At 37.3% G+C, this 1,153,433-nt stretch overlaps 1 protein-coding gene across 3 annotated transcripts; it reads right to left on the bottom strand.

Annotated features, from left to right (window-relative positions):
- Window positions 1–76,094: 76,094 nt before the first annotated feature.
- On the bottom strand, window positions 76,095–767,375 carry CADM2 (cell adhesion molecule 2). Of its 3 annotated transcripts, XM_072885992.1 has the most exons (11): window positions 766,924–767,375; window positions 518,702–518,766; window positions 268,844–268,993; window positions 211,325–211,477; window positions 208,156–208,293; window positions 202,052–202,222; window positions 180,480–180,570; window positions 145,060–145,238; window positions 125,690–125,809; window positions 81,309–81,434; window positions 76,095–79,672 (listed from the first exon to the last, which is right to left on the bottom strand). In XM_072885992.1, the coding sequence occupies exons 4-11, from the start codon at window positions 211,362–211,364 to the stop codon at window positions 79,554–79,556; spliced, it is 984 nt and encodes a 327-aa protein (XP_072742093.1). In that variant the 5' UTR covers window positions 211,365–211,477; window positions 268,844–268,993; window positions 518,702–518,766; window positions 766,924–767,375; the 3' UTR covers window positions 76,095–79,553. The 3 variants fall into 3 exon arrangements, with proteins under 3 accessions (XP_072742093.1, XP_072742078.1, XP_072742088.1); XM_072885977.1 differs by lacking the exon at window positions 518,702–518,766; XM_072885987.1 differs by lacking the exons at window positions 518,702–518,766; window positions 766,924–767,375 and adding an exon at window positions 292,906–293,023.
- Between the last annotated feature and the right edge of the window lie 386,058 nt (window positions 767,376–1,153,433).

Here is a 1,153,433-nt window from a genome sequence, read left to right on the forward strand (position 1 = left end):
GATGTGTCGCACATGGCTGGCATGCCCTTTTCTCAAAAGGTAACCCCAATCCACCCTCTGCACTCCACTTCGCTGGTTAGTACGTCGGCTGTTCTTTTCTTCTTGCTTTGTTGCAGTAAAAAGTATAACTGGGGAAAAAAACCACCATACACCTTTTTTAGCAGCTGAGTGCATGAAATTCAGTTCACATCCGAGGCTTTGGAAAAAGGGGGCATGGCGGGGAGCAAGCTCATCTCTCACACACTAGCACTCATTCTTCTGCTGCCTCGCATCTCATACATCTGGCAGAAAAGGACCTACTACCTGAATTTCAGACTTGTCTTTTCCAAAGGAGACAAAAATGGCTTTCTTTGTCTTCTTCAGTCCTTGTTTCTATCTTAATTGAGACCAAAATTGTTTTCTGCAGAGGCTTTTATTCCCATCTCAGGAGGATTTAGACTGCACAGGAATTCCCCCAATTTTCAAAATGACTGCTTCCTGTTACTCAAACATTACGGGTCACGAGCCCAAGAAACGGAGATAATATTTTGGCAAAGTCATATTCTCTGCTCTAATTTTCTAATTAGTCAATGTACTTGTTCCCTTTCTTTTCTTTTTTTTTTTTCTTCTTTTTAAGCTAGCACAGTTTGGATTTTCACAGATTGTTTGGGAGAAGGGCATTGACCCTTTACTGCAGTCTTCTTTCTGCTCACAAGGAATCCTGCCCATGGAAAAAAAAAATCCTGTAACATTTATGGTAAGGGCCTTCTCCACTGATGACAAAAAAGATGAACCAGATCAATTTTGCACTTATCCTTAAACTGACTACACAGTTTTCAGATTAGGTGCTAGCTTGTCATTCAGTTATCCACAATATAAGGTTGGGAGGTCTGACATGAAGGGTTAGGGGACGATTCAGTGTATGAATTTGCCCTTTGGATATGTTTCTTGATGTTTCCAAGTCTAGAGAGCCCCTTTGCATAAATCTTAGCTGATGCTGCCTAGAAAGGTAAGTTTACAATATAGTCCCTTCCGTTGGTGTTATTTGTGTAAAACTGTATCCTGTTTCAGTGATCGCTGGGTGCTGCGTCTCTGTGTTATGGTTTGCAGCATTTTACACATTACTCCCTGGGCTCAGATCCATCAACAAGAAAGAGTTTGGAAAGCAAAAGCAGAAAGGGAAGTGAGTCTTAGTCAGATTTGCTCTGAGGCAGAAATGAAGGGCAAGTCTGGAAGCTCTTGACAGAAAATGAGACCAGAGAAAGTAAAGTGGTGGCAGAGGGGCACCAATAAAAAACGGACCACTTCTGAGAACTTGGATATACCACAGGTGAAATCCAATATTTAGCTGAAATGTTTTGCTTCCCTAAAAGAGCTGTAAAAAACTGACAGAGATCTGCATGCAAATCTTAAACTCACAGATTAATTCAGGTCGTAAGTGACCTTGGGAAGTCATCTACTCCAACCTCCTGCTCAAAGCACAATCAGCACTGAATCCATCCCCACTATGCACTTGAGAGCAGGCATGTAATGAATACTGTATCCTCAACCAAGTGTCCTGGACTAAGAAAAAAAATCGGGTATCACCTACTAAAACAGCTTGACATCTGAAAGGTAAAGAATGTATGCAGCAGTAACTAACATAGGTATTCATTACACTATCACTTCAAAGCACAGCTTTCACATGTTAGCAGCAGCCTTGTTACAGCTTTGCCTTATCTGCATTAGCACTAAATCTCAAGTAACGTGCAGAAAAATGAACTACAGTAATGCTTCAGTAGTAGGGGGATCAGAGGAAACCTAAAGAAAGATGTGAGGAAAACGTCTTTAGAGTCTGCCTAAATTTTCTATACAGAACTGCAAAACATGCTATAGCAAGAAATAAGATCCCCACAGAGTTCATGTAAATGAGAGTTCTAAAAATGTGTACTAGGTACCAGAGGATTTGTTCATTATTAAACTTGTATTGTGTTTACCTGTGTAGTGCAAGATTGAGGAAGACTTAATTGCATACTATGTCCTTGCCCTCTGACCTTCCTGTTAATTACATTTTGCTATAGTAAGAATTAGATGCACCATTTTCTCTTACTTCCCTAGGACTGAGACAGTTATTAATTCCTAATAAGCTTGCTTTTTCCATCTGCAGAAGGCTATATTTTCTTTTCATTGCATGCACAGTACTCCCAGAAGCTTTTAATTTGCATATATTGAGGATCACTTCACACATTTAACACTTCCAAAGTAAACTTGCTTAAAGCCACCATGTGGCTGTGCTCTGAGGTTTAATCTCCTCCTGGTCTGTAATCACCCACAGAAACACCCATAGAAATTAGCAAGATGAGGAGGAGAGGTATATGTGTGTATACGTATATATCCTCACACATATATTGTGAGTGCATGTGTGCACACAAGGAGCATGGCTGCCTGGTAGCTTCACTGAGGTTCATTTTTTAAAGTGTTAAATGTAAAGACTAATCTTGAACATAATTCCCACTCTCTTTCCTATGAAGCTGTTATTGCCATGTCGTATGGCTTAGTTTCCAGCAAAGATGAGGTTCTTTCCTGAATCAGTGAAGATTTTTTTTAATCTTTGAGAATGTTCTTTTTATTTCAGATGGGATATTAATTGAAATTATATTCTACTCCCATCCTCACCTACTAGCTTAATAGTCATCACATTGCACAAATTATTTTTAATACCTTGAAAAATTCATTAAGTGAACAAAAGATCCTGACATAAGTCATAAGATTTTTTTTCCTCAAATGTGAAGTTAATAAAAAAGGACTCTAGAATATTAAGGTCTACTTTTTAAGCCACCTTTCTTCCCATTTTAAAGAACGGCCTTTCTGCTTATTTCCAGCAAATGTAGACACTAAACTCTGACCAAAGATAGTCCTTACATCAGAGGATTTTAACATGCGTGAACCTCCCAGCAAAAAAAGGAGATTTTCAGAACGAGACTTGTTTTCTTTTTTAAGAGACTGAGCACAGAAGGCAGCAGTTAAGCCTCTTCTCAGATTTCAGCCAGGGTAAAACCTGCCATTTATGAGAGGACTTCTGTCCTCAGAAAAGTCTCTGCCACATAGGCAAATAAGATGGAGAAGGAAGGAGAAAGTATAGTCTATGTGGTGACAGTGGAAGCATCGTGCCCTGCTGGTGCATGCAGAAGTGCTGGAAGGGCTGAAAATAAGTTGATGTCACAAGCACAGCTCAATTTCTCTGGACTGTCAAGCATGAAAAACATATCTTGTCTTCCTCAAAGTTCATGGCAGTTCTCCAGTGCTGGGGTATTCAGCTGGGGTCATGTCCATATGTGCTCTATCTCTTCACCCCAATTAACCAGAATTACTATCAGGCTCCCCTGCTGATAAGAAAAGACTTTCTCACTTTTGTTTCAACTTGTCCCACTGTCTGACTCCAATAAGACCTGGAATTTGAAGGAATCGATCCCGTGAAAGACTGCAATAACATGGATTTGGGTAGGAGACAATTTCTGTTTTGTGGTTATCATTGCAAACACAGCAGCAGAGTAATGGACAGATCCATTTATTCTCCTACAAACACATTTTCTCCAAGACTTTCCCAGCACAGAAAGCCATTTTAACATAGTTTCCCACTCCCTAGTCAGTGGCACTTCTCACACTGAAGAGGGCTTGTGGTCAGAGATGGTTCATCACGCTGTGCAGGTTAGCCAGCAGGAGGGCACCCGGTACCTGCGATTCTTTTGTCTAACAGGAAACAAACGGAGCTGTCAGGTTGTGCTCTGACATGGCACACCGGTGCAACCTTGGAAAAGGCTTTGTGAAAAATAGCTAAGCCAAGCGAAGGACCAGGGACAAGTCTCACACGGGTCCCCAATGTACATGATACCCCTTGGCTCTGGACCAGCGTTTTTGCTCAGGTCCAGCCAGTCCCCCACTGAAGGGAAACTGCCTCTCTGGCCACACACCAGCCAGGCCTGGGGTGGCACCTGGGGGTGGCCAGGCTGCGATCGACCCTGTTGCCATCCCCAGCCCAGCCCAGCTCACCCCACTGGGGGCTGCGGGACGGGGCTGGTTGGGAAGGGAGGGCACTGCACCTCCCCACAGCCCCCACCGCCCTCACCTGCAGGGCCTCACCAGCAGCACGCCCAGCATAGTCACAGCTCCATGCACTATTAAAATCCACATTGAAATTACTGACATCGGGCATTTAGTGCAGGTCAAGACCTGACAGACTTACAATAACAAAAAAACCCAAACGTTTACCTTTTTAGAAAAAGCTGTTTCCCTTTACAGTTAAATTTGGTTTTGCCCATAGTGTAAATATCTAAACCTGCATATGTCTATTTGCAAGGTGTTTATTTTCTACTTAGCTGAGATTTTCAAAGATGACTACATTGGTCAGAAATCAACAACATTCTCCACACATGGACATAAGTAAGTAATTAAGTCATATCTACTATTACTTTTGATGTTATTTTTCTCAAGTTGCTCTAGATTCCTCCAGTCTACTTGACGGGTGTGTAAAATTATCCTTTCCAAGAAGTCATGGGCAACTGCAACAGAAAACTGCTCATTCTTCCCAAAACAATGCGCTCTCAGTACATGCTTGACTTGAAGCCTAGCAGGATTGAACATATGTTTAAGTGCTATTTTATGCGAACTGGCACCCTTGGTAGCTCTCAAAGTTTCACGGGCATGTACTTGTCTGGTCATATAGAGGAGAAGTGGTTGGAAGACTCAATAAAACACAAACATCTGAAACTTCTTTTCTTTTATTGCGTTTAACTGCAACAAAAAACCCCTCCACTTAAGGTGTAACCAAGCCTTTCATAATCACCAGTTGGCTGATTCTGACACTGCCATGAAAATCCTTCTACAGCTCATTTTAGTAAAGGGCCATCCATATTCAGGGTATTTATCCAACTTTGCTAAATGCCCCTATCTTACCATAAATGGTTGATTAACTGAAACCCAGTTTGTAACACGGTAACATCCCACACATGCACTAGAGGTAAGACAACACATAGTGCATTGCAGGGCCCTGTAGGAGAGTTAATGGCTGTTTCCAAGAGGCAGCAAAAATAGCAAGTGTTGGCAGTGAAAAGTTTTTAGACGTATAGGAAGAAGTGACGTGAAATATAGTAACCTCCCCAGGGTTTCTACAGAGCTTACTGAGTAAAATAACATACTCCAATAAAGAATGATACCTTTTCTTCGTTGACAGCTGTCTTCCAGAAATTTTCAAAGCATGTATAGTTTTCCATTTAAATCTATGGATTGACAATAAATAAATAAAAAAAATCATTCTACAAGGCTTTTTAAAACATTTGACAAATGTACAGGGATTTTAAACCCTATTTGACTGTTGTATGTATATTTCACATTGTAGAGGAGCATCTAGCAACCTAACATGATAGGATCTTGAAAATCAATTAAATCCTTGGCCTTTCTACTATGACTTCCAATTACTGTCTAATGTAGTGATCATATTCTGATATGTGACTAAAGGAATCCACTATTGTTTTCCACTAAAATAAATTTCTGCAGAGTTAATCAAACCAGGTACACTCAAAGCAGCTTGTTTGATTTAGTCTGCAGTCCACAACAATCTCTGAAAGCTTAGATTCAAGAAAATCCCAATAATCTGAGATGTTTCATCCTGGAAAAATTAGGCTGAAGCTACCAGTTCAAACAGGCAAGAGAATAGCACAAAGTTTGGTATTTGGTACAGCAGCACAGCAATTAATGAACATACAAACATACTATTACCATTATCATCTAAGCTCTCCAGGCTTTCTGGTTTTGTTTGGGGTTGTTTTTTTAATTCATTCATGGGTGGCATCCTAAACTTTGCAGCTGGAGGCCTCACCACCAGGTTAAGAATTGCATAATGTAACCAAAATTGTCTCTACCTTTGGCATTTACTGCGGACAGTCTTAAATCCAAACAGGGTTGTTAAAGATTAAAAGAAAAACAAATGGTCTTTTAAAGCCAGATAAGCTAAATTATTACAATTTATACATGTCTCAGTTCAAAATCATTAATGGCTCTCAGAGTAAGAGATTAAAAGACAGAAATAACCTAATTAGAAAGGATTTACAGTGGGGAGTTGAATTATTTGTGCTCAGAGCAAGGCAGGATTGGATCTGAAGCACAAGACACAATGCATTGGCAATAATGATGATGATCAGGAACGTTAACTAGTACAGCTCTGCCATAAACCAGTCACAATTCTGTGAAAAATTGCAGAAAACAACTGGGATACAATCTCTCATTATCTGAAAACTTAGCCCACTTTGCATTCTCTGAACAAAGGAATGGTTAATTATGAGCTTTCAGATATTGCTTTCACTATACCTGTAGTATGTAAAGCAGTGAATTTCAACAGCAATTTTAAACTAAAGCATGTATATTTATAAGCAACCCTTACGTTACATTTGTGAAGGGAATACTGAATAAAAGGTAGCTCTACTACTGGGGTTGGATGATTTCTTAGCCATCAGCAGGGAAGCTGCAAAATAATTTTAACTGAACTGAGCACTCAAGGGTAAATTCAGCTTTCAGTTACCCATGTGTAATGCTGGTGATTTGCATTCAAGAAACTGTGGGTAAAATTTGGCCTCAAGGAAGTAGCTTGTGTTAGTGCCATAACCTTTGTTTTACAGGGAGTACAACATTTGGCCCAGAGGAGAAATACACCTCTTGTAAACCAGGTAAGCAAATGGGCACAAACCTGCTCAAGACATCACCAGCATAAATCAGAAATAATTTCATTTCCATTTAAAAAGAAACTTATACTGTACGAAACAGAAATCTGCACATATTTGTTCCAAATCTGGTCTCACAGAGGGATTTTGGATTGCACTCCCTGGATGGGTGACCCAGGTCTGTCTTCTTCATTCAAATTCATTTGTAATTTACCTATTAGATGCTGATGGTTAGAATATAAAGAATTTATTGCTAGATTTCTTTAGAGATTAAATTCTCTAGTAGTCTGCTTCACCCACACATGGCTACAGCAATACTGCTCCATGCTAATATCATCAATATCTCTGCCTTGGTTAAAAATCTGAGAGTGATGCCAGAACTAGTCACCTTCCTGATCTTTTTCAGCTCTCTTGATGAAAGATAAAAAGTTGTATGTATTTCCAGAATACTTGTTTGGAAAATATACCTTCTGAGTGGAGGACCTTGGTACTGATGTAGCTCACACCATAGTGTGGTACCTTGTGTTCCCATTAGCACCAGAGCCCTTCAAGCTCCCTCCACCTCCATTTCAATAGAAGGGAAAACATTTTATATGCACCGGGGGTATGTATAGGGTACTGTATAACATCCAGCTGTGGATTTCAAGGAAGTTTCGTATTTAAAAAGAACCTATCTTGCACACTAAACTGCTATACTAAACCACAAAACAAACTTCTGCTTGATTAGATTAGGATTCCCATATGACTATCAACCTATCAGTAATGTCCTTGCCTAATAATTATTTAAATGTGACACTGTCAAATAGAAAAATCTTGGGGAGTAGATAATAATATCCTTAACATTAATGCATTAAATTATCAGTGCCAAAAATGTGTTTAGGAATACATTTTTAAATTCTATTTTAGTGTAAGATTGCTTACATTTCTGGTGGTCTCTATGCTTTCACCATTATTATTCTGTTCTGCATTTTCATAGATTCAGTGGGTCATTTGCAGCCCAGCTTATGCCCACTGCATAACAGTATGGTAATAAAAGACTTAAGAGCAAGGCTGAAGAAACTCAGTGTACTCTTTGCCCCTGCCTATAGCCAACTGGCAGAATAGCTTGATGGTCAGAGGACAGCCAAGCCACATTAAATCTATTGTGTATTTTTATTGCTAGTTCTGGCCAGAAGGCACTGTATGAAGATGACATCCATTGCCTTATCTAAGCGAAGCTCCATTAGGAATGAGTAACAGAAATATCCCTGTGGGCACATTTCCCCTTGCTAGCATGCTGCCTAAATTTCCAACTCAAAATTTAGCTGGTATCACTGTATTTATCATTTGTTGACTACAAGTGAAACACTTACCTAATTATGCTAGCACTTCCTCCTTATTTCCGCTGGTTAAATCACCTGTAAAAAGAAGTTAAAAAATAATTTGCTAATCATTGTCTAGTTTTTCTCTAACACTGCTAATCTGTGCAAGCATATGACTTAACTGTCACAAGGATTTTACACAACCTTGAATGCTGATGTGGATATTTGTCTTCTTTCCCAACTCCTACCTGATTTATAGGTAAGGCTTTAGGTACCAACTCAAGGAATGAGTTGGTAATCCATTGTAAACACAAGGAGGAGTGTAAATGGCCCAAAGAGGTGTTAAGATTCAAACAAGTTTGAAAACAGTGAAAATAGATCTACAAATATTATTTTTTGTTTTAGAAAATCTTTGGACAGCAAACAAATGGACATTCTATCTGAACAGAGCTGAGCAGCCATAATATAGAAAAAAAATAAATCAGAAAACTTTGATTTTATTGGGATCTCTGGACTCACCACTGCATTACAAAAAAACCCCCAAAACAATACTTCAGTCCTTCTACCACCATGCTAGAGAAATAACAATAGGGTATTTTCAAGTTACTCTAAAAAAGGACCCCAAACTGACTCTGTTACAAAAGCTTTAATACTTGTATCAATATGTTCATGAATAACTGAACTTAGGGTAAACAGAAATGAAGTCTGCATTTCAAATTCAAAAGCAAAACTCGCAAAACAAATTTTGCATAAAATTTCAGCCTTAGAGGCTAAGTAGATGCATATTTTCCTGCTAAGTTTTTTTCCCAAGCCAGGGGCATATCTTGCTCTGAAACTTAAAGTACAAATAAGATGTTTTAATGAATTCAAATCATAACCACCCAGTCCCCAAGAACTGAGGAAGTATCAATTTGTCTTGTTTAGTCTCTTCTAAAGCCATCACATCCCCATTTGAAGGAGATGCGTCATCTGTGAAGAGACCATCTAGTCCCCATCTAGTTCATCATTCAAGAACACGAGTGTCCTTCCATTTTCACTAAGTTGCATAGTTTCTCACGCATGCCATGTAATGCATTTCTGTGAAAGAAAAATCTACCATCAAGAATCCTGGCTTACTGAAATGGTCATCTGTCCTCCACTAACAAGTTATCTTTGTACTGGCAGAGGAACATAATTTAGTAGGGTTTTTTTGCACTTGTAACTAATGCAATCCCACGTGCTTCACTACAAAAACTGTGGAAAACAGAGTTTCAGCTGACAAGAGGGCTCCAGCTTGCCAGGCTGACTGGTTCAGCCAGCACTGATCCCTGGGCAGTCAAGTGTAAATTTGCCTAAAGAAGTTTTTTCATGTGCGAGGAGGCAAAAGCATGAACGAGGTTGTAGGTAGTGGAGCTGGCTAACTTAAAGCTAGTGGGGGCATCTTTGCCTTGCAGCCCACTCGGTGCCTGCAGAGCAGAAGTTCTCTGAAGACGACTATGTTTTTCAGGATGACTTGTTTTTCTATTCTGGATACTTAAATGATAATTAAACATGAGACAAATCACTTCAAGACCAAAAAAGAAAGCTGTATATCACTTTTATCCAATACAATAAATACAATTAAAAGGAACTATTGCTGTCTCTCTTAGTTTTCCTTCATATATATCAGCTGTCATTCCTTGAGTTTTAAAGTGCTTGAATAATAAACCTGCACAGAATTGAATTACTTCAGTAGCAAGTTGATTAGTTCCCACATCCAATAAAATGTCTGTGGTATCTCATATATTTGGCATTTAATGTTGTAATTAATAAGTCTTGATCATGTGCCTCTTACAGGCACAGGTCAGTGACAACAGTGACATTCCCTTTCTCAGCAGGAAATTGAGCCTCCAAGACATTTTCCTAAGACACTTTCAATTATGATAGATTGTCAGATTTGCTTCAGTCATTTTGAAAACTACTTCAAGTATATCTTCCCAGATAAAAGCAGTACAAAGATATAAAGCAGGTTTTTTTTTTTTCTCTCTGTGCAAATCACATTTTGGGGAGTATTTCAGATTTTTTAGGGTCATTATAGATTCCCAAGTGAAAGGCGTGCTTTGAAATGAACTGATCTCAAGTACATATCTTTCCAACTTAATCTACCATTTCCAATAGAGGGCCAGATACCAAATTGCTTTAAATCTGTGTAGCTCCATTGATTTCAATGGGTACATGTTCAATTTATTCCACACAGGGATTTGTCCCTTTAATTTAAAATTCTTAAAAGGCAATGTTGCAAAAGCGTTTATACTCCTTTTCTTTTTAATGATGTATGCAGGAGATTTTTTTTTTAACTTCAGTTTATTAAATATCAGGATCTTATTTGCTCCATTTTTTCAGTCATGTTTACAGTATGCAGGGATGATGATGACAACACTAGTGGACAGAAAAGTATGGAACAGGTAGAGGCATTTTTATGAGTTATCACCTAAAACATGTGAGATCTAGTCTAGAAAAAGGTTGGGGGAAAAAAAAAGCAAAAAGTAACGATGCCATGAAACCAACATTACTATAGCTACTTCTTTGGCACCCACAGTAAAAGTACACTGGTTTTTCCTATTTGCAAGGTTACCAAGGTCACCTTGTTTACATAAATGAAGTTTTAAAATAATGCTCCTGCATATAAAAAATTTTAAATACTGAAGGTAAACTAAGGCTATTAATTTCTCATTGCTAGTAAGAGTGAAAAGTTGCAACAAAAAGGGGCAGAAAACTTTGCACTTAACCCCTCTGATGTAATATGCCAAGGGGAGAGGCAGAGGGAGAAGAGGCAATAAAGCATCCTTAATGTTTGCTTCCCTTGCCTGGAACTTTCTTCAGTTACACTCTCTGATCAAAAAATGTTTCCTCTGAATTGAAGACAAACAGTAGACAACTCTCTAAATATCAACCTGACTGCACATACTCAACATTACAGTCCCACCTTGCTGTTCATGTATGTAATGCCGCCAGACCTGACATTCATACACCATGGCTTAGACTCCAAGATATTATTCATTTTAAGAAGTAACATAATTTGGGTCCTCTTCATTTCTGCCCTAGTTTTTCTTTTAGTCTTCAGGGATTGACTTTATCAAGGTTTTCTTTCTTTACAAGCACAAGAGCTAGAAACTTATTTCAGTTAAAGCTCAAATTTTTATACAGTCATGTGTCTGTAAGAGCTGGGATATTAAGAGACAAAGGAATATGAAATATCATGAGACCTGCTGTTACTGCAATAAACAGTAAGAACTTATAAGACAGTATGATACAACATAAAATAGTAATACTTTCCTCAAAAAGAAGAATCCCCCAAGCTTCAGGAAGCAGGTTATTAGTCTTCTAAGTTTTACAGACTAAAACCTTATGATAGAGAGCTTAGTGCTTTGCCCAAAGTCATAGACTCCATTAAAACAAACAAACAAACAAACAAAAAAACCCCAAAAAACAAAACCAAGACTTGGAACTAAAGGCCTTCAGGTTTATCACCTGCTGACTGGGAGTGAAAATGCTGTCTCTAGCTCTCAGCCTCTTGCTTTAGACCTGGGGCCAATATCCTCTGAAGAAATAATATCTGTTACTTGCTTCAGGAGGCAACCGTAGGTGCTGGAGATACCAAGCACTGAGAAATGGCAGGTGAGGAAATCCAGAGCTTTGTAGCAGAGACTGAGTTACTGCACCCCAGCAGAGTTTTGAGGCACCTTCACACACCTCTTCTTTCTTATGTCAACACCACGCAGCAGGGTGTGGTGTGAAGACCTTTCACTTCGCACCTGCTGATGCTGGTAACCTCAAATGGCACAAGCCAAGGCTGGACATACCAGTCCAGGTTCAACTGCAATCAACTATTGCCCCATGCACTGTGTCTAACTGAAAAAACTGTACTGCTTCTGGACACTCTAGATGGGAGACACAGCAATCCCCACCTCTTCTGACTTTGGAGTTAGCTTGTGCAGAGCCACTTCTGACAGCACAGCTATGTCCTCAGTCTCGCATCTCGGAGGACACTAACATTTAACACAGAAGTATGTCTATTGCACGTAGGGTTCATGCATTTTTGAACAGACAGTAAAAACTTATTTTAGACCAAAGAGTATCACCACAATTTCCTCATGTTCTTAGTATGTACAAAACAGACACAAATTCTTGCATCTTTTGCTGGTCTTGGACCCTTCTCTATATTTAAAATACTACATAGTGAAGTTTGTTTTGACTTTGTTCTCTAGTGAAAAAATGTACCAGTTATGAGTGTTTAAGATGACCTCCCACCTCCTGCAGATTCTGCAGTATATTTACCATTGCTCCAGAGAAGTAGTCATTGTACTTTATAAATGTGAACCGCAATTCATTTAGCAATTTTTTTTTTTTTAAAGTAAATAAGCTGCTGAAACACTTAAAAAAAAATGATATTTGTATTACATATTAGTAAGAAAGATTCAGAAAATTTGTAGGAGATTGAAACCAAATATCTCCTTGGAAACAACCAGTAAAGAACATGGACACCAACATTAAACAATTCCAAAGAAATTACAACAACAAGAATATTTAGAAGGACAATTACTAAAATGATTAAAAAGAAAATGAGATAAATATCATAGACTGGATACAATATAGACAGAGCATAAGGAGATGAAAGGCAAATGAGGGAAAGAGAACAATAGCACAGAAAACATTCACTATAATAGCAGAAAAACATGAAGAAGAAGCAGTGAAATCTCCTTTTCCACCCTGATTCTTGTAGGTAAACAACCTGACTGTGGTGTTACGATCCCACAATTCTGATCTGCAGCAATTGCACCTGAAGTAGCAATTAAAGGAATTCCTATCCTTTGGCTTTATAACGTGCTGCTTTCTAATTTGTATGATTCTTATTAAATTCATATTATAATCTGAGTTGTTTAATACCTCCTGTTTCTAATACACAGAACCTGGTCAATAATTTTTCATATTATAAACTACGGTAACTAAGAGGGTCTCCGTCTGCTAAGTCTCTAAAGATATTGGTTATTTGTTGTTTAAAAAAACACCCACCCACAAATGAAATGATTTCTTGAAAACAAGGAAAGCAGAAACTATACACAGGCTTTTGTTCTATCTAAACGAGAGAACTGGCTGTTGCATCCAGACAAGCTCATTAACTTAAAAATCATCAGGTTTAAGAGAAGTGTGGGAAGGAGCTACTTAAACATGTGAGGAATCATAATCCTCACTGGCTGTGCACAGGAACTGTCCTTTCTTATATAAAATGCCATTCCCGGTGTCATTCAGACACATACACTTCTCACAACAAACTTTGTCTACACAAAGTCATTTCACACCCGTTTCGCCCACACCAGAGACACCTTCATCACATCAGTCTTCACTCACTGCTTTGTCATAAAAACCCTGACTCACCCCTATTCATCTCGCTTGTCTGACTCACTGACTAGCAGGGACTAGGAATTTTACTGTGACAAGCATATTCAATGGAAATCAAAGTGTCTTGCCTAATCCGGATGCTTTATACAGGAAAATCTCTATTATATAAATGTTTTATGTTTTCTTTTTCAGGATAGAAGGAAGGAAGATTTACGTTGGAGACCACTTGATCTGAAACAAGGCAGTGTTGTCTTTTTAAACCAAACCATGCCTCTTCATTTTGGGCTGGATCCACCACTACTCTTTTCCAGAGCTGCCACAGCACCTCACCAGAGCAGTAGTTTGCTCCTTCCAGAGCTCACCTTTTCCCTGTAGGCACCTTTGTTGAACTACAGCTACCTTTACACACCACAGCACCTCCTCCAATTAAACTGTTAAACACACCATCTGAGTCACAAGACTACAGTGCCTGATGGAGGATGTAGTTTGAGCCCAAATCCGAGCCAAAGGAGACAAAGAGCTGAATTTCAGTTTTCATAAGGGGCTGGTCACACTCAGGCAGGCACACTGTAATGTCCAGCCTAAAAACTTTTGAAAGTTCAAGGGTTTTTAGAATTTTCCATTCTAAGAAATATATATTTTTTTTCCTCTTAATCCAGGGAAAAATGAAATGTTGAAATCACAGATTTTCAAACTCTTTCATACCACTTCAGTTACCATCCAACTTACATGCTCCTACTGCCATTCACAATACTCCTTAACACACCTATCCTTTTCTGTCCCTTCTGCCCTCTCAAAATCCATCCATTCACTTCTCACACCCACCTTCTCCCTCTTCCCAGCAAGGCTTCCTGGGGGTTAAAGCAGCCATGGTCAGCAACTGCAGCTGCCCATTAGCCTGAGTTAGGGCTCTAAGGCAAAAATAGAGTTACAAATCTTGGCCCCAGCCTGCTGGGAGAGAAAGGAAAGCTGTTCCCCCCCCCCCCGATTTGGGAAGATGACCAGAATGAAGGAACCGGAGTACAAGGCAAGCTATTAGAGGTGCTCGGGTGGCAGAGAAACAGATGTCCTATGGACCGAGCCTCAGCTGGTTGCAGCACGAAGAGAAACTGGCACAAAGAAGAGGCAGGAAGGATGAAGTAATTACTGATCTTTGCAAGCCCTATGTAAAATACCATTCATAATGGTGATGACAGTCACTTTCTGCACACAGGCACAAAGGGCTTTTTCTTCCATAGCACTCTGACAGTTTAGGCAGGAAGAGAGAGGTGGCTAGTGGAAGTAAATTGTCAGCGATCTGTCACCGAAAAGCAGATTGCTTTACCCCTCCTGAATTTTCCCTCCTGAGTTAAGATTTGTCTCCATTGAAACCTAGGATTCTCTTCATCACCAGCCAGCACCCACAGAGATGAAATTTCTTTATCAGATCTCTCTAAATAACTAGTTGAAGATCAAATCATTCTGACCTTAGGAAGAGGAGGAATGGTTGTTGCCAAATACTGAAGAACAAAGCACCATAACGTAAAATAAAGCTCCATAACGAAAAACCATTAAACCTATTTTTCTACATGCAGGATGCTGTAGTACAAATTAAACCCAATCACAAGGGAATTAAGACCAATAAAATTATCGTAAATAAATTACTAGTCTTAAAACTATTTCAATTAGTCTATATTTAGCCACATGTACAATAACAGAAATTCATCTGAGAAGAAAAGATTCAGTTACACATGAAATGCTGCAGAGTACCAGGAGTTTCTGAAAGCAAGGGAAAGTCTCCTTCGTTTTATTTGACTTTGTTTTGATAATCACTTTGCTGTTTACCCAGGTATAATGTCATCTTCTTTGCAGAATACTAAGATCCATGTGGAAAACAGAAATGTCTGCTAATTATTTCCTTCTAAAAGCAAACAAGAGAATGAAATGTCTTGTATAATTGAATTTGAAAAATGCCAAGAAAGTTAGTTCTCTTCACAGCCGAAGTTAAAGCAAATTATTTTGGTGAGGGCTGAAAGAGGGGGCGGGGAGAACCCAAGTTTCCATTTAATTTCCAGGTGCACACACATTTTGTTTTTGGTTGTCAAAAGGCAGCCTTTCCATAACAGGCTACAATAAATAGATGAAAAAAAAGCAAAGCCTCTGTCACAGGGGCTCTGCCTTTGTTCTGTATTTGTGCAGTGCCCAGAACACTGAAGCTCTGGCTTCTAAGCCAGATATAAATAAACATGGAAGGAAGTGAAAGAATAACATGAGAGAAATCAAATAGAAGGGTAACTTGAAAGAAGAAATAAAATTGTATTTATGTTGTTTAACCCTTACTTGTCTAGCTCTTTATGCTGCCTTAAAAAAAAGCTATTTCATTACAAGTCAGCAATATTTGCAATAGCCTTCTTTACAGCACTTCAAAGATAGCACCAATGGAACATTAAATACATATATATTTATACAGCTATCACACCCTGTGACATAATAGTTCAGATTTTTCCCCATGGAGCATGGCCCACTTTTACACAGCGAAACCCATGAGAGCCCTGAGTTATATAGGACAACATATTGAACTTCTGTAAGTATTGACAAGGAATCTTGTCGTTTGTTCTTGCCAGGTAGTGTGGCAGTCTTTGATATCAATTTATAGCCTCCAGAAACCCAAAATGGCTACTTGATCTGTAGGACAAGAATGAGAACAAGGTGCCAGCCCACCTGCAGGAGAGGTCCCTGCTGGTGGCTGATGAGCTGCTGCTCACCAGCCCCAGCCTGGCAGCTTCTACAAATACTCTGCCTCACTGACTGGACCCTGCAAAGTTGAATCAGGCCCTTGTAGCACGGTACAACTGGGATACACCTTTCTCCCAAAAGTTGCTGTTCTTATCCCTTTCAACACAGCAACAACAATCACCAAAAAAAATGCTGGCAATTTTCCTGAACTGGAAGACTCCAACAGTAGCAATAGCATTCTCCTGAAAATGATCCACCATCCATGGGAACAAGACTTAAGAAGCTTGCCTAGCTGGCTTCTTTGCAGAGGTATTTGAGTGGTACATAACAACATGTGGCAATTAGATACAATACTTAGGTACAGATCTGTGCAACCAACCAACCACAATGTGTTGTAATGAAGGAGGGATAAAGATGTTACAAATACACTAACTTCATTTACATTCAACAGGGAATATTATGAACTGATATGTAAGACAGAACAGAAGAGCGAAGACTGTCCGTCCAGAGCAGAGTTTGTCCTACATGGTATGATCAATGAATAGACATGTAAAAACTATTGTGTTTATTGCGTTAGTACTTTTCAATTGGAGATAGCAGAAATAATTAGTGGGATAGCTGTGGTCACCTACGTATTTTGTATTGCAGTATCTTAAGCAGCAGTTTCAGATTTTGCTGTGCTTTAGCTGCTTTGCAAAAAAGATAACATGAAAACATAGCCAAGAGAATGAAAGATGGCTGCATTCAGAGGGGTGTATAGATGTTTTTGTGAAAGTATGGCAGGAGAACTTGGCCAGGTTGTTGTACCAATATTGTTAAGAAAGGACAGAGCTACAGAGTACAAATATATTGGTATTGTGGTTTTACAATGTCATGTCCCCCGACCAAGAAATGCATTCATGACAACGTGCAGGAGAGGTGGAAAAAAAGAGATAGTAATATCTCTGATTTCACCAGCTGACTGGAAACGTACAAAAAGAAAAGGTTAAAATGTCACAGTGGCATTTTTTTCTGCAGAGGAACCTGGCAGAGGAACTTTTGCTGTTGGTACAATTGCTGTTGTGATCTGGAAAAACTGACATGAGGTTCCAATGGAGTTATTCCCAAATCATCCATGTGCAAAGAAAGCATCTGTGTTCTGTTTTCACCAGACCACAGTGCTAGTAAGCTAAGTGCCAAAGAAAGGAAAAGCTGTAGCATCGTCATGTTGCATTGTAGACAACAAGGTTATTTCAGAAGACAGCAAGCCTGATATTAGTTCATATTATAATCAAAACAAATCAAGCATGGACAATGTGGATCACCTAACCAGGCTTTATACACGCAAGAGGAAAATTTGGTGGTAGCCAGTGGTAATATGATTCTGATGGGCTGTGCTCAATGGCTACATTTGTCATTTTGTATTCAGAGTTCCCACGCTCAAATTCTGCAACATCCTGTGATTGCTGATTGTTTCTGTAGAAGTAGTCAACAACTTAGCTAAACACAGAGATGATAATCCAGGAGCTTTTCAAGCTACAGCTTGTATTGGATTTCAAGCATTTGGGATGGAAATACCAACCTGCTTGCAGCTGTTGCACTTGTTGAACAGCAGAGACCAACGAAGAATTAACACTGTCACTTGTAAACACACAGTAACGACAGAAAAGTGAAGATGTCCACCCAAGTGTCATATAAAAAAAAAAAAAAAATTGTTGCAGAAATATAAAATAGCCTAAATAGCCTGAATCATGAAAGAGTTCCACATGTACAGTTACATAAACACAGCCACCAAAGCTGTTATAAAAAGAAAAAAAGGACAGATATAAAACTTAGGTCTCTGCATTGATCCCAGATTAAAGCAAAGAGAATAAGCCAATTATTTTGGTCCTACGGCTAAAGGGGAGTATAACAAATAGCAATAAAATAATCTATACAAGAAAAAGAAATAGAACTAAGGAAAGAAATGAAGATAGACACATAAGAGATGAGAGAAGAAGGTGATAAATGACAGAAAGGGCAAATCAAAAACCTGCACACAGAACTTTTAGCTTAGCAAATTTAATAAATGTCTTTGGGTTTTCTGTATTTACCAAGAAAACGCTGCTGAACATTTGAGATTAAAAGACTGCTAATTTGAGCAAGGGAGGTATATTAGAGGACTAAATAGTCTGAAGGAAACAGTAGAGGAAGCCAACAAAAATTCACCAAAATGCACACAGAGTCCTGGTAGGAGCTGCTAAACGGAGCTGGAAGCTTGATCTGATGGCTGCAGCACAAAGGCCTTAATCCACATTTATTGATGCAAGTCTTAAATTCTGAGTGGTAGAGGCTCAGATCATTTGTCTGGCTCTTTTGAAATTCACAGTGCCAGGCTGTGGGCCTCTGATCAGTCAAGGCATGGCACTTTTCCTGCTGAATCACTAAGCCAATGACCCGTCATCATGTCAGGGGCAGGGAGGGGCTGGTGCTGATGGAAGGCATGTGTGTTTGGATTAAGAAACCCAGCAATTTCCCCTCAAAATAGATACATTGGCCCAAACACTCTGGCTAAGTGCAAGTACCATTGTATTCTGCCTACCTCAATTTTCCCTGTGGTTTTAATTGAAAGCTCTATTGCTTACTGCCCATCCTAAAATGTTGACTAATTCTGCCCTGCCTTGCTGGACAGATGCTGTGTTAAGGCCCAGAGGTAAGTGATGAAGTGATCCCTCTGTACCCCACACTGGCTGTTTCACTTGGGTACAGAATGTCTTACTTAGTGCTTGTAAAGCACTTGGAGATCCTTAAATGAAAGGCATAAGAGCACAACGTACCATCACCATTAGCTATAAGGGCCACTGCAGAGCAATGGAGAATATTCCTTTTCCCTTCCCATCTGGGGTTTTGCACACTGCCTAAGCAGTGCTCCCATCCCCTGCCAGCTCAGAGAGCAAGAGATCAAATCTGTGCCTCTGGCATAATAATGCAGAGCGCTAATTACAGAACTACCATAAAACATCTGCTGTAATGCATAACTATAATTCCTTGGCATGCACAAATACAGCACCTAGATGCTCAGAGCATAGCTCTGTAAGCAAATCCTATGAAACGGAGTGTAAGCGGCCCTCAAGTGAGTCTCGTCCCAGATGAAGGGAAGCAGAAGAGCATGGAAAGGCACCAACCCCTCGCGCACTCCCTTCATGCAAAGGAGTCGCAGCTGCAGGCCCTGCACTCAGAGAAACGCAGGAGCAAAGTCATTGAAGCTGACATCTATCTGCTCCCAGAGCAAAGTCCTCCTACCTAATGGGAAGGAGGGCTGTACTCAAGAGCATACAGATAGGCACCTTCCTTTCAGAGCCCAGGGTGACATGGAATTAATTGTTTGCAAGACTCTGTGAAGCCTCGCCCTGCCATGGGAGGCCTCAGAGAGATTATGCCTGAAAATTAGTCATCCCCAAGACACAATCTCTTCAAGACTTCCTGTGGCCAGGCACAGCTTCCCAGTGCTTCCTCGCTGCCACTGCAGAGCTGTGTATAAATAGGATGTCTTTGCTCGAAGAAAGCACTGGCATAGACAAACAGGACATTAAGAATTAAAATAAAGCTTCTGTTCATACACATTTGGAACGGGCTACTTCTCATTTATGCTTTGAGTCAGCAGTTACTGACTGCAGGGACCAAGAGTACTCATACACCAAATATTATGCTTTATTGCTTTTTAGGATTGGAGCTATGTAGGCACTGTCCTTCCAACATGGTGCTCCGTCTTAAAGGACTTGGGGTGGCCTGTCTAAAAACTCATCCAATATATCAGGCTTATAAACGGGATGATAAACTCCATCAGGACGGAGTTTCAAGGAAAGTCATCAAATGTTCCCTCATTCCCAGCTGATGTGCATGGACTTGAAAAAGTGACATGAAGGTGCCTGCGCTCTGCACCAGGGTCACAAGGAGAAATTATCTGCTGGAAACTTTTTGTTAGTGCGAAGCTTCTTTACACTGCAGCCCTGATGTGTCAGAAAATATGTGCTTCAGTGCCTGCAGGAAATACATGTCCTAGCCTATTACATCTCTCTTTTCATCAAAGAGGAAACACTTGTAGTAATCATTGCTATCATTTTTAAAATATTATCACATTTTAAGCATCAACATTGAAGTAAACCTATAACAGGGACCAAACCCAGACCTTGCTTTGCAAGAAAGTAAGGGACAAATGAAGCCATTAATTCCACAGTAACAATTTATGTGCTAATGTGACTAGCCCTGGAGACAATCAGGCCAACATGAAAAAAAGGAAAAAAAGCAAAAAAGCTATAAAATGGCTTTGCAGCAGTTCTGTGAGCAAGTCCTATGGAAATGTAAAAGTGCACTGAGCTGTTCTGCTAATATCTTTACAGTAAAACTGGAAATGTAGACACTTGACTTATTCGTGCACAATGGTAGTAGAGGAAATGTATAAGACTCTTCAGCCTGAAATGGATAAATGGAGATGAAACACTGATTTTGATGCAAGGCTAATCAGAGAAATTGGAGGCTTTTATGCTGAGTTGCTTGGATTTGTTTCATCTGCATAGAAGCACCTTTAGAAATGTCAATATAAAAATAAGAATCTTTCACAATGCCAAAATTCAATATCAAACAATACTGGCATGTATGTTTTAATCTCTCTGCTGGCTCTATCATATTCATCTGAAAAATCTCACTACAAAAATTCTACCTACAAAACCTGAGGAGCATACCAGACACATGAACAGACCCTTAACTGCATTACACCGTCAGTGCGTCTAGAGGGGAGGCACTGTGGAGAAGACAGGAAAATTTCAGTAATAAGTTGAAACTATATTTGCAACTCAATGAATAAACTAAAAATGAGCTTTCTGTAGTTTTCTACAGAATGTTTATTATTTTCATTCATGTCTCTGATAAATCTATTTTCACTTAAGAAATGTTATGTTCTCTTCCTTTTTGCATGAGGCAAAATAATATTCTTAAATAGGAGACCTTAATCAAAAAATAAATAAATGTGGCTCTTCAACACATTTCTACTGTCCAAATCAAAAATATCTAGAAGAAATCAGGCACTATCTCTGTAAAAAAAAAAAAGCTGTAACATTAATGAAGGGAAGTCAGTAACGAGTGTAGACAGAAAATAGTAAAATATAAATGCATTTTTCTGCTTTCCTGAGAGAGAATTACTGGCACTTCCTGAACACTTCTCAGTTTATTCTGCTGACCCAAAGGTCCTTCCCTTTCGTCTTTTAATATTAGATTTTGGGGGATTCAATTGACCACAGTGCTCCATTGCCTAAATCAGTCAGCAACCTAGCATGAAAGAAGTCAAGAGAAAACAATATTTTAAAAGGTGTTGCTTCCATAAAAAGCCAGAGATGAAGAGATTTATTGCTTCTGTCCTCACCACTGACCCGATTCTATCGAAGACTGGATATGACGGTACATGTGTGTACACGAGAAAAGCAAGCAAGAAAAAAGATCACATCTTAGATAAGTATATGTAGAAAATGCATTTGGAAATTGTCAGTTGGGACTGTATAGATTCACAGATGTCACCATATAACTTATTCTTTTTTAAATTAATCAGTGAAATTCAGTAAGTTCTTCCAAATGAAAGAATATACAGAAGAGAAATAAGAATACCAGATAAGATGGCTGTGTTAGAATATAAAAAAGGAAATAATTGTTTAAAGTATCTCGTAGGATCTCTGCTTGGTAATATGATATCAAACCATTAAGGCTCCGGACCATGCTTTGCTCGAGGTCTTTGGTATTCTTCCAGACACAAGGAATTTATCAAAGGCTGCAGAAACTGCATATGCAGCTTTACACTGAACCCTGTGAGCTGCTGAGTATTAAGGGAGATCAGTACATTTCTTAAAGTTACTTTTGTGAATTTTTTATTTTCTTTACAGAATATAGAGAAAACAACTAAAATGGTGATTGTTTTAAATACAACTCTATCCAGCAAGGAAAAACAGGTAAATAGAGAGTAATTTGGGACAAGATAAAATGGCAAGATTAACTGTTCTTCGAAAAGGAAGATTGAGAAGAACAACAAAATAAAAATAGTGAATTTCATGAAGGAGACTAATATATTCAGAGAACTGGTAGACCATAGCCTCACAGGGAAGAGGTAAGCCTAAAGAAATTCTGGACAGCTAACAATTCCTTAAAGAAATTATAACAAAGACACAAAAGCAAACTAACCCAGTGTAAAGGAAGGACAGAAAATTTGATTAGACCACTGTTGGCTAAATCACAAGCTCTTCATTGAACTCATTTTAGAGGAAGCCACACAAGATTACTAAGGATGGGAATAAAAGAATAGCGTTAGTATATAGGGGCAATGTGAAACATAGCTTACTAGCAAACAATGTAAAAGATAACAAGAAATCATCCTAGAAGTACACTAACGTGAGTAAGGGTAAAAAAAAAATAAATGTTGACCTCTTCTTCAGAGAGAGAGATGCCCCCAAAGTTGAAGTACTGCATGCCTTTTTTGCTGTCAGTCTTCACTAGAAAAATGATGCACAACTGATGTCAGCAGCAGAAGGCTAGAGTAGGGAATAAACATCTCAGAAACTTATGATTTGTTTTCAGACTCCATGAGCCTGATAAACTTCATTTTGGGGAACTTAAAACACCTGAAAGGTCTTTCACATTAATGGCTGGTTTTCAGAATCTCTGGGAAATGGGGAAAACTCCATAAAACTGGAAGAGATCACATACAGAATGTATTTCTGAGACAGAAAAGGGAAGTGGTAGAAATGACACATCAGTTGCCTTAACCTAGTAGCTAAAAAACTATCAGCACAACCAAACAACTTTTAAGAACTAGCAAGGAAAAAAGGACATGAGTAATTGTGAAGAACGAGTTTTATCAAATCTATCCAGTATCTTCTTATGGTGGGATAACAGGTCTTCTGACGTTAACCCTTCTGTGAGAGGGAGACTGGTAAACATCACACACTGACTCTGTGTTGCTTATGAGGAATTCACAGGCACCAATGAAGGGAACCAAAGGCTAAATCAACAACAAGTATAACATTTCCTGGGCTGTCTACAGAGTACTTATCAGGTGTTCACTCTCAAAAAGCAAAAGATGCATCAGGATTAGTCCAAGGGGTAACAGTTTTGATTCAATACTTTCATTAGTGGTTTGAGAGGTGAAACAGAATTGGTCTATTTGTTAAATATAAAGGTGACACCAAGATGAAAGAGGCAGCAAGCACAATAGAGGAAACCATGATTTAAAAAGATTTAAAATCTTGCATATTGGAGGGCCTCTTTTTTTGAGAATGGCATTCCACACAGCCAGCTACAGATAGCAAAAAGAACAAACCCAACAAAACAGTTGCACAAATACAGGCTGGAGAGCCACCTGCTGAAAACAGACAAATACATGGTATTACAGTGGGTCACAGAAAGAACATGAATCAACAGTGTCATTCTCTATCAAAAAAAAGGTGGACATCGAAGGACGATTATAGACAACAGCATAAACTGTACTGCTTCTGTGTTTCTTAGCTTTCATCCATTTTGCTGTAGTAATGGGTTCAGCTGTAATGGGTTCAGCTTTGGGTATTGCACACCAAAACCACGTGGGTTGCTTGCAGAGATTCCTGAGGATCAGAGATCTAAGATACATAACCTACAAGGAAAGGCTGAACAAATTGGGGTTGCTAACTGCAAAAGTCTTCAAGTATATTAAAGGCTTTTGCAGAGAGAGAGAAGGAATAATTTATCCTCCATGTCCACGAAGAAAAGAACAAGAAATAATAGGCTGAAACTGCAGCCAGGGAAATCCACTTTCCATCACTAGAATTTTTTAAGAATAGGCAAGATAAGCATTTTTCAGGAAATGCAGACAAAGTTTGTCTTGTCATTTTCTGCAGTTTTCCCTCAGGGCATCCTGAAATCCCTTTAAACTCTATAATCTATGATTTGAAGTCAGATACCTACCCATTCAAAATATTTACTAAGTCACTATATTTCCTTTTGCTACCCTGAAAAAATGTGGTGGAAATATTTTTTAAAAGGTTATACTTTTTGGTAACTACTCAAATTAGTATGATTTCCAGATATGAATAAGGCAGTATTTGCTGTTAGCTTGACTTGGGTCTATGGTGTGTTCGTGATGAGACTTTCCACTTCTACTGTGACATTTTCTAGTTGAGAAAAAACAAACTTCATGAAAAGGAAAAAAAAACAAAACCAAGCATCATCTTTCAAACATTGACCTCATTGACCTCATAATACTTTCTGCTCCTTACAAAGGCAAAAGCATTGGCCCTTTCAACCGCCTGTAACCAAATATCTGTTCTCTGTTGCAGGAAATAGTTCACAATCAACAGAATTTATTATTTTTCTTGTTATTTAAATAAATTCTCCTGTGTTCCATCCTATGGTAATCACCCCACAGTCCTGAATATTTCCTGTAGTCACAGAAGCACTGTCTAAATGGGAGCATGTTTTCTCTTTCCTATCATTTAGGTTGAAGCAATACCTAACCATTCACCTTTTTTTTTTTTTTTTTTAAGTTATTCATATGCAGAAAGCTAAGACAGGTCCCCCCTGAGCACACCACTACTGGCTATCTAGAGATCTGGTAAACAAAACAAAATCAAATTTACAAGGAATGGAGAAAAAGTACACACACCATGCCAAACAGTCTACTGTATCACTTACCACATGTCCTTGTCTGAAATTTTGCATTCACGGCTCCTAAAAATTAATATTGTTTTTTATTACTAGCGTATTGGTCTGTATCATTGTCTTCCCCCTCCCTCAGAGGTTGTCTCAATATACATTGGTAAACATCTTAGGAGAGCTTATCCAAAATATTTCTCATGTGAAAGAAGAAAAACTAAAGAGTTCTGAGAAGAACAGATTTAGCTTTCTGCACAAGAATGAGTGTCTTTCATACAAGAGCAGATACTGTATACGCGTGCTTTTAAAGAATTCCTGAATTTAAATGTTCTGGACAAATTTCTCACATGCAATGCTTTCTTAGAAGGTGAAGAGAATATATAATCAGTAACATCAGCATGAAATTTCTTCCAATTCCCTCCTGCCCCAAATGTTCTAACAAGATGACCTCTTTTACCATGGTTTACTTATGAATACACACCATTCTTAAAAACATATCGCATTTATGTATGTGCAAAGTTTACTTTAAACAATATAATTCTAAAAATCTTCATAACAACTCGAACAACAACAAAAAATCCCATTTAACTGTAACAAAATATTTCGTTCAACCCAGAAGAAATGCACTATGATGAAATTGTCAGTTATTTAAAAGCTTTGGTTTAAAGCTGGAGCATGTGCAAAAGTACTGAAAAGAAAACTATATGCATTCTTCATATTCACAGCTACAAATGTAGTAGATTGCAAACTTGGCAAACCTACCAGTGTCAAGCAGCTCTTAGGCATATGGCAGTCTTGAGCCATATAAGATGACTACAGGATGGTGCTGATTATTGGAAAACTTCTTACCCTGCCTGTCATTGAAATACAGGTATTTGGGGAAGAGGTCCTGAAAATGGTGCACTTCTACACTAAGAAGAGTTTCGCTCCTAGTCATTAACTGAGCAGCTCTTCAGCTGGTCATTCCAGACAGGGCAAAAGGACCACCAGGATCCAGAGACTGAGCCTCCTGCCCCTCAACTCCCACAGTGGTACTGCACTAAGGATGTCTCTATGAGAAAGTAAATTTGGCTTTTTTGATGTTACTGTACCTCCTTGCATCTTACGGCACACAAAGGTTCCTGGAATGCAAAGACATGAAAAATCAGCAGGACAGCAAAGGTGCTGACAACTGGACTGGGGATGAGATAATGTGAAAATTTGTGAAACCAGTGAGATGTGGTGGAACAACACTGGCAAATGCTGACAGAAGAATATATTTGCTGAAAGGATATGCTTGCTGAAACAGTGAGTGACAGGATTGCCAAGGAGAATTAGATGGCTGGGTCACTGACCAAACAACAGGGAAGTTTCATGGCTATAAGATTACACATGACTAATGCTGAGACAGGAATGGAATTTGCTCAAGAGGAACAGTGTTAAACTAGCAGGAAATTAGGGAAGACAGCAATGGCACACACCTGTTCAAGTTGCAGGCTCAGAAAAATATCAACCAACAATTCATTACTTGTTTATATAAAAGATGAAGCCAAAAAATAATGCAGAGATACTCAGATTAAAATCAATTTGCAATGAGTTTCTAGTCTCAAGAAACTGTAGACAAGAAGAAAGAGATGAAGATTAATCTGGCTGCTTTAAGAATGTAAAAGTATTAAACAGAAAAGGGAGATGAAGAAATATCAGACTGCAACTGAAATAGCCTACATCTATCTTTGGTATAAACCACTATTAGTTCTGCCAGTGTGAGCATACACTGGCTATGGTGCTGCATTGACTCTTACTGCCCTACAAAGAGTCCATCAGTCAGGTTCTTCTGGTGGAGGCTTGATGCAAGAAAGAAACAGAGGTTCTGGTTTAGCTGCAAAAATTAGGCCTATGAAAGACAGCAAGTATATAAAGAACCTGTACTTGCTTTGAGACAGAGGAAACGAGAAAAGCTTTGAGCTGGGGACTGTGCTGGTGCTAGAGGTGGTTTGCTTCATTAACTCCTCATTGATGGAAATGGTGGGTGATAGCAGAAAAAATGTAAGTTGAATCAGCTCAAGGAACGATGACGAGAAATCAGAATTAAGATGAAATGTGACAGGGAAGATTTCAGAGAAAGGAAAAAACTAGGGAAGGAGAAGATGCAAATAGGAACTGACAGCGAGGAACTGCTTGGGATCGTAAATGAGCTCAGTGGAAAGCAGTGTGGCACTCGCTGGGCTGGAACCACTGAGTTACGGGATTACGCTCCCAGAACTCGGCACTGCAGCATCCTCTCCCAGCTACCCGAGCAGCTATAGATTTATTATACTGTACAGCTCCCTGCCTTTCCTAGCCTGTCCTTGAAAAGCACTGAAGTCAATGCTGAATGGAAAATTAACCAACCCCTCTCTCTTCTTGTCTTTTCGTTTCTCATTAAATTAGTGAGAAAATGTAAATGTTATTTTCTCCCTTTCTGTCTCTCTCTTCACCAATTGTTGACATGTCAGGAGCTAACAGTGAGAAGATTTAATTCAGTGCTTTGTGCTTTCTTCAGAAACCAGTGGCCTTCACAGGTGCTAGCGGGAACTATTCAAACTGCAGCACTTTTACTTTCAACTAGTGTTGTGACCCATGTCCATAAAACACAAAGGAAGAACTTAAAATGAAAGGCAATGGGGTGCTTATGAAAGCATTTCTTTCCAGGGTTTAGTAGTATTCTATGCTAAGTTCATCTGAGGGCAAACCTTTCCTAGGACACTTTCGTAAAACTCCAACATGAAAACTCTGGAAATAGAAAATTCACAAGGCTGCAGATGGAGTTTGCTCCACATTATTCAAGAAAAACCTTAGTGAGGCCTTCTCATTTTCAAGGTGGTGGGAAGAAGGGAGGGAGTTTTGCTTATTCAGCCTTCAGTGGGTTTCTTTGTTTCAGATTTTTTTAACTGAGTGATTCTAAGAATACTGAAACTGTCCAAATAGAGAAAGCAGTGTTTTGTTAGATCCAGATATTGAACAGAAAAGATGCAAGGGAGATCCATTTTGTGGAAGATGGAGACTGTGCTCGCCTTTCGTTCATCTTGTTTCTCTCTGTATTTCATCAGGCCTTTCCTCACAGAAATAAGAAGTATGGACACCACCTGTGTGGTTCTTCTGTTTTAATATATTATTTGGCCAGGAAAAATAAATGGTATGAGACATGAGGTTTCATTCAGCTGGCTACTTCCATTTTCACCAAGGTGGGACCATACATTTAGGCATGTAATTTCGGACCAAGCATTCTCACATCCATTTATCATTTTAAGGAATCTAGGATTTATTCAATGTCATTACAAGCCTCAGGACTGAGGTTTGTATGCTGCCCTGACTCCTTCTCCTTCTTCCCCTAAAGGATCACACACTACAGGATGTTTTAAAACAGAGGTAAAAACCTCATCCTTCCCAAAGCAAAATTCAACTCTTACAAAAAAGTGCCAGATTTGATTTATTGGAGTGCAGTCTGAGACAACCACAGGGCAGAGATTTCTACAGCAACCTGACTTTTCTCAGATACAGAACTTGGCTCTGCTGTTGTCTCTCTTGCTCTGTGCAGAGTGCTTGAAGTAGTGCCGTACAGGCTATAGCAAATTATGCTTTTTGTTTCATGGCTTTTCAGCGTGAAGCAACCCCACTCAAAACGCAGCAGGAGCCTCGGTGCCCACCAAGTCCCTGCAAACATAGCAGATGATACAAAGCCACTGCCTCTGTAGGGGCAGAGGGTCCCAACCCCACCAGGGCAAGGCATGTTACCTTATGCTGGGGCTCATGGGCCCAGGTGAGACACCTGACACCCTACCTTCATGTCCCAAATCATCACTTTCTGAGAGCAAAACACTGCCAAGGAAACACTGTTTTTTGTTAAAACTCAGCATCCACCTTGCCCAGCACAGGGCTGTGGTTCTTGGCTCTATTGGGATGCTTGAAAAATGCCACGTGGAAGAGCCTAATCCTCCTGATCCAGCTCTCCAGCAGGGAAGTTCCCAAGGCGATGGAGCTGGGAACATGTGGGTGCCGCTCTTCTGACTCTGCTACAGGCTGGGCACCCCTCATAGGTATGGTTCCTGTCATTGCCTAGAAACTATGTGGTCTTTTTCTCTCTTTTATATTTTCCCCTAAATTTATAAAACCTCTATTTCTCTGGTTCCTCCCCAGAGTTCTGGAAGGTCTGTTCCTGTGCTGAAGAACACAGAGTGATATTCTGGTACCATGAAAGTCAACAGCAAAACTCGCAGTGGCTAATTAGAATCAGCATTTAGTTTAACTTAACTTTACTCTTAGTAGAGAATAACTCTACTTTTTCAGGGGTGGGGACAGCAGGGAACACAAAATCCCATGTTACAGATACTTACACTATCTACATATTGTAGAGTTTGGCAACAAGGAAACTCTTATTTTCCTTGTTTGCATTCCCTTCAGATTTATCTAATCTTTTGTTGTTTTGGGGTTTGGGATTTATTTTTTTTCGATTGCAAAAACCTCTTTTAAGTAATCATAAAAGCTCTTGAAGAGTGAGGCCCTTTATCTTTCCACAGAATTAGTATAGCACAGGTTGCTTTCCTGTGCAGCTGGAGGCATCCACTTATAAGTGAAAGAGGGGCTCATTCTCCTCAGCCAGCCAGTTCTCAGCCAAGAACCTAACAAAGGGAAATAATTTTTGTGTTTATTTGAAATGTTATTCCCCACGTTGCATCACATATTCACATTGCTGTATAGGAACAATAGAAGACAAACCCTGCCCCAGGGAAGTTAAAAATAATGCTTTCACAGTTCTTCTCCCCCTCCCCAAGAATTGCACACTAGTTATTATAGAAAAGCATATTAAGAGCTAAACATTACAGGGGGGAGTCAGGGTGAGGAAAAATGCTCTTTCCTCTGCCCACACACCCTTTTCTGTTTCAGGGGCAAGAATACCTATTCCCATCTCCTGCTGGCTGTGAAGAGAAAAGAAAGGATATAGGAGGGAAACAGAGTCTGTGGGATGAACCGAGCCACTCTTTCTTCCCACCTGAGCTACAGAGGGGCTGCTACGCTCAAGAACTGGGAGGCAGCTGCAGAGAAAGCCCTTTGCCAGCAGGTCTCTGCTTCCTCTCTGCTCCCCCTCTCTCCCTGCCTCTGAGCACTCATGCACCCAGTGTGGGAGCTGGTGCCTGCAGACACCCACATCAGGTCATCATCCGCATGGGAACAGGGGCAGCAAACCTGCAAGAGGGAAATCCTGAGGGAAAGAAAAGGTGAAAAAGAGATTGAGGGCAGGGGAAGGACAGTAAGTGGAAAGAGCATCAAGACTTTCAAGGTAAAGAGAGCAGGACGGTCTGAGTGAGAAGAAGGGCAAATCTTGGATGAGAATAAGGCTCTTGGAGACAAAGGGTGAGTTTTGGAAGAAGAAAATGAGATAGGATACAACAACAGATCATGAAAATGTTTTTGACAGCCGAAGGCCTTTTCTCTTTCCTCACGCCACCCCACCCCCCCCTTTTTTTTTTGTTTAAGAAGTTATTACAGGAGGAAAAAGACAACATTTGGGAGACTGAGTAGGAACAAACTAAAGGCCATGGCATAAAAAAAGAAAAAGAAGTAGGAAGGGCCACAACATAGCTTTCTTAAAGAAGATAGTGAAAAATAAACTTGTGGAGTGCACCAGTGGTCCAGGGCTCTTTTAATCTACTGACTATGTATGACACATCCTACTTACTATCTATAAGGATGTGCTGGGTTTGGCTGGGATAGAGTTAATTTTCTTCAGAGAAGCTAATATGGGGCTATGTTTTGGAATTGTGCTGGAAACAGTGTGGGTAATACAGCAATATTTTTGTTACTGCTGAGCAGTGCTTACACAGAGTTAAGGCCTTTTCTGCTCCTCACCCCACCCCACCAGCGAGGAGGCTGGGGGTGCACAAGAAGTTGGGAGGGGACACAGCTGGGACAGCTGACCCCAACTGACCAAAGGGCTATTCCATACCATATGGTGTCATGCTCAGCATGTAAAGCTGGGGGAAGAAGAAGGAAGGGGGGGGGATGTTCAGCATGATAGTGTTTTGTCTTCCCAAGTAACCGTTATGCATGGTAGAGCCCTGCTTTCCTGGAGATGGCTGAACACCTGCCTGCTGATAGGAAGTAGTGAATTAATTCCTTGTTTTGCTTTGCTTGTGTGCACAGCTTTTGCTTTCCCTATTAAACTGTCTTTATCTCAATCCATAAGTTTTCTCACTTTTACCTTTCCGATTCTCTCCCCCAGCCTGCCAGGGGGGAGTGAGTGAGTGGCTGGGTGGTGGTTAGCTGCCGACTGGGGTTAAACGACCGTCCTTTTTAGCACCCAGTGTGGGGTTCGAAGGGTTCAAGATAACTAACAGGTTTGATTGGATTGTGCTAAATCAAATCTATAGCTGTTATTGCTGTTTAGCTATTAATTGGCAGGCTCCTCTGCTTGCCATGGGGCTTGCTTGCCTTAGTAGAGTCTAGTGCTCGTTAGTGGCTGCTTTTTGCTTTCGCTGCTTGCTGTACTGCTTATCATCTTACTCTGCTGTGCCTGGGAACATTTGGATAACAGCAATGGTGATGTGCCTGGGCTGGCAGATGGCCAGGGCATCGCTGCTATTTCTGTGCTGCTGTATTCGACAGGCTGGAACTCCAGTCTGAACTTCAGTCAAAGGGACTGTGACCTGTGGATGAGTCTAAATGGGAGCAGGACACACCAAAACGTCTGTGGCCATAAGTCCACAGCAGAGCAGGTACACGTCAAAGCATCTGTGGCTGTGGTTATGTCTGTACCACACCAGGTATACCTCTGAAGGGATTGTGGCCTAAGGATAAGTCCATGCTGTAACAGGCACACCTCAAAGTGACTGAGGCTGTGGATAAGCCTATGCCACAGCAGGTATACTCCTGGAGAGACTGTGGCTCATAGATAAAGCTCCACGTGGAGCAGGTACTCCCCTAAGGGTACTGTTGCAGTCTACAGATAAGTCCAAGCTGAAACAGGGGCAAGAGGAAGAGTTCATTGCAATGTTAAACTCTATGGTCTGGTCCAAAGGGACCAGGGGTGAAGATTGTAATGGAAATAATACCTTTAAATTGTTGTAACCCATGATTTGAGTTGCATGTTATAGGAATTACTATAGCAGGAGTCACCTGAACCAATGGAGGACAAGCCTTACAAGAAGAAGTGCAAGTGCAGCAGTGACCCAACCTGAGCTGGCTTTGATGCCCAGTAACTCCAAGCAACACACCACCTCTCCTGTCCTGAGTGACCACCATAACAGAGGGAGCCCAAAGTCATGGACTAAATGAACTCAGTGAACATTTTGTGGACATTTATGGACATTTTACAGATATTTCACAGGGGTGGTCCATAGACTAAGGGAATGATATCTGTGTATTATATCAAAGGATGGGAAGGGGGGTGGTGGTTAATGAGGTTGTATTGGATAGTGTGGGACCTGAGCATGATGTAAATGGTATGGAATAAGGGGTGGAGAATGTGCTGGTTTTGGCTGGGGTAGAGTTAATTTTCTTCATAGTAGTTAGTATGGGGCTATGTTTTGGATTTGTGCTGGAAACAGTGTTGATAATACAGGGATGTTTTTGTTACTGCTGAGCAGTGCTTACACAGAGTCAAGGCCTTTTCTGCTTCTCACACCACCCCACCAGCGAGGAGGCTGGGGGTGCACAAGGAGCTGCAAAGGGACACAGCTGGGACAGCTGACCCCAACTGACCAAAGGGATATTCCATACCATATGACATCATGCTCAGCATATAAAGCTGAGGTAGGAAGAAGGAAGCGGGGGGATGTTCAGCATGACGGCTTTTTGTCTTCCCAAGTAACCATTACGCGTGATGGAGCCCTGCTTTCCTGGAGATGGCTGAACACCTGCCTGCCCATGGGAAATAATGAGTGAATTCCTTGTTTTCCTTTGCTTCTGTGCGTGGCTTTTGCTTTCCCTATTAAACTGTCTTTATTTCAACCCAGGAGTTTTCTCACTTTTACCCTTCTGATTCTCTCCTCCATCCCATTGCAGGGGAGAGTGAGCAAGCAGCTGGGTGGTGCTTAGTTGCCGGCTGGGGTTAAACCATTACAAAGCATTTTGGCCAAAATCACTCTACTGATACAAAGTGGTTTGTGTGATAGTAGATGTTATCTGTACTAAGGTCCAACAACACTTTAATGCTAGCTAGCCAGCTGCAATCATGCAATGGACAGGAATTTACATGGTTGAAGCAGTGACTTGAAAATGTTGAAAGTACTATGATGGACATCTTTATACTTTTTTCCTACAGGCTAAGCAGTTGCATATAGTTGCAGAAGGGGATTTTCTTTCTAACTGGGGAAAAAAAAAAAAAAGAAAACAACAAACATAAAATCAGTAGGAAATAAATAATCCACTGTGCATTCCCAGCTCTGCTTATTTTTGGAATAAACAGGTAATAAAAGAGTAAATAATTTCTGTTCTTAGGAACAACTTTTATTCAGACTCAATTCTGTCTCAGGTTGTACAGTCACACAAGGGAAATCATCCTTGAGCTACCTGGCTTATCAGCATGTTTAAGAAGAGAAAAGACTACTTGCTGACTGTCCCCTTTGCTTCCCCTCTCCAACTCACAGATGAAAGCAGCTGAGCAAACAGGAGTTGGAAAAAAGTTTGCAGTTTACTACAATAGGGTAGCAGTAAATTCAAGAAGGATGAGCAATAATTCAGAGCACTGTCTAGATCACAGTGATTCCTGGACCTTCTTAGTCATACAGTATTTCAGGCTACCCCTAAAATGTAGCTCTTGTTCGCTGAACTTTTAGATCAATTCCATTGATACTTTTTTGAACTGAGATAGATAGGTATGTTCTTTGATTTCTTGCATCAGGCTACTATTTAATATAAAGAAACCCCATATATTTCAACAAGCAATGAGTTTGAGGTCATTACTGAGATGCCAGAAGTGACTAAAGAGATTATCGAGTGGGCATGTATCTTTACCTTATTTTGAAAATCGTAAGCAATTTTGTTATGCTTATTCACACAATAAGTGAAAGCAAATGTGAAATGCAGTAATAAGTCTCATCTCCCTGCTAAAAGGAATATTCACTCTTTTCCTTATTTGTTCAATCTGTGATTAAGACTTCTGTCTCAAATTTATAATTTTTTTCCTGGATGAAATTTATTATCAGCTGTATTAACAGAACATTCACTGTTACATGATACCTGCTCATATTAGGTTTTAAAAGTGTATTTATGGAGCTTTGGTGAGTAAACAAACATATTTCCTTCAAAAAAGAAACAAAAAAAGAGAGAGAAATCCTGCAAATCATCAATAAACTGCAATTAGAAATACTAACTAGAACCAAAGTAATGAGTCTTCACAGCCAGCTAATGTATTCTGTAATGACTTTTTCACAATATTTTTGGTACGCAGTGCAATAGCTTGCTAATGTTGCATGATACTTTTAAATATGAAAATGTATATTGAGATGACAGATAAAAGTGTTACATCATGTTTGTCCTTGGATTAAAGGTTCCTTATTTGTTTGCAATGACATGAGAAATGATAATGGCTCCTGAAAAACAGATATTGTTTGTCGTGTCACAGGTCCATTGAGATTTTCCTCTTTTCTGTGACTTTCAATACAAAGGGAGACATAAAATTGCATTAAATCAAATCTGGGAGGCTTAGCTTAAACCTTAAAATCAAAATAATTGACATAATTCTTGATAAGTCTTTAGATGTGTGCAGAGCAATGCATAATAAGCAACAGGTTTGGATCTTGTATTCAGCTTAGAAATGACTTCAAGGTACAGTCCCATACAGAGTACATTAACATTTAACCTTCAAGTAATAAAGGCATGAAGGCTTATTATTCAAAATCAGCTTGGAGAGTAAACATGGCAGTTGTCATCTTGCAAGGCAAAAGTGGAAAAATTGGTACATTTAGCATGCAGGATCTCCTATTCTTAATCAGTAAAAATATATGCTTAAATTTCCATTCACCTTTCCATGCTGTGAAAGAGCACTCCAATGGCATTAATGTTGACAGGAAAGATGAAAGCCTAGTAGTGCTTCACCTGAAAGACCTACATGCTGCAAAAGTACTAGAGTCTGGCATTTTGTTTTGGGTAGGAATATGGCAATTCAGAAGGAATTGTTAGGCTACTGAATTTGAAGCCAAGAGGACTGAATTTATCTAAACAAAAAGGTTTATTGATATACCTGGAAGACCCTGTGAACATCGTATCCAGTAACACAGAGGAATGTGAGACTAGAAATTATTAACCCAACATTGCAAACAATGTCTTAATGGCAAGCCATTCTGGTTTTCTGTCTTTTGCACTTATTGTTGCTCACTCTTTGCTTTTCTAAATACCCACGAGACTTAGGGCTCAGTTCCAGGAATTGTATCCTCTGGTTGCAAGCCTCAGGAGTTGCCCAAAGCACTACTACACTCCTCACAGATTAACTTTTGGCCAGTTAATAATATTTTATCCAAGCCCTCATCTGGGCACTATTTAATTCATTCTGCTAGCCTAACTATGACAACAACTTGCATGCTCTCATTCCATGTCTGCTCCTGAATGCTCCTACAGCATATACATCTTTAGCAAGAGAGATGTATTCTGCTGTAACACCTTGAGACGTGATTTTGGGAGAGAGGGTGAAGACTGAACCTTGCTCACAGCTGCTTTTGTAGTCTCCCAGGAAGATAAGAATACAAAGTAAGAGCAATCAGAAAAGCATACTCAGCTAACGTAAGATCTGCACTAGCACTTACATGCACACAGTGTAAAAAAAAAAACAAACACAAAACCCCCAAAAACCAAAACCCCAAAAAATCAACAATGAAACCAAAAGTCATCCACAAGCTATCCACAAATCTAAAGGAATTAGCAAAACGTTTTAGTTTTGTCCCATAACTGCAAAGTTAACAAAACATGTCATTCTCCACCAGGTCTTTCCATGCATTTATAGGGGCAGGGAAATTAAAGTAATTCAAAAGATGCCATCTTTGTCTAGGCAGAATCTTCTCAGTGATCTTCTACACACACATAACCCCCCCACACACACACACACACACAAAAAGAAGAGATGTGACAGAGGGCAACAATTTGCCAGCTTATCAGCATTGAGGCCTGGACCTCATAACGGTTTTTTAAGATCTATTGGTGTACAGTACTCTGTGAGGAAAGACACCACTTCCCTGTTTCCATGGAAGTCGCTATTTTGGTCCCTCTCAGCAATTCTGTCTTCAGAATAACAAGCAAAACCCAACCATGTAGCCAAGCTAACAATAGCAAGGATTTGTCCATCAACCTCTAGGAACAGATGTTAGGGTAAAAGCATAAAAACATTTTTGCTTTTTGCACAGCCATGGCATATAATCTTTAAAAACAATCTATATGTCACAGTTGGCTGGAGTCAACGCGAGACCCCCATCACTGGCACTTTGCTTGAAGTCTGCGAGACAGTGGTTGTACTTAAAGACCAACTATGTTTCTAACTGTTTATAAAGAAAAAAAAATAAGATAAACTGACTATAAAGAAAAAAAAGAGAACAACTTTTTTTCATAATGCCAAACATAAAAATAAAATTATTTGCACTTTAACAGTGTAAATATCAAGAATCAGAATATTGTCTCTCAAGTAGGAAAAAAAAAAAGGGGGGTGGGCGAAACACGTAACAACAGTAGCAGGGTTATTTACACTGTTTCCTGCAAAACTTGTAATGCAGTCAGGCACAGAATTCCACAAGCAAAATCCCACACGCTTTGGCCATACTGGAGATGGTCTGAACTTCATGTAACACAAGCATACATACACTAATCTGAGAAGACTCTGCACAATTAGAAAAACTGTTCAATAAAAGTCAATCTGGAAATCAATTGTAGTTAAAACAATATCTACTGCAGGAAAAATGGCAACACTGCACCTGGTAATGATTGTACCCGGGTGAAAACCCTAAAACCAGGAGTTCCTTAACCCATAATTCCACAAATATAAACTTGTCAAAAAATGTTTTTCCATACTATATATTATGTTACACACTATAATGAAAAAACCCAAACCCAACTGCAAATAACCAAGACAAGGTGGAATAAGTCCTCTGTAGTTTGAAATTCATTCTTGATTAAACAGTCATTTTAGAGTCACTATTCTTGTAATTACAATTGAGGTCGGTAGTCCCAGTTTGTGTAAAAACATCTGTGCAGTTAAGTGTATTATTATGATTCCAAAAGTTACATTTTTAGGTCTAAAAGATATGAAATTAAGTCATACAGCCTGGGGAAAAAAAAAAAACAAAACAAAAAAAACCCAGACAAAAAAATCCACCCACAAACCAAAAAACACACCACAAAAAAACCTCCAACCAAACAAAAAAACCCCAGAAAAACAAAAAATACCCAAACTTACACTGAATGCTTATTTTTGTTATTGCCTAAGTTGGGTAAGAATTATATCACAGGTATAGTCATTTTTGCTTCTTAAAAATAATGTTGCACTAGCTACATGAGATTTGCTAAAACAGAATGAAGAAATAAGGGGAAAAAAACAACAACAGAGTTATGAGCATCTATTTATCAGCCTGACCTGAGACAATATTACTTTCATTTGCTCTCCTTTCCTTGTTGAGAGCTGTTGGGAACGGCCCTAGTTTGTGCCCAAACGTCAATGACCCCTTACAGATGTTTTAGTAACCAAGAAGAGTAAGAGCACATCAGCAAAGCAACCCAGTCATCTTCCCTGCTGGGAATGCTGATGAATGCTGATATAAAACTTCTTTAGTCCCACTTCACCTGACCATCACAGAACCATACTCTATGGACTGATCTCACTCTTCTACTTACTGACCTCCTAGTGCTGTTGCTACATATTTCTTTGTTTTTGAAAGAGCAGAGATCTGACACCAGCTAAAAAAAAAAAAAAGGGGGAGGGCAAGAGGAGCATCAGCAACAGTGGGGAAGGAAAATTAAAGTATTACTCATTCAGACCCATGAAGGTCAGGAGGAGACTTGAGGAGAAAAAGCTTGCTGAACTTGGGGTTTGATTGCCGTGGGTGTTTAAGTTGTGCGTGTTTCATATGAGACACAAAAAGTTCCCTGCCTAATCAATAAAACAGGCACAAGCAATAGGACAGAATTTCTTTGCTCAAATATTACCAGTCTTTGAATAGTTTTTGCCAGAAAGGGTCCCATAGGTTTGCTTTCTGAGTCAGTTTGCAAGGACCTTTCTGCCATCCTCAAATCTTTGCTGACTTCTCAACAATGTTCAGGCTGCTGCACTGACTTCTCCACTGCATCCAAGGGCTAGCTCTACTGCTGATATTTGAGACAGGATTTGGCCTTCTGTGACAACAGGACCCTCTTTGAAGTGTGAGGAACTGCTGGGGACTGGCAGGATGTCCCTGGCAAAGTGGGGCAGGCACACCCTGACTGAACTGGGAAATCCTGAGGGAGTTCAGAGGTGAAAAGCAAGAACAGGGGTGGTGGGAGCAGGGAGAGGCTATGAGAGAGAGAGCACCCATGTGCAAGGTTGGATTCAGGACGGGCAAAACTTGGCTGGAGCTGAAACAGCTGAGAGTTGAGCAGGGCAACAAGGAGGTAGTCTACAGATACCTCAGTAGCAAAAATCAAGATGTAGGAAAATGCGAGCTTGCTGCTGAATGGGGAGTTGGCATATATAAGAAAAACATGGAAAAGGCCAGCCTACTTAATGCCTTCTTTGCATCAGTCTTTATTGAGGAGATCTGCTCTCAGTCTCAGTGTCAGCTGGGGTAAACAGGAACTACCAGACAGAGGAGAATCAAATTATGGGATGCTTGAGTAAGCCAAGTGTATACCCATCCTTGGAACAGGACAAAGCATACTGGCCAATATTGCCATGAGGCCACTCTCTATCATCCTCAAAAGGTTGTGCTGACTTGCATGGTCCCCAATGACTAGAAAAAGGTAAATGTTACTGCCATCTTAAAAAATAAAATAAAATAAAATAAAATAAAATAAAATAAAATAAAATAAAATAATAAAAATCAGAACAGCAGGACTAGGATCCAGGGAACTACAAGCCAGTAAGGCACCCTTAAGTCCCTGGCAAAATTATTTATTTGGCAAGTCCTCATGAAAGACACTTCTATGCAGGAAGGACAGGAAGGTGATTTGGAACAGTCAGCACAGATTTACAAAATTGCACTTGAGCAGCATGATTACCTACTATGATGAAATGACTGGCTCTGTGAACCGGGGTACAGCAGAGAACGTCATTTACTTTCAGTTTCTAAAGACTTTCACCCATGTCACCTGGCAGATAAGTTACAGTGACTGGGACTGAGTGGGTGGTCTATAAGGCGGCTGGACTTTTAGGGTCAACAGTTTGAAGCCTAATTGCCAGTCATAACTTTTTTTTAAATGACTAGCATATCGTAGGGTTCGACAGTGGAGCTGGTAGTGTTAAATATCATCACCTGTGAGCTGGATGACCAGGGGGGACTGACCACTCAGGCAGTTTGTGGACGGCACCAGGTGGCAGCAAAGTGCAGGGCTGCCACCGTGACAAGGTGGGAGAAAGGGCCAACAGGAAAACTCAGGAGGTTCAACAAGGCAAAAGGAAACTTCTGCACCTGGGTCAGAATAACCCCAGGCAACCGTACAGGCTGGGGACTGACAGACCAGAAAGGGCCTTTGCAGTGGAGGTGACTTACATTATTTACAGCATAGCAAGTGCCTCTTCCATCTACTATCAATAAAGCAGGCCTACTTCATACACCAGCTTCAACTTTTCATTCAATTTCCCAGCCTGAAAATAAGTTGCAGTAATCTGATAAGGTGTCAGAAGGAAAATGAATATCAGAAAGAAAATCTGTCATAATACAGAATAGAAGCAACCAGAGCAATATATTTCCTAGGTTTTCTTCCCCTCTTAAATTCTGAGGCTGGTCATCTGAACTAGTCAGATGGGAGGACAAAAAAACCAACCCAAAATACAACAACAACAACAAAATCTGATGACGCATGACAACCAGAGAGATAGTGAACAAGATGTGAATGAAACATTTATCAGTTGCCAAATGGTAGACATGGCAGAAACTTATTTGAAAACAGGATCTTATGCTACTTTATTCTGTTGACACCATCACTTTCATAACTTATAATTTCTATTAGACAGTGTATACCTGTTTTTTACTTTTCATCTGAGAATGTTTAATCAACTTTGAAATTTAGAGAAAAGAGACTGGGCTGACCAGTTTTCAGTTCATAAGCTCTACTAGGTTTCAGTAGAAATTTTATACAAAATGATACCTATATTGCACTGAATTTTGCATGCTAGACAGATTGAGTTCATGTTCTGTAAGTTTTCCAAAAAGCAGAACTAGCATCAAAGTAAAAAGTGCCCAGCTTCCTGTTCACTTTGTAGTAAGTTTGCATTTTCAAACACAGTGCATAATCATAAGTGAAAAAAATGGAGTCAGCCAGAATTATTTTTGTAAAACAGCAAATTATACACAGAACTTCCACTATAAGGGTGGGGGGATAAGGAAAAAAAATTACAGGCTCTCCTTATTTTGGAAAAGAGTACAGTGTAAGACTTCTTCGAATTCAGCTCTAAGATTTCAAGATATCTATGCTTGTCTTTATGAAATGCATCTTAACATGAAAAGAGAACAGAAAAAGAGATTTGACTTGGAAGTGCTGGGAAACCACAAACAAAACAAATGGCCAAAATGCAAAGCATAGGTTCTAAGTTCTTGCAAATAAAATAAATTTTAAGTGTTCCCCACTATAAGTACTTGTGCTTTCCAACTGTTTACAAGCCTAGTGGTTTGAATCTTGGACACTATCTACATTTGAATGAGTTCATCTGACCAGATAAACCGGCACAGCTCCAATAAAGCAACAGAGCCAAATGAGTTTGGAGCCACTGGGGACTTCGTCTCGTGCTGCGACAATCAGAAAAGGATATTTTTTTCCTAATTACCTTTGGAGGTTTGACCATGCCACCCTTACGAGTACTTTTTCAGAATTGTTTGGTAATGTTATTTGCTTAAGCAGAGACCGCACCGCATCGAAGCCTGCTGAAACCCCTGGCCATGGACAGGCTTTGGCCAGCGGGGATGGCAGCAGAGATCTCTCCTGCCCTCCCTGGCAGCGACCGGCAGGGCAGAGAGCAAGGTTTGCCCACAGGCTTTACAGGTGCCAGCGGAGGAAAGCAGAGAGGCGAGGGCTGCTGGCTTCTGTCAGGCATGACCCGCCATCCCCTTCCCTCCCTCCCTCCTGCGTGGGCAGTGGCCATGTGGCATTTCACACCCCATGTGGCATGGTGGTGCAGCTACAGGAGGCAGAGGTGGGAGAAGAGAGGAGGAGTAAGCTGCTTTTGCCCAGCGCAGCCTCTCCAGTCACCTGAGCCTGAAGCAATCCCCCAAGATCCTGGCATTCCCATTTCTACCTCCCCTCCCATGCAGAGAGACTGCTCTCTCCCTGCCAACACCCGGGCACCACTGAAAGACATACCAGGGTCCTCTGCTCCGAGGCCAGAGCCTCCCCATGCCAACTGCTCAGCCCAGCTGGGCAAGTGCAGCAGTCAACCGGGAGCCCAGGCACTGCCTCCTGCAGCTTCAGCTCCCGGGGCTCAAGAAGCAGCCATCTGACCACAAGCTGATCCTTTCTGGAGCATCAGCCATGGAATTTTGATATTTCCCCTGAGTAAACCCAGCAGGTTTCTTCCCCTTATCATAGGGGGTCTGTAGCTTCTCAGTGAGGTGCTGTATTTAACTTACCTAGAGGAAAATCCTGTGTTTTTCCTTTTAGGAACAACATAAATCATCTGAAAGTTTTAAATGCAAACACACACCCACACATTAATCACTTTAAAACAGATGCAGATCTTAGGAACCTTCAGTACGACTCCTAAAGTCAGAAGTTATATGCAGGTGAAGGCAGGCTTTTCTAGCACAAAGCCATCCATCCAGTTGATGGGCAGCACTACCAGCTCTTCTCAGAAGTCCCATTCCTTTCAGTCTACTTATATTTCGTTTCATATGTATTGGGCCAAGTCACATTATTTTAAGCTTCAATTACTCATGTCAATTCTTATTCACATAGTTGAACAGTCCTTTTAACAAAAGGAAGGCTTGCAGTCCAGGACACACACTGAATATTTAACAATCAGAATCAACCTGAGCAAAAGCATGAAAACAGTTGAGGAAGCACTTCAATCTCCTCACTGTGTGTTCGGAACACGAGTTAATAGAAAAGCGTCTAGAAACGCTCCCCGAGCACCACAGTTATGAGCGAGCGCATAAGGCAGCAGAATGCCAATGCCATCGGGTGGCTGCTGCTGCAGAAGCTCCACCTGTGAAACACGCTGCTCAGATCACAGCAGGTCAAGCTTTCACTAGACGACCATGTCTTTGGTCCGTGTACCTTCTTAGTCCTCAGAGACGCAATTTCTAAGACCCAGCTCTACACAGCCCAAGTCATGTTTACTGTACGACATCTTGGCCACTCTTGCCTCAGGCCTGTTTATCTCCATTTTCCTTTCTTGCCTAAGGAATCAGATTGAATGCTTTCTCAGTAATGGGACTTTTGAGACCTTGCTTTCAAACAACTAATAAAATTCAAAACAAGTCTTTCTGATCTGTTTCTTTGGTTCAGTATTCCCATGTCAACTCCTGCCAAAGTTCCCCTCCCAAGGCAAGCAAAAGTTTCTTCCAAACTATCTTCCTCCTATATATTAATAAAGCATTACTCCCAGGTCTGTACTTGCAGCAGGCTTTCTTTTCGCTGACCGCAAGGTAATTGTATACAGATTTCCAGCCAAGCACTGTTGCTAGCTTAATTTTTGTTTTCTCTACTTAGGGAGTTCAAATTCACAGTGGTTATGCTGTGCCTACCACATTATAATACACGCAGTACATTACAATTATTCTGCTAAAACTTAAGCAATATTAGCATATATAATTAGCAAACCCTCATATTACCATGTTGTAGAATTAGCAAACAATGTGTAATCTGAGAAACTTTTTTTTTGTCTGGTTCTTTTCACCCCCTAGGTGTTACAATTAATTACACCAGTGTTTTTTATTTTGCAAGTATTATTATAGTTAATGATGATTAGTGTAGATAATTTTGTTAGGTTCCCGCTTTCCAGCTTAGGGGTATTACTTTCATTCTAAAGTGTTGATCGTTTCTTATCTAACTTTGAAAGTGAGATTAGATACATTTAAAATGATGTTTCTTATATTGTCTAACTATGTAGATTTATATGGTAATTTAAAATCTGATAAGCTATGAGTGGCATAAGACTGTGTAATAAAGCAATCACAGCAGCTGACACTTCGGAGAGAATTAAATTGAGTCTTGCTTCAAAAGAGAGAGACAAAAAATATGTACCACTACATGCTGGGGACCAAAGTGCTGGGGGAAACATTTAGGGCTAGAGAGTCATTACTTAACTTACATGCAGTGCCCTCATTTTCTCTGCATGACTGGACAGGTGCATCCATTATGTGTTATTTCAGGAGGAAGAATAAAGGAAATAAATGGTCAAATACCAGGAGCTGCCTAGAATGAGATTGACTCGCTGAGGATTTCTGTGATGGGACTTGGATTACAGGCTTCTCCTAATGCAGTTCTCTTTATGTGCTTTTGCACAAGCATGGATGGGAGAATAAAGTAGGAGTGACCCCAATCCAGTGGATGCAGTTTCTTCTAGAAGAAATTCAAATTCTCCTCCCAGGTGGGCCAAAGCAAAAGAAACTCTTTTGCCTTCAGATTTTAAGGCAGCTTCTAAACCAAAACTGGAAATTGAATTATGCAGAACTTTGCACAGAAATACCCTTTTCAGCACATACGAAAGGGAACCAAGAAGTGAAATGGGTGCTTTTAGGGAAGGATGATGTCCCTGGGGACTGTTAGGTGGCATATGATTTTGCATGATTTTCTTCATAAAAGAAGTCACCCTAGTATGTATTCTTAGATGTTAACTCAGGGCTGTCACGCTGCAGCAGGAAGGTGGTAGGACAGAAGAGGCTAAAAGTACAGTCTGCAGCATGCTAGGAGAAATGTCCATTTGAACTATAGCTCTTGCACGCTGGTAACACGGTCTTGGAGCCTCCAAAGACTATAGCAGTGGCTCCTCTAAATAGGTCTGGGCAGCACAGTGACACCAGGCCTTCACCACCCCCAGACACTCCACCCAGGCACCTTCCTCTCCCAGTGAAGGACACAGACCCCTCTCCTCCCTAACTCAGGCCTTCAGAGAAAGCTGGCTCTGATTATAAGCCCTCTTCATGAATTAGCCTATGGCGTAGCCAAAGCACGTCATTAGGAGGGCAGACTGGTGACTGGAGAAGACCATAGTCGCAATGCATGACCTTCCTGGAATACATATTAGAGGGACTTTGAAAACCTACATTATTATGGCAGAGGGAGGGATGGGCTGTGCCTTATATAAATGATCTAGTTTTTAGCAAGACAAAAAAGAAAGGCAGATACATATCTCAAGCCAATGCACATTTAAGAGCAGCTGAGTCTCAGTCGGAAAAGCAGAGCTGTGATCTACTTGTTTTAGTTATACAATCCATATTTTATGACCAAATTGTGATCAAACACTATTATAACCATTGTTCTTGCAGATTTTACATCTGAATGGTAGACACTGATGTATCATCAGACAGCTGAGCCACAACACAAGACATCACTTTCCTGGCTGCACAGCATGATTAGCTTCCTGAAATAAAGAGGATACAAGCCCTGGGTGAAAGTAGGTGGTGGAGATCCTTTGCATTGGAACAGGATCACCCTGAGTTAGCAAGCAGAGCTCCCACAGAAACCAAGAGACAAGATTTGCCTTTGCTTCTAGAAGATAATTTTATGGCATTTCCCACTCTCCTTTTCTCTCCTAAAGTCCTGTGCATGGCTAGAATAATTTGGAAAAGGGCCTGGAGGGTGTTGCTGAAGTATGGAGGAATCCATGTGCTCTCCATTTGCTTTAACTGAAACAAAAATTAATTGAGTATCCCAAATACTCCAAGAGATAAGTTTAAAAAATCCACAAAAAAGTGTCTTTTCTATGTCTGGAAGAGTTTAAATGTTTCTGTGCTGCTATCCCCAGTTAACCAGAGTTTTGAGGTATCAATGCCTCTTCTTAAAAGCAAGCATTAACACTATATTTTATCAGAGCAAACGCTAGCTCTAACAGCTCAGATCTGCCAGTGAGAGACTGGTTGGCAAATCATTTCATTCTTGACTTCTGCACACTGCGTCCTCTTAGGCTGGGCTGTTAGCATAACTGTGTTTCCGCTCTCTGAAGCAATCTCCTTGCCTTATTCTGCTTTCTTCCTCTGGCCATCTCTTGCTCTGCCCCCTGCACAGTCCACCTCCTTCCAGACAGCCCTGCTGCTCATTGGGGTGAAACGGCCTCCCGCCCTCCTTCCAAAAAACATCCTGGCGACACAAGGCACTGCAACCAGGCAAGAGCTAGCACCAGGCACCTGCCTCCCACCCTAGTCTCTTCCCAAAATACAAAGTAAAGAGTGAGCAAATAAAGAAAATATCCTCCCTCATAGTCCCAAATAGGTTGTGAGAAACCAAAAGATAGAAGATTTCTAGCAGAAAACCCAGAATTAAGAAGTAAATGTTACCCAGAAAGGGATAAGCGTCAACTCTTAAATCACTTAATGCCTTCCCTGAAGTCACAGATCTACTGTGGACCAGGGAAGTTAAATCTAGTCTGCTCCAAGGGATGAAGGCAAGGAGGGGCACTACAGGCAGGATTCAACTTCCTATCATGCCCTTTCATCTTTAGCAATCCTTGTTTCTCATCTGACACATCTCTGCTATAGACTGCAGTGCCTTTAATACCAGAGATTCATGCAGGATTTTTCAGTGTCAAACCCACAGCGACAAAGAGTTCTAACCATTTCTGGGAAATCTTTTTCTATCCCACTCCCCTCCATCAAGCTCTCTTAACAGTATCAGTTAAACAAAGCTGCATAAATCCAATATAAATCAGCTGTTTTGCTGTAATTCAGCTTGGAAATCTTTAACGTTATTGCGCTTTCATACTGCTCTAACTCAGCCAAGCAGCAAGTAGTATCTGCTAATAAAATGGGTTTTTTGTGAGGTGCTTGTAGAATATCTCTGCATAACCAAGAGCAAAAACAGTTGCATCCCTTCTTTTGGCAAATGACCAGCTAGGCAAGATACTTAGACTAACCAAGCAACGTATACTAACACCACATGCTCAAGAGTATTCATAATCATGCAAATATCTTTGGCCCATTGACTGAGTTTCCGCAAGTGAACAATTAGTTTCTCCTCTATAAATTTTAATAAGCATAGGGCAAACCATCTATGCTGTAGCTGTTAGCTTTCTCCTCATTATTACAGAAAAATCCATTTGGCATTTGTCAGCTTTCTTTGTATATCTTCAGGAGAAAATTGGTTTTGGTATTCAGCAGCTTCCTTTTTTAATACATTGTCATAAACAAAAGCATGTATTCATTGCTCCTCAGATTTCTCCATAGGACTTGAGAAGAGAAAGTTTTGCTTGGCAGTTGTCATACTTCAGGATATTTTTCATAAGCAAATCACTCACCATTCATCAGCTTTATGTGGATCTACTAAAAAAAGGAAGTGCTTGCTCCACGTTTCATCGACACACAGATGCAACCTCATTATAGGTCCAAGGATGAGCAACTCTAGATGCATAAACTCATAACCAATTAGCATTACGGGGAGATCTTCTGTACTTTGAAAATACAATTTGTGCAAGTAGCTAGGGAAAACTTCCCCATGGTTATTAATTAGATTGGGTAATTAAGACTATTAATCCTACCGACTTTTTTCTACTAATTCACAACAATTTACTTGGGAATAAATAACTATGATCTTTTGGACAATTCTTCTTCCAGCCTTGCACAAGAAATTCCTTTTCAGAAGGAAGCATGAAAAGTGCGTTCTCTATAGCCAGTACAAACCACAAGTAGCAGAGGGAAACAAAGCCCAATTCAAGCATCTGAATCAAAGACAACTGAAGTAATTTTAATTGCACCTGCAGCAGGTCAGTAGGAACCTCTTCACTGCCCTCACATACACACTTGTCTGCTCAGCTGATCCCAGGACAGACAAAAATGACAGGTAGTGAGGCAGAAAGAGGAATTCCCTCATTTTGTCAGGGTGGGGAGGAATCTAAGGCATAAATACATTATACTACACCTTTAGGTCTGCAACTGCTGCACTGGCATGAGGTTCCTGGTATTATAACAGTGATTGCCACAAAGTCCTGCTGCCAGTTTTCCAAGAGGCCCACCACTGGCTTGGTTTATATATCTAAAGGACTATTGCAACACCCCAAAGCAAAATTCTTTTTGCCATCTGCATTTAGCAAAAATTTTGCATCTGATTTGTGATTTTTTTCATACAAGCCTTGTACCTCTGTAATGCTTAGCACCTTTCAGAAGCACACAAAGCACTGTCTGTCACAGCCAGCTGTTTCCTTCCTACACCTTCCCAAGGGAGCCCTGAATGGGGATTTTATTAGCTGGCTCAAAATGCAATAGGCCAGGTGTGGAGAGAATATGACAGCAGACACTCACTAATTTAGAGAAACAAACAAACAAAAATTCTGTGATAATGCAGACTTCTAAAGAGAAGTTTATTGCTGTTACTGTTCAGGCAGGAGAGGTGGCATGAAGAGACACATAGCTGTGGCTCCATCATTCACTAAAAAAGGATCAGGAAACAAGTTTAGGCACTGGACCCTGATCATCCCGACTGGCTGCTTCCTAGCGGTTTTGGTTATTTCAACTATACCTCTCCACCACAGTGCCCAAGTCCATCTAGAGATATAGCTCACTCCAGAGGTGCTATAGATGAGACTTCACAGAATCTGGATTCTTTTCTCTACACAGTTATTTATTACCAACTCGGAAGGTTCATGACAAAGGAAAACTACTCTTCTAGGCTGCTACAAAATCTTTGACATGATATGAGATGTTGCAAACTGAGAAAACCACACAAACTGTTTCATAATAAAGCAGTCTTGGGGATGAAGAGGAATCCCAGGTTCAAGGACCACTTAAGTGCAGATTTGGCCAATCTGCTCACGCAGTCTGGACATGAACTGGTGGATACCATATGGCCTTGGGGTGAAGGACTAGTCCCTCTTATTCAGAGCTGTAGGTGTAGCACATACACTCATATGCCATCAGGGTGGATGATGATTACTTGTCTGTAGATATGCTCGATGCTTTACAGACACATATTAAACCTGAGCTCCATCTCTAAGGGTTTACACTCTGAAAAGCATTTGAAGTTTTGAAATAGAATCCAAATAGCCCTGAGGCTATTTAATTTTTCTTTCAAGGTGTTGTGAATTTATACTTAGGCCCCTTCTTAAAAGACCATTTTTGACCCAATGGCCCATGATGGCTTCTTCAAAGCAAGCTACAGTCTATCAGTCAACTTCTGTTTAGTTCACAGATCATTGATACAATGGAATTTAACAGCTGCTCAGGAGCTATTATAGTCTTTCATGTCAATCTGGTTGTCAGGGGTGTACAACAAATGTCAAAAATCTTCAAGAATAATTTTAATTGATATTTACTGACCGTACACACAAGAAGTAAGCCTTTATGCCCTAGCTTTTTCTCCAAAAGCTAAAGCCAAAATACCTTACAACCTGGGAATTAGAGCTGCCAGAACAAATTGGTCAACACAGTAAACATCAGATATATTTTTAAGCTGTAGGAGCTTAACAGCACATTTATTCAATAAAGCCCTGCTCTTCGTTTCACTCCTATAAAATAAAACTAGCTAAACTTCAAAAAGAAGTTAAAAAGGGAATACTTTTTATTAAGACTTCACATCTGTTTTACTATAGGTCTGTTTTTTACAATCAGCACTTAAAACACTACCTCAAAATGTCATGAATGTTTGAAGCCCCAAGAACTAAAAAAAATTGGGATATGTAGAGGAACAATCTTTACAGGCAGAAAAAAAATAGTTTGTGAGGTCAGATATATCATTCAAAGCATGAAATATAAATACATACATAAAGTAATTACTGGGAGAGAGAAAACCTTTATGAGTCAAATGAAAATAAAAAGTCATCCTTGAAGATCTCACATTGCAGCCCTGAAATTCAGTCCCCAGAAACCACCTAAACTTGCAGGCCTCTATATTACGTAAAGATCACACTTTTTAAACTGCCCAAGCTCTAATTTGGCACATGAATTAAAATATGGTCAAAGCAACAGCTCCTTTGGAGGATGCCCCTTGCCAAGCAGCTGAGCAAGCTCCTCTGCTCTGAAGTAAGCAGCCACAGTCCCATATGCCCAGACTGCCTCTGCCCCTTTTCCCTCTGCAGATAGAAAGCTCTCCCTCCATTCTCTGCCATGGTTTTGCAGGTCCATCTTGGCACCACCTGGGTCAAAGGCAAATCACCTGGGCTCCGCCTGCTACTGGCACATAGAAAATAAACACTGCAGGTGCTGGGCAGACTGGAGAGAACTATGTGGAAAAGGTGAGGGAGTGATGCAGTCCCAAGAAAGTGTCCTAACTAACTGGCAAACACCAGCTTGGACTGAAGACACTTCACGCAAGGACACACGTGTGACAGAAAAAACAAAGTCTGCAAGTTCCTGCTCAACTCCAGGAGGTCAGTGGCAGTTAAAGGGCAAAGAGAAGGGCTGGAACATGAAAACATGAGACAACAGCTATCTTCCTCTTTTGGAACAAGCAATACTCAGTTTTGTCTATGTTGGTAAGAAGCCTTAAGAAAAAAAAAAGTAGTTGTCTCCATTTGCTTTACTAAAAAAAGGGAGGGGGAGGAGGGACAGGGAGAGATGCACTAGACTAGTGGCTAAAACGCTCACAAATGAAATGCTTCTGCACCTTCCTTTCAAAAAAAAACAAAACAAAAAAATCCTGCTGCTTCCCTAAAAAGTGTCCTAATCACTAGGCTCTTGGCTAGGAGTTTGCTGAACCTGAGACACCAGTTGGAATACCATACTTGGAGCCAAGGGGGAAAAAATTATAAATAAACTGTACTCTGTCCTGTAATGCTCTTAAGGCATTAGCTTACATGCATGTGGATGCATGGGTAAGCCCATCTGAACTCTGTAGCAGAGGAAGACAACGAGTAATTTGTTTGTTTTAATATTTTCTCAAAGGAGTTCTATATGTCATATAATACACATCAAATGGCAAACAGCCACTGATCAAGAGCCTAGGTCTTTCCACATCCAGGAAACACTTCCCCACAGAGTGACAGGGCTTTTTTTTCCTGTCCCAATGGATTTTGGAGATATGTGGAAAGGAATTTAAAAGGAAGAGTTGCTACTAAAGCAGCATTCAGGTAAAGGGTAGGCATCCATTTTCATTCATTCAGACAGAGGATGACAACACATACTAAGTTACTAGATAGTACGGAGTGATACCATCCACCTCCTCCACACCTCTTCTAGTAGATGCCTGTTAAATTCAGAGTGGTCTTAGTCAAGAGCTGTAAAACAAAGGTTTTAGGAAGTGGGACTTGGTGGTTTGCATACAAATCATCACGCTTGCTCCCTCAGGTGTGTATGTGGCACAGAAAGGCTGGGACATGAGGGTTGATCACATCCTCTGAGGTTTCCATTTGCTAGTAAAAGGCAGCCGCATGTCCAGGATGCCAATTTTAAGTGGCTCTAAGATGCACAGCTGGCTCTGTGCACCCTACTTGGAAGAAGGCAACCCTGCCCATTCACCTATCCAGACACCCACCACAGGGCTCTAGACTATAAATTCACAACTGAGGAGAGGAGAATATGCTTAATTTTCAGGTATATCAGTTACTTATTTGATTTAGCCCTCAGTTTCTTTGTGAAGAAAAAGAAAATATTGGAAATTCAAGTCATTCTGGGAGGTAGCACCCCTTGCAGAGAAAGTGAAGATTAATTAGGTAGCTAGGCCAATTTATTAGGAGGAAACTGCAAGCTCAGTCAGCATTGCCAAGAGGAGAACTCAGTCTCAGAAGAATGAAATGAATATGAGGCAAAGATAAAGGAAAGGGGAAAATTTACAGATTAGAAAGGCCAGATGCAGGAAGGCATTATATTCTCTTGATACAAAGGAGTAACAGATAAATTTGAAGAAAAATAAATTCTTAAAGCCTAAGTTTTTCTAGTTTCAAGGACTGTGTGGACTATCCCTTGCATTCAGGGGCAAAACTGAGATGAAGCATCTAAGCTGTTTAGAACTAGGAAAGACATCAATCTACTTCAAAGCATGTCACTTAAAAATAGTAAAATATTAGCTATTAAAAAAAAGTTCTGAGGGTTTCTATAAAAACTTTCCAGAGTGTTTGTTCAAGTAGTTAGATTGCCATGGATGCATTACAAAAATGTTGATCTATATTAATTGACCTGTTCTCTTTTCTAAGGTCAGAAAAACTGGGAAGTTTTACATGTAAACTTATTTTTTTCTTTTTCTTTGCTGTGCCGTTACATCTCTCTTGATCTAGGAGGCAAGAGAACGTGCCTGCTTAAAAACTTTCGACATCTCTTCAAGTTTATTCCTGCATAGAGAAGTTTCACCTATATCTAAAATGTCTAGGCTAAAAAATAGAGAATCTTCTGAAACATAGAAATGAATGAAAGTAGACTGATCTTTTCAGTATGAAATCACAAGGAGAAATTAATAAGGAACAACGGCTGAAGACTGAGTAAAAACTTATTATTCACATGCCTATGCACAGGTGGACTGAAGCACCAAGTATCAGGTAGCTATTAGATCAGAGTAATCAGTAAGACATGTTAACAGAAATCACTAAGAAAGCTGCAAAACGTCCATTGCTTTCAACCCTATGAGATCTGAGTCTTCAAAACAAGCTGGGCTCCCACTTGTGGGCTTGATAGTTCTTTTCGGAGATGAACTTTTGTATCCCTGCAAAAGTAACAGGATGCTCTCATTGTCCCACGTTTGCATCCTATTTTCCCTTAAAGGAGCGACTGTCTGGGAGGAATCCAGGGCTTTCGTGCCAGCCCTTTGTTCCGCACTAGCCGCTACACTTGGCAGGCAGGAAACAACCTTGATTAAGTTATTTGTATTCCTTAGAGGTTTACTACTGCCTGGGCTCACTCTGCAGTCCCCTAACCCCGATCAGGAACAGCTGAACAAATGAAAATAGTTCTGGCTGTTATATGCCATTAAGATATAATGATTGTCTTACAAGCACAGAACAGCAGCACACATTTAACTTGAGAAGCAAAGGTTTGGCCTCACTTTTCATTACGCCAATCTACCAGAAACAGCCGAGCAGGTTTACAGAGAGCGCTCTGATGCACAGACAGAAAACCTCAACAGGACACCGAGCCCTAAACTCTCAGAGTCTACATGTGTCTTTTAACTCGCTCTCAGCTTTCAGAGATGCCTACCAACTGAAAACATTTCATTAGGGTTTTATAGCATGAATCAGTACCCAAATGTGTAAAACTTGGGCTGGAGGAGACAAGGCAGCAGCAAGAATAAGTTTCTCCCTGAACAAACAGAGAGAGGGCTAGGCATTATGTACTACAAAGACATAACGAGACAAAGTGTCTACATAGCTGCCTAGGACTGACTGCAGCTTGCAAAGCTGACTTTCCAGAACTCCACCCTGCTCTCATAAGGATTCTCCATCCAACTTAACCAGGTTAGAAATATTTCTAGCTCACTTATGCTACTTCTATTTTCTGCATCGTTGTGGGTAACACGGCTGAGGATCATTGTAAACGATCCTCAAGCCGAGTTGCACAAGTACAACTGAGGAAGAGACTTTTTAATAAAGAAGCAAATAAAAAAAACCTGCTCAGTGTTCTTATACAAAAATAAATTTAAAATGTAGTTTTCACTCTATCTTGTTACTTAATTTACAGGCTCACCCTAAGAGAATTTAAGTTTAATCTGTAAAACAAGTAAATATGGTAATTCGATGAAGTGGATGAGTAAGAGCATGCCACTTTTATGCAGTCCTGTGTTTAACTAGTTTGAAAATACAAATCTAAAATTATTTCCAAAATGCCTGTGCTTTTTTCCTTATTCCTTTCTTTTTAAACAGAGAAAATAATGAACAAATATTATTTAAACTCCAAATACATTCAGGGCAATAGTTAATTCTGTAACCAATTAAAGGAAACTGGGGCAGAGAGTAGGGTTTAGAAACTGTTAACTATGAAAAATACATTGTTAGGTTTCCCTGAAATACTTTTCAAAAGAATTTTCACATATGTCATTAGGCTCATTATTTCTTAAACATAACAGATATTAGCATCAGCATAATACCACCGTTCATACATCTTCCTTTTTTCTGTCTATTCCTTCTCTAAACTTGCTATACTCTTCAAAGCAAAGTTCTCATACTTAAAAAAAAAATAAATCCTTCTCTCTTGTCAGCAAAGCACTCTCATTCTTTTCCTTCAAATCCCTCCATATAACCTACATTTCACTAAGATTGACAGTAGTGCTCTAAATGCTGTCAGTATCACATCCTATCTTACAATTTTACTCTTATCCTGTGTATCATATTCTTCTAAAATCAGATTCTAAATTGCTTGGGGCTTAAAGTTGCCTCTCTACTTTCCTTTATCTTGAATCATTCAAAGGGCCAAGCATTTCCTACCCCGACTGGTTAATTTGTAGGAGCTATGGGACCACTTTATGGCAGCTAGAAGAACAGCTGAGGTTACTCTGCCCATGAACTAGGAATCAGCTGAGCACATAATAATCCAGCTCCATGTTTTCGACTCCAATGGACTACATCACTGGCACAGGACTGGTTACATGGCATTTGGAAAGTAGATCAAGGTCAGCTTGTGTTGTTCATTTTCAGAAAGCTATCTTGACAGAGTTGTGAATCTGCTTTAATTTACTTCAATTTTTGTAAGATAACATTAAAAAAAATCCAGCGACTTTTAATTATGAATCTCACATATATGATAATGTTCTTAAAATTATACAATAAACTGAAAAGTAAAAATGATAATCATAAAGTCCCAACAGCAAAGGATCTAAGTGTGGCAAGTGAACTGAGACTGTAGAAAACAAGATGCTCTGTGATAACTGGGGGGATGCATATTAACTTTACAACAGCAGAGTATGGCAAAGACTACACATTCAAGACTCTAAATGTAAAATGGATGTCTTCAGACAAAAAAAAAAAAAATTTCGATCTTGATGTTTAATGCAATAAAATGTTAAGCTTTTGAATAAATAAAAACAAACCTTTCTTTCTTGCTAATTATATGAAGTTAATGGAACTTCTCCCTGACAAAATATTAAACCCAACTCACCCCAGGAGTCCTGACTATCTGAAACATACATCTTTCTCTACTGCTTTTGAAGTATCAGTATATACCAGTAAGCTTTCTAACTGACAATTTTTTAAAATATAGAAAGTCTTCATAAACATAAAATGAGCTAATTTAAAACCAGTGGTCAGCAAAGACCATCAAGAAGTGCTATGAGATAAAAAAGCATATCTGAAATACAGAAAGCGTAGGTTTTTAGAGAAGGTGCCTGTAAGAAACTATTCAAATAATTTTTGCTTAGTGATTTTCTATTTCAAGTCCAGAAAAGACATTTTACATTAGCTTACTATTTCCATAAGCCAGGGTATCGCAAGGGCCTTGGTCTCCTTTTGTAGGAAAATAGCCATTCAGCTGAGGCACAGGAGCAAGCAAAAGCAGCTTTTAATCACACTACAGTGTTCTCATCATTGCAACATGGAGACGTCCAGGCTTGTTGTAAGTGGCAATAGCCACGTGGCTCCTAATGTATCCCGTCGGAAGAACAGCAGGGCTCTGTGGTGCACGAGTGAGTTCCTTTACCTTTGCCCTGCTCTTAACCAGGTGCCTCCTGCAGGGACTTGCATGGAAGGGGGACTGAAGACTTCACATCAGCGTTCCTGGGAGTTGGTCTTTCACCCTGGCAGGACCCCAAGCCGGAGAGCTATGAGCATTGCATGACACTGAGGTGGCACAGGTAAAGCGTGAAGCAAAATCTGGTTTGTAGTTATCATAAATTGGAATTTGGAAGAAAGGATCCATTGTTTGGCATCAAAGGAAAAATACACACCTAAGGACAAATTAGAAACTAAAGCCTATCATTTCTTTCAATTAAAAGGCACAGCAGAGGCAATTAAAAAAAAGAAAAGAAGAGATATAATTGGGACATTCTGTTTGGAGTAGCTGGAATACTATGCATAGCAGCGAGGACAGCTGCCTCAAAGCAACTGGGCAGCACAACGCACCAGCAGCCCATTGCCAGACAAGCAGAACATATGCACCCTGATTTCCAACTCATACTCTGCCTCACAGGAGAAGAGATTTAAAGCCTCAGCCCTCAAGAACTGCAAGCTCTGAATCCCAAATCTATCCACAGCCATGCTCTAACAAAGATTATCTGCCTTGTTATGGCTGAGCATGCACCAGTAAACCTCAAGTGCAAAAATACTGGGATATCTTGGAAGCTGGTCCAAAAAATACAAACGCATTATCATTTTCCTACAGAACCCAACACCTGTAAGAGACACTTTAAGAAGCATCTAAAACATGGATCAATATTTGAAGCTCAATATGCCCTTGGAATTAGCTTCCTTTCCTGTACTCATCTGCCCTTTTTAATCATGTACTCGGAGTAAAGCTTCATTTCTACAATGTGGAGGCTTCAGCTCCTCACTGTATTGGAGAGTTATGAATCTGCAAAGCAATTTTAATAGAAATACTGTAGCGTAGCATAGAGGTAAGAAAAAAGCTAATCAAGACACTACATCTGAGATGAAAAGTTACTGATCCTAAAAGAGAAAACGAGTCAAGAAAGTTACGGTTTAACATTCTCTTTGATCTGTGTATGACTTCACCGTTTAATTTGCTTAAGCTTGGAAAAGGTGGACAAGGAAGAGAAGGTTTTATGAAAGAAATGGTTTCACAGCATGGAAAAGGTGGACAAGGAAGAGAAGGTTTTATGAAAGAAATGGTTTCACAGCAATCCAACTTTGAGACTTCTGAAAAAGCATTAACTTATATACTATAAATCTGTCTCTTTCAGACTTTTTCCTCCCACAGTTTAACACAAAGTGAAAAAAGATATTTTATATTCATATGGCCCTTGAACTGCTTAGATCATCATATTATACAGTAGATGTGTCTCACTAAAGGTGAGAACCCGTTGAATAAGATTACTAATTAAAACCTTACAACTGCAAAATCTACACTTAAAATTAGCTCTGTATTTATGACTTTTGAAACAAATAGATAATGGTTGTTAGATGGACTGATATGGAACAACAGTAATGTGGACTCCTGGAGACATACTGCAAACATTGCATAATAGATCTGGATAGCACATAACGCTGTCCAGAGGATGTTCAATGTCATATTGAGCAAAAGAACAGACAGTAACTTCACAAATAGCCTGCATGTCAGAAGGATTTGGACATCTGTCTGTGAAGGCACTGGGGTGACCCCATTTTATTCTTTTCAGCCAAGCCTGTACAAGGGATAGAGGGATCTGGGATTGAGACCAAGGTCCCTCCAGCTTCTCCAGCACGCCACCTTCTTACACACAGACCCTGGCAACAATCATCTTTCTCATTGCTTTGCCACGCACCCTGAGCACTGGTCAGCACCAGAAACGAGGATGGTTTTCTGCCCAAGAGGATTTGAGAATTCACCGTGGGCAGGGAGCTCGTGCTTACTCCTGACCAGTTTCCTTCAATTTGGCTGACTCGTTCCTCAAGGCGGGTGGGATAAATTAGGTGTAATACAGGAACTGGCCACTGCACAGTTATAGAGCAGCCCACTCTGACACTGTCCCATCATCATGTACCAACTGCCCCCAGTACTTTGTGGACACTATAACTAACTCTGCAGCTGGGGTGCTTTGCTCTGTTTTACTACACATCTTTACAGAGGAAATCACTAACCCGATCTTCTCAACTGTTTCTTCAAATATCCTTTCTACAGCCTAATGCCAGCACAAATGTTAGTATGAACGTTAGGGAGGTATAATTTGATCCCCAAAGCCCCATGATCCCTTTTTCTCCTTCAGCCTTCCAGATAAAGACTACATCATGAGGAGTATTGTGTGCAGTTTTTTCAGAGGAGCCAGTAAAAGCCAGTCCCATGGTCACATTAAAGGTCCCAGGGTACCTCTTGTTAGAAGAGAATAAGGATTTTTTTTTTGTGCTTTCTTCAGCCACACGCTCTCCTCTCAGGGCAATGCACTAAGTACCTGCGAGCTGTCTTCCATCCAGCAGAGGAGGCTGAATGCTTTTTTGTAATGAAGGCCACTATACACATCTAAGCTATTAATTCAAAGACAAACAGGCACTTCTTTGATGGAAAGATGTGAGTCTGTGAGGTAGAAATGGGTTAATAAATGTGAAAATGAATCTTCTAAGGATAACGTGCCAGTGTCAAGTAGCAAAACAGCTGAAGCACAGTTCTGACATCTCCTCAGGACACATGATATTCTCATAAAATCTGGGCAGAGGAGAAACATTTGATGTCTGGCCCTACCATTTATATTTTTAGAAGGCTACACAACAATACTCTGACACCCCCTGAGGTATCTAATGGTTCAACAGTCCTGTACAGCTAGGTTCTTCCTCCTTTCTAAGGCACAGAAATCCATAAACCTTCACTGACCTGTAGTGTCGGTATGTTCCTGCCTGCAGCCTTTTTTTTCTGCTGTGTTAGAAAGCCTGATGAGACTGCTTATTGAATTTCTTCCTTTCAACATCAAAGATCCTAGCCATGCTCTCCAATTATTTAATAGATTCTGCTACAGTGGAGATCACTGATTCATTTTCACTGGAGATGTCCAGTCATTGTAAAGAGCAATTATATATAATAACAGCCTAGCAGTTCTCAAACGTTCTTTTATCAAACACACAGTCCAGTGATTACTGAGACGGGCAATGATCTGATATTGATAATAAAACTTAATGTCTTTGGTGTTAGTTTTACCAAAATATCAGCGGCTTTTCTCTGCAGACCCCGGCACTCAAAATGCAGCAGGACTGTTTGGACTGCCTTTTGCTTTAACCGTTAGTTTTATTTCATGGTCATTCTTTTTAAGCCTCACAGAAAGGTGTCTCTAATTTCATTTTTTGCTGCTTGGCAGTGCTGTCTGGAGGAACAACACGGGGAGACGGGAGATGCTGGCTTCTGAAGCCGGCTCTGTCACCGGGCAGCCTCGAGCAAGATGTTTTGTCTCAGTCTTCCCATTTGTAAAACTTCCCTACTTAACTGCACACAGGGGCTGAAGATCAATTTGTTAATGGCTGTGCATTAGCACTGTGCACAGCCCTTTGAACATATAACATGTCCTAAAAATACTAACCCTTTTTGCCCTTATACACAGATTACTTTCCAGATCTACAGATTAAAGTATTCTTTTTCTAAAACTTTCCCTGAAATAAAAACTCAGCAATAGCTACTTAGTGAGCCCTGTCTCTCAATGGCTCTGAGGTGGCAAGTCCTCTACTTGACGTAAAAACTTTTCCTAACCATTTTACAATTGTGATAAAACTAAAAGCAAAATTAGACTAGTAAGGTTCACAGGGCTTGCTTGACCTTGAAGCATAAGTCGTGAAGAGCAAAATGAGAGCACCCACCTTCTCCAGGCTGGTTTTGAATCCAACCGGGTGACAAAGACTGCAGTGACAAAGATAATCACAGCCTTGAGCAGGTTGTATATCCCTGTTGATAGCAGCAGTATGCTAGTTCCCTGCTCTAGAAAGCTATTATGTCCCACAGAGTTTTCAGGCATTTTCAATAATCCTTATTCTAGTTAGACAATATGGTCCTCTATCCTTTATACCCTGTCCTTTCTGCTCTGTAGGGCTACAACAGATACAAGTTTTCCTTGACATGTTCGCTTTTTCTGCCTTAAAAATCAGATCCAGGCAGGCTGTGGCCATTTGTCTGCTGTGTAGGACATGAGCATGGTTCCCACCAGACCAGGGATTGCAGCCATCTCAGATTCTGCCCACAGCGTGCACATAGGCAAATCCTAGGGGGCATACGCCATAAGGATGACATGCTTGTGCATGCAATAAATTTACCTAGGGCACTTCAACTGCCTAGAGCACGTATCATTCATTCCCTGGATCTGAGAACTGCTGGATGTCTCTCTGCAGGATTTCCCAGGCAGAAGCCTTAAGGAGACAAGCTGACTGGAAAGTGTTAAGTACACACAGTAGCAGGGAATAAAGAGCGAGAGCTCTCCTGGGAAGAGTGGGTGGGTGGGTGCATTTATTCTGCCACATTAGTTCAGATCTTGCACTCAGACCGGAGCCCCAGAGCACCGCACAGTCTGCATGCTGAGTTATCCTCTGGCTTTAGGCTGAAACAGGTCAAATCTTTCATGAAGTCAAATAACCTGGGCACAGCGTGGGGAGCCTGACTCACACTATTCTGCCTCTCATGGCAGCTAGAGGGTGGGATTCAAGAACACAATATGGCTCTACAATCTTCATACAAAATTCAATCCCACAGACCAAGGAGACCATAGGTGTAACTACCCGACACCAGTCCCTGTGGGGGGACACTGCATGGGGCCATGGCCAAGGTCTCTGGGAGTTCAGGGACTCTGCAGTGCTGCCAGCTGAAGCACTCTGAGCCGCCATTTCAGCTCTGTCACCCCTAGTTTCAGCAAAGTAACTGGCCTAGTTTACCTATTACTATCGACTGCTCCAGCTCTGCCTTTTAATTGGAATTCATATCCTGCAAAAGCTAGAGCCTGCAGCTAACAGATACAGCAAATTATTCAGCATTAACCAGCATAATCTGCACTGGTTTTCATGGTCCCTCCCCAGTCACGCACAGGCTCTCTCTGTGGGCACGGCGGAGCACATGTGGAGCAGCCACAGCAGCTGCGAGGGCAGCTGGGGGTGGGAAGGAATTTTATTTGTCCACATGGTCTCTCTACTTCATATTCTAACCCCACATCCATTTTTTTTCCCCACCAGGCAGCTGTGAGGCTTTGTTAATACACCACCTGAAATCTATTTTCATCTAGCATTCAAAACATGACTGTAAATGGTTTATTGTTGTCATACTTTTAGATTACGTTAACTTTAGGAGCACTGCCTTTCTCCTCTTCATTTTTCCTGGCAACACACACTGCTTCTCTTCCCTGTAAGGTGAAAGATGTATAGACTGCTAGTTGTCAGTGCTTGCAAGTAGCCATTTAAAAGCAGATATTTTTTGTCAGCATTTTTATCTGTGAAGCTTCTATGACAGATTTGGAAATTGAAGCCCTTGATTTATCTCCAGGCTGAAAACTAGACAGACGCAAGGACACCGTGAGCCTTAGGAATGAAATTACAAACATGTCATTACCTCCCTTAATCTGCTCTTGTTTCTGTGAAATTGCTCCAGACAACCCCCAAAATCCATGCGCTTTTAAAAAAAAAAATAAAAAAAATCCTCTTTTCAAGCTATTTTCCACCCATATTATTTGAGGCCACTCACTGTTCACTTGTGTAAAAACAAAGGCTAGTAAATATACTGCTTTTTAACAGGGAGCTAAGCCAACAGGCCCGACCAACGTACAAAACAGTAATGTCTAAAATCACCCTCCCCTCCTTTTTTTTTTCTTTTTATTTTTTATTAAATCTTGTTTGGCTCACAGGAGAAAACAGTTTGATAGCGAGTCATGCTAGCACTCAGTTCAGGCCACATTTGGCATAACATAACATCACATCTGGCACACTGAAACCATGACTGACAGAATCTGATCAAGATTCGTGTGATGGGAGTAGCAGGGGTTATTGCAAAGCAGAAGTGAGAGGCATCGGAGGAGCTATAGTGATAAAGTGGCAAAAAGCCCAACTCCCCTTCGCCTGCTCGAGCATTTCTATTAGCTCTTATTTTTCCACTGCACTATAATCCTACACAGAAATTAGAAGAATGACTACACGTATTAGTTTGTGGTGTTAACCATGTGACAACATCCATGGATGACTGAAAAAGATCTACTGTGATGAGAAAGGTTTGAATGGGGGCGTAAATTGTTGTATAAAGTACAGTGCCATTCCTGAGCCAGCCCCTAAGTTGATGCTGGCACTCGGCGGTAACTCCTAAGTGAGCAGTGCCAAGTGGAAAATTGCAGCTGCCTGAGCTGGGTATATAAAACTCCCTTCTCTTCTCGGCAAGCTGGTGTGTTTCCCACGTGAGAAGTACTCTGGTCACCCTTAAGCTATTCACCACTGAGATAGCCCTCCAATGCCAGGAGAATGGATGGCCTTGTGCTTTGTACATTTTGCTGAGGTGGAGAACCAGTGACAGATCTCATTTTGTCTCAAAAATCAGACAGAAAATTGCAGCAACGGTGCCTTCACATCTTATGTAGGTCTAAATGGGTAAAGAAGTCACCTGCTGTGGAGGAGATCTTCTTTTGCTTCAGATCTGGGAGAAGGCAACTCCACCTGGGGCAATTCAAGCCCACATCTTCCAGCACCTGTGCAGTTACCACATAGCTAAACCAAAAGCAGTGCTGAGGAGGAGGAGGAGGATGATGTTTTTCCCCCTCCTTTTTCAGGTGATTTGACTTTGCAGAAGAAAGGGTTAGGTCCCTAGCTGTTAAGGTCAAGAGTTATTCTCATCGTCATTGACCCAGTAAAGTTGTAATCTTATTCTTCAAGAGTTGGCACTGGTGACAAACAAACCCTGAAGCAAACGTGGGTATTTCTACAGCCATATCACTTTACAGGAGAGCACTCATGCCAGAATTGAAAACGCTGACACTGGGGACCACGCAACCCCATTACCCTTCCTGGTAAATCTGCCGTTTGACCTGATTTCTGGAAGATACTCAGGTAAAAGGTTCCAGTACTGAGCCCAAATGAATAGCTGATTTATTATAGGCTCAGCTAATTTGGCAAAGCTCCACAGAAGGGTGGAAGTTCAGAGTATCCCCTTTGTAAGCATCTCCTGCTTTGATTTTAAATGCTTCTGTTTTCAGTGGCTCAGGATCCATGTCCTAGGCACCCAGATCTATCCACGTAGATTTAACACAGAGCTCCGGACTCTGCTCTGGTAGGCACTAAAGGTTAGGTATCAAAACATAGAACTTTAACCCTTAAACCCCTTTACCAGTCCACCTCTTTGTGTTCAGATTCCTCTCTGTGACATGAAACCACTACCCACCCTTTATCCCAGGCCTCTTGTGAAAATAAAAGCAGTAATCTCTGAGAAAATTTGGATGCTGCACTGAGCACAGGTTTTTTATACTCACTGCCATGCTACTCAGCTGCTGTTGTCTGTCTTCAGATGTGCTATCACAGAGCTGGAAGTGGGGCAAAAGCCCATTAGTCAAGAAGGCAGAGAGTAAAAAGAAATGAAAGAAAAAAAACCCCCAACCCCAAAGATCCAGTAACGATGTAAAAGCAAAAAGGGCACAGGAGAGAGGGCAGGCTCTTCGTGTTGTAGAACGCTGTAATGAACACCATTTGAAGAGGTGTGGGCTGCGAGCAGAGGTAAGAAATAAACAACTGCTTCTCCTCCCTTCCCACACCTGCTCTCCCATACCTGCTAAAGAGTCAGTGGGCAAGAGCTGAGGTCAATGATAGCCGGTGCTAGACAACACCACGGCAAAGGCAAAGCCATGCATCCTGGTCAGAGAAGCCAATCAGCCAGATGAGCAAGTGATGGGCAAAGCCCGTGTGGAGGGAAGGGAGGACTGGGAGTTACCAGAGAAGAGAAGCGGTGCCCAAACTACGAATTCCCCCCCTTTAAAAAATGTCACTGTTATCAGTAGGTCAAGCTTATTTTGGGAATTTAAATCTCTGATGGAATCATCAGGGGGAAAAAAATATTGTTCATCATTGAGGATTAACAAAGGTCACATTGTCATTAGCCAATGGGGCCTTCTTAACGATGTTTTCCATTATTAGGTATTTAGGCGGGAAGTTGCCTTCCCACCTAAGTTCTGTCTTTGTGATGAATGTATCAATTTACTTCATAACTTGACCATAACAATGCAGAATTCTAGCTGTAAATTACTGTTTTAATCTTTCACTTATGGCATAAATACTCTTTATTGCATCACATGCATAGTTTTGTATATTAACTACGTAGTGGCATTTTACTATGGGCACATAATTTCACCGTTTATATAGTATTTCATATTATATAGGAACAGGTAAATGTAAAGCACATTGTTACATAACTCTATTTTGGAGGAGATCTTTTGAGATAAATAGATCAGACTGTAATTTCAGTGCTTGGTGCTAAAATTAAATCTTCATCCACTTAAATGGAGGGGTTCGAGTGCCGCAGAACCATTCTCATGTCAGCGAGATGAGAATCAAGTCCACAGTATGGAAAGATTACTTAACCTGAGATTTTTTTTGTGTTCTAGAACTTGTGATTGGCAGACTACCTTATTACTCTTCCTTTTTTTCTTAACTTTAAGAATATCTAATGAAATTAATCATAGCCTGGAGAAGACAGTTTGAAACCTGCTAAGAATTATATATGTCAGTGCAAGCTTTACAACTCACTTGGACTAATTTGCTACTGGCAAATATATCACTGTCATACACTTCTGTAAACTTTGCATTTGCAATCTTTTGAACTAACCATACAAGCTGAAGCACTAGTTTTAAAGTCTAAGAGACTGATAGAAGTGTCGATGCAAGGTTTCTAATTTGGCAGTAGCTCCAATAAAGATGTATTGTTATACTCCTGTGTCTTCTAGTAATACTTATTGTTTAGTCCATATCAGAGACACAGACAGAGTAGGAAAAAGTAATTTGACTATTTCTAAATAAAGCAAGGAACAGCTAAAGTGAAAAAAAACCAGAGAAATTGGTCTGTACAGGAACTCATGCTGTGTGCAACCAGGTTGTACATTAGTATCAGGCAATATCTTAAAATCATTAATATTATTATTAATTAACTCACACATTAATTTATCTTTCTTGGATGGACAAAGAGGGTTGCATTACGCTATACCCAGACTACCCAAACCTTTTATAAAAGCAGCAAAAGTTAGAGGAAAGTCTCCAGTAGTTTTTGCCACTTCAATACCTGTCACTTCTGTCAGTTCCTTGTAAGTTATTGATTTCTATTTGAAACGAATACCAGGAACAATATCTATGCTATTAAAACTCCTGCACTAAAGCAAAACCTTAATTACAACCTCCTGTTCTCTTGAGTCAAGATATTGACACATCTGACTGTCACACAGCCCATTTGTTTCCAACGTTGTTTTGCTTTGCATTGCTGAAGACGCAGTAGACATTACAGCAGGAGACGTGTTGCCGTGTGGAGGACACGCTTTTCCCAGTGTCAGGATTCAGATACCTGCTTATTTCCAGACCAGGTACTGCGGTTCCAGCTCTGTCAGATATCTGAATTGGGACTATTAGCAAATTCAGTATATCCTGCTGAATTCAGCTTGTTCATACATCAGTGGTTGTCACAGATATTTGCTTTTGTGATACCACCTAACACAAGTGCAAATCTAATGGGATTTATAATAGGTGCTAAATAGGGTAAGAGGCAAAGGCTAATTTTTAACACGACAATCTTTAAAGTACTTTTAAAAAGTGCCTTAAGTATTACCTCCATTTCATAGATGGAAAACATGGAATGGATACCAGACTTGCTCAAAAACCCAACCCCCAGCAAAACCTAGGTATCCTGATACTGATTTTGCTCCTGTCGGTTAAAGGGCTTTGGGGAAGAAAACACCCCGTAAAGTAACTCCCCCCCCCAAACATGTTGACAACAAAATGTATTTGCACACATAGAGTCAGACACAAAAGGATTTTTCAAAGATGCCTAGGGATTTGAAGAAATATATTTAGAGATATCGGTATATATATCTCAAATACATTTCGAGAACAGATCAGCTATAGGTCTGTATTCTCTAGCCACGCTGCTATGGGACTTTTGGTTAACAAGAGGCACAGGCACATTAGTAAGTGAGGCAATCCTTGGCCTCATTCATCGCAGGCTCCAGTCCCATCTGAGATGCTGTTTTGCAATATGCGTTTCGTCTGTGTGAATAGACTTTCTAATTCATTACAGTGGGAAGCAATAAGAAACCCAGGTACTTCCAGACTGTATGTGTGTTTAAAAAACAAACAAACAAAAAACAAAGCAAAACTTTGCATACCATTTGAACCCTTCTTTCTTACCAGTTTTCTTGGTTTTCTGAATATCAGATCTTTCCTAAAGAATGTTACCTGGTACAAATAAATTTGGGAAAGAATAGGGAATATCAAGAAGCTAAGGGATGACCTCAAGATTTTTTTTTACGCTTTTATTAGTATTTTTTATCAGTTCATGGGAAAGGGAAAGTCTCCTGGTGAGAGATGATTTGCAAAGGGATCTTTCCTACACAGGAGTCTTACAGAGACAGTTTTGCTTTCAGTGTGAAGCCTGGTTCTCCACTAAGGAAATGCTGCTGTAATCCTGTACCAGCCAGATGAAGCTGTTAGATCCGTCCCGTCATACAAGATTTAGCTGGTTCTTGGTGCCAGCTCTGTACCAGCAAAGGAGCTGGTTTTTCATAGCAAACTGAGCAGTAGAGTGGCTGCTTGGCCAGCAAGGAGCAAGGGGGTGTGGGTTAGTCACACTGTACAGGGCTCTGCGTTCTTTAGAAATCAGTCATTTGCATTTCTTGGAGCTTAGCGCAGCTACTGAAAGCAGCTGTGCCTAGTGAATTTTATGAGGACATTTAATTCCCAGACTTTTCCCTGCAGGCCCACAATTCACTCACATAACAACTTCTTCTTAGGAATATCTGCTCATGGTTTTCCTCTGGCATATTTGCCAAATCCTCCTGTAGTCTGTCACCAAAAAAAAGCCTGCTTTCCCATGACTTCCAGTAAACATATAAGCCTTCAGAGAAGACAAACAAACAAGCAAATACTGAGTCCCTCCATTATTTTCAAGTTGTTTTTTTTTTTCCCTGTCCAGCTGTAATTGCACATTTTCTGACTTGAAACATGGACAATTCACTACCGGTGTATGCCTGTGCCAGACACTCATCCTTTCCAATATCCTCCCACTCCCAATTTCTATGCATTAGCTTAGAAACAAGCTGTATAGCTGTCTCTGCTTCTTGGAAGAGGTCAGTGCATTAACACGCTACTGATTTTTTCCGAGCCTAGACAAGGTGTGGGGCAGAGTCAGCAGGACTGTAACACTTCATGCATTTTTTTGGACATCTCTGATGCTGCCTAATGAGAACTTTGACATAAGAGGTCATTCAAAGGGGAAAAAAAAGAAAAGGAAAAAGAAAAAAAAAAAAGCCTGAACTAAACCTTTCTTTGTTCCTTGCCCCAGGATGACACTACATCCAGCCCTTCACAAAAGCTGTAATTGGGTTCTATGCATAGTCATATGCAGATGAATCAGGAGTAATTTCACAGAAGTGTAGGGAGTTAGGCTGATTTTAAACTGAGCTAGCTTTGGTATTATTCAGTCTTATTTCTGTGGTTCTCTGTTTCACCTTGTTTCATACATATATGATGTCTGCCAAATCATTGTCGGTTATTAGAAAAACTAAATCAAACCATAAATTAGCTCACTCGTTAGGGATATAGGGCAGCAAGGGCTTTCCTTTATCTTTGTATATAATGATCCCAGTTTCTACAGAATACTTAATTTCCATTTGCAAGAGAATTTCATGACTTATGCAATGAACTCTGTGGCTCATGAAACTCTGACAATGGTCTTCACTCCTTTCTTTTGGTAAACTGTAACAAATTTCATTGCCTTGTTATAAAGGAGATTATTTCTGGGAAGGAAATTCCTGCCTGAGGTATGTAAGAAGGTGAGAGATTTCCAAGTTTTGTCTCCTGAGCATATTAATAGTGCACCAAGGTTTAGCCACTTTCAGTATGAATTTATCAGAGGGATTTTAGAGTTCCTTTTAGCTCTAAAGAACTGAGAGTGCCTCTGCCATTGTCAGAGAGTAACCGTCTGTCTGTCTTTTTGGCAAGCGCCAGCGTAAGTGGGTGGCAGCTGGTGACAAAGGCTGTGACTGCACTTGCCATTTTCTTGTGATAGCTGAAGCAGAGCATTGGCCTGAAGCAATTGCTGCTGAGTTCCTTATGTCTCCAGTACAGTTAGGGAGGGGAGTTATGCAGATGTAAATATTTATAGCAAATATGCTCATTCCAATTGAAGCTGCTAGTATACTTTTACCCCAAAAGAACAGGGATGCTTTAGACAGTGTCATAATTTCCCATTAGTTATGGGAAGGGGGTCTCTTGCAGCTACAGGAACCTCAAGCAATTGCCTTCTGCTTTATTGTCTACTACATATTTTATGCTGAAGGTGTTGCCTGTAGGCGACCTGCTGTCTCTTGGACTCCTGAGTTCAGTGTGTGTTTTTAGCAGTCCCCTTTGATCAGTTCGAAGGCCGCCTGTGAATGACAGTGGAAGTCCTTTCTGTCGGGAACCTGATGTGATGCCTCCTCAGTCCCAGCTCTGGGGACTTTAAGGCATATCAGCAGCACCGAGTGACACTCTGTCAGTCTGCCATCATCTTCTTTCAGCGGCCTTTTCCTCTCCCTGCCTTTGCTTTGAAATTTCTTTCATTCCCTCCCTGAGCCCTTAACAGTTTTTGTAGTCTTATCTGAATCTTTAGCTACGTCCCCCTTCTTTAATTGTGACCATCATGTTCACATTTTAATTGTGAACCTCACGTTCACGTTTTACTTGTGAGACTCAGAGTGCTGGGCGAGGTATTGCCGCATTTCCTCCTGCCAACACTTTTCTTTTTCTCCCTTTTGTTGTATGTCTTGCTCTTCTCCACCCCACCCAGCCTATATAATTCTCTTCCCCCTGTTCCCAGTTCCTTACAGGAACAGTCATTTGTCAGCTTTGTGCATTAAAGGGAAATACCGTATTGTCTGGTTTTGCCCTACAGCAAGGCAGGATGATCATGATTCATTTCCTGAATGAAAACATAGATCCAAGGCCCCAGGGGCATTGAAACAAGCCACGCTATTTCCCTCCCACTCTGAAAGAAATAAAGAATGATGTTGGAACAGAAAAGTATGTGATTTGGTGGTCAAATAATGCCCTGATCTGGTGCTCCTGCTGACACACACACTCCGCCAAGCTGCAGCAGAGTCAAAAAGCAGTGACACAACCAACAGCTTCCTTCCCATCCTGGGTGCAGCGATCGGCAGCTTCAGGGACTGATATTGAATCTCTATGCCACTTCAGTGAACACTGAAGGCCTAGCTGTACTGAGTACAGTGGGAAAATCCAAAATATTTCCTCCCACCCCTTTTTTATATATTAGGGCCTCCTTTAGAAAGCCTGAATGTGCCTCCTGGTGAAAAACTTTCAACCAAAGTTGCTGATCCATGAGTAAACCTAAAGTAGGTTTACCTACGCCACACAAAGCATCACTGGCAGCTGTACAGGTATAAAACAAACATGAAAAAGAGAAAGCTGTGTCCTGACAGACTATGGTAGATATAAAATCATGAGCTTGGAGTAGTAGAGCAAGTACAAGATATCTACTGGGGTAAGAAGAAGGCATAGAAAAATACACAAAGTAAGTTTTGTGCTGGTATGTGCGTGTGTTTCTGTGCGTTTGTGCCTGTGTATTTAGGAGCTCATACAACCTGAAAAATGAAACCCCTAAATTATAGCCCACCACTAATTTCGTATAGAACCAGAAGATGACCCTGCAATCACGTTTCAGTAACCTGTGATATTAAATGTGAACAGACTTCTTACAGCCCCTAAACCACCCATCAGAGAAGCTTATGATGTGCAAATGAGACTCTCCATAATGACCTAGTGACCCTCTTCTGGTCTATTCTGTGAAACGACATAGCTCTCAAAGAGGTTTTCGTGTGCTGCACAAGGGTTGCTGTAAAAGGGAAGGCACTGACATTGGCTTTTCTGGCATGAGGCACCCAAGGAGTAGTTATGGGAAACCATACCTCCATCTTGCAGTTGTTCAGTCCCACGGAATTAATCCTCTCCTACATCAGCTTCAGCTTCCCCATGCAGACAGGAGGCTGATTGCACAATCATGTGCTAGCTGCACGAAGAGGGCACCAATCTCAATTGCGTCCAGGTAAATAACATTTAGGCGTCAGTCTGCCTCTGGAGAATGCCAAAAACGTGTCCCAAACTGACACAGCAGCATTGCTACCCTCCCAACAGGAGTACTGCTACTCTTCTCTACAGCAGCAGCCATGACCATTGCTTTTTACCACCTTTAGGCAATAATGATTTTGAAGGTGGTGGCAGCAATTCATCTATGTCGCCTCTCAGGTGGGCTACAGCCGTGCAATGTAGCTGGCCATGAAGAATGTCCTCACGCACCCTCAAAAGCGCGCAAAACTTGGATGCATCTTCTTTGTAACAAGCAAGCTCAGCCTGCTCCCTGCAGCCTACATTGGCTTCTTATAGTTTTTGGAATTTAGTCCAAGGTATTGGACTTCATTTTAAAGAGCAGGTTTGGGTGTAGCTGATAGGCTCCCTAGAGCTCATAAGCGTAGACCATCATCAATAACTTTATTCCTCTATCACACTGAAGGTTTTACAGGGAGAATCTTCTAAAACTACAGCATTGAATCTCACAGGAAGGCACCATCACAAACTGTTTTGGTTTCTTCTCCAAGAACAAAGTGCTTTTTTGATCTAAACTTCTTACATAAACATAGGGAAAATATGAAAATAGATAAATAAATAAATAGATAAACCACAATGCTTCATTGCACACACACTCCTCCACAGGGACTGGATGAGAAAATAAATATGACAGCTCTTAGTCATGTTGCTTACTGCTGTTCTGGAGGGTAATCTCATACTACGTTAGTGAGCGCAATATAATGATGTACTTTAACTGGATCACATCATGGTATATGCACTTTTGTCTCTGAGGTTAGCATTAGATGTTCCAGAAAGAGTGAAAATGCACTGGAAAAATTACAGAATTATATGAAATATTTTCTTTGTCCCAAGACAGAGCTGGCTAATGCTCTGATACAGAACTAAAAGCCCCTGCAAAAGGTATTTTTTCCATTTCAGTTACATGTACTTTCTATCCAACTTCATCTGTCAAGGTCCAAATTCTGATTTGCTCATTTCTTCTTCTTCCTTTCTTTGTATCTTACAAATTCCCACCTCTCTGTAAGTTCAATCAACTCAAAGCCCTTGAAATGGGAAGCACTGCCTGTTTGCCAGGTGTTGGCATCAGTGTTTTGGAGAATGTTTCTTGCTGTTCTGTAGCTCTGTGATTCTGCTGGTTGGCCCAGTTTCTTTTTGCACCCCTTTTAGCTGAAGCTCTAGCAGTGAATACAGACTGAAAAGAAGAGTAGCAGGCTCTCCTTTGGTCCTACACCCAGAGAGGGACAAGCCTGTCTCCCATGCTCCCTCCATGTGCACAGCTTGGGAGGGAGCATGCTCTCTCTGCTCCCTCCCTCTTTCATCCAGCCAGCTGGCCCAATCCAGAGGATGCACTCCCTCACAATACAGCAAGCAGGGATGGTTACTATCCTTACCAGCTGACATTAGTGCTGATTTCCTGTAAGTTGCCACAGAATAAAGAAGAGGTCTCTTTCTAAAAAATCTTTCCGGCTTGCTTAAAAACACTCTCTGTCTTCTTTTCTTCCTGCATGCGTCTTGCAGAATCAATAAGGCCCTAGCCTCTCAGCCTTGAGCAGCAGAGAAGCTATTGCTACGAACTCAGCAGGAGCAAGAGCTAGGGCAAGTAAGTAGCCCAGAGATAATCAAAAGTGCCCTCCCATGGCTCAGGATGTTGCCAAGTGCTTGAAGCAGAACCAGAAGGCAATGTACTATGACTCTTTTGTCAAGCAAGGAATCATCTTCATTATCCCCACTTGATTAACTCTGAATTTCACTAATTACATTTACCTTTACGTTACACTTACCAACAGAGCTCGTCCAAGTCTTGCTCTATAACACTACTTTTGAAAAAGTGTGTATATCTTCATATAGGTGCTTGATGACTCTTAAAAAGGATAAGAAGACTCTCTTTCACATCAGTGTATAAATGCCATGACAGTCTGGTACAGAGAATCTGTATTCAACAAAACCATTCTCAGTATTCAATGAAATTTCAAGCAGCCTTTACAGTTTAAAAGAAATCATGTTTGTATCCCCTTACAGTATTCCTATTGCAAAAAAATAAAACAAAACCCAACCAAACCAACCCAAACCAAATCAAACCAAAAACCCAGACAAAAAGGAACTCTTGTCTTTTATTACTACAGAAGGTGGGGAGGAGGGCAGGTATTTTGTTGGTTGTTGATGAAAGAGGTCCCTTACCGGAGTTTATAGATTTAGGACTCTTTTTTTAAAAGGAATCATGTGAGGGACATACCAGGTTAGAGTGATCACTGTAAGAATCTACTCTTGCCCAGGGAAAGGCACACAGCAAAGTGCAGTTACCTTTGGGGAAACTTTTGGCTGATGAAGGAAAACAGGACAGTACTAAAAGAATTACAGCTTGAATGCAGAAAACTATAAATCCAGTGGTGGATTGTGTCATTTGCTGGACTGTGTCATTTTCCTTGGGTACACTGTAAATTTCCAGCATGCTTTGTCCTAAATCATGGGCATATGACTTTGAGGGTCATGTGGAAATCTGCATTGTTGCTGTATTTAAAAAGCATGTTATAGCACATTAAAAATTACTTAAGGGGACATATTTTGGTTTAGTGAAAAGAAATAATAAAGATAAGAACAAATCTGCTGAAAACAGGGCTGTACATTTGTCAAATGCATGCTTAGTTTAGGTCGTAGGAAAGCTCTGCTATCAGAGATGCGCAACAGCACTGGGATATCCTCTGCACGGAGGTACCAAACTCTGTTAGCCTCTCTCTCTCTATCTGGGACTTGTTTGTTTTTCATAAACACGGACCCTCTCAGAATTTCCTCTTCCCTGTGACATTTGTCTCTCCCCCTTTGAGACCAGCAGCCTTCTTGCCCTTGATAACATCAACTCAAGCATGGTAAGTGGAGTAGAAAACCTTGCATGAATTCTCTAGCTCCTTCAAGAGGGCTAAGCCACCATTTAAGTCCCACAGGCTTAAATGCTTTTGCAGCACTTGACCTCTTCATAAGGATGAATTTCTCCTACAGGGAGGACAGCATCCAAAAGTTGTTACTTTGTCAGTCAGAAGAAACTATAAAGCACAGTAAATAGTACATAAACATCAAATAAAATAATAGAATTTGTAATTCTCTGTAAAATACTAGTGTATCAGATTATTTGCTTGGATAACTGTTTAAAATCTCAGAATTAATATTTAGAGAAGTATATGGTTATAACAGTTCTACTAGAAACAGCAAAATCTGCTCAGTGAACAGTCTGTGTGTACAGCCACTGGTCTAAATCAACTCCACTGCCAAACTGGCAAGCACCAGGAAATACATTAAATGAATAGACAATTCAGAAATGTCCAACAGATAACTAAAATTGAAATTTTATTTTTTTCAATAATATTCATCAGACAATTTTCTGACAAGACTTTTCTGAAAGATGAAGTGCAAATGGGAACCCTGTAAGAATGTTTAGAAGAATTGTACATGACATTTTTTAAGCGCCACTAAGTACACATTGAATACTTTGTAAGTATATAGGCATAGCAACATGCAAGTGTCATGTACCTAACATTACAATATGCATTTTGTCTGCTTAAAGTTATTAATGAGGAAATTAAATGTAGTAAATGTGTCCCATCATCAGTGCAATATGTTTAATTCCCATGGATTTTGTTTACAGGTTAGTGGTGGTATTTCTGAACCATTCAAATATATCCTTCCCAAAGCCATAAATTGCCAGTGTAAGAGCAGGGTACACTGGAGTTCCTCAAAGAATATACTTACACTGACTATGAATAGATGAAGTTGTTATAGTCCTTTCACAAATTATGCCTTATTATTTATTCTAGCAAACTTCCTGCTGAACTGAAGGTTTTTTGTAGTTATAAAATATCTCAGTTAAAAGTAAAGGATGCACAAGGATTGCTTTATAATTCTGTTGGAAAAGAGCTAAATAGCAACTCAAACGTGTATTAAAGGCTTGAGCCTCTTTCTTTTGAAATCAATAGGCGTATTGTACCCAACTTTTATGGAAGCAGGACATATGTGAATCCTGTAATCCATGAGTTCACTCTCTTGGCTCACTGTTTAGGCAGAAGCAGATGATTGTAGGTCATATTTGCATATTTCTATGGAAGCTGTATAAGGGTATAAGCAAATCTGCTTTCACTGAAAAAGGACATGTGCAACTGCATATTTACTAACATTAATCAATATGCATAGAAAGGATAGAAAGAGGAAGTGATAAAGAATTCAGTCCAGCAATTAAAGATTTTCCTCCTCTTCATAATCAACATAAACAGTAGATGATCATCATTATTATTTTCTTTACAAGTTATTACTTTAAAACCCCTCCTTTTGATCCTATTATGAAAACCCTTCAATGATTTCATTGAGAATAAGACTAAGAAAATTAGTATGTTTAGAAGAAAATAGCATCAGTGATTTTCAGCACTATGCATAAGGGCAGGGTAAGGCTGTCTGTAGTTTGTGCTGAAATGTGAGATCAGAGCTCACACATGAAACACTGCTGGCTTGACCCTCAACACAGGGAAAGTGCTAAAGTGCTGACCCCAACAGGCTTGGCTTTACACCTGAAATCTTAAAAAAAAAGAAGAAATAAAAATCCTTGAACTTTTCTTTAATAGTAACACAGACTGCTCCTTTTAGAGGAGAAACTTTTTTTTCCTACCTCCTTTCCAATTAGACTGCTGCTTTTAGCCCAGCAGAGAATAAATGACTTAAGACACAGAATATGGAGGGCAGATCTATAGTAAACACAGAAGTCATGAAATATTTTTTTTTGCCATCTACTAAGAGGCTCTGGAAGCCCCTAGTACTGTAGTCATCATATTGGCTCCACACTGTCTTCTGTCTGGTTGTGAGTACATTAAACATTGCTGAAGAAAATGAACATGGCTTGGCAACAACATGATTTCTAGATGCTGGAAGAAATCCCTTAAGGGCTGCTGGAAGCGCACAAAGCTTGGAGCATCCTGAGGATGTGGAATGATACGGAAGTGTGCTGTTAAACCATGTTTGTACCCTTATTTCCTCCTGAGTTAAAACAAGTGCAGAGTGCTGGGTTAGATTCACCGACAGCAAGAAGGAACTGCTAGCTTCTGTTAATGCCAAGTAGACAACTCCCATTTGCTTTAGAGGTACTAGGTCCACTCTGAAAAACCACGTAGGAAGTCCCACTCTCAATAAGAGTTTCTGCTCTGCTCTGTTGACATCAAAGGATGCTCTATCCATTTACTTTTCTCTTATTGTTTGCAATAGTCCTTCCTTGTCCCCCATGCATTGAGTGTTTTTAATGTAAACATGCCCTGGCAATATTATGTTTAAATAAGTAAGAGACATGTCAGAATATCTCAATTGGTATTGCATATTTAATTCAAAAGCTTGCATGTGCTTTTAAAGGTTTCTCTTCAAACCTGCATGCCTTACTGGAAAGAATTGTGTTGCAGTTGGATTGCACATCATTATCTAGTGCTGACTAAATATTGATGTATTATAGAAGTTTATTTTTAAGCTGTTTGGGATGAATCCCCAGCCAGTGTAAATTGGCCCACATTTAAGGCAACAGAGTGAAGCTGATTTATACCAGCTGAGGCTGTGTCCTTACGCCCTGTTGAAAGCTCAAACTATCCCAAAATTAGTAAAGAACAGGGCAAGAATTATGAACCCAGGCAACATTTTTTTCTATTTTTAACAGAAAAAAAATACAGTGATCTCATTTCAAGACTACACCAAAGATTCAGTAGTATTTAAAATGTATACAAATATCTCATAGCTAGTATTTAGACTAAGAGGTAGATGTCATATTCTAGGAATAGTATAGGGTGGAATGATGCGAATGGCAGTTGCTAAATACATCTATTTGCCTGTTACACAGCACATGAAGGAGGGTTATAGCAATGGCAACCACAAGAAGGCTTACAATATTCTTTTCTTCTTTTGCTATTCTATGTTATCTGTCTTTCGGTGCATTCCTTCTGGAAGGGTATGACGGAAAAGTGGTGAGAAGTAAAAAGATCAGTAATACAAAACTTCACGTTTACAAAATGTTAGCTTTATCATTAAAGGCATCCTCTGTACTTTGATGGAAGCATTTTGTACTTACAATTTAAGATTACCTGGCGTTACTGAGCAAGTAGTGGAAATTCCAGGTGAGGTGATTCAGCAAAATAGGGGTCAGAAGAATGCAGCTCTCTCCCTCTCTTTCTCTGTTGTTCATGCTAAAAATACCAGGGCATATGGCAGCATATTTCAGCATCTTAACATACTAGGCTCCCTTGAGGACAGAAAAAAAGAGGAAACTTGTGCTGTTGAGCCAGAAATAGATTACAGAACAGTGTTGCCAGACACACAGAGTGCTGGCAGCAAAGCCATTAGCGGAGTCAGTGTCTTACTTTGCCTAAAGGTGTTTCAGTGATATTTAATGGGCCTCAAAGAAATGGAAAGCAAAGCTAGTGAGAATGAGGAGTGGTATAAGCATTTTTATAAATTAGTTGTCATTGCAAGTAGAGGAATTACACATATTGCATTAAGATATCCATGTTGCTTGTATATGTACCTTTCAGTTTTTCCTTGTGACTGTTAGGGCTCATCCCCCTGCTTGAAATAATCAAAATGCATATTATAATTACATGGTTTTCCAATATCCATACACAGCAAGTACAAGATACTTACATGTAAGTACACTGTATTTACCTATATTTTTGCATAGTTTTTAGTGTGTACTTTGTGCCACTTAATAAAAAGCATTACTCGTTATTTTTGTTGGTTTTGCTTGTTTTTTCTCTACTAGACAGCTTATTCAATTAAAGTTGAAGTAGCTGGATTTTTGGTATGTTCATCACAGATTACCAGTTCCTAGCAGTGTAGAGATTAGACACTTGGAGGAGTCTAGGTAAGTGGTGGGGGAAGCTGCAGTGTGAACATGAAGTTTTAAATCACCTCCTTAATTAAGAAATGCAATATCAGATTTATGGTGCTAATTTAATAAACTTACCTTTAATTTGAATGGAATTGTAAAGGTAAGAACTCCATTTTCCTTTTGGTAACACTTTACAATAAGTGGCACTAAATTACACTATAACTGCTATGTTACAGGGAATTACATGTAACTACACTGTAACTGTTGAAATAGCTACTGTACATGTGCGTACATGGTAACTTCAGTGCTGTTACAATCATGAATTACATAATTACAGATGATTCTGTCCTTTCTTTTCATTGAAATAGTTATATATATATATTATACTGTAATGAAAATACACAAGATGTTAACTTTCATGTCTTATTTAGAAAAGTTGGTTTTCTTCATGTATTCCTTTATAGAGGGTATCTCAGTGCAAGACGAACCATCCTTAAGTAATGTGGAAAATTTTTAAAGTGTTCTAGCTTAAATTCTGAGCCTCAAGTTAAACATCAGGTTCCTTAAACTGTTTCTTGGTTTGTCAGATGACACTAAAAGAGTGGGAGGATGCACGCCTTGTCTTCTGATGCATCGCTTTCTTGTTCAAATCATGAGAATGTTCTTGAAGCACTAAAAAAAAAATAATCTACATCAAAAAGTTTAAAAATAATCAGCAATTGACACTGTAAACAGTACACCGGCAGAAACTAGCTACCTGGTCTTGAGAAAACTACTCTGCAAGTGCGTGTGGGAGAGGATGTCACATACATTTTAGCGAGGGTGGATCCCATTCAGAGCCTCCATTTTACACATTCGCTGGATACCTCATACCATAATAAAATTGGTATTTCAGAATGAGATCTTGGACAAAGGGAACAGACGACCGGCTTTTAGCCTACTGAATGTCATTAGTGTTGAGCCATGGTTCTGCTTACAAAAAACAGGGATGCCTCTTTACACCTAGTGTAGTAATTTAAACCCGTGAAGACCAGAAAGGCCTGCAAAGTGTTATCCAGGTAGAATGCTCGGTGTGGGGTTTTTCCCACCTGCTTTGCACGGATGCAAGCAACATCACCAGATGCAAGATAATGGAAGATCAACTGTGTTAAAAATGAGCATGTGAGACGTTTTAATTGAAAACCAATGAAATAACCTATTTTAACAGTACAATTTATATCTCTTTTTGCAAAGTTTAAATGCTGTTTCTATGCCACTGGAGAAAATGGTTTGAAATGTTTACCCCAAGGGCAATCCTGCTTTTCAAGGTCCTACCTGACCTTCAGATGAGTTGGGTAATGGTTGGATAATGGTTCAAGTAACAACCCTACTCTTCAAGCAAGCTGGAGTTAGGAAGAATGAAAAAAGGCATAAACAACACACTGGTGGGGAATTCCACTTGAGCAAATAAGGCCCTCATCCAGGGAAGCACTTATTTTTAAGCATATGAATAGTGCCTTACAGTCCAATGGAACTTCTCCAACGCCTGAAGCTGAGCATGTGCTTAAATGCTTAGCTGAACTGGGCCCCAGGTCCTGAAATAAAACCTTGTCGTGTGTGATACTGTACTGCAGCGAATGTAACTTACTGTTGTGACAAGAACCCATATTTTTGGTACTAAACTGAATTACTTCCTTTGCCAGCCTTTTACATGTGTATGTTTTGAAAGACATGAATATCTTGTAAACCTATACTAGTTTTCAATGTGTCTAGTAGCACCTACCTGGTTCTCTCAAACTACCATATTATATTAACATATTATTGCATTTTTCCACAGATGGGTATGGAGTGAACTGTAAAAACAAGCATGCAATCACATCAATGCAGACTTATTTCTTTAAAATGTCATACTGTATATGATTTATTATGTTAACACTCAACCACATCATATTATTTATGTCTGTATATTTTGAAAAAAAGTGCTGCTTTGATTGACGTCACCCTTTTTTCTTAGAAATTAACAAGATAAATGTTTCAACAAAAACAATTAAAATACTCTAATATTGTCCTTAAAAGGTTTATACTCTTCTGATAAATAATCTGACACAGCACCTTTATCTTCCATTTTACCATACTACATGATGTCATATTCCAAACTCTCCCTTCCCCACATAAAAATAAAATCCCAGGAGAAAGTCCTTTACAGCAGACCATCATGCTTTTAGGCTTCACAAGTACAGCAACCAGAGAGAAATACTCTTTTGTCAAAGGTGCAAACTTAGGAGCAAGAGGAGCTCCAGCTAGACTAACTTGCATTCTCCAGTGTAGAATCATTTCCAAGAGCTGTTACGGCAACCTTTTTATTTCATTGGAAGAGGAAATAAGCCGATGGGCTTACAGTGTTTTGTTGTCATATTTAAGAGCATGTGATTTTTCAGCTGTTAATTACACAAAAATTTTCAGAAATAATCCAAACAGAGACTTTCACTGTGGAGCTAAAAGCATGGCAGGAATTCTCTATCATTCACGGTGACATAAGTTTGTACCTCACAAAATGCATAGACAGGAATTTAATATAAAGAATTAGTCCATTTACTGTATACACAAAACATATATCTTTTGTTTTAACACTTCTATTTTTTTCTTTTTTTTTCTTTTTTCTTTTTTTTGGCAAACCAACATAGAGAAGCAGCTCTGGAACTGCCAAATTAAAAATTGAGAATTTCAGCAACTCAATAGTATTTTTTAAGGATAGTAATCAAATGTGGTTGTAATTTAAAACCTGAGGCTGTGCACTGGTTGTTAGCTTAAAACTACCTTTCCATATAACATTGTGCTTCCATTGTATAACAAAGAAAAAATTAACAGGAACTAGAAAAGTTTGCTGCTGAACAGTGCTAGGACATACAGACAAAAAATACTAATACATGTTATCTACTCAGAATATTGATTTGAGTCATATCTAAAGGGATATAATGGACATTAGAAAATGCTTACTTGTGACTGACTTAGCTACTGCCAAAAAAGTTAAATATGTATCAAATAATGTTTAATTGAATTTATTATATGCACTATATACAGATACTAAAATGCCTTGCTGCTGTGCCTCATGAACACTTCAAATTTGAGTAGGCAGGTGAGTTCATGTGAAGCAAATAAATTATAAAAACAGAAATTACTCAGAAAGTTCTCTAATCTTTGCAATCCCAAAAAGCAGTAAAAGGGCAGGACAAATTTGTTTCAAATGAAGCACTATTATCTAACTTTGCAGAATCTGTATAGCTATTCAGCATGTTTTTACCACTGAAACATGGCACTGTTGTCAAGGTACCATTTAAAACATAACAAAACAAAGCAAAATAAAACAAAAAATTCAGTGGACTGATAGTTTTTTTCCACCAAATCCAAGCATATGAGAAACTATACTAAAAATAGTTCTGTTTCCTAGGGCATATGTTTCAAAAACAAGTTGCTTTTTGAGTTATAGATAGACATGTATAAAACATTCTTTGTAAACCTCTAATCTTAGACTTAACATTTTATGTAAGTAAATTGGGTGCTTACCTAATAGTATTTGTTATGAATATTGTTCTATGACACACTAGTAGGGACATGATAAAAGAAAACTGAAAAAGAAGCAAGCTGCATAACATTTAAAAATGTAGAAAACTTGGATTAAGATGAGGATTAACATTGTTAAGGCTGTATATTCAAGCACTGTATGTTAAGAGAGCAGTGGGTATGAATTTTAGGCAATAAGAAATGTCCTGCTTTATGCATGATACTGTAATTATAGAATGATGATGTCAACAGCTGATTGTTGGCATAAACTGGCTACTTATAGCAGGTATACGAGTTAATAAAGATAGCAGAAGATGGCAGAAATGAATTCCGAGAAATGATAGCCAGTTTTCTCCAGCAGTCAGCCTGATAAGTAAAACTCCAAGATTCTAGCTCTGCATCTAAATGAAATACTCTTTTTTCTCCTCTGCATTGACTTGGCTGCCTTCTGCATTGATAATGGCTGTGTCGGCATCAGGTGCATCTTCAGCTCCTTTTGCTTCATTTGTTAAATATGTTCCTATAGGGATCGGTACAACAGAAAAGAAAAAAAAACCAAAGATTAGGGTTTTTTTAGCTTTATGCTGCATTATAGGAAGTACATTTCTAACAATGCTCCAATTGCTTCATGAATGGACAAATATTTTTACACAATTTTAGTACACATCATACAGGTACGCTCAACTTTCTAATTTGTCTAAGAAATATTTATAGCATTAATATTGATAGTGTACATATACGAATTCAAGTATATCCACAATAAATTAAGGAAATCTTTTAATAAAAACCCAGTTTATCTAACCGCAGTAATATGCAAAATATTTTGCAATTATAGAATAAGTGATAAAATCTTGGTTATTTCATGGAACAACTACCCATAAAAACCAAACCAACTTTGAAGACTTAGATATTCATAAACGTTTATTTTTTTAAAAAAAAGGCTACTGATTATTTTTGTATTTCTATTTTTTCTTGATAGTATCTATAGTTTAATTTTACAGAATTGTATCATAGTCATTTCCAAGAATTATAAAATTGAGGTAGTTTTATTAATTGAACCCACTCGCATTATACTATCACATGTATTTTTATGCTTAGGATATGAATAAAAAGAGTTTATGCTTAGGATATGAATAAAAGTACAATAGCCAACTTTGCCTTTGTGAAAAGCATTATTTATGTTGGCATAAGATGTATAACTGTTCATTCAGCAAAGTAAAACAAAAGAGACATACTTTCACTGGCTCATTAAAAAAATCTTGTTTTCCCCCACACAGTCCAGTCAAATTAAAAAGATGTTTTTATTTGCTTATGTCTGCTAGCCATATGATTATCCTATCTAAAATGAGATTTAATGAGATAATACCAACACTAATCCTCTCTTCACTTTTCTGTTATCTTTTTCAGGGGTGGGTAGGGAATCAACTGAGTTTTAACAATAGTCTACCAGCCATTCAGAGGTTAAATCTCAGGAAATGATTTTGGAACTAACTAGGTCAAAATAGGATCATAGAGAAGCTTAGTCAGAAGTCAGTGTCACTCCATCCCTGTTTTCTCTAATGGCGGGGGGATTGAAAATGAAGGGAGTATAATTCTTAAGGTGAAATCTCTGAATAAAGTAAAGCTTGGCCCAGGAATGAACCCCTTATTCCAGTGGAATCATCGGTAAAAGAGTCACTGATCTGAAAACTCACCACTGGCTTCTAATATTATCTTTTAAATACATACTTAAGAGTATTAGCACAATTTATTAAAATTAAAAATCTTGTTCACTCTCTCTATATATATACTCTGCTGAATTGTTAATTAAAACTATGAGATCATGTAATCAAGTGTCTAGAGCTAAGGGCCAAAACCAAGGGGCAATCTTACCTCTTAGTCTCCCTAAATCACTGACTTATGAGATGACCTTGGGCATGTAACTAGATGTCCTTTGCCTTAGCCAGTCGACTGGAAAAATGGGTAAACTTTGCCTTAGCCAGTCCACTGGAAAACTGGGTAAGATTCACAGGGACTTCACTTGTGACTGGACTGTGAATTGAGCTTTCTTGTCCAAATCATTTAGCAGATGGGGGAAGGCGAAAGAGAACAGGACTCCCAGGCGAAATCATGCCTTGCTTCCAAAAGTGACTGAACTTCCACTAAATCTGTCCTACCTTTATGTCTTGCCAGGTATCGACCAAGGAGAATTATAGAACATAGTGTTACAAAGACAACTACAGCCACTATTCCTCCTATAAGAGCATGGTCAGGTCCGGTCTGTCCAGCCAAAGCATTTGGATCTAGAGGGAGAAACAAAAAGCAAAAGTGGTCCTACACAGACAAAAACTGTCAGGAAAATTCACAATACCAAGTTTTATACCGATCATCCTGAAAATAGGGCATTTCTCTCTTTAATATTCAGCATGGTTATTCCCACACTTACTACCAGTATCTTATCAACAACATAGTGCTGCTTGTATTCCCAGATTGTTAAAGCCCTGAGGACAGCACAGTTATGAAAAATATTACCTTATTCTTCTTTGGCAGAGGTTATTAAATGGGAAAGGTTTCTGGTTTTGTCCTCGTCATTTTACAACTGAAAACCTGGCCATAGCTATTTATAGAAGGAAAAACAAGGAACTGAGAATTGGGGATCAGATAGCATCAGCAGAATAGTGTCTGCATAATACATAATTTATAGAACTGATTCTCAGTGGGAAACCCTTATATATTCTCTTCCTCTCATTCCTATCCTATTGCACCAGAAATAAAAAGGCAGATAAAGTGCAGCCGTGCCAAGTTCCTCTGCACATGGCTGAGTCTGCATGAATTTGGTCAGATAAAGGTATCAGGCAACCTGAAGGATCATCATTCAGTCTCAAGCGTCAGTTTGTGAATTTACTATGAATACTCGATTAACACCCAACGTGAGCAAGCTGTAATAGATATAACAATGTATTAGCAGGTTCATTTTACTAACTCTGTGCAGAGCGCTAGGAATACTGCCAGATTCAAGCTTTGTGTGCTGGTCATTTGCCTGTTCTGTTGCCTGGTGCTTCACAAAAGTTGCAAAGAGGCAATCATGGGAAATGGCACTACTTAAGGGTGAGTAATTCTTTGCAGCTTTTGAACAATGAACCAGCAACCTGTGACTGTTGACTCACCTGAAATATGCAAAAGAAGGTAAAAATTCAATCTAAGGATCATGGTAAGATTTCTTTTTTAATGAAAATGCCTCTGTTATGAAGTAATAGTAATTCTCTGAAGATTCTATTAGCATGTACTGTATGTTGCCATCAGTCTACTCTCACTGCTTCAGGGGCATTTCCCTTGCAGGAGCTGTTTATATTCTACAGATAGTTTGCAAACAACTTCTTTGCTTTGCAAAAGGGAAAGGCAGGAAAAATATTTACACAGAAAAGAGGGCAAGTCTGTAGAGATGATAGAAAGACCTCTGATAATACCGAGGAGGTGTAATTCCATGATACCATAATTACATTCTGCTGACCAGGATCATTGTATAACAGTAAGACGTATAGATATATCTACATACACACAAGTGTACGTAAATATAACATTACATAGATGAAATGAAAGAATCATGTTTTTCCCTCCTTTTGTAAACTGTCAGGCATACTGAAACTACACTTTCAGGTTTGCTGGAGCACAGTGGTATGGCCACTGTTACAGATACAGTTCTGCTCTTAACAGTGACTGAACCTGTCAGGCATGGCTTTGTCACTTATTGCTGGCTTTCTGAGCTCCCACATCTTTCTCTTCTGGGTGCTAAGAGGACTTTGGGGAAGCTGGCCACAGCACTTCTACGGACATGATGGCAAATAGTAGGTATTGGCCTCAAAAAAGCTAGAAACACCTTATAAAGTCATCTGTGCCTGCCCTTCCTCCGTCTCCATGAACCTCCTGGCATGGTGCTGCTGTTGGTTGCACTATGTTGAGTACGTAGAATCAGTCCAAGGGGACATTGGCTCTATTTTGGTGATTAAAAATGACCCCAAGTTCTGTGTGCCAGCAGCCTCGCAGGGAAAAGCAAGACGGCTGAAGTATTGCCTCGCCAAAGCAAGAGCTTGGAGCGCACAGCCATCCTTTCCCACACCTTGCAGAGGCTCTGTTTTCTGAGGGGAGTAAGGAGGAGGTGACTGCTCACATGAGAAAATGGAAGGTGACAGCTTGCTGCAGGATTGTCAGCCTGCTTGAGCCATCTAGCAAATTCCTCCTTCTGTGGCGCCTGTAGCAACATTGCCGTAAACCTCCTCCCTGCAGCAAAAAGGCAGCACCCATTTGGGCAGTAAGGAGTAGCAATGTCCCCAAGTGCTGCGTGTGACCTGCAGGAGATGCTCTTCCCCAACACTGGGCCAGGAGCAGCATGAACATGTTTTCCCACTAAAAGCGAACTCCTGCTAGTATACTAGCAGTAAAATTAAAGAATGAAAGGAGATATTTTACAGGATAATATATTTCCTGATGCAGAGTATAATCCAGAGAAGGGTTAGCACAGCACTTTATCTAGAGGCATTTTTTGAAAAGCTGATTGCAGTGTACAGCCTTAGCTCAATACCCAGATTTACAACGTATCTCCTCTGTGAGCTTTAATAAACATTATAGATAAAAATCCTCACAATACACTAAGATGAATATGCCTCTCTGTTTTCATCCTTGGGTAATTTCCTATATATAGCTACTCACTCCTCCTCTGACATACCTGATGTGACTACACGAAGTGACCTAAAGCCAGCATAGATATAAGGTTCCCACCTATTAGTGTGGATTAATGAGATTCTACTGCTGCTATAGGTTGAAGTTTGTAACCTTAAAATTAATTTATATATTTGTTGGAATGCAAAGGTAGTATTGTATTTCTGCTATAATCTCTTAACCTTGGTATCAAAGCCAGATTATATTGATAACTATTGCTAGACAAGTTTTTTCACGAAAAAACTTGTAGGTAACCTATTACCATTATATTACCACTGAACAATTTATTTGTTAAAAAGAAAAAAGGAAAGGAAGAAGAAGGAAGAGATGGAAGGGAAGGAAATAAAGACAGATCCTCAAAAGTGGACATTTTCTTGGGAAACAAGCATTCTTTCATCTCAAAATGAAAATGTGTACAACATAAACAATATTCTGAACAGTGAGTGCACCTCATAGAAATATTCTCCTCACACAAAAATAATGTTAGCATTAAATATAAATATGCTCTACATTATGCATACAGAGTAATGCACTATACTTCTGCCTTTCATGAAATGACCTCAGCCCCATGAGTGAATTATAGATCTGGGGCTATCTATCATCATATAAATAATTACTATGTCAAAATGTGCCTGAACAGTATCTGAAAGATAGAAATACAGGGGTTTGGAAACTATGCCATTTTATATTTTAGGTATTTATACAGTGAACATGTATAATTATTGAAGCTTTCTGGGCATTTGTATTGGCAACTCCCACTGAAGTTCCTGAAAGTGCTAAGTGTGTATTTGGGTGTTGACCACTCCGCAGTTTGCTTTCCAAAAAATAGAACAGCGTTCACATTATTTTTAGATTCCCATTATAAGCTTCATGGGCTTTACCAGGTAAATCCTACCCTGCCACACACATAACTCCAGCAAATGAAATCTTAAGTATGCAATTGTGCAATAAATACTTATAATCCAGCTGTTTCCATTAAAAAAAAAATAGATTACTCTGTTCCTGTTTTAAATATAGACTGTTTTTTACTACATGAGCACAGGCAGCTACAGTAGTCATGGTCTGAAACAGTGAAATTAAAATTTTGTAATCAGACTAGGTCTTCTTCAAAGATCAGTTCTTTTTCTGTTTATTTCATCCTTTGATGAGACTAAGGAAATCTTACAGCAAGATAATGACACAAAAGCTCATAATTCTCTTTTATTTGTTTTTGTCCTAAATTTAGGAAGCTTCTTCAAAATACTGATTGCTGATGCTGTGAAGTTGCACCCTTTTTCAATTTCTGGGATTTGTCTGTTACTGCTTGTTCACAAACCTACAGAAATAACACACTTACTTAAAATGACTAAGAGGAAAAAAATATATCATTGATTAAGAAATGAAACACATCAGATAAATCTTAGACCTATTAAGTAAGTAGATATGTGGGTTTTATGACCTGCTGAAAGTTTCAGTGTAGAATATTTTTATATGAATTCACATGCTAGTTAAGCAGAGAAATTTTGGAACAGTTTTTCATGCTTTTGCATAAAGTATATGTTAATTATTCATCTAATTTCATTTTCTTCCTGCATAAGTTTCCTTCTTACTTATGCATAGTTGACTTGACTGAGCAGGCTGCAGGAAAGGGTCAGATAACCCTTTCCCGAGCAAAGGGAGAACAAGCAGATTTGTGAATGCTGAAATGGTGTATTTTGGGGAATATATATGCTCAAGTAGCCCCCTTTATTGCAGAACTTTATTAACGTGTATTTTTGGCTCAGGTGCCGAAGCTTTAAAAAAATCACTTTGAGCACAAGATGCACCCAGGTTTCAGGCATCCAAAATAATAATTTGTTTTGACCAATTCTACTAAAAGAAAAATTGGAAATAAAGGTCCTAATTTGCTGTGGAGCTTAAATAGCATTCACAAAATGAAGAGGTATTAAGCAGATGTATTATTCATAAATTACTGTACCATAAGGCTGGGAAAAGAACAGGGATGTCCCATGTCTCAGAGAAGTACTGAAAACACCAGCCTAGAGTAACTTTTACTGATTTAATGAATAATCAATTGCTGAGGCAAAGTAGAACCGCTCCAGCAAGGGATCCTGGGGCATGGCTCCACATTACAATTTATGTGGCAGAAAAATCTCTCCAAGTGACTCCTGCTTCTTTCCCCATATTCAGGGTCTTGTTATCACCCTCACTACAACTGGTCAATACTTCATACTTTCACAAAAGCAATTGTTTGAAGGGCCTGGCTCAAAATCAGATCAGTAAAGCAATGTGCATTTTAGGGTGCGGAAACCCAAAAAGCACAAAATTTAAATAAATTGCTCTGTCATATTTGAAGGGCTGTTGGATTGTTGCAGATGAGGGCAGGGTGAAAATGAGTGGTGGGAGCCAGTGAACGTTTCTGGAGAAAATCTAGCAAGGAACCACAAATCATGAGACATCTAAACCTGCATTACTTTTAAGTGCCTTAGCCAGAGGAGAACAAACTGCAAAAACTATGGGAAGCAAGTAGTTTTGGGTTTTGTGAAGTCCACCAGTGAATGTAAGTTAAATTAGAAATATTACCCATTGAAATTTGTCTGCATTTCAGCTTTATTTCCTAAGGAGAGATAGCTTGTGCGATCACGCTCTTTCACTCTGTCCAAATTACTTAAGAACCATGGATCCATTACAATGAGTTTTAAGAGACAGTAAAGATCTCAGGATTATTGTTTTCCTATAACTAACCTGAGAGGACAGGTTGCTGCAGGAGCTGAGACCTTATTAGATATCAGAGAACCTATAGGAAGGATGCCTTTAGAAAAACCCTACCAGAGACAAAAGCCTCAGTCAAAATCTGTGCCCAAGAATCGATTTTTCATTAGAAGTTTCTCTGCATTGCAAGTACTTTGGTGTCCAATATGGAACAGATCCTGTTTGAAGCTTTTCACATGGTTAGGTGGCATTTATAACATCTGAGCCCTTCCCACCTCACCTTTTTCCTCGTCCCCCCATACCCACTCTTCCTGCTTCTCTTCCTTCTTGTCTCATAAAGGGTCAGCTCACACTGCAGTATTTGTATAATTCAATTAAAAAGGCAGCCATCATGAGGCACAATCTCATTGGCAACCAGAGAAGATTTCTGTCTGCAGCTTATGGAACAAACTTGGTTTTTAAAATGTATTTAGGCTAATATCATTTTCCAGATTTAGCCAGAGGGTCTATATAATTTTTAACTGTCCCACAAACGTAAGCTTTCGAAAAAATTAAAAATTAAAAAAAAAAACGAACAAACCCAAAAACCTCAGTGATTTGTCTAACATCAGTAGGAAAAAAGACTAAAATAGGAATTTACTCACAATATGGATAGGAGGTAGGACTGAAGTGATAGCTGACAAGGTATTTGCTTTAGGAAAAGCAGCAGTAGTGCTGTCTGTGATAAATGCTGGTAAGTAGAATTTACCCATTTTAGCATCTTAATTTGGGCACCCCAGAGTTCAATTTCCCTTGCCTGGCCTGGAGTGCTGAAACAGGTACTTTTAATCTCATTTTGTAATATACTGCTAACCACTAAAATACATGTACATGAAACTTGTGAAAGTATTGTTAAGGGGGAAAAGAAAGTTTCTGCACCTTCATTTAAATTGCAAAAAGTAGCTGCCCAAAGGGGCTGGTTGTGAAATTCGTTGAAAATGTGTTTTGTTATTAACCAGTTCTGAACTTAAAATATGTGACAAGCTTCTTTTTCCTTCAGTGCCTGAAGCAAAGAAGAACAAAACAGTGTACTAATATACAGCATATATAAACTGCTATTTTAATAGTAGAACATCATCAACCATAGAGAAGACAGGCAGAAAAAAAGTTTACTTGTAAACCTTCAAAGGAATTGATAGCCTTTTCTTCCCATGTTACTGCAGTAGCATATTTGGCCCGTTTCGCCTCTAAGTGTTTTTTTTTTTTTTCACAGTACTGAATTATATATACATTCCTATTACGAAGAGCCCACATCCCAGAAGGATAAAAGTCCCACACTAATGTTTCAGCAGCTGAACCTACAGTTCCTTTTGAAGAGTTCATGTTGTGAATCTAAGACTTCTTTCAGTGGAGAGAAAAACCCAAATGTCTTCTGATGTGTATTTGTAAGTAGGTGGCCCTTGTCAAAGGTAAATAAAAGCATTACCCATACCTATTTATTTTGTAAATATATTTTTTGCAATGCTAATAAGAGAGCTGTATACCTATAATGTTAAGGCAAAAAGTTTAATAATATTTTTCAGGGTCCTTAGAGCCTCGTTCCAGATTTTGTGCCTTGTGTCATTGACACAGTTTTTTTTTTTAAGTGTTTTTTTCTTATCTTTTTTTTTTTTCTTAATGGTGCTTTAAAAGCTCCAGTTTCCTGAAGGGAACAGTTCCTCTAATTAGAGCACATAAAAGACTTTTCTTATTGACAACATTATATTTTTGTCCATCAATAAACTCATTAATTGCTTCAGACTTTGTCTTACGAAAAAATAACTAAATTCTGCAAATTTTTGCCTTCATCCTATTTTCTGTAGAGGATAATTAAGGCAGTTCAGGGTTTGAAGAAATACTTGCAGCCCATCCAGCTATAACTTCTGGCTACTGAAACAGGAGGCTGTAGGGAAAGAGACAACTGGCACAGATGAATGTAGAATTTCCCTGTGAAGTTTCTCTCCCCATATGAGTCAACTGTGGGCTGCAGCAACAGGCAAGTGATGCCTTAACTTTGCTTCCAGCATTTTAGTTTTCATCTTTTTGTGAAGTTCTAGAATGCTCAGTGCCTCCATCAGAAAACAAAAGAAAGCAGATTGAAGTTTGGAAACTTCAGCCTATTAGATACTTCAAAAACAAAAAAACCCCAAAACCAAAACCAAACAAACAAAAAAGGAAGAACCCATCCCTACCTAGAAAATCAAGATGCATGACTTCGTACTTTGTGAGAAAAAACACATTTCATAAGTGTCATCTTTCCTCTGATTACTTTCTGTCAATAAATATAGGAGGATCCCTGCTCTTCTTGGTTTTCTTCATCAAAAAAAGGACATGCACCAGCTGGAGTAGGTGTGTGTGTGTGTGCACAACTCCTTTTCCTGTCATCAGAACTTAATTATCTATACAAATAATGAACCATTCTCTAATTAACACAGAGACTGGAGATGCCAATGTACTCTTCTGCTCTCTTCCTTGTAGTACCTTACAGTTGTGGTTTTTGGTCACTTCCTACAGACTTTGGTTAGCTAGAGAGAATATGAACATGATTGTGTGGGAAGGGAGCGTGGACACAGGGATTGGGGCCAGTCACACAGATGGTCTCTGGCAGTCTTATCTTTCACATACCACGAGAAAGCAACACATTATCAACACAACTACACATCATGAACTATGGTGAGATTGCTAAGAGAGTAATTGCTAGAAGCATTTAAGAAAGTTATTCTGTTAACCTTAAGGAAGTCCCAATAGCTTAAGTTTACTAGAAAGCAGTATAAATGTTTCCACTGCGACTTTTCTGCCACTTTGATTTTATGCTATCTGTTATACAAAATCCCTCACAGATTGCTTCTCAGAGCTAATCAGTACCACTGCAGAGCTCAAATAATAAATACTACCTCAAGTAAGCAGTGCAAGAAAGACATTCTTTCAGCTGAGAAATTGTATGAAACAAATGGAGAGGTTCAGTGAACTGTAGAGATACAGACAAAGCTGTTCCCGATGGCAGAAGCTAGGGAGGAGAAGGCTTTCTCACCAGTAAAGCAGAGCCACAGACATAAAGGTAGCCAAGAATGTGTATGGTTGTATAAGGATCAGAGAGGCATGAACAGATTCACAGTTGCACAAGGTACATTGTACTGAATATGTTCATGAGAGTTTTAAAACCAAGAAGGGCAGCTTTAATTTAATTGAAGAACAGCTCTAATTAAAACTTATTCTGTGGTGGAAGAAAACCTATTGTTCAAATGAATTCTTTATGGTTGTCATACTAATTTTTTCTTACCAAATCAGATTAGAATAATTACAAGCCTATAATGACATCAAAACACCCCAGTAAACCAGCCACTTAGAGCCAGATTCTGACACCTTATTCATGCTGAATAGCAATTTAATCTGTCGTGGGACTACTCAGTACGAGTAATTGTAACAGAATTTCCTCTTTGGTAGTTAATAGCATATTTTATCTGTCAATATATCTCTGGAAGATTAGCCAGGCATACTTGCGGTTAGGGTAACTGATCCAAAAGAGGCTGTTGACTGACCTAGCTCATCTCAGAAACAGAAATGTGAGAGATATTAGCAGAGACAGTCTGTTGTAATGCACAGAGTAACAGAAAAGAAGAGTAAATTATTGATAGGAAGGTGAGCACCCCTGTTAATATGTGAGGCATCTTTTATAGCTGTTTTAATTAGTGCATAAAATCTTATGTAAATTCTTTGAGACAATGGCAATATCCATTAGTGAAGTTTCTGTCCAAGCAATAAAACTACCTTCAATTTGTTTGAATTTTTGCCTGTGGTTTAATTGAATGCTATCCATTCTTTATGCCAACTCTGTACTAATGGAAACAACAATATTTTCCCCATTTAATAACGACATGCTTGATGGAATTCAATATCTTAACCAAATTCTCCTCTGGGAACATTAAGACTTTGCTGTTTTCAGATGCCTTAAAGTTAAACACCATCCAGCTATTAGTAAGAGACTGTTTGCTCTTAATGCCATTCGTTGGTAATGGATTTGCTAAGAATAAGTTTGATCTTTGCTTTCCTAAAGGCTTTTTGTATTCATAAAAAAATAAAGCTACACAGTTTTTGGTTTATGGGCCTATTTTTTTTAACTCGGCAGCATGCATTCATTTCCAGCAGCACTCATGATCTCTATTGTCAACACCGCTAGCTGCAATACATCCGGATTCTACTAAGGGGGTCACATCCACACCAGTTTGCAACTGACAGATTCATTTCCTACCTTCTCTTGAGACAGCAATGAGGACTGAAAAAATCAGAGGTCCACTGTAATTACTATGTATATTTCAGATTAAATAAATGTGATAAAAGCCTCCATCTGGCTGTTGATCAAACGTGCAGAGGCAGGCTGACTTTCAGTGACATATTACAATATGTCTCTTGTAACAGTCCCTAATGCCATCCTGTAAATTACTTACTTCTGGGATTACTTGACTATGGCAGACAGAAATATTACTCACTGCTAAAGTGCTGCCTACTGGGAGTATGGGAGACGCGGTCTAATCTTAAAGTTGTTAAGCAAGGCATTAAGAAATAACAGGGCCATGTTTATTTTACTAAATGCCTATTGTGCTCACACTATTTGAAGACGGCAAACCCAATTTAATAGTAGCCTGAGACAGTTCCTGATGCTGCAAACCTGTAAAAAGTCTAATGCTGGGGAAATAAGTGTAAGTGGTGTGCTGGAACAGTTCTTGAGGAGAACTTTAAAAATCAGAAAAGTCCTGCAAAATGTGTCAATAGTTTCAAGTTATACTCTATCTGCTAAAAAAATGCAGGCCTCTCTCTGAACAGAAATTCAGCGATCCAGGGCCTTTAATTAAAGAAAAATCCCAACCAGCTACCCAAAAAAGAAACAATAGAAATTTCAAGGGAAAAATAGAAAATGATGCTGCCATTTCTCCATTTACTTTACACCTCTCCTTGCAGCGGTGGTTCCAATGTGTGGTGAGTCAAAATTTACTACATTACTGAAGATCTTTTAAAAAACTTATGGTAAGAAAGAAAGGCTGGGGAAAAATGTGTATGGGATATTCACAGAACAATTAATTGTGGTTAGAAGGGCTGTTCTTTCTTACAGTTCTTACACATTTACAGTTCCTTGAGGTTCACAACTCACAGAAGAACAACAAAATTAATTGAAAATTGAAAATACCAGTGCTTATTTTTTAAAAAAGACAAATCTCCTCCCCTAGCCAAACTACGGATATTTCTGGTCTACAGTATCACATTTGTCCTTTTGTTGAATGTTCATTCTGCCCAAAAAGTGTACCAGGACGCTCTATGTAAATCAAGGTGCTGCCCAGCAAGGAGAGCTGTGGCTCTTTAAATTCTTGTTGTAAAGCCCTGCAGAAAGCTCTTGTTGCTCTACAGCTCTTAAAAGGACAGCATCTTTGTACTGCAGTGGTTAAAATTGGTTTCCTTCTAGCCATTAGTCTGGAAAAAGTTCTTGGAAGCATTCATGAGCCTGGGAAACATCTCATGGCATTTTTTGCTCTAGAAATATTCTGCTCATCTTCTATTTGATCACTCCAACAAGTAACTTTCCCTTCCTTTCCTTATTCAGTTCTTATTCTGTTTTAACTGCTTGAGATTTTCCATATAATCCCTTCACCCTAAATTGTCTCATTAGCCTACATCACTTTGCATCCACTCTTACTTAACTGAAGTGGTTCATTAAATGACTTCTCCTCTTAAAAGGCCTGTAAAAACTTAGTCCTCTCTTTAGGAAAGCACGAACACAAAATGTGAAAGCAAAAAACAATGTTCCAAACAAAGCTGGAATTAATGCGACTCTTCCAAATGCCACTGCTGAGCAACTTTTCTTTATCTCTTTCCTTCTTCCCTTCCTTCCTAGTAAGTCTGTTCTCTTTACATTATAGCTATGTAAGGGACATGAAATTTCTCTCTGAAGCATTCTGTGTGCTTAAACTGATTAAAAATAAAGATGCCCTCCAAAAATGTGATTCCAATCATTATGACATTCTGTTCACTGCAGAAGGTTTTGTTAGCAAAATTTTAGTTATGACTATCTCACTAACACCTATAACAATGTAATTCCCAATATGAAGCTAGTAGATACTACGTTCAGCTGAAAAACAGATTCTTTCTGAAAGGTTGAGCATATGAAGCCAAATGTGGATATTTCAAGTTTTCTGGTGTTACAGCCCTTCATTCAGTAAAACAAGTATGTATGCAACAAATGGGACTTAAAACAGGATTAAGTGCTTTTGTTGAGTTGGAACTGTAGAGTTAGATCCCAGCTTCAGTTTACAAGACACTGGCTATCAAAGGAGACACAGATAAACTAAAGAAGGAGCTAGGACTCCTTTAGCTGTGAGAAGCAGTGTTTTTAGCCTTCCTTGCCTTCTGGAAAGCTTTAGCAAGCTGCTCCTCCTCCTGCGGAGGTGAGATTCATGAATCAGAGCCCATTGCGACAGCTTCTCTCTGACACCAGCATGTCTGGGTCTGGTGCCAGAAGCAGCAGCGAGCCCGTGGCGCTGGGCAGCGCATAATCTGAGTCCCCCTCGCTGGTAGCAGCCTCTCATCAAAGCGCTGCTCTTGTCACCTGGGCCAAGGAGGCAGCACATGGCCTGTTCCTGCAAAATCTATTTCAGTACGTAAGGTGGAAAGGGTTTCTTTACACCTTGCAGGCCAGCAAAATCATAAAAATGTACACTTGCTCAGCCTAGTGATGACTTCGTCTGCTCACTGCAACACGTAAGGCCTAAACGTTGGTGATGCTCCTTGAGAGGAAGGTTAGTTTTTCCAGGGGTAAGCATGGAAAATCAGGTTTAAATCCTTGCCATGCAACAAACACCTGGGCGTGCGCTTTGGCAAAGTGTTTTATTTATCTGTGCCTCAGTTCCCCTAAAATAAATTGAGACTTGTGAACAATGAATGAACTTGACTCATAGAATAACTCATAGAACAATTAATGATTTTGAGATACCACAGTAGCGGGGCTAAGGCAGGTACTTCACTTTTCCTTACAAACAATATTCTGTATAATAGTATTTAAAAACATTCGAAATGGACTTTTGTGGGTTTTTAACTAAGCTTTTGTTGGATATATTTTTTGATCTTTGGATGAAAGGAAACTGAGCATCTGTTATTATGTGTTTGCATAATGAAGAAATTGATAGCTGGATGCCTTTATTTCCGAGAGATGAGACTGAACAAGATAGCCTTACACAGCTACATTACTAAAAGTAATTCACACCAGGTAACTGATGAAGATAAAAATAAACAGAAAATGGGAATAAGCCAGAAATAAGATGAATCTACTTCCAGATTGCGGAAACAAACAGAGAAATATTAGGGATGCTGTTAAACATTGTTAAACACGTCGACGTGAACCCTTGGGTTCATAAATAACCCTGAATTTAACAGGAAAAGTTGTTCCATTTTAATAATAGAATCATTAAGATGTAGGTCAGCTGATACAAGAAGGTAGCAGAGAATTAATGTTTAAAAAATGAACAGCTATAGTCTCCTGGCTTCAGTTTTCTTTTTCATCCCAGTAATGTCTACTTTCTCGTAAGTGCTAATAATTTATGCATTATAATTAAACCTAGAAAATTATGATTAAAACTTCTTTATATTTAGTTACACTAACTTCCTAAAATCTCAGGGGAGCATTTAAAGGTTAGTTCCTTTATCTGTATGTTAATCAAATGCAACAATACAGTCTGGAACTTTAAAATTACAGGAAGCAAGCAAACCTGCATCTAGCTGTCAAGGTTTCAGTTAACAGTATTACAAGGTAATCCTACCATTTTCGTGACAACTGAGCAACAAAAACAATCACAACAATTACAATAAAAGAGCCATAAAATGTTACTGGTTTAAAATAATGCCTGTACAGGTACAGCAATTTCTCTTAACTTTAGTAACTGTTCAAGCACATGAACATGTTAGGTATTTCAAGGGACATTTGTGCCTTTCATTGCTGCCATAGGGTATAAGGGGCTAAATCGTCATGGTACTATAAACTAGTATTGTTCCAAAAGTTACCACGGCTCTGCAAATAAAAGCCGTAATATAATATATTTCACATATGTTAAGCATGACAATCCTGGTGAATGATACACAAAAATAAAAGAGAGCAGCAAATTCATACCCTGCAGAGGTCAGCTAGTTAGTGGCTACCCACGCTCATAGACAGTAAGGGTCACCAAGGTGGTTGGGGGCTGGAGCACATAATGTATCAGGAGATGCTGAGAGAATTACTTTTTTTTCAGTCTTAGGAAGAGAGAGCTAAAGGAGGAAACATTATTGCTATCTTCAGCTACTATGTAGGAAGGAGAAGAGGTGATCAAGCCCGACTCTAGAGGTGTGCAGAGATGAAAGGCAATGGATGCAAGCTGGAACATCGGAAATTCAAACTGGATATTAAGAAATTCTTTTTCACCACAAGGATGATCAAACATTGGAACAGGTTACCCAGAGATGCTGTGGGTTCTCCATCCTTGGACATATGTAAAACTTACCTGAATGAGGTCCTGAGCAACCTGATGTACAGTGGCCCTGCACTAAGCTGGGCTTGGACCAGATGATAGCCAGAGGTCCCTTACAACTTATATTATTCTACAATTCTAGGAAATGGATCATAAGCCATCAAAACGAAGAGTACATGAAAAAAAATAGATAAAGAAGTTTTCCAGATTTCTGCATCTTAAAATGAACAGAGTTAATAATAAACCAGCAGATGGATGCTAAGATCCTACTATTGCTTTAAGGTGTACTGTTCTTTCTGTGTTGTCTTACATTGTTGCCATCACTGTTATATCCACACTGTCAAAAATTCAACAGGCTCTCTAATTACTTTTCTCCTATCTTCTAGTAATGGACAAACTTGAATCAGGGAGCAGGGGTTCACTTAAAACCTTAGAAATTATACCGCAGAAAGCAGCTGTATGCTGGCAGAGGAAAACTCTCTGTGATATAAAGGGCCTTGTCTTCCTCTACTAATTTATTTTTTCTTGAAATAATTTTTTTTCTCTATCTCAAAAACAGGGTCACAGCAGCCATTCTGATAAAAAATTCCATACTAGATTATTTCAGATAATGTTTTACAAAGCATTATACATAATAAGAATGTCAAAGATCAGCAAATTGTTCCAATGGACTTTCCATCAAATTATGTTTACAATTACTGAGAGGTTAGATTTGCAAAGAAATGAGCTGACATTTCAGCATTCTGTGGCAATTGCAGTATTTTCAGTCTGAGGATTTCAGTTTTATGGCCAGCTTGACAAAACTAGTGTAATTCTGTTTTTCTCAGGTATAGCTAGGTTTATTTATAGCAAGGTCAACTCATTTGAAATTTCTTGTATCTCTTTACTCACTAGAGAAATTGTCATGCAAGTAAAATTCTGGATGGTGTTGCTTCTCTGTAATAGCAGAGAGTAAGAACCAGCAACCACAGAAATTGCTTCTCTGCCTGTCAGACTTGATATTCAATGCACAAAACATTTTGTAAATAAAAATATACTGCAGCTTATCTCCATGTAATAACAGTGAGCACGCATCTTTCAAAGTACACTGTAGGCCCCAAACACGGCAGGGGCTCTGATGGGACTACCACATGGAAGCCTTCATCTAACAATCTGACAACTAAATATATGGTCCAAATCTTCTCCACAAACCTGGGGAGATAAAATCCTGCTGCAAAAATTCTGATCTGAAATTTCCCTCTGCCCCCAAATTCTGTGGGAAAACACTCTGGAGTGCATCAGCTATCTCTCTTTTCCTCCTGCTCCCCCAATTCCTTCCTGTTTGGTAATTTGACTTCAAGGAGAGGAAAATTTTTCAGAAAAATCTGCTAATGATATAGTATCCCAACTATATTTAGGAGTATGCTTCCACACAGTTTTCTAGGTATCCTGCCTTCCACAGCTCTAGCACCATCCTTCTTCTCTGTTACTTTTTCATGAAAGATGCTCACACAGTTTCAGCAAAACTGTCACTTACAACTACTTCCCCAGTGCCACAAGGGTCTGCATAAACCCTGTTATTGCCGTGCTATTGCGTTGTTGTTACTTCCTGCTATTTCTTTGGAAATTAAGAGGTTTTCCTTGTCCCAAAAGTAGGTTCCATGAGACCTCTTGCATTTTTTTCTATTCAATGTTACTGTGTACTCAGGATGAGAACCAAATGCACATTTAAATATCTTTAATACATCTTGGGTCAAATTTGAGCAACAAAGTCATGAAGAGTGTTCACAAAAGCGTGGCTTAAGCCATTTAAAGGACAGCGAGACAAATGTGTCCCTGACGAACACATCCTTGGATTACTAATACGCTGTACTGTCCATGCCTAGAGGCAGCACGTTTTGGCTGAGCTGATCATCTGTGTACCTGCCTGCCCCATAAAGTCGTTTTAAATTCACAAAGTAGGTGTCTCTAGCCCTAAGTTGCCTGAGGGCCCAATTGATTTGTTTTACCTCAAGAATGTTAAATACACACTTGGAAACACTGAATTCAAATCAAATTGTACTAGCCACAGACCATTTTATTCAAGATACAACACGAAGAGGAGCAGAATCATTATGTCTCACTAGGGGTGTGGAGATTAACAGGGAATATTAAAATAAATACAATCCAGCATGCATGAAAGAGGGTGAAACCCCCTAAAATCATAAGGACATCAACACAACAAAATTACATGCTGTGGCCATGACCACCTTTGCACTATGAGACAGAAATGAAGTCAAGTCCCCAGAAGCCGACAGTCATGTTATCTGAGACATAGGGTTTTGTGACCTTAATGTAAGAAAACATCACTTTTGAATGGAACTGGCTCAGAGCATAGGTAAAGTGAACACATGAGTTATTGTACCCCAAGAACAGCTTGAAATGCCTAATTCAGCATTGACCTCCTCTTCTATAGCTGACTGCCTAACATCATGCACTGAGTATCAGATTGCCTCTTCTTTGGTCTCGTTCTCTGTTGACTATGTGTCCCTAGAAAGGCAAATTCCTCCTAGACAAATAACTCAGAAGATGGACGCAGTGACACATCTCTTGTCTCATCTCCCTCTCATACATGAGCAAGTGTATGCTGACCAGCAATGGTATGATTTGGCCTTGGGCATTATCAAAATGTTCCAGCATTCCTAACGAGATATAAACTACTTTCAGATGGGTAGTTCCTCAACAACACTTCATCTACGAATGAACTGGAACGCTGTATTTGAATACATCATATATGAAGGACATGGTGTCACTAACATGTTCTGCTACTTTCTGTAATGATTAGTTTGATTCCTGACTGTATGTTCAATAGCATACAGACACTCAGTTAAAATCTCTCTCTCTCTCTCTTATCTCTTCAGAGGTGTATACTTCTGACACAGCAGTTGATTAGAACATATTTTTTTAAAGCACATTTACATTTAGTTGATAGGGTACATTACTCATTTACGTTTATGACTATTCAGTTTAATTCCATTTTAGCATCTTATGACAGGAATTTATAGTTCATTGACTAATTTTCTATACTGTCAATATTTCTATGGGATCATAGAAGAAAATAGTGTATGTGAAATCTTGCAAAGTTTTCTTCTAAGCACTGTTTTTTTTACAGAATTTATTTTCTAGTTATTAAAAGAAAATCTGTAGAAGTTAAGAAGCACAGTTAAACGTATATCACATTGTCTAGTGTTGCTTAAATTTGTCTTTGAAACATCTGCTTTTCGAGCTTTATTTACCTGTCTGGTGATAGTCAGACAAATTACTGCAAGACTTTTTTGCCAGAAGAGTTGTCTATCATTTCACAGAACAGATGCAGAAAAAAGAAGTTGACTTGCCTTCTCCTGAAATATGCTGGAAGCAAAACTTGCCCAAACAAAACAAATGCTTTGGTTTTCCTTCATGTCCATGAAGAACTACACCAGCCAACCCTTTAAATAAATACTATCATGACTGAGCCCTTCATCAGAGGCTTAACCATGAACAGTTTAACATTGTGTATGCTTCATGCTTGCTTTACTTCAGTATCGAAGGATGCAGACTTCCTCCCATCTGACTCACTGCTAAGGGCTGTTGGCTGACAGAGATGTTTCTCAGCCAATACAGACTACTTCTGGGACCTTCTTTGTGCGCTGTATGGTCAAAGATGTGTTTCTTCTTAATACAAAGAATACAGAAACCATTCTGAAAATCACTGAACAGGTATTTATCTCATGCACATATTTACGTCATGGCCTGGCACGTATTTAAACACAGTATCACCAAGAAGACTTCTTGAACGAGATTTATAATCTTTAATGGAAGTCTGTCACATTATCTCAGAGCAGAGAACAAACATGAGGAAGTATGTGCAGCTTGGTGGGAAAGAACAACCCTTGTGCTGGTACATCCCCAGCGGCCAAGCCCAAGCAGTAGAATTTCAGGAAGGATAATATTTATCATTTCAAATTGCATATTTTGGCATAATGCTTTTTTATGGACTGGTGATTTTTTAGAGAACAGACAAGCTTTATAATCAGGTATTACAGAAACCCTTGTTTAAAATGCTGACATGTGAAGGAAAATATTAAAAAACTAAATCTGTTTCATCCATAGACTCACACACAGAAACAAATACTGAGGGAAGTGCTAGGAAAGTCTCTCCTTTTAACTCCCAGTTCTCAGAATCTGACTTCAAATTATTCCACCTCTTCGTATACCAACGGCAATATGGATAGGATTACTTGAGGAGTAAAATACCACACAGTGTAAGTACTTCAGAGTATTGTCTTATAAAGAAGCAACAATGTGTATGGGATCCATGACACATCGAAAGTACCAGTTCAGGGGTTTGCTTAAAGAGAACAAAAGTAATGTTGTGAAACACTCCAATACAACACTTTGAAATGTCTCATATGTGCCTTTTGAGGAAACATAAAAAATGGTGGCTGTGATTGATTGCTTTTCTTAGCTGACAACAGCATTTTGATATCGGATCTTCCTTTTTGAGGTAGAACCTGTGTGAAACAAGCAGCTGTGCATCAAAACCAAAATATTATTCCAAAGAGCTACAAGAAAGACCTAAGACATAAAAGGACTGATAATTATAACAGCACAAACATAATGAGCTCTGAGTGTAACTGATGGTGAGTCGAACTGTTCTTTCAAATAAAAAAATCAAACTCCATTTTCAACATGTTTAGGGACAGTTATTCTAGTGCTAACATTTTAATAGTGTTTTCACACCTAAATTGTACAGGAACCTTTTATTCCCAGAACACCCTGAAAACTAGATGACTCATTTCAATAGGTTATGCCTCGTGAAACATTTTAAACAAACTTGAAAATCAATTATAATGAAAGAGATGTTACGCTGGTTGTGGAAATTTTGGAAAAAGCAAAGCCATGCTTTTATTTACAGCATTATGTGCTTATTAATATCCTTGATACAAGAACATAAACAAAATATTTTAAGAGATTTTAAAGAAACAGAAGAGACTGGAAAGACTGGGAAAGGGAGAAAAGAATATGCTCTAGGAACACAAACCTCTTCTTTCCATTTTTCCCATTTCATTCACTTTTCTCCATAAACAATTTTGAATCCTAGAGATGCAGCCATGCTCTCTGATTTGTGGTACTTCCTATGTGACAGAATGCTCTAAAATTCAGCAGAAAGAGTTACTGTGCCTGTGGATTAAACCAACCAGGACCAAGAAAAAGTACTGGATACACTTGTTCTCTCTATGCAGTAGGGATGGGGAAAGGAAAGGCAGATTTTCAGAGGTTCCTTAAACCAATAATGAATTAAAACAGGCATGCCCTTCTCTTAGTTGTTGCTGTTATTATTAGTAGCAGGAGTAGGAGTACCGGTTTTATTTTACATATATATTTCTCTCTGTCATCCAGGGAAATTAGAATTAGTCTTATAAACTGGTCTTGTGCTTTCTTCTTCCAAATTCTGTCTCTTTACACACCGTTTAAAAGAAACTATAAGGGATTCTTTAAATAGTGATAGGAAATAAGATACATCTTTCTCTGGATTGCACTATTGCCCATTTCTATTCTTATGGCATTGAAAAACAGACGCATACCAACAGAGAAATAAAATCAATGCTTGTATATCCCTGTGCATCTTTGATTTACTATTTGAACACCACTAAAGGAGAGACTGAGCTTTTGGAAATGCTCCTGTTTCCTTGGTGTGCAAAACGCAGCCCGCTGGTGCATGGAACTGCTGGGTCCCTTCCCCACATTTCAAGAGCTGTCTCCTCCTAGTAGGGAACCAGCTCTGAGCTTTGCCCTGTTCATCAGTCATAACATTTAAAACAGCAATGGCACAACCGAGCTCATGGGTTCTGCTTCACATTTTGCGTGTGTTCCTAAGTATTTAATGTTATCAAAAAGTGGATGCAGAGATATGAAATGACATCCTCTTAGAGAAGAGCAAGGATGGGAATAGGCTGAGGAAACTCAGCCCCTACTAAGTCACCAGGAAACTTCAACTAGCAAAACCAGATTTCAAGCCAGAATACTAGCCAATGCTCTTATTCACTGGTGTATGATTAGCAAAAACCAGATGGGCAAACAATATACACTTTAGGATTTTTTTCTCATTTTTTTTCCTTTTCTTTCCCCAATTAGTTGGTTGCTTTGTTGTTGCTAAATTCCTTTTGTTTTCAAAGAATCTCACCTTCTGTCCACTGAAGCAAAACTGAAGAAAAGAAGTGAGAAAATCATGGGGCCACTAGGCAGGTAAAATCCTTGTAAATCCTACTCCGACCTGCTTAATATTCTGAATCCCTACTTCAGGGAGATGAAAACCCTGTTGGCAATGTCTGAGTTGCACTGATGTCTGAGCAGGAAGAGTTTACTGTAGATTTGGAAGCTTGACTTGTTAAAAAAAATGAAAGAAAGAGCAAGAAATTAAGATTCCTCTGTTATCCTGGGGTTTTCTACAACACAAGCCTCACTGATAAACAGAAATATAAACAAACAGAAATTAGAAGCATTAGAAGTGGTCACAAACTGCTGAAGGTCTCCATTTAATTAGTATTCAAACTACTAGCGAACCATCTAGCTCATTTTGATTCATTATGAAACATTACTGGAGAAACAGAAAAATAACATAATTCCTAATGATGAAGACTGCCATTATGTATATTTGTATAGGCATCAGATTCTTTTCAAGTTGCTGGGACCAAGCCAGGATTCCAGTTTTTGCCTGAAGCGTGCAAGAGACTCTGCTGAAATGAAACTTTAACATCCCTATTGCAAACAAAAGTATGCCTTGAGAGTGTATGCTCAGTTCAATTGCCTGAATATACACACAGGGGCAGAGTCTTCTCTGCATCATCTAGTGGAACAGAAGTGCTGTTATATGTTCACTATATATTCTTTAACGTACTTCAAGCACCTCATGTATTACTCCCGTTGTAGCACTGTATTAAGCTGCGGTATCACTTTTTTTTTCTTTAGCAAAAGAAGATATAATCAGGACATACTTAACGGATGGACCAGAAATTAACTCTATACCTTCTTCACCCACCCACCTTAACTCCCCCAAACAATCCAAACCTGAATATTCCTTCACATATTCAATGTAACATGCACAATTTTTCATACATGGAGTTACTAGGTTAGACTCACAGGGCTTGAGCACTGTAAGCTACTGTTATTCGTCAGCCTTCACTGATGTGTAGTAGCAAGAAGCCTGCTCAGGGTATGTAAAACCAGATCATTTGGATTAAAATGTCTACACAGATCATTAACTTCTACCCATTGATGCCTCTCTAGTTGTTTCCGGTGGTTCTTCTCTCACTCATAAATGGGTGAGCATTGACAAAGGAGAGTAAAATGCAGACGCTTTTAAATTTTCAGGGCTAAAAGCCACTGTTTCTGATTTATGACTGGATATGAATTAACTGCGCTTTCTCCTGCCTACGTATCAGAGGGAGTAGGGTGGACCAACCAGGATATGGATCCTCTTAGCAGCTAGATTTTCACACCCAGCATTTCAGTGAAAGTGGAAATTGAAAAAGCCATGCTAGTAAGTGACAAGAACTGCAGCAGCTTCATTGCTGGTCTACAGCAGTGGTACAGCTTGGGACGTAGAGAGCAGCATGCCTCTCCTTGCTCTCTGTGGAAAGAACCAGAACACAGCTTCAGCTGGATGCCAGTTTCCAGTGCTTACTCTTTCAAGACAATAAACTATAAGAGCTCTGTTGATGCACCTCAGGTCTGAACAGCATCACCTTTGCTGCATGATCTTCCTAGGAGTCCTGCTGAACATAAAAATCTGCCTGAATTTTATGTGTATCACCAGAAGAAAAAAAGCCAATTAAAAGTCTTTAATTACATAGCTCTTTTTCCCAAAGAAAAAAGAAAACACCACAAAACCCCACCATATTAATAATTTTCTTTAATCCACTATATAAGATTCCTATTTTTATGGCTTCATTCACGGATTTTGTAACCTCTGAATATAGAAACATGTGGGGATTTTTGGTAGGAAAGACAATGCATATGTATAAATTATTCACAATGTACTTCTTGCTCATATAATCTGCCCTCATTGGTACTACACTCAAATTTAGATTTGTGTAATGATCATCAACTTACTCTGATTTTGTAAGAATTGTATCAAATGTTTTACCTATGTTCGCTGAGTTAAATGAACTCTGAGGGACAGCAGCATATTTACATGGTTTGTACATCAGTAAGGTTTTAACAGCAAATTATGCTGCTAGAAGATTTAGTTTAACCACACTGGATTAAGGTAGAGGGTTATTACAGTTGTGATTTACTCATCTTGCAATTTTTAGTATTTTTATCTGTGGTTATAATACCTGAATTTGTATTACCCTTCTATATGCTTTATGGTCCCTATTCCTACCATTATTATAACATATGGTCTTTAGGTTTCCCCTACTGCTTTGGTTAAGTGTGGTACCATTACTGCTATTACAACCCTAAGCCACTCATACAATATTTCTTTACACATACGTGGTATTTGAGACTTGTAGGTTTATAGTAGTGTGATTGCCAATTAGTTTGATAGTCATTTTACCACTGAACTCATACAGTAGCTGGCTATGGAGAAATATTATTTTTTCCCTTATAGCAGTAAGAGTCACATCTGATGGTCATTCTCTGTGTTATGGTATATTTTTTTTCTGATAATAAGTTATATAGTAGGATGAGTAAATGCCTTTTTCATCTGTAATTTGTATTTGCATTATCAGGAAGGAGGAAAACTCGTAACTTGGTTTTTATGATTTTATAATTTCATTGAAACTGTGGGACTTGGCAATAAAGAGTCTAAATTTGTAATTCATTTTGTTAAGATGTGTTACATCACTACTATTTATGGCAATAATGGGGGAATTAAGCTGCACTTTCAAGCACCTCTGTCTCCTTCATGACCATCAGACTTTTATTGGGCTTACAAATAAAATCTTAAATTTAGGGCAAAAACTTACAAATTCTGTAACAGTAAAAGAAAACACGCTTTATTCAACAGCATCCTTCAGGAAAGCACGAAGTACTTTACTGTTATGAGTACATGCATAGTAAGTTTCCCATTTACTTCTATGTTTTCATGGTTGGGGCCTAATTAAAATACACCATGGCACCTTTAAAAAAATTATTTTTAGTGACAAAAAGTTCCAGTATTTGCTGTTTTTCACAAGCCTTCAGACTCAGCCATGTCCTAGTCTTTAAATTCTACACAGGTAGATAAATGTAATTTTGTAAAAATAATCTTTCAAAACATTATAGACTACTTAAACAATCTAGCTTTACTAGTTTATAGGAAGACAGACTCCAGTTGAAACTGTAAGTGCTTTTTCTTTTTACCAGACAATAAGAGAGCAATGGTTTTGGTTTAGAGTTCCAAACAAACTATGTACTCAAATCACAGAAACGTTTTTCAGGTACAGCTAGAGCCACAGCAGGCAGGATGACAAAAATGTTCTCATGTTACATGAAGACGTTTCTCCAGCAGGCTTTGTTCCTCCCTGCTAAACCTCATTTTGCAAAAAAATGACAGGAAGCCTCTTCTAAAACTATTGTAAGTCAACACAAATTTCTGAATGGCCAGTTCATGAGAAAAATAGGGACACAGTACTTCTTGAAAATGTTGATGATTTGTGTAATGATCACTAACTTCGTCTAATTTTGTAAGATTTGTATCAAATTATTTTTACCTATGTTTGCTGTGGTAAGTGAACTCTGATATATATAGCAGTATATTTACATTGTTTGTATATCAATAAGGTTTTGATAGTAAATTATATTGCCAGAAGATTTAGTTTAAGTAAATTGGATTAAGGTAGAGGGATATTATGGTTGTGATTTAGTCATCTTGTGATTTTTATTATTTTTATTTGTGGTTATTATAATTAATACATTCAAATTTACTGTTCTTAACATTGCAACAAAAACAGCCTTGTAGTCTGCAGTTATCTTAGTCAATAAACTATCAGTTATAAAGACCCATTTTGATTTAACTATTTTTTTTTTTTAATAATAATTAAAGCTATGATTTGAGATTGGTATGTTTTTATTCATTTAAATGATGATCAATATGAGATTTGCAATTTTTTTCCTGTGCAGAAAAATCTTAGAATATAGGAATGGCTGTACTAGACCAAAAAACACCACCATCTAGTCCAATTTTGTTTACAACCAGATGAAAAATGGAATGCATAAAGTTCCCCTTGTTCACTCACCCATTTTCTGACTCCAGAGTCTAGAAACTTTCTGCATTGGTGACTGTATTCACATCATTCACTTTTTTCATGTCATTTCTAATTTAATTTAACCACTACCACCTCTTTCCAGCTATCTCTTTTCCAAGCTGAAGAGTGCTAGTCTGTTTAATCTCTCTTAGCACAGACACCATTTTCAAACACCAGCCATCCTTCTCACATTTTTTTTCTCATTTCTATTATATCTTTTTGATGCCAGATAACCACTACTTCGTGCAGTATTTCCGATGCAGAGGTGCAGTACTAAGCATGTAAGGTACACCATAAGGTGCACTATTTAAGGTGCACCACAGATTTATGCAATGACATGGCAATGATTTCTATTTGGGTTTATACTCCTTTATGGCTGGTACCACCATTTGACCTGCCTTTCTGTATCATCACTGAATCCGGACTTGTTTTCAAAGAACTAGCTGCAATGATCCAACATCTCTCCACAAAGTATTATCAGCAGCTCATTCAGACCTCACATTCACTGTTCAAGTGTGTACAGTTGAATTGGTTTTCTAGAACCAATGCATCACTGCCATTTATTACTTTTAATATTTTCATTAGATTGCTTCTGCAACTGTGCATTGCAATTCTACAAAATTTTTAAGTTATTTAAATGTCACATGCCCATAATGGTCACATCTTTTTGTTTAGCAGCCTCTCCCTGCACAGTGTAATCCAGGTCTTCCTTCTCCTCTCTCTGCTTGGCAGTTGTCCTTTCTCTCCCCAGCAAAAAGTAAGAGCGCTGTGGGGTCAAACGACTGTGTCAATGACGCAGTAGGGCCCTATGACTTGTTTCTTGGTAGTGAAATGATTAATACCACTTCAGACAACAAATGAAAGACTTTTGTACTATCTTGAAATATCTGAAGTTATTTTACAAGTGGCTTGTGAAAATAGCACTACTCGGCAGGAGGGGTAGGGGAGGATTATTCCCTTAGTATGTTGTCCTGGTTTCAGCTGGGACAGAGTTAATTTTCTTCCTAGTAGAAAATTAACTGGAACAGGGTGAAGCTCCAGAACATCTGCAATACATTGATGACATTATCGTGTGGGGCAATACAGCAGCAGAAGTTTTTGAGAAAGGGAAGAAAATAGTCCAGATCCTCCCGAAAGCCGGTTTTGCCATAAAACAAAGTAAGGTCAAGGGACCTGCACAGGAGATCCAGTTTTTAGGAATAAAATGGCAAGATGGACATTGTCAGATCCCAATGGATGTGATGATTAACAAAATAACAGCCATGTCTCCACCAACTAGCAAAAAGGAAACACAAGCTTTCTTAGGCATTGTGGGTTTTTGGAGAATGCATATGCCAAACTACAGTCTGATCGTAAGTCCTCTCTATCAAGTGACCCAGAAGAATTATTTCAAATGGGGCCCTGAGCAACAACAAGCCTTTGAACAAATTAAATGGGAGATAGTTCATGCAGTAGCCCTTGGGCCAGTCCGGGCAGGGCAAGATGTAAAAAATATGCTCTACACTGCAGGCGGGGAGAATGGCCCTACCTGGAGCCTCTGGCAGAAAGCACCAGGGGAGACTCGAGGTCGACCCCTAGGGTTTTGGAGTCGGGGATACAGAGGATCCGAGGCCTGCTATACTCCAACTGAAAAAGAGATATTGGCAGCATATGAAGGGGTTCGAGCTGCTTCAGAAGTGGTTGGTACTGAAGCACAGCTCCTCCTGGCACCCCGACTGCCAGTGCTGGGCTGGATGTTCAAAGGGAGGGTCCCCTCTACACATCATGCAACTGATGCTACGTGGGGTAAGTGGGTCGCACTGATCACACAACGGGCTCGAACAGGAAACCCCAATCGCCCAGGGATCTTGGAAGTAATTATGGACTGGCCAGAAGGCAAAGATTTCAGAATATCGCCAGAGGAGGAGGTGACGCATGCTGAGGAGGCCTCACTGTACAATAAACTATCAGAAAATGAGAAATAATATGCCCTGTTCACTGATGGGTCCAGTGGTATTGTAGGAAAGCATCGGAGGTGGAAAGCTGCTGTATGGAGTCCTATATGACAAGTGGTAGAAACAGCTGAAGGAGAAGGTGAATCAAGCCAATTTGCAGAAGTAAAGGCCATCCAGCTGGCTTTAGACATTGGTGAATGAGAAAAGTGGCCAGGGCTCTGTCTCTATACTGACTCATGGATGGTGGCAAATGCCCTGTGGTGGGGGTGGTTACAGCAATGGAAGCAGAACAATTGGCAGTGCAGAGGCAAACCCATCTGGGCTGCCACATTATGGCAAAATATTGCTGCCTGGGTAGAGAACCTGGTTGTAAAAGTACGTCACGTAGATGCTCACATACCCAAGGGTTGGGCCACTGAAGAACATCAAAACAACCAGCAGGTGGATCAGGCTGCTAAGATTGAAGTGGCTCAGGTGCATCTGGACTGGCAAAATAAGGGTGAATTATTTATAGCTTGGTGGGCCCATGATACCTCAAGCCATCGAGGGAGAGATGCAACATATAGATGGGCTCATGATCGAGGGGTGGACTTGACCACGGACACTATCGCACAGGTTATCCATGAATGTGAAATATGCGCTGCAATTAAACAAGTCAAGCGGTTAAAGCCTGTGTGGTATGGAGGGCGATGGCTGAAATATAAATATGGGGAGGCCTGGCAGATCGATTATATCACGCTCCCACAAACCTGCCAAGGCAAGCGCTATGTGCTTACAATGGTGGAAGCAACCACTGGATGGCTGGAAACATATCCCGTGCCCCATGCCACCACCCAGAACACTATCCTGGGCCTTGAAAAGCAAGCCTTATGGTGACATGGAACCCCAGAAAGAACTGAGTCAGACAACAGGACTCATTTCCAAAACAACCTCATAGACACGTGGGCCAAAGAGCATGGCATTGAGTGGGTAGATCACATCCCCTATCATGCACCAGCCTCCGGGAAAATCGAGCGATACAATGGATTGTTAAGGACTACACTGTGAGCAATGCATGGTGGGACATTCAAACATTGGGATACACATTTAGCAAAGGCCACCTGGTTAGTCAAGACCAGGGGATCTGTCAGTCGAGCTGGGCCTGCCCTATCAAAACTTTTATGCACTGTCAAAGGAGATAAAGTCGCTCTAGTGCACATGAAAAACATGCTGGGGAAGACAGTCTGGGTTACTCCTGCCTTGGGCAAAGGCAAGCCCATTCGTGGGATTGCTTTTGCTCAAGGACCTGGGTGCACTTGGTGGGTGATGCGAAAGGATGGGGAATTCTGCTGTGTACCTCAAGGGGATTTGATTTTGGGTGAGAATAGCCAATGAACTGAAAGGTATGATGTTAATTGCTATGTAATACTGCATGTAATCACTTTTATGGTTACTATACACCATATTAATGGTATTTCAGTAAGAATCACCCAGATTAATGAAGAATGAACTTCGATGAAACCAAGCAAAGTGCCGCAGTGATGGAACCAGAACCGACTTCAACATGCAACAATCCAACACCACACACCATCTCTCCTGCCCTGAAAGACTGTTATGACAGATGGAGCCCAAAGTCATGGACTAAATGAACTCAACAGACATTTTAGAGGGATGGCCCATAGACCAAGGGCACCAAGTGAAGGAAATATATGCATAATTTCTGGTAGACTTCTATAAACACTGCAACACTGAAAATTATGAATCTTTCATAATTTTATCACAAAAGTGATTTCAAAGGTTATGTGAATTGCCAGGTAATCATGTATTTTTGTTAAATACTCTCACTACATAAAAGACCTGTGAAATGGGAATGGGGACTGTTCAGCATATGAGTGCATAGTTTTAATTTATTTTAAATTTCTGTCATAAAAATACAGTTGTACTATTGCTGTCTAGTAGCAGTAATATTTAGCATTATCTACTACGGTACTGCAGATATTCAGATATATATTTTGAAAACAAGTAAAAATTGGAAGTCCCATTACTTTTTCTTTCTTTGAAGCAGGTTCTGTGGACACTTCAGACAGAAATTGGGTCTTATCTTAATATTCACACCTTATCAACGTTGTGAAGTGTTACATAAAATAAGCAAATAGAGTAAATGCTTGATAAGTGCATAACAATATAAATGCTTTAAGCTTATCATGAAAATTATTTATCTATAATAACACAGACTGAGTGCCAAGAAAAAAGAACAACCCAAAAAACTCATTTTTGTTCTACTTGTCTCAGTATGCAACACATAAGTGAAAAAAAAATCAAGTTAATGGAATATTTGGGCATGATTATGTCGCAGTGCCTGTTACACAACCTTCCAAATAAGCTTTCTTAAATGAAGGTCAAAGAATGGGGTTTACCCCTAATGTTAAACATGGTCCTAATCTCCCAAAGACACATATGCATTTGGCTTAAAAAACAGATATAGCTTCCCTTATTTTCATGGCATTGCTCATAACACACAAAGTGTGCAGGTAAGCTTTTGCAGGAACAGGCTGGTATCTACAGCCTGATTAATGACATTTGTCCAGAAGACAAGAAATCGCAGATCATAGGAAGGCCCCTATCAAAGTGCTAATGTTAACAACATACTGTATGATTATGTGGTCACAAACTGATTCAATTAACATGTAATTATAATGTATGTTTAATGTCATGTAAAATTGATGAAAAGTTCTTCAGATTTCAGTACAGGCCTGACAAAAAGATACCATCTATAAAGTTTTGACTGAATAACAAACTGCTAGATGGCAGGCCCCATTCCTTCTAATGCTTTTGCCCTACTATGTATGTAAGTAGTGCTTCCAATGCAGCACAGCTCTGCTGCTGATACATCATTTTGGTTTTGATTGCTGAAAGAATAGCTGTGGAATGCAGTCAGGATTAGTTCACGTTCCTGCAATGCTTAGTGGTCATCATGTATTTTATGGCACTTATTGCCACAATCTTAAAAAACCACTTTTTTCAGTGCTACATACTTTTATTTCTATGTTTTTATCTGTATTTCTTTCACTAAGATACAGACAATGCAAAACAGCAATTAATACTAATGAAATATCAGAGGATAAAACTGAGATCTTAAAATATAAGATGTTGGTGAAAAGAATAAATTTACTGACAAGGGTCAATTAATTAAAAAGTAAATAAAGAACAGGCTTTTTTGACAGAAAAGCATCCATTCTTATAATAATCATCTTGGAAAATTCCAACACATTTACTACATTCACTAATAAATAAATCATCCACAGTTATTTTTCACCAAGATCTGAAGTTAGAAGTTAGGTTTTAGTTGATGTTCAGGACTAAAAAAGATATCTTTGGAAGTCTCAACTGACCAAGACTAACTCTAAGAATATTTGACTGCCATTTTAATTTCTCACTTTTTCAGAAGATTTCCTTTCAGCATACTGTTAATATTGCAATATGGCTAAAATAACTGCACTTTTCCAACATTAGTCTTTTGAACACAGTATAGATGATCATCTTCCAACCCTTACAAAGAGAATTAACATAGCTTTTTGAAGCATTAAATAGCCATATATTAAAGGAATCCAGCAACAGATGGGGAAACCTATGACTGTAACACTTCTAAACATTTGTGTGTCTTTTTAAAAATTATATTATATCCTTTCATAACTTGAATCCTTTGATTATAACGTATTTGGAAGAAAAGATGACCTTGATTTTCATGTGTGATATTAAATGTAAAACTTAGATCTTTTCAGGAACCTATCTCAACTGGAGGTTTGTGAGTTCTAGTGCAACATCAGGTATCTGCTGTGGCTACCATGATATAAATCTTAAGGATGAATAGAACAGAATAGAATAGAATAGAACAGAACAGAATAGTTGAGGTGGAAGGGACCTACAGTGATCATCTAGTCCAACTGCCTGACTGCTCCAGGGCGGACAAAGAGTTAAAGCATGTTATGAAGGGCATTGTCCAAATGCCTCTTAAACACTGACAGGGATGAGGCATCAACCACCTCTCTCTCTAGGAAGCCTGTTCCAGTGTTTGACCGCCCTCTCGGTAAAGAAACATTTCCTAATGTCCAGTCTGAGCCTCCCCTGGAGTTGCTTTGAACCATTCCCACATGTCCTATCACTGTATCTCAGGGAGAAGAGATCAGCACCTCCCTCTCCAAATCCCCTCCTCAGGAAGCTGTAGAGACCAACGAGGTTGCCCCTCAGCCTCCTGTTCTCCAAACTAGACAAATCCAGAGTCCTCAGTCGCTCCTCAATTTGATGAATTAATGCCAATTCTAAGACTCTGAATCAATAAAGCAATTTAAATATGGGCATAGCTAAAATAATTCCCCAAGTAAATTACTTCCTTTTTAAAATCAGGTAATCAATAATAAAAGTGATATAAATAAAAAGTGTGTGATAATAACCAAAAGTGTGATAGAGAAATATAAGGCTGAAATGGACAACTGTAAATAATCGATAGGGAACTTGGAGAGGTTACTATGCACGGAAGATTTTCATGAATATGAAGCCACTCATTTTCTCTCATTTCTACAGCTTTGTTTCTCCTATCCTTCCTCAACTATCTGTTTGGCCAATGACAGATCCATTCAATTTTAGACACCTGTGATTTTAAACACTCATTAAAAGTTTACTCTGGATTCTCCACTAAAGTTTGTGAAAGCACGAAGAATTAGCAGCACCATTCTGTAGCCATCAAGTCGAAAAAGAGAGAAGGGTTTAAGATATGTCCAATTCTACAAAACCCTAATCAGATGATCCCCAAGGGAAAGAAGGTTGTGTTGTATATGATCTGTTTAAAGCATATACTAGCTGTTGAGCATGTTTCATTTTCATTTACATTGAGATCAAGAATGTGATTTAGGCTTGTGCTTGAATACAGAACTAAGCTCAAATGCTGCTATGCATCCACTATATGCAGAGAATTCTTCACAAAATGGTTTAATATGTTAGGATTTTGAAAGTGGTTAGGGCAGACTAAAAACTGGGATGGTATAAACAGGATTAGTAGACTGTAACATGAGACAACTCAGATATATTTTCAACAGTGAAAAAAATTAAAAAAACCCCCCAAAACTGAAAGTATTTGAGCAGCATTAACATCCAAAGCCCTAGAATCTGCTCCTCGTGTTCTGTCGTCAGAACAGACAGCTTAGCAGTTCATAACTTTTTTTATAAAACAGACACATTAGAAAATGTGTTTTAGAATGATCCATGTATTGTTCTTATTATGAACATTATTTATTCTGGTTTTGTACCCAAGCACACGCAAGCATTGACCACAAAAACAGAAGAAAAAGTTTCCTGCCCTTGAACTTTCCTGATGTTCTTAATTTCTCCATAACACTGCAAATAAACCAAGAGCAAGATGTTTTGCACTGCACAGAACCCATCTATTTTATTATGGTGCTGAAGGCAACCACACACTACTGTGAATTTCTCTTGTGTATGATTTATTCCCCTGACTGTTTATTTGATTGACAAGGATTTAGAATTATATAAAAAACCTACAGTTCACTCGTATTTCATAATAAATATAAAGAAGCACATTCTGCATGGGAAATCAAAACTAAAATCTCTGAGTGTCATAGTAGCAATTTGCAGCAAATTTTTCCACAGAAATGATTTGGTAAGAATTAGTGGATACTACTCAAAAGCACCAGGAAGTAAAAAAGCGGACATTTCAATCACACAAAAACAATTACCACACTTCCCCACAATCATGCTATAATACAGGGACTTATGATAACAATAACAACAAAAAAGTCCCATAGGGACTAGGAATCTATAAAACCACTCACAAATTACTTGGCACAAGGTCTTGTGGTGGAGGAGAGCCAACCTGATTGTAATAAAAGACTAATTTCTTCTTAGCGTTACTAACTCCAGAAATATTGGGAACAGATGCTTCACAGATGAACTGGAGGGATAGGGCTCTGAAATTAAGCAATCTTTAAAAACTTAAATAGCCTAGGGCTGCTATTGTTTTGTAAAACACAAAGCTTACCTAAAAAAAAAAAAAAAAAAGGCAATCTGACATATGGATGTCCATGTGCAATAGCAACCCAGCACTCGCACTAACCAAACTGCTTTGTAGGGGATAAACAGGTTCAGGATTGATGGCAGCAATTGTGCCAAAGAATCTCAGAGCATGCTCAAGAATGCAATTCAGCCCAGGAACAGAGTGAATTCCTGCACTGGAGACAGTAATTGAGTCAAACTCAAACCTAAACATTAAAAATGTTCCCCTTAGGTCTGTATTGAAAACTACACACACAAAAAAAACATGGAGAGGCTTTACATATTAACCTTCTACGACGTGTTCTTTCTCTAACGAATTAATATGGTCATAAAACCTAGCTTCTGTCAAGTATGTCCAGGGACCTGGTCCAAAGTCAATGCTAAAGACCGATAGGGCACTTAGAATTCATTAAAATGAAAGTTGTCTCTCCTCTGTAGGGTGCTGAATGCAGTTCATGACCTGATGTGTATGCAGTAGAGACTTGTTAGACACAAGAAAAGAAGTATATAAAATAAATAGAATGGCTTCCTTAAATTGTCAATCTTGGGGATTTGTCAGTCTTGGGGATTTTTCCTTTTTTTGACTACCTATAACATATTCCCATAAAGATTTATATTCTGGCCTTTGTTGCCCAGGATCCTTGTCTCTTACCCTTTCTGCTGGAAAAGGAAATTGTATATTAACGTAAATTGCTATTCCTGATACTTCTTTCCCTTGACTGATGGTTTTCTATTACAGGTTTGCAAGAATTCAGGCTGGAAAGAAACCCAAGCATCTTGATTGAAAGGATTTGATACGTTCTTTTCAAATTCATGCTATCTAAATCACAGCAGGATGACTTGTAATCAAAGTTTTTCAAAAAGAACATAAATTTGGGGTAAAGGAAAAGGCCATTCAGCCCATTACAAGTCATCTTGGTTAACACAGTTCCTCCAGAATAGTATCTCCCTTCTTCTTCAATGACCCCAGTGCCTCCAATTCCAAACTTGGCTCAGTAGGCTATTGAAAAATTGTATTTCTCTTTGAGTGAAAAGTACTTCCTTGTGTTGGTTCTGAATTTCATTTTTTCAGTCACTTCCATTTGTGCTTTCCCGTTCAGTCTTTTATACTCAGCCAAACAGTGAGTCAAGTGTTATTGAATCCTGTATTTCTCAGAGTAGATGAGTTTGTAATTCTCTCTCTTTCTCAATTTTTACGACGAAAAAAATGAACTCAGCTGTGATTAGGTACAGCCATTTACGATACTGTACACTTCAAACCAGACTTCTCTTCTACTTCTTTCCTCTAAGGTGTGTTTTAAGGTAATCTTTTAAAATGTTGGTATTCAATTTTTTCACCTTTTTTCACTTCAGCTTTGTTGACTCTGCTTTTCTGCACCAAATGTGACAGCCGGAAAATATTAGCCTTTAAAGATTTTTGGTTTAGAGTCTTAGAGTAATAGAACTATGGCAATGCTCTCTTTGCATTTCTAGTCTCTCTCCCTCTCTTAGTTGCAAGAAGGAAACACATTTTAACCCCCCCACCACAGCGGGCCCTGCACCTTCAGTGTTTTGGCATGGTGTGCTAAAACGTGCAAGGCACACGCTCAGCATTCTGCTCTAGAAACACACCTGTGACATGCTGTTACTCAGCCCGTTCGTCATTGTGTACACCGCGCATTGAAAATAACCCACATAAAGTACAGCATCCCATACGCGGGCCCCAGGTGGGTCTGAGAGGAAACCCAGGCCAAGTACTCAGCCGTACTGATGCTTCTGCCGGCTCTTGAGGGAGCTACTCCCATGAAGCGCGCACACAAGCCAGTCTCTCCAAGCACCACGGCACCCAGTTTTCTCCATGGTATTGTCTCCAAAGTCAACACAGAACAGACACCCAAAATTGCTCATGCAGCCAAAAAGGGGGATGGCTAGGCAATTGATTTCAATGCTCTGAAAAATGCTAAAATATTACCTTAAGAATACCCTGTTTTGCATTCACTGTCTCAATAAACTCACATACAGAAATTAATAGGTCAGATTAAATCATCTCCAAAGTCATTCTTTCTAGATCTTGCTTTTATTTTATTGTTTTGGGGAATACTGTAGTTTCGAGTTTTACCAAGGTCATCTTTCATCCAAAAAAACTTAATATAATTAGTATCAATTCTGTATTTTGTGAGGCTCGCACTGGAAGTTATTAACTGTGTTTCAAGTGGAGTGTCAGAGAAACCAAGGGCAGAGAGAGTAATCTTTTCAGCTTCAAAGGCACAGTTGATGACTTTAGTTCACTGGTTAGTGAGAAAGACGTGCATTTTTTATTAAAGGTGTTAGCAATAAATTTGAAACTATAAGCATTTTTCTCTCTTTTTCTTTCCTTCGCTCATTTTTAGACCTTGTCGGCACCGTTTCAGTCTTTTTTTAACATCCCACATGACATTGGAACAGTTGCTTTAGTTGTCCTTGTTGTTAACTGTAACGATACTTAGTTGTATACTTTTGCTTTTAACAGTGAAGCACTTCATCAGTATCCTGACAGCACAGAACTTGCCAAAATCTGCCTTATGCAGTAACGTCAGAAAAAAAGACCTTGGTTTTCACTGGTACTATCTTTAAATACCAGAAATATCTCTCTAAATAAAATAAAACTACGTTAGCCTTGTGCTTTGATATAAATATGGAAACAATGAAACAGAACAGAAACTATTTGCCTAATCTTTCTCCTTGTTAAAAGAAATGTATTGTATTTCCCTTAAAACTCATCACTGAGGATATGCTTGACACCTTTAAAACAAAACAAATCATCCAAAAGTGTTAATAAGATCCTAAAGAGCATAGATTAACTTCTTTCAAATGAAGTCCAACAATAAATTTTGAAGTATATTTGCAGAGTCTTCTTTGCAATAAAGACTCACTTTTGAGAAGAAAATACATATGGAATGTGAAGCCTTTTTATTGGAGAAAGGTTTAACAAGAATCAGTGTATGGTTGTTAACCTCAAAGAAATTTAACTGAGAAGCAAGGCTCAAATTTGTAACAATGAGGATAGTTAAATGCTGAAGAGAAACACCAAGGGAAATCGTGGATTCTCCATTTCTTTAGGTCCTAAATTAAGTCTATATATGTTCTGGTGGATGCTCTTTAATAAAATAAAGGTTTCTGTTCCTCATTATAAATCTATGAGAGTGGAATCTGTACAAGAATTCAGGCTAACTGACCCAGTGGGTCCCTCTGGACTTAGCACATCACAGTTTTTAATCTGTGAAAAACATACTAAAAACTACATATAGTCCCACTGAAAATTAATGAGCTTATGTATATGTAAGGTATTACATAGAAGAAAGGATATTACAGTCTGTTCTCCTGTAGAAGAAATTCTTCACCGTGTAGAGGAAATTCTTCACAAATCTGCAGGTCATTCTCAAGCTTATGGGGCACTGCAGGCAACACTGACAATGCACTAAAACCACTCTGTCTCTCTTTGGACTGGAAAAATCCAGACTCACCCAAACCTCAAAACAACCTGTCAGCTAGATGGGATACTCATTTAACCAATTTGCAAGGCAAACTGCTTGTAGAGCTGTAAGTACTTGATCCTAAAAGTATCTGGAGATCAGTGGAATTATGGCTTTTAAAGCAGCAGGTACGAATATCTAAACAATTTTTTTATTATTATTTTGAAAGTCACAAGATTATTAAGCATGACTAGAGTATGAAATTATTATGAATAATATAGGTTTCATGTCTTGTTCTACAAGGTGTCTAATGTGTTCTACACATTAATAAAAAGTAGAAAATGTCATGACTGAGGTCACCACTCAACTAGAGGTCAGATGAAAATGGTCAGTATGGTTACAGACTTCAGTACATACTGTCTTTGATGTTACACTTACGTAGAGGTGGTGATACTGATGACTTCAGTCCTTCCCGTGTACTTGTTTGAAAGGCCGGTGTTTCCTTGCTAGCTACATGCAGCGGCTGGGCAGAAGTGCTAAGACCCTACAGTCTGTGGCACCTGAGGGAAAGTGTCAGGATGAATTCAGAGCAAAGGACTTTCTTTGCCGGCAGTAAGCATGCTTCCAGCAGAAGGGACTCTTAATTTGGAAAATCTCCCGTACTGCTAGCTTACAATAGAGACTGTTAGACTGCATAATTCATATGCAGTAGAAAAAAACCCAGTGCGATCAGAGCTCAGGTTAGGAATGTTTGAATTCCTGACACATTGCTGAAGCCTCTCTGGAGCTCAGCTATATAATGGAATCTTTATCAGACCATCAACCAATTGTGATACTTATCTGTACAGCGTTGCATTTTGGGTTAAGTGATAATCCATCAAGGCTGGAAATCATTGTGTACTTTTTAAGTTGCATACTTCATTACTGCAAGCTGACAGCTGGATGGATTTGTTAGCACGAGAAATATTTGTTCCACACACAAAGAGCAGGTTCCTAATATATGATATTATGATATTTCCTTTCCTTTCATGTATTCAGCATGCCTGTGTTGTAATCTATGTCTCATTTATGATGTTAATTTACATGGCAAACTATTCAGATTATGAAATCTATCTTTATTTGTTCCAGAATGCAACAGCCTCATTTCATGCATAATATGACCAAATAACATATAATAACAACGGCAGTCTTCATCTTACATCATAATAGCTGTTAAGCAGAGAAAACTGCAATTTTCTAAATTGCATATTTCTTTGCTTTAGCTTATAAAAGATAAAAATTGAAAAGCCCAAGTACATTTCATGGCAATTGAGGTAACTAGCATGATGTGGGTCATGTTGCCAGAATTTCTGTTTGTGGCTAGACTGCTTTAGTGCTGTGCATGTCGACTCAAGGTTTACTCTTGGACTGATATTACAACTATAAAGCAACTTTTAAAAGTATTTGAGAACTGGGAATTCCACACAGAAACACTTGGTTTTGATTTTGGTCTGCTCACAATATAAACATCAGGATATTTCCATTTTTTTAGCATGTAATGATAATGCAGTTTCACATTTAGTTTCACACTGTATGAAAAAGTACTTCCTTTCATAACCGCAATTTCATACTACTTACTGCCCTGTTGTCCTATTTCCTCTGAGCCACAGGAAGATATCTTCTGTGGATGCAACAATACCCAAAATTCCTAGCCTTAATTTCAAAAAATAATATAGATTATTTTCATACTACGTTTGTACAGCCTCTTGCTTGAAGCTAGCGTGTTTTTGGTCTATAATCACCATGCATGTGCGTATGTACTGTTTGTCATGATTCTGATTCTCTGTGGACATACTTTGAAATCTGTAGGAATCTAGCCAGTAAAGTAAGAAACTGCTTGAGTTGGGGGGGGGTCTGTGTGTTGGTGGTTTTTTTTTGTTGTTGTTGGTTGCTACAGCGAGATACCTTATACCGTGAGGCTAAAGCATAACAGGAACCCCTGAGGACTCCTAATTTCATTTTTTTTGCATCTATCAAATCTGTGTACATGATCCACTGCACTAACATTCTCAAAAGCCACTTTCATGATATTATAAGACTTTTTCTGGCTGTGTATCTATCAGACCTAAAAACCAAAGAGTTCTTTGAGTTAGAACAGATGCTACAATCTCCTCTGTTGATCTTCATTTTTTGAGCTTTGAGAACTTGCAGCATTAATTGTACCACCAAGCCTGACTAGTGGGTTGAAACCCTAATTACATGTTGCTCTAGGGAAAGGAACAAATACTCTGTTTCCCCTAAAAGGGCCACTGTGGACTACTAAGCCTCTTGAAAATATACTTGTAGAACTTCAGAAACTCCAAGTCCTGTTCAACACATGGGGAGCCAGAGAAGGCACAGACACATGAAGATTGGGCAGGTACACGTTAGAAGAGTAATTTCTTGAGAAAAAGCTGGCAAAATACACTTAAGCATCAACACTATAGAGCTTTTCGGTTTTTTGTATCTGTTTTAATCCTATTGTTTTTCTCTCTTTCCAGAAAGTTTAGAAATTAGCAAGAGTCATGCAACTTAAACAGCAAGTGAAACCAAATGAGTTGTATATACTGAAGGAGTCAGAATAAACACTGAGGCATCTACAAAGAAACAGACAGAACTAATAACAATTCACCTTCCTTCCTCATGTTGGGCAAAAGTATTCTGGATTCCCCTGTGCATGGCATAGTTCTTGTGCATCCTGCAAGTACCACAGGAGAAGAGAGAAGCACAAGACTACTTAATCTTTTTTTTTTTTATACTCTGAGTTCTAACTTCCTCATATTTCCATAAACATCACGTTTGAATCTCACCACAATAGGTATATTTCGATATAAAAAGTTCAACTGTTTGATCCTAAAACAACAACTCTCAAATCTTGCCATCTTGCTCTCTGCTCACCGGATACATTGGATCTCTGCTTTGGGTTTGTCCTCCTGATTGCACAGAAACCTAGGATTTGGCCCAAGGAGCCACACGCCTGCTGATGAGCTGCGGCCATACACAAACACAGCTGTGGAGTTTTTCTTCCAATGTCGGAGCCCTTGGTAGCAGAGAGCACACAGAAAAGGAGGCAGACAGTGTTACACTCCTGCATCTCCCCTCTGCACCTGTTAGCTAGCAGTGGACCTTGGGAAACTGGGCACCATTTCTCTCCCTAGTCTCCTCTATTTAGCCCATACAAGTGCCAAGGAATGGAAGGGCGCTTTCTATTCATGGCCTCTCTATCAGGTGGTTGCAGATGCTGGCTAGGGAAGGTTTCCCAGCTACTACTCAGCTGTAGGTTGCGGATGTTTCACCTGGGTAACAGATAGCTCTGACCAGAGACAGCCTGGGGGTTTCAAGACCTAGGGAAAGAGGCTTGTAAAATAGGTTGGGGATTTCATCATGGTCTAATTTAGGATTACCATGATTTATTAGCACACCTTCCAAACAGCTGGAAACCAAGCAGAATGAAAAATAAAGGTAATGAAAGAAGTCATTATAAAATCGAGAGGTGGTAGCTCTTGCAAGATGGGTGCTAAAAGCTTACTTGAATGCCTGGTGGGAAAAAAATAATGTAAAGAACTGTTGGTTCGAACCTCAAATTGTTTGGCCTCCTCATAAGTCTAGAAGTTGGATAAGCCAGTAGGAGATTATTGTAAGAGAAGGGAAGATGAAAAAGAAGAAATAAAAACTGGAAAGTTGTAATTTTCTTACCCGGTTTGAGTAAAACCAGACACAAATTAGATTATATGTTACTGCTACAGCTATAAAGTAGTACATAAACCAACTAGCTTTTAGCATGCTGTCATACAAAACTGCTTTTAACATTAGACAATGATCCTTTTTTTTATTATTAGAGTTGAATGCAAGTGAACATACACAACTATATTTAAGATATAAGTCTACCCTTATCTTCCTTGTCCCTCACATATTCTGTACCTTTTCCTTGCTTTGTTTTTTCTTTCTCTGTCAATATCTCAAAATGCCAAGTTATATTAATCAGATTATGTGAAAGAAAAATGAAATCAGAAGGAAAGAACTGATAATGCTTAACATTTTTTTGATACGAAAAAACCTGAAGACTACAAGTACTGTCCAAGTATTTCTGCATTTAAACTGCCTATAATGAAGCAGGTATTCTATTCTTTTTCTTTTTTTTCCCCTCCTCATATAGACTCCAAGGTAAGAATGGGAGAAAAAGAAAGTAATGTAATTTTTTATCTAAGATGGTTGAAATTTATGCTACTAAATAGAAATATTCACACTTAAATTAAATTCATAATAGTTTTCAAAATAATCACATCCTCAAACCTTTCCTTAATCCACTGTAAACTCTTCTTCTAAATTTAGCTCCACAGATCTCCTTTAAGAAATCTGTCTTTTATACCAGAGCCAAAACCAATAAAAGCAAAGTGGACTACAATAAAGCAGGGATTTCATTCATATATAAATGTGTACATTCATTGGCTTTGTGGTCATCCTGACTATTAAATAAACTCTTGAACTTCATAGTGCAGCTGCCTGGGAGCAGCATCATATCTCTGCTATATGCAATGACTTTTGGAGATGTTTTTAGGCGTTGCTATATAAAGCTTTGAACATTCTGGCACAGTCATTATACAAGTGAGTCAGCTGAGACTGAATCACCCTGATACATGCAATTGAACTGAATGGATCTATCTTTTGAGTTTGGGATGTTCTTGCAATGTTAATTTTGTACCTATTCGGGGGGTGGTGGTGAGACTTCAATCTTCAATAATAAGAATAAGTTTAAATTACCAAGTTTTAGAACCTCTTTGACTTTTTTTTTCTTGGCAGGAAAAGGATTTAAATTTAAAAAATCGCAGTGTGTGTGTGTGTGTGTGATTAACAAAATGCCAGCCTGTGGGAGGGTTTCATGTACATTTGTGTGCACAAGCTTTTCTTCTCTGTGAATCCAGTAACACAGAGCTGTTCTGACCTGAGGTAGCTTCTCCTAGACTGTTAATCACACTCCCTCTCCACCTACAGGACTTTGAAGGATTGGCACAGAACCATCTAAATTAACTTTATGCTAACAAAGAATTTCTCCAAGGGAGGCGTCCCTTGTTTCACTACTGGGGTGCAATCCACAATCCTCTTGTGCCTCTTCCCAGTCACAAAAGGGAACAGTAGCATGGATCCATGCACAGCTTTCACAAATAACATTACATAAATCTGATGATAGAAAATAAACTACTCATACAGTGTATAATTATTCTTTCCATAGTGCTCTAGAATTTTTTCTTCTCATACATTTTATTCTCATTTTGTTGTACATTCCTCATCATGGTTATTAGGCTTTAAGATACCCTTGACAAATATATAAAGGGCAATACTCTTCACTGGCATCAAATTGTGTTTAGATTTTTTGAGTTAGTAGGTAATGTACCAGTAAAAGAATAATTAATTCCTGAAGGACTGAGCACAAAAGCAAGCATACATTTGTCTGAGAAAGTGAAAAGTTTGACTAAACAGGATATTTATGAATTATCATGCTGTCATCCAACTTGATCAGTAGCTTTTTTTCATGTTGTTTACTAAATGCCATGCAAATTAAGACAGAGATGGGTCACACAGTTCCAGAATTAACTGATGATGGTTTGAAGAAATTTTTTTTCCCATTAATTCAGGCTTTTGGTAATGATGAGGTACAATCATCAGAATGTAAAATGCCTTAGATTTACAGACTCTCTGGGCTCTTTATATCCTGTATCACATTCCTGGAAGGACATCTCCTGTGACTGGATGTGGAGTAACATATCCTCAAGGTGGACTATGTAAAAGCCATGCAGAATAGAGGAATGTCTCGTAAAATTTACCTGAGGTGATTCATAAGTATCAAGTCATAATTTTAGAATAGAATTAGCGAAATCCATCCAGCAAGACTATTAAGTCAGCTATTGGAAATCCAATTCAAATATATTATTAATTAGTGTGTACTACCCTATGATCTGGGGCAAGCTTCTGTTTCTTTAAGGCATGATCCGATAAAGTAAGATAATGAGAAATGCTGTTTCCAATGTACCTGGAAGCCAAAACACAACGAAAAAAAAAAATGGTTGGAAGGTTGAAAAGATATGAATAGCTTCTCAACTTTATGTCCGTATATACTCCTTCATGTCAAAAATCTTATTGGAATAAGAAGCAGAAGTGTCAAAGGAAAATATGTTTATATGGTACTTTTTGCTCAGCCAGAAACAGATACTACTGAAAATCTGATCCTCTCCAAAATGGCTCTTATGCCGTTTGTACCTCTGGTGTGCAGGTGCTCTGACAATCTAGATAAGGTTCAGTCTAGTATTTCAGGATGGCAGAACTCTGCCTTCACAACATCCACTGTAAGTTTGTGAATAGTATTTGTTTATGGGTCCAAGAAAGATAGAAAAGGAAGAGATATAAGGAGAGCATCTTGTCCATTTCCCTCTGCCATGGGAATCAAGCATTTTTAAAGAAAGCAAGGATGAAGGAAGTCGTGGAACTTCAATGCCTACACTGTGTCACTGCCTCCCGTGCATTTAGACAGTTTCCCCACTAAATGCCTTTGCCACTAATTCAGTGGATTCGTTTTCCCCATTGAACTTGGAAAATAACTCTTCATCAGAGTCATACTGACTTTTCTTTTTTGAAAGCAAAACCAAACAAACTGGTGCTTCCAGCTTCCTCTCAGAGCATATCTTTAAACTTCCTGTCCGTGTTCTTTGATCTGTCTCTATTTGTGGTCATCTTTCAGTGTGACACCCCTATTAGAATCAGCACTCCAGTTGTCATCCATTGTTGATAAAACACCAATTACTTCAGCCTTGTCTTAATCATTCATGAATAGGATCACTACATTTCATTATTTTTGTCTTTCATCTAATGCATTTCTAAACCCTTTTGTTTTGTTAAATTTCTCACACCTTGCTAGTTGCAATTACTTTTGCATCTGGTTGTTTCTGATTTTATGCCTGGTTTCCTGTTTCTTCCACGCTGATATACTCTGTGACTTATGCTTACAGTAATCTCCTCTTGTTTTCACGTTTTTGTGGTTTTTGTTTTCTTAGATTGTTAGATAGACAACTTCATTAGTCTATTACGTGTCCTGTTTTTCCTCTGCATTAGGATAGACTGTCATTTTCCTTTCAATACAAGCTTTTCAAGAAACAGTCTCCCCACACTCCTTTGTCTCAGATTATCTGCCTGAGAGACCATATCTACCAGTTCCTTGAGGTTGAAGTGGTCTCATCTTCTCAGCCATTTTGCTGCATTCACTTCTTTTTCTGGGAAAAGTGAGTGCTTATGTTTTAGTGACTGATCACCTGCACCCAGATTTCCTTCTTTTACTCTCTCTCAAAGCAGTATCTCTTTGTTACTGTAGCATCAAATTGCATGCATTCTTATGCGTGTTAGAGCTGAAGCTTAGAAGAGGGTTCTCCTTTTCCAGACCTTTCTCTTGCTGCCGGGCACACAAATGGTGAAAATGAACACTTCAGAGTAAAGGAAAATGAGGTCCTAAACCACACTTAGGAGGTAACACAATGCCTTAACAACATCGGTACACTAAATATACAATCACAACAGTGACATAGTTTAGTTATGACCACATAACAAGAAGAAGAAAACAATTCATTAAAGACAGCAAACACCAACATGGCACACCAAGCACTTTGTCCTTCCAGTATCCGAGCCCTCAGAAAGCTGGGAAGTTTCCGCTGCTTGACTCAAACCACTCTTTTACAAACACATGATCATTCCTGTCATTCTGCTCCTTTTCAGGAAATGTTCCTCTTGCAAGTACTCAGACCTGTTTTCCATGGTCTATCCTTTTTTTCCTGGAGGGAAAGGACTGCTCTAACATTCTTTCTCTTTTTCACTAAAATAACAATATTTTTTCACACTATAAGTAATATTAAAGCTTAAAAATTTAATTTCAGGTTTGATGTCAGTTTATTACATGAAGGCCACAATATTAAAATACCAGTGCCCTATGGAGGAAGAAGTTGGGTGATCTGATACTATTCACAATCTTTATACAACGGACTTGCATTTAGCTCAGCTTATTCTTGCAAGTTAGGCAGGTCACTACAACTGACTTGTAACAATGCTTCCAGAAAGAAAAGATTTCATAACTCTGTCTTAACTTTCCTGGCATAATTATAACTCATCATGTGAATACTTGCAGTGTGGTAAGTGAATATTATTTCCTCTCTCCTTGCACAGTGAAAGCCTTCAACAGACCACATAGGAACCTTCTGCCATTTCACTCACCGTGAGAGATTACTAGCTACCCAGAAGATGACAATCTGTGAAACCTTACACACACATCTTCGCTATTGAACAGTTATCTGATCAGTCACCGAATACAACAGTAAAATTAAGTTTTATATTTTGCTCATAACAAAGCAAAGCATTACTAGAAACATTTAAAATGCTGTAACAGACAAAAATCCAACAGGATGGGAGGTGGGGAGGGGAGAGAGACATTTCAGCTCATTTACTCTAGTTCTGGTAAGACAAGGACACCCCTAGGTTAGGAATACCTTAAATTGTAAAAGACTAACATGGGTGATGTAATGCGATGCCTCTTTGTTATCAAGCAAGATTGCATCAACAGTAATTCCAATGCTGAGACACCTATCTTGTTTTAAACATTAGCACCCAAAATAACCAGTCTTAAAAGGTCATGTTTATTTAAAAATAGCTTGCTTGCGTTTTACATTAAAGTTAATTTACTAACCTTAAAAAAATTAAATGCAAATGTATACAAATAATTTAAGCATCCTGTCAAAGTTCACATACACACTGCTAGAGCAATGAAAATATTCAAGGTCATATGAAATCTTTCTTAACCATGTACCATCCTGTGGATTATTCTATTAAATATATATATTGAACTAAAGTGTTTGAAGTCTCTCTTTAGCAATTTCTATCCTTCTTAAAAATCAAACCTATAATTTCCTATCTATAATGTGTTTTTCAGGCCATAACAAAGAAGCATACTGTACCTCTGGTGCTGATGGCTGTTGCCGATGTGGTTGTGCTGGTTGTTAAGGCTACAGTGGTTGTGACTGTTGCAGTGGTAAGGGAGGGGATGACAGTAGTGGGAAGCAAAGTGTTGAAAACATCTGGTGAGTGGAAAAAAAATATAAAATAAAATCATATCATGCAAACAAAGGAGAACCATAATAGTGGTTTAATTTGTAAATACATATATGTAAAAAATGACTAAATTAAAACATGATTAACATAAATTATTATAGGTACAACAGAGTACCTTTAAATTCTTGACATTATATCACTCTCAGTTTCTATAGTCAATCTTTGAGCATACGGAATTTAAAACACTGTTAAAATGACCAAGTTTCCACAGATCTGGAGAGTGACTGTTTAAGTGACAAGAATCCATTTCTTCACTGAGCCATTTTAAATGTCTCATATACTAGAAACCATATACGGATGAAACATGCTGTGTCAGAGTGGGAGATGAAAAAAACAACACCATCATGCTAAAATAAACACACACATGTTAACGAGAAATGGCTGTGTTAAAACACCCACTTTCAGACAGACTCAATGGAAGGAAAAAGGGGAGAAAATGCTACTAACTATAAGAGCTGCTTTTTCCGGATTGCTTTTCTTCTTCCCACACATTTGTTTAAGACACAGTTGTCTGCTAAGATCCAGAGCAGAGTATATTTCAAAATCTTTACCCTAATTAGCAGGCACAGTCATCTTTCAGTCATCCTTAATGCTTAAAATTTATAATGCTTAAAATTTATACACACATCAGTATTTCTCTAAACCAGCTTAGAACTAAAAATCAGAAATGCTATTAATATTACTATTAAAAAAACTGTGTATACAAGTCAGAAAAAATGCATAGCCCTGATGACAGCATCCTACAAAACCCTTCAGCTTTTGATCAAGTAAGTGCAGGTATGCTAGGCTTAGGTGTGCCACTGCTTCGTTGCAGAGGAACCAGCAATGTCTGTTGCAAAAAGTTCCAGTACAGAGCAGAACATAACCAGATGTACAGATAGAAAATACTTTGAGTACACTGCCAAAAGCAATAAAGACCAGTATCTCTTTGCTTATAAGGTGATTGCAGGTTTTAAAGAACAAACAAAAGCCCTGAAGAGAACTAGAGAAAAGCACTTCCGTAAGGACGTAAAAAGCATCTGACATTTTTCAGATTATTTATACCGCAGGTTTAAAAGGAAAGGACTAGTTTCTCAGCAGTTGATGGTGAGAATGGGGTGACCCATTCCACACTGATTTCAGTGAAAATATTTCTGAAGGGTGCTATTCAATGCAATAAAAGAGTAAAAATCTGACCCATGATCTGTCTTCCCTCGCTGTGGAAAGAAATGCAATTGGTGTCCGAGTACCATCAATTCTGACTGAAATCAATGGAAGATGAAGTAGCTCAGAGCTTTACAGTATTAGGCCCTACAGAACACATTTCAGACATGGGGTCCTTGAGTTCAGCTTTGCATAATTACTCTCCTAAGACTTCAAATTAGCATGCTTACCTTATTTTCATACTGGATGACAGATTATTTTGCCCCTTTAAAAGTCTCCTTGCCAGTTAACAACTATGAGTCACCTACAGTTTTCTGCATTCCTCTGGTTTTGATAAACGTCAGCACTATTCTCTCTGGAATCTATACTTGTGGGATTTTCCACTTTCGAAGCCATCAGAAAATGGCATGAGATCCCTCTTTCATCTGTTGTATACAGATATTTAATCTGTTTCTCCGTACAAAATATTCCCAAACCAGAAAAATTAAAACAGGCTTTTAAAAAACCCCACAGTGTAGCTACATTAATCACCAGGAAAAATGGCAACATTACCTGGAGTGTGAGTACCACAATAATTAAACAGAACTGAGTATAACAAGCATTAGAAATAAATTAACATGTTAAAAAGATACATGTCACACGTACTGATCTATGCAATTGCTTCTCATAAAGGGAAACTCCTTCCCTGATAAGTATCTGCTAAAAATGAAATCAAACAGAAAAAAACCATCTACTTCATAAGGAGAGCAAAGCCTTGTTTATTAGGAAAGCTTTACAAATCAGTCTTGTACGTAAAACCTAATTAGTGTGGTTTACGGTTCCATTAATTATCTTAAATATGCCGTTTACTTAAGACTATGCAATGCCAAGTTAACTGCAATTGGCAAATACAGTTATGGTTTTATGACAGTGCTCTCCATTCTGTGAACACACTGTCTACCTATTTTACCATATAATAGCTTAAATGAGTCACTGGTGAATTTAGAAGTTCATTGCTTTCTGGTTTCTCTTCTGATTGAAGTTATTTCCAACAAGAATTCTTATTTTAAAAGAAAGGCTACCTAGGAAACAGACTAGTTAACAAGAACTAGGATATATCAGTGTCTTGACACAGATGTGATAGATTCATCTTTTCTGATCAGATCAAGAACAATGAAAACTTGTGTAGAAATTAGTTTCCTGATCAAAGTCACAAACTCTGATGCCAAACATCACAATGGCAGCTTATCAGAAGTCTCAAAGAAAAATGTATATTCTCAAAAGAAACATAAATACAAGCAATAGCATTGGTTTTGTTTCTTACTTAGCAGAGTAAGGTGAAATTCACCATGCAAATGACTGCAGTTGGTCTGCTTTGCTCACAGCATTACAATTACTTGCTCTCAAAGACTACAGTACAAGATAGCAACCAGGAATCAGCAGCCTGAAGAGCACTGCATTGCCTAAGCAATGAAATCTAAGTCTGCTCTGGACTCTAGAAATGCCGGGTTCATACTCGCTTAGGTTCGAGGCTCTGCCCAGTAGAATTGCTTCTTTAATGACATGAGAGCGTGCAACAGGAATGTATGTGTAAAGTAACAGAATAGCTCACAGCTATCCAGACAACACATTTTGGAACTCTTGGACCATACCCCATGATTAAACCCTATCTTGGGCAGCCCAAATCCAGGCATAGGTTAGCATTCTGAAAAGCACCCAAGCCCCACATTCAAAAGACTTATGTGTATGGAGCCCCCCAGTCCTACTGAGTCTGACAGAAAGGCTCCTTAACAGTTCTTCCAAGAAGATTTATGGATTCTCACAAAACTTTACTTCTCTTTGCCTTGAAAATGCTTTTGCATAAGAGAGTGCAGAATATGCACTTCTGAAAAAAGAGAAGTAATGTGCAGCGCTCCTCATTCTCTCATCATGTATTGTAGTTGTAGGAGGTAAGTGGGTTTGGTAGTTCCCAAAATCAGACAGACTACAAGTATAAACTGATACTCAACAGCACAGGCTTCTGTTTAAGGCATATGAATCACTGTGTTTTAAAGACAGTGTGCTGTTTCATTTGCATACCAGAAAAGGGAATTACAATTTGATCTGTTTCTAGCCCTGTAAGACTTTTTGGTCATTGCTTTTACTGCAGGGCACACCTATCTTATACTACTGGAGAGGTACACGTTGTGTTATCCGGAGCTCCCTGTTGGCAGCTGCTCAGAAACACGCTATCAAAGGGACTACGTATATATGTCCTCTTGAGCTCTGTGTCAAGAAGGATCTTAACAGAATGGATTTGCAGATTTCTGCCCAAGAAAACTGTGTTGGAGTGAAACTTAATTCCATTTTCTGGCCTTGCAATTTCTGAATCTAGTTGTACACAACGTTCACCTGAAAACAAATTTTTGTTTATGACTCTTACGCCACTAAATACCGAGGATCATTATGACCAAGAGACCTTGTAGAGTGGAACTTTTAAATTCAAGTAGCCATACCCAAATTGATGCACCAGATCGCCATTTCAATAATACTAAGGTATTAATCCTTAGCCTCCTGTGAAGCAGAAAATAGCTATATTTTGCAGATGGGGAACCAAAGAAGATAGAAAAGCCATGCTCAGAGATCTAGAAGTCAAGCAATAATTGCCACCATTAATTTTGAAACCTCACTCCTAAAATGAATGTTTGTTGGCAGACAGGTACTCAGTTAAAAATTCAATAATGTATTTAAGTTGGTATTCACTTCATCACCTTGCTACCTCTGAAATACAAACAATTCACAGAGAACTAATTGTTTCCCTAAAAGTTGCTAGAAGTAGAAAAGGGGTTAGACTTCATGCCAAGGGGAGTTACTGACTCCAGTCCCAACTCTTTTTCACATATCTTCCCACAGGTTATACACGTAAGACCTGAACTGGATTTTCAATGGAAGAGACAGGCTCCTAACCTCTCTCTAGCGGCACAGAGGGGTTTGAGCTGAGCCACAAATGCTCAGCCAAGAACTCTCTTTTCATTGAAGACCTGACGTAATGTCACAGTTCAGTGGATGCAGAGAAAAGCATGGGTAAGGTTTTAGAAAGGCGTTCTTCATGGCCACTACTGTCTGTTAGCATGCCACCAAGCTAGAAGAACACTGGCAAGGTGAAGGCAGACAGCAGGTAATCTGATGGCTGATTGCAAGCAGACAGTGGAAAAAGGAGGAGCGTGCAATGCTTGGCTTGGTCTGGAGGCTGCTCTTTTGCAGAGGCACAGATGTAGTCTGTTTATGAGTGGCAGAACAGTGTTGTACACAATCAGCTCAAAACACTGTCAAGCCCCACCTGATCAAAATTTCCTGTTCACCTCTCCTTCTTTCTTGAATTGACACCGCATTCTTCTTACTAAGGCAGAAGACATTCATCCATTTAAGTGCAGGGAGTCTGGACAATTTACTCTCACTGACGATTTGGCCCTAAGCATTTTTACTCTCCATTTCCAAAGAAATGAGAAATGGTTCTGTTTGGTTTAGTGGGCTTATGTGAAAGATAGATCTGACCTATTGAAAATATTTGACTTGTTTGGTAAAAACACAACTGATATTCTGAAATGACTGAGCACAATTCAGACAACAATAGCTGCAGTTGATAAAAATGTAAAGGCTTTTGTTTCAAGCTTGACAAAGGCTGACAGAAAAATTAAAGGACAAAGTGATAATGATGGATGGCCCTTGCTGTATTTTGACTGAGAATGAAAGAAATTTTAAGTGGTAAACTGAACTGAGTGATGACCTACCTGGGAAACAATCTCACTACTCTGTGCAAAATTTAATCAGTCTGTGGTATGTAGTACTAAATAATTTAGCAAGGTTTTAAATTCAAAGGGAGCTGCATTTAGCCTTGCTCCGAGAAAATGGGATTGAACAAAAGGATCATTCAGCTTGAATATCATGTGCCAACAGCTCCTTAGCACTTAGACTGAATGATCATGAAAGCTCACGGACATGAGGTCAAGGGGTTCTTTTTACTAATTGATTCAGATTTATGAAACTCTGAAATGGCAATTATGTGCTTGACATTTTTGCTAGCAAATCAGATGTCATTAAAAAATATCCAAACCCTTTTAGCAAAAGCTCCATGTAGATCTAGATCCCTAGTTAAAACCATTAGAGACTTCCGGTGGATGAGTTCATAATGCAAGACATACAGTTGGGCTAAAATGGCTAGGCAACTTAGAAAGAAAAGAAAATAAATTGACATAGTCCCATGATTCTAAGACGTTTCATGGGCCTGTAGATGATATTAAATGTTAGAAGATGTGGGACAGCTCATTAAAGTTTGATTAAACATACTTTGGTTGCACAGTCAGGACAGAGGGAAAAAAATCAAGTGTTAAGAGATACTAGAATTTTGATCTCATTGCTCTTTTTTCCTAAGTTAGGAACTGGGAAGAACAATAGTTCTCTCCTCTTATAGAAAGTTTGATAGTTTGGTGGGTTTTTTTTTTCCTATTTCGAAAGCAATAGGTTTCAGTAGCAAATGAAGGAGGATGAAGTATTACAAAATTACAGCAAAAAAGACAATGTCTCCTTCTGCTTTCAAAGAGCCAAGCAAAAAATTGGTATCTACACATCCCTGGCCCAAATTCTATCCTTAGAAAGTTAAGAATATAACTCGAAAGAACAAAGCACATTTCAATATTAGTACTTAGTATTGGCAGCATGGTGTCATCCCAAATCACGTAAAACTTCATCCTTTAAAATGAGGACCTGATATCACACCATGGCACATTTTACAACACATGCTCTGACCAGAATTGCTTATGACAAAATAAAAAATGTGATGAATATGAAAAAACAAGGTGTAGTAGCAAGTTATTTCTGATTATGCCATCTCATTTGACATTGAAATACGAAGAAAAAGTTAACTGCCCTTAATTGTCTTGAAACAAATCCTCTATTGAATATGTCGTTTAATTTGTGCACCAGAGCAACAGCAGGACTCACAAAGACTACGGGTGTGTGAAAGGCTGATTTTCCACCAGCACAGCCAGGCTGGGCTCAGGACAGGTTTGCGAGCTGTCAGAAAACAAGGAGCTGTAGCTCTCAGGCAGGTGACAAGAAAGAAGCAATGGGAAGGAAGTGCCTTAACGCAGTAGGAAGGACATGGTAAGGGAGGACGAGTTCTCAGGGCTGAGAGCAGTGACCGGCTCTGTGACTTCCCTCCCCCCCAGGTGTGGCTGCCCAGGCTCAGGCCAGCTGTCACGCAGTGCTGTGGGGCCCTGGGTCAGGCGGCCAGGGAGGGATATTTAGATAAAACCCACCTCTACCACCTTCCGTGGGGACTCTAACAAGCAGAGCATGCTGAGCAGAGGCAGCCCCCAACTTCCTCTTGAACCTCTCCCCTTGCACAGAACAGAATTTGGGATTTAGTGGGCACTGGGTCTATGCGTTTTATAATGCTCATGAGTACTTGCTAAAATTCAGAGTAGCTGTAAACACACACAAAAAAGGCATTTTTCTTTTTTTTTTCTGGCTAGAAAAACATGACCTTTCTCCACAGCACAGATGTTGCCACAAATACGTCTTTGTCACCTGGTGACTAGAGTAGTCTGTTGCACACACAGTTGGTGGAGTTGCACGTAGGGAGCACAGGAAACCTGAATCAAGCATTTCACAGGAAAGCATCTAACATGAACATTTAAGTATTGCACTAGTGGCTGATACCTTTCAAAATGTAGGGTTTGACCTTTGAAGCCCTCAGTGCTTACTTTAGGGATCATTTTGCTCCCCACACCACTCCACTGAATTTGTGATCAGCAAAAGCACTCTAGCTGCAGCTCCCTTGAAGCAGAAAGAGAAGTTTGCAATGAAGCCCTGAAATGCTGGAACACGCTCCCATTTCATTGCCCATCAGACTCCTTGTTTGTCACCAGTCTAGCCATTTAAAAAGCTCACCATTCTTGCTCTCAGTGAAGCAGAATAAAAGGTGACATAACTTAGTATCTCACAATACATTCACCTATTGCTGTTCAGTTTTGGTGGTCAGATTATATGAATTGCAACATTTGTACTGTAGAAAATAAATAGGTTGTAATGCATTATTTCTTAATTTCTAATTGTGCTAAAACCAGGTGATACGCAGAGAACATAAAAGGATAAATTTGATAAGATAATAACTTGACCTGATGATTAGATATTGAAGATTATCTCACTACAAGGAAAATCTAAATTCTCGAGTAGGCAAATTCTTTAATACTGAAGAATCTGTTTTCAGGTGCTCTAAGTTTTACTTTATTAATGGTTATTAGAGCAAGATGTACCTCTAAGGACAAATCAAAACAAGTAGTCAACAGAAATATTAATATTCCATGTTCTGGAGTTATATGAATGCAATACGTACTTCAGATTACTCCAAAAGTATACTGTAAGACCTATTTTTTCCCAAAGTTACCATAAGTTTTGCTAGTAGTTAAAAAAAGTCATTTCCCATTTAATAGTAGTAATATTAATAAAGTCTGTTATTTTAAGGGAGTCATTCTATCTTGTATAAAAGCCCATCTTTCTAATTAAAGTAATTAATTACAAACACTGCACTGAGCAAATCACTGAAACTTATGCAACTTGCCTGAAAAAAATTAAGTAAAATTTGCAGAGCATGCAATAGGCTAAGAAAAAGAATTTTGTAATTCAACATTTCAAATAAAAAGGTAAAGTTTTAAAGCATTGTTTGAGACTGCAGCCTCAAATGAAGTAGCTTTAGTTATAAAAAGCCATCTATACATGTCTTGATTTTGTTCACAACTCTACATTAACAAATACATATGCAGTAAAGAATGGATCTCTGCCTTCAGGTTTTGTAAGATCATTATTTAGACAGTACAGACCAAATGTTAGAGAAAAAGAGGTAGCATTATTCCCATTTCACAGCTGGGGAAATGAACACAGAAGAATTAAGTGGAATGTCTTATATTTTACAGACTTCTGAGCTTGACAGGGGAGTTCAGAACAGATCTTCCAAGTCCCATTTTAATTCTCTACTAAAAAAAAAAAATCAAAACCACAAAAGAAAACAAAACCTCTTAAAATTGTATTTAAAAAAGCAGTTGTCCTTCTACCTGAAGTGCCAGTTTCACTGCATTCAAGACAAAATGTTACCACAAAAGCCACCAAGCATCTTGTATGAATAAAGCCAGAATCACAGCATTCTATCATTATTAATACGGTGTTCTAGACCCATTGCAACTGCTTAAAAATCACGTTAAGGCTGTGATGTTCATTTTTATTCTTTTTAAGTAAACAGAAAAGCCATATTTCCTTGTTTCTCCAAGCCAAAAAATAGTATTCAAAATTAAATGAAATAAAGTACCAGCAGCTGGCCCTTGAAAACCTATAGGGAAAAGCGAATGTACAATACAAATTCAGACACCAGCGGCTTTGAACAGAGAGGAGGGCTTTCTCAGAATGACACTTGACTCTTTCTGTGCAAAAAATTTCAAAAAGCTCAGCCAGAACTGCACTAAAAAGAAGAAAGAGGCCAAGGAGAATTTTCTAAAATTTCCCTATTAAGGACACAAGTGTTGAAACTAAATGGAGGTAAACTGATTGCTAATCTCTATTTTATTATGGTTGGTAGTTTCATTTCTCTGAGAAATTCAGGACAAATCACTAAAATTGCTTAATAACTCAAAACTTACTACAATCATTTTAAGGTTAGTAAAAAGAGATAACAGAGAATGTTATTTATTTTAAATTACTTTATTTCAAAATAAAATCAAAGGCATTCAACACTAATCTGAAATACTTTATCACAGTAGGATAGCTGTATCCCATTGAAAATCACCTTGGGCAAGTTAATGCCATCTTTGCAACCTAAAACATAGTTTAATGCACTTCTTTGCACCATCTTTGACTAATACACTTAATTCCCACATTCTCATCACTATAGTACATGACATGAGAAAACAAGGCCCTATCTTTCTAGCTGTCAATCTTTTATGCTCTGTCTTTTTTTGCTCAAAAGAGTTCTATACATGTAGTTGGATTCCCCCCATGACTCTCGGGCTTTGTATAACATGCTACTATGAATGGTGGGACACATGCAATATAGTCAAGATTTAATTTTATTAAAATTATCCAGCTTCCCTTCAGGCAGGCAGACATTTGGTACCTTAACTACTAGGCCATCAAATAGGACAGTTCACCAATGGAATATCGCAGTATTTGTTATAAAGAATGCTTGGTCATATCTGCTAATTTATTTTAAACAAAATGAGATACAAAGCAGTGCAAAGAGATTTCAGTTCCTGCTTTTAAATGAGGAAAGCCATCCAGAGCTCTCCTCAATCAAGCAGCAAACTAGCACTTCAACATGTCAGCCTCCTTCAACTCCTCCCTGCCTCCTACCAATCAAGGATTAGGAAACCTGCAGAAAATATAAAACACAGAAACCACAGAGGGAAAAACAAAACCACTAGTGCAGTGACCCACAGCAATATCTAAAGAATAAAACACTTCACCCATTCCTACAGTTTTACCCTGCCAAACTTTTTTCTGTCTTTCCTCCTCTCCTTTTTCTTTTTTTTCTTTCTCCTTCTCTCTCATTTTTTTCTTCACTTGCCATGAGGACTGATATGGGTAGTTTCAGCTGAAAGATATACCCTCCTCAGGCATGAGGTTACCAAGCAAAAGCAATTTTTTTCTTCAAGGGCATATCTGGGTAGTAAAAAAGCTGTGTGGATACTAGTGAAAGAAAAGTAAAGGAAATGCATGTCAGAGTATAAAGTAGATAAAGAAAAAAGAAATAAAAACTTTAATTCTTCTGTCTTCAGGCCTTCTAACAAAAGAAAAGTAATCCTGACTGAAAATTGTTTGGACCACTCTTCTCACAAATGACACACCACCTTACACCGTAACATGAACTCCATGAGTCGCAGCAGATATCTGGAGACCTGTTCACAGCCACCTGCTGGGTAAGTTTCTTCAAAAGGGGTTACAGCTTTCTTAGTGCTAGTGAGGGAACCACAGCCTTGTGAAAGAAGTCAGGGTGTTGTGGGAGATCCCCATATGGCACTGGCCATTCCAACCAACTTTATCAACTTTGGTAGATCCATACTCATACTTACTAGCAATGGTTTTTGTGTGGTTTTTTTTTTTTTTTTTTCCTCCCTGCAATTTGAGAATGGTTTTGAGATATACCCTTATTGTCCTCCTGGCTAGTTTTTGCTGTCTCTTCCCCTTTCCGTGAGAGTCATACAGAAAGATCGATGCAATGAGCTTTCTTGATAGCTGTCAAAACAGTTCTGAATCCTTTGACAAAGTCAAAGCGATTCAAAGTAAGGCATAGCAAGACAGAGGAAGATCCAATGCAGAAAGGCTATGATACGATTTAGTAATAAAAAATGTGACTTTCATTACAAAGTAAAGAGAATTTTGTTATATTGGATCAACAATTCAAGCAGTAGGAGCTAGAAAAAATAGTTTGTGATTGCAGCTTAGAGGTTTGTTTCCCTTTTGGAGGAGGGGCTAAAGACACTTTGGGTCCCACCACAAATTTAGAGTGAACCTATGCTGTGAAGAAAGATGTTATGAAGATTTTTAAATTTTGTTGAGGGAAATTTCAAATTTTTGTCAGTTTGATCTGTTTTTTAGTTGGAAGAATACTGAAAACAAGGGGGGAGAAAACCTTATTTGCTGTAAGTAAAATAATAATAGAATACTGTAAGAAATATTTCATTGAATATTTTTTCCTTTATACAATATAGAAATGCAGGCTAAGATAAACTCCAGAAAAAGTTCACAAGTCATTAATCATTAAAATTACAAATAGCAAAACCAGAATAACCAGAACTAATAATTATTAGCATCAGATTATGGTTGTCAGAAATATTAATGGTTTGAGATGAGCAAATTTCTAAGTGTCTACTTCTCTCTGAGCCTCTATGCTCATCTTCACATTTGATCAGAGACCTTAGATACGGAACTTCTCCAAGCTCTCTAAGAAAGATGCGTAATTTTTACAGAAGCTTTCCCTACCCCTCTCAGACTCAGGATGCTGTTTGCAATCTCCCCAAAGCATTTATATCTATCTCCATTTGCTCAAAACCAATGATTTGTGCAACCTTCCCAAGGTTTATAATCTCAGTTGGAACAAAACATGGTACTGATGTATCACCAGGCTAGCATCACCAATTGACATTTTAAGCAATATCACTACATAGCATATAATTTTCCTTTCTTGAATTGAGTGAAAAACCGAGCAACTTATTCTCAAAAGAAAGGTAAGTTATAGAAGGACCATATGAGAGAGACAGGGACAGGACACCCTTATCTGCATTCCACGTAGCACCTAATGGTGCAGGAAAGATTTCAATTTAGAAAATTACTAAGTCACTTTAATAATTTCTTTACAGTTTGAGTTTTGTGAATAATAAATGATCTAGGGAAACAGAAGATCTTTAGCAACTGTTAGACTATAACTTTGTCATCAGTCTCAAGTGAAATTATTCTGTTAACAGTTATGCTTTCTTCATGAAGATTGCATATGATGTTCATAAGCATAGTAATTTTACATTCTGACCCCTCAAACAAAAAAGCTCAATTGAAGTAAAGTTCAAGAATGTTAAAGGTATAAGCAATAGCAAAGCTTGAAGTCCAGAAAAATTAGAAAGCTGTGCTACTACAGCAAATCAGTGACAATAAACTCAACAGTACTATTTTAGAAATACACATCACTTATGATCAGTTAAAACAGTTCAAACAGGAATGAGCTATATGTGTTAGAATATGCTGTTAAAGATTGGACCTGGAGAGAGATTTGCTGCATCCACCAGGCAGAGAAAAAAAATAAAAATAAAACCAGGACAAATTCGGATTTAAGTCAACTGAAATACTCTGAATTCAATAATTTCAATGAGTACTCCAGTGTGGATAAAAAAATAAAATAAAATCTTCCATATGTTATCTAACAAAATCACTTTATTTTAAAAGTTTTCCTTCATCAAAAACAATATCTTAATGTAAAAATGTAGAAGTACCAAACAGATTCCTGAAAAGTATCACTGTGGTTTGGAATGTTATTTTCTTGACCTTTCCAAAATAATTTTGAGCTTATCTGAAAAACAAATTTGTATCTCATTTTTCTAAAGTTACCATAAATGAAGAAATATCAGTTCACATAGCTCAACTATAGAACCCACTATTCAAGTATTTATCAACAAAAAGCAATTTCAAAGTAGCTGCCTTGCAAGTGTTCAGGGATAATAGCTGGACAATTCATCCATAAAATTAAGCCAACAATTCCACCATAAGTTTCTTGACAGACTTCTCATACCTGAAAATGCCAGCTAAACATTATTCTTCTTTAGTCAAACAATAAAAGTTACATTACACAATGATTTCTTAATTCATCTGATTGTGCAGCATTCATCTGCATTGAGCTTTAAGGTCTGGGCCACCTCTTTTAGTGTAACCGAGAGTCCTCTGGAGAAGTTAACTTTAATATTATGATAATGATTTAATACCTTAATGTCACTTTAGAACATTAATGTATATGCAAAATCAAAATATTTCAACACAATTTGAAGGGCTATGCTTTGCAGAATAACACGTGAATGAAATTCTCTGTGTGTTTATAATGCTACCTTTAACATAGGGTTATAATGAGTTACTTTCTTAGGCTTGCCACAGTGAAACTTCACTCCTCCACATCTCAGCTTTTGCAAGAAAACCATCCAGCTGCTGTGGATTTAAAAAGATATGAAGATTAAAAAAAAAAAAATCTGTTCCTGGATAAGTTACTAGACCTCTGTTTGGTTGGTTGGTTGGTTTTGTTTGTGTGTGTGTGCGTGTTGTGTGTGTGTATGCATGCATGCATAGCAGGGAAGGGGGAGAGAGAAAAAGAAAAAAAGAGATGGTTTAGGGGGAAGGAAGGCTTTTGAGAAGGAGAAAGTCTTCAAGAGCTTTCTTTTATTTATTTATTTTTCAGCTGAAAGCTCAGGCTCCTCTGTCTGTGAGCTGTCTTCTGTACTTTTTAATGTTATTTTTACTTTTTATAAGATGGGAATAGGAGAGACTTTTCACCTCTGTTTTAAGGACTCAAAACTGAGACACCCTCTTTCTTTTAATTCAAACACAGATATAAAAAAAAAAAAACAACTCAAAACTAAAAAGCATAGGTATTTACATGCACAGAATTTCAAATGAAGTCCTAAGCCATCAGAAGAGTCTCATATTCTTGATATGCCTTGATTGCTGTAAGGGCAAGGTTGTTTTTTTACTAAAAGCACCCTCTATTGTAGCTGTACATGCTATTATTGTTCCATTACACCACGGATATGCTCAATTCTCTTTTTGCAAAGCCCAAGCTTTGTTCACTCAAAGGGTAGGATTTTCCCATAGGCAAAAAAAGTTCTTTTCTCTGAGATGTGTCTGTAAATGAGATGTGTCAACTCAGGAATTATAAAGGAGGAAACTTTAGAAATTGTCCAGCTACCTCAATGTCTAAGGTCTTAACACCAAAATAGAGGGCAACTAGACTACTGATGAGCATGCTGCTCCACATGGATGCTGCTTCCTTTCCTTCCCACCTCCCCTCACGCCCCTTCAGTGAATATTTTTATGTGTTTTTTGATAGATGTTTATGAGGATAAGGTGTCCAAAAACAGTGCACAGGATTTATCAAAGGCTTGTAGTGAAAATATTTGCAAACCAGGAGATCTATTGCCTATCCAATAAGCTCAGTTTTCAAAGAAAACAGAAAAAAATCTCACCTCCTCAGTTTTATTTCAAATTACTGTTCTACTCATTTTGTACTTTCATAGAGTGAGAGATGTGCACAAGTGAGTTACAGAAATAAAGGAAGGAGAGGGGCCCCTATGAGAACATCACAACAGAAATGAAACATAATGAAAATGTGATAGTGGGCAACTGAACAGACAAAGATAAAGGAATCTAGAACAGATAGAGGTAATGGAGTTTGTTTCATTTCAGATGTGTTTTGGATTGCACAGAGTTTCTACTAATTTAAAAAGAAACTTGTATAGAAGTAAAAGTGCACGGTGCTGGAATTATGGGTGGCCACATATAAATGGGTGGCCACTCTATAAATCTATTTGGAGGCAGGAGTTAATAAACTAAGGTGTCTGTGCAAATTTGGCATAGTGCTGTTCCAGATATGGAGAACAGTCAATCACAGAGATTTGCTACTAGACCAAAAATGAAGAAAAAGGTGAAAAAGAGACCATAAAAGAAGGAGAGTGGATACAAGGGACAGGAATCCAGGAAATGCAGAGTCTAAGATCATAATTAGTGAGAAATTGAGAGAGAGGTGGAAATACTTGAGAATCTACTGAAAGGAAGCAGCATGAAAATAAAAGTGATTTTAACTGCATACTTATAGCACAAACAGCAAAGGAGGCCAAATAGATTGGAAAGTTGGGAAGTGAAGAGATCAAGCAGTAGGCTTAAACAAAAGAGAATACTTTTCCCTCAAAGCACGTAAGTCAATTCAGAAACTTGTTGCCACAGGTTATTGTGAAAGCTAAGATGATAAATGTTTTGAAATGGGACTGGACAAGCAGGTGGAAGATAAATACATTATAGTCCAAAGGAAAGGTGCAGTGGGACCTTTGGTCTTACACATTGTAGGAGATCTTCTGTTTGAAAGTACATTTCAAAATATTAACAAGGACATAACTCGACCCTTCAGTTGCCTTTATTTGCAAAAAATAGCTTGTCCAAGAAAAAAAAACCAAAATAATTGAGAGGCTGAAGTCAAGGGAATGTGTTATGCCACTTTTTATTCTCCAGAGATACTGAGTTACTGGCTCAATCGCTTTCTACTGTATGTATTATTGTGGCAGTAAGAACTGCCTTGACCATCCACACCTGCTGATTCTTGTTAATTTCCATATTGCTTTGATAGATAATTGATACATGACACATTATAGCTCTGAATATTTCAATTAATTGAATGTGTGTCTTTAGATTGGCAAATCAGGATATTTCACCAACGTACGTTATTTCAAATAGGTCTGCAAATTATCAAATGCTGCTGTTTCCGTTAAGAAGATTTCCCAATGATGTGGACTTTTGTCACCCACTCAATGTGATGTTGAACTAAGTCTTCAGCAGTGACATCCAGAAGTTATGAACTACTACTACATACATAACAGCTGTGTCTTCAGTTTGATTATGATGGACCACCTCCTTTCTCAACTCCAGCTAAATCAATGCAGTTATTACCTAAGCTTTGCAAGTAGAATCTATGTTTTTGGGTTGAGCATCATGAGTTTGACAGTTAGCTCTGTTTACTGATGATTAATGACTAGTATTTGGACAAAGGTAAACAAAAATTCTCAATAAATTGGAAGAGAGTGAAAATTGCCTGGGGCCCATTACCAAAGAAAGAGTGTAATATATCTAGCCAGAATGTGCACTTCTAAAGCACTAAGCTCGCCAATTAGAATACAGAAATGACAACAGCTACAGGCATTAAAGCTTGTGCCTTTGTTACTGCATGAGACAAATGTTTGAGCAAACTACATGTCTTGCCTTTGTACTGCTGCCTGTAAACTCTGACTTTGTGCCCACCTTCCTGCTTCATGAAGTATTTTCTTGACATTTATTATTAATAATAAAAGTTAAGAAAAATGAAAGTAGCAGCCGTATTGATTCAGCAAAGCAGCATGAGCATATTTAATAGCCCATGCCTTTCACCTGATTCAAATATATTAAATTTATCTGAAGTCTGATTTCTTTAATTATACTACAAATCTAAAAAGACTTTTTATGTTATCAGATCCTAATTATATTAGACAGATTGCCATTCATATGCTTATAGCAATATTTATGTCCACTGCCATCACTTAACATCAAAACAGTATTACCTCATCATCATTTACAGTGGAAAAAATACTACTTTTCTGTATAATTTTGTGTCTAGGTTGGTCCAGTTAAAGGCATGAGACACTCTTTGCTTGGTTTGTATAATTAATATGTACAAATACTTTGCTTACCCTTAATCTCAAATTATGATAAACTATGCCTTCCATTTTTAGGTAAGCTTCTCTCTATGCTAAAGCTGTCTAAATCTCCTCTGAGTTAGATAACTGAAGATAACTTCAGAAATTGAGAGAATTAGTAGCTTGAGTCCCACTGAGAGGGGGATTTCATAGGGGGGAAAAAAGGAAGAGAAACCAGATGAAACTTTTGCAACCTTAATAAACAGAAAGACAGAAAATCTGTTGAAGTAGAAATGAAAAAGGAAAAAATCTAGAGGAAATCACAGTATGGATAAGAAAAGAAAAGCTGTGAATCAGGTTACACTCCCCTGCCTCTGCAGAGGATACCTTCCATTAATGTCCTCTGCCTTCTCACACACGCTTGCCTGGAAAAACTGAATCAGTCATAGTATCTCCCTAAACTTGGATATGTGATTATCATTCTTTATCTCCATCACTGCATCTCCTCTGGGCTTGAGAGTTTCCTAGAAAAACTATTAGTTGTTTAACAACTGTGGAGCTGGACTTCCAAAGTTCCATTAAGGCAGTGGCTACTGGCACTCAGGGCACTTATGACTTACTCATTACAGATCTGGTTGGTCACTTTTCCTAGACCTTACTTCCTTGACATGCAATTTAAAAGAATCTCTTGTGAAGAGATTCTCTCTTTATGCAGATTCCTCCCCTCTCCTCTCCCACATCTTTGTGAACATACCTCCCCTTATGTTAAATCTGGCATGTATTTGTATTAGAAACCTAACATTCAAGGTAAGAAGGCATACTTATGTGATAAATCAGCTCTAACAAAGGAGTAGGACAACAAAATTACATCAACACATTAGGCACAGGGGAAGGGATGAGAAATCAAAGGATGCTCCAGACATATTTAGGAAGATGTAGAAAAAAAATACATCCTCTATTAAATGGAAGAATGCATCTCAGAAAATGATGAAAAGTAGGTTTGCTAGCCCCCAGAGAGAGAGAAAGAGAGAGAGAATATTGTATAATGTTGGGAGGATTATGTTTCACTAGAGACATTTGTGAATGTAATGAGCTAAGGAAAGGGTAAGACACTGCTTAAATTGATCTATACAACTGATTGTGCTACACTTGATAAAATAATTGTGTCAGTCTCTTCTGTACTTAAAATAACAACTCTGAAATGCAGTAAGTTGTAAGCACTAAACATCATCACATACTCTGTCACGCTATTCTCATTGTTTCAGAAACCTCGAAAGCGCCTGACATTTACCTTCTCTAGTTCTAACACTGGAATTGCAGAAATGCAATTAGGAAAACTCTGGTACTCATAACAGAAAAGGTCAGTAATGTGCAAGCTAAACCTGATAACATGCTGAATGTGCTGCCAAACATAACAGAATGCCTTCCTGCTAATGAATGATTTTACAGACTGCCATGAAGCTGTTGCAAGATAATCAGATCAACAGGGGGCATGCCACTATGTGAAAGACACATAGGAGATCGTGAAATATTCTTTGATAGAGGTACATTGCAAAGTCACCACTGACGGAGAAATCTACCATTATGAAAGGCCATATTTTCAGAAATAATCACATAAATAAATTGGGCAGAAGACCGAAATGACAGAAGTTTCAACATTTGGTAAGCACAGAAGCCATTACCTCATCAAAGGCAGTGCACTTTGTGCCTGCAGCCAACAACCAATACAACACCACCTCTGGGATGTAAAAGACATTTTTTCTTTTTCTTTTCTTGTAGTAATCAATATAAGTAGATGTTAGAGGGTTTAGTTTTTCTGTTTGTCTTTACTACAGAAATACACAGCAGTACAGGCTCTGTGTTTCTCATGCAAAGACCTCCTCCTTACTTGTGCCACTAATCCTACATAAACTAATAGTGAACTTTAAGAAAAATGAAAAGTAATCTAAGGGGTTCTTTTGATAAATGACATTTAATCACCAGTGCCAAAAAATAGCTCATTACTGAAAGCTGAAAGTAGCACTTATTAGCAGTTTTCTGCCAAATACCTAAAGGCAGGTTAAGCTTTTAGTGAAAAATGTTTTTGAGACCTTACAAACACCAAAGAAATGTATATTTGTTATAACTGAATTCATCATGAGCAAATAAAATCTATATAGTTCACATGTCTATTTACAGACTATAATTTGTATTAGATTGTTTCATTTTATTTTGTCATAGTTATAAGAAGTTGCATTTTTTTAGAAACTAGAGGAAAAAAAGTACTGTCATGAACTACAGTGGAGCTTTCGCCTCCATATTCACTTAGGTTAAAATTCAAATTACAGAACTCATAATCTTCCAGGAATTATCGCATACATAACTGTGATAAGAGATTATTATGTTTTGAGACTGCTAGATCCATATTGCAAAGCTGTATTAAAGGCAAATGCTAACTTTGTATTATAGTTTCTTCTATACCTGAGTTATATCGATCTATTTCATGATCAATGTAAAAGCCAGCTATTCTTTTCATGTGACACATATTGTTGCCTAATTAATTAAGGAAAACAAATCAACTGTAATTTAATGTGAACATTCCTATTTTGCGATTTTATTAGAAGTATCATGAATTTAGGACATGACATATTTTTGAGGATTGACTGTAATGATAGGCCAGATGATGATCAGCCAGCTTGTATAAACTGAATTTTCTCAGTAGCAGGCTATAACTTGTGTGAAGAAAAGTATCTGATGTCCTGTCTTTGGTGGTCTATAAAAAACTAAACAAAAAATCTGAAGCACCCGTCTGTCTGGTATTTCCATAGTTCTCTTCATATATCCTTTTGTAACCAGCTTTATCTGAACAGTGTGTGCCTGAGGCAAGTATTTATAAAACAGTACTGACATACCGCAAAACATTTTTACAGGTGCTTACTTTGCAAAAAGTTCACAACGTAAGTGAATATATTTTGTTCAAACTGTATGAAGAGAGGCATGCCAATAAAAGGAAGTAAACACACTCCCCACAACTGGATGATAGCATTAATAAAAGTGCAATTATACTTCCAGCTTTTGCTTGCTATTCTTTCGGTAATGACCATAAGCAACTGATTGTATTTTCTTGAAATGCTACATATGCATAACATGCACCAAAAAACTAATGAGAACGCACTCACCATGTACTATCAGGACATATTCTGTGCTGTTTCGGCCAATAGGATTTTTTGCTTCACATCGGTATGTGCCATTGTCTGTTTTGTTTAGGAAACTGATGCTTAGGACCCTGCCATTGACAACCATTCTCTCTGGATCTGGTAGTTCTCCACCGTCCTTTGTCCACAGTACTGGTTCTGGCCTGTTGGATCCAAAGCAATGCATTTAATCAGATACATGAAGCATGTATATGCAACATATATATCAGAAACAGTAGCATCAGAAACTTATGAATAGTAACCTGCCATCAAAGAATATTCAATGATCATTTCAGTTACTGGATACAATGAACTGTCGCTATTACGACTTCACCATCCCAGATGGGAACTACTAAAGAAAGTGAAAGAAGAAGCAGGGAAGAGAAACAAAAAAGGAAACAGAATGGTACTGGAACAGGCCAAGATCTTTCCTAAATTAAAAAATAGTTCTTGTGAGGTTTCAGGGCCCACATTTCGGCAAGATGCTTGGCAAGCTAAGTGAAAACAGCTTTCCGTTTGTGTGATGAGCAATATGGTCCTATGTGGCTGACAGGCATCAGAAATCATGCAAGCAGGCTGAGGTAAATGTAAGTGGTTTGTAAATGGATTCTAAAATTATTTAGGCCATTCACATTCACAAGTGCACTTGCATGCGTCGAGTGTTTTTCCTGAACCAGGCATATCAGTCTCAAAGTAGCACATCTTACACACAATCTAAATTTGTTTCTGTTGCTGCATTGTGTCACAGACCATCCCTTTTTCCACCCTTTCTGCACCCTTCCCTCAAATAATTGCTTGTTACATGTTATCACAAGCAATATAAGATTTGACTTAAAATCCTGGATTTCCTTCTTCTGTGAAACCTTTCCTCTTGTGCCTCATGAACTCGCATCAAATAGGCCAAAGGCAAAGCACTGATAGCAACAACCCCCTAGACAAGTTAAGAGCACCGCAGAGAAGGGAACTGGCCATCTTGCAGATTCACATGTACCTTCCCACTGGCAAGCAATACCTAACTCTTTCCTAAAGAATCTCAAGAAGCTACACAGTTCATGAGATTTGCCTAACAGACAGCAGGATGTATTTATCACTGGTATGCAGTCTTTACTTACATGTAACAAGATCTGCTTTAAAATTTGCAGGAGGGAAATCGCCAAAAAGACAGGTCCGTGACTGGGAATGAACAGTTGGCTTACTGAATCCTGACTATCTGACAGACAGAGCATCTCAGATCCTTAGATACTAGTCACTAAAGAAAGATATATACAGCCTGGGGATTCACTGCTACATTACTTGTATCTGGTAGCTTTGTACACTATAACCCAAATATCAATCCCTTTCTTTTGGGTACGCTACTTAAGTAATTTCAGTCAGAATCAGTTCTAGATTTGCACATTTATTCGGTAGGCGAATGTTACATTATAGTTTCCTGTTGAAGTATGCAGTTGTATGACTAAGTAATAAAACAAAATATAAAACGCTGTTATAAAATCAGCAGATGCCAAATTAGTCACTAGTCTTACTCAAGAAATACTTAATTTCATTCATTTAAGCAGGTGTTTAAAGCCTATTAAATATAACTGTTAAGAATAAGAATTAAACCTAAATACCTAAGGAGAGACATTTTGCCAAAATGTGGCCTCATGCACAGAAAAATAGTCCTAATGACTGCAATGACATGGCTTTCTTTTTAAGTTAGGCAAGATGTGAACAAAGTGAATTTTTCTGAAATGCACTTACTGCTATATAATTTATATTACTTTTTAAAGTAAAAACATTATAACATGTTTCTCTTGAAAGATAAGAGATTTATACACATTTTAGTAATATTTGGATGACACCTTGTTAAATTGTTGTTGAACTTGTTACCTAGACTGGCTATTATCTGAAGTTATGACTCTTTTAGAAAATCATATACTAAGGGAATAAAACAAGATTCACATAATTTTAAACCAAGGATCAAGAACTATCAGTGTAATGGGCCTTATTTATACCTTACCGTAAATATATCTTAATACTCTTCCTAAGTGCACTTTCAGGAACTGGTGTCTAAATACACGACACACAATATACACACTTCCTTTCTGCTTAATACAAGCTGGGAATCTAGAAGTCCATGCTGTTGCAGAAATATTGCCCTACAGAGTTCACAACATTAAAGTGCGATTTGCTTTGATATGTTAAGGTGGATTTGTTCAATTTTCTAGCAAACTCCTCATTGTTCCCCATTTACCATCTTACTGTGAATCTGTAATCCCAGGAGTGGAAACTCTGAAACACTTCTGCTACAATGTGCACCATTACCTTCAGAAATGGCACGTTAAAGCAACTTCTGTGCAGTGGTAATTTATGGAATTTATGTTTTAAATTGAAATTAGATGGCATATCCTAGGGGAAAACCCATAGGATAACAAATAAGTGTGAAATGGAGCCTTAGATATAAATTATTCAGGGACGTTTGTCACATTGTAATATACCAACTCTGGTCTTCTACAGAGTGCTGAGCTATGGTTGCAAAATGATGGTGGCAGAAAAATCACTGCTTAGAGATGGGCAGATCTACGTACTCTGGGTGTCGGGGAAGCTGGTAATTAACAGTTAATATTAAGCTATCCTGTGCTGGCTTAGTGGCACAGTAGAGCAATTCCTGGGTAGCCAGCCCACGGTCAACACATCATGGTGGTCAGGCACAGCTCTCACTCCATCTCACCGCTCTTAGGGAGGATGGTGCCTAAAGCAGCATTTCTGTCACAGCCACAAAATTAAATTTTGCCTGCAGCGCTGAGAAGCTTTGAGACACTCTGGACTAAACAATTCATTAGTTAGGCAGAAGTGAGCTAAGAACATGAGACATGCTCACGCACCCAGGTCAGCATGCTGCTGCGGTCAGTGACCAGGGGAGCAGCTGTTTAAGGAAAGCATGTGAGTGTGGCCATTTTCTGTGGTCCATTCCCCCTGTACTCTGCCAGCACCCACAACCATTCTATTGGTAATATTGGAAGGCACATCTCTTGTTATCTTTTGTATCTACTTAGTATTTAGACCTGTTGCCTATGAATATCTCTAATATTTTTTTGAATCTGCTTATACTGTCTGTCAACCCAGCCTCCTGTGGCAATGAATTCTGGAAGTTCCCTACCTGCTGTGCAAAAACATATTTACTTTTATCTGTCTTACACTGATCTCCTAGCAGTGGTGATGAATATTGCAGGATATGATAAGTAACGCTTCTGCATATTATAACCTTGTTACAAGTTATGATAGCCTTGTACTTAGTAGGCCTCTCTCTCTCTCTTTTTCTCTGTTTGTTTGAATTTGATACCTTCTGAGATTATTGGCAGGGAAAAAAAATTCACAAGAAAAAAGGGTAAAGGAACCATAAATTTAAAGCATATTGGCTATTCCTTGATAGTTGCTTTAGTACCTTCATTGTCCAAAGCACAAATGCAGCTGAAACACTGATGGGGAAGCTTTCCTTCTGTGACACAAGGCACAGAGAAGTGTGAATTCCCCATAGTTTGTCCTATTAAAACATGTTCATAGGTACAGATCCAGACAGAGGTTCTTTCTCTTAGCCAACATTTTGAAAGGGTTCTGGCTCAACTGGGGGGTATTTAGGTTTGACATTCTAAAACACCATGCAAATATGTACACTCCTAATATTGGACATTTTTCTCCACTGCATACATCTCCAATATTGCAGATTTTCAGCTTTTCTTCACATACTAAGGAGTTGCCTTAATGCTATCTATTACCATATGGACTGGAACAAATAGGGTATCCCTGCACCTTGCATTTCTGCTTACTTCAGGTTGAATCACACTTACCAGTTTAATCCCCATTTTTCTCAGACAATCCTGAAAACATCTTTCTTGGAGCACAATAGCTATAAAGTCAGAATGAGCACTGTGGCCACTAATGCCATTGCACATTACTACCTTCACACATTTCATGGCACAAACAAGCTCACGGACCTGCTCTGTCCTAACAGGCAGGTACCAAGGCAGTCACCCAGACAACAAGTCTGTCCTTCCTTCTTCTTCTCTCTCTCTGCTTTTTTTGGTTTTGGTTTTGGTTTTTTTTTGGTTGGTTGGTTGGTTGGTTGGGTCCCCCCTGCCATCATGGGTGAGAGGTGCTTTTCTATATCCCTGGTTTAATCCCTCCCATATGGATGCAGTTAAGTGGAAATGAGCTGTGCTACCACTCTACCACTGAGACCCTTCATTGGGTTGAGGGAGGTAGCAGAGCTGAAGCACCAAGATGCTGTTTTCTTCCCCAAAACACAGCTCTGCTTCTGGCTTACCTATTCTAATTTGCTCCCAGTGTGACACCTTTTAAAACAAAAACAAACAAATTAAGCATGCTGTACTGAAGAAATTCTTTCAAAGACACAGCTCAACTGTGACAGCCCATGCTATTTCTTTCGCTAGTATGTATTGCTTTTACTGATTTGGCTTTGCATGCAGCTGCCCACAGTGGCAGTATCAGGACTGCGTTAAACTGAAAGAAGCCAGAGATACCAATCACAAGCATAATAAAAATCCTTTTATGATCAATGACTTCTCTGCCAGCCCCCCAAAAGAAATTTGAACTCTATACTCTCCCTGAAGAACTGCTAAGTGGGTTTAGATTTTGGTACAATTTATGTTTAATCCCAATAGCAAGGCCCAGAAGCTTTCAGTAGCTGACTTGCTACTGAAAGGAACTGGTTTTTGGTATAAATTGTTTTGTTAACAGTCTTCATGTTAGCCTCAAAACTTGATATAAAAAGCAACAGAATTTGGTATTCTTTCCCAGACAAACTGAAATGGGACTGCAATGAGGATATTAAAAAAATGGTATCATGTTCCAGGATGATTCATATTTTATACTGTGAAACAGGAGTTTTCTTGCAAGTAACTTCACAAAGAATTTTTAAATAAAGCAAAATTATTTTCTAATCCTGAGGCTAAGAAACCTTTTCTTCCAAAATATGTCAGTGAGAAAGCTAAGGGTGAACTGGGATGTGTTGGAAAAAAAAAAGTTTTAAAAAACACAGTCAGATTTGATTAGAAAAGAACACTTAGGCACAGGCTTACCTTTTCAACAAGTGCTTATGTAACATGAAAGTCAACAGTTAATATTTAAGTCCACGTTAATATTTTTTATAATCTAGGCTTTTAAAAGTTACACAGTAGTATTTTAAAACAAGTTCGTTAATTTTCCATCCCTTTCTCCATCCTTAACCAAAGGACTATGATGTTTCAGTGCATTCCTATAATCCTCCTTTCTAGCAATATTTTTATATCTAACCATTATACTTATCTTAACTTAGCCTTCATTTAAAAATGATACATAGATCTATTGTATCACCTCTTCTTTCTGAACAAAGTGAATTTAAGCAATGCAATCCATTCTCACTTGCAAGTTCTTGGCTCTATTAATTTTTGTTGTCCTTTTCTGATTTTTGTGTACAGAAAGGTCATGTACAAAGTGTTCTTCATTGAGACCTTAGTAAACAACACTCAGATAACTTACTGGCCCATAATACTAGCACAGGATAACCTTTTAATTTCCATAAGATCACACTCAAAATAACCCCAAACAACGACAACAACAAAAACAGTGCCAGCTTTTTACATACTTATTCTCACTGAGGATATGATCATCCATCTGGGTATCTAAGCATCCTGTCAAAATTTTGTAGCCAATGTGGATAAAAATAACAAAGATGGAAGAAGGATTTGTGGAATAGTAACAAGACAAGTAAATTCATTATTTTGAGTATGGCCCTCTTGAACATTGCCTTTTACTTCTCCAAACAGGATCAAAAACATAAAAGCATAAAACATAAAAACATAAAAAACATAAAAAACATAAAAACATAATCTAGTGGAAATGCTCAAATGAGTAATGGAAAAGGTATCACCACATTTATCAGAGCATTTTTTGTTGAAATCCTGGTGCAATGTTAAAAGTCATCTAAGGGAATGATTGCTTCATTAATTTGAAACTTACAGAGTTTCTCTGTATTGACAATCTGGATTTTTAGCTTTGTCAGTTAATCATCCAGTTGAAAGTTTAAATCCTGAGGGAACTTCTTGTTTATATAAAGTCTCAGTCTGATGAGTCATATTGGGATGAGCTGGTTTGGGAGCACTTCATCTATCAAAAACATCAATATCCACAGTCACTAGCCTTTCCTAAAAGGCTTGGATAGATGGTTTTTATTTTATGACATAAGAACACTTTGTGATTTTGTCGTTCTGCAAAGCCTGAGTAACCCTCATAGAGTGTTCTTCTCCCCGGAAGAATTAGTCAAGAATACCATAAGTACCTTTTATGAGGTTTTCTTTTTTTAAGAAGGAAGCTTTGAACATCTGAATTGACTATTATATTTGTTTACACTTTTCTCTTTTAACATCTCAGCAGACAACGTAGCCTAAGAAGGTTTATGGCGCCCTATACCAATGTTTTTAAAATGGTTAAGAATTAAATTACCAGCATATGTTGAAAATGAGATGGCAACAAAATATAGATTTCTACTTTTTATATCATCAAAATTTGACAGGAATTCACAGCTATAAAGACAATAGGAACAACAAGAAATGTTGATGACAGTTGCAGTGTATTATGCCTTTGAAAAAGTTGCTTAAACGATAAGTTTAAAGAGGTGACAGGAATCTCAAACAGTGTTAGTATTCACCATTTACAGAAAAAAAAAAAGAGAACACCAAAAAATAGAAAAAAAAAGATAGTAGAAAGGGAAGAAAACAAACAAAAAAACCCCAACCCTTCATCCCTTATCTTCTGTCCTGGATACAGATAAAGCCTTTCTTTTGTCCATCACAAATGCACTTGGGTGGCAGGCCTCCCTGCCTGTAGCTTGCTTTGGATAAATCAGGCAGTCCTCTCACCTTCAGATTGGCTCACTGGATTACAGATGCTAACCATGTTAATATGATAGACTGAATTTGCAGCCAAAAGTCCTTATCCCTCAGCAGCCTGTGACAGCAACTGATTAAAGTGACTCAAGAAGAGCCTTTTCAAAGCAAAGGTATTTATTCTTTTAACCAAAGATACAAAGTATAGATTGCTAAGAGGTAAAAGAGTAATTTTTCATACTCATATTTCTCCCTATCTACACCCTAATCTTTAGGTGCAACCATTTTTAAGGTTCCTTTCAGGTCAGTTAATACCTACTTTTGTGTGTAAGAACATGACTGTTCTCTTTCTGCCATAATTCCCTTTCCTTCTGTATCTCCCTCTCATCAGGATGATAACCCACTCCCCTTTATCCTTTAGTACCTTTAGAATCTAGGACTCCCTTTGACCTAAGGGTTTCAGCCCTTAATACAGCTGTGTAATGCTGCTGGTCTCTGTCTGGATAGCTTTTTCCAAGTTGATCACTAACTCATTACAATGTTAACTTCTTTGCAATTATTTAGCTGTAGTTTTTCCCTTTGCCTTTTGTGCATGTCTTGTGTGTTCCCCCCCTTAACTGTTTCCTTTATGTTAGTTATTCTCAGGAAGGCAAGGCAATATCAAACAAATATCCTGAAAAGTACATAATCCATATATATATGTATGTATCTACGAAGTTTCTTACCTAATTCCAGTATTATACACAATCTTCCCAAAGAAGTATAAAAAAACTGCTGTGAATAACATTTTGGAGATTGGCTTTCTCATAGTCATGAGACAGATCAATAAGAGAACTTATGTGAAATCAGAAGATGCCTTATCAGTGAATTGCATCAGAAATATCCCTTGTATTCTACTACTGGAAGCAGCAGGGAGGCTAGAGATGGACAAAAAGATTGTCTCAAAAAACCCCACCAAACTTTGTGAAGGAGATGCCATAGGGATGTAGTCCAGAATTTGATTTAAATAAACTTGAAGTCCATTGCCACATGAAGGTAGATGTGGGGGAGCCCCCTAAGCTTGTTCACAAAGTACCATCCTCCCTGAGGTAAACTTAATGTGGGAGGAAAAAGAGGACACCAAATTGGTGTGCTCACTGCTGTGGGTGATCCATTGTCTTCCCATGATCTACGTTAGAAGTGAAAAAAATAGTTCAGAGAATTATCATTCTTTATCAGTTGTCACTGTGTGTGTATTGGAGAAGCAGTGTTTTGTCGGGGTTAGTTTGGTTGTGCTAGCACTGCCAGCCCTTCAGCTTTGAAGGAAATGCAAAATCAGAGAGCTCACAAATGTACAATATGGCTGATGGGTCAATGTCAGAAAAAGCTTTGTCATGATATTGTGCAATACATCAAAACTGAGGTCAAGTCAGCAGATTTTCTCAATAGTGGAATACACAGGAACCCATTACTGTAGCATGTGATAACACAGTTACTTATTTAAGTGATTTCTTACGCCCCCAGTACCAGAGCATGCAAACAGCCAACTCAGAATAAATGCAGTGAGACATGAAATCAAACTGTGCACAGTTGGTTGCTAACGCCATTTATCGCCCCAAGTACCTCTAACTATTCAGAGTCAGGAAAACACTTACCTAAAAATGCATCTTCTTAAAAACTCTTCTTGTTATAATGATTTCTAAGAAAATACTATAATCATTCAGGTTACATGTTTTATTTTGCCAGTTTCAGCAGTGTTGCTCCTAATGTTACTCATTTCTTTTAAGGCTTTTATCTGAACATCTTATCTGCTCTCCTCTTTATCAGAAGGAATCTCCATTTTGTCTTAGAGTTATTAAACTCACCTTGTAGTGAAATTACTGTTGCATGCCATAAAAATGCTAACCTCTTACAAATGTCACCTGTCTTTAAAGAATGCAGACAAACTGTTTTGCCTTACATTTTTTAATAAGTCCTGAAGGAGACCTCTGTTAAAAGTTCCTCTATGTGGTCATAATAAACTAGAAAAAATAAAAGTCATTCTAAGCAAGACTGTCCTGTTGATCTGGAAGAGAAATATGGTCTACTTCGTATTTCTCAACTTTATTGATGATTTCCCCTCCGCCTGGCTTCCCTCCTCTATTAGAAGCTACTCAGTATGAGGTTAGGCTTGACTGTCAAATGAGCAAGAGAGAAGATAGTTCTGGCTGCAGAGTTCCTACTTCCCTTACAGCCCCCTATGACTTAGGCCAGCGCCATTAGCAGACGTACCAGCAAATCCCGATCTACCTTTCCATTGTGACAGACAGCTAAATCTTGTTTTAATAATGGAAGGTTTGCAGAGACACTCAGAAAGTCAGCTTTTCTAATTGTTATTAATAACTTCAAATCCATATATCAATTTATTTGCTGAATTGTACCCTATAAATTGAAAAGCTTCTTTTTTTTCTGATTAACATGAGAAACCCTATTATCTTTAATTTACATAAGAACTAGAAACCTTTTTGCAAAGTTCATAGCCTCTACAAATCACATGGATCTCCTGTAGAGTGAACAAATTCAGATTTTATGTCCTATAGAGCTTGATTACTCTTAAATAGTAATTAACTATAAACTCCTGAACTATTGACAAAAGGTCTTAACTGTGTGCCTGTGTGTAAAGATAGATCAGGACTGACAGGCATCTGCTATCGCTTAAGGCTTACAGTTCATGCTGACTATTTAAATTCTTCTTTTTTTTTAAATAATCAGGTGATTTTTCTATTACTACTTTTTTCTATCTTTCAGCAATTGTCATTTCTGCAAAATGTTTTCCTTTGAATATACCATATTGAGAAACTGTTCCAAAAGGTATTGCACCATATAGTATGCTTTATTTCCTGAGTCTAGAACTTCCATGCCACAACAGCTCAGATTATACATTAAAATATGAAAATGCATTAAAATCCTAGCCATCCAAATCTAGTATACATTCTGGAGTGGAACCCTTTCTGATTCATATGAAAAATGATATTTTGTCCATTGATCAGTGAATTACTCTGTCCATGTCTGAATGACATTATTAGTCATTCTAATAATTCTAAGAATTAATCCAGCACTACCATAATGACTTGAGAGTACTGAAATGAGTAAACACTGTAACTATATAAAAATCCTTAAAAATGGAATATTAAGTTTTCACTCCATATACTTTTTGTTAGTACTTAACAACAAACCACATGCAGAATACTTTCTGCTCTTAAAGTATTAAACTTGGAATTATATTTAAACTCACTTTGAGGATCAATATCACTAAGAACAAAAGTCCTTCAGTTTATATGATAATTGCCTGCTTCAGCTACCATTTTTTTGTAGTAATGCAAAAATTTAATACTTTATATCATTCCAATATATACAACATATTTTCTAATAGCAAGTTCTAGAGAAGACAAATCTATGAAGTATTGTAAATATCCAATCTTTTCAACCTAGTGAAGGTTCAGGCATCTGTGTTTCAGGATAAGCTGTAGCAAAATATTTTTAACTCTCATGGAAGAGCAAAATGTATTTCAGTTTTTATAGCTGTTTTAAGAATGTTTAATTGCCAGTCTTATTTTGGTGCAATGAAATCTCTGAATGATTTCAGATTTCGTTTCCAAGTTTGTGCTTTAAAACAAAAAAATAAATCCAAATAATATTCTTCTAAGACACTCAAGTTTTACTACTAGTATATAAAAAAGAATTAAAAAATATTTCTATTTTTATTCTTTTGATGTACAATACTTTCATGTTTGAGTTTCACCATAAGACCTCAGAAATCCTTCATTTCTTCATTCCAGTTCTACTTCTAAACCAATTTATTGTGGTACTGAATATTTCCCCAAGTATACATCCAGTACTCTTCCAAGCATGATAATTTCTCTATAGGTGTACTTCTGGTTTTTATCTGAAATTATTTCAAGTTTTGCTTTTTTTTTTAGATCTGAACTCTTCAGCTTTTTAGATGATTTGTAAAATTTCCTACAGTCTTTAAGTGTTTTATTGTTGTTATTATTATTGGTATCCAACTAATTTGCTAATTTCTCTAATGGAACTTCTTCATCAGATTAAGTGGTAGATCTTGTGGCTAATTTTTTTCAAGGAATTCAAATCTCATTGTCTTCACTAACAGATATTTTTTCTTCCTTTTTTCCCCTTGATATCTAAAACTGACCACAATTTTCCTACACCTACTAGGCCCTGCCAATATTTTAATATGGCTGTACTTGTGGGTGGAGCTCTTAAATGCAAAATTGCATTCTTTCTGAACAGTCAGACTGATACCATAGAAATGGTTGCACTCTACATTAGATGTGTGTATAATGTATATAGCTCATATGTACACAATTTTTAGGAGGAGGCTGCCAGTCTCCAGTCTCCAGAGCTTTTATTCACACACTGATGGGATACTGCCAGAAAACTTTGTAGGCCAGTCTTAAAAAGAAAAAAGACAGAAAGAAAAAAGAAAAATAAAAAAAGAAAAAGGAAAAAAAGGTGTTGCAGATCTGTGTCTCTCTTGCACTGGAGCCGTGTGCTCCCTCTTGCATATACATAAGTGTTTGCAGTAAAAAAAGAAAATAATTTTGTGCTTATACCCTCCATCTTCTTGATACATTTTAAGATTAAAAACATTGCACGCTTTCGAAGGGGCTGTTCATTTTCTCCACCCTTTTTCTTGGGCATCTGCCTCTGCTAACTCCTCAGTCAGAAACTGGGAGATCCCCTTCGAGCACTGCAGACGTGCTAATTTTAATGGGCTTTCATAGCAGAGAACATAGATATATAGCAGAGAACATAGCATAGAGGTGGCCTGCAGCTACCTGGTCTGTATAGTGCCTGTTCTATAACCTCACCTTCTGGTTTTCCATTTTGCCCTAATCTCTCCCATATTTGTCATATACTCCATCTACTTTCAAACTTTTGGTGTCTCATTCCATCCCCCCCTCCAATTTTTTGTTTTCTCTGAATCTGACCAACTTCCCAAACAACAGATTGGACATTTCTACTCCTTTATACTTTCTCAAGTCTTCAAACATTTCTACACCCTGCAGGCAATTACTCCCATGAAAGGCAAAATTTGCTAAACTACTTTATTTCTGCCTTCCATCAGTTATGATTGTGGAAACACAAAATGGAGAAAGGAGAAAGAGGCGGCCGTGTTGCCAAACTTTCAAGGCCAGACTGTCACTTGGCAGCAAACAGGGAACTGAATAATACAGGCACACTGATGCATACCATAAACAGAAAAGGTACACCTCTTTCAAATACACCATTAGAAGGTCAGGGAATAGGCACTGATTTCATTTATTTCAGATTTATTCTGAAAGAGACCTGGATATTTTAATGCATTTTTAGTACTTCAAATCAAAATACCTAGTATTTTAGAACAGTTTTAGTAGCTAGCTGTTAACCACACTTTTTTATATGGATTTTAAAGTCTGAGGCTCAAAACTTCTTAAGTTCAGAGAAAACACTATAACCTCTACAGCTTACGAACAGCTTTCATTAAAAGTGCACTTTAAAATCTTCTGTCTGTAAAAAACAATGGTACGTATGGCTCTACAGTTCATTTTGTGTTGCCAGTTTATAAATATTTTATATCTCTTTTAAATTTTAACCAGGAAAAAAAAGTCCTCCACAGAAGCATAACATCTCTTTCAAAAAGATTCCTGAGGCTAAAAAGGCAGAAGGAGAGGTGTAAGCCAGTACAGCAGCAGGAAAGAAAAAAAATACATTAAAAAATCTTATGTCATAAATACTACCTTACTTTCTGGGGAATGGAGGCCTTGCAGAAGTGACTGCCACCATCAGCTAACTGACACTAGCTCAAGGACAAAGTACTAGGTAATACTTTGCAGGTTGGCCTGGACTTGACCACAGATTAGATAAGGTGTTTTCCAATTTCTATAAAGTAGCAAAGATGCTGCTTTTGTATCAGAAGTCTTGTATTGAAGGCCTGATACAGACAGATTGCACAACAACGAGCTGTTCAGGTAGATGCACAATATATCGTCTGAGTCGTATAACAGCTCTCACAGGCAATGGATAAGATATCTCTAATAACATATTGATAATTAAGGGCAAGTGACAGCCTTGCTTCTAGGAGATTGTGCAAGAAAGTGAAGGGGGAGAGACTTTCTCCATCAGATGCATCTCCCTTACTGCTGCAGGTAGAGGGGAAGGCAGACTTGATGAAGCTGCCACCTCATCCAGAGAATGGAAAGTCAGAAGAGCCCGAGCTTCAGACTGACGGCCAGGTAATCTCACACAGGGAAAGAAGTGAGGTCCACTCAGGGCTACAGCGACATTATTCCAGTCAGGGGAATGGGTAAAAGACAAAGCAGAGAAACAGTGATGCCCTGAAAGCTCCTTTTAAATTCCGGAGCTGGAAGTACTCTGGATCAGTACTGGAGTACGTTGGTAATATACAACCTTCCCCTGTTCTGCCTGGACTGGTGCCATATATTAATGTGCGCATTAGAAAGACAAATCCTTTTCCTTTCAGCCTCATAAGCTAAGACCTATACTCTCAGATAAGAGGCAGGGGTGGGGAGGAAGGAGAGGAGAAACTACATACAGATAAGTGAATATAAAGAATAATTGTCACACCTTGCTTAAATGTTTTATTGCTGCTCCTAGAGGCTTTTTCTTTTCTGTCAGAGTACAGCTGAGATGATAAATGGCATGTAAGAATTTCATTCACATGAAAAACCATTGATTAAACATAGAAATCTTAATGGCCTGGTTTCACTATGATTCTAGTTCTATAGGTTTCTAATTATGTAGTCTGTGTTCAAACAGCTAAATCTTTCGGTTTCTTATACTGCTGTTTACACCTTGTTGATTCCTCCTTAACCTTTAAGAGCTATTGAGAAATTAGTAGATTATTCTTTTTCATCAGCTGTAAGTAAAGCGTGACTATAAGAACAAAGGACGATAGAAACTGCAGTGGATTAAATGGACAATATCTGAAAAAAATGTATTTCAAAGACATGCAAATGTCAGCAGTATTAAGATAATATGGTGCTCAAGTGGATGCATCAGAATGGCTGCTGAAAATTACTGGGATTAACCAGGAACTATGCTCCTAATGTTAATGAAGTACTGCTGGGGATAGGAAAGCAGCAGCGAAGCATAATGATAGGATGTGCACACCTTAGTTACTATGCATTTCACAGAACAGAGGAAAATAACATCTTCTCAACCAGCATGTCTTCAGATAACTTTGTAACATTCTGTTTCTTCATGCAAGTTTACAAGCATACTGCATCCCCAGCCAGGGCAACAAGAGCTGGGGAAAATACTGATTTATAGAAATAACAGAAAAATACCAGAAAGAGATTGACCACCACTTATTTTAAATGCTTTACATTTTCATATTATAGGATTAAAAAATGTACATTTTCTGAAACTAGATTGGCTAATATAGGCTATACTGAAGTGCCACATGCAACTCTACAGGTAGAGATTATGGTGGAGACTGCAAGAAGGAGGAAACAGGAGGTAACTACTGTCACACTGCATTTTCAGTTCACTTTTCTCTTTTTCCTTAATCAACATGATGTCTGTTGGTGATATCCCCACTGCCAGTTGAGGCCAGAAGGGTATATCAAGGTATTAATGATGGAGATTATTATGAGCTTTTTTTTTTCCTTTGACAAGTCAAGATTTTAGACTGCTTAGGTATTTCACATTGAGACATTGATGGATATTCACATATATTGGGCTGGAAGGAGGACCCGGGGAACTACAGGCCTGTCAGCCTGACCTCGGTACCGGGGAAGCTGATGGAGCAGATCATCCTGAGTGCCATCACACGGCATGTAGAGGATAACCAAGGGATCAAGCCCAGCCAGCATGGGTTCAGGAAAGGCAGGTCCTGCTTGACCAACCTGATCTCCTTCTATGACACGGTGACCTGCCTAGTGGATGAGGGAAAGGCTGTGGATGTTGTCTATCTAGACTTCAGTCAAGCCTTTGACACGGTTTCCCACAGCATTCTCCTCAAGAAACAGGCTGCTCATGGCTTTGATGGGTGTACTCTTTGCTGGGTAAAGAACTGGCTGGATGGTCGGGCCCAAAGAGTGGTGGTGAATGGAGTTTACTCCAGTTGGCAGCGGGTCACAAGCAGTGTTCCCCAGGGCTCTGTGTTGGGGCCAGTTCTGTTTAATATCTTTGTAAATGATCTGGACAAAGGGATCGAGTGCACCCTCAGTAAGTTTGCAGATGACACCAAGTTGTGCGGCACTGTTGATCTGCTTGAGGGTAGGAAGGCCCTGCAGAGGGACCTGGACAGGCTGGATCGATGGGCCAAGGTCAATTGTATAGGGTTCAGCAAGGCTAAGTGCAAGGTCCTGCACTTGGGCCACAACAACCCCATGCAACGCTACAGGCTTGGGGAAGAGTGGCTGGAGAGCTGCCCAGCAGAGAAGGACCTGGGGGTGTTGGTTGACAGCTGGCTCAATATGAGCCAGCAGTGTGCCCAGGTGGCCAAGAAAGCCAATGGCATCCTGGCTTGTATCAAAAATAGTGTGGCCAGCAGGACTAGGGAAGTGATCGTGCCCCTGTACTCGGCAGTGATGAGGCCGCACCTCGAATACTGTGTTCAGTTTTGGGCCCCTCACTACAAGAGAGACATTGAGGTGCTGGAGCGTGTCCAGAGAAGGGCAACGAAGCTGGTGAAGGGTCTAGAGCACAAGTCTGATGAGGAGCGGCTGAGGGAACTGGGGTTGTTTAGCCTGGAGAAAAGGAGGCTGAGGGGAGACTTTATCGCTCTCTACAACTACCTGACAGGAGGTTGTAGAGAGGTGGGGGTCGGTCTCTTCTCCCAGGTAACAAGTGATAGGATGAGAGAAAATGGTCTCAAGTTGCACCAGGGGAGGTTTAGCCTGGATATTAGGAAATTTTACTCCACTGAAAGGGTTATCAAGCATTGGAACAGGCTGCCCAGGGAAGTGGTTGAGTCGCCATCCCTGGAAGTATTTAAAAAATGTTTGGATGAGGTGCTTAGGGACATGGTATAGTGGTGGTCTTGGTAGTGTTAGGTTTATGGTTGGACTCTATGATCTTAAAGGTCTTTTCCAACCTATACGATTCTGTGATTCTCTGATTCTGCCTAACTTGTGCTGTTTTCAGTAAGAGCTGTGTCCCAACACTCGTAAGAAACTCTGTCTCTGTTATTACAATAAGCTGAGAAATCTGATCTAAGAAACACCAGCTGCATTTTTTGAGCTAAGGTCAAATGCTTGCTGGCACAAGAATCAAAGAGGAAAACGAAGAGTGTGGCTGATTCACTTCTGCTTTTTCCATTAAGTAAACAGTTGGAAGTTTCATTCACAGTTACTTGCTTGTCCAAATACTACTTGTTTACAATTATTTGCTGCTGATGTAAGGCACAGTCAAGGAGAAGCCTCATTAAACTAAAATACCTTCATGCATTTGAGATGCAGTGACAACATCCAGAGCTGATAAAAGTACCAGTGCTGCAACTTGAATGACAAGCAAGGACTATACAAAGTCTTCAGTACCAACCCTCATTAACCAAGGTATGCACTTCTTGACTTTCACTGCATGTAAGAATATCATGAAGTTTCGGAGATGTAGCAGAATATCCTCTTTCCACCAGATAAGATACCTTTAATAACTAGCCATAACAATGACATTTCTAAGGTCTTTAGTTCAATCATGGGTTCTTCTCAACAAGTAACCAAATGGTTGTTCATACTTGTAACAGTTATAGGAGCACCAAAGGAATGGAAATACACCACAAAATTTTTGTACCTCAGTTATATTTTTTTACCAGTGTCAAAAAAAGCTGATATTGAAGCACACTGTATTAGATCATAATAAATAATAAAATGCTTCATGCTTTCAAGATAATATAATGAAATCCTAATAACAATATACTGGAAACTTATGATTATTTATATTTCAGAGCTAAGTCCTATACCATGGTCTGTGTCAATTTCTTTTACATCTAAAAATAACTTATGAAACAGTAATACAATAAAGGGAAAAAGAGACAAACATTATTTACTTCCAGGAGTTTGCTTTTCTTCTCCCAAATGTATCATTATCTCCAGATAGAGGGGAGTGCTTTAGTTCACACAAACTTCTCTCACACAGAAAATTATTCATTAGTACCTTCATGGTAATAATTTTAGCACTGTAAAGGAGATATCCTCAAGCTCTCAGTGGGATCCAGCTCCATTAGCATCTAGACCTAGCAAGCCACAACAGTGTATGTTCAACGCTTAACAGAGCAGAAACAGCTGTACTGGATCAGACTAAAAGTTCAGCTAGCCCAGTGCTTTATCTCCAGCACCAGGGATAAGCAGATGTCTAGGGAACAGGCCAAGCACAGATGTTACCTCCCCAAGCACTCCTCCAACCTACAACTCTCAGGCACTTCTGACACCAAGCAGTTTAAAAATATTCAGTAAACCTTAAGGATTTTCCTTTCCATGAACTTATGCCGTTTTCCCTTGAATTACCACTAATTTTTACCATCTGCCATATCCATTGACAACAAATTCCCAACGTTTACCAGTCATTGTATGAAAAATGACCTTCTTGCTTTGTGACAAAACTGGTTCTTACTAGCTTAATTTACCCTTAAACATTTCTATGTGAAGAGAGAATGAACCAACAATCCCTCACAACTATCTCTTTGCTGTTTGCAATTTTGGAAACATCTGTAATAGTTCCCTTCTATATCAAATAGGCCACCACAAGGCACATTTTCTGTGCCCTTCAAGGAACTCCAATATGTTTATAAGATAGGATTTTCCCTCTACAAAAGGGATTCCCCCCAGAAAGTTTGTTTTTATTCAGATGTCTGCCAATTCTAGTCCTTTTTATAGGTTTTACTATTTGTGAAGCCCAGATGTCAGTTCTACAGACTTGCACATTCTGGGATCTCTCCTGAAGCCCTGTTGTCCCAAGTTAGCAAGGTGGGTTTAACCATGAAGATTCCTGTCACTGTTCATAATACATCAATCTCATCCTTGAATTCCCTTCAAATGCTGGGGTGAAACCATCTGGTCCTGCTGGTTTGTTACTGCTCGTTTTGCCCATTTGTCCCACAACCTCCTCCACAGTCCATTTAAGAAAATCGTGCTGGTGAGCACCTCAGAAAAAAGGGAATCAGTCTGTAATATATCCAGTTTCTTCCACAGTAAATATGGATGTAGCAAATTCATCTGGCTTCCCCTTATACCTTGATCCTCAGTTGATCCTAGAAATGTAGTGGCATGCTTCCTGATATATTTCAAGAAAGATTAACTATTACTTTCAATTCCCTTTTCTAGTTGCTCCTCAAACTTTTTTTTTCTTTTTTTTTTTTTTTTTTTGTGGTTTGGCTTACTGCATTTTCATATTTAATCTGCCAAGATCTAAGGATCTTCTCTTTCCTTTGGAAAACAACTTCTGCTTTTCAAATTATGGCTTCGCTATTTTTATTACTTCGCTTTCTCTTCTGTTTAGCCTCACCAATTTCTCCTTCTCAAGTGTTTCTGCTAGGCGACATGTATTGACCCTGTGGTTCTAAACTCTTTTTTTATTTTTCTAACATAGTCCTCAGGCTGCCTGGAAAGATTTAATTCTCTTAGCTGCCCCTTTTAGCTTCTTTTTAACAAGATTCTTCGTTTTTATGTAGTTCCCCTTTTTGATGTTGATTACCATGTAATTGTCTAGACTTCGTTTTTTGCCTCTAGGTGCAAACTGCAAGTAAATACATTTTAAAGAACGAGCTGAATGCAGACGGTGCTGAGAGCTCCCTCAGACTGTCACTCCCTGGGACAAACCGACTCCATTTGGAGCATTTTAGAAATTGTATGTCCAAGGTACGAAGATAGGCTAGGGATATTTGAGAGCAATAGAAAGTTAACACTCTCCCCCCCCTGCCCCAGATCACAATTAAATAACAATAGTAAGTAGAAACACTGACCTGTCTCCCACTTACCTCCCTCCTACCATCCCCCGAGGAGCCACACTCCCCTGCACCCTGTCAGCTCGCCCAGCTCTGGGGTGAGCACTGCTGCGCACTGAGCAGGTGTGACTGGATCTCCCGCTCCCTCTGTGGGGATATCACAGTCCACCCCACTAGCACTTGTTAATCCTTGCTAAAATCTTTATAATTTCATCTTAAAAGTGACCAATGCAGTTTTTCGAAGCAGTAACAAAACAAAACAATGTCAACGACAAAAACATATATATACCTATGGAAACCTGCCACATGTTTTAAGAAGCAGATCCATACCATGAAGTTAATTAGACAAATCTTGTGCACACACGTGCCTGTGCAGCAGCCCTCAGCAAGGATTTAGCTGCCTGGCCCCAAGCTCACTGAGATGCTGTATGGGATGTGGGTGCCCAGGGGCTGGCAGGGCAGCCTCTGTGAGGAGAGGCCAGGGCTGCCCCGTGCCGGACACAGCCGGTTCCAGCCGGCTCCAACGGCCCCAGTGCAGGGCACAGCTGAGCCCCGCAGCCACGATGGTGTGCCTCAGGGAAAGCCTGTGTGAGAAAGGGTAAAATCGTGCCCAGCAGTGAGGGGTGAGGAATAAAGTGTAAGAAAGAGCCCTGTGAGCACCAAGCTGAGGAGAAGAGGAGGGAAAGGTGGTGCTCCAGGTGCCCAAGCAGGGGTTCCCCTGCAGGAACAGTGTGAGGAGGAAGGAGCGGCAGAGAGGAGCTCTTACGGACTGACCACATTCCCCATCCCCTGGAGCTGGAGGAGGGAGATAGAGGAGCTGGGAATGAAGGAGCGAAGGTGAGCCTGGGAGAAAGGTGTGGGGTGGGGGGAAGGTGTTTTCAGTTTTTGTCTTTGTTTCTCACCATCCAATTGTATTTTAACTGGCAATAAATTAAATAAATTTTCCACAAGCCGAGTCTGTTTTGCCTGTGACAGTACTTGGTAAGCAATCTCTGTGTCCTTATCTCGATCCACGTCCTGTTGAGGAGAGTGAGTGCGAGAGTGGCCGGGTGGGCATCTGGCAACCAGCCATGGTCAACCCACCACAGATAGGCATGTGGCAACTCCTGTTAAGCATGGAAGGAGATGCACAGGAGAAAGTTACAGGGTTCTTTACTAAGTAGTAGCCATTTTTTCTGTTTTCCAATGTATAAACACTAAATACTCTCATCTTGTTTGTATTATTTTGATAGTGAATAACCTGTGCTGTTCTTCCTTTGTACAAGACTGTTCCCTCAAGCCTCTGCTGCATAATGCACAAAACCAGGTCTGCATGCAGCTCAGCACACACATCTGTCATGAATTTTTCTATTCAGAGCCCCACCAGCCAAAACCTGGTTGACTCACCACTGTCTCCCAGTTAGATCATTCCCTGACTGTGTTATCCGCCATTAAGAGCCCCGGTGTGGCTGCTCAGCCTCTCAGCTGCTTCTAGCAGGTTCTTAAATGAGGGACAAACCAGGCAACCAGCTACAGCAGTTTCTTGGCAGTTCTCTTCTTGTGGTTCTGCATCCGTCCAGCCCACCACTTTTGCTGTCCTGTGCAAGACTACAAATCACAGACTCAATCTTTCCTCAGGTCTTACAATGTAAGTTTTGGAAACAGTTTACAGTGGTATTTTAAATACTAAGTCTTGAATCTGGAAATTTCATTTTAACTAACCAGACTTAGGTCTGAGAAATCTCAGAGATTTTCCTTGCAATAGAAAGACAAAGAATATCTGAAAGGAAAAATGAATAATTTGTAATTTACACTAATAATAAATAGAGTTAATTTATTCGTTCTCTTACCTGTTTCCTGCCAGGCCTGTCAGAACCACAATCCCACTTACCTTGTTATCTCCATTTGTTTTGGGGCTATGCTCACACACCAAAGACTAGTGCTAAGCTTACATTTTCACACCTAAAAAGGTTGTTTGGATATTTTTCTAACCTTTGTTTTCCAGCCCTTAGCAGCTGGCTTTAATTGGCTGCGCTAATGCCACAAATTTCTTTGTGTGGAGAGATATGCACTTCTTCCATCCATAAAAATACCATATATTTTGTAAATATGCCACCCATTTAGCATATTTGTCAAAATATATGTCAGAATAGTACTCTCTCAGAGGAACTGAGAACAATTGTATCAAGTGATTTCTCCCAGCAATAACTCTAGGGAAAGGAGAGCAAAGAGCATCTTCCAAAAAACAATAAAAAAAAGAAAAATAATATATGCACACAACACTGGGAAATTCAATGGATTTGTGAACAAGTCTTACTGCCTATTCAGTGATGGGGCAAAATCTCTTTGCTGTGCAGTGGAACAATTCCATCACCTTTCAAAACAGTTCTCTTGGGTTGTCCTGTAGCAAAGAGAACTGCTGCCAATAGGGACTATGACTCTCAGTTTTGTGATGAAAGGAAAATTTCCAACATAGTTTTAGAAAATGATGTAAGCAAGCACTGGATTTACTGAATGTTTGTCTCTGGTGCAAGTGCAGTATGAATACTACTGCAGTATTAGGTAGGAACAGTGCAGGGACAGGCTTTAGTGCTCACTTAAAAAAAGCCCCACAACTCACTTGTGGCTTCACTTTTCACATATTAGACAGCCATTCCAAAACTATGCCAACAGACCTGACTGTATTGTTATCCTCCCATACTCATTCCATTCGTACTTCCTTTTAAAATTTGCACACTGAGAATTTATAATTCTGGAGAAGGATGATCAGGCAGAAGGTTGCATTTGAGTTTTGTCGATTAAACGCTTTCTTCCCGTGTTCATTTTCTGCACCCCATTTGCACATTAATCATACATGAGCTTCAACTTTGCAATGACTGGTGAACAGGCCAATACCTACATCTCCATAGCGATTCAGTGATTTCAAAAAAGGTTACACTCTGAGCTTGAGTTCTGCCCACCAAGAGCTTGAGATCACAGTAAATGTACGGAATTGATGTATGATAGACCAAGTCACAGAAACCTGCTTCTCCCTGTTTTGGGTGCTTTAAAAATAGGAAAAAAAAAAAAGATAATTGTAATTTAAGAAAAAATAAATCTAACATAGACCCAGAAAGCTAGGGAAGGGTGAAAAATAAAAGTCATTTTTTTGTTGAAAATAATGAACTGAAAAAGGTAAAGTAACAGTAGAGATAGGAACAATACAAACTATTCTCAATAGGGGAAAAAGTAGCAATTCCAAAATCAGTGTCCAACTTCATAAAGAGAGGTTATGTCTTCAGAACAGGAGATGCGAGTTTTTGAATTAAAGGACACCAAATACAAAGAAGAAATAAAAAAAAAAATTAGGAATTCCTAATTTGATTTTAAGGTGCCCTCCTTACACTGTTCTTTAAATGCACACTTCTTTTCCTTTAGAAGGGTGGTGTTTTACCCTGCTAGCTTACAGCATGTACATCTTCTCAGGGTACTATGCTGCTATAAATGTGGGGTAAAAATGCAGATATGCAATGAGCTGGTGTTCTCCATGACACTGGGTGTTTCAGATCACACCTACTATACAGGGAACAAATTTTGTTTCTGTAATTGTGTAACAGAGCAAATACCATGGGCATGATTTAAACTGAAGGAGTTATGTTCTTGTGTTCTGCTGCTAATGGTTGATTGAAGACTGCTGTAATTTTACCTGTAAGTGTAGCTAATCCCTTATCTGTAGAAACTGAAGTATCTAAAAGATTGAGCATTATATCCTCTCCTAAAACTTTTTTTTCTTATGTTTTAACTTCCAGTCCACTTCTCAATTAGAATTACCCATGCTGTATTTCAATTTTATCTATTATTCTATTCCACGGGCCTTTTTTATTTTAGAATGTGTTCCCACCTGAGAGCAAGGAAAAGAATTATTTTGAAAGGCATACACATGCAAAATGAATTTAATGAGCAGTAAAAATGCTGCATTTAGTTGTTTTTCACACTGTACTTTCTGCACCATTTTATGTGTAAACACTGCAGAAAAGGGACACTTAAAAAAGAGGAAAAGCAATTATTGAATTGAGCTTATTAGGCAATGTGATCATTTTACAGAACACTAAAGGGGAAGTTCTTAAGCACTGCAGGAGGCTTTATTGTAAAGTGTAATTTTCAGACAGGCACTAATGCTCCCACCTGTTTCATTTTGTGTCACATTTTTTATAACACCAATTTCCCTACTCCCTGCAAAATACTGGGGGGGGGGGGGGGGAAACATAGAAGGTCCCAGCTGTGACAAGAAGATACAACCTCCCAGACGGCCAGGATGTTTAACACAAACTGAAATTTAATCTATTAAATATACATGCTGTATCTCAGCAAAAATGTTACCTGCTTCTTAATACGTTATCTACTACATCACAGCATAATTCCACAGTGGAGGTGTAATGTCAATGAAATATTGGTGTAGAAGTTTACAAGCTGAATATTTACATAATCCTTTAAAATAATTGGCTTTTTCTTGCAAAGACAAACTACCTACTGGAAAGTTTCACTAGGCAGATTTTTTTTCTATAATTCATATGATATTCTTCATAAGATTTTAGAGCATTTTACTGAAAATGAGCACTCATTCAACATAGCATATAACAGATGCCTACTAAATCAAGGCAGGAGATATCATTAGGATGAACTCCTTCAAAATGACAATAATTTAAAAATTGGTCAACTATCCAAAGAAAGTAATTACAGCAATGATGGCAAAGTACTGGCAAATGTTGCCAAGTTTGGCTTCAACAGAGATTTGGGCTGGCATCAGTGGTGATTAACTAGAATTGTTTTAAAAATAAACTGGGCATAGAATTTGGATACTGAAAAGGTTCACCATTATTAACAGTTATGTATATTCCAATCTACAAAACTTCTGTCACATGCTATGTGATCCGTCTATGTTGCATATGATATATTTTGTCTTTACCTATCTGACTGAAAGAGCTTGAAATACAGTGTTTAATACTGATAAAGCTTTCTTTATATATCAAAGAAACATAGAATCATAGAATCATTCAGGTTGGAAAAGACCTCTAGGATCATCTAGTCCAACCGTCAACCCAACACCTCCATGCCTACTAAACCATGTCCCAAAGTGCCACCTCTACACGTTTTTTGAACTCCTCCAGGGATGGTGACTCCACCACCACTCTGGGCAGCCTGTTGCAATGCCTGGCCACCCTTTCAGTAAGGACATTTTTCCTAATATCCAATCTAAAACTCCCTTGGTGAAACTTGAGGCCATTTCCTTTTGTCCTATCACTAATTACCTGGGAGAAGAGATGACACCCACCTCACTACAACCTTCTTTCAGGTAGTTGTAGAGAGCGATAAAGTCTCCCCTCAGCCTCCTTTTCTTCAGACTAATGCCAGTTCCCTCAGCCGCTCCTCATAAGACTTCTGCTCTACACCCTTCACCAGCTTCGTTGCCCTTCTGTGGACTCACTCCAGCAACTCAATGTCCTTCGTGTACTGGGGGGCCCAAAACTGAACGCAGTATTCGAGGTGTGGCCTCATCAGTGCCGAGTACAGGGGGACGATCACTTCCCTAGTCCTGCTGGCCACGCTATTCCTGATACAAGCCAGGATGCTGTTGGCCTTCTTGGCCACCTGGGCACACTGCTGGTTCATGTTCAGCTGGCTGTCAACCAGTACGCCCAGGTCCTTTTCCACCAGGCAGCTTTCCAGGCAGCTTTCCAGCCACTCTTCCCCAAGCCTGTAGCGTTGCATGGGGTTGTTGTGACCCAAGTGCAGGACCTGGCACTTGGCCTTGTTAAACCTCATACAATTGGCCTTAGCCCATCAATCCAGCCTGTCCAGATCCCTCTGCAGAGCCTTCCTATCCTCAAGCAGATCGACATTCCCACCCAACTTGGTGTCATCTGCAAACTTGCTGAAGGTGCATTCAATCCCGTCATCCATATCATTGATAAAGTTATTAAACAGGACTGGCCCCAATAATAAGCCCTGGGGAACACCCAGGTGGCTTGTGACCGGCCACCAACTGGATTTAACTCTGTTCACCACAACTCTTTGGGCCCGGCCATGCAGCCAGTTCTTTACCCAGCGAAGAGGACACCTGCCTAAGCCATGAGCCGCCAGCTTCTCTAGGAGAATGCTGTGGGAGACAGTGTCAAAGGCTTTACTAAAGTCCAGGTAGATAACATCTACAGCCTTTCTCTTATCCACTAGGCGGGGCACCTGGTCATAGAAGATCATCAGGTTGGTCAAGCAGGACCTGCCTTTCATGAACCCATGCTGGCTGGGCCTGATCCTCTGGCTGGCCTGCACATGCCTGTTGAGCGCACTCAAGATGAACCACTCCATAATTTTCCCCAGCACCGAGGTCAGGCTGACAGGCCTGTAGTTCCCCAGATCCTCCTTCTGGCCCTTCTTGTAGATGGGTATCACATTGGCAAGCCGCCAGTCATCTGGGACCTCCCCTGTTAACCAGGACTGCTGATAAATGATGGAGAGTGGCTTGGCAAGCTCTTCCACCAGCTCCCTCAGTACTCTCGGGTGGGTCCCATCCGGCCCCATAGACTTGTGAGTGTCCAGGTGCCATAGCAGGTCATTAACTGGCTTCCTCCTCAATTATGGGGGGTTTATTCTCCTCTCTGTCCCTGTCTTCCTGCTCAGGGGGCTGAATTCCATGGGGATAACTGGTCTGACTATTAAAGACTGAGGCAAAGAAGGCATTAAGTACCTCAGCCTTTCCCTCATCCTCGGTGGCAATGTTCCTCCCCGCATCCAATAATGGAGGGAGATTCTCCTTGGCTCTCTTTTTGTTGTTAATATATTTGTAAAAACATTTTTTATTATCTCTTACAACAGTGGCCAGATTGAGTTCTATCTGGGCTTTTGCCTTTCTAATTTTCCCTCTGCATGACTTCACAAGATCCCTGTACCCTTCATGAGTTGCCTGCCCCTTCTTCCAAAAGTGGTAAACTCTCCTTTTTTTCCCCGAGTTCCAGCAAAAGCTCCCTGTTCAGCCAGGCCGGTCGTCTTCCCCACCGGTTCGTCTTACAGTACATGGGGACAGCCTGCTCCTGCGCCTTTAAGACGTCCTTCTTGAAGAATGCCCTTCTTAAAGAATATACACTGCTGCCTGTGTGGGTGGAGAAACTAGGTGCTTAACTTACAAGTCTGTCTGATGATATGAAATTTCTATGTGGTTGACAATAATAATGGGATACAGAGTGATTAACATTAGCCAACATGGGTTATATCCCATCAGATCAAGTTAACAGTAGGTTGTTTTTGAGTTATTAATCACCTACTCAAATATAATCAGCTCCTCTTGGAGAAATGGAAGTTCACACTTCTCAAAACAGAAAAGAATATAGAGAGAGCTAAATAGGATAAAGATACGGAGATGAAAAAGCAGTGTTTAAGCAAAGACAAAGAAGAAACTTTTCAAGAAACTAGAACAAGACAGAAGAGACAGACAGGACAGAGATACCCACTGTATTTGTAGGAGACAGGCTCTATCTAATTGCTGAACAAGCCAAGTCCAAAGAAAGACAACTTGGAATGGGCAGAGAGCGAGGCAAAAGACAGGAATAGGAGAGCCTGAGCTATTCTGAGAGCTGTTCCCCAGTGATGACGAACACAGGTCTGAGAACTGTGAGGAGGGGTCCTTACCTTTGTCCGAGTCCACACCCAACGACACAATACTTTGTCCTATATATGTAAGCATTTATTCAAGAATGTATTTACAGAATCTTGCCCAAAGCTGTGTGTGACATGCCCCTGGAAACTTAACTGTAAACTCAGAGTGCTCAGAAGGCATAAATGTGAGATAAAGACATACTTCAGTTACTGGGAGGTATTAGAGGTCAATGCTAGTTCTGGGATCAAAGCAAAGGAGGCCAGGGAGAGTCCCAGTTTGTTAAATGCAGGTACAACAAAATTCAAAATTCAAACCCATCCACCTTTCTGCTTAAGACAAAGATTGTCCAGATCTAAACATAAAACAGTGGAACTCCAGTATCTAACTTTCCTTCTTTCTTTTCACCTACTTGTTTTCAGTTGTAGGTGGTCCTTTCCAGAGAAACCTGGAAGTAGACTCTTACAATTCAGGATTTCTTATGAAGAAATGAAGCTTAAGGGAGAAATACTTTGATACCATATTCATATTTTGCTAGAATAATATTTCATCCTGGATATGGACAAATTCATCCAATTTTCCAAATCATTACTATTTATTGATACTGCCTGAGCATCTAGTTTGGGCTCTGGATTCATTCTGCAAGGTGATTTATAAACACAGAAACATGCATGCTTTTCCAGATTCATGATGATAATTCATACAGGCAGAGTTGATACTAGTATTCCTTTCTAGGCTGCTAGGTGTTCATGGCACAATCCAGGTAGTATTCTGCAGTGAATAAAATCTGTGCAGAAAATGAGATAATTGCTTACAGAACTCCATCTCACCTGCTGGAGAAGCTGGGAAGTGTACCATGTCAAAGTAGGAAAGAAGGAATTGTACATAGACAAAAAGCTGGCCGTTAGACTAATGATTCAGAATCTAAACCTGCCATTATGATGTGGTTTCAAAGCAATATTGGCAAACTACTTACACCAAAATGTTAACAGCTGAATGTCAAGTGGGTTTCCACTATTTTCTCTGCTAGTTTCTGATTTCAGACTCTTGAGCATAGATGTGTAGATGTGCTAAGAACTCAGTCTTACAATTCAAACCAATGATGAGCTGCCTTCTGAGTGTGATGCTATGTCACGTCAAATACTCTTGGGAAAATGGGGACTGTATTCAATGTTAGACATAAAATATACATGATCTATTTGTCAATTTTGATCTTAGGATTTTTTTCTGCTTCAGTTCCCAGCTGCAAATTTGAGGCAATTGAATACCCTAATTGTCCACAGGTGTGATAAAAATAAACATTTAAATATTTGCCAAGTTCTCAGATACTAGGGGGAAGAAACATATGAACAACTATGAAGAAATTATTTTAATTCTGTTTTCTGAGGGTATGCATAAAATAAAACCTGAGTCATACAGATCATTCATAGCTACAATTCGTAATTACTATTCCACTGAAGGAGTCAGGAATCCTCTTCAAAGGCTATATCCTGCCCATAAAGCCACAGTTTTCAGGAAGCAAAGTATTATGATGTTTCTCGTCATATAATGAAAGTCAGGAAATCCAAGTGTGTCCCTTCTAGCATTTCTCACAATACCTTCCTTAGGTACAGAGGTCTTTCCACTTTGAATTTGAACTAAGGTAACAATTCAGAAGGAGGAAGAGATTTTCTACTCTTTTCTTTATAATACATTTTATCCTTGAGCTTGTGACAAAACAATTCATGAAATAAATGTTTCTATAATTTTCTAACTACCAAGCATGTGAAAACTCTGAAGAAATGACAGAATCTGTAGATGAAGAAGACAGCGTATGTTGTTTACCTTGACTTTAGCAAGTCTTCAGTCACTGCCTCCAATGGTATTCTTTGCATCTAGGCTGGGATGTTACTGTTGTCCTGGATGTGTGTACTACTCAATGGGTGAAAAACTGGCTGGACCATTGGGTTGAAGGGACACTCTACTTGATGGTTGGTTACAAGCAGAATTCTTCAGGAGTCTATCCTGGGTCCTGTCCTGTTTAACATCAAAGACCTGGCTGAGGTGATGGAATGTGCTCTTATTAAGTTGGTTATTTACACCAAACTTTGGCTGTACTGAGTATACTTGAGGGGAGGGCCACTATTCAGAGGGGCCTCCACAGGCTGGAGGAACGGGCCAACAGGTCCCTCATGGGAGGCAAGGAAATTCATCAAGGACAGATGCAAAATCCAACACCTAAGCTGAGAAGGACCTGGGGGTCCTGGCTGACAGTAGGCTAAACATGGGCCAGTATGAGTCCAGGCTCTGCTGCTTTCAGGTGACTGAACCCCAGTTAACTCTCTTCACTAAGTTTTCTCTTTTCACCTACAGCCCTGTCAGGTCCTTCTCAAAGGAAACAGCCACTCGCTGGGGTCACTGACAGAATGGTATTGTATATTTCTTTGTCATCATTAGTACTTGTTTCCATCAGCCTTTGCAAAATGTTTTTCTCACTCAAGGGAGTCTTCTTTAAATAGATACTAGAAAAGACAGAACTTTCTGTGGTGATACCATACACATAGTTTACAATAGCTTTGTAGTGCAAGCTTGATTATTTGGTGTGCCCTCATTACTAAAAATGACCATTTTTTCTGATACTAAAATGTTTATTTGACTATATATTGCTGGGTACATATAATGTTAGTGTTTATTACTGATTGTGCTTTTCTCAATAACCTTTTCATGACCTTATGAATAATGTTATTCTAATGAAGGACACATGCATGAGTGTTCTCCTGAAATAAAAATCTTTCCTATTTATTTCAAACAAGGCCAAATATTCACTTTACATTAGTCAACCAACTATACTATGATTCCCCTGAGCTGCATGGAATGGAAAGACATTTCTCTAAAGCACACAGGAGACAGCCAACTCTCTCTTTTTTTCCTGTGCCCTAATTATTCCACTATATTTTGACATCCTTTCTGCTGAAATGACACTGACTTAAAAAAAAAACAAAACGTATTTCATGCATGCTTTGGTGAGAGCACTGACTAAGAATATTAAATATTGAACTTTCTTTCATTATGGGGCAGTTTTTGAGTTCACTTGTGGGTCAGTTTTGAGTCACTAGACTGTATTGTTAAGACACAAGGGTGTGTAGAAGCTACAACTTGCAATAAGAAAACATTGGCTTTTTAAAATCTTTTGTAAGCACAGATGACAGTGTAAATGATAATTTTGTTATTTCATTTTTATTTTTTACAGCTGTCTTTTGTTTATTTTAAAATATTCAAAATATTGTCAGGCAATATGACTTCAGAAAAGTACAGACATTGCATATGAGTTCATAAAAAGGATGTCTATGATTTCTGAAGCTTAATTACATTTTCTTCTTTGGAAAATAAACAAAGCCTAGGTAAAACTATATTATGCTAAAAAAAAGAAATAAATTAAAAAGAGCCACTGACACCTTACAGACATATTAGGCAAGTTCATTTACTAAGATGTTATAGCCTGACAACTTTCTAGAGATACAGCCAAAAATATTGGAAATTACAAAATAGCTCTAAGGATTGAAAAGACAAGAGATTAGCTTAAATTTGGTTTGAAACTATACAACAGTATCTCCAAAAGAGGAATGCTATTGAATAGTGATGTCAACTACAGTGTGTCTTGACCTAAGTTATGCACAAAAATGGCTAAATACTTTTTTACCTACAATTTAAAAAAAAATGGATGTAATTATTATTAAAATTGTCAATAGTGTAAACAAACCAGCAACTGAGTCCTGCATAAGAAGCGACTAAGCTGACAGAAACACACCTACTAGAATTTTTCCAAAAGAAAACTCTTAAATTTGGTCTACCAACTGGGCATCGATCAATCAGACAACAATCTTCACAAATGCTATCTCAAGTTTCCTTAAAATATTATAGATAATAGGTTATGTTTCTATAGTGAGTTATGTTTACAAGGTCTGTTTAAAAACAATCTCTGTGGTAAACTGATGAATATATTTCCTCTTTTTTCCTTTACATCCAACAGAAAATTTTCACTGAAAATATCATATCTTTATGCACACAATATTCCAAATACCAGCCTTCCACTGTTGTTTATAACTGGTGCCCCAAGTGCTACACAAACTGGACCAGAACATCATCAAATCCAGAGGTCTAAATCCGTAAGTGTAAATCGATTTTTTTAGAGAATACTCAAACTTTGGTGCTAGATCCTAGAGGCAATAAATTTAGTCAGAGTTGCATATGGAAGTATGAGGCAGGTCTTTTGGAAGGCAATGTATGAGGAAGCCTCCTCCCCTCATTATCTTACCGCTCCCATTCTGACTCAACACTGCGGTCAGTACGTCATCCCACCATGTGGGACTGGTGTCATGACACATGTCCCATCAGAGCCCCTAGGGGCAAACCCAAGGACTGATAGCTCTTGCAAGTAACCGCCCTAGCACCTCTCAGGCAGCCTAACTCTGCTTGAAGCTGCACACCAGCAACAACACATATGGTAGAGGGAACTGTGGCAGAGTCTATAACGATCTGTGACACTTTATTAATCCCCCACATGGCCTGCCTCTGTAAAACCATCACAGAACAGGCAGCATCCCAGCCTGCTCTTTTTATTGGTATCATCACACTTCCATAGTAGCAATACAGTGCTTACCCAGAAGAACAGCTCCTGCCTCCAAAGTAATTCCCCTAATAGCAATAAGCTCAGGGTCACAACCGGAGTCAGAGCTATCCTCATCCTCACAGTGATGAGCAGAGAGATAAAACAGCACAGTTACAGAATTTGTGCATCCCCTCTTACGCCCTCTTATGTTGCCTCACTGGATCATTCAAACTGGCTCACCCACATTTCCCTCTTCCTCTCCACCCCCTCTCCCACCCTCCCACTTCTCTTCTCCCCCTTAGCCCACTTTCAGGAGTCCTGTTCCAACATCACTCTCTGCACCAAGATCAGAAACGTGAGGCAACACAAACCCATTCATAGCAACTAGCAACCTCAGAGCCTGGGATAATTCCAGCGCATCTCACACATTACGACAATCAATGCTGCACACATCCAAGTGTCTGAGGCCATTTTTTCTCTTGTCCAAAATCACGGCATTGGTCAAGACATGTCAAGACAAATCTTATACCTTAAAGTATGAAAACTTAGCAGGGCCTTAGTTCTCCAGTTCTCACACCAAGTAAACAGTTGTTCCTCACTTCTCTGCTATATCTCTGGAGGATGCTGTTTTGGCAGGAGATGCAGAAGGCAGGTGATTTCCAAAAGGTATTGGTTTGAGCAAGGGTTCCCTCACATTCCCTAAATTAGGTAGGGCTTTTCCTTAGGACTCTGTTATAGCTTTGAAACACAGTATCTGGGTATCCATGATGCACATGGTTTGAGGGACTGAACGGGAGGGTCCTCTGTACCCTTTTGTATCCCTGGTCTTTCTGTGAATCATTCTAACTTGACTGTAACCCAGTTTTCCTTTGTATGTTTCTTCCATGCAGTAATTAATAGAGTGTACCTTGCCATCGAACTTTGTTAAGTCGCACTTTTACAACTTCATATTAAAACCACTTTTGCTAATACCTTTGACGGTGATTTTTTAAGCGATCTAAATCACTCATTCACGACAAATTGGCGTAGTCAGCAGGATCCTAAATCAGGATTCGCAATGCCTGCAAGAAGGGGCTTGGTGATGAGATGTAACGTGGGGTAGGTACATTCTAGCTTTAGCCTCATTCTGCTTTTCCCTTTTGGGAAAGAATTACTCTGCAGCAGCTATAACTACACCACAGCCACAACCCAGCTTCATTCTTTCTCCATTTTCATCTCTAATGTCATTTTCAAGCTTGTGAAAATCGCTCTGAGATATGAGAGAAATGTACGTATAAGTAAGTGTTCATTTACCGGTATGATTCACTGCTGCCTACAGGAAAGAGGAGAGACTGCTGTAACTGTGACATAAAGTTGACAGTGTATAGAAATTAACCCATGGTGTGTAAATGGCTATGAAGGACCATGGTTGGCTCTGAGCTCTCCACGAAGCCCACAGTTCATCACTTATCTTGTGACACTGACATATTTAGGCTCTGTGGACCTCTCCAATTTCTCCCTCTCTACAAGCCAGAAGGTAATCATAATGTAGGTTGGGAGCATGACATTACTGTTTCTCATGCTAAGCAACTGCAAACTGCTCCCAGGAGGATGCCTATTTATTATGGGCTCTGTGCCGTGAAAGACTGACCTAATGAAGCAATTCAGAGCAGCTGATGTTGGCAGTTCTTGTGGTACGGACAATTAGAGGTGCATTTATTGGCAAAATATTTGTGCCCCAAAGGCTACCACATATAGGTGCCCTGCCTTGATAATTCTGTGGTGTAGAGTTTTTATTTGGCTGTCCTTTCAAAACCACATGTATTTGAATCCATTAAGGTTGCAGCTGAGTTCTATTTTAGAAAAATAAACAAATCACTAAACACCTCAATTGCAGCTCTATTTTAATTAGTATGTTTTAACCAATGTCTCCTAATGGTAACACATAAAGAATATCTACAATATTTAGTGCACCAAATGGAAAATACTGTGTATGTCAAGCTAAAACATACAACTTTTATAGTTTTTTACTGCCTTCAGAAATGACTAACAAATACAGGGGTCTAGAAGAAAATCTAATATCCGAGAGGATTAATTGTCTCTTTTTTAACAGAGTGACATCTTTGGCATGTGAAAAAATGTTAGCCCATTTTCAATGAAGATTATGAAAATGTGGTTATAAGGTGTAGGCAAAGAGCAAGATGCATCTGACCAAAATTAAACATAGATGTAAAATTTTATATAAATGTCTATACTTAGACATCTATATTAGATATCCCAAAATATAGAGGTAGATATCTGACCAAATTAACTGTCTAAAATCCATGTAGTTAGTGGAGAGACAGTAGCAGAGGTATGGTCCAGTCTGGCTCTTTCTTCTGTAGTTGTCTAATGTAGATCAGACCAGTCATGTTATAATAGTGCCTAAATCTCTCCACCGAATGCAAAGGGAAGCCCAAGTGAGCAGCTCAGATGTAAATATCTACTGTGCAGATGTTTAAAGACAGTTGAAATGATTCGATTCCCATACACTCAGAAACTGAAAAGCATCATGCCTCCTTGTTGTAATACTTAGAGGCAGGTGAAATAATTGGAGGACTAGAACTCCTAGTCGTTATTATGCACCTATTACTCCTTCCCCCCCACATACTGATTACATGCATCTGCCCAACCATCCAGCTGTTATCTGTCTCACAAAACTGAAAAGAACAAAAACCTAAAAAGAACAAAAGAAGAAATCAACTCACAACCTCCAAACTCTCTTATGATATAAAAACTCCAAATGTTAAGGGCCAAACTGTCACCCCCACCAACAACAGGTAATTAAAAGTATGTAATGACCACCTTACTTCTAAGTCTTTATCCCTACAGTGAATGTTAGCTGAATAGTGAAAATCAAGCACCTGGGGCTAGGATGCCTGAAGTTGATAAGCCAAACAGAGCACTCGGCATGTAGCTGTCGCCTGCTAAGTCATGAGGAAAACACTGAAATAGGGAAAACTCTAACTGCCATCTATTCAACAGCACACTCAGGGCAATCAGGGCCTGACCTCTTTCCTAAAATTAAGCATTTGCACATCTTCTTCTGAATTTTAAATTAATGGGGAAACAGACTCTGTAACTCCTGATACCTAGGGGGAATGCCCAAAGGCTATCAGGTACATGGATAATTCCTTCTCCTTCAAGTATATTATAAAAGCAAGAGATGGCTTGTAACTGATTTTTGTGAGTTACCTACAGAGGCATCTATCTCAGAAACACATATTACTTCAGAAGTACATAGGGACACAGAAGACCAATTGTATTGAGCACTACGTAAGACTAATTGGATGGACCCCCCAGTGTTCTGTTCTCAAGCATGATCTAGATGCTAAGTTGCTCAGCCCAGTCAAGATTTGGATGGAGGAGTTGTTTTAAAATGATATAGGCATATAATATAAAAAAGAAAAGTACTTATGGAGTTTAAATGATGCCAGACTAAACTCAGAAGAGCTTTTCAAAATAGAAATTTTGGACTTAAATGCCTGACTTGACTTAAATCTGACTTCAGGTTCCTACAGTAAGCAATTCCATAAAGTCACTAAAGTTACATCAGGGAGAAATTCAGCCTGAAGTGACATGATTTTTGGCATGTAATTTGCACCTTTTCTAGAACCAAAATATTATTGCACTATCATTTTCAAGACCATTCTAAAGCTGCATATTACCACTCCAGATAACATTATATATTAACGTTTTGAGCAGAAGGTCATTATTTAAGAAATGTGATTCATATTAACTTAATATTAAGCAATTGGATTATTTATGTATCTTTATGGGTAAATATATAACAGCTCATCTGAGAAGATACTGTTTTAAAGAGTGAAGTCTATTTAAATAGTAGATTCTGTGCAAGAGTTAATCTCTGCAGATCTGCCTTTAAAAAATATTGATGGCAGAGATGTTAATTTCCAAGTAAAACAATTTATATGCTGAAAACAGGCTACATCTTTTCAAATTCTGGTAGAAACAGGCAGACAACTTGCACATATCATTAAACTTCAAATTCCCCTGTAAATGACAGCCAAAGCATCAAGAAAGTTCAATGTTTTCTCTGAGGCTAGTCGATGTAGGAAGATTTTCATGAGACGTTTTCTCTTCTATCATCAGTTCAATGATGTAAACAGTGACTGATTAAGACTGCACTCCTTTCAGGTTGATATACTTGACTGAAAAAAAAAAATCTCACAGCTGGAATTCTTCCTGAAAACTAAAATAGATGACAAAGTAAAAGACCAATCTTCTATAGACACTTAATGAAGACAGGCTTCAAGGGGTTTTCTATACCAGAGATTACTCTACACCCCAGGATGAGACAAAACCAGCAGATTTCTGCAGCTGAAGATTGCAATCACAGCAGAATAAGGAAAATAGCACAAACATATTACTTGTTTAATCACTTACACTGGTTTTCCTTTGGATTCACAAGTCAAAATTATAGATTGTCCTTCTTCAGGCCATGAATTGGAAGAAATGATTTTAACTAAAGGTGTATCTAGGAAGAAAAAAAATAGACATCTTGTTGATATACACAAAAAAGATTTATTATCTAAGAGTACATTCTTCTCTGTTTACAAAAGACTACACCATAGATTTAATTTACACTTGGAGATGCTTTTATATGGAGCCTTGTGCAATTTTCATTGCCTTCAGGGATGCAATAAAAATGACCAATGGAACTAAACCAGTAACTTTTTGTATCCCAAGGAAACACATATAGAAAGCATATGTATACTCAGAGGAAATAACTTTTTTCTTTCTGTATTCAATGCAAATACTCTATACGACTATTCCAAAGTCTGATATCTAACAACGAAATAAAAAATATTGAGGATGAATAACAAGTACTCTGTGCAATTGTTTCTTTGTCTATTTATAGGTTGATATGATGGAATGCTGCTATTAGAGGAATGAATGCAATAATATACATTTGAATAAGAACACTTTTATTGTTGCAGAAGCTTGAAACTCATAATAAGAAAGCTACAATGGGCTTTCAGATAAAATACCTTGTTACAGGCATTTTACAGGATATTATTTCTGAAATGCAATAATGCTTCCCCTAAAACAGAACATTCTTTTTTTAAAACAAAATTTACAAAAAGAATGTTTTAAATATCTGCAGAAAGCACTATATAAAAATCTGTAATCTGCCCTAAAAATTTAAAAATATTATTCCTATACATTGGAATTAATTTTATAGTTTTAATTGCAAAAAGATACACAATATAACTACTGTGAATTCATGCAGAATAAAACATTTGCAGTAGATCTTTAACTTTTAAAACATTTTGCCAGCTGGCTTGCAAGGATATATTCTCATAATCAAAATATTTTACATGAGTTAGAGGGGCACCCCTTACAAGGAAAAAAAAGACCAGAAAGAAAGAAACATCTCTATACAAACCAGTTTTTTCCTTAGGAAAAAAGAATTCATAGCCGTAGTGAGGAAAATTTTCATACTCAAGAGGAAAATATAAATTCTTGTTTCGTCCACAGTTTCCTAATACAAAACACACATCTTCATCTATGGCACAAGAAATACTTTAACCGGAAAATCTAGGGTATCTAAGTTTTTGTCTCCTCCAATTTGCAATTCCTGTTTTCATTAGCAGTGAGGTAGTAGTGACATCACACATATCCTATTATCAAACAAATATGAAAGACCATGACAGTATGACCCTACAAAATCAAATGGAAAAAAGTGATACGCTGTAACGATATAATTTCTTATTGAGATGCTAATAGTCCTGCTGAACACTAAATGGCATATGAACAATTAAAAATGTTGGAAGCATTTTTCTAACTTTGATTTTTATTTTTGGCATATCATGATGTATCAGCATGGCACAAGACAAGAAAAGGGGAAGGCTTGTTGTAGACTTGTCATAATTCCACTGAAAGCATTGTCAGCATCCTTTAGCTTTCAGTACAGCTGAACTAACCTTGCACCAGTAGCAAATCTGTTCCACAAGTACATATTTTGAAAGACCCTGCAAACCATTATGCAGGTGACTAATCCTTTGGAGGTCGTGCTGGCATTTGCTTCATTTTTAGCACATGCTTAAGGCACTGACCTCAAGTGCCTTAATAAATCAGGGCATCAAGTACTTCTGTGATTTCAGTGGTGCTATTGAAGATGAATAAATTACTCTCTTGACTATACATTGAACCAGAGGAACAAATTAGTATCAGATAGGGATACATGAAGAATTTAACTGAGGGAGGGAGACAACTAATGCAATGAGATCAAGAGGTTTCCAGAGAAATATGAAAAAGAGCTAAACTTTGATGGAAGTAATCATGATAGCCACAGGTGAAGAAAGAAATTAAAGGCCCATCTAGCTAGCATTACTGGCTTAAATATTTAAAAATTATCAGCATTTTACGCATTACTGTTAATGACCCACATAAAATAGGAGACTTCAGACAGTTAAGCTTTCATTTACATGGATCAATGCAGTGCTGTTTCCCCCAGCTTGAAGTTCCCATTCCTACTTTATTTAATGCTCCAGACAGCTCTCTGTTCTCCATCCACTTCTAAATAGAGCTTACTAACAGAGAATAAGAAAGGTCTTTTATTTATGTTTCACTCTCTAATGCACAATAAAGTAGTGTAGGAAATATATTCCCTTGTGGTTTTCCCTACTAATTGACTTGTACAGTAACTACTTGTTTCTTTAAAACAGGAAACACAGGGATTAATTCAATATATAGTTTTTAGGGAAGCTTACAACTCATGATTTTTAAATTTTTTTAACAGTCTTTTTTCAAAAACTAGTTGATACTCTATTTTGGGTTCTTCATTCTCAGTGTTACTGTTTCTACTTTATTTTCATGCTGTGCTTGATTTCTCTCCAGAATTAAAGTATACACTTATAAGTGGAAAACTTTTAAGACAAACTAGTCCTCCACTTTCACATTCACATCAACATTTAAAATGAGAAGAAACCTTTAGAATAATTGCATCAAAACTAACCTAAATATGTTATTTTAACAAAGATAATAAAACCCTGCTGACTGATATTTTTCCAGAATACAAAATGCTGTTATAAAATACTACCTCCTGCTAGGACTGTTCATTTCATTTTAGAATGAATGTTCCTCATTTTAGAAGAATTTGACAAGTATAAATGTACTCTATCAATACTGTGAGCTTTAACCTGTCACACCCAGAAGTATTAATCATAACAACTGGAACATCACCTAATCTCCAGAAAACACCACCGCCACTAGAAAACAAAGTCTAAAGAAAGAAAAACATGTCAAGAACAGCAATGCAGTAAGAGAGGTTGATTTGTTTTCAGATATGCTCATCAGCTTGTTATGTAATAATGTAGATATGTAAAAAAAGTCTCTACTTTTACAACCGAAACAAACAGAAAGGGTAGGATCAAGGGGTTTATTGTGGGTCAGATCTTCTGTTGCTCCTCCTCTAAAGTCAGTAGAAGTATACCAACTTACAATAATTAAACTTACCAGAATTTTAATAATTTGCATATTTTTTAGGATTTGGCCTGGTAATTTCATGGTAACAAAATATTGTAGATCAGTATGTCAAGCAGAATTCTTATGAACAAGGGACTGGTGACTAAAATTTCTTTATAATACCTACAAATATGCCCTTATCCTGAGCTCTAAGGACATTATGGAGCAGATAAATATTCCAAAAAGAATAAGCATTGGGAAAATCCAATTTAAAAAAATAAAACACAGTGGTTTATGCAAGTGTAGGTAATACAGCAAGCCTTGACAGTAAACACACTGGTTTCAATACCCAGTGAATTATTTATTTACATGCATCTCCAACAGTGTGAAAGCTGTTTGGCCCTCCAGTCTTTAGCTTGAGTAATGAGGTACTTATGAGCTGCAATTGATTGCTACCACCAGTCTGAACTGAGACTCTAACATGTCTTTAGACACATAGCAAGACATCTTCTACCCCCTATGTGCCAAGAGTCTGCCTTTTTGCAGGAAATAACAGCTTAGCAGCAGATACAGATAAAAACTATGGGATGGGGTTTTTTTATAGATCCTTTCCTGTTTCAACAGACCAAAGGTAAAAGTTCCACTGAGCAATTCTATTTCATCTGTCTTTCTAGGATTTGGGTACATCTCATTGCACAAGACCAGGGAAGCCATTTCAAAGCTTTGGGAAGATTTATCTATTTTTGATCAGGCAATATCATCTTTATTCAGCAACATACAAAATCAGTGAATGCATGTGGAAAATTTATGCCAGTTTACACTGGTAATGAATGTTATCTGATACATGAAGAAATTAAGCACTTCAACACATGATTTTTCTTGTACTCTTAGCAATAACTAATGCCAACATTAATACCTTGTGGAACTGTTTTACTGATTGATTTAATGTCTTTGAAGCTATTTCAAAATAAAGGTGATTCTTATCAGTCACCAGACCTTTGCTGGTAATCAGATCTCCAATGCTAAAAGGGTTTTTTTTTTTGTTTAAAATGCACTTGCTCTTTTTACATTGCTCAATGTAAGAAAGAGTACATTATGTATTTATATTCTTTTATAGCCAAGCCCTTATAAGGTTACATGCAGGCTTAAATTTCTTCATATAAATTACTTCATATAAATTTCTTCATATAAAGTAATCATATGGAAGCCACTGGAAGATTCCTATATGATAAGTTATGTTAAACTATATGTGTAAGCCCTTGACAACCACAGTGTAAAAGTGGAAACCGAATTCATAAAAGTAAATAAATTTGCTTAAGATCATAAAACAGGTCACCAACAGAATCAGAAAATGAATCTCTACTAGCTTCTTCTTAGTCCCAAGATAGTAAAAAAGCAATCTGGCCTCTTTTTCCTATGTAACTTCCGAAGTCCTCGGTCCCTTCAGTCCTTAGCAAGCTGGATTACCAGAACTTCTGTGGATACTTTTTCAAGGAACTCCCAGCTACTGGTTGAGTAACTAAATCAAAGTATGACCCCTATACATCCTAGGGCATTAATCAGCAAAAGGTGTGTGGGAATAACCAGATTTCAGAAGAAAAATCATGTCGTGAGATAAAAGGGTAACATTATGATGAAGTTATGATAGCATCATGTTATCATATCAAATAGTCTCTCCCTAATGTAGTCATCTTCAGTTAATGTAATTACAATCCTAGAAACAGAAAATAAGACCACCTCTTTTCTTGGGCAGATGTTAGGATGGGTGGAGTATATATATTTTGTTGAGACTCTTAAGAAATGACTATTGGAATTAGTAGACTGTTCAGGAGTAGAAATATTACTGATCTCATAGTCATTAGAATTCAAACAGTGATAGAAATACACCTATTCAAAGATGCATGCATCAGTCTTTTCTCCAGAGAACTGAGATATACATATATGTTTAGCTGTAGTATAAACAGTACTTGCCACTAGACTTCTCTACACATTTTGTTAAAAGGTAAATCTCTACGTTGCTCAAATCTTAGCCTTTGTTGGGCTTCCAGTGAAAGGAGGATTGACAGAAAAAGTCTTAGTGGTTCTCCTCTGCAGAAACTTACAAAGGAATATTGTACCAGATGGGGAGATCCAGGTCAGGGCTCCTAAATTTCAATTTCTCTGCTGAATTATAGATATTTTAAAAAAAATAAATGCAGTAACTTACTATGAAATTTAAACTCAGCACCCCAAATATCTTCCAATGTGGCTAAAGTTTCAGGAAGCAGAACAGAACACCTCCTTCTTTTCACTTACAGTGATAGTGTTGTTAATACCTGAAGAAGGGTCCTGTACTTCAGCATTCTACATTTCAGAGGCCTGCTATACCCCCGAGTCTTAGGAAGCCATTTCTATACTCCCTCACTTCGAGGTAATTTTATTTTTATGAGTTCTTTAGACGAGTTATTAGAACCCATGCAGTGATTTATGAGAAAAAGAGGTTCCTTATTCCACTGAGTACTGAAGTATTCACACTAAGTAGATCAGATCCAGCAAAATACTTATTTGACAGTAATTCAGTGATTAGAACATTCAACTCTTCAGAGCCTTGTGGGTTAAGGCTTTGATTTGATTTAAAGAGTGCAAGGACTTGTGTGCTGACCTCCCATGCAACAGCAGAGGTCTACCAGGTATTTGGAGGTCTCCCTTCCACTCAGGCATAGAACTAAGATTTCACTTTGAATCTGAAAAAACTTTTTTCCTACATATGTCCTAGTTTGGACAAATCAGGATTTTCTGACACACTAAAAAAGAAAAAGTATGAGAAAATTCTTAACCCATTCCACATTATGAATTAGAATTCTACAAGTAACTCAGTACTGTGCAAATTGTTCCTATTTTGATTCAGTGCCAACATAACATGGAATATACCATTCATCTTACTTACTTTAAAAAAGGTTTCTAAAGCCAGATTAGGATACTTATAAAAAGAAAAGCCAACAAAACTTTAATATTCACTACGCATTTCCTAGGATGCTTAATTGAAAGTTCTGTCAACACTTAGCATCAAGTGCCTTTGGTACATCCATTCTTGGGCTTTAAATGTAAAAATTTTACTGAAATGTTTTCAAAGGCCTTTGAGCTGGTGCCCTCAGAGTACCCTTCTTACTTGCCAAAGGTGGCAACATTTTTAATGTTTAAAAATGTTAAACATTTTTAATGTTTTAATGTTTAAACAATTTTAAACATTAAAAAAAAATAATAAAAATCACTAAATGCAACCACAATGCCAGAAGTGGATATTAGATATTTTACTAATACCAGCCCAAATTTAAGACGACCTTTTCCAAACTGGTAATGGATATATATTCAGCTAGTGTATTTATGTTTGCACATTGCTATTTCATATGAAGTGCAGTGCCCCTTCAAGTCTTTGGATTTTTAAACGTATTTATGGCATGAAGTCTAAAACTCCTACTTCTCAAATTAAAATGGCATAACAGAAGAGGTGGGATGTACAAAATTTCAATTACAACCTCCTGTAGCATTATCCATTCATGGTTTTGTATGCTATACAATGATTTTGCAAACGTTTGGATCTTCTCTTTGTACCTGGCTACCATGTTTTTGTCATGATCAAAGCAGTCCAATAATAAATATAAAACAAGTAATTTGCTGTTTAAGTAACAATCAGTACATAAAGTACTATTGGTCTCAACTTATACTTTTGGGAAGGTTGGTTCATATAATTCTAAGGAAACAGGTGACAGTGTCAAGAAGAAATCACATTTCTCTTGGTTCCTACTGTTGTCCCTTCATCAGAGAAAGTATCTTTTCTGGTCTGTAGGATATTAAAAGACCTGGCACAGCAAAATTGTCACATTTGGTGACAGTAACATATAAGGTTCAATATATATAAGGTATATAGAGAAAGATTAATCTCTTTAATTATTTTACTTTATGAGTCTTTGGGGTTCAAAAAGAAAAATCCATTGGTGAGGTTCTTTCCTCTATGCATGGAACACATCAGTGTGATATATGATGTCTAAATCTCTCTTTCTTAAAACACGAGGGATTCTGTGCTTTTTTTATTTTTCACAATGTCACACTTAGTCTTCCAAGTTCAAACTAGTACCAAAAGAGCTAGACCTAGTGAAAATGGTAGAAAGAAAGGGAGGCACAGCAGTTCAAATATGTTTGCCTGTTGCGAATAAAAATGTACACTCTACACAATATAATACTACAACAAACATCATTAAACCTCCAAAACAATGCCCTCCCATCTGATTAGTTTCCATGCAACCAAATTATCAGGTGCCTGTTTCAAAACCAGGGCAAACACAATCCTTTCTCTCTTCATGTTCTAAATAACTGAAAACAGCCCATTAACATCATTTGACCCTAGGCCTCCACTGGAATACTGTGATTCTGACACGTGCTTTCTTTCAAGGTGATTCTCTCTCTGTAGTTTATATTATGAACGTCTCTCCACCTGCGGTAAGAAGCTGAGTTTGTTGTAATGAAGTCTATGATCCTTGTTGGACTTACTGTTTGAGTGCAAATTATGTTAACAGTAATAGGAAAGACGCCAATACAGGGAGGGACAAATACAGCACTTCTTGGGTTTGTCAGAGGAAGCAAGTGCTCATAATACATTAGGATGTGCTACAAGTGTTATTCAAATCCCTGCTTCTGAAAACATTGATACTGCCTTCTTATTTAATCTTTTAGGATGATGACTAGATGTTTTAAATTACCCTTTGTGACTACAAGTTTTCTTCTATACACAATGATTTAAAAAGCCTTAAAAGTGCTGCTAGTAAGAAAAGGCTTTGTTTAACAATGTAATTCTGCATTGGATCCAATAACAGGAAATAGGCTATTGGATCCATTCGGGAAGAGAGCTATGCTTGTGTGACAGAGCAATGCTTCCCACTGTGATCAGTGAGCTTCCCATGAATGCCAGGTTTTACCTTCATGGACCCTAAGCAACACAAGGAACATGTCTTACTAACTACTCGCCAGTTCAGAAAACACTCACTCGAGCTCCAGGCAGCCCACAGAACAAAATACACAGGCCCTACCTATGCTATAACATCCATGTCATGGCTGCCAGATCACTTGGCAGAGGCACTGGGAGGAGGTTTCTCTCCTTCTCCAGAGGAAATTTTGTTGGGATTTCTAGGAATAACAGGAGGATTCTTATCTTCTCAGCAAGCAGGTTGTGCCTTGTTGTAATATATGAAATTCTGCTTTGGCTGGTTGGTGAGGCTCACTGCACTCTTCTCTTGCCATAACCTGCTGCATTATTTCTAAGAGTTCCAAGAGCAATGGATCATAATATTACTATCCTCCTCAGATGAATAGGTAGGTTCCTCTCACTGAGGGTTATTGTTTCAAGCTGTCTGTGTAGCCAGCAATTGCCACTGCCCAGGAAAACTTGCAAATTTTCCTTTGTCACCAAAAGGGATAGAAATGTATTAGCCCCCCACCTTCCTGCTCTTGCCCAACCACTCTAAGTTCTGACATAATCATGTAACTGTGTGCAGCAGCGTCTCCTGCCTGGATCTATAATACTCAGGTTTACTCTGCCGTTTTTAATTAATTTATTTACCTTGTTGTTTAATTTTTTGCACACTAACCACCTTTTCCTCTTTGTACCAGAGTCCAAATTAGTATCATTGATTCATTACAACACACTTTTCTTCTTACAGGTTTAGCTAAATTATGAGCTACCAACAGCATGTCTTTACTTCATAGTTTTATTTTATGACCACAGACCTTCTGAATATTGAAAAGCTTCCATAAATTTATCTGATATTTTATTGTGGCAATGAACAACAACAGTTCTGGTGCTATCATTTTTAAAAATGTTATAAAAATCTAACAGTCTGATAATAAAAGATTATTGCTACCTGGTAATAAATGACTGCCAGATGATAAGATTTTTAGAGTATTTCCTGAGAGACTAATTCACTTATTTTCTACCTGTTTTTGTCTGTTTTTTTCAAAAAGCATATTTGTGAAATCTGTTTATGTCACAGCCTTGTACATTTTTCATCGTGCTTTTTCTCTCTTATTTCCTTGGAACTTTTCCATCATTTCCAGATGCAAAGATAAAATAAGCAGATACCTCTGAAAATGATGATGTATCTACTTTCCAGATTAATTAGCACTGGAGTAAGCATAGGACAGTTTAAGGTATCTTTTTTTCCCAGAAACCATGAGAAGATCATAATTTTCATCTATGGATAGCAATTACAAAACTCCTTGAAAATTCTGTATTCCTACACAATTTTATTCCTATTTCTAAAAAAACCCTAAGTAATTAAGCTTAGAAAAAAAGACTTTAAAGTAAATTCCAAGGACAAACCACTCTAGTATGTACAAAAATAAACATCAAATTGGATATCCCAAATGAGATCTGAAAGAAGAGATAGGAGTACTCTAATCAGCTCTGTGAAAGTGCTCACCATTTTTAATAGCTTTTACACTTACCAGCTGCGTGCATCCTACAGCTGTGAATCAGCATTCCCCAAAATTGGGCTTCTTTTGTAAATGACAAGTAGCATGGCTTCTGCCTGTGCCCTATTGCTTTGAATAAGCACTCACAAAGCATGTCTGCATTGGTAAACTTAATCAAGTTACCCTGGGAGACCCATGAAGTTTGATGCTCTTCTTCAGAATGTAACAAATGACTCATTGCTTAAACAGATGAGAGCAAAACTCAGTATTATGTATCTGACAAATTATTTTATTATTAGGATGTGTGGGTGAGACAATCTAGATCAAATGATTGTGTCATGGCAATGGTATTTAATTTCAACAAATGTATTCAACAATACTGTAAAATTAAGCTTTATAATATTTTTTAAATACTTAGCTTTGATAAAAGTGAATACTTGGTATCATATCCACATGGATATTCCTATATCTTCTTTTTACACTCCTTTAAAAACTACTTTACAGTCAAGCAGGACCAGAAACAGCATATGGTCCCTTTGTTATCTGAGATTCTTTGATGACTATTATGTCAGCCTTTATCTCATCGCTTTTAATTTAGTTTAAAACAATGTTTGTTGAAGAAAAAAGTGATAACAGTTTGTACCAGAAGAGTATAAAAACACCCTCCTGGATGCAAAACAACAAGCCAAATGCCAACGTGGGGGACAAGAAAGCTCGATCAGTGAAAATTCCCTCCTGACACTCATAATGCATGAGTATGTGAATTCAAGCACTAACCTGGCAGGAAACCCTTTAAATTACTAATTCTGTGAACACTGATTATCTGGTACTTTCTTAAAAATATTCATAGTACCTGTTTCAACATCTCACCTGGCGGTCATACCATATTCCTTCACCACAATTGCTAAAAAGAAAAAAAGTAATTAAAATGTGATAGTACATAATGTGTGGCTTGGGTTTTTGGGAAGGTGAAAGAGAAGCTGGAGGTACGCTACCAAAGCTCCACAGTTCCTCTGTGTTCCATTTAAAATGCGTTAAAACCTTGTCCTTCTTTTGTCATGTAATGCGTTCATTGATCATTCTTACCTAGCTTGTGCTTGGTCTTAAAACTGGCAGAGATAAACATGAGCATAGCGTTGGATATATCGGTAGAACCTGCTGAATTAAGTGGTAGACAGAGTGGCACTGTCACCACAGTTCTAAATGTGTGCCACTTCATGAAGATAGTTAGCACCAGTAGCACTGCCTGTGTAAATACAGCTATTCCCCTTTACATGCTTTTGCAGAGTGGGTCACTGGTTTCTTAGTTATCCATTCAGTCTCATACACACATGAATGATACAGTAGAAATAATATTTTCTTTGGCAACTGGGTTCTGTTTTCTTCAGTGAACACAAACAATGAAGCTTAGTTTTACAACTTTTATCTTGTTTAATTACTTCTGAAATGCCACTTCTTTAGAAAAAACAATCTCCATTTTGCCAGTCTCTGCAGATATGTAAACCTCTCTGTCCATTTAACAACTCCATTGCCTTACACCGTGCTCTCTCCAACTTATTTATATTTTACCTCATTTTTGCCACGTCACCTAAGAAGAGTAAAGAAAAAAAGCAAAAGAAAAAAAACCCTTCTGCCTAATTCACATATGTTATCAAGAAATGCAAAGCTCTGAGTCAGTGCATGACCTTTCGATGTAACTTTATCTTCTGCATCCTCAGTTTCTTTTGCTTAAGGCCTTCAGTTTTCTGTTATGTTTGACTTAAATCATCTTGAATATGGCTTGAGAATTGCAGCACATCCAAAATTGCTGAAGGAGTAAATAAGAGCTCTGGATGCTCAACATTCCCAAATACCCCTTCAAGCCTTTCTCTGACATTCATATCAGATATTGGGCACTATAAAAGTTTAATCTAAATAAAAATATCTAAGCAGTAGTATGGGGACATGAAAATTTGACTTGTTTCTTATAAATATATACCACACCCTCATGAAGGGCAAACCTCTATTCCTTGGGAGGTCCTACGAACATATCTCTAGATATGTTTTCCTCCAAACTGTCTCACCTGCTTGCTAGTCTTTAGTTTTGGAAATAAGCAGCCCCCCCGCCCCCAACTGTTCTATAGGGAAGTCCTGGAACAGCTTTGTCCTTCTGTCATTAAGTTGACTGGCTGAAGGTGACCAGAGTTGTAACCTGGGGTGTGAGCTATACAGATTCTGTAATTTTCAGTCTCCTTCCAAGATGAAGTCTCCTCCCATTTGAAATAACACCAAGTCTAGGCTGGGAAAAAATTAAAAAGATATTTGAAGCATATTTTTGAAGGCAGCATGGTACAATGGATCTTAGTCATGTACCTGAAAAATTCTTGCTCCAATTGGGACCTGTTGTGGAACTTCTCAGACACTGGACTGCCATTCAGCCACTCAATCTTTATTGTCCTGTTAGTGCTACCCAATATAAAGTACTTATAACAAGTATATTTAAAAACTTGCTTTCTATTTTTTCTGTAAATTCAACCTTCCACTAGATATCTCTAACATAGATCATCTAATATATTCACATTATATGCATGTAAGCATTCATCTTATCAAATACAATGCAGAGAAATTATTTTTTAATCACTTTTACAGTAACTGGTTGTTACTCAGATTAGGAGCTTCAAAAATCAGCCAGTCAGTCAGTCTTGGGGATACTGCTGCTGGGCTGTCTGGAATAGACCATTATTTCTGGAACCTACCTCCTTACGTAGAGAAAAGTTTAGGATTACAGAAAATCAGCTGCACTGCTTTTTTTACACCATTACACTAGTTTTCTGGTCTTTTCAGGTAGACGAACTAACTTGTTCTCTTTCTTGTGCCCACCTAAGAATATCCTCCAGTGGCTTGACTGAGTCACTGTGGGGATTTCTACTGATGACAATGGCACATGGCCAGTCATGACCAAACTAACTATGCGACCTCAAAAGCCTACAGTGAGCTCTGTAATGTTCTGTCCCCAGCCTCCCCTCCAGAGAGAAAATAGATTTTAGCCCATCAGTGCTCATTAATTCAGAAATGTCACCACACTGACCGAAGCTAGCCTCTCCACATGGCAAAGCACTGTGCAGTTCAAGCACGTATTTGGAACAGGTTCAGGGACGACCTCACTGTGCTCCATTTACCAGCATAGCCATGCCCTCTGTCTTTTCAGTCCTTTTACCATAGGTTGTCTCTTTCCTATGCCTAAAGGATTACTCTTCTGAAATGGAATTATATTTATTTTATGTTTATTTCCTGAACATCCTACTTTTAAGATTATTAACAGTTCCCTCCCAAACTTCCTTTGAAATCTTCTTGAGCCCTCTCTTAAACACACGACAAGCAAATGGAATAACATGCCCACACCATGTTTTAAAGTTTCTATGCAGAATAGACAAGCCACTCTGTGGATTTTCCTACAAAAGATTTTAGAGATAAATAAATTATATTAGATTATATTTCACTTGTAAACCATATTTGAACATAAACCTCCAGATGGGAAAGGTCAGGATTGTACATTAACCCTTTGAACTAGATATCCCCTTTGAAAGGTGAAAGTTTGGCAGTAAATGGACCCACAAGTTTTTGAATTATTTTGCATGTAAATCATGGATTTCTTATTTTCATCCATCGTTAACCTAATTGATCTCATTTAAACATGCAAATTGTGGCACTGAACTTTCATGTTCACAGATATAATTCTTTACTGTTTACAGTAACTATCCTTTATGTTTCATTTGTTTCAAGCATTCACTAATATGAAAAGCTTAAAAGATAATTTTACTTATTAACACAGTGTTTACATAATTATTGAACTAAATAATTAAATAGAATAACTTATTTACTTTTCATTCAATGTGAAGAGGTGTACATGTACTGAAGGCTGTATCTTAATTTGCATTCTTATTTTTAAGTGCATCTTACACTGGTAAATATGGAAATAACCCTCCTTTAAGGGAGACAGAATGGAAAGAATGGTCACTGAAGTATTGAAATAACATTGAGATATATTGTCCATTTTAATATTCACACTGTGGTTCAGGGATAAAAAAAAATTCTGTTTGGGGGAAAACAGTATCTCAATGCAGGTGAGTCTTGGGTGGAAACCTGAATGTGTACAAAGGGTAAACTTGTCTCACAATGTAACGGGGAGTCAACTAGAAGATCTTGAAACTCTCTCATTCTCAAGGTCACAGCAGTCCAGCAGAACATCTTCATTGAAAGAGAAAAGCAAGAACACCACTCAGACAGTTGAACCTCTAAAGGATGGGAGCATCAGTCGCAAGAGACAGTACCTCTCTGTCAGACTCAGGTAGCCATTTAAGAAAACATCTAAGAAAACATTCCTCATCAGCTTCTAAAGGATTTAAACGGCTGGCAGTTTTTCATGGAAGTGATGGAAATCCCTTCGATGAAAGCTTAGGCTTACAGAGATTGTTGATGATCAGAGAGGGAGGTTTTGTGAGAGACCAAGGTCCTGTCTGCACATCACACATAGCCCTCTTGCTTTTTAAGCAGGAACAAAAAGTGGCTTTAATCAGTAAGACCATCTAAGTTTTGAGATGAAGGTCAGATAGAGAAACCCACTTGGAGAGCTGAGATCTAAGAACCCGAGGTCCAGGCCTCCTATTCTGTAGAGACAGAGTACATCCTGAAAACAATATTGCTATAGCCAAGCCCAGGTGATCAAGATGCTGGGTGGTATCTTACACTAACCAGCTACTACCCTCCATTAACTCAGGATGGGAAGTATACTTCATTGCTAAGGATAAAGGACACATCTAAAAAAGAACCCTGGGACAGGCCAGTGCTGGAGCAAAACCTGGCACTCTTTAGTGTCTGAAGCAAAGAGATTGTTCTTACAGCACCCAGAGTCCTGACAAATCACTCAAAAAAAAGTTGTTCTGGGTTTCCCTCTTGTGGCCTATTATTCACACCTGGCTTTGTCAGGTATGCTTAGCAGAAGGACTGATGAGAGATGACAGTCTGATAATGACTTCGTGACTTCCAAAAGGTTGGGTCTAGGTAGCTGTACGATGATGACAGCAGACTGTTTCATCAAAAAAAGAACACATAGCCTAAATGTGTCTCATTCCCAGAGCCAAGAACTCTGAAGAATAAAGCATTAAAGCCAACAAAAGCATTAGGAGTATATCTGTTTGGAACAAAACAATTCTGTTTCCTCAAAGGGAAATTTTCTTTGCCATTTGTTATGAACAGTATGCAACAGGATGGGCCATGCCAGAGAATGTGCCGCTGCATCTGTGCCATTGCGTTACTCTTGAAAGAAGGCTTAAGCCTGAGATATTGGCCACCTTCCACAAGTTCCAGAGGACTCTGAGATGTCACAGATCCCAAACACAAAGTATTCTAAGATAAAATGGTTATAGCAAGAGAGCAAATCATGCTAATTTGGAATAGAGAACTGCAAAGCCCTGGATGTGCAAATCTCAAGCGAGTTCTTTCTTTTATGTCCCTAGAGAATTATGCCCTTGGAAAGGTCTTTTCACTGTATCAGAAGTTATAGGAGAATTGTGTGCTTAAGCTTATTGACTAAAGATATACTTAGATAAACATTTGATCTCATGGCAAAGCCAAAACAAGTTTCAGTTCTTATAAACACTCCAGATATTTTCACTCCTGACTCAACATACAGTCTATCTGTATTTATTTAGGCTGTCTCAATATATTGGGGCCCTGTTAAAAAATAAATGAAAAATTGGAAGGCTGTGACACCTCATTATCCTAGTTAGTAAAACATTTCCTGCCTCTGGGGATGTATCTCTTGCCAGACTGTCCATACAAAGATTAAGGCAGTGTGTAATCATGCCAAATATTCCCAGATTTTCCTTTTAGCCAGTGTGTCTTTGAGGGTGTCACACAGCACAATGAAGAGATGGTCATAAGCAAATGAGAACGACCAATAATGCTGTTGACTGATCAGAAACCAAAAAATATCAGCATCAGTGAAGGAAATTTCTTTTAACTCTCATATTTTCTTCACTTTGGAAAAACATGTTCTCTGCCTAGACAGTACAAGCTACTTCCAAAAAAGGGAAATGTGCCTTTATTCCTAAAGCATGGGTACCGCTTAACTCCTGGGGAGTTCTGGGAGACATACCTCAAGTAAAAAAAAATTAATAATAATAATAATTAAAAAAAAATCCTGAGGCCAAGGAAAAAAAGGAGATACCTCATGCCAAAGTGCAAGAGCAAAAAAAGTTTTTTAAGCACAAAGCTGGGGAAAATAACTAAAGTAAGTAAAAAGAAAGCAGCACACTAAAAGAAAATTAAAATCTTATGTCTCGGTTGAACAGCTTCAAAAAGACAAATGGTCTGCCTCAGCCACACAGCTGAAAGAAAATGAAGGTGTGACACATATTTTACCCATTTACAGTAAAGAAGGACCATATGTAGGCAACAGGGAAAACTGTCCCTCCCCCCTCATACTTTATCATAGCTAAGAGGTGTCCAATTCTGTGTGCTTTTGTGTGGGCACACATCTGCCCCTTCTGAGCTACAAAAAGACAGCAAGTCCATGGTAGAGATAGTCACCCTGAACAGCCACCTAAGCTATTTAAAATGTTACTAATTCATTAGAATTAAATGTTAATATTTAAGGAAGATTTTTTTTCTCTAAATACTGTTCTGATGTGCAACTGTGACTGTTTTAGGCATTCTCCATAGGCAAAGGGTCTAACAGTCAACTATGCACAACCCTTTTCTTGCCTTTTTTTTTTTATAATGCCTTATTTCACATAGTACTATATGAATGTATATTATATTTTATATTTAATATCTTATATTTTCACATATTCACACACATATATTTCATATAATTTCACTTATTTTTGTTCAGAATGTATAATTGTAGAAACTGTGTTCCAACAAAAACTTGAAATTCTAACCCCATCCTGTTGTCAGAGAAACCTCCATTTGTTAATACATCAGAAATCACAGTAGTATGCTGTTGTTTCACACACACACACACAATTTTCTACATGGCTGCACAAGTGCATTGCTGATTTGCTTATCTGTAGCCTGCTGCATTTGAGGTGTTTTGTTTACTTAATTCAAAATCAATAAGTTTATTTCCCGGACAATAGCCAACATTCTCTTGGAATAGCTGCCTAATTTTAAAGTCAAGTTCAGATGTTCACTGCAAAAGAATCTAATAACAACCCACACATGAAGAAACAGCCTATTACACAAACATTGTTGGAATAGCCTGTACAAGCAAGTTAGCTGATGGCTATAGACTTGTCAGACTGACAATTCACTGCACATCTGTGTCTGCCAATACAGAATTTACTCAAAATTGCCTCTCTAGACACTTCTTTACATAACACATATTTAGCTTATTAGTGCTGTCATTTGGGAGTGTGGTCAGCTTTTGAGCAAAATCTCACTGAGTCCGTTAGCACGGATCATATCACAGCTGCCATTTTAGAACCACGATGATTAGGTTTGAAGTTCAAATGATTTGATTTCACTTTAAAGCTTCAGAAGCAGCCTCTGGGGCAGACTTACACCATTAATTTTTACTGAGGTCTGCTGGGTAATTTACTGTAGTCAGAGAATCTTCACTAAGGTAAGGTAATTACCACTGGCTAATATTATGGCACTCTTGTTTAGTAGGAACCAATGTGTTGGCTGGCTTCTGCTCAGATAAGACCTAGAGGAAACTGAAGATGCTGCTTCTGGGAAACAACATGTCTGAGACATTGAGGAGGGATGAGCAGAATTTGCTCACTTCCCGGATGTGGACCAGAAGTTGTACTTGCCCTCAAAATGTCTTTTCAGGAGTGTGCATGAGGACTTACAGTATACAATCTCGTAAATATCATACTGAGAAGCTTTCAAAATTGAAGTACTGCACCTGTGATTCTTTAATACAGGAACAAAGAATGCATTCTTAGTTTAGTTTGAATGCAGAAGTAAACAATGAAATGAAATATCCCTTTGAGATTTGTATTTATCACTTATAGGAAGCACTTCCTAATAATCAGTGGCAGCTAGGCTGACAAGCAAACTTCAGAGCAAAGCCATGGGGGATACAAGTCTATTTTAGGTTTACTGTTGACAGTAAGGGTCAGAGGAAAAATAAACTCAGCAAGCAGTGTCATGCTACCACAAACCTCTGCTGGCCAAGCAGAAACTAAATTACGGCCAAACCTTTCAGCATGACAGAAAGACTTGGGCAATTGGGCTGCCCTGCTGTACACAGAGCATGACATACAGATGAACAGGATTAAGCACAAGTGAGACATAACATAAATTAGTGATAAATAAAGCTCAAAATATTGGAAGAGCTAATTATCCCACAGTCTGGAGTGGGGTATAGTATACTTACCCCAACAGCATCCCTATTATTTTAATATTTGAAGTTTGCAAAATTAATCTGGAAAGCCCTGTGAAAACAAGGACTGATCATGGTCTCCTTCAAGATATCCTTCTTTTGGTCAAGCTATAAATAATATAGGTAATCTCTACTTCTGGACCCAACCATTAAAAAAAAAGAAAAGAGCAGCAGAAGGACTCAGACATTATTTCTATTACGTACACATATATATTAAAAAACATAAAACCCTTTTTATCTTAAAAGTTTAGTCCTCAGCTTCATTTCATGTACTGTAATACTACTGGGGGAAGCTGATTTGATTGCTCTATCACACTACTAAAAGCTAAGATTTGTGTAAGGGGAAGAAGAGGGAATAAAGTATATTCCATATTGATATCGCTGCTGATGGCATTACTGGCTGTCGTTTTGTTAAGTTTACTTCCTATTAAAGCTGCTGACAAAAGCAGCTGTGTGGACTCATAAGCACCTCTATCTACATCTCTCCATGGACTCATTAAAAATATCTGTTTCATATAGTCTCATCGTCTAGGAGAGATTTAATTTTATTCTGTGTTTCACTAGGCATAAATAAAACCTTGTCATTCCAACCATTGCGTTGTTTTCTTTTTTCTCTACCTATCATCCACTGGATGCAAACACCATCCTGTAATTCCTACTGTTCTGAAGTTTTTCTTTTCTTTGCTTTTTTGTTTTGATGAAGCCACAAATGTTTTGTCCATTGTCAGGGGCTAGTTGTTTGAAGCAAAGCTGACTTTTTTACTTTCAAGCATAATTATGCAGGACAGAAATGGCTAGACAATTTATTATTGCCCTTTTTTTCTAACCTCTGATGATACACTGATAATTCATAAGGAGTATCCATGTACCACAGATAAAATTCTTCAGATTTTAGGAAGGTGTCTAAAAACCAAATGCAGTTCTAGTGTGTGATGCCCAGTCATAGCGCATCCATTCTCTGCCAAACTGATGCTCAGCTGTGATGTTCTGTTTGACCATTTTAAGGTACTTGCATATCATTCTCACATAGCTCTCTGCTCATCTGAAATACCCCTGGGACATTCAGAACAAGTACTCTATGGAGCAATGCCACACTACTTGGTTGTGATTTTGGAGTCTACAGGGCGTCAGATTAACAAATCCTCCTGACTTTTTGTCATGGGCTCCCATAATTCATCTGTTTTGTCAGCACTATTTTTGAACTGCTGTCAGGTGGCACTGAGGATATATTGGGTCAGCTCTCATTGGGTCCTGTGAGCATGCCCCTCATTAATACAAATAGGATGTCTCTCATATGTTTGAAGTCTTATGGATTGATAGAAAAAAGTCAGCAGCTTCCAGTGACTGCAGTAATACACACGATGATGGTAAGCAATACCAGGAGAATAAAATCAAGGGGCAATGTACTCCATTCAGAGTCTTTGGGATTGCTGAGGGATGGATGGGAATGGAAGGATGAAGGTAAATCATCCTTCTCTTTTTCCTTAAGGCTCTCTGCTGAACCACATCATTATTTCCCTGAATCTCCTTCTCTTTTTATAAAGTTTCCTTTAGAAACTTGCCCAGTGTAAGACTTCTGAGTATGTTGACCATGGAGATGTAGGTGGTAAGGAAAAGGACAATGATGGCCTGTTCTTAGTCTTCTTGCCACCAGTAATAAAATACTGCTTTCTCCATGGTTTTAAATGGTATTTCCACCCTCTCTTCTAAACTTGAGCTTCTTTTAGCAGATTTCTCGCTTATCTTTCCATGTATAATGACTCTATACTAGTGCTGGAGAGTATTAAATTGATTGGTGGAAAATTAATGGAGTAAGCAGGATTGATAGAGAATAATTACTTGTGCATTGTGGCTTTTGATAAGTTGGCAGTCTGAGGGGGCAGTAACATAAAGCACATTAGTAATTGTAAATGCCTGGTGCAGTTTGTCCTTGTTAGAGAACTTCAGTGAACCCGCAGAAGAGAGAGAAGGGTCTTGTTCAAAACATGAAGCAACAGGCATAGAGGAAGATGCACCCCTCTGCTATTTAGCAAGGCAGTGTCTTGCTACCTAGTGTGCAAATCAGAAGGAAACAACAAATATTCAAGAAGCTTTATATATGAAAGGCCACAGCAAGGCTTCTTTGCCTTATGATCTTATGATGCTCATGCAAACCAGAACCCTGCCTTCACCCTGAATCACATTACGTTGCATCCACTGTGACTCAGTTTAAACCTTGTATAGCTGTCTTGTTTCCCGTATGTACTGTTCCTTTCAATTTGGTTCATCTCCTGTAGTGCCAATATCTTGAGCAGGGCACTGAAGGAAAAGCAAGCAATTTGGAAGTGAAGGCATGGGCCAGCTCAGTGGCCGATGGTTGTGGGATTTAGAATTCAAGGAAATAAAGCTGTTAAGGATTCATGTCTCTAGTACAGGTGCCATTTGAACATGTTAGGGGAGGCAGGTGTTTAATAGCCATTTGGTGAAGAAAGGCTTTGATCTTCCTCAGTAAAATGATGGGTAGAATGTTTCAGAAAACAGTTATTTTCAGTACATATTACTTGTGGATGCTAATCCACACCTTCCTAATTTTCAGACTTTTTTGCAGATGGCATTTTTAGCAATGCTGTCAGCTTCTATGCATGGAGTGCTTTTGCCATTACTGCATTTTACGTGTGCACGAGTCTTAGATGCTTATAGAAATATCCCTGTTTAGAAACCAGTTATATATGCCAGCAGTCCTTGACATGGCATCTTGGGAACTAGTTGCAGTTACTGGAAGCTTGTCTGCTTTGTGGACAAGCTTGTCTGCTTTATAACAGGTTGATTACACCCACCCTAGAAACAGATTCATGAAAGGTCTCTCCCCTTCACCTGGTCTGACAATATTTTGCAGATGCCTGTTTTCGCTAGCTGGCAATCAAACCTACAGGTGTTCTGCAGAAATCCAAACATCTGTACCCTGCAGAATGGTGGGTATAATGCAAGTGAATATGAAAATGTCATCTGATGGTGAAAAGGTGTTCTTCTGAGTGTCTCACAGTTTATAAGTGAAAAAAAAACCTGACTGAAAGAACAACATGACTTCAGAGTAGTGCACACAGATACATAGGCAAGTTCATTCAACTTTGAAACAATGCACTGTGGAAAACATCAAGTTTCCAGAGATCCTATTTGAAAAAATAAGCCAATATATAAAGACACAAAACAATTGAAGTTTGGATTATCTAGAGTAACATCCTGTATAGATAGGGCCTAAAAATAAATTCTAAAGGGCTTTTCCTCCTAGAGTTGTGTTATTAACAGCATTACACAGAGTTTCATTAGCAGGATTCAAAGTTATTGAGGCAGTCTGCTGTGAACTTTGCTTCTTCATACCCTTGTTTCAAGTTTCTAGATACTTTCAAGGAAAATTGTGAACTATTATGATTTTGATTTTTAAGAACCCTTTCACATTGCTACAATGATAGCCAAAAAAGACAAATGCATTTCCTCTCTACCATTTCTCAAAGCAAACCAGGAATTCAGTCCCATAGCGTTTTCACTGGTAAAGCTCTCATTAAACTTTTTAGAGTTACTCCTGTAAAAAACAAACAAAAAAACCCCCAACCAACTAGAAACCAGAGAAGCTGGCTAAAAGAAAGATGTTATCATCCACACAATACCAGAGTTTTTAGTAATTTTCCCACAATAGAAACTCTGAAACAAAACAGAACTATAAAAGCAAGCATACATAACGTGTATTACTTACAGTGTATTTCTAGAACCTGCATTGCTATCTGGGGTGTAGAGTTTAGGGACTCATGATCTACTCTGCAACTTACAACTGCACCATCATCATTGCGATCTGCTAGGAAATCCAGTGTGCTGCTGACTGTGAATGTTTTACGATTTGCATCTTCTTCTTTTAAATATTTAACATCTGAAAGAAAAAATAAACAAATAATTTTCTCTCCAATATTTTTAGGAAAAGTAGTCCAGCATCAGACAGCTAAATTATCTATCACACTTGTTGAAAAAACATGTCTTTCATATCTTTATTGATCTCTTTAAAACAAAGTAATTAGACTGTAGTTATTCCTCAATTTGCTCCAATTGTCAGAGCAGGAGATATATATTGAAAAAGAAAATTTTAAAGTTGGTTACATGATACTATACTCAAATGGAAATTCCTTTCATCATTATCTTATATATGTTTAGGTCCAAATTTGATATAAACTTTCTCTGCAGTTCATTAGAAAAAATGTGGTCTCCTCCCATCCTCACTTCCCTTAAGTATTCACAGTGTCACTAAATATTAAATTTTCTAAGTCCATGCTTATAATCTTTCATAGTAATGCAATACGTGGATATTACTGAAGCCATGTGAACTGAGGGTTGCATGCATGTAGTCACATTATTCCTGAGCTTACTTTATGCATTGCTCATTCTGTTGTTTGCCTAGAATTATGCTAATTTATGAATTAAACTAAACCAAAGTATAGCTATCAATGATGATGAACAACTGTAAATAGAGCATGTCATAGTGTTTACCGGACTCTACAGACAAATCCCAAGAAGACTGGAAATAAAATTACTTCAAAGAGACCTTCCACTCACTGCTTTATATCATGCTACATTGGCCTACTGCTTTTGTGCAGATTCAGTTAAAAATCTCTTTGACAGTTTTCAGCCCAGATACTAGAGTGCAGGGAGCCTACAGCTATGCTTAAGAAGTATTCAACTCAGCTCAAGGTTAAGGTTCAAATTTAGAAAGTTTTGTTGTAGGACATACATGTTAGATCAGAATTGAAGATCCAAAAGACCGAGCATTTATTTTAAAAGGTTTTAAAGTATTAACTGCAACATGAGATCTTCTTATACATACTTTAGAATTGTTTTACTTGGTTCCCAACTACTTTTAATACTTACTGATTTTAATTTATTCCAGCAAAATAGTAAGCTCGTTATATTGATTTGTTACAATGAAAGCTTTAAAAGACATATATAAATACATAAACATATATATTAAATTACACTGAGATTGCATATGTCCTCTGTGTCCTAAAAACAGAAGAAGTGAGAGGTTTCAGTTTTACAAGTGATACTAAATGCCATTAGAGAAGAAGATGACCTAAATAAAATTTCCATGAAATACCAATTTTAGAAAGCAAATCTTAAAAGGCTTAAGCTACATCTTTTTAGATTAAAAATACCTCAGAAATCAGAAAGGTGGTCTTTTTCGTTATCTCCAGATAGATGAAGACACCACGTAGTTATACAATTTCCATTTTTCCCTAAGAAATAATTATTTCTTGCATACAAGCATTTTCCTGCCTGTTGGTTGCTAAGCTTTAAGAGATTTCAATTTCTGCCATGGTGACTATTAATATTTAGGAATCAGTAGGTGAGAGAAATATTGACCAGCACTAAAGCAAAGTTATTATAATCAAACAACAAATGTCTTCACTAATATTTAAAGCAAACACATGAAATTTTGTTCCCAGATTTAGGTTCCCAAATTTAATAATAAGCACCTATATAGATAGGCTTCTGTTTATAAGTAATGTACACATCCTTTGCTTGCTGACTTCAGGTGGAGGACATACAGCTCCTGAAAACATCAACAACTTTAATATCAGTGAGAGGTTGTGGATGCTTAATCCTTTAGAAAAATAAAAGCAGTTAATTTCCTAAATGGATGTTTAGAAGCCTTTTTCTAGACATCTATTGTTCAGAAGAGTTCAACTCTTAGAGTTAATCACCTCTGCAAAAAGGATGGTGATACTATTCTATAAACTGTTGCCATCCTCATCAATAGAAATACTTACCTTGTCGACCTTATCAGCTGTATTTTCTTAGATGTTTCTTCATAGCAAAATGAAGGTGTGATTGTAATATATGCTAACTGAATGTAAACCCACCTGTATGGATGAGCAGTGCAGATCAGGCACTGCATATGTTACTGTATGCTACCATTCAGAATATTTACCCAGGGTTTTTACAGAATTTTTAAGTATGTCTACTGTAGTCCATTCTTTCATTTATTTTCTTGCTACTCCTCTCTCTCCTAAATACCCCCTTGAAAAAAGCTTAAAAAAAAAAGATCCATTAGAGAGGCACTTTCTCTGGAAATCATTATAAGGAAACAGGTTGGGGGATGACTAGATAGAAAGTCGCTTTATAGAGGAGGCACCTGTATACAACTTCTTGAGGACAAGTTGAACATTAGTCAACAGTGTGCCTTTACAGGGTTGAAAGCTAAAAAATTACTGCCCTGCATTAATAATACCATAGCCAGCAAGTCAAGGCAAGTGATTCTTCTTTATTCAGTTGCATGGCTGCATCTAGAGTACCAGGCCCGGTTTTGGGGTTTCTGGTACAAGAAAGAGGTCGACAAACCTGAATGGGTTCTGCCAAAAGCCATAGAGATGGTCAGTGGTGGGAGCATGCAGTGTACAAGGACAGCTTAAGATTGTTGGGTTTGTTCAACCTGAGGAAGAGAAGACTAAAACCAGATCAAACTGCTGCCTTCAAGCACCTAATGCATGGTCACAGAGATGAAAAAGCCGGAGTCCTCTCAGAGGCATACAGCAAAAGTTGAGGGACAATGAACGCAAGTTACACCAAGGCAAACTCTGATTATGTATCATGAAATATCTACATATAATGAAAATTCTCCACAATAAGGGCTTTCAAATATTGAAACATCTATCCCAGACAGACTATGGAATCTCTGTCCTTGGAGAATTTTCAAAAGTGAATTGGAGAAGACCTTTAGCAACCTGATCTAACCTTTGAACAGAGGTTGGGCCATATGAAAACTAAGGGTCAACTATGGGCCCACTTTTATGACTGTATCAGCTAGGTGCACATACAGATATTCTTGTATTAACTAATACGAGTTTATATCTCATAAGTATAGATGTTTGATAATGAAAATAATAAAAAGAAATGATAGAATGTCTATCATTCATTGTTCATTGTCAACTATTTATAAAAGCAGATACTTGTAACATCCATATAGAAACACTTGTCTTTTTAAAAGACAGTTTTGCTGTTTTTACAAGGCAAATATATTTTTTGTTTACTTTTAAAATCAAGTTCTGTCATGAAATGGCCCTGTTATCTAAAAAATTTTCATCTTCATTTTAGATGTTTATCAAGACAAAATGTTCAGTGCCTCTCTGAATTCTTTGCGTATACTAAAAATATATAAACTAATTCAAAATGTGTTAATATGTTGCAACAAAGAGATCTGATATTATTTATTTTTGAAGCCAAATTTTGCTAGGGAAAAAAAAAAATCAATTTAAAAATATTCCTGAAACCTAAAAATAATGTTTTTACATAACATTGTTGAAATAGCATGTAGCAAATTTTGTTGAAAAAATAGATAATTTTTAAATGAAATTATGTATTTAGCTTCTCTGATATTTTTGCTTTTAATAACCTTCCAGAAATGTCACCAGAATGCTAAGCTGCAGATCACATTGTTAATTTGGTGCATATATGAGAGACAGAACACTAAAGTAAAAGGTATGGTACTCAGTGCTTCACATTCAGTCTCTCTCATTACTAACACTTACTCTATCAAACAGTATTCCTTTACCAGATGATGATTCCTTTTTTGAGTAATAGCAATGGAGCTACAATTTTAGAATGCCTTTTTCCCCTTTGGTGCAACTCTGAACTCAATGCATCATTTATATTCTTTTGCACCATGTATAATACACTGTAACACAATTGGATTTACTGGTGCTAGACAGACGAACTCCTAACCTTTAATGTCAGCTGCATTAGCATATAATTTCATATCTATTTTCTCAGATTTATCATTTCACCTTTTACAGTGCTCAAAGCTAATGTAACTTCTGCTGATGCCACTGCAAACTGGTTAGGTTATTTTATTTCTAACCTTTGTGAAATGGCAATGTGCTCTTCAGAAGACCTAGAAAACTAAACTGAAATGAATGTGCTCAGTACTTTCCTCTCATTTCTGTTTCTTTTTTTTTTTCCCTTTACTGTTCTTTTTCACACATCTTCTTTGTTCCTTCTCCACATCCTTTTTTAAAAAGCATCCCTTTAGGAACTGTTCAGAAGAGCAAATTAGTTAAAGAGTCAGATCACCAAATTGCTTGCCTGGCTTCAATTACATGTCAGCTGAAAGAAAGGCAAAGTTATTACACCAGAATTTAAAATATAATTTTTAAAATAACATATTTTCAGATGTGTTGCCTTGCTGTTAGGCCAACTGTATCAGTGGTTCTCTTAAAGTATTGACATTGCTTATAGTGATTTTCAATCTTTACATGTCTTGAATATATATATTCATCCTGTCATCTTTTCTGGATGACAGAATCTGTGCTGTGCCATGTGTGTTAGCTGTGCTGTTAAATTCTTCTTTTTAATTACGCTTGATGAGGCGCTACTTTTCTTGCAGCAATTTCCTCAAATTTCCCAGTGGCTGGAAAGAATGGTACTCTGTTTCCTTATTTTCTGTCCTTGTTACAAGCGCTCAGACACACTTCAAATGATTCCAGCCTAAAATTCCTGTCTCCTTCAAACCATTCTGATTTTCACCAGAAATCTAAAGATGCTTCTAGAATGGACTGGGTTCCTTGGACAATCAACTGCAATGTCCTTTATTTACCAATTTATATCACAGCTGTGGATGTGTACAATGAACTGTGGTAGAGAATAATAAAAGAAGATTAATGGATTCTGTAATTAATGCTGTAACTTCGCTTGAGGCAGTTTATTGAGCTAACAAAATCCGCAATGTCAGACAAATATGAGACAAAGCAGATAAAAGTTGTATTTTTTTAAAAAAAGCTACACAGAAAAGGTGGATTTTGAATCATTTATTGATCTGGTCTTACAGCAGAATGAATAGAGGTGACGAATAAATACCAATACTTTATCCTTTTTATTCATCTACTCTATAATGGGCACCTCAGTTGTCTGTGGTAGATGTGACTAAGCCTTCTGTTACAGGAATCCCTCTCCACCCATTCACCAAAAATGATTTTAAACTATCTTGGCATTTATGAGAATATGGACTAGAAAAGTAAGTTTTAAGTAAAGAACACACAAAGTGAAAGAAAAGACAGAAAAGAAATAAATAGCTTATATGCAACTCTTCCCTATCTCACTGCATCCTCAAAGGCAAATCCTCGCTTTCAGCTTTGGTTTTAGTCACCCAATGACTTTTCAGTTACAGCAGACTTTGTCCAACTCCCTCCAGTCCCTGTGAAGTTCTCCTCATCCCCTTTGAAGCCTATCTTCTCCCTGCTCCTCACCACACACTCTCAGCATCCTTGCCTCAGCTGCAGGTTCCCAGTTTCCCAACTGAGACTCCTTCAATTGCTATATCCCGACTCTTCCTCACCAGAGCAGGCTCCGTAGCTCCCCTACGGGAAGTGCAATCTCCTGTCTCCTCCAGACGGTTCTGCCTCACCCCGTCACGTCACTTAGAGGAGTGTAACATAAAACTGGCAATTGACCAAATCAGACATATGTCATATTAGAAAGGCAAAAATAAACGAAAAGGTAAAATATCTCCGGTGAGTGTTACGGCTGTGATAACAATAATCCATAAAATGTTTCTCTATGAAGCATCACAGTTGAGTTTATTATGCTCGACAGAGTTCAGAGCAATTCAAAACATCAGGTTTTACCATTTGAAGAAAAAATAAAAAGATGATTATATGACCACTCCAGTAATTTACAATCAATTCCTTATCTACATACTGTCACCGATTCATTTAACGATTAAATGTGAGAAACTTTACAAATATGAATTAAAAAATATAATTCTAAATAATGCATCATTTTGATAATTGGACCAAATTACATCCAAGTCCTTTGAAATACCTTTAACTTCTTTGTCATTCTTGAACCATCTGATATCAGCTGCTGGTTTACTACCAGATGTCTTGCAAGTTAGCTGCATCCTCTCTCCCTCCATAACTGGTGAGGTAAATCCAGTAATTTGTGGCTTCTCAGGAACACCTAACAAGCAAACAAGCAAAATGTCTCTGATAGTGTCAGCTGCTGCCATAAATATATGACCAACTTAAAGTTAACTTCCTCATATACTCTTCTTGTGGTTTAACCTGGCAGGCAGTTAAACACCACACAGCCACTTGCACACCCTCCCCCCTCCCTGGTGGGATGGGGGAGAGAATCAGGAAAAAAAAGTAAAACCTGTGGGCTGAGATAAAGACAGTTTAATAGGACAGCAGAGGAGGAGAAAATAATATTAATATTAATGGTAAAAGAATGTACAAAACAAGTGATGCACAATGCATTTGCTCACCACCCACCGACCGATGCCCAGCCCGTCCCCGAGCAGCGATCACTCCCCCTCAGCCAACTCCCCCCAGTTTCTATACTGAGCATGACCCCATATGGTATGGAATAGCCCTTTGGCCAGTTGGGGTCAGCTGTCCCGTCTGTGCCCCCTCCCAGCTTCTTGTGCACCTGGCAGAGCAGGGGAAGCTGAAAAGTCCTTGACCAGTGCAAACATTACTGAGCAACAGCTAAAACATCAGCATGTTATCAACATTATTCTCATACTAAATCCAAAACACAGCACTGTATCAGCTACTAGGAAGAAAATTAACTCTATCCCAGCCGAAACCAGGACAACTCTCAATTCTGGAAACAGAGTAATTAGTTCTTTGCCTTCTATCAAAATTGAATGTCAGTGAATCCTATTTCCTACTGCAAATAAACTGTCAGTCTGAACTGTAGTTGATTCTAAAGAATTAAAGAAAAGAGAAATTATCTAGTTTTCTAAGGAAAACAGATTATATTTTAAAAACTATCTTATCTACATATATTCTGCATGCAGGTCTAGTCTGAGTTGCTATTATAAGGTTTAAACTGGTCTACACAGCAAGCAGGACGACAAAGTATATTAGAACTACAGCTGTAAAAATAAAATGTAACTGGCAACAAAAAGCTGAATTTCCTAAGTTCAGAACAGATGTTTAAGCATGAATTATGAAGATTTTAATACAAAATCCAGGGAAAAGGGAGAATGAAAATAAATACAGGAGTTATTTATCTTCAGAGAACACATAATGAAAAAAACAACAGGTATAATCACAATTCCATTGGCTATGGGGAATTTTTCAGCTGAATCCAAGTTCTTTGGAGGAGGTTGTATGATTATGACATACTACACACATAATATTAAATTTGGAAATAGTTATTTTTCAATGAACCATGGAAGGTTTAAAAAAAATTATGAAGAGAATGGGAAAAATTTGATCACTACATGTAAAAATCCATTTGACTTCCAAAACCACAAGAATAACTTATTTTAAAGTGATACTGATGACTACAATTTTAAAATATCTGAAAATGTCATTGTTATAACTTGCATTTGCAGCGCTTTGATGCATTCATATTTGTGGCTAGATAAAGGGATCAGTCACAGTAATTGATCCTGTGCCCTGTATTTCACAATTTGGTTTGTTTACATCTCTTTTCCAAAATGACAGATTATGTACATAAAAACCAAGCAGCAGTACCTATCGCATAGTACATTCCTGTAATAAATCTACTCCTCTCTTTCAGGACAGAAAACGGTGTCTACTGTAATACCTTGACACTTAAATCTTCTAATCCGTAACAGAGCAGTCAATAAAGAGATTATTAGTTCATAAAAGGATAGTTTATCTGATTAAAAGATGCAATACATTTCAATGGAAAATATCCCATTCTCAGATAGACAGTGTTCCAAGAGTTTAAAATGTTACTTTGAAAAAGAAAATTACAAATATAAAATGAAGAGACAGGCATCTTAAACCTTGCAGCTTGCTTTCTTGGAAGGTAAGTAGCTGATGTTGGGAGAATGTCATTAAACCCTCCCCCAGAATGAAGATAAAACTAAAAGGACCGTGAAAGATCAAGTTACTTTGGTTATTAAATAGTGGCTAGGTGTTTTTTTTGTCTTTGTAACACCTTTCTATGCCTTTCTGCCATTTAAAAGGTTGAACTGGTCGTCTCATCTATTGTTTAGATCATGAGATGCCTCTCTACAGAAAAGAAGATTAACCGTAGGCAGTTGTTATTCCAGAATATTCTGCTTTGAGTGGGTATTTTTTGCCCTTAATGGCAAACTTGTGAAGATTTTTGTAAAATAGTCTCACAGGGACCGAAAGGGAGATGTATTTCACATCCTATGCACAAAACCAATTCCCTGGCTGGATTAATGTGAATATTACTGGTGCAGAGAACATCTTACATTAGTCCTATTAAATTCAACTGTCTGCCTGTCTACATATAAAAATAAAACAAAAAGAAAGAAAGAGTCAAGTTCAGGGACAGAAAAAGGAGAAGAGAATAAAAATCAATCTCTAAAATCATATAACCTCTTAGGTACGCAGGTGTGTTTCAATGAACTATGGCAATTTCAGCTGATTGGGCTACTGACATTCATAGAATCATATAAAGCTTCGAGCAGAAACTTTATTTCCTGGGCATCTCTCAAAATCTATTGCATTTCTATGTGTATCTATAACCTTTGGGGAAAACAGCAGAGCATTTAGAGGATAAAGCATAAAAGAAGCATCAAACCCAGTGAAAATATGCACTTTATAGACAAAAAAAGAAAGCAGAATGAGCCAAGAAAATGCATAGCTAAGGAAAAACGATAAAGCTCTAAAGCCCATTTTGATTTCATGCTTTCTGATTTTCTCCCCTTTGCCCTATACAATACATTGTTAGGAGATGAAGACATGCACCTTCTTCGCACTTCTGGTGCTTGGGATGTAGAGGTTATGTCCATTTTATGGAGCACTCATACCGTGGTATTTGTGTGGTCCCTAATTCATTATCCTGCCACAGTGCAAATAGTAAAAGGCATGTTATTTTTCAGCATAGCAGTATGAAACAATAAACTTCAGGGAAACAAGATCAGACATTTACATGTATCTTCTGCCAAGCTTTAGAAAAGTTCATTCTTATCACAATTTGCCAAAGCCTGAGAATTTTAACGCTTGCTTCTTTATGTTCAGCTATTTATACTTACCGAGAACGGTAAGAAAAGCCTTGGAAGTTTTGACAGGCATAGTAAATAAAGAGCAGGTGTACTGCCCTTCATCCGACAGAGACACATCACTGACGCTGATACTCAGTTCATGCCATGAAGCTCGGACCAGCTCAATTCTGTTGTCCCTCAGAGCTGAAAAACAAAAATTCATGTTATAAGGTAGGAAACAGCACATTAACAAAGCGTGGTATGTTATATAAGAGGCTCTATGAAGTAGCCTAGTGAAGTGACACCCTAGAATACAGGGATATGGACACAATTGTCTTTAAAGCTAATGCTTTAAAATTTTAAATATTTTAAAGCCTATATTTAGATTAACCCACATCTGTTATTGAAAAACAGTCAAAACATTCCCAAACATTCCATTTCTCTGCAGTAAAGCTGTTTCGGGAATCTACATATATTAATCAAGTCTTTCCACAGCACAGAAATACTAGTATCATAAGTAAGTAAGCATTGTAATTCTCCTAAGCGAACAATAAAAAAGCCTCTATAACTCAGAAAGTTTTGCTGTATACCGCTAGATTCAAATCTTTGACCTGACAGTACTTGAATCTTCAGTGAGCCTATTTTTATAGTAAGCCTCTGGAAGTCAAAAGTGAAATGGGACTATTATAATTACTGGGAGAGCTACGCTTTGACTTGTGAGAAGAACCAAGATGTTCAAGTCCCTAATGCTGCTCTCATTCACCTCTTTCTAAAGTCCCCAAAGGCTCTTAGATTTGTTTGTCCTAACATTTATATCTTCCAATGATAAAACCAAAACGTTACTGTGGTTCTTTTGCTACTAAATCTAGATGTTTCTGCCCCATTGCAAGCCTCTCCAAGTGCCATCAATACAGGAAGATTTATACCAAAATAAGCAGCTACAATGAAGATTCAGCAAAAACGTCACTTGAATTTGTTGTCTTCTAAGGCTACCATTCAGGTTTCTTTACAGCGATCTCAAGCTGAATTTACTGGTTATTTCAGGGTAGGCCAGCTAAAGCTTTACTTATTCTCTGCAGGGTCTGATAACTGAAAGGTGACAGCTTAAGCAGACCTAACATACAAGCATGCCATGAACTGCTCCAATGCACATCAAAGTGAGTGAGATTGTGTGTAATGGACACATTCCAAACATAGCTGAGACATCTTCTCGCCAGCAAGAATGGACAGCAAGAAATAAATAATTATATAGTACATAATAGAAAATGCATATAATGATGGAAAACAGGTGCAACATTAAAGCAAACAAGCAAGCAAAAAAAAGCCACAAAATGAAAACCTATGTATATACCAATATGCTGACATAACAGCCAAGGAAAACAAGCTCAAGAAAACAAAAAGTACATAGAAGCAAACTTCTACCAACCCAGAAAAGAAGGCAAAGCTGATGACTGTGGCTTTACTAGACAAAAGTCCTCACAACAATGAAGCTGTTGCTATCTTTGAGGAAGTAGATGGAGACTCAGAATTCATTTCTCAGCATTTCAATTCTAGTCAGATGCAAACTGAGCAGACATAAAAATGGTAGTTTATTTCACATTACTGACCTTTCAAAAAAAATTATTTTCAAAAAGACCCTTCAAAAAGTCCAAATGGTTTGATTACCACCACACCCATATATATAATTTGGAGAACAGCATAGGAAATAAAAAACCAACAACAACAACAAAACATCAGCACCCCATAATTTGAAAGTGGTGATTTTTGTCTTCCCTGAATCAGAAATTACGTAAAAAATAATGCACTATATCATCTTACATCATATTTTATTTTGTTATAATTTTCAATTGTTACTGCCTTGTGATAAAGATTTATGTAGCTGTTGAAATATTTTCCTACAGACAGGGCAATGTGCAGAATTTCATGTGCTAAAAAGAACTGTAATGAATTCCACTAGAGTACAAATGGTCTAGAGATGATGCCAATAGCACACCATTTTGATCCTACTGGTAGAGAAAAAAACAATTGAAATACAAACCACCTGCATCAACTACATTCCTACTCCTCCCCTCCACACCTTTTTTAACCTTTGTACAACATAAAAACCTCAGCTCAGTCAATTTTCTGGAAAACTGGTAAAAACAACCACTGATCAAGAGCTGAGATCAGATGTTCCATGTTTCAGCCTGAAGAGAATTTTTATTGAAAGAACAGAAAGAAAGAGTTTTGTAATGGAAATACCAACACAGAGCCTTTGCAAAAAATGCTGCAAATAGCACCGACATAATACTCCTTCGCAGGAAAGCTGTTTGTCAGAAGCATTTTCATAAGTGCTAAGTCTAAATGCAATTAATTATCTGTGCCATCAATTTCAAACCTAAACATCTCTAAGCTTTCCTGTCTATGCAGATTTGAGAGCAAACCAATGAGAAAACTCTACCGCTATTGCTTAGACAAGGCTAGCACTTATGCAGAGTCTTCAGAATTTTATTTTCAAACTTTATTCCTACATCTATGTCTATATCCTTATCTATATCTGTTTATAAGGCTGGCTGATGGAGCAAAGAAGCCCATGGAGCCTGAACAGAGGCCACCTACTGAACAGTATCAACTGGCAAGCAAAAGCTTGAAGGAGAAGATATACTCCTTAAGGAGCTAGTGAATGGGAAGGAGATTTATTTACAGTATTCTGTATTTTATCCCTTTCAGCAGATCAGAGTTCTACTTGTTTAAAGAGGGATCTCATCTCATTTATTATTCTCTATTTAAAGGACATGAGCTTCAAAAGGTTTCTGTAAGCTTTTTGATTGCTCTTTCTTTGAAATAAGAATTGTCCCAAACAAGCCAATTTTACCACAAGGTTCAAGTCAACTCGAGGCTCTACCATAGTAATTTAAATAAAGTACCATAAAGTAAAATACAAAATGTTCTCTCTAATTAACAGTGCAAAACAAAAAGTAGAACATGTATGGGGACATTCTGCATGAATTCGGAGTTTGGTACACACTAGTAAACAGATTTCCTATATACTGAAATGTCCAATGTCCATGCATGGTTCAACAGAAATGGCAGTAAATAATTCTAGCTCCCCACAAAAGTTAACAGGAAACACCAGGCTTCTCTTTAAAATATCTCATACTAAAATACAGTTGCTGTATTGTACTCAGCTGACAGTATTTATTCCTCTACTTTTTAAGAAGGTTACACTAATAGCTCCATTTGTATTCCATGGATAGTTTCTGAGTATGATTTATTAGTTGTATTGTGGTAGTGACTACACAGCCCAGGTGAGCACAGAAAAGAAAGCTTTGTCCTGAAAGACTCTACAAGTTCCATCCTCACTTGACTTGCATGGTTTCCTAGCCTTGCTCCTACCTCTGCCTGCTGCTTCAGAGCCTTCTCTGGAAGCTCTTCTCTTTTTCCATTTCACTTTGTTACAAGCCCAACAGACCTTTTTGGCCTCTTCCTGGGGATTTTCACCTACATTCCTGAATCATTACTTTCTAGTTTACATACCTACATTTTTGCATGATACAGAGATGTTAGAAAAAGGTTAAATAAGCAGAATATGGATTTGACTTCTGGGAAATACACCTACGCCAAAACAGTAACAAAGAATACCACCACTGACGTCTCCTTCCTGGATTCTTACGTTGCAAGCACTTACAAAAAATATAAAAGGCAACAAGAAATATAATTGCATAGTAAATTCCAATACGCCCTAAGTACATTATTTCAGTTTTCTGTAATTCCCAGGCACATATGATGTAGTTAATTTGCAAGGTATGAAATAATTATGCATAAAATACTTGTTCCTAAGCAGACATACTTCATTAATTTTACCTGTCATTCTCTTTTTGTGTGGAAAAGATTTCCTTTCAGAATGTTTTCTGACATAGAAACAAGCAACCTTGAGAATTTGCATAGTTTAGATTATTATGGGTAAAAGATACAGTCATGTATTTCAGCTACATTAATTAGCAATTGTTGAGACTGACGACCGTTGCAATAAACCGGTCTCCTTGTTCACAATCACAAAAAGCTGTACTTTATTTTTTGCACAAAATAATATAATGATCATATGTAGCCATGTAGTGAAATCTGGCAATAGGAATTGTATGAAAGAGAGAAAATAAACTTATAAATTCACACTGTTGTGGAAAAAAAATCCACATTTCATACTGGGTGGAAAAGGCAGTTGGACCTGTTAGATGTAGTAGCCGGAGAGCAGCATCTCTAATGTTATTTCTCTAAAATCACTACATCTTACTAGTATTTGGTGTCATATATTTGAAGAATGGGTAAAAAACACAACAAAAACCCTGAATCCTCCAGAGTAATTTGCAGATGTTTTGACAATACTAACTTGACATATGCTGCTATCCTGGGATTCACTCCACAAAATTTTCTTCATTATGTTAGAGTTGTTCCCTCTGTCACGGGAATAATGTAACCATTAGTTGGAACCAGAAAGACTTCTGATACTCCACAGGTCATGCTAAACTCCCAGAACTTTAATACTTAGGAAACTGAAACAATCCCTCTGATTTTCAGATTCCAACTTGCTGAATGCAGTACCATCATCAAATCTGAAATAGATTTCAAGGGATTTATATTTTGTTTCTGGATATACTCAGATATACTTTAGGTGGCCTGTTGCTTTGTTCCTAATGAATTCAATCTACCAAGATGCCTATAGGGATGCTCTACAGCACTCGCCAATAGTTGTGCATTGAAATCTGTCAGGCCACAGACCAACAGCACAAGGGAAAGAAAAAAAGAGACAGGAGGGGAGTAAATGGAAAAAATCAAACTATTACTGTTATTCTGTGTCTAGTTTTCTCAGCCTTCTCAAAACATTTCAATTTCCTTTAAAAAAATCATGTACTCATTAGTCTGTTGCTATATTAACAGTTTGCCCATTTCCAGCTGATATGCAGTTATTCTAGTGATACCTTACCCATCTAGTAGGTACTTGCATGGTATCTGAACTCCTAATATTTTAAAACTTCTCAATTATTTGTATACAGAACGTAAATCCTTTTTCTTCCTCTTTCATTCCCAGTCATGCAATTTGATTACTTTCATACAAGGAGGGATACAAGGCTAGGGTGGTGCTGTGGATATTTAGAAATCTCATGTTTTCTATTTCTATTTCTGCATGTGGTGAGGCCATTTTTACCTCTCACTGGAAATGAACCCCATAGCATTAGTTCTGTGAAACTATCACTTTTGCTGTTATTACTAGCTGGTCACAATTTCAACAGAGTCCAAAGGTCAGAAAGACAGATGATCTCTTAATTAGTCTAGAGTCATGACAGATTTCAGTACTGGGACAGAAATGTTGAAATTGAGTCTACTTTCACAGGTAATGCTAATGTAGAGAGAAAAGCACTTGGTAATACATTAGAAGTTTCTATACAACCTATTAGGTTGGCTGACGTATGTACCGTTGGAGTCCTTTAAAGGTGACATCATTTCTAAGTAACATTAGCGGAAATAACAAAAACTGTAGGTCACAATACTGTGGACAGATCTTTGGCTAATTGGCTGTGGAACAGTATTCTGGCCAATTTGCAGATACATTATGATTTTTTTCCCTATTAGGAAAGTGATTAGTAACACAGATGAGTTCAGAAAGACATTCCAAACAGCATCTTTCACAGTTTTCTGTCACTCAGATGCTGTGGATACTTCAACTTCACTGAATTTTCCAACCCATTCGTCTACTTACTGAATAAATTCAGGGCATCACTGAGTTTCATAGAAGGTGCTAAGTAAGGTTTTTGAAATAGAAGAACAACATAACAATCCTTGAAGATTAGTTTTACTTTCATTCCAGTGCATTTCTATTTCTCTTTGAACCCTTCTAAAGTACTTGGTAATCAAAAGGAAGAAATAGTGGGGTCAATAGGAATATACTTCTTCTACCTCTAATCATCTGGTCATCTGCTCTGGCTTGCAATCTAATAAGAAAATACTAGATTGTTTTCAGCTGAGACATACTGCTGAAATATTTTATTAGCTTATTTAGAGAACAATGTTCAACAGCAAGCTGCTTTCTCCTTTTTAAATTTTTCAGATTTTTTGCACGTTGGATAATGCATATGTCAAGGAGTACAGCAAACTCCCTTCATTAGAAGAGGTTCTGAAAGTCTCACTAACAGAGGCATCTTCTCTGTGCTTTTTTACTGCCTTGAAAAGGCCAAAGAACGGGGGATGCAGAACCTGTCTGTGCGACGTTACCTATTATTTATCAGGGCGGGCTGTATTTAAAGAACAGCCTTAGATGCTCATGAGGAAAATCCAAACAGCAATGTAATTTTTTCAGTGAAACAACAACAATTCTCAATTTCCTGCAATCTGGATAAAAGGAAAACAGTTTAAGGTGACTTACACTGACTTATGATCTTGAACACATCTGCTAAGTGAGGTTTCTCCAGCTGTTGCCAACTGACAAAAGAAGGCCAGGACGATTATATGCCCTTCATGAATAGAATAAATATGGTAAAACCTTCCTGTGTGCCAGATTTTCTGCACTGAGCTACATTTTCTCTCACAACAATTTTCTGTATTCTCTTCAGTTTCTCTTTCAGAGCATTCAAGAAACATGGCAATATGCAAAAAGATAACAACTCGCCTTCTAGGGTGTTTATAATGCCTATTTCTGGTATTAAAGAGACATTGCACTTATGTTCTGTTTGTCTTTTGAGAATCGTAAGGATGACATTTATTGTCTTAGAAGGTCTGAAGGCTGCCTCACTTTCACATAAGAAATTTAAGTTTCAAATCCTTCCAAAACATGCAGGTTTTGAACTATCAAGATGCTTTGTTGTTTTATCATGTTGGAATAATGTTTAACTGTACCTCTAAAAAATAAAACAAAAATCACATTAGTGAGGATGAAATGTTGTCTTACAAGGTCTGTTCATCTGGTTCCTTCTGCAATGGGGAATTACAAGATTTCCTATTATACTAATGCAACTGGACATGTGCCACAGCACGGTAGCCTAGAAAATCTTTAAAAATCATACTTCTCAAATATGCAGCTGCAAACATTAAAATTGCAAAATGATCTGGCAGGGTTAGAGATGGACAGAATTAAAATAAATGAGATTCAATAGATAAAAGTAATTGGTAGAAATGATAATCTTATATACCAAGTTGGAGACTGATATTTTGAAAGCAGTAATGCAAGAAAGAAGCCCTGAGGATTACAGAGGAAATTATTTAACTATATGTTCAAATGCAGCACCACTCTAAAAAGATGAATCCTATTCTGGGTTGTACTGATCCTGGCAATTATGGTAAAAGGAAAAAATAATGCTACAATATTCCACAACTGCATATATCATACTGTGTCATATATCGTAAATTACAGATAGAAATGGGCTCTCAGTTGGGAAGGTAATTTCTGAAGGTCTACCGACGAAATACTACTGCATAAGTGATACTACGAAAATGAAAATAATATAATGGAGAGCTGTAATAACAGCCCACACCTACCTAAGAAAATACTAATAGAAGTTAGAAAAATAATTTTTTTTCTATAAATTCGAGGGTAATACTGAAAACACAAAACAGTATGTTTCAGGCTAAATGAGAGTTCATTGTAAGTGAGAAATATTAGATAATGACAGTATTGAAGTAGAAGGGATAAATAAATACTAATCCTCTTGCAAACTAAAACAAAGGTACACAGATTTTCAAGTCTGTTCTCTGAAGACCAGACCAGGCAATTCTTCCTCATGCTACTGATGTTGATACTAATCATTGTGTTAACAGTACTTGAATGATTGCTGACCAAGGCAGAGTTAAGCTTGCTTAGGTATTAAAAGCTGTCTAGCCAAACAGCACAGAGCTCTACCAAGACAGTCTACATATTTTAAAGAACACCAGTTACAGTATACTCACTTTTTCCTCTTCAAGAGACTCCCCTTTACAGTCACTGCTGGTGTCCCTCATGCACTGACTTTAGTCAGCTTTGGATGCAAAGAATCCTGAAGGGTAGGGAACACAGAACAACTCGGCCAAATTTTACACTCTTAGCACCGCTGGAAATCCAGTTTCTCCTCAAACCTGCCCATGTGCAATAAGTTTTTCATATGTGTCTGCAGCTGACCATGTCTTAAGGAAGCTGCGGAACTGAATTATACCTGTATTTCTCTAACCTTGTAGATGGTGACATTACAGTTCTGCTCATTCACTAGCTAAACTTAATGATCCCATCATACTGAAAATGTTTTTAGTGGCATTAATGAATAATAGTCATGGTAGAGTCATGTGTATGGTATTGCTTCATATTTCCTGGGAAGTCACAGTCTTCTAATTTCTAAAGAGTGCAGTCCTGCTCAAACATATTATCTCAGCAGAATTTGGAGAGACTTTCTCACTTATTAATGATCTAAGAGAGATCTCTGTCTAAGTGAGAACAGCTATAAGATGCCCCTGTTCTTTCTGCACTTCTTGATCATTCATGTAGATACATAAATTAACATCGTTCTTCCTGTAGCAGATGGCTACATTGGCTAGACATGCAGTAGGAATACTCATTCATCCTAACTACATTAAGAAGTCAGAATCCCTAAACTCCTGCTGCAGTCAGTGGAGCAAGATAGCTTCCTCCAGAGGCCAATTAAGAACAGGTCACTGCCTTGAAAATATTACAGAACCTGAAGAAAACAGCAAAGAAATCATCAACAATTGATGAGTGTATCTGCAATCAATGTAGCAATTGATTCCAGTACCAATGTAGAATCAAATACTAATGTATATGTCAATACGGAAGATATTAGTGGTGTTAGTGATGACTCGCAGATCTCACTATTGAGGGAACTGAAATATGGAACAAAGTATCAGGAGAGATCTGAGATGAGTCTAGTGTAATTCCAGAGAGCATTCTCAGAAAGCTCTTTGGTGGTTTTAACATCTTTTACGATACAGCCCTTTAAAGTTTTATTATGTCTCTCATACAGCCTAGCAGCAGACAATCTGCCTCTGAACCACAAGTACACAGATGCTTCCTCTTTTGCGGGTTTTGTCTTAGTTTTCCAGATGCAGGTGTACCTTGAAGGAAACTATTAGTGAGAAATGGTGACGGAAACAGATAATTAAGGGACTGGAGCATCTCTCATACAAGGAGAGGCTGAGAGACTTGGGATTGTTTAGCATGAAGAAGCAGCAAATCATGAACTTAATCCAAATTCAAAAGAAAAATTTTCCAGCAGAACTTTCTAGGCCTCTAATTTTCTGAGGGACCTGCTCTAACTGGACACAGTGGGAGAAGAAAGTTGGACTAGGTGACCTCCAGAGGTCCTTTCCAATGTGAAACATTCTGTGATCTTGTGATTCTAGATGTTTTGGGGTAAAGAATCTGTGTATCACAAAATTCAGGAATGTGACCAATCCTGAAACACCAACAAAAAAAAACCTTTGGTGGTTATTCACCAAGATTAATCTTATTTAGCTTTTCCTAAGCAATTTTCTCCCTCATGGAGGCTTCGGATTTGAGTCCCTCAGAAGAGGCTGCCTGTCTCTCCTGTTTATAGTCAATGAAAAAAAAAAGAGAAAGAGAAAAATTAGCTTTTCTAGGCTACACTTAGTTTGTGCAAATACACTTCTTGTCCAGCTATATTCCAAGAATGTGATGACCTCACAAATGCAGCAATACAATATCTGGAGTCCAGAGTGGACACCAGACATATTCACCAAGTACTACGGAATATCATTTGGAAAAATAAAGCAAATATTTGACATACAACGGCATACTAAGTACTGATAGCTGCACCAAATAAAAAATCTACTATGAATAAATGAATTTTTTAAGTAGATATTGACAGTAATAGATGCGAGGAATCACGCTACCATTGGTAGCATTTATCCCCAATATCTGACATTTTCGGGGCCATTCACATACACCAGATATATTTGAGTATACCAGAAGAAACTTGTCCATGCTTAACATATATGTCTAGACAAAAAACATCTGAATGCATCCTGGCTTTTTCATTTAAACATTTACTGCAGGCATTTTCTTTTTTAAGAATTGGGGAAAAATATTATTCTGGTTGTTTCTTTCTACCGTTCAAATTGTAGCAGTAGGTAAAGGATAGAAGACGTTAATTTGAAAAGCAAATATATAGAGTAACTACCATTTACAGCTACATAGCTAGAGAATGCTACTTACCCTTCACACTTGCAACAGATGATTAATAATATTGGTTCTCATACTGCACTTTTTTAAACTGGTATAGTCTGAAGACTCACCAAGAAACTGCCATAACTAACTTGTCTTCAGTTTATTACTTTTGAAGGATAGATTTGTATATCATGATTGTCATACAAAAGGAAGCACTGAATATTTAAAAATTGCAGCGAGTTGTTCCAATGCTGACTGCTTTTTGTGGCTATTTCCAATAGACTGTAAATCACTTAAGTATTGGAGATACAGTCTAAGAAGAATTTCTGAATTTACTGTGTACTACTGAATTGTACATAATGGATCAAGAGTGACTTCCAATTCTGCTTCACAAGCTGGCTGAGACATGGCACAAGCAAAGGAGGTATTCGGCCTTCAGGGTGGTGAATGTTACTGTACTCTTTCTTGGGCTTGTCGACAAAGTGCCCGTCAAAGGACATTAATTGCACATTTGGATGATAATATGTTCACAGCATCAGATGTAATAAAGAGTGCTGCAGTAACAATCTGCAACACTGGATACATGAATGTTTTTGGTATCTAAGTTATAATATCCCATTTTTAATTATACTGTGTCCTTGATTCCTCCTTCTCTCTCTTCTCTTCACTTCAGAGCTGATTCACTTAACTCCTTTTTACCTAGCATTCAACTACTTTTTCCTCTTCTCCAGGCACAAAATTTAAGACCTCAATTTTAAAAAATATTTAGAAAAATAACCCTGTTGTCTATACACCTGAATCTCCTCCCCCATCTTACTCAACTCCTGGTAGACTGAACAGTTCTGGAAAAATTACAGATATCAAATCCACTTCCCCTGGTACACAATCATATTGTAACACTACCACTTTCAACAAAAGCAGTGGTTTTTCATATGTTTTCCATTTTGCTTGCAAACTCTGTTTGCCACGTGTGATGCTTTCCTGAGATCCTCCTCTTGCCCTTCTTTAATCAGGGTGTTTCCAAATTCTTCCACCAAAACTTACTAAATTAAATTTTATATTTAATTTCTTTCCCCTGTAACAGCCTTTAGTATATGCAATATATGTTTATCTTCCAACAGACAATATTTGTCCTGCCTCACTGATCTTGTTCTTTCCTCATTCTTTATTCCTCTTACTCTTCATTTTCCTTCCTTCTTTTTCTTTGAAATCTTTCCTGACTGAACACATATGTGGGTGTCACCAATCCTTGGAATAAGCTGTCTTTGACGAAGCTGTCTTTGACTCCACTTGTTCCTCTATCTAGTCTCTTCCTCTTCTCCCCATCAATCTTTAATTGATGAAAAAAATGTTGGCATCCTCTTAGTAACACTTTTCCCATTTTCTGTACTAAATAATTTTGTTTCCTCTGTATGATAGATAATTTCTCTATGAGAATGAGGCCTCTGAAAGAAATTAGAAAATAAGAATGGGCTAAGCCAATTGCATATGAAATACACATCGGCAATACTGATTAGTAACTCTTTAAAAGGGAAGAGTACATAAAATTAATTTATTTCTTTATATTTCCAAATATAAACTCCCAAGTACACTTTATCTTTTCTGTAACAGAAGTGCACAAATGTAACAATTGCAAATTTAAATTACTTTACACTTATCAGCATCCTGAGCTGTACTAGGAAGAACATTGCCAGTAGGTCCAAGGAGATGATCCTTCCCCTTCACCCACTAGTGAAGGCACACCTGAAGTACTGTGTCCACTTCTGGGCTCACCCAGTACAAGAGAGTCAGGGACATACTGGAGTGAGTACAACAAAGGGCCGCAAAAGCGATTAAGGGACTGGAACATCTGTCATATAAGGAGAGGCTGAGAGTGCTGGGACTGTTCACCTTGGAGAAGAGAAGGCTTAGGGGGATCCCATCAATGTTTATAAATAGCTGATGAGGGGATTAGAGAAGATGGAGCCAGGCACTTCTCTGTAGCGCACACTGACAGGCCAAGAGGCAATGGGCACAAACTGAAATGCAGGAAATTCAACTTAAGCATAGAAAACACTATTTTACTGTGAGGGTTGTCAGACACCTGCACAGGTTGCCCAGAGAGGTTTTAGAGTCCCCATCCTTGGAGATATTCAAAACCTGACTGGACACGGTCTGGGGCAACCTGCTCTGGCTGACCCAGCTTGAGCAGGGTGGTTGGATTACATGATCTCCAGAGGTCCCTTCCAACCTCAGCTATTCTGTGATTCTCTGATTCATACAGCTTTTACCTGTACCATAATACTACAGAAAAATAAAACAAAAAAATGTTTTCAAGCATTCCTCTCCTCCTTTTTGGCTTTTAAATCGTTTTCTTATAATTAATAACTGATAACCCATATAGCGCTCTGATGAACTGTACCGAAGACAACTGTTTGAGGGCTATCCATCCATAGAGATAAGTCTTACCTGGTATTGTTAAAATGTTGACAGATTAATGGGATCTCCTCTGGAAATGAGTGCTGTTCTGAGTAGGCCCTCCCATGAACATCTCTTGTCCCACAACAACAACAAATTTAAAACCCTTTGATTGCATCAGTGAAAATGGTTCCAGTTAGAACAACAGAAAGGGAAGAGCTGGAGAGAAGGGAGCCAGCCTCACCACTTCATGGTGAGTGTGTCCTGGAGCTCTTGCACGCTCCAGGATCATGTTCTAGGGGTTTGTGATCTGTTCTCAGCTGCTTTTGCTACTTGTAGGATACCACAAGCTTGAGCCCTCCAAGAAAACTTTTGCATCAACACTGAATTACAGCATCATGGTCAGAAACAACAACAACAGAGTTTTGGAAGCTCTAGCAACTGAGATCTTCAGGGTTATTGAAAAGCCCAGCAAATTACCTCTGTACCTAGGGTTAATTTCCTCATTGAGAAAGGATGTTACTGCTAGCTAGAAATTGAAAATGTTTCCCCCTCAGACCAGCAATCCCATAGTGTTATCAGGATTCAGCTGGAGCCAAAGAAATCTACTTAAGAAAATCCCTAGTAGACAAAAAAATGAGGTCTATAATCCAGTTATTAAACGTGCAGTCATGAAGTACCTGCAAATGCTGACGTACTGAATATGCTTTTGAATCCTCTGTGCTTGATAGACAAGAATCATACTGGATTACTTTATTTCCAAGAGGTCCATTCTGAGAGCACGGGAAAAAAAATCAAATTGTGCAGCACTTATAAACTCTCAATTAAAAATCTGAATTAAAAAAATAACAATAATTTTCTAGGAAAATGCTCAGAGATGATACTTTCTCTAGTGTTTCCTAAATTTGAAACTTTTTTTGCAGATTTAATTTTCTCTAGTTGAATCCTGGAAAGTATCACCAACAGTGATAGATTAAAACAAAATAAAACAATCCCCCACCACCGCCACCAAAAGAAAAAAGGAAAAGAAAAAAGGAAAAGAAAAAAAGGAGAACGATCAAACAGTTCTAGCACAGAAGACTGCAATCCTATCAATTTAAGAATACCGGCAGATTTCACTTTGCAGCCAGGCAGAGGAGGGTAATCAGAGCTATATGGCTTAATACTAACTCAAAGGCACTGTAAAGTTCTGTAGGAGACCATAGGGAAGCTCCTACTGTAAAATCTAGATCATGAGCTTTACACCAACAATTAGCAGAGTCTGCAACCAGGCTGATCTCCAGGGCATGAAGACAAAACGAAATCCTCATATGCAAATATGTCTTCCTAATTCTACCAACAGACATAAAACATTAAGTGGATTAAAGCCAAAAAGGGGCAAGAAAAAAGCCTTTGTCTCCCTTAATAGCACTTTAGAGGATAAAGTTCCTTGGAGACTGCTTACATTCAGAGAAAGGGGAAGAGGGAGAAAAGACTCTGGAACTACTTGAGGACCTGGCTCCAGCGTGTCTATCTAGATCCAAGACAGACAGCTACAGATGAGCCTAGATTAAACATTACTGACTGCGACAGACAAAGTAGGATGGGAATGATGATTACGCCGCTCTGCAATATGAATTGCTGTAGCCAAAGTGACGTCCTGAATTATCCTATGAATGTAGTCACTGATCATCCATTTTAAAATTAAAGATATATTGTTCCCTGTGAAAATGAAATCAAAGACTCGACTCTGATCTCCCCCATTATGGAAGAAATCAGATAATGTAAATCAAGTGTCATCTTGTAAGGTGATCTCTACTGGAAAAAAATTTGGCAGCTGAGACAGACATGTCAAAAAGCCACTACAACAATACCCAGGAAGCTCACTGGCACTCTGCACTGTTATTTGGTCTCTGATATTTCTGTCAATTTATTAAAGAACAGTACCTATCTCTAGTTGTGGGTGAACTTACCACAAAAAACTATAGCTAACATCAGAAACATGAATCCCTGTGCCTAAGGAAAACCTTTGGGCACCGCTGAAATCCTTCAATTATGCAATGACAGGTACCTAGCTGAGTTGCTGAGCCCAAGTCTCTCAGGATGTCCAAATACCTAAGGGCAACTGCCTGAATTCTCCTGGGTCACTTAACTGCATGGGGCACCCCCCATGGGGTAGATCCTTTGTCTGCATCAGGGCAATTCACAAACAAGGTGCTCCTCCGCTTTTATTACCCACTAGACAAGCTCAGAGTTACTTGCTAGATCTCTTGCGTAAGAGGTGTAGGCAAACTGTGAATCTCCAAAACCTGTCTGTTAACTGTCACCCACAAAATTCTGGTTAGAGAGCCCTGCTCAGAAGGGGCAGATCCCAGAATTTCCAACTCACTTGACCATCTGCATGCCATCGCCACTGGACTTTTGGGCATTTGCCATTAAAAGTCTCCTTTGAAACTGTCCTACTTTGTATGAATACACACTATACACATATAAATATAAATACATATTAATTGAAGAAAAGACTTGAACGTTATTTTCCTGTGTTTCCCACCCACTAGCTTACCTTTTTTTCTGCTTTATACTGTCAATATTTGCAGAGGAATAGCTTCAGTAAGTGAAGGCGTGAGCAAAGCCCATTTAGAAAGTACAATGGCCAGATGGTTAGGACGTTCTCTGAGAAGGCTGGTAGACTGAAGGTCTTATTACTGGTTTGTATTAGAGACTGTGGCAGTTAAAAAACTTGTCCCTTCCTTACCCATCCCACTAGCAGTGACTGCTCTAACTACCAGCTACGGGCTAAACCAAGCAGCCTCTTCTCTGTTCTTCCATTTGTGTCTTTGTTTCAGTGCAAGGAAAATCTGCCCTGGTTAAATGCCATCTTTTAGGGAGAATTGGAGAATCCCAAGAAGCACTAAATACCTCCCTTTATCCTGAAGTTGCTTGTGCAAGCTCTATTCCCCCCATTAGGATTTCCTAATGGTTAGCTTACATATCTTCTGCTTCAGCTAGCTGTCTTTGGAGAACCCCAATCTTAATTTTTCTTGCTCTCTCCACACATTTCTCAGAAAGCTCAAACATGTAATTTGAGGCAGGCATTTCCTATAGGTACATGCACCTTTTTGTGGAACCAGTCTATTGCTTCCCTAGTGAGGAAAAATTGTAGTTTTCATTAAACGATTGTGTGTTAAGAAGTCACTAACAAAAGCCAAGTGTTGACTCTTCAACCTCCCACCACACCTACTTGACTGGTTTCAAAAGCCAAGCACTGGCTAAGATTCTCTTTTATTTCATCATATAATAAATGATATAATTAAAGTTAGGTACTGGGCACTAGTTATCAATACACAGTGCCAAAGTCTATACATATTCCACAGAAGAGGTGCACATAATGAACTTACCTAAACAAAGCTTTTTTTTCAACGTCTCAAAGTTCTCGTTACTTGTAATATTAATGCAATTAATGTTTGAATGTATGAGGTAGGAAAAGTTCTGTATAGCCCAGAACTGATCGGGTGAGGAAGATGCTTATTTTTATAATTTCTATTTTGGTGTACAGGGAAAGAGGGTGACATTTCCATGGTTGAAGTTAAAGACATCTCTCGGTCTGAAAAATGGATTCTGGTAACATCAACAATATACAATCTATATGGGTATGTGTATCAACTTAGAGGAAAAAATGAGGAAAACAATCGTTAAGACAAACAGCAGACTAAACTAAACTTGACAGGTTTGAGTGATGACATAATACCCTCTTACTCTGTGATGGTGACACAAAAATGCCAAAGGACACAAAGCTGTCAGTCTTGTTGTTTATCTTCTATCTAAGACTAATAAAAGGAGGTTGGTGATTGACAGAACAGACATGGGCACAGTCCTAGGCATACAGTTTGTACTCAGTTTGAAAAATGTATTGATGGTTTTAGGGGTGGCTTATTTGTTATTGCCTTTTTCTGCATTACCTTTGTGATCTTTCACAAACTTTTGATATAACTTTTTTAAAGCTATCATTTTTTAAAAAAATTCATGATTAGTAGTTATAACTGCTGATATTGCAGTGCCCTAGTAATTTATTAACAGTATCAGCTTCTGGACAAGTGTCCAACTTAGTTGAAAACAAAACTAAGTTTTGCGTAACCCCTTAGGTACTATCATGGTGAATAATGGAATATTATCAAACATTTCTATTTTTAGCTGTCTGAGAAAACAAAGCCTCAATGCAACCTGCTGCATCAGCTCCTAACTACTAAAAGTGGAAAATGACACAGGTCTCTATAGAGCACAACACTGAAGCAGCACCATTTAATTTTAGCACATAAATCTTGTAAGGCAGGTAAAACTACAAAGAGAGAGAACAAGGAACAGCTTACATAGTGAAGTGTTGCTGAAAACAAGTGACTTACTTATTTGGTTATTGTCCCAATTACTCTGTAGGAAACAGCTGGTAGAAAATACTCTGAAATGAACCAAGGGTCTTTCAGAGTTCTGCAGAGTAATTCAATGGGGAAGTCTGTGTTATTAAAAACACAGGAGATAGCATTTTCAAAATCGTCCCCTAAATAAATGTGTGTGTGTGCATGTGAGGATGCAATGCCAGTAAAACTCACATTATTCTGCTTTATGACTCAAGAACCTCATACAAGTGAAGAAGGTACCCTATAGAGCCACACGGTCTTGCAATTCATTCCTTTCACTGGAGGGGCTGCACAGGCCTGTGTTAGCAAGGTACATCTTTAAGACTTCCAAGAGATCTCTTCTCTTCTAAAAGCAAATACAGACGATAATAAGAAGGGCATTTCATTCCCAATTCACTCTTCCTCTCATACAGAAACTAACACTGAGAGGCACAATACCGAGGAGCAATATATGTTTCCCACTGAGGCTGGCCTGCTCCCCTGAAAAGAACTGAATGTACTCCTAAGAAACACAGGATCTGCTTCTGCTTTGGATCCTGGTTTGTTGTTTGACCTTGTCTGCAGTCACTTTAGCTCACTGAGCCTATGATTTCTAACCCCACATGGCAACAGTGACTTTTCCTTCCATCTAACACTTGGTGTAAAGCGTTATTAGGGGGCAGGCAAGGTACCTGAGAAAGGTGGAGTTTCAGTTCTCATTCTAGAGCGGACTGGAAAACATTCCTTTATTGACACGGAAATACAAACTAGCCGAGTTTTAACAGCTCTATTCACGTCCCAGTTGCTGAGCATTGGGGCAGCAGCAACAAGGACAGGAAGAAAGTCTGGCTGGAACAGCTGAAGTGAACAGACATTTCACTACGCTTTTAAGTCCCACCACTGTATGTCCACGTGTTTGCTACCATGGCGTTTGAGACAGAAGTTTCAATTCTGATCTCCTCACTGACTACAAACCAGTGCAAGCTCCTCTCCCTTATTTTAGTGATTTTGACGGATGATAAGTATATTTTTCAAGTTTCAACAAATCATTTTGCTTTAAGGTTGTGCTTTGGCAGTATATTTAACACTGGCCAATGTAGGCACAACAATTCATAATGTGAAGGATAATCAGAAAACTCCCCTCTCTTTCCTGTATTACAACTGGATTACAATGCACTTATATATATTATAATAAGACATGTGTCAGTGTGCACCACTGTGCTACAGGCACATTATTCCAGCTGTTGAAGTTATTTCTCTTTGGCATCAAGTCTCAGTACCTGAATCCCCCCAAAGCTCAGAAATGCACACCCTATCATGTCTTATTGCTTCAGTAATACAGAAAACCTGTCTAGCCAGTGAACTTAGCAGCAGGTAACTCTTCCTCCATCCCCTTGCCCTGCATCCCACTCACATTTCCAGTGATAACAGAGTATTTTATTGCTATTTCAGGTGCAGGGATCTGCCAATGTTTCGGCCATCTTGTCTTCCTTGGGGCAGGATAAGAGTGAAATATGTGAATGAAATACATGAGTGGAATAGTGGGGGTTATTATTTGCTGAAGTGTGCATTAGCCGAACTGCTTCTCCCTATTGCACTATAGCTGTTAGCCTTCCTAAAGAGATCAGCCCCTTTACGAGCACATCCTTAGAAATTTTATATAGAAATCATTACATTTTAATATGAAAATCTGCCCTTATTTTGTCTGCATTTTTTGTTCAGAAAATAGGGACTTCTTGCTATTTTTAATAGTATAATAAAAATAATCTGATAACATTGTATTGTTTCAGTATGATATATCTAAAGTGGTAACATGATACATTTACTGTCATTTAAATATACAGCCACAATACCATGTCATTACTCCTCTCTCCATGCCACACTCCATAGTGAAACTCAGCAAAAATTAAATGGAGGCATTTAAACAAATTTATGGTTTCAAGGGCAGCCTAAAAATATTACAAGACAGCCTGAAAGCACTATGTTCTTAACACCCTGATGTCAGCCTCCTGTCAAAGTAGCTTTATTCTGACTATGAAAGAATGTGATCTTGACCGAAATAACAATGAAGGGAAGCACTCAGTCAGAACTGCTCAAATGTAATTCCTGCTCTAACACGTTCCTCGTCGTAAACAGATTCTCAAATGACATTGGATCAGTTAAGTTTCTACCTCAAAATTTTAAGTGCTTTGCTAAAGTAACATCCTTACATCTTCACAATAGTATAAATGGAAATTATACTCACACAGCTACATGCAACACCCTGAAACAAACATTGGTACTGGGAAGAGAATAGCTCTTAGCTGGACTAAAAGACATGAGAAAAATGAGACATGAGCAAAATGCCTAGGAGGCAGGAATCATAGATGCTTATCTCAGAATTTATACCAGTCTCTTCTTAGTCTTTGATAAACCAGGTAAAGTTTTTACCTTCTACTCCTATTTCAGAAATGCAGATGATAGTTACTAGCAGCACAGAGATACTGAGTTCAATAATACATAAGGCATTTGGAGGAAAAAGCTAAAGAACATAATTTCTCATTATATTCAGGAAAATAAGTGACATTCCTAATTCAATTCTTAAAACTACAGTATCATTAACAACATTCTACATTTTAAATCAAATAAATTAGCAATACCAGACTCTAAGTAGAAAAAAAATTATAGCATTGCAACCATCTCAGAGCTCTACATGTTGTTTTCTCACAGGTCAAATACAAAGATGGAAGACAAAATACAATTTAGCATATTTTAAGAATTAGCAAACCTGTACTTTTTCTAATAAAAGTTGGGAGTAGTTTCCACAGCCTGGAGATCCCTGGGGAAAATCTAGGCACCCATATTCCATTTTTTCAATGGTCCGTGCCTGAATATAGGTATATACTGCAACTGCCACAGATTTGCATGGTGTTGTCGAACCTGAGAAACCCAGCTGCACCCTGTGGAACAGCCATCTTCTGCTCCCCAGCCATAGCAGCAACATCTCGTATATGCACAGTCCCGGAGAAGAGCTTGCTTCTTAGTTTGGGCACACTTGGCATGTGAAATCCCCAGTATGATGAGAGGGTGGTGACTCTGAAGGCACATCACCTGAGAAGCAGTTTATCACTGTAGACTTTCTTTCTTATCTGGCCAAAGCATGTACCATCACATGATCCCCTATGGATACGCATGGAGGACACCTGCTGCCAATGTGGGATGTCACTGAACATAGTTGAATGCCATTGTATGAGGCTGAAGTAAAAAGAAAGCCAAGCTAAGCTGTATCCAGAAGTTAAGTGGAAACAGGATATAGTACACAATGAACACGTGCTTCTATGTGCAAATGTACTTCTTGGTAGTCACTGCTCGAATTAATGAATAGTCTCAAAGTAAAGCACAACAAAGCATACATTATAATAAGGAATAGCAGTATAGTCACTACAAAAGGTGATTCTGCAGTGGACAATGTAGTACCACAATAGGAATATCAGACCTACCATGCATCTAATGGCATAGTGCAGAGGTGTCTGAAACCAGTCCAGACGCATTAGCTGGGCTCAGCAGCAGTAATGTAAGCACAGGGATGTGGCTATACCACTCGGGGGACCTATGCTGGTATTTCTGCACAGTACTTTGCTTGGCTTCATGTCTCAGTCAGTATCTCTGCTTACTGACTGAGATACAGGTATTTTTCAAGACTTCTTGCTAGGTTTTTCTTTCCCTAACACAGCAATGCTGAAATTGACTGTGGGAAATTTCCAAGTTTTTCCTATCTGCTGAGTTCAGCCTGATTTTAATGGCACATTGATTGCTGAACACCCCCACCCCAAAACAGAGAATTGTTTTATTCTTGTATTTAATAAGGTGTAACCTTCATGTTAAGGAAACCTTTTACCCTTCAGATACTGTACTATGCCATTACAAAGTGGATAATAATAATTTGTCCATCAGGACTAGCAAGAGTGCATCAGAATTCACAGTAACAATTTACAGGACCATTGATTGCCTAAATATGTGATCAGTCTGTATCATTCATCTATTGCAATATTTATTCTAGATTTAAGTAGTTTTCCTATGCTCATTATCTCTGCAAATCATATTGGGAGTTGTAGTCCTTCGAATAAGTTTTTATAGCATAGAATAAAAAGTGGCTCTTAAGTCTATAAGCAGAAAAATAAAACAGAAATTATTTTCTATTTTTCATTGCAAGGTGATGTTTTCACTAATCGGACTACCAGAATCAATGCACCATAAAAGATTGTTTGGCACAGAGCATATACATCACAGATAAACTTAATTACTTTTCAAAGGGGAAAGAGAACTGTTCTGTGAAATAGCAGACAGCTCTCATATTGACCTGACATAAGCAGACAGAGCTGCTTGCTGCTATACTGTAGCTCAGACATGGTTGTGTTTTATGAAAATTCTGCCAGACCTAGGCAAGTTACCTACTGCAACAATTCTAGAATTAGTGCTGTTTTCACAGGTATCTTTCTACTCTGCACTATTAAATCTGGTGGAAGTGAGAGCCCTCTAAAACTGACACTAGAGATTTACAGTGAAACACTTTTTCAGTCAAGACCACATCTGTCACTATTATTCACACTGAGAAGCAACTTAATCGGCAGGAAGCCCTGCTGCAATCAATTACGAGGCAATTCCTGCCTGTGATAGCCTTTGGTCCAAGCGCGTCACAGTTTGACTCAAAGGGATGTCTTCACTCACCTCCTGCTCCAAACAGGAGAACGTGGTATTTCAGCAAACTTATATTCTCAAGGACTCATAGCAGATCCCTGGTCATATCAGCCCAGGGCAGGTCGCTTTGTGCATGATTTTCCCTTTCGTATCCTAAGGTAGCCTAGCTCACAGAGAAGCAGAGATGGGCCATGTAGCCATTTACTTAGAAATGATAGTTACGGGAGCCTATGTAGCTCTTCATTTAACTGCCAAGATTGTGTTCTCCTTTCTTGAGCTGAAAGGAAGTGAAAAACATACTGATAAGACTGCATCATTTTTACTGAGGTTAGGATGAGGGCACTGTATTAATGAGTTGTAATTAGATTACTGATGGACAAAGAGAATGTGCAAGATCTACCTAGTTTGTATCATCTAAGATGGAGACCTGTGTGGTGCAAACGGGTAGGGCCACTGAGGCAGACAGTGCATGCTTAGGAGGGAAAACTGATAGTAAACATGACATTATCTTCCGAACTGTAAGGCATGGTAGACATGCCATCTCTCAGATGGGTATATAAATACATAAAATCCCTCAAGTACTTGTAGGTGTCCTCAAAACAACTTGTTTTCTTGAAGTTAATATCATGACTTCCATAGTTCACATTAAGTATTGGTAGCACTGATTTTGCAAAAAATATTCTTCAAAAGACATCTCAGAGGTATACTAGACTATATTACTTTCACTCAATAGGAAGTTAGTGACATAAAATCCTTCATCAATAATCTTAGTGTAGTCCTGTTCTATTTCAATCCAATTTATGCTGCTCAAAAGCTTTCGAGCTACTTTCTCCTTGAGTAATGATGCTGCTGCTTTTACTTTGCTCTTTGTGGCTTGCACACCATTTCAGATTTGATAAATCAAGCCCTAAAAATTTTATGATTATTTCTGTTGTTTCAAGATTCCTTTCCACATGCTGTTTTCCTGTCTTGTGTTTGCATTCTCTTTTTCTTTCTTACGTCACTGTACTTCATAAATGCACTTTGTTTTACAGAGTTTTACTAGTCCGTTTTTTATGCTGTCTCTTTGTTATATTCTACTTCTTTTCTTTCTTTTGTTTTTCCTTTATCTTCTTTCATGTCTCTGTATTGTTATAGTGTGCTGCAATACACAGTAGGAGTGAAGCTATCATGCATTCTAAGGAGGATGTCTGAATTTACAGGGGGAAGGAATCAGCCCTAATCTGGTTCAGTTCCTTTTTTTTTTTTTTCTGTAGTAACAAGGTAATTACTCAATTGTGTTTCCAGGATCTAATTATATTGAATATTATTTCATTAGCCTTTTCTTTTTACTAATCATTACAAGGTTTGTAAACTCTTTTGTATGGTTGTACCTAACACAATGATGGCCATGGCTTACACACTCTCTTAAATAAATTGTAAACTGCTATTTGAACACACTAGAGTGACAGGCACATTAAGAGATAAGATAACATGAAGGGAACTAAATAGCAAATTACTCCGTATGCTTTCTGAGACACTTGCATTAAATATTAAACACATTTGAAGAACGCATAACCTGTCATATCTCAGCTCCCCTGTCTCTTTCTCCTCATACTTTCACATGCTCTTTTTCCCTTTATTTCAATACTTATATTCAAAATACAAATTAATGGAAATACTCTCTAACAACCAACCAACCAGCTGGAATTTACAGACCATGGTTTCAGGTGTTAATCAAATCTCTTCTTGCACGACATAGGAATGTTATGGAGCAATGGGTTCAGAGACACGCTGCCTGCACGAGCTGTTGACACAGTGATGGCACAGTAAGGGAAGATGGTCAGTCTCCTGCTCCATGCAAGAGCATGTAATTGTAGGTCTGCACTAATGCTGAATTTCCTCATTAATGAGCTTTAGATACTATTACTTAAAAACCTTGTTTCCTAAACCCACTTCATTTTCAGAATTTGCAAAGGCCAACAACTACCTATTTGGCAACTAGAACAGGAGTAAATAATTGCGTGGCAGGTATTTTAATGAACCTTTTCTCGCTCCTGTTTTTTCTCGCTCCTGTTTTCCTCCTGCCCTTCCTTCCTCCTCAAAATATATTTCTGTTCTAAGCTGTCCATTTTGTACATGTACAAAATTTGTGTACATAGAACTGACCTCATGTAGACATGAAAAGAAGATTGAGTGGCAAGTAATTCAGTTATGTCTGGCTGTGATTTCATATTTATATATAAAGTAGCAGGGGTTTTGTTCTGTTTTTTTTAATAACACCATCTCAGAGGTACAATTCTACAATCCACATTTAATCTAGCAAATAATGAAAAAATTGGTTTATTAATCAGTTTACAGAACTGTTTGTTTTTATTTTTTGACTACAGGTTCTCAACTATTATCTGTTTTTCTAATGATAATTATTTTGTTAATGCTATGAATCTATAGTTCCATCTGAATGTAAAATAACCGTGGGAGGCAAAATCCCAGTTCTCTCTTATATTTAACATTTTTTCAGTCTTTTTTAAGTTACTCTCAAAACATTACGAGAATTGACAAGTTTGCTATTTCTGATGATACTTATTCTAGTAATCTAATTAGTTCTTCCTGTTCTGTAATTGTTATGCAATTATATTATGTCATGAAAACAGCATGTTCTGTCAAATTGTTCTTTTTGTTTCTTCATGAAGTTTTAGTACATTAAAAACAAGACAAAAAGCATTCTCTGTAACAAAGCCATAAATAACCCCCGGCATCTTTTTTTATATTTATAAAACTCTTATTAACGAATGAGACCTTCAATTTACTGGAACATATTAAGTATATGAAAATAAAATCTTGCATCATAACACACTATCTTTGAAATGTTCTGTGCCAATCATATCAGATTGTTCTCATTGACTCAATCAGGCATAATTTAATCAGAAATAAATTAGACTTCCTCTATTAGAGTAAAAATAAACACTTGATTCATATTCATTCCCTTAAAACATTTGCTTGTATCTGCAGTCGCATAAGGAGTAAGGGGCTCAGCAGGGCCTTTGGTGAAGTGATGCATTTTCAGCTGATCCTTTGGTCTGTTTTCCTAAGTCCACAACATACAAGACATTATGTGTGATAATGGATGTCTTTTTGGCTGATGACCCTGTGATTGTATGAAATGACCAGCTGATAGTATCTCTCTCACTGTAACTATATCTGTATCTATATGCCAGTTCTTTGTTTTAGCTAAACATAGCTGAAATGAGGACCATTTTCTTGGACGAACTACATCTTTAGCCTGAGTAAGAATAGAAGTTTTCCTAAAAGCAAAGTAAGTTTGACAACAGAATAGTCTCTGTACAAAAATGGCAGATGATGCTTTGTGGGTAACTTTCAAAATTAAACTGAATAAAATACTAGGAAACTATATCCAAAAAAGAACAATCTTGAACCGGAAAGGAGGTTACCTTCAGTGAAAAAAGAGATTCATTATCTTTTATCTGAATATCAAAATGTTAAATTTGTGTGGGCAAAGTCTTCAGTCTCACCAAGCCTGTCTGATAGTGGCATATGTTTTTGCCTTTGTCTAGCCTCAGCTTATGCCACAGTTTGCCTAAGATCATCAAAGAAAATTATTCAATATACTACACCTTTTCCTTGTGCCTAAGGCTCTTAAAGTAAGACATCACCAGACTAATGGTATAATCCATGAGAATAAGGTGGGGTTGAGAATCAATACTTACTCATTCTCTCAGATGAAACATGTAGCTGCTTAAGGTCATACAGAATATGGTCACAGCAATCTGCATCAGTCTCCAGGATGGGCTACTACAAGCATCTATTAAACAAATGCAGGAATGAGGGGCACCCTCAAATGTGATTAAAGATAACATTGGAATCGCAGAACACTGAGTGAACTGCTGTCCTTTAAAATCCTTTTGTGAAGAAACAGCCTTGATTCATTCTATGTCAGCAAAAGCTGTCAAATGAATGACACACTTGGGCATCAAGCATTCATGCTTCACATTGCCAAATGAAAGAAGATGAAAAAGTCCATCTCAATACATTCAACTCTTTCCCTAATGGTTTATATAATGATAAGTATTATGTATCAAGCAGATGGGAGAATTGAAATAGAGGTGACATTTGATGCATATGTTAGCATCTCCTCATTCTCTTGTATGAAGTGCTCCACAAGGTGGGAAGAGAAAGAATGAATTATTTTCCTTTTCCCTAAATGTAATTTCTATGTGAGAAATCCCCTTTCATACAAGTACTCTAAATGCACAGCTTATTTGCTGGGGAAGACCATTATGGTTGGGATGAAGAAGCTCACAGTCACTTTCATAGCTTCCCTTTAGCAAGTAATATGGATGTTTGGTCCTTATCTCAAAACTTTTTCCTAGGTATGGCCCAAGGCCCAGGGATGCATAACACACCACTGACACAAAATCTTTGGAAGACTTACTACTGTTGTCTCCCACAAGCTGTATAACCACACTGTTTTACTGCACTGAGAATTACAAAGTATGGACATGTGACTTTTATGCGTTTATAAATATCCTGGGTCCTATTTTTGCTATTAAGAACTGTGACAAGGAAAAAATTTGAGTATATGCACTCATCATTTTCTCCTTAGCCATTATAAAAATTAGAATAACTACTGCAGATAGGCTTCTAAAATAAATAAAAGGCATGTGCGTTTTTATACTGCTTTGTTTTGCACAGATTAGGAGAGCTCACCAGCTACGCTGTTTATCAATTACAATTTCAGTTGGCTACCATTTAATGGCTTATTTCTCTGAGGCAATGAGAAGGGAATTTTATACAAATACTTTCTACCTCAGGTGCTCTCTCATAGAGAGCCCCGTTCTCATTCAGCATAGCTATCGATCAATATATCCACATTTCCCTACGGAAGGTGAGTGAGAAGTGAGGGCAGTGGCATTTTACATGCACAGCATTCAGTAAATCCTTAATATCTTGCTTGGTTTAACTACTGCTGCAAAGTGCCTTACCTGTTCTTTGGAACAGGGCCTGAATGTATAGCTCCTGTCTTTGTAGCTCCAGGCAGGCAGAACTCACGTCCAGAGAAGGGCAACGAAGGTGCTGAAGGGTCTAGAGCACAAGTCTTATGAGGAGCGGCTGAGGGAACTGGGGTTGTTTAGTCTGGAGAAGCGAAGGCTGAGGGGAGACCTTATTGCTCTCTACAACTCCCTGACAGGAGGTTGTAGTGAGGCGGGGGTCGGTCTCTTCTCCCAGGTAACAAGTGATAGGACGAGAGGAAATGGCCTCAAGTTGCGTCAGGAGAGGTTTAGATTGGATATTAGGAAAAATGTCTTTACTGAAAGGGTGGTCAAGCGTTGGAACAGGCTGCCCAGAGAGGTGGTGGAGTCACCATCCCTGGAGGAGTTCAAAAAATGTGTAGAGGTGGCACTTCGGGACATGGTTTAGTAGGCATGGAGGTGTTGGGTTGATGGTTGGACTAGATGATCCTAGAGGTCTTTTCCAACCTTAATGATTCTATGATTCTATGGTTCTATGAACTGCTGTACACTTAGAGGAGCACCTGGATAATGTCACAAGGATTGTGTCTGCTCATTGAATGGAGGGGGCTAGCAGCCTTTTATTCTTGAAGATGACAGTAAAAGAGATTGTACAGAAACAATATAAAGGGATGATTTTTACTTGTGCAGCATAGTTTGCCAAATTTTCTTACTGATGCTAGCTATTCTAAAATTACGCTTCAAAGATTTGAGACATACATTTTAAAAGGAGTTTAGAGAGGCACCAGTATCATGCTGATTTAGAATAAATTTGCAGTTGGTTTACTTGGAAAATTCTAATCCAGATTACTACAGCACATACTATGCTGTCTCCCTCATACCCCAAGGGAAGAATATGTTGCCAAAACTGCACGTAACTGTTCGGTGATCTCCTTGGCTGTTTGCTAATCTCCAGACAGGAGACAGGATGTAGTTTTGAGCCCCATGGCTCTAAATTGCTTGGGGTGAAGACAGCTGATACAGTGTATCTTTCCACACAAGGTTGGGATAAACCAAAATGCTTGAGCTGGAAACTGCTCAGTGCGGAACAGAAAAAAAAGAAGGGAAAATGCTTTCCATGCCTGGCTTTTAATTCTGCAGTAGTCCTTGCCTCTGACCAAAACTGCTGGCTTTCCGAATGTGCTGCAACAGCCCTTGTTTGCACAGGACGTGGTGCCCCATGAGCTGGTGCCTTCATTTTGGCAATGCTCGTTTACTTGTTATTTTTCACTCTCCAGTTAATCAGCATTGTGGGGACTTCTTAAAAAATAGAGAAAAGGGTTAAGATATTTGCAGAGCTATCTTTGAGCTTTGAAGGGGAGCTCTTTTTGCATTTGAAATTAGTACTGGACTGTGTGAGTATTTATTAAGAAGGTAAATACCTGAATCTATGTAGAGTCCAACTGGAAATTTTTTCTGTAAAACTGTAACTGTATCTAAGTTTTGGATACCCAGATGTTAGAAGCATACTTATTTTCTGTACAGAGGATAAATGAGGATGCGGATCACTAAAACAAGAGAAGGGACAAATATAAAATATTCCTATTTTATCTGTATTTAGAAGCAAAAATTTCCATTAATAAAATGGCTGCTACTTTTTAAAGTCATATTGAGTCACACAGGTTTTATTGATGCATAACATAAAAATTTTTAAAGTCCTTACAAAAATTAAAGTCATTGTGCCTTAGTGCTTCAGGGGCCAGTATTTTCAACTGAGGTACATTAGTGCCATTCATACAATGGAAAGAATGAAGCTTTAGAAAAGCCTATGGAATAGTCTTCATTTTTAATCTCAATCAGTTGGGAAGCAGATGTTTTGACAGCTATTTAATGGCAGAGGGTAAGGTCCAAGCCAGCTGTGCCAGTCTTTCTAGGCACATCATGCAAACATTTACTCATACAGATGATATCTTGTTACCACTGTAAGAACATGAAAATGGGCACATAAACTTGAAATATTAAAGTTCTAGAAGAAAAACCCTACCCAAAGATGATAACTGAGTCACAAAATCCTTCATAGCCCCAGGGCAATAGTCTTCTGTCACTGTAGCATAGATTTGCCTATTTACTTTTATTGCATGTTAATCTTGAAAGTGACAACAGTCACCACATTTATGACAAAACAACTTAATAGAAGTGGAATAACCTATAAACAACATTCAGTAAAGCTAAGCAATATTATAACAACAAATTCAAATTTAAGTAGTAAATTTCTCAAATATCCTTTGTGAGTTATATTACTTTCCTGTATCTACTTTAGTAGGGTCTAGTAACAAATCTTAAGGAAATGCATATTGTAAGAAAAGAAAATGGTCCATTTAATTATGAAGCTTTTATTCACTTAAAATATTAATGAATGTAAAAATATTATTCTGTTTATGTGATTTATTGGAAAATTACAACAGTGAATCATTCACTAGACAAGAAAAGCCTTATTATCTCTAAACTGTTGGTACAAAATGTGAATGAGTGTTCTGTAAGGGGAAATGGATAAGAGGCAAAGTTGAAGTTTCTTTTGATACTTTTTCTAAAAAAAAATAAAGAATGAGTTCAGAGGGAAAAGTGCATAAAGTATATTCTGTCCTTATTTGAGCTGACAATAGAGGGAAATTCAGAATTCAAGAACTGTAATTGAAAATGGGTCAGGATTTTATAAGCTAAATTCTCAGGACTAGGGTATAAACATATAATCCTATTGAGTTTGGTGGATACAGCTTCCCTTGCAACTACCTGATGAGCCTGTCCAAAGAATTATCTTAAAATTAGAATTTAACCATACATTTTTGAAGTACATACAGGGCCATTTGGGGCTCTTCGTTTTCTATAAACATCAACTCTTGATTTTGTAAAATGCATTAAAAGTATTGACATTATTTAAGTTATTAAAATTAATATGCCATACAATAAACAAATAAATGCTATATTTTTAAAAATAAAATTATTTAAAGATAATATCTAATATAACCTGTATGGTTCATGTAATGACTGGTGTTACCAATCACAGGGACTTTAAAATGGCAATGAAACATAAGGCAATAAGGCTTTTCACATTCAGATAACTGTTTTCCATGGCAGAAGAGGAAAAGATTGCGATGAAACAGTTTGTGAGCTCAGAAAAAAATTGGAACTGAGTCCTGCAGTGTGGTGTAAAACTTAAGCAATACTCTGAATTCTCAATTCCAATCAACTTCTGAATTTGAGACAGTTCGCCATCTACCAGTCTTGGACAGGTAAAAGAACGAACTATTGTGTGATATCCTTTCATTTTTATGAAGGGTTGACAGAATGAAAAATGGCAGCAAGAACATCAATAAAGAAAACAAAATCTGAACACTGCTACTGCGCATCGGAGTCGACTGCAAATATGACAATAATTTGGATATTTAAAATGTAGCCCAAGGCATAAACCTACATGAAGTTTTCATTATCACATATTTCAAGGTAATCAAATGTTACTGTCAATCGGTTTAAGAATATTGTAAAGTTGAGTTAAAAAGACAGGTAAGCCTCTCTAAACCACTTACTTAGGGAAAAAACCCTTCCTATGATTAGCACTTCTAGAGACAGAAACCCTTGTTACTTGCAGCTTTTACTTGTGGAGTTTAACAAGGTCACAATCTACTCACAGCAGCAGCTGGCAGGACATTTCTCTTTTTAACAGTTCCGGTTTAATTATCACTCTTATCAGAGATGCTACTTTTCATTGTGGCAGCATACCATGAAAAAAAAGAAAAACAAATACTGAAAAGGACCCACGGATAAGAATGAAGTGGGCAGGTTTATCAGAATTTTAATAAACTTTTTTTGTAGTAGAAAATGTTGGGGATTATTTTATGCATACTGCTTTCTAGCACCTCCAACCAGCCCATGTTACTCTTCAAGCCAAAACCAAGACCACAATCCTCTTTAAAGACTTGATTCGTTTGAAATAACAGTAGTAGATGCAATTCCTCTAGGTCCTGCTGACACTTAGTAGGAGGATCAAATTTTGAAAGTGTTGAAGAAGAGAACTTTTTTAAAAAGCCTGCTCTACTTCATTACTTTTTCAATGAGAATTGGCATACTTTTCAATGACAGCTACTGCTCTTGTCATCCACACAGATGCAGCAAACTTAACTAAGCATGAATGCTGCCTCTTCCTGCTTCTGGCTGCCCTATGTATCCAAATTTTCTTGTTTCCTTTACCTCTTAAAATGCAAATCTGCAAAATTTCTTACCAGATTAAAAAGGGATTTTGTCAACATAAAAAGGAAACACACAAGACATGTCTGAATTTACTGAACTGTCATCTGCTATGGACTAACTTTCTAGAGATCCCATGAATGAATCCCATAAACAGCAGCTGAAAGTATCAGGTGTTTGTGTCAGCACAGAACCCTGACATCTTCGAATTCACTGAGGTTTAATTAGTTCCTGACCACGGACATAGCTACATTATACCACATCAAACTCATCCATGAAACACCATGGAAAATGAGCATTTACCCATTTCCTTTACAATCTGCATACCTGAGCACATAACTAACAGCTAACATGTACTGGTTTAGAGGAAGGATACCACCAGAGCTTTTTAATTTTTTTTCTTTTTCTTTTTTTTTTTTTTAACAAGGAGCAGCACTGCAGCATTGACGTTTGGTGAAAGTTTAAGAACTACAAGTAATCACAGATTGCAGTTCTGAAAATCTAAACTGCAAGAACTGGCCTGAGGCTAGCAATTGCTGCTACCGCAGTTTTGGCTGAATGAGCTATCATTTGACCCTAAAGCACCTGTCCAGCCAAAACATATCAAAGAAGGGATGACAACAGCTATTTCAGCAGTATTTGCAGAGACAAGAACACATCAAGAGTCAACAGTGAAAGTAATAAAAAAGGCTAAACTTTCCATTACAAATAAAAACCAAGAAAACCTTTCTGATCCTGTTTGCACAAGAAATATGTGTAATGCCAAGGCTTAGAAGTAGAGGGGGAAAAATAAACTCCACACATTATGACTGGTCAAAGTAAAAAAGGATGCCACTATAACCCCCAGAAACGGCCTTCAGGAAAATAAGCACATCTTTGTTTTTGTAAATACTTTTGCTGCTGTATTTACAGTTTCTTTGAGTATTTCTTATCTCAAGTTATTACCCATCTCAAAAGCATGCTGGGAAAAAAACTAGAAAACCAACTACTAAAGAGCTCTTTCAAAAGCACATTTGAAATTATATAATAAGCGTTACTCACTCTCCTCCTGCCTTTTATCATTAGTTAATGATGAGTTGTTGGAATTGAGTGCTCAGTACAAAGCTTCATACGAAAGCCTTTAAACTTAGTGTTGGCCAGACAATATGAAAATTTTAGAATTAAAAGTACCATAAAGCTAGGGTTTTAAGCTATGTTTTTGTATTTCAGGAATCAGAATTTTAAGTGTTTGTGAAGAATGTTATTTTATCTAGTTTTATCTGAGCAGTGTTTTAATTGCACTGGATACTGAGGAAACAAAAAGATGTCTCCATGCCATTTTAAAGCAATGCTTAGATTGCTATATATTTTAGTGTTTCAGTCATTCTAGTTCTCTGTCATTTGTCAGACAAGATAGCAGTCTGATTCCTTCTAGATCTAATATGTTGCTGGATTCTACAATATTAATCAATTAACAAGAGTGGCATGAAAGACATGTCAAACAGGGCTAACTATGTCCAAGCTTATCCACCTACTGCTGCTGCCCCTGGAAGAGGAACCACAGTTGCATGGACGCTGAAGAGAATGGTCCTCTGACATCAATTGTCACGCTATGCTTCAGGTGCTACTTACCTTCTTTTTTTATACTCGTACTCATTGCAATTATTAATGACTATGACATACATCCGTACCACAATCTGAAGGCAGGCCTGAGCTTGCACTGCAATCCAGATTCATTTAACCTTCAACATAACCGGCCCCAAGCACAAAGCTTTGGATGAATCCTAGAGAAGGAAGGAAGCAGCAGCTTGCTGTCACTCTGTCCCTTAGCACAGGGACTACTTGTTCCATACAGGCATAGGCATACAGGCTGTAAGAGGGTAGGCAGGCGGACTTTGGGCTTGCCTTAGACTTTAGGAACATGCCCACATCTTAACTAGTGGGGGACGCTAATGCAAATGCAGACACTGACTGAGGACTGGGTGGTTACATGACAATCTAGACATACCCTAGTGCTAGCTACCAAATACGTGGAACGCGCTAGATTTCATTTGCTATCTTGTCTATACTGCACCGAGTTGCTTTGATGTAAGTTGAAGGTCAAGACAACTACTTGTACTCTTGAACCAACTATTCCTAAACCCTAAATATACTTGTCCTAAGTAGAACACCAGAGCAAAGAGTTTTGTGTCTGCATGTACAACTTTCAAGTAATATGAACAAGAAAACTCCCTCACCCACTGCCTTTCCACTTGTTACCCTGTCTAGTTTTTGGGGAAAACACCACAAATAATAATCCTCAGTTACAAAATATACACCTTGAGCATCCAACTACTGCTTGATTTGTTTCCATCAAACATCAATTTATCCCATAACCCAATTTCTTTGCATGTGACCTGCAAATTTCTTTTTGCTTTGGGAAAATATTTTCTTATAGTCAAATCTACAGTGCCTTTTGGAAAGGGAACATTGGTCCGATATGTATATAAAAAAGAAAAAATCCGATATGCAAGCAGCTGTGACCTTTAACATACCTTACAAACTCACAGGAAGCATTGCAATTAACAGCTTTATCAAATTGCCGCATTAAAATTAATACAAGTTATTTACTCAGGTTCATTAACAAAAGAGAATTTGTGCAATACACAGCCAAAATACCTCTGAGAAAAAGACAGCATGCTGTGTCTGGTCATGGGGCCAATGAGCCCATTTAACAAGGAAGGGGAAAAAAGTAGAAAGTAAGTGAAAACTGCCATGACTGAGCCTGGAAATCTTTCTGATGGGAAGTGATCACATTTCAAAAAGGCTGCGATAGAGAAACCATCATTAGGCAACGCCTATGTGGCATCAGGACACATTAGGAGCTAGCAACCTGGAATTAGAATTCTGAGAAGGAACTTTAAACACAGAGTACATCATGCTCTTTGTTTTTTTATTTTTTACTCTGTTATTTACAGATTTGTTGTAAATTTTTTCCTACAGTTAGTTGTCAGCTAACTCTGGAATAACCTATGCTGCTATCAAGCACTGTGGAGGTCACTCCCACACATCTGATTACCTCCGCACTTGATTCATAGGAGTGTTGCTAGACATATACTGAAAGCTACCCTGAACAATCCATTCATTTCTAAGATGGATGTCTGTTACAAAATGCTCTTGGACTCTGGAAGCTACAAGAAGCTAACTAAATTTTATGGTAATAGTATGATTTCCAGAATAGCAGTTCTACACTTTAAGTATTAGGTCTTAGGAAAAGGTAGGTATCGTTCAGAATAAGTCAGCAATCTGAAACATTGGCAATAATTTTATACGTGGTGTTGCTATGGGAAAGACTATGACAGAAACTCATAAATTCACAAGAAAAAAATGTTACTTGTAAATTCTCATATGTGGTATAAAGAATGTATCTCTTCTGACTAGCTACAGAAACTCTGAAAGAACCTTGATAGGGAAGCAAACCAATATTATTAAATTTGCTACAGGTTATCCAATATACTACATACTTTCCACCTGAATAAAGCAAAGCAGCCTCAAAGCCCATTGCTAGGAAAATAACAATTACTACTTGCTCTGGTTGTTATCCAAATACCTAAAAACACATCTTTAATTTAGGGTCACTGTACACTAACAAAGATAAAGAGACCCTGCCCTCAAAGGTGTAATAAGTATATAAGGCAAAGCAGAGATAGAAGAAGGCAAAACTTAGATCCTCCAAGCCATAAGCAGCACACAGAAGCTGAGAAAGTTTGACGGTCATATTTCCAAAAGTGCCTATTTGCCAAAACGGAAACCACACCTGAAGATTTTCTCCCTAGACATCCAGAGAGGTAAGGGCTCCTAAATGGCTATCTAATCCCCATCCCCACGCTGGAAACACATAAAAGCTTATGAAAAACCCTGAACGTTCATTCTCTCTAGACCACAATTTTATGAGGGACAGATGCAGGAGCACTTGTTACTGAAAACAGACAATATACGTTTTTCTCAAAGAAATGATCAAAGCCCTCACGAGCTTTTACCTGATGGTTAAGGATCTTATATGAAAAATTAAAAATGTACATTTGGAGTCTTTTAGACTGAAGATGGCACTGAACATTAAGTCATTAAGGTACGATTTTTTTTAATGCTCATTTAATGTTTGAACATGGGAAATGTTACAGAAATATGGCTAAGCACTACCATTGCCTCCATTAAAACAAAAAACGTGTGAGACAGATACCTCTTGCAATGATCTCATTCATTTATATGAGAGAGAGAGAGAGAGAGACTGGTTACTCAGTAAACTTAAATCTGGCTTTGGATACTGGTAGGGCTTAGCTGCTCTAGCTGAGGTAGCTCAAGACTTGAACAGAAGTAGAAATCTACCCATCTTGTGAGCTTTCTAGTAAAAAAGGTGTGCCCCTATCCAATTCTAGACATCCAAAATTCATTAAATGCTATTTTATGGTCTTGCTTAAATCTTTCTTAAACATTTAACTTGCTTAGGTGTCTCTCCTCTCTCAGAACCCAGGTATTTTTGAAAATGATACTCCATCTTATTTACCAACATTTACATAAGAAGCCTTTGTCTGAAAGAGAAATTAAAACCACATTTCATTAATCCTAACCCAGTGCCTTAAGTATAAAATTCTTTTTCTGTAATTACCAGTTTCCCCTGAGCCAGTTTCTACCCCCATAGTATCTTACTGTGAAGTCACTCTGCTACTGAAACCTAACGTACTTGAAAGTGAATTAAGACAATTTCTTTTCTTGTCCTGTAGTGTTCTTTTAGATGTTCTTCTGAGCTCCTTTGAAGCCATCTATGTTCCTTCTTCATTCCTCAGTTCTTTTTGCAGATATGGCTTCTGCCTCCTTTGTCTCTTTCAAATCCCCACCTTCTTCTACAGAGAGAAGCAGCATACTGAAATCTCACCTCTTGATGTTATTTGAGGACCTTTCTGACACTCATTACTCAAAATCTTGAGTCCTACAGAAATCTTCAGTGAAACCATGCAAAAGTGAAGGGAGTAACAAGGAGTACAGAGGCTTCCAGATGATGCCAGAAGTGAGATTAAAATGACATCTTTCCACCATACAATGGGTTAAACGGAGTTTGGAAAGAACCCAACTTTAACTATAAAGTAGTGAGCCAGGAAAGCTAGAGAACGCCAAGGGTCTAATTCCAAGTCTATGCATTTGAACTTAAGTTACTTAGGACTAGATCGTTAGGGTGGGAGTTCGTGGTTCTCATGAAGTGTCCTATCACTCTCCCCGTAAAACATGGCCTTCCCAAAAGCACCTGATTATACTTAAAGAATAATGGAATGAGCCTATCACTTTCACAAGCTAGCTAAGCAGTTCACTTGCATATTACCCTACCAAGGAAACAGACTTTCCTTTTGCTGACATTGCTTTTGTTCTGAGTTGCATAGAAGAAATGTTGCATTTCAAGTTTTCAGCATGTCTTTCTTTAGATGAGAATTGAAGAATTCTGCTCCTGATGTACTGTAAAAACACAGTGTAAATTGCATGATTGTGCAAAGCCCAGTGGTGACTGGGCTGGTTTTGGCTGGGATAGAGTTAATTTTCTTCAGAGAAGCTAGTATGGGGCTATGTTTTGGATTTGCGCTGGGAACAGTGTTGATAATACAGGGATGCTTTCGTTACTGCTGAGCAGGGCTTACACAGAGTCAAGGCCTTTTCTGCTTCTCACCCCACCCCACCAGCAAGTAGGCTGGGGGTGCACAAGGAGCTGTGAGGGGGCACAGCTGGGACAGCTGATCCCAACTGGCCAAAGGGCTACTCCATACCATATGGCGTCATGCTCAGCATGTAAAGCTGGGGAAGAAGGAGGAAGGGGGGACATTCGGAATGATGGCGTTTGTCTTCCCAAGTAACCGTTACACGTGATGGAGCCCTGCTTTCCTGGAGATGGCTGAACACCTGCCTGCAGATAGGAAATAATGAATTAATTCCTTGTTTTGCTTTGCTTGCATGAGTGGCTTTTGCTTAACCTATTACACTGTCTTTATCTCAACCCACGAGTTTTCTCACTTTTACTCTTCTGATTCTCTCCCTCATCCCACCGGAGGGGAGTGAGCGAGCGGCTGGGTGGTGCTTAGTTTCCTGCTGGGGTTAAACCACGACAGTGACCTTCCTCTCATGCACCACATTCACTAGTGTACCCTGGTGAGACACGAGCACTCTCACAGTTCTGGAAAGAGTCAGGTTCAATGATGAGAGGTTCTACAATCTGCTTTAATCCTCAATATCAGAATCGGTGACTCAGGTATATTCAGAGGAAGAAGCTGTGGGGGAGTTCCTTTAAAAAGAGCAAGCAAAATAGAGTAAGCAAAGCACAAAACTAATTAAACTTGATGCAACAAAAAACTAAAGCATTTTTGATGCAATTTATTAAGGAGAAAAAGCTGTGAAATTAACAGCAATCAAAAACTAATTAAAGTTGATGCAATAGGAGAAGCCAAAGAATGCCTGATAACATTTATTGAACCAAAGAAACATGGCTGTCAAGTTAAAAGAAATCAACCAAACTCTGTTTCTGAATAGTAACGCAAAGATAATTATTCTTTGGGTGACACTTACAGAATAAGATTCAAGTCATTACCTCAAAAGACAAAAGGATTGACATGCTGTGTTTAACTGCCTGTGAAAAAAAGGGTCTTAATACAGAAACTTTATAAGTAATTCCTAGGTCTTGCATGTAAACAAATATGACTCATCAATCAAAACCAATGCACTATTATTGTTGTATCAGTTACTTCTGTAAACCAATATTTGACATTTAGGAGAATACCTTGTCTAACAGGGTACTTACAAGCCAGAGACTCCTGGTGTTTTCATCCGGCTTTGAAACTCTTTGCCTCAGCGCCTTGGGCAAGTAATTAACATCTAAGAGTCCATTTGTTTTAGGATTAGGATGCAAAACTCAATTCCTGATGTCAAGCACCATTTAAAGTATGGCCAACTACCAGAAATTATTTTCTTATAGAAAGTCTTGGTAGTAAAAAGTGAAGTGGCTCTGCCTGTAGTGAGCATAAGGCACTTGTATTTCCCCTATGTAGTTGTACATGTTTTATATCATGGTCTCAGCTTTATAAAAATAATTCAGACAAAAATAGATGTTCACAAGGGGTATAGTGAAAATTAACGTATAAGTACTATTGTCAAAAGATTCTAAAGTATGTTAAAAGCTTAGTGTTTAACTAAAAATCCACCTTGTAACTCCTGTAGGAAGGGTCACAGTCAGGGCCCCAGTTAGCTGAATCTCATCCAAAATACTCAACTTCCAGCACCTTTATTCTGGAATCATGTTTTAAAACCAATTCGGGGAGTTCTTCCCAGTCAATCTCCAACATTATCATCATCCTACTAAATCATGATCACAAGGCTTCCATTCATACACTGAACAAATAAAAGTCTATCTTATAAAACATGATACCACAGCCAAATGCAGCATGGACCCCAAGCAAACTATCAGATTTGTTTTATTTTAATCTCGCAAAGACAATCTCCTCAGCTGAGAAGTAAAGTTTTCCATAATTCATTTTAATGCTTTTAAGTTACATTTCCTGTTCTAATAGAAAACCTACCTGTCTCTGGTGTACAGTATGTCAAAAAATGACTGCTGAAGCCCATTATTCAATTCCAAAGAGCTGCAATCTGGTATTACTGACATGCCTGAGGAAGATTTCCGTGTCACATTACTCCACTTTTTCATAAACCTGGCATTGTTTTTAAGCATAAAATACTAAGTTAGTCTGTTTAATGGTGTTGATTTTCTTCTTTACTGCATTTTTGCCCCCAAGGAATTTTTAGCAGTGGGAGAGATCCTCATTACTCATACAATCTTTCAGCTCTACTTCTTTTTTTATAAAAATGCTCACACCAACATGGTCAAAATACCCATTTTACTTGCAGAGACAGTTTACATCATTAACATGGATATTTAATGGATCATTTTTTTCTAGTCTGTTCAGAAATGGCTTAAAATTTCTGAATGAAAGTTTTCTTCTTCATTTTGTCTTCTTCATAGTGAGTCAAGATTTTAAACTCCTTTTTACCCTGGGAATAAACTCTGGCTTGCAGTGAGCACTTGATTGTGTTCGCTTCAACAGCAGATCAATAAAGTTCCAGTCAAGCTCCAGTAAAGAGAGCATTTTCATCTTTGTGTGTCATAGACTTCCGCAGCCTGGTGCAGAACTTCGTTACACCTAGAATCGTAGGGCCAAATTAACTCCTTACATAACCAAGTTAATGTTACTGAAGTGGACGGAGTTGTATCTGCTATGCCAGGTCATGATTTGGCCTGTTATGGACAAAAGCTCTCTATTAGGCAACTGTTGGTATGTTTTTAACCTTAGGACTGAGCCTGGAGTTCAACCTGTTATAATTTTATTTCTTGAACACACAGAAAGTTACACAGAAACTGCTAGCTATTCATGATTTTTTAGTTAGTTGTTCAGCAGAGCTACTGAAACCTGAACTCCCAAGAAGTTATACCCATCCTGTTTTTACCACAGTAATTAATTTGTCCCTTTTACAAAAATTCTCAGCTTCCTTCTCCATCCTTCCCTGCTGAGTAAGAAACAAATGGGACTTACCCTCCCAGCCTGGAGCTTTGCATGAATTGACTAGCTGCCTCATTCTCCTATCTCAGCTGCCTGGTCAGTCTCTGCCTCTTTGAGTGGAGAAGAACAAAATTCTACCTGCCTTTCTCAGAGTGGCAAGATAAATTTAGATCACTTTTTTCTACTTCTATTACCCATGAATTTATACATATTTGATATTCACACTTTCTGTCAAATAGGTTGGAACTGGACAACAGATTCAAATATTAATGAGGGAGCATTTGGAAGAAAAGAATGGGAGTTCACCCATGGTGCAATCATATATGCTACCATTCACTAGGAATACTGGCTAAAAATTATTTTTCTTCCAACATTTCAGATTAAATATGCACACTCACAAAATTCCAGAACAAGTCTGAAAAAAACACACTGACAGTACACACCTTGCAGGAACATGACTTGAAAATAACCTGCTCATTTTGAACCACTGCAGAAGGGAAAACCTTTGAAGATTCTCAGATCATATTGTTGCCAGTACCACATAAATTATACCAATTCAATTTCTATTACCCTCTATTCCAGGCCTATTAAATCTTTACTAATAGGTCTCCTTCATGTCATGCCCATATAGTGAGATGCAAGGCCCTTTTTATCATAAGTTAAATGGTGGTAATGGGGGGATGGTTGGGTGACATACTGCTCTCAGACAAGGAGAGTAATTTCCACATTTTGAAATAAGAAATTAATCCTTATCGCCTCCATTACATCTTGAAGGACAATTCTGATCTACTGTACCCTGATCAGTTTGGCATAAAAAAATATCTGTTTATGGTTTGTAGTTAGAAGAAGAAATAGGTACTCGCTACAAAATATGACTGCCTGAATATCTTTCTTCAAAATTGTTACAAAGCACATAAAATGAATAAGGATATTTTCACATCACTGCCATTTGCTCTTTTCTTTTGCTACTCTCTCCTATGTTTGAGAACATAAACATAGATGTAGGCTATTTGACTGTCTTAGGAGATTCTGTCACAATCTGAAAGAGATAATCTATATTAATAGGGGTGTGATTTTTTTTTCAGCAAAATGGGTTTATTACTGACCAGCGTGAAAACCATCCTCTCAGCAAGCTGCAATACACTGATAGATTGTAGATGGACCCCTTAACTTCCTTCATTACAAATTGACAACATCATTGCCAGCACATTTTGTTAAATACAGATGAACTGCACCTCTTAAATTCTTCAGCAGCAAGGCTGACATTTTTTGGACAGTAAATCCTCTCATTTTTGAAAAAGAAATGATATATACTTTAGGACACATCGATCTGGAGGATGAGTCCAAGCTCATCCAGGCTTAAAAATCTGGGAAATAGCACAAGCTGACCTGAGTTGCATTAGCTTTTCTGAATTCCTCTATAGGCTCTCAAAAGAAGTGGTTCAAACATAACATGATAGGAAAGTGTTTATGACTGTCATTGGGAGCCTCGGCATTGTGTGTTGATGTGGCACTGCATCATCTTGTCGTGATGAACTCCAGCTCGAGTAGCAGAGACAGAACAGAAAGAAATATGTTTAGAATGAACTCTTCTTACATCACCTTAACTGGAATACAGTCGGACAGAGAATAATGTGAGTAATGAAGCAAGGACGTAGTTTGCAAGACTGGGTAAAATATGTCTTTCTGCTTAGCACACTTTCATCTATGAATGAGTGAAAGTATGCACCTCCTTGGTAACTTCAATTCTCAAACCAATCTGGATTTTGAAAGTCTAACATTACAGAAGTGAGCTATTTTACACAATGCCACAACATGTTTTATATCACAGTTTTAATTTCCTCAGAGGTTAGGAGTAGAAGAGTTCAGCAAAAGAGCAGGGCATCGAAACAAAGATACATCTTGGTTTTCTTCCCTCCTATTTTAGAGCACAGATGTGACCAAGATCCTAATTTCTAATGAGCAAGGAAAGAAATAGTTAAAGGACTTGTAAACTGTACCTTTCTTTGTCCCTATTGGTGCTGCTTTTTTTCTGAAAATAAGCAGAAAAAAACCTTAAGATGCCCCAGTGAAGAAGCAGCACCCATCTTTTCTGCTTCTGTTTCTACTAGGAATTAATCCCACTAGAAAATGACACAAAAGGAATCTCAAATGATCCAGCTATACTACTGCCAGACCTTTTCACAACACAAAATAATGCTATTTAGCAACACATTACCTTGTAATGCTATCCCTTCACTATCTACAAACAGGTGTGCCCTAGCCCTCAACAAATCTGTGATGGAGCAGGGAACTGAGCTTGCAGCTCTCAAACCCAGCGGCTTGATCTCCGCTCTGCAAGAACTGGATGTTGCTTTGATGGTAAGGTAACGCTTGTGAGGAAGAGCCATTCTAAGAAACACGTTGTTCTGGTGGCGTTTTGCTCTGTGGTGTCACAGTTCATGCCTCGCTCCTATTTCCCAAGGGACTGAAACTCAGTTGTAGGTGAACTCTTACACATGCGAACCTGATTCTTGAAGCGGACCTTTTCACTGCTCCAGCATACCACACCTGTCATGAGTGTGTGAAGTAAGAGGATAAAACCAAAACCTATATGAAATGTGGTTTCTAATTTGAAGCCAGTAAATACAGCCAAAGAAATGAATGATGCTTTATCAGTAATCCATGCAGATGGGCCAATGTCTTCTAAACAAAACTAGTAAAAAACCATGGTGACAAAAGCATATTATTCATTGAAAAATAAACTAATTAACTGATGTAGTAATGCCTCATTTTCCACTTTCTATTTTAAAAGAAAAATTAATTGTAGTGATAGGATGGAAATGGAGTATTTTCATTTTAGAACAAGTTTCCATTCCATATACAACAAGCTGAACTGAAATAAACATTTTATTTAAAAGAAAAAAAAAAGTTTTTTCTTTATGCCAGGCAATTTTTCCCCAAAATAAAATAAAATAATTTAAAAATCAAATCTGATACTTGATGTTGCATTTTGAAAAGAAGAATATTAAAATTGTGATATTCCCTTCCAAATAGCAAGTCCAGATCTCACTCCAGTTAAGTTCTGAAGTAGGACAGCTTTAAAAATGAAATTAAGATTTCCTTATTAATGCTCAACAGCTTCAGTAAAGAAGCTTGCAGATCATGAATACATGCTATGCTTGAAAGAAAAACAAAGGCAAGACGTTTTGATGACTAAGGATGCCTGTTACAGGAGGTGAGGGTACAGTGGTCTGGTACTTTTTATCAAATACTTTCTGTTCCTCAGTGTGAAAGATGTTCCCTTTTCACAGCCTTTTACAGATGTTAATTCAGATACTCTTCCTCCACTGGGTGAAAGATCAGGCATGCATCGTTCACCCGAAGCCTTGAGATTTTGTTTATAACATAATCTGTACTATGAATGGTGAACAACAAATTTACCTGCAAAACGCATAGGGAGGATCCTTGGCACCAACAAGGAACTGGAACCCATGAAGTTTCTCAAATGCTTTACTAAGAACTAGTGAATAGAGGTACTCTAATGAGAATACCTCACAGGTATTCTAATGAGACCACCACAGACTGCGCTCGGCCTCCTGACTCAGAGGAACAGCAGGCTGCATGATTTCAAGGCTCCTTCTTGCCTCAGCTCTAAGGTGATCCTTGCAGTTGAGTGCAAGAACAATTTCAGTATGAAATTGGACACTGTGACAAACAAAGAAGGAATAAGCCCTCCCTTCCATGGCCCCCCCCCAGCCCCACGCTAACAGATGCTCATCTGCAGGAAGACAGTCATATGAAACACAAAAACCGCATCAAAGTGCTGTGCACTGCGAGAAAGAAAATGATAAGCAATCTTTAAAAATGTTAATAAGGGGAAACTGAAGTCTTCAACAGGTCTGAAAAAATACCCATTCACAATCCTGGCTTATCTGCACAGGGAGAAAATTCTGTATGTGTGAGCCAGTTGCTAAGAAAGCTCTGCCTAATGCAGATACAAGTCTGACTTTTTAAGTTGACATTTCTACTTTTTCAGTGGATCAGAACTGTCAGGAGAGTTCCCCAGGCAGACCAGAGGATTGCAGAGGAGAGTTATTCTGTAGCAGTCTAAGAGTTGTGGCATAAGTGCTTTGACGGAATTAGCAATGATGGTTTAAGAAACAGCCTCAGACTCTATTCCCAGCACTAGCAATTACCACTCCCATAACAGAATCAGAACAAAGGAACAGAATCAGAAGGAAACCAGCTGCAAACTTTCCTGCACGGGCAAAGAGCAAAATCCCTTCTGCTGCTGCTTTCACAATGCCTTTAACTAACATCTGGCAGTGGGGCAGGACAGACAACTGGAGACAGGAGCATTTAAAGTATTACTACTAGACTTGCCAAGAGCTCAGCTGTCAGAGTCCTTACACTGTCTTCATGCCTCTTCTGGTTTTCTCACAAGATGTGACTATGAGAAACATTTATTCTTCAAAAATTAAAAATGCTCAAAAATGTCCTTTATCAAGTACATCAGCAGAACATACTGTGCATCTGTAGAGTACCAAAATAGGGATTAAGTAAAATTTTGCTAGGTAGTTGGAGAAAAAAGTCTTTGAAGATAGCATGGATGGCATGAAGTTTGGCATGGGTTAATCACCTCCTTCATTAAAGAAAGGAATACATACTGAGAACATCTTTCTGCCATCTGATTAAGCAATGAGCCAATACAATTGTAAATCTTCCAGAAATTCCCCATGGTTCAACTCAACAGAGGCAATTCTTTACTTCTCAGATGCTACCCCTCCTTTTCAGATAATCACTGCATTAATTGTGTACAAAAACTTTCTATCATGCTGTTAAAAGAAATGGAATGTGACAGTTCTTGTGATTCTCCTTAGCAACCTTTGGCAATTAAGAGATTGAATTATTCATATATATTTTTAATATAATAATTTTTAAGTTTGCTCACCACTCAATTGCTCAAGCAGCAAGCAAAACCAAAACTGTTTGATTCTAGTACAAACAGTGCAACTGTTCATTTTCTACTGTTTTAGTGATTGATAGAACTTATTCTATCTGTAACTGTGGTAAAAAGGGATTTAAGGGTACTATTCTATCCCCACAATCATATGCTATCAATTGCTTTGCAAGTCATTGGAATTTTTTCTTCCTTTGAATAAGGCAGATTTTCAGTCTTGTCTGCACTTATTTGTATTATTTACAAATAAGTACCGTGTAAGACTTACCTATATTACATATAGTTTCATGCAAGTCCGATCAAGTTTCGCATATTCATTCAACATGGCTCAATTCAGATAGGTTTTTTTCTCTGTATTAGTAAGCAGCACAACCACAGTATTAAAATAGAAATGATGGGATTTGCACTGAGACACATGATCATTTCATTCAAGATGGGAAAAATACAGATGACACCCACTTTATTTTTAGGCTGCAAAATTGACTAAAAAATCTGAAGAATATCAGAAGGGAAAATATACCATGTATGAAGAAAAATAAATACACATGTGCTAAGATTGTACATTGCGATTCACATTTTATAAGCTTTTGTTCACTGGCGTAAACTGAACCACAACCAGATAATCTGTATGGGAAGAACGATCTAGTAAGACGGCATTGTATTTTTTCCTCTAAATGTTATTTTAGATAACGAGAAAATCTATTTAAGTTGTTTTTGCTTCCATTTAACATACATTTGAGCTGTCAGTGTAGTTGCATGGTATTATTCTCTTAGGCTGCTACTGGACAATAAAGCTACAGATAGAAATAAAATAATAATAACTTGTGACAGGTTACATTTAAAATGTTTGATCAGACTGATCAATGGGCCTTTGCTTCAAAAGCTAAGTTGACGTTCAAGGAAGAAAAAGATAATGGTTGTTCCAACAGTGTGTCCATATCTCACTGAACTGGAAGGCATTTGGGATGCAGCCCCAGTCTTAATACAGCTGCCACATACAAGAAATGCTTTTTTGCTTCTCAGACTCCATGATGGAAATTCACATCTGTCTTTTTCTTTCAAAAAATACTTCTGTTAGAGTCTATACACTTAACTTACATCTTGGTTTTATTTTAAATTTCAGAAGCTTTATTTTCCTTCTCAGTCTTGTAATTATTTTATATTCTTTAAGCAGGGTTCTGAAAACTTATTAATATTTGACAATTAATATATAGATAACAATAATTATCAGTCAGCTACTGTAGATTAGCTGTTACAGGCGTGGTTTTTTAATTATTTCTTTTTAACATCTGTTAACATGCTTTGAACTCTCTCTGTGATACTGGTTTGTTGATTTTGTTTTCTTCTCCATTTACACAATTGCCTTTTGGTTTTTGTGTTTCCTCAAGCTCCTTTTACCCAGATACATACCTCTGAAAGTAATCTCATTCAGGTTGATTCAGTTCTCATTTCTGTTCAATTTAAAGCTATTTTCTTTGGCTCACAGCAGAACCTCACACAGTCTCTCACTGAGTTATTGAGGATTTTCACCCCATATCAGCAGCTCATCAGCAATTACTTTTCTGCACACAGATCCTTAAAGATCCAGGACATGATGATTTGTTACACTTTCTGTGCTGAAACAATCATGAAGGGAAGCTCCTTAAACAAGTTTCTACCAGAAAGGGAGTGGAGAGCTGAGCACTTCTAATCATGGTAGATCCTTCACTTCCACCTCAAAAATTGAAAATAGTAATATTTTTAGGGCCAGGCACTATGAAAGTATACGTTTACTGCCTTTATTTAAATCTTTGGATATATTAAACTCCTCAGCTTGCCTGACCTTAATATTGCAATACTCCTATAAACTAATCATCTAGCTTTTGGATTGGCTTCATAACATCTGATGTTGGATCTGGTAAAATTCGTCTTTAATTTGTTTCCACTGCCAATGGAAATTTAAATAAGGTATTCTATTTTTGGTGATATAGCGGGATTTATATTCACATGATAAGATGTGACTGTAATATATGGGAGGTATTAAAAATTTCAGTTAGATTTATTACAGATCTTTTACAAATTTGTTTCAGTAGATATATTATACATATTTTTAATAATTTGTTTGTTTTGATGGTTTTTCTTTTTTACAAGCAGCTCTTGATCCTAAACAAAATTAGGATTTCTCATTTCATTCCTTTATATCACATGGTGCCAGTCAACAATGGCTTATTTTTTTAGAGTGACTACTTCAAAGAAAAATGGTATTCTGCTTTACTATAGTCTTTAAACATTAAGAAGTCCAGTCTTTTACCATTAAGCCTTCCTATAGTATACAGAGCAGCTGAAAGTGAGCCCTTAGTAGTATCTTCTCCATTCTTAGATTAAAGAAAAGCAAATCCATGCTAGCAGTGAAAAAAGACCAAAGCTGTCTTCACCCTTACTAACCGTGAAAATAGAAGTGAAGGAAAACATGCTGCAGAGACATTCCCACTCACTGTATGCCAGTTAGCTCTAACTCAGAGAGAATTTATCTCCCCTAGCCAATAAAGTCTTAAGTCCTGCTAAAACAACGTTGTGGGGACTTACCATCTTGGATCACAGGTAGCTTTGGGTCTTCTCTACCTTATTTGACTGAGCAACGTGAAAATGCTCACATAATCTGGCAAGCCTCCATCTTCTCAGAGAAGCTGTAATTTCAGAGGACTGAAGTCCACAGGTACAACTATGTTATCAAACCAGCTTCTGGGGTGAGTTTGGAATCCAGTTGCCTCAGGTCTAGTTAATCCAGACTGGGAATTCTGTATCATGCTGATAGAAGAGGCTTTTCCTATTTCTTTACTGTTTTCCTACACAGCAGTCACTGTCCTTCAGTCATATCCTTTGGAGTTGTTTTCCACCCAGTTGGGTAATTCTCTAAAAATATGTTGTTGAATCACTCTTCTGGACTACATTTCTCCTTGACCTGCTGTGTTTTTATTCTTCCATCATTTGCTGAGTGATAGTTAATCTCCACATTAACCCTTCTAAAAGCAGCTGGAATGGCAGTGACTGTACCACCTGCTGTTAGTCTAGTGCTGCTCTGATTATATTGCATTCAATTTCGGTTTCTGTTTCAAAGTCAGCTTTTGACTGATTGTTTCCAGTACCGCTAGCCAGTGTGTTGCAGAACCTTAGATTTCAAATGTGTTAAGCTACATCCATGTTTATAAGCCACACTAAAAAGGTTCTTCTTTTCAGCCGACCTAATTTGCTTGGAAACCTTGTGGAAGCTGGACAGACCTGCCAGCAACATCTTAGCTAGCTTAAGTGCTAGCTCAGATGTCTCTTCATGGCACTGTGCCATGCAGATATTGTCACGTTTTCAGGGGTTTCTGGTTTGCCCTTGTAAGAGTTTTGTCATCCACATGCAAAGTCATGACTGTACTTGTGGTGTGGATTTTTTCTTATTTCTATATGCAATATGTCACATCCTTCTGTCCTGGGAATATCTGAATGTTCCATGATTGTCTTTCCCTTTTAATTATAAATATTTTTATGCTTTTATCCTAAAGCATTGTCTATTTCTTTATAATCTGATATACCATTTCTAAATATTTGCACTTCAACTTTTTCCACTGCTACTGTTTTCCTTTTAGAAGCATAGTTTTCACCAGCCCTGCAAATATCAGCTATTCTTTGCAAAGTCAGTTCTTTCTAGTCTCCAAAGTTAAGTATTCTTGGATCTAACAATCACTTATACGACAAAACTTTCAGGTTCTGGTCCATCTGGTAATTCTCTTATCCCTATGACTCTACTGTACTGAATACGCTGTGATATAACAATCAGCACTCTTGCCTGTCACCTGGTTTCTTCAAAAAAATGACCTTCACTTTCCCTAAGGAACACTGTTCACCGTGTTCCTGATTAAAAACAAAATGTCTTTTTCTGCCTACCTTCATGTTCCTTATGATGTACAATGTTGAGCTCTACTGCTCCTGGACCTACTGCCTATCATCGTGAGTGTATTCTCCCACTTGCCCTTCTCTGCACTCAAATTGTTTCTCACTATCATTTGCTCTAAGAGCTGTCTGAAAGAAAACAACGGGTTCAGAATTTAATGTAATAGGTCATTTTTCTTCAGAAACCCCAGGAAGTTTTGCTCATCCATGCAAACAACTAGTGCAGAGAGGCCAGGTATATGAAATTTCTCTTTCCACCTTTTTCTGAACCTGGCGTCCACCTCCTCCCGCCCCCGGCAAAAGATTTCTCACTCCTTAGAAGTTTCTTTGCCATTTAAAAAAAAATAGCCACCAGCCTGAGTATCATGAAACTTCATAACAGAGTAATCTTAGCAGTGTCATCACGACTACTGCTTCACTTCATCATATTCCAATGTATCAGCTTCATTCTCCATTTAGCTGGAGTGCTGGCAAACTTAATTTCTGCACGTACCCACACTTCAGCACAATATAATGCAAACTCCTACACTTTCTAACCATCTCTACAATATGCTCATTTATTCCCTTAATACTGCTAAGAAATGAAAAAATGAATGCTGTAAGTGGGAGTAGTTCTACTAATTTATTGCAATGAAATAATATTCTAATGCATTGTAATACATTTTTAAAATGTAATTTTCATATTCATACAGACAATAACTGTCAAGACATTTTAACAGACTCCTGTTCTCTTTTAGCACGTTATCTTTTTTAAGATGCATGAACACAAGCATTCTAGCTTTCAAAAGTGGCAACCTGTTTTTGCAAGCTTGGTTTTTAAGGATCAAGTGAGACACCTCTTGATCTCAAAAGCTCTAAGACAGCTTCTTTTTTTCTTCCGAGCACTAAGGAACTACTATCCCAAATCATTTAAGCTCATTTCCTACCCATGGCTCAGAGGTAAGGTGTACTGGGTCTGGTTGGGATGGAATTAATTTTCTTCATAGCAACCTGTATCGTGATGTGTTTTAGATTCATGACCAAAACAATGTTGAGAACACACCAGTGCATTGGCTACTTCTGAGCAGTGCTTGCACAGTGTCAAGGCCTTCTCTGTTTCTCACTTTGCACCCCCAGTGAGTAGGGTGGGCAAGAGGTCGGGAAGGGACACATTTGGGACAGCTACCCCAACTGACCAAAGGGATATTCCATACCATATGGCACTGTGCTCAGCAATAAAAATTGGGGGTTGTTTTCCCAAAGTAGGGATTGCTCAGGGACTGGCTGGGCATCAGTCTGCTGGTGAATGATTGCCTTTGCATTGCTTAATTTTTTTTCTTTCATTTTTCTTCACTTATTAAACTGTCTTAACCTCGATCCCTGAGTTTTTCTTGGTTTTGCCCTTCTGATTCTCTCCCCCACCCCACTGCACGGGAGTGAGTGAGCGTAAGAACCCATTAGTAAGAAATAAAATTGCAGCTGAAAGACTTAACACAGGTTATGTATCCCTATATGTCATACCATGGGCCTCAAGGAAAGATAAGAGCTTGCTAGCTACTGATAGTCGTGTAGCATAATTGTGAAATCAACAGATCTGACCGACATAAAAAATTAAACTTAACCACAGATCTCGGAAGAACTATTCTAAAAGATCTTCATGGAAAGCTCTCTGTGAAAACCAGATTTCTCTCTCCCACAGTTTCTTTCTTTAAATGCTAGAAACCTCTCAAATGTTATAAGGCATTTACAAGCTATTGCTATTCAGCTCAGGTAAAAAAAAAAAAAAAAGAAAATAAAATCCTGACCCTCTGTATACCTTCCCCCCAACTTTTCCAGCTGTAAAGTCCTACTTCAATATTTGTATAGTTTTCTCGCATTTTTCCCATTGCTTTTTATGCTACGTCATAGGTTTACTACAAGGTATTATCTCATTGAAAGGGTCTATTAAACTCTAAGTAACAGTGAATCTCTAATTTATATGTGTACCCTAGGATGGAATTAAACTTGGTCATCATCTACTGTCTGATACCATCTCCACTCAATTATGTAATAGGAAACAGAGTGTGTGAAGGTGGAGACTTAAGTCCATTCATCGCTGCTACTTGATTTCACATTACTTAAATGCTAATGCTCTCAGTCCTCCCAACAATACAGCCTGTCTGCCTCCCTGTCTGCATAACTAATCTAAAGCATGTATTTCCTACTTTCCTTTCTATTGCAAAAAGAAACACTATTTTCTGTGCTTCTTTGACTTTCATTTTGTACAAGCCTATTCCTTCTGTCTGAGGATTGTTTGTCTACATGTATACCTACATCTTAAATTCAACTGCTTACTAGAATCATTAAATGTCCTACAGGAAGGAAGTTCACCATTTGCCCCCAATCAGAAATACTGTCAAATGATTTTTGTAACTTGCAAGTGCCTCTGCTTGTTTATGTAGATTAGAACCTGAGGCTGAATCACCACAGAGTGGTGTAAGCTTGGGTTACACTTAGACTCAATATCTGGAGTCTGGTTTCCACAAAACAAGTCAAAGGGTAAATACACCTAACTAAGAAGGAGTTGTATGTCTACAACATCAGAGACAGGATTTTCATGCTTGAAAGTGCCAGCCTTCTGTATGGCAATTCTATCACCATTTAGTTTTGACAGTGTTACAGTAAGAATTAAAGTCCTCTGCCCTAATAAGTCCTCCTAAACTGACATACTTGACACTGTAATTAAAACCCCCTACCTCGCGCACTGTGAATTTCAGAGTTTCCCTCTAAATGGCTTTATATTGAGAAAGAAAAAGGTTAGGAGTTGTTTTCATGGAGTTGATAGTACAGCTAGGTATGCCAAAAGGCATGATGTTTTTATTTGAGACATACCCTGTCTCTAAGCTTACCTGCAAGTTCTAATGTAATAGTGCCACCCCCAAGAGAGAGCAAATGCAGAACCTTATGGGCAGCTGCTATACCCAAACATGTTTCCGCAAGCTCACCTGAGGCATTGTGCCTATAAGGGAAGCTCTTGGGAGCTTTGCAAGTACAGTGCCCTCTCATAACCCTTGCCTAGTGCACCAGTATCTTTGAAAGCTTTCAAGATGATAGGGAGTTACATAAATGCCAAGTACTCTTACATGTAAAAAATCAAAGGTCATCTAAAGAAACATATTCTGCTGCAGAGGGATGAATAATCCTGAGGTTGGAATATGCTTTGTAATGTTTTAGTAAGACATGAAAGTGCTACTACTTCATGAAAGCACAAGAAACATGTACCCATCTATGATTAGCATCAGGCATATGTCTTGTCAAAATCTGGCACGTCAGTCTGTGGCAAACTTATCATGATCAATGTCAACACAGCACTTGTTTTACTATCAACAGACCTGCAAACTTCCCTGGTAAGGTGAAGAGCAGGTATTTTACACTTTCACTTGCCTGACTGAGCAAAACTGTTAGACATACACCAGGTACCATTTCTCTTCCTTTCTATAGTCTGATTGCACATTTTTATATTGATGAGATTAAACAACTTTGACATCAACAGTCATCGTTCAATTGTACACGTCTCCTTTATAACTCAATATCCTGCTCCATATGTATCTATATTCCCTACCAAAAGGGAATATGAGAAGACCGCTGCTATAGCAATCTGAATGAAGTTTCTTTTCACTCTTCTCTTTATCAACCATCTCTGTGTTCCCATGCTACACCCTTTTTGCTATACATCTGCATTCATATTTATGTCTGTGTTTATTGCCCACTTGAAATCCTTAAGTAGTACCACCAGTGAAGATAAAATAAAATAACCTATATTAATTTAAAATCATATCTGACAGTTCTACATTGTTGCACATTGTGCTTCTTCCAAAGGCAGCTATATAGTTACAGGTACTTGGGTGCATAAAGTGATAAGGAGGTTTCTATGGCAATTATTCATTTTAATTGAAATTTTTTTAGGGAAAAAATCATTTCATGTGCATCATGCAATTTGCACTTGTTTCCAAAGAATCTGAACTTGCTCAGGGTGAGCTGTGAAATCACATTTTCCAGGAAGACACAATGTTTAAAATTCTGTCTGCGGGATGGGAAACCGAAAGGGGTCTTGGTAAGGTTGTTAAGCCTATTAAAATTTAAGAACATTTATCCATTTATGCAACTAGATTATCTATTTTTTACTGTCAGGTAGAGATTTTATGCTTCAAATGAAAGAGGAAGAGTTAAAAATCAAATTGATACACAATGTCCTTGAAGCTACAAGGTAGAGGAACCAGAAAAAAAGAAGTACCAGAAAGGACAGCAGCGAGACAGCATGCTGAAGGAGACAGGTCATCAATGAGACCAAATCCACAAGATCAAACATTTGTATTTTCACATATTTTAGTTCCCATGTGTTAAAATAATAGCGAAGACAAAGTTAGTTCCAGCTTTAATATATTTTAGAGTGTGAAAATAGGAGTTGGAGGAAAGCAACTGTTTTACCTTGCTTAGCTAATAAAATAAAGATATAAGTTGTTTTCCTATAGAAAATAGGATTTATTTCCTCCCCTATTCCCATCACCACAATGAGTCAAACACATTTTAGGCCTAAATTTACAACAAAACCAAAATCAACTATTTCAAGTGATGAGGACCTAGAAACAATCTCTGAAATGTTTCTTATTCACTAAATTTATAGCATTGCCTTTTCTGAAACAAAACTCTACTAATTTTTTATCTATATCATCGTAAGACCGTATAGGCTAGCTGCCAAAAATGTCTCAAGCTAAAAATAGTCCTTGTCTCCTTCATAAATATTAAATAAATATTAAATTGCTAGGAGGGTCGGGGAGGAAGTGTTCTTTACCAGCCACAAAATCCTCCTAACTGAGCAAAATCTGTACTTAAAAACATGTGGCCATGGCAGTATGTGAGGAGAACCAGAAGAATAATTTTAACAATGTAGCTTTGGTATTAGTGTATTTGGCTCATTGCATTTCCACACCTATTTGGAATATCTAAAACAGAAAAAGGAAGAATATAACTCCTAACTTGAATGTCAATGATTGCATCACAGTTCAGAAGAAAGCAAAATTACATGAATGTGATTTTCATAGTATATGTCATTCATTTTGAATAAAATGGAGACTGAGAGTAAATCCCTTGTTGAAAGGCATGGGATCGGGAAGCAGACATTCCCTCCATCTGACCAAGCGACTCTTTTTTCCTGGCCCATAGCAAGTTCTATTTTGGTCAGAAAATGTTTTTGCAAGACAAGGGAACCAACTTGCTTCAGAAAGAAGTGTGAACATGAAAGTGGTCTCACCAAGGACAATCTAGCAGCAGAGGGCTTTTTACTGCATGGACAATCTGCTCTATTTTTGGCACCTGTTCTGCCATATGCTGACAGCTGTCATCTACCTCATCTTCTGCTGCAGTTAGGACCCTCTTTTCATATCTGCCTGACTCCCTTTGTTTTACTACCTGACTCTCTCATAATTATTAAAATATAGAGCAATCAATAGAAAGGTTTCCGGAATGTTTTTTATCTTTCCAGACATAAAAGAAATATACTGTCATTCCTTTGTGTGTCACTCTTACAAGTACACATATAGAAAATAACTTACTGAAGGGAAGTAAAGTTAAAGGCATGCAAATTTGATTTAGTTCTGAACATGGCAATATCCACAGTCACTCAGCTCTGATGGATATAAAGGCTACTGGTGGTGCTCGTCTTCTAAAGTTCTGTTTCCTACACAGAACTTAACCCTACACCATTGTGTACCCTACATCTACTCAATAGTTTTCACAAATTGTCGGGGTTTGAGAAACACAGCTATGAAACAGCAATTTTCATGGTGTTGAAGGGAGAGGTAAGATCTGAAGGTTGGTTTTGGCTAGCATTAAGAGACAGGTTTGAAAAGACTCTGGCTGAGGCACTGCTCTCAATAAATTAAATGTAATGACTGGATCTAGTAGAAAGCTGCTTTTTATAGCCAAATTGTATGCCTGGCTGGGAGAAGTGGGAAGGGGGGGGGGGGGGGGGGGAAGAGGAAGCATTTACAGTTGCGCTTGCCATCATTCACTGAGAAAACCACCAACATATCAGAGCCATAAATATCTCTCTCCATTTTGGCTCAATAACACAAGCATCAAAAGCATGTAAAGGAAATCTCTTTCTTACTTACAAAAACACATACATATACACACAGAAAAAATTGCCAACGAAAGCTGTAACTTCATTTTCAGAAATGGCAGAATGTTTTCTGTGTAGGACTTGGATGCACTGCTCACTCCCCTCGGTATACTCAAGTCTGGAAATGTCACACAGAATGCAAAGCTTTGCCAATGTAAAAAAGACTAAATATCTCTGATTGAAGGACCTAAAGTTTTTCTTGACCACATGTCCTGGTTTCAGCTGAGATAGAGTTAATCTTCTTTATAGTGGCTGGTATGGGGCTATGTTTTGGATTTGTGCTGAAAACAGTGTTGATAATACAGAGATGTTTTAGTTGTTGCTGCACTAGCCAAGGACTTTTCAGCTTCCCATGCTCTGCCAGGTGCAGAAGAGGCTGGGAGGGGACACAGCCAGGACAGTTGATCCAAACTGACCAAAGGGCTATTCCATACCACATGACGTCATGCTCAGTATATAAAGCTGGGGAAGAAGAAGGAAGGGGAGGACATTTGGAGTGATGGTGTTTGTCTTCCCAAGTAACCATTACGCATGATGGAGCCCTGCTTTCCTGGAGATGGCTGAACACCTGCCTGCCCATGGGAAGTAGTGAATGAATTCCTTGCTTTGCTTTGCTTGCGTGCGCGGCTTTTGCTTTCCCTATGAAACTGTCTTTATCTCAACCCTCGAGTTTTCTCACTTTTGCTCTTCTGATTCTCTCCCCCATCCCACCGGGGGGGAGTGAGCGAGTGGCTGCGTGGTGCTTAGCTGCCGGCTGGGGCTAAACCACAACAGTCCTTTTTGGCGCTCAACGTGGGGCACGAACCCACAACCCTGGGATTAAGAGTCCCATGCTCTACCGACTGAGCTTATCCCCTTGAGTCCAAAAAGGACTGTTGTGGTTTAGCCCCAGCCGGCAGCTAAGCACCACGCAGCCGCTCGCTCACTCCGCCCCGGTGGGATGGGGGAGAGAATCAGAAGAGCAAAAGTGAGAAAACTCGAGGGTTGAGATGAAGACAGTTTCATAGGGAAAGCAAAAGCCGCGCACGCAAGCAAAGCAAAGCAAGGAATTCATTCACTACTTCCCATGGGCAGGCAGGTGTTCATCCATCTCCAGGAAAGCAGGGCTACATCATGCGTAATGGTTACTTGGGAAGACAAACGCCATCACTCCAAATGTCCCCCCCTTCCTTCTTCTTCCCCAGCTTTATATACTGAGCATGACGTCATGTGGTATGGAATAGCCCTTTGGTCGGTTTGGATCAACTATCCTGGCTGTGTCCCCTCCCAGCCTCTTCTGCACCTGTCAGAGCATGGGAAGCTGAAAAGTCCTTGACTAGTGCAGCAACAACTAAAACATCTCTGTATTATCAACACTGTTTTCAGCACAAATCCAAAACATAGCCCCATACCAGCCACTATAAAGAAAATTAACTCTATCTCAGCTGAAACCAGGACACCACATTAAGACATTTTCCTGTCTTACAGATGCACAGTAATCCCTCCGTAAAATAAATCATCAAGTATTCCTCGAAGTCTTGGGACAAGCTAAAAGTTCAATAAAGAATGTGGTCCTTTAAATTTACACACTTCAGCTCCTCACATTTCCTGTGGGGAATATAAATTGCTTCTAAGTACTTACTATGCTGCATGCCATTCAAATTCTGTTGCTTCAATTTATTATATTAAAAAGTAATTCAAATTTCAATTATTCGTTGTAAAAGTACAGATTTAGCTAAAGTACACAGAAAATTCAATTCACACCTAAATGGCTACAAAGTTCAAATTAATCTATTTGCAGTCCTCCCACGTCCTTCTCAGCATCCTTTAAAATGTCACGTATTTTATAAAAGATATAGATTTTGTGAGTATTGATGTGCTCTATCAACAGACAAGTTCTCTCTGCTTTTAGTTTTGCAGACATTATTTACCCATCCCAAATCACTAACAATTACAGCTAAAATAAAGGGGTCCATATGAGTAAAGGTTACAGGACCAGACTTACTGCTCAGAAGTTTGCACCTTATAAACCTCTCATCTTCAATCCTACATTCAAAAGGTACTTATGATTTCAAAGAAATTGCAAATCAAATGATTACACGCTACAGGAAATTAGATAAAAGAGAAAGGAACCACTTCAACACCATAAAGAGTTTCTATTCAGCTATTATATTAATAGCAAAAAAACATATTTTGATTGTAGCTTCTGCAGGTATAAAATGACAGGTTTTAGACTCTACTTTTATTGAAGTGCATAGATCCACAAAGCATTTTCAGTCCTGCATGGTGTTTTAAAGTCTTGTAATCATTCAGCACAGCATTTGGACAGCACTTCGTTAATTTTAAGCAGAGGAGTAACTGCACTTGTTAAAATATGCTCTAGATATGTAGCACCTTTCAGAATAAATTCAAGCAGTAGAATTAAGTATAATATACTGTTGAACTTCTGTACCACTACAATCAACACCACAGCTTTTGCATTTTTGAAGCCAAGTGATGAATTTATACCTCATAAACTTAGTCTTAATTTCTTTACGGAATCTAATGTAATCTTTATGTTAACATTCTATTATGTAAAATGTAATGCTTTTTCATTTCAGATTAAGAGAAATGTCTTAAATATATCCTACTGCAGTGATAATGCCCTTCTTTTTGTAAGGAATGGACATTTTCCTGTCTTTTTTCCCTGCTAATTTAACTAAAATTAATAAATCTGTGCATGGTACGATTGGAAAAATCAGGGCACTAAAACCGAGCATTTATGTTAGTTGTTACAGTAAGAATACCTACCACAGCAACTGTGTATTGCACTAAGAACCAAACAAACCTACAGTACACTTGAAGCAAATAGCGGGATTATATACATATATATATATAAATATATATGAAATATATATATGTATACACACAAACACACACACACACACACACACTAATAAAAGCAAGCCACAAGGTTTATGGACTACTTCTTCCCTTGCCAGCCTCTCAGCACCCATAAATGCTCTTCCAAGATATTTTGCAACAATGTTTTCCAAATTAGCTTGCAATAAGAATTTCAAATATTATTCTTTTCCTTTAATAATAACATACAATTTTATATGCAAGAGAGTACTTCAGTGAACCCCTGCTCCAAAAAATATTATATAATAATTAGAGCTGAAAAAATATATTCCTAGCAAATATTTTCACATTAAAATGGTAAAGGGAAATGGTTTTAAACATTTCTTTCTTAGAAAAAATGATGCAGAAGCATGAGTTCAGGAAACGATTTACCTTTCTTGTCATCGAAGTACAGTGTCTGTTGAGCTGGATTTGACCACTGGAGGGAGGTGTTATCATTTTGATCGACCCTGCAGGTCAAATTTGCTGTTCCCCCTTCAACAACCGTGACGTTCTGTGTAAGTGGAAACTGCCCTTGGCTGCCTGAGAAGGGAGGGGAGGGGAGGGGTGGAGAAGGGAAGAGAGAAAGAGGAAAAAAGAAAGGATTTAAGTTGTAGAACTGAATTTATTGCAGCAGCTTCCCACAGATAACAGCCTGAATTCAGTGTGATCAATTCTGACCAAAGAAAGGTAGTACAATAAATTGAAAAAAAATATATTCACAATATATTCTCTGTATCCTAACCCCCCTATGAAATAGTTTTTTTTTTCCTCCCCCCCCGTAAGTCATACTAATTAGTTCCAAAGAAACACTCTGCAATTTTATCCCCTCAGGCATACCCATACATCCAGGATATGCCTCTGCATAGGGCTCACGTGCTACATACTTACATAGACATCTCAGTACAGATAATATAGTTAAATGGCTGTTGAAAACATCACTGAAAGCGTAACATAAAAATCTGCATAGGATTTTTAAAATAGAGGGACAGGGCAGCCTTGACTCTCTGTTTCTTTTTCTGCTTTTTAAAGAACTCTCAGGACGACGTTTTTCCTGCCAGGTTTGGAAAGTTGTTGGAGAGCAAATGTAGTGTGAATCTAATACTTGATGCATCTTCTGTTGAGGGAATATCACCTGATCTCATATGAAAATGGAAGTGAAGATGTAGTAGGTCTCTTTCACATCTGTGATTCTATCCCAGAGCATTATGAATCACATTAAGTGCTTGCTGAAAAGTCACTGGGAAGATTTCCAAATACCTCTACACAATACAGGAGCAGTATCACCCAGGTTCTTGAATCACAAGTGTTTTCAATGGCATAGTTAGACTAAAGTGTTTATGTATTGTGAGAATAGCACACACCTTGTCAAACAGCACAACACATTTTGACAGAGTATCGCGACAAGGGAGCACAGTAAAAACATGCAAGTCATTTTTAGCATGGGTGGGGAAAAAAAACGTTCTTCAATAATAAGCAAGGCACATCATTATCTGGGAGATATATTGATTTATTCAAGGATACCATGCAAAAGAAAGACAATCCAACAGTCTAAATCAAATACATGTTTCTTTCTTTGCCTCCTTTTATACAGGTTCTATTAATACAAGAAGCACTCAAGGGTAGGTAGAGCTGCTAGCATAAGAAGTATAATATCAAGACTGACACTCAAGTGGGATGTGTCAGAAGTGAAAAATCTCTCTACGGTCCTACAGGAGTGAACAAGCTCATAGACATGCCATAAGTACATCAAGGAAATGATATATACAATATCCAGTAATTATACTAATACAGAATCACACATCCGGCATAAAACCTTCACAGAAACATCCTGTTTTAGTGGCTCTCATCAGAGTTGTTCCCAGCTAAGTTAAACTGAGGCATGTCTTCTATATGGAAGGCATGATAATATAGAAGTCTGTTATCTAGTATATAGGTTTTCAGATGACCAGAGTAAGGAATTACTAAATAAAAGATTAACAACTGAACTTTTATTTGACCTGCTGATATTGCCAAAAATATAGTTCTAGCCAGGTTTTGACAGCTGTCCATTTCCCTATGTAAAATAATCTTGATGGCCTTAGGCCTGGTACATAAGCATCCACATCACTGAAACCATTAGTGTTTAGGTAGTCTAACACTCTCCACTGTCTTGGTTTAAAATAAATAAATAAATAAATAAAGGATTTCCATCAAAATGCAAATCTGAATAACTGGTATAATGTTTGTAGAAATATCAACTTCCTGCAGATGTCTAAAGACCAAAATTTACTATGTACTGATATTTACTATAAGAGGGTATTTACTATCAACAGGATAACAAGATATAGTAAATAAAAAATAAGGAATATTGAAAACACCATGGCTAATTTAAATGCTGCAAACAATAAATGCCAAAATTCTCAGGACATCCTCTGTATCTGACACTTCATTAATCAAACCCTGCTTCTTGAAAACCACACATTGAGAAATACTTGATGAGTGAAAAATCATAAACAAGGATGGGAAAAAAAAAGAAAACAGAAAAGATTTGTCATTTCCTTCCATTTCTCCTCTTTCAATTCCAATGTGTCAAGGAACCTCAAGATATTGCATAAATTGCTTATCGCTTAAATTAGAATTTTAAAAATCCAGAAAAATGCACACAGCCTGTTATTACTTCCACTGAATTACAGGCATCTTACCAAAGAAATAACCTTCTAAAGTATGAGTTGCGGATAAGAGGCTATGTGGGCTAAAATATTTTTTGCATACAAGAAGCTTTAAACAGAACCTAGCGCCAGAGATTAGTACAGTGAAATCTGTCACTTACATTAAAGACCAGGAATGGAAGATAGTTTAATAAGGAACTTCTGTAATGATTTAGGACCCTATTAACATGATTTGGGAGATCTCCCCAGAATTACCCTATATTCTCATTCTGATATTATAGTTCTTATCATTAAGGTGTCAGTGTATATGCAGTCTATCATTTGTTAATGACTGTCAAGTCACAGACTTGTTTGACCAAAACAGTGGTTGGTAGGTAAACTTTTCTGATCAGCCATTTAAATGGAAACTGTAGATGCCATGATCTGAAAGAGGTCAGAAGAACTTTCTTTTCTCTGGCCACTCTACTGCATGCTGATGTTTTGGAAGCAAGAATTAATCTAGCATATAAAAGTGAAACCAAAGCATTCATCCTATCCCTTACCAATACAGAAGCTGTGTGGATCTGGAGAAGATGTACATAGTTTCATAGGAAGCTTGGAATGGAGAAAGAGGTACAGACAAAACGAGCCATTTAATCTGGAAACTAGCCTAAATGGAAAGAAGGGAGCCTGTGCAGAACAGAGAAAAATAGACAAAGCAAGACCAAAAGAATTGATACTGCACACCTCTTAATGAAGATCAAAATTATTAGTAAGTGATGAGAAAACTAAGACAAAGAAACATTTATGAGATTTACTTTATTGTTGGTATCAGCATCTAACTTGGGTTATTGAAGTAGGAACTTTGGGGGTGGAAGGACTGGAGAAGGTTGCAAAAGCCTATAGCAGATGGACGAACATTACAGAAAGCATCAACATCACGCCATTTAACACAGCTTTATAAGTGTCAAAGAAGTGGTTTTATGCCACTAAAGATTAGATCTGGTCCTGGGGGGACTGACAGTATTTTGTGGGAGAGCCCTCATTTCTGTTAAATAGGTAGGTAGCATGTGCGCAGGAAGCATGCCAGTGAAGCTGCCAGCCCGTGCAAGCGCTCAGTGCGATGGAGAACCCAGGCCATCGGTGATGCAGACGAGGCGTTCTCAGCCAGCTCTAGGTACCACCGTTGAACTCCGGCGGCAGCAGGCTCTTGCGGCAGCACAGCGACCCACAGCTGCGGGCCACTGACTGGAATCACATCATTCCCTGAGGTACTTGCTTTGGAAAACACCTTTACACCTGGGATAACTTACCACCACTGCAAAAAAGCATTCATACTCCCAGCATTGAATACGCTGGTTGTGATCCATGTGAATGGTCCCATTAAGTCAAGAATACTCGGTGATGAGCCTTCAATAAGAAGGCAAGCCTAAAGACCCTGCCAGATTGAGTCCGATGTGTTAAAAGAAACACAGTTTTCATCATCATTTCAACAACTGGGTGCTACTACTGTGGTTCTCTAGTATGAAGGTTCTTAATACAATTATTAAACATTCTTGTAATAATTTCTTCTTTAACTCTGGAAGCAGAGATTGAACACGACAACGCCCTCTAACAAAAGCATTCTGCCTTGACTTAAGAAGTCTAGTAATGGAAAACTTAGTGGCACCTTTGGTAACGTATTTCAGAGACCAACGGTCATCATTGTTTAAACAAGAAAACAGGTTTTTATTCCTAGTCTGAATTTGTCTCACTGCAGCACCTAACATCCCCTGGCTCTTGTTACATCTTTTTCCCTGCTCTGAAGAGCCCTCTATTATCAAATTTCTCTTTCTTTTGTAGGTACTTAGACTGTGATCATATCACCCATTAACCTTCTCTTTGACAATCTAAATAAATTGAGCTCCTAAGTCTTTCTGTAGAAATCATATTTTTCTAATCCTTTAATTAGTCTGTGTCTCTTCTCTGTGCCCTCTTCAATTTGTCATCTTTCTTCTGAAGTGTGGAGCCCAGACCGGGAAACCCCACTGTAGCAGTCACAGAAGGAAAAAATACAAAGGTAACACCACTTCTCTACCAGCACTTCACATTCTTGTTTGCATACCTAAATGAGTCCCCTTGGCCACAGGGTCAGATGGGGACCCACGTTTGACTGATGGTCTACCACGATTCAAGTGTTTTCTCTCAGACACCACTACAAAGGCAACCCCCCATTCCAGTTCTCCTCCTGTAGCTCTTAGATGTACATCCCTATGTTTCACTGCACTGAAATATATGCTTCTTTGAGCCCAGTGACCTATGCTCATCATTATTTCATATATCCACAGTCTTTGTGGCATCCGCAAACACTGCTGGCAACAATTGTGTTTCCCAGGGTGTTTCTGAAAACCAACTCTAAACCCCATTTAAATAGTACAGTACCAACTGCTTTTCCCAAGCAGACAAATGCACAGAAAGATGGCTGTTCAATTGTGAGTTCTTGTTTATCATTACACTTTCACCCTATTTTTTCAAACAGTTCTAATCTGCTTCATGCTTGTAAGGTTGGTTTTGAATAAGTTTTGGTTATTACTCAAGATGTCATGCTATTTCAAGTCAAAGGCCTTACAGCAGTCAAAAAGATTTTAAAGATTGCAGTTACCTTTTTCTAGACATAACTGTAACTTAAGAAGTAATGAAAATATTAAATTAGTCAAACATTCATTTATAAATACATTCAAATACATATCGACAATAAATTCACTCCTAATGAAGATTTGTTTTAAAACAGAGCATAATAAAAGTTTCTATTAAGCCAGAAAATTTAAGTACAAACTAATGTTCATATTTCCTTTAATGGTGGTAATGTCAGTGGGAAATAACCCCATGAAACTTACTGAAATCTCAGATTTTGAAATCTGAGATTTTGAAAATATTTAAAAGTATTCCTAAATCTACCGTTGACTTCTCACATGACCTCAGGCAATCCATTAAATCTATGCTATGCTAACCAATCTACACAAAAGAATTAATTATAATTATTCCACTTGTAAAAAGATTTGGCTCAAAAAGGATTAGATTTTTTTTTTTTTTCCTACATGTGTTTCCACTTACTCTGATTTCAGCCCATACTGCTGCTGGTATGAGACAGAGAAATGTACTTATGGGGAACAGGGTCTTGAAACAGTGACAAAATAAACTTTATAATGCTTCCATTTGTGTTTATGGATGAAAATTTATGTTACTTTGTTGCATACATTGTTCAAATCACATATATATTCTGGTTTGTGCATATATACTGTTAAAGAACACTTCTATACTCATTCTACAAATGATGTGAGATCACTTCTATTCTCCCTATCTAAACATAGTTTCCTTCTTTGGGTACAAGTCCTTGTAATAATTAAGTTAATTTTAAAAATATAAATGTCTTTATTTGTGGATTTTTTTTTTATATTTGCTGCATAAATTTTAGACACCATCAAGAATTAAAATAAAAAAGACAGTGGATTTCCAAGAATTTTAAGATGACTTCCAGATTTTAGTAATGAATCCAAGTCTACCTCAATCTCTTCAATTTCTGAATTGAACTCACCAATGTCACAAATACAAAAATTCTTGCATCGTACTTATCTTGTTGAAAACCAAAAGTGATGATGGCATTAACAAACCCGGATTCATAGCAATGGCAAACAATACTGAACTAAATTGTTCTTTACTCCAGCAAAACTGCTACGTGGTCAGTATGCATAAGCAGAAAGGAATAAAGAACATAGCATATGACTTAATAATTAATTACACGTTAAATTTCAACATCCAGTGGAAAACCTCTAAGCACTTCCTGCACTGATGAGCAGTGCATTAAGAACTTCGCAGATACATCACCTTTCAGTCTGCACTGTGCTAGCTGAACAAACCAAGATGTTTTATTTGCTTCTCACTGGATGGCCCCTCCATTCCCAGAACAACTTGGCAGCCCTTCTCTTCCTTGAACATGAGCAGCCAGGATGCTACACTCCGCTCCAGAAACCTTAGCAGTACATTATACAATAGCACTAGTAATCCTTTATTTCAGGTTGCAGGTATGGAAAAGATGCCCAAATTCAGTACTTGTACTAAGGGCAGATACTGAGATTTGCTTTAGGAGGTCTGCCAGGAGAAAAACTATCCTATGGGATTACGTGATGATGATGAGACACTGGGCTTGCAAAGGCCAAGGCTCTCTTGAAAGTACACACCCACATGTACTCCAGGCTTTTGCTGCCTGTCAGCTTTTAGAGAATGCAGAAAAAGGCATGAGGCTGATCAACAGCAGGAATATGGGAATTATCTTTGTTTAGCTGAAGAAACAGAAGGCAGGAGTGTAAGATGGGGGGGTAAGAAGATAAGATGGGGCAGGGGACGGGGGTGAAAGTGATATCTTTCACATGAATTTTAATTTGCACCAAAGAGAAATCCCCCCTCAAATGCTACTTAGTAAGAATTAAAGGGCCATTTTATTTTTATAAACATCTAGAAAATGCAGAACATATAAGTAATGAACACTCTTCTGAACACAGCTTTTTAGGTAAGTTCAGTGCAATTTACTTCCTGCTTTACTATTGACAGAGGTAATTGACAGATATGATCAAGATAATGAATATGACTCAGATGATCATCGTCCTACAGACAGGGCTACCCATCCAGCTTGCTTGCTTTCTTCACAAGAAATGATTGGCAATGACACTTCTACCCTCCACCGGCAGGTCAGGTCATCCAGACACATATATATCCACTACAGTATATGCAATTACATTGTGTTCCATGATCAAACCTTGAGGTAAATCAAACAATTTTACTGTCTGTCTGGAGCATACTAACAAAGAAAGAATAATAATAATTAAAAAAGTACTGATGGCCCATATTACAATTCCTTTGTATCTGAAGAGGAAGCAAGAAGTTTCATTGGAAAACACTACAAGGTATATATAAAGGTATATTACAATAAGCAATGAAGCTATTGCAAAAAGAAGGCGGCATCGAGATATCTGTCACCATGCTGTATCCTGGTCCCTCTGCTCATTTTAGGAGCTTTATTAGCAAAATTATTTCAGCTATTTTGCCTAGATGGAGCTATAGTGAAGTATATTGTATCACAGGTTGTTTTTGCAATGCTTTGTGGAGGACCAATACTGCTTTCCAGTAGAATTGACAGGCTCATATCTCATTAGCCACAAGCTGTTTTCAGTCAAGAAAGGCTTTTTTTTTTCAACCCAGAAATCATGGCTCAACTGCTTTTACAGATTTTAAAACTGATTTTTATCTCAGTATGAGACAAGGCTATGCAGAATACATTATTTGGTCCAGTTTGCAAACATTCATCTTGTGAGTTCATCTCATGTTTGTTTGTTTATGTTGGGGAGGGAGGTGTACTTTTTGCAATTAAAATGAAAACTCTTTAATGATTTCAACACTTCCATTTGATGCTTAGGTTATATATAATAATCAATTTACCAGGCTAATTATAACTGTGACTAGGTGGCTGTAAGTACCGAGAAAACATAATCCTCTCTTTACTTTTGTTTCTGCAGAGGTCTGCTTTTGTAGGAAATAGTTATGTTATAAATTAAGAGAGTTTCACAGTATCAGTGCAGCAAGCTTTGCCTACTCATGTCACTGTATATCAGAAAGCCATAAAAAGAAATGGCTGTGGAACGAGAGGAGGGACTGGACAAGAGGTGACAGCAGTGGGTTAGCAGTCTTTTGGCACATCAGCTCTACCTTCTGCGAGCCTGGCTGCCCAGCCTCCCTATGAAGTAAATTAAGTTTATCAGCGTATGCGAGGGAAAGAATAGAGCCTATAGTTCTATTCATTCTCACACATCAAGCCTATAGCAGAGATTAAGAAAAACATTTATCCTCTTCAGTCTTGCGCAGAACCACAAAGCCGTGGGCTTTTTTATTTCACCCCTTTACAGTATGATGTCAGTCAAAACCAGAGCACATAAAACCATGAAAACTGAACAACTGTATGAGAGGAAATAAAAAAAAATAAATCTTGAGCAAATTATTATTCAAATCAGTCAGAGTTTTTTCTATTGACTTCAACAGGACCAGGCCCTAAAAGAAAAAAAATACAGAATAAATATTTGGGTGAGGAGGCAAGCAACTCACTGCTTCAAACAGGAGCCTGCATCTGTAGGGAGAATACATTAATTTTGGCCTTCTTTCTTAGAAAATGAACTAAAACATTAGAAACAAAAGCAAGTATGCCGAAACATCTAAATATACGGAATCAGTTTCCTGGCTTTTGCTCTTAATTTATATATAAAATAATGCAAACGTCTCTCCAAGGAGATTAAGTGTTATTAGCTTGTCTTTATCTAATTTAAAGAAAAATGATACTGTGAACTGCATTTCAGCAGGCATAAACTGAGGTCTGCATTACTGTGCAACTAGTGTTTCCTCTAGCTTTTCAATAGGAATGAATCCCTTTCTCTATTTTTTCAGCACAGATACTAAGCAGAAGGTTAGTGTCCTGGAAATTTTGAAGGAGGCAACTACAGAAGTTGTTGGCCCTATTATTTTATTTCATTTCTAAGAACAGGCTTAAAAGTGTGGTAAAATATTGACTACATATTAAAGAAGATATTTTAACTCTTGATACATAACTACTTGCTTTGTTTTATTCTAAAAGACGAGATGACAATGTAGCCTTCATGCTAAACTGTATTCATACAGCACTTTTAAAGAAAGAGAAATTTGCCTCAGCATATTTTGATACACAGAAAGTCTTTGACTGGGTCAATTGGCCTTTCCTAATTTTCTGTCTTAAATGGCAATAATTTAGTCCCACATCTGGATAGCATATACTTTTTAGAGTTGATCCCCAGAGAGAATGTCCTGTAAAGTGTTTGCTCACTGAAGAAATATTGTTTAAAAAAGAAACAAAACAAAGAAAAAAAAAAGTGTGCTTTGCTAACTATTACATGCTCCAGTAACAAAACCACTTGCAGAGAAAACTGGAGTTAATGAGAACGCTGCAGAAACTTACTACAGAATGACAGAGTTTTAGGAGAGAGACGAAATAACTCAGAAAATAACTGTTACCCCCAAACTGTGCATTCAAGGTCACTGGGCTTTTTTAAATGTTTAAGCAATTACTAAAATAATCCAAAGGACAAGAGCACACCAGTACAGCCGCTGAATTCAGACTATAGAATTTATGTTAGACAGCAATAATAGAGAAGGAGGAAGCCTTTGTTCCTTCCTTCACTCCCTGTGTTTCAGGTGTATGTTTCTACAACAGCAGCTAACTCAAGATATAATTGATTCAGACTGTATTTCAGTGAAAGAGATTGCAGATATAAATTTGAGAAAACTGCATATTGAAGTACAATTATTCCATAAAGATAAACAGGAAAAAATGTGAGAGAGACAATGGAATAAAAAGTATGCACAAACAGTGCTATTTCCTAGGAACCTTGCATAAATTACTATATTTTACTCTTTTCAGACTATCACCATGGTATTATTAGCTTGTGAATGGAGAAGAGTATCCAGTGATTTTATTTATTTAATTATTTAGAAAGGGGAAAAAGGCATTCCCTTCCACCACTCTAAATTCCCGATGGAAGTTACAAACCCGCAAATAAATTAAAGTGAACCTCATCTTCCCATGACTGTTATAACAGGCTGCTGAATTTTCTGTTTCTCATAAGTGCAAATATGGTTTAGAGCTCTCTGTCACTTTTCACTTTAAAGTGCTATGCTCAATCCTTTGTGCCTCAACTAAATGTAAAGCCCTTTTTCTCTAAAAGCAGGAAGGTACCCAATTCTAACATGAAGAATGAGGAATTGGGCACTTTCATTTCTTTGAGGATCTGGGCCTCATTGTCACATTTCCATAACTAATCTGTAAAATGAGAATAATGGCATTTTTTTACTTCACAGCAGTGCTCCAAGAAGAAAATGCAAAAAAAAAATACACAGAAGCCAGATAATAGGGTAATGGAATAAATATATAAAGCTATGGTGGAGACAAATACACATACAGATACAACCCAATCAAATCTACTTCTTGCTACAAAGTTAGAACATACCACGTGCTTTCTTCTCCCCCAAATCCAAGCATTTGATCAAACTAACTGGTACTTCTTGCAGTTAACACAACCAAAAGAGTAAGGTAAATCACCTCTCATAAAAGGCAGTCTAGAACCTCCATTGGTTTAAGTCAGTATCAGGCTCTAACAACTTCACATCAGTTATGTACTTGGCCATTCGTGCTACGGAAAGTACTTTCTGTTATAATTATAATTTCTCTGTTCAGTCTTCTTATCTGAGCAACAAATGAAATTAAGTCCTGGACATATCATCTAAAAAGAAAATTAAAGAGCTGTAAACACATGATTTACCAGACTTTTAAGGACTGACCATCAACCACACCACACAGGGTTCTGGGAGGTGTACAAGCAGGCAGTATAGCTCAGGGCTTTGACTTTGTCTTTGCATGAATGTGTGCTACTATTTAGAGGCAGGTTTAGGACAAAGGTGACTTAGTGACAGAACTGAAGATAGGGCTCTGACTTTTTCAGAAATTGAAGAATATTTAGGGGGTTTAAGGACAAAGTGAAATTCATATTTGGAAATGTAAAGCACGTCAACATAAACAAGGTAAGATCAAAAGCTAATTATGATGTTTCTACAGTAAGTAATTAAACTAACATATTAAGAAATTTAACTTATATTTCCAATAGAAATATACATGACACTCAAGCAATATTAGCCCATCTCAAAAAAAGTGACTTTTGCAGAGAATAGAGGAAAGCTCCTATCTCTCCCAATGTAGGTCTTCCCCAAAAAACCATCATACAGGTAAACCAGTAGCCAGTCAGCCTATATTGCTTGTATTTCATAGAATCATAGAATAGTTTGGGTTGGAAGGGACCTTTAAAAGTCATCTAGTCCAGCCCCCTCTGCAATGAACACGGACATCTTCACCTAGATCAGGTTGCTCAGAGCCCCATCCAACCTGACCTTGAATGTTTCCAGGGATGGAGCACCTACCACCTCTCTGGGCAACCTGTTCCAGTGGTTGCCACCATGGAACACCACCCTCATAGTAAAAAATTTCTTCCTTATATCTAGTCTAAATCTACCCTCTTTTAGTTCAAAACCATTACCCTTGTCCTATTGCAACAGGCCCTGCTAAAGTTTGTCCCCATCTTTCTTATTAAGCCCCCTTTAAGTACTGAAAGGCTGCAATAAGGTCTCCCTGGAGCCTTCTCTTCTCCAGGCTGAACAACCCCAACTTTCTCAGCCTTTCTTCATAGGAGAGGTGTTCCAGCCCTCAGATCATTTTTGTGGCCCTCCTCTGGACCCGCTCTAACAGGCCCACGTCTTTCCTGTGCTGAGGACTCCAGAGCTGGACACAGTACTCCAGGTGGGGTCTCACGAGAGTGGAGTAGAGGGGCAGAATCACCTCCCTCGACCTGCTGGCCACGCTTCTTTTGATGCAGCCCAGGATACAGTTGGCTTTCTGGGCTGCAAGCGCACACTGCCAGCTCATGTCCAGCTTTTCATCCACCAGTTCTCCCAAGTCCTCCTCTGCAGGGCTGCTCTCAAGCCCTTCATCCCCCAGCCTGTATTGATACAGGGGGGTTGCCCCCATGCAGGTGCAGGACCTTGCACTTGGCCTTGTTGAGCCTCATGAGTTTCACATGGGCCCACTTCTCCAGCTTGTCCAGGTGCCTCTGAGTGGCATCCCATCCCTCAGGTGTGTCAACCACACCACTCAGCTTGGTGTCATCTGCAAAGTTGCTGAGGGTGCACTCGATCTCACTATCTATGTCCTTGATGAAGATATTTAACTGTACTGGTCCCAACACAGACCCTGAGGGACACCTCTTGTCACCCATCTCCATCTGGACATTGAGCCGTTCACCTCTACCCTCTGGATGCGACCATCCAACCAATTCCTCATCCACTGAACAGTCCACCAATCAAATCCATCTCTCTCCAATTTAGAGAGAAGAATGTTGTGGAGGACCGTGTCAAAGGCTTTACGAAAGTCCAGATAGATGACATCCGTAGCTCTTTCCTTGTCCCCTGATGTAGTCACTCCATCAGAGAAGGCCACTAGGTTGGTCAGGCAGGACTTGCCCTTGGTGAAGCCATGCTGGCTGTCTCAAATCACTTCCCTGTCCTATTTGCTATGTCACAGCTGTGTATTTTAGTTCAGGATCAAGAGTGGTTAATACAATCAGTTCTCCAGAGTGCTATCTTAACACTGTGATTTGAGGGCCTCAAAAATTGACCACCACACTGCAACATACAATCTGCAGGCAGCACTCTGCCTGAACACTGCTTTCTGTCTTCTGATTAATTGCTTACTTACAATAAATAATCAGTTAAAAGTATAAAATACTCTGCTTTGGATACTCCCCTCTTTCACTGTGGAAAGTCTCCACAGAATAAGAGCCAGGTAAAAGGAATAATCAGCAATTCCAAGCAATAGATCTGACTCTAGTTACATGCACACAAATCTGAAGAGTTTACTCAAATGGCTACAAAAGGAAGAGAAGAACTTAACGTTGCTGATTTTTCTGAGATGACTGTAACAGAACGAGGGTTGTCCACACCCAGCATCTCCTCAGTGAGCCAGCAATTCTGTAGTATGTGTGCCAAAAAAGTTTTGACACCAACATCATTCTGATGTGCAACGGGACAATAGGAAAACTATCTGAGCCTAAACATCATGGGAAGTCTTACACCTATACTGTCAATTTAAAAGTAAAGCATGCAGCTACACATGCTATCTCACTTACACTGTGAGTTCTTTGTATATCACATCAAACAACTATCAGATGTTTAGCAATGATAAAATATAATTTAAAATATACTGTCAGTGTAATTTGAATACAATGTATTAACAGAAACGATCCATTAGCAAGTACTTACAATGGTTTTAAAACTGACTGCAATGAAATGCAATCTAAAGCACACAGTTTTCACACTTTTTCCATCCTGTCTCCATGAGATACCTCATTGCAAGCCACAGAGGTTTGGCACTGTGATGGAATGACCCAGCCATTTACCCTCTTGAAGTCCACTGCACTTCAAAAAGTGCAAAAAACCCCAACCAAACAACAACAACAAAAAAGAAATCAAAAGAGAACACAAGGGTTCTGATGTACTCCAGCCTGGCACAGCACGGTTCCACTTTGGGGAAATGGTCACAAGGCCTGAATGTAATATTTTGTGTGAGAGGTTTTCTTTCTAGTTTTGTACACTCAAAATATCCAGAAAATACTGAGAAGCATCCAAAAGCTTACATGTTTATCTGAACGTAAGGCAAACTGTGCCTACTCTTTAAAGTGCACGATTAACACAAGTTCTTTTTATTTAAAAAAACACAAACCCAAAAATTACTTAAAATGAGATCAATGTGGGTCTGAAGATACATATTTTAATACTCTTAACAACAAATCTTTCCAGTATGTAGAAAGTAAATACTACTAAAGATGCCCTGAAGCAATGCCCAAAGTTTATGGCAATACATTGATAATCCTCTTTCAAGCATGCTTCATCCAGAAGCAGTTTCACAGGTAAATAAACGGGGCAGGGAAGAATATGAAATTGTCAACCATGGTACTGCAACAATTATAAATGAGTGAATCTAATCCTTCTCAAGAAAGGTATTCCTAGAAAGATGACACAGACACGTAACCTCAAGAATGTCCAAAAATTTAATTATGAAAAGGTCACAAAAGCATTTTATCTTCCTGGGATGCCATTTGAAAGGTTGATAACCAAGACGAGCAGATGTCCATCTCTCCCCTTGCAACAAGAACAGTGGAAAGACAAACAGCTGAGAAATAAGAAAACTACAATCATATTCAGAGATGTTCACAAGAAGACAATATCACTCGCCCAATCCTAGATTGAGGTATCACCCTGGAGCAAGTGTTCTGAAAAATGTTGCACAAGTACTTAGACTCTTTAGGATTAGTGTGAAGATTCAGCCCATCTAGGATAATGCAGGCTTTGGGGTTGGTTTTTTTTTTTTTCTTTGGGGTGTTTTTGTTTTTTGTTTTGTTGGTTTGTTTTGTTTGGGTTTTTTTTTCTTTTTTTTTTTTAAATAGGAAGGGAAGAAAGCTAGGTTGCCACATCATTTTATATGCGTTGTTCTTCCAGAACTGACAACTACAAATATTCATATACAGAGCTTCAATATGGAGAAAATTACAAACAACAGCTAATGTACCAAAGCAGTAAATGAATCCTTTCCATAGACTTCCTAAATCAGAGCCACAGGTTTTATCTTTAATCCTGTATGTTTCATTTTTTCTGTGAATTAAGAATTTGTGTAAGCTATTAAGTGTTAAGCTGTCACTGCCTGGTCAAACTGTGCACTGGACATTTGCAACCATTGCTGGATTCTACATGCTAAACTCATGTTACTTATGTTTCCTTACAACCTGGTAGTGAGCATTGGCTCAGGTGAGCGTCTCTCCACAGGCTTCATGTATTACCCCTTTGTTCAAGTCAGATACCCAGCCGATCTGCCTGCAGAACCTGTGCTGATCTCACAGGTACTTCAGTAGCCTAATCATAGCCTTTCCTACAAATCTACCCTATTTAAATCTTGGCTTGAAATCCTCTGGGGATATATGAAAGCATATAACCTTAATATTGGGTGAAGATATTTTGGAAAATAGTAAATGTGTTGGGAAAATGTAATGTTTCAGGACGACAGAAATTACTATAAATTCAGAAATAATTGAGAAAATAATTTTGGCTAGAGGAAAAGTAGAGATGGACTGAAAACATTAGAAATACTAATTTTTCCCCAAGTGTTAAAAACAAACCAATTTTGTTCAGAAAAATCAAAATGCTTTGTTTTTCATTCTTCTAAATTAAGCATTCCACCGAAAGAGAATTACGTGAATAGAATAAATTAGTGTATTTGATTCATTTTTTTTCTCCTCATTTTGCCACAACCCTTTCATCATTTCCTTGCTCCCATCTCTGAAACATTTCAAATCTATTGGAAAAAATGCACTCTCAGGCTTTCCAGCTATTGAGTCATTATAAAAGAAAATAATCTTGCATCTCTCCAGAAATACAGTTTTCCTTCTTCCTTCATCCTTAAAATAGATAATGGAGTTTGAAGTCCAACATGCAGGTAACCCATCTGGCAAGGACATTATTTTTGTCTGTCTGTTTATCTAGGTTTTCTGTTCAATCAGTCTTTCCACCTGAGCAGAACACAATCAAGGTTTACAATCCTTCTACTTTTACCTTTGTCTCGCCACCTTCTGAAATTTCTTCCAAGAGAGATGTTAAAAGACAGCAGAAGAGGCAGCTAGGCAAGTCAGCTCCAAGTAGTGCTGTTCTTCAAACATTTGTAACCTCAAAGAGTATTCAGGAATCCCCAAACTGCACCATCACTGAACTGCTTAGCCTTCTTTACAAATACCCCTGGCAAAAGCTCACTCACCACTTTAAATCTTCTGTGTTTAAACAGAAGCTGGAATTTTTCACTGTACCAAACAGTTGAGCAAAAGTGAAAACGAAAACTGTTCCAGGTTTGCCTTACTAGGTGCCCACACACTAGCTTTTATTCTTGTTAAAATATAGAAGTAAACGCTATACATCCTGTACATTTTTACACATATATACACAAACAGGAGGGGGGACGAAGAAGAACAGTGATACAGCCATCAGTAAAAATCCATTTTTTTTCCGTTAATGTAACGTCTTTCTACTTCAGACTGTGTATTTTAATTAGAACAGAACAGCGTATCTAAACACTGATCTTACTGCCTCTGCTTTGGAAACAAATCTGAACAAGAATCCCTGTCGTTGCATTGGTACATTAAATAAATCCTTGCTACCTGGACTTCAACACTTTCACTAATCTGTTCAGTTTGCTTCAGATCATATGTAATCCTCAAAGGTAAATGAAGAAAAAGCAAAGGTAGAAAAATCAGATTTTGATCAGAGACACTATATGTGGTGTTATACTTATGTGTTCTGATTACCAGATTACCAATGTCTTTCAGTGAAACGCTCTGCAGTTGTAAATAGTCTTGATTAAAATATCCTAGTGGTAAATGGGGATCAATATCAAGAAGTTAGATACTTGAGTTCTCTCAATGCAACACAATAGGGACAAATTAAGCACACTTTCAAATAAAATCCCTTCAATAACAAATATATTTAGTGTAAAAACTTTTGTGAAGGGGGCTGTGTTTGTTAAAAGGCAGTACTGTCTTAAAGGTGGGAATCACAGTGCCTGCAGATGGTTTTGATCTGAAAAGGCACTCCCTTAATGACTTTGTGTTGATCAATACATAGACACATCCCAGCCAACTGGCAACATTCCCTGAAGAAAGCAGTTCTGATTCTCACAGAGCAAAAGCCTGAATGATTAATAAAAGGTTTTCTACTTGTGATCATGTGTATATTCACAAAGTTTTCGTTACTGGTGATTTCACCCACCGTGTCAATATTTACCTTCTTTGATGTTTGACTCTTTTTGTAGTACAGAGGAGATCTCTGAAACACAGCTCTGCCTAAGCAAATGAAAGTTCCAATATGAAAAAACAGTTTCAAAACTGACTTAGTATTTGATTTTTTTCCCTCTTCCAGTTTACACAATGAAATAACACCAGGGATTCCATCCAGAGAAGGATCGCTGTAGATGGTTCTAGTAGCCCTTTTGAGCCTAAGTGGCACCAAACTATAAACAACAAAATTACTTAGGCTAGACTACACTTTCAGGTGCCAGAACCCGGGCTTGAACTAAAGAGATGAAAGGCAGTTTACACCAAATGAAGTTGTATATTCTCCTCTGTCCTCTACCCTCGTTGCTTCAACACTTGGTCTTTTTCTCCGCTGTGTGTCCTGACACAGAACGGCCAATTCCCTTCCAACAACCATCTACATGCTATTTGTATTTCAGAAAGACAGAGGAAGCTTCTTCTGGTCCAAGCTTCTGAGTAAAGGGAATATTTTCTCAGGTGACTGCTTTTTGTCAAATTTCATTTGGGAACCTAGGTGACTTGCTCCTATTAGCAGATATTAGATGATGAGGATTGCATCCTGCTATTCTTTCATGTACCTGTTCCCTAATGAGTCTTGCATGCTCATCAGTTGTAGATGTGGCTCTAATTTTGTGCAATTTAGATATCACTCTGTATAAAACTACACAAGACTTTGCTGTACTTTGAAATAAAATCACTTACTCTACTGACTTTCTTTTTTCCTCCCTACGGTCTATGAAATATCTATTGATATGGCAGTGCTGATCTGCAGCAGTTCTCCCTGCTGACTTAGGCCAGCAAGCTGCTCATGAATCTAGCAGATGTTTCAGTTGTCTAGGCCAATGGAAACCTTATGGACCCTTTTTTCTTCATCTCCTCGCAGGAGCAAATGTTAGTGCAGCAGATATCTGGATGTGTGCCTAGTAGCAACAGAGACAGGAAAAAGCTGCTGTGGCTTCGCTAAGCGTGGTGCTGTATACTGATTGTATTTTTTTCCAGTCCTCTCTAAGAGGGTTATTTACAAATGCCACACTCCTCATATATAGCCAAACATTAAGTCTGTTTTTTAAACATATCCCTAGACTTCTCCTGTTGTGCTATTGAGCCTTAGATTAATAAATAGATGTAAATCAGAAAGATACATTCATGTGTTACACTTCTTTTTCCCTGCCAGTACAAATTTAGAAGTGCCTAAATGCAAGTTGCATTTAGCATCGTGCCCCTCGTAGATTGTACAGACTGTCTCAAGGAAACTGTTACTGGGATTTAGGTAGAAGAACAATTTAATTTTTTAAAATTTAATTTAAAATAGATTAATTAAAAGGAAATGATATGCCTGAACTCTCTAGCTGCCCTCAAAAATAGCTATATGGAAAATCATTTTTTTATTATCACTTGACCTCGCTTTCACAGTAGCTGGAAGGAACAGTCTCTTATTCAAAATCTCTAAGTTTTTATTCTAGAGTCTGTTTTCTTTTTTTATTGTGACCTTTGGATCCCTTTATTTGTGAGAATTTAACCCAGGGTCTGTGATTTCCAGTGGTCTAGAAATAAAAACCTTCGACCCAAATATCATATTTGTCTGAAATTCTTGTTCTTACTGTTCTTAAAAGTAATGAGTTGGTATAACAAAAGGAATCAGCAGAAAAATATTTTCCAAATTTCTTCACTTTATGCATTCATGAGATGTATTTTTAGATACAGGCATTCGTTAATCCTCTCTCATGAGCCAGTTAAATTCTGATTCCTCAGAAAGCACAAAAAGGGACAAAATGGGTATACATTGTGAAGCCAATGGCAGAACTAGGAATGCAGTTAGAACTGACTTCTGAATTTCTGCAAGAGCCAGTAAAATGTTACCATTAGTTTTAATGTCACCTGGACTTAAATCTTTGTCTCTTTTTAACCAAAAAAACCTATTATATGTCAATAGGCCAACAGAATAACTTTATTCATCAATTATTTTCAATTAGAAAAACTGCATATTTCTTAAGAAGTAATTCCAACTCCTCACAACAACAGGGATGTCAGTGCAACAATGCAAAGCTTCTGTCTTCCTTAAAATCATGTTTTGGTATGTCCCTTTGCACAAGAATCCCTCACAGATCTGGAATGAGATTCACAGTTTAATTTGGTTTTTTGCCTTTTGAATGCAGTTAATTTATCAGCTCCATATAGACACTGATTTTTTTACAGCCAAATTCTACTTAAAATGTATTAATTTTTATTTAAAAAAAGGTAAACCTAGGAGCTACAGTAGCTGTATTATTGCTTTAGTATAGAAAAGTTTTAGTGAATTTTATAACATGAAACACAAGCGCTCTCTGCAATAATTTTTTTTTTGAATCTACTGAAATGTAAGAAATCAGCAAGTATATTGATATGTGCATTAAAGTAATTTTCTAGATCAGTGAATCCATGTCAGTAATGGTTGACTAGATTTCCTACTTGGCTGTAAGAATATTTTAGTTGAAGCCTTTTCTTTTATAATTTACTGAATTATTCTAAAGGTTATTTGGTACCTAACAAAATGTTGACTTGAATGAGTTTCTTTTAGAAAAGAGAGAACAACATTTATTCTGCACATTGTTGAGAAAATGTTTGCTTGTGTCACAGTTGCAGGATAGCCAAAAATTCTGTTACAGGTCACATTAACATTACCTGACTTCTTGCATTTTACATAATAAATTGATATAAATATGTTTTTTTCAGGATTAAATCACAACATTATTTTCTCATGACCAAAAGACAGGAGCGCTAACATACATATCTTTAAAGCCCAGCAAGGAAAGTGGCTGTAAAGTGACCATGTATCGGGGGAAAAAAGTGCAGTGCAGTTGAAGGTTTGCTTGCTGAATGACAAGCATCTTTGGAACAAGCTTTAATCTTGCTAGCGTGGGCGTCAGTAGCTCAGATGACATATCCACACATGGTTATTACCTGAATCAGTGCCATACCCACATGCCCATACAAAAATGAAACTCTGAGTTCACTAAGGGGTATTGCAATGAGAGTCAGGAAGAAGAAAAATGATTCAGTAAGTGAGGATAAGCAGCCCCCCCCTTTGTGGCTCATGAACTTAGCAGCAGCGACATTCATGAAAGGAACATATGGGGCAACCACAGGTGTGCCGCTTCCTTAATCACCCTAAGGATGCAACACTTGAAAAACTAACAAAATGCTGTTATACGATTAGGAAATGCAAAGAAAAGAATGCATTTCTCAATTGCATCTATGATTGTGTAGCTGTCAGGTTAGCAGCCTGGCAATTTGTGAGCTGCGCAATCACATGCAACATTTATGTGATTCTTCTTGCAGTTGGTTCTACCGAGTGTTTGTTAATTACATTAGTACTGAGTGTTGATGGGTTTTAGTCATAAGTAGAAAAGGCAAACAGAGCAAGCGTGAATTGAAATGCCATCAAATATACTAAAAATTCATTTTTGAAAATGTAGGGGCTTGCTCGCACTCTGGAAAAAATAAAAATCTCCCACGTAGTAAGGAGTTCCTTACATGGCAGAGGAGGATATCTGATAAAATTCACAAAACTGATTTATCAGCTTCAATATAGATTTTTTTTTTTTTTAAATCTCAGTGGTTGCCACAACTAGCCTAAACAGACACATACCTACATTAGAGAAATATAAATGCCAAACACCACATTTGCATTTCAGGGGAGGGCAGGAGAGGGGAGGAGGAGACACAATGGCTAACATCTGTTGCACAGATTGAGACAACTAGACTTTTTCTGGACAGCGGAGCGCATTTCTCACGTGAAGAAATGAAAGAGCAATACACTGAATTAATGTGTTTCAAGGTGGAGTAATGTAAGTTAAGCATAAGTTTTTGAACTTTTGATTTTTAAAGTAAGTTTGTAAAATACATGGCATACTACCAACACTTGGGTTTAGGTCTTCAGAATGAGTGTAATCATTTTAGTGACTTTCGATCACAGTATGTTCTATATCTGAGCAAAATAAGTCAATTTTTTCTAGCTGGTCTTTTTTTTTTTTTTAACCTAAACAGTAGAAAATGCAACATGAATATTTCTAAATCTTGTTGCCTGCTTACATCCAAGTCATTTTTTTCTTTCTGTTTGCCCGAAGTGCCTCTTTCTTGGCATTCATCCATCCAGCAATTGGAACCCTTGCCTGAAAGCCTATATATGAGAGGAAGGTAAGAGGAGAATGGATCTCCTTCCCAGAGTTCCTTTGTTTCAGGTCTCAAGACTACTGTATTCTCAAGACCGTGCACTTGTTTATGCACACTGGCAAAGCAAACAAGCAAGCCCTTAGAACACAATGTGTTTTATTAACATAGTTACTGCAAATTTTATACCCACACATATCTACGTGTTTGCTGCACAGACTCCTTTGACTGCAGCCATTGTAGAGTAGCTGGTTTTGTTCTGAAGTAGTTCGCTAAGAATAAAGATTTGAAAATTGTTTCATTTGGGAGGGGAAGGTGATGATGTAGTGGGGATTTTCTGTAATGAAGTCATACCAGTTTAAAAACAGTGCACAAAGTTCTATGCCTCTGAGCACAGAGCACATGAAACAACAGAAAAGGTGACTTTGCCCGTGATTCAAATCTTTTCTCAGTCAATACTCAGCCTCAAGGCATCTGCACACTTAGATTTTTATTTTTTTTTTCTCAGTCTGTAGTCCAGTGCTCAGTGCTTTCTCTTCAGAACAGACTGTGGGAAGTAGCTAACAGCTACAGTACCAAGTCCTACAAGGGCTCATTTATGCTGTTTCTCCATTTCTGACCTAACGCAAGCACAGCTATCTCCACACTATGCCCTGATTTGCAGTGTAACCATCAGTTTTACTGATCTTCCTGAGCTTCTTCCACAGAACCACAAACACAAAATCGTATCAACTAAATGATTCAAGTAAACTAAATTCTGTCACCAGTGTGTATCTTCCATGTCTGCCCTTTTGGCCAGGCAGTTGTGGGGTAGAGATGACTGTCCTTTTTAACATTATTACATCGCTTTTTTTAAACGATCTTAAGTTCAATTGTTACATATCCCCATTTCAAGAAGATACAGCAAAATCCATAACAATGTCTTTCTAAATCCTTAGTGAAAAACTAGCTCTTCTATAGGCTTGTACCTCTTGATATTACAAGTGCTGTTTTATTCACTTTCGGATGTTGCTCCTTCTGCTCAACTCTAAGAATCAAAGGAACAGCAAGAATGATAGTAATGAAGACATCTTCTAGCATCATGCATTGTATAAAAAGCCTGAGTGAGCTCTCCTGAGCACCATGGAATTACAGCCTATTACATGCACTTATAAATCTTTCTTACAGCATTTGTTGGACTTTCCATTCTTCAGTTTTCCCAGAACAATATCCACTGATGAAAACAGATTTATCAACACAGTAATGCCAATACAAGTCAAACATCAGGAGAAATGTAGCCCACGAAAAATAATCCACTTCTAAAAAAATCAGGGGCATAAAAGAGGATTTGATCTTCTCAATTAATTTGATCCATAATTAAATCACGTCTAATTTAGATATTCTTTCATTTACAATTTATACTTTCTGCCATCAAAAGCAGTTGCCTTGAAGCCATTTGTCAAGCACATTTCTCATGTATGACAGACTTACTCTTACCTTACTCTTTCACTGGCAGCAGACTCCAGAAGATCTCTGCTGCTTTTGTCTAGATGCTTATTTCCCTTGCCGAGTTCTGCCTACTTTGCCCTGTGCGCTGCTGAACCCCTTCAACTGTCAGGCTGGCCAGACCCTGAACTGAATCTATGGAATGATCTGGTTTAAACAGTCCCAGGCTGGCTGGCAAACAGCTGAATGATTGCAACCGAGGTCACGAGGACTGGGAAGAATTCTCTGATATCAACTTGTAAGGGAGAAAACCCATATCAAATCACATTCCTGTGATTTCCTGTGTGCAGGCGAAACTTATATGCAAACAGATACACACAGCAAATATGTGCTGAGTAACAATGCAATATGATTATAAAAGATTACTCCAAACCCAGACAGAGAGTTGTCTTACTTAACGTTACACTAAACTCACAGAAACAACTTACCATCACATTTCATAAAGGAAGTTTACATCTTTAAAAGACCAAGAATAATTGGTTGGCTTTTACTAAAACATAATTCTGCCCCATGTTTTGAGCAGAACAAAACAAGGCGACTGTTACCGTCTCCAAACAAGCGGTTGTTAACAGTGTCTGTTCCACTGAAAGACTCTAACATTATTTACACTGCTTCTGGGCAATTATTTTGAAATAATAAATTCGCTGTAGCTAGCACATCTCATTCCCCATGCATGGAAACTTTCCTTTCTACGAGTATATACAGGTCCTCAGGAGATGCCCTCTGTAAAAACAGCTTTTAATGGCTTTGCTTTGGGACAGCAGGGGAAAAAAAGCTCCCAAAAAACCCAGGCCCTGCATATGTTTTCAGCTGCTTATATACAGCTGTTTTAGATCTGCACTGGCCCATAAAGAGAACTTTTTTTTATTCGTCTAATCTTTACAACAGGCAGAACAGCTCCATCCAAATATATTATCAAGAAAAAATGTTTAAAATAAATGAACGTGCTCCAAGAGAGGATGAAAATAAGAAGAAAAAACAAGCAATTGAAATTATGATTTAGGATTTGCATAAATATTGCCAATTTTTTATGCAATGCCATATGGAAAAATGTATATAATCCAGTGATTCTAAGAGCTGGAGCTTCAATAAAAAAGAAAACAAACACAACACCAAACAACATGAGACTTGTCACAGGACAGCAGGAGATAACAACTCTCTTCTTCACAAACAAATGAAAACGTGAAAGAAACAGTTGTGTGTTGCACTGCTGCTGCACTCTCATTCTTTTGTTCCAAAAGCCACACCAAATCCATTAAGCTGCTGCTACGAGAGCAGGAAAAGCACGAAAGCTCTATACCAGTCTCTATTTGAGAACTGGTACAGTGACACAGAAAACTCACTTGCTGTTGACTGCTCTAACTACTGCTGTTACAGATACCGTTGCTTCAGGCTTCATATACAGAAGGACAACATGCCAGGGAAGAAAGAAAGAAAAAAAAAAAAAAATCAACAAAACCAGCAACCCCTCTCGCCCCCCAAAGCAATATCACATTTGTTTGTATATGGGAAGTTCTGTTCCAAAAGACTGGAACAAAATGTACAGCAAACCCAGTACTTGCAGAAAGCCCTCTGAGCCTGTGCAGCGTAGCCACTCTGTTCACATATAGCCGCTGCAAGGCTTCCGGAAAATGCTTAATACGCCGCCTGTGAACAGATCACACACACACACACACATGCTTACTGTGCATGAACGGCAGGTCTGTTTGGGCCTCTTCCTGGCTCTGAAGTAAGATGTGTGGCCTGGCCTTCAAGAAACGTTGAGCTGCGCTGTCTTAAGCGAAGCATCAGTGGAGGTGTGTGGGGGTAGGGTATTTCTTTTTTGCTGCCTAGAACACAGTACGAAAAATTGGCCAATATGAACAAATGCCAATGCACTTATTATTGAAAAAGATAGATTAAATCAAATTTTTGCTCCCAAATTACAGAAACCATAGACATCTAATGGAAGGTATCACAACACCTCAAGAGCTATGGTGAAACTGTTACAATGAGAAGCTAAGACTCTTCCCCTCCCTTCACTACTCCAAGCAACATTTGCTAGCTCTGGCAGCCAAGAAAGTTAGCTGGGAAAGTAAACTTTTTATTTGTTCTCCCTCATATACTTACAGTACCAACATGACTCAACAGTACTAATATGACTCAGCAGTACCAAAAGAATTAAAATACCAAATGGAGGTAAAAAGTAGAAGGTAATTTTTCTAGCACTCATGCAGCTGTCCAGTGTGGTTCTGCTATTAAAAATGCAATAGAAAAGCTGCATCTATCCTCTAAGCAAGCACACTCCTAATAAGCCAGAAAAAGCTTTGCTGGTGCATGATCATCCACAGATTAATGACTACAGAAGACAAGTCAAAGAGATGGCAAAAGAGCTAGTTCTACCCCATTCACTATCTTGCATTTATGGTGTATAGGTAGGTTTCAGCTATTATAATTAAAAAGTATCCAGGAGACCACATTACATAAAAAACTCCAACAGTTAGAACATGAAAGCGTAACAGCAGAAATGAAGGAGGGACTAAAATGATACGACGTGTTGCAGATGAAACTACAGAAATTAAGTGTGATGTGGAGAGAGTCAGAAGGCTGGTATGGTGGGCAGAAAAAAGGAGCAACTGAATCGGACTACAGACAGAGAGAATATTTAAATCATTGCTTTGGGCAGACTACCTGCAGATGACTGAAACACAAGGAAGCCAGAAAGAAAATGTTTATGACAAGATGCCTGAACAGCAATGAGCAATTTTTAATTGGTCTTTAATATACCTAACCTGACATCTATAAAACAGACCTAGTTGCCAAAGGGCAGATCTTAGTATTTGCTGAAAAACTGAAAAGCACTAGTCAATTCTAAAATTTCTTGCTGAAACAGCTTGGGTGTGAGCAAGGCTTTTAAAAACAAAGAATGATAATAGGTTGAAGTATAGTGATAACTGGAAGTGGGGAAAAAAAAAGGAAACAGTATAGAGAAAATTGGATCAACAGGGAGAAAGGTGAAAGAACAAACTCCATCAGAAAGCACTGGTATGTCAGCACTGAAACATTTCACAGAAACGCATCAATTCTGATGACATTCTGTTTAGAAAAAAATAACTTTACAGTCTTTGAAACACCAGAGAGGAACATTGTGCATTTTCATTTAGAAATGCATTTTAGATTGTTATTTTGTTTTAAAATAGTATTTTACATTTGATACTGTTCAAATTCACATATTGTATAAAGAATGCTAAACAAACTAAAGACAAGGTCCAAATGAAAACATTTAAGTTTTAGCAGACTGAAACATTTTAACCTGACTTTTTTTTTACCCTGATACCTTACTGAATTTGAAAGATGGAATACATTTTTGTCGGAACTTTCCCACAGAAAAAAACCAGCACATTTCAATGAGTTCCAACACATTCATTTACATTTATACATGGTCTCTAGCTGCATCACAGCATTAAAAGAGGGATCCACAGAACACAATCTACATTTTCCTCCTACAGGTCACAAAAAAATAACAATAAATTCTTTAAGTAGAAATATAGAATAGACTATACTAAGGTTTCTAAACCAATTTTCATTCTACTTCAAGTTGGGTGTGGAGGGAATTGGCTAATAAAAAGTCTTACACACAAAATCCATTATAGGAAGGCTCATTTCCCCAAAAGTGGGTCAGAATCAATTTCAACCTTGTTAACGGGATGTGAAAATGAAGACTGTTGAAACAAGCAATGCAGGAAAGACATTTTAAAGTCTTTGTTTTGTACCCAACCTCTAAGTTTAACAAACAAATTTTAAGGGATCAAAGCTAGCCTATTATGAAGCATAAAACTACCTCAGCTGAAAACCATAAATTATGTATGGAGCAGGCATATTTACTAGTGCTGCTAGTAATGCAGAACATCTTTGAATGAGCACTGACTGCTGAATGCCTCATGTTCTTTTATGATGAATTATGCAGAAAGCTCCAACACCACAACTATGCTAAGGTGCTAGAGTTCATGTACATGAGTATTTGTGAGTCATTCAATAAGCAGGAGACAAAAATATTACCTTTTTCCTTTTGCTCAGGTCCCACGTTTTGTGAAGAGTAATTGCCACTAACACAAAAATGGATATATTGAAAAATGCCAGATAAAATTATTGTCTTCTCTATCTCCTTTCACTTTCTTTTTTTTTTCTTGTCTTCTCTCCTTCTCCCCCCTGCCCCCCCCCGCACCATGTCTCCCTTCTTCAAGTGATGCAGCTGCATAAAACTCTGAAGTACTGATTGGAGTGATACACCAAATTGCATGAACAGAAATGGTATTTGAGAATATAACAACCAGCATGTCAATTTAAGTATTTCCTCCATCATGAACACTTAATTTTCAAAAAAGCTTTTGCTTCTTCCAAAACAAGGATGATTTCAGAACAGGTTCATTTATATGCAAGCCTCAGAAGAATTTAAAGTACTAGTGAAGTGTGGGGAATGTCTATATGGCCCAATGAGGCACAACGCATCACCTCTTCCCCCCTCTGAGGTAGTGACATCCAGAAGCCATCTGTTACGCTTCTATCAATATGCCTAGATTGCTTTGATGCGTAGCTATGCCCTAGCAGTACTATTTCTGATTCGAGACCTAAGTCAGTATTTCATCCTGGTAGCCTCACTGAACTCCACGAGCTGGTGTGTGTGCAGGGATTTTAAGCAGACAGAATCAAAACCAAAACAGAAGAACAAGTGCAGGTTTTCCATCCAAATGACGAGCGCATAAGGGGACAGCAGTCTGCTGTGGACAAATATGTGAAGGACAATGAAGTAGTCATTGGGCTTGTTCCAGAAGACTGGGAACAAAAGATTAGCCTAAAATCCCACCCATACAGTCATTATGAGCCTGCTTGGTTACCTGATACATGTGTGGATAGGCCACACATGGCTGTGAGCAGTTTACCATTTCCTAAAACAGAAGGATAAAAATCTGTAGGGAAGCTATCAGATTCAACTAAAAATACAGTGAAATATATTTCATATGCAACTTGTCTTAATATAGTACATCAGGGACATACGAAGTGCTACTAAACAATGCAATTTCCCCCCCCTGAAGTGGTTCTGATTCCAACTAAAATATGAAAGTATTTTTTAGTCCTTGTGCTATTTTCAGATTCCAGAGTCTTTTTTATTTATTTAGACCTATACAGAAGTAAAAATATGTAATTTTCTTCCTCTCTCTCTTCATATTGAAGACAGTGGTTTAGCATACTGCATTTTTTCAAACTTCTCATTTAAAGCAGGTGGTTTAATTTTCAGATCTTCAGGGAAAAATATCCATCTTGGGCTGAAACTTTATCTGTCTCATTTCAGCAGAGAGGATTCATTTTTTCCTCTTTAAGAAAGTTATAAACCTCATCTTGAAGTCTTTGAAGATGAAATGCATTTTCCCTATGCTCCTAACTTCAGCAATGGCCTAGAGATTTAATAGGAAACTAGGTCATTAGAGTCCCCAATACTTTCTTTGACATAGCTAAATGACATATCTTCTGGAATCCAAATGTCATTTTTGCTCTTTATTCTTAGAAAAATAGATGTCAATCCCCACTAGAAAACACTGCGATCATTACGTTTTGATAGAAAATTTAATTCAATGGGAAATAAAATAAATTTGAGGTGCTGCTTCTGTACAGCTTCTGTTTCGGATCAATTTTCTAGGCTTCCTGAGCTGCCCAAGCCTCTCTCAGCTGGGCAGTCTCTTCTTCCGATCAAGGATGAATCTGGAGGTATACAAGGCAGCATCTGTGCATTTTGGAGGCCAGCTCACAGAGTTTGGGACTGGAAAAATTCTGCTTCATTTCACACTGGTTTAGAGAAAAATCAAACCTAGCATTTTAGTGAACTTTCATGCTACAATCTGACTTTGCATTGTAATGCATTCAACAGCAATACAAAGCATAATGAATACATTACCATACTGTATATAAGTGAATAGCAATGGGTGAAACACAAAGCTCAACGGGTTTTAAGATTAAATGGCTTATTCCAATCATAAGTGACACTAGTTGTGAAAGCCTTGTCTATCCTTTCATTGGCATCCTCCTGACACCAGCCCAGATCTCTCACTCCTCCAGCACAGCACTCCTCTTCTAAGAATCCCCACCTCTCCCACACATATTTTAAGCATGGTTTTAAATTTTACAGACTGACTGGCGTTTTGTGTTTTTCTATTATGCTCCCCTGGGATACACAATTTATGTCTAATAGAAGCTCACATCACACACTCAAGGGAACAAAGCAGAGAGAAACAGGGAAACAATGTGTTGTAAGATAATTTGCCATGAACAGCCCAGCAAGTACCATTACAGAGACCTCTATAGCTGCAAGGCCTTAATACTTGAATGACAGAAGTGACAGAATGACACTGAAAATGAAAAAAAAACAACCCTAGGGCCTGGTGGGAGGCCAGGGGATGGCCTACCAGGAAAAAGTCTGAAATTCAGATCAGTACGGAAGCTGGAAGATCTGAGCACTAGAAATATGATTTAGTTTAATCAATATGTAAAATCTGAGTTAGCATTTAATTCAAAATCCTCTCCCGCTTATTTCAGGGGTATCTCGAGTGCCTTCCTCCCATCACTCTTCACACAGGCCCCGAGTACATCAAACTCTTGCTGTTTTTTGCCTTGTTTTCTGTAATAGCTTTCAACCCTCAACCCCAGTGCAGAGACATGAAACACTAGCACACAGTCTTTGACCAGAATCCAGGGAAGGGGCTCAGGCAACCTCCTCTTTACTTCCAGCAGCACAGAACAGAGTATTTACAAATAAGCGAACAAGATCCACATAGTCACATGCACTTGTCTTCTGTGTAACTAGGATCCTGTTAATGAAAATGCAGGGAAGTCCTTAAAATGCCTCCTCTTGTAAGTTCTCTCTTAATGTTGATCTATTCTATGTTCCAGTGCAGAGCTACTAACCTTCCAGAAACCAATACCTTCACCTCAACCCAAGAAGCTAAAGAAATGAAGCCAGTAGCCTCTCAAAGAAATATCCTTTGACATTAGCCCAGCAGATGTGAAGACCACATTGGCATTTCAATGACCCACGTCAAGTGTGGTACTGTGGAAGTGTTCAAGTGCTCTGCTTTGCTAAAAACCAAAACCTCTTCCCAGCTTTGATTGCGTCAAGCCCAGCTCTTATCTCACCTTTCAAGGAGACTGTGAAATACGATTCAAGAGAAAAGCACTCCAAAACACCATGAAACTCTTTGGTCAAGGAGATGTGGGGCTTCAGTACTCCCTAGGACAAGCAGTTCAAAGGTTTCAGCTGGCTCAGCCTGTGAGCAGCCTCCTATTATCACATCTGTGGGGTTTCAAACACTGAAACTTTAATGGGGTGGAAAGGCTTTAGGAAATCTGTGTATTTAGAGCTTTGGTGTTGGTGTGATATTGCCGCCAGTGCGGCACAACTTAGTTTTGTTGCAAATGTCTTCTGCAATACAAACCCCTTATTCCATTCTGCATTTTACCTTCACTCCGATGGCAATATAATGGCGATCACTTGGAAAGGAGAAAGGTATGTGGAGTCTTGTCTCTGGCACCCGTAAGACCTAGCCACCCATGTGCCCAGTTCTGTGGTGCATACCACTTTATTTTTTCTCCAGGATCTTCTTAAATATCTTTAAATAAAAATGTAAATACTTGTAAAATACTCTTTCTTCAGATCTAGTGACTGACTGGACATTTACCTTCCCATGCTAAGTTAAAAACAAAAGATAAAACAGCACGTAAGGCATCTGTATCGTTTTTTTCCAAGACACATCATCTAATTTGCATTCATCTTTCTCCTTAATACCTTTCATGTTACATTAATGCCCACATGTATTAAAAGAAAGAAACCAGTTAGACACGTTAAACAAATAGTAATAGATATCCTCTCAGATCGGGTGACAGGCTGAAATCTGAAGGGTTGGGGTTTTTTCCTCTTTTGTTTTATATTCTTCTCAGATACCCATATATTCCTGAAATTTTACTTGTGGTCTTTTCCATCTAGAAGTGCAGACTCTTAGTGGAAACATTCTTCAAGATAATCTGGCTGCATCTACCTTTATACTTATAGTGATTTTTTTAATCAGTCATATTTTCATATTTTTCTTCCCTTGTCATCTATTCTTTTCAAATACAGAAATAAAAGAGAGAAATAAGATTCAAGCACACAAAAATATCTTAATAGAGAATAAACTTTTTAAAATGTTTAAGGATACACAACTTTTAAGTATGGGACAAATCTGATTCTTCTCAAGATAGCAAGGAGATTTAAAAAAAAAAAAAAAGGAGACATTATACCACAATTTTACATGTTCCATGGAAAACAGGAAGATACAGAATTTGTTTTCCTAGGAAGAAACGTGAAAAATTAGAAAAGAAACATCAAACTAGAGAAATTCTAAGACATTAAAAGAAAATTGCTTAAATGGTTAGCTATTAAATTGGATAAGAAGCCTCCAACTGTGAGAAAAAGTCGTGGGATAAAGCCAGGAAAAGACTTGAGAGATATTTCGATAAATTCATTTAGCATAAGAGAGACCAATGAAGAAAAGAAAGTGACAAAAAAGACTACCATTTAGAGTCATGTTCTGAGTGCTTAATTTAAGTGCAGATTTCTCAGGAAGAGCATACCGTGCTTATCTTACAACCAGGATATAAAGCTGCCTACTAGGTGACAAGGATTGCAGTTGTCACTAACAACGCCAATTTTGACATGAAACGGCAATAATATGTAATTTTATGAGGCACAAGTGTTTGTGGCAATAAATAGATGCTGCAACCTTGGGCTAACAAGGGAAAATGTTTGAGGGTCATTGGAGGGAGGAAAATACTTTGATGAATTCTGCTAATGCTGTCTGACCGAGTACTGAGAAACACTCAAATGTATGAGCTGATTTTCCTTAGTGAGCCAAGAAAAAAACCAACCAAGCAAAAAAAAAAACAACCCACCTTAAACTAATTTTGCAATAAACTCTTTCATTGTATGGCTATTTGGAAAGCATATCTTCTGACCACGAGGCTTCTTTATACCAAATACCAAGTAAGTTCAGATAATCTTGTGTGAATGCTGATGCTAATTTGAAGGCACTCACACTACTTTTTCAGCCTCTGTTAGTAATCCAACACTAAGTGACTAAGCTAATTATTATGAGGCATTTCAAAATCAGTCTGTATTGTCCCCAAATTGGCCTTGTTTTATTTAAAAAAGAAACAATCAATCCTCCTCAGGCTCCTCAGCCCCTGGCCTTTTTTTTGGTGCAGGTAAATTCACCGGCATTTTCTAAAACACTGGAAGCAATATGCAAGAAAACCTATGACCCAAAGACACTGACAGATGTACCAGTACAAAAGCTAGGTCAGAATCAAGGAAGCCATTTATTTCTTAGAGATGTGGTACAATAACGAAGATATTTCAGATATTTACATTGACTTTACCCCAAACTTTAAATACACAGGTGGACTCACTGACTTCAGGAGAATTGCAGGCTTAACTTTAAGCACATAAGTAAATGTTTACAAGATTAAGTTCCAAATATATAATCCATACAAGCCTGATGCTTCATTTCTCTACATGAGAAAGCCGTAAAACCTTCTTCGAATGAAATTCTCTACACAGTGTAGGCAACTGCAGTGCATTACAGAAGGAATTAGAGGTTTGCCCTAGCTGAAGAAGTTTGAAGCTGAGAACGGGGAAGTATACATACCTTTGACACAAACACTGACAAACTCATATTAAAGGCAGTCTGTCATAGTTAAAACCGAACTCCTCCCTTTTCATATGGAACTTGGTTTATGTTGCTGTGATGTAATAATAGTTATACCAGAGACAAACATCTTTTCCAATTTATAACACTTTCTACTGAGTAATAACAAAGTATTTGAAAAGTTACTCAATTTCCCTCCTGACAGTATTAAACAATGAGGCAAAAGATACAGCTCTCCTAAGTTTACCAAATATATTTTAACATGTAAAAGTCAACATTCTGCACTACAAAAATTACTTTTCAAAACTTTATTATAGCTAACAACAATATCTCTCTGCACCCCTCCCTGTGAAACCTGAAGTCTCTCAAAAGCTCAGTCTCTCTGCCACCTCTCAGTCCCCTAACAATTCTCTTACAATGCTGCTGCCTTCAGCTCCACCATCCTACCCCAATCAACCAACTCACCCCTCAAGCTGCGATTAATCCAATCTGTCACGTCTTACACTGACCCATACCAACTTTCTAAGTCTGCCCTATTCCTGCGTTATTGTGATGCAACCAGCACCCAGCTCTGTAGTCCAGATCTTCCTTGGAATCGACACAGGCTTCGCACTGAGAACCTGTTGTGCATCTATATGCCTTGCCTCCTTGCTTGCCTGTAGCTTCCTGTAAAGCCTTAGAGCAAGGACCTCTTTTGGGACTTCACTGTCCGTGCAGTGTGGTAGGCATGATCTGCTGGCTGGATATGCCTGGCATCAGGACCCTGAGGCAGAAGAAAGGCCATTATGCTGTGCTGGAGACAGGACTCAGAAAGATCTCCCTAGAAGGTATTTGCCCATCGCCTTCCCACTGTGTCACTTAATACTCTGCTCCCTGCTTCAGTTATGTGGCTTTGCCTCTTGTCAGCATCAGATAAAATGAGAGAAGGCACAAGGGTGCAGAGATCACTGAATGTCATCCAGGGTGCTAGGAAGTCACCTATAGCTCAAACTGCTGTTTGGACACCCATTCACCCAGAAAACTATTTTCCGTTTAGGAATCTATGTAAATAAAGGGACATGTACAACTCCACTGAAAAAAAAAAAAAAATCGTGGCCTTACTATTATTAACACATTAACATGACTAATATACCAAAAGATTTGGAGACCTTACAGACAGTGAAGATTGGCAATAGTATGATCCTTTTTTGCACAGATTCATCTTCTGTTTAATTCCCATTTCACCTGTGAGATTAAATCCTATTCACAGAGAAAGGAAAGCCCTGGCAATTCATAAATGCATGCACTTACAGAGAAGCAATTCAGAATGCTGATCTATACATTTTTGGTCAACAAAATAGCTTGTAAAGTCTGGAGAATTATATCAAAAGCACATGAACTCTATGCTCTTGTTTCTAACAGCACAGTATTCTTGCATTACTTCAGAAGAAACCAGTGGCATGTCCCTATATAATCAACTGTTTTCTTATTTTTTTCTATGCTTACTCTTTGAACACTTTTATATTTACATACTGTTGGTAGAAATTAACACACTGCTAAATGTAACAATCATGATGAAAGAGAAAAGGAGGAAAAACCCTCCCCACAAAACCAAAAAGACATGCAAAGATTGAGAAATCTAGGTCATAACTCTTCCTGTTCTGTAAAGGAAATACAGAGGAGAAGCAAGGAATATAACAAAGACAATCAACAGCAGTAAATGCTTCCAGGACTAGACGAATTAAAATAAAATTTCGAATGCTTTCACTGGAAACACAACTCTTTCTCAAAGGACAGAGTACCTCAAAACAGTTTCCTATTATTTAGGCTGAACTGCTCAACAGGAAGCATTTCAGACTAAGAAATGAAGAGAGATGATTGGGAGATTTTGTGTAACCTCCAAATGTCGGTTTAGTACATTGAAGGAGGGCTGTAAGGACACCACAGTAAATTCAGATTTATCACTGTAGCAGTCTATACAGAAGAGAAAAACAGTCCTAAGGCTGCATATGAAGAGCATTCACATGCATGAGGTGCTGGTGAAAAGATGTGCCTAATTCAATTAGTGAACAGATAAGAAACAAGCAAAATATTTGCATGTTAATGCAAGGAATATGGACAGCAAAATGCAGGAACTGTAGACAAGTGCCTTCTGTTACAGGAATGAGAGAAGTAAGATGGAATAGCAATCATGGTTAGAATACCAAAAGACCATGAGTTTTTCATGAAAGATAAAAATAAAAGTAAAGTTATCCAGGTCCCAATAGCAACTGCATGAAAAAAAGAGATGGCAGAAAAGATTTTTCTTTGGGCCGAATTCATTTTGAAGAAGATGGTAGGTGGGATTTTATTGGGAATTATTCTAGTTCCTTAGAACTAGATTTGGCTGTGTAGTAGACCGACGTTTTTGACAATGCTAAAGAAATGAGACTACAAATTTTGCTGCAATGAGATAATTCTCAGAAAGCACGTGGTGCTAACAATGGCAAGACCTCTCAGTACCAGGATGCTCAAGAGACCCCCTAAAGCCAACAGTGGTGTTGATCAAGAGGTTCCTAAAGCAAGGTTCTTTATTCCCAGTTTCACCCTGTAGGTATTGTATTCAACACAAAAATAGAGGAAAAGCAGTACTAATTAATCTAGCCAGAAACTGCATTTAACATCTGTCATGATGTGATATATAAGGTTTCGTAACTTTTTTTAAAGAAGGCTGATATTAGTGTAAATCACCAGACTTTCAGAGGTGGGAAGAAGGATATTCCCAGTACCCTCAGCAGTGCTAAATACTGTTCCAGTAGCAAATCTAAAGAAATAATTTTTATAATCTTGCATTCTGATAAGCTAAGTAAATGATCTGACAAACAAGATGTTAATCTCTCCTGGTCATTGGAGCACTGGAAGAGGTGTTGAGCTCCCCATGACACTACACCAAGTTATTGACGGGGTAACAAGTTGTGCCTCTACAGGAGCACCAAGCCTGGTGGTGAGTGATACTGCACATATTCAAAGAGGAAAAATCACCCCATGGCTGTCACAGGTCACTGTGAAAACTCTGCAACAGGGAGCATGACTGAATCCCAAGAATTCCCAAGGGAAAGTTTTATAACATAAAATAATATTATGAATGCCTAAAAAAAAGAAAAATATATAATCATTTTAAAAGCCATCACTGATGCACTGATGAACTAGAGAGTATGACTAACAAGCATATAGGTAACAAATTATGGAATAGGATTTATGATATATGTAGCAGGTTGGAAGACTACGGAAGATACACATAAGGCACTTGTAGAATTATATGCAGAAGTTGCAAAAACCAGGAAATGTCCAAGAAAGTCCTTTAAAGATATATAGCTTGGCCAAATACAATACTGCTGGATATGTAGCACAAAGAATTACTATATGCACTTAGTACACAGATAAAGTAACAAGCCAACTACAAAGAGAATTAAAAATGGCCAAAAATTATATAGCAGAAAATTATAATAATAATAGAGATGCATAAAACCACCTATCAGGAAATTATTATATGTGAAGTATAGCTGTAATTTACATTAGATTACACATAATTTGTATTTTTTGAATCCCACTGCTTGCTGTTTTATCATCACCAAAAAACATTACACTTGCTAAATATCAGTTGTCTTGACTAAAAAACCCTAGCTCGTAAACCCACCATCCCTAGCTAATAAACCCACCATCAAGTCATCTTGTGTAGATCAGCAAGGATAAGTGAATTTGTTCCCTGGAAATGACCAGGAAGAGGTGAAAGAAGGGACCAGAAACTCTGGCATAGTCAACTGAAACCAGCAAATTAATACGAAGTTAACAAACATAGATCAGTCGAGTCTAATCTGACTGCTGGCAGACAATAGAAATTTAGTAGCTTAATCTTTAGTTAAATGTGTTAGAATGAGATCCCATAAACACAGCATGTAAATTAGACAGAAGACACCAGCACAGGAAATGTGGGAAACATGAAGAACTTGTTTATGAGAGATGGTGTCAAGCTGGAGCCGAAAGGAAGAAGAGACTTGAGGGAAATCATTAATGCTTGGGCTTTTTTCAAGGACTTCTCTTCACTCTTTTTTTTATATTAATAATAATTTTATTAACAGACAGCATAAGTTAATGACAAAATCCTCGAAGGTATCATTCATACAGAAGAGGACTGGTACATCTCACAGAAAGGACTGGACAACCTTCAGGACTATGGTAATAGAAATGAGAAAAAAAGCCTTGTACTTGGGGATTAATAATTGACTAGCATCTCATCAGCTGAGAACAACTGAGCAGGTAGAAGACACATTTTCTAATTTATCACTGGATGACTATGAAAGACCAAGATGAAGCAGCTTGAAAGAAAGCAGTCATAAGACAAGCCAGTTGAAGTATTTCTGGTAGATGTAGAAAAGCTTGACAGAAAAGACAGGGTGAACCCCAAGTAAAAAACTGCAGACCACTCTGCTCACTTCATTCAACAGCAGCCAGTTCACACTGTGACACACTGGAAAAGTGTAATGTAGCCCAGGCCATCCTGGAAAGAGAAGAGACTGAAAAATATCTGGCTGTCTATCAAAATGAAGACTAAGAGAAGACATGATAGTTCTCTGCATTACTCACAGAGATAAAAAATGAGGAGGAAGAAGATGATCAGTTTACAATCTGCTTCTAGAAATCAGAAGAGTGTGCCTGACAATTGCAAGGGAAGGGTTCACAGTTTCCTTAATCAGAAAACTAGCTGAGGAGGAAAACAAACCAAAACCAAACCAAAACCAACCCAACCCACCCCCCCCCCTCCAAAAAAACCCCCAAACAACAACAACAAACAACCAAAAAACTTAGCTTTTCAGAATGCATATATGGAGGAGGTAATATGTGATGCCTATAAAAAGAGACTGGACTTGACGATCAAGAATATCTCTTATAGTTGTCCACGTTCCTGAATACCATGCACAATTTGCTTTTAAAAAGCAGCCAAAGGGCTAGAACACTGTACCTCAAAAAGTCAATCAAATTCATGTCCTTTGGAAAACATGTAACATTCTTCAGGTAGGACTGACAAGTTTCCAGCTGAAATCTCTGATATGACATCTTATTTTAAGGAACTGTCATGGGAAATAATGCTTTGCTCTTCACAGAAGCACTAAAGAAAGTAAAATTTATTTTTAAAAAGGTAAAGTTATTAAAATAGTTGTCACTAACCTACACAAATGACTGAATATATTTTGAAAGATATTTAGATCAAATCAAGATGGTAGATGAATATAGGAGAAGGAATAATAGAAGATTACAAAACTGCCTCCTGTGTTACTGGGACATGCCAGAAGGAAAAAAAAAAAGAAAAGCAAAGCAAAGCAGGAGGGAAGGACCAAGAAAACATGGTATATTGGTCGGCCGACAAGGTGGATACAACTGTACAGCAAATTACCTTGCAAACACTGAGACTGGCAGGGATGGAAGCTGTCTGAAAGTAAATGGAAAGGAAATGTTGGCAAAGCACGTTTTATGTGCGTTTCCCTGACGTTGGAACTTGCTTCCTAGCTGGTGTCCCAGAAACGAGAAATTTGTAACCTCTCAACAGTGCTGCAAGGCCTACTTTTTCTCCTGAGCTTCTGGAGAGAGAAAAAGCCAAAGATCAGAGGAATTTTATTATGTCTGCTCTGGAGAAGCATTTATTTTACTAGTCTGCCTACTGGGGAACATTTATTGTTGGAGTGGGATGGGCAGTCCATTACGATAATCATTACAAAAATTAAATTCTGTAAGAGGAGCCCAACCATGGGAGGAAAGCCTATTCAACTTATTCATTTCTGTACATAACATTATCTGAAAAGAATGTTGAATTATTAGCTCATTAGTTTTATACACTTGTAAATTCCTAAAATGTAAATGGACATCAATGCAGGGATTGATATTCTGCCTTCATTTCTGAGCTGCTACTTGGGAAGCATTAGCTGACACATTTTACATTTCCAGAAATCAGTGACAAATAAATACAGTAAGTACTATTCCCCAAAACAAATGAAAACAAATACTTCTGAAGGAAAACTTAAGGAAAGAAACAACGGGATTGCAGATGAAAGACATCTTGAATCTACTAAGTACGGCATGAAAAGCAAAAATTTCTACTGTGAGGAACTTAGAGTTATGTACAATTGCTTCTAAATCTAACTACAATAAATCCTTTAAGTACTTCTCCTGATGCACCACATGCAACATGTAGTATGTATGTATATAGAAATAACAACAATTATTAGAAAAAACACATGAATAGAAAAGCCACCCCTCACAAATGAAAAAGGGTTGCTGTACTCTCAGCAACAGTTAACAAATGAAAAGCGAGCCTGTGGGAGACCAGTTGGATGTATTGTATTGTGCACAGGTACTGATATAAATCAGGAGTCTATAGTCTTATCTTTGCTTATACAATCTAAACCAGCACAGATAGGAAAGCCAGAATTTGGCAAACTGACAGTGATTTCTAATAGCAACTGTAAGACACATAGGGACCTGCAAAGTCTGGGTAGAACCTCTACTGCCAGCTGCTGCAAAGGCCCACTGCATTTGTAGCCATCATGCACGATTCCTTTCCATTGCTCTCTTCCCAGTGTTTCCCTCCCTTCTGACAGCTTCGCTTAATTTTATTTTGAACTCCTTAATTCTCTGCTCATTTCCCTTTGAAGGATTTTGTCAAGTTACAGCATTTTAAAGATTTTTATCATATTTTATCAACCACATAATAAACGTAGAAGGTTGTTAGGTTGGAATCACGGCTTTTAGTTTGTTATTGGCTCTTCAGGGAGCCCATGAACAGAATGCCGATACAACAAATGGAAGAGCCAACATTTACAGTGGTTTTTTTCTTTATTACAAAATCTGTTATCAGTCTCAGACATATTGTCATTATAAGTGTTCACCATGAAAAAAAAAATAATATCATTACAGGATTTAGCTTCTGGACCTGATTTCACAGAATCAGGCTCCTAAAAAGGAAATCCGAAGATTTTTTCTTTCCTGGAGTACTGCTACTGACATACTTTCAGCTACAGCAGTCTGTGAAGAACAGGAACACACTTGTTCATCTGTTTAGCTTTCTGAGAGCCAGCAAGTTTCCAAAACATAAATGACTTACGTTCGTACTGAAATTTGCAGTTATCGGCAATAGGCCAAATCGCTTTCTGGTTCTTTTACTTGAGCTGAGAAGCCGCATAAAGGCAATATGATGTTGCTAGCTACTTTTTGTAAGAGGTGAAATTCACTTTATCAGCTTAGTGGGAAAGGAGTTGGGTGTTCTGCAATCAGGTGAGTAGTGAGTGAAGATGTTAATTCAAAATCAACAACCTAAGGTGCATAGTAAGCAAATACTTTATATTTCTCTCCTTCATCTCTAATGATCCACCAGATCTTGTGGTCAATAGATCCACATGAATAATCCCATGATTACTTCTAATCAGACCAGATTTTTGAAGTAGTTTTGTATGAACAGCACAGGAACAAAAATCCCTACGTAGTACTCTGCTCAAGTGTTTTCCACTGCCTTTCCCTTATATGCAGTCCATAATCTAATTAAAATGTGAGGAAGAACTTGAAGTTACTAGCCCTTGAAAGAATCCCAGAGTAATGCAGAGCATAATGCCTACTTACAAAGAACTTCTAGAGATCCTCTATAGAACAACAGTAGCACACACAGAAAAGCCTTAACTTCCTTTCTTCTGTTCCTATGCCTGAACCAAGAAACCAAGCTAGTATTAACAAAAAGCACTAAACATCAGCAGCGATAGTGAATCCTCACCCATTTAAACACCATGTGTTTCACTGACCCCTGTCCACTAAAGTACAACAAATTATCTGAAGATCTGATCTCACATAGAGATTTAAGAAGCGGATCTTGAGAATTTGGCTAATGTGGAGAATCAGTGTAAGTCCTACGTTTTTCAAAAGAGCATTTGAGAAAAAAATCTTTCCTTTTCTTCAAAAGCACTCATCTCTCCACTTCCCTTGATTAAAAAAGCACACTGGAACAAAGCCAAGCCTGAAAGAAAAGCCTATGCTTTAAAAAGCATCTATAACTATCAACAGAGAAGTAAAAATCAGTGATCATAGGTTTGGTATAACCTGTACACCAACTGTATCATTTCTCCAGTCTTTAGATATTATCATCAAATTCCTTTTCTCTATCAGAAATTTCGTCTCAATAGAAGTCAAGGAATTTAGATATTTGGGACAAAAAGAAGTCCACAGCCTGCTTCAAAGCAGCAGCTCCATCCAACTGCCAGATATTAGGAAATCATGACCACCAATTCCACAGCACATATAAAATATGGTGAACACATCTTGGGCACTCACTATATCCTTTTTATTGTGCTTAAATAAAAAGTCTAGACTCTGAAGCAAAGTATTTTGTCTGTTTGGAATCTGAAAACTGATTTCATTGGGCCAGCACACAGAAATATGTGTCTGTCTCATGTGTTCACAATACTTTCATATCTGAAATGCAACGCACTGCCTGCAAAAATTCTTTGCAGATAGCCATAAGGGCTCACTGGTCGCTACCACGACCAGGTTTACACATCCATTCAAATAGCAAATAAAGCAACTAAATTTCCAGCAGATTTCTATTCAAGTATGGCGAGCTCTCCTAATATGCTGCTTTTGACAGTCTGGTCCCAAATACTTAACAATCAAATGAGGGCAGACAAATTGCAAAAAAGCAATCAGAATTCGTATTAACCATTGGGAGGGAAGAGTCACCTATCTGAAAGTTGGGGAATAAGAACTGACAAAATGCTTTAGTCGATGATAACTGGGTCCACCTCAGAAGGGAACATCCTCCCTAGAGTCTCTCTCCCATAACTGTGCTGCACTTCACAAGAATGAAAACAAACATTATCTTACTCCATCTCAAACTCTTCTACACTTGTTATTAAACTATTTAGTCAATAAATGACTGACATGTTGGCTCAGTGTAGATGTCTCTCAAATGAAAAGGGCATGTCAACAGCAATAGCCTGCCCCTACCGATCTCTTTTCAAGTGAGGCTTTGTACTTTCCTTTGCTATTTCTGTGTTGCTAGAGCTGCTTTATTCCATGGTGACTTACAATTTTTATTAGCATGTTACATTACCAAAACTATTAATAGTTGCTTTGTTTACATCTATTCCAGAAAACATACTAAAAAAAAAAAAAAGCATTAAAAGCAGTAAACAGGGCATACTCGCTTGTATAACTGCTGTTTCCAGTGCTGCTAACATATTCCCTCAATCTAAGAAAGGAAAAGCTGATTCATGAGTTGGCAGTCTCCTTAGTATGTAGCAGAACTTGGGACCTTGAATGGCAGAAGGATTCTGGCTGGAACTACAATGGTGAGCATTTGGACTGTGTACACACAACATTATGTAGAAATCTCAGCTGTCTCAGTATTGGAAAGATCTTACAGATGCTAGGGCCAAGTATTTCCCAAATATAATTGCAAAGGGTAAAGAGCAGTCAGCAACTTTGTTAAGAACTATTATCATAATTATAATTCCAGCTTTCTCCTTCTGAGAATCAGCTAAAGTTTGTAATGAAAAAAAATATAGCAACATATTTCATGATTCTTCTAATAAAACCCTCAGAACTCAGGCATCTGCTTTCTTTTCCAAATCTCTTCTGACAAATAACATACATATTATACTGAAGTAGATTTATATGATTTTTTTGAGAGTCTAATGTAATTATAATGTTTTATGTTATCAGATGGAAAACTGAAACTGTGAAATAACCTATTATCTTGATCTAATGTGAACTTTTGCATTTAGGAGGATTTAAAAAAACCCAACAAAACCCAACACTTTTTTTTATTTAGAGATTAACCATTAAATTGAAAATTCCGTATTCTTTTCACCAAAACAGAACAAGAACTGGAGGAACACAGTAACAATTGCCTGCCTAAATTAATTTCTGAAATACCTGCTCCTGTATAAGTGCCGACAGCAAAAGCATGCAAGGAGGAGCAATATGTTTCATGTATGCCTTCACAGTCCTTCTGCACTTTTAATATGGTCATTTTCAAACATTTTTTTTTTCTTTTTCTGTGCACTCTCTTCACAGACAAGCATCACATTTTGTTCTTCATCACCACTTTCCTCCCCATCAGAACCACTGAATATGAGAAAACTCTGGCCTTAGGTGCCATGAGAAATCACAGAGGAAAACCGTGGCAGACCTAGGCATGAAATCCAGACCTTTCAAACTCACAGGTTTAGCCACTGGACATGATTTAATCAGTAGAGAAAAGCACTGGACCTCAGAGGTTATGTATTGGAAGAAGTGACTAAACTACAGGGGAGGGAATACTGAAGAGACAGTAAAGGAATGGTTATTAAGGCTTCATTAGCTTTGTTGTTCTCCCCCCCAACGTACAATCATTTATAAATACCAAAGGTGCTTTTACTACCTTAAAATGAAAATTCTACCTTTAGAAGGTGAAGCTATATTTTGAGTAAAAATATCAGGAGAAGATTTTATGAAGAAGAGCTCCTTTATTTCAATAGCACTAGAATATCTGAAAAAATTCAATCAGGCTTCAGATTGTGCTATGCTACTACAACAGCCTTGGCAAGTTTTTTGTAATGACCTTGTATTAAGGGTGGAATCTGACAGGTTTTCATTTCTACATGTCTCAGTGGTGAAAGCTTGTAACCATAAATAAACGCTCTTTCAAACTACAGTGAGTTATGGAGTTTCCCTAGGCTCTATATTGGATTCACACTTTCAACATCTATACACTTCCACTAGTTTGTATTTTTTGCCATAATGTTGCAGTGTATCATTTTTATGCAGATGATACTCTGATTTATCTATCCCTCAATAAAGAAAACTGTGCGACAGCAGAGCTAATGCCTGACTGATGTTAATAACTGAATAACTCAGAACTTTGTGAAGATAATGCAAATAAGACAAATAGCAGTATTTGGGTCTCCTTTGTGCACATTTATTTCATCCTGTTCCTAACATGGACAGCTGCTGTGTTACTTGCTTGAATTCAGGATGATTTTACCTTGAATGAGAAATATGCTTGGCTAATTACATGTACAGAAGAAACGATCTAAACTGTAGGTCTTCCATGCAGGGAAGTCTGGTCAACACAGTTTATCTGGGTTTGTTATCCTGGTTTTCAGTAAAAATAATGGGATGAATTAAATGTATTATTTACAAAGATGACAAATACTTATGTAGAGCAATGCAGTAAACTTTATCATATGCTGTAAGAAAATCAAAGAGATGGTTGGGTGGAACATGCATTGATGAAGATCTGGTGAACTCTTGAGAAACAAACCGATTCCTAACTAAAAGATAATATAAGTCATTGCACAACTATCCAAGCAATAACAGAGTATATTTGTACAACATTCTTCACACGATCCCTCCTGACGTAAACTTCAAATAAGCTGATACCAATTTCATTGACATAATGAGAACAAACAAAATAAATCAAGTGAATAAAGTCCAGAGTGATCTTTGCCTCTTGGATAAGATGCATTTAGACAGTGTATCAACTGCTATGATGACTTATATTAGAGATTGAGGTGTATGCTTTAAGTAGCGTTGTTAAAGCTAAATTTAATCTTATGTTTCTCAAGGAAAATCAGTCTCCTCTTTTAAAAGCAAAGCAGAAACAACATACCTCTGCATTTGTAGAAGAGATGACTGAAAGCAAAAAGTGATTTTCAATGGAACTCAAAAATAAGGACAATTTATTTGGGACACAGATGCAATACAAGTCAAGAAAAAGATGCATCTCAAAAATCTCCTGGATATCCAACAGGCTACAGAAAATAGTACTGTTAATATCAAACTTGTGATGAAAGTGAAATAGAGTTAAAGGCATTTACAGTACTTAAAAGTGTAGTATTAAGTCAGAAAAAAGTTTGAAGGTATCCCCCATCAGTAGGACATCCCCTAGAACCCACAGAAGTATAGCTTTTACAACAGTTTTAGAGAGACAATATAGCATTGTGCATATATAGACTGAGTGGGTAGTACAGTAGTACTTCATTATGAGAAGCAGTGGGACTATGAGATGAATGTTATTTCTCCCTGAGAAAATTAAAAATAGAACTTCATACATAGCTAAAATGGGGGAAAGAAGCATGGCAGAAATAGCCACTAATCCACCACGTTTTTATATAGATCGGATAGTACGAATCCTGCAATGTTAAGGCAGTTATACTTTCCCCTCTGCAAACAGTCTCTTCTTGGGACTTGGGACTTTTCTTGGGAATTTCACTATTTCTAATCTGTGGGCCTTAGGAGTCTTAGGAACAGGAAGGAATGTTGTACTTCTCAACAGCCAGACGATAAGACATCTTTCTAGAGGACTTGCTTTCTCTTCCTGCAACAGCGGCTGGCCTTCATAATCTCCTTTTTTTAATAGGAAGTTGTCATATTCATCCACACCATACCCAATATAAAAAAAAAACTATCAGAAATTCCTAGTTAAATTTTGAAGGGTTATAAAGTCAAGTGTCTAACTGCATGAGGTTAGTGGGGCAGCTCTGGAAATAACTTTTTAATAGCAGCTGACATGGAGTGTATCAGAGAAGTGAAAATGTGGAGCACAGAACTCCATTCCTCAATAATTACATTTGAATGAAGACACTTGGCCTCTCTCTTTCACCTGCTGACTGAAAATTGACACGTCATTAGCAGCTCTGATAAGACCACTGAGCCTGGAAACCATTGTTAACTGCTGCCAGAAGATATCTGCAACAATATTGTCACCAAAAAGTCACAACAGCCCTTCTTAAGAGGTCAAGAGGTCTTCAAACTGGTGCTTTGATAGAGGAAATGCTCATTTATAGAGCTCAAGTTGAACAAATCTCATCTGGTGCATTCTTAGGAACAGTCCTTAAAACATTCATGCACTAAAATGACCCTAGTCAGATAGTCTGAGATTTTCAGGTGGCATCTTTGGTTTCTGTTTCATGAAATTCAGCACTATAAATGACCATTTTCATGTTTAATTTTACTCCCTACTCTTTCAGGTCCTTCTGAACTAGACTTCTTGGAAATATCACAAGTATTCTGTCCAGAACATGACTGTCCTGTGGCAGCATCTGCCCAAGGTAGTCCAAGGTAAGATCCCTCCTTCTATGCAAAATCCAAGTATTTACCCTTTCTGGAGACCACCAAAAATTTTCACGCAGTTTCTTCTAGGTAACGGAAAGTATAAAAAACAAATAAGAAACCATGGTAAAATAAAGCAATGATGGCACAAATCTAACTTGGAGCTGTGGAATCTCTGACCCTTGAGATACTTCAATTTGTCTGGAAGGCTCTGAGCAACCAGGTCTAAGTGGGCCTTACTTACACAGTGGCTAGGTCCAGATGACCTGCAGACCAGATGACCTTCCAACCTAAATTGATTCTAAGTGCCACAAAGTAAGGGTAAACTAGAGAGTTCAACAGCTGCTTTACACCACTTAATACAAACAGCCTTCAACAAAGTCTGAGAAAATACTTAAGGAAGGAGGACTGAATGCAGTGTTTGAGAACACGGGCTCTAATGTTCTGCTTATAGTCAATCCTACAAGGAGGGGGAGGGAAGCTGGAGGCCAGCAGGAGTTTTCTCACGCTGACAAAGCGCAAAGAAAATTTCAAGACAGGTGGTTCCACAGAATATCATCTACTAACGAGCTTTGGAATGCTCAGATCTCAGGGCAGGCATGAGTGTCAACTTCACCTTGCTGAAAATGGCAGCACAAACTCCAAACTTTCAGAAAGGAAAGATGAAGATCCATAAACAGGAGCACAGCCATAAGAGTACTGGATTTCAGGGAGATAAATGCCAAGAGAAACTCCTCTTGCAGCAAAGCATTCCCTCAGTTGTGAGTTGCTGTTTTCAATGCTGTATTAGACAATTGCTTGCCAGTTAAGTGTTTATTATACTTCAAAAGGAGGAACAGATCCTTCTTCACTGCTTAGACAGAGCAATGTGAAAAGCAGTAAGACATCAGATACTTTATGTCTTCCACCACAGGAGATTACAAGATGGGTCCTATGCTTTTGGTAAAAGACAGAAGTATAGCAGGACTGAATTCCTTGTGGATATTGGGTACCTTTGTCACAGGGCTGTTCAGCACCAAAGGAAAAGCTGATGACTTCTTGAAGGCACTGTTCAACTGAGCAACAGAACTCCAAAAGATAATGCACAGCTACCGATTATGAGATTTTCTCTTATCACAGTGTCAAACCCAGTTTACTATATATAGTTTCAGCTGTTTATAAAATATGCGTGTGCACTTATGAAATAAGGGTATGTTAATGTTCACAGATAAGTGGGGCCCATGAGTACTTCTGACTCATTTTATAATTCCTGTGCCTCCAGGGCAGTTTCTGTTTGAATGGCAATATATGGGTACATGAAGTAATTGCTGAATACTGATGAGATTATGCTTATTTGTGCTGAAAGTTTTGGTTTTGTTTATTTTTTTCATTGATTATGAAGTTTTTAAACTCTTGACCACTGTTACACAGTATCACAGCCGAGTACATAACAGTACAGAGTAAAGCAAACTTCACAGCATGCATAGACAAACATGTGAGTTTGACTTTATCCACTCCCCTCCCTCATGACATCCAATGCATGCAAAATTGCTGAGAAAAAGATTTTACAAAAAGCCATGCAAGGGTTTAAAAAAACCTGAGCTGTATCTTAATTATTGATTTAATTATTCTAATGCATAAAAACCATCAGTTGGCTGTGTTTTCATTGATTATTATTATTGTTCTACATCTTAAAGCTAGACTATATATATAATCGTAGTTAACAAACACCATGAATATGAGAGTTCTTAACTCCCAAACTACATGTAACCAAGCATAAACATTTGCCTTAAAATCTGATGTTTAATAACAAACAACTCAACTTTATCTACCAGAAATATTACATAAATTTTAGTAAAATATCTCTTTTCTGGATTTTCTATGAAAATATATGGTCATATATATACATACACATACATACGTATATATACACATGTATGCATACAGTTATATGTATATGCAAGTAAAAATACATCCTTCAGGTTACATTTGCTACATCACTGCTTCATTGAAATTCAGGACATGGTTTAAGGCACAACTGACCTTACACGATTAGTTCTTAAAGGTTTACTTCTTTGTCACACTGATTTGTGACAATCACCTTGCTGCTCTGAAGTCATAAATTTCTGTAGAGATTATAGTATGCCTCTATATATATTGGTATGCTATCAGAAACAGTGATGATCATTTTATACTAGTGTGAAAAGATGGGGGATGCTTAGGAGACACTTATGTTCATTGTTCTCTGTTCAGATATTTATGACTATGTCTAGAGATAAAAAATATAAATTACATTTACATATTTATGAGCATTTTTATGTAATATCTTCATTTTTATTAAAATGCCATCAATGTCCCTACATTACTATAATGCAAGTCAGAAATCTAACTACAATGCACTTGGTTTTATCTTTTTCCTAAAAACTTCATAAATTAAAACAATTAACAAAATACAGTATGAGTAGTGATGACTGATAAACAATGAAAATAATCTCCACTTAGGGGAAATTACAAAATTGTAAAAACCTAATCTATTATCACATAAGATCTAAAAATATCTTTCTCAGTTTTGAGAAGCAGAAAAAACCTTGTGAGAAAATACATGGGCTGCAGAACCATGCAATGCAAATTGAAGAGTGCAGGCAGAAACTCACCTCTAGCTTTGTTCTTTGTAGCAGCCACTGGAAGCAAGGAAAAGATTGCACAAGAAGAAGAGAACAAAGATAGATTAGATAGAAGTTTGAGCAAGTAAGAATACAGAGAAACTTTATCACTATCGATTCAAAGCTACCAAACACCGTTTCTAGGATTATTTGACCTATTTATTTGAGACACTGCAGTTCTGTGAGATAGTTCAGATCTATGATTCTGTCAGAAGACCAGTGTTGAGAATTTAGAAAATATATCACAAAACACACTCAAAAAGCATGGCGAGAAGCGCAGAAAAATCATGGACCATTAATCACAAGTAGGTGAGAGCATATGTACACACATTTGTGAATTCTAAAACTTACAGCACAATTTGCCTTGCCAAAAGTACATTCTGAAGTACCTAAATCTTATGTCGTTCCCTTGCTCCTATTTCTTGAAACCTCATTCTCCTGTGAAGCTGATGCAAACAAACATCAGTTAAACTGCAGATACTCAAATTATTTATAATCCATGTTATATGATCATTGTTTTTCTTCATCGAAGCCTGTATCTTCAGATTGTTCTTGCACACTACCGGAGCATGCAAAGCAAAAGGAGCAGACAATATTTTAACAAACAGTGATCAGTGTTCAAACTCGGACAAGAAGGGGCAGACAATACAGCCGTCCTTGTGTCTCCTGAAGCAACACAGTTTCATGCTATTAGTTCTAAAGGCACAACAGGGTCACAAAAACAATGATAGGAGCTTAAAATGTTCCACTAACATCTGCCCTACCGCCAAAATCAACAGAATCATTATCTTCTGTTTTGTGAGGCTCATGGATAATGTTGCTGATATATAATATTAATCAGAACCCAAAGTGAAAATGAAATCACTCTGTTAGCTGTAAATTACAAAAAAGATACTATCCACAACTCTTTAAACTCTCAAGTGCACTTTGAAAAGGCATTCAATTCAAGAGCATCTTCATGAAAAGGTACCTCAGAAAAAAAAAAGTAATTCTTCTTCTGCTGGCCCTTCTTGTAAGGCAGAACTACATTAACAATTTAAAGGCAGCTACATTGTGACCAAAAGACAGAAAAAAAGGGAGAATGACCAAATCCCCTTTCTGCTCTATTTGCTTCTCATGTTCACACCTAAAGATTTTAAGGGGTTTCTTTGTTTATTTTTGTTTGGTTGGTGTTTTTCTTCTTTTTTTTGTCTGGTCTGGTGTCTCTACCAATCAGTCTTTACTAAGACAAGTAAGGAGAGCATGGCAGTGAAGACCAAATTGCCACATATGAAGAAATTGTTGAAAAAATTAAACTTTTAACTTTATGAATGCATCAAAAAATGTCAATACTCTAGCTTTTTTCTTAGGGGTTTGGTTTTTTTTTTAATTTCTTCATTGATCCCTCCTCTACTTCCTGATGCACCGTTCTGCATTGCCATCATTCTCCTGGCAATGAAAACAAAATAAAAAAAAGCAGTCCCATGATGTCTGAAATCAGCATTACTTCACGGAAGTAATGGAGGTACAACAAATGCAGATGCTTCTGTGGAGCTCTTTCCATAAGGCTGTTTAACAAGACATATTCACCTGTAAAACAGCCAGTAAATCTTACATGCGCTAAAAATCTCTCGCGTAGTAAACAAAATTAATGGTGCCATTCTAATTTTATAATAAGTGAACAGTTTCTCCTTCATGCAAATATAAGTTGATAATGAACGCATTGAGTTCATCAACCTGTTCATTTTCTTATGCTTCCCCTTCTTTTTCAGTCCTGAGAATTACATCTACATGAACACATTATCACTTTGAGCCAGAATAATCATTTAAACTTAACGAATGTCTGGAGGACCCCCCCCCCGGTAATTTAAAAGCAACAGGAGACTTTATACTCACATTAATAATTCAGAATAAAAAGATACGTATATGTGTATATATATAAATATATGTTTATGAAAAATTATATATGTACTTTAATTGTTCAGAATAAATATATATACACAGATATATGCATATGTAAATTACATATAATCTATGTGTGTCATTACATCTATACATGTACATTAAAAGAATCCAACCATTCTATGATTAGACAGCTTTATTTTGAAGCATGAGCACTAGATAGAGAATTATTACCTATCATGTATCAGTAAATAAAGAAAAGATATAAATGAGGTTGTACATTATAATTGGAAGTAGGACAGGTTACTAAGCTTGTTAGACCAATTATAACTCTCTGCAAATCCACTAATAGAGGACTAGATGACAGTAACCTTCTTAAAAATGTCATGTTCAATACTTGTAAGTTTTCCCATTGACAGCATGGTCCAATTACAAGTCAATTCGTAAAGTTCAAACTGCACAACAGCCAAATTAGCTGAAAATGGTCTTTCAAAATATAATTCTGCCTACTGAAGGGAACTAGCTGGAGCTGTTTACATCAATGACCTATGTTTTTGATACCTAGCATGAGGGAAAATTCCCTTTCATTGTTATCACTGAGGCTGGTATTTCTTTTTCCAAAGGTGAAAGAATTTTTCTCTTTTCCCTCTTTACTCTCCTTGCCACTCTGTGTAAAGAGAAGACAATTTTCAACCTATATCCAACATGTTTGAAAATTTTTATCCACCTCTTCTTATTATTACTACATCAAAAGTCATAGGAGGAGACAAGCATAGATAAATGTTTCAAACGAGCACCATCAAGACTGAAATTTAGCAGAGGGAGGCTGATCTCTTGGTTAGAGCACCAGATATGGGACAACTCAGCTTTTTATGCCACTGAAGTCAGTGACAAAAGACCTGTGGGTTTCAACAAACAACATTATGGTCAAAGGATCTACATTCACTTTATCCCTTCAGCAAATCAGTTGATTTCTCTGCATTTCACATCACACATTCTCTTTTGCCCTACCTTGACTTCCTTGCTTGACTAAAGAGACAAGCTCTTCAAGGCAGTGACTCTCCCACTTCTCAAAGTAGTATACTTGTAGGACACTGATTTGAAGCTTCTGTAATACAACTAAAGTGGATTAGGACTGGCCAGTAAGAATATATGGGTACAATGTAACCTGAGAACTGGAATTTACTGTATTTGGCCGGCACGTACTTTATTTGGCTAAATTAACAAGCCAATCAGGAAATGGATAAAAAGGAAAGGCAATGACTTCTGGTATTTCCCCATGTTCAGGGATTTCTTTAAAAACCAGAACAAGTTAACAAGGGCATTTTTCTGTAGTTACTCTGCCTTCTCTTTCTTAGGAAATTGATTTTGGGTAGGGAAGCATACTACAGGAAAGCGTCAACAGTGACCTTTGTTGGAATTTAAGGAAGATTTTAAAGACTAGAGAAGAAAGAAAGACAAAGAGGGAAGAAAGACCATATTCTCATAAGTCAGGCTGAAAGGCACAACAAGGCTACTAGATTTCTAGGTAAGACTGAGAAAAAAAAATCTTCTCTTAATCCTTAGTTCTATCAAGATTAAACAATATTTTATTTTCTGAAGGCTCTTCTGGTCACAGCATATGCAAAACAAAAGGGTTGGCTACTAGGGAAAGGTCCGGGAGTGAGGGGATCACAGAGCAGCAAGAAGTCAAGGTCAGAGATCTCAGGGGAGTCCACTCTGAGGGATCAGGAAAGGGGAGGAAAATTGTGCCAAGTCCTGAATCATGGCAGTTAATTTTCACAGAACTAAGGTTTTTAGGGCATTTTTAAATCAGAAAAGCATTTCTGCTGTAGCTGTGCTGCTGAAACAATGTTTTTAAAAATCATTGCCTGAATGTAAAAAGCTGATTCAAATTTCAAAACCCCTAATATACCCTTGCTCTCAAATATCAATAATATATTGTGCTTTATTTTTCTGTGATATATCTTTCTGATTTCTTGCTTTTTGTATGCCAACAATTGTTAAATTACATTCTTTGATAAATGGTGGCTACAAGTTGTTCAATATTTTCTCCACACTCAGCTGTCTCTATGCTGTTCAATTTTGTGGACATTTTTAGATAGATTTGATATAGCATTTATTTTATTTTTCTCTTATATGTGATTTATTATTCTATTTGGGGTTTTGTCTTTTGTCTTTTGAAAAAACCACGTCCTTCCAGTTACTTCAATAGCTCAATAAAAATAAAAAAAGGGAAAAAGTATTTCCCCCAGATGTCCAGCTTACCTAACCTTTTATTTCAGAAAATAAGGAGAAAGAAAAAAGTGAAAGGTTTGAGGTCAGTGTCTTGTTCTCATTTCACCTATTACATGTACTCAGAATGCAGTTAGAGGAAAAACCAGTACAATATCTAAATGTTATAGACTAAATAGCTCTTTTCAACAAAAGAAACAAGATGAAAGTCACACTCATAAAACACATCACATTGATTTTCTCCTGAATACACTAACCTACAGTTCCAGCAAATCTAGAGGTCCTTCATCTTCAATAAAAAATTAAGACATCAACAGTCTATAGGATGGAAATATTTATTAATCTGTATTTTTACTCCAGTCTTAAAACCTTTTGCGATCATGGAAGACTAAAAATTATCAGAGAAGAAGCATACATAAAAAAAACCCCAAAACTCAAACGACCCCCCCCCAAACACCCCCAATATATAATGCAGATTTTCAATTTTCCAAAGAAAAGGAGTTATTTTTACACTACTTAAATTTAGAATTTTCTTTTTAATTTTACAATGATGATGAAAATTACTGCATTTTTTTTCTTGGGATAAACTGATGGATTATCACTGGTCATTTAGGTCACCTAAATGCCAGCTCTGATTCTCTGACTGGAAAAGCTTCTCTGTGTGACAGAAGGCTTAGCAGGATCATTTTCTCCAGAGAATAATGCAAATTATGAGGCTCTCACAGACAAAGAGACCCATTCAAAGCAAGGATACCAGTATGTGCTGTAATGCAGCATGCTTCACCACCTCCTTTTCAACAACAGCGTTTTCCAAAAGCCACCGAAGGAGAAAAAAACCACCATCATCACCTGAAATTCTTAGTGGGATTTTGGGTCTCCTGCATTGCTGCCTAGTCTTGAAGAGTGGCCAACAGATGACAGAGAAACGTGGGACCTTGGGAGTTCTTTTAGATTAGGATACAACTTAAAATCCTAGATACATCCTCATGGCTAAATTTGTTTACTTCTGATTTTCTGACCCCTCATTTGATTGCCTTTATTGAAATGCCTTTGCATTTTATAGTGAATATTCTTTTTTATATGTTAGTTCTGCACACTCTTCTCATGGACGTTTCTAAAATATCAGTTAGTGACATTTGCAGATGTAATCAGAATGCATATATTCCTAGATAAGTCTTCATCTCTTTATTTGTATAACCATTAAAGACCTGTGCAGTCATGCATATGTAATTATATGGAATTCAAACATGTGACCTACTATTATTTATTCTATCTTTGCATCATTCTATCCAAAACACAAGTTCCTAAGACACCATCAGGTAATTTGCCTCAGAAAAAGATACACTTTGTTTACTAAACTCATTGACTGATCTTCAAAAAAACAAGAACCTTTTTGGTTCTGACAAAAAAATTGATTAATTTCTTGTATTGCAACTATAACATTAAATGTGTATAAAATATAATACATATTGTATATATGCTATATAATAGGGATTATGCATCTATATAATGATTTGTAATAGTTTTTCTTCTTAGAACATAAAATATATTCTTGAAGATACCATTGAAATGCGGACAAAAATGCAAATTTGGAAGGGTAATGAGGAGGTCAACCGCTGCATCCTCTGGGTTTGAAGCAGCATGAATTATGTTTGGACGTCTCCTAACAGATTGCCTCACATATTGTTAAAACCTTTGGTGACAGGGACTCCAAAAGGTCTCCAGGTAATCTGTTTTAGCGCACAGTTGTCCTCTCAATGGCAAATTGTTTTCCTGACATATAACCTAACCATCATATGTAGGAGACTAGCCCAATTACGTAACCCTTCTCATACATGCCATGAGTATAAATAACAACAGAACACATACTTCTTTAATGTAACCCTTTGCATATTTGAAGACTTGTTCTCTTCTGTGCCTAAACAATCACGTTCTTCCACTGTTTTAATATATGGTTTCCAACTTCCTCTTTATTGTCTTTCCTTTTTTTTCCTGGATTTTCAACAATTTATCTACACTGATCTAAAATCAGACAAGATACTCAGCTGAGGTGGCACTAGTGCAAAGTGGAATAATTACTCACGATGCCTTCCACCCAGCTCTTTGGCTGTGCACTGCAAAATAGCACTTGGCTTTAACAGAACAGCATCACATTGTGTTCAAGCCCACAATGACCCCTTAAGTCCTCTTCTCCATACTGTTGTACACCTACCTATTGACCATTTTGGTTTCACATATTTATTTTATCCTTTCTGACAAACTTCACCTTTGTCTTCAGAGGATTCTGTTGCTTTAAAGTTACTTCCCCCATTTATTAAGGTCATCTTGAATACCAACACACTCCTCCAATTCCATGAATAAATACTAACATGACTGTTAATATATAAAGTACAAACCTATCTCAAAGCTACATACTGTACCACATTATTTTTGTATAATGGCTACTCTATTGAAGAATATAATTCTTGACAGCAGTAGCAGATGTTCAAATCTAAGACTAACAAGGTCATAAAGGACTTCAGTTGTGTTCAGTGTGTCTACATTCAGCCCATAATTAGCAAAACCCCCAAAAAACATAAATAAGCAACTTGTCGTTAAACAAAACAAAACTAATCCATCTTACCTAATGTCCCTCCTACACACACTATAAAATCTGTAGGCAAGCCAGACATAAACTACATAAGCTAATGTGCAGACCCAAATGACAAAACACTACCATGTACCACTGCATCTAGCAACCCTATGAACTGACCATACATCCTAGGCAATAATAGTCAACTGTTCTGTTACTAAATGACAAACAGAAAATCAAAACAGCAGCTGCTGTATGTTTACTGTGCTCTGTAAGAAAAAAGCAATGTTTAGAGAAGTTGTTTTTAAAGCAGACTTTTCTGTATAGGATGCAGCAACTCCAGAAACTCAATTAAATTATATTTTACTTGGTGAAACTTTGAAAGGCAATGTAATGAAGGAGCACAGGTTCCACCATTTTGGTGTTCTCCCCACCCTCTCGCTCTAGAATTCAATGCCAGGTAATGATGGAATATTTTCTGGTGTTCAGAATCTTTCCTTTCCAACCCAATAGAATATAGAATTGTAAAATAGTAATTACTGAACCCAGATAATGAGAAGCAATTCATATACTGGAATGGAAAAGCTAAAATGACTGTAAGCATCTTTCAAACTTCCTAATACGCTGCTAAACTCATTAAATATTTTAAAACTGCGACTAGATTATCACATGCAATGACTTTTATTATGTGATACTAATCACAAAATATTGACGAACATGCAGCTCCATTTCCTTTCTGAAAAGCAGACTATAAATTTAGTAATTTTGTTCTCGATACTCATTATAACTGGCATGATGGAGATCAGTAGAAGCATCTTATACTCTAAACATCACTAGAGTTCAGGATCCAGCCGTAGCTGATTCACATTAGCAGCTGGAAACACATAACACAGTATATTACTGTATAGTGAAACTGGAAGATGAGTATAATCGTGCCCTAAAGGCTCCTCTTAAAGGCATCCAGATAACATGATTTGCCTGTCCCAAAATGCCAACTTTATGTATGTTATAATACAGCTGAACATGTAAGTTCTACAAGCAATGCAAGCTGCAAGTAAGCAATTTCATTATAAGCTGGGTTTCCATAAAACATCACACAGATTTCACTTGCAAATAAATAATATAGTTTGTGAACAAGAGTAAATACAATTTTTATATCTCATTTTATCAAGGTAACAGAAGGTTTTAAGAAGTATGTATAAAAACAACTCCGAAGTAGTAGAATGAAGAACTCCACGAGGCTGTAAGTGTGGTTATGTCAGGCAGAGATACAACTACTCAGTTCTACTCTCAGATCTCTTTTACAGTTATTTCAAAACTTAAACCAAATATTTGAAAAGCTTTGATATTCATTCATCACCTCAGACAAACTATCAAAATTGTTCATCATGCAAAACGTGTGTACCCACATACTCACCTAACTCCCGTGTTTATGTCAGGTCTCCAGAAAGAGTAGAAAGGAAAAGATCCTGCTTGGATACACTTGGCAAACTAGCTAGGGCCAAACTGATTGTTACCACAGAACTGTGATTGGGCACAAGCAGCTGTGCGTAAGCAGTGAGCTTATGTTTCTTCTCACATCTGCAGATCAATGCATGCAAAACACCTCAAACTATGCCTTGTCCATTTTGCTCACCCCAAGAGCAACCTGTGACATTCATGTCTCATGTTAGGTTTTTGGGTTGGGGTTTTTTTTTATGTATATGCTACCCTACATTATTACGAATAGTCATTTTCTGAGTCTACTATGCTTATGTACTTTATTTTCCACTCACAGTCTACAGCTCTGATAACCCACAAAGCTTTAAGAGTTCTTTTATTTGAAAATAAGCCCTTAAACAACCAGCATGAAATCAGAAACATTATAATCAAGAGCAAGGAGCTAGGTAGGCAGACAAACAGCTAAGGTTCTCCTTACGTTACCTCTACATACAACTAATTCATCTAGGTTTACAAACCCTAAGAATGTTTTGAGAACGCAACTGGCTTTTATCACATGGCAACTTTCCTTATTTTTTTTAATATCACAGTCCATGGGATCTCTGTATAAAAAGTGTTACATCACATCCGTAATACATCATCTGTATGAAATGCTTTCTTAATAAAGTTAAAGTATGCATTAAGGGCCACTGGGACAGCAATTGAAGCACGTGGAAACAAACACATATCTTAAAGGATACAGAATTAAAACCCTGAACAGAAAAATAAGATTTTTTTTTATTCCCCAAATATTATCAATTTAAGCTTTTCCAGACATTAGAAGACAAACTAGTGTAACTGACAAGACTGATTAAAAAATACTATAATAAATTAAGTGCAGAGCTCATTCGATAGGATTTTCATAAGTTTAAATGGATGCCAGTAAATATGTTCTAAATCTAAGCTCTTCTTCAGCTAGAGAATGGGAATTTCAGATGTGACTTTTCAGTGATTTTATTCAGCCATTAAAAATTCTACACAGAATTTTCTTCATCACCACTTGCAATCACTGCAGTTGTCATGTCAAGAAATAGACTGGAAAGCTTTACTCCTTGTCTTGACCTGATACATTATAGTCATTCCTCTTGAGACCTTCTAGAGAGTAGGTTTCAATATTATAGAACATAATGACTGCTTTGGAACTAGTGAGGCTTACAGGATAATTTAGAGACATTAAAATACCTTCACAATTGAGGCACTATATATAATACTCCTGAAAATAGCTATTTGTATGTGATGATAATTATTTGGTGAAATTTGTTCTAACTAAAAATGGATCATATTGTTCTATGTATTAAAAATATACATTCTTTTCTGAAGAGTAATGAAACATTTTTTCTCAGCAATTTTTCATTTATCAAAGCAAATTAAAAAGCTTTAAAATTATCTATACAATAATCAAAATATAAAAATATAATTTATCTCTTTATGATAAAAGTGGTGAAGATGCAATAGCAAATCAACCACGGTGTTTTCTTAAGACACCTAAAGAACAAAATAAACCTTATGCCAAGTAGTACTAACCACACTCAAATGACTCAGTTTCAAATACATACTTAGTCATTTATTCTCAGAAATAAGGTAGGAAGATACATTGTTTTCCATGTGAATTATTTATTGCATCTGTACCCAGTTTGGATGATGGGGAACTTAAGGTGAGTCTTTCAACTTGATCATATTGCTATTAGTGAAACAATATTAAAAAAGAACTCCTGCATTTTTTTCATGGGATTTACTGCCATTTTTTCTACATTTTTCTGACAGTTCAAGAAACACGGGTAAACTGAAAGAAAAAAAGTAACTAAGACTGTGTGCTATACCTAATGTTCAAATATTTGACTGTAATTTATCATCTGCTATTCATAATCATACCAAAAATAAGGCTAACTACTACCTTTTTATTTATATCTGGCTTTACAAAAAAGGACTCCTCCACTTCAGTGTTGGAAATAGAAAAGACTCATTGCCACTCCATTTTGTCAGCCAATGTCCAATTTGTTGCCTACTAATGCTGTTAAGGTGAAAAGTTGCCTTGGCAAGACTTATTGAGCAAGACTTATTTTTGTAGTTTGGGTGAGACATGTAAATGAGAAATTGTTTTTATAAGGATGCACTGTCCAGAGATAAATTTCATCCTCACTATAGATCTTTTTGACATCACACCATCTTTCATTACATGTTTGAAATGTTACCTGCCCTGACTATAAGCATTAAATTCACAATCGACTAGTCATATTAAAAAACATTTCATTTCCTGCATATAGTTCTAATCTCCTGCTATGGTTCTAAATGTATATATGTGTTGAATATACAAACTAATACAGTAAAAGTTGTCAGCTATTCTACAACTTTCCCATAGTTATGAGAACTACAGCTGAAAAATCACAAAGTCAAACAATTCACAATTCCAGACTTAAGATTTTACACCTCTCTACACCACCACACCCTCCCCCCCCCCCTTCTTGTGTAAAGAAATACAAGCGGATAGTTGTCTATTAGAAAGAGACTGGAGAAATGAATACGCAGAATCTACAAGCATATGCCTGAATATTCAGAATTTGAAAATTCATAAAACAGTCATTAGATTTTTCAGGCAGAAAAGAAAGTAATATTAAATTCAGAACTTAAAACATTGTTAAAGAAGCTTAAAAAAATAAAAATAGTTTCAAAGAAGCTATAATTGTTCCAAATGTGATACACTTAATATTGACCTGAGCCCCAATTTTCTTTGATCTGAGCATTAAAAACATTTCTATTCCTCCTTTAATTATATTGTCACTCTACTGAAATTGTTTGTAGGCAAGATTCATTTAAGAGTTGATCTGCGTTTACAGCAGCTATCAGTAGTCCTGGCTCTCCATAACATTCTCAGGTTACTACATGCAATAATATGCCTAAACTGTTGCTATATAAAAAGCTGGAAGCACTGTCTGTGAGGGAATATGTAATCTGGAAGCTTTTTGCAGCAAGGAAAAAAAAGTGACTTTTAACACTGGGGACTAAGCTGATGGGCTGAAAAGCTCTGCTTATGTGGTCAGCAATTAACATTAGAAAATTACATTGATATTTAAACTCTCTTCAGCTTGCATTTCATCTGAGTTAGTTTCAAAAGGGGTGGCTCACAGCTTGCCAGTCTAACAAGAACATCCACGGACTGCTGACAGGAGCTGTTGATCACATGCTTTGTTGTCACAGCTTTGTTCTGTACTGGGGCCTTTCATCATGTGCCCTTCACTCTTGGTCTTTAGAGGTACATGTTGGACATACCTCCAAAACAGACCAGATGCCTTTCATGAACTGCTCAGTTCTGTCTACGAGTCATCAAAATAAGGACTTATTAGAGAACATCTTTACCAGGGTGTGTGTACGCAGTCAAAGCATAGTCAGCATATGCACCTGGCAAGCAGACACACTAATGATGGTACATGGTCCACTGTAGAGACAGTGCCAGGTGAGAGCTTCTGAATGACTGCTAGAAAAAACTGAAGTAAGAAGAACAAGATTCTGCAAGTTCTGCAGCTTTGGTGGAATGAAAATGAAAAGACTGAAGCACCGTAGCTTGTAGATAGCACAGGATCTTTAAAAACTGAGTCTAGGAGATGTAGCAAGTTAATATATTAAGATGAATTAAAAATGAGAGATGACAAAATAAAAAGTTCTTCAAAGTCAACAAGAAAAACTAAAAACCAGGGAGGTAAAAAAGATAAAACCATAGAGAAGAGGAAAGAAAGCCAAGGTTAAGTGAAAAGAAGGGAAGAAGATTAGATTCAAAGATCCAGATCAGAAAGCTCAGAGAACCAAATGTGTGAGACATACTGTTATAGAAATCTCAAAATTTTGAACTACAGTCATCTGTATTTTCAGCATTTCAATATTGAGAAAGTCCTTCTAAAGTGATAAGAGAGTATATAGGGAGACAGACTAAGACTCTACAATAACTGTAAATGAATACTTAACATAATATCATGACAGGAAAGTTTTCATATCTTATTAATTAATCACTTCCTTACTATCATTACGATGATCTCTGCCTGTGGCCCTTCCTTCTAACACTTCCACAAGGTTGTTACATTACTCACCTTAAAAAACAAAGAAACAAACCCCTTTCTTATATAAATAGCAAATCAGCATGTTTCTTGCACTTCTCATTTCTCATAATTCTTTTTCCTTTCACATCAGTGAAAATACTCCCAGAATTTAAAAGAATATGAATGTATACCTGTTTATATATATTACATATGCATAGTATATATTTCATATTATATATACTAGATGTTGTGTATATATTATTTTAATACATTCTTTTATATAAGATAACCATATTCTATGTTATATAAACTTATTCATTCAAGATCCATAGCTTTATTTAATATATAACAACCATTATTATATTCTATAGAGGAATATATAAAGCAATATGTGTCATATATATATGAATAATATGCTATATAATATATAAAAGTGTGTGTGTATACACGTACATTACTGCCTGTAAAGTATAATGCATTTTGGTACATTTGAACAACAATGAGTGAAATCAAGTTAGAGTAATGTGTACAGTCAACTGAAAAATGAAAGATAAGAACACTTTCATGGAATATTTCTGAGAAACTTTTGAATAATATTATTTTAGGAACTTAAAGAAACTAAGTACCGTCAAAGTGACTGTTTATAGGAAATGATGTGATTCTTGGGGTAATCCTCTTATTTATGACTTCTGAAGTAAAATATTCTTACTACTCCTATGATGAAAAAAGTGTTATAGTAAGGAAATTATTTGTGAACCCTGTACATTTCTCAACTGTACAACAACTGCACATTGAGTCTTTATAGTATTTTGATTCATAACGTGAGTTTTATAACATCCTGGAAGAACATATACCAGACAAATAATTACCCAAGGCATTCCTCAGTAATGCAAACTAAAACCCTCCTGAAAAAAAAGAAGAAAAAAAAAGGAAAAAAACCCCAAACTAAACTAGCCCGCAAGGCAGATAAACAAGTTACTGTTGGGTATTTCTAACTCATTCCTTGACATCTCTGCCAACATGCATCTTCTAGACAACATTATTACACAATTACAATGAGCTAAACAAGCACACAAACCCCCTTTATAGCAGAATAGTATTTATATATAGTGTTTAGCTTCAATCATTGCTGGAAATAGAGGAAACATTTTGAAATGTCACCCATTTGTAGCAAAAACATTGTACAATAAAGAATTCTGAGTGAAAGAACGCAAAAAGGAGCGTGGTGTTGCTATTTTTGTTTTGCTGTCGGAGCACAGCCAAAAGAGATTTGTAGTTCAGTGGATGAGCGGCAGAACAAACTCCAGCTGTGAGTATGTGCTCTGCGAGATTCAACCACGTCCCTAAGCAGCTAACTGGGTAGCTCACCAAATTATACTGACATGCTCTTGCCCTGCCCACCTCTTGGAGCACGCCAAAGCAGACGGTAACAACAGAAGCAACCCCATTCTTATCCTAGGAAACCAAAGAAACCTTTCAGGGCCGTTCCTGAGAAGTTCGTGCACGCACCTCTTTCATATTCAGTACAACTCTTGCAGTTTAGAAGAAGTTTGCACATGCAGTCAGTCACAGCATAAATAGAAACTGGCAAGACAACTATGACTACTCCTCCTTAAAAACCTCATAAGCCTTCTCTTCAAAGAGATTTATGAATAATGGGAACTAAATAATTCATGGCACCGCAGATGCCAGTCCAAATAGCCTCTTCCTTTTTAAGGTTTCAGTTTGTAGATGTGTGATCAAAAGCCTTCATCAGTCATGATAGTGGCGTTTGTACTCAGTCCAAACAAACCGTATTTGCATCTGAATGTTTTTCATTGAAATGAGAGATATAATATGCAAGCCAAGTTCCAACTAAAAGGCATTTTATGCTATTTGAATTCAGTCAAATTAAAGGCTGAATGCAACCTAAAAGGTCTACTCTCAGAACAGTAATTTGACACATCATAAATAAGACGCATTTTTTTGTTAGAGTACCTCAGCACTTGTCTGAAAATTTTACACAGCATCTTAACAGTGCTGCCTCTAGAGGAATAACAGAGAAAAGTCCTGCATATAAAGTAATCCAGTAAACAGAAACTTAACATGCTGCCACCAGTTCAAAGATTTCACTTACTTGTACACAGTTACGTGGAACCAAGTAGGTAAAAGTAGTTGTTCTGTGAAGGCAACATTAACCTGGAAGAACTTGCTACTACATTTTTGAGCAAATAGATATGTGCCTCGTACACCAAATTCTCACCCTGTTTTATTAACCTGTTTATTCGTAAGGTGAAGATCATTCTGTGCCATGTCCATTGCTCAGCTTTCCTACTACATTTAAAAGTAGCAGAAGCAGTCCCTCAAAAAATAACAAAAGGAAGAAACCAGTCCATAAAGATCTCAATTATTAAATGTGGAAGAAGTCACAGGAATTTCACCTTGGCAAGAGAAAAAGCAGTAGGATCAGATTAAAATTATTGTTATTGCCAAGGGGAAATAAATACAACTCTCATAAACTCAGGTTAACACTAATTTTTAAAAGACTATTAAGAGCCTAAAATGCCCTTTTCTTATGCACCTTAGTGGGGATAAACAAGGTAATTCTTTTTAATTGTCATGGGAGTTTACTGTAAATCCCTTTTTCCTTTTTTTTTTTTTTTTTAAGAAAGTCTTCCTATTGTATTTAGCAATGACATGAGCTGGTGAAAGAAAGAAATCAGATATTATGTATGACCCCATATTGTATGACCCTTGTCACAGGTCAGTCTTTTCATTTGGAAAAAAACATCATCTGGGTTGGTTTTTTTGGTTTAGTTTTGTTTTAAAATAAAAATATATCAGTTTACTTCACAGAAAACAGAACCCCATGAATTAGTTATCCAAAATATATTATATTGAGGCTGTAATTTTAAAGTCCTTAAATTTAATTTAGTAATTAGTATGTGCACCATACATGACACTACGACGATCCTCATGATGCTTATATTCATTCATATACAACCTATTTAAATATTTAGAGAATGCATGGTTTTAAGCTATCGCTAATTTTGACATGGAAAGAGTTTACGTGAATAAAAGTTAATAAAAAGGAGAGGAATGTACCCTAGAAAGCAAGGCTACTCTCAGCATGAAGGTACAGACTTCTCAGGAAAACAATAGGGAATGGCTTGTGGCAGACTAGCACAACACAGCACCAACACTGTGAATGCTAATGAGTAAAGCCAAGGAATAACGCTGGAGCATCATATATTGGAAGTTGACACTGATGAGGGCAGATGTAGAAAAATGATTATCAACTTCAGACCCCTAGAGCAGCGTGAATGAAATCACATTCTTGTATTCTGGGAAATAAAAGAGGCAACTTGGATAGAAATAAAGACAGCCTTTAATTATCTAAAAGTAAATTGGGAGCAGCCCATGATAATTCAGAAGTGGCATTATTATAGAACACAATGCAGAGTTAATTCAGAAATCAGTTTGTTCAAAAACATCAACAGCTGGGTTTAATAATAGACACAATGAATCAGAAATGAAGAAAAGCTTGAGACAGAAGATTATTGAGCAATTCCAATCATATTATTAGATTTACAACTAAACAATAGCAAAGAACCTGTATGTTAGAATTATTTAAATAAAGGAAAACAATAATTTGGATTGATGAGCTGCAAGAGTGTCAAAAAATGAACTTTTACAGCATTATTTTGCCTAGTTGTGTTTCAGAGATGTTTGGTTATGTTTTTACCATGGCAAAAGGTAACTTTCTCATTCTTTCATTATTTTTAAAATAAAATAAACACTGTCTTGACACAAGACCAAAATATCTTTTGAATTAAAAAAATGCTTTAATGTTAAAAAAGGTTTAATTACACACTACTACATTCTGATATTTCTATTCATATTCAGTAAGATCTCCTTCTGCAAATTCTCTCATTGTTTTTATAATTCTCATGACATATGATGCTTAAATTTCATTACATTTGGGAAAGCATGGGAAAAGCACAATCAGACTGTCAGATGATTAAAGCCAAAACCACTGGCAAAGCAAAAATAGTGTCTGAACGCAAGTTTAGTTAGAATGATTGGATATTTTATTAACAGAAATATTAAGTTGAACTTTGTAGAACACATGGTCAAATTTTACGTATAAAAAGTAAATGTGCAAAGCAAATACTGTAGTGCCATACCTTGTTCTGCAGACAACAGAAATGAACATTTTTAAGTTTTTTGTTTGGTTTGTTTTTTTAAGGGGGGAGAATAAGGCTGTGTTGTTTGGGCAAATCTCAGCTACCTTATATCTTTCTAGTTAACCAGCTAACCAGTAATCTTTCCAGCTATAATTATACTTTTAAAAATGTTTTCCTGTACATATAGTTTAGCTTTCGATTATCACCTTGGTTGAGTTGGTAAATGATATTCTGTAAACTGGCAAATAATAATAAAGTGAACAACAAACATTAGCGTCCTGAATACATGCATCAGGTCTGCCTAACAGAAGAGATTAACAAAAACTATAAAAATCCCTAAACTGGGTTTAATGATATTATTCTGAAGTCAAAGAATATATCAAGACAGGTGTAGCACTGTGACACACTGCCTGCTAACAGACGAAAGAGAATTATTTCTCAGAGAACATGTACTAAACAATGTTAAGAGACTTCCTGTTTTCAGGCCTCTCTATAATACATCTCTCTCCATCCCACTTTCCTACAATGGCCCTGTTTTATGTCCAGATCAGATGAGGTGAATGAGATTCACCATTTTTTTCCTCATTAAAAGCTGTCCTTTAGTCATCCAATGGAGTCATCAGAAAATACGGTGCTTTCTTCAAATGCTTCCAGAACAAGGTCTCCCACTAGGTGTTACCACTTCTACAGCCATTGAGGTGTTCACGGCACTTTGCTGACAAGTACAAAGCAAGGGCTTGGTTCTCCTCTCATTTCTCTATGAAGTCTGGTCTATGCTGCGCCAGCCGCAGTGCCCTGTGGCAGTATACGAGTGAGCTTGAAAATACCCACCTTTGGTTCTGCTGTCAGCACACTCATGCCAGAACAAGGGGATTGCAAAGCCTCCCTGGAGAACCACATAAATACTTGGCTAAACTATCAACCAGCAGATTAACAGCAAAATGTATTCTCATATACACAGGTTTTTTAGTACTGATTTCCAGTAAGAATGAAAGTAGCTCTAGGATGAAAAGAATAGCATTGAAAAGATGGGGGGTCACGGTACAGTTTCTGAAACTTACACAAACATTAGTTCAAGACCACCACTTTGTTTTATTCCACCTGCCTCCTCTGTCCTACTTTCACCCACAATGGAAGTATGTATGCAGAAAGAGAGATCAACGTGGTATTTTCTTTGGTTAACCATTATTTTGGCAAGTTACAATTCATAACAATACTTTCAATAAGAAAAACGGAACAGGTTCTACAGTCAGCACTTTGTCTACCAAGCAATACTGAGCACCAAGTACTGTATGCTGAACATCGTTTAAAACTATAGTTTCAAACTAGATTATCTTCAAAGGAAAAAAAATAAAAAGAATGCTGACAAAAGATTGCCACTCAAGGTAAAATGCTGATATCAGATCTTTGTGAAGCTGTCAACTAGAAAGTAACCCAAATATAAATATTTGGGTTCTGAAACAATTTACAGCAAACATACAAGTGCTAAAACTATATTTGACTCATTATTTTTGTATTCTGTATTTCTAATATAGGAACTGGGAATGGAAGTATCATTTGCACAGAGACAACATTGCATAACCTTCCGTATTTCCTTATATGACAAATAGTTCCCAAGGTATTTTCACTAGCAAGTATTCCTCTACATAAGTTGAACTATGTAATATGCAAATAAAGTCTGTCTCAATGACAGTCCAACAGAAAATTTGTTGGAGGCAATGGACAAATCCCTCTACAACACATGTGAATATATACATTTATTCATTGAAAGTTAACATTTTTATTCAACATAGTTGTTCCTTCTATGATTCAGACATTTTGTTTCCTTTAATGACATGAGTTTTTTATTCCTTTTTGTTTTGTCTTCTAAGTAAAAAAAAGTCTTTCCATCGGCTTTGTAGGGCTTTCAATCAGAACTGTAACCTGACATTCAAAGAGAGGAGAGGAAGGAATAGGTTTTGGCCTGTGCAGCATGGACAGTATTTAGCTTGTGATTGAAAAGGTATTTTAAGCAAAAGGTGTACATGCAAGAAATAATTCAGGCTGGCTAATGGAAAAAAAATCTAACATCCACTGAATATGACAGGGATATTTCTATTGACTTTAGTAGGCTATGAATCAAGCAATAATTATACCATTAGATTACTGAAAGAAAATAATAGTGATTTAGGAAAAATAAACAGAAAAAAAGAAAACAGACCTAGAATAATCTGTATAATATGATATCAACCTTGGCTAGATTAAATTGCATTTTTCAGCATCCTCTAATGCAGCAATTATCAGTAGTCACATGTACATATTATTATATACTTATCAGCTAAGATGGATGCTTATTGTACAATGTAAATAATTGATTAAAAAAATTAACCAAGAAACTTTATCAGAGAGAGTATTCACAACAAATAAAAACAATTTATTCAAAGACTTGCTACCCAGACAAAGTGATGACTCATGATGAGATCCAGGGATCAATATGCAACCAATACTGTCATAGCAAATACCCACCTCATGAAGTTAATCCAATAAGAAAAAAAAAAAAAGGGTAAAAAGGTATCTTAAGAAGCAGAGCAAGCATCCATAAGATGTTCTGCCTCTTGATAGGTATTATGCATGGTTGATCTGTTGTTCACACCAGTATGCTGAGAATCAGTTCAACTAAAAGGGAACTTCCAGGAAGGTGATCACTGGCTGTCAGTGCCATGATTTTACTCCCCAAACTGCCACATGCTATTTCACACTTTCACCCTAAAATTCAGTAATCTATAGAGAAGCAGAACGTAGCTTTATCAGAGAATTATGTTTCTAAAAGCTGCATAGTTCATTCAAGTACAGAAAACTATTTGTTATTCTAGATTTTTGAAAGGAGTAAACCATCTGCCACTGAGGAATACAGGGTCTTTTATACATATATAATTACATGTAAGACAGACAGATGAAGGTCCTGTTCAAGCTTAATGCCAGGCTGAGTGCACAGTCGTCAAAAGTCCATGAAAAACTATATTAACAATAATCCCAGGTAATTTAAATACATGAAGTTCAGAGCACTGGAGAAGACATTAAGGACATGAAAGTATAATACTAACGAAGAGAATTAAATACGAGAAGACAATCATCTTGACATGATACTTTTTTTTAACATTAAGCCTTTTTATACTGGAACTATAAAATTTTAGAAAGACATACAGATTTATTTAGACCATAATCACATTTTGAATTAAGTGACCATAAATCTAGAGCAAATGTTCCTGTCCTCTGTCCATCCCCCAACCACTTGTGCCCCCCCTCACTTTTATGCCAGGATCAGTACATTTTCAACTATGTGGAGAGTCAGATGAAGGAACTGATGCAGCTGAAACTAATTTCTTTGCATTGCTGTGTTTTGGATTCAGTTGTGTTTTGGACTCAGTTCTCTTTGTGGATCTACGTACAACCTACATTCCTTCACTGTGTGTAACTATAACTGTTTTATACTTCACTCTCATAAAAAGCCATACGGTCCTCCCCTCACATCTTTAATCTGAAAATATTCTATAACATGCATTACAGTTAATATCAGGAACACTGAATATCTATCAGATATAATCTACACCTTGTCTCATAAATAGAAATGAATACTAACATGAGAAAAACAAATGAAGATAGCACACAACTTGAAACTTTCAGCATCTGCAAACAGGAGATATTTAAGATAAAGTTAATTAACTTAGTGAATTTTCTAAATTTGACTGAAGTTTAACTTTAAAGTTTTAGCTTTAGAAGAACATACTTTAGACAGATCATAAATATACTATCAGTAATAGAGCTACTTTAGATAGATCATAAGATTACTAACATTTATAGGCTTATTACACATTAAATTTTGGACTGAAGTAGTCCAAAAGAAGGTAAGGGGCTGGGGGGTATGGGAGGAGGAAGCCCACTTAATATATGCAATCAGCCAATTAATTTATCAACTGGGAAAAGGTATAATAAAATAATGAAGGGCATAGTGAAAACTATCCAATTTCTTTTGAACTTTATTCCCTGAGTGTGAAAAATCTGCTTTTATGAAATGATACTAAACTTTCAACTGCAAAAAGAAGTGACTTTTCCAAGGCAGTGTTTAATTAATTTAAGGAGCTACTGCTGTGAAAGTTCACTGAGAAAATATTAAAGCTGCTTTTTAAAAGGGTTGGATAATTTTCTGATGATAAACAACACTGGCAGCTTTGTAAGCAAAGACAATGATGTAAGAATAATTAAATATCACGCTTCAGGGTATAAGTAGAATCCCTCTGCCCCAAGTACAGCATGAACTATTATTAGTAACATTTTCTTCATCCCATAAATGTAAACTCCTAGGTGAATTATGTTATCTGGCCCACCTCTTAACCTATTTGCCACAGCCAAGGACAGCATATCAGACTTGAGAAATCCATGGGTTGACTCGGTCCGGCAGTGCCTGTGTTTGCATGTGAAGTGCTACAATGCCATCAGAAAAGTAAATGCAGAACTAAGTTTCCCTCCAACTACCTACTATTAAATACTTTTAATCTAGTCTAACTCCAGAAGACTACACCATCATCAGTATTATCCACATAATGCTAAGTCATTTGTGATAAATAAAAGTGCGGATGACAAATTGGTGAATACAAGGAAATGCAGACTATATGAATTTTACATTTTCCAACTACCTTCTTGAAATTCCTTTACTGTTCCTTATTTTTTGATAGTGTAACTGAGAAGAGAAAGAGCAGAGAAAGAATATTATGCAAAAAAGGTGTTGGAAAACATGGAAAATGTACATTGCCTACTTACCAAATACTTATTCTTAATTGCTAAAAAGAATGACTTTTTTTTAAAATGTATTCAGGCACAGGCAGTGTAACATGTATGCATTACTTCCTGCTGTAATATTTCTATGCCTTCCTCTGTGCCCAAATACTTCAATAAACTAAAACTTCAGAAAACATGAATAAAAGCCATTGATCCAGCAAAACCAATAAAACGGAGGAAAAGTGGAAGGAAGCACACATATGTGGAAAGCCATTAAAAAATTGCATGAAATTTGACTGTCCTGTTATTATCCAGCTATTTAGCAGAGAACTTATGGCTCTAGACAATACATTTCAGAATACTTCACAGTAAGGCTATTATGAAGACAACAAAGCCCCACAGAAGTTAAGTTTATTAGTGTGTACTTAGTTCTGAACAATTGAAGGAGAACTTCGGAGTTTTATCAAAGAAATATGACGTCAAATAGTTTTACATCCTGATCACTTTTTTGGCACCTATTTTCATATATATACACCAAAATATAAAATAGCAAAAATTATTAACACTTTTTTGGTAGAAGTAGTTTAGCAATGTTGCTTGAAACCACTACAGCCTATAAATATACCTTCCCACAAATGGCAAACACCAGTACTAAAGGAAATGGTGAGTAAAATAACATTAAGCCAATAAAGTAGGTAAAGTACAGGATCATGTCATATTTCTGATGAAAATTTTTCATACTTTGCAATATAGTAGCTCAGAGGACAGTCTGCAAAGAACTGCAACCAAGAGGCAGCTGACCTACACCTGAAATTCAGGTGACCGCATTATCGATTCTTTCCGCGCCGCCACTGGTAAGGCACTCATCATTAAGGAATCAAAGCTGAAAATCCCTGACTACTGAGGTGTCACTGGAATTTGTCAGTGTGGCTGCTGAGAACGGGCACACTGCTTCTGCTGCTTCTTTCTTTCCAATTACTGCAAAGAGCGGTCAGGAGAAACTGAGTCGCAATGTGCACTGCCCCTGCTCATTTTCAGGGCAAGGGCATGTGCTTCCTCAACCTCTCAAACTCCTCTGCTCTTGCAAACAAGTGACAGCAGCAACACTGACTACAAACAGGTTGCAGAACCCCTATAACAGGGATCTGAGTAAATGCATTTCAAGTTAGATTCAATATTCTCCCATGCCCCCAGGCTTTCAGGAGTTGCCATCTGCAGCCGCATCAGTATAATGTGCCTTTCTGACTTACTTTGTCCACAGTTTCTGTACTCTGTGAATAAAAGTTACATCGATATTCAGGGTTTACATAGTAAAAATAAAATAAACAGCTTCTTCCTGCAACAATTCCCAACCTAGCTACATAAACAAGACAAAAGTAGAAAACTAAAATAAGAGCTTTTCTGAAAGAGCTTCCTCTATTTTTTACTCATGAATTGAAACTAGTTATCTGCAACAAAAAAGGACAAGTCAAAAAACCCACCTCCCTTTTATTGTTAACAGCTTTGTGTTATTAATGATAGACTTAGTTAAAATAGGTTAATAGTCATCCTATCCATTTGGGTTTAAGAGAGATCTTCAGAATTACTAACAGGGGCATGATTATAGAAGACAGTTTTCAACAGATGGGCGGATTCAGAGCTTTGTTCACTCCATTTACCTGACTACAATCTACAATTCATAAGCTCGGTCAAAGCATTTTCTGCTATACCAGCTGATTATTTAATTTTATTCTAGGAATTCTGAATGATTTTTTTTTTTTTTTTAATGCAGAAGGAGAACATACAGACACTTATTTTTAGTGTCTAAATTTAGTATACCTCTAACAACGGCTTCACAACTGAACATGTTTTGACCAGAGGTTTAGACCAGATGACCTCCAGAGGTCTATCCCAACCTAAACTGTTCTATGACTCTGGTAAGTTCCTGTTATAATGCAAGACAATTTGTAGGTAGAGGTAAAATATTTTATTAAATCAGTTGGTAGGCATGGAAAAAGTAACATGAATTTACCATAAAACAAAGACTAGGAAATAAAAGTGGATTAGTAAAGTGGGGGTAGCTCAGAGTTTCTACTCTTGCTGTTCCAAAGGCTAAGAGGGCTGTAAAAAAAATTACCAATGTGCAGTCAGCACAGTGTGGTAGAATATCCAGGCTGCTCTGTGGCTCAGCAGAAAAAGCTGGCATCCATCCATCTTCATGTCAGTTTTATAACCCTTGTTAAAATCTGAGCATTATTTCTCTCTTGCACTAAGTGTGATGGCAGACATTCCAGCTTCAAGCCTGGCATCATAACACACAGGGCTAGGAAGTTGCTCACTGGCTAAGAGCATTAGAGCCATCTCTGCCGGCAGCTATAGCCCGGCTTCCTTTAACAAACTGTACATATATGCTATCATGGAATCCTTTGAAGAGTGAGGAGCTAGTCACCCCAGGCAATCATCCCCTCAGAAATGTCATTATCATGGTCTGTTCTTGCAGCAGATGCAAAACTTTCTCCATGAGGGTAGTCAAACACTGGAACAGGGTACCAGAGAAACTGAGGAATCTCAGTTTCTTGGAGACGCTCAAAACTTGTTCAAATTAAGGCCCATAATAACCCCACCTAACTTCAGAATTGCAATTGCTTTGCTTAGGGGGTTGTTCACATGACCTCCAGAGGACCCTTCCAGCTTAAGTTACTCCATCATTAGCTCCATCAAGAATCACTAATGTTACATGCAATAATCTCATCTTCAAGTCTGCACTCCTAAACTTCAGCTTTATCTTGGGTATTTTATAAGAACTTATATGTTGGGTACATCGAAAGACTAAACGGACTTTTGATCACAGCAGAAAAAGCATGCTTCATCTCACCACACAATTACAGTTCTTCTAATATTTACTAATTTCCCTGATTCTTGAATCACCTAGAGGAAAAAAGTTAAAGCCAACCCTGAATTATATTAGGAATTAAAGATATTATTCTTGATGGAATTAAGATTTGAATTGGCATGGAACCTCAAGTGGGGCTGGGTACAAAAGGAAACAATTTTTTTTTCCTCTGGTTGTAAATTAAGAATTTTTATAAGAAGAAACCTATAATCTTGCTTTACAAACAGGTTATTAGACAGATGATATACAGTAGGAGACACTTTGAGTAGATTAGAAAGAGATAAGAATAGTATTAACTCTATGAAGTTGTCAATATGTTCTCTATAGTTAGATTTTTAAAATTACTTATCCATTTTACATGATATTGTAAACTAGTTTGTGTTAAGGGTGATTTACATGTACCAAGCAAACACTAAGGCATCCCAAACAGAAGAGTTTGGCAATCTTAAAAACCAAGAAACTAGAACAGTCTTGCAGTGCTGCGCTCACCACCAAAGTATAAAAGGGTACTAACAAGCCTGTTTGGGTTTTGGTAATGGAAGAGTCTGTTAGAAAGATGGTCAAACTTAGCTAGGAAGTTTGACTCATGGTCAAACTTAGCCAGGAAAGCTCTTCAGCATACAGAGGCTTGAAACAGGTGCAATCCATGATGTAGTAAATAACAAACACAGAAAACACCAAAAATGTTTACCTACTTCCCGTGCTTTAACAGTAAAAACTCTGTCATACTTTCCCCACAGAAAGTACTCTCCACTGTTTCAAATGCTGGCTTAATCCAGCCACACTATCTCAGATACACACAGAGACCAGCCTTCTCATTCCAGACCAAGACTAGGAGCAAAAGTCCAGAACACAGCATTGCTTAACAGTGCCTTTTAGTAGCAATTTTGTAGGATGTTATTATGCTTATCATCAAATGCTTCTGTAATATATATAATACAGACTACTCAATTATTTTTTTTAGTGTTGCTGTCAATACATTTGCTAAAATTCATCAATTTACTTGATTTCCATAGTCACTTACAAGTTGTATGGTATGCAACATGTCATGAATTCTCTCCCTTTTCTCCACTTCTATCTAAAAATACACCCTTCCACCGTAGTGCCAATTCATGTTCTCTCTCTCTAATAAATAACATTCAAGTTCCTGATCTTCAGGGCTGCAAACTGTATATTGCATCATGTCACATGTTAGATTACAGGTGCTAAGACTGTGTTTGTCTTTCCATGTAATTGCAACTAAAAAAAAAAGTTACAGTTTTAAAAGAATTTATAAGCGCAAGCACAACGAGATCAATATTTTACATTTGAGGCTATTAAATTTCTACTAAAGATCCTATTCATCAAAAACATCTACACATGTATTCTTTCCATTTTTAATCTCTTAAGTCATGCATGGCATTATACGAGTAAGTCAGAAAACTAAAGAAAAATATCCCTGCAAATGGTTGTGGGTGGCAGTTTAACACTGGTATTGATGAAGCACTTCAAATAGATTGGAACTGGACAGAAAAGTTTCCTGACCCTAGAAATCAGTGCAAGATGAACCTGCTTGGACTTTCCTTCGCAGACTGGGGAACTGCACCACTGGGTGTAAAGACAGGCTCTCAGCTCTACCATGGGGAGGGAGCGCTGCCCTGTGCATTACAAAGCAGCTGGCCGACCGGCACCGAGCGCACCCTGATGTGTCTTCACAGTTCTGCTTCACGCTCCTCCTGCTTCTCATGCATCCCCATGTAGTGCAACTCTGGCTGCCGTGGAGCGAGGTGCTGGGTTTGGGCCCTTTTAGGTCAGCAGTATGGAAAGCCGGGGAAAGGGGAGTGTCGTGCAATTATGCTACGCAAACTTAGTCACCTCACTGAGATGTCTGACTTCAAAAAAATGGTGTCTTAATCAGTGGAAAAGCAGAGGGAGTCCAGAGCATTTAGGTTACGCTTCCTCTCTGACTTGCCTTTTGGAGGAACCTGTCTCTCCCTCCATTTATTATGGTATCTCTTAAAACTGGTGCTTATGAGTAGGTGACACGAATATTTCCCTGGACATGCTTTTGGTATTGAATTAAAGATTTATTTTTTTTAAAGACTCTGAAGACTCTACCATTTCATAACAATTTATAGGAAAGAAGAAAGAGAGAACTTACAAAAAAGTCTGTTGCTTAGTATCAGTACTACTCCTGAAAATCTGACTGTACAAAACATGCATGCATGCAGCTTAAGTGGTTAGTTAAACTAGGATGCAACTTTTTAATTTTCTTTAGAGCAACAACAAACAGCTGGACTGTACATTGGAATTTGGATGATCACTGCTATGAGCAGAATAGCAGATAGTAAGAGTCTTGCTACGGTTACAGACTTTACTGCATCCAGCATTATACAAACACTGGAACACACACCCCTTGTCCTGAGAACTGTTAAACTGCTGGACAAGAGAACCAACTCAGCAACAAAGTTGCGTAGGCCCTTAGCATGTGTTGTATGGCTTTACAAGAAAGGAGCAGAATGCATGCCTGGGATAATGTGAAAGGTATTTCTGAGAAAAGGAGGAGTGGATAACAGCAGAGGAATGCTACAAAGCAAAGCAGGAGAAGAAGAAAGGCAGAGGGAAGAAGAACAAAAGGAAGGATAAAATAAGCAGGACAAATTAGGCTGAGACTATTCTGGTAAAAGGATTAGAATGAGAAAAAAGACTCAATAGTATTGGGATTCAATAGTGACAAAACAAATGAGAGGAAAAAACCCTCCATGAAATCCTTGACTCAGGTTAGAGTGAACAATATCTGGAAGCTCTCTCCATGCTGAAACAGCTATCCCCCTACCTATGATTATGGAAAGTGTGAGACTGACTCAAGAGAGACTTAACGTCTTTTCTTTATTCTTCTTCGGAGGACAAGGGTGAGGAGGATAGAAAACAGAGGTCAGAATAATATGAAATAAATCTCCACACAGTTTTTACTTAGCTTCCTGACAACGTCTTCAAATCTTAACAGAGGAAGTGAGGGCAGTATCAAAGCATGAAAATACCAATCATCTGTTAAAATATGACCTTTTCTGTGTGTTATTGCAGTGGTTTCGATGTATTGTACAAATTAATTTACAAAACAGGTGTCATGATATTCTTGAAACTTCTGAGAAATTGTGTAAAAATAATGAATACAAGTGCAAGTGATGATGATTTCCATATTTTCTAAATTAGTATTCACCTGACCAGTGTGTTACAGTCTAAAACCAACCATAGCTAGCATGCATTTGGTTAGTTAGGCTGCTACCACAAAATTATCAAAAGCAACAGATGCTAGTTCAGCTCCGATACTAATCTGCCATTGCTTTATTGAAATTCTTAGTCAGCTCTCTATGCGCTATTTTTTCTTCCCCCTTTTTTTTTTTCCCCCTCCCCTGAAAGAGGAATGTTGAGTAGAAACTGGGGAAAACTCAGGAAACAAGTGTATATTCTACCTCTGTAGATGTTCTGTCTTATATAACAAATTGTTTCCTGTAGAAGAGATTTAATCAGCTATTATTTTAAAAATAGTATTATATTAGCTAGGAAATAATACAATAAAACTATGTATTAAACACTATAAGTAAGTAGCACACTACAAGGATAGACTAGCAAGAAAAATGTCTAGATTTACTGGGGAACAGGCAAATGACTGACCACTGTCACCTCTTTGGGACAGGAAAGGAGAGAGGCCAGTACAGTCTTCCACTGGAAACACAACTGCATCAACATGTCCAAGGTGTGCTCATCACCAGGAAAAAACAACTCAGGAAGAATACTCTCTTCTTCTGCTCATTTAAAAATATTCTGTTTAAGAAAAGTAGAAGTGTTTTGTTTCAATGAGTTGCATTTAGATTTCGCAATTTTACTTAATGTGCAACTGATTTTTATACCTCCACATAATGAAAACGTAAAAAAAAAAAGAAAAGGTACACAATTCTGTGTAACAAATAAAACTTTTTAGTTGCACAAAATTACAGTTTTGGGCAAAGTCGGAATGGTTTTCATCCCATGCAAGTTGCTTTTTCTAATGTGATTTTCATTCTTAATTTAGAGAAAAACCTGTTTTTGGAAAGGTTTAAAACCAAGGGGAGGAGGGAAGGGTATTGTTCCAGTTCAGCTGAAACTAATGGGATTTTTCTGAGATAAACCTTCACAGTTGTTTTGCTGTACTAAAAACATTTACATCACTTGGAAGCTTTAAGGAATATCCACATCATGACCAGAAACAATGTGAATAGACTATTAGGGAATATTATGGAGTTAAAATTAATAGTGTTGACAAGAGCAACATTCGCTTACCGATGGCACTGCAACTTGTACTCAGTGGCACTTGTGCAGCCTCCTGTCAGGTTAGGAGGCAGAAGGAGCAAGTAACACCTCCCTGCAAAGGTCTACACAGATGTATCCTTGGACTAGATAGAAGTCACTAGTCCCAGGATTAAGAACTGTTAAATATAAGCACGCCTCCATTTTGTTGGCCGTACTTTCCTTTACTGCACAGCTAGCCCAGAGGTTAAAAATCAATACGTGCATGAATAAACCATAAGACTTGTTCCAAGTAGCACATAATGTCAAAGAAAAAAAAAAAAAAGAACACTCATTCTAGAAATACACAGCACTTTATATGGATTTTTAGTTTAAACATTTGTTCTATCAAAAAAAAAGTAAGCCAACAAAGCCCAGGATTATCAAACAGCTCTCCTTTTCCTTCAGCTGCTTTGTAAGGGTTTGTCAGTTTGTTATTGTATACTCACTCCTCTTTAGACTCCTACTTGTATTATTTAATTTTTCTGCTGGCCTGTAGATAACAAATCTGCTGTCAGCCTGGCTGTATATGTCCATCAGATATGCACAGGGAATAAATTGGTTAGAACAGGAGACAAAGGGCTATTCCTTTACTCCTGCCTGAGAAAAATCAGATTCACTAGAAGCTGAAGCCAGCTGTACCTCTTACAGTGGCAGCAGGTTGAAGAATGCTTTCTATTTACAAATATAATGTGTAGAGGGATAGACATTTCATGACAGATCTCTCTAACTGTATGGTCTTTAAAATAAGCTGCTGCACTTGAAAAACATAATTTGCAGATACTGATATTTTAATCATCCACAAGGAGGAAAATAAAATATAAGTACAGAAAAAAAAGTCTATGAAACTAAAAATATCACCACCCCCCCCTTGAATATTTTGCATTTGGTCAAAGAGCATCCTCTTCAATGACTGCTTTGCAATGCATACAAGATGGAGACATCTGAAATCTCTTCTTTATAAAGAAGAGCAGATTACCACACTTAGTGTAATCCACTGAACCTCCAGTGACTAAAACTCCCATGTATTCATTAAATACCACTAGAACTTTACAGGTGGAAGCTTCTCTCAGTTCACCTGCAGCACTTAGCTGGCAAGATTAAATCAAAAGCTCACATAAATATGCTTGCAGTGACATTCAGCTTTGTGCTCTTCTATTAGTTTATTTCCAGATTAATCAGCATTTGTAATGCACTTCTGACACTTGCATGAAAACAACATACTGTAATAACACTGACCATGATTAATATTTCTTCATGTGTACTTGCTATTAATGCAATTATTTATTAATGATATACTTTTATAAAAAACACTATTTCATGTATGAGCAGCTCTAAATGATTCCTATATGCAGTGGTAACTATTTATGATATTCTGAAGAGTTATTTAATATCTGCACTTAGACAACTCATTTTTATAAGATAATACTCAATGCAAGGTGCAAAAGAAGACACACTGAATTTGTTAACTACAATAACAAAGATATTAGTTAACAAAAAAAGACTATTCAAAGCTGGTTTTAATCTGCAGAAAATAGTACATATTCACAACACTCTCATTGACAAATATCTACAAAACAACTGACAGGTATAAGTAAGTGGCATAAATTAAGGGCCACTCACAAAGGCACGACAGGTTATCTACCCAGAAAAAGAAACCCATCATAGGGCTAGTAATTTTCAGAGTCTGAAGGTTTGGAATGTCAAGTAATTCTTACTTCCTTAAAACCATGTGATCCAGAATATGTCTTCACCACTCTTAAGGGAGCAAACAAGGATATATTTTTACTTCAGTAAATAGGGGAAATTTATTATCCTCATAATAACTATAGTCAGCAATATTTATGAAACCATCTTTTGGGCTGGAGAGAATACCAAGGGCTTTTCATGAAAGAAAAAAAAAAAAAAGAATTAACTGAGTAGCTATCATCACAATAAGTACCAAATTCCATCATTTCATTATATATCCTTCTCTGAAAGAGCACAGAGTTCCAATTTCAGCAGAAAAATGTAGAAGCATGTTATAAGAGGCACGTTATAGAGAAGCAATGAGAGGAAAGAAAGAAGAACCACTGGAGTGCAAGAACCATCAACCTTAAAAAGGTAGCAGGAACATCAGCAAAGCACAACGTTAGTCAGAGAGCTTGTAGCCCGCAGCCAGATGCAGACCGAGAGAAGCAGCTTTCAAAGATAACAGCACGGAAGTGTTCCAGAGGGGAAGCGAATGAGTGCCCCTCTCCTGTCTGACGGACAGAGGAGCTCACGCAGCTTTAGCTAGGAGCTTAAGAAACAGCACCTTAAACAGTGCTGACACCACCTCAGCCCATGCACTGAGCCAAGAGAGAAGAGGAGGAGCAAGAGCTGCCATGCAAAATCTGACTGACACCTTAGCAAAACAATTTCTCGTCTGTGCTGAGAAAGCACTGGCAGAAGAAGCTAAACACCACTGGAGCCGAGCCCAGAAAGGAGAAGATGCTGAAAGCAGCCTGTGCCCGAGGTATCAGGCTTAACAGCTGACATAGAGAAACAGTCAGCAGCAATTCCTTGAAGTGGGAAAACCATTTGCTGCTGTCATCTGCAAGGCATGGGACCCAGTTGTCCCACTGTGCCACAAAAGCAAACCAAAGACCAAAGGACTGGCTGAAAACAAGGAACCACAGACAACTTGAGACCAGTAAGGATCCACCAAAGTTAAAACACTTTAGATACCATCTAAAGCTCTCTCTTCACTTAAGTGTTTGGACACTAGATAGTAGGGCACAAGGTACAAAGGACTTGGGGCTGAGTCCTTAACAGAGGAAATCCTTGAGAAGAGTCAGAAAATATTAAGGCTTATCCTCCACAGAAAATAACAAATTGACCAAGGAAAATTTTCTTTGCTGAAACTGTCATAACCTATCATGTCATACAGATGATCTGACAATTCACGTTTATATAAAAAGACATAAATCATTTTGCCCCTTTGTTACAAACATTTCAAAGACAAGTTTGGAGTTGTTTTTTTTCCTTCTTTTGCTAGATTATGGTAGTCTCAGCCCTACTGATAATAAATTCCAGAGCTGTATGTTGTGCAGAATGGCCGGAGAGTTGGATTGAAAAGACACATTAGACTTTATGGCTCTCACATTAAGTCTTGCCAGATGCGCTCAGCGGAGGATATCACAGACAGCAAAATGGGGCATTAGCGGCTATGCACCAAGTTCACATCAATCACTCTCTGCCTAAACCTTCAGCCTAGCTCAGGTCTGCTGAAATCTGTGCTCAGCTACACTGTGCATTTCCACCACTAGGGAGTTTGTGGGTGTCCAACAATGATTCCATCATGCAATATGAGGGAAACCTCTGTTGCCCAGATTTAAACTGGGTTAGATTCTTACGTGACATTTTGGCCTTATTTCAATATCTCTAAGAAAGAATAAAAGGATTTTTAAAAAGTTTGTTCCTTTCCTTTAGTCCTTCATTCCAAACTGATTTTCAGTGTATTAAATATGAAAAATAGTTGCTCTGCATCACTGAAAGTAGGACACTGAGAATTTAGACAGGAAATTTTATGGGTCTTATGAAAGGCAAGATATTAATCAATATAATGATGACATTTATTCAAACGAATGACCATAATACAAGGCAAATGTATTAGCCACCCTAACGAGTAAGATGAAGGACACCACCAAATAACCAAAGATACACTTTGTTCTTAGATATGATTGCAGGTTCAACTGTTCTCAAAGGAAAAGACAAATGGACAGATTTTCCAGATTCTGACACTATGAACAGCTTTTATACCCAGTGTCTGAAGAATGGGTGTGGTGGGTTGACCCCAACCAGCACCTAAGCCCCCATTCAGTTGCTTGCTCACTCTTCCCCAGCAGGACGGGGGAGACAAAAGGAAAGGCAAAAGAAAAAAATGTGACTTGAGATAAAGTTTAATAAGTAGGAAGAAAAAAAACAAGCCCAAAAAACTCCAAGTGAATCAAAGACAAGTTAAAAAAAAAAAAAAAAACCCCAAACCTAAAAACCCCCAAGTGGTGCAAGGGGCAATCACTGACCACCTCTCACCAGCACACCGATGCCCAAGCACTCTCTGAGCAATGGCTACCTTGGAAAAACTCCCTCCCCCCGCAGTTTTATTGCTGAGCATGACACTATATGGTATGGAATATCTCTTTGGTCAATTCAGGTCAGCTGTTCGTGGAGGGGCAGAGTGAGAAACAGAGAATGCCTTGATGCTGTTGCAAGCTCTGCTCAGCAGCAGCCAGCACACTGGTGTGTTATCAACACTGTTTTGGTCACAAATCTAAGACACAGCACCCTACAGGCTGCTATGAAGAAAACTAACTCCACCCCAACCAGACCCAGTACAAGGGGTTAAAGACCCTATCTATATTCAAACTATAAACCTTTTGTCAGGAAAAAAGTGAAATGAACTATGAATACCTAAAGCTGATAAAATATCAGAGCCTTAACAGCTAGGCACCAGTTTAACTTCTCTAATAATAAAATGACAGCAAGTAAATTAACAGCTTGGAAAGAGATTTCATTGGGTAAAATTTACCAAGGCAACTGGCTATGGTAGGAGGATCTCTCTTTTGTAGAGCAAATAATAAGTAATGTCTCATAGTTCCACCCTAACAATTCTGAAAGAGGAAACCACAGTGTGTATTTTCTGGAATGTTTGCTACAGTAAAATTAGGGGAAACCCCAAACTTAATCATTACTGGAAATGAGGTGAAAGATAACAGTACACAAATTGAAAGTTACAAACCAAAGTATTTGTTAACTTTGCTGTTACTCATACAATGCAAAGAGAAGGAAGATGAGAATATAATAGCAATTTAAGGGAGCAGTAGTTTACTACTTCACAAGTTAGTCACTATTGTATAAATCCCATACTAGTAAGAAATATGAGATGGTGATGGCATAATTGCATAATATTTCTCTTCACATTTGAAGTTTGAATATAATTTCCATGAAATCAGAGATTGAAGAGACAAGAGTCCAAGATCACTTTGTCATCTTTCAACACCGGTGCACTGTGCTAAGTGAAAAGCCATCTGATCAATGGAAAGCGAGATGATAACAGTCTGCTCCATAAAGACTGTTGGGCTCAGAATATGTATTCTACTGTTTGCTTTGCCACTCAGTGACACGAGGAAACCAGAAAGAACGAACTTTTTCTAATGGCAACATCTACACTCTACTCACAACACACCTTAATACAGAAACTTCTCTTTCCCTTAAGGGCAATGCCTCCTTCGAGGTGTATGAAATAAATTCTAATCTTAAATTCTAATCTTAATCTCATAGTTAGGCTGCCTATTTCTTTATTCAAGATGTCACATAATTTTGCTCCTCATTGCAGCTGCTTACTCAACTCTTGCCATTATCTTCTGCCTAAGAGCTTCCACTATTCTCTTCTACCTTTTCTTTGAGCTATTTATTTGTGCCTACACCAGTATTCCTGCCCCTTGGCACAACCTACACAGACCTTTAAATTTTTTGTTAAACCAAACCCTTATGAGACCTACCAAAGAATTACATAATGTCTCTTTCAGCAACCAATACATTTAATCTTCCTGGTCACCAAAAATTTTTGTTCCTATTGATTCTTCTTCTAGTACCAGGTCAGACAAAAACAAGAGACTTTTCTCCACTTGTACTTCGGGTACACCAACAGCAGCAACAAGCCAGCAGTTGCAACAGCCTGCATAGAATTTCACTGTGTATAAAATATATTACAGGTTTATAGTTAATCAAAAGGTGATATTAAATGGCTTCTGGAAAGAGATCCTTACGTATAGTATATAATTATTTTTTTTTCCTGAAGGAGACCGTAGATTCAAAGCAGATTTTAATAATACTATAAAATCTTTGACAACTATTTGCACAGGATAACCACAGAATTTAACAAAGATTGTAATATTATAGTATGCTATGAATTATCTGAATTTTTGCTCAGTAAACTGACTACTGATGTAAGAGCTCAAGTAACTTGATAGTTCATTCTGTAACACATTCCTGAGAATACCATTATCATCATGACCCAAATAAGTTTGCAATTAACAATTTTTAAAACAAATATTTATACAGGATAAGTGTTACAAAAATATTTTTGAGAAAAAAAACCATACAGTTAACCACTGATATTCTCAGAATCCTAGTCAAGGAAATTCAAATTCTAATTCGCACTGGCACTGTCATCTATGGTAGATACCAGGAAACCCAATTACATTTCAAGAAGCAAAATCCCTCTCCACCAAAGACCCAATTTGATGGCTCTTTCTTTTCACACTGCATTAGTTCATGCTATAACAGGCTTTTGCTAATAGCTATAAGAACTCTGGATCCAAAAACATCAGGTGGACTTGTTAGAGCATCTACAGAAAAGTTTGCTTTTTCTCTCTGACATCAAAATCACCAGGCATCAGATTTTTCTGAGTAAGGCTGACATTCCTGCTCAGGCATCCAAAGCAAACTTTTCAATAAAAAAATACACTGATTGAGGATACCCTCAGGAAAAAAAATATTTATGAGTGACAGGAAGCCAACTGCTGAAAACATATATAGTTCCCTCTCTCTCATCTATATACAAACACTTCAGAGGCCAGAGAGAAGCTATAAAGCCTAGTTTGGGTATATTTCCTGTTTTGTTCTGGAAACTGACTCCTCGTAGCAAGCATAAAATAACAAGTAGCATACCTTTTTTCTGCTTGCTCTATGGTAGCCAGCATATGGGGTCCTGGCCAGGCTTGGGCTGAGGGGGACACACTACCACCACCTGCTACTTGCCCACTAAACAAAGGGCGTGCTTTGCATTCTTCAGTGGCCTTGTTGTTCCGAAATCCAACAAATGCATGTCAGAAGCATTATGTTTATAATAAAAACCTTTGAAATGCATACTCAGAACTAAACAAGGACTTTCAGAGGAAACATTTTTATTATCTGAAAGTTTCCGTAGCCAGTATGAACTTTCACTAACCGAAACAGGAATATTTAGCTGTAACACTTTCAGAGTAAAATACATTTTAATGAACCCCTAGAGGCATGAATCATAGCTCTTCTCTTTGTTTTTCTCCTTGAAGCTGGAGAAAATAATTTTCTTGGAGCAGATCTGTTTTGCCCAATGACAGAGGAAAATGTAACTATGGGCAAAGGAATTGGGCAAATATTCAGCCTCCCTCTTCAGTGCAGTGAAACAGCAAATCACTGCTGTTACAGCAGTGGTTCAAGTCTCCATCCCCTACCAATGGAACAGCACTGCCATGCTCAGGCTTGGAACCACTGGCATTCAGCAATGGTCCGTATGTGAGATTGCTCTCCCTGTGTTAAGTGACCGAAACTAGAAAAGGCATTTAAATTAATTTTATGAGATACCTTAATCACACTGTGCTTATTAATAAAAAAATAGGGTTTTCACTGATGGAAGGAAAATCTCTGACATTTCCAGCTCCAGTAAGAAACGACCAGACATCATGAGAAAATTATGACTTGCCCCAAGACAGCATTAGATTATGTAGTAATTTTCATGCTCACAAATCAAACTTAATTTGCAAATGGAGGAACAAATTAAAAAAACAAGTATAAAACCAGGAATCTTGGCGACCTGACAATATGATAATGATGACCCTAAATTGCCGACAGAGTTGGAAAGCAAAACACCATGTCTGAGAAAGGGCAAGGTTCTTAGTAAGGACAGCATCTCAGAAACAGGTTTCGACCATTTTATAGAAATAATTGAAATCTCACAAACATTTACTATTAATGTATTAAGCCAAACAATTACTTTAACACCAGCAATTCTGCCCCAGCAACTCTGATGCAAAATTGCCTGCTGTCAAAATCTCAGGTAAACCCTAGATGCAGTTATCTCATGTGAAAAGGCGTTCTCAGTTCTAAACCCAGGAGTTTTAGAAGAACCGGGCTTACATAATGCCAGTTGTATTGGGGTGGTGGGAAATATTTATCATAATCAACTTTGATAAAACCATACCTGTAGCCTTTTCTGACAGAAGTTTTGGACACATTAACACAAGTTATTAAACTAAGTGTATATTAAAAATTCAATCACTGTCATACTTCAAAGTAATTTTTGCTGATAGATAAGAACTACAGACATTTTACATTTATTCATTATTTCAGCTTTGTCTTCTAAAATTCTCACTTTTTAATATCTGAGGTATTCTGGGTGAGAATGCTGAAACATTAACATTTATGAGGAAAGTCTTAGACATGAAAAGTTGTTCTTTTTCTGTACAGCCTTTGTCTTTTGAACGTGACAGACTTTTTACACATCCAGTATGTTACGCATGTATACATATGTTGCCTTAATGTAAAGACTAGCACATCTTAAGAGCTTTCAGAATAGTGGGTGGTAAATTCATAGCTGGACCCTCATGGAATACTCTGTAAAACAAATTCTAGAGTTCATTATTATTGAGGGGTTTTATCTGAACAAAGTCCCTAAAAAAGTGAATAGAAAAACAACAGATGAAAGCATTTTATTTAAAGTTTTAATGAATTTTAGTTAAAACAGATATTATACACACTTATGCATAAATTGGCAAAGCTTTGTGAAATTGAATTTTTAAAGGTTATTTAAAACACTGTAACAGGAAAACAAGCAAATTTCTTATTAGTCATAACTAAGTTATTTAGCGACATCTTTTTATTATATAAGCAAGATTCTTTACAGCAGTTAGAAGGGCTGTGTATAAAATATGCTGCTAATAAAAATAATTATGGAAATGTATTTGAGGAATGTAGATATTAAATTCAGAATAATACTTTTGCTTCCTGAATTAAAAAAAAAAAAAAGGAACTTTGTGGCTACATTCTGCAACATATTTAAAAACTATGTATTATTTTTAAAACATGAACCCCCCTCCTTATTCCACAGCAAACATAAATACTTTCTTGACAGGGCCTTCATTCCTCACACATTTGTCTTGTTCTTATTTTGAAGAATGCAGAAGGCCACCGAAGAGCTCTAATTTCTGTCTCTGGAAAAGGATGTTTTGTATCTGCAGTCTTCACAGAAAAAACTCTTACGGTAACTACTCTGTCTTCCTCTCCTTAACTCTCTCCTTTCAAACTTCTGTTTGTCCTTTCAAACTTTTTAAAGAACAAATTCAAAACATTCTTAACTGCACTGACTTAACCAACTACTACCCTTTCCCATTTCGTTTTAATTCCAGCTGGGCCCCTTTGCTCCAAGTTTTTGAAGTCAAGCTAATCTAAATTCCAGAATTTTATTTGAAACCTTGTGTGTCCCCTTGTTTTTCAATGGCTTCATTTCTTTCTGTGTTCTAATTTTTATTTCAGTGACCTTCAGCAGAGCCTCCGCAAGATTCCTCAAGACCTTGAGGAATCTTGATGTAGGTCTCATAACTGCATAATCCCATCCACAAACTCAAATAACATATTCATATAAAATCTCTAAGCTCCTGTCTCACCAATCTACATCTTTATTCTAGTTCTGTTCTACCACTTCCAAATTAAAATCTCATTAGACTCTTCCTCTGGCCTTTTCTTATGGACGTCTCGCATGCATCTCAGATATATTATGGCTCAACTGAAACTCTTCATTCTGCACCCTCCCTTCCCCCCCCCCCCTTTTTTTAATCTCTTTCATGACTACTGCCTATAGCAATAAGCACCTGCAGCTCAGCCTTCTAAACTTGACTTAAATCACTATACTGATTATACCCTCTGCTAAGTCCTTCACCTTGTTAGTCCATAGATGTCTTTTGCATAGCATCTCTATAATATATAGCTCTTCTCATCTTTTTATACAGAAAAAAGGCTCATCCTGGATCCTGCATGGCAGCATTCCTTGTTTGGGCCTAGATAAGTGCAGCTCTGCACTACTCAAATCCATTCCAAATGTGGCTACCACCAAAGAAAAGGTTTATCAGTGCAGATAAGCATACTGCAGTACTCCATTAGCAACAGCTGCTACAATATGAATCCACTGGATCATCTCAGGGAAGCAGCACACTGTTGCACAACTTAAAAATGTTTCCATTCCTTTTGTTCTGAACCCCAGTACAACTATGTAATACCCCAAGGAAGCTCATGTGTACTTCATCAGCGCTTTTCTAAAGCCATTTGCATCATTTTCTTTATTGCATGAACTTAAGTTTTCTTCATTTCCACAGCACTCTTGTCCTATCCCATTCTCTACCTTAACATTAAGATATCAATTTCTATTTCTCAACCCAGGCTGGAAGCCTCCAAAGCCCATTTAATGGAGAAGACAGTTCTACAAGCTGGCAAACCTAAAGTGTTAATCTTGAAACAGCCCCTTAAAATTCACCTTCCTCATGCTGTCAGAATCACAACAGAGGCTGTTACGACACTGAAACTACAGCCCACTGTGCCAGCCAGGATCGTGACACCATCTTACTGCATTCTATTTCTCTGTTTGATTCTGTTTTTTTGCTTTATAGTTAGCTTTTCTATTCTTGCAAGACATGGACCTTCTTTTACCTCTATGTTTATAGATCAAGTAGTACAGCACAACCTTATCACTTATGCAGTTAATGAATGAAAAATACTAATGTAAATGAATTCTAATTAAAAACCTTACTGTGACTATACCTTTTTAAAATCTCAATAAAAGATACAGCTAGTCTGGGAAACAGCTAGAGCATGACTTATATTTTAGAACCACATTTTAAAAAAGAAAAGCTGTATCAAAGTCTTACATACATCTGTACCAGAAAGAACTGGGGGAGGGCAGGAAGAGGCATAGAGGGAAGAGTTTTTTTAAAATCAACATTATTCCATAGCAAAATGATTCTTAAACATTTTGATTTAAAAGCTGTGTCTAGCTGACAATGTACTCAACAGTTAATATTTATGCTCATATGAGAACTTTCTATCCTAATAAATAAATTTCTTCATAATATATTTTATATTCTGGTCTCTTGATTATTTAGACATTCAGCATCCATAAACAAGTATTTTATCCATGAGATCAGCTATGTGATACCAAAATTAATGGACCCCTGAGAAATATCCTTCACAAAAAAAAATAATATAAAATAAGAAAGTTGATTAGTATGCTTATACTTGGCTTAAAGCAAAGCAGACAAATTGTGCAGGAACACAAATGTCTCTTAAGGCCTCAGATTTTGCAATGATATGGATAAAAGCAACGTTGTGTATTTTTGCTGCTTCATAAAGTACTGCTCATTAAGATACAAGCCTATGTCTAGTATCAGTGTCAAAGGCATTATTTCAAATGTGGTAACTGAAAAGAAACAAAAATAATGCAGAAGCTTAAAACAGTAAAGGACAAATCATTTCATAAGCCATTGTCAAAATACTCCATAATATATCAAGCCACAGTTTTCAGTTGGCAATGCTACCCTTTCATACCGCTAACTATATACAGAGATATAAAAACATGTCTATCTTTAGCCAAACTACTTCTCAAGTCACAGTCATTTAAAACAGCAAACATGCAAAGACCTTGCAGCACGCTTACCCTTTCAGCTTGTCCTAATTCTGCAGCCCAGTGTCTTCTATACCAAATAGGACATGGCTTTGCTTTCAAAAGGTACCCTTACTGATTCTTTTCACTTTTCCACAGATTAGCTGCTAGAATTTATAACTAGCACTTCAAGCCTTTTCATCCCCCCTCGTCCACACTGGTTTAACTTCTTTATGATGGCAGATAATTGTTTTGGCCTTAGGCAAGGAATGTGCTTTCTGCTTAGGAAGATGGCTGCACAGCATCTTTATAAAGGAGCCAAATGAGGAAAAATGAGATAGTTGCAGAACATTACATTTCTTTATCTTATCAATTAATGAAGAAAGACTTTTTTATTTAATATGGTAAGAATACTAATAAGAGGTCAAAATATAACATTAGGCTCTTGGTATTAATGGTGATAAGAGTCGTGATGAACAACAATTCAAAATAAACATTATTTAACGAACACGATAGCAAGACTATGATTGAACTAACTTAAACTACAGAAAGCAAGCATTGCTATTAAAAGAATAAAAGGAAACAGAAATGAATCCAATGACTTGAAAACCTGAGGGAAGTCCGTCTTCTGTAGAATCTATATCCTCTTCTTTACTGAACCATAAATATATCTCATTTTTACTGTAATGAGTATAATCTGAGATGTTACAGCAAGAAATATGTTTATAACACATATAATGTGCATCTATACTTAAATGGTATTATTCATTAACAGGGACAATAATCAAATTGATTCTCAAAGTTTTGTGTATCTATCTGAAATGGCAGGCTCAAAGATTTTTCAACAGAGTGAAGACATATCGGATCATTTCCCACTTAGATGTAACCAAGAGAACAGAAGAAGCAGATGCTTAAAACCTTCTTTCACAAATGAAACTGAAGGTGGATTTTTGGAAGGCTGAGGGGTAGATGTGAGGGGCCTCTGTACGTGACCCAGAATTGTATACTTCTTTATTTTGCTTCCGGCTTCTGGTTTTAATAGGATATCAATAATTATCAGATAAGCTGGATTTTTTTTCCTGTGTTGAACCCAGAATGAGGAAGAGAAAATGCTGATCCCAAAGCTAACATGGAGAAATAGAAATTCCCTAAAAGACTTGGACCACTGGAAAAGAAACAGAGGCAAAGATACTCCTTTTCATCACCTTAAGCAGTTCTATCATCACAGCTATAATTCTTTTTCCTATTTCCCGTAAAAGTCTGCACCTTCCACAGACAGCAAATATCATTACAGGAATACTTGGGGGAAATCTCTCCACTGATACTAAAGTTTTCATTCTGTAGTGGAAGCACCAAAACCTAAACTTTACATGGTATGTTGGAACACATACCTTTAAGTTTCCTCTACTCTGATTATTTTGCTGTTCCTTTTTTTGCTCCACTCACTCAATACTTAGGGCCCTTAAAGTTAATAAAGAAAAAAAAATCAGTTTGAATTCACTTATAATCACAGCACTACCATAGATTTTCAAATTTATTTCCCAGTTTGTTAAAAAGTAATTATAAATAATGATGCTCATGAAAACATTAGTTAAAAATTTATAGTATTGTCTAACATTTTAAATAGATTAGGCTATTCTTAAATCTCTCTTAAGTGCTTAAAAGGCTGCCCTTTTTGCTGGTATGTTCTCTATGTTTTTAAATCTAAAAGATGGAGGCTTGATTTTACAGAGAATAGAACCCAATTTGGTTATTGTTAACACCAGCTCATCTTCCAACATCCTTTCTGAACTTTTTCCTGTAGAGGCAAACTCCGAGATACCACACTGGCAGCAGCTGAGGAAGAAAACATGAGCTATCCTTTGGAGATTTGTGCTGACAGCTGACTGCTGATCTATTTCCCACTTGTGTTGAGAGTACAATATGGCAGCAACAAAACAAAAAAATCTAAACTGGGCTTTGCTGACATCTCATACTTTATATTCAGTTTGGAAATTAGGATTTTTTCCAAGGAAATTTGGTTAACAAGTTTCAGACTGATATTTAAACACGTATCTCTGGTTTAGCTCTTAAGAAAGAGACAAAGATGCCCAGAATTCATACAGTTCAAAATTCAGGTATCTTCTCAATCACATACATCAGAACTATAATATGCCTAGAGTATTTTATCAAGAAGAATTTACATGGTTTTCATTAATTCCTGTATGACTACATGGTCGCTCTAGTATTTAATAAAGGTATGCAGTGAAATCCAAGTGGCTGACATATAAACCTCCAGAGGCAATACTAACCTGAGGCTGGCAAGCATCTTCTCTTCTGCTTTGGTTGAATGACCTTTTACCTGACCTACAAGCATGAGTATCACTAAAGAATATAAATGAGAAGTGCAAGTAGCCAACTCTCTACTGCACAGGTTCCCTGGACAGTGGCTGGTATAGAAGGTAATGTTAAAACCAAAATTTAGGCTTTGCTTTCTGGATATCTGCATTTGTTCTTCCTAAAAATTGACAGATTTATCCCCTTCTGTCTTATTTCCCTCTCCCCCCCAGGCCTTCTCTTTTGAAGTTAGGCTCTTCTAAAACTACTGTACAGAGAAACAAAATATTGACATGGCTGCCTGATAGCTGTGGAATTACTCCACAGAGGAGAATTCTGAATTAACATGCAACATCATTTTAGCTTTAACATTTTGTGGTTCAGTCACTAGACCTTGCAGTTTATTGCGTCTGTGAACTGCATTTGCTTCTGCCAGAAAATAACCTTCTATTTAAGGCACTTGAGGTTGGGGAAAAAATTATTCTCAAACAGATTTCATTAATTCAGGCAAGAGAAAGTTAATATCCCATGACACAACTGATTTGTTTGTAGGGGTGTTAAATGCATCATTTCCCTAATAAACTAAACCACTAGAGGAATGTGTAGAAGTTGGTGTTCCTTCCCTCAACTCATAAAAAAGCAGCAGTGTCTACCAGGTGAGCTCTGAGGAAAAGTACTGAATGGATCACACACTGATAATAATTTCTAAGAGAGGTAAATGGATTTATATACTTATCTCATTAATAGCAAGAAAATATTCTGTTTGAATTCTTTTGAGTGGTCTCTTTTCCAGGATCCAGAAGCATCCCAAACACATATTCAGTAATTTACTATAATGTAATAGTCCTTTTATTGTGCCCTCAAAAGAAAAAGCCTATTCTACCAGTGCGTTACCCGCATTAAAGTTTGAGCATCCAGACTTAGAACTCCGAGCCCCTGCATTTCCATGTTTATGGGTATCGCTTTAGAAATAATGGTTTTCAATTTGTTGATCTTTATGAAGTTCCAACTTATCATCTAATCAATACTAAAAAGAAAACAAAACCAGCCATCTGAATAGCACAGATATATGACATTATTAATTCAGCTTTTAAAAAAGATAGTCTTCTGGAACGGATATAACTGATAACATTTACAGAAAAGAATACAAACTTATTTGTGTAAGTGCAATGAAAGACATGCCCTCTCACCTTCACATACCCCACAATAAAACAGATTAGGGTCTTATTCCACAAAGCCTTCAATTTAAGAAATTCGCCCCATCCTACATGCCACAGATCAACTCACTTCTGAACTATCCTTGTTGTCTAAGAGGGGTTTGAAAGCCTGCAAAGATTTCAAAGGTTCCCAAACTCCTCATATTTGTACCTTATATTCTGTGAGAGCTGACTCTGTTACGCTTTCTGGTATGGAAGGCCAAATATATTTGTCAGAAGCAAACAAAAAAACCCCACAAACCAAAAACGTCCCTGACTAAATACTTCCACATTGCTTTCCAAAACCACTGTCCTTAGTCCTATTAATTTAAACAGCACATTCTTATGATGGGAAGATCATAATCCTTCAGAAAGCTGAATAAATATAAGACGAAAGCTAAATATTTTTGACGTGTCAAAATATATTTTAAACATATCATTAAGCAAGACAATTGCCTAATAGATCACCATAAATTTTAACATTGTGACTCAGAAAAATCTCTGCATACATCAGCAGGGGAAATATCAAGCTTTCTCTTTTCATCTGTCTTTTCTAGGGAAATATGGATGTAAAAACAATCAGCCCTCCTACAGTCTTCTACAGTCTCTTTTGTTCTCTATTGAGTAAAGAAGCTAACAAGACCCCTAGATTTTACTGAACAACAGCTGAAATACAAATCTAGTTGCCTATCCAACTCTCACACATTTTAAACAAGTCTGTTTCACTTCAAATGCCTATGAAGACCAAAATCTTGTGCCCTTACATGTTCTTACATCACCTCTCAGAGGAATACAGGATTGGTCTCAAAGAAACTGAAGACATCATTTGTACCAAAGAATTTTGTATTTGGTAAGACTGGCCTTGGAAATTGTTAGGATTCAGAGACTGGAATGGGCATATTACTTCAAAGTCAAGAGACTTTTATCCATAAGATCATTAAGTTCCACATGTCCAGAATCCTGGACAAACATGCATAATAATCTGTAAATTTTTAGGAAGCTGAACTGGAAGTGCTTACAAGTGCAAAAGAAAGCCAGATGCGTAAAAGACCAAGTAAAAAGATTAGAAACATTCCCACTCATTCCAGTTAAACTGGTGCTTCACAGATGCTTCACATGGAATTTTTGCGTTACCTGTGAGACAGTCACGGTCAGCAATTTACTTCTGCCAACATCACCAGACATATCACTGGCAGCAGCATCAGATGGCCAACTTTAACTGTGAACAAGGGAGGCTTTCCTCAAGTGTGTCAAAATGTTCTTCAGTGGGCCAGTCTCATCCAAATGCTGAGACCTCCACAGAGTGCTGATACCACGTCCAGATGCACAGGAATTCTGTGACTGCTCAGGTGCCAGCTAGCACTCCTCTCCGTGCATGGACAAAGGGGCATTTTAACCCCATATAATTTTGCTTAAATGTTGGGAAGATCTTTGCATCATACTGGTACTTCAGCCAAAATGCATAAGGTATTGTACAGCTACTGCTACTTCTGGGATAGTTTGGTCAGGGCAGTACCAACAACCTGGCTGCTCTGTGAATTCCTTTTGGCCATTTAAAGCAGTCCCATTACGATGCCCAAATCATTCACTCTCTCCAAAGGCTCTCAACTTGCAGCAAGGTTCACAAAATAGTGATAATCCAGGAGAAATACAGCTGTGCTTTCCATTAGGATCTTAAGCCATACCATGATATGGCAGGAGTTACTTCACCCAGGTCCAGTTCACACCAATTGTGAGAACTCAAGACCATCAGCACAGAGCCACCTCATGTCCCGTGGGATGACAAAGGATCACAATAAACAGCCTCTTGTGAAATAAAGAAGACATGACAGGACAACATTTTGCAGCAATAGCCTAACAGTCAGTTCACTTGGCCTGTGGTGCAGCCAGGATAACCATAGCCACAGCGTTACTTCCTAATGATCCTCTCTGATGAAGATGTGTATGTTAAGGTCGGATATGGAAGGGTAAGCATCATAGTACAGAGGGGAGGTGGAGCAAATGAAAGGAGCATGGCATGTAGGAAGCTAAATCCAGGTTCAGGCGGTGTAAGATATGGGAGGTGTGAGCGTAATGGAGAATATAGCCATATGAGTTGCTGTTTCAGTCCTCAAACTTGGCAGACTATAGATTTTCACCAAAATGTACAAATGTCATCATATTCAAGAGAACCAGAAATTTTTACTTGTCATCCTGCAAAGTACTTAACTGAGCCAGCCAAGTGATTTTGGTATCTCGTGATTGCAGGGACTGGACAGACACTTGTATTCACATGTTGAACATGCATTTTGTTTTAAAAATATGTATTTATGCATACTTTATAAACACTAGCTGTGATCTTGCATCTGATCTTACTTTAGCTGTATTTGTCCTCCTTTCACCTAGATGACAATCAAAAGAGTAATTTTATCAACAGTATTGCAAACCAATACATATTTTGAAAGGGGCAAATTATTCAGCTTGAGTCACAACATAGTTGCCCACGAACAATGTTTGACAGAATTATATAATCCCCAGGGCAGCAATCCAACTTTTAATACTGCTGTGTTACCAAAGCCATAAACATTTTTCTGACAGTGTCAGGTTTAACATTCAGCATCGCTGTAATTTCTGCCCTAATCCATGAACAGTTTAAAGGATTTGTAGTCTCTTAATATTTCATCCGCTGTAATTACAGTTGTTTTAATGTGCTACGTCTGTTTCTGCAATACAGTAGGGCTCATGTTCTCCGAAAAAGAAAAAAACACAACAAAAAACCTAATGTACTTTAAAGTGTAAATCAAAATGCTACGTAAATGAAGTAAATATTAATTACAAGACTCAGCTGCACAAACAGAAGAGGACAACTAAAACTTGAAAAAAATAGTTCAGCTCCATGATTATTTCAATAACCACTATTTATCTGACAGACTACTACACTACTACAACCTGTATACTGTGTAAAAATAATGGCAATTAAACAGGAAGAAATGCATCAGACCAACAAGCTTAATTGAAACTGAGGAGATGGAAAAATCTAATTAACTTTGCAAACTAGTTTTGCCTTTGTCAATTACCTTAATTGTACTAGTGGAGTACAGGTTACGATCTTCACTAAAATTTGAATCACAAGAACATGTCTGAAATTGATGAAAGAAAACCAGCTTCTGAATGCTTCTTAATTACAGCAACACGTAGCATGAAGCAACATCAGATCTGTTGAGACACAATGCTTCTAAGGTTAAAACCTTTTAAACTTTACCTACCTCCTCAACTGGTGTAAACATTGGAAAATTGGAATGTCATTAATAATTATTATTTTAATGCAATACTTATAAATAGGAGTTTGGTATTGCCCGAACTTTAGGTTGTTTACCTAAGAGTAATCTTATTTCACAAAGACTTCCCACTGAAAGAACAGAACAGCCAGGGAAAAGGTACAAGGCATTTGCCATGGCACTACTGCAGCAGTAGCTGCCTGACTGAGGGTCAGCAAGAACAGATCAGACCTTTTTGCAAGTACAACTTCATGGCCGCAGCTAGAGCTACAGCTGGTGCTGGCAAGGGTTAATTTGCTGAAGAGGGGCACAGTTTACACTGTGAAGCACATATTGAAAACGTACTAGAGTAAAAAAAAGTTGGAGACTCAGGAAAGGAACCTGGAACTGCCCATCCACATAGCCTCTGCCCCTATTGCAGAGGCTTGGCAGTTGCAACTTAGGGATGGGACATAAGAACTGCAGCCCAATATTGAGAAAAAGATCCTAAAGCACAAAACAGTTATTTTCCTTCCAAATTCAACTCCTGACAGTACCTACTGTTTTGCTTCCTAAGATTATCAACAAAAGAGAGGCAGCTTCCTGTCTACATCCTTATCCTTAAGGCCTGTGAAAGACTACCTCCTTTAAGCCAACAAATGAAAGCAACTTCTTTCACCTCTATCATTTTGCAGGGGGTTGACCCTGGCCAGCAGCCAAACACTCACCCTGCCTCTTGCTCACACCCCTCTTTTGTGGGATGGGGAGAAAACAGAAGGAAGACAAGAAGGATCATGGATTGAGATAATGACAGTTTAATAGGGAAAGCAAAAGCTGCGTGTGCAAGGAAACCAAAATTCACTGCTTCCCACTGGCAGGCAAATGTCCAGCCACCTTCCAGGCAAGCAGGCCCTCAGCACACTTTAATGGCTGCTTGGAAAAACAGACACCATAACCCCAAATGCCCCCTCTTCTTCCTCCTTTCCCTGAGCTTTTATGGCTGAGCACAACACCATATGGTATGGGATATCCCCTTGGTCAGTTGGGGTCAGCTGTCATGGCTGTGTCACCTCCCAGCCTCTCGCCCACCCCCAGCCTACCAGCCTCTGCAGGGGTAGAAAAGAGAAGGCTTTGAGCCTCTGCAAGCACTGCTCAGCAACAGCAAAACCACCGGGGTGTTATCAACACTGGTTTAGCCACAAATGCAAAGCACAGCACCATATGGGCTGCTATGAAGAAAGTTAACTCTGTCCCAGCCAGACCCAGTACAAATTTAATGGAAAGTGTAGTCACGACCCTCAAAAAAGTAACCTATATGTAAGAGTAATCCCCAAAATCAGCTCTAAAGACTGCAACTTTTTGTGACACAAACAGCTCAAAGCAAGCCGCTAAGATACTTGTGAGACAAAAATATTCTTTAGATCTCTTAATACCTTTTAGACTTCTATCACAGCCTGTAAACCTGTTGCCTGAAAAAAAACTTGAGATTCATTCCAAAGCTTTTCTGACAATCCTTTTTTTTCCCAAACAGCGGACATTAACAAAACAAAAATTTTTGATAAAATAATTCTATCAACAAGATTGAGTGCAAGCATGCAAACAACGTAATTCAGAGTAAAGACTGTAAGCAGTTGAAAATATAAGCAAATGAATATATAAAAATTATAACCAAAAGAAAATACTCTAAATAGCAAATAATTTTAAAAATTAAAGTTTCAGTTATGCATTCCTCATCCTCACTGTCAAATGAATATCTTTTATTTTTTGACAAATGTGTATTTTCATCAAATGGTGCCTGCCCCACTGCAACACGTCCAAGCTAAAAACCAAACTCCACACCCCTTAAGTGAAAATTCAGTTCTCTGTAACTAAAATCAGCCTTGACACCAACACAGTTGCAACAGATCTATTGTCTTTACATAGGAAAGATAGATAATTTTGTCCTGCTTATTCCTGTAAGAACCTCAGTTGAAAATGATAAAGTCTAATTTTTCCCCTTCTAAGTGTATGAATTCTATCAGCTTGAAGTTCCAGCTATCAGGCACCTGAATTAAGTATTGGATGGGACATCAAAGAGATCAACTTAAGCCTTCCCATATCTCAGAACACATCGTATAATCCCATTCATAGAGCTATCTGCCATCATCTTTGCTTGTCAAGGATTCCTGCCATTGCTGTTCCTCTTGAGATCTACCTCCTTCAATAGCACATTTTATTTGAAGGTAAAGAGACCTTCTTTCAAATAAATTCTGCTTCATTGTGTGGAATGGCTGAACTAGAGGAGATGTCTGTGATGACATGACAGTTCCTGCAAACTGATGGTGGGACCACTGGTGGGATCACTGAGCCCATGAGATAAAGGCTTCCTAATCAGTAGATGTAGGAAAAGGACATAGGTACCTACCTAATAGCAGGTTAAATCTGCAGGAAGAAAGCAATCGGGGAAGATAAGCATGCTGCAGTTCTTGAGAGCTCAAGAAAAAGTAAATAAAGCTTTTGATAAAAAATATACAACAGTTCATTTAATAGTCTATACGAGTTTGAAAGCCCAAGAGTAATGTTTAAGGCTACTGACGTCCCCTAGAGAAAGGAAAATTTTATGGATTAAATACTTTATCCGAAAGAGAAATAGATCAGCTGCCATACCACAACCTTGCAGCCTGAGGCAGAAATACTCAATATATTAAATTGCTATATAAACAACCCATGTCTGAGAATAAAGTGCCCTAAAAACTAAAGGGAAAAAAAAAATCATCCATTGAAAAGATCATCCATTTTTTTCTGAAGTCTGCTGGAATATACTCTGAAATGTAGACTATGCAAGGGATCCATTTGGCTTTCAGATATAGAAACACAATGATGATTCAATTTTCTTTAATTAGTGTTTCATACTTAGCATTTAAGAGCAGAACTGGGCTCCCTAAATATCAGCATTTCTGCAATACTTTATTTTGTAATATTACTAGGCTTATCTCTCTAGTCTTCTGTTTAATTAAACTGTATTTTTTATTTTTAAGATACTGGCACAGCAGTTCCAAAAAAATTAAGGACCTCACACTCTGTTCTAAATTTGCTTCAAACTTCTTGCTTTTCTAATAAAGCTACCTCCAAAAAGTGCAGCTTTTAAGGTATTTCAATGGGATTACAGCTGGCCTGCTAATTCTGCCATTAAATTAATTCAGAGAAGCTCTCCACTGCAGTTACTTCTGTAACAAATAAGACTCAAGTATAAAAGATGCATTAAAACGTGTCTTGGACACAATGTAAATGCAGAGAGCATTACAGCCATCTAACCTCAAGGAGAAGACAGACAAGCAAGTCTGTAGCAAATTGCGTACTGGAAAAACATATATATTTATTTTTGGCCCCATACAGATAAAAATCTAATATTTTGCATTTGATTTATGTAGCTAGAGGGGCATCTACTAGAGCATTTTAGACTCCTGATATATTTATTTTTTCCTCAGGAACTCAAAGTTCAATAAGATGAAAGAACAAAATACATGATACCTGTTCCAGAGAAAGGAAAAACAGTATTGCAGAAATTAAGCAAAGGCAAATAGTCCCACAGCCAGTAGGTGGCAGAGATGGAAACTGAACCCCAGCACTGTCAAGATTGCTCTCCCCTTTCAACCTTGCCTGTACTGTTACAGCACATGCATCAATTAGATAACTTACTTTATTGCAGAATCACATGCATAACCTTCACATTTTAATAACTCTGTAACAACACTGAAGCACTTTGTGAAGGAAGAAGAGTATTGGTAATGAAAAGTCAGGTTGTCTGGGTCATGCGTATCCCAAACAAGTCTCACAACTGCTACTTGTAGCACGTTTACTTCAAAGATAGAAAGGGATGAAGTCTTCACTTATCCAGCATCACTTTCACTGAAGTAACGGTGCTAGGGTATTGAAGTAGCTAAGTACTGTAAGCAATGATTCTCTTCCCTTGCTCCGCTAATACAGAACAGTAGGCTATATGTAGAGAAGAGACATTTCCCCTCCCCCATCATTTAAACTGCATAAACTGTAATTTTAGTAAATCAAGCAAAGAGCTAATCAAGTTTTGATTTACTAATTACTTCTCAATTTGATTAGAGCTGGCAGCTAATCATCTCTGGAAATGTAAAGTCAATCTTTCACTCACATTTGCAAATCAGGACTTTAGTGTAAAGAAACTGGGATATTGTGCATTACATTCTCATCATTTTTTTTCGTATTTCAGTGCTTTTAACAGTAATCCTAATTTTTATTATTGTGACAGCGCTCTGAATAAAAACTCTGTAGACTTCTACGTGGCCTTGAAGACTGAGCCATTGATAGGAGCCGTGGTATTACTAACATTAAAGCTCAAGGGGTATGTACGCTCCATTAAACAAATACAATGCAATTTAAAAGTATAGTTCATGTAGGGAAAAAAGGTATCTGAAAAGTACAAACAGACCAACACAGAATTTCAGCAACCAACATTTTTAGAATAAACTTGTAGAAGTAGCACATTTTGTTCTGAAGCAACAGTGAAATGGGAAAGAGAATGGAGTTCTGCTCTATTTTGTTTCTGTGAAGAGTTCTTGGCATGGAGTATCTACATATATTTTTCCTCATCTGAGTTGAGGACAAACACCTTCTAAAACCACTAATTATCTGCTGTTCCTCACTGCCTTGCTGCTGCAGTGTTTTCCTACATTAGCTGCACTAATGGACAGATGGAAAGGTAATGCCCTGAAAAATTTATTGTTACAGATATCACAACAGCAGTTTCTGACCAGAGTAAAGGCCGAGTATACTTCGGTAGACAAAACCCAAATTAGGCATCTCCCTGCACACTCTCCTGGCTATCCTTTCCCTACAGAAGCAAGGAAGGGCAAGATCAGGATGGGATGATCCTGCTTCTTGACTACCCCTCACACTGTTTGCAGCTCCAGTATCACTAAGCATGAAGTCCTTTCCTTCATCTAACCAAGCCTACCTAGACTGGGCTACTGCTGCTTCTCTCCGTCTTCCCCGATATGAAAGGTAAGAAAGGAAGTCACTGATGAGCAAGTACGAGGCTCCCTCCAACCAGTGTGGGAGCCTGACATCTCCCCCATCCAGGCAGTGTCCAGCCTCCTCCTAGATGCCATACACTCTAGTGTCACATGCCCGCAGCACTGTCCTAGCCCCACATCTTCTTTATCCCCAAGCTCTCGCCTGTAATATAGTCCTTGCTTCCTTACTTATATTTCTTTAGGCTTACATTTGATGCTTAAGTGGGTACTGCAGCCACCAGACTGACATTATTGAAGTCATCCACCGTCCTCAAGGATTATCACTCCAGATCCCCATCTCCCCTGGCCGCACATTATATCCAGTTCCTTGTGTTACCCAGACCCCCTTCAATTCCAACATTACCCTGACACTTAGAGAGAGCACGAGCAGGGAAGCAGCAGCAGAGAGGAATAAACAGAAGGCAGCATCTCTGGGGATTGCTTCAAAACATTTGGGAGGCATCGCAGAGAAGAGTACGCACATGTTTAGTGAAGTGAAATTCTGAGTACGGCTTGCCTCCTTCCTTTCCGGTTTCACACTTCAAGACCTGCAGAACTGCACTGTGACAGAGACCCACTGAAGCATAACCACAGCTGTGGGGAAATTGGGAAAGGACAAAGTAGTGTGAGATGACCCTCCTTCAACTCAAACTAACAGGGAAAAGGACATGCCAACAGTCATTTATACCCAATTTACTAAAACCAGTCTTGTCTACCTACACTATTGAAGATAGTAGGACAGAAAAAAGAAAGAGTCAGAAACAACTGAAGAGCTGTCTTAAATAAAGTGCAACTTAAGTTAAAAAAAAAAAAACAAAAAACCAAATGGGTCAATTTTAGAGAAAACACATTTCAAAGAAAAAATGCATTCAGAGCCTGTCAAAAACATTTTACTTGGAGCTGTTCCTACAAAACACTTGGGTTTTTTTTTCTTTTACCATTACTTCTTATTTAACATTTTACAAACATCTTGTATTTGTATTACAGACTTTTGAAAGATAAGACTAAACCAAAATATTTACTATGATTCAAACAAAATTTTAAATATTTCATTTAGAATTCATTTAATGAAGAAATTCAAATGGTGAGGCTTTGTTACAAACTTGAATGATTTTTGTAGATCCTCCATGAAATAAATTATCTAGCCAGCTGTATCTAGCAATCAAAAATAGCTGGTATTAAAAAAGGATGTAAGAATTGTCTCTACTGTCTATAATCTCTGTGTCTATAATAGTTTCCTCAAAGTTGCTGATTTCATTGAATTACTGTTAACTCCTTTTTCCCCAGAAAAGGCTACTATCTACCTATTCTGCTTTCTAGTTAAACGCTGGAACATTAGAAGAGGAAGTGTTTTGACTGAGGAGAGAGTGAATACTAAAGACAGTGTTTAACAGTGTCACCAATTCTTTGGTGTGACAGATTTCAAATTCTGAGTACCATCATTGCTTTAGAGCCTCTCATTACAAAAATGACTGATTACTCATAACTGATATTACTGTCAAAAGTTTTACAAATTCATCATTAGTATATTAATTTTAGAAAACAATAAAAATATTTACAACTGTAGCTTCAGAAATATAGTATTTATTATATTTCAATAATAATCAAAATGTAAAAGGTAAGGAACTCTCTATTCTCTTCACCAATTGCTATGAAATAGCAAGCACATCTTTACTTGCCTGTTCTTCACTTTCCCCCTGTAAAATAATTATGCATAAGATATATTCTTAATTATCCTGAAATTGAATTTGGGACAAGAAACTCATAAAGGTAACTATGAAGCCTTCTAAAACACGGAAATGCAGACTTTGTGACATTTGACATATCCTATATTATACTCTACAGCAAAACACCAGCTATATCCCCGCTGAACAGTGCAATCACCCTTCAATCTAGTTTCAAATGCAAGTGAAATGAATTAGATGGAGAACATTTTCCCTCTGATATAATATTCTAGGTGTTGCCCATTAAAAATAAATGTCATATTTAATTTTTAAACTCCATAATCTAGTATGTGTTTCCCATCTCCAATTCAGAAGACAAATACCAGAAGCTTTCCAAAACATCCTCAAAAACACAAGATAAAAGGACTTTGGAACCAGTACCATAACTCCACAGAAATCTTTAATTTTGTTGTTATCACAGGCACAGTCTAAACTTGGCTATTTGTGATTTTGGCAGTTATTTCAAAAGCTGTAAAGCACAGTTAGAAAATTACTTAGCTATTTTAATGGAAACCACATGAGAGAGCACCACTTATTTTTGCCAGCAATGCTCTTCAAAAAATGTTGTGCCTATAAAGTCATTTGTTATGATTCTATTGATGAAACATCCTGCATTCAATCTAACTCCCAGGTCTCAACCAACTACCAATATAATGTGCCATTTCACATTTAAGTTATACTTAAAGTATAACTTAAAAATGTAACGTTTACTGAAGTAAAGCTTCAGTATGAAATACGTTATCCATAGAAAGGCACACTTACAGAGTTTTCAAATCCTTTGAAACATACAGTTGAGATGATATCTATTTAACCAGCTATTTTTCAAACATCAAGAAAATAAAACTAAAGATTGTTTCTGTAGGAAATTACAACACTAACACTCTTTTCCATCAAAGAGGAACACAACTCAATTCAGTCTGGTTAATAGGTGATCGAGTGCCAGTCATCGCAAGTCTTTTAAACACCAATGGTTCAAATCAGTCTGTCTATTCGATCCCTGCAACTTCACTCCTTCTTTACAAAAACAAAGGTGCTATGAAAACCAAAGACTTACAAACGCACAAAGAAAAAAAAAAAAAATTTAAAAAAGAAAATCTGATGACAAACAAGCAAACCAGTAATAGATAGGGTTTAAGCTTTTTTCTTTTAGAAAGAAGCTAGCCATTGCTTCAATAGCCATTCTCTAGCCATTGCTTCAATAATTGCCTCTGCCAGTTCACGTAACAAATCACTGGAATGATTCATATCTATAATTTAATAAAAAAAATCATAACTTAAATGAACTAAGGAACCAGGATGTTGACAAGCTTACTTTGTGAAGAATAAAGAAATTATGCTATGGCAAGATATGAACTTCCTTTATCATGAATCATACATCAGATTTCATAGGAAAATTAGAAGTAATGAAGCATACTATCATTCCCTTACCTTCAAATGAATACTCCGTTCATTAGAAATCAAACTGTAGTGAATAAAAGTTTGCTAGAGATTTAATCTTTATGCATCTCTGGTCATAAAAATCATGGTGGAATGGCTGTTAATCTTCCTGCACATTTTTGGATACATTTTTGATACATTTGTGGCATGGCTATTTCTGGTGGTTCTGAGAGTTCACCTGCATTTCAAAAAAAATTGCAAATTCTTCAGTGCATCCTGTACTTTTTCACGTTATTCTCCCACTGAGCACTTGCACATCCTTTGAGGCAAAATGACTTTTTCAATTTTGCAAACTGAAATCCTTGCTTCCCAATGAATGTTTGTGAAATCCACAGCTAGCTGACAACCAATTTAGTGTTTGCAGCTGTAACCAAAAAAAATGGAAGACTTCTAGTTCAATATATATATACTGGTAATATACAGCCAAGGGAAGTACAGAATGTACAAGAAACTGATACAAAACCTTTACATTAGAAACTGATACAAAACCTTTACATTTAATCTGGAGTATTTCAGTTTGGGCACTTAGAGGAAAAGCCATGGCAAGACACAAAGAAATATTTTATCCAATGGCAATCAAATTTGTAACGATCAAGTTATCAGATTAGAGTGAGATTTGGATAGAGGTAAATTAATGCTCTTGCTTTTGCTACGTTGGGTTTTTTTTTTCCACACGTGACAATTCTAATACGAAATCACAGGTTCACTGTAGCAGGAAATTAGGAAGAAAAGTTTAAATACCTTTACTTCAACTGAAGCAGTTATTTTCCAATAACACTTCAACCTGTTCTTGTTTACCTGTTATATAGTGTGGCAGAACATGATGCTGTGATATTGAAAGCAAGCTAAGGATCTCCTCCTTAAACAGATCTTTACCTCCTTTACACATTCATTTTTCACCACACTTGTTAATGTAGTAGGTCATCCAATTCTTAGTAGCTGTATAAATTGCTTGCTCATGTTCATGTTGATCTTTTAAGTATCTAGCAAGATGCCTCACGTCAAAACAATTTGATCATATAACTAATTCCTGATCAAAAATATTACTGAAAAACACCACAAATATTTTAACTTGACAAAAATATCATGTCTTTATTTTCCATTTAACAAGCACACAAAGATGTCTATAATCATACTACAGTAAATAACTGTTCTAATTAACATGTGACAAGATATTCTGAGTTGAAACCTGCTGTAATTATTCCTTTGTATACAAAATATGTAAACAGTCATTGAGACATATATCAAGAGAATGAAAAGGCTTCCTTATTCTGTAGTTAGTGACACCAAACTAGAAGTTATAACAATTTCTGCTTCATTGATTTATATCTACAAGAATGTAAAAGTTTTAAGAGAAGACAGATAGATCACCCAAGCTCAGCATACTTGAAAACATGATATCTAGGAAACTCTCCTAAGGGAATGCAGATTCAGAATTTTGAATAGCTTTTGGAAAGTGAAACCTGAAATTTTGTTTTAAATTGTATTGTCCATTTGAGAAAACATATCTTTCAATTCTCATCAAAATTCTCCCAGCCATAACTCTTTGAAAGTGTTGTGTATTTTTAAGATAAGACACAAATACCTAGCAACTGTAAGCACAGAATTCTTGCAGAATTAAAAAGAAGTACAATACCTATGCATTGGTCAGTCTTACCACGTCCTACTCCTTCCTCGTTGGTTTCCATATACATGGCTTAAATTATAGAAGACTTCTAGGGAACTTAGTTTGTGGTGACCAGTCAGTCCAAGACAGAAAAATAAAACTTATTTGAGCAGGAAATTGTTCTTGAACTGCAGAAAGAACTATAAGGAACATTGTTTTCCAAACACAGACATGTACACTGATCACCTTAAATATGGGATGCATTACTGAATTGTCTAGGGTCTAATCTTGCCTAACTCAGTACCTGTGATCATTTTCTTTCCCAAGCACAGATACACTTTATTTCTCATTAATTCACTCCCACAATGATTATTGCTTTGAAGCAAAGCTGAGATTTGGCTTCCTTTCCTTTAAGAGAACCCTGTGTTCTGTTTCTAGGCATGTCAAATGAGTTGGAAGAAGAGTTCTAACAGATTAATTCAACTACTATCTTTTGCTTCTTTACAATGGCCTAGTATTTTCTATCTAGTACATTTTCTATGTATCTTTCAATAACAGAACAATTAAAAAAAAAAAGAAAATTTAAATGCATTGCAGCTTATATTAACCTGCTTACTAAATAGATAATCAGTTATTTTGAATACGTCCAACCCCCTGGCCCCCATTTTCTCTCCCCCAGGTTTATCAACCCACAGAACTGAAACACTGAACTCCAGCTCTGGACTATGTCTTGGAAAGAATTAGAAAAATTCAGACAGTTTTAAAAAATAAAAAGCTACATATTTTTGCTCTGTTGTCAAAATCAAATACTATGCTCCAAGACAAAATTCTTTTTCAGCGACTCTGGGCCAGTTCTCTAGACAGATTATCAGACTCTCCACAACTAGCAGTATTCTCCCACGGAGCAAAATAGCAGTCAGAGGTAGCTGTCCCATATCTCCCAGTACAGAAGTTAGTAGCACCTAATAATATGTTTTTCTCTTCCCCATTCTGATTCAGTAAGGATCCAAGAATAGGTTGAATTAGGATATTAGAAAGCCTGCAGACAGAAATATAATGAACGGCTATCTTTTCTACATTATCAACTAAAACTGCAAACAAAACACTCTGAGTGTTGTAGTAGTCCCTCATGATCAAAATTTTCTTCTCTTAAGCTGATCAAAGAAACAGAGGTAGACAATGATCATAACAAATCCCAGCAACTGATTTTGTAAAATTGTTCATGCTAAATTAATCAAATCTGTTTGGAACATAGATATCAATGGCTGCCTCCACTGAGACATGCTGTCTATCATTTTGAACGTGTCCTAACTCCCCCCCTCCCCTTTTGTCTCCCCCAGGTCTGTCAACCCACGGAAATGAATTGTGGTTGAACAAGACACACATGGTAGAAACAATACCTTGCTGTTTTCTCATGCACTGGAACTGATGGGAACCAGCTGACAATCAAGAGGAAGCAAGCATGACAGGACTAAAGGACTTCTGAACTATGGAGTGCCCTTCAGGATCACTGCCTCCCTCAGAACCCCCCTGGCTCAACCCTGCCCTCTCCCATCCCCTGGTATGTTTTTCCTTCCTCCTAGATATCACAAGGTAGTGGAGGAACAGATACTATGGGGCAAGAAGAGGAGTCTGGAAAAAACATTGGGTGCAGTGGAGATGAAGATTTGAGAACAGCAGGAAGTAGAACTATTGTGGATCAAGAAGCTGCAGTGACAAAGGAAAGGTGTACACAGGTGCTTGGTGGGAGTGATGAGTTGCCTGGAGGATAAGCTAGGCTGGTAACTTTTGTGGTCAACTTTTGTGGTACTTTTTGATGCCCCTTCTTCTTTGCTTGCACTGAGGAGGAGTACACAGATTTGGAAGGCTAAGTATCTTAAAATCATATTAATGTGCATACAATGCTTGCAAACAATAAAACAGCATTTCTGGCAGTATGTTTTGTGGCAGGAGAGAACTACTGGGATGACTAAATGGAGATTTTTCAGGCATGCCTAGAACGAGCCAAGAGCACAAGAAGTAACATGGCAAAAGAATAGTGGAGACTTCTGGATATATCTGTAGAATGTACAGATTAATGAGTCAATATATATTATTTTGACATTAACTTGACTGTATATAATTTTGGAATAACTGATATGTATGCGTTCCATAGAGACAGATTATTTAATTGTATATATTTTTGCAGTTTGCAAACCATTCTTAGGTAGGCATCTATTTCTTTCATTATGATTCATTATAATTTGACCAAATACAGTAAAGTGTATCCCACGAGGAGGCTGAAAATGAATCTTGCTGATTCCAAGTTGTACTTCTCCCAGCACTCAGAAGGACTGAAGTGTTCGTAGGAAGGGCTTACAAATAGGTTATAAATGGACAAAAAGCAAAAAATAACTACATGAACAAAGATGCACACTGGAATCTTGCTTTAACATTGAACATCAGTAAAAATTTCTGTCACAATCTATACTGAAAATCCCACAGAAGTCTATACTTTCAATAGGAAGGAATTTAAGTGCCTTCATAAAATTTACCATAAATACCACAACTTAATAGTGCAGTGCTGTCAAAAAAACCCCACATTTTTTCCTGTTACATTTGGAATCAGCAACTGAAAACAAACTGTCATGTTCAATTAATGGTTTAAAAAGTGAATCGTTTTCACTGAATAATAAAATAATGCAAACACAACATTTAATAATCTAACTACAATGACACAGAAGTTTTTTCATGGACTTTCAACATAAACATTGATAAACCACATAGTCATCCTATATTTTATTTCCCCTTCTCTAAAAATGAGATACTACCATTAATTTCTTCTCAGTTTTGTTTTTTTCTTGATTAAGAAGCAAACATCTTTTAGAGCAGTGTATGGAGCACCGGGTGAGCATCCGTCACTCAGATGCTAGCACTGACTGTCATTTCAGGGACACAGCATGCGATGTGATCTCAGTAAAACTAGTCTTGCTTATCAGGAATGTTTTGAAGGACAGGTGAAATGTAGTTATGTAGTTTCTTAGTTCATCATTCTTTTTTTTTTTTTTTTTTTAAACTTCACACTTGTGTTTCTCTAGCTGGTACAAATTATGTAATCTAGAACTACCCTGGTGGCTTGACAGGCCATTATGAACAATAATATAGCAGCCTAAAGTCAAAGTTGCTTTTATTCTTCCAAGTGTCTCAGAAAATAGTACATGTCTCAGGAGAAAATGGTCTTCTACATGCTTCCTCTACATCAACATAGTTTCATGTATGGCACTGGTGTTCATACATTTTAGATAAATTAACAGAAAGAGCTGTTATAGCTTTGAGGCTTTATGAGAAAATGATACCATTTTTAAATTATGCTAATCTCCAAATAGCCAGGCCATAATGAAAGTGCTATGAAATGGCTACGAAAAAAGCATCAGGAAGGCAAATAAAGCTGGATGCACAGCATTTACTAAGAGACAAGAAGCAGGAAAAGCTGCAAACAATGTTAATCAAAATTAAGTTTATCTCCCATGTATCTGCAAGTTCCAGAGGGACTCATAACTAAAAGATTTCTTAAAGGATGGAAAAAGAATTTCTCGTAGGATTGAGGCAACCACAGATTCTTAAATTGTTAACAAATAAAGGTTTGATGATATATGTTTGACTCACTTGTTTAGCAACAAAAAGTTTACTGGAGTTATAAGCTGCAAGACTTTTTTTTTGTTTAACCTCATTTGCCCTTTAGGCAGCACTTCAGCAAAAAGCAGCAAGTCAGTTGCTGAACAACATCCAAATAAAGGGTTTGCAACTCACTCTCCTTCTACATTGTTCTTGAGGTTGGATAAATTGTTAAAATCATGACAGAGAAACGATGTACTGAGAAAACTTGAAATATATTACCATGACAGCCTGGTTTATTTGTGCTGAAAATTTTTCTAGACAATTAAAAAAATAAAAAGTTTAAAAATAATACTGGTTGGCTCATTATAACAATAGAAGCAGTTTTTAAAGTTCTCCTATCAGTTCTCCTTATCGAACATAATTTTGAAATGTTTAAAAAATACTGACATGTTTATTGTATCGTATACAAAAGCAGCATCTGTTACTTCACAAGTACGAAAAGAAAGAAATCTAGGATGGAGCAATAGTTTAGAAAATGAAAGATAATTACCCTTCATGGGTGACATATTTGATTTATTCCACTGAGATTCATTTCATTTGATCGTAAATTATACTGTTTATTTCAATATTTTGAGTACCCAGTATTAGCGGGGACACCTGGGAAGACCTAGTAAGACAGTTGCCAAAGAGATAGTTAGAACTTTCAGTGAAATACACAAATTAAATACTGTGTTTATAATTATTTGCATTGGGTGAGTTATTACTTTGATATCATCTGATCTCTGCTACTGTTTCTGACCTCTTCTTCCTAACAGCAGGCATGTTACAGGCATACAATTTCTGAGAGAATGTTTTCGCAATAATCTATTTTTTGTTGAGTTTTTGAATCTTTGTTTTTGGTATAGAAGTCCAAGGTCAATATTATCAAAGCAAATATATGGAAATTGAGTCTTAAAAAGACTGCTACCAGTTCCCTCCCCTCCATTCGCAGAGAAAGAAAAACAAATATATTCAGCTTTAAATTTTCCTTTCTCATGCAACAAAACTGTATTATAAATTACACATGACAGCTGAACACCCTAAAGAATCTCTCTGGGTGCATGACAGCTGAGTTACATATTAGCCAAATATGATAGAATTAAATGTCACTTTATATTACTTTCAATAAAACTGATGAATAGATTAAATTTAAAAAAAATGCAAAATCTCTATGAAGTTTTCATTTAAATTGACCAAAGCAAGAAATGCAATGCTGAGGATGTCAGTCTACTCATTTTTCAATACTGCTGCTTCTAAATATTGCAAACTATTTAAAAGTGCATAGTAAAATTTAAACAGTGATTTATTTCGCACAGGATGTATGCATGTTGATTCTATAACACACTCTATCCAGTTAAAAATATACAAGTTACCTCATTACAGTGTCCCCCTAAACAGCAAACCCCTATAAGGAAAGTAAAAACACAGCCTGATGATCAACATGGATTTTGAGCTAGTCAGAGGGCTGCTTGGTTACTCGGGGCCAAGAAAATCCTCAGCAAACAGGTGGACATTTGAAGGGTTACCTAAAGTTTATAAAAAACATGTGCTGTAACAGAAGAAAAGCAGGTACCAGAATAAAGGAAGTTTTCAGGAACTCTTTAGAGAAATGTAGGCTAAAAACCTGTGAGATTTGGAGTTAAAAGTACTTAGACTGATTTTGCATTATATATTTTATAGAAGAAATGTCATAAAATATTTTTCTAAAATATGAAGCAGTGTACAGAATGTTCTAATTGCCCTATAGTGAAAGGAAAAGACATCACTCTGCTTTATTTTGTACTATTTATTTGACATTGTATATTTCTTACCCTTGCAACAATTATTGCCACATAGAGCAACCCTTAGAGCTTATCAGGCTCTCCCAAAATATTTGGAAACTTTCATTAGTGATTATCTAGGGAGAGAAGCAGTCTTTCTAGAAAAGAGAATCTAACTGATGTAAGTCAAAACTGACATGCCAAACTTTACTTGGAACTCAGCTGCTACCTACAACCAGTACAGAATATAAGGCTAGTATGTTCCAGCCATGAAATACCGTACAATTGTTATGCTACCCAAGCATTTCCTATGCTGCAACAAGAAAGGCTGGACAACATGTGTTACATACTGCTTTTTAAAAGCTTAAGAGAGTACTCTGCCCTCTTAAACACAGGCAAAAGAAGTCAAAGGTGAAGTACTGGTTTGAGTCTCTTGGAAAGAGAGCAGCACTCTGCGACCTCATCCATTGCTTCAGGGGTTACACGCATCAGCCGCACAGCTGCACCTTAGTCACCAGTATCATCAAAAGCATTAATGTGGTCACCTCATCTTTATCCATCAATGGATAAAAGCTCTTTATGTTCCCAGGAGAATCTTCATACTGAACCAAGAGTTTTTACATTTGGGCAGAGGTACTGAGAAATATTTAAACACTTCTTAAATACCTCTCCAACCATGTTTATTTAAATTACAGAGGTTTCAGTAAGAAAAGACAGCTAAATGACAGCTAAATAGATTGCATATAAATACATGCTTTCCCACGTTAAGAATCTGTACTCCTTAAAGTAGTATCTCTAATGATACAAATGGAAATGTAAACATCAGCAACAGTATGTGAGTGCTGGAAAAACAGTCACGAGATGGGAAGATGTAACAGAGACCCAGAACAAGTTTGAACTAGCTATATTACTTACATACACCTGGTAGGGTGGCTAGACAGGAACTAATTTTAACTGTTTAGATATGCAACATCATTTGTGTTTGCAGAATTGAGAATAAGCTATGAAAAGCAGGCTGTTACAGATATGGTCACCAAGAGGTGTTTTCAATTTTCTTCAAATAACTTCTAGATAATCTTGGTCTTCTACTTTACGCTTGCTGGCAACTTAGCCCTAAAACAGCTTAGGAACTTTAGTCAAAGAGGATCACTATATTCTAGAAGAAATGGATAGAGGAGAGGTGACAACAGGAGTCTGCCAGTCTCCAAGGCCTTGTCTAGTATTCAGCACAGAAGAAATCTCTCCTGAGCATCTACCTTTCTCCTGTGACAGCCCTTGCACCAGACTACAGCTTACAGTAACTATAGAATGTCATATGGAAGGATTTTAGGATTTTCCCTTTCTAAATGTGAACAACATTTAATGCATAATCATTGTGTATTCGCATTAAAGTTCCTATCAACATCTCTCTAACATGCAATGAGCCAGCACATTGCTAGTAAAATTTCAGCCACTGGTGAAAAAAAGATGTGATAAATTTATTAGCAGGAAAGATTTTATGAAAAGGTACAAAGATAGGAAAGCATTAAGAAAATACCTCCTTTTCTACTTTGAGGTCATAAATTGTGTGTAAACTTAAGCCTAACTGTAATTGTACATAGGCTTATTTACTTAGAACCTGAAAGTATAAAAAGGGAACAGCTCATTTTAATTAAAAAAGACTCTAAATATAAGCTAGACATTGACAATAAATCCAGTTATTCTGACAGGCTTTAATAATTCGAAATAGGTCCTAACAGAAATTTGATGCTTGCAGTTTAATCAGCCTAGCTGAAAGAATACTTAGAGGGCACAGTACTTCTAAACAGTAAGGACAATTGTGAGATATCACACAAAATGGTAATTCAATTATTTTCTTTAATGTAATGTAAGTACCAATCATCCATTGCAAACAATGTACTGTTAGGTACAGTATATTTATAATGTCATCTACAACATAAACACTAAGGGAGATGGTGGGCAATCATATTCAGACTTTGGCTTCTGGACAGGTCAATTTGCTGTACTATCTTTTGACTAGCAATACATCACCGATTCTGGTGTTGCTCCTATTACTGGAAACCTGAGTGATGATTCTGATATGGAATTTAATCCAAACCAGAAGTCTGGACCAACTGCATATGAGGTATACGTATGTATAAGGAACAAGCTCATAGTAAGAAAGAAGATATGTTTAAGGCAGAACCTAGAACCAGAAATTTTACACCAAATTGTCACCTGTATATAGAAAATGAACAACCACCACCACCACAGCCAAAAGTATATTCAGACATACTACTTTATGGACAGAAGAAAAACTAAAGGAACGAGAACCTTGGAAGGATTACATGCTGCTGTAATTGGATGAAACTGTTTTGTTTGTCTGCAATACATATTAAAAAAAAAAGTAGTTTTTTTCTGATAAACTATTATTAGAATAAGTATGTATTCATTTTACAGGGACTGAGAAAGGCTCCTTCAAAAATGGAAAGTTTCCTATAAAGACTAATATGCATATGTGGCAAGTTAAAGGGGCCAAAATCTATCAAAATTCATATATTAAAAACATAGTTAGCCTGGAAAGCATAGGCTCAGGCACAGATAACGTATGTAAAACAGATGTCTTTGGGTATGTTGTCTGAAGGCAGTGGTGCCATGGAGGCAAATGAATTGGACTTCCTTAAATATGGCCATCATTCATGGCCATATTTATACGTCCCTTGCTTAGGGACATAGTGTAGTGGTGGACTTGGTAGTGTTAGGTTTACGGTTGGACTTGATGATCTTAAAGGTCTTTTCCAACCTATATGATTCTGTGATTCATAGCCTGAAATACTAGATGCTGAGATCTTTTTGCAGAAATTATTCTCTTTGTGTCAACATTGTAAAGTTTCCCGCAACCGGCTACAACAGAGCATGTATTCTTGTCATAAAAAGAGTGCAAAGATAGGACTTCCATTGTTTGATAAAGCATTCCCTTCCAAGAGGAGAATGAAAGAACATTTTGAAGCCACTACCACCAAGACCAATAGAATAAGACAACTAAAATAATTAAAATTGGTGAAAGTTACGTCACAACTTGCAGGTTAGAAAAAAATAGGCAAGATGCTTGTGGATACATGCCCATGCTACACACACAGTGCACTTTGTAATCAGGCAGTTAAAGTTTAGAATTGAGCATACTGAAACAGAAACTAGCATTTGTTCAAACAACAAATTTCTAATTCAGTAGGCTGACACTTGCACCGGTCAAGACAGAATTACTGAAGTGATTTGGATGCTCAAAGTAGGGGAACAAGGATGAAATCAGCTTTGAATATTCTTTATTCATGGCTTGCTCACTGTATAATACCATATGCAGCAAAATACGTACAAAAGCCTTTAATTTTGACAGCTTTTGTCTAACACAGAGCAGACATTTATTCTTTCTATGTGAGGTATGTGGTATTCCTTGAAGAACACATAACACCATCTAAACATAAATGTAAAGCCACACAGGAAGAGGCTTTCAGAAGTTCATGTAGGTCAAAATGTATGACTTACAGCAAAAGGTTAAAGGAAACCTGTTTTTTTGTACCTCATCAAATGCTTGCTTTCTAGACTGATCATAGGTTCCCAATAAAGGGTTGTGAGAACAGTTGGTCAATTCTTCTCCTTATCCTCTGTTGGAGGACACAGAGATGGACTCAGTTTGCAGGGAAAGATTCACATTGACTATCAGGAAGGCACACAAAGGAAAATCCAGCTATAAAAGAACTAGAGCAATAGAAGAGATGATCTCAACCCACTGCGCAATCTCTCTTACTGAATGTTCTTGAAAACCAACATACAGGTTCTGTGTCTGTGCAGGGGGCTTAGATAAGTAAACACTTAAGCCCCATCCAACCCTTTATTTTTGTGATTCAGGAAGAGTTTCAATGTTTGGAAAAAAACCTCAAGTGATACCAACAGACTTACACATTAAAACCAATAATCTTTGTTATAAGAAAAATAAATGCTAATTAGCCTTCTACCTATATATATATATCTATATATATCAGGATTAAAAGATGCAGTAAACTAACTTTGTTATTATTGTGGAAAGTGCAGCTGGAGAACACACCAAACATTCCTTTTGTTGGTTTTACTTACATATTTTGCAGCTTCATTTTTTTTCTCCAAACTGAATTATCTGCATTGCAACTACACTGGGATTCCTTTTGTGTTTCAATTGCTCCATAGTGTGCTTATTTCTCACCTTGTTGTTTACAGCATATGAAAAAGGTGAGGCAGGTGTTGCACATAAGGCTGACACTCTGTCAGCCATAAGCTGCTCTCTGGTCAGCATCTGTTTTTATATATGCATGAGGTAAAGTAGGAAACCTGTTAGAAGAGGTTTCCAAAGAGATTCAGAAGTAAATTAAAGAAGCTACCCAGCCAGTGATTTTAATGAATAGGTAAAAATAGTGACAAAGAATATGATTTTAATGAATAGGTAAAAATAATGACAAAGAATAATCAGACACAGAACATGATTTCATTTGAGCTATTTTCTGATTTTTTTAAGCTTTTTTTTTTTAAGTATGCATTTTTAAGGTTAAATAACAAACTAGTGTCCAGTATGAACTTAAAAGTAATTTACTGCTTCTGTGATCTAAACCAGAACATATTGTAATGCTTTTAAATCCACAGTGGGTTGCAGGTGGGGGAACACAACAAAAAACCAAATTTCCTCTCACATACCTGCAGATGACGCTTCTAGAACACAAAGGAGGTTCTACCAATAAATTGACAGGATGAAATTTATCAGAAATCTAATTAAAACAAGGCAAATGTGTAAAATTAAAAAGAAGAAATACAAAATCTGTCCAAGCTCCTCTTCACCAAATGAAACAGGAAAAACCCCAAAACTGACTAGCTTTTGTTGTTTCCTGTGTAAGAACAGCATGAGTTATTTTTTCATCTTGAGAATTCTTGTTGCACTTAAATTGTGCCCTAACACACAGCATCTTATAGAAGAAACAAGACCTGGGTCCCTCGTGGACAAGTCAAACTCTGGCCAGCAGTGTGTCCTCGCAGCAAAGGAGGCCAGCCAAAGCCTGGGCTGTATCAGTAACAGTGCAGGCTGCTGGTTTAGGGAAGAGAGCCCGCTTTCCTCTCTTCAGCCTCTATGAGGCCACATCTGGATACTGTTTCAGGCTCCCCAGTGCAAGAAGGATACTGACATACTGGGGTGGACCCAGTGGCAGGCCACCAAGTTGGTCAGGGGGCTGGAGAACACAACATACAAAGAGACACTGAGAGGGCTGGGCCTGTTCAGCCTGCAAAAGCAATCATCAGATAATACAGAGAAGATGGAGCTAGACTATTCTCAGGGGTGTGCAGTGATAGGACAAGAGGCGATGGACAAGTTGAAATGTGGGAAATTCCAATTATTTTTTAGGAAAAAAAGGGGTTAGGGTTTTTTTGTTTGTTTGTTTAAACCATGAGAGTGGTTAAATACTGTATTGGGTTTGCGTGGCAAGGTTTTGGTAGCAGGGGGGCTAACAGGGGTGGCTTCTGTGAGAAGCTGCCAGAAGCTTCCCCCACATCCAGTAGAGCCAATGCCAGCTGGCTCCAAGATGGACCCAACAGTGGTAGCACCTCTGTGATAACATATTGAAGAAGGGGTAAAAAAACCTGCTGTGCAACTGCAGCCAGGAGACAGAGGAGTGAGAATATGTGAGAGGAACAACTCTGCAGACACCAAGGTCAGTGAAGAAGGAGGGGGAGGAGATGCTTCAGGCACCAGAGCAGAGATTCCCCTGCAGCCCGTGGTGAAGACCATGGTGAGGCAGGCTGTCCCCCTGCAGCCCATGGAGGTCCACGGTGGAGCAGATATCCACCTGCAGCCCGTGGAGGACCCCACGCCAGAGCAGGTGGATGGGCCTGAAGGAGGCTGTGACCACATGGAGAACCTGCGCTGGAGCAGTCTGTTCCTGAAGGACTGCACCCCGTGGAAGGGACCCACGCTGGAGCAGTTCATGAAAAACTGCAGCCCGTGGGAAGGACTCACGTTGGAGAAGTTCACGGAGGACTGTCTCCCGTGGGAGGGACCCCAGGCTGGAGCAGGGGAAGAGCGTGAGGAGTCCTCCCCCTGAGGAGGAAGGAACAGCAGAGACAACGTGTGATGAACTGACCGCAACCCCCATTCCCCATCCCCCTGTATCGCTGGAGGGGAGGAGGTAGAGAATTTGGGAGTATAGTTGAGCCCAGGAAGAAGGGCGGGGTTGGGGGAATGTACTTTAAGATTTAGTTTTTCTTTCTTGTTATCCTACTCTGATTTGATTGGTAATAAACTAAATTAATTTTCCCCAAGTCAAGTCTGTTTTGCCCATGACTGCAATTGCTGAGTGATCCTCCGTGTCCTTACCTCAACCCATGAGCTTTTCGTTATATTTTCTCTCCCCTGTCCAGCTGAGGAGGGCAGTGACAGAGCAGCTTTGGTGCGCACCTGGCATCCAGCCAGGGTCAAACCACCACAAATACTGGAACAGGTTACCCAGAGAGATTGTGGGATCTCTGTCCTTCCAGGTGTTCAAGACTTGGCTGAACATGATCCTGAGCAACCTGACCTAATTATAGAATCACAGAATAGTTTGGGTTGGAAGGGACCTTTAAAGGTCATCTAGTCCAACCCCCTTGCAATAAGCAGGGACATCTTCAACTAGATCAGGTTGCTCAGAGCCCCATCCAACCTGACCTTGAACGTTTCTAGGGATGGGGCATCTACCACCTCTCTGGGCAACCTGTTCCAGTGTTTCACCACCCTCACTGTAAGAAATTTCTTCCTTATATCTAGTCTGAATCTACCCTCTTTTAGTTCAAAACCATTACCCTTGTCCTAATACAACAGGCCCTGCTAAAAAGTCTGTCCTCATCTTTCTTATAAGCCCCCTTTAAGTACTGAAAGGCCGCAATAAGGTCTCCCTGGAGCCTTCTCTTCTCCAGGCTGAACAATCCCAACTCTCTCAGCCTTTCTTCATAGGAGAAATGTTCCACCCCTCTGATCATCTTTGTGGCCCTCCTCTGGACCTGCTCCAACAAGCTATGTCTTTCCTGTGCTGAGAGCTCCAGAGCTGGACACAGTACTCCAGGTGGGGTCTCACCAGAGCAGAGTACAGACATATTTGGAGCAGGGACTTGGACTAGATGACCTCTGGAGGTCCCTTCCAACTTAAATTATGACTCCACTAATCTACTAAGGAAACATCCAAATACAATTTTCCAGAGTGCTCCAGTTCACTAAGGATTTAAACAAGTTTTCTCTGGAGAGCAAAACTAATTAAGTTTGTCTTCCTACAGATTTGTCTTTCTTACTTGCTATATCTCTTCCCTCCAGCATAAAAATTCCCATATCCCTTCCATGAAACACCCACTGGACAAGAGATACAACACATACCATGGTTAGACAGGAGCTGATTTTCTAGCTGGTATATTTGTACTGCTTTCAAACAGAATACAAATCATCTCCCCCCCGCCCCCCACTATAGACAGTTATTACAATTCTCTCGCCACTGCTGCTTTCATGGAATTCTGGACACTGAATATCTTGAAGACCTCTAACCTTTTGACAAATGCTTTTGAAGCTATTGGTTCACAAATTCCCAGCGATGGTGAAAAGACAGGCAGCGCACATAGCGTCTTAGGAAACCACGTTCAGAATCACTGCTGGCTAATACCCAGGGCAAGCAGCTTGAACTATGGCTCCACTTACTCCTTGTACTTTCTGACATCTAGTATTGGCTTTGATTTAGCATTTTAGAAGTGGCCTTTGTGTTTCCATACAAGAAAGAGTAAGACATACAAGAGTAAGATATTTCCTTACTCTTTCTTTTGCTCCTGTCAAAGGCCAGAAACAAATCCTTAGACAACAAGATTTGTCTTTCAAAATCAAGTTAGATCAGGAATCATGAAAACAGTATTACCAAGATTGCTTTAAAAACAAACACCCATTCAAACCAGATCATGTTAAATCACTGACTTTAAGCAAATCGTTTTTCCATAGTGCAGGCAGTGAAAGTCTCTGGGGTTACCATAGGACTGAAAAAATGTTAAGTGAATCAGCCTACTGCAGATAAAAATGTACAGGCATAGGGGAAATTCTGTGTTCTTCCTCTAGCACATTCATGTTATTTCATACTTCAAGTTATATTTTTATATTTTCCATGTATACATGGTACTGTCACATGACAGTCACTGGCTGGACAGCTGTTTATTTCTTCAGCATTTTGAAACTCCATAAAACCATTTTTGTTAGAAATTAATCTCCATCAGGAAAGAGGGATACTTTCTGAGAGAAACACAAAATATCCTTTTTGCTTTTAATCCTTGCCTTGCATCCCTACTGGTTCCTGTACTTCTGGTACACTTCCCTGGATTCCCAATTTGAAGAAAGTAATTTATTAGGTAAAATTTATGTAAAACCCCCACACTTCACAAGATCCTCACTTAAATTTGAGGCTTCCATTTCAAGGCTGAGAACTGTTCACTGAACTGGAGGTTAAATCTTTTTGGACTTCTCCACTGGTCATAGAAGAGCTTTGCTTTGTTTTCCCCAGAAGAGGGAGAGAGACACAGAATTCATCTGACAGCTCGTCTCCCTGTTAGCAGTATGCTGTACAGACATCTTATCACTAGACTAAATAAATATATTTAACTTTCACATTATAAATAAAATTGCCACTTCAGGAATAACCACGGTCTAATATTTTATTTAATAAAAGCCTTAATATAACCAAAACTAACCACAGAAGAAAACAAAATTAATGCAAAAGCACCAAAAGTATGTGCACCATATTTGAAAAAAAGAAATATATATACATGCATAAACTTTTAACAAGCCTCTATTTTCCTGACACAATATTTGAAGTACATGTGATGATGCTAAAATTAATCTTTTTAGCTGCCCACATTAATCTGTATTTGCTTCTGGCCACAAGTTTGTCTATGCTTGTTTCCTAGTCCCACCGCCATCCCTTGCAATCTGCAGCTGTGATTACTTTTCACACACGCACACAGCTAGTGTAAGAGGGCAAGTAAGCAGATGAATCTTACTAAAACACCAACAAGCTTTCTCAATACTCATCAGCCCTTAAACTTGAGCAACTAAGACTTTCCAAAAAGGAAGATTAAAGAAAATGGACTAGAGCATTTTTTTGTGTGTGTGTGTGATTATAAAGCTTAGGCAGCAAATGCTGATTTTTTTATTTTCCCCTTACAAGCTTCCCTTCCATTTTCTGGTACTGAAATTGAGGAGTAAGCCAGGCTGGTAATTAATATTTGCTACATTTGTGATATACTAGTAATTTGTCAAAAACTACTACTTGTCCAATAACAGTTTTTACCTGCCACAGTTCTGTTGGGTTTTTTTAAGCAAGTTGTGAATCCAACAATAAACAAATTCTGAACTCTGTATATAGTATTTGGTTACAGACAGCATTACTATAGCAGAAAAAAGACAAAGGAGAATGAAATCTTAAACTTCAAAACTGTTTTCTGGGTTTAAAATGCATTTGATACACATGATGAGACAACTGACACTTGCAATTATATGAATCTGCTGGCTACTTTTTTTTCTTTAAACTTCATTCAAAAAAGATTAATAAATTTTAAAATGCTGTAGAAGTGAAATGATTAGTGAAAAACAGGAAACAATACTTACTGGAGGATGAAAAGGCTTTGATGTGTCAAAATTAAAAACTTTTAAATTTACCACATTTTTGTTTTGATGTAAGACAGCATATTAATATTGGTTATTGTACCTGTTTTATACCCCCAGTATGTGCTATTCTAATAACTTCACAGCTTCATTTCATTGATCTTGTTGAAAAGCAATTATATTATGGGTTATTTGCCGAGCTGGTATTTCCAGAGCAGGCTCAAAATTTGCATACAATGCCTTATTTCTCTTGCCAGGGTGCTTGTTAGTATCAAATGTACCTTTAGTGCTAGTTGTATGCTTTTCAAATTCTCTGAAAGCCTGGAGAATTGTCAGGATCTTCTAATATGTTCTTATTAAAACTTCTTTGGAATTGTTTTGCTGTTGAAATATGTTCTGCCATTCATCCACTAATAGAGATCTCTCCACTCCAAGAAAATCTTACATTTTTTATTTTAAATTGAACAACACAAAATTTACATAGTGGCTATTACATAGCACAGATTGCACAGAACACCAACTCTACCTCTGTGTAGATATTGGCTCTTTGGTACCCTTCTCATTCCACTGCCCTCTCAAATACTCTGTCAGCAAAATGAATAAATAAGTAGCGTCGAGGTAGGGTTGCCTGGTGAAGGTGATTCAAGGTAGAGAAGATTAAAAGTGATACTATCCTGTTGAGTGCCTACATCATGCATCACTAAATACAAATTCATCTACTTGGAACAATTGTCTAAATTATGCTTATTTTGCAGTTAATGGAATGGTACAATTCATCATTCAGTATTAAGCACTTTCAAATGCAGTAAGACTTTACTAAATGTTTGTTTGGGGTTTTTTTTGTTTGGTTGGTTTTTTAGGAGAGCTATTTGAAGTGCTCTTTACATCCTCCTTTTTGTTATCATTATTATATTTGTATGCAGAACTCTACATATTATAAATGCATGTAACACACAGAAGAATACTTACATACTTTTCTATTCAGACTACAGAAGTTTTTAGTTTAGCACATCCAGCCAATCTCCCCTACCCTCAAGTGTAAGTAGGTAGATGAAAAACAAATTAAGGCTTTTCCTATGATCATTATATGGAAGAATCAGGTCACACCTCACCAAATTATCACAAGCTTGTTATATTAAAAAGCACTTTGAAAAAAATTAGATTATTTCTTTTTAACTATTACTTATGAAATTGATCTAACAGTAAATATCTATTCATACAGGGTATCTCTGTTCCTAGTTATTATACTTTTACTAATTTAGAACATGGGTTCTCTAAAAGCAATGATCATGTTAGAACTTACATTAAAAACCATATCAAGCAAAATTCTAAACTGAAATTGAAATAATTTTTTACTTTGTAATTCAGCTCTTCCTAAGCTATTTTTTGTAATCCAGGATGTTAAAAATACACATTTACATCATTTGAAAACAGCATATAGTGTCTCATTTGCTTCTGCTGTATTGCAGGAGGATATCCAAGGTCTGTGGTGATGATCTGCACATATAAAAGGCTATATCTATGCTCTTATTAGTGCATTCCATTAAAGAACCCATTTGCAGGGTTCTGAAACCAACCTTAAGAAGTTGTTGATGGTTAAGACTCAGAAAAAAAGTCTCAACCCGGGGGGGGGGGGGGAGGGGGGGGGGCAGGAAATCTTTGCTTAGTTTTTTATTTGGGGAAAAGGAAATACATGCCTCATTAAAACAACTACAATCTCTAATGTGATGTTATTCAAAGTAATAAATAGCCAGTTTTAAGTTTTAGATAATAAAACTTATCAGATAATAAAACTTATCAGATCCACCAATAAGTAATTGCATCCTCTAAAAATCAAGAACAAAGGTGGTGGGCAAGCCTCATCCCCCCAAGATGTAATTTCTTTCTGCCCCTATAACTGAATGAGTTTCATTCTCCTATACTTCTTTCAAGCTTCTACAGCCAGCTTCCTGCCTTTTTATGATTTTCATGCTGAAGCTTAAGGAGTAGAGATAAGAGGTATGAGGCAGAGATGAGAAGAAAAAGCGGTTCCATGGGAGGAGAAGGGAAAGGGAACCCTTTGGGGTTGAACTATATTTTCTTGGCTGTAGCATTTAGAACAAGTTTTATACTATTGTACCTCTGGTTAACTACATATCATTTTCTCTTCTTTTTGCTGTTCTGTGCTATGAAGACCATCCTTCACACTTCTGATTTCATGGAAGACTGTACTCCCATATGGACGAACAGAGTGACCCCCCCTAGAACTTGACTCTCAAGGGAAGTCAGAAAAGATTCTCCAGGCCCTAACAGTTTAATACAGTAAGATCCATCTCTCAGTAGAGATAACGTTGGAAAGAACTCTCTGAAGATAAAGGGTCTGTTTGTTTTGCTGGGGTTTGTTGGTTTGGTGGGGTTTTTTTCCTATATTTTTTTCTTGTTTTTTTCCATCTAAGCATTATAATTTGAAGTTTCTAAAACACATATACATACACACACAATATACATATAGGCAACATTGCTAATACTGCCAAAGATAAAAAACTACTAATGAAGAAAACAGAAGTGACAGCTCTTCAGATCTTCAAACTAGTGACTTAAACTTTTCAAATATGAGTGCCAAAATATGGAGTCAAAATGTCGTATTTTAAACTTATTTTTCCAGAGACGTTATAGATCATGCAAAATTGTATCTTCCTCCTCCTCTGTTGCAGTTCTCATTTTCTCCCTCACGAGCTGTCCAATATCTGGCAGCTCATCCCAATGCCCTGCCCTGCTGCTCAGAAAGCTGCTCTAATTCAAAAGCATACAGAGCGCTCAACACAGTGGCCCTGGGAAAAAAAGGAAGGTCAAGGGCTGTGTGTCAGACACAATCATCAGGTTTTTGTATGAGTTTTTTTTTCCCCTGACTTCCATCATTTGGATAAAATGTCATCACCAATTGGGTATACCAGTGTGAAAGAACATGTAGTAGTTAGAGATTTGCTGTGTGACCAGTGGAAAGGGCCAGAAAAGTAATCCAACACTGAAATACCATCAAATGGCATGCTGTGGAAGTTGGTTCTCGTTTCCTCCTTTGTTTCACAGAATGTATAACGTGTTAAGAGAAGCAAAAATACTAAAAATAACTTTTTTCCATTTCAGTTCTCATCTAAAAATTTCTCTCCCTTTCTCCAACCTTTTCTTACTTTGTATGCAACTTTAACTACAGTGCAACTATTGGCACTTCCTCCATAATCATGATACTGTTGCAGTGGTATAAAGAGCCCAAAAGTCAGAGGGCTTGAGGAGATTTTGGTCAAGACCTGCCAAAGAGCATTAGAAGCTGCAGTGGAAATTGTGCAGAAACCATATTGCCTATTTGAGATCACACCTAGCTAGTTTCCAATATACCGAGCAACTTGGATTAAAAAAAAAAATCTGAGGTGATATTTAAATTATCTGTTTAATAATACAACATTGACAGTCAGGCTTTTGTGACTCATCTGATTACATTGATACTATGCTGGTGCTCCTGAAAAAGATGACGTATACTTTTAAGCATCAGTAAAACAAATTAGCCAGTCTTTCTCATCAATAACCTATTATCTTCAGCTTTTACAACAGGAACACATGCTTACATGAATCAGCATAGAAACCAAGTCTTTCAGTATAAGACAAGTTTTTATATAAACCAAATCCATTTTCCAGAACATTCAAGTTTCACCTACTCTAATTACTAAGAGTCCTTTTTATACCTTTAGAGCTAACGTATCAGCTGAAGACATTCACGTCTTACATGAAAGTGAAGGCTTTAGAATATTAGTTACACTGACACCTGAAATGAACAAGCCATCTCTGCACTTACATTTCATCTGTTATCCAAACTTTACTTCATCAGTAAAGAGCTGAAAGTGAGTGTACTTAGGAGATGTGAATTTATTTACCACTAAAGCTTTCTACTGATACTTTCATCTAAAGTTAAACTATCTTCAGTATAGATAAGCAGGACTCATCAGTATTTTTAAAACTTCTTTGTCTAGCTTTATGGTAGGTGAGTTCTCAAAAAACTCACAGTTAGGCCAAACAATTAAAGATTAGAGAAAGCAAGAACAAACTCAGTTAATACTAAAGGTTTTCCACTGAAGAAAAAGATATTATTAACTTCCCTGAATTTACTTTTAAGATTGTAAACACATCACCAACAAAAGCTGGTTTCTCCCAGTAAACAACCTCTCCAGCCTTTCTCTTTTCTGTCTGCATATCCTCTTAACGCATTACAGAGGCACAGAAATTTAAAATGAATTTGACTCCTGACTTTCAGAGTGATGACAGGAAAATAGCAGCAAATAATAGTCACACTATTGCTCCCTGATAGCTAATCTGAAATATTTGCAGCTCTTGGAAGCTACTCCTTGTAAACATGTGCAATGGCAACACTAGATAGCTAGCAGCCTTCCCTTGAAGGCTGAGAGAGTGACTATCATGATCTTATCTTGATCAGGATACTTCCTGAGTGAGGGTGAGCCAGATCTCTGGCAGTTTCTGCACAGTACATTATCTGGAGTAAAACCCTTTCCCTTGCCAGCAGGCACTGTGCTACACTTCTTACAGCTGTCTTATCTATTCCAGATTATAAGAAGCCTTTTCATGAGTTAGGCAGGGTAGCAATTTGGAAGCTTTCTCAAAAGCTTGAACTTGTAGACCCACTATATAAGGCTCATTGTTTATAAACGACATGTCTGAGTAAGTCAAAGCCTCTGGAAGAAGCTTTCCTGTCTTTTTGTTAGAGAGACAGTGGCTTTTTGGTGCCTGGCTACAAAAAAAGTGATCAATGGACTTCACAATCTGGAATGGTTATGAAAGGGGTTTGTAGCACAGGACAAAAGCCTCAAATATATGTTTTTCTTTTAAACACAAACCCCAAATATTTTTTGCCTTTGTAGTTGAGTTATTACTGCAAAGATACTCTCAAAAAAGTGGAACACAAAACTTCATCTTAAAACTGTCAGTGAATTCAATGGTGTACTCGGAGGACCACTGACCTTTGGCCATCTACCTTTGGAAAACAGTTTTCACTTGAGTGTTATCAACAAGAAAAAAAAATGGTAAAGCAGGGCCAGGGACAAGCCTAGGTCTGCATTTCTGTGAGCAAATTATTAAAGCTGCTGGCATATTTCCTTTGATAAAAAGCTAAACTGCCCTTTTCTAAGTTCAAATCAACCTTTTAGTATACAAGTATTTGGAACTGTAGACTGATATGAATCAATCAATCATCATAACAACATCCTCGAGGTGTGTGTTGAGGTAACAAAGTCTATTTGTCTTGTGTTCAACATCATGTGACTTAGGGCTTTTTGGACAGGAGATGGATAAATACCTACCTCTACAGTGCTCATATAAACTCATGAGCCACCACGTCAAATTCAGGCAACTTACCACACTTCCTGGTAACCAATTCACTAACATTCTGGTCCTCTGGCTTAAACAAAAAAACCCCAAAACCTAGAACTGTTCTGTTTTGGTTATTATACCATATTTTTAATTAGTGTTTTATAAAACCTGTGTTAGGAAAAATGCAATGACAAGTGATGAAAAATATTAATGAAATCTGAGTTCAGCAAGTAAAAATCATTGGTATTGCATAATATATTGTAAAGGCTTGGTCTTCATCAGCCAACTTAGTCACCAGTGTGCATTAGAATTTTAGCTGGTAGTTTTGGCTAGGTATTGAGAGTACATATTTTGAAAGAGACACATAAAATAGTTTGCTCACCGCTAAAGTATTTGTTATATTTTTTCAGTATGAGAGAGTATGATTTCCAGGACTCCTGCACTCCAACCTATGTACTTGAAATATCTTCTACCTAATTGTACTATCAGTAATGATATTTCATAGTTTCTATTTGTTAGTGCTGGAGGCTTACTCTATACCACATCACACATATTTTGCCCAAATGGCTCTCATTTCTAATGCTGAATCTGCTCTTGCAAATATTCTTCCACTTTTTCCCTCTTTTGTGTACTAGGTACTAAAACATTCTCAAAAGCAATTTAGGAAATTATTTGTCACTGTTTGGTTATTTGAGAGAGGTTTCTTTCTTTAAGCACATCTTAACAGATGGCGACAAAGCTGACCTAAGCTAGTTCAGTGGCTGACCAGTTAGAGTCTACACAGGAATTAAGTAATTACAAAAACAAACAAAAGACCCTGTGGTGAACTAGTCACAGAAATAAGATGGGCTTTTGTGGTTGGCCCAGGAGCAATGGGAAAGAAATAAAGGGAAGAGCTTACTACTGTCATGTACTTAACTTTGATCAAGGAAGTTCCCCTGTGTTGTTTTGTGTGTTTTCTGTTTGAGTAATGAAACTGGTTCCAGCAAAAATATAAGCAGAAATTTGTAAGCATCATCTGTCCTTTCTGGTCTGAACAGACAGGCCTTCAGCTTACGGCCATCAATACCACTGAAATTCTGTTTACGTCATCCTGGTTTTTCTGATGCTTTACCAAAGCCACTGTTGAAAAGGAGTAACAGTCTATAAAACACAAGGTCGGTCTATCATATTCTCATTTCTTTACTCTCTCCCTCTGCTTCTATAAGCTATTATGATCTAAATTTAGTATTTGGATATGACATACAATCACTTTCAATTCAAAGATTAGAGAGCAATTACAAAGTATAGTTTACTGTTTTCTACAAAAGAAGGATAATACTCTAAGCAGGGTCCATTACACAGTGCCTAGGGTTACCTCTAACGAGAAGACATCAGAGGCAGAAGGCAGATAGAGATTCTAGAAAGAGTAAAATAGCTGTGGATGGTCTAAATGGCTATATCAGGGCTGTACTTCTAAAAGACATTCAAAACACATACGACAATAAAAGGGTCCTATAATTGTTTGTTGCCAGCATTTAGCTATTTTGACTCACAATAGGATACTGTGAAAGGAGATGGTCACATCAAATATATCCCAAGAGGTTTTAAAAACAAAACTTCCTTGTTTGTGTGTTTGCATGCATATGTGGAAGCTTGTTAGGTTTGAGGTGTTTTTGAAAGAGAAAGGGAGCAAGGCATGTCACAAGCTTATCACATGCCTTCAAAATTCTACTACTTACCAAAGGGCATAACCCATTTCTCTGTATCTACTTTACTTATCTTCAGTAGTCCAGGTGTCGTATCAATTGCTTTAGGCTTTCTATATCTCCCAGTATTCCTGGTATAGTTTTTTGAAAATAAGGCTTAGATGCACTTCCTCTTTCTTTTTGTAAAGGTGTCGGTAAGCTAACTCCAGAACTCCTGCACTAGTCGATGAGAATCTTCCTGAATATCGAAAAATACACATGCAAGTAAATCTGCTGGCTATTTCACTGAAGTAAGAAAATTCAGTTTAAATGTATTTTAAGAATCCAAAATGATCTATAGCAGATTTACTGTACCAACTATCAGAAGCTTTATAAACATGCTCTAATTCTGCTTGCTGGTTTGGAGCAAGAACCGAAAGAGGAAAACAGAAGGTTAAGTTCATTAACACATTCACATTTTTGCTGCTGTTTCAAATTGTTTGGCTTAATTGTTTGTCTTGAACTGCTGCTGAACATAAGCATTGCAAGTAACTCCTGATTCAGTCTGATACTTCTTATTTACTTGAACAGAACAGACAAAATATTGCCCATAGTAGTATAATCTTCCTGTTATCCGTATAACTATCTCTACATAAAATTACTGAGATCATTTCTAGATACTGCACTCTTCATTCTTGCCTCAGAATCAGTCTATGCTGCAGTATAACAAGCTACCCTAGCCTGGATTAATTTAAGCAACTCAAATGCCAATACCAGTCTCCTTTAAGCAGCACAGACTTGAGCACTGGATGAATTCACCCCAGTTCTTGCCAGTGCAAGTCAGCCCAGACTGAATGTTTTCTGCTATAGCTAGATGAATACTCGCACTCAAATAGTGCAGGACTGTACAATGATGTAGCTATCATACTCTAAGTATCATATGGGCACCATTTTATTTGGTGCCCGTTCACATTTCTGAGCTCAGCTTTCAGTGAAGCTGCTTTCCAGCATTACATGGCTAATTAACTCTATTTAGATAAACACCAAATCTCAAAACATTCAAGTTAGAAAACTTTAAAAAACAACTAAAGCACTTGTATGCTTGTTACGTGCTTCATGGTTCACCTAACTAAGCTTCAAAATAGATCGAGATTGATGTTTGCAGACTAACATACTCAGTAAGGCTTATACGATATTTGTATTCCTCCATCTGAACAGACAAGCAATATTCCCCTGCTGCACAGTGTTTCTTTGTGCTGAAACATTGCAAGCTGTTAGAAAGTATTTCTACTTTTATATGAATAATCATTGGTCATATTTAAGAATAAGACTCAGTACCATTTTAAACAACGTGCCAAACAAATGCATTATAGAAGTTGGTGAGTTACATTGTACAAACCAAAGGGTTAACTATCAGCTTTAGGTTCTTAAATACACAGTAAGATAGACTGGGAAATTATTGTCAATACTGAGGCTATATTAGGTAGGTAATTGAATTCAGGTTCATGAGTTCTGAAGCTTTAGCTTGCTACAGGTTTTTTTATATTAAAGTTTCTTTATGCTTTAGCACATTTTAACAACTTTTGAAATTACTCGAGTAACAGAACAAAAAGCCAAAGAACAAAAATAAAGCAATAATGTTCCCACAAAGACTCTATGAAACTCAGAGAGGGAGTGCATTGTTTTTAAACCAAGGAATTCCTTGGTCCCAGTATGACTCCAACCTCAGCTTTCTGTAGCATGCTTCACTCACCATACATGCAGAATCCACTTTAATTTCATCCTTGGGTTGTATACACATATCCCTGGTATTTTTAGTAGCACTTTAAAAGTATAAAATCTATTCCCTATGCCCTCATCAATTTGAAATTACCATTTTAAGGCTGATTAAATAAGGATTAGTGCCAATGTTCCACTTATTAGTCTGTGTCTTCAACTGGAACTGATGATGTAGTATTTGTCAATAACTAGTTCACAGCCTTAAACTCCACAAAACGAAACCTCTGCAAGACAGTCCATCTGTCAGAAGATTTTGTAGCAAGCTCCCATGCAGAAGAAAACCATCTATTATAGGATGATGATACAAGCTTAAAGTGGCATGTATCACAGCTGTTTGATTACTACTGGGAAGATGACTTGCATCCCCCTTACAGCCCTGTATCAGAACCCAACAGTGATGGATTGAATTTCCCTTGCTTTAGCATGATGATGGATTACCTCAGCAGTATGTGTAAGAAAGGTAAAGTCTGGTCCAAAATTAACATCATGACTAAAAGATGCTGGCTGGAGTTGTGATTTCTGGCAGATCTGAAGAGCTAGCAAAACATTTTAAAGACCTTTCAAAAATCTAAACAATGGGATTATAATCTGGGAATTCTCCATAGAGACATAGACCCTTATTACACAAGCACCTGGAAGACACGGATCAGGCAACAGGTTCAGAAATTCAATGAGTTTGTTCGCAAGGTCTGAACTCAAACATGCTCTACTGTCCAGAAACACACTGTTTCAATCACTTCATATAAACAGTACATTCCAATTAACAAAACATCATACTATGAACTGAGATCTAAATTATCCTGTTGGTTACTAAGTGAAAAACAAAAGCATCAAATCAAGGTTGTTAAATCAGTGTTACTACAGAGTAAGAGAGAAACAAACAAGAAATCCCCAATGATTTAAAACTTGCACTGAAACGTCCCATTTCACCAAAAATCTTCCTGAATACTAGTATTTCACATATTAATACCACTACTTCAGTATGTACCTTAAACTCAAACCAATTTTGCCTGCAACATTTAGAAGCATTTTGGGTTTTTTCTTTACATTTTGGGGTTCTTGGTGCAATGGACCTACATATATTGTAGCAATACAGAAAACTTTGACTGGACTCTATTCATGTAGCACTTGCAAGTCATTAAACACAACTAGTTAATTTAAAACCTTCTCTAAATTGTATTGCATTATATTTTGTGTTGTAATTTGTCATAACATTTTATAGTAGTTATCTAGATAATTACGTTTTGAGGTAAGGTTCAAAGAGCAGGAACATAGCAACATAAATTAAAAGAGTTTTAAATAACCAGATTATATTTAAATCCCCAACTGTACTCAGTTAAACAAATTTACCTTTCTATCTAGAGTGGATGTATGCCTATGTTTTAATAAAAGCCTAAATTGAAAACCTTTAATTGTAATTGCTTTTAATTTTTGAGTTTATACAAAGCAGGTGAAAAGACAGGGTCTGAAATTATGTCCTGCTGACAGTTTAGCTTGGCAGGGGCTTGGGTGGAGAGGATTGTTCTGTTTTAGCTGGGTTCCAGCTTCAGGTGATGCTTTACTAGCATTAACTTCCAATTTCCTTAACAGTGTTCTCTAGATACAGGTGTGTGAATATGGAACTAGAAGAATTTTAATAATAATTTAATGGGCCCTTTGACTGAGGAACATTTTCACATGCAAAAGGCACCTAAGCAGAAATAAAACTGCAGAAATAAAATTACTTTAATAGTCATTGGGTCCCAAACTTCACTGAATCCTGAACAACCATACTAAGGCATTAACACTGTGCTGGAAACATCTTCCTCACAGCCAGGGCAAGACAGCAGCAGCAGCCTCCTGCAGCCAGGAGCCATCTCCATGTCTAAAAGGCAACACATTGCTGATGAAGTGCAGGCCAGGTAACACTAATCTATGAAGTAGAAATCATAAGAGCATTATAATCCTTCCACCATTTGGTTTAATAAAGATAAACAAATTTTGCAGAGGTGGTATAGCAAAGGAAACGTGTGCAATCCAGCTCACCTAATTTTAGGTGTCTTGCTCAGACAGCTAAAGACCCCTCCTTTATGGAGTCCATGGAGGAAAAACCACAGCATTTTAGTTTCATCTATCCGACTTATTTTAGGCACCTACTCAATATTGGGATGACTTAGACCCTAAAAATGCCCGTTTCTTTCCACTGAATATTAAGGGATGGATAGTCTAAGACAACTACATTAGCTGGCATATCCATGACCTACAGGAGGAAATAAGGAATAGTAATGTAGTGTGACTTGCTTTCTCCACTGTTAAGTAAGCTTAATTATGACAGTACCTAACTAGGCATTACTTTACCACCTTCACAATTTTTTTTGGTTTAACACTGAACTACATGGGAGGCACAAAACCCAAAATATGGCTGAATTGGGCACATTTAGTCTAGATAAATTTTTTTTAGTAGGAGTTTCATTGGAGAACTTTTAATAAAAGGCACAATAAAATAAACATTTCCTCCATATCTTCTGCAATACCACCTAGCCATACCACACAGGCCACAAACTGGGGGATTCCTTAAATTGTAAACAAGTTGTTGGGCTGTTATAATTTACTGACTTAAGCACATTATAAAACCTATTCTGATCCAGATGCCTCTACGAAAAATAGATGCTACAACCTGCATGAAATATGGATACTCAGTTCTGAAGAGGGGAAATGCACTTGCTAATTGGTAGGTGTTTACTTAAACTCATATCTACTCTTCTATTTCATCTCAAATTCAGAACTACCAAGGGAAAAGGGTAGTCAGCTATATCTGGTATGCTGCTAAATGCATTTTCAGCATTTTCAAAAGTCTGAATAGAAGGGTTAATACATACAAATTATCTACTATCTTTCATACTCCTGTGGTAGGTTATGATAGCCCTGGGCTACTGAAGTCTCATGAAATACATCCAGGTACGGAAACCTGCTCTCAAAAAGCTTTAACATAACTAAGCAACCTACACATCCCATTAAGCAAGAGGTAGAAACACGTAAGAAGTCAAAAACTAATGGACATTTGAACTGTTCCAATACATTTAACAAATCTTTCTGATAAAGGAAAAAGGGTAATGAGGAGAGTACTACTGAGAAATGACATATTTGAGCCCAAGAAAGTATTTTCCCATCTATTAGGATTTTTAAATCCAAACACAGCTTAAACTCAGTATTCATAGCAAGTAGTTTTGTAAATAGCAAACCTAATGAAGCCTGCTTTTCTATGCATTATATTCTATAACTCCAAATTACCAGACAGTAAATGTTTTTATTTTATCTCAGGTCAGACAATTTCTACTGCTCATCTTAATCTGTAACGCTAGAGATAACAGCTTCACAAACAACAGAAAAGCAAATTTCAACAAGTCAGCTGATCTTCACTTTCACTTTTTTCCTCTCTTTCACTGATTTGCTAAAAGTCTTCTGCCAAAGCCAACTCAGTTTGGGTACCAGGTCCAACTCTGGAAGGTCAGTCTGCCACTGCGCACAATTTTCAGGATTGTGCTGTGGAGGTTAGCTTACTTCAGCAATTTAGGGTACAGACAGAGCAAGATCAACTCATTTGGGACAGCAGCAAGGTCCACACAAAATTGTCTCTCTAGGTTCCTCTTTCCTCTCCCTCTCATTTCCCTTCCTTTGGTTAGTCTGCCAGGTGGGCAAGAGACACTAGACCGGCCAGATGGCACAGCGCTGTTTATGGTAGAATACCAGGTAGCTCACACCACCCACCCGCTCCCCTGCCCCAGTTAGGAATCTGGTGGTTTAAGTTACAGTAAAAGTGAGGTGGTTAAAGAGCATATGCTTGTGCAAACACCATGAAGCACCTAACACACCATAACTTTTTTGTATGTTTCCTTAGTTACAATTCTGATATGAGGCAGGAAAGCTACCCTTGACAAATATGCATGCATTTCAGCAAACAGGCAACACATCAAACTTCAGAATTTTTTTGGCACCAACAGCAAACATAATCAATAAAATATTTCAGATTGTTTTCCTAGAGAAAATCTGAGAACAGGAAGGGCTCATCTTCCAGTGATTTGTCTTGTATTACATGGAATACAGTGACTATGCTAGCATATGCTTACTGCTGAAATCAAGAGGTTCTGGGCATGTTTCGTGGGACAGCCCACATGGATTTTCCAGTAACAATACACTTGTTAAGTTAGCTACATTCATATCACTGATAATTCTAACAAAGGAAAAGATGACAAAAGCTCTCCCGGAAATTAGAAGCAGCTATAAGCATTAAGCACTACAATCTGATTTTTCTACATGCATAGCCAGCAAAAGTTACAGTCATTAAAGCATGGTGAACACGTGAGCTTAGAGTGCATCTCAGCAGGCATATGATGCATGAGAGGTTCAAATGTTGCTTTCATCTCTTAAGGATATTTTTGAAAAAGAAAAATACAATAATTTGCTTTAAAATACATTTTACTTACACTTATTGAGTACTTAAATTTCCATAACAGAAAAAAAACTTGCACCTTATCTACCTTATCTATGCGTTCCTCACTTCTGTTCAACCATTTCATTTCTATATCTTCTTATCCTCAGAAACTAAATCAGATGCCTTTAGAATCCATCAATGCTTCATGCTTCAATAACCTTTCCAGTATTTTTTCCATACATTTATTACTCTATGTGTAAGAGTGTTTCACTCGAGCTGTCTTTTTCTCAACCTTTCCTAATCTGTTTTGATTTTCCCCCTCTTTTCTTCCTGCAAGAATAAAGAGTTCATTTAACATTAGCCATCCTCTCCCTAAATATATAAGTTACGCTAAAATCACCGTAAAATATAGTCTTATTTTTCAGTCAAAATAAGCCTCTTAATCTTTCTTCATAAATTAAATCTTTGAAGCCTGGTACTATTTTTGTTTCTCCTCTTTGACCACTGAAGAGAAATTATCTAGGAATCAGTACTGATTCCTTCAGCCTGGGATTTGATCTAAACATTGCTTCTAATAAATTAAGAATTCTATCTTTTGAATGTGGATAATGGTCAAGAACATTTTTTTTCCAGCCACAGTGCTATGTTCTTTATATTGATTTTGCACTCCACCAGGCAGGCAGAGAGAAAAAAACCCCACTGCCATTTCCTTCAAAACTGCTGCAGCCCATTACCTCTCAGTTAACTATCCCATAGAAAAGAAAAATTTAAAAAAGGATATTCAGCATAAATTTCCCTATACCACCCTGCCAGAAAAAGGAATTTTGTTCTTATGGGGACCTTCATTTTCAACACTCCTTACAGCTTTATTTCATCTTCAAGGAAGTTTCTGTATCCAAGTCTCTTCCAAAGAATGTAAATGTTACTATTTAAAGAGTCATAATGCAGTTTTGTTAATCTAGAAGCAGCTGTAACATGACATATTTCCCCTGGAGCTTTAATTTGATGACCCTGTATTAGAAGTTCCAGTTGAGAAACAGTTAACAGCAAAGAAACTGTGTTTATATGCATGTTAATACAACAGGTCTTTGATTATGATCAAGCCCATGGGCACTACCATTATATAAATACTGAATTGCATCCACAAAAATCATATAAAGATATGGTTGCTAAGCAAAACATTCAAAAGGAGGAAATGCCAGACTCAAGGCAGCCTGTAAAATCCAGTTCTTGTATATTATGATACAATTCCTAATTAAACAGTAAAATATTACCTTTCACCATCAGGACTCCTGCATATTGCAGTGAACGAGTTCACTGCAACTTGTTTTCATCCTTATGTTCACTGTATTGCCCTATACTTTAAAACACAAACCAGTATCTAACTAATATCTGGTATATGAAATAATTATTTTCTTTGTGAACATTTCTACTGTGTCCACTGATGTATTTAAGGACTTCATAAACACCACAAATTTATCTTCAAACTCCCTTTATGGAATTGAATATTATTCTGGAATCTGTGTTACAGTTGTGTTCACAGTTTCAGTGTCTGGCAACCAGGTGGAGCAGCTGCAGAGAAATTCACCTTAATCCAACACTCCCAAGTCTAGACCTATTCAGTACTGAAAGCTTCCTTCAGGAGCCACGGCCATCAAAACTAGAAATCCTCTATGTCGATGCTTATAAGACGCCTGCATGATTAACTGCTTATATATGTTGATTATCTCATTTTGCCTTCATTCATTCTCTATCTCATTATTTAATTGCAATGTCATGGATGATTCACTCTTGTTTTAAATCAAATACCAGAAAACAAAATAATTTCAAACACAGAGCATTCAAAAATAAGTCTTACTGCAGAGCTCTCTTGAAGTTATATTCTGTATAGTGAAAAGCACTGTATCAGTCACAACAGATAACACCACATTCGTGTAAATTCAAAGCACTCTCCTTCCAAGGACTTTGAAATATTTTTAAGCTTTACTGGATCACTCTTCAAGACATACCTACAGAAATAGTATACCCCCCTTTTAACCAAAGACGAAAGAAGCATAAACACATGCCGTCAGTCTCCACTACACCATACCATTGATATTACTTTAACACTTGACTTTGCTTCACTAATATTTCCATTTGCAATGGAGCTGTTGCTACATTGACAATACAACAATACCAAACAAACAGGCAGTACCACCTACTGCCCTGTACTTCAGTTTGTTTGCTGATTTTTCTACCATTTTTTATTAGTAATTCTGAAAAAGGGCCTAACACATGAAACTGATGTTACATTATATTAAACAAACAGTTTTTATTTACAATTTTGCTTTTATCTCAGAAAGAAAAAATGCACATCTATGGGTACCCTTGCAACAAAACAGTTATTGTTGGAAACTAGCCAACAATTCTAAACTAAATGGAGGTAAATTCCATAAAGGGGATTAGATAACTGGATTTTGGGGTATTGATAGCACTTTACTATCCACTAATATTGTTCTGGATTCACAGATGTTTAAACCAAATAGCATTACTTTTCAATGCACAATGAACTTACTGAAAGATATTCTCATCTTCCATTAGCTTACCTCTTCCCCATAATGCCTCCATTTTTTATCTAAATTCTGAGGAATTTCACTTGTGTGACTGAAGGTGTTATTGCTCACAGCTATCTTGCAGAAAACTTGGAGGGACACGTCTGTCACAACTGAGCAGGCAGCAGAAGTGGATGTGAATCTGCTTCTCAAAGCACCGTTCTTTGGTATATTAAACTGTATTAGCCTGTGTGCTCCCCTGCAGCAGTAACCCACAGAAAACAGCTAGCTGCTAGTAATGGATGGTGGCATTTTGCATCACCACTGCTAAAGCCACCAGAATTCACAAGTTAGGATCTTTAGTCACAGTATCAACAGCTATGCTGAGCCATGTTAACTTCCTGTGGTCAAAGAAAACAGCATCAGGACCTAGTGACACTGTGCCAGACTTGAAGAGTCTGGGATCTATGCTCGGGTCAGATGATAACCTCCAACACAACTACAGACAGGTAGCCTTACTCCACTTTGTGTTTGGTTTCTTCTCTCTCCCTCAGTCTTTCTAGTTTAGATGGGTTCAGTTATTGAACAGTTATTGTTCTAGAAAACATTTTATGGAACTACTTTGGTAAGTAAAATGGATTGCAGTTATATTGGGCAAAACTAGTAGAGCTTTGGTGGTGGGGAGTTGCTTTTGGTGGTGGGGGTAGAAGATATGTGGGGAGAGGTTCTTGGGGAGAAAAACCAATTAGACACTCTGAAAGACGCTCTGGGAGACACACAGAGGGGAAAACTTCAGATAAAGGAGACACTTGGGGATATCTAAGAGATCCTCAGGGCACGCAAGAGAGAACAAAAAAGACTCCACAAGAGAGAAAGCAAAGGGAGATGCCCAGGGGATGCTGCAACCCTGCATTCAGGCTGAGCACATTACAGCAGAAATCCTTATGCTGATGCACCCAACGTCTCTGCCAGGCCACCATCTCTCCTGCAGGGCACAGAAATCCTTTAACCTGTAAAAGTGAGTATATGCTATTAAAGTGTTTTGGCATCAGTCTCCATTTAGTCTCCACATTATCAACGTGGTCTTAAACCACAACAACAGCATATGCTCCAAAATACACGGAAGATCGTCTTTTAGTATTGGTCAGATTATTTCTACAGACAGAGGTTTTCACTGCCATCCTCATTACAAAATGGGAAGATGTAACTTCCCCCCATTTTACTTAGTTCCTCTTTCTTGAAATACACCTCTATCTGTACGGAAAATGCAGGTTTTATGTACTGAAAAGGCCTTTGCTCTGACACATTGATCATTCTGATGTCTTATGGGCTTGAGTGTGTTTCAGGTACAAACATCTGGCAAGTTTCAGTTTTCTCACGACAGAGATCCTGCTAGCACTGTCAGGCAGCTAACATGGGTGTATTCCCTCTAGATTTCAAGTTGCCTCTGGAGATCAGTGTGCTCATATGCTTCACTGTTTAATATTATTACCCAGTGAGACTGACATTTTGCAGATTCTTTCAGTCTGTAGAACCAAAGTGCAAACAGAATGCCTACCTGAAACATGCTCAGGCTGAAGACTGCCTGCATACTGTATTCATTCAAAGATACAAGTTTTACACTTTTCTCACAGAAAAGTCTTGTATTTGAAGACCTAAGTGGAAGAAATCCCATTCATCCTAAATACTTATCGATGACGCACTAAAGAAGATTGATTTTAAACCTTCCACAGGATTATCTCCTCTCCAAGAGGAGCCTGGCCCAACACTACTGTCACATCACATGTCAGTGACTGAGTCCTAGAATCAGAGGCATAGTTTCCCATCACATTGAGGCCTGAGGAAATAAGAAAGTATTTGAGAAGCCCTAAGGAATCTCTCTTACATAAGCTGATCCCTGTGTCATATGTTACTTGGAACAACCCTGCCCGAGCACAGCTTCTGTCCCTGGGATAGGGAAACTGGGAGCAGACTCTTCTCTGTTATCATACATTCTCTGCTTCCTATGGCCCACAAGTCTTGCTGTAGCCCAAAGTGGATACCAAATATAGGAAGTGGCAAAGCAGCCAAAAGCCTCTCCTTCCCTACCTCTATTCCTGCACTATGCAGACTGACACAGAGCGCAGAGGCAACGCTTTGGCTTTATGGGGGGGGGGGGGGTAACCAAAGCAAAAAAACAAACAACAACAACAAAAAAACCCAAAACAAACAAGCCAAAAACGTCAGCACACATTCTCCACAGCAAAATATTTTGATTAAGTTAATAGGGAGAGGAGGAGGGAAGAGAGAAGGGAAAGCCAAGACTCAAAATGGAAAATGGTAGAAAGAATGAGTATGTACATTCAAATTATCAAAAGTTTAGAAATGCAAGGAGAAGGATAAACCTTAGATTTTAGCTGACAAGAAGAGTGGTTCCCTAATTCCATCAGGATTGTGAAAGTAAAGCCCCCAGGACATCTGAAATAAGTCCAACCAACCACCAAGACAGTTTTCTGGCAGTTGAAACAGCAGCAGATGGGGAAAGGGCAACATTTTTCAAAACTCAAGACAAGCCTCTCAAGTCAACAAGAGTTCATAGCTGAATTGGGCAAAGCCAGGCTTACGTCCTTTGTTCTGAGCTTCCTCTGCTCACTAAAAGCATAAAAAAGATCAGTGCAATTCTTATAGAAGTGGTATGTTTATCTAGTTGAGCTGAAAAAATGCCCTAGCTAGCAAGTTCCTTCAGGCATATTTTCCCAGAATATACTTGATGCATAAATTCGCACTCAGATATTTACCTGATTACAAGAAGTTGCTCATTATTAGAATACAGAATTTGATCAGACTAAAATTTCATACATACCTGTCTCTGGGTGGGTTCTACACAACTATGTTAGCTTAGATGAGCAGCACTTCCTTACAACAACTCTGATCATTCCCACTTATAATGCCTTGGTTCACATCTTACACCAGTCTAGAAAGGCACAAATGGATTCCTTTAAGGTGCAACTAAACTAGATGTACTCCAAGAACACCTCTAGTGCTCTCCAACCCCTCTGACAGGGGCTCTAGTCCACAAGACTAAAGTTAATGCAAAACTAAGCTTTCAAAAAGGCACACAGCATGGGTGTCAGGCTCTCAGCACCAGCTGTTCCAATCTACAGCTCCCTTCCTCTAATACCACACTATATGCTAATACAGAGATGGCCTTTGGTTTCACAGCAATAATGTGCATATATTTTTAGTTTAGTCTTTCCTACACGGTGTTAGAGATAAGCTTTCCGATTTCCACCTCCTCACTTAAAACACATGCCCTGTACATTAGAGTTATTAAAGTACACAGTACTGGAGAAGTATACTGGAAAAACAGAGACATAGGCTTTGTGACTGGTCACCAAAGACCCATTTCCCCAAACTAAACCAGGACCTTATTCAAAAGGAATGTGCTAATAAAACTAATTCACTTTGGATTATATTAAAAAGATTTTTTTAAAATTTCTATTCAGGCACTTTTCTCATAATACATTCAACACAATTTAATTGCTAAATAGGACATTGGACAACTTATGATAAGGCTATACCAACTAATTTGCATCAAAACATATGAATACAAAACATTATTTAAATCTGTCTGGATGATGGTTTAAGAAATTGTGGAATTTCTTAAATTCTGGCAGCCCCTCCAATTTAATCTAAGTGACTGTTTTTAACTATTTATGCCAGTTACAACTTAAGAAAATTCTCCCCTTTTCCTCCAGGAAGATCCATTACAAACTGTTCCCAGTGTCAACCTCCCTGCTACTAAACTAATCCATATTAAAAAAAAAATGTTCCCACTTCTGTTGTCTGGAGTCCACAACTGACATTCTGTACTTGGAATGGGCATGAATCAAATCATTCCCATCATTATGCTAAAATCATTATGCTGAAATTGGTAATTTCTTGAACCAGGTATACTACTAACACACATTCCATTAGTAAGTTACTAAGAAAGTCAACCTACCTGACCTGGGCAGCAGTGCAAGTGCTCAAACATTAATTTCTCAACCTCACTAAGAAAAAAAAAAGAGAGTGAAGAATTGTCAAGGAAAAACAAAACAAACAAAAAAACCACCCCAGCACACTATAAGACTGAACGCATTGATTGTATTTAAGAGGATGAGAAAGTAAATCTGAATCCCTCTTCCTCATGCTTGGCAGCCAGTATTTGTTAGATTCTCATGCATATTTTCATTAGAAAAGCTAATTGCTTTTTCATTGATGATTTGGATACTTTCATTTGTATTATTTCATAAACATCCCACTGCCATTCTTTTATAATTTGCTTTGCATGCAGATAAACCAAGAATGAAATAAAATTTTGTAAAAAAGTTCTTACAAGAAAGTTCTCCAGAGACCCCTGATTATCTTCTCTGCTGTCCTGCCACGTATAAACCTCAGACCAAAGATGTGTTTTAAAACAGTCTGAAGTCAAAACAAATTTGCAATTAGATGGACAAGTACAGAAGAGATGTGGCAGAGTTGACATCATGCCTTCATTAAAAACACACCTGCATTTCACTTTTTGTACGATATATGGAGAGATGGTTACTTGCAGCTCATCATCTGACCTTTGTTGCTATGGTGTCAAGCAAAGAAAGGAAGCATCTCAGACAGCAAGGAACCATTTAAAATTCCACAGGTTTCAAGCAACACCTTGAAAATGCAGCCAGAAATTACAAGCACTGGCTTCCAGTCATGGAGCTCATCTCATCTCTTTGGAAAGCACAGCTAAATAAAGCACCATTCATTACCTACATTTTCATGCTTACCATGGAAAAAATAAAACCTAGATGCAAAAAAGAAAATCTAGATGCTTAGCAGGTTTAGATATTTCTTGCAGAGAGTCTATGAGTTTTCCATATACAAAAAAGTAATAACTCTATTCTACATTGTTTACTTTTCTTAGATTTGCCTTACTGATACCAACATCTAATCCCTCATTGCTAGAAACGTTATCCATTAATTGCTTCAGTTTACAAACTGCTTAAATACTACCCTTTAGGAATGCCTGTAACAACTAGCCAGAAGGATGCAGCAAGCAAATAGCCATATAGTGTGTACATCATTTGGCCACTGTATTCTAGAGTAAAGGCAGCAAACATTTGAAAAACTTTACAGGCAGTTCTGGCACTAACAATATTTCTTCCTCCTCTAAGGTCACATTATACATTTGCTAATTCACAATTTTCTGGGGAAAAAATAGCGCCCTCCATCCATATTGCCTGGTAAAACATGACTGAGAAAAAAAAAAAAAAATCAAGATCAACTCTCAACTCCAAAGAACTTTTTGAATAATGAAAACACAGACTAATCAAAATGGAAACAACGCCACAAGATGTCAAAAAATAGTTTATATACAGTCTGCAGTAAAGACCACCTTTGCTAAGCAATTTTTCTTTTCCTTGTACTTCATATTCCCATTAGACTATTAGACATCCTGGTAGATGAACAGCCATAGGTGTACACAGAATTGTGTTATTTGCCCCCAGCTGCATACGTTACTTTACTAAAACGTGTTTACATTTACTAGTATGCAGTGGTATAACTGACAACCCACTGACAGGTAAGCAGCTTACGAAGACAAAGATGCTTGCTTCAATGAACCGTGTTTCAAGGTATTTTGTGTGTGTCAAATTATGGTTTCAGAGACAGAAGAAGGTAGGTACACAGCTGCTTGTTCTTTTTCCAGTAACTTCTGTCCACACAAAATCTGGCACTATCTGAGTATGTCTACATTTTGGAAGTAAAAGAGTTATACTTGTTTTCAGTCAGCTGGGACAGCTGACCCCAACTGACCAAAGGGCTATTCTACACCGTATGACAGCATGCTCAGCATATAAAGCTGGGGAAGAAGAAGGAAGGGGGGGGATGTTCAGAGTGATGGCGTTTGTCTTCCCAAGTAACCATTATGCGTGATGGAGCCCTGCTTTCCTGGAGATGGCTGGACACCTGCCTGCCCATGGGAAGGAGTGAATGAATTCCTTGCTTTGCTTTGTTTGTATGGGCGGCTTTTGCTTAACCTATTAAACTGTCTTTATCTCAACCCACGAGTTTTCTCACTTTTACTCTTCTGATTCTCTCCCCCATCCCACCAGGGGGGAGTGAGCGAGCGGCTGGGTGGTGCTTAGTTGCCAGCTGGGGTTAAACCACAACAGTACCTTAAAATCTAGCTATTATGGCCCTATTATTTAAATTTCTGAAATGCAGATAAAGTGTGGAGGATAGAAGGCTTTCACTAGAAGTGGTTCTTTTTATTTTATAGTTGATGTTCTGCTGTCAAGGACAAAAATAACCATTTGTGTTTAGCAATGATGACAACTACATTAAGTGTCACAGCTTAAAACACACCCAGAACACCACTGCATACTCTCAGATTGTCACTACAGAACTCGTCCCCGAGATCTTAAATCATCACCACTCACTTGTGTCATTTTCAGAAGCTGTAGGGGAGGGGGGAAAAAGAAGAAAAAAAATAAATCAGACTTTTCCATCTGCTGTACCCATATTTTATTAGCAATTCCAAATTGATAAGAGTGCCCTCAGACTCTCTCTCTCTGTAAAGAGAGCATCATAATGGTAAACTAACAGAGGATGGAGAAAAGCAGAAGCTGAATAGGTATGATGAAAGGGGATTCAACTTAGAAAATCCTGTGGACCAATAATGAAGACAGCCACCTGATGGGTGACACAGATAAACTGAAATCTGTTCTCTCCCAGACCTAGAGCCTGAGTTTAGCACAAAAATTTTCATGTTTCAGAAAAATATGATGAGTAACAGTACTCCAATGTGAGTCTCTGCATTTTGCCAGAGAGCAAAAATAATTCTTTAGACCAGTGAGTATGACCCTGCCAGGGAATGGGCACTTGATCTTTAGCTGCACCTACATTGCCTCTCCATTTTGTCAGCTGAAACAGGAAAACTGGAGATGAACCACATTTCATCCTTCCCTCCACCCTCCCTTCCGGGAGTGCTGCTCTCTCCTCTCTTAAGCAAAACAGAGCTAGCTTGAGCATAAGATCAGTGTTGGTTTATGGTTCTCAGGAGGGAATTTTGTTGGGATAAAATAATTGTTACTCCAAGGACATCAAGAAAGGGAAGCAGCAGCAGGTCCTAACCCCTCTTTGTACTAGGATGTGTCAGGTAGTGATCCCAGAAGTGGTGTGCACTAAGACTGCCTGGGGATAGCAAGAGAAGAGAGACACCATTAGCCTTTGCTGCAATGCACAGAAAACTCACTTATGCTGCCTAACATCAGTAGTGCCACAATAACATTTTGGCATCAATGTGTAGAAGAATCAACTACAATAATCCATCCTGAAAACACAGACATGTATTAAAAATATACAAATACGTACTTTACTGACATGTTCTGCAGTCACAGTGCCTGAAACTCCAGCTCTTCTTTGACATGTCTTTCTATGGAGTGTTCATTCTAGTATCTGGAATCTGTGGAATTTTTTCTCCAAAACAAATTTTCAATAAAATTAAAAAAAAATATCTGTTTAATGCAAAACCACCCACATGGTACATATATGGTGCAAACACTAAATGTGTAAAGGTGTATGTCACAAAAAATTTTCTGGTGCAAATTGTGACCATCTATGCTGAGGTTATGGGTCATTTCAGAGCAGCAGTAAGCAAAGAAATAAATGCAGACGTGAGAGTTTAACTAAAGCGCATCCCCAGGTTTTCTGTATTTAGTGGCATGGACAATTTATTTTTAGAGTGTTAATTCTCTAGAGAGAAAAAGACCAAGCCAATGGTAAATCTTCCACTTACTCAAGTCATGAAGGACATTAACCTTAAGAGTTCCTGACCACACCACAGCTTGTGGCACTAAGTTTCCTTTAAATTTGAGTCTCGTTCTCTTTAAGAGCTGATAGCAGAACAGTTCCATAAGAAGGAAAGCTGAATAGATTTGTTAGTGCTGCTCAGCTGGTTTGGGTGGGGTTTTTTGTGCTTTTATATCTCAATAACTATATTCCTATAGCATGCATAAAATCATAGCAGGAGAAATCTGTTCTCCAGCAAAGCAATTTTTCAATAGTTTTGCAGTGCTATGGTTATGCACAAACATAAGCATTCAGGTAGAGTTGGTAGATTTATTATTTCTTCTGCTGGTACCATAATTTCTTTTAGCATAAAGAGGCTAATTTTCTTCAAATAGGACTTCATTGTCATTCACATAACAAGCTAAGTTGATTTAACAAACTCTGCTTAATCAAAAATTAAATTATTCAGAAGGGCAAAAGAATATATAGTGTACGGTGTCTATTCCTACATCAGCAGCAACTGCACCTCCAACAAGGTCAGAGAACACTGTTCCAGAAAACAAGCTACGTGCTAAACCATTTACTGAGAGTACACTGGTTATTACAGATGTATTCAGTATTAACAAAGTGTCAGACAGCATTTTGTTTTCTTCACCAGCGACATTGTCAGAAATGGAAAGGCAGTTTAATAAATAAAAGAGAATTGTTGGGGAGAATTTGTGACACAAATTTAAAAAACGCATTTTAAAAAAATTATTATTTCAGCACTTATTTGGCCCTACTTCCTTATGTTTCTGGGTCGGGTAACTCTGCCCTTAGAGGTTTCTTCCATGCATGGTGTTTGTGTTTGGTCTTTTACTGGAGCCAGCAGGCATGTGATGCATTTGGCAGGTATAAGATTCAGAGTATGTAAAATTCTGATTCCTTCTTCCTCTGCCCCCCAACATTATAGGTCTGCTGATCCTTCCTTGGTAAATATTTATCTTGTTTGGCATTTTACCACTGGCCAAAACAGTAAAAACTTCTCACAGGCCCAGCAAATCTTCTGTGATACTCATGGCCTTTTTGCTACTGTGCCTTTGCACCTCGTGCAGACATGAACTCAAAACATTATGGATAAGGTTTAATCCCATTTAGAAAGTCATAAGTTTTTGGTCTTCTCTGTCACTTTGAACAGTGGCAGACCAGAATACAGCTCAAAACTTTTCTTCTATGGGTTACAAAGCTTTAGCTACTAAATATTTTTCTATTAAATAGACAGGTTGCCTGCTCCTCCTATTGCATCCGATGCTTCCTCACTTAACTGAAGTCAAATTTACAGACCTGTGTTCTAATAAAAACAGTTGAGAGTAGCCTTAGTATATTGGAGGCTCAAGCCATTAGAATTTATTACCACATCATCACAGGATAATAAAAGAGAAAGAAAGCAAAACCAACTTTGCTAAGCCACACATGCACAAAAGCCATGACACAGTAATGAACTGTAAGTAACTCGACCTCACTTTCCCTGAGGTTCATTTTCTACTGTGGGGAAATAGTTGTCCATCTATTTGGAATTCATTGAAAGATTAGGGCCAAAACACTCCACAGCCAAGACAGGGATGCTAATTTTATCCAACTCTTATATATCACACACAGTTAGCAATTGTTTCTTTGGCCTTTACAAAGAGGTTTGTCTAGAAAATGAAGAAAAATGATTTGAATGAAAAATTAAGAAAATTAGTTCCTGGCAAACATTTTACACTCATGAGATCTAGTTTATTTTGATAAAATTAAATTTTAAAGACTACCTCTTTCCAAAAATGAATTGGTTCCTATGGAGGCAACAGACCTAGTGGGATGTCCTTGAAAGGACAAGACATACGGATAGGGGTAAAGACACCATCTGCACACTACATGAGACATTGCAAACTTCTTTCAGTTTAATTATATATTTTACTGCAGATACTAAAAATAAAGATACTATGCAGAATATTAAGACTACTGAAACAGAAGAACAATTCTATTTTATCCAGTCATCTTTTACATATTTTGTTTTGCTTTCTCCAGAAATGCTCATACAAACCATACTCCCCAAAAAGCTAACAAAAAATATATTTAAAAAAAGCTTTATCAGAGACTATATATCCCACCTGTTTAAAATTCTGTCTAAATTAATTTCATTGATCTTGTACAATGATATCTGGTGAGGCAAGACTTCCACTTTTGCCTTCCCACAGTGTTTGGACAGCAGGCAAACATAGAAGTAAGGAACAGTAAGTAGTGAATTACAAGACACTACATTGCTGGTAAGAAAGCTAGTTAGAAGTGATCCATTTTCCTCCTTTCCACATACTCCACAGAAGTTTCATGACTTGAAGCCCAGGGGCACTGCACACATGCTAAGGTGCACAGACATTCAGCATCTAGCTCACAGGAAGACCTTACTGAGATTCATGAACTTGGTGTGTCCTACCCATTCCTTTTGAAGAGTTCAGTCTGCAGTGTAAAGATACTTTTTACAGAGCAACGTCAACAGGCTCTGCTCTACAAGCTGTGACAACTGCTCATTTCTGTTCAAACACTGCTATGGCCAATTCATCCAGCTGTTAGAACATTCAACATAAAACAGATACCTAAACCTTGGAGCTGCAATAGAAATCCAGGTTCTCACCACTCTGGTTGCACAGTTTAAGGGGTGACCATTACAACCTTTTTTCTTTCCTCCCCTCTAGACCCAATGACCCTTGAATTTAGAGAAGCCATTTAAGTGGCCCCAGTCCTGTACTACCTGTAACATCTGTTAAGGCTTGAATTCAGGATGTTTCACCTCATCAACTGTTAGGATACTGTAACAAAAACAGATGCAAAGATCTCCTCTTTTGCGTTCAAGAAAAGCAAACAACCAACCCACTCCCCAAATCATTGGCAGCAATAACATACGAGTTCATTGTCAGGGGAGCATTCCATAATGAGAATCTTCAGTGGAGAAAGGTATATCCAATAATGCAAAACCACATGCCTACAGAACAGCTGTGACAGTTTTCCTGCCTGTTGATTTTACCATTCCAAGGGCTGAAGGGTAGGAGACATTAAACCACAGTCCTGGTTTTCCCTTATCTGACCTAGACTACTTTTGTCTTTTTTTTTTAAAATTATAATTATTTTTAATGCTAGGATAGAGCGTTAGTAATACTGTACTGTGAAGCAAAAGGAAAAAACTGTGGGACAGAAAACTGTGGGACACTGCTCTCCAATGACTTGTTGCATTACACTCTTGTTGCTTTACAGCCTGGAAAGGTACTATAAATTTATTTGACAAGTAATCTGTGTTGCAGAACACAGATAGAGAAATAAAAAAATATTTTGAAATAAGTAAAAAAAAAAAAAAGGACACCTATCTACTGCAATTTTGTTTCCCCGAGACTCGCATGATTCACGCAGTCAGCAGCATATTATAAAACTACACGAGGATAAGAAAGCTACTAGTATCAACCAAATAGCCTGCATGTATTTCTTGAACAGTGATGAAGTGTATTCACGAATAAAAACCTTGCTTCATTGGACTAAGTATGTTCTTAGAAACTAGGTCAAAATCTATTCACATTGACACACAGCAGCAATTTTCTAAGGCTGGAAATGTCAATGCCTATCTTGATTTGTAAATCTCCAGGCAAAATTCTATGCATAAACAGGTATCAAGGCCACTGTGTGAACTGCAGAGCTCTCAGGAATCGAGTGGCAGCAGTGATATATTCCAGCAGAAGAACAAAGAAGTTAAGCTAATACATTTCAGTTATGTGTATTTGCCATTTTGACTTGTGCATAAGTGACAATATGATATGTATGTTGTCATCAGAGTATAAAATAATAATAAAAACTAATGTTTTCATTAATTTGGGACTTCACTGCTTGAGGGGAAGGACATCTATTATAACCTGTTTATAGTTACAAACATATATGTTTGTAAGTATGAACATACAAACAAGAAGTGAAAAAGGAAATTGCATCATTGTACTCCTGCTTACAGCCTAATGAGCTTGTGTCATCTCCCAGATTCTTCCCTATTATTTTTCAGTACCCCTACACCGCAAACTGCTTCCAATATTTTTTTTCCTCTGCTGTTGCTTCACCTTTCTACTACCTTTCTTGTTCGTACAATAGAATATCAGGTTCCAAGCGTGTTTGGGTAGCAGTCACTTCACATTATGTCTTAGTTTTGAGCGCTTCCTAATAAAACCATTTTTTTTCCCCAGAAAATATGTCAAATAGGGGGTAAGCAAAGAATCAGTTTGGACACCCTCCCAAACAACAGAGAAATAGGTAGGATTCATCAATATAAGCTTCCAGTACAAACATAATCAGTACAAGCAGAGGGTGCCTAATTTCACCTTACTCACTATTCACTTGGAAAAAGAGATATGGGGAGGAGCAAGGAGAAACAACTGCAAAATGTTTAAGTAATTTACTGGCTGACATACTTTGATAAATACACATGTCCATTGCATTATTTCAGGGAAAGGTAAGGAAGACTGAGAAGTGTGCAAGTTGAAAAAAATTTCCAAATCTTTTCCCTCAGGCAGTATATAATAATTAAGGACATTTCAATCACACAAAGAAAGTGGAAGCTACAGACTTTTTTTTCTTTCAGGTGAAAGAAAATCCACACATTCTTCTGTAGAACTCTAATTCCAGTTTAGGCTGCTTATGCATTCATAAACTGAGAATTTTCATACAAAGTGACATTTTAATTGTTTTAGTATTTCCTGTGTTTAAGTGTATTCCAGTACATTTAAACAGTAATTCTATAAAGAATAAATTATATCCATTAGCTGACTTTATTGGACATACTTGAAAGATAATATGATTGCTATAATTGATTTTTTTTTTCTCACCGTTTCGATGAAAGCTGATTTAGTATTGAATTCTCTCTAAAAGAACTTCCTGGTTTTAATAGTGCACACTGATAATTTTAAAACAAGTACTCATTAAGTCCATTTATCTAAGATTTTAATAAAATATGAGGGACTATATCAGCATGATTTATGTTCATTGCGTTGTCAATTGCATTCTGGCCATACCTGCAATGCAAGATTCATAGTTATATTCAATAGCAAGTATATTCTGTAAAGTTACATAGATCTACGCACCCATTACAGACAAAGCCTTAGCATAGAACAAATGATTAAAAAAAAAAGTTAGTCTGCTTCTGTCCCTGACATTTCAGGTGGAAAAGTAATAATAAATGAAACACAAAACAAAAATTAAAAAAAACCCCTCAAAACATGGGAATAGACAAAGGCACTATATGTTGCTTTTGTAAAATAATGTTATGTGTTTTATATTGATTATTACAAAGTAATGTTCTGTCAGCAGAACGCGCCATATCTCCTTCAAATTCTTTCAAGAAATGAGCAAAATGAAAGTAGAAATACCACGCATACAGTATCATGGTGATCCTAAACTCTCATAGTTCATATAGGACAACGTTGGACAAGCAAGACATTATGCATAATGTCACAGCTTGATTATTCCTCCTGATCTAGCCACCGCCACTTTGAAGTTCCCTTTGGTTACAAGCAACGCTGGACAGCTTCACAGGCAACAAATTACCCTTCATTTACAGGCTTTGGTGGGAACCTAGTGAAGGACACTGGGTAACGTAATCCTAAATTCAGCACCAGAACTAACAGCCTCAGCTTAATAACAACAACAAAAAAGCTTTCAACACATACACACGCAGCAAACCAGAAAAAAACCCCAAAGCCATTTAAGCACATGAGCCTCGTTACTTAGAATTGCACAGGTCTACTGTCTCCCACATAATGGTTTTATTTGGTAACTTTACTTGTCAATCTAACAGAGACTCATTTTATGCTGTGCTTCTGCTAAATTGGAGTTGGAGAAATGTATTCCACTCTCATAATACTTAAAACTGTAAGCAAAGTCAGTTGAAAGAAAAATGAATTTCTCCAGGAGTTAGTTGTTCAGCAGCTGAATGGCCTATAGCTGAAATGATAGCTGTCAATTTACGTTCCTACATTGTTGGACATAATACCAGTTTCTTTAAATTGATGAAACTCATTGTAACCAATTTTCAGCTCCTATCAGCCATATCTGGAGCTGCACTAGTATGCCGCTGGGCACTGGAGTGTAGCAAATACCTTGAGATAGTCAGAGTAAAAATATTTACTGAACTTATATGAACAATTGGTCAAGCCATCAGTAACATTTCAATGAGACTAGGCCTTGGGTTTTTATTAAAAAATAATTTTGAAAAGTTTCTTAAAAAAAGATTTTTTGTTAACATTTAACACTATACATTTTTAGTTGCTGCTTAATAAAAATGAATACTAAGTTCTGTTTTAATATGCCTGCCAGTACTTTAGCATAACAAGCAGGTTAAATGTTTTTGGGTTTTTTGGTTGTTTTGTGTTGTTGTTCCCCCCCCCCACCCCGGCAAGGCAACTGAGGTCTGATTTATTCAAATACTTTTCTGTCTACTGTGACTATCAAAATCTTGAAGTGCAATTCCAAAATATATTCAATTTCTGCATGGCTTCCCCCCCTCCCCCCCTTTTTTTTTCTTCATACAGTTAAAGATTACAGAAGCTGAAAAATACATCGAGGGAAACAAAAATAATTGACTGACTTATTCACTCAATGTCTTGCTGAGAAAAACTGTCTAAAAAAATTACCTACCAGATTACATTCTGTAAGTGCACACAGTTCTGATCAGGTCTATATCCGTATTGTGCTAACAGATGTACAAACACAGGTTGATACCCTAAATAGACTATAATCTGTTGTAACACCAATATACAGCAAGTGGTCACAAACAAGCACAGGGAATGAAGAAGTAAGGACAGGTAAGCGAGCAAGTACAAGGAAGGACAAGCAGTAACTACCCATGCTTGCACAGTGGATACGAAGTAATTTTTCTTATAGTCCGTTATGATCAGAAGATACTGACAACTAATATGCATCAGCAACCCCCTCATGGAAATAGCAGTTATCATCTTAAGTTTCACTTAAGACTGCCACAGACATAAGTAGGGAGGAGAGAGAAGAGAAAAGGAAGAGACATACAGAAGTTGTGATGATGTGTTCACATGTGAAATTATACCATGGCAAAACCAAAGCCTAGAATAGGGGGGCGGAGAGGGGTGTGACATATCAGAAGACAATGCCATGAAAAGTGGTGTCAGCAGTATGTTTCATGAGATGTTTAAGTGCGCAATCAGGCCAGAAAATCTGGGGGCAGAGGCTGCAGAAATGAGGCAAAAGGACTCCATTAAAAACTTAGATGCTAAGCAGGGAAACAAAGAAAGAGCTCCTGGGAAGCAGAAAATGAGGAGGCATATGTAGACTGAAGCAGGGGCTCGAGCATCAAGCCCAGAATTTTACTATTTTTTCAGGCTGTGGAGAAACCCCTATTTCAGCAAGATTTCAGCTGCATTGGCAAACTACATTGGTCACCAAGACCAGACCCTTTTAGGCTTAGTACTGGATCTCCCTGAAGAGTTCTGGGGATAGAATAACCCAGTGGGTGGAGGATATCTTGATTCTGAATAATGCATGTGCCCCCCATATAAGGGATATGATGGCCATTACTCAGAACTTTCTTTGTCACTAGACATGAGTCATTAAAAAAAAAGTAATTTAAAAATAAGTGTGAGCTATGAAAAAAAGGCATAACATACTAAATCTATCACTAAAGATTATGCTTAACAATTAAGATCAACAAAGACATACTTGGCACCTCCAGCAGTGACTTTGCTCAGTAGCAGTACATCTTGAGGAGCTCTTAGAGGTCTATCTTTGCAAATAGGGAGGAAAAAAAAAAAAAAGGTATTCCAGCTACCCAAAGCAATTGCTTTAATTGCTTTTAATGACCTGCCCCACTTCAGCATGAGAACAGACTCTGCAAGCCCCTAGATCTCTGTAATGGGGAACAGAAATCAGAAATATCACAGGTTAACACAAGTAATTTCCACTCTGCTCCAACTCCACGCTCAAAATTGTGAGACTGGTAATCAAGTATATTCAAGTATGTACTACAAGACTAGTACATACTCTTGATTTTGAAAAGGTGCTTTTCTTTATTTACACATACCTTAAACCAGCAGTTTTAATTAACATTGCATAATTTCACAAACAAAAAACTAAGTTATTTGTCAAGGTTGATATAGACTTTTCAACAGTTACAACATTTCACCATTTATAAACCTTAGCTTGTTACAAGCTTTGCATGAAGTCCAAACACTTAAGAATCACTTTGCAAACCATACAGCCAATCATGCCCTTCCTCTCACTTTTTCCACACAGACACAAGCTTTGTCAGCACTGGCAGACATGCCTACCTGTGCATGCTGTGAATGACAGCTAGCAAGGGAGGAAAAAAGCTTATTGTCTAGAAAATTAGGCCTTTTATTTGATGGATTAGTATTTTCATTTACAGCTGATCATTTGATAGTTCACACACATCATCTGTAGAAGGGGGTTAATTAGACTAGCTTTGTGCCTAAGCCGAACACACAAAATCTCTGCATACTTCTCTAAATATACACCAATTTATATTTTCAACAAAATTTTTAACTTGATATCTATTGCTCCTTCTTGCTTTATTTTTGGTATAAGTAATAAGCATAAGTAATATGCTGCACATGCAACTGACAAGTTAACTCCTACAGTATATAATTTATTCCTCTAATAATAATTGTCTAAATCATAATTGCCAGCACAGAAACATATAGTAATGATGCCTTGTTACCTAATTGCTGTACTGGAGGATTTTTTTCTGCTCCCCTGGTGACAGTGAAATCTCTGTCCAATACAGTTAAAACACTGTCTTTTAATAAAGACTAGTTCATGCTTTTAATTTTCCTGTGTTTAATATAGTACAAACATCAATAATGCGCACCTATAACAAACACACAAGTAACTCAAAGTGCATTAAAAACACAGATGTGGATAATTATTCTTTAACAAGTTCATTGATTGCAGTAGATAGATTCATCTAATTACCAAAAGAAGGAGGCCCATGGCAGAATAGAAAATAAAATACACACCTCAAAATTCTTCTGCTTTCAATGCTGTTGCATAAAAGTTTAATGGCATAAATTGCTTCAACCCACACGCATTGATGTGTCCCAGCTTACTTAAGAAAAAAAATATTCCTATCCAAGACTTACCTTTGGCAGTCATTTCGAAAATGAAATAGAAACCCACTTCATTAATCTTGCAACAGGTGCCAAAGATTGAAACCCAGCCACTACAGATTTCAGCCCCTGCGAAAATACTGTAAAAGCCCAGAAGAAAGAATCCTTCTTGTTCTTTGGGGAATGCTGGCCTACTTCACAAATGTTTTGTGGAGACATTTTTTTCCTAAACCAAGGGGCCCATGCTGTTTCTTTTCAAAAAAAATATGGATAATTTTAAGTAGGTTATTTGCAATAACATAGCTCTCATTTATACAGTTATGAGCGAGACTAACATTTGGGCACAGGCAGGCAAAAAAGGAAGGGAGCTCTATACCCACATTTCATAAAGTGAACATGGCTTCTGTGGAGAGGGAATAAGGGCTAAAGAAATAATACATCCTGGAAGACAGTGTAAATACAGGTTAAGAAATAAGGAGTGGAGAATCTTAGTGTCTACATTTTTCTCTTCTTGGTGGAGAGATACCTAAGCCCCTTTCAGAATAGCTGGCTGCATCTCTATTTTTCCTCCCTGTGACCAAGGAACTGTCAGTCTCTGATACCAACAAGTAGCAAGCAGATACAGAGGGGAGGACTGCAAGAATAGCCTAGCTTCCAGTTGCTTTCATGGAGTCTGAGGTCTACAGGTTACCCAGAACAAAAGGGCACTTTTTTGTGTTGAGAAAGTAGTTTTAATTTCCATTATCTGTTTTATATTTTTTTCAATGCATCCAGATTTTAGCCATCCACAGTACTCTATAATAACAAGTTGTAACAGTTTCACTTTGAATAATCTAAAAAATTACTCCCTTTTGTTTTTTCCTAATTTACCAATTTCCTAAATTACCAACAAGTCACCGTTCAGCACCTATATATCTGTACTGTAAAACTGAATTCTAACACTATTACTTTTTCTTTAGGACTCATTATTTTAAGATTCCTCTATTTTTGCAGTCCTGCATGTTAAATTCCTCCCTCAGTCATCTTTCATTTCCAGCCTACTCCACAGAAAAGATATTTGCCAAGTATTTTTCCCATTCTACAGCTTCCTTACCCATAAGCACATAATCCATCTAAATCTATAATTTCACTTACCAAGCATTAAACCTCCAGAACATACAGATTAATTGCAAGAAATCCCTTAAGATGACAACTGGCTCAGCTGCTGTTGGCCCAACATACACAAAGCAGCTGTGAAAAGAAGGTAATGAACCTCTCTTAAGGGGGCATACACTTTTTTATACTGATCATTACAAGGCGCTAAGCCTGAGGGCATAGTCCTCCCAGGTGTTTTCTATCACGTTGTGCCTCACCAAGCTGTTATAATTTCCCCCACCATGCTGGACTGGAATGCCACACACAGAAGTGGCTGAGTTGCTCACAGATACTTTCTATTAACTTCAGGAGGCACCGAATTGAAGTTGTAAGGACCTATTGCCTTTGCCTTTTTATTTCCTCCTCATGTTGAGTTTTGTTGAACTATGCATCCTGAAAAGGCATATGATATAATTGAGCAACCTAAACTCTGTGTTAGTGAAAGCTGGTTTTAGGATTCTGTCTGGGTATTTTTGCCAAGCATGTGAGAATTTCCACAGAGGGAGTTTTGGGACTGTTTGGGGGGGGAAGGGGGAGGGCTGTAGCCCAACTGACAGTCAGCTTGAGGCAACTGAAACCACTGTGAAGGCTACCTCAAACATCCAATTATTTCTTTCAGGCTCCATAGAGGGACTACCTTTACAAGCTATCACTACCATGATTTAGCTGGTAATCTATTAATTTAAGGTAAAACAAAACCACACCTACCCCCAAAATATTTAAAACACAGCAGGCGTATTTCTGGGTTGTCTTCCTATCTAGTGTTTTCAGAATAGGATGGGAACAGTCCTAATACAAGCCGGAATTCAAAATGTAGAAAAACACCAAAAATTGCAAACAGAGAGAAAGGCAAAATCTAGTTATGTGATTTCATGATGAAATTATATAAACAGTAATACTGAATGGCAACACTGGCTTCAAGTCACTAAGCTGCTGTGCAGCTCTGTAACCCAGTAAAGTTGTTGCCACTGCCAATAACAGATCCCAAGCTTTGTACTAACTCTGCAAGGCTTCAAGACAGGGAATGTGCCAGCTTTTGTCTAGACTTGTTTTAAGCTTGCCTAGAGCATTATTTTAGCATAATAAGCTGTAAGAGCAACTGTCTAATTATCAGGTAACTCCTACATGACCTGATTTGGCTTAGCTTTGTACAATGGTGTGGTGTAAACCCCACTGTTATTAGAATTTTAATATGTTTTTATAACTAACGGAAAATAGTAGTGACTTGTTATTCTGCATATAGCAAGCTGTCTGTGAATCTAGCATAAAAATGCAGCATAGAGGAGTGCAGGCATGAAATGATAGCAGAGGCCTTCAACGTCCAGACGGAAGACTCAGGACTGTAGAAAATTCGTCAGTAGTCAATTACTGGTCACTAAAGGATGCAGCCTTAGGAGCTGGATCATGATAGAAAAAAGAACAAGCATCCAACATTTGTAAAACATACCATCTAGGATGTAATGTGGGACCATAAACCAGCGAAGAAAGAGCAAGATGTACAGCATGTTACAACAAGATGTTAAATCAGCCTCAAAGGAACCCTAGAGTGAGGGGGAAATAAAGCATTTATAACATACTCATCCTAAGTAAAGGACTTAGGATGCTGATGACTCATTAAAACCCACTCTTACCCTTGTGCTTGAGCACAACTGAAACTGTTGAGGCCCCAGAGAGAAACTGGAAGGTAAGTATAACATCAGAGCAAAGAGGAAGATATTAGGAAGTATATGTAATGATTTTAAATGTATTATTATTGAGACTTTCTCTGTTCTTCTACTTTATGTGTATGTAACAGAGCTCAAGTAATAACTATTTGATTAGACTGTTAAGATTTCAGTTAGACTAACAATAAACTCCTTGCTTTGCACATAAGGTGTGGTTTTTTGGTCCACATAAACTGCAAAAACTGCAATGCAAAACTCTTACAACAAATTGGTAGAGATAACCTTGATTTAGATGCAACAACTGCTAGCAACTATAACAGTATCTCACATGCTTCCAAAAGCAGGGTAAGTCTATTTCCTCTTTCCTCTCTACCTTTTTAACAATTCTAGGTGTCTTACAAGTATATTAAAAAATGGGAACTGTAGGAGTTTTGACACAGACCCCAACCACTAAATGCCTAATTAGTCTGTACAAAGCTCTCTGCTATGAATTTTCTTAGAGCACTAGTCTCTTTGGTATGCATTTGCCTTGAAGCTGAGCCATAGGCTAAACCAGTGTCATTTTAGCTAAGCATCTCAGATTGAACGAAGTATCTGTAAGGTCAGAACACTCAATGCTTCAATCCCAATGAAATGCAATTAAATAAAAAACATTCTGTTACACACGAGGGATACATTCAAGTGTCAGGATACCTGTCAGCTACCATGAATCCATGCTATGACTAAGCTAGGCAACATTCTTATTTTAATAGCATTATACAGATATTCTGAGAAACACTGCCTGTATCTAACAATCATTTAACAAATTCAAAATTAGACACAAAAGTATTTTCTTTTTTTTTTTTTTAGCTTTGTTTATACAGATTTTGCTACTGTTATTCTGAACCGAGTCACATCTTGAATAAGTGCAGTGAAACAGATTTATGAGAACAATGCAAAATATAACTCACTTCTGCTCATTGGGTACCCACTGTAGGGATAAACTGAAGCCATCTGTTTGTTACTATTCCTGCCATCGTGAGACCACATACATGCTTTATTGTTTCCAACGTACAAAAGCACAAAATTATCAGACACACTGCAGCAACGGTTTCTGCTTAGTAGAAGCTCAGGCAAGCAGGCACAGGAACTCTTTATTAGAAGAGGGCATGTCTGAGATCAGCAGTGGAGCAACATGAGCACGGTTGTGTACTCTATGCCCTACCTGGCATGTGCAATGAAAAGGCCCCTCATTTTTCATCAGTGTCTTAGTCTTCACAAGTATAATTACAGCATTCCTTAGTAATGGTAAATACAAATCATACTGTGTTCTGCAAGACAAAGATAAGCTGGTTTTTATGTTTCAACAAAAATGAATGTATGATTGGAATAAAAAGATATTTATCCCAGCTTAAATATTAGCACTATATAACAACTTTTAAAATACCTGCAGAGAAATTGAATGTTTTTCAGCTCAGCATCCTAACAATCATCTTATAAAACTACAGTGGAGACAAAAAAAATGCTTTTTCTCTTTGTTACAATACTCTTTCAGGGCTATGAAAGATCAGCCATAAATCGTTTATACTGTTTTGTTTTCCATATAGTGTATCCTTTGGATACAGAAAATTATTTAAATGACACCTGTCTGATATAATTTTGCGTTACACAAACAATAGCTTGATGAAGTCTTCACTGTGGTTTGAAAGTGTGTGTTAAAGATAAATAATAAATTGCAATCTATTTACTAGCTTAACTATTTGAATAGTTCACCTCATATTTTCTTGGTTAATTACTGATTTCTATACCATTGTGTAATTGAAACAATAAAGACAAAAATATCCAGAGTGTCTGAAATGCCATGTTAGAAATTGGAAGCCTTTTGTACTCAAGATAGAGCAGCCTGTTGCTTAATAGTTTTTTGGAAACGGCACAAATTCACTATTACAGGCCCAGCTAGCAAGTGAGAAACTTCTGAATTTGAAACTCAGGAGTGTCATGCTTCCTCCCAGAATTATTTAAATGGAGATTTGCCACAGTTTACAGTTTATAAACTAAATCCCAAGTAGTCCTACCTAATCCTCATTTTTTTTCTCCTATAGCTAGCAAAACAAGTTTCAGTCGTGGTAATGTGGTTACAATCTATTTGTATATATTGTTTATCACAACAAATAGCATTTATAACAATGCACAGAGCAAGAAAAATGCATTTTGTACTAGTTCTATATGTTTATTCTTGCTGAGACAGGAAGTCATTTACTCTGCCTTGCAGAACATTTAATCCTTTTTACCATTCAGATCCAACAGGATTTAAGGACGTACAACATCTCATGGGGCAGGAACTGAGAGCATTCCAAGAAAAACCCTATCTTAACAAGCTTTACAGCCTCAGCAGGGCTCCACTTCTGGAATGATTTTATCTGTTATTTTTAGGATTGATAATTACTCATTTTCACATACTCATTTCTAAAAACCAGCAAAGAAAACTGACAAGTGTATGAAATATTCTATTAAAAATTAGGAGAGGGATATGATTGCTTCCTCTTATTTTCTAATAGTCTAACAAAGTAGGATTGTTTTGTACAGAGGACAAAATTTCTTCACATTCACCAGTTCAAACTGTCAGCTATATATACCTTATTTGGCCTTGGTATACTTATTCCTTCTTATTCCTATACTTATTCCTTATGCCTTGCAAGTCTTTTAGGAGGTAGACACATTGGCAAGGGAAATGGTACTTTAAAAAAAAATACCACCCAATAAAAAAAAAAGCTTAATCTATCTGTGAGTTCGCTGTATTTGATATGAACCACCTACTGTGCACCTCCTGTTTCAAACCTTTGGTACAGGCGTTAGTTAATTCTCTCTGTTGTGTGTATTTTTAGACAATATTCTATTTGAATTTGGTGCTTACTTTTGTATTCAGTTTTCTAAAAAGAACTATCCTAAAATATGGAGAAAAATCAAAGTAAAAATCCTAGTGTAACCTCAGTAAATCAGCAGGTGTTTAATTGCTTAAAAAGAATTAGAAGGTGACAGACAACAGGTTTATACTAGACTTTCCCAGCATGGCACAGAATTTTGAAGAACACCTTGATCAAATCTCTTGTGTCGGGAAGGCCAGCATTAAAAGGAAGAGTGTTAAAGTCTGAGCAGGTGCAACAGGCATACACAATCCCTACTCTTTCAAAACATAGTTTCTTGTAGCAGACACATGCCGTTGCATCTCCATCTCATAAAGATTATCACATCACAGCCTGACTAGTCTGAGGTCTGGACCTTGTGCTGTATTTGCTACTGGGGAGGCAGTTGAGAGAGGGGAGCTTGAGGAAGGCAGGCAGAAGAAGAGATCTGTCTGCCCACATGCAACAGGCTTGTGCTCTCTTGTTTGTCTTAGAAAACCATACTGAGCTTGCACTAATCTATAAAAGGTTAGGAACGGAAATCTAGAAATGACACATTTCCAGCCATTCATTCTTCAGTTGCTAAACTGATCATATGAGAGGGACTCAATACACACTGTTCACATTACACTGTACTTAAATTCTTTCAGATTTTGAAGTAGAAATCTGCTTCTTTTCACAAAAATCTCTGGCTAAGAAGACTTTTCATTCCCACCTTTCTGCTTTATTTGCTCATCACATTACAATTACTATTTTTTACATAGAAAGCCAAAAACAAAGCATAAAAGATATTTACATAATACTTTACATAACAAGCTCCTTTTGAGAAATGAGAATATTAAAATTTCAAAAGTACAGTCACAGCAAGTGGTAGGCGAGCAACGAAGATAAATCAAATCCTACTTCTTGCCATGCTGTGAAAAGACGGCTGGCTTTTAATCATCATGATGTGCCATATGTAAATTCCATCAAAGAAGAAGTTTGGTAAATGTTATATTTCATAACCACAGGGAAGGGTGCTATTTATAAACATCAATTAAATGATATAATATAGTCTAAAGCCATTAATAATAAAACTATTAATCTAGGTAGACATTACTCTCATATGGAATAGTTTTTGAAATATACTTTTTCAAATGCATATTTAACTAAGAAAATATTACAGTTTTTCCACACAAGGTCATTCTAACCTGTCTTATAGTTTCTGTGATATGAGTAAGTAAATTGCTCCAGAAAAAAAATAATGCACAAAGTACTCATAAACCTAGAATCACTTTCTCCAAAAAATTAAGAATGTTTCAGTCAGCACCTGTGTTTTGTATGTGGTCAGAAATCTACATATGTGCATACAAAGCTTTAATGCTAATTCATGTTGTGCTTTTCCAGTCTCAGGAAACATTTGGAGATGCAAATGTCTTCAACAGGAGATAGTAGTAAGGCCTAACACCATAAGAAATCTATTTGCAAGCCTCCAACGGAGTAAAGAACCAATCACAATAATAATACTATTATACTAGAATTGTACATCACTTGCATTAGAAGAAAGCAAACTAAATTGAAAACAGTAAAAATCGTTATGTTTACAGCCTTCCTAGGAATTTTGTGAATCATCTATGTCACAGTGAGTAAAGCTTTGGCATAGAATAGTTTATCTGCCTAGTCTCAAACAAGTATGGTAAACTGAGACTAGACCTTTAAGCCCTAAATACTTGCCTAACACTTAAAAATACCCTTATTTCACAGAAACGAAGCTAAATTCAACACGTTTCAAACAGACTTTCTACAGCAAAGCATGAGGGATGTCTAATGACAGCTGGGAGAAGCCTTCTTGTAGTAATGGAACTGACAGGCTACCCACTGGATGCCCCAGGGAACACACGAGGATACAATACCTTACTTTTCAATGTAATGAAGGCATGAAGGAATTTATTTCTTCTCAACAGACATCAGGCTTCAGAAACAAAATTTCTCAAAGCCCACAGCAAAGCATAGCCTTAAAAAAACCCAAAAAACCAAAAACCAAAAACCCAAACTTTCAAGATATTCTGTACTTCATTGATATTTTGCTTTTGTCTATTAAAAAAAAAAAAAAATCTAGTTCACAGTCTCACCAGAAAATTTATAGAACTCTGTTTGTTTTCCGTGACACAAGACAAACATTTTCAGCTACACATTTAAAACCAAAGGTTTTATTCTAATGAGTTTTGTGAAGGGAGAAAAAATATCTCCATATTTTCAGCACACTCAGCAATGTCTGTGTGCATAAACTGAGACCTGTCATATCTGCCTTGTGATTAGGAGAAATTTAATGCTTCACCTCTTTGTAATGGTTGTTGTTTTGTTATAACTGGTGTGGAGATTGAATGGCAGGTGACATTTCATAAGATTTAAATAAGGTAAGAAATTAATCAAATTAATATATTCCTTTTCTAAAGTATAATGAGTCATTTGCATATAAAATGCAAGACTCTGTAAATACAAAACGAACTCCAAATAACAGAGGACATCATGAACTGCATTTCTTACATTTTATAACATATGTGTGTATATGTGTGTGTGTATATATATATATATATATATATACACACATCCCTATCACAGAGACAGCTTTTAAACCCCTGAAACCCTGGCTAATTCATACAGCAGTTTGAATTGAGGAAGTGATAATGCTTACCCCCTCTGTGGATCACAGCATGTATACCACACTGCAACATTCTGTAGGGGTCCTACAGAGCTACTTATACATCAGCTGCCAAGGCAGCCTCTGATCTGTCCTTCTAGAAAAGGGAAATTCACTTACAATACCCAAATTATATTCCAGGGGTAAGCTCCAGGTCTGATTCTGTAAAAAGAGTTAGGCAGATCCTTATTATTCACACATAGAATGCCATGGAGATCAATGAAAACCTGGTGGAGGGGACAGGCTCTTACCCCCTGGCCTCTTTGCAGAACTACAGCCTTACTGAAATGCAAGGCAACCATGACATGGAGCTCCACACAGGAAAGAAAGAGACGGCAAATTAACAGATCTACCAGGACTGACAAGAATAAAGAATAAAACACTGCCTAGGCTGCATTAAAAAATACCACAGGAAAGTAGCACTTACAAATTAAACAGTAGGAGTTTCAAGGCTACAGGTTCATTCCTATTTAACGATGTTGCCAGTGTATGCAACAATACAGTGAAACAAAATACGCTGATTTGGTAAGTCAATAATTGAAAATCTATTTGCCTACAATTGATTTATGGTGTAACAGGATTCAGCTACTGCAATTTGTAACTGGTGCTCCTGTCTACAAAAGAAAGGACAGTCTTTTATTTATGAACTGAAGAGAGCTGGAACTTATTAAACATGCAACATAAAGCTGGAAAATAGGAACTCTAACATATGGTATGAATTCACATAAATACAGCAATTTTAGCCAGCTGGAGCTGAGCTATAGCGCTAACTGCACAGGTTTGGCTTCGCACAAGGGATTTAAGAATTAGTGGTATTTTAGTTCACATAGGTGCATAACTTATAAAAAACTCAAAACTCGATCCTCAGAAAGAAAAAGAAAAGTTGAGTAAAGAGCTATCAAATATTACAGAAAGTATAAAAATATTTTTTTTTAAAAAAGCAAGCTTTAGGCAGAGGAATAATAGGCAGTGCCTACAACTACAGGCTACCTGCAGAAAACCTGAACTTTCAACATCACTTGCAGATCTGAAAAGAAATGTCCTATTTTCTTCATTTCCTCTGGTAGCAGCTGCATGCACCACTCCTTGTGCATACACTCTATGCTAAAAAGCTGCTTAAAAGTAAGACCTGAGTCCCTATTACAATTCTCCCCACTAATCCTCTGCTTAAAAAAGGAGCAACCCTCACTTCCCTCCTGGTGGCAGAAGAGGACTTTAGCCTGTAGCTCCTATTTCTCAGTATGCCAGGGACACCACTGATTTAGTAGTATGAAGACTCACCGAACTTACAGCATGAATATATTCTCCTTAAGGATATGGATTTGACATCCTGTGTCAAACAAGGCAGAGGACTGGCAAACATTGAGTAATGCCTTACTCCATTCTGTAATCTACCTGATCATACTGCACCATTACACAGACAGGTAGGCCAGTGCAGGAACAAATGACTTCAAATCCCCTATGCCAGCCTGCCATTCTTTTATAATTGTTCAGAATTTGGCCAGATACACTAGGAAAGGCACTTGGAAACTGAATTCCATGCTTGCCTCTCAATGTAACCGTTAGTGCAAAGAGTAACAGATCCTCTCTCAAGAATGGTTACAGGAACGGGACCAAAGTCAGTCTCCTACACAGAACTGCTTTTTAGGGGTACTTTATGGGTGTATGTACAAGCATAAATCTATGTATGCACATACACATATGTATGAGATTATTCAGCAGTTAAAACAAACTTTGAAAATAGTAACTGAGTGTACTAGTGCTGAGGAATTTGCTTATCCATTTGAGCCAAGACCCCAGTAAATGCTTGGGGTCTTACAGACCATTTCTGCTTGGAGGGGAAGCTAAGGATAGAATCAGTATTTCTTTGATACAGAAATAATTGCTATTTAGAAGGAGCATATGAAAAATGCTTTTCTGAATACAATAGGAATCTTAGATTTGGTAGTGAGAAAGCATGAACCCATCAGGAAATATTAATTTTAAGAATTCTTTTAACCCGTTTACAGTAATGTTACAAGTGTTTCTGTGACACTTTGCCAGGCTTCTTTACTAGGTCTTTTCTACTTCTTTTGTAGAATTTATATGCCTCTGTCAACATCTGCCTCTACATTTTCATACAATCTCACTATTACCTCCAAGTTGCATTTTCTGCAGTGCTTATTATTTCAGCTTTCTCTTCTACAGTGAAGCTCAGTTTCATTTCAGGTTTCTTTTCAGTGAGTGATGACTGGCTCTATCTTCAAGGAGGCATGAGGAATGTTTATTCTTTGCCTGTGTCTTTACTACTTCCATCCTATTCCTACAAGTACTCACAACTTTGCACACTGCTTGCTCTCACAGAGTTGTCCTTGAAGACTTAAAATTCCTCTTTCACTTTTAAGCATCACTATTCCACACTGTTGCTTCTGAAAGCAAAAATATTTCCTATTATGATTTTAATTCCTACAAGAGACATGCAGCAACTCAAGTGTATCTCTATTAATCCTAAGGAAAAAGACATTTGGTGGAAAGAAGTGAGTGTAAACAGTAAGGACAGAGTGAGAAAAATAGTTACATGTCAGCACAGTGGGGATAGAAGCTACAACTCTATTAAACTCTTAATAGAGGTATTTAAATTAAAATACCCCTTTGAGTGAAATTCTGCACTAATGTATGTTACCTCAGACTTCCCCTGCCTCCTTTCTCTCATCCTACCAATGAACCCTGGGAAACATTTTAACCTCCTGCAGGGTAGTCAGCAATCCATCCCATGACTGATTGACCCATATCAGGACTGAAGCAGACCCTGTGGGTCAATAGCATGCAGCAAGGGGAACGATGAGACACTGAATCTGCGCTTGATAGGCAGACGAGATAAAAGATTACAGACAGGATAACATGGATAATAGGCTTAGCTTCTGTCACCTCTTCTTGTGAAGATTCTCAAACCAAAATATTGTTAAGAGTTCTTTTCCATTAATTAAATGGGAGCTGAGGGGATATATAACCTGTCAAGGTCTGAACAGCTCAACCTCCAGCACTTTCTTCAACAGAAAAGCCTCACTGAGAAAATGAAGTAAACATCCTTATTAAGCAAACTCATGTTTCCTTCTTCCCCGCCTTCCCAACAGTAACAGACATACACACAGAGGGTGCTCATAAGTACCACCTATCCTGGATACTTCAAGAAGTAGTTTAGAGCAACAATGAAAAACAGAGAGCCCTCAAGAACAAACAACATTCATTTCCATTAGAGGACTTTTCACTACAGCAGTCACTTTGTTTTACTGAACAGACATGCTAAATCTAGTGTTACAAAGTCACGTCATTTTTCCAGAGAACAAAGTTGCTGCTTAAGCTACGTGCACCTCTGTTTCTTTGATTGCTCACTCAGTTTGTTTTTATCATTAACACCTGGTGCCAGCCTTAACACAGAGATAAATGAGTTAATAGATTAGAGCTGAATGTTATAACGAAAGCAAAGTATTCAGTTGTGCCAAAAATGAGTTCTTGAATTTACATGCATACTTCAGAGCAGAACAGAGTATCCAGCTCCTTGTACAATGCCACTTTTTCAGGTTTAGGTCAGTATTTGTCAAAGGAGCAGAGTCTGACCAGAAAAACACAGATGAGCAAATGTCCGTGTGCTTCTGCATGTGCACACAGACACTTCATAAACAAAGAAAGAAACTGGCAGTAAAAGATGCAGTATAAAAAGTGGTATAAAACTTCTTTTATTTGTAAACCACTAAAAGTTCTACTGCCAAAGCTAGGACATGCAACGCATTAAATGCTCTGCATACGAGTAATTGATTTCTTCAATATTTCCAGAAATTGAAGGGTGTTCCTTAGGTCACAGCTGCAAAGCAACATCAGCAACAAACAAGTCAGGAAACCAGAATGACAAGACAGCTGACCTCTGTTGAAGCCAAACAAGGTATTTAGTAAAAAAACCACATTATCAGCCAACTCTTATAGTATTCACTAATCTGAATAATGAAAAAATTACTCCAGTGAAACCTCTGATTCAAGCAAAGCTTGTTTCTATAAATGTAAGATGTTTCTATAATTGTATTCAGGTTTCATAATATTTTCTATTATTTTCAAGAGAAACAATGCATTAAGGAAGTTGAATGAACTTCACTCCATTTTTTATCAGGCTTTATCTTTAGAGGAAAAAAACCCATAAATGCTTCGCCACAGACACTTAGCCACCAGGTACTCAATGGCAATTCCCAGTAAGTTAGGATCTCTAAGTTAATTTCTTCAGAATTACATATCTGCAAACAAGAATGACCTAAATCCTTCACAATTTCTCAGAAATTATAGCCCAGTTTTCATCTTAATATATGCTTACCTTGTAGTTGACCACTCTTTTAATAAATCACAAATTATAGGTAATAGTCTCAACTGAGAAACACTACAAGATGCAAATAGCTTCCCAGTGAACACTGCAGTTTTATAGATTCATAGCATGTAACCATCCCTCTCACTGTTTATTAAATAAAATACAATAAGGGAGTATCAGAAGAATCCTGTGTATACTTCGCTCTCAGGGCAATAAATTAAGGAGCTGTATTTTTGTCTACTGATCAGTGACCTGAAGTTCATAATACCCAACTTAATTTTAAATGAAAAGTTTAAAACATCAGCAATAGTGAGTGTATAGTAAGCCAAGCGATGCACCCATTCTTTATGCAGATCACTTGAAAACAAGTTGCTTCATTAGAATGGTTTGGCCATAGCTGGTGCTGCCACTCATTCTCTAGCTTCACTTAAGCTGGGATAACTAACACTAAATAGGATTTTGGCCTTCTGCACTGTTTATGATATGCACTTTAGGTAGAAGCAATAGCATTCAAAAAACCTACCAGGATTTTTTTGTACGAATATACAAGTGTATAAACTGGACAACAAATACCGTTTATGATTTTATATTGAATTAAGAGACCTCGCAAAGGTAACAAAATTGTCATTTAATTAAATATACTACTTAAATGATGATTTTTTTCTCTCAAAAGCTCTTAAATGAAAAGGATTACTAACATTTTAAGCAGCACCCTAAGGAAAAACAGCTAGTTGTGTAATTTGTGACATATGACACACTTACATAGACAAATGTAAGTGTGTATGACAGAGCAAATTATCTTATTGTCATGTGTATATAGCTCTTTAAAAATAACATTATTCTTTCAATAGACTTGCATACTCAGGTCTCCTGCTGTTCCCAAAGGCTTGATCCCCCTTTTAAGACAGCTGCAGATTTGGCAAATTCTCCAGGTTTTGGCAGAGGCTCATTTTCTACACTGAGGAGGAAAGAAAAAATGGGAATTCTGGGGTCTCTGAGGAAAAGCATAGAGTAGTCTATGCCATGGGGAGTTGAACACTCTTGAGAGACTGGGGTCTCAGAGACACTAGTTTACAAATCAGTCAGGCACTGGGGCAAATGCTGCTGCAGAGCTGTTTTCCTAAGGTGACTGTGGATCTGGCACCATCCTTAGTTTCTAATGGGAAATTATGTGATTGTTGAGGATGGAAGTGCAAGGTACAGTGTGATGGGTGACATCACAGTAGGCCGGGTAGGAGATTCCAAAGTAGACTTCCCTGCATCTACATGTATAAACTCACCACCACTGAATCAAATACAGAGGACAGAAGATGCCACGTGAAGAGCCTGTATTAGTAATGCTAACGGTTAACAGAACATGCTGTTTTGCAGCATTCTGCATTTCAAATAAAATCACATATGAAATGTCCTTCCAAATTCAGCATGCACAAAAAGACAATCTGTATTTCTCTGCCTTCGCCAACTTTGGTTATTTTTCATTGCTGATTCTTCCTGCAGTTAAGTCTGAAAGTCATGGCACTTTGCCAAAGTGCATATTACATCTAAATCCATTTAGATGCATATTCTATCTAAATAGAGCACCTGAGGTATTTTGGTGTACTTTCTTTACACAGATTATTGCTATTTGTATTCTGTATGTGCCTGTGCAAACACGCTTAGAAGTAAGAGAATGAAAAGATGTGGGGCAAACAAAGACTTCACACGTGGGGACAAATGTGGATCTAATACATCACTCAGGAGAAAACAAATAATTTGGTTTCTGGCGCAGGTATTTTACTTGTCTGTAAAATCAGTTTTCAAAAATAGTGTTAAAAATAACTAAATATGCAGATAAGGCCAGGTAATGATAAAGAGAAGGATTTCTTATTACAAGGTTATATTCTAAACCACAGAATATGCAATTGTGTTTACCGTGAAGAGCTTTCAGCCTCTGACAGTTTGCATCATTATCAAAAACTTTACTTCACTTCTACCTGTGTTACTACTAAATTGAATCACCATAAAATTAAAATGACAGAAGAAGATAGATTTAAGGATGCAATAGGCAAACATCCACTGGACTCATGCGAGAACAGTGAGGGCCATAGAAGTAAAAAGAAAGAAATAAAATTTTATGAGCTGTCTCTAAAACAGGAGATATTAATTAAGGTTGTAGAGTTATATAAAAAGATGTAACATAGATAACATATCTACAGACATATTAGCCAATGACTGTTATGTGAGGTTTTACTATGCGGCCATAAAAACTAAATGTGGACAAACCTGGAATAGATAGTATGGACTCTCTAAAAACTCTACCTCATCATTTCTAGTGATTCGAGAAGTCAACTTTTAAAATGTAAACTTAAATTATTGGTGGTTGAATTTAAAATGTGGCAGCTCAATGCCAGACTGCCTCATTTTCCAGAGACTTACCCTCCAGGAGGACAAGGGGAGAAGCAGACAGGATGACACCTGCAAGGAGCAGTGAGTTGGACTTGATGATCTTATGAGTCCCTTCCAACTCGAGATATTCTATGATTCTGTGATTCTATGATCTTATATTGACCTACTGAAGTTCATAACTCATAAAGCAAAGGTTTTAATTCCATCCTTGCTACTAGACCCCAACTCAGGAAAGCTCTTCAGTACATACCTCCTTCCATTCAGTGAGCATCAAAACAGGTTAAGCCTAAACACAGTCTCAGGTCTTCTATGACTTCAAGGACTTTATTTAATGGGATTAAGTATATGTTAAATTGTTGCAGCAGAACCCACATGAAGAATGCAAAATACAACAGGAGAAACCTGGATATTTCTTGAAGAGTTTTCCCTGGCAAGCTTGATGTTGCCACTTCGACAGAGTGAAAGGTAATTAGACTGATTAACTGAAAATCATTGAGGAACTTCCATTCACTCCTTTGTCAGTGCTGCTTGCTGCACAATGCCAGGATCATTCTGCTTGGCAAATACCAATGAAGAATACTTAATGAAGAAAGGTGAATAGAGAGTGGAACTATTTTGCCTTTTTTGCACCATTATGTGGAACATTTGCTATTAATTCCCAATGCATATTTTTCCTTGTAAGGAATAGTTGCCACCATCCAAATTCCAACTCCTTGGTATTTCATGTTATGCCGGGACTGAACTCTTTTTAGAAGAATTCTTTCCAAAGAGAAATGAACAGCATTTTGCAGAAGAGTTTTCAGCAGTGAGTATTCTTGTGACTTTTAAAGGAGAACACAAGAGAAGAAAAAAAAAAAAAAAAAAAAGAAAAAAATCCCTTTTACTACTGCAAGTGGTAATGTGGCAATCAATTAACTCATCAGATTTTCTTCTAACAGTACAAGGACTACTGATAGGTTTTCCTATTTCAGGTCAATAGCTGAAATACTGGGCCAATTATTCAACAAAAATAGCAAAAATAGTCTGGAATAAAAGCTCTGGGTTTGTAGACTTACATACTAAAGTATAAAATTAAAAAGTTATGGGTTGGGTCTCTTACAGCATTTAATTCACTTATTTGTTTGCAAGGGTCTCTTAGAGAGTTTAATTCACTTATTTGCTTGCAACTCATTCTATTCTCCAACTCATCTTCCACATGAACAGCAATAATTGTCAAGAAAAACGTCCTTAGACAATACTGCTAAAATATTTTCTGTATTCATCCAAAAATTATTTTTATTGATCTAGCACTGAAAATCCCAAATAATGATGGGAACTTCACTGAACTTGGCATTCTCTAAATGACTATATCAACACTTACTGCTACCAAGAGTAAGCAATTAAGGACTTACGAAAAAATAAAACAAATTCCTTTGAGGGAACTGATGTTAACCGTGTATTTATATTTAGGGATTAATTTAAGCCTCATTCATTATAAAGAGACATAAGCTTATAGTTAAAAATCAAACTCATTCATTAAGTCCTCCTGCACTGCAAGTTTCATAAGAAGGCAGGCAAAACATTTAGTGGCAAGATAAAGAAGCCTAAGACGATGATGGGTTAGCACTAATTGAATACAGAATAACTACAAAACCAAAAAACCCAAAATATTCATTTAACTAAAGAGTCTTCTTTTAACCTACAGACACATAGGAAATACTTATTTTTTGATTCCTACAGAAGTTCTAACATCTGTACTTCTATCCAGTGCTAGGCATTTGGCAATGACTTAGTAATAGGTCACAAGGAGACAATAAATGTCAGTGCCTACATAAGCCTTTTTGGTTTTTAATATATCTACAAGTAGACAAAACAATCTAGACTTTCTCTTCCACTACTTCAAAAGTACTTTGATAGACAAAAATAAAGCATCCCACAGAAATAATTTCTCATTACTAATGTATAGGGAACTTGGGTATCATGATTTTTAGAATGGAATAAATACCCATGGGAATAAAGTAAGTTATATTATTGACTTACATGGAGGGAGTCAACATGGTTGACTTTAAGGGAACATCCACACAGTTAAATTAATATGTGGTGTTAATGTGATTATGTCTTCTCAAATGATTTTTAACTGGCAACAAAATGTGCAGGCACAGACTTTAACATGGGCTAGCAATACCATCACATGTACCCACATTACGTCTTTGGCTTGAACAGTTTCATCTGAAACCTGAGCCTTCATTACTAGTGTCACCTATGCAGGACCGTATTAACAACGACCTGCTGTTCAATGTAGCAAGAGCCCTAGAACACAAATAGTACTGTTCCTTCCTACATTGAACTTTGTCAAACCAAGTATGCAACAAAAAAAAAAAAAAAAAAGAAAAGAAAAAATGTATCTTTTATGACTGGGTGACAGCAATGGAATTTTTTGAATAGTCAAATCAAGGGGAACAAAAAGAGCACTGATGAAAAGTTGAATGACTCAGATGAGAAAAAGTTAGTTGACTGTATTCCATCAGAACTTGCTTTTCGGTTTGAAACCCTATGATCTGGAAAGCAACATATTTGCATTTACTTTTTAATGCATTAATAGCAGCTTAATTTTGAAGGTTTCTTATTAAATAATCTAGTTAAAAATTAACTGGTGTTTGATTGATATGAAAACAGTTTTGATTTAGCTTTCTAGCTTTATTTCTACTAACATTGTATGATTTGCAAAGTAATATATTTTTCTTTAATTATTATCAAAACAGTAGACTAATTTTGCTGGCTTTTCTACTGAATAATTTGATTACTATAGAAACGAGCTTTGCTTCTCCTCGCTATTGATTTGTGTGTACATGCATTAAGATTTTATGGTCTGTCATTATAAGCTAAAATATGAGATCGTAATGTGTCCCATGTCAAGGACAATGTAATGTGGCATTGCATGTGGAGGAATTCTGAAGGAGGATTTTGAGTTACTTTGCCAGCAACCTAAGGTGTAGGTAAACCATTTCAGATTGCCGCCTGTCACAGCATATAAAGCCACAGCATAAGTAACTGTACAACATACGAATTCTGTGAAAAATATTTTTTTACTTTCATATCCTAATAATATTATTTACATCAGAACTGCAGAAGATCCTATATTGCATAAGGGAAGGAGTAATTATGTATTAAAGCTACATAATAATTACTAAATATACTTTCGAAGGATACAATTAATTTTTTCTCATTGTACATGATATCATAAGCAATTTGGAACTTTATTCTTCCCTTTTTAATTGTTTATCTGTTGTAGGAAAGTCTTGAATTTGGAGATCGATTTAAGAAATATGCACACAAACTATCATACAAGAGTGTTAAATTTTGAAAAAGAAAGTACAAAAAGAAAGTTTGCAAAAAATACATTTTCCACTTAATCCTTTATTTGATTCCACATGCATATTTAATAGAAGTGCATGCTGTAACAACTTAATTTTATATTAGTGTTTCTGCACAACTCTCTCCTCATTCATGGCATTAGACAGTTTGGGGGGGGGGGTGGTGGGGGGAAATCAGTATGCTTTTAACCTGATAAATCTACTTATAGTCCTAAATTTCATTTAATCCCTGCACTGGCGAGAAAGCTCATTGACTGAAGTCATTTTATTTTATTGGTAAAGTCAAGTCTTCTGTTAAATTACTTTTTCCTAGACTAGGGATGCAGAGGTAAAAGGAGGGATTATCCATTATCCCTACCCATTTTTATCACAAAGAGACCATACCTCCATTCACAATAGGTACAGAGACAAAAATCCAATTTGCCCTAATGTAACCTCACATATAAAAAGGCTGCTTATAACATTGTAGTTGAACGTGAAAACGATATGAAACATCAAGAACCTCTGAAATTCATATAATAATTTATAGCACACACCGTTGTCACAACTTAAAACTGACTGAAAATTGCCTTGGAAATTATGGCTAATGGATTATAATAGCCTTTGTCACAAATTATGCAGAGTAGTTTTGGTTAAGCATTATGTAGCTTTATATAACACTATACTGCATTAATATGTTTATGATTAGCTATTTCTTCAAACTGCTCAGAAACCTCTATTAATCTTAACGGACCCAAAGACATGTATCTCTTAAAAACTTCGATAACATCTCTTTCAATATAGGTGCGCTGGTTTTGGCTAGGATAGAGTTAATTTTCTTCATAGTAGCTTCTTCATAGTTCACAGGGGTGTTTTCGTTACTGCTGAGCAGCGCTTACACAGAGTCAAGGCCTTTTCTGCTTCTCACCCCACCCCACCAGCGAGGAGGCTGGGGGTGCACAAGAAGCTGGGAGGGGACACAGCTGGGACAGCTGACCCCAACTGACCAAAGGGATGTTCCATACCATATGACGTCATGCTCAGCAATAAAACGAGGGGGGAGGTTGGCAGGGGACCGCTGCTCAAGGGACTGGCTGGGCATTGGTCAGTTGGTGGTAAGCAATTTTCATTTGCATCACTTTTCTTTCTTTGGTTTTATTTCTCTCTCTTTGTTATTTTTTTTTCATTACAATCTATCATTATTATGATTTTATTTCAATGATTAAACTGTCTTTATCTCAATCCATGAGTTTTCTCACTTTTACTCTTCCGATTGTCTCCCCCATCCCACCAGGGGGGAGTGAGTGAGTGGCTGGGTGGGGCTTAGTTGCTGGCTGGGGTTAAACCACAACAATAGGTATGGTAGACCACTATTTAGCTGAAGAAGCTAGACCTTATTACGTAAAGTATAGGTACTTGACAGAGAAGCAGAGTTAATGTGTGTCAAAGAAATCCCCACATGAAGCCTGGACTGAGCTATCCCACAAAGAAATTCTAGAATTTTCTGCTACTCCACAGAACCCTAAGAAAGATAAAATTCTCAAAACAGGTATTGCAAACATACTGACTTGAGACTTCAGGGTGAAGATAAAGACAGGAAAAGGAACTGTTACATTGCCTTATATAACTTCCTGTGTTCTCTTTGGGTAAAACATAAACGTGCAGAGTTATTAATGCTAAACATTCTTTCAGTTATTAAAACATTTAAATAGAAAAGTAACTTAGATTGCACACTGGTTAAATAGCCAGCAATATGCAAGCAAACACCTACAGCTACCCAATTTTTTTGTCCATGTTTGTATGAAGAATTTTAACAGCATTCAGCAGATGCTGTCATTATATGAGATTCTCTTGACTGCTGTAGCTTTGTAACAGAAGCCAGAATCTGCATACAAGGTAAGTAATAGCATGCCACTCCTTGAAAGAAGGAAACGGTAGTTACAAGTGGACTTATTAATACCAAGAAATACAGAATGCCTGCTGTGTAAACATATTTAAGAGGATTGGATTGTACAATATTCTGATTTTAATATTTCTGCTAGAAAAGGAGCATTTTTTTTTTAACAAAAAACTTTCCTTTGGCTACAGAAATACTTGATGATATCACCATTTTATTTATCTTAAATACTATCATGCACTTATATAAAGTAGGAAACACTGATAGTCTTAAAATTATCTTTGGCTAGATCATTTGCCAGCATGCTATACATGCAAAGTCAATTCAGATACAGATTTCATTGCTGGACATTTTTCTCATTACAACTCCTTATATGGTGTGACAGGTAAAAACACAGTGACAAACTTTGGGAACAGTCTTCTAGTTCTGATAAGATACATGTCTATGCAGTTTCATTAATTCACCAGGAACAGAAAAAGATGGCTACTGGAGGTAGGGAGAGATGGAAGGGAGAGAAGGGGGGGGGGGGGGGGGGGGAAGAAGAAAGAAGAAAAAGCACAAATAGCCCTACAGTCAGAAGAATTCTGTATGCCAATTTGTGGAATAAATGAGAAACTGTTCCAACCGCCATCCTTATTAAACTTAATGATGTTCTGCACAATTTGCAGATATCAATTTGACCAGAGATACACAATTCATGGTTTCAAAACCTGCACTGCAACTTTACTACCATTCATCTGCTACAGGTAACGTGCTCCAAGATTAAAACAAACAGCGTATTAGATTTAAAGTAAGAGCATCTGCTGGAAGTACATCGCAGAACAACAGATGTTGCGATATCAAATAACTATCAATCTTATGCTGATCTAATGGCACTGACAAGGCATTCAAAATGCAGCTGGACAGGGAGATACACACCCATCCCAATGTTATTCATGAAAGCAGTCTGGGTGTTTTCTACTATAGCTAAATAATCTTGAAATCTCTGGACATCTGACCAAACCTTACCTTTAAAAAGCTGTTTAGATTCATTGCAGCATTCTGTCTAGCAGTAAAGGATTTATGCTGTTTACTTGCATTTGTGTAGCTGTAGGTTTTTATGTATCCCAGTATCCAACAGTCCAGATACTGGCAACATAAAATCTCAGTTGCTGAAATGTGAATACAACATTATCAAGGATACACCAGCACTACCATTCTTTTTAAAGTTGTATTTTAAAGATAGGATGCAATCAAAGAAAGAAAGACTTCTATAAATGTTCTGATTGTTTTCAAGATGCTACACACTACTCTTGCTGGAAAACTACCATATCAAGGACTGCAAAGGGGAAAGGACTGCAAGGACTTGTGAGGGGAAAAACAGGTAACAATTTTAATTAGATTTTCCAGGAAAATTTTAGAAAGCTGCAGGTGACAGACATTCTAGTACTGAATCTTGGCTAAAACTACTGCTGACTGCTTAACCACAAGGAATCCACTGTATTTTACTTCAATAACCAGGTTGAAAAATTAGGTTCAGTTGTCTATTCAAAATACAAGATTCTTACAGGAATCATATCCATAAATCTTGACTAAAACCAAGGATGTAAAAGGAAAACAACTTTTTTTTTTTTTTCAAGTTGTCCATATTCAATATTAACTTACAATCAAAGAAAAAAACCAAGATTGATGAAGACCTGTTTTAGCACAGAAAACACTAAGGAACAGAAGAAAGAATCTGGTAATTTCTTTTTTTAAGTTTTTTCTTTTTGAGACTTAGTAGATTATAACTTGTGGTAATATAAATATTTTGGATGCTTGAGCACATTAGCCTACACAGCATTGCAAGCTGTGCCAATCCCACTTTTTAGCAAAATGTTGGCCTACATATACTATCTACAAGCAGAGGTGAGTATGATGTAACCTTCTGGCACACTGGTATTTCAGACTCTTTCTACTTTAATCTTTAATATTGTGAACTACCTATGCAACTCCACACTTTTTTACTATTTGCATCAAACTATTTTTTTTCCTTTTTTTCTTTATTTTTTAAATCACTTCACAAAATGACCATATTATTGTCTTAGTCTTACTTTGCAAACATAGAGACATACAAAATACATCCAGTATGGTAACAACATGACTCAAATAGTTTTCACAGAAGAAAAGCAGAACATAACCTAATGACACTGTAGCACAGAACATAATTCTTTCTATTAGATTTTCAAGGTTTCCTAAAGATGGCTACTTTTCCTTTGGAAATCAAATCTATTACTGATTCAGACATTTTTCATATGCAAGAGAATCTGATGTTGACATACATGCACACACAATTATAGTCCCATCATAGGCTTCAGATACCTGAAATCTGTTACCTTGATGTAGTCTGATTATAGTGAGAAACCTGATATTCTCTTACCTAGAACACAAAAAAGAAATTGTTTTAGATTAATTCATAGCATTGTTCAAATCATACATTTTGCAAATTAAAGAAGAAAGAACTACATACAACCAACAAGTTAGGTAGACTATTTAGTTCTAAAATGTTCTTTAGTATTAATACAGTCCAACAGATTTGACAGCATCTTCTACCACAGCCTTGCCATTTCCTCTCCTTAGATGACTATAAACTGAATCCTTTCAGTCAAGTAAGGTGAAAAGCCAAATCTTGCAACAAAAATCCAAGATCCATGTTTGTATATATCTTGGTATGATTCAAGTTCTTATCTTTCAAACTTTGTCCAGTGTGCATGTAACACCACTTGTACAAATGGACATGCGTGAACAATTTTTCTTGGAAAGTATAAACTCAGAGGCAGTTTCTGTAGTCCTCACTCTACACTGATTTTTTGTCTAATGATACTATACAAATGCTTTGGTGTCATTTTGTCTTCCACCTTCTTTTCCAATAGCCAGCCAACAACGACAAGTGTACCATGAGATTTTGTCAGCAGTATAGAGAATGTCTTGAAGCTCAAAGAATGTCTAAAGAATTAGTAGCACCTTCTGTTTATACAGTGTATAAACTAGGAAATACGTATCTGTGCAAACAATCTACCCTTTAAATGGTATACATTGTTTTAAGCAAAGTAACTTCAATGACACCAGCAACAGAGCAACCACAAGTTCTTTCAACTGCTTGAACTATGGAATATATGGATTCCTGGGACAACTGAAACTTTGTTCCTACAAGCTGTTCAACACTTGGGTGGATTTCTGGGGCCTCAAGACTACAAAACTGTTCACTTTTCACAGGAGTTCCCCTTATGAGAAAAATAAAACAAAGTACCCCTTAATTTAGAGCTGTAGGCATAAACCAGGGAGGCTCACTGTGCTAGAATCTACATTTTTAGGGTGAGTGGGATTGGAAAACATCAACAAATTATGAAGTGCCATCATATTTATGATTTTGCAACAACTTGCATGAAATCCTACCAAAGCTTTGAATTTAGTTTACCTTCTCATGAGCAACACAGCAAGAATTAATACACAAACAGCTAGCTAAGTATGTTTTCAAGATTCAAATGCTTATGGATAATTTGAAATCTACCACCACAATCTCTCTTCCTTCAGGTCTATTGCTGTCTGTTAGGAAAGCTACTTCAACATTTTTCTTTTCATTCACATTGTCATTACCCCTCCATTTATACTAACTTCACCGATGCTATGCAATCCTGTCCACCTATGACTGCCTTGCTGCTGGTAATTTTCAGTTTTGTTCACCTCTCTCCTTCCCCATTATGTAGCGTCTCTGCCTACTTAAAGGTATCCAGTATGTTCTAACAAGCCACCATTTATCACAGGAGGTATCTAATGTTGACCAACTGCTTAGTTTGAAGGCTTTTAATACTTTCCTGTCCAACAGCATATGACAGAAGTGTCCTTGACTACCCTGAGAAGTTACTACTACCTCTTATTCAACATGCACTGTCAGGGTTTAAGACCACATAGACAGTGTGGAGGCTAAATGGACTTGGATACAAATCCACTTTAATCACAGATATATGTGCAGTTTTATAAATTACATGACCTCCGTATCCCACAGGAGAGACAGCACAGTCTGGGAGGAAAGGCAAGTGGGTCAGCATAGAGGCTCTGGCTATGCTTTGTGCAGCCCAGGGTAGGACCGCTGGGTCCCCTGGATGCCTCCTTCAGTTTCTCTCTTCTTGAAGCTTTTGGGTTCTCCCTTGTGTACCCCAGCAGTCTCTCATATAAAACTGAAATCTCTCCCTCGTGTCTCCAAGAGCATCTTCCAGAGTGCCTACTTGGCATGTCTCACTAGGAGCCTCTCCTGCTACTAATGGCTGCCACTTTATCTTCAGCATGTGCAAGCAGGTGCACTATGGACTCCTTGACTGGATAAAGTTTTGGCAGGAGATGGGGTGTTTACCCCAGTTTCAGAGCCAGCTGGGACTGGCACAGGGCAGTGCACTGCCTCCTCCTGCACGGGTTGCCAATGCAAGTCCCCTGCCACCCACTCTGTCGTTTAAATCCAATACATTGCACCCCTCACCTCTGTGAAATACATATTTTAAGAACTGTTTAAACATATATCCTTTATAAACTCTACTTTGGACATCATCACAATCTTAATAGACATTTATGAAACTCTGCCCTTGTCCCTGGGGCCAGATAACAGTGATTAGCAATGTACGCTGTCTATATACGCCCAGATTACAGGGGTTAACATCATCACAGTCTGAACTTTTAGCTATTACAAACTCTACCCCTTAGTCCTGCGGGCCAGATTGGGTTTCTGATATGATCAGCACATGTTGGCAATTCGCTCACCTGACAAACTGACAGAGGTTTTTCTTGCACTGCATGAGATGCCCAGATGGGTTTATCACACTTCCATCTGTGTTCTTCTACATCATCCTGTCTTTCCTCACGCAGCATCGTCCACAATCCAGTACTATTTTGTTTCCAGTTTGCACTGCAGCTGGAGCATGTCCAGCACCATCCCTCTGACTCTGCCATCCCCACCACCACATCAGCCTCACAACTGCTCCCTTTCCCCTGTTCGCCATTTGCACACCCTTCTCAGATTGCACCATCCTGGCATGGCGTGTCGGGGGGGGGGAGGGGAAGACGCCTCAGCAGGCTTTACCACCCTGTACCGCTCCCTCACCTGCGGCCCCTGGAGGGGAATCCATCTGCCCTCCTCCTCCTGTTCTTCTTGAGTAACTGTGTGGGGGCTCCTTGCCCCCGCAGAGGGAACAAGTCCCCACCATCGTGGGAGGAGGAAAATCAGAGGTCCCCAGAGCCTTGATGCCCTGCTGGGAGCAATTTTGTTGTTTCCTAGGTCATACTTCTCTTCCTGCAGTTTCTGCACTTTTTCCACCACAACCCGGGGTGCAAGGGCACAACCTCACATTCAGGCCTCCCATCCGGGGATCGGGGGGTTCTTCTTTTCTTCTCTGTCATTCCCTTTATTTCTGTGCCCAAACATTTTGCTAAGTCTCATCCACGCGCTCACCACTCCGGCTTTGGGGCTTACCCTGGCATCTGGGGCAATGCGCAGGCCCTGGCCTCACCGACCGGCTCGGGCTCAGCCTGCAAACCACCGAGGCCTGGGGCAACGGCTGCCGCGTGCCCCTGCCGCAGCTCCGACCCCGCGGCATAACGCCTGCCCGCCCTAACGCGGCTGAGGAGCAGGGTGGCTCAGCCTCCTCCCGCCCCAGCACCCTGCAGCCCCACTACCCACACCGGGCCGGGAAAGGGCTCCTTTAGCAATAAGCCATTGCTCCAAGTTGATGCAAAGCAATTAGAGATTCCATTTAGAAAACCAGCAATCCAACAAGACGATGGGAGGGTCCACTGTTCTCCTCATCGTTGGACCTGAACACTGCCACTGGATTTCAAAATGAAGGATTCCGTTAGGATTCTGGTTTCCGATCAGTGGGGAAGCTGGGTGAGTGCACCCAGGCCGTTGGCCACCCCAGCGCTTCTGTGGTCCTGGGCCAGAATCACCAACGTACCCAGCAAGCACATGTTGGGGGACAACTTCCAACTTCTTCCAGCGCCAGCAACTGTGCACCTGCTGATTTCTTTCTCCCCACAAACGCTACAGTTTCTTCACGCTCTATTTATGTGGCCATGCACTGACCCAAAACTACTTGGTGACATTCCCCACTCTAAACTTCAATCAATTAAAAACCGTTTTCTGTTTTCTTTTTAAGCTGGATCGTTTAGACAGATCTGGGTTAGTTTCTGGTAATAGCAATGCTTGAAATGGCACAACAGAGTGTGATAACTCTCAGTGGGGAAAGGAAACTAGCTTTGCTGGCAGAGGAACCCAGCCTTTCCCTAAACCTAATTCTGTTTATCCATTAGGCGATCTAACTGATTTTCTCAGTGAACGGCTGTGGGACAGGGGACCGGAAAGCTAACTTTTCTTCCCTCCTGTTACCGAAACCTGTGGAACAGAGCTTTCTTTAAAACCACTTCTTTTCCTGCTCCCTCTGTCGAGTTCATAATTCTTTAGTAACCACTAAAGGACTAAGTATTAGCTCCCAGGATACATAGGAACTAGCCTAGGACCATCTCTTTTCTAAAGCTATGTTTGTAGATTTTCCTTGATAATTGTGACTAGGAGGTCAGCCACGAGTGATGGTCTTGGTGGGGAGGAGGGGAGCAGGGAAGAAAAAAAAATGAAACTTTCCCAATGGCAACTGGTTTCTAGTGTTTGTTCTGGGATTTTATTCTAGAGGAAAGCTGTTTGGCTTCACCCACATAACTTCCAATAAGGTTTTTATTACACTGGAATAATTATATAATATTCTGGCAAGAATATCAACTATTAGGTTTTTTTAAACAACAAAGTATTTAGATTTTAAAATATCAATGTGTTTTATTTAGAGGTTGCTAAATACTTTGAAGAGGGATGAAAAAGTGCTATAATCTGAAAATATTTCAAGATAAAAAAATCTAAAATATTTCTTTTTTTTTCATGACAAATAAATTCAGCAAAATGACAATGACTGTGCAAAACAGTCATTGCTGGAATATACAGATGTCGTCTTCTGTCATCATACCTGGGCACCCTGCACTACTACAAACTCTTTAAATTCATTATGTCCAATCCACTAATGCTCATAATGATCACGAAGCAAAGTTTTCTTTGTTCTTTCCAAACAAACTTTCCTAAATTTGCACAAATCCTGGCATTGTAGATCTTTTCAAACGACTCTACTTTATTATTGGTTAATCTACAAGAGACAAAGAAAATTGCTATTCATATCCTAGACAGTCCTTCTAGAATATAATTACCAGAAACGCCCATGCTCCACCAAGCTTTTCAGCACGCCAGCACCCTTCCAACAGCATCAAAACCTCCACGGCAATAGCCCTACCAGTGGTGTATTAACACTAGGCTATTAGCTTTCAGAGCCACAGCTGCCCGTGCTGGCTATCTGGGCACTGCTGTCAGTGACCCCTTCTTACAGGGAACATCAACGGGAACTTCTGTGCTGGACTCCCATCGGCGTGAGCAGAGCAGGTTCTGAGAAAGGAAGACTTTGTCAACCAGAAGTCCTGCTACTACGAGTGTCGTCCCAGTTCTACACATCTTCCCTATTCAAACAGTGGTCATACCATTTGTCTAAGACATAAAATACAGGAGATCCAGAGAAATACTCTTTCTGTTGCATCCATCTACCCTTCCTTTTCTACTCTTCCTATCAAACTGCAGAATCAAAACTGTGTTTGTCTTAGGATTTATGTGTATTATTCTGTTTTTATTAATGACTATCACAACTGCAGCCATCAGCACTGTCTCTTTCACGTTGTGTGAGAGAAATTTTAAAATGGTGTTTGTAAAAGGGAAACAGATTCTAAGAGTCTGTATGGGGATATATTGCTTAGATCTGAAATACCAAAACACCTGCAGTTTTTAGTAGCCAGGACACATTTTATAGAAAGAAAAAAAAACATTACAGCATAGGATAGAGTATTATGCCCTGCATTTTCAACTGAGAAACTGAGCAGCAGATGTTGGTGAGCAACAACCAATTCAGATGTAGTAATTAGTAAGGAAAGTGCTTTAGTGTGGGATAGCAAAATGGCACTGACTTGCTCTGATTTGACACAGTCAAAGGGAGCAAAGAAAACTAGACTGAGGAAGACTTCTGTGTAACGTAGACTGAAGAAACAGGAAATAGCATAAGGAAAGAGCATCACTGCAGATTTCTATAAAGGTTTCAAGTTCATTTCCATACTATTTAAAGAGATCAGAGCTTTACAACTGAGATGTAAATTGGAAGTTAAAGGTTTTATGATCTACCATCCAGGAATAAGCTGAGTTCAATAAATATCCGACCAGTTAGCAATCAACAGCAGTGCTTATGGCATGGCACAGTATAAATTCATAGTCTTGAATGAACAGATACATTGTTCTTAAAATGCATTTGGGAAAACCCATTATAAAATACTCCACAGTAATGAAACAAAACATCATTTTTAGTTGTGATCACTACTGGTGACTCAAACTACTATAAATCACAAGCTACTCTAAATTACCTTCCCTTCAGACAGGTGCCTTATTTAAGATCTTAAAACCGGTGATTTTATATATTGAATGCTATCAACCTCCTTCTTAATTTCTTACTATAGATTAATCCTTTGAGCTCAAACTCAGAAGACAAAACGCAAATATTTACATCTTCACCACAGTTGTGCAGATGGCATAGATACCAGACTTGCTCACAGTTCTTGGGCTAATCAGGCCTGCTTGTATCATATGATCCTCCTTGAGCTCGACTTTGAAGTTTATGAGCTGAAAAGCAGCTAAATTAAGCAGAACAAAACAAGCAAATGACAGCTAAAGAAGCATTAGACCCAAGTCTATCCATTCAATCAATTTGCAGTTTTACTCACTCTTCTGTTTAACTGCTTTGTCAAAATTTCGACAGAAGTACCGTATGACTGAATCTATGCTATGCACAACAATAAGCTAAATATCTGAAATAAAGACAAAATGCATAATTCTGCATAACAAGACACAGTAAAAAATAAAATCCCACTCAAACTTTTACCGTTTTAGTCTACTTTTCAATGTATGCATTTCCTCTTTACTGGCAATTTTAGATTTTGTTATTTTATAAAGAAAGAAATGAAATTAAGACTCATGAAGAGGCAGTGAAATATTCAAGAACTAAATAAGGAGCAAACATATAAATTAGAAAAGCCTTCAAGGGAAAAAGGCATACGAGACTCGCAGGATACTGACAATTCTTTTGTCTCATTATAATATCTGGTAGAATTCATCAACCCAATAACATGTGAACCCACTTAAGATATGAAATCAGTCCCAAACAGGACAAAGCGCTGTTTCACTCAGGTCCAGCAGCTTTGTCCTCAATTACTTCAAACAACCCCCACTTGCTTTCTCAACCTTTCAATCCACTTTTCCATGTTAAACATTGTTTGAGATGTACACTGATCGAATAAGAACACCAATCAAAGATTAGTATAAAGACTACAGAACCCTTTTATTTTCAGACAGATTTTTAAAATTATTATGAATATGTAAGTTAGCAGTGGAGATTATACCTACTGTAACTGCACATTTCTAACAGAAGAATGTGAGAACCCACTTCTCGCTTTACAAAGTTAGCTATAGCAAGAGCAAAAGCAGTAAGATGAAACGTGTTGGGTAAGTTTAAAGAAAATGATCAACAGGCCTTTAGGAGTATGCTTATATAGAAGAGTGCCAATCAGTCTTGAGTTCCGTAGAGACACATATATTTTGCTTTGTTTTCCCCAGAAAGATAGAGCACAGTGTCTATATAGGGGGCACTGTAAATTTAAGAAGGGCAGGAGGAACATACAGCCCTACTTCTGCAGCTGTATTACTATTGGCAGGGTGAATCTACTCCACGTAAGAAAGTGGTTTGTGTCTTCTTTGTGCATCTCCTTTAGAAAACACATTCTGCTTAAGTTCCCAGAGTTCCTTATTGTTGTGGAGAGATTCTTCCAGGAATCAAGCTAACTTAGTAAAAAATATAGCTGCAGTATGTTAGCTGTGTTGCTCCCTCCAGCACAACTTAGCAGGCTTTGCTGCCTGCTAAGTTGATGTGACTATGTACACTGCACTTTGAACACAAAACCTAAAAAGCTTGAGCTAAAGAACTTCCAACAAACCCATCCAGGTGCTAATTTTTTTCAGAGATATTACATTTGTACTAGGTCTGGACAGATACTTATGGGGACAATAAAATATGTCTTTTGACCCAAATATAGTCCCACTCCTGTTCTCTAAATCATAGAAACACTAGAAGAATTCGAAGAACACAATGAGGAAAATTGTGTTATATCGGCAATGTTGCTCCCATAATAGCTGACTACCCATTCTGTTAACTGTATTTATTTTAATGGGATCAAGATGATTAAAGTATGCTGAGCACTTCATGAACGTAGTATTACAAAGCACATGCAATAACAAAATCTTATTTTCCACAATTTAAATTTAAGCACTGACAGAAGTAATTCTTCTTTAGAAAATTATTTTCTGACAAGTTTTGAAAGCTCGGATGCAGATGTACTTATCTGCCCTGTAAAGCCAAGATAAACAACAGCACAAGCTTTTTTGCATGCATGGTTGATCTTCAAATCATGCCTTGAAACAAAATAATAATTATATATAACTATAAACATAGAAAAATGTCCCTAATTCACACTACTGACTGGAAAACCATTGCCAATGACTAAATCAGCAGAATAGTAAAAATACATTAAAAAAACCCCAAACAACTTTGATATATGCATCACAAAAAAATGGTTTATACCTACAGTTTGACTACAGCTTAATTTCCATTACTTAGACCAATACATTATTAGTGTACTAATCAACTTACTATGCCACAGTCTTGTAAGAAGTGTTAGCAGAAATCAGAACCATATATATTTTGCTTAAAGACTAAACAAAAAAAAAAACAACTTGAGAATATTTTAAAAGCATATGTCAAGTTTAAAAAAAAAAAGCTAGGTCAACCTAAAACATCTAATTTGTCCAAAACTATTGAGATTTTTCTCCGTCCAAATTTCACTCTTGTTGTGTTACACAGATTTTGTGTCCTGACAGACAGGCTTGTACCTCGTCTCTCAAAGCCAGAAGGGTCAGATGTAGACTCTCTATTGCAATGTGGGGTAACAACCTAATTTACGTGTTTACAGACATCAGTAATCAAAACCTTATTTGTTATCTCTAAACTCTGCAGAGGGATTTCCGTTATTTTCATGCTTAAATTGTATGGCAGGCAGATCAGAGAATTACAGGTTAGGATAGCTCTGATACACTGGCTAAATAATCATATGTTAGGTCCTATACCATGAGTCTGTTTTGAAATAATCATAGAATCGTAGAATGGTTTGGGTTATGAAAATAACAGAAATCCCACTCCAGAGTTTAGAGTTAACAAATAAGCTTTTGATTATTCTACATCGTTTAATTCTACTTTGCATACATCACATTTCAGTTGATTTTATCACCTTTTAGAAAACAATTTTAGAGCTAGACCTAGGTTTCTCAGCTTCTGTTGCTAGAAAATTCTGATGTATTCCACTTAGGATTACTGGTTAGCTTTCATTTCCTTTCAACTTTTGCCTCTGGATAAGCTCAACTATTCCCAAGAAGAAACACTGATCAAGTACATTTGTCATGCGAACAACTATAATAAGGTAATTCATCATAGTCTGTCAGAGTCTTATTCCAGGAAGACTGCTGCATTTTTATCCTTACTTAAAAATCTGCTGTCACTCCTGCTGAAAATTTTGGTAGACACTTTGGACATGTTTAAAAGCCCTTCCAAACTGATAGTGGCAGATAATTAAGTTATCAGCTATCAAAGCCTTTTTTCACTCTCTGCAATGTTTATGACACCATGAACCTTTCTGGCTGGTTTGATCTGACCTGTTCAGAGTGTATGATCCCTTGCTCCTTCCCTTTTCCATTCTTAATGGTAGCCAGTGACCAATGTAATTCACTACAACAAATGAAGGTCTTTTGGAGAGTCTAATTGAGCAATTTTGTTTTCTTTTCAAGGTCTGAACTCAACCACTTCCCACAATCCATTCTTCAGCACCGCAGTGGCAAAAGAGTTACTTGAAGGCAAAGCAAGCTAGATTTTAGGTTTCCAAGCAGAAGAAGAATAAACCAACACTGGCTCAGAGTTGTGCGTGGGTGAAGGTGGGAGTTGTTATTTAGGCTGTCAGTAATGTTTAACTTTTTTGTATATTCTCCAGTCAAAGTTGAACATTTTTTTTGTGCAAGCTTGGCAGTTCACCAGCACGTTGGGTGCAAAATTTCATCTACTCTTCCTGTATTTTCTCTTACATTTCTCTTACATTACTCTGTGGATATAAATACTGTCTTTCAAAAAAAATCTGCTTTTTCTTCACAAAAAAATAGGGCATGCAGTTTTAGTGCTGGTGAACAATCTCACAAATGGAAATGCACTGAAGCAAAAAAAATACTGGGAAAGAAGCAGGTTCTATTTTCATCTTCCAGAACAGCATTAACAATAGCAAGGAGAAAATGAACTCAATCTTGCAGATCTATTGCCTCACATACAAGCACAAACGGGCCATAGTTTTAATCCTTGCACCTCGTCCATCAGCACCTTTTATCTGTGGCTTTTCAATATAGCCATGCAAGCCTAATGACAAAGTGATCTTAAAAAGCTAGAATCAATTTCCACTTCAGTCACAGCTGTCAAAAAGGCAGGGAGAGAAGTTAGATCTGATAAGCAAAATTAAAAGTAACATCAGTTAAACTTACCAGTAGATACATGCAGTAGATTGCTAGCAGTGCCCTGCAGTCTGTGTGTAATTGGTTTATTAACAGCATTTCATTTATGAAAGATGAAGCAGAATGCCACAAGATTTATCTTGAAGCAAGGCTTCATCAAGTGTGAAAGATGGGGATTCAGCATCAGAAGACAAATGAGCACTATTCCTAATACTGTGGAAAAGGGAAGGAGCCCTGATAGCTCTAGGTGAAAGAAGGACCATTCTTAATGCTTACTTGACTTCTATTAATAGGTCTTTTGTAGGTCTTAGATTAAAATGACATATATTACAACTAAGAAGTCTAGGTATGCAAGAAGCCAAGTCAGTAATATTTCAGTCTGCAAACTACACCACCCTCCAAGCACTGTTTGTATTTGTCTCATATTGAAGAGATGAAATGAATTTTAAAAAGACAGAAATAGACTCACACACTCAAAGATTCTCATGTGTTTGGAATTAAGAACATTTGTAACCATTTCACCTGGATTTAGAGCTTCTAAAATTTGGTCACTTAGAAGATTTGAGGAATGGGACATTCAGGGGTTAAAGTAAACATTATTTTCAAAACCAGTATTTAAGTAGTATTGTGCTTAGTCCTTGTTCCTAGTCTTTTTATATAAATCACACACAGGGTCACTTCTAATTGTGGCTAAAAAGTTACAGAAACAAGATTTCTAGTGAAGATCCTGAAGCAATTGCATATTGAAGAACGCGGCTCATATTGCTAATGTTAATTCAAAATCAATATAAAATACAACTACATCATCCAGCACTCACAGTTTGAGGGAAAAACTTTTTAACTCAGAGTGTTAGCATAACTTAGTATTTTTGGCCATATATTTTGCCTTGTTCAGTTTCCTTTCCCTGAAACAGTGCTAAAAGGTGAGCAGAACTAATAGGCCTCTTGGTTAAAACTTATCTGATTGAGGAGAACCCAGCTGAGACAGATCTGCACCATCAGCCAGTGTGATTAGGGGCTCTCCACAATTATCTTCACCACCTCTCTCCTTTGCCCACACATCAAGTGTGAAAAAGAGAGCTGCTCATGTCTGATGTATGCATTGTATACTTTAGTTAAGAACAGTACTGGGACTGTCTGACTGTCCAGCTCTCATGCTAAGTTCTCCCCCTCCACTGTGCATGTTCTCCCACCACAAGCTCCACAGCTGGATTGCTGCTTGCCCACTCTGTGGTTCCAGGCTTGAAGCCAACAAATCTGCCAGACAAGTAGATGTTCTAAAAGCCTTGGCTGTAAACTGCAGACCCTCTGGTTTCAGCTCTTCCTTGTCCCATGACCAAATGCACTGGCATACTTCCCTCCCTGGGGCCACTCACCAGGCAAGGAAAAAATTCAGAGGTGCAAGAGAAAGCATCCCCTGACTAAGTGTAAGTGGCCTAGCCCTGCACATCCATCTAAAAATGGCAGAGCCTCTCATTTTCAATCCAGAGGGTTTTGTTTATTTGGTGTTTAATAATCTAGTTGCCCTTACCAGTCACAACTAGCCTGAGCTACAGGCAGCGCTAAGAAACAGAATCAGTAATTTTGGGGAAAGACTTCAAAAGACTCAAAGAAGAGCTGAGTGTTCATATTCCACTTGAAGACAGTATCTATTATTCTAATATATTCATATTCTGAATAGAAAATCTAGTGTCTACTATGTTGTAACTATCTAGTATTAGGAAAAACCTTATTACTCATGTGGCTGTTATGAAAATTTGCCAAGACTCTAATGAAGGCAAAACTGCTGGAGTACATACAATGAGTCAGAATTGCGAAGAATCCCAATTTATGTTTTCAAATAACATTAATTTTTGGTGTAAAAGCCACATCAATGTTACAGCAGAGCCAAGCATAGTTCTTATTGCCAATGGGACCTGGGGACCATGACAACAAATTTCAGGATGCTGTATTTTAAACTGGAGGCACTCTTACCTCAAAACAATCATTCTATCCAGGGAGTTATAAAGACAGCCTAAACAATGTGAGGCCATAAAATGTTTGACCTCTTTCCCACAAACTGAAAAATCAGGGTGCCAGAGAAGCACAACACTATCAAACTAATGAAACTATGAGGCTGATGAGGACTCTGCATATGACTAGGAAGCATTTCATTTCAGATTTCCAGGGGGAATTCTCAATACCAGATAGCCTGAATTCCTACTCAACATTTCTCTGTGTGTGGCCATCGTTAGTTTTAATTATTTCTGATATTTTGTCTATCATACTGGATCCTTGGAGAGAAGTAATGAGTCTCCTCATGTGAAAGGTGAAAAGAACGAAGATCATATTAAGATGCCAGAAATAATTAAACCACATGATCTTACTAACTATAAACCCCATAAAGGATCCCATTAAACTACTTGCAACTACCAGTGTGACTACAGAAATCTCCTCATTAGCTATAAAAGCCATCTAGCAGCACCTTAACTCTGGCATTTCAATTTCATTAGTTGATTGTGTATGCTTGTTCCAGATTTAATATCAGCAATTGTCAATTGTCTGATAATAATGAGTTTATCAGTAACAGACAATTAATGAGGGCTACTTACCTGAGGAGCTGAGCCCAGTCATTTCCTAACTGTTTCTTTTCGAGTGGCTAGGAAAGTAGTTTGTTAAAGATATCTTTAACCTTTCCCTGAAGGTCATGTTTGTACTATAATAAAACTTACTCAGCTTTTTGGAAAGAATATACAAATCAGTTCAAATCAAAAGCTTTGGAAAGTACAAATTGCATTCCCTCTCTTCCCAGCTTACTGGGAGAAACACTGTGTGATAGTCTCAAGAAAAATTAAGCAAAGAAGTCTAACAGTCTGTATTTTCTTATCTTAATAGAATTTTACAACAGCAATGAATGCTTCAGAAATACTACTAAGGAGAAAAGCTAATTGGCAGAAGATTATAAATTATATTTACATATTCAGCAAAATAAGTACAAGATAATTTATTATTATATTCAAAACTATAACTCAGTGGGTAGAGGCAGAAGACTGCAAAAATAATTTAAAATACTTTTCCTCTGAGAAAGATTGTTTTATGAAATATTAACATATCAATACATTTCATAAAAAACACTGATACATTAAAATAGTCTATTTTCTCCCTATTTCTAGTCATAATGCATTTACTAAGCAATGTTGTGGATATACCCACCCGCCTATATATACGAAGTAGTACAAAATAAGCGAATACGTACTCAAATTTCTACTTTATGAACTAAATTCTCTACCCTCCATTGTTCATACAACATGTTCATACAACACCTCTTTTCTAAGGAATTAATAAAGGTGCATAAACACACATCTAAATGTAACCCTTTGAGTAGTTTTACTGACTTCGGCAAATTGAGTTGATTGTATCAGTCTTAACTGATGAGTCTGATTACTTCAATCCTGTCCCAGACATGATAAAAGATGGACAAGAAATAAAATGTTATAGTAAATATCATCGTATTTCTAGACAACAAAATGCTCAGAACCCAAAGAGTGCTGAGTTCATTCTCCATGCTCTTTTACCATCTTTTACAATTCATAAGTTTCTTAAGCGGTACTCCTGTGGATCTTTGTGTCAGAAGAATTATTAAGCAAATTAAATTGTTATATTTCCCCTGGGGCCACCAGTTATGCCATATATTATAAAGGGGTGATTATGTTGCCACTTTGTTATTGCCAGACTTTGTATTAAAATTAAGTATTGTTTGACATACATATACTTTGACATAAGTGTTTGTTAAAATGAATTAAAATAACAGACACTAAAATACAGGCAATAGCACAGTGGTGACTTCATGTGCTAATTGTGACTGCAGTTCTCTTATTGGTACCTAGCACTGTAGTACATATGTTTTGAGATAAATTTTATTTCAGCTGTCAGATGTCAAAGACAACTTGTGATCAAATTTGGATGACCAATTCATGTGATATAGACAAACATGAAATACAACTCCAAGATATTTTCTATCTTCCTATCTATTATTTTATTCACTTAAGCTGTCAGCAGACACTTGACCTAAATGCTTAGAAGTAGCTTAATCACTTTGCCAATACTGGAAGCAGCTTATAGCAATCTAATAGAGTCCATAACTATGGAAATAAAAATAAATGAAACAAAAAAAATCAGAGGAATTATTCTGCAAATTCTCAGGTAGAGGGCAAGCAGAGCACTGCAGAATAATTTTACTTTCAAACTAGAAATGCACAAAAGGCTCGGATCCATATAAATATTTCTGACTATGAAAAAACCCCCACCATATATTTTTGTCAGCCAACTTCAGCAGAAGAGCCAAACCCAGTAAAAAGGTATGGGCACATAAGTGCAAAAATCTTACGTTTATACTAAAATGCACCTGTTTCCTTCCAATAATCTTGAGAAACAACTAAAAAGCCACATATATAAAAGTAAAAGATCTGCAAAAACAGGAAGTAAACAAGCCATTGAGAATATCTTGGATTTTAATATCATGTCTAGTGATTGTTACAGTGCTCATCAGATATTGTTACAGTAGTCAGATTTGGTAGTTATAAGCTCTGATTTTGCTAAATTTCCCTTTCAAGAAATTTACCGAAACTAAAGACAAAATCTTACTTAATTCATGCTGACATGAACCCATCTTCTTGGTTAGCAAGCACAGTTCTTTGTTGCACAAACCTCATACTTACACAGCTCTTAAATCTCACTTTGAAGGAAGAAGGAGCAGCTATTTCAAGACTACCAAGTATTGCTGTTGTTGAATAAGCTTTTGGTGGCATGGGATATTTATTACAACTTATCACATATATGCGTGCAAAACAATTAGTATTTTTATCATCTGCAGTTATTGAACTTAACATTCACCATCATAGAAGCTTATGCTTAACTTTAAACTGCCTTTAAATACTTCCTTAAAAAAAAGCCCTTCTCTTAATTTTTCTTTTTAAAGTTTCAGACACTTGAGAACTCCATTTTACTTATAAAGCTGCCCTTGGTGTGACTTCTAAAACATATAATCCAAAAAAATTAAAGAAATTAAATAGACATCTTAAGCTTTCATATATCAATATATATGTATGAAGGCAAGAAGAGCATTAGGTCTTTCCATCTTTAACACTTACCATTAAGAGGTGCAATCTTCAGAAGAAAGCAAGAATAAAAAGAAGAGCATGCCCTAATTATTACAAAGTATATCACTTTAAGAGGTGTAATGGTCATTAACAAGAACAGAAAGAAACCCTGCAACATAGTTTGTTTAGTATGAATGAACATGCTAAGTGATTCAATTAGAAAAAAAGATCAAGTATTTCCATTCTCTAGACTTTCTTCTTATAGAACAGACTTTCAGCAGTATTCTTATTGAACTATATTTCAAGATCAGAAGGATCTTTTTTCTCCTAATTGCAATTTGAGAGAAAGAAATGACCCACTTTGCCAGAAATTACCCACTCATCTGTAAAGATACTGTACTCCAGAAGTCATTTTATCCAATGGTAAACAGTTATTTTATGATCTGTGCTCCCAACATAGAAAATGCAACAGTAATAAATGGAAGAGTAATAGTGGTTCTTGAAAACAAATATTATCATTAAAGACTTAGTTTTACTGAAAATGGATTAGTGGCCAGTGGGAAAGGTGTGTCATTACCAACTCTTTCTTTGTATCAACTGTCAAGATATTAATTCAGCCATTTTATAGAAATAACATATAGTTGCTGCTGTAGTGATTAATGGAAAAGGGACTGTCTCTGTGTTGTGATGCTTGATTTATCCTTCTAAATGCAATGAATACCACAAGGGTCTCACTGCTTACTAAACTGAGAAGTGCTGTCCTTTCACAGCACAGAAAATAAGATCACCATCTGTTTCTTTGCAAATACTTTATCTGAAGAGATTGCTGTAAAAGCAAAATAAGTTCTCAGAATAAAATAGGAAAAATGTAATTTGAAGTTGTCACAATAAAAATAAATAGAAGATGAAGATGGATGATGGTGGGTGGTCTGGCAGCCCACCTGAAAACATACGGCTTGATCTAAGACCCACTGAAGTTAGGAGAGGATTCTGGTTTCCTAAAGAGACTTCAGTTACAGACAAGGACCTATATAAGTCATTAAGACTGCAGAAACAGAGTCATCTTGTTACCACTGCTTATGGGTTTTTCGTTATTTATGGGTATGGAAGTTTGTTATTTAAATATTGTGACATTTCCAAATACATTGTATGTTACCATAAACTCCAATTTATAGCAAAACAAACCGCTTCAAGCTGTGCTGGATGTGGCAAATGGAAGCTGAAGGTGTCTAAGGACTAAACGGATGCCAGCTTGTTAGCTGAGGGAAGAGGCTGAGGCAATGAACACTGTGAACCTGCATAATGAGGAGCTGGGTTTCAGGGAAGGCTGAGGGATTCAGGAGGCAGACGAGAAAAAGGAGCAGAAGTAAAGGTAATTTGTGTTTTTGAGAGGGTCTGGACATATTAAGGTAAAACAGGAGCTTATGGTAAGAAGCTGGGTTTATGGATGCACTGAAGGAGGATAACTAGAGCTGTCGAGTAATTAGGCAGTAGCCAGACACCTTAGAAAGATGTGGAGGTGGTTTGGACAGCAAACAATAAGGACTCATGGATAACCACCAGCACCAGATTGCCAGACTGCAGGACAAGAACATTTTCAGAGCCCTTTCCAGAGAAAAAAGGGAATGCTAACAATAGACTAATTACTATACTTACAACTATTTTTAGTGTGATTACTGAAACGCTGGAGTAACATTTCCCCAATTAACTCTTCAAAAGGAGTTGCTGCTTCTGTTTGTTCGTGCCCCCACAACACCACTTACTTTGTATCACTATGAGCACTGGCCTGGCTGCACACTCAATACCAGGGAACTAATTCAGCTGAAAAACAATATTTGTGTTCAGTTCACAATCTTGTCATGTAAACAGTCATTCTAACACAAGGCAAGTCATTATGCAGGGGTACAGGTGCCTAAGGCAGCAACCACTTTCCATGGGGCATGCATATAGTAAACAGGTGGGTGTGCAATGACTCGAAGAAGAGCCAAAAAAATCTGCAGGAGTCAAGCCTTCTCTGCTATCCAGTAAAGCTAGCACAGACTGTACCTTCTTCAGGATTGAAACATAAGTGACCACAGAGATTCAGTGATCTCCTTTTCTACTCAATATTATTTGCAACACAGACTTGCTGAAAATTGTCTGTTAACTAGAAAATTACCATCATGAGATTCCTTCTCCTGGTTTTGGTTTAAGGACCTATCTACAATCACCTCTAGAGGAAGCTCTCCGTTTGTTTGTTCTATACCTGTCTGTGTGTAATTCATGGACCAAAAGTAAATGAGAACATCCACACAGCAAGTTACCAGGTTTAGTAGGGAAAATTACATTTCCCTGTTAAAATACTGTCCTTTTAAATACGTTGCAGTCATAAATCTTTGGTTCAAACTTGTGTGATCTTATATGTCAGGCAATCTCCATTATAAAAGGTGTGAGCAATTTTCAGACATACGAGCCTGTTTATAGCACCCTACCATTAACTTTTTACCATTTACACAGTTCTACTCATAAGACCTTTGAAGCTGGCATTATGAACGGTAGGAAAAACAAATGCTAAAAAAAAGCTCTTTATTTGGCTCTTGCCCAGCTAAGTCATGGAAACCCAGAAGCTTACGGTCCAAGCTTATCAGATTTTCACCACAGGTGAAATATGTCCTTTCCTCTTGTGTCACTTTTCAGCTGTGAACACTATCGTATGTGCAGTGCAAAAACCGTATCAATATTAGGAGTCAAAATAACATTGGCACCATCATTTAGAATTCCACCCTTCCATTCATGTGTTTTTTCAATGAAAGATTTCGTTGGTGGTAACATATTACAGGCACTCTAAAGCAGCCTTAAGAAAAAGGGACAAAACCTCAGTTTGCTTGCAAAATAAATTAGGCCTTAGTTCATATATACGTATTCTCCCCCCACTTGAACTAAAAATATACTTGAGGTCTAAGCTGATGATTTCTTTAAGAGAAATTAATGTTATCTTTACCATGTGGCCATTAACCACTCAGTCAACAGTGACCGGACCCTTCTTGAACTTTAGCTGTACGTAGTGTCAACTATAACACAAGTTCACATAATGGAAGTGCCCTCTTGTTCTACAAGAGCAGATAGTGCTCAAAAGACATATATATATTTAGACACTTCACTGTCCTTCCCACTTGTCACTGTCACCGAAAAGCATCACTGCATTTGGCATCAATACTCCAGTGAATTACATCATCATGTTCACATTTATAATTGACAAAAAAGTCAGGTAGAGAGATACAAAATACAGGGCCTAAAGCTAAAATCCTAAATCCTTATGTTGTCAACTGCCTATCAGCAGACTGACTACCTGCAGTTCTAGTTTGTTAAAATGCAACCTGATTGGCACCTCATACTCCCCTTCCCAGCCCTAACCCGAACAAACCCCAAACCATTTGAAATTACCCGGTCTCTAGTTACAGTGACTAATTTCAGCTACTTAAATGTTCAAGTGCTGACCAAAGCACTTTTAACATCATGAAGAGGCAGTGTGCATTATTAAATTAGTAGCATGACACAGTCCTCCTCGGAATGAAGGATGTAGAAGAATTAGAGGCTACGTAATTAGAGCACAGAAGGAAGATCAAGAGAGAGGTCCCAGAATAGCAAGTCTATACAGTGCTGCAGGAAATTATTTGTCCTGTTCTGGAAGCAGTCTAGCCGCATTAACATGCTGCTGTGCTATGCCAATAAACCTTTTGAGGCTGGACTGCCCCAAGTGTAACTGGATAATAAGTGACTCAGCTCGGGTTGGGAATCAACAAGCCTTAAATCTTGCATTTCCGAACACTCTGTTCCAGAGCTGAAACAAGCAGCTTAATTCTGCTTCTGCTTGACATCAGTTCTAGTAAAGCTTTTCTGTGACCAAATCTGGTTGTGCTGCTATGCCTATATCCCAGACAGGATCCATTTATTGCTAAGCTTCCTCAGTGTGAAAAGAGATCAGATGCAGTCTCTGACTTTAGGTTTCCTAGAAAAGCTTTAGGAAGAAATTCTCTTGGGAAAGGATTCCACAAAGATTTGAGTTTTTACTTTCTCACTGCAACAGAGAAAAAAAAAAAAAGGCAATAGCTTTTCTGGACTCTGAGTATTTACTTACAAACCCCAACTACCTGAGCCCCATAGATCAGAGCTCCAGGTTTGTAGTTTACCTTTTCTAAGCCTCAGCTGAAGCAAAAGAGAGTAGTTTTCAGAATTTCTTATCTCAATTGTACTTAATGTAGCCCTAATATGCAGCTGTGGGCAAATCATATCACATCTATAAGGGCTTCCTTAGCGTCACTCATTACTCTTGGTTGCAGTGCAATATGTGGTCAAAATTGCTAAGCATGTTCACTCTCCTCCTCTTTGTACAGATCATGGCTTCTCTTCTAAGACAGGAGGCTCTCTTATCATCTGTACCTGCGTCCAGCATTCTGCCCTCCCCAAATTGTCATTGTCCAGCCACTGTCAAATAACCTGGCAATCAGTTTTGTCAGAATGCCTTTTGTCAAAATGCTAGATGATCCCTCAGCTGGTCACCAGCCCACTTGGCAAAGCTGTTGTCTTGCTTGGCCAGCTTCTTTAGTATATCCACTATACTGCTCAAGTGGACCTATTCAAATGCCAATGAGTTTTTTAATCTTTTCACTGGCCCTAACCAGTTATTGCCTGTCATAAACAATGCCCATGGAAATGGAGAATACCACCGGTAAAAGGTTAACCCTTGGAGATCAGGTAAGAAGCAACACACACATATGCCTGCACACACAAAATAACTAGGTAAACCAAGTCATGGTATTTCATAAAACTAATGCAAAACATCTCTTTTGGTTTTGGTTATACATAAGGATAAAAATGACAAAATTCTGGTACTGTTATTCTGTTAAAAGAAACCCAGAAGGCTTTGTGTGCCTTAGAATAAAGGAAGATATAAAACTTCTACATAAACACTTGGGATACTATAAAAAAGCGAGTTTTCAATTTCTGACCCTGAACACTCTCAGTAAGTATGCCCCACTTGTTCAGCCTATAAATTTTCAAGGTTATTCGGAAAGTGAAGAACAAAAGAAGTGCTTCTCATGAGAAAAAACTCCTTCGTAGTAACAAGGAAGGAATTCTTTCTTTTGGAACTCCTCCAGACATTATTACCCATATGACTTAAAAAGTTAAATAGGCTAAGGCATTATATGTATCATATTTTTAAAATAAATTTAAAATTCAGTTTGATTAAAGTCCAGCATGCAATATTTTGGGATACAGCCATAACTTCTCTTGCAGTTTTGAAAGATGTTGCTAGATATGAGCTATGGAACCAATTAGAGCGCCAGTTCAGTCTGAGGAAAAATGAGCCTCCATACATAGAGTACTTGTATCACATAAAAGAAAAAGCAGGCATACCCATAAACCCAAACTAGAACATCAACACAAAAATGAAACTGGATTTTCAAGGAAATATGACATAGCCAAATGAAATACCTGCAAACATATTGTGCAGAGGATTTTACATTGAGCATTTCAATTATCCAACACAGGCACGCCAGTAACTAGTTTACAGATGATACACTGCACAAAATACAACTGAACTATCTAGTACCAGTATAAAAATAAAATTAAATCTCTCTCTCAATCCCCCCCCCCCTTTAGGGAATTGAATCATTCAAATAATTTACCTATAGACTCTCTACTTATATGCAACTCCTTTGAATGAAAAAGGGACAGTAGAAAAGAGGGGCAACAAGACTGAATCCAAATATGGTTTTGTTGTTTCTGAAAATACAACAATGTGATGGTGCTAGAGTGAACACAAGAAACAAAAATAAAAATGGTGATCCGAGACTATTCAGACTGGGTTTTGTCTGAATATCTGCTCCTAGTTCAGTTACGAGTTAGATCACTTCCCTCAGAGTTATGAAACGTTATGCTTCACCTTTTACTTTTATCAGTGGTAGCACTCCAGCATGCTACAAAGACAGAAGAAGCATTGATGTTCTAATCTCTACTTATTTTTTTTTAGCATTTTTAATCCTTTCCAGCTTCTTTTGAGGTACAACTTCCTTCCAGCTCACAAAGAAGGCTAATGACATCAATAGATTGCTCATGAGGGCACTTGTAATGAAATCTTTGCACAAGAATTCCAGTGTTTCTGAAATAATTCAGTATTTTTCAGGAGACAAAACCAAACTAGCTTCATCCCTCCCCCCGCAATGCCATTGAAAAAAAATACACACACAAACACACAGCTTTTTGTTGTGGCTTTCTGAAACATTATAAAGCAAAATCTCTTGCTTGTCTTTGTGTTGATCAGTGAGAATGAAAAAGGCTTGTACCAAGTTGGAAACAAGTCAAAATGCCCTTTCTGACTTGTTAATGAAATCCTTCTGATGTACAAAAGGCATTTATTCACCACCTTAATAGTCACACTGCAAGTAGATTTTATCTGGCTAGAGACTCATTTATTTGAATGAGAAACTAATCTCTTTTGTGGGATTCACATAAAGGATTTGAATTTAAAAATAAATAAAAGGAATTGTTTACCTGCACATAGCTAATAATACCTTTGGAAATGCCATCTATGGATATTGACTACTGAATCATGAAGCATTCGTCTGGCACACTGAAAAGAGTTCACACTATAAAAATATAATGAGTCTATGCTCTAGACCAGCACATAACAAAATGAAGACAAAGTTAAAATTAGATTCCAACCACACTCAGAAAAATTAACAGAAAATTATAGAAAATATTTTTAGAGAACGGGTTTGAAAATGTACAGAAAAAGCTCCTGCTTGAAGCTTTGCAAATTGCATTTGAAGGGACTGACCTGACATAAGGTTGGCAATGGATGCAACTGGAGCTTTAATTGAATAAGCTCGGACATCTGTCTCAACTGTCAATCCTCCTAACAATAAGATTGATAGATGCAAGCTAATCGCCAATTAGGGGGAGTTCTTTCAGATACAGGCTGTGAGTCGAGAAGCTGGATGAACTCGCACGGAGGCAGATGAAGCGAGTGTGCAGAAGAGAGAGCGAGATTTCTGTCTGTGTGTTTCCAGACAGACACCATGAGATCTTCTTAGACGGAATTCATAGAGCAAAGCATCACCAGCACAATAATGAAGGAGAGAGAAAAACGCTGGCTCCACAACTGCGTGACCAACCTCTATCTCCTCTTCAGACAGTTTTAAGCAAATACCCAGCATGGTTTTACTTACACAGTCATTAGCATCCCTTTCCTTTTGGAATACACAATATTTCAGCATTACATAATGTGACTGTATCAGCTGTCTGCCTTTCTTCCCCCCACAAATACAAATACATTATCTTTTCCTTGTATCTTTTCCACATCCTTCTTAACAGTCTACTATTTCTAATAAAAATCATTAGGATTCCTTTTGCTACTAATATGTTTAAACTCTTTCTCGCTGCTACCTTGCTGCCTGCTGGTTAAAGATTATGTTCTCATCTCCTCTATCAGTTTTCTACCATTCCTAGTTTGGGGTATGTAGCCTTTACGAACAACTTCCTTTTTCTTCCTTGTTTAGCAACTGATTTTTCATTTTCACTGGCCCGGACTTTTAAAAATCTTGTCTCTCCTCTCCGCTTTCCCTCTTCCAGATTGTGGAATAGCATCTTTGTGAACACAGAATGTGGTTTGTATAGTTAACAGTTATTGATATTTATTTTCTGTATAAACACTGCATCCCCATCCCTTTGGGATTCACACGTAATGCCACCGTGATATACCATAAAAGTCCTTTAAAGAAGTATAATTATTTCTGGGACACAAGAGCAGCACAGTCAATTTATTCTTCTCTCTTCTCCTCTCTACAGTGTTAAAAATTTGTTCTTCTCAAGGCGCATGCTAGTTTCTTTAAATACCACTTTTGTAAGTACATCTGCACAACTAAGTACTTTGATTTGGATTTATGTGCTTGTAGAGCAAAATTGATAACAAATGTGGTGGCTATTGGGAGCAAACATTTGTTTCAGTTCTTGTTTATCTCTCTATTCTAGCCCTCATGTTGACGGGAAACTGCTGGTGGAGGCAATAGTTGAGGTTATAATGACAGTTGCCAGGTTTCAGAAATAATAACTGGCAGCACAAAACCTCCAGCATGCCATAGACAGAACTACCTCCTAATAGCTCAGTGTTATTTTCCCCAACAAACCCTAAATGGTTTCTGGTGTGATTTAGTAGCCTGTAGTAGACACTAACAGGTACACTACATTAAACTTTCCCTAATAAGCTTTCAAGATAATCTACTTCTAAGTTGCCTATGACTTGGAAACATATTGTCACATTAACCACACCCAGCATGAAAAGACAGGCTTTCCAGCTGGCTCATGAGGCTGATATCCCACTTTGACCATTGGAGCTATACCTTTTCCAGTACCAAATGTTGCTTGGATATTTCTGTACAGCTTAGTTTCGTTGCTCATCGTAGTTCACAGAAAAATACCCTAATTCATTATGCAGTGCTTAATGGGAAAACAGTACTTTTAGTGGGGGGGCAAGGGGAAGTGAAAGAGCTTAGGCTTGTATTTTTAGATCTTAGTGGACAGAGAAGTTTTCACCTACCTAAAAAGCCCAGGAAGTGATCTCCAGATACTTATGTCCGCACCAAATAAATCCTACCTCTGGAATGCAAATATTTTGCAGTGGAAGTCGACTGTGCTGCTGTTTGCTGGGAATGGAAATGCCAGAGGTACCTGAAGTCCCAAGGGTTAAATCATTTCTATAACAATAATGACAAAGCCATTAAATATACATGAATATTTGTGCTGGTTTTGACTGGGATTTCAGCTGTACTTAGTTCCAGTCTTAATTGTCCAAATCACTTTGCTAAAAATATGCAAAGAAATTATCTATTCTCATTTATGTAACATCTTCACCTCCAGATTTAGAACAAGGAGTTAAATTCACAAGGAAGCTATTTCAATGGCTTGTCCTGCCAGTTCATTTTACTACACTGTACGAACTAGGACTAAGCACAGTTGTGGCATCATCCATTCTCCTTCCCACCCTTTCTTTTTACCCTAATTTTCACAGCTTTCTCATGGTCTATTGAAAATTCCTCCACAATCACTTGGCTTTCGCACCAATGTTTTTTAATTGATCCAGAAAAATCTCTGCTGTCCAACGTCAGGCTTTCAAAATATGCTTACATTCAAAGTGCAGGAATAACTCAGGGTTAAAATCTGAAGTGTGGAGTGTAATTTGCTTTAAACATAAAATTCTTTTAATGGCGCTATTGAAAGTACCCCTAAGCATGCTCCAGAAGCTGTTAAGCCATTCAATGCATCCTGCAGTGTTAGAAACTCCATGTACTCTGGCCCAATGAGTGACTACTCCATGTGGATCTTTTATCTAGAAGAGCTATATAGCTATGAAAAACAGCAGTGACACGCACATCACGTTTAAAAAATAAAAAACACGGTTTATTTTTAATTAGCTTTCCCCTTTTTCTGAAGAAAAATGACAGTTTTTCTGGTGGGTTTACTTTGTTAGGACACGTAGGGATGAAAGATTTATAATGATATTACTTAAATAACTGGAAGATTAAAAACAAGTAAAAAAAGTTGGACAATTAACAACTATTGGAAACAAAACTTAAAAAAGCAAACTCAAAGCTGTGTACTGCAGCCTTTAGTAAAGAAAGGAGCAGAGGATTAAGTGACAGGTATGGTGTACGTACCCCCCAGAGGCATGCGAAATGCACGCCTAATAGGTCTGCCTTTAGGCAAAAAGTCTTAATTCCTTGAGTTACAAATCCATTTTCCAATGTTACATGCTAGAAGCCACACAGCCAAAGAGCGTTTTCACACAGCTTTTTATAACTTGGCAGTGCAGCTGACTGCTATAATTAAATACATTTTAATAGTGTAAATGAAGTTATTTCTCTGTCATTGGGAGAATTTCAACTTTGCCAAAGCCTAATTATTTAAGATACATTAATTATTTTAATGTTTCATATAGTGTGTTCAAAAAGACGCTTAAATTTTAAAACAAAATACTGCTGCAGATGAGAAAAACAACATAGCTGAACCTTTTGCACAAAAGATTTATTGTACACAATGTGATTTTATTATATATGAAGGATTGAAGTTTAACAAGTTGAATGAGTCACAAAAAAAATGGTTTTATTAAGCTGGCTTAGAACTGCAATCAACTTTGGACTAGTGTCATCGAGGTATAGTGTGTGTCTTAAAAGGAAGATGAGAAGATCAGCCCCTTCCACCCTCACCCCCACCACACATACCTACTAAAGCAAACAGCATGTGGGAGATGCTTCAAATGGAACAATGTTGAAGGGAAAAGTGGAAAAAACACAGCCCTAGAACATTTTTGTGATTATATGAGTGTGAATGTTGTGTTTAAGACAATCTGCTTGTACACTAATTCAATGACAGACAGTATGGGGAAGATTTTTCAGAAATACTAAACTTTTCACAGTTTCCTTTATGTTTATATATAGGTCTAACTGGTACAAGGGTACACTACCACTATCTTTTTCTTTTCAGTCTAGGACACAAAGTGAAATTAATGCAACAAAGAAACGTACAATGTCATGAATTATTCCCTCATTTGTTTTCTAATGTTGCTCTAAAGTAAAGCAGGCACGGAAGAAGATACTCCCAGGTCATCCAAGTAATGCATAATTCCAATGGAAATACTTCTGAGCATTGTCATAAAGTGTATGCAGAATTAGCCTGCCCTATTTGCCTAAAGCTGCCTGCAGCAGATTACATACATGCAATCAAGCTCTGAGAAGGTATGGCACTGATTGTCCTCTTTTCAAAAAGAAACTACCATCTCAAAATGTAAGCATGAGGAATCAGTTCTTGGCCAAGCGATTACATTTCAACATTTTATGTTTTCAAGTTGTAAAAGAATGGATAGAACATTATTTATGCCTCTATGCACATATGGAGATTTTTCAGGTGTTTAACATCCCTGGTGAAGAGGTTAAAAAAAAATGAAAGGTAGACTTGTCACAAGTTATTAAGTAACTTAAGAGAAAAAGTCAAAGGAACTGCTTTGAGGTCTGGCCTCAACACTCAGATTTTTTTTCTTTTGTTAAGAGTTTTTGAAGTTTTGCAAAACACACACTGTGTTCAGTAAATGCCATTAATACCAGAAATCAAAATTTTATGGAGGATGCAGTTTGTTAGCTTATAATCACTATTATTCAGAAGCCTAAATATAAATGTTTAGTTCATAACTCTTGGGATCTATGTATTGTTATATATTTTACAAGCAGTATTTTTGAACAAAAAAATAATGTGTTCTCTGGCACATGATAGTAATGAGTACTTCCTATGAAATGCAACTTACCTAGTGTAACTCTAATAATGCAGGGAATGAATAATCAGAGTTCTATAAAACAGCAGGAAATAAAAGAATGGTACCAATCCAGAACCTTCCCAATTTCCTCCACTGGCATCACATACACTTATACTGGGGGGGGGGAAAGGAGAGAGAGAAAAAAATGGATTGGAAAAATTGGACATATGTCCTTTATATTTCCTTTTCCCCCATGTTTGTTTTATCTAGCAGGTAGTAAATGAGAATTAAAAAGTTGTCAAAGTTAGTTACTTTAAAATGGCAATAACACACTGATGATCAAGCTAAAATCAAGATCACTCTATGTTGGCTCCTATAAAGGGCTATTATAAGTGAACCCCTTTTTCATTTTAGCTAGAGCTTAAGGACTTGAGAGTTACTCCAAAAAATCCACGTATTACATAGATACACGTCTCTTGCTCAGTGAGAAGGGAAAAGGGTCCTATGGTCTGGATCCTGCTTGTCAATGCTGTTATTCAAAAACACCTTGCTGCAAAATAATCATAAACATTCATTGAAGCAGGACTGGGAATCAGGATTCCTGTCACTCCCGAAGGAGCCTAATTCACAGCAGGTCACAAAAGCAAATGCTCTCTATTCTCCCTCTCATCCTATAAAACTTGCTGCAGAGTGGTCCGGATTCAGTAGCAGAGAGTAGAAAAGCCCAACCCCAGCCTCGCTTAGCTACCTAGCTGCAGCTTGAGGTTAGGCTACTCATTTGAATCTACACCCTGCTTGCAAATACTCACGTTATGGAATACCTAATGGAAAAATGTCCAACCATCCCCTGAAGGGAAAGGCAGGATTTTAAAGGAGGGAGGCTAAGGAGGAACAGAACTGCAGTCTGCTGTTGAGCAGCATACATAGGAGAATACCAGTCATTTTGTACCAGTGCCTCAACATGACTTTTTCTCCTCTTTCTTCTCATCTCCTTGTCCCATCCATCCCCAGGCAGCTCTTTCTTACCCTCCGCATTGTTACTCCCATCCTGGGATCATACCATTGACTGCTCAACAGATGACTCCAGCAGCAATGGCATGAAACCCAAGCTAGCTGCTCTAAAAAAATTGAGTCTGGGAGCTCTGTGTGGATGCCCCCAAGCAAGTTAAACTGTGCCCTAGCCCCACTCAGGAAAGGTTACTAACATTTCTCCTGCCTTGCAAGAAAAGTCCATTCCTTCTGCTCGAGCACATTACCAAGATATGAGCCAAACAGCAGCTGCAAGTCTGAACAGCAACCTGTCCTCATAACACATACCATTCTTGAAAACACAGAAAGAATAGATATGAGTAGAGAGTCAATCCTGCACACACAATACTTACAACTCCTTGTACAGTTATCAGTTTTAAAACACTACATAAGTTTTTTCCAGTAATGAACAAGTAATAGGGATCACGTGATATGTTCTCTGCAATAAAGAGAACTCTTTACCACTGCAGTAAGAAAGAAGCTCCAATATAAATTGCCTAAGTTCCTATTATTTTTAAAGTATATCCCCGTGCAGTTCATAGCATTACATCAGAAGAAAGTAGAAAGGAAAAATGAAAAAAACCCCACCCCAAAACAAAAACAAAAATATAAAAAACAGCCAAAGCCTCTCCAACCCAACTCACAACAAGGTGAAGTTTGCATGCAAAAGTAAAGGTTGTATTCATTCATCCAACCATAAAGACTCTTCTGACCTCTGCTGCTATCTAGACACTAAGAAGAAATCTCCAAATTGTCTCCTCTATTAATAGCAGACAATTCATATGAGTAAAAAATTCCTACAAGTAAGAAAAAAAAAAAAAAAAAAAAGAGGCATAGACACTAGAGCACTTATGCAGCCACAGATGGAAGAAGACAACCTCTAATCATGAGCACTGATCCTGTGCGTATGCTGTGAATAAAGATTCTCTAGCATACCACTCAGATTCACTGAAATAAACCTACAGTTCAGTGTTCACAATTTCTAACATTTCTTATAGATGCTTGTGAAGAGGGAAAAAAAAAAGGAAGTTTGACCCAAGTGATTCTGGACATCTCATTCATCAAAGAAAAAAGTATGCTAGAATCATGGGGTATAAATGTTACTGCCACAAAAAGCATACAGGCACAAAGGACTCTTTTTTGTTCAGTATATTTTGTTACATTTACATGTTCAACTCAAAATTTTACACCAAGATGAAGCTCTGTGGGTCTTTTTTCACAAAAAAACCCACCTTGCTTTGAAAAGCAGACTTTTCTGACAACTACAAGGAACATACACAAACATGAAACAAAATAAGATAGGAGATGCTTTGAAAAACGGTGGCTGCCTCCTTTTCTTCACATATATTTATTGCAAGAACATCAATCTCCCCCTCAGCAGACGATCTCCATCACCTTCTGCCTCCACACAGTACGGTTAGGAAGCCTTTCCTTCTCACATGGCTACCAAGCACATGCCGGCCAGTAGGAAGGATGACGCTAATGAGCCCTTTATTGACCACTGGGCTGTCCTGAGCCACTTTCTCTAACCCCAAACCTCCTCCTTCTCTCTGTTTATAATTTGGTCTGTCTGTAGGTACTACATGTCATAATGTAGAATGTAATGAAAGCCTTGATTTTGCCTCTTTCTTGCAGGCAGCAGGCACAACAGTTTCCAGATTGCATTAACACTATTTCAGTACAATCACTAAATGTAACTTCTCTCTAAAAATCATGAGCATGAAGCTCAAGGAAAAAGACTTTTTTTTTTTTTTGACAGCACCAATGTTATATTCTACTCTCCTTCTCTGTATATGTGTATACTTTCATATGAAACAGTCAGTGATTGAGGTTGGGAAATTAAAAAGTTAATGCTAGTCGATAGCCAGGAACTAAAGTACATATGTCTCCAAAAGCAAAAAACTAAACCAAACCAACAATAGTGGGAAACAGTGCATTACAAAAAGCAGTGCTACAAAGAACAAATCTAGATTTTATTTAAATGTAAGTATCTGAAGTTCTGAATACATTTGGATTGAATGTCAGATAATTTCTCTTGAAATCAAAATTCTTCATCAACATGAAGCTGTTGAACTTGTCTTTAATTTCTGTAGGCAATCTCAGTATAATTTCTGCTTGCCAGGTGACAAGAAGGAACAACTGCTAGCTACTCACTTGCAGACTAATTTTATTAAGCACAGTATTCTTATACTAAAGGGTAACAATTTTCTACATCAACTGAGCAAAGGTTGGTTTTCACGCCCTTCTGAATCCTACACACATTTCCTTCCCACAGTAGATGGAGGAATTTCCAAAGCTGAAAGCTATTTTGAGCAGCTTCCAGAGCCTCTCTTTGTAACACCTTCTTAACTGTGATTTCCTAATCACTATGCAGAAGATTTCACTGCCTAATTAAAGGACTGGTGCAGTGATGAAGATAAAGAATACAGAGCAGGGCTGCAAGCTAATCTACAAGCAAAACACAGGAGCTACTTGTCAAGAGTAAGGGCATATTTTATCGACAGCTGTGTCCAATAAGGATGAGTTATGTAGTGAAGGTTTAATATTAATGCATTTCAGTCTTTCCTATTACTTACTTGTTATACATACCTAAGGCATTTCCAATTCTCTCACTCTTCCTTCTTATTGTAATGTAATTAACATTTTAACCCCTCTGAAAACCCTCGTTTTTACATCATCACAGACTTTTACAGACAGTGCTCGACAGAGCTGTAGGTCTCAGCAGTTAAGTTTTTAGCCTGTAAAATGCAGGTTGGTGTGTAAGTCTGGGTGATGAGTGAATCTGCAGGCCAAATCCACTTGGTGATGAGTGAATCTGCAGGCGAAATCCACTATTTGCACCTTTGAAACTTTCTTTTCCTTTATATGTCTCTCCCTATACATATATATATCTATATATGTCAAAGTATATATGTTTATTTATACCACTGTTCCCCAAAAGGCCATAAATATTGAAACAGTTACAGATCAATAATATTATACACCAAAGACATTACTTAGTGTTATGTAAAACAACTAATTTTAAAGAGTACGAGGTTACCAATTGAAACATAAGCATTACATTCCTTTGTACAATCACGGTTCAGCACCCTTGAGAGCTGAACATCCTCCATTCAGGTCATCCATTCCCCCCATTTATAGCAGAACTGCCACCTAAGAAAGACTGTTCCTGTATCATCCACATTGCATCTGATGTGGGAGCTCATAGCTGTCTAGTGAGGAGGAAAGAGACAATAAACATAGAAAAATAGTCTTATGGCTGAAACCGGCAGAGTCTATCCGACCTATACACTGTAATCAAAAAATGTTAAATCAAATTCCTCCTCATGGCTACTAATTCCCTGTTCCTTATTTGGGGGCAATTAATTTGAGACATCTGGGACATAATCTGCAGACATGGAACATTTACAACAGCAACACGAACAAGGGAAATGCTGTTATCAGCACATACACCTCTACACAACCATGCCCTAGGCATGTCAAACCAAAGACCCAACTGATGCTTTTAAACTGTTGGACTTACATTATCATGCCTGAGTTTGCCCTGTACAACTTAAGAATAATAGTAATATGGCTTGCATATTACTGTTTGCATAATATGGTTTTAAAGCTGAATTTGTCAGTGGTTTATAAATCGTTAGGGCTTAGATAGATAAACTGACATGTATTTTACAATAATATTCTCTTGCAACAGGAAAGTTCAGGTCTGCTTCCATGCAAGCTTCGAGGTGCTCTCACTCTCTCCTCTCCCTCTTTCTGACCCTTTGAAGTTTGTCAGTGGGAATGGAGCAGGCTGTCAGGACCCTGAGCACATCCTGCCTCCTGGGGCTTTGGCTAGCTGGGCTCTGGGCCAGCTCAGAACACAGCTGGTGACCCTGAAGACAGCCACTGTGAAGAAAGTGAGAAGAAACCTCGGCTGGGGCTGCCCTCCCTTCCCTTGGGAGCTGCTGCTGAGCCAAGCCTCTCACCCTGGATCCCTGCCCAAGCTGTGCTGCTGCTGCTCTGCAGCCCTGCCGGTGCCTGGCTGTGAGTCCTGCTGAGCTGGACCCCAGCCCGACCCGGCTTTGGCCCTCCTCATCCCTACAGCCACAGCAAATTGTCAGGACCCTTGGCTGAACATGGGCTACCATTACCAGGCCTGCCTGGCTCGCCTTGGTGACTACCGTGGGATGGGGCCGTGCTTGCTGAGGGCACTGCCCTGCCTGCTGTGCTGCCCCAAGCCCTGGAGCTGGGACCCAGTGGTTCCCCTCAATCCTAGCACCATGGGGCCTGACCCCAAGCCTCCCGCAGACCCTACTCCCTAGCCTACAGCCCCATGGCCACCCACAGCTCCATTGCTGCCCCCCACCACTGTACCTACCCCACCCCAGGCTGCAAGTGTCCCCCAGCCCAGTCCAGGTTTGGCAGTGGTCTCTGGTGGCACCTGGCAGGAGGTGTTGGCAGGGTGCCCACCTTGACATCCCCTGGCTGGTAGTTACAAGATTATCCCCAAAAGACTGTACTTGCAGATAGGAAAGCTGACCCCAAAAAAGGTGAGAAGTAAACCTAGGTGTCCCGTAGTCTGAGTATCTAACTAGGAACCAGCAGGTGAGAGGTAAGCAAGAGGACAGTGGTTTTACCATCCCAACAGGAGAGAAGCCAGAATCACACTCCTTTCCTAGAGAAATAAAGACAGACTTTAGGTAATCAACCCTGGATGCGTTTTCTGTCAATGAGCCAGGAGCGGCAGAAGGCACCTGGGTTCAGACCTGACACACACAAGCATCCTTTGTACGTACAAGCATCCATGGTCAACCTGTGCAGTGGTGGACTGCCTCCTGACTGCTGCGTTGGGCACCAGAAGCTATATCTAACGATGGTAGAGTAAATTAGACTCATGCTGACATGCCTTGACTACTGCAAGTATTCACGTCATCTAAACAGAGCCAAGGATTCCCTATTCTGTACAAAAGCCTGTAGCAGCAATACCCCAAGGTGTTCGCGCACTGAAAAGGGAATTTAACTTGGGGTTGTGCAAGCTAAGCTGAAAGCCAGACACCTACAAATTAGGCATTACAATGCTAAATAGCAAAATACCTGTGTCCCTTTGTGGATCTAGTTGTAAGATATAACAGCTGAAACACCTGGAAAAAGCACATGAGGAATTTAATAATTCTGTCTGTGTTCAGTATGAGGAGTGGACTGTGTGCCGTAAATATTACATGCGGTCACAAGCTGATGGGAATGGTGAAGTTAGAAGGAAATACTGAATAGCAGCTCATTCGGTACTCCGCAGAAGTTAAAGGTTGTGTGGAAATACTAGTCTGTGAACAGGTAATTAAAGACTGTATTAGTGCACCTGCCTGAAGGGGACAAATCAGTGTTGCATAGGCAATCTTCATCACAGCGTTTCCTAGGCTGCGAGTGCTTGCCTTGCAACCTTGAAGTAGCCTTGACATATGTTAATTTTCATTCCTTTTAATGTCATATTATATAAACAATTCCTGTATTAAGGTTGACTTCAGATATTTGTATAAAAAAAAGGAATTATCCTCTTTGTTTTATTTGAAGGATACATTATATCACCTTCCCCGCTCAAAGGACATACTTTAATTAAAGACTGAATTTTCTCAGGATTTTAACTAAATCTGTCACTTAGCTTATGAATTAAAAATAATTAAAGATAGGGTCTCATAAGAATTGTACTTCTGCGCCTGCTCACTTCTGTCTGATTCCTTTCACTAACAAATTGCTAGTTTTTCATTGTTCACGCTCTCTGCATAATTTGGACTTACTTTGAAATAATTAATGCACATGGGAAAATTATGTTGTAAGTAAAAACAATTTTTTTCCCCACTATAGTCAGAATTTTGTCTTTCTTAGAAATAATAATTATTCCACTCCTGTCCGCAATTGAGGAAGGCAATTGCTTGTCTACAGGCAATTTTGTCAGGGACTGGCTGGTCCCTACCAGAAAATGATGTCCTCTTCATTTCTACTAATAGCTCAGAAGACATAGAAAGCGTTTGGGGAAGATACCTGCCATTTCATTGAAGCTTAGTATGGTGTGTATGCTCTCTGTGGGCAGGAATGGCTGATGTTCCCACTTCTTGGAGCCAGACTGCTCTGGAAGATGGCTACCATTTCATGAAGAAGTTCCATTGCAGAGCTCAGTTACTAAATGTTTCTTTCATTTCACAAAATAAATGAAATATGGAAGTCTGAGTTTTACTATGTACTGTAAATAACATAAAATAGATGAATGCAATATCTGCCCTGATACTTTCTTACCATGTGAATGAAATTCATTGTTTCTGCATGCATTTCACAGAAATTTCAGCACATTTAACCCAGATAATCTGCCGTCCCAGATACCTGCTACCAGCAGGATAGCAAATGACCTTACTTCACCAGGGTGGATGTTCTGATCCACATCACAAGCGTCAGCTCCTCTTAGCTGCTACTATTTCCCTTTCAAACCTCAAATATTCAAAGTATTTTATGTTTGATTCTTTCATCAAATAATAGCAAAAATGAAGTGAAATTGTGACAAGAGAAGAAAAAAACCCTAGTATGTTTCCTATAGTCTCAAAAAAAAAAAAAAGGAAAGAAAGGTTTAATAACAATGACCTTAAAAATCTAGGAAATACAAAAACCCCCAATTTATTAATAATGTAGCACTTTTGCACTAACAGAGACGAAATGCATATATCCCCACAAGGAATTTCAGCTTTGCTTACAAAAAAAAAAACGGGGGGGAGGTTGGAGCAGACTGGCTGGCCACACATTAATCACAACACTCTTAACCTGTGCATACAATGTCAATTCTGATGATTTATCAGTGTCTGTAAGGTTGAAATTCAGCTATGTGTTGTTCTGCAGAAGAAGAGTTAATGTCAGGAATATATGTGGAAGTACAGCATAAATGCAGTCTCCTCTTCTTCAGAGATATTAATCTTAGAATTGTTTACTTATAAAAATTATTTCAAGATTCATAATCACTTGTTGCTCCTTGTTTCCCCAGCTGACCGCAAAAATTAAATACGAAACATAATTCTTGCTCAATTAATCCATATGTCTGTCGTCATACAAAGTATGCAATTAGAAAAATATGGAATTCTGGGTGTTTGAAAAAATATACCACTATTCAAAAATGGAAATTATTCTTCTGTCAAGTATTGCTTTAGTTTACAAATGCAGTTGATAAAAAAGTCATCCTCTCTATATCTGAGTTCTTATTTCTCTCATAAGATGAGCTAATGATGTTTTATGGCAACTCCACTAACTTTTCCCTTCCCTCTGCTAAAACAAGGAAATGTAGTGGAATGAAAAAAACTCTTGCTTTCCTAAAACTTTATGACTATTGGTTGATTTTTTTTAACTTAATTGTACAAAGATTTCCCACAATTTTTGCATATGCTTATAGATTTCCCTCCTTTTCCCAATATCCTTCTTCCCATTTCCTTAAAATTGCCATCCCAAAACAAGAACAAAAGTTCCGGAGGCAAATTTATGATAGTTCAAAGCTCGCTATTCCTTTTTTCCTGACTGTCCGTCTTTATGAAATTGGAAGAAACATAATTACCTTGGAGACCTCTAGCCTTCTGTCAAATTTTATTGAAATCAGCCAATAGCTTCAGATGTGTTCAGAGGAAGAGAGAGTCATACAAAGTCATAAACACTGAATAATTGTACAGTAACTTGTCCTTTAAAAACCAAAACCAAAAACTCCACTAAAACCAAACCAACCAAGCCAACAAAACCAGTGTTACCTTAACAAATAAAATGGAAACTGTCTCAACTCTGAGCTATGTTTGAGAAGTATGAATTTCAAAAATTCTCCTTACTCCAGGAGACAGATTCATTGAAATTCAGTCAATTTTAATGAGCACTATGAAAAGACTATGAACAAGATTCATTTTCATAAACCAGTCTGAACTTCTAACTTTTCCTCATGATGTTCTATTACTTTTTACATATGTAATGCTATTTTAACATATGCTCTCAAAAAAAAAAAAAAAAAATTTCCCAACCCAAACCCACCATTCTGGTTGCTTTTAAAACCAGACTACACATAACTAATTTTCAAAGAACTTTTTTTGTAAACTCAAAGTTCCTTATTTCAAAGTTAAAATAATTTGGATGAAACTCCTCCCAAGATTAACCTTTGTTCAAATCATAGCGCTTATAAATGACAGAAACGTTCCAAAATCCGCAAAGATAAATCTGGTCTTTGAAATTACTGAAAGCCTTCATTAAGCCTTAATATATGCTGTCAGATTTAAACTAAATAATAGATGAGATTTTAACATAATCAGAAGGAAACTGCTGGTACCTGCCTCTGTTACTGTCACAGTCAAATTGACATGGTAATTTTAAAAATAATGCCTTCTCTAAGTCAGTTAAAGACTGACAAGCACCCACCATTTAGAAAACTGTTCTTCACATAGAAGGCATTACTATGAATTCACTGGTACAAATAAGCAAATATCTCTTCTGCTGGTCCACTGTGGGACTAAAACTTGTGTGGTGGGTTATATAAATCAATAAATTTGAAAAAGTCATACGTAACACCCTTCTCTTAGAAAAATGTTCTTTTGTTACAGCAATAATTTGCAAGTACTTCATTATTTGTTATTTTGTTATTCCTGGCTGCAGGGAAAAATCTATCATACTTTTTAGTAAACGTGCATATTAAACGTGCAAACTGTGCTTAATACCTACACGTAGTATTCCTCATACTGTGAGGATGAGGACCACATAAAACAGGCAACTAAACAACTAGAACCTCAGGTCGCCCTCTCTATCATCTGGTATCCTAAAGGCCATACGTAGTTTATAAGGGAAACAAAAAATGCTACTAATCTCTAGCCACTCTGGGAGTCCCAACACACCTGCTGGTTTCAGGTTACGCTTCTCTCCTTCTCTCCATACCCACATGCAAACCAAGGAGAAGAAACCTGTTGCAGCTTCTTGACTGATGGACTCTGCTGGCCATCATCATATCAACCCAGCTTCTTTGGAGTCTTTCTCTGTGTTGGACTGACTGAGCATCACCACCCACAGCACAACATCGTGCCTGAATCCTTTACAGTAAAACCAACTAGGGCATAAGCCAATCCTCCTCCATGGAGATTTCACCATCTCCATGAGTGAGCTGACTAGCTGATATCCCTACCTGTCTCTGCTCCTTCCTTCTTTCCTCTTCTCTGACACCTATTTCAAATACTGTTGGCATTGCCTAGGATAAGAAATCAATGGCTGGCAGCTTCTAATGAGGGCTGGGCTGGATCTCTGTTGGCCCGAAGTCCTCCTAAACTTGTCTTATGCAACAGCTAAGAGCTTTTATCCAAAATAGCATTGAAAAAGACTTCCTGCATGTGAACTTAATGATGGTGAAATGAAACCAAGTTGTAAATAGTGGCAGAGGAGGTATGCCACCAATAAAAGTTTGATTTAGAAAGTGTTGCATTTCTCTGCTGGAAGGTCACCAGGTGATGGTTTCAAAGTCCATTTTAAGATAGTCATGTTTTGTGCCTATCAGCTGTCACTGGTACAGACACATTTCACTATTTTAGCTGCAAAAAGGATTAAAATGGGATGTAATCATTTCAAGTACTTCAGAAGTAGCTCAGAGCTCTAGTTGCTGGATCACTTGATAAGACTAGAGAAAATATTTGAACACTCAAGGAAGGCAATAGCACTACGGATAATAAAATGCCATGACTCATAGCCCTTTTTCACAGTTAGGATTTCTTTTCTAGGTTTTGTAAAACAAAACAAGAAATTTACAACTGAAAACACCTGCAAAGATTTCAACCCCTCTGGGTTGAGTCAAGCCCCCCTGGGCTACATCTAAGGAACCTGACGAGACCTTGAAGTCTGGAAATTCTTTCAGGTCATGCAAATGCGCCAGACATCTAGGCATGAAGCTATATAAAAATACCTTAAACAAAAACAAACTCCACAGTCTACCTATGAAATGAAATTTATTGCTCCATCCTCCTGAGGATTTATGGGTGATGACAAAACATAGCATAGACCCATTTCTCTTTTCAGCTTCCGAGGAAAATAAACAGGACTGACTAACTGAACAGGAAAAAGAGAGTTGTAATTCAAGCAGTGGGAATAAGGTGTGGACATTCTCTTATATCCAACTGCTCCATGAGCGTAAGAAGCTAAACTCACCATTAAAAAACAAGATTCCTCTGTGATTAGAGGGCCATGTCATCCCCTTATGGTTGGGAAAAAATTAGAGTTACTAGACGCTCAACTCTTCATTACCTTGACTGGTTGGATAGAAGGAAGAGAGCGCTGGTGAGAATGTGTGCCTCTGCGTGCCTGTATTTGTATGTATGTGGGTGCATGTGCGCTTGTGTAAGTAGAGAAGGCTCGCATATTTTATTTGTAATCAATTTATTTCCTAATTCCATATGTAAAGGTGAAATGGAGGCTATTCTGCTTCTGGTTTGGCCGCCTTCTACTGAAGTCTTGATTATTGTTGTTGCTTCATGTCACATCTATCCATGTGGCACGTACTGCATATATCCAGCATGAATGTTTCATGAATATTGGGGAAGCAATTGCAATGTGAGACACAATGCATATTTCAGATGACACATGACTGATGTGTTTGGATATCTGGGTTTATTATGTACTTGCAACATTCATCTACTACCAGAAAGCTGGTCTTTCCCCCTATTGCACTGACTAAAGTCAAAGAAGGAAAACAAATGTGCATTTTGAATGTATCTGATCTTTTACTGAAACAATGAATTAATGTACTGTCATGTTTGTTTTCTACTGTCTTTCCCCAAAGACAGAGCACAGGGATAAAAACAACAAAACTCTTTTGTATTTGCTCCAAAATATAAAAGTTTCTATTAAAAAAAATTTTCATGCACCACATCTTTACTAGGTTTGGATTAATAAAATTTGGTTTAATACCACATTTTTTAATTAGGAATTTTACTAGAGAAATAATTCTATTCTTTTATTTGATATCTCCAATTCTCTAAAGAGTATCTCTGTTCTGTTGCTTACTATCTCCAAATGATTAAAAAGTTCAAATTTATAAGCAGTGACCCACACGCTAGTCAGCAAACAGTCGTTAAGACAGGAACCTGGATGAGTATTTGTTGTCATCTCATTTCTGCTGTAAGAATGGCCAGTTCTAGAAAGGTAGTTTCCTTTGATTTTTCTCTTGCTTACCAAACCAAAACAAAAATAGAAACAACATCCCTCACCCATACACTCACACATATGATCGTGAAGAGGCTTCATTTGAACCAATGAGGAAAAGATAACTTTTTGGAAGCTCAAGAAGTTTCACAGTGAAGAGTTTCCCTCCATTTTATTCAATGGGTTTTCTTTCAAAAAAAAAAAAAATCTAACACAGCATCTTTGTTATAGCAAAACAATATACCTGCTTATTTCCTACAAATACTGTATATAACTAGAGGACTAATAATTCTATGTATTGCCCAAACCAAGGCAGCCCTAATAATAACTTTTAAGTTGTTTTGAAAAATCAGAAAGATAAAAACTTTCAAGAGAATGTAGAGAATAGAAATGACAAAGGGAAGACAGAAGTGGTCTTCAAAAGCCTGAGAAAATACAGGTGTCTACAATCTCATCAAGTTTTTGCTTTAACAATTTTAAAATTAAGAGCCTGCTTTTGTATCTTCTTCGCATGAGAAGATGTCTGGGCCATCTTTACAGCTTCTCATAGCAACCCAGTGTATGGATGTGAGGAACTTCATGGACTTAGACTGGAACAGGCAGCCTGGGAAGAGGCAGCCACTCCCACATCACTGACCCACAAAGATTTCAAATACTTTTTTTTTTTTTTAACAGCTTTTCTTTTATAGCTCATGAAACCTAACCCCCACTTGAGGCAAGTTCTGTAAGTGCTGCCACCTGGGTCTCCAGGGTAGGGAGGAGGTGGAGGGATCTGTACTGTGTGCTGGTGGAGCTGCATGCCTTGGAGCTCCTGGCCCACTAATAGCATTAGGAGCCCAAATGTGCCACTGAGTTCAGGCCACGTATGGAGCCTGCCACTCCTCAGCAGGAATGTGCAAGAAATCGTGTGGGAAGCTGAAGCTGTCTCTGAGTTAATTTAAGAAGCTGATGAAAAAATATAAAATCAGACTCCATCTCAAACTAGCTGCTGCTTTCACGTAACAATTCAAGCAGGTAATGCAGCTGTTCTACAGGCCCTCCAGTTTTCCCACTGCTAAGAGAAAATTTTACCACCTGGAGAGATGCTCACTTGGTAGAAAAATCTCTGGACCTTGATAAATAACTAAATGTTAAATGGGAAAACTCCAGCAACAACTCAAAACCAAACAAACATATTGCTAAGTCAATTGGTCTAATTGTGAAACCCCCTCATTACAGTTTCTCAAGCTCACCTGTTTTCCATTCAGTGTCATAACTGTGGACATTTCAGCTTCTGTACTGCTATTTTCAGGCCTTATTTAAAGGGTACACTTCGCAGGGTAGAAAACAGTACTTTCCTCTTTCCTCCTTTCTTCCTTTTATAGATGTTGCAGTGAGAAAAATAGAAAGCATATAGCCTCCTTATAGTTCATTATATTTATTTATTGTATTTTTAAGTGTAGTAACCCTCCGAGATGAAACAATTCTGTCACAAGGGGTAATGTTTCATGGTCAGGGAAAAAAAGGATTCAAACAAGCTAACAATATGAATTCACGTTACGCACAGATGCTGCTGAAAAATCAAACCCACGTGCAGCATTCAGAAAAAAGTTTTTTAATCCTTCAAAACCAGACCTAGTAAATTAATAGCATGCATTGATAAACAAAAACAAGTTTTAGAAAAATTACATGATATAACTATCTGTCAGCAGTTGTAGAAAAAATGAAAGTAGATATCTCCTGGAATTGGTAAGCACTCCTCAACAAAACAGCTAATTGTAATTTTAAATGAGGCCACAGGTGTTAGTTACCTAAATGCCTTCCTATGTGGCAGCTGCTTGTTGATTGGTTTTGGTGGACGGTTCTTCACATCAAGGAGCCCATCACAATTACTGCCTTTGTTGGTGTAAGCCAAGAACTGAACGGCCATCTATGCTCCCTCTGATGCGTAGCATGTTGATGAGGTTTGCTCATGCTGTGCTTACTTGTTCAGTGGTTCAATAGTTGATTTTAATTCCCACGCTTTACTATCCAGCAAACTTACGTTCCCTTGAAAATATATATTCTTATCTAATCTCATCTGCCTCAATTAATCACTGTGGCTTTAGACAGCATCCCAGTCCTTGAAACTGAAAATGGGAGGTCAGCATCCGCAAATCTCAATTCTTAACTCAGAAGTCAGAATTTTTTAGAAAAGACAATGTGGAATGGCCAGCACAGCTACATAAGAAATGTGAAGATATTCTTCAAGAAAAGGCAACAATGAATCATCCGTAAACAAATGTGTCATGACCATACAGACTACATAGTGTTTTCCTAAATAGAGATGCTGTAACATACAATGCAAACACTCACAGATAAGGGAGGGAGGAGAGAATATTTAAAAAGCTGAAACCTTCCCACTGTCTTAGTTCAGGAATGGAACAGAAAGAATATTGCAGCTCAGTCTAGAGACACAAATCTGTATAAAGGCTGACTGATCCCTCTTCCATATTACTATTAACGTCACTTTAAAAAACTACACTTTTGCTTTCCCAAGTGGTAGCATTTAATCAATATCCTATACACAGTAATAAAATATTGCATACACACACACGTATTATGCATCCATACGCACATATATACTATAGAGTAGTATATGAAGAATTGTGTTTTTCCATGGGCTTGACCAATAGTTACTAATTTTGTTGCCTTCAACTGAAATTCCTCCTTATTTTTCTCATCCTTCTACTTAGACTGAAATCTCCAACAGAAATCTACGTTAATGTATAAATAGCAGAATGCTAGGTCACTGCGTTCTGTTTCATAGGTGATTCCCAGCCATCACTTTAAAGCATTTCTAATGTTCCCATCATCAGAATATCTCCAATAGTCTATAGCTATTTGAATGAAATATATGAAATATAAGAAAATAAATTCTTCTGTGGTATTTCTCAAACTTCTCTTCCAGAAGCAAAGAAGGATTCTCAGAATATAAAAATTAAAAAACAATTTTTTTAAAAAAGTAGGAATCACAGGTACTCATATACATGTATTAAAGACTAGCATTATTGATCTCAAGCTTTCACACCTGGTAAGCAGTAGTTGTAAAAATGCGGATCCCCTCTCAGCTCTCATGCTTCTTAAATAAGGATAACAGCATCTATACACTCAGAAACAATGTGGTGAAAACAACACGGTTATCACATCTGAATGCTTGAAATATGTGAAGTGTAATATAAGTGGTTAGTATTACTCTGGTGAGAGTCTTGATTTTCCATACAGACAGCTCTGGGGTATACTTTCTCGTTAATGGTACATTTTAATTTACTATGATAGTTTGGGCTGTTGCTTTGTGAGCTATTTTATGATGTTTAAAGATTTCCCATGATAAGAATACTTCAATGTATTTATAATCTTTTGATTTTCTACATGTTAATTTGGTCAGTTACCACTTCTGGTTATTGATCATCTGAGATGGTCACAATTCTAAGCAAGTGCCCTCAACGAAATTGCATTGCAAGAAAAAAACAAAGACACTAACTAGGAAAAAATGAGACTATTATTGCCGTTTCCTAATCTCAAATGTCCAACCACGAACAACAAAAGGGAGTAAGACAAAAGAAGTCAGCCATGTTCAAATACAAATAAATTCAGTTTAAAATATCATCTTGGGAAAACAAAAAAGTCTGTGAATCAGTAAAAAAAGTATTAATGAAACAGAAAATTACTAGAAGGATGAATTTCTGTATTCAGTGTGTGGGATCCCAGTTTAGTGGCAGCAGTACTCTGGAAAATACAAAGCTAACCACTTTTAAAGGGCAAAGAAGTATTTTTTAGGAGAACACAAACACACCAGAGGGCATGTCTCAGATTCCCTGCTTGACCACAGCTAGGCTTTCCTTTATGCTCACTGAATCCCTCCTCTTATCTTCCTGATTTTTTGCTACAATCAGTCCTTTTCCCCTCCTCTGTTTTCATCCATTCACTAGGCAACTTCTGCCTCTTTTTGCCTTTATCTTAGGCTGCTTTTAATGCATCTCTTCAATCATAATCCCAGATTGAAAAGTGAACTGGTATTCTTGTTTATTTGGTGAAGTTTTGTCATACCCTTCCCGCCTACCAGTAGCTGAGAGCGTTTTAATGAGGCCTTAACTTTCTTGACTGGCTCTATGGCACTACTGTAACCAGAGAGAGAGGAAAGACTTTGCAGATTTACCACTTCTACTTGCAAGTGGGGAACTATCCCCATCTATTTATCTCCCTGCTGGAACTGGTCATGAATTTTCCACCAGACCATTTCCTCACCAGACTGTGCAGGGCTGTCACAACTGAGCCGATGTACTTCAAACATCAAAATGAAATACAGTGGTGGGCCATTCCTGACAGTTTTCCTCTCTGGTCCTTTGATGTTATGTCTATCCAGATTCTGAAAAATTTCATTTCCCAGTCTCCTAAAAATCCCCCAGCTCACCTGACAGTGATAGTGGAAATGGTCAGCTCCCAAGCTCCAAACCTCGTACCACAGCTGGCAGAGGTGGGCTTCCCAGGTCTCCCAGCAGCCTCACTGGGGCAGCCAGGGGCAGGGAATCACTTCATTTTTACTAAAGGATTTCCTCTTCTCCATCATGCTTTCCCCCTTCTTCCCAGATTCTAAACCACAGGGATTAGTGGTTTGGGTTTTTTCTTTAAAATAAAACTTTAAAACAAAAGCACGTGGAGTGGCCCTGTAACAATCCATCCATGAGAAAGAACAAAGCAGCCCAGATGGAGGAGAGGAAAACTTTCTACATTGCACAACTTTGTACGACATCTATTTACAGCTAGAAAGAAAGTGGTATCTCTTTCCCTAATCCTCCCCCCAGCCTTGTTTCAGTAGCTAAGTCTTAAGTGCATGAAGTTGCTTTACTTCCACACATCTTTTAACAAATCTGGACAGCTGTCACATAATTACTAGAGGTTAAAATAGCAGGGCTAGCAATAGAGATAACAAACTAAATCTTGTTTGAGAAATCTCTGTATTCCTTCTGTCATGCAGAATCAACTTTATCAGTCATTAACTTTGTAACCTAAGCTACTTACCACACCTGTGGGCTTTCAAATGGAATCAAAGGAGTTAGTTTTGACCTTTAAATGACTGGAAAAAGGGTACTTGAGAGATATTTTCTCTGTTGTGTGATTGTGCTGCAGAGAAATTTGTGCTAGAGCTCTGTCAATTTAGTGAAGTGGGACCTCCTAGAAGGGCATTCACTATCAAAGCCCCTTGACTCTGAAACTGGATGCCCCTTTAGCTTCCCAGCCTGGATTTACTGACTCCTGTAATGATATTGGGTTGCCTTGTCTACTAGAAAAGTGAAAGAGGCCTTTGAACTTTAAAATAGGGGTTGATATTTTGAGCAGCTTAATGAAGACCATTGCTTTGTGATTCTTATAGGCAGTTGAGTCCATTTTAAGGAATCTCTGTACTACCAAAATAAAGCACAGTAACATTTAATGTTATTCTTTCAGACTCCATGAGCAGAAAATATTTATATACAATCAGAATAAAATTGTTTAAGGTGAAGAAAGCGTTTCTTTGATAGATAACATGGTATGATAGAGAAACAAATCCAAAGCTGCATGTTTTAAAGGAAATTAAATAAGTCCTGTTGCAAGTTTGGATTTTGGGTCTAAGATGAGAAGAAGTGAGTCATTAGGGAAACAGCAACAAAAGTTTCTGTTGATGAGGTAGTCTATCAAGTACATGTGAACTAGCAAACTACTTTCTAGATGCTGAGACATGTATTAGTATTTGTCCCCCAGGTCCCTAAAAAGTAAATGCCAGAACAAAATTGCTTAAAGAGCTAATTGCATGTCGCTCATTACTTGCGAGTAAATTCTGCATCTCCCCAGCACTGAGGCGCAGGCAGGAACTAAAGGTGTAAGCAGAAAGCAGTAACTCAAGCCAGGTGAACACAGAAATGCCTTTGATTCTAGCCAAGCTACTGGGAGCTAAACTAAACTAATCCCTCTAACAAGTTACTGTTACATTCTTTCTCCCTGCTTCCTGAAACAACCAGCCCATAATCTGTCAACCAATTTGACAATATCTCTCATCTTGGGATGAGACAGCATTTGATTCCTACAGGTTAGTTTCAAATTAACTACCTGAAAACACAAAATATAATTTGGGTTAAGGAGGCTCCTCAAATATTTGTCATTTTAAGCTTTACTACTTCTTTCATGATGGTCTGCCTTTGTATATCCACACTGAAGTTTCTCAAGTGATGTTTTTAGGAACATGGTTTAGTGGTGGACTTGGCAGTCTTAGATTTACGGTTCGACTTGATGATCTTAAAGGTCTTTTCCTACCTAAATGATTCTATGGTTCTATTCTAAGTGATTTTAGGTGCAGGTTTCAACTTGACAGCTGAAAAATTTTCTACTTATCAGCTTACAATTCCGCTCTGGAAAGCAGAACAATGGTACCTTCTTAAAGGCCATGATAAGTGGACATAATGATGTAACTGCTTACTATTTCATTACAATATCCAAACTATATTTTGTCACCTTATAAAAGATTAAATTCAAAAATAACTAAAATAATAAGCAAAACAATGAAATTATATCTCTAAGAAACTTTTGCATCCTTAAATCTGTTTCTTGCTTCAGTGATACATTTATACCTCTCAGATTCTCCTCTAAAATTAAAGATACCATTAAAATATTTTATATAACTCTCCATATAGCTGCAAATACAGGTAACTTCATTCTGTTAGCTAGCTACTGTTTACAATTTCATATCTGCTTTAAGAAATCAACAAAAAAAAATCTAAAAGAGAAGCTAATCACTTCAGTTACATTTAAAATTATTTGTCTTCCCCAAATTGATCTAATAAAATGCACACAGAAATGTCTATGTGTTAAATTACTAGAAGCATTTCAAAGATCTTTCGACACTTCAATATCCAATACAAGTTTACTGTCAGAAAGGTCTACCATGAAATCTAATAAGTCTTTATGGATTATCCTGAAAACGATCAAGGAACTGGAAAATTATGGTCATTTCCTTACAAATTGACAAATCAGAAGGTCTTTCTTTCTTTTGTAGTGTTTTCATTATGCAAGTACTTATAAAAAGAGACATTATAGTCCTCTTTCCATTCCTTTTGTTTCACTTTGGCTGGATCACAGTTCAAGTGTGGTTAAAAAAAACCGCATTGCATTGCCTTTTTTATCCACTGTCACTGAAACTTTACCTAAAACAGCAATGATAATGCTTACATTGGTTACAGCTGCATATTCTGTTGAAATACAGCTAGTGCTTGGCTGAAATTCAATTGTTTCCTATTTTACTTGTATATTACTATTACAAAAAAACCCCTTACAAATTATGCAGGCATTCGTAATGTACTTTACTACACCATTCTACAGTGTTTCCTTAGTGGCTCCAATTCTACCTCATAGAAAGACAGACAGATAAAATTCATAAGGAAAGTTAAGTCTTGAACCAAAAGAAACTTTGAAGTCAGTTTGAAACTATAGCTTTAAGAAGGTCTCTGCTTAATACTGTTTCATCTGCAACTGAACCAAAACCTTCAATTAAAGTTTTTGACTAGGTCAAACCGACTTTTAAAAGTTCCAATTTTTTTCTTCTCATACTAACCTGCCTTTCCAAAGTAAAGGCTTAGCTCTTCCTAATATGTTCCAGTTGATATGAAATTAAATGTGAAAAATTAAAGCAAAGGCAGTAAGGGTCTAGATTCACAAAACTAGAGAAAGATGATTTACAGTATCTCCAGGGCTGGAGAAATTGAACTGGAGAAATTAAAATGAGAGACAGTTCTTGAACTTGCAGTTAAAATATCATCTGCAAATACCACCTCCTGCTATTTTTTTCTTCTCACTCTCCAAGAAGAAATGTTACTTTCACTCATCTTAACATGCATCTCGCATCTCTCTTTCCATCTCAGAATGAGAAATCTCTGGTTTTACTGCTTGCTCTGCACCGTATTCCTCATTCCAAAAGTGGACACTGTGAGAACACCTCAGTGAGAAAGTTGGGTGGTTGCCTGTTTATAAAGGTCAAAGTCTGTGAAATAACGTGTATTATATGAGATACATGTTTAATGACAAACCTCCTCTAGTTTCCCCTAAAATAAGAAGAAATAAAAGATAATCACAGCTTCCAGACTTTCAAGCCAGTTTTAGCTTGTTTTATCAATAGTTTTCAGCAATCTTCAGGTTCCTCTATATTAAAGTTGCTTGTAAACATCCCTGAAGGTACATCTACACTGAACATAAAAGATGTCCAGAAGTGACACTGAGCACTGAATCATCCCTGATCATCCACACTGCTCGTTACTTTAATCCCAGACTCTCTTTTGGAGTGAACAAACCAGCGCTTCCCAAAGTACAACCTCTGTCCATTTTTGGATATTTTACTCCCAAGTCTGCTCTCAAGACACAGTATAGATGACATTACATGCAACTGCCTCCCATCACCCAAGACAGTCTCTCTATCCTGGCATATTTTGCTTCCTCAGACATACTCCAGCCACAGCACAGAGCAACACATACTTTCACAATCATTTTACAAAATAACAAGTTGGTTGGTACAAAAGAGCCCCGATATTTCATGCAGTACCAAGAAAAAATAGTTAGGTCTATGGACTTAGACACCATAAAGGGCGGAGGAGACCCAGAGGAAAGTGACTTGTAATGTGGACATGGCCAGTGTGTCCTAGGGAGAACTAGTTTGAACCATTATAAACGTAGCCCTGTTTGTGCCACTGGCCCCAGGGCCTGGGATTGCTCCTTGTCTTTTTTATGTTGCAGTGCAGACCTTCCTTGGAGGGTTACCCGAGAGCAGAAACTACTTGAAGCAAAGTACGCAAAGTAAATCACCCCATAAATACTGGCTTACCCCAAGGTTCAGGCCAAAACTGTTTGCCAACTCTGTTGACTCTTTATCAGCTGAGGGTTCATTCTCCATGGAGCATCCTCAGCTGGTGGGATCAGGCAGTTGTATTATCCACCCAAATGACTTGACTGGAGTGGACCATTTTTTTTTTCCTAGTCCACTTACCTAGTGCCCTTCCCATGAAGACTAGGGCAAAAGAAGGCTAGGTCACACACTGCCAGTGGAGTCAAGGAAGGTGAAAAGTTCTCCCAGATTTCACAGATTAAATAAAACCAATGTATATTAATTTGTCATCATGGAAGACATCACACAGCATGTACACATGCATATCCATGAGAACACTGCATTATTATCAAGCTGGGCCTAGCTGTTTTTGCAGATGAATTGTGTGAAAAAGGCACTGACTTTTGCACTGAGTAGTCACCCTTCCAGCACTGGCTACAGCAATATAGAAGTGTTCTCTCATTTCCAGTTTCAGATGGTCATCTTGTTTTCCATTGAGAGGTAAGTGATATTTCTGTAAGTACTTACTGATATTTATTTATTCTTCATTTTAAAATTAACTGTATTCCCAGCTAGCAATTTACAAACTACTCTAATGATTTTTAGTTAACTAAAAGTGTAACTTCCCCCCCTCCCCCCAGCTAGTATGACTATATGCGTTTTGGAATACAGTTGAAAAAAAATCTTTTTCAGGATCTGTTCTTTATATCATCAATTTTATATGATACTAGCCATTTGTGACTGATTATTAGTCCTCACATTGGGTAACTAAATCTAATATTGGAAATCCATTGATAGCAAGTGCCCATAAATTCATCAATGACATGTTACCATAGCATTATCTTTCAGCACGGACATAAAGGAAGGATAAACTTCAACAGATTTAATTTTAAACGGTTCTTCTTAAGACTGCGGTAATAGTTTAATGACAGAGAGATTTTAGAAGGAAAGAGGTGTGGAAAATGAAATAAAGCTGTCCTTAAAGACTGAAAGCTCACAGAATTTTGAAGAAGAGTTCAGCAGTTGTCAATGCCAATAGAATTTAATGGAGTAGATACAAAGCAAAAGACAAAATCAATACCTAGGTGTTTGTGCTTAATTTCTTTGTAGTTGTCAAACCTTTAAAGTTGTTAAATAATGACTTATAGACTAAGAATAGATGTCTACTTTGACATTTCCTTAATGCTATGTCAAGAATCCAGCTACTCACATGCAAAAAAAAAAGTTCCTAAGATATGGAAAAGAAACTCAACCTCAGAACCATATGATGTGAAATTTACCCTGCCTAAGTCTTCATATTGTCTTTATACAATGCAAACAAAATAATGTTAAAAAAACCCTCTTAATTTCTAAACGTCTGGTGAGAAAACAAAGCTTTCTCCCCATATAAATATCTTTGAGACAAAGACAATTTTTGCATGCATGTAGAGAATAAAAGAGAATCACTCTGTAGGCTTAAATGGGTCTATGATAGATAGAAGATCATTCTTTAGGGATTCTCTGTTGAAGTGCTTCTCTCAAGCACATCTCACTCAACCCTCTGAGCATAAACTAGATCTTTAGTCAGTTAATAACATAGTCATCTTTCACGTATCTCATACAAACCCACAGTCCCTCCATGAGAACCCAGAGCATTCAAAACTATGGGATAGAGACACTGTCCCCTCCCCACTGTGTGCCTGCTCCCCTTCCGCTGAAGTTGGTACAAGCTGTGTCCCCATCTCCTGCGGGACTGGGACGTTGCATAGGTGCAAGGCTAACAAGTTTTGCTTCATGAGGAAGAGACCACCTCCTGAGCCAGCAGCTCTGTGCTGTGGAGCTGGGGCAGGTCAACCCGATGGTGTCATGCCTGTTGGGAGACCTGTGTAAAAGGGGAAGTCAGGGCAGAATAAACCAGAATGTAACTTAAAACCCCTTTGCTAACTCCCAGGTAACCACCTCTGTGGCTCCGATTCATGATCCTTGCCTGATTAAGTTGCAGCAGTTGAAGAGGTTACGCCCCCCCTCCATTTATGTGGCAGTTAAAATAAACCAACAATTTGCGGGACTTAATTTATTCAATGCTGCAGCTAAATCCTGCAGGGATTGTGAATCAGACTTCTCAGGTACCACAGCTCATCGTCTCACATATTAAAATAAACTGAAATGTCCTTTGGTTTATGTTAATAGTACTGTGGCTCTGGAGTAGAAATGCCACTGTTTTGTCATCCCCACTCCTGGGGCAGAAGCTTTCAGCAGAGGAACAGGGAGGATGGACACCGGCCGGATCCTCCTCAGCTGCCCAGCAGGAATCGGCAGAGCTCATGACTCAGAGCTCTTACTCTGACCCAGAAGGACCTTGTCTAGTTTGGGTTAATCTACTTTGTAAATGTAGCATAGGTGTTGCACTTTAAATTCACATCATAACTTATTCTGTATTCAGCCCATTATGCAGAGATACATGAGAAAGTAACATTAATCATTTCAAATTTACATCAAACTAAAAACTTAATATTTAAATCTTGTAAATACTACTGTTTCTGTTAGCAATTTAAAAAAAAAAATATTACCCTTTTATAGAGGCATTGCACAAGACTATCGGAGTAAAAGAATTGAAACGATCAATAAGATTCAACTCTGAACCATCCTGCCAGAGTGGAACAAGGTCAAAATGAGCCCCCTCATTCCCTCAAAAAGAGAAGGAGGCAGGGTAAAGCAAAGAAGCAAAACCTTCTTTCTGGCTTTCTAAGTGCATTTAATACTGCTGGTAGAATCTTGTAACTCTGACAGCCATTTTATTCCTTTACATATTTCTGGAATACTGAGGAGGACAGATTAGGCAGATTTATTTCCTTTCAAGGTCACTGCTTTATTGATGTGAAGCTAAAGCAAAAGCTCAGACTTCCAGAGTATTCTTGTATTCTGACTATTTGGATATTGAAGGTATTTAATTGATTTTAATTTAGACAAAACAGGCAGAATTTTGGAAGATGAAAATCTTGTTGGGAAACCAGTTTCTTGATACTGGAACTGATAAGTGTAGCCTGTGGTTTGTGCTCTCAATATTAGATCTCCATGACCAGTTAGGCTAGGATGGGACTTCTTTACAGGCACTCTGCAAGGGGTTTGTCAGGGAGGGGCACAAAAAATTTGTCATAATCACGCCTATGCTTTCTGTAGCTTGCTTGAGCTGGGATTTCCTAAAACTCTATTACAGGGTTCTGACAGAGGTATTGAAAATAGAATTGGCATAATTGAAATTCAATGTGGGGCTGATTTTGTATTTTGGATGCCTGAATTTCATTAGGACTATTCATTTTTCCATGACAACACGTAATTAAAATAAACACTTCTAGACATTGCTGCATTGAAGGTTTGGGTTTTTTGGTTTTTAATTTTTTTTTTTCTGCTACTGAAGTCTCATTTCCTTTTAGGAAATTTTGTAGAAATACAAACTGATGGGAAGGAGACTCCAGAGAATATTTTATCCTCCAGTAACATGTATGGATGAGATGACTTGCTGAGAAATACCTTGTTAACAACTTTCAGGTTTTAAACAAAAGTAGGAGGGGGTTTAGTTTGCATGCTGCTTGCTTTAAGAAGGTACTGTATAATCAAAACAAGATCTCCCACAGGAGAGATTCTTTAGTAGCAAAGGAAGGAAGGAAGGCATTACCCCAGACATTTGATATAAAGGGTATGACAAGAGGAAGAACAAAGGAACAATTCAATACCGCTTATTCTTGCTGTATCTGTAGAAAGTGCTACAAGGAAAAGCAGGCAGATTAGAAACCACTGCTGCTGAAGTATCTACTTAAGTAAAAGGACAGAGGTAGCTCGTACAGGAGATGACAGTTAGTTGCAAGGCATACCCTCATCCCATGCCACGCACTGTTAGATGAAGCTCGGAAATATCCCAGTTTCTCAGCTGATAAGGACAGGTCTCTATTCTGTCTCACAGCAAACAAATCTAATTTTTGCTGCTATGAAAGGTTTGATCATTGAACCACTTTTGCAATTTCAGGACTGTAGCTTCCAGAAAACACTACAATACAAATGATAATGCATATGCAATGATCTCCTGCTTCAGAGACAAGAACAGCCAGTTCAGGGTCACGAATGGATAATTACATTTCCAGACTTTCTTATTTCATGCTTTATCATTAGGACCTTGTTTGCCAGTGCCAGTTTTTGGTGCCAGTCAACAGAGGATATCAACAGTATGTGATGATTCACTTGACCATTTAACTAATCCAGTTCCACTATTGCCAATTAAAGCCCTGCATAAAGTTAGCTCTCAAGGGAGTACATGTTCAGGGAGTAAAGGAATATAATTACATCAAAACTGTTACACATGAGACTTGAAAAGTTCCATATTTTGGACGTGCGTGGAAAAAAGTGCTGGCGGAGCTGCTACTTTCTTGCAGAAAGGAAGCAATCTCACGAATCCTTTGTTAGGTTGTCAGGAACCAAAAGTAAGGGAAGGATTTTGAGTCCTAAACTGATCTGTAAAATGCTTGTTCATTAAAGTTATTAACTGAAATAAAATAAAATTGAAACATTGTAAGCTATCTGATCTCTCGCTTTCATCATTGGCTAGTAGCCAGTTAATTACAGTGAATTAATTACGTATTGAATTATTTTTGCTGAATCTATCCACAATTTGTATTTGGTGCAAATATTCAACCTTTGTAGAAGCAGAAGCAGCTATGCTTTACGTTTATCTTATACCATTTGCAAAGTGAGTAACTGCATAATGTAGTGTGACTATATTATATAGAAAAACAGCAACAAAAGCAACTCTGGCATAATGTCAGTGACAAACTTTAATCTGTGACAAAACTATGTTTTAACTTACACATTATAACCTATCCTTTTGTAATGCCACAAATAAAATTATTCATATGACATTTTAAAAAGAGAGGCATCTATAGTGATAGGTAATTTGCCATGGCAGACAAAATCACTGGAATAGGCCAGAGGCTGAACATTATTTCAGATAACTGTGCCTGGGTGTGACTGAGGACACTGAATTGGAAACATTCTCCCATAACTCTCCTCAAAAGAGGGAAAACTTACAAATATGAGAGTTACTGAAAACCCCAGTGGACTCTGAAGAAGAAAATAAGTTAGGTTTCAAGAGAATCGGCTGAACAATAGATAAAAAGGGTTTTATCTGCTCTGCTGGCCAAGACTACAGATCTTTTCTACGCACTTAACTCATTTGAAAACGTATGCAAACACGGAACCAAAACACAATTATATGACATAATTCAGTTCCACAAACAAGCACTATAATTTGATTCTGGAATGTTAAAACATTTCACTTGCTACTATAAATACCTATGGAAATTGTGTAATTGGAATATTTTAGAACTTCCAGTGACAGCAACCAACTTTTCACCTGCTCTTTTTGCACCAGCTTTGGATGGGGTGTGAATTTTACCATCACTGGTATTTCCTTCTTCCTCCTCTAACTTCCTGAGCTATGATTCTCTGCTAGCCCCAGTGCACCCTTAGTTCTCCTGTCCCGCAGCCGCTCTTGCGGCATGCTCTTGAGCAACCCCTCCATCTCCCCTGCCTGCCTGCTCGCCAGGCTGCTGGTGCTGTCCCCGGTTCCCTTTCTTCTCCAGCCATAACCCTCCTTTGGCTGTGATAAATTTGACTCCTACCTTCAGACAAATCATTCCCAAATGCGCCTCACCAACTCTGCACAATCTGGTATCTCCAGCTGTCAAGCAGAAAATGTGCATTTGACGATGGCTTAAAGTGTAACATTACTCCACCTCTGAAGTAAAATAGGGAATGCTAAGAGTCTTTCTATTTTATTTTAATGTTGTGTCGGTGTTCAAAACTCTCATTAAGCAGTGCTGCATTTTTCCTTCGAGAAGGATACCTGTGCAGTGTTTCTTCCTAAGGGTGTAACAAAAAGATACATGAATCACCTTTATTTGTGAGATTATCTGCAGAAAGTTCTTTGCACGCTGTAAGCTTAGAAAATAATTTATATTTCATTTTGGCAGATCTGTATTCCACCTTACAAAAAGAGTAACATAAAAACCCATTGTTTGTCTACGTTATTTTGGGGGGTTTTTTTCCTCGCCTCCATATAGCATTATAGACCTGTGCTCCTCTTAGGTCAAAAATTTTGGTGATGTATGAAGCAAAGACATCTCTAAATATTAAAAGTTGGAAGAGTGAACCGGAAGCTCTTTGGTAAGATAAGGTAAGGAGACAGAGCTCACTTTACTCAGTGCAATATACAGCCACCGTCGCATCCAAGAAAGCTACTTGGAAGAGAGAGGGTTACATCCTGAAAAGAATTAGTTTAATACACTTCTTACAATACTAGTACTATAAATATTATTACTAAGTGGGTGAATCCTGTGCTCAAATATATTTGAGAAAATTTAAAGAAAGAGACTTAAATTTATTTGCATTCAGCATTTCAAACTAACTGCAATCCACCCGTTTGTCACTTCTGTGTTAACTAGTCTCCTACCCCCCTCAAATACGGCTCCAAAAGCTCATTTTACATTCCTGCTACATGTTAATTATCTGTTGATCTCTGTCTTTGTGAACAGCAGGGGATAAAGTGCAATCACATTCATCCAGAAGCGTTAAATATCTTCCTTTCTTTCTCAGTACACTAGATAAAACAACTTTCCTACAGTAGATGTTTAATTTTAGGGTAATTTTAACCTTTTGTGTTTCAGCTTCTTTATCCCCTTAATGCCCCAGGTCGTTTTTTGGAAGAAAACCTCTACCTCTAGCCACAGACTACTTCTCTGAGAAGTTTTCTGAAGCTACAATTTCTGCAGCAAAGTAATGTAGTATGTTTATTTCCAAGTCATTGAACTAATTTTAAAAAGAGAAGAAAACAGATCAGCAAAAACAGTGTCAAACTGTCATTATTTTTGAATAATAAAACTTAAAGAAAATTTCCCAAATTATCTAAAATAACATTATACGTTATCTGTCTGCAGCACATATAATGGAGAAGGTTTTTCCAAAATCTATCAGGTTTTCTTTTGAAATAAATACTTTTTTCTTTTTTTTAATTAAGCAAACGGTTTCTCTGAAAGTCTGTATATGTTTGAAATGATGCACGGCTCTGTCTCTGTGAGGTCTCAAGCTGAAGTATGTTAAAGACTGGGAATAATTTCCTTTTTATCTCTAATGACAAGAAACTTTTAAATTATGAGAACAACAAGAAAAAAAGATATTTTATTGGCTAAGAAATTCTGGCACGTCCCTGTATAGACCTCAGTCCAATTTAGATGTGAAAGTCATGCAGATAATGCCGGAGAAGAGGCAGACTAAAAATTAAACGATGGCTTCAATATTAAGTCCTGTATGTTCCAATGACAATATTTTCAAATGAAAAATACGAATTCAAAATTCAGGTTTATCACAGAAATTCTGTGAGTTCATTACAAAAACAATTTCTCTGTCCCTGTATCTTCAACATTCTCTGATATAATTTACAATTTTGATGACAAAACCAGTACTTCTTAGAAAGGCATTACTGTAACTTTATTACAAATATTGGGGGACAATACAGGCAGTATGAATGAAACTAAACTCATATGTACTAAAACTTCTGGAAAACAAGAATGCCTGACCACAAGAAGAAAGCATTGTTTGTAGTGAATATATATCAATATGCTGAAAAAACACTTAATTTTGCTAATTTTATCTGCCTCTGTGCCTCATGAATTAAAACTTGCATTATATAGTTAGACTGTCAAAGAAAACATGTAAAATCTCTAGTATCTTCGCATCTTTAAAGTAATCAGGGAATAATTTATTTCCATAATGGGGAAATGTGTTTGTTGAAATTGGGTAAATTTTAATGTGTGTGGATTTTTATGTGTCAGTTTTGAATGAAACTGTTTAATATACATAGTCACCAGAAAAACATAGCTTGAGTATCATAGTAGCTATAATTTGCATTTGTATTATTTAAAGGTAACAAAAGCAGAGTCAAAATTTACCACTTTTATCTCGATTCAATCTCATACAAAAATAAACACAATTAAAATAGAAAGAGATACACTTTTTCTGCATTCTCAAGTGCAAAAGGCAAAACACAAAGTAGCCTTTCAAACATTACTGAATTTCCCTGAAGGTCCAGAGGTTTATATACCTCCCAAGCATGCAAAAAAATGTGCAGCCAATACAAACCCACCACACACTTCCCATGGAGTGATCCTTTAAGCTAAGATTCACAGCAGATTATAAATACCCAGCCCAGTGTAAAACACAACCAGAATGAATGAGAGAGAAATAGAAAGATAGAAAGAAGGAGAGAGAAAGAATGATAACAAGAACATGAGAGACACAGAGAAAGAGAGACAGGAAGGAGGAGAGATAAAAAGAGACAGAGAGAGAGGAAGGAAAGAAAGGCAAGAAGGAGAAAGAAAGAAAGGAAGAAAGAGAGAAAAAGAATGTGCTGGTTTTTGCTGGGGTAGAGTTAATTTTCTTCACAGTAGCTAGTATGGGGCTATGTTTTGGAATTGTGCTGGATACAGCGTTGATAACACAGGGATGTTTTTGTTACTGCTGAGCAGTGCTTGCACAGAGTCAAGGCCTTTTCTGCTTCTCACCCCACCCCACCAGCGAGGAGGCTGGGGGGGCACAAGAAGCTGGGAGGGGACACAGCTGGGACAGCTGACCCCAGCTGACCAAAGGGCTATTCCATACCATATGGCATCATGCTCAGTATATAAAGCTGGGGGGAGAAGAAGAAAGGGGGGAACGTTTGGAGTGATGGTGTTTGTCTTCCCAAGTAACCGTTACATGTGCTGGAGCCCTGCTTTCCTGGAGATGGCTGAACACCTGCCTGCCCATGGGAAGGAGTGAATTAGTTCCTTGTTTTGCTTTGCTTGTGTGCGCAGCTTCTGCTTTCCCTATGAAACTGTCTTTATCTCAACCCACGAGTTTTCTCACTTTTACTCTTCTGATTCTCTCCCCCATCCCACCAGGGGGGAGTGAGCGAGCAGCTGCGTGGTGCTTAGTTGCCGGCTGGGCTTAAGCCACAACAGAGGGAAAGAAAGGAAAAAAGAAGGAAAGAAGGAAAGAGAAAAATAAAGAGAGAAAAAGACTACAAAGAGAAGTGGAAAATAGCTTGTGTATCCACAAGAATCTCATGACTACATTAGAACTAATGGAAGCTTGCCAAGACTGGCACAAAATTAGTAATGTTATCTTCTTCCCAGTAGTGGTAGCCACCACAAGTAAAAGGTGACAAGAACTGGAAGACTTCCCAGAATTTCATTTTCTCAGGAAATCACTCAGCAGATAATTCTATTAAATTCCAAAATGTTGGATAAGAAAAATATAATCCCAAGTTCAAATTGCATGTCTGCATAGACTGTGCAAGGTGATTCTTTTTTTAAATAGGGCAACACAGAAAAAGAAAAATGGCTTAAGCGCCTGAGAACAGTCATTAAGGGTCTCGAGAGACAGAGGGGGAAATCTAGCAAATCTTGAGTCCAGCATTCTCTTCTGAACCTTATATTGCTTTTCCTATTTAGAGGTAATTTGTTTAAACATGCACAGTGAGGTTAACATCCAGCTAAAGGATGCAGCTTCTTATTAGAAACGTACCAAATGGCTTATTAATGAATGCAATATAATAGGAAACTCCTTAATATGTGATACTAACAGAAAATCAATTACATTTGTGAGTCGTAACAAATCTCATAGTTTAACTGCAAGATGTAATACTCTAGAAGGACTCTGCTGAATTTATTTTACCACTTGGTTCTAATTTTAACAGGTGGAAACCATTCAAATGGAATTTAGTGTTAACTAATTATAATTCCTCTATCTATTTATCTTTATATATTTGTGCCTGTAAGGTGCTTGGGAACTCTTTAGTAAGTAACAATGAATGTGAATACAAAGTATAAATACTGAGTAAAAGCAAGTCATGCTTCCATTGGTAGCAATAAGGTCTGCTATGAGGTCGGGCAGTGATCCTTACCCATAAGGTGACATGGGCTACTTGCAATGCTATATTTATAGGTTATATTTTGTGATAAAATAGAAGTTAGAAGACGAAGTTCCTTAGTCGTTTCTGAGTTCAAGACTATTTCTCAAAGAACAGCCAAATGTCTGTGTTTGTATCAGGGGACAGGTGGGAGAAGGAATTAATTTTTCTACATCAAGACATAGAAGCATCTCTACTAACCAGTGTTAGATACTCAAACAACCCAAAATATTAGAATTCTATAATACAGTTTAAAAAAAAAAAAGCCATAATAGAAACTCCAAAAGCCAAAAACTTCTGCCTTAACATTCTAGGAAGAAAACATAAATGAAAACACAATGTGCAGACTTACAGTAGAAGCTAGTGGTTTCTTTTTTCCAAAAAGAGAACTATTGTCTTTAAAACAAAAATCTATTTCCTCTTACCTCCCACAAAAACTGACTCATTTTTAGTTGAATGTCATTTCATTCACTCCCAAGACTTCTTGAATAAATTCATTATACAATCCTAATATATAAAAATAGTCCTATAAATAACCACGTCTCTGAAAGTATAAGAGATAGAAAGCCTGATGAAGATCTGAAAAGTTTTTTTATCCTACCACGATAACTATATTGGAATTTAGCATTAAGTTAAAGAGGTGTTACCTTTAGAAAAATCCACAAAGAAATTCCAAAGTAAGAAACTATTAATAAATAACTCAAGTCATTGGTTTTGAATTTTGCAAGTCCTCCTATCCAAGCATACCAAAATATTTCATGAATAATAATGAATTGACTCTAAAATCATCCTGTGAGCTAATTCTGTGTAATGACTTACATGAACAAGTACTTTTGTTTTAATTTAGAGTTAAAGGAATAGAGCTTCATCAATATTCTTGAATTATAAAATGGCATCACTGAGGAAGGGAGAGCAGTTGGATAAGGGAGAGTAGACAATGAAACAAAGTTACGTTTTCATGTGACAAAACAATAGAAAAGAAAAAAAATAAGAAAAAAATCATATGGAGATTTATTATATGTTCAATATCACACACATATGCATACATGTACCGTAAAATATATCTCTGAAAGAAAATTTGCATGTTTCTATAATCACACAAGAGTGTATCAAATTAAATGCAAACAAACTGTTATGACTTAGAACTGAGAGGAATACTTCACATTTTCCTGAATTCAAAACTTTGTCTAACTTTAAACCATTAGATTTAAAAGCAAGAGGGTATTTAAATATTTGCAGTTACTACAATGTATTAAAATATAATCAAAACAGGAAATACTAAATAAATGGCTTTAAGAAGTGAAAGGTAATATGACGATCATTACATATTTAGGTTAAATAGATGTAGAGTGGTATATATTAGTTGTCCAGAAAGAAAAGCCAAAGAAATCTGGAGGAAGGGGGGAATTAACCTTTTCCACACCAATACAGGGCAAAATTCTTAGTCATTTTCCTACATATGATAACTATAATACCAGAGTTGTGCTGTGTACTGCAAGTTGGTTTGAATTTTTAATAACAACGTATTGATAAATAGATGAGCCAGTAAAACAGCTCATGGTTTCTCATTTTTTAAAGACCAATCTGTGCCAAAAAGCACTGAAAGAGAAGCTGGCAAATTAATATCTTATTTTCTAAATAATGCATAAATCATTTTACACAGTGCTATATACAGAGCACAAAGACTGTAAAAAGGTTTCCTTGAGCAAGTTTTGATAAAAGCATCTAGTCAACTCAAGTTCTGGTCAATTATACAGGAAAACTAATGAGGAAAAAGTATTTTTAGCAATTAATAGATTTAAGTTTTTAAAGTACATAAATGTTTTTACAGTAATATGTTTTCTAAATAGAAAGTATCCCTATAATCCACAGTAAATGGACAGGCTATTTTTTCAAAAACAGTATACAGTTATGAATGGATAACTTGATTTTGTTTTTTAATCATGGTAAGAAAATGCCTCCCTTAAATCCTGTTTAAAAATTTGATTTTAGGCCTCATAAATGAAAATATTGATTTGCAAAGTCACTAGGGAAGCAGACGTTTTGAGGACTGTTCTGAACAAAACATTAACGATGTTTTTTAGCCTAAAATAACTTAACAACAAAATATAACAACAAAAATAATTAACAACAAAATAACTTATATAGTCTTTGCCTCTAGTGACCCCCCCCACCAAATGCATGAAGGAGAATACTGCACATTTCTATTTCCCCTTGTTACAGAAAAGATGATATTTGATAGCACAATTGGTTCTTTAGAGTTTTATGTTCTTGAAAGTGTAAGACTGATAGGATTTACTCTTTAAACATGTACTTTTTCTGGACGTTTTGCCTTTTATGCTTTATTGTTGCAAAATGTGTATTCATGAGGGGGGTTTGTGTAAATAAAATCATTAACACAGGTACAGAGAGTACTAAATTTATTTTAAAAAATAGGTGTTTCAATACTGAAACTTAGAAGAGTTGATATGGAAATTATTTATCCACCTCAGTATATCCTAAAACTAAATCCTAACACAGAAAAGAGGTAAAAAATATTCTTCCTCCCTCCATGACCCAAAGAATGGAAACATGGCACATAAATGAAAACCAGTAATTTCTATAATAATATCTTCCTAGAAAATAGAGAAATCAGAATATTGTAATTTGCAAAGGTTAAATTAGCACAGAAATGCAGCCTTTAATATAAAGAATTCAAAAGGTCCCACTGACGTTAATTCAATACTTCCTAATAATCTTGCTCTTCACTATTCAAGAATGGAAAAGTTTGGAAAAGCTAGTGTAAATCACTTGATTTTACACCAAAACCAGACAAACAAAAAAGCGGCATTTACTGGAAAATTAAATGATGAAACTTTCTAGAGTATTTATAAAAAGATCACCATTATGGAGGATCTGGGACACTGGAAACTTAGAAATCTCTGATATCAAGTACTGTGAGGTACATTTTCTGAAGACAGAAAAGAAACATACAGTAACGAAAACGCCAGTGTTGCTGTTTTGCTGTATCCACTGCCAATACTGACTTCCCAAAATACTCTTCAGAGCAGTGAGTTGTTGGATAACGTAGAGCTCAGAAAAAATATATTCCATCATTCCTTGCACATGTAAATCCATTTCTTAAAAACTGCAAGGGCTGGAGCAAGGCTTATTGCACATATAAAATAAACACCTGAAACATTGCCAAACGTGCTTTAAGAAATATCTTCCTGTCTTAATAAAAACCAATAACTTTGAGGATCAAATAATATCCTTAGTGTGTGTGGCACTTGGGGTTTATCATCGGGGGTGGGGGAGAGGAGGAAATAATTTAAGAGTGAAATGATAAATCACTCTTAAGCAACATAAGTTGGTTTCAAAGCTGACTTCTGCTGGGCAGAGAAAAGTTTTCAGTTTAATTCTTTCTAATCACTTGCCTTAGTTAATACTGTTTCCTGACCCTTTACCATCAAAAATTGGAAAAAACAAGTCATCTTGCTGCCAGTGAGTAAAACACACTGTGCACAGCAGAATACCAATTCAGCCTGCAAAGCTGGTTCCATTCCCATTTGTTGTCTTTTTCTGTTGAAGTACATCATTAATGAAGACTACAGAAAAGCGCAGTAATTTGTTTTTCATGTTAACCTCTTCAGCTCACTACTATGCACAGCAAGACAGACTGCAGCACTACTGGAATGCTGGCATCAAAACTACCCCGTTTCCTTCAGGTCTGCTCACTTTAACAAAAAAATGCTATGCAGACAACCGATAAAGGTCATAATTTTGTCCAAATAATTGATAATAGAATCTACTCTCATTACAGTTTACTGGGAGCTCATATAGGATTAGAATTTAAAGAAAATGTATTCACTGAAAGCTTCCCACAGCTGGCATCTCTGTTTAGCATTGTAACAATCTGAAACCTAGGGTTAGGCTACAAAGACTGATTCATTTACTTTGTTGGAGACACAATTTTAAATTCACTTTATTCACTCACTTAAATTCACTCTTCCATAATGGTTAAAAATGTTGTGTATTAATTACCCAGGTAGAACTTATTATACATATTGCCTCAGTCCTGAAGGAGCTGATAATGCCTTCCCCCTGTTTAACACATAGCATTATGTTTACTTTTCAATTTACCTAATAAATCCATTTTCCAAATCCCTTAAGTAGCAGCACAACTCTGAATTGCCTTTGAAAAGCAGAAGCTCACTTAGCGTTATCATTCCTTGATATTTCTGAAATAATCAAGAGCACTCCTGGGAATCCTCTCAATAGTATTTATCTTATTTTTTCCTTTAGGTTGAAAAGTCGTTCGGGTTGATTTCTTCTTGAGCTGAATTCTTTCAGGCTCCTCCATCAAGCAGTGGCTGTTTCTGGAGAACTCCAAAGCCTGAGCTGGGAACTGACCTGCATCAAATGTATCAGCTACTCCAAGACCCATCAAACCATCAGCGAGCCCTCCCTTGTCACAGCTGACAGAGCTGTGGAACAAGGTTTCCTTCCTATCATTGCCACAGCCTTTCTGCAACCTGAGGAAGGAGATGGACTTTACTGGCCTCACAGTCTGAGATGGTCTGGTTTTGAAAACTGAATTTCTTCAGCGACAAGAGGATTTTCTTGTGTCAGCGCCAGGGGTTGGGGGGTGTGCATGTTTGTGAAGGTAAAGATGGAAAGGTTGGTGGTGTGAAGGGGAAACATCAACTCTAAAAATCAGATCGTGGAACTATTATCAGGCTAAGAACCACCTTGGTCCAGAGGAAAAAAAAAAAGTAATCAACAGGGGCTTTATGAGAGACATCTTTCTACCCTCCACCAGACAGGTGGAGTAGATGGGAGAGAAGCCTCTGCCCCTCATGCCCAAATAACATTTCTGCTTGTGATGATTCCCTCAGCTACAGACACAATCTACTTTGTAAACAACAATAAAGCTCAGGAAGACCTGCTGCAAGCATAAACCCTATGAAATAATCTCTGTGGGGTTCTCCAAATAATTTTGCGGACCACAGTTGTAACTCCATACTATGAAGACATGAGGTCCTGATGCAAACTGAAGCCAGAATAAATTCGTTCAGTTTGGGACTACACATCCTTGGCATCAGTGCTTCAAAGGCCAAAGTGACAGAGGGAGTACCGATAAGTATGTTGGTGATGATAAGCATATATTCTTTTAAAATAAGGTAAGACTTAAAGTAACAGTTTATGAAAATTAGATACAAGGCTAAAAATGGCCCTGTTCATCAATCTGAAAACTAGTAAGATCAGAAGAGAGCCATGAGGCAGAAAGGTTTGCCTAAGCTTCTCTATTATTTCTCTAGAAAGAAGCGCAACTAGTTTTTGTTAGTGCTACAACATGAAAATGGAAGGCATTTTAAAGAAATATAAATATGTTTTTTCTGTACTCTGTGGAATGCATACTCCATATAATTAAAAAAAAAAAAAAAAAGAGGGGGGCACATTTTCCTAAGCCTTTATATACATATACAGCCTTGCATAATAGCTCGTGGGCTATTAGTACTAAGTTGACTAAAGATGCTAAGCAGGGATAGAATATGCATTTTTGAAATATAAATCATCCAGAGATGAATAGTCTCTGGCTTTCCCTTGGGTTTGTATGCTTTGTTGGTTGTCTGTCTCAGTGGCTTCCCGGGATTGATGCACAGACAACCCACCGCTCTTCTATGCTTCTCCAGACTTGCATATGAACTTTCTAAAAATGCATTTTTGAAGGTGTCAGAGACAGTAATTTACTCTCCCCATTTTTCCATTCTGCATGAGGAATCTATTATGTTTTCTACTCAAATGTTTTCTGTTTCAATAGGCAGAAGTGATCATTTAGCAGAGAATTTATTCTGAAGTAATCTGAAAAATATTCCAGTATATAAAATAAAATAAAACCAAATCAAAGTAAAATAAAATACCTGCAAGAGACACTTGAAAATTGAAGCTCCTGCACCTGGTTACTAAGCAGAGTGAAGGCTTGTGTAGGAAAAACTTAAGAGTGAAACATTTTCCTGGAATCTGCCTGCTTGGGCAGGAAGGAGAGAAATACAGGGGGACATTAATGGCTACACATAGGACAATGTGAAAACACTTTCTGCAGAAACATTACATTTGAAGTTAAAATAGAAAATAAAAATGCTTACTAGATGAATGGTAAATGGTGCAAAGCAGTAATTAAAGAATAAAAAAATACAGCTTTCTATTATTTTTTTTCCTGTTCACTGTTATAATTACTCTCTATAGTTAGCTGGTTAATTAACTTCCCTTGTTATTTGACTGGACATGATGAATGAAGAATCATCAAAACTATCAGAGGATATCGGGACAAAAATAGTACCCAAAATGATGCACGTACACTCCGTCTCTCACATGGAGACATACATTTTCACCTAGACACACAAACACATACATTCCTTCACACCCAAGGAAGCACAAGGAATCATTTAGTGTTACTTGGCTTATTCTTAAACAAATTAGAAAATTCATAATGCATGTACTGAGTAGTGTTGCTTCAAACCAGACTTAAGCCTTATTTCTCTCTTCTGAAAATAATAAAATACTAGGGAAGGACACAGTAAGTTCTTATTTAACATGAAAACTTAAAATTATTACAAGAAGAAATACCAGCTTTCCAGTGAATGCTATTTCATCAATATTTTAATGTAATATAAAGGGAAAAGTTGAAGAATATTTTAATTTTACATGAGAAACAAATGACAGTTGTAAGAAGAAGGAGAACAATGTCTCAGAAGAAAAAGTTTTAGGGGAAAAAAAGCCCAAACTTTCATATGAATTATGCTTTGTGAACTGAAAAACAGATTTAGAATAGTAAGTAATATATTACCTGTAAAGGGGGGGTAACACATTACAAAAGTCTGAAAAAAGAATAGCTGGATTGCAGTAGAACCTCTCTTATAGGAGACAGATAGTACTCAATATTTAAAATATGACTGCCTTCAAATATTTGTCCAAATCCAATTCCAGGTCATCAAGCAACCATAATTCATGTACCTACCTTTGCAATAGCCCTATTTTCATGTGTTGAAAAACTGCTCTGACAGTCAGCTATCTACTTTTTGTTTATTGCTCTTGCTCCACTACAGCTAATTCAGATGATGTGTCACTTCTCATGTAAATATATACTTTTCATGTCTTAACTGCCAGGTACATTTATAATGCTTTCTAGGACATCAGAAGTATTAGGTAATACGAAAATATTATTCAGCCTATCTCTCACTTGCAAAAACAATAGTTTGGTTTTCACACTGTCAATTAATGAATGAACAACGTAATTTAGGCAACACGAAAATTGCCTGCAAAACTCAAATTTGTAAAGTGGATTATGACTGTTTGAAAAGCTGTATCTTCATGGAGATATTCTTGAACTGCTGTCTGATAGTACAAAGGCACATCTTAGGACTGATCCCACATTTGCAAATGAATAAGTCATCCCCATCACAGGGAGCAATATTATCTGCTCATTCAATTTTGGTATACTGTTTGGTATGCCTTTCTGTACTGATAGTACTGTTTTCCATTGCGTGTTTTCCTTTATCAACATAGCTCAGTCTATAGCCCTGTTTTCTGAGAAATGCAAAGACATCACACCCTTTTTTTTAAATTAACTCTGGGACTACATAGAAGTGAATGTTAGAATGACATGTTAAAAGCAGTACTCATGAAAAACACACAAAACGTTATTAAATATTCTGGGAATTAAATTGGAGAGAATTCAATAAAGGCTCTCTCCTCATTCAATGACTTACAACTTTTAAAAGTTTATAATTAATAATAATAATAACAACAACAACAACAACAACAACAAAAGGGAGCCAGGACACAGTTGTTGAGTTATTCTGGGTGTGGTTCTGTTGCCCAAACATAGGCGTCCCATGCTGAAACACAGGTGTCCTGTGCTGTACCAGAGACTCGGGGGTATCTTGCCCGCTCTCCAGCTATTAATCCAGACAGTCTCAGGCCTCCAACAGGTCTTGTGTCACGTCCGTCAACCCTGCGCAGATCTCTTGGCTACATTAAGGCATCTTACATGGCATTAGATACCTACCTTTAAGCAACTGAATGAAGTTTAAATAAATGCTGCAAAATAAAGTTCTGTAACCATATTTTTTTTATTTTCTGGAGGACCATATAAACATTTACTGTCTACTCCTCTTAAAAAGCAGATTGTTCTGTATTTAAACATACTGTCTATAATTTTACCTCCTGAACTATAAAGGTTACTTTGTTGTTTGATTTTGACCAACAACAATATTCTTAATTGCCAATATATTTTGTAGTGTGAAAAATCTTTTTCTAAGACTCTTGCAATTAGGAATAATTTGTTGTCAAAGGAGGCTTTCTGCTTGATCCAACTCCTTATGCACTATTTCTTATTTCCTAAATTGGAGGTTGGATGAGGAGGATTTTTCTGTTTTCAAACTGTTGTCTAACAACAGACAACACTGATAGAAAATATTCATCTTAGGTTCAATTTAATATAGTAATATGTGCACAGATTCTTTATAAAAAAAAAAAAAAAAAAAAAAAAAGATCAGAGGTGAAATGAAGCCTTGTTTGCCATACAGAAAAAGAGAACCAAAAAACATTGCAATTCTTCAAAGTGCTAGATCTTATCCAAATCAAGAGAGGAGTAAAAGGGAATTACTTGCCTCTTCAGCAAGGATTTATTTCTCACTTGACTTGGTCAAAATACAGATGGGGAAGAGAACAAGATCCTGAACTGATGTACATTCTTTTAGCTCCACCAAAGTAAAAAGAATAAACAGATTTCACAGCATCTGAGGATTAGCCCTTAAGAGATCAAAACTTAAGAGATTTTTATCCCTAAAAAAAAAATTACTTAATACCTCTAAAATCTGTACTATTGGAGTTCCTACTCATAAGACAGATGGTCTGAATGTAGTAACACATTAAGCACTGGTGTGAAAGAACTTCTTTCTTGCAGCAAGCTGATTTGTCTCCTGGTACCGAAACAGTTACACTGAGACAAACCAATTAATCAGAAAACTTATTTTGCTTTGGGGGTGATACCTCTCCAGTTGTTACTCTGCTTCCAGGAACTTTACAGCTGGTTGAGAAGACATGCAAATTCTCCAGTAGAACTGCACTGTAAACATTTTTTAATCTTTTGTGCAGGGCTACACAGACTAAATTACCAAATAAAGTGTTGCTTGTATTGGGATGAAATAACTTACATCACATAAAATAATCCTTTTTTCACAGGGAAATTTGCAAGGAGTCTGAGGCTTAACAGCTGTATCATAAATTCCCACTGAAGATAGAAGTTGTACTGCTATGGCACATAAACCCATTCACATTCACTACATTATTTCCAATGGGAAATATCCATGAGCCACGAAATGACTCTAACCATTTTTAGTGTAGCTCTTGTATAAAATTATCATAGAATAAGTTCTGAAAATATGTACAGGGGTTTTTTTTTGTTGTTTTTACTTGTTTTTTTACTATTTCAGATATCTTTCTTTTTCTTGATTATTTTCTTTTACTGTAGCTTTCTCTTTCCTGCAGTAATTCATAAATTCTCAGGCAAGCATACTTTCAGCTGAATGATCTAAATTGAGACCAGCATCACCAATTCAGTGGTGGCTGTAGAGAGAGGCAGGGTCTGCTGAAGAAAGCCCAAGATAAACTAATAAGGACAGCAAGAGAAGGATTGCCTTAAGCAGATTTTTTTTCCCTTTCCCACATGATCATAAGTTGCTGAGGCTCTAGTTTACTCCTGACCCAAATGCAGAGATCAATAAGTGATTAGATTGCTCCAGGGCAGTGGGTGGTTTATTTCCCCACTAAAAGTAAACCCAGGTTAGCAGACTGCTGGTCCATAGAGGATGTAGCACTTCAGTCATGTGGGCTGGAGGGGTAAAGCAAGCAGCCTGTGTGTGCCTTTAAGAAATTTTATTTGAACCCTATCATTTTTGCTGTGGCTAAGAAAGAAAGATGCAGAGAAAAATCAGGGATTTTTACTCCTAATCATTTGCTGTTTTCCTGTTAAAAAGGTTTTGGGTTTGGTTCTGGTTTTGGGTTTTTTTTTCCTTTCCTTTTAATGAAGTTCGACCTCTTCCATTTTTAAACTAACCTGTGTGTCTTTATCACAATATCTCCTAAAAATCTGATATGCTTTAGGTGCATTCATATTTTGAGACCAGTGAAGTTAGTATATACAAGTACTGGCAAATAAAAGTTTAAATTTTAAAAATTAAAGTTGAAAGTTTGTACTTTGTTTGTTTGGAGAGGTTGGGAGTGGTGAATAGAATACATTGACTAAATAGTTATTATAGAAATTTTATTAAAAGTAATTCTGTGAACATTTATGCTCTCTAGAAATAAAGATACTCTAATTGTGGGGCTTAGAGAAGAAGGCTCCATTTTAAATGTCAGCTGTCTGATAGAGTTTTCTCTGCCATGATATCATAGGAGAAAACGCAAAGCAAGCCAAACTCGGGAAGGAGGTCTTTGAGCTGTGACTAAAGATGTCCCCAGACCCTAAGCAGTAGGCTCCAAATGCGGGCACCCAGACAACACGCCTGTTTCACTCCATGGTTCAGTTTTGTAATGAACGTATGCCATCTTCTCATGAAGAGTTCAAAGCTTTATAGATAAAATATACAGAGATATGAGGCAAGCCACCTAAAAGGGGAGGGGTAAGGGCAAAACCAGGAGCAGGAAGCGCTGGCAGCAGCCACCCACACGCATTGTGCACGCATTGTGCGTGCAAGCAGCAGCAGCACTCGTGCCTCTGACTGCTCTGGGGGGCCGTGGTTTGCCACCAGGGCGAAGCTGAGCCCTGCAAGATCACCGTTTTTGATAGCAGCTAGCCATGGATCTCAGTGTGGCTGTATTGCCAGTTGACAGTACTGTCTCAGTATTTCTTTCAAAAAACGGTGGGGTTTTTTCCCAACTCAGTGTCCATCTTCTAGTTTGAGGCACATGACTTGCGCTTGTAATGCCTCAGTCTGGCTGTGCTCTACTGTGTAAATGCCGAAAACGTGAGATGAGACTCAGACTGACACACAGATGCCTCTTTTCTTAATTATTCTATAAAATAATTTCTTCTCCTCTAAGAGAAGTCAACCAAAAGTCTTCATCAGACACCTTTTCCTGATGCTGTTACATAGAACAGGTTGGTTCCAAAGAGCATTTATGAAATTCGTGAAGCTGTCTCTTGAAGTACGAAATGCTTTAATGTATGAAATCTACTTTTAGGTGATTTTTGAGAACGCTCAATATAAACAAAACTCCTTGGTCCCATTATGATCTGCTTCCCTTCTAAAAATTTATTGTTTTAAAAAACATAGTCTTATGTTTTTCAGGTTTGCTAATTTTTTGCAAAATTTAGGTTTGCTTTCTTCGTTTGGCATCTCTTCAATAGTAAACTGTTACACAGTTTACTGTAATACTACAAAAAGTTCAAAATCAGCTGTTTTAAAATTCTGTCAAATACATCAGGAGTGCGATGAAGAACTTTTCTTGAACGTAAACGGAGATATTAAAAAGTTTATAAACATTTAAATAATTTTTTGAAGTCCAGTAGATTGCTAAACAATAAACAATTATGACTAAAGTCAGAGCTGGATTAAAGAATAGGTTAAACAAAATCTATTTTTCAAAGCTTACAGTTAAACCAGATGACTGGTTAGTTTCTTTGTCCTCATTTCTTTGCACAGCCATGGCAAGTCATGGCTGTGCAAATAAGAAAACTCATGTACTTCATTATGACATAAAAACCTAAAATGCATGAAGAAAGGAGAAGAAACATCAAAAAATACAAACACAAATCCTGAAATCTACTTGAAGGGTTGGCATCCTTGATGTTCTATGTGTGTCATGTCCTAATGTTTTTAACGCAGGGTTTTTTGGTTTTGTTGTTTGTTGTTTTTTTTTTAAAGTCACAAACAAAACATGTTTTCTTTAATTTCCAATATAGTGCAAAATTCAATTCAATGTAAACCAATGCAAACTCAGTTTAAGATCTGAAATCAAGTTTTTATCTTTCTCATTTCTGCATTCTTTCCATTAACAAAGACTCTGAACTGGAATACAGTTACCAGCTGCTGATCATGCATAAGCCAGAAAATAATATAATTCATTCTCCTGAATAGAAAGTGTTCAACTTTCAGAAATGGAAATGTATAAAGCAGTAAGATTCTACCTTAGATTTTACAGAATTTTGCTTCCTAATATGTAATAAAAACAAAACAAAAATCCCTTAATGTAACAGTAAGTATAATCTAGTCCTGTTAATAGATTATTATTAGTGATCCTGACTCAGAAACTCTAGAATTTAAATAGAGGTTGTATTTATATTTTACAATCCTTTGGTCATTAGAAGCTAAGAGAATTCAAAAAGAAGGTTTTCTGCCTTTCGATGTTTATACTGCCTACGAAGAAATTATTCAGACCTTAAAATTTACAAGAAAATTACAGTTTGTCCTGAAGCTCCCAAATGTGACAAAGTTTATCTGGTTGTGGGAGAGCAAGATATGATTTCCCTGTCATCAGTTTACCTTCTGTCTTTAAAAAAAATAAAAGTTCTCAAGGTGGAGAAATTTATTTTCAGAGGTCAAAATAAAACCCATACAACTAAAACAGTCCAAAGCAAAATTAATTTTGGAATGGACCATATAATACAAAATGGTATGCATTTTTCCTCTGCTGCTCGAACACAGGTGATTTTGTCACTGTCCCCAGCCCCCCGCAAACACTACACCTCAGCTCACTACGATAAAGCATTCAGTGCAATTCCTCTGAAGAAAAATGAGAAAACCTGCCCTGTCTATGGTAATGGGACTACCTATGCCATTTTTTTGCCAATGTTGATTACTTTCTTCTAATAAGTAGTTTATGTGAATGACATAACTACAGACAGAATCACTTTCTTATCTGTAGTATAATTTGTATAGATTTTACACCTTGCACATTAAGGATTTTGATAGGCCAAAGTAGATACTCCATTCTATTTTGCTAAAATGTGGACAACACAACCCTATACACCGTATTGTTTCAGTCTCAATATGGTGCTGCTGGCCTCAATAATTGGCTATAAATTTGCCCAGGACTGACAAAATACTCCACTATACAAGCAACAATGCTGTTGTACTGCGGAGAAAATTCCATTGCTGTGCTCCCATATCTTCTTTCCAGACATTAGGTCAGAAGATGACAAAGCAGGATGGCGGGATATCAATATCAGTTAAAGCTCCTGAATGTCAGAGTATTCAGTTATTCACTTAAGGGTAGAAAAATCTCCTGACAGCAATTCATTTAAACTGTTAGTAGAAAATACACAGGGGTTTCTAGCTGATAACATTTACTATTTTCTGTCAAATTAAGAGAAAATTATAATCTTATGCCAGCTGTAAATAATAGCATCCAGGTAATCAAACTGGTGTTAATAGGATAAGAAAGCAAAAAGTAAAAAACAAATATAATTACAAACAAGCAAAAAAACAAACAAACAACCAAAACAAAGGCACCCTGAAATTTAGATAAATGTTTGATGTTTTAAATAAATATCTATGACAATGTGACAGTACACTTAATAATCATCATTCACAATTATATAAAAGGAAGGTAAATGTTTGCCAGAATGTATGACCTTGAAAAAAGATTGCACTGAAAATCTTTAACTTAACTAATACAAGAGATCAAACTAAACTACTTTTAACCTACTTTCTTGATTTATTAGAAAGGAACATGGGAAAAGGGACTAAAAAATATTAACCAATCAAAAAAGTTCTATTTTACAAAGCTAAGTTCAGCAGCAGATTGTTTTGACAGCTATACTGCATTTCTATTTGAGAAAATGTTCTTAACTAGCAGTTTCGCTGGTTAAGTAGTATTTGATGACTATTACTGATTCACATAGATTATGACAGAATTGATCAGAAATAAGTGACTTACATTTACTACATTATTCTTTAGAGTCCTCATGTACCTTTAAAGAATTGTTAAAACATATTTTAGAATATTTTTTCTTTTTTTTCTCAAACTAAGATGAAAATTTAACTTAAGCTGAAAAAGTTATGATTTGTATCAACACCCCTCTAAAATTCTATCTCCAGGTTAAATAGGCAAAAATTCTCTGCAAGCCTCAAGTTCAAGTCAGATGATTTCCTATTATCCTCAGCTGCTCACATTTAATGCAACAAGAACAACATAGTTCACATACTGTTTACATGAAAGTTTAAATAGAAATGGCTAATAATATATAAATATATGCATGTCTATTTTGATTTAGCAAGAAAACACTGTCTTCAGATAAGATGGAAGAGCAAAATAATTTCAGGATAATTTCCTGACTTCCATTTCAACTTTTGCATTAAAAAGTAGGAAAATGGGGTTTTTTTGCCTCCTTTGGCATTTTGTTTTGTTTTGGTTTTTAAGAGACTGACATATAATACAGCAAAAAGGAACAGCATACATACTGATTTTGAGGGCAAAAGACTGCTTTATAATTTCATTCCAAGTACTCTATGTGAAAATACAGCATTAATAATAAATGCTTTCTAAAGGCTATAGAGATGTTATCCACACAATAAAACTGTGAAGATGAATCTTAACTCTACAGCAGGAAAAGAAATACATAAACCCCATGCTTGTACAGAGGCACAGAGTTAAGAGGGAGCAAATATTCTAAAGATAGGAAACAAGGTAATGTTAGCATTAGAAAATGAAATAAGCATCTGAAGCTTTATATTTTTTGTAACAGCATAAAGGCCAGATGATGTCAAAGCAAGAGGATTTACAAGGTTCAAAGAGACCAGTGTCCACAGAAGTTGGTATTAGTCAGAAATTAAAATAAACTAATTATTTTTTCTTATTTAAAACACCTTATTTAAAATAAGATTAATTTAGCTATTAATTCAATCAGCTACAATTTTCACATTGGTATGAAAATAAAATTGTATTTTCTTCATCAGCAATATTCCTAAATTATTTTCATTCAAATATCTGTAACATTCTGGCTTATTCTCAGAGATTAACTATATATGTAAGAAAAGAGCTGAAAAAAGTTGACAGCCTGAATTTCTTAAGATGTACAGCAAATTAATAATCACTTTAGAGGAACTGTGCTTTTTCCAGTGCTTCCTCTTAAAACCAATAACATGTTAAAGCAGTACTGAGAAACAGGACAAGGACGCAGACTAAAGAGGGTATGAATGACTCAATCAATATGAAGTATCAAGCAAGTCTAGTAAGAAAAAGGGTACTGTACTAAACATGCAGTGCCACTTATACCAGTAGTCTTTATCTTAAAATATATAGTCTTTATCTGAAATTGCAATGCTGAAATCATGTCTCCTAACACATCTTTATATTATGCAATGCATTTTTCAGCATGGACACATTTCATGGGTTGAACTCTTTTCTTTGCCCTAGACAAACACCCATTTGAAACTGATTTACAACTCCCTTTACTGTTGGCAAAACACAGTTTCTTCACAAAGATCACATCTCGAGGGATTGAGATTGATTGTTTCACACAATATACGGTGACAAAAAGATTTACAGTTTGGATCAGAGCTACTACTACAGGCATAGGCGTCGGGTGGTATTACTTCAAAGACGGTGCGCATTTTAAGATGAATTGGGCCCTAACGATGACCTCTGCTGAGCTACCAGGCTTAAAGTGTAAAGTTGCAATTTGTTCTGACATTGTTTCATTGCCATAGTCTGGCTCTTCATTTCATATATTTAATAAAAAGCTGATAGACATTTTATATCAGAGACTTCAGCATTTTATTGAGAAAAATATGCTTCTGTGACCAAATAAGCATAAAATATAGAGGAGTAAACCTTGCACAGCACAAACACAAAGACAAAATCCAAAACTATGGATTTTGTTTCTATTGTTTTCCTTCCAAAAATGAACAAGAAAAGTAATAGGGGTCAAATGATTACTTTTGTACTTCAAAAAGCCACCAGTTCATTTTATAAAGAGAAATATATAAAAAGGAGTTTGAGTGCTACAGGATTATCTCAGAATCCTGCAATTTTATTTCTGTGTCATACCCTACCTTTCTTTTGACAGAACCGTAAAAGGAACAGGACTAGTGTGCTTCTTTTGGAGACTTCAGCCAGAAATCAGGCAAATCAAACTGATCTATGCTTTTCTTTTTTTTTTTTTTTTATTTTTAAAAATGTAGAAATATATCCTTTTTTCTGATCCTCACCCATAATGGCTAAAGAAGTAATTCTTTCTCTTCAATCATTCCTCATCAGTCCTGGGCCAACATTTAATAATTCATTTATACTTCAGAGACATGTTGAGACTGCTAATTAGGTAAGAGATGGATTTTATGCATAATAACTTGATGTGCGTCTATGCCAGACAGATGTGTACAGAGTTATAGTATTTGCACCTTTAAAACTGTCATATGCTCTAGCAGTTTCTGCTTAGATAGATAGAATTAAATTAAATAAATACAGAATAAAATAAATAAAGCCTTTTCTTTTTCACAAGCTTTCAAATCAATTTATTTGAGATTGCTTAGAAAGCCATTGAAGGCAAACAGACATGTTTAAAAGCATTTAATGATTTTCAAAAGAAAGATTTGTTCAAAATATATTAATTATAAATGACATTTCTAGTTAACATATACAACTAAAATATAGTTATGTCAGATATGCTCAAAATAGTTTATTTAAAATTCTTTATTGAAAAAAAAATTATGATAGAACTTTAGGAAGTAATTTCAAATAATAGATGAGAATAGGTTATGATTTTTCTTTGGACTGGTGTAGTTTCTCTCCTGTAACTATTTTACTCCCAAGTGGGCATCACCACACTGCATTGGATAGTTGAATCACTTTCAGAGTGCACTTTTCAAATGTTCATAGCCTGCCTCTTTCCATAACCAAATTCTTTGGGGACTGAATGCTTCAAACACATTTTGTTCTCATGCATGCCTGTTTAGAAAGAACCACCCTCTTCTCACTTTTAATTAATTTTATACTCCCATATTCTTGTATTTTTTTGTTTTAACATTAAGCCTTCTTCTCCTGTCAAATATCCACGCACCGTTTCAAGAGAAACATGCATTTTCATGTATAGCAGCTGTCTTAACAACTGCCAGAAAGACGAATCAGAATCAGTGTGATTGTCTTGCCTTTTTAAAATATTTTAGCTTTTCTGTAAGTATTTATATCATGATTATAATGCATTTTGAATGAACACAGCTTTTCAAATAATCTTTTCCCTTATCTTTCATTTGTTTTCGGCATTGATAGGCATAATCAATAATTCATCAATTTGTGAATTCGTAAGTATGTCTCTTGTAATGTATTATTTTCAAAGTTTTATTTTTCTGACATAATGAAATGAATTCCTATCACACTAACTAGCATATCTGAATGTTTTCCTGCTCTCAGTTTCAAAGCACCATATGCGTAACGTAAGGGTCTCTTTGAATGAGCTGTTAGGAGTAGACTTCCAAGAAAGACCAGAAAAGATTACCAATTATAAGCAAAATATTAAAGCTATTTCCTTAAAACTAGCATGTCAGAAGAATTTTTGGTCAGCTAAGTGGAAGTTCTGAACAAAAGCATGACAAATATTTTGCAGAAATAATCAAATTCCATAAATGAAGCATTACCTTTCTTTGACTTCTTCCTGGTTCAGCACAGCAAGAACAACCAGCTCAAAATGTCCTCAGCTAAACTATTGTAAAAGCAAAGAAAGCAAAATCCATAAGGAGTGCAATTGTTGCACAGAATTACGCTTCTACCTTTGAAGAAAACAAAAACAAGTCCATAAATTAATTGTTTCCAAAAAGCCCAGGCATGGTGTGTGCCAAGGCCAGCAGCATGGCAGAAACGCTGCAAGCATAGCATGCGGAGAGCCTGGTGGCAGCTCAGGTTCCCAGCCACCTTCCAGCACTACAGCGACTGGGAGGACAATAAGCTTACAGGATTAAAAGTTTGCCGTGCCAGAGCTTCCAGGGTGTACTCAAGACCACCATGCAGGGGGGAAGGATGCTTGTACAGCAGAGGAGAAAGCTGAAGACGATGCATCCCAAACGGGAAAAGGAGTCAGAGCTGTTGTGTCAGGGGAGGGTGGAATGCTTCACACAGCCAGTGGCAGCGTGAATCCTATCTCGCTCTCTAAATTTCCTCTGGTAACAGAACAAGCCTTCATCCCCATCAGCTAGAGAGTCAAAGTAAATTGTGGCGGCAATCACGCTAACTATCATGTTTTCTTTTGATATAAAGGAAGACATTCTCTTTTATGTCCTGAATGGGGGACATGCTACCGTCACATGGAGTCACAGTGAAAGCAACAGGACTTCAGACAGGAAGAACTGTATGCCTTCATGTAGTCTTGTAGGATCTATCTTTACACACTTACACAAACTTTGATTTAAAACTTTATTTACACTTTCCTATGATACGAAATGTCACAGTGATGGGGAATCTAAAGAAGAGAAAAATCAAATAAAATGTAACAGTGTTTATGGTCATCTTAATCAAATGTGTATTAACTCACATGATCGGAGACAGTTAAGGATACTGGGGTATGTACTTATGTTTTAACACTATTTTTCTGTTTCTAAATTCTTTCACGTTTAGAAATACTTTGGGACAGTTTTTGCCTCATTTCTTCTATTTAGCTCCATGCCCCCCCCAACTAATGAACGAAGTTCAGTGTTTCAGTCTCACATCTTCTGAAAAAGTTAAAGGAATAGAATATTGACGTATGCAGTCATTACTGGCAACGAAACCTTCCCGTAAACACAGTCCCTAGAGACTAATGGAGGCCTCTGGGTTTCAGAGTACCCTGCTTAACAGCACTGCTCTAATTACAGAAGGCTGCTGATAACTTCTGCCCTCAGCCACTGATGAAGTGACACAGTGATGAAGCAGGAGGGAAAGAAACCACAGTCCGATTCAAAACTGTAATTCAATTCTGAGGTCCTGAGGTTCAAAGAATCTTTGCATTACTGTTGCAATGTTCTGGGTGAGTTAAAGAGAAAGCATTCTGCAGTGGTTTACAAATTTCTGAACTCATAAAACTGCAGGGTCTTTCTGAACTTCTGTAGTTCACATGAACTAGACTTCAGAAGAATGGAGGATGGATAGCAATGTCAGATTCAGCTCATCTAAGAATTCTGCACTGTTTTTCTTTTCAAGGAAACTGGAGGCATAGAAACAAGAAATCATGAAAAACAGTCTACCTGCTTTTCAGGTTCAATGTTCTTATGATCTACTTCCAGATGCATACCTAGCAATAGCTGTTATTATTTTTAAAGGTCCTAAAAGTGTACTCCGCAATCACAGCTTATACAATGAGACATGCTTCGAAAAATCTTATGTCCTGTGCTAAGCAGCTGTCATGAAACAAAGCTTCCCATTACTTCTTTTGACATTCGTTTCAACAGCAAATCTTGACACTACGTTTTCTTCTTTGCCCCAGAACTAGATTATTGCAATTTGTTCTACCTGTTGAATTGCTGTTCTTAACTGATTCCTTTAAATCACCCAGTCAGTCAGAGGTGGTCCCTCTCACAAAAGAATTCCAAATATTGTAGCTCAGAATGTTGACTATACCAAAGTCTACACATCTCTTCATAAAAGCTAGACTTACCTAAGCCTTTCCTTCTTGTTTTTAATCCTAATGGTTGGTACTTTGTAAACTGTTAACAGAGAAACCAGTGGATGAGTACACAGGTAATTAACGCAGAACAAAATTATTGCATTGTTCTATAAAGAATAAATGAGATATTTAAAATTGATACACATTTCTAAAATTGAACCCATGTGTTTACAGGTAATTTACAAGATACTGTGATTGTATAAACGTGACAACCTCTTTCTGCTCTATGAAAATTTGTGCAACACAAGTAACCTGATATAGCTATTACAACTCAATAACTTATTGAAATATTCTATATTTTCCTACGCTGAATTAGGATGGGAGGGATTTTGTTGTGTTGCAACCATCAACATGAAAAAATAAAAAAAATCTTTACAGGTAATGTTCTTGAGATTAATTACTGATAAACACTCTGAAGTGGTACTGGAGCTGGAATTCAGTTGCCTAAACTACAGGCATTACTACCCTTTGATATACCCATACCAGCCTGTGATAGGCCCCTGTTACCTGTGACAAAGGACTGTAGGAAGCTCTCACCCTTCCAGAGAAGCAGCTAGAGTCCAGGTGCTACTGCATTTGAAACTGCAGTACACATATGTTTAAGCAACAAAAACTACCCTAAAAATATAACTGTAAGTTATAATAACTGTACACATATATTAAGTATAGTTTGATGTCATTACTGTCTCCTTCTCCAAACGGCATTTATAAATGATGCCTAGAAACTTCCCATCCACTAAAAAAAAAAAAAAAAAAAAAGGAGAGAAAAGCTGTATTCCTCTTGTTCTTGTTGGGTTTTTTGACTACGTTATATAATTTCATGAAGCTAAGTCTCTAAACTTTTATTTTACCTTTATACTTTATCAGAAATGTTAAAAGCATCTCCACTGATACTGAGCACAGGATTCTTGCAAGCTATATTATACAGTAACATAATGGATGTGGAAGTCATATGTAATATCATTATGAATACTGAAATATAACTATTTTATGAATGTAGTCTGTGAGATAACTATGTGACTATGACAAGGCACCAACATTTTTGCTGTAAATATGTTCTGCTGCTAAAGCTCGTGGGACGCTCACCATATGCCTATAATTCTTAAAATGAATGCAATCTGCTCAGGAAGACACCACCACCTCTTTCCAGAAAACAACTGACAAGCACAGGTTTGAACGACAACATCATTTTCCTAAGCTATATGTTAAACTGATAAATGTTTTGTGAGATTGAAAGCATAAGGATCAAAAAAGCTTCAAGTACACAAATCCTTGTGAAGGAAGGAGAGTTACCTTTCAAAGGGCATGTTTGTTAGTTTTGAGAAAGAAGACAAGCTGACCTAGAAGAACATTAAAGAAAAGCTTGTAAAAAGTTAAGACTTCATGAGATGACAGATGTATTAATTCTATCTATATTAGGTATCTAACTACCCCTGTAGCCCTGTATTTCAGTTTCTCTAGAGTCTTTATGTAGAAGAAGGTAGTTATCTAAGGTGTTGGCATCTCTACAGACTGGTTTGGGTTTCCTTTTTTGGGGGGAGGGGTTGCTTTTTTAAGATACGTTTTCTCAAAAATATTTTTTCTTCCTAATACATGGTACTATCTTTCAAAGAGTTTTTTCAGCTAATGCATTCCTTCAGAGAGAAGCATATAAGTCCTGAACCAAAATTAGATCTGCTGAACATTGTTAGCATAGTACATAAGGACCTACACTCCAGGCACAGCTGGACAGGGAAATGCAAACTGTGATTTTATTGTGAGAGATGGGTGGTTGATACAGATCTGAAATTAGGAGGACTGCAGCAGTTGGGGAGACAAAGGTTATGGAACAAAGGCAAACGAGTTACTATTGCTTCAGAAATTACCACCAGTGACCTGGAGCTCTGTAACTGACAGGGTACAAGATCTCATCCTGTCCCAAATATAAAATTTATTTAATTCAACAGTTAGAGCAAGCAGAAACAAAAGCATAATCACTACAGTGGACATTCAGTAATTTGCAAAATTGTGGAAATTCTCATTTGCCTAGTCCTGCTGAAGCAGCACTTCTCCCAGGAACAATGAGAAATGATACCATTCTTAAATACAAGTATGATTTTGATATAAATAACAGTTGTCAGCTTGGAGTTAAGCACATTTTTTGCTGAGATCACCTTTGTCTAAAAATGATGCATAATATTGTTAAACTAGATAAATTGGGTTTTTTTAAATAATCAAACATACTTCCTTTAAACTTATCTTCATGTGATAAAGGCTTTTTCATCTAAAAGCTTGGTATGCTTAACATAGCTTTTTTGTTTTATTTTTTTAAAGCATTTTTAATGCTGAATATGGCAGAGTATATCGTCTTTATTACTGCACAAGTAAGTAAGCAATTCACTATTGCTCACAATGCAAAACTAGAAACCGTTATGTGAAATTATTAAATAATGGAGGGCAGGAGCTAGTCCTTTTTCTACACAATATGTAGCCAAACTCTGCAAGTCATTACTAGAGAAAGCTCTGGATGATAAAACAACATACATAGATTCCATAAAAGAATGAGCTTAAATTCATGGCATAAAAATCCCTCCAAGACTATGGAGCAGAAAAATACGTCCTCTAGCTCAGGAAGATCCTAAACTGCAGCATCCCAGGAATGTGAGAATATACACAGATGCAAATCTGACTCTTTTTTCTCCTGGTTCTTTGCTTTTTCCTAAGCATCTTTTACATCTGGCTAGAGATTTTACAAGAGCAAGAGTATTTAGGATCCTGCACATCCTGGGGGGGAATGTTTAGCAGCCTTTTTTGTTGGTAATATATAATACCTGCATGCACTTATTTTCACTTAGAAGCATGTGAGGTTTTTTTCCCCCCCTGAATAGAACTCTTTTAAACGTGAGTCTCCCTTTGACAGTTATATTCAAATGCAGAAGGACTATTAGTACTTAATTTTATTTTGTTTTTAATTATTTTGCTTAGCCTTTAGATATGCATTCGAGAAAACACACAGCAATAGGTACTATAGATGCATAAATATTATTCAAGATCAAATAATCTGAATCTAGTTGAGAAAAAATACACACTGAAATGAAATACAATATGGACAACTAATTGATCACCATGAAAACTAGTGCATTGTTTAGGCTTTAAATGAATGAACTGATCTCAGAGAATTATAGCTGTCGGTTTCAACAAATATAAATCATGACCCTTTATTAGGAAAGGAAAAAAGAATGCAACAGTCTTTGTTTCAACCTTCCCTCACCCCACAGTAAAAATCCAAATGATAACGATAAGAGATGTCTTCTGCTTCAGATATTAAATCACAACCAAAGAAGTGTTGACAAATAATAAAACATGGGCAAAACCAATAAAAATTGGCACAAACAACTGGAAGAAAAATTTTCCTGGGTCTAACGTGATCATGACAAACTCCTCCCCTAACTTTTAGCAAATAAACAAGTTTCATTAATGTATTTATAAGATTTTTTAGACAACTTTGTTCTTTTGATCTCTCTTCATCTCATTTCAATCTGTTTACCATTTTACTTCCACCAGGATTCCTAAGATGCACTGAGATCTCTGAACTGTTTACTGTCTTGAAAATAATTGTTTCTGCCACATAGCACTATGTCCAGTACATACCAAAGTTTTCTATCATGGCAATGACCAGCGTGCAAGAACTCTAATGACCCATTAAAGCTCTAAGCTGTAACAATTTAAAATAAGATATATCAAAAGACATTTCTGAGTGGTTTAAGTTCTTTTTTGTGTCATCAAAAAACTTGTGGAACCCATTCCAAGATGTCATCACATTAAGCAGATGGAAATCCGTGTCAATACATTTGAATCTGCTAAGTTTTCTATACAATCTTACCAAATGATAGAAGAGCATAGTACAATAATGCCTTTGCATACAAACACACAACTGGTAAAAACAAAACAAAACCCATATTTCCTTCAGAACTGACCCTTGCATTCTTCACTTCTACATGAAATAGCAACATGCCCAACATGAGATTTTCAAAACATGCCTAAGTTTTTGGTTTTGTTTTCACAGGCATAAATTTAATTGAGAAATTCCATTTGGAAGTAAGAAAAAAATATTTCCTCATGAGGACAGTCAGGCAGTGAAGCACGTTGCCCAGAGAGGTTGTACAACCTTCAGCCTGGAAGATTTTCACGTCCCAACTGGAGAAAACCCTGAGCAACCCAGTCTGACCCTGTAGCTGACCCTGCTTGAGCAGGAGGTTGAACTGAAGACTTCTTGAGGTCCTCTCCAACTGATATTGTCCTATAATCCTACAGTAAATTATTTTTTTGTGTAAAACATCAAAACAAGGTGTTAATATCAGCTTCTGAAGAACTGTCTGTTACTAAAGATTTGTTTCACTTTCAAAATACAAATTGAAGAGTCAGCTTTGGTTATGTATCTATTATAGCCACTCCCAAAATAGTCTCATGCCTAAAGAGAGTTATACTAAACATAGACCAGAGTATTTTAGTCATTGAGAAGTTTTCATCTTACACCCAGTTCTGCAGCCTCTTATCCTCAAGTGGTTCATTTGATTCTGAAAAGTTTTTGCTTTTTAATTTGACAAAGGAAAATACATGATATAGCTACATGAAATATGAGGTTAGCCTGAGTTACTTAATTTAATAATTGCTACCACAAAGCTTTCTTTAAATTGTAACTTTTAGCAAATTAAAAAGTATTTAATTTTGAAGCAAATTTTTCATAAACAAAAATCAGCATCTACAATTGGTTGCTGTTACTAATATCTGCCATTCAAACAGATGGCAGGAATAAAACCCACAGAGCAGGTGTATTCTTTAATCAGAATCAGAATGTTGTTGATCGGCAGTTTTATACAATCATTTTTTAATGAAAGGTATTTATATCAAAAAGGAGCTGAGTTTGGGCAATGACAGGTTCAAAAAGAGACAGAGAAAAAAAAAATTGAAAATTCCCATGGAAGAACTCTTTCTAGTTGGCATTCTGCTCATCCTGTGCACAAAGGCGAATGTTTAAAATATTTAACAGAAAAGTAAAGTTCAGCACTGTTCCAAGAGTATTCTGGGGAGAATAACCAGCAAAATGTAAGATGCTGTTTCAACACCAAAGAACGCTTCCTCTTAAAGAGAATACATCCTACCATAAACGGCAACAATTTGATAATTATTTTGTTAATTCACATATAAGATGTATTTTTTTCATTGAGACATTATTTTCCACTCCCATTTGTGTTTAAAAAGTTTGAAAAAACTATTAGTATCTGAAAATGTATGATTCTTTTCCTTCTTCCTCTTCAATTCGATAAAAAAGTGCTTGAGTCAGCTCTTATGAAAACATGAGTAAAAAACAAATCATGATAAAATTGACTAAAAAATAAGTTTATTAGACTCCAGTCCCACAAATGGTTTGTATAAACCTCTCCCTGCCTCTCTATTTACTAGCGTCTTTCTGCTTTTTATGTAGGCAATAATTTATATCAATACTAGCTTATTAGGACGGAATAGCTTTCCCATCTATTCCACAGCGGGTCAGTGACCTAGCCAAACAAGTGAGGAAAGTGAGTACAAGTTCTTCTAGGTTAGATGGCAGTAGGCTTCCATGGAGACTTCCTTAATAAAGCTAAGGAAGAGCAGGCTGTAATTTATAACATCTCATACAGCAGGAAAATGCACTAAAAGCAACATACATCTTTATTCCAAAGAAAGGCAGTAAGGTCTCGGGCACGGCCTTAGATCTAGTTGAAAAAGGAAAAGAAATGACAGGTGTCCTCACAAAACAGACAGAACTGAATAAGAAAGGAAAGATGACATTCATCCTACAATTTACTGCCAAAGTCTTTACCAGATGAAGAAATTAGATCATTTCAAACAGGGTCACATTATCTACATCTTGGTTTCTTTATGGAGAAACAGAGAAGGCTGTTATATAAGTAAAATGCAAATACCACCTAAGAGCATTTCCTTCTCTCCCAACAGTTATTTTTATACCATTTAGAAGTTTCTCTTCGAACCATTATTTATAATCCTAATTGTATTAACAATGGTTAAATAAATGTATTAGTTTCAAGAAGCCTATGGATCAATTCCCTCCCTTCTCCTTGTTGAATTACAATTTGGTTATATTTTGGGGGGGTTTTTTTGGTTTTGTTTTTGTTTTGTTTATTTTTAAGATGGTCGCTACAAATAAGTCAGAAACAAATACAGCCTGCTGAAACATTAATTTATGTTAAATAATTTTAGCCCACACTTTTCTGTTGTTCACTGTTACTTGCACTGAGCACACAATAACAATCAATCTATTACTGCTGGTAACTGATATTAAAATTTCATCTAACTCGGTGTTTTCCTTGTATGCTTCAGTTTCAGGCATAACTAACACAGTATTAGCATTAACCTTAATGAATTCCTCTTACCATTAAGTTTGAAGTTACTTAGACTAATTGTTATTTAAGAATCTCCCAGCTGCAACATAAAGTCTATTAAGTTAGATTAGAGCAGAGGTAACTTATTCAAAAAAGCTTATGTAACTAAAGAGCTTAAATCCATATTACAACAATGGATTAAAAGATTTAAGAGTTCTAAATGAAAACCAAACTACTAACTTTTTCCATAAACCCTTCAGTCATATAAGTGAGCAAAGTTTACAAGTCCTCTTCTGTGCTTCATCAGTAGCAATTTATGTGGTTTCTTATACTGCAGCAGTGAAAGAAAGAGAGATTGTTGTAGACGTGAAATACAACACAGATTATGGAAAAGGTTTCTTAAATAATTACCCTTATTAATCCACTTCATGGTCAGTGACAGAATCAAGTGTTTCCAAGTTACAACAGGGAAAAGATTTTTGAGACTTGAGAGTAATGCCCATTTTGATTTGGTAGAGCATCTGGAACCTTTGGTGGCTAAACGTAGTGTGACAAATGGGTTCAAACCTTTTATCTTCTGCTTAATGAAAAAGATTTGTGAGAAACTGTAATAAGACAATGCTAATTTTTCTTGCGGATTGGTATGTTATCAGTTCTCAGTATTGTCCTGAAAACCACCTTTCCCCTTGTATTGGAGCACCTCACGTTGCCCATTCTTGCAAAAGACAGCCTAGGACTTCTGTGAGAACTGTGATTAAATTCCACATGGACTGAAAGATCTGTTTATACCCAAATGATTTTATTTTTGGAAAATGTATAATAGCCATTATATTCTGGGTGAATATGATAATCTCATCCTGTTTGCAATGATTATTAGGGAAAACGGACACATGATGTAGTCATCAGGGAAATCTTTTTCATGGAGTTAGTAAACAGATACATTAGTTACACAGCAAATTTATTACATTTGTTTATCCTCAGTCACTTGAACCATTTTCTAAATTTGCAAACTCCAGTAACTCATTTCCCAGTCATCAAAGCTCAATAAATAAACATAACAGTCTTTTAATTCTTAGTCATTAGGAATCCTCCATCCTCTTTTTATCAACAAAGAAAAAAACATCCTAAATCTATACTGTCCTTTTTATGCAAGCTGAACAAAGTAGCCTGGATTACCAAAGGTCTTCTACCACTTGGAAGGAAATTACTTCTGCTGTAGGTATAAGATCCATGTCAGTACATGTCCGCAAGTGGGGGTACTCAACAAAGGATAACTGCAGCTTCCTGAGACTTCCCATTCACCTTCTGTCTAGAAGATGAGATTCAGCGTAAAAATGTTAACTGTAGAGAAGCATAGAACTTTCTTAATCTATTCATACGTGGTTTGTGAGATAGCATAAAATAACACTGGAAAGACAGTAAAAGAAATGCAGAAGGTAGCCTGGCAAAAAAATACTGAAAAAATCTCAGAAATAAAAAGAATAAAAATGAAAATCAAACTGCAACTTTCTATAGGCAAAGCTGCATGAGCCAAACATTGTAAATAGCTTGTAGTAAAAGTTTCTATTAGTAACATTTGGTTGCCTTGTGTATAAAATTAAGATAATTTTATATTAGTGACAAGATAATAAAAATAGGCTTTCCTTTGATATTCTGTTCCTCTTGCATCAAAGGTAGATTAAAGCAGAGGTTCCCATCTGCAAATACTTTAAGACCTTCTTCGCAATTTAGTCTATCAGTTCAGATGAGCTTGGTATTACTTCTGTCCTAACAGAACGGTCATCTAATGATAATCTTCCAGGTAACATTCAAAGCTTTGAAGATAAAGTTTGTATTCTTTCTGATTGCATTTGTAGTGATAGATTGCATACTATTACTGTAAGTGCACTCTTAAGGTTTTACTTGTATTTTATCAGTCTTTACGTACTGTATCAACATATTTAAGACAGTAAGTGTAATTCTCCTCTTCTTTGCTACGAGTCTTGTATACAGTGACAGGTTCCTGAACGCTCTTCCTCAAAGAGAAAAAATCCAGACAATGTCCAGGTGACGGCATAACTCACATGTTCTGAGTAACTCAATGGAGAAGCTTCCATCTCACCACTGACTGCAAAAAGAGCGTAGGAAGTTGTATTCTTGGAGGAAATGAGCCTCTGCATATACTCTTGCTTCTTCTTAAAGCTGGTTTTATGAATAATGTAAATCTTGGCAGAATGTATAGATTCAAAGATGTTTGGCAGCAAAAGGAGGAAAGTAGAGAACATTCTCTTGTTCCAAAACATAAGAATTATATTGTCTAAGTACAGATTAGATTATGGTTTACAGATGTCAAGCGGAAAGGCTTACATTGCTTCTGCAGCTGGTATTTGATGTAAGAAAATACCTCAGTAATGGAAGAGAACTCAGCCTTATTTCTGTTGTATGAAAATCATCATAAAACAGGCTGTTAAAATGTTAACTCTTAACCCTTTAAAACTGAAGCAGCACTCTTGCATTTGTAAGAACAAGTGACTATAAAAAACATCTGTAATAATACATCATGTAAGCAAGTGTATTTGTGTATTTTATCCCATACCTCTCTTTTGCAGTACTGTTTTGTTATACTTTGCCTAGTTAAACTGAGCTGCTACAAGAAAATTTAATTCTCAGTCTTTAAAGTTTGCCCTCCACCAAATTCAGATGAAAAAATATCAGATATCACTCAATGGAACAAATCCAACTAGAAAGGCATACAACATTAAAGCAAGTTAAGAAATAAACCCTAAACTCTTCCATTTTAAGAAACAAATTAAAGTCTTTCTTTTTTTTTACCCCCTATGAAAAAATATTATTATAATGCAAATAATGCAAGAAACATTACAACTAATCTTCATTGTTATGTAGGTGCCACTTCGTATACCACAAAATCCTCCACACTCATGCATCTCTTCTATTCCTTTCCCCCTTGACCATCAAAGCAGCTATAGCTGGCTGGAGACCAAAATTTTATAGATAACTATGCATTATGTATGTGGTTAAATAATACATCTGTAATCAGTTTAAAATAATTAGGAAAAAGAACACAGAACATATTCTGGAATATTATAATCACCAAACTATAAATACTTGTAAATCAGCAATGCTTTAAAACAGGTTCAACTGAAAAAAGGGATAACCATCATCAGAAAAAGGTACTTCGTATGAAGGGGACCTCATACCCGGACACTTTATTCTCTGAGCTGATAGGAAAGGCCCGTATACTTCGTACCCACATTGCTGTTTAAATTCTGATGCCATAGGCCTATTCCCTCTGCATAACGCTAAGTTCAGAAAGGTTTTGTGGCACTGGCTCTTAGCTTTTGATAAGGAGCTCAGCTCAGAACATTTCCTATGGTTAGTTTCAGATATATCACCTTTTCTCTTTTGACATTATTATAGTTAAAATATCTAATAAAATCTCTTATTTTTCCTAGCATATAAATAAGGATCATAGGAAAGTTAGCAGTCTGGACCTCCTTTGGACAGTAGTCATGAAAGACTACTTCTTTTGGATTTTGCTCTCAAAATAAGCATTTTTTTTTTTAAACAGCTAAAGGATTTTTAAGAGGTCTACATTAACATATATACAAATGTACCACTATTTTTGTTATTCAAGTGTTATTTTTTCATTACAAGTTTTCCTTTAAAAATGACATTCTGTGAAATGCAGACAGCCAACTTACTTTACGTTGAAATAGAGTTTCAGAAGTAAAATACAAGACACAAAATTTCAACTTTTTCCATAAGTAGAATTGTACGATAAGCCTTTGGCACGACAATAGTGTTTATAATCTATTTTCCAGTTATGTATATTTAAACAGTTAAATATTAGACAAGCTGAACATTAAAACATTCTGTATGGAGATGGAAATGGAGGAGATACAAGGTACACAAACATGTACATACAAAAGAAGCTCTGAATATGAAGCTTCATAAGACACAATTTTACAAGACATTTTCAGTGTTTTCAAAAGTAGAGAAAAATTGCAACAAGTTGCTAAAATTCTTTTATTCTAAATTTTAGATGTGAGATGTAGAGTACAAGATTCTAAACACAAAACTTCCTAAAAAAGCCTTAAAATTAACTTTAATTACAGCTAAAAAAATCAAGTGGAAAAACAGTTATAAAATACTAATCTATACTTCTGTCACACAAAATCTGAAAATGTTAGCTTAATGATAAAGAAAAGTAAATAAAGCACTGATAGCTATTTTTTTCTAAGTATATCCATTCATAGCCTGTCCAGTCCTACAGTAACATGGTTTTAATTAATCTCAATCAACAAGATTAGTTTACCTGTGCACTTATCTATGTGAAATGAATATAAATATTACAATATCACCTATGCATTTAAATCACAAAGCTCATCAACTTCTGTTGGCAAGGTGAAAGATAAAAGCTACAGAAGGTCCTTCCCAGCCTCTGTCACTAATGATAAACAGCATTAACTGCTTCTGCAGACACTAATGCTGCTATCTTGGGAACACAGGCAGCCACCATGAGAACTTTACAGCTTCACTAATCATACTCTTGTTTGTCACAGAACACCAAATAAAATCTCAACAAGAAAAGGCAATAAATATTAACAGCTATGAACAAAGGAAGGTCACATTAATATGTAGATCTTTAAACACAAGATGCTTTCTTCATTAACTAAATAACTTGTTCATTATTATAGAGTGTCAAGGGGGCGTAAGGGAGAAAGTACATTAAAAAAAATCCCTGATTGAGAGCTTTAATATATTATCTATTCAACATTTAATATTTACGGAATAGGGATTTTTGCTTGTTCTACTTTTAGTTCAAGGTTGTAAGATATTTATTTCATCTATTTTATAACCCAGGTATGTTGTTCAGCTTTTGCTTTATGCAGAAACTGATCGGTAAAGTTTGGTTTTGGTCTGCATTTTCCTCTTCTTTTTTTTTTTTCCTCCCCAAACCTTTGATTTTTTCTTTTCTAATTGGAAAGAGTGTTGAGGGAATATCTGGATACCTTCCTGTTTCTTTTTGATTACATAGCCACAGTGATGGTTTCCATTTTTTCCCCCAAGAACTAGGTGAAATTATTCCTACCATACACTGCCTAATACTCCTTTAAAAAAACAATATTAGGTAGACTTTAGCTGCCACCCATGCCCCACTGTCTACGTGGACGTCTGCTTAGGTCTTGCAATTCATCTACGTCAATAATATTTTTATTATACAAATGCTTGGTGAGGGATTAGCAGGAACAAAAAGAAGTAAGCACGCCCAAACTCCACTCTCCCTTGTATAATGCTATACCTAAGCCAAATATATTGTTAACACCCAATTAGTCCAAAGGCTTTATATCTACATTTTTTCCCTTTAGTTCCCCTAAGCCCCTGCCTATAACTTGGCAAGCTGTTCCCACCTTCCCTTCGCTCAACAGCAATCACAAGGCACTCTCTGTACCAAACCCTGGGCTACAGCTCCTTACGATGTCATGCACTTTCTTGAGAAATGAGAGAAATAATGTGACCACACACTGCACTGTGGAAAAGTTTTCCACACACAGTGGAAAACACAATGTGGAAGACGCAATGTTTTCCACATTACTGTGGAAAAGTTACACAGGCTGTTTCCAAAAGTGGTTGCGAAGTACATCAGCCAGGCCATGTATGTAAAGCCTTTTGGGAGTGTAGGAAGAAAGCCCGAGTGAAATAATCACCTTGGAAAAAGCAATCGGAGAGCCTTGCATCTCAGCCCTCCTTACACAGGAACCTTCCCCTCCCTTCTGCTGCGGTACCAACCTGGGCCCAAACACTCCTTCACAACAGCCAAAGCATCACTCAGTAGCACCACATTTATGTGATCTTCCTTGTACACAAGCACTGAAGATAAAATGAGATTATCAGAAGCTAGTGGCCTGTGAAGGGCACAATAGTCCTTCTTTCATGGCTCAACCATACCCTTAGATATATAACCCCAGACTCAAGTGCATGTGAGAAACCTGAACATTAACAGTATTGAAGACGTGGTTAAAATGAAAAATGGTATTTTAATAACACTAATATCATACTAAAAAGTCAGAATTCTTAAGATGCAAATATATTTAGGGATATATTCAAATTGATCTTCAGTTGGATGATTCTTTCATATGTATTACCTCACTCAGAATAAATTAAATCAATTCTATGTTTATATATTGTACCGTAAACCAGCAATCTTCTTATACTAAAAAGGCCTAATTTATTTTAAAATACTACTTACACTTTTGAATTATTTGTTACTGATTTATTATTGGCAAGTAGGGAACACAAGCCAACCTTGATAGTGGTATGAATTGGTCACATATAAAAACTAATCATTGGAAATTAAGCATGCCCAGTCCCACCAACATTACAGATTGCTAGTGATATGCAAAATTTCAGGGATACACACCTGAAAATGTAAACAATATTTAATGTGTGAATCAGAAATTAAAATTGTAAACTTGCAACAGGAAGTCTTCAGAGGTGTTAAGAGAAGAAATAGCAGGAATTTAGTATTATGAGACCAGGCTCATCTACAAAATAAGCTGAAAACATATTCAGTGCATGAGTTTCACATTTATTTTACCTATCCTTGATCTAATTCCTTTCGGACCTCAAGTCCTACTGGGAGCTTTAAAAAAACCAAACAAATGAAACATTTGCTTTTGTGGAAATTGTTTTAATTAACTGGAAAATTGTTTTAATAAACTATTATCTACAGTGTAATGGAATGGGACGCAGGAATGAGTAACATTCATTCAGTAGGCTTATTTAGATCTATCCTCAAGATTTTCACACTTCTTATGTAAGAAGTACGAGAGTATTAATATATCAGTTTAATCAACACCAAAAAAATGAGTTTGATCTTATTTTTAAAAAATATAGTATAAAATATTTTGTCCTGCAGTGTCCAAAAGAAACAAGGAGTACCCACAAAAGTCAGTAACATTTCTTTCATGTAAGGACATAGAAACAACTAGATCAAGTTATAAAGCCAGCTATCATTAGTAAATAGAGGATGCTTAAGGACAAGCACGCGATCAGGACAAGCAAGTATTAAGCTTTCTCAGAATTTTCTGGTATCCTGCAGAAAGGTGTCATTCAAGGATTTCCTGTGCTGGAGTTGGTATCTTTCCATCTAATTGCTCTGAATGATTTTTTTAATCTCTAACCCAGTTGTTGCTTTTTTAGTTTACGTAAACTTTTTGGCATCTACAACATCCTATGGCAAGGAGTTCCACAGCGCAGTGATGTGTCGGTTTAAAGATAGATTTCTTCTGGAGAGCTGAAACCTCTCAGTTCCCCTTCTATAGCCCATACTCAGGAGAAACCCCTCTGGAAAGTAGAGAAAGATTCTTGAGAAGGAGCCTAAATACTCCATTATCTTATGGCCATGCCCCCTTTCTTTTTACTGGCTATAGAGCCTAACGGGCTTATTTTTTCTGCAATACATGTATAGTTTCTAAACATGTACTTCCTAGACTTCATGTATATTTCATAAACATATCACACAGAGCTTTCCCCCCCATCATGTGATGGATATTAATGGTGAAAGGTTCAGAAAAAGACAGTAAAGCCAGTCAGCCATTCACATAGACACCCAATTCTTTCCTGAGATCATTTAAAGCCAAATTCAAATAGAACAGCAGGATCCCAAAATGGTATTTCAGACAAGACACTTTCAAACAAGACTGTTGTTTGACTTTCAAGCAAAAGACTTTTAGAACTCATTCATCAAAAGACAAACAAACATAAGAGACCTTATCACACAGGTACAGCAGACATAACAGAAAAAGCTAAAAAAAAAAAAACCAAAACCCACACCTTTGACAAAATGGGAGATAAAAGTAGATAACAGGAAGCAAACAGGGAATCAGATTAAAGTCACTATCTTGAGAACTTGTTTCAATTCAGATTCATTCAGCAGAGATCTACTTCACAGCAAAATCTTCTCAGGCTTTAAGAAGAAATCATAAAAAAGATGTCATACCAAAACATATGGTCATGTAATAATTGAATGTTCTACCCTATTATTCTGTTAGGACATAAGACTTCCAGTGAAGCAACAGTGAAGCAATTTACTTTCACTAGTCTGATTGTGAATGAAGGAAGAGTAGGTCTCACTGTTGTACGAAAAAGGAGTAGAGGAAAGGATTATGCACGTGAAAGCTTCCCAAATGCCTGTTTTGAGCAACTTCAGATACTTTTAGATAAATTATAGGCTTAGAAAGCACTTGTCTCTCAAGGAAGGAAGCTATTAAAAGTGGTAATAATGGCTGAGACCAAAAGGCGCAACTGGATGAAAGTCACATGCCTCTATCTGAGAGTGAGGGGCAGATCATTAGCAATGTCTTACTTATCCAAGATTTTCTTGGCTCTTTCCTTAGTCAGTGAAGAGAGACTGCTTTCTTTAGGGTGTGAGCTAGAGAAATTAAGCACTTACTCCAATTATTCCTCTAGAAGAACCCATTTCTCTCCCTTGAGGAAGCTTAGAAGTTAGCAAAATTCAAAACTCAAGAAGATAAGCTTGGGAAACCAAAGCCCAGGAACATTAGCTTTTCATGAGGAGAAAATTTCTTAAGAATAGAATGTGACATAAATTTCTTGTCATTCTGTTGCCTTAAAAAATAGGGTTGTTATACAGTAATCCAAATGGATTATCCTAACACAGAAAAATATTTGAAAGAGTTGTATATACCCAATACAGTAACTGAGGCCAAAAATGTGCTAAGTTCAACCTACATTGGTTTTTGATCAAAAATTTTGAGTTTGGACTTGGCAGGAATGCTCACAGTGCAAACTCTTATCCAAATGGTCATGAGGTATCAGTGATTTCAGATGAGTTCCTGCAAGAAACTCTGTTAAGTACCATAAATAATATTATGGCTCCATATGAAAGACTTGTCTAAGTTTTTGCAGTGATGGATCCTACTATTTTACTAACACAGATCCACTGGGCAGTATGATAGATATGGGCACTTATTTCACCACCCTTCCAAGATACCATATCCTTCTTAGTCATCTAAGGATGCAAGAAATCATTTCTATCCATTTCAAAGCTGTGTTTGGGATATAGAGTATGGAAATGACCAGCGTGACAAATAGCAGCTAATTTTAACAATTACAAAATCTCTTTTTATTGGCCTCGCAGGGAAATATATCAGCTGTTGTACTACTGATTGGGAAGACCGTCTTAGGAAAAAAATATCAAGACAATCATCCAACTTGAGAACATCTTCCAGGGCTGAGTTTTGGGTAATTTCTCTTCTGATCCCCTACCAAGGAGATCATGCGTACTATTCTTCAAAACGTATTTACCCTACGCTAATTATTTCAACATTCTCAACTGAAAATTACTTTAGAAAACATATAAGTGATCACCTATTTGAAGGAAGAGCTACAACTACCTTTGAAGTTATGTCATACCCTAGTGTTTAAATTGCCAATCACCTGGTTCAGTGACTATCTCACACAGGTACTATGATGACATCAAGAGTCATCAGAGGGATTCAGCCAGAACATAACACAGCTAGGTGACCAAAGAAGCTGTCACAGCAGGAGAAACAACAAACAGAGATGTAGTCAGAGACAATTTTTCTGTGGTCAGCAGTTCCACTACCACTATGCCAGAAGCAGTGAAAATTTCCTGTGGGAACAAAGCAAGAATCTTCAACAGCTGTCTACAAGGTACCTTTGAAATCTGTAGCCAACAGACAATAGCAAAGACATGGGAAGAAAGTACATTAGAAATTTAATCTTGCCAAGTTTTACTTAAGTGTTTAATTTCAGATATAGTTCCAGTGGAGTAAACTAACTGACTCTTGTGCTTTAAGTTAATCATCTGCATAAACATGTGCAAGTTCAAGATCAGAACCTGAATGTGTAAATTCTGTTAGAATGGGCCATAATTTATCTGTATTTTCAATTAAACCTATTTTAGAGGAACCAGTCACCCCTGGATAAGTGATGCAGTAACTTAGGAATTCACTAGTCTAGATAAGATAAGAACTGTACTTGCATGTCTGGCAATATAATAGAAAACAGTGTTGTTCTGTTATAGAACAGCACTGTCACTCCCTTCTCACAAGCAGTTGAAATGGAGCAGTTTCTTTTCCGGAAAAGACTTCTGAAAATTATTTTACAAAGTTACTTAAAAACTACTTTCAGAAGTGACTCTTGATACAATAATTCACTCACACAGAGCAGTACGGATATTGAAACAATACAAGATAGCAGATTTTGTTTATGTAGCTGAGAGCTGTTTCTCTTTTCAGCTTTTAGTAGTGTCATTTCTATAATATACAAGTCCAATATTCTCATATGCTAAAACTGACTATTATTTAGAAGGCTAATAGAATGTAGGCCCCTTTCTATAAAGAAGATGTGACTAATTCTATATTATCTCAAGCAGAATCCATGCCTTAGGTAGATATTAACAGAGAATTTTAGTGCATTTTAATTTCATATATTTAAAATACACGTGTTACACATCTCATAGCTGCACTTCATTTTTTCCTCCTTCGTCTTTAAAACAGCATACAAATACAGGACCATTTCTTCCAAGTGAAAGGATCACTTGGAGGTCCCAGATATTTTTCCCCTCCAGTACTATCATAAGTGATAAATTACAACAAATTCCAAGCCTAACAAAACAACACTTTAAACTGTATTGTCATATTTATTACAAAATTCCTGGTTCATTGCATTTTGGCATTTTATACAACTGGTTCTGACAGTGATTAACATGGTTTGGGCTTCTGCTGTTTCACCCAAGAGAAATAAAACACCAAAATCTCTGCAGGTGTGTAATGGGCCAGGGATTCACAATCTGTTCTGCAAAGTCAGACTTCAAAGACTTCAAAAACAAAAATCCTAAAGTTGGCATTGCCTCTGTAATCATTTAAAGCTTTTTGCATATTTCAAGGAATTCTAGTTTCAATGTTTTAATCAGCACTGTTATTCAACATTTTTCTGTAACGATTTAACCAATTGCATGACAAATTCTCCATTAGCTTTGAGTTTCACAAACCAAATAACGTAACAAGTAGATTTGAGACTAAATAACAGAGCAACCTAAATTATTGAGTACTTATTTGAACTTGAAGGGGGTTTTCACTTATTTGAAGCACCCTGTACAACTTATCTGATGCATATGGGTGGTTAGAATTATACAGTAATTACAAAAAAGCAATCAGACAGTTGCACCTGCAGTAAAGGAGCCTCAGGACAACATCCCTAATTGCTTCTGTGATTACCTGTCTAACACAGAACTTACTGAAGAAGAGTTAAAGTTCAGGCTATAATTTCAAGTGCTTTACAATTGAAAAAATAATTAAAGATAAACTCCAAAATATTTATTATTTCTAAAAAATGACAGACAAAAACTCTGTCTTAGGTGTTATATACATTTCAAAAAATGTATTTTACAATTAAATCTCTCTATTAAGAAGTGGAGAAGACAATCACTTAATATGTTTGTCGGTTTTGGTTTTCTTTGAAAGTGCATTTCCTTATATTCAATATACTTTTATGAGCACTTTAAGAATTTTTTGCTCCCTACCCAAGTGGTATTTTTCTTGACATTTGGCATTTAATTTGAAATTTTGACTCCTTTGTTCTTCAAAAGCATAGTTTCTTAACTATGAGACTAAATATTTCAAACTCAAAAGAAGACTGAAGTAGTACTGTAGACAGCAAATAAAAATAATTTCCTTTCCACTTCCCCTTAGTTCAAAATCATAAACCTTATTTCAATGCTCACTTATAAACCTGATAGTCACAGCTCCAGAATATTCATCACAACAAAGTGAGTAATTCTAATACAACATAAACCAATGGAAACTGATTACACCATTTTGCTGAAGACTCAGTCAAACCCCTTGATCTAAACCAAAGATAAAATCATCCTCTTGATCATAATAAAATAACATTAGAAAAAGGAATAAGCCAAACAAATCTACCTTAAGAGGAAGGTTATAGGAGTTGAAGCACCATACAATGTTAAGCATTGTCCTTACTAGACGAGAGTTAACTCAAAAAAAGGTCTATTAGATGTCTTTTTCATTCTATAGCTGTTCATGATTTAAGGGAGTTAGGTTTGAGTGAGTCATGCAGAATAGCATCATCCTGTGCACTGTCCTGGCTCCCCGCTTGGCTGAGTGTGATGGATTGCTGCCATCTTAATGCCTCTACTTCTCTCTTTGCTTTCTATCAGCTTCTGTTTTAGACCTTTGAACTGGAGGGGGAGGTGAAACAAGCACATTGTCAGATATGAGCAAAAGTCAGAGTTCCTGAATTTTGAGTCTTATAAGTTACCTAGTTCAGCATGATTCATGCCAATTGAATGGGGGTTTTGTCCCATTTGTTTTTTGAATTGGCTAGGGTTTTTTGTTTTGTTTGGGCGTTTGATTTTTTTGTTGTTGTTGTTTTGTGCATAAGCACAGAATGGGAGAAAAACGTTAAACTGCATTCATTAGATCCTTATGCCTATGAACAGCTTTTTCCTCCCCATGTGTACTTTATACTGACATAACTCTACAACAGTCTAAGTATTATAAAAATGTTTTAATCCTTTCTTTCAGTAACATGACATGACTGAGCTTGGACTCATTGACTCTGTGTCAAGAATGAAATTTACCTTAAAGAAAAAGTGTTCTTGTGTCTTTTAAAGATTTTTTTTTTTCCCTTCAACTGGTAAAGGTATCAACAGCTTTAAGACTCAGATACAATTAAAAGCAGTATCCTCCATTAATTTAGAAAAAAAAAGAAAAAAAGCCTCAGCTTATTCTCTATTAATATTTTCATATTTTTTAATTTTCTTTAAAATTTTAGAACTTTGGTGCTCTGCATGAGTTTTAATATTGTCAGCCTGAAGGAAATTAAGAGACAGACAAGTAATAAAAGCAATTGTATTTGCTATTCTTGGAGACCAACATACTTCACATAAAACTGTTGCAATTACACTCCATGCAAGGACTTCATTAATACTAAGCAAACAGTGCAGTTAAAATACAATACTAAACATGACTGAAATAAAAGTCCTGAGTCTATATATAGAGAGACTACAATATATAAAAAGCACAGTAAAATCATGGTATAATAGGATAAAAGGTAGTTATGCTCTGCAAAAGAAAGGGCACTTAATAAGCAAAAGCCACCTAGTAGAAGGATACAGGAAGCATTTTTCAGTCTTTTGCACAGAAAAAGATTGCATACAGATGCCTTGGAATTCAAATTTAAGAAACTTGATATGGAAACGTTAAAGTCCTGATACAAACCCCATCCATCCATTAGATATCAGCTGGAAAGACAATATGCATATGACATTTGAAAAGTAAATTTTCTACGTATCATCATAAACTGAATTATTTCTGGTCACTAACAATTCATAACACTCACAGGAACATTCTAGTAACCATTAGTTGCCATTATTCTTGATGCTGAGGAAACGTCACCTCTATGAACAATATACAGCCACGACTGTATCGTGTGGCCTCCGGTGTGCCTGCATTTGAAAGCCTAGAGGCACAACGTACAAAATCAGAATGCAAAAAGTTGCTGTGTGCCATCGAATGAGAGAAAAATAATGATTTAACATAACAAAATACAGAGGAGAAGCCCAGGTGATGTCTGCCTTCAGTATGTCCTGAGTCCACATATAATCTACTTGGAGAAGCAATTAATAGATGGACAAAGTGCCTCAAAAGTCAGTTATTAAAATCTGGACAGCAGAAATGAACAACTAGAATTCATTAGAATATTCAAGTGTTACAGATTCAAATAGCAGAGAATGCAAAACATAACAAAAATTATGCTAATTTCCCCCCTGTAAAATAACAAGAAAAATATTATTAGCATCATTATCAGCTAAGCATGTGTGGTAAAATATTAATTTCCTTCTCTATTACATAGAAAAATGTGAGAGATGTAGGAGCTCAATAAGGTATAAATATTGGCCATTCACAGAAGGTTTGGGTTTGGTGTTTTTGTTTTTTTTTTTCTTTTTTAATCATAAGGCATCCAACCAAAGATGACAATGTCAGGTCTCCTTCCACTATTCATACTCCACAATTACAAAATGAAAGGTGACCTTTATAGGTTGTTTGTGTGTATGTTTTTTCAGAGTTTTACGCTCCTGTTTCTAGGTTTGTAATGCTATCAGTTTCCCTCTGACTTGTAATAAGCATAGCATAGAATAAGGATGTTAAATTTGCACATTAATTCAAATGTTGTAATAAAGTATTACCGTGTCTCCTTGATATGAAAGTTCAGTGATATTATTCCTATGATTATTAATTCCTTTGGCATACACCCAGAAGTATTTATACTGTATAGAAATTAATAGATTATGCAGCTAGCAGTTAGTTGAAGACACTCTTTTCAATTTCTGTTAATTAATAATGTGGCTGTCATGTTAAACCAAAGGATTTGCGCAAAAAATCTCAAATCCTTAAGGCAAAAAAGAATGTTAAACTATTAGCTATCAAACTTTTAAAATGCTAATCAATACTGTTAGCCTAAAGACACTTTTGGCCTTACCTGGCATCAGTTTTCTCAAATAATTATTTTGTTTTATCTCAAAGACTTTCTCTGCAATGCTTTGTTTTCAGAGAAAATGAGAAGCTGGGGAGAACAAAGAATTCACTTAGATAGCTGATTGTTTGGTATATATTGAATAATGTATGTATGATGTTGGGTAATGCAGAATTAATACTGCAGATCCAAACGACTGTAACTTATCCAAAGGCTATAAACACTCTTGGCTGATAATGAGTTATGTCCTTGAAAGTTTCATTTTGATGGATATCTGTGGGATTTTCCATTGATACAAGTCTACTGAGAAAAGACAAGATTTGAATATGCAGCTTCAGTAATCATTTTGATGCTTAACTATTATAAATACTTTTCATGTTAAATTTGGGAATGCAAAATAAATGTAGCTTTCTACTACGATATCTATCGTACTTCGTTTTGAGACGTGAGCAGCAAAATTCCATTTGCTACAAGTAACACAATTATTTAGTAGCGAATAGAAATGTTAATCATCAGTATGAATGTCAACCAGACAGTTGGCTTAATTATATCAAAACTTGGGGGTTATTATGCATCCTAGTTCCCTGAGGGTTAAAGTTTCCTTCCTATGCAAAGCTGATTCAAGACTTCTAAGACATATTTAAGTTTAAAAACCAGCCCCTCCCCCTCAAAAAAACACCCCCCAAAAAAAAACCAACAAAAAACCCCAGTAAATTATTAGTTTGAAACTAGAATGGTTCAAGTACTGAATTTGATTTTATAAGGATCGCTACTAAAAAGGGACTTCTTTTTTCTTTGAAGTAACTGTACCCTCTGTATACCCTGCTAATTCTGCAAAATGGATATTCCTGACTAAAACTCAGAGATTTCATTTTAGAAATAACCTTTACATAGAAAACATACATAGAAAGCAAGATTTCAGATGAGTTCTCTTACAGATAGTAGTACTGACATAATTAGATATATTATCATATAGCCTTCTGTTAGAGTTATCTCTTATTGCAGTTCATATGGTATCGATTTTAGTAAACTACAAAAAAATGCTTTCACAAAATCTGGAAACTATACGTTTCCAAACGATGATGATAACTACTGATGTGGCACTCACAGCAGAAAGCATACTACTTTTTCTTGGTATTTTGTTCCTCTGCTAGCACTGAATTTTTAAAATATCTAAACCACAAGACAGATACTTGAAACTCTGAGGCAGGTACCTGGTTAATTACTCTGATTATGTAAGGACAGAGAATGTTGTTAGCTAAAACAAGAGAACATACAATGTGAAGCTGTTCCACACAGGAGCCTGAGCAAACGACTATTTGCCTAATAAGTCCAATGCCTAACACCTCCTGTGCAGTGCTCTGCAAATGCAGCCCAGACGCTTCATGAGCGTAGGAGAGAAACCCAGGGGTTAGCTGAATTGTGAATGTTCAGACAAAAACCAGCTGTGGCAGCTCTCTCACATCCACATTTAGATACTGTCCGTGACACCGTGCCAGCACAGCAGGTTTAATGAGAGTACACAGTGAACTCAGAAGAGCTATCCTATATATCTCATCAGGAGGAGCTGACCTGAGGCTACCATAGCCCTACCGAAACAATCTTTAATCTGACTCAACAAGCATTCAGGATTTTCTCAGTGATGTTTCTTAGCAAGTCAACAGCAGACATTCTAATGTAGCTTGACCTGTAGGATATGAAAGAGGAAATGAATAAACAAACAATAAACAGATAGTAGAGAAGACAGTAAAAAATTCATCCAAGATGTTTTAAAAGTTCATCATTTAAAATTGCTCTGTGTTTTTTTTGACAAGCAGACTTAAGGGACAGGAAGAGTGGAACTAGAACATGCTATTTCTAAACTACCCTAAAACCAGAATAAAATGCTCAAACGGTTTATTTGTTGAGCAAAAGAGCACCAATGCTTTACTTTTAGCAAGAGCCTCAAATGTTCATGATTCATCTTTAGGAGTTACAGGGCAGCCGTAAAACCAAAATATTATTTTGAAATTCTTCTCAGTACTTCTACCAAGGTCTCACAGATGGGAAATGCTGGGATGGATCCTGGTTGGGATTTATAGTTCTTCTTCATCCTTAATCTTCCTGGAGTTTAGAGAGGCTTCTCTGTAACCCTTACCTTGTACATATTTTTCTAACACCTTTTATTTTTTCTATCTCAACAAAATCCTTATTAACAGTATGCATTGGTCACAGAGAGAATTCATACAAAATATGGTGGTGTTATAAAGAAAAAAAATTCAGCCTCTGAACAATTCAATGAAGTTCTGTCTATTGGCATTAACAGATGTGTTACAGAATCACAGACATCTTTTATATGTATATAATTCTAGCAGAAAAATGTTAAGAGTACTTACAATGTTTATTTATGCTCCAGTCCAGTTATGCTTTTTCTATGTGTCAGCATAAGCCTCATATTTTTTTCTCAGGCAACTTTTATATAGTCCTTATATTTATAAAATAATATATAAATAAATAATAACACCTAAGAAGCAATGACATACCAAACTTGGGAAGCTGATTAAATAAAATTGAGAATGTGGCAAAAATCCTCTGTTTCTTCACTTTATCTAAGATCTTCTCCCCCACATCCTGCTCAAATCAACTGCCTTTCTAATGTTGTTAATAATATCATTTCTTTGCCTAATTTTAATACTATAAATACCTACTCTAACTGCTTAAGATCACCCAACCTATCACAGCGCGAAAGTCCCGGAGAGTGATTGCTCTAAGGAGAAACAATTGGATAATTCTAACCAGTTCTTTGTTCTTTGTTCCAGTTCTTTGTAAAGGACATAATTCTCCCCAGTGCTAAAATTTTCCAGAAGGAGATGCTAAAACATACAGTTCCAATAAATATGACCATTGTCACAGGCTGCACTAAAGCCAAACTGAGATAAACTGTACTGGCACAAACTAACCTTAAGCCTAACTAATGAAAGATAAGAAAAGATCTCATAATTTTAATTTCGTCTAAAACCAAAGATCTCCTGAAGCTTGTAGTTTGCCGCCTAATGTAATTATATATGGTCTTCTATAATTCCTGACACGAAAAATTTAGTACATTACATATTTGCTAACAGTGAAAAAACAGTGTGCATGTCTGGTATAAAAAACTTAACTGTAAATATTTCACAGCCCATTCTCATTAAAAAGATAAAATATTTCTCATTCATTTATTATGCGCATTTGGATGTGTGACTTATTTTTTGAAAGCACTCTGGAAAAGAAAACTAATAAAACCCCTTCCAAAATAGCTTGAAACATATTGCATAAAACCAAAAAGCACTCAAAAAAAATAGAAGTTTTTCAGAACTAGGTTTATTTTCTTATTCAAAAAATTAAATTTCAGATTTAAACACAGTTGAAGGAAATAAATAAAATGGTTGTAATGGAAGAGAGAAATTACTGGTTAATTTTGTCTCTTCACAGTTTTAATAAATTTATAACACTTTCTCTTTTAGATGAGAGAAGTGAAGACCTCTGAAAAAGAAAGGAATTTTGACCTTAATCCTGCAAGTTACAATGCATTGTATCCTTAAAAGTGAAAAGTACCTGAATACGTTGTTTGGGTTTTTTTTCCAAATGTAGTATCTGAGCAATGTCCCGAAATCAATAGGAGAAAATAACTTCAGAAACACTGGATTTTATTATTGATTTAATTAGTGGAAAATTGCTTGCAATTTCATATAACAGCTCTCAGCCAGCCTATCTTTAAAAGCATCTTCTGCCGTCATTGTCCTAAAGACCTACAAATTTGCAGGAGGATAACTCAACTGATAAGAACTGCTGGTGTGCAAGAATACCTTGACCAAGCCTCCAGCACTGCATAACACATGAAGGCATCGCAGCATTTTATACTCGCCTCAAAAATCTCCCACTCAGTGATAATCATTGAACCGAATTAACAATTCAAATATGTAACTGCTATCCTCCAGAACAGATCCACAGCATAATATTAATATGCCAAAAGAGTATATTTAATACTTAGAACGTATTCATTATAATTTTATAATTCGACATTTTATGCGCCATGCATAGTGAAAAGAACACGCCATGGCACTTATGAGCCATTGTGCTTGAAATTATGCAGTTCTGTGCAATATTTTAGTATTCGTAAAGTGACTTCTAAATAGCTATAAATGGCATCTTGCAGACATGACTATATACAAAGTCGAACCATTTCATATGAGTTAATATAAAAAACTGAGCCTACATTCTGCTTCAATATGTATTTTATACTTTAGAAAGTAAAATAACTTCCCTCCTCTTCATCTAAAAACTTCAATTAAAATCTAAGAATAAACCCCAGCCCTCTGCAAGAAATTAACTCATAAAAATATTTTTCAACAGTATTATCAATACAAACATTTATGTCTTTTAAGAGGGATTTCAGAAATATGGCTAAAGAAATTCTCAAACTGCATTTGATTCCATATTTAAAAGGAAACTTATTTCGTATTTTACACAACCATAATACCAATTTTATTGATTCCTTTTGTTTGATTTTTTTTTTTCCTGTTAAGGAGGAAAATCAGTTTCTTAGCTCAGGTTTTGAATACTTGTATACCTGTCAATTTAATTTCAGATGTTCTTCCCAACCATACGATAGTTATAGCAGAAAAATGTCATCCTAGTGTAAGGATATATATTTCTTAAGTTTCATTTTTCAATTGAATCACTGACAATATATCTACAAACTTACATGTGCTATCACCCTTACCTGACAGTTTAGTCCTTTTGTTGGATACACTATTGATGTCACAGTTTAATGGCTCTGATATCACAGTTCACAGTTGTGAAAGGTTTAAGGAATGAATTATATCTTTGTCACAAATTTTCTTCCTACAGTGTAACAGGTTTGTGTATGGTTTTATCACATATATACTGCTAATATCAGAAAGAAATTCAGATAAACTGAAAATCTGAAAGAAATTTAGAAGAACTAGAGAGGATTATGAATAAACTGAAGAACGTCAACACTCTTCAAAAGCTGTACAGGCAGGAATCCAGTCATAACTATGTATGTCTCCTAAGACTAACATAGTGCTGATGAGAATTACAAGCAAATCTGATAAGTTATCCTTAATGAACAGAAGGTTAACTCTTTGTTTTGCTTTTAACTTTTTAAATCATTTTTTTTTTAAAAAGGGGGGGAAAATGGTAGATAGTTTTTAAAACAGAATTTCCTTTTGAAACATTCTTAAATTTAAGTTTTAGAAGAGAACTGTTCAAAATATAAAATTTCATTTATGATCAAATGACATTTTTTACTCAAGCAACTTCTTTCTATTTCTTTTACTTTTTTTTGCTATTGTTAAGGAAAACCTGAAGGTTTTGGCTCAGCTAAAACATCAACCTGACCTCCAGCCCTTTCATTTTTTTTCCCCATCACTGCTATAAAGTACTGTTGTGGTTTAGCCCCAGCCGGCAACCAAGCACCACCCAGCTGCTTGCTCACTCCCCTCTGGTGGGATGGGGGAGTGAATCAGAAGAGTAAAAGTGAGAAAACTCGTGGGTTGAGATAAAGACAGTTTCATAGGGAAAGCAAAAGCTGCATACGCAAGCAAAGCAAGGAGTTCATTCACCACTTCCCATGGGCAGGCAGGTGTTCAGCCATCTCCAGGAAAGCAGGGCTCCATCATGCATAACGGTGACTTGGGAAGACAAATGCCATCACTCCAAATGTCCCCCCCTTCCTTCTTCTTCCCCCAGCTTTACATGCTGAGCATGACGTCATATGGTATGGAATAGCCCTTTGGTCAGTTGGGGTCAGCGGTCCCAGCTGTGCCCCCTCCCAACTTCTTGCGTACCTGGCAGAGCATGGGAAGCTGAAAAGTCCTTGACTAGTGCAGCAGCAACTAATACATCTCTGTATTATCAACACTGTTTTCAGCACAAATCCAAAGCATAGCCCCATACCAGCCACTATAAAAAAAAGTAACTCTATCTCAGCCAAAACCAGCACAAGTACCAAATGGGAAAGAGGCTCTTCATTTTAGACAGCATCTTATTAAAAAAAAAGAAATAAAAAAAATCTAGAGAGAAGAAAAGAAATTGAAAGAGGTTGAGACCATGACTGTGAATTAAGGGTAGCTTAAACAGAGGCTGCAGGATACAGTAAGAGTAACCACGTCTTTTTTTCTTTAACATTCTATAATAGACTCTGGTGTAGTGATTTCACTTAAAAGATGCATTTCATGTAGAAATGCTCATGTACTGATTAGTAGAAAATAGGTTAAAATACTGTCATCAAATTATTCATAGATTTGCATGGATTAGGCTTCTAACTTCACATGTACACAGACATATGCATGTTTTAAAGCTAGTCTTTCATAGATGCCAAGTCACCCTAACTTTCCCTGAAGTCAAAGGAAAGCCTAGGAATTTATTAAGTACTTCTAATGAATATAACATAACTTCTATTGAATGTAACTACTGCAAATAACGCTGCAGTTAGTGGTACCTGAGTAATACCTCTAACAATTTACTATACTGAAAGATGTAGAAATAAATCTAGCAATCTCCTCCTTTTTCTTGTGCAAGAGCCAAAGGGAAATCTGGTACTAAAACAGAAAACCAGGCAATTTATTTGGTACCTTGCTGACCATAAACCTACTTATTTCACAAGTGAATGCCTGTTGTTTAAGATGGCGAGATACTACCACATGATGAAGCAACATTGTTGGAACTACCACCATCCCCCAAATCACTCCTACCCAAAAGTTTGCCTTTTAACTGAATAAAAAGATTTTTAATTATATAGAAAATGCAGCCAGCACTATTTTTAAACAAAAAGAAACTTCACTGTGGAGATCCAGTGGTACCAAACTTAATTCATAAAGATATGAACTGAGTTTGCGTTAACTATAAGCATGAGTAAATCTCTGTAGAGAAATGCAGTTAATCCTGTTCATTCAGACATGCCTAAGTAGCTTGTTATACAAGGATAGTGACCCTGTGGTGTGTGTTTCTCTGCATGCACGTGTGAACTTCCAGAAAACAGACTTTTTGGGCAGATGGTTAAGACTAACCTTATCATTGACTTTTACACGAGTCTCCCAATTAGAGATGAACAAATCATGGCGGCAGGGGGTAGAGATAAGCTCATAAACCAATGCTCAAGACCAAAGTGTGGATACTGCTTCTAAGTCAAGTAAAAATAGACTACTTACTTAATTTTCAGGCATTGTTAAATAAAAACAAAGTGTATTTGGAAATGCCATCAGCAAACAGAGGATAGTGGCATTCTTGATATCTGCATAGACCACTAGTTACTCATATGAGTTGAATTTATATCCTGAACATTTTCGAACATTTCAACTTTTCCGAATACTGCCCTTAACTTTTTGGCAAAATAATTTGAAGAGAACAGATGTAATCAGCTAACACTTTTGTTGAATGCTGGTTTGGGCATTTTTGGTATATAGTGTATTTTATAATATATTAGCATATAGGAGTACAGTAGCATAAAAGCATATAGTATATTTTACTAGTATATTCTTAGTTATCTAGCCTTATTTCTTAATCTCTGATCCAGAATCAAAATCACTACATTTACAGGAGCTCTCTTCTCTGCAGATGAATTAATTTTCACCTAGGTCAAACAATTTTACGTATTCCAACACCAAATTAAATATTTATTTCTGGATTTTTCCTCTGAAGTTTTGATTACAAGGACAAAAAGATTCAAATTGCTCAGCCTCAAATTCATTTTGAGACACTAGTTTTTCAGAACATTTTCAAAGATACTTGACATTTATCATATTAGCTAAGACCATTCGAGAGGATTTAAAGGAAAGTTGTAAAATCTCTTGAATATGTATGCAGAGAAAAAAAAAAATAAATTGTGAAATTCTAAATGGAAGAAAAACCAGAACGGTCAATGCTGTAATTCTTGACCTTTCTGAGAGTCTTCAGAAGTAGAATATTTAATATATTGGCACGTAATCATCTTTCCTTCTACATTTACTACCTAAGTAACTAAGGAGAAAGTTGTCATGAGTCCATACAGTCTTTGTCCAGAGGAAAAAAGTTATTCTTTGTTATTACAAGAAAGACATTGAGGTGTTGGAGCGTGTCCAAGGAAGGGCAATGAAGCTGGTCTAGAGCACAAGTCTGATGAGGAGCAGCTGAGGGAACTGGGGTTGTTTAGCCTGGACAAAAGGAGGCTCAGGGGAGACCTTATTGCTCCCCTACAATTACCTGAAAGGAGATTGTAGCGAGGTGGGTGTCACAAGTAACAAGCAATAGGACAAGAGGAAACAGACTCAAGTTGCGCCAGGGGAGGTTTAGATTGGATATTAGGAAAAATTTATTCACCGAAAGGGTCATCAAGCATTGGAACAGGCTGCTCAGGGAAGTGGTTGAATCACCATCCTTGGAGGTATTTAAAAGACGTGTAGATATGGTGCTTAGGGACATGGTGTAGTGGTGGACTTGTCAGTGTTAGGTTAACGGTTGGACTTGATGAGCTTAAAGGTCTTTTCCAACTTAAACTATTATGATTGTGTACAGTTGTTGTTATGGCTTTATATATGGTAGGATAGACTTAACAATAATCTGTTTCTTTTCTTGTCTTATGCTCTTGCTTATTTTTCTCTTTTATAAAAGCAAACACCCAAGAAGTGAGTCAAATAGATCTGTTGTTTTGAGCAGGAAGTTTCTTACTCCTGCCTTCAATTCCACTATGGCTGCATTACTCATTCACTCTATTCCTTTTTTACTCTGTGCATTACCCACATCCCTAAAGTTTAAGAAAACTCCACATTTGCAGGACCCCTCAACACATACAGACCTGGGGAGCGAAGCCCATGATAGCAGCTCAGGAGTGCAAATCAAGCATTTCATGCCCAAAGCTATTACACAGAAATGACTGTCTGGGGTTGCATCATCAGCATTACTGCTGTAGCATGAAGGAGAAAAACAAAACAAATATTAATGGAAGAGATGGAAGGACAGCAATGAACACATAAAGACTTGTTAAATCATTGTTGCACATTTTCCATTGCCTCCCTGTATAAGGGAGTTATGCAAATGGACCAAAGTATTGACATGCAGGTGTTTCATCTTGTATGTACTATCAAATTACCTATGAGATTTCAGGGGTTTGTCATACATGAGTGAGTCAGGTAATTAAACTATTTGTTGCAATTAAATAGCAGGAATATTGTAGAATCTATTCCTTCTCTCTTTTTAACTTTACAACAGAAATTTTTAACTATTTTAAAGGTGAAGAATTTGACCACCTTGCCCAACAGATTGCAAAAATTTTCAGTTTTTCATTTTAAGAAGCTCAAGTACAAGTCTCAACAAGCTACAGTAAGATATATCTGGCATGCATAGCATAAAACTATTTTCTTCTTTTAGGTTATATGTCAATGATTTCTTAAAAAGGTATTCAATGGATTTATAGCTTTAACATATACATTAAGCATGGAAGAGTTTCATGGCGGTACAGCTTTCCCTTTTTATTTCAGATTCAATTAATACATATTCCACAAAACCCACCAAAGAGAATGCACAGATCTTATGGAAAAAAACTATTCAAAGAAGTGGTTTCAGTGAACACTTAATGATTTTCCCCCTTTTTTTCCCATTAAGTTTGACATTTTTGACACTATACTGTATTACAGGCTATTAGCCTAAAGCAATGATTGGGTAAATTAGATTTTTACTGAAATACACAGTGAAAAATGTGTGAAAAATTGAAATTACAAGCCTGTATTAGCAGGTTCTTTTCAGAGGGTAGCTCCATCTTTGTTGTACGATGACGTATAATAATTTAGACCCTGCAGCTTACATTGGTGTAAACTGAAAGCCATATCCAACACGCCTTGATAATGAAGACATCCTCTAGAAAACAGCTCTATTTAAGCAAATGTCCACAAAACATAGATTTTCCTTCCCCCCCCCCCCCCAAGACTTTTAATACTGCTTTTGTTTCTTTTCCTCCTTTTTCTTCCCTGTCTGCTCACCGTGTCTGCTCCAGCAGCAGCCCCAGGGTTCCCAAGAGGAGCTGAGCCTCCTTCCCTACCCAGGTGGGACTTGGGCAGCTCAGCCAGAGGGGCAGGGGGGCAGCACGCTCCCTGCAACCCACCCACCCCCAGTGCAGCCAGAGCCCCTCACTTGCAGGGGCACCTGGGCATGTTCCTTCCCTTCGTGCCCTTGAAAATGTTCCCCTTCAAAATCTCGACGTATGAAGTTAGCACATTGCCTTACTGCTCAGAAGGGTTTTTCAAATGGCTCATTCTCCGCAGAAACTATAGCAGCTAAATTTCATGTTGCATTTCATATTTATGATACTAACTTGAAGAAAACATGCTAAAATATTCAGATATACTATAAAATATATACTGCACAATAAATTAGGATAACACAAAGAAAATATTTTCTGACTGCAAAGAGAGAGCAGTCGCAATATAAATGTTTAAAAATATATAATTGTTTAGGTATGAATCAGTGTCTTTTTTTGCATCGTATGTGATTTTAATAAGGGAAAATGAATCAGTAGTTGATGGATAGACACCACTTTCAGAAAGTTGATAAGATGGCAATGATACAGCCACTGAACCATGTCTCTACCATCTCATAATCATTTTCATTATAAAAGCAGACTTGCTTTAACTTCATGAGGGGCTTAACTGTTACTCTTTCTGGCAGAGTAAAAAGGAACTCTCATATTTTTTAAGCTCAAAGTTATAATCAGCACAGTTTCATTCAGCATATTAATTATTTTAAATTTGCAGTGTTACAAAGTGAACCTACTTTCCACTGCAGAACAAGAACAATCTCTCTTGTATCTGGAAGCTCCATGTTACCCTTTATTTTGAATTGCAGAGGAGAATTGGTCAGCCAGGCAGTGGCCAATGTTCTGGTCAGCAGAGTCAGAGTGAGGAGTCTGCCATGTTGGGTAGGAGATGGCAGATGGAAGTTATAAAGTACAAGGTAGTGTATCTATATTTGCAAGCAATTTTTAATTTATCTGCCATTTATGAAACTCTCCGTGTACAGCCACTGAAAAAAAAGGTATCGGATGAAATGAGAAAGATCTATACACACTAGTAAGAAAAAGGAAATTCCACTAAATTATTACATATCAAACAGAAATAAGAGGCATTTTAGTGGTCGAGACTGGTGAAAATTTTCCACTGAAAATATTTTTAATTAAAAAATTAAGTGGATGCAGAAATGTGTGATACACATGCATATGTGCAGGCACGATATAGCTGAATCAAATTTTCACAGTGACATCTAAAATTTAAAACAATTTTTAAAGTCTTGTTCAACAAAACGAAAATTACATTCTACTGAGCTGCTACACTCTATTCAGAAGTTGTAATTTGAGGTCATACTCCCAGGAGTCTCTGCTGGATAGTATGTGGAGAGGTCAAAAAATGCCTCCCTTAGTGCACTCTGCCTATGGCATGACACTGCAGACTCTCTATAGGATAGAGAAAAAAGCCCATGAACAAATGAATACCTAAACCAAAATATCCAAATAGCACTGGGCTAAAAATTAAATAACAAATTTGAAAAAAGCTTGAGAGCAAGGAGTTTGAACAAAAGTTGCATTGCACTGAAGGTGAGCAAACACACGTTACTATAATTAGGCATTTAGCAAGAAAACTCCACTTCTACAATCAAAGGCAGCAGCTGCTATTTGCTTTTAACTAAAGAGCCTACTTTCCTTGACACAATATTTAGTTCTAACCTTTGCCTCAGTTAGTTATAAGGTATTCATAAAATCAGTGTTGCCACTTTAAACAACATCAAAAAGGAATGGGAAAGACTTTTAATATTAAATAGTATTTTTTGTATTTCTTTCAATTAATTTTAAATGCAATTAGTCAAATGTAAACATTTTGCTTCACAGAGTGCTTTCCTCGGAGAATGAAAAGACCCTCCAATACAAGGAAGAATCACCATTATGACAGATGAGATCAGTGGTCCACCAAATTACCCATGACAATAACTAAAGCCTCACACAATGTAGTCTCTTCTGTTTCTAATCCATAAAAATGACCTTTATATCTCTATCATCACCTCAAGACCGACCTTCCTTATAAATTCATCATCTTCTCCCTTTCCTCACGTATTTACAAAATTTTTATTCTCCCACTCTGCAATTTCATCTATAAATGCCCTGCTGACTCATTCTTGCTTTCCTCCATCGCTTGACTGAAGCACTTACCATTTTCAGTATCTTTCCCTGGGATCAGATTATAGCATGTAGAGAATACTGCTACTCCTTTCCTTACAACAACAGATTGAGTCCTGAACTATTCTCACTCGGATTCTCTTCACTAGTCTCATACTCGTTACTTATTTCTCTTTTCATATATTTCCACCGTTGTCAATACACAAATGTCTCCCTCTGGATATATGCCATCTGGAACAGCCTTTTTGCATTGCTTTGCCTCATCAGCTCCAGCTTCTATTAAAACCTCCTTAAAACTGGAATTTTAAAATATAAATATATTTAATATGAACATTACACTGTAATTAAAGCAATAAACTCTCTTTGCTTCCTGTCCAAAAATTATGCACTATTAATTTCAAAACCATGGCCAACTTCAAAGCATTATGCCTAATATTTCTGAGTTAGTAAAATCCACCAACAATAAAACCTAAAAACAGAATTCAATTTGTAAATATTAAGTCTTACACAGTCTGTGTGCACATACATACATGCGTGTATATATATAAGCCAAAGAGAAAAGCATTCTCCTGCCTCTTAGGAGAAATGGAAAAAAACAACCAAAACAGCTTCATTCCTTTTAAATGCTTCATTTATCTTAAACCTGTGAAGAATGCCGTACTAATAAATGCTGATAGCCTGTTTTTGCAGCAGGCAATCTCCTGGTTCCAAGCGAGCGACTGGAACAATGTTTTATCTCCAAACAGGAGACAGAAGACGTCACTTGGACCACGGGAGTCAGTGTCGACGTCAAGAACGCCTTGCCAAAGATTTACAGAACAGAGTCTAGTCAAAGTAACACTGAAAAATTTGGAACAATCCAAGGGGTTACATAAAAAGGACAGGATATTAAATATTTTACATGTCATTAATGAACTGTAGTCTGTAAGAAACTGGGTTTACTGTTGGATGTATACTTATAGCTTCAATCTGAACTGAATTTATGCTTTGCAGAATGAACTATTTCGATAACATCATAGAATAGGATCATTTTCCCCCTCATCTGCATACTTCTCAATCAGAATATTTTCTACTAAATTGCAGTCCCAGTTTCATCTGTTTTTCCTAAATACTAAACATATTCCTATTTAGCCATGTGCAAAGCCCTCTGTCCTCATACACATCTAAATAAGCACACCGAAAGCAGAGTACAGATATCTGCCTGCTTTGCTGGAGCAGAGAGATGCTGCTTTTTTTTATAAATGTTTTTGTCATTGTTGTGTAGCATCCTTGCTAATATCTGCTAGATAGTGTATCTTTACACAGTGTTCTGCCATTTCAGCTGCTGTAGATTTCCAAGGAAGAAGAGGTTCGAAGAGTAATGACTATCAGAAAAGTCATTAATAATTTTAGTCATGTTATACATTAACCAAAATTACATTTTAATACATGCAGTATTTTCTTTATAAATTAATGACATGGAAGATGCCTAATGAGATTTGTCTGACTAAGGTTTTAATTAAAAACAAAACAAAAAACAAAAAAACCCCACAAAACCAAACAAACAAAACACTGATGATGTACTGAAGTTAAATTCACTTTACAATATGGTATAATCTGAGGAAAAAAAAAAGGGGCGGGGTGGGGGGAAGAAGCAGCCTGATATGTATACACATTCAAAAGATGTAAATACCTACAGTTAGTGGAGACCCATTATTGCTATGACACCTTGAGAACCCTCTTTGATTATCTTTTAATTTACTCAACAAAACAGGGAGAGGGAAAGGGCTAGGGTGGCTCAGCATCCTAGGATAGTGTGAGTGTACCAATTACACCTGACCATCAGTGGGAAAGGTTATTCTGTAACAAGGCTGCAGTTTCGGCTTCTCCATAACTAAGGTCAGTCCAGACTCCAAAACCACAGGAAAAGCCCTTGAAAAGTTGTGAAGTAACATAGTAGCCTCACAAATGTCACTCATGGGTATGCACAGCTTCATTTCTGGTGTATCATATGTGCGGTACCTTTTAGTTTCAGGTGTTTCTATAGCTCAACCAAATTACACCAGTTTAGGCAATATCAGAATAGAAATTTGAGAAAAATTACAAAAGGAAACCAGATGCCACAAATTGCTTCAGTATGGCATGCTGTCGGAGCCACTGTATATTTAATTTACGCAACCCAACTTCCCACAGTAAACAGTACAGTTTGGATGGAAAAGAGATGTATGCTTATAGATTGGTGTAAACACAAAGCACATCTCATCGTCTCTGGAAATCAGATATATTGATACTGTACTGCATTATTAGACACAAAAATATGCCTACACAGATAGATCATTCTACAAGTTTTCTTTTTTAAAATCACCCATTTAAATCAAATGTGATATGTTGATACAGCCTACAGGATTTCTGTCTTGTTGAGAAAAATCCAGACATTTTGTATCCCATGCAAATAATGCAGTATTATACGGTCCAGAGAGTTCAGAGTAATGTTCCTGAAACAGGTGTATGACAAAAACTATCTACTTAACAGCATACGTGGAATTTTGTATTTGTTCTTATTCATGTGTTCCTAATCAGGCATTAACAACAAAACACCACAGTTTAACCTGGCATCATAACAGCCTAGGTACAAACAAACTTACCCTTAAGAATGTAACATTGAGAGAAGTAGTTAGTAGTCAGTAACAATTCTAACATTATTGTTAGGCTGTAAAAGATTAACAAGCCCCAGTAATTTGGGTGAATATCCCCTGAATCATGCCTATGTTTACTATTCATAATCACTCCTGTCAGCGCAAGCAGAGAAAGGAGGACAGGGAAATTTGAGCTCAGCTTCATGGTATAGATCACACAGATGACCATGTCTTCACTAAAGCAAAATCCAACTTACATATGCAATATGGCCCTCTGAAGCCAAAAGGTGTACTAGAAGTCTCTGCCTGGGTTTCTCCCCACCATATTGTGCCCAAAGCTCTAACCACTGAGAAAGAAAAAAAGCGTCCAGTCTGGCCTAAGAGTTCTCTGTGTCCTGACTATATAATTACACATTTCTTTTTCTTGTTTGTTGTGTTCAGACATGGTATGAAATGGCACATGGAACAGTCAGAGAAAAGAGTGCTTGGTGGTATATGTTTTTTAATTTAGTAACACATGCAAGCAAATGCAAACAAAAATAACTTTTAACCCATTAGGGCCCAGACATATCTATTTTCACTTGATTTTTTTACCCTCTTTTTTTTAAACTCTAATTTTTAATATTCATTCTATTTATTCCACAACATGAATGCACACGAGTTCATTTTTTACTTCCATTTATACCTACAATAATGAAGATTAAACAAACATACACACCATCTCCAGAGCTAAAGCATGTAATGGGATCATATCTTCTCTTTTCTAAGGGATTGATCATGTTTATTGACATTTTTATTCCAAAGGGATCCAACCCCTAGATGGCCAGCATATTTTATCTAAATAGAAAAAATTATTTGAGTCACAGGATAGGAAGAGTAATTTTACAATTTTGTACCTTTAGTGATTTTTCTGACCAGTATGTCAATATTTCCAAATAAAAACTTTTTTCTCTCTCCCTTTTTTTTTTAAAGATAGAAAATCATTTGAATGTATTCGGTTGTGGAAATGTAGAATTTTTACACTGATGCGTGTGGTATGAAAACTTGCATCTCCACAGTGAACTTTAAAAGTTATACTTGCATGTTTTCTCTGTGAATAGCAGTAGGCGGACAGAAATAAATGTCTTCTGCAGAGATTTCAAGCAAGTCACTGCGTAGTTTGTACCCTACCTGTGGCCCCTGTCTCGGTGGAATTACCTTTACTAGACTGCTTGCCTTGAGCTACGTGGTAAATAATTAATTGGATATACGTCACCACTACTTCACTATTCTGCGGTCCTTGCTCTGGACTACAGGAGATGGAGAGAAACGCAGCCAGGACCAAATGGCGTTTCCAAGCTGCACAGGGACAGCCCAGCCTCCCACCAACCACTCCTGCCATCATCTTCAGCCTGCCTTACTGTGTACTCACAGTTTCTAATCTTGTGTACGTGGGAAAACAGACCATATTTATATGATTTGAGTCACTCTAAGAATTTTTACTGGTCAATTGCATTAACTTCACAAGAACTAGACTACCCTTGAGAGCCTGTGGAAAGGAAAATGGAAGGTTATCTACCTCTTCCAGAGCAACTGGCGCACATCGTCACTGCAAAGGGGATCACATCTAGCCGGGTTAAGCAGGAACTTTGATTCTATATTACTTTCTCAGCTCAGTTACTAACGATTTAAATGAATTTAAAAGAAAGCTTTTCTCCCCCCCAAACAAAATTAAAAAGTGCAAGTGACCTTAGTGGAGAAAGGTACTCAATTTATCAGCCTAATCCACATCACCTGAAATGTGATGAATAATGTGTGGTAGTTCAACAGGGAACATCTCTTATAATTACTTGCTCATGAGCTTCCCACCAGCCAATAACTATTTGTCTTAATTGACAGTGTGTACTCCTCAAATAGCTAAACCTTCCTGTTTTGATAAATTAATTCCGTTGATGAAGCCTTTGTTAACGTCTTACAGTAAATCCAGAAATTACACATTAGTGGGATATGAAGACAAACAGCGCTATACCCCAAAATAAAAATCCTAACTGTCCAAAGCACACAAAAGCAAGTTACTGTATATCATTATTTAGAAGCTATGGTTTTTGTTAACATTAATTACCTCTTTCTTCAAGCTTTAATTCAGGGACAGTTTCTATTAAATTAGATTACTTTCCCTTGGGGTCTTTATGGCAAATATGCAGCTACTGAAACAAGAGCAGATTCTAAATGGAGGTGATAGAGGCAATGAGTACTTGTAATGAGGTCTGTATCAAAAAGAAAAACGCTCAGCCTTCCATCCAAAATACAAACAGAAAAAAAAAAATGCACAACTCACAAGTCTATCTGCTCTGAACAGTACCAGCCTTTGTCTACCCAGAAAAGTATAGGAATTGTCAAGAACTCCACAACTAAAAGTTTCAGTACCAAGAGAATACAACTATTTTCAAAGGGTCTCATTTAGAGAATACTTTTTGTACTGTCTCTGGAGCATCCCTCTAATCCCATCACCCCATTCAGGTATAAGAGCTTTCAAGCGCTTCTCTCCTTCTCAGGAGAGAACTCCAGTAACAAGCTGCTGAGCCACCATAAGAAAAGCTGTTCGGAAATACAAATTTAGAAAAAAAAGAGGTAAACCCTGGCTACAGATAAAATTTTATAAAATACTGAATTATAGACCAGTCTATTTCAAGATATCCATGTGTTTAAATATAAATATTTTTAAAACTAACAGAAGTTACCCACAGATTAATGACTGGCAAGATTTTCTTACAGTATGCCCAAGTCTCAGGCAGTAAAATTAGTACTAGTAAATTCACTGAAAATATTTATAGCATGTGAGCTTTAAGGCATGTTAAGATACCTATGTTTTTTAGTTTGAACTGCTTTTCTTTAGTAACAAGCTATTAAAAACCAACTTTTGATATTTTGTGTGGATCTTCAAAGTACTATCTTTGCTGTAAGATTTTTAGTAGATCTATGAAAAATCCATGAGAAACACCCCCTCTGACCAATGCCTTATGATGAAAGGTTTTATGTGTTTATGTTCTCTTGTCTGTGCATTATATTTAATGTTTAAAATCAGAAAACGGGCTGCTTTCTTGACCTTAATTGTTACACTTTTTTAGCTATTAAATCTTTCTGATATTTTCATTACCTCCTGTCTAATATTATCCCACCTAGCTAGTTTTGCAATGCAGCATTGTTTATAGTCTTTGTGCCTTGGGGAAGGATTTTTCATTTAATATTGTTTGTTCAGACTTTAATGAGATTCTTAAAAGAGCAATCCCTTGGATTGTAATAGAATCCCACTATAGTTAAGTGACTGGTAGAAAGCATTTTGACATGACTAGTTTTGCAGAAAGAGAAATTTATGTTCACAAAAGAAGACTAGATCATTAAAAGTGGAAGAAAGAGAAAAGAGAATGAAGCAGCAATGGGCAGTCACAAAAAAAACCAAACCAAAACAAAAAAACAGAAAAAACCCACCAAAAATACTACTAGGATAGGAGTCATATTTTAAAATAAAATTGCTTTTTCCTCCCTCCTTTTCAAAGGGCTCTTTTCAAAAACATGGATAACGACAGCTAGAAGTTCCAGGACCCACAAGAAAGACAGGAAAATGACTTGAAAATCTGGTAATGCAAATTGTACTGGAGTCTAGGATATAAAATGTAATTTTTTTTTTTTTTAAAAAAAGGACCCCAAATCTTCAGTTTCTTTTTTTTGCCATCTTCTCTAAAATAGATTATTTCTCTAAGAATCCCGTGACTGTGTCCAGAAACAGAAAATACTTTGTTCAGAGCAATTCTGCATATCAGCAAAGGAAAATAATGGCTTGGTTCCCCTCAACTTATTTTTAGGCACTATTTTTAGGCATGCTTTTGAAAATTTAAGTATCTTTTGAGGAAATGGAAATATAGAGTGTTCTGGAATAGTTAGGAGAACGTTTATATTAATTTACAAACTATATCTAATTCCATTTACTTTTATGCATTCTTCCATATAAAATATTTAATTTTATAAAAAATTAAGGATTATCCAAACCTGAAAGAGCAGGCCACCAGTGGATTCAGCAAGACTTGGCATGACAATAGAAACCACCAACATAAATATTAACTGCTGTGATCAACTTCATGTTCAATATCACATGGAACCCTCAAAAGCACAGAAAGTAGAGAGAAAGATGAGCAAATTACTCTTAAAGCTAATGTTCCCTATAGCAAGAGAAAAACTATATCTGGAAGAGCAGTGGGGGAGAGAGTACAAACAGTTGTTTGTACTTATTAACTAATAAGTTGCAGGTGATTTTCATGGTGCTTTAAAAATGCAGACTTTTTAAAAAAGATAATTATAAGCTTTTTTATTCTTCTCCAACATATCTTATTTTTAGTAATTATTATCATATGCTTATAATAATATATATTATGCTTTATGACAGGAAGAGTTCAAATCATTAAAAGAATAGAAGATATCCAAGTTTCCCCATCTCTTCATTATTCAAGTAATGCAACGTTCTTATTTGCTCTTTTCTCCATTGACACTCTCCTTTAGTCTGATTTTAAAACTTAAGTTGACAGTTGACCAATTTACCAAAATTACAAGCTAGATTATTATTTTACCTAAGATAAGCTAAATTTCTAGATCATAGATTCACTGAAGTAATTAAATTACTAAAATGTATCAGAAAGATATGTGAATACTTTAATTCTCACCCGGTACAGATTTAGCAAATCCCACAAGAATACACTTTTACTGTATTGATTTTCAAATAGTTTGGAGCAGACAGCTCAGCTGACAGCTCATGACAATATCTAGCTCAGACAAGAATTTTAAGACAGCCGCCAAAATGCCTCAAACATGAGTAAGCAACATGCAGCACACACAACTAGAGACAGGCCTGGAGAAATGATGAACTAATTGGTCAACTAGCCTGCTAATCAGTGCATGCTTGCTCTCAGCTCAACCTTCACTGCCCTTCCAGTCAACCAGCAAGCTGCAAACAGGGAGAAAGGGGAAGGTGCAAAAGAGTCAGAGATCATTTAGTTGCACATTCGTTCTTTAAAAGCACATTCAGCTCTGAAATATCCATGTATAGTTTATCTGGGTTGTAGATTAAGCGCACCACAGATGCTGAGATATTAGACCTGGCAGTTTACAGAGGCATCTTTGGTCCAGCAGGATGCTTTAGCAGAGCCATGTACAGATTTCTGAGCCAGGTCAGCAGTGCAGCTGCTTATGGCAATGCTTCAGCTGACTCCAGGGAGCTCCGGTTTCCTATTAGCCTCCGCTTAATCCCAGGCAAAACCTGGCCCTGCAAGGCAATACACCTGAGCTAATAAGCTCCTTCTGGATCCAAGACACTGAGGAACAAGGGGCCAAGCCAGAGGGAGCCAGTGTGGGTCCTGCCCATGTGGAACGGCACCAGCACTAATAAGCTGGGTCCATATGACAGCTTTCATGCTGGGCTGTGGCGCATCCCAACGGTATGGGTGTTTTGAAGGTTGTTTCCATTATCCCCTGTTTTCTTGCTGACTGCCTGGCATGCCACCACATTAGCTTGGCCCTAAAACAGCAATCTGTGGGGGGAAAAAAATTGAAAGCTCTCCTACACATATAATTTGGCTGCTCCTGGCATTAAGAAATAAGGATTTGGACATAAAAAAAAAAAAACTTTTTTCCTGTGATTGCATCTTTTAGAATTTTAAAAGATGTTTCTGTCTGTAGCATGTGTTTAATACAATTTTAAAAATACAATGTGTAATACTCCAATGATTGAAAACTATGAATGACATTGTCAATATATGTTGTGCTTAAAGTAATCCCCTTGATAAATTAATTTATATGAAATATGCTCTGGTGAATTAAAACTTGTGCTGCAGGTACAGATCTGTGAGGAAAGATAGATTTTGTAGAAAATGTATCACAATCCTCTTGTTTCTCAATTATAGAGTACCGTTAAAAACCTGGCATAACTTCTATTTTGTTTTTTCTTTGGGGGGGGGGGGGGGGGAAGTGGTTTTCCTTCATTGGAGTACAAATCTTGAGGTAATTACATAAGATATGCCAACTCATCTTTTAAATCTTATAAGCTTCTATCTGAGCTATAAACTTTTTTGTTTTGTGGTGAAGTTTGTTTTAATTAATGCCTGGAAATCCAATTATTTTTAGAATATGTTTTAGAACCAATACATTATTTCTGTAAGCAATATGCAACCGAGTCCAAATTTACACTTTTTCCCAATATGGAATTAATGTACTGCATGCTTCACTGCTCAACACTCATATTTTCATCATGGGGCGGTGCTTTGGTAACAAACAGTAGTTATATTTGACAGGGGAGTAATACAATCTAAAGACTAGCTAATTCCCAGTTGGGAAGAGGAGCACACAGAGTATTATAGCATACACAATATCCATATTGATGGAAGACCTTTTGAAAGGTACAAACATGAATCATCTAAAGATACAAAAAACCTGAAATTTAAGGGTTAAAAAAACCAGTCGTATTTCCTTTCTCTTTAGCGTTGCATTAAAATTAGTATCATATGCAAAGACAACAAATTAATAATATCAACCTATACACTGCTGAAGAAAATATGACCATTTATGTGCAGAAGAAGAAATACTTTGCTATCAAGGGTAAACAACACAGTTCTACAGAGGACAAGGCAAGTAGATGAGGAATGACAGAGTAAACATTGCAGCCTCCAGCCCTCTGTTAGCCTTCCATTTCCCCTGGAATCATTATTCTGGAGATTTCAAGAGTTGTCATAAATATACCAAGTATATAGCTTTCTTCTGGTCTGTATTACTGACTTTCATATTTCATGTTTTTGTCTGATAATTACATTAAAACTTACAAACTGTTTAAACTTGCTAGTCTCGATCATTCAATCTGCTAATTGTCAAAGAAACATAAAATGGGCAATATACTTGTAAGTACTCTCTATTTGTCCTGAGAAGAAAAAAGGTCTGACTTTTCTGATTGTTGGATTATATATATTGACATTTCTTCAGTCAACATTAGTAGTGCATTTTTTATACAAATTATACTGCATATTTACAATGCTGTCTGACATGTTGTCTGCAAAGCAGAAATCATAATCATATTTCTTACTCCAAAGTTATCTCACCAATACAATTATAACCACCTCTACTCCGTCTTCAGCAGGCAATTTCCATCCACAGGGCAAAGTTCACTCCAAAAGTCAAGAAACACTTCTAGGTGTTTATATACAAACTCTCCCTTCTGCCATAAGGTATTTTTGAGTAAAATAAAAACTTGGAACATCTTAGAGTCAGAGGAGACAACTGCAGCCTACATGGACAGCATCACAGAATACATAGCACAATTGGTATAAAAGGGACGTTATGTCCCCTTGCTTGATAAACTATGTACATTGAGTTTCTTTAGTCTGCACAGTTGGGTTAATTTCCAGTCCGAAATATCCTGTAACTCTTTTCTGGCACCTTTCCAACTTCTTAACTTTTTTTTTTTTAAGAGCAGATACCAAAATTAGGTACATTATGGTAGTAATTTTTTTAACAAAGTTAACTACAAGATCAGTATCAGCTTCCTAATTTCCACCTACTATCCTTCAGCTTGTATGACAAACAATTACAGCTGTGTCAGAGGATCACATTGGGTTATCCAGCAGAAAGCTAACAATCTGCCTCATCAGATGAAACTCTTGATTGAACTCCAAGGTGATGAGTAGCCCAAAAAGGAAGGGAAAGACTACTCAGACATCTGAGAAGTTTCTTTCCTTTACTGTTATCTGTGCCCTTTGTTGACCAGCAACAGGAAAACTGGAGATCTGGCCTCTTGTTCTTAGTAATTGTCATATTCAAATACCGAGCTCAAAACTTTAGATCTATGCTCAGGTCTTCTGTGTCTCTTCTCCTACCCCATCTCTTTCCATCGCTCTACATTAGACTCACAGTAAAATGGCAATCGTGCCTACATCAGCTCTCCTAACTCAGCTGTTGTGAAAGGATTTACGCAGCTGAAGCCAAATTGCAAAGCCACATGTGGTACCTCAGGGTTTGCCTAGAGCTGTGGAGCATCTGCCTACCTCATGTTCCCGCAGGACAGCCATAACTTGTGTCCACATGAGAAACCTTTTCCCCAAACTTGAGCACTTGCAGACCACTGCAGCTTGTCAGGGATTCCTTTTCCCAGTACTTGGGTCTCAGTTTTTCATCCTCAGAGGTACGTATATAGATTGCTTTGTTCAGATTCACTTCCTCCTCAGAGACTGACTGAATTTCACATTATTTTGGGGTTTAAGCAACAGGAAAAATCTGTTATGGAAACTACAGATGACAAACCTGTGACACATCATCTATCAGTGATTCAATTTTCAGTACGTGTTAATAAATTTGCAAGATTACTTGGCCTAGATAGAATAGGCCAATACTTTAATCTTTGTGACCACCACAAATGACTTCAGCTTGCTAACGTTTCCAACTGCCAGAGTCTTTTCTTATAGTTTTTTCATTTTCATTTGGGTTTACCCAGTTTTCTAGAAACTTTTATCATCTGTGAATACATGTAATTCAGGCTAATTAATGCAATTATTAGATCAGTTGCTTTTAAATATCCATTTCTGCCACAAATAAATGCATGATAAAATATCTTGACTCACAGTTCACTAAAAATTACCTATGTGATGGTCCATTCTTTTCCTCTCAGTCAGCCTGTGTTTTTGAAGTTATACCTGTCTCTGACTATGCCAGAATCCCAATAAACTACAGGAAACAACCTACTAGTATGAAAGCCAGTGATTAAGAAGTAACAAAATATACTTAGCCTTGAAGAAAAGAAAAAGATGACAAAAATTACCTTCACTTTCTGATTTGCTAAAAGTATATATATACACAAAACATGAAAAGACTTTACATGACATATAAAATATTATTGTATAATTAGGAGGCAAAAAAACTGACTGAGCTGCCTTTCAATTATGGCTTATTATATGTGGGAGACTACTGACAATGTAAATCCCTGCAGGGAGGGATTTGTAAGAAATTCCCATTACAGCCCATTGTGTACTGTTGTTCACACAGAGAGGGATTTCACAGAGTTGACATAAAACTACACTTACCTTTGGCTGCCACTGGGGTAAGTGCTAATTCAACATAAGTGATAGTTTATTTGTTTGTTTTAGTTTGTCAGAAAGGTATAGGCATATTACACTGTGAAATAGAGGAATTATGCTTCACTATTACACACAACTGAAGGTCATGGCTATTTTAAGTAAAAACAAATAAAAAACACAAGCACAGAGAAAAGAACGTGCAACTGACTGATGCATTTTGTTAACGGCATTTTCTCATTTGCAATCTTTATCATAACCATCGATTATAATTTGTTCAAATAACCTCAGGGTTGAAGAGTAGCCTGCAAATATTTCCATCAGCTCAGTGCACTTACACGAAACCACACTTTCCTCTTGCGTCAGATAAAGGAAGCCTGGATAAATGGAGCTCAACCATTGCCTGCTAAATTCAAAATGCTAGGCTCTGAAGGATAAGGTTTGCTATGTATGAACCATACTAATAAAGCATTTAGGTACGCACCATACTCAGAAGTAGGTCTTACTGATATTTGCAGAGAGAGGCATTGCAACAAAGCTACAACTGACTATACTGCATGGAAACCAACATTTTCCCCCAGAGATTTTAATTTCATTCATTCATGTTATTTGTAGCCTTGCACTGAAGGGCAAAATGCTAATATCAGTGGGAATGAGAGTCTAAGACTGAAACAAAAAAGCAGGATTGGCTGCTGAAGCTTTGAGACTGTTGAATTTTTTTTTTTCTATTGATTTCTTTTGCCTGGCCTTCTGATATTTTTAGATCATACGCTTCCTGTAAGATAGAAAAATCTTAAGTCTTGCTAATCTGTCTTTATCTGGACCACTTAATTTCCACCATCCAATCAAGCAAGTGATATACTAACAATGAAAGATCATTTCTCTAGCAAACCTGTTTTTCTTCAGTCCTGGTGAATATAACATACTGCACAACAAATACGAAGTTTAGAATGTGATACTTTCTCATTATTTTTGGACATTAAATGGATTGTTTAGTTTATATAGTAGCATCATATACTCTAGCTCTTCCCTCAAGCTTTTTAGGGGCTTCAGGCAAAACTAGCCTGACAAACTTAAGTGAAATCAATGTAAAGTTGTCTTCTTCCTCAAACTCTTCTTCCATTATAGAAACGGTATGAAGAAAACTGACATTCCCTTGAATATAAAAAACTAAAGCAACCTCCTCTTGCAGGAGTAAAGGAATGAATTATAATGAATCACAAATCCTGCATCTGAACATTTTCCCCTAAACAAAAGAACTACAAGAGAATCCACTATAGATGTGGATTCAATTTAAGATGAAAGGCACCTAGACGCAATAATGATAGATGGGCAACAGTATAGTACCTTTAAATGTATCTTGGAGTTACAATATCCTATTGTGTTTCAGAAAATAAGTGAAAATACCTATTATCAATGCCATTTTTACCTATAAATATATGTATATCTAATTATTACTTACTGACTTCACGAATCTATAATCCAGATGATGAGAGCACTTTGGACACTACAGGTAGAAAATACTAGGTCATCATTTTGCAGTGCCTTTGGGAACATCACTAAGTACAAAGTTTCTGATCATCTAAAGTGTCTGTTTCTTGAAGTATGCTCTGGGTCACCGTGATCACCACAACTGGTAAATCAGGGGAAGGCTACAAAGCAGCCAGCTTTCACAATGCTTTTCAGAGACCAAGAGCCAAGACTGAAAGACAGTGAATGGAAAATATCAGGAGAGGGAGGTAGGGTTTGTAACTGGGAGCTGCAAGACAGCATCTTCATCCTGGCATGTGTCTTTATGAAGGGAGTCCCATAAAGGCTACAGCCAAGTATCACAGATATGCACATGGATGGCGCGTTGAAGACTACCTTTCGCTGAACAGCAGAGCAGGGTGATGAGGAAGTGGAAGAAATGACAGCTAGCACCCTAAGTGGAACAAAACCGTATTTCCATGGTAGTTACCTGGTTGAAGCACAGAAGAAAGAAATTTTTTTTCACTTAAGGAGGAATTTATGAAGCCAGCCTAAGAAATTTGAGACGACCTTGCCAATACAATCCACCTTCTGCTCACTGTTAAACAACAGAAGAATTCTCATATCTGAAAGGAGGAAATGGGATGGAGAAGAAAAATAATGAGACATCCTTTTTAGGAGTGGAGTTTTCAGGGTTGCAATGGGGATTTCAAAGTCTCAAGGTGAGGCAGAGACACTAATCTTGTTACCTAAGAAACTATGCTATTCTTTCCTGCAGGGAGCCATATACATTGATGCAGTGCCCAAGGCTGTCACTGGATGAGGGTCCTCCACAATACCCATCCTCTCGCAAAAGGAAAGGTAACTCATTCGTCTCTGACATGATGCGAAGCGCACAGCAATGCACTGTGGGTTTGACAGCATTCTCCAAGGTGGCATCAAGCCCATCTCATAGACGATACTAATAGATCTTCAGTGCTTTCAGATACACTAGATAGATGATCATTAGCATCGCCCCACTTGGGGACATTAGATGAAAATGTATTTGAGCAACAGCTCTGTGTCAGCTGGGCACAATGCTCCTTTGGATTCTGGCTACAACGTCTAAGACACTAAGGACAACAGCAAGTCAGTGGCAGAACAAATGGTGCGTGGCCTCCTGACAGGAGCAGCCCACAGAAACCCTAAGAGTTTGCAATGAGGACATAAATAACAGTTTTAGTGCACACTGTGAGGGAGAAGCTTCAGAACCAGCTCAGAGGACAGTGAAGACCTTGCCACTGATTTCTGTTCTGAGAGATGTTGTTAATATGATAATTCACAGCACACAAAAGGATTTTTCATACATCAAACAAGGATGAGCGCATAACACTGAAATCACAAGTTAAATTCACTATCACCTGGTCATGTATTTTCCTTTTGCCAGTCAAAGGACATTTGAATATGACCCAAATACAAAAAGCCAAAAAAATATTTTAATATTTTGAGTTTGCATTAGTTCAATGCCTGGAAAATAGGCTACTCTGGCAATTTGACTTTGTTATTCAGGTGACAGAGATGAGGGTAATATAAGAATCTCTGCAGAGTATAATGACAGAGTTGGCACATAAAATAGGTTTAGCAAAATAGAGAAATTGACCCATCAAGGGAGCACAGACTCTTCTACAAGTCAACCTGCTAATAAAATAGTTGAAAAAGCTCAGACTAAGTTTATGCTCTGTCCATGTAGGAAATTAGCACACTGACCTTCACTCTGGGATCCTCAATGCAAAAGTAGAGTGTCACCAAGGTCAACGATTACACATATGCTCAGCAGCTGCACTATCATTCTTCATATGTGGAAAAATATTAAGAATATAGGAAAAATTAAACTATACAGTAATGTAAGATAGCTGTAGAACTGTAGGAGGTTAAAATTACAAAAATGTCTGTTGTTTTTAAAGCCTAAAACAATCAAACAATTACTGCATTTTGAGTGTAAAATAAAAAACTGGTGATTTAAGTTATTCCATATATATAAAGATGTTTGATATTAAAAATAATGCATTATTAACATAAATGCAGCAGCACGTACCTCTGCCTCTCCTATTTACCGTAATAATTTATGATGAAACTGAACAGTGAAAAGTAATAAATATAATCTGATTTCATTTTGCTGATCAACGGCAATCAGGTAATGTGCTACTATATGAGATACAATCAATATAACAGGAAATTTATATAGAGATGTTTACTGCTACTTACTGGGTACTTCTATTGATATTTTAAATATATAATTAGAATAATGACTCATTTGCCTTTAATCATAAAAGCAGAAAGCTCCAGTCCTTGGGTTTAGACTTGCAGATGTAAAAGCTATAACTTTGTTCTGACAGAACTTCTAGGAAGAACAATTCCCCTGCTCACTTTAAAGGGACTTGAAACCACTCCAAAATACTACCCTTTAAAAAGCGTTCAAATTAAGAAGCATAAAGAGAGATTTCAATGGTGTTAAGCAAAGGAAGAAAATGCCAAGCACTAAATGAAAACATCTTCTTATACTGTTCATGCTGGAAAGATTTGAAAAATATGTATTTTTATATTACTCTTCATACCATGGACCTTATTCAGGAAGAGATTTATGCATGTTTCTAATCTCATTAAAGGCTTACTCACTGATGAGCTCATTGTATTTCAAGATGTGCTTTGTTTCTTCTGCCACGATTCCTATAGAGTTGTACTTTATAGATAAAATATAAAAATTACAGCATAAGTAGTCTAATAGGATGCTCCATCTGTGACACTGACCGTATAAGGTGTTTCAAGAAGACATAAGAAAGCCTCAAGGGGAAACTTCCTCCTAAGTCCAGGCAGTTAGCAGATGTCATTCTTTCTCTTCAAAACAAAGCAAAGCCAAATTATCTAATTTTTGAAACCTATCTAATGTGTTCTTGGCTGATTCATTTTCCCTTCAAAACCATCCTTTTTGAATATTTCTATAAACCTGATCAAGTTTAAATTCCATTAGTTAGAACTGCTGGATTTAAAATGGAAAGGAAAAACAAAAAAAAACCACCCCCCAAAAAAACCCCCCAAACCAAAAAACAAACAACCCCCCCCCACGACAACCCATAAAAACAAACCCAAAATAATCCATAAGATCAGGTTTTAAGGACAGTAGAAGAGGAAAGAAAGAATCTACATTTATGTGTTCCTTCTGGGAAGGAGAGGTCTTGGCCTCTCCATGGAGCATAAATAGTTATCATAAATAAAAAGGGGAAAATGCTGTAGAAATTCTGTAATTTACTGGACGGACAGTACGTAAGTAGCAATTAGCAGATAACAACCACCTTAGTACTACTGAAAATACAAATCACAAACTGAAATCTAGACTAAAGCTTAAAAATGTACTCTAATTCTTTCATCATGCTTTTCAGATAACGTCTTTAAATTCTCATTTTTTTTACAGAAATTCAGCATCTTCTGCATTCTTTCGCTCCTTAAATATAGGTGATTGAAATTCAAACTTTTTTGTACCAGTGGACCACAGGTAAACATCAAAATGTTTTGAGGACTATCACCAATTCTTTATCAACCTTTGTGTTAAATGCTACAAATTTTACTGTTGAATATCACTCACTGAATGTACTGAGAAGCTTTCACCAAAAACGTCCATGGCCCACAAACTGTGGAAGCATATTCCTTGTCTAATTTACTACCACATACCTTTATATAGTCTTTTATACTGGCTCTGAATTTGGCTTCCCATACCAGTTCCAGTCTTGCTAGATTTTTAGGAGGTATTTAGGAATGCTCTGACCTACAGAATTACCAGTGCTACATAAAAAGGAGGTATGAGTTAAGGGACCTCAGGAAGAATTATCAATCACACAAAAATTAGGTGAGCCCTAGTGACAGGAAATACAGAACGTAAAAGAGCCATACTGAAATGAGCCAGGGCACATAAAACATCTGCCCATGGAAGTTGTGATCTCCCCCAACCTTGCCTGGGAGCCCGCTCTAAGAATTTGAGCAACGACAAGCAAGAGAAGCTATTCATTCTCATTTGACCGACTTCATCTTCTGATTAGCATTTGGTAATTGGCTGGAAAAAATCCAATTTCTTGCCCAGTAGATGCTCTTCAGGTATGCTGACTGTTTTGGGTTAACACCCTGAGAATATGGCAATCTGTACTAAGTGATTTAGGAATACAAATCTCACTGTAATTAAGTGGAATCCAAGTACCTAACAGCTAGGGATTTTTGATAATCCCAAATGTTACACCATATTGCAAAGGATGACATGAAAAAGCTGCCAGTGTAACTCTGAAGAACAGTAAGTAAACAAAGGAGAGAAATCTTGCCATCTCTTTCTGCTTTTCAGCAATAATAGATCATCAAATCTGAAAGATTAGGTGAAACCTTTATAGAGGGGGGGAAAGAAGATAAACTAAAAGAAAATAAATACATTTTAAATCAACTGTAAGATAAGTATTTTTAAGCATAAGTTTTAATTTTGGGTAAAATAGACAAGAGGAGGAATATTCTGAAAAAAATACAAAAAAAGGTTAAGGGATAGAGAAAATCTAGATAACAAATACTACCAAATACTGGCAACTCAGTCAAGCTACACTTCTTTTCTGTAAGGAACAATGTTGAAGTAACAACAATTTGCCAAAGTGTTAAATGAACTCCAACTGTCTGCTCTGCAAATCTCCATCTGAATGAGTATCCTGAGGCATGCTATCATGTCTGAAAAAGCTCTAGTCGAATGAAGTCTCATCTGACCCCTGAGAATCAGTTCAGCTGAGAAATAACAATACAAAATATGTGCAGAAAGCAATTTTGACACATATTTCTGAAGGTGGCTTATTTATTGTGTTGATCTTTTTTTACCAAAAACATCCCAATGCTTAGTCAGGATGAACACCGTAAGATACCACAAGAAACTTTACAGCAGCCTATCAGTCTCAACAAGAAACTAATGACTAATGGTGATGTGGTTGCTACCTCCTGTTAACTGAATCTAGGTAGGCAGCATTAACCGGTTAAACAAGTAATTATATTTTTACAGTGAGAAAATGTAGGAATGCTATAAAGCCAAATAACAAGTGGACTGTAATTTTGATGGCACCAGTCATGAAGTTTAAATTTCAGTGAAGCTTGATTTGATAATGGAAGGCTAACTGCATCCTTCCAGTTTCATTAAAGAATGTAAAGAAAGGCTTTTCTAGAGATAGAGATGTGTTTTCTACTGAATCTTATCCACTGCAAAGTTCTTATTGAGGCTGAGGATTTGAGGTCAATACTCTAGTTTCCGAAAGTTAATAGAGTGATTAAACTCTGACTAGAAATTTCAGGGATATAGCTCTTCCAACTGAGCTTAACCTTGGCATGTGTGATGGAATTAAAATTTACTAAACCCTCACTTCCGTGAAAGTCTTGTGTTTGAAACAAAACTGATGAAGTGTTGTTATCATCCGAACCTTAGAATCATAGAATCATCAAGGTCGGAAAAGACCTCTAGGATCATCTAGTCCAACCGTCAACCCAACACTTCCCTGTCTACTAAACCATGTCCTGAAGTGCCACATCTACATGTTTTTTGAACTCCTCCAGGGATGCTGATTCAACCACTTCCCTGGGCAGCCTGTGCCAAAGCTTGACAACCCTTTCACTGAAGTAAAATTTCCTAATATCCAGGCTAAACTTCTCCTGACGAAACTCGAGGCCATTTTCTCTCATCTTATCGCTAGTTACCTGGGAGAAGAGACCGACCCCCACCCCTCTACAACCTCCTTCAGGTAGTTGTAGAGAGCCATAAGGTCTCCCCTCAGCCTCCTTTTCTCCTGGCTAAACAACCCCAGTTCCCTCAGCCGCTCCTCATCAGACTTCTGCTCTACACCCTTCACCAGCTTCGTTGCCCTTCTCTGGACACGCTCCAGCACCTCAATGTCTCTCTTGTAGTGAGGGGCCCAAAACTGAACACAGTATTTGAGGTGCGGCCTCACTAGTGCAGAGTACAGGGGCACGATCACTTCCCTAGTCCTGCTGGCCACACTATTTCTGATACAAGCCAGGATGCTGTTGGCTTTCTTGGCCACCTGGGGACACTGCTGGCTCATATTCAGGCGGCTGTCAACCAACACGCCCAGGTCCTTTTCCACCAGGCAGCTTTCCAGCCACTCTTCCCCAAGCCTGTAGCGTTGCATGGGGTTGTTGTGACCCAAGTGCAGGACCCGGCACTTGGCCTTGTTGAACCTCATACAATTGACCTCGGCCCATCGATCCAGCCTGTCCAGGTCCCTCTGCAGGGCCTTCCTACCCTCAAGCAGATCGACATTCCCACCCAACTTGGTGTCATCTGCAAACTTGCTGAAGGTGCACTCAATCCCCTCATCCAGATCATTGATAAAGTTATTAAACAGGACTGGCCCCAATAATGAGCCCTGGGGAACAGGTGGCCTGTGACCGGCCACCAACTGGATTTAACTCTGTTCACCACAACTCTTTGGGCCCGGCCATGCAGCCAGTTCTTTACCCAGCGAAGAGGACACCTGCCTAAGCCATGAGCCGCCAGCTTCTCTAGGAGAATGCTGTGGGAGACAGTGTCAAAGGCTTTACTAAAGTCCAGGTAGATAACATCTACAGCCTTTCTCTTATCCACTAGGCGGGGCACCTGGTCATAGAAGGAGATCAGGTTGGTCAAGCAGGACCTGCCTTTCATGAACCCATGCTGGCTGGGCCTGATCCTCTGGCTGGCCTGCACATGCCTGTTGAGCGCACTCAAGATGAACCACTCCATAATTTTCCCCGGCACCGAGGTCAGGCTGACAGGCCTGTAGTTCCCTGGATCCTCCTTCTGGCCCTTCTTGTAGATGGGTATCACACTGGCAAGCCTCCAGTCAACTGGGACCTCCCCTGTTAACCAGGACTGCTGATAAATGATGGAGAGTGGCTTGGCAAGCTCCTCCACCAGCTCCCTCAGTACTCTCAGGTGGGTCCCATCCGGCGCCATAGACTTGTGAGTGTCCAGGTGCCATAGCAGGTCATTAACTGGCTTCCTCCTCAATTATGGGGGGTTTATTCTCCTCTCTGTCCCTGTCTTCCTGCTCAGGGGGCTGAATTCCATGGGGATAACTGGTCTGACTATTAAAGACTGAGGCAAAGAAGGCATTAAGTACCTCAGCCTTTCCCTCATCCTCGGTGGCAATGTTCCTCCCCGCATCCAATAATGGAGGGAGATTCTCCTTGGCTCTCTTTTTGTTGTTAATATATTTGTAAAAACATTTTTTATTATCTCTTACAACAGTGGCCAGATTGAGTTCTAGCTGGGCTTTTGCCTTTCTAATTTTCTCTCTGCATGACTTCACAAGATCCCTGTACCCTTCATGAGTTGCCTGCCCCTTCTTCCAAAAGTGGTAAACTCTCCTTTTTTTCCCCCGAGTTCTAGCAAAAGCTCCCTGTTCAGCCAGGCCAGTAGTCTTCCCTGCTGGTTCGTCTTACAGCACACGGGGACAGTCTGCTCCTGTGCCTTTAAGACATCCTTCTTGAAGAATGCCCAGCCTTCTTAGACCCCTTTGCCCTTCAGGACTGCCTCCCAAGGGACCCTCTCAACCAGTGTCCTGAACAGGCCAAAGTCTGCCCTCTGGAATTCCATGGTAGTGGTTTTGCTCACCCCCCTCCTTACTTCACCACAAATCAAGAACTCATATCATGGTGGCTAAGCCCAAGACAGCCTCCAATCACCACATCTCCCATCAGTTCTTCTCTGTTTGTAAACAGCAGGTCAAGCGAGGCACCTCCTCTGGTAGGCTCACTCACCAGCTGTGTCAGGAAGTTATCTTCCACACACTCCAGGAACCTCCTAGACTGTTTCCTCTCTGCTGCGTTGTATTTCCAGCAGATGTCCGGTAAGTTGAAGTCCCCCACAAGAACAAGGGCTAGCGATTGTGAGACTTCTACCAGCTGTTTATAGAATGCTTCATCTGCCTCTTCATCCTGGTTGGGTGGTCTATAACAGACACTCAGCAGGATATCTGCCTTGTTGGCTTTCCCCCTCATCCTTACCTATAAGCACTCAACCTTATCATCATAATTGCTAAGTTCTACACAATCAAAACACCCCCTAACACACAGAGCCACCCCACGGCCTCTCCTTCCTTGCTTATCTCTTCTGAGGAGCTTATAGCCATCCATTGCAGCACTCCAGTCCTGAGAGTCATCCCACCACGTTTCTGTGATGGCAACTAAGTCATAGCTATCCTGCTGCACAATGGTTTCCAGCTCCTCTTGTTTGTTGCCCATGCTGCGTGCATTGGTGTAGATGCACTTGAGCTGGGCAATTGATTTCTCTCCCAACACTGGCATGCCACCCTTAGGCTCCTCTCTAGTGAGCTTGATTACATCCCCTTCCCCCTTTGAACCTAGTTTAAAGCCCTCTCAATGAGCCCTGCCAACTCATGGGCGAAAAGCCTTTTCCCCCTTTGAGATAGCTGAACTCCATCCATTGCCAGCAGGCCTGGTGCTGCGTAAACATCCCCATGATCAAAAAAAACAAAATTTCCCCCAATGGCACCAGCCTCTGAGCCACGTGTTGAGCAGGTGAGTTTCCCTGTTCCTTTTAGTATTCTTCCCTGCCACTGATGGGATTGAGGAAAACACTACCTGTGCTCCTGATCCCTCAACCAATCACCCCAGTGCCCTGTAGTTCCTTTTCATCGCTTTTAGACTTCTTTCCGCAACCTCATCATAGCCAACCTGCATAACCAATAGCAGGTAATAATCAGAGGACCGTACCAGACCAGGGAGTTTCCTAGTAATGTCTCTAACCCGGGCCCCAGGGAGGCAGCAGACTTCCCTGTGGGATGGGTCTGGTCAGCATATTGGGCCCTCTGTTCCCCTCAGAAGGGAATTGCCTATGACAATTACCCTCCTTTTTTTTCTTAACAGAGGCAGTCCTAATACAAGGGGCTGGCTAGCTTACCCTAGGCAACGCCCTGGATGGACCTTCCCCTACATCCTCATTTGCCTGGCCCTCAAGTTCCAGAGCCCCATATCTGTTGTGTAAGGGCAAATGGAAGGTGAGGGAGGCCAGGGGGTCCACCTGCCGCCCCAGGCAGGGACCTGTTTCCATTCCCCCCCATCTCCTAGGTGCCCTCCTTCTGCTTGGTGGCAGGAGGGTAAGGGATCCTCTGCTTCTAGTGGAGCCTCCATCTGCTGCCTTGGCCTCAGGGATGGTAGGGTGTGGCTCCACCAATCTCTCTCTCTCTCACACTCTCTGATACTCCTTATCCTTTTTTCCACTTCCTCTTTCAGCTCTGCCACCAGGCTGAGCAGATCATCCACCTGGTCGCACCGAAAAGGGTTGTTGTCTCTTGTGCCCTCCGGTATGAGTGACAGGCTCAGGCACTCCCTGCAGCCAGAGTCCTGGACAGCTGTATGTTTGTGGGGGAGCTCCGTCTGGGTCGCCACATTCCTCCTGGTGATGGCTTACGGGCAAGTGGAAACCATAGCTAGGTCCTCTCTGGGAGGGCGATGACCACTAGTTGAGTCACCCTTTAGAGACAGGAAGGGGACTGTGCCCTGCCCAGTCGCCCTGCCTGCGCCAACTGCCACGCCACGCCCTTCTGACGCGCTCCCTGGGGGCGGCTCTTGGATGTGAGGGGGTTTGGCCGCCATCAGTCTTGACCACACCCACACCGAATCAGAGCTGCCTTACACCGTATATAATTAATGCAATGACAGGTTAATCATATTCAATTGCTTCTCCTGTTCTCAGTGGCTGTTGTATGATATTTGAGAAAATAAAAGTTAACTTAGAACCTGCTCCTGCAAGTGCAAATGTAAATACTCAGCTCAGTTCTGTTTTGTTCTGTAGAGATTAATACATGTGTCTTGATCTACACACATGAATCCACTTGAAACCAAGGCCACTAATTAGATCCTAAATGTGCTAGGAAATTTGAGCTTCAGTTACAGGTTCTGCCACAAATGTGTGATGCACTTTAAAATGCTTGCCGGAAAAATACTGAGGGAGCATAAAAAATACTACTGAGTTCCATTTCACATCAGCTAATCAAAATATCTGAAAAAAGAAGTTAAAAAAAGATTTGTTTGTAAAGCTTCAGTAAATTCCTTCACAAAATCTTCCTTACATAGCCCTCAGACACTTTTTTTGTGTGTTTTTCTCACAAAAATATTCTAGTACACTCATAGCATTCTTATTTCTGACTTAGCTATAATCATGCTACACGCAAAGAAAGTGATGATGTTAGGTCTTCAGACTGTGACCCATAATGACTAGCGTAAGTATGGTTCAAAGCAGAGAGTGGGGAGAAACGGTTCTGTCCACAGCTCAGGCCATGAGTCAGGCTATTAAAAATGAGTCATCTCACATACATAGTTACAATTTGTAAGAGCAGATTTTTAGAGAAACTTTCAGATTACACAGATATTGAAAAATGCCAAAAATCCTTTTGCTTTTGAAAAACAAAAACAAATACCCCAAACATGTTTAAATGCCCCTTGGTCACAAAGAAAAAGCTTGTAGAGCTTGTTGAAAACACAGTTCAATTGCAACTATTCCAGCCATGTTTGCCTGAGCCTGCACAAGCTGGAAGGAAAGTACTGAGCAGCACCAAACAAGGCTTCCCCCCTCCCCAACACAAAGGCTAGACCTTCTGTTTGGAGGTTTGCAGTTAGCTCTAAAAGTTGGATGAGCTGTTACTGTGCAATGCTCCTATTTGCTCTGCGTGGTCTTAATCCACGTAGCTGCTGACGTTTGTGAGCTGCAGGCATTACCTGTATGCCTCACTGCCAATTTGATTTCAACTCCCACGTGAGCTCTGTGAGAACAGTCAGGCCATGATGCGATGCCATCTTCAAGTGCCACTGAGAGAGGTTAGTAAGCCTGGCTGCCAGCGAGGCTACTTAGCTCAGGTTGTACACCAGTAATTTAGTCTGAAGCTATAATGGCTCCAACTCCAAAGCTGTTTTGCAGTGTGAAAGATTACTATATTAAGCTGTCCCACTGTTCAATCCCTGAGCCTCTTGGCCTATTTCCTGGCTGTGGCATCTGCCTATTAATATTTGACAGGAAAGCAGTCCAAAAGCCAAACTGCTTTAGGCCTCCAAGACCAGTGCTGACCTTATTTCTGATAATACACAAGAATTTCTGTTCCACGTGTTCTTTAGATTCACTGTGAAAGAGAACACGGTATATGTAGAACGCGGTACAGCTTTACCTAGTAGCGTAAAGAATTACACGGACCTAGACAAGAAAAAAAAAAACACACAAAAAAACCCCAACAACAACAACCACCACCAAAACAGATGATCCCCTCACCCTGAAAGAAAAAAAAAAAAGAGAAAAAAATTACTTTTGTATGGCTTTCCTCACTGTTCTGGATAGTTTTCCAATGAATCAAGACATCTCCAACTTCTCCCAGAGCTTGTAACTTTTCTTAGCATAAGATCTTCCATGCCCTGCTTTTCTCTTGACAACAGTTTCCTACAGTTTCCTGTGACTGTCAGGAGGCTTTCCTGCAGTCCTGTGCCCTCCTTCTCTATCCTTGTATCTTCATTCTCTGCTCTGATAATAAACACCAGAGAAGACACGTGGGAGAACAGACTAGATGTTTAAAAGTGTAGTTGCATGTGTGTTCCCTTCAACAGCAGTATGGTTTGAGCAATGTCTGCTCTCCCTCTCTCCTACCCCCACAATTAATCATTCCTTCCCCCTTTAGTTATGTTGGCAAAAATATTTTTGGGGCTGCAAAATGAACCAGAATAGGAAATGGATCTGAGCTGGAATTTATACTGAAAAAAGTGGGCAGAAGAGAAGAACTAACTGCTAAATGCAAGAGCTGCTTAATTTGATGTTGCTGCAGAGGGAAAGGCCTACGTAACTGCTGTTTCAAAGTACTTTCGATAACACACCAGTGAGGTTGCTGTAACTAGAAGATATGGGTTACAAACGGTTACTAGAGCACTATGTCTACATGTTACTTTATGCATGCATGTCTTCTAATGGATCATTATTTTTGTCAAATGAATCATTAATGGTCTTCAAAGATGTACGTGTGATTACTTTGTGGTAATGAGACATTACTTAGGCTATCAGGAAACCACACCTTGAAGAAAAACGGGATTTAAACACAGGTCTCCCAAAAGTACAAACACCAGATGATAGCAAAGGCCTTGACAGTGGGAGTACAGGATGATGGCAAAGCTGCCAGGGGCACAATCACAAATCAGAAATCAGAAAACACAAATCAGAAACAGTCAATCACTAGTCACTAAGGGAGTAAAACCTTCTGAGCCGGGGGGAAAAAAAATGGTTTTACCAGTGAATAAAGATCAAGTTAACAGATTGTGTTACAAAAACAATAAAAATGAACCAAAGCAGACCCCGACTGTTGAGGAAGAAACACCCTAGGTCAACATCATACTCTTCCCACCAAAAAGAAGAAAGAAACCATCAACATTAACGTCAACAATTTCTGGTGAAGAACTCCAAGTGCTGACCACTCACCATAACTCCACCCTCCTTTTTTGCTAAATAAGACTACTACCATCAGTCAGCCACTGAGAGGCTTTAAGAAAGGTAAGGGTAACACCAGAGAGAGGGGTACACATAGAAAATTTGTTTATATCAGTTCTAACTGTATAATTATTGGGAATGAGCTGTAATAGTTGCATAATTTGGTCTATAAGTATTAATATCATTGTAACAAGCCTAATAGTTCTTTGAGTAGACTTAAGACTTTAATGAGATTAAGAACAAATTCTTGGTTTTGCATACACAGTGTGTTTCTTCAGGCCACATGAAATACATGGGGTGCTTGATGTGTACCTTGCTTTTAAGGACTGACTGTTAAAACTAAGATGCAAAGTTGTGGCTTGAGATTAGATAAAACTTGTCCTGACACCTAATTCTCATCTTTATCCTTTTGACTCTACAGATTAAAGAATAGGAAGAAAAAAAACTGCTGGCTGTTCTCCAGAACACCTTCCTTACGAGATGGACATTAGCAACATTGATCAGGAATTGCATCTCTCCTTTACTGATATGATCAGTAATGAAAAAAAGAACAGCACTGACTCTAAAATAATCCTTAAACAACCATTTACAAAGAGGAAGCATAGGCCATACATATCCAAACTACTATTTTACACTATGTTAAAAAAGAGTTCAAAGCTTCTACTTTGGCATTCACTTTATTATCAATTTAAAGAACTGTAAAAAGGTACAAATTAACTGAAAGTTTAATAGCAATTGTAAACAGCTGCGATATAGCTCTAAACTTAAACATTTATTGCAGTTTTACCTAGTATCAATATAATATGAAGAAATGGTTAGCAATGTTGATAGGGGTTTTGTTGATGTTTTATACTATATGTCAAATATCACTGCTGTATTATTTTCCCTGTCTCCTCACCTAAAGCCCTCCTTAAGACACCATTAACGCATTGAGGTTTGTACATTAGCTTACCAAAGAAAGAGAATGGAAAGAAAGACTATATATATAAACATCTAGCAGGCTATTTTTATTTTTACATGTCCCATGGTCTTAAAGCAAAGCTGGGCATGAAAACTTTGCAAGTAATTTCTTCTTCCTTATGTTTTTCTCCCAGGAAATAATTCACAGATAAAAGTTGATGTAAAGAGACAGTACACATTCTTGCTGTTCAATATCATATTCCCAAACATCACTTGTGTAACCAAGCTAACAAAATTACAAGACTAAAAGCTTGGTTATGCATCAAAATAAAGAACTTGGAAAATTACATAATAACAGTGTTGACCAACTGAGGTGACTATGAGATCAAATTCCAAGATTTAAGTGCTTAAAATTTTGAAAATGTTTATTTGACAACTCTCTTAGTGCTTCCCCCCAACACTCGGAAAAAATCCATGGAATGCATAAAGCACTGAATACGATTATTCATAGCTTCCAACAAAACTTGCTCTGTACTGTAAAAGTAAAACTTTAGCCACAGTGCATACAAGCTATGAGCAATGAATGTATGTTAAATACACATGTAGAGATATTTGTTTAGCATTGTTATAAAATCCATTCAAATAACTACAAATACAGACAAGATTTTTTTGATTAAGAGTTAACACTAGGAAATAATTCAAACAGAAACAAAAGTGAATTGTCTATTCAAAATCATATCCTAATTTGAAAAAATAAATAATGGCTGATAAATTATTTGTTTGAATATCTGAATAAATAAATTGTTTGAAGAGTTATCAGTAATTACCTGTCCTGGTTTTGGCTGAGATAGAGTTAATTTTCTTCCTGCTAGCTGGTATAGTGCTGTGTTTTGGATTTAGGATGAGAATAATAGTGATAACACACTGATGTTTCAGTTGTTGCTAAGTGGTGTTTACACTGGTCAAGGATTTTTCAGCTTCCCCTGCTCTGCCAGGTACACAAGAAGCTGGGAGGGGGCACAGCTGGGACAGCTGACCCCAACTGGCCAAAGGGCTATTCCATACCATATGACACCATGCACAGTATAGAAACTGGGGGGAGTTGGCCGGGGGGCAGCGATTGCTGCTCAGGGACAGGCTGAGCATTGGTCAGCGGGTGGTGAGCAATTGCATTGTGCATCACTTGTTTTGTACATTCTTTTATTATTATTACTTTCTCTTCCTCTGCTGTCCTATTAAACTGTCTTTATCTCAACCCACGGGTTTTACTTTTTTTTCTGATTCTCTCCTCCCCCATCCCACCAGCTTGCAGGGGGAGGGTGAGTGAGCAGCTGTGTGGTGCTTAGTTGCCAACTGGGGCTAAACCACAACACTCACCCTTCCTGGTTTCCTGTTTCAAATCCTGTTCTGTCATATATTTCTTACTGGTCTTTCTTGCTGAGTTGCTTCTGGCAATCATTATCTTACAGCTATCTCCTCCAAGTGCTGCTCAGCTACTGAGGAATATAAATGTTTTATATTTAAGTGCTGAAGAAAGAGATCAGGCTTATTAGCATCCTCAAAATCACAAGTAAAGCCAGTATTTCAGTTTTTAATTAAAATCTGTGGAGGTTCCCACCCCCTATTCTTCTGCATCATGCTGTTCTGTCACTATATTATGTAGACTCTGAAGAAGAGCAGTAGCAGTAGAGGTAAGGTAAATCCAGACATGGGCAGAAAGGTCCGTCAACCCTGTTATTGTCACCATCTTGATAATCACCCATTTTTTTTCACTATACACAGAAAAGCTACCAGAGGTTAATGAATGTAATACAAGTTGAAATAAAATAAAATTTCTGTGATAGGAGTTTCGGAGAACATAAGATGTGGTTGCACCTAAAAATGGTAAGCTAATTTATATTCATTTTGTGGCATTATTGACAACCACATAGGAAAATGAATCATACCTAAGATAGCTTCTTTTCCTTTAAGTGATGAAGCCCCATATGAAGTAGTTTTGTATTTTATAAGGGCAGGATTATTAGATTAAAAAAGCAAAGCTTCTGTGAAGATTAAACCTTTTAACATCTTTGTAATTATAAAAATACTAAAGCTGATATTTGTAACAATATTATGGGTAATATTTTCACAGGAGGCTGAAAGTTAAGTCAATTAAAAGCTTCAATGTGAAATGAGAAATGGCTCCAATGAAATGACATTGATAATGCAACACAAGAAAATATTACACATCTTTACCAAAATTTTTCAATAATATATGTATAATAAGCAATAATTTATCTAAACAGTACACATAATAAAATTAGGACATAAAAAAGTTGTAGACACTTATCCCCAGTTTTGAGACAGAACACCCATAGCAGTTTCTATTTATTAGCTTGAAAGGTTTGTACTGAGAATGAAATATTTCTAATAAAGAACTTAATGAATGAACATACTTAGAACACTAGTAAAAAGTGACACACTACACCTAAAATGCATTAAGTAAAAAACTGATGAAACAAGATACAGTGAGGCTACAAACACGGCAGCGAAGAGCCGATCAGAACGTTTCCAGCCAGCAGGACATTGTGCAGCTACCTGAGTGCCACACAAACAGGGGAGCATTTCTCTTGAGTGATTTCAGTGACATCCCATTTTGTCTAAGCAATATGCCTACACAGACACTGAAGGCCTGGATCCACTTAACTTGTGGTTGAGGGTGGGAGGGAGAACAAAAAAAAAAAAAGAAAAAAGGAAAAAAAAAAGGAGGATTGATCTGGAGCACCCTGAGAAAAAAAAATGAAAGGACTTATTTAGATTCTGCTGTTATGTGGTCCAGGCTCATAAGGATTGTACAAAATGCAAATACCGGAGACCTGCAAACAACATCCCATAGAGCTCTGCAGGGTACAAGAATGATTCAGAGCAGGAGTTTCTAAACCACACCATGTGCACCACTACTGACATATAAGCCTTTTTTAAATGGTTCACAGCCTGGCACAAATGCTGCCATTGCCTGTGGTCATATGTGGAGGGGCAGAGGGAGGCTGCAGGGGTCTTGCTCTATTCTCGGTACCGTTGAGGAATAACTTACACCAAACAGTGTAAAAATCTTAGGATTTATGACTAAATTTTAGATGCACAGAACATAGCTGATATATTGGAAAATGAGAAAACTGAAATATAAGGACCATCAAACAAAAGGAAGAAAAATGATAGCAGATGACCATAAAAGAAGCCAAGAATACAAAAGCAATGTGTTCAAAGAGACTATGAATGGTTCCCAAACACCCAACAAAGGCTGAAAACTGTAATAGTCTCAGAATTATTCCAAGAATGTGGACAAATATTGTTAAATTGTTAATTTACTTTTTGGTCATCATATCTTCAAGACTCATCTGTTCTACTGTGACAGTTTGCTGGAGTAGTGAGCCATAGGAAATAAAAGAAAAAAGAACGTAAAAGATAAATACTACCAAACAAAGAATGAACTTTTTTATATTATGTCTTTAGGTCACAAAGAAGGAAACACACGCAGAACTCCAGATTTTTTTTTTTTAAGAAGGTCAGCAAAATACAAGGGTAAAATATATTATTGTGTTAATTAAAGAATAACTGTTAATAGGAAGTAGAGAAAAATATTTTTTCTCTATGCTCTAAGACTTAAGTACTTTTAAAGTTCAACCTTTTACTTAAAGCTGTAACAATGCATATATGGCATGATGTAAGACGAATCACTCAATTCACGATATGAGATTTCTTTTGATATATGAAATTATGCCTGTCCTTGGAGGTTGCAAAGTTTAACTAGTTTATATTTTATTTAGTACTTATGATCCTGACAGCAGGCTGCCTTAGGCCTCATTTCCACTTAATTCAGAAAAACAACATTCCTTATTCATGTAGTGTTTGATCAAAGGCTTACATTTAGCACAACACACATTAAAAAAGCACATTTTGAGTAGATTTCTTACAGCTAAATGAAAAACTGAGCCCAACTCATGGAAAATGTATTAGTTCAGGTCATACTGTTTTTGCAATTTGTGCACGAAGTTGCCTTGCCAAATTTATAGCATTCAAAATAGAAAAGAACAAAAGGTATGGTATGATATGGATACATAATGGCATAAATGCAGGCATAACAATCACTGAATAGAAAAAAAAAAATGAGGTGAGGCTTCTTACTTTTCTTGAGTGGTTCACGTTTGCATTATTTACATTATTTGCATGCTGATTAAAAGCACTTTGGGCATAAAGGATTCCAGGCATTCACATAATTGCATTAGTGCTGATGCATCTTTGGGCCCAGCAGTCACAAGAATGTGCAGAGTGAAATGCCAATTACTTTGCCTTGAGTATTAGGGGCGGATTGCTTGTATTTAGACAAGTCTGCGTGTACCATCAGTCACTACCTGTCAAGGTACGTAACAAAGTTCTACTTTAACCACCAGAGTAGAATAAGGTCAAGTCAATCACATTCTGTTTCTAGGATGTTTTAAATATCTGATACACCTCATACAGCCACTGACAAAACAAATAAGTTGCCTGTACAGTTACGTAAATTAGTATCTCTTAAATGATATATTCTTGAAATTTGGTGTGACAGTCTACCTGACCTTTGATATCCTCTCAAAGGTTTTGCAATCAAGGTGCCCCAGCTCCCAGCAGAGCTTATGGTGTAGGTAAGGCAGAATATAATTTAAACATTTCACAGCTAAACAACAAAACAAATTCTGGCTGGGCTTTTATTCATTTTGCTGTGCTGAAACTAATAAGCAGACGCAGTTTGATCTAGTCAAAGACACAACCGTATGGAAGTGAATAGGTTATTTTAAGGACCTGTGAACTGACAACGTTTCTGGACTAGAATTAATGTCATGGAGCTCAAGACAAGCACCATCCCACCTTACAGTGTTCTGGTGCCAGCTTTATTTTATTTGTATTTCAAGTTTGTTATGCTTGATAAACTGAGTGTGACCAGAAGCACTTCATTTGTTTTACTTCAGCTGCTGCAGAGGAGACAGGTGAAATAGCATTCAATTCAGTATTGAATGAGTTTTCTTTGCTTAATTTCTTACTTCTGTTAAATATCTATTTGGCTAAAAAGACAGGAAAATAGCAAAATTTGTAAAGTTTCAGTTTCACATGGGAGTAACATGAATATAATTTAGAAAATAAACAATTCTTGCAACCATCTACATCTTAAGATTTCATTGATGATAAAACTAATAATTTTCTCCATTTTAGAATGTTTCCAACTTTCTGCTTAATAAATAAATATCTTTGCTGACAGGCTGCTGTCCGCTCAAGAACAAACATCATTTCCTTAGATATAAATGTAAAATCTCACTTAAAGCTATAATTTTTGACTAGAGGGTTTTACTCTGGGAATTTCTCTGATTTAATCATTGTCAAAGAGATCCTAGCACAACTTAAGCAACTTAATTTCCAGTATCTTTCAAGTGAGAATTCTGAAGGAGAAACAGCTTGGAGATAAATTATCATTTGGTTCTTAGGGCCAGCCTTACAGGCCTTTCAAAACAGATTTGTCTCCAGATCCCTGATAGTAGGAGATGGAACAATGTGTCCTCTTCTTTAGTCTAAAGAACAAATCCCTATATCCAGATCCATTTCATCTTTGAAGTAGTTTGTACACTCATTGATTCTTTGACAGCCTTTCACTGGTTCTGACTGAGATTCCTCTTTTTCCAATATTCAATATATGTTACAGTATCAATTCTGTTAGTTTAGAAAGGCCATTTCACTCTTGTAGATTATTAACTACCCCTTTCTTTCGCTTTGTCCTAAAAACTATATAAGATGACAAAAATTCTAATATCAACAAAGCTGGATTTTTTTCCTCTGTGAAACAGAAGATTCTTTAAACCCCAGTATAAGGTCTTATTATGGAGAAAAAGAAGAGGTTTTCTGAGCAACTGTGATGGAGTTGATCTCCAATTTTTGAAATAACATTTATCTACAGAAGTAGTCTCCAAATCAGCATTTCTGGCATTGCTTCTGGAAAAGCCAATTTTTTTTTCAGGCTTCGGTCCTTACTTGTAATAATCATGACCCTGGCTTGTGAATTGCAGCTTCAGCTTCCCTTGCCCACAGCACGTGTGGCTCAGCAGTCACGCAGAGCCAAGGAGCCCGGCCAGGCTGGGCTGCGGTCAGAGCCTGAGTGCCCAGCATGAAGTACTGCAACCCCAACACCACGAGCATCAAGTAACTTGTGCAAGATCCTCTCACTTTTTATTTTCCCCCATTATATACCATACATCTTACGGGATATATGCTTTCTCTATTGCATGAACCCAAGGTTGTGCTCCCTCAGGTATTTTCTCTAGTCTTGAATCAAGTTTTTTAGATTTACTTATCCTTCCTACGTTTTATTATTCTGTTGTTTTCACATGCTAATTGAAAACAGAATTAACTTTCTGGTTTGCTTTCTCAGTGAGGCAAATGGAATTCATCACCTCCACCACAAATTAATAACAATACAGCTAGAAAAAACATTTCTATATATACTTGGAAAACTTGTAGCACACTTCATGTCACTAGTCAGTCTATGAATAATTCACGGATTCAATTACTCAGTGACAGAGTCACCATACAAACTAAAAAAAATTAATCAGTTATTTCTTAGTACAAGGAAAGACAGTCCCCTATATTCAGCATCTAAAATAGTGTAGTAGGTGGAAATAGGAACAAGTTTTAGGGACAACAAGAGGATAGGCAAAAGAGGTGGTTTTCTTTCATGGTTCTGGGTTCCTGGTATTAAAGCTGAACAAAGTTTAAGCAGTAGATGAACGTGCCCATTTTACCTGCAGAGTAGCAATTTGATTTGACCCTCACCCACAGAAAAGACAAATTCCTAAAGATGAGACATTTCCTAAAATAACTGTGACAAAGCAAACAAAACAGTCAATTTCACAAATGACTGTATCTTTGCTAAGAGGGGGGTCTACAAGAAGCCTGCCGACCCTTAGCAGAAGCTGAAGGGAGACCACAGCAGACCTCAAACAGATATTACTTTCATTAAAACTCTTAAAAAAAAAACACACACGAAACAAACAAACAAAAAAATGCACAAAACAGCTTGGATCTAAGCACCTACATTTCAGTCTCTGCCAAGGAAGGAAGGAAAGTCTATGTTTCTCCTTCAAGGGAGAAAGCAAGTTGATACATCAGTCACTGGAAAATAGGCAGTTAGTTTGGAGCAGAGTTGCTAACTCCATTAAGTACTTTATAAATGGTCTCAAACTCTTCTGATTGTATACGAAATTTGATTTTCATTTGCATAGTGAAAACACATAAGCTTAGAACATTTAAACATTAGATATTAATGAGATGAGAAGAAAGGTCAGAACCTCTTTGAAATCCAAAAAGTAACTTGAGTTATCATCTAATTTAATTTTTAAGACAGAGATAAGACTTAGCATAGGTACAGGAAAAAGATAAGACAGCAACACATTTACATCTAAGTAATGATAAGCTTACGTGCTATCAAACTGCAGATATGTTAATTATTTGTTACCACACAACGCTGAGTGATTAAGCAAGCAAACTTGCATTTACCCCAAGGCAGTCATTCACCTGTTTAGAAAGACCTGCATTTCAATTTAATATTTTTTTTAACCAAACAAATATACATAGCCTTTGCTTAATTCTGATAAAGATTTAATGCTAACCACCTTGCCACAGGAAAGGAAAAGGTCATTCTAACCCCAACAACAGAAAAATTTTAGCTCACTAGTTGAAATTCCTAATGGGACAGAAAAGAGTGCTGACTTGTACATGTTAAAAAAAAATCTGCCCCTCACAGCAGAAACGGTTTTTGCATGGAAGAGTTTTTGCTTGGACTGTTAGTTTTTCTGATACAGTTTGCCAAGGGAAATGTACAGATAGCACTTGCTTTGATGATTAAACTCCACAAGACATTACAGGTAGATATTTTTTTTTTTAAATTACAGATGATAATTCAGCATATTTTACTTTTCCAGTACTGACTTCTTCAGTGAAAATTCGATTTTCGTGTATTCAGAATTTCCCTTTCACATTCAAATTCAGTTCTTTCTAAACTTTATTAACTTTCAGACTAGCGCAAAAGCTTTGAATCAAACATTCAGTAATTGGATCTGAAAAAGCATTTGTTAAATACTGAAATCTCTATTAAAATGAAAGGAGCAATTTCACTTTTAGGAAAGGAATATATGACAAGTATTCTGTATGAATATCCTAAAATATGTATAAAAATGATTCAAATTATAGTTAATTTTTTAAAGCTAGAAGTATGCAGTCATGGGTGGCATGGAACTTTACAGAGGTTTTGCTTTTAACATATTGTTAATAAACTGCTTCCTAATATCCTAAAAGGAACTGTTTTAAGAAAACAGGGAACACTGTGAATTGGTGATTGATTCTACAAGCTGCTGGAATAAATAGAAAACATTTGCAAATGAAAAAAAATATTTTTTAATAAATATTTTTAAAATTGAAAAAAGTTAGATGTGGCAACAAAACCAAATGCAAATAAAAACAACGCTTGCACCATTGCCAAGATTATTCAAAATTATTCAGACTTTGTTTTCTAAAAGGTGATTTTAGTAGTGGTGATAAATTCAACTGAAATGTGATGTATGCAAACTAGAATTAAATGAACTGGATTACCTGCAAATTGGAATACATCTTATTATTTCCTTGCATACAAAAGCAAAGCTAACATTTTAAAAGGCATGGACAACATTACAATTTATTACTGCAGCACAATAATGACCTGCTGTATAAAGCAATTATGCAGCTGCAAAAAATGCCTGCATAATTATCCTTTCTAGTTTAGGTTCCTTCATAACTGTACTCCACAATCTTAGCTTCACCAACCCCAAATTCTCTGGTCCATACGCTGGAGGCAGTAACCTTCAAAGGGGTTGGTTAGGTTTACAGTGATACCTGTGGAGGGCTGCAGACAGGCTGACATAGCTATTCAGAGGTGTGAACTGATCCGATTTGTCAAAACAGGTGCTAATGAAAAAGCAAAATTATAACAATTTAGAAGTCAGTGTTAATTGTTTCACTGCTGAACATTACAGGGGAAAAAAGGCACTAGTGAATCTATTGTTATTAAACGCTGCAGCAAGGAGTGACATGGTGGATGCAGAGGGCAATATGATACTTCTCTCGAAGGCTGCTGGAGGTGGGAATGAGCTATGAATAATGTCTCATCTAGGACTTAGAGTAATAGCTGTCATTCCAAGACAGATCCGAGAGGAACAGACATAAATTTATGGAACTGCCTCTTAGATGTGGCATGGTAAGACCAAAGGAATCAATGAAACAAAGTCCTGGAAGAAAAACTTATCTCCTCTTAATTCTCATTTACCATACATTGCTTATAAAATTATGCCTGCACTGACCCCCAAAGGTTAGAGCCCAGCCAACGTCCAAACAAGGTGCAAATGAAGCAACAACATGCTGGGCTCGCCCTAGTTCTCCACCCAGTTAAATCCTGTTGCATTTCATTATTTCAAGCCGAGGAGTATTTAACACATCTTGTTCCCCCTTTGCTTTTCTCCTGCTGTTTGCCCACCTCTGGGAGCAGGCACCTCTGATGCAGCACAGCTCTCTCCTCCTTAACCTGGAGCAAAGGTGGGCCAGGCCTGGTTCCCCTTGCCCCTCACAGGGCAGCATCCAGGAGGTGGCAAAAACAAACTACAGGCTGGAGACTATCAAAGAAAATTTCCGGTCCCCCCCGCCCCGTAAATCAGTGCCTGAGCCGGTGGATAACATGAGCTTAATTCGTAGAATTTAGTTTCTTTCTAAAATGTAGCCTTCGTTTTTTGTCAGTGTGTTGTTATTTTGAAATACCACTATTATACTTCAAGATCTCAACTAATCCATAATAAAATTCACCACTAGGTGTTATTAACATTCAAATATCCCACTCTTAAATAAGCCACTGTCTTCTTCCTTATAATACAGTGAGCACAATATTACATAATTGCACAAAATTTGTTTTAGATATTTAAAACTGATTACATTTTTTTGTTTGAGAAAGCATTTTGTGAAGGAGCTTCATCCCATAAGCAATACTCTTAGCTGAGAGTACTCAGTCCCTTTCAAACAATTTGTGGTAAATTGCTAATTATAGTCAATTAAGCCATACAATATGAAGCAGTTTTATGCTACGCTGTTCTTTCAACCATAAGAAATGACTAGTAAATGCTATAAAACAACAAAACCTATAAAGACTTCTGAAAAGTAACAACATACCTTGCACACAATGGATATGTCATAGAGATTCCCTAAAAACAAAACCATTCTGGCACCTGTGTAACTGTAGTACAAGTCTTTACATTACTTTACATTACAGCAACGATTAAAGCAGTATACTCTATTACAAATTTCAGCTTAAACAGTTTTTTAAATATTTTTTCTGTTCCCTTTTTGAGGGTTAATTTTACCTCATGTTAAAAAAAAAAGATAAGATTTCCACATAAAACTCAAAAAATCCAACCCACAACTACAATATCCCTGCCTCTTTGCAGGGCACAGAGAAAACAGATGGTGTCTTTTCTAGCAATAAGCTAGGTAATCCATATTCCCTTCTAGAGATGCTAGCCTTGTACTTCCTATGTTTCCTTTTACCTGGCACGTTAGCTGCAATATCATCCTGTTTTTACCACCAGTTCTCCAGACAATTAACCACTAATGTTTGGCTTACTACTTTGTGAATTAAATGCAAAATTAGATTGTTTAATGTGTCTTGTGCAACTCTGTACTACTTCACTGCTGGGAGTTTTCTGAAGAGCATCTGAGCAATGTATCTTACTATTTTTAGCTTTACATGTCTAAGTGAAAGCTTTAAAGAAAGTCTTCAGAAGATTTTACCACTGTAAATAGAAACAGAGGACAATGGGCTGATAGAACAACGAAGAGCAACAACAATGAATCAAACAAACGTCTATGTTAATTGATTCTGCCAAGTCCCTTTTCATTAATAACAGATCATACTTCTACAGTATGTCAATAAGTATATGCAATATACAGCCTTCAAGAATGAGCAATTGCTGCTTCTAACAAGCAGATCGCTCTAATGATCGCTTGTTTGCGTAAACATTTTGATAAAACGTCCGATCACTGAAACAGGAATAATGCCACTTCATTTCACTGGCTCTCTCTTATCTGCTCTGGCTAACATTAAGCTGCACTGAGACCTCAGGGCAGGAACAGCCTGTGGTGCTCTCTGGAGCGTGCTTCCATGGCCGTTGCCATCCACGAGGCTGGCTGATTCTCATGAAAGCCATGGCATGCAAAAGCGGGAGAAGAAGAAAGAGGAGGACTGAAGTGTGCCTAGGTCTCAGCCCAACTTGGAGTCAGGGCATGCGCTTAAATCCAGAGTCAGGCAAGTGTTTCTGGGTGCCAGAGTGGAACCTAGCTCTAGCTGCATGGAGTTGACTGGTGTGAACGTACTAACTGTTTTTCCCACTGAGCTTGTGAAAGGATTAGATAGTTAATATTTTAAAACCCTTAAAAGATTAAAAAGTTGCAAAAGATTTGCACAGTGACCTTGCAAGTTTTAGTTCTTTACAAACCTCACTTAATGAACTCGATTTGTTTGTATTTACAGGTGTGACAAAGATATACTTCAGTCTTCAGAAATTAAGATGTGTATTATATTTGTCCCCTCAAATACTGTAAATCTGTAATACTACTACTACACACAAAGACTACTTAAACAGAACTTCATTTTCTGATCAAAATCTAATTTCATGTCCAGCTTTTTATTTGCTTATGCCGGTACTACAGTAAAATAAATATGTCCATAGACCAAGTAGCCCCGCAGTTTGAAGTTAAATGGAAAAAAAAATATATGCAGATTTGCATTTATTTAATCACAAATAAACCCCAGTGTATTTTACTGCAGTCTGGAACTGTACAATGTTACCTTAATCATCAACAGAAGGCAAAAATCTATTTAACAAATGTTTCAAAAAAGCACTCAAAATGTAGATTTCAATGTGCTGACTAAAGCTGGAGCAAACCGCTAAGCAAATAAAACAACTGAACCTTTGTTATTGATAGGGAGCACTCAGACAGACCCAGGTTTCAGTAGCATACTAAACAGATTACTGGAACCGCAACCAACAAAACTCATAACTGGTGTCGATTTAATTTTCAGAATTTCATAGAAGATGGAAACTTCTATTATTTTTCAAAGAGGTGTAGCTCATAAATGAATTATCACAAAGGCTTTTTCCTCAGCGTTTTCTTCTCCGGATTCTGTTAGCTATTTCACAGAAATGTATGTGTAACAAAAAGTCCTTACAATTACATCCCCACACCCCAAAAAGCCTCGATAGATGCTATGTGTATAGATCCCATCAGAGGTGACAGACTTTCAGCTCCTTCTCATTTAAGCAACAGAGCTACAATAGGAGATGCTCTCTTTTGAGGCTGCATTTCATACATAACATTGCTACATAAACTGCTTTAAGATAAAATAACGGTCATTGTTCAGCCAGATCAATTTTCCAATATAATTCACCTTTAGTTTCACAAACAATGCAGCAAATGTTGCCCAGGCTATCACTGCCTCTTCAAACATGCTCACTGAATGCACAGCTTCAAAATCAATTCAAATGCTTTTCCAACAAAGTGAGCTGCTTGGCTATGTCCAGAACAAGTAGAGTGGGCCAACTGGAAGCAGATATGTAAGAATAAACAGCTGGCGAAGAAGATCTGCTGTCCACGTTTCACACATTTCCACAACAAATCTTGCCTCTCTTCAGCTGATAAAGCTGGAAAACCACTCTGGACACTACTAGAGAAATGATCTTTAATTTACAGATTCTTGTTGCTGCAACTCTGTTTAAACTTCAACTGGTTAGAACAGTTATTTCGAACAGACAGGAAAAAATAAGTAGATCCTAACATATTTAGTTGATAGATTCCTAACATAAATGGGTTGATTTACTCTAGTGGATAAAAAAGGGTTACAAATAAGGAGGATCCAGAATACTCAAAATAAGTGACACTTTGTGGAGTTCTGTGAGAGTAAACAGCCAGTCTGGGAAACACCCTTTAACTAAAAGAACAATGAGAAGCGCCACTTCCATCAAGCAAATCATGTTGTCAACATGTATGTGTAAGTAATTATGACAAAATACATCCAGAGGACAAAAGATTCATTTTGCCACCCTGTCAGCAGCAAAACAGACAAAACACCATCTTTTTGTATATTTACAAAAAGAATGAAAGACCACAACTTTAATGACTCAGGTTAGTTGTATGCCAGAACTGTCTTTAGACCTCTCCACTAGGAACCCCCCCCCCTTTTTTTTTTAAGTCAGGATGGAGAAACCCCTACAACCATATGTAAATTTCATGGCTTGCACATAGCTTTGCGCTCTGACTGTAATCCATTCTTCTTAAAAAGGAAAGCATTGCATTTTTTTAAGTTGGTAAACCTTTTTGTTTTTTACTTCTTGGACAAACAGCTGGCATTAACATACAGCTATTCTAGCTGAAAGCTATTCTAGCTGAAGCTATTCTAGCTTCTAGCTGAAAACTAAGTATATTTTTATTTAAATCAAAATGAAGGTCTCAAATGGAAGAAATTATTAGTTAAACTATGAATGCAGTTATAATCATTTATGCTCTTATAAAATACTTGAGCCTCCAAAACTTTTGGTTATTTTTCCAAAGTCTAAATACAAATTTTAGACAGACGCAGTAAACAGGAAGAAAGTTACCTCTTTACACTAATACAGTTCAAGTGGGGGGAGATATTGTTTTAAATTCAATTTAAAAGACTTGTATTTTTGTACACTGCATACTGAAATGTCCAAAAGCAGTTCATTAGTTTTTGATCAGAAAAAAGTTTTGATAAAAACAATCTATTTCTCTAAGAATTTAGCAGTAAGTACATCACATAACCATGACTTAGTCAGCATTTATTATTCTGATACAGAAAGTGTTTATATTTCACTTACAGATCTCAAAAATTTTATATTTCTGAAGATGTTTATTTGCAGCTGTATGTACATTAAATTGGTTTCACTCCCAGAGGTACTCAATACTACTCTGTTTTCCATTATTTATTTGTGATTTAATTAATTCGTTAAGATTCTGCCAGATATTTGCCGTTGGTATTTCAGGAATAATAATTTAGTAACATACCCCTATTCAGTATTAGCTTAAATTATCGTATTTAATAGCTGCAACATTCGAGCGATGTGGCCTTTAGAACATTATGTTAGAGCCAAAGAAATTAGGAAGAAGGAATAAAACCCATAAACAACTAATCTGTCATTTTATAGCTGTTCCCCACTGCAGGTGCCCTTACCAGGTGCCTGCCCTAACAAACTTAAAAATTTCCAACCTACCTGCTGAGAGCCCAACCCACAGCCCTAGGGGCTCACGGTTTGCTCCAGTTGCTATCGTCCTCCTTTGCCACCCTCACACATGGCTTGTGCACATTCAGTTTGCTCTTGATTATCACTCTACTTTCAGCTTTTTTTCTACATAATTGCTTCCAAGTTTCTTTAAGTATGTTACCAATCTTCCAAATTCTCCTCACGAGACCTAATTGGGCTGCGTTTTCTTGAAGCTGAAGCTCACTGTGGTACTTCTGACAGTGTTCCTAATCTCTCTGTAGGCCTTGTATAATTTTTTTTTTTTTAAACTTTCAAGTCTTTCTATCCCCTCACAACTTAGTATCACATGCTAATTGTATTAGCATGTTGTTAACACTCTCTCCCAGATCATTAATAAAGATGTTAAAAATGAGTGGTTCTAGCAGTGATCCCTGTGGTACCCTCAGGACACCCTTTGTTTGTAGTCTTTCAGCCAGCTTTTAATCCACATGACAGTGCTCTTATCCAAGCCAATTTGAAATAATTTTGCAAGTAAGGCTTAGCAAGGCAACAGCCAACTGTTTACAAAAATCCAAAATTACTACCTTGATTCCTCTCCCACTCCCTACCCCCTCCCCAAAATTTTGTAGGTTTTTGAATCAATTAAAATAGTAAGCTTTATTTGCCAAATTCATTGCCAACTATATCCTATGTATTTGTTGTATCATTTCCTTTAGATATTGTATACAATTTTTTATACTACATGTACTTTCTTCTCAGTATTTTAGATTTCCTTCATAGCTTGTGGTATTTCAAAAGTAATAGGCAATGTTGTAGTAGAGGCGGCCTTTCTAAGTATTGATCTGATGACTAACAAATGCTAAGGAATATAGCCTTACGCTCTACGCAGAAAGAAAAATAGGTTTATCCTTAAATGAATCTGTATGTCCATTGGTAGGATTTCAGTATATGTTCTAAGTTGTAGGATACTGTAGTTTTACGGAAATGTGGTTAAGACCAAATCAATCTATTTCCAACATAAATGAGATCCAACCTTCACCACAGAAATCCTAAAGGTAACTATCAAAAGTTATAATCTATAACAACTGTAATAATCTATAAATAGTTGAGTAAATAGTAAATAAGGAATAAATACATGCATCTTCCTGTGTGAACTGTATGTATACTTAAAGGCATTTTCAAGTTACTCCATTTCTTGCTTTTTATCAATAATTATTTTACAGGATTTTAACTTACTTATTGCCTAATGATAAATGTTCTTTCTCAATTTTCCTTGTTGCAGAGTCCTAATCAAAACTGATTTCAGTATCCCAGGCAACTGATCTTTCATATTTGGTAACAGGCCTAGGATTTTGTGTGTGTCTTAACCCATAGCTCTAAAATGAATTTCTAAAAATTTTTAGTTTACTTCACCTTATTGTCATGTTTATAAAATACTCTTCATCTAAAAAATAGTGATAACAGTGTCATAATTTATCAACTTCTTCAACAATATAAGAATTTTAATACTTATGTGCACTAGACTCATTATTTCTAAAATTCTTCCAAAATAAATTGCTAAACTTTGATGTCCTTATATTATCATGATGAAAAAAACACTCTAAACTTTGACTAATGCAATAGATGGCATTCAGTAGTTCCAAACTCTTTCATTTTCATTTTATAGAGGGTTATAAGAACAGCTACAAGAATCAGGTCTAAAAATTCCATTTTACAATGATGGGCTATATAGTTTTAATAACATTCACCTTAATAAAGTGAAGGACAAACGTTATCTTGATACCTGTAAGAATTTCTGTAAGAATTATAATGGAATGATGGACATGAAATACCTCTCCTCCTTTTTATTAAAAGCAACATGTTTTCATCCTCTGGGAGGAAGTAGCCAGTGGGTTTTTCCCTGCTGCATAGTACTGTGGAAGTTAGAGAGATAAGAGTAGAGACAATATGGAAGTGTTTAGTTCTTTGATATTGGAGTCAACAGACATTATGGAGAAATAACTAAACCCTTCTTTATGAAGTGCTTCCTTTTAGTCATCAGCACACTTGGTAGCCCCTAAGAAGAAATTATACTTTGTCTTGGGAAGTTTGTCTTGGAGGCTAGAGATTTCGAGTTTAATCCCTTTTTACTTTTTTAAGGTGCCTTTGCTGGATACTTTTTTGAAGAGGCATGAGCATTCTTAAACAGGGATGCCACTAACTACAAATATCCTCTTTTTTTAATCTCTACTAAGGTTCTTCTCAATTACTACCTGCTTAAGACTCCCATTCTTGTAACTTTTCTGTTTAAAAAAGGGAAAAAATGGGTTTTATATAACTTCTGCTTATCTGTGAGCTTCTGCTGGACAAAGAACACCACTGTATTGCTGGTAAACATCTGATCTGCAGATCACTTCCTATATTTCTGGGTAAAGTGGATGAAAATAAACCATTTAAATTATTGCAAAAATATACAGTTCAAATACATTTGCAACTAATTTTTTTGTTCTTGTAATTAGCAATTTTACTTAGTGCTTTTAAACCAACTATTAGCTATATCCATTCGCATTTGTATATACGTTTTCCATTATGTGTCCCCTATCTAGAATATTTTTATTTCAGTGCTCTATGGGAATCCAATTTTATTCTTTCTTCCCTGCTCCCTCTACTCCCTCTTCCTCCTGTAGTGCTTTCTGATAGCCTATTGCAAGCACACATTGCTGGATAGTGCCAAGTGCTATTCAGTCCTCGTGATCTTGCACAAATACATGCAGGTTAAATGGATAGATAAAATCTGGAAGAAATAGATGAAATCAGCAGCAGGGGACTAGCGGCACGATGCCAAGGGAATGGCAGTCCTCCTGGTCTTGTTCTTTACAGATCTGCTGGGCCTGACAGCTATGCTACACCTGCAAGAAGGAACTTGTGTGGGCTGAGAGGTGAGAAGAACAGGATATTCTGGATCTTGGAGATTCTTCTTCTCCATGACTACAGCCACACACATCTTTCCCACTCACTGAAATGGAGGAAGCAAGTAGCCGCCCCTTTTTTGGTCTCCAGCATTTGATTCTGATGAATCAGAAAGTCATATGCAGACCTATCCTTCCCTCTAATTAAAGTAGTTCAAAGCCCTTGCTTTCAAGAAGTTCCTTTCACTCCTCCTTTCTCGGGTTACTCTGTATCAAAAGTATATTCTTGTACACTCTCAAAAGCAAATATTACATGACAGAATGTATTATCTGCTGCTCACATTCCATAAGCATTTTTACATAGGTTTCATATACAAATTTCAGGGGGTTTTGTCAAGCAATTCATGCAGGTACAAGCTCCTTAAAGCGTCCTTTGGGGACATCTGTCTTCCCAATTTAATAATTTCAAGTGAATATATTACTAGTGTCCCCAGGTAAAAGCCATGATGCAATTCCATCAGACAGTTGCTGTACTTTGCGCAGTGTGGGTGTGAGAGCTAATTTTGTCCTTAGATTCAGAGGCTTCATTAACAGTCTTAACACATTCACTGCAGCTTTCTAAATCCTTTCGGGCTTTAACACTTAAGCTACTGTGAAAAAAAATAATAAAAGTTCATATACAGAAAATGCTATTTCTCTAACCCAAATAAAACAGATCTTTTAGATAATGCTAAATGCCACATTACAGCAATGTCATCCTAGTGAAATTAAATTTATGAGAAATTAATTATAGCTAGTAAAGGCTGTAAAACACTATTTTGGACAATTTATCCTGATATAAAATATGTGAAACTCTGAATTGAGATGCATTAAGGAAGAGAGTGGAAATTAGGTGTCAATTATATGCAGGCATATGAACATCAACATAATGCATATTATACCACTTTGCTGTTATGAGTTATTATTCAAAGAATTTCATCATATGACAATATATTGATTGTAACATTCAGTAATTAAAATATGTGAGAAAAAACTTTTTCTTTCCTCAAAGATGGGCATTTTTTCTGACTTTAAAATGTTTCATACAGATGGGATAAATTTTATCTGTTTTCTAAAAAAACCAACCAAAAACACCATGAAAAAACAAACAAAACCCAACCAACCAAAAAAACCCCACCACCACCAAACCAACCAAAACAAACACAAAAAGCCACCAATCTGAAACCCTCAATAATATTTTTCCAGTATATGTAACTTACAGGATGAGAGAAAAAGATAAGTTAGTCCTTTATGTGGGTCATGCAAAGCTTCCGTACACAAAAATACTTTCATCAATTGATACATGACGCATACGAAAACGCGTCTATTCATTATATTTTTTTTTTCTTAATAGCTGTCTGTGGCAACAAATTATAATACAGATAACCAAACTCCTACATGCTGCTGTTTGGAAGCTATGAGAATTAAAATTCTGCATGTAAATTATACAGAATCCAGCTACATTTCAAATTAATGTGAAAAGTTATAGCTATCCTTACAACTGCTGTAAAAAAGGGAAGCTTTACTGTTATCTTGATCTTACTTGCTGATTCATTACTATTCCTTTTTATGCTCACTAAGCCTAACCTAAAGCCTGCTTCTTTTTGATTTTGACTTTATGATTGGAATAATATAAGAAATTTTAAATTATGGATGAACTTCATTCCAGGTAGACTTGCTCCACAACATTACTTCCAACAGTTGCAAAATACTTTGCATACAACTTGCTTTTCAGCAGCAGTGAGGGATGGTTGGAGTAAGAATAATTTGTGGAAAATTTGCTTTCCACAGACAAGCGTTAATCTGGAGGGGCATCTCCCAACAGCGACTCCTGTTGTTTTCAGACTGATTCAGGAGGCCTTTTATAGAACAAAGGGACCCAAACTGGCTGAAGAACCGAGGCCATTAACGGGACTATATTACACATGAAAAAATATTAAATTATTCATTTTCATATTTACATTACATATTTAAAATTTTATAGAAGCTCCCATCTTGCTCCTCTGATGCGGTAGGATCAAAAAGTAATTCAACGTGAAAGCTAATTTGTTTCAGAATCTAAAGGCCCTTGCTTACAGTGAGTCATGTCCACTCATATGCTTAATTTGCCAATACATTGAGAAAGGACAAAATTGTCCACTTGTGCAAACTATAAATATTCTCAGGGGGAAAAAAAAATTAGAAGATAACGTGAAGCAACAAAAACAAGGCACAAAGATTGACAAGTTCAGATTTTGTTGTTGTTGTTAAATAAGCAGAAATATGCAGACAGAGAGGAGAGAAGGGAGACAAAGGAAATTGAGATTCATTTTTCATGACCTTAAGAACTAAACCTGCCTGGAGTGAAACTTGCACAGGAGAAAGGAAAATCCTTAATTTTCCTGCAGTCTTAAGGATTTCTGAATCAGAACTTTTTCATTATCTATTGTCCTCTAAGTTGAAGGAAGATCTATGCTGACCTCTGTCCTGCAAAGCTGGAAAAATACTTCTCTACTCCCTGAGAACCAGGTATCTGGACGGACGATCTGCTATATGTGACCTGACAGTTCTGGGGATGTACTGGTAGTTCCTGTGCAGAGTTTTTATTTCACTGATGGCAGATTTCAACTCAGGAGACAGGTGCTCATATTCTCTCAATCAGCTAAAATGGTCTAAAAGTTATTTTTGCCTGCATCTCAGATTTTCTTTTGTCTTATTTTCTTCTCCTCCTCACTAGACAACTGGATAGAGAGGCAGGTTAAAGCCTGACTGAATTTGCCTTAGATGAAGGTTATTAATTCCATATAACATGAACTTCATTTGAGAAACTAATCTTTGCTTAAATAGATTAATATTTTTGAATGTATATAATAAAAAACATATTGCTTGAATGGATCTTACACACCTTTTCCCACATTCACTGAAATTAAATATATTGCAGAAATGACAATAATTTGGGGGATAAACTTTGAAAATATATTTTAAAAATAATGTATTCTGGTTTTCAATATTGGTTTTCAATATTTGTTAGGTTGTTGGTCTCTTAAAATATAGTATCAATTGCTGAGCAAACTTTTTTTAAAAAGGAGGTTCCCTGTCTGGGATGGATTACTGTCCTCTAGCTAGGATAAACATGAATATGAATGTAACAATGCTTTTTATGACTCTTTTCTCACTTGCCTTTATGGAAAAGAAGAATTTAAGAAAAGTTAATAGTTCTCACACTAACATAGCAGAGAATGTGAACAACAGATACACTACTACGGCTAGAAAAGCTGCCTATAAGAAATGTAATCCTCTGCTTTATGTTACTGAATTGCAATATTTTGATTTTTACATTACTGAATGACAATATTTTGGTTTAAGTTTTTTTCAAGTTTCTCAAAACATTTCTAATGCTGCTTCTTATGACACATTCCACAAACATTTTAAACCTTTCCCCATTTCAGCTGGTCTCTGAAACAGGGAAGGTTAAGACAACAGTAAGAAGAAAAGCGAACTATGACTAGTCTATTTTGAGAGGGTTTTCTTGCTCTAAAACACTTTGTGAACAAAAGAATCACCTCAAGGCTATGAGCTATACTGTGTTTAGGTAACTTCTCCTTTTACCAAGAGCTTAGTAAAACACAACAAGTGAACAGCCAAGTGACAGGTTTGCAATGGGAGCTTCTGGTTCTCCACAAAGCAGTGAAGGATGGTGGCCCATCAGTAGATGCAGTACAGTGGTGGGTAAACTAACCTGGTTTACTCCAGCTTGCAGAGAAAGATTAGGGAAAAAGTAAATTCACAATACAGGCTTAAGCGTTGTTGTACAATATCAACCAAATTCGGTTACTGAAGAGACATTCATTTGTAGTCTCAATGTGTTTGAAAGCAGAAACACTTTCTAAATAAGTGGATTGAGAGGTATTTTTCTGCACAAAGGAGAGCTTTAGTCAGACATAGTGGATCAAGCAGAGCACAGGAATGCAGAAGTCCACAGATGTTGATATAAACTTGTGACTTTTGACTTGTGATTAACAGCCTTTGTGACTTCTGTCATTGGGAAACTGCAAGTCTAACTTAGCAATAATGTTTAAATCTTAATGTGTAGATACATGAAGAAAATTGTAGGGCTCACAGTAATTTATCAAAAACCAGCATGATAAGGAGAAAAGACAGTGGTATAGCCACTCTTCAAACTGAAACCAAAGGGAAGAAATCTATGAAAGGCAAAAGTGAAGATGAGGCAGGTGGGGAAAAAGAACTTTTGGGGGAGAATCACAGGACTAAGTAGCATGGAGAGTTAATTGTTGCTTGGCGGACACAGCCGTATGTATTTTAAATACACTTGCAGAGCCTAAGACAAAACTAAGGACTGTTTAAGAGAGGAAAAGACAAAAAATAACCACAATATAAACCACTAAAGAAAACTGTTTAGTGAGGTGGTCCCAGTGTGACACTGGTTCACACTGCTGATCTCAATTTTAGTAACATTGCCTCTGCTTACCAGTAAGTTTGACGGGAAAAGGCTGCTGTTCCTTAAGAATTGCAGAGTAAACGCACATTTCATTCCACAAAACTCACACTGACTTGGCATTGGTAAAGGTGGGTCCATGTGGTCATCTGGATGGCTTGGCACGGACTTAACCCACCTGACAGCTGGTGTGAGACTTCCCAGTCTTCTTGATGTGGACATCCTTTATAAGCAGCTTCAATCAAGTTAGACAACTTTCTACCCTTTCCCTTCCTCTTCTGGCAGAAGACAAAGCACGTTTGCCAGCTCTTCTCAGAAGCGTTGATTCTTTGCCAAAGGTTGAGCAATATTGAGGGCAAAAGCAATATTGCTTTCTGTTAGTTGCTGTGAAAAGCCTTCACTGTAAAGCTTTTCTAGCATGAGGGCAACGAGAATGGTTGCATTCTTATTGAACTCTCCAGATAAAAAGTGCAAAATGCTCTGAAATGAAAAGCACTATGTAACCATAAAATATTACAGGATGAAATTCCACTTCAGTGAATCACTACATATGAAGACAGATGTTTTATTGGGTCATCTTTCAGAAGACTTATTTAGCTCCTTCAGTGTTTGCAGTAACTAGTGTCAAGCACTTCCATGAATAATAATAAAAAAAACCCACATATATATAATCAGTCAACATATGTGGTAACTAAACAGAACAATCCATAAAGATTTATCTTCTAGCGATGTTGTAACATCAGGAGAACAAGAAAAGAGTAGGAAATGTCTTACAAAGGAAGCACGATATTCAGGATAATCAAATCAAATTAAAATGACAGTTACAATAATGAAGGTTCAATAAATATGGTTAAGATTTTTAAAGAGATAAATCTATTCTGACTGTAAAGAAAAATGACAGGAAAACTAACATCTAAGAGTAAGACTTTCCAAGAGTATGTAAAGGTTTCGTAGAAAACTGAAAGCAAGCAAATAACATGGATATGAGACTGCCAGAAGTTTATCTGTAAAACAGGAAGAGAGAGGCTCAACATCATTAAGACATCTAATATTGAAAACCAGATCAGAAATACTAGCATTAAATGAAAAGTGTGGCTTGACCAGTAGAGCAATACACAGCTAGCATCGGGATCAGCTTTGCAGGCAGCAGCTCAAGGTGGGGAAACTGAATTCCTAGATCTCCCATATCCTCCTTTTAAAGGTGAGAGGATGTATCACTTGCTATAGGGTCAGTTAACCAGAAACCACTCTGCTGTTCACTAGATACAGACGTGATAGAAGTGCACCTCACTGTATCAAGGTAAGTGGTAAAGAGAGTGAGACTCGCCACCATTAAGTTAAGAAGTCATCCCTATATTAGTCCTGAGGCAACACAGCAGGCCATCCCTACACTTCAAATCTCAGCCCTCCTCCAAACTAATAAAGACCACAATTAGACTGCATCAAAGTAGAGATGAACATATATTCAAGAAGTTAGATAAAATTAACCATTTTCGTGCAGCTACGTTAATAGTTATTTAGAGGAGGATGAGCAGCCAAAAGAACAGAACTGAACCTGACAAGAGAATGAAAATAAACAAACTTCAAGTAATATCAAGAGGGTATTACTCTTGAAATTCAAGAGGGTATTACTCTTACTACTACCTGAAAATCCTCAGTTTTCTATTGCGATTAAAATTTGAGGAATAAGAAGAGGCAATTCAATTTTATTAGTACAGCTTTACAACTATGCAAGAATGATATATGAGGGAAAATAGCATTTTAAAAGTAAATTAAAGACAAGAAGAAACAAAAAAAAGTCAATTTATCCTTCAAACACTAAACAGCTCCTGTTAGTGAAATTATTTAACTCCAGTCACATTCATTGCAAACTCAGGTTATCATCTGACATTTGATTATCATTATAGATAGTTTCTTTAACCATTGTGACTCTATCAGCACATGACAGTGCCCTTTCACATTCCCAGACTGATGTAAACTAGTCTTTGAATTGGTACTCACTCCTTATATGCTTATCAAAAAAACCCAAAATACCCAACACACAAAAAAACCCAAACAACAACAAAAACAAACAAAAAACCACTTTCCATGATCATACAACTTTGATCTCTCTGTGGCTACCCTTCACAGTGCCAAATATTCAGATAAAATGAAAACTTGTTTATGGCAGTGACCAACTAAAGATGACTTAAAAGTAAGCCACAGAAATGTCACAGTGAAGCTGGCAGCACAGTGTATTGTGGTTGTCTGGAAATAATATCAAATAGTGAACAGTTCTTGTTGTGAGGAATAAAAGTAACACTTGCCATATTCTCTCAGGGATGAAGACAGTCTGGTATTCAAACATAGCCTACATTTGTCCTTAATCACACCGCAGTCTTTGCACCCCTCTGTGCTTCAGTTTTCAGTATTTGTGAAGTTGTATAACCCCCTCCAGCACAGAATTTGAGTTGTTAAAATAAATAAGTATCTGTAAAACCTCTAGAAATTGTTTAATGTAAGTAGACATGCTACAGTATTTTAGTGAGCAGTAGTTTTTAAAAATTTTACTAGAAATCCAACGAGCTAGTCGTGCTCCAGAACCAAGTACTTGGAACCTACATTATTAATCCCACTTCCCAATATTTCACTAATCAAAATACTGTACTTATAAAATGAATCATTTCAAACTACAGCAAACAAGCTAGAAGAACGTGAGGAATGAAGGCTGATACAATGAGAATGGATGGTAACACAAACAAAAAAACCAGACCCTGGTAACTATTACTGCTGCAATCCTGAGGCTGTGTGTGACCACTCATTCACCATTGCCAACTGTCTGTGCATTACGAACATTACTACTGTCAGCAATCGCCCAACAGCAGAGAAGAGGTCTTAACTCTTGAGACCACCTTTTGCCACTTAAAAACAGTGGTTTTGCCAAATCTCTCACAACAGAAATTCAAAATGCATGCTGGTAAAGATTTTCTTTAAAGACAGTTCTAGTAGTGCTTACAAAAAGAGCCAACTCCTTAGTCTTTACAAACAAAACTGAATAATTTATACCAGAGAAAGAGCAAAGAGGTGTGTGGTTTAAGCCATAGCTTCGCAGTCTGATAATTTTCTTGGTATCTTGCCTTGATCTGATTATTGATATTTTATTTGCACAATGAGAAAAAGCTTTCCAAAGTGTTACACATGACAAAAAGTCTGCAACTATTCAGCCATTCCCAAGGAGACCTGATAGCTACAGCTTTTAGACGAGCACAACACTCAAGCTAGCATTTGGTACATCACGTTAAGGAAGTTCCATTCACCTCTTGTGTGTCTTCCTCCCCACACCCACTGAGATACCAACTAAATCAGAAAGGCCTCCACAGGATGGGCCAAGAGCTCACGCTGTCCACAACATCTAACGCTGAACGTACGAAGGAACATCAGAAAGCTTATGCATTTTCTTCTATGACAACTACAAAGTTGACTATCTTTGTTAGTCAAGAACACCATAGATCTTTCTGCAGATTATATACTCAGGAGAAGCCATTTTCAGATCTTCAAAGGTGAAAATATATGTTCTAAAACATACATTCAGAACTCCACTTGAAAGTCGGTCTATGAAAATGAATAATTGCTAGCCACATAAGATCAATGTAGGAGCATTAAGTAGTGCACAAATAAGGACCCTAACAAATACTATGTATAAATACTCGACTGCAAAACTGCTGAAGCAGCTACTGCACAAAGTATGGAATAAAAAGTACCATCTATCAGTATAACTTTACTACAGTAACTTCTTGATGCTAATGTCTTTTTACATTAACCAGGAGCCCACTAAAGACATACTTATTGCAGTAGCAGCATTAGTTACATAGAAATTACATATTCTTTTCAATCTGACTAATTTGGGATTGTAAGTATATGGAATGCAGTCAAATCGTCTCTTCAATGGAGAAACAAATGAATTGGAGCACTTCTCCTCTGGTTTTCTGTGACATACCACACAAGGTTTGCCCTAGTTATAACTTTTTCTCTTTATATCCTAATGACACAAGTAAAATCAATCATCAGGCTCTCTGTTGCCATAAACAGAGAGATGAATCTGCCACAGCTTGAACTGCTGTTACAATATACTTAGAGTAAATTATCTACTCAGAGATGACAGAAATCCTGCCAATTATACAAAATTATTTTGACCTCTTAAGTGTCATCAGATTATTACTGGAATCATTGACACCCTGGATTTTAATATTTGAGATTTAGAAAGTTTAAGCATGCGTTCCACATCTAGAACACCTTGGCATTCAGCTTCAACTCTTAATAAATCCAAGTTGTTTCAAAAAGTAAAGATCATACTGCAAAATCCATGAACTTGATATAGGATACTTCTAACCTTTAGCATTTTTATAATCCATAGTGTACCACTAAACTGTTACTACTGTCAGGATGAGTTTTGCTTCTGGGTAGCATTTCTCTCTCTAAATATGGCTTTTTCAAATTCTAAACATCCTCTTTGTGTTACTATTAAACCATTTTGCAATAGCAATATTTCTGAACAAAGCACTCTTATCATAGGGTAACCGACATTGGTGAGGGTTAGATGACCTTGGTGGTGCTGCAACATTTGTAATTCTCCAGCACAATCAATTATCTCATGATAATGTCTTTTGTCAGAGAATATTGTAATGCAATGAGGACTTGATTTTTTTTCTGTGAAAGGAAAGATCTGCTTTGACTGGTATACAGAAACATTCATACATGGGTCACTGACTGACAAGGGAATTGTAAATTACTCAGTAATAAAAAATAATAGTAGACATTTATATAGCACTGTACCTCACACATAATGACCTCTAGGCTCATTACAATAAGTATTATTTGTCAAAAAGAAATCCCAGTGACCATCATATCTTCCAACAGATTTTATTTTAAAATGGTACATGAAGAAAATCGTAAATTTCAAATCTTATATATCAGTTAAGAGGTAGCCTAGCATATTACAGCAGCTATACTAACCCCTCTCTGTAAATAAAAGTAAAGATAATGAGAAAAAAAAAGATACAAAATTAAGCATCATAAAATAAATTGAAAATTTGGACCAGGAAACTTTTGTTTCAAGTTTTACAAATTATTAGCAAAGAGTAAAGAGTTGCATGCATACACATGCACAAAGATGCGTATTACCTCATGTTTGCAAGCTTATCCTCAGTCACACAATCGCAGCAATAAAACAACAAACAACAAGCAACGAAACAAAAATCACAGCAGTGAAACAACAGCCCCCCCAAAAATTTGGGGTGTCCCGACAAAGACATCAGAGAATAGAAGTTGAAATGCTAGATATCTAAAGAAGGCTGCAGCTACTAGTGTGCAAACATTTTTATGCATTAAACCATGTTATTCCATAGAATTTGGAAAAAATCTAGAAGTGAAAGTAAGCAAGCTCTTACATGGACTAGGATGAAGCATTCCTGCAAGTGTAAGCTATTTGCCTTGCTTTTACTGACAGAAGTGCCTACAAGCTTAAATTCCCTAAGAATTTTGGCAACCATCTGACCACAGAGAAGTTTAGAATTGTAGGCTAATTAAGTTGGAAGGGACCTTAAGAAGTCACCTGCTCCAAACCTGTGCTCACAGCAGGGGTGACTGTAGTCATATTGAGAAGTTAGAGGGCTGCATTTTAAAAGAAACCAAAGTGCAATGTTCATTCCTACGAACAGCCATTTCTAGCCATCGGAGTATCAAGCACTGACATTAAAAATAGAAATTAAAAGAAGAAATATTTCAACATAAGCTAACATTTGATAACGTTCAATCTAAAAATTTTCAGAGCAATAAAATATATCATCTCACAAGTAGGCCATGAAACCAAATCAACACTAAGACATCCCAGTAAACATGTCACAATAAACTTTACTGAAAGAGGGTGATAAATAAAAAAAAAAAGATTACTATACTGTGAAAACTAGAATTTGAGGCAAAACTGTCTTCATTTATCCCTACAAACTCAGATTTCTTTGCAATAGTATTTAAGATTTAATGGTACACTACTTTTTAAAAAATCTATTTAAAATTTGTACTTATTTTCACAGAAGTTATCAAAACCCACTACATAGCTGAACAATAATCAATATACATATTAAGTGCATTGGTTCACATTTTATCTCTGCATCAAAACACACTAAAATTAAGCATAAAAATTCATCAATATCAGGATGAAGACTTAAGACATTCTAAAATCTTATTTCTGATCCCATTTCAAGGATTAAATGCTAAATTTCTTTAAGAATAAGGTGGTCCCAGGTAAGTAAAGTCAACACCCAATTTCACATGTGAAACCTTTAAATCACAGATATTCGGACATATGGTTTGAAGTTTAGTATCTTGCTAATACTAACGTCTGAAATAATAGAAGATTTTGTCTTTCCAGACACGAAAGCAAAACAAAAACAAAAAAGGAAAGATATATGCACAACTCCGATACCTGCTTTGAAATCTGATTGTCCAGAAATCCAGAAAACACTGCATGACTAATAATTAAATATTCATTTGAGTAATATGAATTATTACCTTCAATTTAATGAGAAAGAGAAAACTGTCTTCAGACTGTTGAGTGTTGCTATAATTGAAAGACAGTAACATTTGAGAGTAATAATGAGTAACAAACAATGTATCAGCTGGATATTTCACGTTTAACTGGCACTGCTTTTGGAGAGTTAGTTCCTAAACCTTTAACATATTTTATCATTGAAGATGATCTAGGGCCTTACACGTAAGATGCTATAGTCAACAGCATAAATACATAAATTACATAAGGAATAGTTCTAGGATCATCTTCCTATGTTCTGAAGACACATTTTATTTGAGGTTAAAAAAATACTTTCTTCTACAGTTTGCCAGCTATTTAGGCAGTAGGAAACAGTAAGTATATGTATGCATGTATATACACTCAGATGCATGCCTACGCACACGCAGAAAATAACTTTCTAAACAGCACAAAGCGCAAATGATTCAAAATAATTTTGAGACTGTTTCAATGCATTTTTTCCTTCTGTTCTTCAAACACTGCATGAAGAAACCTAATAAAACCCTGTAGCTTTGATCTATTTTCTTGCTGTAAATCTATTTGAACTCTTTCTCTTAAAAAAAAAAGACGAGGGATTGTCATAAAGTTCTCATGTGACATTTCATTCTAAGTAAAAGTCAAACACATAGGTTTATCAAAGTAAAAGGAAAACCTTGGACAAGAAGTCAATGGATTCCAGAAGTCTGGCTTTTCTCCTAAGGATGCTGCCTAACAGCACAGACTTCTCCTAAAGTCCAATATAACTGCAGAAAGTCCGTAAGAAAGGACAGGTATTCTGTCTCATATCTCTAATCCTATACCACTTAGACCTTTGTAATCAAACTACTTTGTAATCAAACTAATTTTTTCCCCCCAGAATCATCAAAATAGATATGAATAAAGGGGGGGGAAAAGGTCCTCCATTATCACAGTGGAGACAGAGAACTGATGACATTCAAAACTTACTTGACTAAGTCAATTTTTCCTCATTATAAAATGAAAAAAACAAAAAGAATTTAACTAAATGATTGACTGTCATACATTCAGAGAAGGTAGAATCCACTCTGTTTAAACACTTGTAATTCAGGGAACTAACAAGTTTTTTCTTGAACTCTAAAAATATACCAAATGTGAACATTATCTAAAGTTAGTTTATTGACTACAAATATTGCAAAAGCCTCTTTCTTGGTCTGTCGCAAGCATTTGCTTGTGTAGTTAAGCAAATACTTGTCACCGTGTAGTTAACAGGCTCCTTGTTCTTCCCCACTCTCTGCTCTGATCAAGGTCTGGATTCTTATTTTTTGTTCCTTGGTGTTATGACATTTATTTTAAAGCACTTGATTTCCAGTTTCCCAAAACTTGAGAAACTATTTCTTTCCCTCTAATTTATAACAAAATTAATGCTCTGGGTAGAAAGGATGCCACTCATATCCTCCAAATATGGAGTTAAGTACAGCATCAAAAACTTGCAGCAGACATTATCAGTGTATTCTTAATCTATGTTAGGAGCTTTCACACATACGCAAGTACCCTACTGCTAGAGCAACTCACTCACCTTTGCGTTTACATTTTGAATTATTTTACTCTCCTAGCACAAGGGGAAAACTAACACACAAAAATTACGCAAGCTTTAAAAATAAAAACCAAGAAAGTTTGATGCTTTGTAAAATGTGGCCCTCAGTAATTTACCTAAGGTCACAAACGAGTTGTGTGTCAGGACAAACATTTCACCTGGCTTCCTCTGAATTATCTACTAATACATTGGTAAGTGAACAATTCCTTCCAGCTTCTGGAATTCACATTTTTCTCATGCGTACTTACAGATTCGTCATATACTATTGTCTTAGAGAAGATGAACATCTGAAGTATTTTGTACTCCTGTCACCTTTCACTCAAGAATCTCAGAGCATTACAATGAATAAGACTCACTGTCTTACCTTAAACCAGTGGTACAATAAACTCTGCAGATGTAAAAACCACATGTAATATCTAAATGATGCAGTTTTAAATCACCACATCGGATTTTACCTGTATGACTCATACCACTTAATGGCAGTCACGTACTTAAAAACACAGTATGCTACACTGAACAATGGTAAGCAAGTTTATATAGTAGATCAATAAACAGCCAGCATACATTTAAATACTATGGACTTTTTGGGCTCCATCTACAAGGGAACAAAATTGATAGTGATCAAAGATTTCTCAAATCATCTATAAATGATTCAGTAAAAAGTAGCATCAAATTCAAATAGAGAAACATACAATTCATTCAAGGAACATAAGAATGAAAATGCATCTGTCATGCAAGCAGTAAACTGGGTTTCACTTGGGTTTCCTCCAACTGGTAAAGACTGAAAAATGAATTCCTAATACAGAAATACTCAAAACTTTTTTAAAAAAATAAAATAATATCTTAAGATATCTTAAGTATCAGAGTAAAGAGCTTACACAATAGTAAAACAAACACTTTTTCATTTTCAAGACAAAAATAAAATAGAGGGGAAACATTCAGGCAAAGACAGATGCCCTATTTTAATACACTTAAAGGTAACCATTCAGCACACATTTAGACAAATTATATTGTGTATTACTTTTTATTGATCCATAATATGTTTATAATATGCCACTTTATAATCAGAAGAGTGCTGCTTCCTTAGTGACTGAAATTTCTGCAAAGACAATTCAATTAGAAATGGGCTGCAATAAATTTGGTTTACCTTTAAACTTACTTTTTATATTATTAATATACAGTTAATGCATCTCACCACAAAGTCAGTCATGCATCAGCCTTGCTCTGTACCTATGTTGAAAAGCTGTTCCTTTTTAATCCAGATATGAATGAGAGCTTGGTCATTGGAACTGTAGAAAACAAAGGATGATCATACCACTTTCTTATTTGATAGCCCCTATAGAATATTAACATGCCTTAAGCTCTCTTGTTGGGAGAGCTATTCAGGCTTGGAACAGACTTCTGAATATATTATTTTAAGGAAAATAATTTAACCAAATCTTACTTATTCCCTTCTCAAAATGATATTATTGAATGAATCTTGTATTCCACCATCCAAATAATGCAATCCACCTTTGAATCTCTCCCTAGCTTCCCAGACCTCTTCTTTATCCCTGAAATTGAGTTTTTCATTGTCACCTATGTTCTGCTCATGGACTGTACTGGATTTGCATCTCGAATAACTTTCTTTCCATGCTTTTCTTATGCATTTCCCAAATGTTTCATTTGCTTTACCTATTTTGCCTTAAGAGCATTGTTTTGTGTTTCTAGAAATATCTCTATCCTCATTCATCAACTCATTTCTCCTTTCCCACTTGCCCCCTAGGGTTAATCTCAGATCTCTTAAAATAGATCTCTTGGAGACATATTTCCTCTTGCCATTATTACCTCTATCATGCACCTCTTTTGTTTTGCTTATAAGCTGTCTGTGACGGGACAGAGCAAATTCTGCCATTACTTCAAGTATCTTTCAAAACCACAGCATTAATATACTCTTAAAAGGCATTTATTGGTTCTATGTAAATGTGTATTAATGAAAAGAAGATGTTGCTCTGCACTGAAGTACAGAATGAAATATAACATTGATGTGAATCACTTAGGTTGGATGCATCAATAATTTAATAACATTAACAACCTATAGCTATTTATATTTCTTCAGTGAATACTATAATGCAGAAAAGTATTTGAATGCATTATGTTTTCATCCTAAATAGTACAAAGTAACAACAAATACCTTCCTTGACTTAGCATGACTTTTCAGTAAACATGCAAACTGTGCTAAAATTGCTTTATTGGTTCAATTGCAGTATAGCACAGAAACATCAAGTTCCTATGCCATGGGATTAAAAATGAATAAAAGACCATATTATGAGACTATTTCATGACAAAAGCACACCAATAAAATGTCCTGTTTCTGTATCCCAGTTAAAAAAAAAGTGGGAAGGGAAAAGAAGGAATACAAAGAAGGAAAAGGTCTGGGAGAAGGAAGAAACAGGAAGAAAATTTAAGTTACTGCTTCCAAATTAATACACAGTTACACTAAGATTTATCCAGGGGACCTGAAGGAGTTAAACACCAAACTGTCTTCAGAGTTAAATGTTGGTTTAGAAAACCTTAATATTTTAGCACTATGTACCGATCCTTTTATTCACAATTAAATAATTATATTGCTAAGCATTAAAATTAGTAGTTTAAACTTCTGTAATGATAAAAATGCACCAAATATATCTAATGATAGCAGAAAAACAGATATGAATCAATTTCTTAAACACAGAAGGATTAAAAACATTTGCTGAGTTAGCAGTAACGTGTGGGTTCCAAAATTGTGGAGAAAAAATAAACCAAGAGGGATAATCATTATGATAGATATAACTTATATTTGCAATGGTGGAGGTTTTTTTTCTTTTCTAGAGTATGTTCTGATTTCTAAGAGTTGGCACAAGTTTTGATTTAAAGAGTACTTTACAGCTAGCTAATTAAATATTTGTGGTACTCAGAGTACTAAAAAGGAAAATACAAATGAATAATGAATAATCTATTTTGTTGAGGCTATTAAAATGTTTATATGAAATTTGTTAGGTAAAATTCTGGGAGCAAGGAATGGGCACACAATTACATGATTAGAACTCAACCATCTTGTACGAACAGGGAGGGATGTCACCATTAGGACCAAACCTAATCCAAAAGCGTGGAAAAGAGGACTGTTCTCAGGAGAAATGATCCTAGCCTTTATCTTCCAAGAGGCTAGCTAGGATGTACCACCCACTGTATACCCCGATACAGTCATTCACTTATACTCTTTGGTTTATACTAGAGGGGAGAAAATTCCTTACTCCTCTTTCCTTCTCTCCAAAGAAGAAGAGAAGGATTTCATAGCAGAATGATACATTAGACAGCTGATGAGTCTCTTCCAGCTGTCCTTGCCAGCACTCCAAGGCAGCTATATTTAAATATCAATTTGAAGCTCGTAAATTTCTGCTATCACTTCTTTAACGATCACTGAGAAAGATAACAGGGGTGAGGGAAAAACAATAAACTATCCTCTAATCCAAACAGAGCCAATAAATCTTCTTTCAGAAATAAAACTCATAGCAAGAACCCCTCCACCCAAAAAATAAACAACATGCCCAAAATCACTTTATACCCACAAAATACACAGATTCATGGTGGATCCTAGAAGTTCTTTTGGTAGTTGACTCTCAAGTAAATACAAAAGGAAATGACTGCACAACTATATAGAGCATAAGGTGCAATTAAGGATTTATTGGCATTTAATTGTTATTAATTATGCCACTTTCTGTCATAAATCACAGACTACACACAATATGCTGGGCTTAATAGGTTTACATAAACCCTGTGTGTGTTTGCATATATACATGTGTATACATACACACATTCACAAAAATAACTTTTTTCCCCTTATTATTCTTAATTAAAACTGAAATCAAAACCACTATCAAAAGGCAATTTCCAATTTTATTTAAAGAAATGTGGAATATATTCTTCCAATTGGGTATTTTGATGAAGGAATTAGTATTTTCATAACTAGATGGTTATCTTGCCCCCCTTTCACTGTTTATTTTTTTAAAAGGAGAGACAGTCCTGCTGAAAACTATGAAACTGACATTCCTGGAAAACAAAACCCTCTCTTGATCCTCAGGGCAGCTAGAGCTTGGGAAACAGCAGAAGTTTCCTCAGATGATGACTCCATAATGCCTCAGCAGTGTCCTGGAATGCTGGATTGTCCTTGACCTCTTGCAGAGTCTGCTGAAACCAGTGCCAATTACTGTCAGTTTTGTTGGTTTATTCTGCAGTGTAGACACCTGTAGACCATGAAATGGAACAAGATTGCAATTGCTTTCACACAGGTCACCATGCAGCCATCAGCTGGTAACAACTGTCACTCACTACCTACTGAAAATGTAATCAGATTGACAGCACAGAGATGAAAGTCCCTGTTTTCCCTCCTCATGAATCTGAAGTATCTATTCCTTCCATTGAAAGGAGACAGTTCTTCCCTTTTTCAGAAGTTCATATTGTTACCCAAATCCATTTAAAAAGGCCATAAAATACATGTCTGTACTATATTAAACAAGTAGAAACACAAAGCAATTTGTCTACGACAATGAATGTTCTCAACCCACTTGTTCCTCAACAGCGAATGAAGAGAGCACTTACGTGTGCTGGGCAGGAGAAAATGGGGGGAAGGGAAGGGAAGGGAAGGGAAGGGAAGGGAAGGGAAGGAAGGAAGGGAAGGGAAGGGAAGGGAAGGGAAGGGAAGGGAAGGGAAGGGAAGGAAGGATAGGAAGGGAAGGGAAGGGAAGGGAAGGGAAGGGAAGGGAAGGGAAGGGAAGGGAAGGGAAGGGAAGGGAAGGGAAGGGAAGGGAAGGGAAGGGAAGGGAAGGGAAGGGAAGGGAAGGGAAGGGAAGCAAGGAAGGGAAGGGAAGGGAAGGGAAGGAAGGAAGGGAAGGCAAGGCAAGTGAAGGCAAGGGAAGTGAAGGGAACGGAAGGGAAGGGAAGGGAAGGGAAGGGAAGGGAAGGGAAGGGAAGGGAAGGGAAGGGAAGGGAAGGGAAGGGAAGGGAAGGGAAGGGAAGGGAAGGGAAGGGAAGGGAAGGGAAGGGAAGGGAAGGGAAGGGAAGGGAAGGGAAGGGAAGGGAAGGGAAGGGGAGTGATTTTTGTGGTGTTCTGGCAGCTTAACCAATTTGAATGCTGGCAGAGATTTTTTTCTGTCGTTACTCTAAGTCAGATGTCCCTCACAATTGCATCCTGCTATCAGCATCTTTCTAGTTATTTTAAGAGGGCTGTATCTCAGCCATCTCTGCTGATACAAGGTCCAGAAATACACAGTAACTAGAGCAACATTTTTTCAGGTGATGAGTCTTCATGTAAACTGATAAAAAAAGAACAGTTAAAGTCCTACGAAGAGGGTATTCTACTAGTCTAATCTCCAAATAACAAGTATGTGGACCATGCTGACAAGGAGTTCCCCGAAACGAGAGGTTCAACACACACCAAGACATGGTGGTGAGGAGCACTTGTGCCTTGTGCAACTCACAAGTAGCACAAGACCTGACAACATACTCCACTGAACATCCAAGAGCTGAACTTCAGTAATTTCCTCTTACTACCTTCTCATCATTTGTCAGAAAATTATTATACCTGCTGTTTATTACTAGCTATTATAACAGGCAGATAGCTCTCTCCAAACCATAAGCTCACATAAACAGCTTTCTTATGATCTACTGCTCCAGGAGAGTCCAACAGATAAGGACAAAGACAGATCTCTTCAGCCTGCTGAAAACATTGTTTCCCATGCTGTCTCCCTAGCTTCCTTAGCAAGAGTGAAACATTCAGGCTAAGGATCAGATAGTCTAATAAAGATAATAGTAGTCTAATAAAAGCCTAATTAAAGAACATAGTTTAGTAGAAGAAGTTAGTCTAATTAAAAAAAATCAAAAACCATCAAAACAAGCCAAGTGATCACACAAAAAAAATAAAATCACCAAAAAAACCCCCCAAAAAACCCCAGCACAACAAATGAGATGTTGGTTAGTGGAGGTCATCTGCTAAGGCAACAAATGCATTTTTCACCCAATTCCTGCCTTACAAACAGATAAAGTTCACACATCTCAAAGAATGAAATGATTGTCAGAGGGACATTCCCTTAAACCAAGAAAGAGGAGATGTTTTAGCAGTGAGAAACATTGTTGGTATCAAGTTGTTAACCCTCTTAACAATAGCTTTTAGCAATAGATTCTGTAACTGCTAACAGACCTTTGCTAACCTCTAAAAAAAAAAAACAAAACACAAAACCAAAAAACCCCCAAACAAACAAAAACAAAAAAACCCCACCTCAATCAAAAATGAACTCAGTACTCCCCTCCTCTGGGCAAAACCAGGCAAAATGGAGAATTTCATAAGTCTGTCTTCCTTTTTCTGTATTTCAAAACTTGTTGGGTGGTTGTTTTTTTTTTGGTTGTTCCCACCTCCCCCCCTTTTTTTTTACCCATGCAAAGGATATTTCATTTCGTTTCCCAATTCAGGTTTAACTTTAAGACTGTAATACTTGTTCTGGTCATTACAAATAACAGACACATTGTATTCAGACTCTATCACAACACATTGTATCTGCCAATGAAAGTCATTAAAATGATGTAAAAACTAATATTGCTACAAGAACAAAGTTAGTCTTCCTTCTTCCCCTTACGTCCTCAATGAGGTAATTAAGTAATTCACAAGAAATCAAGAAGGGAGAAAATATTTTGGAAAGGAGGTTCAGTATTTGTTATGCATAGCTGTTCACATTTAAATATTTAGAAATAATGAATTTTATGATTTTGTATAACCTTTGTCATTTTACTTCTTCACAATGAGAGCCATTTCATTACATGGATGCTTTATCTGAACAATGCTACAGGGTTGCAATTTTGTGACTGCCCTTGAAAACAATACGAACTTGTTATTTAACAAATCTAGTAGCACGATATCACAAAATGGATTAACGTACTGTTTCCATTTCACTTGTGTTCAGTTATTTAATGAGAGCTTTTAATTCTAATATTCTCCAGATTTATCTAGTGTTTAAAGTTAACAAAAGAAAATACAGAGTAAGAATGGAGAAGTAAATAGCTGTTTCTTTCTTACCATTAGCAACTAAAGTAATTCCTGAATGGCTACTAAAAATGGCAAGTCACCTCAGCTGTTGCTTGCACAATGAAAAATTCCACTAAGTTGATTCTTTGTATTTCAAGTTGATCAACATTAGGTCAAGTATCTCATCCAACATTATTTTTCTATTATGCTTTACCCTTCAGTGTACCTCAGTGCTTCAACAATACTAACTGACAACATTGATGGAGACTTTATGAAATATTTCGGGAAAGCTATTCAACAAAAACACCTGAAATATGAACTATCTAGTATTCCTTACTATGTTTAATAAGCAATGAATACCTTTTCCACAAATTAGGCTTATACAAAGATGAACCTTATGAATCTCCTGCAGAGTAGCCTTTACTGTAGAAGGGACATCTTACTAAAAAAAAAATTAAAAAAAATCAGAAACATAAGACAGTATTTAAAAACAAAAACAAACAAACAAAAACCCCTGGATACTCCTGTCTAATATACTAGTTACCACTACTATATTTCCACTTGTTTAGCATTCATATCACATCTTCAACTAATATTTTGTCTCATAGCCATGATTCATTACAATGCTAAAGCTTCTGCTTCTCGGCGCTTGTTTTACACTTTCAATAATTCTTCTCAGATGTTAGATACAGTGACTAATTAGATTTAAGCTACTAATTTCTTTAATTCCACACACATCCACAAACATACATACACAGATAGGCTAGCATACAACAAAATACTAATTAATGGAACTATATAGTGAATAATTTTTTATACATAACCGTTATAGCTATACTAAGATTTTTTTATATACATAATGGTTATATCTATGTAATAATTTAAGAGATCTGAAAAATTTAAACAAACATGTAAGGACATACACAAATTCTATTCACAAGAAAGAAATGTAAGTAGTTTACACTTATCAGTGTGAATTACAACCAGTCAGGTTAGCCACTGTGATATGAAGCACGTATTACCTCACACTAAATTCCAGCATAGCTCCTGAGAACATATCTATGCATTCAGTATCATCTTAACTATCACTGTAATAATTCTATTTTCTTTGAGCCCCTAAAGATATAGAAAAAAACAACTTTTTTTTTTTAATTCTGGCTCCATTTAGGTATAGAGAACAATCTTTAAATATTGTCTTCAGTTCTGAGACAACAAAAAGAATGTTGGGGAACAGTTTTTTACCATAATATAATACAGTTAGTTCTGTAAAAATGAACGATTTTAATATAAAATTCCTTCCTTCTGAAATTTGAATTTGCAATTACATTTATATTGTAAATACTGCTTGCTTGCTTTAGCCTGAATCTTATCAGAAACATTATAATTTTCAAAAAAAATGAAGAGAAGGAACCTTAGAAGTCAAAACATGAAAACAACTGTTGCAAAGCTGAAGAACAAATATTGACAGTTATACAGAAAAGACCAGTATACAAATAAGACAGAGACCAAATCTTTCTGACAAAGCCAGAATTAAAAACAACTGCACCTAAAACTAGACAAATGGATATTCGCAATTTAATCTTTAGATGGGCAACAATAGTTTGAAGCATGCTATCAAAATCAGATTGGCCCAAATAATATATGTTTTCCCATTAAGTAGTTGGCTAAAGCAGAGAAGACAGTGATGAAACTCCTCTGACCATCCACTTCTCTAGCTTATTTCTTCCAATGTCAGAGTGAAACAAACAGCATACAAATAGATATACTAGTGAACATACTAACAAACTGAATTACAGGGAGTTTTGCTATCTTCTACAAAGTTTTTAAAATCTTTTCACCCATAAGAGCAGAACAATAAGAGACAAGGAAAAGAAAGACCATAAAAAACAGCTGAACTGCTTCCACTAAAAGAAATAGTTCAGAATAAATTAGGAAATCTGAATTATTTCAATGGATATTTCACCCTCAGAGTAATATCACTGATTAAAATTTCCCATGTGTGGACTTTTTTTCTTTTATGGTTTACAACTTTCTCTTTTTAAGGTCAACCTTCTCTCTTTATGGTTTACAACCTTCAGTTTAAACCCAGTTTTTGGTATAAAAATGTCTCTCTTCCCACTACCTGTGATCTTGTCTTCTAATCTTGCTTCTGCCCTCCACCCCCTAGTAAAAAAAGGTAAACAAAGTGGGGTTTGGTTCTTTTGGTTTTGGTGGTTTGGGGGTTTTGTTTGTTTGTTTTTCATAATACTGAGGTGGCTTTCTGTTCTATTTATACACCAACTCACATGTTCATTCTTCTACAGCCAAAATGTCTGAAACTGATGAATATCTAAAACCTGTGACTCACAGAAATTCTAATTTATTCTCAGCTACAGCAGTCATCACTGATTTTATTATAATGAACATTCCTGACCCCAGGCTAATAAAAACACTGCCAATTAATAGTGACTTAATATTTTGGAAATAATGGAAGCAGATGGAAAAATGCTCAACATTTATATTGTTTTAATTGCAGTTTTTGATGCAGGAACAGCAAATTCTTGTATATATTACAAGGGCAGCTGTTCCAATTTGCTTGTATGTCATTTGCTTTCAGTTGTTGTGACTAAGTCTCTGTGTTCCTACATTCTTGTACAAAGTCTCGCAAAATCCAGTCTTCTGGACAACTCTAAACTACAGATAATGAATACCAAAGCATCATGAAAATTGAACGTAACATTCCCAGCAGGCAACCATAATGACACTACTTTAAAATTACAGTATGTTAAAACTTCAAAAGGTTGCATAATAAAATTCCTAAATGATTAATTTTATATACTAATCGTTGACAACGATGATTGCAGAGGCAAGGTACTAACAGGTGTAGAATACATAAGTGTCTTCTGACTGATACAGCAAGGTGTGAAGAAAATTTAAGTGAATCCTGACATGCCCCAAAGAAAGAACAGTATGAACTAATACAACTGAAATGTAGGTTTATTTTATTGCCTTTGTTTCCTTGCAATAAGGTCCAACGAGAAATGCAGACCCGTATGTTTTATGTAGGACCATTTATTCCATTACACACTGTTTTACTTTTCATTGGAGCTACTGCCTGCGGTTTATTCCTCTGTATATCACCACTATAGTTATCACCTACAGTTAATTTCCATGTTAAATATTTTAGTGATTTCTCTGCACCAACGGATAAGCTTCATCTAATTACGTTTTCCAAAGTGGATCTCCATATTTGTTCAACTTTCTCTTTATCATGTGCAAGTTCTGATCTAAGCTTAAAGCATGAAGGCAATCAATGCTGATGAATGACTAGAAATGGTTTCTTTATTCCACTCCTCACTGAATAGAAAGTTTCCATTATCTCCTTCAACATCTTCACTCTATCAATTTGACAGGGGCACACGGTTCTACACTCCGCTGCCTTCACTCTAGAAGTGTATACAGCTTTTCTATCTTTTTCTAATATAAAAGAAAAATAATAAATGATAAAGTCTAGTGAAAACTTCTTGTCTTCCCACATAAGTGTCTTCTTCCTTTTCTTTTAATTATTCTATACTTCATTAATATGCATATTAGAGTAAATAGACGAAACAGTCAAAACATATGCATAAAATACAAAAGCTTATTTGGACAAGCAGAAAAACAAATCATTACAGCACAATAAATGCTAATCTAGTTAAGTCAGTATGTAAGGCACCTGTGATAAAATTTACAGTATAACATCCTAGTGTTTTTTGACTGATCATTGCACCTGCAAAATATTTGTCTTGCAGAGAAGCATTAAGATACATTGATTGCTCAAAGATAATTGGAAAAAAATGACAAATAGAAAAATGTTCATTCAGCTAAACAGGATTTTATCAAGCCTCAGCCAGTAAGACAACACACACTGCTAATTGTAAAAGCAAAGTATACCAAACACCCAGGAAAGTACTCAAACTGACAATAATATAAAAAAAAAAGGGACTTCCCTGCCTCCACCCAGGTTGTTCTGGCAGAACTGATCCTCCCCTGCAACATGGTGTTTCCTCCTTCCTAACACCATCTCCGATTTATCTAACAAGGATCCTGTTTCTGCAGGGACCCAAGATACCAATGATGGTCTTTTTTGCTCTTGGCTGACCCCAACTGACCAAAGGGCTATTCCATACCATATGGCATCATGCTCAGCATATAAAGCTGGGGGGAGAAGAAGGAAGGGGGGGACGTTCAGAGTGATGGTGTTTGTCTTCCCAAGTAACCGTTACGCATGATGGAGCCCTGCTTTCCTGGAGATGGCTGAACACCTGCCTGCCCATGGGAAGCAGTGAATGAATTCCTTGTTTTGTTTTGCTTGTGTGCGCGGCTTTTGCTTTCCCTATTGAACTGTCTTTATCTCGACCCATGAGTTTTCTCACTTTTACTCTTCTGATTCTCTCTACATCCCACTGAGGGGAGGGAGTGAGTGAGTGGCTGGGTGATGCTTAGTTGCTGGCTGGGGTTAAACCATAATACTGTTCCATTACATTTCTGGCTTTCAGGCTTTAATAGACACATAAAGTTCATTGTAGAGTGCTGATGAGCTGTGGTATTGCCCAATTACATGTTGTCAACCCTTTTAAACCTGTCACCTTTTACACATTTGCTTATTATGAGTCCCTTGAGGACTTAAGTTTCCCAAATCAAAATTTGAGCAAACTGAAGAATTATACTACTTCCCATTTTTTTTAATTCATAATAGCTCACAAATTTGAATCTTACATCTTGATATTAAGAAATCATCTGGAGAAGTTCTGGGGGAGCATGGGATGTGGCTCTAACCCCTCTTCAGGTCTCACTGGGCAGCAGAAAAGGAATGATGAAGGTGAGGGCTTCACCAGACACCGTACTCAAAAGTAGAGCTGGGAATCTTTCTTACCACTCACCTCTCCTTCACCACCACATCCCCTATTCCAACCCACCTCCTCTCCTTTCCCTCTTCCCAGCCCAGGAGTTGCCAGTCCTGTAAATGCATGACAGCTTTAGTGCAACATGGCACTGTAGAAAAGACACTGCATCAACAGCCACAGGCAGGCAATGATGCGAGAGCATGGTATACATCTCCAGCCTCTTGCTGCCCCCCCTCATTTTTGCAAACAAGAAGCTGCTGCAGTAATTACTCTAGGTTGGACTGTGGAAAAAAGGAACAAGGAGTAAAACACTAGATGCTGCCAGACAGTGGCAATTTAGGCCCAGGAGTAGCACTACAGTTCTCAAAACTGCAGTGACAATCAAATTTACGGTTGGACTCTATGATCTTAAAGGTTTTTTCCAACCTATACGATTCTGTGATTCTGTGAAAATTACATTATAATAAAACATACTTTTAGAATTATGATACTACAGTGTTATTGCTGTGTTGCCCAGTGCTTTCTTAAATGGCCAATAAAACAGACCTCTTTATATTAAATTATCCCCCTAAATGTGAACTAAATTTATATCAACTTCTGTTATCTCATTATAAAAGCTAAAAAATATGTAGCACAAGCATTTTCCTCTTGCTCTATATTCTATCAAGCTATTCTACATATACTAGTATTCAGTCAGAAAACAGAGTTTAGAAACTCAATTTTTCTAGTATTCTGCAAACATTTTCTACAGAAATCCAACTGAAAGCTTGCCTGGTCATGTTGAAGAGCTCAAAAAACTTAGGCTTTAGGTATTGTAAATGTTTTTTTAATGAGTAGAAGATTATTTTGGAACTTTGATTATATACAGTGAAATACTTAATCTGCTAATAAGCCAACAGATTCTGCAAAGCAATTTTCTCTCATAGCTTCAGTTTGCTACTTTGTTTACCTTTAATATAGCCTCAGATAATGGAAAGTGAAGGCATTCATGAACAAAGTATCTCCAAAAAAACACTGTTCTGTGGCCTTATTTTACTTATGCTGCATACTCACTTTACTTAGCAGTACTGCCTAATACCCTAAGTATTCAACTCATATTGGTTACTTAAAGCACTCACACAATAACTGGACTGAAAAACTCAGAAGAGAGGAAAGAAGAAATACAAGAAAATAAGACATATACTCAATGTTTGATTTATGGAAGAAGGTATTTCTCATAATTTTATAAAGAAATAGATGAAGTTTAAGTTCATTTTTGCTGTCATCATTGGTTTCAATAAAAGCATTTGGTACATCTATGTAAGTCTTCTATTTGTCATATCAAACAGGACTTACTTGGTAGAGTCACTTCCTCAAAAACTAACAGGATCTAAATTGATTTTAATTTAGAAATATATGTAACTGAGCTTCAAAATATAGGTTGGACTTAGAAAACAAACAACAATAAAATTGTTTTTTGTATAACAAAACATGACAAAGTTTTACAATAAAACTTTTTTTTCTTCATGGGAAATTATTTAACAGGGCCGGTGCTCCTAAGAGGTGGCTAGTGCTTGTTTCATTATTCCATTTTGTTTTCATCCTTGGGCTTTATTTCTGGAACACCATCATCAAATACCAGGTTACGATGAAAAGTTGTTTCAGTGCCCCAGTGTGCAGATCACATTCTCTTATTGAGCTCCATGCCCTTTCCTACCTGTCCTTCCTCCCTCCCATCTTCAAATAAGAAGTACAGCTTGATCTTTTCCTTGATCTTTCTGTAAAAAGCAATCTATAATATTGACCTCTAAGAAGCTGCTAGCAATTAGATTTCCCAAGGGGCTACCAGAGCAAAGCCAATGTTAGATGATTCAGGAATTGTAAGTATTCTGGGGACTTTTCTGAATAAAACTTCTTCACCTGGTACAGGTGCAGAAATGTGTTAGCTAAGCAAGGGAGTCAGTCAGTGGTACAAGTCTCCAAGTTACCTTCCCCTACAACTCAGACTACTGCTCTCTGCGTTGCAAGCTGTCAACCCATTCTGGAGGAGCCCTTATTTCCTGTAGGCACTATCCCACAGCCAAAATTTCCACTGCTCATAAAACCTTTGCATGTCTCAAACACCAGCCATCTCCTATAGGCACCTGGTGATTGGAAGTTTTCCTTTGTCTTTCGTATTGATGAAAATGTGGACTGCTAAAAAAGACCACTGATACATGGGTCTCAAAGAAACAGTGAAAGAGCAGAGTCCTGCATACTCTCTGTGTAGAGAGATCATTTTCATTATTCAATAAAAACATCAATTATTCTTTAGAAAGAATGCTCTCAGACACTAAGTTTTACTGGAAATTCTTACTTATACTCTTATAACCTCTTCTTTATGAACAATTATTTACAATATAGTACATCTTAAGAGCTTAAAACTACCATTCAGTAGCCAGAAGAGGTAAATACTTCTTGAGAAGTTTCTCACTTGAAAATTAATTTCCCTACATACCCAAGCTTTGCTATTCTTTAATAAATTACTCCAGAAGCATAACATTAACTTGGTTTGTTTTCCCATCTTGGGATGGCAAGCATCAGTCTTGGGGCCAGACCACCAATTTTCAGATGAATCCTTTTGTTGTGTCTGACATTTCATGAGGCATTTTTCTGAATGATTTTATCTCCCAAATGCTGTAGCAAAGCCTATTCAGGAAACAGAGTCAGCAGACCTCAGGCTGTCCTAATATCCCCTTTCTTTTGATAAGCTGAACCACAGGCCACTGAAGTATAATGACCTTGATACTAAAGGACTCCCCAGGCATCTAGAATCTATAAATCAGAGGGATTTCCTGTCTTTGAAGTAACTTTCTTTCAGACGATTAGGGAAAAAGTGGTGAAGTATATTTTCAGCCATCAGCATACAAGGCCTTTTGTGGGCATTGCAAAGAATACAACATCTTTTAGATTAAAATAGCACCAATTTTTTCAAAACTAAATGTATTCTGAAGTCACTAAGAGGTCTCTGCCATATATTCGTATATACAATTTTAATTACAGATAGATATGTCAAACTGCTTGTTTGTTTGCGCCTACATGTTACAGGAAGAGGTCTGCAAGCAACTGCAGCAGTCATTGTTTGCTAAGCAACCTCCCTGAGTGTAGTGCATGGACATGATTTACAGAAGAAAGCCAGCCAGTAGTTGTATTCTCAGCTTTTTAAGAAACTGAGAAGTCCATTCACACAGTGGACAACAATCCTTTAATGTGATGGAGGGGAAGTACAACTGCTGAATTTTGCAGCGTTAAAGTTACAAAACAAAGTTAGAACTTTTTTTTTCTTCAGTCTTTCTAATACAGCATTTGCAAAACCATCCAACTTCCCTTTCTCATTTATTAAGGGAAAAAAAAAAAAACAACAACAAAACACCAGAACAACAAACAACAGAAGGGCTGTTTTGGTAGCTGCTAGTGTAAATTTAGAACACCAAATTAGGAGTGAAAAAGAAACTAAAAAAGCATCCTTCAATTCGTTATATGCTTCATATAATTCATTCTGTGTATGCACGTATGTGTTCAAAAGTAAAAACAAAAGCAAAAAAACCCCACACCTGAAGGTCTTTCTATCAGTGATGGACAGGCTAAATTTGACAGTTACCTGAATTAAGAATATCAGTTTCCCTCACATTTCCAAATCTAGTGGAATTCCTAAGTAAAAAGGTACCAGAAAGTTCTTTGAGATCTTCCAGTGAGAGCTGGTAGTTATACATTCAGAACAGAATATAGGAGTAAGCAAATGTATAGGAAACTTTCACACAAAATTTAAGAATTAATCATGTCTTGATTATAAAAAGAATATTCAATGTCTTACACAACCAGTCTGCTTTTACTATAAAAACATCCCAATATAAAAAACCCAAACAAACAAAAGACCCAAACAGCTGAAAAATCTATTGACATTACCAACTACTGTATGTTGCTTTAGAGGATTGTTACAAATTCTAGTCCAGAACAGATTACTGCAGCATAAGAGAATAATCTGCTGAAACAGTTCACTATGGCATGGAAAGCATCAGCCTCTGACTTTTTTTTTTTTAATAAATCTTAATCTATTATCTTAATTTAGAAGAATCTTAATTTAAAAGAATATTTAATTTCTTAATTTAAGAAATCTTAATTTAAAAGAAAAGGAAGGCAAGAGAAAGGTATTATTTCTCTCTGGGATGTCATGTGAAATGAATGCACAAGCATGATCTTGTGTTGTCAAAGCCGGATAGAGGACATCACTTTACAGAGCCAGAGATCTGTCACTGCTACTGTTAGCCTGCACTATTCAGTTTGGTATTACTCAAAATTCTCCATAACAATCAGAAAAAATAATGATAGACTGAATTATTCTATTGAAACCATTGAGTTCAACATGATAAAATAGTGATGCTAACAAAAACAGTGTATTAGCAGAAATCCATGATCAAAGTGTGCAAAAAATGAGGCCTAAGTAGTGAATGAAGGGATGAGAGAGTAGGCTGCTTTGCACACTGCGAATTTGGCATTTTAAACTAGATGTAAACAGAAAAAATTACTCCACACTGGCATTGATGAAAAGATAAATAAAATTAGGACAGAATACGACCCTTCTTGCCATTCGGTCAGCTTTCGGGATTTGAGGGACAATTGTTTTGTCTTTGGAACTTCTGTCCTAGTCCAGATCAAACAAACCAGAGAAAGGGATACAGAGGTTTTCAAAGCACTTAAAGCTTCTATTGATTTCTGCTGCTTTCTGAAAATGATCTGGAGTTTGACACCAGCATTTTTGCCCTTTCTCTGATTTTCCTTGATTTATTCTTTTTCTTCTATGTTTTTTTTTTTTTTTTCATCTTTTCATTTCTTGACTATGTTTCTGAAAAGGATTTTGATTTAGCTAGTCAAGACTTCCTATCACAACACTGTCGTGAGTCAATGAGCAAAAAGCCTGGCAAAAATTGATGACTAAGGGCATAGAAAGATGAATTCTGGCACAGCTGGCTGGAATGATTGAAAATTTACTGCACCAGATGCTCATTATTGACTCTGGTCATTTCAGCACAAAGTTATGTGGATTTGCCAGGAGTCATACTGTGATTTGAAGAACAACATTCAGACAACCCATTAATTCAGCTGCAAAGGTGGTAATCACTAGTAAGGTGGCAACCATTTTAAACTACCTTTACTGCTAGAGAAATAATTAGTCTGTACTCTAAAAATGGCTTGATCTCGGCAAGTGTGTGCCTTGGCTTTCAGTAGGTAGGTTTAGTAGGATTTTTAGTAAAATTCATGTGCTAAGCATTTGCTACTCTAGCACAACATCTGCAAATAGGTCAGTGCATAAAAGGTACATTTTCTAGTTTTACTTTTCTACTTTTTAAGAATTTGTCTTATTTTACCTTCAAAGAAACCAAATTCATCAGAAGCAGTAGTAATAAGTTTTTAGCTCATTTTGACTAACTTTTTCCATCCGAAAGACCTTCAAGCAAGACTTTTCTTATATTAAACAACAATCAAAACCAGGAAATTATCACCTCTACATCCAAAAGTAATAGAAGATACTTTTCAGATTAGACTTTACTTGACTTGTCAAGTGTCCTAATACTTTTGTTGTAGCTTAAATAATTTTTTTTAAAAATTAAAAGAGTATTATGGCTGTTGCCATTGGACCAAGCGATTTAAGATCACTTTTAACTTCTTAATTATTTAGCATTAACATGTTTAATATTTTAGCACTACTTAATCCATGAAATAAGTGTAATATTATACAGCTTTATTCTGTACTGAGAGTCACTTCTGCCCTCAGAGAATGAGAGAATTGCTTACTGTAGGATCAAAGTCTCAATTACTTTTTCCTACTGTCCAGTGAAGCTACAAAGCTGTCAAGAAAACAAAGCTAACACATATAGAAAAGGAGAAAGTTAAAATTTGCAGTAAGAACAATGAGGAATAAATAGTAGAAAGAGAATTGTTACAAAGCCTAAAAGATGATGAAGTAGAAAGAAGCAAACCAGAAAGCTAGAAAAGAACATGTCAGAATTTGTAGAGAAAAAAGACAGCAAAAGCAGAAAATATGTTCAAATATAACTTTCCCATTAAGGGTTCCTATTGATAGATTATGTGCCCTGGATTAAAGAAGCTGCAGCATGTAACAATAAAGTATAAATGCATTATTTAAATTTATAATACTGCATCAAGTGCAATAATTTCATTTTAAGGACAATACAAGAAATACTAAACATCTAATGAAGACCAATGAAATACTCTATAACTAGCATAACTTACTTTACAAGGAGGGGTAATACTAATTCACTTAGAAAAGTATCCCCTCCAACCAATAAGAGTTATAAGTATACAAAGTACAATCATACAAAATAACAACAAACTAGATCTACACAAGGTCAATTACTTAGCTTTTTGCATGTATCTCCCATAAAAACCTCAGAATTTCCTTATGCTTAATCCAGTTTAGTAAATGCATCCAACTGTATGTCAGTGCTTTTAGTCAAGCAGACTGAGTTCAAAACAATTTGCCTCAATATATTCACAATCAGAGGGTAACATTTTATTAATAAACCATACACAATATCATCAAAAAGGGCATTGGTTTTCGTTCTGTTTAATGGACTATATTACAGAGACCACATTCATGTCTGAAACCTGTTATTACTTCCCCAAAATAGCAGTAAGTGAAACGATCCCATTCATCCAGCTCGTTTAGCAGGAAAAAACAAAGTCAGTAAAACCACCTGGCACAATAAAAGGAAAAAAACAACCAAACTCAAAGACCAAGCAAACCTGTATCAGAGAAAAACTCTGAACCTTAACCAGGTTTGTTACGCATAAATAAAAAGTGTAGGCCTCTAATTTTTCTTAATATTGGATAGTGATTTTAATTTTTCTCCTTTCCTGGAAGCTATATAGACCTAAACAGTAACTTACATAACACAAATATGTCATTGATTTGACAATAAATTAAAGCTCATCTCATTGACTCCGGTTTTACAGACACACTTCCTAGACAGACTTTAACTAGGTACTTAGGATAAGACTCTTAACTATCTAACTGCCTGTTAGAAGAGATTATGAATAAGAAATCAGGGACCTGGATGACACTGACCCAACAAAATTAAGTTGCTTATAGTGTTCTACTTTTAGCTCATGGTTGCAAGCCTACAAAAAATAAACCCAATGCAGGTAACTGCAAATGTTATGGAAAAGTCTAAAATATTTTTATAGTCAAAAATATTTAAGAACTGTTCTAATGTTAAAAAGCTAAGAGATACACACTACTGGACATAATGTATCTATAGTATAGTAGGATATGAAGGAAGATAAAGCTCCATGTAGAATTTTACTGCAGTTGTTGAAACATGAGAGTGAAATCAATCATGAATTTTACAGAAAAAAACCCCTCTGAGAACAAAAAGTACCATTTATCAAAGTCTAATAATTTTTACTGCTGTTAATATTATTTTGGAAAATGCAACAGTTCAGAAAATATTTCTCTAATCCAAACTATATTTGGCCAACCTCTGGCCAAAAGCACTGAGAACACTACACCACATCAACATTAACAGCACATTGCTTACGACCCTCATCTTGCATTTAGAACCACCACGTTGTGGCTCCTCTTCTGTTTGACGTAGAAGTAGCACTTGAATCTCAGGTCTCCATATACACACAAGTTGCCTGCTGCTACTGACTATTCTCCAGAAAGCCTCTTTGTTCCCTGTTGAAGCACTTGGCACTTCCTAAAACAATATTTTCCTCAAAGTTTCCACACACAGTGCAAATAAGGAAACTACTAAATTGCTTACCTGATCCGTCTTTCTTTGTGGCCTCACACATTTTTAACTATTTGTACAAAAAAGAGGAGACTGACACAGAAATTCCTGGACAGAAATAACCAGAATATGTCTTCTCTCATTCCTTGCAGAAGAGATTAATTTGTGCTTGCTTCCTTTTCAAAAAACCCCCGAACTAAATAATCCATATAAAGTAAGGCACAGGAGGCAGTTGAGAAGGAAGAAAACGGGCTTCCCTAGATGAAAGCTATAACAGAGCAGAACACAAAGAGCCTGGAGTGAGGAACATGGGGAGAAACAGTAGCTCACTCGCAAAAGTCATCATCACTGAAACAGGCACCTAACTAGCACAGTTCCATAAGTCAGCCAGTTTTGCTTTGTACTTGTCTCCACTGAAAAAACTGTATGAGCATCATGGAAAAGAGCAGCCAAGTAGCCAGAGAGGCTGTCCAAACTGGCCACTTCATAAATTAGTAGTGTTCATTCTATACCAATTCTTGCATAGTACAGACTGGACTAGAGTTTATCTGCAAGAATGACAAGCAACTTAAATTCAAGATATTCTGTGGCAGCTCAGTTGGTTCAGCTGCCTTTCCTGAGCTAACCCAGGTAGAAGGTTACCTTCTGTCTCCTGGAAGATGCGTATCTTCTAATGTAAAAAAAGCCCAAAGATTTTTACTTATTTTATTCCTTTAATATCAAATCAAGAGTCTTTATATCAACACACTGTTTTATTTCCCAGTGAATACCATCTCAGTGAGCTTATGTTCCCTCCCTGCCTTCTCCTTATTATCACCTCACTCCTGCACAGCACTGTATTTTGCAAGCTGAATAAAGGATATGTTATTTATATTGGAAGTCACATAGCATATTTTCTGTGATATAAGTAATAAAACAAAAACATAACAAGATGTTCAATTAAATTGAGGATCATAGACAAAGTACATCGTGCCCCTAGCAACAGCTTGCATTCACTGCATAGAAATATGCTGTAGACATGACAAATCTTTGTGAAGTTTCTCTTAGTAATTACTCTGCTTAATGCAGGCTGTCATTACCTGGTAGCTTTGATATGGAAAAATATTTAGTGTCATATACCCATGTGCAAAGCTGCTAGCAATAAACATGAACTCTTTCAGCAGAGCTATCATAAACTCCATGCTGTGTATTTTCCTCTTTAAACTGGAACTCTGCATGCTCTTTGCCCCTGCCTGGCCCACTTGGCCAACAAGCTGCAGCTCATCCCATGCTGCCAGCCAGAATCAACCTTCCAGGGTAGTGGAGGGTAAAGACCACGCCTGAGCATGCCGGCTTGCATTCCCAGCTCACCAGGTATGCGAAGCTGCCTCACTCCCTATTTTACATGGGGCAGCTCACCACATGGCTTAAGCTTCTCCCTTTGCCCCTCCTCTGCACTTTTACCCTCAGCCCTGCCCCATCCAGCCCCAGTGCCCATTCCTGTTCCTAACCCGGCTGCTGATCTTCTTCCAGCCTTGCTTGCTCCCGTTCCTAATGCTGCCATTATGGACCTCCCAGCTTTCCGGGCTTGAGTCTTGTCCGTCAGCTGACGCATATGCATTTTCAGTTGCTATTGCCTCCACTTCAGATCTCCAGCTTAACTAAATGATTCTTCCTAATTTTTTGTTCACACCAATCTGTGTGATCAGTTTCATTTTTTGTTCACACAGATCACTCAGCTGTTCTACTCTTTGCTTTCAATTCCTCCCGAGGCTGCCCTCAAGTCAGCTACTTAATAGCAGATAACAATGCACAGGAAACCCTGAAAAGGATCATTTTCACATACAAACAGGTAGCATGCCTTATTTAAACGCAGTCTCCATGCCACTTAACTTGCCACTGTAAAGGCTAATTTGTCACCTTTCAATGGAACGCTACAAAATCTCATGAAATTTGAGGTGTGTTAATCCACACTGAATTACCATTGATACTAGATTCCACCTAGCACACAGAGAAAATTTATCAATGTAATAAAAAGAATTAAAAGAAAACCACAGTTAATACACAAACCAGCAATTGATAGGTACAAAATCTGTGATTTCAAGCACACTACATAGACCACCTTCTGAGTATGTAGATGTTACCAAAAAAGCATTTAAAGAAAACGACAAAAGAACAGCTTTTGTTTAGGGATACCAATGGTATTTCCATACCTGGTGCCAAAAACTGTCCCCTACAAAGTGTATAAACTGACAAGCGTCAAATTGATCTTAGTTTTACAAGATTTGCAGATATTATTGAATAAATTACTTGATTTGTAATTGGCAAGATCTCTAAAATGCTCCACGAGTACTACTTCCATACACAAGAAACTTAAATCTATGAAGTCTAAGTGTTAGACTTCCTATTTTATTGTCTCACTTTGAAGTACAATGCAGACATTGTAAAGGATTAATTTGCCCGAGGAATAAAAGGGTGAGATACAGCCTTTGTTTTAAATGAGGAATGCATGTTCACCTGGAAGGAAAAAAAAAACCAAACCCAAAACAAACAAAAGCCAAACAAAAACCCCCACCAAAACACAGCTCCAAGAGGAAAAGAGTAAGTAACAGGTTATCAAAACACTAGACTATATTTCTTTAGTTTATTCTGCCTTCAGCCAGAATAAACCAAGGCACAGTCACAGTGCTCAAAAGCCTACTAAATTCAAATTTCATCTCAAACTGGGGCAAATAAAGTATTAAAGTTAGCTGCAGATGAGGGAAAATCCTTTATCAAGCTATATTTTAAACACACCTTTTTCATTAGACATGGTCCTGACTGCTTGAATTGTCGAGGTACTTCAGAAATTGTGTAGTTTGTACCTTGATTTCATAGCTGCAGGAGAGACAGCAGCATGAATGCAATGCCTCTGGGTTTTGATAGGAAGTGCAATGCCTGCTTTTGTGTCAGCTGAATTTTAAACCTATTCATGAAAAGATTTGGGAAGATGTTCCTGTTTTCAGCAGTTATTTTTAGATTCAGGCAGGTTATGGTTCAATTAACACCACGAGATAATCTCAAAGGGCTGGGGGAGGAGGGAGAGGAGGAACAGTAGGATGGAAGGATGGATATGCTCTGATTTGTTCTTACAGAACTGAAGATCTAATCAGTTTTAACTATAAACTAATAAAGAGTTTTATGTGAACCAAAAAGAAATACTAACCTGGCTACAGAAATGGAAGTTATAACTTTCTAAAAAAAACTAAACAGTGCAATAAAAAGTCTCCAATATTTACAAAAGCAAGCCTACTCGAAGAAAGATATGAAGAATAATTTTAGCATGTAAACAAAGCTGATTTAATTAATCAAGATGTCAGAAGATGTCATTCCTGTAGAAACTTTTTAAGGCAGCTATAATTTCAAAATACAGCTTTTCTTATGTACAGACTTCTATATTTAGAAAACACACTGTATCCTTCTAGACATTTAGTACAGTTATTTAATCATGTAGCAATGAAAACGGCATTGGTGTTTTCAAACTTATTTGTTCCTAATACTGTTTATTAACATATCTAAGTTAAAATTTCACTTCCTTTTGCTTTACTTTTGAGCTTCATTAAACGCAATTCAGATTATTTCTATAGAACATATAAGAAGAATACAATCTATTCTACATTCAAGAGATGCAAGTCACCAATATTTTGGGACTATTCTTATACTGTCAGAGGCTTCTCCAATAGCTAATTAATGCTGCCATAAAAATACCAGATTTTTGGAAATACTGTTTTTATGTTAGAAAGTACTGATAGGAAGGAACTGGTTTTGCATTCCATATTAATTTTCTTTTTCCCAGACTACCTTTTTCAAATCTAAGTTTCTAGATAGAATCCAACCTAGTATTTAAACGCATGACCTCAATATTTCTTCTGAAGTCTGCAAACTACATTCACATTTGAATCAAGTTTGGTTCAATCAGTAGCAGTCCGTACAATGTAGCTATTATCTAAGGAATCACTGAATGAAAATAATACAACACTGAATAATTTGATATAGAGTGAATTACAGACCCTCGAAAGCAAGATTTACATTCACTTCCATGAGGCTTATCACTTTGTTCTTTGTATTTCAATTGAAGTAAATAGTCTGAGATTTGACAGGACAAGTTTTGTAAAAACAAGGTTTTCAAATGAGAAAACAACACTGCTTATTGTTTTCACAAGACATCTGAACTTCCAGTGTGTTTTATTAGTTCTTGAAAAGTTAACTTGCTACTTAAGGATATAAAACCAGACACACCTGAATACACAAAATATCCATCTAACCTTCCCTCCACCTTTTGTAGAGATTGTTATTTAATGTTTAAAGAAAAAGTATGGCAGATTAACTGCAGAGTAACAGTCAGGGTTTTGACAAACAATGGTATAGCCAAAGTAAGGAAGCCATAACAAAATGACTGCCAGGCATCCTGAATCAACCTCAGTCACTACATTTTTAATATAGATTTTCTGCCTTGAAGCTTTGAATGCATGATTATTAAGTGTTTCTGTACCCATGTATTCTTCTTTGCACATGCTGTGCATCATATGGTACTATTCAGCATTCTTTATATGAACTTTTTTTAAGTTTTCCAAGTTTAAAAAAAAATCTCAAAATTCTCATTTCCTAGAAGTATGCTATCTTCACATTGTATGAATATTGCTGTACAACTATCATTGATTAAACCCATGCTTTTTAGTTTTACCATATAAAGCAGAAAAGCATCACTGGTAGAGCACATATCATGCTTCCAAGAGAATCTAGGAGAACAATGTCTAAGGCATATTTTAAACCCTTCCTTCCAAAAATATTTAAACCAACTGGGCCTTTGACAATGCAGGCATCCATGTTCACACCACACTTACTTTCAGAAAAAAAGAATCACTAAGTTAACACCTCCGGCTTTAAACATTAATCTTACAAACTAAATATTTTAAGTTGTCATTTATTTAAATGCTAATTATGTTAAGTCACAACTGAGACTTTTACAGGTTTAAAATATTTTAATGTATTTATGTACAGCTATGTTTCTGTTAATTTTAATTTCTGACTGATATGAAAGACATTTCCAATGAAAGCAACTGTGGCCACTAGAGTTGCTGGTAATGTTGTACAATGCATTCCAGTAGGGCCTTTACTTCTAGTTTTTCAACATCATAGCTTTACAACAAAAACCTTTACTTCCAGTTTTTCCAATCATACACCCAGTGGCTGATAAAAAGTAAATCCAGTATAAGTTAATCATTCTGTTTAAAAGTCTTTCAGAGAAAAAAAAAAAAATGTATTTTTTTTCCAGTTATAACAAATGTATGAAAGATGGAAATGTCAACTAAGTAGTAAAAAACAACTAGGGAGTACTATACCACAAACAAAAATTTCCCTAACAACTTCTGCAGAACCAACATAACCCCAAAGCATAATGTTGACCATTAACAAAATTCAAAATACATGTTTATTCATAAATGTAGTAGCCACAAGCACAAAACAGTTTAAATCTGTGAAATCATTTCCTAAATTGATTTGTACAACTGTGAATTTTAGTCTACTTTCATGTACACTTGTTCCTTTAGAAACTAAAACATTTTCATATCTACAGACTTCTCAAAGTTTGCAAATCTACCCTAAATACATAGTTTAAATGACAAAAGGACAGACAGTCATAAAATTCTAAGAAACTGAACAACACCTACCATCCAAGCTTCTCCATGTAAAATACCTTTTCAAATCTGTTGCAGGTTTTTATACAGTGTTAATATAGTAGTAAATTATGACACTGATTAAAATAGCACTACAGAAGTTATTACTAATTATTCATTTTTGCTTATGTGCCCATTTAAAAAAAAATACATGATATTTTTCTTACTTACCCACGGCATACTACAGAAAAGCATTAAGCATACTTGACAACCAGGAATTCTTTTAACCTTCAGTTACTCACCTAGGAAAAAGAAGAAAACGCATAAGCACTCTTTGTATGGGGAGGAAGAAGACAGTATTAATTTTTAATGTATGCAATAAACTTCTATGTTTACAAAATTTTTAAAATAAAATATTTTCTCTTTAAATCCAAGTTAAAAGGCAGGCACTGGAAACATTTCACAGCGAGGTGGATCACAGAACAACAGTTAGGTAGAAGTTGCATTTATGTAAAATCCAACCAGTTTGTTCTTCTGTAGCACTCATACAATACTGTTCTGCTACCACAAGAGAAATCTCAAAATCTTCTAAAACCAAAATGGATAAAGATTCTGGGTTCAGAATGCACTGCCTAAAGGAACATTTTAACAGAACAGTTACAAAACTAATTAACTTTTGTGACTACCATAATCGCTTTCAAGGTTTCCCATGAAGCCTGGTGAGAGATCCAATGTTTTGCCTGATAGAATTAGACAACTTTTTTTGAACTGGCATATTTATATATTTTTATCTTATTCTCTGTTTAACAGAATAGTGAACATACTATGCTTTAGCTATTGCCAAATAAGTATCAACAATGGTATGATGTTCTAGAGGTTTAATGAATTCAGCATTTATTATTGAGTAGTGTGAATGGAAAACAATGATGAATATCAGAATAACAGGTTTCTTCAGTGTATATGTATAAGCCGCATTTGTTTAAAAAAAAAAAAACCATGCTCAGATCTCAAATGTTTAAAATAAACAGGAAAAACAATAAAAGCAAATGAAATAGCACCTTAACCAAGGACGCTAATATTTTGCTGTAAGATATTAAACAAAAATTGCATTAGCTTTAGGACAAGCTATGCTTTTTCAAATTTGGGAGATTTTGCCAATGAATTTAACTACAAAGGATGTAATAAAATGGAAGCTGCTAGAAACTGTGCATAAATTAAAAACCCTAACTACTTGCTAGTCCTCTACATGAGAGAAGAAAATTTAAAGCAACGTAATTTTTCCATGTAGCTTTAAAACTGTAAAAACATCCATATAAATAATGATCTTGACATACAATTTACTTTGGTTTTTAATGTTGGTATAGAAAGTACTTTGAATTACTCAGGCTCTTGAATGCTGCTAATACTCATCATCTTCTGTTAAGATTTTTGTGAATCTTTCATTATCCAGCCAATATGTACAGTCATAATCATAAGCAATCCAAAATGCAGTTCAGAAATAAAACTCACAAAACCCCAAAGCATCCCAACTATTGTCTCAAGGGTGATACTAGTGACACACTGCTACATTTCAGTGCATGGACGGCCACTGATGCGTCTTGCAAATCTCACTTTAGTACCCTGAGAGTTAGATCCAGACTGCTTAACTGACAGTGAGGTGCAAAGCCATCCAGACTGACTAAGTAGGATACCCAGGTGCTTTGCATAATCCACAAGAACTGCGGTCACTTCTAGTGGTGTGCAGAGGAGTATTAAAACCGCTTCTGTTATGCCCCTGCCATTCTTCACTGTATAAATATAAAAACGCAGTTCTCAGAGGTCCTTCAGCAAAAACTTTAAAAACATTAGAATGCCTAGAAGGTTAGACAGGCTTACTACAGATAACTTAATAAAATTTTATATCACAGCATCTCTTAGATGTCATTGTAGGCTCCTGTATGCATCCCAGGTTTAGATGAAGCGGTTTTTATTTTATGCTTTCCAAGAGTGCAACTGCTTATTTGAACAGGCTTTACACTTTTCTAAAAGAGTACATAACACTGTTGTAACAATCTAGAGTAGATAACATTTCTCATATTAGAATTTTAAATACTTCTGCAGGATAATAGCCAATCTTTAGACTAATGAGGTTCAATCTGATATGTCTCATGTTCTAGGACCTAAGTACATGGCTACAAGTCTAGACTGAGATCAGGTCCTCCCTGTCTCACCATTTAAGAAATGACTGCAGAAGAAATGTATGGCTGAAGGTCCAAGAAAGAGACATTAAGCAAATTAAATACTTATGGGAAGAAAGATCTGAACATCTCACTTTAACAGGAAATTCATTTGAGCACAAAACTTGGCCCTATTCATACTGAGAGAGGATTAATTTCTGCCAGTGGCCGCTGGCTGTGGAACTTTCCCAATGTATCAGGTGACCAACTCTGTAGCCATAAACTGTTCATTTAATTTTTAACTTGTTTAATATTGTACATAAGAATTCCTTCAAGTGTGGTCAGTACCAGTATAATTGTGATCCCCCAAGTTTACATTCCAAATTAGTAATATTTTGAAACTAAGCTAGCAAGGATAAGGCTTACTTAACATTAGAAAACATAAAACTGATGGCAGCAGCATAAAACGCTCTCTAGTGAGACAAAGCTCTTTCCTAAGCAAGCAATTGAAAATCAATACCAATAGCATTTAAAATATTTATTCACCATTATTGTGTAGTTTAATGAAATACATCAAATTTCTACTACGAAACGAAACCATGAATTGTATCTCTCTACATCCAGTTTCCATAAGTGCAAACAACAAAACCATGCACCAGCAAAGAAGTTTGCAAGGTTCTAATATATGCTATATTGCTTTTGTTGCTGCAATATTATTAATAGAAGCTAGTTTTGTTATTGTTTTAAATAAGAATTACCCTTTTAAAAACAGCTACTATACAGAAGTGTAATTTAGAGACCCACAAAACTGCAACTTCTTTCAGCAAGTGCTTCAAATTATATCAGCATCGCAGTGAAAAAATCTAAGCAACTGCATTTTCCAAAGTTATGCTTTTGTGATTTCCCAGTGTCAGACTACTAATGTGATGGCAAATTGTAGTCATTAGTCAAAAATAGTGAGTAAAATGGTTTACATGCTTAAAGTGACCTTGAGACTGTCTTGTAAAATATTGATAGCCAAAACAATTGCTGTTTCATGATTGCTCCTCACTAAATGAAATCATACTTCAATTGAAAAAATGAACTAAATATCATTAAAAAAATTTAATTCTACACTGGCTTGTTACTTTCAAATATATATGGGACTATATAGTAAATCTGAACATAAGTAAGTGTAGCCAGTTAGAGATATACCCAAAATGTAAAGATTATCAATCAAGTTTACTATGCTACTGGCATACTGGCACAGTAATTGCATTGGTATATTACAGGATAACTATACATTAAAATTCCTGAGAAATAAAGAATTGTCCACACTATTATTAATTGGAGTACTGTATGAAAGCCTTGTAATTCCAATGGCCCTGATCAAAAATGGAAGTCCCACAGTGTTGGGTAAACATCTGTTGTCTTAATCTAAGTTTTTGTCGGTTTTGTGCCTTAGTGTGATTTTTTTTTTTTTTTTTTTGGGGGGGGGCACACAAATCACCTATTTTACATCTTTCCTTCTTTGGAGAAGTGAAAAACAGGCACATTTGCCAACAATAGAATAATTTTTTGATAATGCAAAAGTGTGTCAGTGTTACTTTTGAGAGAAGAGACATGCATTTCATGATCGCTCTGAAAAGTATCCGAAAGTGACATGAGCAGCAAGGGTTACTGATAACTCAATGATTATTATTATGCATAGAGTTCTGTTTAAAAGCAGCAAACATACTGCTCTGTAGTAATGCAGTACTACTAACACACAGATAAGGCAAAACACACTGAAAACAGACTTTTTCTTCTAATGTTTCCTTTTTTCCTGCATCTGTTCTTTTACCTCATTCCATTTTCCAGCTTTCCCATTCCCTTTCATAGCTCTTCTCACTGTACAAAACCCCTCGGTCCTCTTTCTTTCAGATACTCATCACCCTACTTTGAGTTATCCTCAGAGATTTCACACTCTTCTGGTATTTCCAAACTCTTTCTCTTGATGACAATGAATTTTTAATGGCTTTGTATTTTTGGCTATCTAGTACTTTTCTGTGTGCACTACATGTAAATTATTAAGTAAATACTACAATTAGCTTGTCAAATTTCACTGAAGGAAGATACATGCACACTAAATAGCATGCTCTGCTTGGGAATACATGCCTAGGAAGTAAATAGCTTCCTTCCCAATTATGGAGGCATTCAGTTGGACATCTACAGTTAATCTTATTATTGCCATCATGATAAATCCCACTTCCAAAGATATGCAATTAGCTTTCAAATGAAAGGACACATGAAGTAGCTTCAGCCAAATACATCTATTTTCTTAAAAGAACATGAAAACCATTTTACAAAGATCAGTATTAGTAATTATTGAGCATTTCAAAGGAAGAGTGAAGATGTGTATATTTAATTCTAAGGACACAGATAGTTCCTTTGAGTTTTATATGACTACTTTTATCTAAAAGTAAATATATGCACAGTGTTAAAGACTAACATTTCAGGATTTAACAGCAAAAAAACAAAAACCAAACCAAACCAAAAAAAATCCCATGATCTTGAAGGTTAGGGTTTTCAGGTTTTGTTGCTTCTAATCATCTTCTAGCTACACTGCCTTACAATAATGCTCAATATCCAGAACGGATAAAACAAGAAGTCCTACTATTAGTAAAACTATAGAAGAAAGGTATAAGCTATGCAGCAGAAACAATACATAAACATGTCACAGCAAGGCATGTAGCTCTCCCTTCTCTACTGTAACTTAGGTCAAAACTAGACAGGTTTTTTTACAGGTAGCAATCTGTAAACCTAAACTTCACATAAAGCAAAGTGGCAGTTAAAATAGTCATGAAAGCGCTGGGGTACTTTTTGTAAACATCTGTTCAGTGCAAAAGACAGAAAATTTACTTAGTCAACAGATGAGGCAATCTATGTGTAAGTTTAAAGAGAAAATATTCTGTGTTATGTGGGCTTCAATTATAGAAAATCTGGAATTAAGGTTGGGGTGTACACCTAAAGCCAGAATTCAGCTGTCTATATATGACAAATCATGTGACAATTGCATTTTAATAGCAGAGTTTAATTCCTGAAAACTTTCTAGTCAATTAAGCATTTAAGAAATAATTTAAATAATTGAAGCAAGTTCTTTATAAGACTGCAAAAAATTGCTAAGAGATTTATTTCTTTTCTAATTATCTTTGTACAGACTCTTCAGACTTCCAGTGCAATTAACCTTAATAAAAACTTTAGTGATTTAAAGATAAATGAACATCATTTTGGTTACCCTAGATAACATATATCCTTCACAAAAGGCTGAGCAGTGATATTCTTCACACAACTTTCCACACACCAACGCTCTTCCAAAATGGATGACATCTCTTAGCATCTCATCTTGGGTCAAGCATAACTTAATTTGCTTGTAGTACTAATTGTTATGGTAACAAGTAGTAAGAACACAGTTTTTTCATTAACTACTGAGCATTTTCTGTCAAACATTAAACATCGGATTTTTTTTCTGAGTAAATAACAGGTATTTGCCATTATAGATGTATTAACTCTTTCAGTCATGCAAGAAATCTAGTAAAACACCAGTAAAGATATACAGTGGAAGAACTGTCATATTTCAGATGATATTCAAAATCCATGACATATAGCATCAGTAGGTATGATGGACCACTGCTCTGAGAAACAGGCAACCTCAAGCAGGGTTGAGGTATGGATGACTGGATACCAAAAGCCAGACACTGCTGTGGGCCACAACAAACTAGCTTCATCTTGGTGACCTTGTTAGGAAACAAGACTGAGTAATGACAGAGCAATAAACAAACTCTTTATTTAGCTAAGACATTCTCTGGACAATTCAACTAGTTTTTACAAGGTGGCAAGACAAATCAACACAGATATAAAATAGAAACTCTAGTTGAAATCAACTGGAAGTCGGAAGTTTTGTATTTGAGCTACATGTAACTCACTTTCTAAACATAATAAGCTCCCTCCAGCAATTACTTAAAAGCAATCAGAATTATTTAGAAATACAATTTTGTGAATAATTAGCTCCTTATATTTTGCATAATCTTCTTCACAGATACAAGACCATTATTGTGCTGCTGTTCTTTTCCAAACACAATGTGCTTCTTTCATCTCTACATAATATGGATATGAGTATACTAGAAAGTAATTTCAATTATCAAAAGATCAAATGTATGATACAATTAAAGTATTGGATCAAAGCTTTCACATTTTTGTCAAATATATTTGGAAGCAGTGTACAATTTAAGAGTATAAAACAGCTGATGTATATTCAGAGACAGCAAGATTAACATGCACACACAATACTACAGAGGCGCTCTTGAAAACGTAGTAGATCTGATACTTGAAAGTTTACATTAGTATTCCAAGATCTTCGTAACACCGAACAAACTTTCTCAGTCTAGTGACAGTCATAGTAACACCAGCACCACACCAAAATGCATGCACAGATTTATCAGTTTTTGCTTTTTGAAAGGTGACAGCATTTAAATTCACAAAGATTAAAAGGGAGCTCAGGTTTTCTTCCTATGTTTAGCATTTACCATATAAAATTTCAAGTCAAGACATGAAAATAAAACATGCTAAAATTTATGGGTGTTGGTTGTTTAAGTATCATCTCAATGGGTTTATTTTTTGATACATCTGTAACTAAAACATACCTCTGCAGCAAATCCTATGCTAACTGGAGGCCTGACGCATATGACAACTAAATAAGCTTATCTGAGTTGACCTTTGTCTAGCCATTACCAAAAATCACAACCAATAAATAGCTTGCAAATGGTATATTAGACCTTTACACTTATTGCCAAAACCGAGACTAGCATCTTAAGATGAGAGATACTGCATCGTACTGTGATAATGAATTGACCCATCTTTACCTAAAAGCTACTTTTTTGAAGTAGCAAGTATCTTAAGGTTTTGTCTGTTATCAATGCAAGGACCTGATGCATGTGTTTATTTTTTCTTGGCTTTTGTTTGTTGGTTTGTTTTTGTTTGTTTTTTTAATTCTGTAATCAAAAGAATGATTTTGTCTTTGTTGTTAAACCTTGGAAGCATGAATACCTGAGATACCGCATCATACTGTGATAATGAATTGACCCATCTTTACTTAAAAGCTACTTTTTTGAAGTTTGTAAGTATTTACAAGATATTCTTTATTTATTTTAATGTAAACCTAACAAGCCCACTCTATCTTTTAGTTCCAAGAGCCTTAAAGACATTCACTTTAACACTGAATTTGGAAGAGGACTCTTCTACTATCATCTTCTGAAACAAGAGACAGAGAAAATTAGGTGGTACAATAATCTTCCAGATACCAATAATGTCTTCCTTTTTGTTTGTTGGACTCACATTGGCCCCAGTGAAGTTTGGCACACTTCGTGGACTATTCTATGATAGGCCTGCATTATACTGCATGTCATGAGGAGCAGATACAGTTACAACCACCACCACTGCTCCAACACCAGTCTTTTCTGGCTCCAGGATAGCACAGACACTGTACCTGCAGAGCAGCATAACTTCATTTACTGTCAGACTTCTGAGGCTTCTCCTGACTTAGCTGTTGAACGATGACCAATTTATCCCACTGGTACAGTCCAACAAGGGAAAAACAAAGGGGGTTTTACATATTTAAAGTGTTCTATATGTATTTAGTGTTGACATATTGCTGTAAAAATAAAAAAAAACAGATTTCTATTTTTGCCTATTGATTTCCACAGTACTTTAAGCTACAGTGAGATGAGAGAGATCAATGAGGTGCAATAAAGGGAAAGAAGATCATATTTAAAAATATGGTTTACAAGCCAAAAGGGTTCTCTTCATTCAGCTTTAGATATAACACACAAGAAAAATATCCATAGCATATACAGCAGTTGCCTAATTCATCCATGTATTAATTTCAAAAAGGCAACCTTTTAAAATCTTTGCTATTACTTCTGAATTACAGAGTTTTAGAAGCTATCTTAAATTACATTGAGGAAAAGAGAAAAGAAGAATTTGCTTCCCTCTACACAAACCAGCTTTCCTTTAGCAGAGATATCCACTGATGCCTAGCAATGTTATTTTTAAGTAACACACAACATGCTTGTTGTTACAACTGCTCCTAGCACCTGGTGAAATTTGCAGCTGAGAAGGCCTAACAATTTAAAAATAACTGAATCACAGCTTATTTTTAATTTCAAATAATATAATCACCTGTATTTAGTATCACACATATTTAGACAAGCTGCCTGTCTCTGTTCCCAACCACATTTCCCTCTGTCATCTCAAACTTGACATTTTTCAATTCCAAATAAGCAGATTTTTTTCCTTGGATGACTTGTCATTAAAACTGTCAAAAACTATAATTATTTATGTATACATATTTATTATTAATCTAGCAAAATCTTCACAGACATCACACTGTTACTGTTTGCTCATGTCATTCTGCTGCTAGTTTGATGGCTTTTTTACATACATCAGACCCATTTCCCTTGTTGACCCTTTCCATAGTATGGCAGGCCCAGACATGCTAGCTGTTTCTCTAGTTGTGTTTGTTTTTCAAACATTTTATAAGGTTCACAACTATTAAAACATTTTAATGCAAGGCCACAATAATTATAAAAAATAAGTTATATAAATGTTTTGTATAGATAAGTAGCTTCAACAGATCAAAGTTTTGATTTTTTCCCAATAATGGGGAAACTCAAATTGAGGTCCCTACTTCCAAATGGTTTTACATACGAACATTTTAGCTACTTACAAAGTCTTGCAAACACATGACTAAATAGGTCCACCTAAGGTTTAAATAAGATTGGGGGGTAGGGGTGTGTGGTGTGGAAAACCCTCTTGCCTTTCTGTTGAATTAATTTTCTACTGTCTGTACATTTTGGCAAGCCAGCTAGTAAAAAAGGCAGTTTTGTCTTCATGCCTTTCACTTTACCTTCCATTCCTTATTCTCTAATTTAAAGCACTGCTGTACCTTTCTAGTGTCTACTTTATTGACATATCTGATATATCCCCTACAACGATCCCTCTTTCCCCCCCTACCCCCACACACCCCTCCACACTCCTGTTGTTAAAATTTGATTCCAAATCACTGGCCAATATTTTTTTTTAAAGGTTGTTCAACTGAAGATCTTAATGGGTGAAATGTAAATATAAATTAAACCAAGTCTTCATTAAGAACCACCACAGATTTTACATGATGGTTGTTAGCAATAACTCTTGCATCTCCTGTGATTTTTTCAAAACAAATTTGTCACAATGTATAAATTGCAGTAGTGCAGAAAGATGCAAACATATCGGGAATAGCAGAAAGATTTGCAAATTAAATATATCTTGAACCGAAAGGAATGAACACTCCCCTAAAGAGCAGCATAGGCTGAAATAAAATCTCTGTCTAAAACAAAAAACCCCACAAGCACAAAATAAGAACGTCCAGAAAAATAAACCAAAGCTACTAGAGGGAGAGAGTTGAGAAATCTTGTACTCAGGAAGGAGCTTCTGTCTCTCTACTGCCTGTCACAGCTAAAACTCACTACTAAAAACCAAGCAGCAAGGATTCCTTTTTTAATTCCTTCTCTTCCTTTCCATGCAAACTTAAGTGGTATCTAAAACTTAGTATTTTCCTCTGCAAATTTCATTGTTTCAACCTTGTTTGACATTACCACCAAGATTATCTGTACTTTCTCTTATAGTTACTGTAAGAACTATGTCTTTTTTTATTCCACAGCAATGACTGACTATTTGGACCAAACAAACTTCTGATTTTTTCCTCTTTTTTCTCTCACAAAAAGCACCCTGATACATGGTTCATCTTATTTTATTTCTGCCACAGCGCTTCCCCTTTGAAAATGGAACAATTTTGTTGAACTGGATCCATAGTGTCTCTTCCAGATTTTCTAATAAACTCTTAAAAGCCATTATTGTAGGAGAAATTAGTTGATTAATAACAGCAAAGTTTTAAGAGTCATGCGAGATGTTTTGCACACAGATTGCATTACTGAAGACTTAGAAGCCTTAAATAAAGCAAATGAAAAGTATGAACCTGCTGCTTCTTTCCCAGATGCCTTTACTCATAGCTTGTTTATTCTGCTAACAACTTCCTTTGGGCAGGAGATGATGTTGTGGGATTTGGGCTGGTAGATTTTAGGCTAGAGACTTTTAGAAGAATTAATGTTCCTTTTTCTCCCTCCCCCCCCCCGTAGCGCACACACACACAGGGTGGGGGAAAGAGTCAAAGCTTTATCCTCACGACAAGCGTGACAAGTGCTGTTCAAAAACTATACTGCAAGATCCATATGTCCAGTTGGAAAGTATTCTGTACTAAATCTGATCAGAGAAGGCTTTTAAAGAGCTTATATATTACAGATAAAATGTGACTTGACATAACCTTCAAGTTGCTGCCATGCCAAAGCAAAAAAAAAAAAAGGCTGAAGTCAGTTTTGCAGACTTAGTTTTAGAACAGAAAAAACTCATTGTGAGTTTTCATGTGTGTATGAAAAGAGAACAAAACAGTAAGCAGATTTTCTAAGCCTAAGATCCTGGGGCGTTTTCACATCAAACTGATTAAGGGGATCGCTAAAATATCCATGTGGACAGGCTACTTGGCAGGATGGCTGCCTCACTAAATGGCAAAATACAGTCAAAATATAAGATTAATTTAAAACAATTACTCTGGATATAGTAGTCAGGATGGAAGTACATTCAGTCAGTAGCTGAACTCACAACAGCCAAGGTACATGACCCTGCAAGCATAAGAATAGCACAGCTGATCTCATATTCTGAAGCTTCTGTTGGGCATGCAGATCTTTAAATTATGTGTCCATTAATTGACATGCTACCTAGTGAACTACTACTTCATTAGATTTCCCAGTGAAGTAAATGTTTATTAGCTTTCCCTTCTATTTTAATGTTATTGCACAAGGTATGATGATTTGATAAACAGCCGTTAAGAATTTCAGATGTATGGGAGTTTCATTAAGTTAACAACTTGAAGATATTTCAAGAGTTCTAGACAGGCAGATAAATTCTGTTCAAGTGGGTTTGGGTTTCGGGGTTTTTGTTGGGTTGGGTTTTCTGTTTTGTTTGTTTGTTTTTTGTTTGGTTGGGATTTTTTTGGATAGAACTCATAATGGGACTAAAAGTTGACCAGAACCTTGAGGGGAAAGTGCCTAGATGTTTTCCTTTACTGAGTTACCTCATAAGATCAAAATTCAGAGAAGCCAGGTTTTATGAGAATATAAACTAGGACCTTAAGTTTTTACACAGTGAATACGCTGCCAACTGGAGTATCAGTTTTGGTTGATTCAATGACTTCCTGAGTTGTAACAAATGCTACCCCAGGGCTTCCTGTCCCCGAGAAGCTTTTTCTTCCCATGCCCCAAAGGTCTAGCTATCTTTTTACTCTCTGTTCATACTGGCAGCCTGCAAGCATTTGCAAGCACACTGCACGCTCCAGATCCTTTCTGCTACTCTTCCCCCTTCTTCCCTCTTTCCTTCTGCCTACCCACCCTGCATTTAGGAGGTGCCTCTTCATCCCCATGTTTAATTGCTCTTCGCAGGAAGGAAACAACTCTTCCAGGCATTTTTACACCTTATTTCTCCCTTCTTAAAACAATATATGTCGCAAACTGAGAACAAGTAAATGAAATGCATGCTCCGAGTTATAGGGCCAGTTCAGGCTGGCAACTCAGTCCAACCTGAAACATGAACAGGACTCCATGTGTCATATCATCAGAAGACCTTCCTATATGGAAAAAAACAGAATGGAAACGTGAATCTAGATCTTCAGGATGAGTTTCTAAAAAACTCAAATGTTAAATATATTGGAACAGGTGTCTCATTCCCTCAACCGCTATCAGTGGAAAGCTTCTAAAAGCCCTGGATTTATAAATCCATTTTGTGAATATCTAGCCAACAAGGAGAAAATTGCTTATTGATAAAAGGAGGTTTCCCTTTTTCCACCTATCTTAGACTAAGTAAGGGCTAGAGACAAGACTATGTAAGCACATGCCTGAAAGGTTACATTAAGGACCTAACAAAGCATAAACCTGGAGTCATCAAAAAAAGGACTCTGGACCCAACAAAAAGGAACAAACTGCCTGCAGCTGGCCACCACATCCTATCAGTGGTGTTCTGACAAGAAGCAAGTAGACACAGAAAGCCCAGACATTCACAGCCCTTGTGATTGTGAAGTCCAAGGGAATAGATCAAGCATGTGTATTCTATTAGTTTTGATATGTACTGCCTTACATGTGTTTTTGGTTTAAATCATTATACTTTGATGTGACTGTTCAAATATCAACATCTTTATCAAGACAGAAGAAAAACCTTCAGCATCAGTGGCTATATCAGGCCATCAGAACTACCATATCAGAAATTGGCCCAGGGTCCCACCTACACATGAGAGAACAACATGATCCCATGCTTAGGCAGGTAAGACTTCAAAAATGAAGAGCCACAAAGGCATGACTTACACAAACCAGAGAGCCAGTGGTGAAATGCATTTCATCCCTGGGGCAGTTACAGGACATTGTTCAGAATACAATTAGAGTAGCAATTTAAAAACAATCACTCTCCAATTAGAATATTCAAATATCAATTGCAAGTCATGAATTGCATGCAAGTTGTGCTGAGGAACACCAAGATAGCATAGGGAGATGTCATATACAGATCTGCATCTTTCAATATAATCTCCACACATGAAAGTATACTTTATACAAAGTATAAGTGCTATTTTTTCCAATAGCACAAGTAATCACATCCACAATTCTCCAGTTTATGATCTCCTATATATGATAGGATCACTGCTTTTCCATCTTCAGATGCAAGGATGTTACTTTCTGTATTAAAGAAAAGCAGTTTAGCTAATTTCGAATTCAGGGCTTATAATGGTTACCTGCATTTCTCCCAAAGTCATTTATAATATTGTGCCCCCCAAAAAAGCATCAAGAACTGAGAATCTATAATTTCAAGAAATACCGAATAATCTTCAAAACTATCTTGAGACTGCTGAGATGTGTATGTGTATATATATAAAAATATATATATATAAAATATATTTTAAAAAAGAATTAAAAGCTTCCAGTTTGAAAAGTCTATGTAGATTCCAAAGACACAGAGAGAGAAATAATACTTTTTAAAATCAGAAAAGACAGTAACCTTCTCAACACAGGAGAGACATCTCTAAATCAGAGTGGAATCATGCTAGTGGAACAGCATGAAGTACTGTTAGTATGAAAGCCATACTCATTCTGTGCTAAATTAATTGAAAATTCTCACAAATTTGAATTGAAAATTCCCTGACACAATACATACCTATATATACACACACACACGAGGTAAAGAATCAACTGAATTAGTAAGAGTCCAGAGTTTTGGGAAAACTAGCATTGGTGCCAACTTTCAATAATCCCAAACAACTCAACCATGAAGTACAGCAATAATTTAATCACTGCCTCTCCCATTCTCATTTCCTTCCACTACTTGAAAAGAGAAGTCTTAGAAGTAGATGCCATAGGGGAAGGGCCAGCTTTAGACTGAATGGATCTGAATCACTGAATACCAACAAATTAATAGAAGTGGACCAACAGAAATTCATTGCCTTTTAATGGTCAAGCCATTTTAGGTTAAGTACAAAACCAGGGGTTTAAAAAGTAGTTTTTATTCCCAGATTTGAAAATTTTTCTGTTTAATACTTCTCTAAGCTATTAAGACACTCTGTGACTCCTAAAACTAATAATCAAACATCTCATTTTCCTTCTATGACTGACGAAATCTGTGCTGAAAGTAGTCAATATTTTACACAGAAAACAACTGCTGAAATTAAGGCATATACATATTCTGGGTTTTTTAATTCAATGGTATTAGAGAAAAATGAAAGAAATTGAATCAAAGATATTCAGAAAGTTACTTTCCCATATATTTGGGAAGTTCTACATTTCTGCTTTTGTCTTCCTAAATACATTTTCCTATTTTTCTTTAAATTGGACTTACAGTGGAACATGTTTGTTCTACTCCTTCAGAGGGTTTTGTGTGAGTTACATGTCTAAAGGTCTGAACACTGAGGTGGTATTCTCTACCATTTACAGAAAAGTAGGAACTGTTGAAATACTACGTCCTTAGAAAGTTTCCTCTACAGTTTCAAGTTTGAAAGTAATTTTCCTCATTCAAAGGAATGAGCAGAGCATTTGTTTGCTTCAAAATATTCCAGATATAGATCTCTAGTCTTGTCTACAGCTCCATAGACTACTGAAATTACTTTTATTTACTGTCTTAAAGACAGTGTGTAGAATTGCAACAGACCTCAGCTAATGTTGCACACACCTTCTATGCAACTGTGCTTTTCGTACAAAGTACTTTCCACGCTTAAAAGTTAAACTCTATGAATATCATTATCACAAAGTCTTTATGCCATTTTGTACGCAGTCATTTAATATATTTCCAGTTTGGTAACTACAACATGCGAGAACAAGCTTCAGTAAACACATTTGTTTGCTTTTAAATTAGAAGTTTAACTACATTAACATACTGATTTGACAAAGAAAATTCAGAGGATTATGATGCCTAAAACTAAATTCATATTCCTTTACAGTCATGAGATTTTAAAAAAAAATTTAAAAAAATTAAAAATCAGAGTTGTGATGAATAATTTAGTCTACTACATATGTATGTTTTACACAGAAAAGGAAAATTATGCTACTGACATGTTATAAAATTTAGATTCTTACAGGGAACCTTTAGGCCACAAGTATATGCCAGTATTATTGAGAGCATAAAAGTAAGAAGATATAATATGCAATTTTAACATGCAAATTTACATCTGAAAGTTTCTAAATGAAATCTGACAATAGGTTTCACTTCAAATCATGACATGCTATAAACTACTTCCTCAGGACAGTTAAGGAAAAAAGCTGGACTGGAGTTTTATCAAATGCCTTTTCTGTTGTTTTCCTACTAAATGACACAAATACTGCTATCTTAAAACAAGGACAACATTTTTAATAATCCTGTAATGAATCTGAAACAAGATCATAAATGATAATTTATATTTTGTATTTGGATTACAAATTAATTGCTTAAAACTTGTACCTGTAAAAGACCTCCTGAAATACTTTCAAATAGTGGGTTTTAATTTTATGCGTTTTTTGGGGGTGGAGTTTTTTTGTTGTTTTGTTTGTTGTTTTGTTTTTGGTGAGGTTTTTTTTTGGGGGGGTTGTTTTTTTTTAAAAAAGCTTAAAGTTACCTCATTTCAACTTTCTTCTTACTACTTCTTCCCTATTCATGCTGCTGGAAAAGAATCCCACCTCCTTTTATAATAAACTTCATTATGGGGTTTGGTTGATGGGGTTTTTTGTTGCTTTTTTAAAAATGTACTAATAAAATAATTTAGATTCCTGTACAGGAACAACAAGTGCAATTTACCTACATCTTATCTAAAGAGGCTGAAGAGATTTATTTAATCACCATATAAAGCAGTAATTAAATGACATAGAAGCCACTCCATAAATAAATGCAAACTATACTTCACCCAACATGTAAAAAAGGTCTTAACTGTAGTTTATACAGTTTGGAATTCAAACACTTTTAAAACTTTTTACCTAAGAGAAGAATTCTGAAAAGAAAATTTAAACTAGTCAGATATCATATTTGTTGAACATTTCAAAACAGAACACTAAAATCCTATAAAATAATTCAAATTCTTAAAATGATTCAGTAGGATTTTCTCACCTTTTTCCCAACTATCTAAAATATGTTTGATAGACAAATGAGAAATCTGTGTCATGGCAAAGATTTGAAGCTGAAAACTTCTAGTAAATTATACGTTTGTACCAAGATCCATCACTAAAATATTATCAACTCGAAGATTATTTGTACTAATATAATTTCTAAGTTATGATTATTGACTTAGTAGTCAAGACTCTTCCATTAAATTAAAAACCTACAGCATGATTTCTGAAGTAAGTTTTATGGGAACATTTCCTTGCTTAATTTTTTTTCCAGTTTATTTTAAAAACATTAGTGCTGATAGATTTGGAAACACTTGACTCATGATGTGCGATTCATTTGATGGTTGGACTCAATGTTAGAGAAGCAAAATCCATTAATAGGTTGTGCAGAATCATATTATACCATTAGGTACTCAAGGTCAACCATAGCTTTACTGTTATAAAAACATATAGCATGTAAAGGAGAAGTTAATTCCTTCCATGGGCAAATTTCTTCTATAAATTGTTTGTTCATTGTCACTGAAATGGGACACACTGTGAGTAATACTGAATTATTTCTATTGATTAATCTTTTAACAAATAATACATTTTGTATTTGTAGTTTTACTTGAATTCCTAAAGATGTATCAAGTTCTGCACTTGGATTCTTTTTGTTCTGCCAGTACTGATTTCAAAGAGATGTACAAGATCTTGTTTGTACAGGAAAATTTCTCCCTAATTTCTTTTTTTTGGTGGGATTTTTGTAAACTCTTACCCTCCCTAGAGAATATTAGTTATACCTTCTGTTTCTTCAAATTTCCAAAGCATTCTTTAGTATATTATTTGTTATATGTACCTGCTATCCTAGAAGATTAACACAACTCCAAGGAATCGAACAGGAAGTGCACAGATATACACCACTGTAAAGATGATAGTCTAGCAGCACTGAATTACAATGGATACTGTTGGACTTACTATAGTAGTTCAATTAATATAATGTTAACAACAGTAATAAAGCAAGCCCATACAAGTTTCATCCATTATTCGCCTTGAGACAATTTTCCTTTTTCTTTTTAAAAGTTAAAAGCTAACCAACTTCTGAGATGGGAAAAAAATAATCATTTTTAACAAAAGAATTATAAAAGCTGTTTTAAAATCAGTATCATGGTTCCCACCCGTAATGTTGACAATAACAACGATGAATGAATGTCAAAAGTTCCACAGTGTTTACTTTTGAAAAATATGCTATTTTGCCACCTTCCATGAAGAAAAAAATTTCAATATAAAAGATAGTCCTACATTATCAAAAACTTCTCTATCTAATGATGCTAACTACATGCTATGATTCTGGAAAAGTCTTGACTTGAATGAAGATTATAGTTTGGCACCTGGAATCCCAACAACAGTGAAGCAATAAGTAAAAGTAAATGAGAATAATTGAAGCTCCCCTATAGCAATAGCTCTGCAAATACTGGAAACGTGGTTCTAGTGGATGCAGACGTTCTCTTCTCCAAGACAATGATTTGTCAAGAAAAAAGAATGACAGTGTACCATTACTTGTCTGGGTGCATTTCTGTAGAGAGGAAGACTACAGAAGAGAGTCTTGTGAATGCCAAAATAGAGTTCGAGTTAGAAATTATTAAAAGAAACATTACTCTTCCTCTTCCCCACACTCCCAAATGTCTAAAACTCAAAAGTTATGTATCTCTTTCTCATTGATCCCTTCACCATTCCCCAGGTTTCTCCTACACAAGTGTCCATCCCTCCAAGTACCTTATTCACCTACTTCCTCTAGAGCCTCACACTCTTCTAAACTCCTCTCTATACATCTCTCCAACTTCCCAAGCAACCCTCTCACTCATATTACTTCGGAAATGTCTGAAACTCCACCCATCTCTCCAAAGAAAAAAGAAGCACCCACAACACTGAAATTGAAGGCCGCTTCACCTCTTCAGTTTGTCCAGCAATTAAGTGAAAGACATATTTTGAGACAGCATCCAAAGCTGACCTGGGACACCCTGCACAAAGACAGCTGATCTTCAGAGATGAAAACAGAACTACCCACAAGGAAAGATGTTAACTGCCTAAGTAAGAAAAACAGAGCCTGGTACCTCAGAATTCTCCACTACCAAATACATATTCTGTCTGAGGGAGATGGGTTATGAGGAACTGTTTCCAGAACTGCTCTGGAATGTTTTGTATCATGAACAGCAATAGCAAAGACTGCAAGACAACAACAACAACAACAACAAAACCACCACACCCACGCAAAAAACCCACACACACACACCACAAAAACACCCACCACAAAAACACACCCAACCCCACAACCACCACCAAACCCTGTTTCCAGGATCCCTTTTTTATTTGTTTCTTTAAATATATTTTTCATAATGTATTAAATGAGTAGTTTTACCAAACCAATTTATTCCGGTCCACTTGATTAACAGTCAAAGAGATACAGAGCAGTGCAGAATAAGGTATATTCTGGAGTTTGGAGGGGGGAATATGTTGTTTTTTGTTTGTTTTTAGTTTTTTGTTTGGGTTTTTTTTTTTTGGGGGGGGGGTTGGGGGGGCAAGGGTTGTTCAGTTTTGCTTTGTAGGTTTTTTGTGGTTTGGGGTTTTTTTTGTTTTTGTTTGGTTTTTTAAGAAGTTGGTATTATCTGAATTGTCTTAATTACCTTTGGCAAACTAGGGGATATGATCTTTAATTATTAGCTTCTTTACTGCCAAACTAAATATACCCTGTTCCACTGGCATTTGTATATACTCATTAATCTTGGACATAAAAACCAAGGTAATTATAACTTCAAAATATACTAATTGAAAAATTAATATTAATTTACTGTCTAGCATTTTTTATTTTATTTTCTTGAAAATTATACATAACTATGTATATGCATATATAACAAAAGCTACCTCAGTTTACAACTTCTTTGTGAACAACTGGGAATGTTCATTGGATAGAAGACATTTTGGAATCATATTGTGACATGATATTTGACTGAATACTGCCACTATGAACAAAACCCTACCTACTGAACAAATATTTTACAGTTTTCCATCTGAGTGACATGGCTATTTATGCGCAATGTTCGTTTTAATGAGTGATTCTGTCATGGAAAATAAAAATGTGTTCATGGTTCAATAAATGAGTCTGTTGATTAACCAGACCTGACAGATTTTAACCTCTAATGTTTTAATCCTCTGCCACTATCAATGATGCAATTTCTACTAAGCTAAATATTTAAGTTTGAAAGAATAATTTTTGTTTACATCATCTGGAAAAAAGCTTTACGGATTACCTTTTGCAAATTGCATCACATTAAAAATTTATATTACAAATTTGAAACCATGTATTCCAGCTACTAGTTTATATAATTCAACTGAATTTTATATTTTTATACAGGAATGTATTATACATTCTAATTATCAGCTAAAAAAATTAACCTATCTTCAGGAATGCATAAACATTAAAAATACCTACACAGTCTTATCAGTGATATGTGGGAATTTGTATGCATACCAAAAATGCATGCACATAAAAATTCTTTCATGCTGATAAATCTTATTTTTTTTTTTCTCCCTACTTTCCAATTTTCAACTTACAAGTCAGGAAAGAACAAGAAGAAAATATTTGTCTATAGTCTATCACATCACATCTGCTATTAGCAGTAAGCACGCAATAGGATTTTTGTAATTTTGGAAATACAAAATAAACCTAATCATTATAAATACAGATTTATTTGCCTATTAGAATATAGGCCCCATCATAAGGACTGAGGATGAAGCCTTAAGCCCACTGAAACTGGAGAGAGCATTTACCACTGAAGACCAGTTAAATATTCAAATCCTTTAATTTATTCCTTCCTCCATCCTAAAAAGAACTTAGCTGTAAGGTTTATTTTACTTTTGTGAATTCCACTAAATTCCACAAGTTTCCTTCTATGATAAGGCAAACTCATTTTTAAGCATTTGTAGTGAAAAAGGTCTGGTATTTTATTTTCTTTTCACAGAGAAAATAGAGTTCGGATCTCTAACAGCTGCAAGAATTCAAAAAGTCATACTTCTATTTCTATTTTATTATCATTATTATAGTAACCCAAGCTAACACCACAGATGCTACAACATTAAAAAAGTACCCCACCTACTTCTTTTTAATACTATACTTCTAGCTAAAGAGCCTTAGAATGTTCTTGTATTTTATTAAGCTCTCTCTTATCACTTAATGGGGCAAATGTTATTCAGATTTTCATATGAATATTTTAGGCTTCATAAACATGTTCAGATTAACAAAATAAACAACAATATAAAGAACACATACATTTTTAAAGAAAAAAGGAAAGCTCTTTTTAAATATTCAGGAAAAAGCTTCTCAGGATCTCTAGAAGCTCTCTAAAAATACACATAATTCAAAAATGAGTGATTATAGAGACCTATGTTTTGTCAATACTCAAAGTTCCCACTGAGGAATGGAGCTTCTTTCTGCTGTGAGCCATGTTCTGTACCAGCACAGAAAAGAAATGTTGTCTCTACACTGAAGGGCTCTCTATTATTTTTTTCTTAGCACCTGAGGTAGGTACCTCAGTGGTAAGATAACATGCTTACCTTTCAGTTGAGAAAATATTTTGAAGAGCTGATTTCATGCATGGAAAAATGCAGAGACAATTATGAAAAAATAAGATTCATAGAGCAGTTAATTTTACTCTGCTTGTTATATAAATGTTCAACTATATATCAATCAGCTAAACAGGTATAGAAACCAACCACCTCTTTTCACCTGGCAAACTTATTTTCCAAGATAAGTTTCTTTCCAGTGATTGTTTTCTCTGTTTACAAAATTAATTTTGCTATTGTTCTTTTTACTGCAGCATGTGTAAGAACTATAAAACCTACTGGAGATCTATCTAGTACAAGAAAAAAACTGCTTTTAAGGCTCATTAAATAATACTTTGAAGACTGACAGTCCTGCTCAGAAGGTTAAGGTAAACAGCATTATTCAGTTAAACTCCATCAAATATTTTTTTACCTCAGAAGTATTAAAAAAGACATACAATTTGTTCATAAAGCTACCTATATTTGCAACCAGTGTTAAGTACTAAACAACTGAGTTTTTTATTGACAAATTCTGTATACTGATAGAAATCTTACTTTTGAGCAAAGACAATGAACTTCAACTTAAGGATCTGTATATTTTTCTGACTTTGCAATTATAATGTAGTTATCCCTTTCTCATCCTGGCAGAGTTCTAGCCTGCTATCATGTCAGATTTTCTAAGATAGTTTCCATTTTTTTCCAAAAAAGACAGATGTCATTTATTCTAAGACAAGGTTCTATTACATTTTAACATAATTACCTAGAAGGCCTGAATTAGAGCTTGTCTAGCTAAAACCCAAGTACCTGTAAATATTAACAGTACAATTTAAATCTCAAGTGTCCTGATATTTTCGATTGCTCCAGGTTTTTATACCAAAATTTATACCAAATCTGGATTAAAAAACCCCAAAGATTTCCTGTCTGACAGCAACTATTTATTCTGGGTCAGCTTTCAAAAACAAATGAGTCATGTTGCCAAATACAGAACTTTTTTATTTGTTTTTAAACATGCTGGGGTACCTTTCAGTTATCTTTATGTCATATCCCAATACAAATGTGGAATAAAAGAAATATTACTAAACTAACAAATTAATAATAAAAAGTGAGTGCTCCTACACAAATGATTTCATAGAACATAAGGAAAATAATAGAGGTAGTGAAACATTTGTTTCCTGATACACAGTTAATAAAAAAATAAAAATCTATCTATCCAGATAGAGCAGATGCTTCATTTAATAACTTCTTTTCATTCAAGATAAGACCAATATATCCCCAACAGAAAAAATGGTCTATGGGGGGAAGGGTAAGCAGTCTTCTTTCTATCTCAGAAACTACTTTATGTTATTATTTTGCCTTTTGTCTGAAAAACAAATGATGAAAAGAATCTAATTTCTAATTCATTTATTACTAGTTAGTAATGGAATTTGATTTACTTTTTTATTTACATGGACACTCTAACCACAAATTTCTTGAGTATAGGAAGGAAGGAGGAAGTTTCACCACAAGATTCTTTTTCTCCTTTCCTCTTCCCAACATGACACCCCTTTCCAGAGCAGCTCAAAGTTCTCTTTTCCCAACTTTTTCAGACTTTTTAGCACTTCTACTTGTTTTCAGTAAAAATGCATATCAAGACAGCTTTGAGTTACCCGAAAAGGGAAACCATTCACTCAGCTATGAAATGATAAAAAAAGAGTTCTGTTCAAGGCATATAAGAGATAAAGCTTCAGCACAAATTGAACAGCTATGCTACTACAGTCTTGGGAAAAGCCTGAAGACTGAGCTTTGGACTTGGGAATTTAACAAGTAAGTTTTCTTTGACTTTCTTGATTTTCCTACATAGAAAATTAAAGCACCACAGTTCTATAAAAACTGCAAATTTTTTGCAGATTTTGCTCTTGAATACCTTCCAACCTATACTAAGTAGTCAATGTATGGGTGAAGCAGGAATTTAGAGAAACAGTTTCCTCTACAAGGGACATACAACCATATGAAAACTAATCTCTACGTACTCAATCATGCCTCTGCTGATGGCCAAAGAACAAATAAAAGTATAGGGGTTTTTTAATGACAGGAAGCTCTGTATTCTCCCCACTTCCAACAATCTGCAGTTTAGGTACTCAGTTACACATATGTAATTGGTATGAATGGTTGTTCAGTACATGTGCCTGTTAATTTGTGTAACAGCTTTCTTATTTCATGTTTGGGCAGCTGTAGTATCCTGAATCCAGGCAGCTCACAGTAATTGATTTGTGAATAGGCACCTTCCTTCTAATTTTAAGCCAGTTTCCCAAGATTTTATTATAGTCAAGTTACTGTTTTGTGAATAACATTTCTTTGTTCCTCTTTTCCATGTTCTTCATAGTTGTACACTACCGTGTTATATACCCTTGTTCAGTTGTCTCTCTTCCTGGTCATAGTGCACTACAGTATATTTAATCTCACCTCAAATGGAAACCTTTCCAAAATTATCATCTTCATTGTCCTGCTGTGTAACTTCCTTATTTTTAATTTACAACTTTTCAAGATAGTGTGGCTCATGAATTTCAAACTACATACTGATCTTTTCTCTCTTGTTCTTGATTCCATTTTCCTTCCAAAATTCAGTAATAGTAGCTAAACACTAGGTTGACTCTTTCAGATGACTACCCATAATGTCTCCAGGAGGGTTGTTGGTTCTCCTCCCTCCCCCCCAAGTAATAATAGCGGTTAATTTAGAGTCATTACTACAGTGGTGCATTATCAAGCTTCTTTTTGACATCAATATTACTTTTTAAACTTGAATGTCAGGAACCCTGTAAGTAGAGACCATAGTCAGTTAACTAGACAGTACAGATCATAGGTACAATTGTCAGCCTCTCACAGTCTAAAAATCATTCCTATCTGAGACCTATTTAGTAGCTATTCTAAGTTATTGCAAAGTAAATCAATTCCTAGGAAGTACCTGTCCACATCACAGGGTGTGGTGGGTTGACCCTGGCTGGACTCCAGGTGTCCACCAAGCTGCTCTGTCCAGTTCAGGAGGGGAAGTGATAGAGGGAGAAAAATACAACAAAAGGCTCATGGGTCAAGAGAATGACAGGGAGAGATCACTCACCAACTACCATCACAGGCAAAACAGACTCGACTTGGGAAAATTAGTTTAATTTATTGCCAAACTAGAGTAGGATAACAAGAAATAAAACCAAATCTTAATGCACCTTCCCCCCACCCCTCCCTTCTTCCTGGGCTCAACTTAATTCCCAAATTCTCTACCTCCTCTGTCCCCAGCAGTGCAGGGGGATGGGGAATGGGGGTTGTGGTCAGTTCATCACACATTGTCTCTACTGCTTCTTCTTCCTCCTCAGCAGGAGGACTCCTCACACTCTTCCTCTGCTCCAGCATGGGGTCCCTCCCACAGGACACAGTCCTCCATGAACTTCTCCAATGTGAGTCCTTCTCATAGGCTGCAGTTCTTCATGAACTGCTCCAGCGTGGGTCCCTTCCACGGGGTGCAGTCCTTCAGGAACAGACTGCTCCAGCGTGGGTTCCCCATGGGGTCACAAGTCCTGCCAGCAAACCTGCTCCAGCATGGGCTCCTCTCTCCATGGGGTCCCAGGTCCTGCCAGGAACCTGCTCCAGTGTGGGCTTCCCATGGGGTCACAGCCTCCTTCAGGCCCATCCACCTGCTCCAGCGTGGGGTCCTCCACAGGCTGCAGGTGGATATCTGCTCCACTGTGGACCTCCATGGGCTGCAGGGGGACAGCCTGCCGCACCATGGTCTTCACCATGGGCTGCAGGGGAATCTCTGCTCCAGCACCTGGAGCATCTCCTCCCCCTCCTTCTTCACTGACCTTGGTGTCTGCAGAGCTGTTCCTCTCATTCTCACTCCTCTCTATCCCGGCTGCAGTTGCACAGCAGTTTTTTTTCTCCTTCTTAAATATGTTATCCCAGAGGCGCTACCACCATCGCTGGCATTGGCTCTGTTGGACATAGGGGAAGCTTCTGGCAGCTTCTCACAGAAGCCACCGCTGTAGCCCCCCTGCTACTAAAACCTTGCCATGCAAACCCAACACATGGCAGGGGGGTGGAAGTATCATACTTAGCTACTAGCACACTCTGTTGCTCCTTAGGCCTAGGGCTAAAGCCATGTGAAGATTGAACCACTTTCGCAAATTTGCAGCCTGTACTTGAATTTCCTTTATTTGTATGTCACAACTTTGCATTTATTAAAATTCTGCTTATGTGCAATTGCACTCTATATGGTCAGCTGGATAATTAACAACTGAATGCTCTAAAATTAGGCTTAAGGGCTGCACAGCTCAAAAAATAATCTATTGAGCACTTATGAATTGTTTCTGCATTAGTAATAAAAAATATTTTAAGATTCCCCTAGTCTGATAATTTTGTAGCTTTCATAGTATTTTAACTTCATGTTAGACTAAAAATGATAAAATACCAAACAATGTTTTCATTTTTGTAAATTCTCAGTGTCATGTCCATGTTTTTTCATGATCCAGCCTTCAGGCTTTACTGTGTACTCAAGGTCTCAACACTAGCAGTATTTACTTTATCTTAGAATGAAACAGTTTTCCCCTTAGGCTTCAAAACTGTGGCATTCAGAGAGAAACTCTCCCATTAAAAAGATCAGAGCAGTTCTGCCTGTAATTGACCACTTCCCTTGAAGATTACAATTCAAACACACTTTGAAAAGAGATGCCCCTCGATTTGACACAGTAAGAGACAGAAAATCCCTTTCCAGGACTGCAGACGGAGTGCCATTCAGGGATCCCTGGCACATGCAGGTCATCTCCAACCCACACTGCCTAAATTCCACCCTGCTGGGTAACACAGTCAAATGCAGGTCTTGGTCTTTTATTTGAGTTCACTGTCAGAGAGATATATATAACAGAGGAATGGACATAAGGAATCTTACTTTTCCGTGTAACCCTATTTTGGGCTACAGGCCTGAAACCCAGGCTTAAATAAATGGCTTCGTATTTATGAGTTCCCTTCACAACTAAGGGTCCCTCTGGTAAATCTGAAGAAAGAAAGTTAGAAGCACTTTTGAATGCCTCTTATGAAACCAATTTCTAGGAAATTAAGAATCTCAAAACAAGGAAAATTTAATCTGAAACACATAAAGAAAACATTAATTATGAAGCAGCAAGGAAAAGTCATTCAAGATCAATTCAAGGAAGATTAAATAAAAAACATGGAAAGTCAATGTTCACATTACTGTTGTAATGATACTGTTCTAGAACAATTTAATTTAATTTAAAAAATCTAGTCCCCAAAATGAGTTGCTTTTAAATGAGCAAAGTGTTACATTAACGCACAATAGATTTTGACAGTGCCTAACACAGAACAGCCAAAGAACCACATTTGACTTAAAATAAATAAGCCCATGTAATACAAGAAAAGCTGAATATTGAATTAATATTATAGCTCCATTTCTGCAGTGATATCTACACAAGCTGATGCCTGCCACATTTCTACTGATGTCAGTTCTGCTCCACAATGGCTCAGGACTCTGACAGAATGATGGAGACCAAATTTGGCATTATCAGTCCCTATCACTCCTGTTACCTGAGCACAGAAGACGACTGATCTAATAAGTTTTTAACTAGGTATGGCCATAACTAATTCAATACCTAGTGACACATTTAATTTGCAATAGTAAGAGATTAATCTGCCTCCTACATATTTGAAGTAGGAGACTTGGACACATTTTTAAATGGAGCTTAAAAGTGATCTGAATTAACCACCCAGCACAATTTCAGTATTGTGACTGCTGTTCCAGAAATGTGATGTATCATGAAATTATTTTATTAGCTAAGTTCTCTCTGATTCTGGAATATACACAGATTCGGTATTACACATTTTCTTCCGAGACAGGTGAGTTTTCATAAAGGCAGAATAATGAGGATTTTGTTTTATCTTCCAAAAAGAATCTTTTTTTAATCACTTACACTTGGAAATATGGCATATGGAAAAGCCATTAACTCAAAATAGGGAGAACACTAATACATCACAACTCCATCTAGAATCCAAATACCTTGTTCACAGCTGAGTTAAAAAAAACACAAACAAAAAAACACCACACAAAACCATTACACACTACATACTTCCAGTTTCTTGAAAATTCAGGGAAAACAAGTATTAGACTTTATATATTCTTATAAAAAGAACAGTACAGCAAACTAAGTTATGAAAACTACAACACTAAAAATTATTATTAAAGAGGCTGACTTTAAAAAATCACTATATACAACAGTATATTGTTATGTTCCCATTATATTTGATGTACTGCATGCAGCAAGAAGTATAAGTGCAGTTAACTACTGTTCCTGTCTGGTGTGGATTTGGCTGCATTCCTACTGTACATGTGAAAAGGTTTTTAAAAGATACTGAAAGGAAATAAAGTCAAACAAGATGTACTGTATTCTATGAACAAAACAGGTACACAGTTTTTCAAACAAAGCCTACTTGTGTCAGGAATTCTTTTATATTCAGTAAAATACTGTTAATAAATTCAAACCACATATCTGCTAATGGTTCAATTCAGTCATTGTTTTGAACACCACACACAGACAGAATAGCATGGATGCAGTTTAACTTAAATAAGGTACCACATGGAAATAGCAATCAATAGTCTACTGCTAATCCATCCCAGCAAGAATTCTTTCTATCCTTTTCTGCAACTCCTCAGTTCCACTTTGATGGAGGGACTAACAGGTCAACACTAAACCACCCAAAATTAGTACTAATTTTGTAGTCCTCTACAATCTGACAGTCCAGGGAACGCAAAAAAGAGCTGCTGACTATAATATCCATAAAAGGTGTGGCTTCAGTGAAAAAAGTAGACAAATAGTATTCAAATGTAAAGTGTCATCGTACTGTAAGGAGACTCCAGTGTGGGGTTATGAAGAGCAGTCCTCCCCACTGGTTAGTTTACTACACTTGTAACTAAAGCTCACAGGGTTCCAAGGTTTTTCAAGGATCTTCACACATCAAAGGCTCATATTATAAGAAGGAGTGGAGGAGAGTCGAAGTAATTTTACCTCCCAACACGGGAACTTCACAACGCCTACTGCAAAATCTGAAAGATCTGGTGTCACCCAGTCTTACTATGCAGGATAGTTAGGACAGGGGTTTAGAAGGTCTCCTACTGAATGAATGACAGGTTTGGTTTGCTTTTAAAGGCCTCTGTCCCAAATGCTAGTATTTTTCCTTAAAACCCCGAGATGGCTTAATATTCAAAATGAAGAAACATGTAGCCTCATTCTGAAAACCCTCCTGTATGTCATTACAGTCACATGAATTGGGGCCCAATTCTCAACATTTTACTATGAATTCACAATCATGTAAGAAATGCTCTACTGGGTCAAGCCAATGGCTTACCTAACCCAGTTCTGTCAGCAGAGTGGGACACTTCAGTGAAAGCACACCAACTTTATCTCTTTCCAGAGTTCGTTTCTCTTCTACTCAACTGCTCAGTTAAGGATGCTAGGAAATGGACTGAAACATATATCCCTGCCTAGTCCTTTTTGGTATCCTTTTGTACCCATTGCCCACAAATTCATCTAATCTTTTTTTGAATATGCTGGTACCATCTCCCACAAACATCCTGTAGCAGTGACTTCCAGAAGCTCACAACCTAGTGTAAAGAAGTATTTTTCTTTCATCTGTTTTATACGGTTCTGCTCATTTCATCGGATCTCCCTAGTACTGGCATTGTTTGCCAATCAGTTTTGCATTTGCCTGACCACATATATGAATTTGTAAACTTCAGTCATATCCCTCACTCTCTCCTCTTCAGACTGAAATGCTGAGGCTCCTCTGGTCTCTCTTTGTTGGCAGCTGCTCCACACCCTTAATAGTATTACCAGCTTTTCTCTCCATCTTCTCTAATGTCACCAAATCTTGAAATTAAGAGGATGGAACTGCACACTGTGCTCAAGAGGATGTTGCAGGAATTTTTTAATATTATCACAAAACAATGCCCTGCCTATTCTTAAAAAAAAAAGAGAACACACACAAAAACACCCCCACCAAACCCACACAGAAAAAAAACCCTTAAGCGCCACTTTCAAAAAGGTAATCTAACTTGACTACTTTTGTCACTAATTGTCATTGATAATTGGGGACAAAAGAATCAGAGTTCATATGAACCATATGATAGAAGAGAAGGTTCCTTTAGCTAGATGGCTTTCTTGCTTCCCAGTCCTAGTTAGTGGGCTGTAAGGTTGGGGAGAAGGGAGAACACTTATTAAAAAAAAGATTTTTTCATGAAAAAATCTAAAATATAAGCTTAACATCACTTCTCTAGAGCATGTAAACTTGAGAAAATTATATCACTCCCAGTTATTTCAGTTCTACCAATAAGGGTTGGCTCAAACCAAGATATCACACACACACTTTGTTAAAATTACAGAACATGTCTTCCACAATAAAATCCTAAGATTTAGCCTTTTTAGAGTTTGTCACCTTCTGACATATGATAAAGATGTAGTTTTGTAATCACTGACATTTGTTTTCCATTTACTACAAGATTTGAAAGGATAAATCTCATGCTTTATGAAGTACAGTGTGTTTGAAGTGGTATTATATACAACTACTTTATAAATGAAGACTTATGGTAAAGTTCTATAGCAAATGGCTTTCTATGTTTACTATATGCCCTAAAGAGATAATGAAGTAGATTGTACTGGGATACAATCAACATTACTGATCCTCAACATGGAATAAAGCTCATAGTCATTATACTGGTTGTATGCCAATACAATCTCTATTTACCACACAGGATACAGTAACATATCAGGTGGTTGGCTTGTTTTTTATTCTTACTTCGCGAGGGTTTTTCCAATCATAACTTTGTAGACCGGAATTGTTAAGGCTCATAGAACTTCACAGCTGCATTGAAGATTACTTGGCTAGAATAGAACTGAACTGACTATAAAAGAGTCAGTGAAAACTTTACATACACAAACATTTATTAGAAAAGTAAAATCCAAGATGAGTACTTCGTCTTTCACTTCCACAAATTTGGTACTCTTTTCAGAAAGAGATGCTAAAACAGTAGTTTATACATGCATAACTTCTAGTGACTTTAAATACAGAATGTGTACCCACTTACGTCTGTGGTAATGTGACCCACGTTTATCAAAACCAGAAACTCCGGACTATCACAGCCACTATATTAGAGCAAAACAGATTTATTCAACAGCACAAAAATGCAATGGTAAGGCTCTTCATAATTTTAAAATAGCATGAGTTTACTGTGATCTGAGATACTTTCTAGTTTCCAGACTACATTTTGAAGAAATCATTAAGAAAAACAGGTTAGACCAAAACATTTGCCTGCAAAATGCATTGATACCTGAGATGTTTTTGTTCTCCTCTCCCCACATTAAAACAAAAACCAGGAAACGCTACTCTATATCATAGTTGGCAATCAGTATACTTAAGCATAATTGTGAACATATCCTTGAACACCGCTACGAAGTTCCCACTATTTCAATAAATTTATGACTCATTTATATTAAAGATGTTGTAGTTAAACTCAGAGCAAATAGACTGCTCTCTTTTAAGCTCTCCATGGTACTCACATGCTCTCTGTGCCTCTCTTGCTGCCACATATTTATAAGAACTAGGTCTGAATAGTCCCAAAGCCTTTGTAACATGCCCGCTGTCATACAGACTTTAGAAGTTCTACAGAGCTTTTTCACAATCAGTATCACCAAAGCGTAAAGCACAAAAGATCAAGCTGAGCAAACTGAATGGAATTCAGCCTTCTCTGGATTTGAATCCTGTATTTCCACCCAAAAAGCCAACAGCTTCTCATATGGACTATTCTACCCTAACACACCTTCTCTCCCCTTAACTTCCACATTTTCCTCCTCTCTGTTCCACCACCTGTAATCGCACCCTGAGCTGCAGCAACAGCTGTCTGCCACAGTTAATTCAAAAATACATATGTGCTGATGGTTGAATCACATATGTGATTAGCCAGCAGGCCAAACATAGCAGATAACTGTAACCTCTGTCTGTGGTGGCACTAACAGAAGCTTTTCCTTTCCTTCAAATTTATGCCAGTTCACAAGGTTGTCAAAAAAAGCCAAGCAAGGCAGGGAGGAGAAGTGACTCATAAATGGCTGAATTGTACAAACTTCACTTCCAGAGTCATTGGTAGATGAGACTAAACAAAACAAATTCAAAGAAAGTAAAACAAATCTAAAAAGACTCATTAGAAGTTACAAAAAATTTCATCTGGGAAACTATAGTCTCTGACATTTTCAACTTAAGGAAGCCTGAATGTTACCTAAGGGGGGTGGGGGTGGGCACAGACACAGGACACCACAAAAAAACCCACCACACAAAACCAGAAAAAAAACACACCACCACCACAAAACACCCACACCAAAACACAAAACTAAAAATGTCTGTATTATGGACAGCCAAAGTGTTATTCATCCATTTAGCATTTCTGCCTGTTTACTGGATTGGTCTCTGAGCTGCAACCTGACCAGAAATACTTAATTAAAAGATTCTCAGAATCATGCATAAAATTACTATATTACACTGGATCCATGTAAGCAAAAAAGCCCAAACAAAAAAAAACCCAAACAAAACAAAACAGCCAACTGCCACAAAACCCCACAACAGCAACTAAGCAAAGTCAGAAAAATCTTATCTCCTCCATATTTTGGGAAAACCTAATGTACAGCTACTTCTCATTAAAGCAGATGCTATTAAAAGGAAAAACAAAAAAAAGCCTGTCATCTTATGAAAACATCCATTTCAGAAAGCTAGGAGTCAATTCCCAGCACAAAAACAACTCACATGTAATTCAACACTAGATCAGCTTCTCAAATATAGTTTATAGCATTATGACTAAGGGGTAGCTGAATTGATTTTCAATTCAAGTGAGAAATCAAGTTAACCTCAACCTCCCAGCAGACAAGTACATTCTAGTAGAGTATGAGAAAATATCTAAATGTTTCTGTGGTTAACGCAAAAACCAGTTGCTAATGTAAGAACACTGTAGAAATGCAATCTTCCATCCAAAGAGTCCCCAAAAATCACATTCTCCAGGATAAGAGATAGTGTCCTTTCCCACCTGATGAGGATCCAGCTACGACATATTTGATACTTTCAGACTGTAGTATTGTAATATAGAGAAACTGGAAATAATGTGGTTACTTCTGACGTCTTACAGTACAACCACCTCCATCCTTGATGGGTTACCTCAACAGAATCACAACACACTGGGGTCTGACTCTCAGACAGCGTAACGTCCTCATTAGCATCAACAACAAGGCCACAAATGTGTCATACCATAACTACGATTTAATTTCCCTTCTTGATCTGTCTCTAGGACTCAGCAAACAAACAACTAAAATGATGAAAGCCAAAGCACACAACATATTGAGCAACACATAGGAAACTAATGTGACTGTGGTAAAGTGTGGCTGTGGATCAAACAATATAAGTGAAACCTAATAAATGAAAAATTACTTACAAAATACATTGAAGAAACTATCCTTTTGATGCAACCTATCCAAAAGAGTGAAAGATTTATAGTATATACTTTTTCCTCTTATATCTACTCAACTCTTAGGAAGAGCAGCATTGACAGTGAGTGGGGACTTCAATTACAGGTCCAATTTACTTAAGTGCAAGGATCACACTGAAAAATGGTAGGTATTTCTATGCAAAATTATATAGACAGAATAAATGCTCTTCAATTTCATAATGGCTAGACAGAGTATGAAAACCCTTTGAAGGCCAGGCTATTCAAAATATGAAGGTTCAGAAAATCCAAAGTATTAGTGGGCTTTCCAATATATTATTACTATTCCTGTTATTTACCTAAGGGTTTTACTTCTCTTGAGAAAATAAAAAAAGTCAGACTGTGGCTGATCCACTTAACATTTCCCATGCTGGAAGGTTAAACCTCTGCTCAGAACCAAGGTTTCCACATTGGAAGAAAAAAAATCAGCTAGGAAGAGGACTTGGATTATCACTAAAATATCTCTGCAGAATTAGATGAATGTTTCAGAAATACACGCTTTCAGAAAATGAATTTCTGAACATAGAAGAACAGAGTAGTTGAAAAGAGTGAGAATAATACGCCCTATTCTTCAGTGAAGCTACAACCACAGACCCTAACTTTAAAAGATAAAATAATTGCTGACTATTATAAAGCTTCCTAATTTGCCTGACACAATCTAAATAAACTCAGGAACAAACATGGTCTCTGCCTCTTATAAATCAAACAACTGATCAAAAATGTTTCTTCTTGTTTGATAGCAATTAAGAGACTGTCCATGAATGAACAAGAGCTATAGAAATGAATGCTACACCAGGTGTAAGTGTTTTTAAAGTAGTGTTCTGGGAAGGATTTAATAACTACTCACTGAAGACCACACATTCTGGTCCAAAGCAAGAAAATTGGTTAATTATTGAGAAAACACAGTAAAGCACCACTTCTTCTAATCTGTATATTCAAATGTATATTTTCTTCCTCAAACAAGTATGATCTCTACTAAAAATCAAAGACAGTTTCTTTAAAGAGAATACCCACATTGTAGCATTGTCTACCACACTTTTTCTTAACATACAAAAATACTTTCCCGTGCAAGACAATGTTTTTGACCTGAAATAGATACCTTTAAGATCACTAGAAATACTGTGTTGCTGTATTCCTGGTAAGGGTTTAGGACTTTTTTTAGGCCAATGTATTTATTTTTTAATTATTTAAAATGGGTGGAAATGACGGAAGAACTCAGAGACTGAATTTCAGAGGAGAACATAAATACATAGGATTAATTACCTAAATACTTTTTGCCCACCCCCCCAGTACAAACCCTTGAAATCCAGTTGCAATCTGAGAAACATATTAACCTACAAAAAAAAAACCACCACACAAAACAAAAACCCCAAACAAAAAAAACAACCAAACAAAACACCATAGACCTGATATTGAATTATATCATATTAAAGACTTCATGTTATTTTATGGTATATTTGAATGCTGGAGATAAATTTAGGCTTTCCTGTTTTTATGCTTGCTTAGGATATTAACTACTTCATAAGTATATGGTAATTACCCAGAACAACTGACATGTACTCTCAAATTAGGGGAAAAAGCCTCTATCTTAACCTATTTTTTCCTTTTTGGGTAAGACTAAGAGGCATATTGCTACACCAGCACTTACTTGGTTAACATTCTCTGAAGGCATTATTTGTTTACACAAGAATACCTAGCACAAAGTTACAAGGAAACCAGCACTTGTGGGCACTTCCATTTTCATGCATTTGTATTTGATTCCTGTTACATAGGCTATCTGAAATCATTACACACAATACTGATTATATAAAAGCACACATCTTATCCTTAAATTACAAGTTATAATGACAGTCGACTTATAACCTAAAATTCAAGCACAGAAACATTAATGAAACCTCATGGGAATGGACAGCTGAACACAGCATTCATTCAGAGTATTAGCTGATGGTTTATTTCACTTCAGTGTATTCTATTAGTAATCTTGGCAAATAATATCAACAGAAAGATGTGCACAAGAAAACAAAATCTATTCTAAAATTCTACCTAAAAAAATTAAAATTTCACCTTTTATGAAAAATTCTGAAGCATTTTTCTTCACTGCCACCTAAGGATATCCTCTACTACAAACAATTTTATTTTGAAACAAGAGGCAGGGCTTTTTGGTCCGGCCTGGATTTTGTAAGCATCTACAGCAAGTATACAAAAATTGCTTCTCCTATTTGCAGATGCAGCTATTTTCATTAAGTGTATAACCAGCACTGTATGATTTTTGTCCATTGCTCTTGGATTATACAAATTTGGAAAATCTGTTTTACTGCTTTTGTTGACAATACAACTCAATGCAAAAGCAAGTACACAAACATAGAACTGATTGTTTCTGTGTAATTTCTCCAGTTGGCTTTACAGGAGATCCTTACATTAATCCCTTAAAAGCTACTTAGAAAAAAAAGCACCCCTCACCTCAATCTGTTTTAAACAAATATAAATACAATCTATAACTCTGTGGACTTCTACAGGAGCAGCCTGATTGTCATCCACTGAATCTCTTGCTGAGAAGAATATTCCAGTTAAATGTTGTAAGTCAGGTCCCTTAAAAGCATGGAGCTGATTTTTATTGTGAGCCATACAAGAACTGCTGTACCTTTTGAAATAAGTAGTATGCTGCTCAGCAGCAACATAGAAATGTAGCAGAAACAGGATGCCATCTCAGCCTACTGCCCTTATAACTACTTTCTAGATAACCTTCTCTGATAATAGTTTTAACTACCTCATTTTCAACTCTGTGTGATATAGCCCACAGGACTTTAAAAGGATAAAAAATTACATACACTTTTAAATCAAAAAAGTATTTTTATCAAAATTGGTTTTGTTCAGAACAGTTTGAAAACATTTTCTATCTTGCTAAGTTTTGAAACTTCACTAGGATTCTTCCATTTTGTTAAAACTTTACTTTTCCATTTTTCTATTTGACTTTTGCTGTATTTCAATCAATAACATTTTGATTTTTCAAGATCAAATAGGAATGATCCAACATCAGTTAGGTAAAAAGCCTTCAACACACCCAAAATGAAATTATTAGGGTGTTATTTCTATGGTAAATTGAGCTTTTGTCCAGAATTCAAGGGAAAATTAAATAGCAGAATTTCCTATTGAATAGTAATTGTCTTCCAACTCATTGTGCTAGAAACAAACCAGGAGAAATAGTGAGTTCCTTTTATGCCCTCCTAAATCTTCCTCCCAGTCATTCATTCCTGTCACCTGCATACCATCTTTGACTACATTCTCTAGGTTCTCTGAACTTCCCAGGAGCATCCACATCTTACAATCTGTTTTTTGATCTATAGCAACCTTAGATCCCTGCAGCTAAATGCTCCGTTCTTATCTTTTGTTTTCCCATCCTTAATTAGGTACACGAGACAACAATTTTGCCATCTTACAAAGTTACATGAATTGATTTTGGCTATAGCTGAAAGATTTCATGCTAAAGGACCCAAGAGAGTGAAACATCAATTGTTCCTTTACCAAAAACACACACAAAAAAACCCACACCACCAAAACCAAACCAACCCACAAAAAACCCCTCACAAACAAACCACCACATGATAGAATATAGAGTATACGAAACCTATAGGATGGAAGTTAGCACTGATGCTTACCAAACAGATCATTTTAGTTACAGGTATAATTAGCAGAGAGAAACAAGTAGTTGTCCTGCTTGTTCTCCAGAGAGCACAAAAAAAGATTAATTTACATTAAAGGGTGCTAAACAAGTGTACACACAACAAAAAAATCTACACAATATATACTGAGGATTTTTCTCAGTTCCTGGAAGAAATTGTGATTCAATTTACATACAGCTGCATAAAAATAGAAGCTCTAATTCAAGGTATGTGAAGGAGTGAAGAGGGGCTCAAGGAGTACAGTTAAGCACATTCCTTCGCACAAAAACAGTAGCAGTGTTGCATGTTGATATGCAACGTAGTTGCTGAAGGGTAAGAGCGTGCCATGGTCTGTTAATATGCAGTATAGGCATACTTTACAAAAACTGCATGGTGAAGTTGAAACTTTGCTTTTTTTCCAGCTCTACCTCAAATGACCTTGTGCAAGCTGTCAGTTAACCAGGGTGAATGATACATCCCAAGGCAGGCAACTCTGGTTTACAATAAGGACTGTTAACAGCAGTCTGTAGAAGATCTGGGACTACTATGCGTAACCTTTAGATGCAAAGTCCACTGAATTTTCCAGTAGGCTACAGTGCACGCTAGGAAAGTGGTTGAGTCTCCCCAAAAGCATATGAATACTAGAATGTTTTTGTGTCTTTGCAATAATTATTTTGAGAATGCTTGTATGACTCTGAAGAGTCCAGAACTGCAGTATCTGCTGAAGATGGCAACACCAAACCCACAATAGACCTCATTTCAGAAGGCTACCTAGCCAAGGCATTCATATTTAAGACTTAATCTTATATATAATCAGTGCACTTTTCTTCAGTCACACTTATAGCCCTTAATTCACTTTATATACATTTACATTTGACATAATACATTTTTTACAATTAAAAGTCCAGAAAGGACCACTAGATCTGTCACACTAAACTCTTGCAGACCACAGGGCATTGCTTCACATAAAGAGTGTTTATCGAGGCCAAAATGACAGAATGAACAAAAAATTTCAGTCCTTGGCAAATTGTACCTTCATCACAGCCAGGTCATAGAGCAGAAAAAGGCACCCTCGTGCACCTGTCCCTTCAGTCTGAGAACCCAGTGACCACATGGCAGCCTGTCCACCTTCCCCCTTCCTCATTCTGGTTCCTTCTCTTTTCCCACCCTTATTCCCAAGGTCAAATTTGCTTTTAACTGGACACCAGCATTGCTTTTGCTGATGCTGCATAACCTGCTACCAGCCATTTTCTTTTTTGCCTGTGCAGTGGACAGAGAACTTGATACTTTATACTTAAGTAGTTAACACTCCTCGGATTCACTCTGGGACTCCAGGCAAAAAAAGGCCTTCCCAGGCCTGAACAGTTTACAAACTGGTGCAGGCTGCTCATGAAACTGTGTGCTGTGTGTTTGTAAGCTATTACTGAGTTTCACTCCCTCCTACCTCAGGATTCTTCTCACGTAAAAGTAAAAACCTAGTGTATTGCAGTCTTGTTGCCAGCCACCATCAGAGTTGCTGGTGGCCAGAAGGGCACGAGGACACAGCTCCTTCCAGCCAGCACACAGGCTCAGACACCTTGTGCAACACCCCTGCTTGGGAAGTAGAATTAAAAGTCCATCGGTCATCCTAGTTCTTACAACCATAGCCCTGCACCTATGTGCTGATCTTTACAGACACTACCCTCCCATCTCCCTTTTGAGGACATATGAGTTGAGTAATTTAGCATCTTGCACTCAGACAGGAAACTTCACTAGGGCTAAAGAGATTTTCATGTTAGCTCCGCACATAGTCTCCAGACAGCACCTCCGGCTTCCTTCTGCAGACCCATCATTGCTGGCCACAGTGCCCCACAGCTGCAAGGCAGGCAGCAGGCTGGTGAACATGTGGGGTCCAGCCTTATTCTGCTCCTGTGTCTGGGCACCCCAACCCTCTCCAGGGATGCACTGGAAAGCCCTGGCTCTACACATTACTGCGCCTTGCAGGTTTGAACTCTGAAAGGCAAGCCTACCACTGACACTTCACCACGTAGGAAAGTGCAGGAGAGAAAGCCGATTCACCCTCTTTCCACTGTACATATGAGCTGTTCTTAATCCAACTAAACAAGACCTTAACAACACTACCTGCTATCTGATCTATCTCAGCATATATTGTGTCTTTTCATCCTTCCTTTCCTTCTTTAAGGCACTGACAGCACCTGAATGCACACGTGTCTTCCATTTTCTGTACAAAGGATTTTTTCAAGTTTCTTAGCTCACCTCTAGTGATAAATTGGTATTTATATACATTAAATGAAAAAAGGACACATAGTGGCTAAAATAGGAGCCTGTTGTTAATAGATACTTAGCTTGACGCTTTGGGCAAGTCACTTAATCTCCCCCTTTTCCCAAAATCCCCACCTGGAACATATGAATAACAGTGGGGAATGTTTTGACTAGCGTTTATAAACAATTTGAGACTCTCAGCAGGCTTGAAGAAAAATGAAGTGTGGCATTATTATTAAAGAAAGAAGTGTTGAAAGATGAACATCATATTCAAAATTAAAACAGATCTGATATAAAAGCATAGTATTGCTTGACTAATCTTGATTTTTCTGGACTGAAATAACCACATCAAAGGCAGCAATGTGTAAGAGAAACAGCTGCAACACAACATTCCTTGTGCATGTACTTGTGCTATTTATTTAATATTGTATTTATGGGGGGAGGGAGGAGATCTATTTGAGATCATTGCTTTCAAGACAGAGAAAGGAATAAAGATAAGAAATGAAGGGAATTTACCTAGCCTCAGTGTTGCCCAAAATCCAAACACTCTATCACTGCAAACTCTTCCAAAGCAGGCATGTACAAGAGCTGGTTTTGAAAAGGTTTGCTCAGGTTATCAGACTGGACCTACACACTGACTGGAGCTCAAGGCAAGCTTAAATCTGTGTCTTAGGAACTGAACACTTCATGCTGGCTCAATGAAAGACTGCATAGGTAGTTAGGTAAGTTATATTACCATCTGTACAACAGATACATGTTTACAGATATTACATTTTTCCTTTAAATCCATTTGATAAGACTTCAACAATGGAAGAAGCAACTGTTTTTTTCCTAGAACTCTATCCCATTTGTAAGAGATCATAGGATGGGATTAAAAAAGAATGAGGCATGCCCCTTTCCTTCCATCAGCCTATGAATATTTTACAACTCTGAGCTAAGAAACAACCTCCTCCTATTTTATTATAAAATTATACCCTGGGTTTATTAATCTGATTTCATGAATTTGTTATACACGTTCCATAAAATGTGTGTTTAATGAGAACTACGCTGCTTATGTTTTCTAGTCCATTAGAACTAGCCTATATTTTCAACTTCTTATTTGGAGAAAGGAAAATCTTTCAATTGCAAGGTCATTATCAAAACAATGCACAGCACAGGAAAGATATAGGGATATGGCTGAAGAGTAAATGCACAGAACCAGGACTTGGCACCAGCTCTGCTAAAGTACTGCTACAGTCTTAGGTTTCCCTCACCTATTTTTACTTTAGTACCTAACCCTACAAAAAGAAAGGAACAATTTGCTAATATGACTGTCTTGCAAATGAACTAATTAATGTTCACAAATCCTTCCCAGGAACATAAAATAACACATTTCAATTAAGCAAATCTAAAATGCTTTACTGTGTTTGCATATATTCAAAACTTCTTCACGTTTATTCACACATTTGCTACAGTGCTTCTGCAGTCTTTTATAGCTTCTCAAAATCTCAATACGAAAAGACTAAGTCCTCTTCAAGAGAGGAACTCTTTGTCATAAATTGATAATGCTTAAAAATTAAAAGCAATATACTAGTACCTGTTAATTTTAACAAAGCAATAGTTTTCAGTAATTACTAATTTTAATCAGTATTTATAATACTCAAGTTAAAGAATTCACTAAATTATTCCACTATTCAAACAGAAAAAAACTCAGATAGAGAACATACTAAGTTCCTAAAGCTAACACATCAAGGCTATTTGTTCATTTTTTAAAAATCAAAGGCTGGGAGGGGGTGGGAGGAAGGACAGTCTAACTCAGCTAGGAAGTGACTTAAAAACTGCCTGGCCCACTTTTCATCAGGATAAAAAGAACCATGAGTTGTTATTATTTCTTGTTCATTGTCATTTCTAGTAGTGTGTCACAGTGGCCACAAGAGACAATCTGGAGCTAACAGACTGCATACACAGATTTGGAAAAATGCAACTATAATATTTTAGTATATTTCAAAGTTAAAAAACCACAAAACACCCCCCCCACAAAACCAACCAAAAAAAACCAAAACACCCAAGCACACAAAACCCTCAAAACCCCCACACAACCAAAAAAAACACCAAAAACACCCCCCAAACTAAAACACAAAAAAACCTCACCCCAAACCCAAACTATTCTAAATGTAAATTTCCTTAGACTTGCTTTCTTTAGAATGAATTTTAGATTTCTTACTCCAAAACTGTTGGATTGTTTTGCTACTCACTGAATCGAAGTTACACACCAAACATTTATGTACCCTTTCAATAGCTAAAGTGGTTTGAATCAACTGTAAAAAGAAAAGTTACTATGTAGATCTGGCTTAACAGAGAAGAGGGGAGAGCAAATAAGGAAATCCATTAGGCTTCCACCTATTTTCAGGAAATAGGAAACAAAATAGGTTGGTTTGATTGTTTTCAGTGTTCTAGTACCCCAATTTATGGAGTAAAAACCTGCAAAACTCATTAGCATAGAAAATTTTATGGTTTAAGTGACAAATATGTATGCTGAGCATTGGGTATATCTTAGCAGCTACTATTATAACTTTCATACAGTAATAAAAAAATTTTTCTTCACCAGTCACTGAACTGAGGTAGGAATATTCTTAAATATTTGCAAATTCGTGGGCATTTTACAATACTAAGTACTCTCTGAATGAAGCAATATACATCCATTTATTCATGTAAAGATTATGGTCAACTATTACCAACAGAAGTAGCTGGTGATGTCTTCTTCCAATTAATTTTTATTACCAATTCTCATGGGATTATAAAGCCCAATATTCACAAAAGTTTCTAAGCTGAAGACAAAGAATTTCCATTTACCAGCTTTAATCTCCATTTAAAGCTGTTCTTCGCTACACCTTCCTCCTCAGCTACCTAGGAGTGTTCTTTTTTCAGACATAATTAGATCACCATAAATCATATTCTGCTGCTTTATACTGCATACATTGCAAGACGATGAAAATCCTCTCTCCACAACCCATGCTTCCTTCTCCTCCCCCTCCCTTTTAAAGTATCAACCTTTAAGCAGTACTACATCTCACAGCAGACCAACACAAATATATCTTTACGATTTGCTTTGAGCATTGCATGCCTCCATGAACACCACAGCATCACAACACCCTTTCATTTTTTTTTCAGAGTACATACCAGAATGCGATGCTTCTCAGCTAAATATGAATGTTTAAGCCATGTCTTATAATAAACTTCTTAGAATAAGTTCAACTATGAAAAGTATTCTTATTTACACTTTGTTTTCCCTATATCTCTTCAAGCAAATGATACATTAAAATGAGAGTACAGCATACATAAAAACACTGGAACATGTAGCTAACCATGCAAAAGTATGTACTGTTCAGGTTCATTCCGCTTGTATGAATTAGGAGGACTACCTGCTGGGGAAATTACCCTTGCACCAATTTCCTTCTATAGTTCATTACACAAACAAGAATAAACTTTTAAGTGTGCCTTCTAAAAACAAAACAACACACAAAAAACCAAATAAAAAACCACAAAACACAAAAAACCCCACACCACCAAAACAAAAACTCACCAAAACAAAAACAAAACCCCAAACAAACCCCTACACCTCACCCCCCACCCCAGTTTTGGTTTACCTTTTTTTGTAGCTTCTGTCCAAACAAAGCCCTTTTGATAACCATTACCTTGGATTTCAGTACAATATGTAGAAGATTTTTTTGAGTAATCTGAATAAAGTTCCTAGGCTGTGATCTTACTGGCAATTCTAGCTTTATAGGTCTTGGACAATGCAAGTCCAACTGAAATGCTTCTGGTAGTACTGAAAGCCAACACATGAGCTAATTCAGAAAACTGAATTGACATATTTGGCTTGGTTGTAGAAATTACTTAACTATAATGTTTATCTTTCGTTTATACTGTCTGGAGACTGCATTACAGAAGAGAGTAATTAAAAGTTACTACATACAGAGGCACAAGACTACAGAATAATTCAAATTCTTTCTATATGAAAAAGATGGTCATAGTTGCAAGAATCTGAAAATTGTTTACATTTGCTCAGACCAAGAAATTTAAACCTTTCACCTGGGCATAAATTTAATATATTCAAATTTAATGCTATTTAACAAAACTGTAAGATGATTTTGATGGCTTTTGGTTGTAATAATTTTTAAAATCCACAAAAATAAGTTAACACTTATTAAAAATGGCTTGATAGATCTTCCTAAAGTTCCTTGAAATATCATAAGTTCTTCTTTGTCTAGTTACAATTATTTCTCTGTAACTAAATAATATCTGCCTGAGGTCTGTAGGGTGTGACCTAGAAAGTCTTTTGTTTTTCTACAGAAGACACTGTTCTGCAGAACACAGTGACCATTTGTGGAAGGTTGATAACCAAGGAAGCTGCATACACTGGACTCATTTAAAACCTCAGATGAGGCATGGTAGTAGATACAAGTGATTTAACAGAGCTTCAGGAAAGCGGCTTTACCCTGTGAAGAAAGTAGTGGATCATTTTGCTGTCCATTTCTGGCACATCACCTTTTAAGATACTTCTCCAAGACAAAAAAAGCAGATTGGCATTTAATTTTTATGCTTGGCTTGCTCCCAGTGCTCTAAGGCAATCTCATCATAAACTCTGTTGAGCTTAGTGTTTCAAGTTTTTTTTTTCCTCTCCAAGCACTTCATTCTACTTTCATTTTTAAAGACATTTCTTTCAGAAGAGCTGCCTGCTGAAACAGCATCTGTTTTGAAGCACGACAGCAGCTCACAACCCTACCAAAATACGGCCTACATGGTTGGTACTTGCTTTGCCTTTTGCTACTCAAAGCGCAACAAGCTTTGTAACTGTTCTTAAAGACAGGCCACGCAGCGTTGTTTCCAGTGGCGGTATGGACATAAGAAATAAGTCTCTGAATAAGAGATGAAAGTATCTTTAAGATAAGATAAGAGTTGTTTTGGAGCTAAAGACAGTAGTTTAGGAGGGAGACTACGCATCAGGCTCAAATACCCTTATTTTGAGCAAGTTTTCCCTATAATATTTTAACTCTTTTATGTAAAACTAACCAGAAAATTCAGGACTGAGTACAGAAGCTACAGCAAGCATTTAAAGTAAAGGAAATAAGATGCCTGGGCTCAAAGCTTCCATTATGAATATCCTGTAGCAAATGTACCATACAAAAATACACAAGTAGTACCCACAGAAGTACCAAAATATCTAAGTCACTTCTGAACTTGGAATTCTCTTCCTTAAGGGCCTATTTACAGGATTGTTCTGCTTCTGGTTATAACGCAATCCCATCCAGGTTTATAAAAGACAATTCGGGTCTGGAAATCACATGACAAAGACCATGCCCCAGCTAATAGCCTGCCTTTCTGGAACAGTAAATACAGCCCAATGTTATGCTGACCTGACCTGCACAGCTTCTGCACTGGATTTACACTCCATGTGAATGGTTTGTAGTCTACAAGCAGTGGTCTAGATCCATCCATGTTAATCTAAAGGCAAACCTGTATGAAACTCAACTAAACAGTTTGAAAAATAAACCTAAAGTGGGAGTTTCAAAGGCAGCACTACCCAGCAGTTATATGCTCTAACCTTCTCCTTTAAAGCATGATCAAGAGACAGGTCAGAATTAAAAATATGGCAGCTGACTTTGCAAAAATGTCACAACTTTGCAGATGAACATGCTTGGCTGGCTAATAATACACACTTCTCATACTTCAGGGAGAATCGCTACCTATGCAAAATCCTTGAGATTCAAGATCAACCTAGGAAAAACCCAGTGTTGGCAACAGCATGTGCAGGAATCCAACAAAGGTCACATCACATTGTTAACTAGGAAAAAAAATGCATGTGAAAAGGGAATCTGCAAAAATCAAATAGTACTGAATTTGTGTATGCCAGAGACCTCTTAAGGAAATCAAACAGAAGAAACCAAATACAAGAAATGCAGCTACAGTATGCGAGTCACCATGTTCCAAAGACCCTGCCAAAAAACGTTAATATCTCACTGAAAACTCCAAATTGAACTAATCATATTAACATAGTCATTAGATGCTGTCAATGGATAATTAAATATATTTGCAGTTTTTGCAGCCTTTAGCGCAAAGAATGGGCATTCATCCAGGTAACCAAATGTTCGCAGGAGGAGGCATCAGCTTTTTCACAGAAATATCTTTCAGTGAAATTGTTTAGTGTAGCCAACTACAGCAGCGATTCTTTTTCACCACTTGCGTACTTTGCTATGAGTCCTTGAATCTTTTGCTACCTTCTACAGAAATAAAAAGCAGTTTAGGTAGGTGACTTTTTAAAAAGAAGCTATATAGAGGAGAAAAAACCCACAACCCAAACACTGAATGCAGCATTTCCCATGTTCACAGAATGATGTTGCAGTTCTTAGAATTAAACAAGTTTAGTGTACAAAAAAGCATAGTCATTAATTTTCTACAAATTCTTTATTTATGACTATGGTATTTCAACTATGAAAAGTATTAAAACATTAATGTTCCTCTCCTTTCTGATATGCCATTTCTACTACTCTTGAGGGAAAAGACAAGACTTCTTTTCAATATGCATTACAGAACATGGTCTTCTACGAAGCTGTCATTATGATGCAACTAAAATTTGAATACCAAAATACTGGACTTTCCACTTAGATACATCAAGGCCAGCACTATTTATCAACTGTTCTGTGTGAATTCTTCACATCAACAACTTTCAAAACAGAATTTACAAAAGACATCATTGGTTTTACAGGCATTGGTCCCCCATGAAAGGGATTAAAGGAGGAGGAGCAAGGCTATCAGCTTTCAGTCAAATCAATTCCACTCAACTAATGAATCTGAAGAGAGGAAATCACTAAGGTGTATATGGGCACTACTGCTAATACAAAACAATCAAGCAGATTAAAGCTCTCATGAGGACAAGAATCTGCAAGAGCACCAGAAAAGTACTTAAAGGGAACAGGGAGAAGAGAAACCTACTGCATCTTGCTATACAAATTAAAAGGTAATCCAGAAGTATATACAGTCTGTGTAACAAACAGAGTTACTTTAGGCATTACAAACAGATCCTGATCCAGAAGTTAGGAAGAAAGGTGAGATACCACCCCCACAATGTACACTATAACAAAGTGTGAAAATATCCCTATTTCATGTGCCCTCTTATTTCACCTATTCTCTTTGGGTGTATTTTAATGTGTATCTTTCTGTTCTCTAAAAATATTTTGTGGCTGACTAACAATAGCTGCTTTTATTGTGGCAATCAGAAGATAATCTAACTACAATGTTACGATCAGCATTTCAGCATAATCAAGAGCTCAATGGCTTACATAATTGCTTTAAGTTCTCACTGAAGTATACATTCGAGGTGCATCAGTGTTTCTGCTTCACAGCAGATCTGACCAAACAAAATTAGTTTGAAGCTTTTAACACCATATAATAAACTTAAAACATTTTGCATAGAGAGAAAGATTCATCTACACACCAAGCTCTAAGAAATGTTTATATAGTCAATGCTACCTACAAGGGAAAGAACAATGACAGGGAACTTGCAATGCAGAAGTTTTACCAAACTTCAGAGAAATGCTACAAAAACAAGCCTTACCAGAATCACTGCTCAAAAACTTTTCTTCCTTATTTTTGTCTTTGACTACAGAATGTCCCAACTCATATTTTTATTGTGTCACATCAAAAGAGTAATACTCATTTCAACATGTGACAAGAAATACCAAGTACTGATAAGGCTGTATACAGTTTTCAGTCACTTCAGAATAGCAAGGGAATTTTAAAAATAGACATTCTTTGACTATGTCACACTATTTTAATCCATTAAAATAATATCTTAAATGTAATATTGCTTTACCCCCCAAAAATTGGGTGAAATTAAACTTCTGAAAGAGAGACAAGACCACAAGAAGTCTAAGAAAACGTAATTAGGTCCATGCTATCAAAAGGGATTTGCTGAACAACAGCCACCTCTAAAAAGTAAAACAGCTTATAGTCAAACAGAAGAGATTACTAAAATAAAAGAGTATGTCACTTGTAGTTTGTAGTGGGACTTAATGTGCACACTAAACATGTAATTAAAAATACTATTAAATTCTATACTTTTGCCCTAAAATAAGTTTTGCCTAGAGCATTCTTGGACTTGTCCGCTGCTTTCTATTTTCGACTAAAAGTGTAGAAGACAATTTTAATTGTTATCTATCAGTGATAGTTTCATTTGCTGTTTCATTTTTAAGTATTTTTACATTTCTTTTGTTACCCAGAAAACCTGCAATTAAGGATTTTCAGATTCCAGCAAAAAGACAGCTTGAAGAAAATGTGACCATAAGCTATATTAACACTGAGCAGTTCTGAGTGAAAAACAATTCATTAGGGACATTATGTTTGTCATTTTTAGTCAACTATAATGACATATTACAATCTGATAAAGATACTGTGGATGAGGTAACAAAGGAAAATAACCAAGCCTGAGGCTTTGAGGAATTTCAGCACATTTTCTGCAGCCCCTCTGTTTTTAAAAGTAATTCATAATTCACAGCTCATGACATTGTCATTCTCAAGCTATTAGTTAGACAATAACAGTGTTAATTAGAATAGAACAGAATATTTCAGTAGGACAGGACCTACAACGACCATCTAGTCCAACTGCCTGACCACTTCAGAGCTGAAAAACATGCTTTAGCTTTTGGTAAGGGCATGGTCCAAATGTGTCAAACACTGACAGGCTTGGGGCATCGACCACCTCTCCAGGAAGCCTGTTCCAGTATTTGACCAAGTGACTTCCAATTAAGGCAGCCACATTCATACTTCAAGCTTAGAATACCTTAGCTTCTTTCCCCATAGAGAAAATGGTTGACTTAATGTTTATCTAGCTAATTATGTCTATAGATAGAAGGATATAAATTAAAGATAATAATAAAAAGCAGGAAAATCACACACATACGTAGGATCCTTTATCCAGTTCCCCCAAAAACTTGAAATAAAGGACTTGGGATGATTTTAATAATTAAATTAACTAAAACAAAACCACACTCATATGTATTAATTCATACTATGTGGACATTTATATTCTTCTTCTTCTCAAAAACTTGAAATCTTTTCTGTTTAGCTTTACTTCCTTGGCATCACAGAAGGTTGTATTTGAAACTATGCTAATTTTATTAGAAGGCACTGCACTTGGGCCCCCTTTCCACTGACCTTGCTTCACTGAGTCAGACACTGAAATTCACATGCTACCAACAAGGAACCCTCTGAACTTCATAATTTGAGGTCAGAATGATCAACTCTAAGTCCAGATTACTGCAAATCAGTTTGTTTGGCAATATGGAAAGGTGAGATGCAGAGCTCTAAATAGTAAATGTAAAAGCATGGGGAGCTGAGAAATTAAATTTCCTGTTAGCTGTTTTGGACCAGGTGAAACCAAAGATAAGCACGAAGTGCGGAAATAACTGGAAATCCTAACATTTTCTGGTCTGCACATCATTCTTCTTGGTACTGGCTGTGTTTCCACAGCCAAGGGACATACTGCTCTGTCTGCTCTAACATCAAAAAAGGACTCTGGCCCTGCAGAAGCATGTTTCCTCTCCTGCCATCCTAGACACAGAGCAGAGCAGTGTGACGCCAGCATGGTTCTGTCAGAAGATGTGATTAGGACACGGCCTGCAGGAACACTCAAGGGTGAAGACTGGCTGAGGCACCATACCCCAGAGTGCTCCAACCTCAAGTTTAGACACTGATACCAAGAACTTCTAATATAATCTATTTTGTATTATTTTGGACCAACTTCATTCTACCTTGGGAAACGGACTTTAACTGTTACAAACATTGCCATGCATTTATCCTTCAGAGGAACCAGTTTTTAAAACTATAAAATAAATATTTAGGAACCAGTAACAAAAAAGTAGTTTTACATATGTGAAACCATAACTCAAGGTCATAAAAACAGGCTTTTTAAATAAAGATTTTTTTATTTGATCATTTAGAACAAAGATTATTCATTCTACAACTGATTTTAGATACTTCTATTACTTTTTTTCCCCCCAGTGGTATGGACTTCAGTCAGTCCTTTTTCCTTTTACAGTTAGCTTGTGTTGGATAAAAATGTGTATGCCACACGATTTGGCTTTTCCACTTAAAGCTCTGTATTTGAAACTGGAGCCTGAAGTTTTGCAAAGGGTTCACCCTAGCATTTCTATTACCAGATATCAGAGAACATATGTAAATACATATAATATAAAATATGAAAAAATACATACAGTTCATACATCCAGTTACATTACTGTTTAGTTTCTGCATTAATTCTCTGGTAGTCGAGTGAATTTCAGCTGAAGCTTTCTTCCACACAGTTAGGGCATTCCTATAATTGCTTACCTTTTAATACATTCTCTGGCATCTAATGAGATGCACAATTAAGGGCATTTGCTTCATCTAGATTGTCTGATTTGTACCAAGGTGTGAACTCATACTGAAGCCATTCCTTCAGTAGGGACACTGACTGAGCATCCCCTACTCATATCTTTGACACTTCTATCCTCTTATCCAATTTAGTTCTATTTGAAAAAACATTTATTACTGTCTAGTTTAGAAATAGGAAAACAGTGACAACTTGGGGGGAGGAGGATTTTTTTTAGGAACAAGTAAGCCCCTTTTACACCTACTGGTGGATAAAGGGAGCAATTTACAAAAGACAAGGCTAAGTAACCTTGCAAAAACAAACTTTATGAAATCAAAGGATGCACTTGATTGCCTGTTAAGTAGGTAATGTATGACAGTCTTAAGACAGAAAAATTTCTATTTCGTACTTGAAGTATCCACTCTCCAGGAATTCATGTATAAACAACATAGTATGTAATGGTAGTTGTTTTTAGAGTCAGAACAACATCCCGTTAGGGTCTTTCAACATCCCATTACACTGACAACATTTTTTTCCCAAAACTTTTTCAGCCTTGATTCACCAACATAGTTTGATGGCTTAAGGATACTAGCACTCAAAATAAGAGACTGCTACTTTTTAATGCCACCCTGTGGTTGTTTTCTCTGGAATAGTCACTACCACATGGCTGCTGTCACTTACCTGTAGATATACCAAAAAGAAATTACAGCGCAGCAAGCTTTATCTAACACAAAAAGACACGGTTGAGAATTATTGATTTCTACTTCAAAATTGGTCAATATTTTTCTTAACCTATATTGGCTCACTTTACTCACTGGAAAAGAAAAACTCAAACATTTCAACTTCTCTACAAGAGATGTTTTTTCTCAGTAGAAACCAATTCATCTTTGGTGGTGCTTGATTCACCCTCGAATATTTTCTTACATTTCATTTTCCTCAGATTTTCAATCAATTAAAATAAAAAATCATGATATTACTTTAAAAACCTATTATTTAATATTTAAATGTGCTATTCTATTTGTCTTGTTCCCTTCAATATCTGCAATTGTAACATCCACAGAAACCCTTAGCTCTGTTTAAAATGCCCTCAAAGGCTTGTTATACAGCTGAACCTTCTTTACCTAATTTTTCTCTCCTTTCAGAGCCCCCCAAACATTTAGTAATAATTTTACTTCTTCCCAGCCAATTAGTTCTTATACTATTATTTCTTATTTCTTCATGTTCTTCAACTGTCTTCCAACCAGGCAGCATCTTCATCAACCTTTCCATTAGATAAGACAAGCTTGCACGATCCTAAACAGCAAAATCTAAGATTCCAACCAAGTTGGCAAGAGCCCTTTCTTTCCTTTACAAGCCTAATTTTTTCTTCACACCTGACATTGCCTCTTTAATATGTTGTTAGATTTTCAGTCTAGTTCATTGGCACTATGGTAGCAGAATTGTTCTCATTTTATCTACCCATCACTTTAAAAACCTGTCTTCCTGTAGATGAAGGATGGAAAAAAACCAAAGCTTCCCCTCTCTTATGGCTTACACTGTTATAACATTTGAGGACTTGACAATTTTTGCAAGTGCTTTCGTGTCTTTGAGTTTGAACATAAATGATTTGCCAATGATACTCAAGACTCATTTTGCAATTGAGCTTTAGTATATAGTATCTTTTCTACAGGAAAACTAAAAATTCCCAACTATCATAAACAATAAGGGTCATTAACCAGAAATCCTGTATTAACATATTTTATTCAGTGGATTAAAAAGAACTCTTCAAGAATGGAAACAGAAACAGTAAAAAAAACCACCACACACACCAAAAAACACACCCTAGTTTCTTCATTATAAGCTAAATTATGAATCACCTGAGCATTAGATATGAGACCATTAAATAACAAGTCTTTCAAATATTGATATTATGGTTGGAAAAAAGCACACATCAGATCAGATTCAAGAAGATGTTAATGGTCTATGTACTAAGTTCTAAATAGAAAATGACCCCCTATCAGACATTCAGTAATTTATGGAAATACTAAAAAAATTTTAAGAGGGAAAGACATTAAATGTTCCAGAGTACCACAAGACTGCAAAGATTTTACTGTAATTCAAATATAGCTGCAGAAAAGCACGCAAGAAACATTACATTGGATAGATGTTAGCAAAGTGGGGAAACAAGGAGATCTCACACAAGTCACACTTTCATGTTTGCAGTGACTCAGATGCATACCAGAGCATAAAAAAACCCACAAATCAAACAAAAAAGATACCCAAACAGAAGTGTCAGAGAAGTCTTCCACATTTCATGACTCCTGACACAATATTAATTGATTGCATTTTTCTTTAAGCTTATCACTCTTAAGTGTCAAAGCAATTTTTATAATATTGCTAGAAGTTTCAAATAAGGAGCACTATACTTTGCCACTGATTTTTTTAAAATGTAAATATACCAATTTCAAACTTTCTGTGACTCAGTACAGGCATATGGGAAGCATACTGCTAGCATAAATGTAAACTTATGGATAGGAAGTAAGAGGCATAAGGCTCATACACCACTTTGAAATCGAGATGAATAAAAGGGTTGTATGTATATTTTCTCAAGTCGCACAGGGATTGAACTATTCTAGTAGAAGACTCATACTTCATTTTGTGTTGCTTTACAGGCATATGATTGCAGGGTTCCACAATAGCACAGGTTATCAGGTATTTTTAGCATATGGGCATGCTGTTACTATGAGAGGTGGACAAGACAATATTTACTGAAGCTAAACCTAGTCAAACAGCTGACAGGGTTTGCAGAAATCTGAAATATTGTGACTGGTTTGAAAGAAACCACTTGTTACCTCCATTTATAGATTGACCAAAGGCTTTTTTCTATTAAAAAAAGCATCAAGCCTTGAGTAGCACAAGTTAGGTGCAGGAAGATAATGTGATTTCCATATAGAAAAATCTTTAAGAGGTTGTCTGAACCACAGCTGAAGCAAGCTCTCACTCTAATCTGAAATGCTAATACCTAATGCCCTGCATTATGAAAACAAAACATACATGGTTTCCCTTCAGAATACCACTCATACTCTTATATCTTGGTCAAGCCAACATATGGACACAGATTCCATACAGTGAGGACACTGTTTTGCTCAAAAGCAGCTTTAATCTATGTCTACATAGCCAACAAGTTCAAGAATATTTTCATTCATCCCCAGTAACTTAAAGATGCTATTCTACAGCCAAGGATTATGTGCAGTTGTACTCATCTTACTGTCTGCATTCAGGGCTGAGTTACTGTTGTTTGTCTACTACAGTCAGATTCTTCCAGGACTATGGAGAACTAGATAAGTATTCATTCAGCATCTCGCTAAATCGACTACACCAGCTTTAAAAGAATACAACGATCTAAATCCTAGAGAAGCAGTAGTGGCAATTGCTCCATAATATTCACAAGGTCTTTATGCTTGGAGGCCAACTACAGGACTGGGAAACCATCAAACTAGTAAAGGTCTATCATCTTTTCTTCTGTTTTTGCAAAGCTTCTTTATATAAAAAGGATAATTAAATATTGAATCAGCAGCAGCATCAACAAATTGAAAAGCAACCTGATCTAGTTGAAGACATCCCTGCTCATTGCAGGGGGTGTTGGACTAGATGACCTCTAAAATTCCCTTCCAACCCAAACCATTCTATGATCCTAAAATAAAATGAGTATCAAAACAAAAAAGTGAGAAAAATTCTACTGTCTCTATGATCAGCTAGCTAATGAATAAGATCTTTTAAAACTGAGTCTACAGGAAAAGGTTATGGCTGGAAACAAAGATACTCTTGAGGTTACAGTTAAAGAAGAAAATTGTAGGACTAGGAAAAAAACAAAAGGAAAAATACTTTACATATCTGATATTTAAAACTTCCATTTAAATCACAAAGTTTTAAATTAAAACACACAAAGCACACACCTAGGGCACACAGCTACACAAAGAGACCTACAAGAGATAATGTCTTAAAAACAAAACATCCTTCCCACAAATAAATAACACCAAAATAATGGAAAACACAGTAACTGAAGACCACCATTAAAGAAAGGCCAATGTTTTGTATTGGGTTTAAAGGCAAAAAGGGAAAAAAAATTGGCCTTAAATTTCTGCTCCTTTATATTCTCCATAATTACCGAAATGACTAAATTATGACTAGAGTAGTTCATCGTTGTAACAAAAACAGTTGCAGAAAGGGTTATCTAAATGTCACAGTCAAAATAATTTCAAGTGTAAAATTTAATCAGCAAGCAATTGAAAGTATCCATTCATCAGCAAGAAAGAATTTAACCATAGATAATTCTGGTGTTTCATATTTAGAGATTGAGTTTTCCAAATTTGAAACTATCAGTCCATTTGATTTTTCTCCTTCATAAGGAAGATTTTAAGAAGTGACTTGTAACACATTGTTTTTACAATGCCTTCATGAAAGATACTTAATTATTAGTTTATTGGTAGCAGCTAACCTCTTATTTCTAATTTTCCTGATTTCTTTTCTCCAAAGACATCATTAACAGCTAACAGTGCTAATAAAAACACCAATGTGATTAAAAAAATGCAAACTGACATACAAGCTTTGTATCAAATGTGACACTCTGCTATAGGTTGTTTTCCTTGACACACAAAAATAAGATGGGGGGAAATTTACTTATCACAAATCAGAGCACTTCAAAAATATATATTCACATTTACACATATTACAATTGTATGAAAGCCCTGCTGCTTAAGACCAGAGCATTTATCTTCCACTGAACTCATGCCTTTTCAGTTCACTTTAACTGGTGCCCAAGAATTTAAGGTAGAATGTGCTATTTAAGTTTGTAAGAAAAAAAATCCCATGCAATCTTGGAAGAGTTCTGGGAGGAAAATGAAAGGTGGGTACAAAAATAAAATGAGCTGATGAATTCCAGTAACAGATAGCATAAGCCAAAATATCCACTTATCTCAAAAGTATGAGGAATGATTTGGCAACATTAAGCAAGGTGGACCAAAGCCAGCTGAAAGCAATGAAGCAGGCAGGATAAGTATGAGATGCACCATAGACATGGAAATGACATTTACCCCAATATGAAGTCCAATTGAGCTGTGTTGGGAAAGGGCAGATGAGAACCTCCGAGAGCTGTGGAAGTTCCAGAGATTACAATGCAGATGAAAAGGGAAAAGGGAAGTCTAGGTTGAATAATATCTGCAGCTAGACAGATCCTCTTTAAAGATCTGGTGTAATCTCAGTGTTTGACTTCATTAATTTGTGTATGAAATTAAGACAGTATTACACAGTGAGAAAGGACTAGTTCCTGGTACTATAAGTGACTGAAAAATTACCCAATCTCATTTGAAAGAGTTTTCAGAGTATTCATCAATTTCTTATTAAAAGTGTGGATCTTACAGACATATAAAACAGAGCATCTAACTAACTAGCAGGAATCCTCCAATCACTACAAAGAGCAAGTGAAGAAACTGGTTAATAGTACTTGACTCAGACAAACTTTAAAGGAGTCATAATACACCAGGAAAAAAAAGAAAAAAGATACAGAAAATAATATAATAGCCAGCAATCAAAGGAGAAACAGAACTCTGAGCAAAACTGAACTGCAAATACACCTATACCAGAGAATTACTCTGCCTCAGAAAGGTAACTGAGATCAGATGAGACAGGACCAAAGAGGGTCCAGTTGATAAATACGGCAATTCTGCCACAGGGCTTCAGTCTCTTTAAGTTTACTTCTTTAGAGAAGTATTTATCTTCCCCTCACCTTGGCAAACTGACAGTGTCTCAGTGAGCTTTAGTCAGTAATTGTGTTTGGTTCCTACACATACTGTCTATGAAAGCAAAGATCCCCTAAAAGTATCCTGAACAGTAATAAACTGAATCAAGACCAGAATTAATACCAGCCATGCTTTGCATTTCCTCTGTACTTACGCTCTTAGAGAGAAGTTAGATGATTGCAAAACACTTTGGTTTCAAGCACTGTTTAGATATTATTCCACACCTGATTATCTTTTGACACTTACAAGCATTTTATTTCTTCCAATAGTTTTGAAGAATAAAAGGTATTTTGATGGCTTACATCTTTGCATGTCTCCCTCCACCCCTATTTAGTTTCCTGGTGTCTCAAATTGAATTAAAAAGTTACTAATAGCTCCAAATTCTATCATCCTGCCTTAAGTCCCTTTGGATTAAGTTCATCAGAACTAACAGCCCTTAGCAACCTATTTCCTTGGCAGTTTGAGGCTTAGCTACTGCTTACTCTTACTGATATTAATCATGACGGTTGATCTTTTTGAACCCTTCTGTTAACTATCCTTTACTAAAAAGCCTCTTCCATCTCCCTGTGATTTTATAGATTAGGCTGGTTGATTAGATCACTCAATTACCCTATTAAAACATCTCAAAGGTGCCTCCAACTGTAGACAGATGAACTGATGTTCTTCTCTTCAGCTCATGATTAAACACAAAGCTAGTACCTAAATTTCAAAATAGATCAGATAAATTCAAAGAAGCATCTGGTTTCTCTGACATGCATCTGAAGGCACTTCAGCTTTAAGGATAAGAAAAACTTCTGAATTTTAGAGCAAGTAACAGACCAATATGCATGTGGGAAAAAGAATATCCATAAGCCAAAAATAACATGCAGTTAAAAGTGTTTATATATTCAGGAACCTAAATTCAGTTTGCCTTTTATAGTTTTGTACAGTAACTGTATCAATGCCAGATAACTCGTATTTGCATGTGATTACTACTGTTGCTGTATAAAAAGCAATGAATCATTCATATTTGTTTTGAATATATGCATTTTCAAATTTATCTGCATACACAATCATAGTTTTATTTGTCAAATTTTAGGAGAATAACCACCCATCCAGCATCTCCACAATGCCTGCTTTATTGTTGACATTTTACTATCTCCACACATATACCCTACAAAGATATTACTAAACAAAAACATGTTTTACTTTCTCATGAGGAAGACACAACTTAAAATGGTGAGAATCTTCTTTGATACAGATAAGCTTTTTGGCAACAGCAATACTGGACAATTTTTTCCCCCAGGTAATATTATCCAGAATATGCTCATCTGACAGAAAACTATAAAGTGTTAACAAGTTCTCTACTGAGATAAAAATTAACTTGGTCAGCTCTGTTACTGGTAAAATATTATTCCAATCTAATAGATCTTTGTTAACATGGTACGAGGTAGAACTGTATTAGAGTAATATAGCAGGCTATCTTTCAAGTTTTTTAGTTTAACAGCCATTCTTGAATTAGAAAGGAAAAATAGCTGAGTATATATTCATTTTCAATGAAAGCAAAGTTATCTGATAATAAATGACCCATTAGTTTGCTCATAATTCTGTCAGAGTTATTACAGTCTTTAGGTTCTGAATGACTGTAATTTACTATAATTGGTTTGCGGGACAAGAGATAAATTTGACTTGCTCAATTGCAGATTCACTAAAATAATTTTGAACATTAAAATGATTTTAGAACATATGGGTCATGACAAAAATCTAACAAAACAAAGAATGTTAATAGAAGAAATATTACAGTTTGATTTTTAAAAGCAGATTGATTACTGAAAATTACCAGTCTGCCTCAAAGTTTAGTCCTAATGTTGTATAGATTTTGTCTTGTACATAAATCTTCTCAGAATCAATCTTTACACTGATGTTTAAAAGGAAAAATGTGGCTGAGAAGATATACCTTAGATAGTTCTATGCATGCTGCATGCATATGAGGCTCTGCTGAACATAAAACCTTCCTCTCAAATACTTACTTTTAGACACTAAAATATTAATACAATACAGGAAATTGAGAAAGTTGAAGTTTGCATGGAAACTTTTAAGTTATTTCTGTTGTGTTAGGCTGCAACATTTATCCAAGTTTCTAACAGTTCAGAAGTCTCCCAAACCTTGAAATTGGAATTGATTTGTTTTTATTGTTTGTTGGTCCTAATGCAAACTATGAAATTGAAAGCGATATGACAACAACTGTGATGCAGAGATTAAGTGTTTTAGAAACCTTTTCCTTAAATTCAATCTTACCACTTGAAAAAAACCAACTAGTAACTACACCGATCTTTTAAAGTGCAAAATGTGATTACATCTTTGCTGCCTTGACCTCCCTTCTGTTTACTTGCTATTCAAAAAGGAAAAGCAGTGTAGTCTCAATGTTTACCTTTCTTTCAGAATCAAAGCACTTCAGTTCCAATTTTTGTGCTCTAATTGCTCCTAAGATAACACAAATCAAACTGCTATCGTGCATTTAAGTATAGCAGCCTTTTTCCTAGGTTGAATACCGATAGTTCTGGACTTGACTGGTTATTAAATGTTTTCTCCTGTGTAGTGCTCTCAACAACATATCCTGGTCTTGGAAACCTTTGGCAAAGGAAGGCAAATGTACTGAGTGGCAAGCTCAGTCTTTCGCAGGTGGTACAGCAAAAAGGTTAAAACTAAGTTTCAGGTCAAAAATTACTATCTTATTTGTATAGATAGTTACAGTCTGTCATTGTGATCAAGCTAAGACCTAAAGCTCCAGTCTTATCATTGCATTAGGATTTGGTTTGCAGTGGATAAGGTTTAGATTAGAATCCACAGTAATATCTTGAATGGGATGCTTGGAAGGAAAAGGAATGGCAAATATATTTGTATAATGGTTGATTTCAGCTGGAGCTAAAAGGCCTTGGTAAGTCTTAAATTTCTTTTTCCCCTACTCATACTCTAAAGCTGAACCAGCCAAAGATGCATCTTCAATTAGAGTTTTTTCTTCCAGCAGCTGAGCACTTTCAAAATAACAAGGTACCAAATTATTTCTGCAGAAGAAATAATTAAATAGACTATGACTCTTCAGCCTAGAAAAGACATGATGGGTCAAGGGAGGACATTGCATGATTTTGAGTTTAACATAAAGAATAATAAACTTGCTTTCTTCCCATAAAGAGCTCAGGCACATAAAATCAGTACACATTTAAATGAGGAGTCCTTCAACAGCTATAAAATGCAAAACTTGTTTTTTCTCTGGGAGAGCTCTGCAGGAAAATTAAAATAAAAACCAGAGCCTACAATACATGCGTCACTGAGTAAAGTGACATACATCCCTTTCTATTTCCCCAAGAACTGCATCAGAGACTGTTGCATTAATCAGGATGTAGATGTTTGAAAACTCTAGATAGAAGCACTTGTGCAGACACAAGACTGCTGATGCCCTGTGCCACCAACTTGACAGGCACCACAGGTGATCTGCATATACATGATGTCATTTTGTCCAGAGCTTCTAGTTCCCTGAACTTAGCTGGAATAACTGTGCTAAAAGAGCTAAAATACAAGAAATCCTTGAGAAGTCATTCTTATACAGACACAGACAAATTTTTCAGCCAAGGCATAGAAAGTCAGCCATATTTGCTGTGCACCTATTTAACAGAGCATGTACACATATTACTGTTTGGAGGAAAAAGAAGGAAATAGGGTAATCCCAAGCAAAACTTAGCTCCTTCCCCTAGAATCCACTCCGATTTAGCAAAACACAACAGTCCCTCCCTTTACTCCCTTCATTTTCTCCAAACATTTAATGAAGATCAGGTTAACACTACCTCTGTTAGAATTCATTCATCAGTACACAACAGTATTAGCACTTTGAAATAATGCAAGTGATTCAGAAGGCAACTCGAAAAAGACAGAAATCATTAAGGATAAAAAAGTAATCTTAAAAAAAGGTGAAAAGTTAGCTTTGATTTTCACACTCTGAAATACCAGGTTGTAAGTGCTCCATAGCTAATTGGAAGAAAACTGAAGAGGAACTGGTTAACAACTCAGCTAAAGGTCATGTTGAATTCTAAAACCCTTAATAACTGAGCAATTAGAATTAGTGTAAACATTTTAAAATTCACATTCCTTTTTATTTCTTTTTTAATTAGTCTTCTATGGTCTACCTGGTAATAAAATCTTTCAGGAAAATTGAGATTTTGGAAGCTGACTTTCTAGAAAAACATGAGTGCAGTAAGAAGGAGGAAAGAATGGAAGACTGATCAAGAACATGGGGCTGATCATTCTGAGAAAGAGATCATGTTTCATCTCAATTAAAAACAGTTGAGAATTTTATATAAAGAAAATAATTTAAATGAAAATTTGGAAGCAAAAAATCCCCAGTTTCTTTCTCCCACAAGGGGGGGAGGGGGAGGGGAGATTATTTTAGTTACTTTTGCTCTTAATTATGTCAAAAAGGAAAAAATACAGTAACATAAAAAGAATGTACAACATTCTGACAGTGGTCCTCTTACAATAATGGCATATAATCAAGCCTAATTACCCATACTCAAAATTTTACTTTTTAAGCTCAGATTTACGGAAAAAGCTCTTAAAAAGGCTTACACTTACGTTTTACATATGACAAAAAACAGAACACTATCATACTGGAAAATCTTTGAAGTTCATACCATAAAAAAAAGATGCTCTACTACTTTTGATTTCTCCTCATCTTTAAATATGTGTTCTTAAGCATTATTTATTGAAAAATAGCTATATCTTTCTCTGAGTTAAGCACTTACGTGTTTTTCCACCTTCTTCTTGATCAATGTAGTATCCCAGCACTCTAGAATGACTAATTTATTTTTACAAAAAATTCCATTAAGGTATATGTTGTTATATCTTTCTTTAAAGATGGAGAAAATAAAACACCACAGTTAATATTAAAGTATTTGTTTTCAGTGGACCATTAAGATTTCTATAACCTCACAACTACGAACTATCCCCCCACACATACACTCTAGAGAACTTATTTTCTGTGTTCACAGCAAACCTCTTTTTGGATTATTTTTTTTTACTTATGAATTCTCAACATGTTTGCTGTTGTGTTTGGGTGCAAATGTGCTAGCATTTCTAACCATGCTTACTGATAAAAACAGTTGCTAGACAAAATGCTTTTGTGAAGGTGAGTTTGGAGAGATCTGACAACCACCTGGTTAGTGACATGATATTTTTCCACACACCAATTCAAAAAAAATAAAAAAACACACTGATTTAAATACAACGCCACTTCACAAAATGTGAGGTTTATTGTCCACTCTGATTTTTCATTTCTTCTCACACTGGGCTACCAGTCACATCACAGCTAGATTCAATTCAACCAATATCAGATATGGATTATGAGGACAGGGATTTCATCCTCATTTAGCATAGGCATTACTTTATGCCAGGGCAACCCGTGTCCTGTAGCTGGAAAGCCCCAGTGTGATTGGATCCATATTAAGGAACCTGGGCTCCAAATCTTCAGTGTTTTGGCTCCAGATGTAGAGCCAAGGAATGGTGCTAGCTAGCTTTTGGGGTTTCTAAACCCAACATTTTGCCAGAAAAGCACAACTGCTACAAAATGCCAAAGAAATTTTAAGGCATCTACTTTCAGTACATAAATACAACCGCTTATATCATGCAACTGCTGAGCAGTTCACACCTAAGCCTCTTAACACTGACAAGACTAGTCATTCTATCATCCATCTTGCTTTGATGCCACCCTTCTCTGGTAGACATGCTTATTCCACCTCAAATACTGCACAACCATGAAAAAGCCTCTATTATTAAATAAGTTACCCAGTGAATAGGGCCTTAACCAGATGGTGATAAAAATCTAAGATTTTTTTTGCATTTCCTTCCACTGCATTTATACAAAAAACGAGCTCAAGGAGAGTGAGACACACCAGCCTAGAACAACATGGGGTACAGTACTCTCCCAGGAAATGGAGAAGAGTTGGATTTCCTCCAAGTTGATGGGCAAAAAAAAATTAATACCATCATTCTGGTTTTGAAATCTCTTAAGCCTTCTTCATTTTTGAAATAGGATATTGATTCTTCAGTGTCGCACAGTTTAAGACTGTGATCCCTAGCACAACACAGCACTGTCTGTAGCTATGAGTTCTAAGAATTTTCTTTCCTTCAGATTTCCAGCAAGCTAACTTAAGTCATCCTTCCTCCTTATTGTGCTGGTGTCTGACAATCTACTCCAAGACACCTACCATGCAAGTCTCTAGATATTAAAGTCATTTTTTTAATGAAAAATGCGTTGGGGACATATATGAAAATCTGGTTTAAACAGCATCTAAGTTAGAAGCCATGAGAACAATAATCTTCAGTACTCTAGAATGGCTTACATGGGAAGACCATCATTTTTCTTCTCCTTCATTTATCTGTTTCATTCCCTACATGACTTTCAATTTCTGCACCAAGTTACAGCGGAAACCCTAGAGACAACAGCTTCATTAACTGTACAACTCTCATTCGTTCTCCAAATACCATCCAGCCTATGCATTAACTGAGTAAGAATTGAGTGAAAGACAGTGTGTGAACATGTAATTAAAGACAATTATAATACATACTCACAGGGAGAATGGGGGGCAAATTAAAATTGAAGTAGCAGCATGGATTCTGGCATTCCTAACTGATACAAGATTATAACCTACAACAGCTGTGTGAACCAGCAAGAGAGAGAAATGGAGCACACATTTTCTGTTAGTGGATTTCATGGCTACTTGCCAACTTCTAATGAAGTCTGAGACTCAGGAATTCTGGATTCTCTTCCAGACTCTTCAAGCAGTTCAAGACCTCTTTTGCACCTGCCTCTCCTAATAAAGCTTATCACTCCCAATTAATCTTCTTGGTTCAATTCTGAGTGGTTTGCTCCCTTCTACATTATGTTCCCTATTTCCCACTTCAGCTGGGAGTAACAGGCCCATTCTTCACCCATATCCAGCCAACTCATTGTACTAAGCTACCCTATCACCTAACTTGATTTCAAATACTAAAACATGTTACACAGCCCCACTTCAGTCCAGTTGCTTCCTCTGTTGAACATACAGCTCAAATATGGCTGGATTTCTTTACAGCAAACAAGTGTGGCATCTTTCAGGAATCCTAGTACTGTTTTAACACTTAGATCAAGTAAAAAGCCAGACCCAAAAACAAGAGGGTGCAAGAAAATAAAACACAATCTCCTCCCATGTTTACCTTTCACAATGCGTATCACAACATCTTCTGCAATCAAAAAAAAGGGAGAGAAATTCTTAAAAATTTTTTTAAACTTTACCTGAAAACTTAATGGCACAATAGAGATAAAATTAGAATCTCAGTCCCTAGACAACAGTAAGCATCCTTATTGATGTGCATGATTATAGGAGGACTTCCACTACATTTAGCAGCAGCTGCTCCTTTCTGTATTAATATACTTCATTTACCCGTGTTAAAGTTCATAAAATACAGACCAGGCTCCTACTATGATGCCTACTAAATTAACAAATACATTTTTTAAAAAGGGAGAGAGAGAGATAAAAGATATCATGCCCGAGGAATGAATACAGAGAAAGGAACAGCATGTCAGGCAGAGGTTTCAGCATAATTTCACAGAAGCTGAATGAAGATGTAATGACTTGAAACAAGTCAAGACTGTTTTTTCAGGAGTCATTGTCAAAGGATAGTACTTATCTGCAGTTGGTAGGAGTACTGTGAAGCAGCTTGCTTGTGTTAATGGAGAGCTGCTCACACATCTGAAGAACAGTGAGGGAGAAAGTTTAGAAGTGCTAACAAACAGGCAATGGAAGCTGGCTTAGTTTAAAGGAGCAAGAGAAACTTTGACATTGAACAGGACAGCACAGGAAAGAGATCCCCCAGGGATTTTCAAAAACAAAAGCAGGTATTTTATCTGATACCATGGGCAGACCCATACTGTAAACAGTTTGTAAATGACTATTGTGACAATTCTAATCCCAGTTTATTTTTCAGTTCGACCAAAAGCTGAACAAATTTATAGACAGCAGTAAACCTAAATACACACAAGTGATCTAAAAAAGAGGGACATAATAAATTAACATGGTTTTACTGATGGTATTATTTTGAATAGGAAGTACAACAGGCAACTGTGAAGAATTGCAGATGATCTTAATGAGACTTGTGACTTATAATAAAATGGTATATGTAATTCAGTACAAGTCATGTGATAGACACGTCAAAAATCTTAACTTCATTTTTACATTTATGGAGGCTAAGTTGACTATCACCATTCAGGAGTGAGGCTCTGCTGTAATGCTAGATAATGCTGTGAAAATCAAGCCAGTACTCTGTTTTTTTGCCACAAGCTAATGGAATGCTAGTGATTATTAGGAAAACAACAGAACAAAACAGAGGTCATCATTAGACCACAGTATAAAGTCAGTTTGTCTGCATCTTGACTACTGTGCTAGGTCCTGATCACCTCATCTAAAAGGATATAGGGGAAAAAAAAGCGGGGGGAATTCAAAGAGCAACAGCAATGACAAAATCATGCATCAGCTTACTCAGGCATTTAAAAGCCATGACTACAAAGTCTACATAGTCATCAGTGGCACAGAGAGAGCAGTTAAGTATCACTGTATAAGCTAATATGTGAGCTAGTAGTTATCAAAATGAATTAGTAGAAGACAGGTTTAAAACAAAAGGAAGTGGTTTGCTTGCAATAGATAAGTCTATTAAGTATCTAAATAAGATACTGCTTTTATCTTATCTAAATAAGATACTGCTTTCCAAAAGATAAGTGAAAGCTAAAAATTACACTAGAGACTGGGCAAGTTCATGGAATAACAATCCAATGGGGTAACTAATTATGTAAAACACCACACCTGGCTCCAGAAGTTCACAAAATAAGATACACAGAGATATTAGGGGTAGTGTCATAAATAGCTGAGCTCCTCTGTTCACTGCTGGTCCTCTAGTCTGATTCAGTCCAGTCACATGTTCTTACGAACCTGGCCTACAAAGTCTTCTATACTTTGGTTGTTAGGAATCCAAAGCAGGATCAAAAGTTTAAGTTGTATATCAGCATCAGCTCCTATCTCAAATTAAACGTTAACTGAATTGCCACTTCAAATCTAACCTCCCCTACACTAGCTAGAAATCAAAAATAAACGATTTTCAACTTTTGTAGTTAGCCAGTGTCTACAAATCATCAAGCACTAGCATTTTTGTGTACCAAACAGCTGCATTCTTAAACCCGTTGTCAACAAACAGAACAACTTGTCCTATTCTGAAAAAAAAGAATTTTCAGGTCAAAAAGTTGTGTCTGACATATCCAAAAGACAAAATAGAATTATATTTGAACTATAAGAAAATGGGGTTTTATCAGTTTGCTTGTTTTCTCTTTTAGAAGCTTTCTTTTTGAAATGAGTACAAAACTACTCCAAAACATGTGGTTTGTTGGAAGCCCAACAAGCTCTGCTTTCATCACAACATGTTCTTCCACTTGGTTATACCTATCTGTATGGCCTGTGCCAAGTTATCATGGAGAAAACCAAGGATGTTAATCACAAACAGCCAAGTATAACCTTATGTCATATTATTTAGACAACTGACAATGTGCAAAAGTTCAAACATTTTCCTTATACCTTTAAGTATAGGTCTAAAGACTTATGTCATCCTGACTACTTCAGAAATATTGTGTAGATTCTCCGGAAAAAATGGAAGGTATAAGATTTCTGTGACAATACAAGATCTCTTTTAAGTCAAGGCTTTATTTAACAATTCCTACTTTCCCATCTTCCAAATAAAGGTAGCTCAGTTTAGAATCAGGAGAAAAAAACAACACCAAGTTTATTGCTCTGATGAATGTTGCATTGTACAATCTGCCTTGGACACAAAGAAATGTCTTTTATTATACTTACCTTATGTACAGAAGACATGTATAAATACACACAATAACTGCGTGTCCAAAGAAGGGCAAGGAAGCTGGTGAAGGGTCTAGAGCACAAGTCTGATGAGGAGCAGCTGAGGGAACTGGGGTTGTTTAGCCTGGAGAAAAGGAGGCTCAGGGGAGACCTTCTTGCTCTCTACAACTACCTGACAGGAGGTTGTAGAGAGGTGGGGGTCGGTCTCTTCTCCCAGGTAACAAGTGATAGGACAAGAGGAAATGGCCTCAAGTTGCACTAGGGGAAGTTTAGACTGGATATTAGGAAATTTTACTTCACTGAAAGAGTTATCAATCATTGGAACAGGCTGCCCAGGGAAGTGGTTGAGTCACCATCCCTGGAGGTATTTAAAAGACATTTGGATGAGGTGCTTAGGGACATGGTGTAGTGGTGGACTTGGCAGTGTTAGGTTTATGGTTGATGATCTTAAAGCTCTTTTCCAACCTATACAGTTCTGTGATTCTGTAATACTCTCCTGTCAAGCAATGATTCCTACGTGGGAAATTCTTTTTCAACCTGTTGAAGTTATCTTGAAGAACAGAATTCTCAGAAAGATCCATATTGGTAGACAGAAAATGTGGCTGATTAAAAACCAGAAAAATGAAAGCTTCCTACCACCACTGTGTTGACTATTCACTTTTCCTATACATGTATCTCCATTCTAATTGATTGAAGTTGGCTGCAAACATAGACATTAGCACTATCATTGGATTCTTCTTCTCTAAGTAGATACAGAAGGACCATGCTGGTTTGACAAAGTTCTGGAATGAATTGCTGAAGGAGGACTGCAGGATGAACTGCATCTCTGCCCTTCAGTTCCAGTTGTGTTGCCAGGTTACATAAAAACATAGGAATAAAGAATCAGAAGATATCCTCTGTTAAAGGTTCCCACTATTAGCCCAGTATAATAGAAGAAACGTACTAACACCTCAAAAACAAGTGGGAGAGATCAGTCAATTTTCCAGACAAATCTGTTACAGTATATTTCTAATTTTGTAATCATACTTTAGCTGGTATTGTGGTCACACAGATTCAGAAAAGAGGGGATACCTAAGAACTGCATATTCCTTAAAGATAAAAACTACCTTCAGTAGTTAATGCTTCACTGTATCCATACCAGTATTTCTTGTAGTGGATGAGCAAAAAAAAAATTTAAAAAATCATACCTTAAAATTTGAAAACAGAGAAACCAGAAATAGACAGCTACAGTTCATTTCACTCAGAAAACCTTACTGCATCCTTCTCACATTTTAACCCTGTTACTTGCCTCAACTGCTATACCTTCTAGTGGGGCTTGTTTCATAGTCAGCTGAAACAGTCTCTAATTAAGCTAGTTTCTTTCATAGCAAAACCTCTGCAATCTTGACAATTGTTCCAGCTATTTTCTGTAGGTATAATATTACAGTAACTTTCAGTGGCTATTTTCTAATAATCTCTAATTAATTCAAGAAAGTTTTCCTTTCTCTCTGCTTAGAACTTCTTGATCTAATTCAATATCTAATATCAAGTAACATGGTTAATTTGTGAAAAGTTCCCCCCCAGTAGCTCAATTGTGATCTTTTGAGTACTACCTATTCACAGATAACTTCTTACTTTACAGTGAAAAAAGGAAGAGTGTGACCTCTTCCCTGCCTTTTTCAACTGAGACAAATGAGTTCATTACTCCAAGTTTGGCTTTAAGCCTTACACATGCCATTTTTGGTCACTTTTGCTACACAACAATCATCAGAAGATGTTGCATAGGGTTTCTTATATGTAAAGTAACTTTGAATTTTTGCCAATAGATTTAGATAACATTTAGATTTCCAGTCAATAAAAGAAATATCCCATAAAGGAGGCAGTTGAAGCATTATTCACTGAATTATTCAAAACCACCTGGAACTCCCCATCTCCAAATATTAGTAACAAGCCTGATCAGACAGAACATAGTCAAGTTCAAAGTACTCTGTATTCTTGTGAGTATCCTCTGCCAATTAAGTCTGTAACTATTATCTAAATAGTATAAATAGTCTAAATTTTAAGAAACATAAATTTTAAGAAACAAATATTTGCTGTGAAAGCTAACTTTGTGCAATTGGACTGATTCATTTTTTCCATCATTTTTAGTTCAGTAAAACAATGCTACACATGCTATTGTGAAGCTGCTCTCAAATATGCTGTATCCCATCATCAGAGGCTCTGTTATACAGAACTACATGCTTATCATTTCCCTTGGCATGACTCACTTAAATTTCAGATGAAGCAGCAAGTCACTGGCTGACTCCAAGAATCAATTCTGTCAGTATTCACTGTACTTGCCTGACATACTAGCACCAGCACAACTGATCTAATTTTCACTGCAGCACAGATGTACAGATTACACCTAAGATGTTATCTGATGAGTAAATGAAGTTTCTTTGTATTTCTCAACTATCCTGAGTATTTCCAGTCGCTTTCTAACTACTGCTGCAGTGTAACAGTCAACAAAACCAATATGTCCCTGAGCTTAAATAAGTACAGCCAATAACTATAGCTGAAATAGTGTTTGTTAGTTATCCTTCAGAATTTCTGTATCCACACTGACTGCTACTGTTCAGTCTTAAGGTTCAGAGTGGTTATACCACTATGAAGTGCTCTGTCTTGGTAGATATGGTTCATTATACATTCTTTCACAAGTCTAGATCTCAGCAAGTATTTTCTGTCCCACTGCTTCATGAAAGTTCTCTCATTCAGCATAATACCATCTTTAACAATATTCTCTGTGCAGAAAATTTCATACCAAAGTCTTATTTTGAAAACTCTTTATAGCTCTAAACTCCTGGCATTTCCTCTACTGATCCCTGTTATTTCAGTTTGCATCATTTATCTTTTTGCATGTAAGAACTTATTCCCAACAATTAAAGCAGCAACTCGGGCATCTGAACATTGTTCTTCTGAAACAGCCAACATAATTCACCACATCTTGAACCCTTTATTTTCTTTCCCAGCTCACACTACTGCTCCTATCTTGCTCAATCCTTCTCTTTCACACCACTTTATTCCTGTTTCAAAATATTTCTGATAAATCACAGAAGTTACTTGGCATTTTTCCTACTTTTTCCTTGCTCATTCCCCTCCCCCTTCCTAATACTTATACTTAGTCCAGTGCTAGTATTGAAAATATATTCGTTTTTATTTTTAAACCCTTGATCAAAACCATGTAACTGTTTGACAATTCATATCTGAATTTCTTTTATCTCCATCATTCTCTTCTCTTCCATCAAATAGGGATATCTGCTGTGCTGAGCTTCAGCTCTTAAGCTGCTGCTATATGCAGTCGCAATATATATGCTATATAAACAAACTATCCTTTATGTTCATAAACTTGCAATGGATCCTAGGATCACTCAATCCCCTCTGCCTCACCCCACAAATGCAGCATACAAATTTCAAGATATCTCTCATTAAAAGAGATGCAAGCTAAAGATGACCATTCATTTACCACATCAAAACCAAATTCAGTGTTGCTTTTCTGATACATGTAGGCTACTGGTTACATGGGTATGGGTAAAGACTTGAAAATTATTTTTATTGAGGCTTTTCCTGTATTAAGTAGGTTGAATTATTAGATTTAAAAAATTAACAGGACTAACAATAAATTCTTGGCCCTGTATACATATGGTGGGTTCCCTTTTGCCCATAACAAGAGGGAGTGCAATAGAAGTAGGAAAATAAATCCCTTTCAGTTTCAACATGATGTGGGTACTTTTGAAAGCTTCATTTGGGATTCATGTTTCAGGGGAAAACAGTGCAGATAAGCATGCCAGCTGTACAAAGGTGACAGTTAAGGATAACTGCTGTTCATTGCAAAGCTTGAAATAGGATAGTCATGGAAAAGCTCTAACCCCAGCCTTACTTTGGAAGATTGAAGTTCAAAATGTTGTAGTTACTTAGTGAAAGCAAACTCCAACCTACAAAGACAGGTGTACCTTCTGTCAGTGTCAGTTCTTGACATGACTAGACAGAGGTAACATTTTATAGATTTATGAACCATATCCAATTGTCAGTCACACATTCTCTAAACTAGAAAGTTGCGATCATACAATAATTGCGTGTTTTTCCTTAAGGCTTAAATCTATTTTGGAATTCAAATAACTATTTAAAAAAATCCATTTAACTAAGTACTAGGACAGCAACTGTAGAAATAAAATCAGATTCTCAGATAGAATTCAGCATCTAAGTTAGACCTGCATTCTACCAACACAACTAAATTTTTGAACTAGTTTGGACAAAAGCAATACCAAAGAGTACAAAAAAGGAAAAACCACCACTTCAGGTCAATGAACAAGAAACAATCATCTCATCATTTGTAATAGTGTCTTTTAGACCTTTTTTTAAGAATACCCCAAAACTAGATGCTCTTTCTGCCTAAAAAGGCTGTAGCCGCTAACAGGCACAAAACATTGAAATCTTTTATCGCTTGAATTTTATCACATTTCAGATTGAACCATAAAAGACTTTCACTGCTAAACTTAACATTCTGCTTTTTCTGAAGTCAAAAGATGGTTCAAAAACTGCAAGATAAATGGGGCTAACCTCTCCACTTTAAGCCAAATGTGTTTAACAACCCTTTGTGTATGAGGTAATAACATCTTAACATGTATTTGGTAGGAAATAACTTAATGTTCCACACTATCTCAGTGTTCCACTTATGACTATTCCAACAAAACCTCAGCAAGAACTTCTCCCTGATAAGGAAAAAAGATTTTAGAATGTGCTATATAGATCAACTCACTATTTATACTTCAGAAATGCTGTAAATACTGTTAGCAAGACTGTGCAGATTAACATTGAACACATGGCTCTTAGCAGAGGGTAACATTTCACAGCTCTAACAATAATCACCAAAGTCATCAAGAGGAAAAGAAAATTATGTTATTTAATTTTTCTTTAAAATAAAGTTCCTTAGGGAGCTACCTAGGGACCATAAACAGCATCATGAATTGTGAAGGCCTGTAACCTGAATACATTCTTACAGCAGCTGATGCTCTACACTATTTAACATAAAACATTAGACACATTTGAGAGTACTTCCTGAACAGCATGGTTCCTTCTCAAATAGCAGCCTACCTGCTTTCATGGAGTTCAAAATTAACAAAGTTCCCATTAATTCAATAAGGACTGCAGATAACCCAGCAGAGTCTCAGCCCCAAATTTATTTATCAACCTATTCGATCTTGAATTTAGAAAAAGTTGGGAAATTCCAAGAAGTATTCTATTTGTCTAAACCAAAATTTTATTTGTCTAAAGAAGTCCTCTATCATGGACAATGTTAGTTCTACATTTACAAAAGTACAAGGCTCGTTCCACTACCCAGCAAGTCTGTTGCTGGCACAAAGGAAACAAGTTTTAACATCAGTGAAACCAATGAATGAAGTATAAGACATATGCATCTGGTTTTGCTCAAGGCTGGAAGTGAGGCAGAATACACGGAAACTTTCAGAAGTGCAGTTTACCAAAAGTCTGACCACTTTTTGTTTGCTTTGGGTTTTCCCCCCCACTAGTAGTTACTAATAAGTTAACCTGTATTTTCTGCATCACCTAATTAGTCATTTTTACAAAAGCTGATATAAATTGTATGCATGATTAAAAGATTTATCCATACATTCCTTTTCCCCCAAGGTATTAGTAATTCTGAAAACACAGTTCACAATAAATTCTAAAATATTAACTTGTGTGACCTCTAGTTAAGTAGCTTTTAGACCCTGCCCAAGAGAAATTCTTATTTCTCAACTACTTGTGAAAGTTACACAATTGCTAGTTTATATTAACTGTATCAGCACAGTTGCATAAGTTACCTGCCAAAAACAGCAATGTGTCAAGTATCTTGAAAGATATTAGCTCCATTATTTCAAATGATCTAGCAAAATTCATTTTTAAAACACCCTGAAAATTACAAAAAATTTAATACATTTAACATCCCTAATGACTTAGTAAGCCTTAGAAAGTCAGTGTGTATGTCAGCTCTCCAGAACTATTCACAAACAAGAGAGACCTTTCACACTAAGGAGATTGTTTCAAATCCCGGCACTGACAGTCTGCCAGAATTAAAAACAGCAGGACAAATAATAATTGGGTATCTGTTTGCATATTAATGACCAATATTCTATCTGCAAAAATGAAACCATGTTATTTCAATCCCAATGGTAGATAAAGATATATTATGTTTAAAGCCTGACAATTGTAGCAGCTGCAGAACAGCACAAACACTGCAGACAATACAGAGCATGCCAAAAGGGCATTCTGACTGGCACTGCTGAAGATTACTTCAGAAGCTCATAAAACATTCCTAGATAACAACATATATTTTCTTTCTGCAAATTCAAACTGCTGGTTCTCACTGATACACAGCTTTGCCAGTGCCAAGTTAAAGAACTCCTACACATGATCACAGGAAACCTCTGCTTTTACCATTCTAGTCAGAAGGAATAAACAAATAAAAACACACACACACTTGTGTTTACCTTCCACAAACTAGGCCTTTAAGATTTGCATTTCTTCAGAGAGTGTCCCACATTTGTGTAACATATGCCAACTTTTCAATAATAAGAGTATTCTTTGGAGTATATAATTTTCTCCTAATAGAGCCAGAAACTTCATCAATAAGCACTAAAACCAAACATACATTAATTTGAAAAGAATCTAAACTTCATCTGTAAATGGGTACTCTTTCATTAAAAACTAGATGTACTAATAATATTAGAGCTAGGCAGATAGCATGGAGTTTATTTTGTTATGGACTGAGGGGAGAGGTGTCCTGTTTATGGCAAGTTTCACTGATGTTTCCGGAGTTGAGAGGGATGCCTGACAAGGAATCTCCCTGTTAATTCCAGAGTAAAACCTGAAGTATATTAACCATCAGGAAAATATCTGCCAACTGCTATCACCTCTCTGACTATGAGTAATCTGGCAGGAAAAACAGACAATGAAGTTACAGGCCTTCACGAGTATCCAAAGCAATTAATGTCCTTAATTTCCCTTCTATAGCATTGAGGGTATAAAGGCTATTACTTAAAGCTAAATAAAGGGTATTTTGCCTTTCCATCATTTCGGATATTATGAATGGTTTCAGAGGAACCAATGGATGGATATAACTTACAAAGAAATCCAGCTAAAATGCTGTTACTTTGGCAAATTACTCTTTCATGGATTTTTTTTTAACTGACTTATGACCAAGAGAGCAAACAGAGAAAAGGGCTTCCTTTCAGACTGTAGAAACTATTATTCTCATTAGGTTGCAACAGGCATTCTTTCCTACTTAGAGGGAGTAATGTTAAGTTTGAAATAGGCATTTCACCTTTTCAGTGGGAGACACTCAATTATCTCTTGCTTCTATAACATAAACATATCTTGTCCTGTGACTATTTTAGTTTCGATGACAAAGTTCATTCCCACCTCTTCCCTCCATTCTTCATAATGCAGAATGGGTAAAGAATGCACAATATTAGCATTCCAGCACACCAGAAAAGCCTACATTTCACTGGACATGGTACAAATTAATCTGACAATAAGGGAAGATATTGAGGGTGCAGAAACTGAAGTCTAGTTACTTGGAATTCCTTCTAACTATGGATAGCCAATGCATGCATCAAATTATTTATCCACAATCAACATACTATGCGTAATTTACAGAATAATGAGAGTGAAAAAGTGCAATGATGTAGGATCAAACTGTAAACGAGTAAGTTACTTAGGATAAGATCTATTGCATTCAGTTGCATTTTTCACACATTAACATAAGTAACAGCTATAAAACAAGTATTTGAAAATATTTTCAGTGAAATAAAAGGATCTGGCTATGATAAACTGGATTCAGATTATCCTCCTGTCCCTTGCAATTTCTCCTTCCCTCACTACATGGTATGCTATTAGGAAACTGTGGTCACTAAAAGAATAGCAAAACTATACAAGGACTGATGCAGATGAGTAATAAAGTTCATTGATTCCTTTCACATGCTTATTAGCATTCCAAACAGAGCATAGGAATCCTCAGCATGAGCTGTTCTGTTTTTATAATCCTGTAAAAGAAAGCAGTCACCATTTCAAGTCTTTCCAAGTGTTCAGTTTATAACCAAATAGGTCAAACATCTTAACAAATCTTTCAGCTCTGTATGAAAATTCTTCTCAACAGTGCATAGACTAAGTAGAACAAAGACAACAGTTAGGGGTGCAAAGGTTTTGTTTGTTTGTTTTCTTCTCAAGACAGTAATTTTTTCATGATTTTTTTTCCCCTCTGCAAATTAAGCCTATGATCTAAAAGCTAAAGAACCAAAAGCCTCAGATTTTTAAATCCAGCCTTCTTACAAACATCTGCTTAGGAAAAAAAGTTTTATTTGTTTGACATCATACAAGTTATCAAAAGAAAACAGTAACATTTGCTTTGCAAGGTGAATGGGGTAAAGAGTTTGGTAGCATCATTCTGAGTTTTAGACAGCCAGAAAGATAAGTTTAAAATTAAGAAAACTGGCCTTAAAGCCTTTGGAAGGTTCAATTAGTGTGTAGACAGAGCAGAGCAAAGGTACTGCAACAGCATAACTGTGAGATCAGAGTCAGATTAAGACTTGGCAATCAAAATAAAATGCCTCTTTCAACATAACAAGCCAGGACATCAATGTAGTTCCTTAAAACTGAGATATTTTAAAATGAATTAATGTTTTCAGTCACATTATATCTGGGGAAAAACAAAGCAAATTCATGTTACAGCAAAAGTGTATTTGTAATCTATAGGAGCTTTGACCATTATTGAAAAGCTATTCCCTTTCCAAAACACAAACCGATAAAAGACAAAAATGGGTATTAATTGTGATATTTACATGATGATGCAGGTGATGCTCTTTAGTAACTGGATTTAGATGACTAACTCATTTCATGTAGGCCATTAGACAGATGGTCACAACTTTCAATCATGTCCAGCCTCATGGCAGTTCAAACTTGTGACCAAGAGGTAAAAAGCTTTGTATGCCATTAATAATCTCCATGCCATCTGTTCTCTGTAAATGGAGATACTCCAAGACAATTCCCAACATATTTTTTATGATAATATTTATTTCAAATCTTTCCAGAAACTTACAATTTACCCCATCAAGTTCTCCTCATTTGGCAAACATTAATTTTCCTCATTTGAATTAGCTAAGAAACCACACGAGTCATTCCTATTTAACAAACTTTAGCTGGCATAGCACCCTAAAACTGAATTGCCTTTTGCATGCCTTAGTTAAGAAGTATGTATTACTCAAGAGTTTCTTCAGAATTAAAAAAATGCATATCAAAATATCTACCTTACATATGTCCACAGAAGGACCATTTTGGCCTCACCTACCATAGGAATGGAATTCAAAAGCTAAAAATGTGAAGTTAGAAAGTTTTGCTGACCTCATGGGCAGGCTACATTTGAATGCAAAAATTCTGAAAATGTTTTAGCAGAAAAAAATAATTTAAAGTCAATTAAACAATTGTGCTGAATATTCTCGACAGCACACATGGATTTCAACTTCCTAGTCATGATAAGTAGACCTTTGCCAGCTGCCAGACACCCACCCAGCTGCTCTCTCACTCCCCATTCTCATCAGTGGACAAAAAGGGGGAGAAGATAAGATGGAAAAGCTTGTGGGTCAAGATAAAGACAGGGAGATCACTTACCAATTGCCACCACAGGCAAAACAGACTTTGCTTGGGGAAAATTAATTTAATTTATTGTCAATTAGAGTTGGATAGTGAGAAACAAAGACAAAACCTAAAACACCTTCTCTCCCCACCACACACCTTTGCTCTTTCATTCCTAGCTCCTCTATCTCCTTCTTCCCTGAGCAGTGTGGACAGCAGTTTGTGGTCAGTCCTCAGCTCCTCTTTGCTGCTCCTTTCTCCCCACACTTTTCCCCTGCTCCAGCATGGGCCCTTCCCACAGGCTGCAGTCCTTTGGGATAAATCTGCCCTAGCATGGGCTCTCCATGGGATGCAGTGTGAATATTCTCTCTGGCATGGTCCTCTCCACAGGCTGAGAGGGAATACCTGCCCCATTGTGGTCTCTCTAGGAGCTGCAGGGGAACCCCTGCTCAGGTGCCCAGATCACCTCTTACCCCTCCTCTTGCTCTCACCTCAGGGCCCGCAGGGCTGTTTCTCACACTTTTCCCCCCTCATTCCTCTCTGACTGTCCAGTGTCTTACCCTCTCACACAGGCTTTCCGCGAGGTGCCGCCATCATGGCTGTGGGGCTCAGTGGTGCCCTGCGCTGGGGCCGTTGGAGCCAGCTGGAACCGGCTGTGTCCAGCACAGGGCAGCCCCAGCCCCTCCTCACAGAGGCCACCCTGCAGGCCCCTGCCAGCGCCTGGGCACCTGCACCCGGTACAGCAGTTAAGGATCAGATACCTGATGTCACCAGCTCAATCTAGACTTCCTTTTTTCCCTCCTTTGTATACAAGATTTAAAACTCATCTCAACAAGAATGAAGTTATATTGGAAGTGCAATGCTAGTTGTTTCCCTTTTCCTTCTTTTTATTTCTTCTCAAGCTTCTGTAGTAGTTAACAATTAGTAGCTTGTTCCACAAGGAGGAAAAAATTTTTGTGGTGATGCCACCTTTAAGTCTGAAGCATGACAGAGGAAGCATGAGATGCAAAACACTGCCCTATCTATAGGCAAGCAGGGCAGCCAGCCTCCACTCCTCCCGAGAGGCAGGGCCCTCCGTGCACGGTGGCGAGTGCCCAGCCTGTCACCTTCAGTCCTCCAAACGACTCAGGGACATAAGCAGGCAAAGGGATTGCAGGGTGGCTCTAACGTGCACAGGCTCATTTGAACTAAATACTCTAGTAACCAAGGGCTTTAAACTCCACATAGCCTTCTTCCTTCTCCTGCTGGCAGTGATCTGAAGTCCTGATAAAGCAGGCTGACAGACCCAAGTGCCATACTCCACAGATGCTGGCAGCAAAAAGCAGAGGTAGAGTTTTTCGGAACACGCAGCCGATTGCCGCTCCTAGGTCTGGACAAGTGTTCAAATGAGGCAGGATTCTCATTCCATGCATGCCTTTTGCTCTTTTCATTTCTTGTCATTCCCTGGAAAGTTATTTTGCAACATACCAAAATTGCTGAGAAGTAACAAGCCACTTTAAGAACTGGCAGAAGCAAAAAATCAAACCCCAAAGCCATGCATCCAGTTGCATGTTGCGCAATGAAGTACAAAAAGGGTGAAAAACTCCCCACTGGGAAGCAGCTGAGGGAAGGGACAAAGATGTTTTCTTGGATTTGTATCAAAGAAAGCAAATTACCTCATTACAACCAAAAGCTACTGTCCAATATCAATCAACAACTTCTGTAAAATGTATCTCTGAGGACTGAAATATGCTTTGTCCCTATGCCATCCAATAATACTCAACTGAAAAGGCAAGGAAACTACAAAGCAAGATCTTAAACTTCAGTGAATGTACTTGTTCCCCAGCTAACCTTGCCAATTCTAAGTTAAAGTCCCCGACATCCTTTGCCTTACCAACTTTTCAGAGATCACTTTCATTGAGAGTGCCTGCAAGGAACAATGAGGCCAATGCAATCTCACATATATGGGAGAGGAGGGGGAGCAGGAAAAAAGCCATTGCCAAAAAGAGCAGAAGCACTAGAACAGTATGATGAAGGGGAAAAAACCCAAAAACCAAAAAAACCCCAACCCCACACCACACACTGAACTTTAGTTCCCCATAAAGACAACTAGATGTAACAGTTTTCACTGAGTTTGAGTGAAATAGTATGAAATATAACGATCACTCGACTTCTTACATTTTAGGTTAGAGTTCTGCTTTTCAGAAAAGCTAATACACAAGCTAGATAAACATCAACAATTTGTATGTAAAATCCAGACATATTAATTTGTCACAATTTCTACTCCTTTTTTGGAATGGGCAATACAACTTCTTACAAAAAGCTGTATTTAAATCACTTTTCATGATGTTTTATGAACAGCAGATGTTTTCCAAAATGCTGACAAATACCAAAAAAGATGTGGCCGTGATACAGACTAGTGGCTACAGTGCTGCTACACAGTCAGGCAACCTATTATACAACTGTCTTACTAGGCAGAAGGAATGGAGAAGAGCACCAACACTACATCCTCATTAATCCACCTTCATATTGTCACTTGATCTTCCAAGCAGCGGCTATGGAAACAGCGAGCCGACTTGTGATCTTCCTTTACGTTACAGCTTAAAGTATTAATATCTGGAGTTCCAACATAATGGTTCTGTTTTCTAATAAGTAGTGCGCACTGCATACTCTTCACAGTAGACACACCTCTGGTTCAAAGTCTGTGACAATGTTCTATACAAACAAAGATTTTTTTTGGAATTTTCTGTGCCTTCCCACCTCCTGCCCCCTCATTTCATTTTGTGGTTTGTTTGGGTTTTTTTTCATTTTAAAGACTTTCCCCGATTATTATAGTCACAGCAGATCTTTCTTGTTCGTACCCCCACAGAACTCTCCTACAATCACAAAAGCTACCAACAAGCTAAGAAAAACAACATACCTTATTTCTTGATGTATGTTCAGACCTAGCAACTCTACCAAAACTCAACTTATTCCCGCAGTTTTATCAAGCTACCACCTTGATACATCTGGCCACAACTGAGCAAATGGCTGCCACACACAATGTTAGCATCTGTGGTACATAATGAACCTAGAACTTGTGGACATGCTTGTGAAACTCCGTTCTCCAAGTAGGCAACACAGAACAACTTAACCAAAACTCTTATTCTCCTTCCTTAGTGCTTCCAAAACTGTCTTTGAAACAAAGCCACAGGTCAAATATACAGCACAAGGGCTATAGCTTATATTCCTTCAGTATACCCACTGAATTACAAGTCTGTTCGAAAACAGTCATCAGCAATCTTACTTCCCATTTTCAAAAGGAATTTTCTCTCTAAATGTTTTTCAAACTGTAGGTCCTATCTAAACTTTTGATCACAAGTACAGCTGTATTTAGTATTTTGCACACAAATCTTCAAATCAACTGTACATGGCAAGGTTCCAGTTAGTAATACAGATGGTCAGAATGCCATAAAGAAACACGGGGAACATGAGTCCAGATTGACATTAAAGACTTTTTCAAGTATAGATAGATAGGAGTGCAAGAACACCTCTGTGATACAACTACTTGGCAGAAGTGGCAACGTCAGCAATATAAGAAGCCGGACTGTCAACAGTTTATTACAATCGGTTTTAGTGGCAAAACATATACTCTTCACCTGGCATAAGCTTACTTCCAAGAAGGTCAGTACAACTGTGCATGGAAAAATATCTTTGCCAGCAAATCTTTAAGGGCAGACAAGCTGCAAGGCTAAACAGGGAAAGGAACGAAAGAGGTAGGGAGGCTGATGATTTCAAGCACAGCCAACTAGAAAAAAAACTGGTAGGAGACTGATAAAGTAGTAACACTTTCACCAAAAGGAGCAATAGACACAAGTTCAATACTAAGGATGCCTGAATGCCTCATTTTAAATGCTGCGTGTATTAGCTGGTCCTAGGCTTCTAAGATATGAATTAATTACAATTTGAAGAAAGTTAACTCTGCTAGCAAGTAGAACTTTAGTTTTCCACCTGGCTTTGAGAACATGAACCAGCAGCTACTGTTGTTCTCTTCAGTCTGATGTGTAAACTTACATTTTCCAAGGACTCCATGACAGGAGCATCATATCACTTCAGAAAAGCCTGAAACCACTTTTGGTTTAAATTAAAAAAATCCACCACACCAAAGCAGCAACAAAACCACCCACCCACCCCTAAGTTTACATATGTTCTCTCAATGAGTATAGTGTGAAAATGTCCAGATGTTCCAATTCTTTCCATTACTCAGTAAGACACAATACAAAATCCTAGCTGCCATCTCATTTAGCACTGCTTTCAAGTAACTGAACAATTTTTTGGTTTGTATAAAGTCTGCAAATTCCAGCTCCCCAATCCTGCTCTTAGTCCAAAGTCAGACAATACTATCATCACTCCTAGACTGAATAGTAAAAGGCAAAGCTTCTCCCAGGACAGCAATTTAAAAGCGCACAAGGAACACACAGATTGACTTAAGGAGATAACAGCCCACTATCAATGCATAGTGCAGCATATGCAGCCCTACTTCAGGGGAGATCATCACACCCTTGCATCTACATTGGCTCATTCTCCAGGCTAGGGCTACACCTGCTGCTGTGGTGTCTTTGTTGATGTATGCTGACAAGTCTGATGCCCAAAAAAGTAAACGCTCTTAATAGATTTATAATCTGAATAAACTAATTGACTTGGACAGAAAACAACACCGTGATGTTCTAGGGAAAAGATGCAAAACTACATAAGACTACTTTTGGATGGTGCCTACATCATAGCTCTTAAGGACTGGAATTATATAGCCTAACCCAAGTTGCTGAATTTAAAACATGATTACTAACTAACATGTAATGGGTTGTGACATCGGGGAGATCAAACTAGGTGATTTAGTGTTCCCTTCCAGCCTGAAGCTCTCTGCAGCTACACAGCTGGTTACCTAAATGGCATGGATGGCTAAGGGAATTTGAAATGGGCCAGTTCCATAGAGCTGCAGACAAAACAGCTTGTAGCATGCCAAATACCATGGTAGGGATACCCACTAGAATAAATGAAACTAAAGTTTTCCAGCAATTAATCTTTTCCGATTCAGACTTGGTAGATACTAAAGCACATTATACTGGAACACTAACTAATCAACTTTCTTCCTGTTGCATATTAGCCAGATCTTCTTTTAGAAACATCCACTCCTCCCTCTTTATCCACTAATTGTGGGAATAGACAGAAGTGATCTTTCATCTTACATAGGTAGGATGGATGATGTCTACATGCAGAGTCTGCCAGAGACCGTCCTTATGTTTAGCAATCTAGATAATTACAACTACCAAATGACCAAGGTTTTTTGTTACTTGGAGACAAGGCTGCATAAAAACTGTTCAGTCACAGAGTAAGGGTGCAGGAAACAGAAGAGATGGTCATAATGTGCATTCAAAATCTGTGGCATAAAGCATTAGGAAAAAACCCTATAGTTACCATGTATGAAATCAAGTTTTTCAAACAGAATTACCAGGAAAATTTAGGTCTGATAATAAACTTTTGAATTTTACATTAACATGTAATCTCAGGTTTTATTTTCTATACTTCTATTTCCTGAGTCTAACAACTGAAATATCTGTATTTCCATTTAAATTGGTCTATGCTTAATTCTGACCTGTTTGAGAAAAAAGAATTCCCCAGAACTAGAGAGTAAGTGTGAAATATTGTCAGCCAGCCAAAACAAAAGGCAAATAAACCATGTTTAGAAAAATCTTAGATTTCATTTTATACCACACAATGAACCTTCAGGCTTTAAAACATGATTTTTTTTTTTTGTAGAATAGCTACCTGAACAACACTTTATCTTACCCTAAAAAGGGTACTCTCATTAACACTGAGGAACCACACAAAAAATCCACTCCATATTAGCAAGAGAAATGATGTCTCAACTCACGGGATGCTATGAACTAAACCATTATAAACTACACATCACAGGATTTCTAAGTTCTCTTCAGACTGTATAACACTCATGATACCTACTGGATGGAAGCTAGACAGATCCTGTTTAACATCTTTATCCATGGCCTGGAGGAGGTTAGGAAGTGCATTCTCATCAGGTTTAATGACAACACCAAACTGAGGTGGTACCATTGGTGCACTCAAGGACATGGCTGCTATTCAGAGACCTATAGATGCTGGAGAAAGGGGCCAACAGGAGCCTCAGGAAGTTCAAGAAGGGCAACTACCAAATCCTGCCCCTGGGACAGACTAACCCCCTGCATCAGTATAGGCTGGGGAATAGCTCTACTGGAAAGGCTCTGAGGTTGTGGGATGAGCTGAGCTAGCAGCCTGCCCTGGCAGCAGAGATTGCCAGTAGTATCCCTTGTCTGGATCAAGGTGGTAGATCAAGGGGAGGGACTATCCCACTCAGCACTCATTAAACACAGAAAACTGCATTCTTTTATTGGGGAACCAAAACCGACAAGATGTGGAGCAACTGGAGCAAGTTCACAAGAGCACTTGACCACTGAGGGGAAGCTGAGGGACCAGGACTTGCGCTGCCTTGGGAAGAGACATCTTAGGGTGCAAGGTGGGACCCAGCAGCCTCACAGTGCCTATGGGAAGGTCATCAAGGAGATGGAGCCAGGGTCCTCAGTGCTCTGTGGTGGGAGCACAAGGGACAACAGGTCTAAACCGAAACAAGGAAGGTTCAGACTGCCTATAAGGAGAAACTTCCTCCTCATGAGAGCAGGCAGGCAGCAGTGCAAATTGCCCAGAAAGCCTGTACTATCTCAGTCCTTGGAAGTTTTAAAGACCCAACTGGATCAAGACCTGAGCAACCTGGTCTGACCTTGCAGCTGATACTGCTTTGAGAGCAGTAGGATGGATTAGAAACCTCCCAAGGTCCCTTCCAACCAGAATTATCCTATCCCTATCCTGTGCTGGAGTTTTAGAAATGGCATGTATAAAATCTCTCAATTGAATATCATCTACCCATTAACTTGCAGTCAAGCCTCTTGCAATACCTGTGAAGCAGGACAATTAAGTATGAGTTAATACAGTAATTTCTTATGTAGGAGTATTAAATAAACTGAAATTACTAACTGAAAGAGGTGACATTCTCTCCAAGGTAGTCTCATTGAAGTGGTGAACACTGATGGTATTTCTTCAAAATGAATCGTGAGCAAGAACTATTTCCTTGCCTCTTTTTTATATTTTATAAATTCATATTCTGAAGAAAAAATAAAAGTATTTGCAAATAAATATAACCAGGCCAACTTAAACTTCAGATTTCCCAAACCTTAAAATCAATTAAAGTATTTTTTTGTAATTAAACAGATTACAGTAGAAACATCTGCTTCAACTGGATGTTTTCCAAAGTATTTACAATTCAAATTTGGCTTTATTTTGTTTTTTTAAAAAAGTAGAAATAATAAAAAAGCCCAAAACCAGTAATCAGAGGAGAACATGACCAAGTCTTTACTTATGCCTGAGCAAATGAAAAACTAATTTAACTGCAAGAAGGTATTAGCTGTTGAAATGACATCTTCAGCTGATGTTTGAAGTTCAAAACTGTCAGCTGCCCTTTCCAGAGAAAAATTAAGGGTTTCTTCTAAATCTCTAAAAGCAGAAAGAAATAAAGTTGTAAGGTGAAATGTAAGCCATTATCATATTACAAAAGTATTGAGATGGCAGATAATCCCCTTTCAGATGGACTCCTCTGTCCCCATTACTTTGTAATTTCACATTAACTTAAACACTGGAAGGAACTGAAGGAAGTAACCCCATCTCTCCCTGTGTTCCCATATGCTGTGCCACCTACGCACTTACTGCTGGCCTCTCGACTGTGGAAGGGATGCGACCACAAAACAACCTAGCAGAATGATTAGTTTTAATCTACAAGTTCCTAAACCCCATGTTACCACATATACACTTTTTCTGGCCTCACTGTCAGAGCAGTAACCAAAAATTGTTCAGAAAAACCCCACATTTTGATTAAAAAATGATTGTTTTTTAAGTCTAGAAAAAAAAATAAGCAGCTTTATAGATAATATTTTTCAAGTTCATTTGAACTCAGTATATATTTGGATGGCATTTGGCCTTCCAGTGAATACAAGAAAACAAGAAACAGACAAATTTTTTTTTTTTTACACATTTAAAACCTGAAGCATATATACAAAGTAGTCAATTTTCTCATCCAACATTTGATGCTCAAATATTTCTGTCATCATGCTTGTACAGTCTAACAGATCTAAAACAAGTATCTTGAAATCAAAGAAACTACTGAAATGATAATGATAGGTAATGATAGGTCTAAAGGCCTCCAAAGAAATATTCAAGCCAAAGGGAAGAACTGTACAGGTAACCATTAGTTAAACTCAGAGTCACAATCTTCAGAGAGAGTAGCTTATACTGCAACACTACAATGACAGACAAGAAACAATACATGTGAAATAGCTTCATATAAGACAATTTTTCTTCAAGGCAAAGCTGCCAGGTTCTAAACTTAAGTATAGCAAAAACCTGAACCCTGCACCAAAGTCAAATATGCATCTAAATGAGGCTCAGAAGCAACAAGAGACATATGTCATAATTACATAGTTACAGTATTAGTACATTTGAAGGGCTGAGATAAATCTGATCTATAGCTCTCATTGCAGAAATGAAGCAGTCTGTATTACTGCATGCCTCCATGCATATGCTAAATTGTACAAGGTTTTACTACACATGTACTGAAATACCCACCATTAAGGAGGGAAGTTTAAAAAACTCAGAAAAATACAAGAAAATCATATATGAAATAACATATATGTAACTATATAAACAAATATAGCTTCATTGAGCACTGACTGTACACAGATTTTACTCATTAGCTGAAATAATGACTACCATTGCTTTAAACCTAAAGAGTTTGTAGCACAAAAATATTTGGCAACATAATACAATATTTTCAGAATACTTATCTCTGATTATTAATAGTAATAATGTAGATTTACTTCTTTGAGACAGCATTTCTCTACAGCTGCAAGGAGGAAGAAAACAAGGTAAGTAAAAAGGAGTTTATGATATAATAAAGAGAGTTCTTTGCATCTTCGCGCATAATAAAATTAGTCATTCTTTCATTTTCTACTGAAGTTTTCTCATTGGCCTTTCTTCCACTGGCCTTTTGTAAGAATGTCAGAATTTAGTTTGGTGAATGACTGGTAGCAACACTAGTTTAACTTCAGTTCCTGCTAGCCACAGAATCCTTAATAATTGATACAGATTAACTTTGAGCAGCAGACACAGCAATGCAAAGAGAAGCTCTGACAACTACACATGGAAGAAAAACAAATGAAGAAAAGTATGTCTGCTATTCTAAGTAATCCATTTTAAGTAATCCAACTTAAATTTGGACAAAGACTTTGAGAAAGGGATGCGAATTGCAGTAACCAAGCACTCAAAAGGAGAATTGGTTTTGTGATAGACTAGTTTTTACAAGTATAAGCAGACCTTTCTTAAAGTTGCAATGAGTTTTAATACTATTTCGTATTTGTTTTAAAACATTTCTTTTCAGAATATTTATATTTATTCCCAGTTTATGATTTTCCTCTATTTCAGGCAAAATACTGTCTCACATGACGGAATTTTTTGAAACAACAAAGTGAACTTTTTTTTTTACTGTTATAGTTAATTGTTATGGCAGTTTTCTCACATCCTTCCAAACTTTGTTCTTTTCAAAAAGATCCAACAATGAGTTAAACACAAAACTCAATTTCTGAAGGCATCTACCTTAAAAAATGGTACTGCTATAGGGTTATACTAACCTAGACCGATTTATTACCTTTAAGAACAACATAAGGAGCTTGCCCAGTTTACAAGAAAAGATTAAGTTATTTTTAGCTTGCAATCCCACAAACTTAAACCTGGCTATTCAGTTAGTAGTATTCTGCATTATTCACAGTAAAAAGTTCTTACAGAGAAACTACTTTCCTGCTGCTGCTCGTGAAACCTCACTCTACAGTGAGCTTCTTCAAACACAGCTCAAAAGGCATGCCAGTGATGCTCACATTCAACTGGTAACAGATGTAAAACACTGTTTACACAGACACAGCTTTTAGTCAGCAGAGAGAGCAGTATCACAGAAGCAGCCAGGGAATAATCTCAGTACCAAGATAAAGTAGCAGATTCTTCCTGAAATGAAGTAGACCTAGTTAGGCCTTAGAGAATTCAGGCAAAAGTTTAATCAAGTTAAACACTAAAAATATAGGAAAAGGGTAAAAAGAAACATCATCTTTCAGTTTATCTATCTTCCATGGCTTTAATTACCTTTAATTCTACATTAATTCAATTACTGATATGTTTGTGCATCTAAGCTGCTTAAAGCAGCATACTTGCATGTTTTAAGCAGCAGCAACTTTTTCTTTGCACCTGTACACTCGCTCTCTAGCATTTTCTGAGCATGCACTGATCATGGCACAGAACCCAAGCTTTTTCTGATTACTGCAAAATACAGAAAGTAATTCTCTTTTACTAACTATGCATTGTTGACTTTCACAACAAATTTAAAACAGTCAAGCCTATAATGGATTTTTGTAGGCAGATGTGAGCAAACTATTCGCTCTGACAGTGTGAGCTCTGCCCACTGAACACATGGACAATGTTGAACCCATGGCTGTAATTCTTGCTGAAAGATAAGATGCATTAGCTTAAACGTGCACTGCTTACAGTCACATTTAAGAACAGAGAGCATGTCTCATGTCTGCCCATAACATATCATGTAACTATATTATACAATACAGTATCATGTACAGAACAGAATAATTCAATTTATGTAGTGTTGCTTAAGAAAAAAAAATATTTATGTAACAGATACTACCCATTAAAATACTAGTGCTGAATTTTAAGCCACTGAAACCCTTGCAGTGCCTTTATAAAAAGAGGAAAACAGTCCTTGCACTGCATTGTCAGAATGCACCTAGGTAAGACTGGAGATATTATGTAGGCTGTATCAGTGCCTCTGTTCACCTGTTCTCAATAATGGACACTGTTGAACCTGTTACTCTCACTACCCAGCTAACAGGACTCCATGAATCACACATTCCTGCTTCTCCCACATCAGATGGGCATGTCTCACCAATGTCTAGAACCCTTTCTCTAACTACTAATCTCTTAAGAGGTGTTACGCAAAGCTTAAAAGAGCTAAACCAAACAGAAAAAAGCCATATAATTTTCATCTACAATATAACTGTCTTTCTTCATCAAATTATCAGAAGAGCCTTTTCATTTACGTAACAACCAGAAGCTGCAAAAACAGAGAAAGGAAAAAAAAACAAGAGACTGAAATTAATGAACTGATTGATAGTGCTCCTTGAAAGTATGGGTACATCATACATTTTCAGTTAAACTTCTGAAAAGAGTAAGTTAATTTGTAACAATTCTAAAGCTAATAGAAAATCTGCATACCAGGCTTCCATAGTGAGAATTAAAAGTGTACTAAGCTTCAGCATCTGCAGCTTGCAAGTGAGAAATTAAGGAAGAGAAACTAATCAGATCACAGGACACAGAATACTATGCCACTGCTACTTATTTGCAATATGTACCACGTCATTACTTTCAAAAAAATAGAGAGAGGAAAAAAAACCAAAACACCTGCTATTCAGTGTATCTTCCTTGATAACTAGAAGAAACAATCTTTAATACTGGTTCAGTTACTTTAAATCTTAACCCTTAAATCTATAAAATTCACCAACCTCACTGCCAGGGAGCAGCAAGAGCAGAGCTACACCACAAGCAGGGAGCCATGGACAAACCCAGCACAAGTGGTGCCTCCTCAGCTGAGTACAGCCTTGCAGTATCTGAGCAGGTTGAGCAGAGCCACAAGTGACAGTAACAGGTCTCACCAACAGGTCCCAGCGAGCAGCAAGCAAAGGAGTGAGACAAGGTCAATCTGGGAAATCCCATCAACAATGCAGAACCAGCCAGGAGGAGGGCTGGAGACAGACATGCTCAGAACAAGATGAAGTGCCCAGCCTGAGCTTAAATGGAGCTCCAGGGCCCATAGGCAAAGGATGTAGGCCTGGGTCCCAGGTGATGCTGGTGAGGGCAATTAAGGCCTATTAGTGCCCTCGGGGCCTTGATGGGGTTTTTTTTCACCCCACTCACCACAAATTGAAAGTCAGTTTTCAGAAAATTTGTTAACATGGGTACTTTTCTGTCCCACAGGGTTTAATTCATTTTGGAATAAAGTGCCATTTAAATACTTGAACAAGCTTTAAGCAGCTGAACTACAAGGCTTAGCACTGAAAAAAATGTTTTATGTACATCTTTCATAGTCTTATATTAACAATATTCATGGTTTTTATGGCTGTTGTGCTTATTTTCAAAGAGCACTGCATAAAAATAGGATACTTGTCCAAAAAAAGCTGAAAGGAAGCTCAAAAGAGTTCATCTTTGCAGACAGTATAGAATCAAAAAAACCCAAACAATATGAAAGGTCCAAAACAAATTAATATCATTCACCAAAGACTATTTGAGAATGCACAAAAAGATGCTTGGCGACAGGGTAAATTACAATAGCAGAAACAAGTCATTCTCCAAAATAGCACAAATGAGAAGAAGGAAGCATCATAAAATTTGGTGGGTTAAAGGCGAGAACTCAGTAAGATAGACCAAAGAACATTTGTGGAATAAGTTATAAAAATTAATAGTAAATCCTTTTCCAAGCACAATGGGTGCAGGAAACGTGCCAGGAAGTATGTAGCACCTTCTGAGGAGCGATGTGTAAGAGCATGTGCAGAATGTAAATCACTAGCTGTCATTAGGGAAGGAAGCTTCCCGTGCTGACATTCTACTTCATGAGGGACTCGGAGGGCTGGGCTCAAACCTTCGCAGAGAAGGCTGTGAAACAAACACACAAAGTGAACATTAACAAATGAGCAGGACCAGATGGTTTCCACCCAAGAACTCTAAATGAACTCAAGGATAAAATAGCTGAACTACTAACTATAGCATGACATTAAAGGACAAAATATGGCTACATCCAATTCTAAAAGCTTTTCTGAATATTCTGTGAAAACTTACAGCTCTGTAAACTTGATGTATTTATTGAGCAAATTAGTAGAAACTGTAACTAAGAACAGGTTAGCGGGCTTGAGGATTAAACTTTGACATTCTGTGTAAGAATCAACGTGGCTTTTGTAAAGGGGACGGATACCTCACAAAGCTATTGGAGTCTTTGGACACCTTTGTCAAGGTGTCAAAAAGCCATGGACAGGGGTCTGCTTTGAAATGCAAAAGGTTTTCAAGAATGCCCCTTCCAAAGGTGCTTAAGGAAACAAAGCTGCCACAAGGCGTGAGATCCAGCATGAGGAGCATGATGCAGTAGCGCACCGTCACAGTTTACAGCAGAGAGAAGTCACTGGTGGAACTCTGCAAGGATTGGTACTGAAATCAGAGATGTTCAATTAAGTGCTCTAGATATCAACTGGCTGGTCCATTATTAAATCATCTCAAAGAAGAGATGAATAGGAAAGTAACCAAATTTGCTGATAATACTTAGCTATTGAAGATAAAGAGAAGATGACGGAACAAGACCAAACACCTAATTAAAGAGGAAAGATCACCTGTAACACAGGAATTCTCAATCATAATTTATTGGAGACTGGGATAATATTCTAGGGAAGTTTCACCAAAGATCTTCACCTTGCTTTTACTTTCTTTTGGCATCTTTTTTTTGACTACTGTTGTGGACACAATCAGTCTCACATTCTGTGGAAAAAACACGTACAGATTATGACTGGAGTTCACAGCAGCTGGAGCAGCATGAATTCCCAAGTGACTAACCATTAATCTCAGCTAGAAACATGCATGCTGTTTTAACAAAAGAAATATTTAAAAAGGAAAAAAAAAGTCTCACATTGGGTGAGGCAGGCACCTAATTGCACTGAGACTCTGCTTTTGCAACACATACAAAACTTCAAATTATTCGCATCATTTGGCTATTTATCCAATTCATTTAGACTCAGTTTAAACTGTATATACTAGCAGAGAGGTCATATTAGAATAAAGGAGACAGCTGTTATAGCTAGTATAGCTACATACCTGTTTCTGCTGTATTATTTTCTGACAAGTTCTACACTGTGACGATGACTGCTTCTGTGTTGCTTGAACTGTCTGTGATAAAACCTTTTTCTGATCTTTGCAGAGTCAGCATATCATGATCTTTCCTTTTTAAAGCAGATTTTTTTTCCTCCGTTGGTCACTAAGATTAGGTAATTACAGCACACATTTCACTGTGTTGTACCTTAAGCCTGTTGGAACAGCCTAAAGCTACTAAAAAAGTAGCCCGCTACCTAATTAAGAATCATATTTAGCCAAGAACATATGAATGTTCTGATCAGCACTAGCAATTGATAATGGACCCTCAAGGCAGCCTCGACCATATTTTTCAGTTTAAAAAAACCAAACACAAACCTTGTCAGTCGGGATCTGTCCCTCCAACACAATATATTCCTTGCTGTGCAATACTTCACAGCTGGCACATTAAACTTGCATTTAAAATTACCTTCCTATCTATGAAGTGGAAACAACAGTTGTTTAAAAAAAACTAAATAATTAAAAAAAAACCCTAGTTACATTGTTTGTTAAGGGAACTGCAGGTCCATATGCCTGATCCCTACATTGGGCAAAATAGCAGAGACCGTAACAGAAAGCAGAATTAGTAGAACATGTGGACAAATATGATTTATATTGGAAGAGTTAACATGGCTTTTTTGAAGAGAAGCCTGGAAACATTGCAAGTAGCACATGGTTACTGATGTTCCATCTAAGGAATTTACAAAGATTTCCAAAAGGCTTTCAAACAAAGCCAAAGTCATTCATTCACCACGGTTTTGGGGTTTGTTTTGTTTTAAAAGGAAATCAGGCAACCACCTGAGATAACAGGAAAGGCATAAGCCATAGATTGTATATCCTTGCAATTCATTACAAAACATGTAAAAAAGGTCAATCAGGAGCAGTCAACATGGATTTACAAAAAGCAAATCATGCTCAAGCAACCTAATTTCCCCCTTTGACAAAATGACTGTCTATGCAGATAAGGGAAACGTAGTGAATGCAATATAAATTGACTTTTGGAGAGCTTTTGACCATCTCACACAGCATTCAGATTTGAAAGCTGAGGAAGCCTTCCAGTTGACGAGTCAAAACACTGAATTAAGTGACTCACAAGCGATTCCTCTGGTATTATGAATAAAGAACAGAGGCATGGAAAGTATTCTGTTCTGTTTGAACAATGCATTTATTACATTAGATACAACATAAAAACATTCTGAACTTTATATATATAATATAAAGGAGCACAGTGGCTCAATGGCAAAAAGCATATACGTGGCAGAAAGTAAAGCAAATAACTAGATATTAACTTGGGCATTAACAGGCAGCTCCAGAACTGCAATCTAATTCAGGAATCAGATTAACAGTCATTATTCTCTCTCTCTCTCCCTCTCCTGTCTAAAATCCTTCTTTTCAGTTATTGGCAAGATCTGCTTAGGAAAGCTACATGAAACAGAGGTAGTTCAGTGAATCCCAGTTTGATGGGGTTTTTTGTTTGTTTGTTTGTTTGTTTGAAGTGTTTCCTAATTCTCTGGAGTTAAGCAAGAACATGGTTGGTTGGTTCCATCTGACAATTTACATGAACCAAGGAAGCGTCAGTAAGAATTGTGGCTAGCAAGCCAACTACATCAAATAGTAAGCAACCTGATTACCAATCTTTAATAAAGGTTAAAAACAATGTATCAGGAGGGCATATTTATCAAAACAAAGTGTTTTGACAGACCTGAAATATGTTTTCTTTTGAGAATTTGTCTCTTGGGCATTTTCCATTTTCATCTGGAATAGAAAAAATAAAAACAACACTTTCCCATAGAGCGAAAAAAAATGTAAGCATTGGCTAGGTCTCTAATCAGATTACTCAGCAATGAAGAAAAAACACTGTATCTGATGTCTTCCGTCTCCTAGTTCACCACTGTCAAAAGGAAGTTAGATAGGAATATACTAGTATTCCCAGAAGAAAAATTATCTGTACCACTTGCCCAGCAATCCCTCTGAAGCTCCATTTCAAGGACTTTCATTGATCCCGATTGTCTAGACAAACTGGTATACTGGTGTCTGATAGCCAATTCCCCCATGTCATCCTTCACATAGTTGTTTTACTTTGTTTTCATGTAAGTTAATTGTTTACATACAATATTGGCCTTTTCTGGTATTAAGCACAGTTCCTACTTTCATAGCTAAATAGAGTTATTCTAAGCTGTGCCAAGAAGCTACAGTATGCTATTCAGTAAAATTAGAACAAACAGGAAAATTTGTCATCACATAAAATGCAGCACTAATTCATTTTTCATGACTGGAAAAATGTAATTATAGAGCATTTCTAATATAAAAGACTCTGCTGCATAAACTCAACACACATTTTGCAAGTTCCAACTAATTAAAAAAACATTTTAAAGTGAATGGGTTTAGAATGTTGTAGGAATTAAGGATGTGAGAAGAGTGACAGAATATTCATTCATACTTATTTTTAATCAACCAACTGGGATACAAAGATATTGTTTATGAGGTTTCTGAATATATCAAGATCAAATGGAATTACATAACATAAATGATAAAATAAATATAATTCTAAAGCCATTTCAGTAAATTACTGAAAGTCACCAGTATAAACACCTAACAAGACTAGAGTTAAGATTCGGTTAAATTATCTGAATTGAAACATAAATACTTACTGACAATTAAAGACTCTTCACTGAAAACACAAGAAACAGAACAGTAATGAAAATATCCTTGAATCAGCACTCTGGGTTTAATTCAGAAGCCTGCTGACTGCTTCTTTTATCTAAATGCCTTGGCTAGAGAGGAGTTTTTTTGTAATCAGCAGTCTAGAAGACTCAATATGGTAATAAGAGGAAGAATAATTCCTAAAGATGGGAATTTCTTTCTCTCAGAGGAAGTTCATATGAACACCTCTTTCTCCCTCATTTAAGGAATTTCAGCTTAACAATTTTCCACTGTGCCCAAACCAGGGCGGACAGCTAACCTGTACAGAATGCAGGTATGAAGAATTTCACAGAAAAGAAATCTCACTTAAAACTGTTTTGTTATTTTTACGCTGCTAGTACCTATTTAAAAAATACCTCTACAAGCAAATTTATCAAAACTATTATATTCAAATGAATTAATCATGCAGCAACATAAGCCTAGAACATTCACTTTGGTGGTCAGAAGAAAAAGATTGTACTCTTACGGTAGGCTATATACAGAATTAATTTGATTTAACAACACATCCCAGCTGTGGACTGAATTTTTAAATGCCATTCAGAACTGCCAATATTAGCATTCCTAACTTCTCTTGTTGTTCCTCTCATTGTACTAGTATTATATGAGATTTGCATTGAACTGAGCCAATTCTTTATTCTAGTAGCGATGAGTAATCATACCACTTTACTTGGCAGGTATTAGCTTTTTCAGGAAAAAAAAATAAAACAAATCTGGAGACTGTGGAATTTTGAGAAAACTATGAAGACAGGCCAAAAAACTTCAGAAATTATGAAGAACTTCTTAATTGCAAACAAAAGAAAACCATTAAAACTTGCAAAAGCCATCTTTAATAGAGTCAGATAAACTATGGTACTTCAGAGCAATGATACTCAGCATTTACACTGCAATTATTTAACAGTGTGGAGTCCAAGTCAACAGTAAGGGTGCAGTTTGCATAGAGCATTCACAGAAAAGAGCAATTTAAGAGCAGAGGATGCAATTTAAACATACTGAGCAGGAAAATAAGCAAGTTGGATGACAGTGAACACTTCGTTTTATTCCACACATCTCAGAGGTTTAAACATCTAACTTAAGAATCTAACATTGTCAGATAAACAGGTCTGAAATTTGCCATCACTAGAAACGGAAATGTAAAATGAGGAAGCTTCTTGTCTTTCAGCAGACCATCAGGGAAAGCAGAAGGGAACAGGATATTGCTGATCTACTACCATTTAAGTAGGATGCATAGAATCCCAAAAGCGCTTATTCAAAGTGGTTTGAATAATCACTCAAAAAATGGTAAAGTACAGACTCACTACCCAGCCAGAAGAGTTTAAATCCATCCTGTCTCACCAAGGGAACATTAAGCTTTTTTAGCAAGTGAAGTAAGTTATTTTACTTCACACTCTTCCTAAAAGAATTGTAATATTGTGTAGTAAACAATTTATAACCATATGGACTAGAGAGAGAATTAATGAAGCAATATTCTCCAAGCCCTCTGGCTAGAGGGCTTATCTGAGACAGGTGACATCTACCAATCAGCTACTGAAGACTTAGGTGGGAGTCTGTTCTCTGATTTGGCATGACAGAGATGCTGAGATATTCAAGTGGTGGTCCTTTTTCATGTATGATGAGAGATCTCTTGGAAGTTTATTTAGTACACACAGATTTTCATTCGTATCTAGACTCCTAGACAAGTAACTAAAGATCATCCTTCAGATATCTTACTTCCTACACCAGTGTTGTTCTATGAATCTGGGCTTTAGTTTCTTGCCCAGAAAAAGAAGACAGCAGGCTAAGCCAAAAGTATACTCATAATTTCCTGATGGCTTTCATCTGCCAAGGAAGACATTTATCCAACCCAGGCAGTCAAGAATTTCTATAATATCACGTAGTGAGACATCAAAATACGTTCGCTATAATCTTCCCCTCACATTAACTTTTTTGAAAAGTACCAGTAAATAGGGTTTACAACAGTGACTTAGTATTCATACAGTATTCATACGTACATACATACTATACGTACATACGTACACATACATACTATTCATACACTTTACAAAGAGAAAAGATTGGTTATGGCAGCAAACTATCAGTCTCCAAAGCCAAAATGCAAGTGTAATGCAGAAAATATAGCAAAAGATGCAAATTCCTTTTTTGCCTTATGAAGATCGTCAATGTTATACTTTTAGAACTCAGCTGCCCTCTATCAAACTAGATATTCTGTTACTGCACTCCAGTTCTTTCCTCCCTCATATCAATTCAGCAATAAACTCAAAATATTGGGGGGGGAGGGGGGGAGAAGGGATACTTAAGAACCACTTTATTTTATAATCTAACTAACAAGCCAAACTACAAGGGAGCTGTCAGCTGGGTTTCCCCTTCCCCCCCGCCTTTTCTCTTGGAAAGCTCCTTAGTTCTTTCAGCTTCTAAATACAGATCATTAGAAAAAAGTGGATGGCCATTAAAGTTTACTTTACTTAGTTTACATTTACATTACTAAGTAAGAAACCTTAACACTCAATAAAGCAAAGCTTTGGACTTATCTTTTTTTAATGGAGACTAGGGATACAGATCACATGGATACTAGTACACAAAACTTCAGTTATTACTTCTCTGTAAGAACAAGAAATACCTTTGTGATCCATTATAGAACATGCGCTTTTTGTAGTTACAGCATATGTTAGTTTCTTTCAGACAATACTGTAAGAAATGTAATACAAATTATATTCCACTTTGGAGAGACAGATGAGTATCACATTTTACACAGCTGTAATATGCTGCATTTTCAATACTGATTCTTAAATAGAGCTAGTTATTTTCTAATGGAATTCTGGAAAACGCTAAATACTATCAAAATGTCTCAGAGGTGATTAACCTTCTATGAAATCAGATATTTCAGGGCACACTACCAGAGGAAGTTAGCTTCCACTGTCTGCAACTTCAGGACAGACTGCCATCATGTCAGCAATTATATAATGACTTGGGTGAACAGGCAGGGAACAGCCTTTCTGTGCCCAGGTTTCCATGTCTCCTTTCTCTGGAATAGGGAGCCTCAATGTGCTTTGGAGCACAGACTCCAAGGAGAAATCTGAGAATGCCTCTGCCCAAGAGCACATGAAAGCTCTGAGCTGCAGCCTGGTCTATGAAGGTTTCCAGCTCCTGTCTGAAGAACTGGGAGCCTTCTAGAGTGTAGATAACTAGGAGCAAACTGCCTTAAAAATCTACAAACTCTTCAGTGTTTCACCTTCATCTCATCTGCTGCACAGCTGTTATTCATTAAAATACTGATTGCTATTAGCAATGTGAAACAGGCAACAGCATGAAGTTCCATCAGCAGTTTCTGAACTCCTACAGGTTTGGGGTTTTGTGTGTTTTTTGTTTGGTTGGGGTTTTTTTTAAGTATTGAGGTATTTTATTTTCCATAATATTTTTTTTAATTATTGTTGAGGTCTTTTATCCTAAAAGTAAATGTAGGAAAAATTGTTTTACCCCAAATTGGAAAACCGAAACCAAAACAAAAACCCTTTCAAAATCAACTATTTACAGTTTTTCACATATTCCCTGTGAATTAGAAATAAAGATGCTAACCTCAAACTAGCACGCAACGCCTCTGATGAGACACAGTTAAGTAGTGTAATATCAAGAATTCTTTTTGTAGAAGAAAAATCTTGAGATTTTTGGCTCTTCCCCCCACCTCCCAAGCTGAAGACAGGAAACTTTGTTCACCCCTTGTCTGACAGCACTCTGTACTAATAGCTTGGCACCTTTTTGGACCATGACATGGAAGCGTTTCTGGCCTGGGTGGAAGCATGTTATCCATAAAACCTGTCTGCATCCTAAATGACTCTCCACCATGCTCTATCCAAGATAGATTAATGAGGCAGATTTCCTCTCTGTCTGCTGCTCTGCATGTTTGTGTTCCATGCTGAAATCATGAAGAGCTTCAGGGCAGAATTAATAAAAATTGATTAAAACAAACTAGATCTCTATTTTTCTTCATTTGTGCCTGGAAAATATGTTGATACATTACATTAAATTTCATTAGTAAAAGGAACAATTTAGGACATATTAAATATCCTGATTACTATTATTTTTTCTTTGAATATCTTGTATTCTTAATCTAAGATGAAGATCAACTTTTTTTTTCCTTAGGAATTCTAATAATAACTACACATTTTCTTAATACTCTTAGTACTGAAAGCATAAGGATAAGGGACTGGTAAGGAGTTTTCCATTAGGAAGACTCAAAAAAATTAACTTTGCTCATTAAATGGCATAAGCATTCAATCCATCAACTGAAAAGATGAAGTAATGAATAAATACTACACACAAAGATAAAAATCTAGAATCTTGGGAAAGTGGAGAGAGGGAATGAAAACTAGTCATGTTTCTAAATTCACAGAGCACAGAATTGCAGAGTTCAAGCTGAAGCAATGGCTTATCCTTTCCACAGATTTGTGAGATCAGATTTAAATCTGCTTTACTGCTTTCTCCAAGGACTCCTAACGCCCAGCAGCAGCCAGAAGGTGCAGATGGGATTCTTTGCACATCTCCTTCTGACCACAGGGATTCTCAAGGACTCCAGTCTTCTCAGGTATTTTGACTTCATGGCCTCTAAGACAGGTACACTGTGGGAATGGGTATCTACAGCCATTCTTTTTCTAACAAGGTACTTTTTTCCCAAAGACATTTTGGTTTTTATTTAGCAAAGATTATCAAGTATCATAGGCATTCTCTCTATTCCCAGAAATAGCTTTGTCAACTTTGTCACTTCCAAACTGGTTCCTCACAGCCCAAGACTGAAATTCGATCAATCAAGCTATAGTTTTGAAACTGATCCACATGTTAGTGAGCACTTCAGTAACCAAGTATTATGCATGAGTTTGACTAATTTCATTTACTTTGATGTTTAAGTTTGTAATGTCAGAGAAGATTTTAAATTCTTCTCACTACAAAAATACACATATACTGTACTTCTTATTTTTATAAACATGCCAGCAGTACTCTCATATTTAACATGTCCATACTAGTTTACATGGAAAAACATCTGTATTTCAATTCCCCACCCCCAGCAGACTTTCAAATAATTCCAGCTGCACAGCACTCCAATCCTATTTTCTCCAAGCTTAATGTTAATCTTAAGTCCAGGATGATGTTTGTTTTCTATTTCAGGGCCCCAAAATGTAAACAAATTTCTTCCAAAAATGTACTCTTTGACAAAGGAACTAGCCAGAAGAAAAGTGATGCTAAATAAATTACAATTTCTATTTCACTTTAACAGTAGGAATGTCCAACCATTACAAGCATTCAAAATCTAAAAAAAAAACCACCAACAAATTTTAGTCCAACAACAGAACTATTCAGATATCCAATATACAAAACCTATTTGCTACAACATCAGACATATGCAGAAATAATAGCATTCTTTCCATTTAAGTTTCAAAAATGAACAGCCTTGGGGATGAAAACACACACTTGTCAGGACGATCTCCCCAGTGTGAATGCCAATTTTGCTGAACAGAACTCTGTATGCACTAAAGATTATAAAACAGTTTTTCAGGGTCAAGAGAGATTTCAGGGCAAAAAGCTACGTTCACCTCATCTGAACAAACAATAAAGAACAGAAATCCATTAAGACAGCAAGAAGATCTACATTACATCTGTTTTCAATAGTCTTGACTAATCTAGATTCCATTTCTATAACTGGATATTCTCCATTTTATTGAAGAAATAAATGGCAGATTAGACAGAACCATGTCTAGATTTGCATTGCAACATACAAGGAAAAAAAAAAGGTTGGTCAAACTGCAGAAGAAATAACGATGAAGTAAGAAAAACTACCAAGGAAATAAGTTGCTAGGATACTGAGCACTAATGTGAAATCAGATATAGCAATTAAAGTAAAACTATACTTTCAGGATGTAAGAACAAAACCATTTATTAGTCTGAGTAAGTAATTAAATGGAATATTGAAAACAGAAGTAAATTAAAGAAAGTAGTTCAAAATACTACATAGTCAATTTGGTATCAAAAGCTTGAAAGGTCAATTGATACACCATTACAAAGACAGATATCAATTTGACAGTAGCAAGTACAGATTAGAGGCTACATTTTCACTTATACCATCAACATGATCTTCCATTTTAGAAAGCTGAAGTTTAAAAATTTTCTCAATGTTACCAAGAAGCTAGTGGTAGCACAGAATAGTAAAAGCCAAGTGCTCAAACAAACAAAAAAAAAACCAAAAAACCCCAAACAAAACAAAAACAAACAAAAAAACCCCCCAACAAATAACAAAACCTGCTTGGCATCTACCCGCAAAATTACTGTAGGACTCTTCCAGTAGAGTTGCATGGATAACAACAAAATAGTCCACCAGAAGAATTCTGTAATAGGGTGAAGTAAATTTAGTCTCTGCTTCTTCAAAGTTTTAATCCCCTTTTATTTTCTAAACTAAACTCAGCTTAGATCTCTAAATCAGTACTCAGATCTCCCTCCATCTTATTAGGGTATATAAGAGTACTAAAACTCTCGTTCTTTAACAGTACCAAACTAATGGTCATTCAGCAATGAATTTGGACACAGCTACATGAGCTATATAATGAGTATGAGAACTCTGGGCAAATTACCAAAGTATCAATACATTCACTACTATTTCACATAATACTTTTTACTTCCAACATATTTCACAATCTCAATGAATCATTCTCAGAATACACCTTAAGACATGATTTCTGTTTGGTCTGGAAAAAAAAAAAATATTTTCAAAATTAGGAAGTCCTCAAAAGCAAGGTTTTTTGTTTCACTTTAGTTTTCCGCTTTTATTTTTCTCCACTTGTATCTTGGTCTACACACTGGAAGTGAGAGAGCTAACTATTTGGGAAGTAGATCAAAGAAACTGGTTTGTATATAAAACCTCGAGTAAGCCTCTGCAAAGTGTCCCTTTTAGTTAGCTTTTATCTGCTTAAATACTATAGCTGTGTGAGAAGAAATTCCTCAGAAGAGTGAAACTAATTAAGTAACAACAACAAAAAAAAACAATAAAAGTAAGGGAAATATTGAAATACAGAATTTGCTTCAACTTGTAGATGAAACAAGCACAGCAGCTTAAAGTAATGATTTTTCTAGACTCTAGTAGCATCAAGCTTGCCTTTGTACAAATATGCAAACTATTCTTGCCACATTTTTATTGAATAAAGATTTACAGATTCAGCCATGAATACAACAAATCAGTGTATCTGCTCGTATGCAACAATAAAGCCTTGACATATTTCTACAGGCACCTGTGATTTCTTTAGGTTATGGAAATGTTGACTTCTGCATCTCAGGCATCCTAGGTATACAAGTTCCACATTTTCATTAGCTTAACTGAATTTACTAATCTGTATTTTGTATTTTATTTGACCAACTGATAGCAAGTTGAAGCACTTTTTAAGGGTGGTGAGAAAATCTTGAAAGTTTCAACTGAAAAACCTAAATACAAAAGCTACGTGTCCAAAAAGATCATCTACAACCACAGTGGCCCAATAACAAAGCTAATAGTGTTCATTGTCAATATACTGAAAATATAGGTAATATATTGAAGAACTATTACAAGTTTTAACTTCAGAATAGAACTTCCTGCCTTGACTCTTTTAAGTAAATTTTTTGGAAGAATTACTGACACGCAGACACACTTCTCACTCCAGTTTCACTAGGATTTTGTCTTTAACATACTATGAAATTCCAACTAACAAATTGGGTTTATCTCTTCCCTTATGTCATAAACACTGCAGTTCAGTATGGCGGCATTTAAAAATAAATTCAAAGTATATTCTGATACTCAATCTCCCACAGAATAAGTTCAATATGAGAAATTATCTTTCCCTCCATGAAAATGATCTTTTATGAAATCTATGGTTCATTGAAACAATAAACTATCCACACATAATAAAAGCTTGTGAACTTGAGAAAAAAAATAAAGGGCTTACTTCACAGTAAGATGTGACGATAGAAGTCACTACCTTTCTATCAAAAGCCATGATATGGTAGAGCACTTGAAGCACCTACATGATCATATCCCTCTTCAACAAAGTACATAAAACTATTATCCCTTCCAAATAAAACAAAACTGTCTAGGAGCTCAGCCACTGCATGTAAAACTCAGTTATTGGGCTACGTTTTCTACAGTTTTTTCATCCATGCATAGAAACAAGACACATTGCTCAACTTATGCAAACATACAGCATACACAAATCATTAAATCATTTGCCCTACAGACTAGAAAGTTAAAATACTCTACTTGGAAAACTCAGATATTTTCATAATGAGAACCACAGATGAAAGAGAAGACAATGAAGTTATCTGTACCAGTCATAGCCAGGGGTAGCATACAGGCTATAGAGAGGGCAAATACTGACTACTGTTTGACTACGCACATCTAGAATTACGCTTTATGTATCAAGTGCTAGCCTGCAAAGGTTGGAAAAAGATATTCATACAACTCACGACTCTGGTAGTAGTTTATTCAAAACTATTATGGTACACATTCTGATCTAAGCTTTTTCAGATAAATATGGCCTGTCTTTTTACTTAGCTATGTATTTCATAATATATACACAATACCTCCATAAAATAGACACAATCAGAAGACCGAGCTCAATCCTTTTTGGAAAAGGAGCAGAGGTCTAATTTTTTTTCCTTTACAAATCCCATTTTAAGGAAATTTTTTTTAAAGAGAAGGCTGGCCTGAAAGTATAGAAAAATTGTTACATTATTATTTTAAATGTAAGCAAAGAAGCTACATTACTATCAAGAAATTATGTAAACTTGATAATCTATTTATTTTTAATGTAACTATTCACATGCCTAAAATCTTCCTTTCATTCACCCCTCCCAAGTTCTAAATACAGATTGAGAACTGACAGAAATTATAAGGACCCTAAAGCTCCATTTTTTATGCTACTAAATTTGGGGAATTAAACCATTTCATTATATACAACTGTCCAAATTTGAGTAGTGGAAGCATGTGATGGCCACTGTCCGCATGCTTCACCTGCCTCTCTGTTGCAACCTCCCTTGAGGGCCTGACGAAATTCAGGGGTCCTGGGTAGTCAGGGCCAAGTGTGGTGCAGGCACCTCAGCTCCCTGGGGAGCTGCCCCTCTTTGGAGTGGATAAGGCTGAGGATCCTGAAGAGATCTGCCACATACCACCAATAGTAATCCAGAAAAAAAAAAAAATAAAGTGCCCCAGGGAAGTCCTCAAAAGCAAAGCTTTTTGGTGTTGTTTTTTTGTGTTTGAGAACCTTTTGTGAAATACGGTTTCAGATAAACATGAGTGTCAAAGTACGAATGCAGTTTTATAAGGGGATGTCTGCTGAAAGATTAGACAACAGCCAGATGTTTTAAGTGTTCACTGGAAACATCCCACTGTTCTAAGCAAATACTAAAGCAACTCAGAAAATACTTTCTATGTGCACACATCTAGAAGGAGAACAAAAAGAAACATACAGTGTGCTATTTTTTTCCGTGCTGCGGTAACTGGACAGGCTGGAACTCCAGTATGAACTTCAGTCAAAGGGACTGTGACCTGTGGATGAGTCTAAATGGGAGCAGGGCACCCCACAGTGTCTGTGGCCATGAATAAGTCCATAGCAGAGCAGGTACATCTTGAAGCATCTGTGGCCATGGTTACGTCTGTGCCGCAGCAGGTATACCTCTGAAGGGATTGTGGCCCAAGGATAAGTCCACGCTGGAGAAGGTACACCTCGAAGCATCTGCGGCTGTGGATAAGTCCATGCTGCAGCAGGTACACCTTGAAGCATCAGTGGCTGTACATGAGGTCATGCTGGAGCACCTCAAAGCACGTGGCCATGGATAAGCCCACGACAGAGCAGGTACAACCCTGGAGAGATTGCAGCTGTGGGTAAGGCCATGTTGGAGCAGGCTTACTTCTGAAGAGGCTGTGGCTGTGGGTAAGGCCATGCTAGATCAGGTATATCTCTAAAAGCATTGTGGCCCATGGAGAAGGCCATGCTGGAACAGGTGCACCTCAAAGTGACTGTGGCTGTGGATAAGCCTATGCCACAGCAGGTATACGCCTGGAGAGAATGTGGCACATAGATAAGACTCCACTTGGAGCAAGTACATCCCTAAGGGACTGCAGTCCGTGGATAAGTCCAAGCCAGAGCAGGGGCAAGGTGAGGAGTTCATTGCAGTGTTAAACGTGATGGTCTGGTCCAAAGGGACCAGGGGTGGAGATTGTAATGGAAATACCTTTAAATGGTTGTAACCTGGGATCTGAGTTGTATGTTATGGGAATTACTATAGCAGGAACCCCTTGTTGCTAGCCAGGCTAGGAGCAAGGGGAGGAGTTCACTGCAATGTTAAACCCTATAACCTGGCCCAAAGGGACCAGGGCTGGAGACTGTAATGGAAATACCTTTAAATTGTTGTAACCCATGATTTGAGTTGCATGTTATAGGAATTACTATAGCAGGAGCCACCTGAACCAATGGAGGACAAGCCTTACAAGAAGAAGTGCAAGTGCAGCAGTGACCCAACCTGAGCTGGCTTTGATGCCCAGTAACTCCACGCAACACACCACCTCTCCTGTCCTGAGTGACCACCATAACAGAGGGAGCCCAAAGTCATGGACTAAATGAACTCAGTGAACATTTTGTGGACATTTATGGACACTTTAAAGACATTTTATAAGGGTGGTCCATAGAATAAGGGAATGATATCTGTGTATTATATCAAAGGATGGGAAGGGGGGTGGTGGTTAATGAGGTTGTATTGGATAGTGTGGGACCTGAGCATGATGTAAATGGTATGGAATAAGGGGTGGAGAATGTGCTGGTTTTGGCTGGGGTAGGGTTAATTTTCTTCACAGTAGCTAGTATGGGGTTATGTTTTGGATTTGTGCTGAAAACAGTGTTGATGATACAGGGATGCTTTCGTTACTGCTGAGCAGAGCTTACGCAGAGTCAAGGCCTTTTCTGCTCCTCACACCACCCCACCAGCGAGGAGGCTGGGGGTGCACAAGGAGCTGCGAAGGGACACAGCTGGGACAGCTGACCCCAATTGACTAAAGGGATGTTCCATACCATCTGGTGTCATGCTCAGTATATAAAGCTGGAGGAAGAAGAAGGAAGGGGGGGGCATTCGGAGTGATGGTGTTTGTCTTCGCAAGTAACCGTTATGCGTGATGGAGCCCTGCTTTCCTGGGGATGGCTGAACACCTGCCTGCCCATGGGAAGTAGTGAATGAATTCCTTGCTTTGCTTTGCTTGCGTGTGCGGCTTTTGCTTTACCTGTTAAACTGTCTTTATCTCAACCCACAAGTTTTCTCACTTTTACTCTTCCGATTCACTCCCCCATCCCACCGGGGGGGGCCATGGGCGAGTGACTGGGTGGTGCTTAGTTGCAGGCTGGGGTTAAACGATGACATACAGACAAGGGTGTGTCAGAATATTTTTCAATTTAACACTGTCCTTGAAAATGTATGCTAACTGCACCTTTGCAGTAAAACTATTAACATGATTCCAATGGGTGGAAAATCATGACAAGAAAATAATAAAGAAAAACTTTATGACCAACATTTTTTTACATCTTCCAGATGCCCCAAATCAGTAGCTGCATTAAAAAAATATCCTGATTTCAAATGTTAATGTGTTTTACCACACCAGTGAATTGACACCTATGAATAGGTGTCAGTCTACAACTACAGAAAATGAAGTGGTCTATTTAGAGGCATCAGAACAGCCTGAGCATTTAAATTAATTAGCTTCGCAGCTCCTGACAGCCACAGGCAAACTTGCTGTCCCCCACCACATTACACAGCAAACATATGCTGTATACAGTTAGGAGAAAAAAAATACTCATTCTTCTACTTCTAAACAGAGAAAGCTGACAAAGAACATACCAAATACTAGGCATGGGCAAACAAGTGATAAAAACAGCTCAGTCTTATCTTGTAATTTTAAGCACTGCAATAGAGTGGTTTTAACCACACCTTGAATATTTAATTCCTCTTCTCTTGACTTATAACATGTTCCCCATGCATGATAATATTATTAGTAAAGATCAATAACAGCTCTGTGTTTCTATCACTTCTGGCTGTGCCTATTAATATGCAACCACAATATTCTCCCTGTATAATTACATTTACATTCACGAATATGGAGTATCTTCTTACATAAAACTACTCTGATGTAGCACTTTTACTGTGCAATAAAACATTGTTCTCAAAAACCAAATGATTTGAGAGTTTTTGAACCAAGTAAACTCAGACTATTTCATAAATAAAACTCTCCAGGCCTTGCACTATAGTCCAATAATACACTGGCACATGGAGTTGACAACAGATGCAGCAGAGGGAGCATTGACCTTACAGTGTCAAAACGCCTGTATGCAAGACCCAGCATGGGGAAGAACAGGCATACTGGGATTCAGAGTTCCAGTGAGCTGCAGCTAAATTCCAGCAAGATAATCTGTGCAATTCATTACATTGGTGAGCAATAGCAAAAACTTTTTGACTTTATAAAAGTTAGGGACCTGCTGAATCCTGATGCCCTGAAACTGAGTAAAATATTTTCATTTATTTCTATACCAGATCTTTAAGATAGTAAGTATCTGTAAGTATGCATGCAAATGGCTGATTTAGAGGTTTTGAGAAACTAGTTTAGAGAACCTGGGAGGTTATTTTTCACTGTTTAAGGTTTGGTACTCTGAAAGAATGAGCTCTCAGTGGAATCTGTTACCCCTTCTTTTTCTCAGTCAAAAGTCACTCAAATTCCCTACTCCCCAATATCCATTGTATTACAAAAGCATCTACAATGCTATACACGTCTACTTCTTGCACACAACATCCTTACTATTCAATAGCAGACTCTGCTTCGAACTGCCATTGAATCAGACAGGCAGCTCTTATAACCCAAGAGAACTTGCTAGCTTGTTTATGCCCAACAGATGGGCCATAAACTTTGAGGCAGCTAAAAGAAGATATAAAACTGGTAAAATAGCTCTGATAAGCCAGGAGGAAGCTGCATTCACAACAGGATCCAGTAAGCTGCCCTCTGTCCCCTCCCAAGCATCCCACTGGTGGATGAGGGAGAAACCAGCCATTTTGGATGGTTTGGCCAAAGTGGGGAAGAGAGAAGAGAGAAGAGGGGGAAAAAAGAGGAAAAAAAAAGAGGAAAAAAAAAGAGAAAAAAAAAAGGAGGGAAAAAAAGGAGGGAAAAAAAGGGAGGGGAAAAAAGGGAGGGAAAAAAAGGAGGGGAAAAAAAGGAGGGGAAAAAAAGGAGGGGAAAAAAGGAGGGGAAAAAAGGAGGGGGAAAAAGGAGGGGAAAAAAGGAGGGGAAAAAGGAGGGGAAAAAGGAGGGGAAAAAGGAGGGGAAAAAAGGAGGGGAAAAAGGAGGGGAAAAGAGGGGAAAAAGAGGGGGGAAAAAAGAGGGGGAAAAAAGAGGGGGAAAAAAGAGGGGGAAAAAAGAGGGGGAAAAAAGAGGGGGAAAAAAGAGGGGGAAAAAGGTTTGCTTTGACTTACTTTGACATGTAGAAAAGCATGCCCATGTCTTCTACTGTTATATTTTTCACTTTCACCTGAAAGATCTCAGACATCCAAAAAGGAAGAGGGAGAGGGAAGTGTGAGCTTTGGGTTTTGGGGTGGGTTTTTTTAAAAACTCCTAAATTTGACAAATAATTTCAGACAAACTCTAAGGATGGATGACAAAAGAGCATTCTTAGCTCATGCAAAAGCCAGACATGAAGCTGAGAAAAGAGCTAGACAGAAGTAGAGAACTATTTCCACTCTAAAAATTGAAATTATCCAACTTTCTCATTTTTACTTGCATGCACTCAAGTTCTAAATTACTCCTTCTTCTGAACTTAAAAATTGTTCTAAAAGACAGGATAATATGAAAAACACAGTATTTTCTTATTACTGATTACCATCCCGATTTCCAGAGGAAGGGGAAGAAGTCGGCCCCTCCTACACAAGTTAGGCAGCTATGCAGCTGCCAGATCCAGCCACTTTTCAGTTCTCTGAACTCACTAAGAACTGAAGGAAAAGGATCATTCTCTCCATTTTGAGCCTGACTACATTTTCTCTCTCTTCATTTATTCCTTCTTCTCCTGTAGTCAGAAAATGAAAACTCATCTCTGGGCAGGTTGTGGAGAATAACCTTTTCAAAAATACTTTTGAAATATGCAAATTTATCCCTGTGGACATGAGGTTATGTAAGTACTGAGCTTAATGAACTTGTGGCCAAGGTGAGGAGAAATAATGACATGGCTTCTTGATTGCACAGATACCTCTTATGTAAAAACAAGTAAATGAACAGCTTTTTTCTTACGCACTTGAAATCTAGAAATTAGGAATTAGAAGCCTCTTTCCCCACCAAGCACAGAGAAAGCCTAGGCAGCCAAGCTAAACTAATGTACATTACACCTCAATATACACAGTTAACACGAGCTAACATAAATCTTACATATCATAGCCAGCATGGAGCCAATTAAAAAAAAAAAGTAAGTAAACCTCCCCTAACCCCCAGCACTTACAAAGATTTAGTTAAGGGTTGATGAAACAGAATTGAACTGAAATATTTTTAGAAAGTGCGGAAATGCTTAAAAGGATAAATATGCTATTTATATTCAACTTTTTTTCTGTGAAGCTGGAGACATACACTCAGTCCAAGAAGTTCCAAAGCATGTTAAGGTCAAGAACACTTATTAAGGTCAAGTATTATCATCAACAGAATCAAATATCATAAGCAATAGCACTACACAAACTTAAATAAAAGGTAGAGTCATGAAGGCTGCTATCGTATAACCGTGTCAGAATACCAGTCCAGTAACAGAAAAGCCAACATGCCAGCATGTCAAAGGGAGCATCTGCCTTTTAAGAAAGTCATAATGACGTTGGAGTGAAGATCAGGGTTTTTATTTTACTGACTAAATTTGTTAAATTATCCTGGATTACCAAATTTGAAAGTGAGATGAGAATTGCTGATGTTTGTTACTGAAATATGTCTTTTAGATTATCACCCTGAAAGCTTGCTGTGACGGGAGTCTTTTAAATGCTTATGGGTGGATAAATATTGAATAAACATGGAGACCTCACAAGATTCAACGAGATAGGAGTGGGAAAGTCAGAGCTTGTTTCCCTTCCTTTTACCATGGTGGACAATCAGGGAAAAAGCAAGAAAAATGCATTTTGATTTTATATTCAAAACAAACAAACTAAATCAGCAATATACCATGACTAAACCAAGAACAAAATGTTAAAATTCTTATTTTATGGTTTTAGCAAAAGACAGGAGGAAAATACTCATCAATAGCTAGGTGGACTGTATGACTGACTTTAACCTAGGAATAAGGCTATGACTTCAATGAGTTCTTCCTAATCCTTGCTGGATGACTATTACAAAATCAGGGTTTACTGCACACTTTAGAACAACATAAGGTCTCAGAATCTTATATAAATATGTATTTATACAATTATTTTAATGTATTTTATATACATATATTTATAAAAATAATAATATTGTTTAATATCTTAAAGTCTTTCAAAATAATGTAATATCTATATTTGAAACATGTTTGGTTCTTTTTTACTCACACACATTTGGCATATTGCCTTGATCAGTTAAGGTATTTGTAATGGTTACCAAAGTTAACCATCATACTATCAAAGTAGCGTGTTAATGTACCAAAAAAGTCTAAATTCAACTATACTTCTAGTTTGCATTTATTTTTTTGTAGTGTGTGTGGTACAGTCAAAGAAACACAATTTGAAATAATGAAAAAGTATATACAGACATATTAAACTGTTTTAGCATTTTTAGTTATGAAATATTTTAAAAGTTAATGCATATGTAAAACAAATTCTGTGACATTATCAACCTGTGAATATTGGCAGCTGTAAAATTGTTCTAGGCAGCACAAGAGACAACTGAAGATGTCTTAAAATTGGAGCAAAATAATCTTAGTGTCCTAGAACACTATCCAAGTGCTAAGACGTACACAAGTCAATAGTGGTCCAGCTGTGTCCTGAACTCCCAAGCTCATGGATTAAACTTTCAGCAGTGCCAGGGTCATCTGGTTATATTGCTACATCACTAAAAGGGACAAACAATACATCACTTTTTTACTTTATGTGAACCTGGAAGCATACACTCAGTCCAAGAAGTTCCAAAGCTTGTTAAGGTCAAGAACACTTATTAAGGTCAAGTATTATCATCAACAGAATCAAATACCATAAGCAATAGCACTACACAAACTTAAATAAAAGGTAGAGTCATGAAGGCTGCTATCTTATAACCATGTCAGAATACCATGGTTATCTGGTTATGTTGCTACATCACTAAAAGGGACAAACAATACATCACTTTATTTGTATGTGTTCTTGCTTGAACCATTTTAATGTTGATGATTATAACACTATAAAAATACATAAACCAAATAGGGTAAGTAGTTCTAAGCACATAGTTTGATTGGCTTCTTCCACCATCTCTAGAGAGGCCCATGGCCATTGCTTTCTCATCCTCCTTGTCCATAGTCCACAGACCCTTGTCTCCTCACCACATGCTTCCGCAGCCTCTCTTCCCTCTTGCTCTGATCCAGTCTCGCTGACATATCCTCTTCCTCATGGCTTCTCCATTCCTCTCCTGCATGCACCATAGTGTTCCCTCATCAGTCCCTCTGCCCTACGGCTCCTCTGCTAACCTTCACTACTCCACGAAGGTGGTTGTGCCACCTCCTCCCCACCTCCGCCCTATGCGTATGGGCAAGTGCAGAACCAAAGGTACTCAGCGAGGGAGCTACCCAGCTGCCTCCAGAGCCGCTCCATGTTTCTCGGAGCTGCCAGGCACACAAAGTACAACACAATGAAAACCTCCGTAAAGGCGCATGGCCAAATGCAAAACTTGAGCAATACTGCACGCTCTACCTATAACCCTTAAAAAGGCTACTGGAAGACACAGCAGCTGAAGATGCTGACTAACACTGCCATCCAACTGATCTGTAATTTTCAGAGTATGTAGAGCATATCTAACAGCTTTAAGATGCAGAACAAATGCATCCTGGCAAAGTCAGAAATGATGAAAAATTTGGTCATTTTCCCAAGCAAAAATGTTTAGAAACAACGTAGGAGGATAGTGATCTTTCTGGCAACTGACACTGTTAAAATAAACAATGATTCAATCTTTTAATTTGTCAGCCCCAGTCTAATAAAGTAAATGTTAAATAACTTTTTAAATGTGTGCCTGGATTTAGTAAGATTTTAACAGATGTCCTTTATGGTAAACACAGCAAGTAACCACAGTTTTGAACTTTTTTAAATTATTATTTTCTAGTCTGCTCCAACATTAAAGTGAATCTTTGAAAACGGTCTGGTGGAAATGGATCAGTTACCTGATCCCATCGGTTTTTTTTTCCTTCAGTAACTATGATGGAAAGAAATCTTCTCTAACCATTGTCTTGGTGCTTACTGAAAGAACATCATTTTAAATTGACTTGTAGATAAATATGAATCTGTCTGAATACCATATAATGAGTAGATTTCATAAGGCAGCCATTCTGGTGTCTAACTTGCCTGAAGCACACTGTAGTTTCTGATGAAACTCTTCAAAAGATTTGCTCTAATATGCTCTGCAAAGGGAGCATTTTAGAAGTTTGACTAAGCAAAGGAGAAACTGAAGATTGTTCCTGAACACCTATTAGATTAAATGTTCAGTAACACGCTCATAAAATATTCTAGAAAACTTTGCATATATAGGCACACAGAGTATTAGCACACAATGTCCATATACTTACTTATACTATATATCTATATGCTATAAAAGAAATGTGAGTAGAGTTATTTAAGTCCACTACCTGCTTTCCAAAAGTTACTCTTAATGAACATTAAACTTTACAGTTGTAAACTTTTTAGGGGAAAAAGTGTAAGACAAAAAAACTTCAGCCTCACTCACATTACATGAAACTGCCATGAGTAAAAAGATGCCGAGACATATTTTCCTTCTTACTAAAAAAAAAAAGATCAAACATAAATCAATACATCAGACATTCCTACCCTATTTTTTTAAATGATACGTACACACACTTATTAATGCAATTTCTGTCATGAGAAGCTTTTATAAATTTAAAACTTACATTTGTTTAGATAAACAACTATAGATGGTCAAGAATCCATTTCAAAACTATATGCACTAATAATCAATGAAGTCTTGTTAAATGAATGTAATGCCAATATACTGTTCCGAGGTGAAAACCAGCTTTAGTTTAGTAAAAATATTAACATTATATTAAGCAATAATTTCTTTATACTACTGTCAAGTAACTTTACATGCTTTACATGCCAAAGTAATAAAGAATTCCTGCAAGTCTGCAAAAGCCATATTTAAAAATGTTAGTCAAAGGCAGAAGTAAATGTTTAGAAGCAGTTGAATAGTAAAAATAAAATGTCATCTGTTTTCTCTCTTTTGTGATTTTAACCCACAGAAGAATTTTGGAAGTCCTGTAAGAGATTTTCCCTTTTTAAGTCCAATCTCTACTGACAACTTGGTGGTTTTGGTCTGTAGGCAGACACTACTAGAAGTTAATTCACTTCTAGTTTTCAACTTCCCAGATATACATTCAAGAACATACAGTACCAGTATTGGGAATAAAGAAATCTGACTGAGATGGGATTTGTGACTTTTTGCCACAAAGTATCAACTAGACATTATATTATCTTACACATTGTTTTGTTAAGTAGCTGAATCAGTGTACAGAATATAACCTTGAACTGAACAACTAGAAAGCATTGCAGATTAAACTAGAGGATAAACAAAACCAAGCCAGAAAGAAAGCATTTTCACTTCAGAAGAACAAAATGAAGAATTAAAGCATCTGCACCAAGCCCACTGAAATGTGGAAGATACTTAGATTCAGCACTTTCACATGAGTTTGTCGAGAAACAGCATCTTAATCAAAGTGAAGAAACCCAAAAACCTATTGGAGAAGCTTCTGACTTCTGACTTTACTGAATAGATAGCTACATCAAGAGACTACTCTGATCAATTTTCACCTAGTTCTGTTGAAAACAAGGACACTTACAAAAAAAAGTAATCATAAAAACAAAACAAGGCAAGAGTAAATTCATGCTTACGAGGAGGATAAAAAGAACTATCAACAAGTAAAGTCTTGCAAAGAATATATAAAGAAGATTGAAGAAGGAAAATATTTCTATCTGTATACATTTTTTTATGCAATGCAAATGGAATTTTGATTAAAAAGTAAAGCAAACTTCAAATTCTGCATCAGAAGCTGTAGAATATTTTTAGCGTGATAATTACCATATTGGATATATTTTTTTAAAAAAATCACTATCTTTTTTTACCACAAATACAAGGTAGGAATCAAATACCCTCAGATTATCCCAAGACAGCAAATATTGCTTATATCATACGGAAAATAAACTCTACTAGCTTCTCCTTATTTCTGGAGAGGCTCAGATTGATTTGGACAAACTTCACTTAACATTCTCATAAGCAACACTTCCACATAGGTAAGAATGTGCTAATTAAATTTACTGATGATAAACTTAGGAAGAACTATCAGTATAGGGAGAAAGCATGATTTAACATCTAGAAAAAACTTCATGACTTAAAGCACTGGAGCAATAAAACAGTCTGAAATTAGAAATTGTAGCTATTATTCCTTTTGCATGCTATAGAGTTTCCTGTTTTAAGCTGACAGTTTAAGACTTGGAAGCAAAGCCAAAAAAAAATTAAAAATCACAAGTGTGAGCTCCAAATGTGACAGTGCCTCTAAATGACAAATGTAGTAATCCAGCAGCAGTGGACATTAAAAATAAGGAAGGATTAGTAACAAAAAATTCCTAATCTTATTTATAAATGAATTCCTAGTTCATAAAAGGGACTATATTACGTGCCAGCTTAGAATAGCAGATTAGTGCTGATGTATATTCTGAAAACTATTAGTATAGGCTCTGTTCATAGAGGGATATTCACCCTCTGGATTGAGGCTAGTCAAGCACACAGCATTTGGAATAGAGGTATGAGATACTTGTCACTATATAAGAAGTAAATTGAGGAAGTCACTCAAGTTGTTATTCTGAAATCAGACACAGTAAGAACCAACCACAGAAACAAGCAAGTCATGATTATTAAGGAGGTCCCATACCGGAAAAAAAGTGAGGAAGTAAGATAACATAAACTTGCACAATTAAAAAAAAAAAATTTATAACCATACATTGATATTTAATGTTTCACCCTAAAGAATATTTTATTCTTTTATTACAGAAAGTGTATGGAGCAGAAGGTTGGGCAAAACATGTAATCTCTTAATTCTAATGAAGAACTTCAAAAATATTTTTAAGTTCCAATTTGGTTATGACTAAACTGTGTATTGAGGGCAAACTAGCTGCACATAGCAGGGGTCTCTGCATTTCTTTTCCATCTGAAACTGCTTATGTTATTTTCCTATACCTTACAGCAGGCAGTTCCCCCTTCCATGCCTCAAATCACATGTACTGTGATTCTGCCATATTATTATCCATTAATTCTCTCCCTCTCCTTTCCACCCACCATTTCAGAACTCTGCATTTTCCGATTTCTTAACTCACCGTAAAATCTTACGTTATTATGTGAATGCAGCTACCAAGGAATGGGAGCAAGCTGAGCATCAGGCAATGCTCATGTGTTTTAGGCCTTTGTCTGTGATCTGGCCAAGAAACAACAGCAAGTGCCAAAAAGATATTTACCTTTGCAGTACCAAATGCATATGCTATGGGTCCAATATTCTTCTCTTACAGTACTTCACTTGGGCTTTTTCCATGCTCAAACTTTATTTCCAAAGTCAATAAAGTTGTGCCTACCTCCACCTAGATAATTTCATGAAGATTTGGAATTTTAGGATGTTAATTGTGTTGGCACAAACAAAAATGCCACTCAGCCAAACTGAAGCTATGAAACATTGACCAGCCCTACTACTCCTTTTTTTTCCTGCCTCCTTTTTTTTGCTAACTGTCCTCCTCAAATTTTCAGTTATTTGCCATTCTTTGCAGTGATCAGCAGAGGGACAGATCTGCTTATTCAGTTTAGTCCTATCTTCTTGTTTGTCTCCCTGCTACCTCAGTATTTCTCCCAAATCTCTCCTCAGCTGACAGAGAAGCACCCATGAGAAACACCAACATGTTTTGTGTAGTTGAGCATTGTTAGGAAGGTGCAAGAGGTGGCAATGAATAAATCTTCTTCTATATTCTAAAGTTCCTAAAGTTCTAAGCTGTTCAAGCACAGCCAGCAGCTTAGTTTCACATTAATTTCACCTCTCCAAATTTACCATTTTCTGACTAAAAAGGCAACATAGTAAAGACTTTGGTAAGGGGAACAACAGATTAAAAAACAAACAAACAAAACACCTCTCAAAGAATCCACACACAAGCCACAACTACTCCTTATACCTAACACTATCCAGGAAGGTGGGGATATTTTTGCAGCTAGGTTAAGATCAATGTCATCATAGGAGGTGCTTTGGCTAGGTGGTCTCAGAGAAACTGTCACACACATACAAAGCCATTCCTACAAAAAGCAAAAGCCATCAGGCATTTTGCCATAAAGCAAAAAAGGTCTCATGAGACAAGGCACTGTCCAAGACAACTGAAGCAACATTATAAGGTGCAGAAAGAATTCATATTCAACCTCAAAATTATACTAGTTGAACCAAAGTTACAAGAGTACGACTCTACCATTAACAGTTTTGTGACAGGGCACTGCTGGCCCTCAGATGAAAGCCACACTTACAACTAAGACTGCATATGAAACTCCATTGCCAAATTTCCAGCTTACATGGAAACAGAAAATACGAACAAAAATATTTTTTTCTCCCACAAGAAAAGAAAATCTTCCAAATGCTTCCAGGATGTCATTATGAATTTAAGCCAACTCCCATTTCAGTTGCTCTTCCACACACACGTGGGTTTCAGGTAACTGATCCAGCATATGTTGCTGCTTATTTTTCAAATAAACAAGCTGCAGCTATGAAAACTTCCCACTTTCATTTGTTTATATTTTTAGCAAAACACTGGGGAAGACAGTCCAAACTTGAAGCATCTTCTTTACAGACTTTTATTGTTCACGGTGGAGAGTGGTTAAAGAGGGAGACAGGAGAATAATGCGAGGTTTTTTGTTTATAAGAGACTAAGCAAAAATGGTTTTATGATCCTTTTTCTCATCACATCAAATTCTTAAAAACTTTTTTTCACACAGAAATTAGGAAAATTTGAGAATAGTTACACAGATATTACAGATAACATGATATCATCTGAGGAAACTTGGTCCTAACTTCAAACTTCTGAAAAAAGGCAACATGAAACAAGTTCAGAAGTTTGTTAGAGAATGAATAGAAGCATTACTCTCATGAATCCTGCCTCCAGGAATTTTGTCATTCTGTATCAGACTGTTTTCCTACTCCTTTTTTGCTTACTTCAAGACTTTTCCAGCTAACTATCAGCAATGAAGCAGATTTCTGACCAGGTGTTCGGAAAGAATATTTGTCATTTCTTAGAAAGTCCTAGTGCTTCCCTAATTCTTTGAATCCTGTTTAAGAAGAATCTGATCTAGTAGTTCTGAGGGTCAAATCATGGTAAGTCAACATTAGAAAAGGGCACTCTTACTTTCATTTTAAAGAGGAAATATGCCCTTATCTCACAATGATCAGAGAAGCAGTGTTCAAATAGGATACTCATGTCAAGCTCAACTAATTACGGTTTGTTGCTAGCTGCTCAGACCAGTACTGTCTAGGAGAAAGGAAAGGATCCAAATTTGGATTTAATCTGAAGCCTCTGCCACATGACTGCACTGGTGTCTTCTAGCCTTGCAAATCTTATCCTTCTCCCCAGATGCCTACTCCACGCATATGTGCACACTCAGGTCTGTAGATTAGCAAGATTAGTCTTTAAACTTCAGTATTAGCAAGGTGCATTCAGATCTGCTTTGGCAGCTCTCCTCATTTGAGTCTAAGGAAGCTGATAATAAAAACGATACATCTGCCACTGAAAATTTAGTGGATGTACTTCAAATACATAATAAAATTCATTCTACAATATTTTATTAGATGTATTAGCTTTTAACCTTGCTAGTAAATAACCTAATCTTTTACAGGAGAATTACTGCTTAACAAAGAAATCTCAAAGAAAGAAATAAAACAATTATTAAACCAAATTCAGTGCAAAACTAGAGGCATTCCAAGTGACCTCCTGGTGTTTTAAATTTTAGGTTGTTTGTGTGAAAAGAGGAGGTCATATTAACAGTTATGTTTGTTACCATTTCAAACTACCTTTTTTAGTGTTAATAATCGCAAATGCTTGCGAAACAAGTGAAAAGCTTAAGAGTACTGAAAGTATTTATATTAGACACTTTTATTCCCATTTGTTCAGCTTATCTTGGAGTATAAGAAATTCACAACTTTAACATAACTTTAACATATGAATCCCTGCAGCTACAAACAATAAAGAATTTAACAGAAATTAAGTAAAATGGTTGCATTTAAAGAATGGCAAGCAGATATGCACCCATTTCATAGAAATTAATTATGTCTCTTCAGTGAAAAAGATCTGCTTCATGAAAGTAGGACAAAGGCTGGAATATAGTACAGTCTTTCACATCCAGCATTAACCAGATGACCCATGATGACCTGGAACAACATAACTGACTCTATTCAACTAGCTGGTAACAGGTCTTCCATAGTTCAGCTGTATCAACATCAACACTTAAAAACAAATAGTACATATTTTTGAAGTGACTTTTATTTACAGAGAGCAAAACCAAACGTTTTCAGGAGATGTTTTCACTTTTCACTTCCAGACCGCTTCAGCTGTTGCACTTAAGCTGTCTTTAGTTTTGCCCACTCTTTCTTGTCAGAAGATAACTCATGCACGAACACCTAATTTATTAACTTTGAATGCAGTGCAAATCAAATGATGAAAAATACAAAGTTTGTTAAAACTTGCATATTCGATAAATGCAGACTATACACTTTACTTAGATAACAGAAAAACAACCCGACTCTTTTCAAACTTCTGCACATGAATTTCTACTGACCACAATGGGTACTGCACTTTTGTAAGCTGGCCTACATCTCACTCAAAACTCTAAATTTCAACATACATTTTTAGCATTCTGCTACATCACTTTATATTATGACAAATACTATAAATAGAAGCCAAGACTAATGTCTACATCTGGTTTAGTACAGTGATAGCATGTTTTGATACTAAAAAAACTTAAATGAGAAGAAAGGGACGTATACTAACAAGTTAAATGGTTGCATTTGCAACCACAAAAGTAAGAAAATAAGTGTATTGAAGATGAACTACACAAGGCTAATTAGCTCAGCCATACCTCATGATGTTTCTAGTTCCCGGACTTCTTTGGAGATCTCTACTTTCAGCCTCATAACCTAGATATGCTATAAGCTGATGAACTTGAACTACTCAGAAGATATACTTAATGTAGAATAAGACAGGCTCAACACAAGAGTTAATGCAGAATAAAGAACTTTGCTTTACTTCATACTTTGTCTCATGGTATGTTGCAATGAGAAAACCCCAAAAATGTTAAAAGATGTTTGCCAGCAGACCCAGCAATAAGATAAAACATTTAAAGGACCAATAGTCACCATTTAGTCAACATTTTAGGTGGCTAAAAGCTTTATATATTATAGCACTATACTGAACATATTTTTGTACTTGCACAATCTCAACGGACTTTTTTGGGGGGGTGGGGGAAGAGGTTTTGATTTGCTGGGGTCATCAGAAAATTTAAAAGCATCCCCAAGTGCAAACTGCAAAATAGTAGTACTTATTTAATATATCCATTCTGGGATGCAGGTGCTGACAAACAAGCATCAATAAAATGGTCCTGTTATATGTATGACATTTCTATACAGCAATTACTTAAGATATACAGTTTATGCACTTGGCAAGTTGAAAAAAATGCCACCACTCTTGTGTGACTGAATGACTTCACATACTGTGACTGCATCTTTGAATTTTCAGAAACAGGTATACAGCACACACATGGACTATACCTACAATTCAAACTGCAATTGCAAAAACTATAGACAACACACAAGAAATCCCGTTGCAGTAACACAATCTTGATTTTATCTGAGCATTGATACCAATGTTTTATGTGTTTCACAATGAAAATAAACATAATTCCAAATAATACAGTCCCCCACAGATTAAAAGAGACAATCACCTTTGATTCAGTTTAGATAACTGGTTTCATGGCAGAAGAGTTGGACTTTAGAATTTTGTTTAAGTGTTGCCAGCAAAGTTTTATACACACTTAAAATTCTTCAGGGTGGTGGAAGGGTGGGGGGTGGTTGGCAAAAAAACCCAAACAACTTATTTCCTGGATATTGGGAATATTTACGTACAGTCAACTAAATAACCAAATTAGGTTCATCAAATAACATGCAATAATTGCCCTATCATCTTCTTCATAATTTATTTTCAGTTTTGATATAGACAGAGGTACACAACACAATTCTCTGTCCATCTTATGATTTCCATTTAATTGCCCTATGTTTGCAACGTTATGCACAGATAAAGGTTTTCAAGAGGAATTTATCATGACAAACACTATGAAACAACTCTCAAAAAAACCACATTTGTATCATTATCACAAGCCTGTATAGCCTTAGAGCTCAATTTAATTAGAGTTGATGAACCACAGTTAAAAAAGTTAAACCCAAAGGTTGTGAGATCCCATTATCAGGGAAAAGAAGGGGAAAGTACTCAGTTTACTCTACACATGATGTATTTCCTTTAAATTACATATTTGGGAGAAAGATTTCAGGGTTTTTTGCCCTTGAGTTTAACAGCAAGTTTAAATTCTCTATACATATCTGTTTAGTTTTAATTTGAACTCTGAAGTACAAGTTGTCTAAAGTTGTACCGAAGAATCAAACTGAAGTCATACTCTATACTAAAGTTATACTAACGAGTTTTGCTTTAACAATATTTGAGAGTAAACAGTTACTATAACTGTGGCAACTGAAAAACTATGAAGTGGAAGTCTTTGCAAATATCAAAAGAAAGTATCTAAGAACTTAAAAGTGGTGCAGCCACAGCAAAAGCAGAGATATTCTTACAAAAAATAAGTTAATTCTCTATTGTACTCTTCTCATAACCTGTATCCCTTCCATAGGTACAATGGAAGTTAAGTTGTTCTTGGTTGTCTTTTTTACTAAATTAGACATGAATGTTTAGTGTTATTCTTACCCAAATCCAAACAAGCCAAAAGAAAAAAAAAAAAAAAATCCCACAAAGCTTTACTTTGTCTTATGTCTGAGATAAGAAAACGCTGGGTTGAAGTTTCAGATGAGAGTGGGTTCCTCATGTTTTGGCCTGAGACAGATTATAACTTCATGTTTATTCAGACTTCCTCTTCTTCAGCATTATTAAATCTTCAGATTTAATACATTGAAAATATAAAGTCTGACATAAGAAGAACAAAAAACCCTAAAAACCTAGACAATGCAGGAAGAAGAGATGAAAGAGCAGATTAAAAGGGAATAAAAGCTGAAAATGGAACACAAAGCGTAAGAGACCTTGGAAATCAAAGAATGTTGAAGAAAAAATACCATTTCCTCACAAATAAAAATGCAAAATATTTTATGGTTTCTTTACATTGTGGTATCTTCTTGGATTAGAAAAGTAACCTTATATATGGTGTTATCTTGCACTTCATGTATAAATTATTCATTGCAATGTAAGCTAAGAGGAAAAAACCTACAGTGGTAACCTCAATAATTTCAAATAGAAAAGTTACCTAAAACTCAGTACCTATTTCAGATCTCTCCCATACTGGTAATACTTGGAGGGGGGTGGGGGGGGGGAACAAAAAATAACCTAGCATTTTACTCAGAAAACAAATCTGAGCTTTACTGATGCTTGTGGAATCATTGTGTTTCCCAGAATTTACAGAGAACAGATGATAAAAATTCAGCTTTATTTCTTACTTGCTCTGTTTTGAAATAATAATAACCCTCTCTCTTCCTCACATCTGAGGATCAACTAACATTCATTTTGCAAAAATTATTTTGAATGTTTTAGAAAATCACAAGACATTTTCTGTGCAACCAGCTTAAATTAGATTCTTAAATAGCATCTGTACCTTAGAAAAATCCCTCAGTAAAACAATAGTAACTCTGACTCTAACACCTCACTCCTTCATATGTTCATACGTAGCTGTTAAGAAAGGAGTGGGCTGGTACAGACTCAGAAGTGCTCCTTCATTTATTTATTGACAGCCCAGACCCATCTAGAATACAGTACACAAACTGTTGATTTTATTTGTTTTGAATCAGAAGAATTGAAAAGAAGTAACTACTTGAAATAAATTATCTCTCGCTTTCCAGCCACATGCTTCTTTAGGATGATGGCCCCATATAGGAGGACTTGATTCAGGGGTCCAGCACTTTCCTGAAAAAGAAGAAAATACTGCAAAAATGCAGTACTTCAAATATTCATGAGTATGTGCTAATCCACAAGCCAAAGTGCAGGTTGTGGGAGAAAGCAGAAACTTCTTAGGGTAGCTAGTTTAATAATTTTCAATTTATAATATGCATTCAGAAATCTTCTGCACATTTGTACCCAACTACAGTTAGTAACACATAATCTATTAACACACCCCTTTTAAAAGTAAATGGTCTGCTAACCCATGAAAATTGAACCACTATTTCTGATATACAAATCTGGAACAAGCAAATGCTAAGCACTGAATTAACTACGGCAGTGAGTTTTTATTAATAGTTTTTAACAGTACACAGCAAAAACTTTGTACAAAGTCTATTAACACATATAGTATACTACTCAAATTTGGCTTCTGCTTCAGTGCCAAGAATACTTGATTTTCAGGAATGGAATGGGATTTTTAAAATTATTTCTTGGTGAATTAGAGTTATTTTGGGTTTCCTTCCAGTTTCCAAAAATAAATCAAAACACCTTTTGGTACTATTCAAACACTGGCACAACAATACTGAAATTTTACAAAAATCAACATAAAAGGAATTACTGCTTTTAACCCTGGTAGATATTAATTTGCAATATTATGAGTATTATTTGTGTATTTTACAAAATCTCTAATCCGAGTCAAGTAAAAGCATTTTAAGCTTACTCATGAACAATCAAAAAGTACAAACCAAACTTTCTGCTTCAGATTCCTCTCTATATTGCAGCGCTTTAGAATGAATAGGGGAGCGAAACTGCAAGAAAATGTGTTTTCGCGCTCCCCCATTTGTGACTATTAACAGCTACAGCTTATTTTTTTAATAAGTAATTACCTACTTAGAGCAAACACATTCCTAAGTCTGACTTAGCTAGAGCACATTCTCATCACTTTTTCAGTACAGAAATACACTTTTCTCTTATTTCTTTGTCTTCCATCTCTTCTTTCAACATTCCTGTTTAAGCAGTGGTCAATGAGAGGCATTCTCTACCGAAGTGCTACATACCGAAACTGGATTCTAATTAAATGTTTATTATTCTGTTGCAACACTGAACACTGATACAACAAATCTATCTAGATCCCAGGCAGTTCATTATAGTCTAGCTTCACTACTTCCTATTACAGCATTAATGGCATTGAGACAAGACAGTGATTAAAATTTTATATTTTTTGTAAATGGAAGAAAATTTAATAAATTGGTTTTCTTGCTTAATTAACTGTGGTTTATATACTGCTACTACACAGTTACAACAAACTTCTTCCAGCTATTATTGATGATCTGATTGTGTTATTAGCAAATTAGTCCCAAAATGTTTTAAGAAACCAACAACGGAAACGTATTCAAAGGTTCACACATCTAATCATGCTAAACTGATCTGACCAAATAATCCTGAATATACAGCCAAGTAAAGAGTCAAAAAAATTATTAGAATTCACTCTGAAGTCATTCAAACTGAGGATAAAAGGAAGTATATCACCATGCTGAATAAAACTAAACCATTTGTTGGATGCAAAAGTTCTTCTACATAAAGCAGAAAGTGTTATATTGTGCAGTTATGAGCTCTCAAAGTAGCATTCTCAATGAAAACAGAAGCAATAGCTTATTTAAACATTTAAGAGAGCTAAATTCATTCTTGAAAAGTAGTAGCCTGGTGTTCTCAGTCCATACTTAAGAATTCAGCTAAGCTACAAAGATGAAAGAACAGCACCACCTAGTTCTCTATTTAAAAGTTTTCAAATATTATCATCTACTGATTTATTTTTGTAATCTATAGTCACATATGCGCGTGTATTCTGCAATGAAAGCTATCACATTTCCATAGGAAACAATACTAACAAGTTTGTGAGGAGTTATTAAAGCGTCTGATGTAGATACTTTGCAAGTGTATTCTGTGAAAAAAAACCACATATGCAAGAATGCTAGAGACTTGTAGTAATACAAATATTGTTCTGAAGCACCATAAACACCCAATGGATTGCTAATCCATCCCTAATATTCCTTGTGGGACCATTTCTCTAATTTAACCAAAACAAGTGTATTTGTATTGATTCTCCCATACAGTAGTCTGACACTTTATAGTACGTATATGTGCTACAGATGCAAAAAAATATATTCATGATACAGACATCACAAGAGCCTCAGTAATGTGTTTAAAAAACTAATTATAGCTCATGTAAGTTGTTTCATATTTACTTTTCTACTCTGCAAATAGTAGAAACCTTTCAGAAATGGGGTAAAAATTTTAGTTGTTAGTTGGACTGAAAGTTTTCATGTCAAGAATTTCCCTGTTAGAGAATGAGATGTGTATTTGAACAATCCAGAAGTTCACCATAACACAATAGCAGCACCTAAAAAGCTACCCACTCCTACCGTAAGAACATGTTAACAAAGTTTTACTAGCATAGCTGCCTGTATTTCAATTTGATAAGCACATAGCTACACATGCAGAATAGTTAGTCTATTTTTCTAGACATGCTGGATTTTCTAAGATCTCACTCACATTAACAGGACATAATAGCAGTGGAACTTTATTTCTGAAGACATCTTCTATTTTGACATTGATATTCATTGGTCAACTCTGATTTCTTATACCAATACACATTGCACTAGATATTTTCTGTAACTCTCTTAATTGAAATAAAGCACAAGTGACATTGATACTGTGACTATTCTGGATAGTACTGCATTTTACACTGCAATGGCATGTCTTGCAACAGGGAGAAAATGGGAGTTAACTGTACCTACATAGTGTTTTAGCTGCATTTGAACGAAATGTTCAAATCAAATAATTGATTTATCTAACTTAAAACAAGGAAAATGAAATTAAGCTACATTGAGATGATCTCATGTAGCACATGTGCATCAATATGCTGAAATCCATCTAAATTCCTGTTTTTCATATGGTAGCTTTTGAAGTATTTTCAGCTCTCAAACTTGACCCTTCCTACCAATGCCTCTAAGAAGTCTTCCATGCTGTACCGATGCAAAAAAAATCAGGCTCTTAACGGACAAAAGAGACTAGAGCCTTATGACTACCTCACTAATAAGCTTCTGTAACTGGTGGCCCTGGCAGGAGTCAGGGGCCCCAGTGCCAGGGACTGACTCCCACTGGCTCCCCTCCTCACTTCTGTTAGTGCACATTTGAGGAAGGTAGAGAGAAGTAAGGGGAAGAAAAGAAAACAATAATAATTAAAAAAAAAAAAATCTAAGCCTTCTATCACATCCCTCCCAAGTATTTTCTCCAAGGTAGAGAGGAGGATGTCCTCTCATAGATTTCACAGAATACACTTGCCCTAAAACCTTCACTTGTTGCATTTGATTTCCTGGGGAAAGGAAGAGGTGGAAAGTCATAGCAGGAGAAAGATGAAAAGGTATGCTGTATCCTGCAACCCTGAAGTCACACAGTGTTTTGTTCCAGCCTAATCTTCATATATGTCTTGGTCTTTCACAGCAAAGGCTTTTGTGGTAATTCTGGAGGGGATGTTTTATTCGCAGAGAAAATAAGTTGCACCATTCCCTGTCCCCCATCCATCTACCTACCTACATATCATCCATGAAGGCCACTTAGGTGTTAGCATGGCATGGCATCGCTCACTTGTTGCATAGTCGACACATTAATGTAAATAGATTATATAGGATCCAAATTTGAGGCCTTTATCCTCACAATCTTAAGAAATGAAATCCCTTAATGCATACAGAGTAGGGCTATTGCTGTTTCCCCACTTCAAGTCTTGCAGCAGCAAACAGAAGAAACAGATTTTGGTTTTCTTGACAGGTATCCTAGGCAGACAAGGCCTGCAGGGAGATTACTCCACATCTATCTGTGACCACCTAGTCACCTATTTTGAAATTTCTTTCTGAAGATACTTCCTTTCTAGAAGTTCAGATGACAAGAGTTTTTAATGACCAATTAAAAGAAAAAAGCCTATGATACTAACAATTCAATAAACAGCAAATTTTCATTTGTTCACTTTAAATGATACAAACTACTGGCTTCTGTTTTCCTGTTGGGATTTACAGTGTCTTTCAGTTTGCAATAGGCATAATCTAATGAACATTAAATGCATCTGCACTTCCAAATCCTGCAATACAGATGTCACAGTAAATGATGAATACCCCTTACAGAACATGTTCAACGGCCTTCTTTATCCAGATTTCCTGTAACTCCATTTTGCATCAGATTAGGAAAAACATTGTGGTTTTGAAGAACAGAAGTATCACTTGCTTTTCTAACAGACAAAACCAAATCTGTACAAAATCGGATATAATTCTTTTTCTCAAAATCCAAAGATAGTTTGGGAAATTCTGCAGTCACGTTATTTTTAAATGACCCCCCCCAAGTATGGCTTACACAAAATATATAGAAGTCTATTCACTTAGAACAATCTTATATTCCAAGCTATTTTGAAATTATGTTAATCTTGTCTGTTAAACATATGTGAACATCCCATAAATAAGTCTATAAGCCACTGAGGCTTTCATCTACCATACATAAAAAACAAATGGCCCATATATTTCTATTGATTACATGCCTTCTCCACCACCTCCAAAATTCACCATTCAGAACACAAAGCAATAATGATTTAGAATTTGCAAAACAAAGATGACTTCGGAAGCAGAAAACATTTTCATTTTAGTCTGATACAATTCTAAAACCCAAACTTATTTTGTGGGGCAAATACTGAAATTATGTGAGCTCTGGACCATTCTTTAAGGAGTGAATGAGACTTATTCACTCTAAGAACAGCATACATTTTGCATTTTACATACCAAAAAAGCATTAACCAGCAGTTTGTAACCCACAAACTTTACATTTAGTGAGGAGAGACATGCCAAATACTTGACAAAAAAATTCCAAATAAGGCAAGGAGAACGTTCTGAAGAAGCTGGGCAAATAGTCAAGGTGCTAGCCCATACTTAACTTACTTATACACTACTTGTGTTCAAATACACATCATCTTGATTATGTTTATATAAGCAGCCATCAAGAAGTATCATAAGACTGTAACATGTTAGATTGAGGACTCCAGCCTTTAGAGAAAGCACAGCCTATAAAGCTAATTCACTGCTAATTTGGTTTTATAGCAAAAGATGAGGCACACTCTCTTTTAATATGTAATGTCCTAGTACTTGTCAGACTTGATATTTAAGTTCTGAAAAGCTCCTCCATGTTAGGTGTTGCCAACTTTGCTACAATTGGTTTTAATTTAAAATTGAAAGGGAATCTTTAGGCTGCCAGCTATCATTTTTCATTAACCAAAATGATCATTAAACAAGATGGTACCTATAGCTTCCTCCATATTAGTCCAAATCTCACCTATTTTTCATAGTATTACAAGGCCACACTATAGAAGCCTGGAGACATCAATAACATTATTAGAAATCTGCAAGTGCATTGGAAAAGTTGAAAAATTATAAAGTTAAGAGGAAACTGCAATGCCATGCTTACTCTAATGAACAAGATATTTCACATGCCACTCGATTCATGAAAAATTGCAATGTTAGTTTAAGGTTTCTTCCAAACACACAGAAAAGAAGTTCTCTCATTTTCACTACTGTTATTTTAGAAGTTAACAAAAGAATTCATGTGAAGGCAATACTACAGTATATTCCTGTATATTTTATGTACATATATTTTATGTACATTTTATGACCTGTCACAGATTTGAGATACTCTTTTAATTCTTAATTAGTAATCAGTTTAGTGAGTAATAGCTCTAGTCATTGCATTTATTTTCCAATTTGCAAACAGCTGCGGTTCTACATTTTTGTATATTTGAATATACAAAAAATTTATTTCAGTTGATGACCTGGGGTATGAACAAGTGTTTTCAGATATCAAACTAAGTTTTACTTTTCCTGTATAAACTGTGCAAACCAGTGGAGACTTCTTCACTGTTCTTCAATTTACATCCATCAATGTATCACAATGATACACCAACTAGCATGTCAAGCTTTAGACTTCACATATGAAAAAAACATGTTAACACTTAGGGAAGAAGAAAAAAAAAGCCTTTGAAAGGGATAAATATAAAATGAGCTTGACACTGGAACATATTTTGTACAGTCTTTTAATTAAAAGAAATTTTTAATATTAAACTCCAGCTTGATTTTGTCTGTACCATCTCCTAGCTTTTGCTTGATGTTTTGTTACAGAAAAAAATTCAGTACATAACAAATTTGTATAGCAAAGTAACATATTTTTTCAGTAGCAAATTCAATGACCTTAAACCCTACATAATTGTAAAAATTGATTGCTTCTGCTTCAACTAGTACGGCTTTTCCCCTCGTTAGGGACTAACCAGAACAGCCTTCCTGCCTTATAGCATAGCAGGAATAAAAGCAGGTCAAGTTACACTGTTAATCCAGCAGATGTAGGTCAGTTTGGGATAAATATCGGAACAAATGGAAAATACCAAAGTGCCTACTACAACTGCTGCTGTGAAGTAATTTGGCCTTATTCTCTTCAGAGCTGTCAGTGAGTCGTAGTCGTAGAGTTTCCAGTGTTGAACTTTGAAAAGCCAGAGTTTAAGACTGAGATGGGTCAGTACAGCTGTGCTGGGCTATTCAGCTTCTGCCAGAAGAAGTGGCAATAATGCAATGCATTATACATTGATGATATCCAGAAAGGCATAACTGTATTTTCATATGTGGTCACAAATTATTTTTGCACGTAATAGCATACTCAGGTTACCTCAACTAAGATTTGCCAATTGAATTACCATTATTAGAATTGTTGTTTGATTAATACTGTGGTATATAAGAAGTTTAAAATATAACCAGAGTATTTTCACCTCTAACATAAGAGGACAGTCTCTCTCGCACTATCCTTCCCATCCAACAAAGAAAAAGACAGGTAGTCAACAAACTGTTTAAAGAAAGATGACGATAGAGGGAATATCAAAGCTATGCAGACAACCACTATACTGCATATATGACAATATGCACTGTTTTACAAATAACCTAAACCTTGCCAACTCCATTCGCAGAACAAAGAATAAGCTGGAGAGGAGTTCAGTAATATATCTCTATGTGAACAAAACTATATATATGCATATATACACACACACAGAGAAACCTTCAGCTCTGAAAGAGCTTTGGGGATTCAAATTGAGAAACACAGACTATACACTGATTATTTTTCTAAAACTGAAGAGCAGCTGCCTATGGACAGTTAATATTCTTTAACAGGTATGTAAGAAAGAAGGAGAATCCTAAATTGAGTATTATAAAATAGAAAAAAGTTAAATTTATGAATTCATAGTAATGTAAAACTATATTAACAGTGATTTGCTGCTACTTAAAATGTGAGAGCTATAAAAGCATTCACAGTCTCCAAGAGCCATTTGATTAAACTAGAAAGCAGTAAATACAACTCAACTCGTGCTTAGGAACAAATAGTCTTTCCCTCAAAAATCCCAAACTTTTCAGACAGCAAAAACACTCCTGAATAAGGCTTACATAGATCTCTGTTTTGCAAGTAAAAGGATGGCAAAGGAAGCAAGATTTTATTTTTCACATTTACAGATGTTACAGAAAGGAGATAGGACGATAGGTAGGCAGACATTGTTAAAGGAAGAAACAGGGACTCTTCCAGTCCATCTACAACAAAAATAACTACCCACATTCTTCACTTAAACCTTTTTGCCTGTTCCAAGTTCTCCATGTTAGAAAGCCCTACACGCGAAACATTAGTATTAAAAGAGGACACTGGAAGATGCAATACACAGCCTCCAGTGTTAGCACTCTGTTTTGTCATCGAAATAAATGTTCTCTGTTTCTTTCTCTCCCCCCTTAAAATGCTATTATGATAGTATCCTATGTATTGACATTTAAAGCACCCATCCTGAGCTTATTGTGCATTAAAATAAGAGAAATTGTAAGCATTTGGAATTTGTCTTTAATTTTCATTTATAAAATGAAGGGAAAAGATCCCGAAATAGATTCATAGAAAAAACAAAACAAAAAAAACCCCAAAACCACAAACAAAACGCACGACATTAAGAACCCTTGCAAATACACCCACATTTTTCAAAATACTCAATTCTTTTCAAAATGTTTTCATTATGTAGAAAGATAAGTTGTTCAGGGGCAGATTCCTGAGAGAAATCATGATTTTACAAGTTACTTCTTGCCACTGGAATTTGATATTTGCCTTTCTTCCTTTCAAACACACCTCAAAAACTCCTTGGGAAGAAGGGATATGCTCATTAAGATCAGACTTAATATTGATGCAATCCCAGAGGAGACACCTACTAAACTATGTCTAATAGTTTTACCATTCTACACTTGTTTTAGAATGTGTATTTTAAAAAGCATGCCAGTGGCATTCTCTCTAGAGAAGACCCTCCATTGTTTTGAGAGTGTCTAACAGAATTAGCCTGCCGTTAGATTCATGTTTTAAAACAAAATTGAGGTATTCCTTCTTTCTCTTGGAGAAGGCATTAAGAGGACAATCACAGCATCTTCTATTTCTACCTTTTAAATATTAGATGAAGAGGGAATCATCGTTCTAACACAGTCAACCACACTCTGGTTATACTGCTATTCTCTTGGCAACTACCTGATGTCAGTGTCCATGTCTTTACCTCTTTACCATACATACAGTTGTTATCAGTTACTTAATCACCATTTGTGATGCATAAGTGAAAAAAAAAAAAAAAACCTCTAAATCCAATCTTGACTTTACATAGCAATATTAAAAGATGAATTCTTTGGTGGAAAGAGTAAGGGTAATCACATTCAACACATTTTGTCAATAGTAGGATCAGGCCAGAGTGATGGGAAAGCTAATTATGATAACTAAGGCTTCCATAATAAAAAACCTATGGATTAAAAACATTTATAGTACATTATAATGGAATTGCAACCGACAATTAAGTAAATTTAAAAGCAGAGGGGGATTCACTGTTTCACATTTCAGAAATTAAAAAAAAAATAAAAAGATAACAAGAAAGTAGACAAGAAAAATCTATTTGTTTTAATGGAGGTGCTTCTCTTGATCAACATTTCCATGGAGTTACTTCTTCAGTGAGAAACTTCAAAACTGTTTACTGTTGAATTTATGATAGAAATTTGATAAATATTTTGAGTGTAAGAGCAATAAATATTATGAGAGTGAGTGATTCCTATTCATGTATTCCTCAGGGAAGTTGTGTGAGGTCATCAATGGGAATTTGGATTCTTTAGTTACTTCATGTTCTAAAACTGAACATGAACTGCTATATGATGACTATCAATAAAAATACATGAAGAAATCAAGCAAAAGAATTCATAAAATATGAACCAACCTGAGAACTAAGCAGCTAATAAGCCTACCAAGCCTTGGTTAGATTGACGGAAGTTATATAAAGACAGTCACCGTCAAGTAGAGTGATACATGTTATGTTTTAACTTGTTGTGAAATATTCCAAATAAATATCATATCAAAACTATTGTCTTCTATTCTGTAATTGTCTATACCATCACAGAACTTACAGAATTACAAAAACGTGCTTTTGACTTGGTGTACACCGTATTAGCGTAACAACGTTTAGCTGTCAAGACAATCCCTATGCATACAGCATTGGGTTGCCAAGATTTTGCTAACAAAAATCCTACTGAAAATTCAAAACAGAATCTAGATACACAAGATATTGAGTCATGTATGACAACTTTGTCTTAAATCAGCTTAGATGATCTGAGAAGTAGCCATTTGCATATTTGCTCTTTTTTTTTTTTAATTCTGCTTGTAAGAGATCCGGGCTTATGGGGGAAAAAAAAAAAAGTCTTACCCGTAAGCAATTATCTGCCTTCACTGATTTGTTGCATCATTGATCACAGTTTCAGACAAATTAAAGCGTCCCTACGTTATTTTCATTAGTAGACAGGTTGCAAGCATTTGAAGAAACCATATTGAGAAGATTTGCCTGGTGTTGGCAGAGAACTGAAAGTCGATCATTTGCTACCACATACAGCACTATCCAGTGTCTTTTCAGAAGCAGAGCACATTAAGGCATTAGATGCCATTTGCATTATCACACAGCAGGGGGCTACAGCAGCTACAATTCCAAGATAATCGTAACCCATATCTGTATACCATGAATCCAACAAAACTATTTTTAATATTACAGTTTCTCATGTGATAACTCTTTGTAAAAGAACTTACTTTTCAGGTTGCATAAAAACAGCTCAGATGATGTACTTGAGTTATTCTAAATATATGCTGTCCTCCAAGTGTTAAATTTTGTCTAAGGAAGGCTAAATTCATGAAGCGGAAAAAACAGAGTGAAACAAAAACGTAAGGGTGACTGTAAACATACGTAACAGTTTAACCACTTGGGACGTGGTTTAAGTACTCCAGAATCATTACAGTGCACAAGCTAAGAACAACAGCAGCCAGAGATCCTACTATTTTCACAGCAAACGCTGGAGAGGGCAGAGCAGACTAATACCATACCCGAACTCAGCTGACAAACCGCTTCTCAGCTCAACATGTTATTTACTCCCTCTTCCACCTCCATCGCTCCCCTTTCACAGCAAGCAGTTGACACTGGGCTCTTTTACTTCTTGTTTGCCTCCTCTCCGAAGGGACTGCTTGCTGTTAATGCTATTCCGCGCACAAGCTGAGAAGCATTATTCTATGTCCTCTTCCCTCAGCTGATGCTTCATCAATACTCAGGACAGATTCCTCAAGCAAGTCTCTCCACAGATCATGCCAGAAAGGCACACTTCCATACAGGACACATGTCAGCTGGACTGTTTGTCACCTTGTCTTTAAACTTAATTAGCTTCAGTTTCACTAACAGGAACCATCCTTAGTTAGAATCCAGAAGTGCTTCAAATCCTCAGAACAAAGATCTTATTCACGTACAGAGCTAATGAAAAACCTGTGTATCCCATGGCCCACGAACAGAAAATCGGAGGAATCTAACAAATCCATTGAGCCACTTCATAACACAGTTTGGGGAAGCAAAGCAAGCCAACAGGAAAAACTACTTTTAAATGCAGGAATAAAGCTGACAACAAGAAATGTGTCTAATATGGGAACTGTGCCTGCTAGTTGCGCCAAAATAAATGGCAGAAATTGAGAAAACAACATTTATGAAGTAGCACTATAAGGTGGACTAAAACAATTTCGTATTCTGTTAGATACAGTCACTATTCAGGACAGTCTTCTCCTAGAAAATATTTACTCATCTTCTTCTCCATTCTCCTTTACCTTAGGAGAAAAGGATAGTAGAAATTATTTCCTCTCACTCCTGTCTGAGGGTTACAGGTTCTTTATATATCCCCCCTTTTTTTTTAACAGTGCCCAGCAAAAGTGCCTCCTGAAACAGCACTCTGCAAGTGCGGTATACAGAGTGGCTAAGTATTTTTGATTGCAGTTTTAATCAGGAGCGGAAAGAATAATTGTGTGAGAAACTGAAAAGGGGGAGATGTTTTATACACACAGAGGGCAAGCTGGGTAACATGTTAAGCATCGCTTTTCCCCATCTGCAAGGACAGGCCCAATCCGGTCATTTTCACACAGTCACAGTCAGATTTGCGTTACACCCCTTTTCTTGCAACATGTTTTTTACCTGATGCAGTTCACCGAGTTACATTTTGCCTGGCACACTCCCTAAACTGCTGTGAAAGACATCACTGTTTTTAATCACTGGTTGACTCTCAAAACTGCGATGCGCTGAATGCAGCTGATTGCATCTTAGGAAAGATCAAATCCTCCTCCTCCAGCAGCAGCCCCGATTTTATTGGTGACAGAAAGTCAGTCCAGACGCCCCCCCCCGCTTTGCAGGGCAATGAATTGACAATTCACAGGGAAATGTAAAAGGCAGAGAGGAGCCAACCCCCAGGTGCAGCCCGCCACACATGCCCCAATAAATAATCTTGTATAGCACCAACACAGCAGCTCCTTGTGCAGTGACGTACAGGGCAACTCATAAACATTGGTAAAGAATACAAATAACCTGCCCGATGAAACTGTCCTTTGCAGTTGCCAAGCGCACTCCCGCTTCCTTCCATTCTCGCCCCCACGACCGGTAACTTCGTCGGGAGGTGGAGCGGGGGCACCGGGAGGTTTCTGGCCGACCGGGGGAGGGGGTGAGGCTCGTGTGTTTCGGGCAGCCGGGCGGCTGCCTCTGCTCCCGCTACGGGCTGCCAGCCGGGCTCCCTCCGGAGATCGCCCGACACATGACGCAGCCGAGGGAAACGCGAAATATATTAAACTTGACGCGAAATGGCACGACGGGGGCGAGAGGAAGAAAAAGACAAAAAAAAAAAAATCTTACAAGGTCACTTAGTTTAATCGTCTCTTCGCTTCTCCCTCCCGCACCGAAATAGCCCGCACGCCGAGCGAGGGAAGGGGAGAGAGACGCCCCGCCGTCCCCCCGCAGCCGCCCTGAGGACTGGGCGCCCGCCGGCGAGTTGCTGCGCGGTGGCTCCCTGACCCCGTTTACACCCGCCGGGGACGGCCGGGCCGCCGGGCCGGGGCCGCCCTGCCGGGGCCGCCGCTGCCGCCCTCCCCGACCCTCGCGCCCGACCGTTACCTCCCGCCGCCCCGCCCCGCCCCGCGCGGGCCCCGCAGGGCGGCGGGGGCAGGGGGGGCTGCGCCTCCATCCCGCCGCCGCTGAGGGGGCAAACTCTCGGCGGCAGCGCAGTGCCGCGGGCTGGGCTGCCGGCTCGCCTCCCCCCAGCGCGGGAGAGGTCTGGGGGAAGATCTCCCGCAGGCAGACGCGGCGGTCACCGGCGCGACAGCAGCGTGCCGCGGGTTTCCCTCCGCGGCGGCCGCTACATTTGACTTGGACGGATAACGTTAACTGGGGGGAGCGGCGGCGGGGGTGCGGCGGGCGAGAAGAAGGCGGCGGGGAGGAGGGAGAGCGGAATACATCCAGCGTGGAAACTAGCTGCAGGATGAGCCGCCTGGAGCAGGATGGTGAAGGGATCCGCTCCTGAACCCCCGGCTCACCCGATTACCCTACGTATATATTTTATACCTCGCACACAGACACGCATTCCCGGCGGCGGCGCGAGCGAGGCACGGACACCCCCCCGCCGTCTCCCCGCCGGGGAGGCACGGCTGGAGCCCGCACGTTTCCCGGGAGGTTGTTGCAGCGCACACGCTGCTGCTGCGGCTGCACTCGCACTTTCGGGGGCACGTTTGCGGCCGGCGAGAGGGGAGGTGACGGGGAGTTGAAGGGGTGGCTGCAGGGGCTGGCGAGCGACTGGCGGCGGCGGGGAGGGAGCGGGGGGGAACGCAGAGGGCGAAGGAGAGCGGGAAGAGGCTGACGGGGGAAGGGCAGGAAGGGTTAACAGCCGTGCGGCGCTTTAGCGCTGGATAGCGCTACCCGAGCGGGAGGCTGGGGGCGCCCGGGGAGAAGAGGGCGGCGGAGGGGGGGAGCCGGTAGAGGGGCGAGGGAGGGAGCGGGTCAGGAGCGGGGCGGCGGGGAGGCCGAGCGGCGGGGGAGGGGCGGGGGTGGGCAGCGGGGCCGGGGATGCCCCGGGCCGCGGCGGTGCCCCCCCGGGGTCCCTCCCTCCCTCCCCGCGCGCGGGGCAGGGGTGGGGAGGAGGCGGTACCTTGTACGAGGATCCCGCAGAGGCTGTAGAAGCGCAGGAGCGCGCCGGGCTTCAGCCGCATCCTGGGGGCTCCCCTCGGGCTGGGTGGGCGCCAGGCACGCAGATCCGCAGCCTCCCGCCGCTCCGCTCTCCGGGCGCTTCCTTCCCCCCGCAGGAGCCGCCGCCGCCGCCGCCTCCGCCGCAGTGTCTCCCTCGCTGTATCCAGTGGGGTGAGGAGGAGGAGGAGGAGGACCAGGGTCGCGGGGGTGGATTGGGGAGGGAGGAGGAGGACGAGGAGGGGGGAGCGGCTCTCTCCGCTGGCTCCGGCGCTGCTGGGCAGGTTCAGGTTCCCCCCGCGGAGCGGTGCCGGGTGCCCCCGCTGGTTCCCCTTGCCCCTGCCGGCGTGTCCGGCCGGCCGGCCGCTCGCTCGCCTCTCCTGTCCCGTCCCGTCCCGTCCCGTCTCGTTGGGGGGGATGGGGGGGGGGGCTGTGCTGGCGCCGCGGCACGCGGGGAGACTGCTCCGCTCCCAGCCGCTTCCCGGCTCGAGACACAAGGGCACTCTCCGCTTGCGAAGCGTCCCTACCCTCGCCCCGCCCCCGCCACCTGCCCCGCCCCTTTCTGCCGGGAGCCACGCCCCTCTCCCCGCCCCCGGCGCCACACCCCGGCCCTCCCTGTGCCGTGGGCACGCCCCTGCCACCGCCTTGGCCACGCCTCCACCGGCACGGCCCGCCCCTTGGCCCCCGGACTGTCCCCTCAGGTGGGTGTGTGACTGGCATCGGCGGCTCTCCAATAGAAAGTCCCCGGGTTCGGCCGGACTGCCAATGAGGCGGTGACAGAGGAGGCGCGAGACGCCAGGTTACAAAACAAACGGGCGTTTCTCAAAGTCTTCAGCCGCGAGCGAGGTGCCAGACCCTACCTCCTGCGCCGTTGAGTGGCAGCCCGCTCGGGCCAATCGCGGGGAGACCCGGCTCCGCGGCCGCTCTCCAGCCAATGGGCGATGAGCGACGGGGGGGCGGGGGCGGGCGCCGAGGCGCTGTCCAGACCCGGTTCTGAAGTGGCGGCCGGCGGCGCACGCGGCGAGGCGCGGGGCTGGCCGGCAGCGGCAGCGGGCGCCTGAGGAGCGGCGGCGCCGCCCCGGGGCAGAGGTCGCCAGGCGGCGGGGCGGGGGCGGCGCTCCCGGCTGCCACACCGGCGGCGCGGGGCGGCGGGGAGCCCAGCCGCCGGGAGGCCGCTCGCGCCCCGCCCGGGGGAGGCGCGGCCGGTGTCACCTCGCCGCGCGCCCCGGCCCTCAGCGCCCCGGGCGCCGGCTGCGGCGCGACTGTTAACGCTCGGTAGCGCTGCGCGGGCGGGGTGGGAGAGGCCCGCCGGCGGCGTGGCGCTGGGAGGCCTCCCTGCGCGGCGGGGCGCCCTGCGGACAGCCGCCACCCGCGGCCGGATCGGCGGCGGGGCGGGAGGGAGGGGAGCGCGGGCGGGCGGGACAGGCGTTATCCGCCGCCTGGCTGCCCCCGTCCTGCCGCGGCTCGGGAAGGAGCGGGGCCCGGAGCCCGCAGGCAGGCGGGGCCGGGCGGTGGGGGCGAGGCGCAGCGACGGCGGGGCCGTGGGATTGGGACTCGAGCGCGAATCGAGCGTCCCCGGCGGCTGCCGCGGAGGCGCGAGTAACTCGCAGAGCACGGAGGGGGGGCGCTCGGGCCGCGCCGCCCCGGCCGGCGCCCCGCCCGCCCCTCTCAGACTGCGGGCCGCCACCGGCCAGCTCTTCCGCATCGCCGGCGGGGAAAAACGGCGGGAAGTACCCGCGAGCTGCGGCCAGGGCCAGGCGCTGTGGAAAGGACCCAGACGGTTAGCTTCCGGTCCTTAGAAGGGAGGCGTAAAGCGCCTTCTCCTCCCTCTGCTTTCCCTCCTGTCTCCCTGAAAGCAGCAGATGAACGGAAGACTGGCCGCGTCGCCTGTATCCTCAGAATTAAAGCCGTATAGATACCTTCACCACAGTAGCAATAAGACCAGCTCCTCTTGTGAGGTACCCAGACAACGGCAATACGGAACTTTCTGGACTTTTCAGTGTTGCCTGGAGTCTGAATGACTTGGAGGAAGATTTTTATTTGAAGGCTTTCTTTGGGAGCGTTTGTAGCATTCAGCTAGTAGTCCTAAATTGCTTACGGTCTAAAAGATAACACACCGAATGTAAGAAGTCCAAGATGGCAGGCTACTTCTTCATGTTTGCATCTTTGCTGTTTAGCACAGTATCATTCACCCTTTGCCAAAACCTCTTGGTGAAATCAGAATACCTTATATTTAAGTTGCTGGACGTGTCTGTAAACGTCTGTGGAGGGAATTGTGTTGCCTTATCTCACAGAAAGCAGGATTCCCCTGCACCCAAACGCTTATAATGATCAGGTTTTTCTCCATTCTGGTTCCATTCTTTTTCTTTTGAGATTTTCTCTGCAACACAATGCAGTATGCTTTCCACAGTACCCCTCTGAATTTCCACCTTGATGTCCCATTCTTCAACACCAAAGAGCTTTACTGAGATAAAGAAGTGATGAAATAGTCTTACATACCTATAGGAGAGGGAAGCTCTTTAAAAGCTCTCTGAAGGGTGCGTGGTCTCAGATCATTAAGGAAGTGCCATCGGTTGTCAACTTTACCTTGAAGAACTTGCACTAGAGTGCAGTCTGGGAAGTTATGTATTCTGCAGTCATATTTTCCACTTTGTTCATTAGCAAGTGATGATTATGCCTAGAAACAGTTGAGACTGCATCAGAATTTGCAGAGTTCCCCCCATCTCCAAAAGATGTCCAAGCACAGTACAGAAACAAATTACAGAATTACATTTTAAAGTTCTATCGTTTGTATGATTTTGCATCAGATGAACATCACGTACGTCTCCATGCCTTTAGTAGTTACCTGAGCACTGTCACAGACGTTGCACTGGAATGTCCCCTGGGACAAGGAAGCATTGGAAGTCTGTCTCTGGTGGCTGAGTAGATACTTGCTTTACTTGGTTTTTATTGCTACTGAAAAAATACACAATAGGCAAAGGTTTTACCACTGTTCTTAGGGTTCCGTACATGGAAAGCAGTAATGAACAAGGAATGATTCTCAGAATATTTTAGAAGTCTTGCAAAAAGGAACAAGGCATCATTTTTAAGGCAGCACTAAAAATGGCAACAAATGCTCAAAACTTGCATTTTTTTGGTTGGGGGAGGAAATTAAGAAAGCAATTCTGACAAAATAAGTAATTTAAACCCTTCACTAAAGCAGGACTGTAATCCAACCTGAAGTGCTTTTGCATTAATTATGATAACTGACAGCTCTGTACTTTTGACAAAACATACTTTTGATTGTAGTCTTGTTCCAGGAAGCATTATAGGAAAGATACAAGATACAAGCTATTAGAAACTGTGAAAAGAGGTCCCCTGACAGGTGTAGGAATGAAGCGCCTCTCTGTACATCACGGGGATTCCACGTCTTTTCCACATTAGTACATTTGGAAAAGCTGATCTGCGTGTTTAGAAACACCAGCTGACATTTTCCTCCCAGAAACCAGTAACATGGACATTACATCACATCCCATGTCAGAGGCATAACCAGAAATGACGGTTCTCACCAATCTCTTCTGGCTCAAGTGGTTCTGAAATGAGGGACCAACATGTTGATAGGAAGCTGGTTCACAGTGGAGGAGGGGAGTAGCATTACTCTTCTTCATTGCACAGCAGAAATCTTTACTAAACATAGAAAATTAAACCCAGGGTTCAAACCCCACCAACAAACCACTGCAGTGGAGAGGAATATCAAGAGGTCTTTATGCTGCTTATGCTGAAGCGAGTTTTGTGTCCGTTTTTCAAAAAGTGAAAATTCAAAAAATCCCAGTCAGAAGCCTCTGGTTTATTTGACCAACTACATGTCTGAAAAATTTATGATTAAAATCATTAGAACTGCCAGATATGATGTCATACTTCTTCTGATTAATACAGCTATGTTAATTTGACAGCTTATGTAAATGTAGTATCACGCCTTACGACATTCAGTGGCAGCTCACATCTAATCCTAACATAAATGGGACAGAACTTTGTAATTGGTCTGTGGAGCTGGAGCTCACACACAGAATGGCCAGAAGTCTCATTACTTCCAGAGCAAAAGGGCAACAGGGACTCTTCAGGAAATACACTTCAGAACAGAGTAAAAAGTAATACCCTAAAATATCAACAGGAGATCAATGCTGAAAGCCAGATGCAGAAGGTAAACATTTTATCAGAACCAGAAGAAAGTTCTTCCGCATTATCCTGGTATCCATCAAGGTGATACTTACAAATACTCGTAATGCTAAACAAAGCAAAAGAATTTAATCTCCAAGCAGGATTCAGAAAGTCAGCAAGTTTTTCCTCTCACTGAATTGGTAAATAGCAAGTTGTCCAGCTTCCCCTACACTTTCAGCATAGATGTTGTGTTCTCCTATCTCACAATTTTTTTCTTGCTTGTGTTCACTCAAAAGCTAACAGAGAAACCCTCCCTCTAGCAGAGCAGCCAGCTTTCTTAGTTGTTTCCTCTCAATTATTTCCTCTTCATCCTTTTCTAGACGGCATAGATTTCACAGGTGTCCGTGAATAGTTGATGAAACTGCATGCAGCCCCGATAGACAGCTCAGATCACTTACTGCTTCTGGTAATTTGTGTGTCCTGGTCCTGGTCCCAGCCCACTACACGCTCTGTTAATTTGTTTGCACACTTTTTTTCTCATGATCAACAAGACTTTGGGCTTCTTTCTAGAAAGCTAAACTCCCCCAAGGAGCCATCTGTGTTGTATTGGGTCAGTCTACATCTAGAGTTTGCCTTGGAAGACAAGCAAAATCTGAAGGTATAATCATTATTTTAATGATGCCTCTTGGTAGCGTCAGTGGTCAGTGATTAGGGAGAGGAACCGATACCCAAGGAAGGCTTATTTAGTTGAGAAAACGTTGTGGTTCTGTTGAATTCAGCAAACAGGGGAGGATGTAGAGAGAATTTAAGAAGAGAGAAACTTCCAGTATTACAAGCTGTGAAACATAGCTCTAGAAACACTTGTTCTGTGTTATGTTCTATAATATATGTTTTTAAGTAAATTTTGTATAATCTAGAAGGTAGTGAAGAAGCAGTCAAAATATGATTGCAGAGTTCCAACAACAACAAAAAAGGCCCACAGGAAAGAAGGTATGGAGAAAGCAAGCTGGTAGTGACAGAAGTTAGAGACAAATTCTATCCCGACTTGCAATACTGCTAAACATTCACGATCACATTTAAAATAGTAATTTGGAAAGTGAGACTTATTTATATGGCTCAATACAAAAGTGTTGTGACAAAACGCCCATGCAGCTGCCACCTAGCCTTGAAGAAATATCTGGTTGGGTAACAGCCATCCCTTGCAGTAGCAAGTCCTTAATTCTTCTGTTTGCCCCCTCCTACCTTACCTGAAAGTGGCAGCATGGCTTCCCTAGGGTGTAGGGTCCTCTCCAGAAGGTAACACGTATCGTCACAGAAAGTGCATTTCCCTGCCCAGGGCACCATTATGGGCCTGTGTGGAAATCCGAGGGTCAGATGTACCTTGACTGAAGTCTGTGTATTTGCGTTTTACATTACCCCTTTACCATACTTCAGCAGCTGGGACAGAAGAGTTGGGGTTTTGTTTGTTTTGGATGAGAAATTTTCTGTGGTGGAGGTGAGTTGCTGTTGTTTTAAATTATGTGGGTTTGGTTGAAGCCGATTCCTAAAAAAAAAATTGGATAACATTTACTTACCAGATGCCAGCAAAAATGCATTGGTTTGAACAAATACTGTAACTACTAATTTAGTTAAATCTATCCAACTGTGAAAATATATTGGCGTGAATAAAAATATATAGACATGAAACGCATTGCATTTTTTTTGTTTGAAAAAAAATTGGCTTCAGTAAAGAGCAATTGAAGTTTGAAAATATGCTCCCGAGAAGAAATGTGTTCATTTCCATAAAACATATTGGTGTGTAAATATACAGTATGTATCAGTTCCAGAGCAATATTATGAATTCAGTGAAGTTTTGTTCCATGTTAGTTAGTAAGATGAACCAAGTAAAAGGAATTGCATGCTGCTATTACTACATATAAAATATGTGTGGGATGAAGCCCCATTTATAAAGCAATTATAAATGTGAGCTATTTCGCTGGCTTTTGGAGGAGAAAAAAGTCTATAAAACAACACTGTCAATGCAATGCCAATGCAAAGTGAACCAAGGTCAAACCAAACTGATGTCATTCTTATTGAAAAGTACCTAATGTACACTTTGAGTTGGTGAAAATAATTGCAGAAGAGAATTACCAATGGTGAGTGGCAGCAGAATATCTTATTCATAACCTGACATCTCATCCATATAATTTGTGGAATGAAGATACAGAAAAAGTGGTGCTGGTAACATGATTCTCCATACATTCTAGTTAGGTCCTCCTCCTCTTAAGTGTTTGATAATTAGCAAAAGTCTGTGCTTTCCTATGTCTTCTAACCGTCAACTAAGAAGCAACTGCTTTAAGAAATTTTAAAGTTACTTACCCCAAACCACAAAATTATAGAGCTATATAACTTTAACACCTCTTATACCTTTATTTACTTATGATTTAAGTACATATAATGTACATTACAGTTTGCCATAAAAACATATTACTGCATGGAATTAATTAGAGACTAATTGTGTTTTAAATATGCTTGGACGAACATCTTTACTTATAGTTTAGAATACATCCTAGCTAACATCTTTGAAATATATATTTATCCAATTATTTATTGTTTTGTTATTTCTGATGCTTCGTAATTTTTAATTGCTTTGTGTTTTATTACTTATGCACAGATTATGTGATGTGTTGAAAAAAACCTCTCTTGCATCCAGCTGAGGTGACAAAGAAATATTCAAAAACTCAGTAAGAAGGAAGTTGTTCATTCTGCAGAACATGATGTCATCCATTTTACTTTCTGAAGAGCATCTTCAATTACTGACACCAGTACATTTACAATTATTTTCTCACACATTCTGGTAATTTGAAAGGAGGCTCTAAACATTTACATTCAATATTTGTTTTTTTTCAGACTAAGGTTTTAGCATTAGTGCATCCTTAATTGAAAATGTTTCCGAATGCAAGACAAATTATTTTAGCTGATCCAGAGTAGGACTCAAAGAATTGAACAAATACATTGTTTTGTCCATACTAAAGACTCCTAAGATATTTGTTCTAGCAAATCCGTGCTTTAAAAAAAGTTTTTAAGACTTGATAGGGCCTTTCTCTCAAGAGTATTTCTTTTGCTGTCTCTATGAAAATCAGCCCAAGGCATAAGCCCCAGGGAAATAAAAAAATGCATATGACTGACTTAATAGATCACAGCCTTTAAAATTTCTACTCATTCTATCTCTACTCAACATTCTCCTAAGAGTTAGATGATCTAGCAGTGAAATTCAGCCATCCAGCCAGACTGAATTACTATTTCTCTGTCTAGCAATGAGAATGAGATTGCAATTTTGTCGGATGGCATAATGTTAGATACCACAATTAGGAGCAGAAAGAGTAGACTCTGCTTAGCTTGTGTCTAAACAGTTCTGATGCCATGATTGTCCTTACTGAAGACCTACTTGATTGTGTCATGGCATGCACACCAAAATTCTCTTTAACAGGAATCCAGGGAATATGAGAAATTGTGTACTCCAGTTTTTGCCTTGACATTCAGTCAGGATGCTGAGGGCATTAGAAAGCCTTAATGGTCCTGACCAGCCTCACCTGGGGTCTCCACCCACACCCATGGGCCCCATTTATTTAAGCTGAGCTGTGTTAGAAGACTATAGGTCTCTAAGCTCAGTCCTACTCCTATGTGGTCATAGGGCACTTGGATCCAGATTTCAATCAATGGCTTGATCTTTGCCTGCCTAGTAATTACTGGTCTCATCGTAACCTTGACCTGCAGGTTGACTTCACAGTGTGAGCTCTGACCTGCTTCATTACCATGATATTGCCTTGTGATCTGGACTCTTTGTTGGACTTTGCTGTAACCTCTGGGTTTGTCTTCGCTTGAGTACTATGGGACTGGGCTGTGGCTGGTGAGGCCTCTGTCCTGATGGGCTGGGCATCCCTATGTTCCTGGCTTACCTTTTCTTAGGGAGTAGCCCTGCGCTTGCTGTTCTGTCACAGATGTGGTCTGAGAGAACAGAGTACCCAAGAAATGGGAAATAGATCCGGGTCCTTGGTTTCAGAGATTTGTATTGTCTTTTGATCTGCTGACACTAAGCAGGATCAAAAGGATGTTACCTGGCCTAAAATAAAAGGAGGAAAAATATATTCAGACAAATATTTTTGGGAGACTAGCTCTAGAAAAAGCACAGGTGTGATGGAAGGTCAGGATAAAAATAGGACTAGATATTGAATGGATGAAAAAGGCTGGGATAACACTGAGGTTGAGATCTGGGGGAAGATGAATTGTTGGTAAGGAAAAGCAAAGCAATGGAAACATATTGTTGAAACACCAGGAGGAAAGGAGTGTGTGATCATCCAGGCAAGGAGTTTAGGACCAGCAGAAGATGATTTGGAAAATAAGCGTAAGATAAATCTGAAAACAGAGTAGAGCTTCCAAGAGGAACTGAGAATTCCTGAGCACAGAAATTGGACCAAGGAGCCACAAGATGGGGAGCATAAGGCAAGACTAGAAAAGAGGTAAAAAAGGGAAACTGTGTGGTGATGAAGAACCAGAAAAGAAAGTCTGTCAATAAAAAATGACGAGAGCAGAAAAAAAAGACATAAAGCATAGAAAAAGAAAATCAAGAGTTAAGTAATACAACTGGCGCAACATGAGCTGTGAAGCCAGAGGAATGGAGAGGGAAATAATAAAAGTAGTTACTGGTGGATGAGACTGGACTAGGAGAGTAACAAAACTTCAGGTTTCAAGACAAAAGGAAGACATTTCTATACCCAAATTGCTTTACAGGGCCTGAAACTCAATGTATCTCACTTTCATAATGCATCTGCTTTTAGTAAATACCTGAGATTCATGATAAAGTATATGAGGTTACTCTCTCCTCTAGGGAATAGTAATTTACTATACTACTCCCTAACTGATGAGCTCAAATGAAAAGGTGTAAGGTGGATTTAAAGACTCTAAGCTTTCTGGTGATCTGTATGGATATCAATGTGATAACACTTTTTTCCTCTCATTCACTTTCATAAACTTGAGGGAAATACATGCATGTACTGTATGTAAGAATCTTACAGTTAGGAGATGTTCGTAATGAAAGAAATGAACTTGTTTGTTATACAATCTTTATATTGCTTTTGTATTTTTATATGGTGAACTATAACTACATGATAGCCTTCCTTCTGTTTTTTTCTGTGCCTTGTCCATCTGTTGTCCTGTTCCACCCCTCCTCCATATAACACAGAGCCTTGGTCTCATTCAGCCCAAGGAGTGGCTCTAGGGATGACTCATGGTTTTGGGGAGAAGGAAGACATTGATAGATAGAATCTCTAATTCATTAGCTGAAAAAAATTGGAAAATGTGTAATCAATATGGCAAAGGACTGAAAGAAGAGGAAAAGACAGAGTAATTGAGTGATGCCTTTGAGAATTGGATTATGTTTCACTATGCCACCGAGTTCCTCTGTGATGTTAGGTAAATCACTTAAACCAAATGTTTTTACAGTGGTAATAAATTGAAATTAATGCTCATTTTCTCAGTTTCCAACTTCATACCAAAGAGTCTGTAGAAACGTGAAGTACTGCAGACATCCTAAAGCCAGTGTGAACTGGACTAGGAACACGCAGAGCTGTGTAATGAAAATTGGCCACTTGAAATTAGTGGTTACCTTTGACATTAATCTTAATTAAATACTTCATTATAATGTATCTGCAGAATGAGGACAAATTAAGGTTGCATAGGCAATTCTGAATCCTGGCATTTCTTAAGTCTTTGATTTTTAAATTTTAGTGATGTTAATATGGCTTTGTATATCTATTTAGTAATTTACCAGAATTCAGTTATTTGCTTTTCTTTCTTCTTGTATTGGCTTATTAGCTTTGATTTAGTTACTCTTTTGAAATATTTGCCTACATTTTTAAATCTGTTATATCTCAGAAGTGTAATAATCACAGATGAAGTCAGTGAAAGTTTCAGGATTTTTTTTCCCCTGAAGAGTGTGAATCTCTTGTGTTAAGCTAATAAATCACAGACATGATTACGAAGATAAACGATGACTTACATTGCTACTTGTTACTGGCCCAAAATATGGAACTGACCTCACCCATCTTTGGAAGAAAAATAGTGGAAGTATGTTTGGAAAGAAACAAAGGTAAAGGAATTATGCAAAATACAGCGACTTGTCAGTCTCTGTTGAATTGTACTTCTTGTTTCAGAGTAGGTGAGAGGTGTTTGTTACTGTAATTGCTACATTATTTTGCAAGTAAAACTTCTAATTGTTTTTGAGCAGAACATTTGTGATCATATTGAAACGTACGTGAATCACAGAAATCTATTAAATACAATCATTTATAAGTTTGCTAAATTTATTTTTATGAAGTCTACCAGAGGTAAAATTCTGGTTCTAGACCTGTAGTATAACAAGCCCTGTTAATATGTTGTTTAATGAAGAAGCAAAGAAGTGAACATGGCATATTTTTTAAGGCTCCTCTTCTACATAATGATGCAGTAAAGTGTTTCATTATATCACTTGCCATTATGATATAGGACGATCAAGTCAGACAGTTTACTGCTAGGTGGAAAATAGAATTAAGAATAAAAGAAAATATATGTTGCAGTATCTGCAGCCACTAGGAGCTGCCTTATTTGTTTTCTCATAGAAAAATTATAATGCAGGAAATTTAATGGGTTAGTATCCATAATTCAAGTTTCTAGTGCAGTGAGATACAAGAGTTATAAAGGAAAATATTTGTGACAGAGGAGTACAAGAAACTATAAAAATGTTTTCAAGGTGCTTGTACTTGTTAAAGCAAATCTAAGTTCTCTGATAATCATAAAAGTGGTTTGTGGCAAGTGCATTTGGTTGCCATTAATACTTCAGTTGTTAGATGATAGTACTAACAGCATTTTAAAGTAGTGATATAAAAAGCAAGATTTTTGCTTCTTATGGGTCTAAGTTATTTCCTGAGATTTTTATTAATATCAGGATTGTGTTGTAGCCTATTGTCAGTAATTTTTTAAGTGATGGACAATAAGAGTAAAATGGGTTAGACTCAAAATCAGCCCTTGCTAGAGGCTGTGTATGGAAATAGTGTTAAGTAGGGACACATACAAAATGTCATTTTTAAAATTGTTTTTCTGGGTTTCAGTTGTCTGAAATGTTTCACATAGAACAGAGATTCTTCTCCTTTTTCTGAATTAATTGGATTATGCTATGACTCATTTTTTAAGATCAGAATGATTTTTATAGTACCAAACTATGGAAAATTGCTAAATAGAACTGTACTGCATGTGTACCCTTAGTTTTTCCTGTGACAGTATAAAGACTGAAGTTAACAAATGAAATCTGAGCAGCAGGCTATCCACTGGAGGATGGTTTCTTGCCTACAGCAGAACTCAATTTGATTTGCTTCTGTATTTATAGCTTTTGCATTTTACAGAGGGCAAAACAGGTTAATTAAATAATTACAATATTTCACTTTAACAGTATACAATAACTATTTATTATATAAAACGTAAGTTGAAGAGAAAAAATAAACATTATTTATGTTCAGTTCATGTATTCTGTTCAGGCACCTGCTACATCAGGAATATGGAAGGTAAGAATGGATACTTTTCCAATATTCATACTTCAAAGTATGTCTTGATATATGAAAATGCTTCAGCATATCAAAATTAATTATCATTACAACATTCTGAAATACGTGCCTATCTTTCTTTAAAAAAAAAATCTTGATTTTTATTTCATATATTTAAAGAAGATTAAACTTATGGAGTAGGGATTCTCTTTGTTCTTTATAATTATTTCACATCTGACATTTCCAAAAGTGATGACGGATTGTAAATGGGCACCAAGTTTACTAAATGATTCAACAGAATCTGGGAAGATGCCATTCATTCCTTTTGTGCGTCCTATATACAAGCATACTCTGTTAACAGTGTGTGTATATGAGACAATTTGAAGTTTGCGGTAGTTGGAGTATGTGGCGTTATTGTATCTTCATTTATATAAAAGATTATGTACTTTTCTTATATCTTGTTCAGGTGTAGTCAAGTATATTCCAGTACTGCTGAAGAAATTTTATAGCTTCTTGATTGTTCAAGTACTTGGTTTCAGTCCCTGACCTGCAAGTAGCTTTCTAATGTTGTGGAATCAACTTCAAGAGTGATCTTCCCTTAGGAATGAGCCTAATCTGCAATTGTGATGTGATTTGTGCACGTATGTTTGCAGAAGGGAAGCGGATGGGGTATTACTCATGGAAAGTATTGGTACAAACACAGAATTTAGACGGATGTCATTACCAAAAATTCTTATGCAACTAGTTGGGAAGCCAAGGTGATCATGCAGCTGACTATTGCTGAGCATATACGATAGTTTCAATGTACGATAGTTATAGTAGTTGGCAATTTGAACAATCGACCTTTTCTCCATGCCCAGCAAGAGGTCAATGCGTATAGCCGTTGTCTTTAATTTCCTTTATAGCTGACCAACATAATACAGTAGTAGATCAAGACCAAAATCTCAGTTGTTTCAAGATGACCCTGAAGCCATTGCAGGTGAAGGCACTAGAACAATCTGTAACAACTGCTAAGCAACTGTATTTTCCTGTAGCTGCTAGGTCCAGTTTTCTTTCCAAGCTTAAGCATGTTCATGAATTTTGTGGCCTTCACTGCAGCATATTTACTAAAGTATAACTCTTGATCTCCAGTTTTTATGGAGGCTATCACATCCAGCAGTTTTACATAGTTTAATATAAGTACACCATTCATGAATCTTTTACACTGAGAACAGTACAAAAATTAGAAAAGCAAAGGAGTTTGCAGGGCTTTTAACTTGACCTTGTGAGAGCTATGCTCCCTAATATGTTTTGGCCTGGTTTTCTCCAGTGATTTTAGGCAAATGTTTGCTGTGTGTGGTTTTGCAGTTCATACTGTTTCTAAGGAATCTCTTTAGCTTCTCTGACCTATGGCTGTTGGACTCCACTACTCCTTTGAGAGGCTAGACAGTTTAATTTGGTAAAAATATGTGAGATCTTCATGATGATCATTTTGACAGTATTCTGATAAGGGACCCAGTCAATACATTGCAAGTTCCAGTGAGTGTTAGATCTTTGACTAATACTGTGCAACAATTGATTTACATTTAGCTAACACATTTATCTGTACTACATAAACTAACATATAAAGTCAGCTTAGTTGAAATTCTGGTTGTTATCATTAGTCATTCACTGTTGGTTACAGTCATGAGTAAGGCTGAAGATTTACAATTTTTATTATGTCATATGATACAGAAATCAAGTGTCTGACACTTTGAATTGTGCCAATATAAGTGTGGTGTTTGTCATCATAGACCATAAGTTGCACTTCCAAATATGACCATGAAATAGCTCTTTCTCAGTCTTTGTTTTCATTTTGTAGTGTTTTCATAGTCTCAGTCTGGCTATATGGATTGGTAGTATGTTGTAGCAAAGTTGCAGACGTGTATTCTGTGCTTAGACACTCACCACAAGGATGTTACCATTTTAAAACTAATTCTATAGGATGGATTACCCGGTTATACTCCCTGAAGTCCATGGTAGTCCATACTAGTTTATGGATGATGAAAAAATGAGAAGTAAAAAACCCTTATCTTATTCCCTGAATTTCTTGAAATTCAAATGTATTAATGTTTTGTGTTTAACAGTTTTTGACATGTCATACTAGAGTGAGATAATCCTTCCACAGGTTTTGTAGAAACAGAAAATACTGGCTTGGTTGGCTAACCCTCAGAACATTAATGTTGTTTTTCCAACCTTTTAGTCATTCTAACATTTGATTACCAAGCTGATGGTATTAACTGCCTATTCATACTTCTGAGAGAAGGTGGGGAGGATGTTGCCACATTCCTTTTCATTAAGACATCTGTCACTGAAAGTACTTCTGTACTGTAAGGGAAACAAATAGCTGCATAAATGAACTATCTACATAAATATTAAGAAAGTGCAGGATGTTTGAGTTTCAGAACATAACATTTAAGTTAAAAATCTACATGGATCTGCAATGTAAAAACTATTTTCATAGAATGGTGCTGGGCTGTATTTTAATAAAGCATACAGATAATGAGGTATATAAACTTAGCCATGTTTAGGAATTAAGAGCCTTTCTACCAAAACAATTGAGACCATTCCTGTGCTTAAAACTATGCAGGCATTTAGCTACTTTTCTAAATTCTAACTGTATGGAAACTTTAAGGTGTGCTTACGTTGGTGTGTTTTATTTTTGATCCTGTGTGCTGTTACAGTGAATCATCCACACTTACTGTGCTTTGCGTAGCATCATGGAGTGATCTTGGAAGTGTACAAGCTGGATTTCTTCTGTATGAAACTAAATCATAATGCAAGCTTGAGAATATAGTTTACGTACTTCATCATCTCATGGGCATTTAATACACAAAACCAGACTACAGTTAGTCTAAGGATGCCCTCCCCACCCATATGCTTATACGATTTTCAGTATGAACGGTTTTGTTGTGCGGAGTCTTTCTTACTGTGTCTTGTTACTCGGTAGCATATATGTATCCTTACCTAGAAGGATTTCTTCAAATGAATTGGATTGTATCAATTTCACTATTGAAAGCATAATGGGGTTTTGGTGCTTTTTAGAAATACAGGAGGGGAAAAAAACCCACATTAGATTTGCAAAGATTTTTGTGGACTTAGAATGAAATTTTCCTCCTTCATTGACAACTGAACTTTTCCTTCAGAAGCTTACTTGTACTAAATGAAATTGCTTTCCAAAACTGTGTTTTCTATAGTTTTGAATTTTTTCTCAGACTATGGGACTTTGTAAATGAATTAAATCCCCCCTTATTTTCAACACAGGGAAATCAAGAACTAGCAAATCCTGGATTTTCCAAGTAGCAGTTCAAACTCATTTCAGTCTCAGTAGGAAAACAAGCATTTTGCTACTTCTCCCAGTGAAAGTAGACTAAGCTTTTCCTGTTTTCTCACTGTGCTTCTTGTGTTATCACTGCCTGGAAAGACCTCTCCTGTTGCCACAACCAAGTTGTGACTAAGTGCTACTTGGGACCCTGTTTGGAGAAAACTCTCACTTTACCAGAAGCAGAGCATCTTGGAAAGTTGATTAAAATTTTGCAAACTGGCAAGGAGTATTAAGACCAGTATTCAGGAACACAAGGAACAACATAAAATAATTGTAATAAATATAATTTAGAGCAAACAAATAACAGACGTATGGACATAACAGCTTAATAGGGGGAGAATTGAAGGGTAACAGGTAAGTATTAAATGTTTGTAAGAAAAACACTCGTTTCTTGATTCTGTCTTCCTCCTTAGTATCTTCCTGAAGAGCATGGTATGACCCTGGTTGAGTGTTGTGGGATGGAAGTTTTGATATTGTGGCACCGAGCAGTTTAAACAAAACACTTTTTCTTTAGTTTACCTTTGAATGAAGAAGCCCTCTTTCAGTTACAGTGGGAATTTTGTGTTCCTTTGGTTTGAAATCTAATTTATTTCCTGAAAGCAGTATCAGACTGGATCTGTAGCTCAGGTGGTGATTCTCTCTCCTCCTCACTTTGTGTCTCATGTGTCTCTTTCTCTCATTGCTGCAGAAATTGTGGCAATCCTCACAGCAGAGTTTAACACTGCCACTCCACTGACCTAGGAATTTGGCAAGAACTTCTTAGGGTACATATTCTCTTCCTGCTTCCAAAGTAAGTCCCCTTTCTCATGTACTCAAGCTTCCCCACCCACTTAGCTTGTAGTGGACTGGCTAACAAGCCTATAAGTTATTTGTGCTGTTGTCATTTGCAATTCATGAAGAAACCTCTGTGCTAATCCCAACAATGAAAGATAAATTTATATTTATAAGAAGAAAAATTATTGGAAGATAAGAGGAATATGGATAATGAGACAGTTCCAGTTATAGCTTGGTTTTATTCAAAATACAGTCCTTACCTGCCTAAAACTTCATTCACAAAACTAGACAGACTCAGAAGTAGTCAAGCTTATATAAGAATATGTACGATATAGCCTTTTTCCCCCACATCCAGTCTGTCTTTTTCTATCAAATCCAAACAAGCTTCATTAAATTAACAATATAACAAAATATACTTGGATTGTAATTTTTAGAATAATTTTTATAAGTCAAGACAGGTAATGCTTTTTCCTTTTACTGCAGAAAGTACAGATTTTTCTTGAAGAAAATCTAGCCTTTAAATGTACATATAGCTATCTGCTTTTTTCTACTTTTCAAACTTCCAAAACCATGAATTTTGACATAAAAATTCTCATACAGTAGTATGAAGTAAATTCATTGTCTTGAAATATATTGACCTGAGTCTACTATGTAATTTCTACGGATATCAGTTAAGATTGATAAACTTTCCTTACATTAAAGTAATAACATTACACTTGAGATACTTTAATTTGTAAAGTCAGTATCAAATAATATTGTTTCCTATTCACTAAATATTAATTAATAAGTAGTCCACAACTGAGCAATTGAGTTGTCCTGTGCTTCACTGGTGCTACTCCCAGTTTATATAAGTTTATGCACAAGAAGAATCAGCCTAAGTACATGGTTTTTTGTGAGGCAAATAATTGGTATGGAAAACGTATTTCTGTTTTTAATTGTTTAGCATTTGCATTCTTAGGTGCATAAAGCATCTATTACTGTTCATTTTTTCAACATTGGACTATGCAATTCAGTCTTTTGACTCTTGTATTGACGGACTAGATATTTCTCTACATTGTTTTAAGAACTTCCCTTTCTAAGTGATGTCTGTGTGACCTTTTGTTATGGAAGAGTGTTGTTAAAGCATGTCCTGAATATGTCAGTTGTATAATACAACTGACATTTAGTATCTGTCCCACTTGAAAAAGGCTTAGTAATATATAGTCATCGATGTGCAGATGCATCATCTACCTTCCACATGACTTCATTGAAGTTCATGCTTAAACAATCAGAAATTTCTCTGAAATTGCTGAGCTGCTCTTCTTTTGGTATGAATTTGTCCATGGTCAAGCTGTCATTTGGATTTACCAACTTCCCTCCCATCTGGTGATAGTTTTGAGTATTTAATTACTTTTTCCTATGATATTGCTATTTTATATTTCTTTAATTTCTCTACTTTCCATTTGAGGAGCTCAGCGTGTGGATAGAATGTCTTGTGTTCAAATCCTGATACTGCAAATGCTGCATAGGCAGACCTCTGGTAGTCTAAAAATTCCATGTCAGGAAACTAATCTTTATAGTGTTCAATGATAAAAGGTACTGTTGATTTTGGTATAGATACTGTTTTCCAAAAATTAGAATAATAAACTGTGGCAAATTACTCATTTCTGAAACAGGTATGCAGTGTTTCCAACTTCAGGAGTCCTACGAGTATGAAGTGGGCTCCTCAAATAGTAGAGGTTGACTGAAAATCAGAGCCAGTGTCATACTGTGGCACATGTCAGAAAGAGGAATATTAAAATTAAACCCATCTGTTTTGCTACTACACTAGCTGATACTTGAAATCCAAGGAATTTTTCAGGAATGCACCTTAGCAACCTAAAATGTAAACAAGCAGAAAAGGAACAGTTTATACTTCCTGATGATTTAGACTGACCAAAAAGGATGTGAAATGACAACCTAGAGATGTGTATGTTTCATGCTTTGGGGACAAAAATGTTTTTGCTGATCTGAAATTAGTGGGAATTGTTCTAGTCTGGCAGTAGTGATGGACACAGCAGGAAGAAGAGGCATTAGCAGTCGTAGAACTAATCACTATTAGGAATGACTCATAAAACTTCAAGTTATAATTGCTTAGATACAGCCATATGAAGAAAAAAAAGAGAGCAGGTAGAATGGTACTTAAAAATTTCAATTAACATACCAGACTTCTGCAATGAAGGTTATGTAGTCAAGAATACTGTTGTGTAGCAGTGTGAATGGCTTGGGATCTTTAGGGAAATCTTAAGGAAGATCAGAAAATTCATGGAAATTTAATATTCCCATGCCATTTAGGTCCCTCAGGATAACTAGCTCAAAGAATTTCAGTGTTTCTCTTCTTGCTTTTTAGGTTTTTTTCCTAAGACCTCTTAGCTATTTGAATGGAAAATACTTTTGGTTCTCTGCATCCCAGTGGTTTTCTTCACAAGTTCTTAGTTCTAATGAAAGGGACAAGGGCTATACAAAATATCCAAATACAGTTTTGCTACAATAATGCTGCAGAGGAATTTCTTCTGTGTGATGCATCCTTTTATGCAGTCCATAATTCAGTATGTGTTTTCACTCACATTGAACAGTATTCTGAAAAGTTTAAAACTTTATACACTGCTTCCTGAGAACTTCTGCTTGTTCAGTGTTGTGGAACATATCACTGTAGAGAGTGTATAATAGCTTGTCCTTTCTTTCTTTTTTTGGCCCTGGGCTTGTTGTCTTACGCTTCTTTACACTGAATTGCGTAAGTCATTACTGCTAGTTTTTCCATCACTTTCTGAACTGTATTGTCTTTTTTTCATGTTGATTGACCCTTCTTCATTCTGAGTTTTGTTATCAACATGTTTTAGCGGTGTACCTCTCATTCTTATATCAACTGAACAAAATAGGCTGTAATGCTCTTGTGGCACTCCTTTAGTGACCTCTTTCCAACTCCAACTGTTTTCCCAATATATATTAATTTAGCTGCTGTATATCATTAACTATATGATCTCTTGAAACTAACAAAATCAAAAAGCGTGTTTTATATTGGGGAAAAATGTACTTAAATGGAAACTTTGCTGAAATCTTTTACTTTTTCTTTACATATCCCTGTGTACTACAACCAGTGCCTCTCATCCACAGATAAGCTTCTTTTTCAATATAGCTGCTTTTTTGTATTTTGTGCTTATTAATCTTACAATTAAACTTAATATAATAACAGTAAAATTAGCATCATAACAGTTCTCTTCCTAATGATTCAAAGCCTTGGAGAAATGCTGAGGATGCTTTACTGATGTCTTTGTGAAAGTCTATTGTCCTGGTGTCCTTTTCATATCTCCTCAGCATGATGCAAGAATTCCTGTATAGTACAGCTTTCAAAGGTACTAAATGAGCAAAAGATGTAGCATATGTTCAAATGTAAATGTTTTAATGGTCACATTAACTCCTGTGGCCTTTACATGAATTGTTCCACTGAGGTGGAGTTGCGCCCCTTCGCTGTTCCATGTGAGTGGATGTTCTGGTCCATGTGGGATAATGTGATGGATTAGGAGGTATGCAAGTTTATTCTTTAGCTGGAACTTGCTGAAATATCTGCTTTATTATTCAGCCCCTGAATAACAGAAAACAAAATGCGAGAGAATAATATTTGCTGTTCAGTGTACAGAAACAATAGGTTTGTATTTTTTGTCTATTTGTATTGAATCTTGCTATCTATTCACAGAAAAGGAAAATGCTACAGGTGCGTGCTGGCTGTGGACTGTTTTAAATATTGATGTGTTAAGCTCTTTACAGCCAGCAACCCAGTATGTAGACTGTCTTAGTTTGAATGGAGGCTCTAGCTAGCTGCTGTGTGCCATCAGTGTTTGGACTGGTTGTACAGAGAATCTGACATAAATATTTACAGTGCCTCTCAGTCAACCCACACTTCTTATTTAGAAACATAAATTACTGTAACAGTAAGACCATACTCTTAACTCCTTCAAACAAAGTTCTGTGAAGTGATAGTAGATAGAAAAATTAGATGAAATAATAAATTCTGATTTAGTTAATTATTTTCCTACTTCCCCAACTAGTAATATGAAATAGCCAAGAGAAATGGCAAAAAAAGTTTGCATTTAAAACAATATCAAATCACAAAAATAAGATTACCTCATCATTCAATCACTTTGCTTAGATTTGGGGATATAAATTGAAATGGGAAGATTAGATGCTTCAACTTTTTGCAGATTAAATTTTGTGCAAGTGTTACAGCTGCTGTTTAATTTCATACTACTTAGTACTTTCATATGGGCTGTCTCAAACAGTATTTTTCATTCTGTAGGAAAAAAAAGGCAGAAAAAGCTGATGAAAAGTGGGTATATAGGTTTACCCAATATAAGCAATTTGAATTTATTTCATTTTCTGCAGAAGTAAAGATGATTTTTAGTGCTGAGTTCCAAATTAGAGCAATTTATGACCAATCTTTCTCATTTTCATTACATAACAGGAGATCACTTATAACGGGAAAGCAAGTAATTCCAGTGTCCAGATGTCCAGAGAGCAACAAAACAAAGCCAGTCTAGGATTTGTTTGGGTTTTTCAAGACTGCAGAGTCTATGCAAGATTACATCTGAAGACCATCCAGAAACTTGGCTTATTACAGAATACGGTTACTGACTTGTTACATTTGAGAATAGATCAATGCATTCTATACCCTGTATTTCTTTCTAATTAATTTTGTTATACAAAGCCCTAATGAAAGGTATAAGTTATTTTCCTTTTTGCTTTTCCTCTCTGTTTTTGCTAACACATCCAGTTTTAGTCTGTTCACCTGAGAGCTGAAAACTGCATAGGAGGGTTCTAAGATGGCACTGAGGTTCATTAGTAGCATCTAACAGAATCACCCTTAGTAGCTTTAAGAATCACCCTCTGGGCAGTGATACTAAAAAGGTCCTGAGATAGCTTGGGAATCAGGTAGGCAATAGGCTTGCAATAGGTAGTAGATTTCAACATTCTTTAATATAGAGGTATAGTATTAGTTACAGCATAATATGCTATACATATTTAGCAAATAACGGTGAAATCTGTTCAGAAATACCTCAAGTATTTACAGATAGGAACTGTCAATGCGATTTATTTAATTGTTGAGTATTATGCATGCACTTAATTTATGACTGTAGATATAGACAACTTCCCTTGGTTTCAGCAACTGCTTAACTGTACAGTGATGAAAGACATAAGTTGTTAATAAATACAAAATAAAGAAATTCAAAGTCCAGGCTTGAATAAAAGCGGCCGATGGAAGAACACTAAGTCTGACTTTTCATGTAGAAATCTAGAAATATGGGAACTACCGAATTATGTCATTCCAGAGTTCCATCCATCTCCGTCTCCTGGTTTCAACAATGGCCAGTGGTGAATGTCCAGTGAAAGAGGGCAAGGCTGACAAGATGATGATCTTTCTCATGATATGTTCCTTTATTTCCTAGGAATTAGCAATTTAGGAATTTCCTGAGATGGAAGTTATATCAAAGCCATCTTGTTAACATCCTCTCAATGGGTGTTTTTCTGCAACTGTCTCTATTCTGTGGCAAAATCATTCACAGTTTTGAACGTGTGGTATAAGTCATACTCTTTTTATTTGTATTAAGCCTATTTCTTGTTCTTGTTTTAAGTCTACTGCCTGATAATTTCATTGGGTGAGTAACACTTTACTCAGTTCATCACCCCTTCATGATTTCCTTACACCTTGGACAAATGTTCCTTCCCTCTTCTTCTCCAAGCTAAAAGGTCCCATTCTGTTCAATCTCTCTTTGGTAAGGGGGTGTACTGTGCCCACAATCTTCCTGTGACTTGCTCTGTATCTTTTCCAGTTCTGTATGCTTTTTGAGAAGCAGTGGCCATACAGTATTCAAAATGCGGGCAACCATAGATTCATACAGTGACATGTTGTGGTTTTGTTTTGTCCTCATTTCCTTTCTTGATATTTTCTAACGTTGCTTTGTTGCTACTTAACACTGACTATCAGTGTTGCAATAGAAAACCAGGCAGTGATTAGGCGATGCCTGAATAGAAATTGCTTATGTCTGTGTTTGTGTACCTATGTTGGTGGGAAAGGGGAGGAAGGGGCTGTGTGTGTATATAATAGGTAGGGGGTGGTTTTGTCTCTGCCACACATACATTCTTCTGCATTTACTGATACTGAATTCCATTTCCCATTTTACTACGTTATTTTGTATGAGATTTTTCTGTAACTGTTAGGAATCTGTTCAAGCTTTGACTCTTCTGATTAATTTTGCATCACCAAGGGCTTTGGCACATCATTATTCACCTATCCAGTCCTCTGTAAGCAAATCATATTCATGTTTTGTTTCCAGTTAGTCCTGGAGTATCCCATTTTCCAAGACTGCTTTGTTTCTACCACAATACTGTTTTTCCTGGGAATTTTTTCTGCCCTCCACTGTTGTTTATCAGATTATTTTCATGGTATATTTGTGTGTATTTTGTATTGTAAACAATATTTTATTAATCAAAAAAAAAAAAAATTTCCCCAGGCCATATCTTTGATCCTATGCTTAATATTGTGATAGGTCTTCTGAGATATTGCAGTTTATATCAGTTAAATGACATTCTTTTATCTCATGACACTTAACTCACACTTATTCTGTTTTAATACAGGTTCCCCAGGGAAGTGGTCACAGCACCAAGCCTGTCAGAGTTCAAGGAGCATCTGGACGATGCCCTTATTCATACGCTTTAGGTTTAGGTAGTCCTGCAAGGAGCAGGGAGTTGGACTCGATAATCCTTATGGGTCCCTTCCAACTTGAGATATTTTATGCCTCTATGTTTTATTTGACTGAAGCTTCATATATAAGGCAGCTAGAAGATTTAGTTTGGACTTCAGCAACACTATTCAGAAACTAAACATTTAAATGACTTATCAGTATTTTGAAGCGGGACCTGTCTGATCAAGAGTCAACATATTTAAAATGGGGAACTCCTTCAGTACTCCACAGAACTCCTTCAGTAGTTAATAAACTACTGTGGTTCTATGCCTTGCTTTCTGTAGAAATGCTTTCTCAGTGTGTTTCAATAATGTAGCAAAAAGATTATCTGTGATTTTTTTTTTTGCTTCTCTAATAGTAGCTTTAAGTACAGAATATGCATTATATAACCTTATATAATTACAACTGGAGAAACAAAATATACTCTGTGTTTTGAAAGTATAAGAAGATATAACCTTAAACAATGCTTTTATTTACATTAAGATATTGCAAATCACCTTATTGTGTGGAGAATAAATTGTTGCTAGAACTTCTTTCCACTTTTACTTATTTTTCTCTTCAGCTGTTTTGCATATTTATTAGCTTCTTATCGGAGATACTTTGAATATAATTTTAAAATAGGAAAATAAATATTTTCCTACTTTTTCTATCATGATAGATGTAAAGGAGCACATTTTCTGCATGGTGTACAGGGAGTTCCATTATGCAATGCAATTTCCATTAATAATGAACCATGCAGAAAATTTACCCTTGAGAGGCACATGTATAGGCATCACAAGCATTAATCATTAAAGTTGTCCAGCATTCCCGAACTACTTTCTTATCCAAAAATTATAAGATATATGAGAATTTAATTTCACACTGAAACTGTTGGAATTAATCTGATTCATCTTACATAAAGAAATGCCATTGTACAAAGTCAGGAAGGCTGTCTCGTCTGCCATAACTGCCATGGAGTCTAGTGAACAGACAGACCCTACCACTCCCCTTACATATGCAACTTGTTCAACAGTAGTGTTTACCTTAAGGTTTCATACATGTGCTTTGCAAGCAAGTATTAAGCCTATTATTTTTGCTGTCAGAATACAGGTCTGGTGGTTTCTTAGGGAGCCTATAAAACTTGGATCTGTCACTTCATATATAAACTACTTCTCTCTAGAATTTGCTAGAGTATGTCACCACTTTCTATACCTAGGTATGAATACAAGGGTGCTTGTTTCCTTCTTATCTAACAAGCTATCCCTCTGCATAGTTAGGCAACAATCATGTAAATATTCATGTATATACTTTCCACTGTCAGAAGTGTTACTAACTTCAATAGGATGCACAGCAATAAAGTTGAGACTACACATTAAAATTTGAATGATTAGGGCCTTTGGTTTTTAGTAGACTGGCAAGGTCTGTGAGAAAATCCTGTGACCTTGCTGGAAAATGCTGTTTTCTTTTGGTGACTCACATTTGTAGGTGTCCCTTTACTGGGCTCAAATAGAAAGAAAATATAACCAGCTGGTTTTAAGTGAAAATGTCTCAAAACAGTTTGAAGACCTGATTCCAAAATGTAGTACATATTATTTTTAAAAATGTCTGCAAACTGTTTGAAGGAACTCTAGTATCTGCAGTGTCTGAAGAGGTAGCTAGAGCAATCTGAAATTAGTTTATCAAGCCATGTTCTTATTCCATACTAGTCTTGTTCTCTTTCCATAGGTAAAAGGAAGATGAATACAAATAACCTTTTCTTTGAACCTGTATTAAAAAGTGGACCTGCATTGCATTTTGTGTGGACTTGCATTAAACTTCAGTTCTGGCAGTCATGAAAACTGGGGCTTTTGAAAAAGCTTACCATTAGTGTTAATATAGCTTACTTTAATTGTAACATACAAAGTGTGGGGTTTTATATTTTACAACCTGTCCTGGTGACATAACATTTGATATCTTACTTACAAACTATGGATTCTGTATTAGATCTGATTGGTTGATATCTTGAAAGAGAATGAGGTTTCAGCCTTTTTGGAATGTTTTGCACAACTGGTAGAAGAATTCAAGCAGAAACATGGGTATTTATGAGTGGATTTTTTTTTTGCAACTGTAATTTATTTGGTGGGAAAAAAAAAAAACATTTAAACTTTCTTAGGTGAGATGGGTGCAACAATCTCCATAAGTGTCCTTGATTTTTTTGGGATATCACTCAGCTTAGTCTTAAAGCTACCACTTTTCTGCACTTTTATTCTCTAACTTTTAGACTTTTACTTCAGAATAGAAAGAAGAAAAAGTCATAAACAATATGCTGTTTTTTGTGTGCACCCACTTCCTCTTACAATCTTCTTGCTTTCCCTCCAGCTTGGATTGGTTTTGTTGAACTAGCTTGAATGAGTTAGCACAGGGACACGCAGTTACTTGAACATGACAACATCAGTCTTTCTGGATAAGAGCTCCCTTAGGAAAAAAATCTTGATGAGATGAGTGGAATTGATATCAAACAAGTCACATGTGACCTTAACCAGTACTTCTTTTCTGGCTAATCACTTTCTTTGTACCACAAGAGCAAGTATATGTTTGGAATGAGGAATGCCATGTAAGTTACTAAATTCTCAGCTGGTCATCACTGGAGAGTCAAGCAATAACAATGACCTCCATGTAGCATCATTCTCAATTACTCTGAAACTTATTTAGGAAAAATGACAAAATAATACTGTTTCTGTGCTAGCAGACTAGTCTGAATACTGTACCTCCCATTTCAGTGAGTTACAGAATACTACACATGCTCCAGTGAGTCTCAGTGAACAGAAGGGAGAACTAAAAAAGGCAGGCAAATAACATTTAGCAGTTTAACTGCCTATAATCTTACCACAGTTTTAACAGATGGCTTTCATAGCATTACTGTGCATCACTAAAAAGCTGGCATATAACCTCAGTGCAGTTGAATTCCAGTATTGCATTAAATACATGGTGTATTCACTCTGTGGGAGTGTGTATATAAACATATTACCTGCCTGGAAGATATATCATATGAAAAGTCAGCATTGACAATTCTTGTGATAACATCATAACTCTCTTGGTATTAAATACTAGTGTATCTTGTTAAGACGCTAGCAAGGTTCCTGCCATCCATTCATACAACTGCTTTTGGTTTCTTAACTGCATGCCAGCCTTTATGCCCCAGGCCATTATATCCCAAGACAGACTTGTTTCAGAGAAAGAATAGGAAAAAAATTCTTGAAGAAACCCATCTTTCTACTAGCCATAATGCTGTCTGTATTTGTGCCTGTATTTGTGTATTTGTGCCAAAATTAAAATCTGTTTTTAATACATGAATGCTTAAATATGGGCCTATTGTCAGCAGCATGTGTTTTGTGGTCACTCAGTGGAGGAGAGGTGATAGTCCTGTACAACAGTTAGGGAATAGCAGGGGCAATTATGTACATTTTAGTGCAATCACACCGGTTACAGATGTTTAAAGCTTCCCATAGGTGGAAGCTTTAACTTCTGGTATGGTTTAAAAAAAGGGAACTAGAGGCAGTAGGTAAAAGTAGACCAAAAGGCAATAGCTATCTACCTGTCCTATAAGCAGAAAGGAAGAGTATCTCATGCTCTAATACTGTATCTAGGACTCAGCAAATGAGACTAAGAAACAGTGTGGGGGACATAGATGATAGGAAAACAAATATGATGGATGTGGAGTTTAGAAAGATACACTACATTCTTGCTACATATTTTTTGACTTAGTCATAAATATGCATTTTTCTACTTTTAAATTATATGTAAGTGTTTGACTCAGACACCATAATTAGCTTACATGGAGTTATTGGTGTATTTGTATATGGGCAAGTTTAGGAAATGCATACAAGGGACTTCCAGCCCGTCTCTGGTGGATTTAAGAGGTGATTCAAACTTCTAAAACTATAGCAGAAGAATCAAGGATAAGCCTGAAGGATTCCCGTTCAAGAAACTGTAGTGGAAATGTCCCCTAGACTTTTGACATCTAGGTGCTTCTTTCCTCCAGCTTTACTGCAAGCCAGTCCTGGCAACCCTTCCTACAAAGCTGGCAGCTGTGTTGAGAGGCACTGTCACAGAATGTTACCTCTTCTGTGAACTGTTTTCAGTGGAACCAAAGCCACCCTGACATTAGACAGAGAAATTGCAACTCTGCTTTCTTGTAAAGGTGTAACTGAGGTTGTCTTGGGAAGACAGTAATCATTTTACATTGTTTCCTTTAAAACGGAAACTAGATTTCCAGTATTATATTCTGTTTCAAAAATTGGAGACTGAACTGGAGAGATAAAAAATGTCGTGGTCAGGGAAAGTTGGCAGAAAAAATAAAGTCAAACAGAGATTATGTGGGAGTTCAAACATGCTGTAGGAACACCAAGAGAAAAACTGAAGAAAGAGATTATGAGTACTGTTGCTGCTCACACTGCCTTCCATTCATCTGTTTTCCTTTCATATTTTCTTTTCAGAATTTCCTCCTTAGTTTCTGAAGCACAGAAAACCATGACCACTTCCCTAAATGCCATTTTAATTTCAATCCAGTGAGTTTAATTGGAAGTAGCATCCAATGACTTGAAAAACAAGTACAGCCCCAAACCCAGTGCTAATGTCACTGGGGCTTGGTATATGCAGAGCATTCACTGCATGAAGCTCAGCAGAGGATCAAGACTAAAATCATTAGTTAGGCTGACTTGAAGAATTTAGAAACTGATTCTGCAGTGACCCAATTTGTATGAAGCCTGCCCTGTGAAATTACATATAGGCAGGGAGTAAAGTTATTTGTAAGACTAGACAATTTTCAGATTACTGAGCCACTTGAATCAAAAATATCATCTTTGTGAGAGAATTTGTAAGTCCAGTGAAATCACCAATAAAAGAAAGACCAGAAGATCCAACATCACACTTTTTCTACGTTAAAATTCTTAAAACGTAAAACTCACAATAGGTGAAAAACCTAAATCTAAAATAGTTAGGAATTCCTATTTTTATTAATTTAAATATTTCTATAACTGGAAATGCCACTGAATAAAGACTATAACACACTGTATTGTATTTTGATCATGTAAAGAAGGTTCTGTCACTGTGTGAGAAAGGCTGGCAAGGATTCATAGGAGGAAAGAAGGTAGGAATAAAGAGGAATAAGATATTAATCTATAGTTGAAAATCATGTTTGATTTTTTTGATAATTCAATTGTCCCAAATGTGAATTCTCACCTTTTGCCAACTCAATATGAGAGAAAAAATGAGAAGCATAACTCCAAATAGAGAATAATGAAAAGAAAGCATTCATCTTTCCAAACTAACTAGAAAACAGCAAGAATAAATCAGACAAATCAAGCATTGTGGTAACTGTTTTACAGTGTTTTGCTTCTTTACACCTATTATTAATTGAATGACAATTCCTATTTACGGTGGGATACCCAGGTAATTTGGATTCAAAATGAAAGATGCTTGCGGTAAAGGAGTTCAGGATATACTGCTGAGAAGTGGCTACTAATTTAAGGAATAATTTATTGCTGGACTCAAAAAGCTGGTTGCTGGCTCTGTCTTTCTGTCTGTCTTTCTATCTGTCTTGTTTTTTCCTTTCATTTAGAGTTATTAAAAACTAGTAAATGAGTCTTAACTTCCACCTGGGATTTTAGCTGCCATGGTAGCTGAAATCCCAAAACACACTGACATCCTGATTGCAGCAGAAGTGTCACAACGGGGGACCTTTGTTCAAAGGTTTGAAATTACTAACACACATTCTGGTGAACAAATATACCTGTGGAGACATTTATGAGTAGAATCTATTCAACATGAAAAATATCCAACTAAGTTAATAGTATGGCTGACAGAACTTGAATAGTAGTTTTAAGCCTATGTATCTTTGATTTCATTAGGCTTAAATCTTGAAGGATTTGCCATTCTGTAACATATTGTTTGAAGTTATCGTAATTTTAGGTAATACATGAAATGTTTCTTTTTATGTTGCATGTGTACCAGTTGTATTTGCTCTAGGCATGCTATACAGTCTATTGGAAAGAATCGTATGCATTCATAGAACATTAACTTTGACTTTCAACATAATATACAGATAAAATAATCCTTCAGTCATCTGCATGATCATCATATTCCAGAGAACCTGCTATATAGGCAAGAATAAAACGTTAAGTATGATTTGCAGTAAACCTACTATTAATCCATTTCTTTTCTTTCACAGTCTTGAAAAATAGCCATGCCCCTGCAAACACTTTTGTTTCTTTTAACATTTTGTTTCTTTTGGATTTAGACTATGTATTGTCTCTCCTATTCACTCTGGATAACAGCTGTTCTCACTGAATTGGTTGTTTTGGTGTCATCCTTCTCTGCTCAAGGATTTGTTTGCTATCTGTTTTCCTCTGGAGGCAGGGTCTTACTCGTGATACTCCAAGAAGTTTTCATTTTGTAGATACATCCTCCCATCTAGAATTTTCATTCAAGTGAGATTGCTCTGTCTCTACTAGTTTTATATATGAAAAGAAAATAAAGGAGAAGACAAAATTGCCTTGGTAAGTTTCTCTTCCGTTGCAATTCACTGCAAAGTACTGTGGCATGCCAACAACAAAGATCAGCAATATCAAGACTTTATGACCAGGTATAGATTTGTATCATCAAAACAAATTCAAACTTTGAGCGAATGACTGGAATACTGAAATTGAGAAGCACTCAAAGATGAGTAGATATATATGTGTACACAGACTACTACACAGTTTAAAAGTGCAGTAGTAGATTAAGATTTGACTGACAATGAAATCAGCTTTACTCTCTGTTCCAGCTTTACTCTCAGTTCAAAAACTGAAACAAAAACTGGAGGTGTGAGTTACTGATTTATCACAAATTTATTTAAGAAGTCACAAATACTGTGTTAGGATGCAAGGGGTCATAAGAAGTGGATCAATTTACAAACTCTGTTCAGAAATACAAGGGCTATTCAGAAATAAATATCACAAACCTAAAAGGAGCTTTACTCATTAGTGATTTGATCATAAAAAAACATGAAAAGACCCAAAATATGTATTTTTAACTCAACTGTAATCTCCGTTTTAATATATTGCTAAAAAAGTGAGAAATTCATCAGTCGAAGAGACAAATGCCTAAATATATTAAAAGAAATGCCTTATGAAAATATTAATTACTAAATGAAAAGAAAATATAACAACCCCTGAATTGCTTCTGGGAGTTATCATAGTAATATAGGACTCAAAATTACTTCAAGAGAGTATCTTAGTCTATTTGGTGACAAAAAATTCAGTGTATCTAACTTTTCCCTGTTTTTTTTTTCCAAGGTTTGAACTTGTTCTGGTATTTCAACATTTGTTGTTAGAAAAGATTCCTCCTGATGTCCAACATATGACTTTGCTGTAAATGAAAATTATTTCTTGTTTATTTTCCCCAGTTTCCTGGAAAATGATTGGTTATGGACCTGGGTATAGTGCCATTCCTTTATTTGAAAGCAAGTCCTCCTCGAAATCTTTTCTTTTCTGGGCTGAACGACCACTGGTTTTTTTCAGTCTTTATTCACAATCATGTATTTTTAAGCCTACCTTCAATGACAAATTTGCTCAGTAGTGAAAGCATATGCTAATCTCTGTAGCATCTGAAATTATTTTAAATCTATTGTGTAACAACTAATATTTCTTTTTGTAGTTACTGTGATACACATTGGAAATGATTGTTTAATTTAATGGGATTTTACAAGCTAGAAAATCTTTAAGGCTGACGTATTCATCTATTTTCTTAAGTCTAGGAAGAATACGTGTTAAATTTAAAATACAGTAGAGATGAAAACTCTGAAAAGTAATTGTATAACATCTGAATTCTAATTCTGCAAATTTCCTGACTTTTACAATATTTTAGGCTTCTAGAAATTTGGAAAACAGGATTGTAATAGTCTATTATGCAGGAGGATCCTAACAAAACTAACTCATTCTGTGATTTTCTTTATTTACCCCAAAGTATACTAGGTATTTTGAAGTCAATGGCATGACAGTGTGTAGGTGAAAGCATTAATTCTGCATTCAGCGCTTACTTTTTGTACAACATGCAGGATAACCGTAACAAAAAGTAAGAAGTACACGCATGGAGAGAGAATGAGGTTTACCAAACCACAGGATACACAAACTGCTTAAGTTCTAGGCATTTTCATTAACTGAATATTGATGGTGTGGCAAATGTCAAGCCTTACAGTACAAATTCATGTCACTAGGTATTTTTACTCTCTCCCAAAATATTTGACAAATTGTAGATATACTGGAAAATCTATTGATTATTTTTCCTTTGATCTTGCTTCATGTCTGCTACCTCTTTCCTAAACTATTTTTGAAGTGTGTGATTCCCACTTGCTTTTTTATGAGTGCATATTCAGCTGTGTATTGCAAATACAATATTTTTTAGGTGGTGCTATGAATTTTTTGTTATATTGCTGACTTGTGAATTTATACTTTGGAATTTTGTCAGTTATAACATGCACTCTGTGCAGTCCTTCCAGCACCTCACATACTTTCTTCCGGAAAAGAGAGAAAAAAAAATCCCCTTCTTCTGCAGTTGAGATGCAAAGGGCATTTACAAGAATCAGCAACTGCCAAATGACATGCTGCAGGTTGGCAGGCTGCTTCTCTAATCCAGCTTCATTTGCCAGTGCATTGCTTGATCACCTTATACAGTGAATATAGTAACCTGAATGTCATATCACCCAGCCTTTAGGGGTGGCTGTAGTATTCCTGCAATAATACATTATTAAGACATTTGGACATATAAACATTTGGTTTCTTTCCTGTATTTTTCTTTGCTACAGCTATCACTGAGATGATCTATTTGGATCCATTTGTCTTTGCTCTTCTCCTGATTTGTACTTTGCATAGGAAACATTTCTTCTTTGGTTCTTTTCATCAGAAGGAGGCAGTGCAATGTAAACTGGCTGCTATTTATTCCACAGTGATCGCTAAGGTGCTTCATGCCTTCATCACATCTGCAAATTTGTTTGGTATAGCACCTAAGGATTGTGTGCTTTCCCTGGAGTAATTACCATTTTGGTCAACTTCCGTACCTTTTTGATACACGGTGTTATCCCTGCAGTGACGGTGTTTGTATTATGCATTTCTCCCCCGCATCCTGTGGCTGCTGTGCGTGCACAGCCGGCCTCGCCTGACCCCTGGCCTGCTGTGTCAGAGTTCTTGCCAAGCTCCATCTGTATCGCCTCGAAGGAAAGCTGGTGAATTGTGCACCTGCACCTGTTTTGAATATCTGAAGCTGTTTTGCTGGTCCGGTGAATATTATGGCATAAACCGAAACCTTTTTTTTTTTTCCCCTTTCTGGTGGTTTTTTGTTGTTTTTTTTTTAATAAAAATAATTCTGGAAATTGATCACTTTGTGCCTTTTTCGATAAATGAGTCATACTCACGCTACTGTACTGTATCATCGAGTATACTGTTGACAGCTATTTGGGTGATGTAGTTTGAGTTTCAGATTTTACCTGCACTAAGCTTTGGTTGATGTAAGCGTTGCCCCTCTCCTGCTCTTATGCGCCCGTTGGTATAATTCTGTACAATCTCAGCCCTGTCTGGCTTTCTGGCAGCACCTCTGCCATGTCCTCTCCACTCTACCGGTCTCCGGAAGGACATCAGTCTTCATAGTTGTCTGTGTATTGGGACTGAATTATATTTCTTGCCAAATAGTGTCTCCCTATATTCAGTGGTTTCTGGAATGTTTGCTTATGTACCTTCTTATTTTCAGGTAGGAACTAATTTTCTTTCAATTCTATAGAGATCCATTGATTAATCAGTTGTTAATTATCATTGATTAATCAATGATAATTAAGCAGGTCATAACATGCCTTTAAATATTAATCATTTGCATACATGAATATTTAGTCTTTTATTAATATCTAGAGTAGATTAGTTATCTGTGGTCTTTACTGTTAACTCATATAACTTGTACACTGTTTTTCTCTAAAACATATTCATAATTTGAAATCATTTACCTGTATCTTTTTAATTCATTCTGTGTCAATTTCTTTTTGAGCTGCAGCATTGATACTTCTGAAGTGAAACTGCTTTCCTTTTTTGGTTTTGTTTTGTTTGTTTGTTTGTTTGTTTGTTTGTTTTTTCCTTCCCTGTGCTGCTTAACAGCTTGTGTCTGGGTTGGCTACCCACAGCTCAATGCTAGCTGTCCATTTTTCTGAGGCACTCCCCTTTTCCCCTTTTCAACTTCTAGGGAAGGCATGCTGAGAAGTAGATGTTTGATTTTTGACACAATACAGTGTTAACATTTAGGCTGTGAACTTCTTTCACAACAAATGCACCTTCCTTCTATTTGCTGCCTTAGAGAGTACTTTTGCCATTGACAATTTGTCACTTTTAACTTGCTTGCGTCAATTTTAACTTTACTGGTTCATATTCATACTTAATAACAGTCAATATAGTGCTATTTCTTTCTCTCTTCACTTCTATTGTTTTCTTTTCAGACCTCTTACCTGCAGCAGTGTATGTTGTTCTTTTCTTTTGAATCTTTTGACCTTCATATTATAATATTGGGCCTCAGTGATTCAAAATCACTTCTTATATTTGACATGATAGACTGGATACTGTTGTACACCTTCTTGGAACTGTTGAAGCTCTTGGCACACAGCTAGGTCTAGTGAGGATACACTGACATTTCTGCTTTAGGGAAAACATTTATTCTTCCAACACTTTGTCAAACTCTCTAGCTATCATGCTATAGATAGAGCAATTTAATTTCTTCCTGTGGCTTTTTTGTCTCTTGCTACTCCTTGAAGCTTGTTCCCCCATTGATGGAACTTCTGCAGCACCTTGTTTCTCGTCCTGTAACTTTCTCTTTTGCCCTTTCTGCTGATACCAGAACTGGTTCCAAGATCCTGGCTTTGATCCTTTCCTTACTGAGACTCTAGGAGAAGTCAGTGCACAGGATTTGCAACAAATCCCTCTATAATTTTTTTTTTGTCTGCTAGGCTTGTGTGATCTATGTACAATGCTGTTCTCTTCCTACTCCTGCTGTCATCATCTGCCTTAATAGCATGGTTATGACGATAGATGCTATTATTAGTCTCATATGCTTGCATAGTATGGAACCATTATCATCTCTGTGGAAGAAAGAGAACTGAATGAGTCAAACATATGGGTTTCAGAGGAAGAGGTCTATGAGTCACAGTACTTTATTCTTCTGTCTTTAACTTCTTAACCCCCACACATAGAGTGTAAACTATCTTATGAAATTTCTGTGCTGCTTTTCCTATTGATTTCTGTGATATGAAACTATTCCTTGAATAGTTCAAACAGTTGCATCCAAGATTCTTTTTGTTAAAAATCAAAATCTAAATCTTAATCCATGTTAGTTAATGTTATCTAAAGATAATAGCCCTAAATAATGTATCAGTTCTGCTGTGGCTGGCTTCTCATGTGGCTTCTCATTTTGACTGCTAAATTCTTTTAGAGTGAATTTCCTCAGATGGATGACACATTATATTTCTGAAACTGTATCAATATAATATATATTTTATCTAAATATATGTTATATATATTATATATATATATTGGGGGGAAAAAAGAAAAGTGCTCTTCCTGGGACTTAAAAATAGGAATATGGCATTTTATTACTAATAGCGTAATTCCTGTCATAGAAGTAGCTTTTCTCTTATGCCTGTTTAATTCTGTGCTAGTAAGATCCTATATCAAAATAATGTAAGTGACAATGTCCATTATAGAATATATTACCAGGAGTTTCTTTACCGGTTTTGGAGTTTTATCAGATCCGATGCTAATGAAAATTTGTCTCTGTTGTCAATGTTAAGCCAGATACCTAAAAAGTCAATGAAAAACCAAAAACCCCAAACATTTTGGAAGGCATTTGAAAAAAGACCACGTGTCTAATAGATTATATAAAGAATCAGAGATTTGCTTTGAGGCATTTACAAGGTTCAGCATATCTAGGTTGGAAAGAACACACAATTAATTCTAGTTTGAAAGTGCAATTGTTTGGTGCAAGTTCTTTGGAAGACAGTGACAGGTGTGAGACTGGTTCCCAAATGAGGAAACACACTTCATCTGTGAAGCACGCTAGCATAACTGTGTGGGATGATAGCCAATAAACTGGGATACTGGAGCAGGACAAGCTGCTGGGAGGGCACACGTGGTCACGGCAGCAACCCAGAAAGAACAGAGGAGCTTAGGTGTGGCATGTGGGGGTGGTGAAGACCACAGCAGTGAGAGCAAACTTAGGGGAAAAAAGAGTGGAGAATTACTGTTGGAAGAGAATAGCTCTGCTTCTTTGGGGAATATGCTAGAATTAAAGAACTATGGTATAACATGTTACAAAGTCCACATTTCTTGCATTCTAGTAACAGGAGTAGCTGTTCTTCCAGTAGATTTGGGGATATGTTTTTTTCTTTTACATATTTTTATCATTCCCTTTATTAGATTGGTTACTTATGTAGTACAAAGGCAATTATGATGCATTCAGTTATAACTGATTTACAGATGACCTAAAATGACTACTCATAATGCCTACTATTTTTATTATTAGAAATATTTCTAATAATGACCAAATTTCTCCAAGCCTTAGGTCCAGCCTCCTCTCTGTTTCTGTGGTTTCTGTTATCTTGTATTCAGTAGCATTGTTAACTTTTGGCACTCCCTTCATCTTTTACATACACTTGTTAAATTTTTTCTTAATGTGGAATGTAAGCTTTTTGATTCCATATTTGTACACTGTGAAAAGGATTTCTAAAAGTAGCATAATATTTAAAACATGAACTTCCACTACAGGGTTTGCCTTGTGAGAACATGGACAGTTGTGATTTAAGTGAGAACCCTGATTTTCGTAGGGGTAGAATTGTAGGATCATAGGGTAATTTAGCTTGGAAGGGGCCTCAGGATGTCTCAAGTTCAATCACCTCTAAGAGGGGAGTTAGCTACAGGGTCAGATGAGGTTGCCCAGGGTATTATCCAATCATGTCTCAAACCTCCAAGGATGGAGACTGCACAACTTCTCTGGGCAACCTGTTCCACTGCCTGACTGGCACTGTTTACCCCACTGCTTCATGGGGTAAAGTTTTTCCTTACATCCAGTCTGAACCTCTCTTATTTCAACTTACGCCTGCTGTCTTTCGTGCTTCCACCATGCACCATTGAAGGGCCTTAGCTCCATCTTCTTGGTAACCACTCCTAGGTACTAGCAGGCTGCTGCTAGGCCAGCCTGAGTGTGTCTCCAGACCAGGTGAGGTAGCAAACCAGGTCCAGGGTCCATCTAGCAGCAGGAGATGGGACAAGAGACAGGAGTCAGAGAGGGTTATCCAGGAGACAAACTATCTACAATGTAGAAGTTCAGCCAGAAAACAGGACCAGAGACAAGGCTGGAGACAAGGTTACATATCATGCAGCTCAGGCAAGGATTAAAGGTCTAGACCTGAGCTGAAATACAGCTCCTGGAGCAGTGGGCAAAGGAGTGCGGTGGATAGAGACCCCAAGTGAAGCTGGTCAAGGCCATTAAGGTTTATTAGTGCAATGAAGGCCCACAAAGGTTCCCACATTTTCCTTATTCACCATTTTACTGTGAATGTAGCAGTAGATCCTGTTGCCTTTAATGTCCCTTGGCAACTCTAAACTCTGACTGAGATTTGGATTTCCTAATGCCAGTGTTTGTATAGTCTGTCCCTGTTTCCACATCATGTATAGTACCTTTTTTCATTGGAGCTCTGCCTTGAGTTTCATGCTTAGCTAAGATGGGTCTTCTGATATCTCTGCTTGTCTTCTTAAGTATTGGGATGGACTATTCTTGTACTTGGAGGATGTCATCTTTAAAGACCTGCTAGTTTTTATGAGCTCCTCTACCCTTCAGAGCTGTCTTCCGTAGGATCCCACCTACTAGTTTTCTGAATAAGGTGGTAGCAGCTACAACTAACCATGTGGCTTCCTTGTTCTGCACTTTGCTTTGTATGTGCTTTCTTATTTGTTTGTTGTTTATCAGGTTTTTGTGTCTTTTAATTCCGAGTAAAACTGCATTACTTTTTTACCACAAAACAACAAATGACTCTGACTTGCCGGGTGGGAAACACCATTAGTTAAGTCAAGTACTTTCACCAGCAAAGCATAGTTGTCTAGGGTGCCTACCTTTTGCCAGCTTATTTTTAAGCCTCATGAATTTGTTAATACGAAGTTCCATGGTGTTATATATTTGTCTTATTTCCCTCTCAGTGCTTTCATTCTGCAGTGGAAACAAGACCCTACTTTTCTCAAGGAACAACATACACTCCTCCATCCCACTTGTCTATGTATACTTTCTGGCATCAGAAATCTGAAGCTTAGAACTTACTTTTGTAATAATAAAATGATGTAAGAGAACTAGAGAGTAAACATCATTTTCAGTCCAATGTCATTGCCTTTTCCTGAAATCAACTTTGCCAATGTAACTAATGACTTGGCAAAATAAGGGGATTCCATGAGCCTGCACTTCATTATTATGTATTGAACAGATGTAAAAAGTTCATGGTGACTTAGTTTGCTATGGTTTATTCCTAAGTAGGTAGTTTTTTTAAAACTGTGTAGCTGAACCTGAGAAACAACAGATTGTTCCTGGCCCCGATGAATACCCACAGGAATGAAGGCGGCAAAAAGGGATCTGTTGCCACCTGCGTACATGACACCACTTCAGGCTGTTCTTTATTCTTGTTCCCCTTTGATGTTATGGTTGGTTTGACATATAGGGAAGAGCTTGCTAAAATAGCAGGGTGTGATAGTATAAGCACACCATCTAAAGAGCACTGGGAACTCCTACAGAAATCAGGAAGGCTCAATGTGTTTTCCCACAAGCAAATATCATTCCATACCACCTCCAGTGTAGGCCAATGTCACAATCTGGCCCTTCTACTTTTAATTCTGAAGAAGTTACTTTCTGTCCCTCCTGAGATTTATGCCTTGCATACGTGTATGCTGTGCACTGCTGGACTCAGATTTAGGCTCTGTGGGTGATCTTCTGCCACCACAGGCCATTGTACATTTTGTAAAACACAGTGGAACTGATAAAAGGGAAAAAGGGCATCCAGGTGAATTGCCAGAAGCAGCCCTCAGGTTTCGTGAGCCTCCTGAAAATCAGATAGGAATAAGAATACACTTTCCCCCCTTGATGCTAGTGTATTATAATGTGACTACCTGAAACTCCTAAGGTTCTATATTTTCAACATTATTATGTTTCATTTAAAGCTAGCTCTTAATTAGGTGAGTATTGTGGGAGGTTGTCGTGGTTTAGCCCCAGCCAGCAACTAAGCACCACGCAGCCGCTCGCTCACTCCCCCCTGGTGGGATGGGGGAGAGAACCGGAAGAGCAAAAGTAAGAAAACTCGAGGGTTGAGGTAAAGACAGTTTAATAGGGAAAGCAAAAGCCGCGCACGCAAGCAAAGCAAAGCAAGGAATTCCTTCACTACTTCCCATGGGCAGGCAGGTGTTCAGCCATCCCCAGGAAAGCAGGGCTCCATCACGCGTAATGGTTACTTGGGAAGACAAACGCCATCACTCCAAATGTCCCCCCTTCCTTCTTCTTCCCCAGCTTTATATACTGAGCATGACGTCATGTGGTATGGAATAGCCCTTTGGTCGGTTTGGATCAACTATCCTGGCTGTGTCCCCTCCCAGCTTCTTCTGCACCTGGCAGAGCATGGGAAGCTGAAAAGTCCTTGGCTAGTGCAGCAACAACTAAAACATCTCTGTATTATCAACACTGTTTTCAGCACAAATCCAAAACATAGCCCCATACCAGCCACTCTAAAGAAAATTAACTCAATCTCAGCTGAAACCAGGACAGAGGTCTATTAAATAAGAAATGCTGTCCTTGCCGAAATCCACAGTTACATTCCTCCTTACCTAAACAGTGAACTGTTTGAACACAAATGGTTTTCATGTAGTATAAGAGACTCTGTAGTAGGTGAACATCTAAATGCCTAGATAAACTTATAATTGTATATAAATGTTTATTGCAACTATGTTCCTAAATAGATTTTTCAAGGAAAGAAAACTAGATAGAATTCTATCCTAGATAGAATGCACAATGGAGAAAAGTTTGTTTCAAACTTAGCTCTGTAATTAAATTGGCAAAACAAGGAAACTGCAATTCAAAAACCAGACATTACAATAAATACAGCAGGAAGAAAGTGCTCTGTCACCTGGAGAATACTTCAAATGTTGATTCCTCAGGAGGATTTCTATGTGATACTTTTAATATGCTGTCAGATATAAAATTTTGTTAAAATTTTGCTTATCTCATTGAAAGATGATTTAACTGTTGCCCATTTACTCTTAAGTAGTACTTTACTGGGATGACTTCAATTCCATTTTTGCAAGTTGTTATGTAGATGGGAAATACTTGCTCAGGTGAGCAATGCTTTTTGATTTAAATGGAAATAGCTTGCTTGGGTAAATGACTGCATGGTTAGACCTATTGTTCCTCCATTTTCTTAGTCTTTTATTCTGTCTGCAAATCATCAAATGTGCATCTGTTCAGTCTTAGATGACTATAGAAATAAAAAAGTTTCGTTCTTCAAACCTGCTGACACAGATTTTATCTGACAGGCCATTCCCTGGTTCAGTGGGATTTCCAAATTTATGAAAATTCACTATCAAGTCAAGTGCTGAAGGTTGAGGTCTTTACTGAAAGGAAAAGAAAAACCTGTAACTCTCTAATAAAGGCTGAATTGGTGTGTGAATGGCTTTCTTTTACTTAATCTGTGCATCTTGAATTTAAAATATTTTCTGGTTTACCTCCTGTCCCCTTTCTCAGTCTTTCTGGATTGTCTTAGGTGATCAGACCTTTCTAGGGCTGCATAAGTAGTGATGACAGCAGAAAATGCTTTAAAGATAACCCTTAAGCCCTTAAGAATATGTTGTTGATGTGAGCAACAATAAAGGTGGCCTGGTTAGAAGAGGAAAATTACTGGGAAAAAGAAAATGTCTTCTGAAAAAGACTGCCAGAGGAAGGCCTGCCAGCCTGGAAGTTGGAGCCTAGGAACTAGCCCTGTGAAACAGAAGCATCCTTGAAAAGTGCAGCTGGCATCTTTGAAGTACAACTGGGGGAACTAGAAGCCAGGCACACCCTGAGATACCACCAATAGGTGCAAAAACAAGGAAGTGAAATGGCAACTTGTTATCTGAGAAGGTGGAAAACAGTCTGGAAAATAAAATTCTTCCGAAAACATCATTACCTATTCGCTGTTACGGATGAAAAATTGAAATAAACAGCATCTCTTGGCTGCTTGAAGTAGTGCATCCTATGCCCTCTTAGATTATAAAAAGGACTTAATTTTTATTCCAAATGGACCTCTCTCTCTGAGAACATCCTGTGCTACACGTACTGTTCCTTTTTCCTAAACAGGCTGAATTCTCTGCAGGGGCTTTCTACGAGAGCTTGAACTCTCCCTGAGGATGCCTGGCTGACTCCAGACTCTGTTACACGGATCACCTCTGAAGGGAGGCTCTTGCCTGTTATCTTACTGGTCCCCCTTTGGCCCCCTTTTGGGGTCAGTTCAGTTTATCGTCCCACCTCTGGGACATATGGGTTCCGCTCTGGGATCAGTATGTCCTCCTCTTTGGGATTATTTGGTCTCTTCTGGATTTCACTTGATATCGATTTATCTTATATAGGTAATATTTATCTTGTATCTTTAATGGATATTTCTATATATCTATATATCTATCTCCATATAAGTAATCGATTATATCTGCTGTTATGTTGTTGATAAGTTGCTTCACTAATGATAAGTCTATAGCAAACTGTAATGGTATATACCTACTTGGCTGTTACTATTATTGATTGTTGCTATATAATTGATTACTGCTATTATTCATATACCTATTCCTATACCTACAATCAAAGGTTCCTATACCTTTGATTGATATTACAGTATTGCTGATAGTAATTTGTAATAGCTTAAGATATATATATATATATAATATATTTGCTTTGCTAGTGGTGATTTTGTGGTATACTTGCTACTGGTGATTTGTGTGGTATTTGTGGTAACCTGTAATAAAGTAGAGAAATTTAGAGGATAAAGCTTCTACATCCTTGTGTACGACAGAATCTTACAAACTCATGTTGGTGATCTCTATACACCCACAGACTAAGTAACCCTTTAGGTCGTGACAGTTGTGCGTAATTGCTTGCTTGTTTATATGAATTTTGTATTCAAATTCAAACTCATGTTTTTTTAAACCCAGACATATTGATCTATTTTAATGAATAACTTTTGTGAAAAATGTTTTGCCTGTGCTGTCATGCCCTGATGACATATGACATTGAAACAGATATTATTTTGCTGGAACTGGTCTGAATGAAAGAGAGCTATTACCTTGCACTAGGGCATCTTTTGGGTGTTCACCACCATTCCACTTCTCTTTTGGGATGCCAAGTTAAGCTGCTATGTTTAATCCATTCTGACAATCCATAGGCAGTTTTAGGGAGCCATCCAGCGATACCATCAGTTACTTTTTAATAGATATCAGTTCTTAAAAACCTAATGACTTTACTTGCTCCATTAACAAGGTGGGGTTTTTTTTGGTGCTTTGTTAAGTATCTAAAAGAAAGTACAGTGAGGTTGTTAACAGCATTATGTACCTTAAAGATATGTGAAGGGTGTTTCTAGATATAATTTTGTAGTACTGGGAATGAAAGCCAGCGGTGAAGCATCTAAGCAGCATTAAGAATTTTCAGAACTTGTGTTGCAAGGCTTTTGGGAGATTACATTTCCTTTTCCATTACATTTGAACTCTGTCACTTTTCACCATAATATTTTCATATCTAATGATTTCTTTGACCTATGAGAGGAAACCAGCGGTAACAGTAAACCTTATTTTGTGACTAGATCATTCCTTTCTTTGAATTGTTCTAATCTCCACTTTGCTGTGAAGAGCAATTAAATTGCTTGCAAGTCTTCATCAATATCCATGTTAATTTTAATACTTATTTTTCAGCCTGGAACAGAAGACTCACTGTGACTGTGACTCGCTGACTCCACTTAACTTCAATCTGTTTCACTTTCTCTCTTTTTAATTTTTTTCTGGCTGCTGTGGACATACCTTCAGCTATGACCTTCTTGTAATCATTTTCAAATTTTTATTTTAGACAAGTAACTGGGGAGCTCCTACAAGTAATGATAACTATGGCTCTTTGATGTGATGTAGAGCGGGTATATTACTAGAAACTTCTGCACTATGTTTTCAAATAAGGATGAAATTTAGCACAAAGATATGTCTTTCCAGCCTAGGTATGTTATGTGGTAAGCTAAAACCTCTTACAAAGCAGGTTTTCTGGAAAAGTGTAATGTAAGACTTCTGCAGGGCCAAACAGGTAGCCTGGTGTATAGTCCTCAATTCTCTTATGTGTCATAGAAAATGCTCCTCTTTGTTAAGGCCTTTGTGGGGGAAAAAAAGACTAGAAATTCAATCAGAAAAGTTCTTAGGATGTATGTTTTTAGAAGCTCCTTTTAAAATAAAATTCCAGCTCTATTGGAGAAAAATAGTTAATGTTCCAAGAGCTCTTATCCTGCTGTCACTTAGTGCCTTGAGAGTGTTGTTATACTTTCACATGTTCTTTATCCCTATATTTTCTCTGATTTGGATTTACAAGGTTGAAATGTAAAGCATTTACAAACATGATCTCATGTCAGCTGAAAAGTCTGAAGAGAAGATTTGATCATATCACATTGAGATAGTCTAGTGAATAAGAATGACTAAACCAAAAGCATTTTCCAGTGTCAATCATTCTTTTATTTTGAATTATTATTTACCTATTAACATTAATGAAATAGGTGAAAAGCAAAACTTTAAATGCCACCTCATACCTAAGAAATCAGATTTTAATTTAAAAGACAGAAAAATTGGAAATTTTATCTGATTCCTGTTAACTTTTTTGAAAAATCAGAGCCAAAGTCCAGCTTCTGCAGGTAATCTTGGTTTATTTTCATTGAAGGGCTATGGTAATAATAATACAAATGGGCATTTACATTTCTCTATACATTTGAATCATTTTTTCCTGAAAATAGATGCTGCATTTTGTGAAGGTAGCTATTTCTCTCTACAAGACCGGAGCTGACTGTGGCGTTGAAAGGCACTGGACTAACAGCTGTGGAAAGCATAATTCTTTCTTTAATTAGCACACAGAACTGAAATAATGACATTTTGGGTTTTTTTGTACACTGTTCCACCTGTGAGTCTCAGCTCTGCTCTGGGGTAACAATCTATATCTCAAGAATTATGGTTTATCTATGTATAACCATCAAGTTTTAATCAACTTGCACTTTGCTAGTGAAGCCAAAGTACTGAATGCCTCTAAAGATAAACTGCCCTACCCTCTTTGGCTTCATCAGTGGAAGAGGCAAGTTGGTCACAGGTTATGCCTTAAAAATATATAGATTTTGCCTGTAAATTTTGTTAGAGAGACAAAGATTTAACGGGGACCACAAAACAGGTGTTAGAAGACTGTCCTGGTTGAAGTTGTCAATTTTGAATTAGTTTATTTGAAATGCCATTATAGCAAGAATCAACAGGATCTACTATTAAAAACTATCTTCCCACGAAGAAGGACAAGTTGACCACCAAAGACTATTCCATATGATTCAGATGGTTTGGATGCATGCGGTATACTGTGTAGTTATTGATATGCATTTCTTTCTTACAGGCGTAAGCTTTGATGTTTGTTCTCACTATTTCATTAACCAAATTCTTTCTCATTTAAAATGTAATATGCATAGTAGTCTTTCCACTTCCATGGATATGGATGCTATATTTAATCCACACAGCTTTTACAAATAAATCTTAACTCCTAAATTAAGAAAAGGGTGGTTTAACATTGCTTGTTCATATGCAGGCAGAAATACTTTATCTGTGATTTTTTTATGATGTTGTTTGTAAGCTCTGGAGATACTAATGCTAATTTCATCTTTGTTATACCCCTGGATAATCTGTTCTGTGGCTTTGTGCATTGCTGACATACAATGTTCAGAAGGTTTTTTCCTTAGTGGAGCCTGTTGTTTAGTCTTGCTATCACTAAAGCTTGTTATCATTTATCCTGTTCATTCAGCTGCAAGGTTCAATCCCTGTCCATCATGTTTCCTTAATGCTCCATGTCTTTACTTGCCTGAAACTGTTATAACTTCCTATTTTTATTTAGTAGCATAATCTGTTTTTAGCTTAGAAAGATAATAGCTGATCATGTGCGTATGAACATTTATAGCTTACTTTGTGTTATGGTGTAGTGTTTAGTATTTAGGAGACTGAAAAATAAAGGAAGTGCAAGGCTAAAGCAAAAATGGAAAACTGTGGAACAGGATATAACAGAAATTTAAAAAAAGATATTTCAAACCAAAATTTCTAATAGATATCCCTTTCTAGGGAGTGAAATAAAATGTGACTTAGCTCCTGATATAGCTTGATCATCTACACAAAGGGATATGGGAGAATAAGAAAATTCTTTACCTGGTTGTGCATGGACTACCTCAACACTGGGCCCCATCATGCAGGAATAAGTACATGTCATGTAGTCCTTCTTTCTCCCACCTATAAGAGGATGGACAAGCCAACTTTCTTTACCCCCTGAAACATATTGTTCAGAACAGCTGAGTTGACAAGGAAGAGAGAGGTCAAGAAGCATTGGGGTATGCAATGGTGTGGACTGGAAGCAATCTTCTTATACTGCTATAAAATGATAGCTTGTGGGTAGTCTTTTCAGAGCCTCCTTTGAGTCCTCTGGGCCGTGAGTTGCTGACAGCTGATTCCAGAAGTAATATTCCATTCCATACTTTGTCAGAAAAAGGGGTTAGTTCATGGTACCGGTTATTCAAGTGGGCAAAATAGACTTTGCATCCATGAAATTATCTCTATTGCTAAGAAAGAAATGTAACTGAGCAGAGAGACAGTTATGCCACAACTATGCCTGTTCAATATACACTGGTCTATAAAAACTACTTCTGGAATGAAGTACTGCATAACAGAAATAGGAAAGGTTCAATCAGGTGCTCAACTTACAACACTGATTTTTCAAAAACAGAAGGCTGATCTGAGCTTGCAGACATGCATACAACTGCATCTGTGCATACAAATCTGGTATTTGTATATGAAATCATTCTATATGTACATACCATTTTTGGGAGGCACAAGTCAGTCTCCAAGTTCTTGAATGTAATCCTTAAAATCACTTCCCAATATACGGCTTCTTCAGAAAGAATGACAATTTCTAACATTTTTTTCAAGCTAAGCATTTGCTTAACATCCTTTGCTAAAATGGCTTTTAAAAAATCGTGTAGTGAGATTGTCACAGTGACTAGATTCTGACTTAACTCCAAAACAAGACTAGAAAATAGTGGGTTGAAAAATGGGCTTTGTAAACCAGTAACGCAGAAAAGAAAAATAATTTATACTGGCATTTCAAAAATGGAAATTATAGTTTTTTCACTGTGTTTATCCCAAATATATATTTAATGATAAGCCTTGATTCATAACAATCTTTCAGATATCTTTGCTGTCAGGATGTTTCATAATGGCCAGATTATTTTCTGCCATATTTCACTCTTAATTTCAATGGCAGTCATTGCTGACTCTACTTCCTTTTCTTTCCAAAAAAGTATGTCTGTAAAGTACTAAGAGTTTTATACTTAATTGAAGAGGCAGGAGCTTTGCTGTGCCATCATCATGATTAGCCAGATCACCAGAAATGGCTACCGCTAGGGATTGAAGGGTTGTCCCAGTTTATTCCTTGGAGTTCTTAGGCTGAATTTAATGTAAGATCTAAAAGAGCTGTTAGGTAGGAACTCTTCATTTTTAGCATCTTAACATTCCATTAAGAGATTAGGCTATGGCTCTTGAGCTCACCATTGGCCTATGTAAAGACTTTTGGACCCCTTTGCCTCTGTCATGCTTCCTATCTGAAAAACCCAGTGCTGAAAAGCAGACGAAGATGGTATTGCTATTTTAATCTTTTATCTTACGGTAAAGCTTTTCTGTCTGTTATCAGTTCATGTTATTTTTATGTAATACTGTATTGATGAAAAGTAAATAAATGATACGATTTTTTAAAAATAGCTATACAAATTCCAATTATTGTACCTTATATCTATTCAAAATTTCTGTTCTAGTTATATCCAAGCTGATCTAGTTTAAATAAAAAATCATTAAGATCTAATACTCTGAACTTTTTTGTTGCCTATTATATGCTAACAACAGAAATTACCGCATTTTTTATCTTAATGGCTCTTGTTATTGGTGAGTTGGTAAAGGACATGTATGAGAATTTCCATGTAAATGTGGCTTGTCATTTAACTGTTGAACTAAAATGTCATCAACTACTATAGAAGTTGCACCATATAAAAGAAGCAAAATAGAGTAGTGTGCGGGACACGATACATGGGGATGTGTCCTTTACATGACAAGAGAGATTTACTTTCAGTAAGCTTTTTGAGAAAACACATTGCTGGTAAAACTCACTGTTTTGTGCTATTGGCAACCTTCCTCTTTCCCCAAATATAATAAATGTTTGGGGTTTTTTCACACAGCACTCTATTGGCTATGCTTCTGTTAATGCAGCTTAGGGTGCTGTAGGCCTTTTTTTGCTGCCAGGGCATGCTGCTGGCTCCTGTTGAGCTTGCTGCCTACCAAGACCCTAAAGTCCTCCTTTTTATCGTATGTTATCTTTGTGGGTGCCATGATTTGGAGTAAATTCTGTCCAGAAGAATTAAAGGAGCATAAGGCTGCACCATGAAAAGGAATCAGTAGAAAAGTAACATTGGGCTCAGTATTCCTGTACATCCCATGAGCTTCCTTCCTGACTGATTTTTCTGGAGTCATTTCATTATCTGACAGAGAAGACAAAAGACAGCTTTAATTATCCTAGAGAATGTCGATTTTCCTACCTGTTAGACTGAATGAATAGTTGGGCCACGTTCACATAATTTCTGTGAGTTTTGCATTTATTAGGAAATCCCGTTTGTGCTGTCTCCTGGGATAAGACAGGGAGACGTCGTTTAAGAGCAAAATGCCTAAAAGAATCTGTATAGACAGAAAGTAGGGGAGTTATAAGCAGAAGAGAAAGTCTGACCACCCTATGCTTATGGCTGTTTTCAGCTCCAAAGTTTAAAGTATCTAATAAATGAACAGTGCTCTGAGGAAAAGTTCTTAAAAAACCCAAAACAAACACCCCCCCCAATAAGGACAACAGTACCTGCCCCAAATAACTATTAAATAAAACAAATACGTAATTCTTAATGCTAACACCAATTAATTTGCTGCAAAAAACTGTATGTTTTCCTGAAAGAGTGCTGAATTTCCAGCATTTTTGAAGGACAGTATTCAAAATATGGGATATCTTGTAATTTCCCAATTTTTTTTTCTTTATTTTTCCTATGACTTTCATGTTGATATGTAATAAATGCCCCAGTCTGGTTTGGAAATCAGTTGCTTGCTTTCCTCAAATCTCTCAGAAGCATGACAGCACATATCTATTCCACATCACAGTACTGAAAAAAAATGACAACCAGCATCCTTCCCACAAGAGACAAATTGTAAATAGAATTGGAGCTTACTCTGAAACTGCTTGGAAGAGCAAAACTGGCAGTAAAGTTAGTATGAATTTGCACTACTTTGACCTTGAGGCAGCACACCTGAGAGGCATAAACAGCGAAATGTAGATGGCCAGAAAAAAGTCAGTATAAGAGCGGGTCTGGTGTTGAAGGAAGTATGACATTATATTTTTCTATGAGATGTTTTAAACACTTTCTTTAATAACACATGAAGAAACGTAGTCTAGAAATATCATTGTAGGCTTTCAATTGAATAATGCCAGTTTTAAAAAATTATTTCATTTTATATTTAATTTCTAGTTTATTTTGCTGTTTCTCTATTCTTAATAGAATGATACACATTATATGCTGCCCTCATTAAGTACTTAATGGTTCTCTTAAAAAACACTTTATGGTTTCCACATAAAGAACCAAAATCTGTAATAATTGGCTTGTCATCATCCAGATAGGTAATTCAACATGAAAGAAGCAACGCTACATATGCCTTCTCATGTTTCACAGTTTCAGAACATTAAGATGCACAGAGCAATTCAAGATACATGTTCATGCAAAATTACTTATTTTAAAATGACCACTATCCTCAGTGAATCAAAATTCATAATTCTCCTCTGTGGCTGTTGATTTGTTTACTCTCCTTTAAAGTGAAAGCCAGTTGCTGATGAACTCCATACTGGATACAAAGACTGAAGACTGAAATACCATTTGTTCTGAAAGTATGTATTTGACATAGAAGGATATACATGAAGGACCAGTATATCTGTCTGTCCATCCATCCATCCATCGATCCATCTGCTACTCCCCCTTCTGTCCTTTTCCTGATATGCTCAAAGATTTCAATCTTGGTTTTTAAGTTCTATACTTCTGTCTGAAGGATGTCGTGAGATTTTTTTTTCCCACATTCTGCAAATGAGATGGCAGTTTCTCAGTTGTAGTCCATGAAAACTATTATTGCAGATTGATTGTTAACTTTTTCCTAGCAGACAATTTTATCACACAGTAGGATCTTCTCCCCCCTTCACAGATTTGAAGTTAAAAATAAACTGTAGTTTGCACAGTTGTTATTATATTTTCTCTTAGCATGTGACTGATATTTGGAAAAAAAATGCATTTCACCCCCCCCTTTCATTTTTTTCCAAAATTTCATTTTTGCTACTGAATGTTTCTGAAGAGTATGCGTTAATAATTTGTTTCTCTTCTTCTACAGTACTCCTGTCTTTCAATACATTTTTATCTACTCTTTTGGAGATACCAAGAAAACATTGTTGCCTAACTGCCCACTGATCTTTAGTTTTCTATACTCCTTTATTTGAAAATAAAAGTTAACCTACTTGTGCTGACAGGTTTTGCTGGTCGTTTGTTTAACGGAGCCTTGGGCTGTCCAGCCATTTACTATTCTAGCTGAAGGCAGCTTGTGGCATTTTCATCTGCCAGGCAATAATCACTGTTACCTTATTCTGTGCTACTTGTTATCTGGACCCAATGTGTTGAATTTTTTTGTTAATATGGAAAAACTCAGACGTTATTAGGCCTTTTAGACTATAAGGAAGGTAAATACAAATAAAACAGTAGTCCAACTATCACACTCAAAAACTTTTTGAAATATTTTGAAATAGCATTCACATTTCTGGGAAATAGGTATGAACTAGAAAAATATTCCTGGAAGGTGTTTCAAGTAAAATCTCCAGACCCATGCTGTCTAGAGAAAATTCTGTCAGCTGGAAGCAAAATCTGCAATGATTAGGCTTTAGTCCCAAACTAATAATGAAGGCAACTGAATTTCAGAACTTGGCAAGAATGTATTAAATGCAGCTAAGAAAAAAATATTTATTAAAACTTATGTACTTATAAACACAATTTTATTCTTTCCTTTACATTATATGGATCTTTGTGTGAAGAGACAATGCTTTGTTTTGAAGAAAATGTCTCTGAGACACTTGAATTTGCTACGGGGTTCCAGAGGAAAGGTCTAATGAAAAAAAACGGATAACTTTACCTACAGTGATCTACTGAGCGCTGCAGCTAGGCTGCTTACAGGACTGGAACAGTACATTTATATCTATATCTTTGAGTAACTTTTCACTCCACTATAATCTATTGTGTAGACATATGCCATTTTCAGATGTTTGGGACCATATCCCAGAATCATATAGGTTGGAAAAGACCTTTAAGATCATCAAGTCCAACTATAAACCTAACACTACCAAGACCACCACTACACCATGTCCCTAAGCACCTCATCCAAATGTCTTTTAAATACTTCCAGGGATGGTGACTCAACCACTTCCCTGGGCAGCCTGGTCCAATGCTTGATAACCCTTTCCGTGAAGTAAAATTTCCTAATATCCAGTCTAAACCTCCCCTGGCGCAACTTGAGGCCATTTCCTCTCGTTCTCTCACTTGTTACCTGGGAGAAGAGACCGACCCCCACCTCTCTACAACCTCCTGTCAGGTAGTTGTAGAGAGCAAGAAGGTCTCCCTTCAGCCTCCTTTTCTCCAGGCTAAACAACCCCAGTTCCCTCAGCCGCTCCTCATCAGACTTCTGCTCTACACCCTTCACCAGCTTCATTGCCCTTCTCTGGACACACTCCAGCACCTCAATGTCTCTCTTGTAGTGAGGGACCTAAAACTGAACACAGTATTCGAGGTGGGGCCTCACCAGTGCCAAGTACAGGGGCACGATCACTTCCCTAGTCCTGCTGGCCACACTATTTCTGATACAAGCCAGGATGCTGTTGGCTTTCTTGGCCACCTGGGCACACTGCTGGCTCATATTCAGGCGGCTGTCAACCAACTCTCCCAGGTCCTTCTCTGCTGGGCAGCTTTCCAGCCACTCTTCCCCAAGCCTGTAGCATTGCATGGGGTTGCTGTGGCCCAAATGCAGGACCTTGCACTTAGCCTTGTTGAACCTCATACAATTGGTCTTAGCCCGTCAATCCAGCCTGTCCAGGTTCCTCTGCAGAGCCTTCCTACCCTCAAGCAGATCAACACTCCTGCCCAACTTGGTGTCATCTGCAAACTTACTGAGAGCGCACTCGATCCCTTCGTCCAGATCATTGATAAAGATATTAAACAGAACTGACCCCAACACAGAGCCCTGGGGGACACCGCTTGTGACCGGCCGCCAACTGGAGTAAACTCCATTCAGCACCACTCTTTGGGCCCGGCCATCCAGCCAGTTCTTTACCCAGCGAAGAGTAAGCCCGTCCAAGCCATGAGCAGCCAGCTTCTCCAGGAGAATGCTGTGGCAAACCGTGTCAAAGGCCTTACTGAAGTCTAGGTAGACAACATCCACAGCCTTTCCCTCATCCACTGAGCAGGTCACTTCATCATAGAAGGAGATCAGGTTGGTCAAGCAGGACCTGCCTTTCCTAAACCCATGTGGGCTGGGCTTGACCCCTTGGTTATCCTATATGTTCCTTATTTTAGGAGAATGTAGGCAGTGAAGTGTGGTACAGATGATTGCAACACTTATTGTGCAACCATGGCACATCTAATGTATATTGTTCTCTTTACATGCATCAGGTCTGTGAAACAGCACGGAACATACCATGTCTTCAGCTATTCTGGAAATACCAGCTCTTAGTTTGGCATAAATTAGCAACCTGGAAAGTCCTTTCTGGATGGTTAATATTTATGCCATTAATGGGTAAAATATTTTCTTGGATATTTTGTTGTTACTTTCATAGATTATCCAGTTGACAAATCCAGCACTATGGAGAGATACATTCAAGGTGGTATCAATAAAAGCTCGATCCAGCAATCAGCATAGTCAACCAGACATTGTTAAGAAGCAGTGAATTTTGCACTGAAACAACACCCTCCTCTTAATACATTGCTATAATTGTGGCTGCTATTGCAAACATTTATTTCACTGGTATTAAGAACAGTATGTATAATTGAAATTGGACTCTTAGTACTGAAACTGAAACAAAGAAACTTATAAACAAAACAGACAGGAAGACCATCTTGTACCCATGTTGGGATCTGGTTGGGTATGTAAGATATATTTACTTAACTGAGTAGACAATGTTTTGCATCCCACAGTGAGAGCATGAAACTAAAGCAATTTTACTCAAGATCCTGCAAGGCTGCATTTGGCTTAAATCCCGTAGATACATAATATCAGCATAGTAACAAACCTTCACATAGCCTAAGACTGAATAACAAAAGCTATTATAATGTTCTTACTCTGTAAGCTAATGTCATTTGTTTAGTAACAGAGTGACAGCAACACATGTTGGAGTTTCTCCACAGTCTCTTGTTTACCCCACCTTAGACACTTTTCATCCCATATTTGGGACATTTCTGGTCAGTAATGTACAGAACGGCGAAAGGTGTTCTGGTGAAGAGACTGCCATATTGCAGATTACAAAAGGTAGTGAACTGTGAAAACAGCCAAGAGAGCCTAATTGCCATTATCATTGATTTACCAACAGTGTTTCTGGTAATATTATGTCCCTAAATTAATCCATCTGAAAGTAGCCTTCCTTGATACAGCTCTATGAAATTAGTTTGAAGTATTTGCTCTTCTCCAGAGTTGCTCCTGCATTTGAATGAATACATGTTAAGGAAGGAGCTTCATGTTTCCTGATTCCCTTTTGGATCCAGGCTCTTTGGAAGGTGTCAGCCCCAAAGCTTCCAAATCTTAACTTCATTTGGAGCTACTTGCATAGCTCCTTTAAATTCCTCTGGAAATTTTTGACTTAATGAATACTTTCCATGTAGCTGCCTTTCACTTGGTCCCTTCAGGACCCAAATTTAAAATCTAAAAAAATTTTTTTTTTTCCACAAGAAGCAAAATTATACACTTTAAATGTCCAATGACATTTTTTATTTCATTGTGATATATCAAGGAAGAAATAATTTTGAACTTTTTGGAAAAGGGGAAAAAAAAGAGGTCTAAACTTGCTTTCTCCCATGGAAAAATTGAGTTTTGATAAAAATACATTTTTCTGTGAGACTTTAATTATGAAAAAATGACAACAGTTCCTCTAATCTCATAACCTTTTACCATGACCCAGCCACTAACATAAATTAATAAACTCATCATTGTCTTCTCTTTAAAATTTTTATCTTTTTCTCTGAATTCTAAGCACATGCCATACAGAGAAAAAACACAACTATACATCATGAAAATGCTCACATTTGGGTAGAGGCAAAACATAAGTCATCAACCAGGCAAAAAAGTTGCATTTTTATTCTTTTCTTAAACATAGAAACCATGCTCTTATCTAGTGTCTGGAAATCACAGTAGTGGTCAGGGTTGTTGGAGCCAAACCTTGGGTTTGTATAACTGACTTAATAATGCTGCCTGTTCTGGTAGTATAATGTTGAAACTAATTATGGGAGTCATACCATTTGTACTTAATCTGACCTTTCATTATCATCAAGGTAAACATCCAGTTATTGCTAATTCTAAGAGGCATCTATCTAGAGCTTTTTTTATTTTTTTCCCAGGAGTCTGTTTTCTACTACATGGATCCAGATGTTTTAGATGTTTTCAACACAGTCAGACTTTCAGGATGACCAGAAACAGTGTAGTAAAACATGGCTCTCAGCTACAAATATTTACTGAGCATCCCAGTTCCTTTTGCCAGGTGTGAATGGCTAGAGCAACAAAATATAGTGGCTTGCTGTACCTTCAGGTTTGTTTCTAATCGTATGTGCTGCCTGCAGATTTTTCTCTGTGTCCTTAGGCTCAGTTATGATGACAAAACTTTGATCTTAGATATCCCTTCTGCCAGAAACATCCTCTGTGGAATTTTCAAAGTGTGTTTCTTCTTGAAAAATTATGTTTTGAGATATAATTGAAGATCTTCAGGAATCATCTTCTTCCTGTTGAGAAGGATGCACAGCGCTCTCTCATTGTTTCCTACATCTTTCTTATATTCTATTATGCCATTTTCTGTTAGTTTTATTTGTAGGAGGATTTCTCTTTGTGATCCTCTGTGACTTGTACATGGGCCATAAGATGTCAGTTTTCTTAATTACTGTGGTCAGTTTACTTTACATCAGGAAGAATCTGTCTTCACATTTTATTTTCTAATTAAAAATAATATACCAAATTCAGACCTGCTGCGAGTAAGTATTGTACGTTAATTTCACTGGAGACATTAGGCCTGATGATGCACCAGAGTTGTTTTGACTTGACAGAAGGTCAACACAAAAAAAATTCAAAACTGTTTGTATTGCTACTGTTGGTAAAACTCCTCAGCGTCAAAGATAGAAATGCTCTTATCTATTTAGTGAGAAATTAAGGGTTAAAGAAGCCTGAATTATTATTATATGTATTGTTTTTATTACAGAACATATGCCTCTCAAATCTAACAGCTAGCTTCCTAGTTGGATACTTTTTGTAAAAGCAGCTGAAAATAATTCTTAGTGTAACTGATAAATCTGTTTCTGATCAGGCGACTTAAGCACTGCATTCTTTCTCTCTAGTGGCCAAACTCCACCCCAAGTAGTAATCCCTTCTTTATAAGAAGAGATATCAAATCCCCTCCAACTGTTCTCTGTTGAGAAAAAGCTGCAGGCAGCCCCCTGCATCCCATAGATGATACAAGATCTCAAATTCTAATTTCTGAAGGCTTTTGGAGGCAATGCATTACTTGGATTATTCTGTACCTGGTTTGGATTGTTCTCTCCTCTGTCTCATTCCTTTTCCTGGACAAATTATGTCCCAATGATTTGTGCATATTTTCTATCATCTCATTATAACAGATCTCCTCAAACATTTTCTCTCTTCCTTCTGTAAAATGTCATTACCACCTGTGGAACATGGGTTCAGCATAGGAGCTCTAGATCCTCAAATAGCATATATTTCTGTTCCTCAAAGGCTTTGCCCTGAAAATACTTTAGAAGCAATTTAGAACAACAAAGCTTTTTATGTCCTTCTGATCTCATTAATTTTTAACAAAAGTAGAGGAAAACTTAACTGCTGTTTAATGTCAGGCAGGCAAACAACAGTGACACCATGCAGCCTGGGAAGAATCAACATTGCTTTGCAAGAGACCTGTATTTTTACTAGTAACTCTAGTGCTCAGAAAACAGAGCACAGATTCTTGGCACAAATATTTGATACTAAAGTTAAGTTTATGGCCAGGTCCTTTATTCACCTGTGACAAGGAGGAGAAAGATGACACGTCACAAAGATGCATAGATGTGATGCATACAAAGCGGATGTCAGTGAAACTTTGGAGAAAAACATCTTCTGTGCTTGCTATGATGCTAGAAAATAAAGGCCAACTAACCAATGTTCCCAAGAATTAAGGTATAATTATTTTATTTTGTGTTAAAATATAGCACTTTTTGAATCACTACATCAGATCCTAAGATTATGTGGAAATTAAGATTTTCTAGTCTCAAAAGAAAGTACATGTGTTTAGGTAAAAGTAAAATCAATAAACCCACAAGTCAGAATAAAGAAGTTCTTATCTGTTTTTTCCCACAGTTCCTTCTGTTACCTGCCTTAAAAGTCCAATAATATTAAAAAAAAAAAATTGAAGGTGTATTATTGTTTTCCAAGTAGTTAACAAATATAAAATTCCTGTCTTTTTTTTTGTACCAAAGAATCATTACAGCTGCAGCAACTAAAATGGCTCAGGGAATTTAAGTTTTCCTTACTCCTGCCATGCATAGAAGAAATTTGATTCTTACGCTGACTTTCTTGTATTTATTCTAATAATGTAACAGCTCACTGAGTTACCTTCACGCATTTCAAGACTCTTTTCATTTTTCAGAGAAAGGTAAAGAAAGCTAGGTTTGATAACTCAGCCTTGTGGTGGATACCTGCTAGGTGCTGAACGCTTTCTGGAAAATTCGAGAAATGAACAGGGCGATTACACTGAAACTGGACAAGAACCTACAGCTGTAGCGGAGTCAGTCCTAATTTATGAAAAAGAAAAAAAAGAATAAAATAAAATTTAAAATGAGATTAACTATTCTACTAGGGCACTTACAGTATCAGAAGGTTCCTAATAAACTGGGTTGTTCTGGTCATCAGTGATCTCTGGCAGGGACCTCAATCTTCAGCTCCTTTTCTGCTGATGATGGGTAAAGAACACTTCTGTAGCTGATTTCATCTGTCTGTTTAATCTTCTCCTCCTTTGAAGTCAGAATTATCTAATTTCTCAGTTAAATCAAATGTCAGTTTCTGTTTTTATATTAAAAGAATTGTATAAGACACACTGAACATTCAGTGCTTCAGTAGAGTGTTTATCTTTTTGTCTCATTGATTTTGTAGACAGTTTTCTCTTCCCTTCAATGTTCCTTTTCTCTTTGAGATGCCTGCTGTGTTGTGGTGGTGGTTTTTTTTTACAATGCCAAAATAGTATCTCAGCAAGCTTTAAGATGTGCACTTTATTATAACAGGAAAATGTCTCTCTGTCATGCATGTGATTTTGGATTTTGTCTTAGAGAGATAATGCTGCATGGGGAATGGAGGTCAGATCAAATATATCACATCAAACCTGCAGGTTCCAGAGAGAATGCCTTAGCTTTGTCTGGCTTTCAGATGAAACGGCCTGTTAGTTGAATGCAAAACTGGAATGCCAAATAAAAAATGCTTCTTCAAGGAGCCATAGATTATGAAGCTGAATTTCTGCACTGAAGATGGAGTACCAACAGAAACTGCACTACATAAACCTCCAAACTGCACTTTACCATGCTGTATATTGCATAATGAATACTTTCTCATTCTTTGGAATTGTCATTGCTTAGGTGCTTATCTAGGGTATTCTGTGATTCAGAAATCCCTGGATGAATCATTAACTTCACAAAGGCCTCTTTCATGTCACCCAAAATACAAGAGTACTTAATCCATAAACAAACTGTAATCCTTGGTTTCACAATTTCCTGAACTAACAACTGAACCTACCCCAGTGAGTCAGGGTGCTAATGAGAAAATTGAACAGAAGCTTCAGTGTTACTGAATTGGGTTGAAAACGCTATTTCAGTCACTCAAAGAAAACTGTACTTCTCCTTTATTTCACATATAAACTGGTACCGTATGCCAAGAATAACTTTGCTTAGGCTTGTGACTCAGAGTGGGGTGGGCTCGGGGTATGTTGGGGACCTAGATGAGTTTGGACAGATTGCCCCCAAAATCCTTCCAGTGTGAAAGGAGAGATTTTAAAGGAGAAAATTTGAAGATGTTTACATCTTTCAAAGGATTTAACGTAAAGAGAGTAAATGAAAAAAACTTAATGCAATGCAAACATGGCACAGAACTATATTAATATAGCACAATATAGTCTTATATTGAAACTGATCAGAAAAAAAAGGAACTCCAATACTGGAGTGTTTTAGTTTTTAAATCATAAGAAACAATAGCAGGTCACCAGCCTGGTATTGGATAAAAATAACTTTCAGAGGCTAAAGCTTCAGAGACTGAGGTTACATTTTGGTTCAGTCCAACTATAAATGTGCGAGCGCCACGAAGCATCTCAGTCTCTTGACATTTATCTTACATCTTCATTTTAAGTTAGTGATTTTACTAAAGACTTTTGTATTCAAATCCAACATTAGCTTAGTGATACTCAGCTAATAATCTGAGAGTGGGTCTGTGGTTGGATATTAGCATGCTATCAAGGTGGATGGAAAAAACTCAGGTATCTCAGAGCCTTTAAGTAAAACTGACAACCCAGAGGCAGCTGATGTAAGCAGGTATCAGGTGAGCAACGTATTGTTACTTACGAAGTGATACACCTAGTGATCAGTTCAGCAGCACAAAATGTGCTGATAATCATCTAACTAACTACTTTTATTTCGAATAATCCAAACGAGGTAGAGAAAAATAACTTTAGAAAGTGTTTATCTTAGTTTATAGTGTTAATTATACTTCAGCAGATCAACCAGTAAACTGCACAGTTTTGCTTTAGAGATAAAGTACAGTTTAAATTTTATTTGTGTTCATTTTTGGTTTTGTTTTTGTATCCACACTTAAGATCACATAGCAGGCCAAGGAGACAGCAAAACTTTCTTCTGTGAGGAATTTTGTGTGCTGTAGTGTGGAAGGACAGCAATATAAATTTTAACTTGCAATTTAACGAGATTAGGAAAAAGCACAGGTAAATGGTCAGAGGGCTGGAACACGTCTCCTATGAAGAAAGGCTGAGAGAGTTGGGGTTGTTCAGCCTGGAGGAGAGGAGGCTCCAGGGAGACCTTACTGCGGCCTTTCAATACTAAAAGGGGGCTTATAAGAAAGATGGATGGAGACTTTTTACCAGCACCTGTAGTGACAGGACCAGGGGCAACAGTTTTAAGCTGAAAGAGGGTAGGTTTAGATTGGACATAAGGAAGAAATTTTTTATGATGAGGGTGGTGAGACAGTGGCACAGGTTGCCCAGAGAAGCTGGGGATGGCCCATCATTGGAAGTGTTCAAGTTCAGGTTGGAGAGGACTCTGAGCAACCTGGTCTAATGAAAGATGTCCCTGCCCATGGCAGCAGGGTTGGACTAGGTGATCTTTAAAGCTCCTTTCCAACCCAAACCGTTCTATGATTCTATGGTTCTATGATAAATGCTGCCCGTATGATCTCACATACTAGATATTATGTTGAGAGATGACATACATAGAGATAACTTCTTCTTTCTCTTTCTTAATATCTAAAAATATGCTTTATGAAAGATGCAAGTGATGAAAGCGATGTGATATCTTTTTAACAGATGTAACCAGCCTCCAATTTATAGCTTCAACTAAGAGTCCTTCAGAGAACGTCTTGATCTAAAATAATTTTAAAATTAATAATGAAATATACTGAAGTTTCTTCTTCAGTGAGAGGAAAAACAGTAATTTCCCATAAAAAACCCTACAACCTATTCACGATACTTCTAGGACAATGACTCCTGCTGCTAAATTTTCCATATTTGGAGAAGTTTTATATATTTTCAGACCAAGAGAGTGCAAGAAAACGGCCTTGCAAAAGGCCCAGAATGCATCTCAGGAGGATGGTGCTATTTTGCTTGCAAGTCCTTAGAACTGTGACCTGTAGTGTAACATGCAAATATCAGTTGCATCATTACTTTAACAGGGGATAATCATATAGAGGTCTTTCTATACGGAAAGTCTCTCTGTTTTTAATCAGCTTGGGGGAAGACACTTTTCCCAGAAAAGCTTATCTAAGACCTGTTGAGCTAAATTGAAAAATTGTTATTGATCTGAATGAGAATGAGATCAGCCCCATACTGGGAAAAATGACACATATTAATATAATAGTTAATGCAGGAAAGCAATTAGTTCCTTGCTTGATAATTTGGTATAAATTTAGCAATTAATCGCAAACAATTAGTGGGGTAACTTTTTTTCTAGAATTCTATTCTATCTTACATTTTAAAGAGATTTCTTAGTTTGTCTATATGTATCACACATTATCATTCTTTTTTTTCATGAAAGGAAATAATTCTACAAAGTGTTATTTCTCCTTTATGCACTTTAAGGATTTAATGAATCACATTAAGAGTTAAAAAATAAGGAATTACAAGCCTTATTAAAAAAAAAAAGATAGTATTATACTGTGCTTGGAGTAAAGGGATAATGCGCTATATACATAAGGACATTGTCTTAACCAAATGTAAAAACTTGCAAAGGTGACCAGAGGAAGTTACTGTTATCACTTGGAATGCCTGAGTAGTAATGAATAGTCCAAAGCCAGCTGTATCTCCGTATCTCTCTGGTAAACAGTGAGTTTCAAATGCAATAAACATTACTGTACTGATTGAAAATTAACTTGCTGAAGAAGCATGCAATTGTTGCGTAGGTAATTGCTTTTAAAGAACATAGTCTTCCTGTGTCTAGCTTTGCAATAGGAATAAAATTAATTACTGAAAGCAATACTAAACTGTAAAAAATGTGGTAAGATATAAATCATCATTGAATGCACATGATCTTTTATTTTGCACGGTGCTTTCTAAATTTGAGCATAATTTATGCACTATGTTAGGCCTGGAAAAGAAAAGAGAAAGTCTGTATAACAGGAGCTGGATGTCTTCGAATCTGAGAGGTTTCTTATTCTGGTAGACTTCAGTGGACATATGGGGAATAGGGCCTCCTGTCTTCTGTATGTGCTGAACAGATAGAGAACAGATTGTGCTGATAGTAGTGATATCTGCTTCATAATCTCACATGCGAGCTGTGACCAGTCAATCACCCACACCATGTTCCAACAACCAAACAAGAAAAAGGTGGATTGGGAAGGCCCATATTAACTGCATTATTGTCACCTACTCAAGTGACTTTTAAATCATTGCTGTGATTCCAGCTGACTGCTACACAGATCACTCAATTTGCTCATAATTCATCACAACAGTTATATAACAGATGCAATTTGGCAATATGGCAGTAAGTAAGGAAAAATATAAAGCACGGAAAATTATAAGGAACCGTGTGCTCAAAACCATTCCACGTTTGGTCTAAAGCTGAAACTCTTTCATGACACCAGTAATAAGGAAAATTGCAAGTTTCATGTGATTATTTATGCAAATTATTGACTTTTATCTAGGGGACAACAAAACTGATTTGATGTGAATGATCATGCCATGCGATTTCATCTGAAAAAGAAGCAGAGTGCTTTGCAGGAATGAAGTCTTCCTTAGCTGGACTCTATTACCAGCAAGCTGACTTACAGGAAGCTTTGACATACAGTCTAATCAGATTAACCGAGAGGAAAGATTCGTCATGAAATGCTAATGCTGGCAAATTGCAGATATGTGCTGATGAAAGCCACGGACACTTGCTCTTTGCTGATCTTCTTGCTCAATATGGTACATGACAATGAAGATCAAGAACAGAGACAAAACCACACAAATCACAGATTGTGGAAGTATAAAAAGGTATTGTACCTTTCAGCATCTCCTCATTGTCAACACACCCATCTCCTGAGGTGTGTGAGATCTTGAGATATCTATTTTCACCTTAGGTAAGCTGCCAAGTGTATGTGAAATGAACAGTGCAGTCATGTCCATCTGGATGGCAAGGCACCCAGTTTAGAAGGCATCTTTTTTAAAACAAACAAACAAACAACGAAGTGCAAGAACTCCATTGAGTGATTGCCCCATCTTTTTTTGCAGGTTTTCTCCTGGTTGTGTGCTAGAATTAAATCTGCTCAATGGATTAGGTAGGTGCTCTGAATACTGATGGAAGTGAACTTGTAGTAAATACCTAGAAAGATCTTGTTTTAATTGGTGGGTTGCACTGCTTGTGATATAGACCAAGCATGAACTCTGCTGTACATGTCTTTCAGCAAACCACTACTGGAGGCTATGCCTGTACCAGTAGGTAACATGACCAGTTGCTGCCCCTGAGGGCAAGTGACATGACACAGCTTGCATCCCTATAGCTCTTTTCCCTCCTAAAATAGGGTTGTCCTATCTATACTGTCTATCAAGACCCTGAATACACCCCTACGGCTTAGCTGCCTGTGCTCAGTGCTGGTCAGTGCTGGTATGCAGCTGTACAACCTTGGTTCAGAGTATTGTGAGAAAGAGCTGTGGTCCCCCCTTCCCTTGGGGGCTGCACTGAAGTTCAGGCCCTCAGCCTTGGTATCTGCCTGAGCTACACTGGAGCCTTGCCTGTGCCTGGCCATGTGCCCAGCAGAGCCGGCCCTGACCTCTGCCCCTGCCCCACTGGCTCGACTTCCCATCTTGACCTGGGACCTTCCTCATCACTGTGGTCTTGCCTGATGAGCACTGAGCTGTTGGCTGACCCTGGGTACTGGCACCAGACCTGCTCTGCTCCTCTGGCTTGGGTGTTACTGGATTGCACCCTTGGTGGTCAGATCCCTGTCCTGCTCCTGCCTTGCTGTCACGCTAGCCTCCTGGCTTGTATGGAGCAGCTGGTATGGCACATACAGTGAAATTACAGCCCGCCCTTACACATTCAAAAACTGTAGTTTTCTTAGTTTTACATTGCAATTTACACAAAATATCTAACTAGAATTTATTTTCCATAATATCTCATAAAAATAATGCCAGCAGGTAATTTTCTTAGCAACATGCTATTAAAATAAAGATCAGATTCAGTATAAATTTTATGTTTTTCCTGTTTGAAAGTAATCTGAAAAATGTCCTCCTTTTATTCTGCATATGGAAATTAGGTTGAATACAAGCTTGAACTTTCTCCTTCCTAACTATGTAAAATTCTTCAGAGTGCCTTCTAGCTGATATCAATGCTGTTGCTTCAAGATGTAGAAATTGAAGATCTAGAGGCTTTACATATAATTTTAAAACTTTTCCATCTTCAACAAATAGTTTCTGTCACAAGCAGATAAGTAGTTCTTTCCAAGGTCTGTGTGGTATCTAGAGGAGGTCAGTTACACCCCTGGTTTTCTAATATTTTTAAAATTCATTAAGCATGTTTCTACTGAAAACCTAGAAGGATTTGTTCATTGCTTTACACTATTTAATATTTTAGCAACTAATTAGAAGAAAATATAATTATTGCTAACATCTGTGGATGGCACAAGGACTAGAGAACTAGCGTGCAGTAAAAGAACAAGTGTTTTATTGTTAGTAAAATGGCTGCAAATAAACAATATGCTTTTTAGTATGACTGAGTGCAAAACTGTATCTTTAAGTATAAAAAATGCAGCCATACTTGAAGGATGGAAACTCTGCAAAAGATTTGGGTAAATAATCATTTGAAAAATTTATTAATTGAAAATGCGGTGCATTTCAGATTCATAGGACACTGGGGAAATGTGTCCCATTGGAACTGAGATGTCTGCTTTATTTATTCAGACATGGTCATATATAATGTGCCTTCTTTGTTCTTTCCTAGGCTTTAAGAAAAGCTCTTGCCATAGGTATATATGATTATACAAGCAAATTAAAAAGTGCCAGAGAACCTTCTTGACTGCTGGAATTTCATCTGACTATGCTATTTGTAACATGCCCCTAGCATGGTGTTGGTCCAGTTCACCCAGCATCCTCCTGAGCAATCTCCAGGCACACCTCAGGTGTCCGCCTGGGCCAGGGAATGTTCTCAAATGACCCTTTGGATGTAGCTAGACTGTTGTGGAGGGTAAGCGTCTTTAAGACGTGCAGCTGGGTCTACTCGATTCCAGTTGGCCTTAATGCCAAAGAACATTTTCAAAAGATATTTAAATAGATATTTCTTAATATTTAAACATCTATTTAATAGATAAATATATAAAAATATTAACTAGATGTTATATAAATATTATATATAGATATATACAGATATTATATAGAGAGATATTATATAGATACATATATAAAATATTAAATAGATATTTAATAGATAAATATTAATATAAATATAAATATAAAATATATAAAATATATTTAATTTATTTTTATTATATATTTATTTATTATATATTATATTTATTTATTTATATTTATTATAAAATAAAAATATAAAATATTAAATAGATAAATAGATATTTCAAAGATATTTGCAGGAGTGTTGATCTGATTGAGGGGAGGAAGGATCTACAGAGGGACCTGGACAGCCTGGATCAATGGGCTAAGACCAATTGTATGAGGTTCAACAAGGCCAAGTGCAAGGTCCTGCATTTGGGCCACAGCAACCCCATGCAACGCTACAGGCTTGGGGAAGAGTGGCTGGAAAGCTGCCCAGCAGAGAAGGACCTGGGAGTGTTGGTTGACAGCCGCCTGAATATGAGCCAGCAGTGTGCCCAGGTGGCCAAGAAGACCAATGGCATCCTGGCTTGTATCAGGAATAGTGTAGCCAGCAGGACCAGGGAAGTGATCGTGCCCCTGTACTCAGCACTAGTGAGGTCGCACCTCGAATACTGTGTTCAGTTTTGGGCCCCTCACTACAAGAGAGACATGGAGGTGCTGGAGCGTGTCCAGAGAAGGGCAATGAAGCTGGTGAAGGGTGTAGAGCAGAAGTCTGATGAGGAGCGGCTGAGGGAACTGGGGTTGTTTAGCCTGGAGAAAAGGAGGCTGAAGAGAGACCTTCTTGCTCTCTACAACTACCTGACAGGAGGTTGTAGAGAGGTGGGGGTCGGTCTCTTCTCCCAGGTAACAAGTGAGAGAACGAGAGGAAATGGCCTCAAGTTGCACGAGGGGAGGTTTAGACTGGATATTAGGAAATTTTACTTCACTGAAAGGGTTATCAAGCATTGGACCAGGCTGCCCAGGGAAGTGGTTGAGTCACCATCCCTGGAAGTATTTAAAAGACATTTGGATGAGGTGCTTAGGAACATGGTGTAGTGGTGGTCTTAGTAGTGTTAGGTTTATAGTTGGACTTGATGATCTTAAAGGTCTTTTCCAACCTATACAATTCTGTGATTCTGTGAAATTACTAATAGATGAGTTTGCATTGTCGAGGGCCTCAGGCCTGAAACGTCTTCAGATCAGCTGTCCATGTTTGACACTTTTCTGGTTTTACCATATCATTATACAGGTAGACATACCTAGTGATTAATTAAAAACTGACATCAGCTAGTAAATTGTTTAAGTACTCGAGTTAGTAACCAGAATTAGTCTTCATTTTGCATCATAAATATATTACATAGTATCTTAAAACTGGAGGTGAGACATTTCATACCCAAGGCATTTTAGAGACAGAGACATTTTAGAATCTCAGAATGTGCTTGATTTATATTTTATCAGACCTGGGACTGGGAAAATAAAAAAAGAAACCTTTTAGGTGTAGCTCTTACAGTGGTCCAAAGATGCACCACATTTATCTCTGCATCAGAGTTGAAGAGCCAACAGTCACAGAATACAGATGTGGCCTCTCTTTCCAGATCTTTGAAAAATATACAAAAATAAGCATGTTTTACAAGTTGTTCAAACATTGAATACAGTGTGGGATATACATATTCTGAATTCTTGGTCCAACAAAATGAGACTGACCTAAGTCTGCTATCATTTTTGTCTGTGCAAAGCAAATACTCCTGTTCCCCTAACATAAATCTGATACCGTCAGGATACTGCTAATACTACTGGTAAATGTAGTCATACTTGCATTTTGCCTAATTAGACAAATAAGATGAACACTGCATTCCTAGCTTGTCTATGAGGCACACTGCTCAGCATCACAACCAACAACATTGTATCTCGGGTCTGGATTAATTAAACATGCATCTACCACTAGGAAGGCTGACTCCATTTAACTCCAGCATACTTCGCATGATAGAACGACAGTTGCAGCCACCAGGAAAATGCCATAAGAACAAAATATGTTAACATTCAGTACTGTCTACTAAAAGTACTATATACTTTTTATACAATGTAACTTTTGACTTACAAAAACAATGATTTAAAGGTATTGAACTGAGAGAAACAGTGTTTGGATAGGGACTCGAAACACAATGAAATGTGTTTTCATTTTCAAAAACACGATTTTCCCAAACACAATGAAATGTGCTGGGATACTTGTACCTTGATTTGTGACCACAAGAGTGGTAAGGTGACAATTATTTAATTGTATAAAAATAAATGCTTCAGCTACAAACAACAGGCCATGTTTAAACTGCAATATTGAAATTGTTGTGTAAAAGCTGTGGAATCTGGTAAAAGCACAGAAGCACACTGATGCTAACTGCTCCTGAGCTGCTCTCTGCATCCCAGGCACACTAAGCTGACACCATGCTGGGTTGCTAGGAAAAAATGAGTCTTGAAGAATGATAGTAACAGACTGTTTCAGTAGTAGCAACATTTCTCTAGAATTAGACTGACTAGATATCATTATTTATTCTATTTGAGCAGAAAAAAAGATGGTGTCTGTTCATTACTTTGCCAGAACTGATTTATCTGGGCTTTTATCTCTTATGGGATTATTATGATGGCTAATATTAATATATAATAAATTATGTATAGTTACACCACACAAGTGGATTTGATAATCAAAATACATGTTGATATTTCACCAACACTTAAAAGTATCATGTTTTTGAAATTTGTGAGATTTTAAATAAAATGTTTCACTACTTGTTGAAATGTCAAAATCTGCTGTTTTCCCAGGAGTTCCCGCTTGGCTTTAATAAACATTTAATAGCAACATGTATTTCTAATAGAAAGCTTTAAATGAAAAAAAATGCTTAATTACTTATTTAAAATACTTGGATTGGTTTTTCCATTTATAGCTCGGTAGTCATTCAGGCACCATTTGATATTGTTATTGTGCACTTTTGACCCAAGATATTGTATCCAATATGTTTAAAATGCTTAAGCAAGAAGCAAACACAAAGTGCAAATATTGGCAAAATGCATATCATAACATACATGTTCAAAATATGATTGTTAACAATGCAAAAAAGTAATTTTTTTCTCTGAATGAAGACAATATAGTAGGTTAAAAAAGGACAACAGTGACTCTCCTTTAGGGGATAAATCATGGCTGTGATGATGCAGACCCTACTCATCTGTCTACAAGAAACTCCTCTTGTTCCGTTATACTACAGGGGAGCAAGCAGATTTTGTAAGGCTGTACTCCTGCCGGACGCAGCAGTGTGTGTATTAGGAGGAGCTGCCCCGTTAGGGCAGTAAAATGCAGAGATGAGTTAAAGACTGACGCCCTGGAGCTCTCCCTGGGAGGTGGCCCAGGAAGGACCAGGTGCAGGTGGCCGCCATTAGGAGAGCACAGAGCAGGCAGAGGCCCTCCCCTCCCTCCCCGACTAGCCCTGTCCCACAGCCCCCAGTGAGGCGAGCCGGGCCGGGCTGGGGATGGTGACCAGGGTTGGCCACAGGCTGGCCATCCCCAGGTGCCGCCGGGTTAAGTGCCAACAAATACCAAATTCAAAGGTAATTTTTATTTCATTCGCACAGAACTTCTTAGTGTTTTGGCAAACAAATGATGCCTGATACTGCGGTACTTACTGCTGTGGTGTCTGTTATTGTGTTGGGTTTCGGAAGGTACCTCCCCCCAGACATTTATTTGCCTTGCATTAAGTTCTGTCTCCATGATAAAATGGCAGGGGGAAGGCTTGTGCCCTGCCACGCCAGCACCTCCGCACCCGCTGCCCGAGCTTACGCGGGAAGAGGCTGGCCTGGGCTGGGACTCGCACTCCACCAGCAGAAGAAAATGCACTTTCCCGTTTTCCAGCTTTGCTCCCGGGGTGATGGACTCTGGCAGGGGAGGAGGTGCATGGTCTTTAATCACTGAAATTTTTGAGCAGTGAAGCTGAGTGAAGGCCTTAGGCCCAGACAACCGCGCGCCTCATCCTCTTCGAAAACTGACGTGTGCATAAGCATAAAGGCATCTAAGATACTGCGAGTGACTTGTCAAGGAACCAAAGGAAAGTACAAAAAGGCGCCCATTAAACAAGCTCTGAAGTAAACTCATAGATTTATATTTTGCTTGCTTTGTTCCTATCATTTCGTCCATCAGCATGTGAATTACATCAATTCAGGCTCCTGAGGCCTCATTCTCATTTATAAGAAGGGCACTTCACATCACTCTTGTAATATAAAGAGGCATTAAAATGGGAGTAATTTATATTTACATTATTTTTATGGCTCTGTTGCTATTAGAATGGTGTAAAGTGGCATTAAGAGAAACCACTATCAGGCTCCTTAGAGTCTTTACTTCCAGACTCCCAGGGATTACATCTCAGAGCCTAAATGACTGAGGGAGCATAAGTGAGCACATCTAAGGCATCTGTGGCATAAGGTACATATGAGAAAGGTCAGGAAAAAGTACTAGATTAAATTTACTAAACTTACTCATAAACACCTGAGATGTAAGATCTGCTGGAGTAATGCCATTGAATTATCTGGAAGCTGTTAACCTCTTTCACAAGTCCAATACTGAAAAAAATGTTGCTAACATCAGAAGGCTGTTCACCAGCCTACATGAAGTAAATAAATTTGGGATAAATATATTTTCTACTGGGAGTGTATTCATTTTATCGTAACACCACAGGAATCTCAGAAAAGTTGTCAAGGATTTATAATAGACACAAAATTAATGAACTTTGGGACTGAACACTCTTCCTGTTGACCTGGGATGTACAGATGGAATAATGTTGGAAATGCCTATCCTCCTTTTACATGTATCTTCTGAATGTTTGTATAAATCCAGTATCTTCACAAATGCTATGTATATTTAAATAAATAACACATTGATAAAAGTGGCCTAACTGTGCACTTTTGGTTTCTTACAAGTAATATTTCAGCATTAAGAACTGATTTCTGGATCTCAACCACTACTAAAATCTGCAAACTCTTCAGTTATTTCCATATTGTTGGCAACTTCTTACAGAAAATAAAGAACAAAAATTCTTATGAACACCAACCACTTTTTCCTCTAAATTGTAGTGTTTGGTGACATAAAAAAGCATTACTAAAACAGACTTAAGAAAATAAAGTCAAAGAAAATCCACTTGGTCCTGCAGCTTGTTCATATCCTCTCGTTCAGTATCTCTGCTATTTATTTTCTCTCATTATGTTTTACAGCTATTAGGGCCAAATTTTTCATTGCTTGCAGATGCTCTTTCTCCAATCTGTTTAGGTCACTTTGCAATTTACTGTATCTTCATGTGTGTCTTCTGTCCCTCCAGCTTCAATGTCACCCATGTGATTAAGAAAGAAATAAATGGGGGGAAAAATAAAAGGTAAAACAAGCAGGATGCACAGAAGAGCTCAGTGTTTGGAGTTTGGTTGAATAAAAATCCTCAAACAAACACACACAAAACCCCCTCCTGAAATCCTAAAAATAACTGATATAGCTACATTGACAGTCACTGAGCACTTTGTTAGCACTTTATCTCCTTTTTCATCAAAAGGCATCCTCATCTTCTGACTATATTGGTCCATGGATCATACCTAAAGTCATGAACAATAATTAAACCATGTAAAAAAACCCACACCAGTCTGTACCCAATAATTAAAACAACACAGTCTGAGACAGGCAGACTTTCTATAGGGAAAAATGTTGAAACCAAATCATATAATTATCAGTTGCTCACTCACATTTCATAGACATCAGAAACACACCGACGCACCTATGAAACAGCAACTGAACATGTTTCAGCCTTTTTTTGAATGTTTTGAATGACGTATGTACACATTTCAGTCACGTGGAGGTTAACAAATTTCTGCATTCAAATCACTGTCTGTAACGATTCCTATAATGAATGAAGACTGCTGGGAGACTATCTGGAAAATGGGAGACTGCTGGAAAAGCCAGCCTCCGCTGGTGCTAGGACTGTGAAAACCCTGACTCCTCACGGCTACCTTCCAGAAGGGATAGCCTGAGTGGTTTCTGTGTGTTTAGGTGTTTTGCAACACGGATTATGTTCTGCAGCCTGATGGGTACTGTCTGTGGGACTATTGTTAGTGGCTCACCTGTAGGAACTTAAGAAAACTATTCTTTCCTCAGAAAGAAGATAAAGATGCTGTGGTTCTAAATGCAATTAGGATTTGGACTTTCTTAGGTTCTCTAATGCTACTGAAAGGAACAAACTCCCTTGAGACTTGGGCAGCGGGCTAATCCTCCAGCCTTTGAACCTCTAGATGCCAGGATTATGAGCAATAAGTAAGCACATAGAGCAAGATGCTATACTTCAAGGGGGAACAACTTCATGATGAATTCTTTCATTTTAAACTATTGCAAGAACTGTTGTCCAGCTCCTGTAAACATTTGTCACTTTTCTACTTATTGGAAACTCTTGATGTAAGAAAACAGTTACAGCAAAAACTGTTCCAGCTCAGCTGAACAATTAATAAACTTGCTCTACTTTTTTCATTTTCAATCACTATTCTCCAAGGCATTCTTGGACTATTCCACTATTCTCAGATTAAAAATTTAGGACAATAAAGAACTGCAAGTAAAGTTTATGTGCCTCTTGGGAGCAAGTAGCCAGAGATTGTTGTGTCCATCAAATCTCTGCTCACATCGATAGGCAGTTGAATGATCTTAAAGTAGCAGAAATTGCATTAGCTTTGTTCATATCAGTGTTTCTTCCAGCTTCACAGTCCAAGGCCAACAGCAAGTGATCACTTAAGCATCCATCATCCACAGTGGTTCTTACAGTATGTAATCTCAACTTCAGCACAAAGATCTTTCATTTGAGACTGCAGAGGCTGGTGAATTCATAACACAATGCCTGCTATTATTGGTTCAGGCTGGTAAACATGATTGTTTGGATCCAGTTTCAGGCCTGTTATGTCAAATTCAAATTCTTCAGATTCACCACTACAAATAAAGCTTCTGAAATTAAGTCCTACTGAAGTAAAAGGGCCTGCCACACATCAGTTTGTGAAAATTCGGTAACAGGAATGTGAGAAATATAAACATTTTTTTAGGAGCTATAATTTAGAATAATGTGTAGCTTGTATGTTTTAGTTAGATATGAAAGTATTTTCTGGAAAAGTGTGGAAATAAGTACTTGCTTCATGTTTTCCTAAATACTTTTAGGAAACCATTTTTTTAGCAAAACATAACTCTATTTTTACCTGGAATTTCATAATTTATCATATAAATTTACTTATCTACAAGTGAATGTATATAATTGAATTAGCTCAGAAAAAAAGTTAAGAAAGTAAACTTACATGCTCAGCAGTTGTGATGGTGTATTTTACATATGTTGTGCAGCTGCTTGTCATACCAGCTATCTGTATCAAGTAACTAGGAGCTGGATTGGTCCAGTGTGTTTTTTCCGAAGTAGCATTTTGCCTTACTATTTTTATTATAAGAATACAATTTCACATACATTTGTACCAGAATAATAGTTCACTGTTACCCAAAGGACAAGCTGACATTCTCCTTTTTCCTTCCTTGTGCTGGCTCCAGCATGCTTGGCCCTTTCCCTGAGCTGATTTGACCTACTAAATGAGTAGGAAACCACTTTTCCCCCCCCCTGTGTTTTTTTTATGCCATTTTAGTGATTCGAATGGACTAGTGGAGCAATGTGGCAAACTCTAGAGCCAGCATAAGGTAAACAATGAGAACATATGTGTCTAGAAACAGGGAAAGGACCTCAACTTTTCAGCAGTTTCGAGACATGGTGTTTTAGTGCATCTGATGAAATTATGTACCAAGGCTCTGACCCTAGGCATTAGTACAGGTGTCAGAAAAGTGGTTTGTGAGCTTGGTTGCTAATCTGAATAATTAAGAAAAAAACAGTAGAGGCTGAATTGAAACTTTTCCCCTTTTAAATTAAAAATTTGGGTTTTGATTGAACTGATTTTTAATTCAACTAAGAATGAATACTTTGTTATATTTTGGTATTATTTAATATTCTTCAACGTATTTTTAAAGTTTGAGGTCAAATATAAACCAAATTTTCAAAATGAAAATGGAAAGCTACTACTTAAAAGGGAAAAGGAAATATTCCCAAATTACTGAAATTTCATTTTTCCCTCCCCCTTTTCTTTTTCTGCAAATCTGAACACAGAATTGCAAATAGTTTGGCTCCTTAATAATTACCATTTTCAGTGAATTCACTAACTGATGTAAAAATATGTGCCCACCTTGTGTCCTTATAGTTTACAATTGTACTATGCACCAGGCAGCAGCATGTATTTCTCTGATACCTTTTATATATGTTTTTGTTTGTCTTAAAGCTGTTTGTTTCCTCCTTTGCAGAACAGAACACAACCGCTATGTAATAATAATTAAAAAAGGAGCTTAAGCCATCCAGACCATTTTGCTTGTATCAGATTTTTGTAAAATCATTGCTTCGAAGTGTGGTTCTTTGGCTTTGCAGTAGGAACCCAAAATTTGGCAGGAGAATAGTCATTGAGTCAAAGAGACTTTTGCTGTCTCTAAGAAAATTCCTCTCGATTTGGCTGGGGCATAAACGTCTGAAAATTATAATTTACATACACTCAGTAGAGCATAGTCAGGGGCCTGATAAGATCTTTTTGAGTATTGTATCACCACTGAAGCTGCTCCAGTACCAAAGGCTTTGGTACATGCCAGATTCGGAGAAAACACTGCCAGTCTCCACTAGGCTTCCTATATAGTCTGTGCACAGCTAAATATTCAGAAAGGACCTACTATCTCTCCAGCCGTTATCCAAATATCCTCTTGGTTAAGAAAATGGACTGTGCTAGTCTCATACTTACAATTCAAGAATTAGGTAGATACAGCCTCCTGCTGCCCTATTTTGCTGATAATTATAGTGAAAGTTATCCATGACAAAGCCAGGAAAAGAAGGAGGATTTTGGTATGGCAGGACTCCTCCAAATAATTCTACTGCCTTTCAACATAAAAATGCTAAATATCTGTCCTTGTCTGGGTTGATTATAACTCCTGAATGTGACTGACTTACCTATAATGCTATGTATTTACAAAGTAGGGCAAATAAAGGCTGCATCACTATACTAAATTCTAATATTTGTTAGACCATCTGTCTTAGACTCTTATGTTTTGGTATTTAAATAATTTGTAAAATAGGATTTTTTTATCTTCAATTTTTGCAAAGGTGGTGAGGTAACATATACCCACTTCTAATGATAATGCAAATTTCAGCTCGGCAGTGTTCATCATCCAGAATATGTTCAATTCAGAGAGGAATATCAATTTTATATGCTTCTCTGTTAAGAGTAATGGAGTTGGGTGGCTCTATATTTCATTTGCTTTTCCCTGAAAATAGAACAATGGTATTAAACAAACCAAAAACCACGTAGGGCTAGACTTTCTAGCACTTTCATTTCCTATAAACAGCATATTTTTTTTCCAACTAAATAGTTCTGTTTAAAATGACATCTAGTTCTCTAGATACATTTCAGTTCTTCTGAAGAGTTTCTCAGAGACTTTCCAAGTTTATGAGCGCTGGCATTTAAGACAAGCTTCTTGTTCTGGATAATAGGCCTTCTTTGCAGGAATTCAAACACCTGGCTCAATTCTCTCTCCAGACTACGATTTGCCCTTCTGTCCTGTGCAAATTTATTCTCCTTGTTGTAACATTGAAATTACTTTCAATGTCTTATTCATGGGGATGGATCCTCATGCAGTGAAAAGAAGCCTCGTTCCCTGGATTGCTGGGAGCTACTTCAGTTTTCACCAGAATGAATCTGGTTGAAAATGTTCTTTTTCCATTCTGTTGCTTAACTCACATCTGTAGAGAAACTGAGAGTGTGTTTTGTATGCTGGCTGCTCATCTGAAACCAAATCAATGTCTTGAAATTTTGACTAATTCATTTACAGTGTGATCCTCATTTAAAGCCTCTTAATGAGCACTGATGATTACAGTGTTGTTGCAGATGATAGATACTGTGGGTCTAAGCAAGTTACCTTGTTATTGCCTGGGACTGGATTTAAAAGGGGGTACCAAATATCTGTTTGTGAGGAGGAAAAGTGAAAAGACAGGGGCACTTTGAAAGACAGGAGGAGGTTCTGCTGACAATGCGTAAGATGAATAGTATAATGTACTCTAACGACTGAATGCCAAAAAGCTAAGTTACTCTTGATTCATGCTCAAATTAAAATATTCCTGTTAAATAATTGTTTTAACCAAAGACATGTCAAGAACCATGTTCTTTCTCTGACAGTGACTGCAAAAGAAAGCCTCCAGGAAGAAGGCCAAGAACAGGTGAATGCTTGTTCTTCATTGTAGGTTATTTGTACACTTACTCCAGGGATTTGTCGATTGGGTACTGTATCTATCTGGAATGCAGCAATATTCGCTACATTTCCCAGTCTAGTAACATGATAGTACATCTGGGACTTCAGCATTATTTCCAAGATGTGCCGTTTCAACATTTATTTGTTTATTTTATAATTTATTTTGCAAGGAAATGCTCCTGAACTGCTCTTGAGAATTCTGCATTTTAAAACTTTATCTATTAGAGTTAGAAAATACAGTTAGCTTAGGACATGGGCTTGTTTTTACTCTTACTTCCCCTATGCCCCCTCGCCCCCCAGCAACAGTCAAGATGTTAATAGATTTCTTCTAATGTTTATTCAAATAATAAACCGATTCATAGCTTTTATATGACTATGAATGAGTTACAAATTAGTATGGCAACACCACTATGTTAGTGAAAACTATAAAATTCTGTTACCTCTTGCTCAAATCTTACATGTGCTTCTTAAAGATATTTAGAAATGCTGGTAAGAAAAGAGGTAAATACCTTGAAAAAAGAAAAAAAATTCCTGCTCTCTGTACAGGCGTTCTTGTACCTGCTATATTAAAAAAATGTCTACAAGGTTTACAATGAACATATAGTAAATGACTGGTTCTTTTTTCTCTTGTCTTTATTTGAGCCTGTTGTTTGAATCAAAGTCCACTTAAGGCAGAAAATGCTATTATCACACTGTGCAACAATACACCTTAGTACTATAATTGAGATTAGCTTTCAATCACTACAATTTGTGAATCTGTAATTTTAAAAGACTTCACCAGTTTTTCCATGTGGAAGCAATCTACCCCCTGCTCACAAAATGATGCTTTTCTTTGGGAACATGGAAGACAGCATAGGGGTTCTTTAAAAAGTTTTAACCATTGAGACAAAACACATCAGGCCAAATACATTTATGAATGAATTTACACCTGAGATGAATTTGATCCCTATTCTTAAGGCTTCATAAGTAATGTCTTTCTTTGGACTTCAGAATAAAAGATAAAATATGTATCTAAATGGACTTTATACTTAGATAAAATAAAATTTTTAATAATATGGGACTTCTTGATAATATAGGATCAGGAAATCAGGTGTAAATTGCTATGTCTCCTATTGGCCTAGTCCAATTTAAACAAGGTAATAGTACAGCCTATATATTTCAGGACTGACTTCAAAGCGAGTAAAGCCACAGCCAAATTTGAAGACACAGATTAAAAATGGAGAGGTAAAAGAGCCAGATGTATAATCAATTTATTTACCTAAAATGGGATTTAGGCAGAGTTTAATTTCAGCCATAGAACTGATTCAGTCTTTTCAGTGATGAGCTAGATAGTAGTTAAATGTGCTCCTGAAAAGGAATGTTTGCCTCTCTGTGTCCTGCAAGAGGTCTCACCCAACGGATATACTCAGAATAAATATAATGTGTGTAAAAGATTAGTCTCGCAAGACGATGTAGTGTCCAAAAATGTGTCCAAACTCACATTTTTCCCTTCCAGGCAGTGGTCTAATTATCAGTTTATATGTTGTTCTGTGTGTGGATGGGAGAGAGGAAGAGGATGCTTGCTATTCTCACCTGCTAAGTCGGTTTGGTTAGCAGAAAACCAGGAAAGATTTACTATATCAGAAGACATGGAATAAAAAGTTAGTTATAATGACCTTTTGTGGTGGAGAAGTGGTGAAGGGTGAAGATCTGGTCTAAAATTTATTCTGTTATTTTACAGTGCCTTACATATCTTGAATGTATTCTAAATATTTGTCAGTATAAAATGGGCAGAGAATGCTACAACTTCCTCCTCCCATGTAGTGCTGTAAGAAGGAGTAAATCCTTAATTTTTATAGAAAGTTCTTATAAACCCATATTGCAGCAATTGAGTTATAGACCTAAAGTGGAGGCTGGCTTCTTGCAGCCGGAATTAGATGCTTGAATCTCAGATAGTGTTGGTGAGGAGAGGAAGTGGTAGCATAAAACTTTATTTTTATTTTCCCTTTTACTTATTCTAGGACATACTCTGTTAGCATTCAAGTTATTGCTAATCTCGTTCTGAATCATCTAACCGTCTCCTTCTATTGTGTAAAAGGTTTTGATGCCTGACTGGGAATGATACATTCATTCTCCTTTCAGGCCCATGCAAACACAGTCTGACACAGGAGTGCTCAGGGTCTAACCTTCAGGTATGTGTACAGAGCACAGTGCAATGCTGCTCGGACATACTGGCAGGGCTCTTGAAGGCTGAATGGCCATATTACTAGTCCACATTTAAGTTGCCAGAGGTTTGGTAGCCCTAGAAACCCTGCAAGCCACTGATGGAGGCACCACTCCTTGCACTGGAAAGGAGTTTTCAAAACTAACAGTGCGCCATCTCCAAAACTTTGAGGGTATTTTTAGCTGTTCTCAGAAATGAAGCTTTCTACTTCTATTTCAGTTTAGAAAACAGAACAAAAATAATTTGAAGGGATACTTTTCTTTTTTTTTTTTTTTTTTAGTTTACCTCCTGAATCAATTAAAAACTTTTCCTAATAACTGTTTAGATTTTAACAAAAACTTAAAAATTCCAAATAAATGGGCTCACATAAGTTTCACTTAAAGAACCACCTGTGGAATAATCTGAATCAATAGCGTCTTAAACTACTTCTGAAAAACTAGAGAAATTCTTAAGTACTGTTAGAGTACTTAAAGAGAATGTAGACAGCCAAGAAAGATTAGCCTGACATATAAAATAATGGAAAGGTAATTTATGGGGTCTGTAAACAAAATAAATAGTGGCTAGATTATAATTAATGTCAGCGAGAATGGTTTGATATGTTTTCCACCAAGATTAAAGGTCTGGCTGGTAAAAGCAAATGTGTTGATCTAGTATATTTGATTTTCTCCAGACATTCGACTTGATACTACATGACATTAAGGTTCAGAGGTTTGCATATATATACAAGGAATTGATTCAATGGATTAAAAACTTGACAGACCTTATGATGTAGCTATTGAGAAGGATGTATAGGACCACATCTAGTAGGGTTCATATAGCTCAGAGCTTGTTTGTTCTGTGATATTTGTACCAGTGGTCCAGATGATGCTATACAAACCTGCTGGTGAAGCTTAGAGATAATAAAGATCTGTGGGATAAGATATAGTACAAAGCCAGGGAAATCTGAATCACTTGGACAGAGGATCAAATCCAAGAAAAAGCTCTTTAATTTAGCCAAATGCAAGGTAATGCATTTCCCAGAGGAAAGTTATTCTAAGAGGATGGGAGAGCCTGTCTTGGGAACTCCAATAGTTCACTCATGGATATATGGGTAATTCTGGATAATCGCCTCAATATGAGCTCACAACAATTCTTAATAGTACACAGTTGAGCACTTGAATGGTGTTGCTGTAGAAGACAGTGAGTCACAACTGCTTGATACTTAGACAGTGAAAATGTGTATTTTTCTAAGAGCTATTATCTGATTCACCTTTTGGAAGAAACTGTTTCCCATACATTTATAGTTGTTGAACCTTACTGCCATATTTGGGGTAGGGCAATGGTGTTCTTAAAATGATTTACCTGAACGGAAGATTTGCATGGAGCCCAGTCACAAATTTGAACTTTTAATATACATGTTTAACTGGACAAGACTCATCAAAGCACCAGTCAAATTAATATTATTACAACAAAACAAAAAATCATGTCACACTCATTCTGATCAAAATAAGGTGTGGACCACATCATTATCCAAGAGCAAGCGCTAACATATTAAGCAGGATGGACAGTAGCTTGTACTGTAATTATTGTATTTGAGGACAGAAAATCTGGGATGGTGCAAGGAGATGAGGAAGTAATGGAGAATGAGAGTCACAATAAGGACTTTATTTTGTTTAATTTTTTTATTTTTCTAATAAACCTGGATTTTGTTTTTTTGGGAGGATCTCAGACTCCAGTCTGATTCACTCTTAGGATTATTATCATGTTGTCTCTATGTCTAAAAATATTGGAAGAAAAATAATGAATCGAAGGACATATATTACAAGCTTTGGCAATGTTCAAAGATATTGCCAGAACTTTGTTTTTACATGTACTCTTTCTTGTGCATATGCTTATACAACTGCAATTTTTAAATTTCAGAATTTGACAAAATTTGGGCTGATCTTCAAGGAAATGACAGAATTCATCCCTCTGACTCACATTGTCAAATCTTTGTTCCAGTGCATGATATTTGAGGATTTCCTGAATTTGAGAGGTTTGGAAGGGGTCAGGGAGAATGACGAGGAAGGTTATTATTTTAATAAATGTAAATGTCTGAACACGTAACCAATCATACAGATTTCAGCAGGTTTAAAGTTCTGAACCCTTCTACCTTTAAGTGGGAAACATGAGGTATGAAGTTTTTTATATGAAGTTTGACTATAATTAGCTTCTCAGAATGTGTAAATAAAGGACAGTCAGTGAAACTTGATCTCCTGCAGTTCTCCAAATGGTTACAGTTATATCAATGTGATTGTATTAAACAGATAATCATAATAGACACAACAGAGGCATAGATTCTATGATATTTTACCAAGGAATTTATAACAGAAAGGATTCTTTTGCATTATCAAGTACAAGTCCCTGGATAATACAGGTAGCCATATATGCAAATTATTTCAGACACCTTACTTAAAACACCACAATTAAATTCCTGTATTTGCAAGAAAGACCACACATCACAAATAAACAAATACTTCTTCATTGTAAGATTTGTTTAGCGGTGATCCATGTTTTATCCGCATAGTTACAAAATGTTTACACTGGGATTTCCAGTTCATAAATCCTTAGTTTTATGCAAGCTTAATGACAGACAGTCTTGCCAAAGCTTGCATTTTGAAAAATTGGTCATGACAAATGCCAGTTTGTTCTGAGACACCAAGTTTCCCTTCCTTCATTGTCTATTCTCCTGATTGTAGAAATGGTAGGCTTTAATACAGAATAAAGCTTTAATAATTCACTGATGATTAATTAAGGGCTGTTTTTTGACACCCATACTCTTACTGAGAGAGACCTTGTGCCTGAGAGGTCCTATGATTTCAAGGTGTTACTCTCAGAATATAGTGCTAATCAATAAGATAAAGGGTATTAGACGTAAATAATTAACTGTGCTAGGTAGGGAAAATAACTGTATGATGCCCTTGGTACTTTTCTGTCTTTAAACAACGGTGAAGACACAGGAGAACATGCAAGGCATGCAGATCTTGAATGACTTTTTAAAAATTCCCTTCTCTAGATTTTCTGGTCATCATCTCCTGAAGTTTACTGTACTTAACCTATTTAAGATGCTGGTTTCTTTTTATTTGTACCTTTATTTCTACTCATTCTTTTTGGTACAGCTCACGTTTTCTGCAGAATTTGTTTCATATGCTTAAACAGGCCCTCCTGTGCACGTAGGAGCTTTCAGCATTAGAACTTTACACCTCTGTTTGGCAAAGCAGAAAGACCTGTACTTGTACAGGCTCAGCTGGTGTCAACAAGCTCCATGGTTAGTTGGAAATTAGGGATTAATTTGACCAGTGTTTAAAAGAGCGTCATTACATAAAAGTAATTTCTGTATTTGTGATCCTCCAATTTTTGTGCCCATATAATTACATTCCTTGGGTTATTTTGTTAACTTCCTTCTTTCCCTGGCTTTACTCTTTGTTCTGGCTGGCTTTTTTCATCATAATGCTCTTCAAACATCCCTCTGTAATGAGTCTGTACATCTAACTACAATCAATCTTCCATTAGTTATTCACCAGACTGAGGATCCCTGATGCTATAGGCTGGCAAATAAATCCCCTTTTCCTCTGAATGTACAACACTTGAAGGAAACAAACCAGTAATGGTAAGAACACTAATTCCTACTGATTTCTGAGACCTCTAATTCCCATTAATTTGTTTGGGACAAATGATTACTTCACCATGTATCTTAAAAGGTTTGTTCTATCAGGTAGTATTGACTGGAGTAGTTGAACGCCTAACTAGATGGTTTACAGAAAGTGCTCTTTAACATGATTGTTGTTAAGAAGCAAGTTTAGATTAGGATTTGTGTATGTGTGATCAGTGTCTTGTGTGTCTGTTTTGGAAGCTTAGCATGCTCTATGAGGTTTCCCAGACAGATCAACGTGCTCAGATATCCCTCTTGACTGGAAGAAAAGATGTCTTCTTACTACTTTCAGCATGGCACAGGTGGCAACTTGGTCTTTTCATAGAGTATTCATCAAAAAGGGGAGAAGAACCATTGATCTCTTCATATCAGATTCCTTAGATGACTTCTTTTTCAGCAAAGTTGGTAAATTCATGCCCGCTTTTGTGGACCTTTACCAAAACAGGCTTACACTGTTATAAAATTGGCAAATCCCCCCTTCCTTAAACATGCTTGACATTCTTCAAATTGTTATACCATGGTGAGAGGGAATTCAGTTCTGCTGAGATACCAAATATGCACATAAAAAAACATATAAGGAATTTGAATCTAAAACAGAGAAAGTAAAAGAGAAAGCAGTTTTTCTCATACTGGAAGGAAATACAATTGTCTTATTAATTCATTTATTATCAAATGTGTCCTGATACTATTCTAATCTTTCTGATCCTCTCTTCTGTCCTATAACTCCATTAACAATTTTTGTAGTGACATTATTTGAGCAATTGGTGTCTATAACTTTATGAAAACATTCTACCAAATGAAGCGTGCTCATAAGTATTTCCTTGATTTCATTCCTAAACACTGGCCCATCCTAAGTTCAGAAGGTAGTGCAGAATGATTTTTGGATAGAAAACATATATTCAAAATACAAATTTTCTGTAGAGAATTTTAAACCAAATCTTGGTTTAAAAATCCTTGCTTTGATACAACGTTCATAGGATTTCTTGCATTTCCTTGTAGAAATTTTAGTGCAGAACTCTATGGTATTCAGAAAACTATATTCCAGAGTATAAGGCAGACTAGATTTTCCTTACCCACCCTTAAAAATAAAGATGAGATTAATCTCAATGCAGTGCTCAGGTCTTTCTTCTACTCTTTTCAAAAGCAGAGCTATGTCAGATAAGCTAGATCTTACTATAGAGGCCTGTCTCATGTTGTGCGTGAGAAATCACTTGTTGGTTTCCCAAAAATCAAGATGTTTTAGAGCTTGCAACTCCTGAGTAATCAGTAGACTCAAAGCAAGACTGCCTGGAAGAGGAAGCACATTGTTGTTGACATAGTTGCCCAATAATTGCTTTAGTAAAAATCTGCCCCAGGCTTTCTGAGAGGTGACTTAGGAAGAAGCCTAAAAGAACAGAGTTGAAAACACTAAGAAAATTTAAGGGAAGAAAAGAGAAGACTGAGAATACAACCATACAATAAAATAGTGATAGGATCTTTGTGAACCTGAAGGAAAGCTATAGAAGTTATCCGAGAAGACAGGCCTATCCTCCAGTGATTAGTATTCCCAGACCTCCAGATCATACCTCCACTGCCACGAGAACACAGGCAAGAAAAACAAACCATAGTTTAGACATAATGTAGTATGAAGGAAAGCTAGGGAAAATGCTGAATAATTCAGAAGGAAAAGTAAGACACTGGCTGCGCTGAAGTAAATTCCCACTTTCTCAGAAGGGAGGGCAAAAATTTGTGCCTTTAACTGCCTTCCCAGCTCAGCAATGATACCAGGAAAGAACAGTGGGATATCTCTAGAAACTGAGGATGAAGGTTTTCCTTTCACCAAAGTGTGAAGCTGGGGTTCATAAACAAACAGAAAACATCTCAGAAAGGGTTAGCTTCTTGTTTTGGTTGGTGGGCTAAGTGAAGCAATAAGAAAGGGGAATTAAAGCATATGAGGTATTGACAGCGGAAGGAAAAGTGCTGATCAGCAAGAAAATAAAGTAACAGATTTATTTCACTTTGGATGGCCAAAACCCCTCACAATCTCTTAAGGCACCTGATTATGATGAGAACACAAGAGCAAAAGCTTATATTTTTAAACTGTATTGCATCTGCTCTTACCGGACACACAAGAATAAGTCTCTGAAGCCAATTTGAAGCCATCTCTGAAGAGCTGTGGTTCCATTCCTTTTATGGTTCAAAACTTGTACCATTATAGGAACAGCATACTAATAATCAAAAGGTTTATTTTTACTTCCTCTCCTCCCTCATGATCAAGGACGCATATACACATGCCTACGTTAAGTTGTGAAAGGATAGTTTTCAGTATTTATCATATCCTTATTTCACTGACTCAGACAAGTGCGTATATTTTTCATCTGTCAGTTTGCTACCATAAGTCAGTGCTATAGTGACAATGAGATGTTAAAAAATCATTTGGCTTTCACATTCTACAATTTAAAGCTGTAGATGAATAGAGTAAATCATGTATATCTCCTTTAAAATACTTATAGTAATCTGTTCTTAAAATCAAAACCAAACTCTTACTTTACCAGAGAGGTGCATGGACACCTAATATTTTGCCTGCATCAGCAAATTTAGACATGCATTTTGTAACTTTTATCCTCTAAAAAGATCCTTTCTCACTTTGCAGGGTGCATTTATCTGTCTGTCTAAAATAGGGAAAAAAGGAGAAAAAAATGCATGTCATAATTTAAGTTCAGTAATCAGTTGACCTTGCGTCCTTAACTTATGTTATGGCATCTTTTTCCTCCTTTTTATAACAGTGTCAAGACTTTGCAACAAACTTAATTTTTCATTGCCCACTTTTGCCCAGTTATGGCAGAACTTTCATTTTCTCACTATAAGTACTTTATTATCATTATTTACTTCTTTACAAATAGCCTCTTCTGTTGTTTGGGCATACTGCATTGTTTTCCCATTATTTTCAGAAGTCTCTGTGACCTATAAACTTGGAGGAACCTATTCCATGGCTTTGAAAAAGCATCTGTTATGTGTAATTTGTTTACTGAATATGCCAGGTGGGGTAGCTACCAGATTCTAGAAGATAATCCAGCAGAACAGCATTTCTGTATTCGGGGATTTTGGTCCATTAGTATTGCTGTTCTTTTCAAGATGTGTTAGAAACTTGTCAAAAATTGAGGTGTGCATAGTGTATCAGCTGCATGGTAACCATGACACTAATTTGTTCACAATAGAAATCACAAATAATTAAATAAGCTAAGGAGTTCTTAAATTAACAATTAAATAGCTAATGAGTGAGTGTAAATGAGTCAGGTATTCAGTCTTTGTTTCTGGGCTTTCTTAATCTTTCAGTGGGTTGCATTTGCACACTGCATGAATCTGAGGCTTCTGGAAAGAGGGGAGTGGGGCTGTAGGAAGGAAGAAGCTGGAAGAGGAGCAAAAGAGGCAGAACTTTGTCTTGTGAGTCATCTTCCCTAACAATGAAAAGCATCGGAGTCAAGAATGATACCATACTACAATTTGGTGCTTATGTGAAATCATTGACAACTGCTGTACAGGGTAATTGGTAACACTGTTCCATGTGAACTCTGTTAATAATTTAATGGCTGGATTTTCTGCAAAATTTTCATAATGCCTACTCCATTCCACTGGGAGATCATTAAAATAGGCATTTTGCATTGATGAAGGCTAAAATAGAGTTCTAAAGAACTTGTCCTCTGGCAGAGTAGAAATGGACAGGATCTAACCCCATCAAATTAACGAGGACTGAAAGTCAAGGCTATTTATGACCAGAAGGTGTCAGACTAGTAGATAAAAGTCTCCACTTTGTAAGTGCTACTGAATTATTTCTATTTAGTGTCACAAAGATATCAGATTTTAGCTTGGATCCCAGAGAAAAAAGGACCCTGAGCTGTTCTTGTGTCCTTTGACAACACATTACAAGGAGCTGAGCTGATGAAGTTCACTGCGCAGTTGCACATAATGTAACTCTTCTGTAGCTTAGAGGGGGTTTTACATTTTCAGTTTGTTGAGCTTCACTAACACCAAAGTTCACTTTAAAATATGCTATAACTTGGCAGAAATCCAGTGAGCTGGAATTTAAAAGGGCCTTTAGTAACACATGACAAGGCGGTAATGAAAGATGGGTTGTTAAATCAGAGTCATCAGGGCTCCTCATTTTCTTAGAAGTTTAGCTTCCCCTGCATCCCCCCTCCAATTTTATGAGGTCTTCTTTTAGTCAGCTCCAGTTCCTCAGAGACGTTAGAAGTTACTGTAGTGTGGTTTTTGTGTGATTATATAAAACTGGTCATACCAGAGTCCTTATTCTGCTCGTTCGCCAGGACACTAGAATGTAAACAGTTCCCTTTCTGACAGGCGAGCCAATCCTATCTATTTCTTGAAACTGTAATCTTTCCTTCCTGCCTTCCTTATTTAGCCTCACACTCCTTCTGTTCCATAGTGCTTTTGTCTTTCCCATGTTTCATCTTTTTTTTTAAATGTCTTGTTATAAAGCATATGCAGTCAGTGGTTTATGGTCTAACCTGAAGAAGTATCTTATTGAACCCTTCCATCCTAGCCTTCAACCCCCACTCCTTGATCTGTCCTCACCCAATCTTCTCTTACTTGCAAGAAACGACAGTTTGGTTGAATCTTTGAGAACAAATAGTTCTTCTTCGTGTGGCTTGCATGTCAATTAATAAGATTGTTACACAGTTACTTTAGCTTATGACCAATGAATTGCAAACAAAAAAACCCCAAGTAGTCTGTATAATATAAAATCACGAATCAGCCAGATTTGCTAAGGGTGAAAATGCAATTCCACAAAATGCTGGTGTTGATGAATGTGAAGCTTTGGGAATACAATACATGTAGACAAACTTTACACATTTTAGCCTGCTTATGAAGCCTACCAATACTGCATATGCAGGAAAATGCACTCTCAAGTAAGGATATTCAGTGCATATTTTATTTCTTTTTTTTTTTAAGTACTCCTGTTTTATTTTTTTTTTTCATGTGAGCCTTCATGCTGTTCCTCAGTTACAGTATGAAATGACATGTATATTTCACTTACAAGACTGAAAGGGAAAAAAGTGTAAACCTTTATGAATATTTGTGATATACCATATAGAAAAACTGTTGCATGTTACATGAAATGTAACTAAGGTGAAGGGATAAATATTGATTCTATTTTACTATCCTAGAAATATAACAAAAATTGAAGAGGTGTTGTTTTTTTTTTTTAAAGAGATTGCCATTGAACTCTTGAAATATGTGGTATTTGAAGATCAAATATACCTACTCTTCTACTTTTAGATGCAGGATTAACTGAAAAATCTACAAAGCACGTTCTTGTTATCATTAGGTATTTCCTTGATTTTGCACTGTTAAGATGGTAAAAATAAATTAATTCCTGTATTGTAGTCTTCCAAGACACGTGTTTTCAATAAATATCAATACAACAATCTGTGTATTGTCTGTTAAGTGGGTTTAGATTCATTCTTTCCTTTCACGGGTTTGTGAAAAGCCTAGGCACTGTGAAAGTAGATACTGAATTTCTGGAAATAAGGAGCAGGGCTTCAGAGTCTGTATCAGTCCTTCGCCAGGTGGTAGAGCAGCTTGTTGCAGCAGTTAAAAGTCAGAGCCATATGGCTCTGATCCACTGCAACTGCTACAATGGAAAGAAAAGTTTGGAAAACAGAAAAAAAAGATGAATGAATGAGTGAAGAAGTAGTCAGTTACTTTGACAAATGTGACAAGGGCTGCTCTGAAAAACGAAATAGTCTCAATCTGTAGAGTTTGATAAGCATCTACTTTGAAAAGAATAAACAAACAGTATCTTCCAGCTCCAGAAAGACATTTAGGCAGATGGACCCTTATGCCTGTGTGACTTCTCATCAAAATTGATGGATATATAAGCATAGAGGTTCACATGGCCTGATACTCCAGTCTATCATAGGGAATAACCCAGCATGGAACGCATGGAGGCTATGGTTAGATTCTGTCCTTGGCAGAGGTAATGATGAATAGGAGAACGGAACCAGCTAATCAACTTGTGTATGCTGGCTGGAGTCTAGGGAAGTCAAAAGAATTCTGCTGATTACACCAAATAAAGGTCTAGCCCAAATTCAGTGTTTGTGTTTGAATTTCGTAGATGGATACAGTTTAATATTAGTACCTTCCCTCTTCCCACCCCTCCCAAAGCTTTTACAGTTAATAATTTAACAGAAGAGTATCTCTGTGCCATCTTGCACCATATAACAGTTTCCTGAGAGTCTTGGCAAATAGCTTAAGAGTATTTTGCTTCTTAGATTTATATTATGAAGGATACAGTCTCCTTGACAAAGATGGAAAGTAAGGCTAAAACATTATATAAATAAAAAAACAAAAATTGTCCAAAATACTGCCTGACAAGATGGTAAATTTGCCTGTTTTGAGATGAATGTAACTAAACCCCCTAGATCCCCAAGGAAGACTGAAAAGCTTTTAAAATCAGTAAGCCAGGTGTTCTTAGAATAAAGAAGTAGGATGCCTAGCCTTTAAATCTTAAACAGGCCAGATCAGAGTAAAATGGGCTCATACACACCTCTCCTCCTACCCACTGTGTCTGCTTGTGAGACCTGGCCCTGGTTTTAGTCCTTCAGTGCTGCTGCTTTCTGCATTGTAGCAAACTCTGCCCAGCCTTCCCGAGTCTTCCTGAAGGTCAGTCCTTCCTGGGTCCCGGCTGGTGGTGCTGGGCTCCTCACTACAGTCTCCGCATCAGGTGCCGTCTTTCTCCTCTGACTCTTTTGAGTCCTGCACACCGTCACCTCCTAAAATTTCACTCAGAGCAGGCTCAATTGCTCACCAAGGATCCTTGAAAGGGTTTCCTCCCATCAATTACTTCTTCAAAAGACATAACAGATAAATAAGAACACACTGAGAAGATGCATATAGTCCATATCCACAGTAGCTGCCCTAGTACAGGGCAGAATTTATAACTTCATTCTTTTTCCAGAGTTAAAATCTGCTAAACCTCTAATGTATTTCTTCTCAGAAAAGTTTATTTCTAATTTTACATAAGAATTTCACCCTAGCAAGACCCGTGTGCTTAATTTTAAATGTTGAACGTTGTGTTATTGGCTCCAAACCCTAGTTTCAAAAAACCTCAGTCTCACCAAAACTTGCATGCTCAGATAAAGATGAGTACAGACTTTCAGGTTAAATGCTGGTAAGATTTAAGAAAACCCAAGCAAACAGATTATTCCATTATTTTCTAACTCATGTTGAATTTTCTATGTTTTTAAAATTATGAGTTACTGAACTTAATATTACATTATATATATTGGGTAGGAAACAAGAATAGAAAGTGTTATATCTGTGCTTTGTGCTGGGGTTACATTTTATGAAAGCAGCTTTAAATTGGTACCTTCATATGTTCAGAGTTCAGATGCAGTACTTACTTACAAACAATTTTAGAAACTTTTAGGGAGCAAGTTAATTTTTTCAGCCTGTGTGACTTATGCCCCTCCTTGCCCCACTAGTGATATAAATACAAGGAAGCATGAGTCTCAGAAAGACTTTCAATTTCTTAAAAAAACCCCAATGTACAACTAAACTTTTCTCCCGCTAATTGTATTAATGAGATTTTTAAATCAACTACTTAATAAACAATATTATATTATGTTAAATGCTAGTACTGATCTTCAGAACAAACAGGGGATAAGTATCCACGTGGTTTTAAGTCTGTTGCACCTGCCTGTTATTCCTGCAATACCAATCCACAAAGATAAGAGAGAGAGAGAGAGGGAAAGAAGGTTTGAGAAAATTTAGTTTTTAGGACAATTGAGCACTTTTGCTAGAAATGTTCAATATGATTACATGCAACATTTAGCAAAGATTGCACTTGCAATTATCTTAATAGATAATAAAGATAAGATAAAATATCTTAACTTTGTAGAAGTCCAGTGATGATGTACCTGTGTAGGTCTGATTCAATTTTGCTTTGCCCAGCCTGTTTTTTTCTGCAATTTTACTACAAACCTCACTTTCAGATTAGGAAAGTATTAGCATATGCTTTCTCTGATAGATGATACTTTAAATCGGTGACTTGGAGGCTGAATCCAGTTGAAACTGGGTTTACTTTAACATCACCCTAGAGAACTTTGTGAACCAAAACTGTGTTTTGTTGTTACAGTGTCCATCCTACCCTCATTTACTTTCTTACCACTTTTTGGCAACAAAAACAAAAGGTGCATAAACTTTAAAAAACACAAGAAGGTAGCATGTTTCTCAAGACCTAGGACTGGGATTTGAGTCATACATGTATTAATTTTTCTTTTAGAGACTGAATGTATAAGTTATTTACACCAACCTAGGGTGCCATGAAAGAGCCTAGAGAGGAGTTTGGTGTCTCCCTCAAGTTTCCCCAGTCTATCAGAGAAGGACTTGGATATTTGAATACTGAAACTGAATTAGTGTCTGAAGTCTAGATCATAACTGTTTTCTTTTTTTTTTTTTTTATCTTTCCTTTTCCCTCCTGCCATCTCTTCTGTTACAAAGATGATATGTGGTGGTTTGTGTCTGACCGATTAATTCTCTTAAGCAAGTGCAGAATGCTTTACAATATTTGTATGAGAGAGCGTTCAGATTGTTTGCCTTTCCACACTGACTTTCACTGACGCAGTGAAATATGCTTATGCATCTTAGAATCAATAAACAGACTAGGATATCTCTGAAATAATGAAAAGAAGTGGCCCAAGAGAGAAAATGTACCTATTTAAGATATCAAAAGGACCCTTATTAGTTTGGATCTGTAGCTGCAACTAAGGAGCTAGACAATTCATGCACAATACCTCATGGTTACAAGTGTTTTTACCACTAGCAGAGCAGTCATAGGCAACATAGCATGTTTGCTGGTATTCTGACTTCTTTCGCTGGAAATGATCAGACACAGGGCTAAGGAATATCAGTCTTTCTTTAGATGACTTGCTAACCTTGAAGGTAAAAATCATACTACATGTTCTTCATTTTTATGACTTTGTCCATGGCTCATTTAACCCTGCAGTACCCTTTCCAATGCCTTTGGGGAAATCTGGTATAAGATGGTCCTGGATACAGATATTGTCATCTTTAGGCTATCGTAAGTTTTTCTTCTAAACTGACACACCTGGAAATATATTCGAGGACTATGTAGTACTGACCATGGAAGTTTGTGATATTGCAAAAGTACATAAAAACAAAAGAGTTTATGGCTACATAAACTATCTACATAAAAAAGTATATAAAAACAAAGAGTTTATGGCTACATTTGTAGCAACTGACAAATCTTTTAAGTGAAAATATTCTGAACTGTTGTCTTTATTTACAGGAAGAACTGTTGTCTTTATTTACAGGAATTTATTTACAAATTTACAGGAAGAGGGATTTTATATTTTATAGAAATATTTTTTGCGAAGACCTAGCAACATTGTCAGATATTCAAAGTTCCTAGCTAACAAAAATATTGGATTTTATTATAGTCCCACAGTCATACAAAACTGGTAATTTTACATCCAAGAAGTCCAGCAAGTCTTGAAGAATTCTCCCTCTTCAAAACAAACAAACAAACAAACAAACAAGATTAAGTAGTATATAAAATGAAATGGTTAACATGTAGAAAACGGATGTAGGATTCCCATATGTGCCATTTCTCCTCTGCCGTGATCCACAAATGGCAGGTTTTTAAAGTTTTAATGCAGGATTTTGAATATGGGTAACACAAAAAAAAAAAAAAATCCACAGTTACACAAATTGTGATTTTTATGAGGTCGTCATCTTGCTAATATTACCTCATTAATGTTGTGTTCATTTGACAATTGTAGCTCTTAAATTTGTGTTTTATGCTTTGGTTCCAAGCTTCTACTGCACTAAGTAGGCTAAGATCCCAGTAATTTTAATTAGAAAAAATTTGAATTTAATCTCTTCTATCCAAGTATAAAAATGCTGATTCAACAGGTTCCTGACTGTTGGGTTTGTATTTACATAATGTGATTGCAAGAAAAAAGTGCTTTTTTCTCTATCACAAAAATACCTCAGTCAAATTTTTCAACAATGCATCATGTAGCTTTTGGGCCAACAGGAGAAAATTCTGATTTTTGGATACAAAGGAGTTGGAAAGGAAATGTGATAATACGTCAATGATATAATCACTATGTTGACACTATTGAAAATCTCTGACACAGGAGTACTTTTGTTCAAATAGGAACTTCATTAAAATACAAAGGCCTGTTCTTTCAAGAAAGGATAGCCACTGAAAAGTGTCTGGTGAAACAGGTTCTTTAGGGTCTAAAAGTTGGGGAATATCTAAGCCTCTGATCTTGCTAATGCTTATCTAGGGACTGATCATGGATCAAAAAATTTGCACTGAATACGCCAGGTACTATCAGATGTTCAAATTAAACAAGGTACCCAAACAGATAAAACAATTGTTTTTTTTAATATTTGTTTTTTCAAATGTTATTTGCTATCAATTTTAGGCTGCTTGCAAGTCCAACATTAACATATAATAATGCTAATGGTACACTTATATTTTCTATTAAGTGTACCAAAAAACTTTCCCAGTTTTACCTGTGTTCTTATAGGAGCTGAGCATCTGATTCTCCATACAAAGATGAAATGAGAATGTATGCCTTGAAACAGCTTTAATTTACCTTAGTAATATTTATCTTGATATTAAGATTATTATGCAATGCTTAATCCTTTCAGTGCAGTGCAACCATTCAATAGTCAAAAGAAAGGGAAGTGGGATGTGTTATCCTGTTGCTATTGTTAGAGGAATAACATTCTCTTCAACTGATATACAGATGAGGATTGTTGGGATAAATGACCTATGCCTAATGTTTTAATATTCAACATAGGATAAACTGATGTAATGTGAAGGGCACTACAATGACATTAGTGTGTTATCCAAAATAGAATTTGAGACTAAGTTCATCCACCTAATGTTTCGTTAAAAACGTTTCATCGAATATAAGAGAAGGAATATTTGTGTCTTTTTAAGATTTATACAAGCCTTTTCTCTTTCTCCTGAGGTCAGCTGCCTAACTAAATAAATGTACTTTTATAAAGCAAGGTGGCAGCAAGAATCTTCTGACAGAAAAAAATGGTCTACTATGCTCATTTTTCATGAGTGCAGCAAAAAGATGAGATGCTAGCCATGACCACATTCTACCTCGGTTCCTTCTTTCTACATATTTTACCCACATTCACCTAGTAGTACTTATTGTCTGAGTTTGTATTAAAATTATAAAATTTTGTGAAACTCATCAGTGTTTTGTACTGAAGCATTTTAGCTCAGGTGCTGAAGAAAACCTCATGGTTAATATAGCTTTCAATAACTCTTTCATCATGTGTAAGATTTAAATCATATGTGCCTGGGGATGTATTTGTAGAGGGTAGACTGAATCATCTTTTATGTCCATCTAATGTTGTTCAGTGCATATTCTCTTTTTAAATAAAGTAATTTTTATCTCTCCTGGTCTTACCAAAAACAGAGGTCTCTGATGGAGTAATTTACTTTAGCAAGAACGTAGATTTTCTTTTAATCATGGATACCAGCCTATAGGAATTACTTTCTTTGATATATTTGCCTTTTTTAAAATTAGTGTAGAAGCAAAAAGCATCTAGGAAGCATCCTGAGAATAAGACCTCTCTACCTGTGACTGCTAGAGGGGAACTAAACGACCTTTAAAGTTTTAAAATAAAAATCAATAGAGAAGCTGTCAGGCACTGGCAACTTATTTACAGGAAAAAATTTATGTCTTTCAAAATTTTTTTAGTCTTAACTTGCTTTACACAGGTGACTTTTTGCTTTAATCTATTCGAGGAAACAATCTCCTTTAAGAATTTTTGATTCTTGTTAATTAATGTCTTCAATGAAGGTTCAAGTTCTTACACACATCAAGGATTTTCTGAAAATCTGATTTTCTAATGATATTTTAAATTCTTCTTTAATTTTTTTTCATGCATTTTTTAATTTTTTCACATGAAGGTAATAGTGTATTATCCACTTTGTCTGTTCTGTAACTGACCTCTTTAAATTGTTTCACTGTGTTTCACTCTTACCTAGAACTAATGTATCGGGGATCCCATCTTGAGACTGTCGTGGTTTAGCCCCAGCCGGCAGCTAAGCACCACACAGCCGCTCGCTTACTTCCCCCCCGGTGGGATGGGGGAGAGAATCGGAAGAGCAAAAGTAAGAAAACTCATGGGTTGAGATAAAGACAGTTTAATAATTGGAACAAAATAATAATAATAATAATAATAATAATAATAATAATAATGAATTATAATGAGAAGGAAAACAACGAGAGAGAGAGAGAGAGAGGAACAAAACCCAAGGGAGGGGAAAAAAAAGGAAAAAAAAAATAATTATACAACCGCTCACCACCCGCCGACTGACGCCCAGCCAGTCCCCGAGCAGCGATCGCTAACCCCCGGCCAACTCCCCCAGTTTATATACTGGGCATGACATCATATGGTATGGAATAGCCCTTTGGTCAGTTTGGATCAACTATCCTGGCTGTGCCCCCTCCCATTTCTTGGGCACCTGGCAGAGCATGGGGAGCTGACGGAAAACAAAAAGTCCTTGACCAATGTAAATACCGCTTAGCGACAGCCAAAACATCAGCGTGTTATCAATATTATTCTCATCCTAAATCCAAAGCACAGCACTATACCAGCTACTAGGAAGAAAATTAACTCTATCCCAGCCGAAACCAGGACAGTATCCACCCCTTATTCTATACCATTTACGTCATGCCCAGGTTCTACCCTTTCTAATACAATTAATCACCACCACTTTTCCTGTCTCTTGATACATATATATATATATATATATATATATATGTACACACAGTTATCATTCCCTTGGTCTATGGGCCATCCTTCTAAAACATTTATTAAGTTCATTTAGTCCATGACTTTGGGCTCCATCTGTCATAATAGTCCTTCATGGCAGAAGAGATGGTGTGTGGTGTTGGATTGTTGCATGCTGAAGCCAGTTCTGGTTCCATCACCACTGCATTTTGCTTGCTTTCATCGAAGTTCATTCTTCACTAATCTGGGTGATCCTTATTGAAATACCATTGATATGGTGTATAGTAACCATAAAAGTGATGACACACAGTATTATATAGCAGTTAACATCATACCATTTAGTTCATTGGCTATTCTCACCCAAAATCAAATCCCCTTGAGGTACACATCGGACTTCCCCATCCTTTCTCATTACCTACCAAGTGCACCCGGGTCCTTGAGCAAAAGCAATCCCATGAATGGGCTTGCCTTTGCCGAAGGCAGGAGTAACCCAGACTGTCTTCCCCAGCATGTTTTTTATGTGTACTACAGGGACCTTATCCCCTTCTACAGTGCGTAAAAGTTTTGATTGGGCAGGGCCAGCTCGATTGACAGATCCTCTAATGTTGACTAGCCAGGTGGCCTTTGCTAAATGTGTATCCCAATGTTTGAATGTCCCACCACCCATTGCTCTCAGTGTACTCTTTAACAGTCCATTGTCTCGCTCAATTTTCCCAGAGGCTGGTGCATGATAGGGGATGTCATCTACCCACTCAATGCCATGCTCTTTGGCCCACGTGTCTATGAGACTATTTCGAAAATGTGTTCCATTGTCTGACTCAGTTCTTTCTGGGGTTCCATGTCACCATAAGGCTTGCTTTTCAAGACCCAGGATAGTGTTCCGGGCAGTGGCATGGGGCACGGGATATGTTTCCAGCCATCCGGTGGTTGCTTCCACCATTGTAAGAACATAGCGCTTGACTTGGCGGGTTTGTGGGAGCGTGATATAATCGATCTGCCAGGCCTCCCCATATTTATATTTCAGCCATCGCCCTCCATACCACAGAGGCTTTAACCGCTTGGCTTGTTTAATTGCAGCGCATATTTCACATTCATGGATAACCTGTGCAATAGTGTCCATGGTCAAGTCCACCCCTCGATCACGAGCCCATCTATATGTTGCATCTCTTCCTTGATGGCCTGAGGTGTCATGGGCCCACCAAGCTATAAATAATTCACCCTTATGTTGCCAGTCCAGATGCACCTGAGCCACTTCAATCTTAGCAGCCTGATCCACCTGCTGGTTGTTTTGATGTTCCTCAGTGGCCCGACTCTTGGGTACGTGAGCATCTACGTGACGTACTTTTACAACCAGGTTCTCTACTTGGGCAGCAATATCTTGCCACAATGCTGCAGCCCAGATGGGTTTGCCTCTGCACTGCCAGTTGCTCTGCTTCCATTGCTGTAACCATCCCCACAGGGCATTTGCCACCATCCATGAGTCAGTATAGAGATAGAGCACTGGCCACTTTTCTCATTCACCAATGCCTAAAGCCAGCTGGATGGCCTTTACTTCTGCAAATTGGCTCGATTCACCATCTCCTTCAGCAGTTTCTACCACTTGTCTGTGGTAGTCCTGTATAGGACTCCATACAGCAGCCTTCCACCTCCGATGCTTTCCTACAATACGACAGGACCCATCAGTGAACAGGGCATATTGCTTCTCATTTTCTGGTAATTTATTGTACAGTGGGGCCTCCTCAGCACGCGTCACCTCCTCCTCTGGCGATATTCTGAAATCTTTGCCTTCTGGCCAGTCCATAATTACTTCCAAGATTCCTGGGCGACTGGGGTTTCCTATCGGAGCCTGTTGTGTGATCAGTGCAACCCACTTACTCCATGTAGCATCAGTTGCATGATGTGTAGAGGGGACCCTCCCTTTGAACATCCAGCCCAGCACCGGCAGTCGGGGTGCCAAGAGGAGTTGTGCTTCAGTACCAACCACTTCTGAAGCAGCTCGAACCCCTTCATATACTGCCAATATCTCTTTTTCAGTTGGAGTATAGCAGGCCTCAGATCCTCTGTATCCCCGACTCCAAAACCCTAGGGGTTGACCTCGAGTCTCCCCTGGTGCTTTCTGCCAGAGGCTCCAGGTAGGGCCATTCTCTCCAGCTGCAGTGTAGAGCACATTTTTTACATCTTGCCCTGCCCGGACTGGCCCAAGGGCTACTGCATGAACTATCTCTCGTTTAATTTGTTCAAAGGCTTGTTGTTGCTCAGGGCCCCATTTGAAATCGTTCTTCTTCCGGGTCACTTGATAGAGAAGACTTACGATCAGACTGTAATTTGGAATATGCATTCTCCAAAAACCCACAACAGCTAAGAAAGCTTGTGTTTCCTTTTTGCTAGTTGGTGGAGACATGGCTGTTATTTTGTTAATCACATCCATTGGGATCTGATGACATCCATCTTGCCATTTTATTCCTAAAAACTGGATCTCCTGTGCAGGTCCCTTGACCTTACTTTGTTTTATGGCAGAACCGGCTTTCAGGAGGATCTGGACTATTTTCTTCCCTTTCTCAAAGCTTCCTCTGCTGTATTGCCCCACACGATAATGTCATCAATGTATTGCAGATGTTCTGGAGCTTCGCCCTGTTCCAGTGCAGTCTGAATCAGTCCATGGCAAATGGTAGGGCTGTGTTTCCACCCCTGGGGCAGTCGATTCCAGGTGTACTGAACACCCCTCCAAGTGAAAGCAAACTGTGGCCTGCACTCTGCTGCCAAAGGGATTGAGAAAAACGCATTAGTGATATCCATTGTAGCATACCATTTGGCTGCTTTTGACTCCAGTTCGTATTGCAGTTCCAGCATGTCCGGCACAGCAGCACTCAGTGGCGGCGTGACTTAATTCAGGCCACGATAGTCTACTGTCAGTCTCCACTCTCCATTAGACTTTCTCACTGGCCATATAGGACTGTTAAAAGGTGAATGAGTCTTACTGATCACTCCTTGGCTCTCCAGTCGATGAATCAGCTCATGGATGGGAATCAGGGAGTCTCGGTTGGTGCGATATTGCCTCCAGTGCACTGTTGTGGTAGCAATTGGCACCTGTTGTTCTTCAACCCTCAGCAACCCCACAACAGAAGGGTCCTCCGAGAGACCGGGCAAGGTAGATAGCTGTTTAATGTCCCCTGTCTCCAAGGCAGCTATACCAAAAGCCCACCGGTACCCTTTTGGGTCCTTGAAATACCCTCTCCTGAGGTAGTCTATGCCAAGGATGCACAAAGCCTCTGGGCCGGTCACAATGGGGTGCTTTTGCCATCCATTCTGAGTTAGGCTCACTTCAGCCTCCAAAACAGTTAGCTGTTGGGATCCCCCTGTCACTCCACAAATACAGATGGGTTCTGCCCCTATATAGCTTGATGGCATTAGGGTACACTGTGCACCGGTGTCTACTAGAGCCTTATACTCCTGTGGGTCTGATGTGCCAGGCCATCGAATCCACACAGTCCAGTAAACCCGGTTGTCCCTTTCCTCCACGTGGCTGGAGGCAGGGCCCCCCTAATCCTGGTCATAATATTCATTACCCATTTCTTGTGTATATGAGTCAGGAGTTTCTTCATTAAAATCAGAAGTAAGATCAGCCCTTTTAGTCTGTGTGGGCAACTGTCCACTGGAAACCGGAGCAGCAATTTTCCTGGAAGAACCCCCTTTGGTGATTGTTTTTCCTTGCAGCTCACGTACCCGTGCCTCTAGGGTTGAGGTAGGTTTTCCATCCCACTTCCTCATGTCCTCTCTGTGGTCACGCAAGTAAAACCATAGGGTGCCCCGTGGTGTTTACCCTCTATACCCTCTCTCTTGAGCAGAAGAACGCTGACTCCCAATAGCTGAGACACTGGTCCGTATAGGTGGGGAGTAGGACATATCTTCTTTGAACCGTTGGAACTCCCAGGACAGTTTCTCCACAGCTGAGACAAGGGAGGAAGAGATACTTTCTTCATATTCCCGGAGGTTACTAGCAGCTTCATTCACTGTTGGACCGTCTCCATCTTTCCAGGTCAGTATTGCCAATGAGTTGGCACACGACGGTGGTGCGTTTCGTACCAACTTCCGCCACATAGGTCTTGTGCACTGGACCTCGTCTGGATCTGTGGGTGACCGCACGTCGTCCAGGTCACCATAAATCACTTCCAGCACAGCTAATTCCCTCAGGTACTGGATACCTTTCTCCATGGTGGTCCATTTCCTGGGGCGATATACAACATCTTCCTTGAAGGGATATTTTTCTTTTATAGCTGACAGGAGTCGCCTCCAGAGGCTGCGGGCTGGTTCCCCTTTTCCAATTGCTTTGTCAACGCCCCCTTCCCTAGAAATAGATCCCAGCTGCTTGGCTTCCTTACCCTCCAATTCCAGGCTACTGGCCCCGCTATCCCAGCATCGGAGCAGCCAGGTGACAATGTGCTCCCCTGGACGACGGCTGAAATCTTTTTGCATATTTCGCAGCTCACTCAGGGATAGGGATCGGGTGGTTTCTGTCTCATTTATGAGTTCTTCATCTTCCTCTCCCTGTGATGGCCCTGCTCTTTCATCTTCCCTTTCTAAACGAGCTGACTTTCGCTTCCAGGATTTCTTTTTATGTATAGGGGTGACTGATACTGACACGGGTTCGTTCCCTGTTTGAACCGCAATGCTTGTAACGGAGTTGTCCGGAGCAGCTGCAGCTGCAGTGCCTGTCGCAGGCGGGGCTGGAGCAGCCGCAGTGCCTGTCGCAGGGGTAATCGGAACAGCCGCAGTGCCTGTCGCAGGGGTAATCGGAACAGCCGCAGTGCCTGTCGCAGGGGTAATTGGAACAGCTGCAGTGCCTGTCGCAGGCGGGGCTGGAGCAGCCGCAGTGCCTGTCGTAGGGGTAATCGGAACAGCCGCAGTGCCTGTCATTTTGTCACCAGATCCTTGAGGGTTCTGAATAGTGTTGAACAGGGCTCGGTAGGCATGGGCCAGACCCCAGCACATTGCAGTGATTTGTGTCTCCCTAGAATTGCCAGGGTGACAGCATACTTTTTCCAAATATTCTACTAATTTTTCAGGATTCTGCACTTGTTCAGGAGTGAAGTTCCAAAACACTGGAGGTGCCCACCGTCCTAGGCATTTGCCCATGCTATCCCACACACCCTGCCACTCATAACTATCCAGCCTTGGGGCAGATCTCTGAATGATATTCTTAAATTGCTAACCAACCTTGGACAAGATCGAAACAATATTCCCAAGCAATACCAATAGAAGTATCTTAACTACCCAAGGTTGTTCAAAATACTGAAAAGTTATTGTAATGAAGGAGGAAGCATTGTAGAAGAAAGTAGTGAAGGTACAATTCTGCATTTCCTCCATAAAAAACCTCTCAGAGGAAGAGGTATAATTGCGAATTGTCTCCATAAGATGATACCCGACATACAATAACGGTTTCAGTACAGCACTTAGGTACCAAAATAAACCCAAGGTCACTGTTTTAATAACAAATCTCACAGGCAAAACATCACCACTTAAAGCAGAGCACAGCAAACTGCAAAAACCAACACTGATCTTTAACATGTACAGCAAAAAAATGAGCATGGTGCAGATCAGGTAAACCAATGCTAGGAACACATGGATCAATATCACGTCCCACAACTACTAACAGATCTGAATTCCTTAATACGCTCTGGTTAATCTGTTATTATCTCAAACCCTTCCAGCCCCACGTTGGGCACCAAAAAGGACTGTCATGGTTTAGCCCCAGCCGGCAGCTAAGCACCATGCAGCCGCTCGCTCACTTCCCCCCCGGTGGGATGGGGGAGAGAATCGGAAGAGTAAAAGTAAGAAAACTCGTGGGTTGAGATAAGAACAGTTTAATAATTGGAACAAAATAATAATAATAATAAGGAATTATAATGAGAAGGAAAACAATGAGAGAGAGAGAGGAACAAAACCCAAGGGAGGGGAAAAAAAGGAAAAAAATAAAAAAATTTATACAACCGCTCACCACCTGCCGACCGACGCCCAGCCAGTCCCTGAGCAGCGATCGCTAACCCCCGGCCAACTCCCCCAGTTTATATACTGGGCATGACATCATATGGTATGGAATAGCCCTTTGGTCAGTTTGGATCAACTATCCTGGCTGTGCCCCCTCCCATTTCTTGGGCACCTGGCAGAGCATGGGGAGCTGACGGAAAACAAAAAGTCCTTGACCAATGTAAATACCGCTTAGCGACAGCCAAAACATCAGCGTGTTATCAATATTATTCTCATCCTAAAATCCAAAGCACAGCACTATGCCAGCTACTAGGAAGAAAATTAACTCTATCCCAGCTGAAACCAGGACAGAGACCTAGAGGAATAATAGCTCTCAGATGATTCTGAAAATCTCCTTTTAAATTATAAAACATTGTCTAGACTAGGATTAGTGTTATAAGTGTGCTTGCTGGCTAATTCTGATGAGTCATTTCATATCAGTTTAGATAAGAGGAGGGGAGGGGTGTTTGGTAATATTTTCCTGCATTTTTCATAAGAGTTGTGGGTTTGATCCTCCTTTTATTTGTATGCAACTATTGTGCTGGTTTTGGCTGGGATAGAGTTAATTGTCTTTATAGTAGCTAGTATGGGGCTATGTTTTGCATTTGTGCTGAAAACAGTGTTGATAATACAGGGATGTTTTAGTTGTTGCTAAGTAGTGCTTATACTAAATCAAGGACTTTTCAGCTTCCCATGCTCTGCCAGGTGCACAAGAAGTTGGGAGGGGGCACAGCTGGGACGGCTAATCCCAACTGACCAAAGGGCTATTCCATACCATATGGATCATGCTCAGCATATAAAGCTGGGGAAGAAGAAGGAAAGGGGGGACATTTGGAGTGATGGTGTTTGTCTTCCCAAGTACCCGTTACGCGTGATGGAGCCCTGCTTTCCTGGAGATGGCTGAACACCTGCCTGCCCATGGGAAGTAGTGAATGAATTCCTTGCTTTGCTTTGCTTGCATGTGCGGCTTTTGCTTTCCCTATTGAACTGTCTTTATCTCAACCCACGAGTTTTCTCACTTTTACTCTTCTGATTCTCTCCCCCATCTCACCAGGGGGGAATGAGCGAGCAGCTGGGTGGTGCTTAGTTGCCAGATAGAGTTAAACCACAATAGAAAAGCAATACATGCCATTTCTATTAATTCATATGTATCACCTATTTTGCACAAATAAGTAAGATAGCTGCAAGGGATGGGTAATCAAATCCCTTGTGTGTGTGTGTGTTTGTGCGTATGTGTAGAACATAAGTAGTTGATGTCTGAAAACAAGACCAATATAATAGCTATTTTGAAGGAAATTTGGCACTTCAATCCTGTTTTAATAGAAAAGAAACCATGATAAGAAAAGGAAAAGTTTTTAGAATATTTGGAAATAGTATATAAGTAGAAATGATAATAATAAATAAATAGAAATTATAATATTACATAAGTAGAAATTATAATATTTCCAGAATCATTTTGATGCAGCACAATATGGAATTGACGAAGAATCCTACTATTGGTAATACTGAAAATGTGTATTTCAAGGATACAAAAATAATTTTGATGTCATGATAGGAATATGCCATATGTTCAAAATTCTGACTGGGGACTTGAATTCCTAAAGAATCATCCAACTCCAGCTCAACTTGAGAAAGGAAGAAAGGAAGACAGAAAAAAGAGAGAATTGATGAATTTCTGGACAGAAGTCTGCGTACCTTAACACATACACACAAAATTAGATACCACTGTAAAAGCATTTTATCCTATACTTTTAAAAATAAACCTAATAATGTTTGAACTATCATTTTATTTGGAATACATATGTTTACCCTTACACCAGAAGATGTGAACACTAAAATATGTGACACTAGCAATTGAGACATGTCTGTGAGGAGGGAAGCTGGATGGGAGGGGAAGAAGTGAGGAGGGCTTACTGAAAAGTAAAATGACTGCTCTGTATCTCCTATACATGACAGAGAAGACTGGAAACTGTGTTATGATACAACTTCTTGTCTGTTGGGAATGGTCGGTGGGTATGCAGGGAGCTGGCTGTAACACCTTCATATCTATCACATTTTCATATAGGTTATAGCTACTATTATTGATGCTCCAAGGCCACCCTTATCATTAGTGGATAGTGTTAGTAATCTAACAATGCTGACTTGACAGAACAGAGCTATATACTGTCCTGGTTATACTGCCCCAAAATGCACAGTCCAAGGCAGCGAGCCATCCAGTGCACGCCAGTCCTGCCAGCTTTGTGCCACTAGAGGAAATATCAAACTGGTAGTACAAAAGGTCTGGCATGAGGCATGGAATTTCTCTCTAGGGGACTTCAGAGTTCATTCATTATTACCTGTAACTTTAACAGAACAATTTTTTTACAGATCTTGTAAAAATGACTGAATACACTATGTTGTTTATCCTGCTTAAGGAGTACACCTACTGATGACGTGCAAAGAAAGAAAGCAGACTAATACCACAAAAAAAAATAATTTGAAAGTGAATTTGAAATTTGAAAGTAGAAAGGCTTTCACTGCACTTTCTTTTCTTTATTTATTTTGTAGTCAAAGAGAAGTTGCCAGGGAACACACTCTGCCAGGACCCTACATGAATCCACTCTGACTCCTTTTGGGAGCAAACATAAAACCTTCTTCTAAAAGGCCTTGCTACTGCAAGCACTGTCACTCACTTCAATCTGCAAATTTCAAGCCATCTTCCTCCCCCTTCTCCACCAAATAAATTAACTAAATTTAAAAAAATCTCAAAGAAAAACCTGCCTGAAGTAGAGCTCTTATGTTCAAATTGGGAAAAGCCAGACTGTGAAATCCAGTATGTGTTTCAGCTATTCCTTTTACATGAAAGGTGGTTGTGGGATAGTGGGATAGTGATACTGGGATTTTTTGATGATGTTTGTGTTCTTTTTGTGCCATTCTTCTCTACTGACTAAATTTGTATATGCAGAAACTATTAGAATATGAATTCTGAAATTACCCACTGCAGTTACATGCAAAAAGGAAATTTTCAAAATTCTGATATAGGAGTCAGATATCTGTGCTATCTTCTGCTATAATCATAATCAATTTGTGTAAGTGCTGGATGATAACATAATGAAGACATTGACATTGGGGATAATACTCCAGTGGCCAAATTACTTTCAGAATTTTGTCTTGTATAAGCTGCTTGAATTCTGGTCCTTGGAGGTAGGATGTTCTTACAAAGGAAAAACACATATTATTGCATGTCTAGCAATACTAACTCCACCGCAGTGTCAGAACTGCTTTTCAGTGCTTCATAAACAGGCAGAGTTGACAAAGGAAGAAGTAAAGTTAGGTCATCCAGGAAATGGGATAATTCAGTACTGCTTTTTATCGGTTTATTTTGACAGAGATCCTTTAAAAAGTATTTTAACTCCTCTTGGTTGGGTATCTGTCAGAAAATAAAGGAATTTATTGTAAAACAAATCCCTCAAGCTGGGATGAATCCTTCCTGCTTTTTGATACAGCTGTAATCCTATAATTCTGCACAAACTGGTATTATGATAGTAATAATGCAAAATACTCAAAATATATCACATTTGTTTTCTTGGAATTTGATAAAGAATGATGGTTTCAGATGAATGACTCTATCATAAGGAACATCTAGGTGTAGCAAGATTAACCCAGGAAGCAGTGACAAGTACTACCCAACTGACATTGGCTTCCATGTCACAGAATGTACTCATTTTTTGCATGTACCCAAGGCCAAAGACAATGAGTAGAGCTCCATGAAGTGGCCACTGATGGTCTTCAGTGGGTATCGAGTCAAATGAGTTCAGTAGGTATAGAGTCATTCCTGTCGTGCAGGTCATAGTACGTGAGACTTGTGTCCTCCAGGATTCAATTTGAGAACTGCTTCACTGAGATTTATTTAGTAATAATGTTCTCTTCTTTGAACAAGTATACTGTCTCTTCCAGAAGAGCTTGGAGCTGCAACCTAACCCAAATTATTTTAACCAAGAAATCTCCCTACCCTGCCTATGGCTGAACTCTTTAATAAGGAAGAGAAAGCTAAGAATTGGAGATAAGACTGCATACTGGATGAGATTAATCTGATGGGACCCAGAAGGATTTCATTAGCAAACTCTTAAAGCACGTCTTTGCTGCAGTGATAGCAGCTTATAGAATAAAAATCAAAGAAGTTTTGAGTGTTGCCAACATGGAGCTTTATGCTACCACAGCTAATTCTCTAAGTACCTGGGGTTATCTGAGAAGTTTTGGACCAGGAACAGCTGTTGCTCTGCAGATGTGCCCTGAAATTGGAAGCTGTGACTGGCCGCCTGTGTGACAAGAGTTAGGTGCACACCATTTCATCTACCCTCTTTCCCCACTCTCTTCCCAGCTTCTCACAGCCAGGTGTCGATTGGAACGAAACCCTGGCGTGCAAGCACAGATCATTCAGACCAAGGTGGCAAGATGGTAACACTCAGGCCACATCTCACCAAATCTGTAGTATAGGAGCAGTTGATAGACTGTCTGGAAGATACTATGAACTTTAATCATGCTTGTGTTTTGATGGAACACTAATAAAGGGTATCTGTTGGTTAGGTTTGGCTTTTCCCCCTTGAATATTTCATGTACCTAAAAATGGTACAAAGCACCAAAAATCTTGATGAAAAAGGGCAAGTATTGTAGCAATGACCATAAACAGATGTTTGCTTTCCTGCTTGGTTTGTTTATATATGCTATATTCTCTCACTGATGTCATAATCAGTTTTCATTTGTTTATTTAAATACTCATTACTTTTTCATATAGATTTATTTTTCATTTAATATTAAAACTTTCTTAGTATCTGCATAGGCTGAAATGCCTCTCTTTGTGCAAGTATGTAGCTGAAAATTGGAGTGTTGCTGCATTTTTATTTCTAATTGAAAATAAATACATAAAGCTGCCAGTTGTGCTATGTCTTTTGCCTGATGAAAGGTCAGGCGTAATCTTTTTTTATAGTTAATGGAATGCACCATTGTGATTATACTGAAATCTGGATGCCTTCAGAAAGTTTGAAAACTGAACAATTGTATGCGAGATAACAGAGAAAAATAATTTCCTTTGGAGAATGACCTTTCAAAAGTGACTAGTCCACATCTTTTTAGTGATGCCAACATGTCAGCCTCACATTGTGTACAAACCTCCTTGTCTTTGCCATATGCAAATATCCTCACTAAAATGGTAAAATAACGCTACACATTGTAATATTTATTTTTTCACAAATGTTCATCAGATAATAGCTTTTAAGGGTCTTTGAATACAGAACACTGTATGTGCTGTCAGCTTAGCCCGTTGATTTTGTTTACAAAATGTCAGCATTTCCTTTTTTCTGAAAAGGACAGATGATAGTGTCTTCTGAAGAAGGGAACCTCAGGCCAACTCTCAACTTGCACTATCAGCAGTGACCTCTATTGTCTTATTCACAGTAGCATTGATAGCAAAAGATAATTGTTACATACTTGGGAAAAGAAAACAGGTACAAGAATGTCAAGATAAATGAGATAATCTTATGCTAGATCTATTATTTTCTAATAAAAGATTGTGCTATATTTATCAGTGCATTTTCTTCAGAAATCCTCAAATTCAATTATGATCAAATTATAAGTCAGAATAAAACTGGGGATATGCAACCTTAAGGGCTTTCCTTTAGATGAATGTTTTATGGTCACTAAAGCTTACAGTTAGCAAGCATAAAATACAAAAGAAAAATACTTAAGAAAGTATTCATAAATCCTCTTAAAGACTAATCAGTGCAGACTCTTCCTTCCCATTTCATAAATAATTTTACAACATACTAAATAAATGTTATTTTCAAAACACAGCCTGCTTCTCAGAAGTCTTTGCAAATGACAAAAAGATAGTAGGAAAAAATTGCATAGACTCCTATGCAGAAAAGCATTTATGTGCCTATTGAGCAAAACAGTTAAAACCACATGCTGCTACTGAACCTTTTACATGGGATTTGTCATTGGAATGTATGACCAAATCAATGATAGAAGAATTACATGGCTAGGTCCAATAAACTTATGCCATATTCTGGCTATCTTTACATCTTTTTAGCTTTCATTTTCTATTGCATTCTAGAGAGACTATTTTTTGTCCATCATAGACTCATGGATAGAAATCTCTGCTTTTTGGACTTGTGTTCCCATAAAATGTCATCTAGATAGAGGTAATACAGCCACAAAGGAATAAAAATGCCTATTGAGCCATTGAAACACAAGCATTGACAAGGTCTATGTACTAAAATTACTTCATTAATTAAAAACCACATAAATGCACACACTGCATGAAAATAACACTGTCCTGTAAATAATGCTTTGTATATTGCCTGTTGCAATATATCAAGCATTAGGTAATCATGGCATTGTATAGCATTGACCTAGACTGAACGTGCCTTCTGGAACCATGTTGTTTTGCGGTTCCACACACTTAAGATTTTTATGCAGAGAAATCAGTTTATATTAGCCAAATTTTAATCAATTGCTAGGTGCCAGGTGATCTGCAGGACTGCTTTTGTTTTCAGTTATGACATATAATCATCTAGAACTTTTTAAACTGATGCATTATGATAATCTAGAACACAGTCTTCTTTCATCTCAGCAACATCTCTTCAGTATTTGAAATCCTTTCTAAGATTTTGAAATAGAAGCCAAAGTATTCTATATCACACTTCGCATCCCTATTATGTTACTTTATAGTCATATTCTGATATGAGAATCCAGCTGCATGCTTTCTGGTTTGAGAAGATTATCTATTTATTTGGGCTCCTTTTGTATACCAACTCTTTTTGTCAACTGTTCCCTCTGGCAGCAGCAGTTCTTTTTTTCCTTTGTTAGTAACACGGAAGTATGAGTCACATTTTAGCAACTCCTGCATTATTTTAACACTTTTACTTTTATTATATCCATTCATATTTTATTTCAATAACTTTTAAGCTCCTTATCCAAGCCCAAAATAATAGCTGTCATAATATTTGACTTCCTGTGATTCTAGTCTCAACATCTACAGGGACAAAGGTACATCCTAATAATATATTATAATTGGTCCCTTTGCACAATTAATAAGTCAAGTCTTATCAATCAGTGACTTTCTGTTTGTGTAACGTGCTGCAGATACTATGCAGAGAAAAACCTTCACTGCGAGAGAAACTCTAAAGCCAAGTAAGAAGAATGACTAATGATTTGAGATTTTTCCTCATGACTTTTGAGGGAAGATCCCATTCACAGAACTGTATTTGACTACATGGAATTGATTAGGTGAGCCATCAGCTGCTGTACAAAAAGCAAACAACTATTAGGGCTGATAAGAAGCAAAAGAGCAGTTTTGGAAGCCTACGCTACCCAGCTGCTTTGCATGGTAAGTAGTCAGTGAAAGCAGCAGTCATTAATATCTCAGAAAAACCTGGATCGTTAGCACAGATCCAGGATGACCGCTTCCAAGTTTAGAGTGCAGCAGTGGCTCCAGCGTTTCTTGATAAAATATGTTCCGAGGAAGGCCACTGCAATGGGATGTAGTACACAGCCATCCTGAGGTACTTGAGATGGCCCAGGTTTAAGTTAAATAGCAGGTGTGTGAAGGAGAGGTGGGTAGCTTTATTATTCCCCTTGCGACCTGCACTGCAGCACTAGAAGAGCTGAAGTGCTTCTCAGCTGGGCAAAGAGAGTGGGGTGCTCCCCTGGTGCTCCCCTGCAGGGGGGGCAGCAGGGGCTCATTCAAGGGAAGTTTCCCTCCGTCCTTTTCCACCACTCAGGATGGATAGGGAGAAGCGGTTTACCCACACCAAATACAGACATGATTCTTCCCTTCTAGCCTACTTCCAGGATAATGCATTCAAGAGCCAGCTAAGACCACCTCATTTGTTCTCTGTTGCTGAACAGCTGGTTGTCAGATGCAGAAACTGACCTTTCTTAGGCACCCCTGAGAAAAACCCCATAAAGGTAATAACTGAATAAGTCAAGTGAGGTTCGGAATGACTGTATAAATTAGGTGAGCAGAATCTTCCACGATCATTGAAGAAATGGTAGCAATGCAACTGCCTCTTTTACTTCTGCCCTTGAGGTTTCATCTGAAGATGATGTATTTCTGAAAGTTGTCACTGCTGAAGGTTTTCAAGTCCTGAACAGACGTCGTGTTATGGCATTCAGCAGGTGGGCTGGAACTGGATTATAACATTTCTAAGGGTTAAAGAGTTGATAGCTTTTGGGGAGGAGGTGGGAACACAAGCAAAACTGAAAGTGTTATGCCAAAACCCAACAAATCACATATCCAAATTTTCTGTTTTGTTTTCTGTCCTTTGTATTGCCAAGGACATTAAGCAGGACAGACACTTAAGAGTTCTTATCCTACTGTTTTGTTCTGGAATTCATGATCTTTCTTTGGAGCATCCTAGTAATTATAACAGCAACTATTTGTTCATATGTCAGATCAGTAAATGAATGAAACATCACTTTCAGTAGACTGAACTTAGTGAAAAAAAGAAGCAGGTCTTCTATATGATGCTACATAAAATCAAGTTAAAAGGGTAATGAATGCTTCGCTTAGAAGAACATACCGATTTGTATATCTTCTACATTATTGCTTTCCTCTTGGGTTATGGAAGAAAGATAAGCACGACAGTGTCAAATAAAATGTAATTTCTGAACAGACTTTATTTGGAATGTTTTGGGTTGTGGGTTTTTTTATATATCTGAGATGCTTGTGTAACACTCGAGTATGGAATCCATCTTGGAATCAACAATAATAAATGAAATAATATTTCCCTCCTGATGAACTAGTATGAACCTTATCATATAAGTATAGAGGACAAGTTAGACAAACAACATGCAAAAACATGAATGCATCTTAAGTGACATAGAAACAGGCAGAACTTGAATCTCTCAACTCCCAGTGTAATACATTAGAAATTTACCATCTGAATATTTAATACTCAATTCTCAAGATTTAGAACAACTTGTGGGCTAAGTATCTGGAACAATTTATGTTTCAAACTTAGATTACTGACACAGCAAAGCAACTGCATATCAGAAAAAAATTCTTACCTTGTTTTTAAGGGACAAACAAAGCAAGGTGATTTTAATTCCGTAATATACACTATATCATTAAGCAGGACTGATCATTGAATTAAGAAGGAACAGATTTTTCCAGCGCATTAGAGAGTTAATTTGATCACACAAATAGATAAGCTACATACTTACAGGAGCTAATAATGCATTTGCTAAAATATTTATGGAGTTAAATTATTCCATAAATTGTACTGTAGTTCACGGAGATTGTTTCATTTTAATATTAATATGGACAAACTATGCCAGAGATGCTAAAAATGTCGAACTTCAAACACGTTTCTTGATCATTCTGATTTATATAAGTGCTTTTTGGTTTAGGGCATGTTCAGTGAAAGATAAAAGGAAAAACTTCTTGATATATCTTAAGGTGATAGGTGAACAAAGTGAAGACCTATATAGAAATAGGTCACAAAATATCACTTGCACATAATAAACATTTTAATTTAGGTTGCTGTAAAATGCTGCTTGCAGTAACTTTGCAGAGAAGTAGTTCAGTGTAAAATAGCTTTAGAACAGAAAAACTAAAATGACATATGTTCTGGCACAGTTTTCTTTGAAAGAAATGTTTATCACTTTAAATCAAAATGAATTCATTTCCTACAAATCATATAGTGGATGTAAAACCATTCCTCTAACATGTGATCATCCCACACATACTTTAGTTTGTCATTCTTCTCTTTCTTTTTGCAAGTGTTGTTAAAAAAATGCAAAAGCCTCCACTTGCCAAGATGCATGTGTACTTAGCTATTTACAGCTTTAAACGAGAAAATAAGCCGCCTTAGAATTCTGAAAATGTTGAATTTGTTTTTCCCAGCTGGAGAGTGGGGTTTGCTTCATTTTTACAAATACGCCTATGTCAGAATGTTCTTCAGCTTTATGCCAGGAAATTGTGCTGCATGTTATGGAGTGCAATGGAAGGAAAGGGGACTGACTCTGCCTTTGGCAACTGCTACATCCACCTGATGATTGAAATAGACATGATGATTTTCGAATATGATTATTCCTGTGGAGTGAAAAGGTTGATCCTGAGAAAGGAAAAGTGAATCCTGAGATTTGCCCATGCCTTTTTTTTGTGTATCCCCAACAGTTGCACTTGAAGGGTAACCTTCCCTCTGAAATATTTCTGCACTATACTCCTGGGGTTGCTATTTGGATTTATATGAGTTCAAGACCATCATGCATAAAGAAAATGAGAATTTGTTCTATAATTTGAGTATTTGGGCTGTTGTTTTTCCTTTTAGAATGTCCTGTGTGTGTCCCCCCCCAATAAAAATGAGATTCAGAAAATGAGGACATATTAAAGAAGCTGACTGTCTTTCAAAGTGTCCACCTTTATTGCTATTTCTTTCCTTTAAGTATGCAAACATCTTAATTGGGAGTCATGACGAAAGCCAAAAAAACGCATAGTTACAGTTACTTTTCCCATCATCAGTTACTGGCCTTCTTTATCGCACTCTATGCCCACACATATTCACATTACTTTATTTTGCATTTTTGAAAAGATTACTTTGCATCAGTTGTCTGGTCTATGAGATAGGCTTTACTCTTGAGATATGCATAATCTGACATAATCTAAAGAGGTATACCCTTATCCCTTACCTTTGCTGATATGAGATAAAAAAATTAATACAGGTAGGAAGCTGTGATTTAATCTCTTCAGTTAAAGCCATTTTGGTATAATCTTCTATCTTCGCTTTTTGCAGCTTTTCTATACTATAAGAACATTTAAAAATGCTGAAGCTAAACTGTGAAATACATCATGTATTTTTTAAGAGCTTTTAAATAATGACGGATGAACTTAGTGGGCTCATCTTTCATGTACCAATAGAATTTTAATAACACAGTGACTTCACTAATAATAAACACAATATTTCAATAACATTTTATAAAATTGTTCTCCGTTTCATTTACCAAAAAATCTAGATAATCTTAAAAAAATAATGTTGGAAATTTAACAATTAAAAACATATCTAGACATAATTACATATACACATAGTAACTCCTTTCATCAATTTTTTTTTCCTTCTACTAGCATGTTTTTTCCTTTAATTTCTCCTGTGATTCTGTCTCCATATATAACTGTAAGAACTGAGACAACAGAAGTTGTACATTGTGGTATTGCAAGAATGGTGTTCGACCTACTGTTTGTGCACCTAAGACAAAGTCTAATGTCTACATAATGGAGGACACTCTTGCCATTGGAGAGCTGCAAATGGAACAGGCAGCACACTTTCTTCCACGCTCATAACAATTAACTTTTCATACTTCTGATCATAGAGAAGCCATGCTTTATCAGCAGTGCCATATTACTTCTAACCAACAGCAGTCTTCAGGTGTTCCTGAAATTTTGACAACCAAACCTGACCGGATGGTCTTTCTCTACACTATGATCAACTAGTAAAATGATATGTCTTACACGTATTTAGTAATCAGAATGAACATTAATCTCTTTAAGTCTCTCTCAAGCTTGTTAAATCCTAAGCACTAAAGTTGTCAAATTGATTATCACCTGATGTCTCTCCAAGTGGAATTATGTGAGACCCTGAGTCAGTCCCACTACTGACTGCTGCCAAATGGGGAGGTCTCCTTCTATGCAGCTGCAAGAGCAGCTCCTCCTCCTCCTCCCTCTTTCACATAGTGTGGTTCTGCCCCTTTTTAGGCTCTACTCAAGATCATCACTGAAAAGACTGATTGCACTAACGCAGCAGAAAACCATCTGAAATTGTCTCATGGAGAGACCTGATGTATGTTACAGCTAATGCAAGGTAAACAGAGACAGCATGCAGTAGGGAGCAGTGACAAGGTGTTAGATTGGCTCAAGCTGTCTTGTGTAATTTTGTTTTTGAAAGTGAAGCGACACAGCTTTTGTAGCTTGGGTATGAAAAGTAGTATTAGTTCTGGTTGGTGGGGTTTTTTGTTTGTTTGGGTTTTGTTTTTTTTTTTTTTTTTTTTTTTTTAACTGTGTGTTAGTGCTAGTACTTCTCATCCATTCAGAAAGCATACTTTGGGTTTGAAACCATTCAAAGATCCTGGAATTTGGTTGAAAAGAGCTACTAAAATGTTAATGAGGGTTTTTTTAATGTGATTTTACAACTTCCGTTATCACTTAACCCAAGTTGGCCAAAGCTTTGAGAAAGATATGTCTAGTTCTGTATCTATTACACTATAAAATGTATTACCAAAGATTAAAGGGTTGCTAAATATTTTTTAAGTTTTTTAATAGAAAATTAAGTAGACTATTTAACCTCTTTGAACAGGGAACACTGATCTATTAGGGAAGACAAAACTGGAGTAATAATGGATTATGTACAGATTTCCCCTGCTCAATGTATCCTTGCCTTCAGGAAATTGATGATTTTCAAGCTCCAGCAAACTGGTCCCGGTTCCCTTTGATTCCTAAGAAGCTCTTCATGTCCCATTCAAGGCCTTGTTGGTGCAAGCATCCTGATGTGACCCTGCTCTACTGTTTGGTCTCTGAAATCTGCCCCTGAGCATCTCTCTCCAGGTTGTCTTGCAATCACTTTAGAAATCTATAGGAATAGATGAGGAGTAGCTGTGAACAAAATTAAACTCCCAAACAAATATCCATCACATGCACATTGAAGGAGTTTGAGCTGTACGCATAATTGTCATTTGTTACCGATGGTAGTCACTATGTGCACTTAAAAGCTATATGTACAAAACCTAATTTCTATGTCTATTATTATGTTCCTGCTGAACTGAAAACATGACAAATTTATTTTAGGGCCAAAAGAACCCCAACCAGCTTCAAATTAAAGGGAAAAAAAATCTTCCATAGGTAGAAATTTCCTTCTTTTCTTCTTGCTTCTTTCCTTCTTTTACCCTAAAATAACTATATTATATTTTAAATAGCTTTGAAACTTACTGTGAATGATTCTTTATGCCCTTTTTGATGAAACAAATTGAAATTTCACTGGAAAAGTCATGCCATGTTTTAGTAATGAATATGGCAAACACTTTCATTAAAAGGAACATACAGATCTAGACTTAGACTGAAGATTGACCTAGTTAAACTTGTAATATAAGCCCATGTACATTCATAAAGCAGTTAAGTCCAGAAACACACATGAGTATTACAGCAAGTACCTGTTTACCTCAGAATCAAAAGTTGTTGTACAACAATTAAAAAAAATAAAGAAAACATGTCTAACTCAAAACGATAACAAAACAATGGCAATTTAAAAAAAAACTACAGCAAAATAAAATAGTAAATATAAAGTATTGACAGAAAAGGTGAGTGCATACTTTAAAAAAAAAATTACAAAAGGAGATTTATTTTTTTTAATGATCCTACAAATATTTATTTTATCAGTAGAGGAAAAAAAAAAACACAATAAAACCAGCAAAAAGAAACACTCTACCTTCCTCCTCATTTTATCTGTGATGACAGCAGTTACTCGGTCTTTTAGAAGAAAAGATCTGTACAAGAATTATTGCTAAGAAGTTAGGGCTTAGTTATCTTAATTTTATCTGAGATCATTGACTTTAATCAAATTAGTTTCAGGGAAGAGTGCATAATTTCTCTGCTTCCTGCTGGTCTGCTGAATCTCTATAATCTTTTTTTTTATGTTAAAAATCAGCTGGAATCCCTTTCTGTGGCTGTACTACCTGATGCTGGGAAGGATTTTGAGAAAATAGGATAATCCTATTCACATGGAATCTTTGAACTATTTTTTGTAGGGAACAGACTATCGATTGTGTCAGCATCCGTCACACTACATGCAAAGGTTCAGCATGCAACAACAACTCATTCTACAATGAAACACAAGACGTGATCGCCCTGAATCGATCTTATTAGCTGAAAAAGCACTACAGTACTTTCCTCAACTGATTTGACATAGAATTCACCCTAATTGATTTCTAACAAGATAAATATATGTTGCTGCCATTTTATTTTATCCTGTTCCAGACACAAACTTCTTTTAACATATTGAGCTTTGCAACCAAATAGGTACATAAAAGGTTAATTGGAAGAAAACCAAAAAGCCTATGCTCTGTTTCAAAACCCCACCTTACTGTAGCTTATAGAGCATGTTTCTTACATAGTATATTAACACTGAAAGACCTTCTGTATGGAGTTACCTTAAACTACCACATAAAATCTGCCCACAAGTTCTTCTTATGTATTAAATTGAAGACCTTTTTAAAGCTAAGTGTTTAAGCTTTAAAATATGAGCTTGTGGATACTCTTTTTTTTTAATTTGATCTGCTATAATGAATTGTTGCATTAAATGGATGGAAACAAATGTTGCAGTGTAATGGCTACTGGTGTTGCTTGTCATATAAGGCTTATTATCTATTTAATTTACAGATCAAATTCTTCTTTCAGCTAAATTATTGTAAGACCAACATAGCTCATTAGTTTCTCAGGAGTTATAAGCAATGTCTTTCAGCAAATGCATGTCTTCCTTCTTTGAATAAGTTCTTAAATCTGATAGTCAAATTCAACCCTAATGCATGCTGAATGTCCTCTAGTTTACACCACAATGAATTCAACCATTTCAGCCCATTTTGAAGACTATCCTTGGGAACTCTTTCATAATATACTGGCTATGATAACTACATTTGTTGACATTTCTATTAAATCCTACAGGCTAGATATACTTTACTCCACTGTGATTCTGGAGGAAGTGTATTGAAGTCAATGGAGATACATGAGTTTAAATGGTTGTACAAGGAGAAACGCATCGTGTGAGTTAGAGTAGACAAGGATGAATCCACTGTCCTCATTTAAATTGCAGCTTAAGCCTGTGCCATTCCCTGAAGTTTCCTGAGATGGAAGAATGGTGCACTAACTCACTATCATGCTGTCAAGTACATCTGTGTGGCTTTTATTAGGTCTGCAATTTAGGTTCAGTATAAAAAGGGCCAGTATCCTGATTTATCACAGTTTTATGACAGTGGTGTTCTCTCTGTGCTGAAGAAAGCAGAAAAATGGTTTCCTGGGAGTTCATCTGCTGAATGAGGCAGATATGTATATATTGGGATTTCAGGGACAATTCTTTTAGGACATTAGATCTTACCTCATCCTAAGGAATAAATCTGAAATCTTTGCAAGATTCTTATTTTCAATTTGCACACTGCTATTTAGGTGCAGTTTCAGACTAATGACATGATAGAAGATGAATGTAGTGCCCCATTCTGTAATTGCATTAGGCTTGAAAAAACACAGAGAAAAGAGAAGATTGTACTTGGGATACATAATCCCAAATACATAACAGTATTTGTACATAATCAGGAGGCCAAGTCAGTGACTCCATGAGAGCATCATCCTTGAAGAGGGCCAGTCCTGCTGAGGGAGGTACTAGTGTGCGAACTGGAGTGATAGGGGAGGGCAGGGGAAATGTATAGCATGCTGGATGATGGAATATGTTACTTGTTTGCCTTGACAGAAAGTTAGGAAACCATACTGCAGTAACTATCTATTGCTTTGGAGACTCCTAGAATGATCAGAGTTTGATGCTCTGTGCCAGGGTGCATAGCAGTGGGCTGCTGTGCAAAGACTGGGGACCCAGGGCTGTCAGGGCAATAGGGTGCCTTTCTTCCCCAACCAGCCTTGTCCTGCAGTCCCCAGTGAGGTGAACTGGGCTGGGCCAGGCACAGTGACGGGGTTGGCCAAGCCCGGCCATCCCCAGGTGCTGCTGCAGGCCCTGAGCCCAGCCATGAAAGCAGTCCCTGGGCTGGGACAGTGTCAGGTCAGTAAGCAGAGTCAGACACAGTCTGGCGCTTGGTTGGCAAGATCACAGTGGTAAGGCAGACCCAAGGGCAAGCTAGGCTGTGGATCAGGAGCAGAGTCTGAATCAATGAGGAAATGGTGGGGCATGGCAATTCTGCAACACAGCTGCAGTGTATCACAGCTGGAGCCAATCTTGAGAGGCTCAGCTTAAAAGCAGCCCCCAAGGAAGAGGTATGGACCTTGTTGAGGTTCAGCAGCTTTCCTTCCATGAATACAGTTGTGCTCTTTCTCAATTAGTCCTGAGCCTGGGTAGCCAAAACTTTAGGAAAGGAAAGGATGCAGTAAAGACCGTTATGCTGTGTGTCTATATATTATATCTGAATACAATAAGATGGAAAGATAACAGGCAAATGGCTAGAGTGGATTGCCCTACTGTTTTGAACAACTGCAGCTAGAGTTGTAACCACCTCTTGTGGTTAAAGGTTTGCAAGAATAACTTGGACTGCTCCTGGAGATTCTCTCTAGATGAAAACTGCTGTGGACTCTTCACCTAGGAGTAAGACAAATCTGTGATAACAGAAATAAAAACTCTTGTAAAGCATGTATTCCTATTCAGAGAAACACTTTTAAATGCTTGCTTGTGGCTTTTTGTGTTTTTCTTTTTTTTTTTATTCTTAAAATCTTTGAATTCTGAGGAGTATAGGTTTAGGATTATTGTTTTAATATTTTTCCCCTATTAGAAGTAATGCATTTGTTTAGAAGGAGTCAACTTCTGCATTTTACTCACTATAATCTTCAAGGTGTGATGACTTATTTTCTCCTTTTTTCTTCCTATTTATTCACGTACTGCATGATACTGGAAAGGAGGTTGGTATTTCTACTGGTAGTTCCTTCAGAACTGGCTGTGAGTTTCAAGTCTGAGCTTTTCAAAATGACCATAGTAGCTCTGACAATGGATTTCCTCCTTGCAAATGAGACTGATTTCACAGCATTAGTCTACAAACATGTATCTGAGGAGACCTTACTTTCTTTGGTACTAGCTGAGGGGTACAAAACACTCTTCCACTTGCAGCATTTCAGAGTGTTTGATGAGCTCCAACTGACACTGTCGTCTTATAATCTGAATATCTTCCAAATGTAAAATTGAAAATATGGGTTGTTAATTTACAGTACTTCAGCTGTGCCTAGTGATGGTGACTTTTGCCTAAATTACTCTCCCTTACTAGTTTAACATTATTCTATGAAAATCAGACAGAGTTTTGTGCCATATTCTGATGACCTTACTTGGGTTGTTTGGTGTCTTAAATATTTACCAAGCAACTACCTTAAAACTTATTCTTCCCTCTTACAGTTAATGAAAAAAACAAATGCCCTCCAGTTGTTGACTTGACACTGCAGAAAAGTTTTGGGATTGGATCCCAGTGGAGCCTTAGGATATATATTATGAAATCTAACATTGCATTTTACCTCAATTGTTCTGTGTGTATTTTTTCTCCTTTTTTTGTCACCATGTTCAGCCTCCTCTGTCCCAATGGGTCTACCACCCTACATGGCAAAAAAGCTCAGCTTGTTACTGAAAACCTCCTTTTAAATGCTGAGTACACAGACTTTAGCATAATATGATAGTAATAATTTGCATATGAAGATTATACCAGTAGAAGTGAAACTGTGCTGTCCTTGTCTGCTCAAGGCACTAATAAAGCAGGTTCTGGGAACTCATACTAAACCTGAGTGCTGTACTTTGTAAAGCGTAAATTTTGCATGTCAGCGTCTACTCTTACTTGTAGCAGCCTGGAAAAGTGTTTGTGACTCACAGCTCCTCTATTCCTGATCTAGTGAAAGAACATAATAGGTGTGTAAAGTCTATCTATCCACTTGCACAGGTATTCATAATACAGAACATTCTTATTTGTGAGCACTGACTTTTACTATTGACTGAAAACTTCAGATTCTCTTTAAAAAAAAACAAGTTGAAGGTGAATAGTCAAGTCTCTGGGACTGTTACTGTTTGACAAATAATACAGACAGCCAGGTAACTTATTAAGACTTCTTTATGAGTTATCAAATGCTGAAGCCCAGATTTTAATCTGTACAAGGATGGTAGGTGCTTGAAAACCCCACCTATACATTGATGTCAAGGTAAAATAAGAAGTAGCAGGTGAGCATGTCCCCCCGTTCTGCAGGGCAAGAACCGCTCTCCTTTGTCACATGGGCCAAAAACCCCAAAATAGTCAAAAAAATGTGGCAAGAAAAAATCCATGTTACCCATTGATGTAGTCAAGCTGCCTGTGGTATTTCCAGCTTTGTGTGTTTGCCTGTCATGATGATCAAATGAGCTGTCATAGTGGAGCAAGTTTGAGTGAGAACATTTATAGTAAAAGAAATGTCTGTGTTTACTAATGTCTAAGTTCTGTTTACTACTGTTGAAAATTTGTGCTTTAATCCAGCAGCAGAGCTCACAGCCTGTCCTCACAACTGATCTTCTGCTTGATACCTTGGTTAAGTCATAATCCTATGTGTTGCATTGCAGTCATGAAAATTATGTCACAAATCCAGCATAATGTTTTTGCTGTAGGATGAAGCAGTAGAAGGAAAGGAGCTGAGAGAGGGCCAAACATGGCTGATTATATAAAACTTTTATAAATAGGAAGATATTTCCTCATTTATTTGAATTTATGAAATCTTCAGTATGCAGCGTACAGACCCTAGGACTGCTACAACAAAAAAAGCTTTAGTCTGCTACAGTCTATATTTTCCTCCTCCCCCTCTTTTTCTCAGTATCAATAACATTCCCTTTTGTTTGGGAAGAGAACATATTTGAGAGTAAAAACTTCATAATTACAATAGTCAGTCTGGAAAAAATATAAATGATAGTATTTTGGCTGGAGGACTGAACTGGGACTTGGGAACTCTGGATCAGTGGAGAATAACTTTTCAACCTTGTCTATTAATATATGAGATTATTTTGGAGTGAGTGCTGTCTCTCCATATGTGTGTTTACAGCACATAGTACCATGGGTCTCCTTTGTCAGAAATTGACAGTAAGTGCTACTATAACATAATACAGCTGTATAGTAACTATGACACTGCTAATAAGAAGTAGGGCTGAACACCTCTGTGTGCTCAGATCTGCATAGTTCATGAGAGTAGTAATACTCTTCCATGTTTAAATGTTCCTTTTATTTACTGCTTTCTTTATAGACACTTGTAAGATGTTCATAATCATTGTCATTTTAATATTTAAATACTACATATTTTATAGAAGTCAACACAACATCAGAGAGGGACAAGCATTAATTTAAAAGGCCCAGTTCTGCAAATTTTTTGCACAAAGATTGTACATGTTAAGTTAATTACATGGAACTACTTTAAAATTGCATTCACTTTAAATCAAGGCAGAGTCTGGCCCACACTGGTTCTGCACTGAGTTGCCTATTAACAGTACAATAAATTATATCAGCTGACAGCAGTAGAATGACTACTAGCAAGTCTTGTAGGTATTCAGCTTTCAATTAAAAAAAAAAAAGCCAACCCAACTTTAATTTATAGTTTAAACTTCCAAGGAATGGTTCTTATGATCTGATGATTTAGATGCAGTATGGAACTGAGAGGATGAAATTTTTCCATAAAGAATGTCCTCTCTTCTTATTTGGCAATTTGGATTATTGCAGCTGTAATAAATAAAGTGATTTCCAAATGGAGTGTATCTATGTACTGTGTTTTGATGTAGTGTAGGCATTATCTTTTATGATACTCAGTTTTGACTTCAACTGCATATTATCATAATTTGAGACAGGCACATGTAGCTCTGTTGTAACTAAATGAAAATCTGAAGTCTTCTACTAAGCAAATTTTGCTTCTAACATTTAAATATTTCTCCTTCAAAATGCTGCCCTCAAGACCTTGTATATTTAGGGATTTATACAGTGGCAGAAGCAATTTATTTTTTAATAAATGGCCCTTAAGGCACTTTGGACAGTTATAGTAGAATTAGCAGTTTGGTCACATTTAAAGTGTTCCCTTTGAGCTGCAATAACACAACCTTGTTATTTCATTATGAAATAGTATCTGAGTTTCATGTGTGTCTTGTTAGGCTGCAGTGCAAAAAACATAATAATCTCATGGGGCTGATCTTTGTTAATGTACTGTGACCCCTGCTATTTTCAAATTGGCTCTGAAGTACTCCCTTAATGCAGCAATAGTAAAATAGTCTAAAGAACTTCCTTTTGTAATGAAAATAAAATTCTGTGATATGTATAGATATTTTTGTGTGAAAAATTCTACAGTGTAACTGTGTAGTACTTGCGTGTATATATTTCGTTGGATGATCTCAGATCCATCAGGGTTTAGTATTACATGTGTAAAACTGTGGTCATTCTTGTCAAGGTCTAAGTATGAGGTGGCCTACACTGCTCTTCACATACTAATAACAAATCTCACTTCACCATATTATGTAACTGGTCAAAATAGTAAATTTTTCCTATTTCTGGGCCTCAGGTGATTGTAAACAAAGGTAGGCTTTCATCACTTTAGCCAATGCACAAGGGGTGTAAACAAACTAGGTGTTTCAAGTGTTGCTTTTTCCACTGTAATCTGAAACATGCATGACTTATACAGTGCTCTAGACCCAAGAATTTGTCAGATTTTTCTCTCAAATATTTCCCTCGGTGTACTGTGTATCATGTAGTTTCCAATGTTTTGAAAGCATTCAGAGCATAGAGGAACCTGTCTAGGCATCTCTTTGCTCCATATTTCTTGCACTGAATGCTGAATTTTATTCTAGGAAATCTGGGGAGGAAGCTGACCAAAGACAGTTTTTGTGTAGAGCATGAGAATGGTTTGCCTCCCAGAATAGTCTTATCTGTTGCTTCCAGAGACCCAGACAATAGAGGATCTTGCTTTCTTGATCATAGAATCGTAGAATGGTTTGGGTTGGAACAGACCTTTGAAGATTATCTAGTCCAATCTCCCTGCTATGGGCAGGGACATCTTTCACTAGATCAGATTTCTCAAAGCTCTATCCAACCTGACCTTGAACATTTCCAGTGATGGGGCATCCACAACTTCTCTGAGTAACCTGTTCAGTGTCTCACCACCCTCATAGTAAAAAATTTTTCCTATATTCAGTCTAAACCTACCATCCTTCAGTTTAAAACAGTTGCCCCTTGGTCCCATGGTATAATTTAGAGTGGAAAAAGTAAGAGGAGCAGGATAATAAACTTTAAACCTGTACAGAAATGCTGTACTGGAGATCACTTGAGCTACTGGATTTGCAGGCTGATATGGAAAGGGATCTTGCAAAAGCATTAAAAAACGCTTCTAATGTCACTTCATTATAGTTCATAGGAAGCTCAGATTAAAGAAAAATTGTCCACTGTTTTCTTATTAAGCGATGTAGGAAGAAAACAACCAGCTAAGTTATACAATATTGTAAAGAAATACTCATGAAAGTTCCAACACCACTAGCCTGTAGCAGTTGAGGCTGCCACAATATAATTAAGCTTAACATCCTGGGGGATAAACTGTGTGTGTATAAAAACAACCTAGCAATATGACACTGGATGTTCAAGAAGAAAAATGAGTAAATATATCTAACCTTAACAGGTTATATCTAACCTCCAGTAGACCCTTAAGAAATAGGCTTCAAAGTGAAAAGTGTAAAACTAGAAATCCCTAGATTTGGGATGGTTAAGCTTATAATATCTGTCAGAGAAGATATAGAGATTTGATCAAAACTGGAGAAAGAATAAAAATATATATAATGTGGTTAAATGGCAAGTTTCAAAAGATAACTTCCTTCAGTAATGCTGTATAAATAATATCTGGCAAAGTTTTGGGCAAAAACTGTATTTCCATTATGAGAAAACTTGAGTAGGAAATACTGAGATGTATAAAATAAACTTTGACATGCTATGGCATGCTGGATGAAGAAAAACTCAAGAAAATTGAGACTGAGTAGGAGAAAGTAAACAAAACTGTTAAGAAGGGTAAAAGCGTTACAGAAGACTTAGCTGATGTGTTGAAATTGGTATACTCAACTGAATAAGGTAAGGAAGAGATGCTTTTTAGGTGATAAGTTGATAGCAGCATGAGAAATGGGAAATTACATATATAACAAAAGGGGGCAGTAGCTTGACAGAATTGCTAACTAAGATATAAATTAATGAGGCAACCATCTTGCAAATACCAAATAAGTGCATAAAATCAGCCAAGGGGAAAAGAGCGCTGGGATGGGTGAGTGTGGTACACAGGAAGGACTTGGAAGGGGAAAAAGGGGATAAAAGGGTAGCAAATCATGTAGTAAAGAGTGAGTTGAGGGGTGCCTGCCAAGCAGCCCACTCACTACAGTGCAACAGGACAGGGATCCTGCTGTTTTGACCATGCACATGTCTGACCGACTCCTGCAGCCAGGAGGACTTGAGGTGCTTTTCCAGCATTGGCCATGGAACACCTGGAGGAAATGGACTGAACACCCTGTCTCCCTAACACATTGGTCTCATCCTGACAGATGTTTACTTCAAGTAAACTTTCTCATTTAAGTTTTCAAACAAGAAATATTTTAATTTTGAACTGGCTGAGGATCTTCTGATATAAGGCCCTTTCATTTGATTCCTCATGACAGCAAGAGTCTACAGATAAATCTTTACATTAGTCATAATACATCTAAAGGAAGAGTTCAATTACCTTCCTTGCCTAAGAGGGTGATTGAATGGTATGGTGGTTATTGAACTTCTGAGGGCGGTTACTAAATGTCTGGGTCTACAGGTGAATATTCAGATATCACACCTGACTCAGATGGAACATTTAATGTTTACTTGAAAATTTGTCACTTGTCTAAAAGTATATTTTGCAGGATAAATCCCAGTTGCTACTGAAGTTCATCAAATTTCATCAGCCTGAGTTGTATCTTTTCCCTTGGGTGAAGGTAACACCAGCCATTTTGAGACATATATTTATGATACCTGGTGGAAGAGATCATATGTGGTAGATGCAAATGTTGCTTCAGACGAATTAGCTAATGTCCATGTTGTTACTTTACATCTGCAAACCAGTCACAAATTCATGATTTGAGAATAACAGTTTGTGATTGGAACATCAAGGACAAGACGTGCTCATCACTCTTTGAATGCCAACAGTAACTCTGCTTCAGATCTGGAACTCCCTCTAATGAAATGCATCCCTTATATTACAATTAGGGAAACAGATGTAAACTTCCTCTTGACTCCTCTACTATTAGGAATTATCTGCAAAAAAAGGCAACGGTTGGTTTGTGAATATAGTCTGGTAAATATGGCTTTTGGTGTCAGTAGTACAAGGCTGTAGGCTTTGTACTGACCTGACAGCGCAGGATCTCGGGCCTTGCCCAGACTTGCTATGGACTCCACTGGTTTTATAATGGTTTAACAACTGTTAGGGGCTGAGTGACTGTTGCCCAGCCTGTGCGAGTCTGGGTGTGTGAGTGTCACTATGGCGAAGGGCCTGACAACCCCAGGCAGATCCTGCATGACAAACATCTGCCTGTGAACACAGGAGGGGCATAGGACAGCTTTCAGCTGTGACATGGAGCAGCCTGGGGTGAGAAAGCACAGAGAAATAGACTTGAGCATACCAAAGGCTGACAAAGAAGAATCAGCCACCTTGCACACCTTTATCCTCCTGGCGAAGTGCTCTGGTAGCTGCTGCCTTGCCCTAACAACACCCAGTATTCTTGAGAAAGACTGAAGCTATCAAAGCTGTTGACCTTAGGAGCTAGAGGCACATGAGAAGGGCAAGCCTAACAGCAGAGAAAAGGGGTGGATACTAGGCAGTTTTTATACAGCAGGTTTGCCTCTCATATCAATGAGACTCTTCTGTATTAATTAGGCTGTTAAGACTAGGAAACTGTTAAAGCATTAACCGGACTATCAGTAAATTTGTAATGCCATGTATACACTGTGTTCCCTTTTGCCCAGAAGCCAATTTTGAGAGAACCAGGAGAGGCCTCTTACTCTTTCCTGGTCAATGTAATTCTGAGTTCTTGATGAACATATGGACATCATCCATACTTTGTGTCTCACTCTACTATATGGCTATAATAATTAAAGCTATCTTGTTTATTGCTGGTCAGGCATATTTTAATCCATATCAATAAGGATAAGTAGAACATGACTTTAGTTTGGGGGTGGTCAATGGTTCCCATTGAGTAGTGCCTATGATTTTGGTTCACATTAAAAAAAAAGTTAAGGAGAGGATGGGACTTGCATGCTTCATCTCACAAGCACAAAAATACTATGTGATCTTGAGATCTGAAGTATATAGAGCTGGATTTCTGTGTGCATGTATACACATGTACTTGCACACATACATGAATGAATAGGCAGCAGCTTCTGAAGAAGACGACATAAAGGTACCTGTCTTTTAAAGCATAACAAATGTGGCTTGTATTTGTGCTTTAGATATAGATACGCTCTTTAAAAATCTATTGGTATAATCATGTATTTTTCTTTAAAAAGAATTTATTTTATTTTTCTAACCATGCGGCTATTCGGGGAAGATGTCAAAGAGTGAGAAGTAAATTAATGGTAATGATTAAAAATTAGGAATGAAAAGCAGAAGCCAGACAATGTGAGTGTAAATCAAATCTTTCGTTTGTCCAAAGGCTAAGAGTTGTTATGATATTTTCCATGTCAAATTTTCTACAGATAATTATATGGCATGTAAAAAGGGAAGAAAGGACTTCACAGAAGCAAAATTTATAGTTGACACTAAATTATTAAGGCTAGTCAAGTATAATGAAGCCTGAAAACGTTCTGAAGTAAATAATACGGTTAGATGAATCGGCAGTAGGATGGGTAATGATGTGATTCGTTTCTAACATATGTAAGGAATTGCTAACTGGAACGAGTAACTGGAGTTGTTCATACCTGTGGCATTAAAAAGTAATTGTAACCACTGAGGAAATAAATCCTACCGGCATTTAAGTTTAAACAACGGAATGAAAACTAAAATACACAAACAAATTCTTTTCTTATCAAGTATCTGTAGTCTGAAATGTGTGGTATCAGCCACAGTGAGAGAGATGGCAGTAAACAGAAGGATGTGCCAGGGTGCAGCTGGGCCAGGGGCAGCCCAGCGAGGCCTGGGGCCCTGCCTTCTACACCCAACTAGCCCTGTCCCACTGGCCAGGGACAGTGACCAGTGTTGGCCACAGCCCGGCCATCAACAGGTGCCGCCCCAGGCCCAGCCGGTAAGGCAGCCCCCAGGACAGGCCGGTGTTGGGATTAGGCCTGGCTCATCAGGGCCCAGGGCTGGCCAGAGGGCAATGCCTGGGGCTGAAGGGCAGTTCCCAGGGCAGGGGCATGAGTCCCGGCTTCTCACAGCCCTTTCCACAAGACTCTCCCCCCACCCCTCGACAGGCAGTTTCCCTGCTCGGCCTGCTGGACGCTGAGCCAAGGTTGAGCCAGCCCTGCCCCAGCCACCAAACCTTGGCTGGGGGCGGCAGGGAGGGCCTGGCCTGATACAGGGATTTCCAGGTGCCTTTACAGGCAACGGGGAGTTTGATTAACAAAGAGGAAAAATCTTTCTCATTGGTTTTATTAGTCACCTTAGCTTGATTAAGGTACTTCTCTCTGCTATAGAAACTCCGTCCTTCATGCTACGTTTGGTTATAAGCAGCTTTGGAGCTAAAATGAAACAGTTTGAGCAGGACTCAAATATTTTCAAATGGTGTGTAGACGCTCTTCTGAAATATCAAGAGGAGTTTTTTTGTCCAGAGAAGCTCAGGAGCATGCATCACCTTCATACTCAAATCCCAATTCCTCAATTGCCTGATTTTAATAAAACTTTTGCCATTGATTTTTAAGGACCAAAAATTCATTTTTAACAGGAGATGAAAAGTTGACAGTCTCTGCTTTAAATGAGAGAGACTTTTCTACGACCCAATTATGTAAATCTCTAGTAAGTTCCTATTGCAATGATAACTTCCATTAACTTACAAAATCCTGGGACAGAACATCAACTATTTTGAATTAGCATATAAAAATTGAAACCATTGCATCAGGGCTGATTTACTGGGAATCTAGCTAGAATTTTGCTCCTTAATCATTGAGTTCATAGCTGTTTTTCAAGCTAAATTGACTTAGTTAAACTTCACAAATTAAATTTTTAAGAGTTAGTGAAATTGTCCTGCAATGGATTTACACTATAGCTTTGGCAGAAAACATTCATTCTTATATCTTTGCATGGGAAACATGCAAATTCATGACATCAAAACCATAAGGAAATTCAGTAAGAAAATAAAACTTTGAGTGCTTCATTTCAGGTTGGAATTTGTGGTCCAAAATAGACAAAGATGATAGAAAATCAGATAACTAACAGTCTGATGGTGATGTGCATTTATTTGGGATGCATCAAACAGATTTCAATTTCTGGACAGATAATTCATGCCAGTGACTTGTAACAGTCTCCTCCATTCTCGTGGGTATGCACAGGTTGCTCTCTTCCTCAATCTTTCCTGCTAGAGCTATTTTCCTTTATATAAATACAGCCATAACAATTTGCTCATGGACTAGAATATGCTCCATTTTTTTCTTTAAATGGCCAGGGCTTCATTTGTGTTGCTGCATGTTCAATAATCAACCTGGAAACATGGAAAACTGTGAAAGCCATTTTGCATGTTTTAAAGATGGATAAAATAAGGTATGTCAAATAGGTTTGGGTAATTAATGTTTATTATCTTGCGCCAGACAACTAATTCCATATTCAACAGAGTTAATATTTATTTATCTGAACAGTGTTTTGCTAATAGGAATAAGATCTGGGCAATTTAATCTTTTAGGGGAAAGCACTGTAGCCTCAAAGATATTTTATATTGAAGATTATGGACTGTTTATAGAGCCTGTTTTTAGTTCCTCGAACTCATGCTAGCAAGTAGTTTAAATCCGTGGGATTTTTTTTTTTAAGAATTATTAATCTCCCCAAACAATGCTTTAAAACTTATTTCAGGGGAGTAGATGCTTGTTTTGTTGACTTCAACTTTCTGTTACAAGTATTTTGAGTATAGATTTTTGGTCAATCCAAGGTACAAATTGTACAAATACAAAAGTGACCAAGAACTTAAACATTCAAAATTGTGTGGTGTTTTTTTTCTTGTTCTACTCTATTTCCACAGGTGTTTCATAGCATGCATAGGAACAGAGCAGAGTGACTACTTTCCCAAGAGGGATTTTTTTTTCCAGACAGTCTTGAATAGTTCATCTTACATCTAGTGACAGAAATAAAATTACTATAGCTGCATTGCAGATGATAGTATTTCTCAAAGTATGTACTATATAATTTCAGAATATAATTTAAAAAATACATAAAGTAATGTTATGAAAAAACCTTTTAATTGTAAAACTGTAAATTTTGGTAGTCTGGAAGTAATTTTTTTATGGCATGCAACAAGTTTTGTCTTATTTTAGTTGTAAAACTGTAAATTTTGGTAGTCTGGAAGTAATTTTTTTATGGCATGCAACAAGTTTTGTCTTATTTTAATAAGATAAATATTACAGAATATGTATTTATATATTCATATAATATACACATAATTGTATTACATAGTAGAATTATACATATTTTTACTCTAGACATTGCATATGCCACTCTTCACCTGGAAACCTGCCGTATCATTGTATCATTGGATTTTATTGGTCTAGTTATATTTGAGAGCTTGACTAAAGTGGAAAATAGGACTAGTCCAATGGTTACTTTTATTATTTCTAAAGTTTTTTCACCAATATATATGTATATTTTTTATTTTGTCAGATCAAGATAGAAATGTTAAATCAAGACATTAAGCTTTTCTCCAACAGTTTGTGAAATTTTCCAGGAATTTAGAACAGATACCAAATCTTCATTCTACACAGCTCAATGAATTTCAGACACTTAGTGGGAATGTCTTTGTCTTTACAGATCTAATCACATTACATTACTCTTATGAATGATGAGGAGAAATATGTACTTTTCGTGTCTGATTTGTCTTAAGCATCTAATTTTAGATATGATGAGCTGTCCCTGAGACACCACTGGCTAAAGTGATCAGGTTCCAATGATTATAAAGTAAACCTAGAAACACTAACTCAAATTCAGACACCCATGTTGAATCAAATGATTCCACCTTTAGTGACAAAGTTTGTACCTCACTTGACTACCTCACTTGCCAGAAACAAATATTGTGTTAGCCACATTTTCTATTGATAGTAATAGAAATACAACAATGTAAATAGGGACCAAAATGGCTTATGATTATATTGCAGAAAAATACCCTGAAATAATGTGTTAACTCAAACTCCTTCCATCTCAGGTGAGCTGTCAGCTATTTTCTAATCTCAGTTTTGCTAAGATTACCCTATAAATTATGAAAAATAGGAAAATTACAACTTTTAATAACAGTAATCTATAGCAAATTTCTTAAAAATATGGCCAAACTACTGAAGGTGAACATCATCTATTCTAAATCCTAAATCTACAGAAGCTGCAACTCTAAATGGCATATGTGTTTTTAATCTGACTTGTTAAAGCAATGAATTGTATGTGAGCTGGTTACATCATGAGTGTGATGCTAGTGTGAATCCCTGAGATGAGGATGCCCATGTCATAAATGCATACATTTAGATGAAATCCACACCAGGTTTCATTAGTTCTGTTAATTGTGAAACAATTTATTGTGTTCAAAGCTACTTACTTATTGTAATCAAACTACAAGTTTGATTTATTGCACTTTCTTGCAGTAAAATTTGAGGCATCAGAATTCATTGCATAATGGAGTGAAAAAGGTGCCAGGAGGGGTGAAAAAAAAAATCCAACTCTTGCAACTCATCTTGCACCAAATCTGGAGATAACTGGATGTTAATTTACATTTTTCCTTACCTGGTAGCTCATTTGCATTGGAGGAACTGTCTGCTTAGTCACAAAGGATTTAATAAAACATTTAAGCTGAAATGTGCTGATATTCATTTGGTTCCAGTGAGATTAATGGTGTACTTAAAATTAAGTGCTTGGGTAAGGTGCTGCTATTAAAGTTGTATCACTCGGCAAAGAGCAAAACAACCAAAAATAAACATTCATGCACATGCATGAAGTAAAAGGAAAAAACAAAGCAGTATAGTTTGTGCACTGTGTACAGAAAGTAAAGGATGAATATATATCCATTTGTTCTTTGGCTTGAGATCCCAAACTTTGCTTGGTGTTTTATCAAACTTTGTTAGATCAAAATTCACATTCAGAGACCATGTGGACAGTCATCTCAATATATACTCTCTAGTCAAGCATATGGAACAAATGTCAAGGTCAACCTCTGTTAAGATCAGACTCTGAACCTCCTCCTGTTCATACCGCTGAACACACATTAACAGAAGTCATTCCTTTGATTCTGTTGGCACCATTTGTATGTTTTCTACTAGTGTCCAAGAGTTTGTAATTTGGTCTTGAGTGTTGAGTAACAGATCTGTCCATGTAAAATAACTTGGTATATGCCCCGTCTATGATCATTTGTTTTTTATATAATTTATCAATTTTTTCTTAATAGGAATTTTTTTCCCTAATACTTTCTTCTGGCCCACAGAAAACATTCAATAGTGAGTGTAAATGCAGGTTAAATATATGTAAGTGTTTCTATTTCTCTTGTGTGTTTTTTTTTTTAATCTAGTAAACACAATTAGCTTAGCCCACTTACCATTTTAACAGTTTGTGATCCAGCCTGAAGATAATTATTAAGCCAAAGTTAAACATTTAAAGTTGTTTTCTTTATGCTAAATTTTGCTTGCTCTATTTCTAGCTGACAACTGAAGCCTGATAAATGAGAGTAAATGCAATCGTAATGACTTTGAGAAATTTGTAATGATTAATTTATTCAGTTTTGTTGTCAAAGTTTTCCAGTCACAAGTGAGAATATATTTCAAGTAGGGTTAAAATGTGTTCCTATAATAGTGTTATAGTGGCTGAGGAAAGCAATTTGCAAAGAACAATAAATGCCAAAGATAGAAATCAAGTGCTCTGGCTATCAACAGAAGAAAACACTAACCTAGCAAAGAGTTCATTTAGCACCATTCCAGATGGCTAGAATTTTCCACAAGACCACATCTTTTGCAATCTGTATTGCAAACATACATATTTTTTCTCTAATAAAGTTATGTCTTAAATTATTCCTATACAATTTGCAGTTCTAAACCTTGATCCTACATATTTCTAGCAACAAAAATAATAATAATTCTTGTATGTAGCTAGACAGAATTCAAAATGTGATATAAAAGGAATTGTAGTATATCATGATTTATCACCAAATTGATAATGAATTGTTGAATGGAACTTGATCCTCTAGTGTTTTGTGCAATCATTCTGGAAAGTGGCTAATTTGTTAATATGCTAATTTTCTAATTTTCTGTCTTCGTATTGGGTACTCTGCATGAAAGTGAAACCGAAAATTTTTACAATAGAGATTCTGTTTCAATGCTTCTAAAATAAAATGAAAAAGTCATTGAAGCGATCACTGCATTTTATGAAGCATGATGTAACTCAATTATGGTAGCAGGCGAATTTGAACATCCTTTTGTGTGGGAAAGCACAGGTATATTAATTTTTTTAGGTAATGGATTTCAGAGATATTTAAGGGTTTTTTTAATTATTATTTCAATGGATATTAAAAAAAAATCTAAAAGTTAGAGAAATCCACCCAAGGAAAGTCAGTATTCAGTGAAAACTGTATACTTTCTCTTTATTTCTAACAATTGTTTTCCATTTTAGTGTATCTTTTTAATAAATAAATCACATGAAGTTTGATGTTTAGTTTAAACTGTATTGAAATGTTAATTAAATTCTTTGTTTTGACAGTTTCCACTCAGCAGTTGTGATCATTATTCCATGATGTGTGACACTGTGTTGTATGTTGTCTGTAATTTAATAATTTGCATTTTTTTGTCCTTGTAGCAGTAACCTTTTCCATATTCAGTGGCAAAAATTGCCTCCGGGAACTTTCTGATTAACATGCAAGATCAAAGTGTCAAGGAAAGCATGTGCTAAGAGCATTGCATTCTGTGATTTGCAGTTTAAAAATGTGTACCAACTTGAACATATTTGTGCATCACATAAGGAACTGCCATAATTCTAGGAAAAAAATGGAAGCTTAATGTCAAATGAAAAAGTATGTTAAAGCTTTCAATAGGAAAATAAATTTAAAAAAAATGAAAGAAGGAATTAGTTCAGAATAAAGTAGTCAAAATAAATTAATTTTTAATAGTACCACTTGCTTTATATCAACTGGGCATATAAGGTGGAACAGGGTGGCAGAAAGAAAGTCTTCATACCCTCAGATGGATGAATTTAACAAAAAGAATTCTGGTTTTAGATCTATTCTACTTTTAGACATTTTGCTCTTTATGCCAATTTCCTTCGTTCTGATCAGCCAAATTCAGACATCTGTCCCTCAGCACCTCTAGCCAGGGAATTGCTCTGAACTGCATTGTCTGTTTATATTGAGTTCAGCCACGTTTTGATTTTTCTCCTGTTTTCATAGTATCATTCTCCCTACTTCTTTCTCTTTTGATACCAAAGCCAGTTTAAGGCAATCTCTGTCAGTGAGATCCAATTACACAAAACTAGAAAAATTCAGTTATTTTCTAGTCTTGACAATGAAGCTAGAGTTCTGCTGTCTTTGTACCCTTATGACATTACTCTTTGCCATGAGGATTCTTACTAATCTATAACAGTGAAATTATGGACAGTGCAAGGTAGTCAGAAAACCATATGTTTCCTGAGTTTTGGTGACAGATAGGAGTGAAATTTTGATCCCCCCCAAAGTAATTTTGCCATCCAAAGGTTCACCCAGATTTTAGGATAGAATAAATGTTTTTAATAGCTTTTTGTGTGAATGGGATAGTGAAGGGACAGATATTGAAAATATTATGGAAAAAAGCCATGGATATCATGAGGAAGAGAAGAAAAATCACTGAGAGTTTTTAGGCCCCCACAAAATAAGAACATGTTGTAGTCACTTACTCTAATATTGAAGAAGTTTCTAGTAGTGGAGAAGTTGGAGCATTTAAACATATATATTTTTTTTTCCCTAGGGAAAATAAGTACTTTTGTGATACAGCATTCTTCTCCCTGAGCTGACACCAAACACGTGTGTATATTATCAAACAGCTTTGGGGACACTTTTGATAGGAATGAGCCAGTTGTGAATGCTGAATCAAAGTAGCCAATAGAGACTGCAACTTGTTAAAGAGATTTCAAAAGACACTAGAGAGGGATTATAAATGACTTCTGATGTCACTTTGATTTAATCATCTTGAGGTCTGAATTTCATTATGAAAAGTGCCAAGTGCCATTGGCCTTTAGTGTCAAAACAATCCTAGCCTTCAAAACCAAAAGATTGGTCATGGTGTATAGTTTCTTTGATCCAGATATTGTTGAAGAAAAGGAAAATACAATTTTATTACTAGCATTTATTTTTTTTCAGCAAATGTTTTCTGTGTAAACATGTGCATTTACTCCCAGAATACATTTTAATGCAGTTTATTATTTATAAGTGAACTCACAAATCAGTGACATATAAAAGTCATGGTAGACCTGTATCAAGATATTAGTAGAGGTGAGTTACTTACCAATTGAATGTTCTAGATGACACACACATATCTTTCAATGAAGTAGAAACCAAAGGTTGATTTTTATTCCCCCATCCACTATTTCCTGCTTCCAGTTCTAACTTGTACAAGAGAGGGGCCTGCAGTCCAGCAGCTGCCTACAGTGATTCTGCACTGATCACATTCTGCTGAGAATGAAAGTGTCCTAGGAACCCCTTATTTTGTACTGTGAATTGGTGGGACAGGCAAGTTCAGCTTTCCAGACTGTACCTTCCTATTTTATTATAAAAAATGGAAAGGTAAATGAAATTTCTGAAAGAATGTGTTTATGAAAATGGCAGTAGAAGTCCATAGTAATATATAATATTCTATTTTTGGTATCTTGCTCCACTTTTGCTATTTGTTTCTAACAATTAATCAGCAGAGAGAGGTTCTGGAACAAATTTCTAATGGAAAGTTTGGTGGGGGGCAAACCTAATTATTTTGAATATGAATCTTAATTTGTGTGTGAATTACATCATGGTGAACATGAACTGAGAGGTCCTATATTTTGGGGGTAATAAGGCAAATGATTCTGCATTTAAAAATAAATGCATGAAAGGAAAGCCTGTTTTATAGAATTTATATATGTCCATATATGTCCACCTATGATTTTCATATATATGTATATAAGGATGGGATATTTTATTTATTCAATCAATAAGATAATCTAGAAATATGTTCACCGCATCAAGTCTCTAAGGCATAATGTTCTTAGAGAATCATGCATCTTTTTACAACTATGTTTTTCTATGGATTTTAAGGTTTGTTTCTTTCTTCCACTTTTGAAAATGTTTGGTGAATGTTTGGCAAATGCCAAATCATTAAACTAAAGTTAAAGTGTATTAACATCAACCTTTAAAAAAAAAGAATCAGTATCCCTCCAACCCAGGAAGAAACTCTGTTGCTTACTTAACATTCTAATTACATTCTAAAGTTTGACTTATAAATATGCTTTTAATTCAAAAGAAGCATTTAATAAGAGGGTGTAAATAGTACATCTGCAAGCAAGATTTTTCAGTGCGGAGAAAAATAAGAGTATGTTGCTGTTTTGTAATCCACAGACTATGGGTAGTATGATAACTGTTATATGTTATTTTGCTTAAAATATTTTATTATAGTCTACATGGAAAGTTACTTTGGGATTAAATACTTGAGTTTAAAAGGCAAATTAAACATACAATAGGAGTTTTGACCTTTGTTAGATAGTTCATCAGAAGAACCTTTCAGCTGGGTGTATATGTTAGTGAAAACATATTTCAACATGATTTAAGTTTTTTGAAAACTCTCCTAATGCCATCTGTGATTCTGGTTAAATGATGCAGCTTAGCATCATTGAGGCATTTCCATTACCCCCTTTCTTTTCATCCCCTAAAATGGGAAGTTCTACAGTGCCTGTCTTGGCTAGATGGATTGAGACCAGAAACACTGAGCTTCAGTTAGTGAGGAAACTCTATTGTGCCATGATTCAAAGTCATACCTTCATTGAACAGAAATATCAACGTATTTCCTTCCTTTTTGATTAATATTGTAATAGCAAAATAGAATTATTGTGCATTTAGTGTATCTGCCTTAGGCTGTCATTCCAGTGTAAATGAGTATCTCCCCTAATGTCTGTGTCCTTGCATGGGAGAATTACTTTAGAAAAAATATTTAAGATGAGTACATTAGGTGTCATATGATATTTGCTGTTTTCCTACAAATTTTATTTAGAATGTTATCTCCTTTTCTTGTTTGTAATCTGCAAATAAGAAAATATCTAAAACTTTTCAAGCTTTAGTCAAAAAAATCTGTGTTGTAGTGTTTAGTGTGGACTTCTGCATTGCTGTAAGCTATATGTATTTTTTTTTCACAAAAGAAATCAGGGAGAAAGAAAAGCTCTTAAAAACAGTCTTCATACTCTAGTTTACATGGAATAACTTCCTGCTTCAAGTAGGGATTGCTGACAAAGTGCTAAGTAACATGAGAAAAGGTAGCTGAATGCAATCTTTTCATCATTAGCATTACTTGTCAAAAAGACTTTCTTTAGGAGTGGAAATTGTTTGAAATGAGCAGTTTTAACTTCATTTTTGAGACAGTTAAGTGGAATTTGTTAGTGAGATATTGCAATGAGGAACAGGAAGGGTTTGGGGTTTTTTTTAGTACTTTTCAAGTGATGGAGGTAGAAGTCAGATCTGAATACGTCCTTCTAGAGCATTTTGAAGCTTTTTGCTGGATGTTGTGACATGCCCCTGAGAAGGGTATATAATTTAAAAATCAGGGAGTGCTTTCATTAAGAACTTCATGAAATCATCTCTTTGCTTAAACCTGGAATCTGATATTGTTCCAGATTTGTGTCCACTTGAGTTGCATTGGACTTGGGGTCCTCTAAGGGGAGATTTGATTAGGTTAATATATTTAATGAAGATTTTGGGTCAAAATCTGTGTGGGCCTTGCACATCTGCATCACAGTGTAAACCACAGATATCCTACACAAAATTCTGTTCTTGCAATTGAAGAAGATGTATCACTCCTATTCCTTCAGACAGAGACTCAGAGATATTGTAGTGAAGAAGAAAGGGAGAAGGCAGAGAAAACCATGGCTCTTGTCTACATATTGACTGGCCAGTGGTGCTATTTTATTCTAAGCGGGTTAAGCAATGTGCCTGCTGTATTAGTATATATTAAGCATGTATTAAAGCACTACATTTTGCTACGGAAAAACATCTCCCCATACTTCCTGGAAAGCAGTGTAGATTTACAGTCACTCATACAGGACTACATGTTTGGCACAATTAAGCCTGAAAATTTTTGTGTAGCTTTGTAGATTATCACAAGGTATTCAAAACCATCTAGACATGGCTAGAAGCAGGTAGATAAAATTGGAATAAACTCCTACAAATGTGTTGGTTAGACTGAATTTAAAAGTCATAGGCCCCCCATGTTGTATTTTCCTCACTACAAAGCCATTTTTTTTCCTTAACACATTTTTAATTTTCCCTGATTTTGGATCCTAAATGACTTTTCAAAATTTATTGGTTTATGTAATTGGCCTAATTCTGTAAAAACTTTGCTGATGTCTACATTAAGTGTTCTTTCTGAATGTCTCCCTTAAAAGTTTTTCTGTGAAAACTCTGGACACTTTAGCCTTTGTAATGCTCCTTTACTTCTCTCCAAGTATTTTTACAGTAAATAGCTTTCTGCTAGTCTGCTGTTGTGTTGCTCTGAATTCAGAGCTTTATTTTCATTTAAAAGCCCTAGAAAGCAGGCTGTCATTTTGTTCACTATCCCATCACCTATTTACATGCCCAGCCAGGCAAGTAATGTATTTTATGCCACTTCTGCAATGACTGACCCCTCTTTGGATGAGTAGATTCATAGAAATGGTCTGTTTGATGAGCCTGAAAATATAATGGGCAAAATCAGAATATGTTTTCAGAACCCATGGAATACAGAACAATCTCTTGCACCCCACCCATAAAGATCATGTAAGATTAGATGTGTATCATATTTTACAGAAATGTAGATTCTGACCCACCTACTCTTCAACAAAACCTCTTGAAACCATTGGGATGTGCCAAAAATAGAAGTGTTTGTAGCAGCTGTTGAATTGAATGAGTTGGAGTGCCTGTTGGGAAAAGCGTGGAACAGTTAGAGAGACAAAAATCAAAACAGCTGAGATGAACAACTAGAACAGTCTAAGAGTCCTGGGGTGTATGAAGAGGCAAAATTGCTGGATACATTACAAAGGACAGATTATGAGACACCAGTGAATAGAAATCTATCCTGTTAAAATTATTAGGACCAATTGCAGAGTAAAGTGCTGTTTAACATGCACCACCTGCTACTGCTTCCCCTGTCGCATGGCATGACACATTCTGGGACCATCAAATTTCCTCTCAGTCATGTATTCTTGTCAATATCTCCAATCTGATGAACTGCTTTGCGATTTTTTTTATTCTTTTTCTTTTCATAACCTTTCTGAGAACCCCTCCTTTGATTTCTCTGGTTATGACTTTTGCTCTAGCTCCTTCTTTTCTTCCATTCTTCGCAGGAGTTAACTTTACAGTCATTATTTACCTTATCAACTACACTGGGTGATTTAGGGTGTATAATTAGTGTTAAGCGGTGAGCTACATCTTCAAAAAAGCCTAAGCATATTTATTTTATAATATATTTTAATCAACTAGTTACAATTTAGAGGCCTTACATGTAGAAAAATTTGTGCGGTGGATTCAGCTTTAGAAAACCAGATGGCAAAGAAGAAATTGGAAATACAACAGATGGACAATGAATGATATGCAAATTAAATAAGGTTTGAAGGAACTTGTGGTCTCATTGTAATTTTAAAGAAGGGGATACCTATTAAGTTAATTTTGTACTTTTCATACCATATTATCTCATTTTATTTATTTATTTTTATTTATTTCAACTTTGCTCTTTCAAATAAGATTTTCTTGGCTTGTAGTTTGGAATCTTTTTTAAAATTTTATTTTTAACTGAAGCAGCATCACAAAATATAGATCTCTTGTTATGATGCAGTTTCATGAAGGACAGGCCAGAAGTTTAGATTCTTCTTGTGCATAAGGACTTACTGTTGTTCTGTTTAAGTAACAAGATCAGGCATTATTCTGTTTTGACATTTGTCAATGAATACAAGGCCTTAGGAAGAAATTCCTCTCTTAGAAATGTGTTTATTTTAACCTCTGTACCTGCAATTTCTGCAGAGAAAAAAACCTACTACCCAATTTTTCCCACGTAGCTTACACTTACTGTATGCTGACTTGAATAATGCATTATAGCAGATGATAGATTTGTCATGGAGCTTTGTTTACATTACATTTAAAGCTATTTAACTGAAAAATCAGTTTAAGAAAGAGTGAAGTTGATTTCTTTACATGATTTAGTTGCCTTTTCTTTTTCTAACAATGAGGTCCATATCACAGCAAAGACATTAGCTTCTGTTTCTGGGGAGAGAAATGGATTAGCCACCAAATGAAAATAGACAGCTTCGAATTCTTAAAAAAAAACCCCAAACAAACACAGAAACCAACGCTCCCTGCTCCCCCCCCTCCCCCCCCCGCCCTTGAATCTAAACTTCAAGACTGTTCTCCAAGAAACTGAATCATAGAAAGAGGAATATATTTTGGAATGCATTTAAAGTAAAAAAATAATAGTAATAATAAAAACCCTTTATGTCTATGCACACGCTAGTGCTCATTTTCAAACTATCCAAAAGTGGTGGCGAAAAAGTTTCTATCCTAAACCAGTATTTCTATGGCCTATTCTTAAAAGTGACCAAAAGTTGATTTTTTTTTTTGAGAAGTTTTCTAGAACTCTGTTAATTTCAGACTTTTCTTCTGCCTCTCCTGTCTTTGTGGCACCTCAGTAAAAGTTTCTTAAAGGAATAATTATCCTTAAACAAAAGTTGGAGAAGCACTGCAAAATGATTAATCAGTACATTGAAGGAGCATGCACCAAAGCATGATTTTATCATGAGTTTAAGGCACAAGCACATTTATGATAGTATTAGGACTTGGGGAAAGCTAAAAAGAGCAATACATGCTTACTTTATGGCTAAGGATCTCAACAATTAATAAACAGGAAATGTGCTATAAATAATAACCTTATTCAAGCAGAAAGGCTGATAAAAGCTTTGTAGTGTAATTTGACAGTGAATTGGATGAGAAAGCTGATTGAGTCAAGTACGAACATGGACTCATTTCTTGTTTCATAGTGGAGACAGCCTTTGCTTTCTGGGATTGGTATACAACAGCACATGTCAAGTATGTCAAAAACTGATGGAAGCACTAGAAAATTTATTTTCAGGTGGCCTGAATTAACCCACCAAAAGAACCCCAACCCAAAAGTAACCTCCAAGGACATCAGCTGTTATGTTATGGTCACAATTTTTAGCATCCTCCCAAGGTAGCAAGTTGTATAAATAGATATAGCCTTAGTTGGTAGTTATGGTCCACTGCAGCAAATAAACATAGGAAAAAAGCCAAGAGTTCCAATGATTCTTATAATGGAGACTTCTAAATTCTTCATGAACAGCAGTTTTTAACTTTCAAACATAACTAGGTCACATAACCATAAAAGTGGCAAGCTTTGAAAAATCTTAATTTATTAAAAGTATGGTGAGATTAAATCACCAAAGCTTTGGATCTGAAAGGTGTTCATAGACATGACGACATTAGTACCTGTGAACCTTATAACAGCAGGAACAGCTATTAGTTCATCATGAGCATCAACTCTGATGAATAGCTAGCTTTGATTGTTTTTCATTTTTAGTGAATTATTTGGTTCAGTGGTTAGAGTATGGATTGGTTTTATTGTCTTGCTGGATTACAGACTGCCTTTTCTAGATTAGTGTAGGCAGCTGGAGTAATTAATTTGAAGCATTGGCAGTTTAATTTCATATAAAAAGATCCTTTTTTTCTCAAGATTCCAGAGGAATAAGTGCATAATGTATTTTTTCTTTATCCATACTTTCTATGGGTTATTTTTGAGAGTTCCAGTTCATGAGATCAGTACTAAAAAAGCAAAATAAATATTTCTAGACAAGTCAGAATCAGAAAAGAAATTAGAGTACACAGCCATAAAAAAGTAGAACATGGGCCTAATCGAATATGTTTAAGTAGAGTGGTCTGCTTACTAACACCAGGTTTTCCTACCTTTACCTCAAGAATTTTATTAAAAGTAGTCTTGCTTGCATCTGTGAGGGCACATAAAGGTAGGCGTGTAAAAATCAAACTCTAATAAAGCAGTGATACTCTAGGATTGGTTAAATTGTGTAATAAGGAAAGGTATCGATAAATCTGTTAAATACTGCATGTGTATTATCAAGCTCAAAGATAAATGTCAAGCATTGATATCAGTGGTTAAAGTAAAGATGAAAGTGACTTGCTTCTCTTTATGGTCCTCTCCAGATGTGGGGTGGTGCAGTTCCTTAGAGATGCTGTTTCAATCTTATCTTTTCTCTTGGGTAAAAGGAGGACTGACAAAGCAGGAGCATCTGCAGCGGGAACAGTAAGAGGTTTTTGTTTTCACAAATTTCCATCCAGGAGGAAAAGCAACTGCAAAACTCAGTGAGAAAAGACTTTGGGATGGGGATTGCTGCTTGCCCTGGCTAGCAAGTAGCTGATATGGGGGCTGTAGGATGAAGAGTTCAGAGCATCAGGACGCACACTGAATTTTCCCCACCTTCTTTCACCGACAACCTGTGAAATGTTATGCCATCAAAACCTCATTTCAAGATGAAAAGCCTTGCAGTTTTGCTTTACAGAACTTGTCTGGGAGAATATGAAATATTGCTACAACCAATTTATGACAGTCTTGTAATTTTTTTAAAAGTATGCCAATATTCTATGCAAAAGGGCATCTATACTGACTTTGTCTTGTCAGAAAGTACTTCAAATAATGAGAACAGTTGCAGATGTGGGGTTTTTGGAAACTTTTCTCAAAAACTCCTAATTGTTAACCTGTTAATAATTTTTTAATGTATTATCAACCTTCAGTCTGTTTATAATTTGTTATTATGCTATAACCCATCCCACTAATTTATATATATATAAGTTGCTAAATTAATATGTAGCTATTGCAGTCTCAGAGATAAAATAATTGTTTCCAAAATCAGATACATGGTTTACATAGGAACATAAAAAGAAAAAGAAATCTTAAGGAATCTTAATTGTTGTAAGGCCAAAGAAAATCCCTTTACATTTCAAAAACTTCTATCACAGTAATGAATGTGCACAAGTATAGACAGGGCTAATTTTGCTGGAAAGGTGATACCAGAATCACAACTCAGAGACAAACTAGAAGTAGTATGTTTGTATGTATTTCTAACTGAATGGTCTGTATGTTCATATGTATTTGTAATTGAATGGTCTAGACAAGTTCTGGTATGTAATTTTGAACTATTCCATTATATACTTCACTGTGGGCAAAGACATTCTTATCTGAATCCGAGTCTTGAGAAAAGAGAATTCCTTCCAATTTGTCTCATTTTATTAAAACAGAATGGAAATACATTTTTACATAATGTAAGGTTAAATTACAGAACTCTTTGTCCCAGAATGTTATGTATGTCAAAGTGCGCTTTAAAAATGATGAAATTAAGTAATGGAATAAAATACTTTTTAAAAATTCAAACACATGGTGAAGATGCTCTTTGAGCTCAAAAAAAAAATCCCTGTGCCTCAGGTAGTTGTGGTGAGAGGCTGCCAGTCTAGGAAATATCACACTCTCCTGTTTTTTTATTCTCTATTCAAATAATCTTTATTAGCCAAATCATCATTATTAGTCATTTCCAGAGACAGCATCCTAGACTAAACGGACCTTTAAACTGACCAAGTTCAGCCACAGATGTCCTTTCTTGGTAGCTCTGTCTAGATGTCTCAACTCGGAATACGGAAAAGATTCACTTATCATCACCACATTAGGACAAGATACTTCACACTCCCTGGGTATTTTATTAAAGAAGGTGTATCTCCTTATTTCAACCCTACAGATGCTAAATGACATTTTCTATTTTCACTTTTAAGATAGTGGTTAGACAGGCTCTGAGCAGTAAAAGGAATTCCTACTGCTTTTCATCTCCTGAGTTGTCCAGCTGAAAGCTCATATTTGAAACACACCTCCAGTATGCTTTGTATTGTTATTAGCAAAGCTAAGACCACGAATGACTTTGTATAATGATGGTAATGTATTTCTATGTACTTTCACAGCTTATTCCAACAGTGAATTTTGAATCTGTGTATTTCACTGCTAAATATTATGCCATTGTTTGACTTCTAAGTAAATTTTCATAATTTTATATCAGTCTTTAGACAGGAGCAAAAAATAAAGACCTTATCAAATAGGAGGAAATCCTACTGTAGGACCCTGGAACATTGACATTTTGATCACTGTCATACCTAGGGAGAATGAGATTGTGTGTGCAAAGCCTGCTAGTAAGGATTAGCCTTAGCTAGTAAGGACTAACCTGCTAATAAGCCTGCTAGTCAGGCTAGTAAGCTTGACTAGTTACTTGTTTAAAAAAATAACAAAAAAATCTTGAAATACTTGTTTTAATTTCATTTTAAATAATAGTTGAACTGTAATGGTTCATATGATCTGGAATTTGGGAATACTTTGTATATAATGAAAGCCAGTAAAACACATTTTTAAAAAATGGTAGTTTGGAGAACTTCCCAGATGCATCTGCTATTCTTATTTATTCAAGTTGGGGGAGAAAATGACAGGTAGGCTTTAACAATCACTCCATTTAGGTAGAGTGTATACATAACATTTCCTGTGATATATCTGTGGTAGATCCTCCCACAATGTGTGTGTGTGTGTGTATATAGTGCATATATATCTCTGTTCATTAACTAGCTCAGTAACAAACACAGAGAAGAGGTATTTTGGGGGCATTTTAAGAAAATGAATGGAATCTTTTTTGAAATATTGTCATTTATGATTTCTAGGAAATGATATGCATGAGTCATGAAATGCCAGGAATTATGATCTGCTAACCAATTGGAAAAGTTTGATTATTTGATGACATTTGATACTAATAAAATCTTAGAGAAGAAAGACATTAGAGGAGGAGAAAAACAGTGATATTTAAGGGGATTCATGCCATAGGGATTTATACAAGAGATATTTCCCTTGCTGTAGTGATAGATATGAAACAGCTTGTGTTAGCACTGCTCAAGACAAACAAATCCTGTGACGGGTTGGCCTCACCTCCACTGCTTAATCCTAGTTAGCTCAACACCTACTCCACAACCCTTGGCAGCTAACTAGGGGCACTCCTGTGTAGGATAACATGCACACCATGTTGGACTTTCTTTTCTTCCTCCCACTCTGTATTATCAGGATCTATAACAGAAGTCTGTATCCTTCCCAAACCTGTTTCTTTTAGAGTGCTGTGTTTGCATGTTACTTTCTGCAGCCTCTCTACTTGTTTTTTCCTGCTGTTGCTCAAGTGGACAGGCTATCATGTTGACCACATCACTGGGTGTGCTGCTTCCTCCTCTGCTCTGGAGACATTACAAAATGAGAGGAAATCCTGCTTGAAAGATCCTGGAAAACAGACATTTTCATGATGATAGCCCCTAGGGGGAAAGAGGTTGTGTGTGCACCTTTTAAATGCAGAGAATCCTACTTAAGGCACTCTGCCAGGATCAGCATCACAAGAAAGATCTAGTGTATCCTTTTCTGGGCCCCAATACCAGCTGAAGAAAAGTCACTGTTGAACCTCTGAGACTTGTCAAGCACAGCTTTTACTGTCTGTGAAATCATTCCTCCACAGGTCTGATCATAATTGAGGTCTGAAAGACTTCACCAGATTGTTGGCCCACGAGAAGTCTTCAACAATTTCTGCAGATTCCTTTCAGGGCTTTTGAGAGCAGTGGTCATCAATGGGATTCACATTTCCATGTGGCATCCCCTATAAAGAGATCAAATACCCCAGCTACAAGGTCTCCCATTATATCAAGCAAGACCTCAGAGACTTGTCTATAGAAGAGGTAAGGAATGGAACAACTGGCTGCCTTGGCTCCATGTTTGATCCCTGGCTCCTTCAAAATCCTATTTTTTACCATCCTGGCAAATCAGAGATTCTTCTCCTCTGACTGTGTATCAATCATTCCCAAACTCTGAGGGGAAAAAACACAGCATAAGATAGCCACAGGGGTGTAGCTGCACCTCAGTTAGATGCTTCCTAGGCTGGTGAGACAGAGAAGAGGTGCCAGAAAGTGATACCTTGATAAGCCCATAGTGAATGTGTCATCAGGGGGAAAAGTAGGGAGAGAATGAAGGACATATGAGGCAGGTGACAGGGTTGTGATTGGTTCTTCACCAGAATGGTGCTCTGGAAAACCAGTAAGCACTGTCTCTGATAGCTGCAGTCCTTGTTTCGAAATTCAGTGAAAGTGAATGCTTCTTTTTTCCACCTGAGGAGCAGAATGCCACTGAGAAAGTAGTACTTGTTCTCCGACCTATGCAGAGGGGATGCCTGGCAGCTTATGTTTGTGCAATGTTGGTACATGTTTGTCTGGTCTTGATAGTCGTAAATGTGCACAGCTGTGGTTTATCAGTCTCACTTTTTTTGTATTCTTTGTATTCTTGGCCAGCAAAAACCTGAGCTGTGATGTAGCTCTTTGTCATGCAGACCTGTTCTCTGGATGTACAGTCAGGTGAGCTGGTGGTGGGAGGCTGCCAGGTGCAGAAGCTGTTGTTCCCCTGTGTATCCTGAGCCCTGCTTCTTTTAGCCTGTTCCCTGTCATATTTTGTCTGCCCCTAAACACAATCAGTATCCCCTGCCCCCTTTCCTCCTTGCTCTCTGTTCTCAGTAAGATGGAAGGAAACTGAGCATTTGCCACAGCTGCTTTCTTGTAATGGTCCCAAAGGTCCTGCTCTGGTCATGTATGCCAAGCTGCACTAGACCTCTAGCTGGCAATCATCATTAACAAGCTCGTCTTCAGGGAGATATGATGTTTGAGTTGACATGGCTGGCAACATGTTCCTACCCTGCAGCATCAGCCAGTCCAGCCACTTCCTGTGAAGCAGAGGTTTGAATCCTGCCAAAGGTAAGGCTCCTGGGGCTTCCACTTTCCCCACACAAATGGACTCCAGTGTCCAGGTCTCTTCTGGTTTCAGGGATCCCCTCTGTGATGGTAAGACATTTTTTTGCTCCCTTTTCTAGTGAACCAGATGACCTGAAATAATGACTGCTGGTTGCAGTAGGATCGTGGTTTTGTAGCACAGTACAAAGAATGCAAGGTATGTCACCCAGGGAGTGGTATGGGTGTCTGTGATCGAACCGAATTGTAGTGCTGCTTCTGAAGGACTGTCCCAAAGTATAGGATTCATTTCCTGTAATGGTCATATACGCATTGTCTGCATGGAACAAAGCATGAGGTAACCTCGGTCTTGGTAAGGTTTCTTTTCAGGAGTTAAAGGCTCACTGCAAATGACAGCCCAGGAGCAAACCAGCATGCATGCAGTGTGGAATATCAGAGAAGTGGAACCAAAGACTAAACCGAGACATTAGCCAAATTGACAGTGTAGACATAGCTATAATTTAGAGAATTTAAAAAATAAATTAATATTTTGTATCTTCTAGCAACAGCACTCATTGTTGCAGTCTTGTGCCTTCTCACACAGTGCATCTCACATAACAATAATAGAGATAATTATGATAATTATAATAAAAATTAATAATACTTGCCCTTTTTTTCAGTGGATTTTAAAGTGCTTTTCAACATCGACTAATTAAGTCTAACAATATGCTGCGAGGTGGGTAGCAGGTGTTTGTTCATCTCTCTGGATCATGTCACCCACCATAGTAATACAGCTGCTTCTACTTAAGTCTCATTGACTTCTAAATTATCGTCATGGCTTTTAGTAGATAATTTTCCTGCATTCTCTGCATAGTGTGTTGAAAAGTGGAAGCCCTTTCTTATATGACTTCTGTTTTGAGAACACTGGAAATTTACATGGAGAGGGTTTGTGGCTAGACCCGTCATGGCTACGTCAGGCATGATAGGAATGGGAGGCGATGCAGCCATGTGAACCCAGATATGCTTGCCATGTAAAAAGGTGCAGAGTATTTTGGGAGGGAGGCATAAAGAGCCCCTAGACTCTCCAAGAAAGTCACCTCCAAGATGACTCATCTGGATAATGTTTAGTCATGTGATCAAGTATTTCCAGACTGGCTCCCTAGAAAAAAAAAATTAATCAAGGTTCTGATTATGCTTATACATACACACGGAAAAAATCATAAGGGAAGTTTTCCTTTTCTTACGTCTTTCCCTTCTTTCCTCCTTTTCACCTGCCCTTTTAAACATATATGTGCACACATGGTGCATTTATTTTATTTTCAGATGTTAACTGAGAGATTATTCATACTGAGGCAAACTAATCTGGGATGCAACATGTTCTTCCTAATAATCATGGCATAATCTGGATTCTTTGCAGCAAAATAAAGGGTTTTGAGAAGGATATGAAATGACAGATGCTTGATTAAATTTTTAAAGGGTAAAGTGGAGGATGTAGGGTAAATTTTCTGAACAGTGTACAGAAGACTCAACACAAATCCCGTTATTAGTTTACAAGATATGTGGGTGTTAAGTAATAACAGGATTCCTACACAGACATTTCTAATATACTGCTGTACAAATTTACACCCATGTATTCAATGAGTTTAGACACTGAAAACTGAAATCAGTCTTTCAGTTCTTATGCACTATCAAAATTAATGTTATTCTTCATTTTCTTAAGTAGCACAGCATTATTTTTAAGAATAGCACCACGTAAAAGGCCTGTTTCTAACTCTGGCCCTCAGGAAATTAATGATGACAGATCATACATTATGAACTCTGAATATGGACAGCATATCGGGCCCATATGATGCCAGATCAGACAAGTATCTTTACCCGAGAGAGCACCTATGCATCTACCAAGTCAGAAAGCACTGAAATCAGATAGTATGTAAATGAATGCTGTCCTGAACAGGGTGAATTTGAGCATGTATGTCATATTTCTTCTGAACTGAGTGTTTATACAGTCATATGAGAGATTTTTCTTCCTCATAAGTACTGCACGTTGTAGGAAGAGCAAAGCACAAATTCTCCCATGCAGCCAACCAAAAGAACAAAGGTGCTCCTAGAACATCTGGGTGATTTTGAATAACTGTGTTTCCAGAGATTATAGATGACCAGACAGATAGCTAGCACCTAAAATGGAGAAAAAGTATTGTATGATAACTAATATAAAGATGTAAGTGAATATCAATTAATTAAGAAGTGAAAGAACAAGTGTCTCTGGCTAGTATTAACAAAATTGTAAGGATTAGGGATTAATAAATGTGATGCAGATGAACTCCACGACCTTATAATAAATTTTTTAAATCTTTACAGGTTGTATATCTTTCCCCAAAACTCCAAAAAGGCTCAGAGTACCAATGAATCTAGATCTTGATAATTATTTAAAAATACAGTTTGCAAGTACCTTTACTGGATTGTAAACACATTATAAATTATTTAGCCTACTTAAAGCAATATTAAGTTTAAAATGAGATATATTTCTAAAACTATATATCTTCTTGCTATATGTACTATACTGTTAAAGCACAGTGCCTAATAAAATGACATAATAAAGTTGAAATTCAACCTGTTTTAGTAATCTTCTAATATTTATTGGAAGAAAAAATGACAAGTGCTTTTCTGCTGATTGCAAAATAAACTACTGTATCTACAGTTTCATAACTGTAATACTGTCTATTACTTTCTAAGATGTCCACAGCAAATAGCTTCTGAAAATCGACTCCTTTCCTTCAGTGTGGCCCTAGTGGGGTATTCTGATAGTCCACTCCCAGGAACTGTGAGCACAGAAGTAGTATTTTGATTTGAAAAAGTAGTATAAGCAGAGTTGTAACTTGTGTGCTGGGCATTAGGAGAGTTTCTGACTTTAGCCTTAACTAGTTGCGCTGAAATTCACTTTGACTTTTGACCGAACAGAAAGGTTAAGAGAGAAGGACCATAAAGTTGGATTTTGCTAGTCCTTGAACTAGAAGAGTTCAATTGTAACTCAAGGTATATGATTCAACTAAAAAAACCCCTGTTTATCTGTTTATACACATTCAGATAAATAATTTAGTAGCATAGGACCTTTCTGATAGCGACAGCAAAAAATATCTAATTTGGGATTCTTTACTCTTTAGAAGTTCTTCATCTTCTTTAGGTTGTTTGTTGCAGAGCATTGGGAGGCTTCTTTCCAGACATACCGTATTTTTGAGTCAATATGACATGTCTAAGATTTTCCCTTGTATATAACACCCTTCCTGGTACAATAAATGGCCTAGGCACTGATACGTGAAAGCATCCCCATTCTGAACAACTCTTAAAGCATTTGCTTAATGTTCTGCATAGGAGTGGATTAAGCATACGTTTATGAGCTTTCAGAATTCAGGCTTGGTACCTAGCCTAATACCTGAAAGAATAAAACTCCATGTGTCATTAACCTTCCTATCCTGCTCCCATAAAAAAGAAGATCTAACTGATCAATTTAAATTGTGGTGACTGGCGAAAGATATAGGATTAGAAATGAAGCCAACGGCAAGTTTAATGCTAGAAACTCAGTGTAAATCATACAGGGTTTTAGCAGAGTTATGATACATGCTGTCAGAGGAGATCATAACAGTCATACTTTCAATAGAGGACTGAAGTGTACTTTTTTAGTTAGCTGTATATATCCCCTTTATTAAAAGAAGTAATATGAGCAATCCCCAGTTCCTTAAAAAGTGTTAGAATGCAGAAAGAGAAATATTGATTTAGAAGGCAGAAGTTTTCACAAGAACATCAGTTATTTTAGTCTGTGAAAAATATATAGGCTGCCTGAAACAACCACATAGACCTGGATTAGACCTGTTTGAGCAAGTTGCTAAAGAATATGATTTCAGATGTAATAGAGAGCTGGGGAGATAGTAGTTCTAGTTTTAATCTCTTTTTCTTGCATTAGTTTGCACTACCATCTTGCCCAAATCAAATGAAGATAAATTTAAACTAGGTAATGTAACTCAACAGTTGCACCTTTTATTTTAAGCTGAACAATGCAGGACATAATATTAAAAAAAGTCCAAAACGTGATACGATTTTATCAGAATTCATAAAGTGGGATATTGTCTTTTACTAACTATATTGAAAGCAATTAAGTAAATGCCTTTATGGACTAATTAAAACATCTCTCCGTGAGGGTTTTTTTTCCTCTTGCCTTTCTTTTTGAACTAATATCAGAAGAAACTTAATCCTTTTTTAATTTTATTTCCTAATTTCCTGTTAGAAGTAATATATACAATGTATACAGTGTACTACCTTACCATTTTAATCGTTCATTTACTTTATTCCTTATTCTGTTTCTTTTCTTTGTTCTGATACCTATATATTTATGAAATCATACTTTTCTCTGTCTTTGCCTAATGTAAAAGCCCTCTCCATCTCAGTCAGGTTTTCTACTTTTCCTCAATCTTTTTCCATGTTCCAATGTATCTTGGTGGTGTTATTAATTGCCACTGATGATAACTATGGCTATCATATGTGGTGGCATTAACTATTTTGCAGTGTTCACAATTGAAGCAGGCTTATTAAAGGAGATATGTAAAGTACATGCCCAGTGTTACTTAAGCAAAGAATAAATATAAGGGCAATAGGTGCTAAACTGTTTCTGAGGTAGCACACAAGCATGTAATGTAACCATGTAAACATGCATGTACCTAATTATTTCCTGTCCATCTGTGAAAAACCGAGAAGCTCAGAGAATCTTGAACTGTTGATTTTGCCGACTTTTATACCCCTTGAGTATAAAAGACTTGCCCATAGCTGCTTTCTAGCTTCAGCCTGGGCCTACCCTGACCTTCTTTTTAGTTGTCTCACTTCCTTCAGTGACTTGGTGTATTCATCTTCATTTTAGAAATCTCTATTCCTTTATGAAATCTAACTACAAAAGAAAAAAAAACAACAAACCAACCCAAAAAAACCCATGAGAAATTCAAGTACTGCCTCCATGTTCCTTGTCTTCAAGGCTGCTGTTTCTTTGCAACTGGACTTTTGATTACCTTCCTCTGATAGGGAAAGCAATTAGCCAAAGACAGAATTTTAATAATAATGTAACTGGATAGCATTGCTTTTGCAGTGTCAATGACAGTATTCCCTGATACAGCATTGTTTGGTCCTTTTGTTCTTTTTGTCTTGAATTCATAAAAATGAAGGCTATATAGATTTATTAGATAATTTAATGTGACATTCTGCATGATAAAGCCATCTGTTTTTATATAATTACCCCAATATTAGGTTCAATAAGTTGTACACAGCAAAATAAGGTTTTCCAGAAGGGCTTTTAGGCTTGATTGGAAATCATCATGTCAGGGAAAATCCATAATTTTGCATAGTAGCTTGTTCCAATGTATAACTATTTCACCATCAATTGTATGTGCCTAAATTCTTATTTAAATGCGCCTAACTCTAGTATCCAACCACAGCTTCTTGGCATGACTCTTCACTAGAGTAAAAAGCTCATTTTTATCTATAATTTTCCCTCAGGAAGTATTTATGACCAACCACCAGTCTTTCAATATTGTCATCACATAAATGTATGAGACAGCTTTCTAATATATGTAAGGCATTTTTTTCACTTGTCATTTGTGTGACATGCATCCCTTGTTTGCAATGTCCATTTTGAAATCTGGGCAGGCGCAACTGGACATAATCTTTCATTGTCACCTTCACCACCATTATTTATGAAGATAAAATTGCTAGATTAATTCCACTCACCATTCAACTGTTTATACATTAAAAGATTGTACTAGCTTTTTTTTTTAACCAACCATATTTATTGTAATTTTTTAAGTTGTAAAATTGTGTTGAACTACTTACCCTTTTTAAAATCTAACACATTTTCAAAGTACCTGGTTTGCAGAATATAGCATTCCACACTGTAAATATGGTCTGTTTTGTTTCTTTTTTTTTTTTAAAGATCTCTAAAAGTAATATACTTTCTTGACTTCACCATACAAACTAATTCACAGTCCAAAAGAATTGCTGCTAGTTACAATGTATGTGCCATAGAATGCTATAATCTGTAAGATTTTAGAAATTTATAATGTTCTTTCACACATTTCTCGTATGGATGTTCTGGAAAATCATTTCCCCTAAGTTAACATAAGCAGATAACTGAGGATTAACTCCATCTCTCCTCCAGTTCTTTTTTAGAGTTTAATTCTATTCTCACATGTGTCTGTGTCTTTAGTCAATGTTATGGAAGTGGAAATGCATTTTGCATTTCAGTGTTTATACTAAAATTTAGTCACTACTACGGCTTCCATCCACTTCATGTAATGAACTTCTGAGCAATTGCATGTTCGAAAAACTATAGCAATATACCTCAGAAGAATCAGGGCATCTGGTCTGGAATCAACCACAGATGGGTATGTATGAACCTTGAGTGTTTTTTGCGTAAAGCTGGAGGAGAAAAGTGTGTCATATCCAGCTTTCCCAGACTTGTATTTCAGCCTTGTTATGACAGATAACAGCTCAACTACTAGAGAGGCAAATCTCTTTTGAGAAACATCCTTTATTATATGCTACATGGAACATGAAAATCAACAAACTTTGTACCAGTGTTTGAAAATATACTGAAAATAGCACCACGTTGCTTGGGGACTTTCCGAAAACAAGGGCTAAACGTGTCCTTAAAGTATATCTGTTAGATGCTAGAGCTCTCTCTTGCAGATCTAAACGTCGTCTCTTTGGTTTAAATGAGATTGGCCTGACTGCATAGAGTTGGTGGTTATGCCTGTGCAAATGGGCAAGAGCAGCTCCTCTTTTGTAAAGCGGGGGCAGAAGGCGGCTATTACAGAATTTTCTAATGGTTCTCACATATCAGTATGAAACATCTCTTATAGCTTGAACTTTGTGCTTGTATGCATCAGTTTTCTGTCTTTCTGTATGTCTAATTAGATATACTAATTCACGTCTAGCATTTCCTAGAATTTCCATGCTTTTTGTTTCTGAGTGCACAGGTTCCTCTCTATCACCGTATCTGTCATCTTTATGATAGTAACTACATCCTATAGCACAGCATATTTGTATGGAACTGACAAACAAGACTTGCGTTGCAGAAGAGACCCTGAAGTGAACACAGTATGGAATTATAACTCTTTATTACAGACGAATCAATTTTTAATCTATTTTTGATGCCAAATTACAATCATAGCTGAGATAACAATGTATACAAGTTTTCTATTTCACAACTTCCACATTTTATTTAATTTGCAAATTACAGGGTTAAAATAATGGTGTTTTTTTTTTCAAATATATTTGCAATTCACAATGTTGCACTGAATAATATCCATAGGGGTTTTTTTCTTTCTTTTAAAATATTTTTTTTTTTAGCAGTGTCGTTCAGCCATCATTGCCCGTACAATATTTTGTTTGGAATGGAATATAACACTTAGATGCAGACTTATAAATTAGAAAAAAGCATTCTTTAATATATTCTGCACTGTTTCCTTTTAATTTTCTATTGTAGTGCATATTTGTGCTATCTTAGTTTACAAAGATATCCAAATAAAGTAAAGAAAATAAAATAAACAAGAATATAGAAAGCATATTCAAAGAAATTCTTTGGAAAAATATATTAGAGAGTCATAAGCTCAACAGTGTGTCCTAACTGAATTCCAATATCATCAAAGAAAAACGAACCTAAAGTTCTTTGGATGTAAATGTGGGACTCGACCAGTTATAGAGTCTGCACAAGTGGGAGCTGCAGCAGTCAGTTGTCAGCTCAGTGAATGAAGAAAAATTAAGTTTCAGAGGAAACCAAATAATCATTTAATCAGAAAACATCAACAGAAAAAAGAACTTACAATAATTTTCTAAGCTTTTAGTAGTTTAACACAAACATTTAGCTATTCCTTACTATCATTTAATTCCTCAGCTCCTTTTTTTGGCTCATTTTTATTTCATTTCTCTAATATGGAATATAACTGTTGGAGGAAATATGAGGCAAAAGAGTCTGCAATCAAATACAGCAAATGAGGTCGCAATGTTAATGAAATATTTAGTGCAATAGTTCGTAATTTCAGTAAGAAAACACTGTATGTCTCTTTTTCTTCCAAGGTAACATATCAAAACAATGGACATGTCTAGGCCAAGGCCTTCAGTCTAAACAGTCCTTACACAGCTGTCATCCATAATAATTGCAGCAAGGCAGTACTGAAGTAATAGTCAATATCAAGAGTCAGATAATAGCAGAAAAAGTTGGGACTCCTGAATATGACAGTATGTTGCAGTAAATACTTAAGAACTGCTTACACTTTTTAAAAAGAGCTTTATTTTAAAAGAGACAGAATGTTGCAGTAAATACCTAAGAACAGCTTGCATTTTTTAAAAAGAGCTTTATTTTAAAAGAGATTTTCATATGAGTGAAAAAAATAATTTAGCTTAGTCACATTTGAAAGAGTTTGACGTTTTGTAAAGATGAGCTGCAGACATGAATGCAAGATATGTTCTGTTCACATACATTTATGACTGAATTTAAATCTCCACTTCCTTGCATCCTGTATAGGTGCTTATTCCATTTCATAAAAGGTTTTCCAGATGGAAGCGATAGAAAATCAATCTGAAAGGCAAAATGATTCATTATTGAAATTAATTTATGGTGCAGCTTGATGTCACAGCTAAGCTAGTGGCTAACAGCTGCCAGAAGGAGTGATCCTGCTCTTCACTCCTCACCTCTGGCCACGCAATTCTACCCCTCCCTGTGCTCTGACAGCATCAGGCTTCAGAGCCTGCTGTCAAGATAGTAAACCAGGAGAAAATAATTCATGGGTTTTTTTCAAAATATCTTTCTGTAGATTTTTGGACGACACATTTTCTTTCAGTGGCAGCTGGCTGCTAAATCGGCTAGCAAACTGCGTCCTTGGTCTGGATCAGTAATTGTCTATCTGACCATTTCAAAGTGAATAAGGTGTGTTTGGAACAGGTGAAACTTCAAAACAAAACCATAAAAGCAAGCAAAATGCTTGCTCTTATGTAAACGTAAATGCAGACTGTAAAGCTCTTATTCAATACTATGAATACTCCTCCTTTGCACTCAGATGTGTATGTCACCATTACCACACGCCGCAGGGCTCATACAGTTAAGTCTTGTCCATGCAAAAAGGCCACCCTTCCAGCGAGACTTTTTAAAACTTTATATCAGAATAAAAGACTTCACTCAGATCTAAAGAAAATGGGTATATAATGAATACTTCCAATTAATTGCCATTGCTTGGCGCTTGGGTAAGTTCAGGCTATTTATCCCTAAACGAGGCATAGAATTACTTACTCGTAAAAGAAAATTGGTTGAAATTGATCTAGAACAATTTTATAGGAATGAATCAATATTCCTATCTAATAGTGAAAAAGTACCCCCAGCATACTACAATATTGTGATTATATCAACAGAAAAGTTAATTGGTATATTCAACAGTATTAATAGTAATTCATATGGATGAAAAACTTTCTGGAAAAATTCTTCACAAAAGGGTATTATGGAAACTTAGCTTCTTATCCTTCAAAAGCTGTTTTAAATGTTCTGTATTGTGAATATGTCACTTCGACATCAATAGGCATTAAATTATGTAGGTGTGAGACTGGGCCTGTATTTTTTAAATAAGAGGCCATGCACATTTAAGAGCACATTTAAGAAACTACTGTTTCTGTACACAAAGTGAAGTAAAAAATTGTGGTTGGTTTTTTTTTTTTTTAATGTGGCACAAGGATGATGGAAGATGATGCAATATTTAAAATTTGATGTCATTCAATACATTTTACCAGATCTGGAACGTAATGAATAGAAAATGTGATAAAATTTTAGATAAGTGAAACTAGAAGAAATTTTGAGTAGTGTTAGTTTCACTGAGAAACGTAACTGAAATGTTAACTGAAAAAATAGTCAATTTGTTTTTGATAAATGCACGAAAATACCCAAGAGCAGGAATAATTTGGTCTACTCATACATGTTTTTGTATTACAAAAATAGCCTAGGGCCACTGAGGGGGGAAAAAAAACCAACTTACAGATAAGAGAATCATTGCATTCTGTTCAGTAAAAAGCTCTCCTTGATGTATGGTGATGATATAACAAAAATCAAAATAAATATAAGAGAACATCAGTATACTTTAAAAAATAGCATAGAAAATAAAAATTAATGTTATAATTCTATCATGCAATCATGGCATGTAGACACGATGTGTTCGTTTCCAGTTTCTAAACTTGAAAAATAAAGGTGATTTAAGGATAAATTATTAGAAATCTGGTAACACTTCTCTGTAAGCAGAGGGTGAAAAGATTACTTCAAAGGGATGATTAAGACAAAAATTAGCATAAAAAATGAGTGACTGCAGAATTATGTTGTTTTTTTCTGGATTGTGTTATCATTTCAGCAGGAAAATAAAAACAAGCAGTTCGATGTTTTTACTTTAAAAGTATTGCTGATTTTGTCTGTTATTTACTATATTTTCTAGTAGCTTTTTTCCTCCAAAATGTTTCCTAAAGATGTTTTATTTATCTCTGTACCTTTTTTCAGCATAAGTTTTTCTATTTGTTGCTGTTTTATTTTTAAATCTTTACCGTAAAACTAAGCTTATTTTATGTATTTATCTTAGGTTTTACTTTTCATTTACCTTAGGTATATTTACTCTTAGCCATTTTCAGTACAATTTTGTTTTGCTTTTGAAACTTCAAGTCTTTAAACAGTTCTTTGTGAAAATGTTTTGCCATCTCCTGCTCACTTGCAATTTTTATTTACTTGTTTTTAAATAATTGTTGTCAGTTGTGGCTTTAAGATCACAAATACTTTGAGCAATGATAAACTTCATTTTAATGTTAAAAGAACAAAATATGGTTTTGAAACTCATTTTAGTTTTCACACATAGTGAATTTCTCATGTTTGTGCTGAGTTAAAATAAAGTAGGATCAAATTTTAAGGTATTGATTGTAACCACCAGTTGTCACACATTTTTAACTTGTCACACTGTAGTTATAATAAATGGCTGTGCTCCGTTCTCTTTTATTTTATTCATAATTCAGGCAAAATATTTGGGATATGGTGTTTCAAGCATGGAGACAGTTTAAAAAATGTGAAAAACTAGTTCTAATATATACTTTTTAAGAACTAGCCTCCAACGCCAGATACATGTAAGTATTAAGGGAAAAACCATAAGGAAAAGTCTTGATCTGAAAATTGTCTGTATTTTAATTTTTTTCTTTTGCTTATCAGTGATCTGTAAAGACTACAATTATGCACAATTAGTTGCAGTAAACACAGACGTCGATTAATACCAGGGGATTTGAATTTTGGAGTTCATTTGTTTTTGCACAGGAGAGATTGCATATAATAAACACTAAATTTAGTGACCTTTTAAAGATAGGAAATTAAACTTGTTTTTCATTAGATTTATAGTATCAGTATCAATATTTCCTGGTATTTTTCTACAGAGTGGCAAAAGAGACATACAGGCATTGGGGACTGGGTTGTACATATCCGAAGACAGAACAGAAATGGAAAGCAGGAAGCTCTTCCCAGTTGAGCAGTGGGCATGAGCCGCCTTCTTGGAACACTCACCCCACAAAATATTGAGCACTTTGGGTAGCTGCTCTATGAATTCTACTTCCTTTGAAGGAAGGACTAATTATGATCTTGCATTAACTAACAGTGAAATGCCCACTTTTTGTCTTTCTAAGTCCATGGGTATTTTGTCATTAATTTTTATTAATTTCAAAGAAAGAAAAATCAAGGTTTGGCAATAATCAGGTTGACCTGTTATATAGTGCCCTGGAGCAATTCTGATAACAAACCAGTGATACTGCTGTGACAAGTAAATATAGGTAGCAGTGGTTAGCAGAGCATTGTGTCTGGGTTAGGTCTTGGCATGGTTGTTTTGGAGCATCTCTCCTGACATTTGACTCAGACAGGATTTTTTTTTAACTTTACGTACGAACATCTTTTCTTATTTTTACCTAATTTTTGCCAGTCTTTTTTTGCAGTTTGTTTCTATAGGTAACAGTACAAAGATCCCATTTGGTTGGTTAGGGTAAATATGTAAGTTCATGACTTTAAGCTATTGTCCTCTCATTTTTGAGGTTAATATCATGTTTATCGTTTTTTCTTCTAAGATGAGATGTAGATATAACTTTTGAAGATGGGATTCTCAATTGGAGAATCTCAATGCGAGTTGACCACTAATTTTCTGACATCTTTTACATATTTTGCAGGGGAGTTCTTTAGGTGATTATGTGGCACAAGAAATATCAGTACATTTTGCTGGGAAAATTCTGATATTTCCTATCTCATTTTTTTTTGTAATATGTACTTTGCAGTATAGCGAGTACAGTCTGACCTCTGTAGAAATTTAAGATGATGAAAACTTGGAAATTGGAACAGATAGGAGAAAAAGGTTAACACAAATATTTCGGACAAGTTCCATGTGATGGGGTGACCCAGACCCAGTGCAATCCATATTTACAAAGTTAATTTTACCATATTTGAATTAGCCAACCTTGCTGTTTTACACTAATGAAGGAGCTGAGGACATAATTCTTTTCAGGGGACCAAGTCCTAAACCCTTGTTCAACATTAGCTATATTACGACATAATTAATACAATAAATAAAAATAATATTCCAGCTATGCACTTTACTGAGTTATTGAAAGCAAACTGTACTCAGAAATACTAATTCAATTAACCACCATGATACACTATTTGTTCAGCACAAGAGATTTTATGTATCCTCATCCGCAAAAGGTTAACAAAGGTACAGTGATAAGATTTTACAAAAAATCAGCATCCCTGTGAAAAACTGCCTCCTATAGGATCCTCCTGTGTGAGCTGAGGCAATAGAACACAATGTAATCCAGTTTCTCAGGATGTAGATTTGACTCTTCTGTTATCTAGAAAGAGCTCATAAAACTCTTCCTTATATGCTGTCTACAGCAGCTGCTAACACATTGGTCTTTTCCAATAGTGATACTACCTCCTGCAAGTTATATGAAATTCCCTGTCCCTGTTTGAAGGATTCCTCTTTGAAATCTGAACAAAATATTGAAGTATTCATGTTTTGTGCTGCTGCAGAAAAAAATAAGAACACTGAACAGTAAGTTGCAAAGAGGTAATGGATATATTGTCAAATCCATTCCAGGCAGGTTTTTTTAAAAGGATTTGCTCTGACATTACTAACACGCACGGTCCTAAAGAATCAGGAAATAGGCAGGGCAAATCTTAACAATAGTGTCCTTTAGTCACACAAAAGATGACTCTCAGTATTTTATTCAAATTAGATTAATGTTCCCTGTCTTAGGGAAGAATCTAATTGAAGACAAGCAAAATAGCTGTAATGACTTCCAATAAAAGAAGAAAAAATGAGAGCAATAGGGAACACAAGGAATAAATGCTGGTTTCTTCACCTAACTGCATGTTTCTTTATCAACATGGATATATCATCTCTAAAGGCAACAATACATTGAGTCAAGTATCTCCTTTGTAAGTAAATTAAATTTAAAGAATATAATTCTCTGAAATCAATGTATCTTGTTTTCTTATGCCTTAGACAATTTAATGCAAATTATTCATAGGCAAAAGGGCTTTGTTTAATGGTTGGAGAATTCTCTCCACTTTATAATGAAATATAGTATCTCTCCACTTTATAATAACCTAGAAAATGTATAGGTGGGCTAGTGAGCAATCTTATCAAGTCTGCTGTAACCAAATAAAGTATTTAGACCAGTTAATTAAGAGAAGTCATTAAAGGTGTGTACTTGCAACAAGGAATTATTGAATAGAAAATAGCCTTGAAATGTAACTAAGTTCAATTATTTCTCTCTGTCTATCAAGATTAATTTATGTCTCCTTGCCAGTATAACATAACTTAAAGATTCATAATTTGACACCATATTTTAAGATACAATTATTGTCTTAAATTTCTAATCATAACAGATTTTCAATTTTCCATTAAATTTATTATAAGAATAAATGAAATCTCATTTCTTTAGCTATGCTTTAATCATTTTTATTTCACCAGTGGATGCTGTAGACCAGGTGATTTTGTTGCTGTTGGAAAGTGAAATCTGAAACTTAGTTTTTCAGTATGACGAAAGCTAGTGCTGAATCTATAAGATACTAGTGCTGAACATCAGAGGCATTTTAATTTTGAAAATATTGACCTCAAGTAACAAATTATGCAAGTTATGTGTTTTTCTGCAGTATTTGTAATTTGCTGTTGTATAACTTTGGTATGATTCTTAAAAAATTCTTAGAAAGGTTTGGAACAGATTTCGAGGTTACTGCCATTGAGCCCTTGAGATTCTGTTACTGTGTACAGTGTTAGGGTTATTAGGTGGGAAGGATATTAGTTTTGCATTAAATGGCACTGTTTTAGTCCACAAAAACCAACAATACTCCTCTCTCCTCACCGAACTCAACAAAGCAGACCAACAAAAAATAAATAAATGAAAACATAAACACTTAATACATACTTCCTGAGGGCCACTAAAAAATTTCCTCAGATTAGTTTTGACAGGAGCATACTATAAAAAAAAAAAAGGAAATGGAAAATGCAATAAAGAAAGTGAAAGCGTGGGGTATGATCTAGAAAATTTGTTGTCTGGGTTGGAAGTACCTAAACACCCTTTTTGCACCTCACCAGCAGCACTGATAATGTTGTAAGCTGTTCTAATATCCGAAACATCTTTGCTTGTTTGTAATATGTTGTAAACAATCAGTGCTCCTTAATAAATACCTAAGATTACCCCAGCCCTCTTGCTCATTCACACCTTTGAAGAGAAGACTAGTGCAGAGCAATGCTGAGTGAAACATTGCTGGTGTCTTGCTGCCACTTAGATGTGAGCCTGCAGCGGCTGAGTTCTACAGGGAAGGGTGTGGATGTGCTGTGAGCTGGTACTGTAGAGTCTTCTGATTTGCCAGTTTGGCAGAGGATTTTTTTGGGTGTGGGGTTTTTTTTTTCATTCTATAATCTTAGGCTGAAGTATGAGCAGCTGTTATGCTTTCATTGGCTCAGTACTTCTGTGATATGGTATTACAAGCATACTTAGCTCGTGAATAGGCAAACTGTTAATATTCCTTTTCCATTTGGGGATGGAACGGTAGAAACATCTTTAATATTTACAGTTTGTTTTATTACCTTGTTAAGCACATTTACTGAGGCAACTATTTAATTTTTGTCAGAATTCAAGAAAAGTTTTATAAATTTAAAAAGTTTATCTAGTCTGAAAATAGTCTTTTTGAACTTGATTTATAAAACAAGTTATAAACTGTGCATAGTCATTCAGGAAGCCCTTTTTTTTTCTTAACAATTTTTAGATCATTGTTTTCTGTTCTTTTTGCTTTGGCACTGAACTACTTACACATTTCTAAATACCTAATTAAGTCCATAATTAAGAAAAATACTTTATACTCAAACAGCTTCTTTAAACTCATAACCAGTTGCAATGTGGCCACTGTCCTACATATTGGAATATAAAATATTTTATTGTTTGCATAGCATGGATATTAAGATGTTATTACTAGTTATTTAAATTTACCTACAAAATGTTTCTAAGTGTACCACTTGAGAGGTTTATGTTATCTTTGAATATTTAGGTATTTATAATTTTTTCACCATTAAGAGAAAACATGAATTTGCAATAACCAAAAATCTTCCAAAGATAAAAGAATCCCTTAATGTTAATTAAATGGGTGCTCTACAGTGCCTTTAAAATAAGCTATTCTCTACAATATAATGATTCATATGGTTGTTTTAAAATAAAATCTTTTTTACTTGAAATATAGGAGGAAATCCCTGCATTTACAATAGTGTTTATGGCTTTTGGTAAAATACTCCCCAAATATTATTTTTTCTCTGAATTATCCATAGTAAAACCTGCTTGAATTTGCACAAGTACTTTTATTTGAAATAGAAGTACTGAATAAATATAATAGAAAAAAAATGGGCTTTTTTATAGTTTTGCAAAAGATTATCTCAGTTGTCTCCCTCCCTTTTGATAAAAGGCTTTTAGGATTACATGCTATTATTTATACCATTTACCATTTTAATTCAAAGATTGCTTGTCAAATATTCATAAAAAGTATACTGATCAGTAGTTATATGTGTATTTCAAAACACGTAATGCAAGATGTTATATGATGTTATAGCACAACAGAGGCTAGAAAGTGTCTTTTATTTCCTTTGTAAACACATTTACATCAAAGCAAATACCATTTAATGCCCAAAGGGAGTTTATTTCCCTTTAAAATGAGGGAAACCTCCCAGGTTGAAAGCAAGTATGTCCCAAAAGTTACTGTAATTAGCTCAATGATTCCAGTTAATGAAATAACCCCCCCAAAAAATAAGACTGTATTTTTTCCTCAGTAGCCATCTTAGGTACAAAATTGATTGCAATCACTTCTTAACACTTGGTGAAAATACAAACACATTTGTAATAACTTGATGTTAAAATGCTGATTAAAACTTATTCATGATAGTTATTAAAATAATTTCTGGATAAACTTTGGAATGTAGAGTAAGAGAAAATAATATTGTAGACAATGATAAGTGATATATTGATCATAAATCTAAGGATATTAAGATTACATTTCATTTTAAATGTTTTACCAGCTCGGTCATGTGTATGTAATGTGAGTTGGTAATGCATCTGCTGTCTTAGATCATGCTACTGAAGAGATTATAATACTTAAATTATTTGTCCTATCCAGTAAATTCACATAATTTTCTCACCCCGGGAACTGAATTTCTGTTTAATTAGGTATAAGTTAAACATGTGCTATGTAGTTTCTCCAGTTAAGACTGAAATGTACCATTCTAGTTATTATATCATCAGCACTGCTTACATTCAAATGGTGGCTGCTTCTTATGTAGCATACCAGGCATAAAGTCTTTGAAGCCAAGCTAAAAGGGGATATGACAGTACATGAGTCCTCTTTCTCCATTTGGAGACATACCAATTCACTGGACACCAGAGCAAACACCACGTAAGAGAGAACACCTTACAGCACGAGCACTGCCTCAGCTGAGGTGCACGTTTCCATTTTATCCAAACATCATAAGGGCAGAATATATGGCTATTTTTTTACTAAAAATCAACTACTTATGTCCCAGGACACTTAAAATAAAAATACTGTAGGCATTTAACAAAGCAATTTTGAAAATAATGCACCAAATTTCCATTTTGGATCATAGAAAGAGTAAACGTTAATGCCTCTGAATTGAAACAATGTGTATGAATGGCAAAGTCACATCCAGGATCTGGAAAGGAAAAGTGTCTGAGTTCACAATGTCCCAACCTAAAGCCAATTCAATTTTCTGAATTTGTTGGTCTATACAGATCTATTTTGTATGAGATCTGACACTGGCAGGAAATTATATTCCAATGAAAATGCATTTCAGTTAAGATTTTTCTAAGAGGTACACTAAACTGAAGCTGTTAAGCTATTTTCTTTTAGCTTTGTAGGACAAAATTTAATGCACAAAAATGTGGAAAATAAATACTTTTCCCTGCTAATGTATGTATTTTGCAGCCATCTCTTCCTACAGTCATTAAAGCAGTTTTAATTACTATATTAAAATACCTCGTTAACTGGCATTTTTATAATGGTTCATTTAAGTGGTATACATTTTTCTTAATGGATAAGGCCTATCTGCTGAGCAGACAGGCAAAACTTAGATCATCAATAGAGTAATTTCTTGAATCTTGAAAATATGTCTAGAAGACAAAAAGAAAAAAATGTTTCTGTCTATATATATAAAAAAGATAAGCATATATCTATTATATATAATGTATAATGTATAATTAATGTATAATATAGTATATAATATATAGTATGTAATTAATGTTTAATATATACAGCTATAATAATAATGTATAATAATACACCTATATAATGGTCAGATATTTCAGAGAAGTTCCTCAAAACGGGATCTAGGCAGTAAATCTACTATAAAATTGTTTTGAACACACAGATGGTGATGCATGATTTTATTGTTGCATTTATTGATTTTATTGCAGTACAGTACAAATCTGCCAGCAATAAAATAGAATATGATGATACCAAAATGTATGAAGAGATATTTCACTTCATGCATAATGAAGAAAGTTGTTGAACCGATGTGTTAGAAATGCATGATTTACAGAAAAATAATGACTTGTTATTTCTTACTTATTTGGCCTGTGTGGCTTAAGTTTAAGAAAAAACCCCAAACATTTCAAGTATCATCATTCAGGTCAGCTTTAGCAGTAGGCATGCCTATTCTTGTGTGAAATATTGTTTGTGGATAGTGAATAGAGAACCTCAGGATTTTATTTCCTACATTTTAAATATTCCAACTCAAATGATAAACCATAAATGTACAGTCACTGAAACACTTAAAACTATGATTGCATGTTTGTAATACCTGTTCCTCAAAGACCTCCTCTAGCCAGTACACAATGCCCCCCCCCCCAACAATTTTGCCTTTTCTCTTGCATCACATCTTTTACATTAGCTTATGCAGTTACATTTCACACAAATGCTTGTGACATTTTGTGCTGAGGCATAAGAAAATTGATTAAGCTTCTCTAGGAATGCTACCTTGTTTAGCAGCAGTTCTGCTTTGTTTTGCCAACTGAGAAGTGTGAACTCCCCATACTTTATATGAGCAAAATGGGGGAAAGATTCCTGCTGATGATCTGGGAGCTGCTAAATCACCAGCCTGCTTCTCCAGCTGACCAAGGAGGAAGTAGAGTATGATACAGCTAGGGAATGATATCTATTCATCTTCTTCAATGAGAGATGCAATATATGGATATTTATGACAATGACTGAGCCAGGAGAAGATGTCTTGATTTTTCTGTTTAGAAAACTCTGTGATGAATTGGCCATTGTCAAGGGGATAGTTTTTTACTTTTTTGGTTAAATGCTTGACTCTAGAATGAGATATCTAAAGTTTCATAGTGTGTCCTAATGACGAATTCTTGGTGTAGCTAGCCCTCACAATAAAAACAAAGTTCTGCCTATGAAATGCTGTCTCCTCCAGCTTCTACAATTTTTTAGTCTAACAGTCAAACCTCAATTCCTACCTTTTTATGTGGATTGTTAAGCTCTGAAAAATGGCTGAGTATCTGATACGAAAGTCAAATTTTGCTGGAAGATTTATATTTTAAAAGAGAAGGTGAAAAAAAGGTAATGAGTCCAGAGGAAGAACTTTTTGTTCCAATTTCCCAAAACACACAAGCGGTCTGTGGTTTCTATTTACAGGGTAGGTATATGTTGGGTGAAGAAGAGACTGCAAATAATTTTCTGTGTGTTGTATCATTTAAACACAGCCTACTGAAATCCCTGGAGTTTCAAAAAGGACCTGGAGACACATTTTTCCTTCAGGAAAGGTTATTGCATGAGGACAGCCATGATACAAAGGTGGCACTGCACGGCTATGTTACCATGAAACAGGAAGCAAAGGGGACTAAATGGAGACAAGAAAAATCCATATCTCCTTTATACCCTTCCCCATTCCTCCCCCACCTCCCAGAGGGTGCAGCCATACCTTCCTGTGCACTCCCAAAGAAGATTACAGTCCCCTGACTTGCTTCTGCCATCCTCAACCTCTTCCATGTTGCCCTGGAGGAGTCAGCACAGAGCAGTGCTTTAAACAAACATCCCCTACACAGCTCCACAGTTCTTTTTGTCTTCCAAGCAAGCTGTCATTTACCTTCTGTCGCACAGTCATTAGTTGTATTAAATCTGTATTCTTGGTTTCTGCATTTAACTTATCAAGGCACTTTTGTGTATCAGGATTGATATACTCAGAAGTGGAAGCTAAGTGTTTTGAGCTTTAACCCGTAAGGCAGCACAAGCTCCTACTCTTCTTTTTGCACGAGATGTAAAGATAGTATCTCAGAAATATCTGAGCCTAGGGAATCAAATGCCCAGCTGAGACAGACTGCTGTCTCACACTCAAGCATCATGAGAATCAACAATATTGCATTTCCTGCATGAGATTCCCCCGAGGGATTGAATCCTGTAGGTGTACTCAGAGCATGTAAAACATACCACGACAAGGACACAGCGCTCACAAAACTGCATGGCAGCTGTCATGTTTGTTGAAAAACATGGCCAGAAGAGTATGTGATACCTGTTTCCGACCCTTTCCCTTCATCCTTAATACCAGTGGGATGCCTGGATGCTATTCCATTCTTTTCCTGAATGTTTGCCCACTTAAATCTGTTACCATAGACTGTGCTAATCACCAGGTTACTGACAAGCCTTGCATGTGGGAATATGCTTTCACAGCCCTTCCTTGAAACTGCTTCTCTTTACAGAAAATAATGTAAAGATTCAGAGATAAAATGACAGAGAAAAGAAAAGAAAGAATAGGTGAGGAGCACTGGGATGGGGGTGGGGAGATAAGGGTTGTTCTTGGAGCAGGGACTGATTTTTGGGGCAGGCTCTGAGAACAACTGCTGGCTTAAGCATTGTGGGTGAGGACAGCAGGAAAGGACAATCCTGCTGGAGCTCTGCTCTGCACTATGGAGCCAAAAGCACATTTTTTTAGTTTTTGGGCAATTGTAAAATTGAAACCATAAGGATCATTGGACATAATATCTCTTTGGATACAGGCAGGAGTTAGTCAGTGATCTTGATAACTGATATGGAGATAGCAGCTGCAAATTGCAATTATGTGTATTAATCCTCCTAAGTCTTGTTACAAAACTAATCCCTAAATCTAAGCCCTGAATGTTTTCCATGTGGATAAACACGCAAGACTTGATTCACTAAAATACCTTTACCAAAGATTTTGGTATGAAGTGGGGGTTTTGATCCAGTACAGAAAGGTGCCAATAAAAAACATTGTAGTATGACACAATAGTTATATTTTGTTTCAGACTGCACACATTACCTTACAGTTCTAGTGATTCCCCTAATATATGAAACACGTAATTTGCTACTATGCATCAAAAGTACTGAAGAATGAGTACTGTGAATTTTATGTAAGCAAAAAGCACACAAATAACCATTGTTTAAAAATTCATATCTGCCTTGCAACCACAATTCCTATTTTCTCAGTTCTCTTAGAAGTATTCTACATAGAGACTTGTTCATTTTTTTCACAATATTTTTTTCTTTTTATATGAAAATGCCATTTAATGAATGCAAAGCTTCTTTTGTGGAAAAATATTGGTACTGATGGAATGGGAGTTGTGAGCGTTCATTCAAGATGGAATTTCTGCTTAGAACGGGAGAGAAGACAGATGTATTGCAGAACTGAACAAGTGTTTGGGATAGTGTCTTAGTCCTTGAAAGTTCAGGTGGACATTATACTGCCCAGGCTAAGAGGTTTTCTAGATCAGAACTACCCGAGTTATTCTTCCATGGCCTGTACAACTTTGTAAGTAAATATTGATTGGTCTGGACTAATTCCAAAGCATAACTAGCATGCACTGTTACAAGATTTGGCAAAAAAAAGACAAATTCTTAATTCTGATTCAAAACTGTAAATGAACCTCAATTTCATAAATTTCAGTTGGATTCCATAGCATGCATAAGGTTGCTGAGAACATTTTTTTCCTCTCTCCTAATTCACCATTTTGGGTTGGAATCTTTAAGCTTTTTTTTTTTTTTTTTTTTTTTGGTAGCTTCAATGCTAGTATTTTTATGAAGGTTAAGCATTGACTTCGCTCCCAGTGAGTCAGGAAATGGACTGAAGAAAGGTCTTCCACCTCACCAATAAACGTTTCATACTTGTTGGCAATTGTAGAGTGGGCAATAGAACTCTTCATCCCCTCAAAATTTAAGAAAAAGTGTAAGAAGTTTCAAATATTTGTGTTACAGAAAAAACCCCATAAGTCTTGAGTAAATTAATAGAATGAGAGAGCTATTGCCCTCCTGCCTCTCTGCCTCTATTTTTTTTCTCTCTTTATACACACATATTTATTTAAGATATGCTATGTTTTTTGATGCTTTGATTCTAGCAACACTTGCTATACTTCAATTAGGAAATGACAATTAGCGAGTTAACTTTTTTAGCTCAGCTTATGTGGGTATGTACAAACTCATGCATAAACATAAACCAAACTACCCTTGTGGAAAAAAGGCTAATACCTTTTTTAGAGCATAAGTGAAAAATAGCAACCAATGAGAACCGAAGACTGCATGATCCAGCTGCTGAGAGAATGACTTATTTGAATGACCATGCCACCCAAGAAGGCACAAAGCTGAGGAGTGGGTAGATATGTGAGTGACAAAAGACAACTTTACAGTGCATCAGCTCTGAGAGTTTAAGGCACTTCTATTAAAGCATGAGTGTGTGGAGGCGTGTGCAGTGACAGGCAGAGAGGTGTGTCTGTTATGCAAGAGGAATGAAGCCAAGCACAGAAGCTAGGGATTTTTTTTTTTTTTCGCCATTGACTTCAAACTCTCGGTTTACATGCACTCTTATAAAAGCAACTTTTCAATTCAGCTAACAGATACTGCTTACACAGTAACAGAAATATACACTAAACCAATGTAAATGATCTTAGTATTTAGTAATCGTATTCTTTTTGACCTTTTAAAGGGCGCTCTTGCCTCGCTGACCCTCATCCTGACTTCTGCAGCAAGGATCGCTTTCCTGTCTTGTCATTTTGATTGGATTAGTTGTGAGAACCTTCACATCTCTGCACTAGCTCCCCCTTTTTAACATGTCAGATACTGTGTTTTGATTCTCCTTTCAAGACTCTTTAAGACTCTTTCTTCCTATAAACTTGTTTTCCAGTTCTGAGAAATCACTTTTGGCTCGCAACTGGTAAATGATACTAGTTGCCATTACTTCCCTGCTAAGCCTCCAAATGAATACTTTCCTATCATTTCTCATGATGCCCCTCAAGTGCGGCAGACTATTGTCATAAACATCAGCAAACTCCACATAAGTCTCCTTTGCCATGCCATCTACAAAAAGCTCGATATATGTTTGCTAAGACCATTGTACGTAGCCATTTGAATGTGTGATTCACTCAACTTCATTTTACTGATGAAAGGAGTTACTGGAGACTTGTGTTGTAGTTGGCTTTGGCTTTGACTAGACATCACCTACCTCCTCTGGTGTTTTTCACTGTAGCTTTGACACATTGTTGCTTTTCTTTGACTGTTTAGGTTGTGTGAAAAGACCATCTTCCCATTTTTGTTGCTTATTAGAAAAAAAGGATTAAACCAAACAATCAAACATCAGCTTGTTGTACCCATCTTTGCAACATGCAAAAGTCTGTTTTGTCAGTAGAAATGAAAAGTATTCACTACTTCAAGGTCAAATATTACAAGAGAAATGTCAAGGACATTTGAAAATGTTTGAAAGAGCCATAATTCATTAACTTTCTCAAAGAAAATATCACAAAGGAGAGAATAAGCCTGCCTGACTACTAAATGGAAGGAGAAGTAGGCCAACTGGAATTAGGTGCAATAGGAACATAGTAAAAATGGCAAAAACCTTAGACAATATATTGTTGTTAAATAGATCAAAACCCATGATAAAAACAGCGGCTGTTCTGAGAATGATGAGTTGGAATATAAGCTACAAATGACGTATGGAGGAGAAAGTAGTAGTGCCTACAACTGTAATGCCTACAGCAGCAGCTATTTCTCATTTCCTTTCCTCTGCACCCCATTAGCGTCAGCAGCAGGAGTAACACCTTCCAGGAATTTACCATAATCCAATGAAGAAATTATTTCACTTGTAGTCTTCCATGTTTGGGATTCCATTGGTAATTGACAAAACATCTCAAAGATTGAATAATATTGATAGTTTCTTCCTGTGTGTTTAAAAACAGTCAGGTTACGTGAAAGTCTTTCAATCACTTTCAATCACTTTCAATCACTTTCAAAGACTAGTTGAGGTCACTGTACTAGTTCTACAAGTACAGTACTGGCAGACCAAGAAATCAAAAGTGAAAGTAAAATGAACTCTATAGAGCAGGTGTATTAGGAGCATTATTAAAAGGGAAAAATAGAGGTAGAAGAAAGGAAGTAGTAAGTTTTTACATGAACTTTATTGTGTTGAAGTTTCTTGTTGTGTGCATAACTAGAGACCCATTTCAGCCCTGGAACAAACAAACAATCAACCAACAACTATTTAGGCAATTTTATTTTTTACCTGGACCCACAATGAAAAACAAAGGAACAATGAGTAGCTTGGCTCCTGTGGAGACTGCATGAAGAGTTAGACACCAAAATGTGACTCTCAGATTATGTTTACAGTAGAGAAAGCCCGTCAATGAGTTAGTCAATGGCAAACACTGGGAAAAAAGAGAATTCACTTAAATTTCTCCATCTTCAAGGCTCCTTCCTCTACAGGCTTATGTCCCAAATCCCCTTCTGGAAGGCAAGACTGAAATCCTTTCATTTACAAATAGAGCTGGATTTGTTCCTTTAAGAAGAGGAAAAGATGGTTCATTCTCTACTGAAGAGAAAGCACTAGCCAAATGATAAAATATTTGGGAGCTCAATAGAGGACATAGTTCCTTCCTACCTTTTAAATCTTTCACTTAAAAACAAACACCGCAGGATTCAAGGGGTTGAAGAGAGAGCACAAAAGAAGAAAGGCCCTCGTGTTGGTCATAGAGACAGTTGTTTGAGTGGAAAAGATCAGCTCCAGTGGCTTTATCAAGACCTGATTATTCATTTTACTCAGTATCTCTAAAATACATCCCAAATAGAAGAAAGTCTAATGAGAGACCTATAACAGGCTATGAATTGACCTGATTGTTTAGTTTGGTCAAGACTCTACAAAGCTTTAGGCCTCTGAGGAACTAAAAAATCAAGTTGAGGTGCCTAGCTGAATCTGCTTGTCTCACAGCATATATAGCAACTATATAGATATGTTCTTGACTGCAGTTTTTAACTGGGATATCTAAATTCTGCCAGAAATTCTTACTTTCCATGTATGGATAGTGAATTTTGGGTTCTGAGAGACAGAGTTTCATCGTGTTCATAATGTTGTAATCAACCAAAGTAGATCATAAAAACGTCCAATCTCTTTTAAAACTACAGCTTTTTTATTATCATATGGCTTTGGTTGGTAGTGCTTATTTATTCTTTAAGAATGATATTAAAAAAGTAACTAAAGCTCACTTCATGTGAAACCACTCTATTTTAAGTTCCTCTTCCTTCAACTTGTTTTGGTAAATAACACACTGAAAACCTCTTCTGTGCTAAGACATCTAATTCTATCGAATATTAAAAATCATAATCTCCTTATTAAATTCATGACATATTTTAGCAATCCCAGCTCTGACTAACTGTTTAGGGATCCTAAAGATGACAATTTTCTGTCTGTTTTTCCTACGGCAGATAAAAATCTTGTTTGAGTAACATAACAAAAAAACCCTTGACTCGTGTACTATTAGACCAAAAGAGCTACAAAAACTCTACTGTGAGAAAATCTCCTGAATGTCTTAAGACATCACAAGTGCCTATCCACCTGTTTTTTCCGCAAACCAACAGATTTTATATATTATATACTTGATATATATGTATAATATGTGTATTTTTTTGTATAATATAAAAATAAGTATATATCATATATTATATACTTTATATATAATGCATATAAAATATATAAATGTATAAAAATATGTACTTTAACTTCATATAAACAACTCTAGTCTCAGATGTATAAACTGTAAAAAAAATAGTTCATTATAGTCTTTGGTAAAAATAAGAAGAGGAAAAAAAAAGGCAGTGGAATGGGGAGGAAGCTGAGACATGACATTATTTTAGGAGTATGAGGTTCCCTTTGTCCTGAGGTTAATTTTTCACACCTGTGTGCAAATCATTCAGGTTAACCCAGACCATGTGATGCTTCAATTTGTAACAAACTTAGAGATCATAACTTGCAGCTGTTCTTTTAGATATACAGTAACATAAAAAGTAGAGACCTTTGAAATGTGAAGAACTTGAATGTTTCTTGATTTTAAGCTGGTAGGTGTTCAGAACTGTTATCTTATCATTAATTTGGATGACTATGCCTTACTAGTACATGAATATGATGAAGAAGAAGATTAACTTTTCCTTCTAATCAGAGGTAGAGCTGTTTTGTCTGTAGTACTTATACAGGTTTGTTTCAGTGACTATTTCTGTGATTGTTTCAAGGTTTATGGAGAGAATTAGAAATTAAATTCTGCTTTTTTTTTCCTTTTTCCAGTTCAAGTAATAAATTATACTTTCATTTTTTCAAAATTTCAAATTTTATGTAAAATTTCCTCAAAGTGATTTGTTTATTTTTGTTGCTAAATAATCTCACTTCTTGAAGTCTTTATCACTTCATAGTTTTCAAAGCCTGACTGTCAGAAAACAGCTCATAGGGGTTTTTTTCCCCCCTTCTTTTCTTATTTTTGGGTGGTAAAAGTGGTTTTTCTATTCATAATGAACAAATGTGTTAAGAGTCCTGTCAACTTTTCTGACAGATGTGAAACTCTGATTGATTCCTGGCATGGATGTATTTTTCCCCACTGAGAGGTTTTAATTTACTCGTTTATTTTCCTTTCCTTAGGGAGCAAACTGATATGAGAGAGAAGAGGAGAAGAAAACCTACTACAAATTAAGAAATACGTAAAAATATACACACATGTATCTTTCATTTGAGTGTTAAAAGAAAAAATGTGGATAGACTAATTGTTGACATTGCCAAAGTAAGTGAAGCATTTATAAACTCATTGATTTTGATATGGTGCAAAAGTACATTAAAAGACTCTTTAGAAAGGTTAACTGTTTGGTAACATGTTCAGCTGGTCTCAGTACAGTCTCTGTGCTGAGAAATGTTGAATATTGCAAAGATCTTTACAACTATGCGAATTAAAAAGCAGTACTATGAAATATCTGGCAATATTTTAAACCCAATTTAAAAAAAGGTGTAACAGAGAGTCTAAAATCTCTAAGTATCTGACAAAGGGATTGTTTTACAGTTCTTCAAGCTAAGGACAAAAAGCAATTGTCCAGAAAGACTTTTGAGGAGCCAGCAAGGGATTTTCCATGGACAGGCCAGATCTATTTAAAGAAGTGTCTACTTTAAATTCTTATGAAATGTTACAAGCTAGAATTAAGTTTTCCTACACAGTAAAAAAACTTGTTTTTCTGATTCATATTAACTTTGGATACAGTTTTTCAGTGGTAACCTCCTTCTTCCAGGATCCCCTTTATTCTGCAAAATCCTCAGTTCAGTTAGGAAGCCAGCTGGACAGCCATGACTAAATTTTACTTTTTGTTTGCTCTCATGGTTTAGCCTGTGGTGCCTGTACAGCAGACATTATGCAAATACTGTTTTGGTTAAAATGGTGTGTGTTTAAATAAAAACAAAGCAAAGAATCTAAGCTTTACAATTTGGGCAATAATAACTGTTTTGTTCCTGTGTGTTTGGTTGCATTGTGCCATATTCAGAAAGGAGAAGCTTCTTTGGAGAGACATAAAATTTCCTGCAGGATTTCAAGGCAAAGAATGGTTTCTCCTTTGTTGCTGTGGTGGGCCTGACTAAAGTTAGGATGTTTCTTTCCTACCTTCTGAGCAACATTGGCACATTATGGAGAACAGGAAAGAGGGTACCTCCCTCCTCTTATTGTGAAGTTACATATTTGGGCTTGCCAGAGCTGTAAGGGGAAAAAAACCCCATGATGCTATTTGTTGCTACTTGTCCCTTTTCTTCTCTATAGTCTTTTACTGGCTCCAGCTGTCTTCAGACTCTGTTCTCAGCCTGTTTATATTGATAACCTAGAAAAAAGTCTGTGAATACTAAAAGCAAACACTTGATTGCAAGTAGCACAGAGCAATGATGGCAGATTTGTTGGGATGACTGTATATATTTTCCTGGAGCACATCTTCAGATTTGTTCTCATCTGAAAGGAATCCAGTTTGTTCACTCCTAGGCCTCTCCACAGAGTGACACAAGGCACAGTACTGGGAGATATGCTTCAGAAATACTCTCTTGTTCTGGTAAAATGTTTAAGTAAGTGGATGGACTCAGTGCAAACCACAGTCTTCCTTTCTATTGCTTCAAACTATAGGGTCTATCTCTCCAGTATAGAAACACTTTAACTTCCCATTGAATTTATGGGGAAAATGAGCAGATAGTGAATTATTTCACACAAGCAAAAGGACTTGGTTTCTTTTCTGAGAAAGTGCCAAACTGTTTTTAATTACACTTTCTAAAAATCTACAGTCTGAAGCTGACACTAGCATAAGAAATTTCAGTCCATATGGTTGAGTTTGGTAAAATTAATGACAGATTAACTGGTGTAATACTGGAATGCTGTGCTGTCTTAAAGACAATTGTCAGTATCTCTTCTGGCTAAAATACCAGGGGAAGGAATATTAAAACTGCTATTCCTAAAGAGAAGCTTGAAAAAATATTGCATTAATGAACTAAACTTGGAGTCTTGAGTTTAAGTACCAGGTCTCCCAGCACTTGCTGCGTAATTCCATTTTGTGACCTTTGATGTATTTACCTGATGCACGTAGACAGACCTTAGGTGGTGCTTGTACTGTAGTCACAGCTAGAAATGTCAATATTCATAAGAAGTTAAATGCCATGGCATGTTTTGGCCTCTGCTAGCTCAGTGGTATCTTCAGTGAACTTGATTTCAAGTTCATATTCATGGCATATATGTCTTCATGTTGCTTATCTACTTTGTGGAAAATGTCAGGTTTTGGTCACAGGTGGTCTTTCACCAGTGTGCATATGCACAGTCCATACAATGTGGTCCATACTGAGGTTGCTTCAGGTATGATTAAGTGAAAAATAGTAAGTAACAAGACCTATCAGAAATCATAAGCTTTATTGTTCATACTTCAGAATAAAGTAGCCTTAGTTCTAGGTAATGTCAGTGTACAAATTTTTCAACAGCACAAACAACATTTTACAAGACCAGAGATGGCAATATCATGAAAAACAACTGAACAGATTTTGGAGATAAAACTAATTCCTCAAGCCACCTGGTCTGAGGTACAGTAATGGGTTAGGGGGGACAGTACTGCCACAATTGAGACTTTATGGTTCTATAAATAAAATGGATCTCATCCAGCAGACCAACACCCTTCATGAATACTACATGCATAAAACATTTAGGAAAAAGGTTCTAAAAAAAGAAAAAATGTAGTGACTTACAATGATGTGCCTCCTGGCAGTGTGAATTTCTTTATATTGCAGTACAATAGAAAATGGACTGGATATCAAGCATGTGAGGCATTTAGCACTTCCACTGAAATACCCAGAGGTTGTATCTGGATGGGAGCAAGAACTTAGAAGTAAAGGTATTTGCTAATACGTCCATTTTGAAACGCTGATTAGTACAATTAATCTGCCTCTGTGCTTGGAGGCTACAGGTAATTGTTGTTTTGATGGCAAAAGGTTTAAAAATAGAAAAATAGAAGTACCAAAGGCCTTGTAGAATACATACTGGTGGGAAGTGAAAATGTTTTAATAAACAGTGAAGTGTATTGTCTTTGAAATATATACATCTATTCATTATTTATATAAATACAGATAGTCCAGAAATGCAAATGAGTAAATGTATCTTCCATGTGTGGATTTCAGTGCTTCACTGTAGTTTAACAATAGAACATGAATGTGAGCAACAGCGCATTATTTATGTGTATATTTGAGCAATACCTGGAGATATCTTGCTATAAATCAAACCACACCCCCATTCCTTCAAAGGAAGCAAACCAGTTCAGCTCTGTCAGCCATAACACCGTTTGCCTAAGTTATGCCAAACGCGTGATCTAACCCAGCACACGTGCAGCAGCTTTACATATAAACTATCAGGGGAGAAAGCAGAAGAATTGTTGTTTCAGAAAAAGAATGCTTTCTTTCTTTTCCTCTCCTAAAACACGATTGACCACAAACCATTTCTTCTAATAAATAAAATGGACCTTGATATAAGGAACCTAAACCAAAGTTTGCTCATGTCTGTGGTATTTAACATTATTCAAAATAGTTTAAGGAAATCTTAATCATCATTGATATTACAGCACAGCTTTTTTCTTCAAGGTATCATTTTCAGTAAGCCCTGTCAATATCGTTCTACAAAGACTAAAATTAGGCCACTCTGAATCCAGCTTTAAGATGCAAAGGCAGAACCTTCTTTAAGCAAAGTGTCATAATCTCTTCAGCTTGACTTCTTTCATCAGTGTTTCCAATGGATTTTTTTCTGCATTTAATTTTTGTCTAAATGTACATCTACTCTTCAGAAGCACGGCAAGACAAAAAGAAATGCAAATGCATTATGTTTTTATTTGTATTGTCAGGCAAGGATAACAGACACATGAAGGCCATCCCTGAGACTTAAGTTTTGTGTTCAAGGTTATGGTTTCTTTAGTTTAAGTCCAAAACTAAACAAGGGAAGAGACTGTGCATTCTGAACGTGATTAGTTTACATTTTACACTCCATTTATCAAAATATTTTTGCTTGTACAAAATTCACCTTTTGTACCAAGTACTTTGTACATCTAGTTTACCATATCTCTTAGTCAATATATGATTATTTACTGTAGAAGATATTTGTCTTACAATTAGACTTTTTAGAAGCTATTGCCATTGCTCCCTTTTGCAAGAAGAAAATCATAAATCTGTTTTAATATTACTGCACATCCTAGGTGTGTCCACAACATTACAGAACGGTGAGGACAATCTGCTACATATATACAAGTGTTTGAAATTGGAAAGTGTGTAAGTTAGTCATAAAATGTTTGATTCCTTTAATCTAATGAGAGACTCAACACTATGACGCTCATACCTTAGTAGCTGTAGGCCTTCATCCTGCATAATGTATTGTACCAAAATTTTGACTTGTAATTGTGAGTCTCTATCTTACACTCATGACTCTGTAAAGAACTTGGAAAATGTCAGTTTTGAAAAGCTAGGGATTGGCACAGACTCCTCATAATTTCTTGTTTGACTTTTAATGAAACTGGAACTGAGAGGATGGATGTCTGTCTTCCCTGCGGTCCAGTAGTGCTGGTCTCTTAATCGCTCACATGTACTTAGAGCCAACAGTACTGCAATAGAAGAGGTGAGATATTTTGAGTAAAGAATGAATTTTGGAAGAAATTAGATCTTTAAAAAATGGTTTAAAAATAAAAAATGCATATTGCAAGGCTTGCAACTTATCAGACTTTGCTTCTTTGCTCTTATCTTCATTGGCTTAAGACTCAGACTGAGGAAGTGTTAGTGCTCAAAATAGATGTGGCCTATGCTCATATAATTTAAAAGAGTTTTGTTTGATTAGTTATACAAGTTTGTTCAACGTATTAATACTGTGGACAAACTCAAAGGAATTAGCGACCTATGGTCCATTTTCCCTTACAATTGGAGTGACTGACTTCTCTATGTCACCTATTGCAACTGTTACATGGAAGACTAATAGATGGGTTTACAGTGGGTTTTAAACATGACAAATCTAATGACTTCAGGGAAGCTAAGAATTTTTACAGTCTAAGAATCTGCACTGGTAGGAGGAAATATTGAGCTGTTAGCTAACTCTTAAATCAGTCTGGTGGATGTGGAGAGGCATGTGATGGGTTATGTACAGAATCAATGGATTTCTGGAACTGATTTATCGCCTTTAAACATTAGGGCTTCATTGGATTTTACTTTTTTTCTTTCTTTTTCCTCTCTCTTTTCCCCTTCCTTTTATTTTGTCAAGTAGTTAATATATCAGCATCAGTCACAAATACGGTGTGAAGAATGAAGGAGGATTCCCCCCACCGATTTTTTTTTTATGTGAAAGTTAGGCTTTTGATTTTCTATTTTTTCTTCTACGTTTATGTACCAAAGTGTTTGGAAAATGGGTGAACTTCTGTAAAAGTCTGAAAGAATTTCACTTTAGAGAATAACATACATTCAATGTAGAAGAGGCTATATTGCTAAAAACTGCCTGATGTCCTTTATCCTTATCTGTGATATTTCATTTTTAAACACATCTGCAGATTCAGTCTCAAATAATTGATGTTTCCAAAGAGTGAAACAATGTGAAGGTTTGCATTTCCATTAATTTTCCTTAAAAAAACAAAACCCGACCAAACAAACAAAAAACCCAGTGAAACAAAGGGGAGGGAATATTTAATTTATTTTATCCCCCCAAACCATGTTTTGTTGACTTACAGGGACAAAATGTTCAGAAATCAGATTTTAAAAAATCAGTTTAAGACAACAGTTTCAAGACTGTTATTCTGGTAGTAATATCAAATGGACTGGTAAATATGGTGATTTCAGTTTCACAGTTCCTATATTTATTGAAATCCTGGAACATATATCACAGATTAAATGTTAAAAGCAGATTTTGAAATGTTATATACCCCAGAGAAGCTTAATAAATCTAACATAATATTTTCATTAACCCTTTCATATTCTATAGTACACTGACTTCAACTTTTAAGAACTAGTTTGAGAGGATACTAGTCATATGCATAGCAAAGCTTGCATGGAATGGGTGAGGAGTAATGGATTGGGAGATAGAATAACATTTTCTCTGCTTAAAAATGCAAGGCACTAGACATGGCTAATATGTGATACAGTAATAAAAATGGTGAAATGAAGATAGTTATAGGAATAACTTACAGGTTAGTGGTTACTATGCTTACATTGATTGCTTTGTTTAAGTACTTGTGAATCAAGGCAAGCATGCTTTAATTTGGGTCCATACTTAATGCACTACCAAGCTGTGAAATCTCTCAGATGACAAGTTTTTCCCATTGATATTTAACAGCTGAGAAACTCATTTTTTGTTTTTGTTGTCTATGAGCAGATTACATGTTGAATTTGTTACATTTATGGAAGATCTTGGCTAAAATGTTTCTGGTTCATTTATCCTTTTTGCCCTAATTTATAGGATTTAACTAAGAAATTAAATATGAGCTTTGGGTAAGGAAATCTCTGCTTTAGAACTAGAATACTTGCTAGTACCTGACACCATGAAGAACATGAAGAACAGTTATAATTTGTAATCAAAACACCAGGTATATGACATAAATCATTATATGTATTTCAAAAAAATTGTTACAAACATTAGTCTTTATAATTTTTTTTCTTTGTTAAGGGAAAGATTTAGACTACTTTGCCTTAAAAATCTGTTTATGATAATAGAGTTTACTACTTTTTTCTCTTTTCAGTAAGGAGTAGAGTCTGAAACATGTGGAAAAGTTGAGACAGATGAACAAAATGCTCTCATCATGAACTAAATTATTTTCTAGTTGAAGCTTCCACCTAAGGATTTAGCATGCTGAAGTTATGCATTTTAGTTTAGCACATTTAATGGATTTATCCCAACTTTTGTGAATACAGAGAAAGTCCCTGATTACAGATGTTCCAGTATAGCAAATTAATACTCATTAAAATGTCATAGAGGTTTGTTTGAACCTATTCTGGACAAGGTTCTGGGTTGGCAGATGTAGATATGGTCCTAAAACAGTTAAGAAGGCTTTTCCCAAGTCTGTGTCAAATTCATTCAAGGTTGTGTTGGACGGATAACTTGTCAAATAATATTGAGCTTGGGTTTGTTTCTGAGTTCATGATTTAGCTGCATGTTTTAGATTTGATATATACCATAGATGTCTCCTTAAATGTTTTTTTTAATTCTGTTAGTCCACCTAATCCTTTCTATTCAGTTTCTTTTGAGGCAGAAGTATTTACATATTTATAAACTGGAGAGGGAAAAAAAAAATCACCATTATTTATGCATGATACTCGTGTCCCCAGTTTCCAGATTTGGAGATGATATGCATTGGTAAGAATATGACATATGTTCTGTACATGAAATTCAATCTGTCTGCCATGTCCCAATCCTAATTTTCATAAACCTTCATATGTTACTGAGCTCTGTAAGTCCTTTACTTATTGAAAACTAAGTTAATAGTGAATGCCCTTTTTTCTGATTAGTGCTCTTTTACCAGGTCTAAGCTTTGACCTGGCATGTTTAATAGAGACTGGTTGAGGATTGGTGGTTTTCTGACAGTAGCTGATACTTGTTCTCCTGATTACTACTTTTGACGTGCATTTGAGTAGCCAGTCCCCCTGGTAGATGGGCTATATCACTTTATAGGCTGTTCGTGTTCTACCTGGCTATTTAAAAGAGCATTGTCATCAGCTCATGAGAAATATATTTTATTATTGCAAATCAGACTCATTCAAAGTGAAACAAAATGGTAAGAATCAATACTGGAACTATTAAAAAGTAATCAAGTTATCATTCCCTAACAGTTATCAGACAGCTTGTGCAAGACAGCATATTCTATGCATTATTTAGAATAGAGAATTCTGTTGGCAATTTAGAATTGCCATCAGTCTTCTATGCCATTTGTGGGGTACTGTTGTCATTTTTAAGAGCGCTTGCTATATAATACTCTAGACCTGGTTGCAAATTCAGACTTTTGGAATCCAATGTGTAGGTGTGGATTTTCTTTAAAGTGATTTATTCCAAGTACTTAATATGATCATTTTGTCAAATGACTGAGCTTGCAGTATGCTTATTGTACCTTTTCTTTTCCTTCCCTTATTCTGTTACCCTGTACATACATTTTTTTTTTCAGATATCAGATAAAGGTCAAATTGTGTAACATTGCTCCAGCAGATGTTCAAGGTTCCAAAGGCTCAAGTGCAATCATGGATTGGAAACATGATATTATAATGTCATTATTTAAATATTGGTTAGTTATACATTATAAACGCGGACAAAGTTGGCACTTCTGTTCACGTTGTACAGGCCAAATGAAACTCCTTTCATTTCCTCATAGCTGTGCTTCTAAGATTTCTCTCATTTCTCTAATTTTTATATACATCATTATAAACCTAGAAATGTCAAACACATCAGAGGTTTTTTTAAGTGTCTATAGCATTTAAGAACTTAAATTCCATTCTGAACTTCCTGGAGCATGTGCTAGTATACACAAATTATACAGCAATTATAAATAAATATGGAAGAGTTTTCTTGGATTCTGAAGAAATTTAATAAATACCCACCTACCAGCTTTGCTGAATCAGGGCTGTTTGGTTTAGGTTCTTTTTATTAACTCTCAGCCAAAAGATATCCCAAGCCTATTGTACTTATCCTCTCTTCACCTGGATTATGAATAATTTTAGTGTTGAAATATTATTTTTCTTTAATTCAGGGCTTTGTATTTGAGGGAAAAAATATGCAACAGAAGATGTAAACTGATAATATAAAAATGTTCTCAAGAAATGAGAGGAGAAAAGACCACGCTATTTCTTTCTTTTCACAACTGTTGTTGTTCTTCCTCATCTGGGGTTTCCATATTCACTTTATCCCCTCTTCCTGCATCTTGTTTACTCATTGTGGATAAAACCTCTTTAGCTTCCTTTCAACAAAATAAGTATGTTCTGTTCACTTCTGTCTTTTCTATAGCCCAGTACTGTATTATTCCACTTTGTTCTTACCCACTTCCTTTTCTTTTTCTCCTCTCAGTGTAGTATCCATTGACCTCTATAATCCAAAACTCGCTCTGGATTTTTCCTGTGTTAGTTTAGATTCTGTTCTGTTACCATTTTTTCTTACTGACCAGTGGGATACCTCACATTTTCTCAAGAGGACTCAGCCACCACAAAATTACAGTGGAGTTTTTTTAAAATGTTAAAAGAAATTATCTAGACAGTGGTAGAAGCTCCTCTTATTTCATGTGAGAAAGGTATAAATACTTTCCAGATACAGCTGAACACTGGATCCCTGTTTTTCTAAGAGAGTTTCTGAATTAATTATTTCTGTGGTAAACATTCTTACTTAGGTAAATACTCTACATTTTGCAGGTAGATACAGCCTTTAGGTAACAATGGAAGTGATCGATTTCTGTTAAATCAGTATTCAGCAAACTTTTGTTTTCAGGCCTTTATTCCTCACTTTTATTTCCTACCTACACACAATCTTTTGTCTCTCATAGCACAAGTCCAGCTGCCAGTTTTTCATTGTTACAGAAATCCTCAGCCCTTGGAAGACAGTGGTTTTGCTTCAACCTGTTCATGACTATGACCTTCTCTAAGACTTTTTCAACTATTTCATGCCCTTATCACAGATATGGATGAAAATCTAGTCTGTTTCTATTAGCAGGATGAATGGAATTGTTCTTCAGTTGTACCCAAGCTCTTCTATATTAGATCAAATTGCTTCATGGTTAGCCAGAACATCTTTCAATTTTTTTTCCTCCTTCTATCACAAGGATTACTGATAGCTCAAATACTGACAGAAGTTCTACTGAAGCTGCTAATTTTTTTCTAAAGTTATTGCTTGTTGATACCTAGGTTAATGAATAATACATTAATTTTTTTAGGTGAAATTGTGGCATTCGATTTAAAAAATGTCAACATGGATTTAGATGGGAATTCATTATAGTAGCTATCTTTGAGCAGTTTGATAGCAGTTTGACTGCTCTTCATGTTTTGTGCTTTTTGTATGCTAGTTTTTCTAAAAAGGGATATCTTTTGAAGGCTGTTCCTAATGGAAATGCAATGCCAACATTAAGTCTACATTACAAATATTCTTTCATTCATAATATTAAGTTTTTATAATTATTTACAAGAGGTGGAGCAATAACAGGTCTGGGAATCTGAAGTCAGGCAGCTTCATCAGCTCCAATATTATAGCAAGATTACTGTAAAAATGAATGCTACATATAGGAAGCTCATTTTTTTTAAATGAGTGTTTTATATAATTTCCATATGGCTATGATAGCAGCTTTTAAGAAGGGAAATTTGCTCATTTGGGGTGCATGGCAAGAGAGCAAAGGACTTCAGTACTATAGTATTTTAAGAGCTTTCGTGCAGACAGCCCCCAAAAAATAATCTAGCAGTATGGCTACTGTAATTTGCCTTTCTACTCAATGGAAAGAAGAGGGAGAAGAGTAGCATGAAACTGCTTGCAGTTTTGAGGAATGGAATTAATAGAGAGCTTATACCTAGTCTGTTCGTACGTAGTCAATTCTTTACAGCAGCTAGAATGAGCACATAAGAATAGGCTAGCAGTTGCTGTGAATGGATCATGATCCTTGTTGAGCCTGAAAGTTCTTATAAGCATGTTTTAAGAGTAGTGCGTCTAAGCCCAAGAATTCTGCATTCATATTAACTCAAAAAATAAATGTTCTTATTTATATAAAGTGCTTTTTTCACTGTGTTAATTTTATTCTGTCTCTGTTTTTTTCCTCTATAAAGATTCCATCAGGTTTCACTTTGCTAGAACTTGTTATAATTTATACATTTATATACACTATTATATAGTCCAGGAGCTTGTGTCATTTCCTAAAGGTTTGTGCTTCTAGAGCATTGGCAGCACCTTCTTCTCCATGGCAACTATTCAAAAAAGATATATTCCAAAGTTTTCTCAAGTTTAATACTGATAGAATAATAGTCTTAATATTCTTTAAATATCATGAGGGTTCTCTTATTTTGGCGAAATTTGTCTGATAGTTTTGGGGAGAAAGACCATCTCTTTTGAGCTTCGTTGTTTTATCATTTTTTGAATTCTGTGATGAAAATAATATTTTCAGATATGAGGAATTCTGAATATATCAAGTGGTTGCAAGGACTCTCACCTATATTATTTTTACTAGTTGACTGATGCACTCCAACTTTCTGTTCCTAATAATTGAACAAGCCTCCTCCAACCTTAATACAAATGCTAAAATGAATCATAGATCATTTGAACCACATGGTTTACTCCTGCAAAGTTTTCATTGCTTTATAAACTTTACCTATCTTGGGCATTTACTTCCTGCTTTAGCCACTCATTTACGTGATTCTCTCTGAAGGCTTCTGCATCTGCTTGAGGCAGGGAATTAAGCTGTTGCATGAAAGGAAACATAGAAGTAAGCCAGTTTGCTAGCAATTAACCTGGACGAATCTGCTACTGTTCTCCCAGATATAAGTTTTTGTATTCTGGCATTGTGCTTTCTACAGGGAACAATATCATTTAGTGTGTTCCCCCAGAGCCAGCAACAGTGACTTCCTTCTTCATGCTGTCCCTTCTTCGTAACTGTAAAGCCGTCATGTATTGGATAATGAACAGGAACCTTAGTTTTAGCAACATGTACATCTCTATATCAAATTTATCAAAGTTGCATAATATGTGATTAGTCATAATATCAGGTCTTCTTCTCTTTATTTAATGGATTGATTTCCTTATTTCCAAGAAGGTAAGCATTCTGAATTCCAGGTGCAACTTGAACTGCCGATTCTCCTTTCATGTGAGACTTTCAGTATGCACCTCATTAAAAACAGGTTCAGTCATGAAAAACATATGTGGTCATGCTGCTATAGAATATTTGGGCTGAAGAACAGGAAAAACAAGGGGATTTCTATACCTAGTGCCTATTCCTTCATTTCAAGTGATCCTGAATTCAGAGAATTAGAGCTTGTTTTATACACCAGCCATGTCTTTTTTGAAAATGAGCTCAAATCTTCAAGCAAAGGAGAAAAGTTATGCCTAAAATAAAATAATAAAAAAACCACAACAAGCCAAAATCTTCTTGAAAGCAGAATGTATTTGATGATTTTTGACAGTAAAAAGTGGACACTTTTTGAGATTTACATAGTTTTACAAATTTTTGACAACTTGATAGTTGTGGAAGACGTCTATTGCGATTTAGTTTTATTATAAGTATTTCCTTGCTTCTACTACAAAATACAAATTTGTAAGCAAATTATAAATCCAGCTAGAGAAGGAAGCAATGACATGACTATGAATTCCTTCATAAATAAATAACTAGGTAGGTAGACAAAGACACAGATTAACAGAAATAGTGGGTTTTTTTTAAAACAGTAACTCAGTAGAGGAAATATATATATCTTTCATTTTTAAGTAAGAAAAACTGAGAAGCAGAGTTACATATGTGAAATCACATTTGCTGTAGCATAATAAAATATGCATACATTTATATTTTATATGAAAAAAATATGCAGATTTAGCATGTAGACAGCCTAAGACTTCTGATGCCTTTTTGTTTTCTTTCTACTACTTGTAAGTGATTGGGTGATACAAATGATATGACAAAGAACTGCACTGCTATCACTTAGCATAACAGCATTACTGGATTTTTTCAAATGAATTTTGTGGAGCTTTGCAGAATGGCGTAAGTATCCACATGAATTCAAGTCACGGATACATGACTGGTATTTTGGTAAGAGATCTGCCTTTCAAGATGAAGGAAATGGAATCCTCAAAATTGACAGTATTTTTGTTATTGTCCTTGTAGGATTTACCTTTCATGGCATGTGTGAAAACACCCCTTAGGCTAATCACATAGAAATGCTAAAAAAAAAAAACATTCTTGGAATAAAATTATAGTATCATGATCTTTTTCATAGTGTGCCTTTTTGGGGAAGGACAGAGAGGGGAAGAAAGGGCAATTGGCCCACAGTGGAAAAAAGAACACTATTACGAAAATAGCTGTCATGTTTCTTGTTTTTGTTTGCCTTTTTTTATCCTAATGTACTACAGTCCAGTAATAATGTTATTGAATGATACTAATGACACATTATCATCCACCTTCTACTTTCTATTTAACTGAACACATGTTCAAAGGCAAATAATAAGATCTGGTTTTGAATCAGCTAAAAGATTTGTTCACATTAACAATTTTGTTAATGGCCAGCTTTAAAAACTAATAGAAAACCAACTCCCCCCCCCCCCCCAAAAAAAACCCCAAACAAAACAAACCTGCATCCCCCCCAAACCCTAACCCTGTTGGTATTCAATTAACCACACAGAAAAATCCCCAATTTCAGTGTCACATGATATACAGTATATCCTGTATCAGAAGCCTTAGGTACAATTAGAAGGAATTTATTAGCTAGAGATACTGAATTTATCACACTGGGTTTGTCTAGTTTGGAGAAAAAGAGGCTGAGGGGTGACCTCATTGCTCTCTACAGCTTCCTGAGGAGGCAAAGTGGAGAGGGAGGTGCTGATCTCTTCTCCCTGGTATCCAGTAATAGGATATGGGGGAACAAATCACAGAATCATATAGGTTGGAAAAGACCTTTAAGATCATCAAGTCCAACTATAAACCTAACTCTACCAAGACCACCACTATACCATGTCCCTAAGCACCTCATCCAAATGTCTTTTAAATACTTCCAGGGATGGTGACTCAACCACTTCCCTGGACAGCCTGGTCCAATGCTTGATAACCCTTTCCGTGACGTAAAATTTCCTAATATCCAGTCTAAACCTCCCCTGGCGCAACTTGAGGCCGTTTCTTCTCATCCTATCACTTGTTACCTGGGAGAAGAGACCGACCCCCACCTCTCTACAACCTCCTGTCAGGTAGTTGTAGAGAGCAAGAAGGTCTCCCCTCAGCCTCCTTTTCTCCTGGCTAAACAACCCCAGTTCCCTCAGCCGCTCCTCATCAGACTTCTGCTCTAGACCCTTCACCAGCTTCGTTGCCCTTCTCTGGACACACTCCAGCACCTCAATGTCTCTCTTGTAGTGAGGGGCCCAAAACTGAACACAGTATTTGAGGTGCGGCCTCACCAGTGCTGAGTACAGGGGCATGATCACTTCCCTAGTCCTGCTGGCCACACTATTTCTGATACAAGCCAGGATGCCATTGGCTTTCTTGGCCATCTGGGCACACTGCTGGCTCATATTCAGGCGGCTGTCAACCAACACTCTCCAGGTCCTTCTCTGCTGGGCAGCTTTCCAGCCACTCTTCCCCAAGCCTGTAGCATTGCATGGGGTTGTTGTGGCCCAAATGCAGGACCTTGCACTTAGCCTTGTTGAACCTCATACAATTGGTCTTAGCCCGTCAATCCAGCCTGTTCAGGTCCCTCTGCAGAGCCTTCCTACCCTCAAGCAGATCAACAGTCCTGCACAACTTGGTGTCATCTGCAAACTTACTGAGGGTGCACTTGATCCCTTCATCCAGATAATTGATAAATATATTAAAGAGGACTGACCCCAACACAGAGCCCTGGGGGACACCACTTGTGACCGGCTGCCAACTGGAATGGAGTAAACTCCATTCAGCACCACTCTTTGGTCCCGGCCATCCAGCCAGTTCTTAACCCAGTGAAGAGTACACCTGTCCAAGCCATGAGCAGCCAATTTCTTGAGGAGAATGCTGTGGGAAACCGTGTCAAAGGCTTGACTGAAGTCTAGATAGACAACATCCACAGCCTTTCCCTCATCCACTGAGCAGGTCACTTCATCATAGAAGGAGATCAGGTTGGTCAAGCAGGACCTGCCTTTCCTGAACCCATGCTGGTTGGGCTTGATCCCTTGGTCATCCTCTACATGCCGTGTGATGGCACTCAGCACCATCAGCTTTCCTAGTACCGAGGTCAGGATGACTGGCCTGTAGTTCCCCGGGTCCTCCTTCCAGCCCTTCTTGCAGATGGGTGTCATATTGGCTAATCTCCAGTCAACTGGGACGTCCCCAGTTAGCCAAGACTGCTGGTAAATGATGGAAAGGGGCTTGGTGAGCACATCTGCCAGTTCCTTCAGTACTCTCGGGTGGATGTCATCCGGCCCCATAGACTTGTGAGTGTCTAAGTGGTGTAGCAGGTCACTAACCATTTCCCCCTGGATTATGGGGGCTCCATTTTGGTCCCCGTCCTTATCTTCTGACTTGGGGGGCTGGGTACCCAGGGAACAATTGGCCCTACTATTAAAGACTGAGGCAAAGAAGGCATTAAGTACCTCAGCCTTTTCCTCATCCTTTGTCACTGTGTTCCCTCCCCCATCTACGAGGGGCTGGAGATTCTCCTTAGCTCTCCTTTTGTTGCTCATGTGTTTGAAGAACTGTTTTTTGTTGTCTTTTACAGCAGTAGCCAGATTGAGCTCTAGCTCAGCTTTGGCCCTTCTAATTTTCTCCCTGCACAACCTTGCTACACCTTTGTAGTCCTCTTGACTTGCCTGCCCCTTCTTCCAAAGGTCGTAGACTCTCCTCTTTTTCCTGAGTTCTAGCCAAAGCTCTCTGTTCAGCCAGGCTGGTCTTCTTCCCCGCCAGCTCATCTTTTGGCACCTGGGGACAGCCTGCTCTTGCGCCTTTAGGACTTCCTCCTTAAAGAATGTCCAGCCTTCCTGGACTCCCTTGCCCTTTAGGGCTGCCTCCCAGGGGACTCTGTCGATCAGTCTCCTAAACAGGCCAAAGTCTGCCCTCCAGAAGTCTAAGGTGGCAGTTTTGCTGACCCCCCTCACCACTTCTCCAAGAATCAAAAACTCTATCATTTCATGATCGCTATGCCCAAGACGGCCTCCAACCATCACAGGGCTCACAAGTCCTTCTCTGTTCGTGAACAAGAGGTCCAGTGGGGCACCTTCCCTAGTTGGCTCACTCACCAGCTGTGTCAGGAAGTTACCTGCCACACACTCCAGGAACCTCCTAGACTGTTTCCTCTCTGCTGTATTGTATTTCCAGCAGACATCCGGCAGGTTGAAGTCCCCCACAAGAAAAAGGGCTAGCGATCATGAGGCTTCTCCGAGCTGCTTATAGAATAGTTTGTCTGTCTCCTCATCCTTGTTGGGTGGTATGTAACAGACTCCCACCACAATATCTGCCTTGTTGGCCTTCCCCCTGATTCTTACCCATGGACACTCCACCCTATCATCACCATCATTAAGCTCTAAACTATCCAGACTCTCCCTAACATACAGGGCTACCCCACAGCCTCTCCTGCCTTGCCTATCCCTCCTGAAGAGTTTATAGCCATCCATCGCTGCACTCCAGTTGTGCGAGTCATCCCACCATGTTTCCGTGATGGCAACCATATCATAGTTTTCCTGATGTACAATGGCTTCCAACTCCTCCTGTTTGTTGCCCATGCTGCATGCATTGGTGTAGAGGCACTTCAGCTGGGTTGTTGTCTGTGTCTCCTTCATAGAAGAATACCCCTTATGTGCTTTGAGGTGTGTCACTGGCGTTTCCCTCTTGGCTCCTATTGCCTCAGTATTCCCTAGCTCAACTCTGTACAACTTCAACTGTGCCCCAGTGTACCCCACACATCTCAGAGACACAGGCTGAGTGCCCTCGCTGGCACCCACTCCCTCTAACCATGGCACGTTGTCCCTCAGCTTCTCTTGGGCAAGCCTGATATTACCCCCCTCCCCCTTCAAGTGTAGTTTAAAGCTCTGTCGATGAGCCCCACAAGTTTCTGAGCAAAGATTCTCTTTCCCCTTTGAGAAAGATGAATCCCATCAGACGCCAGCAAACCTGGTGCTATGTAGGCCATCCCGTTATAAAAAAAAATGAAACTGTGGCGACGACACCAGCCACGGAGCCATGAGTTAATAGATTGGGTACCTCTGTTCCTTCTAGTGTCACTGCCCACAACTGGAAGGAGGGACGAGAAAAGAACCTGTGCTCTGGAGTCCCTTACTAGCCGTCCCAAGGCACTGAAGTCTCTTTTGATTGCCCTAGGACTTTGTGTTGCAGCTTCATCGCCCCCCACATGGAAGAGCAGTAAAGGGTAATAGTCCGAGGGCCGTACCAGGCTAGGGAGTATCCTGGTGATATCCTTCACCTGGGCCCCAGGGAGGCAGCAGACTTCCCTAAGGGGAGGGTCCATCTGGCATATCGGAACCTCGGTTCCCCTCAGAAGGAAGTCGCCCACAACTATAACCCATCTTCTCTTCCTTGTGGAGGTGGTGTTGATATGAGAGGTACACTTTTCTGACCTAGGCAACATCTCTGATGTAGATGGACTGTCATTCCCATCCTCCATTGACTGGCCTTCCACCTCCAGGGCCTCATACCCTTTGTACAGAGGCACCTGGGGAGGCGAGGTGGGCAAGGAGGGCATTCGCCTGCCGCCACGAGCGTGGACTTGCCTCCATTCACTCTTTTCCTTTGAGCTGCTGCCTTCAGCCTGGTGGGGGGGGGGATACAGGATCCCCTTGATCGTGGGTTCTTAATGGTGGCTGCTGCTGCTCCTGTTCGTGTCTCAGGGGGGGCAGAGCATGGCACCACCAGTCGATCTCTTTCTCAGCCTCCCTGATGCTCCTTAACCTTTCTACCTCTTCCTGTAGCTCTGCCACCATGCAGAGCAAATCATCCACCTGGTTGCACCTCACACAGCTGTCCTCACAGCTGCCATGTGTGAACAGTGAGAGGCCCTGGCACTCCCTGCAACCTGAGACCTGGGTGACTGCATGTTTTCGTGGGAGCTCCGTCTGGGTAGCCACATCCACTCTGGCGAGCACAGAGGGCATCGCTTTCTGACGAGTGAATACCATAGCTTAGTTTCTTCTGAAAGCATGGGGACTACCGAATGAACTCACCTCTTAAGCTGCTAGGGTGCCTTTGCCTTCCCTACATGCCCTGCCTACGCCAACTGACGCGCAAACTTCTAACGCGCCACGCCCTGTTTGCCTGTCCTGGTTGCTGCGCTCCTGGTCGCTCGCGCTCCCTAGGGGCTGCTCTGGCACGTGAGGGAATTGCCGCCGTCACACTTGTCCCCACCCGCTCTGAGGCAGAGCCAGGCCCTCGTCAGGAGCTCCCGCCTTCCTGCTCGGGGCCGGGCCGTGGCTGCGGTAACCCTCTCTCTCCGTGCCCTTTTTTCTCCCTTCCCTGCGTGGTTTTGCCGCAGTTTAGCCGATCCAGCAACGGTCCCCCAACGCGGTCCTCTGTCTCAGAGCCCCTCGCCTCGGAGGCTTTGGTGAAAATGGTTCAGAATGGTTCAAAGCTGCACCAGGTGAGGTTTAGACTGGACATTAGGAAGCATTTCTTTACCGAGAGGGTGGTCAAACACAGAACAGGCTTCCTGGAGAGGTGGTCGATGCCTCAAGCCTGTCAGTGTTTAAGAGGCATTTGGACAATGCCCTTAATAACATGCTTTAGGTTTTGGTCAGCCCTGAAGTGGTCAGGCAGTTGGACTAGATGATCGTTGTGCGTCCCTTCCACCTCAACTATTCTGTTCTGTTCTAGATTACTCTTTGTCATCAGTATTTTCCTCCCATTTTATCTGATTATTTTGTATTCACGTGCTTTAGTTCTACATGTTGTGAAATTCACTCAAACCACATTTTATTGCATTCACATCTTCCCCTCCCCACTTTATGGTATAGTTGAGGTATGTTTTAATCTACAAGGGGGGTTCCCTAAGTTATGTTTGTATATGCTGACCATGAACAGCTGGTTAAACAAATTTTTTCACACCAGTTACTACCTGTACAAGTTGTCTTCGATAGATTTTTAGGGTAAAAGGTCTCCTTACTTTCTGTGTGGAAGACTTCATAACACCTGTGACAAATGAAGACTGAAGCAAATCAGTTTCCCAAAAGTACTGCTGTGTGTGATTCCTTCAACCTATCACAATGAGTTGCTGAGAAATTAAAAACTTGCAGCTACAACTTTGACCTAAAATCCAATGACTTTACTAGATAACTGTCACATTAGAAAAAAAAATTATACCAATGAATCTGTTCCACTGAAAAGCTGAGTATTTTGAAACAGAAGCTTCTCTTCTGCATCTAAAGCTTCTCTGATTCAATATTTGTTGTATATGAGATATTTTCTGGTCACACTAAAATGTCTCCCCTGACATGGATGAAGAAATGGTCAACTGAGAACAAATAATAAACCTTAGTTAAAAGGGTTATAGTTATAATAAAGAAAACTATAGAGGTTCTGCCAGTTTAATGCTAATGCTTACTTGGAAGAAAAGTGGTTTATTGATTGGAAATTTGTTGTAGGATTGTTATTGTAAGTTCACTTTTATTGCTTTCTTGAAACACAGTTTTGCGCACCAATGTTAATTTCATCCTATAGCGCTTTCTTCAAGTAATTTAGGAAAAAGAAAAAAATTGTTTGAAACACTGTTAAAGAAAAAAAGGAAGGTGTTGTTTTATTTGCATACTGGTTCTGGCATCCAGAAAATGTTATAAATACTATATAAGCAGTAATATGTGGAAACTAAATGTAAACTGGGATGCAGGGATGGTCTCAAGAAATGGGCAGATATAATTCTCCAAATTTCTATACAACAGCAGTCTATGATTGTACTTTCAGATATTTCAAAACAGTGCATGCAAAGCAACTTAATATTCTGGCTAACACACTGAATCTTGGCTCATTAATGAAAACATGGAAAATGAGAATTGAAGATATGTATAAAACTGAGTATCCAGTCACACAGTCCATACTTACAGTAAGAATCATTGATCTCTCTGGCTTATCTGAAAGGTTCAGAAGCAATTTTTCCAGAGACAGTATTTTTAATGACCTACAAGATCAAGCTTACCATAATTAAAATTTGAGGAATGTCCCTGAAATTCATGATGAGGAAAAATGGAAATAAGAAACCTGAAGAAGTAAAGCCTATGTAAGAAGTAAAATGGTGAAATTTGAGTTCCTTTATTAATCAGGAGAGAGAGGTAGTTCTCCAAACCTGAAGGATGGGGAGAAGTGTGCAAACACACTGTCTTTCTGCTCAAAACCAGAAGTCTGGCCAAGTAGCTTAGATTACATGTCTTATTTTGATGGTTAAAGTTAGGGGAGATGAATGTCATTGTTTACTGCCTATATTTTTGGTGCATATCCTAAATGTAAAGCTAATCTAGGATGGGGTTCTCTGCAACTTTTCTTTGTGAAAATGTCTTGATTTTATCCTAGTGAGGAATAAGATTTTTTTTTTAACCTGTGAAAATACTTGAAGAATAAGTAAAATATTTTTAGCCCAATTTATATTAAATTTTAATGTTATAGCTGTACACAGATGTTTTGTGTATATATCATGTGTATATGTAGAAAGTATATGCCATTTATATGTAAAATTATATGTATTTTATCAGTCATTTTTTATTTTGCCATAGCAGATTACAAGTCATTAATTTTCTGTTTATTCTCTTCATTTAGTCTAATTTCATTGTTCTGCATTTAGACTAACTCATTAGACTAATTGCTTTTTGAGTTGGAGAGTCAAATACAGTCACTATTTTTTCATGGCAGCATAGCTAGTTGTCCTTACTGTAAGTGGCCCTTCTGGAAAACATAGTGTTTGAACAATTGCTGATAGTACTGCAAAAATAAATCATGTAAAATGAAACTCACGGTGTTCTTATTGATTTTGTTACAGACACCACTTATCCACCTGATAGTCAAACTCCACTTTGTTATGATGATGATATGTTCAAAGTAATTCACAAATCAATACTTTAAAAGTGCAATTGTAATATAGTAGTACCTGAGGCCTAACAGCTACACACCTAGCCATAAAACTGCTGCTGATTTTGCAAACTCCAGTTCATGTCTTTATTAGAAAGAGTCCAGCTTTGTTTCACTTCAACACTCAAAAGCTGAACCTTACTTCAGTAATACAATAACCATTTATACTTGCTCTCTGTGCGTACCATTGAAAGGTTTCATTGAAAAATAACCCAGCTATTCAGGAATGTAATATAGTAGGTAGTAAATAATCCTTTATATCATTAAAATAAATACAACTGTATAGAAAAGGAATGTGTGTGTACAAATATACACACATTTACACACGAAAGTGCATATGAGAATGTGATAGTTTGCCTCTGGTTGCATTTTTTTGTTTGGACTATTGCATATATAACTGAAGCATTGCTTTTTTGTTTGTTTTTCTGTTTTGTTTTGTTTTTTTTAATGCTATTTAAGGTATTTCAGACATTCACCTTCTCAATGGAAGGGAACTAAATGTGACTAAATCTCCTTGGTAGCTTTGAAAATCTTAATCATGACTGATAAATTGTGTAATAGCTGATTCCTGAATCAGCAAAAATATTAAAGAAGTTAAAATACCAACGATGACTATATTTCAGTGGAAGTAAATACTACTACTGTATGAATCAAATTGCCTAAATTGAAAAATTCTCATGTATTTTACTTCTATGAAATTACATAGCTCTAGCAGGTTTAAATTGTAAGGGTTAAACAAATAGACTTAGTTTGAAAATGCAGTCCAACATTACAGCATTGCTTAGAGGACCTTTGACACACCTGAGGGTTTACATTTTCATCCTGTGATTCCTTATTAACTTCAGCAAGAGAATTTTAGAAGTGTTGCTTATAAACACAGATTTGTTTAGCAGTATGAATAGTTTAAGTCTTCATAGGTTAAACTGCATCTAGATTCCTTCTGTGTTAACTTCCTGCTATTGAATGATTGTAACCCTTTGCAAAGAAACTAAAAATTTGCTTTGAAATAAAACATGCCCATTTGTGGTTACTTAATAGACAATGAACTGTTGTTTAATTAATTTCAATTTTCTTCCTTTCTTTTTACCTTAGCATTGTCTTATCCCATCTGTCTCCTGTAGTAAATTGAACAAGTGAAAATGTTGAAATAGAAAGGAAAGTAATGGAAGGACTGTGCATACACAACTAAAATTCAGGTTCCAAGTTTTATTTCAACTATTTCTAAAGCCATAATCAACAAAAGAAATAAAGTTTATATATGCTTTCAATAAAGTGCCTTTACTGCATAGATGAAATACAATATACTGCCAAAATATATTTAGATATTGTAACTCAAGATATAGGAAATAAACATTGCACTAACAAAACAATATAAAACCACCATTATTTTTGTGTAGTGATACATAGAACTAGTAAATAATATTAACGTGTTAATGAAGGAAGATAATGGTTGTTTATTGTGCTTACAGTTACAAGGAAAGATAAGTCTAGTTGCTTTATATAATTCAGTTTTTAAGAATTTTTCTGCTTCTTGATCATAGAAGCAGAGCACACTGAACTGTGCTATGTATAGGTAATTTAGTAAATAATTTTAAACATAAATTTATTTTGACTGTGATGCCTAAATACAGGGATATGAGCCACATGAATAACTTTTCTCATTAAGTTTTACTTATTACTAGAAGGCTGTCTCCAAGATCTACCTCTTAGTAACTGCTAAAGATACCATTCACTCATAAGAGATTTAAATGTCATTGCTTAGAAGCCTATTCATCATAATTTCCAGTTTTTATAGCTTTCCGTTTGCCATATCTGCAGGCAGATATACCTTAGTCACTTAAGCATGTATTTGGTTCTAATGAATTTTTAGACCTGTAAACAAACAAGCACAAAACCAAAACAACAATAACAAAAAAACCCCAAAACTGAAAATTGCATTTTAAGCTCCTTTCAGTACAACTTAATCTCTTTTAAATAATGTTTAATTTGAACCATGGTCACAGTTCAGTAAAATATAATGCAGTTCCCAAATAACAAATCTTCCATGGAAAAGAAAATAGTGCTTTATTGGAAGAGGCAATATACTCTAAAATACAAAATACTGAACTAGTACTCATGGTGCTATTTGGTTGTTTCTCCTCCCAAACTATGTGTTGTTCAGCAAATCCATCTTACACCATCCCACATTTTCCTCACTTCTACAAAGAGAATTATATTTTCCTTGGTGTTTTCAAATCAATGAGTGAAAAATGGTGCAGATTAATTAGGTGTTTCATAATAATTTTAAAAAATCCAAAAGCTAAACTTTTTAAAAAATTTTAAGTTAAGAAATGCAAACATACGTTATCTGCTATTTGATGTTTCCTCACAATCATCTCATCCTGTTTAGAACTTGTAATTTGCTCCTTTGATTCTCTGCAAGGAGTTATTCCACTGTGATACAGTCTAGCAAAGGTGTGGAAAAGAAACAAAACACATTTACATAAGTATTTAATATTTTAATTGCTAATGATAATTATTAAAAATAGTTATTTATTATTTGCTTAATAATTTAGCAGCAATTAACAATTAATAAAGTAATCATTATTTTAATAATTATAATCTACAGTTTAGAAATAGAAGAGCTCTTAACATCATTATTGTATAGATTGAATTTTTCCCATGTTCTTTCTCAGTTACTTTAAACAGTTGTATAATAGTTAATAAAAAAATGAATGTAGCTGTTTCATAAATATAAAACCCCTCTAAAATCAGGTGTTCTGCTTCCTGATTACATATGTCAAAGGTCACTGAAAAAGTAACCTTTATTTATCAGGTTGTTAATTGTACTGTTTAATTCTACTGGTTTTAAATACAAGGACTCCCTGCAGAAAGTCTGACTTATGACAAAGTGGTAAACTTAGTTTGTTGGCTAAAATTTTGCTTAGAATAAACCATTTTCCTGTTTTCCCTAGATAGTCATGCATGCGATCTGTTCCAGTTCTTCCGTCTCCTGAAATGTATCTTATGAGAGGATAACTTCTCTTATTTTTCATTTTACTTGCCTAAACATTGCTTACAGAAATGGAGTAAATCAGAGTATCGTGACCTGAAATGGTGCAGTGGAGAATGTGTGTTAAAGTCAGAATATATTTGAACCCTTGAATGAGAGTTAGTAATGTTTTAACGATGATTCAGCAAGGATATTTATATCAAATTTAAGTTGCTAAACTTATTCTAGTTTCAGAGCAGACTATGTAAGAAGGATTTTATTACCTATTGAAATATGAACTAGGTATATATTTTTATTGTGGCATAATGCCTTTAATGAGATCAAATTATTTAATTTTGTATATACCTCCTCATGAGAAATGAATCAAAGTTTGTGTTCAATATATCTGATTTACACAAATGTCTGCCAAGTTATGCAAGACTGTTAGGTACATACTATTTGTTTCCTGTAGTACTTCTATTTTTTTTCTAGTCAAGCTCTGTTGGTATGAAATTTGAGATGCTAAAGCATGATTAAAGTTTGCAAAAATTGATACTAAATTTAAGCCCATGTTTGGGATTCAGAAGATAATGATGGTCAAAGGATATTTTTGTGGCCACAAAACTTGTGATACGCTTTTTTTTCACTGATTTCTCCAGTTTTCTACCCCTGTACTTGAATTTGTATTAATTTTTACCTTTATGCTGTTTTCAAGGAGGCCAGAAATGTTTTGTTTTGACAAAATTTATAAATTCAAATTACCCGAGAGTAATTAGCTGGTGTCTTTGGGATATTCTCACTACAGAAGAGTTAAGTCATCCAGATGTCCTCCTCATCTTTGTCTATTTGACCTGTGTCTGCTTCTCCCACACCATTGCGTATTTCTTTCTAGGCAATCTCTTTTTCTTGGAGATCTGGCACATTGCAACAAAAGGGCTGAAGAGCTTTTAGATGTAGAAGAGACCTATTTGCCCCCCAGTGAAACAAACTGTGCTGCAAGCTTGCAGCACAAGCTGTACTACCTCTACATACTATTGTCTGTCTCTTCCCATCTGCTGCTAATAGCTTCATCACCTTCCTTCAGTCAGGTTAGAAAGGCCTACCATTTAACATCAAAAAAGAAACAATGTCCACCAGCACTTTTACATCTATAATATTCTTCATTTTTTATAGCTCCTTCCATTTGAAAATTTCAGAGTGTCACAAACATTAGTTAAGTCTGCAATATCCTTAATAAGTAATTATATTTTTTTTCCCATGAATAAGCAACACAAAGTGACTGTCCCTAAAAACCTAGACCGCTATCAGGGACAAAGTGAAGGATTCTTGCTCAGAAAATCCTGATGACAGCACAAGAACTTGCTTCTTTTATAATCTAATTACAGGTTACACGTGAATTAGTTTGTGGGCAATCTCTCAATGACAGGAGAAGTCTGTCTCAATAATTGCCTTCCAGTCAAGACCAAGCTGATGAACTGAAGTTTCAAAATTTAACAGATCTTTTTCATTTCAGTGTATTAATTATGTCATTGTTTAAAAACAAGCAAACAAACAATACCCTTCCAACCCCCCAAAACCAAAACAGTTTTACTATCATAAGGAAATGTCACCTCTTTAGTGTACTATGTGAGCATATACTGCTGATGCTGACATAAGACCAATTCACAGTGTAGGTCAAATAAACGAAGAAAATGACTTAATGGTATTGAAAATATCTCACTTTGAGAGTTATACAATTGAAGAATATTTCCATTCCTGAACCCTACAGATTATTCTGGATTAATAACTTTTCATTAAGTCTTTTACACCATGTGCAGATTCTTCAAACTTTATCACTTATCTCTTTTGAGAGTCACATAGTTGCAACCGGAGAGGAAGAACAAATCTTCAAGGAGAAATATATTCAAAGAGATCTGGAATTTTAAGGAAAAAAGATATACTAATGCAAATGGCAGTTCCCAGGTGTACATATCTTACTACAGAATAATGTGAAACTGGAAATGGAGTATCTGAATTAGAATTCTTCCAGAAGAAAAATGTATTTTCCATGTGATGGAAACTCATAAATTGAACAAAAATTAAATGAGGAATCAAATTATGTCCATTCATTTAAATGATTCTTGGAAACTTTCTTTAGGATATTTGTGTCCAAGAAGAATAAAAGATCTTAAGTTACATACATAGTAGAGATGTGACAGTGTAAAATTCCTATTGATTTCTGCCAAGTGTAATCATCTTATGATTTTATTCAAACATTTTAGAATACATGCTGGTATAAGATAGCCAAGGCAGGCTGTATACTATGGGAGAGATGGCCAATTTGGCTTTGTGATGGACTGCTCAGAGATTTGAGGGTACTGGAAATTGACATGTTGGGAAGTAAACTTTACAAGTATTTCCAGAGCCAATTAAGTCTTTCAGGAAGAGGATAAGAGTAGAAAAAAAAAAAAAAATTAAAGCTGACTAAGGTGACTATATATATATATATATATGTGTATGTATAGAAAGCTGACCATGGGGTTGTATATAACCCCAATCCTTATAAAATCATAGTAGCTACCTCCATAAATGAATTTAAAAAATGAAATAAATGAGCATTCTAAAGTGTCTAAGCAACTGAATTATTTTTTAAAGTTGCTTTTGAAGAAGAAAGAATGTGGACTATTAAGAAATAAAAGAGAACTTCTCACTATAACTGTTGGTGAAACGTTAATAAAGGAATAGTTGCAACACTTGATTATATCTCAAATGAATCAACAGTTCCAAGTACACATGTGAACATGTATGTGTGCATTTATGAATGTAAAGAGTATTGTCTAAGAGTGTTTTAAAATGTATACTCACAGGGTGCTCTGAGAATGCACAACTAAGAGGAAGCTTCACAATGATCATCCAGAAAACCTTATTTTACCTCAGAGATAACAAGTAAACACTGCTAAGTAGCTAATATGAGACTAAAAGAGGTAAACCCCCCACATTTCAAAAAAATTAAATGTCAGATAAATTTGGTAACTGCTATATTAATTTTTAAAGGATATAATTTGTAGATCAACACCATAACATTTCTAGTACACAGTAATTTTGTGCTTTGCAAATCTACATTTGAAAATGTAACCCCTTTTGGTTACATACTTGCATCTTTAAAAAACGTAAACCAAATCCCAATACTGAGAATTGCTTAGTCTTCTTGTTAGATACCACTGTGATTGATGTTATTTATCTCAGACTTTATGTCTCAATAGGTGTCTGTATACACACATAGAGGAAGACATGGGAAATGCACTATGTGTGCAAACAAATTAAAACTGAAAAAAGGGGAAAATATGTGGCAACCGAGTATAAATGCTATACCTTAGTAACCTTTTATCAATGTTTTTACTCAACAAATGTCAACAGGTGTCTTTTAAGCAGCTCTACTGGTAAAATTTTAAGTTTGCAGAACATGTTTTTGAGAATTATGAAAGATATTACAAGGGGGTTTGTGTCTATATAGTAATCTAAAACAGTCACTGAATACTTCAATGAAGAGTAAAGTACACAGAGAACAATAAAACTGAATGCATGAGAGGATACTAAAACTAAAAGGAATTGTGAAAACACGTAGGACAAAGAGGACAAAAGTGCCTTCTCCATTTCCTCCACATGTATGTACAAAACCTGTCATTATTAAGTGTAGTGAGTACATGAAGGAAATATTTTGCTTATATTTTGCTGACTTCAGTTGAAAGGTTGACCTTCTGTGAGATCTGAAGCCCTAGAAGAAAACATTATGAAACTTTTTAAAGAAGGAAGCCTCTTTTGCTTTAGCTTAGTATCACCCTTCTCTGCCTGCTGTTTGTTCTGCGCAAGTCACATCCTAGGGCAAAGTAGATCATGGCTGAGCTGCAACCACTCCATCATTCTTTAATTCCCAACTGTTAAAATCCTCTGCAACCCTTAGGCAATTTTTTAAGGAATTAATCCCTTGTCAGGCTCATGGTTTAACAGCTTGGGGTTTTGCAATGATATTCTCTATCCCCATGCTTTGTAGTAGGCAGATTGTTTACTAAATAGATTAAAAACCAAGACAGAGAAAATTAAGCCAAACCTCTTGTCTTTGTAATTACACATACTTTTCTAAAAATGAACGCTAAATGTTTACATGGATTCAAAAAGAAACTGGACAAATCTAGGGGAGAAAAATCACATGAAAGCTGCTGAGTACAAAGGGACCACCTCAGCATTAGGAATCCTTTGTGCTGTTGGAAGTTGTAAAAGTACCCTGGAAAAGTATCACTCAGTTTTTGGCCTTTTATTCTGAAGGAATCCATGTGTGGCCACTGCTGGAGAGAGAGTTCAGGGCAGGATGGTCTGATTCCTTTGACCATTCCTATGATTTCTCTTATAATTATACCTATTCTCACACAAATTTTAACATGATTGAATGTAGAAATATAACTTTTGTTGTGTTTTATAACATTTAAAAGAAAGTGGAATCTCTAATTCCACCCCAAGCTCAGGTCAGTAACTATATGTCAATACACTAGATTTTAGTTGCTTTAATGTTGCAAGAAATTTGAAGGTTCTGACTTCCAGTACTAACATTGTTCTGAAAAAAAATGACATTGATGTTAAATTGAAAGATCTAGTTCTTTAAATAATCCCAATGTATAAACTCATTAGTAGACTTAGATTTTCAGGCAGTTTGAACCACACTAAAAAGAAAAAAAGATGCTGTAAATTGAGGTGAAGAGAAAGAGATCTCCTGCATTAATATCTTTAAAAGAGTTTGAATTATGTGTGCTGATGATACCAGATAATATTGATGTGAGAAAAATTGAGAATATACTAATTTGTTAAGCTGTTGAAAATCCTAGCAAGCTTTAGAAAGAAGTTCAGAGGTGGGGAAAGAGTTACTGCCCATCTAAAAATCAACTGTATTTGGTGGCTGAAGACAGAGTGAATTATTCAAGACATTCTGAAAAATCACTGTGATGAACTTTCAAATCCAGTGTCGAATATTTATTTTTTCAAAGATGACTTCACAAAAGAGTGTGCTACTAGGAACATGTTTAGTAAAGAATAGCTTTGAGATTTGGAGACTCTAAAGTTTGTATGACTCCAAGCAAGATTTTATGAGTTCCAAAAGCCAGCTGAGTAATCTTGAAAAGGAAATAAAATCTCTAAAAAGACACTTTGTACACAGTACTGTGGAAAGTGGCATTTATATATTGAGTCAAATAAATAATCCATTAAGTTTTTTATATAATCTGTTCTGAAGTGAACACGTGCAAATGACCCTCTGTGTAGTTCTTGTTTTGCCCTTACAGTGAAGAGAAGCAGTTTTATGTTGCGAAGCGTACAAGTTGTACAACTATATCAAAATCAATAATGTGCTACAAGTGTATCTGGGCACTTTTTTCTTTAAAAGTCTTTGATCTAGAATTCCCATCTGCACTTCATTGTACCATACGCTCAGCCATTAAACCATCAAATCACAGCTGAGGAGTGTTGAGCATTGTTGAACCCCTGAAAAAATTTGTAGTAGCTCAGTACAAGGTTGCTCGGCACAGGTGTTTGTGTAATTATGATATATTAGGAAAACTCTTTGTTCAATGGCCTTCAAGCTGCCTAGAGAGTAAATTCCAGAACAAGCAGAATGTTTAACAGAGATGAATACATGTGAACAAGATTGCAGCAATCACTTTTTACAGGGAATATGGACATCTTACTTTCACAGGTCAAGGCACCACTCACTTGAAAGTGGTTCTTGCATGCAAAGTAATAGGCACTATGGCATCTTTCTCCACCTCCTTCATTAGCAGGCAAGTCAGAAAAGAGCACTTGGCGGACTTAGTATTTGAGCAATTGCTGCAAAAAGAGGCAGCAGAAAATGCTACAGTTGTTCCTGCACCAAAGAGTGTCTTTGAGACTGTGATCAGGATCCATTACATCTCTGCTAAGGACAGGGAAACAGGAGTCTGAAAAACACTTGAGTTAAATTGTCCTGGGAATAGCAGAATGCTAGCCATTTGTTTATATTAAAATGTAGTTGAATTGTGATTTTATAGATTTCTCCATATGTAGCCAGAGACTGGCCCAAAGAGAACATTAGCAGCCCTCCCCTCAATAAATACAAATGATGAAGTGTAGAATGAACGAGCCAATACAATTTCCACCCAATGTCATTTGTCCTTAGAAGTCACTATAACTACATGAAACTGTCTCCACATTATTTAGAAGACATTTTAAATCATTTAATCATAAGCAAATGTCAGAGTATTTTTGCAATCAAAACTAGAGCCTGCAACCTGTGTACCTTAAGCATCTTTAAGGACATTACAGAAAATCTCAAATCATAACATGTTTCCAAAGTACGGGTGGTATGTATTTTTAGCCCCATTTCACAGATTAGAAGCAGAAGTGCAATAACAAGAAATAAACTGCCCAAGATCATAAAAACACTCTGACTGAAACTTTCATCTAGCCAATCTTTCTGCTTCTGACACATGAGACAGGACAGAGTGGCACCTCTCAGGGTTTTTCTCCTGCCTTTCCTCACCCTGCATCTGAGCTAGAGGCTGTAATGTAGCATTGTAAAAGTAGCCTGTCAGAGCCTCTTTTCCGTGATGCAGGCTAGTCTGATTTCAAACCCATTTCAGATCCAAAGCATTGTATTGCAATGAACTCCACAACATGAACTCCACAAGATATTCATTGTGCTGAAAAAGTATGTACTTTTGTTTTAACGCCTCTCTCTACTAACTTTATGTTTCTTAATTCTGTCATGAAAAAACCATAAATAATCATTCTTTGTTCTCTGTTCATGATTTTAAATACTTACGAGTTCACTTTGGCAAGCCAACCTGTCAGGGTCTGTTTAGTATTGAAAGCAATCCATACCTTTCTTTTTCTTTACCTTGCTTTTTTAGCAGTCTTGTTTTTCAGTTGAGGAGACTGGAATGAATTGGTAATGCAGGATGTGACTATGCCATGACTGTATGCAATGCCCTCATGATGGTGTCTTTTACTCTCTGTTCTTTTTCTTAGCTGCTTTTTTCTTTCTACTTAGCCTTTGACGGTCATTGAGTATCAGGCTAGTAATGCTTTCCTAGGATTATGGGCAATGACAATTAAATATCTCTTCTGAATTATAACAGCTTGTATAGTGACCATCACTGTGTATTTCTAATGGTGAGCTTTTTCCCCTGTGTACATTACCTTACATTTATCAACAGTAATGTTCATTTGTTCCTTGTCCTGTAATTGATCGGTACCCTGAAATCCACTGCAACTCTTAGCAGTCAGTTTTCATCATTATTATTTTGAAGAATTCTGTATCATCAGAACACTCAGTCACCTCATTATTCACTTCCTTTTCTAGATCATTTATGTTGAGCAGTAGATATCCCAGCAGAGCTCCCTGAGGGATTCCACTGTTAAACCTCTACTTTTGTTGTAGCTGATCACTTAATCCTACTATTTAAGCTATTTATTAATTCATGAGAAGACCTCCCCTCTTGTCCCATGACAGCTGAATTTCCCACGAGTCAAGATTTTATCCTAGGCCATTTGGGATTTTAATTTTTTACAGCTACTGTAGCAAAGCAATTTACTACCTATTAACAAAATTCTTGGTCTATATATTATAATATTCATGCAAAAATAAAATGCAAAAAAATCCCACCTCAAAATCACAGCTGTCAACATCAGAAACACATTTATAATGCAAACCTTGTAAGATTTAGCATTTTAAATTATGCGTCAAAAGGTTCAGAATGGAGTTAAGCTACCTACACTATGAAGAGTCTTCTTGGCTCTACTCCTTGGCTGTTTCTGGTTTACAAATGGGACATTTTTCCACAAATTAGTGATGCAATAAAGTAAAACAGGAAGTTACCGGGCTGCACTGTTAATGATAGTTTGTTTCTATTGAAATGAGTTCATTTTTGAAAACCCAATTTACTATTCTTAAAAGCTAGGTTGTAATAAGATAATTGATGCAATGCTGTAATACCATTTAGTCCCACTTGAGAGAGAAAAATTAATATTAAAATATTTTTGACTGGCAACATTGTAATTTATCTTCCTAGCAGGAGTCAGGTGACAACAATAAAGTGAGAAAAGCTCTCTGTGCTCCATCCATATCAGCTGCCATCATACTTAAAACGAATGATGTGAATAACCACAACAAGATTCTATGTGTTCTCTCAGATTTTTAGATTTGAATACCATTAGTGGAGCTTCAGTAAACTGATAGGATCTGAAAAGTTCTCTGTGTCTGACTCTTTGTGGACTAGAGAGAAAAAACCCAAAAGCTTAGACATCCCAGGTGTCATCAATTCAATCACCAAAATTAGATGGCTGTTATGTAAATTATGCAAATATGTGAGTCAACCTCTTCGTTCGTATTTGAGAAATTAAATATTTAATGATGTTGACATTTTTAATTATCATCAGGCCTCTGAGTTAACTCCTAAGTGGGATCAATGTTATTACAGGATCTCTGCAGACTCTGGTGGACATCTCTGCATCACATCAGACTTTATTGCAGCCATATGTGTTAGCTGTATTTGAAAAGCTGAGAAGATGGGTAGTAAGAAAAGAGCTTTTAAAAAGCACCAAAGAGATAAAATAATAGGTGCTGTGAAATTGGTCTCTTCTTTGACAGTGGTCAGAATCTGACCATATTATGATGAATGTTTGTCCCATATCTTTTCCCATACCCCAGAATTACTTATGCCGTAGGCTTCAAACAAATATCACCAAACTACACTATTGTGATGGAAATAGTATGAGAACAGAAATATAATGACTGTGAACTTTTTAATTTAAAGGTATTTGTCTATCTCACATCACTAAACCATCTTGTTCCTTAGATTTACTTAGCAGAAAGAAAATAAGAGTCAAAAGATAGGCCATTCCTAAAATTTAATTTCAGCTCTGTCATTGACATGCCTCACAGAAATTTCCTGATAGTTAAACCTCAGCTTTTCCATCAGCAGGAGAGATAATGGTGCCTAACTAATTCACAAAGCCAGTGATATTATTGCTGTTGTTTGTCCTATTTTGTAAGTAGATGTAATCATCTGTCTTACACAGAACTTTCTAAGAGGAATCTACCTATCTAAATAGAGATCTTAAAATCCTAAGGATTAATTAATTTATGTTTGCATAGTTCTTTGAAGCTGTGGAGCACTATATAAATGCTAAATATTATCTATTCTTAACCATTAACTATGACTTTCAGTAGGTACTGCATATCACAGTGCATACTATCATTACAGCCCAAGCCCTTCTGTAAAACTCATAAAATTATTAATTTCAATGTTAATATTCTTTCTGTCCTCTTCTCTAACCTTCATACTCTTTGCATAGCCTACTACAAAGCAAAGCTGCCAGAGACCTACTCATATAAAACCATTTCAGCCATTTCAGTCTAAGGTTACTTTTACTCCATAGAAACTCTCCTTCTTACTTCAAAGTAACAAAACAACACTGAATGATGTAAGAAAGCTGACTGTCTATCAAAATAATTCTCACTCTCTCTCCTTGAAACAAAGCTCCTCCGATCCCTTTCCTTCAGTACAAGGGCATATGCTCCCTGTGATGATCAGTGACTTCAGACTTTTGGTGTCTGAGTGTGGCAGAGACGCAGTCTGCTGGCCTTTAAGGCTATGGCAGGTCATCAGTGGAGCAAGTTCAAGGATTGGGAGCTATCACTGAGGGCGTTCTCCCTTTGGATTTTTCCTACATATGCAGCTAGGATCTGTTAGTGAAAGTGCTCTGTGTTGACTTTCAGGCAGACAATACAGACCTAATCAGAGAACTACCAAAACTCAATTCACATAGCTGGCCTCTCTAAGCACTACGATTCCTGCATGCTGACTGGTGGTGGAGGGACACAGCATCTGGCAGTGAGCTCCTGTGGAGAACACCAAGCCGTAATTCATCTGGGACAGTGCCATCCTCTTGCATATTTTAGGGAGAATCAACAGGGTGGCATTGGACTCTTAGAACTGGGAAGGCTAATATTTTGATTTTTATATGTACACTTTGGCTAGTTATGGCCTCTCTGTTCTTCAATTTCTCATCAACAAAAAAAGAAATAACAACCTTTGATATGTATAATGTATAAATAGGTATATAATTTTTCAGCTTCTTTTATTAAAACTACACATTTTTACAGGAAAATGTACAGCAAAATAAGGCAATTGGAATCTTTAGATTCTACTATTTTAGTAGTGATAATAGATTTCACAAATTCTCCATTAAATTAAAAAATTGGGAACTATTTTGTAATTCTCAGTTGTACTGAGCATGCAGAATTGTCAGAAAAGGCATTTATAATCCATTAATATAGTAGACAATGAAAACATCACATTTTTATCCTATTTTTAAGAATCAAGTAATTTACAATGCTCAGGTCACTATCCTCCGTACTGTGGGACTATATCTAAACTGGCCACCTCTATGTTTCTGAGCCTTCAGGTCCAGCTCCATACCCTAACACCCTGACTCCTTCTTGAAATGAGATCTGGGAATGTGCCAGCCCTTTCCTCTCCTGCTCCCTGTTCCTTCTCTAGAAGGAAGTTTGGGTGCAAAGTCTGTATGGGACTTGAGGGCATATTTCCAATAGTACCAATCTGGGTGATTAGGAATGAGGGGCATGCACCGATACACACCTATCATTAAGGATAGATTTAGTCTTCAGTGATGTTATTTACTTAAAAACAAGAAATAAGAATGATTGTCAACTGCATGTCAGTGACACAAGAGGCCAAGTCATCCCTTAGTAGTCTTGAAACAAGAGATATCTGGAAATGATCCTGTCACACAACCCAGAAAAGTCAGGGTGGGGTTGAAAAATTGTTTGCAACATTTCCAAGAAAAGTAGAATGAAAAAACCCTTTTTTTCCAAAAGAAGGATGGTGCACCCAGGTGTAGTTCCCTTTGCTGCAACTGGAGCAATTGCACTTTATCAGTGATTACAAAGCAATTCACAGAATCTCTGCTGCTAATTGTGACATGAATTTTCCTCTCAGGTTTCTTCACACGGGCATGAAATTGTCCTCTACCAATGCTACTTGTATATATCTAAGAAACTAAGGCAAATAGTCTTTTTCTGCTAATACTTCTCTCCCTTGGGATCATCTTCTGACATTGCAGACCCAGACTTCTTGGTTCATCATTTCCTTCCTCTGATTGAGAAAAAATGTCAGGCTAAAGATTTACTTTATATAAGCCTAAAATACCAGTCCCTAGCATCCTGGCGATACAGTGTGTTTCTATCACATCCTTTCAGAAAAATACTAAAGTGTAGTTTAATCTGGTAAAAACAGGTAATTTGACCACGGATGATACAGTGTGAAGGGTATCCTGAAAATTTTGATTGCTCCCCGTTTTATTTATCTTGGTGGGACAGATTAGAAGCTTTATAGATGGCAATCATTCTTCACATTAGCTGTCTAGCAAGGAAGGAATGAAATCTGGTCTAGAAACTTTAAGGCCTCCTTATCTGCTGCTGTAACTCAACTTTCTTCTCTCCACTGGGGGGGGAGAGAAGGGGACTCCACTGAAATTCTACAAAGCCAGGCAGAAGAGGAAGGACCTTCGTGGATCCTGTAATAATTCTCAGGGCAATTGTTATCACATACCTTATGCGACTCCACTAATGTTTTCAGCACTAGGATTTAGTTTAACAACAGAAAACTCTTGAATGATACCTATTTAAGTAACTACTTTGTGATAATGGTGGTCATTGATGGTGCCTGATAAACACCGATTCAGGCTGAGAAAATGGATCCATGTTCTAAAATATATTGCCCTTAATTAAATGCAGGAAATATTTCTTTTTATATTAGAGTTCGCATTATTTACTAAATTTAGTTAAATAATACATAAAAGAATATTAATGAAAAATAACTAGAAAAAATATATTAATGTATTTTTCTCTTCTACTTTCTAGTAAACTGGAGGGAGAGAAAGTGACAAATCAGTAATCAGCAAGTAGATGTCTGTGTTTCTTCACTAGTACTCATCCTTATACAGTGATAACTAGATAAATTGTAGATAAATTAATGAGAGCTTTTTATACAGTTGGGATTTTCATACTGGTGTTTTGGTTTTGGGGTTTTTTTTCCCCTACATATCCTTATTTTTATACCTTATTCAAAATAATCTACACCCACATTTATCAAATCTGCTGCGAGTTTATACCAACCTAGCTAGTGATTCTCGTGAAGCCTAATGGTAATGTCAATGATATCAATGTAAAAAAACCCCTGACCCATAGATTTCTTCTCTATTTAAATCCCTTTAACTTTTTTGTTATCTGTGGTTGCAAACTAACACCTTATCTACCTGTCTTGTTTTCCTAATATCAATGATTGCGAATGCTTATATTTGCAGGTTCCAGTTTTGAACTGCAGTTTTAACACAGCTTTTATGTTGTCTTTTTGATTTTTTTTCTTTCATTTCTGTTTTGAAGCTCAATTGCACTGTTAAAAATGTCATTCTGTTCAGAAAGAACAGTACTGAGTTGATATATCTGCATTCTTATAACATTCACAGCTTATAAAATACTGGCCCTGTGATTTCTAACTCCTTGAATAACTACATTCAAGTCCAAGGCATTGGAAGGAAACATGAATCATATATCTGACTACAGCATTTCAGTGAGTCAGTGAAAGGCTGACTGGTTTATGCCCCAAAGCCCATGGATTCAATAGACGTCTTTCATTTAAATGAGTTTTAGGTCAGATCTACTGTAGCTGCACAAACACTGAAAAATCAACAACATTCTTTAACTAGACTGAGTAGCCTGCTTAAGATGATGAAGTATTATATATTCTGTAACCAAATCTGTAAGAAATGCCTGGGTTTTGTTGCCTGTTTAAACAAAATCAAAGGTAACTTGAAAGAAGTCAAATGGGCAGAAAGCTGTCTGAACTATGTGAATATGTTAACAGCAAAACTGAAGACATCAGTGTCACTTTTATCACTGAAGCAGAAATTATGGGTTTTAGGAAGAGATTTTTTAATACTATATCTATATGTCAAGAACATAAACCTTATTGAAAGACTTTTCTGCTTGGTCACAGATATTTTTATGAAAGATTCACATGTATTTTATTAATACATTCCATTTTGCTGCATTAAAGAAAAGCGTGGGGTGGGGGGTGCAGGGAAGAAATATTTTCAAAGACATCCTTTCCCTAGCTCCACTTCCTGATTTCTCTGCAGGCCTTAACTGCTTTGGATGTCTTTTTTTCCAACAATTCCTTTCTTCTTATTCCTTAGTAATGCCTCTGTCCTTGATTGCATTTCTGTCTTGGGATCTGTACTTTTTTCTGTAGTCTAAATTACTTGCTCTTCTAGAACTTTTCTGGGTCAGCAAACCTAGAAGAAATGATAAAACTTTGTCTGTGGGGAACTCTCTGAGTTCTTAGAGCTGACCCTACAATGAGAGTATCAAAGTCAGAGACAGACCGAAAGAGTAAAGAAGATATTGTGGAACTGACTTGTTTTGATGATATAATATAAAAAAGAAAATAGAAGTTGAAACAAGCACAAAACACTTGCCAAAAAGTTTCAAAAAATCCAAAACTTGGTCCCTTGGAACATTACTTAAGTCATCTTTCATGTTTCTTTATAGCTTTCTAAAGCTTTCCAGTGGTTCTAGTTTTGCTGCTAATCTTCCAGAACGAGGTAGTCTGGCATATTCGTCTGTGCTGCATACCATTGTACCATAGGAAATAGGGTGGATTTTAAGGCTGTTGATGTTCTTTCTTATGTTTTAAATTTTTAAGTCTATAAATAATATTGAAGAAAATCTGGAGATAAAGGGACTTTAAAATCAAGTTTTTGAGTGTTCTAGAAAGACGGTGTCAAAGACAGTTGATTAGCTAAAAGAGCAATGCCTCATCATTCTTTTGCAACAATTCCCATGAAAAGCATGTCTCTGCAAGGCGGGAAAGCTGGGATAAATGCACTCAGGATAAAAGTGAGGACTAAAGAATAATCTTTCAGGAAGAGAAACCTGTTTTCCTAACAGAGTTGCCGTCCTCACCCAATTCCATTGAGAAGCAGCAGGCCCATCTTTCACTCCTCAGACAGCCAGCAGTGAGGCTCCAGTTCAGTTTGCAAAGGCAGAAATGAAAGCGAACAATGGTCAGATCATTAAAGAAATGAACTCCACAGCACAGAAGTGAGACAATGAGACCGGCTCTTTAGCGGGAGTGGATTCCAGCGTACGAAGACTGAATAACAACCTCAGATCTCAACACGACTAATGGAAACCAGGGCTAGAACAAGCTCACTGCAAAAGCAAAGCACTTTGTAGCAAAAGTGAAGGATCAAGAGAAAAGATGTTCAGATCAAATGTACGCTGGAGCAAAGGCAGCCAGAACTGACATGATTTCCCTATCAATGATGCTTGACTGACTAAGAAAAGAAGCATCTCCAAGCCCTGCAGAGAGGGAAAAGGAGCTTGTAAAGTCCCGCAGCTAGAACTGCCAGCCGGATCAGGGGTATTACTAACTAAATTGTTGAGTTAGAGTAGGGAATAACAGAACGAGGAATTATATAAACATTTTAATTGCTAATGGGAAAAAAGCACAGCTCAGTGTTTAAACTCATGGCATGAGAAGTAGGAAAACTTCTCAAGTTTGACTCCATCCTCTTTCACAAATTTCTTGTATACCCTACTTTAATCCTCCTTGTTATCTAGGAAACAGGGACAGATAATAATGTGCTGCATATGTGAGTAAATATGTACTTTAAGTATTATAAACTGCTCAGAAAATAGGACAGTGATAAAAGTGATAAACTATATTGCATGAGTTTTTTGGTACTATGGAGTAAGGGATATTCATATCTGAATTCTAAAGAGTGCACATCATGTTTCTTCCCAAAAAAGGAGTGTGTTTCTTGACCTCAGAATTTAAAAAATTCTCCTTCCAGTAGACCTAGCATCATGCACAGAATTCTTTAGGGAATGAGCATCCAATAATGGATATAAAAAAAGCCCAAAACATTATCCTGACTCATCTGTCTATATTTTTTTCTCTTAAAGCTGTGAAAGGGAGATATACTTAGGGCTGTGTGCTTTTTACATCCTGTGAATATTTTTCCAATTCAAGGAGAGCAAATCTGCTTTTTAAGCTACGATAGGGAAAATAATTTCCCTCCACAAGATGGCTCCTACAGTGAGAAACACCATGCTTTTAAGATTTTACTTTTTGGTTCTGCAGAAAGTAATCCCAATTCATATGGCTTAATCTGTCTGCTTTTAGCTCCTGAGGAGTGACATTTATTAAAAAACCCCAATGTTGTTTTTTCATGCTGCAATTATTCTGTAGTGCAGGATAGATAACTTTGTTATTGCGATTGCTCACAATATGGAGCAAAGTTCTTGATGCTTATTTTGATAATTTTTACCAACTGTGGGTTTTTTCCTAAAAAATCTAATACAAGTAGCCATTTCATGCCAGGGATGCTTAATGAGAACTTCCCACTGAAATCAATGAAGGACTATGACTAAAAATCGATGGTAACATACAATCCCAGTTGTTTTATGCTAGAATATTCTCTGACAGTCTTTTGGGATACAATAGAATAAACCAATTCTGGGTATTAGCTTCACAGAAACAGCATATTTATGGGGTATCAGTGACAGAGTTTCATGGAGTTTACCAGATTAAAAGGAAAAGAAAAATCTAAGAAAATATATAAATCCAGACCTGTAGAATTAAATACTCTTCTGAATGTAAGTGTACCCCTTGTTCCTGCTGCTTCAAAATAGTTACGTGCATCTTCATGTTAAAACATTATCTACAAGCATGAAATTGTGAAAGAAGATTGAGCTACGCTATATTGTCTTGTTTTGCTATTGGTTAAGAGCATACACAAAGGAGACAGCAATGTAACTTGACCATATAGGTGAGCTCTAACATTTTTGCTTTGAGTCTTGAGCAGCACAAACAGATATGACAAAGTTTTGTGTATTTGTGGTTATAAGGTTTTTGCATACCAGCAGTACATGGGGTTTTCTGTCATTGATAGAACTGTATAGAAATGATGTACTTGCAATTGTGTGAACATTTATCCCAAAAGAAAGTGAGAGGCTGAGGATGAAATGATTTCTTTGTTTACCTGCATCTTGCTTAGGCTAAAAGTAGATTGGAAGTGCCCAATACTGATGCCTTTGCACGTGTCAGCCCATGAACTACATGATAAGCAGTTATTCTGTTCTTAATCTCAGGAGGATATTTTCTTTTCTTTTCATTCTTTACGAATGATAACTTTGTAAAGTAACTTCTTCTTTTGAGCTTATTTACAATCATAATACAGAAATTTGGAAAACGAAGTCCCACCTAAAAAAAAAAAAAGGATTTTTATTACTTATTTGCTTTGGTTTTGCAAAAAAAATGAAGATGTAGATATTTGCACCTTCCCAGAGACAGTTATTGAAAGTGATTGAAGGACATTTATAAGTTCAGGAGGATTTATTAACAAATGGGTGCTGAAGTTTCCTCCAACTCAAGTTACATTCTAATTAGCTGGCATATAGATGTGCTTTAATTAATCTGTTTGAAAATGATAGAGAAATAGAGAAAGACCCAGTGTCAGTTTGATAACTGATGTCCCTATTACCCATGCCTGCAGGAAAGCCTGTGGGAGAAAGAAAAAGCACTGGGCATTTTGTTATGTTCACTTTGCTGTCCTGGTTTCAGCTGGGATAGGGTTAATTTTCTTCCTAGTAGCTGGTATAGTGCTGTGTTTTGGATTTAGGATGAGAATAATATTGATAACACACTGATGGTTTAGTTGTTGCTAAATAATGCTTACACTAGTCAAGGACTTTTCAGCTTCCCATGCTCTGCCGGGCATACAAGTAACTGGGAGGGGGCACAGCCAAGATAGTTGATCCAAACTGGCCAAAGGGCTGTTCCATACCATAGGACGTCATGCTCAGTATAGAAACTGGGGGGAGTGGGGCAGGGGGTAGCGATCGCTGCTCAGGGACTGGCTGGGCATCAGTCGGTGGGTGGTGAGCGGTTGTATCACTTGTTTTTTCCTGTGTTTTGTTCCTCTCTCACTTTCTTGTTGTTTTCCTTCTCATTACAATTTTTTATTAGCATTATTATTTTGTTACAATTATTAAACTGTTCTTATCTCAACCCACGAGTTTTCTTACTTTTGCTCTTCCGATTCCCTCCCTCATCCCACCGGGGGGGAGGGTGAGCAAGTGGTTGTGTGGTACTTAATTGCCAACTGCAGTTTTTGCAGTTTGCTGTGCTCTTCAGTGATTAGTGATGTTTTGCTTGCGAGATTTGTTATTAAAACAGTGACCTTGGGTTTAGTTTGGTATCTAAGTTTCGTACTGAAACCATTAGTGTACGTTGGGTACCACCTCATGGAGACAATTAGCAATTATACTTCTTCCTCCGAGAGGTTTTTTATGGAGGAAATACAAAATGGCACCTTCACTACTTTCTTCTACAATGCTTCCTCCTTCGTTACAATAACTTTTCAGTATCTTGAACATCCTTAGGTCATTAAGATACATATATTGGTATTGCTTGGGAATATTGTTTTGGTTTTGTCTAAGGTTAGTAAGCAATTTAAGAATATCATCCAGAGATCTGCCCCAAGGCTGGATAGTTATGAGTGGCAGGGTGTGTGGGATAGCATGGGCAAATGCCTAGGATGGTGGGCACCTCCAGTGTTCTGGAACTTTGCCCCTGAAAAAGTGCAGAATCCTGAAAAATTAGTAGAATATTTGGAAAAATAGTGTTGTCACCCTGGCAATTCTAAGGAGATACAAATCACTTCAATGTGCTGGGGCATGGCCCATGCCTACCGAGCCCTGTTCAACACTATTCAGAACCCTCAAGGATCTGGTGACAAAACAACAGGCACTGCAGCTACTCCAGCCCCCCCCCGCAACAGGCACCGTGGCTGCTCCAGCCTCCCCTGCAACAGGCACTGTGGTCACTCCAGCCCGCCACTGCGACAGGCACTGCCCTTCAACCAGAGAACCAACCCGTGTCAGTATCAGTCACCCCTATACACAAGAAGAAATCTTGGAAGCAAAAGTCAGCTCGTTTAGAAAGGGAAGGTGAAAAAGCAGGGCCATCACAAGGAAAGGAAGAGGAAGAACTCGTGGATGAGACAGAAACCACCCGATCCCTATCCCTGAGTGAGCTGCGAGATATGCAAAAATATTTTGGAAAAGGGGAATCAGACCTCGGCCTCTGGAGGCGACTCCAGTCAGCTATGAAGGAAAAATATCCCTTCAAGGAAGATGTTATGTATCGCCCTGGGAAATGGATCACCATGGAGAAAGGTATCCAGTACCTGAGGGAATTAGCCATGCTGGAGGTGATTTATGGTGACCTGGACGACGTGCGGTTACCCAAAGATCCAGATGAGGTCCAGTGCACACAACCATGTGGCGGAAGTTGGTACGGAGCGCACCATCGTCATGTGCCAACTCGTTGGCAATACTGACCTGGAAAGATGGAGAGGGTCTAACAGTGGATGAAGCAGGAAGCCAGCTCTGGGAATACGAAGAAAGTATCTCTTCCTCCCTTGTCTTGGCTGAGGAGAAACTGTCCCAGAAGGTCCAGCAACTCAAAGGGGATAGGTCCTACTTTCCACCTGTATGGACCAATATCTCAGCTATTAGGAGTCAGCGTTCCTCTGCTCAAGAGAGAGGACATAGATGGTACACACCACGGGGTACCCTATGGTTTTACCTGTGTGACCACGGAGAGGACATGAAGAAGTGAGATGGAAAACCTACCTCGACCCTAGAGGTAGCAGGTACATGAATTGCAAAGAAAAACAATCACCAAAGGGGGTTCTTCCAGGAAAATTGCTGCTCCTGTTTCCAGTGGACAGTTGCTCACACAGACTAAAAGGGCTGATTGTACTTCTGATTTTAATGAAGGAGCTCCTGATTCGTATGTACAAGAAATAAGTAATGAATACTATGACCAGGACTAGAGGGGCCCTGCCTCCAGCCACGTGGAGGAAAGGGACAACCGGGTTTACAGGACTGTGTGGATTCGATGGCCCGGCACATCAGACCCACAGGAGTATAAGGCTCTAGTAGACACCGGTGCACAGTGTACCCTAATGCCATCAAGCTATATAGGGGCAGAACCCATCTGTATTTGTGGAGTGACAGGGAGATCCCAACAGTTAACTGTATTGGAAGCCGAAGTGAGCCTAACTGGGAATGAGTGGCAAAAGCACCCCATTGTGACCGGCCCAGAGGCTTTGTGCATCCTTGGCATAGACTACCTCAGGAGAGGGTATTTCAAGGACCCAAAATGGTACCAGTATGCTTTTGGTATAGCTGCCTTGGAGACGGGGGACATTAAACAGCTATCTACCTTGCCTGCTCTCTCAGAGGACCCTTCTGTTGTGGGGTTGCTGGGGATCAAAGAACAACAGGTGCCAATTGCTACCACAACAGTGCACTGGAGGCAATATCGCACCAACCGAGACTCCCTGATTCCCATCCGTAAACTGATTTGTCAATTGGAGAGCCAAAGAGTGATCAGTAAGACTCATTCACCTTTTAACAGTCCTATATGGCCAGTGAGAAAGTCTAATGGAGAGTGGAGACTGACAGTAGACTATCGTGGCCTGAAGGAAGTCACACCGCCACTGAGTGCTGCTGTGCCGGACATGCTGGAACTGCAATACGAACTGGAGTCAAAAGCAGCCAAATGGTATGCTACAATGGATATCACTAATGCGTTTTTCTCAATCCCTTTGGCAGCAGAGTGCAGGCCACAATTTGCTTTCACTTGGAGGGGCGTTCAGTACACTTGGAATCGATTGCCCCAGGGGTGGAAACACAGCCCTGCCATTTGCCATGGACTGATCCAGACTGCACTGGAACAGGGTGAAGCTCCAGAACATCTGCAATACATTGACAACATTATCGTGTGGGGCAATACAGCAGAAGAAGTTTTTGAGAAAGGGAAGAAAATAGTCTAGATCCTCCTGAAAGCCGGTTCTGCCATAAAACAAAGTAAGGTCAAGGGACCTGCACAGGAGATCCAGTTTTTAGGAATAAAATGGCAAGATGGACGTCGTCAGATCCCAATGGATGTGGTTAACAAAATAACAGCCATGTCTCCACCAACTAGCAAAAAGGAAACACAAGCTTTCTTAGGCGTTGTGGGTTTTTGGAGAATGCATATTCCAAATTACAGTCTGATCGTAAGTCTTCTCTATCAAGTGACCCAGAAGAAGAATTATTTCAAATGGGCTCCTGAGCAACAAAAGCCTTTGAACAAATTAAACGAGAGATAGTTCATGCAGTAGCCCTTGGGCCAGTCCGGGCAGGGCAAGATGTAAAAAATATGCTCTACACCGCAGGCGGGGAGAATGGTCCTACCTGGAGCCTCTGGCAGAAAGCACCAGGGGAGACTCGAGGTCAACCCCTAGGGTTTTGGAGTCGGGGATACAGAGGATCTGGGGCCTGCTATACTCCAACTGAAAAAGAGATATTGGCAGCATATGAAGGGGTTCGAGCTGCTTCAGAAGTGGTTGGTACTGAAGCACAACTCCTCCTGGCACCCCGACTGCCGGTGCTGGGCTGGATGTTCAAAGGGAGGGTCCCCTCTACACATCATGCAACTGATGCTACATGGAGTAAGTGGGTTGCACTGATCACACAACGGGCTCGAACAGGAAACCCCAATCACCCAGGGATCTTGGAATTAATTAGGGACTGGCCAGAAGGCAAAGATTTCAGAATATCACCAGAGGAGGAGGTGATGCATGCTGAGGAGGCCCCACTGTACAATAAACTATCAGAAAATGAGAAATAATATGCCCTGTTCACTGATGGGTCCTGTCGTATTGTAGGAAAGCATCGGAGATGGAAAGCTGCTGTATGGAGTCCTATATGACAAGTGGTAGAAACAGCTGAAGGAGAAGATGAATCAAGCCAATTTGCAGAAGTAAAGGCCATCCAGCTGGCTTTAGACATTGGTGAATGAGAAAAGTGTCCAGGGCTCTATGTCTATACTGATTCATGGATGGTGGCAAATGCCCTGTGGGGGTGGTTACAGCAATGGAAGCAGAACAATTGGCAGTGCAGAGGCAAACCCATCTGGGCTGCCACATTATGGCAAAATATTGCTGCCTGGGTAGAGAACCTGGTTGTAAAAGTACGTCACGTAGATGCTCACATACCCAAGGGTCGGGCCACTGAAGAACATCAAAACAACCAGCAGGTGGATCAGGCTGCTAAGATTGAAGTGGCTCAGGTGCATCTGGACTGGCAACATAAGGGTGAATTATTTATAGCTTGGTGGGACCATGACACCTCAGGCCATCAAGGAGGAGATGCAACATATAGATGGGCTCATGATCGAGGGGTGGACTTGACCACGGACACTATTACACAGGTTATCCATGAATGTGAAACATGCACGCTGCGATTAAACAAGTCAAGCGGTTAAAGCCTCTGTGGTATGGAGGGCGATGGCTGAAATATAAATATGGGAAGGCCTGGCAGATCGATTATATCACGCTCCCACAAACCTGCCAAGTCAAGCGCTATGTTCTTACAATGGTGGAAGCAACCACTGGATGGCTGGAAGCATATCCTGTACCCCATGCCACCACCCAGAACACTATCCTGGGCCTTGAAAAGCAAGCCTTATGGTGACATGGAACCCCAGAAAGAACTGAGTCAGACAACAGGACTCATTTCCAAAACAACCTCATAGACACATGGGCCAAAGACCATGGCATTGAGTGGGTAGATGACATCCCCTATCATGCACCAGCCTCTGGGAAAATTGAGCAAGACAATGGACTGTTAAAGAGTACACTGTGAGCAATGGGTGGTGGGATATTCAAACATTGGGATACACATTTAGCAAAGGTCACCTGGTTAGTCAACACCAGGGGATCTGTCAGTCGAGCTGGGCCTGCCCAATCAAAACTTTTATGTACTGTAGAAGGGGATAAAGTCGCTCTAGTGCACATGAAAAACATGCTGGGGAAGACAGTCTGGGTTACTCCTGCCTTGGGCAAAGGCAAGCCTATTTGTGGGACTGCTTTTGCTCAAGGACCTGGGTGCACTTGGTGGGTAATGAGAAAGGATGGGGAAGTCCGATGTGTACCTCAAGGGGATTTGATTTTGGGTGAGAATAGCCAATGAACTGAAAGGTATGATGTTAATTGCTATATAATACCATATGTCATCACTTTAATGGTTGCTATATGCCATATCAACAGTATTTCAGTGAGAATCACCCAGATTAATGAAGAATGAACTTCAATGAAACCAAAGTGCAGCAGTGATGAAACCAGAACTGGCTTCAGCATGCAACAATCCAACACCACACACCATCTCTCCTGCCCTGAAAGACTGTTATGACAGATGGAGCCCAAAGTCATGGACTAAACGAACTCAACAGACATTTGAGAGGGATGGCCCATAGACTAAGGGAATGATATCTGTATGTATATATCAAAAGACAGGGAAAGTGGTGGTGATTAATTGGAATGTATTAGAAAGGGTACAACCCAGGTATGATGTAGATGGTATAGAATAAGGGGTGGATACTGTCCTGTTTTCAGCTGGGATAGAGTTAATTTTCTTCCTAGTAGCAGGTATAGTGCTGTGTTTTGGATTTAGGATGAGAATAATATTGATAACACACTGGTGGTTTAGTTGTTGCTAAGTAATGCTTACACTAGTCAAGGACTTTTCAGCTTCCCATGCTCTGCCGGTCACACAAGCAACTGGGAGGGGGCACAGACAAGATAGTTGATCCACTGGCCAAAGGGCTGCTCCATACCATATGACGTCATGCTCAGTATATAAACTGGGGGTAGGTGGTCACTTCTCGGGGACTGGCTGGGTGTTGATCGGTGGGTGGTGAGCGGTTGTATCACTTGTTTTTTCCTGGGTTTTGTTCCTCTCTCGCTTTCTTGTTGTTTTCTTTCTCATTACAATTTATTATTATTATTATTATTATTATTATTATTATTATTATTATTATTATTATTATTATTATTTTGTTCCAATTATTAAACTGTTCTTATCTTAATCCACGAGTTTTCTTACTTTTGCTCTTCCAATTCTTTCCCCCATCCCACTGGGGGGAGGAGGGTGAGTGAGCGGCTGGGTGGTACTTAATTCCTGACTGGGGCTAAACCACAACACTTGCAAAGCTTTGTTCCCCCAAGTCTTACGTATTCAAAACTCTGTCATGCAAAAATGATGTAATCTCTAGTTTGCATAGGAAGTGTAACCATAGTGTTTGGTAGAGCTTGGGGAACTTTCAGCACAACACAGTTTAATTGGAAAATGCCATTTCATTGAACCTACAATCTTTTACTCCAGATTTCTACAGCTGAGCAAATATCCAGTGCTCTTAACAATGAATCTGACAGGGACATCAGTTTTACTGAAAACTGTAGGGGTTGGGAAGGTTTGTAAAAAATAATCAACTTTAAAAAAAAAATTTTAAATTTTTCCTTGAATGGGAAGTGCTGCATTTCATCTCAGTCTGGACACTAGCAGAGAGATCATCTATCACCTGCCTTTCCCTTTTAACTTTCTTTCCTGGCTAGCATGGGTCCACATTTTTAACTACTGTGTTTCTCCCCACACAGTCGGGGAAAGCTGTAAGCTAGAAATTACTTAATTGAAACAAACCATCAACAACAAATAAACTGGAGTGATATATAATTAATGGGGGGCTAGATGGAGTGGAGGAAAAGACATATTCTGTTGTTTCCCTTTCTTTCATATGTGTCACGTACATATCAGCTTTTTTGGTATCCTAAAAGCTGAGGCTGTATATTACAAGAAAGAAATGGGCTCAATGCATGTCCTGAATCAGACTCCAGTTATCAGAAGTGTTGCTTCTGTGGAGCAAGTAAAGAAATAAACTTTTGGTAAGATTTTGTTCAAGGAGGGTCACTGAAGAAAACCTTACATAAAGTTTATTTCCTAATACCGAATGACACGGTCAATAAGAAGCCTTTATAAAACTTAATATGAAAGGTGCCCAAATTTGCTTTCTTTATGGATAGATCTGCCCAGACATTGAATTCAAATCTAGAGTGAAGTTATATGACAGTTATATTCTGAGTTGAAAGTATTAGGGAATAATGAGAGGGAAAAGGTAAGGCAAAGAAAAAAAAAAAGAGGCAATGGAAAGAGTTCAAACATACACCTATTATGCCATAAGGCACTAGCTTATACTAAACAGTTTTAGAGGGTGGAAATATTTTTTTCCTGAATCTATGATACCTGCATTCTTTCCAACACTAAAGACATTATCAGAAAATTAATTCCTGGAAAGATGAAAATATATTTTCTTAAATTTTAGAAAACAGTTTCATAAAAAAGAAACTAAAATAAATTGTCATTCATTCAACATCCAACCCCACCTTTTAAAATATCTCTTAAGTTTGTAGACTTAAAAAAGTCAGCAACCTAAAGCAATGAAATGAATAATATCTAGAAATCTGCACCCATAAAATAAAAGTATTTAAATTTTACTATAGAAGTTACATGATAAAAGGCAACAATTTATCATGAGCAGAGACTCAGGTGTAAAAATTATTCAGAATGAGAGTGCCCCTGCATATGAGTAAAACAAAGCCTGCATGACTCCTTAATTTTCAATTTAAAAAAAAAAAAAAGAAGCTGGTTGTGTAGGACTACAAATAAAGAAAAAGGAACTTGACAGCAGAGAGCTACATCTGAAACATTAATCGTACTTTGTATATTCTGTAACGGCACCTCCTTGGACACCTCAGGCTTCATTACACTCGGACTCCAGGGAAAAGAAGTTCCTGAGTATTCTGGAAAGCACTTGAGGAAAAATACAGAGCTGTTCCAAGTGTAAAGGCTGGGTTTTTAAAAAAATTCAAGAGAGATCAGTTTCTCAATGATTTGTAGATTTTGCTAGGGAATATGTACCTGAAGCCTTCAGACTCCTTTTGAATAATTGTCATCTCAAATCTCTAACCCTGATAAAAAATATCGTATCTACTAATAAGTTGTAGGAAGAGTTTACTGAATTGTAGTTTCATATATTTCTAAATGAAACAGTACATGTTCTTAAGCCTTTCAGGCAACTCCATCTTTGTGAATGTTAATGACAGTTTTGTTCACTCAATTGGGCTTATAGCTGTCCTACTAATATTTTTAAAGATGGATTAAACACCTGTATGAGATGCATATCCTTTAATAGGAAATATACAGAGTTCTCTTGAGTTTGTGAGCTATACAAAGTACAGGAGATGCCAGCAGTATCCATTGCAGATTGAATTCATTAATTAATTGAGACAAATCTATGTTCGTATGAACAGGTTCTGATGATGCCCTGAGAACAGTGAACTGTTAGAGAGATTTAAAGATCCTTTATCAGTGATGGTGGCCCTTTGAGACAAATAGCAGACTGTGAGAGTAAAAGTATTCTCTCTCAATTTATGCTCAATTAGATTAAGTTGAAATATATGGGAAATATAAAATAATTTACTGTGTATACTCCAGAGATCAATTAACTAGAAATCTTGAAATCTTTTATTAAAAAAGGTTATAACAAAGATGTCTTGCCACACCACTGTTTGCTTTTCTTGTGAATCCTCTGCACCAAAGATTTAATATGTATCTCCATAAAACCTGTATCAATTTAATGATCTTTCTCATCACACAGAATGCCACTGCATCCTGCTTTGTTGTAACTAAGGTTATTGGCAAGGCTTCAGGCTAAAAAATGAACTTAGAGAAGAGTCAGGAATGCTCCCCCCCCTTACTGTGTGTAGCTATATTTATATAGCTATACATATATATTTATGTGTATTCACATTTATATATTTGTATATACACACATACACACAAATATCCTCTTTCCCCAGCTCATGCATACCTCCCATAGCACACATTTCATAGCTGGCTTTCTGTGGAGGGAGTAAGAATCAGCACTGATTTAAAATACCTTTGTTTTGACCTATAAATCTCAGCTAGTTCTACATGGAGAAAAGACTCCTGTTTATGTGGAAATAGTCTTGTTATTATAAGGAGAGTCCTTCTGTACGAAATGAACTTGTAAGCCAATTTTATACTTTTCCTACAATTTGTCCATGCTGGCAATAAAAACCTCCTTCTTTTAAAAAAAAGAAACCCCCTTTCTGTTCATGCATTCTTTTTTTTTTTTTAAAGTAGGAAAAAATGGGGAAAAAAGCCTCCATCCTACAGAAAAAGATAATCCGAAGTGCTCCACTTGAAAATATTGTTTTATTCTTACTGATTCTCAGGCCTGGAGGGCAACATCAAAACATTCACATTTCACAGTAAAGTAAAGGGGGGGGAAAAACTTTTACCTATACTGTCATGAGAATATTGGCTGTTAATCCACAATAAATGATACCTAAAAATAGCAAGATATCATAGATGAACCAGAATTACGTATTTAACCTTGTCAATGTTCTTATAGAATGAATGCAAGTATTTGAAAGGTTTTATAGCTAAAAATTTTCAAAACTGTTTATATATTTGAGTTGATTCCATTTTGAGAAGAAACATTCAAAATATATCAAGCTTTGCAGACAAAAATTACAACACCCCAAATTAGAAAATAAGTTAGGAGATTCATCAATGAACATGTACAACAACATCCCATTATTTTTCTGTTTCTTTTAAGCTGGCACCTTTTTTAGTCCAATGTAATAAATATTCATAGTAATCAGCTCATTAAAATGATATTAACAAATATACTATTCTAATTTACCAATTGTTCCCTTTTTTTCTCTTTTATTGCATATTTTTATTAGGAATAAACTTTCAAAAATGAAAAACATTTTACAAATCATTCCAGGAAAAAAAATTGCAATTTCTTCTTAGCAAACTTCTTTATTTCCAATTTTGATGTACAGCAGAGAAGCTAACAGAAACCAATTGTTGGCAAAGGCAATATCTAGGTAAATGGAGTTCAATGCTGCAATAATTTGCCAAAGCCACTCCCTGTTTTGTTCTCAACAAAGAAAAAATTGCATCTGATGACAATTGGGTAATAGACTTTTGAAATTGTTTGTTGCATTTTTTCTTTTATTTATTTATATATTTATAGCAACCTAAGACATACAAACATGTTATCATAGGATAAAGGGACGTCAGGAAGTCTCTCATCCAATCTGGTGTTTATGCTAGATCAGCTTCGAGGTCAGTCTAGGTTGCTCAGGTCTTGATCCAGTCAGATCTTGAAAACCTCCAGAGAAGGTGCCTGCACAGTGTCTCAAGGCAATGTGCTCCAATGCTTTATTGTTCTCATGGGGAAAAAAGTTTCTCGTTATATCCATCTGAATATAAATATTTTCAAATTTTATATACATTTCAGAGTTCCAGAACTCATTGCTATTTTTCACCCATTGGTCACAAAAGCATTGCACATACAAGCTACCTGTATACCAGAACACTTCTTTTGGGTAGATCCATTTTTTATTGATCGTTTGTAATTGTACCTGTGTATCCAGAATTCTATGCTTTATATCTTCATTTTGGAGACAGAACATCTAGAAATGGCTATGAAAATGCATTTTCGTTATTCAATAGCAATAGGAACTGAAGTACAGAATGAAGTAGATGATAACTTCTGAGGACACCTTTTCTTGGAGTATGGCTTAAGACCACATAGTATCAAGAGTATAAAGAGATTATTATTTTTTAAGTATCCTGAGTAGTGGATTGGAGCAATTAAAAGCTCCTCCAATGTTGAAACCCCTGAACAAGGAAGGTGAACTGGGCAAGTTCAAACAGTGTTTCTCTCAAAGCATTGTCTGTTAATATGAAGAAAAACATTCAGATGGCAGCTTTATTTTTGACATGGGCTGTTTCTGATGAATTTGAATTTTTCATTAATTTGATGAATTTTTCAGAGAAGCCAGGTAGAGATGATTACTTATGAAATAGTAGTAAAGGAGTACCAGGAATGTTAAGAGTTGTAGTAGACTCCACAAAAGGATGAAACATATGAGCAATTTGGCATTAATTGCAAATGTTACATGTGGAAATTGAAAAACTTGCAATCCATCTCAGGAAGCAAAGTCGGGATTTAGTGTTTGTTGCAGGGAGGGGGAGGCTAACAGCAGGTCTGCTGGATTGTTTCAGATAAACAGTGCATGTGATTTTGTCCAAGACCAAATGCCTAGGGAAGACTGTGAGAACAAGACACCCCTATAGTATTAAACCTGAGAATTTTTTCTCAGCCTCCAAAAATTGTTGACTCTGGGACCTTCTCAGACAAAGTTGTTTTGTTTTAAGTACCCTGACTGGATTTTTCTTCCTTTCATTTGTTCCAACTCCCTTTGAAGGCTTGTAAGCCCTCAACATTCAAAACATCACATGCCAAGGAATATTATCTTCACATATCATGTGAAAACCTGCCACCTAGTTTGACTTTTGCTGGTCCATGCAAGGATATTACGGTTGTTATACAGTGGTTCTTCAAAGGTAGCCTTTTGAATCAGGTCCTGGGCTTGAGAACATCTCCTTCCAAAAGCCAAATGGGATTGCTATGCTTGAAGCAGACAACACTGCATTTCTTTTTCATTACATTTTGATGCTGCTTTTTCAGTTTTGGGTGTAGAATATATATTTATCTTGCTCAAAAGTGCCATATAACTGAGTACTATGTTGTCATGTTTTTGGCTTTGAAGACCAATTTGCACTACCATCATCTTAGAAATTGGCCAAAAGACTTTCAATAGGAGTTGTATGTGATTTATTTCTATCTGTATCTGATCTTAACAAATTACAAATATAAATCCTCTACTTGGAATATATTGTCGTAAAGAGGAGCTGAGATTACACTGACAATGTATTTTCTGTTCAAAAGTATAAATCAAATCAGCTACTCAGCACTAGGAATTTCAGAAATTGACACGATGTCATCTCCAAGGAAATACAGTTTATGGCAGGTTCTCTGACACATGTAAACATTTTGGCTCAATGCCATTATCAAAATACAGGCATCTCCCACTGTATTAGATCCCCTATGATACCTAAGAAATCCCCAAGGTGCTGGCAGATATCCACACTGGACCTATGGGGACCCTTCAGGAAAGGAAGCCTGAGGCTAAATGGTGTACCATAGAGCATGCTAATGATGCTAAATCCCTATGTTTAGGCAAGTAGGGATAATCCGAAACCACCAAGAGATCACACTAAAACACATTTTTTAATAGGAGTCCTTTAAGCAATGACACTGGGACTTTCTGTCCTAGGAGGCTGTGGAGGCAGACAGTATCATCAAGTCCAAAAAGTGATTAGAAAATTAAAGGATAATATGCCCGTAAATGGATACTATAGGAAATATGGAGGAATGTACCCTCTAACTTCCACAGAAATTGGTCAGGCTCCCTAACACTCCCTAACACTCATTTGCTTTCTGCTTTGTTAGGGAGTGAGTATTGGGTTAGGTGGACCACTGGTCTGACCAAGTAAGGAATTTCTTAAGTTCTTATATCTAGAACTGAATCCTACTCTATAGTGTAGGAGAGGAAGAGAGAACTCTTTGAGTAACCAGAAGATTATTTGAACATTATTTTACCTTTAGTAACTTGGATCCACAACTTATTTAAGAACTAGATTTCCCCTTTTTTTTTTCCCATGCCAAAACTCTTTTGTCTGTGGGTTCTCTGGGCTATTCCATATAATCCTCCTTTTTAAAACAGATTACCTGTGGTCTTTCACCAAAAAGAATTCCCTTCTGTTAATAAAGCTTCTCCATGTACAGTTAACTCACATATGATGTGGACAAATTATTGGCATTTAACTGAAAAATCCTTTTAATAAAACCATTTTCATTCAGTGATGTTCAGTGATTAAGTTAAGCAAATGCTTCCAATTAATTTTCCCCTTAATTTGCAATGAACTACTATAAATAAAGAGCTATGCACTTAGACAGAAGAAAGATTTCCCATTTTCACTCAATATGAAGGAAAAAAGTGATAAAAATATATGACCAAATTGATGTTAACTTTAGCATAGTTAAACAAGTTTGTGCTGGCTGAGCCATAGCTCTTAAAACAAAGAGAATCACTAGTCAGTGGCATAATTGACTTTTGGTGGCTTCAAAAGGCCATGAACACAGCTAATAGTTTTTGGCAGTTCCAAAGGCATTAATCACGATCAATGTGCAATATTAAATAAGGCTCCTTCAAAATGAATATAAATTAAGACTGTAATTCCATCTCAGCCTTCTGGTGACATGAGGAAACCACTCAAGTTTCAGTCTCATGGTTTATGATGTCCCCGGAAGCCTTTGATGGAATTATAGCCTTATTAAGTACAGTTGGGGTACATTATTCCTTAAATTATTGCAACTACAAGTCATTATTCCCGCTAGAAATTAGAACTTGCTGTACTTTCATCAACCATGTAATCTTGAAGTAAGTTGGGGGGAAATTTCATCATGGGAGGGTATCTGCTTTTTAATTTCTGTCTCTACTATACATGCACAGCTTGGTAGAGTTGTTAACATCTAATATTAACAGCCCTCACACTTTTTTGTTTTGTTTTAAGCAACACTATTCACAACAATATAATTGAGTCATCACTGATGTTTATATAGCATTTTATAGGAGATTTCAAATTAATTTCTTAACCTTTTTAATATAAGATCATTCAACCACCAATGAAATAAAATAGAATTCAAAAAGACAGATGAAGATGGGGGTATACAGATAGGCTTTTAGGGACACACAATATAAGTATTAATATATTTCAGTAAAGACACATGCAGTCATATCCTGAGTAAGAGAAAAGTGATATGTAATGTTTAATTCCTCAGAATAGTTCAAGCCTTCACCTAAAGTTCAAGAGAACAAGACAAGGACTTTTTGATTTCTAGTATGTAGCATGGGTAAGAGCGGTGGTTCTGGGGAAGAGCAAGATACATACTGAATCAGCCAGGGTGACTATCTTGGAGGTTTATGACAGTACTACCTGCAGACCATGGCCCACAAGAGCAGTGCTCCTGTGGGAGCTGGGAATGCTGGAGAGACTTCAGCTGGTCTGCGACCTTTGCTGGCTCAGGAGGATGGACTGATCTCTCAGCCAGTACTGTCCATACCGAATCCTATTTAGTTTATAATATCAAAATCAATTTCGATATTTCTATCAATAACAGGAGTAGTGTATGTAGTGAAAGTTAAATATTTTTGTTATGGGCAGGTCCGATGGCATAAGATGCATACAAGTTCTGTAACATTTCTTAGTTAAAAGGAATGAAGCTGTCTGGAAAGAATGTAGGGTATTTATAAAGCATGCTTCTGAGATGAGAATTTTTCTTCTCTAATGATCGTTTAAATCATCACAGCCTTACCAGTTTAGTTAGCTTTGTGTATTAGCTTCTTTCAACAGTTTTCACACTGCCTAGGCTTTTAAATAGTGGTATTAGTCAATGCCACCTACTGAAAAGAAAACGTGTTAAAGAAAACCCCTAAGTGTAGCACATATATCATTAAGCTTGAAGGAGTTCAGGGCTTTTATTCTTTTTTTTTTTTTTTTTTCATTTTATATGCTATTTTGAGGACTTTATCAGGTAGAAAGATTTTTGCACCCTGTTCTCCCACAACTTTTCATATTGTAAAAAATATCTAGTTATAAGTAAGAAACACTAAAACTTGTCACCACATTGCTTAATTCAAATAAAATTTCTTGGGCTTCTGGCAAAGATGGAGTCTCCCTTTTGAGTGAGTCTTAGAGAAAGAAGAATCCTTGGTTACTCAAAGAAGCTATATAAGGCATTTATTTGCATCTCCAACAATGGGTTAGAAAATGTGGTCTTGTACTAAAGAAACACATTGAAAGACATACTTAAATTTTAAGACTCTATATTATCCATATTTTTTGAGGAGTTGTATTTTTATGAGTGTAGCAATCCTGTTACATGCCTGTGAATACTTTTGTCTTGAAAAGATATATGCAGATCTTTTAGTAATCAGTGTTAGTATTTCCAGTTACTTTGGTAATATATTTCATATTTACAAAATTAAGAGATGGGTACAAGTCTCTGAAGATTTACAGTGAAAATGATAATATTTATCAAAGATGAGATCTGAAAAATATAGCATGTTGTTTTAGCTTAGTTAAATTTATTATTTAAAATTCAAGTGCTTACAAATAATGCATCCTTTGTGTAAGTTTTGGTTTGGAGGGGGGTTGAATTTTTTTTATTGAAATAAGGTTTACTTCTTGCAATCAGAGGAAAATTCTAACCTGAAATGGCATAAAAAATAAAACAATATTTAAAGAGTCACAAAAGTCATGAACTTTTCCTATACTGAAATATAATTTATTTTGTAAATATTTTAAAGAGTTGTCATTTGGGGTTGTGAAATTCTGAGGACCAATAATTTTTTTAATTCACATTGAGGACTTGCTTTTAAATAAATGGTGGTATGAAATCCTATAAAGCAATACAGACAAATGGTCTGCTTTTTAAAATCCATGAATAGTTTGCAGATGTTTACAGACTAGGGATTGTTGGCTCAATAAAAATGATGTGTCATGGCTAGTATTAGAATCATACTGAAAGACAGATAAGTACAACACAGAAATTAACACATTACTATGGTGATGTAAACTTTGTCTTCTTCTATTAAGATAAGACAAATGTGATGAACAGAATTTTTCTAATATATACAACTCAAAAATATTTTACATCTGAACAATCAAGAAGTACTGGGGTAATGCCATAACTATAGCTAATGTGTAAAATCCTGAGAAAGTAATGATCCATATTAAATTCCATGTGCCAGTTATAAATATCAGCAGCGACAGAGAAAGTAGATGTTTTATTGGTTGCATTTTTAAAATCCAATTATGCACTGCTTAGTATTATGAATGCACATAAATTTGCCTTTCAAGACTTATACGTTTTAGATTTAAAGCCCACTACAAAAACACACTGAGAGTCACAGGGAAAGATGATGGATAACAGGAAGTATTTAAAAGGAACTTTTCTATTTACAGTAGTCTTTTTTAAAATGCAATTAATATGTTAAAGAATTAAACATATAAATAACATCAGATGTTCAAAATGCATCTTAAATAACAATACACAAGTCAATTATAATTGGACAGGCAGAAAACATCCTGAAAGCAGTACTCACAGGAGTGACATGTTGATAGTTGCCATGGATAACATTTTCAGGACAGATTATTAGGATTGTATGTTTTTCACACTTCTACTTGTCTATTTAAGTCTAGCCCCCCTGAAATTCCTTTAAACTAACAGATAGAGTTGGGTGAAAATTTATTTGTGTCTTTAAAAAAAATTTTTGATTGTGACTTCACCTTTCCAAGCTAAGGAAAATCAGTGAAGTTTCAAAACAAAAAAAAAAATTGTGATAGGTCAGCAGAAGACAGGGACTTGTTCTGGAACAGCTAAGGTCACTGTGACATGAATATTACGAGAGATGTCAAGGACCTAAGTCCAAGACCTTTTTTCCGTGACTCAGCACAAGAACTGAAACTTTGTCTTCTGGTCTTAAATATGTGACCAAGCTATGATGCTATTTGCTTTTCAAACTCTTTCTCCTCCCTGGTACTTTGAGAACATTTCATTAAAGAAGACTTCATTAAAGAAGTCTTCATTAAAGAAGACTTCTGCATATGTCTGACTCTGAGCATGGAAGTTTTTTTATAAGATCCAGTCTCAGAGAGGTATTGGCTTTGATTGTTGGAGAGCTGTAGTAAAACACCAATTTACTTTTATTGTAGTATGGCAGAATTTATGAGATTATTGCTAAGTAACCTCTTTAGGGAGGGGATTTAAAGGATGGATGGATGAGTTCCAGTAACAGCAATCCCACAGGGCTGCCTTACCAACTTTTCCCGTTATCTAAATGTTCAGCTTTCACTAAAACCTAACTGACCTTTTAATTCTAACAGGAAAGTAACCTCTATCACACGGCAATCTGCTTCTTCCAGGCACTGACCCGAAAGCAGTGCTGACGGCGTTCTTCCTGCCCATGTTCTTGCAGGCTCTTTAGTTCCTTTTGTGCCATTAAGAATAAACAGATTTGTTAGTTTTTAAGTACTGAGAATTGCACGTTTTGGCAATGCAGAGGAAGATGTCACTTGGTTTTACATTCCTGGAGTGTTATAGGGTTCCTAAAGAGCTGCAGCTTTCCAGGAGTACTTATGGTAGGATTCATGCTTTTACAGGGAGAAATTATGTCCGTTCACTTTCCAAGCGCCCCTTTCATCATTAAAGTTTCATCACACCCAGTATTCTTCAACGGTATTCATTTTGTAAAGTAAACACACAGGAAAAAAAACATCTCTGATTCAACACTGTGGTTTGCTTGCTTGTGTGGGTAATACATTGCAAAGGTTATCTCATTGCTTTGTGCTAAGGTATAAATATGAAAATACAGTGTTTAAACATTGCAGTACTGATGTGCAGGGTATGAGTTTAATGTCTTGCTTATTACAAAAGTGAATTTGAAACATTTGGTGAATCTCAGGCATAGTGATAGAATTGTGCATTTTATTTCTTTTCCAAGCTCACATATGGTTCTGTTACAAGCACTGTTAGTAGTTTTCACTTTTTTGACTAAATTAAAATAAACTAAAAAAATTAGGAATTGCAAACTTAGAGTTGAAATTGCTTCTTGACAAATGAAAAAACATATTTCATAATAATGAGATTTTAAAAGCTTCTCAGGCTGCCTCCTGTTTCTGCCCCTGGGTATGCAGTGGGTCCCCAGCTGAGGAGGAGCTCTGCAGAAACCTGCCTCATGTCCAGTGTGACTAGAAAGGTACACAGCTGGACATTAGTCATCCTGTTTGAAACAAGTACTTAAAGAGGCTGAATTAGCTGAAATTATGGTTCAAGTATTTTCAGCCTGAGTACCTATGGATATTCTTAAAAATCTGTGCTAATGGTTAGTTTAGTCTACTATATCCTCAATATATATAGCCCCAGTGGGTCCTACTGTATGATTTTATATACATAATATGCATGTATATGAGCAAATACAGAAAAATCACTTCACTAGTTAGAATTTTGTCTTCGGTTGCCAAAGTTGAGCCACCTCTGTAGCCCAAGAAAGTATCCATTCAATAGGTTGTGACAATACTAAAGAAAACTGTAGTGTAGAAATGAAGAATATTTGAAGAGACTGACAATTTTTTTACAGTTTTAAGAATTCGTCAAGGTGATAAATTAATGTGAATATTGATATGATATGACATTAAAATTTTCTCCTCATTATTTAATATACTCAGTTCTGCTTAGCTTTTTTCTTTATGAGACATCATTGAAATAAGGTGCCCAAAAAGTCATCTCAGCATTGGTACATCACTGTCTACTTGAACATACATATAGGCTGTATGCACATTTAAGCAGCTCATAGAAACTTATGGATTTGTGAGCCAAAGTGTAATTATGAGCATACAGTGCATGCAGATTCATTTTATGTGGGTGTTCTAGCTTATGTATATACACCTCTTCATCAACTTCACCAAAAAGCGAAGACAAAAATCAGGCATAGAAGTTTAGCAGTTTGAAGGGAAGCAAGAAGAAATAGTTAAACAGTGATTATCTACAAAACTCCTGACAATTTGTACTTTTAAATTACCTCTCTCATTTGTAAAAACTACTGATTCTGAAAAGAAAGACTAAAAGTGATAAGTCCAAGTTAGAAATGAATATGTAAAAGTTGCTATTGCTACCATTTCTTAAGAGGTAAGAAAACCTGTGTAAAAAAATATCAGTATTAATGAATTAATGTGAAGGACTGAACAGGAGAAATCTTAACATGGTTGGACATCAAAATAGATGTGATTCCTTCCAAATCTACAGATCTTGGAAAATTTGCATGAAAGTGAAATTACTGTGGGTAGACTGGTCCTTCTATTAATAATCTCTCTACAGTGTCTTTTGGCTTAAAAAAATGCTAAAACAGCTGTTCTACATATGGCATCAGTTTGATAGCTCAAATAATTAAATTAAGTTTGCAGAGTGGGGGTTTTGTTTGTTTGTTGTTTTTTTTTTCATGTCAGTTCTAATACTGACCTACTTCCTTATCTGGACACACAGGTGTTTAGAATCTGTCATCAAATTTTCTGCTGAGTTAGCTCTGTTAACTTTGGTGAAATTCCTTTGGTGAAAATGTAGCCCCTAAAATATATAATCCAGAAAGCACACCTCTGCAGTACTTTGGAAGGGCATTAAGGGCCTCCATGTGGATGAGCAATAAAAAAACTAGACCTAGAAGGATGATTGTTTTTCAAATGCTATGATAATACATGCACTTATTTATTTATTTATGTGTGATCATGGGGTAAAATAGTGGGGAACTTTTTTTTTAAAAAAATCAGAATAAACAGTAATGGGTTAGAAGATTATGCTTTCCAGTGTTCTGTTTATCCCCACAGTTGCAATTTTCATGTGCTAAATTAACGCTGAGCTCTTTCTTCCCTTATTAATCTGAAATTTCTGCATTAGGAAGGGAAAAAATCAATCTAGGCATTCCACTCAGTGTATTTTAGGAAAAGTTTGAGATATGTTGTGATTTTATGAGACTAAAATATGAAAAAGAGTGAATTTTACCTAATGAGAATTATTATAATAGCTCCAACAAAGCATAGCTATTGCATGATATAACATCATGTTATGTATCTCGTGTTTTGAACATTTAAAGTTCTATTTCATGGATTCTATCAGCAGAGGATCTAATGTTAAGCAATATGTTTTAATGGAGTTGCTGTTGTGCTGCTCTAATGGGCAGATTATAAAATTATAATTAGTGTAATCCTGTCTCTATTACATAAAATTACAAAAATGCCATTTACTTCAATGGGAACAATATTAAGTATGCTGTTGTAATTAACCTTCTCCATCCCTCTTTCAAACTTGCTCCTCTCAAATAACTACAGAACATTTTACAGCTGGTAGCAGAGATTAGGGACAGATTAAACAAAATAAAAGAAGCAGACCTAGTTGATATCCATTAAGAGAGGAACTCTAACATAGAATCCTTGGAAAGGGAGGTTAGAAAATAGGCTAAAATGAACTGAACATGAAGGGGAAATATCCTGTCTTTCACAGGCTTTGCAGCATCTTTTAGGAATTGTACTGATAAATTGTGCACAAAGATTCTTTGTGTGTCTTGCTAGAGTCAGCAAACCATTTTTGTGAAAAATGTAATGGATGGGGAGTGACGCTGCTGAGTTAAAAAAAAAAAAAAAGAACAAAAAGAAGTGAGACACCATTATTGATCATTACAGCAATGTTACTGACCCTACTGCTAAAGTTAACATGCTATTGAGAAACCTTTGTTCTGAAGAGGGTAAAAGCAAAGTTGAAACTTGCTTTCTCTGTACATGTTTAGGGAAAAATAGTTTGTAAACATAACAAAAAGTTAGGAATTTTAACTTCAGTTTTACCTCCAGTTGTTAATCCAGGAGATTAATTTTCTTGCAATTCAAAAAACTGAACTGCCTCCTGTGGAAAATAGATTAAATACAAGATGTACCTAGTGGCTGTAAACACTCTGATTTGGTCTTCATCTCACTCACAGGAATACATTTTCTCTGATGTGCCTTCTTTTTCTTTATTTGGATCTCTCTTATAATTTGATCCACATCTTTAAATGCCTAAAGTACTGTAGGATCAACGGGATGTTGGAAGTACAATATCCTTCTAGTATGGAATAGCTAAAGACGTATTAAGGAAAAGTGTACTTGTAAATCTGTGTGCATTTTCTCTTTTGACAAAGCCCAATTTAAATGAGTAGTAAACTGAAGAGTGGCCAAAGCAGCGACCTCTTAAACTTAGTCATTAGAGAAACTATGAGGTCAAATCACACACTGACAAGAAAATCAAGCATGGCTTTCACCTGAGGATGAGAATGCTCATCTGCAAGGAGAGAGAGTCTCAATGCCAATGAATATTTATGTGTTTTGTACAATTATTGTTGAATATAGAACATGAACATTCATTAGTGCAGGAACTGGAACCCCACTTTCCCTCATCCTAGGTAAGTGTTCAAATCATTAGACTCCAAGGTCATATCCAATCCTCAGTATAGGCAATGAATATTTCACTATACCATGCAAAATGTAACAACTTCAGCAACAGAGAAAAAGGTGTCTGCACTACTTTGAAACTAAAATCCTCTAAATTCACACATTTTTTTTTTTCAGGGTTTTTTTTTTCCAAAACATTCAGCCTTATATTTTTATGCTCATAATTTGAATATTGTAAAATGTATGTATTTAAATTATATGTAGCTTTTATATTTTGTTTACCTAATCACTGTCATTATTATTTAAATATGAAAATATAGCAATCATATATATCAACCATTTATATATATATATATCAAGTTTTACTATATTTTATATATATATGTACAGTATATAGTCTTGGCAACATGGCTATATTATGACTATGGATTCATCAAAAAATAAATTAGTTCCCTCAGCAGCTGCATTCTTTCTTAACAAACAGTGCAGGTACAAATACACCTGATTATGGGGCCAGTGTAATTGAGCATTGATTGAATCAACATTCTTCTTGCCTTTATTCAGAATCTTATATTCACAAAAATTAGCTGTGACTTTCTGCAGATCACCAGTATTTTGCATTAGCCTTGGCTGAGTTATTCCTCTGAAATATTTTATTTCTGTATTTCAAGATGTGAATTTCAGGTTACGTCATGTACTATATTCCAGATCTTGGAGGATTTGATGACTATTTCAGTTTCAGTATATTTACAAGAAACAATAATCATGCAATATATTCCTTCTATTTTAGAAGCCATGGATTAAATTACGGAAATATAAACTAGATTTCTCTTATAACTTTGTATTTTCCTTTTACAAACAGTTTGGGAATCCTTATTTGTTATTGCTTCTTTTGACAATCAAACGTCCAAACAGCTTTGAAACATTTTAACGATGTTTATGAAAAAGTTACCACTGAAAGTACATTTATGAAAATATACATGCACAACTCCATTCATGTATGTTTGTATCAATGTCTATACTTAGAGATTAATTTAAAGTAGAATAAAATTAGTGAATAGTGTTTTCAGTTTCCCATCTGCACTCATAAAACTTTGTATTAATGCTGCTTCTGAGTCACAGCTTGATAAAATTTACATAGGGACGAAACATTTTGGATACAATAATAATTTGAAAAGCCTCTAACCATGCTTCTTTTTCTAGTTTGAAAGCAGTCTAGATAACTTAAAATGCAAAATGTACATGCACCTCCTCTTTTGCTTCCATCTGAAATACAGTGAAAAGTTTTTGTTTTGTTATTTCTAATCTAGCGAATACCAAGGAGTACTGGAAATTTTGTGAGTGTCTTTCTTTAAATTAATCTCCCTTCTGTTTTATAACCCAAAGGTTTTCTTTTCAGATCTGGCACCTGATACCATTTATTCCAAAACTGATGAATGTTGTCCAATTACCTATTCTTCCACTTGAATAGTAATTGAGTTCTGCTTAAGGACTCTTATGCATTGTTTGAATGAGCCTGATGGAGCTCTGCAACATTTCTCAAGGACAGTAACAAGGTACTGTGCTTGTGAGACTGTTCTGCAGGTACAAAGAGAATTATGAACCATATTTATCCAAGTGCCATGGACAGCTGGAGGGTAAGGATCTGATTCTCCTTACACCTGTTTTACACCAGTGGAGTTGCTTGTCATTTAGTTTATTGTACATCAAAACAGAATCAGAACCTTTGTGCTTGAGAGAGCAAACTCTTCTGAGATTTACAAGTGAAATCAAATCCCTACACCCAAACCCCATATAAAGGTGAGGTAAAGAAGAACACAGTGTGGTTCTTCATGATACTAGGTGCTGCTCACATTTATTGTTTTCTCTTCCAGTTGTCCTATGTAAACTACTCTTAACAGCCCCAGATTTTCTTCTTGCCCCTCGATAGTTACACTGAAAGCTACAGGATTAAACTGTGTACCAGAAACCAACCCTGTCCATTATCTCAGAAAGGGTTATTAACACAGTTAATTAACAAGGGTTATTAAGGGTTATTAATATGTAATTAAATGTTTCAGATGCCTTTTTTCATTGAAGTTGGACATGACTTTACTTTGCTCTTGGCTCTAAAATCATAGCGCTAAAACTGTTTGGTTTTCCACTGGTCTTTTGACACCAGACACGATGTCCAACAGCATATGTGCTGTCAGTCAGTCTTATATAGAAATTGTCAGCTTTCTTCCACAGTGGGATCAGTGACCTTTCACTGCATGAAGGGGGCTGACATGACAACACACCTTCTATAATTTCTCACAATATATACTTTTTTGCTGCTACAGACGTATTGACCTTCTAATCACATAGACATGAGACTGCTGGCAGTGTAACCTGCTCACTATTTTTCTTTCCCATTGCCCTTTTAAAAAAAAATTTCCTTTTTACCTTTCACATATAGATACATAATCATCCAATTGTTTGATAGCTGGCTGTACATTTATTTCTTACAACAAACATATGATCAGGATATATATTAATATTAATCATTAACTAATAATATTAATTTAACTTATTCGGAGAATAATCTTTGCTCATGTATTGCACAATTCTTACTTGCCCTAGTTTACAACAGATTTTTTTGTGATATGAAATGGCTTAGGTTCAAATTCTCAAAAGCAGATGTACAGCTCCTATCTGGATACATAAACTATCATGATTTGAAAAGAGTTAGGCAGTTACACTGGATTTTTTTTAATCTGCAAAAAGTGGATGCCATGCATGTATGGATTTCAAGGGACTTCAAGGAGGTGTTGTTTCTTTGTGAAGACTATCTTCAGACTCTCTTCAGATCTCAGTGGCTTAGGTTAAACTGGCTTTGTTGCCCCAATGATCAAGATGAAATACTTGGAGAAGGATGGAGAAATCATTTTGCTTATGTAAACAAGATCGCTTCCCCATGCACTATTTTTGAAGGCAGTGTCCAAAAATACCTCCTATGCACCTAGTCCCATTGTCCTTGCCCCTGCTCTTTGCCACACTGACCTAAAGCCGGGCGTTACTGAACCCAAGGTTTTATTCTCTCTGTCATCCCTGACCTGCTGGAAAGGAGAGTGCTGGGGATGTATCCTGTGGCCACTGCTGAGCTAGGCACTTGGCATTAGTCAGCATCAGACCCAGAGGGTCTTAAAATTGTGATTTTTGCCACCCTTCCCAGTCTGGGGGATGCCCACATGGCTTGTGCTGAAAATTGGTGCTGGTGTTGATACGATCAGTTTTCAGGAGTGGTTCTTCAGGCAAGCAAAAGGGCAACCTTAAAGGCTAGGTGCAGGGAAGCAAGTGAAGTGCTCTTCGCACAAAGCTCTCTGCTGCAATTTTTTAATCTATTAGTGTCCCACAAAGTTTAACAGAGGAAAAATGTGTCCTCTGTAACATATAATAGCATGATTAAAACCGAAAACTTCAGAAAGGCTCTCTTTCACTTTGAAATTGTACTGGTTTTCAGAGTTTCTATTTTGCTCTTTGTTAAAATCTGTAGACTCTTACCAGAAGAAGTCTCTGAGGAGGGGAATGAGAGAACACCAGTCTTCTGGGGAGAGCTATTTGGTAAAGACATATTATTAATTTATTCTGCTGTAGCCATTTGCATTATCTCTTCTCATGTTTGTTGGTTTCTTTTAACCACAAACCCAAAATTCAGCTAAGAATAGCCTGCAAAATATGAATTCATTTTAGCGATGTGGTGAAAAAAATGACTAGTCAGCTTGTTCTGTTATATATTTCTATATTTCATGCTATATGATTGTTAATCATCATCCATACATGTGGCTCTTTGCGTAGTCGTCATGTATTTGTTACTCCTATTGGTGCACTTTCCAGATGGTCGCTTCTCTAGTCGAATATTCAGCCCACCTCCCAACTTAGGTATGCAGGTTTGTGCATCCCTGGTTCTGATTCTTAGTCAGGAGAGAGTGTTTTTAACAGGAATGGCTCAAATAAATTATTTTAAACAACATATTTCTATAATTCTGGAAATAGCATTTAGATTCTCCTGACTGACCAGTGATTTGTCATTTATACCCTACCATTTATAAAACATTTCAGAAGTTTTTTGTCAAGATGTCTTATGACACAACAATCTAAAGAAACAGAATTTCAGGCGACACTCTAATTTGCAATATACCTTTGCACGGGGTTTGGCTGGGATAGAGTTAAGTTTCTTCATAGTAGCTGGTATGGTGCTATGTTCCGTATTTGTGCTGAAAACAGTGTTGATAACACAGGGAAGTTTCAGTTATTGCTGAGCAGTGCTTGCACAGCACCAAGGCCTTTTCTGCTCCTCACCCTGCCCTGCCAGCGAGTGAGGTGGGGGTGCACAAGAAGAGGGGAGGGGACACAGCCGGGACAGCTGACCCCAACTGACCAGAAGGATGTCCCACACCATGTGGCATCATGCTCAGCTATTAAAGCTGGGGAAGAAGGAGGGAGGGGGGACATTCCGAGTGATGGCATTTGTCTTTCCAAGTCATTGTTATGCATGATGGAGCCCTGCTGTCCTGGGAAAGGCTGAACCCCTGCCTGCTGATGGGAAGCAGTGAATTAATTCCTTATTTTGCTTTGCTTGTGTGCACAGCGTTTGCTTTATCTATTAAACTCAACCCACGAGTCTTGTCACTTTTACCCTTCCAATTCCCTCGTCCATCCCACCGGGGGGAGTGAGCGAGCAGCTGGGTGGGTCTGAGCTGCCTACTGGGGTTAAACCATGACAACCAGAAAGCTGTCCCAAAACTTTAACTGGATAATCCTGGTCCCTATTTTTCACTTGCTTGAGGAATTTATGTCATCTGCCGTCTTTGAAGCCACTCATATTTTTGCCAAGTTTTGCTAGAGCCAGCAAAGTTTCCAGGTGCTATTGTTTCCAACCAAGCTGTCGCATTTAGAGGATGAACAGGAAATGCAGAAATGTGTGCTGGAGAATCTGTCATATGTGAGATATGAGCTATGTTCTCTTTTCTGGTGTGTAAACTTTCCTTATTAAATACTACACTTTATCAGGATTTATTTTGTTTGCTTGGGTTTTAGGGGGCATGGGGGAGGGAACATGTTTCCTGCATTTTCTCAGCCATCAGTTTTTCTTAAAAAGCTTTATCCTTATTAGAACTAAAGCTTCTTTATTCCTCCACAGCTCTGTAGAGGTTTCTTAACATAAGAGACAGTCCTATTTTCAATTTATTATTGTTTCTGTACTATCTGCTATTGATTTTTCTCTTATTTTAAACCTTTTTTTTCTTAAATGCAAAGTAATTTTTTAGCTTCAGGGGAGGAATTCAGCCAAAGACTTTGTTGGCGGATAATTCCAAGCATAGCATAAAGATTTTTTGCTGAACTTGTCCTTAGCATAATTTTTAAATTCTTCATTATTTCTTCTACAATCTTCTTACTGTGTTATTTCAGTACTTGTTTTGCTTCTTTCAGGAATACCTATTTGGCTAATCATAGTTTCTTTCTATTCATATATGTTATCCTTAGAGAGGCCCTGATTCGGGAGTTTTCATACATGAGTACCAAACTTAAACTAAACTAAACTGCTAAACTGTATGATTGCACAAACTTTATATTTATGAATCAAGGCTCCAGTTTTATAATTTCTGGTTTAGAAGCTGCCTTTGGTCATTCCATTTTTTACAATCTTCTATCCAGTTGTGACTATGGATATCAAATTTTGTTGCCTTTATTTTCCTCAGTTCTCGTTTATACTCTCTTTTTATAATTAAAAGCTTTTCTAAAGGATTTGCTTGGATGCATTTTAAAATTTGTTTATTTTATTTTATTAGCACAGTACCTAGCATTATGGTGATTCTGGATTCCAAGATGGAACAATGGTGAATACTTGACTTTGTTCAATTACTTTCAGCTGTGAATATTTGCACAATAAGTTTATTCTGTATCTAACATACTCTGATCTTACTATATCCTGAATTTTCTTCCCCCCCCCCCCCCCCTTGTTTTAAAAGATGGAGGCTTTGAGGCATATATGATCTACCCATTTTTTGTTTTCTTCAATAGCATAATTATAGACCTATGATTCCTCTAGTTCTGGTATGTTAATGGAGTGAACTATCACATTTAAAAGAGTATATATTGTTGGGCTATGTTCAGTGTAGGTATACTCCTACTAGAAATAATCTCCATGAGTTTTGATAGGTAATTATAAGATGGTTCATGTCATAAATATTGACATTTTTTTGTAACTGTAGAAAAAATTTAGTATTGCTTCCAATAAATACACAGAATATTCATAAATATATGTAGTATCTCATATAATCCATGAAGATTTCTTTCTGTAGCCTTCAACAGCCAGAATCATGGAGTAATTTATGCAGTTTTTGCAGTCAGCCCTAAGCCTATGCTGTCAAGCTTTATCCACTGAAAAATAAGTTTTTGACTTACAGGTTTTTTGTTGGTTTTTCTTCTTTCCTTTTTAAATTGGGAAGCGCATGTAATGGTTTCGTAATAAAAAGTCTGCATCAGTTTTCACAAGGGATATGCATATGTCTGCATGTGAAACTGTGTCCTATAGATCAATTACAGCTTCAGACTGCTTTGTTTTAGGATAATAATCATAAGTGCTATAACTACAAGGACAAGAATTGTTCTATCGAAATAAATGCACTCTACTATAAATGCCAGTGTCACACCAGCAAGGTCTGCATAAAATACAAAACTGCTGACAAGAAGGGTTAAGCAACCAAAATATATCAATGCTAAGTCTCAACATAATTGTTTAAATGTCAGCTGAACCTTAGAGAACTACCTTTCCAAATCTTAAAACTAAATATGATTAATAGAAACATAGTTAAATATCAATCTCTAAACACAGCATAATGTTTTAAAAGGCTGGTTTTAGGATAATTAACTAAGGATCCATTTGAGAAAGGTTATAAGACTCAAGTAGCACAGTCAACATTTTGAATGTTATTAATCCTAAGATTTTAAGCTATTTAAACATTTAGATCTCGTTTAAATACCCTCTCTTATATGTGATTTCCCATATTAACAAGGTCATTTGACAACACTTTTACACAATTGATGTAAATTACATGTCGATGGCAGATGAAACTCTACTTCCAACTGTGTGATTAAAACCAAAAATGAATAGAAAGAAAGCCTCCCCAAACACATTAAAAGCCAAAGCTTGATATTCTCAAGGTATCTCTGAACCATGTAACAGTGTCTCAGCGTCCTACACAGATATTTGCTAATAGCTGAGTACAATTTGTAACTGAACCTGTCAACATACATGCACAGGCATGAATGCATACGTACATACCCATAAAATAATTTTAAAAGCATTATCAGCTTACAATCTTAATTATTTGAAAATCACATTTGTGCAATCTGAATTTACTCCTCATGCTTATGATACTCTCTTTAACAGTATGATCACAAGCATTAAAAGCTAACGAGTCCCCTACCTCCTCATTCAATGCACAGCTTGGATGGAAATAATTTATGAAAAGCTTTTCATTTTTTTTTATTTCTCTTTATTTTCTATGTGTAGTTCCAGGTATTATTTGTGACACAGTCTTCAAATACTGTTTTAAAAACAGAAACGTAATTCACACATTTCTACTATGTGATGGCTTCCCAAATACCAATTTATTTTCCTAGCCTTTCAACCCTCTGAAATGATGGGGATGTATTTGGTATTATATACATTTTAAAGAGGGGTTACTGGATCACAGAGAGTTTAAGGTCAAAAGTACCAATTGATTTTGCATGTCAAACTTGAGAGGTGGCTAGAAACTGATTTTTCAGCATTCCTAGCATTAGATAACACTTTACATGAAATAAAATATGGCTTTATTGACTACGATTTTAGCTCTGATTCGTAAACACTTCTGCACATAAGACACCAGAGAAATGAAGAACCTTGTAAGCAAGTGAGAAAAGATGGGTTGAAGTTATTTGATAGTATAAGATAACATTCCACATCATAGATAGGAATAAGCTCCAGTTTCCCAAGGCAAGATCCAGCTGCATTCATAGTGAGACCTTCCTGTACTTTCCTGCAATCTCTTGCCTCATTCGAAATTCCCTAGCGACGATGCATAATAGGTCCCAGAATGAGTAATGGCCTTCTTGCCCAGATTAACCCACAGAACAGTTCTACCCTGAGCACTGACTGGAATGGGATCCTGAGAAAAAAGCTGGATGTGATCATTGATTTCTGTCTGGATCATCATATCTAAGCACAAGAAGTAAGTCAAGAATCTGTCCCTCCAAAACCAACTCAGTTGGCTTGCAGCCTTGCCCTTGCCACCTCAGACATACACAGACTCCTTGCTCTTCTCACAAATCCTGCAGTCCCTCCCATTCTCCAGTGTTACCAGAGGAAGGTGCAACCTAGACCTGAAAAGACTAGCAAGTATCAGGCAGTGCAGATCACCAGACAAGTTGTGTAAAATAAAGTGGTTTTAAAGAGATTACACATTGTATATTTTGTTGCTGGCACTAAGAAACAGCATTCAGAGAAAAAAAAAAAAAAGTGTGTGGAAGAGAAACTAATGTAGGGAAGCTTTACCAGTACTTTGGGGAATATCAAGAGAAATGGTTCAAGTTATCACACAGTTATGTTAACAGGACTTAAGAAAACAAATATCTGCCCTACAAAATGGCCAGAATCATCAAAAACCTGAGGGTAAAGAGAAGAGGGAAGAGAAGATACAAAATAGCAGTCTATATCAGAGATTTCACTCTGAAAACTGTAATGTGCCTAGAATGTTACAATCAAACCAAAGTGACGAAAAATTACATAGAAAAGTTACCATACGGTTGCACTTCTCAAAAAGTCAGTAAGATAGACCTTATCAATACATCATAGTAAATATACAGGAAACGTGGGGTCTGAATTAAAACTCTTGCCGTGGTGCACGCTGCAGAGTAAATGGTGATGAATAGTGATTAAATAAAAATAAAATAAAATTGCAAATGTAAGTTAGTAGGCATGTTCTTTAAAGGAAAAAAAACCCTTCTATGATCTTCTCTTTTTGCAAATCACAGGAAAACAAGTGCAGAGCAGTTGAACCATGAAACACTCTCTTGATTAATCAACAAGAGAAACAGCTTTCTTACTTAAATACACCCTGTATTCCTACAATTGCTTAGTTAGACCTTCTAATGAGACAATGAGCTTAATTCAAACAAACTGTAGAGTCCTCAATTTTATGTGTTGGGGTTTTTCTTTTATTGGATTGCAGGGAGCTAGTGGGAGAAATGCTCTAAGCCAGAATCAGAAAGTGCTTGGTTTTAGGTTCAGTTTATTTTCTGAGATATAGGTCAAATCTCTCCAATTCTTTTTGTTCCTTTGGTTGCCTGCCATGCAAGTGTAAAGAATTATCAAGGTAAGACAGAAAGGTTGACATTCACCCGAATAGAAAGCACAGCTGCTTTACAAGTAAATCATCAAAACGGGATGTCTAATCCCAGTTCTGGTCACCTGCAAAAGGGTGAACTCAAGGCATTTCATAACACTAAATGAACTAAAATGCACCAGTTATCTGATATAGTACCATAGACAAAAATGCATGCTTCTCTCTTAATTCTCTCTGTATATACTGCAGGAGGCAAGAAAACTAAGATTTGAAAATGGGAAAAGTATCCAAGAGGAAAGTGAACAGGGAATAAAGAAGGATGGTGTATTCAAATACTAGTGTAATATTTTTTAATCATCTCAGAAGCTAGATCTAAGCAAAGTACAAGCCTTTGTGGAATGTGATCCAGTATCACACTCGCTGTTGCTTTCACCTGAGTCTATGAAGTTAAAACTATTGCTTTATTTATTAGCAGTGGTGAATCTTAGCCTCCAGAGTGTAGTCTCAGAACAAGAGGTGAAAAAAAATAAATCACTTAAGGAGTCTTCACAGCTTATCACTACAGCTGAGCATCTAATTCATTTAGGTGATATTAGAAATGACATTCTGGCTTTTACCTACAAAACCATGCAAATTTCACTGGTTTTGACTTCAGGCAGCCTTGAATACACAGTGTGATACATCACCAAGGAGTAACCATGATGAACCAAAGTATTTGCACTTTCCAATAAATGGATTCTCTTGTTCTTTCTGTGTAGCAAGATATTTCCAAAAGTCATATCATGCTGATTTATACCTAAATACACAAATTCAAGTAGTTGGTCCCTGTCCAAGAGAATATGCAGGCTAGAATTCTATACCCAGTATCACTGAACCAGAGATTTTTCAAGACATTCAGTTAATCTTCATTCCTTGACTCAGCAAAGGAACTATAAAGTAAAAATGGGCCCTCCCTGTAGCCATTTAGGGATCTCCATATATCTTCCAAATCTTACCTCCCTCTCTCTGCTGGGAGGCAGAATGATGCCTGAAATGCCAGAGGACCATTTGGTATCTATGGTCTTTTTCCTTCTTCCCCAAATCTGAGTAACTCTTTTCTTTTAGGGATACAGCCTTATTTTTGTTCAACATGCAGGAGGATGAATTAAGAGGGAGGAAAATATCTGTGACTACTATTTAAAGCTAGAAAAGAGGGTGATAAATTCTCACTCTCACCATTCTACCGTAGATTCACTATCTCTGGGCACTTTGCCAATGTGCAGGACTACACTTATATGTGACGTAGCCTTGTGTTTCAAACAGATTAGTAGCCAGAATCAAAGCATCTGGTGTTGGCTGTGCAGAACCACTCTTCATAATTAGTTTAATATTTTATACCAGCACATATTTCATGTGTCTTAGCCTACTAATCCACCATTATACTCCATGATGTTACTGATCTGTGGTTCTCATTCATCTATTCACTGTGACTGAAGGACATCAGTTTTATTGGTTAGTGTCCACAGCCTTTGCCTGATGGAGATGGAGGAATGTAGACTGACCATGTGACATAATAAATCCATAGGGATTAGTGATGATGTATATCATTTTCATGCTTGTGAGAGCACTGACAGTATGGTATTACTCATTGATAATGATCCATCTTTCCAGCATCTGCACCTCATTTCTGTGGAATATTTCTCTACATCAGCTTTTCCCACTAACTAGAACAACTGATTTTCTTTTTTCCAGTTTTCTCCTTTTATTTTCAAAGTTGCAAACATTTTGGAGACTGCTGAACAGATCTATCCTTGGCCAGCAGCTTCAGCATATTGACCAATATTCCTTTGGCTTCATGTCTGCCTGTATCACAGCTTTCATTTTACACTTGATGCGTCTCCCTCTGCATATGTGACCATGTGGGGTTTGATGATAGCACTTTACCAATTACTGCTCACAGCTGCAGATCTTTCCCAATGGCATTTTCTTGATGCATAGCATTTTATGCTCTTTTTCAGGGCATGCTTCACACTGGTTGTGTTGCAAACATTTTATTGGAAGAACTAACTGACATGACATCCCAATTTTGGCTAATATTTCTGCAGATCTTTGCCAGCTGCATGACTTTTTTTATTTATAGCAATAGGGATATATGTCCTGAAGGTCAAGAAGAGGTATGAGAAAGACAGGAATGATCTGTAAGCAATACCTGTCTGATGAACTGGAATTGCCAGTACTGCCTTTACAGTGAAGCATCATTGAACAGGGCAGAAGAGCCTCAGCTTTTCAGAATTTACCAGCCTGCTATTTTTACAGTCGTCTGCAAGGATTCTCCAAAGCCACTAGAGGAAGTATATGGGGGAATGTCAGGAGCTGGCCTTGACTGATTTCTGCCAAAGAATCCAAAGTATTTAAGGACCTTGAGGGCAGATTTTCAGAGCTTGTGAAGAGGTAGCACTCCTCAGCCTGTTCCCAGTTTGACTCTTCTCTCAGTCCTCCTTTACTGCAGAGACAGTTCTTTGCCTCATGTCTGGATTGCACAGAGATCTTGACTCCGTGCTTCTGAGCAGATTTATGTTAGCTGTTTCCAGCCATTGCTTTAGAGTATAGCTGGAGGTTTAACACAAGGGACGTAACATATGTTGACCCTGGCTTTCCTGCCTACCTGTGAACAAGGAAGGCAAAGCTATAACCTGGTATCTGTTTTTTCTCCTTCCAATAGTCAGACATCCATATATATATACATCTTCAAAGCCCATGTTTTCTCCCACCAGAGGAACAGTAATTCTGTCTATGTTTCAAAGCAGATTGTAGAGGCATGTATAGAAGAGCTCTCTGAATATGGATGGTGAAAGAACACAGATGAAACGCATGTGAATTGTCTGAATTTTCATAATGAAGCAGTAAGAGTGCAGGTTGTGATGTAATGCATAAATTCACAAAGAAGAAAAGCCATTGTTAGAGAAAATATGGATGTTCAAAAATAAAATTGTCAAGAAGTTTTATTCTGTCAGTTACAGAAGACCATTGACAGATTATGTTATGGGAGAAAATGCTTCACTAATGCAGTTAATATGGCATTATCCTAGATGTATCTAAATTGCTTTCATTATTCTACACCACACAGCCTGAATGCTCCTTTGCTGTGTTCTTCTTGTCTGTTTGGGTTGTTTTTAACTGGCAGTCTGAGAGACCAAGAAATACAAATGAAATTCTCAAACACATGTAGATGTTATATAAGCAGGTGTCTCAGTCTTCTCTTGCTAACAAATGAGAATATTTTTATATCAACTGGATTTGAAGAATCATATAGATAGTTATTTGCAGTCCATTCAAGGTAGATGGTGGTTCTCATTGCTCAGTATCTGAGTATTTCTCAGTCTAAGATGTGTACTTTATAGTATCAAGTGAAGTAATGAGCTTCTATGAATCCCTCTTTAAGTACATTACACAAGTTCAAACACGTATAACCTACAGTGGAATAAAAATTTTCTGTCCCATTTTGTTTCAACTCTGGTGCTTCCTTTTTCATTTTCATAGTAATTTTGTTTCAGCTGAAGCTATTGTGTTCAAATCTACTGCAGGAGGTGGTACAAAAGCTCTAAGAGACATAGGGTAGAAAGAATAAGTTATAGCTCAGAAAATAAGTAGCAACATCAGCGCTTCAGCCTCTTGATACTGAATGGCTGAGGAGTCTGTTCAAATGGGATATTGCAAATCCTATCTGCTTGCAAGTTCTTTTAACCTCTAATAATAAATCTGCTCTGGGTCTGGAGCAATGGAAGGACATACTAAAAATCCAATAATTTCAGACAGAATGTAAAATTGGGTCTTCACAAATGTTCATAGCCCATATTTTGCAAAAGTATGTGACTCCAGATCACTCACTCTTACCTTTTCATATTCCAGCTCCAGAGGTGCACAAAGTAGTTCTGTAAGCAAGCCACCAGCTGAGAGGGGACTTACTGGTGGTAGAAGTGCTTCTCCTTTTCTCTGTCTGCCCAGCTGCTTTGCATGCAGCTCTGGGAGCTGGAAAGCAAGACTGAAAATGACTCGACGTCTGTGCCAGTGTAGATACTCTGCTATAGCCCTTCTCAGAGACAAACTGGAAAAAAGGCAGCAAGAGACATAGTAGTACATTACTGCTAGGCTGCTTTTTCCTACCAGTTTTTAAATTCCTCTTAGCGTCTAAACCCAACAAACCAATCCTCTGACATGTTGCCTTTGAGGTTGTCTCTTGCTACAGCACACCCAACAGTATCTAGCACTGTCTCAGTCATTTACTTATCAGTGTCAAAACTGGGCCAGTTTCCCACCTGTTAAGTAGAGCTTCTTCATCTGTGTTACAGAGGAAATCTTGATTGAGTTGAAAAAGGAAAAAACAGAATCACTACTGTATATTTATTTAGAGATGGAAACAAATATTAACCAATTCAGTACACTAGCATATTCTAAATGTTTCCAATCTTGGTGTGAACATCAAATTTCAAGTGAACTCTAAACAAAAATTAAGGAATTTTAAGAAAAAATTAGAATGCTATGACAGAGGAGTAAGAAATGGACCCAGTAGTACTTCAGATATGGCAAACAGAAAAGACTGAAAGATGCAAGAATGGGCAAAAGGCAATTTATGAAGGACCGTAATAATAATCCTATTAACCAGGTCAGATTAGTTTTTTTGGTTGTAGCACTTTGCCACCCACGGTTAAGAGATGAGATCCGATCCACCACAAGTAAGAACACAAGTCCTTTCTTTGGATATTTTTAATGCAAAGTTTCAAGTGTCTTGTTCTTTACCTGCAAGGCTGTAGCCTCAGTTCAGTTATTTATCTTATTCATCTTTGTGCATTCATTAAAGTGAAACACAGGTAAATGGATGTAATGGCAGCCCATAATGATAGTTGAAGAGTGAGGAAGGGTAATATGCCCTTTTACCCTTTATGTCTCAAACCCTCATATATGCATTTATGGATGATATAGTGGTTAGTTGTCTCCCCAGATAATAAATAATCCATCATATAGTTCCTTATCATCCCACCCAGAGGATTTTGCTCCTTTTGAAATCTTCTTTAGCTGCAGAACCTACCTCTCCCTTTCTCCTTCAGATAATATTTACCAATAAAACCCCATGGTTTCCTTTATCTCTTTGGTCTTTATGTCATAGCACATCAGCAATAATTTGTGACAAAGGAAGTATTTCTGCAAGGTTTTTGTCAGTTCTCTACCCTTTAAACAAACTCCAATTCCCTAATGCTGCCAAAAGATCTCCCAGTTTGGGAAAAAAAAAAAAATCCCTCCTGATGCCAGAGCATGAGAGTCATAAGATCAGCATAAAAGAATAATAAAGACCCCATAACAATCGTACAACAGACCTGCAGGAAAAGAACCGCTAAAGAAAAAAAACAGTGAGCACTACTTAAATTAGATGAAGGGCAGCAAGAAGTCTCTTGTTCTAACTCTTTATCCCCATATCTCAATGTCTTATGTCATATTTCTGACATGGTCACATTCCCTGCCCAATAAAAAAGGGACAAGATGAAAGAGAGACCAATATTGTTAGTGATGCGTGTCTTCCCATTCTAATTCAAGAAATTGAACTGGCACAATTTAAAATATTAATTCTTATGTTAAAATTTGAAATAGCTGTGATGTATTTAGCAAGTGGCAGTAGCAATGCTGTATGGAGAGGTCTTTTAAAGCATCTGCCAGAAATGGAAGAAATAAAATGTTAGCACTTAAACTGTCTCCTTGAATCTCAGTTGCCCTGTCATTAGTGTTTTGTGGCCACAAAGCCATTTTGCACTTTATGATTTTTTTTTTAAGCTCAGTTATTTAGAAATGGCTGTTGGCCCATAAATTGCAAGAATCTTAAACCAAACGGAAGGATCCTGAAGATACCATTAAAATAATGTATTTAGCATTTAAGGACTATAAAGAAAGATTTCTTTGTTCCTTTCTCTTTCAGAAAATATTCTGATCTGTGCAATTAATTTCTATTGTAAAGCTATATGCAACCAATGTATAATCTCTGTAGTAACAGGGATTTATACAATGAAGCACAACTCTATCTGAAAGGGTTTATTCCTTCCAAGCTATGAGCAGATCATAGTAAAGCTCTGTTTTTTATGTCACTGGATAATAATTTAAACTTGTAAATAGTGTCACTTTCACTGTGAAGCTTATAAGAAGAATTCAGAAAACAAATCTTTTTTACTTTTGGATCCTTATGCTCATTTACCTAGAAAATCCCTGAACCCTTATTTACTGCAGAAACTAAATACTTTTAAAAAATAATTCACAGACTTGGAGGACAAAAAGCTTGTAACTGAACAAAGTTATTCAAACTTACCTACCAAAATTAAATTATTACAATGTCCCAGTCCTGAAGGCTGGTGGGCATATGCTTAATGAGAGATTTGCGTTAGTTTGCTGGTCTGAATTTGACCCACAGACTAATTCTATCATCCTCCACTTTTTGTTACAGGAAATTTATTGGTGTAGGATGAAGGGGTATTAAATATTGATGTTTATTCCTCTGGAGGTCTGGGATCCATTTTAAAAGACCCAGACTACTGACATTATGAGTGGCTTAATTGCTTCTACTGAGTCTGTTCCTGGACAATTATGTAGGGTTGGCTCTCTGAAGTCTGTAATGAAAGTAGTGTTGAAACCCCACCACTGCAAAAAGCATTTCACCAGTTTTGCCCCAAATGATAGAGTATTTTTAACTGAAGGAGGGCATTTTTAAGGCTAACTTTTGAATTTAGACATTTTTATATTGCATCTATTAAAAAATCTGTTGAAACTAAACAACGAAGCAATTCAAAGCTTACCATCAGTGTTACCTGATCTATTTCAGGTGTTGCAAACACACACATGCATGTATGTATTATGGATTGTTGTGGTTTAGCCCCAGCCAGCAACTAAGCACCATGCACACGCTTGCTCACTCCCCCCCCGGAGGGATGGGGGAGAGAATCAGAAGAGTAAGAAAACTCGAGGGTTGAGATAAAGACAGTTTAATAGGTAAAGCAAAAGCCGCGCACGCAAGCAAAGCAAAGCAAGGAATTCATTCACTACTTCCCATGGGCAGGCAGGTGTTCAGCCATCTCCAGGAAAGCAGGGCTCCATCACACGTAGTGGTTACTTGGGAAGACAAACGCCATCACTCCAAATGTCCCCCCTTCCTTCTTCTTCCCCAGCTTTATATACTGAGCATGACGTCATATGGTATGGAATAGCCCTTTGGTCAGTTTGGATCAACTGTCCTGGCTGTGTCCCCTCCCAGCTTCTTGTGCACCTGGCAGAGCACGGGAAGCTGAAAAGTCCTTGACTAGTGCAGCAACAACTAAAACATCTCTGTATTATCAACACTGTTTTCATCACAAATCCAAAACATAGCCCCACACCAGCCACTATAAAGAAAATTAACTCTATCTCATCTGAAAGCAGGAAAACAGCCTAAAGCAATGCTTCTGTCACGCTGTTGCTTATTGCTTCTTCCAGGACTGAAGAGTTTGTATTCTGGCTCCACCCTAACTCACTGTTTCTTAAAGTAATATATATTAGTTTTTTGGGGGGGAGATGTTGTCAATTAAGTTCACTGGAGATATGGTACCTGGATATTGGTCTCTTTAATAAAGCTAGTATTTGATTGTAAGCCTGGAGTGCCATGTGCTGTGAATGTGTCACTGCCATTTAAATAGCAATACATGTCCCTTCTCCATTTCTGTGCAAACATTTGATGTCTGTGTCATGCACTGGAACTAATTAGCATAAAATAAAATAGAAAAACTAAAATGAAAGTTGTCAATAAATTGGCAATGGACAGAGGGAGAAGGAACTGCTTGTTCGGTGGAAGTGCTGGTTTCAATTCATCAACTTCTACTCTTATTTTTTTTTAAGAGATCAGAAGAAATGGACTGAAAAATGCTCATTTACATATAAAACCATTCTAATATTAATTAACATTTTAATGCCTCTGAAGTTTGGAAAATAATAATCAGTAGATAATGTATAGAACACATCAATTATCTTTTTAAGATTACTTACTTTTTCAAGCATTGTCCTCTGAATTTTTTAACGATGGTATCTGAAGGTCATTTATGAACAATTCATGTGACCATTTAAAACTAATAAACAACCTCATGTGGTATGAATTACCACCTGTTCCCTTTTTGCAAGAAAGCAATAAAGTATCTTTCAATATCCATGTCACAATACTGTTTATCACATTTGAGATCAATATCTACTTTATACAGGAGAACCTAAACAACGGGGTATGAGAATTACTATCTAGTTTTCGTTCTGCTCTCAGAAGCTTTTCCATGAATGCTCCTCATGTCTAATCTGTGTCTCATAAACGTTTCTGGAGGTACCAGCTTCAGGTACCGTCCTTGCCTACGGAGGAGGGCAGAGCAGCCTTTTCAGCAGGCCACGTGTCTTTTTCGGCGGTAGGAAGGGCCAAATGCAATAGCGTCCTCCTTCTAGAGAACTTGGCTTTCTGTGAATGCATAGATTTAGCGTTCAGTAGGCCCAGAGGGAAAACCTACAAGGTATCAAACAGAAGGCTTAATATGGCTTTGCGTTATTAGTATAAAAAGTGCCTGGCTGTACAGGCGCAGGTTGGGCTTCTTGCTGCTGCTGCCGCCACTGCCGGTGGGCAGCCCAGGCCAGGCTGAGGGGTTCGTGCTCAGCTCCGTGGTAGCCTTTGTCCCCAGCCTCGCCTACTTTCTAGCAGCCTCTTATTTTCCATCCCAGACAGAAGAGCATCCTTGATATTGCCATTTCTTTTCCCTCCCTATGCCCGGCACAGCAGCCAGACCGAACTGTGCCTGCCCTCTCCCCCAGGCCCAGCGGGCTCCCCTTCACCAGGATGGCAGCGCCGGGGAGGGAAGACGAAGGGGGAGAGTGGGCTGTTGTATGAAGGGAGGCTGCTCCATGGGTGGGAGCTGCTGCCCACATGGAGGGTCCATGAATATGCATGTGTGTGCGGTCTGCAGCCTCCCACAGGGACAGGAGGCATCCTGAATATCCAGTTCCTGCAGGCACCACTCCCAGGCTGCCCTTTTTTGGGGGAAATATTTAGAATAACAAAATAATCTTGTCATAAATTAATGTCATAAATGACTGATGCTTCTGTGACTTAAATCTGATGTTGGGTGGGATTCAGATTTCTGAGAGCATGTTAAGTTGCATTCAGGCGTACCAGAGAAGAACCTGGCCTCTTGTTTATGCTGCTCACACAATTCAATAGTTGGTATATACTGTGCTGTATATATACTGTTGGTATATACCTTTGAAAACAGTAAATTCCTAAATTTATGCGACAGCTAGGCAAACAAGAAAGGACATAGGCAATTGAAATATAGAAGAGGTGCCAGGATTACTCATCCTCCTCCCACTCTCTGTTGGATATACTTTCTTTTAACAGTAGAAGCCAACAGTAAATTTTAATGTTTTTTTTCCTTCCAAATTTCTATTTTTAGATTTATAGGTAGAAGACACTAGCAAATATTTTTAAGTTTTAGTGCTCACAGAAAGTTCCAAATTAACAGTCTTTAAGAATAAAATCTGTAGCTCAGGCAAGGCACAGCAAAGGCAGGATCTGTATAAGCTTCAGGCCTCTGTGTTGTGCTTCAGATCTGGTAGCATTCCCATTGCACGACGTTTCTGCTGAGACTACCAGTAAAAGTATCAATTAATGCTAACAGTTTTATGGCATGGGCTCTTGCAGCTGGAGAACTATGCTAAGGCACCTTATCTGATGTTCAGAATAGTCAAACAGACTGGTTTTGGTTGCTTTTTGTGGTTATTGATTCCCCTCAATCACTCAGTCTTTCAGCATCCAAAATGACCTTTTTCCTACTGCCTGAGAACTAATTCTGGTGACACATTAGTGCATTTATTATTCTCAATATTCAAGCAAAATGTAGAGTACTGCTAGATGATCATGTTTGTGAGATTCTATATTTCCAAGTTACCAAACCACATTGTTTGTTTGATCTTGCCTTTCTGTATCATTCTCAAGTGCATGAGGTACATACTTTGTTCGTGCATGTTAAAATGCAAGGAGGGTTGGCTGCAGCTATTCAAACAATTCCATCTGTGCTTGTTTTCAGTCAGTGATTGCTATTTTAATGGACATTTGTGGAAAAAATTCTGCTGTTTTCACCTGAATTGAGGGAATGTTTAATGAGAAAAAATTGTTCTATCAAAACCTGAATTTTTAAAACAAAAAAATTACTTGGAATTCTTTTATGATCTTTCAGATGACCTTTACTGAGGATGGTTGCTGCTTTTATTCTCATTTCCTACAACCTGTTGTGCTATACAAACCAAATTTACAGGTGGTCACCCACCTGCCCAGTCAGCATTAGAAATTCCTGGTGGGAGATGCTGTACAATCACATGGGGAAACCCCATTACTGCTAGCAAGGACTTGTATTCAAAGATAAAACAAGCCTGCAAGTGTGACAAACTATATGAGGAAAAACATGGATAGCCATAGTGAAAACATAGTGTTACAAGCTCAGTTTGATAGCTTTGAATCATTTAAATGTATAGGGTTTGCTTGTGTGTCTGACCTTGTTGTGATTAATGCTCAGGTCTAGAACTACAAATAATATTCCCCTCTGCTCCACAGGAGGCTTCTTCAGCTTCAGTTTTGGAGGGCATGTGCTAGCCAATGCATAATTTCTAAGGGGGTGTTGCTTGATCTAGGGACTTAGACATACTTCTGGCATTGAGGTCCATCTGCTATTCAGAGAGCATAGGAAAAGAGGCAGGAAGCCAGATGTCATGTATTAAAGACCATGTCTCACTTTGGATGACAACTCTGGAATGCAGCGTTTGGCACATTTCTTGCATCAGTAAAAGGATAATAGGAGAACAGTGTGATCTTCCGATAGCTCATATTACATCCTGACTTTAGGGAGGACAAACAATTGCTGAGCAGGTCAAGGTGTTAACAGCCTTGCATTTTTTTTTGTCAAGTGGTTTATTTCAAAATGCTAAGGGAAACAGTGAAAGCTACCAATTATGCTTATTGTTTAACAAGTACCTGAATCAGTTTCTGAGTCCTTGGAGATGATGTATACCTGTATAAGTACATAATTTGAATACAGATTAAATTTTTCTAGAAGTAAAACTAATTTGTTTGAATTTATACTTTCCTCTATAATTTAGGTTCTGGATGCCATGTAATTTGTAATAATGAGTCCTCATAACGACGACACATGGAGTAAACAAGCATACATTTATAAAGTATACCGAGTTTACCTTTCTTGACAGTACCTTAATTCTTTCCACAATGTGCAATCTACGCTAAACATATCACATTCCCAGCTAAACATATGACAAAAACCACCACCCCCAAAGAAAAACAATCCTCCCTCACCCCAGACCAACAGCCCACAATAACAGATGTCCCTCTAGTAAAATTTTACTTACTGTTTCACCATAGCCAGAAACAGTGGCCCTACCTTGTTTAGAGGGGGGTTTCTCCTGAAGGCAAACTGACTTAATTAGAAAGTAAGGTGCAAAACTGTTTTCTGTATCCTGTGAGCCCAAATACATGCAGTACACCTTTTATAAAAATGGATAGAAAATTTTTATCTATCCATTAAAATTTTCCAAAGGCAATTCAAATGGTGGGAAAAATTAGAGGAGAGAATGGACTGCAGTTTTCTTACCTAAGTTACAGCCTGCTGGGTATTTCACAGCTAGAAGCTTGGCACTACTGCGATCTATTGCAAACAGATGGATTTTCTTTTTGAAAACTACCTTAGTACTTAATTTTCATTCCTAAACACATTTTGTTTGATCATTAAGGGGCAGGTTCATTTATCCAGATTGCTCCAGCAATAAGATGGGGCAACTATCCAAAGCTTTAGGTAGTAATATAGTATTTTTGAAATACTATAAATCTAAGGAAATACTGTTAAGGTCTTAAAGATAACTCCTCCACTTTTATTTCAAGTTATTTGTACTATTCCAAATACTGTCCAAAAGATATTTTAAGCTACAATTCCTCTATAAATGGTTAAATTAAAAAAAAAAAAAACACAACCAAAAATCCAACAGTTCTATGTGATTCATTTTTATAGTGCTTTTTCAAATAATGCATTCTAGCTGTCCAAGTATGTTAGTGTAGGAGCTGGGGCTTCATTAAAACAATACACTTTATCTGACTTTCACTTTCATGCTTAAACTTCCATGAAAGCTTACACATTTCTACAACTACATTCTACTTAAAATAAAACATAATGGCTATCCATAAACATTTACTAATTATTAACTTTTATATTCTGAATACAGTATTTTAAATCAGTAATTTCATGTTGCTCTCTTTCTTTTTTAAAATTCTTCATAATTTAACCATATTGTGGTAGGTTGACCTTGTCTGGCTGCCAGATGCCCACCCAGCCACTCTCTCACTGCCCCTCCTCAACAGCACAGGGGGAGAAAATGGGACGGAAAAGCTTGTGGCTTGAGTTAAAAACAGGGGGATCACTTACCAATTATCATCATGGGTAAAACAGACTTGACTTGGGGCAAATAAATGTAATTTATTGTCAATTAATATGGATCTGGATGGTGAGAAACAAAGACAAAAAAACATAAAATACTTTCCCCCCACACCTTTTTCCCAGGTTGAACTTCACTCCTGCCCTCCCAACTCCTCTACCTCCTCCCCCGCAGTGGGATGAATGGGGAATGGGGGCTGTGGTCAGTCCATAACAGCTCCTCTCTGCTGCTCCTTCCTCCTCACACTTTTCCCCTGGTCCAGCGTGGGTCCTTCCCATGGGCTGCAGTCCTTCAGGATAAACCTGGTCCAGCATGGGCTTTCCATGGGCCACAGTTCCTTCAGGGAACATTCACTTGCTCCAGTGTGGGGTCCTCTGCAGGCTGCAGTGTGGATATCTGCTCCAGCATCTGGAGCACCTCCTTCCCTTCCTCTCACCTTGGTGCTCGAAGGGTTGTTTCTCATACTTTTTTTTCCTCACTCCTCACACACCAGGCCCTTTCTTAAGTATGCTTTGCTAGAGGTGCCACCAGCTTGGCTGATGTGCTCAGCTGTGTCCAGAGGTGGGTCTGTTGTGGAACTGGCTGTATTCAGCACGGGGCAGCCCCTGGCCTCTTCTCACAGAGGCCACCCCTGCAGCCCTCCTGCCAACAAAACCTTGATACTGACACCCAATACACATATACTTGATTCAAAGTAAATATCTTTACAGTGGTGTGTTTTACAAATATTGTATGGAATGAGATTGATCTTTTTCTTCTTTCCTGCCCATAGATTGCTAATTTTCAAACTCTGAGAACTCTATGCCAAAGTGTGACTAACTGTGCCTGTCCTTTGGTAACTGCCCATATACTGTCTGTTCCATCAGAGATATAAATTATTTTAAAAACTGACCTCCCTTCTCCATTGTGTTAATATGTCAAACAGTTATTCTGTTTATTTCAGGAATGAAGGAAGGAGTGGAGAAGAGAGGTTCAAGCAGCTGCCACCCCTGTAGCCACTCGCAGCCACAGACACCTTTCTCTGCCACTCTGTTCGGTCAAAAAAGGCACTGGCAGGCCTCATCTCAGCTGGACATAGGCAAAAGTGTAGTTAAATGAATTTGGCAGCTATCCTTTGCACAAATGCAGAGCGGGTGTTAGCTTCGCATGGGGTAGTAGCTCCTGTAGTGGGTAAATTTGTGATGACAATAATGTGCAGGGGAAAATGGTAAGAGCACTTTGTGAGGGAAAAATGGGAAAAGGCATACTCGTGTTGAATGAGGTGAGTGGAAAGTGGTAGACTGACTTTCTGCATGTCTAAGAGACCCTAAATCTGGAGCCAGCTCCTGTTGCTCCAGAGATTGGAGCACACTGGAAACAGCCCACAATTAAAATCTTTGCTTTTCATCACCCAGAATAGCAACAGCTCTGAGATATCACGTGAGATCCATTCTTAACTAATATTTAACATAATTTTAATCTCTTTTTTTGTTAAGTACCACTGACATTTACTTAGTTTTTCACTGTTGTATACCAGTATAGATTTCCATTCCCCACACTCACTTTCTTAAACTGACAGCAGGTTGATAAGAGACTCTGACCATTTTTACCTACCTATAAATAGCTTTTTTCACCCTTTCCCCTTCTTTTAGAATTGTAAAGACTTTATTTGGATTTCATGCCTTTGGGAAAGTATCAAATTAGAAATAAATGGCAAAAAATCTCTCTGTATAATTGCCCAACCTTATTATAATTACAAAATACACAATAAGTTATTTAAAACCTTTGCTAGCTAAGAGAATATAAAATGTGATGTTAGAATCTGAAATTAAATTGAAAAATATGTAAGATCTAGTAAAATGTTGTTCTCTGTAGTTTATGTGACATGGATTTCCATCAGGAAAACCAGACTGCCCTTTACCATTCTAGTGCTTATAGTACATACGATTCCGCACTATGGTTATCTCTCAGTCTGCTTTGCTTACTACTTCCCACAGCAATAGTATCACACAGCATGGGCATTAAAATAAAATTCCTTATAAAAAAGAAAAATACTGAAGTTCATCATGCCTGAACTGTGTTGAAATCAGTGAAAATACCAAGGGATAAATTTAGCTTGGGTGATATGTAGAAGAAACATTAATTGTCAGGACACCAAGCGAAAACATGTCTTTATCACTGATTTTTTTCTAAGTGTTTTACAAATGGAACACAGAGTCCCTTTTGAAATCAGTATTCCAAAATAACAGATTTATATCTATTATGGATGAGTCAACAATGGAAATGAATTGGCAATGAATTATGCTTCAATGCTGTTTTGCCATAGTCTTTTAACCTAACTCAAAAATACTTGCACTCAGAATGGCTGTTCTTCATTTTAACATGATTTAATCAAAAAAGTAAATTGTGGTGAAATGCTTAGAGTGAGATACTCATATTTGGGTGATCACATGTAACTCAGTTGCATTATGTAGTGACATGGTTGTGCTACGTCAGTGTTAATCTTAGGTTTTATTTTGTGTGTGATTACAGAAAAAAAACCTACTGCCATTTATTCTTTGAACATTTCCATTACTATTAACAGTAATTAATCATTTAATGTCTTTAGATGTCACTAAGAATGTGTATTTGACAAGTCTTTTGTTTAACTACAACCATGCTATAAAAGCTACAATCCATTTACCACTTCAGCTACTGTTGACTTTCTAGTTAAACCACTCAAAATAGGTACTTTCATCATTCTCTTTCTCTAAAATTCTGCTGGTCAACTTATTGGTCAACACACAGGCTTAGCTTTCAAAATACACAAGTCTGCATTGATTTATATAGTTTTTCAAACTGTAATATAACATTTCTTGAATCCATCCTCTAATAGGGAACACAGTTTCACTTTCAGATAAACTAGGAGATCATATTTCTCAGTATCACAGTAGATGTTCTTCAAATAATTTTGTTCACTTAATTTTTCCCAAAAGATACTTTTTATGTAAAATGATGATTTATTGAAAATAAAACATTTCTAGGAAAGATAAATTTTGGCAGATTTTGTTTTCAGATTTTTTTTTTTAAGGCCAATATCATTAAGGTCAAAATATTTCATTTAATCTTTTTCAGAATGGAATATCTTGATTTTTTTTCTTCAAGAACAACTTGTTGTTAATCATTTTGATTCTACAATAGTTTTAAAATTCTCTAGTAACCTTTGAGAAGTCTGAATCACAATGAAAATTTACTGTTTATTTGTTTTCCGAAAAGTATAATGTCAGAATTAAGCACTGTATTAATCTCATTCTTGTTTTTTAATAACATGTTTTTGTTTTTCATTTTCTTTTTGTTCTGAGCAGGGAGTAAACATCCCAAAGCCCAACATTTGTCAAACAGATAATTGGATTCCTAGGTAGTGTGTGTCTCTGTAAAATTCGCTTTTATGAAGATAACAACTGACTTACAAGAACTCCTAATTGGAGGATTCCGCCTACAAGCGTGTAGATGGTATATATGAAGGGCAAAAATTTTTATCTTTGTGGAAAGCACTTGTGCATGCCACTTCACGGTTCAACAGGACAAAGTAAAAGTGCGACCTGGTGGGAGTAAGCGGATATTGAAGACCAAGAAAAATACTGTCCCAAGCATACTGAGTAATTTTCTAAGAAGTCCCACACAGAGAAACATTTCTGTGAGGGACCTCCCTTGTCCTTCTCTACGTTTTACGTGGAGCTGGGCACTTGCTTCCTAAATGCTGTGGACAAATTAGCAGCATGCTTGAGAGATTGAAATAATTAAGATGCCCCTTCCTGCCGTCATGGAGGTCTTAAAGTGAGACTTCCAAATCATTATAATCATACCACACCTTTTCTGCATAGTCCTCATATTCGTTGTCATTATCTTTTATTCCAAGGTGCTACACAAGCATCTACACTTTCAGTTCATTCTTTTGAAGGGTCCAGTTTCTCCTTTTTCATATCTAATTTCAACATAAGTTAAAAAGACTTAGCATCTGGTAGGATTAAGACATGCTAAATTTGCAGCTTTTTATGCAGGTGACAAATACTGATATCTGGTGGGGTGAATCTGTGTGGTCCTTTCACTGGATGCTGGGATCAAGCCCTGTGGGATTTGCTTAATTCTGAAGTGGGATACTGAATAAGAGAGATTAAATCTTCTAGAAGATTTTGGTTGCTAAGTTATTTTAAGCATAGAAGTTCATTTTCCTTTTTCAGTAGGAAAAGTGCATAATAGCTAATTAGGCCCTTAGGGATCAATTTTCAAAACAGTGTGCAGGAAGTGTGAGCACAAACCTTATTTGTTAATGGGTTTTGTGAACCTACCTCCTGTGATTTTTCAAAATTTAGAACAACAAAACAGCAACCTTATTGGAGAAGCTAATTTAAATATATAGAATATGGTATCTTTTTCTTCAGGGCATTAGATAGATGACATACATTAAGACCACAGAGTGTTTCTGTGGTCATTATATTTTACTTCCTCAAACCTGTAAACATAATGAAATAATAAAATATTCTCTTCTGCCCTGTAGAAGAAGCCAATCCCACAGTCCTTACCCACCTCCTCTTTGCTTAAAGGAGGAAAAGCAACAAAAGACTAATCCCTAATTTTGGTGATGAAAAAAATTATTAAAAAAAAAAAAAACAAACTTTATTAAGCATTTCATTGTAAAGATTGTGCAAGGTATTTAGAATGAAATAACAGTGAGCATATAGAAAAATTCCACAGCAATATATGATTTAATTCTCTGTTTAAACTGTTGGGAAAAGGTTCCTTATCGTTGCACAGGAAAATGCAATAAATTCATGCTATTTTTCAATAAAGTTAAATAGAAAAAAAAAAAAAGTGATTCCTGAAGTATGGGAATATTAAAGTATGCTAACAGAAGTGATTATTATCATTTATAGTAATGCTGAAGGTCATGACTACATGAAAGGATTTAGAGGTAAGTGGATGCAATTGGAGACAGGCAAAGCTGATTCAGGGGATGTATAGCTGTAAATTAAATGTATGGCATATTTGTCTGGGTGCGCTGTGGTCCTATTCAGCTCTCTGTTCTGAGAAGTGGAGGTGCCTCATTTCTGGCCAGGTCAGAATGTAGGCAGATGAGCTCAGGTTTGTTTGCACCTTCACATTTCAGTATGCCTTAAAATTTTAAATGAGGATCTGGATCCATGTGACCGGATACTGCTTAACACATATGTACATCCGGGAGTATACATGTCAAATTCTGCTTGTGGAAAATGAACGTTGTATATGCTGTATATATCTGTATTAACTATACACTATATATATCTATATACTTCATCCTTGTTCTGAAAAGTGTGCAAATCAAGAAGGTAAAAAGAAGGAAAGTAAAAAATTACATTTAAAATACTTAAGTATGTATTACATCCGAAAGACAGTCCATGCGCTAAAGTTCTTACAATTTAAATAGGAAAGAGAAAGGATGTGAGATTCTGTTTCTATTTTACTTACAAAAGCAAACAAGAAGTATAAACTGAGCTTGGGCTTCAGTAGGTCAATGAAGGTTTGCCATTGATTTCAGTGGAATCAGGATTTTGCCCTAAATGACTTTCCCATGGATGCAAAATAAAATTGTAACTAAGAAAATAAATGTAAGTCTGCTGAACACCAAGCTGGTGTCTTACCAGTATAAGTTCTTTAGTCAGTTTTAGAGGGCTATTTGCTGATTATAAGACAACCTAAATAAATCAGCTGCTTCTGTGTTTTTCCAACTCCAAACACATCATTGTCAAGTTCACAAATAATGAACAATCACACAACTCCAACCCACCCTTATTAATAAAAGCTTTTGATTTCAAATACTTGCAGCTTCTATAAATGACAACAATTTCTGCCCTGAGCACAAAAAGATTTATCTTAAATATTTCATTGCTCAAGTGGCATCTATTATCTAGAAAACATTAGATTTCCCAGAGAATAGAAAAGATATTTAAAAATATGTGAGCATAGATAATCACTATAAATTGGTGATTTTATTTCTTAATGTTACTGGACAGTATCCTAAAGTGGCAAGTTTCATTACACTAGAATATAGATTTGACTGAACTGTGCAATTTTTTCCTTCAGCGCGCATTTAATGGAATAGTACAATAGTCTCAGAATATTTATATTGTGGTACATGATTGGAAAGTTGAGAATGTGTATGTGTTGCAGTTATATTGTTTTATTACTGAATATTGAAATTCTGGCTTTCAGAATGCCAATATTAAATGGTTTGTTATATATATTTACATTTGGTATAACAGATTAAGAAAGTGCTAACATAAAGGATCATTAACACTAACTAAAAATTACGTGATTAAGTGCTTCATTTAAAATCTTCTGCTTTCAAATACAAACTTGTATCTCAGAAATCCCCTTCATTTCCAACAAAGATTAGCTAGGTTGTATTATGATATTGACACCAGAAAATCATGAAGTAGGGCTGTAGTCCAGCTTAAGGTAGATTCTATTATAAGGAATGATTACTTGAGCTCTAAAATTGCCTGGTATCTGAATAAATACATTTTTTTTTAGCTATATGTTTTTGTACTTTGATAACTTCCATATATAATCTTATAATTAATCCTTTGGGGTTTTTTTCTGCTTTGACTCCTTGACTGCAAGTACTGAAGACAATCCCCTCTCTTAGGTACCACATGCACAGACTATAATTGTTAAACTATCTATCTGAGATTATGGAAGCAGTCTATGTGGAATAGCTATTCAATATGTCTTCCATGAGGACATTGCTATTTCAAGATGGGAGTAATATTCTTCCTACTATAACTACCAATTTTGTAACTGTATTAAGTTTAGCTACTAGCAGCTACTCTCCTTCAAAAATAAGAGTTCTTACAGGGTCTTTGTTGCAGAAAAGGTATTGCAATTTAATTTTTTCCATATCTTTGTTTGGAAGAGTTGCACCACAAAGACAAGCACTGAAAGAAGGATAGTCCTTCCCTCCCTACCTGTTCTTCTGTTAGACAAGGATGCACACCAAAGTTTCTACACTTTTCATGAAATTCTGCATAGCTTACAAATACTACTTAAATTTAATAGAAACAAAAAGATTTCAATGTTTGAAGTGATTTGCCAATAGATGATTGATATGGGTTTCCCTGTTTGGTCATCTATTTAGTTTATTTTAGTTTCCCTGTCTGCAATAATGAGATTATTATTTCTCCTGCATGTCACCCATTCTCTAAGCAGATTATAAATTCTCTCTCTTACCAACTGTTTACAGTGCCAACAGCATGACCCCCAGCCCTTCACATTCCTGATTACTAACAATAATCCTATTGCATAGGCTATTGATTTTTTCATTTAATATAGCCAAAACTTAAATGAAAAAAAGTCTCAACTTTGGCATGCCTTGTTCCTTTCTGACTTCTTCATAAGCCATTTTCAGCATCCTTTGGTCTTACTCTGGATGTAACATGGGAGACAATCTCTGTATTTTCCTGTCTGTATCTAACCACCCCACAGAAAATCTTTCTGGGATCATTATTATTCTCCTTCCTGACTATTACAAACATGTTTCTTCCCCTTCTCCCTTTAGTCATTATTACTTTACTTCTAACCTTCTGAAAATTAGCTGCCAAATGAACTACCTTACTAACTCATTAAGTCCTTCCACCAATGAGCCTTTTTCCCTGCTAGTGTTCCTTTGTGTCTATACTAGTTCTCTAACACTCATCTCTGATCAGTTTGTCTGCTTTCTATCTTGCCTAAGGTGCCCACATCACCTCTTCTCCCTTTCCCACAATTTTTTCAGGTTTTTCTACCTGACCCTGTATGCCAGAAGGGCCCTTCAGCAAAACTCATCCTTTCCTACCACCTTTGCCACCTGCCAGAGTTGAGCTGGGTTTGGTACTGTGCTTGTTAAGAACTAATTGATTAGCATTTTTGTAATATAACCAGGCTTTTAAAGACTTTTGCTAGCCTTGAAGAATTTCTCACATGACCTGTATATTCTAAAGGTTTGATAACTTCCTAAAGTGACAATCAAGCTTCATGTACCATTTTGAAGCACTCTTTACGATGATTCTTGAAGTTCCTGCTTTGTCTTACAAACATAAGTGCATTAGGAAATGCTGATAAGTGCACTCAGATACTTGCCTAAAGGTACCAATGTGTAAATGCTGTGACTGTGTATGACAAGAACAGCTGCAGCGACAGGCTTACCGGGCTGTTGTTACCACTGAAATCTCAGTATCTTTCAAAGGAATAGGTTTAATAAAATGAGCATTAGGACATAACAAATGCTAGTTGGGATCATGAATTTTGACAGATTGAACAGCTGAAAGCCAGGTTCAAATTTATCCTCCTAAATTAGGTTGGCTTATTATAGGGACACTGTAAGTTTGGCCTAATGTTTATTTATTACTAATGTTTGGGACAAATGGGACCCAGAAGCATTAATTTGTGACGTATTTCAGTGACTGTAGCACCTTGGTGCTGAAGTGTATTGATTATTCTGCCCTTCTAGGAAGACATCTTTGGTCAATTAATCACCTAGCTAAGATATTACTCCATAAATTACAATCATATTTGAATGAAACACGGTAATTATCATAGACGAAAACTGCTTTTTTGTCTAGTGACCTCAGATATCCAATTTATAGAAATAGCACTAATGCATTTCTCCCCTTACAGAGTTCTATGGTACATACAAACAGCAATAAAGTCAAGAAAATATGAATAAAAAGAAGTGAAAATTAGATGAAAAATTTTCCTATATCAACTCCTCAGATTTATTGGACGGCTGATTGTGGATCCTGAATCTCAACCTTCATTCTCTAATTAGACTTACCAGCAATAAAATTATTATCTAGTTGATAAACTGGAGAGTGAGTTTGAAAATAAAACATGATGTGTTATATCTTTTAAAGTAGAGACAATCTGGGGACTTGAATGCAAAAGTAGCTGGATCCATCAGAATTGTTTTAATTGTCCTTATGCAACTAGTGGGTTTTTTTTTTCTGAGTATGTCTGTTATAGAATGTACCTTTCAAACATATAGATAAGCTATGCATCCAGTGATGTATGGTGAGAATGGTTATGTTTGACACTGAAATACTGGGTGGATGTGGAAGTATATGTCACTATTAGAGAATGGTATATACAAAGAAGAGGAAGAGTGGAGGATAGATGAAGAAAATTACTATTTGATCTTTCAGGGAAATAAACTTATAAAAATAACCCCCTCTTAAATTTTCTTTTAAAGCAGCCACAAAGAAGAAAATGCACCTGTTACATTTGTCACATCACAAGTTGTCTAAAGAAGACCTCTGTGTAAAGTCTTGTGTATGTGTCATTATGTACATGGTAAGTTAGATTTTACTTGATGTTTCTAATGCAGTGGTTAAAAACTTATGATCCTGAAGAATTTTTAAGAATAAGTAATGATGCAAGCTGAAATTTGGGCCATTAGAGTTTATTTTGGTATTGATTCCACTCTTTCATATGTCAGCTTCTGTCAGCATATCCCAAGGCAGAGAGCTCTGGTAGAATTAACATCAGAGAAAAAGACTTAAAGAAAGTTATCTTCACAAAAGATAACCTCTCATTCTCCAGTTATTTGATTTAGAGCTGGAAAGTCTACTCCTCAGCTTATTTTTGCCTCCTGGAGGCAGCCTCAAGGGAAATACAGCTAAAGCATGAAGATGCTTTTCAGAGGAAGAAGTTCCCTCTTCAGAAGTGTAGTCTTTAAGTAAAGGTGAAAGTGATGTGGGGTTGCATGACTTGGGCCAAATGTGCATGAATCACAACTTAGACCATTCTGGTTCATGTTTAAAGCAAGTTTTGGTGTACAAGGATTGGTTAATTTTCCCAAAGTTAATCTCCAAGAAGGCAAATTGCTCTTGATCCAGTAAGGCAGCTGCCATATTGGTTGCCAGAGGGATGGGAAGTTTAACAGACATTTTAAATTTTAGATTGCTCTGGCTTCATGTAGAAGTTTGAGCTGTAAAATGGTGAAATTACAAAAATGGCATGAAGTCCTGACGTCTTCACCTGGAAGGATGCAGATAATTGAGTTGGACTGAGTTGCTGGAAGCTTATCATCTCAGTGCATTTTACAGCAAAATTAATATGCAGCCAGAAATCTATGCATCCTGACAAAACCGTGCACTTTTTATAGTACAATGAATCCAAGCATTTCCAAGGAAGCTTTCAAGCAGGTTATAAGTTGTATGTAAGAAAGATGTTCTAAGGGCTAGCACATCATAAAACATTTTACAGGCATACATTTAGGTATGCATGTATGTACTTACATTCAAAGATAAAAAATGTGCAACTTAATATAAGTTATAAGCTAGTGGAAAGGATTTTAGGAAGCCTGTGTCTGAATTTAAGCTCTTGGGATAGGAGCAAGAGTATGCATCGTGTGCCTAAGGAGGTTCTCACCCACGGGCAGATTCCCAAGCACCACGGCAGTACAGGTGCAGAGTGGGTACTTTGTGGTTCACAACTGGCCACTGATCCCAAATGATAAGAGAGGGAGACAACAAAAAGTTACAGAGCTTTAATCTCGTTTAACCCAATGTGATTTTTATTTGCAAGAATTAATGTATAACATAGGAAAGAAAAAGAGAAACTAATTAGCTGGTCTTGGATTTAATTTTGGAAAAGTAATTTAAAACAAATATTTGGACTACTACAGGATAAAATGAGTATGAGATCAGACTCAGATCTTGTAACCACCTGCCTTGTAGAAATTACTGCTTGGATTAATATGAGTAGCTGAAAATTTCTTTGCTTTGTTGTAGGGAAAAATAAAGTATAATTATTAGAATATTGTAGTTGCTGCTGTACTGCGGTGATTAATCTGTAGCTAAAGACTTGGAGAATAGAGTTAGATAAGTGTCTCTTTTCTCACATTTGAATCAGGAAGGCATTGTCAAACGCCTTCAGACTGCGTAGGGGATAAAAGGCAATGATGGTTTGAAGCTATGTCATGCTAAGTAAACACCCACATGATGGTATGTATAAGAAATATCCTACACAGAATTCTGGAAATCTTGAGAAGATTTTAGCAGCTCCTGCAGCTCCGCATATGACAAGACCAAAACCAGGAAACCTGTCATAGGTTGTACCTACACAGCAGTGACTGCAATACAGTGAAGAGCTACCTGAGCTACCTTTAAAATGTGTACACTGGGTAGAGGTAGCAGTTTAGGCCGGAGCAGCATGAAGTTAAATATGAAGTACTTTACCATGCTTTTTAAGGCATAGGTACATGTTGCCACTCCATGAACAACAGCAGTATTTCAAATAATTATATCAAAGCTAGGTCAGATGTCTCTAGAAACTTCTATCTTAAACCAGATCAGAATCCAGCCCTTTTTTCAGACATTTGTTCGACAGAAAAACAAATGCAAAAAAATTCACAGCATTGATTGAAGGTGGAATGTTTGTTACTGAGGAAAAAGCATATCTGGGAAAACTACAAACCAGGAAACTGTTTGTATAATGCCTATACTTGAAAAATCATTCCTAAAAAATTAGTATCTTGTAATATTTTTACTAGGGTTCATTATGTAGGAAAAATCCTCTATAGAGGAATTCCATACGACTGCAATCCACATCAGCATATCAATTCCTCTTCAATATGTTTAGTGATGCATTCATCAAGGATTTAGGTGCTGAGATTTTTATGCAACCTAGATAACTCTGTGAAAAACTGTTTTCAGATATACACAGCATAATGCATGTGGAGGAAAGGGTATGGGAAAAAGCATGAGCCACCAGGTTTCAGCAAAAACAAAATTCCGCATGAGTAGTTATGGAAATTTTGTGGTTTGAAAAAATATAGTTAAAAAAAAAGGCAATGTCACGTACTAGATTTGCATTTGATATGCAACTTACAATTCCAGATCATGCTTTGGTTTTCCCATAAAAGAAAAATGTAGACATGATTAAGTATATGCATGGTATGAGCATTAATATAAGAGTAAGTTAAGTGGTTCTGGATCAGGAAATGAGATTATAATGAACTCAATGTGATTTCATTGAGGTAAAAGAAATTTAAACTTGATAACTATTCATAAGAAGAATAGGTACTATGTTAGCATTCTGTTTCCCTGGAGGTGAAAGAGCCTTGACAGGGCTGTTTCTCTCATTAAAAAGCTGACATGACTTTGTCCTATAGGATTTTCTGGCTTCACTAGAAAATTTGCAGTCATCTGACACATGTGTTCTTCTATTCCTAATGGATGAACCAGTCTAATTTATTATATACATATACAATTAAAGCTCTCCATGGCTCTGTTTGGAAGTTTGCTAAACTGTTTTTAAACCAGATTTAAATCAGAACTGTTGGGCATAGGACCTTATAATTCAAGTTACCTATTACTAAAGTGAAATGTCAAGATAGTCCATCAGTTTGGAAAAGGGAGCAGCTACAGGATAATCACACACATTGGGCCAGATCTGAATACGCTATAATTGTACCAAGTCCCTTTATTATTGAACAGGTTCTAAATTATTTGATGAAGCTGTTGCAAATTGGATTCTATCTAGACTTGACAGTTAAAAATATTTCTAATTATTTAATTCAATTTTACTCCTCTTTCCAATGAAATAAGACCTATATTGACCTTAAAAACTGAGGTATTAAAATATTGAGTGGATTTGCACATAGACCTGTGGACAGCTATTACTGTATCTAAAATTAATTAATTTGGAGTGGTGATCAGTAAGATATATGTTACAGTTTAAAAATAATTATCAGAACATTTGATTTTAATTCATATCTATGCACAAAATTCTTTCAACCTTAAATTATGTGTTAAAAGTCAATATTAGTGTAAATAAAAAATCAAGTAATTTTCTCGCCAATTTATATTTCTCTGCTCCCATAGATGACCTTTCCACGGCTCAAAGCAATTTCTTGGGAGGATGCTGTTTGGAATACACAACATGAAAAATGCTTTCTAGATGATCATCTACTCTAAACAGATGAACAGACAAACAAGGAAAAAAATTTCCAAGCATTTTGACTGAAAATTTTAGAAACATTTGAGACAAGATCTAATTAGAAGGGTCTGACCTTCCGCAAATTGTGAATAGTTTCCAAGTGTGCAACTTCTATGAAATCTTATATAGTCAGCTTTAGTTAGAATTTTCCAGTATTATTAATTATCTATCAAAACTCCAAAGGCATGATAGTGGAGGTAGTTTTGGCAGCTGAGTAGGCTCGTAGGCTTTTCCAGTGGCTGTTCTTTGCGCCCTTTCCTCTGTGTCCCCAGACTGCCTGCCCTTGCTGTCTCCCCGGTATGGGATTCCCAAGGAAATGCACAACGCTGGCAACAGAGGAAACGGATACTGGCATTTGTTAGATATTGTCAAATCTGACTTGGTTTCCACTATATATCTTCAAATACAGATACAGCACAGCGTGAATTTTGTCTCCAGAGCTTTGGACTGAAAACGTGAACTGAACATAGACTGAAATTTTAATTCCACAAATACACAGTACAAGTAACATTGCATGGGAACACTGCATATTTGCAGTTTATATAATTATTTAACCAAGTCTTTGAGAGAGAGCTATAATCTTCCTAAACATTAATGCTTATAGCTGAGGTTTAAGGGTACCATAGAATTTGGAGGTGGCAAACAATTCCAGAAGCTGTAGGGAAGCAAACCACATATTTTCTTAAGGTTGTTTAAGGACTGTTATTTTATTTTTGCTTTTTCCTCTCCATTTACCTGTCTCTTCTTTTATGTGTTAACATTATCTATCCCTTCTGTGAAAAACCGACTTCCAAGTACTAACTCCTGACCTTCTCGACTCCTTCGTTTCCTCATCTGTCTCCTGTTTGCATTGGTTTTCCCCCTTTCTGCTTTAATTACAAAGACATTTTACTAGCTGGTTCTACTTGTACTAGCAATACTTATGACAATGTATTCCTCTGAGCATCATTCGTGAATAGCACAAGTGGTTTTCTCTAGTGAATGGCTAAAGGTTCAATCCAGTTCTTGGAAATAATTTGTTATTTTTCTCATTGGTATCAGTGTTTACTGGGTGAGGCTTGAGTCCAGTTAAGTCACTGGACTTCCAGCAGACATCAAAATGATGTAGTAAGCTTCAGGGACAAAAGGATATGGGAAGGAAGTGGGTTTTCTTTATGTTTTTGCATTCCTTTCAGTGCTTCCCTAAATCCAGCAGAAAGCTGAATCAGATCTTGTGTTCCCCTCAAGTGATTACAACACAAGATCACACTGCCTTTTATAATATGAAACTTCCCCTGTTAGGAGAGATGTGCCCCATCCTTTAGGGAAGCTAGAGGATAAATATATTATCCAGAAATGTAAATTTCAGGTCACACTTAGACCTAGTCCATAACAAAACTATACATTTTACTGTTTCTATGCTATTAATGATTTTCATATCTTGTTTAGAATTAATTGCTTGGGTGGATTTTGTTGGTTGGTTGATTTTTGCTCTTTTTTTTGTTTGTTTATTTGTTTTTGTTTTTCAGTCCAAGAGGTCCTGGTATATGAATTTCCTAAGAAATTTTATTCAGAAATTTCTAAGTCATTTACTAATCAACACCTAGATACCATGTGAACATCCTTCTAAACTTATGTTAGCCATGAAGCCTATTTTACTGCAGCATTACTGTTTAAGATTAAATATTTTCAGAAATATTTTTCCTTCCAGGATGTTCCTGTTTCAGTGGTACAATTCCATTTTCCAGCACCTGTGTTTTCTCACTTTATTCTAGTGTGGAGGCAGAGACTTTAAAGTAGATATTGGGATGTCCATTTGTTAGCATAGACTTTCATAATAATAAATAACCCCATTTTAAATCATCACAACTCCGTCTGGGTAGAACTAATCAAACTTCTATTCCATGGGAAGCACCAACATCTTAAAAATGTTTGTTCTGGTCCATCATAAAAAAAAAGAGAATTCATGATATCTCTCTCAGAAAGAAAATTCTGAAGAGTTTAAGATAATTTCAGTCATCCTATCTTATGTACTGACATGAAATAGGATATTCGACTTCTCCAAATCACTCTGGGACACCCAGGATTTTAGGGTTTCCCAAAACCAGAAGAGTCCCCCATTACTGATTAGGGAAACTAGAAATGTGGAAGCCTCGGGTTCCAGAAATCATCTGTACTCTGCTGTTTCACCATTTTGGATGTGTTCCAAACTGTGTTGCCAAAAATGAAAAAAAAATTCTAACAAAGGACAGTTTAAGTTTGTAATTACTACTGAGTATAGTTTTTGCAAGGCTACTGTACGTTGAAAGTTAATTTGTAATCCTTTGACATTGCTAAGCATGTTGCCTCCTAAGGGCAGCAAAAAAGTCAACTACATAGACCACATTTATCCAGGCACATCTTTCCTCTCAAGAGAAACATTGGTCTATATGCACTCATACACTTCAAATAATAATTTGAAAACCGTTGATTAGTGAATTCAATATTTTCATGGCACAAACTAGATTTTTTTTTTTACTTTATTATCAGAATTTTAGGCCTTATATATATATATATTTCAAGACAAGTGAAGATTTTGTGCAGTAGCACATAGGCCAAACTGGTACTTAAATCCATGTCTGTGTTTCCACAGGGACTCTGATGTCAAACTTTAAACAAGTTTGAATAAGAGAATCAATTAAAGCAAGTTAGAACACAATAATTTAGAAGCTAATATCACAGTTTTTATAATTTTTAAAATAAAACTTACCCTTTTGATATCTTTCCAAACTAGACCTCAGAGGCCTCTAATAGACGAAGAATCATGTTCTCCTCATTAACATTCATTAAGCATCAGTTATTAAAAAACCTAGTTTGCTAATAATACCTGGAAATTGACTGTACTGGTATAAAATCTTGCATTTATGAAGTTTCAGTGTAGCAGACTCACATTCCGTGGTCAGCATATTCCCTCAGTATCCTTACAGAGATTTCTAGAGGAATAGAATCAATTATTTTCTTACAATAGACTTATATGTCATTTTCCTCAGTAACAAATGACAGAGCTAGATCCTGAAAGATGATTAAGTCCCTACTGGTTTCATTAGATACTGAGAGCACTCCATTGCTTGCAAGATGGACTATATGTACCCCATCTTCAAACTATGGGGTTCATATCTTCCAGTATTCTGAATGTAATCCATAAAGTATAAAACTACTGGATCACAAAGTGAATTTGCAGGAGATTCCTAGGCATCAACAAGGAACAAAATTAATTATCATGGAGTTTCTACTAGATATGTAATCTCGTAGATGGAGAAGAAGGAGAAGTAACATGATGAACAGTATCTTCTTCCACCAATAGGTGCTGTTGCAATGTTACTCTATTCTATTGTCACACCACAAGGTCTAAAGAATCCCTGTTTTTCTTTTTCTTGTTGCATAGCTGTCATGAAGAGAACAGTCAATCCAGTTTCACACTGTGCCTGACAGCCTTGATGCTGCTGCATCTTTTGTGTGCCTTTTATGACCTCCAAGCTTCTGTCTCATAATGTCTCATGACAGGCCTGAGCCCTTGCATAAGGAAAGATTTTCTAGAGAACTGCCTGTGTTTAAAGCTTTCCCTCCATATAAAACTGTGCAGCCCATGTCTTAACTGCCTGAAGGGCACTGTAGACCTGTTTCAGCTCCCAAAGTCAGTGACGTCTTTCTTGTGACTTTAACAGGAGTTGAGAAAAGTATCTACGGATGATGATATATGTATTGTATAATAACAGTGTCAGCTAATCTAAGTTGTCTCCCTTCATATATAAACTGGCCGCGTATAGGCTGTGTCCTTTGCAGCAGTGAAATGGGCAATGGGATGCACCCAGGAGCTTGGCTTTGGGAGCATTGCAAAAAAGGTATTGGGAACAATTTGTTAGAGTACTTGCCATTAATAGGGTTCTTTGGCTGTGAAGTGGCAATTTCAATCATTTTGAAATTTGCACATAAATATACTTGTCTGTTAGATGTAACATTTGAAATGTGGAAAAGAAGTATCATTTCTAAAAATGCAGAAAAGGATCTATTTCCAGAAATGTTTTCAGCATAATGAGCCTATTGCAGTCTTTCAACCATAACAGGTTATCCATTTAATAATCATATCTGGTTATACCAACTTCTTGTATAATAGTGACTATGATTTTTCAAACTATTAAAATGATGCATTTTATAGGCTTTGTAGCTGACTGATTTTAAATGAAGTATATTCATGTTAAGGAGTTTTGAATATCTGTCACTATGGAAGTCTTCAAAATAGATTGTTAGGTAAATGAAAGCAGCAGTAAAGCATCTCACCTAGGAGAAATTTCTCTTTTAGTGAGTGGCCACTTCAGAAATATGTTGAGGAGGGGCTGTTTCTGAGACTGACTTTCCTTATATGTTCTTTAAGTTAGATTAAATTTGGAGTCAACTGTCCAAGTGTTGTGGTAATGCAGAGATGATGACTGTGTACAAAGACTTCTAGGCAGTCTGTGACTGAGATAGATACAGTACTTTGTCTCATTCACTTTGTTCAGTGAATGAAAAACAATGCATATCTATCTACACATCTGTTTACATTGATATATGTTCTCATATATAATTTTACAGAGAAGTTATATATACTTGTAATATATATACACGTATGTGCATTAATATATAAACAAGGTGTGGGTGAGGGTGGGTGCATAGAGAGGGAGAGACCCTTTATATGAACATATGCTTCCTATACATTTTAAGTACTATTTCTTTAAAATGAAACTTACCAGATTAAGCATGTATAGTGAAATATATAACATGTCTGAACATAATAAACTCCCTTTGTACATATTGTTCACAATTTTTAATACAAAAAATATTATCTTTCTATATAACATATTGTTGAGAGACAAACATTTTTGACATTAAAAACTAGAAATTGGAATAAAAATAATTCTAAGTTTAAATTGTGCATACATGCATGTTTTTTAGGTGATGAGGGAGCAGAGTATACAGAAATATTTTTTTATGGAACTTAGGAGTGTTTTTTCTAAAGAATGGAAATACTTTAAATTAGAAACAGTCTTTCAGTAATGGTGAGTTGTTTGATTGTTATGCTGTGCTTCCTAATGTAGAACTTTTTCTGCAGTAAAAGGTTAATTAGTTGGGAAATGAAATACAGAAAACTATCATGAATGAGATGGTATTAAGTCTTCCTTTTTCTGCCTGTCTCCCTGTCTTTTTCTAGAATATAGCCTCAGAAAGGGCAAAGGTGCCTGTGTAATTGGACATTCCTTAGCGAACTGCACTGTCTTGATTCATATACCCAGTGGGAAGTAAATGGATTTCATTTCCCTATAGAATATTGCAAGCTTCAGTGGGTCTTTTTTTTTTTTTTTTTTTTTACGAGAACAGTGCAATTGCTCTCTAGTTAAACTTTTCTGAAGTTGTTTGGTAGGTGTGTGGGTGTAAATCATAGACTTTTCTGGCTGCTCCTAAGTAGGTTTTACTGAGAGGGTACTTTCTCACTCCACAAACTCCATCACAGGAACAGATCAGAGGGAAGCAGGTAATCCGTGTTAGCACATCGAGCTAGATTCTGTATCATCAATGCCATTGCAGTCCTAGAAAATATAGTATCTAGCCCTTTTCTTTATGTGTTCTGTATAAAGTAAAGTTTCATCACCTTAGCCCATTGCCATATGCCACTAACTTGGGCGAAATCTCCTTTAAATGTGATGAAAATGGTGAAATTATGAAAGCACTTATAGCCACAAAGCACTTATATAACAGCAACAAAGGTTAGGTTAAAGTTGACAGAGCTAATACCTGGTCAAATTTATGTCAACAACTATGTCTTCGTATGTACAGATGTACAGAAACACAAATATATAAAACAGACAAACTTGCACACACACAAGTGCACACACACATGCACCATGTATTTAGTTTTCAGTCTTAAAATCTCTTGCCTTCACCTTCACTTTTACCCAACTCTTTTCAGTTCTTTCCAAATTTCTATAGTTTTGCTCTCTGTCATCAGTATTCCCTAGCTGTAACAGGGTGTTAAACAAGAAGAAACTGTGAATTTTAGGTAAATATTAGGCAATTTGACAGTTTTTAACTCTTATGCATGTGTATTCTTAATACTCTGAAATCCTTCATTCCAAGTGTTATTTTCATCTGGCAGAGGAGCAGAAATAGGACTATATTTAATCACAATTCAGTTTGAATTTTGAATATTGAATGTTCATAATTAAAGCTTCTAAACAATTTACAGAGCTAGTAATAATTACAGGAATTAATTTGTGAATTTATTTAATTAAAAATAATTTTGGCAAATTATAACTTGCTCCTGAAAAGTTTAAGAATAGAATTTGAAACAAGGCTTTATACAACTTTTTTCAATGCCTCAAACCCTTCGGTTTCTTCAGAGTATATATGGCAGCTAAATTTTGATTGTAGCAAGATAATTTTTAGTTCAACACATTTATATTCTATACTTTCATATAGATTCAAAGTTGGGGGGAGATGGCCAGAAGTACTAAGACATGTCTTATCATCATCTCTTTCTGACATCTTTGGAGCAAAGCAAAATGTCAGTCTAATAGCAGCCTTGGAAAAGGGGCTTTTTACTTTGCATACTTGCTTTTCATATATCTAAGCAGAAATGTATACTGCAATGAAAGGTCCAAGCCAGTGGCATGCATATATTTTGTGAGGTACATCTTGGACTAGTCAAGGCACATGACACTCCTGTTACTTTAGAATACATCCTTAAGAAACACTAACCAGTAATTCTAAAAATACTGTGTTAAAAACCCACACGATGAAGGAAATATAACCCCTCATTTGACATTATTTCTTTTTATTTTTCAAGAAAAGACCTTTCAATCTGGAATATAATGAACCTGCAAAATTAGCCCAAACTTATTCAAACTCTCTACTGTATAATTTTGATGTGTATGTGTACAGGAAAGCAGGAAATGTTCTTGAGCTTGTTATCAAGTGCGACAAGGTTAATTAGTGACTAGAATAGGTTCAGCATTTATTTCACTCCATTATATTTCACCACCTGTTCTTTTTACTTCCAATATAAGATTTTCCAGTTTTAAGATAAGAAAGTAGAAACTGTTGCTTTCACATTTTAAGTCACTAATGAATGTATATTTAATATGCAAGGTGGGTTTTTTTGTAGATTTATTGCCTATCTAGACCTCTGTTTTCAGAATTGCACAATGATTGATTTTTCAAAGGTTCAGCACCCAAAATTACAACTGGATTTTCAAGAGCTCTATGATGAGTAGCCTTCAGTATAGCAAGGATTTTCAATGTTCTCAAAATGTAGTGTCTCAGTACTTTGAAAATAAAACCATTTATTTGATATTTAAATGAGAAATGTAAAGTACTGGGTGTTCACTTGTTTGAAGATGGATTGTATGGAAATACTGTTTTCCATACAAAGGAAAAACCAGAATTGTTAATTAAGATCCCGCTGAGAGTTAAATTTTGAACATATTTATACCTCTTTAGGTCAACACAAGACTGTCTGAGTTTCAAGCTTTTCATATTGCTTTGTAGTCTAGAATAATGTAGTGCCATTTTAATTTTCTTTTACCTACCTGTGGTTGTAGGGAACTGAGTTCCACTATGCCACAGAGATTCCCACACAAATTTAAATTCTGTCTTTGGCTTCTGTCACTATTGCATATTCAGGAATTTCTTTACTTATAGATTGTAAGGACTGTTTATCATCTAGTCTTAAGTACTAACCTATAGTACAAATTCAAGCTAAATTCCAGATTTCAGTTAAAAGGAGGAATGCAAAAAGCTAATGAAGTAAGTTAGTATTTCAATATTCCTTTCTACGTTTTCTACTCGGTATTTATCTACAATATTGTGTTACTTCATGTTCTTCAAAAATATAAGTGAACCTTTCCCCCCCCCCCCCAAATAAAATACAGTACAGGTCAGGTTCCTTGATGATGAGCAATATTTGAAAACATTAGGATAAATAGACACAGACCAAGATGCTACCTTGCCGCAAAAAAATCTTATGAGAGACAAGCTTGTGGAAAATAGTGTGTGTGTGTTTTCTTTTTGCTTTTTTTCCTCTCTCTCTGTTCTGAAGAGCAGGGATTTCATACTGCCTTTGGAAGAAAGTCGCTTGCTTTTGGTGCAGACACTGAACCCCATGGATACGTCTATATTGTAAGTCTGACTCTGTGTTTGACAGCAGACTCTCCTCCCGTCCGAACTGAACAGAAGCCCAGAGTTAGACAAAGAAGGTAGGTGAGCTCAGCAGCAGCAGCAAAGCAGATAAGAAATTTGGTAGACAAGGCATGGATTCTGCCTAAAACATGCCTGCTGTCATCCCTATGCAATCTAGCTGGTGCTGCGATGGTGCAGGAATGTCGAAACTGAGCAGGCAGTCAACTGCAGACTGGCAGCCAAGCTCTGAAGTTACATACAGCAGGCTCTTAGTAGGGGGTGTGCACACAGCTTGAAATCCAGTTTTCCTTTACATAGACAGTAGTGCTCCATGGAGTGATAGGTTCCCAGTAACTACTGGGACAGGCCCCAAACCAGCCAAGTCCAAGTCAGCTGCAAAAGGAGCTTTAGCCCTTGCTGGCTTTTGGTCTGCCAGGCACTGCAAATGCGGGTGGCTAGGAGAAAACAGCGGCCAGCTGGGGGTTTGGGGTCCAGCAGGGATGGGTGCTGCAGGTGCCCACAGTTGCATGTGGCCTCTGCTACTCCCTGGCAGCCCAGTTAACATTAGTGGTTGTACTTGCAATTATTATAACAATATATAGAAACAACCTTTGCTGTCTAGTGAAGTGCATTGTATCTTTATTAATGTTGTGTTGTCTAAAGGAAGATCTGCTCATCCAAACTTCTGCAGTCACCTGCTGTTAATTAATAAAATCCAACCTTTAAGGAAAGTTTATAGTGTTTTAATTTTTTGTGACGCATGGTATTGGATAAGCATCGACATTCTTCCTAATGGAGTGGGGCCAGGCTGCCATTCCCAGCACGGCTGCTATACATACACTTTGCTCCTCCAAGCTGCTTGGCTAATGAACACATTTAAACTAGAGAACGCTATTGTTCGATTAAGTGACTTGTAACAATTGTGAGGTGGTTCCTTAGCATCTCCTTTACTACTGTCTTAAAAATCAATGAGATTTTGAGACTTCCACTCCCATTCTACTTTGCTTTGGTTTAAAGGAAGAAATAAGGCCCTGAATCTCATGTGAGGAATGTATGGGCTAAGTAAATGTAAATACCATCACTGTTGCTTTGAAGGTCTTTTTCTTTGCCATCGTGGTGTAATATGACCTTACAGAGCTTTCTGTGTTTATTTTTATATAGCAAAAGAAAATTAAACCCCTTATATATAATAGTTGAGTATATCCAGTTTTCTATATACGCAAATGTGGGGTCCTAAATGCAGAATTTATTTTAAAATAAAAATTACCCTCTGTGTTGTAATTCGAATTGTCAGAATTTCAAAATGTAAAGCAAGTAACTGTATAATATTCAGTGTCTACATCTATGAGTACACTTGCCTAGTCTAGCTAGTGTGAAATGCTGCAGTATGTCCTTTTTTATAGAATCATACAATAATTTAGGCTGGAAGGGATCTCAAGGTCATGTAGTCCAATCTCCTGTATTACAGAACTCCAGCTTTTTGTTTTTTCTCAGAAGAACTCTCAGATTAAGGCTGGAGTTTATTGCTGTTAGTTGCAGCAATTCAACAGTTGTCTTCCATCCATAGTGGAACAGACTTTGTACCCAAAATCCAAAAAAGGAGTGCTTTATCTCAATTAGAAACCTGTCCTATTCTACAATCTGTTAAAAAAAAATAAATCTAAACCAAAATGTATACGTGGAAGCCTCATTTAGATATTTTCAAATAAAAGGGATTTAACTCAAGACTGCTGAGGTGGTTAATCTACTTACATTGGGTTTGCAGCTAAGCTTTTGTGTTCTTACCAGTCTGATTTCCTTTTTCTGGTACACTCTTAATAAATATTACATGTACTATTCAAGAATTCAGATAAGTGGCTTTCCTTGTAAAGAAAGTAAATAAATAAAAATTAAACTGCATTACTCAGTCTTTCACGGGATGTCCTTCGTAAGCTGGGAGCAACAATGGTTCTGTCTACACTTTCCTCACAACCTGATCCACTAAGGGCCATTACCAGAACAGACCCCAAGATTTAATCCAAAGCAGAAAAGTGCACTCAAACTCCATTATAAAGATTTCCACACATTAAATTACTACAGAAACTCCTAGTATGCAGCGGTTATTTCACTCATTTCCTCTCTGTAGACAATCATGAAGCGTAAGCAGTATGGAGATGCCTACCCGAAACCGCAAAGTTGAGGTGGTAGATACTAAGGTAGTGTTAATGCATTGTTCAGTGATCATTATGCCTGACATTTAAGCAGCGCTGTTACTCCTCATCAATGAAAGGAGAGATCAGTTGCAGCCCTGGCACTGTCAGCTCATCTTGTTGCTATGGATGACAACCGCAAATTACTAATACTTTTTTTCTATTTTATCTATCTCCTACACAATTCTGTCTTCCAGCTAGTCTGTTCTTCTTCAATCAGGCAAAAGATAAACCCAAAGATCTCTTTGCAGCTCAGGGTCTCATATGAGGCCTCACAAGGAGAAGAAATGCTCTGAGAACATTCACATTCATGTTTTGGATGCTGCAGTGTATGTGACAATAAGTAGCAGCCCTCTGAAGCCATTAATATAGTCAAAGCTTCATGTAATAACATTAGCTATTCCAACAGTTGTTTTGAACAACCAGCCCAGCCTTCAGTACCTGGCCAGGAATATATAAGACAAATGGTGAATTCATTGAGTTAAAAAGCACTGTCAATAATAGGAAAACGCTCAAAAGAACTTTAGGTAAGGTTTGGAAAATTGACCTCATACTGAAAGACTTCAGTAGTTCTTGCTTAGTGCAGCGAAGGTTAAGGGAAGAGCTGATCATGGATTATAAATGTCCATCATGGAATAAGATATTGACCACTGGAGGCTAAATAAACTGACAGATAGAGTAAAAACCAAGACCCATAGTTGAAAACTGAAGTTTGAAAACAATCAAATTGGGGATAATATTCAGCTGTACAAAATGAAGGTTATATTCCACTGAAGCAGATTACCATGGGAGTAATTAATCTGTTGTTTTACAATTAAGATTGTATAAGTGTTGAAAAGATATACTCTAGTTCACCTGCAAGTTATTGAACTTTGTATCTCCCAGTTACATGGAGAGCAGAACAATTCTTTCTCTGCAGAAACTGTTGAAAAAAGAAATGTGGCCTGCTTTATACAGAATGGTTACTCTTGGTTTTAAAATCTTTGTGGTGCCAAACACCTAAAAGTAACAGAATAAATATTAAAATACTTTAGAAAATGCATAGATCACATTCATTTTGCCTGGACAACCCTTTCATTTGTCATATGGCAATGTCAGAATAATGTCTGTTCAAAAGGGTTATGACCCACAGGCTTCGAATGGGAGAACAGATGAACAATACCATGAGAATAAAATCCATCCATCAGCTCAGTACATCTTTGTTATTAGGTAATTTCTTTATACATGGCATTATTTAGTTTGCTTTCCTAAACAAATGTGTATATAGTATAATGAAATATTTGAATGCTACCCACAACTTTCAGATGAAGTTCCAATTCTTACATTTTGTATTTATTCTGTATTTCATTATTATAGGGTACTCGTTTCATTATATTGAATTATCTCAGTGCTGTAATGAAACCCATTAATTTTTTAAAATCAGCAGGAGTATAAACAAAAAGGAAAGAAAAAAAACATGTTATGCCACTCAAACTTGATTGCTTTTTTGATAGACTTACAAAATTACTGGATGAAGGATATGCAGTAGATATATTTGCATTTTAGTAAAGTATGATCATGCCTTTGAAAAACTTACAAAAAGGATCCACATTCACTTGAATATGATTGCTATTACATGGAGGAAAAACTAGATGAAAGACAATGAATAAAGTGAACTTTAATGTGGGGTGAAGTGTAGATGGATACTCAAAACATATGCATTAAAATTCATTTTATTCAATGCATTCTGCCCTGATCTGGAAGAAGGAGTAAGTAGCACAGATGAATTTGCAAATCATAGTCAGCTGGAAAATAAATTTTAATCAAGATGGGCTGGATCAATAGGGAAGTCTGCCTTTTGCCCCAGTTTTATGAATGGGTCATCATGTTACTGTGACAATCAAAACAGAATCCAATAAATATACTGTGGCTGAACTGTGGTCTCCAAAGCAAAAAGAGAGAAGCTAAACTGAGCAAGTGTTAGAAAATTTGCTTACTCAATGATTCTCTATTGAATGCCTAAATGATTTCATGTTTTCTGGCTTGAAATAAGTAAGTCTAATATGTATTTTCCTCCTCTTTTTATGGGTCCATAATGATTTATTAACAGAAGTAACCCTGTACACTGTACAAAAAAAGAGCATGAAACTGCTAAGTTTTGTCTGAGCTGGGCTGGAACATGATTATGTGTTGAGTCTTTTGATAGGGGAATTAAAACAACTCTCAGGCTTTTATAGGAGGACAAGTTTGCACTCTGTGAATTCCTTAAGGATAACATCTGCTTTACTTATTTTGATTACTGAGGGAGGAGATGGTCTCCAGTTCTATTTTCTCACTTTGAGTAAGAAACGTAGAAGTTGTAGCTCTAGCATTGAGAGAGAGAGAGAAAGAAATAGATTGGTATTTCTTCATCTCTTTCCTCTTCTTAACAGCAGACAAAGCTGGAAAATGGCAGTGATGGAAAATGGCTGTACCCACAGCTGCTTGCTGTGGAGCACAAATGAGGATGTGCTCCGCCCTAAGGGACAACTCCAGGGACAACTTAATCCCCATGGGGAGTAATGGGAGAAGCTGTGGGAGGTCTTGGACTATAAAGCATCTTTTTTCTTCAACATCTGATAAAGTTGGTACTTATGTTAAACTATCTTTTATTTTGGATTCATGTCCAATAAATACAATTTTGCTGTTAGTTGTAAAATGCTGTAGGCTTTGTACTGAAGGGCTAGGAAAACACTTTAAAACAACTCCAAGTGGACCAAAGATTGAAGAAACTGCTGCTGTGGACATCACATTCCTTCCAGTAAGGACCTCAGGGTGCTGCTGATAAACTGTTCTAAGTCCTTCCTTTTCCCAGTCTCATTGAGGAAGACTGAAGCTTAGGACCCAGAGGCACATGGGAAAAGTGAGTCTAGCACCAGAAAAAGGGATAAATATCAGGAAGTTTTACATGGCAATTCTACTTGTCTTACCAATGAGCTTTTTTCTGTATTAATTAATTATTTGGACAATTAGACTGTTAAAATGTTAATTGAAATAACAGTAAATTATTATTTCCATGTGTATGGTGTCTTCCTTTTTGCCTAGAAAAAGATTTTGAGTGGAATTCTTGTTGCAGTATATGGCAGTCATGAAAGTGAGTTCATCCGTGCATAAAAAAGATAAAAGCATGTAATATGTTTTACCTAACATCAGACATGTAAGATATCACTGATGAAGGAATGCTAAAGCATTTTATAATTGAATATTAGTTAGGTAAATTTATATATTGAGAAACTCAAAAACTCAATAGAGATAGAACATTTTTTTCTATTTCTAAACCCTTTCAGATTTTTCTTTGTCAGCTTTAGCCTGGGTGCTACCATCATTTTGAAAGCATTACCTCTATTCCTTGGAAAGCTCTAATCACAAAAACCTCCAAACAATCTAACAATAAGAAATTGTTCTTTTTTTTCAATTTGCAGGGGATTTATGTTTTGAATCCTTGGAACTGTGAAGTATTACATGTGATAATCTCTTAAGAAATACAAAGATACTGAAAATAGATAATACAGATATGTATGTGCAGTTTGATAATGGGATCTTACACCATCCCTTTAATGTATCAATAAAAAAAAATACAAATCATATTATATTATCTTACTCATTATGAGTAACCCATTGAAGATTATAGGGCTTCTCACAAAATAAGATACTTCTCTGTCTCATTAAAAATGACTGATAAACATACCTGATACTTTGATTTTCCTTCTGATAAGGTCAAGAGACATATTCAGTTTCAAGATTGTCTTTAGGTTCTGATTCCCACGGAGTGTCTTATTCCATGAGTTATTCACTGAGTACAGTATTTCTCAGTATGATTACAGGACATAGGTTCTAGCCTTCTTTACTCTTTCTTCAAACAGAATTTCTTGAGGAAAGGCTGTGCTGGTGTTTCTACAAGGCTGAAGCATGTATAGAAATGAATCACTCAGTCTAAATAATTTAGTTTGAAATGTTATTTCCCAAACTATAGTTTTGCCTCTTACTTGCTATTGTCTACATGCTCCAAGTGCTTCAAGGCATTCAGTTTTGCTTCTATGGTGCTTACCAGATGGTTTTCTCAAACTAAGAATTATCAGCTAGACTCACTAACGGCTATCAGGCAGCAGGCTCACTCAGCTATCTCAAGTTAAGTGGAATCCATTAGTTTTGCCATCTTGCCAGGACTTCAATTTTTCATCCAAAGATGTTTAAAAATTTACTTCCCACTTTTTTTTTTTCTTCTGCTATACCCTAATGCTTATTACTGCTTATATTGAAACATGCAGCTAGTAATATAAGCAAGCATTTCCTTAGTGATTTGCATTGTCACAGGAAAAGTCACAAGATACTGAACTTTACAGAACAATAAAAAAGATCACCTACCAATGTGTATTCCTTACTTTTCCACCTCATTTTTTTTTTAATGTAAGGCTAATGAAATAACAAGGTTTCTCATATTTTTCTGCCTGCAAGTTTTGTCTGAATAGGAAAAAAGAAATACATGCAATCCTCCTGTCCTCCAGCACGTCTTTATGTGAGCTATAGCATCAATCTGACTGCAGTGTCCAGGTGGGGCAGCACCTACTATTACCCTACTAATGAGACCTACTGATTCTGGACATCTCAGAGTCACCACACATATAACGCATAGTGAATGCAAGCATATTTCTGTCTGCAAAATATAAAACAGAAGTGCACCAGCCCTATTAGGTATAACCTTGACAGACCTTTCACTCAGTTAATACTATGGCAAAATTAAAAGGGGGGGGGGGGGAGGGAGGCAGGAAGACCTGCCATAAAGAGAGAGAAAATAATTGCAGCACTGTTCACTAAGGAATAATAGATCATCTTTTCACACTACTAATTTGCCTTGCTGCCTCTATTAACAGCCTCTGAATCCTACCTAATTGCACCCCTTAGTTCCTTTGCCAGAGCACATTGTCATGTCCGCTTCTCTGGCTGTCTTTTGCTCTCTTCTCAGGGCATTCACTGACAAATGATAAGATGCTGAAGTATGAAGAAATGCAAACTGCATTATATGAAGTCTTCAGATCACTGAAATTAGCCAGTTGGCTGTGGAAACCTCTCCTTCTACATGTTGTTCCATTACTGAGGAACAAAAGGGTTTGTACAGATCTGGTCAAACATAGTATTTATACACAATGGCTAAGATTCTGTCTCCATTAGCTTTTTATAAAAGGAAACATTAACTTTTCCTCTTATCTCATTCTGTTGTTTCCAAACCTCTTTCTAAGGTAAGAAAAATGGATTCTAGCAATCACTTTTTTCCCTTTTTTTTTTTTTTTTACATAATTCCCATTTCAGAATTAAATTTACCAAACACTCAGTATTTTTATTGCTTGGACCCTCAGATATGAACTTTGGGGACAGCTAAGACAGTTCTGTCTTCACATAAAGCTCTCAGTTCTCAAGGTCTAGTCATTTATATTCTTTTGTACATTAACTTCTCATCTGCAGCTTGGGTATCTGCAAATGAGCAAAACCTGGGGGTAGCATTTACTTTGGTATTTTCAGCAGATCAGTGATGGAAATATCTCCCATTGTCTTTCTGATACTATGAAAATAATGAAAATATTCATAGAATAGAAAATGATAAGGTGGACACAACAGGAAAACTATTTTCCTTCCACTACCTTCTGGGAACTAAGTGCATATCCTATGTATAATGCTTTTTAGTATTAATAATCTGATCTGTTCACCATACTATCAGCATGTTCAATGACCAACACTTTTGTTTGCTTATTGTCTTCCAACACAGCCTGTAGGGCTGTCTGTCAACAGATTATCAGATCTAAATTATAGGAGATATAACAAATATTCACACATTATTTTCTCAGGTCTATATTTTGTGATATCTTTTTACTATAGAAAAGAGCTAGGTATCTGATTCAAGGTTATCACACATATTTATACAATTTGATCCACATACTAGGAATACCATAAATATTCTCTGCACAAATTATTCTGGTCTCTGAAATAAGAATTTGCATATAATTCAGGAAGCCTAGAATATAGCTCGCTTTCCATCGGTATGTACACGAATACTTATGTTGATTTTCTCTCCAAAATTTTTCAGGTTGTTCTGTTGTGACTTGCGTATCGTTTATTTGTCATCAATATAATGTCTTAGAAATTTATTTCCAGTTTCTTGGCTGAGGCTGCATTGTTATTTAGAGTCAGACTGTAGCACAAAGGAAGTACTTTTATACTGAAATGAATCTGGACAAAACCCAATGTGATAAAAATACAGTTGCAAAATTATTTTATAATTTTTCATACTACCAGGAAAATATCTAATTTGATGACATTCAACTATTTTATTAAAAGCCTGAAAGCTGAACCTCGGCATTTTGTGTATGCAAGGACTGTAGAATGGAAGTTGTCTAAAATATCTTTTTCTTTTACATACTTTCTGTTCCCCAGACACAGATGATTCCAGCCTGCTCCAATGGAGCCACTGCAGGGCACAGCTGAGCCCCACAGCCACGATGGTGTGCCTCAGGGGAAGCTTGTGTAAGAAAGGGTAAAGTGCTGCCCATCAGTGAGGGGTGAGGGAAAAAGTGTGAGAAACAGCCCTGCGAGCTGCGAGGTGAGGAGTGAAGTTAGACCTGGGAAGAAGAAGGGGATAGGGGTGAAGTGTTGTAGCTTTGTCTTCTTTGTTTCTCACCATCCTACTCCATTTTTAATGAGCAATAAATTAAATTAATTTTCCCCAAATTGAGTCTGTTTTGCCTGTGGCAATAATTGGTAAGCAATAGCCCTGTTTTCATCTTGACCCATGAGCTTTTCCATATTTTCTCCTCCTGTGCTGCTCAGGAGCGGGAGTTAGAGAATGGCTGGGTGGGCATCTGCTATTGTCACCCAGAATCTGCTCTCTCCTTCTGAGGCCATAAACGCAACATTACTGTCATGAAATCAATATATAGTACACTTTCACTTTCCTAAAATGTGGCAATATTATTTAAGGTGGATGCAAGACTTCTCTATGCACACTCCAGCTAAATGTCTACACGCATGACAGCCCAGCATTTCCATTGGATTTTGAGGAGTGTTTACAATATTTGGGTATCAAGAAATTTATGCCTGATTTCTGTACAAGTGTTTTTTCAAGTGTAAGAATATGGATTAAAGAGCATGATTCTTCTACCAAATATTTCTAACAACACAGCCAGGAGAGTAACTGAAATTACGTTTGGTAATAAGGTGATTTTTAATGCTTTTCTTCCTTTACCCTAATAAGGGCAGATGTTCAAGACTTAGCTTTCATACTTTAATTTGGTGGTCTTCAAGTATATTTGTGTGGTTACAAGAACAAACGTTCTAATGTATGAGTTCTTAAGTTTGCAAATATATTATTAAGTTGGGGAGGTAGAAATAATTTACACATAAATCAGATTTTATAAAAGACAGTAGTTAATAAATTTTAAAAGTAACTGTAGGTTATGCTCAAAATAATAGTTCGATAAACTTCAAGGTTTTTCGCATTATTGAAAGAACTGTCAACAATGACTCAGTATTTTTATATTTCATTTATTACACACTACAACACTGTGTGATTAAACTTAAAATGAAGAAAAAGTTTTTTGATTGATTTACAGTAAATTTAATCTTTGATTAACATTCCAGAAGGAGGAAAAACAAATGAACATGCTATAAAACATGCTAATGATGATCATAATGATAATTGAGAATGTTCTTAGAATAGATAATATCATAATGAAGGCATCAAGACTTTATGTAGATTTCCCCCCTGTAGATTTTATAACAGGCAGAAGAATCTTTACTTATTTTTGAAAAATTGTATTGGATTTTAAAACCCTTCTGACATAAAACGAAAGAAAAAAGGAAAACATTCCCTTGCAAATTTTTAATTTACATTAATTATGATGCTGCTTTGTTCCTTGCCTCTTTCTGTATATGTGCTTTCATCTTCCTGGCCACTAGGCTTTGCATCTACTAATAATAAATCTCCCCCATTGGCTGAAAATCTCACAGCCTAAACCTCTCTTTTTCATTTAACTTTAGCCTATGTTATTTTATTTGCTACTGTCTGTAAATTGTGGTCACAGCTGAATAATCACTCTAAAGTTACCAGCACAGATGTGGAGCTGGTATTCCAAGCACAGGAAAAGAGAAACTGTATGGAGATTTCAGTTTAATTGGTCATGAAATCACCTAAAAACTTCTAAAAGTCATTACTGAGGTATGACTCCTAAAAAACCCTCACTATACACAGACCAATGATTTCCTTAATAAAACAAAGAAATGCTCTCTGTGTCTCCAGTGATCTGCAAATGAAAGCTTGAGAACTACATCCTAAATGAAATGGACATGATGTAGATAAACCTTTCTTTTCTAGATCATTGATAGGAATATGAGAATATAAAATGGTGAGTAATGGTTCATTATGAGATGAATATCATACATAATAAAGTAATTCCAATTCAGATTGTGCATCTGGGTCCAATCACAATTTGGTCAGAAGATCTGTTCTGAAGTAGGAAAGAAAAAAAGGACATAAGACAGTTAAGCACTTAACAGCAGGATTTTAAGAGTATTTAGCTTCTGTCCATCATGACAATTAGTAAGAGTGAACTATCTAGCAGCCCATGAAAAAAACTCAGCTCCCCAACTTCCACCAAATTTCACGGAGCCACCAATCCTGTCTCTAAAACCTGAAACCTAGTCTCACCTTTTCTCTTGGATTGTCTTCCGCATACCAAAGTCTCTTAATTATCAGCTAGTCTTTGTCAGCACCCACCCTTCCTGCTCTGAAAGTTCAAGCATAACAAAAAAACCCCAACACTGTTCTTGGGCACCTACTATTTTATTAAATAATCAGGTCTATGTATTCTAGAGGCCCTACTAAATTTTCACATGCAAGGACTTTTTTTTTCTAACTTAGTAAATTATTTCATAATATCCCTGCATGAGCCTTCCTGCCTGCAGCTGTAGTTTCTTCTGCTCATTTAACTGAATGTTTCTCAGCTCTTTAAAGGGCAGATGCTCCCCACTAGGTCATGCAGTCATAATGGAGAAGCAACTCATCAGCTTCTGGTACAGCTGTATTAATCAGGCAGGGTGTGTACCACAACTCAGGGGAAGGGTGAAGCACTTTCACAGGCAGCCTTCCCTAGAAAGGTCTCTGACTCCAGCTCTCTGGAATTGGTTAATGGGGAAGCAAAGGCTGTAGGTTGAGTTTTGTTTCTCTTTGCTTAGTGTTCTTGCTGGGGTCAAAGCAAACTGACTTCTGCTACTAGAGGCTTGCAGCACTAATTCTTCTTGATGTAAGTGTTTATAAGCTTTCTAACAGAATACAATGCAAGAGTAATGCTCTTGTTCCTTTCAAAACTGTGTTTTGAAAGGATTGTTGCTGGGGGTTCTTTTTATCTGCAGGCTTCTTATTTGAAACACTTCATCCAGGAGATGGGGTAACTGGACTAAAATTTGGAGTGTGAATTCAGGCCTATGGCTCCCATCATGTAGGTGCCTGTGTTAAGCATGAGGCTATAAGCTCACTTGAGGGAAAAGAGGGCAATTATTCCTTTTATGTGTCTTCTGTCTTTCTCTTATCCTCTTCTAATGCATTAAGAAGAGCTATAAGGTTTGGATCTGCAGGCAGGCGAGCGTGGGATGCAAGTCCTTTGAAAAGAGGAGAGTAATGAGTTATAACCTCTCATTTTGGGAGTACTTGTGCTTTTGGCCACTGAATGAGGACTGGCTTTTAGGGGTGATTCAGGTGTTCACAACCGTTTCTAAGGTAAGGCGGTGACTTAAGTCCTGTTAAGTGTTTAATACTTGCCAGCTCCTTCTCCTAGCTGAATAGCACCTTGTGTCCTTGTGTTTTGTGTCCATCTCTGTGTGCACCTGTACCTTTTAGACATGATGTAAAGTGACAACTGATACCAAATGATATTGACAGGCCTTTATTGAACTTAATTACTCTTCAGAGACTGGCATGAATCAATCCTCATAAAATTCATCTGTCAGTTTGTGATGTGCCAGCTTTAGTATGGGGGAGATGGAGGGAAACTTCTCTGGGGAAGGAGGAATTCCTCCGTTTTACCAGTAACCCTTTATTTCTTCTTAAAATATTGATGGACTTTGTTTAAGTGAAAATTGTCATAAACATTTATCAGTTAACATAGTGAAAATAAAGATGGGAAAACTCAGTGATGACGTTTAGTTTGGCTCTATTCTGCAGTGTAGTAAGCACCCTGAACTCCCATTAAAGTTAGTGAATTCCCTGAAAATGCACTTGCCACCATGGCAGATTAAGTTCTTTGCTAGTATAAAGTTCTATGTGTAGTGAGGTATTAAATGTCTTATACTGTTTTGAATGGGGTTTTTGTTGGTTTGTTTGGGGTTTTTTTGTACTGGTTACACAAAACTATGAAATTATACTTTGTTTATAGTAACTGTAAGTATCACGTGAATCTGGAAAATGGCAAGTTATGAGCTTTACAGAAAAAAATGAATAGGTTAACATACACTGTGCTAATGACAAAGCAAGCATTTTTCAGAGGTGTCTGATTTGCAGTGTTCCTCATGAACTGAACCAAAAATCTTCCGGTAGGTTAGGGAAAACAGTATAGATATCAGCCATTGGTAACATCATGCCTTTTAGTTAGAATCCTTTCATATTCCTTGCTGTAAACCAGTGTTTCCCAAGCTGAGGATGTTTATTGAAGACAGATTCTTATTTTTCCTCTTAGTTTAATGTGGCATGTGTTTTCTCCATCTGGAATGGTGGCATTTGTCAGAGCCTTCTCTCCTCACCTTTATCACCCCAGCCCACTTCCATGGTGGAGGAATTAAACCACTAGTTCTCAAGAGTGATGGCAGGCAGGAGCAAGAACAAAATTAAAGGTAATTGGCTTAAGTCAATTTGCTTTATTTTTCTTACCCTGGAGTAGTGGAAAAAATTATACAGTCTGATCATTTATGGAGTGGTCACTTCCTACCACTTCTGAAATTTCAGTCGCCTTGCAGGGGTTAAAATCTATGTTGCATATAAAGTTGGTGGAGGGGACTCAAAACTGCTTCTAAGACTTCAAAGAGTCATCAGGGAACATAAGCAGTTTAAATGGTCTGTGAGTGAAGGCTCAAGTTCAGCTGTGAGTATAGGCCTAACAATTTCCTTCTCATCAGCTAAATAAATAAACAGCCAGTAGTAGCATATCTGACTGTCTATCCCATGCCAGTGTGTAGTCATCCTCACAATAAGTGTTCCCTGATCTTCAGAAAGCACCTCCTGTATTTCAGTTTGTGCCCATTGCCTCTTCTCCTGTCACTAGGCACCACCAGAAAGAGCCTGGCTCAATCTTCTTTACACCCTTCCTTCAGGTATTTATATACGCTGATAAGATAATATAAGATATATATAATAAGATAAGATTATATACACTGATAATTTATCCCCTGAGGCTTCTGTAATATGTCTATATGTCTCTTGTACTGAAGAGCCCAGAAGTGGACACCGCACTCCAGGTGCAGCATCACCAATGCTGAGTATAAGGGAAGGATCACCTCCCTTGACCTGCTAGCAACACTTCTCCTAATGCAGCCCAGGATACCACTGGCTGCCTTTGCGGCAATGATGCAGTGTTGGCTCATGTTCAACTTGTTGTCCATCAGGACCCCCAGGTCCTTTTCTGCCAAGCTGCTTTCCAGCTTGGCAGCCCCCAGCATATACTGGTGCATGGAGTTGTTCCTCCCCAGGTGCAGGACTTTGCACTTTCCCTTGTTGAACTTAATTATTTTCCTGTCAGCCCACTTCTGCAGCCTGTCAAGGTCTCTTTGGATGGCAGCACAACCCTCTGGTGTATCAGCCACTCCTCTTAGTTTTGTGTCATCAGCAAACTTGCTGAGGGTGTACACTCTGTACCATCATTCAGATCATTAATGAAGATGTTGAACAGGATTGGTTCCAATATTGAACCCTGGGGTACAATTTACTGGCCTCCGACTAGACGTTGTTCCACGGACCACCACACTCTGGGCATGGCCATTCAGCCAGTTTTCACCTCCTTCTGAAACTTATGAGAGCCTTGTCACTGATGTCAACATAGGCAAAACAATGTTCCAAACTTGTGACATAGTCTCTGAGGAAAGATAATGACATCATGAAATGAGAGAGAGCTGGAAGAGACAGTGAGCTACACAAAGGGCTGAGAAAGGAAAATGTGTAACAGACAACAGAACTTAACTTGGTACTGGATGTTTTTAAGCTCTGGCTACTGTTTATAACACCCTGACCTTGCTATCAACACGCCTCCTCACTTACTTTATTTTAATAAAATGCTTAGCAAAAGATTTTAATCTGTCCAACTCCATGGGTAATAAAACCAGATAGAATGGTTAGCTCTTCTTAAGACTGAATATTAAAAACAATTTATATAAATGAAGAGGGTGTTTTATGAGGCCTCTTTTTTTTTTTCTTGAAGAAGAGAAATTGGCTTAGTTTTACTCACTTCAGCAAAGATACCAATCCCATGATGTAACCTAAAATAAAAGTCACCACATTAATGTATCTTATGAATATGGTAGATATTGATCTAATCTTGAACATCCAGCACCGCTTCACAGTAGGACTTAATAAATTTCCAGTTCAAATGCATTTTAAGTTCTCTACCTATCCCCAACATTATCTAGCTCTGCAATATTTAAAAAAACCTAACCCAACAATTTTTGGTTTTACCATGTTATGCCCAAAAGCTGGGGGGACGGGGGGGAAGGTATTGTGTGTGAGGAAAACAAAGTCCTATCAAAAAAAAGGCTGGTAATGGGACGGACACCATTTATCTTCGAAAGATACATATATCTCCTCTCACATTAGTTGCTAAATTTATTCAGCAAAGTATGATTTTTTTGGGTCATCTTTGAAGAAATTTGTAGGTAATGTGTTTCAGTTCCTTCCTGTCTTTGCATTTTATCTCATTCAATAGGAACTGCTTTTGCGTTTATACTTTATGCATTATCACATGGCCAGCCCATCGCTGCTTGGCCTCTATAAGTAAGGCTTCAGCTGATGTGCAGTCAGTGTGCTAAAACTTCCATTTCTATTCAGGCTGTTAAACCAATTCATTTGGAGTCATCTTCTAAAATTGTTAACATTTTTGTCTGCTCCCCTCCATTCTTACTGACAGGTTGTTCCACTTCTGATGGTTAAGACCTATCTTCTAAATACCAGTTAAACTTGTGGGACTTTTTCACAAGCAATACGCTCCCAGATTTTTTTTCTTTTGTCTATCTTGTCCTTTTGTCTTCTGTGGGTTGGTCATGTTGTGTGTTGATTTTTATTTTTTTTTAATTAATCCTCCTACAAATTCTGCTTGTGTTTCCTGTTGCCTTGCTAAATGAGTCATGCTCATTTAAGATACGTTTATATGGCATAAAATAGTACTATGTAGAAATGCCCAAGCTAGATTGCTGTGAGGTAGTTTGGGGTACTGGAAGCACTGTTGCCACAACAGTGTAATGTTCTATCCAGGATAAATTACCTCACAGAGAAGTGATTTCTTTTAGCTAATGTAACTACCTTTATAAGTCTTCACAGTTCATGTATGATCTTAAAATATCCTTGGTGGTCTGTATCTATAGATACTCTGCACATCTTCTGAGTAGACTTTCTTGTAACTTGTTCCAGTTTGATAACTTTTGTCCTGAACTCTTAACTTATAATTAACAACATCCAATAAAACTGGAAACTGCTTCTTACCCTATCTCCCTGCTAGAGATTAAAGCTCCAGACAGACATTCTTTCAACCAAAGGTTAAAGAACCTAAGCCTTTCATGTGTTCAGCTTCCTTGACGTGTGCATATACCTTGTTGTGAGGTTCCTTTTCAGAGTCAGCTCCTTTTATGAAAATATTAGTAAAAATTTCCTCAAAGTGTTTTTCAGGAGTTTGGAGTATTTGGGGACTGATTAATCACTTTTGAGTCTTTTCAACAATGCACCAAACAGAATTTAAAATTATGGCCAGGATTTTAAAAAATTACTTTTATTCTCTAACCTGATTAACTACTATCTAAGTTTTTTCCAGCAATGCATTAAGCAGCACAAGTAAACACCTGGCATTTGTGTAATTCTGCCATTCTCTTCACAGCTAAAAAGCATGCAAAGTGTTTCTTCAGAAATATTTTAGGTTGCTTTGTTTTTTAATATATTTACCCCTATTTATGTAATTAATTACCAAGTGAGGAGATGAAGTTCGCACTTGAAGGACAGTGGGATTTGCAATGTTCTGGTTTCTTCAGGAAGGTTTATCTTGCTTTTTCATATATGCTCTGGAGAAAATTGTCTTCTAGTCCAGGTATCCTGGTTCCAAGCAATGAAGGGCTGTGAAGATAAAGACAGATTTTGGAATAATTATAGATATTCTGTGTAGGATACCTATGAGAAGATAATACAAGGAGCAAACACATCTTTAAAGAGACACTATGTGAGTCTTAGTTGCATTCTCTTTGTGACCCAGTGTGGCACAATGTTATCTTTGTATGTGACAAAATGACTTGCATCTATATGACTATAAAACCCCTCAACAATATTAACACGATCTTATCCAGTTGAGCACATGGGACATACATTACTAATATAAAGATGATTCAAATTAAATTGCCTTATAAATGAAGATCAGTGGTCTGAAATGTGCCTTGGGTGAATTGAGGAAAAACACTTTGAACGATATCCACGCAGCAAGTCCACATTCACAATTGGATGATTTTGTCCATAAATTCAAGCTTTTAAATCTTGCCCTACTGCAGAACTCTCAAAGCATTTTCTGCTAATACTGCTGACTTGCCAGAAAACTTCTTTCATCTCAGCATGGTGTGGTCTGAGTCAATTGCTAGTTTCTCATCTGGATAACAGTGAAAACCTGTCGTGCATCCAGGCAGGAAGCTCTCTGGGGTCTGAGAAGGCCAGATAGCAAAGAATCCTTACAGAAATCCTGTAAAACAAACTTGGAAGAAATCTTAAAGAGGTCACATTTCACTTTCAGCCCCAAGGCAGAATTAGGTCTTCCTATGTTATTCCTGATACATATTCATCTAGCTTGTTCGAAATATAATAATGGAAATTCTGCTGCCTCCCCAGGCAATCTCTTCCAGCACTTAGCCATCTGTAGCGCTATGTGCTTCACCTGAAAGTCCCTTGTTGCTATTAAACCCACTACTGCCTCCCTTATCTTCACTGGATATGAAGAAGTGTTTATTCTCTCCTACTTAATGTGTAAAAGATAGAAAAGCTGTTATCACATCTTCCTTCAGTCTTTGTTAGACCAAATAATATAATTTCCTTTCAACCTTGATCATGCTTGTTACTCTTCTTAAAATTCCCTCCCCCTGCAATCCCAACTGGTCCATATTTTTCTTGAATCACATTGCCCAAAAATGGAACAGTACTTGCTTTGAAGCTTTACCAGCACCTAATGCCACTGGGGAATTTCCTCACCAATCTTGCAGCCTACTATTGTACTTTATATTTTCTAGTATAGCAATTGAAAAGAGGAGAGAGACTTTGGATCACCTTGGATTTACAAGTAGTAAACTTTCCTTTTTATTTTCTGGGACATCATTCAGACAATATAAAAGGGAAGATTTTATTTCCAATTAACTTGTCACAACACTTTGGGAAAAATAGATTATTTCAGATTGCTGTTAAATTTGTATGTAGACTAAATTATTTTCGGAAAACTGTGATCAACAGAAAGTACCTGTTTCATTTATAATGTTCCCAATATATTGTTTGGTTCATCTTGAGCAAAAATACAATATTTTAAAAGATCCCATAGCATAGTCCTAGAAACATTTTTATTTAAGGGGTTCTCAGGTGACACTGAACTACCATAGCTCTGAAAGATATGGATGATGTTGGGAAAATGGGTTCTCATATAACAACATAGGTAGTATAGATGCCCTATTAAAATTCATGGTAATTCAGTATGTCATGGCTAGCTTCACCATATGAAAAGTTATACTGTGCATTATCACCACCAAATAGCTAATTACATTCCATAGAGCCTGCAGTATCACAGGCTCAAAAACTGGGGCACTTCACAAATTGACATCTTGACTGTGCCCCTCCTGTGCCCTCTTCTTGCATGTCGTATTGGTCTTTCAAGTTGGGCATTCAAAAGATGAAGGGAGGAAAAAAAAAATGGGGCAGGGGGGAGTAAAATCTCTCCACAGTAATTCAGTTGTATAGGATACAAACTGCTTTGTGTTGGAAAGAGATATTCTGCTTCTGTAGACAGCATCTCAAAAGTAAAAAGCTTACATTTCTCTCCTCTTCCCTTTTCCCCTCCTTTCCCCTCCTCATCCCTTCTAGTGGAATGACAGAAATAATTACTTGATGTTTGGCTTTTGTGAGTCATGGCCTTGGTAGCAGAAGTGCCATAATTATCGCATTGCTACTATCACAGCATTGTAAATATTAAATGCAAAAAACAATGTTTCAATAGCTTTGAGGTTTTGACACTTACTGAGAAAAGCCAGGGAGTTCATAGTTAATGTTTCCTCTCTTTAAGATAATTTCTTCAGTATTTTTAGTACACTTCTACTTTATAAGCCACAGATTCTCATTATTAGTAGAATAAGCTTCTGGAAGTCCATCTCTGTACTGCTGATTTCAGTCTATTGTCAACCATACTACAGGATTCACCTAGCAGAAAGGATCCTCTGATTAGCTTTCACTGCATGCCACCTATGTAATCAGACTTCTAAGAACTAGAATAAGCCTTCACATCTGCTCGTGTAATAAGGTAAGGTGCATACATACCCTAGCTTCAGCAGCAATGGAAGAAAAGCTGAGATTATTGTTGAGCCCCTATTGTTTACTTCTTGGAAAGCTGCATGTCCATAGCTGTATTAATATAAGTGTATTAGAAAATAAAATGAGGAGAACTGGAGACAAGAGAACTTTGCAGGTTTATCAGAATTTATTCTATGGACGTTTGGAAAAAAGGTGGTATTTGTAATCATCTTAGTGGTATTACCAAGTTCTTCTATTTGGGAATTGGCTGTTCTGTGCTTAGTTAAGGGATGTTGTTTGTGGCCTACTCTGAAAAAAGCACCTAATTTGTGCCACTTAATCACTTTTTTTTTCTTCCCAATTTCAGTGGCCTCTGTGTGGTTGTTACACAGTACATATTTCCTTTAAATATGATGAGTTCCATTCAGAAATATTCACTGTGATGCCTACAGCCAGGTGTGGAGACTCTCTGGTAGCCCAAGAAGGAGTAAATTAGGAACTACTTTTGACACTTAAGGCTTTCAGGGTATATTTCTCTGCTTGCTCTACTGTTTTTATGCTGAAGTACGGGGGCTACTTCTTGGTATGCTTTTATACAGAAGAGCTTGAAACTAGATGCATGTTGGAGTCTAAACAACTAAATTAAATGAAAAACTGCTAAGTAATATCCTTAGGCAAGGAAAATGAGCTGAGGAAGAGCAACTCCTTTTCTACTGTGAGTACTTGTATTTAATCAAAGGTTAATTCTGAAGGATTATGTCGCCGTTGTGTGTTTATTTAGAATAAGATTAGGACAAATGTTCAGTTTATTATTAAAATGTTCACACAGAATTTTCCAAAGTACACTTCATACTTGACCTACTAAATATTTGTAAACAAAGTGCTTCTTCTGTGTGAGGCGAAATTGCTAAAATTAACTACAGCATAAGGTCCCAAAATGTGTTTATTGGTCTACCAAAATGTTTTCATCTGTGGTATTTTGATATTTGCAGTTAGTCTTAGTCCTAAACTACATTTTCTATTCAAGACTAACCAGATGATGACTCATATTTTTGCAGTTCAGCATAGTGGAAATAAGTTTTTTCTGGATGTTCCATCTTCCCTTTGTATAGCACACATTTATTTAGTTTTTGCTCTTAAGTCTGGTCTTTAAAATTTAGCAGACACCTACCCAGGCATGTCCTTTCATACCATTCTTTACAGAATGCCACAGAATAATAACTTGATTGTAGATTGAAGAATCTAGCTGACAAAATGACAGTGACAAACCTTCATGAAACCTACCTATTTTTGCAGGACTTCTTACAAAACATTAGATTCATTAAAAAGGAGATGTATACTTGCCAATGATTTTTACAAACAAAACACCCAAAATACTTACTAATGATTTTCTACAATCTAAAGCATTCAGTGTTTGTTTTTTTTAAGAAAGACATTTTTATTCCTCTTTTGGGGGTGGTTCTGTTTTCTGTATCAGAGATTTTATTATTTGTTCTTTCCCTGTATTTTCTTAGTTGCAGCTTATTAGAATTGCTTTCACTATATGGCCTTAGTTGCCTAAGAAAATGACAAATGTCATTACTACAGGGGCAGGGGGAGTGGAGGGAAACACCAAATCAAACACATTAAATACTTTAGTATTTAATGAGAGAGATGTGGTTTAGGGAAAAAAAAAAAAGACTTGGGCTATTAACTGGCTCAAAGCAGAGGGCAGGTAAGAACACCAAAGGAAGCTATAACAACTTCTCTATTTCAAATATATGAAACTTCTGTTTACAGCTAAACTAAGGAGGGTTGCTCATGAAAAACCTGAGAATAAATCTGTTAAGCTTGTTGTAGGATCATGAGGTAGTATATTTTGAAGATTAATCTTCAAAAACTTAGACTGATTAATTAAAGAATCTCTTTTAGTTCTTCCAGGATAATTCTGCAGAATAACAGAGGAGTAAACATTTAAATATAAAGCAGAGGACAAGTGTATAAGCCGTTTCAGACTACTGAGTTTGGGAATGCCTAATTTGAAGTGGGTTTTCCATATATCTTGAAACAGAGAGCAGTAACATACTACTCCTGTTTAATTTGAATTTGCATGTCTGTACTATTTCTTGAAAAGAAATCGAAGTGGCATTTAGAAATACTGCCTGATATTTATTTAATTGGGGGGGAAAAAAATCTAACCAACTCTGCTAAAGCGTATCAGAACTGGCTAGGACACTGTGGGAGTTAATTAATTCCACATTTGCTTTCCATTGCGTTTAGTGTGGCAATAGCAGCTAGTGGAGGATAACTGCTTGTGGGTCTGAGATGATAACCATATGGATGAGGTTGAAGCATGGTGCTCTAGCAGCTGCCAGGGTTGGATCTCCTAGCTGATGGTCACACAAGAACTTCCTGAATTGAACATGTGGATGTGTTACTTCTCTCATTTAATAGGTAATACAAATTGGAGCTGCTAGTATGATGAGGTTTTTGAGTGGGCCTGTAAAAATCTGTAAGTAATGCCTCAATGGCCAAAAGGGCTTGGCTAAATTTCCCCTCTGTACTGCTCTCTTGTCTCCAATTCACTACCAGCTGCTTCTTCAAAGAACTTGGCTATAATTGCCATTGTGAGAACTTCCATTTTGTTGGCGTTGGATACAACTTTTTTCTGTAACAACTGAGGACTTGGCTGAAGTTTGTTAGTTATATCATGAAGTTTGGAAGAAAAATGGCAGAAGAATCATGGGAGATGCCACAGGAGGAAGGGGTCTTGATCCTCTTTACTCTCCACAGGTTATCAGAGCAAGAGAAACCTTCATCTAACCTGCATTTTCAGTTTAGCTTCTCTAAAAATGGAATCTTGTTTCTGTTTTTACTATATTTAGCCTGATTTTTTTTTTCTTTGGGAAACCAATATGTCTAAGTCCATTTGCAGCTTACTCCCACTTTCTTCCCTTGCATACAGACCACAGATATAGTATGTGGAAATCATCCTGCTCTGAAGACTTCTGTTGCTTTATTAATCCTTGAAGATTATAATTCTTCTACTTCAAAAGGCCCTCCATTGCCAGAACTGCTATACTACTGACTTATAAAGTCTTGTAAGAGCTTCTCCTGTACATGAGTTTTATAGAAATGCATGTCTAGTTTGATATTCACTTTCTACTAATGCTAGATATATGACACTACAAAGGTACATGATAGATGTAATGGGATTTTGCAAGGAAGAGAGATCATTTGGATAAAGCACTCATAGTTTTTCTTAGGCTTATGCAGTTGTAATTCTTAGTTACTTGTATTTAAATTTATAAAAATTGTCCTTTGCTTTGTGGCATAGGATGCTCTGGTGTCTAGGAATTTTACTGGAATAAAGATTCTACCTCTAAAACCTAATCCTACAGAATTTTATTTATGTGAGTGCTTTAGTCAGTACAAAGAGTCCATAAAGAACAGATCACATGAAAATTTTATTAACCTAAAGTTCTCGGGAACTGAATGATAGAATCATTTCTTGCAATACCCTCATAGTTACTTTGCAGGGTTCCCAGCTTAATTTTAGTACTCTAAAATAAGTATTAACAACCCATCTGATTAAAAATAATTCTTATTTATTCTTCCCTATTTTTATCTGCTCTGATGAATCTTGGTACTTTACTTCCTTTCCAAGAGAAAAATCGGAGCATTTTAGGCCTGGGCTTTTTTAGCTCTATTGAAATAAAGCAGATACTTTTCTACAAGATGACAGCATTCTGTCCTGCATTCTCTTACATCTCGTTCAGACTTGCTGCAGGTAGTAAAGGGGAAATTAAGAGATATCCAAGTCATTCACCAAGAGGCGTGAACTCAATAACATATACTTAGAAAGTCAGAATTTTATTATCTTGGATGCAGAAAACAGCTTCCAAAATTAGGGCAAATATGTATAACTAATGTCACAGTGCCTTGCCAATTTTCACAATGATATCCTTTGAGTAATTCTACAAGCAAATTTGCTATTTAGAACTAGTTTTATTTTTCCATTTGCAAGCTGGATTTTTTTGTAGTATGCAGTCTCTTTAAATAGTGTATCCATGTAACTGAACTGTAAAACCATGAGACACTTGACTGAGAGTCTGTGGACCCTCATGTGCCACCCAGAAGAAATGCCAAATCTGCGTTCAACTTTGGCAACCTGTTCACTTCAGGTCACTGGATGCTTCTTCTGCCTCTCCCTCCCTGTTGATGCCACCTTTCCATCTAGCCTGTGTAACTGAAATGGGACATCTGTGAGGTCTTCCTACAGTATTCTCCATGTGACATGCTCTATCTACTAGAGAGCCACCCAGTTTGGTGGACCTTTTATAATCAGTTACATGTAGATCAAGTCTGTCTGGCCTGTGGAGGATAAATTTCCCTCTAAAACTCATTCCTCCTCTTCCTCCTTACCCTGGGGCTGGGCCAGTCGTGCTTAATTTTTTTTAACATATGTGAATCCACTTCTTGCAAGATACAACTGTTGTCTTTTTAGACATAATGATGTCTCCTGCACTAAATATAATTTATACTGCTTGCGTCCCATAAGGAGAGAGGTTTTCTTCCTTGTCTTCTGACAAGTCAGTGGCATGTTTCAGTGTAAAATATCTCACACTGGGTTTAGAGGCATCGGCCTTTATGGTGAGCAGCCTCCATGCTGTATCAAAGGAGTGCGTGGCCTAAGTACAGACAGTTCGTCACTGACTCTCTGGTGAAACCAGATGCAACAACAATTAAGCACTTTTGGGAATGACTAACCCCTAGTGGCTTTTTCCTAAGCATACTGTAACAAAAGTCTTTGAACTAAAAATTGTTTTTCAGCTCTAGAATAAAAGCAAGATTTCTGTATCCCAGATGTCTCTCCTTTCTCCTCCTTGATCTGCAGTTATATAAAAATGTTTGTTTTCTTTAATGGGAGTAGAGGTGTTTCACTAAAGGCGACTTTATTTCTTCTGTCTTTTCTGTAACATTACGATAGGCAGACAAGCACGCGTGGCAGTACTACTGATAATTCTCCTTCTGATGGGAACAATAAGTGTTTTATGACTTAGTTTGGTGCTGGGGCACCAAGCACCCTGCCCCCTCCTAGGTAGAGCCCAAGGTCAGCTCCTTCCCTTAGGAGAGCTGTTGTGAGGAGAGCCAGCAGCTGAGGCCTCTCTCCCTGCCTGGGGCTGCCCTTCAGCCCCTGACTGGCCCTGCGCCTTGCTGAGCCAGGCCCAAGCCCATCCCAGCCCGGGGGCTACCTTCCCAGCTGGGCTGGGGCCTGCAGTGGCATCTGGGGGTGGCTCGGCTGTGGCTGAGCCCGGTCACTGTCCCTGGCTCGGCTGGCCTCGCTGGGGCTGCAGGACGGGGCTGCTCAGGGAGGGAGGGCACAGCGCTCCCTGCCACCTTGCACCTCTCGAGTGGCCCTGGCCACGCCTTGCCCTGGCAGGTGGCTTTCTGATCCCTGTTTGAAAAGAGGCTGAATGGGAAGACTCAGAAAGGCAAGAACGTAAGGTTTTACATGGTGTTTTTCTTCAAAGCACAGAATGGGAAATTACACCCCCAAATAAAAGGAGTTGTGAAAGTTTTGACACAGGCCTGCTACTGAGCTCTTGATCGCTGTTTTGCAAGAGGAAGAAAATGACCTGCTTCCTGACCATCAGTATTCTCAGTGGTAACAGTGCTCCCTTGATGTGTGATAACAGCCGAAGTGCGGGCTTCATGTCCCTGCCCCGAATTGGGCATATCGCAATACCGCAAGGGTCCCTGGCAGCACTGGGCTCGGGGTGCTGGGCGGAGGGGGGGTTCCTTCTCTTTGCTCAGTGGTTGTATTCTCCAGCCCTAAGATGGTGGCACACTTCTGTCATGCAGCAGGTAGAGCGCTCGAAGGAGGAGCTGGTGTGCCCAAGCTCATGCCTCTTCAAGTTCACTTTCACAAAATGGAGCCACTGAAAAGTGGGGAGAGTGAGCTGGGTGCTACAACGGGCCGTAGGCTGGTAAGTGAGGCACTTAACAACTCAGCCAGAGTTAATCAAACCATCATTTTCTGCAGTAAAAGGTCAATTTTAGGTGAATTGGATGCCTCTGCGTGTGCTTGCAGGAAAGTGTGGGATGTCTGCAGTAAATTGAGGCTTGTGGTTATATGTGCATAACTTTTGACCTTGGCGTTTGACTCCGTAGCTACTTTTTTGCTGTGTTTATTGGTTTGGGGAAACTCGTCGCTGAGTCATATTTTCTATCTTTTACTCAACACGGGCTTATTTATGTCCCTTTGTTGCAGAACACTTCTTGCAAGTGGTAAACAAACCGGGGGGGAGAAGCCTCTGCAGAAATGTAACATATTGGTGTCTATTCTGTCTCTCGTTTCTTTGCAGTGCTGCACAATAAAACTCACAACTGCAGTGTGGGGTTTTTTGTAAGCTGAAGGTGATTAGCCTTCATGTTAAAAACAAAACAAAAAAACCCCCTCCTTGGTAGGAGATCAAGAAAATGAGCAGAGAAGCAAGAATTATCTGATCAAAGAACATCATGGGACAATTCTGATCCCTTTCTAGCAAAGGCAGATGACAAAGATGTAGGCAGAACCTACAGAACTAAAATAGGGCTCTGATCACTCACCCTTTTAATATTAAAAAATTGTAGGTACTCATCTGAAGAGTTTATATTGGACCTAAAACACTAAAAATACTTCACTCATTGACTAACAAGCAGAGAGCCTTGACATTTAGATTAATTTGAAAATTACACCTCAGGATTTATCTTCTGTATGCTTAAAACATTAGCAAACCAAATTTATCCAGACCTGGTAAAGAAATTGGGAAACTGGGGAAAGCGTTTTTATATTTTATTAACTGTGCATCTGACAGTAAAGCAAAACCATCCTTTAAGAAAAAAATTAAATATAAACCAGCAGTCACTTTCTGACACTTAAAAAATCAGATTTAGTGTCATCACTGCTAATATTAGCAAAATGTCCTTTAATATGTTAGTATTCAGAGAATATGTTTCACCTTTTACATTAGATACAGTATGAAATCATCCCCTCATCCATTGCTCCTTTTAATCTTTTTTTCTCTATCTTACCTACAAAAGCATCTTTATTAATAGTGCTATAGAAGTTTAGACAGCAGGATTTCTTAGATCTTTTAATAACCCTCTGAATTTAAGCTTTCCTACTTTCTTTTTATGATCTACCAAGTCTAAAAACTTTAAGGATGGTCTAACTTTACTAAAAGCCTTCCTTTTTTGCTTTGACCACCATATAAGAATGAATATTTCATAAGGCAAAAAGGTGCTTCTTTCCTGCGTGATTAAGCTGTGCCCAAAATCTATATTTGTCACTAGCAATAGTGTCAAAGTGAGATACTGTTGCTGACTAGTGGAGTTGTTCCTCCCTTGTTCTCAGAAGTTTGCTGGAAAACAAAACGGGAATCCTTCTTTTAATTGTCAAAATTTAACACTCGCTCCAACATAATATTTCTCTAGAAGTAGACCTAAAAGTCAAAAAAAGGAAAAATCATCAACAAATATTGGAAGGAAAGAAATGTATTTTCAAATAAGAAGTATATCTTAATTTCAGAAACTATAAATAAACATGATATTAAAATATAAAAGTCATCTTGAATTTGGTTTAACAATTGGAAACAAACTGTACACCTTAAATCTTAATGACTCCCTTTTAATGACTCTTCTAATCATATGGATGCATGGGCAATAATAGCCTTGGAGGAGAAAAATTCATCTTTGAATGAGGTTTGTTGTTCTTTTATTAATAGATAAAGATATTGGTCTACTCCACTACAGGCTTCCTGCAACACTCCTTTCCCCCTAGAATAACCCATGCTGCCTTGCTCCTGGCATCAGTGTCTCTGGAGGCATTTTGGGCTGGTTTGTTCTGACCCTGTGCTTTTCAGACGGCGAGAGGCTAGCAGGTCTGAAAGGAAAGCCTAGGCACTGATCTTAATACCAATCTTCCCTCCCATGTAAGCAGCTAAAGGACTCAAATCCTTCTTTTGTTTCTGGTGATGGCAGCATCTGCAGCAGTATCCCTGGATGCGCTGCTAGGTGGAGGGGTCTACCATACTCTGGTACAGCTCCCCTCTTTTTTTTTTTTTTTTTTTTTTTTTGGAGCCCTGCCACCCAGCAGCTCTGCTTCTCTCCTGGCAGCACCCCGTATTTGCTTTCTTGCTGCTCCTTGCCTACGCTAGGCTCAGGAGGTAGTGCTAGGGCAGCGCTTCCTCTGTCACGTTCGCAGGCAGCTCCACAAGTCCATGAGTTTGTTGGGTCTTTTGCTATAAAAGCTTCAGAGAGACTCTGGAAGAGAAAGAAACATATGTACTGTTATACTGTAATGTCACAGTTTGGGTCCTAGGGTTATTTCTGACCTTTTCCTTGTTCTAAAGGTATCATGTTTTCATATGTAGCTGTGATTGCCCTTGCTGGTGGTCTTGTTGTTGTTCACAGTCGGCCTTTTGCATATGGTAAGGGACTACTGTGGGAAGTGTAGGTTTAGGGTACCAGTAGTAAATATCACATGGTGAGGTCAAAATTATTTGTCTACAGTCATATTAAAAAAGCTGAAGATGTAAGAGATGAGACTGCAGCTGAACTGAGTATAGTATTTATCAAGTTGTTCTCTTATCTTGACTGAATCTGGGAGTCTGGAAAGAAGTAGCCATTAAGAATCTATGGCAGGAACAGTGGGATAATAACCTCCTTTACAGATTGTATTTTAATTTAGATCATAGTGTGCTAAATAGTACCATAGGTCTTAATAAAAGTAGATCGAAAACCTTGTTTTCAGACTCCATACTGAGTACATTACTCTGTTCATTCTTTACTTGTTATTGGGAAACAGGATTTGGGCTCCTCTTTGAGTGCTTGGAGTTCTCCAAACAGATGAACTGGTTTCTTGAAATTGATAGATGTAAAACCTTGACTATTTCTGATAACATTAGCTCATTTCTTATATGTTATTGCTCTTAAACATGTGTGACACTGATTTTTATTTGTAACTTTTTACTTTTATCTACCTGCATAGCTAAATTTTCACCAAACTGCTATAAATCCATAGGAATACATGCATATTTTTATAGATTCTATTATCTCACTACAAATATAGCTTTTTCTTTGAATACTGGAATCACTAGAACTGTTTCAACTATGCCAGAAAAAGAGATGATTTTACTGGTATTTCTGTGGTGAAATAGCTATAGATAATGGCTTCTAAAAATTGTCCCAATATGTGCAGAGATGTTGGGCAGGCTTTCTGATGTTTGTTTTCTTTTAAAAAAAATTGATGTATATCCTCTAATCTCTACTTGCTGTATATGATATAACAAGAATAAGAAAATAAGTTAGATTTGGGTCCAAACTAGCAAGACTTGAGGTATTGCAACTGTTAGCAACTATAGGATAAACTAGCAAAACACCAAGCAGTTTTTTCCTTTCAGTTGTAAAACATTTATACTGTGGCTGCACTCAAAAAAGCTGCTGTGCAAACATGCCTCCCCCAACCCTTGATTCAACTCACTTTATTAGCACAAGAAAGTGGTAAATATAGATTTAAGTGTGGCTGAAAGAAGAGAGGTTCTGTTGTTATATTTGAATGACAATGGTTAAAGCTACTTTTATTTGTTAGAGAATGAAAGGTACTTAGAGGCCTGAAAAAAGGAAGGGAAATGACCAAGCTTACTTGGCATTTACTGTGCTTGTGCTTGAGTGTTGTGCCAGGCACCCTCAGCCGGAGGTGGGTGGAGGGGCTTCAGGAAGATGGGGTGGGCAGAGAGGTTTGGTGGCGCAAGTTCACCCTGGGCAAGGGGAGAAAAGGTGTTTGCTTCAGTGTTTAATTGCTTATGCTCTCTTTTTTCCTCAATATCAGGGCCCGTGATAGAAGCATGTGTTAATTTGGAGCAAATTAAATAATGTAAAAATTCCCCAAGTTAAGACAGTTTTGCTCCCAATACATGTTAATGGTTAAACCTTTTGATTTTTTTGTACTTTCTCTTTGATTCCTTTAAGTATGTACTTAACAGAATTAGAAACTTGGTCAGCAGATGAATTATTTTGTCTTGCAGTTTGACTCTTTCTCAACTCATATCATTTAAGAAACAAAAATGCCTTATAGTTACAGCAGCTGGCAGAAGAGTGGATGTTAAATTGATCCACTGTAATTGATAGATTTTTGTTTTATTTTGACAATGCATGGGTTACTTTTAGCTATTTTTTATTGTAACTGAAAATTTATGTGAGTAAGTACTGACGGAGGAACTTCATTTTCCATGAGCAGATAAAATCTTCTCCTTCATGAGTTATGCTATTCTGTCAGATTTTTCTCTGCTTTTATGATTTTGTGTTAAGTTACAGAGACAAGAAAGTGCAGTTTAGTGAAAATGTTTCCTTTTCGAAGTGTTTAAAACTGGCCTGCTTCTTCCCAAATATTGGTGTAAAGTTCATTGCGGACATCTTCAAACTATCAAAACTAATTTTTCAAAACCTTTTAATAAAGGAAGTAAAAAAAAAAGGTGGGGGAAATTATACTACTCTAAATCATGAACTGTGCTTAGGTTAGTTCTTTGAGCTTAAAAGCAGACTTCTTGTAGCTTTAAGCTAATGACATGAGCCTGACCTTCCTCAGCAGACAATTAGGCATAGTTTAGTCTAACACCACCATCAGTATTTGCTTTCTTACCTCTCCTTGGATGTGCTCCACGCTCCCCGCCCCCCCCCAAAAAAAAAAAAGTATCCAATAGGTCATCTTTAAACTTGGGAATAAAGGGTGAGAGGGTTGTGATAGGTTGTCATTGGGCAATGCTGAGCTGCTTTCAGTTTACAGCATTAGTTATGTGAGGTGAACCTGACCTGTGATGGACTGGAGAATCCACCCTGAAGTCCTAGAATATGGCCTCAAAAGTGACTTTAAGAAAGTTATTTGTAAGGAATAGATAGTTGGATTGGAAATAATTTATGTAACCTGAACTGCAGTCTTGTCTTTCTGCTATGGTTTCAAGGCTTTGTTATTGTTACAATGTTTGCTATGTACCAATGCGATTTACTCTGAAATGCCATTTTTCCTGAAGTAATACTTATTACTTAGAGGTCATGGCCCAGTTGTTAGACCCTACACAACAAAACCCCCCAAACAAACACAAACTTTTCTCAAGTTCATCAGTCTTTCCCTGTTTTATTGCAACTGTGTTGCAGTTCACTACCATTATAAATAGTAATAGACTACAGAAATAATGTTTCCTCACGTGTATTGCTTAGAAAAAAAGTGGAGTAAATGAGACAGTAACCTTGGCTTGCATTACCTAAAAGGCAAATCTGGTACGATTTCTATCCCAATTTATTTGTGAGGGACTTAGTTTACCTGCATATCTGAATTGATTCCAGCTCTACAGAGTACTGTTACCTAAAACTACATTTTTATCAGGGAATGGGGGTCTCAGAAATCTTAGCCTTGCTACTTAAGTGAATTTTAGTTTAATCATGAAACAAACTAAAAAATTACTTTTCTATCTCTTGGCTGCCTGCCCTCCTGGTTTTGTCGTTTAAAATGAGTGAATGGGGACTATACTAAAAGTGGGAAACGTTTGTGTGATGCGTTTACGGTCAAAGGTAAATAACTTCACTTTCTGAGATATTGAGGTCAAGTGAGATACCTTTTAGTTTCTCATCTTTCTCCTGCCTTTAAGTGAGTACACTTCTTTCTTAATAGCACAAATATGAAAAAGACTTGTTTTCCTCATGCAAACTTATGGCTATTTTGGGTTGACTTTCTACATCTTTAGTTTGTTTTGGAACTTGAGGAGAAATATGTTAATCAAGCTACATGCTAGGATAACTGGGGATGTCTCTTGCTATATGGCAGTAGTGACTAAGCAGTCTACATTATTTGATTTATGGAATACTTACGGAGATAATTAAAGGAGCAAATAAGTAGACCTAAGAAACTATTATGATTAGGTATAAAGTTGTCTACTGAAAATTTTTGACCCCAAAATGGCTTTTTGATGTTGTTTTCAAAACTCCTAAGCCAGTACAAAGCTTTTTCTAGAAAGTTCCTACTGGAAAAAAACCACTTTTAAAACATGTCTTAGAAACTAAGGTATCTGGCTTTAAAAAGGCAAGACAACAATTCAAAATGCTTTGCCTGGTAGTAGAAAGCTCAAAGGCTATCATAACATTAAAACATTAGTGATGGTTTCTGAGAAGTGATTCTTTAGTACGGTGAGTGATCCTAAAAATTTACAGTGAAAGCAGCAGCATTATGTCCTCTAGAAAATCTATTGCATGTTTCTGAGCAGAATTGTAAAACATCTGAGATTACTGCAAGGGTTTTTCTTCCCTTCCTCACCTGATAGTGCTCTTATATTTAGCATATTTTAAAGAGTATTGCCAAAATGCATTTCATATACTATATTCTAATGAAATATTTAATTAGAGGGGCCAAGTAAACAATTAGCAAGAACTTAAATGTTCACTCGGGTGAAGAAAGATATAAGACAATCTTTATCACAGCCTGAGTACAACCCACACCACCAACAAAGTAAATATGCATAATGCAGTCATCATGATGTGCTGTCATCAATTATCTGCATCTTTTTTTATTTTTTGATGGTAGGTATTTTATAGATAATTTAGATATTGCAGATAAGTTACAGTATGGAAGACTAGCCTTGACATGAATTCACTTTGCAGTATCGCAAGATCTTACGGAAAAACTCATTAGCCTTTCTGGTCATCTACACTATCAGGAAAAAAATGCCAGCAAATACAGCTCCCTAAAAGTAAAATAACATAACTATGCTCTGACATAAGTTGTGTTCTCAAGCAGCCCTACCCCAATTTTGTTCATAATAAAGTATTGACAAGGGCTTTAAAAGAAGATGAGATTATAATTTTGGGAAGTATGATGGTGTATTGGTTTTTTTTTTTAGGATGTAGGCTACACTATCTGGATCTTTCTTTCACTGACCACAATTGGAGTTCTAATCCTGGACAATGAGACTCCAGTATGTAATGCTTGCCTTTTTATAACAAGATGCACACTACTGCTTTAAGCAGATCTCTAGGATCAATGAGGTCCTAGCTTCATTTTTATCTGAGGAACAAGGATGCTCCACATAGTTTAGCAGTTAAATAAAATGGTTCTCTTGAGGAAAGGAACTGCTGAAAATATAAGCATCCTTCATACTAGTAACACTAACTAAGGGAATTAGTAAGACTAAATGGAGCAAGAGCAGAAAGAAAGTTTTTTGCCACCACTTTCCAGGAAATGGGAGCAATTTTTGAAGTGGGAGTTTTATATGACTGTTGTTATCTGTGTTTAAGGCCTGTGACAGTACAGGGGATAGTAGGGAATGAGGAGAGAATAATCAGAGAAATGAAATTAAAAGCAGAGGGTAGTAATTTGTGTGTTTCTTTGATTTAAGGCCAAACCAAGTAATTAAAGGCTTAAGCAACTAAGACATGTGGTAGCAATATGAAGGAAGTGACCTGTGATAACTGATGACAACTCCTGTATTCCCAGTTTAATCTTCCTATTTAGGATAAGGCTTATGATGCTGCACTGTGGTTTGATTTTTTTTTTTTTTTGCTCTTATGTAAGAGTGTGATTCCAAAATAGACTTTTTTTGTTTTCCTTTGAATTTGTAGCACTTCAGAGGCGTAAGGTGCTCAGCATCCCCAAAAGACCTGCCTGCTCACAGTTACCTCTAGTTAAGAATTTAGATACAACTCTTCCAGCTCCAAGACAAGTGATAGTAAACCTTCTGTCAAAGTAGGTATTTATTAAACAGAAATTCTAAAAGATTTGGGCAACCAGTGCCATAATTAACACATTCAGCAATTTCCCTGTTTGTTTCCTGTACTGGTCCCTATGTGAGTGGGAATTGCAGATCCTACAGGCTTCTTCTGACTGCTGTTAAAAGAACCCAAAGATCTTAGTTTGCCTTTGCTCATAATCCTTATCACATAAATAGACACATGTGATAATATTCCTTGACTATCTAATTGCTAATCTTTTTTATTTTTTTAATTTTGGTGAGTATAGTATTAAGCACAAGCTGTAGAAACCTGAACTCTGAACTCAGCAACACAGACACATACCATTGTTATTCTATTGCTTAGTTCATATAGCAGTAGAGAAAAACAGCATTTATACTGCTTTCCTGCTTTATAAATACTGTAATTTTTCTGAAAAGTGTTTCAGTGTTAGTTTTAACTGCTGAGACAAATGATCTTGACTTTATGATGCAAGTTTGAGCTACACTGTGAATGGCAGTATACAGATAAACAGGTCGATCACAGGTGTCAACACATTTGACATAGTTGCTCTGTTTTCCTATCCCTACAAAAGAAGAAAACAGAAGAATGCCCCTGCTGCTCTGACTTCATCCAGCAGCTCAGTGGTGTTACTGAGGCTACTCACCTGACTCCCTGAACAAGTTAATTGTCTAAACCATTTTGTATTCATAATAATGAAATAGGAATACTTAAATTTTCTTAATGTTAATATAATTATAGGAGAGGACCACTTTAGTCTGGCATATGATTTTAATGCTTTTTTATTAATGGGGATGAGGGCTGCTGGTAATACAACTGACATGGTCTAAGATCAAGTGCATGTTTCTCTGCTGAAATTTTGAGAAAGTCATAGCACACACATGCCACTACCCACACACAGACAAAGTGAAAATGCTTTGCTAGCAATTGCAGCATATTTTTGAGTTTGAGGAGGCACTTGCACAAGGTGGGTTTGAGAGCTCTCCTCTTGCCAACCAAACTGGTTATTTTTGTGCAAATCTTTCACAGCTCTTTTGATTGAGAGAATCTTTTATGTTTGAAGTAGCAAGGAAATGGATTGCTCCAAACCCATTGGATTAACTGCTTTTACCTGGGGGGGCCCCAACATTTATTGATTTGTTGATATTTGTTTCCTTTTGGAATTCTGATATGGCAAAAGGTAGACCTATTATCTCCCTCTCTATTTATGAGTTCTTTGTACTGAATTGTTCCTATGATAAAAACCATCCACGGTACAATTTCTGCATTTTTATCCTTTTTAACACTAACAGGTGAAGTAGAACTCTGTTTGCTTCCAAGACAGCGGGTAGAGGTGATGTGTTATTATTTTGCTGACTGTTGAAACAGAAGCATGGTGCTTTGTTATATATTGATGGGTCTATTATGGTAGAATGCATCTCTCTGTGGGGAGGTGGAGTTGGAAGAGCAGGCGAAGGATTTTGAGACTTGAGAGGAAGATAATCTGGTTAGCTTTTATGAATAGTTTTTAATACCTTACAGGAGAAAAGAAAGGTCCATATTTTAGTGCTTACCTTTTTCATCTGTTACAAAAAGATGGAAAGCACTTTATAGCAGGAACTTAATTGTTGTGTGTTGTCCAGTGCATTGCATAGTGATGTCCTGGTCCATAGATAAAGCTTTCAATGGTTACTGCAATATAAATAATACAGGTGATGTGAAAAAAACCTTGTCTTGGACAAGGCTGGCTTGTTAAGTAGGATGGGTTCTCTTTGTCATTTCAGCTTTTTCCCTGCTTCCCATTAACTATTGGAGATACTAGTCTCCCCTCATCTACTTTAATAACTCTGAGATAGTAAGAAACAAAAAGGAAGTTCCTCAGAATTTGAAATGTGTTTGAATTAAATCAAGTCCCCATGAAAGGCAGGGCTAGCCTCTATGACTAAAATATTTCTTTATGCATTAGGCAAGAAGTCTTTTGAGAGTTCTGTGTTCTGGCCTGATTAAATGAACTGGTCTGTGTGCCTTCCCTCCCACCCTTTTCTTTAAACAACATATCCTTTTTGCCAAGTACAATTAGATGCTCAAATGAGCTCTTAAACCACAAAAGAAGGACTTGTATTCATCCCTGTATTCTGTTTGGACTTCAGTAATCTGCCATTTGGCATCTTAAAGCATTCCTGATGCTAGTGGAAACTACTAATTTTTCCACTCATGCTAGATGAATATTCTCACTTATCCAGTGTTTATCTTTGGGTTACAGCATTCTTATTATCTTGTGACTCATCCTTCTCCCTCCCTCTTCCCTATTCAGGGTAGTAGCTAATGTTCACTAATCAGAAAAAAAGAGCCTACATCTTCAATGCCATATTCAGTTCTCTGAAGTAAGACCAAAGAACAAAAAAAAGGCTATTTGCAACAGCCGAAAATAAAATAAGGAGCAACAAATTACAATTTGTGAATTGTATCCATACAAAACTTATCTGCAATGTAGCAATATAGCATCTGAATTTAATAGTATTTTAATTGCTGTCAATAAGCAATAAAAAAAACCAACCCTATCTTATCCTATCATCTAGTAAAGTTTAGTCCATGTTATCCTATTGTTGTTTATTGGGTGCCCTTGCAGTTTTAAAGTATTTGGGGAATACACTTGGTTTTAAACTCAGAAACCTGCTGGACAGAAAGAGCCAAAAGAGTATTACTTTCTATACTTGTTTGTGTACACAATCAGTGAGACATCTGTAGAGTATTTTAGATGTATCGAAATCATTGTGACGCTTGGACCTCAGAGAGAGATGTCTGTACAAAGTCTTTATTAGTCACTTTCAGACATAATTTTTGTTGCCATTTTTATTAAGTGTTTAATGAACTTTGCTGTGATATTTTTGTTGATGTAGACATGAGGAAGAGGAGGGAAGGTTTTCTTGTGTGATTATTCATATTGGATCAGTCAATGAATGCAGTTCAACAAGGGAGAAAAAGGATGCATTCTGATTATGGAGGCTGATGAAGTAACAAGTGGGGGATGGAGAGGCTACATTTAGTTGGTTCTGCAGCTCTTCCCATCAGAATTGTATTCCAATGTGCATGTAATTGAATTTTGCATTCCCTTAAGACCTATATTATCCTGTTCAAGTGAAAAATGTTATCAAAATTCCCAGACCTTTATCCTAATATGTAGCCTTCAGAAAAATCTTTTTTTCATGTCTACTGCTGCTCAACTAAATGTGATAGGATTTTATTATGCAGACCACTGTCTCGTTGGTGTACTACTCACTCCCATGGATGTACAGTATGCATGGTAGTACTTAACTGTATTTCCAGGGGTGCATCTGTCTTTAACAACAACAATAACCACAAAAGCTAATTCTTTTTAGATTTTGTGAATTTGCATAGTTAGGTTATCAAATGTGCATCAACCCCCCCCCCCAAAAAAAAAAAAAACAAACCCAAAACACACACCTAGGAGAAAACTTAACACCAAAACAGTTAACTTGCACAGATATTCTTTTTTTTTTTTTGACTGTGTAAATGCCACTGGATGTGTAACATATGTAGCACTTTAAACCTCTGAAGTGTTATGGATTTATTTTTTTCACTTACTACCTGCTGAATACCACAGCATTACTATTTGGATCAATTGCAAGGAATAGTTATGCACTGGTTTCAGATACATATTGGAATTCCTGTGATGAGCACAATGGGATGCCAATATGGTGCCTTTTCAGAATTAGCTGGACTTAGAAGGTCTAGTTTTCATGTTGGGATCCGGTTGTGCTGCTGGCCACTTTCACATGAGCATACCCAACTGAACTCTTCAATACGAGTTCCTAGCTATAGCAGTGTGGCTAAGCCTTAGGGGAAAAATAATAATGAGGGAGGAGAAAATAACTTCCTCAATTATTTGATCCTGTCTTCAGTTTGGGTATAAATATATAGGAAACACATCTATGCGTGAAAAACTGATTCTGGGCATAAGACCATCATTCAGGTTTCTTTAATGGGGGATGTTCATATGGAAAATTACTGTTGACTTTAAGAATAACCTACTTTGGAGATAAATTAATGATACGGTACAGCAGTACTTAGCTGAAATAATTTTTTTAATCCATCTTTGTTGTGGCATTTTTGGTGGGTCTCTGGCTTCAAAATGTAAGCTTGTAACCTAATTTATAAGTTTAAACAGGAGGGGGAAAAGAAAGCGGCAAAACAGATGGATGGTGGAAGCTGGAAAAGCCTGACTGTGACCTTTTTTTCACCTTATCTAGCAGAGAAATTGAAGGCATTGATGTAATGAACTTGTAATTTCCACGTCTGATGTTTCACTGCTAGGACTTTAAGATCTTAGCTGCTTTGTTTTGAAGTGAAGAATGGCTAATCCTCCCTGAACAGTTTTTCTACTGTTCACTCCACAGACAACTGAAAACCAAACTATGTTAGATGAGAAGACCTAGGTACATCAGGCGAGCATTCTTAAAACATTTTAGAGCTTCTTTCTTCCTGGGCCTGCTCTTAGGAAGTTTCATTTAGCTAAACTCTGGAGCATCTGACAGATGCTACACATTCTCATCACACACACATTCTGTGAAGGTTGACTACTATCATGGGCACACACGTGGGAGTAGAGATGCAGAGACATATGCATCATATTTAGATCTCTACATGTGCAAATCTAATTATAATCATAGAGGCATAGTACATTTTAAACTATTTTTTTCCCTTTGCAATTACATTCCCCTTAGATACATCTGTTGAAAGGAAATGTCTGTGGGCAGTGAAATATTTTAGAATAGAGAGCAAGAAAATAAAGCATTGAGCAAAGCTTTGGACTCTCTAATGCTATGGCAATTTCCTAAATGTAGGTCTACTACATGGTGCCTTTGCAGACTGTTTCTCAAGAGATGACTAAACAGAACAGAATATGGGGAATATATTTTGCATTTAAAATCTGAGACCAGTGTGAGAGGGAAAAAAAATTACTATCTCAAAAATAAAAATTGTTCAGGTGTAACTTACACTACAAAAGTTAGAAAGAAGGAAGTGGAGGAGGATGGTAGACAATGTTTATTTAAAAAAAAAAATGGGCTAAAGGTGCTTATTTTATTGACAGTAACAACATGCTATCTGCCATTTTTTGCTTTATCATGATCCCCTTATTGTGTTTTGTTGATTTTTTTTTCTTGATGTTTGCTCTGCGCAGCCCACTTTCTATTTTGTTCATACTCATTTCTGTCTTATTTATTGCCAATCTTAGAATCTCTTTTTTTCTGTTCTTCTTTCTTCCCCTCCTGCCATTAGTATGCCTGAATTGTCTCAATTTACTGTTTCTACTTTGAACTTTTTTCCTTATTTCTTAATATGATGGCTTGCTCTAGAGTTCAGGATGGCATTCATCTTTGTTATAACATTATATCATGTCACTTAAATATTTTTGTCTGCTTTTACCACTAGCTATGAAACTGCTAATTTGACTCCTTAATCTATAAAATAGTGATTTTTTTTTTTTTTTTTTTTTTTTTTTAGAAAAACCCAACTGTTTAGCCTCCTACTTGATAATAGGTAAACATATTCAGATTAAAGTTTGGTGTTTTTGTGTTTGCATTCCTGATATCCATTGGAATTTGCCTGTTTTGCCCAAGTTTCTTATACAGAGTTTATTATGTAAATAGCTATATCTTTTAATCAATCTGTCTTGCAATCTTTTAAAGTTCTTCAGCTTAGAGGTTCATGTGACTCTATCCCCTGTAGGACTAACCTCAACACTTTGTCACAGTTTAAATGCAGCAATGCCTTTTCAAACTTGCCATGTTTGCATTTCTAGAGCACCTGAACTGAAAAGGTTTGTCTTCTTTCTCAATTCATCTCCCCCCATCCCCCTCATTTTAAAAGGAAAGGACGGGGGAAATGACCTTCTAATGTAACAAGTGGCTAGTCCTGAACTAGCACTCTGTACTTTGCCTGGTTTTGCTGTATGCTTTGCAGTATTTGCTCTGAATCTCACATACAAAAAAAGTAACAACTGTCTTCTGCTCTGCTTTGCTCACAGTGAATGGGCTCCCTTGATAGCCTTCAGTACATCATGTACTATTGAACTTGTTCAGGCCACCGTCCTTCAGAAGACTACATAAAAAAATCCGTAGTGTCTCTGCGCTGCTTAGATGATAGCATCTGGATATAGGAAAAGTTTTCAGTAAAGCTGAGTGAGTTCCTGTCCCTGTAGGAAAGTTCCAGAATCATGAAAGCTTAATAAATTCAGATTTATATTACAGAACAGTGTAAAATAGAATTGGAATTTGATCAGATATGTTCTGAATGTAATAAGATAGCATTTTGCTTAGAACTCATCCACTGAAGCTGTTAACGTGATTAATCAAGTAATTGAACAGTTAAAGATGAAGGAAACATATTTGGTTTGTGCTGCCTATTATCACCACACTGGAAAGTGTTGCTCTTCACCTTTCCCAACAACAGGATTCTCTCATTTTGCTCTGTGGTCGTTAGACTGAATTTGTTTTCATGAAACAAGGGACAAAAGGTTGTAAGTCTGGTTAAAGAGAGAAAAAAAGCCTTCCATCAATATTTATTCCTTTTTTTTTGTTCAGTGCTAGTAGTAACACTTTTGGATGTAGTATGAAAGGGAAGTGTGGCATCTCTTATTACCAACTGTTTGCTGAAGGAGACAATAAGAGAAGTGGATTTCAAAGAGGGTGTTCAGCATATCTTATTCAGTACAAGGAAATGCAGAAGAAATTCAAAGGGCTCTTCAGTAATACATCACAAGCGTTGTGCCCTCCCCAGAAACTAAACTTCAATCTGAATAACCCAGCTGGAACAAATAAGTGTATTCATCTGTAAAATGAAAAAACATTACCCATTGCTTACCAAGTTTCCTTTGATATATCATCGAATATCTAGTGGCCAACTCTTAGTTAATAAGAGCTGGGTTGGCATGCTGGGCTCTTACCTGTGTCACGTGCAAATTACGAAAACTTTCAACCTAGCTGGTTAATAAGGTCTGACCCATATCATAGGATGAACAGGGAATGCATGGCTTCCCTAAGGAGGTTGTAATCCTTTGCCTGTAAACATGTTTAGCTGTTATATTTCTTTAGAGGAATTGAATATTAATACACGCTATGACAAAGCAGCTGGACTTCCATATTTTTTGTGTTTTGGGGGTTTTTTGTTTGGTTTGTTTTAAGTCTTGGGTCATGCAGTGTTCAACGTTTTAATCTCATTATTCAGACCAGAACAAGACTTTGGCCTGTATCTCTGCTAGTGTCTAACAGTACAGTCCAGTAGTGTTGCATAAAGAAGGATGACTACAAAATGAGGAGGGAAGCTTTCCCAGCCACAGCTTTAAAGATGGCTGTACCTGCAGAGATGAACAAGCCCTGTCAGTTTTATCACAAGATGATATATGTAAGGCTGGTATGTTTGTTTTTGATGTGTTAGAATAATGTAACATTAGGACAAAGTAACAGTACATTTCTGAGGTTCCACTTGCAATCCTCCATAATTGCTTTAGCATTTTGGCTAGCATCTGTTGCTAGTTTGAACTTAATGCCTTTTATTACTTAAACAAGGTATCTCTGTTGGAGAATGCACCAGGCACCTTGGGCTTCCTTTTCGCACCACGGTTCTGGCTTGTGGAAACAGCAGAACACACAGACGGTTTTTCTGTGTCGTCCCAAGCTGGACTGCCTGGTCATGCCCTTATGCTACTGCAAAACTTTACTTCTTTTTCATTGATAATGTATCTTACTAACTACCGTGATTCTATTCCAAGTTCCTTGGTTAACATTTTCTGTAGTTTTGGGTGCACATTCCTGGCTTTAGGCTCTTTTTTTCTTTTTTCTTTTTTTTTTTTTTTTCCCATGCCGTAGCTCTCTGAAAGCTGGTGAAATGCTTGCCTGCATTAGGTAATGATTAAAGGCAGAATAATGATGAGTCTAGCAAAGATAATGTTTTATTTTTCCCTGCTATGGGTACCATCTGAAGATCAGCTGTGATACTCTATGCAATGAAATTTAGGAATTGGACTCTTAAACACTTTCTTCCCACTCTTCCATACATAATTTCATAGGGTGTCTGTCTGGGGACTCTGTTGCAATAATATAGAGTAGTTTTGAGCTCAAGTTGAAACACATTCCCTGTATTGAGTCAGGATCTAGATGTATGTATTTTTAGTGGATGCTTTATAATTCACATTTGAATCTTCCATTTCTAATTTCATGATCTCGCACTGTGTTAAACAGTCGTAAATATAATGTTTGTTCCTCAGAGAACTTTTAAATTGTCCTTAGTGTGCTCTAAAATCATATTGCATTTCAAAGTCCTGTTTTTGAAATGTTAAATTATTAGCTAGAACACAATATAAGTATTCCCTGAGTGAAGCTGGTAGTCTTTTGAAAAGGAACTGTTCCTCTGTGGGATTGATAGCTATTAATTCTAATGCTAAAGCTTAGAATCTTGAGACTAGTATTGAATTTAATATTAGCCTAAATTTCTAAAGACCTCTATTGCTTTTACCTCTGTGTGTGTGGAGGAGGAAGGGGAGGAAGAGAGGGAACTGCATTAATGTAAACAGGAATTGCAAGTCAGTTTAAAATGCTAATCTTAATCTGCTGTTTTTAGAGTTATTGATTGCTTTTGCTTCTTGCTACAGCAGACACAGCAATTTCTTTTCTTTTTGCTTACCTTCTAATATATATTATCTTCCTTCTGTGTGATGGTGTAAATGGCCATACTATATACCATAAGCTAATAACTTTCAGGCTGCAAGATTGCTGTTGCCTGAGAATCTGAAACTGTGCCACTGCCCGACTGGATAATAAGTCCCAAGTTGCAGAACACATGTTTATCCCAGTTAGAAGCTGGCAGCACAATTGTCAAAAAGACAGAGAATGTTATGAGCAAATTTATTAAAGTACATATCTGAATATTAACACATAGCAAGATTTCTTATCCATTTTTTTTAACAAAAATTGGTTAGGAACAGGGAAAGTGATGAACAGCTAAAATGGGTTAATTATATTTCACATTTGTTATGCATAAATTGAAAAGCTCAGCATTATTCAAAAGCCTTACTCAATTAAATCTTCATGAACTTAAAATTCTTATTGGTCCCTAATTAAATTAGGGAAATTACTGGCAAACTGAATTGGAGTTGATCTGTATTTAGGGACCCCTTGAATAAGGTCCCTCATCAATATCCTCTCTTACATATTGCTGCCTTAAATCTACCCCTGTGATGCTTCCATCTCAGTTGATCTGTTTCATGGTTTTAATTTTATTTCCTTCTCATGAATCCTGTATCCATCAATCCCAAAGAAGGAATGATTAATTGTTAGTCACAGAAGCAAAAGTAAATCTCTCCTTTTTGTGGTACTGTTATGGTCTTAATGTGCGACTGTCTGGTGTTCTTGGCTGTTGAGTAAAAATGTAGTGTTTTCTAAGATAGGCAAACCCCTAGAAGACATAAATAAGGAAGTCAAGAGAAAATCTGACAAAACAAAGGTGATTAAATAGGAATTTGGCTACTATATCTAACGGTGGAATGGCAGGAGTTTTTTAAAGTAATTTTCTCCTAAGTTCTGAATATGCGTACATTGACAAAAGGATATACTTTCACCAACAAGACATTAAACACTTATTGTTGCCTTTAGGCCAATCTGTAGAATAAAAATTTGGAGATCTGCTAAACAAGCTAATTCATACCTCTGCCATGTACTGGATTTAATAGCAGTTCTTGAGGATTTTCTATATGGATTTCTTCCTTCTTTCATAAGAAATAAATTAACATGGAGTTATATTCCAGGATCAGAAATTATATAACAATGCTAAACAGTTATAACTTAAACTATAAGGGAATTTAATTTAAATGCTAATGAGATACATAAGCAGTCGTGATTGTTGCCATTGGGTGCATGTTAGAAACAGGAAAACAAAGACTCCAGAAAGATCACTTTATTCTTACACTGAAGTTGCTTTTTACATAGCTGCTGCTATAGTATCATAGACGTATGCCTGTATTTGAAAAGCTGACAAATGTCTCTTTTTCAAAGCTTCCTGCTAATATGAAATAATGCTTACTATAAGGCATACTTGAATGCTATGAAAGCATTGTCCTGTGAGAGATCCTTGAAAAACAACAGAGTAGTTCTGGCTCCTATACATAAAATCTAATTGTATATATTAATTAATTATAAAGCACTCCATTATTGTTTCTTGCCAGACCTAGTAATTTGTACGTCCACATCAATAGCATCATATTTGTTAAGGAGGGAATATTTCTCACAGGAAATGGTATCTAGAGGAAGATTAATCACTCTGCTAGTCAATTAAAATAATGACACTTAATGCTTTATGGTATATTTTATTTGTATAGCTAAACAGGTATTGCTCCTGTTTTATCCCCTACAGTTTTCAAATCTCATACAAGACAAAATAGCATTGATTTTTTTTTTAATTTTTCTTTTCTTTGACTAGAAAAAGATTAGGGTTCATCAGTTAAAAAATATGGGTTCTGCAGTGCCTAGCTGGATTTCATTGTCTCTTAAGTGCCTAGATCTTAAATTTTAGCTACTTGATGCCAAACACAGGAACCAAACCCATAGCTGATGCCAAAACTTATTCTTCACCAAGATTATCCGTAAATGAAATGAACATGCTAAGCAGAGGACTGTGTTCAAGTGGAAAGTAGGTGTCAGAACCTGATACCTAGTAATTGTTGCTCTCCTGTTTATGACATAGTTTGCTTGGGAAAATATTTTCAGCAAAAGTAGGAAGCAAGGCATCGTGGTATTGTCAGCTGAGGGAATTAAAACCATTCCTTTCCTAAGAGGAGGTGCAGAAACCACTACTGAAACAATGAAGCGGAGAAGATTCTGTTGGTTGGTGAGACTAAAAATGGGGAAGCGTAACTGCAGTCTGTAGTCAGGTACTCATGGTAATGAAAAGGCGCTAGGTTTTACTTTGACTAAAATCCAGAAACTCATGACTTAATCTAAGTAGATGTGTCAGACCGTATGACAGTGGACTTCTTGCACATGTGAGACTGTATTGTCTCCCTAAAATCAGTAGTAAGATGTCAGTGTAAAATTGATTCAAGACAACACTTGACTCCCATTGGGATTCTGATGTAGCCTCAACTTTTTTTTATTAGGAGTTTCAATATATTTGTTTTATCAGGAGTTTCTAAATAACACTTGTGGTTTAGCCCCAGCCGGCAACTAAGCACCATGCAGCCGCTCGCTCACTCCCCCCCGGTGGGATGGGGGAGAGAATCGGAAGAGCAAAAGTAAGAAAACTCGAGGGTTGAGATAAAGACAGTTTAATAGGGAAAGCAAAAGCCGCGCACGCAAGCAAAGCAAGGAATTCATTCACTACTTCGCATGGGCAGGCAGGTGTTCAGCCATCTCCAGGAAAGCAGGGCTCCATCACGCGTAATGGTTACTTGGGAAGACAAACACCATCACTCCAAATGTTCCCCCCTTCCTTCTTCTTCCCCAGCTTTATATACTGATCATGACGTCATATGGTATGGAATAGCCCTTTGGTCAGTTTGGATCAACTGTCCTGGCTGTGTCCCCTCCCAGCTTCTTGTGCACCTGGCAGAGCACGGGAAGCTGAAAAGTCCTTGACTAGTGCAGCAACAACTAAAACATCTCTGTATTATCAACACTGTTTTCAGCACAAATCCAAAACATAGCCCCATACTAGCTACTATAAAGAAAACTAACTCTCAGCTGAAACCAGGACACACTTTAAACTAGGGATGATGGGGAAGGGAGAGAGTTACCAGCAGCCCTGTGAGAGCATGATGGACAGGGTTTACAAGCAAAGTTCCTGGAGTGATGTGACAGAAAGGGATTGCAAATTCAAGAAAATGGATCTTAAGCAGAGTCGTCTCTGGCATTTGCATGTAAGCAACAAAGTGTCTACCAAGCATCATTATGGAGAAATCCCCCAAACTCTCTCTGGGAAATCAGCATGCTGGGGTGCCTCTCTGAAGTGCACGCACAGCATGGGGAATAACCATGATGAGTTAAAAATCTGTGTGCCATTGCAGGGCCACAATCTTGTTGTGATCACGGAGACATGGCGGGTTAGCTCGCATGGGGTATAGGGCCTTTAGAAAAGGTGGGCTGGGAAGATGAGGAGGGGGAGTTTCCTTTTATGTGAGAGAACAGCTGGAATGCACAGAGCTCTGCCTGGGGATGGATGAGGAGCCAACTGAGAGTTTATGGGTAAGAATCAAAGAGAAGACAGGTAGAGGTGACATTGTAGTGAGTACCTGCTATAGGCCACCTGATCAGGAGGAGGGGATGAGGCCCTCAGACAGCTAGGAGCAGCCTCATGTTCACAGGCCCTGGTACTCACAAAGCTATTGATCAGATGGCGAATGGTTAGCTGTTTCTGGGAAAGGAATCACTAGATCCATATTAGAGTGTATTTTTAAGGCCTAGGCCTTAAAAATTATGTTCTGGATGCTTTGAGATATTACAGTGAATCCATAAAGGAGAATGCACATGTTAATTGCTGTCCTGAAGGAAATCATGGTTACAAGTAAAATTTTAAAACAAAACAGTATAGTTGAAATTAAGTTTAATATAGTTGCAATTTTAAGTTCTTCAGCTTAATTTGTTCAATGGAAAACTGCTGCTTGAAAATGTAGTTTTAAGAGCACTCTGCAAGTATTAATTGAATTTGGAACAATTTCAGTGTTAAACTTTCTTAGACTAAAGAATTCTTGACCTAGCTAAGTCTTAGTTATATTTGATAAAAGATCTTTTAAATGGACATAGCATTGGCTTCATTCTTAACAATGATAAACAGTTCTGAAAGGAGAACAGAAAACATTTGTTTTATTTAACTGCTGGTCTTTGTGGAGATCTCAGTCTAAAACAGAGGTGTTTCTACAGGAAACAGGAAAAAAAATCCATGCTGCAGGGTTTTTTTAGTTCTCATATGTACAAATTTCTTTTGCTGATGCTCTACTACGCTGATAATTTACTTGGGGTTGCTGTTTCTCAAGAACACTAGGAAACATAAGATATTCTAAGTGGGTGATTTTTTAGTCAGCCTTTGTATTTCTTTGTGATTAGCTTCTAGTGGTAATAATATTGGGTAGTTAGATCTGCTGGTCTCTGCTAACATACTGATGAACATGGTAATAATAAAGAACTTAAAGCTTTTCTTTTAAGATAACAACAAAAAATTATACAGTGAACCTCATTGTCTGGTGAATGGGGTGGTGTTGCCTGTATTTGCCTGTAAAGCCTGCCAGGCCACAGGCTTTATGGTGAGCTAGGAACATGGGTCTTGGGTCTTGTCTTGGCCTGCCTGCAGTTTTTTGTTTTGGCTTGGTTTGGGTTTTTTTAGTTTGTTTAGTTGTGGCAGCACTTATCTAATGTCCAGGTGACTGTTATCTTTCTTTTAACTTTTTCTTAGCTATGTACAATTGTGTGGTGTAACATCTCTTGTAGAATACAAATTGTGTTCCTAGAAAATACTACCCACAAGCAGTTATGCAGTGTAGAGTGAGTTATCTGTGATGCTAGAATAAGAATGCAGTATGTGGGAGTAAATGTATGGGATGATAGTAAAGGTGCCTGGGCTACAAGCAGTTATCTAATAGTTACTATTCACCATTAAAAGAATGCTACCTGGGGATCTGAATTAAAACTGATTTCAGGGATAATAAGGAGAACATGTTATAAACATCTGTGAAACGCAGTTCAAAAAAGGAGCAAGATGTCAAGCATATTAGAAAATGTGTAAAACCAAAGTGGATCTTCAGATGAGGAGGAAAGGGTAGGGCTACAGCAAACTCATAGCAACCCAAATCTTTCCCTGGGACTACTTTATTTTGATGGTGGATATTTCTGCCTCACTCCTTGGGGTATGGGGTGTGTGTTTGTTTATTTATTTGTTTTTACATTCGGTAACACACTCTACATCTTTCTCACCTGTGCAAGTTTATATTCACAATGGAAATGTTATCAGTATCAGTAATTCTCAGAAAGTATGACTTTGTGTTCTTCCCAAGGGTCAGAGCCATCCAGTTATGGAACAGAACTGGTACTTAATGGATCAGTCAGATGTGTGAGCCAAAACACTTGAAATTGGAGAGTTGAAATCATCCATGTTCAGAAGACCAATGTGTAATTTTTGTTCCATTTCAAGTTCAACTTGTGCTATTTTAAATATTCTCTGTGATATGCTTTATTCTCTAGAAGGAAGGGAAGGAAGTGTGAGAGAGTTTCATATTACTATTTTCTTCGTAGCATTCTTCTTCTAGGCTTGAATTAGTATCACAATGTGTCAATTAAAAAAACCCAACCTAAACCAAAAAAAGCTATTTATGTATGAAGATGAGTGGGAAGGAATTATATTTGGCTAATGATCTTTCTGAATTGACAAGAAGTTAAAACCTGAGCCTTTGAGTCTTTCTCCCCATGTCCAAAAAATCTTGGGCCCCTGTCAAAAATGTGTGTTGGTACAAAACTTTGATTTGCACATCTGGTTCTCTGTTGGCATGACTTCTCTCTGCTGTGTGTATAGCTAGTCTGCTGTATTAGTACTGAAAACAAATGTCAGGAGGTAGAATACTTACCATGAACCAGACTTGTCCATTTGGAAAACTTTGTTAGTCTTTGTCAGTGCGTCCTGTCTTAATCAGTGCTGCAACAGCTGCGTGTTTTCTGGATGCTGGGACTAAGTTTTAGAACACAAAACAGGCAAGTATGTATTAAGAACAGAAGGATTTGGGCCTTTTGGTTTTAAGCATGCTTTCTAAAACCTTATATATGTAAACAAACAAATTATTTCAGTGATACTAGATAATCAATACAGAAATGGTAGAGGAACAGGAAACCAATAATGGGGCAAATCTTTTGTAAATGTACTATCAAACAAGTTTTGTTAATACAAATCAATCACAAAAAGAGGATTCTTTTCCCAGTGGCATACTAGTCACTGCAGAAGTAGCAAGAAATAAAGCCTGCAATAATGTTACTTTGTATATACAGAAAGTTTTCCCCTTTTTCCTGTGTTTGATGGAAAGGTTTGAATAAATATTGGCGATTCTCCAACAATATCCTGAATAATAATTATCTGGTTTTAATCTGGCACTGGTAACTTTTTAAAGCAGATAATTTCCCACTTGGTGTACCTTCCCAGTGGCATTGGACATGATGGACTACCTATGCGATTCTTCACATGGCTGGCAGCCTTGGGACTTACTGGACACATCAGAGTTGAGCAAAGGAGATAATGACAGTGGCTCTCCAGAGGTCACCATCACTCAATCAAAAGATAGAATGAAACTGATCCCTGGGTGACTCCGGTATCGGTCTTGCCTGACCTTTCTGGCTGGCTTGCTCAGACTGCTGCACTGGTGAATTGCCAGTGCAAGCATGGCTCGCCTGTTGGTTATGTGATGGGACGCCAGCATGGGAAACTGTTCAAATCATTAAATTGCACATGTCTCTGGAGCAATATGTTGGCAGATACAGACCACCTCATTAGAACTGTGAAATGCTTTTAACAAATATGGATTTTTTTAATATGGAAAACTATCTTGGGCATGCTTTTATTTGAATAGAAGGTATGTGTTTAGTCAATGACCTCAGTTTTACAAACAAATTTTATATAAAAACATTAATAAGGAGGGGTTGTTTTTTAGGTGTCAGTGACAAGACTGTGCTATGTGTTGGCATGTAGTAAATGACAGGTAACAGATGAATGTATTTCCACTATGAAGGGCTCCAGAAAGGATTGAACCTTATAGAAGCACTTGTTCTTGTCTGTAATTGAGACTTACTAGTGAAAACTGATGCAAAAAAGGCACTGAGTTCCACAGCCTTTTCCCTGTTGCTTGTTACTACATCTACGGCCTCAGTGAGCTGTGGGCCAATGCTCTCCTTAGTCTTCCTTTTGCTAGCAGTGTATATACAGAAACTCTTTTTCCTGCCCTTCACCTCCCTTGCTAGTTTGAACTCCAGCTTAGCATTGCTGACTATATTCCTACCTATGTAAGCAGTGTCTTTGTATTCCTCCCAAGTAGCTGTCCCTGCTTTCAGCTCCAGTGTCCTTCCCTTTTGTGCCTGAATTCAGTCTGGCCTTCTGCTGTGCTTGCTTGACTTTCTGCAAAGTGGGATGAACTGTTCTTGTGCTCTGACAAGGCTGACCTTGAATATTAGCCAACTCTCCTGGGTCCCTTTGCCCTCCCAGGCAGTTTCCCATGGGATCCTGCCAAGCAGGTCTCTGCAGAGGCTAAAATTTGCTCTTTGAATTCCAGGATTATAATGTTGTTGTTGATCCTGCTCATTCTTCTCAGTATCTTTAACTCCCCAGTCTCATGCTCACTCCAGTCAAGGCTGCCCTTACCATTGTGCAGCTGTTTCTCTTCGAGTGGCAGGTGTGACAGAGAATCTCCCCTAGTTTTTTCATTGATCACATGCATCAAGAAATTGCCTTCTACTTTTCCCAGAAATGTGGATTGCTTCTGCCCAGTTGTATTGACTGTCCAGCAGATACCAGGGTGGTTATAGTTACCCATGAGAGACAGCTCCTGTGATTGTGAGGCTTTCTCCAGCTGCCTAGAGAAGGCTTCATGTGCCGCCTCCTTCTTGATTAGGAGATCAGTAGCAGACACATACTACAGCATCACCTGTGTAGGCCTGTCGTCTAATCCTTACCCATAAGTTCTCAAGCTCTTCATCACCCACCCTGCAGCAAAGTTCCATGCATTCAATCCTCTCATTTACCTGGAGCACAACTCCTCCTCTATACCTGTGTACTCTTTGCTAAAGAGCCTGTATCCCTCCCTTGCAGCTCTCCAGTCCCACTGTGCCTCTGTAATCCCATTGAGGCTATCCAAGTATGTGCATAGCTGCATATTTAATTCTTACTGCTTGTTCCCCATGCTATGTGCGCCGGCATACAGGTATTTGATACAGGCCTGAAGCTGTGTTGTTTTTACAGGGTGAGAGACCCCCTGTCCTGCTGTTCTCCATACATCTGCTCCTCCACTTGCTCCCTCACTCACATCTCTTCAGGTTATGGTAATTCTCTCCCAGCATATCTAGTTTAAAACCCTTCTCACTAGAGTTTTGGTAAAAATTTTCATGTACCACTTTGTCAAATGATCCCATCCTTACTTAGTAGCCCTTGCTCCAGAGGTCCTGTGGTCTTGGAAGCCAAATCCTTCCCCACGACACCAGCAGCCAGGTATTAATCCACTGGATCCACTGCTCTTTTGCTCAAGCTTCCCCCCTCACCAACAGGACTGAGAATTGCACCACCTGGGCCCCCATCTTTCACCTTTGCCACCAGGGTGTCCTGCTTTGACTCCAGTGCAGATGGACATGCCTTGTCTACTTGATTTGATTCTGGGGTGAGGAATGAAGATGAGAATGAATTTATAATTTCATAGTGTATTTCTATGGAACAAGCTTGATATTGGCACTCATAGACATAGTGGTGCTTCTTTTTCTTTCCTTTTTCCCTGCCTCAAGATTGATTCTCTTCTGTGCACTGTACAGCAGGGGTTCATGTACATGTATGTCTAAGTATTCTTAGATAAGTACTTGGGGGCGAGGGGGAGAAGTGGCAGGTAATCTTGGAGTCTTTCATCACAGAAGCCCTAGAGGATGCTTGTAACATAAAATTACTTGTACCTAACATAAAACATAAGGTAAGTGAAATGTTCCTTCAGGTAAAAGTGTGACCATTTGGGAAACTTGCCTCACTCTATCACTTAGCCAGTCGCTCTACTGAAGAGGAAGGAATTGGAGGGGGAGTTGGTGTGATTAGCACATTAGCTTAAAATCTTGAACAGTAAAATCCTCATTTTCTTGGTCTTGTCTCTTCTTGTCTAACCTGACAAGTCTATATGAGATTGTCTTTACAACTTTTTAAATAGTAGTAATCTTCCTTAGTTCTGAATATTTGCTTCAGCTGCAAAATGTACAAATAGGCTCTACCTTAATGTGCTTCAGTAGACTTTTTTAGCTTGATGTTCCCTTCAGGGATTCAGATCCACAACTTTCAATCTTTTCTTCTTCCTACTTCTGTCTCTGAAAACATCAGCATCTCTAACTGTTTCCGCTTCCTCCTCGGGCAGTTTGTCATGAGGTATTTCTCCTGGTCTGTGAATTCCCCCTAAGCTGACTTTCTCATTTTTTTGCCTCTCTTTAAGTTCTTTTTTTAATTTTATCTTATGCTTGGTTCCACGTCAGCTCCCTTGATACAGCCTTGACACTTTCGTGATGCTGCTGTTTGAAAAAAACAAAATGAAACTTCTTTCACTGTTCCTAACAACTGTCTTCTAGCAATTGGGAAATTGAATTTGTATAAAGGAAGAAACTTTTTAGAGGCTGAGACTCTGATACTGCAGATATCTTTTTCCTCTCTGTAATTTAAAACATGATAGTAGTCTCATTGGTTTGGATAGTTACCACTGGCATGCTAATGTTGGGCATATGTACAGTGCTTGCAGGATCAGGACCTTAAAATTCTTCCTGAAAGAGCTTGTCAGGCTTTTTCTAATTATTGTAATATAATCAGAAAAAAATAAATACAGAAGAAATTGCATAAATTGAGGGCTTTTTCATAGGAAATTATTAGGTTCTGTTAAGTTGTGCCAGTTTCAATATCATTTTACATGTCCTTTGGGTTTTAGAGACACATCCTCCTGGTCAGAAAATATTTATCTGCCTATACATTAGTAACCTGAAATAGACACCTTGTCCACTATTCTATGTGCTCATTTGTTTCAGTAAAAAAGGGTATAAAACTACCTTCTTGATCTGACAGTTACTGGTATAAATGACTAGACAAGGTAAAAAGTGATAACGAATATATTTTTTAGGATACCTGCTTTTCTTCATTCTTCCAGATCACTTTTCACTATTTTCTATCACTCTCTAGATTCTTTGTTCCACTTCCTTTGTCTTACACTAGCACCAGAAAATATTGCTAAGAGTTTGGACTTTTTTCTAGTTTCAGAATGGTGCTTTATGAGGAATATTTCAGTGCCTTAGTGCTGTTTCTCTCCATTGCTAAACATGATAAAATGCTGTAGTAATACTGAAATTAGTAGTTTATATTTGTGCTAAGTCTTATTTATACTTGTTTGTCATGCAGGTTAGGCTCCTCTGCCTGGAAATGAAGTCATTTGGATAACAAATGTCGTTATCCAAAACAGTGCTTAAGAATTTTGGAACAATTTTTAAGTATCGAATACCAAACTGACAGATTTCAGGGAACGTTGAGGAGTAGAAAACTGTTGGTGTTCTTTACTTCAGAGACAATTGTTTGCTTTTATTCCTAAGACACCTGTTTGCTGAATTTTCTATCCAGTATTATAAAATACTGAGTTTATTATTATCAGATCAAAGTGATTTTGACTGTCACAAGTAACATCTTGCAAGGAGCTGGATATCATAACACTGCTTTAATATTAAATTTAAAGTACTGTTTTTTCTTCCAGTGGTGGTAGTAAGAGTGTTATGCTTCTGATTTTGCTTATCAGTTTTTTTCATGATGCATGATGGGAAGTACTGTTTACGACCTCTTGGTTTTCTGCTTGGTCAAGGATACTCTATCTGTCTGCTCTAGTTTGCTAAACTCTTAGCTCTGTCCACTTTCTCTTGTATTTCAGTGTCTGGTTTCTCTCAGTAGTGTTTTTTTCCTATGCAGAATACTCTCTTTGTAAAACACAAACTGAATAATGATTTTGGAAATAAGCATGCAGTATCTGTAAATTCATCTTTGGGCTAAGACATATACACGGAAATGTAAAAACGTGAGGGGAACGGACCCCCTGCCTTTCTTCACTGAAAAGGGTTATCAAGCACTGGAACAGGCTTCCCAGGGAAGTAGTGGAGTCACCACGCCTGGAGGTATTTAAAAGATGTGTAGATGTGGCACTTAGGGACATGGTTTGGTGGTGGACTTGGCAGTGTTAGGTTTATGGTTGGACTCGATGATCTTAAATGTCTTTTCCAACCTATATGATTCTATGAAATGGGAATAAAGTGTTAAATGAAACTGGTATATGACATGCTTAGCTGAATGAGAGAAGGAGGCTTGTTGTGTAAAGGGCTGGAAGCAAAGAGTATGGAGAATCCTGTTGCTACAGGATGCTCTGAGTGCTAAAGTTGTAAATGTGCAAAATATGAGAAAAAAATGGGAAAATTCTGTGACGAGATAATCCATCAAAGGCCCTAAATACAAAGATGCCACCTTCAACTGAGGAAGTCTCTGTTGCAAGCTCAAGGAATACTTGAGGAAATTATTTCCTCATAACGGTTTTGTTTACTTCCCCAGCTAATCTCTATAGTTTGCCACAAGAGACAGCATACTGGGCTAGATGGGTTTTTGATCTGATGCCTATGGCTATTCTTGTGTATGTTTATTTTCTTATTTACATAGGTAAAAATTGTGGACCCTAGCCCTGCTCTCCTAGCATTTTAGTAAACCTCAGTCTGAGATAGGAGAAGCCTGTGGAGACTAGCTATTGCTAGTGGAAGGAAAGGCTTCAGCTCTAGTGAAGGTTGGTGTTAGTGCTGGAGAGGGAAGGCAATTGAAACCATTCCTGTCTTTTCACTGACAGCAGGGGAAGCATAGAGGGTTTAGTTTCCTTATGCTAATGCACTCTGTGAATATCCACCATAGTACTTCCACAAATTGCTTACAATTTAATTTGAAGCAATGCGTAACAATTGACTGTAACAAACAAATAGGAGGAATGATGAGAAATGGAAGAACAGAGGCAACTGTAATAAAATCATTACATGGTTCCAAGCGACTTCCATAACTGGACTTGTGAGCAGAATGAAGCATTAAAAACAAAGCAGTATGAAATGCAACATTCCAGCATATTTGAAAGCACTGTGGGAATACTGACTCTTTCATTCAGATGTTGACTTTATGAAGGATGGTTATTTCTGTGCTGAACCTCATAAAACAAAATGTTTTAAAATATTTGGCTGGTTTAGTCTTGTTATATTGCAAGGTTAATGTATTGTTGCTAGGGTCTAAAATGTTAACAAAACACCCATTTGGCTCTGAATGCTCCTTTTTACTACCACAATGCTCAACTCTATTGTGTGGTGCTGCTATCTGTTCTGCAGTCCTCAAAGAACAAAAGTATCCCAAGCAAACAGAAACCCCTTGAATAAACTAATTCTCTTACACAATGTCAGACTGAATTACTCAGAGAGCATTAAAAAAATAAACCACTAGATTTATAGAGCAGAGTTGCCCTCCTATGTATCATTTCTCTGTGCATGTATACATACATAAAAGTCCCCAAAATTGTAGGGGTGGGAACATGTTTAGGCTACCCTGTCTTTATAATACGGAAATGAGAACATTCTTTCCTTATAGCCCCAATGTGAAAGCAATTACTTGCAAATCTTCAGATGCCCTTAATTATAGTCTCTTGCTCACCATTTTACTCAAAGGAACTACACCAAACTGTCCTTTTAGGTTCTTTTTAGTTGTTTGAATGCTGTGTAACCTGGGAGTGGTTCTTCACTGCCCATTTGGGTTGAAATTATATAGAGGAACTTCAGAAAATGGAAGCTCAAAGTGTTTCTTTGTCCCTTGTTATGGAGGAAAAAAAAAAGGAAAAAAAAAAAGTGAAAGCAAGTCTTAATACCCAGTCATAGGCAGACAAAATGTTATATGCAGATCTGTATGCATATAGTTACATATATAGATGAATATACAAGAAATCTGGAGTGGATTTCATAGAATATCTTAGGAACAAAGGGAAACAGCTGAAGCTTTGTTGCTGCAGTTCAGCTTTGCTGAGCATTGCAAATATGGGATGTTGAAAGAAGAGCTAATAAGAGGATAGTTGTTGGCATAAGGGGCTCACAATTATCAGCAGTTTCAGTCAGAACTAGGTACTGCGCTAACAAAAGCTATAGCAAATGTGAGGATCAAAGAAGTGACTTGATCTACAGTTACCTCTGTACCACTGTGTTTATCAAACAATTCAGATACAGTAACGAATAAAAATATTAATGCGAAAGGAGCAGTTAGATCAAATCTAACTCCCAAATGAAATGTACAAATATTAAATGAGAGAGGAAAGAATTAATACAGGGGGAAAAATGGAAAACTTGTGGAAGATGAAACCAAATGCCGTAATTTAGAGTCAGTGTTAAGATTCACAATGCAGGAGATGATGGAAAGAGTGTTATTGTTATGTGACATTAGGTCTTCACTTCTAGAAGCTAATCATAAATAGGTCTCTGTTCTTAAGTAGTAATCTAAGTGGAGAAAATAACTGCTGGTACTAGCAAAAGATATTGGAACAGCAAGCAATGCAATTGCAACACCTAATTCTACGAAGATCAGAGAAAGTTCTACAAGGGATAACTTAGTGTTTGTAGCCATTTTGTTCACAATATGAAAGATCATTAAGTTATCTTTATTGAAAAAGTCATTAGAGTGTAAGGCATGCAGCAGAGAAATCTGAATGTCAGTGAAATAAAGCATGAGAAAGATTTTCCTGGGGAGGCATGAAGGTTCCCATCTAAGTCCTGTTTCTTCTTGCTTCTTCATTTATCTTTGGAACAGGGGGAAAAAAAAAATCCAATAAAATAGAAGATTCTGGGTTATTTCAAAAGATGTTATGTGAACATTATACTATTGATATTTGCTGGGGAAAAAATATTCACTTCTGTGGATCTTTCTGTGCCATCTGTGTGAGTCTTATTTGTAGGAGACAAGGAGGTTTGTCAGTTAGGAGAGACTGATCTGCAACTCTGATGTTACAGTAGGCTTTTTGGCAACTCCCCTTTGCTATAGAATGTGTGTTGTTATCTATGTTTATTACCTTGTTTGGATGACACTTTCAACTGGATTCCCTTCAGCACGTCTTTAGTGCCAAAACACTTCCAAAAGAGACTTTCAGGTTGTGACAGGCTTGTCTGGCTTTCTTGGCCATGCATATAATATGATGGTTTCCAACACAGATAAAAATGAATGGAGTAACTACATGCTGTTTGGAGATGTTTACAGCAAGTTGGACTGGCTGCTAGAAAGGAAATGTGAATTTGGAGTGAAGCAGATAAACATTCTAGGATGCATAATGAGCAAATGGCATTCAGCTGAACTTGAACAAGTCCTAAGGCATGCCTTCTGGTTTGGGAAAGAAAAAAAAAATGTCAGCATTAACAAATGATGTGGGGTAAACCTAATCAAATTTAGTAATCTAAAACTTTTTGAGACCAAAAGCTATTCAAATAGCTAAACTTCAGTATGTAGTACCAGTCTAGATACTCTAGGGTAACTGGCTTGGCCCCAAGCTGCTTGCCTCAAAAGGGAGCAGGTGTGCTGTAGCTCCTCTGTCATCTGCAACAGCCCTATGTGGGTGTCCTGAATACAGAACATATCTAAAATGGCATTAGTCATAACCAGTGACAACCAAACTTAATAGTGAGCATAAAATCAGTAATACAACAGAACTTAATAATAAGCCCCCAAATTCCTAGCATATCTATGTCTTTTTTTTAGTCTGACATTTAATAAGTAATTTGGCAATATTTTTTGACATAGCTTATTGTTTACTTTTTATGTAAGCTGCTAGAAATCAGAAGGACGGATCTACAGACCTGTTGTATCAATGTCAAGAAGTTTCATGGAAGCTGAGCAACCATAGTTTTATATTGAGTGGCTCCTTATTCACAGTGCAGTGGTGATAGTTTCACTGTGAAGAACTTGGAACAAAGTTTTTAATTCTACCATATAAACACAGCCTTAGTGAAGTTCAGGTTTCAAAGATTTCAGATGATCTTCAAGCTAGGATTCAAAGATTTTGTCATTGTCTGGTGTGATTTCTTCTTTAAACAAGCACACGTTCTAACTAGAGACCTCTTTTAAGCAGTCAGCAAAATGAAAAATCTTTATGGCATATGTTGAATTTTGTTCACCTTGTCCTGGCAACATTTCAGCACCTGCCAGTTGAGTTCAGCAAATCAGAGTTGAGACATTGATGAGACTTGCCAGAAAAGTCTTCAAGACTGCTGCAGAAGATTGGGTTACATGTCTTGGCTTCCAACAGAACCGTCACTGTGCCAATGGGACTGAAATTATCTTCACTTGGGTCAGTGGCATGATACTGAAAATATGGCTGCTTTATCCTTAGGATACGAAGAGAGAAGTGTTCTTGTAAACCTGTGTGCATACAAGTAGATAAATACAGGGCACAAAGACCATGATCTGTTTGGGACCCAAATTGGGAAAAGGATTGTCCAAATTCAGTAAGGAACTGCAGAGAATGTGGGAAGGAGAGATGGAAGGAAAGTAATTGCTGATATCATCAAAGCTACTTGGCAGGTACTGGTGGTAGGTAAGAACAGACCTATTTTTGAGCCTCCCTTTTTGAAAGGGCAAATACATTACTGCTACTGACTGCTACATCGACTTGTTTCAATTTATGCAGGTCAGTGTAAGTCATCGGGGCACTGAGGGAAGAGTTTCAAGATGGAGATTTTCTGACATTGTTATGGCAGAACCCTCAATTTACTTCTGAAGCGTTTCTGGTTTTCACCTAAGACTTTGGTTTTCAGAGGCATACGTAATCCCCAGGAAGCTGTGGCGCAGAAAAAGCACTGCAAAAATCAGTGTCTGTGGCACCATTGATGTAGTAGTGTCATGAATGATTTTCAGTGGAATGTCTGAGTGGGTCAAAACAGAGGGAAGGATATTGTTTTATCAGAGGAATAGGGCTCATCTGCTATGTTTCCTCATGGCAAGGAAAGAATTCAGACTGCAGTGGTACTTTGTTAGAACCTTGTTAGTACGTTTTTCATTCAAGGATGCTTCCATGTAAAATCTATATAGAAATGAGGAAAAAGTCTGAAAGAGTAATCAGGCCTTCCTTTTCTCTATGACAATACAATCCTCATTATATTGTTTAGGAGTGTAAAATTCTCAATCACTGTAAATGTTGTTTTAGACTATTACATGTGTGTGTATGATCAGGTTTATAGTTAATCAATTATTAGGTGAAGGAAATATGTAGTAGTAAAAGCAGTCTTGGTACTTGCCAGCCTTCTTTGATAAGATAACATAAACTGCAGGTAGAAGCTGGGGTTGTTTAGTGGCATTACAAAGTCTGATTCCTAATTTTTCATTCAAATTAGGTTCCCTTCCCTTTTGTATCATGCTAACCTTCCTTCTAACCTTCTTGCTTATTAGCAAGACTGGTCTCTTTAACTGAACATATGTGCTGTTGTTCATCCTACCTGGATTAGGACCTCTGTTCAGAATGGCCAGTATTTGCTTTTAAAAAGTTAACAAGTAGTGTAAACACTTTGCTCATATATTTTTGATGCTCTACTTCAGTGTCTAAGGTTGTCTGCATTTCCATATATGATTCTGGGAGCAGGGGGTCTGCCATCAACTCAAGATCAGGAAAATGACATAAAAATGGCTACGTACCTCTTTATATAATCCCAGAGCACTTTCTGCATGTTTATTCAAGCCAAAATACTTGTATTGGAATCTCTCATTTTTATATGTCATCTCTATTCCTATAACTTCGTAGAAAAGCATGAAAATCTAGGGTGCCTGGACCTCAAATTTCTGTAAGGCAAAGAAAATAACACAGGTTTATTTTATAAATTGTCACCATTTTGAAATCTGTGTTTTCTGTAGATCATCATTAGTGCATTTTAAATACTTGAAATCAACTTTATGATAAAGTTCTTATTAAAATGTGATTGCCTAGAATCAGACCTAAAGATCCACGTAGGGAAGGATGTAAAAACTTGTATGCTTCCCTGTGGTTTTTTATTTTTTTTATCCCAAATTCTTATCAAAGTCTCCTATTTTAGGCTTTATTTATGGAAAATAAAAAATAGAAAAGGAGCCCATATTGTAATGAAAAGAGACTATGTGAACAGATTAAAAGTTCTAGTTGTGGGAGGGGAACAAAACCACCTAAAAACACATTCCCAACTCCTTCCCAAAAACTCTACAGTATTCTGTAGGAAAGGCATTGCTATTATTTTTCCAGTGTGTGGACCAATTTTGTATGTTTTCCTTCTCTCCCAGCCCCCCATTTTAAAATATTAATTTAGGATTATTTTTTCTTAAAGAGAAGGACATTCATAAATCCATTTTAGAAGTTTGTTATGAAACGCTTATCTTGGAAACTGCTTTGCAAATATTACTTCTATCAGAATGTTAGCACACAAACTTACTTTTGTATTTTTCTGAGATTTTGCCTCTGCCAAGTTATTTGTGATTGTGTCCTGCATTCATGGAGGATATTGATGAAACTGTTAAATATAGTTTCTCTTGTCTGTAAAAGGAAAGAATCAGGGTGTGGAGTTCGAACAGGCCAACAGTATATTGGAGCTTATGCACCTTAGTCACTTTTGGGTGCTCTTGGAATCTTTTAGCATCTGAAATAGAAAGAAAATTTTATCAACTGTCATAAGAAAACTATAAAGAAAGATAACATACCTTTATTTTCATGTAAGAACATTTGTAATTTTCTTTATAAATTGAAAAAGAAATTGATGTTCTCAAAATTCCTTTCAACTAGATCCCTATTTAAGGCAACTTTAATATTTTGTGATGCTACGGGCACTTTGCTGCTTCTGATTCATCAATGTGTGACTAGGCTCTCTCCTCCCCTTTCTTTTTCTCCCCTCAAGAGTTTTTATTCTGTTTGTTTGAAACAGGTTATTTATTTCTTTATTTTCAGATTTCTCAACAGTGAATGGAAAAAAAAAATGATAGGATTCATGTCGGCTGCAGTGTTAGATGCCATTTCCTGTTTCCTGTCTAAGATTGAGAGACTCACTACAAGAATAAGGATTTCACAGGCATATTTGGGAACTCTGTAGAAGTGAGATTTATAATGATACTTCTGATGAAGGTTAAGGTTTGTCTTAGTTCCTGAGATGCAAGGAAATATGGTGAAGGACATTATCTTCTCAGCTTTGGTACACTACGTAAGATACCACAGGGAAGGAGGAAGAGACACTAAGGAAGTGATCAGTAAAATCAATCTGAGACTGAAGGGAAAAGGGAGGTGTTTGAGAGTAGTAAAGGTCAAAATACAGGGATCGAAAAGCAGGAAGACAAGCTGCAGATTTTAAATTTCTTGTGTTCATTTTTCTCTCTACCTCATCCTTTCTATGCTGCTTTTTGCAACTTCATATTCCCTTTAGTTTGAAATATTTTCTAGCAATTTTTTTCAAAATCCTTTTATTTTGCTGTTTGATAATCTGAAAGTCACAGACTTCATTGCATTTGCCATCCTGGAGGCAATGCTTTCTATTAATTATAGATGTGATGTTCTGATTCTCATCATGGTTCTGGCTGAATAAAACAGTGTGCTATATCATAAGTAGCAAGCCATCAGAAGAGGTAAGTTTACAAGTACAAGAACAGAGTTCCAGAGTCAGCTTCCCCCAGAGCACACCTGGGAAAGAGACCAAGGATTAACCTCCATCCTACCCCCATCTAATTACTACTATTTATTCTTAACAAAGAAATTCAGCATCGGTTCCTTTTCTCTTCACTGAGATCTAAAAAACCCAACCCTTCCAAAGATGTGCATTTGATATAGGCCTAGACAACTGTAGAAGACATGTAAGTATTCATTACAATATCATATAAGGAATAACCTCACAGCAACAGCTGAACAAATACAGATCAGTCAACACCAGGAATATGTAGTAAGTGGCATAGTTAGAGGCATACTGTGTAATAGCATCTTTATGTAAAAACTCTGAGTATGTGTAACAGTATATTTATGTAAAAACTCTGAGTAAAGTAATCAAAATACTCCTGTAAAAAACCCCCCAAAATAAATCCACTGTTGTTTCTTTTTGTTGTCCTGGAACACTTGTCTATTTTGTTCCATTCTCTGAAATATACTACCATATACTTGGTTTTTTATTTTCCTCTGAAATATTCTTTACAGAGATGAAGGACTAACATATACTTGCCTTTTTACTTTTTTTTTTAGTTCTTTGAACTCTAAAAAGTGATCTGTAGTATTTTGATCTTCCAAAATTCTGCTGTTTACCTGATTTTTTTTTCCCCTGTTTGATTATTAGAATGTTATTCTAATTTCAGAATAACAGTCGGTATAATAATTTTTTACATGGCTAAAAGTTAAAAAGATATTGATATTTGGCCTCAAATTATCTGCAGGAATTAAGTCTTGGTATCTCATTCTTGCAATACAGGTTATAATAGAATTGGGAAATAATGTAATGCTCATTTTTTTTGAGTTTGAAGAGCAAGCTGCAAAGAGGAATGGGGGGAGTGGTTTGAAGAATAAGAGCAGGATCTCTTATGGCAGCTTTCCTGCATGGTACTATTTGTTGCTGCAGAAATGAGGTAAGAAGACAGCTGTTTATGCAAATAAAATGTCTCACAAATCCACATGAGAAGGTGTGCACAGCACTTAGAAGAAAGAAATGTTCCCTCATGCCCATACTGCGTCTGTTTCCTGAATAAATCCCACACTAGCCTAAACTCCTGTCTGCCAACTTGTGTTAATGAATATGGAACTTGCTGAAGAGCCAAAGCATAATGAAAAAAAAAAAAAACATAAACATTGTTTTTAGTTTGGAATGAATGCATGACTAATCCAAATTAGATATACAGCACTTCCCATTTCAAAGGGCAGGCTCTCTGGCTGGCTTTGCTTGCTTGCTCTAAAGAGAAAAACAGAAATACCATGAAAACTTGGTTGAATACAATGGAAAGGGGAAGAAAAAAGGGTAGATTATTGAAATTGGGGAAAAAAAAATACTACAGAAGTGCAGTAATGTATGTTGCTTTCAAGTCCAGTTGCAATATTTCATTTTCTTAGAAAGCAAAGTATTTCTGACAGAGGAACAAGTGTGGCATATAGCATCAGGAGTTTGGAGGCGTTTGTTTTTTCAAGAACTGATCATATTGTCTAACATTTTATTTGTGAGGGATACAATGTAGCTATTTTTGTCTACTTAATTTCAAGTACATTTAAATACAAATAATTAAAAAACAAGTAGAGTTTCTTCTAACTGGCTTCCATATAGACAGAAAGGAAAACAGAAATATACATTTCTGTGAGAGACAGGGCCAAAATGATCGGAGACCTTATGATGGTAGAGTATATGAAAATTTCTAAGTAGGTGTTGCCATAGTTGCCCTGGTTGTTATGCCTATGAAATTCCCTGGTTTATTTAAGTCAAAGAAAGACTAATTTGTTGGACTTGGGTAGATCTTCTGGATCTTTATATTTTTTTTTAATACTACATTTCAAAATGCTGGCTTCCAGACATAAAAGAAATAGAATTGAAGAGGAACTGTCATTCCTCTGACTTTGGTTGAGTGAATCCTAATTTCCATTTGCACATGGAAAGCACAGGGCTGAATATTAGCTCTTGGTTGATGAATATCTGTCAATAACATTGAAGGTTACTTTATGGTGTTTGGCAGTGTCTGTTGTTCTCCATCTTAGAAAACAGCTGTGGAATCTGATGATATTTTAGCGTTTCTTATCAACTTTATGGTAAACTGAACAGTATGGCAAATGAGACTGCAATCTAGAAAAAAGCTTATACTTAAAATTTCATTGTTACTTGGTATTATTGAATACATGGAGTTGGCTGGTTGTAACTTTTGCAAACTTTTGTAGCTGAATTTCTTATAGGGAGGAATCTAGGAAAGGATATGTCTAATCCTACATAGTATTGCCACTTTCTATAAATCATCTCTAGTTCTTCCCTATTTCCTAATGGTGGCTTAAAAAAAAAAAAAAAGCAACAAAAATCCAGCTTGACAGACAAGTACACATATAGGGAAAAAAAATAGCATAGAGCTCTCTTTGGACACTCAAATATGTGTTATTTCATTGCTTAGGAAAGCAAACTAATCCCTCCTAGAAATTCTATTACGTGGAACCGTATTGCTACCGATACAAGTCAACAGCAATTTTGTAACTGTGGAAACCCATCATATTTATTTCTGTCACCTAGAGTATGTTCCAACTGACTGATGATAGTAGTAGTCAGTCCTTTACATGGACTAGCTGCTATAATGAGGGTGAAGGATAAACCTGTGAAACCTATTGACAAAATATTTGCAACAGAAGATAAAACTCAAGAATTTGGGTTTCATTCCAACTTGCTCTGGGAACGTGCTCTAGTGACCTAAGCTTTGCTTCTGTCTTCCACAGAAGCTATGACTGTTTCTAAAAGTCATAGTCATGATTCTTCCTTTTTCACCACAGTAAAATGAGGGGAAAAACACATGTAAAGAATAATAGAGATGGCTTTCTTGTTTTAAGTTTCAGTGCTGGTGTTACAGAAGCTGACAGCATCAGTCTCCTTTAATGTGAAGGATAGTCCTACTAAGATCCTACAGATCTGGGACAGAGCAGATACAAATCTGACAGGATTTACAGTGACTTGTTTTTTCTGCTAAGCTCAGAAAAAGAAATCTCCTTAGCGTGTGAGAACTGAAATTTTTTCCAAGTCTTCATTTTGTCAACTGTGGCAAACAACTGTGTGCTGCACTTTGAAGATTATCCAATGTTAGTATTACAGAAAATTATGGTAAAGCTTTCACAGGCTTATTACAACTAGGAAACTGATTCAAAATCTAGAATTTTAATGTTACTATGGTTTTTGGAAGGCAGTCCAGACTTTTATCCTTAAAGATAAGGGCTAAATAAACAAATCCAAAACATAAGAGAAAAAAAAGGATAGAAACTACAGCCTTAATTTCTATTGCAAAGTTGTTCGTAAAAGGATACAATCATGAAATAAAATCTGATCAATCCTCTCTGAGATCTGGCAAACTTCTACTCTAATTTTGCTGCTAAAGATAACACTTTTAGTAGTCTCTCTGGTCACATGCTCCTAGAAATTCTGTTAAAGATAGATTTATGCAGACTTTCATTGTACAGAATACATAAGAGAGTGACCAAGAAGGATGTGTGTGGTAGGACTTGCTACCTGGATGAGAGGAAGATTTGTTAGGTTACAGTTGTGGCTAATTTCTGCTTCAGAGGAATACCCAATGGAAACAATGTTCCTTACTATATCTATAAGGCTTTAAAAAAGCTACACCAGTTATCAGTTGAGGATGGCCAAAGATTGGTAGTGTCAAGGTTTTGGGTTTCCTCCTTTCCCCCACTTTGGGATCAAGACCTGCTATTCCTTTACTCAGTTATTTGGGACAATGATTATTGGCTATTGCTTCTCTTTAAGGAAAACAAAGCTTATGAGCACTGTAGGGAAAATTAAGAAGTGCTTGTGAACTAGTGAAAAGGCTCCCTAATGAGACTTCATGGACATCTAAGCATTAGCAAAATTCAGAAACCAACATAATCTGGCAGCAGAGGTTTACCCTGGTATATGAACTCCAATAAGAAATCTGGAAGAACTAAAGCTTATGAACACCTCACAGGGTGCCTCATCAGATGGTGACTTGTACAGCTTGAGCAGTGGTCTTACTTTCCACAACCAGCAGCCTCACCTGGCTGAGTATGATAAGGAAACAGGCAGAGCAAGTTGCAAGTATCTTTCTCATGCTTCTGGCAGCCTGACAGCTAGATCACATTGATCTCTTGGGCATCAGGAGTAGGAGAGGAACGAGGATGACTGTCTTCCCTCTATGATCCTGATTCTGCTGACTAAAGGTGGATTGCCCGATAGGAGATTATGGTGCTTCATACCCAGCTGAGCCCTTCCTTCACAACATCTGGAGGAGTTTCCACAACCCTGCTTGTGCCCCTGAGTGTGCTGGAGCTGCCCCGATGGGCTAGCATTGAAGTCAAAGGCTATGAGGAGGGCAGCAGGTCCAGGTGTCTGTCACCTGTAACTGGGAGGTGGCTTCCTTCAGTTACTGAAAGCTCCAGGGTTATCAATCTGTAGACTTGATTAGAAGGTTGGGGGAGGGGAGAGGGGTGTTTTGTTGGGTTATTTCTTCTTCAGTTAGGAATAGCTTTGTGGCACTATTAACTAACAGCAAGGCTTCTTTTTTCCTTTTTTCTTTAATCCCAACTGGTAGCAGTGCATATATTTCAGTTCCCTCAGTAAAGCTTTTAAGGACTTGTGTACACCATTCTCAGATTGATGGATTAGTAGTGAGATTCAAGCAAGTCTTCATGTTAATGACTCCCTGCACTAGAACAGCTGCTGCCACCCATGGAAGCCCTATGGAATTTTCCCTTTAGTTTTTGTATGAAGCCTTCTGCCTTCTCTTGGAGAAGGAACAGGACATAAAAGGTATTCTGACCCCTTATATTTTAAGGCCTGCCCTGTACTTTTGACTGACTAAACCCCTAGGGGTGGATTGTCACTCACTGAATAAACCCCTACAGTGGAAGAAGGCTCACTAGAGAGGGACAGGGGTGATGTGACCGTGAAGGTCAGGGAATAAGGCAAAACAGATGACTACCTCAACAGAAAGGGAACCAGAGGGTGGCCTTTGTTTTAGATAAGCAGCTGTCAACAGTGGAATGGATCATCTGGTGATGTAAATGTCTCCCTGAGTCAGCCAGACCAGCATGGGGAGGTAAATACGTAGCTCAGTCCAACAGAGTATGAAAACTGGACAACTAGTAAAATAACTTGGAATAGAGCAGCAAGTTTGAGCTGGCTTCACCCATGTATGCCTTCCCGGCAACTGGAGATATTAAACATTACACCTTTCACGCATGGAACATCTGAAAGAAGCTGGTGAGGGACTATTGGACTCTGGCAGTACTAGAGGTGGATAATTGCTGAAGGAGGCTGAAGTGTCTCAGTAGACCAGAACCTTAATCTGACAGAGGGATTATCAGTTGATTCCTCTATCTGTAGAATTATGGATCGTACAGTTGGCCTCCTTATGCTGTATGTTGTGTCCTCTGGGATTGTAAAGTGCCTCAGCAACTTCTCATAGTTATGGAGAGAGTTTTCATGGCTTGTAAGTGACTGTAAATACCTGGCTTGACACCTGGGTACATGATTCTTTGTAGTGGCAGTTCTATATGATTAGCGACAAATATTCCACCAAAGTTTTAACGCTGAACTGCCAAATTCATTTTATAAAATGATACTTTGAAATGAGAGGAGGTATGGAGCTTCATTCTGCCCTCCACCCCCCCATTTTCCAATTAAAACAAAATTCAGATAATGTAGTTGGTAGAGCAAGAATTATACCCAATAGCAGCTCACTGTGAAGACCTAAAGCCATAGTAGCTTTGAAACATAAGCAAATTGTACATCACAGAAACTGTCCCAAGCTAGCAGGCAGCTTATCGTGGAAAGCTATATGCCCTCTGCTACAAATCACTCCATAATGTATCCCTGCTAAAGTAAGGTTCCTGATTGAATTCCTGTTTATATTAAGTAGAGGGTTACTTAGAGGTTGTAATCAGGATTACAAGGTAGTTTACAAATTTGTAAAACTATGATGGGAAAAGAACTGCCAAGTTACCTAAATTTAGGTATGTCCTAAGTGTATCTGTTTTGGAGGTTAGTCTTCCTATCTAACCAACAGAGAGAGCTGTTCCTCCAAAGCTCCCGCTCCTGCTTTATCCCAAATGTCCTACAAATTTCTAGAATGACTGAAATATCATGTATTTTTCTCTGCAGCCTACTTGTAAAATGGGGAAAATATTTCTTTTTATCATGTATAAGAAAAGTTGAATAAGTATCTTGCCTGAGAATGCTTTCAGTCATTATATTGCCTAGCATAGGAATTGATGATACTGTCTGGAGCTGCTGAACAGTACTATAATAATATAAAATAGCGTACTGTTTCTGAAAAGGTTCTTCTGTAAGTCAACTACTTGCTTTTTTGCGTGTCTTATAAACAAGAAATGCTTTAATAGTATGCATGTTTTTTCTCCGGGAAGATCAAACCAATTTTTTTTGTCATCTAAAGGAGAATTCAAACTCAAATGAAAATGTTTCAATTCACAGTCCTTCATCGTTTGACGTTTTGACTCTCTTATTTGATATGCTGATTTGAAGTGGAAACTTTGTTAAAGTTCTCATAGACTAAGCATATTATTCATTGCCTAACTTAAGTTTGAATAAACTAACTGGAGTTTTAACTTTAAGAAACAAACTTCAGCTACACATTGTGTCAAGATTAAAAGTCATCCAGACATCAAAAGTTGAGTATAGTAGTCTTTTGGTTTTGTTTTGCTTTTTCCACAAAAAGATAAAACAGTCTTAAACTTTAGGGTAGTATCTTAGTGACACCATTACTATGTATGGAAAGTTGTTATTTTTCCCCCCCTTCCCCCCACAATTTTACTAATGCTACATCTGCGATTTAAGCAAATTGCAAAGGAGATTGTTTGATTTTACTAGGGTTTTTTTGGCATTAGTTTTAGTATATCAGCAATAGATTAGGTGAAAGTTACTTTTTTTTTTGAGCATGAATCCTTTTTTTTTTTCTTTGTTAACTGAACAAAAAATAATTCTGAACTTCCTGACAAAAAAAAAATGGAAAATTTCACCAGTAATGTTTGTTATCAATATTTTCATGGGCAGACAAAATGAGATAAAACACTTTTTTTTTTTTTTGGCTGTTACTCATAAGATAGATATAATGTTTAAGGGAAAAAAAAAATTACATAGGTCTAGAAAATTGTATTTAAGCCATTGTACAACTTCGCAAATTTTTAGAAGGTAGACTCTATGACTGCTGAACTACTGTTTTTCTTTTTCAGACACAACAGAAAACCTCCAAAGAGGAAGAGTTAGATTCTGTACACAGAATTATTAGTGCTAGGAGCCAAAATCTTCAAAATAATGAAGAGACATCTTTTATTTTAAAATAATAAAGAAAAAATACTAGACAATGACTTAGTATAGCCTTCTTCCACTCGTGTTTGTATTTTCTGTGTTTAGACATTTTAAAATTTATTGTTCTTATTTTGAATTTTATTTAAACTAGCCAATACACAAATGTTAGCCTATGTATTTCATATGGCTTGGGCTTGTGCTAGTATTTCATAAATGCTTGTTCCAGGACACAGTTTGGTGCCTTGGCTGTTATTTTTATTGTAAGTAACTTCAGTCAATTATCCATAGATTAACTCAAGTTAATTTAGGAACAAGCATTTAAGCTCATGAATAACCTTGTTCTTCAACTATGTACATGTTTAATATTTCAGAACATGGTTAGAACATTTGTTATGAGCAATCCAAGCCAGGCTTTGAAATCAACTTGGGCTAAGTTCTGTATGTTAGGGAACTGACTTTAGAGGGTATCCTCTCTTGCAGCATGCTGTATGCATTTTTCCCAGTGTTTACTTTGCACCCAACTAGTAATGGCAACATTTCAGTGTATGCTCAAGCTACCCTTTCTCTGCTCAGTTGCAACTGAGAATGTTCTAGACTGACTGACTTCCAAATTCTGAGACATAACAAAGTTACGTCTGCACTACAGTCATGCTTGTAAGGACAATTTAGACGTCCTTGCACTTATCCATCTAACTTGCCTGGATACTGATAAAAGTATAACTGTGGCACTGCAGAGTGCGGTGTACCTGCTCAAGCCTGCCTGGGAAGCTGCCTAAGTGTTAGTGGGATTAGCCTCTCCTGAGCTCACTGCTGCATGGTTTCTCTCGTCTTTCCAGCCATCTCCCTTCATATGAAGGAAATGTCAGTTGGTGCTGGCAGAAGCGGGAACTTTCACCTCTAATGTTTATTTTCTAGGTGTTGATTGCATTTCTATCACTCTTTCTTACAGAGTTGAAAAGCTGCTTTTCACTTCTGCTTGCTAGCAGAATACCACATGTGAAGTTTCTCAGCATAAGACTGATGCTGCTGATGCTTTTTTCAGTTTTATTTCTGTTAAATTAGAGAGTTCATTTGCTCAGTCTGGTTGAACTGTCACGGCTTCCACCTGCTTACCTGCCCCAGAGCACATGCCTGATCAGCCGTGCATCATAGCTGAACGTATTTATAATGTCCACCTGAAAATACTTGGAAACCTTGTGTGACTCTGATTACATGCACAGACATACATGGCTGTCACTTAAGTCCTGTGGGCAAAAGAAAGGGAGATGGAGAACTCTAAAAGGTAGTAGCTTTATCTTATAGTTGATAAATTATAACTTAATTATAATAGTCTGAACCTTGGGAAAAAATTCCTGAATTAAACCACAATATTTTGGGAGCTGAAGTGTTTTACTTGACTGGGTGATGTTCAGGAGACTTAATCACCTCAGACAAATAATTTCATGTAGAAGTCAATTTAGTTAATCACAGTTCATGCTGAGCAAAATTTAGCTAGGTATCAGAACCCTACTTGACTGAAAGTGAATTGTTAGATTGTCCATGCTCTCCGTGCATGGTAATTCTGGCAAAGAAGAGTAGGCTTACTAAACAAACAGTGCCAACAGAGGCAAATTGGAATAGCATCAGTAGCACTTTAGAAACTATGGCAGCATGTGCAATACAGTTGTTAGAGTATGAGCGTAGGACAGAATATACTAATGATCTTTGGATGCCACTGTAAAAACGTATAGGAAAGCTGGGCATTGAAAAGTTAGTGAACAGGAGGTTTGATTAAAAAGAGACTAGTAGGCTTGAATCTCCTGAAGGTTCAAAGAGGAGAGAGAAAATCCTGGCAATGTTGAAATTGGCAGGGAGGATTTTTATGGAAGTTCTTATAGATCTTCTACATTCAGCTTATGCTGTTCATTTTAAGGCAAGATTTCTAAATTTAACAAAGCAGGAATGTTTAGTAAGAATTAATCAAATGTGGACAAACCTGAGTTTGGTTATAGCAGCAAGACAGTCATCAAGCTGAATGGAAAATTATTTTTGCCTTAAGAAAGGTAAATCTTTGGTATATTTATGAAGTTTGATTTATGTTTTGGTCTCCTATATGCTTGTATGGATTTGATGTGTCTTGGGCTTAAGATGGCACATTTGAATTATGAGTTGACGGGATTTCTTAACTGTTTGTAAACTTAGCTCATTTAGTAACAAGGATCCTCCAGTTTTCTTTGATATTGTCACATCGTATACAAGCCATTGTAACAGCCCTTCACTTCCTCTAGGCAGAGTAGGCTGCAGTTAGCATGATGTTTCATAAGGTATGCTCATGTACAAAATCTTTTCTTTGGTTATTTAGAAATCTTATTTGGCACAAGCATGAAGGTTTTTTTTTGTTTTATATTTGCAGTAATTATCTTTCACTAAATTATTAGAATTCTATTATGAAACCATATAGAGACAAAGAAGTTGAGAAAGCATCTGCATTTTCTATTCAAGCCAATTACCCTTAATGGTGAAAGGTTAGATTTTCACTAGCCTAGATTTAGATCTACTGTATACAGATTGAAGCTATCGTTGATTTGAATGTCTTTTTATCTTGATAGTTTGAAGTAAATTCTGATCCAGTTACTAAAGTGTATTTCCCAAGAAGGATACTCTGTGTGAGTAACAACTTCTCATTTTGTCCAGGACATGCTGTATACTAAATGCATCATTTATAAATAGTCTATAAAATGAGCTACATTTATTAATGTCTAAGTAATCACAGAAAGAATTGCTATATTGCATCAAATTCAAAATATCAGTTTCCACTGAGCTGCTGATTTTCTTTTTCCTCCCAGAAAGAATAAATCATTCCTTCAAATATAACTCTTCTGCCAGTTGTTAATGCTAGCAACATAGGTTCTTTTTTGAAGTTCAAACTGTGACCTGAGCCTCTTCCAGAGCTGTGCTCCCTTTTCTAAATCTGCAGAACTATTTTTACCTTTTTATTTCTTTTTTCTTTTTTTTTCTTTTTTTAACGAAACTAAACAAAACCATTTTTGTCACTTTAGTAGGTGCCTTTTCTCCCTCCAGAAATACTCTGTACCCTTTCCACTAGGGAATCAGAATTATTATTATTATTATTACTATTTATTATAAGCAAAGCATGAAGTGTTCAGAATTACCATGCAAGTACCATGTATGCAAGTACATTTTTGGGGGGGAGGGGTGTACAGACACAGAAGTGCACAATTTGCAGACAAACTCATGGGTCAAATGACACTCAAGAGTCACGGAATAGCAAATGGGACAGTGGATGTTGTGCTCTGTCTTAATGCAGACAAGTGCCTTTACATATTGCTCTGACATGGAGATGCTTGATCCAGCGATCTCAGTTTTCTCCTTTACTGCTGCTAGGCAGGTGGAGTGGGGAATTTGAAGCCTGTGTAATGCAGCCCTTGCAGTAGCCTGTCTTGTGATGATGTTCACGCAGCCAATTTGCTGCTGTTATGCTGCTCTGTCAGGTGTTTGTGGCTTTTGGTCCATTGCACCATAGGTTTCAAGTTGGGTGTCAATGGGTAGTGTTTTCATGACTTGTGATCCATAAGCACAGGTGAAGCTGGCTTTCTAGAGGTCTTTTGGGATTAAAGTCAGAGCTAATCAAGCATTTTTCTAATAAAATGTTGTTTCTGACAGAAAATGTTGAATTCATTGAAATAAAAAGATTGGAGAAAAAACATTCTATTGATTTTTCTTTTTTGAATACCATTTTTAAGGAACTTTCTGATTTTCATTTCAAAGGTTTGGTGTATTAAAATAACATAAAAACGTGAATTGAAATGAAACTTTTTCCCTTATTAAATCAATAACATTTTATTAATCAAAACCATATTATTCTCAGAAACAAAATTGATTTAGTATTATGCTGAAATTCAGTGTTTGGCCAGGATTGAGAATCTCTCTATATTTTCAGTAAAATTAACCATGAAAAAGAAACAGCCAGTTCCCAGCCAGCTCTCATTAAAGCATAAAAAAACTCCAATCAGTCTGAACAGGCTGACTTAAAACCCTTCCTCCATTTTGTATGTGTACTTTTACTCAGATTTCCATCCCTAAAGCCTCTTTATTCTGTGTGTACCTGTTCTTTCCCTAGAAAATTAGGACTGTGCTCATCAAGAAAGGGTGAAGAGCTTGTCTATAACGTGGCAAAGGTGTTAGTGTACAGTATGTCTGTGAATTTACAACACACTGATAATTCCACAGTAATTGTCCACGTGGACACTCTTGTTACTTAACATAGTTTTGACTGACCATAGCTTTCCGTTGCCTGCTGCTATGCTGTAAATTCAAAGCGTATACTGTCCTTCAGTATCCTTCCCAGGCAGGCAAGCCCTCAAAATAATTTACCATAGGAGAGCAGTCACCAGAAAGTAAGAGGTTGTTGCCCTGTAGTCCCCAAGAGGTCAAACAAATAAAAATCTCAGTGGATATAAGCCATTGAATCTAACTCACTGAAGCTATACTATGGACATTACTCAAGGAATATAGATTTGTAGGAAATCACCACTTTGCTGACTGTATTTGCTGACTCCGGGAATCTTTAGTGAGATGATTTACTCAATGGCTAAACATCCTTTTCTTGTATCTAATCAAAGATCAGTATGAGCATTTGATGATATGCAAATAGCCATGCAGTTGCCCAAACATTTCAGGACAAATCTTTTGAGCACTCTGTGTGTATACATATGTGTGTCTGTGTGTGGGATATTGTCCTTGTTAAAATAAAATGTTTTAAAGTAGTTTGTATTTATTGTTGCAATATTTGTGGTCACCAAAGCTAGGACTGCAGTCAAGTGAGTCAGCTAGAGGCTCATAGTCTTTAAGGAAATGTATATGGGCACCTGTCAATAGAAACTGTCATTGAGAAGAGAGCTTTGGGGCTGGCCAATTACACTTATCCCTGTCACTACAACAGATGGGCATAGTGTAAGTCTTCATTTGTTTTTTGGGAAATAGCTATAATTCTTAGGATGTAGCTTTTAATCATTGGATGTGAGACTTGGTTTTGTACAACATTAATTTTTGTGTGCATATATTTGAAAATAGTTAACTGATGTACAACTACCAAACAGATTTTGAATTCTATACACTTGAAAAATGGAGGGTTTTTTCATTACTATTATGCTATCAAATTGCTTTCATATAGCACCGGGAATGCTTCTGTTTTAAGCATTATTGTTTCCTTCTGAGGATGCTTGGGTAAACAGAACTTTTTCAGTTGTACTTTCTGAATTTCTCATTGTAAGGAAAGGCTAAGGCACACACTTGTGATAATCAGTAAGAGTATTTGTTGGCTTTGCCTGTCATACACCTCTCTCTGACGTGGATCTCAAACAACCACTTAAGAGGCCTCCTATGCAAGCATATGAACATAAAATAAATAAGATGAACATTTCAAACAAATAGGTTACCTTTATTTTTGATTCAACCATCCATTATAAACGTGCATTATGCTGCAACTCCTGTTGAGATGAGCGCTGCAGGAGTCATGAGCAGAGCAGGCCTGACTGCTGTCCTGATTAGATCACCAACTGAGAAGCAGTGATTTAAACAAAATTGGCTGGGCAATGGCTGCTGATGTGCTATTGTTTTTTTAAAGCCATGGAAGCACAGTGAAGTGGTCAGAGTATGAGTCTGGAAACCAAGTATTTTGGGTTCTGTTCCTGCTGTAGAAATGTCTCATTTGTGACCTGCATCAAGTAACTTTTCCTCATCTGAAAAATGGAGATAAAATGCTTATTTCTCACAACTGTAAGGTTCTTTCTGCATTCCAGAAAGCCAGGGAATGTTCCATTGACAGATAACTGAATGCCAGAATCTGCAATTAGCGATTCTTTTTTTTTTTTTTTTAAATTGGGTTGTTCATATCCCATAAATGGAAACTGTAAAATAGTTTTGTTTGGAAAAAGATGATCTCATGATATTTCAAAAAGAAGACACGCTTCCTGCTCAGGAAGGCTAATCAATGATATTTTTGTTAGTTCACTGCTAATTGTAGCAGTGAGGATGGGAGGAACATTAGTTTCTGTGAATGGCTCTTTGGGGTAACAATCTCCTCCTTGTGGCTGTATGTCAGAGAACTATGAAAATCTAGCAATGTAAAAATAGGGGAGAACAGGAAATTCTTGGGGAAGTGGAGCAGTAAGTTTAGCTTACAGATGTTGTAAAGTGTGTGGGATTCCTAGCTTTTTGTTAGTTAATTACTGGGATTGCTTATAATGGAGACTACCAAAAAGACAAAATGCTGCTTGAATGTTATCCCTGCAGGACACCACTACTATTTACATGCTTTTTTTACTGTGCATAACCAATTAAAGGCTGATTTCTGCTATTATTTACCTATGCAGAAAGGAACCCTAGCAATGTGTGTTACTTTCAACTTGTAGGAATTTAGTAAGCAGATGAGCAAACTTCCTGTACCTCTGCCTCGATGCAGCTTACACTGCCTGAAACTGAAACAGGAGCAGAATCTGAGGGAGGATCTGATTTAATGGTTAGGCAAGAGGTGAGTAACGTCTGTGACTCAAGCCCCTGATGGAAAGGAGTATTATTAGTGCCAGTGGGAAACAAAGTTCCTTTCTGTAAAACAACTGGCTGTCATGGCATCTGTTTAAAAAAAAAAAAAAAGGAAAAAAAGAAAAAAAATCCTTTCTCCTGGCATATTGTAAATTAACAGCTGAACGTTTATTCAGAGCTGTGTTTTGTGCACCCATCTCCTCAAATGTCCATAATTCATGCCAGAGTTTGGAGGAGTTTTCTGGGAAAGAGGCCGACTAACTTGAGTGGGTCCATAGAATAAAATCTGTAGATAACATGTATGGTGATGGTTTGAGGGAAACCCACGCAGGAAAGGATAGTCCACTACCTCTATGCAGAATGTAGTCTCTCCTCACAGTAGCTGTGCAGTAAACATAACTTCTGGCTAAATTACACAGTAGCTTTTTGAAGATATTGCATAGGATATTGTCCTCTGCAGAGACCTGTACACATGCTTCTCCTCTTTCTTTTGCAAATAATTCTGTAGACAAAACATTATAGGTCTGAATTTTCTGTCAGTAGTATGTGTTTCATCCCAGGCAGTGGAAGTGAAAGCAAAATCTGACAGTGTGTGAGTGGTTTGCCTTCTGCTATCTCTTAAAAGGTCTTTTTGACTTGCTTTGGTTTTAATTAATTTGGTTTTATTTATTTTGGTGTTTTGGTTTTCTCCACTTTGTAGCAAGGCAAGGTGCTATTTGGAGCACAACACTGGTTACATTTTTTATTTACTAAAGTGAATAATCTTTCTGGCATCTTCCAGATGATTTGGGTTCATACTCATCTCTGCTCTTATTTATACACATATAAATATTTTTTACTATTTCCTCTGTTTGAAAAAAGCTGAACTTGCCCTCAAGGAGAAAAGTAGGAAAAAAGCATGGAAATATATGTAGTTACATATTACAGCTAAAAAGAAAACATTCTGTCATTTTCACATGTAAATGTGCACTAGTTAACAATGAAACTGGAGATTACTTGACCTGTTTTAACTTACACATTTTATCAGTTTAATTTCTTTACCTGGAAATCATTTAGCAATGGACATTATTCATTTTCTTAAAGATGCAGTGGCTAGATAGTAGGGTTAATCTTTAACAAGATGGTTGTAAAATTATTGTCAGTGTGCTTATGAAATCCTGTTATTTAAAGATATTTTTTTTTTTTTTAATCAGATGCTTATTTAAAAGCATTCCTCTCTAACAGCATCCGGGGTCTGATAACAGGCTTTTTTATTAGCTTTATGTTGTATTAGTTCTTCAAAATATGGAATTTCCCTCTGAATTTTATGAATGCTGATTTATACAAATGTAGCCTTTTTTACTTTTAAAACAATGTTGGAAGGCAAGAATAGGGTTGATGTTATCTACTTTCTTTCCTGAGGTGTACAATATACTTTTTCTGAAATACAGTATAACCAGAAATACTTTTCAGAAAGATATATTTGCTCTCAGCACTTAGAAAACAAGATTTGGGCAAGATTTGTCTGGAAAGGCTCTGTTCTGTATGTATATGCCATATTTGATATCCTGGATTTGTGCTTACAATCTGAGCAATTTCTCAATTATATCAGAAAGAGCTGCATAAAAAAAAAATTCCTTAATTCAGACTCTAATCCTGAAATATAAGTTTCTAACAACAGCTTCTAAGAACAGTTAAATTCCAATTTGGTTCAGAACTCTGTTTACACATATAGTCATTTTTATATAAATCATGACATTTTAATAATTACTTTTTGTTGAACCACTAGGCACTAACTATTTCTTAATCCATTTTTTTCTTTAGTTTGAGGTAATAGAAAATATACCTAAAGTGCAAAAATCTCTTGCAAACTTCAGGTGAATATTTTCTAGCTTAAGGGAATGATGAGTATTTCTACCTTGAAGCTGAAACAGCCCCTGCTTCCAGCCTCAAAGCTGAAACATTAGGTGCTACCTCTTTTGTTCCTTCTATAAGGATTTTCTGTACTGTTGCTAACAAAGGTTGAATGCAACTGCTTTGCCCTAAAGATTTATCATATATTTAATAGGCCTTAGACTTTGTACTTCTCCTTCGCATACATGACTTCTGCATCAATATACTTCCAGCTCAGGAGTTTAAAAAGTTAAAGGGGCCCTAAGAGTCCTCATGACGAGTGGGTTTCATCCTAACTAAGACATTTTACAATTAGAGAATAAACCAGTTGCTAATGTTAACTAGGGTCTCAGGTGTCGTGCAACACATTGTTTTTGTTGCAAGACTTAAAAGAATCCTGCCAAAAAGAGGAGGGGAAAAAATAAAATCTCTTTTCACTAGCTGTTTGTTTAAATCTTCTGACTCCTGTGTAATAATGTGTTGTAGCATCTTCCTTGCTTTAATAACTATCTGTCAAGATCTGAAATAGAGTATGTGTTTTGAGGCTGGGATGACGTTAACATAGGCAGAGTAAGGGGAGAGGGTTGGAGAGATATTTTTGCAAGCCTGCTAGGCACTATAATCCTATTACCAGGGCGGGGGAAGAAAAAGAAAGAAAAAAGACATTTTTCCAAACCACAGGTGCACAAAATAAACCAGCCAAGACGAGGAATAGTTTTTGCAGTCGTATATCATTTTAACCAGTGCTTCACCTCTCTAAATCTCCAAGCATAAACCTTTTCAACTAAGTATGTATGTATACAAACACTGACACATGCACACACACAAAATACATAAATTATCTTTAAAATTACTGCATAATTTTGCTATTGTGAATCCCATGGTATAACAAACATATTCTGAAGTCCAACCTCCTTCCAAAGTAGAGTATTTCATTAAAGCAAAAATCCTCTAAAAGTGAACAAATCCTGTCATTTTGTGAACAATCTGTGGGCAGTGTAGGTTATTTTAATGGGTGCATCATTTTAAACTTAGCCTTCACCATCTGTTCTACCCTCTTCACAAATGGAAAAAGAACATAATTCACAACTGTATCATAAAATATAAGAGGAAAGTGATTTAAATGGGTTTATGTTCCTTATTCAATAAACTTTGCATCTGTTACATTTTTTTCTTATAAATTGTGGGAGAACTGGAGGATTGCTGTACCCAGAATGCTTTGTGTAGTTGTCTTAAGGCAAATAAAAATTCTGAGTCAGATTTGTTGGATAAGTTCAGGTCTGTTGGCAAAATAGAGTTGTTATGAATGGAGAAAAAAAAAACAGTTAGTAAAACAAAACAACCCTGCCACAGAAATGGCTAGAGAATTCAAGTTCTATGAATACAACAAGAGAGATTAGGAAGATAACCATGTCCTGTGAGAACCATATTCCATTTTAAGCTGTTCTCGGTGTCTGTTTGCTCTGGTAGAGGCTATCTACAGTACTTGATGGAGGGAAATAGTAATTCTTGCTTAACATCAGCTCTGCCTTGTTTTTGTGGGTTTTTTCTTTGTTTGTTTTTTTTTTTTTTTTTCCCCAGAGGTTTTGTTTTATTTTATTTTATTGTCAGCTAGCCTCCGAAGGGAACTAGGTCTTTAATATATGCAACATAGACATCTGCATACCAAGAAGTAAAATCTGATCATGGGCTTTTCTTCCCCAGAGCCACAATCCAGCTGCTAGAGCTAGGGCAGGGCAGATGCAGGCATTTGCCTGTTGGTGAAAAGGATCAATGTGGTCGCTTCAGTCCCCTGGATTACCTGGAACTTGTTGAAGGTGCTGTCTTCATCCTTTTACTGAAGATTATGCTACAAGGCCATAAGAGATCATGAATAGAGACATAAATTAGGCATTCCTCATTCACGGAAAACTCTAAGGACTGTGCCCAGAGTTGCATCAACACGTTCAGTAATGAAGTTTGACAGTTCATGTCTAAGCTTTCAGGGTAAATGTGTGCTGGGAATGTAAATATGAAAAAGGTAAAGAAATTTGTTTTGAAGGAAAAAAATAAATGCATTGGTTAGGGAACCAGACTCTGTAAACATCCACACAGTCACTCTGTGTGTGTGAGCTCAGTGAATCAAAAAAATATTTTTCAAGTGAGTTGAGTTTCTCACTTGTGAAAGCACTGCAGAATTGAGTCCTAAGAACATAGGACTGTTGTTTTGACAAAGCTTCAAAAATATGAAAAAATTAAGTCCAGCACAGTTTGATTGTTTGTTTAATCTGAAAAGAAAAAAGAGGTGTGATAATAGGAGATACAACCTGTATAATTAAAACTACTTACCTATATTTTAATATATACTTGAATTTTGGACAGAAGCATGAATACCAGATATATACATTTAAAAAGTATTCTACTTGCTTCCAAAGCAACTACACCAGTATGTTGTTTTAGGGGTTTTTTTTATATTTTCTTTTTAATAGATCATATTTGTGCATTTAGTTTGCAGAATAGATATTCTGTCCTCTCACGTACTGTGCTTTAGTCAATGTATTGGACATATTAAAAAAACCCACATCTTTTAAAAAAAAAATGTATTTGCATGAGATGAGTACCTTTTCTTAAGAGTTGCTTCATTCTTCCAGATAAGTCTTTTAAATAATTTCCTAAATTTGTATTTGCTCAGTACAGTGATTTGTTCTGTACATAAAAACTCTGGAGCTGTGTGCAAAGTGTCGCATATAAAAAGAAATTTGTTAAGCTGTGTCCCTGGACAAAAGGTTAAAAAAAAAAAAGTTAAGTGTTCTCTTGCAAAAGTGGATTCCTCTTCTGCTTTGAGATGCAAGAAGTTGCAGGTGGGAAGGAAAACTGCTTGGAGATGAGGCTAGCGTAGTATACCTCTCTATAGAGGACAACCTCCAAAGATATGTTTCCAATAGATAGAAATGATCTTGCTTCTGGCAGTCTGAATTTGGCCCATAGCTTGGTTTAAGTTTGGCCCTATCTAATTAAGTGCCTTAATAGAGCCACCACGCACAGGCCATTTCCAGAAACTCAATTACAGTTAATACTGACTAGGGAGTTTTGTGTGGAAGGGAGTTAAAAGTGCCACAAAAATACAGTGGTGTTTTTTAAAGGAACACCTTGAACAAGGAAGGAAGGAAAGTGCTCACTGATAAAGGGGGGGAGGAGCGGGGAAGTCATAGAATCATACTGGAGAAATTAAGCGTTTCATTGCTAAGGCTCACAATTCTTATTTGTGCATGACTCTTGCTCATTAAACATATTGATGTAGGTCCTAAAATGTGTTTTTTAGACAGTTTTATGAAATGCACACTTAATAAAATCACAGGATTATTTCATATGGCTTAATAAGGCCATGTATGAGACAAGGATAGTACATGCATTTACTTCATGGAAGTGGTATATCTGTATTTGAATTGATTTAGTTAAGTTTTCTGTTTAATTATTTTTAGTTGGGGGTTTTTTTGGTATTCTGGTTTATTTTTTTTCCTCTGATCTAAAAGCACACAAATTAGCAATCAAAACCTAAACATCAATAGAAACTCCTATGACCTGCATCAACAAAAACTTGTCACAAATCTGACTCCACAGTCAAAGTGGTGGAAATAGCATAGATGGATTTACAGGATACCAGTAAAAGCCTTTTATATAAGAACATCCCCAGGGACAAGTCTCTTATATACTCTGAGGTGCATAAATCACTGACAAATCTGCCTGGCAAGCTTGTTTAGGAATTTGATTTATTAACCAAGTCAATTTAACAGTTTATAGACTTGTTCATTCTAACTTGTTAGAGATGTTCTCTGTGCGTTTTTAAAACACCACTAAATATGTACGTGTGCCACTACATTATAACTAAGGATATTATCAGCTTACACATTCCTCCCATTCCCTCATGCTTTATGTAGTATGCTAGAAATGGTAGTGGTGTGCTATAGCATGTTCCCTGAGCATTTTGTTTTGAATATAGTTCTTAAGGAACATCTCAAGGACTATGACAATCTCAGAAACATATCTTTACTTCTGAAAAAGAAGAGCTTATTCTGTAATGGTTAAATCACTAATGTTTCATTCTTCCTCTGAAATTTCTCTCTATGCTTTCTGATTATATGGAACAAATAGGTTAGTATTACTGTTTGCATATAGACATATATGGTCCTTTCTGTCACATAGCCTTTTTCCGTCTTAATAATTCAGTCCAATTTAGTGAAAATTGCCTCTCTGCAGCCAGGCTGGCACAGAAAAACCTTGTTCCCCCTTTTCTGAAAAGGTGCATCCTGCCTTTTTAAATGTGGCATTAGCAGTCTTGTCCACCAACAGAGCGCTTCTGTCTATGAGATTGTATTAACAAAGAGGGAGGGAAAAGTACTCTCAGTTATGATAGACTGAAACTCCAGCAGTTGGATGTTACTGAATGAGGGAAAAGGTGAGGAGAAGTCTGAGCTCCAGAAGTGGTCTGTCTGAACAGAGGCTGGACCTCAGCAGGCTCCATCAGCTGTGCTTTCTTGTAGGATACGTGATTGTAGGCATTATAACAGAATGAATGCACATCTCCAATATATTAACATTGCTATTATCCATGTATGCAGTTACCATAATTAGGAGGGCAGGTGGAGGGGGCACATGTCTATTAGCACATATTTACACTTACAGGCTTGAAGCTTGTGTATGTAAACTAAGCATGCAAATATGAACCCTTGCTCTCAAAATATCAGAGCCTCTAAACATCATCTGGCATGGTCTTTACTCAGAGTGCTCTTTCAAAATATGGGATAATGTGCTGGGCTGTTTTCTTATGCTATTAAAATGCATAGATCTTAATCACAGTTTGCCTTTTAAATGATATTCAATACATTAGTACTCTGGTTAGATGCAGTTGTTATTATCTTTGTTACTGGAGAATTGTTAGCCTGCTACGCTCAAGCCTTACCTAGACAAATATATCTTGATGACACACAGAATTCAGTCAAGTTCATTATAAAAACAAAAACTGAAACAAAAAAAATCAGAAGGATAAAAAATACTGCAGCATGTTTTATGGGTCGGGGGAAGAGATTTGCACAATCACTTAGATGGTTTCAAATTGTGGTCCTTGTATTATTGTTTTCAATGATGCAACTTAAGTTTGCCTTCCTGATCACATTAGAATACTGACCTTAGTTGTCTTTCTGTTTCACAGCCTGCTATTTACTCTTTCTCATTTACTTGTACAGGTAGGAGTTGCTAATGCAGAACTCAGATAAAAACTTGTAGCATTTTGTGGCTTCATAAGAACTGAGTGGCAATCTGTAAGAATGAGGGTAAATTAACACTAGATTTGCATCTAATAAATGTTCTCTAAATTAATCACACACGTTAATGAATAGATGGCAAAGTATATCTTTTTAATGAATGAGCAAAATGTCTTATATTATCACGCAAGGAAGGATAACAAGGAAGAAAGTGATGTTAACAGAAGGCTTCTTCCTCTGCTGTGAATTTGGGAAATCCTCTCCCTACTTTGCCACCCACTCTCAAAAAGTGCTGTGACTATGGCTGGCAGAAAGAAAAGCAAACACTGCCGAGCCAGCTATTCGCAGCTGTATATGTGTCTCAGCTGTGTCGATCCATCTGCAGTAGTTACCATCTGCCAATTGCTTTAGTTGGGGAGCATCTGGAAGGTGAGCCATTTTTAAGAGAATCTGCTGCAGAACAAAGAAACAATTTCCTCCTTTCCTCCTTTTTCCTCTTTAATCTTACTTCCTCGTTCTCTTTCCTTTCCTGTGACTCGTGTATGCAGTGGGAATGGTGTCACTTAGTAAGTGCCCTCTGCCACTTGTGTAATTTATAGTTTTAGTCAATACCTGCACACCAATAATGTACTGAGAAACATAGTATTTTCTCCAGTATCCCATGGAAAAAGGAGACTCATCAGAGTATCTGTGATGATAACAGCACAATGAGATGCTCCTATCCTCCACCGTTTTAATCCATGAGTAGATTCCTTGTTGGAATGCTGTGTTATATGAATTTTACAGGACAGGATAGGTCTGTTCATTTTCATTTCCTTATATTTCTGAAGAATTATTTGATAGTGAATCGTCTTTCTAGATTTGGCTTCTAGGGATTTAGTTTAATGATCTGGCTCTTCTGTTTTATTTTCAGTTACAAAATATAGATATAGACAAACATCTTATGCCCTAGGCATCTCTTACAGTTGTGCATCTAATAATGCAGAAGAACTTCCTATGAATAAACAAGAATGCTCACCTCCTCACAAGTTTGTGTATAAAAAAAAAAGTGTGCTTCATGCATAAAAGATAAACTGAAGAAGTAGAGCTGGAAATCTGAGAGCTCTTTGCAAAAAATGATACTCCAGCTGCCTTTCCTTGCTTATGTTGGTATCGTTTGTATTCATGTTTTATGACAAAATGTTGAAGTTCCATTTTTCTCTCTTTTGGGGTTTTTTTCAATTGTTTGATGAATTGAGAAGAAATTGAAATTGGGACTCCTGTTTTGGAGTGGATTTTACCTTGTGCAAGACTGTCTGGCCTTTTATTTAGTACCAAGGATGTCTGATAACAAAATTATCCATGTCAACTGAGATTCTGGTGTGGTTTTGTTTGTTTTTTGTTTCCAAAATACCTACCTTTAAAATTATCCCCCCTGCAAAAACAAACAAATAAACAAAAATCCACTCCCCTCCAAATACTAATCTCTTCTTGGAATCAAAGTTAGGATTTAACAGTGACACAGCCAAGAAAGAAGATGTTCAGATTTGTGTAAGCAACAGGAAACAAATACACTAAAATGGCTGTTTATTTCTTTGCATCCAGATCTTACCCATGCTATGTTCGAGTCAATGCCAGAGTGTTGCTTTCACAAGGCATCCACATCAGCAGCTATAAGCAGAAGAAAAGATTTTGTCAGAATAAAAGAAAAATATTGGGAACTTCTGTCAACTTTATTTTCTGGCTCTGTGGGCTTCCCTCGGTTGGATTCCACACAACTATTTTCGTTTTAAAAAAACTGCTGTAAAATTCTTCCTGCTTGTGCATTAGCTTTTTATTTACTGTTGCTTCTGAGCAGGAGGTTGTCATTCCTAGTTTTTTCTTTCTTTTTTTTTTTTCTTTCTTTCAGTCTCCAAGTCATGCACTTTGAAAGCGAACTTCTTTTTTCTATTACCTTTGTGTTGGTACAGTAGGCATTTATTTCTGGCAACTAGTTTTGTAGGAATCTGGTCCTTGGCTGTGAATCTTGGATTCTTACCAATTGTTCCTGTTCTGGGCCTGGTAGCTTAGCTCATTAATCTAATGTTCTATAACTTCCTGCTGCTAATCCTAGTTGTTAGGCCCTGTGTTCATTAAGCTTGCTCCTGACTCCTGTGTATGACATGGAGAGCGAAATAATCTGTAATGACGAGATACATGTGAAGCCCAGCCTTGCTCCCCAAGCAGCCCTCGTGGCTTCAGTAGAATCACTTGTACTCGAAGTGCTAATCAGTAAAGGTAAACCTGTCCTATGCAAATGCTAAGACTTGTTGGTGTGCACAGAGTAAGCTCTCCAAACTTTTTTTTATTCTTGCTCTTGCTGAGTAAAAGCAGTGAGCCAGTGTCTATCTGTGTGTCAGTATCTGATGGACTGCCAGCATGAGGCTTGGCCCATGGTTAGGTGGAAAAGAGCAGGTCAAGTTGCAGACAGCCTTCTTTTTTCTACATAAGATCAAGGCATTTTTGTTGTCCTTGTGATTTGAATGCAAAGTGGCTCATGGCTAACAACTTTGAGGCTAACAGCATAAAAAGGGCAAGAATTCCAACTATTTTTCCATCCTTTAAAAGATAAAATACCAGTCATCCTTCTGCAACACAAGTGCTCCAGGATGCAATTAAGGGTATAACTTTTACTATTTAAAGCCCTAAGTGTGTCTAAATCCCATCTATCTGAGCTCATAAACTCATCTCGTCTTTGTAATTTCAAAATGAAATTGAGCTAAGGAGCTCTAAACTAGCCTTTCATTTTAGTCATAGCCCTGGTGTTTATGGGAGTCTTTCATGGGTGTCTGCAATGCTGGCTTGGTGACAAGGAGAACAGAAACCCTAACCTTTCTGATCTGGGGACAGTCGGGGTGCTTGGATGGGTAATACTCATTTTCATGGAGCATCTAGACCTCCAACAGCTATGCAAGGCTAGGAAGCAGGAAGAAGCAGCACGGTTTCTGTACACTCTTTTTATATTTCACCCCAAATTTGTCTGTTTGTCATGTTTTTTATAAACTGTCATTTCTTGATGAAAACCAGTAAGTATTTTTAGTTGCTGGAATATTCCCCTTTTAAATTTTGAGATTGCTAATTATGTTTAACTTAATGTCGGTACCTGTTTGTATAACCTCAATTGTGTGGTGGTCCACTACTCAGTAAAGAGGGAAACCTACTGACTGCTGATTCTGCAAAGGTTGGAGGTTATAACAACTCACTGTGTCATCTTTGTTGCAGAGATCATTTGCTGACATAACTGATAGCAGTGATTAAGGAGCTAGGCAGCAGCCTTGAATTGAGAAAGAAGGCGGCAGCGAACGTAGATGTGATAGGACGTCTCATCATTCTCAGTGATGATTTCTGAGCTATGTCTGTTTGTATTTTTACTGTACAGTGAGAGCCAAAACTGGTTAGAATACTCCAACTGAGTCTTCACCTGTGCCAAGATGAGTAGCAAGACTACTTCATAAGTCTTGCTGCAAGAAGGAAATTTTTTCTGTGTTAGGGGGCCCAAGAAGTATGGGTTTAAGTTACGGTAAAGATTGAGCTTGGATACTGCGGGAAAAAGAAATATGCCGTGGAAAGGAGGCTGGAACTTTGCAACAGGTTTCGAGGCAAATTGTAGTGTCTCTGCCATGCGATGCTTTTAAGAGAGGTTTACATAAAAACAGGTCAGGAAGGACAAAGGTGTAGCTGAAACTCCCTTACTATAGGAGAAGGGGCTGAATGATCTCTCTAGGTACCTTCTAGTCCTGTGACTAATTTCAAGAAAATACTTAGTAAATTAAATAACCCAGAATCTCTCACCTCTCCTCTGGGTTTGTGCCATTTTGCCTCTCCTCTAAAGGTGGGCTGCATCTTAAGGTTTGAGCCGTATAATGAGTCATCTCAAATACATCTTTGCACACTGATATTAACGAACACTTTGCAGGAAGAGGGTTGAATTGCGTAGTCAGCCCCATTTGTTTGTAGAAAAAACCCTCTACCTATCAGTGAAATTCTAATACTCCTGTCTTAAAAGACCTTGTGAATAACGAATACAGTGAGTTTTGTCCAGTTTTACCCAGACTGGCTGCAAAATGCTTGAAGCAAGTTTGTGCTGCAAGCTGAAATCATTAAGGACAGTGAATTTGCTGGAATAAAAATAATGATAATAATAAAGCAATATCCCAGATAGGGAATCACTTGTATTCTGAACAGTGTATTAGAAAATATGGTGTTCTTAACTACAATTCATGGTGAGTTGCATCTTTTCATATGTCATTCTTGACATGAATCCTTGGAATGATTATAGAGGATAATACGATGTGCACATTGACATGAATAGGTATAACACTTCATCTCAGTGACACCTCATGTCTACAAAATTCAGAAAGATTACTGTACTAGAAGCAGCTGAAAGCAGTCTTTAAAACAGCAAATATAATGCTTTAGTTTGCAGAATTCCTCGAGTCTTGTAAGCATGAGTGAAATATTGGTGTCTTTGAGGAGAAGTGAGCTGTGGATATTTAAACATCTGCATCTCTATCTATGAGTTACTGTGCAAGACAGCTCCTTCCTGAAGCTAGAAATTACAATGAATTAAAAATTCAGCAAATGCTGAACTGATTATTTCTTATGATACAGAGACTCCATAGTTCTCATTGCAAAGCAATCTATAAATTATTGCCAGATTTGCATTCATTTTGATCCATGTTTACATAGGCCAGGAAGAAACAGAACAGAGTAGTAAATTAATGTACTAGTCTATACTGTAGCATCAAGAAGGTTTAATCATTTGCTATTGTGGTTTCTTTATGCACAATACATTTCCTAGCTCTGTTAATCTATCAGAGACTGAATGAATGAGCATATATTTTAAAACAAAAGCATCCTTAGGTGGCATTCAACTGAAAAAACAAATTGAGCTTTCTTTAACAAGGCAAGTTACTCTGTTGCTCCAAATAGGACCAAGTTTTGAGCTCAGATTTGTGCAAATTTGTGGGAAGTTCTCCTTGGAAATTATAAAGTAATCTCACTAGGCAAAGACTGAGCTGAGTAAGCACATCTGATTAAAACAAACCAAAAGAGGTTATTTCTGAGTACCCTGCTTATTTACACAGAACAGACCTGACATACATGTCTTACAGGAGCCTGAGGAGGCAGTTTCCCACCTCCCTAGCTACCTTTTCAACATTGTTATTAGAATATCACATATTTCCTAATAAACTATGCATATTTTTCTTTCCTGCTGCTGATTTGGCACTTTCATATATGCTTTGAGAACAGAACTGATTAAATATAAAAACATACTTATTTACCCTGGCCTTTTATCTTTCCTTAAGTCTTTGCAAGGTCAGAGGCAGGAATGGTTAAGTATCCTGTTCTCTACAGATGTGCCTCGTCTGCCCAACCACTCCAGCCTACTCATCTGCTCCATGTCTGTTCAGTGTGGCCCTGAGCTCGCAGACCATCTTCTCTGAGATCTGTAACAAAGATGGCCAGAATAAAATAAAATAAAATAATGGACCTCTCCCCTCTTTTCTTCTTTTTCTCAGGTAAGATTTGCTCAGGAGCAAACAGGGTTGCTCAGAAGCAGAGAGGTCATTCCATTTGCGGCAGTTTTTAAACTGAGATAATTAGTAGTTCATTATTCTATTTTGGTTTTGCTCAGGGAGGAAAAAAGGGCAAAATTAGGAAGGCTCTTAGCTGACCAGGCTAAACAATGAGGTGAAAAGTGAAAATCCTGTGCTCTACAGTACAGGGAGGGTGGTGTATTGTGCTGATTTCCCACTCGCCCTACAGTTGAAATGCACCATGACTGGTATAAAACCTCTGTGACATTTCTACCAGGCATCTTGTTGGATTAAAACAAGATCCTACTTTTCTTCCATTTCTTAATAACAAACAAACAAATCCTGCTTCAAAATCTCTATGTACCCTCCCATGTGAGAATCATGTACCCTCCCCTGCAGAATCATGATGTGGGATGGTATGGGATGGGGAGGAGAAGCAGAAGTAACAACATCATTTGTACGGAAGAGATCTATGTGGGGGATCAGTGGAGAGGACATACAGATTGTAACAAAGAATGACAGAGGTAAATCCCCTTAAATGTTTTTTACTCATAGCATTAGGGTTGTTTTCTCTCTAGTCTGTATGAACCAAAATATAATAATTGGATAATTTTTTATATATTAAAAAAAAAAAGGTTTGCCATGAATTTATTTTAAAGAATAAGATAGAATACAAGAAAAAAAACCAACAACAATCCCCAACCCTCACTGGTAAACTCTTGAATAGGAATTTGGCTTTTATCTTGGATCAGTATTTTATACTTATTGTTTTCATTTGGATTTCTGCCATAGAATGTGTTTTAGAAACTGGGCCCAAAATGATGCATACACATCGGCACATTGAAAAGTTTATATAAGCAATCATTGAAACATTGTTCTTAATCATAAGATTATCTTTTATTCCATTATGGTTCTCTGATACTAAAATTTAAACTGTGGACTGTAGTTCCTTTTAAATTGAAGCTGTATAACTTAGAAATATTTTTGTGTGGATAGTTCTGTATTAAAACTCTTCTAAATTTCCAGAATATAATTCATGAAAGGTAAGCTAATAACAGTAAAGAAAACAATGTACTGGAAATAGTTGTAGTGTTTTATGCAGGCATTATTATAGGTAGGGGGTTGTCAACACTTCTTTTTTTTTTTAAGTTGACAAAAAATATTAGGCTCTGAGCGTCTTTTCATTCCCATTTTATAACTTTTAAACTGCATTAGCTGGGCTTTTAGGATAAAGAGTTGCAATTTTCTTTGCATTATTCTTATTGCTGTCACTTTTTTACTCAGAAACTGCATTAAAACGAATTAATTCCTACAGCACGCTGTCTTTCTTAATAAATGGCATTTTTGGAAACCACAAGTATTTGCACTTATGTAGTGGGATAGCTTAAGGAGAGCCATCAAATTCCATAAGAATTCAAGTTGCTCCAGATTTGCCTATTGTTTGGACCATGACACAACAACTCCAGGTAAAGCTACTGTGTGTAATTCTACAAAATGTACTGACAAAGTTGACTTTGAGTCCAGTGGGCCAAGAGTTATTTTGTTCTAAAATTTTCAATACTTGGCTGTGTATACCACCCACCATTCAAATCTTTTGCTTTTTAAAATGGTTCCTGTTGCTTGCATGGTGCTAAAAGTTGTTGCACAATTGCTACAATCCACATGCATTATGGTACATTATGAGAATGCATTTTTATTAATTTTCATTAATTTTAGATTCTGATCACATAGTCTTCCAGTAAAAACATATAATAAAAAGCTAAAGAAATCCACTAAAGAGTTTATGGTAGAGAAGAAGATATCATATGAAAATTGATGCTAGGAGAACAGCTATGCAGAGAAGAAACCAGAACTGTATGTTACTGAAACCTGTTTCAGAATGTAACATGGATGACAAAAAATGAGGAAACTATTTGCAGTTGAATATATATTATTGTGTTGATATATACTATAGTGTCATTATTATTTTGAAAAGCAAGACGATTGCATGCATTATATTTGAGGAAGAGCTATGCATTTTCCTCAGAAAAAAATGGAGTGATAGTATCTTTTTGTGGAAGCACTGGGACTAACTAAAAAATGTAAACTTATGGAGAGGAAAAAGAAAATTAAACATTTTCTACTCTGGGGTCTAATTTATAACTATGTAATTACAAACAGTAGTATGACCAGTTCCTGGAAAACATGCAGGTCTAAAACAAGTCATTATCAGACTGCAAGACCTCATCCATGAAAAATTATAAAACATGACATTGCTGAATGAGTAAGCTATATGCTCTTAGCAGAGGCTAATATCTGTGTCCCATTGTATTTATTGAAGATAACATAGTAATTTCTGCAGAAGTATGGATGCTAGGCTAATTTTTTGTTTTCTTTCTGCTTGGAGTAATGGCAATCTGTCTACATAAATTGGCTCAACCTCTTTTGTGGTGAAATCTTCTTCTCGTCAGTTCTTAAGCTATTTTGCCATGTGGCTGTGCAGTGTAAATACCATTGCTGTATTTAATCACAGATGTGCCTCTTGCAGTACATGAGTCATTCTTTCTTTCTGAAGTAGAGCAGAGCACTCAGAGATGCCATATATTAATGCAAAGCATTAGGCTGAAATTACATTTGAAGGCTTCAATACAATACAGCTCAATGGTCTCTATTTGCCTTAGAGGCAACAGTAGGAAAACGTAGTACATAATAAGAATTTTAACTACAGTTCTGCTTTGTATTATCTAATGCCTCGTGGCATGATGCTGAGAAAGACATACCTCTGGGAATCATACACCAGGACTGACTACTAGATAAGATGTAGGTGATGATAAATATAAGTTCTTCCAATCAAAGCCAATTCTCTTCTCATCCTTCATATATTGTCCTTTTTTTTTTTTTCCAAGATTCTTTTTTTTTTTTGGTTTCTCTCTTGCACTATATTCTGTGATACTTGCTTTTAAATATTGTACAAAGTATCCTCAGGAAAGTTGCAAGTCTAAAGCTGTAAATGAATTATTATCAATTACCTCACTAAAAGAAAAAATTTGACTGGCACAACTGTTGGCTTCAACAGGTTTATACATGAATTACATTTGCCTTGAATCTTCTGAATTAAGTAGCTTTTCAAAGCAGAATAACATTGGCAAAAATATACAGTTCAATTCTATATATACATTATCTAGGGGATTAGAGAGGTAAACTTTTTTTTTTTTAAGTTGTATTGAAATACTAGGAAAACTTCTTTTTTAGTTTTTCTAGTTCTAGGCTGTATGCCTTCAGCCAAGAACTGGGTGGTATACATAATGGGAGTTTGTATCTTTTCTTCCTACACTTGAAACCTACAGTGTGGAAAAAAAAAAAAAAAAAAAAATGGAGGCAGTGTTTGAAAAACCTGAAATATTTCAGTATTTTTGCCACTAACTTTATTTTTATTGCACTGATGGGAAATTTGTGCATTTCTTAACTTGCAGAAGGGAAGACATGTTTATGTGTTTGAAAGTACTTATCGATATATACATAGCATTGATTTTATTTCACTTGATGCAGCGCAAGCAGTGCACTGGAAGCAAAGCCAAATACTGTGTAAACCAAACAAAACACAAAACCCCACAAAAACTCAACAACAAAACCTCTAAAGAGGAAATGTTTTGGGACAGAAGTAGTTTGTAGGTTTGGATATAAGTGGTATGGCCATTTTAAACTCACTTGGTAAATTCAATAAAACTTCAATTCTTTTCTGAGAAAGGTAAAAAGTGAGTATTGAAAGTATTAAGTAGTCTTAGTTTTTCCTTTTGAGTTTTACTTCACAGATTCTGTGGTTTCTTTTGAGTTATCACTTGAACCTAACAAAAGAAAACTTCATAACAATTCTTCTGGAGTTATGAATCTTAGGTTTCTGGTACTCATTTTTTTCCATAAGGACACCTACATATTATAGTATAATCTCATGATAATTTGGCAGCTCCTAGTAGCAAAGAAATATGTAGAGATTTTTATGCATCAGTACTGCAAGGGAAAAGAACAGAGAATGGCAAGGGAGCATGGTGAGAAGTCTTCTGGGATTTCAAAAAAAAGTGAAACATGGATTTTTTTTTTTTCTCTTCTTTTTTTTTTTCCCCTGTACAAGAAGATACCATTCCAAAAAGACCTGGAAATCTAGTGTATGTTTGTGTGTTGTTGTTCTCTCCATGCACATGCACACTTCTTTCAAGAAAGATAAGGTGATATCTTTTTCATTGTGTTTGCAAGAACACAGTGAGCTGTGTTGCTGAGTGAGATGCTCATCTTCAAATATCTAAGAGCAGATGCTGTTCATAGGCAGTACCTCTACATTAGCTTGCTACCAACTCACGTGATTGCCAGTTTGAAAATAATGTATGTAAAGATGGTAAACTAAGAGTATGTTGATTTGTGCCCATTTAATTTGCATCCCGTATCTCTCAGCTTGCACTCCTTAGCCAAGATGAAGTTTTTAAATGCAAAGCAGAGCGAGGAACGAGAAAGGTGTTGCAGACTGAAAGGGGAAGGAGAGAATTCCCTCTCTCTACCACTGCATTTGTGAGCAGCATGCATGTGCACGTGCACACACACACTTGCAGAGGTATAATGACCTGTGCTTATCAGAAGTACAGCCCCAACAAGTTACATCCTGAATTATTCTGATGCTCAATGATATTAACTCCCAGTTGGAGAAGTCAGGTTCTGGCTCAAACATTAAGCCTATTATGGATGAGGATTATTTTGACTACTGTCAATGGATGTGGACAATACTATCTCAGTAAAACAACTGTGAGGAAATCCACAAAAGATCTGGCAGAGCTGGCTCCTGGAGAAATACGAAATAAAGCGCCTTTTTTTTTTCCTCCCCCCATCTAATTTGTCTATGCCCATCTGCCAAAAAGTACATGTTGAATTTCATTTTGTGAAGGAATGACAGTCTGTTTGGTTTCTTCAAAAGGGCAGATGAATCTAGTAAAAAATATCTAAAAAGAGCCTAAACATAATTTGCTAGAGTCTTAAAGGAGGCCACTCTTGTATGGGCTAAGTTCTCTTTAGACAAATCAAGAAATACATGACTATAAGTTGTGAAGAACAGTTCATTAAATGAATTTTGGTGACTGTTAAAGTGGTGGTTCTGAAGTACTAATGTGGAGAAACATCACTGATAAAGCTGAGATAGCTCTGAGTTTGAGTGGAATTAGTTCTTTATTATGTTTTTGTTATGTGTAAGAAAGTCAAATAACTAGCTAGACACTTGCAGAGAGACAAACAGCACTCAACAGAAGTGTTGTTTTGATGGGGTTTTGTGTGTGCGTGGGGTTTTTTTGTTGTTTTTTAAAATCTAACTTATTATTTGACTTTCTTGATAAGAGACAAACAGCAGCAGGTTTTTTTCCTCAAAACCACAACGCAGTGTTCACCAGTAGTTTCTACTTCAGTGGTAGAGGAAGATGTATTCAGTAAGTAAGTGTACATGTGGAAAATTGAGCTTTTGTAAATTAATTGCTAGGGTTACTAAGTCAAATGTATATCCAAAAAGACTTGTTCATTAAAACAAGGATATAATTATATATTTAGGATAAAAGAAGAAATGGATCATCCTGAAGGTTTTGTGTTTAGCTGTTCAGGAGCTTGCCCTGACAGGAAGTAATGCTTGACCCGCTACAGCATAGCCATAGAGCCGAAAGTACACGGCAAGGAAGCGTAACTATGCTGCCTTTATGTATGTCAAGGGGATGAAGGCAGAACAAATATTTTAAACCTTAGCATTTAAGTGTGAAGATGATGGAAATGATTATGAAATAGTAATAGAGAATTTTGATGAATATTTTATCCCCAAACGAAGTGCAATTTATAAGAGTACTTGTCTACTAGAAGAGCTAAAAGCTTGGGGAACAAAGGAAGGCTGATTTGGCAGGAATTATTGCAAATCTGAGAATGATAAACAGGAGCACATCAAGGACAACTGAGTCACTGGTTTCTTATGTGCAAAAGCTTCCTAATGTAATAATATAAGTAGCTAATAGTATAGATAGCTAATTTTGGGCGGGCGTGTTGATCTGCTTGAGGGGAGCAAGGCTCTACAGAGAGATCTGGACTGGCTGGATTGATGGGCCGAGGCCAACTGTATGAGGTTCAACAAGGCCAAGTGCCGGGTCCTGCACTTGGGTCACAACAACCCCATGCAACGCTACAGGCATAGGGAAGGGTGGCTGGAAAGCTGCCTGGTGGAAAAGGACCTGGGGGTGTTGGTCAATAGCCAGATGAACATGAGCTAGCAGTGTGCCCAGGTGGCCAAGGAGGCCAATAGCATCCTGGCTTGTATCAGAAATAGTGTGGCCAGCAGGACTAGGGAAGTGATCGTGCCCCTGTACTCGGCACTGGTAAGGCCACACCTCGAATACTGTGTTCAGTTTTGGGCCCCTCACTACATGAAAGACATGGAGGTGCTGGAGCGTGTCCAGAGAAGGGCAACAAAGCTGGTGAAGGGTCTGGAGCATAAGTCTTATGAGGAGCAGCTGAGGGAACTGGGATTGTTTAGCCTGGAGAAAAGGAGGCTGAGGGGAGACCTTCTTGCTCTCTACAACTACCTGACAGGAGGTTGTAGAGGGGTGGGGGTCGGTCTCTTCTCCCAGGTAACAAGTGACAGGACGAGAGGAAATGGCCTCAAGTTGCACCAGGGGAGGTTTAGATTGGATATAAGGAAAAATTTATTCACGGAAAGGGTTGTCAAGCATTGGACCAGGCTGCCCAGGGAAGTGGTTGAGTCACCTGGAGGTATTTAAAATATGTGTAGACGTGGTGCTTAGGGACATGGTTTAGTGGTGGACTTGGCAGTGCTAGGTTAACAGTTGGACTAGATGATCTTAAAGGTCTTTTCCAACTTCAACGATTCTGTGCTTCTATTCTAATATAGCTAGCTCATAATAATTTTCAAGTTAGTCAAAGGAACATAAATCATTACGTAGACTTGATAAGAATGGAGAAGATAAGGAATTAATAATCACGAATTAATACAGTATTTTTACATTCTTGTCTTTGACAGAGGAATGCAGCATACTCAACAGCAAGGTCATCAAATGTGGTAAGGAAAATATACATGGGGAGCGCCAAATGCAACATATGCTTTACAGTAGCATATTTTGCAGTCATTAGCCATATGAGAGTGAATGAAATTGGGAAAAATTACAGTGTAGTTCAGAAGACTTCTGTGGATCAATTGTTACTGTCCATATTAACTTCAGCTAGTCAGTGGAGCTGAGTCAGATTTTACATGCTAATGATCATAATGAGGTCTAATTTTTAGCTGATACAGGAAATGAGAGACTTGTGTGTGTGGTGGTGTTTTTTAACCAAAGAAGCTCTCTAAATGCGTGTGACTTCACTCCTGGTCCAAATCTACAAGTTTCCATTTTCATGTGTTCCACCATCTTTGTACCCTAACAGGATGGCTTGTCCCTTCTCAGGTTAGAGGGCTTAAATGCAGTCATCCTTAATCTATAGCATGGCCTCATTATAGAGAGAGGTGTCCAAAGGATTAGCCTACAAATTGGGTAAAGGGGCTAAATGTTAATCAGAATGTGATGAAACTGAACTGGCAAGGCTGAAATTCCTATGTGTAGTTGGCTTAATGAGGAGCAATGTTGGGATGAAAGACTAAAGATAGACTCCTGGGACAGGGAATAAGGACCTGGAATAACCCTCTTTCAGAAATGAACAGTGGTGCTGGAACCCCTCAGCCAAAGGGAGGAAACTATGTATAACCAGGGGCAGAGCAGAGTGATAGGAGACACCCTCTGCAATGCTGGCAGCTGGGCTGAGATTGGTGAAATTGTCATGTTTGCAGGCCAGGTTGGCATTGTAAGCTGATCCAAACTGAGCAGAAACAAATTGACGACAGTCAGCTGAAGGATAAATATACAGCAAAAGAGGGTTTTAATCTGCTTGACATAGTAAAAAAAAAAAGTGTAAATGTTGTTTGAAATTTGATGAATGGGGAGATATTATGTTTTCTGGGTTGAGGATAGGTACAGGATGTATGCAGTATGCCATGTAGGAGATGCAGTTCCATAAACTGTTATGTATTTTATTATATTCTTATTTATCTCCCTGTCCTAGCCTTTACCATTCCCCAGGGTCACTGAGAAGTAAACTGGGTGAATGGTGTCAGTCCTGGTGCTGTATTCTAAACTGGAACTGTAAAAGCAACCTCTGGTGAACCCCAGCAAGGTCTGTGAAGGAATTTGCATCCCTAAACCAGCCCAGAGGCAGGGTGCAGCAGAAGAGGCCTCGCTTGAGAGAATTACCTTAGTTTTTCTCAACTGCTTTTCCAATGGTAGCAATTTTTCTGATGGATTCTAATCTCCGTCAGAAATCGCCGCCTTTCACCTTAACCCATCCTGTTTTCCTAGCTAGCTCAGTTTATTAAATTTTACTTAACTCTGTCCTCCGAGCTGGCACTGTCCGCTTGGAATGGTTCATTGCTAGCCTTGCCATAATAAATAGACAAGAGGAAGAATCAAGACTGTGCCATTGTATTGCATTATCATCTAGAGATTTGAATTCCAGCATTTTTATGCATGCTTTGCAGCTGCTGTTATTTGTGTTTGGTGTCAGCCTACTGAATGGTGGGAAGATTAGTTGAGCAAGTTGGCAGAAACATAAGCAGCATTGGTGAGACCGATAACAGACGCTCATCTGCTTGCCTCTTCTTTCGTCTTCGCTTGTGTTAAACTTCAACCCACTGCACAAATTTTGCCTGTTTCCCCCCTTTTGATCTGTCCCTCTTTTCTCTTCATTTGGCACTATATTTTCCACAGGAAGCAGATTATTGTGGCACACAAAAAGAGAGAAGCAGTAGCAGCTTCAGCAGATGTTGCCCAACATGCTTGCATTGCAAAAGCATTCCCTGTAACAGGAAAATAGAAAAGTTGATACCTTGTACTTTGTCAGTACCAGGGAGTCAGGCATGCTCTGGGATTGCAAATTTATAACTTGGCACTTCTCTCAAATGGGATGTGGAAAAAGTTGGTCTTGGTGATCTCAGGGAAAGAGTCCTTCTGTCATTCCTTGGTTGATGTTCAATTAAGATTAAATGAAAATTTTATGATACAGGCCTTTCAGTTCCAGAAGATTTAGAGAAGGGGCGGGGGATGTTGTAGAGGAAATCACAGTTTTCATTGAGTGTCTCTTTGTGTATCAGATGAAATGTAGAGTAGTTAAATGTGTGGTTGGGAGCACCCAAACAAAATAGTTTGGAGATTAATGAATTTTATGCTGCAAGGCATTCTTCCAAGGGAAGAAGGTACTTTGCTATTTTATCTCTTAGCCACAGGTGTATATTTGGTGTTAATAGTGCTCTTGAGATCATCTAGAGGAAAATGCCAGAGGCATGGCAGGATTTGGAATGGCTAGTCATTTATTATCCTCATGTACAGTTGCTGTGAGAGAAACATGTTAAATTGTCTAGCGTATAGTGAGGGTGGGGAATAGGATCTAAAGCTTGCTGAAAACTGCCTGCTGTGACAGTAACAACTCTATTTCTTTACAAAGGAACAGGCATCCATCCAACTTCAGAAGAAGTACAGTTAATAAAGAATTGTTGAAAAGACTGCTACTCTAGGAATGATTCAGAGCCTATCATATTAAACTTCTTAAAAATACTGTAGCTTTTGAACAAAGTCCCAGAAAGTGAAAAGGCCTGTTCCTGGAACCGGTACAAGAACAAGCTTCCAACAGAGGGAAACAACTCGTCTCTGAAAGCATCAGACATTACCTCATGACTTTCTGAAACGATAGTTGCTTATAGGTGTTGGTGCCAGAAGGTGAGGATTATGGGATGCCCTGCTGAAACGTCATGGATGGCAGCTGAAGCAATCTGTAGACCGATGGGATCAGTTTACTCTGTCAGGGGAGTGCCTTTTTGCAGTACTGGCATATAGGGTGAAAATCAGGTAAATGAATTACCATTAAAGTCTTCTATTCACTACAAACCCTGGATCAACAGTAAAGGCTTTGAGACACGCAGGCATTAAGGCAAGGGAGGAATTAATCACTATTGCTTTATGGCACAGTAATGAGGCATGTGCTTTCCAGACATCTTGTTGTTCAGAGAGCATCTGAACACCCTGGGAGTGCGAATTGATACGAATTTCAGTGACACAGATCAAATCCTGATCTTAGCTCTGTGATTTTTATGTAGGAAATGAGATCAATGCAGGCAGTATTGCTCGTAGTTGATGAAGTGGAGTCTAATAAAAGAGCTCTGCATGACTTGAAACTAATATCATGGCAGATCCAAAAGGAATAACACACACATGGTTTTGGCATACTCAACCAGAAGGAAGAGGATTGAGATCTCGTTCTTCTGTACTGTTGTTATTTTGATGTATTTAATAGAGATCATAGAAGAAATTGGAACTTCCTCTCTTCCCAAGCAAACGTCTTTACCAGTAGGCTGTGTGACCAACCATAGCTCTTTCTTCTCTTTTGCTTAAGGGGCTTCCATTTATTCCATTTAAAGAGGAATAGGTAACCTTGACTAAGAGTGTCTTTTCCCTGCTACCCACATAAAACAAGGAACAAACAAAAAAACCCCATGGAAGTTCATGATTAAGACACACTAATGAGAAGCTAGAGAGTTGAGTATGCATGCCGTAAGGGAAGAATGGTTTCAGCACTGGGTCTTTTGGGGAAAGAAGTAGGCATCACTGTTGCAGTCTTCTCCAGGTATGTTTTGCAGGGAGTGCACCGTGCCAGCTGCCTTCATGGTGGGCCCTGCAGAGCGGCTCAGAGGCTCATCAGGGAGAATCAAAATGATGTCTCGGGAGCCCTGTTCAGCATCGATTTGCTCAGCACCATCAAAACATAGCTGCTTCTAGCTGTGCCAGCAAGGAGAGCTCATGATATCTCAGTAAGAAATCTTCCTGGTAAAATCTTCTCTGTGTTAAGCGTGGCTAGTGAATGAAGATTAGAGCATAGGTATTTCAGAGTTACGCATATAAATGATCCTGAGGAGCTCTCTAGCCTGTCAGAGTTTTGAGTGTTTAATCAGTTATCATACAGAATCTGGTAAAGCCTGAGGACTCAACGTGTGAGAAATAAAAGGGAAGAAATACTTAGCTACAGCTGACAACAGTTTCAGGTACTTAAAACATAGCTTTGCCACATTTCAGCAGTCTGAACGCCCAATATTATAAAAAACCTGGTGTACAGGAAAGAACTTAGGACAAACTTATCAAACAATAACTTGCTTATCTACATTTTGTCACAACAGAATATGATTTTTCTATGGCTAAATTAATTTTTCTGAATTACTTCTGATTTTTTCTATGCACTGCTCTGCACTCAAATAAGAGGATCCTGTTCTAATTGTATTAAACTATTCAGTCATAAATATACTCTAGAATAACTGTTAGACAGCTGACAGTATAGATTCCAGAAACTGAAACAAATTCCATCTTTCAAATGTTTTTCTTTATTAATAAATTTATATATAAATACATCAGACAAAACTAAATGGATACACAAATATATATAATTTTTTTCAAATTTTATTTGATTAAATACAAGAATCTCATTTAAGAAAAAAAAAGCAACAAGATAGAATATATGCCGCAAAAATTCTTGCAGCATTTTTAAAAACCAGAAAGCTTTTGAAGGTCACTAACCTTCATATAATAGAGCATACTGTGTATACCAGGTTCTGTCTCTTAGTTCTCTTATAACACCATTCAGACCTACATAAGAAATCACAAATGCTGCTGACAGGACAGTAAAAAAGACCAATATCTAATCTTTCCTTTAAAAGCACTAAAAACTATTATGTATGACTTGCTAAATATTAAAAGCTACTTTATATATAACTGTTATATAATCTGCAGAGCTGAACACGAATAACTTTTTTTTTTTTAGCTATCCAAGCAAAATAAAATAAAAACCAAAAAAGGTTGCTTTTTAAATAAGCTGCCAGCGCTCTGCTGCTCTTGGAGATGACACTAAGTGGATTACAGAAGTTGTCCCTGTAGCAGAAACAGAAGTACTGGAGCCATTGAAGTCTTCACTTTCCCATAAAGCTACAGGTGAAAGTAGTTTCCCCTATCATGTTTTACAAATTTGTTAAGACTCAATTGAATCTAGTTCTTAACATATTAGAGAGTTCAAACATATTGAAATGATTAATTTAATTTTTTTTTTTAAGTTTCCTCAGACATTGTATTCAAAAGTGCTTTTAAAGAAAAATGTGTTTCAGAGAGTATCAGGTAGAGTCAGAATGTAAATCACAGAATCACAGAATCGTATAGGTTGGAAAAGACCTTTAAGATCATCGAGTCCAACCGCAAACCTAACTCTACCAAGACCACCATTACCATGTCCCTAAGCACCTCATCCAAACGTCTTTTAAATACTTCCAGCGATGGCGACTCAACCACTTCCCTGGGCAGCCTGGTCCAATGCTCGATAACCCTTTCAGTGAAGTAAAATTTCCTAATATCCAGTCTAAACCTCCTCTGGACAACACGCTCCAGCACCTCAATGTCCTTCTTGTAGTGAGGGGCTCAAAACTGAACACAGTATTTGAGGTGCGGCCTCACCAGTGCAGAGTACAAGGGCATGATCACTTCCCTAGTCCTGCTGGCCACACTATTTTTGATACAAGCCAGGATGCCATTGGCTTTCTTGGCCACCTGGGCACACTGCTGGCTCATGTTCAGCTGGCTGTCAACCAACACTCCCAGGTCCTTCTCTGCTGGTCAGCTTCCCCAAGCCTGTAGCGTTGCATGGGGTTGCTGTGGCCCAGCTGCAGGACCTTGCACTTGGCCTTGTTAAACCTCATACAATTGACCTCGGCCCATCGATCCAGCCTATTCAGGTCCCTCTGCAGAGCCTTCCTACCCTCAAGCAGATCAACACTCCTGCACAACTTGGTGTCGTCTGCAAACTTACTGAGGGTGCACTCGATCCCTTCGTCCAGATCATTGATAAAGATATTAAACAGAACTGGCCCCAACACAGAGCCCTGGGGAACACTGCTTGTGACCGGCCGCCAACTGAAGTAAACTCCATTCACCACCACTCTTTGGGCCCGGCCATCCAGCCAGTTCTTTACCCAGCGAAGAGTACACCCGTCCAAGCCATGAGCAGCCAGTTTCTCCAGGAGAATGCTGTGGGAAACCGTGTCAAAGGCTTGACTGAAGTCTAGATAGACAACATCTACAGCCTTTCCCTCATCTATTAGGCGGGTCACCTTGTCGTAGAAGGAGATCAGGTTGGTCAAGCAGGACCTGCCTTTCCTGAACCCATGCTGGCTGGGCCTGATCCCTTGGTTATCCTCTACATGCCGTGTGATGGCACTCCGGATAATCTGCTCCATCAGCTTCCCTGGTACCGAGGTCAGGCTGACAGGCCTGTAGTTCCCCGGGTCCTCCTTCCGACCCTTCTTGAAGATGGGCGTCACATTTGCTAATCTCCAGTCAGCAGGGACCTCCCAAGTTAGCCAGGACTGCTGGTAAATGATGGAAAGGGGCTTGGTGAGCACATCTGCCAGTTCCTTCAGTACTCTCGGGTGGATCTCATCAGGCCCCATAGACTTGTGAGTGTCTAAGTGGTGCAGCAGGTCACTAACCATTTTCCCCTGGATTATGGGGGCTCCATTTTGGTCCCCGTCCCTATCTTCCAACTACGGGGGCTGGGTACCCAGAGAACAATTGTCCCTGCTATTAAAGACTGAGGCAAAGAAGGCATTAAGTACCTCAGCCTTTTCCTCATCCTTGATCACTGTGTTCCCTCCCCCGTCTACGAGGGGCTGGAGATTCTCCTTAGCTCTCCTTTTTCTGCTCATGTATTTGAAGAAGTATTTTTTGTCTTTTACAGCAGCAGCCAGATTGAGCTCTAGCTTGGTTTTGGCCCTTCTAATTTTCTAATGGACTGAACTTCTTCATAGATTACAAACTGCAAATACTCACAAAATTGCTTTCCACAGCAGGACTGTTGTCATGAAGGATATTTTCGAAGACTAAGTTTACGGTAGAAAATATCTTGTAGGGTAGGTTCAATTGGCAGGTATTTTGTTCAGCAGGACTCTGTGCCGACACTAATACAGTATTTATTTTTGTGAGTAGTACCATAAACATTTTTTTAGTGACGAAGGCCAAAGTGTGTGCATTGGAAAGAAGGCAGTAGATAGTGTAGAGTGGACCTGTGTAGTTAAAGTCATAAAAGCTTTCATTTACAAGTTATGAACAAAATCCAAGCAATTCATGTGCTTGTAGTAACTCAGTAGTCTCAGAAATATTCCTTTAGTTTATGAAACACATCCATTCTGGGTACCCTTCTGCTCACTCCATAATGAGCAGTCTTACTTGAGAAGTAAGGATGGAGACATATGCAGAGTTGCATGGCACAGAGCATTAAATGATCCTTTTTTTGGTATTAGATAGTTCTAAAGAAACTAACAGATGTGTAAGGGGGTTTTGCATTAAGTGTTGTAGTCTTCTATTTAGGTGGTCAAAATCATCTTTCTTCTTACTGACTGTATGGGAAACTTGGGTTCACAATTTTTGTCTTCTGAGCTACAACTGTATCCTTATTCTAAAACAGCCTATATTAGGTGGCTACACAGGGCTCATCAGATCCCTACATCCTGGCAAAATAAACATCAGGGATCAAACAATACCTTATCATCTGTCAGAGTTTTACATGTGGCAGTAAACAGCATTTCTATTGAAGCTGGAAATATGACATATGTAGGCACTCTGATTAGTTTAAAAATGCAGATTGAGATGCTAGTTACTTGTATTATTGTAAATCCAGCAACAAGGTATAAGTTTCATTGGCCTTTATCAAAGAAGCTAAGAAAATAGTATTGTACGCTTTATTCTTTGGGGGGTGGGTGGGGGTGGATTTGTAACATTGAGGAAAAAAAGGCATTCAAAATAGTATTTTTGGCTGATACTAAAAATATGTTTCTCTCCATCATTTAGATGATGCCACATTCATCACTGAGATGTAAGGTCCAATGTTCTTGTCTCAAAATAAGATAGGAGAGAAGGATCTATGTCATACAGTGATGATGTGAGATGAGAAGACATAGCAGATGTTGTACATCTATTCCTCTTACCCTAATGCAGTACCCGTTCCACTACTGTAAAAGCTTCCCCCCTCACCCCCCCCTTTTTTTTTTTTTTACTTCCTCTCCTCATAGAACTGTATAAGTTTTCAAACAGTAAAATTAGAGTGATTCTCTCATGGAATATAACGCAATATATCTTCAAGATAAAAATTTGAACAAATGTAATAGGTGAATGCATATGTCTTTCAGTCAGAATATAGGGCAGGAATAATTTCAAGTGTGTTTTGAAATGTTATATTGCCTGTAAAATTCTTATTTCTTTTAACAGCAATGTTCTCCGTAGGTACCTTATACAAAAGCTATATCCACTACAGTGATCCAAACTGCAGGCCTATTTTGTAGTAATCTATATAGATTGCACATAACAGACACAGTTTTGAAAAGTAAGTTTCTCAGCCTTCCTGTGGGAGTTCACTGAAGACTTTAAATTGCATTGATTTCCCATGAAACTTTGATTTCTAGTTGTTCAGTTACTTACAAGAGAAATCTATTTCTTCCCCATACACACACTCTTTGTGTTGTGTGTCATCTTGATCTAAATTAGAATACTCTCAATAAACTGGATAAACACAAATGTCTGGATTTCCATTAAGTAAACACCTGAAATGGTAACGATATGACATATGTTGTTCAGATGTCTTGCTGTGGTTTGGCTGTGCTTGTCTGCTCAACTACCTCTTCCAAGCTGCAGAGCAATCTCACTTATATAGTGAGTGTCTAAAATTAAGGACAAGTGTCAGGGAATTCTGTGCATAGTGGCAAGTTTTGGTTTTGCTTGAAAATATTACCAAAAATATTTCAAAATATTCTAGTTGTGATCTTTCCCTTTCTTTTTTCATGTTGGCTTCTCTAAAAATATGTTTTGAAATACCTGATATTCCTGGATAGAGAATTTCTATCATTTGTGAGATGTAATTAGTCTTAATTTGAAATTTTTTTGTAAATAAATTTGGTAGGCTGTAGCTGTGGTATACTAATAGGGCTGACCAGTGCATGGATTCTGATTTTTCTGTGTTGTGCAACCTGTATCTCAAAATATTATTGTCTCTGATTCTGTGGGTTGCTCATAGTTGTACAGTTTTGGACAGGATATGAAAAGATGATGTCTCAGGTGCAGTATGGAGTGAAATATTCTGAAACAGTCACTCTTTTTTTTTCCCCTTTGCTGGTTTATTTGTTTGGAACTGATCACGTTGGTTCTTTGTTCTTGAATTCTTATTCAGGATGCCTTCGTTAAGGTTCTTGTTCCTATTCAACGAAAAAAAAATTCCAAAGGTCTTAAACACTGAACAAAAATAAATTGCAGTGCAGTGTTGTGACAATGGAAGATACACTAGTGTTTGTAATATTGGCAAAAATGTGGGTTCAAATACGTAAAAAAAAAAAAACGACCCCAAAACTTAATATAGAAAAAAGAAAACAAAGTAAGATATGTGTCTGACTTAGGAGTTTCAGCAATAAAAGATCTTCATGATCTTCATGTTCATTTTAAGTGAAAAATGTGCCTGGTGTGCCTCTAAAACATGATGGGACAGCAGCGGAAACATTTTTGTGACTGTTGGCTAATTATATGGAAGTTCTACCAAAAAGGTTATACATAGCCTAAAGTACTAAAGACTTAATGAAACTGTCGTCACTGTAGTGATAAATATCTCCATTCCAGAATGTCTTCTTGGACAGTACTGTAAGCATATCAGAATAACTATTTGACTGTAATTCTGTAATGTTACCTTTTTTTTTTTTTTTTTTTTAAATTATAGACCTTCAGGTAGGCTATATATACAAATTAGGGATTTGTAGTAGAGGTAGTTGGAACTAATTTGAATTACTAATAATGACAGCATTGAATTCTGCAGTTCAAAGCAGTGGTAATTTCGTCCAGTTACTCCATGGAACAGGTTGCAATTCCCTTGAAAGCCTCCAAGTCAAATTCAGCCATTATGTAAATGATGGCTTAAGCTGATCATAAAAATGGGCGCATTTAGAAATACAGCTTACATTCGTTTCGCATTCAGTAGGTGTCACAAATGAGTGATTTAGAGCGCTTAAAAAATCACCATCAAAGGTATTTTTATTAATATGATTCAAGATAAAAGATTAATTAATATTTATTACTTGGTGGTCCTTTTCATTAATTATTTCCTATTGAGGTAATATATCAGATAGGAGCCATTGGTTAGTTCCCAATGCTGATAGGAAAGATTGCAATGGATGTTCTAATTTGTGTAAATTACTTGTTGCTGAGCTTTAGTTTGTTGCTGAAGTTTTAGTTTGCTAAAACTTCAGTGTCTATGCTGTTTAATACTCCTAATGCTGTTCCTAAAATACCAGTCACATCTCTTCTTGGTTGTTTTGGAGGGGTGAAGGTTCGTCCATGCAAGCACATTAACCATCCTGCATAGGATGTACTTAGGAATGGTGAACAGGTTGGTTTGATTGTAGAGATATTAATTTGCATCAATGGATCTACTCGTTTAAGAAGACCATGATGGATTAAATAACACTCATTGTTGGCCTGTATTTTTGATCATATACAGTCCAATTCCAGAAATTTCGGGGGATAGATCAGAGATTTGTGGGGATAGAGTTTTCTTATCTTTTACAATTGGGGAGGATGTTGAGTGAGGAATGGCTCAGTAATGTAATGTCTATTTTGAATGTAAATGACAGTCCCACATCCCTGCAAGCCCAGAGGCAGATTACAAAACTAGGTTGTACTAAGGTAAAATTGTACCAACAGTCCAATCTTTCAGAGGTGCAACATTTCGTATCTGCAGTGTTTGATGTAATGTTGTGCACAGAAATCTCAGTTGCCTTCTCATGGGCAGAGCCATTCATCATCCGGCTTCCTATTTTAATTTCTTTCCCTGCCGTTCCCTGAAGTTGGGGAACTTTATTAACATCAGTTTAATTTTTATCCCAGCTTCATTTGTTTTTTAAGTATACTTCAATTTCACGCATGACCACTGTGGAAGGATTTAAATCTCCCTTGCTAGGGAGTATTCCCATAGTTCTGGTATACTTAACATGAGCTTGAGACCATGGCCACTCCAGAGTTAGACCACAGGTTAGAATTAGAAGAAGAAGCATTGTTAGGATTTGGAGTAGTAACATGAACACAGGATTTCCATTTGCCGTCCTGTGGGGTGCTGTAAGAGAAAAATAGAGACTTGTTTTGGTGGGGAGAGTCTGAACAGGTTACCCCATTAAAAAGAAGGAAAAATCCATCGTGCACTAATTCTGTGTTTTGCACCACCGCTATCAGTAGCTTCCCAGGCAAGTGGGCCACGAGGTTTAGTTAGTCTCATAGGTACAGTTTCAATTTGTGGTAAATTTACCATGACAGGTTGTCCTGGCTGTAATGCTGTCAGATGTTTTCTTTCATCAGAAGGTGGAGCATCAGGCTCAGCTTTTGCAAAGAATACTCAGCTCACAGGACTCCCAGTGGGCCCATACTGATTATTCAATTGATGAAGTACTTTGGAAAGTCAAGTATCCCACCGGGCCTTGTGTGGCTTAAGGCTCCTTTTCAATAAGCCATTAGCTCTTTCTACCATCCCATTTGATTGAGGATAATATGGGGTGTGGAATACCCATTGAATTTCTTCCTGTTTTGCCCATTCTTGCACTTCCTTGCTGGAAAAATGTGAGCCCTTGTCACTTTGGATGACATCGGCAGTTGGTAGGCCTGAAAACCAAAAGGATAATCCTCTAATGGTGCTCTGACTATTAGCCTTCTGACATTTAGTTGCAATAATTAGGCCTGAGGTGACCTCTACTCTTGCGAGGATGTACCAACATCCCAAGGAGGGTTTAAAGGGTCTGATGTAATCAATTTGCCATGTTGACAATAGGGTTTTTCTTTTATTAATGTGTAAGGGTGGTGTTTTAGCAGGGTAGTCCATTTGCAATTTCAATTTACATTGGGGACATTCTGTAAGGATGGTTTCACATTTTTTCCATTTAGAGGCCAACCTCAGCTTTGGGCTGCAAAATAAAGTGCTTCTCGGCCTGTGTGGTCTGATGTCTGATGTAACCATTCCCCCAGTCGGCACCATTCGGGATCTGGCATATCTCCTGTTTTTATTCCCCTAATTCTGGCTAATTCATCTACTTGTTGGTTGCATTTTGTGGCTGGTTGGTCATTGTTTACATGGGCTTTTATCCACCCTAATTTAAATGGTGCTTGTCTAGCTATATCTAATAGTAATTGCCAGTCTTCTCCAAACTGGGTATCTATTTACTTTCCAGTTTAGGGCTTCCCATTGACAAAGCCATTGTGTGGCACCTGCCCACACAGCATAGCAGTCGACATAGATAAGTTTTGCTCCATTTTGTGCTGCTAGAACTACTGCCCTTAATTCTCCTACTTGTGCGCTACTTTCCCCTTCTTCTATTACTTGTTTGCTGGTGGTAATTTCTAATGCAGCAGCTTTATACCACCATTTGCCGGTTACCCTCTTTGCTGAGCCATCAATAAATCAAATGGCTTTAGTGAGTGTTTTCTCAGTGAGGGGAGGTGCATTTAGAATCGGTGAAGGTTTAAATGGCTGTTTAAGTGCTAGTGGGTTGGTGTTTATAGGCATTTGTAATTCGGAAATTTTTGTATGTCCTTCAGTCAATTGCATTTCATCTGCTGCTTCCATCAGGTAGGCATACCATTTTCTGATGGTGGGTTTCTGTGCAATTCCTTCTGCGGGAGCAGTTCCTTTTAGGACTGTTTCTAGCAAATTAAATGGCCCTCTAGTCTGAACAGGTTGCCCCGGGTGTATTTTCTCAAGTTGTTTAACTGCTCGGACTAATGACAAAAGTCCTTTTTCCTATCTGGAGTATCTCTGTTCTGTCTCTTTAAATGAAGTCTGTCTAAACATTAAAGGTCTTTTTGGTCCACTTGGTCTGGACTGGAATAGATTGCAATAAGTACTGTGTTCTGCAAACCCCCATTCTGCTAGAATAGGGTTGTGGGCGTGTACTGGCCCCAGTGACTGACATGCCTTAATTCCTGTATTAGAGTTTTGACTGCCTCTTCACGTTCTGGGTTCAATTTCCATGGTTTTCCCTTTCATAAAAGTGAGTATAGTGGGCGAGCAATGATAGAAAATCCAGGTACCTGTTTTCTCCAGTATCCTAAATTACCCATAAATTGTTGTAATTCTTTCCTAGATTTGCGCATCTGTAACTGTTCTATTTTACTTCGGGTGTCCGGTGGGATTGCTGCACTACCTGCAATCCATCAAGTACCTAAAAATTTTACTTCTCTACTCAATCCCTGACATTTTTTGGGTGGGATTTCAGCTTCTGCTTTATGTAGTGTTTGCCACACTAATGGTGCTGCTTCCCCCACCTTTTCAGGGGAGGTTCCTCCGATTAGGATATCGTCTATATATTGGTATAGTTTCTCATCTTGAGGGAGTGAGACTGTGTGTAAGAGTTCAGCAAGCACCATGTGAGCAATCATGGGTGAATGCTTATATCCCTGTGCGAGTCTGTTAGAAGTGGCTTCCCAAGTAAAAGCAAATTTCTCTTTATCCTCCTCCTGCAAGGGGACCATAAAGAACATAACTTTCCCATCTAGCACTGCCATCCATGGGTGTGCGGCTGCTTGTGGAGTGGCTGTTAAAGTTGCAATATTAGGTACCACAGCCATTAGCAGAGCTGTGTTGGCATTTAGGTGTCGATAATCAATTGTCAGACACCATCTCCTATTTGGTTTTCGGACTGGACAGACTGGTGAGTTGTACGGGGAGTGGGTTCTGGAAATAATGTGCTGTTTTTCTAGGTCAGCTATTACTTCAGAATATTGGGTATATACACAGCAGAAATTGGGTATTGAGGTACATTAATAACTTTTGAATCAGAGATTGCAGGGGCTGCATGGAGAACATGCACTGTAGCTTCCCAATTTTTATCAGGGTTAGGGTTGATATTTGAACCTATAATTTCCTCCACAAACTGCTGTCTGGCAGGTCCCAGGTTTGGCTGTTCAAAACATCAAAACCCAAAATATTTTCATTGTGATCTTTGATTGCAAAGCGAGTAGACAACATGCGCTTCTCGCCCAGGAACCATAAATTAACTTTCACAGTTTGGCAAGTAGCACTTTCTCTGTTCACTCTGGTAATTTTAACTCTTTACTGTCCAGGTCGTACATCTGACATCTTGGCATCCCGTTGTGTTAATATTGATATTTGTGCTCCCGTATCTATTAAGGATTTTACCAATTGTCATTGGGACCAACTGGAATAAAAATATATAGGACATTATTATTTATCCATTGATAGGATTCCACTTGCCAAACAGGCAGGTCCAGTTGCCGTCCTGGCATTACTCGTTTTTTGGCCTCATGCTTTGCAATTCATCTCTAAGGGGGAGGAAAGGGTTATCACTCTTTCTTGAGGTGGGTGACGGCTCTGGAATATTTGGAGTATGCTCTCTCCCTTCACCATAATCTCGTTTCTGGAATGCTTGAATTAGACTTAAGATAATGCCAGTAGGCTGTCTCTGAATCACGCCTCTGGGAACGCCTAGTGCCAATGCTTTCCTCCACAGTTCATTTCTCCACTCCTGAGATTCTGCTCGAGGGCTTTTAGGTGAAACTCAAGGGTCTTCAGGTGTATTTTCCCTTGGTCTAGTTGCTGTTCCCTGTGGGGGTGTTTTTATTGGTCACACCTGGTTTGCTGGTTGTGCTGAGTGTTCTGTTCGGGGCCTTGGGTCTGATTTTTTGGCCGATGGATTGTCCCACCTCATTTCCCGGGCATGGTTTACAATGTCGTGCATTAATTCTGCCCAGGTAGGGTGTTGGTTGTGGGGGTCATTATCACCTAAGCCATCATTGTGTTCTGTGTCTCTTTTAACGTCATCCTGTTTTGCAATGAAATAGGGTTTAAGAATTGCTGGGGCTCCTCTAACTAGTCTGCAAAACGGATACCACAGCAGAGACAGGCAACAAGAAAGACTAACATAAATCAGGCGCTTCCCTGCTTAATGTATACTTCTGCCATTCCTAACAGCCTGACAGAATATCAAATCAGTGGAAGTTGCCATATACTCAATTTAAAGTGTCTACTGTATGCCGAATCAGTGTAATTTAGTGTACACTTGTTACACTACTTTGGTTTTCCCTTAAATATGTTACATATTTAGCATGCAAAGAATAAGAACTAATTTCAGTAATGTATGTTGATTAGGCTCTTGTTAGGCATAAATAAGGGTTATCTTGTGCTATACAGTACATTATGTTGTAAATTTAATAGGCACATAGCTTTCTCTGTCTTCTTCCATTTCCACCCACAGACATTTAGACAAAGAGCAGAAGATGAAACATAATATAAAACTGTTAGCTATGAGCAAAGCCTGATACAAGAAACAGCAATGTACTTATTGATTACTTGCATTGTTTTGACACTGTAAAAACATAGAAGAAAACAAGGGTACGGAGATTTAGAAACTAGAGTTAACACTGCCTCTTCATCGCAAATATGAGTCTTTCCCTAAAATATACCTAATATATGTGAAGATATATAGTTGATACCTTAAAAGGGTGAAAGAAGTTAACTCATCTTGATTTATCAAAGTTTTGTTCCTGGAAAGAAGGAAAGACCATTTTGATTTAGTGTATTAGGCTAATTGCTTTTAGTACAACCAGAAAGTAAGGGCAAAAATAAAAGCAGTATTAGAAGGCAGATGAGCAATGAAATAGTACTTGTGAGTAGGACTTTTCTGATGTTGATACAGTTTTCAATGTGAATGAGATCATATGTTAAAAAGAAAGGATGAGAACACTTAGAGGGTAGAAGGAAAACTGCTGCTTTTTACCAGCAGTCCTGGCTAACTGGGGAGGTCCCTGCTGACTGGAGATTAGCTAATGTGATGCCCATCTTCAAGAAGGGTCGGAAGGAGGACCCGGGGAACTACAGGCCTGTCAGCCTGACCTCGGTACCAGGGAAGCTGATGGAGCAGATCATCCTGAGTGCCATCACACGGCATGTAGAGGATAACCAAGGGATCAGGCCCAGCCAGCATGGGTTCAGGAAAGGCAGGTCCTGCTTGACCAACCTGATCTCCTTCTACGACAAGGTGACCCACCTAGTGGATGAGGGAAAGGCTGTGGATGTTGTCTATCTAGACTTCAGTCAAGCCTTTGACACGGTTTCCCACAGCATTCTCCTGGAGAAACTGGCTGCTCATGGCTTGGACGGGTGTACTCTTCGCTGGGTAAAGAACTGGCTGGATGGCCGGGACCAAAGAGTGGTGCTGAATGGAGTTTACTCCAGTTGGCGGCCGGTCACAAGCAGTGTTCCCCAGGGCTCTGTGTTGGGGTCAGTTCTGTTTAATATCTTTATCAATGATCTGGACGAAGGGATCGAGTGCACCCTCAGTAAGTTTGCAGACGACACCAAGTTGTGCAGGAGTGTTGATCTGCTTGACGGTAGGAAGGCTCTGCAGAGGGACCTGGACAGGCTGGATTGATGGGCCGAGGTCAATTGTATGAGGTTTAACAAGGCCAAGTGCAAGGTCCTGCACTTGGGCCACAGCAACCCCATGCAACGCTACAGGCTTGGGGAAGAGTGGCTGGAAATCTGCCCAGCAGAGAAGGACCTGGGAGTGTTGGTTGACAGCCGCCTGAATATGAGCCAGCAGTGTGCCCAGGTGGCCAAGAAAGCCAACAGCATCCTGGCTTGTATCAAAAATAGTGTGGCCAGCAGGACTAGGGAAGTGATCGTGCCCCTGTACTCTGCACTGGTGAGGCCGCACCTCAAATACTGTGTTCAGTTTTGGGCCCCTCAGTACAAGAGAGACATTGAGGTGCTGGAGCGTGTCCAGAGAAGGGCAACGAAGCTGGTGAAGGGTGTAGAGCAGAAGTCTGATGAGGAGCGGCTGAGGGAACTGGGGTTGTTTAGCCTGGAGAAAAGGAGGCTGAGGGGAGACCTTATGGCTCTCTACAACTACCTGAAAGAAGGTTGTAGAGGGGTGGGGGTCGGTCTCTTCTCCCAGGTAACAAGTGATAGGACGAGAGGAAATGGCCTCAAGTTGTGCCAGGGGAGGTTTAGATTGGATATTAGGAAATTTTACTTCACTGAAAGGGTTATCAAGCATTGGAACAGGCTGCCCAGGGAAGTGGTTGAGTCGCCATCCCTGGAGGTATTTAAAAGATGTTTGGATGAGGTGCTTAGGGACATGGTATAGTGGTGGTCTTGGTAGAGTTAGGTTTACGGTTGGACTCGATGATCTTAAAGGTCTTTTCCAACCTATACGATTCTGTGATTCTGTGAAAAGATATTTAATTGTCTAGAAAAACACCCAGGAAGGTGCTCAAGGAATATAAAAAGTTGGAGAGGGGAACTTTCCACTCTTTCAAATGGACTAGATAAAATTAGAGAGTAAGAACAGAGGAGTAAAATTGGGAGTTCAGGAATTAATATGTGCGTAGGTACTAGTGCAAATAAAAAAGCTGCTCAAGTACAGAGGAAAGAGAAATTGGAAGGTGTCCGGAGAAGCAGCAGTGGCTAGAATTTTTTTTTTTGTGGGATCAGTGAAAAATGGATATTTCAAAGAAATAGACAACGCAGTCATACTTTAAATTCAAGAAGATCAAATCAAAGACTTTTAATCTAAGGAACAATTATTGATAACTTACCACTGTTGCTACTGAAGAGTTAAGATATGGCTGGTTTGCTCAATAAACATATCTATCGATGCTGTTTAAGATTATCTTCATGTTTTGAAGACACTGTAAACATGTCTGGAAATGACACACTCCCACAGTTTCTGTACAGCAGAACATGATGAAACCAGCCACCAAAAAATATTACATTTTCCACTTGCATTCATATCAGCTAACAGAATAATATCCTTGTGATTTAGAACTAGGCATTTCAAAAGTCTTTAAAGGACTTGAAAATCAAGTTAGAAACTATGGTTCTTTCTAAAGTTCTCTAATAAATATATCATTTCTATGTGATGTGCAAAGGAGAGGAAAAAATGTGGCGATATAGAATATTATGTTCCTTTATTTTTCATTATTCTTCATGCATATTTTGTACTTTGTTTATAAGCAGTATGTCAGTTAAATAGTAATTCTTGCCTAAAATATGAAGACTCAGAGTGAGCTAAGAGACCACTGAGGTGTGATATTTTTTGCTTCAGCAAACCGTAGATTTCTAACCCAGTTCTGTCACTTGAGTGTTAGCATTTTGAGGCAGAGTCCATGGTATCAGTATTATTTCTTTTCATGTTTAGGTTATTCTTATTTTAGTAGCACTTTAAAGAAATTTTAAATTGTCCCTTTCACAAATCTCTCTTCAGTGATGACTGCCATGCAATTATCGATGTAGTCATTTTTTGGTGAGACTGGGTTAAAGTAAAGTAGTATTGATACTTTCAATGCTGTTGACTTCCACTAAAAGCAAAGAAGCAACTGAATGGAAATAAGATGATCTAATACTGATTTTTAAGGTGGTTGATTTTTTTTTTTTTTCAAAAATACACTACAAAATGATGAAGATAATTTGAGTATGTTCTATTGATAGCTCTGACAGGTGGAAAAAGTTTGATTCCAGTAGACCCACACCATAGTGATTTTATACTTCTTGCACTTACTTGCAAATGTATTAGATGTAAGCACATGGTCATTTCTGACACCAAATACAAATTATCACATTAAAAGCATTTACATCGACACTTTTAAAGTGCAAACAATTTTTGTTGTGCTGGAGGTACCTGGCAGCTCTGACAGTAGTAATAAAGCTGACATCTTTAAACCTCTCTGAAGTCAGGAAAAAATCCATCAAGTTTAGTAAACAATAAATGCCTTGCTCATGACTGAAGGAGTATTATAACGCTAAAATTTAAAGAATCTTGATAAAGAAAACAAACATTTAAGAAGAATAAAATCAAACTTAAACATACCACTGAACATATTACCCATGAAACAAGCAGGGGCATCCTGAGGAAGGATTGTCAAAGCCTTATAGATATATGTATTATATATTTTGTACCATACTTGCAGTGTCAGTATAAAGCAAGAAATAGCCAACTGTTTTGAATAAATGCCTCGTGAGGACTGGACCAAAAAACCCCCAAAGCTTTCTGCATCTCGGTTTCAGTTAGAACTGAGAGAAGTACTCTTAGCAAACCTCCAAACCACTCAAACCCTTGTTCAGTACACTCAGTTCACTGCAATAGAACTGAACTGAAAATCATTAATTTGAAACAGCAATGAACACCTCTCTCTCTCTGCTTAAAATGAGCACACATTTCTAAAACACATGCTGGCCTAGGTGATTATGAAACCTCTAAGGAAGTATTAATGAGAAACATCTAATATGGACTCTAACTGCAGGACTGTATGCAGTATCTTTGAGAAGGAAATAAGGAGTAGTGAATTCTTGTACTCCAGATTACTTCATAAATATAGATATAAATCATTTTTGAGTAGAGATAACACTAGGGGAGATTTTTCCAAGAAATTGAGGTGTGCTGAGAATTCAGACTCCATTGATTTTTCTCTCTAACTTTCTTCTGGGTCTTTGAAATCTCTTCCATTATTATTAACAAAAAGCAGCTCTTCTCAAGTGCAAAATAGGTCTTTTTATCAGTTAAAGAATGCCAGATAAGTCAGTGCAGTAGCCATTGGTTGTGTTTGTACACCAGGATTCTGGGCCGAGGAAGTGCCATTAAATAGCATGCATAATCGAGGGGCATAACTGAGCCATAAAATCAGATACACAGAGGGTGAGGAAGGAGGCGCTTGTTAGGCAGACAATGAAGTGAATTAACTTAGTTCCAATTACTTGGGTTAATTTTGCATTATAGATGCAGCTTAAACAATGTATTTGCAAAGAGAAGCCAAAAAGATGACGGTGACAATGCTTGACATCTAGGAAGGCAAAGTGATATTTTTAGATAGTTTAATGGAAACCATGTATTAAGCCATTCAGCTTTAGTAGTGGTTTGTAATACATGATGAGTAACAAACTGGTAAATGGTTCATCTCTACAGGGAGTTTGTTTAGCTGATACCTGAGACTGTATTTTCCTGAAGTGAATGATTTCTGTTTCCAATATTACCTATTTCATAAAGCTTCACATGAGTATTACTAACCCCAAGTACTGGAAAATCATGTGACTTTTCCAACTCTTATGTTTTGCAGGACTTTTGCTCTGATGGTTTTGTCTTTTGCACATTAGGCAAATGTGGGAGCCCACGTGAGTCCCTGACCCTAGCCTCTGAAGAAAATA

This window comes from Ciconia boyciana, chromosome 1 (genome assembly GCF_034638445.1).
Source record: "Ciconia boyciana chromosome 1, ASM3463844v1, whole genome shotgun sequence".
NCBI lineage: Eukaryota > Metazoa > Chordata > Aves > Ciconiiformes > Ciconiidae > Ciconia > Ciconia boyciana.

Coding starts and splice junctions, on each gene's coding strand:
- CADM2 (XM_072885977.1), bottom strand. CDS start 766,984: ATGCGGCTGAAGCCCGGCGCGCTCCTGCGCTTCTACAGCCTCTGCGGG. Junction 211,478..268,843: donor GTACTTCGATGACAAGAAAG/GTAAATCGTTTC, acceptor TTTGTTTTTCAG/CTCTGAGGGACAACAGAATT. Junction 125,810..145,059: donor ATATGTCCTGATAGTACATG/GTGAGTGCGTTC, acceptor TCCACTCACCAG/ATGTTTTCAACACTTTGCTT.